This window comes from Arvicola amphibius, chromosome 9, assembly GCF_903992535.2.
Source record: "Arvicola amphibius chromosome 9, mArvAmp1.2, whole genome shotgun sequence".
NCBI classification, from domain to species: Eukaryota; Metazoa; Chordata; class Mammalia; order Rodentia; family Cricetidae; genus Arvicola; species Arvicola amphibius.
The window spans coordinates 119070382-120223814 of record NC_052055.2 but is presented as its reverse complement, the minus strand read 5'-3'; the positions used below and the strand labels follow the sequence as shown (position 1 = coordinate 120223814).

At 45.4% G+C, this 1153433-nt stretch overlaps 7 protein-coding genes and 1 non-coding gene across 12 annotated transcripts; 5 read left to right on the top strand and 3 right to left on the bottom strand.

Moving 5' to 3' along the window:
* Positions 1-19607: 19607 nt before the first annotated feature.
* Positions 19608-71615, bottom strand: Mdga1 (MAM domain containing glycosylphosphatidylinositol anchor 1). 2 transcript variants are annotated; one of them, XM_038343397.1, is made up of 17 exons: positions 71549-71615; positions 43578-43717; positions 38680-38854; positions 37403-37599; positions 36509-36641; positions 36053-36322; positions 33293-33622; positions 29744-30040; positions 29055-29339; positions 27503-27654; positions 26510-26687; positions 26241-26264; positions 25130-25282; positions 24658-24792; positions 20544-20674; positions 20282-20390; positions 19608-19699 (listed from the first exon to the last, which is right to left on the bottom strand). In XM_038343397.1, the coding sequence occupies exons 1-17, from the start codon at positions 71613-71615 to the stop codon at positions 19608-19610; spliced, it is 2868 nt and encodes a 955-aa protein (XP_038199325.1). The 2 variants fall into 2 exon arrangements, with proteins under 2 accessions (XP_038199325.1, XP_038199326.1); XM_038343398.1 differs by lacking the exon at positions 26241-26264.
* A 113955-nt stretch (positions 71616-185570) lies between these two features.
* Zfand3 (zinc finger AN1-type containing 3) lies at positions 185571-389393 on the top strand. 3 transcript variants are annotated; one of them, XM_038341746.2, is made up of 6 exons: positions 185573-185770; positions 243320-243360; positions 325286-325468; positions 343690-343755; positions 370542-370709; positions 387372-389393. In XM_038341746.2, exons 1-6 carry the CDS (start codon positions 185700-185702, stop codon positions 387524-387526), a joined length of 684 nt encoding a protein of 227 aa, XP_038197674.1. In that variant the 5' UTR covers positions 185573-185699; the 3' UTR covers positions 387527-389393. The 3 variants fall into 3 exon arrangements, with proteins under 3 accessions (XP_038197676.1, XP_038197674.1, XP_038197675.1); XM_038341748.2 differs by lacking the exon at positions 325286-325468 and having other exon boundaries at positions 185571-185770; XM_038341747.2 differs by lacking the exons at positions 185573-185770; positions 243320-243360 and adding an exon at positions 285681-285784.
* Positions 389394-391207: 1814 nt separating this feature from the next.
* On the bottom strand, positions 391208-741446 carry Btbd9 (BTB domain containing 9). 2 transcript variants are annotated; one of them, XM_038342714.1, is made up of 11 exons: positions 741298-741446; positions 705909-706120; positions 703967-704330; positions 701446-701710; positions 693280-693499; positions 689717-689836; positions 509172-509281; positions 483588-483777; positions 457989-458096; positions 404809-404887; positions 391208-395914 (listed from the first exon to the last, which is right to left on the bottom strand). In XM_038342714.1, the coding sequence occupies exons 2-11, from the start codon at positions 706091-706093 to the stop codon at positions 395717-395719; spliced, it is 1839 nt and encodes a 612-aa protein (XP_038198642.1). In that variant the 5' UTR covers positions 706094-706120; positions 741298-741446; the 3' UTR covers positions 391208-395716. The 2 variants fall into 2 exon arrangements, with proteins under 2 accessions (XP_038198642.1, XP_038198641.1); XM_038342713.1 differs by lacking the exon at positions 741298-741446 and adding an exon at positions 708684-708701.
* LOC119824085 lies at positions 497667-497774 on the top strand. Its single transcript, XR_005287024.1, has one exon. It is a non-coding gene; the product is annotated as a U6 spliceosomal RNA (small nuclear RNA).
* Positions 741447-762062: 20616 nt separating the features above from the next.
* Positions 762063-782873, bottom strand: Glo1 (glyoxalase I). Its single transcript, XM_038341937.1, has 6 exons — positions 782692-782873; positions 774551-774633; positions 769272-769412; positions 767425-767492; positions 766414-766503; positions 762063-763388 (listed from the first exon to the last, which is right to left on the bottom strand). Exons 1-6 carry the CDS (start codon positions 782773-782775, stop codon positions 763300-763302), a joined length of 555 nt encoding a protein of 184 aa, XP_038197865.1. The 5' UTR covers positions 782776-782873; the 3' UTR covers positions 762063-763299.
* An 11855-nt stretch (positions 782874-794728) lies between these two features.
* Dnah8 (dynein axonemal heavy chain 8) lies at positions 794729-1019772 on the top strand. Its single transcript, XM_038342351.1, has 94 exons — positions 794729-795044; positions 795275-795409; positions 799450-799534; positions 800761-800912; positions 804631-804820; positions 805773-805936; positions 808579-808755; positions 811901-812014; positions 812185-812292; positions 814749-814850; positions 818196-818342; positions 820468-820665; positions 823961-824037; positions 826400-826499; positions 827476-827595; positions 829007-829142; positions 832380-832567; positions 839238-839318; positions 839767-839883; positions 840767-840886; positions 843682-843817; positions 847029-847141; positions 847595-847701; positions 850902-850974; positions 852192-852387; positions 854083-854279; positions 855547-855673; positions 857320-857555; positions 859184-859288; positions 860479-860592; positions 861274-861336; positions 862318-862418; positions 864877-865014; positions 865665-865905; positions 868103-868302; positions 869672-869825; positions 871870-872033; positions 873366-873468; positions 874724-874828; positions 875555-875716; positions 877708-877932; positions 879841-880013; positions 881030-881208; positions 883025-883212; positions 884504-884590; positions 884682-884789; positions 885262-885396; positions 887583-887744; positions 889623-889869; positions 890014-890255; positions 890791-890931; positions 891439-891676; positions 894409-894551; positions 895000-895134; positions 895752-895874; positions 897622-897835; positions 899098-899207; positions 900614-900777; positions 901261-901453; positions 902584-902706; positions 905343-905473; positions 907965-908118; positions 910306-910470; positions 911978-912204; positions 913942-914060; positions 915291-915394; positions 916716-916892; positions 919828-919995; positions 921755-921970; positions 924485-924622; positions 925957-926084; positions 926988-927159; positions 928959-929114; positions 931601-931756; positions 935742-935924; positions 941043-941148; positions 943174-943426; positions 944046-944236; positions 947463-947584; positions 950371-950489; positions 951679-951881; positions 954470-954543; positions 956641-956793; positions 957486-957641; positions 968680-968796; positions 971502-971603; positions 979437-979597; positions 992331-992487; positions 995220-995372; positions 996454-996643; positions 1009085-1009206; positions 1012104-1012477; positions 1018067-1018203; positions 1018605-1019772. The coding sequence occupies exons 1-92, from the start codon at positions 795000-795002 to the stop codon at positions 1012389-1012391; spliced, it is 13782 nt and encodes a 4593-aa protein (XP_038198279.1). The 5' UTR covers positions 794729-794999; the 3' UTR covers positions 1012392-1012477; positions 1018067-1018203; positions 1018605-1019772.
* A 19399-nt stretch (positions 1019773-1039171) lies between these two features.
* Glp1r (glucagon like peptide 1 receptor) lies at positions 1039172-1074141 on the top strand. The gene is made up of 13 exons (XM_038343359.1): positions 1039172-1039249; positions 1046655-1046751; positions 1047953-1048060; positions 1055641-1055759; positions 1056095-1056201; positions 1061703-1061856; positions 1062655-1062814; positions 1067627-1067687; positions 1068195-1068264; positions 1068377-1068465; positions 1068811-1068949; positions 1070187-1070228; positions 1073974-1074141. The coding sequence occupies exons 1-13, from the start codon at positions 1039172-1039174 to the stop codon at positions 1074139-1074141; spliced, it is 1392 nt and encodes a 463-aa protein (XP_038199287.1).
* A 14102-nt stretch (positions 1074142-1088243) lies between these two features.
* On the top strand, positions 1088244-1141035 carry Umodl1 (uromodulin like 1). Its single transcript, XM_038343550.1, has 22 exons — positions 1088244-1088322; positions 1092002-1092244; positions 1100306-1100467; positions 1101657-1101775; positions 1104718-1104907; positions 1106108-1106224; positions 1112879-1113133; positions 1114803-1114915; positions 1116490-1116709; positions 1117219-1117356; positions 1118566-1119147; positions 1120357-1120614; positions 1121892-1122004; positions 1124539-1124752; positions 1126706-1126840; positions 1129638-1129957; positions 1131603-1131748; positions 1132181-1132417; positions 1132644-1132803; positions 1133647-1133725; positions 1139614-1139818; positions 1140751-1141035. Exons 1-21 carry the CDS (start codon positions 1088244-1088246, stop codon positions 1139793-1139795), a joined length of 4062 nt encoding a protein of 1353 aa, XP_038199478.1. The 3' UTR covers positions 1139796-1139818; positions 1140751-1141035.
* The last annotated feature ends 12398 nt before the right edge of the window (positions 1141036-1153433 follow it).

Here is a 1153433-nt window from a genome sequence, read left to right as displayed (position 1 = left end):
GGGGCCACTGTTCCTAGGCCTCCCTCCCAACTCTCCTCTTCCCCCTCCTCCTCTGTGTGTGTGTGTGTGTGTGTAGAGGGGTGAAGAAGATAAGAACCACCAGCTTCAATTAAAACCGAGTCGCTTGAACAATAATGGAAAAGTAATTGAGCTAAATTGAAATGTAATTGGAAAAAAAAAACACAGTCTTGGCTTACCATGGATTTGGAAATCAGGCTGGGGGCAGGGACCTCTCCACTCTAATGCCCTCAGCTCTCCTTATCGCTTCCCCCATCCCTTTGCTGGCACCATTGAGACTCCCAGCTGCCAGTCTCTCCAAGGCTCCCCCTCCACACCCGACCTTCCCCTCCCCACCTGGTACTCAACCAGGGCTTCTCAGTGAGGGCTCCCTATGCATACATGACTCTATCCATAGGCAGCTTTGGCTATTGTGACTGGGGGTGAAGATGCCAGGGTGCCATCAGACAGCGCATGTACCAAGGACAGTCCGGATAAGTCCTGCTGAGATTTAGATCCTGCTCTCCCTGATCTATTTACAGGCTCCAGTCCCTCTGTGTGCACCAAGAAGACATCAGCCCAAGACCACAACACAGAGAGAAGGGTATAGGGTTGCAAGGGCTGTGGGCGCTGCAGGGGATTGGCTCAGTTGGTAAATTACATAAGGACTTGAGTTCAAGCCCCAGAAGCCACATTAAAAAGCCAGGTATAGTGATGCTTGGTTGTAACCCCAGTGCTGGGGACATGGTGACAAGAGGATCCCTGGGTTCAAGTCCCAGGTTCCAGTAGAGAGATCCTGTCTTAAAACAGGAGGGGGAACCGAGAGAGAAAGAGAGAGCGAGAGAGAGAGAGAGAGAGAGAGAGAGAGAGAGAGAGAGAGAGAGAGAGAGAGAGCATTCAGCGGTTCAGAGTTATGTTCTGAGTGGCTGTCCTCCTTGCCAAGCAACCAAAGGCTTGCAGAGTTCAGTTGTGCCTCATCTCAGCTGGGCTGGGTGGTTGTTTACACTCCTCCCCTCCATCCCCCTTCCCCACCCCTGTAAGTACCCAGCTGCTCCTTACCACCTGGCAAGGGGCCTTGGAGCAGAACTAGCTCATATAGAAGCCCCAGGACAGAGCTCCGTTTATGCAGCTACAGGAGACGCCTTCATCCCTATTGGGTAGGCTCTTCAGGTGCTGCCCATTGGGAGAGATGCGCCCACATCCTCTAAATAACCCTCACCTGGGCTTTGCAAGGAAGCCCAGTCAATTCATTGGTTCTCCAGGGTGAATTCTGGTGGATTCATGCCTCAGTTTGTCACTGGGACCTTGGGAAAACGGGGTAGGCACAGCTTTACCTTTCTAGCAGAGGACCCAAGTTCAGTTCCCGGCACCTACACGGCGGCTAACAACAGCCTGTAATTCCTTCTCCAGGGGATCCAATGGCCTCTTCTGAATTCTGTACTGTACGTAAATTTAGTTTCTCTCTCTCTCTCTCTCTCTCTCTCTCTCTCTCTCTCTCTCTCTCTCTCTCTCTCTCTCTCACACACACACACACACACACAAAATTTAAAAACAAGGAGGGCTTTGGAAGAACTATACCTGAGATTGCCTGGCAGCCTCCACATATACAAGTCCACATGTGTACTTATTCGCTTACGCAAGTACACAACCACATAGAAGCATCAGTTCTTGTTCTCTATCCACATCCTATGCCCCCCAACAAGGTGCTCTCCCTCCCCCAGGCCTTTCCCCTCCCCCATGCTCTCTTCTCACTCCTATTGCCCTGCAAAGGCCAGCTGGAGAGAGGAGCTGGCAAGGCCACCTGGCAAGCTCTGTCCACCCATCATGGAGCCTGGTCCTCAGAGGGACCGCCTTGAAGCCAGAATGAGTGCATCCTAGCACATGGGTAGACTGGACATCCTTAGAGGTGGCCCATAAGTGTGGACAGACCTGGGAAGACACACAAGGGCTAAGGCCACCTTGCCTTCTCACCTCTGCTGTGGCCACCACACAATAGACCGAGGAAGGACGTTCATCTCCACGTCCTCAGACTTGCTGTCCACACTTGAACTTGACTCCTTTCCGCCATCCTATTTCCCCCATCTCTCCCTTCCTAACCCCTTCTCGGGCTCTAGAGTCTGACTCCAGCAAGGGGGTGGAGACTTGAGGGGGGAGGTGAGCGGGCGTGCCTGTTTGGGCACCCGATAAACTCTGAGAGTCAGCCGGCGTGAAATGAAGAAATATGGCTCTCGGTAAATATTTATTTTCTATCAGAAATTAGCAAACCAAATGTAATTAAAAACAACGGTGTAAGACTTCTCCACTCCCACCCCCCAACCCCGAGTCTGGTAAATGACATCTTGGAATACAAAGTCGTAAAGAGCGTTTCCTAATTAGCGGGCTCTCCTCTGCAGTGGGGGTGCCTCTCAGAGACACCCCCGAAACTACTGGTGCCCAGCGTGAACCCAGGTCCCCAAGGCAACCTCTGCAGGGCCCCAGTACAGAGCTGAAGGGTGTGAACCCTGAATGAGGACCCCCTAAAAGTGAAGGGAAGGATGAAATATCTGTCAGCGAATCTAATTGCAGAGGCACAATCCCACCCCCACCTTCTGCCTGGGGGTCCGCCAAGGGGGTCCCAGAGGTTGATGGTTGAAGTTACTGTAGAAGTAGAATCAAGTTCTCTAATTTTCTAGCCATGTGACACTGAATATATCCCTTTGATTCTCAGGGTCTTGGCTTCCTCCTTTGCATATTTGCCAAAAATATAGAAAGTTATACTATGTACCGATGACCCAGACAATATTGTTTTATGACAGTGTCTGGCACAGAGCAGGCATTCATCTTCAGAATTGTCTTCAAGGGATGGTACAGGGTCTAGGAAGATTGCTCCGTGGTTAAAATGATTGCTGAGCAAGCATGAGATCCTGAGTTTGAATCCCCAGAATCCATATAAAATTCCTGGTAGCCTTGGAGACAGGAGAGTCCCAGAGCAAGCTGGCTAGCAAGACTACCTATATCCATGAACTCTGGGTTTGATTAAGAAACCATATCTCAGTGAGTGAGCTACTGGGGAGGATTCTGCCATCAACTTTGGGTGTCCACCGACACCCACACCTGGAGGAGTTCTGGCCACTCTAACATAGCTGCACTCAGGCAAATCAAATGTCCCTCCATGTTCTGATTTGAACTTAATATGTCCTCCACAGGCTCCTGCTACGTCCTTTGCTGAGCACCCGTGGTGTGCCTACTTCTGTAATTCAAAGCCACTTTATTAAGGTAGTGAGCCCTGCTCTGCCCTAGCTGGGGCAGCAGAAAGCCTGACCCCTACTACTTTGCCCCAACTTTTAATCTGGGCTGTAGACATTAGTGTCCCCCCCTCTCCTGTTGACACTTCCTTTAAAAAACCCACAGTGTGTGTGTGTGTGTGTGTGTGTGTGTGTGGTTGGGGTGGTGCTGAAGAGATGGCTCAGCCATTACAAGCTCTTGGCTTCTCTTCTGGAGGACCTGAGTTCTGGTCCTTGCATCCACATTAGGCAGCGCACAACGGCCCCTAACTTCAGTTTCAGGGGATCCAGCGCCCTCTCCTGGCTTCTGCAGGTACTTTCACTCATGTACACCTTCCGGCTGGGTGCACATGAGTGCACAGAGGCCAAAATTAAAGGAATAAATATTTTAAAATCCAGTGTCCTCGGATCATCACTCACGCCAACCCTGCTTATGGTTTCCACGTCCACCTTTCTGGCCCACTTTCCCAACCCCCTCCCCCCTGTGGTCACTGGTCAGGATGCTGGGAAAGTCACCCTTCCCTTCCTATTTATTCTTGTAGTAACCAGCCCAACCTCCAGCCGCACTTTCTTCAGGGCAGCCAGAACCTACCATTTGCAGATGCTGCCTCCTCCAAGAAGCCCACTAGCTGTATTCATTGCTTTAACCAAAACCTCAAGAAGGAGCAACCTCAAGGACAGGCATGGGCTGGAGAGCTGGCTCCGTGGTTAAGAGCATTTGCTGTCCTGTTAGTGCAGGTGTGGATGAGATTTTTAAGTTTTTCCCTTTTTAAATTTTAGTTTATTATTTTTCTTTTTTCTTAGATTCTGTTTTATTTGGGGGTATGCAGGGGCAGAGAGTGGATGCAAAGGGATGGGGAAATAAATGGGATCAAGATACATGATGTAAAAGACATAGAATAAATAAATTAATTTAAAAAGAGCATTTGTTGTTCTTTCAAAGGACCCAAGTTCGATTCTCAGCACCCACATGGAGGCTCACCACTATTTTAGACTCTGGGCATACATGTGGTGCGCAGACATGCATGCAAAAAAAGCACTCATGCGCACAAAATAAAATAAACCTTAAAAAACGGACAGACTTGTTCTGGTCCAAGGTTGGAGAAGGAATATTCCATCAAGGCAGCGGTCAGCAAGCAGAGAGCAAGCATTTTTTCCTGGGAATCTCTAGCAGAGGCTTAGCTGTTTCTTCATGGAAAGGCTATGAGTGGAGAGGGAGAGAAGAGAGGTGGCTGCCCTGTGAGGAAGAGGGGCCTAGAGATCACACTAATTCAAAAGTTAGAGGAGCGGGTGTGTGTGTGTGTGTGTGTGTGTGTGTGTGTGTGTGTGTGGTGGCGCACGCCTTTAATCCCAGCACTCGGGAGGCAGAGGCAGGCAGATCTCTGTGAGTTTGAGGCCAGCTTGGTCTACAAGAGCTAGTTCCAGACAGGCTCCAAAGCAACAGAGAAACCCTGTTTCGAAAACCAAAAATAGAAAGTAAGAAAGAAAGAAGAAACAAGCCAGGGAAAGAGTGAGCACCTTCTGGCTTGAACAGAGCTCTCTGGGCTCCAGCCCCACCCTTGCTTTGGGCTTTGATTCCTAGAGATCTGAAGTCATTCCCTTTGCGTTACCTCGGTGGCTTTAGTCAGGTTTCGTTCATTTGCTTCCCATTGTTCCCTGGCCTGTAAAAACGAAGACGGTCCTGTAGCTCCCGTGCCACTACAGGGCCGGTACGTGAGCCGGGAACTAAGCTGAGACTAAAAACACACAGACAAACACAGAGTGAGACAGAGACGGAGACACAGACACCAGTCATCTTTGATACAAGAATGCCAAATGCCCCCCTTTACTGTGCTCAGGGGCAGCTTAATAGGGATCCTTCGCCACGCCCAGCTCTCGGGATCTTTCGGCTGTAGGTCTCATCAGCCTGCCATCAGGGTCTCCCTCTCAGAGCAGCTGCAAGCAGGGTCTCGTGCTCAGAGCAGCTGCGGGCGAGGTCTCGTGCTCAGGGCAGCTGAGGGCGAGGTCTCGTGCTCAGGGCAGCTGCGGGCGAGGTCTCGTGCTCAGGGCAGCTGCGGGCGAGGTCTCGTGCTCAGGGCAGCTGCGGGCAGGGTCTCGTGCTCAGAGCAGCTGCGGGCGAGGTCTCGTGCTCAGAGCAGCTGCGGGCCCGGTCTCGTGCTCAGAGCAGCTGCAGGCCCGGTCTCGTGCTCAGAGCAGCTGCAGGCAGGGTCTCGTCTCAGAGCAGCTGCAGGTAGGGTCTCGTGCTCAGAGCAGCTGCGGGCGAGGTCTCGTGCTCAAGGAAGCTGCGGGCAGGGTCTCGTGCTCAGAGCAGCTGCGGGCGAGGTCTCGTGCTCAGGGCAGCTGCGGGCAGGGTCTCGTGCTCAGGGCAGCTGCGGGCAGGGTCTCGTGCTCAGGGCAGCTGCGGGCGAGGTCTCGTGCTCAGGGCAGCTGCGGGCAGGGTCTCGTGCTCAGAGCAGCTGCGGGCCTGTCTCGTGCTCAGTTCACTCCAGTAGGCAAAGGGTCAAAGGAAGTCAAGGGGCCGGGATCTATAGCTCCCAAGCCAGCACCGAGCTTTAGAACAGGGTCATTGTCAACCTCCATCTGGTGATAGCAACCGGCTTAGATGGAAAGGGATAGGAAAGGAAAGGGGACTTCCTCCTAAGGGCTCATCCCATTTTCCTACGCCACAAAGAAGTCAATAGAAAGACATTTAGCCCCAAAGAAGGTAATTAGCAATGAAGTTTCCCCACAACAAGGAGCACACCAGGATGAAAGAAGCTGGAGTTAATGGAGAGAGATGGTCAGGGTAACCTCTGGAGAGCAGAGGTCTCAGGAGAACTAGGCCACAAGGCTCCTCTCCTACCATTGGCCCAAACCCAGTGGCTAGGAGACTCGCAGAGGTGTGAGGGGGCAGTCAGGGCCACCATTAGGCCTGCAGAGAGGAAAAAGGTTACTGGCTTCCCGTCCCACTGGCTAGCATATCAACACATTCTTCAGGCTGCTCAAGGGAAATTGCCTCTCTAATTGGCTCTTCTCTCAAACAAGCTGTAATGAGGCTAAACTTTACTCCCAAGGCGCCTAAACACCCACGGGCATTATGGGATGCCATCTGCAGTCCTTGCCACAGTCAGTGCTCTGGAGGTGGGGGTGGGAGGGGTGAGAACAGGGCTTACCCAGCATTGCACTGGGAAGCCCAAGAGAATGTCCTACATCTGAAATACACACAGGTTTCGTGCAGGAACCCCAGGCTGAGGGGGATACGGATTGTCCCCAGAGGTTCCCAGTCTGAGGATAACATACCTTGTTCTGGCAGGGCGGGGGAGGGATCCAGGGAGACAGGACTCATTCTGGAGAAGACATGGCCTATCCTCAGGGAACCCCAACTTGGGGAAGACACATCCTCAAATCTGGAGGAGATATGGCCTTAGGGAGCCCCAGGCTGAGAGGGTAACATACCAGGGGGACATGGCTAGTCCTCAGGGAGCTGCAGTATGAGGGAGACACAGTTTGATCTCAGCACACCCTGGCCAGTGGGAGGAAGATACACCTCTGCAATCTCCCATTCTGGAGTTGGAGCCTTCCCTCAGCTATAACGAGTCCTGAGGATTTTGAAGACGCAAACTACTCCCTGAATCACTAACCCGTCAGTTAGCAAGTGTCTTTCGATCCTTACTCTTCGTCCTGCTGTGTTTCCAAAATTGGATCGGAGATCGATCTTGAGGAAGAATTGTGGTCTCCACAGAGTGAGTCAGAAACCACAATCTGGGGTTCCTTAGAGTCTGCAGCACACGCAGGGGCAGAGCAGAGATCCTGACCATTCTCCCAGCGTCTAGACCCTTGACCCCAGTATCTTCAGGATGTAGGGAGTTGGAGGGCGTGTGGCTGGCACAGCTTGGAGGCCGCCTGGCACAGCAGCGAGCATGGCATACATCACTGGCTCCCAGGACAGACCCTTCCCAGCTCCAACCTATTTCCTTCTCCAGGAACAAGAGTCCAGGGCATGGTCAATGACCTCTGGGATCCATGCTGCCCCACACTCAAGACAGAGGGCCTGCTGCCCCTGGGACTTCATGAAGGCAGCTCTCCTTGGGACCCCTGCAGTCCATTTTCACCGAGGCCTACTGTCTCAGACCCCAGTAGGATCTCTGGCTGCTGCTCCTCTCTATCCTGGTGCTGCTGATGTGATGCCTGGTCCTGGGCCCCACAGAGCTCAGCCTGCTTTGTGCAATGCAACACTACTCTGGCTGCTCTGGCCCATACCATCCCTCTATCCCACCCCTGGGCCAAGTCAACTGAAGTCCTGTGTCCTGGTCTTATAGCTCCTGCCCTCCTGCCAGTGAGGGTGGGGCCCAATTCAGGAGATGAGCGAGGGAAGAAGGAGGAGGTCAATTGGATCTCACCTAGGCTTGGGTAGTGGGGATCTGCAGCAGGAGGTAGAGACAACAGGCTCAGCCATACCAATAAAAACAGAGATGCATGTTGGGGTTCTCCTTGACCTTTTATAGGTGTCTTGTTGTAGAATATTAGTTTAAGATGTTATTCTTTTGGCCCTTTAAGGGGCAAGCCATGCCCACTCCCGGCGACCCCTGACCTCTTGCCACCATCTTGAATCTCTCTCTTCCTGTCCTTTCTTGGCGTGTGCATGTGTGTCTCTCTCTCTGTCCCCCATCTCTCTCCTTTCTCCTCTCTCTCTCTCTCTCTCTCTCTCTCTCTCTCTCTCTCTCTCTCTCTCTCTCCTCTAAGTAATAAATGTCCACTTTTATGTCTGCCTACTGTGTCTATGTGTCTTTTACCCACTGCATGTCCACACCTGCCTGCTTGGGTGGCTCTCTTAAACCCACCACGAGCTGTCTTTCCCTGCTCACCACATGGTGGGATCAGCCATCGCTCGTGACCCACCTGGGGATCTTGGGCGACCTGCTCGGGACCCTCTGTAACCTTCTGGGTTCCTGCTGCTCTGTGAGCTCGCCGCCTGCTCACATGGCCCCAGGGATCTTGCAGGGACCCACAGTCGTCTCTGCCTTGGGACTGGCTGTTCACAGAGTCCACTGCCTGCCTACAGCTGCCACTTGGGACTTTATAGCATTTTTAAAAAAACAACATAAGATGTGTTACATTCATTTGTGCTGTGGAATATTTAATGATGCAAAGATGTGTTGCATTCTTTTATGTTGCACTTGTTTAACTCTATGCAACTGTGTTACTTTGCCTGATTGGCCTAATAAAAACCTTGAATGGCCAATAGCTAGGCAGGAGAGGAATAGGCAGGGCTCCCAGGCAGAAAGAATAAATAGGAGGAGAAATCTAGGCTTGAGAGAGAAGAGGGAGGAGCAAGGGAAGGAGAGGAGGAGTGGCCAACCACATAACCAACCATGGAGTAAGAAAGAGAAATGGGATAATTTAAGTTAGAAAAGTTGGCTAGAAACAAGGCAAGCTAAGGCTGGGCATCTATTAGTAAGAATAAGTCTCAGTGTATTTATTTGGGATCTGGGTGACAGGCCCCCCAAAGAGTTAAAAAAAAAACCACACAACAGCAACCACAACAAAACCTACAGTGTGTCTTCTCTTTCTCAGCATTCCATGGGAATGCCCCACTCTCTACTTTCATTGGTCATCTGAACAGGAAGAATCTTTATTCCTCGGTCTCAAACCTCCCCTATCTTTTCCTAATTCACAGGAGACTGGGCCTCGAGGGTCCAGCTCAGCCATCTTCACACCAGACAAGTCACTCCCTCGGGGTTCAGTCTTAGTCCTGGCCTCCTCTCTTCTGCCTTCCTCCAGGAAATCCAGATGCCCTCTCTGACCCCTTGTGGCAGAGGCCGTGGTGGCCGACAACACTCACTGTCTGTGCAGTCATTGAGCCTGCTGTGTATAGGGTGGGCAGGCCTTTCTTCCCCAGCTATGGTGGGAGTTTGACCGAATATAATAATGGCCGAGCTACATAATGATATGAGATTGATAAAAAAAATAAAAAATAAAAAAACCTCTTACCAGTCATAAGACAAAACAAATGTGTGTGGAAACCCGGAACATTCTGGAAATATCTCCACCCCCTCCTAAGACCTGCTGTTATGTGACTGTCCCTGGGGAGATGCGGACAGACGTCTGTTCACTCCAGTGAGGACACAGCCGACAGACCAAATAAACGGTCCCACCCGCATCTCATGCAGTGGACGCAGTTGACTGGATCATAGGTGGCTCAAAGGCAGACAAACCTCTGACACACTCACCCCAGCAGGTGACAACTCACAAGAGCTCCCTGTCCCGCTGAAGAGTCCTCCCTCCCCAGTGCTGCCCACTGTTTATGTGACGCAGATGGAGCCTCATGGGTAGTGTCACTTTTTTCTGAGTTCTTTCAGCTTTTTTTGTGAGTCTCATGAGTCCTCCCTCTTAACCTTTCAGTCGGGCAGCCCAGGACCTGCTGTCCCCACCTGCTCTTCCTCCCTGGACTGGACACAAGCTCCCAAAGAGCTCTCCATCCCTCCTCAGACTCCTCCCCACCCCCACCCTGCACATTCCATCAGCAAGCACTGTGATTTCCATTTCTCTCCTTCAGGGAGCCCTGGACATGGGCATCTATTACATTCACAACCTGTTTCCTTGGGCCTGAAGTCATCCAGGGATTGCTGGGCAGGTGGTGGGACGAGAAGCCTGACCCCGGATCCAAGCACGGCCCTACAGCCCGGCGACCTCTCTGCAAACCGCCCTGCTCGCTGAGTCCTGACTGTAGAGTGGACATAATTCAGCCTCCCAGGGAAAGCACAATGTTTCCAGGCTCCTAGTCCAGAGTAACAGCTGACTGATCCTTACCTCTTATTCCTGCCTTTTGGAGCTAAGGGCTTTGGCATCCTTCAGCCAAAAGAGAGAGAGCACAAGGAGGCTTCAATGAGGTGCACAGGGCACAGGAGCCCTGGCTGATCACATCATCTTCCTCCCCAGGCCCCAGACCTCAGTCTCCCTTCTGGGGCCTCGACTCTGGGTGAGGAGACCAGAGGCTGATGGGGAAACGGTAGGAGCTGCAACCCACACACCACACCTTCCCCGGACCTCTTCTCCTCTGATGGCAGCAACCACCAACCCAGGGCATTTAATTACTCACTTGCCTTAGAGCTAATTATAGTGGAAAGGTAGCTGCAGGCATCCATAGGTGGGCATGCGATATACTCACCTGCGTGCATGCATACATGCACACGCACATTTTTGCAGTCCCTCTGTGTCTCATACCCACATGCACGTCACTTTGGACATTGAACTACATGTTAGTATTTCTCCCTGGAACTTGGGGATTCTCTTTGAGGTTTCTCTTACTTGGTTCAAGGGGGCTTATGAGATGGCTCAGAGAGTAAAGGTGCTTGCCACCAAGCATGACATCCCAAGTTCAATCCCTGGGTCCTCCTACATGAGAGAAGGAGAGACTGTCACCCTAGAGGTGTCCTCTGATCTCCACACGAGTGTTGTGTCCATATGTATACATATAGACAATTCACTAGCTAATTAATTAAAAAAACCTGGCTCAATATCCCTACTTCCTGTCCCTGGCCAGCTCCTGCTATTCTTCCTGTCTCCCCTTTCACTTGTATGAGTGTTTTTCTTTGACTAAACCAGCAAGGAAAGACCTCAAGTTCAAAGCCCCTTCCCAAACTCTGAGATGTCTAAGCTATGGAACTCATAGGAAGAACAGAAGGTGGCCTTTACTTTTCATCTACAATCCTTGATGACTTCTGCCTTCTGTTCTCTCAAGAAAATACGGCTTTCTTCTTGGTTATTAAAAATCATACACATTTATGTAGAGATATTCAGATAGCGCAGAAGTGGGGTGGCTCAGAGTCTCTGAATTTTCACTATTTTAATCACCAATCTTCCCATCCCAGGGGAGAATCTTAGGGGACACACATGCACTTGCACATTCACACACACACACACACGCATGCATGCATGCACTCACACACACACGCACATGCACACATGCACGCACACCGCAACACTTCAGGTACATTTTTACAAACATGAGAGAGTAGCTGGGGAGATGGCTGAGTACTTGTTCTGCAGCCATGCAGACAAGGGTTTCTTCCCCAGCCTAGGGTGGTGGCATGAGTCTGTGACCCTCTCCCTGGGCAGGCAGAGCCGGAGGACTTCTCAGCTCTCTGGCCATCCAGCCTAGTTCCTGGGCAGGCTCCAAGCCAGCGAGAGACCCAATGGTCGGTGCGTGAGGAATGACACCCAAGGCTGTCCTCTGGCCTCACAGTACACCCACCCGTGTGTAAGCACACCCGTGTGCACCTGCACACACATGAACACATTTACACGCACGCACAAAGTAGCCAGTTGGCCATTCTCTCTCATTCATATATTGTGCACACTTGTGACCAGCCACAGGGAGTGCCCACTGCACAGTTGCTGTACCTCAGCCCGCCTCATTCATGTTCAACTCTAGTCTCCCCATGTCTCAGGTGAGAGTGAGTAGGTGGATGGCCGTGGGGGATGAGAGCGGATCTGAGAGTGGACCCTGCTCGGTGCAGCTTTGGCAAAGGGTGAGGCTCCCTGAGTGCAGAATCCATGCCCCTGAGCTCTGACCCGCAGGCTGCAGCGCACCTGTGAGGAATAGGAAGTCGTCCCGCCCCCACCCCCGTCTGAACAGCCAGAGTCCATGTGATGATTGACTCAGGGACTTGCATCTGAGGGAGCAGCCAAGTTGACCTCAGGGCAGGAAGCCACACTGGGTGCCGTCAGGCTGCATGCCCAGGAAAGATGGATCTAAGCTGGAGGCATGAGAAGCGGACTGGAGGGAGGCCTCTGCCTGGGTTTGGGGTGACTTCAAGGAGAAGTGTGTCGGCTTTTTCCTTGGATTTATTTTTACCCAGCCTCTTTCTAAAAAAGGTGTTAGCGGAGCTCTCAACAAAGGACATACGCAAAAAAGGTCAGGCGCTAGAAAAAAAGAAAAGCAGGAGCAGGGGACAGTTCCATCGGCAGAAGCTGGAGCCCAAGCCCCTGGGAAAGGACTCGGCTCCCCCACACACATCCCCCCTCCCTGCTCCCACGCCTGGGGAGGAGCTGGTTAGCAAGATATGACAATCCCCAGGAGGGAAGACGGCAGAGCATCAGGCGAGGAGGAACGCCATACCGAAAGCCAAACGTCTGGATATCTCTCCAGACACTTCCCCTCCGGATTATTACGAACGCTGGTGACCACCTCACCTTTCTGAATCTGGCAGGCCTTTAGTTCTGCAAAACAGAACTAAAACAGTTGAGTCGATCATGTGGCATGGTCCTCAGAGCTAGAACATTCTCTCCAGGAGGGACGGGGAGACCCACGAGGTTCAGAAGGAAAGGGAGAACGGAAACTTGGAAGATTCTCAGTGGCTCTCCCCAGCTTTAGGGAAACAGCACGACCTCAGGGGGAGACTCCCAGCGGCTGCAGAGGGGAGATTGTCTCGGACTGTGAAGCTGCCCGCACTCTGTGCCGAGAGTTCCCAGGTGGCAACTTTCTTGATTCATCACCGGCTTCGGGGTGAGCATTTTAGTGATGCAGCTGCTTTTGAGTCATGCCTGCTCCTCTGAGTAACCTCTCACCCACACTCCTCCTCCTGCAACAAACAAACAAACAAACAAACAGAAACCTCATTGCTTCACTATATTGCGTTTTATACAATTGTTTCTTTGGTCTGTCATGGGTTCCCTTTCTGAGGTGAATAGATGTGTGTGTGTGTCGCCCCTCCCCAGAAGTCTCTCACTCAACAGTTAGCATGAGCCAACAGGACTGTGTCTCAAGTGACCTCGCCTGCCTGGATCCTGGTATCAAGACCTGCTGGGACTTGGCCAAGGTCAACTGGAAGATGTTCACAGTGCACACACCACACAACAGAGACCCTGGAATGGATGGGCACTTTAGGAAGGGTGGACAAGAAAGGATTTATGAGACCCACCTGCCTCCTCCCTGCCTTTTTAAGAGGGTCTACCCAAAAGCTCTCTAAAAATGGTAGCCCCCATGTTAGCCATGTAGTATACCCATAATCCCTTTCTTCAGCCCAGTTGGTTAGATCAGAGGTGGCATATGATAGCTGGCAGCTAGTCAACAGGTTGCTCAACTGTGTGTGTGTGTATGTGTGTGTGTATGGCCGGACGTAAAACAGCAGTCAGCCAGCAGCCACTTCTCTTGAGAGGTTGAGTCACCGGGTACTGTTAGCTGCCACAGGAAGCTCGCTCGTGTGGGGGAAATGGAGCGGAGGTCCTGGTACCTGGTTGGCTCCAGTCTGAGGGAGCTGACATGAGTCAAGAGAGGAACTGTGTGGGTGGGCTATGCTCAGAGGGGGATGTGATGGAGGTACAGATGACGAACCACACAGGCCACATTAACTCTTGCAGTTGTAACAAGCAAGCGAACCCCTACCTCAGGAGCACCACGTTATATTCCATGATGAGCTGGTCAGAAATTCAGGCAGATGTGCCCCGAACCGCATCTGCTGGAGTGATGGTCTTGGGGTCTAAGATGGCTCACTCCCACATCACCTGGTGCTATGGCAGAAATGATTGGCAGGCCAGTCCCAGCTGGGATGGCTGGGGTGGGAGTGGGGGACTCCCTGCCTCCTGGTAGCCTCAGGAGAGTTGGGTACATGGTGGCCCCGGGACAGGCCATTCCAAGATGCCCAAGCTGAAGCGGCTTTGAAAGTCACATTCAGTTGTACAAAAGAATTGCTAAGACCATTGCAGACTGGAGGGGAAGGAAGTCAGACCCTGCCTTCACCGAAGTGTGAGGAGGGATTCCAGCCATCTTTACCTCACCACAGGAGCCAGAAGTTTCTATAGCTGATGGTCTCAGGTCTCAGTTCTACCTTGAGCCCAGAAGCCCCTACAGCACAGGACACCTTCTCTGTCACAACTCAACTTCTGTGGGCATTTCAGTGTCTGTCCCTCTTGATCTATATGTGTGCGTGCATGTGTGTGTGTGTGTGTGTGTGTGTGTGTGTGTCACCCTCAGGAGAGTTTGCATCTTCTAGCTCCTTGTGAGCCATAGACTACCAAGCTGTGAGTCTCCAGCCAGGTGTGTCCGCAAGAAGGCGTCTATGATGAGCACTGATAAAGCTCCAGAGAGGCTGAGAGTCCTTAGTTTTGCCTTGTGAGGCCTCAGTTTCCCCGTGTGAAACATGGGCCTAGTGACTCTACCACCTCAGCCAGTGCAAACAGGTAACAGGACAGAATCTTTCCGCTGCTTGCCTGGTCTCACTACAGCCCTTATCATGACTGGTACCCCTCCAGATGTGGACATCCACTCACAGCAGTATGGGTTTCGCTTGCCTGCCTGTCCTGTGACCTCAGCAAGCCTGCTTCTAATGAGGAGAACGGAGGAAGAAGCTGACGGGACTGACAGACCTCGCAGCTCTGCAGTCCTAGAACAACAGGAAAGGTTACTGTGGTGATCTGGGGCAAGTGCTCTACCTCAGAGCTATATTCCAGCATTAAAGTTATTTTTAATTACATGTATGTGTGCCTATGTGTGGGTATATGCACATGTGAGTGCAGGTGCCTGCAGAGTCCAGAAGAGGGCACCAGATCCTTTAGTGCTAGAGTTCCAGGTGGTTTATCAGCCACCCCAGGTTTGGGACCTGAACAACGTGAGGTCTTGCATCTGAACCTTCTCTCCACAATCCCCCAATACACACTATTTTTTTTAACATTTCATTTTAAGACAAGGTCTCACTAAACTGCTAAGGTTGGCCATGAGCTCATTCTGATGTAGCCCAGACTGACCTCAAGCTCAGCATCTACTGCTTCAGCTTCCCATGTTCTGGGATCGCAAACTGTTCCACACTTAACCAAATGCTTCTTTTAAAAAGGTATGTCTTCCCTGAAGCCCCAAACCCAAACTCTTTGACGGCCTCCAGCTTCCATGAAACACTTCCTGGTGATGGTCTGAGCTCCGTGTCTGTCTCCCACACTGGTTGGACACAGTGTTTGTCTCTGCAGCAAATGACCAGAATAAGGATTCGCTGTGGGCAAGCAGCACACGGGTGTCCTCTGGCTAAGGCACAGTGATAGGTGCCCCTGCCCACCCCATCCCCTTGCTCTCCCTCCTTGAAGCCCAACACACGCAGGCTGGCCCTGAGTTCTAGAACACTGTGATTTTATTGATTGAAACAATCGCAGCCGCGACTAGAGGTTACATTTTGGGGTTTGTGGAAGAGAGGAAGATGGGCGACAGGGAACAGAGGCTGAGTGGAGACAGAGAGCAAGGCAAAGGGGTGAGGCAGGGTCGTGAGACCAAAGACGACCCCATGGCATGTCACCCGTAAATGGGGGGGTCTCCTGTTGTGCTTTTACCTCAGTGGCAGGATGGGCGGGGCAGACGTGGACCTGGGACTCTGAGGAAGGGCTGACTTTCCTCGCATCTGTGAGGCCCCAGGGCTGGAACAGTCCTCTTTCCTGTCCCTTATGGGCTGGGGATTAGGGCTTGATGAGTAGGAAAGGGACGGTGGTGCTTGGGGATGTCCTCGGGCATTCCACCTCCTGCCCAACTGGGCTGATATGGGGGAGATGAGGTGTCTGGGTAGAGGGCAGGAAGCTGCTAGGAGGGGGGAGAGCATTTCTAAAAGGGCCCCTGGGCAATGAACGCAGGCCACACATGAAAGGGAGAGGGATGGGGGATGGGCAGGTGCCTTCTCTCTGAACCTCAGTTTTCTCACCTGTACAATGGGCACACCGGGTTAGATGCCTCTAAGATCCCTTCCAGTGCTAAAGGTCAAGAGATCTCCAGAAAAGAGTGGTCCTTCTGCCCATACACACACAGACACACACAGATACACACACACGTGCATGCATGCACATGTACACACACACACACACACACACACACGCACACACACACATACACAGCACTGACAGGACAGAATGCAGCCAAAATCTAAGCTCAGCCCGTAGGAACTCTCTAGTTCAGGTTCATGCATCACACTCCTAGGCCGTTCCCTGGAAACCCACCCTTCCTGCCCCATGGAGCTGTACAAGCAGAGGAAAACCCAAGGATACTGCACATCCTCCGCAGCCTTCCTGGTCCTGGGGAGGACGTCAGGAGGATGAGGACACTGGCATCTGCCAGCCTTGGCTGCCAGCCCAGCCTCCTGTGCTGACAGCAGCGGGCAGTGGGGAAACAGAGTCTCCTCTGTCTGGAGCCTGTGGGAGGAGCAGTGGCTGCAGCCAATGTTGACAGAGAATGACAGCTTCCATGTGGTACCCGTGCTTTCCACGGGCTGGGAGTGACTGTGGCCTGGGAGAAGAGGCCAGGACAGGACAGGGAGATGGTTTCTCGCTTCAAAAATCCGCACGACACCTGTCGCGTGTGTGACAGGCCCAGCAGCACTGAAGGCACCCAGAGAAGGGTCAGTTCCGCTCAGCCGCCTGTAGCTAGTCAGTCCGGTAAGAGTTTCCCAGGAGCAGAGGCCAGTGGCACAATGCCCCCTGGCTGTAGCACTAGGCTTCCAAGGCTTGCGCCATCCCTGCCCCTCTCTGTTCCAGCTTCTGCATCTGTGCCATGAAAGACCGGCTTGTCTGAGGCTCATCCTGGCTGTGCTAGCCTGAACAGGTACTTTCAGAGAAAAGGAGAAAGAGAGTGAACGAGAAAGGACCGAGGGGAGGAATGTGCCAGGAGGAGCAGGCTTGGTCTTCGGATGAATGGCGGCGCATCGCATCCCAGGGAGCTTGCCTGTGGTGTGGTCCCAGGGGCAGGGTGGTCAAGCTGAGACTCCCCATCGGTTGCTATTCAGTCCCTTATCCCTTTCTCCCTCAGACACTAACCTGCAGGGGCTGGGGTAAAAAGGGCCCCAAACCCCTGAGAAATGACTCTGGGATCCCCGTTTTAAGGCCACAACGTTCCTCAGTTCCCTCAACACAGAGGGAGAGGCTGCCACTGAAGAGATAAGCTAGATCCCATCAGCCTGGTCTCCCGGGACTGGGGTGGTCACAGATCACCTATCCCAACACTGACCCGTAAGGACATATAGGAAAGCGGATTCACAGCCACCACGTGCACAAAGCTTCTACCCTACAATTACACTTCAGCGCTCAGCCTTGTGTACACCTGAGGGCTTCCAGCAGACACACACACATCTGACACCACAAGCCCTGCAGGCCATGGCTCACACAGACATGCACACCCCAGCCTTACCCACTTGCACAAGAGGGTAGGTTTCTTAGCAGACAGGCTTTGTAATCTCAGGCCACACACCCTCAGACATGGCTGTTTTCACCATAGGGAGGATTCTGGAATATGGGGCCAACGCAAACTACGCATCTTTCCTGTGTCCGGCTCTGAGACATAGAGCAGTCAGGACAATGGGTGGATGTGGGGGAGCAGGCTTAGGGTGGGGTGGGAACCTCAAGGAGGAAGGAGTGGAGCTGCTTCTCCAGGATGCATTCCAATACCATCACATCCCACCCCCACCCCCAGGCTGAGGCCCAAGCATTTGCCCTTCCACCCGGTTTCCACCCTAGTCTCCCTTACACCAGCAAGAATGGAGGAGGGCCTCAGAGGGGGAGGGGCTCACAGTCTAGATAGGGGCAACAGACTCCGCACAGATGGGACAATTAGGGAGCAATACCAGGCAGATGCCATGGAAGCGTGTTCTGGAAACCAGAGCAACTCAGTTCAGACAGAGGCCTCGAAGGGGCCGGGAAGGCAGACTCAGGTACCAGAAGGTACAGCTGTAGCCTGGCCTGGCAACCCAGCAGCCATGAAGATGCTGATAAGGAGGACACAGGCCAGGTGGAGTTGGGGGCTGGACAGCAAGGGTCCCCATCCTCAGTGTGCGTCCTGGTGCCACCGTGCTGCTGGGAGGCAGGGGCGGGGGTTTCCAGCCTCTTCTCTGCAAATGTCCCCCCTATGTTGTGCCTCCAGCCAAGGGGCTAGCCTTCAATAGGGTCGTCTCTAAGTTCTTTGTCACCCACAGGAGATGGAGCAGGCAGACAGAGATTGCAAATAGGGCCGGCACCCACAAACACACCGCGTCATTAAGACAAAAAATGCACACTGTCAGTCACCCACAGAGACTGCGCTTGAACTCGGCCTCATATTCCTGTAACGCCTATCCAGACATGTGCACTGTGCTACACAGACACGGATGGGCACACACACTCTTACACACGCAGAGACATGCATACAGACACACTTGGACACAGACGCACAGACACGCCACATGCACGGGTACATAGACTCATTGCAGAAGGGGCTAGGTTTCCTCTCTCCCATAGAAACTGGGTAAGGGGTAAAGGGAACCAAAGAGGAAAGTTCTAGATCCTATCCCATCAATTTCAAGTTCCAAGGACAAAGTGCTCTTCCCAGCTCACAGGGAACAAGGAGACACAGCCGCCTCCATCCATCACCCCCTTGCTCCACAGCTGACTGGACAGTGCTCTGTCCTCTCCACGGCCCCCTCCTTCCAGACCCACCCCCCCCCCGGCAAACTACATACCTAAGAAACAGGGGCCCCACTCTGCTTATGAGTTCATTGTTCTCTGTGGGAACATGGAATCACAGAAGGGGACTCTTCCTCTCAAAGCCAAGCCCCACCTGGGAAACTGACATGGATGCTACTTTTCATATCACCAGCTTCTCCGGAAGTGCCAAGCTGGGACTGTCTGAACTGGGGAAGGATGGGGGAGCTGTCCTCACACTGCCCACCCCCTAAGTCCTGTGGTGGGGTCCCTTCCAAATGGGCACAGTGGGGAGGGGAATATGACATCGCAGGGACAGGCAAGGGGATCTGATTTGACCGGTGCCTCAACCATCCAGCCTGTCGCCACACTCTGGGGACAGTTGCCTGCAGCAGGTGCTCCTTCCTTTCTCAGCCTCTGAACGAGGGACAGAGAGCTCACAGAGTCCCACCTGGCCTGCCTGTGAGCCCTGTGACCTCCATCCAGACACACAAGCCTGATGGGTCTGCCCACACCTGGCTCCCTTTTGCCAAAGCCTCTGGGCTGGAGTTCGGCCTTGAATCGGGGGAGGGGGCAAGGTCAGGAACAGTGCAGTGCAGCCAGGATGAGGCCAGTGTCGCACCGAGGTCCTTGGAGGTGTCGGATGTCGTTCAGGTAAGTCCCTTGTCTCCATAGTAAAGAAGGTGCTGGCAGGTTGGCTAGAAACTTGTGCTTTAATATACGTGTGTGTGTGAGCGTGAGTGTGTGAGTGTGTGCGTGTGTTGAACAACCATCAGAGCCTGGCCCGGCCACTGTCCGTGTTCTCCGCTCATCCTTGCAGCCAATGAAGGCCCCCTCCCTGGCGGGCCGGCCCCGCCCCTGGGCACCCCGGCTGGCAGGAGTCAGTCTTTGGTACGATGTGGACACTTTGGTGTGCCGGGGCGGGGTGGGGTGGGGGCCAGACAGCTCTCATCATCTCTGCAATGCCAAGAGGAAGATAGCCAGGGGTCTCCAAAGCTGCAGACTGGACAGGCCGGGGGCTCCGTTGCCTGGCATCACCACCACTGTGACACAAGAGAGAGAAGAACCAGGCCAGAGCTCCGGTTAGTTCCAGCAGGGTCAGGGAGGGACAGAGGGCTATACCATGAGAGGCCTTGTGATTCTGCTTCATCCCTTCAGGGGGTGAAGGATGCCTGAAGGTAGAAGGAGCTCACACAGTTCCCATAGACACACTCATGGGGGTTAACTCAGCGTGCCGCTGTTCAGGCTCACTAAGACACAAAGCAAAGGACTTGACCTCAGTGGGTCTCAGTTTCTTAACCTACAAAATGGGTTTAATAGTATTTGATATCCCGGGGAGGTGCCAGGAGCATTAAGCGAAGGCTGCTATTGTAGCTTTCTGTCCTGCTCAGTCCATGGGAGCTATTGGTATTGGAGACACCTGGGCCGTGGGTACAGACTACAGACAAGTCAGCACGCTTAGAGGAGGCAGGGCCGGCAGCCCCTGTCAGTTCTCCATTTTCCTCACAGCCTGACTCAGTGTGGTGCCCAAGTGGGCACTCATGAACGTTCCTGTCATCCAGGCACCCTAAACCCCTCCCTAGCAGCCCCCACCCCCCATCTCCAACCCTCTTCAAGTCACATACCTTTATTGGGATCCATCTGCCTCCGGGGGCACTCTCCCTTCTTCAGTGTGACATCATCTATGGCAATATCCCCCAGGTAGCCCGAGCCTCGAACCCCCTCAAAAATAATCTGGGGTGGGGTCAGAGAGTGGGGGAAGGGTTGGGGAAGTTGGGCCTGGCAGCAGAGCCTCCCCACCCCTCCACCTCAGGCTACCTGAAAGTCCCCATCCCCTGCCTTAACCCCCCCAGGAACCTGCACGGGACCTTCGCCAAAGCGACTCACCTGGAAGGGCCCACTGGGATTGATGGGCACATGGGCCTGCTGCCACACGTTGCCCTTGTTGCCACTGAGGGACCAGGCATGTGTATCTAGAGCGCCTTTGTTCCTGGACCGCACCAGAAGGTTGAGGGAGCCTGTGGCAAGAGAAGAGAGAGCATGGTGAGGTTGGCAATGACATCCTGGCTTCCTTGTCTCCCCTGAGCCAGCCTCTCCCTCCGTCACCAATGCCCACAGCTCTACCCTGCTTAATGGAACCTGTTCCTGTGCCCAGACCAGCCTGCAGAGTTCCTTCCTTTTTTCCTTTCTCTTCCATGTAATCAATGAATCAGGCCTGGAGTGTGTATGTGTGTGCACATGCGTGCGTGCACATACACACACACACACAAACACCACACACACACACACGTGCATGCACACACTGCCATCCCCATCCAGGAGGGAAACCATCCCAGAACAGGCACACCCCTTACCTCATCCTAGACAAGATTCTCAGAGCACAAGTGCACACCTAGATGGGACATGGTTACTGGGGTGAAGAAAGGGACTTACTATTTTTAATTTATTGTATAATTTTAAAAATTATATATAGAGAGATTTATTGTGTATGTGTGTTTGTGGTGTGTGTGTGTGTGTGTGTGTGTGTGTGTGCAGGCCAGAGGTCAACATTGGGCATCTTCCTAGCATCTTTTTGTACACCGACCCTGGAGCTCACTGATTGACAGCTGGCTTGGTAGCAAGCCTCTGGGATTTGCCCGTCTTGCCCCCCACCTCCCCAGTCCCATCAGGTTACAGTTGTACACTGCCACTCAGCTTTCGTATGGGTGCCGTGCATTTGAACTCGGGTGCTCATGCTTGAGCAGTGAATACTTTACCCACTGAGCCATCTCCCCAGCTCCTTATTTGGATGTCTTACACACTGGGTAAATGTAGCCTTCTGAGCCATGTTCTCTCTAATACCGATGCTAGGACACAGCAAAAACACAAACACTGCAACATAGAATGAGTTTATCTACAGACATAAACCTGAGGACTGCATGGCTATGGTGAGATTCAGCGCTAGCCTGGGGTGCTGACCCATCTGTTGCAGCCTTGGGGATCTGCGATCCCAGGAGTGCTGGGGGCATTCGGACAGCAGTGGGTGGCAGTGTCCTGAAAGCCACACAGGCGCCATCAGTGTCCCCTGGACGTCTCTTTCAGCCCTTCTCGACCACTCCCATGGCACAAGAGACCTGGCTCTGCAGGAAAGGGAAATCTATCTTCAGAGGCACCTGGTGGCTGGCATTTCCATGGCGTTGCTCACAAAGCTGAACCATCTGTGATGCCACAGAGACAGACACCTCCCTCCCTACACTGCGGGGAGAGTCACCAAATGTTACCTGCCTTGGATGAAAGGAGTTGGCTGGGACCAAGGAGAGCTGACGAGACACAAAGTTTAGAGACAGCTGGTGCCCAAAGCTGCCAGGCACAGTGAGTGTGGGGGTGGGGTTGGGGGGCTCCATACCAAAGCTAGACCTGGGGGACATGCTAAAGGCTCGAGGCTGACAAGACCTCATCCCTTAGGCATGGGCCCCTAAGAGGGCGGCTGCTTGTACCAGCAGAACAGGAAATGGCTACCCTGGCTTCAGCAGGGCCCAGACCCAACGTTTTTCAGAGTCCTTACAAGCCATCAGCTGCAGAACAATTTTGAGTTTAGTTTGGGCTACATAAAACCCTGTCTCAAAAGCAATCTTTTCAAAAGATTGATTCATTTTTATTTTGTGTGTTGACCTGCATATATGCATGTGCACTGCTCATGCGTCTCCCAACAGAGTAAGAAGAGGGCTTCAGATGCCCCCAAACAGGAGTTACAGACCATTTTGAGTTATCATGTGGGTGTCAGGAATCGAATCCAGGGTGCTCTTCAAGAACAGCCACTATTTTTAACTGTGACATCATCTCTTCAGTGGAATCAGTGAGCTCCAGGCTCAGCGATAGACCCTTTCTCAAAAATTAAAGTTGTCTGGGTATGCTGGCACACGCCTTTAACCCCAGTAAACAGAAAGCAAAGAAAGGTAGATTGCTGTGAGTTTGAGGCCAGTCTGGTCTATACAGTGAGCTCAAGGCCAGCCAGGGCTACATAAAAAGACTCAACCTCAAAACAAAACAAAAAGCAAAATAAAGTGGAACTTGAGAGAGAAGCAATGCCCAAGGTCGAGCTCTGACTCCCACACAGGTGCACACACACAGACCCACACGTGCTTGCAAACAAACAGGCAAAACAAGAAGCAATTCGACGAACAGGAAGGGCAGCTGTGTTAGGCCGGGTAGCGAAGGATTGCCCCAGGAGACCCGAGTGAAGGAGGAAATAACGTTCCAGGCCAGGGATGGTTCTGAGCAAAGCCCTCAGAGGCAGGAATGTGCCTGGATGATTCAAGCAAGGGATGGGCGCCAGAGTTAGGCGGCAGCAAATAAGGCCAGAGGGGGGTTAGAGCTGTGCCCAGCGATGAGAGACCTAAGATGGTGACAGGAAGGGTCAGAGGGTCCTGGGCAGAGGAGAAACAAGATTTGGGTTGGAGTATCTCACAATTGGATAGTTCTGTCTGTGGACGGGATGCGTTCAACCTCTCAAATAGCTCACTCCTGACCCACAGGTCTAAGGATTAAAGTCACCCTTAACTGGTCTCAAAGCTGCCTGGTGTTTGCTCCACTCCTGGGATGCACAGAGCAAGGTCTGTGGTCACAGAGCCTGTCCTCTTAGGCTTCCGTCTGTCTAACCCGCCAGGCTTATACCCTCTGTGTCCCCCAGACACTTGGATGCTCAGGACCACTCCACACTGACAGTGACCCACCATCTGCATCTGCCTGGGACTGAGGTGACTCACCACTAAGACTAGGGACACCAGAATGGATTGACCGCTCTGAAGCTAAATGGAACCAAGGGCAAACAGCCAGGGTCAGCCATCTTCCTCACCCCAGGGGAACTTCTCACGGAGTCCAGACCCAGCCACAGTGCTGGTCTGAGGAGATGGGTAGGGACAGGGATCCACGAGTGCCGAATCCTCTATCTCAACTCGTCCTGGAGGGTCCATTCGGCACGACCCTCCTCCAGCAATGTGGAAACTTCTCCAGGGTGAACCTTAAAGCCACCCCTCTGCCGTGCAGCGGGGGAGGGGACATGCAAGGGACCGATAAGGAAGGAGTGCCAGGATGATGGATGGCCCAGCGGGAAGCCGTGAGTGTAAAAACAGAGTATAAAACTGCCTTCCTTAGTGGCGGCAGGACCAGGAAGAGCAGGAGGTACTTACTGCACCCTTACAACTGTCAGTCCCTATAAAATACATTAGCTTTTCCGTAGGTTAAAAAAAAATTAAGACAGGGTCTCACTATGTAGTCCTGGCTGGCTTGGCTTGGCTGGTTCTGTAGGCCAGGCTTCAAAACAACCCTTGCCTCTACCTCCCAGGTCTGGGATCAAGGCCACACCCAGCACAGTTGATTAAACAGTCTCCCAAGCCCAGCCTCCAGACAGACCCTGTTTGCCTCGTCATCTGCTATCCAGGTGCTGTCCTTCCACTACCACCGTGGTCACTAACTCCTATCAGATGCCATTAGCAGTCAGATTTGCCTGTTCCCCTAGGCTGAGGAGCAGAGACTTGTCCATCTCCTGCAACAGAGCGACGGATGCTGGTACCCAGCAGAAGCCATGGTAGCAGCAGCCGTGCTGGTAAGCTCAGGACTGAAAAGTGATGCTTCCCCCAGCCCTCTCTCCCCATCCTGTGGTCCTTACATCACACTTAGGAAGCAGCATTTCTCCTCAATGGCTCAGGAGGAAACACCTTTCCAATGTTGTGTTTTAAGATTTCGGGGAAATCAGACCCACGTCACAGAACAATGTGGTCTTGAGGAAACACTTAACCTCTCTGAATTATATGGATCCCAGTACCTGGCAGGCAGCCGATGCACAACCAAAACAGCTAAACTGTATTCTCCATCCTCAGCTCCACTTGTCCACAGTCCCCCACCCCGACTCCCAGGTTAGCTGACCTGAGAAGCTTAGGCCTCCTTGGGAAGTCCTGAGCCTTCTGTGGCTCCCTCATCTTCCCCAGACAGCTCACAGTCAATACCATGGTCTCCAACTCACCGATGTGTTTCCCGTACATGTGGTAGAAGAAAGAGACACAGTAGAACTTGGCGCTGGCGTTGTACAGGGGACTCACCAACCTTGCACGATCCCCCAGCTCCCGGGGTCTGGATGTCTCGATGAACATGTAATAGCCTGCAGTGGAAGTGTGGAGTGTATTAGCAACCTCTCCCCAGCCACCCCGCCTCTGTACAGCTGATTTCCTCCCTGCTTGGTCTTCAGAGCTACCGTAAGTTGCTGAAGTCCATCCCCACCGAGGCTCCTCACCCAACCTCGCAGGACTCTGCTCAGAGCTCAGCAGTGCCCAGCTCTGCGGGTAGTTTCTTCCTTTCTGACCCTCAATCAGGCCAGAGTTCTTCTCCCTCGGAGAATCCCCGAGGATTGTATGTGTCTCCTTCCACTCTTGGGGTCCATAGACCTAGACTCCCCCCAGAGACCATGCTCTATTCCATACAACAGACCATGTCCTCACCTTCAGGGGTGCCACTGATGTCAGTAGGGGGACCGGTATTGGGAGAGCGCTTGGGGTTCTGGGTAAGAGCATTCTGCCGCGTCCAGTCAAAGTTGTCTGTCAGGTCCTGAGTGTAACCGCAGATTTTCTCATCCTCAAAGTGGCAGGTGTTGTCTGCATGGAGGGCACAGGGGGTGGGACAAAGAGACTCAGCCTTAGCCCCTGTCTATCCTGCTCTCCCCCTTAAATCCCTAAGCCACCTTTAAATAATCTAAGCAATGAGTTCAGGGCTTCAGGGCCAGAGATATCAGGCAGTGGGGTACGGGACAAATTTATTCAGGAACAGGACTTCCTGCCACAGTCTTCTGGTTTAAGACTGCCTTCCAGAATAATGATTCTAGACACATACAATAAAATGCGCAGGGACTTCAAAGGAAATCAATTATATTGAAACACAGTTGTCAAAATATTCTTGTAATCCGCTATATAATAACAGGCCCTCTTTATTATATAATTAGATCACAAGATCTAGCTAGGTCTAATAACTACTGTGGTTCTGTAATACTAATGACTGAAAGTGACATTTACAGATGTCTGCAACAACTGTAAGGTGACGGGGAAACATTGGGTATCTGCGGATGATAAAGTAACAGGTACTGATTATTCTGCAGGGGTTTGTTGTCTACGCTCATCATTAAGGAGCCTGTTAAATTTCTGTCAGAAGCCGGGAAAATAAAGAAATAACGATGCTCCTCTACAGATTCATACAACCTGTGAGTTCTGCACAGAGGTCCCTCGCAGGAGCCCGGCATCACAGACTAGCCCCCTGCTCCCTGTCTTCCCCAAGTTGCTTTTTGTTTAGGGGGTTTTTATCGCAGGAACAGATGAAATTAGGACAGCCCGACTTTTCCATCACTTTGGCGGACAGTGCCCTTCACCAATGTGCAGTCTTTGAGCCCAGAGTAAACTCTGATTGAGAAGCATCTCCAACCCCATCCTCTGCTGTTGACTCTTCTCCATGGAAACACTGGAAGCAGTTATTTTTCTCTCTGAGTATCTTCTCCAGGTCCCCATATCCCAACAGGAGAGTCTCTATGTCCCTAACAGGGGGATTTAAAGACTGCGGTCTCACCTGATAAGTTGGGTGAGTTGATGGCTGAAAAAGCAAGCAAGGAAACCAAGTCAGAACTGAGGTGCATGGCTGTGCAAAGTGTGCCCAGGCTGGGAGTCAAGGGGAAGGGTCTTCAGAGCCAGGACCGGGGACCAGTAGGCCTGGTCTGCAATGACACGGTTAGCCTGCACAATGGGGTGACCCAAGTTCAAGGGCGACCTAGGAGGGGTATATTTAATGGGCCCACCCCTCCTGCTACCGCCAGAGCTGCAGCCACCACCATCACCTACGCTCTGTGTAGTGGATGATTCGGGAAGCCATGTCACCAGCCCCGAAGGTGGTATAGGGTGTGAGGCGGATCTCATAGCTGTGTGGCACACGAAGATCAGTCAGGATGTACTCCAGCAGCTGCCCCTTCTCCACACGCCGCACAGGGATGGCCTTGACCATGGCATTGTGCTGGTTCAACTGTGGATACAGGAGAGTTCCCAGATGCCCAGCAGGCCATAGTCTCCCCTGGAGGGACAACTACCCTGGAATGCTTCAGGAGAGCAGAAAGAGCAAAAGTCTGGGACATCAGCCCTTGGCTTCCCCATCTTCGAGATGGGGCAATTTGCTGTTCCAGGCTCCCTCCCAGGGCTGTCACCATGTTAACAAGGATATATAATGGTTACTACAGCAACAGGTAAGGGACAATTAGTATGTCCTGGGCACTATAAAGTGCTTAGGCATCATTATTCATCTAGTACTCAAAACAACAATCCTCTGAGATGAAATAGTCACACTACCCCCACTTCACAGATAAGCAAATGAAGGTCAAAAGAGCTGTAATCTTACTAAATTCTTTTCACGCTCTGCTCCTGTCCCCAGGCCCTGTCCCCAAGAGTATACAGTCTTCCCCTCCCACTACTGCCGCTTGGGCAGGGCAGGGCAGGACCACATAGACTGGACCAGGCAGGCATGAGAGCAGCCAGGCATAAGGGGAGCTGTCCCACAGAGCTGCTGCTCTCAGCCCTGGGTACCAGAGGAGATGCTCACTCTAGGAGCCATAGTGACCTGCACCCAGCCGTCTTGTGTGTGGCTCTCAGCTGTGCCCAGGGACAATACGGAGGACACAGTGTGCTCAGAGGCTCCCAGCTCTGGCTGCTACATCCAGACTCTTCCTCTGCTTCAGAGAAGTTGCCTAGACAGAAGGGCTGTGTCCAGGAACTCCTCCAGTCCCTATTTCCAGGACCCGCCACGATAACCGCACCCCACTGGCCATGCCTCATGCCCTGGCCCACCTGGCGGATGCTGAGTCTGTAGTTGAGCACGGGGTCCACAGCGTCTGGCTCCCTCTGCGTCCACTGTAGCACGTATGAGTAGTTCTTGGACAGCTTGTGGCTGCGGGTGGGGTTGGGGGTGTCGAAGTAAAACTCCGGGCTGTAGGCTTTGGCTGAGAGGGCAGGGAGGGGGCATGGGGCCGTGGAGGGTGGAGGTGGGAGAGACATGGAAAGAGGAGCCGTGGAAAGGGGGTGGTCAGAGGTGGGGGCGACAAAGAGAAAGGGGTGTCATGAGGAGAGTTGGCGTTGGGAGGAGAGGGGATGGGGGGGATGCAGGTGAGGCAGGAACGGAAGGGTGATTGTAAATTCCGAGAGGGGATGTCCGTGAGAATAGTGAGGAAGGGCCAAGGAAGAAACAGAAAGATTGGTAAAGACAAGGGTCAGGCATATGCGAGGGAAGAAAGAAGAAATGGTGGGTGGAGGTCAAAAGGTGGGGAGACAGGGAAAATGGGGGAACAGGGAAAGGGAAGGAGGTGGGAAATGTCACAGGGGCCTCTGGCTGGCAAAGTTGAGTGGGTGGGGAGGGGCCTGGGAGGCGGCCAGTGACCTGCATCTCCAGCCCTGCTATTGAGAGGATTAAGTGGTTCAAGAATTAAAGGGAGGGGCTATTGAGAAGTCTGGGGGTGCCAACCAATAGGGAAACAGGTCTCCCAGGCTCACTGCCACCAGATCTGGCAGGAAGGTGGCTCTCAAAATGGAGAGGAGAATGAGAGGCCACTGGCCACCCTGTCTATTACCCTAGGCTCTCTCAGCAATCCCCACCATGCTGTGCCCCAATCTGGCCCATCAGCAGCCCTGTGGACTCATGGGGGCGAGGCCTGATGCAAAGGAGAGGCCGAGGATGTCTGAGCACCCAACAGCCTGCACCTCTAGGGTGGCAACTGGGGGGAGGGAGGAGAAGGAGGGCTGGGGAGGATTGTGTTGGGCCAGCCAAGCCTCACCCCGACATTCCTCAGCTTTTTAGGGGCATCTTCTACCCTTCAAGATACAAGCGGGATACCCAATGGTTTCCCCCATCCGCAGCCTCTGAGGTCAAGCAAGGACCATGGGGCCAAGAACCATAGAGGAAGAGCTAGAGGCTGAGATGGGACCGGGCCCGAGTCTTGAGTGTGAGCGGGATCGGAGGGACAGAAGCACTGGGATGAATGAGGCTGAAGGGGTCTAAATCTATCGTGGTCGTTTGCAGAGACTGGTTTGAAAGGGACGCGGCTGTAGGAAGCCAAAGAAAGGGACCGAACCCTCACCAGCTGGGAACCTCCGGGAGAAAGCACAGGGATGGAGGGGCGTGGTTTTGAGGGGGCGGGCCTTCGAGAAGAGGTCAAGGATTGTATCTGGGCTCCGCGGGGCGGGGTCTACACCTGGTATGGGCAGGTCTCGAAAGATGAATGCCTAAGACCGCAGAAGCAGGACTGAAAGAGAAGCCCAGCTAGGAGTGTCAGGGCCACAGCGGGTGGAGCCTGGCTCCAGGTGGGCGTGGGCGGGAAGGCGGGGGTGGGGCCAACCGGACGCTCACCGGAGACCTGGAAGAGGCAGGTGGCTGAGCCCACGTCGTTGGAGACGCTGCACTCGTAGCTGCCGCTGCTGTCACGGGTCAGGGCGTCCAGGCGCAGCTCGGCGTGATCGGTGGTCTCGGTGGCGGCGGGGACAACAGGTGGAGGGTGCAGCAGCTGTCCTTTGAAGCGCCACACGGCCGAGGCGATGCGCTGGGGGCTGCCGCGCAGGAGCGTGCAGCGCAGGAGCACCGGCCGGCCCAGGGCCTGGCGCACGTCCTGGGAACTGGGCTCCACCTCTGGCGGGACTGGGAACCAGGGCTGCGGTCAGTAGGACCGTGGAGGAGCTGGCTTATTTGTCCCCCAATCCTGTGACCCTGGAGGATCCCAGGGCCGATACACACTCGCAACTCATTCATACAACAGCCAGGCTCAGACTGCCGGCGGTTCCCTCTAGCCATGCTTCCCCGACTAGGCCTCTGGTTGTGCTCAGTGGGTTCTCTCACCAACACGTAACAAAAGACCGCACAGCCACGAAGCTTAGAGCACTATCGCTAGACCTAGTTCAAATCCAAGGCTTGCTGTACAAACTGAGGCAAATTATTTAGCTTTTCTGTGCCTCGGTAGAGGAATCGTCAGAGTTTTCAGGTGAGCAAGCAGTAGGTGGAGGGTTGGGGGTGGCCTAGGCTGGGTGTCTGGGGAGGGGACTCACAGTGCACTGTCAGCTGCACCTGAGCCTCCCGGGATCGCACGTTGAAGCCATTGTAGCGAGCCGTCTGGCAGCGGTAGGTGCCGCTCATGTCACGGCTCACGCGCTCCAACCGCAGCTTCCCATCCGGAGTCTCTTCCAGGGCCAGCCCTGAGGGCAGCAGGGCGACCTCTTTGTCCACGCGAGACCACAGCACTGGCGGCCGGGGCTTGCCCCGCACTTCACACTGGAGCTCGGCAGGAGAGCCTTCTCGCACGGTCACCACCGAGCGGCCCTTGGGCACACTGATGGTGGGAGGCACTGGAGGAGGGTGAGAGGGGTGGACGTAGTTAAGGATCCCTGGTCCCTGATGTGGGGCTCTGCTTTTCCCCCCTTATCCAGCCCATGGGTCCCACAGTCCCTAAGAATGTGCAGTGGCTGGCCTTCCCCAATCCTCTCCACCTCAGGCATCTCCACCTCAGGCTCTCCCAGCTCAGAAAGAGCCCTGAAGTCAGCCTAACCAAGTCCACTTCCCTCACAGTCACACAGGGGTGTCCTGCTTTTTCTATTTCTTCTTGCAGAAGAGAAAGGATCTTCTGCAGTCCACCCAAGCTGGACTTGAACTGGTGATGTAGCTGAAGTTAGCTTTGAACTCACCCTCCTGCTTCATATTCTCAAGCACCTTTAACCTCCCCCTTCCCAGCATTACTTCTGGCCCTTCGGCATTTCTTAGAGGTTTATGTTTGTATGTATTTACGTGTATAAGCATGTGTATGCACACATGCATGCATTATGTAGGGAGGCCAGAAGAGGGCACTGGACCCCTGGGAACAAGAGTTACAGAGGGTTGTGAGCCACCCTCGATTTCCAAGGATTAGGATGCTGGGAGCCAAACTCTTGTCCTCTACAAGTGCCCTCAACTACTGAGCCATCCCTCCAGCTTTTCTTGCCTACTCTATTAGCACACCACCTTAACTGTATCCTCGACTTCCAACATCCTGTAGCCCTCCTCCCAAAGTAATAAGCACACTGGGTTTCAGAAGAGCGTGCAGGCTGGGGCCTTCTACATGACAAGCCAGTGGCACCGCAGCTGAGCCGCAGCCTAGCGTTGAAATCACTATTAGAGTTCTGTCATTCACAGTCAAACCCACTCCACCCCAACACACTGCCAAATGGAGGGTTCTGAGAAGACCTCCCTGGGTCTTAACCCACATCAAATGGTTTATCATTAAATGTCAAGTATTGAACATTAAATATAATTAACTATAAACCAATTATTCGTAAATGACTATACAAACCAGGCGAAGGGCCAGTTATCTGGTTTATAGAAGTTGTGCCTTGCCAACATTTGTACATCTATTGGCTTCCATTTCACAGCTTTCTCTTGGTATTTTGGAGCCAGTTCGTTCATTTCCCATCCCCTCTAGGTTTAAATTGTTCCCAGAGGTGTTGACAAGGCTTCTGTGCTCCAGGCATTGGACCTGTGAGCCCAAAGCAGAATCAGCCCTAGGCTGCTTCCCTAGGTCAGACACTTCCGAGCCCCCCCATAAAGAAATGCCCCTCCCCTGGGCCCTCAGGTTAAAACTCTGTACTCAGGCGACTCTGGCCTCCCATCACCCCCAGCCTCAGCTCCCATCTGTGCCCCAGTGTCACAGCTGTGTAACTAACTCACTTTATGAGGAATCTTCTCACCTACCCGAGACACACCTAGTCTTCTACACTGGGCAGCCCCATGGTTTTTTTTTGTTTTTTTTTTTTGTTTTTTTTTGTTTTTTTTTTTTTTTGCTGTACCCCTTCTGGGTGTATGTCCTCACCTAGCAGAGCCCACAGCACCTCCAAGAATCATGTGGAACACACCTCCTGCAGAAAGCCCACTCTGGCTTCCTAGGCAGCCTGGCCTTCCTTTGCTTGTGTCCCCTTTACAGACCCCTCCTTGGCCTCCTAAGCAAGAGTTCCAGCATTTTCCCTGTCCTCTCCCTTCTCCTAACGGCCCTAGCTCTCCTGCCCAGACAGCAAGTTCTGAAGAAGGGACTGGTGGGTTCTTAGTTTGCCACAGCATTGCACAAAGGACTCTGCATAATCAATCTGTGGTCTTTGTAGAGTTCCCATCTACTCTGAGGTCCTGCTCGGGCCCATCTCCTTCTAGAAGCCTATTCCGCGCTCTCCAGGCTCATTGGGTTTCCATGTGTACAGATGTCAGGGTGAGAGGGTCCACTGAGGTCACTGAGTCTAACTGCCCACCAAGAGAAATTGAGGCCAGAGCTTAAGTGTCAAAGGAAGAAATACTCATAAAGAATAGAATTGACAGTGTACTGGTTGGTCACGTGACTCACCAGCCACGATCAGCTGGCTTCTCAGTAGAAGGTCCTAGAGCCCTCTCCCAACAACCACCCTCTGGCCTCATGCCATCTTCCTGCAGTGCCAAGCACAGACTACAAAGGCTCCTGTCCAGGCTCCCCACCCCCCTCCAGCTCCACTCCTTGCTAAGTGTCTCAAACTCAAGTTTCTAAGGCTTGCTTCTTCCTCAGTAAAATGGGAAGATAAATTGCTACCCGTGACCAGCTGGCAAGATAACCCCATGGTAAAGGCACTAGCTGCCAAACCTGACCACCTGGGTTTGATACCCAACACCCACATGGTAGAAGGAGAGAACCCAGCTCTAGCAAGTTGTGCTCTGGCCTCCACACATGCCCCATGGTATGTATCTACATATGCATATCCACACAGAATAAAGGAGTAAAACAGTGGAGAAAACCCTGTCACTATAAAATAAGTCACAGAGGTGAATGAAGAAATCATATGCTCATAAGAATACACTCAATTTCCTATTATCAACTCATTGTATTATAATAATTATTATAAGAATAAAGACCTGACTCTTCACCATGGCCTGTCACAGGATGCATTCTGCCCCCTCAAAATCCATATGTGGTCATCCTAATGCTAGTGTACAAAAAAATGTGGCTATATTGTAGGCAGGCCTTTCAAGGCAGAAGCCAATGGGATCCCCCTTAATCCAGTCTAGGACACAGATATGAACAGGGAAAAGATGCCACCAGTCAGCCAGGGAGCCCAACTCTACTGGCATCTTGATCTCAGATCTCCAATCTCCATGGCTGAGAAGTCTTTAGGGTGGCCTCTCTGAGCTTGTACCATTCCACTCCTGGCCACTGTCCCTTTCCCACTCCCCAGAGGACCAGTACACTCTCCCTCCACCACAGTGATTCTGCATACGCTGATTCTGTGACCTCCCTGGCTCTCTTTTCCTTAGCACAATCTTGTTCCTCCCTCAGATCTTATTCAAATTACAGTTTGCAGTGATACATTTATTCATGAACTGTCTGAAATAGGTTCATCTTCCTACCAAGTTCAAGGAACACAGCATCTCCTCTTCCCGTCACTCTACCTCAATACCTGTCACGGGGCCTGGCTATTACAGAGCCCCAACATGTGTGTATGGCATGAACAAATGGTATCCTCCTGCTAGACACCCATTTGCAGATTGCTACATCCCTCCCACCCCCACACTACTTTGGGCCTCTAGGGCTTCCCCACGGTTCCCAATGCCCCCACCTGTCTCAGAGGAAATGTTGACCTCAATGCTGAGGTCAGGAACCGGTGATCCCGGGAAGGACGCCATGCACAAGTAAGTGCCGTAGTCACTAAAGTGCAGGTCAATGAGCTCCAGGCTGCTGGTGATGGCTGGCAACTCGGGGTCATTTCGGGTCACCAGCAGTCGCTTGGACATGCGTGCCGGCTTGCCATTTTTGAACCACTGGTAGGTGACCTTCTCCTGGGGCACCGCATCCACGTGGCACGACAGCTTCAGGTCCTGGCCGAGCTGAATGTTCTCGCTCTCTTTGATCACATCGGGGGTGATCTGGAATGTGGCATTCTTCAAGGCTGCAAAGGAGATGGGGAGAGAAGGACTGAGGCTGACCCAAGGACAGGTATCCACGTCCCGCCGCAGCTTCTCCTCTCAAGCCGGCTGCACGCTACCCCTGCACGTGCGCTCGAGCGCGCACCCCACCCCCAATCTGGAAATGGTTCCAATGGCTCAGAGGTGTTTTAATAGCTTTAAAAGAGCTCAGAACAGAAACGTGGGGTTGGTGCTGACTCCAGGCATTATTAATGAGCACACTCCATCAGTGAGTGGTGCCGGCCCAGGCATCACAGGATCAGCGCTTACAACCTGTCCCACTGTCTCAGGAGGGAACCGGGGCTCCGCCAGTCTAACTTGTGGCTCGTGCCTTCAAATCCTTGTCCACACACTGCTTTGTTTTCATTTGTGTTTTAAATCTTGTGTATACAAAGTACCGATATAGAGGAAACATGGTACTCGATAACTGCTCTATCTAGTGTGGATCCAAAGGAAATTGAAAAGCAATTAATTGCACCACCACCCCGTTTTGTATGGTCTGATTTTTTTTTTTACAACAGGGCTGTATGATTTTTTTATGATATAAAGCCAATATGATGCTCTTTCATGCAATTGCATGACATCACTTGGTTTAGAAAACTAACGTCTGGATGCTTTTTAGAATGTGGGTCTTGTTTGAAGTCAGTCAAAGCCCTTCCTAGGCAAGGCGCTAACTTGATAGAACCCTGGTTGGAGATCAGGACTGGGCTGGGTAACACAGGCTGCAGAGCCACCCTGAGAGGGGAGCACAACTGTGGATGTCCAGAAAGATCTCACTACCCCAGGTTTTCAAGGTCAAGTGGGGTCAGGTGGAGACAGCTCATCTTTGATGGGGAAGAGAAAGCTGTGGTCAGAGAGCTCCTATCTTGCTAATTTATTTCTCAATCCAAGTCAAATCGAAGAGAATTGGCTTCTTGCTGAGAGGAGACCCGGAAAGAGATGAACACAGAAGCCAGTCCTGAGGCTCGGTTATGTTTGTCGGCACCTGCACTTGGCTTTCAAGCCTAAAGGTCTCAGAATAAGCCTGGCCCTTATTTCCCCCACTTGTTTGTTGTTTTAAAAATTATTTTAAATGTGTTAGCGTTTGCCTACACATATATATGTGCACCAAGTGTGTGTACAGTGCCCACAGAGGCCAGTAAAGGGTCTTCTCCCTTGGAACTGGAATTGCAGGTGGGTGTAAGCCACAGTGTGTGTGCTTGGAACTGAATTCGGGTCCCCTGCAGGAGCAGCAAGTGCTCTCAACTGCTGAGCCATTGTTCCAGTCCATGTTTTTGATTTTTGACACTGGGTCTCGGGCAGCCCAGGCTAGCCTTGGTCTTCCCATGTAGCCTAGGATCACCCTGACTCCTGATCTTTCTGCTTCCACCTCTCAAGGGCTGGGACGACAACCACTGTGATCTGAAAGTTTGGGTCTTTAAAAAAAAATCACCTAACTGCATAAGTGAAAAAGAAAAGGAGGAGGAGGAGGGGGGAGGGGGAGGGAAGGGGGAGGGGGGATGTTGCCTGGCAGGTCTGCTTCGTGCTTCTCCCTGTAAGGAGTGGCTGCGGGCGTGCTTCTCCGGTTCTCCGTCTTCTCTTGTCTCTTTCTCTTTCTCTGGCTCTTCCTCTTCCTCCTGGCCTTCCTCCTCCTCCTCCTCCTCACTCCTCTCCTCAACAGACCTCCTCCCTCCTCCTCCTCCTCCTCCTCCTCCCCCCCTCCTCTTCCCTCTTCTTTTTTTTCTTTTCCTTTTTTCTTCTCTTCTTTCCTTTTCCTTTTCTTTTCTTTTTCCTTCTTCTTTCTTCTTCTTTCGCCTTCCCTTCTCCATCCCCTCCTCCTCATCCTCCTCCTCTCAGTCCTCCCTCCTCCTCCTGCCTCCTCCTCCTCCTCCCCCTCCTCCTTCTTTTCTTAGGAGAATATTTACACAAATACAGAACCGCTTTAGTCCCAGCACTTGGGAGGCAGAAGCAGATGGATCTCTGTGAGTTGGAGGAAAAGTCTATATAGTGAATCTCAGGCCAACCAGAGCTACATAGTGAGACAGTGTCTGAAAAAAAAAAATTAATGCATATATGCTCCATAGAGCTGTGTGTTATTGTCACTTAAATTTGGCCAATCCGCAGTTAAAAAGAAAGCCAGGAAATTTCTCTTGGAGCCTACAGTATCCACATTTAGTTTTTTGCAGCCACCATTTACCAGTTTAAAAGAAACGTCATCAGTTACCAGTCCTTGTAAATTACAAATTGCTGTTTTCTGCCCCTGGTGGTAGGCTGCTGAATTGCAAGGAAAGCAGCCTGCCCAGACCCTGCCACCCGGCCACACCCCATCCTCTGTGGCAAACAGAAGGCTCCCTCTCCCAGTTCACCTGCAGTCCCCGGAGGACAGAGACCCTGTCCACCGCACAACTTCCCACCACCCCCTCCAGGTCACGTACATCGCACCAGCAGGTTGACCGTCTTCTTGGCTGGGTTGCCTACATTGTTGGTGGCTGTGCAGTTGTAGTAGCCAGAGTCCCGGGCCTGCACTGAAGGGATGCTGAGGGTGCCACCCTGAGCCAGAGCACCCAGGGGCAGTGGGCCAGGTCCGTGGGACCAGTGCAGCTGGGGGAGGGGATCGCCGCCTGTCAGTAGACACTGCACTGTCACATTGTCCCCAGGGTTCACCACCAGAGTCTCGTTCACAGACAGCTTCAAGGCTGGCGGTGCTAAGGGGGACAAGGAGGTTGGGTCTCAGGAGACTTCCACAGCTAAATGAGAGGGAGATGAGGGGATAGAGAACCCTGGGGAATGGGGGTCAGGGACGCTCAACCCAGGAATGGATGTTGCAGAGGAAGTTCTGGGCATTGAGTGGGGAGTGGGTCAGGGTGGGTGTGAGAGGGGTGCGCCTGTACCTGTGGTGTTGGTGAGCTGGAAGGTGACGGCCTTGTCTGGGATGCCACACACATTACGCACGGACACCTGGCAGGTGTAGCTGGCGTAATCCTGGGGCCGCAGGTTCTTCAGCTTCAAGACCTTTGTCTCCCCCTGGATGGCAGTGGATGGCTGGGGTGAGGACCTGCTTGGGTATCTTGGGGTCCCCCACATTGATTCATCTACATCCACAACACAGCAGGCAATTCCTAGTCTAGCTCTCCTCTCCTCAAGCCCTAGCCATACCATCTTCCCTGGAAGCCTCCACAGCCCTGCCAGTGCTTCCGTGGTTTCTCTGGGGCAGAGGCAGTCTTGGGGCACACTGCCCAGGATTAGGCCTCAGTGTCCTCTTCTGGGAAGAGGGGGCACGAGAAGGGAACACTGTTGTGGTTTGAAACCCACACAACATGGGACTAGCCCTCAGGCCACACAAGGGGCTGGCAGTCCCTTCTCGAAGCCCTCCCTGGCAGAATGGCTTGGTCATTGTCTCCTGGAACTGCATGCAGGGAAGCATGGACTGAGAGAGGCCTTTCTACCCCAACACCATTTGCATGGCTCATGGGCCCCCATCTCAGCCACCGTAGCAGGCACAGATGGTTCACTTGTCCTTTAGATGGTTTTTCCTATCCAGCCATGCTCTGGAGAACATGTTGTTTTGGGGACTCCCTTGACTGGGGCTCAGTCTGACCTCTGACCTCTCTGCTCTCTGACTTTTCACCCCGGGCTGTGTGAACGCTAGTCCAGGTGCCTCCCACCAAGGCACTGAATTGTTGAGATCAGGTCAGTCTCCAGGAGTCTGGGCCACCAGGCTTCAGCCCCTTACAGGGTATCCTTGTGGGATGCAAGAGTGTGGGGTGCCAGATGCCCATCCTGACCTGGGTGTAGAGAGGCTCGTAGATGTCAACCCCATTGTCCTGGCTGTGGGACAGGGTGTCAGAGCCCCTCTTCCAGATAAAGCGGGCGGGTGGGTTGGAGCTGACAGTGCAGCGTAGGAACACCGTCTTCTCCTGGTAGAAGTTGCCTCTGACGTCGCTCACTGTCTGGTGCACCGTCAGCATGGGCTCATCCAAGTCTGCAAGGACACCGGTGCTACGTCAAGATGAGGAGACCCCAGAGCTGGGAGCTCAGGCTCCTTGAAGCCCTTGGGAAGAGCAGAGCCATTCTCAGAAGACACAGGAAGTTGATGCCTGCCTTCAGTTCTGCAAACTGGACCAATTTGTTAGAGGCAGGGGACTGGATCTAGTGGCTTCCAGCCACTCCCTAATGCTGTTCTTCCCCAGGGACCTGTACGGGACCTAGTACTGTACCTTTCATAGGACAGAACAGGCAGCCAGACTGGAAACAAGCTGAAAGCTAAATTCAATCCCTCATTGACTAATTTTGTAGTGTGACCTCCCTTAAGCTCCTTTTCTTTCTGGATCTCCGTGTTGTTTTGTTTTGTTTTTCCAAGACAGGGCTTCTCTGTGTAGCCCCGGCTGTCTTGAAACTCACTTTGTAGACCAGGCCGGCCTTGAACTCACAGAGATCCACCAGCCTCTGTCTCCCAAGTGCTGGGATTAAAGGTGTGCACCACCACACCCAGCCACCAGCAGTTTTAAAAAGATTCCCGAGGGTAGGAGAGCTGGCTCCGTGGGTAAAAGTACCTTCCACAGCCTGATGATGGAAGTTTGATCCCCAGGACAAACTCCTGCAAACTGTTCTGTGACCCCGCCCCCACAACACAGATTAGATATAACCTTAAACTTATAATCAGAGAGTCTAGTGCCAACAGCCAGGGTTGTGACCTGGGCGGGGGTGGGGGAGAGTCCTCGGTTGCACAGGGTAGTGGAGAGGGAAACGCCAGACCTGCCCCTGGGGAGAGTCCTCCAATCACACAGGAGGTTTGCTGGTCCCTCGCCTTCCCTTGTCCACGGAAGAGCTATGTATAACCCAGCATGCCCTGTCCACTTGAAAGGATTGCATCAAGTCCCCGGGAGGAGGGTGACATGGGAAGGAGATCAGCTGCCCATTCCCAAAGAGAGGACTCTTGCGTCCTCCACCCATGATGTCACCTCTCCATCCTACCCCTTCCCCACCCCTGAGGGTACAGGAGCTGTGTCCCCTGTAGGGGCACGGACTGTCAGGTCCAGGGTCTCATGGGGTCTTGACTCACACTGCACGTCCACGCGGATGGACTTGATGGCTGGCACGCCCACTCCGTTCTCCGCCTTGCAGTAGTAGCGGCCACCCTGTGTGCGGGCGATGCGCTCGATCCGCAGAGTCTCGTTGAACACCGACGTCTCCTGGAACTTGTCCGATGCGCTGCCAGCCGTCTTGGTCCACCGCACCTGGCCCGGTGGTCACCGCACTGAGGTTAGGGTAGCCGGCTAAGGGCCCTGCACAAGACTCCCCTGCCTGCTCCATGCTCTCCAGGGCGCAGGAGAGGAAGGATGCAGGCCCGACCCAAACAGGTGGCAGGAAGGCAAAGATGACCGACCCCCTCAGGACACCACAGGGAGAAGAGTCACAGGGCAGAGGTCAAAGTCAGAAGAAGGAGGAAGCTCTAAGTCGGGAGCCTGGCCAAGTTGCCTAGAGTTAACGGAGGATTGGTTGGGTAACTATATACTCAGCACTGGGAAGACTGTTAACCCACTCCTTAGCTTAGTGACCTCATAGGTTACTCAACCCTTGGTCTCCACTGGAAGTCAGTCTCCAAGAGTGGGCTTCACTCTCTTCTGTAGGCCCAGCCCACTGTTCTAGGGAGGGTCTGGTCTGCATGGCTGACAGACTTCAGCAAGAGAGAGACTAGGAAAGCGTGTGAAACTATTTCCACCATGGCCTTGATCTGTTGATCCTCTGCCAGCTCCTCTGCCCTAAGTAGCCCGATGGAGAGGAGCCTAGGAGGAGCCATGAGCTACCCTCTTCCCTCTGCGGAGAGTTCTCCAGCCTTAGTCATGCTCAGATGACTAACACCCATCTGCAGCCCTGTGAGAGACCCTGCGTCAGAATCAACCGCTGCTGGATTCCTGCCACTGGCGCTGGGAGCCAGGAAGCGTTCCAGGACCCAAGTCCCTGCATTTTGAAGTATTTGCCAGTCAACAATAACTAATATAGCATAATGCCTACTTTGCAAGTTATGAGGCTTAGGAAGTGAAGCACTTAGATGTGGTGCCGCGAACACATTAGTCACTCACCAATTTCTGTTAGTAGCAGTGCTCTTGGTTAATTGTTGATGCTCTACAGCTTTACCTTCATTTGTCTATGTGGATTTTAACTCAAAACTCGGATTTTGGCTTGGGTAGGATTTATTGTTTTGTTTTGTCTTGTTCATTTCTGTGTACAATGTTCACGCCTCCTTTGGGGGTCAGTAGAGAGTGTTGGGCCCACTAGAACTGGGATTATAAATGGTTCTTCTCGTTTTTTTTGGTCTTATTTCAGGTTGGGTCCAAATGCTATGTAACAGAAAGATAACTTTGAACGCCTGATTCCTCTGCCTCCATCTCCACAGTGGCTGGTGACTGTTATTACATCAGCGTAGCGCCATGTCTGTTAATGCAGTGCTGGGGTCAGGCCCAGGGCTTCACGTGTGCTAGGCACACTATTAATTGAGCTACATCCTCAAACCTCCCTTTCATAAGTTTTTTCCTTCATAATTTCTATTGCTTTTCCAGACTAGTGATTAACGTCCTCAGATCTAGCACCCAATTTACTAAAGTTCTCTTTAGGTATCTCTGAGGTATTAAGGCCATTTTTTTTAAAGACTACTTTATTTCTATGGTTTCCGTTTGCCTTTTTCCATCTCCAAGCACAGAGGAGTGTGGGAAACAGGGACGTGGGAACTAGTTTGAAGAAGTTTGTCACTGCAGGGGCATGCTTGGGAGACCTTTGAAACCCTGAGATACAAGTTCACTTTCTCAGGCATTTTGTTACGGCAGCGGGAAAACTGTAATATTCGCCCTGTGTATGTAAACACAGCTCCTCCTGAGGTGAGTGCAGCCCCAGGCTCCTCAGCTTCTGCTCACTCTGCCTGGGGGGTGGGGGTGGAATCCTCTCCATTCATTTGTTCTTAGTTGACTTAAGATTTTTTTTTTTTTTTTTTTTTTGGTTTTTCGAGACAGGGTTTCTCTGTGGCTTTGGAGCCTGTCCTGGAACTAGCTCTTGTAGACCAGGCTGGTCTCGAACTCACAGAGATCCGCCTGCCTCTGCCTCCCGAGTGCTGGGATTAAAGGCGTGCGCCACCACCGCCCGGCTTGACTTAAGATTTAAATCCCACTAATTTGGGAGGTCACACGCTGGGGCACATACAGTGTCTCCCACTAGCTCTATAGTCGATGACACTGATGAGCTCTAAAACTGTCCCCTCCCCCAGCAAATGTTCTTCAGTTGCTTCCTCTGGTTCTCCCATACTCTGGGGGACAGTGGATTTTCACTCTCTCCTTGTTCCCAGAGGAAACTTTGCCTCCTAGTAATTAGCCTTCGGATTCATTATTTCTTGGAAAGCAAGCCAAAAGCCCAAAGAACAGGAGTCTTTGTCAGCCATAACATCTCCTTAGACTTAAAGAACCCAGACTATTCCAGACCCACAGAGAAGAGCACCTGAGCATTGAAAAGGCAGAGCACCCAAAGTCTGTGCCCACCCTGAGAACCCCATCTGTCTGTCCGTACCTCCCCCACAGCCCCCTACCTAAACCAGGCACCCACCACCTGGAGAAAGCCTCTTTTTTATTTTTGAAGCAGGGTCTCAAGTAGAGCCCAGGATGACCTTGAACTCGATATATTCCTGACGATGACTGCAAACTCCAGATTTCCCAGACTCCATCTCCAGAGTTCTGGGATTAGACGTGTGCACCGCCACACCTTTTTCGATGGTGCTGGAGATGGAGCCGGAGCCCATGCTAGGCAAGCGTCCCTTCTGCTGAGCTACATCTCCAGGCCCCCATCTTTTGCAGCCTGCTAGCTCTCTAAATCGCTCCTTTTTCCTGCCCAACAACTTGTCCTCAAGTCAATGGTTGCTTTAGCAGCAACAAAAACTTGGGGTTTGCGGCTTTCCCTTCTGCATAGATTCCCTCTGGGTTGCAGACCCTAGCACGCTCATGCTCTTTCTTCTTTGAACTGATGAACTTTATGTCTACTCACGCCTCTGCCCTCACCTTGGTTGGCAAGGACCTTGAGGCTCCCTCCTTGCCCCCCTGATGAATAGGAGCCCTGGCCGCTGTTTGGAACAGATGCCCAGTGTCACTGTAAGGAAGCAAGCAGGAAAGGAGGCTTCTGGGGAGAGGACACCACAGTGGCAGAAGCAGAATAAATAGGGCACATCTGGAGAATGATTGGCAGCCCATATGGCTGGGATACAGGTGTGTAGGGGCAAGTGGAGTCAGGATACAAAAAGTCTCCAGTTGCACCCCAGGGGCTTGAGCAAAGATGGCCAACAGTGGGGAGCCACTGGTTGTTGCTAAGTTGGGGGAAAAGAGGTAATGGAGCAGATTTTGGGGTGTTCATTCCAATGGAATGAAGGTAGGGAACAAGCAAAGAGCCTGGAGGATCAATTTCAATCTACTATCGTGGTCCAGGGTCAGGACTGAAGAGCTAGAAGGTAGTAAAGAAGAGACCGTGTAAGACACAAAAAGCCAGAGCCAGTCAACCATTGGGGAAATAGTGCAAAGTCAAATAAGTGAGCTTGGCAGACAGGGCGAGCAATGAAGCCATTAATGAGAACAGGAAGACAGAAGGTGCTTGGCTGGCAGGCTCAGCTTATACCCAAAGGCTGGGCTCGACCCCCAGCATGGCACAAACTGGGTGTGGTTACTCACATCTCTAACGCCAGCACAACGTGAGTACAAGTGGGAAGGTCAGACGTTCAGTTATCCTTGTCATTGTGGCAAACTGGAGGCCTGTCTCAGTCACATGAGACCCTGTCACCCAGCTATGCCCACCAGTGGTCACATTTGGGACACAGGCACAGATGGTGAGTGTAGCCCGGCAGTTTTCTCACAGGCCTCACCAGCCACAGCCCCGCTGCAGTCACCACACGTGACACAAAGATCCCCAGAAATGCAGCTGCACGGTCGTCAATGCCAAACAAACCTTTGAGCAGGAGCGAGCTGCGACGGTGGCTTTAGAAGGAGGAAATCTTTAGGGGTTTCCTTGCACATCTGCTTATCTCCACGGCAGAGCTAGGAAAGCTGTCTCCGTTCCCCCAAATTATCAGGGAGAAAAAAAGGGGGGCAAGTCTGTATTCCAGCGTCCTTCGTAGAATCCAATTGCCACCTTTGTTGCTGCTATTCAAGTATTAAAGGTCACAGCAGCTCGCCAGGCAGCCAGTGCCTCCAGCCCTCCTCCCACCTGCCTCCTTCATCAGCCTTCCGCAATAGCCGGCTCCCACCTCCTGCCTGAACCCGAGCACTTGATCTATGGCAAAACGCACCTGGCATTTCCAGACACTTGTCTTACGTCCCCTTCTAATTGCTTTGTGTCTTTGAACCTCCAGAGCTTGCTCTGGCCTGCCAAAAGCCTGAAGTGTTGCCCGTATCATCCGTGCAGCTCCTAACCCAAAGAGGAGGGCAGTGTGCCAAGCCACAGAGGGTACGGCTTCTAGACTCAAATTCAGCTTCTGTTTTCAGGGCCGCTGTGGGACCTTGGGAGTTTGCCCAGCCTCCCAGGGCCTCACTTTCTCTTAGCTGTAAAATGGGGCCCTTGGAGGAGTCAGAGAGAGAGAAAAAAAAAAACACTGGGCAAGGGGCCTTCTCGGCATACGGTCTGCCCACCAGTATTTCTTGCGGGTGTGTGTAAGGATGTGTCTGCTCCACAGAGGGACGGAGTGGAACAGAGCAACTGGCTTCCATTTTTCCTCTCAGTTGTCAGTGTTTTCCGGTGACGGCACCCGCAGCGCCCAGCACTTCCCTGAAGAGTTAATCTGCAGGCTAGTCATCTGGCCCAGTCTTTCTAGCCTGTCATGTTGCTTACCCTGTGGAGTGTATGTAGTTTCTCACCTCTGGCTTCTTCTCCAACTCTGATCCCAGGCAACAGAGCGTGGGCAGGATAGGCACCTAGCAAGGCCGAGGCCCAGCTTACCTGGGGCCGAGGGTGCCCAGTGACCAGGCATTGCAGCACCAGGGTGTCGCTCTCCCGAATGGTGTAGACTCGCTCGCTGATGTTATCCTCCTTTACCACACAGGCCTGCCCTGCGTGCACGATCTGGGCTTGGGCAGGAGCTGTGGAGAGAGGACAGAGAAGGGGTAGGGGAGACTCACAGAGCTCAGGGCCTAGGGCTGCCTCTTTGTGTCTGGGGAAGAGTCCAGACTTCACCCCCAGTAGGCCAGGATCGATTCTGGGCCCAGGCCAGAATCAGGAGACCTTGGGATTTGGGAAAGAGGTGGCGGGCGCCATGTGTGCTTTTCAGTGAGGAAAAAGTGCAGTGGGGTGGGGATGGGCGGTGTTCTGCATACCAAGCATGGCAGAAATGAAGAAATTCTCAAGAGACCCGTGTCTCTCAATCCATCCTTTCAGACTATTGAAACAAAGGACCCTGAAGAATGGGAAATTCCCCAGGGATACTGTGGGAGAAGGAAAAGGACCAGCCAGAAGAGGAACTTGTGTCTGGCAAGAGATTTCACACAGTTGCAACAATGTATCAGATTACCTCATAGGAAGAGACCCAAGCCCAGAGGATGATGGGTCAATGGTGGGCCTGGACACATCTTCACAGGGACTGCTTAGATGAGCATGCCATTGACCTCATTCCAGGACTCCCAAAGATGGACTCTGGGGGTTCACTGGATCTCTGTCCCTCTTCCCAATGTGGCCATGTTGAGTAAGCTTTTTTCTGCATCCTACTATTAATTTGTCTCTTTTAATTGGCTTATCAAGGGCAGTGGCCAGACATGACTTGGGTTACAGGTTGTGACGCCCAAGTTCAATAACATGGCAGGCGGGGTAGCCAGTTGCTCTGTTAGCTTGGTTTCACTGTCTTGGTGGATCCCAGTCTTGGGTGCTCTTGGTGCTACACCCAGCTCCATAATACGACAGGTGTTCCCATCTCCCTTTACTACTGATGTTCGCATCACTCAGGTGACCCATGCAGGCACACACACACACACACACACACACACACACACACACACACACCACTCAGAGGGAGGGATGACCATGGTTGCTCAGGCTCTCGGGGGCTCCCCCTAGGCTGAAATGGGGATACAGCCAACTCCTAGAACTTACACAGAAGGGGCATGAGGATGAAAAATAGATTGCCAGGCGTTCCAAAGCAGTGTTCGCCATCAACACAGGTGGGACAAAGACTACCTAACCAGACCACTATCCCAAAAGGCAACAAGCCAGCAGCTCAAGAAACTGAAACAGGCCGGGCGGTGGTGGCGCACACCTTTAATCCCAGCACTCGGGAGGCAGAGGCAGGCGGATCTCTGAGTTCGAGGCCAGCCTGGTCTACAAGAGCTAGTTCCTGGACAGGCTCTAGAAACTACAGGGAAACCCTGTCTCGAAAAACCAAAAAAAAAAAAAAAAAAAAGAAAGAAACTGAAACAGGGTCTCACCAAGCCCAGGCTGGCTTCCAGCACCCTCTGTAGCAGGGATGAACTCCTAATCCTTCTGCCTCCACCTTCTAAGTGCTGGGATGACAGGCACATGCCACCAACCCCAGAATGGTTGAAAAAATGTGGTACAGCCACTCGGCCTGACATTGGCCCCGCCTAACAAAGCAAACTTCTCCACTGTCCAGGCAGCCATCCTGACTGCATGTCTGCCACAGAGGAACAAACCTGGGTTAAGCCATGAAAAGATAAGCTGTGTGTCTTTGCACAATTTGAGCCACCACTCTGAGCCTGTTTCCCCATCTGTAGGAGGAAAGTGGACTGATGATCTCTGAGGTCTTTTCAACTTGTTATTGATTTTTGTAATCAGCGCACAGTGTCTGTATAAAATGCACACCACACTCCAGGGTCTGGGATTGTCACTGTCACCATGCCATAAAAATGCACAAACGTCACCATACACAGAAGAGATAGGTATCTTTGGCCCAGGTCCCTGGGAAACCTCATCAAGCAACAAGCTACCAAGAGATGTCATGCATGTTGGTTGCTGATAAGACCAGAAGGCTGCATGGATGTCTGCAGGAAGCCCGGGGTGCCTCTTGACAAGGAAGACATCGGTTGAACAGGCTTCAATGGAAGATAAGCTATAATCTTGGACGCTGTGGCTTGCCCACAGCAAGGCAGTGTTGTAATGACAGAAGCTTTGGTGACAGATAAGGAATGATGGGAAAGAGCTACAAAGCCTCACACGCTCAGGGCACAGCAAGCCTGGATGGGGGCAGCAGGGGGGGGGGGGATGGCCAGCAGACACAGGCAGGGCCTGTAGCTTGCTCAGTGGAGGTGGCAGGGGGCAGCCATCACAGATGACATCATTAAGATTCCACACCTCTCTCTGCCAATACTAGCTATTAAGACAATCCTACTCTAACATGGTAGAGAACACTGGAAGAGATCTGAGTCATATCTATGACTCTAAACATGCATGTGCCCCATGGTACCATAGTTCCTCTCTTGGGGATAGATACAACAGAAATGAGCACTTATGACAATCACACAACAGGTCCAAGAATCCTCCAAGGGGTTAGAGAGATGGCTCAGTGGCCAAGAGCATGGACTACTCTTGCAGAGGACTTGAGTCCAGTTCCCAGCACCACATGCATATACCTGCCCCCGTACACACATATACATAATCACAAATAAACCTTTAAAAAAAAGAGAGAGAGAGAATCTTCTGAGTGGCTTTTCTTCTAATAACGAAAACTCCGAAGCAACCCATATGCCTGTCAGGAGTGGTGGAAGTGAGCCCAGTGTGCTGACATGTGCTCACATACAGCGATGGAGAAGCAGAGATGGGCAGAGATATGTGAGTTCAAGGCCATCCTGGCCTGCACAGCAAGTCCTATGCCTGCCAGGACTATACAAGGAGACTCTGACTCATGACAAAATGAAAAACAAAACCCAAACAGCAGGATGGCTCAGCTACGTGTTATAGGCTCGCTGGCCATGGAATGGATCTGCTGGTGGCTCTCCTGTCCCTACTTACCATCTCTCAGGAAGGGCGTATCGCTATGACAGCCGCTTCCATTACTGTGCCCAAATTCTCCATGGGCTCTAAGGATCCAACTCAAGTCGTTAGGCTTTCGTGGCACGTGCTCTAACCCACTGAGCCATCTCCCCAGCCCCCGCTGGTGTCTTTACACAGTGCGACATCAACCTAAGTGAAGGAAATGAAACATAGCCACACCAACGCTGCTGAACCTCCTAGGCACGATTTGACAGGACCTAGACATGCAAGTGTCTATAATGCATGATTTCATTTGTTCAAAATTCAGAACTGCAAAAGCCAAGCTTGTAGTGACAGAGGCTTGTCAGTGACTGCCTTGGGTAGACAGGGTATTAATAGCTGGGAAGGGACTGCCAGAATAATGCGAGATGTCCTTCTGCATATGTGCTGCTTTTATTGGCTGATGAATAAAGCTGTTTCGGCCAATGGCTTAGCAGAGTAAAGCTAGGCAGGAAATCTGAACAGAGATATATAGAGAGAGTAGGTGGAGCCAAGGAAATGCCATGTAGCCTGAAGGAGAAGGATGCCAGAAGCTTACTAGTGAACCACAAACCTCATGCTAAATTATAAAAATAATAGAAATGGGTTCATTTAAGATATAAGAGCTAGCTAGAAATACACCTAAGCTATTGGCCAAACAGTATTTTAATTAATATAGTTTCCGTGTGATTATTCGTGTCTGGGCTGCCAGGAAACAAAAGCACTCTCAGTTTACACCAGGATGTCCCAGGGAGGTGAGACAGAAGAACCTCCATTGGAGTGCCAGTTCAATGGTGGTGAGACCCATATGCCCAGGTATCTGTCTGCTTGGACGTTCACCCTGTCTGTTACAGTGTGTATACAATATACCCCTCTGGCAAAGGCTCATGTGTTGGAAGCTTGGTCCCCAGCAATGTTGAGGTGATTTGATCATGAGGGTGCTAACTTCATCCATCAAAGGCTTTTGATAAAGAGGGCTCAGGCTGTAGCTCAATTTTTAGGGTGCTTGCTTAGTGTGCATAGAACCCTGGATTTGATCCCAGTTGTTGCATAAAACCAGGCGTGAGGGTACACATCCGTAATCCCAGCATTCATGAAGCTGAAGCAGGAAGACAGCTTCAAGGTCATTCTTGACTACTTAGACTTCGAGGCTAGCCTGGGCTACGTGAGATCCTGTCTCAGAAGGGGCTGGGTAGGGCTGAGAACATACATCAGTCAGTAAAGTGCTTGCTTTGTGCGCATGAGGATTTGAGTTTAATCCAAAGAACTCATGCTTAAAAAGAAAGAAAGAAAGAAGAAAGGGAGGGAGGGAGGGAGGGAGGGAGAGAGGGAGGGAGGGAGGGAGGGAGGGAGGAAGGAAGGAAGGAAGGAAGGAAGAAAGAAAGAAAGAAAGAAAGAAAGAAAGAGTTGGACATGGTAGGTATGCATTTGTAATAACCATGAGCTAAATCAAACCTTTCTTCAACTCTTAGATTGAGTTTCTCAAGTATTTTGTCACAGTGACCAACACACTAAGCTATGTTTTAATTTAAGAAACAATAAAAAGAGAAACAAAACATCCATTTACCTGCTTCTGCTGGCCTTAATCATTGTCATTGTTCTAGAAAACCCAGAACCATCCCTTAATCCCCATATTGGAGATGGTAGTGTAGTCATCTCTTCTCTAAGGGAGAAGAGAGACTCCAGCAGATTGCCAGGCAATTGGGAGGGTCTCAGGGGTCACAGGGCTCCTGGGCAAGGTCGTACAGGCAGGAGCGTTGCTGGAGAGAGGACTCTTTGGCGGAGCTGGGGAGCTCCAGGGACACATGAGCCTTGGAGTCACCGAGTCTGCTGTAAGTGACCACCATAAATTCTGTTTTACTAGGCGCCTTATGTGGGTGAACAGATGTTCATGTACATCTCCCTAGGAAAAGCCACTTATTAAGAGTTTATTGAGGCTGGGAGGTGGTGTTGCATGCCTTTAATCCAGCACTTAGGAGACAGAGGCAAGAGGGGATCTCTGTGAGTTCAAGGCCAGCCTGGTCTACAGAGTGAGTTCCAGACAGCCAGGGCTACACAGAGAAACACATTGTCTTGAGAAACAAAAAAATAATAAAAAAGTGTTGATTTAGTTCCAGCCCTCCATTTTCCTCCTGGTATCACAAAGCTCGTGCCCCCGGCCTTGGCATGCCGATTTGCGCATCCTCCACAGGCCACAGTCTCGAGCTCTGCTCACTCAGTGTTTCTGTCTCTGGCTCTACTTCTCCTCAGCCCCCAGTTCTGCACATCCTGAGAAGCCTCGAGGAGTGAGGAGCAACATCTGCTTCAAAAAGCCACCGAGCCAGGACCTGTCATAATCCCATCTTCCATCTGGCCAACAATAAACACTCAGGGTCCGCGGTGCCCTGCTGGGTGCCAGAGAGCCCGTCACCAAAAGTAAATATGGCTCGCTGCCCTCAAAGAGCATGATCAAGCAGGGAAGCAAAGAGGACCAACGTGGCTTCGGGGATCGCAATGAGAGCTCCAAAGCAGGGGTAGGTGACAGAGAGCAGCAGGGACAGGCTGGAGAAAGGAGTCGACTTTTGAAGTCACCGTGTCTAGGACTGAATGTCTAGGTCTGTTACCCACCTGCTAGGGCATACTGCTCAAGTTTCTTAACCTTTCTGAGCCTTAGCTTCTTGTAAATGAGAACGGTGATGTCCCTCAGAGCCAGCAGGAGCAGTCAAAGCAATGCATGCAAAACCTGGCCCAAATCACACATGCTCTCATGATGAATGACAGCTCCCGGGACTGTAAAACAGAGGAGGGACAAGAGACTGCCTCCTGTGGTCCTCTTCCATCCCCAGATGGAAACACACAAAGCCGACATGAAACGGGAAGGGATGTCTCATAAACACGCCAGGAACTCATGCTGGGGTTCGTATGGACCGAGGACCTGGGGTGCTTTTCTGAGCACCCCCCTCTTACAGTACAGTGCCCCTCAAGCCGTGGGAGCCCAGGTCTTCTTTTTAAAATGCAGTGACTGGGGCTGGAGAGATGGCTCAGTGCTTAAGAGCATTGCCTTCTTTTCCAAAGGTCCTGAGTTCAATCCCTGGCAACCACATGATGGCTCACAACCATCTGTAATGAGGTCTGGTGCCCTCTTCTGGCCTGCAGGCATATACACAGACAGAATATTGTATGCATAATAAATAAATATTTAAAAAAATAAAATGCAGTGACTGTGAGCAATGCCTAAATAAGCCCACGGGAGCGTTTAAGGCATCTGGGGAGATGGCTCAGAGCGGAAGAGCACTTGGTGTGCAAACCCGAGGACCTGAGTTCAAATCCTCAGCACCCCCGTAAAAGCCTAGGGCCTGACCTCAGTGTTGAGGGGGCGGGGGAAAATGAGGATTGCTGGGGCTTGCTGGCTGCCAACCTAGCTCCAAGCTCAGAGAGTCTTTCTGAATGGATAAGGCAGAGAATAACACAACAGGATACCTCACTCCCCCTCCTCTGATTTCCACAGGTACACATAGATGCATGTGCAGATGTCACACACACACACACACGTATGTGCTTATACACACACATATAAATGGGAATGCACACACTAAATCAAAAAATTAAATGGTGTCTGACACGCAGCAAGCCACCTAGACCATCGGCCGGCACACTGAAGCTAACACAAACACAAGCTCTCGGGCACTGGCCTCTCTAGGAGGTGGTACACATTTGAATGAAGACCCTGCCGCCCCTGCCACACGTGCTGAGTAGTGGCATGTTCCTGGTGTGCCCTGTATATGTTCAATATTTAGCCTCCTTCTCAAAGAGGGAAACTGAGGCACAGAGAAGAAAGCACTTTGATTGGATCACTCACGGAGACCATAGCCGGGATTCGAACCCAGGCTTGCTACCTTGCAACTCCATTTACTCTCCTGTGGAATTCCCCACCATTTTGTTTCCCCAGGAGGCCACCAGCTGTGACTGAAAGTCTGCCTAGAGTCATAGAGGAACTTTTGTGAGCTGGGGATCTGGGTCACACCTTGGGTCTCCCCATACCCTCAACACCATAAGAAAGCCATTTATTCTGCAGTGTTCTACAGAGTGTGCCATCTCAGATGGTGACATATCATTTCAGATAGGATCTTATTTGTTGCCTTAATGAGTCTATCGTGGCTCAGCAAGGCTACCTAAGCCTCACAAACTGCTCTGGTCTGGAAGCCATTGCTGGGTGCCCAGCACAGTGCTAAGGACTGAGCTCAGGACTCCAGCTCTGGTCAGGTCACGTGGGCAGCATCCTTCACTGCCATCCCTCCCTTCCCGAGACCCCTCGTGCCCTCCCATCTCTGGGCACGAGCATGTTTATTGATCCTTTTATGCACGTAATGTAAACAGACACTTAATAACTTAGAGTGAAATTAACAGTACTGAGATAGTAACAAGCTTTTCTCCCTTAATTAGCTGCTCAGAGGATGGTGACCGATGGCTTAGGAGGAGGCTTCCTGGGGCAGGTGACAGCCAGCCCTCCCGAACCATCTTTACCAGGATTGACTCGCTGAGCCCCTCCTGTGGCCCATGGGTTATCAGACATGGGCATCCCAGAAAGTTGGGTCCTGTCCTCCTTGCTCTCTGAAATGAGACCGGTCTAGCTTCATATATCTGAGATCTCCACATGCTGCCATAACCCTGCCCTCTGTGCATTGTTAGCCAGGGGCAACCCAGACTTTCTGGGGACCTGCCTAGACTAGCGGTACCTCCAGTTTCACACTGGGGAAACCAGTTTGAAACAATCTCACTTCTCCCTGCCTATCTCCTCTCTCCTCACCCCAGTGCAAGCCATCTTCAGAGAAATTCTAGCAGACTTTTGGCCTGTTCACCCCTGGTCATCTCTCCCAGACCAGTCACCCCAAGGCCACGTTCATTGCTCTTCATCCTTCCTCTCTTTCTGTACTCCCAAGCCTTCCTAGGGCATAGACAATCACCTTTGAATTTTCCACTTATGTGTTGATTGGTTCTGTAACATTTCTCGAGCCTCCAAAATGAGTGATCTCTGCCCTCAGAGCCAGGATGCAGAGCCTCATAGACAGAGAGCTTCTTCTGTGAGGAGCCTCAGGGCTCCTCAGCTCTGACTATGGTAAAATTTGTTCTCCACCCCAAGGCCTTTTGTGCTGATCAAAACCAAACCCACAGGATGGAAGGAATAGCTCGGTCAGTGAAGCACTTGCCTTGCAAGCACAATGACCTGAGTTCCACCCCCGCCATCCCAGGAAAAAGCCAGAGCATGGTGGTGAGTGCTGAGAAGGGAGAGGCGGGCAGGTCCCTGGGGCTTGGCTTGCTGGCCATGCAGCCTAGCCAGCTCAGTGAGTCACTGCCCAGTGAGAGAACTCTGTCTCAGTCTATCGAGGTGGATGTCTCCTGAGGAACAACACCCAAAGTTGACCTCTGGCCTCCATACACATGCGTCTGCATATACATTATGCAGTCACATGCACGCACTAATAATAAAATAACAAATAATAAATGAATAGTAAATAATCAATGACCAATCCCACACCCAGCTAACCTCCCCCTTCCACGACAAGGATCCTTGGCCTCTAAGTGAAAGGCGCTGCCGCTGTGCCGAGCAAGGCACGGGTCCGTAGCTAAGGATGAGAAGGCTGCCGTCTCCCCACCACCACCAAGCCCTACTTCTCCATCAGCAGCTGCACAGCGTGTTGGCAGAGCTGGAAGCTTCTGGAAGAGGCTAGTCCTCTTATGAACCCCATCTTTCTGAAAGTGGTGGCCAGTGTGTCTGTGCCCCGGCCATCACCACATCTGTGCCTCATTGGGGGTGGGCCAGGCGAGGCTCACATTGCCAGTCAGCGGCCATCGAGGCTGCGTGTCTGTTCATGGGGCTCCGGGGAAGCCTCACTAGGCCACTGGGGAAGACCTCTAAATGAGAACCTGCAGGTTTCTCTAGGTGCGGGATGCCAGTCTGAATTTGAGGAGGACAAAGAATAGCGGTCACCAGCACAGGGCAGTCACTCAGGGAAGAGAAAGCAGGAAAGCCCCAACCCCAGGCAGGAGCCGAGTCCTGGGCTCTATAAAATGGGTCTGAGGGACAGAGACAGAACCCCACTGTCATGTGACCTTGGGAAAGTTAACCTCTGAGCCTCAGTTTCTTCATCTGCAGGATGGGAAAATCACTGCTCCCCATATACTCCACTGCTCAACTGCCTCTTGAGGATTGGGCATTGGGCACCAAGCACAGGGATTGGTGCCTGGTAGGCACTCAGTTCTGCTCCATTTCCGGTTGGCAATAGAGCCCAGGATTCTCTGGGAAACAGTCCCCAAGTTCTGCAACAGGAGTAAAAAAAGAAAAAAAAACTGAATGTGGAACACTTTAGCAGGATACAAAAACCAGAGCAGCAAAGGAGGCTGCGTCTGTCACCAATGAAAGAACTCCTGCTAGAGGGGAACTGAGGCTTTTGCCTATTGGCCTGGCTCAGGGATTTAGGACCATGTTCATTGGTTCACTAATTCAATAACCCAACTTGGGTCCTCATCGTCTAGACCCAACATGCTCCCCAATTCTCACGGTTCCCTCAGCCCTGGCCTCATTCAGTAGCCCAGAGTCTAATTATAATCCAGGCCCCCATCATTATACATATACAGATCTACCCTCGGGTGTCTCATGGGACAGGTTTCCTGTCCCAACTGTGACAATAACTGCTGTGTGACTTGAAGCAAATCTTATATACTCTCATTTGAAGCCTCAGCTTTTCTGACTATAAAATGGGCTGGCTATCAACAGTGAGTATTAAACATGTAAGGATGGGGTGTCCCAGACTCAGCATTGGACACCGGATAGACATTCTAGGACGGCCGGAGGGAGCAGAACAAACCAGACCCGCACTGCAGGCCTGGCTATTCCAGTGTGGCTCCTCACATCCCCCTGAATGCTGCTGTACCCATAAGCCTGGGACACAGGTCCTAGGAGTCAGGCCTTTCCTACTGTACCACATCCATTCCCATCCTAGAAGGTGGAGCTTGGGTCAGGCCCTGGCCAGGAACAGACAAAGCAGCACCGTGTTGAAGCCAGAGAGCCCTGAAGACTTTGACCCCAAAGCCCAGAATTATGAGGGGTTAATGGGGCTCCATCTGAGCTCACGGATCCAATACCCAACCCCAAAGCTCAGGGCTCCCATGGGCTTCTGTGGGTGTCTGAGATCCTGAGCCCTTGGACAGAAGGTGATGGTGACAGCTGGGTGGGAATACTTTCCATCGAATTTGCTGGGAGTGGACGCTGAGGGAAGGCTCCGCGTGAGCTCTTGGCTTGACTAAACCCCACAAAATAATATCAGGCTCACAGTGCTGCGCTAAGTGCAACATCTAACAAAGTGCGGTGTAAACTGCAAAGCCCGTGCAGATCTTCAGGTGCCGAGAGGTCCAGACACGGCCTCGGGGTGTGCTAAGTCAGAGATTAAAAAGCATGAGACGATACATCTACAGAACCAGGGCAGACAAACATACGAAAGTGATAAGAACGGCATAGCCAGGTCATGCACGACGAACCCATCCAACTGCCCCTGTGCCAGAAGCTAGAAGGTGATCTCACTTTGGGGAAGAGGCTTCTGAAGAACCTATTGCAAAGGGGAAAAGGACCTGCATGAGGGTATTCACCGTGGCGTTCGTTCTTCAAGAGAAAGGCAAATTGGCACCTGCCCCGGAGCTGGCTCCAGAGAAACGGTGACCCAAGCCCGGCCCATCAATGCAGAGGGTGCTACTGCCCATTAAAGTGGCAGGTCTGAGAGCTCTGTCAATAGGGAGAGACGTGTGTGGGAGATAAAGTCAGCAGAGAGCCTGGAAGGAAGGACTGTTTACCGCTATGTAAAAATGTATCGACAGGTATGGGCAGAGAGCTCGGATGAACGGTTAATGTTTGATGGGCACAGGGGCCGGCTGCTTCCTGTGAAGTTGTTTAAGTGGCTGATAATAACAATAACAACACTGAAAGCAAAATCAATCATGCAGCCTGGGAGCTGGCAGGGCCCCAACTCCTAGGATGGAAGAAAGAGAGGAGAAGAAGGGAGGATGCAGGTCTGGGGATGCTTTTCCCCTATCCCAGGTTGCTGTTAGTCCACAGTGGAACTCCCACTCTTGGGATGCTCTGAGCCAGCTGTAGGAAGGAACTATAGCCAGGCTTCCGGAGCCTCCCTGAGACTGTCTGCATGCGACATCACCGGTGTGTTCCTGCAGGCCAGGATGTCACCCTGGCCCCATGGGTGGGTTCACACCCAGGTTACAGTGACTCACACCACTGCAGCCCCTGGCCTCTGGAGTCAGCATCCCCACAAGTGGGACACAGTCTCCTGGTGATCACTGTCCATCAGGAAGCTGGGAGTCATCGGAGACCTCGCCTTCTCCCTCCCTCATCCCACACACAACCCGCCAGTGAGCCTCGCCAGCTGTCTCCCGGAGCTTGCCTCCTGTCTGCCACCCTGTACTCGGTCCCTATTACCAGTTCCTGCCTGCATGGTTAAAGCAGCCTCCTGACAGGTCTGCCCAGCCTCATCCCTCACCCCTTAGCCCCCTAGCCTGCACCACAGCAGCAGAAGCGATCTTTAACAACACCCTCTTTTCCTCTGCTCACCCCATTCCTGACTCACTCAAACCAGACCAATACTTTCAACAACCGGCTGGAGTAGTTGCTTTCTTCCCAGCTGTGACCAAACACCTGATGAGAAACGCTTTATTCTGGCTCACAGTCCATTTTGGTGGGGGTGTCATGGGAGTGGGAGCATGAGGCAGCTGGTCACGTGACGCCCACAGTCAGAGCAGAGAGAGGTACATGCTTTCTTCTTTTCATTCGTTCTGGGTTCCAGCCCCTGTTAGTCCTGCCTGTCTTCAGGCAGGCGCTTGGGTAAACCTTTCTGGAAAGATCTTCACTGACATACCCAAGAGGCATGTCTCCTAGGTGACACTGAAGATCAGCCTCCAGGCCTGCCCTGCCCTCTGCTCCCTCCACCTCACATTCTACAGCCCTCCTCCTGAGCCCAGCCATACCTTTTACCTCACAACTTCTGACAGACCACTGCTCTGCTGGGGTAGGCATCCCCAACGCTCCAGAGCTCTCTCTAGCACCTCCTTCCAAGATGCTTCCCTGGGCACCCCACTTACAGTCCTATCCCTGCTCCGACTTGGTAGGATTATTTTTTTTTATAAAGCTCACCAGGGGTTGGGGAGATGACTCAGAATCTGAGAGTGCTTGATGATCTTGCAGAGGACCCAAGTTCAATTCCCAGCACCCACATCAGGTGGCTCACAACTGCCTGGAACTCCAGCTCCAAGGCATCTGACACCCTCTCCTAGCTTCCACAGATACCTACCTACAACTCACACACACACACACACACACACACACACACACACACACACACTATTTTAAGAGAAATAAAGTTCACCCAAACCCAGCTGTTTTTTTGTTGTTCTGTCTCTGTATCCCTTCAAAGCAAACATTGCTGGGGAAGGAACAGACGTTGAATATCTAAAAATCTAAAAGGACACACCACCTTTTTTCAAGAGTCAGTTCAAAAAAACTCAAAGACTGGGAATGTAGTCTCTTTAGCATCCAGTGTATTTGTAAATCAGGAGATGCAATACCTGCTCTTTCTTTAAGCATGTTCTTATTAGTTGTTGTTGGGTTCTTTTTTCCTCCTTCCATTACTGAAAAGTTTCTCTTCCTTTTTTTGGCTGTAAATGGCACAAACCATGGGATCCGATTATAATGCTATGCTTTGAACAACCTATAAATGACTGGGTGGGCGAGGGGCGAAGGCTTTGCTCCTGAGAGCTGAGCGCTCCACGGGGGAAGGCTGTAGATATGACATGGGAGGAGCTAGCTTTCAGGAAAGGAAGGCAAAGTGTGGCATTTACGGTGACACAGAGGTGGCCCGTGGGTCTGGACAAGGTGGAAGAACGGGAATACCATGGGTTATGTTTGGACAGGAGGATTGCAGCCAGAAGAACCCTCCCACCTTTTTCCCTTCCGGGGCCACAGCCTCAACCTCATCCTCTCCCTCCTTAATATCGTGTCACCTGCACACCAAGCAAGCTATGCCACTCTTGGTGGCATCGTGTGTGACTGTGGCTGCTTTCTGTGCTCTGTCTCAACATCTGTTATTAAACCTTCCTGGACCAGGTACTGGGCCGAGGACAGCTTAGCAGCACGCATCGATCTCCTCATAGGTGGGGAAACTGAGGCACAGGGGAACTAAAATCCTACCCAAGTTTTCACATGGCTCAGGCAGGTCTGGAACTCAGGATCCATTCCAGAAGGTTCTGCAGCTTCCCTTCAGCCCACACTGTCCCCCACACTGCCCTCCCCCGCCCCCAGCCAGAGAGACATCCTCCACCCGCTGTGGTATATTTAGTTACATGATGCTGAATTTAGACCCTGGTGGTGTCACCTGAGCCTGACAAGTCATGTGCAACAGCTGACCTCAGAGCTGCGAGCCGCTGACGCCTCAGTGTGAAGCGCTTCTCCTGTCATGCCCTCCCCGCCTTCCCCGGGCTCTGAAGGAGGGAAGTAAGCAGCGAAGGAGGGAGGGGGCCTCCATGCCTGTGGGGCCACTTGGTCAACTCTTTCCAGATGCCTCCTCTCTGGTTGCCATGGTACCACTCCTCAGAGGCCTGGGTCTGATGGGGACCTGTGCGTGGAGATTCCCTGACTAGGCCACCAGCTCTGACCAGGCCCAAAGTTGGAACCTGAGTCAGGAAGTTAGGAGCAGAGGAACCCTATGGTGATGGGTCCTCTTGAGCCATGGCTGTCCCCAACCAGTTGGCCATGGAGCCTGAGAAGACAGTTCCCCTCCTCCCTGTCCTCTATTGTCTACTGCTGGGCCCAGCTGGGGGCACTGTGGTCTTGCACCAGCCCAGCCTCCTTCCTGGCAAGGGTGTCCTGAGTGAGCGCACGCCTGGCACAGGGCCCGGTGCCTGGGAATGAGACTCTGGCGGGTGGCTTTGTGTTTTGTGAAAACCAAACCAACAACCAAGCCCGGCAGCCAAGCAAAGCCTGCCGGGAAGGCTGGCAGGCCTCCCTCCCAGCTCCCGACAGAGCCCCCCAGGAACTACGGGTGGCACCAGCTGCCGCCCTGGCTGGCACAGGAGACCCAGTGGACAAGGCCTGGGTCCAGCTCTGGCCTCCCAGCCTGACCCTCTTCTCCCTGGAATAAATTGGAATAGAAATGAGAGGGAATCGCTCTCCTCTGTTTGAACAAATTGCTATGGATCCCTCCCTGTCTCAGGTCAGGGCTCGCGATGGGGGATATTTTCACTTGCCGACTGCTAATAGACTCAGGAGAAGCTGCCGGATCGATTGTGGCCGGGAAAATTAGCCATGAGCTCCGGGCCAGCCTTGGCCTGCCCCTGCCCCCCACTCCAGGCCTCTTGGTGGGGAGGAGAGGAGGCCTGCGCCCAGCAGGAACCAAAGCCAGGAATAGACAGATTGAACCCGGGATACTGGGGCTGAGTCTGGTGGCTGCCAGGAACCACAGTCTGCTGGAGGGCTCAGAATCCCTGCGGAGGTCCCCAGGGCACACCCCGGGGCACACATGCATTCATCTGTGTGCGCCACCAGTATGCGTGCTTGCACCTACTCATGCATGCCCACCAGATTTCCATGTGCCTGAGAGACAGATCAGAGGCGCCCGTGTAAGCAGCAAGGGCTGTCAGGGTCCACGGTGAGAAACATTTGCCAACCTCATGTTCGTCTCCAACAGAATAGGGAAGAGAGATGGCCAGCTCCTGTCCTGGCTCCCAGCGAACTCTCCACCTGCTCCCTCAGCTCCCCCAAAGTGAAAGGAAGGAAGTGAGCCACACCCACACGGGGGTGTTCCCATTAGGAGACCCAGGAACCAGAACCTCCTGGTCCCACCATGAGGCTAGCGCTAGGGACCACATAGTCTGTAGAAGCTAAGGGAAGGGAAGGTGGAGTTTGCTGTAGCCTCTGAATGTTCCAGGAGTGAGGTGGTTTGAAAAGTCACTCGCCTGCTGGCTATCCTGCCGTGTCAAGCATGCACACACATGCGCTCATACATGCACACACGCACTCTAACAAGCACGCGCGCACACACACACACACACACACACACACACACACACACACACACACACACACTTCAGGCCATCCATGTTAACCCAGGTCCCTCTGAGGACACAGAGAAAGGCCGCTGACTTACACTGGTCACCAGTTTCTGCTTCTGAGGGATAGAGTTAATAGCTCACCTCTCAGCCGTCAACCACTAACCTCTGTGCATTTGAGCCGGGTCTAGCCCTTTCTTTCACCCAGCAGGCGATCCCTAAATGCTAAATCCATCTATCTCAGGTCCCAGTTGTAAGCACCCCAAAAGGCCAGAGGTGTTCCTCTCTGGTCCCTGAAAAGCTTCTGTTGTTCAGGGCTGCAGGCAGCAACCTCAAGGGCACAGACAGAAAGAATTCCACACACCTCAAAACCCTGCCAGCAGGGCAAGTTGCTGGGCCCACCTACTTCAACCTTGACTTGGAATTCTTCAGAGCAAATATCCACTCATAGCCTTGCCCAAAGTACCCTGGAGAGCCCTCCTTCTCCTCACTACTCCCCTACCCTGTCTCCTTCAGGGACAAGCCCCGCCCCCACCTTCCAGAAGGATCCAGGGCAGTAGTCCTCTCACAGGAGAGGGCTAAGACCATCCGCAGATCAGGTATTCACATTACGATTCCTAACAGCAGCAAAGGCTCAGTTATGAAGTAGTAATGAAAAGAACTTTATGGCTGGGGTCACCACAACACGAGGAACTGTGTTAAAGGGTCGCAGCGTCAGGAAGGTTGAGGAGGTTGAGGCCTAGGGATTTGTGACTTTGTGAGTAGCTTGTTCTGGAGAGAGGCCTGAGCCTACGGCCCTGCAGCTCTGCAAATCAGGCTGGTTCCATCTACAAAGGAAGATGGGGTGGTACCTGCTGTCAGCCCCCTGTGTCCCTCTACCTTCTCAGTGGCCAGTGGCCATCCATCTAGCTCCTAGCTGCTAGCCCCTGCCGTCTTGTGGAGTCTGACACCACCCTGGCCACTACAGCCCATGTTCCTATGTGCCTGGTGGGCTCAGAGGGCAGAGTGAATAAGACCCACCATAGGGGAACAGCTTGGCCAATGAAAGCAGGAGTGGGTGTGTCCCCACCCCAGGAGCAGAGAGCCAGAGCTCTCCTGAAGGGCACAGAACTGGTTTAATCAGGTTCAAGGGGGAGGGAGTCCCTCATTTTCCTAGCTTACTTCTCTACTTCCCAACCCAGGCCACCTAAGACCACAGGTCCACGGGAGTTTTGATGATCTGATCTATGGTGTATGAGGAGGGGGTCCACTCCACCCCCTCCTCTGCCCCATGTCATGTCCGGGTTGTCGCCCTGCACCCCAAAGCACCATGACCTTAAACCAGAGTTCACACTCTGCCCAAAATCTCCCTCCCTTATCCTAAACAATGTCCCTGGATACTACCATACCTAAACCCACCTACCCATTAGTCCTGAGCCTCAGGGCCTGGGTTGTATTGCAGCCTCCAGGCCTCCCTTGCTAGAGGTGGCACTGTCCCCTGCTCTTGTGGGAAGTGTGACAAGACCAAAAGGGACTGAAAGCAAGCCCCCACACAAGGTCAGTGCCTCCCTGACACTTCATGAAGGGCCCTGGCATCCAACCCTCAAGCGTCTCCTCCTGTCTGGGGGACACTAAGGCTGTGGGAAATTTAGGACTGCGGCTCTAATGGGGTGGGGAGGGAAAGGAGCTTATCAATACCATAGTGACGTGCCTACGGTGACGTGGGACACTGAAAGAGATTTGACTTTGGAGTCCCTGTACATGTACGGCTTTTGACTTCAGCCCGGGCACATGACGGCTGTGTGGCCTTCACAAACCACTTGCCTTCCCTGGTCTCAAGTCTCTTCCTATGCGGAATCTCAGAGATCCCAATGGGCTGGGTCACATGAGACCAGAGTGGGGTGGCCGAGTCCTGCCCGCCACACTCTCTGGTGCTTCTGCAGCTGCCTTGTGGGGAACCAGGCCTCACTGGGGCAGGAAGCTAACCCGACCTTCCCTAAGGTCCCCTGTGTTTTAATGGAGCATTAAAACCAAACCCAAGGGACCAGGCCACTGGAATTCAGTTCCTTCCCATTCTGCCCTCCCGGGATTCCACTCAGAGACAGAAAAAGAAGCCTCCAGTGAAAGGAGAGAAGAGGCTCAGGGCCAAGGATTGATTCAAGTTCAGCATGGCAGACTCAACTCCAAGTCTCTCTGATGTCAGGCTATGCTCCAGTAAGTTGATATAAAGTCAGACAGTGAGAACTTCCCCAGATGAAGAGCCAAAAGAAAGACACAGCAGATTGTAGCAAGGCCTCCTGATCTCACAAGAGAGTGCGCTCCCCCAGGAAACCTGATCACCTCAGAAGAACTTCACATCCCATAGCCTTCAGGGTCTGAAAGCTAGGGGGCTGCTGCTCCCCAGACCACAGGCTGAAAGGAGACACCTGCTCTTGGAGATAGACTTCCTGGAGAGCCTCCAAGCCAGAGGAGAGGGCTGAGAGGGATCAGAGCCACAGGCAGGCAGGAGACCAGGCAAGACTCTCACAGGAATGTCTGGGTGACTCCAGGCAAGTCACATGCCCACTCTGGTCTCAGTCTTCTCCAAGGCCCCCACCCCACCTGAGCGAGGTTGGCAGAGGTGAAAGAGGGCCCAGTGTGGTGGCTCACAGCAGTCAGCCCTCCTCAGTCAGCAAGCAGCAGGTGGGGGAAAGACAATGGTTCCACGGGTGAGGTACTTGCTGCCCAGCTCCAGGGACTTGCCTCCTCTAGGCTCAAGTCTCCTCCTACACTGAATCTTGGAGATCCGCATCTGGGTCACAGGAGACCACAGGGGGACGGTTGAGTCCTGCCCTGCCATGCTCTGTTGGGACCCCTGCACTACTTGAAAAAGCCAGGCTTGGATGGGAAAGAGGGTTTACTGGTTAGGAGTACCGGCTGCCCTAGCAGAGGACCCAAGTTCAGTTCCCAACACCCACACCAGGCAACTCACAATCACCTGCAGCTCCAGCTCCGGGACATGTGATCCCCATTCCAGCTTCCAAAGGCACCTGTACTTGTGTGTATACACACACAGACACATAGTTAGAAAATTAAATCTTTTTAAAGAAAAAGATAAAGCCAGACATGGCCGTGGTCACAGTTATGGGGAGGCAGAGACGTGCAGGTCATCAGGACTTGCTGGCCAGTCAGTTTAGCCAGTCTCCAAGTGAGACCCTGTCTCAAAAGTTAAGGTGGAGGGCAGCTGAGGACACCTGAAATCAGTCTCTGATCTCCAATGCACATGAACCCCAAGATGGGACAGACAGCTGACTAAGAGGAGACTCACACCTAGCCTGTCACCTGTCCACCTCCAGTCCTGTTTTTTTGAATTTTAGGTTTTATTATGTGTGTGTGTGTGTACGGGTGTGTATGTGTGTCTATGTGTATGCACTTGTGTGTGTGTCTGTGTGTGTGTGCGCGTGCGTGTGTGTGCACGCACGTGTGTGCGCATGTGTGCGCGTGTGTGCACATGTGTGTGTGTGTGTGTGTGTGTGTGTGTGTGTACACTTATCCCAACGCAAGCTTGTGGAGGCCCAAGGGTAGCTTTCCAGAATCCATTCTCTCTGTTCTCTCATTCCATCACACGGGACCTGCAGATGGAACTCAAGTCTTCAGGCTTGGTGGCAAGTGCCTTTACCTGCTGAGCCATCTCGTTGCCCCCATGTGTGTCTGTCTGTGGAACTCCTGTACTTCTGTGGGCAAAAAGTGCCCCCCTCAGCTTCCCTTACAGTTAAAATGGCCAAGGAGCTCAAGCCTGCCCAATGTAAACAAAAGCCACCCAAGGGCTTCTGGGAATTCTTACAGGAAGGTGGTTGGGCCAAAATGTCAGATGTACTGATTTAACTGCTTGATGCAGCGTGGGCACGGGGAACTGTTGAAGTGTCCCGCGTTATCTTCTGTGCAGGCAAATCTGAGGACTATTGCTGAAGCGGGGCCCCAAGGTGAGAGGAGCCGGGAGGACCTCTGCACCTGAGGAGCCAGAGACGGAAGCCTCAGCGCATCACAGCCAGACCGGGTCCCTGGAGGACTGGAGGCTCCTCATGCTGCTTCAAGAATCAACTCAGCCAGGTGGTGGTGGCATATGCATTTAATCCCAGCAGAGGCAGAGGCAGAGGCAGGTGGATCTCTGTGAGTTCAATGCCAGCCTGGTCTACAAGAGCTATTTCCAGGACAGGCACCAAAGCTACAGAGAGGTTTCGAAAACACCAAAAACAAACAAACAAACAAACAAAAATCAACCCCCTGACCCTAAGAAAAACTAAGAAACAAACCAGCCAGGTAGCTCAATTACCCTTGGGGTAGTACAGGCAGACATGAAGCTTGGCACTGGGTGGCTTTGAGTTCAAATCCCGGATCTACCACCTACCTGCCAACTGTAGGACCTTGGTAAGCCACTCAGCCTGACCTTGGTTTGTCACTCAGCCTGACCCTCAGCCTTTGCCCTTGGAAAATGAGGGTTTGGGGGGGGGGAGATCCTTAGGGACATCCAGCACCCATCAACCTTTCAACCCTTGGCTGGTTTGGGATGAGGAGGCCCTGTGGTTAAAAGGAAGGATAAAGTGTGCTATCCCAATCCCCTGGCTGAGCCTTCTGTGAGAATCATGCCAGCAGAAAGGCTCCAGCTGGTGGCTTCAGGGATTATAAGTGACCTGCATTGAAGTCCCCAGGACCCAGCAGAGCTTGGCTGAAACTCAGCTTGGGCGGTGGCCTGGAAGCCTAGACAATGCCCTGGAGACATCCCAGGGAGAAGATGCAGTTCAGCCTTGCTTATTCTAACATGTCTACAACCGCTGTGTTGATCCAGCTAGCCTCTGAGTCAAAGCACCAATGTCGGGGCTTCCAGCCACAGCTTCCATCTGCGGGGCTCCTGCAGCGGAGGGTCCAGGCAGAGCGAGGTCTGCACTGTGGATAAGCTCCCGGATGGCTTTAATATGCCACCTCATGGCTTCCAAACCACCAGATAATCCTAGCATCTTGGCTGGCTCTGGGACTGGAAGGGAACCAAAGAGAGCTTGGGATAGCCTCTCCCAAGCTACAAGGTCACCCATTCCAAAGCCCCAACATCTACCAGAAATAGACAAGCGGGACTCAGGTTAGAGCCACAGCCACTTCAGGCCTCCGAGGTCTCGCAAATTTCTCAAATGTGCAGCCACTGCTTCAACACCGCCCCATGCAGCACACACTGACTTCCCTGTCTGATGCCCCCGCTCTGCTCCCACAAGTCCCTGTAGTTCACCTCAGAGCTGGCAAAATACTCACATCACCTTGAGGGTTTCCTGTGACCCCAGCCCCTTCCAGACAGGGAAACTGAGGCTCTCCTTAAAGAGAGTGTATTGCCCTTGCTAAGCCAAGAACAACCCATGTTCCTCCAGAGTCTCCGTCACTGTCATGAGGGCTCTGCTAGAAACACGGCTGAATCTGCATTTTCCCCAAGAGACTTTCTGGGAGAGCTGGGGAGCCCCCATCCCTCAGTGGACCCTGAAGCACCTCCTCTTCTCCCTTACACAGCACCTCCAGTCCTGCCCACAACTATGTCCCTGGCTTCCAGGTCCCCATCTCTTCTCAAGCCACCTCTGACATTCCCTCCCTAATGACATCTGCTTTGTCTCCCCTCTCTCCTCTCTCTAGATATGGGACCCTGGCCTCAGCCCAGTGCCCCCCACAGACACATACCTGAATAAAGTCAACCTTAAAACCACACTCAATGACTGGGCCGTGGTGGCACACGCCTTTAATCTCAGCACTCGGGAAGCAGAGGCAGGTGGATCTCCGTGAGTTCAAGGCCAGCCTGGTCTACAAGAGCTAGTTCCAGGACAGGCTCCAAAGCTACAGAAAAACCCTATCTCGAAAACCAAAACAAGACAAAACAAAAACCAACAACAACAAAAATGCAGCTCAGTTGGTAGAGTCCTTGTCTCGCTTGCATGAAGCCCTGAGTTCAGTCCCCAGCATAAATTCGGCATGGGATACAATTGTAACCCCAGTACTCCCAGTCCTGGGAAGGTAAAGGTAAGAAAAGCAAAAGTTCAAGGTCATTCTTGGCTACGTAGCCAGCCCGTCTCAAAATAAAACCTCCAGTCCTTAAGCTATTTGTCGAGGCCTTTGTTTGCCTGTCTGCCCTGACAGAAGACTGGCCCAGGACAGCGCCTTCCCAGGCTTCATTCTGGGGCAGGAGCAAGCAGCAGTTCAGAAGCCCAGGCCCTAACCCTCTCCACTCTCCTGCCCCAAATCTGTCTAATCAACAGCATTTTATTCTGCCTCTTCCCACTGTGAGCCCGTTCCCCAACTGCCAACTGCAGGCCATTGTCAGCTTTTGTCCCCAAGGGATCTCTTTCCCTGCCCTGCTCTGGATTTCAGGATAGAGTTCTGCAGTCTCTAAACTCCCCAGCTTTGCTTCCTTCAAGAGACTCCGTGAGAAAACTGCCCACTGTGCTCCTCATATGCTCAAAACCCGATCCCCCTTAGACTCAGAAGTCCTTACACAGCCCTCAATATGCCTGTCCTCACCCACGGTCAGACCTGGTCTGCACTGTCTCCATTTATTCTTTCCCCACAGTGGACTCATAACAAGCCAGGTCCATCCTTACGACAGGGCCATTGCACCACCTAGTCCCCTGCCTGGCTACTTCCTGTAGACATCCATGAGCTCTCTGCCTCGGGGGCACCTCCACAGGGAAGCCCCCAATCCCAACCACCATGCATGAACTGACCCACAGTCTCTCTACTCAGTCCCCTGGTCCACACAACCCTCCTGTCAGTGAGAGGCAGTCTCTTCATGCTCTCCTATCTGCAGCTGTCTCTCCCTCCACAGCCCTGTAAATCTTAGGAGAAACAAGAGCTGACCCCCCTCCCCAATCCTGCTCCACAGTCAGTTCCTCCCGCCCCTTCTCCCAGCAGCTGAGCCAGGCCAAGCCTCTGCACCCTGCAAGAGTTCCAGAAAGTCCCTCCACGCTGCCCCCTCAAAACCACTAAACACCACGGCGTCCCCAGCCCATCATTCCGACATGGCCTCCATCACAGGCTTTGCAATCCACATCTCTGGGCCCTATCCAGGGGCTGCAACTTCATCTCTCTCAACCTCTTGGCTTCCTCAAGGGTGAAATGGGCTGCGGAGTCTATCTCTCCAGGAGGCTTGCTGTAAGCTAGAGACAGCAATGCATATTCATGATCTCGGACACTATTATTATTCCTTGGCGTTTCCAGTCCTCACAGCCTTGACTTCCTTTCAACCAATGCCTGACCAACTGGGGTCTTCAGCTCTATGCCCTCTGCCAGGGACAGCCTCGCAGGCCTGGTTGTTGATGACCATGGCTCTTCCAATCTCTGTCCTCCCAAGCCCTAGGAGGTGACTTTTCCAGCCTCAAGTTGGCTTTGCCACGAGGGATTTATTGAATCTTTGTGGAACCATTTCCTCATTCCTCTGACTCACGTCAAGCAGCCCCATGATGCCCAGAACCAGATCTTCCCGAGGAAAGACTCGGTAGGCACCACAGAAAACCATCTCTCATTGTCCTTGTTCTCTACCCAGAAGACTGTGCTACTCACGCTGGGGTCCCCCTCCTCACCAACAATGCCACACTAAGAAGGTCACCTATGTCCTTGGAACCTCGGTTCAATGGCGAAGATAGGCACCCCATGGACTGCCTTCTCAGAATATCATTGGAAATAAAGGCACCGCCAGACCAAAGACTTGGCAGGGCACGGGGTACCCCCATGTTTGTGAGAGACTCTCAACTTCACCAAGGATGTTCCCTGAACAGGGGTCACCCTCCTATATACTAAAAGATGTAGAGAGAACCATACCCAGTGCATAGACACTGAATCTTACCTGCTTTTTAAAAAAATTTATTTTATGGTTTTTATGCACATTAATGCTTTGGCCATGGGTGCTGTGTCCCCTAGAACTGGAATTACAGACAGGTGTGAGCTGCCATATGGGTGGGAATTGAGTCTGGGTCCAATGAGCCATACCTCCAGCCCCTGAATCACACTTTCTCATACTTTCATGTATACTTTGGTTGTTTTGCATGCGTTATCTAGTCTTAGGAAAAAGGAAGAATCCATTGTAAAGAAAGAAATAAAGAGAGAGAAAGAGAGAGAGAGAGAGTCATTCCTCTGAGCTAAGTGTTGCTCTTGCCCGCCTCCTGCATCAGCTATTAAATGTCATGTGGGCCTTTAGTTTTGTGACAGGGGAAAAGACAATGCTGGCCAGGGACCGTACCTAGGTTTGCAAAGAGGCAATTGTGCAGAGGTGTCAGACTCCTCCCCACACACAGCTCCCTGGAGTCAGAGCCCCACAGGCTCCGCTGAGCCCCCTCAAAGTCTCAGCTGACCTAGAGAAGAATTGAGTTATCTTGGAAAGGCAGAAAGTGTGACTTTATCTATGGTGGGTGCCCTTGGATTCTGAGGCAGGTATGTGAGAGTTGGAGAGAGAGCCCCCTTCCTGCCACCTCAGGCTGGAGGGTCAGAACAAGTCTGAGGTAGGGCGAGGAGGCAAGCACTGGGAAGACACGATGTGGTGGCCAAGCCCGCCCCCTGCTGGCAATGTCTGGAAGAGCAGCAGCAGTTTAACACCGCAGGGCCCAAAGGGATTACATGCCCCACCTCTCCGACACACAGGCACCAAGGACCTACTCAGATTGGGGTGTCTGGGCAGGGAGAAGGTGAAGTGGAACCATTGCTAGACTGAGAAACTCTATTCCATCTCTAGTCTCCCAAACTTTCCTAGGTGGGGTTCCTTCTGGTCCAATCTTCCTGAACCCAGTCACAGGAAGAGGCGTCAAGGTTGCCGTGGGTAACAGGTTGAGAGGGAGGAATCCTCCATATCCTACCTGGGCCTTATACTACTCCCAGGTCCCTCCGTGCCTCCCGGGCAACCAGGAGAAGCCAGCCTTGCTTCCACGGCCTGATTTCCACTCCCACCCCGGTATTGATCTTCTACATCATTCACTGGCCGGGCCTTGGCGACTGTGATTAGCTCCCTCTCCCTCCCCACGGAGCTCCCCGCCCATCCCTCCATGTTCCAGCAAAGCAAAACTAATACGGGGCTCTAAATGAGGCTTTTCCACCCGGCCTCAGCAGCTCAGAGCCAGACCTGGCCAATTATATGTAGGCCCCTCAGACAATCCCAGCCTGCCCCTCAAGGATGCTTACAATCCCTTCCAATCTAGCTTCCGGACCCCAGAACTTCACCCATGTATAAGGCCCGAATGCCCAGCCTGCAGGCTAGAAAGGAACATCTGCCTAAAGCGGGACTCTGTGTGGAGCCCCCAGGCAGGCTTGGGGGGTTGTCAAAGGCAGCACAGTTAAAATAGCCTGGATTTGTAGACACAAGACAATCTTTCCCTCGGGCAATGTCTATAACCGAGAAGGAAAAAGGAAAAAGGAACGAAAGTAGGCGGGGACCTTCTTGGGGATTTAGGGGAACCTGAGCCTGCTGCTGAGTCTGGATGCTTCTTCGGGGAAAGACCCTACACAGACAGCCACTTTCAGTGCAGGGGTGTGGACCTCAGAGGGAAAAGTCCCAAGCACTCCCACCCACATCAACACTCAGAAGCCCCACCCTGGGAAACTCGCCTCCCGAAATCCCTTCCCCACACTCCTCCCCCCTCCGAGGAAAAGGGGAGCTGACTTGGTGATAATTCTGTGAGCGATGTTGCTCTTGTCAAATTATTCAACATCTGTCTTCATGTTCCCACAAAAATTAGCATAGGATAGTAGTTTCTGATGACACCTTTGGTGAAATATTTTGACTTCCCCCAGTACGTGGCAAACAACCTGTCTTAAGGAGAATGTCACTTCCCACTCCTGCATATTAAATAATCCAGGGGTTTGTTGTGTGTGTGTGTGTTTTGTTTTTTTTTTGTTGTTGTTGTTTAGTTTTGGTTTTTTGGTTTTTTTTGTAAGGAGCTGAATCCTCCTCACCGGCTCCTGCCTGGAAGTCTGACTGCTTTAAAACAGGGGACAAGAAGCCAGGACAGAAGATGGGAAGCCTTCATAGAGCACGCCACCCCTCCTTCACCTACCTACTGTCTTTGTCACAGAACTAGACCTCTGGGGCCAGCCTCACACACACACACACACACACACTGGCCTGGCAGAAAATAGATTACAGGATCTACTCTGTAAACAACAAACTGGGCTAGAGATTGAGAATCAGGGAAGGAGGAGGCCCTGCTCCAAATGGACCATCTGGTCCCACACACGGCCGCTGTAGCATCTGTGGCCCCAAAGAAGAGCAAAGCCACCTGGTCAGACTGAGAGGGCCTTCCCAGTCCTGCTGCTGATGGCAGGCTTTAGAGCTGGAGGGTGGACCCAGCAGGATGCAGGGCTTAGGGCTCTGATCAGCTCTCTCCTACTAGGATGAACTGACCCTCGCCCACCCCAAAGGCCGCCATCCTGTCCCTCCTTCTTCCCTTGCCTTCACCCTCCTTATGAGACTACCCCTCCATCAGTAGCCTGGGGCGGAATGACAGCAGCAGCTGAAGTCTATCCCCGCACATACTGACATACAGCCTCCCTCCTGGATGCTAGCGAAACCCAGCACTTCAGTCTCTTCTCTATAGGATTACAAGCCTAGGGCCCCATGGCTCTCTGAGCAGAAACCTTCAACTAAAGCCCTCTGTCTTGGTGAGTGACAAGCTCTGGGGACACCTGAGAATGTCATAAAGTATTTTCAACCTGCAGCTCTTCATCCACTCGACAAGCCTCGTCAGAGTTCCTACAGGACGTCAGGTAGCATGCTAGGGCTGGATGCTGCGGTGGATGGCCAGGGGGGACGTCTCTATCCCTGTATACCACCACACTCCCACTCATTTGCTTCATTTGTTTTGGGGTGCAGAGGAATGGGTGGGGCAGAACAAACCCTAGCTCTCCACCCTACTTCTCAGTCCAGTCCCAACCCTGTTGAGGTGTCACCTGTGCTTGTAACATCACAAGGGACAGTGTCCCTCAGCTCCTGTTTCCCTCACTTCCTATCCACCACCAAGAAGATTTTCCACACAGCAATCTCCCTGCAGCCCGGCCTTCCCTGGAGCCAGGCTCTCCAAGAGCAGGTGCAAAGAATGCCGGAGAAAAGCCAAGGACCCGGTGGACCCACCCTGCTTTTATTTGTAACAAGAGCAGCTGGAACCTGGGCATGTAAGAGCTGAAAGAAACTGAAGAAAGGAGAAGGGGACAGAGGAGGGGAGGCACAGAGGGTCTACAGAGACCGTGGCTCTTGTCCCCTAACCTCTGTCCTCATTGTCCGGGTTCCTGCGTGGTGCCAGAGGGGTTTCCTTACATGTACATTGGGCCGCCCCAGTGAGGGAAGACGGGAGAAACCCAAACCACACAGCCATGAGATGGGGTCATCAGACCAATCCAAGAGCTGGTGGTAGACAGAGATCTCAGGAGGGTGTATGAGCAAGTTGCAACAGCCTCTGTGGGGTACTCCCTTAAAGGTAGCCGTGGCTAAACAGCTGGTATCTTTGGTGATCCTGGAGAAAGAACTCTGAGGCCTCTGGTATCTTCCTGTCCTAGAGGGAGGACCTATTTCACACCCTCTGCCCTGTACATACAACCCAGCCTCGCAGCATCCCTCCTCCTGCCTACTTTGTCTGGCCTATGCCAGGGGCCAGACAGTAAGAGACACACAAACTAATTAAGAAAAGGAGTTTGGCTGGAAGCCTGGGCTGGCCTCACCAGGGAATTAAGCCCAAGCCAGCTAGCTTTCCAGATACCTACTTCCCAGGATGCTCCTTTCCCTTGCCAGGCACAGGCAGAGACACGGGACCTAAAGCTAATAGCTGGGGACATGGGCTCTGCCACCCAAACAGTACAAGTCCAACTCCTTCCACTCTCAGAGAGAATAAATAGATTCTCGACCCCAGAGAAAGAGGGAGAATACTGCCTACCATGGTCACACATCATTAAAAAGTAACTATAAAGCCCACCCTGCTGTCAGGAGAAGGCAAAGTCAGAACTATAGGCTCTGGGGACCAACTCTTTGTGCTGTGCACGTCGGCAGGACCACCCTGGGTAGTATTGAACCAAGGAGCCTTTGCTGAGAAAACCCCGCGGCATGAAGTGGAGAAAATGTGGCCAGAATACTCCTTGGCGCAACGGAGCGTGGCTTGGGGATGCGGGAGTGGAGATGCGTGGAGGGAGGCAGAGTTTAGACACGTAGCCGGATGGGTGCAAGCCCCGTGTTTGCGTTTCCTGAGGACGGTGGCTGAATGTGTCTGTGTGTGCAAGCCGGCATAAGGAAGCTGGGGCTGGGGTTCTGAGGTTGGGAACCAGGGACAGGAAGAGCTGACTCGGGAGAGATCTCTGAAAAGGGATGCCGTGAACCCTAGGCGCCAAGGTTAGGTGATGTCCATCATCGGCTCAGACCGATACCAAGCTAGAAGAGGCAGCCGAGCCGTGGCTACTGCCGAGAATGCGAGCCAGCGGCCCGGCCGCGGTGCTGGCGAGCATCTCGCCCGCCAGCCGCACACAACTCCGGATTGCTTGCTTCCATTCGGGAGGCTGAGCCAGGGGAGGAAAAAGATTCGGTGGAAATCGCTGCCCCAGTCCAGAGCTTGGGCTCTTCCCGGGTCTCCTGATCCCACTGGATTCTCCCAATACTTCCAGATCACTCCAACCCCTGGCAAGATTTCGGAAAGTCGAGACCTCACCCCGGCACCCCCAGTTTCATGCCATACCCTAGGACCCGCTCCTGGGCTCGGGAGCAGACTACTAGGTCTCCTGGCGCCCAGGCGAGGGCGGGGACGCGGTCATCCACTCCAGAGTGCAAGCCCAGGGCTCCACCAAGGCCCAGCAGCGCGCACTTTGAGCAAGATCTTGCAAAGTTTCCGCGCGGCTCCGCCAGGGTGGAGCTGGACGAGGGCTCTTACCGTAGACTCCTTGTCCCCGACAGTGGAAGGGGATCAGCGCCAGAAGTAGAAGGCAGGTCACCTCCATCTTCACGGCCAGTGCTTCATCCCCGCGAGGCGGCGCAGCCTGAGAGGCAGCGGGGGGCGCATCCGCCGGGGCACCGCGATGCCCTCTGCCTTCCCTCCTTTTCCCTGAGACGCGACAGAGAGCGAGACGACCGACAGCAGGAGTCCGAGCAGGAGGCTATTGGCTCTGTCTTTTTCCCACAGGGAGGCTGCCCGGGTGGGGTCGCTGGGGGCGCTGGCCCAGACCGTGGTGCCTCTGTGCACCAGGCGCAGCAGTCAGCTCCCTAGCCCAGAAAGCTCGGCCACCTAGTAGCCTTGAGTCCCCAGGACTGTCTGCCGAGGGTGCTGAGCGCAGGGGACCTCTCTGCTGCGGTGGCCGAGCTCCAATCCAACAGGCCACCGATGCCTGACAAACTTGTCGTTCCCCGCCCAGGGGACACCCCACCGTGGAGCCCGGCCGGGAGGTTAATCCGCTGGCTCCGGTTCTGCAGTGGGTGCGGAGGGCTTGGCAGCACGACCCAAGGGATCGGGGCTAGGCGCCCTTCTCGGAGGCGAGGTCTTCCCGGGTCCCGGTCCTGTCGAGCACGGGAGCAGCGAGGACTGAATTCGGCCGCCGAGCGAGCGCTCCCGGTCCCCGGGTCCACGAAGTTGGCGGAGCCGCTGCCGAGGAATCCGGGGGAGGCGATCGCGTCCCAGAGCCCCCGCGGGATTCCGGAGAATGATTCCAAAGCAAGAGGGACCGCAGCCAGCAGGGAAAGGAGGAAAGTTTGAGTCCTTTGAAAATAATTCGCGCTCTTGCGGAGGCCGGGGCAGCAGCTCGGGAGCCGCCAGCCGCCTCCTGTCTCCGCGGTCCGCTCCCGCCGTCTGGCCGCAGCCGTGGCGCTCCCGGGCTCCGCGATCTCGGGAGAGCGGGGCTGCGCCGCGCCCCAAGTTGGGTGTCCCCGCCCCCCTCCCGGAGGCCTGGGCCCGAGGGGGCCCCAGCGGGCGGGGCCGGGCCGGGCTCCCGGGCACGGCGGCCACTCGGGCTCCGGGGCCGCGGGAGCGCTCCGCTCGCTCGGCAACTTGGGCTTCGCTGTGCTGCTTTCTGGTCCCTCCGAGCTTTTCATTCCGCGCTTCCTCCACCTCCCCACCACCACCACCCCGCCTCCCTCTCTCCCTCCTCCCTTTCTCCCTCCTCCCATCTCCGCGATCGGTCTCTCGCTCTCCCACCCTTTGTCGCTCGCTCTCCTGTTTGATTCCCCTCCAGTTAAAAAAAGGAGCCAATTAAAGGCAGCCCAGCTCGCCTGGCCCAGCCTCTGTCCAATTTCCTTGCTTCCCCCAGGACCAATTAGAGAAAACAAAACAGGGCTGGGGGAAGCAGCCTCTCTCTCTCTCTCTCTCTCTCTCTCTCTCTCTCTCTCTCTCTCTCTCTCTCTCTCTCTCTCTCTCTCTCTCTCTCTCTCTCTCCTCTCCTCTCCTCTCCTCTCCTCCTCTCCTCTCCTCCCTTCCATCCCTCTCTCTCGCTATCTCCGCCTCCCCCACCACCAGCCCCCTGGCAGAAAAATGTCAGAAAGCAGCAATGGATCCATCTATCCCGAGGACAGTAGCGGGAACGTGGGTTCGGCGCGGGCTCCGCAGCCGCGCACTCGCACACGCTCTCCGCCCGCCCTTGCACAGCCCAAGCTGGCAAGCCTGGGCCGGGTGCAAACAAACGGTCGCTGCACGCTCGCGGGCCAGTCACTGGCGGCTGGTTGCGGGGACCCAAGCCTGCAGGGCACTGGACACTTAGGAATGTTTTGTACTTTGGAGAAGGCGAGACTGGAGCCTAGAATCAGAGAGAAAGGCCGAGATGTCTGCTTCTCCTAGACCAGTGCTGGCGCGAGAACCGGTTGCCTGCTGTCGCTCTGCAGGGATGTTGGCTCGGTTTGGGAATCCCGCCACCTCCACCACCACCCGCCCCTGGCAGAGCCCCGGCCCCTTTCCAAGCCTCCTCGGCCTCTCCCCGTGTCGGCGCCGAGCCACTGCAAGAGCCACTGAGGAGGAGGACGCGCTTGCTGCTCCTGTCCTAGCCCCGGCCCACAGGTTGCCAACAGGTTTGCCAGCAAGACCCCAATGCCGCTCCACGGGGACACCAAGTGTCCCCTTCAGCCTGCTTCTCTGGCACCCTGCCTTCCCGTGGGACCTCAGGCGTGACCCAGTGCCTCTGGGGTACACGCCCTTTCCGTAGCCACGCCGGGGCCTTAGTACAGCACTCGCGGTCTCCCCAACCCGGCCCTCCCCAAAGACGTAGTTCCTTCCAGAAGCCCTTGGGGAGGGGCGTGGGCTGGGGAGCGAGGCGCGCGACCTCTCGGGCGCCTCCAATCGCATCCCCCTACCCGGGTCCTGCTAATCTCACCTGCTCCACCTGTCGCCGTTATTTATCTCGGCGTGAGCGCGGGGATTGTCCTAGAGCGGCCCGTGGGAGCGCGGACAGCCGCCGCAGCTAATAAGCTCGGAGACTGGATCCTGTTCAGGATCTGCGATGGTGGATCCATGACTCCAGGCATCTGTCCAAACTCAAAGACCTGTTCACCCAAAGAGTTGATTCTCTTGCATGTAAATTCACGCATAAATTAAAAATATTAATAACAAACCCCTCCTTCTCCAAATCCATTTCCCACCGGGATCTTTCTCCTCTGGCCCCCCTGGGCAGACCTGACTTGCTAAGGACGCGTGAGGTGGTAGGTGGGGAGGGGCTCCATCAGCCTACCCTTTCTCAACTTCCTTTTGATTCATCCAGGTTATCAACCCTTGTTTCTGCCCTCCTCACTTCTTCCCTCCTTCTGCTGTGGGGGTTCAAGGCTCAGTTAAGGTTGTCCAAGTCCAACTCAGCAACTGGAGATTTGTTAACTGAATGAATGAATGATGCCCATCACAAGCCAGATCCCGCAGCCCAAGGCAGCCTTCAAAGCACCATCTCCCTCCTCATAGCTTCCCGTTAACCCAAAGGAAAAAATGCGTGATCTGCTCCATATATATCCAGTGTCTGCCCACCCACCTCTCCCACCCAGCCTGAAAGGGAAGTGGCACCAGCTGAGGGGGTGACGGTGAGTAGCTCACTTTACTGTGGTGTTACCATTATTGGAAAGCTTCCAGAATCCCCCAGGAAGCTACCAGGGAGTCATCCCGATGACTCAGGCTCTCCCTGGCTTTGCCTATTCTGGGAAGCTGTTGTCTTCTTTTCCAGTTAGACACCTCAACCCCAAACAGCATCAAATGGCTCCTCTTTGGCATAGCAGAGAGAGGACTGGGATATAGTCTGAACATACCCTGGCCTACAGAAGAAAGAGGCCTTGTGAGGAAGGAGGGCTGGTGAGGGGGGGGAGCAGAAGTCCAGAGCCTGGCAGGCTGGGATTGAACATTTGCTGTGCTAATCCACTTGTGAATACTCGCTGCGTGTAGTGTAAACACCTCGACAGCCTGTTCATATGTGCCTGTCAAGTCAATCGTTTCCTCCCCCAGTGTTCTAGGCCTGCTGCCTGGGACAGAGCCCCAGAACTGACAATGGCAGGCAACCTCAGAGACAGCAAAATGCCATCAGTCTTATGCTTCAGCCCTGATCTCTCTGGTCCTCAATTTCCCCCAGATGTCAGGTAGGTGGGATCCCTACCTAAGAGAGTGGTGGAGAGACTGGGTGCCCGCCGCAGAGCCAGAGGCTTTGCCGCAGGTACCGTCAGGCATGCATCACAGAGCTGCTGAATAGTCAGGTGCTCCTGACTTAAGAAACCAGGCTAAATGGCCTTGCTTTTTCCTCCAGAGCTACCGGTGCTGCAGGCATGCAAGCCCAGAGGTGAGTAGCCACACTGTCATAAGAATCATCTCACTCTCTACCCATACCAGAACGGCGCTCTGAACCCCACGTGGGGCTGCCGAGTATGGGGCATGATAGCTAGACCCCCAAACCACCCTGAGTGGAACCATGGAACCCTGGGATCAGACTGTGGAAGGCTACTTGGGACCCACCATCACTCCTCACTGAAGAAAGCCCTCCTTCCTTTGTCTCAGAGAAAGCACAGCACTTGGGCCCTAGCAAGTGCTCAGAACTAGCTAACAGCTGATTGAGTGCCCAAGATAGGCCAGGGAAGCAGGGTCCTGGTCAGGGCTCAGCCAGGGCAGCCAGCTGCAGGCTCTAATGACGTCACTGTTACTAGACAACTCTCCATCTCTCCCAGCCGCTTGCTCTCCTCCTGCGAGTCAGAGCCTGGAAGGGAAGAAAGGGAGCGTGGAGAGGGATCTGGCCTGGCCCCGATGGTGTCCTCGTTGCCTTGCGAGGCAGATTGCGTCTGAAAATCATACGGTGGCAGGTATTGATCGAATCGCAGAGCAGGCTGAGTTCTGGTCAAGGGAAGGAGGCTGGCTGGGAGGGGGTGATGAACGGTGAGAGTTATGACCCCGCTGAAAGACCAGTTTATTAATTCGAGCTCTAACAAATAGCCAATTAATGGTTCCAGCTGCTAATTAGTAAGCAGTTAACTTCTGTTATAAATTGTATAGCTCAAGACTAAGGATAATGCAGTCTTTCCATGATACTCTTGGCAAGGGGAGCCTCCCAAATTTTGTCGCCAAGGCTGTAGCCCCTGCCACTCCCTTTCTCCTCTACCCTCAGGCAGGCTTTGCTGAGAGGAGGCAGGCTTCATATGGGCACACCATCTTTGTGTGCACCATTCACTGGTCACCCTGGGCGTTGTGGACTCAATACAGAAACAGAATCCCTTCTGGGGCCAGTGAGAAGGTTTATCAGGTAAAGGTGCTTGTACCAAGCCTGAAGACCCAAGTGCCATCCCAAGGACTCAGATGGTGGAAGGAGAGATCTGACTCCCAAAAGCTGCCTTCGGCCCACAGGCATGTTGTGGCACATGCATGCATGCACGCATACACGCGTGCACACCCCCCCATAACCTCAGCACTCATGTAAAAGATTTATTATTGTTACTCTTATTTATTTATTTTGGGTTTTCAAGATAGGGTTTCTCTGCATAGCCCTGGCTGACCTGAAACTCGCTCTGTAGATCAGGTGGGCCTCAAACTCTCAGAGATCCTCCTGACTTTGCACTGTTGGGATTATAGGTGTGCGCCACCACCACCCTGCTTGTGATTTAAAAAAAAATAAAAAGATAAAACACCTTCTTTATGGAGGTGTGAAGAAACACACAATAAGCCAAGCACGTAAAGAAAATATCTAGTGTTTAGATACTAAGTGGAATTGTTAAAGCTAGGGAGAGGTTTAGGAAGTACGAGGGTTGTATGATACAAGAAAGAATCTAGACTCTGCCTAACCCTGGAGCCATGACACTAAAGAGTAGAGGGATTGAATCACGTGAACACCTGGTGCGTGAGGTAGCAAGGGCAAAGGGCCGGTGGTGGTGCGTTGCTATGGAAGCAACTGAGGAGCCAAGGCAGTGGGATTGCTGAGGTCAAAGAGGGTTGTAGCAGTTTGAAGGAGAATATCTTCTAGGGGATTATGTATTTGAATAATTGGCTCCCAGTTGGTGGCACTGTTTGGGAAGGTTCAGGAGGTGTGGCCTCGCTGGAGCGGGGGCGGTGTCAGTGGAGGTGGCCTTTGAATGACCACACCTGCTTCCTGCTGCCTTCCACCTACTCCTGGGGCCAACCACATGCTATCTGCTGCCTGATGCGATGTCTCTCTACCATGACAGAATCTTACCCCTCTGGAGTACAAGCCAGTAAGCAGTGCTCCTCCAGGGCCTCTGCTTCAGTTCCTGCCTCCAGGTTCCTGCCTTGAGTTCCTGCCCAGCTTCCTTCAATGACGACTAAGACATGGAAGTGGAAGATGAAATAAACCTTTCTTCCCCAAATTGTTTTTGGTCATGGTGTTTTATCTCGGCGCTAGAAACCCTAAGATTTGAACTTGCCAGTAACTCCCACATCAACCATACTATTTTATCCTCACCTTCTTCTTGGGAGGGAAGACAAGTGGTCCACCCATTTTACAGATATGAACAAGGAGGCCACAAGTTACCTCTGTGCCATGACTGCACCCTGCCTCACTGTGTGAGCTTCCTCTCTATGGGCTCCAGAATTTTCTATTCTATATCAACGTGACTGGGCCACCTTTTGAAATTCCTCAGAGCATCAGACTCTGAGGCCTGTGAGCTGTGACTGAGGCCTGGCTTCTAAAACACACCGTTTCCCATTGGAGAGTCACCTGGACTGTCCCAGCCTCCCTCTGCTCACACTCTTGTTGAAACAGGGGAGGTTTCGTTTAACCTCTTTTGAACCGATGGCTCAGCAGATCAGAAATAATTTTGCTTTAACACCAACTTTAAAAAATTGAAGGTGCTCTGAACAGTGGGATACCAGGCTCTGTGTCCCCACTGAATGGGTCAGGGAAGACGACAACAGGCAGAAGAAATGAGCAATTTAGTCAAGTTTCACACCTGTATCTTAGTAGACAGCCCATCGTTTAGAAGAAAACCAGCAAGTGGAGACCTGGGAGGCCCATCTGAGGGAACACAGCCTGTCCACAGGAAGCCTGGGTCTGAGGGAAGAGGCACAACCCTGGGCCCTGCCTCCTGCCTGAGAGGGTAGATGGGTTCCAATCCTGATGCAGAAATGGATACAAACACACATTTAAGGATGGACCCTAGCAGTAGAGAAAGGCTCTGGGCTGGTGACTCTGCTCTTTTTTTCTTTTTCTTTTTTTCTTTTCTTCTTTTTGGCTTTTTTGAGATAGGGTTTCTCTGTGTAACAGTCTTTGCTGTCCTCAAACTAGCTCTGTAGACCGGGCTGGCTAGGCTCAAACTCAGAGATCCGCCCACCTCTGCCTCCTGAGTGCTGGGATTAAAGGTGTGCGCCACCACCGCCCAGTTTACTCTGTGTTCTTAATGCAAAATTGCTTCTTGCCCTCTGCCTGGCCAGCTGCAGCTTACCAGTTTTAGCGCCCCGGGAAAGCAGCCTGTTGTGTTTTTCTCTCAATGCAAACGTCTCTCTAGACTCCTGGGAACTGGACCTGTTTGATGGTGAGTCTTTGACGCTGGCAGCTGGCAACACACACAGGGAAGAGAACCTGCTCTCTCCACAGTGCCAGGCTCCACTCAGGCAAGAAACCTCCAATAGCCTTCCCAGGGAAGCCATTTCAGCTTCTGGGACTGCCGGGTATCTGCAGATCAGCTCCTCCTGGAACCCCAGCTGCCACGCAGTCTCGGATGCCACCCATGTCCTAGGCCTTGAACAGGCATCAGTGTCTTGTGCTCTATATTTCCATGTGTCCTGCTCATGTGGAGGCCACTCACAGCACCCAGGGCGTGGTCAAACACACAGCAGTCACCTGTGTGCTCATGAGCCAAGCTGACCACACTGACCAGCAAAAACTGACTTTGGATGAGGCCTGACTCACCCAATCAATAGTTGGATGGGGCAAATGCAAATGCTCAGGTTCTCAGAAGAATCACATGCACCTTGGGAGAGTCGATTCTTGGAGAAAGGAAGCTGCCAGGTGAGGGCCAGGTGGCCACAGGAAGTAAGTCCCCCTACAAGCAGGTTGCAGACAATGTCCCCATGGCTTCCTGCTTCTGAGATGTGACTGGGCCAGAGGTCAGGCCAGGTACTCTTCCTATAAGAGTCTGCCGAGAGGGCCTGTCCTCCGGCGTCTGGGGCCCCAGTGGAAGTATCCTGTTCCGCTGAGCTGGCTTTTCTCGCGCTCCCAGCAGCCTCTGCCAGAAGCTGGATCAAATGTTCCCCAGCTTGAGGAGATGGCCTAGGAAGGGGACCAGCGAAGCTGAGGTCATAGCCTGGGGGCTCAAGGTCAGGCCCTGAGTGCTCCTTGCTTCTTTCTGTTCAACCTTCTACCCAATTGTTTTCTTTAATCACCCCCTCCACACACACACACACACACACACACACACACACACACACATGACTGCACCCTGGGTTTTCACTCACAGTGGGCCAGCAATCTGCTACTGAGCTACACCCAGGCCCTTTTTTCTTTATTTCAAGACAGGATCTTACAAAGTGGTCCAGGCTAGCCTTGAACTATCTCTGTAGGCCAGGCAGGCCATGACTCAAGTTTGTGATCTGAGTATGGGGTTAGAGGACATGAAAATTTGCCACAAATGTGGAGGGGCAGTTTGTATGCATGCACAGACATGTACACACACACACACACACACACACACACACACACACACACACAGTGATGGGGGAAGGCATGGCATTTCCTGCAGGGGGCGCCATTCACACAGATTCCACGGAACCAGAACTGTCTCTGGCCCACTAAGCACCAGAGTATGTGGCCACTCCCTCTGCTCCTATGTGACCCCAGGCTGGCATCTCCATACCCAGGTCTTCATTTCCCTTTCCTCTCTCCAACCTACATCAACCCTAGGGCCACGTGGGCCTGTGCCTCCCCCAAGCCCGACCCTGGCCACCTGGGCCTGTCCCCTGACTCCACAGGATGTACTCTGATTGCTCTGAGTATCCAGGGAGGGTTGGAAATGCCAGCATTCGCCACCACAGGCCGAGCAGTTCAGAAAGCCCAGAGTCCAGGGGATCCGCTGTCCCTTTGATTAACTAGTCTCATTGTTTGGCCCTTATGGGACCTCCAGAGACTACCAGCGGGGGCATGTAGCATCAGGATCCAGGCATGGGGGCAGGGATAGAAGAGACCAACCTCTCAATCCTTTGAAGATAATCCAGCCTGTTTATTACATGCCCATGCCCTTTTTATCTCCCTACTCCAGGGCCTTCTGGGGACGGGAGGCTGTGGTTTCAAATTTCACAGCCTAGATTAAAAACCGCTTACCTTCACAGACCCCCTTCCTCAACTATTTGGGAGATGAGGACACCGAGGAACAGAAAGGTGTAGTCACATCTCCAGTGCCACACAGATAGTTGTCACACAGCAAAGCTGGCATTCACACCAGAGACTATCGAATGCCTTTTTTTCCTTCACTTTTTAAAATGTTTATTTATTCTTTTATGTGCGTGTTTTGCCTGTGTGTATGTAAGCACGCTACATGCATACCTGGTGATGACGGAGCCAAAGAAGACATTTGATCCTCTGAAGCTGGGGTTACAGAATGTTGTGAGCCCCTGGGAACTGAACGGAGGGCTTCCTGAAGAGTAGCCAGGGCTCTCAACGGCCTGAGCCATCTCTCCAGCCTCAAATCTTTAAAAAGAAGAAAGGAGAGTGAGGAACTAGAGGTGGAGGAGGAGGAAAACGAGGAGGAGGAGGAAGAGGAGGAAAAGAAGGAGAAGCAGCAGCAGGAGCAGCTTTAAAGTCATATGGCAAATTGAATGCCAAAGCCCCGCCAATTGTTCTTCCGCCACCACCAAGGCTGGATGGCACCGTGACAGTTATTAAAGACACTTCTCTATGGCGCTCCTCAAAAATGCTGTGCGGTATAGATTCTGAAGTTGAGGCATGGAGGGTGTGAGGTCGCGTCTTCAGGATCACCATACTGTTTGTTGGCAGGGTTGGTATCTGTCACCTCTCCCATGCTCCACCTCTCTGCAAATTAAGATGTGAGTATGGACGGACGAGGGACTGTGTGTGTGGGTTTCTCATTTGTTTACTGCACAGAGCTCAGGGATCTGATGTCCTCTATAGATAGAATATAAATTATATAAATAATATTAATATGGCCTCAATTATGGGAAGAGCCAGGTATGGAATAAAGACGAGAAGGTTGGATAATACTGTTTTAATGACTATCGTGGGTGATAGAATTAGGGGTGATTTGCAACTCTGACTTCATATATTATGGTTTCTCCCCAATTTTCCACAAGCAGCCTGTGTTATTTTTACAATCAGAAATGAAGAATTTTTTTTTCCAAGTACATTAAAAGCAAAACAAAACATTCCATTCCTCTGCCCTCTCCTTAGCGGCCTCCATACCCCCCTCCTCTGCCCCCCACTTCCCACTTGGCCAGGGCAAGCCTTTCAACCCAGACCCTTCCGCCTAGAGGCCCCAAGGGCCTCCTGCACTGGAGTGGTCTTGAATTTACACTGCCACATCCTCCTGCAATAAATGTCATCCTGTTTTATTTTTCCAAGTCAAATAAATTCGGATCCCAAGTCTCCAATTGCCGCAATGCTGAGAAACCAGCCTTCGTTATGTTTGATTCTCCAGGGTCCAGGAAAAGAAACCTTGTATTGCCACGTCGCTGACTCTTGTCCCTGTGGCTGCTGAAGGTTGTGTCCGGCTGCACCGTCCTGGACACACCCTGAGAGGCGCCTGCCACTGAATCCTCAGGACCTCAAGTGGCCTGGACCTGCGGAGGGTCTGGCTACTTAGTTCCTGTGTCCATACAAGTCCCCATGAAGCACTGCGGACAAGCCAAGGTGAACCCCCACTTCTCAGATCAGTGTGCCCAACTGCCTCTCGGCTCACCCCAAGACCCTCGGCTGTCCCTCCCCTACCTGTGGGGCATTCTTCTGCTCAGAAAACAACATCTAAAGCTCTGGTTACCCAGCTGAGGCCGGAAAGCACAACACTCCAGCATAGGTCCTGGGAGAACAGCTCATCCCGGAAGGAGGCTTTACAGGCCCCGTGGGCTAGGCCAAACCAGCATAAGCCAAGCTTCCAGGATATAGATGCCCTAGCTCACGATAGTGATTAGTGGGAGGAATCAGAGAGACTGCACTGTACCCAAAGACCTGCTTCCTGTATGACTGGATCTGATCTCAAACTACACCATTCCCCATAGGTTTTATTTTATATATATATATATATTATATATATATATATATTATATATATAATATATATATATATGCTTGTGTGTATGTGTGTGTGTGTGTGTGTGTGTGTGTGTTAGGAACACATGCCACAACAGTGTACACACGGAGATCAGAGGACACCTTCAGGAGTCAATTCTCTCTTTCCACCAGGTCACGGGGATCAAACTCAGCTCATCAAGCTTAATGTCATGTTCCTTCACCCCACTGAGTTATCTCAACAGCTCAAGCCACACCATTTTCATCAGGAAGACATTCCTTAGGAACGGCTCCTAACCTTTGACTCGCTGAGCCTAGGGCCTACCCAGCTCCCTCGCCACTCAAGGGTGTCTCTGAGAATGTGTCCTGTAGTTCCCTGTTGATGTGAGCTCCAACCCCCCCACACACACAGACAGTGACAACTTCATTCTTTGTGCTCCCATCACCCCCCCCCCTTTTTAACTGTTTCATAGAGCCAACGGATACTGATTACGTTCAATTTTTCATCTGGGTCTGCTTCTAGAAAAATCTAGAAATTTCTATACACTATGAAGCCAAAATTAAAACAGAGTGAGGGGGGCTGGAGAGATGACTCAGTGGTTAAGAGCACTGGCTGCTCTTCCAGAGGTCCTGAGTTCAATTCCCAGCAACCACATGGTGGCTCACAGCCATCTGTAATGAGGAGATCTGGCTCCCTCCTCTGGCATGGAGGCAGAATGCTATATAATAATAATAATTAAAAAAAAAAAACAACCCAGAGTGAGGGCAGGACAGTGGGAATGGAGAACAACGTTGTGTTAGGCAAGGTCACCAGGGAGGGTGTCGGGGAGGAAGTGGCGTTCAGTCAAGGTAAAGCAAGGGTGTAGCAGGGATGAGATCTGGGGCAATTGCCAGTGCAAAGGTCCTGAGGTAGCGGCCTGGCTGCGAGCGATTCCCTCAGTCTGTGTGAGCTGCCGTGCTCCAACAGACGATCTGTGGGAACATTTAAATTCCCTTTCCCACTCTTCAGAGACCCCCCTCTGCCTCCTGGCACCACCCCCTCTCTGTTTGCCGCATCTCTGACGTGGAGCAGGGCTTGGTTTTTCCAATAACTCATTAATACAGCTTTTGTCACGACTGAGGAAACAAAAGGCCCAGTGAGAAACCTGCATTCAACATCACCCGGATCATTTATGAGAGAATGCTAAGTCGTGGCCAGAGCTGGGGAAGCTGGGGGTGGGGCTGGGGCTGACACCCCTTGCCAGCTGGGTCCTGATTTCTGAGGCCTCTGTCCCCTTTCACCATCCTTCCCAACCTGCAACAGCCTCTTGACTCAGCTCCCAGTCAGCCAGCTCTTCATTCATTCATTCATTCATTCATATATCTGACGACCATTTACTTGCTCATTTAAACAGATATTGACTGAAGGCCTACTATGCACCAGGTGCTAGCTGACCCCAGCTGTCACAGTCTATAGAGTTGCTGCCACAATTGTGTGGCAAACTAGCATATCCCACTCCCAAACTGGTGGGCTTCTTCACCCAGGGTACCAAGAGGACCCTTCCTCGAGAGAACCTGCTGTTAAACTCGCCACAACATTCCCACATTGGTCCCGGGGTGCTAGCCCCACCAGAGAAACCCAGTCTAGCTTGAGAGCACATTCACCATGTCTTTGACTCTCCCAGAGCCCCAAGAGACTTCTACCAGACACGTCCAACCTGTGGCCGTGAGATAGCTGTGCATGTGACCCAACGCAAAATCATAAATTCACTAAAGATGAGGTGCGTGCGTGCGTGTGTGCGTGCGTGTGTGTGTGTGTGTGTGTGTGTGTGTGTGTGTGTGTGTGTAAAGCTATTGAGTGGTTCTCAAGTATAAACTCTGGATGACTATATGATGACATCCTGTCAAATGGCATAATGATTGGTGCCCGGTGTGTGTGTCTGCAACCTAGAACACTGTGAATGGGAACTGATAGTCCCCTAGTCTCCCCGGTCTGTGTACTCTAACTCCTCCCCAGGCCGTGTGCAATTAGGCAGAATTGCACACATCAGGTGGCACGGGAGCACCAGATCTGTAGCTAGTGTGAGGGCCTTGTGACCCCCTCCACCCTCCCACACAAACACGTGTAAACAGTCAACAAGCCCGGCTGGGAGGATCTTCTGAAACAGGCACAACTGAACTCCCTGAGCTTAGCTCAGAGGACAGTCACACACAGCACACACAAATCACCCACCAGGGTCACAGTCACAGCTGCTATAGGAAAGCTGGCTTTTGGAGCAAGACATTGCTATGACAAGAGTGGGACCCCGGGGGTGGGGGTTGTTTATTGAGCCAGGGCCCATTGAGACACTCAATGGTTTTCCCCTTCCTCCCTCCTTCTTCCAGCACCCCCCCCCCATCACCTTTCCTTCTCAAAGAAAGTTCTGACCACAGGGGCAGGAAGGGGGGCTGTCACACACAGAAAGAGCAGCCAAGAGGCCACCATCCAGTGCTCTCAGTACCACCAGGGTGCACCTTGGTAAACAACTGCCCTTTCCACTGACCCATGGTTGCTCCGTGGGCGGCTGGCGGCACCAGACACGTGTGCGCATGCTTGGCTTACTCACAGTGCACGGACACCCAAACAAACCAAACGCTGCAAGCGCTCCAATTATCCCTGCTGCTCGGAAGAGGGTTCAGCAGAAAAGTCACCCGTTGGAGAGGCTTGCTGCTCAGAGAAGTCATCCTACCTACACCTCTCTGGGGTGTCCTCTTGAGTGTGGATCCAAGCTGGGGGGGGGGGGCTTCGAGTGTGCACACGTACACTTGCTCACACTACATCCTTGCACTCAGGCATGCCCGCATCCCCCTGCAGCACTCCTGAGCATGCTCCAGGATAAGCATGGAGGCGGTCACAGCCCATCAGCCTCGACAGTCCCCTCCTGGGTCTGAGGAGCCAGCCCACGCCTGCTCCTCTTCAGTCCAACCACACTGACCTTGCTCCACTCCTCTGCCAAGCCACAGAGCTGCCCACGAGTCCCAGACAGCTTTCCCACGCTCTTTTCCCAGTCTGTCACCAGCTACCTCCAGAGGTGGAAGTCACAGGATTGTGACAGAGCACTGTTTGTATACACACACACACACACACACTCCCTGCAGCCTTCAAAGCAGTCACACAACCTGTCATTTAATCACGGGAACCCTGCGAGCCTGAGATTCGGGTGGCCAGTCTAATGATGAGGGAACATATTCTGAGGTGACTTTCCGGGTTGGGGGGGGGAGCAGAACCCAAACTGAGGCGGTCTCTTTCAGCCACCCACTCCACAGGGATTTGACAAGGTTGTAAAGTTGGGTTACCCCCACCCCTGCCTCTCAGCCCTACCCCCATCACCTGCCCGTGTTGTCTCATTGTGTCTTCATTCTAGCGAGGAGCCGGGACCATGCTGGGGGACTGGCCATGTAACTCAGTTGGTAGGCACCTGCCTAGAGTTGGAAAGCTCTGGCTTCCATCCCCAGCACTGAGTAAATAGAGCATCAGAAGTTGAAGGTCACTCTTTGAGTCACTGTTTGAGTGGGAGGTCAGCCTGGGATGCAGGAGCCTCCGTCTGGAGAGAAACAAACAAACCGGAACCGTGTTTATCCTCACATCTCAGTCCTTTGTACGCAGTCTCCTTCCTGTGTCCAAGCTTCCTCCATCTTGGGTCAGGACCTTGGCCCTTCCGGAATGACCGAAGCAGAGGCTCATGGGTAGGAGGCAAGAAGAAGGTCAGTGTATCTTCTAAAGGTTCTCCAGGGATGAGCAGCGTCTATAGCCAAAATCTGGGCTCTAGAGAGGCCTAGAGGACACACTTTAGCTAAAGAAGGGTTTCCCTTGGCCTCTGTCTTTACTTCTTTCTTGTTCCCTGTGTGACCTACCCACCCTAACCTCTGGTCACCCTCCACACTCGGTTTGCTGCAGGCAACATGGTGTGGGACCCTGAGTAAGACTGCAGTGATCCTGTGACCACGTGACCCTGGCCGGCTCCCTGAGCCCTCTGCCCCAGTTTCCTGCACTGTGAAACAAGGCTAACAATAGTCAAATTAATAGCAAATTCTTTTAGCATGCTTGCTTTGTGGAGAGGCACGATTCTCAGCCCACTGTGTGTATTAATTCATTTAATCTTCCTGCATCCCTGGGAGGTCGCCCTTTCTGCTGCCTGCCTTCGTAATTGTCCGCCATCATTAGCTGTATCTTCGGCCCAGCTCCCCGGGGCGGCCACCTCGCCGCTTAGAACACGGCCTCATTCTTCCTCCCGTATCTCTCATATCTCAGCGTAGGCTCAGCAGTACCCCCATCTCCCAGGCAGGCTCGGGGGACCTCACCCTGAGTGCTTCCTCTCCTCTTAGTATGCACGATCCAGGCCTGCGGCTCTCTGCCTCCCTCTCTCCGCTCCTCTGTCCATTTCCTCTTCCCACCAGCGGGGCTTCATCCTGGCCCTGCTCGTTCTCACCTGGATTACATAAAGGGCTTCGCAACTGCTTCTTCCTCCCAGCCCACACACCCTGCCAAGCTGCAAGAGATTTCCGAATTGTAAATCCACTGAAAATCCCTTCATGGTTCTACAGCCTCCAGGATCAAGTTTGGCTTCTTAGGCTCAGCCCGCCAGAGCTCAGTGCTTGGTGATGGGAACAGGGAGGTCTGGGCTCTGCCTGTCTGCCCTCCCTTCCTTGCCCCCACACAGCCACAGGCCACCCCAGTCACATAACCTAGTGCCTCTGGTCCTTTGGGAACACACTTTCCACGGTCAGAAGTGCCCTGCCCTGCCTCAGGCCAACCAGTTCTGTGGGGCACAGGGGCATCTCCTCAGATGGTTAGGAGCAGGCTCACTGTAGGCAGAGGCCAGTTGTGTGTCTCCATCAAATTACATAACCTCTCCCAGCCTCAGTTTCCCTGTCTCCAACATGGGGTCAACGACAGCAATTACCACAAGAAGGACTTGTGAGAACCATAATATTGGGGGGTTGGGGTACACAGCATAATGTCTGTCTCAGTCCGTGTGATCATAGAATGTCAGGCAATGGTTTTCTCTTTTTAAATCTTTTGGCTTTTTTTTTTTTAAAGATTTGTCAATTTATTTTATTTTATGTGTATAAGTGTTTTGCCTACATGTATGTAAGTGCACCGTGTGCACACCTGGTACCTGTGGAAGCCAGAAGAGGGTGCTGAATCTCCTGGAACTGGAGTTACATATGGCTGGGAGCCACCATGTAGGTGCTGGGAACTGAACCCAGGTCCTCTATAAGAGCAACAAGTGCTCTTTTGTTGTTGTTGTTTTGTTTGTTTATTTTGTTTTTCGAGACAGGGTTTCTCTGTGACTTGGAGCCTGTCCTGGAGCTAGCTCTTGTAGACCAGGCTGGCCTCGAACTCACAGAGATCCACCTGCCTCTGCCTCCCGAGTGCTGGGATTAAAGGCATGCGCCACCACCGCCCGGCCCGCAACAAGTGCTCTTAACCTCTGAGCCATCTCTCCAGTCCCAGCGTTATTTATTTACTTTTAAATTTTCTTTTATCTATGGTATGCATGTATGTTTGTGTGCTTGCATAAGTGTGGGCACATGTATGTGCGCGTGTGTGTGTAGGCCCAGGGTTCATGGCAGCAATCATCTCTGGTCACACTGCCACTTGGTTCATGGAATCAGGTTCTCTCAATCAAGCCCAGAGGTAGCTCATACAGCTAACCTCCTTAGTCAGCGTGCGCTGGAGATCCTGTCTCCATCTTCTGAGGCAGGCATCCCAGGTAGGCCCACATGGCATTTACACAGGTTCTGCGGAGATCCTCATGCTTGTGAGGCAAATTTTGAACTGCTGAGCCATCTCTCCGGCCCCATCATTTGGTTTGGTTTTGTCTTGAAACAGTGTCTTGTGTAGGCCAAGTTGGTCTCAAATTCCCTACATAGCCAAGAAAGACTTGAACTCCTGATCCCCCTGCCTCCACTTCCCAAGCTCTGCGATGACAGGCATAGAGCACCATACCCAGCAGGGTGAGCTGTTATTATCTAATAATATGAATCTGTCTCGTACATCTTTGTCTCAATGTTGCCTATGAGCCAGCCAAGGGGCAAGTACTCGGTGTGCGTGGAACTGATTCAAACGAGATAACCTGGAGCCAGCTACATTTGATCAAACTCTCTAAACTGCAAACAGCTGAGATCACAGCCACTGTTTTCTGCAGAAGAGGAATTCACAGAGGAATGGGGAGACGGCTCAGTCAGAAAAGTGCTGGTCACACAAGCATGAGGACCTGGGTTTGAATCCCCAGCAACATGGGCCTGAAATCCCAGCTCTGTTGAGGCACAGACAGATGCCTGGAACTCACTGGTCAGCCAGTCCAGCCTGGTTCCAGTCCGGCACGGTCGTATCTGGTGGGGATGGTAGAAATCATAACATCAGCACAGCTGTGTGACAAAGATCCAGCAAAGCTGAGCCACGTGAGGGCCGCTGAGCCACCTTTGGTTTTCATCTCCACCTGTTGCATACTTGAGAGACTTTTAATATTTGTACAGTTTGGGAATATTGGATTGATGGAAAATTTCTTATGAATCATGTATGCCTTCTCCCCAGCACAGCCCTGAACAAACTATCTCCCATGCCTTGGGGAGATATTCTTATCTACATGAAGGTCTTCTTTATGCCTTGGAGGTTGTGACAGACACAAAGAAGCCAGTGGTCTCTTTTATGAGGCTATGAGACATTTTTGAAACATCTGTATTTATCCGGGAACAAGGTAACCAAAACAAAGTAAAAACTAAAAAGGTCAACAGGACCGGTGGGCTGGAGGAGCCGGCCACAGCTCAGATCCCAAGCCTCTTCCCACTGTACACCCAGACAGCTATGGGCATATACAGCAATGAGGTTAGACCAGCTGAAGTTACCCCGCCCTGCACAGAGACATAACGATGGGCAAAGCACGATGTAAAAAGATGATAAAAGTATTCTATAAAGGTATAAAGTATAAACATTGTATTATGACCGAGTTTGAATAATAACTGCAGCAGCTTGGGCCTGAGGATATTTCTTGGGCACTCTGAACATTAAGAGTTAATAACACCCTGCCTGGGAGAGCGAGTTCCAGAACAGTCAGGGCTACACAGAGAAACCCTGTCTCAAAAAAACAAGAACAACAGCAACAACAACAAAAACCCCACAGGTTCATGTGTTGAAGCCTTGTTTCTTGGCTTGTGGTACTGTTTTCGAAGGTGCTAGAAACTTTAGGAGGCAGGGTCTAAGCAGAGGGAGTAAGTCACTTGGAGGTGCTGTCTTTGGGGGCTCTATCTTGCCCAGGTTTTTTCCTGTGTTTGTCTCTCGGCTTCCTGCTTGCTGGGAGGTAAACTCCTTTCTTTACCCACACAGTCCTCTCTGTGGTGTTCAGCTTCATCATAGACCCAGAAACAACGGAACAAGCTGAGCGTGAACTGAAACCGTGAGCCAACATGGACCTTTCTTTGATACTTTTATCAGTAGGATGTCTTCCCTTGGAAGACAGGCCCAGGAACAAGGTCCATCCCCATCCTGAAAGAGGTGTATGACCAGGGACAGGGAACTCGGTGTCTAACCAGACAAATAAGACATATGGGCGTTCTCGATAAGGAAAAAGTGTTTTAAAGTCCTAGGCAGGCAGAGGGGCTGGAAAGATGACTCAGATGTTAAGATCCATAGCTGCTCTTGCAGAGGAGCTGGGTTCAGTTTCCAGGGCCCAAGTGGTGCCTCACAACTGTCCAGGGTACCTGATGCCCTCTTTTGGCCTCTGAGGGCACCAGGCACATACTTGGTACACAGACACACATGCAGACAGAACACACATATTCATTAAATAAAATTAAATATGTTTTTAGAAGTCCTAGGCAGAGGCCAGCCATGGTATCTCATACCTGTAACCTCAACATTTGAGAAACAGAGGAACCGTGGAGGCCAGAAGAAGGCATTGGTTTCCTTGGAACTGGAGTGAGCTGCCTTGTGGGTGCTGGGAACTGAACCCAGGTCCTGTAAGAGAGCAGCAAGCACTTCTAACCACTGAGCCACCTCTCCAGCCCCTGTAGTCCTTTCTTCAACTTGCCTGTCATGGCCATCACCACCACCTGCTCTACCTGACAATACAATTTCCCTTCTAGTGAAAATTTCCTCCTCCTTTCCCCCAAAGGGAACCAACCAAATCCCTGCAGGTCACTGGGCCAGGCTAACAAAGGAAGTTCATTCTCTCCTTAATCCACCATGATCCCGTCTCTATAATCTATGTAGTAGGTTCTAAATCTCATCCTCAAAATCAGCCCCTTATGAGTACAATGGGCAGTGCAGGCAGAGAGCAAAGGAAACTTCATCAAATAGATAAATACCTGTAAGAAAGCCAGGAGTGTGACACGGATGCCTACAAGAGCTCTTGTTTCTTCAGCAAGGTTGGTAACTGGCACTTGTTTGTCCTTTCGTCCCCTGCTCCATTTATCTTCATAAGTACCCCAGCTAGTCAGTTCTTCCTCTGGCAGGGTAATTTTAACCTTTAATCTGAAAAGGGCTGAGCATTTGCTGGCATTGCCTGTTGGGGGTTGCTAAAGTCTCCCACTAACCTCTGCCACGCTTGTTAGCACTTTTCTTGTGGCTGTGGCAAAACACTTCACCAAAGCAACTCAAGGAAGGAAAGGTTTGTTTTGGCTTACAGTTTGAGGGATACAGTCAATCGTGGCAGCAGAATTGTCGGGTGGCTGGCTTTGTTGCATCTGCTGCCAGGAAACAGGGATTCATGCTGGTGCCTAGCTGGGTTCCTCTTTTTCCCCTTTTTATTCAGCTCAGGACCCCAGCCCATGGGATGGCACCACTGACACTTGGCATGAGTCTTCCCAACTTAGTTTAGCCTCTCCGGAAACACCTTCACAGACATGGCCAAGGTGTGTCTCCTAGATGTCTCTAAAGCCAGTCAGTCTGACAATGAAGACGGACCATCGCAGGTCTAGACTGAAACTTGACCTCTGGGTTTTCCAATACAGTGACGCCAAGCTCATGGGTGCCCCAGAGGTCACGGAGATGAAGGCAAAAACAAGTCCTTGAGAAACCAGTGTCATTTTATGTGAGCCTATCAGTCCAGGTAGGAACAGGGGCACCATTGAGGTCAGGGGGTCCTTCTTCCTGAGTCCACCCTTTCCCAGTCCCGGACCACGGCCACCGTTCCTGTGGGGAGACGGGCATGCTAAATTCAGTCTCCCCAGAGGAAACCCACACCCTGCGGTCATGCTACAGGCCTGGTAGGACAAGTAGTGCCCTGAACATTTCCTGCCTGCCCCCATGGCTTTCCTAACAATCTCAATGCCACAGTGCAGCAAGATCTCCCTAGCATTTCTCAGGAAAACTATCTTTTCCCCAAATCTCAAATCCCCAAAGTTCTGAAAAATGGGGAGAGGTAGTGAAAGTTCTCCTTGAGGACTGGAGCCTCATAATCCACACAGGGATGTTTAAAACTCAGAAGAATTCCGTTCTTTTGAAAGTTGAAAACAGGAGTCAGAATCCTGGATGTGCGGAGTTGAAGATTAATGCAATATTTCCGGAATTAGGGGACAAGCGTCCATGGGGGGAAGAAGTGGCCACCTCATCCTCCTTACCGTGGTAAGGTGTTCCTCCTTACCACCCTTGTTATACCAGTGCATGATTGTGGCCCTGTCTACTGCCGATGGCGAGTCAATCTTCCAAATAAAATAAATATTAATAAGTTTATTTGCATAGCATACATTATGCAGATCCTATGGGCGATATTTCAAGAAATAAGTTTTAGAAGCAGAATAAGCCCCTAAATTGGCAATTTTTGTATGCATAGTACTGCTAACCTTACGGGGAGACCCAAATGTTACCATTCTTCAAATACCATCCTGTCACGGGCGCTGCCTTTTTCCAGTGATTGAATATTAACTATGAACGAAATGCAAAGAGAAAAAAAAGCTAAGGATGTTGTGGATTCTCGGCTGCAAACTCAAAAGCGGATTCAATATATGAATGAGCAGAAGCAGCATCGATTTTAGTGACAGAAATGAAAGCCCGGCTAGCAGACAAAGTGCTTCATTGTTTGTGAAGAGTCTTGGGTATCAGAATCCCCACACTGAAGATGCTCATAGACCCAGGCTTGGTCAGTACAGCAATGTCACTGCCAACCCCCCCCCCACCACACACACACACGACCCATCCTCCCACCCCCAAGCCACCACCAAAATCTTTGCTATGTTTGGAATATTTGTTTCAAAACAGAGATCATGACTTCCAGGCTAGCTAATGAGTGCTCTACGGGTTTTAAAGTTTTCATTTTACGATAAAAAATAATCATTAACTTGGCGTGATGGTGCATGCCTTGAATCTCAGCACTCAAGAGGCAGAGGCAGGCCATAGTATCTTTGTGAGTTCAAGACCAGCTTGGTCTACACAGAGTGTTTCAGGACAGCCAGAGCTACACAGAGAGGCATGTAGTTGTGGTATATATATTTCCTTATTTTGATGGTTTTGCTTGTCCAGCATCAACACCAGGTAGAGAACTATTTTGTATTTTATTAAAATATAATCTTGTGAAAATAGAGTGGCTCTTAGCAATAACAGTCCATGCATTTTATATTACGTCTTTTTTTAAAAAATGACCTCTGAGATTTTGAGCACGTCTTTGAAACCTGATGGACTGTTTATTATTTGCAGTCACACATCATTGTTTAAAAACAGTGTGATACTGGAAATTTCCAAGAATTCTCAGGATTTCTACTTTCCTGTTTCCCAAATCTCCCAGATTAGGCTCCGTCAGGAAGTTAGAAACACATCCCTGATTGGTTATGATGCCTGAGGTAGGGGCCTTGGGTTTCTCTAAGCACTGGGATGCTGGTTTAGGCTGAGCTGATTGCCCTAAATCAGTCCCAGGAAAGTTGCCTGAAGGTAACAGCCCAACACCCTGCAATACTGGCATCAACCTGGACCCTAAAGAACTTAGGAAGCTTGAAGCAGAGTTACAAGAGTCTGCCTCCCGCTCCCTCTTCCCTGGTCCCCAGGAGAAGAAAAGAATAGCATTTACCTGTCTCCTAATTTAGTCCTTTGCAAATGTCAACAGGGAAGGGAGGGGACTCTGCGCTTGTCTCAGATTCCCAGTGGAAACCCACGTTCCACATCGCTTCACCTTGTATGTCCTGTGGAGGAGGGTGAGCTGGATGCCACCTGGGATCTCTGCAAGTAGGTGTGGCTCCAGGGCAAACAACCCTGTCCCATTCACAGGCTCCTCCCTTTGGGCTTTCTGGACCCTCAGGAACTACAGAAAGGTATGGGAGGCCACATAATGAGGAAACCAGGGTGTCAGGACTGTCTGGTTCTTCGTCTTAGAGACACATGATGGTTGGTTCAGCTGTCTATTGCTGTAATACAGCGTACCCCAAACTTCCTGGTTTAAAACAAGAGTGTTTTATTTGATCGTAACCCTGCAGGCTTACAGCAAGGATGCGCTGACTCCTGGAGTGGGTGCAGTGTCTATAGCTGCTTCTTTCCCAGGTGATGTCTGTCCCAGGTAGGAGGACCATTGGGTTGCAACCAGCTGGAAAGGCTCAAGTCAGATATATGGATTCCTAGTTGTCACCTGGGGAATCTCAGGGCCTCTCTCTGTGCTCTGGGCTCTCCACAGGGGTAGTGGTGGGGCTGTTGCTGAAACCACAGTGAAAGTGGGAAGGAGGCCAGCACAGAACTGCTCAGACGTGGGTCAGCCTCACCAGAGCTCAGAGTGGAACTATTAGATAGGGGTAGGCCGGTAATGGGCCCTTAAGGACAAAAAAGAAGAGAAGGTAGGTGTGGTGACTCACTCCTGTAATGCCAACCCTTGGGAGGCTGAAAGAGAAAGGTCTCTGTGAATTTGAAGTTGTCGTGGGCTATACAGAGTGTTCCAAGTCAGCTGGGGCTGGAGTGGGACTGAGAAGAAAACAAAGAAAATGGAAGGAAAGAAGGAAGAGCCTTTGGTTTAGAGTATTCACCAAATGTGTTGTAAATTCTCTTGTCAAGGCTCATTCCAAAGGCAGATTCAGAAGGTCAGGAGTTCAAGGCCAGCCTTGGCCACTTGACAAACTGGAGGTGAACTTAAGCTACCTGAAACCCTGTCTTAATAACAACTAAAGACTCGTCAGTCAGCTCATAAGATTCCTTCAGATTTACCAATTAGCTCTAGCCAGTTGGTACCAGCCAGCCAGCAGCAGCTCACCAGGCTGCCAGGCCTTCCTACGACCCAGTCTGAGATAATAAGGCAGGACGTAAAAGCTAGCCCAGAGTCGCGTGGGATGGGAGCACCTAGAGCCACGACTGGGTGTACTCCGTTAGAAGCTGTCAATGTAGCAGATTTCCACACACAATAGAACTAGTGACAGGCCCTGTGACACACCAGACGCCTTTACCAGGCGTTGCGCAATATTACCCCTTGTCAGCCTGATGGGAGAACTTCATTTTAAAAATAATGACCCTGGGGTCAGGCAGGGTGACAGAGCACTTGTGAGCCAGGAGGGACGGGACACCTTACATATCAGATGGCACTAGGGAACTCGAGGAGAACAGGCACCAACAGTGTTTGTTGAATGAGCGCTTGTCAAGCCCAGGCCATGGGAGCGATGGCCGCATGCACGCACGCACGCACGCATGCACACACGCACGCATGCACCGCTCACGCACGTACGCGCAGCACAAGACAAGCGCAGGGATTAAGAACTGACTCACACCAACCGAGGATTAGCAATGATAAATGGAACACGACGTTGGTTGAACACTTGCTGTGTGCAAGAGACTGATAAGGATTTTGCACACATTATGCCATCTAATCCTTCCAACCCTATGTAAGACACCAACCCATAAGGCAGAGTTCTCAACCTTCCTAAGGCTGCAATCCTTTAATACGGTGCCTCACGCTATGGTGACCGCCAACCATAACATTGTTATGTTCATGGCTACTTCACAGCTGCGATTTTGCGATTGTTTCAAATCATAATGTAAACATCTGATGTGCAGGATATCTGATATCTGACCCCACCCCCAGATGGGTCGTGGCCCGCAGGTTGAGAACCACTGCTGTAGGGAAAAGGGCACAGAGAAGTTACCAGACTCTCAGGGTCACACAGAGTAGAGCCAAGATTTGAACTCCAAACTGCCTGATCTTAAAGTTCAGGATTTTTGGTCTGTTTGGTTTTTTGTTTGTTTTGTTTTGCTTTGTTTTTTTTTGGGGGGGGGTTGTTTATTTGCCTATTCTTTCTTTTTTGTGTATTTTTGAGACATCATCTCATGTAGTTCAGGCTGGTCTCAAACTGACTTTGAACTTCTGTTCCTCTTGCCTCCACCCCTCAAGTGCTGGAGTTACAGACATGCACCGTCTTGCTCAGGGTATGACATGCTAGGGATGGACTCAGGGCTTTGCGCATGCCAATCAAGGACTCTACCACCTGAAGCTCACTCCAGAGGCCCTGACTGACTGCCAAAGACCTGCAGGACAGAGTAGGTTAAGAATAATATTCAAAGATTTGTAATACAGTTGGGGTGGTGTGCTGTGGGAACCCCTTTAGCCACTCTTTTGTGCAGCAACAGTGGGGGTGTACACCTGTAATCCCAATATTGGGGAGTGAAGGCAAAGGGCATTCAGAGTTCAAGGGCAGCCTCAGATACACAGCTGAGTTTGAGACTAACCTGGGCTACATGAAACCCTGCCTTAAAACAAGAGAAAGGCCTGTAAGGGGGTCAGTTTCTGTCAGCACGTGATACCCAGAGAGCTGGTATTTGCTGGGAGAAGCCCAGTGAAATTCGGAGTGACAGATGAGTTCACAGCCACCCACCCAACACTGAAGCGAGGCCAACGCCCTAGTGTCCCCAGCCCTTGCCAGAGACCATGAAGTTTCTCCGACGCTTGTGAGTGACCTGCTAGTGTCCTGTTGGTCTGCAAACTGGAAGGGTCAGATGTGAAGAAGAGCCATCCCCTTCTTCCCTCTGTGTGCAGCCATGTACCTCTCTCACTGATTCCGGCCTCTTCTCTGCCATGTGTGGGCAGGCTGGGCATCGCCGGAACCAGGTGCCTGCTGCACCGAGAGGCAATTTATGAACTGTGGGTATTTTGTCTGTTTACTTGAAAGCACAAAAATTTGTCACTTGTGTGGGTAATTTGCTACTAATTACGAGCTTACAATCTGCAGATAGGAAAATCAGGGCCAACGTGCGCTTCTTGAGGAACAGGGAAATTACCCCAAGTACCGTGTAATTATACACTTAGCGGGCACCGCACTCCCAACCCTTACCCTTCCCACATGGGCTGACGGTGCAGGGTGAGTTTGCACACACGCCCATGGAGACTCCTTCCCCGGGAGGGGCGAGCTGGCCTGCTGTGAAGCCCCGGGAGGGAGCCACAGCAAAGCCTGGACACACCCTCCACATCCCTTCCAGACGGAGGTGCAGTAGGTCTTGGGCACCTCCCTCAGGTGACACAGACTTGAAAGACAAGGAGGAGGTGTAGTTAGTCTAGACCTCAAGAAGCCCTCAGTTTAACAGAGATGTGATTCAGGCCTATTGGGACCTCACTGTGATTGGGGGGGCAGACACCAGTGTTGCAAGTGCCCCTAATCAGATCATTCCACACTGTTGCGGACTCCCGGCGTTGTGGGCCTAATGTGCTGGAGTTGGGCGTGGGGGGCGGGGAGCTCACTGATGAAAAAGGTCCAGATTCAGTGAGGGCAGACACAGTTTCTGGCTACAGGAGACAGACCTGCCCATGGTGCCTTTTGGGTGGAGCGTCCCCACATACAGCACCCCTCTGTTGGACAGGGAGCTGGTGCCTGGGTCTCTGATTTTCTCTGGTTATCTTTCTCTCTGTGTAAACCGGACAACTTGACCATGCTAACTGAAGGCTGATGTGCTATACCCTCAAACCTGCAATGGAAGGTGTGTCCTTTCTATTTAGTAACTTTGACCGCTGTGATTAAATACTGGGCAAGAGGAAGCTGAAGGAAACAGGGTTTCTCTGGCTCAGGGTGAAGGGACATGGTGGCAGGGGAGGTGTGGCAGCAGTTGTGAGAGAGGTGTGCCCTCTCCGGGGCCAGTGGAACCTTCAGGAGGTGGGGCCTATTTGAAGGCCTCCAGATAGAACGCTCAGCAGTTAAGAGCACTGGTTACTCTTCCAGAAAATGCAGGTTCAGTTCCCAGCACCCACATGACAGCTCACAACTGCCTGTAACTCCAGTTCCAGGGGATCTGACACCCTTACACAGACATACATGCAGGCAAAACAGCAATGCCTATGAAATATAGAAGGCCTCCAGTTGCTGGGGATGCACTGTAGGAGGGGACAACAGAGCCCCATCCTCTCCTGGCCCTGTTTGTTTCCCGACTGCCATGCAGTGAGTGGCTTCTTCTGCCTCTGGCTGCAGCCCCAAAGCAATAGGGCCAGCTGCAAGCCCCAAAACTCAGTCCAAACACAGCTATTCTCCTAATTTTACGTTTAGAATTCTTTTAGATTTACTCATTTTATTATTGTATGTCTATGGTGTTTTGCCTGCATGAATGTATATGTACCACATGGATGCCTGACACCTGTAGAAGCCAGAAAAGGGCAGCAGATCTCCTGGAACTGAAGTTACAAAGCCTCCATGCGGATGCTGAGACTCAAACCTGGGTCCTCTGCAAGAGCAGCCAGTGCTCTTAACCACCGAGCCAACTCCCCAGATCGCTTTCTTATTTTTGATGCCGAGTCTTTTGCAAGAGCTGGAATTCAGTATGTAGCTCAGGGTGACCGCACTATTGTAGCAATCCTCCTGCCTCAGCTTCTCAAGAGCTGGGATTACAAGCCTGTACCATCATATCAGGTTTTTTTTTTCTTTCTTTTCTTAAAAAAAAATTTAAAATTTATAAGCCAGGAGACAGTGGTATACCCATTTAATCCCAGCACTGGGAGGCAGAGACAGGCAGATCTCTGAGTTTGAGGCCAGCCGGGTCTACAGAGTGAGTTCCAGGATAACACAGAGAAACCCTGTCTCAAAAGCAAAAACTAAAATTTAAAAGTTTTATGGATTTGTGTGTGTGTGTGTGTGTGTGTGTGTGCGTGCGCGCATGAATGATGTTGAGGGTGGGGCAAGTGAGTGCCAAAGCACATGTGTAGAAGCCAGAGGATGACTTTGTGGATTCGGTTCTCTTCCTTCTCCTTTATTTGGGTCCTAGGAAATTAGCTCAGGCCATTACATTTGCACAGCGAACACTTTTGCCGCTGAGCCTTCCTACTATCCCTCTTTGTTTATATTTGGTTTGCTATATCCTGTTTGAGACAAGATTTCACGTAGCCCAGGATGGCCCCGAGCTATGTCGTAGAGGATGACCCTGAAGCTCCAGGGGCACGTGCCACCCATGCAGTTTCTGCAGTGGGGGACATGGAAGCTGGGGCCGTATGCTCAGGCAGGCTCTCTACTAACCAAGCTGTCTCCAGGTCCCCGCTCTCCTCTTTCTACACTGATTTATCTCCAGTGTTTTGTTATGGTGACAGGGGTCTGTCTGACACACCCTGCAGAGATGCCAGGACCCTCTCCGCCCGCACTCCGAGTCTGTCCATCTGTCCCCCATGGCGGGGCAATGTGTTAGACGATTCTGGAAGCCCCTGTCCTCTCTTCCAGATCCCCTTTATTTGCGGTCCTAAATCATTCATGACTTGCAATAAAGGCCTCCTGGCCCCCTCCCAGCCCCCCCGCAGAAAATATTATTTAACAGAAAGGTGACAGTTATGTAATTTAGTCTCGGTCTCCATTATTGATGAATTTGACCATGAAATATTTAGGCGCCTCTGTGCTCTGCCGCTCAGGGTCTGGCAGGAACAATGTCACATTCCACTTCATCCCCATGGAGGAGGAAGGCTCTCCCTCTCCCTCCCCCTCTCATGCCTGCACCCCACCTCTCCTCACGGCCCTTCTACCCTCACATCGGCCTCTACTCAGCATTGGTGTCAAGGGTTCCCTTGGCACCAGCGACCAAATGGCCACAGTCCAAGAAGGAGCCTGTGAACCGAAGGCAGAGTGTGATGCCAACTAATGGATTCTCTCTCCACTCCACAACAGAGACAGGAGGAGAATGCCTTTGCATTTGAGAAAGCGGAGGCTCAGAGAGGTTGAGACAGCTTCTCGGGGTTACCCCGAGAAGTGGGCCTACACGGGATGGCACCTTCAGTTTTTAAACATCTTCTCTACTCTGTGTGACACGTTTTCAGTGACTCCTAGACCAGAGTTCCTTCCATCTTGGAACACAGTCCTGAGCTGGGAATTCTGGGAAAGGTGGAGAAAAGAGAGGACACGAGTCTGTCCTCAAAGGGTCCCCAGCCTGATCGGGGAGGGGGTGTCCTGGGCTGCTTTACTAGCAGGAAGAGGCATCCACTTCTGCTGGCCCCGTTGGCGGTTAAGCTACAGCGGGGAAATGATGACGGGGCATCGCGTCCCTGCCACGGGAAGGCTTTTGATCGTTTGACTTGGCACAACCCCCAGGCAGCCCTGTAACTTCTTGGGAGTGGGGAGTCCCCCCTGAAAAGTCGCCAGCAAGACCTTTTTCTTCCTGGCTCTGCAGGCCTACTGTCTGTCTGTCTGTCTCTGCCTGCCTGGCTGGGGGATGATTGATGAGCAACTCTGATGTGATGTTAAAATATGCATTAGGCTAATTGCATGCTAATTAGACAGACGAGGCCATTAGGGCTGCTTGGGGGCCCATCTGTGCTCTGGTGTGTCCCTGTGTGCTGACAGATCTGGGGTCTGCTGACACTGGAGACCCAGGCTGCCAGGGGGATGGCCAAGGTGACCTTTGAGGTAGCTACAGGGATGCCAGGCTGAGCAGGGCTGGTGAGTGGAATGTGGGTCATTTTAAAGCCAGGGACCACTTACTTTCTTGCCCTCTCTTCCCTCCATTTTTTTCAGGGCGAGAAGGATGCTGTCAGGGCCTCTCTACATAGCTTAGACTGGTCTTGAACTTACTACAGCTGGCTTCGAACTTGGGATCCTCCATGGGTTGGGACTGCAAGCCTGTGCTACCATGCCTCCTTGCAAGGAAGAGCTTTGGAACTGTACGTTAGAAAATGATGATAGCAAGATCCCTGTGGTTGGGGTGTAAGCAAGCAGGCAGATGAATTTCCTCAAAACACTTGGGGTGGAGGAGGAGTAGATTTGAGGTTCCAGTGATGAATAAGAAGCCCCTGGGTCCCTGTCACTTCATCCCCCCGGATGTCCCCTGCCAATCTGAGGCCAACCTGCCCCAGGCTCCCTATGGGGAGCAAGGAGGAGGCTGAGAGCTAATGCTGTGCCCGCACTTCACACCAAGAGTACGCCCTTCACACCCAGAGTACGCCCTGGGCGCCCAGAGCTCTGGGTGAGAGAGAAGACTCATGGAGACCGCCCGGCCCACTCTCCCCCCTCAGCACCATTCAGTCCCTGCAGGAGAGAGGTTTCTGTCAGGGCTGGGGACACACTCGTTCCATCGTCTAGTGCCTTGTGTGTAAATATTTCATATCCCCATTGAATATTTTGGGATGATTATGAATTCTTGATGCGGTAAGAACTTGGTATGTATAAGATGTGAGCAGCCGGCAGGAAGGAGGCACAGGGGAAGCAGATCCGGTCGCCATTCCACACGGGAGCCCCACGTACCTCGCTCTCCACACCACGTTCCTCCAGTGCAGCGGCCACACCCCATCCCCGAGAGGTACCATGCACACCCCCATCCGGTTACTCTCTTTATATAGTCAGCACTGTCACCTTCACCATCTAGCCCAGCCAGCCAGCAGGTGGCCATTCCTAGGGGAGGCCCATGGCCAGTATCTTATGTGCGGTCATAGGGCAGGGGTCATGACCATGCCTTCGCTACAGAAGAGAAAGGGGCAGCCACTATCCCAAGGCCACATGGAGCCAAAGTGACCCCTATGATGGAACAAGCTCTCTGTTCGCCTGTATATATCAGTTTGATTATTAAGTGCCTTGTCCACTAGGGGAAAGGAAAAAAACATGGGTGCAGAGGAATTAAGGTTGACCCCACGCTGAGAACCTGATGTCTGGAGCACGTGACTGTGTTCTGTTGACCTGGAAGTCTACCGGAAAGTTTTTAATCCTGCCTCCTCTTTCTGGAACATCCCTCGTTAGTCATATTACTGTGACCAAATACTGGGTAGAAGTGACCTAAAGGAGGCTTTCCTGTTGAGAGACTATAGTCACATACAATACACACACACACACACACACACACACACACACCCCAAATAAAAATAGGAGTATGGTTGGCAGGTGCCTATAGACCCTGAGTAGAAGGAATCTGGTCTCACCTTGTTTCTTTTCTTTTTAAAGTACTATTTTTATTTTTTATGGATGTGTGTGCACTTGCCTGTATACCTGTACCTGCTTCCCACAGAGCTCAGAAAAGGGCATTGTATCCCCAGAACTGGGGTTACAGACAGCTGTGAGCTGCCATGTGGCTGCTGAGAACTGAGCCAAGGTTCTCTGCAAGAGAAACGGTGCTCTTAGCTGCTGCGCCATCTCTCAGCCATTCCACCGTCCTGCCTACCCACGAGTTACCCTCGTGGCCTGTTTCAGCGGTTAGATTTTTTTTTCTTGAGGTGCTTTGTTTTGCTTTGCTTTTAAGCAGGATCTCATGCAGGTGGCCAGGCTGGCCTGAATTTGTGATGTGCTCAAGGATAACCTTGAACTTCTGCTCCCTTTTCCTCCAGCTCTGAGTGCTGACCTTGCAGGCCGGCACCACTGTGCCCAGTTAGACAATGCTGAAGACTGACCCCAGGGCTTTGGGTAAGCCAGGCAAGCACTCCACCAGCCAAGCAACACACCCCAGTCCCAGCATCCAGTTAGCGGTGCCCTGGAGGATGGCCAAGGTCAGAGGAAGATGTGAGGGGGCTTTTGGATCCTTTGCATGTGGGGACCAGACTCAAAGTGGGAGAAGGACCTGAGGTTATGCTTCTAGGTGACAGCAGGCCTGTCCCCAAAGCTCTGTGCTCTGAGCCTGGTCTCATTACCAGTTGTCTTTTTGATATCCAAGAGCACCCAGGGTGTCCCCCAATCATTCCCCTATTCAATGACAAGTTAGCACTTCTCAGAATGATATCCACATGGCCCCAATGATGCCCACACGGCCCTAAGCCAGGTAGAAAGGGTCTAGAAGATGAGACCTCTCCCCTGCCTAGTCTCTGCCCCATAACCAGGTCCTTCACACCTTCTCCAGGGCTGCTGTGATTTCAGTCCCATATCTGACCTGTGCCCTCTCTTCTCCCTAGAGATGACACCCCCCCCCCCCCCGCGCAAAGCTGTGTTTATCAGATGTGACAACTAGCTTTCTGCTGGCCTCAACTGTTGTGGTTGTCTTGGGGTATGGAATGGCTTCTTGCTTCTGTCTCTGTAGTTTAAGGGGACAAACCAGCAGTCTCTTCTTCCCACCAGCCTGAGATATCTCACCATTCTGTGTCTGACCAACTGTCTGCTTGTATTTCTTATACTTTGAGACATCTGGACTGGTGTCTACTTCCTTCTTGGATGCTCTCTGGCAGCTCAGTAGAGTCCCTGTGCCAGGAGAGGGAAAAGGGGCTTCTCCCCTCTGTATTTTCCATCTCTCTCTGGGCTCTCTTTCCACCACTGTTGCTTCAGCCACTCAGGGGGCTCAAGCCCCTTCCATGTACCCACCAGATTCCCAGTTCCCAAACCGTAAACAGAGATACATGCGCCGGGCACCACAGCCTTGTTAGGTAAGTTACATTCTCATAGAAACGCATCAACATCTCAGAAGCGCCAGGCGGGAGTCACGCTCATGGTAAACGTTATAATGTGCTGAATCCTTTTGATAATGTCTGTGAAGACACGTTTCTAAGATTTTAAAAGATCAGAAAAAGTTTGAGTCACAGGCATATGTGTGTGGGAGTTGTGTACTCAAGTGAGGGCAGACACCCGCAGAGTTCAGAAGAGGGACTGGATCCCTGGGAGCTAGAGTTGCAGGCACTTGTAACCACCCAACCACGGATGCTGCCACATGAACTTGGGTCCTGGACAAGAGCTACATACTCTTAAGAACTGAGCCATCTTGGGGGCTGGAGAGATGGCTCAGAGGTTAAGAGCACTGGTTGCTCTTCCAGAGGTTCTGGGTTCATTTCTCAGCACTCACATGGTGGCTCACAACTGTCTACAATGAGATATGGTGCCTTCTTCTAGTGTGCAGGCATACATGCAGGCAGAATACTGTATGCATAACACTGTGTACATGATAAATCTTAAAAAAGAAAGAAAGAAAGAAGAACCAAGTCATCTTAAAAATCTCCATGGAATAGAAAAGAAGGGTGAACATGGAGGGGCTGACCTAAGGCTAGGGCTTGAGAAACCATGACCCTCCTCCCTTATGTGCAATTTCACCTTCTATGGCATCCAAAGACACAAAGTGTGGGGCTGAAGAGGTGGCTCAGTGGTTAAGAGCCCTGACTGCTCTTGCAGAGGACTGAAGTTTGGATTACATCGCCTACAGAACTGCTTATAACTCCAGTTCTGGGGCTCTGACGCCCTCTTCTGGTGCCTGTGGATTCCTGCACATGCATGGCACATATAAACTCACATGGACACACACATACACATAAAGATTTTTAAAAAGATATTATTGAAAAATTCTAAAACCAATGTAATTTTAAGTATTTTTACTATAGTGTTATAATTCATGTTTTTAGTTATTATTAATCTCCTACCAGTCCCAATTTATGAATTATACTTTATCATAATTATGTATACAGAGGAAAAACACACAATGCATAGATTCTGGGCACTGTCTTCAGTTTCAGGCACCTGCAGAATGTCGCAGTAGCAGGCTGGCACAGTGGGTAAAGGTGTCTGCTACCAAACCTAATAACCCGGGTTTTGTGCATTGGACCCGTACGGTAGGGAGGGAGAACCAACTCCTGCACACTGTTCTTCGAGCACTTTATCTACCAAGGCAGCTATGTCCACACATTAAATAAATAAATGTCATTTTTAAAAAAAAATTAAATAAAACTGTATGTAGTCGTGCATACCCGCAATCCTTGCTCTTGGAAGGTAGATTTAGAAACATCAGGAGTTCAAGGTCACTCGTAGCTACATAGGGAATCTGAGGCCAGCCTGGGCTACATGAGATGCTGTTTCAAAACAATTTTTAAAAAGAAGAAAAAAATGAAAGAAATAGCCCTTACAAACCTCTGAGTCTAAAGGGAAGGGCGGATAGATGTATTAGCTACACATGGCTGAATAACAAACGACCCTATACTTGGATACTTAAAAACAACCTGCATTCCTCATGTTCGTTTCTGTCATCAGGGTTTCTAGTTCCTCTGTTCAGAGCCCCACACAGCCACTCAATCCTGTCAGAATCAGCTTTCTTGCTTAAAGACTTGCTTCCAGGCTATCTCAAAGAAGGTCTCAGCTCCTCTTTCAGAGTCTTTTCTCTGAGTATAAGTCAGGCCTTCCAAAGGGTAGATACATTTATTTATTGTTAAAATAGAGTCTCACTATGTAGCCCTGGCTATCCCAAAACTCACTATGTAGATCAGGCTGGCCTCGAACTCAGAGAGATCCACCCCCACCCCCACCCACCGCCACTACCTTCTGGGTGCTGGGATTAAAGGTGTGAGCCACCATACCCAGCTGTTATCTTTAGTTATGTGCATACACATGGGTATGTGCACATATACATGTGCACCTCCTGCGGGTGACTGAGGCGACCGGAAGAGGACATCTGCCGCAGCTGGAGTTGCAGGTGGTTCCAGGCATCAGAATGCAGGTGTTGAGAACGGAACTCGCGGCTTTTTTGAGAGCCACCTGAGCGGTCTTTTTTAATTAATTCAAAATTGGCTGGCCGTGAGCCTTCATTAGAGCCTTCATGTTTAACATAATCGATTGACAGGAGCAGGCCAAAGGTCTCACCGTTAATAAGGGGTTCTGTGTGGGTATGACCCACTGGGGGCTTATGCTTGAGAGCATCCACCACGGCGGAAATTGTGCAAGCACAGGAAGAATGGCGATTTCACAGGGCAGCGTCCAAGGTTCTGGCGGGAGGGCAAGACCCTAAGATGGCGTCAGGGACAGCCAAACAAAGAAGCAAAGTTTGGACCCAGATGGAGAGGCACAGAGGATCAGGGCCTTATGGGGATGCAGAGTGAGCCTGGGAGATGGAATGTCCAGTACCAAGTCCCTGGGGCTGGAGAAAGCTGAGTGACTCAGAGGAAGTTAAGGACGAGCTTGACTGGCACATAGGAAGTTGGGGAAGACTTGGAACCGAGAGAAGGAGGCACTTCCCTGCCCCAACTCCTGCTTTTTCACAGCCCCCGTGCTGCCATCTGTTTGTACCAGTTCATGTGAGCATTAATAAAACCCAGGTGAATGCAGGGGATGAACCGTAGTTACCTCTGCAGGACTGTCACTAGGAAAGGATACAGTGCTCTCATGCTCAGAGGAGTGGCTAAGCAGGACATTTATTAAAAATTCATTGAACTTAGACATGATTAGCGAAACGTAAGCTACGTAAGCAGCACCTCATGTACTGAAGCCTGGGGTTCAAGCCCCAGCCTGGCATAAGCTGAGATTGGTGGTGAAAATGTAATTCCTGCATGGAGAGATGAGGATAAGAAACCCAAGGTCACCCTCAGCTATAGAAGGAGCTTGAGGGCAAACAGGGCTACATGAGACCCTCATCTCTCTCCTCTCTCTCTCTCTCCCTTTCTTTGTCTCTCTGTCTCTCTCTCTCTAACACATGCAAAGATTTGTACGTAAGAGCTAGGTATAGCAAGAGTTGGGTATAGGGGCTCACAGATGGAATCCCAACACATGGGAGACTGAGGCAGGAGGATTACCACATGTTCAAGGCAAGACTGCCTAAACTACACAGTAAGTTCAAGGCCAGCTAAGATACCTTGCCTCAGAAAGATATGCGGCTGTGTGTGCTGGCACACATCTTTAAGCCTGGCACTGAGGAGGCAGAGGGAGGTGGATCTCTGTGAATTCCAGGCCAGTCTGGTCTACAGAGTGAGACCATGTCTCAAGAAAAAAAAAAGAAAGAAAGATATGCTATTAAACCAAACCAAGGAGTCAGACACACAGGGCGGCTTCTTATGTCATAGCAGCCAGGAGCTGCCAAGGGTGCAGAGCCCTGGAGTCCAGGGAGGAAGTACCTAGGTGGTCAAGGGCTGGGCCACTTCCATCAGCATCACATCTTCTGACCCACATGTGGTCAGCCACAAGGCAGCTCGGGGTTGTGACATGTGCCTCCCAGGGCCTTAGAGTCCAGGAGAGACCAACTAGCACCGGCTGTGGCTAATTAATACTGCCAGCAAGAACCAGGGAGGAACTGATTGATTCTGACTGAGGGCCTGAGAAGCCACTTGAAGGAAGAGATGTTTGAGTGGTCCACAGTCAGTCGGCATCAGACACTTCTAGACGCCCCCTACAAAACCCTCTCACCTTCTTGAATAATACTACAGGCAGGATTTCCAACCAGTTACACAGTTCAGAGCAGAGATTAAATGTCATATCCCTACCCTGCAGCTGGCCAGCAGCATGAAAGTGGGAATACACCCTGAAACTCCAGACAGATGTACATGCCCTGTTGTTCGCTTTAATACTTAGAGCACAGAGGTAGTGGCTGAACTCAAGCTAGCGTCCTGGGTTGTGAGCATTGGACAAATGAACAAATTGAAATGATCCTCAGGATTTTAAGTACGAGAGCTCCATCTGGACATCGACAGGGATAAGAAACGGGATGTACTTTAAGTTACCATGATGTGGAATCTCTATTATTGAAGCCCAACCTAACCACCCCCCCCCCCAATAAAACCAGGTAGGGGCAGGAGTGTGGCTCAGAAGTAAAGTACCCCCCCTCAAAAAAAAGATTGAAAAGGTAAAACATGGGTAGAGATGAGTGTGGCTGAGGACCCTGTTCCCGAGTGCCGAGTAGCAGGTCCTTGTTTGTACCCAACTGTCCCTCCCCAGAAATGATTCACCAGATGGCTCAGGAAGAGAGGAGTAGACAGGAGAGAGGAGGGAGCTGGCTGAAACCCATGATGGAGCGCTCCTGAGTTGTCGGGACTTCAGATCCCCATCAGGATTTCGAGGGTAGACAGGAGGGGAACCCAGCAAGAGGTAGAGATCCTGCAGGGAATGAGGGCTCAGCAGGGTTTTGGTGTGTTCAGGATGTAGGGGAGGTATCTATCAGGAGCTGGAAGTCCTCAGAAGTGCAGAGTGTGTGTGTGGGGGGGGCAGATGTGGTGGCTACATTTCTTGATTGAAGTTCTAAGATAATGGTGGTACCCAGTGAAGGTGTAGAGATCAAAGAAGGATAATTTAATCTGCAGAAGAAGACTGACAAATTGAAAAAGACAAATTGAATTGGAATTTCCCGCAAGGGAACCTTGAGAAAGGTGTCCGGGACCCACAGAGAACTGCAGCCCAGAGTCCTTGGGAGAAGAACAGATGGAGACAGCATTGGTTTGGAAGCTGATGGTAAAAAGCCTAGAGAGCGAGCCAGGCATGGTGATGCACGCCTGTGTTCCAGCGCTTGAGAAGCAGAGGCACGAGGATTGGGAGCTCAAGGCCAACCTCAGTTACACTGTGAGTTTGGCCTGGGCTACATGAGACTGTCTGAAAACAATAAACCAAGGGGGCGGGGATGTGGATGGGTGGTGGGATGAACAAGCAAACAAGAAGCCAAAAGAATGAAGGGGATCACGGGAGAAGTGAACGGTGGGTTCAGTCTCAGGGGTTCCAGGCGCTAAGAGAGAAGACAGAAGCAGCTGGTGGAGAAGATGGAAGAGGAGCCTTGAAGCCAGGAGACGAATCCAGCACCCCAGTCCAGAGCTTCAGGAAGGTAGGAGTTGATTGCCTACAGTGGGAGCAGGCCAGACCAGTGCCACACACCAAAAGTGACACCTACGCACGGTGGGAGTGGGGTGGTACCACCATCTACTCCCGGGAAACTGGCCAATGGGAGCAGCAGAACACAAAGAATTTGATTCTTTTAATATAAAGTCCATTTTTAAATTCTTTTGTGGTGTTTAAATGATTTTTTTAATGTCTCTAGTCACACAGTCTCAACTCTTTGACAGAGAAATCTTTCTAAATTAACTTCTCATTATTTCTCACCCTAACAAAGACTTCTCTATGACAGGTGTTCTTTGACAATGTGCGCACAGGACCGCTCATTTGCAAGTCAGGAGCGTGAGGCCGTGTGTGTGTGTGTGTGTGTGTGTGTGTGTGTGTGTGTGTGTGTGTGTGTTTTAGCGCACGGATGCCCACGTGTGAGCGTGCATCAGCATGTATGCACAGAGGGTCCAGGCCCTAGCAGGCCAGGTCAGGTCTCTTGATGTGTTCCAAAGTGCATCACTTCCTGACACGGTTTGTCTCGTTCTTTTTTTTTTTTTAAGATTTATTTATTATGTACACAACATTCTGCCTCCATGTATGCCTGCACGCCAGAGGAGGGCGCCAGATCTCAGTACAGATGGTTGTGAGCCACCATGTGGTTGCTGGGAATTGAACTCAGGACCTCTGGAAGAACAGCCGGTGCTCTTAACCTCTGAGCCATCCCTCCAGCCCATGTCTCGTTCTTGTTTAATTCCTCCCGTTCCCACCAGGTGGTGAGAACCTTGCAGCAAAGCCACCATCATTTTGTTTTGGTCTTTTTCCTCTCCTCTGGACTCACTCAGCAGCGCCCCCTGCAGCTCCGAACGGGCAGAAGCCCCAGCACTCCCTGTACAGGCAAGGTACTTGGTGATTTTAGATCTTCCCGACTTAAGGCAGTGAGAGAATAAGAACTCTTTCGGGGTCCCTTGTCACCTGCCTATGTTTTGTCCCAGTTCTTCAAATGGAATAGAACTGGAAACAGAGGTTGGTACTCCATGAACCAAACAGCAACCATGGAGCCACGGCTCAGCTCCAGGGACATAACCCCCCAACACGATCCCTTTAGGACCCACTTGCAGGCCCCCAGGTAATTCACATAAAAGGGAAAGACCGATGCCCAGGGGCCAGGGTTGTGTCCTGAGTGTAGCAGCCCTTGTCATCTTAAAAGCACTTTGACTACACACAAGAGACCCTCAAATATTCTGGTTTGTTGCTTTCCCTCAGAAGAAGGGTGAGGCAGGGCGTGTCCTCACGCCCACATCTGAGGTTCTAACTCTGTCTTCTTATACCTTGTGCTTGTACCTCCCTCCCGACTGTGATTCAGGGTTTGCTGCGTGTGGTCCGCGGTCTCGATACAGAGCGTGGAAGGTTAATTGAGGCGAGGCACATTCCATCTATGCAGCTATGGGGAAGTCATCCATGTTGGGGTGGGACTTCCTGATGCTGTAGCTGTTTGGGGGTCTCCTGTGAAGTCATTGTCTCATCATGGCGAACTACAGTGCAGTTGTCACTGTGGTCTGTTTGGCTTGGTCACCTCTATCTGTGGCAAGTAGACATTTGTTCCCACCTCCCTTGGAAAAGCTAATGCAACGGTCAGCAGCGGTGAATGTATGAGGCCCTGGGGTCAATCCAAATAAAACTACAAAACAATCACACGTGTGTAAGTCTTGCACCAGCAAGATCCTCACACACACCCCTCCTGCAGGACAGTGCCCCAAGAGGTCTTAGATCCACCCAGTCTCCACCTTCACTTTCTTCCTTGTAGCTCTCAAGAATGCATGCATGCAGGACATGTGCCTGTATTCTCCTGCAACAGCCCGAGTGCACAAAATGGCTCATTTGCAAGTTAGGAGTGAGGCCATGTGTGTGCACACACATACACACATGTGCACAGACATGTAAGTGCCGAGGGTCAGGCCCCACACTACTTATTGGTAAATCTGACTTGTTACAGTTGGTTCTTTAACCCGCCCAGCTCCAGCAGCTTGTGTGCCCCTATCGTCTGGGCAAAGCTTCCCTCACCCTCCCTCACCTTTCTTACCTCTGCGGTCTCCCGGCAGTGAGTTCTTTTCCAGCCCCTCCCAGGGGCAGATGGTCATCAGAACTTCAGTCCTTTGGGTGTTATCCCTGCAGTCTATTTCCCAGGGTCCCCCTGCTCTGCTGCAGGTCAGCCACACATAGAAGGGGCTGTCCCTCCAATCAGCTTTCCCGAGTCTCGGGGGACCAGCTCCCCATAAAGCCAGGCCTCTTTTACCTAACCTGCTGCCTGTCTGTGAGTAATAAACCTACTTGGTAGTGTGTGTGTGAGAGAGTGTACGTGTGCGTGCGTGTGTGTGTGTGTGTGTGTGTGTGTGTGTGTGCATGTGTGTGTGCGTGTTCTGACTTAGCTGACTGGAGCACAGCCCAGTGTACTATAATCCTCCCTCATTCCCCAACTCCGTTGGATGCTTGTCTCCTGGACCCCACAGATTTCAACACCCAACCAAGCTACTCTCTACTCTGAAAAAATAATGATGTGCATCTACCTCACACCTCCACAAAGGATCTCATTAAACTTCCCAGCCAGCCCGAGAGGCAGAGAATGATTGCCGCGCCTCGTTTTACAGGGAGAACACTGCCATATTAGGAACTGGTTTAAAGACTTGGACACCAGTGCTAACGAGAATAGAGGGCAGATCAGATGGAACCGGATTAGGAAGACATTGGGTGGCATGAAGAAAGTGGGCGCTGAGCTCATAGGCGCTCATTATCCCAGTGCTCTCTGCCCACGTGGGACGTTTTCCTTAATTAAAAGTAAAATAATGAGCCGGGCGGTGGTGGCGCACGCCTTTAATCACAGCACTCAGGAGGCAGAAGCAGGCGGATCTCTGTGAGTTCGAGGCCAGCTTGGTCTACAGGGTGAGTTTTCCAGGACGGAAGGCCTGTTACACAGAGAAACCCTGACTCGGAAAAGAAAAAAAAAACAAAACAAAAGTAAAATTACGAAAAATAAAGGGTCAGATGCTGGTCCAGCAGATGAGCTCACTCAGTGGATTAAATGAGATAACGTATATAAAGAAAGCCAGGGTTTCTATACTGGGGATGTATGTGTGTATGGCTTAGGGGTACAGTGCTTGCCTGGATGAGGCAAGGCTCCAGGTTTCACCCCCAGAACCACAAGAACATAAGTAAATAAGTTGAATGTGACTGGTTTGCTATTGACACTGTTATTATTAGTACTACACCAATGCAAAGCATGTCCCTCTATCCTGCATGTCCAAGGCCTCTGTCCAGATCTCTATGGGCCAGCTCCATCCCAGAGGCAGCTACAGCACCCCAACCTGTCTTCCCTCTCCAGGGGAGCCACACTAGCACACATATTCCCCTCCCTCCAGTGCTTACTTGGGATCAGCCAGACATAGAACTGTGCCAGTCACCCACTCCAGTTACCCCAGACACTGGGGTAGAGGCGCCCCTGCCAGCCCGGCCTGCCACTCCCAGCCGCCCACAGCAGAGGGCGGCCTCCCCGACTCTAATTTTAACCCTGAGGAAGGTGCCAATCGTTCATTTTTCAAAGCTGTTTCAAAGTGACTCTGATAAGCAAATTGCTGGCAGCCCTGGCGGGTGATTATTCCTGCATTAATCAGGGGGAAATTATGCCAGTTACTGATTAACTAATTACGGCAATCAGATCGGCTGGGAGAGCGGGGCAGAGGGAGCGGGCCAAGGTAAACAACCTGGGGAAGGTGAGGCAGGCTATCTGGCTGGAGACGGAGGGCAGGGACAAGGCCTCTTCTCGCCCAACCCCCACTTTCCTACTCCCCCACGGAGTCCCTGAGGCCACAGCTGGATGTCCCACCCACTGAAAGAAGCAGGGCCCAGGCAGGGTGACAGAGGGCTTGTGCTTTTCCAGCCCTTGCAGGGGCGAGGTGTATCTCCATATACCAGAGAATGTGGGTTCTGTGGGCTCTGGCCTTCAGGAGGCCCTGTCCGATGGAGAAGGAAAGGTGTGTGTGGGGGTCTCTACTCATCTACAGAGGAGGCTGCAGGCAGACTCGGGTTTAGCCGTTAAGACAGACTTGGAAAGAGGCAAATGAGTGACAAAGAGTGAGGAGAGGCAGCCAGAACTTCAGAGCACGGAATCCAGCAGTCCACCTGGCCATCTGAGACCGCTCCTCAGCTGCTCCCTTCCTCCCCACTTGAGAATGATCTCAGCAGTCTCCACCCTCACCATCCCAGTGTTAAGAGGCCTCGTGGGCATGGGCACTCCCCAACCCTCTGTGCTCACCTACTGACCTCCTGCCTCCCAGATGGCTCACCTGTGTGGTGGTGTACCTGTCCGGAATTGGAACCTGCTCAACAGCATTCCGACTACCCACCCAACCCATTCAGATGCCACAGAATGGGAGACTGGCAGGCACTGCAGAAGCCAGGGAGGGAGGGGGGAGGGGGGAGGGGGGAGGGGGAAGGGGGGACAAGATGGAGGGGGAGACAAGGTGAAGGGAGAGATGGCCACTTCTCTCCTAGTGGCCTAATTTGGGAAAGCTATAGGGGAGGGTTTGGTGTTCTCTGACCTATCAGAGACCTGTGGACACCCCCCACACACACAAACACACACTGTTGGGTTTACAGGGTTCCTATGCTCAGGCTTCAATCTCCCAACTCTCTTAATGTGGTGTCCCCTGATCTTTGGTGGTAGTGGTGGGGAATGTCCAACTCAGGGAATGGTCCCCTAGTAAAAGATCCATTTCCAGAGTTTTGCTATCAGCATCACCCAGTTCTTGCAGCCCGGGTAGCTTCAGTAGTAGGATGAATTCCACAAAATAGGCCTGCTGAGGGCCAAAGGAGTGTGCATTTAGACCAAATGGAACCTTTGGGGCTAGACAAGCTGTAAGCCTTGAAGGGAGAGTGGGAGGCTCTCCTTTGAATAACTTCACAGTTTGGAGAAAGCTCTCCCCTTCCTTCCTCCCTTCCTTCCTCCTCTTCTCCCCTTCTCCTTCCTCTTCCTCCTTCTCTTCTTCCTTCTCCTCCTTTCATTCTCTCCTTCCTCTCTTCCCCCTCTTCCCTCTCTCTCATCTCCCTCCCCCTCCTCTTTCAAATCTACCTCCTTTCTCTCCTTCTGCCTCCTCTTCTTCCCCCCTCCTCTTTCTTCTCCCCTTCTTCCCCTTCCCTCCTTTCCTTTTATCAAGATAAGCATTGTTTAAAATAATGTTTTGCCAGGCAGTGGTGGCACATGCCTTTAATCCCAGCACTCAGGAGGCAGAGGTGGGAGGATCTTTGTGAGTTCGAGGCCAGCCTGGTCTAAAAGAGCTGGTTCCAGGACAGGCTCCAAAGCTACAGAGAAACCCTGTCTTGAAAAACCACAATAATAACAACAACAACAACAACAACAATAATAATAATAATAATGTTTTCATTAATTCTCTGAGGACAGCACATTAAATATTTTGAGTGTATTCACCATACACACATACACCTACACATACACCCCCCCACACACACACACACAGAAAGAGAGAGAGTGAGATCTATGTCCTCTAGGAGAGGAGCCATTGGGAGGCACATCCTCTTTGAAGCAGATGGTGGCATCCCCAGAGACAGTCCTGCAGTGAAGGGGTTCCTAGTCATAGGATGTTGGGGAGGTCTAAAGAGCAAACCTTCAGCCAACTCCAGATCACCAAATCCTAATCAGCATGTGGCCTTGAATGGACACCCTTTTCCCTGGGCACTGACCCCAGCTATAAATGGGCCATAGGGTTTTGTCCTCTTGGTCTGCCCAAGATAGGCCTGCCTCACTCAGGGCTGGGTCTTCCACCCCCACCCACCACTCTGCTACCTTAATGGTCTGCAATCCTCTCTACCTCGAGGCCTGGGAGAGGACATGCTGCGGCCCCTGCCTCAACTTCCCTCAGGTTAGAGGCCACTGTCCCTGGTGGCAGGGAACAAGCCGGGTAGAAGGCAGGAAGGAAAGCAGAGATGTGTAGCGAGGAGCCTGGTAGCTGTCAGGGGACGATTTAGGGCGATTGCTTTCCTCGGGGCACACGGTTTCGCTGCAGCAAATATTTCCTCAACGTTGCTACAAGACGTGCATTTGGCAAAGCGCAGCAGGCCTGCAGGCCCTGCTCTCGCTGGTAAAGAGGCGGGCGGGCGCTCACAGCTGATGGCGGGAGTAAATCTGAGCTCACAATTAAAATCTCTTTAGAGATTGCGGCCAAGTGACTGATGGATAGGACCCCAGGCTCCATCCGTCCCCTCCACGCTCCAGCGCCAAGACAGATATCGACAGGACATCATAAATAGCCTTGCACAGGCTGGCAGGAGGTGCAGTTGAGGGATTCAAAGAATAGGCTGAATGGGTCTCTGTTCTGCAGGGCCCTGGGCGAGCAGGGGCTCCCTGCAAATCACCTCAGATGAGCGGAGAAGGTGTTTATCATTCTTCTATAAATGAGTGAAGTCTCCTGCACTTGAATTTTGAGACCTTTTGAAACTGCAGGGGTCACTCTCAGGAGGTCTGTCTGGAACGTTTCTTCCTTTCCCCAACACGCAATGGTATTGGTGACCACAGGCTACTTCCTTCTGGCTACTTTGGTGCATGCCGATCCACCAGCGCCCTCATTTCTCTTCATGAAGGCTCTCTGGCCATCCATGTGGCAAACCAGAGCTGTGGGGGAACCCCATCTCCTGAGCACTGTCACCAATGATGGGTGACAGTTGACAGGAACACGAAACACCCAGCTACCTCCCTGACCACTTAGAGCAACTCTGATGCATGCTCTGCAGTCTCCCCCAAACTCCCAGAGGGGATGAAACCTAGATGCTCACAGGAGGGACACGCTCTGCTAACTTTCTTCCTACCAGACCTTTTCTTCCACCTTCCGCCATGATGGTTAGCCCTGACCACTGAGGTTGACCTCAGAGACATGGAGGCAAATACCCCAGCACACCTCTGGGTATCTGTGAGGCCTCTGCCCTAACCAGTAGTTCAATCCATTGGCTGATATGAAGTTCAGTAGAGTGGGCCAGTGAGATGGCTCAGCAGGCAAGGGGTCTTGCTGCAAAGCCTGGCAACCTGAGTTTGATACTTGGGATCCACATGGCAGAAGGAGAGATCCAACTCCCACAAGATGCCCCGTAACCTCCACCATGCATCCCCTCAACACATACACAATCAATCAATCAATCAATTAATCAAAACATTTTTAAAAATTGAAAAGACTATTGGGAGGGGTGCAGGTGTGGAAGGTGGGGGGCTCGTGAGATTGAAGTGTCACTGAGGGTGTGCCTTTGAGGAGTACATCTTGGTTCTGGCCCTCACCTGTTTCTCCATCTGCTTCCTGGCCACCACGAAGTGAGGCACTCTGTTTCTTCGTGCCCTTCCACCATGACATTCTGCCTTAGCACGGGCCCAGGAATGTGGAGTCAGCCAACTGCAGAGGACACTTTGAGTGATGAATCTTATTTCCTTTGTGGTTTGTCCCAGGGGTCTTGTCAGGGCAGTGAGAAGGGAACAGGCACATGCTACCTTAGTTCCCCGGGACCCTCCTAAGTCCACCGCTTACACACATCTTGATGTCTTAGGGCTGATCTGCCTCTGGGGGCCTGTACCAAGAGACTGGTTCATCTTTGCTTCTCAGTCCAACTTGTCTCCCTCCCAGAAGCCTTCCCGCTCCCTCCCTGTGTGCTGTATGTAACACTGCATACATTAACATGGCATCTTGAGCATTTTCTGTCACATACTGGTGTCTAGGTTCCCCAGCTAGATAGGAGCATCTGGAGAGCACAAACATTGTTTTGAATTATCTCTGGGGTCCCCGAGGTCCTACACGGTGCCTGGCACACTATCACTATTTGCTGAATAATTAATGGAATAAGTGAAGCCAATGAATTAAATGTTCTTGTCGATTTACAAGAATGGAGATGAGGAATCTTTTCTTCCCAGAGAGAAAGAAAGACACAAGGAAAAAAACAATTTGACTTAGCTTCGTTTTGAGCAGGAATATAAAGCGTTTTATCGATCTGCCTTTTAAATTAAGAACAGGAAACAGTAAAGCCATTCAATAAATAAAACATAATAAAAACAGCTCAGTCCCAGAGTGTCGCTAATTAAGGGAGACAGAGAGAACAAAGGGGGAGAGAGGAGGAGAAATGGGACACAAGGCAGCAGAATGAAGGGCGACGAGACAGGGACAAAGACTCAGAGATGACTACATGAGGCCAGGGGCCGCTGGGACACGGCAAGAGGAGGTTACAGTGTGCTTTCCTGGCAGAGGCTGGGAAACGGGAAGGCAGTGCAGACAGGGGAATTCTCCGCCAGCATTGGTCACCTAGAGGAGATAACCTCTTCACACGCTGAAGGAGGGAGTGGGGAAGCTCTTGGAACCCACGGAGGGAAAATTCCTACAGCTGATCTGGACCCATGGGAGAAGAATCTCTGAGGTTAAAATGGCACGCCTTTAATCCCAGAGGAGGCAGAGGCAGGCGGATCTCTGTGAGTTCGAGACCAGCCTGGTCTACAAGAGCTAGTTCCAGGACAGGCTCCAAAGCCACAGAGAAACCCTGTCTCGAAAAACCAAAAAAAAAAAAAAAAAAAAAAGGGTGAGACTGGCAGGATGGGGATTTGGCTCAGTGGTTAAGAGCACTGACTGTTCTTGCAGAGGACCCAGGTTCTGTTCTCAGCACCCACATGGCTGCTCACGACCATCTATAACTCCAGTTCCAGGGGTTCTCGTGCCCTCTTCTGACCTTCGAGGGCATAAGGCACTTACATAGTGCTCATACATACATGGGAACCAAACACATACACACAAAAAATAAGATAAATCTTTTTTTTAAAGGAGAAAAGACAAGGAAAGCTGGAGGGATCAAGTGGGTCAGAGGTGGACCAGGCACCCGCATTAGCCATTCTAGTGACCATGAGGAGCATTTCCTACCTGTTAGCCACACTACAGAGGCTTCTTGTACTTGGGCATGTGGCAGGGTTGTGTCAACTCTACAGGGCAGGGGGGTATCAGTGAACAAGGCTCACTTATTAATTCCAATTCATTAATTAACCCAAGGTGTCAAGGAAGTTCCCAGTTCATCACAGCCATGGCAACTGATTCCAAGCCCCATGCCTCCTGCCTCCCTGTGGCCATTTTGGAAAAGCCACATGGGGCAAGGGGACATCAGTTCTGGAGAGCATCAGTCATGAGCTCTCCCCCTGCCTCCGTTCATCCTCGAATCTCCTGGGGCTCCTGGACGTGACTGTGAGGAGCTATCTTGTTTAGCTTCACTGAGGTGGGAAGATTTGCCCACTGTGGGTGCCAATCCCTGGGCTGGCATCCTGGACTCTATAGAAAGAAGAAAGCATTCCAAAGTGCAGAGAATAAGGGACAGTTGAATGTTTGGATGCCAAGGGACACCAGTAACACACCCCTTTCCCAAAGGCTCAGGGACCATCTCCCAGGAAAAGATGGGAAGGTTGTAAGAGCCAGAGGTCAGGGAGGACCACAGCGAAACATGACAGGACCCCGACATGCAAGAATTCACAGCACCTGGGGTCACCTGAACAAGAACTATACAAAACTGAGCCGGTCAGCGTTCTAGCGTGGAGTGGGGAGGGCTTTTCAAGCCCTCCTCCCTAAATGAGGAGCTGTGGGGAGTGGGGTTACAGGGGTGGGGGGGGGATTAGAGTCAGTTGTCTTTTTTCTTTCTTTTTTTTTTTGTTTTTTGTTTTTGTTTTTTTCAAGATAGGGTTTCTCTATGTTAACAGTCCTGGCTGTCCTGGAACTTGCTTTGTAGACCAGGCTGGCCTCACAGAGATCCACCTGCCTCTGCTCCCTCCCCCTCCCCCAAGTGCTGGGATTAAAGGTGTGCGCCACCGCTGCCTGGCATTAGAGTCAGTTTTCTTTTTTTTCTTTTTTTGGTTTTTCGAGACAGGGTTTCTCTGCAGCTTTTTTTAGAGCCTGTCCTGGAACTAGCTCTTGTAGACCAGGCTGGCCTCGAACTCACAGAGATCCGCCTGCCTCTGCCTCCCGAGTGCTGGGATTAAAGGCGTGCGCCACCACCGCCCGGCTAGAGTCAGTTTTCTTAAATGTTTGTGACTCTGGTAGGTTGACTATGCTCCTCCAGGAGATGGCCCCACAATCAGGAGTGTGTAAGCAGCACACATTGGAATTATTTTATTAATTATTGGTTATTCTAAAAAGGGGAGACAAAGTTTTAGAGAGGGAAAAGAGGTGTGTGTTGGGGGGGTGGATCCAGCAGGATGCAAGGGAAGGAGTAGGGGTGAATATGATCAAATACATTATATAAAATTTTCACCGGGCAGTGGTGGCACACACTTTCAATCCCAGCACTCCAGAGTCAGAGGCAGGTGGATCTCTGTGAGTTTGAGGCCAACCTGGTTTACAAGAGCTAGTTCCAAGACAGGCTCCAAAAGTACAGAGAAACCCTGTCTCAAAAACAAATTCTCAAATAATTATTAAAAATATTTTTAAATTTTTAATTATATGTATGTGTGTGTCTGTATATGGGAATGCCAGTTCCCTTAGAGACCAGAGGTGTTATGAACTGCCTGACGTGGGTGCTGAGAACTGAACTCAGGTCCTCTGAAAGAGCAACAAACACTCTGACCACTGAGCCATCTCTCCAGTCCCTACATCTACATCTATATCTACATCTACACATATATTATTTTTTAAAGGAGAAACTGAGTACACAAATTCATTGTTTCTTGCTTCCTAACTATGGACAAACGTCACCAGCGGCCTCAAGCTCCTGCTGTCTTGTCATCCTGGATATGAATTGTGTCCCTGGAAGCATGAGGCAAAACAAATCCTCCTTCCTTACGCTGCTTTAGTCGGGGTTTGTTATCAGAGTCACAGAAGAGGACTGGACCCAGTGCCAGGGGAATGGGAGTTTGAGGAGAATCCTGAAGACAGATAGGCGCCCACTGAAGCCGCTGAGAAGTCCTAAGATTTGTGGCTACTGAGGGAATGTGAACTGGGGACCTAGACAGAAGGGTGGGACCTCCTAAGGGTGGGGTGGGTCTGTCCTTCCATGTCAGCTTAACTAATGAACCTGGAGACTTGTACCTCCAAAGTCATCAAGACCCCAAAGTCTGAGGCTCCTGCCTCCACAGCTCCTCAAGTCCTGCTCTGGCTCCCAGGGTTCCCCTTCCCTCTCTTGCTCCATCTTAGATCCATCAGGATCTGTCTGGTCATGTGCCAAAGGGCTCAGACCTCAAGTAGAGGTCTTGGAAGAGAAGTCAAAGAGATCCCCTCCCCTATCTCTGGTGTCCTCCCCAGACTTCCTGTATTAGCAACCTAAAAACAATGCTTTTGAGACGGGGAGGGCCATAAATGAAGAAGTGGAGATGTTAGGAGGGTTTTGTGAACAAGCATCTTATACCCCAGCCCCAAACCTGCACCAGCCTAACACACAGAACCCCTCAGCACCCCCAGTGTTACACCCACCTTATGTCGCCTTGGTTCCATCACTCATTCCTTCCTTTTTTCTTTAAGAGATTGTGTGTGTGTGTGTGTCTGTGTCTGTGCGCACGTGTGTGTGTCTGTGTGTGTGCGAGCACGCGTGTGTGTGTCTATGTGATTACCACGTGCTTGCAGGTGCCCACAGATGCCAGAAGGCGGTGTCAGGTCTCCTATAATGGGATTACAGACAACTGTGGGTGCTGAGAACCAAACCCAGGTCCTCTCCAAGGGCAAGAAGTGCTTTTAACTGCTCAGCCATCTCTCCAGCCCCTCCACAGCTCATTCTTGGCTCAGGCCAGGCCAAGCTTCCAGATTCTCCTGGGACCTCAGCCAGTCCCCACCAGTGAATTTTAATTGCCTGAGAAAAGTAACACCAATATTTATACGGGAACAAACACGGATACCATAAATAAATACATTACTGACTCATTGAATTAATTAGTGTTTAATTACTCGAAATTACCATCAGTTACTACCAATTACCCGAACAACGAATGCATTCTTTCTCCCTTACAGATGGCAATTTCCAGGGCCAAGCCCAGAGACCTCAGCTGCAGGAAGCAACCTCAGGCTGCGTTCGTGCTTTCTTGATCCTCCCCCACTGCCCACCTAGGAACCGTCACACAGTGTGCCATACATACATTTATCATAATACACAAGGCTCTGGACTCGGCACCAAAGATTCATCTGTAGACTAAAGAGATAAAGTCCTGGTCCTTGTCGAACTCACACTACAGTAGAGGATGAGGGGGAAAAAAAGCTGGGTACTTTAAAAGATGGTTAAGTGGTAAGCAGAAAAATAGGCAGGAAAGGTGATGGCTGTGGAGGCTGGTTCAGGGGCAACAGGTGACAAGGGCATCCGCTCGTCCCTCACTCTCCACCTTGACCTGTGCTCTGGAGGGCTGCTTTGCAGCCGTAGTGTCCCCTGATCACCCTGACCTCTGGCTTCTGTGCGTTTGGTCCGAGGGTGGGGACCTCAAGATGAGCAGAGACAAGGAAGAGAGTATATGGGCTGGCTGCAACTGGTTCTCAACGTTTCCACTTAATGCTCTCCCCGTTTTATTTAATTTTTGAAGATTTATTTTTATGCATGTATATGCATGTATGTCTGTGTATGAGCATGTGCACATGACCGAAGTGCTTTCAGAGGCCAGAAGAAGGTGTTGGGTCCCCTAGAGCTGGGGTCACATGCATTTGTGAGCTGCCAAACATGGGTGCTGGGAACTGGACTCAGATCTACAAGAGTAGCAAGTGTTCTTAACTGCTGAGCCATCTCTCTAGCTCCAAGCCCTTCTTATTTTTGAGACAGGCTCTCGTCTAGCCAAGGCTGGTCTTGAACCAGCATCACGCAGTCTAGTCAAGTAACCCTCATCCCCCCCCCCCTCCTTTTTTTTTCCAACAGCTGCGTCTGCCTACCCAATCACAGCTCTCCTCATAAAGCTGCCATTAATAGCCTGGGAGTCCCAGCACCGTCCCCATGGTCTCCAGAGATTCTGACTGCTCAATCACTCTTGGAAAGATCTGAATTTGGGAGCGCCATCTATTGTCTCCTGGGTCCTGGCAAGGAAAGATGGCCTCTTTGGTAAAGTGACGTTTGAGCGGAGATATGAAGCAGGTGAGTGAACCGTGTGGACATCTGCAGGAAAGCATCAAGGGCAGAGGGAGCCAGAGACAAGACAGTGCCTACGTCCTTGCGAACCAGAGACTTGTGAGCTTGGGCAAAAGTGACAGAGAGGGCAAAACACATGGCTCAGTTCAGAGTGTGTGCCTTGCACCCACAAAACCCCGAGGTGCTCCCGAGCACCACCTCAAACAGCTGCGGTAGTACACATCCGTAGTCCCAGCAATCAAGAGCCAAAGGCGGGAGGACCTGAAGTTCATTGTCATCCTTGGCCACATAGAGATCAAGGCCAGCCTGATAGCCTTTTATTAAGTGACGACAAAGATTTATTTTATGGGTGGCTGCTTTTCTAGAGGACCCAGGTTTGATTCCCAGTACACACATAGTGGCTCAAAAGCAACTGTAACTCCAGCTCCAGGGGGTCTAATGCCCAGCACCACGTGTACACGGTGCACATGCATTCATGCAGACAAAACACTGATGTGTGTAAAATGACCTGATACATATCAAATGACACTGAGAGCCAAACCCCAGTTCTCTTAACCAACGAGCAATCTCGCCCAGGCCCCTCAGGGTCATCTTTCACCCCAGGGACCCACGGAGCTTGTTTTGGATTTAGTTTTAGTTTTTAATTTTTTTATAGTTTACATGTATGAGTGTTTGCCTGCATGTATGTCTGTGCACCATGTCTGGTGCTCTCAGAAGTCAGAAGACAGCACCAGGGTCCCTAGATCTGGAGTTACAGACAATTGCTGGCTTCCATGTGGGTGCTGGAAACTAAACCCTGGTCCTCTGCTAGTGCAAGTCTTCTGCTGAGCCACCTCTCCAGCCCCTGGTTTTGTTCGTTTGTTTTATTTTTGAGACAAGGTCTGGCCTCAAATTCCAGAGCCTCCTGTTTCCAGTTCCCACGTGCTGAGATAACAGGTGTGTGCCACCAGGACCAGCCTTTGCAGCAATTTCTGAGCACTGGTTGGGCATACTACAAGAAGGTAACAAAGGCTCCGTGGGAGTGAGCTGGAAGGAAAGAGGGGGTCAGTGAGGAATCAGCTGTAGACATGTAGGCAGAAGACGGTGGTGGCTGGGCCCAGGGTGGGTACTGTGGTTTGAATGTAAAATGTCCCCCAACAGGCTCATGGCTTTGAATACTTGATCTCCAAATGGTGCTTTGTGCGCCTTTAGGAGTTAGAACCTCGTGGAGGAAGTGTCACTGGGGAGGGGGTGGGCACTGAGGTTTCATTGGTCAGCTCCATTCCCTGTCTACTCAGTGCCTCCTCTACCTTGACTACCGATGTGCGGCTCATGCTCCTGCCTCTCTACATCCCACCAGGACGAGCCGTAGCCCCTGAAGCTCTGAACCAAACCAAACCCTCCCTCTTCTTGGTTTTTATTTTGTTTTGTTGTTTTTCGAGACAGGGCTTCTCTGTGTAGCGCTGGCTGTCCTGGAATTCACTCTGTAGATCTCGAACTGAGAGATCTTCCTTCCTCTGCCTCCCAAGTGCCGGAATTAAAGGCGTGCGCGGCAATGCCTGGCTTACACCCTCCCTCTTTTTGGTTGCAGCCGTGAAAGAAGAGACTGATACAGAGGCTGCTGTGCAAAGAGCGAGTGTGCAGACGGATTGGAGTGAAAGAAAGAAAGGAATTGTGGGAAAGGCCAGAGTTTTTCACCTGAGCAACTGCAAAGAGGTTTTTTTTTTTTTTTTTTTTTTTTTTGAGATGGGCAAGGTTTGGGGAGAAGCAGCTTCTCTGGAGAATTGAAGTTGAACTTGGTTTAGCAGAAGTACAGACTAGAATGGAGTCTCTGGTGTGGGGAAGCTAACCCTCCACCTGGACTCCAAATGCAGGCTAGGCCTCCATCTATGCTACAAAGGCAAGGAGCCAAGTCTCCTTAATTGGGTAAAGACACTAAATCTCCCTTCAGTCTCTTCCTTCCTGGCTCCCTGTTGAAAGTTCTCCGTTCTCGCTAACCAAGATCCTTTCCCCTTGAATGGCAGAGTGCCCGGGAATGGCTGCATCTGGGAGCTGGGAAGGAGCAGAAATAGTGAAGCCTGGAAGATTCCTGCCAGGGTACAGCAGCGAGGAGGGAGGCTGTTTTTATCTCTCCGAACCTTAGGAAGCCTGTGCCAAAAAATAAATGTGGATTGAGAGTAACCCCAATCTCACTTGGGTCAGAGCAATCAAAATGTAATTGGGTTTGTGAATAACTAATGTTTACACTGATGTTGTCCTAATAGGACGATGAGACCTGTAGATGTGACTGTCATCTCCACCCCATGAGAATCTTGGGTTTTCACAGAAACTGGGTCAGGCAGGGGGAGATAGAGAGAGAAGCTACTGTCCCAGCCTAGGGGGCCAGGATAGAAGGAAACAAGTTCTCTAGGCAGAGGCAAGGAGGCTAGAGAGTAACAGTATTGATGGTAACTATTCTATGTGAGGCTTATTAGGCCCCTACTGCATACACGGCATAATGCATTTCCCTCCTGGGGCCTCAGGAGGTGATCTGAACTATTCCTATTTTTACTGACGAAGCCACGAAGGCCCTGGGGAGATGTGAGAGGCTCTAGCCTTCTCATGTGGTACAGACAAGTCCAAGGGCAGGCCTGTCTAGAGCCAAGCTCTTCCCATGATGCCATCAGCCTCTAAGGAACCAGGGGAGTCACAGGAGCCTCCGAGAGGACGACACAAGTCCAGAGCAGAGGTGGACCAGTTGTGACAACTCTCATTCTCTTGTTTCTGTAAACTAAACGACAAGGGACAATCTGGGGGCTGGAGAGATGGCTCAGTGGTTAAGAGAACTGGTTGCTCTTGCAGAGGGTCAGGGTTCGAGTCCGAGCATACTCACAGAGGTTCATAATCATCCATAACTCCAGTTGAAGGATCTGACGCCCTCCTCTGACCTCCATGAGCGTCAGGCATGCACGTGGTACACAGACATATGTGCAAGCAAAATATGCATATACATAAAAATAATAACACATCTAATTCTTTTCAAAGATTCATGAGATATCTAAGGAAGGAGACCAAGTCTAAACATGTAATTCATTAGTGTTTCCTGTATGCCTTAGGCACCCAGGCTGACGATGTAATTTTATACAATATCTTTAGTGCACCTGTGTTTTGACTAGGACCTGTCACACGAGGTCAGGTGTAGAATTTTCCACTTAACACCATTATGTCATCATTCAGACTGTTTCGGAGGAATATTCGTTCAGCCTGACATCACCTTCCCAGGGGTGATACTGGCACACTTTGATGACTGGGAGTGGTACAGGGGGTAATGAAACGAGTGGCTGTTGGGATGCCGTCTATGGCCCTGTTTGTGCTAGGGTAGCTCAGCAAGGTGAGTGACACTGGTCACTGAGGAGTGGCAGTGCTGCTAGAGACCTCCAGAGAAGCTGAACCGGGGTCAGCACTGCTGCAGAGCCGTGAGCCACCCCCAGCAGACAAACCACTGGTGTGGGGAGGGCGGGGCTCAGGACTTCCGTGGAACCAGCTTTATTGCATTCCCTGTTCTGGACAGTGTAAGCGATGACCCTGCCTCTCCAGAGGGACAAATGTGATAAATAACCAGGGAGGACAAGCGGGAGGAGGCGGCCCAGACACCAGAAGTCATAAGTCTCTGTCCAGCTGTATGGCAGGCTCATTACAGAAAGCCCGAGGGCCATCCCAGGCTGTGGGCCCTGGGACTCGGGAGACCCTCTGGTGCGGGACTCCTGATGGCTCCGCAGCTTAGTACTCAGGGCTTAGCAGCCTCCTTCCTTTATGCCAGGCCATGTATCCCCACTCTGTCTGTCTCAGTATTTAAAGATCCACGCCTCTCTTGACTCTCTAACCCCTGAGAAATCTAGGATGACATCTGATAAGGGGTTTCCTGATGTTCTTAAAAATAAGCTGGACACAATGAACATCAATCAGATTAGCTATGCTAGATTGCAACCCATCCACGGAGCTCTGGGTACAAATTTGGCTCTGCTACATATATGGTCACATGGCCTTGGCAAGATGCACAACCCATTATCTTATCTTCAAAATGGAGCCAGCACTCCCATTGCCTCACAAGGCTGAAAATGTGAGATGAAATATGTATATGCGTACACACAAACCTCCTGGTAACATATCAGTTAACAGGTGCGTGTCTTCTGGGCGTCTAGCAGGGGTCTATTATACTTTTAATCGTCAACTTGAAATAGCTGGGAGTCACTGATAAGAGTCTCAATGAGGGATTATCTCCATGGGGGTGGGCTCTGGGCAGGTCAGTGGGAGACTGCCTTAATTGTTGCAGGAATAACCCAGCCCACTGTGGGCAACATCACTCCGTGAGCGGGAAGAAGGAGCCAAGCACAAGCGAGCAACAAGCGAGCACATCTGCACTTGCTGCTCTCCTCCCTTGACTGTGGTAGGACTATCTGTTTGACGCCCCTGCCTTGACTTCCCCACAATGGTGGGCTGTAATCTGGACATGGAAGCAGATATGAGTCCCTTCTCCCCATAAGTTTCCTTTCATCGGGTATTTTTGTTACAGCAACAGAAATGGAACTAGGATGGGGGTCTTTACGTAAAGAACTGTACTTAATCCTCACACCCTCCGTGTGTGATCAGGTACTATCCTGTCTCTCTACAGATAAGATACTATGCCCACTGGGACCCTAGGGAGTGGTACAAGTGGTCTTTGAATCCAGATGGTCTTACATCAGCTTTTTACCATGAGATTGCTTACTTGGTGTACATTAGGTGCTCAACAATGCATATTTCTCGATCCATTACCACATTAAGCTAGACTTGTGGGTTTTCTTCAAACTCGAGAAGGATCTGACATTTGCATGAATGTTAAATCCCATAACTTGCTTTCTTGTTTAACCTCAGATGAGATGGAGACTCATTATGTTTAAGGATATAGTTACATTTATTTACTTGTGTTTGAACATGCATGGATAGCCATGTGTCCATACCTTAGCAAGCACATAGAGTCGGCTCTCTTCTTCCACCATGTTGGTCCTGCTCTTCTGGCTTAGCAGCACGCAGCAAGCTGGTGAGCCATCTCACCAGCTTGGGTATTTGTCTCTGATCCCGAAAGAGACAAGGGATGCTTAGAAAGGCTTGTTGGCCCACAATGATATACCCAGAAGTGGGGAGGTCAGTGCTCACACTTATGGTTGCTCATCATCAAATTCAGAGTCCTCAACAACACTGGGATAGCCTTCCCTGCCCTCCCGCCTCACCCAGGCCTTAAGGCTGCCCTCAGTGTATCATTTCTGACCGTTCATTATTCCCATCACTTTTTAAGAAAAACACGGTGTCATGATAAGCCATAACAGCTGGTTCACGGGCTCCTTCGGTTTCAGCTTTCCACTAAGGGGAACTTACCCCCGTCCCTGCTGCCTCCTGGGACCTGATACACTCATTTGCACAAATAACTGGTGGAGGTTAAGCAACGTCTTGATGTACATAGGGAGCATAAAAAAAGAAACCACTACAAATCAACGAGAAAAGGGCAGATAAACGATTAGAGAAATGAACAAAGAGTTGGCACAGATAACTCCCCAAATTTGCCATCTGATTGGCTGTGAGCCCGTGAATGAGTGCTATGCTTTATCACCAGGGAGACACAGATGCTGGGAGAGCTCCCTCCAAATCCACAGAATCCCTCGGCTGCTGGTGAAGATGCTCATGGGACTACACAATGGTGCTATTTGTCAAAACGACAAATTACGCACATTGTGACCTAGAGACTGACTCCTAGGGACTGACTCTGCATGGGACGTCACGTGTATGTGTGTCACGTGATAAAAAAAATAGAAAGTCCCATCGGAGCAGCTCATAAATCATCGCCCTGATGGTTAAACGGTGCTGATCAGCAGCAACGGGATGGATAAATACATTATGCGACATTCATATTGTGGAGCCATATGAAGCCATGAGAATGGAAGTCTATAGTGGCTTCCAATACAGATAATGCTCAGATACAATGTGAACAAAAGAAGCTAAACACAAGGCTGTACATAATGTCGCATGCCTGTATTTCCAGCGCTTGGGAGATGGCAGCAGGAGGAACAGGAGTTCAAGGTCATCCTTGGCTACATAGTGAGTAGGAGGCCAGCCTGGACTAAAGGACACTCTGTCTCGAAAAAGAAAAAAAAAATCCTGTACCTAAGGCTTGGGAACATGGCCTAAGAATGGCTGGAGAGACTGTAGGCTCCAGAGGACCAGGGAGTTTGCTGTGAGGTTGTGTTTTCCAGTGACACCAGAAGCTACACCCATGACCATCCAAATGAGCTGAACAGGGATGACACCAATGGTCATGCCACAATGACCAGGGAAAGGCCCACGAGGTCTCAAATGAGCCACAGGCAGCTGAGGAAATCTGGGAATGGGAGAGGTGGTCTTCCCCAGGGAAGAGCACACCAATTCTATGTCAAATGTTCACCCTGAAAGATTACATACAAGTAGCATTACATAGATGAACAGGGTCTATTTAGGAATACACACACACACACACACACACACACACACATATATACTACATATACTACATGCATGCAATAACAATTAGTGAAATAAGAGGCCATGAATTTGAATGAGAAGAGGTAGGGGTATCTAGGAGGGCTTAGAGGGAGGATAGGGGAGAGAAATGTAATAATATAACCTCAAAAAAAAAAAGAACATAAGTCCCCAAAATAATAAAATTAAAGCAATCAATAAACCAAAAGCAGACACAAACAAATTTATATGTGTATGCATTTCAAATACATTTCACAAATGAGAGAAGGTCTTCCGTAAAGTTAGAAGCCCTAAGAAGGTTCTTCTTAGTGGGGTGACCTAAGTGAGGTCCTGTTTGGTTTCTTGCTCTGGGTGGTGAGATTATACGGCGTGCTATTCTGGCAAGTTGTCAAGCTGTATGCTCGTGACCTGAGAACTGCTGAACGTATGGTTCCATAAAATGGCTTTTTTTAAACAACTCTTTTTAAAAACAGGTTTAAAAAAAAGGTGGGGCATATTGATACATACCTTTAACAATAGCACTCAGCAGGCAGAGGCAGGTGGATCTCTATGAATTTGGGGCCAGCCTAATTTATATAGAAAGTTCCAAGCCAGCCAGGGCTATACAGAGAAACCCTGTCTCAAAAAAGAAAGGAAGAGAAGGATATAGAAATTATACATATAATTAATATATGCATATATGTATATATGGTATATATACAAATGGTATACACACATACATACACACACACATATATACATATATTTATTTATTTATTTATTTATTTGTTTGTTTGTTTATTTAGTGAGAGAGAGAGAGAACCATTGATTGCTGAAGAACAAAATTGCCCCCAGTGCCCCCTCTCCTTGACAAGGTGACCAGACTGTCAGAAGGCAACAGTGTCACTCGTGGTGTGTCAGGACCTGAGGATGGTGACAAGGCTTCTTACAATGTCCTTGAGAAGATATGGCCAACACGGTCGGGTGACCGTGTAATGAGGTGAATTGAGCCGCTGTCCCCAAAGGGTGCTGATTAAGGAAGCCGTGTCTATCCGCAGGGAAATGTCTAGAGAGCCCCAGGGCTCTGTCCTCAGCCTGGGCAAGGAAGGCTGTTATCAGGGACAGCAATGAAGATGTAACAGGCTTATCGAGCTCACTGGTGACACAGAGCCAGGAGGGAGAGGGAGGATGGGGCATGAAGAAGCAAGATCCAAAGTGATTTTGGCAGGATGGTCAAGAGCAGCAAGCGTAATGAGATGAAATTGAGTGGAGGATGTGGGGACGGCCTCGAGATTGAGGCTAAAAGAGCACTTTGTAGGAACAAGACCAGGTGGTGATGATGTGGGGAAGACGGCGTCTCCAAACCCTCCTGCCTTAGCGTGTGGCTCCCCCAGGCCCGCCTCAAGGCCTGGCTCCAGAATGCATTGCCAAATTAATCCTAGAATAAAGGACAGCAGCACCTGTGACACCTTAGCCTCAGGGTCGTCTGATGAAGTCCGTGAAGTCCGTGAACAGTTGTATCTCCAGCTCCAGTGGGGGACCAGCAGGCTGTCACTCAGTCCTGAGGCCATCTAAAAGGACATAAAAGGGGTTTGACTCTGTTGGTGGGGGGTTTCCATAGCATGCACAAGACCTTGGTTTAGATCCCAGCACTCTGTGGACTGGGAATGGGAGGTAGATGTATGAGAATCAGAAATTCGAGGTCATCCTCTGCTACATAGTGAGTTTGAGTCCAGCCTGGGCAAGATGAAACCCTATCCCAAAATAAATAAAGGGATGTGAACAAATTGTCAACAAGTCAGGTAAAAACAGGACACTTTGTTTTTACATTTTATTTATTGTTCTGTCTCTGCCTGTCTATCTGTCTGTCTGTCTCTCTTTCTGTGTGTGTGAGTGTGTGTGTGCTCTCTCCTTCCACCTTTGTATATGTTTTGTGGGCTCAAAGTCAGGCCACCAGGATTGCTCTGCAGGTGCCATCTCCCTGGCCCAGAGAACTTGTTTTAAGGAAGGCAATGGTTCTGTAACCAGCATAAGAGAAGGCTGAAGACAGGACCGAGACAGAGGTTGAGAACAGGCAGTGTCCCCAAGACCCTGCACGCTCCTTTGTCCTTTGTGTACTCAGAGGCAAACCCAATGGATTCACCGTGTATCCGATGTGACTTGTGTTTCAAAGCCACTCACTTGCGTAGTTCCTTTCTGAGAAACCTCAGAGGGCCTTTGACAAACAGCCTCACACACAGGGACCTTGTAAACAGCCTGCATGCACGCCTATTGTGACCATCACCCGTTCAGATGTCTCTGCCTTCCTTGCTGCCCCCTTCATCTCGCTTGCTCTCACCTGCAGTGGTCACGGGCATTGAGAAGATCCGGCTCAGGGAAAATCAGAGATCCATGTTGGCTGAGTCTAGTGGATGTGTCTATTTGATTCTCAGTCCCTTTCACATCAGTCTTCACCAGCTTTCCTAGGGTGAGAATGACATTCAAGAATACTCCTAGGTTACAGAGATGGCTTATCTGGTGAGGGCCCCTGAGGATGTGAATGGGGTCTAACTCCTACAGAGTGTCCTCTGGTCTCCAGGTGCACACTGTGGAACATGTGTGTCCTCTCACACAAAATAAATAAACAGAAGTATAATTTTAAAAAACTAATTAGGGACTAGAGATGTGGCTCAGTGGTTGAGAGCACTTGCTGCTCTTCCAGAGGACCTGGGATTGGTTCCTAGCACCCATGTCTAGAAGCTCACATCCCCTGTAACTGCTACACTAGAGTAGCTAATGCACTCCTCCAGACTCTAGGGGTGCCTGCATGTATGTACACACCCCACACATACACACATATACACATAATTAAAAGTAATGTAAATAATATTTTAGGCCAGGTGTGGTGGAGCACACCTTTGATTCCATCACTCAGAAGGCAGAGGTGGATCTCTGTAAGAATGGTTTACATAGCAAGTTCCAGGCCAGCCAGAGCTACACAGTGAGGCCCTGTGTCAAAAGGAAAAAAAAATCTTAAAAAATAATAAATGACCTTTTTAAATTAAGAAGGAATATTCTTATTTCCCCACAAGGCTGACTTCTTCCGAAACAGAACACAGAGGTACAGGGTGGAGACCTGGTTTCCGTATTAATGTGACCTGTGTGATCTGGGACTGGAGGTGGTGCAGTCAGTGGAAAAGAAATAATATCTCAAATACATGGAAGACAACACACACACACATACACCGCACACATATACACACACACCACAATATACACACACACCACAATATACACACACATTACACCACACACACAAATAAACACACACATATACATACACACACCACATGAACACACCCCACACACAAAACAAAAACCTAGCAAATTAGTACCAGACCAAGTTATTACTCATGTTCCCATGGTCCTGAAGCCTGAAACAGGCACCAAAGGGCAGCACATGGTCTCATGCAAGTATAGACATTCAGAGAGCTATATAAAAGGACCAGGTGCTCTTTACACCCCTCGGCATCTTCTGAGCACCCTTATTAGCTGATGTTCCTTTAAGCCTAGATGGGAAGAGTACCGACCCCATGCATGCTACCAGTCAGTCGCACTAGAGCCCAAGTCCATAAACACAAAGACCAGGACTTCTTTGTCCCCCTCACTCTGAGGAGTGCAGTGTCCTAGGGGAGCAGATAGCAGAACCACCAGGAAGGTTTGCTAAAACCTGTGACCACCCCTGTGTTGGGGATGGGATTCAAGATATGTGGGATGAGGCTGGCAATGGGCTATTTCCAGATGATGCTGTGATGATGGTTGCTGGTCCAGAGGTCTTGATGCTTGCAGACCCATTGACTAAAACTGATAGATGCCTTTCCAAGGCCCAGGTACCCATAGAGGTGCAGCCAGCCCTCGGCATCTGTGGGGTCTGCTGCTAAGGGCTCCCAGCTGCTCCTTTGCTGGAGTTTCACCTTCTGTTGATGGAAAGCACCTTGAGGTACACACACACACACACACACACACACACACACACACAGAGAGAGAGAGAGAGAGAGAGAGAGAGACTCAAATGCTCTCGCATGCAAGCTCATAGCCAATGTCCACAGACGAGGAGGCAGAAAGGACTGTCCTCCTAAAAAGGGCAAGACAATTTTGCACTTTGTGTGTGCTCCAGGCCCTGTGGATTTAGCCAAGACTAGTGCTTCACTGAGACCACATCCTTGCCCACTCCCCAGGAATTCAGTAGAAGGGTGAGTGTGTGTGTGTGTGTGTGTGTGTGTGTGCATGTGTGCTTGCACACCCATGCATGTGTATGCCCTGAGCCCTGTCTCAAGCTGTTTCCAGCAAGTCTAAGACACACAGCAGGTGGTGCACAGCATTTGTGCAATCAATGAACAAGAGAAACACACCGGGCTTAAGTGAGTAAGCCCCTCCTTTCTGTTCCCCCAGCCCCCTCTCAGGTCACAGACCAACGGCCATGTGGTCAAGGTTGGCAGGGCCTCTGTGACCTCAACATCCTTGGAGTCGCTGCCATCCCTGCCCGCTGTGCCGTGTTCAGGAGAAGCTGTTGCTGAATCGAGAGCCTCCCGGATGGATTGATTAATTAATTACCGCCAGCCTGACAGCTCCAGGCTGCTGGCAGGGCCCTCGGCGCCCCTCCCAGCTCCTCCCGGCTCCGCTTGGCAGGTGAGGTCTTCATTTCTTAGCACTTGGCAGAGCTGGGCCTGAGAAAGGTGGAGAATAACGGGGAGGGGGAGTCAGGGAAAGAGAGGACACAGGCAGAACAGAGGGCTCCTGCCCACGGCCTCCTCACCTCCTCACGGAGGATCCATTCCACCATCCTGCCTAAAAGACAGGCTGAGAGATATGCCTCTAGGGTCACAGGTTTGGAGGCGGGAAGGCTCCTTACATCCCAGCTGGCTTTCTGCCTGCCTTAGATGGGGCTCCTAGTGACTTCTCTTCTCATCTTTCCTCCCTATTGTAAGCCCTCCTCACTAACCCATGCATCCCAGCCTGAAACAAACCAGGAGGGGAAAGGTCCATGTGTCTGCTGTGGGAGGGGCTAGAAAGGAACAGGCTGCTTCACTGACCCTTCCCTGGGCTTCCCTCTGTTCACCCTTGCCTCCCCTGGCCTGGAAGAACGGCTAGCTGGCAGGTAGATAGCAGCGAAGGGTGTGTGTGTTTCTGTGATTAATCACCCCAGGCTCACCAAGAAAGAGGGGGCTCTTCTGAGAGAGGAAAGGGTCTCCAGGCCCCAAAGCCACTCTGTGTGGCCATATCCAAGCAGATTCCGTCCTCCACCCTCCTCTTTGCTGCCCTGCACCCCCACATCTCAACTGTGGTTACTAGGCTACCACTGATATTTGCACAGCAGCTTATGAGGCTCCACGTTCTTTGAGAGCCAGATGAAAAGTCGTTTCCCTGGGTCCCAGTTTCCTCACCTGGCTAGGGAAGGGGGCTGGGATATGGCTCAGCTGGTAGAGAGCTTGCCTAGTATGCAGAAAGTTCTTGGTGAGATCTCCCGCGCTATGTAACTCGGGAACGGCGACACCATGAGATCGCAAATGCCGCACTCCAGAGGTAGAAGCAGGCGGATTTGTTTGAGCTCGCCCTTAGCGGCATAGAAAGTTTGAGGCTAGCCTGAGCTACACGACACAGTGTCATCTCCAAAACAAACAATAACAAAAGTCCTCTTAAAGCCAGGAATGTAATCACAGCATTTAGGACCAGAGACAAAAGAAGCCAAAGGCTAAAGTCACCCTTGGCAACATAGCAAGTTCGAAGTCATCCTGGGCTACCGGAGACCTGTTTCTCATGTAGCCCAAGATACAGTGGTGGCCAGGATTCCTGATTTTGGAATTGCTCCTACAAGCTAAGGGTCCTAACCATTACCCCCTGAGCTCGAGTAGCCTGGGCTCCATGAGACCGTGTCTCTTGCATGTACAACATTGCCACGTGGCTGTTCCCTCTGGTTTAGACATGGACACTGTGATCTTGAATCAGAGCAAATGTGACCACTTGGCAGGAGAGCCTGACACCCTTCATGGAAGACTGTAGAGGCTCATGATGCTCCCCGCCCCCACTTCTCGCAAAGGCTAGACAGGAGATGGAAAGTTGACTAGGAGTTGGAACTCTGGGTTCTGCTGTTTTAAGACAGGCTCTCATGATGACCTTGAACTCTGGATCCTCCTACCTCCACCCTCTGAGTACTGGGATTATAGACCTGTACCCCGCGCCCCAGTTTATTGGGTCTAAGGGATGCTGTTTGCCAGGCAACATCCCCAGCTCAGCAGTGTAGCTGCTTCGGTAAGTACAATGGCCTGCTAAGGTGGGCTTGAATCCTCATGTGTCCGTCCCTGACTTCCTATTTGGAACGAATTCGTTCCTATTTGGAACATCTCCCTAGGAAAAGCCAGACAAAAGCATTTAGAACAGAGCCTCTGGGGACCAACGGGATGACTCATCAGGCAAAGTTACACGTTACCAAGGCCGATCACCAGACTGGATCTCCGGGTTACATGCGGTAGAAGGAGAGTACCAAGTCCCAAAAGTTGTGCTGGACCTCCGCATTCCCACAGTGGTGTGCACATAATTAACCAATTAATTAACTAAAGAAAAGAATTTAGAACAGGGCCTGGCACCTTGTTAAGTGTCCTAACAGTGCATGTGGCTGCTGTGGTGTGAACAGCCCATGTAGTATGTCCAAAAAGCCAAAAACACTGCAGAAAATCTCTCTAATAATACTCAGGGTTTGTAAAAAAAAAAAAAAAAATTGCACCCTGAATTAAAAAACATTCAAATTGCCCCCGGGAGGGGGTGCTTTTTAGAAAGAAGAACTCCAACATTATTCTCTACTCTCATTGCTTCCCTAACTGAAGTACTTAGCCCCCTGCCAGCTGCACGGCAGGTGCAGAATAAACACTTGCTGAAGAAATGAATGAGTGAGGGTGGCCACATCACAAGTGTGAAGACACAGGGAGACCCGACCCTGGCAACAGCTCCACTCCCTGCACTATGGACCCAGCTCCAGCGTTTCAGTTCCTAGCACCTGGTCCAAAACCCAGGCCCTGTAAGAGCTGCCATAGGTTTCTCGAGTATGAGTCCATGGTCCCTTCTCCTACACACACTAGTTCTGGGATTCCCCTAGCCTCCTCAGTAAAACACAAGTCTTTGGGACCCTCAAAAGTGACCCCAGGGATGCCAGGCTGTGGTGGCACACACCTTCAATCCTAGAACTTGGGAGGCAGACAGAGGCAGGGGGATCTCTGTGAGTTTGAGACCAGCCTGGTCTATAGAGCGAATTCCAGGACAGTGAGGTCCTACACAGAGAAACCCTGTCTCCAAAAACCAAGCGCCCCCTACAAAAGGGGGGACCCAGTAAAGCGAGGTCAGGATTTTCAAGTTCCTGAACCAGTTACAAAGAACTGTTTGGGAGCTAGGGAACACAGAGAGGAGAGAAATTGTGTGGGTGGTGGCAGAACTTCTTTGGTGGAATCTTCCTGCTTCCCTGTCTGTGTAGGGTCAGATAGCACAGCCCTTCCCTGCGGTGCCTGGTGGAAGGGTTGGGTCAGACAGTGGAGTACAGGCAGTGAGCCCCATTCAGCTCCCTCCCTTAGCCCTCCACCCCCTCACCTGTTTCTTCCTCTTCCGCCTCACCCCAACCCTGCTCTATAACCTCCTTCATGCAAACCCTGATTAATTTCCTCCCAGCCGCTAAGATGCACTTTAATCCTGGAGGGAGAGGGGGAGGGAGGCGGGGCTCAAGGCCAGTGGAAGCAGGAGCTGGGGGCTGTCACACCAGTGAGGGGCCCTCCTCACACAGAGCCTCCACACTCCGGCTGTTCCCACAAAGATTTAATTTGTGTCTTAATGGGCCTCAGCCTCCTGCATAAAAGCCCTAAAGTGCCTTTTTATTTTAAAAAAAAAAAAAAAAAAAAAGGAAAAGAAAGAAGAAAAAAACCAAAAAAAAAAAAAAAAAAACCAAGTTGCTGATTGTATCTGCTGCTTCCTAGGGGAAAACGGGCAGGGAAGAGGGGGTGAACAGAAGAGGTGGCTGATCTTAGGGCTCACCCTTTCTCAAGTACTAGTCCTCTTAGGTACGGAGGATATGGGGTACTCCTTACGGGTCTTGAGAATGGTGAGGCTTCAAAACAGAAACTGTTTCCTGGGAAGAGCTTTAGACGCCTCCATTTAACCCAACCCAAGCACTAGCCCAGCAGCCCAGCTCTCTGACTCCATCTGGGCTGAAGATCTGACTGGCTGATGTCCCGGGACCTTATGGGACAGAAGGGGAGGGAGGTGCCACAATTTGCCCAGTTTATAGTTTGTCCTCTCTGAGGAACGGTAGCCACTTCCACCGCCCTCTCCCTCCCACACATAACCATCAGTTTCAGCTCCCCTGGAAGCCCCCTTCACAGTTCTCTGCCAAAGAGCAATGAGCCAAGACCTCAGGTTCGTTGAGACACAGCATTGCAACCGATTTAGTTCTGGGTCTGCTTGGCTTTTATTTGTGATTGGTGAACCAAAGCAGCCTCCATGTTGCAGACTGGGTGAGCTCCCACGTGCGGAACCGGCACAGTGGGTTTCTAAGATGGGATCAAGGAATGACAGCACTAGGGGAAAAACACCAAGTGATTGACATCAAATAACTTCAAGTCGCTTTTTTTGTAAGGGCTAAAGCGGAGGGTCTTGGGGCTGAAGAGATGACTCAGCAGTTAAGAGTACACATTGTTCCTATATTGGAGTTCGATTCCCAGTACCCACACGGGTGGGTGGCTCACACCGTCTCTAACTCCAGCTCCAGGAGGATCCAACCGCACAGACCCACATGCGTACACATAAATCAAAACAATAAAATCACATAAAAAAGCAAGATGGCTCGGCAGGTAAGGGAGCTTGTCACTTGAGGATAGAACATGCTGTACTCAGAACCCACATGGTGGAATAAGAGAATCGGCTTCCACAAGTTATCCTCAGACCTCCAGATACAGGCTGTGACATACACACCCCTCCCATGAAATAAATAAAAGTAATTTTCAAAAAGCAGAGGGTCCTTCCTTATCTCACTGACTTAGGCAGACTAAGAACCTCCTGTTTTCAGGAGAAACTTACATTTTTTTTCCCTTTGGATCAGTCTGTCAAAGTTTCTGTTTGGTTTTGTGCATTGAGCATGAGTGACTCCATTTTGGTTTGGCGAAGTCCACTGGGGCCTGTTGTGGTGCTCAGTCTAGAACAAGAGTCTCCCCTCATCTGGTCTAATAGCCGTAGCCGCTTCTGTATCTTTTACTCCTTCCAGAATCTCTCTGGATGCCCCTGTCTCTTCCGGGCTGAAAAGCTGCTGCAGCTCTTGATGCTAGCGGCAGATGGGTCAGACTTCTGAGCTCAGAGCGAGGCGGCCAGGTCTCCCTGCTGGGGAGGACCAATCCCAACAACAGGAGCCCTAAAGTACTTGTCTTAGTTAGGGTTTCTATTGCTGTGAAGAAACACCATGACCACAGCAACTCTTGTAGAGGAAAAACGTTTCACTGGGGTGGCTTACATTTTCAGAGGTTTAGTCCAGTATCATCATGGTGGGACAGGGTGATATGCAGGCAGACATGGTGCTGGAGAAGCAGTTGAGTGTACTACATCTTTACTTGCAAGCAGCAGGAAGTGGTCTGTCTCACTGGGCATGGCTTGAGCATATATGAGAACTCATTGCCCACCTCCACAGTGACACGTTTCCTCTAACAAGACCACACCTACTCCAATGAGGCCACACCTCCTAATCGTGTTGCTCCTCTTGGAAGCCATTTTCTTCCAAACCACCACAGTACTATTGCTTGATATCAAGATCTAACCTTCCATGATTTTCCAAACCTGTGAGGCCAGGCTGGCAGGCCCACCCTTCAGGGAGGAACAAGCATACCTGAGCAGGGGAGTTTCATGTCAATCAAAATGATACAAACCACCTACTATATGGGACAGCCCTCCAAGGCAAACTGCCACCATTGTCAGGAGTTCAGCTGCTCCTGCCCGTCAAGGATGATCACAGCTGGGCTGGTTGATTGTTTGTTGACTGTTCTCTTGGGGTGGGGGAGGTCATGAAACCCTCACCTGAGTATGCAGCCCCCCAACCAGATGTTTGTAATTCTGCCCTGACTACATGTGATCTCAGGATCTCTGGGAAGGGATGCAGTATGTAGGTGGGAAAGGGTGAGGGAGGGGGCTCCCTGTAACACAGCCGGGGGAAGCTATCATCCCTGCTGGGTGCAGACCCTCCACTATGGCTGTTTGAAGGTCATCTAGGCCCCTTGCCATAACTCCTCACCCATTGCCCTGTAAGTAAGCCTAATAAGCTCATTGCTTCCCCTGGGTGAACTTTGGTGGAACCGCACCTCAGTTTGTCATGGAGACTTTAGGAGTTGTTTACATGCTCAAGGAAAGGATTTTTAGCTATACAGCCACAGATTAAGTGAGAATAGCCTAGTGCCCAGCTCTCCTTCCATGAGGCTTTTTCTTGTCTTACCATGCCAACCTCACTCTAGTGGGTATGGATGACTGTGCCTACTGGTCAGGGTGGGGGTGGGGGAGCATGAGCCCATCAGTTATAAAAACAAGAAATCAGAACAGGGAATAGAGAAGATGGCTCAGCATTAAGAGATCTTGCTGCTCTTGCAAAAATACAGGGTTCATTTCTCAGCACCACATGGTGGCTCACAACAGTCTGTAACTCCAGTTCCAGGTTACCCATGCCATCTTCTGGCCTCCACAGGCACTAGGCACAGGCACCATGGCGCACATACATGCAGGCAAACACTCATTCATATAAGGTAAATAAATCTTGCTGGCCTGGAACTTGCTCTGTAGACCAGGTTGTTCTCAAACTCAGAGATCTACTTCCCTCTGACTCCTGAGTGACGATGGGATTAAAGGTGTGCACCATCATTGCCGGGATAATAACTCCTAAAAGAATAAAAAAAGAAATTAGAATATCAACTAAGTTAAAAGAATTTTCTTTAATACTCTTTACCTGTGCTGTCCTAATTCTCCAAACTCTGAATATACTCTACTTCTCTTAAAGTATTTATTTGTATGTGTGCATAATTACATATGTATATTTATACGACATATTTATTTGTGTGTGTATACACTATTGCACGTGTATGCATTTATATGAAGTACTTGCATGTACACATGATTACATGAGTGTACATTTATATGGTGTGTGTGGAGGCACATAATTACATGTGTGCATATTTACATGACGGGGAGACCAGAGGTCAACCTCAGGTGTTGTTTCTTGGAACCATCACTGCAGATTTTGAGACAAGATCTCTCATTGGAACTGGGGGTTCATAGACAGGGTTAGGCTGGCTAGCAAGCAAGCCCAAAGAATCCTTTTGATTCCAACTGTCCCATCCCTGGTTCTGCAATTCTTTCTCTCCTTAAATAAATAAGTGTAATTTTAAAAATATGAAAGACTCTTTACTGGTAGCAGACAGTCCCTCACATCCCTCATACCCAGGCAGCCAACATTCTTCTCTACCCCAGCAAAAGGAGGTTTCCTCCCAGGAAAGACGGAGCCAGAGGGTCTCTGCCATCAGGAACAGCAGGCCATCTGGAGGAAGGGTGTTGAGTAAGTTTGCTAGCTAGTAGAGCATAGCATAGAGCGTAGCATATGTTGAGGGACTAAAACAATAATTAATAATAATGATGATGATGATGATGATGATGATGATGATGATGATAACAATAACAGCCTAATCCTTCTTTGTCCCTCCTGGTTTCTAGTGACTTTGGTGTCCCTTGGCTTGTGGCCGCATCCTTCTAGACTCTGGTTCTGTTTTCCTATGACCTCATCTTTTCTGTAAGCTACTTATAAGACACTTGTCACTGGATGTGACATCTGGGGAACCTAGGATGACCTCATCCAGTTATATCTGCAAAGATTCTCTTTCTGAATAGGCTCACACCAGAGCACTCATGGGCTCCAGGCATACACCATGGGCACGTTTGTTGGGGAAGCCACAGTTCAGTCCACTTTAGGCTCCGTACTGGGAAAGGAGATACTGTAGACATCTGTACCCAGAGCTGTGGGCTGCAGCTCTTTTCCCCTTCCCACCCCTCAGCATCCTGGAAGGTGGGTTTATACTCCCAGGTGGGAGACAGGAGACTCACTGTAGAGAGACCATCTGGCCTGGTGGAAGTCTCCATACACCGTCACTAGGCTTCTACCAAGGAAGCAGCTCCGTCCCACCTGACTGCCTTTCCACGTGACAGTGCCCTATGGAGCTGTCGGGTGTCTCCTGGCAAATAGGAACAGACAGCCAGGATCGTCACATGTGTGTAGGAAGTCTCCAGCCCAGTAGACAGAGACCACAGCAGCCTCACAGGAGAGGGGGTGGGGAGGAATGTGAGCAGACAGAAGCCTCCTCCAAGACTTTCCTCTTCCTAAGGAAGCAGAAAAAATAAACACAGAGTTTAAAAAGCAATGTAAAAGCGATTTCCACAACGGCTCGGCAAGCAGAGGCATGTTCAGACAAGCTCCGTGAGCTAAGCTTAGTGCCTGAGGCCCACAGGTAGGAGTGAGGCACCCCACAGGTTGTCCCCTGACTTTCACGTGTGTACTGTGGCATGTGTATGTGAGGCTCATGTGAATATGCACGCACAGACTAAATAAATAACAAACACATAGAAGCTGGAGAGATGGCTCAGCACTACAGAGCACTTCCTGCTCTGGCATAGGCTCTGGGTTCAGTTCCCAGCATCCACATGCAACAGAAACCTGTAACTCCAGTTCCAGGAAATCCCAAATGGGATTCTGGCCTCCACAGGCACCAGACACACACACACAAACACGGTACACATGCATACACACGAGCAGGCCCTCATCTACACACATAAGATGAAGTAAATATGTCCATTAAAAGTAGTTCCAGAGAGGGGGCTGGAGAGACGACTCAGCAGTTAAGAGCTCCTCTTTCAGACAGACGACCCGGGTTCAATTTCCAGTACCCACATGGCAGCTCACTATTGCCCGTAACTCCAGTTCCAGGGGATCTGATACCCTCACACAGATATACATGCAGGCAAATCATCAATGTACATAAAATTAAAATAAATTATATATTAAAAAGCTATTTCCAGAGAGATGCATGTGTGTCATGCTCATGAAATAAAGTTAACATAAGGAGCCAGGTTGGGTGTCACAGGCCTCTAAACCCAGTCCTTGGGGGGTAGTGGCAGGAGAATCCTCAGTGACAGGACAGCCTGGCATACAGAGAAAGACCCTATTTCAAAACACCAACAAACAAACAAAAACAAAATAAAAACTAACTATAGAGGCATTTAGTAAAACAGTGGGGTTTTTTGTTTTTTATTTTTTTAATATTTATTTATTTATTATGTATACAATATTCTGTCTGTGTGTATGCCTGCATGCCAGAAGAGGGCACCAGACCCCATTACAGATGGTTGTGAGCCACCATGTGGTTGCTGGGAATTGAACTCAGGACCTTTGGAAGAGCAGGCAGTGCTCTTAACCTCTGAGCTATCTCTCCAGCCCTTGTTTTTTGATTTTTCAAGACAGTGTTTCTCTGTAGCTTTGGAGCCTTTCCTGGAACTCACTCTGTAGATCAGAGTGTCCTGATATCACAGAGATCTGCCTGCCTCTGCCTCCCAAGCGCTAGGATTAAAGGCATGCGTCACCGCCTGGCTTAAATACATGAAGCCATAATAAACATTAAATATTGATTTAAAGCCATTAAAATTAGGCCGGTGAGATGACTCACCAGGCAAAGGCCTAGCCACCTGGCTTAACAGCCTGAAATCTATGCCCAGGCCTCACATGGTATGTTAGCTGGTTCACAAAGGTTGTCTTCTGACTCTCTCTCTCTCTTTCTCACTCACACACATGCACACACACATAAAGTAAATAAATGTAATTTTTAAAAACTCATAATTGATGAAAAGTGGAGGATGGGCTAATGAATGGGCATTCTATCTTCCACAGTATGAGATCGAGTCAAGACTTCAAAACTGTAAAATAGAAAAATGAGGGCTGGAGAGATGTCTCAGAGGTTAAGAGCACTGCCTGCTCTTCCAAAGGTCCTGAGTTCAATTCCCAGCAACCACATGGTGGCTCACAACCATCTGTAATGAGATCTGGCGCCCTCTTCTGGCACGCAGGCATACATGGAGGCAGAACACTGTATTGTATATGTAATAAATAAAATCTTAAAAAAGAAAAATGAGCAATATTTTTGGTGGTTGTTTTGAAATATCTAAAATAAATCCTCAAAAGAAAAATAGTTAAAAGTTAACAGTGATTGTAGTCGGGGGTGGGACTACAGGGCAGGAAAGGCTTGGCTGGAAATGGCTGGTTTACTGTGAGGTCTGTGATTTTTAACTTTTTAACTATGCGCATGAGCTCTTTTAATTCATTATGTTTAGAAGCATCAATTCATAACGTTTAGGTTTCCTTAGCATGCACGAAGCCCCGACTTCCATCTTCAGAGCTGCAGAGCCCATCACTGCCACATGCCCCTGTATTCTCAGCTTTGGGGAGGTAGAGCCAGGAGAATCAGAAGTTCAAGGTCATCCCCAGCCACAAAGCAAGTTCAAGGCTAGCCTGGGTTCCAGGAGACCTTGTCTCAATAATAATTATATCATGCTAATAGATTAAGCAAACAGAAATGTCACATTTCTATCCTTGGACGTTGGTTTCCAGCCCAAGCCCTGTGGTGTTTTTCTGGGTGAGGTCTTCTCAGCAGTTCTGCCCTGCTCCTCCACGGTTCTCCATCTCCCCTGAAGTCCAGGCTGAGTGGGCAGGAGAGCCAAGGTGGAGTCGCTGCCAGAAGCGTAGACTTTCCCATCTCTATTTATCTGGCCTCCGTATCTGCAGCTTCGGCACCCGCAGACTTAGCCATCTGCAAATACAAAATAATCGGGTTGAAAGCAAACAGACGCAGACCTTTCCTTCTCGTTAGTCCCTAAATGAAACAGTAAAACTGCTGTTTGCAGAGGATTAGCACATACAGGACGGTGCGCACAGGCTGTACGCAAACACTGGGTCACGGTAAGTAAGGGATGTGAGCATCCCAGGGTTTTGTGATCTGTATGGGGTCTCGGAACCAGTCCCTCATGGGCACAGAGAGAGAATGCGCGTTTGTCGTTGTTACGTTCTCGCTGCCGCGGTTACACATGATCGCTAGCTTAGCGCCTTGAAGCAGCACAAATATATTATTTTACAGTTCTGTAAGTCAGGATCTGACTGAGCTCAAACCAAGGTGCCAGCAGGACTTCAATGCTTTCTGCAGGCCCAGGGGAGTCTTTTCTGGCTTCTAGAAGCTGCTGGCATTCCTCAAGCAGCAGCCCGGTCACCATCTTAGCACTCCAAATGCATGCCATTGTTCTCAGACTGCTTTGCTATCCTTGGTCCTGGCTCTTCCAGCTCCCTCTTCTCCTTCAAGGACTTTAAAAAAAAAACAAAACACTTTTTAATTAAGTACATGTAAGCATCTATGTGTGTGGATGGGTGTGTAAAAGCACAGGGGCCAGAGGGTGACAGATCCCTTGGAACTGGTGTGGCAAAGCAGTTAGCTATGAGCCCCCTCATGTGGGAACCAAATCCAGGCCCTCTGCAAGATCCCTCTTAACCACTGAGCCATGTCTCCAGCCTCCCTTTCAGGCTTTGAGATGATGCTGGTCCCACTGAGATGCTGCAGGTTCCGTTCCCTGTCAAGACCAGCTGATGAACCTTTTATCCTGCCTTAAGCCCAGAGTCATTTAGAGTATTCACAGAAATGGGAATCCGGTTATAAACCTCTTAGGGAAGAGAGCTAGCTTCCCTCTGCCTACCACAATCATGGGTTTTGTTTAGCATTAAGTTTGCTCTGTGTGTGTGTGTGTGTGTGTGTGTGTGTGTATAGGTGCACAGGTGTGTAAAGGACACAGGTTAACCTCAGGTGTTCTTTCTCAGAAGCCCTGTCTTTTCAAACGGGTCAGATCCACAGAGTAGAAGTCCAGCCAGTGAGCCCGCCATCGGCCTCCGTGTCATTGAGGTGGCTTGCACAGGCCACCATACCCCAGATATTTACTATGGGTGCTGGAGATCAAATTTGGGTCCCCATGCTTATGTGACAAGAACGTCATCGACTGGGCCATCTCCTTAGCTCCTAATGTAGATTATTTTAGGTGTTATGTTTAAAAAACATTTGTCCTAATTACTGAGATCCCCACACACAAACACCCTGTATAAGAACTCTATTCCTGAGGTGAGCGTCTTAGTCAGGGTTCCTATTGCTGGGATGAAACACCGTGAGCAAAAGCAACTTGGGGAGGAAAGGGTTTATTTGCCTTACGTAACCCACGTCACAGTCCAGTGAAGGAAGCCCAGACAGGAACTCAAACTCTCAAACCAGGCAGGAACCTGGAGTCAGAGCTGATGCAGAGACTGTGAGGGGTGCTGCTTACTGGCTTGCTTCTCATGTCTTGCTCAGCCTGCTTTCCTTTTTTGTTTTGTTTTGTTTTGTTTTGAGACAAGGTTTCTCTGTAGCTTTGGAACCTGTCCTGGAACTAGCTCTTGTAGACCAGGCTGGCCTCGAACTCACAGACATCCGCCTGCCTCTGCCTCCCGAGTCCTGGGATTAAAGGCATGCGCCACCACCACCTGGCTCAGCTTGATTTCTTATAGAACCCAGGACTACCAGCCTAAGAATGGCACCAAATGCCATGGGCTGGGCCCTCCCCCATTAATCACTAATTAAGAAAATGCCCTCCAGGCCTGCCTATCTTATGAAGGTATTTTCTCAGATGAGATTTCCTACTCTTAGCTGACTGTAGCTTGTGTCAAGTTGACATAAAACTAGCCAGGACAGTAAGGAGCTCTAATGCAGGCCCTACCTGGATCTCCTCCTGGGCAGCTCTCAAGCCCAGTCCAATCAAATGACAGGAGTAGGAGTTGGGGGTTGGGGGTGGTCATTGGTACCCAGAATCCAGCTCAGTTCTGTAGGCCATTTCCCGGCCATACATTCTGCTCCAGTTTGGGAGGCGGGGGCTCATGCTATTGAGTCAATGATGGGAAGAAAAGTTATTCCTTCTGCTTCTCAGGCATCCAGAGAGGAGCCAGCCCCCCTCACAAACACCCGATCCTCCCCTGGTGGCTGCAGAGTTAGCAGCCTTACAGACTGATGGCTCATGAGGAAGGCTGGGGGTGGGGGAAGAAGGAGGGGAACTGAAAGGGGATCCTGGTACAGTTTGAAGGTCACAGGCAGCCAGCGGGTGTCAGAGCCTCCGCAGGGAGGAGGGAGAGACACTAGAAAGAGGCCCCAGGAGGCAGGGGTCTGATTCCAGCCACTCCGACAAAGTCACCAAGGAGACTGCTGGGAGAATGAGAAAGGAGGGTCTCTCACCCGGAGGCTGGGAAGGGGGGGGGGCTGACACACAGTTTAAGGTGGGGGCAGGGTACAGCCAGAGTTCTCAGCATGGAAGTTAGATGGAGCTAGGCAGGCTGAACAACCTATGCATCGCCACGAGCCTACCTGGCAATCCTCAGAGTCTGTGCACTGAGGATCTCCCCTTCATCTAACCATTCTCCTCCTCCCTCATTCACCTCCTTTTTCTCCTTCATTCACCTCAGCCCAGCTCCAGGAGGTAAGTGGGGATGTTCCCATTTTACAGCTGAGGGAACTGCATTCTGCGATTTGTGACTACCATGAGCATCAGACAGCCTCCAGGCTCCCCAGTTCCTCTCAGTTCCTCTTGGCGTCCCTCTCAGGAAGGGACAGGAGAAGGATGAAGACTTTGGAGTAAGCTCCCAGACCGCCACCCCTGCCCCGCCACCCCTGCCCGTCGACTACAAATGATACTGTGAGGACAGAGTGAGTGCCACCACCAGCTCCCCTCCAACAGTGAGCACTCCAGGATGCTGACTGGAGTCTAGGGGACCAGCCAGGATGAGCACTCCTCAGCACAGCTCGGGCTGCCAGCCCCCACCCCCACCCCGCCCCTTACCCACTTTGCCATGACTGAGATTCAGATCATGGTGTCCTTGATGTCACTGATCTCAGGTTCCTACCATCTCTCCCCCTTGGAAAAGGCTGGGGCAGTGGCCTCCTGACCACCCTACCTCTCTGGATATTCCCTCCTGCCTTGTCCCTTCTGAGGGACTGCTCCAGAGAGGATGGTCCCACGGCACAGGGGAACTGGTTTGAGATTGTTGAGGGAAGAATTTTAGTCCAGGTGGCTTCTGGGAACCCATTGTGCCCATACCAACTCCCTACCCCGCAACCTGCACTCTGCACTCTAAGGTTCCTTCCAACACTGCGGGGCACCAGGCAAGGACTCGGCAGATATTGACTGAATTTACTCCTCTGGCCCCTGCTGTGGCAGAGCACCAAGGAAAAAAATTCCACAGAAGTACCGGAAGTAGGCCCAGACATTTAGAAGGCTGCAACTTCTTGGGTCCTGTCTCCGCTGAAGACCTTGCCAACTGGTCAAAAAGACTTGATGAGAGGCAGGTGGGGGGGGGGGTTTGCAAGATGCTCCTGAGGAGGGGGTCCCCTTCTTCATGCCATCACAGACCAGCGTGATTGGCAGCTCAGGTTCTCTCCAAAATTTGAAATGGTGGAACATCTTCCTTTCTCCCCATGCTCCAAAGCTGGCTGGCCAGAGTCATAAAGGTCATGCAGACCAGGTCTCACTAACAGGTAAGGAGGGACCGGACTACCCCCAGATGCTCTGTGAGGGGTGAGAGGCTAGAGGAGGAGGACGGAGCTAAGGAGGAAGAAAAGACATTCACGTGATGATGAGAGAGGAGAGAGGATGAGAGGCGATCCAGCACCTGCAGAGCCAGCCAACAGCCTCAGGTGTGAGGGCCAGCCTAGCTACGCAGGGAGGGGCAGTTTGGGTGGTGAAGAGGGATTTCTGGGAGCCTCTAGCTGCCTGAGGAAAGGACAAGGATGGTACCCAGGAGGGCTGGTGACCTGAAAGGCCAGAGGTCCTAGTCCAGGCTCACCAAGGCCAGCCCTCGGTTCTTCCCTTGGGCCCAATCAGACACTTAGCACTCTGAGTTGCCAACTTATTACTCAGAGGGCCCTGGAGCTGTTGACCCACGACTAATCACTAATGGTTTGCATATTTGCATATCATTTGCATTCTCCTGAGGCTCTCTGCAATCACTCCCTAGAGGCCCCTCCCTTGTCTCTCAGGGCTCTATCCCTCTGCTCTGAATATCCTTCCTCTCCCTGCTCTGCAAACCCCTATCTCCCTGCCCCGAATTCTTACCCGGGAACAGGTAGGAAACATCATAGATGGGGTGTCTCTAAACCTCAGACCTCTCATCCTCTCTGACTTGAGGGCTCAGCGGGGCAGCTGTGGAAGCTGGGGCCACCTTGCAAGGAGGTGGCCTAGATCTGCCTGGCGATTAATCCTCCTGCTAATGGAGGCTTCTCCACCACCAGGGCTTTTTACTGAAACTCAGGGAAGCCCTTTAGGGCCATCAGCACTGTCTCTGAGGTCCTTAACAGATTCATTAGTGGTCTTCCACCTTGCAATTAGGGGCCTCTCCTCTAAATGGCAATGAAGGGGGAGAGGAGAGAGAGGAAGGTAAGGCCCGAGGCTCTGAACAGAATTGCAGCCTGCACCTGCCCACCCCATACCCTTGCTGAACCTCTTGAAGGGGAAGGAAACCATGGCCACCTGAGTGTGTATTTCAGCAGGAGAGATATAGGCAGTGGTGGCACACACCTTTAATCCCATGCTAGTTAGCCATAGAGGTCAGGCAGTGGTGGTGCACGCCTTTCATCCCAGCACTAGAGAGGGATATAAGACAGAAGGAGACAGGAGCTTAGAGTCTCGGTCTGCAGCCTGAGGTTTGGTGGAGAACATCGCAGTCTGCAGTCACCCTGAGGACAGGATCACCCCTTTGTCTGGGCCTTGGTAGAGCTAAGAACTTTCTAATGGCTTGGATGCTTTGCTTTTCTGATCTTCAGCTTGGACCCCAATATCTGTCTCTGGATTTTTATTAGTTGTGCTACACCCAGGCCCCAGCAAGGCAAACTCAGCTGCATCTAGACTCCGGGCCTCAGGTCTCCTCTCAGTGTTACCCCAGCAATGGGGAAGGCAGTCATTTCTCCAAGACATTTAGATGGCAGGCAGGCCACTGACCTGCCCTAAGGTCAAATGTGACAGCCCCTTGGGGGTTCCCCACCATGCAGGATGCTGGAGCCCTTCAGTGTCCTGAGCCAGACCCACTGACTTCAGGACTGGCTATGAAGCTCACCATTTCTGTTGCCTAGGCAAAGAAGGGTTGTTTTCTGGGGGCAGTCATGTGAGGAGGGGCTGGGGAGGGTGATGGATGGAGATAGCCGGCATAAAGACCATGCAGGAGGAAGATGGGGTTCAGAGGGAACTGCAGCTCTTTCTGATTCCACAAACTGAAGCTTAGACCGGGAGCCAGGTCCTCTGCAACCCACCAAAAGGCACGAAGATGTAAGAAACGTTTTTATTCTCAGGAGTGACCCATCAAAATGTATAAAAGGGGCTGAAGAGATGATGGCTCAGTGATTAAGAACAGCGGCTGCTCTTCCAGAAGTCTCAGGTTCGATTCCCAGCACCCACAGGGCAGATCACAACCACCTCTAACTTCAGTTCTAGAGGACCGGATGCCCTCTCCTGGCTTCTTCTGCAGTATACACACACAGTGCAGACATACACTTAGGAAAACACATAAAAATAAATAAAAAAAATTTTAAAACTGCATGAGCAGGCCAGATATGGCGGCACAGGCTGGTAATCCCTTCACTTCAGAGATATTCACATCAGGGTTCACAGTTCTAGGCCAGCCTGGGCTACAGAGCAAAACCCTATCTCAACAAATAGTATATAAATGAGTCTCTCTCTATCACTCTCTCTCTCTCTCTCTCTCTCTCTCTCTTTCTCTCTTTCTCTCTCTCTCTGTGTGTGTGTGTGTGTGTGTGCGCTATACGCACTTGAATGCACATGTACATACTACATGTGTGTTTCTGAGGTTTGCTACCCTCTGCTATTGCTCTCTGCCTTATTCCCTTGTGTCAGGGTATCTCACTGAAACCTAGAAATTGCTGTATTTTGCTGATATTGGCACCCACAGACCAGCAATCCTCCTGTCTCTGCCCCCATCCCTAGCACTGGGGCACTGGGGTTACATGGGTGACTCTACCTAGCCTTTTATTCGGCGCTGAGGACCTGAACACAGATGTTTGGGAATACACAGCAAGTGGGCTTACCCCTTAAATTGTCTCCCCAGCCCTGTGGCAAATCTCATAAATCATTCTGAGACTCATTTTCCTGTCTACAACATGGCTATCTGACTTGACCCTCTAAGAAACTTAAAAGGTGACAGAGAAATGGGCCTCAAAAAAGCAACTGTGGATGACAGCAGAAATTAGGGTAAAATTCTGCTACTGGAGTGACCTGTTGACCTAGGGCCCCAGTCTGTGTAAATTATATACAGTTATCTCTTTTCCTGGCTCCTTACTGGGAATGGCATTTATGAAGCGCCTACTGTTTGCCAGCCACCCCGTTAGATAGTCTTCATGTGTCAGCGCATTTACTCCTCATGGATTAGCAGACACGGTAGCCCATACCTAGTTCCCACTCTCCCACTTTGTGAATGATGAGATTGAGCTCAGAGAAGCTGAGTGCTTTGTCTAAGGTCACACTGCCCCGATGGACCGAGCACCAACAGATACAAGAATGTTCGTGAAGCTTTATTAATAGAAGCCAAACGTAGAAAAGAGCCCCGCAATTCACCACCGGGAGAGCCCTTTAATGAGCTTAGCGGAGAACTTCAGAACAAAGCAAAGGAGTGCCGGCTACAAACAACAGACATCACTGTGAACAAAGAAACGGGGCATTGTCTGCCGGTGCCTATGAAGTACCAGCAGTCGGGGTGGGGGGGGGTTCCCTCGCGGTAGCTGGGGTCTGGGGGAGCATGGACTGTCATTCTGATTTGAAGGAACTTCCGGAGGTCCTGGCGGTGTTTTCTACCTTTGCCTCAGTTTCCGTGGTCATACCAGTGTGTGCGCATGTGCAAAATATCATCCAACTGCACCCCTAACAGTTTCCTCTCTCAGAGGGCCGGTGAGATGGTTCATTGGGTAAAGGCGTTTGCCGCCAAAATAGATGGCTTGAGTCTGCTCCCTGGGACCCCGTAGTTGTCCTCTGACTTCTACACACACAAATAAATAAATAGATGGAAAAAATTAAGATAAAGCAACTAATTGTGATATATATCATCTTAAAGATGCAGAGTCGATGCCAGTAAGGTGGCTCAGCAGGTACCTGAGTTTGGTCATTGGAACCTGTATGCTGGAAGGAGAGAAAGTTGTTCCCTGGCTTTCATACATGCTGCTCCCACCACAAATAAATAAATGTGAAACCATTTTAAGATGCACAGCTAAGGTGGCACCCACCAAGTTAGCTGACTTTGTAACCTGGCAGGGTGTAGGGCTGGAGGTAGATAGATCTTATCTAGTTTCCCTGCTCTTATTTAGAAAGACAGGTCCCTGCGTCTGCACACCCTATGGCTAGATCAGCACCCTGTGTGCCCAGTACCTCTCTCTCCCCAAGTGAAGGTGCTGGTCAGGAGGGGAAGAGGACTTAGGAAGAGAAGAGCAGGTGGAGAGAGGAGCCAGCAGCGGGTAGGCAGGAGCTCATTCGCTCCAAACCTCCAGTGGTCCAGAATTGGATGGGCTACATTTAATGAGACCTTCCCAGGCCCGTGGGGAGGCAGCACCGGACTGACAGGCACCTGGGAGGCTGGGGGAGACAGAGTCATTGCTATGCATTTTGATGGATCATGAAGAGCCGCTGCCTTGAGAGCTCAATGAGATGCCAGTGCATGTCTCTGCTGGGGAGGACCCAGAGGCCGGCTCACCAGAGGATCTTCACCAGGATGCAAACTGCGGGCCTGGGCCTCTGGGCCCAACCACCCCATAGTTACCAGGTTTTGCCCAGCTCTCCCATGCCTGAAAACCAACCTGCGTCTCCCCCTTCGCCTCCCTGTTCCTCCCACTCTCCTTTCCATCCAACACCGGCTGAGTTTTCTTCTGTTTACATTTCTGAACCTCTCCATCCCTCCCTGCACTCTGCTTTTCTCTCTCCATTTCCCCTATTTCTCTCCATCGCCATTCTGCATCGCCTCTCCCGGAGCCTCCTCCCCGCCATTCCCCGGGCTAGCCCAATATAAATAATAGAAATTAATTTGTCAGCTGGCACCCGTGGCCCAGCCAGTGCGGCAGCGAGCGAAAGGAGGAAAGCTGGTTGAAATAATTATTCTTGACTAAAGAAATCATTCTTTCGGTTCCTGGAGGCTAATGGAGTGAGAGCGACCTTTGACAGGGCTGCACTGATGGTGGTGGCTTAGGGAGGACAAGTGGACACTTCCGGGAGAGCACAGAATACATCCCCTTCCATCTGCTGAAAGGGCAAATGGAGTGAGGAGAGCCAGCCTCTCTCTGCCAGACAGGTACTGTTTGAGACAGAATTCGTCATTAGGAGTGTGGCTCCTATCCTTAAATTGGAAGGAAGGGTTGCTGTCCCCAGCTCAAGAGGAGATGCCGGTAGAGACCAGATCACCACCCCTTGTCCCGAAAGGGGAAGGTAGCTCACTCTGACCTTGGCTCTGCAGTCTCCCAGGCATTGTGCTGGGCTCTGACTCAGGTGCATACATTTAATCCTGGAAATTGGCTAGGAATGAAGTCAGCCACCAATTCCCATGTGACTGAGTGTATCGTGTCAGCAACCTAAGGCTAAAGGGAGGATCACCAAAAACAGAGGCAACGATCTCAGCTCAGCTGTGGAGTGTCTGTCCCCGCAGGAAACCCAGGGTTCATTCTCGGGCTTAATGGAAGGAGAATAAATGAAGAGATGGGGACAGAGGTGAGGTGAGCATGATGTTGTGCCTGGGGCTGGATCCCACGCAGGTGTAAAGAGAAAAGAGAGGCGCTAGCCCCAGAGTCTGTGAGAGCTCTGGCTGTAAGAGCCATGGCAGAGGCTGGGAGAGCAGCGGGTGACCCGCAGTGAGTGGGAGAGGCATGGAACAGACACCTGGCCTTCTCTCCACCCGCTGTCACATCTGCCACAGGTAACCCAAACCATCAACAAGTGCACCCAAGGCTGTAGGGAGGACCAGGTGTCCTTTAGGGCTTCCAAACAAAGAGAAGGAGGTCAGAAGCGGACTGAAGAGGAGAATAATTAGCACCAAGAGCAACTCAGCTAAGGGGCTTTGCTGAAAGGTCAAGTGGGCCCAAGACTCTAAGGACTTTGGAGGAGAGAGGGAACCCCACTCTTGGAACTAAAGTCCGGTCCGATGGGAGAATTCTTTCTTGGGGGAGGTACCAAACCGGGGTCCTTGTACCTGGATGTCAGGAAAACTCCTGACCAGAACAGAGATAGGTGGCTGGATAACCACGTATTGGAGACCTGCTGGGTGTGGGAAGAGTGGCCAGCAAGACGGAGGAGGGAGAGCCAGAAGGTAGTCTGGTGGGTAGGAACGTCTGCTAAGAGGGACAGACTCAGGAAAGGCCAAGAGACAATGACTGGCAGGGGGCTGCTGTAGTGTGCCCAGGGTCTCCCAATGCCCAAATCTGCCCCTTTGTGTGCAGAGGAAACGGCTGTGATCAGCCTGGGAGCGGCAGGGTTGCTGAGGCAGCCAGCATTGAGCTTGGAGCTTGGCGGAAGGAGCACCCAGCTGGCCTCCCCGCTGCTCCTGAGGCCCCTCATCCCATCCATCTTCCTCGCCACGGCAGCCACCGGGATCTTTGCAAAACAGAAGCCCGATCCTGTCAGTCACGCTTGAGCTTCTCGGATGTTCCCCACTGTACAGATCACCGCCAAAGTCCTTCACGGTTGACAGGGCCAGCCCCATCGGCTCCCCACCAGGCCCCCACACTGAATTACCAAGTACCCGAAGGTCTGCTGCTGGCCTCTGAGGCAAGCTCGATCCTTCGCTCAAAAAATGCTCCCCTCCCAAGCTGGGTGCAGTGGTCCATGCCTGTAATCTCAGCATTCAGGATGTGGAAGTGGGAGGATCAGGAGTTCAAGCCCAGCCTCTGATAGTTATAATGAGTTTGAGGATAGCTGAGCTACAGGAGACCTTGTCTCTTGAAACTAAAAACAAAACAAAACCAAAAAAAAAACAATAATACACATAAAATAACTTTCTACAGCTTGGGTTCAGTGCTTAGGAGGACCCTGGTTCTTCTCATAGCATCCATTTAGAGTGGTTTACAAACTGTAACTCCAGCTCTAGGGGATCCCATGCCTTCTTCTGCCCCATGAGCACTGAATTCATGCGCACAAACACACACACTGTAAAACAAAATCATTATGTGACATTCTATTCTTTTAACTCTTTGAGGGGTCGGCCACCCACCTCCTAAATAAATCATACACACGGAAGTTTATTCTTAGTTATGAATGTCCGGCCTTAGCTTGGCTTGTTTCTTGCCAGCTTTTATGTTAACTCATCTACTTTTTTCTTCTGGGCTTCTATCTTTCTCTTTCTGCGTATGCCTGTCTTTCCTTCTTACTCTGTGACTGACTGAGTGGCTGACCCCTGTTGTTCTCCTCTCCTTGTTCTCTCTTCTCCCAGATTTCTCCCTCTACTTATCTTCTCTCCCTGCCAGCCCCGCCCATCCTTGCTCCTGCTTCGCTATTGGCCATTCATCTCTTTATTAGGACTATCAGGTGTTTTAGACAGGCACAGTAACACAGCTTCACAGGGTTAAACAAATGCAGCGTAAACAAAAGTCACCCAGCTGAAAATAATAGTCCCCAACACAAAATCTTTCCCAGAAAAACCATTTTTTAGATTCATTTTATTTTATTTTTGAGACAGAGTTTCACTGTGTAGCTCTGGCCGGCTTGGAATTCACTCTGTAGACCAGACTATCCCTTAGGAAAAGCCTGTGGCTCGGGAGATGCTTAGGACAATTGGGGAAACAGTGAGACCTTTGTGACATCCCAGGGAGTTTCTCATTATCCTTTTATTGAGATACAACATATATGTGTTAATGTGCATAAACATAAATGTACAGCCCAGCAAATTTTCACATATACATCACATAGCCACCATCAAGACCAAGACATAGTCACCTGGTGTGGTGGCGCACGCCTTTAATCCCAGCACTCAGGAGGCAGAGGCAGAGGGATCTGTGGGAGTTTGAGACCAAACTAGTTGATGAAATGAGTTCCAGACCTGCTAGGGCTACATAGTGAGACCCTGTCTCAAACAACAACAGAAAGATATAGAATATGTGCACCTCAAAACAGGCATGCCCTCTCTCAGATCAACACACACACACACACACACACACACACACACACACACTGCCAAAAGTAGCCATAGTTATAAAATCATTAGACAATTCTGTAGTCTGTCCTTGAAATTCATGTAAATGGAAACAAACAGGATATGAGTTCTGTTTTGCCTGATACCTTTGACTCAGAATTGTATCTGTGAGATAGATCCCCCTTGTGGTAGACCCTTAGAGCAATTCTTCTTTTTCATTACTGTGTAGAAGTTCACTGTAGAAATATAACTGTATATTAGGAGTTGAGGGTATAGTTTAATAGTAAATGACTTGCTTAGCATGTTTGATCTCTAGCCCCACCAAAAATAAAGAAAAGAAAAAGAAGGAAACAGAACCGAATATGTATGTCACAAGTTAATCACCCCTCTTCTTGTTGGACATTTGTATTACTTGAAGTTACTGGTATACTTTTTTTCAGTGCTGAGAATTGCCCTGAGAGCCTTGTGCACACTGCGCAAGCACCCTATCACTGAGCTACCACCTCAAATCGATCCTTCACGATTTTGGAGGTTAGGATCTCATTTAGCCCAGGCTATGTATCTATCCTCCAGCTCTCAAGAGGTGAGATTTCGGGCACACAGCACCTCACCCAGCGTTGACCGTTAATAGCAGAGCTGCAGGAACTCTCTATGTATCTGTCGGCTGAGGAGTCCATTAACATTATTTTCAGACACACACTTGACTTTTAAACGCAACAACAGACCACTTTCCACCTCTTCCTGCTGGACTACCCCATGCTGGGCTGAGATTACTCTATAGCACAGGCCTGGCTGTGGGAGGAGAGCAACCTCCGGTTTTGCCTGCCCTGCCCATCCGCCTGCCCCCACCCACCCGCAGGCAGATCTCCTAAGCCTCCAACCGCAGTCTTGGGTCTCCGTGCCACTGGAGCTGGAGAGGAAAATGCAAAAGAAGTTTTGAAAACTGCTTGACTGCTGGGAAGAGTTCGAGTTAATTGTTCAACCTAGCAGAATGGAAATCCTCAGGGAGAAGGGCCCCCGGGCATGCCTGTGGGGATTGTCTTAATCTCAGGAAAAGACGTGGAAAGACGCATCTGAATTGTGAGGGGGACCATTCCCTGGCAGGGGATCTTGGACAGTGTTGGGATTCAGCGCTAGCACGCATACATGCACTACTCTGCCAGCCGCAGACGCGGTGTGAGATGCACTCTGATTGGCTGCTTCAAGCTCCTGGTGCCTGGACTTGCCGCCATGATGGGTTGTAGCCAAGAAATGTGAGCTACGATAATGTCCTTCTCCCTCATGCTGCTTTTGCCAGGGTGTTTTGCTATTGTTGTTTTTGGTTTGTTTGTTTGTTTTAATCATAGGAACAGATTAAGACACAAAGAAACAAGGATTTTATATGTGAAGCCATCTAGCCTGCAGATGAAGATAACGGGGCTTGGGAAGGCTGGTGGATCCGAGTTCAAATCAAGCTTCCTCTACCTGCCAGTTCCATGGATTTCAACAGATCAAGGTCTCTGAGGCTTCACTTCCGAACCTGGAAAACCGGAAGCGTCAGGTTTACCTCCAGGCACTGTCAGAATTGCCTAACAGACATAAAACACGCTGCACAGCTCTCTAGTCCTTGTGTTGTTTTTTTTTTTCTTTGTTTTCTGCTCACGGTCATGAAGTTAGCCAGCAGAGACACTTCTGGAAGCAGTGTTTGAAAGGAAGGGCTCAGGAACACCTCCCAGTGCCAACTTAGATCTGCCACAAGGACTTTGTGTTTCTCTATACCCAGGCCTCAGCCCAGGACTTAACATACCGTTGACCAACAATAAATGTGTATTCAGTGAGAGACCACAAGAGGGAACAGACACACAGAGAGGTTCCCACCAAAATCTGTCTTCAGGAATCTTGTTTTAGGGGCAGGCAGGAAGACTCAGTGGGTAAAGGTGCTGTTGCCAAGCCTCGTGATGTGAGTTCAGTTCCCCGGCTCCACGTGATAGAAGGAGAGAACCAACTCCCACAAACTGTCCTCTGATCACCACTTGCTTTCCATGGTGTACACACACACACATGCACACGCACACACACGTGCACACGCGCACACACATGCACACACTCAGGCATACACACATACACATGCATGCATGCACACACACGCACACATGCACGTACACACATGCACACTCACACTTGCACACATGCACGCACATACACACACACACACACAAATGCAAAACAAACAAAAACCTCCAAACTTAGACCGACATCCAAGTACAATTCCCTGGGATGGAGAAGCTGTGCCGATAACACTCAAGTGAGCTACTGGCAAGTTCTTATGTGGGCCAGAAAGGGTGCTCTTTGCCCCATATGAGCACCTATGAGGGTCACAGAGAGGCTTCAGGGAGAGGGAGAAGGTGACTGTCTTGAGCACAACGTGGTCTTAGTGGCAGGTGCCTAAAGGAGATCTTGGGTGGAGATGAGGTAGCAGGATAGTGAGGACTGTCACTAGGATATACCAAATGTATGGATTAAGCTGGACAGGGCACCTGGGAGACACTTCAGGCCCTGCCACTACCCTCTGTTCCTGAGAATGCTCAAGTTTGTGGGAACTGTGTGGCAGCCAGGCTGGGAGGCAGTCTGGAGTTTCTGCCCACCTCCTGGAGACAGGGTTTCTTCTTCAGCTCTCCCCTGCTTGCATGGTGACTCATCAGCTGTGGTGTCCTCCATGGCAAAGGGTTCCAGAGAACAGGGTCGCCGGGGCACATCCATCTGTTCAAAGCCAGTGCTGGCTGCGAGGCTTCTGGATTGTTCCAATTGTGACCACAGGGGGGCGAGAGGGAGCCAGGCCCAGCGGCCGGGCCATCTGGAGGATCCTGAGCTGGGAAGAGCACTGGACTGAGAGTCTGCCGGGGTGAAGGGGTGCAGTGCTGATGCTTCCTGGGCTTCCCAGGAGCATTGTGCCTCCACTAAAGCCGAAATGGGGGTCGTGCCTAAAATCAGGACTAAAATCTCTCATTTAGAGATGTGTTTCCGTGCTCCTAAATCAGGGACGCTTTATTGCTTTGGTATTGATCTCTAGAAAGCCTTAGGTCAGCTTCTTGCCTCATGATTGGGCAGTCCAGGAACTGGACTGTAGCCCAGCTGGTTGAACGCTTGCCTAGCTTGTACAAAGCCCAGGGCTCCAGCCCAGGCACTGTCTAAGTGGGGTGAGGTTAGTGCATGCCACAAATGCTGGAATTCGGGTGTGCTGGGGTCTTTAATAAAATGCTCACATCCTGCAGGTCATACATGAGGTAGGGATGTCTTTTTATTTATTTGCTTATTCAGGCTTTGTTTTGTTTTGTTTGTTTAGATGATTCGTTGTAGCCCAGGCTGGCCTCCATTGGCTTTGTGGCTGGGGAATGCAAGTGCTTTCAACAGCACAGCCTTTGCTTGGGTTTGTCCTTCATGTGTGTCGTAGCCCAGTATCAGCATAGCTGTCATAGCCTGGTGAATCTTACATACATGCACACGTGTGAGGTCAGAGGTAGACACAGGGGCTTTCCACAGCCCCTGCTGCTTCACCCTTGTCAATAACCCGTCAATAATCTCCATCCCACCCCAAAATAGTATTCTTGCCATATGCAGATGATGCTAAGCCTCAGGGATGTTGACTGATGCACCCAAAGTCACACAGCTGTGATATGTGTGTGTTCCAGGGAACTCAGCCTGTCCATTAGCACCTGCCAGCCTGCTCCCCACACCCAGAAAGACCCCAGCTCTCACCTTCCCACCACAGACAGGTGCTGACAGCAGTGCCTTTGCCTCTGTTCCCACCTCTCCTTCTAACTGGGGAACCCCCGAGGGAGAGCAGACTCATACCCAATTGAAAAAGCTTAAGCCTTTGCTTGAAAGTGATTGAGGCTTAATTCTAGGAGCCCAGTTCAGCAATTTCCTAGAGTGTCTGCCAATCTCTCTGCCTAACCCAGCCAGGGCCACCTGCAGTGACACCTGAGGCCAGGGGTAAACTTGTTCCCAGGCTCCTCTCTTCCTTCCCTCTTGATCTCCACACCCTTACACCCATGCTCAGTCCGTTTCTGGATTTAGACTGTGGCGAGAAACCCCACCCAGTTCTAGAAGCTGCTGTGACAGTTTGGGATTTGATGGCCTCTCAAATCCTCCAGGGGACTCCATCCTGGTAGGGCCTGACTCAGATTGTGTTGAACTTGACCTCAGGACTTCCCTTATCTGCAGCTCCTAGAGTGTTCTGCCTTACCTGTTGCATCCTTGCCCTTGTGGGTTTTGGGCTGGCAGAAGGAAGTTCTGCTGATGCTTTGCAGGGATGGGCTCAAGTCTCACCCTCTGGTGCCTCCTTTGCTGCGTGACCTCAAGTGGCTTCCTGGGATGCTGTAAGGCAAAGGCTGCTTCTGTTGCCTATCTTCTTTTAATTTTATTTATTATAAATAAATAAATAAATGACTATGCAGCCCAAGCTGAGCTCCAACTTGTGGCAATCCTCCTGCCTCAGCATCCCAAGTGCTTGGATTGCAGGTATGTTTTGATTACTACAGCTCCTCTGTAACAACAGGACTTCTGATGTTCATCTTAGCACATGGCTACCTGGAATGTGTGTGTGTTGTTGTACATGTGTATACATGTTTGCCTGTGAGTAGGTTTCCAGTACATGTATGTCTGGAGGCCGGAGTTCAGAGATACTCCTGGTATCTCTCCCTATTGCCTCCACCTTGTTTGGGGGGAATGTTTTTTTTTGTATGTTTGTTTTGAGACAAGCTGTACTGGCTGTCCTGCAACTCACTCTGTAGACCAGGTTGGTCTCAAACTCACAGAGATCCGCCTTTCTCTGCCTCCCGAACACTGGCACTTAAGGTGTACGCTGTCACCTGGGCTCCAAATTAGTTTTAAGACATGGTGTTACGGCCTGTATTTTGTATGTTACACATACACACACACACACGACCAGGAGAGACACAGAGAGCTGTGCTCAGTAAATACAAGTAAAGCTCCCTGTTCCACTGCTCTTCTGTTCCTGGACCGTGTGCCCAGTCTGATTGCTGCCAGATGCCCTGAGGGCCAACTGGGTGGAGCAGCAGTGGGAAGGAGGTGTCACCAAAGCACAGACTTAGCAGACAGGAAGAGCCCAGTGAGGCTCAACGGTGCAGGGGACACCAGAGTTGAGTCTGGGAACTGCAGACAGAGCTAGCCCAAAGGAAAGGCATTCCAGAAGACCTTACATGCCTGTGGGGAAGGCTCTCAGGCACGGTCAAAAGTAAGAAACTTGTGTCTCTGTGTAGGTACGTGTATATGTATCTATCCGTGTGTGTCTTTGTATGTGTATGTGTGTCTATGTCTGTGTGTGTCTCTGTCTGTGTGTCCATGTTTGTGCATGTGTGTGTATATATGTATGTCTCTGTATGTGTGTGTACATGTTTTGTGTCTAATGTGTGTGTGTGTGTCTATGTCTGTGTATACATGTATGTCTCTATCTGTGTGTGTCTCTGTGTGTGTATGTCTATGTGCTATGTGTCTGTCTGTGTATGTGGGTATCTATGTATGTCTTTGTATGTATATGTGTTGTATGCTTATGTTTATGTGTGTGTCTATATCTCTGTGTGTATGTATATTAGAGTGAGCTATGTATCAGACCACACACATGTTGAACAGTGTGTGTGTGTGTGTGTGTGTGTGTGTGTGTGTGTGAGTACCATGCTCCCAAGCAACAGAAACTAACTCAAGAAAGAAAGAGGTGAAATTCATGTATTTATTCATTTGAAACAAGGTCGCATGATGTTGCTCTGGCTGGCCTGGAACTTGCTGTGTGGACCAGGCTTCACAGACTCGGAGCTCCCTGGCCTCTGCTCGCGAGCGCTGAGATTAAAGGAGCATGCCACCGCACCTGGCTGCTGTGACTTATTCATTCATCCATGCATTGTTTGCGGTTCTGGGGATAGCACCTGTGGTTGCAGATGCTGGGCAAGGTCTATAAGTCTGAGAGAGAACTTTAGGATACTTCAGACGGAGGAACATTCTGGATTGCGGTTTGTACAGCTGCCAACACAGCTGGGCCCCAAACGATAAGATCTTTGCCTCCAAAGAGTTCAGATTATAGATAGAACCAGCTTCTGGTTAAGTCTGACTAAACTCTTTGCAGTTTTGTGTTCCTCCTCTTCTTTCTCCTTCTCTTCTCCTCTCCTCTCCTCCCCTTCCCTTCCCATCTCTCTCCTAGTATCAAACTCCTAGGGAGAACCTTGATGGTTAGAGCTCGGAGCAGCTGCTGCTCCAATGTAATCCCCACTACGGTAAAACATAAATTGGGGCACAGGGAAGGTTTGATGGAAGATTACCCGCCTCTAGACGTGTGGGTGGTAAGAAGAGGGCTACTCAGCCACCAAGATGGACCAGTGTTCTGTTGGACTGATAGAGAGATGGGAAGACCCATGTGGTGGGTCTTTAGGACCCAGGGGCCGCTGCTGGCTGCTGTCCCAAGCTGTTTAAGTGCATTGTTTTATCTTCTTTTCCCAACATCCCATTCGCCTTGCAGAAGGGGATGCCTTCTGGCCCACGTGTTGTGCTTAGGGGACAGGATTTGAACTCAGTCCTCGGAACGTCAGACTGCACTCTGGTGGCCATGTTTCCCCTACTTCATCACCCACACATTTTGCGTGTTTGAGTCCTGGCCCCAACTCATATGCACTCATAACACACATACACGGTACAACAGATGTAGATTGTTCTCTAGTTGGCTTCCAGCCTGAGTGAAGTTGCAGAAAGTGCCTGACATGAAATGCCTGGTCAGCTGCTAGAGGGCCCACGTCATCCTCACATCAAAACCAGACATCCTAAGGCCAAGTCCTTCCAAGCCCCACCCTGCTTTATCTCCTCCGTCAAACCGTCTCCTGGGAAAGCACTTGAGACTTGTTCTCACCAGCGTGTGAACGACCCAGAAGAGCTTAAAATGCTACTCCCGCACTTACTCCTCCTCTTTCTCTAGCACCGCCCGTGGCTCCCCATTTATTTCAGAACAGAGCCCACACAACATCCTCGGATCTTAATCCAAGGCCCTCTATCACTGAGTTCAAACTTTCTCCAGCCTTATCTCTCGCTCCATATACCCCCAGGCCCATTAGTTACTTCTCAGAGCTGTTGCCCAGCTAGGTGAGGTAATAATGTAGGGCAGACAGAGTTTGGGGAGTGTTTGGGAATAAAACGTCTCCAGACACAGGGTGGTTCTGAGAAGTCTTAACAGAGGGTGCAGTTGGCAAAAAGACTCAGGCCCCAGAAAGAGGGGACGGAGGAAGCAAAGGAAGCTTGTCTTTCTTCCCACTGTGTCATGTACCCCACAAAGCTGGTGTGCCGCTTTCAACAGGAAATATCCTCCCCAGGCGCCAAGCATGATCACCCGGTCTCCAGCTGGGGGCGCTATTTTGAAGGCGGAGCCCAGGCTGGAGGAAGTAGGTCCCAAGGGGTGGGACTTGGAAGGTTACATCCTGCCCCAGCTCTTGCTGCCCTCTCTGTTTCCTTGTTTTCTGCCAAGCGAGCACTTGCTGCCATGGACTGAAACTCTCTGTCCAGCTTTTCCTGAGGTTGTGGACTGAAGTCTGTCTGAAACCATGAGCCGAGGGGAATCTTTGCTGCGGAAAGGAAGGTTATTTTAGTCGGGGAACTGCACCTGAGACCTAGAAATCATGGTGTTGGAGAGATGGCTCAGTCAGTTGAATCAGTGCTTGCAAGCGGGAGAATGTGCGTTCGGATGACTGCATTTACGTAAAAAGCTGGCTCCATAGCGCGGACCTGTAATTCCAGAGCTGGGGAAGGGAGACTGGAGTATTCCTGGGCTTGCTGGCCAGTCAGTCTTGCCAGATAAGTTCAGTGCAAACCCCTTTCTCAAAAAAATACATGCAACTGTACACACATGTGCACATAACACATAAACATGCACAAATTTATAGTGGTAATAATAGTTAATATTTATGTTCAATGCACTAAAACAGCCTGGCATGGCTTAGATACTTTCAGGTATTTGTGCTTAATCCTCATGATACCCCAGTCAAGGTGATCCCACTTTTGTCCTTATTTTATAGATAAGGAAACTGAGGCATGGAGAGAGGGCAAAACCTCAACCCCTGGGGCTCTTTTGGCACTCCCAAGTCTTGGTGAAAATCGCATTTTATTCTGATCCCCTCTCAACTTTTTCTGTTTTCCTGTCTCGGAATGCCTCTGGTTTTCTTGTTACTGTTTGCTTTTGTTTTTCTGTGTATGGGTGTTTTGCCTGTATGTATATCTATGCACCACTGTGTGTTGGATGGCATCAGAGACTAGAAGAAGGCATCTGTCGTGAGGCACCAAGTGGGTGCCGGGATTTAAACCCCGATCTTCTGGAAGAGCGACCAGGGCTCTTCTGAATCGTCTCTCCAGCTCTCTCAGTGAGCTTTTGTGTCTGTGTCTCTCATTCTGCCTCCTGTTTTCCCGCCTCTTTCTGTCTGCCTCATTTCCCCCATCTGTTTAGTGCGTACGTGCACATGCGTGCACACACGCACCCCTGTCCAATCATTTGTCATCCACCAGAGCTAAAGAAGGGACGCTGGCTCAGCAGCCAAGCTCAGTGCCATCCGTGTGGTGCTGCTGTTGGTGGGCAGAGCCTGGACCCCTGGGTCTGGAGAGTCAGGGCGAGAGGGCCTTGTTTCATCCTCTTTGTCCTGAATGACTTTTGAAATGAAAAAATGTAAACCTTAGCTCTACAGAAAGGTCTGGAAAGCCATCCTGGTCCCTTGCTCTCCTACTCTCATTCCCAGCCACTTCCTGGAGCTGCTAGAATGTGGGAGGGAAGCCCAGAGCCCAGGAAACATCTCTGTGAGCCAAGCCCAGCCCTAGCTGAGGACTGCAGCTGGAGAACAGGCAGTCATCTCCTGGGGCCTGCTGTGAATCTGACACAGAGGAGGGAATGAGTCCCTGGGGCATCCATCTATTCTCAGCAGGGTGACACACAGTGTGGGCTGGCTAAGTAGCCCCTCCACGGTCCTGGATGGGGCAGGCTACCCTGGGAAGTCATTGCCAGGTTAAGGGAAGAACAGTGTGAAAACCCTGGAAGCCCTCACCCATCTCTCCCTGCCAGCAACTGTGGGGTCTGCACAAGGATGCCCTAGTGTGGCCGAGTTAGCAGGGGTGGTGCGGGTGGGGAAGGGAGTCCAAAGCTTTAGCATCAGATCCATCAGACTGGATCCGCTAAAGCTAAAGAACCCAGCAGCCGGGTGTTCCATCCACAGCCTACAGGCCGGACACTGGCCATGGACATTCTCCAGGCTCTAGATGTCCATCAGAAATCCTGCCAGGAACAGACTTAGGCACGCACGCCCATCCCATTAGGAGGACTACAAGCATGGGAGTTGAGATGTCACTTTTTTATGTGATCTCGGATCCCCACCCCCACCGCCAGGATCCTGGGAGACTTCTGTGCTCGAGCTTTATCCTTTGATTATAAACATGCTCCTTGATTTCCTGTGTGATCTGGAATGTTCTGGCCAGGCCTTCTTCTGGACCACATGAAAGCTTGAAGAGATTTATAAATAGAGTTAAAATCACAGGATCATTTTCCCACAGTTTGTTCTGTAAGTGGAAGGGAAAGGTGGAAGGATACAGGGCAGGGTGCTGGGGCCTCAGCCCTCCCCTCTCTCATCAGGGCAGATTCCAGAAGTGGAGGCTGTTTCTATTGGACAATTGCCTCTGCTCTGGAATGTCTTGTTTTATGGAATCTCTCCCTGGACAAACATGTCTTCCTATCCTGAGACTCACAATCTAGTGAGGTCTTTACCTGAGACACCTCAGCAGTTAAGATACTGGCTGCTCTTCCAGAGGTCCTGAGTTCAGATCCCAGCATGGACATTGCCTGTAACTCCAGTGCAACACCAGGGGATCTGACGCCTTCTGGTCTCTGTGGGCACCCATACACATGGTACACACAGAGACACATAAACAAAGATTAGAAACTAAGGGAAAGCAATTTAAGGGAGGAAGGGTTTGGCTGTGGGCTTTAGAGGGTACAGTCCAACGTGGTGGGGAAGGCATGGCATGGGAACTTCCAGCAGTTGTGGCGGTGAGAGTCTCAGGATGCTTGTTCGCATCTCTGAAGACCAGAAAGTAAAGGAACTGAGGCTCAGAGTAATATGTGGTAACCATCCCAGACCTTACAACTAGGCCATGCCACCTAAAGGTTCTGTAGTCTCCTGCAAACATCACCTCCAAGTGTTCGAACCCATGGACCTGCATGTGTAGGTATGTGGGGGGGGGGAGTACTTTTTATACGATTTGGTTTCTTGGGGTAGTCCTTGAAACTGGGGTTGGTAAACTGAGGGGTGGGAGTGAGATAGAAGGGACAAGCTTGTTGGGTGGAAGAAGCTGAGGATCGTTGATGTTTAGCCTAGAACTTGATTGGTCATTTATCATTTAAGGTAGAGCAATGCCAGTAGATTTTAAGACATTTATAATGGACCAGACATGGTGGTATATGCCTGTAGTCCTAGCACTCAGGAGTGAATCTCTGTGAGTTTTAGGTGGTCCAGGGCTACATGATGAGACCTTGTCAAGACAAAAATCCAACCAACAAGAGAAAGCTCAGCACTGTTCTGAACTTTGGGTCTGGAGATGGAAAGATGTATATATTATAGGATTCTGTCTCTCCCATCCTCCCCCCTCAACAAGCTTGGTGCTCTCCTTCCTCAAGTGGTTCTTGTGGCTTCTGGTAGTGTCTGGAGACAATGACGTTGCTATAAGTGGGAGGTGGGGTAATGTACTAGCGTCTAGTGAACGGGGACCAGGGGCACTGCTAAGCCTTTGGCAATGCTTGGGACAGTCCTTCACAACACAGACTTATGTGGTCAGCAGTGTGGAGTTGAAGCCAGGGTGGTGGTGTCCATGGCAGAGGAGAGAAAGATAGGAGACAAGTGATCCACAGGTTGTGTCCTGGCGAGGAGCCACTGGGCACGGCTTCCTACAGACAGGCCTCTGTGGTGGGCGCTCTTGAGTTGGTAAGCCAAACGGAAAAAATAAACAGTATTCAGCCCTGTTACAGAGTGCTGAATACTCAAAAAGGAACAGTTGTCTTGGGGTGTCCATGGAGAGCAGTTAGGCCATCCATATAGGGTGAGTCTAAGATAGAGGGGGACTGGTAGTGATAGCACCTCCCACACCCCCAAAGTGATGCCCACCAGGCATGCCCAACCATTTGACATTGCTGTAGACATTGTCATCTCAAAGTAGACACTCAAGAACCACTCGTGCCTATAATCCTGGCACTCCGGAGGCAAAGGCAGGCGGATCTCTGTGAGTTCAAGGTCAGCCTGGTCTACGTAGGGAGTTCCAAAACAGTCATAGCGATGAAAAGAGAGAGAGAGAGAGACCTTTTCTCCAGAAAACAAAACAACCAAGAAATAGCAGCAACAACAAAAAACCCAAACAACCATACAAAAAGATTCCTGCAAAATCATGCAACTGAGTAACAAAATATTTAAAAGATATTTTAAAAAATCTGATAATGTTTTAAAATAAGTAAGATTCTGTATTGAAAGCTGGGCAATGGTAGCACACATATTTCATCTAAGCACTCAGAAGGCAGAGGAGGCAGGTAATTCCAGAATAGCCTGGTTTACCTAGCAAATTCCAGGACAGCCAGGGCTACACAGAGAAACCCTGTCTTGAGAAACTAAAATAATAATAATAATAGTAGTAGTAGTAATAATATTAATAATAATAAGGTGATGATTTTGTGTGTTGGTTCATATTCCTACGTATCTAGGGGCACATGTGGCTACAGACGGCATGTTGGACTTGGATTTGTCTGGTACGTGGCTGTCTGTCCCCCATAGCCTGCCCATGCTGGTAGGAGACAGAAGGTGGCCACGGGACAGGCCTTACTGCCGTCCTCAGGAGCAGCATTTTGATAGTCCCTTACCACCCCAACTAGAGACAAACAGCAGCAACATTAATTTAACTTTATTTACATCCCAGAGTCAATCAAGCTGTGATGGATGGTGGCAGCAGCCTGCTCCACTGGCCTCCCCAAGGCAGGAGGAGAGGAAGCCCAGTGGGCAGCCGATGCTAAGACAGAGCCCAGAGGGCCCAGCCGCAGTCACTCTGCTGCCCTCTTCTCCCTCCTTAAATAACCTTTCCCTGCTTCGCTTCTCCTCCCAGCCCCGGGAAGCCTGCACTCACCCAAAGCCATCTTCTAATTATGTCCGAATATAACATGTACTAACCGATGTGGCGGTCACGTGTTCTGAGGGCTTTGCTGAAGTCTGGGCATACAGGGATGAATAAGCCACCATTTGTGGGCCTTGGGAGTCAGCTCAGCTTCCAGTGTCTCCAGCTGAAGAAGATGAGGAAGACAATTCCATCCTAGGAGACAGAGACAGGATGGTCACCTGGGCTTGCTGGCCAGCCTAGCTAAATTCATGAGTTCCAGGTTCAGAGAGAGCCTGTCTCCAATGGAGACTGACTGAGGAATTGCTTCGTAAAAGAGAGGTGGAGGGCCGGGCGGTGGTGGCGCACGCCTTTAATCCCAGCACTCGGGAGGCAGAGGCAGGCGGGTCTCTGAGTTCGAGACCAGCCTGGTCTACAAGAGCTAGTTCCAGGACAGGCTCTAGAAACTACAGGGAAACCCTGTCTCGAAAAACCAAAAAAAAAAGAGGTGGAGGCAGTTATTGAGTCCGGATAAGGAGTTTCTCCTCTCAGGGTTCCTCAGTTTCTCAGTCCCTAAAGTGAAAGAAAAGCAGGATAAACAAATGTGCTTGTCCAGTCGTGGGAGAGGATTTGGTTAGGAAAGGAGGCTGGAGAGCCTGGCTTGTAAGAGGAGCCCTGAGCTGAGGGAATTGCCTGGCTTGGGGGCATTAATGATGGGAGAGTAGAGACACAGAAAGGGGGGTGAGGATAGAGCAGCTGCTGAACCAGCACTGGATGAACCCAGGCTGTGCCTGTTAACCTCAGCCCTGCAGTGCTAGGAATGCCGGGCTGGGGTGTCCCTCAGGCCTGCTACTTCCTGTCCTGTGAAAGACAGAATCTATGATTCTCTCCGGGGAGAGGGGCAGTGACAGAAGGACCCAGTGACACAGCAGATGGCCACTGTCATCCTAGGATAAGTATGCCTACCAGAGGGCTTCAGTCTCCTTCCTGCCTGGAGCTGGAGTTACTCTCCATGAACCCCAACTCTGCAGTGAAATCAACTGCGTGGCAAGTGTTAGTGGGTCTCTGAGGGCGTCAGGGAGGGGTGCGGTGTGTTGGGAGGGGTGCCAGGATGGGAAAAGGAGACATTGCCCAAATAACCAAATCAGGGGAGTGGACTTTCACATTTGGCCCCGGGCACAGTGGTTTGGAGGCTTGTTCCCATTGGTGCAGCACGCATCATTGCTCCCCCTCCCCCTTTTATTGGTGAGTAGTATTTCAGTGTACAGTCACACCACTCACTAGGAAATGCATAGGCCGTTCTCGCTTCGCGGCTGCTGCGGACATTTGCGTATACGTGTGTGGACCTTGTTCATCTCTCTGGTGTGACAGAGCCCCAGAGACGGCTGCGCCCCTTTTAAATCCCAACTAAGGTTCTGGGTGTTTCCAAAGACTTGTCTGTGCGTCTTTCTGGTTGTGTTCATTCTGGTGGTTGTGAGGTAATATCCCCTGTGGTTTGGCTCTGCATTTCCCTGATGACTCATGCGGTCAGCCTGCTCCTTTCACTTGTTCTCAGCTATTGTACGTCTTTGGGAAATGGCTGTTCAAATCCCTTGTCTTTTCTCAGTTGTTTCATTTGCCTTTTTGCTATTGAATTTCATCAGCTCTTTACATATTTTGGAAACCAGCTCTTTATCAGACACAGGATTTACAGACTCCTTCTTTCCTCGAGCTGTGCCTTGTCTTTCTTTGCCTTTGACCGATGGCATCTTTTGAAAGAAACATTTTAAGATTTTTAAATATTTAAATGCATGCCCACATTTATGCGGGGGCCTGCAGGGGCCAGAAGAAGGCAACAGATCTCCTGGAGCTAGAGTTACAGGTGCCTGTGAGGCATTCAACATGGGTTCTGGGAATAGAACCCAAGTCCTCTGGAAGAGCAGCAAGTGCTCTTAACCTCTGTGCTGTCTCTCCAGCCCCCATAACACACATTTTAATGGACTTTTTTCAAAGAAACCAATATAAATGGCTATTGTGTTTAGGGCACTGTTTTTTTTGGGGAGGGGTGCAGGGAGTTCATGTAACATGCAGGAAAATAAGGCTGTCTGCCGCACTGGTTCCCCAGGGCCCCACCATACGGGAAGCTGTCAGGGCATGGAACGGGACGTGGGAAACTAAATGGGTCCTTGGGCAAGGAAGCATGTCCATGGTTGGCCTCTGATTATATGACTGAAGAAGTTCTTCCGTTGTTCATTCATCAGCTCACAAATTTCTTTAAATAAAAATTTTAGTTGTGTGCATGGGCACAGGTGAACACACAGAGCCCATGTGGAGGTCAGACTTTGTGGGGTTTGGTTCTCTCCTCCTGCCATGTGGCTCCCCATTGCATTGCGGAGGTAACTAAGGTTTGGAGTTGTTAAAGAGCTTTCTCTGTATCCCTCAGCCAGCTGGGGATAGACCTAGGGAGTCAACCCAGGTCTGTTGGATTTCGAAAGGCATGACCTCCTAGTCAGTACACAGTGGCCACAGTCCTTTCTTTTCTTTACTTTGTCTGTCTTTTGACTGACTGACTGACTGACTGACTGATTGATTGATTGATTGATTGATTGATTTAGAGACAGGCTCTCCGTCTGCAGTCCTGGATGACTTACTCTTAGACCACACTTGCCTCAAACTCACAGAGATCCACTCACCTCTGAGTGCTGAGATTAAATGTGTTTACTACCGCACTAGGCCTATTTATTTATTTTTGAGACAGGTCTCCTGGAACCAGGGCTGGCCCTAAACTAGCTATGGATGACCTTGAATGTCTCATCTTCCTGTCTTCACCTCCCAGGTCTGGGTTACAGGTGTGTGGCACCGTAACTGGCTTATGCAGTGCTCGGCGCAGAACCCAGGACCCTAACCGTGCACACAAGTCCTTTGCCACAGTCTTTTTTTTTTTTTTTTTGGTTTTTCGAGACAGGGTTTCTCTGTAGCTTTGAAGCCTATCCTGGAACTAGCTCTTGTAGACCTGCCACAGTCTTTAGAATGACTCTTCTTGTAGCTCACCCAAAACACTCAGTTTGGATTCTGCTAACCTTCTGGCCTCCCCTGTTTCATAGTCCTGAATCCCTGAGGCTTCCCAGGAAGCCCCTAAATGCAGACTCTATAGTGCTTGTCTTTATTTCTCACAGTACCTGGTAAAAATTTTCTCTTCATTTCCAACTTTTGATTGAGGGCAATCATTCACCTAGAAAAATGCATAAATCACATATGCACATCTCAATGGATTCATGACAATTGAATAAATTCATGTAACCAACAGCCAGATCCATAAATAAAACGTTGCCAGTGACTAGACCCTACAAATGACCTTGGTGTTCCCTGCTAGCCCTTTCTTGGAAGCCACCCGTTTCTCCACCATCCCCCTCCAAGGAGTGAAGCTAGGGCCTTTTCTCCTACCAGGCCAGGCAGCATTCTACCACTGAGCTGCATTCCCAGCCCACCATTCTCCTAATTGTTTTGTTTGAGACAGAGTTTGTGTAGCCTATGCTGGCTTCAAACTTACTATATAGCTGAGGACGACCTTGCTCTCCTGATTCTCCAGCTTCCGTTTCCTGAGTTCTGAGTTTTCAGCCAGCTCATTCCCCTCCTTCTCAACACGGTAGATGAGTCCTGCACCCTTCTGGCCTTCCCATGCACAGAACGAGGCAGTAGCTACTTTGTTTGGGGCTGGCTTCTTTTGCTTGGTATTTGTTTACCGTGAATTATTCCTATTGTATATTGCATAGTTTGCTGTTTATTCTCATTCGATGAGATTTAGGAAGGAGATGGAAATGAAATATCATGCATTGTGAAATGAGAAAAACCATCTAGGATTCTGACTATGTTGCTTACAAATTGAATCTTTGGGCAGTTCATTCGGTTTCCAGGATTTTAGTAGCCTTATTTGCAGGGTGGAGAAGGTAAGATTTCTCTTGTAGACTGCATTTGTCAAAGTGAGTGACATCTGTCAATATAGCACTTGGAAGGAGAGGTGGGATTCAAGGTTCATCCTTGATCACATAAGCTAGTGTGAGGCCAACTTGGGTTAAGGGACCCTATCTCAAAACAAAACAAAACAAAACAAAAAAATTAGCATGCACAAAGCAACTACTGCCATTAGACAGTATGAAAAGACAGTAACATTATTATTTATTAATACACTATTTGCTGAGTGGCCTCTGAGAAGGAAATGGGATCACAGAGGTGTTGAACTCCTAGTGTTTATGTCCACACACCTTCAGGAACACACATAATCACACCTCATGCACAGAATCTCACCTCTGCAGGTTCCCACCCGTGTATGCAATCACACCTGTTTGTGCACACCCTCCCACACCTGCCTGCACAAAGATGCACTTCTCCCAGTGTGAGCAGCCAGCATGTGGAGTTTTCCCTTCTCTCAGCTCTTTCCAGGAGCACACACCAGATGGAATTGGGTCTGCTACATGACTGAGCAGCCCCCACATCAGAAAGTTATAATCAGTGAATCCATCATGTGGCCAGGCCCTGGCGAGGCCACTGCTGCCTGATGGTCCATGGAGGAACGCTGCCTCCTCCTCCAGGGCGGAGAACAGACTCAGGCAGGCAGTTGCCAGGCAGTGGAGCCAAGAGAGCAGATGGCAGCTGTGCAGCCTCCGCCTAGCAGGGTCTCCGGCTGGTGGGGATCCTTGAACAAAGCATGCTTCCTCCACAGGGCCATCGTGCCCTCCTCTGTCCTTTCAGTCTGCCTTAGAGTGACACAGACCTGGCCTCTGTGTAAGTTGAGGCAGGAGAAAATAGTCTCTCTGGGTTCCTTCAACTTTTGGAAATCTAATTCTGTCATCTCTACCGTAACCTTGACTCAGCTTCCTAGCTCCTATGCGTATTAGCAGGAAATGAATCACAGCCTTGGGAAGAAACCCCTGCTAATAACACACACACACACACACACACACACACACACAGTACCTGGCTTTTGTGTGTTCTAGTATCCTGTCTTGGCCCTTGATTCTTACAACTTTCTCAGAGTGTGTCTAGATACACACACATACACACACACACTGTTGCTGCAATGGAACCCCCTGGGAAAAGCCACTCAAGGCAAGATGGGTTTATTTTGACTTGCATTTCAAGGTACAGTCCAATGTGGTGGGAGCCAGAGTGGGGGCAGAGGCAACAGGAATGTGAAGCAGCCGTCGCTGGTCACATATCCCTGTCTGAAGAAAAGAAGGATGAATGCTGGTGGCCGGCCCTCTTCCTCCGTGGTCTGACAGTCCAGATGGACCCAGGAGAAGGTACTGTTCACAGTTGCGTCTTCCCACCTGAGTTAACTTAGCCACGATTGTTCTGCAGGTGTGCACAGAGGCCCAGCTCCCAAGCCAGGTGGAAGTGCCGTGATTTACGTCACCTGACTGTGTATTCGTTTGGTCACTGGCCCTGCTCTTCAGATAGGATGACTCTAAGGTCTGGCATTGTGTACCCACCACTGGACTGAGCCCTGGTCATGCCCAGTGACAGCTGGCTATCTGATGCCCTTCCCCCTACCACCTTGCTGTTCCTAGCCATGGTCTTTGCATCTCCTAAGCCTTGCCTTTGCGTCAACTTCCGGAGAACCTAAACTAAAACTCCAGCTCTGTGTTTAGCCCCATCCTAGACACTCGAGCTCTCTCTGCCATTTTCCTGACCCCCCTTGTTCTGTTTGGCCCACTCAGTGCATACTGCTGACCTAGTCTAGCGTCTGCTCAGCCATCTGTGATGCACTGGGCCCTGGAAATGATCTATGCCAGTTTGAGGAATGGACTTGATGGGAAACTTCAGGTCTCTAGGGATTCACCCAACTATAAGGTCATGGCTTTTGGCTGCTTTTGAAAACCTCTCGACAGGAAATCAGGAAGGCTGGGGCACAAGTCCTGGACAGCCTGCCTCAGGGAGCTTGGGCACCAGGCCTAAGGGACTGGCCTGACCTATGGATGACTTGGCCATTTGCCTCAGACTGCCTGACACGAGGCAGGGAAGGACAGCCTAAGGGGAAGAAGACATTCCTTTCTGCAGCCTGCCTCCCATCTCTTTCTCTCTCCAAAGTGTCCATGTCAGCCACTTTAAATTATCCAAGATTAACTCCCCCCCAACACGCAATCTAGACTCTTGAAAATCAAAATCAAAAGCCTAGGCTCAATTAAAAGACAGATGGCAAAGCCAGGCCCAGTGATAGGCCTCTAGAATCACAGCGACTCACAAGGCTGAGAGAGGAGGATCACAGTTTCACTCAGTGAGATTCCATTTTAAAAATAAAATAAAATACAGAAGTGACTGGGGTATAACTCATTGGTAGGGTACTTGCATAGAATATATGAAACTGTGGGTTTGACTCCCAGGGTAGAATGAAAATGGCCAGAGAGAAGAACGGCGGAGAAGTAACCTGCCATGTTTATGTATGGAAAAGGACTACCATTCTTCATATCAACAGTGAAAGTTTAGGCAAAAAAAATCCACCTCTGTAGAAAAGTGGACAAAGGACCTAATAGACAATTCTATACGAAATGAGATCAACAAAACAACAACAAAGTACACATACATAACCCCCCAAAAGCAAATAAAAATAGCCATTAAATGCCATCTTTAAAAAAAATTTAAATAATTTTTTATTTTGTTGTTTTTTGTTTTTCTTTTGTTTTAGAACTGGACATTTATTACTTAGAGGAGAAATAGCTATTAAATGCCATCTTTTAAAAAATTTTAAATAATTTTTTGTTTTGTTTTATTTTTTGTTTTTCTTTTTTTTAGAACTGGACATTTATTACTTAGAGGAGAGAAAGAGAGTAGGGAAAGAAGGAGGAGAGAGGGGGAGGGAGGGAGAGGGAGAGAAAGAGAGACAGACAGACAGACACGAGCACGCACGCCAAGAAGGGACAGGAAGAAAAAGCTATTTTTTGTTTTTCAAGACAAGGTTTCTCTATATAACCTGGCTGTCCTGGAACTGGCTCTGTAGACCAGGCTGGCCTCAAACTCACAGAGATCCACCTGCCTCTGCCTCCTGAGTGCTGGGATTAAAGGCCACCACCGCCCGGCTTTTTAAAATAATTTTTAATAGGCCTGAAAGACAGGGCCGAGAGTGGGTCTCCTGGAGCTAGGTCATCAGGTATGGTGGGCAGAGAGCAGGCGTTACGATAGGGTACAAGACTGGACCAAGACGGCGGCTGTGCGGGTGAGCAATGTGCATGCTGTACAGAGAGCAGACAGAACTTACGTGGGGAGTTTTATTAGGAGAAAGGGAATGGAAAAGGGGGAAGGGAGGGGAGACTGGCTCCTGGGGACAGGAGTCAGAAGAGAAAAGAGAGGCAGAGAGACAGAGACAGAGAGAGAGGGGAAGAGAGAAACCAGCAAAGGCCTGTCTGCCTCTTCAGAGGACCAGCTGGAAAGAGCTAAATACTATCTTTTATCATTAACGTTAGTAACGGTCAAGAGTGAGGATATCACAAAGTTACTGAGGGTGGGGAGGCCTACCCTCATACTCGCTGTTGGAGGGAGTGTAAATTGGCACACTTTCTGACGGATGTTTGGTCACGTGAAATGAGCGTGAAACAGTATTGCAACTATTTTCCTTCCTGGGAAAATATGTCCAAAATATGGGACATTCATTGGTGCATGTCTACAGTTTCCACTACTTGGGAGGTGGAGGCAGGAAATCAGTTGTGCCAAGAGTTTGATTCCAGCCTAAGAAAAATGATGAGAGACAGTATCTTCAAAAGAAGAAGGAGGAGGAGAGGGAGGGGGAGGGGAGGAGAGGGAAGAGGAGAGAAGAGGAAGAGGCAGCAGCCACTGCTAGGCGGTGGTGGCGTACACCTTTAATCCCAGCAAGCACTTGGGAGGCAGAAACAGGTGGATCTCTGTGAGTTTGAGGCCAGCCTCGTCTACAGAGTGAGTTCCAGAACAGCCAGAGCTGTTACATAGAGAAACACTGTCTTGAAAAAGAAAGAAGAAGAAAAAAAAGAAGAAGAAGCTGGGCTTATTGATATCTATAATCCCAACACTCATGAAGCTGAGGCAAAGGAATGTCAATTGGAGTGTTATAAACTAGTCTGGGCTACACATCCAAAAATACCAGCTCAGACTGGATTATAACAATGCCCTGTCTCAAAAGCTTGGGAGAAGAGCAGAGCTGGAGAGATGATGGCTCAGGGATTAGAAGCAAATACTGCTCTTTCAGAGGTACTTGGGTTCAGTTCCCAGCACCTACATCTGATAGCTCAAATCTACTTGTAAAGTAGGTCTAGGGGAGCTGATGATACCTTCTTCTGGACTCCAAAGGGGCTCTCTCTCACACATGGGCACGAACACACACACTCACATGTGCACACACACACACACTCAAACCCATGAAGAGAGAACCATAAGGATTTGGAGCCGCTGCCAGAGACAGGCATGCCAAAACTTTGCCAGTAAGCCACTGCTACACGGCAATATACAGATTAATGGAGATGTGTTAAAATAATATTTAAGAGTTAGCCAATAAGAAGCTAGAGCTAATGGGCCAAGCCGTAATTTAATTAATACAGTTTTTGTATGGTTATTCCGGGAATCTAGGCAGCCAGGAAATGAACAAGCAGACTCCCTACAACAAATTGGCACTCCAACGTGGTTGAGTATATCCACATTAAACCTGAGATAGCTTGAAAGGGAACTCTAGACACCAAAAAAAAAAAAAAAAAAAAAAAAACAAACAAAAAAAGAAAAAAACAAAGTTTAGCCGCATTTTTTTTCAGCTGGCAGCTTACTGCAGCTCCCTTAAGAGAGGCCTTCCTCATTCAACAGCAGCAAAATAAACCAAATAAAAAAGCACGCAGTTTCAAAACGGCAGCTTCCTGGTTCGCCAGCATGAATGGCTCTGGCTCTTTGGGGAGGTCCAGCTACAGAGCATTTAGATGGGGTTCGTGAGCAGAGTGCTACAACTTGCTTAATGACAACATAGTCTGGCTGGGTACCTAAAAATGGGACTGTGAGCATGGCTCTCAGAGACAACTAACAGTGCTGCTATGCTGGACCGGGCGGGGCAGGCAGGCAGGACCTTGTTTGTCCTAGCAAGGCTGCTGCTTAGTTTTTTAAAGAAATGCTTAGCATTTTAAGAAGCCATTCTGGTCAGAAAAGGATTACAGATATGCAATAAAGACAAATTCAGATGGGAAAGACCTCTAAACGAGTCTCAGTGTTGGATAAATGTACATAGGCGTGGGAGACAGAAGAAAAAGAGTATAGAGAGTTATAAAAATAAATGGGTTAAAAAACCAAAGTCTTTAAAGAGACTGAGCAGACAGTCATAGATTAAAAGGATAAAGATAATAAAATAAATATCAAAAAGTAATAAAATAAAAACAAATACGTCACATAACAATGGAATATATATAAAGTGTCAAGATTATGTATATTATTGTGTTTTCTTTGAAATTTTTGACTGTGAAGGAGTTAAGTATAGAGGGACATTTGTTGTATGGGCTGCTAAGCTAAACCAGAATATGTTTAGAAGGTATCATGATTTCCAAATTTGGGTCTAAGGATTTGTTGCTTTGGAAAAGAGGTTCTACTTTTGTTTCCACAGAAGATGAGAACCTGTGGAATCCTTCTAGACTAATGTGGTTTGATGGATCAAGATCCCCTGAAAGGTTGCTGTGAACACCCCCCAAAAATTATTTCACCCAACAAAAAGTAGAAAGCAGTTTGGAGAGAACTACACCCAAATTCCAAAATATTGTTTACAAATGTTTGTTTACATTTAAAGGGGGGATATGCTATAGAGATTTGCATTGGTATGGATCTTGGTTTATTGATACAAATTTTAGGTTAATTTTATTATATGTACATTTCTGTTCTTTTTTTTTTTAAATATTTATTTATTATGTATACAATACTCTGTCTGTGTGTATGCCTGCAGGCCAGAAGAGGGCACCAGACCCCATTACAGATGGTTGTGAGCCACCATGTGGTTGCTGGGAATTGAACTCAGGACCTTTGGAAGAGCAGGCAGTGCTCTTAACCTCTGAGCCATCTCTCCAGCACCTACATTTCTGTTCTTAAAGTGTTAGTGCAGCTCATTTAAAAATGTAATGTAGCCGGGCGGCGGTGGCGCACGCCTTTAATCCCAGCACTCGGGAGGCAGAGGCAGGCGGATCTCTGTGAGTTCGAGACCAGCCTGGTCTACAAGAGCTAGCTCCAGGACAGGCTCCAAAGCTACAGAGAAACCCTGTCTCGAAAAAAAAAAAAACCAAAAAAAAAAATAAAAAAAATAAATATGTAATGTATAATTAAGAAATATAGGTTAATAGAGAGTCATCTATAATAATCAAGCTTCTAGTCATGTTAGCTAGGTTTTCTAGATATAAAGATATATTTCAGTTAGGTATTCTTCAAATCTTTCAGAGACCTTCAGCATATGACATTTAAAATGTTTTAAGAGCTTAAGACTTATCATGACATTGAGACATATCTGCTCCTGACAGCATCAATTACTTCAAGAGGAAGACAGGCATCGAAGAGGCTCCTTATGGAGTTTGCTAGCCATTTGGGCAAGAAAACTGCTCCTGCCTAGACTGCTTGATGTTATGCTATATGAACTGGACATGCAGGACCTACAGAGAAATGACTGCTGAACTTGCCTAAAGGTGAGACAGTCCTTTGGAGTTCCTGCTTCATGAAAGAGTCTGCCAGACATTCTGCAGGATTCAGAAGAAAGTGACTGACAAACTGGCAATATAGGTGGAATTCTCTTTGAAATTTCCTGCTTCATGGAAAAGTCTTCAGGATACTATGGGCCTGTAGGCTGAAGATGGATGTCCCAACATTACAGAAGAACTTTGGGTGACTATCCAGGCAGCAATATGTCTCTGTCAATTCTAGAGTTTTGGAAGTTGCTTACAATGCATTTCCTGTTTACTCAGGTAATATTATATCCTTCTGGAGTCTTTGAGGGAGTTAAAGAATTGATAGTTATAGTTTTCCTTAGTTATGATAAAAGATAAAGTAGATATAAATATTATAACTGTAATTCTTGCTTGATACCTGTTTTGTTGTATGTAATTTTTCTTTGTTAAAGTTAAAACCTTTCTTATTTAAACAGAAAAGGAGAGGTGATGTGGAATTCCCCTCTGAATGCTGTGAATAACATTGGTTAATAAAGAAACTGCTTTGAGCCTATAATAGAACAGGGTAGAACAGTGGTAGGCAGGGAAAACTAAACTGAATACTAGAAGAAAGGAGGCAGAGTCAGGGAGAAGCCATGGAGCTGCCATCAGAGACAGACATGCCAAAATTGCCAGTAAGCCACTGCCACGTGGCGATATACAGAATAATGGAGATGGGTTAAATTAATATGTAAGAGTTAGCCAATAAGAAGCTAGAGCTAATGGGCCAAGCAGTGATTTAATTAATAGTTTCTGTGTGGTTATTTCAGGAGTCTGGGCAGCTGGGAAATGAACAAGCAGCCTCCCTACAACAAGGATTAAATCTCCATTTATAAATTACCCAGTTTGTGGTATTTTGTTCTAATATCCTAAATGTTCTGAAACAAAAAGGTAGACTAAAGAAAGCAGATCGCCCTCCCCAAGGTGGGCAGGCTTCCTCTAACCCATTGAAGGCCTGAAATGGAACAAAATATGAAATAAGATACAATTCTTCCCGTGACTGATGGTGTTTGAGTCCTGATATGTTTCTCTTGGTTGTCATCAGATCCAGATCACGACTTTTCACTACGACTCTGCTGGTTGTAGGCCTTTAGATGAGAGCTCTTGAGGCTCCTCAGTCTCCCTTCCCTGTCCCCTCTTCCCCCTCTCATCCTCTCTCCTACCCCAGTCATCCTATATCTCTGGAACACCAGCATGAATGCCTTTAGCCTTAAGACTGTACCGTAGGACTGGAGAGAGGGCCTGAGTTCAGTTCTTAGCAGTGACAATGGGCAGCTCACAACTACCTTTAACCCCAGCTCCAGGGGCCTCTGACACCCTCCTCTGGCCTGCCAAGGTCCTTGCAGTCATATGTACATACCCACACACACATTCACACACATACACATAATTAAAACCTATGCACAGAGATATGGAAGATGCCATGGCATCAGTCTGATGGCACGCTATGTCCTGTATGATCCTACCCTGCAGGCTATAACCCAGGCTGTTAGCACAGGGTGTCTCTTGCAGGTGGGGAGGATGGTGGTAGGGAGGATTTTCTTTCTACAAAGGCCAAGAAATTCTGAGAGAAACGATTATTGCTATTCTTGTAAAGAAATCAAAAAGTCAGTAAAATCAAATTTCACACCGAGACTGGGTGTGAGCAGCAGGGAGATCTGTGATGTCACCACCATAAGGAACACAGAATGTGAAATGGCAGTCCCTCCTGCTCTCCTCCCTTCTTTCCCCATCCAAGTTTTCATTTTAGTTCATGTATTTTTAGTTTCTGGAGAAGGGCTGGAGATGGCATGTATGGTTGCCCTTCTTTCCTTGGTGCTGCGAGTTTATCCATGCCAACTGGACCATAAGTGACTCAAAGAACCAACTGCCCAGATGAAAACTTTAAGGCTGGGAGGAAACTTACACAGGGTTTTGTTCAATGGAATAAAAAGAAACCCCCACCCAGGAAAGTCAGGCTCAAATGAGAGAGCAGAAACCCCCATCATCTCAGATGATGGGTCTGGAGGAAGTGCATCATGGCATCCTTGTGTGTTTCCCTGGTTGGCCTGAAGTTCTCTGTATAGATCAGGCTGGCCTCAAGAGCAGAGATCCGCTCACTTCTCCACATCCTATTGTTTTATAGAGGGGCCTCAGATCTTTTGCCCTCTGTCAGCTGTACCCTTGGGACCAGAGTCACATGGAGACTTGGGTAGTGTCTTTCCTGGACTTGTTGGGCTCTGCAGCCCCTGAACTAGAAGCCTAGGACATAAGGTTGCTGGGTCAGTAGGGAGATGACACATGTCCTCTTTCCCGGCAGGCCAAGGCCTTTGTCTTTTCTCTGATGGCCCAAACTGGCTTCTCAGTTCCCAAGAATATAGGGTATTCTGGGGTTCCCTGTTCCTGTGAGTTGGGGGTTACAGTGAAGAGGAACTGGGGGCACATCAGCCGCCAGGCAAGGAGTCTCTCTGTTAAGCTCCTGGAATCAGGGTGGATGCCAGGACTGATATTTGGGACTCTGGCAGCTAATATGGGGATTAGGATTAAGACCCAGGGTTTGGACACTGGGACTTATACCAGGTTAGAGTGAATTACAGCGGCTTTAAAGCCGGGTTAGAGTTGTGGGATTAAGGATTAGGCAGGGGCGGGGTGGGGGTGGGGTCATCTGCTTCCTCTCAGGTCCCTAAAGCCCCTTTGTGGTTACATTGCAGGCTTAAGTAAGGCCTCCGGACTCTCATGCAGCCCTGCCTTTGAGACCCACGAGACCTGCTCCCTCAAACCTCAGCTGCTGAGGCAATGTTATTCTTCCCTAGCTCCTCTTGAGCATGTTTGATGGCTCCTTTGGGCCAGTGGTGAAGGCGAAGTACTCCCAAGAGCCACATCCCAGTTCGTCCCGAATGCAATCCATACGAGAAAACAGCCAAGACAATCAGGATAGAAGCACTTCTGCCAATTACCTCACACCTTGGCCCCCTAATCTGATGATACTCTGAATGTTACATACGCCCTCTCTGAGCTTTCATCCAGTGAGGAGGAGGGGCTCTTACTGGGACCTGGACCCTGGCAACCGAGGGGGAAAGAGTTAAACTGGCTAAGAATGTCTTATTTCATCCAACTATAGTGCGGCCCCTCCCAAACCAGCACTTCCACCATCTTCTAGGGAGGGTAGGTTGTGACTGAGTCAGACCTTTATCGTAGAAGAATTCAGATGCCAATCTGTAGATGGGTCGTACTTCTTTTGTTGATGTATTTATTTTGCAGTACTAGGGACTGAGCCTGTATATGACACTGAGCACACACACCTCTAGACCCTCACTGGTATGTGCTAGGCAGGGGGTCCACCATTGGGCCATAGCCAGGCTCTTCAATGGTGGCTTCGAGGCATGTGCTGTAGTGTTGATATACAACCTCCCTGACCCCTTTTACTTTTTTTGTGGTAAGTTTTTATCTTTTTTTAAAAAAATATTTATTTATTTATTTATTTATTTATTTATTATGTATATAACATTCTGCAGGCCAGAAGAGGGCACCAGACCCCATTACAGATGGTTGTGAGCCACCATGTGGTTGCTGGGAATTGAACTCAGGACCTTTGGAAGAGCAGGCAATGCTCTTAACCTCTGAGCCATCTCTCCAGCCCCCCCCTTTTTTGTGAGGGGAAAGAAAAGATTAGCAGGGTGGTGGTGACACATGCCCTTATCCTCAACACTTAGGAGGTAGAGCCAGACAGATCTCTGAGTTCCAGGTCAGCCTAGTTGATCTACAGAGTGAGTTCCAGGACAGCAAGGACCACACAGAGAAACCCTGTCTCGAAAAAACAAACAAAACAAAATAATGAAGTTTTTAAAATTCTAAAGTGTGTGTATGAATAGGTGAGTGTGGGTTACAAGGAGGCCAGAGGGCATCAGACACCTGGACCCGGAGTCACAGGTAATGTGGGTGTGAGGAACTGTTCCTGGGTCCACTACAAGAGCAGTATGTATTTCGAACTGCGGAGCTGTCTCTTTAGCCCTTCTCGTTTTGTTTTTTTGTGAGACAGGTTCATAGAGTTGTCTAGACTGGCCTTGACTCACTCCTAGCTTAGGTTTCCTTTGAGCTTGAGATCTTCCTGTTCAGATTCCAGAGTAGCTGGAATTACAGGTGTGCAACATCAGGTCTTGTGGGGATCTCACACAGACGAACAGACTGCTGTGCCTTTAATTTTACTAACAATGACTCACTTCTAGAACTGAATTTGTGTGAGCATGGTTTTCATAGTCTGGTTTGTGGGAGTTCTCTTCCTTTTAACTCTGGGATTGAACTCAGGTGGTCAGGCTTGGCAGCAAGCGCCCTTACTCACTGAACCATGCAGAAGGCCCTCAACAAATATCGACTCAATATAAAACCAAATGTGCCTTTGACTTTAGGTAAGTCATGGTGGGCAAAACAAACAGGATGTTTGTAGCGAAGACTCATGAATACTTTCTCGTAAAAGGTGACAGGTTTCACCAGGGCAGCGAGTGTCGTACAAGATTCTGTAACACGGGAGTGTGTGCATGACGGTTTCTTTGGGGGATGGTGACTTAAATAAAGGCCCATGGTGGTTTAAATTGGAGCCAGTCTTGGGAAATTCTTGATCCCGCCCATTGCTTTTTATCCTTTTGAACCTGATGTTACAGTTTATTCCTTTTTCTGGTGTGTTCTGGACACCTTTTGTCAAGTAGACTATTGATCCTTTATCTTTTTGCAATAATTTTTTTTTTAATTTTAGAGAGGGTCTCACTATAAAGCCCTGGCTGGCTTGAGACTCTCTGTACAAACCAGACTGGCTTTAAACTAAGAAGAGTTTCTCCTGTATCTGCCTTTAGCGTACTGGGATTAAGGCATGTGCTGCCCCAAGCCTGGCTCAGCTGACCCTCTTGGGAACCACAGCCCCAAGGACGTGTCTCTAGCAGCCAAACTTGTGTCGCTATGACCTTGACTGCACCGTTATGTTGGCAGAAGGTGGCGTAGGACTAAGATCTGACGACCTGGTATTAACTAGACTGACCAATTTCATTCCCTCAGAAATTGGAATCTATCAATATTAAAGAGTGTTAGCTTGCTCTTGACATGACGGTCACTAAGCTTGGAGTATGTTCTCAGAGAGGCAGGTCAGCAGGGAATGAAGCAGCTTTGCAGGAAAAAAAAAGTGGAGATGAAAGAACATGTGACCAGAAAAAAGGATTTGAGGGGCTAGCCACTTGGCTTCCTGTCGATACTTAAGGTCCTTGTGTGAGATTGGCCTGTTGTTGTGAGCTTGCTATTAGTTTTAGATTTTGAGATAGTGTTTTGCTAATGTGGCCCTGAATTTTGATCCTCTTGTTTCAGCTTTCTGGGTGCTGGAATTACAGGTGTGTTTGCAAAGTCCAATTGCTTGGCAAAGTCTTTTTTTTTTTTTTTTTTTTTAATCTTTTGCTACATTTATTTTGTGTCCGTGTGCCATGGCTACCTTGTGGAAAGTAGAGAACAACACTCAGGAATTGGTTCTCTCCTTCCACCATGTAGATCTTGGCATCAAACTCAGGTCATCAGGTTTGTTGGCAAGCACCTTTATCAACTGAACCGTCTTGCCGGCCCACAATCTTGTTTCCTTTACCCTTGTATTCTGTGTTTTACACACACACACACACACACACACACACACACACACACACACAAAGTTAGGGAGATTGGTTTTGCACAAAGAAATGTATGTGATTTTTCTACTTGCAAAGACAAGGCTCTTGGCAAGAACTAAATATTTGCCAAATTAGTTTTTCTATTCAGCAAATATGGGTTAACTTTGCTCAAATCTTGGTCTTTTTAAAGACAATTTTTTTCCATTTTTTTTTAAGACAGTGTTTCTCTGTGTAGCCCTGAATTTCAACTCACAGAAATTCTCCTGCCTCTGCCTCCCGAATGGAATTAAAGCTGTTCGCAACCACGGTCCAGCTTGAAAACAGCTTTGTAAGAGGAGATAAGCAGAGAGAATTTCTCAGTTGTCCTATCATGTGCATGTGAGAAAGGACCCAGTACTCTTGCAGCAGAGTCAGAGGGCACTGAAGGGAAACACATCCCTGAAGCAGTAGGAATGCACTGGGCCAGAGGGAGGAAGGGCAGTTGAGGCAGAGGCGATAGGAGGGCCAGAGGAACAGAGACAAGAACAAGCAAGGTGCATTTAAGAAAAGGCAAGTGCTGACTTGTAGGGACTGTCTTAGTTAGGGTTCCTATTGCTGCGAAGAGGCACCTTGATGACCAGGGCAACTCTAAAAAGGAAAGCATAATGGGGTGGTTTATAGTTCAGAGTGTTAGTCCGCTAATCATCATGGTGGGACATGGTGGTATACAGGCAGACATGGTGCTGGAGAAGGAGCTGAGAATTCCAAATCTTTGATCTGCAGGCAACAGGAAGTGAACTGAGACACTGGGCAGTCTCTTGAGCATAGGAGACCTCAAAGCCTGCCCCCATGGTGACACATATCCTCCAACAAGGCCCCACCTCCCATTAGTGCCATTCCCTATGAGCTTATGGGGGAAAACTATATTCATACTACCACGGGGACAGGATGTAGAGAAGTAAATGGAACCTGAGAGGCAGATTAAAGGCAAGTGATCTAACTTCCTGTCTGCAGGGAGTCCGGACCTGCTTATAAATCATTCTAGTCTCCCCAGGGATTGGACATTCCGGGCATTTAGTACACACTTGTTGAACTAGTGGCAGGCAAACAAGGCAAGCAGTTTGTTAGATAACAAACAAGTACTTTATACATCCGACTTCTCTTTGGGTTTTCTCTTAGGCACAGAAAAGACAGCCATCAAGATGCCAGTAAAGAGAGATGTGTGCATGTGTGGGGGCAGTGACTATCACGTGTCACACTCAAAGGCTGTCTCCTGTTACGTGGTAATTACACGCCACTTTAAGTGAGAACTTAAGGGGCAGCATGGATCTGGTGAGCATGGGGAATGCTGCAGATGCTTATTTAGTTTTCCAGGCAGGATCTCTCTGTAGAGCCCCTGCTGTCCACAAATTCACGGAAATCTGCCAGTCTCTGCCTCTGGAGGGCTGGCACAAAGGGATGCGCTTCTGATAAGTCGTTATTGAAGGTGTGTGAAATTTCACAAGATCCGATTAAACACTGTGGCATCAGCTATTTATTTTTGTTGTCATTGCCTTCCCCACCAGTAGCATCATTTTCAATCACTGTCTTCACCGTCACCATTCCAAGGATTATAAACTCAGTGGGATTTCTGGTTTTTAGAAGTCTAAAAGCCAGAAGAATAGATGCCAGTGTTAACAAATCCAGAGAATGCACACGCTGATATAAAGGAAAAGTAATTTGATAATCAAGCTAAAATAATATTCTCTGGGGATGGATCCCCTTGGGATTGAGAGGGTACATGGTAGCCTTCCTGGAAGTTCTGGACTTTCAAGTTGGCTCCAAAACCCTTAGGGCCAGGTCTCTTCTCCAAGAGTTCTGGTGGAAATTTCCTTTATGTTCAGATTAGTGATGGGCAGTGGACTATTCCGGTTACCACTGACTGGAGAACAGACAGAATTCAGGATCGTGGATAAGGAATATTAAAGGATTCTTTCAATGGCTCAGGTTTCTTTGGCCACTTACTAATAGACAGCATGGATGTAAATGAAAAGGCCAAATCTCTTGCCTAAACCAACCATATCCACCGCAGGGAGAAAGAAAGTTTTCCAGATCAAGATACTGCGGCTCTGAGATGGAGGACACGAGCCGGGTGAAACCCTTGGCCACGTTCCCTCTGCCCCGACCTGCTATTGAGGAAGGTAGTATACATTTCCCAGAGATTTATTGATGCCAGAGGGGTTAGTGGACGTGAAAGAGTGGGTCGGGATGGGGGAAGTAGGAAGTCAGTGTCTCTGACGGCTGGCAGTTTGGGGAGAAACGCTCCACAGCGCCGTGCAGGAGCGCGAGCAGCGGCCTTGAAGACCCAGAGGGCCAGCAGTGGAAACCGGACACCCAGACAACTTCCGGGTTTGGAAACGCTCCACCTTCCTCTGGAGCCAGCGACGAGGTCTCCAGGCGCATGCGCCGTCGCTCGGGGACGGACCCAACTTACCCTAAACAACTAATCGGCTCCCGGGCCCGCTCGGGGCGTACCATTTGTTTTACTCGGGGGAGGCGAAGCTCCCCTTCCTCTGAGAGGAGAGAGTGAGCTCGCCCAAGGTTTTAAAAATTCTGGGAAGAGCAAGGTCCCGGAAGGCCCGAGAACTCGGCAGAGGACGCTCCGCCCAGCCCCGCGCCTCCAAGGCGCTGAACAAAGTGGCACGCCCCGATCCCAGCTGATCCGCCGGGCTCCAGCGGCGGCTCCCCCACTCGCCCCGCCCTCCCCGCCCCGGGCGAGACCATCGCGCCTCCTCGGGAGGGGTGTCCTCTAGGGGAGGGGGCGGAGCGGCCATTGTCCGGTCAGCACAGCCTAGGGGGGAGGGGAGGGAATTACGGAGCCAGCCGGGCCCGGAGCGTCACAGCCGGCCGCTGCGACTCCACAGCCGGCGGGGGCTCCGGGTTCTTCCCCAGCCGGTCCCGAGCTCGCCAGCTCGGCCGCACGGAACAGCGCTGTGGCTGGGGGGCGGCGGAGAGAGCGGCTGAGGACGCCGAGTCTCCCTCGCCCGCACGGCCCAGCTCCTCCTCCGCAGCTCCCCTCCCTCTCCTCGCCGCGTCCCCCCCTCTTCTCAGGCCGAGTGGTACCGCCCGCCTCCAGCTGACCGGCCTGGAATCCCGGCTCCGAGCCCCGGACTCGCGCCCGCCTGCGCGCCCGCTCCCTCCCCCTCCCCCCGGCCCGTGCCCCCCGCCGCTGCCGCCGCCGCCGCCGCCGCCGCTTCCTTCGAGCGGGGCCCAGGCCCAGCCGCCGCCACCGCCGTCGCCTCCGAGCTCCGCCGCCGCCGAGCACCATGGGAGACGCCGGGAGCGAGCGTAGCAAAGCGCCCAGCCTGCCGCCTCGCTGTCCCTGCGGCTTCTGGGGGTAAGTGTGGGGGCAGGGTCGCGGGCCTCGGGTGGGGGTGGGGGACCCGAGGGAGGCCGGAGCCCCGGGAAGCTGGGCCGTGGAAGCCGGGCCTCGGGGGAGCGGGCGGGGACCGCGGCCTCGGCTTGAGGAGGGCCGCGGGCAGGGGACGCTGAGGGTGGGCGGAGGAGGAGGAGGAGGAGGAGGCGGAGGCGGCGGCGGCCTGCCCGGGCCGCACTGTCCTCTGTGGGACTCGCTGGCCCGAGGCCGGCTTTGGGTGAGGGGCCACGGGCGAGGGGGAGGAATGAGGTGGCGGCGCTGGCACTTCACAGTGGGGCAGAGCTGCCCCCTTTCCCTTGGCTAGTCCGCCTCCCCCCATCTTGCTATGAGTTGGTGCCCAGCCATCAGGAGGGTATTTCCTCTTGACTTTTTCACCTCTCCTTCTTCCCTGCTGCTCCCCGGGAGATTTGCATCATCACTTCCTAAATTATATCTCAGTCCCCATTTGCTTTTAGGGAGCTGTTCACACGTCATACGTTTGTACAAACCCACAGTCCAGAATTCGGACTTGGAGAGTAAAGTTAATAGCATCATTGAGGGTCTTACTTTTATCTGAAACACGTATCAGGGAGTCTGTAAGAAATCTCCCTGTCCAAATAAAACAAAAAGTAACAACCAAAAAAACACCCAAACAAACAAACACCCTCCCTCCCAACCGAACCGAAAGCAGAAACTTCTCAACAAAACCTCAAGCCAGCTTGGCTTGTGGAATGTGAGAGCCGGTTTCCTCATTGGCTCTCAAATTCCTCTTTCCCTATTAAAAAAAAAAGTTTACAGCACAGAATGTACAATTAATTCCATACCGCATTAGGGTGGGTTGTGTGTGATGGGCGAGACAGAGACAGATAGCACCCCCTGGACCCCCAATTATAGTTGACGTTGTCCTTGGAACACTTTGGGTTGTATAGATTGTCACCTAACAGGTGCAGCCATCAAACCTCATGGCTAGTTCTGTGGAAGAGTAAGGGCAACTTCTGTGCCCTTAAGATTTTTTAAGATTGTATTGGGACATTTATGAATGGCAGTTTGTAGTGGAGACATCTTGGGGAATGGCTGTTCTGTAGGCTAGAAATGGTTAGTACAGAAATTAAAGATATGTATAAGAGAGCAGTATTTTAATGTAGATCTCCGTGGGAGTTTTCAAGTAAGTGAATCCTTTTCAAAAAGTTCTGAGTGGAAGGACATTAGTCAAGAATAAGTTGTAGCATTACCAAAGACTCTGAACATGTAAAAGTATTTTAGCTGTAGAGTCTTCATTTTAATTTGATTTAAAACATTTAAAAAAATTACCTTGAACTTTATAAAAAAAGTTGCAACAAAAAAAAACCCCCTCAACCAAAATGAACCAGATCCAAACACCCCCCCTCCCACTTCTCTATACAGTTAGAGTTGCAAGAATTATTGGGTTTTCTATGAAGTACGGAAGTGTTTGCATGGACAGTCCAGCTCTCATAGGAACCTTACAAGGGAGGGACCATGATCTGTTCCTGGATGGGGCAATCCATTCAGAGGGTGGATAGATTACTTGCCCCTTCCTGTAGGAGTGCAGGGTGTGGTGGGTGAGTGCTTGAGAGTGCTTAGTGCCATCACATTTATGACATCACTTTGGACAGATCTACTGGGTCGTAACTTACTGTGGGAAATATCACCTGGAGAGAGTAGCTCAGAGTGTCACAGAGGTCTGCTTCCTGCTTCTAACTTGTGTTTATGTTCTTGGGACTAATATCATGTGTGAAAGGAATCCTTACTTTCACCAAGGCTTAGAAACTGGAGAAGTGGAATAGCTGCTTGCCTTTAGCCAGCAGATTCTAAGTCAGGCTAAGACACTTTGGTAGCAGACAGCAGAGGTCTTGACCTGAAGCATCCAGGCTTCCTTTATTGATTCTTTCGGTCTAGCCCCTTTATGAACTTTGGTGTGCCTGACAGAAGTAGTGAGCACAGAGCTAGTCATTATCTGGTAACACATCTTGACACACCTTTTTTAAAGCTTTCCTAAGGCTGATTGTAGACACCTGTGCAGTTTGTATTTCATGCCAAAGAGTAGCAAAATTGTTGTCTTCATCATGTCATAGCTGATTTTGAATAGTTTTCATCATTGCATGGACCATAATTGAACTGTGTCCGTGGGGGAAACTTAGAATATATTCAACACTTTGGAGTGGTGGGTGAGAGTCTTGTCACATTCTCAGGGAGGTGAGGCAGAGAAGTAAGTTGGTAGAGTTACTGGATTGGTCAGGGTGCTGTGAAAGAGAGGGGCAGCCGCCCTGGTAAGGTGGAGGAGGATGAGGGCACCCTGGAGAAAGTGAGAGTGCAGCAGAGACTGTAAGAAGGGTAGAAGGGAGGAGGAGGAGGAGGAGGAGTGTTTGAGGCAGAAGTAAGGGAAGTGAGGGAGAGGCTGAGGAACTGAGTGGCCGGTGGGTAGATTGTGAAGAGGAGTCTGCTGGGGATGAGGCCCAGTGCTGGGAGAAGTGGTGCTAACAGCTCCGTGCACGGGCAGTGCTGAGGCCTTTGGACTTTATCCTGAGTGCAGTGAGGGAGTCTGAGCTCAGAGAACTTTGAGCTTGGACTGACATGATGACCTTTGATATGAAAGGTTATTGGTTGATCTTGAGAGTGGCTAGGTGTGTGGGTATGATTGTATGTTTGAATGAACGTGGTGTATGTATTTTTGGAATGTTGCCACATCTGGAGATATAGAACACCTGTCAGAAGTAGTAATCTGCTCTAGCCATAGCAGTGGCATGAGCATGTTCTGTGTGGGAAGAACACAGAAACGTGGATGGACTGAGAGTCATCAAGGAATCTTTGTCTTTCCTCTTGATGAAAACAAAAAAATATGTTCCTAAGAAATTTGTGCAGTGCAACACGCTGGAAACGCTGGTCTTTAACATCAGCTAGCCAGGGCCCACACCCAGGCATTTGCAGAGGAGCCTCTCTGCAGAATTATTCTGGCACCACGAGAGTAAAGGGAGTTCCTTTAGAATTGCTGCTCTCTCTAGTGACTCAGGCGTCAGTATCTGCTGCTGAGCATTGTTGACTCAGGACAGTAATCTCAAGGGCTTGGCAAATCAGAGAGCTTAGAGCTCTTTCTTGTGGGTACACAAGAGAAAGGAGAATGCCAGGAGGAGCATACAGTTCAGATGCCGTAGTGCTTAGAACAGGCAGTTTCCAGCTCTATGTCTGTTGGGTTATGTTGTGTCATTGGGATGGGTAGTTGGGGTAATATATAGGGACTGTCTCCTCACTGGGAAACTTGCTACCTTGGGAGATTGTTGAAGACTGCTCTGTTTATAGAGCTTGAAAGTTCTTTGTGTAGTAGGTACTGTGCCTTTTAGGGTTAAAACAGTTTGTTCCCTGTAACTTGGACTTAAAAGTTTTAGTGAAATATGAACATTGTCTTGGTTCATCATAGACATTTTGTTATCAGTTAATAAAGCACTTATTGTTAATTGCCCTTTTTGAAATAAAAGTATCAGTGCATTGTTTAATGTGAATACACTGTGTTCTTCCCTCTTTTTCTCCTCCCCCTTTCTCATCTTCCTCTCTTTCTCTTCCATTTCTTTTGAGATAGGGTTTTATTATGTAGCTCAGGCTAGCTTGGAACTCAGTGTATCTCAGGCTGCTCTAGACTTCACTCTCTAGGTGCTGTGATTACACGGTGCTTAGCTTGAAAGTAGTTTCATTTAGATACGAGTAGTATTTAATGCATTTAAAATTGCTCATATGCTTCAGATTTACTGAGGTACACTTTTTTTCATAAATATTTTAGAAAGTAGATGAGTGTGCTGGCCCATGCCTTTAATCCAGGGTTTGGGACTGTTAGGTTGGCATAATTGACAGGCAAGTCCCTTTACACACTACATCTTCTCATCAACCTAAGCTTCTTTATAACCTTCAGAATAATCAGTAGTTTACCTAGTTAGACCTCATATTCAAATCATTATTCCACAAATATGAGACTAAACTTTGATGGCCACTACCCTGCCGTGTTTTCACTGACTGCGTAATACTTCTTGGAGTTTCTGCAGTGTCATTGTGGCTATCTGACTGTGACAGTAGAGTGTCAGTATAAGTAACTGCAGTGTTCTATTAAGAATAAAATCGGGAGCAAATACTCTGATTGCTCACCCTAATTAGCCTACTGTCCCAGAATATATACAGTATATTCGTTTTCTATGTGTGTATGTTATACACACATACATATATATGTATGTATGTATATGTTGTATGTATGTGTGTGTGTTTTAAGAAGCTCTGGATGGCCTTTAACTCACTATGTAGACCAGGCTGACCTTGAATGCACAGAGATCCACCTGTCTCTGCCTCTTGAAGGAAGGCAGAAGGAAGCTCCTGAAGTGTATGGGTGTAAGCATATTTAGAAGGTAGTTTGACAGCATGTTAGATATTCATATGGTGACACCTTCATTTTTCTAGGTCTGTTGGAGTATCTCTTTTTATCCTTTCTCACTCAGGTAGTGTCTGTCTTGTGGTGAGTTGTGTTTCTTGGAGGCAGCATATAGATGATACATGCTTTAAAAAATATTGCTCATACTTGTGTGTGTGTGTGTGTGTTTTCCCTGCATGTATATCTGTGCCATATGCATTGCAATTTCCTTGGAGGGACTGGAACTACAGATGGTTATTAGCTGCCATGTGGGTGCTGGGGATCAAACCCAGGTCCTTTGGAAGAGCAGCCAGTGTTCTTAGCTATTGACCCATCACTCCTGGTTTCTACTTTTTGATATAATCTACTAGTCTATGTTTTTTGATTGGGAAATTGAGACCATTAGCAGTTCCCCCCTTTTAAATTTCTTTTTTTGACAGGGTTTTACTGTGTAAACCCTGTCTGGCCTGGAACCCACTATGTAGACCACTGGTTCTCAACCTGTGGATTGAGATCCTTTGGTGTCAAATGACTCTTTCATTGGGGTTGCCTGATACTATCAGAAAACACAGCTATTTATATTACTATTTATAACAGTAGCAAATCTATAGTTATGAAGTAGCAAAGAAAATAACGTTGTAATTGGAGGTCACCACAACATGTATATAGCATGAGTATATACATATATATATATATATATATATAGCAGAGTATATAGTATAGCAGAGTGTTGTTAGGCATCATTGCATTGACATTTTTTTTTTTCCTCTCCAGTCGTGTTTGGTTCTATCCTAGGTCTCTGGGCCATCCAGCCTCTGGATCCTTGCGCTCCAGGCAGTGTCAGGGTGGGCTCACTTTGATGGCATGGGCCTCAGGCTGGACCAGTCATTGGTTGGTCATTCAATCTCTGTACATCCCATAGGCAGGACAGACTGTAGATCAAAGGTTATGTGGCTGGGTTGGTGTCCCAATCCCTGCCCTGAAAATCTTGCCCGGTCACAGGAGATGGCCAGTTCAGGCCATATATTCACTATTGCTAGGAGTCTTAGCTGGGGCCATCTTTGCGATTCCTGAGGGCGATTCCCTTGCACCAGGTTTCTACCTCACCCCGAAATTCACCCCCTTTCCAGTCATCTCTTTGAGTACTCTCCCCGACCCCTCCACCTGATTCCTCATCCACCCCTAGTCCACCCACCAAGTCTCTTCTATTTCCCCTTCCCAGGGAGATCTGAGTGTCTCCCCTTGGGTCCTTGTACTTAGCTTCTCTGGGTCTTTGTTCATCTTTTTGAATTCCCTGGGGTTTCATTTAATTCTCTCTGACTAGATGCCATTGCAGTGAGATTAGTAGTTTTTGCAGGAGTTCTGTTGTCTTTTTTTTTTTTTTTTGTGTGTGTGTGTGTGTTTTATGTTCCTGTGTTGGGATTTACACATCTGGTGTTATTTCTTTACATGATTTATTATGTGAGCCACCATGTGGTTACTGGGAATTGAACTCAGGACCTTTGGAAGAGCAGGCAATGCTCTTAACCTCTGAGCCATCTCTCCAGCCCTTACATGATTTATTATTATTTAGCAGACTATTCTTTTATTTTAGAGTGTTGTTGCAGAATTTGGATGTGGTAGAGTTGAGTGTATAATTCAGAAAATGATTCATTAGTGTAGTAGCTGCAGGTGCCTGATAAAAATTTCAGAATTATTCCCTGACTACTTGATATTAACACTATGTAGATATCTACTGCCCAATTAATAACAGTACTCCATTTTACTTCAGTAACTGTTGGCGGATAGACAACCGTGGATAATTCCATGTGGAGCACACTTGGACTTTATTTAGTAAGATTAGGAATGGGAGGGAAATAGGGTGACTAATAATTAAATATTAGATTAACTTTGAACAGAAAAATAAATCAAGATGGGGGAATTAGGAAAGATGGGATACTGTTAGAGTCTACAGAATTTAGATTGTTTAGAGGTATGGGAGGTTATAAGTAAGACGTAAAACGAAGAGGGGTTAAGGATGAAAGGCAGAAGAAAAGATGCTAGGATCAGAGGGAGCAGGTGGGGTACGGCTGAGGAGAGCAGTGAGGAATACTCTGTGAATAAACTAGTGGGGAGACACAGGAGTCCAAAACCTGGGCAGTATAAAAACAAAAGCAGAGTAATCCTGAGACACATGTATGAGTAGAAATTATATGGTAGAAAATAAGAAATAAGAATAATGTCAGTGAATTGTTGGCTTCATTATACTGAGTTTTTAAAAAATACCTTGGTGCCTTCTGGCTTTAATAGGTTTCAGGGGTGAGTTGAGAGCTAGTGGTCTTCAGGCCTCATTGGTCTCAGGGTACTGGTGTGCAGGGTGGTATGGCCTTTCTGGTAGTTCCTTATGGCTTACTCTGCCTTGACTTCCTTTGGTCCTCCAGGTCTTGTGTATGTGAGAAGCTACACTTTCTTTGCTTCCTCTGTCCTCTGCATAGGTACATTTTAAAAGGAAGTAGATTGCTTTATTTCATTTTTGTGATTAGTTCTGTTGAAGTGTTTTGTTTTGAACTAGATGTGATGGGTTGTGGATATATTTAAGTGAAGTGAAATTAGGCCCATATTTAGATTGAAATAATCTCAAAGTAAATTCTGTTCTTTTATTTACTTATTTTTGAGACAGGTTCTTACTGTATAGCTCTATTTAGTCTCAAATTCAAAGTTCTACTTGCCTCTGCTTCTTTGAGTGCTGTATTTAAAGGTATGCACTACCATGTCCAGCCAAAAGTCTGTTTTTGAAGTGGTTACTAATAAAGAGATTGAAACCTAATTTATTTTTTCTTCTTATTTTTAGTAATCAAAGATACTGTTAGCTTAAATAGAAAATAGAATATATATGTATATTTTTGTGTATATTTACATTTATGTGTGTGTGTATTTTCCCTGCCCTGGTTAATTGTCTGTCAATTAACACAGTATCATCTCATTGTCTCCATCACTGTTGCTCTGTGTCTCATCTGCTGGTCGTCACTCTCAGACTCCTGCTTCATTAGTCTGAAAATCACAGTTAAATAATCCCAACTAGAACTTTCAAGTTCACACGGACCTAGTTAAATCACTGGGTAATCAGCATGTTTACGTCAGTGATTCCACTAATGATCCCTCGATCATAAGATCTCTTTAAACATTCCCCTAAACACAAGACAGCTTGTCTGCATTTTTACTGCAATGTTGTGGGGTCTGAGGCTGTGGCATGGTTTGAATGAAGTATTCGCTCTAAGTATACTTACCTACCTACCCCATTTACCTGGTTATATTTGGGACATTCAAAAAGTGTGACACTTGCTTCTTTGACATGAAGAAATATGAGGAGATAATTGAAAACAAAATAGAATAACCAGACCATGGTATTTATTTCTGTTGGTTTCAAGCAATGTCTGCTAAGAATTAGGTCTAGTTAACGCAGGTATTTGTCTTTTTTTTTTTTTTTAAATACTGTTCTTTCATCTAGTATCCTCTTTTCCTCATTCATCCTTGGAATACTGCCCTCAAGAAAAAGAGAATAATTCAGTATTTAAGTTAAAATGACAGGTTTTTTTTTTTTTTTTTTTTTTTTGAGAAAGTGTTTCTTGGTATATAGTCTTTCCTAACCTGGAACTTGTTCTGTAGACCAGGTAGGCCTTGAACTCATATATGCCTGCCTCTGCTTCCTGAGTACTGGAATTAAAGGTGTGTACTACCATTGACAACATGTTTTAAAGAAAGATTTTATTTATTTGATTTTTTTTCTATGTAACAGCTCTGAATTTTTACTTTTATTAGATACTTATTTTGTTTAGGGGTGTTTTGCTTGCATGTTTTTAAGTGTATCAGACGGTGTTGGATCCCCTGGAATGGATGATTGTGAGCCATGGGAGCCAAACTTGGATTCTTTGGAAGAGAAATGTGCCATTAACTGCTAAGCCCTTTATTTCAAACTGTATCTATGTATACATATCTGTATGTGGTATGTGCTTGTGAGGGCATGTGCCTGTGGATAGAGACTAGAAAGTTGGGATTCTCTGCAGCTAGGTTTACAGGTCTTTGTGAACTACTAGATAAAGGTGCTGACAACCAGACTTGGGGCTTCTGGGATAACAGTACTATCTCTTAAGCACTAAACCATTTCTTCAGCTCCAGATTATTATTATTATTATTTTTTTAAATTTAGCACAACTTCTCCATTGGTTTCCTGGATATTTCATATAATGCACCTTAATTCCACTCACTTCCCAGGCCCCCCCCCCCACATCCTCCCCTCCCTTCTGCAGTGTGCCCCTTAAAACAACACAGCCAAAACAAGAACAAAAGAAACAAAAAACCTTTTTGTTTTCCATATGAACTCCAGCAAGACCTAGATGGGGTAGATGCTAGGGTGTGCCAACCCAAGACCCAGCTATTCACCTGGGGGTAGCTGAGTTGGTCAGTCAGAGCCACTGGGGCCTATGCCCATGCCATCGGGCTTGGTTCTCCCTTGCCTGTGGTGAGCAGCCCCAAGTTTTAACTAAGAATTTCTTCATAATCCCTAACAGTGTCAAAGTTAACATTAACTTCAGCTAATTAGCCTTTTCCTAACTAGAAAGATATAAAAGGACTAAAAATATTTCAAAATGATTTTTGAAATGAATACTTTTTAAGTCCTTAGATTAAAAAAGCAATGGACTGTATATACAATAATTTTCTTGGCATATTAAGAGGGTGATGATTATATATTATGTTATATGTAAATTAATATGTATACTATATGTTATATATTATAGTACGTATAATATATAATATATATTATAGTCTTGATTGGCCTGGAACTCACTATGTAAAAGAGATAGGTCTCAGATTTAGAGATATCCTCCTGTCTCTGCCTCTGAACGTTGGGATGAAAAGTCATGTGCCACCATGCCTGGTCAGAAGGGTGGTTTTTTTTTTTTTTTTTAAACTAAGATTTGTTTAAACTAAGCCATAAAGTAATGTAATATTTTGAAATCTTTCAATGACAGATCAAGATTGAAATTTTGTTTTACCTGGGCCAGTAGTGGGGCCGTTGTGGCTTAAGCTGGAAGCCAAACCTAATAAAACTCTTCCCACACTCCTGTTCTCCTTTCTGTCCAGTAGTGGTACCTCATACTGTAACAGGCAAGGCTATCATGTTATGGAACTCAGTTTGTAGCCCAGGTTGTCCTTGGACTTGAGATAGTCTTCTTGCCTCTGTTTCTCTACACTTTAAGGTGTGAGTCAATACCCACCATGCTTCTCTTGTGAAGAAAGGTTAAAATTGAACCTTAGCAAAGCTACGTGTAGGAAGTGACCTAATGTTAGAATTTTGATTAGATACTTAAAAGAAAATCCGGGTCTGGCTTATTGAATGATGAAGCAGGTTCTGTCACTGTGCTTTGTAAGAGGCCTTCACCTTAACTGTATGCATGACACTGGTGTCACTTCTTCTAGGGTCTTGTGGGACAGCAAGCCTGCTCCACAGTGGGACTCTGTAAGGCAAAACAATATTGCTGAATGATATTTAGACACAAAGAATTTCATATATATGTTACATGCAAAAGGGAGGTTAAAGAACTTTAAAGTTTTTTAATGGCCTATATTTTAAAGTACACTGTACAACTATGGCAAAAAAAAAAAACAGCTACAAGAAACAGTGTAAATTAAGGTAAAACTTAAAGATTTAGTTCTTTAGTCTTAGTAGCCAGCTATATTTTCATCACTCAGCTGCTCTTCTGAGGAGCACAAATATTTTTTGTTTGTTTAAACTTGGGGTATAGAGAATTCACTGGACAGGTTTGTGTAAATTTCGAGGTAATTACAAGCGTAAGGTCACAAAGGTGGTCAGGGAAAGACTGGATGGGGGGCATGTGGAAGCGTTTGGAAGAGGCAGAGGATGGGGGACATGTGGAAGGAAATAGTATGGTAGTGATTAGAAGTGAGGCTACTTTGTGGCCATGTGTTGTAGTCAGGTGTGTAATAGCTACAGAAACAAATGTGAACAGGTTGTATTTGTGATTAAAGAAATAGCTTATGGTTGGGTGGTGGTGGTGCACTCTTTAATCCCAGCACTCAAGAGGCAAGACAGGTGGATCTCTGAGTTCAAGGCCAATCTGGCCTACAGATAATTCCAGGACAGGCTCCAAAGCTACAGAGAAACCCTGTCTCAAAAAACCAAAAAGGAAAAAAAAAAAAAAAAAAGGAAAAAAGAAAAAGAAATAACTTGCGGGATCTGACTCTGTTGCGTGCTTCTGGGACTTCTTGCTGGGTCTTGTCCATCCACCCTTAGCAGCAGAGGAGAGGTGTCTAGTCTCACTGCAACTTGATGTGCCATGGCTGATTGATGCCCATGGAAGGCCTGCTCTTCTCTGAAGAGAAAGAGGAGTGGATAGGGGGGTGGTGGTCAGGAAGAGGGACTGGGAGGAGAAGAGGGAGGGGAAACTGCAGTTCGGATGTAAAAACAAACAAGTAAGAAAAAGAAACAGCCTATCTTTTCTTGAATCACAGAGTGTGAAGCTGAGGTGCAGATTCCATGATGAAGTTTTAGTGGAAATAGTAGCCTTCTTCAGTGGAATTGGTGTTTGATCTGTTAGAAATCTGGGCTTTTCTTTTTCCTTCTGCTGAGCTGTGAGGCGCCTTTCCAGCTCCTGATCTGGCACTTGGAGCTGTGTCTGAAGCAGCTGAAGAACCTCAGCCAACTTCTTTTTTGTTTTTTTCTGCCCAACTGATTTCTTCCTTGAGGCAGAATTTTTTTCTCCCTTCTTTTCTCCTCCTCCCCCAATCCTGGTGAAGAATTAAATATAATCTTGCCTACCTTTTGCTGTTTTTGGAAAAACTTGTTTTAGACATATTTTTATTTTAAAAGATTTCACAGTGAATACATGTGGAGGAGGATACATTAAATCTTAAGGACCTTTCTTACCTAAGAGGCCAATGAAGGGCTCTTCTAGCAAACCCCAGTTCTGACAGTATTTTCCTAGAAATGAAGGGTGTGTTGAAACTTTGGGAATCCGCTAGGCTCTGTGGTTACTTGAGGGTTTCTGATCCAAAGCTGACTTTACCACTTGGCCAATTACTCTTTGCAAAAGAGTATCTGAAGGTTGTTTTGAGGTTTAGTGAGCTCTAATGTCCATGGATTCCTTACCACACTGCTTGGCTGTGGCAATTACATTTACTGAGGGCTGACTTTGTAACCGTGAGTGAATGCGTGAGTATTGGGGATAGATTAATAGATGCAGAACTGTCTTGATATCTTTGGATAATTGTATTGATAGTGGTTTTCAGAACACTTAAGATGATGATGTTGCTGACCAGTATTGGCCCTTTTGGCTGTTGTCTGGAGCTGATCTTACTTAGCTGCCTTGTGTTAAGTACTGCTTTTGTGTTTCGAAGTTGGCTAGGCATCAGAGCATTGTGCCAAAAGTTGTGGAGGTCATGGTATGCGTTGTGAGAATGCTGACAAGATAGTCGGAGGGCAGCCCGGAGGGCTCTTAGGGAAGGAGGTGTCCTTGAACTAGATATGAGCAGGAGTTAGCTGGTGAAGAGTGTAAGATACGTTCTCTGGGCAGGGGAATAACATTGCCAGCCCAAATGATTTTTCAGCTGCAGAGTGTGGCAGGATGAAGCCGGGGAGAAGAGGACGGATGAGAACTTGAATGTGCTTGGGAAGCAGTTGGGAAACACTTAACGATTTTAAGTGTGGATGACAGATGATATTTATGTTTCTGATAGCAGTGTGTAGGTTGAATTGGAAGGTGTAAGAATGAAAGCGGAGTCCTGGAAGGGCATTTTCCAGCATGTGGTATCAGGTGTGGTATAAAATGATTGAAGAACACGGTTAAATATTTTTATGTTTTTTTTTTCTTGTACAGTTGAAATTGCTCACGGGGCCATGAAAGAATGGCCTTTGTTGACCCTTTGGAAGTTTAATGTGTTTCCTGTTTTGTTCTAGTTTCCTGCTTATTAAAGGACAAATTTTGTCATACTCTTTACATTTCTAACAGCACTGAGCAGTTTATACCTAAGCAGTAAACAGTGAATGAATTACGAATTGGTTACCTCCCCCACTTGTCTTTTCCGTTGAGACTGTGTAAAGTTTCAGGCTGTTGTTTTACATTTTAATTGAAATGACCTCTCTGTCCTCTTCAGGCCTTCTGGGGGTGGTGTGGGGGTGGGGTGGGGAACAGAGAGAGATTGTGAAGTGCTTGCTCTATGCTTCAGTGTTCTTAGGTGCCATGGTCATCTACTCTTATTTCTCAGTTGAATGGGTAACATTAAAGTCGTGTTTCATCTGCTGAGTAGCCACAGGGGTTAGGGAGAATTTTACTTTGAAAGCCAGAATAAGATCTTCATGCAAGCCCTAAGGTGTGAGGTGATCTTTCTGGGAATATGAGATCTACAAGATAACTTAACTTCATGCCTGCTCAATTCAGTGCTAGTGTTAGAAACCTTGGTTTGTAAGTGTGTGTAGTGTATCCCTAGAAGGGTGCCCTGAGCCACTGCACCAGTAATGTCTGTCTTCCCAGTTACTTTGTGAACTTGACTATGGATGAAGAAAAAAGATTTGTGGGGCAATTTGGCAGTAGTTTTAATTTACACAGTTATTCTTATGAGTCAGTATTAACCTCACATTTATGCCATCAACCTTTCTTAAATGGTCTTAGTTCCTTTAAATAACGTGCTTCCATAATTTTTCCTCATTTGTCTAATGATTGGTTTTGAGAAATTACTCATACTATTATAGAAACAATTATACATTACACTTACTTAGAACTTTTACCATTTTTAAATATTTTGTTGTCTGTCTTTCATCTTCCTCAGTGTGTTCAGGTTGGTCAGTTACCTGAATTGTGTAGATGGAGAACTGACTGGCTTGGTGTGTGCCAGCTGCTTAGGAGGGTGGGACAGAAGAGCTTGAGCTTGGCAGGAAGAATGTAATTTTTATGTTTTTCCTTTAATGTTTTTTTTTTTTTTTTTTTTTTTTTTTCCGAGACGGTTTCCCTGTAGTTTCTAGAGCCTGTCCTGGATCTAGCTCTTGTAGACCAGGCTGGCCTCGAACTCAGAGATCCGCCTGCCTCTGCCTCCCGAGTGCTGGGATTAAAGGCGTGCGCCACCACCGCCCGGCTAATTTTTTTATTCTTTGATAATTTTATATATTTTGGTCACTCTCCCAACATAGCTTTGTGCCCTCTTTTTTTTTTTTAAACCATCAAGTTTAATTAGTGCTGCCTATGTAACTAACTCTTGGATGTGTGGCGACCTACATGGTCAGCCTACCAAGAGCCAACTCTCTTCTCTTGGCAGCTGTCAGTTACCTAAAGTTCCTTAGGTAGATAATTTTGGGACCACTTGTACCCTCCATGCTGGTATTTTGTCTGGCTTGAGTTTGTACAGGTCTGTGCATGCTGTCACAACCAGTCCTTTGAGATCATGTCATGACCTTTGTTGGAGAGAATCTTTCCATTTCTGCCTCTTTTGCATCTGAACCATGACATTTATATGTAAGGCCATGGTGAGCACTGCAGCACAGCAAATTCATCAGGAAGTTCAGATTAGTGTGACATCATCATGAAAATAGTTGGTATCTGGATTACTTAAAAGAAGCTACAGGAAGGATGTAGGAGTTTCTCAAGTGGTCACATACCTGATGACCTCCTTACCACTTGCCGTCACGTATTGCACTGACTGTTATGCGTGGTGTGTTTTTCTTGTATGATAATATCCTTTTAAAAATATTTTTTCTCTTTTGAAATTAAAATTACATCATTTCTTTCAACCTTTTCCTTGCTATTTCTAAAATTCATGACCTTTTTTTCTTTAGTTGTTTTGTGTGTGTGTGTGTGTGTGTGTGTGTGTGTGTGTATGTATCTATATTTAACTAGCACACACACACTCCTAATAAATACAACCTACTCAGTCTATGTTACTTGTATGTATATAATTTCAGGGCTGATTACTCATTCTCATTTTTTTCATGATATATTAGCCAAGATTTAATTTGCAGCTTTTTTTGTTTTGTTTTGTTTTTTGAGACATGGTTACTCTGTGTGGCTGTCCTGAGACTCTTTTCTGTAGACCAGTCTGGCCTTGAACTCAGAGATCTGCTGCCTCTACTGGGATTAAAAGTGTGTACCACCACCGCCTGCTAATTTGCAGCATTTTTATGTATATTATCCATAAGCACTGGTATGCTTGTGAAAAGCTCCTTTAGATATACATGCATATTAATATACTGTTATTTTGAAAGTTAAAATTTAGCTTGCAAAGTTATTTGTTAACATGCTAATGAGATCAGTTAAAAGCAGAATAGTAGATAATTAACATGGGAGGTGAAATGATTTGATTGTTGCCTCATTTATCCATCATATGATCCATAACTAGTACTTAAATGCATAGGACTGAGGTCATTTTGTTCCTTAGAAAATGATTTCTCAGACATGTTAGCAGGCTTTCTCAGGGCCATATCTGTCAGGTGAATTTAGAATGAAAAGAATTAACAAAAGAGTATCTTTACCTGTTGACAAAAGGGAATGTTTTCCATGAAACTTTTACAAAACTCAAATCCCAGTGACTATAAAGTTTTAAAATGTGCTCACGACCATTCATTTACTTACTGCTGATGGCTTCCCAGAGGCCTGAACTATTTACAGAAAATCTTTACTGGTGCCTTCTTTTTCTGTGTAACCTCAGATGAGAATGGTTAGGTGAGGAGACAGCTGTTAGGTTGCTGCAGCAGTCTTTGTATTTAAGAGAATGAGCATCAGAACTGGTTTGAGAATTTGATTCTTTCCTTGCTTGTCATTTGGCTTTGACAACTGCAGCTCACATTGGACATACAGGCTTTTTCCTTGCATGGTGAGCTTGACTAGCCCATTGTATTTGGCATTTTGAAAGCACTTTTTCTAATGGCTTGTGTTAGGATTTGCTTTTGAGAAGCTACTAATTGGCACTTCCAACATGGACAGATTGAGGCCAAGGAAAGCCTGTGGGTGCTTGTCAGGTAGTGGTGAAGTTAAAAACCACCTGCTGTCAACATCAGGGAATTTTATTATCATTTTCATTTTTGAATAAATGAAGAGTCATTATTCCTGGAGCTCAGACTGAATGGAGAAACTGGTTATTCTCTTTACGTGAAGTATTCTCTTTGTCTCTGAAGACTCATGAATCACTCTTTGCTAGTTCTTTGTGTTTTTAGCTAGGAAATTCAGAATTAGAACTGCTTAAGTTGTCATAACTTAGCCTAGCCACAGAACTGGAGAGGGAGCTGGCCTTTTTAAAAGATATGTTAAAGAGTGAGGTTGTGAGGCTTTCTAAAAACTGGTAGTTTATGTATTAGACTCTGAAGACCACTGAAGACCATTATAGACAGATGAGGGGAACACTCAGGAGATCTGTCAGTTTCTCTAAACTACTATTTGTATAGAATTTTTATAACTTTGATCTGTTTTTCACAAGGTTCAGCAACATGTTTTTCTGTAGAAAAGGAATTTAAACAAAAATCAGCCCTGCTGTGTGGTGGTGGTGGTGCACTCCTTTAATCCCAACATTTGGGAGACAGAGGCAGAGGCAGGTGGATATCTGGATCTCTGAGTTCGAGGCCAGCCTGGTCTACAGATCTAGTTCCAGGACAGCCAGGGCTACACAGAGAAACTCTGTCTGGAAAAGCAAACAAACTGTGACGGAAGTCTTGAAGCTTGTTACTTGAAGCTTGTATTTTTTGAGTTACTAGAACTTTCTTCGAGGGCTGGGTGGTGATGGCATATGCCTTTAAACCCAGCAAACAGAACTGCTAGCACAGAGAACCAGAGAAATCCTATCTTGAAAAACCAAGAATCAAAAAAAAAAAAAAAAAATTAAACTGCCTTTGAGATTGAACGAAATCAGCTTGGGTTCCACATCCCTATTGTTTAGCAGCAGGAGCAGTCTTTGGTCTGGAAGGTGGAGTGAAGATAGAGCATGCTAGATTCTAGGTATTCTAAGAATATGGGGCGATACGATGCTGGTTCAAGAGTAGGATCCATCATGCGCCTTTCAAATATGCTTCATACTGTGGAGCTTTGAGTCTGCTAGGTAGGTCCAAATTCAGGAAGGCTCTGAGGATCATAGCAGTAGGTAAGTATTTATCCCTGATTGATTTCCAGGCTTCAGAGTGCATTGTTGGGACAGATTGCTGGTTGCAGTCCAAGAAAGGACCAGATGTTTTCTAATACTCTCCCTTGAGGGCATATGTTCTCTGGGAACTGTACTTTGAGAAACCTGGGCCATAGTCAGTCTGAGGGATTTTTTTTCCTCATTGGTTCATCTCTTATGCTTGTCTGTTTTCTAATATAGTTTTGCCATAAGGGATGCCATATCTATCTCTGATTTGATCTGAAAGTTTTTTTTTCAGTGGAGTTACTCTAGAAAGGGCATTAAAGTATGTACTGGTTATAAAACCAGGCCTAGTAAGTAGAACCTGTAAAACTCTGCTTAGTTTTGGTTGTAGACACCTCTCTGTGTAGCCTTGGCTATCTTGGAACAGCCTCTGTAGATCAGGCTGGCCTTGAACTCACAGAGATCCATCTACCTCTGCCTCTCAGGAGCAGGGATAAATGGTGAGTGCCACCACCCCGGCTCCCAAACTGCTTTTATTGTTGGATATAGTCTGTATAAGTTGGTCTAGTGCTATTTTTCCCTATTTCATTGAGGATGGAAATTAATAGAAACTTCATGATTTGCTTAAGTAAAGTTGACTTTACTAATCATTTGAGGCTAAGCCTTTAAACACACTCCCTTCTTCCTTCCCTCTTTCCCCTCTCCCTCTCTCCCTCTCTCCTCCTCTTTATCTCTAAATCTAGCTTATCCTTACTCCCCATACATACGTTTCTCACACTGTTCTCCAGTCTTGGTTGCATGTATTCATCTAGAAGTCAAGTGACAGGCCCTCCATTTCCCACCCATCACTCATAAACTCCGTCTGTCTCCATCTCCTTGCTCTTCTAGCTCAGGGAGCCTCTGCTTCCTGTTTGTCCCTTGTTTCTTATTGAAGCTGCTTGCTGTGTACAGGTCTTTACTGTTTTATTCATTGTGCTTCTTAGAAAATAGATCAGCGTTCTTACTCTAAGTTAAAATTCACAATCCTCTTCCTTTAAATTACCCTGTTTAGCTTTACCACCTATTCCCACATGCCCCATGCTTGAGCTCTGCAAAACTATTGTTCTTTATTAGAAATATTGAGTAAATTTCATAATGGCTCTGAGTCTTAATATAGAGGTTAAGTTACCTTGATACTCACATTCAGGAGGGCAGTACGTTGTGTAAAGTTTCTGTCCAGGAGAGTTAAGATAGGTTAAAAAAATACATGATATTTATTTAAGGAGCATATTTTTGATTAACTTTTTAAAAGCACTCAGGCACACAGGGATTTAACTAGCATGTATTAAGTTCTGCTTGGACTCCTTCAGTAGCTCTGTTTTGCTAAGTGGTTCTTCATGGGGGTGTAGAGGATGATGAATTTATCTTCTAGAAGGCATGTGACAGTGTGTAGCAAGGCAGTTGATTGTCATGCTTACTGGACAAGTTAGCCTAAACATGATGTTTACAGCACACCAGTCCGTGCAGGTCAGAGGACAACTTGGGAGTGTTGGCTCTCCCATGGATTCCTAGGATTGGGCTCGGTGACAAGTGCTTTTTACCCGCTGAGCCATCTCAACTCTCTTAGGATTTTTAAAATAGTGTTTTTTTGTAGTGCTTTGAAGACCATGTATGGATTTTTTGAGATGAGGTATTAATGCTTAATCAGCAAATTAAAAATTCATTTAAAGTTATGTGTGTTCGAGTGTGTATGTGAGGATGCCCCTGGAGGCCAGAGGAGTCAGTTCTCCTTGGAGCTGGAGTTATAGACATTGTGAAGCAATTGAAATGGGTGCTGGAGCCCAGCTCAGGACCTCTGCAACAGTGGTGTGCACTCCTAATCTGCATGAGCAGTGCTACTAACTGCTGAGCCATCGCTCCAGCTCCCTACTAGCTTTTCTGTAATCACTTTTTTTTTGTATTTACTAGTGTGTCTGTTTTCTATTACTGACAAAAATGCTTGAGGCTGAGTTCTTTTTAAAACAAAAAGGCTTTATTTTAGTTCAGTGTTTGGTGGTATAGGATAATAATGGCTACTGGCATGGGTTTGATATTGGCAAGGACCTCTTGTTAGATGTCATTATGTTGGGAGCATGTGTAAGAGGTAGAGATGATAATATGGAGAGATGTGGTGTGTTTATCTTCTGAGTTCTCTATTCTCTAAACACACATGTATTCAATCATAGCAGTTATACACTAATGACCTTATCTAAACCTTACTGCCGTATACAGACCTAGACTATAAACACAGGTTCCACCATTGTAACCCCTCACAATAGTGATTGAACTCTAGCATGGGTTTACGAGAGGACATGCCATACTCTGAGGCTGTAGTAACTGCATGTTTTTCTTTGGAGTGGAAAAACAAGATATAATGAATTTGTTACTAGGGCCAGTATTGGACTTGTTATGCTGTTATTCATGGGCATTTGTTTTTTTTTAAAAAACCTCTGTGGAAATATATGAATTAATTTTTTTATATATGAATTAATTCTGACTTCCTAGAGACCTGTAGGCAGGTGAGGACTAAGCAGACAGTGACTGTGGGAATAATGTGGCTGCCTGTGCCTGAGTCGGTTTGGAGATCTGTCTGCCTCTGTCTCTCAAGTGCTGTGATTAAAGGCATGCGCTGCCACTGCCTGGCTAAGCACATTTTTTTTTTTTAAAAAAACATTGTCAGTTGAATTTTGATTAATATTGATTTATTTTTTTCTCCTCAGGAGGGCATGCACCCACATTTCTTTCTATCTATCTATCTATCTATCTATCTATCTATCTATCTATCTATCTATCATCATCATCATCTATCTATCTCATCTCTATTTGGTTTTTCAAGGCAGGGTTTCTCTGTAGCTTTGGAGCCTGTCCTGGAACTATCTCTTGTAGACCAGGCTGGCCTCGAACTCACAGAGATCTGCTTGCTTCTGCCTCCCGAGTGCTGGGATTAAAGGTGTGCACCACCACCGCCTGGCATGTGTTTATATTTTATTTGAATATATCCACATTTCAAAGGACTCGAGGTCGTAGTTTTATGGAGTGTCTGTACTGAGTAGAAAGAATGCTTGTATAATGACATAATTAAGGAGACCTGTGATCCACTGTTTTTCAGGACCAGTATTTATAAGTTTAGATTTTTTTTCCACCTAACTTTTCAGAAATTTGTTAGCCATAAGTATCTTGGGACTGTAGTGTAAATGAACTTGCTCTCCCCCTGCTGGCTGACTCTGTAGAAAATATGTGTGAGAAAAAAGCAGAGTTCCAGTTCAGTCTTGAGAATATTTGTCAAGCTTCACATTCTCAGTTGGGTAGAATCATAGGAGATGGGTTTTTGTATAAGGGGTGATTGATTGTATTCTGTTTTTCTATTTGGGCTTGTTTGCAGGTCTGGAGGACGTCCATTGACTTTTTTTAAAAATTAAACTAGATTTTAGTTGCAGTGTACATCAGAAGCTTTTCTTTACTCGAGCCATCTGGGCCAACTTTTCTGTCTACCTTTTTTTTTTTCCTTTCAAGAGAACAGCTTGTTATTTCTCTGCCTTTTTAAAAATCATTCATTCACGTGGTGTTAATTACAGAATGCAGTTTAGTTTCTGTACAGTGTTGGAAACTATAGGGTGAATGTGGAAAAGAAGTGATACTCCATGAACACGGATTCCCTTTTCTTGGGAGCCATTGAAATGTTGGGATTCAGACTGTCAGAGGTAGTAAGCTGAGTTTCAAGAGGAAGTTCAGGCATTCCCAGCTGAAGGGAATGTGATGTAGGCAGTTTTCTTAGAGCTGGGAAAAGCGCTGTTGGAGGAGCTTTATGTCTTGATGTTAATCATCACATCACCCCCGGCATGTGACTCTATCCCACAGATAAAGAAGGAAGACCTGTGACTTTAAAGCCTTGGTTAGCATTTATTTACAGAGACATCTTCAGATGTCATTCTGCACATGTCTGGTTACAGGTGATGTAAGTCTGTACCTTTTTGGCTGTACAGACTGTTGGATAGGCTACTGGCACATAAATGTTAGATGTGTGGATTTCATACTCAGCGTATATTTAGAAATACAACTTTGTGAACATTAGGTGTGGTAAATGGGCTGTTATTTTAACATTTTGATGTTTTCAGACCTTGTTAAAATATTACTTAATGTAGAGATGGGAAATAGAAATATGTTGTATGTGTTCTGTTTCTCTGTGTCCCTGACTGGTAGGAATGGAATCTTTAGAGTTGTGTGTACACACAAGGTGTGCACAGTAGGGATGGAATTTGTACCTGTTAGGCAGGTACTGAGCTATACCTGTAATCCCTGGAGTTCTTTTTGGAAAATGCACTTAAGGAGAGAATGACACAGGAACACTCTATGAGGCTGGAGAGATGGCTCTGTGATGAAGAGTATTTCTGCTCTTACAGAAGATCTGAATTCAGTTCGCAATACCCACATCAGGTGGCTCATAGCTATTTGTAACTCCAACTCCAGGGCATCCCAAGCCGTCTTTTGGCCTCTTGGTACCCACATGCATGTGGCATCACAGACATGCACATACATGCATAAAAACATACATAAATAAATAATGAATTTTGTGGAATTTAAGTTTTATTCTTGGTTTAACTTATGCTGCTTTTTTTTTTTTAGAATTTTAATAACTTGCTTTGGTATTATTTTGGTGTCATTGTTGGAAAGTTTGAGCTTTTACTGTTTTTTCGCATTCTTTTTTTTTTTTTTTTTTGAAACAGAGTATTTCCTGTGTAACAGCCCTAGCTGTCTACTCGCTTTGTAGACCAGGCTGGTCTTGAACTCACAGAGATGTGCCTGCCTCTGCCTGCAGATTGCTGGGATTAAAGGTGTGCGTCACTGCGACTGGCTTGTTTTTTTTCTCATTGTACCTTAACCAAAAATGATTCACTAAATATATTTTTAAATAGGCAAGGAGTCATGACTTTCTTTATGACAACTGCCTAACTGGGGCTCAGCATTGGTTCTGAGGGAAGCAACAGCTTGGGACAAGTGGTGTTTGGACAGTTTGCCAAATCCTCCTGTCACATCATGTTTGTCTAAAGTGTATGGGTGGATTGGCTTGATAACATGCAGGAAGTTCCACCAGGGAGAGGACCATTTGGCTTTGTTTTGTACTATATTTTCTGTGTTTGAAACATAATAGGCATGCAAAAAAGTATTTGTGGAATGGATGGGATCTAATGAGTGCTTTAATTTGCCAGCATAAACATTCCTAAAACAATAAACTTTGAAATATACATTCTGCTATTTCACCTTTCTTTCCAGTGGGCAATTGTAAACCAGCTCATTAGATGTGAGCATTTTAATCTTTTCACAAAACTACTCACTAAATTGATAATGGCATATTTATTTTTTTGAAAAAGTTAGGCAGGAACGGCACATGAGGTTTTCTCAGTAAAGGGCCCTGTGTTACTCTGAAATAGTTGGACTTGTGCTAAGGATCTGGGATACTTAGGAAGATGTTGTCTCCACTGGTGGGGAAGCAGCACTTATCCACATTGTTTTAAGTTTTGTTCTAGACAAATGATGATTCAGAGTCAGATGTGCAGTTTAGGAAGGCTAGGCAGAGATGGTTGACTTATAGGTACAGGTATTAGTTTAAGAAGAAAAAGCCTTCCTGCCTTTCCTGTTGCTGTTCTATTAACAGGTTTGAAGGGTGTGCATTCCCCTTTATGGGTTTGAAATGATGCCTGTTATGCAATTGGGAAACAAATCCAACCTCACTGAAAACTCACTTTCTCTGGTGTAGTACCGATGGAAAAAATTTTAAGGAAATACTCATATTTTCATGCATGAAAAATTCATATGAATCAGAGACTTCTAAGCCTCTGTGTTACCCTGGAGGAACTGTGGTCCTAACCTCCAGCTGACCGCTAGCTGCTTAGTTAAGGCCCCGATTGATGGTGTGTTAGACAACATTGGGTATGGCCTGGAGCTATCTGTGTTTGCCCAGTGTCTGATCAGAGAAAGGAAGGCTGGTAAACTACTGAGGAGGTGTCTAGTATCTGGGCCATGGCTATTTTGAAGAGAGGGAATTTGGGTCCTTTATGTGTGCTTAAAATTGTTATTTTGTATTTGATCAACTAATGAAAACTAATGATTGCTTGAGTGTCTTACTAGGCATGTACTGCAGTCACCTAAACCAGAAACCTTGCTGAGAAACCCTAGGAGTTTTGACACCAGGGCTAAATCCCACTTTTTGATAAGGCTGCCAAATTCACTTTGGGGCTGGGACTTGAATCTGAAGGTGAGGCTGCTTGCTATCTTGGAAAAGTACTAGTAGATGAAAGCCCAGGCTTTATTTCTAGCTTCCTTAATTGGCACCATGGCTTCACATATGACCCAGTGTAGAAGGAGCTGCGGGGCTGTGTCCCGCCACCTGGCTAGCTTTACACCTGAAATAATTACACGGAAACTGTATTCATTTAAACACTGCCTGGCCCATTAGTTTCAGCCTCTTATTGGCTAATTCTCACATCTTGCTTTAACCCATATTTAGTAATCTATGTAGCACCACGAGGTGGTCCCTTACCAGGAGAGATCTTAACCTACGTCCGACTCAGAGAGGAGAAGCATGGCAACTGCCTATGGTGACTGCCTGAAGTGTTTGCCTGACTCTGCTTTCTTTCTCCCACAATTCTGTTCTGTCTACTCCGCCTACCTATGTTCTGACCTATCAGGCCAAGCAGTTTTCTTTATTAATTAACCAATGAAACAACAGATACACAGATGACACTCCTCCATCAACCCAGAGTTGCTGTTGGGGGAGGCCGCTAGTTTGTTTCTGGCTGCTCATCCCCAAAATAATCACACAGAAATCATGTTATTTGCAATATTGTTTGGCCAATAGCTTAAGCATGTTCCTAGTTTGCTCTTATATCCTAAACTAACCCGTTTCCATTAATCTGTGCATCACCATGAAAGTTTCAGGCAGCTCCAGCAGTGGCTTCTGTCCTCACTGGCAGCTACAGGACTTCTCTTAACTCCACCCTCTTTCTCCCAGCATTCAGTTTAGTTTTCCCTGACTAGTTCTACTCTGTTCTGTCACAGGCCAGTGCAGATTCTTTATTCATTAACCATAAAAGCAACACATATACAGAAGGACTTCCTACATCAAGTTGCTATTGTGTTTGTTGGGCTAACAATTCCATTTCTCCCTTCTTGCCCCTGCTCCCAGGAGAACTAGTGAAGGATAAATAAGCACATGTGCTTAGTGAACCTTTGTATTGATTTTAGTCCTTTTTGGGTTATTAATGTTAGTTGTAGACTTTTTCTTATATCTTTATTAGTTTGATGGTATTTCTTTCCCTCAATTCTTAATTTCTTCAACTTTCCCCCACAAATTTGTATTGACTTTTGTCAGATTTTTTAAAATATTAAATGATTATACTGTTTTTCTATAAAAGTGATGAAAAAAATCCAGCCTATGACTTTTAAGAGCAATAGGTGAATAGGAAAATATAAAGAAATGATAACTGTTATAATTGAATTCCAAGATACAATGAGAATTTTAGAGACAGGAGGTATGAAACCAAGCTGACAGGATTAGGAAGACTTTCAGGCACAGTTGGTTGAGTTGGAGCTTTGTGGGTGTTCTGAAGGAAGGTGTAGCATATCTTGGATAGAGGGTCATTGGAACTTGCTTATCTGAAACAGTAAGACCTGTTCACGGTTTAGCATATAGTGTCTTAGGCTGCAGTTGAGTATACTGACCTAAAAATGTCATCTGGTTCAAGGCCATTCATGTTGTTACTGGCTTTTCTGTGTTGTTTGTAGATCTGCTTTTATCAGCTAGTTAAAATCTCCAACTGTGGAGGTTTGCCTTTCTATAACAGAAGTCCTAGATTTTTTTTTTCATTTTGAATTCTTAATTTAAGGCCTCATCATTTATTTTTCTCATATGGTTAGGAATCAGTTCTTTCACCATTAAAAATATTTATTTCTCTTCAGCAATACTATATGTGATGATTTGAGTAAGAATGGACCCTATAGACTCATATTTGACTGCTTGGTCACCAAGGAACAGACCTATTTCAAAGGATTATGAGGATTAGGTGGTGTGGCCGTGTTGGAGGAAGTACGTCACTAAGTGATGGGCTTCGAGGTTTCAAAAGCTTACACCATGTGAGGGTTTCTGTCTACCTATGGATCAGGATGTGGCTCTCAGCTGCTGCTCCAGGGCCCTCCTGCTTGCTGCCATGCTCCCTGCCATGATGATAATGGACTAACCCTCTACATCTGTAAGTGAGCCCCCAATTAAATGCTTTCTTTTATAAGAGTTTCTTCAGTCATGGTGTTTCTTCACAGCAATAGAACAGTGACTAAAATATTATAAATCTTAAGTTTGCTCCTCTGAAATATCAGCCTCTTAGGTTTATTTCCACATTGGCATAGCTACAATTTTCAGTCTTTATGAGTCTTTGAACTTAAACTATATAATCTTTGCTTTTAAAAAATGGAGATTTTATTGGAATGTTTAATCTATTAACATTGTAATTATTGGTGTGGCTAAACTTGGATTTACCCTTTGTTATGGTGGTTCAGGATTTGAAACCAAGATTTTTCTTTTACACATGTATTCTATCAGATTATATGCCATAGTCATGGTTTCCTCCCTTAAAGACAGCGTTTCACTGTGTAGTCCTGGTTGGCTTGGAATTTACAGCTTGCCTCTGCCTCCTGATTGCTGGGATTAGCAGGATGGCCAGCCATAGACTGTTCTTAGTAATTGTTTTACATATTCCTGCCATTTTGTTTTCACATTTTCCTGATGCTTTTTGGTTAATAGAAGACTTACAGAATATTATTTTAGATTATTGTTACTTTTGCTCTACCTTCTATTTTGTTTGAGTAGCTTTCTGGAGATGCAATTTTGTATACATACAATTCACTTTTTTTAAGTGCAGCATAGTACTTTTGATATAGTCACACCCTACATAACTACAAGAATGAATTGCCTTTGGGACAGTGATCCACTAAGATTCCATCACTTAGAGGTGGTACCATCTTAGTTTGTGTAAGTGAATTCATTATTTGCCTTATTTTGATGACAGAAGCAGTGTAAGGGAGACTTACTTTGGTCTCTGGTTTTAGAGGATTTCAGTCCATCATGGCTGGGAAGTCATGGTGTAGCAGATCCCTGTTTATGGTGGTGGCAGGAGCTTGTGGTGTGACTTTCTCACATGTCAGCAGGTGTGTAGCAAAGAGTGAGAATTTGGAAGCAAAACTGGGCTATTATAATTTTAAAGGCTTACCCTCAGCCTCTCCTCCATTAAGGCCCCATAGCTCCCTGATGGGGATCAGTTGTTGAAACACAGGTGACTTTTGTGATGTGTATATATGTGTGTGTGAGTGTAGGTAGAGTGACATTTCAGATTCAAGCCTAAAGAGTAAGTATGCTTTATGATGTTCACATAGTGATGAAATTGCCCAGTGATGCTTTATCAGGCTGTATCATATCCTTATGTGGCACAGGACTGTGTTCAGAGTTGTACAACCCTCACTGTAGTCCTTTTTTGGTGCAGTGCTGGAGATTGATCTGAGTGCTTCACACATGTAAAACATGCATTCTACTTCTGAGCTGTTCTTTAAGCCCCTGACACTTTTGCTTTAATCCTGGCTACTTGTAGTTTGATTTTGTTAACTTTGTATGCAGATTTTGTACTCTTTTCTTTGTGACTCTTTGCCTATCTTCCTGATATTCCCCCCTACCCCCTTTACTTCCATCTGATGACTTCACTTTGAATTTTGCCTTTGATAATTCTTGTCAGTGGGATTCGTTCCTATTCAGATGGCTTAATTGAGCCTGCCATCAAACTGTGAGCTGGGGGAATGGCTCAGTTGATAAAGTACTTGCTATACTGGCTTGAGGATCTGCACAGATGCATATATGTCTTCCCTCTGTCCCTCCCTCCCTCCCTCCGTCCCTCCCTCCCTCCCTCCCTCCTTGTTTATCCTTTATTTTCCTGGTGAGTTCCTCCTCTGTAGTTTCCACTTGATTTTGGTTACTGACCAGTGCCTTGAGGTAGTTACTTTTTATATTCTGTCCATATATATATATATATATATATATATATATATATATATATATATATATATAATCTGTGGGGCAGTTGATCCAAAGGAGCTTATTAAGTTTAGCTTCTAGTAGTTTAGGATTTAGTTCTAGAAGTGGGAATTACTTTTGTTAGCCTTTTAATTGAAATATGTTATGTCATGGATGTTCTGGCACATATAACACTTTATCATAACTCAGTTGTCTGGTAGTCTGACTAAGCTGACATGATGTAGGGACAGAGAGTATTATTAGTCCTCAGAAGCCATTTGATATCCCTTGGTAGCCACTGTTCTCATGTGTCTCCTGAGTAGCCATTATCCTACCTTCTAGTGCCATAGATGAAGTGTATTTGCCGTTGAACATTATATAAATCATATGCTTTACATTTTGTCTGGTTTCTATCTTGGTAGTTATTCTAAACTGTATGTGTGAATAATTTATCCTTACTGTTGGGAAGTTTTCATTGCCTGAGTTCACCCTTCTGCTGTTGAATGCTTTTGGGTTATTCCCGTGTTGGAGCTGATTAAACATGCACCCACACACCCTACACCCACCACCCACATATACACATACGTACATACGAACACATACACACCTTATACCTACCACACACACATACATACATGCATACACATACATACCACGTATAACACTTATACACCTTTCTATGGTCCTCCACATTCAAGTGTGCACACACATCCTTTATACACTACATACAGCACACATATGCATGCACACACCACACATGTACACACATACCCTACACCTCCCCACAAGAGTGCACATACACCTACACACATACACACACTACACACACACACCGAGTTTAACATTCTTTTATGTCATTTTTGACACTTTCATACAGTTGACCAAATGATGGCACTAATTATTTTGAGGCAGGATTTCTTTGTATAACAGCCCTGGCTGTCCTGGAACTTACTTTGTAGACCAGGGTGACCTCGCATTCAGAGATCGCCTGCTTCTGCCTTTCCAGTGCTGGGTTTAAAGGGGTGTGCCACCATGCCTGGCTATCTTTTTTCTTTTTCTTTTTCTTTTTCTTTTTTTTTTCTTTCTTTTTTTTTTTTAAGACAGGGTTTCTCTGTATCTTTGCAGCCTGTCCTAGAAGTAGCACTTGTAGACCAGGCTGGCCTCACTCACAGAGATCCGCCTGCCTCTTCCTCCTGGGTGCTGGGATTAAAGGCATGCGCTACCGCCGCCTGGCTAGCTCAAAGAATTTTTAGCTTCAGTAAATTGAAACTGGAGTTAATGCAAATACAGTTTATCATTCTTTCCATATATTAGCCTCTAGTGTTTGGTCAGTAAATTGTATTTTGATGATAGAAGGCAAACAACCTTAATTTATACATAATCATTTGCTTGTCCTCTTGCTAGAGCTTACTGAATTTAAGTGGACTTGTTAATGATTGTAACTTTAGGTCTATCATTGACAGCTGTGCAAGGCATTTTATAACCTTTCACATGTACACAAGTTCTGCTAACATAGTGTTTTTGTTCTCTCACCATTCAGGGTAAGTTAGTTGCCTGCTACCCTGAAGGTTGTTTGTTGTTGCAAAGTGTTTGTCTTGTTTTTGGGTGGAATTGTATAGTTTCTGTTTCTTGTGGCTTAACGAGGGGTTTGCACTTTAGCATCTCACCTAGTGTACACACAGGTGTTTTGAAAATAGATTTGTTATGTTGCTTTGGACCTAGTTATCAGAATAAAGGGAGGATGCCGAAGAGCATCTGAAAGATGGAAAAGAAAATGTTATAGTTCATGCTGAACACTTGGTCTCAAACAGGTAGCTGTATTTTGGGAGGTTCTAGAAACAAATCCTAATGTTAATGTTTGTATATTTATGCAAGTACTCTATATTACAAGGAAAACTGGAGAATTCTGTATACATGTACAACAATACATAAATATACACACATAAACACATTTTAAAGATGGTTTTATTGTTTATCCTGACAATAAACAGGTAATGCCACTTTGTTTTTTTTTGGATCGTTGTTTCATGGGGGAAAATTCTTAAGTACTGTGTATATTTGTATGTGTCCATGCATGTATTGGCCATTGAATCTAGATCACCTTGCATGTTGGGCAAGTGCTCTACCCCTTAGCCATAGCCCTAGCTTTAGTGTGGTATTTTTAACAAATGTTTTGTAGCAGTATGTAAAAGGAGCTTCAATTTACCACAGAAATGGATTCTTCCCTTTGTTGCTTGCATCTGGGAAAGCAAAGAGTGGGGAACAGCATTAAGTATTAGACTGGTTGAATTTTGTCCACTTTCTGAAATCGGTTAGTGCTGGAGAGACTCCAGAGTTACAAGGAGAGGAGGACATGGAGTTTGCTTTCTGTGTTGTCCAGTCTCTTTGTTCCCGATGTGTTTTTTTTTTTTTTTTGTTTTGTTTTGTTTTGTTTTGTTTTGTTTTGTTTTTTCGAGACAGGGTTTCTCTGCAGCTTTTTTAGAGCCTGGCCTGGAACTAGCTCTTGTAGACCAGGCTGGCCTCGAACTCACAGAGATCCGCCTGCCTCTGCCTCCCGAGTGCTGGGATTAAAGGCGTGCGCCACCACTGCCCGGCTCCGATGTGGTTTTTAAGTAGCGGAGGGAAGTATCTCTTCCTGTCCGGGCTTAGCTCACTATGCATCTTTTCCACCTGTGAGTTTGTTCTAAAGACAGAGTACGATCGGGTTGATTTTACATGTCTACCTGTGCCCTTGCTGGTCATAACTGGACTTGGAACCTTGTAGGGAAGCATGCTATGCCCAGCTCATGTATAATTGACATTCAGCCTGAGTAAAGTGACCTGTGTGGCTCTTATTTTAATGTTCTTTCTGTGTATACACTAGAGAAATAAATGTGAGAACACAGGCGGCAGGGGCAGGGGATGACAATGACACTTCAAACTATCTTGGTGTGTGGCAGGACACTTGACAGTTCATCTCTGCTTGGGCAAAAACAGTCTTCAGCTTTACCACTTAAGTTTTGTTTCAAATGCAGAAAGCTTTTGAAGAAAGCAAATAGGAGATTGATCTTAGTGGAAAAAATGGAATGAAAACTTGATAGCAGCATAACTTGCACTGTTGGTAATCATTGTGGGTAATTAGTTTTTGTGGCTGTGAAATATATTCTTTTCTGTATGTAACAAATAGATTTATGTTCCAGAGTCATACCAAGTGTCTTAATTGTTCCATCAAAGGCATAGATGTGCCTAAAACTTTGGTTTTGCTTACCATTAGTAAATATTTTAGAAGAATATTCAATAATTGGGATGAGTGAGCATTTTTTTCGGTATGAATTATTTTATACCGGTTTAATAGTTTATTACCGGTGAAAGATCTTGCTGTTACAGAACTTCAGGACATGTGTTTGAGTATGAAATACCAAACAATATTTAGAAACAGATGTGTATGGCATTTAATTCTTTTGAACAGAGTATTCTGTTGCTGTCAGGATGGTGTAGAGATTTGCTGTGGGTTTTTTGAGGGAGCTAGCTATGCATGGAGGCAGGCTGTTAGGTGACCACCTCTCTGTATTCTAGGATTAAAAACCAAGTCTTTCTGATGTTTTCTGTACTTAGTTTTACAGAGTTTATAAGCTTTTAGAGGTTGTGAGTTATGGGTTATTTTTGTTCAGATGATTGGTCAATAAAACATTTACTAAGTTTAAATGCTTTCTTTTCTCCACTCTTAAGTTTTCAAGGACAGTAAATGGAAAAAAAATTAAAACATAGCAACAAACCTCTGTAGCTGTCTGGGTTACTTGAGCTTCCTATTTTCAGAACTACATCACCACTGCAGTAGACCTTCCAGGGGCCAGTGGAATGAGCCCAGGCTATCCTCTGCTTCTCCATCCTATTGTATCAGAAGGATGCTGCTGCAATTGTTTTTGATCTTAAAATGACTTTGTTCTGGGGACTGGAGAGATGGCTCAGTGGTTAAGAGGTCCTGAGTTCAAATCCCAGCAACCACATGGTATCTCACAACCATCTGTAATGAGATCTGGTGCCCACTTCTGGCCTGCAGGCATACATTCAGACAGAACACTGTATGTATACATAATAAATAAATAAATCTTAAAAAAAGGACTGTTCTGGAACTCAAAAAGAAGAATGTCCTAATCTTAGACAACAGAGCCACTTTCTAGGAAGTTCAGGGAGAATTTTGATGTGCTCCAGAGTGGACCACGTAGAGCCTGTTGAATGAAACCTGAAAACTGAGTGGAACAACTGCTCTGAATTTAAACTTTTAAAAGAAGCTAGTCTGTGTTAAAACTTGAGGAAAACATTGCTGGAAATAATTTATTCTGTATATTTAATTTTTCATGCAGCTTATACTTAGCAGTAGAAGATGTTTTTTAAAGCTGTCTGGACCATAAATGATTGTTTAATCATATGTACTTTGATAAATTCATTATTATGTTTCTGACTGTTGTGTGTTAGTGCTTCATGAAAGATAGTTTTCAAGGGAAGGAAGGCTGAGATCGTGTGGCTTTTAAATTAAAGAGCTATGTGAATACCTGGCCTGAGTGCCAGTCATTGCTAATGCTGGGAGAACTAGATGTGAGTTCCTCTCTGTTTCTGCTTAGGCCAGCAAGAGTCAGGATTGCTGTTGGAGAGAGGCTGTTAGCTGTGGGCAAAGCTGAATCATGAATCCTTTCTAGGTTCTCTCTTCTCTAATTAGAAAATAAAGTAGCTGGGTTCCTGGGGCTTTATACAGTTTTGAGATCTCCTTGACCAGAAGGAACCAACTGTCTTGGCTTTTAAATAAAACAGTAGAACACTAGAAACATTTTTTTCCAGCCTTTAGGGCTTTTATAGATATTTTTTGTTCCTGGATTCCTGGGAGATTGAGGGCCAGGACTAGACAGCTCAACTTCTGGTTTGGGATATACATAAGAGGAAAAACAGTGAGTAACTAGTCAATTCTTTAGGCATTTATTAGAAATTTTGTTTATATTTGTTCAGTATGGCACTCTTTGAATGTGGGGTGTGTGTGTGTGTGTGTGTGTGTGTGAGAGAGAGAGAGAGAGAGAGAGAGAGAGAGAGAGAGAGAGGGAGACAGAGACATTCCCATTCCTGCTTAGGACATTCCAGTGACTGCTTTGTGTTTCACTAGCACCATCCAGCATAGAGTTAAAGTATTTTACAGTTCTGATTAATCAGTACTATGAATTACAAATAGCCTAGTTCAAAGGACATCTGGAGGGTAAGTGCATTCTAGTGTAATTTTTCCAGTGGTATAATTTGTCACTTGAAGACAATTAATATTTAATTCCCATGTTCTTCCTAATTTCTTCTATATAGAAAAATACCAAGATTATCAATGAGTTTAGTTTGCAGATAGTTTTAAATGACTAATGTGTTAAAAATATATCCCATATCTAAATGATCTGTTTCATTATCTTTCCTATCACCCACCTACTTGATGTGCTGGAGGCTTGTCAGGCCTGTCAGCCTCCTTCAGGATAATTTTCAAAGTACTTAGTTATCCTTTGTGGAGAGGGCATCAAAAGAGCCTTTAAACAGAAAGATGTTTTACAACCCTATATAGATGTAGTTTTTAAATAGAGGTCAATTTGGAACTTGACCACATTTAAATGGGGATTTTTACAAATGATCAAAAATGAATTATTTCTTCATTGAGAGTGAGGATTGTTTCATTGAGAAGTGGGAACTTTTGCATGTCCTTTGAGAGATTGCTAGGTTGTGGTTCCATTTGGTTTTTTGGTTCTCAGCCAAGTTGCATGTGACAATTTCTTAGTGGCACCATAATATTAAGTGGGAGGATAAGGTTACCAAAAAACAAGTCATTTTGTGGACATTCCATAGGCCCTGAGCATGTTCCTGAGCAATATGAATAGAGAACAAATGACTGAATGCTGCCTCAAGCTCATGTTTCATATTTATCATGTTTGCTTGCTCAAGCTCGTTGCAGAGAGGAGTTTTCAAATCCACATTGGAATTTTGGGGAAGGAGTTTAGACTTTTATTTCCCCTGCTTTCTTCAGGTTCTTTTTGAGATAGGTTTGAGATAGGACAGAAGTCTTAACGAGAGTCTTGTGATAGTCACTCACATGGTTATTTTTCAGACCTCTGAAAACATTACCATTAATGCCTAGAGTGTTTCGGGGGATTTGGGTCTATATCTAGTGATTGCACATTTCTTTGTAGTTTATGTCTTTGGGTAGGACAAAATAGTATGAGTTCCAGGGACAAACTGGGTCAAAAGGTGGGTGGTTACCAGAATACTTAAGGTCTCTACTGATGAAGGGCCAGGTGCATGTAGGGGCTGTGCAGCCCAGACACTTGTTTGAACTTGCTTTCCTCATATTTCAAGTGAAACCCTCACTGTCCTAGAAGGTTGTTGTGAGGAGGAGGGGCTTGGCATTTGGTCTGTAGTCCGTTTCCTCCTTTGTTAATTCCTTCTTTTGGCTTAGAAAGACAGACCTGAAGATAGTATTGGACTCCAGTCTTTGAGTAATGGTCTCTATTCCTAGAATTACTTTTTTGAGATTATTTCTTTAAAACAGTATTTTAGTTCTGCACACAGTTTGTTGGAAAAGGGAGAAAAAAGTATAATTCTGAGCACAGCAGCTAAACAAATGTTTTAAAAGAATATGCTGATAGTTCAGTCTTGAGTATTACATCCAAAGTGAGAGACGAGCAAACAAATACTACATTTAAATTGATGAGTAATATTATTTTAGGTCTCGCTTAAGTGCCCCTTAGCTCCATTTCCCTGTCTGTAAATGTAAAAGTTAGACTTGGTTTTGGTGTGAGTGGTTGAATCCTGAAGGAGTATTAGTTGTTTGGGGAAGACTAGTGATTTCCATAGTGAGATGGTGGAGTCTACATGGATAAATCCTTAGCACCAATGGGAGGTGAACACAGGAAGATTCTTGAGGCATGCTGGACAGCCAGTCTAGCTCAGTCAGTGAGCTCCAAGTTCAATACGAGACTCTTTCTAAAAAAAAAAAAAAAAAAAAAAAAAAAAAAAAAATGAATCTCTGTCTATATGTGTCTGTAGATACAGATATAAAATATGGTAGACAGCAATTGAGGAAGACTCTCAGTGTTGACCTCCACCCTCTGCATGCACATATACTTGCACACATGCATATTTACATATACAATATATACAATAAATATGTACTTAAAAATTGTATTCCCTGGTGTGGTAAGAATCTTGTAAAGACCAATGTTAATACAAATATAAAGTTAGATTTCATTTAGATTGGGCAGCTTTATTTGACATAAATATATGCATTTTAGCTGTTCAGAAAAATAACAGCTTTTTGTTTTTGGGATAAAACCTCACTCTAGCTCAGGCTGTCCCTAAATCTTGACCGTCATCTTGAGTCACCCTTTCCCAAGTGGTGGGATTACAGATGTGAGCCTCCATACTCGACTCTGTTTTATTGTGTAGTAACAGGCTTAACCAGTCAGAATAATTTAGTCTCTGAAGATGCTTGTTGAACACCAACTATATTTTTGGAATAAATTAATTTAGCTGGGATTATAGAAGGGATATGGATTTTTTAAAATCTATTTTACAAATTCATATATAGGTCTTTGGAAAGTAGTGGCTTGGCCAGTACACTTACAGAGTTGTGCTGTCTCAGGTACAGCTGCACTTTTCATTGTGCTGATGTTCATGATTTGTGTGTGCACCCGTACTTCTGTGAAGGAAAGTTAGCACTGGCAACTTTCTCTAATGCTCACCACTTTATTAGAATTTATTTATCATATGTGCATGGGTATTTTGCCTGTATGCCTATGCGCTGAGGGTGTTGGGTTCCTTGGGATTGCTACAGACCGTTGTACCATGTGGGTACTTGAAATCGAATCTGAGTCCTCTGGAAGTACTCCTGATTTTGCAAAACAAGGTTTCTCTGTTGCTTTAGAGCCTGTCCTGGAACTTGCTCTGTAGACTAGACTGACCAGGTTGGCTTGGAACTCACAGAGATCCATTTATCTCTGCCTCCCAAGTGCTGAGATTAAAGGAGTGCAAGGCGTGCACCACCACTGCCCAGCCTCTGGAAGTACTCTTAGTTAACAGCTTGCTCTCTCTCTCCCTCTCTCCCTCTCTCCCTCTCTCCCTCTCTCCCTCTCTCCCTCTCCCTCTCCCTCTCCCTCTCTCTCCTTTCCTCCCCCATCCCCCCAATCTACAGGGTCTTTTTGGTTTGGGGAATTGAGACTATTAACAGCCCTCTCTCTCCCCTTCACCCCCTCCCTCTCTCTCCCTCTTTATGCCCCTCTCCCCCAATATACAGGGTCTTACTATGTAATCCTGTCTGACCTGGAATTCACTTTGTAGACCAGACTGGCCTGGAACTCACCCTTATATTTTGAGAAGTGGTGTTTAACTAAACTTGGAACCTTGTTGTTTTGACTAGACTGTGTTACTGAGTTGTAGATATAGCTCCCACCCCCAGCAGATAAGTGCCACCATGCACACTCAGCTTTCTATGTGGGTGCTGGGGATCCAGACTCAGGTCCTCATGTTTGCAGAATGAGTACTCACTGAGCCATTTTCCAGTTTATGTTGTTATGTTTGTTTCTATTTTAAAAAGACATTCTTAAGCTCTTTCTTTTTCTGAGTTACTAAGTAGAAGAGTTACAAAGCAGAGCGTAAATTAGCTTTTTCTTGTGTTTTATGTTTTGAGAAGCAAACAGCTATACATTTTTATATGTGCATTTCAGCTTTTCTGTTATAAAGTATGAATAAAGTTTTAGATATTATAATTAGAAAAAAAAATAGATGGATGAAAAATAGTTTCATTATGCATTGTTTAAATTTTCTTAAAACCAGATTTATTTGTTTGCATGTGGTATAGCTGAGTCTCTGATAATGTAATAGATGAGCTGAACTGAGCTGTGAAATGGTCTAATGAAGTCAACTGTTACAGAATTGTAGTTGCATAATTATGGCATTATCTGTAGGAATGCATTATGGTTCACCCATTTATGGCTTACTCTTTTAGGGCGTACTATTTCTGTGCTATTTGGATTGCATGTATATGGGACTATTTGTTAGACTCTTTCTTTTGTCACAGACTCTTCTTCCTTGGAAATTTGTAATTTGACAGGATATCACAATGCTATTCCTCAGATTGTTAGTTTTTACTTTTTGTTTAAATTAATCTTTTTTTTTGAGACAGGGTTTCTCTAATATGTTATCATAGGCCTATAACAAGTGAAGAGATGCACTGGACAATCAGAGCTACCCATAGAACATTGCGATATAGAATCACAAGGAATTTTACCAGTCGTTTAAAGAAGGATTAATATTCTTTAAATACACAGAGAGCTTGAGTAAGAGAAAGTTAAGGGAGAGGGGGAGAGGGGAGAGTGCAGGAGAAGGGAAAGAAGGGAGGAGGGAGGGGCAGGGAGGAGAGAGCATGAATTGCCAGACAGTGCTGTCAAACCATTGTCTCTTAGGGATATAGATTCAGAAATCCTCAACAAAATGCTGGGAAGTCAAATAATAAATAGTCATGTGTCATGATCATATGGAATTATTTCAGGAGTATAAGGTTGGTTTAACCTTATACTAAGTAAACTACTACAGTACATCTTGTTGACAGACTGAAAAAAATCATATGATAATCTTAAAAGATGACAAAATTTAATAAAGTTCGGTGTGATTTCTGGAATAAAAATCCTCCACAAACTACCAATGAAAGGTGTCTAGGTGTAGCTTTGTATTGTGCTATTTTTAGTGACTGCTTTAATCTTTCTAATCTTCGATATTTTGTCTTCGGATGATTCTGTGCAACTCTGTATGGCCCCAGGAGGTCCTGCCCCTCATTTCTTCAGTTTTGTGCATTTCATTGTTTTTGCCTCTGTATGTAACAAAGCCAATATGAGATCGTTACTAGTTTCCCTCAAAAGGGTGAGGGCTAGTTGTCTTTTTTTTTTTTTTTTAACCCCTCCGGGCTGACTCCTTTGTGTAGGTCTATATTTCCCTTTGATATAATCTTACTGTTTGGATATTTTGAGAATGGTTTAAATTTCTGTTGTGCAGCTCTGCTGGTAAGGAATTCCTTTAGCTTTCATATGTCCTGAAAAGCTGGTCCCCCTTTTGAGTATATTTTTGCTGAGTGTAGAATTCTAGGTTAACAACTTTTTATTCAGTGAGCTGAAAGTGCTGTTCCTAGTGGAAAATCTACTGCCATTTCCATCTTTTCACTGTTTAATGTGGTTTTGTTTAATTTTTTTTGTGTTTATAACCAAGTTTAAGCAGTGCTATTATGTGGTATGCCTTAGTGTCTTAAATCTGTGTGTGTGTGTGTGTGTGTTTGTGTGCACGCGCATGTGTGTGTGCACACTCACGTGCTTGGATTCATTGAGATTTTCAGGCGAGTAGGCCTGTGGTTTTCGTCAAAGTTCTAACATTTCTGCTATGTTCAAATATTTTTTCTTCCTCCTACTCCAGTTACACATAAGGTATTTGAAGTTTTCTCTTTTATGCCTTGTACTTTGCCTCTATATTACCCTGCTTCATAAGTTTTACTGTGACTATACTAATTTACTATAGGGCAAGTGTTGTAATATCTTTTAAGACAGAACACTGGTTTTAATGCCTTTGGTTCCAGATACCATCATCTTTGTCTGCTTATATGAGTTTGTAGTAATCGTGGGTTTGAATTGGTTTGATGGTCCAACTTCTTTGTATTATGTTAGTATATGTACTCACTCTAAAAGAAACTATTTTGGTGGTGTAACTATAGTTTACAGAGAGTTTTGTTATCTGATAGAGTTAGCCTGCCAATTTAAGGATTATCCTGGCTATATTTGGCCATTGACATTTGCATAGGATTCTAGAAATAGTTTTATCAGTTTTCTAAGAAAAACCTGTTAAGCTTTTGAGTGGATAGCACCCATTTTATGTTTAGCAGAACTTTTTTCTTTCATCATAGTTTTGATCATATTTCACTACATACATTTAAGTTTTTTTTTTGGATTTTATCAATTATGGTGTGTAGAATAGAGAGCTTGCTGATATTTCTAGGTATTTGTTTTTATGGGGTATTGTATAAATGAGATCCATGTTTAAGTATTTTAAGTTTTATTAAAACTTTAGAGCTATTTATGTTCACAACAAAATTGAGCAGAGCCACACACACCTGCTGGCCTCACTTTCCACCTCCCTACTGTCTAAATTTTATCTAGCTTTTTTTTAAATCCTAGAAGTATACATTTTAAACTTTTACATTTTAAACAATTATATTTGTTGGCATAGTACTGACAGAATCTTCTTTTGTAAGTTTATGTATGATTTCTGATGTATACTATGTTAAATATACAATTTCATGAGTTTTTTAAAAATGCACATTTCTATTTTGTATCTGTGTCAATATAGTAATTTAATTATCAAATCCATGTAAAAGGTATTTCTGTCACTCATGTAGTCTTCTTGCTTTTATATACTCAAAATCTTGTCCATAAATAACTTTGACTCCATGTATTCAGGCTTACATATTGTAAACATATACCTGGCATTATCCCTGTTTCTGTTTCGTTCAGCTTTATTCAGTAGGGTTTGTCTTTATTGTTACTTGTACTAGTTATTGCGTATTGTGACTACAGAGCAGCACACATGTTCTATTGTGGCTGTGCATTGATTTTTCAGCTTTTGTTAGGGATAATGCTGCAGTGGATGTTGCTCTGTATGCCTTTTGGTAGAAAGGTATGTGTGTGTGTGTGTGTGTGTGTTCATTTATTTTGTGAATGAGTTGGTGAGCTATAAACTATGTATGCTTAGCTTCTTCCCAATGACTACATCACTTCACTGTACTAGAATCATTATATGAGAGGCTGGTACACACCTTTGCTAACATCTGTTTTGGTGGAGGTGTATACCAGTGTGATATTTTGGTATTTGCTTTACATTTTTAGTACTAGGGATTGAACCAGGGCTTATTCATTTGAAATGATTGTTAATGTACATTTTCTAATGTCTAAATGATGCAGAGCTGGTTTTCGTGTGTCTTCTTTTTTTTTTTTTTTTTTTTTTTTTGGTTTTTCGAGACAGGGTTTCTCTGCAGCTTTAGAGCCTGTCCTGGAACTAGCTCTTGTAGACCAGGCTGGTCTCGAACTCACAGAGATCCGCCTGCCTCTGCCTCCCGAGTGCTGGGATTAAAGGTGTGCGCCACCACCGCCCGGCTTCATGTGTCTTTTTGACTATATACATGTCCACAATTGTGAAGAACCTGGTCAAGGGTGTTGCCTATTTTAAAGTGAGATTATAGTCTTCTTACAGTTTTATAGGAATTTAAGAATATATTTCACACACATCATAATTTGTATTGCAGCCTTTTCCTTAATTTGGTTTATTCTCTGATATTAGCAAAATGTAATTTACTAGTGTTTTATGTGGTTAGTGTTAACTTTTGCTGTTTTCTCAAAATTAAAAATGCATATTTTTTGCTCTTTTTGCTTTATTTCCATTGGGTTTGCTGCACATATTTATAGTTGATATTGAATAGTGATCAAAGCTCACTTTTTTATGTGTGTCAAATTGACTCAGTGTTTGGTAACGTATCATACTATAACTGAATAATTGCAAAATTAAGTGATCTGTGCTTTGATATATACTATACATACTCTTAAACATCTTGTGATACATTTTATAGATTATTCCATGCTAGTTTATATGTAATTTTATAAATTTTATAATTTTATAAAATTTTGTAAATAGAATTAGATAGCTGCAATGTATATTTTGTGGTTTCAACAAATTTGTCTTCTCATTGATATTCATGTTGTTGCCTGTCTTGTTTTATGGCTACTTATCTTTATTACTGATTTTTGAGATGAGTCTGATGCAGCCCAGGCTGGTCATAAACTCAGTATATAGCCAAGCATGACCTCGAATTTTTGACTGGGATTACATTTGTATGCCACCATGCCTGGTTCTATTCAGATCTCGGGATCAGAACCCTATTGTTGCATGCTAGAGAGGCACACTACCAGTGGCTGCAGACTTCCCACTTAGCAGTTCACTAGTTAGTTATTTAACATTGAAACAGAAAGGCCTAGCGTACACCATTGTACATATATGTGAGAATTTCTTCTTAAAGAGACCTATTTTTGATATTTAGCTTGCACTGGTCTTAGATTTGTATAGCTCCTCTGTCTACTTCCCTGAGTGTAGGGATTACAGTGTGTACCACACCTGGCTGTCATAGTTACTTTTAATTTTTTGATTTATGTGGTTTATTTGTACCGTGATCTGGAAAACTACCTTTTTAATTTTGTTCTTGATATAGTAAATTGCTGTTTATAAGTTACTGTCTTGGGTAGACTTGGAGAAGAAATCTTCAAGAAAGCCTCAGGGTAATATAATTTTACAGTGATATTTCCTTTTATGTTGAAATTAAATGTAAAATTTATAATTTCATATAATGGGTAATATTGAGTGGTCACAGTTGTAGTTGCTCTTAAATTTATTTATCTCTGTAGGTAGAGTGTTATGTTTCTGTAGTCTAACCTATTTATGGAAAAGTACCAGTGTTCTGTCGAACAGGTAGCTTGCATACAGCCTCACTAGCGCTTGTAATAACAAGACTGTCGGCCTCTCTGGCCAGTGTTTGTCAAGGGAGCCTTCTGTTCAGGGCAGTGCTCCATGTACTCCACAAACGTTTTTGTTAAAGCTTTTATTTTTTAGTTTCAAGTGGTGGTGTAGTAGGAATAAAATATTGTCTAATCATAAATACTACATATAAAGCTGCACAGTTGTGGTGCATGCCTTTAATCCCAGGATTTGGTGGCAGAGACAGGTGGTTCTCTTGTGAGTTCAAGGCCAGCCTGGTCTGCAGAATGAGTTCTGGGACAGCCAGGGCTACACAGAGAAACACTGTCTCAAAAGACAGACAAAACAAAACAAAGTTACAAATAAATATCGGCAAGCTAATTGGTGATTAGGGATGAAGAAGACAAATTAGGAAGTGTTACGAGTTTTAGAATCTCTAAGTTCTACTTTAAAACAGAGTATGTCCCCGAAGGAGCTACTAGGAATGGTTGCTTCTGTAGGGAGAGTCTGAGTGTCTCCAGCCAGGTGTTGGGATGTGCTGTGGTCAAAGTTATGATTTATAGCCTTTTTTTTTTTCTTTTGGTTTTTCGAGACAGGGTTTCTCTGTGGTTTTGGAGCCTGTCCTGGAACTAGCTCTTGTAGACCAGGCTGGTCTCGAACTCACAGAGATCCGCCTGCCTCTGCCTCCCGAGTGCTGGGATTAAAGGCGTGCGCCACCACCACCCGGCGATTTATAGCCTTTTATACACAGATTGTTTTTAAACATGTTTTATTGCAGAATATGCTGCTGTTGTCTTTCTGGAGGTGAAGTTGGGAATGGAGGCATCATGTCTTTTTCAGTTATTTATTATCTGTCTTTCATTGTGGCCAGAGCCTTTTTACTTCAAAGCAGATTTTAAATGGTTTCCTAATATTAACGTATTGGAAAAGGACTTCCTGAGAACGTAAAGATTTGGTTGGCAAATGACTGAGACATGACAGGGCATTACAAAACTTTTTCTGTTACTTTAATCATTAATGAGGCTGTTTGTCTTTTGAACATAGAAGTGAAACAATCAATAACTAGCTTTCTCTATGTTCATCCAAGCCTTTTAGAGAAACTCAGCCTTTTGAATGAGAGTAGTGAAGTTGCTTGGAGTAGTTTAGTGCATCTGCACAGCAGTTCACCCTTACTTGAGGTTTCTGTCATAAGCCAGAAGGATTCACAGGTCTTGCTTGGCTTAGTACTGGTGGGATTTGCTGACTCGGGACTCTGATAGAATTTATTCTTTATCTGTACCTCTTATTCCGTAAATTAAACCCATTGACTACAAGTGCTTATAGCTGCTGAGGACCTTTCTTGATTATTATTTTAGTTTGTTCCCTTACTTTATCTGCTTTAAAAATATACTTATTTTCTTTCATGTGTACGGGTACTTGGCCTCCATATATGTTTGTGTGACAGGTGTGTGTCTGGTGCCCACAGTGAGTGTTGGATACCCTGGGGCTGAAGTTATTGATGATTGTGAGCCACCATGTGAGTACTAGAAATTGAACCTGGATCCTCTGGAAGAGCAGCCAGTGCTCTTAACTGCTGAGCCGTCTCTCCAGCTCCAGTGCATTTGCTTTTCACTTTTCATTTGTAAGTTTGTAGGGTTGTTCATGCTCATCACAGGTAAAGGTGGGGTTAATTTGGGATTTAATTATAAAGTATTTATTTGAAGAAAGATTGTTTAAGCAACATACAAAGGAGTATAGGCATTTTTCCATCCTCCATTCATCCATTGAACACAGGACCTGTGCATGTTAGGCAAGCCATCCACCACTGAGCTCCAATCCAGTTCTGTCCAGTGACTCCAATGACTATATTGTTAGCTCTTTCTGGTGCCTTTATGCCCTTCTTCACAGTATTACATAATCAGGAATGGGTCTCATTAGGTTTGTATAGACATTGTTTTGAATTGTTAATTTACTTTTGTTACTTTGAAAATAATTTGACATGTTAGAATAATTTCAGCTAGTGACAAGTTGGGAAATTGGCAAAGCATAGCGGGCTGTATTTGTGTCATTAAGGATAAATCTTTATTGGGTGCCACAATTTTTTATTTTTTATTTTTTAAATTTGGGCAGTGTTTTGCTTTTTAAGACACTATAGCTCAGGCTGTTCTGGATCTCACTCTGTAGCCCAGATTGGCCTTCAGCCTCCTCCCCAGAGCTGGAATTATAAGTGTGAGCCACCATGCCCAGAAAAAGTGCTTTTAAAAGGCTGCTTTGCTCAGCAGTCCTAAATTTGGAGGATCCTTGTATATGAGAATGTTAAAGCTTAGAAAAGTTTCCTGTTAGGTGCTGAGGAACAAACCTGGAGCCTTGAGCTTACTAGACAAGCCAAAAGACCGGACACATCTCCAGCCCTTGGAAAAGGGCTTAGCTTACAAGTCATGTATGCATATGGGTAGAGTAATAGCAGTAATAGTAATAGCTATGTAACCAAAAAATGTTGTAATTTGAAATATGTATTTTTGTTTTCTTGTTATTTGTTCAGTAACCAGAAGCTAAAGTACTAGAATAATTGATATTTTATTCTTTGTTTGATAATAAGATAGTTTGGCAAGCTTTCAGGTTAGCAGGAATGTTTTGAAAGAATAAAATCAGTAATTTATCATACAAATGCACCAAAACTAAATATTGCCAGTTTTTCTCTAGACTTTATCCAATTCAGGTGGTGATCATCTGGTTTCCAAATACTCTAGTTCTTTTCAGAGCTTTCCCTCTTGTTCTACTACTCTTTCTTGCTCCCTCAATGTTACCAGAACCTTTAATGACTTTAGCTAGTAGCTGAATATGGAGTTGAGCAGGTGTTGTACACCTTAGGCCAAGTGTAGTATGGTTATGGTCTTGAGTGGAAAGGATAAAGGAAGCTTTGTACCTGAGAAGTAAGTCCTCTTTTGATTTGTTTTTTTTAAAACCTTGTCAGAATGTCACAACATGAATAAATTCATCATAACTAGACAGGATGGATAAAAACCTTTTAAAATTTGCAATTTATCAGAAATAGACTTACTTTAAAAGTTACTTTTTATACATGAATTGGGATCTATGCTCTGTACCTTGTATGTTGTTACAAGTTGCCATTATGAAACAATAGCCCCTTTGTGTGGTGTGGGGTTTATTTTGTAGATATTCCTATAGGGCTCTATGAGGAAATTCTAAAATAAAGAACCAGATTAACTTAAAAAAATAAAAGGCAAAAACAACCTACTTGGCCTGCTTGGAAGGGAGTAAACAGCTACAGGCTACAGTTTCTGCTTCTCTGGAATGCCAAATTTTAGCTCAGAGCAAATTCTTCAGCAGAGCAATAAACCTTTGAAAATTGCTTTATAATGGAAATGCTGACAGACCATTAACTATAGTGGTGCAAATGCACCACTCTGCCATGCACAAGGCTGTCTCAAGTTGCTAAATACAGCATAGTGTGTTGGGCAGTGTACATTCTGTGGAAGCCTCTATGGGTCTATATAGTTTGTCATGTTATGCCACCTAATTATTAATGGGGACACTCAAACCAGGCCACCTTTGACATGCAGGAGGAGTATCAGTTTAGAAGGAAAGAGAGTAGTTTAGGCTCTGCTGATGCTGAGAGCTCATTTTATATTTGCCACATTGGAAGAGGCCCAGGGTAAATTTAACATGATGCATTTAATCACCATTCCAATTACAATGCCACTGAAGCAGATCAATGTTTTCTTACTACCAATTCATTGGAACTTCTAGGTCATAAAGTATCATTATTAGGCATATTGGAAAGTCTCAGCCCAGTGGAAATGGGGATTCTGGGATTTTCCAATTGCTTTGAAATAATAATAGAGGCTGCCTGGATGTACATTTTCTCCACATGAAATGAAAACTAGAATTTTAAGGGATTGATATGACAAAGTGAGAATCCTATAATGCCGCAGGGAAGGGTGAAGCAGAATCTTCATATCTAAAAATAAAATAAAGGCTGTGATGACAAGAGATGGCTGCTTCCATAGTAGCCCACTTAGTGACTGGTGTCCTGGATAACGAGCCTTGTGAGATGTGTCTCATTCTCACTGTGTTCACAGAGCCAAGCACATAGTTCAGTCTTAAACTTATCGAGTTTACTTGGACTTGTTTATTGGGAAGTTATTTCATTCTGGTTGGTCAAGCTCCATCCTACATGTTTTGTAGAGTTCTTCATATGCGTGTTTGTATTTTTTACACACAGGCAGCTGGTTTTGATTCATAGAAGATTGCTCAAATGCAGAGTAGATGATAAATTGAGGTGGAGTATCATGAGTTAATGCAAGTACTCAAGCATATTTTGGTTTCAGTTGTGCTCTGAAAGGTAGAACATATGACATCATAGCTAAATCAGGGGAATGCTAATAAGTTCTTTTATTTTTATTCAATACTAGTCATAGTTCTCATATGTGTCTTGTGGAGTGTCTTAGTTTGGGTTTCTATTGTTGTTAAGAGACACCATGACCCTGTGGCAACTCTTATGAAGGAAAAACATTTCATTGGGGTAGCTTACAGTTCAGAGGTTTAGTCCATTATCATCTGGTGTGATATGGTGGCATGCAGGCAGACATGGTGCTGGAGAAAGCAGTTGAGTGTACTACATCTTTGTTTGCAAGCAACTGGAAGCGGTCTTTCTCACAGGGTGTGGCTAGAGCATACATGAGAACTCAAAGCCTACCTCTTCAGCGACACACTTTCCCCAACAGGACCACGCCTACTCTGACAAGGCCACACCTCCTGATAGTGCTGCTTCCTTTGGGGCCATGTTCTTTCAAACCACATGGGGCCCCATAGCTAATTAAAACAAACAGCTCCTTTCTTTGGGTGCTTCTATACAGCTAAATCTTCTCCTTCCACTTTTGATTGACTTTGAAATAGTGGTGCCAGTTATCTTGGATTTGGTTTTTTGGAATGGTATTGAGAGCAATAAATAAATAGTGTTCTTGTGGAAGGAAGTCATGCTGTATGTCATTTCTGGATTGTATATGCAACTGAAAAACCATCACCAGAACAGGCTGGGGAGGATAGCATTGTCTTCCTCTCACGTAGCTTGTTCATAGAGTTTTATTGCTGGAAAGGTATTAACAGAAGCTGTTTAATTTATTCTCTTTTTTTTATGTTTGAGTTAATCTTGAAAAATATTAGGGTTTGGTTCTCCAGTTGTACCTCTAATTAGTTCATTTGTTTCTCTGGGATTTTTTTCTTATTCACACAAAAATGAGCTTCTGTAGATTTTCCATACCTTACAGGTTTCTGAGGATTAACCAAAGCTCACAGAGTACTTTTCCTTGTAGCAAAATAGCAAGTCCTCAAGAAGTGTTAAGTGGTGTGGCATACCCACAGTATGATCTGTGACATAAAAAAAACCAAAGACTGGCTACTGAAATGGCTCAGTAGATAAAGGTGCTTGCTGCCAATTCTGGCAACCTGAGTTTGATCCCCAGAACACATTTGGTAGAAGAAGAGAACTGGCTGCTTAAGGTTGTCTTCTGACCTCACATTTCCACATACATACCACAGCACATGCACTCCTCCAAAACTGTGTAAGTGTAAATGATTTTTTAAAAAGATAAAGGCAGTAGAAAAAATAATTAGGTTTAAATTGAATGAAAATAGCTAATTCTACACTTTATCTTTTATAAAGTGCTTCCCCAGTTTAGTGGCTACTACCCCTCTTTGATCCTCCCTTTTTCCCCCTGGGACCACTAGTCTGCCTTCTACCTATATGGATTTGTTGTATTAAATCAGTCATAAGAGGTGAGTTTTACTGTTTGTTTGCATTGTTGGCATCAGCCTCCCACCCCAAGACTGTTATGTAAGACCAAGTGCTCTGTTACCAAACTGTTAACCAGCCCATTGTTTTTACTTTGTTTAATGTTTTTTTAAAGTTTCTTATGTTGTAGTATGTTTCATTCCTCTGTTACTTCATTTTTATGTGTGTCTTAAATAATACTCATATAGCTAAAGAGTTTATTTTCTGAGCGTTTTGCCTGCATGTATGTCTGTACCACATGGGTACCTGGTTCTCACAGAAATGGGTTTCAGGTCCCCTGGAACTGAAGTGATAGTGGATTGTTAGCTGCCATATATGTGCTGGGAATTGAACCTGGGTGCTCTGGAAGAGAAGCCAAAGCTCTTGACTTGAGTCATCTCTCCAGGACTTGTATGGATATTGATCTATTTATTTTTCAGTTGGATATTTGGATTCTTTTGCCGTCCCTGTCAGTAGTACTGCCACTCAATGCACACACCAGCATAAATGTGAACACGTGTTGCCAGTTCCTTTGATAAGACACTTGGGAATAGAATTGCTGAGCTTTCTGGTGACCCCACTTTGAACTCTCAAGGATCCACTTTTCCCACAGTGGCTGCATTTGATTCTACTGACAGTGTTCAGGGCTTTCTTTGTCTTCACACCCTGGCTACCACTTATTTTCTGTTTGTGTCAGCTTTTACTTTTTTTTATGGGTGTGAAGTTTGTTTCATTGTTGCTTGGATTTGTGTTTTGCTTATAGCTTGCTAATGACATCTGATATTTTTTATGTGCTTTTTGCCTTTTGTCTATGTGCATGTTTTCTTCAGAGAAATGTTTGTCAGAGTTCTTCAACCAGTAATTAATTGGGTTATTTATTTACCTTTTTGTTTATATTTTGTTAATGAAAATTAAGTGTTCTTTGAAGGTCTATTTTGGATTACAAAATAGATTTTGAAATGCAAGAGTAAGGGATTTATGCTTTTCAAGTGAAATTATATTGAAACTTTTATCTATTTTTGCAGACATGTAGCTCACATTAGTTCTGTATGTGAGCCCCTCTGACTTGTCTTTTCAGCCAGTTCCAGCAGATAACTGAATGCACTCGGTTTCCAAACCATGTCCTCTTTCTTCAGACCACAGATTTGTTCAAATTTCAGTTATTAACAGCTTTATTGAATGTAATATACATACCATAAAGGAAACTTGTTGTCACTGTATAGTTGAATGGGTTTTACTAATTTATCAAGTTCCATTCCATGACTTCAATAAAATTTCAGGACATTTCTGTTACTCTGGAAAAATTCCTTCAGGCCTGTTGACTAATAATTCTGTGGAGTCTCTCTGTGTGATGCGCACACACCCCATGGTCTCCTACTTGATTTGTCCTGTTGATTTGCCTTGAAGGAATGTTTTACATAGAGTTGTGACACAACAGTCTTTTGAGACTGGGTGCTTGAGCAGAATGTTTTGCGGTTCATCCATGTCACGTTGGATACCCCAGAGTGCTGCTTATTGACAAGTAGTGCTTCATTCTCTGGGTCATGTGGCATACTATGTGTCCACTTACCAGTGGATGGACAGGCTGATGTATAGTGTGCATTTATGGACTTCTTATTTTTTTGAATGTACAGTCTTTAACAACACTGAGAGATTGGGATAAGTCTGTATAAGGAAGTTTGTGGACTTCTTATTTTGATGACCCACTGATTAACATTTACCACCCACACTTGTCTTTTAAAGTAAATTTACCTCTATAGATCTCTGTATACATTCTTCCCCCACTGGTGTGACTGCCCTAAACACCAGGACACATAACCACAATATCGTTTGTCCCACTTAGGAAATGAGCAGTTAATGTTTACTATGATGTTAGTTGTTTGATACTCTGTATTGAAATTTGCTCAGTTTTCCCTCAAGAAATCCTATGAGTCTCTTTTTCACTTTTCACCAATTTAAGGTCTCAAACTGGCTCATGGGTTCACACTGGTTATTGCTTCTCTTAGTTTCTTTCATTGTAGCATAGCTCCCTGACTTTCTTATCTGAGGTTTGGAAGAAAACCAACCAGTTATCTTTCTTTCTTATCTTGCTTTCTCTAGATCTCTTCATATTTTTTATTTGCAAGATACTTAGTATTAAGGTGAAGTTACATAGTACTTAAAACTATGTTTATGCAATATTTAAATTAAAGTATTTAAAGCCATGCTTATTGCTGCTTTATTCACTGTAGTAAAGAAAAGGAGTCAACCTGCATGCCCATCAATGGATGAATGGATAGCAAAAGTTGGGGTGTGTATGTTTGTATGCTTGTGTGTGCATTTAATAAAATACTATTCAGCTTTTTTTTTAAAGATTTTTATTTATTATGTATACAGGGTTTTTCCTGCATGTATCTTAATACTATTCAGCTTTAAGGAAAAATGCAGTCACAAAATTTGCATGAAAATGGATGGATGTAGAACATATAATATTAAGCAAGGTCACACAATCTCGGAGAAAAAGAACTGCATGTTTTCCCTAGGTACATATATACCTAGCCAGTATATATTTAAACAAATGTACATGTGGGAACAGTGCAACACGTTGAAAAGAGAACAAGAAATATCCCCTAAATACTAGGGGATGAGGAAGGACTGAATGCAGGTAATGGGCATGAGTCATGAAAGAGGACATAGTATTCTTTTTCTAATTTTAACTGTCATGAATTTTTTTTTGTTCTTGGTTGTCGATAAATGCTTAAACACTTAATAATAAAAGTGTAAATCCCAGTGAGAAGCTCCACAGCTTCAGAATGCCTATTCTAACTATATTAAAGTTCATTGAGATGTGTAGACTTTGGGTCTGTTTAATTTTGGTGTGTGTTTTTCAAGTTTTTAATAATAAAGTTGATTTTAAAATTTTTAGTGGTTGAGTAAAAAAATGAAAGCATAGCATAAAAATAGCTTATTTTTTAAAAAAGGAATTTAGTGCCTATTTTAATTTAAAAACATTTGTGGTTTTATTGGTGGAGAATATGATGTCAGGTCATATCCTTATTTGTCTACAGTGTTTGAGTGAATAAGGTGTTCAGTGCTGCATTCTAAAGGTGTAAATTTTGGTTTGTTCTTGTTTGGTAAGTAATGCATAGGATGAAACTTCCTGACCATATGGTATCTGATTTCAGTAATGTTTTATCAAATTGTTTTGAGTATCCATTGCTTAAAATAATTATACAGTAGGGCTATGTAGAATACTTTAAAAGAGCTTCCCAGACTAGTGAGGTAGCGCATCTGGTAAAGGCATTTTCTGACAGGCACGACACCCGAGCTTGGTGGCCAGAACCACTTAGTGAGAGAACCGACTGCTGAAGTTGTCCTCTGTCCTCTGTAGGCTCACACACACTAAATAAGTAAGTGCAGTTTCAAGATAGTTCCCTAAACTGTATAGTTGAAAAGATATTGTGTTCTCTTCCTTAAATTTCTTGGTAATTATACCCTATGAATGCAATTGTACATGAGGCTGCTTTGAAACTTAGGGCCAAAGCTATGCAAAGTTAGGGACATTTTGGGAAATAAACTCCTGGATTTTTTTATAGAGCAGTTCAGAAAAGGGTCTAGGCAGAAAGTACAGAAATACACAGATATTTGGGACAGAAAACCAGTCGACAGAGGCTGTGTTTCTGAGAAAGATGGCTTGGGTAAGGAATGTGGTTAGTGGCCAGGGACTCTAGCTAGCATTTTGGGAAAGGAAACATTTCTTTCTAGATTATCTAATTTTTGAAAATGTTGGGAATAAATTAGAGAAGGAATTTTCTGAATCAAGAAAAGCCTCTTCAGGTCATAAAGAAAAAGGGAGTAGGAGAAATGGAAGATGTCTAGACAAGCCCTTCCCACACCTTCCCTGGACTGCAAAGGTTGCCTTTAGAGAACAAGTGCAGCAGGGCTAAGTATGGAAGCAGAATGCTAACCACAGCCCACATCTCCTGGACTCTCACAGAGAGCTCCTCGACACACCAGTTTGTCAGTCACACTTAGGAGTCCAGAGAGGAATTCCTGTGGTAGCCATGCTTGAGTGTGGAGAGTATGTTTTTTAGGAGTTGCTTTTGATTTTTACATGTTATCTCCTAAATAATAGACCAGTTAATTAACCTCACAGACCAGATTGGTTTCCCATTTTTGGTTTGTATTTTTTTTTTAAAGCTCTGATATAGTTGCCTGTTTTCTCTGCATCTCTGAAACGGCACACTATAGTGCTGATTGATTATGGATAGACTCTTGGAAGGTTATATCTAAGTCTGTGAAGTGAGAATGTGTTATGTCAATAATGTCTAATTAATATGGAGATATTTACTTTGCCCTTGTTTGTGGCGGATTAGCTTTCCTCGGCATGGGAAAGGCATGATAGAAGTCTTTCATTCAAATTCAGGGTTGAGACTGATAGGTAATTGAAAAAAATGTGTTATAACATGGAATCCTAAATATAAATGGGCTGCCTTAGCATTAATGTGAATGCATTTGATGTTTGTGTTTTTCACGGAAGCCTCGACTTTTCCTCGACACACCTGTCATCTTATTTGAGAGCCACACACTTACTTTTACACAGGACATGTACATACTTTGTCCCCTAACTGTGTAGTTAGTACAGTAGGCGCACACTTGCTGGAGTCAGGCTTTATCTGCTGAAGCCTTAACTGTCTTCACCTTTTACTTGCAAGAAACCTCCACAAATGACTCAACCTTGAGTGCCTTACCCACCCCATGAGGATTGTAATAACAAGTGGAAGCTTTAGACATATACTATCTTACAATGGCTAACTAATTTAATCATGCTGTTGAGAGGCACAGTTGCTTATGTATTAACTATACCCCATTTGGCCCCTATAATGGCAGGAGACTAAAGTTAATTTTTGAAGCAGTCTGAAGATACTCTTAACTGATTTTTAAAATAAAATTTTAGATTATTAGAAATGGTTAAATTTGACAAAATTTTGACTTGATGTTCGGATAATACATTGTGTTACCTCACATGTGCCATTGTTTTCTACAGTTGACTCTTACTACATCCTACTGTGTCCAGGGTTACTTCTCCCGTTGTCGTCCTTTTTCTTTCCAACAGTAGTCATCTAGGAGGGTAAGGAAGTAGATTTGTATTAGCTTGGTGCTTACTATTTTTCCCCATATACTTGTTGGCCATTTATTTATTTATTTATGTATTTATTTCGTTTATTTTTAAGGCAGGGTCTTACTGTGTAGACCTGGCTGGCCTCTAACTCACAGAGATCCTCCAGCACCTGCTATCCAACTGCTGGAAATAGAGGCGTATGCCTCACTGCCATCTTACTTAGTCCTTTCTCCAGTTTTCTATCAGGTTTCTTTTGCTGTTCATGCTCTTCAAATGTTTTGAATATTAGCTTCATAATAGGTGGGTGGTTTGAAAATGATTCTACCTATTTCACTGGTAATTTTTCTTACTCTTGACTGCTTTGCTGTGCATAATCTTTATAAAACTGTAGTGGTTTATTCCTTAGTTGTCTGGCTGTGTTCAATTTGAATTAGTTTTTTAAATGAACAGGATTGACTTCACTTTAGAACTAATCCCCCTTATTAACAAGTTTGTCATATCTTTTGAATATTCCTTTAAAAAGAAAACTTTATAGACATCAACTGAATTACTGAGTGATGTCCAACAGTTTTCAGCAGGGCAGTCAGTAGTTGAAAGTCTCTCTGTCATCTCCAGCTAGGATGTCATCTGTTTGAACTCACTTTTTCTTGTTTGCCTGGAATGAGCTGGACTGATAATTTAGTAGGAGCTGTTTGCTGCTTCCTGTTTGCCATAGTAATTTGGACCGTGCTGGTTTAGGTGGCAGGCAGATGGTACTAATCTTTAATCATTTGATCTCATGTCTAAGGCAACTGAAATTATTTTTAGAGTGAACCTGTTTGTTCATTACACCATCTCTCCGTTCTTCTGTTCTCTTTCTCTCATCCTCTCATTCACCTACCGGATGTTAAAGGAGGTTGAATGAAGATCTGTGATTATTTGGAGATTAGTGTTTGTTCTGTAAGGAGGAAATCTCACTAGTCCTGTTGGTTCTTGCCAGCACTGCTGAGGCCGAGGCAGGAGGAGTGCCACAAATTTGAAGTCAGCTTGGACTACAGAGTGAGATTTTTGTCTCAAGAAACCAAAACCAAATTAAACCAGACCAAACAAAAACAAAACCAGAAATAAGTTCTTGTAGAATCAGAATATTTCTTGTTTTAGACTCACGTCTAGCCTAGAAAAGTTACTTCCAGAATATTGGAAGAGCTTGTATGGTTTTTCTTTTGTTTGTTTTGTTTTGTTTTTGTTTTTTGTTTTGTTTTTTCAAGACAGAGTTTCTTTGTGTAGCTATGACTGCCCCAGAAATCACTCTGTAGACCAGTCTCCCTTAAACTCACAGAGGTCCACCTACCTCTGCCTTCGGAGTTCCAAGATTAAAGATGTGCACTATCAGAGCCCAGCGAGATTGGCATGTTTTATTCTTAGGTTTGTTCTTTACTGATGAGTGTGAGGAAGAACAGGTTCTGAGGAAAATGCATAGGGCGACTTGATTATTTATTATTATATTTATATTGACAGTTTTGGGGAGGGCTTGGCAATGACATGTATGTGCATTTTGGGTATAGAGAGTAGTACTCTTCATAAAACAGATTAGAGAGTTCTAGTATTCAGACTAATTAGAAAATATTATTTTAATCTCCTGCAATGAATTCTTGTTTTTTTTTTTTTTTTTTTTTTTAAATTTGTAGGGGTGGAGAGATGGCTCTATGGTTAGGAATGTTTGCTGCTCTTCCAGAGACCGGAGTTTGGTTCCCAGCACTTCCATCAGACTGTCTCCAAGGGCATCTACACACATATAACAGATACAGACACACACACACACACAAAATAAATCTTTAAAAAAATTGTTAGCATTTCAATCCTGATATTAATACCACAGTTTACAGGAGTGTGTAATCACTGCAGCCAAAGCAAAAGGAAGAAGACAAAGCTACAAGAGACAGAAGATGTGAAGTGTGGCATCAGATTGAGACTTTACTGCATTAGTAGACAGCTGCAGAGTTGCATACTGCTGTGACAGTCCTTAACAGGGAAGGTTTTTGTCAGCTGCAGCAGCTGCTCTGTGTGTGGGACAACTTTGCTGCCAGCTCTCCACACTCTCTCCTGAAGCACCAGAGCCCTTCCCTGTCATTTCACCAGTCTGTTGGTGCTCTGCCCATCACAGGAACTACGACTTTCACCAGAACCACCCCTCCCCCAGTTCACAATTTGGTTGTGTTGCCCACTATTATTCCTAAAATCTTACTTCTACTGGTACCATGACTGTACCAACATTTCCTGCTTCATATAGACATTTTCTCCTGTTCCTCCGTGTTCTATCCTTCACCTTGGTATTCATGTCCTGGTCTCCACAGTGGCCCGTCTACCACTTCAACCAACAGCACAGCTGCAGGTGTCACCTCCATTCTTGCCCTAACTGTTCTGTCTCACTGCTTCTGCTGTAACCTCCACATCATCACAGTTTCCACCGCGGTCCAGCTTACTTCCTCAGCCACTGAAGTTTCTTTTATAACTCAAAAAGTTGCCAGGTAACCTCTGAGCCATCTCTCCAGCCCCTAGACTTATTTATTTTTATGTGTATGAGTGTTTTGCCTGCATGTATGTTTGTTCCTCGTATATGTTTTGGTACCTGTGGTCAGAAGATGCTATTGGATATCCTGGACTTGGGTCCTAGGAACGAATTCAGGTCCTCTCGGAGAGCAACAGTCCCCTCCATCCCCTCCACCTTATGTTTTGAGATAGGGTCTCTTACTGAACTTAGAGCTCATTAATTACGCTAGAGTCCCTGGAGGTTCCCCTTGCCCTTCCAACCTCAGTGCTGGAGTTACAGATGTGTTACTACCGCCTCTGTTTTTCTGTGGATGCGATGGGTTGAACTCAGGCCCTCATGCTTCGACAGTGTAAGCACTTTCCCTGTTGAAAAAGCTCTCTTAAAACTCTCACCTGGGAGATGACTCAGTGCTAGCCATGCAAGCTTGTAGACTGGAGTTTAGATCCCCAGAAACCATGTAAAATCTGGGCAGCTTGCCTGAAATCCTTCCTAGCTCTCAGGAGGCAGAGGCAAGGAAATCTTTGGGGCAAGACTAGCTAGACTAACTGAATCAGCAAGCACCAGGCTCAGTGATAGATCCTGCTACCTATGTAAAATACAGGGAGAGAGTGGTTGAGGAAGGTACACACCCATGTATGTGCACCCACATGCACATGTAAATACACAGATGCATGTGTGTGCACCCCCTTTCCCACGTATATAATATGAACATCAAAAAAGCCCTATTCTCTAATTTCAAAATTCAGATGACCAATAGTCCAACTCCTTTACCTGCTTGGCTTTCTCTGAATCATGGCAGCACGTCTCCCACTTTGGTATTGGTGGAGATGATGGCTGGAGCTGGTCTGGAGATTGGGAGAACCAGAGAGCAGTTTTACCTCCATTTTGAGATTTTTTTCTTTGTTGAAAAATTGATGTCCCCAAAATTAATATCTTCAAATATTGATGTCATAGTAATACAGTTAAAGTTGTCCTTTATACAAAATTGGGGAGGAGGAAAACACATCATTAAACAAGACAATTTCTTTATAAAGCAAAATTTCAAAATAAAAATACTCAGTATTGGTGAGAATTATTTGAAAGAAGTGTGTAAAATTTATCCAGAAAGCAGCTTCACAGCATGTATGAAATTCACACTTTATCATCTAGTAAACTTTCAGAAATGATTTCAAAGAAAAATTATTCAGACACAGGTTCATTACCAGAGATTAAAAATGTTCACGGTGGCAATATTTATAATAGAAAAATAGCTGGGAAAAAGGTAACGCATATAATAATAAGAGTTCAGCTAAGTATTGTGTGACTATGCAGTGGATTAATAGTGTCTACAACATTGTCCAGCCTAAAACCGCATTATAGAGCAGCAAAAGAAATGGGCCAGAAATAGTAAGTATACATGTAAAATGAAAACATGAATTTTCATGGATTTTTCTATGTAATATTTGTTATATTTGAAAGTGTGTGGTTTGAGCATACTACACACTACTTACTGTTAAATGCAATAAATTCTGAGTTATACATGTCTACCCATAAAAATCCAAACAAGCATGTCATATACTAGTAGGATGACATATGAGGTAGAATTATAACCTGTCTTTAGTTTTTGCTTACATGTTTTCCCCCTCCCCAATTTTGTATAAAAAACTATGTATGTATATGTACAACCAGTGAAGAACATTAAATATAATTTTATCAAAGCAGTAACAGTGTTAACCTGACTTTAAACCCCTATCTTGTTTCAAAGAAACCTTTTATAGTGTCTTTTTCCCAGTTGACTCCTGAGTAAGGGTGGCATTGTCCCTAGAGCTCCAGATGTGTGGGAACCTGACAGCCACAGGAATTTTAGATAATGGTCACCACACACTACAAAATACATTAAAAATTCTACTTAGGTTTTTCATGGTTCAGGCATCTGGAAAGGATTCATCTCTTAATATTACTTACATGTTTTGGTTGCCTGTTAAATACCAAATGAGAGCCAACAAGATGGCTTAGCTGGTAATGGTTCTTGCTGCCAATCTTGACTACCCAAGTTTAATGACTGGAAATTCACTTGGTGGAGAGAGAGAGAGAGAGGGAGAGGGAAAGGGGGAGGGGGGAGAGAGAGAGGCATATCCGACTTTTGGGGTGGGTGGGAAATCACTGTAGAGAGGCAGGATATAGTGGAGAGTAATTTACAGTGGCAAGTGTCAGTGGTGCCGAGCGTTGGTGGGACAGGTTTGTAACAAGTACAGTTGCAAGTGGAGCTGTGGGCCTTGCTGAGTGTTATCCAAAAAACAGCAGAAAAGGAGAGTATAAACTTCACATGAGATTGTGATTTGAGCAGTTGGGAAGAAGTGTTGCTGTTTATAGAGGTGGGTAAGTGTGGTCAGCAGACTCTTGGGTAGTGAGAGCTCTGATTTGGCACTTTGAATAAACAATCTGAAAAGAGATCAGGAAGACTGAAAAAAAAAATGCATTTTTGTCTCCTCTTCCCTGAATATTTTTCTTACTTGTTGGTAAGGCTGGTATTGGTGTGCATCCTTCAGCTTTCGTGACGAACAGACATCCTTGTTTTTCATGGTAAAAAGAGCAGATGTTGGAGTTAAATGAGAATCATGTATTTACTGTCCTGTAATCTTTGGCATAGATAGTAAATACTTTCTGTGGGAAGCTCCCCTCAACCCTCCCTCACTTTAAAATTGTGGTTGTTGATCTTATGAGACAAGGTCTTGCTATGTAGCCCAGGCTGCCCTTGACTTCACTGTGTGGCTCCTTCTGGCATCAACTTCCTTTCCCCATTTGGTGGGATGATTGGTATGTACCAGATCTGAGGCTTAAGTTGTAAAATTTAGTAAAAAGGACAGAAGAAAATTGGCTTATTCTATTTTTCAGGGCAACTCTGGCTAAAGGCTTAGTGTTGGGAGGAAAGTTGCTTAGGAATGAAGCTGCAAATAGGCCAGCTTGCCCAATGTAGAGTATTCTTGGAGGTCTTTGGAAGTTCTAAGTTCTAAGAATGAGTTTGCTTCGAGCGGGATGGCTCAGGTACGCCTCAGTGGCACCTGGCATGTAATTGATTATTTAGTCCCTGGCTGGCTGTGTGCTGCCAGGTGCTGTGTTGTTAAAGGCGGACGACACGATGGTCTCAGAGAGGTCAGAGGTCAGCATCTGCAGTCTCTAAATGTGAATCTCGGGAAAGTTGCTGGCTGGTCAAATGGGGATGAGAGGGTATGCTGTGATTGTTAAGATCCCCTCAGTTTAAGACTTATCTTGGAAGAGACGGGGACATTTTCTTAATATTCATTACTTGTAGCCAGTTGTGGCATTGTTTTCTGGTTATATAGACATGAATGTGAAATTTTTTTAAAAAAAGTGAAGCAAAGCAATATGGTAATGCCCATCTTAGGGAGTCTGGGGTGATTAATAAGATAATGTATGTTAAATGCCCATCCAAGTTAGTATTCAGTGAATTATAGCTATTATTAACAGATGAAAAGAAACAAGGAAATGATTTGATTGAGAACAGCTAAAGGAAAAAATTTAAACAACAAGGTCATAGTATGACCAGGATCTGAATGAGAAGATTGAAAAGGGGATAAAAGTTGTGATGGGAAACCAGACGCCTGTGATTATGGAGCAAAGCTTAGAACTCCTCTATAGGCATGTCTGCTCTTCACAGAGGGGACTGCGGTGAGCTCTGGGAGATGAACTGACTCCAGGGCTACTACAGTACTCCGAAAGGTATGGCTGCCCCAGCTGTGAATTACAGCAAATAAAATAAAGCATCGGTACATGCAAAGGTAAAAATAAAAACCCATGCATTTTACTTTGGTTTTGTTTGCTTTTGTTTTGTTGGGGATGGGATAGATAGCTGGCCAGACTTGTATTAATTAGCTTATTAGAGCAGTTGTCTGGCCAGTAAATTCTTTGCCTGCATTTAATTTTTTGTTTTGATTAGAGTGATATGGAATTTTTAGCTCTTCTTTCTTTCTTTTCTTTCTTTCTTTCTTTTTTTTTTTTGCCCCAGGTCCAGCAAGACTATGAATCTCTGTTCCAAATGCTTTGCTGGTAAGTGCAGAAAAGGGTTTGGGTGTTTTTTGTTTTTTTGTGTTTTGTTTTTTCCCCCAACAATTTATTTTTTCCTTTTTGGTTATTTTAAGATTATCTAAATTATATGGCCTTCCTATGGATTTTGCATGGGGCTTTGTTTTCTTTATGTGTGAAAGCAGATTCTCTTCACTGGGCACTTCAGATATTGGTTAAGATTGCTGAACTGGCCTCTCTGAGTGCAGTAGAATTTCATGCCATGTGTACTTGCATCAAATGCAGTTTGCTTAGTTTGTTGGGGTACAGAGGAATTTAAAAAATGTGTCTGCTTTAGTAGGGTCCTGTATATTAATCTCTGATCTTGACTTAAATGATTAATAGTAAATGTTGCTTTACCAATGAGAATACCACAAGAAGAATATTTTCATGTTGGAGTCAGGAAGCGAGTCATGCTGAGTTAGCCCCTTCTAATCAGATTCCTCCTTGAAATCATCTTGGGTAAGTTACTTCATCTTTTTGGACTTTAGATCCATCATTTGTAAAACACAGGATTGGGATTTGCCAAGGGCTTTACCATCCTCACATACGGATTGCGTTCTTGAACTGTAACTCCTTCCTGAACTTAAAATCCCCAATTTAGTTTCTCAAAGAGAAGTTTATAGCCAGTCATCTTCTATAATTCAGTTTACTCTTTACTGATGAGATGCGTTTAGTTTCTTTTTAATTTTTCAAAGGCAAGCAAAGCTTGGGTACTGCATAGGGTGTTATGGACAGATTTTAGTGATAACTCCGTAGGAGCAGACAACAGGATATAGCATAAACTGAACTCAAGTACACAGGACATAGTGGTTGCAGGGACCTTTCAAGGGAAAGTTTAAGAACTGGGCACAGGTGACAAAGCAGAGGTGCTGTAGAGACGGAAGAAATGGACTGGTAATGAGCAAAGTACTCTGAGAGATAGATTTGGTAGTTAAATTTTAAAAACATGGCTTTCAAGTTCTTGAGAAAGACATTCCCAAGTTGTAGAGGAGATACACATACGTCTCAGATGACATAGAACAATTTATAATTCTAAGTCCTTTTTAGTTAATGCTCTGAGAGTGTTTAGGACATGCTTGTGAGTGTTGATTAGAACAGTGCATATTTTGGTAGTTATTAGGTGTGAAGAGGCAGACTTGATGGTGGGTGGTTGTGCATGGTTGTAATTCTAAGGATGCAAGCTTTTTAATTAGAAGGCTGTTAATGTTTATCTCTTTTTATATTGGGGTGTGTCTGTTACAGTATAGTTACATAGGCAGAGGGAAAGCCCAATCAAGAAGGGGGCTCAGAAGAATCCAATCAAAGTGATTTTTTGTTATTGTTGTTTTCATCTTGGATTCATTATGCTATCTGAGCAAAGAAACAGTCATTCTGCAAGCTTCATTAAACCTTGACATTTGTGCCTAAACTAAAGGATAGGTGGGAATTTTGGCCCATTGTAGGAGTAGGGAAACTACCAATTTGCATCTGTTCAGAGTTAGCAGTTTGTCAAATACTTTAGGTTTTTAAAAGAAAAGCTTAGTTGGTAAACTTGAGCTTCATTCAATTTTAATCACATTATGCCAGGTTCTGTGGAGGGCTGTATTCTGTTGATAGCTATAATTACAGATATAAAGAAATATTTCTTCAATGATGAGAACTTTAGTAGGACAGATGAACATAGGTACAGTTTGCAGTAGATTGTAGCTCTATCCACAGGGTGATCTCCATTGGAGTTTGTAGAGATCTTCCCTTGGGAAGGCCAGATACCTTTGAATAAGGTAGTTCACACCAGATACTTAGGAAGAACTCTCTCATGTCCCTGGATGAATATAATGTTTAAAAAAAAATCATCAACTGGGTGGTGGTGGTGCACGCCATTAATCCCAGCACTCGGGAGGCAGAGGTAGATGGATCTCTGTGAGTTCAAGGCCAGCCTGGTCTATGTAGTGATTGCCAGGACAGGCCCTGAAGCTACAGAAAAACCCTGTCTTGAAGAACCAAAACCAGTCAAACAAAATCATCAACAGAGTCAGTTTGTGGCCCTCATGTTTCTTTAGATTTGTTAAAAGTTTTACTTTCTTTGGTTATAGTTACTTGTTGCTGCTGTTCTGTGTCCATCCTTTTTATACAGGTTTTAAAAAGCATTTTGGGAGAGGGCTGTGGTGCAGTTCAGTTGATAGAGCTTGTTTAGTTTGCATGAAGCCCTGGGCTCAATCCTTAATAAACCAGGTAAACTGGACATGGTGCTACATGCTAGCACTGAGGTATGTATGGAGGCAGGAGATTCAGAAGTTTGAAGTCATTCTTTTTTTTAAATTAATTTATTATGTATACAATATTCTGTCTGTATGTCTGCAGGCCAGAAGAGGGCACTAGACCTCATTACAGATGGTTGTGAGCCACCATGTGGTTGCTGGGAATTGAACTTAGGACCTTTGGAAGAGCAGGCAATGCTCTTAACCACTGAGCCATCTCTCCAGCCCTTGAAGTCATTCTTGACTGCCTGCTGAGTTTGAGTCCATTAAACTATGCTTTCAAGAAAAATAATGCTTTCACATTTGTCAATTCTTCCCTCTTCTGTTACTTGCTTCTGCCTGCCCACACAGCATTTGAATTCTTTAAGAAGAAAAAAAACACCATTGAACTTTTAAAAATGCATTTGTGTATTGTTTGGTTATGAAGATCGAAAAGCATAGGGAATATATTATTGACATGAGATGCATACAAGACAGCATGAAGATTACTTTGGCTACAGCTATTTTAATTTTAAATGCTCATTAAAAGCCAGGTGTAGTGGTGAATGCCTATCATCCCAGCATTCAGAAGGCAAAGACATACGGGTATCAATGAGTTAGCCTGTCTGATCCATGTAGCAAGTTTGAGGATAGTCAGAACTACATAGAGAAATCTCTCTCAAAACAAAACAAAGCAGAACAAGCAAAATGGTGAGCAATACATTTAAAAGATAGAAATCACTTAAAGAATAGCTCATAAGTACTGGTAACCTAGTTTAAAAGATACCAGAGCATTTCATTTTAAAGTGTTTTTTTTTTTTTTTAAATATAAGCAAGCATATGGGGCTGGAGCAGTTGCTCAGTAGTTGAGTTCTGCCTGCTCTAGGAGAGTACATGCATTTGATTCCCAGCATATACCTGGTGGCTCAGAACGGTCTAATTCTAGTTCCAGGGATTTGATGTCTTCTTCTGGCCTCTAAGGGCACTATGTATGTATGTGATGCACAGACATACACACATAAAATAATAGGCCAAGAGAAGAATACTCTGAAAAATCATAGTAGGCAGTTTCTTTTAAGCAGAATGTCTAACTGTTACTAGGTTTCTTATTGATATAACAGAATAGCTGACAGAGACAACTTAAAGAAGGGGTTTATTTTGTTTTTAGTTATGAGTATGTATTTTTGGTCACAGTGTGAGAGCGAAAGCCTGTGACAGGGCATGGTGTGGCAGCTGTGTCACTGTGGCAATAAGAGTATGAAGCTGTTTGCTTCTGTCTTCAGGTCCACCCCTAGGAACCCTCTTCCTCCATTGAGACCAGTGGTTCTCAACCTTCCTAACTCTGAGACCCTTTAATACAGCCATAAAATGATTTTTGTTATAACTTCATGATTGTAATTTTGCCACTGTTGTGAATCATAATGTAAATATCTGTTTTCCAGTGGTCTTAGGTCACCCCTGTGAAAGGGTCGTTCCGTTAAAAAGGCTGAACTGCTGATCTAGACCCAGCATCTTAAAGGTTCCACAATGTCTCAAAACAAAGCTATCAGTGAAAGACCAAGTGTTCAGACACATGTGTCTGTAAGGGAAGTTATAACAGATAACTAATAATGATAATTTAGACCTATTTCCTATTTAAGAATAAGACATATGCTCTTTCTTGTTTTACCTAAAACTGAGTAAGGGAGAGATGATTATTTGCAGTGAAAGCAGTTTTTTAATCTTTATGGAATACTTCTACTAAAAATAAGTATTAATGAATTACTGATTGTTAGCTGACCAATTTAAAATTCAGTTTTACCCCCCAGATAAGGTTTCTCTGTATATTCTTGACTATCCTAGAACTTGCTCTGTAGACCAGGGTAACCTCTAACTCACAGAGATTCACCTTTAAATTTTAAAGTGATAATGAGATTTCACTCTTAAAAATTAGTCTCATCCATTTCCTTTTCTCTGTGTGTGCTAGTAATATGTGTAGAAGTCTATGGTCAGTTTCGGGTGTTGTTCCTAGGAGCCATCTAGCTTGGTTTTTTGACAGAGGGACTCTTACTGGGACCTGGAACTTGCCAATTCAGGGATCCTCCTGTCTCTGTCTCCACAATGCTAGGAGTACAAGTTTGTGCCCCTGTGCCTGGCTTTTTATTTTTATTATTTATTTATGTTTATTTTTTAAGTACACATGACTGCTCAGGGTCTCATGCTTATATGGCATGGGCTTTCCTGAGATGTTTTTCTTGTGGTTCTGGGCTTAGACCAGGACCTCACACCTGGTAGACAGCAGCCTTTCCATGGCCGGATGCTGCACAGAGCTTATTCTGTTTGAGCTATTGCTGTTGCCTTTTATAATCTGTGTCGTTTTAACTGTTTTAATTACTGTTCCAGTGTTTTCATAATAATTGGCCCTCATTTGCTTTAAACAGTGTTTCTTAGTCCTGGAGACTAAAGCCTAACTCAAGGTTTCAGCAGGGTGGTTCTTTATAGAACTGCAGAAGCAGATCATCTTGTGTTTTGCCTGTGGTCTGATGTTCCTTGACTTTTAGTCATTCTATTGTGGACTTTCTGTCCGCTGTGAGTCTGTTTTCTGTCTCCTAAGGACAAGTGACTTTGGAGTTAGAGCTGTTCCTTATTTGGGATTATTTTTATTGAGGAATCTTTAACTAAATACATCTACAAAGACCCCCTCTTTTTTTAAAAACAAAACAAAACATGGGTTCCTATTCACAAGTTGTAGATAGATATATTTTGGAGATGGCGGTGGGAGCATTGTATCACTTAGTCCACTTTAAGAATATGTAACTACTTTTTAAAACAAATAGGTATGTAGGGGGGCTTGTGCTCCAATTTACATTTCTTTATCAAAGAAATTCAGAGACCTCTCAGATATGAGAACTACTTGATTTGGAGATGGTTAGCCTCTTATGTAATAGGCATGAAGAGCAGCCTGACATATCTGCTATGTCTCTGTACTGTGTGTACTTGGGGTTCCTCTTATCTGATGGGAAGTAATTGGTGATAGGCTCAAAGTGGTATTGAGTACCATGGGATTTTTATTTCTTTGTGTACTTCTGTAGCTTTGATGCCACATAATATTGGTACTCAAAGCATTTCTTGATCTAGTTAACTTTGTGGAGTTTTGGATACTTTTCCTGGTTATAACCCTTTTGAAATTAATCTTTTAGCTGAAGAAGGGATATCAAGTTAAAAAAAAAGACATTATCTTTAAGTTACTAAAGTATAACTAAAATTTGATTTTTACTACTCTAAAATTTTATATCGCAAGTCCACAGTGTTTGTTGACTCCTGGAATCTAAAGTAGATCTGTCTGTTAACAGTCTGAACTCATATCAAAAGGTAGGCTTCAACTTTTTTTGGGTTACTCTTAAACTGACTATTAGATACAAGAAAGAAAAAGACCCTTAAGACTTTGGGTTTGATAGAAATAGAGGACTTCTGTGTAAAGAAAATTAAAAACAGTACATGATCAACCATTGTAAGAAGGAGGGTGCATGGATATGAACAAGAATAACTATTTGTGACAAAAAGATTAAGAAAGAGTATGGGCATTTACAGTTCTGCTTTCAGGAGGGTTTAAAGTCTGAAGTAATTGTCCTGGTGACTGAGATTGCTGCAGCTCTTTTGTCTTATGTAGCCCAGTGTTACTTGTTTCATAGCTCCATTTTACAGAACAGGAAACTGCAGCTCATGCCTCCAAGATTAAATAGATTTTAGAGTGGAGACCGGAGGTTGGTTTTCTAGGTATTTGAACTCCAGTCCTCATCTCCATAGTATACAGTGACCAGGCGTGCTGGTGATAGATTAGCTGGAATTGTCAACGCTCTGATGACGTGGATTCTAGAGAACGGAATAACAGGTTAGAGCCATGTCGGTCCATTAGCATGTCGTTCCTGCTTTTCCCTGCTCCTTCCTGTGGGTTCAGTTATAATTTGTCTCTACATCTCCAGGGAAAATCAGAGAAGCGTGCTGGAAGCTTCACAGATTAGTTAATTTGGGAAAGGTGTTGGGGGGCGGGAAGGAGAGAGATGTGGGAATGTTTTTGTCTTAAAGCATTTTCTGTTTCTGTGGTGAGATTCCATTTCTTAACATCTTTCTTGTGCCTTTTTGTGTAACTTTTAGCTCGTTAACTTTCCTCTCTGTACTGCATAGCAAAGCTTTATTCCTGATTTAGTCTCCCGTGTTTAGCGTCTCAAAAGATTTTTAAAAAGTGTTTGAAAATGTGATTTAATTGTGGGCTTGTTGGTGCGTTGTCGTTGGGAAGGCAAAGATGAGTTTCATGTTTAGACAGTGTGACAGTAGGTCTTGATGTTAAACTGCCTCGTTGGTATTCCTGTTCTCATACACATGTGCATAATAGTGTTAAAGAAATTGGTTTCCTCATATCCATATTTAGCAGCTTGGTTAAGTTATGGAAAGCCGTTCTCTGGCTGTGTATATGCTCATTTGGAAACCTTGTGTGGTTTATAAGGACACTAGTGATTTGTTCCCAGCCTCCCCGTGGAGTTTGTTCCAAATTACAGTCTAATTCCACCACTCTGTCCCATACTCCTGAGCTGTTAATTTGTACATTTCGATGCAGTTTGTTTCATCTTGTGCTTTTGTAATCCAAACTGAATGTAACGAGCTGTGTGCTTTAGAGACCTGGCTTTGCCTTGCCAATTAGAACAAAGTGGTTACTGAGAAAGAATATATTTTAAATAAAACATGGTGCCCCTGAGTGGGACTGACACTCATTTGGGAATTAAGATACTACTTTAGCTCTGACTCACAAATATCTGTTGGAAAGATCAGTACTTTGGGGGAAAAGAGTCTAAGAACTTAACTCCATTGAGTGATTTTGTAACTTTCCTCATGTGACTTTGTCAATTTAAAGCTTTGCCATTACAAATCTGCCCTTTCCTCTTTGTGATCATTTGAGAGATGGTAGCAAAACTCTCTAAATTCCTAAGCATTCAACCAATGAATCCTGTAGTTTTTGAGTTTTGCTTGCTACTGTTTAGAAGGGTAGGGGCATATGAAACTAGTAACTATTTAGATAATAGTGTATCTCCAGAGATAGATGAAATTATGATGATTAAAGTCCTAGAATTTGTGGGATACTATTTTATCTTTAGCTGATAGTAGCAAATATTATGTGTCAATGACTTAATACTGGAATTTTAGTTTCATATTTTATCAAGTATTTAAAAGCCCTGATGTTTTTGGATAGACCATCATAGCCTAATAATTTACCAATTCACCCTCAAGAAAGACCGTATTTTGGTATTGTATTTGCATGTATTCTAAAATCAGAATTATTTTTAGCTGATATATCAAATAAACTCAAGAAATTAGCACTCCCCAGTTAAATAGTAATGTTGTGTATGTTTCTCTATTTTGTACAAATTATCAGTTGTTTTGAAATAATAATGTCGAGAGAAAAATTAGATGAATAAAGAATTTATAATGGGTTTATTCAACATTTTGGTGTTTGTTAGCCCAGGTAGGGAGAGACTAAGAAGAATACATCTCTGGAGCAGTTCACTTAAAAAGTACATAGGACTTTGTTAAGGTTTCTAGAAAAAATGAGTAGCTAGTTAATTGGACTTAAACTAGACATCATATTTCTAGCTGTGTCCTATGAAAGTCTTGCAGGTTCTACTGATTTTTTAAAAACTATTTTTATTTATCTACTTTATATGAGTGTTTTGTTTGCATGTACATTTACACATCAGAAGAGGGCATCTGCTTTTATAGGACTACACTTACAGATGGTTGTGAGCCATCATATGGGTCCTGGGAATTGAACTCAGGACCTCTGGAAGATAGTTCTCTTGACCCTTGAGCCATCCCGTTAGCCCCATCTACTAATATTTTAAAAAATGATGGTAACAGAATATTAAGTGCCCCATACTTCATTTCTGAATGTTAACACCAGCTATTGATAATTACCCCACTAGTTTTCTGAGTGAATGAACAGTAAGGCTTAAGTCTGTTCTGTCTTAGTAAATAGCTGAGCAATAGGCTAATACAATGTTAAACTGACCAGTGCAGATGATTTTGTTTGAAAGTATTTGACATCTGTAGAAGTTGCTGATTTTGCCAGCTTTATGTAAAGTGACAGTGGTGTGCCTTTGATTCATGGCATATTTGTTTTCATGAGTCGTCACCAGCAATTAATAGGACACTGGTCCCAAGGTATCCAGGCTTGTTGCTCCTGTCTGCTCAGCCTGTCCACTAAGTACTCATCTTGAGTGCCTAGCACTGTTTCTGTTTTTAGGACGTCTAGATTTGTAAACCCATTGATCTTAGATTTAAATGGTGGTTACATACACTCCGATAGAAAGGAGTTTTAGGTATAAAATACCAGTGCTCTTCTTAGTCATTTTCTGAGTGAAAGGTTGGAAGAGAGCTTGGGTGACACTGGAAGCAGACATTTTGTCGCCTTTGTTGTTGTCTGTTAGGTCCAGCTTTTAAAAACATGGATTCAGCATGTTTCTTTTTTCCTCATGTGAATATATTAATTACATATTATGTTAGTAATTTCTTATTTTAATTTTTTTCAATACATAATTTTAAAGGAAGAATAATATAAGGATGCTACATTATTTATCCATTATTTGGAATGTCTTAGAAAATTCAGTGATATAAAGAAAGCTAATATTTCCAAATATTAGAGCATATCAAGAGCACTATTTGTGACATCGTTGTAGTATATCTAAGAATTATTTTAAAAGTGAGTTGGTTGGTTTTCTTGCTTGTAGGAATTATTTTTAAGATAGAGTTGGTCTTACTCCCTTTTTTAATGTTAGTAAATCTTAAGATAATACTAGATATCTTTAGATTCTATCAGGTTAGAAATGTCTATGGGTGAGAAAAAAAATCTACAAGGTTCCCTTGCTTCTGCTTCAAGAGTGCTGGAGTTGTTTTTTCAGGTGAGTTGTTCACATTTTAAGTTGGATTTTATCGCATACATTAATTAAAAGATGATTTGAATGTCCAATATTACCAGTGCCTTTAAGAATTCCTTCTCAGATATAACAAAGTTTTATTAAAGACGTGTATTTTAACTTAAGATCAAGTGTTCCATTCCTTGAGGTACATGTTCTTTTAAAATGTCCTTTCCTACTTGTTTTTGTGTGTTGATGGTTATGGCTAGGGGAACTCATGGCAAGGGGAGCATAAAAAGTTTGTTTATTCATTTTTTTCAAGTCAGCTCACTTCATTCCTCAGCTCTTTCTACCTTATAACATTATCAAGAAGTTTGTCTTTATGCTGCTTGAACACCATAGAAGGCTTCAAAGTGTCCTGCCACCTATAAGAGTTTTCAAGATAAATTACTATCTTGACATTAGACGTTTAGACACGTGACCGCTATGCCCCAATACAAATGACTAAAAATATGTTTTGTACTTTGAATGTTATTTTTTCCTTGATTTAAAAATCTTTAAAATTTATTATCCACAAGTGAAGTGTTACACAATTACTGAATAAACCATCTTAGTAGAAAAGAATTAAAAACGCTTCCATAAGTAAATAACACTTAGAACAGAAATTATCTTTTAATGTTTCTCCCTGGTTAATCTGTATCCTTGGTCCTTCCCAGGGGCAGTGTGAGGAGTGGATTGGGGGGAAGAGGAAGGGAGGGAGTGGGAACTGGGATTGGCATGTGAAATGAAAAAAGGTAGTTTGTTTTCATTTTTTAAAAAAATGACAGGCATAAAATATCTGTGTAAATGATGGCTGACTGAGCATTTTATGTGATTAAATAAAGAAAGCCGTAGTGAGTGAAGTCTTGATGAGTACACGTGTATTTTTGACATAGGTCCAGCCATACCAAGACCCCACAGTCTCAGACCCATGAGAAAATTGAACCCTGTCTCTCCCTTCCACCATGAGATTTGGAGGGATTGCAAAAAGCCTCCCTGTGGCATCCAAGTGTGAACTCTGGCAGTGCAGACAATGTCCGTCATAGGTTTCTCCCCTGGTATTTATGATGTGAAGACTGCTTCCCAGCAGAGACTGCTTCCACCTAGATTAGCATGAGTGCAGTAACCCTGCCTCTTGCTCCACTGTATATAATAAACACACTGAGCTTCCAGGGTGCTATGGATTCTTCTCCAGAAAGCCCAGCCCATACCATCTCAGTTTTTCTGAGTATCTGTCATGTCTTCAACTTCTCACTGCCCCAGTCTCTGGAGCCGTGAAAGGATGTGACAGTGTAGTGGCCTCTTGTCACATGGTGACCATTATATATTTTGCTCACTGTGAATCCAATGAAATTACTTTAATGAAATATATTATTAAAGTATTATTAAAACTATATTAGCCGGGCAGTGGTGGCCCACACATTTACTCTCAACACTCAGAAGTCAGAAACAGGCAGATCTCTGTGAGTTTGTGGCCTGCTTAGTTTACAAAGTGAGTTCCAGGGTAGCCAGAGCATGCATTCATGCGTGCACACGCGCACGCACACACTTGCACACTACTTGTAGTTTTTAGTTTTTAAAAAAATCAAAATAAGGCTGGGTGTGGTGGTGCAGTAATCCAGCACTTGGGAGACAGGCAGAGGCCGGGAGATTTGAGTTCAGGATCAGTCTGGGTTAGTAAGACTCTGTGCTGGTTAGTTTTATGTCAGTTGACACAAGCTAGAGTCATTTTGGAAGAGGCCCTCACCAGATTGGCCTGTGAACTTGATCTTTAGGTTAGTATCTAGAACCTTGCATATGTTAAGTCTGTGCAGTACCAGTGAGCTATATACCTCTAGTCCCCACATATCTTTTCTGTTACCTACTTGAAATGCATTGTTTGTATTTTTATATTTAACATATACTTCACTTGCAGCAGCAACCTGCATGCCAGACTTTGAATGATAACAGGGAAAATTAGTGTGACCTCTGGGTGCTAATGGGATAACTAATGGGAAGAAAAATTAAACTAGAATAAAGGCAGTAGAGACTAATATAAATCCCCATACACTTAAAAAAAAGGTAAACAAAATTGACAGACCTTTAACTGGACCATCAGAGAGACAAAGGAGGCTCATCATAAAAGCAGAGATGGAAGGGAAGCATTTTAACTCACACCAGAGAATACAGTTGATCATGGGAACTCTTACAAATAGTTGTACTTCAGCACCTTGGAAGCCTGGAAGAGAAGAGAGGGTTCTTAGACAAATAACCTATCAACACTGTATCAAGAAGGCAAAAAACTTCAACACACCAGTAATGAATAGCAAGACTTAGTAATAAACATCATCCTACCAAAAAATAAAACAACAACAACAAAAAACCCCAGGGTCAGGTAATTTGCTGTTGATTCTATGAAACTAAAAAAAAAAACTAAACCAATTCTCAACTTAACCAAAAAACTAAACCCAGTGCTGGTTCCAATACAAGCTCTGGTACCAGCATAATGCTTGATATTAAACCAGAAAAGAACACAACACAATGAAACTACAGACTCACATCCTTGGTGAACATGTATGCAAAATACTAGTAAACTGACTTTGACAGTGCATCCATCTAAAGCATGTGCTTCATAACCAAAAGGGTCTTACCTCAATTATGTAGGGGTGGTGTAGCATAATAGGTCATTGTTATGATTTTCATCAGTACATTTTCATATCACTACAACAAAGGACAAAAACTACCCAGACACCAAAATGGACAGAAAAGACAGTTGTGACATCTAGCAGCCCTTTGTGATAAAAATCCTTAGTGAATTAGATATAGAGGTGCTGCTCCCCCCCCCCCCCGCCCCATACACACAACAGAGCAGAGTCACAGCCAGGACTGTGCTGCATGCAAGAAAGTAGAAACACTTCCTCTGAGATCTAGAACAAGATCAAGATATGTCCGCTTGTATCACACCTACCTGACAAAGCCTTGTAAGTCATAGAACACTTGGACAGAGGAAGGAATTAAATGATATTTAAATAGTAATGGAAGAAACAAGATTATTCCTGTTTGTTGATAGCATAATTTTATATATAGAGAAAACCAAGGACTTTGCCAGAATCTTGTTAGTATTTACATGAGTTCTATAACGTTTCAGTGAAAAAAATTCTCATTGATTAGTGTCTTTAAAATATATTAATAATGAACATGTTAAAGAAAGAAATGGAAAAGCAGTCTCAGTTACAGTAACTATAAAGTAAAACAAACAGGAATAAATTGTTTTAAATTGGTTTTTTACAATATTTTTTTATAATGGGTTTTGACCATATGTACCTCCTCTCGGACTCCTCCCAGATCCACCTGACATTGTGTTCTCTCTCTATTTTTCTCCATTGTCACATCAAGTCTAGACCTCTGTACATCTATCATAGCTGTGTGGTCTTCACTCAGTGCTGGGCGACTTCCCAGTGACAACATGTTTTTTGGAGGAATGAATTTCGACACAGGGTTTCTCTGTGTAACCTTGGCTATCCTGGAACTCATCCTGTGGACTAGGCGGTTCTCAACCTCACAGAGATCACCTTGGGCTTGCGCTGCCACTGCCTGCTGACAACACTCTTAAACTGACTTGCCCTCTCACAGAAGGTATCAGAATCGCCTTTGGCTCCCTGGCTACCTCCCTAGTCTATGCTGAAAGTTTTCTGGCTTTACTCACTGAGTTGTCTCCTCAGCCTCTTAATTTTTTTTTAAATTTGATATCAACACTGTTTTGTTGTTTGGTGTTATATATTTTTCTATGCCTATAAAGCTCCCAAAATTTTATAGTGGGATGTAATAAAATTATTTGGAAACAATTTATTTTCTGGTCTTGATTTTAAGATTTTTTTAGGCAGTTCTTTAAGCCATTCTCATTTTAGAGCCAGTTAATCAATTCTAAGGTTTCAACTCTGTGTTGTGGGAACCAGCAGCACTTTTCTGTGAGCACTTCACATTCTTTCAAAGCATTTCTAAGTTTAAGGCTCTTTCCTAACACATGTCCTGTCAGTACTCAGCAAAATAGCAAAAATGATCCCATGCTGGTTTCATGTATTCTCTTGTCTTTAGGGCTCTGTTCTTCAAACTCAAGCTGCTTCCATCTCTGTGGGGCTTTGCCCTTTAAACTATGAGTTTGCTGTTTTTTTTTTTTTCCCTCTCTACAATTCATCTTCCTTACTAGTTTCCTGCAGCTGTGGGCACCATTCCCCTTTGTGTCTGAAAATAGCTTTGTGGAGTTTGCAGAGGTTGCTCAGTGTAAAGTTGGGGAGTGCACGTGTCTAATGCTAATGCTGAGGATGGGCAGCTCCTAGGGGCGTACTGGTAAGATATATCTGCCTAGCTAAATCACTGAGTTCTGGTTAAGGTACACTGTCTCAAAAAGTAAGGAAATAATAAAGATACTTTGAGACCTCATGGACACCTTACCCCCAAAATTTCATATATTTTGACAGGTTTGTTGTTTACACTGGGAAGATAAATCAGTTCCTCTGAATATATTAGCTAGAGGTGGAGGCCTTCTAGGTCAGCCTTAAATAAACTAATTAGTTCTGAGAAATAGAAAAATCTGAAGTGAAATGAAGATCATTTTCATTTTAGGGTTTTTATCCTGTCTTAGAAATTTACACTGAGCCTTATGTTAGTGATTTGTGTGCGCCATTTGTTTCCATGGAACCAGGAAGAAACACATAAATAACATACTATAACATAGCATGACATGTAATGTTTGGTGTTTTAAGGTGCTGCACTACAATGCATAGTGTTGGATCATGAGAAGGGCTTGCTGACTATATCAGTGGACATTTATTTTGGTTAAAAGTGCCAAAATAGTAATTCTGTTGTGATCCAGCAGCTGTTTGAAGCCATTGAGGATCTTAAGTGGTGAGCTGAGTAAGGCCATTGTTTTGATATACTGCAAGATGATAGTGTAGCAGTTCTGAGCCTTTCATGGCTCTTTCATTTGTCTCTGAGCAAGTTATCAGTTAGATTTACATAATATAGACAGTATAAAATTCTAAATCACGGTGAAATGGAGGGGGAACAAGGGTGATCTAAATTACCCTGGGATAAGATTCTTTGGGTTTTTGTTAGAATTCATATGTGGAGAGGAAAAAAAAGTAAATGTGACTAAGGCTTTTTAGCTGCTGAACAGAAAAAGAAGATAGGTAGTCTGTGATGGGAAGCAGGGTTTGGAGTTGAAGGGGATGTTCATGAATTTGATTGAGGACTGACTATGTTAAAAGGTCTAAAATCAGTTTCAAAACATTGTCACATTAAACAACTGAGATCCTTGCACATTGCTAGCATTCATTAAATCTTTGATCAATTAGACCAGAGAATTGAAGCTTGTGCACATGGTACCTAAGGACATGTTGAAACATGGTGCTGGAGGGCTGGATTGGTTATGAGCATTAGCAGCTCTTTTGGAGGACCAGATTTCCACTTCCAGCTTAAAACCATCTGTAACTCAAGTCCTATGAGATCTGTCACACTTTTCTGGCCTCCATAGGCACCGGGTTTGCATGTGATAGACAGAAATACATGCAGACAAAATACCCATATAATTAAGTAAATAAAAAGCAAGCACATTGCTGGCCCAGAGCTTTCAGTTTAGTCCCTGCTGGGGTGGAGCCACAGTCATTTGCTTCTCTGACAAGTTCCCAGGTGATGGCAGTAGTCTGGGAACCACACTTTAATGACCGTTGATTTAAGATGGAAATATGGAAAGTATAAAGGGGTGTTCAGATTTTTTAGAGAGGAGAAGAAGAAAAAGATATGGATGAAGTCACAGAAGTTAGTGACCATTATTTGGTAGTTAACAGTAATAGACTTGAAGGAGAATTGTTTCATTATTTTAGTCTTGGAAGATTATTATATCAAATGAAATAGATTAGAATGAGTAATAATTGTCAGATTTAATAAACAATATTTTCATTGTAAACTTTGAAAGGGTAATGGTAAATTCTGGGGTGGGTCACTAATTTTTCTGAAAATCTGATAAAAGCCTAAGTTGTCTAAGAAAAATGCACATGTGCTTATAGTTTCATATTTATTCTTGAGGTGTTTCATACATTTCATAGAGACATTTGCATTCTGGCCATGAGCTCTTTTGGGTAGTTTTTTTTTTTTTTGTTTTGTTTTTTTTTATTTTAGAGACAGGGTTTTTCTGTAGTTTTTGGTACCTGTTCTGGAACTAGCCTCGAACTCAGAGATCCGCTTGCCTCTGCCTCCTGAGTGTTGGGATTATAGGCATGTGCGACCACCACCTGGCTAGGGTAGTTTTATTAGGAGTAACAGGTATGAAAAGAATAGAGAAGAAAAATGTCAGGGAGATGAATAGATACTCCCTGAAGGTAGTAAATAATGATAGAAGCAGAATGATGACGGAGCCCTTTGTCTCAGAGGTCCTCACACTCAGCCTGGGGTGGTCTGCATATTTCTCTGGCTTTGGTTTTTGTTTTCAAAAACTCAAGTTTTCATCTTCCAGATCCAGAATTAAATTGAGACTAAACTGAGGCAAGTTCAACCTCCTATTTGAACTTGAGTGATTTTCTTCTTGAAAATCATACACTCAAGCTTTAAACTCAAGAATGAATTTCAAAAGAAAATAAACCTCAAGTTTGTTGAAGTTAATTTTCTGAAATATCTGCTGTGGTTATTGCCTTTCATTAAGTGCTGTGGGGAGAGGTAATCTGTAGTCCTTACCCAGGAAACCTTGATGACTGGGATGGGAGAGTTGGGGAGATGTGTCTTGTCTCCCAAAATTGCTCAGGTCCACTCAGCTGTGTTTCTGAGGTCACAGCCAGCTTAGTGACTCAGGCATGCACAACTGCTCTGCACCTGTGCAATTTAGCAAAATCATTTATTGTATTTTGGGAACCTCAAAACACCAAAGTGTCATCAGATGACAAAAGTTGAATGTATCTGTTGAAACATATATCCACACACACCTGCTCTTGTGGCACAAGGTTTCGGAGAGTATGCCCAGTGATGTTTCTCTAAGTTTGGCAGCTTCATTCCTTTGTACAGTGGCTTACTTTCCACTCTCTGTGAACTATATTCCGCGATGTGCAGGCTCTGCTCATCTACATCCCAGAACCTCATTATCTACAGCTTCTTCCTGTGCACTCCCTTCCTTTATTTAGATTATAGAAAAGCCTCAGATACTTGTTGATTCACTCTGGTCATAGAAACTTAATTTTTTTTTGCTGATAATCATTTTCCCTAAGAGCTTTGCCCCAGCCTAATCTTAAGACTGAAGGACTTGATGGCTTCTTACTGTTTAGGTTTCTCTGCAGCCTTTCCATCCAGCAGTTCTAAAAGCTCTTGGGATGATTGATAGTGTTCTCTGCCTGGGAAGTCAACCTTGCTTCCAACATTTTTCTGTTTGAGTTTTTAATTTTTGTCTTTTTGAATGTAAAATTGAGTAACTTTGTCCTCTTGATCTTGGTGTCAGATCTGTGAGATTTCACTTTTGGATATACTTTTTGTGCCATATGCAACAAGATAGTTCAATAATGCAGGGCACAAAAGGTAGCTGTGAACTGGGCTTTCTGTGCTAGACTTCCCAAGAGCTCAGTATTGAGATCTGTTATATTCCTAATCCTGCTTTTCTGGAAGAATTGTCAAATATTTTTAGTTTGGGGCTGGTGTATAATATATTAAAATCCTTCCCATCTCTTGTCTTTTCTGTTGCAATTCTCTCTTCTTTCTAGTCTAGCCCCCCTGTGCAAACTCCCTGAGTCCAAACCATCTACCACCATCTTCTCAGACATCAGGAGACATAGTAAAATAGAACTCTGGACTTTGCTCTCTTGCTCTGACCCATGGTTATTGTGGGCAAGACCCATCCAGACTCAGAGTTGGATGACCCATTCTAATTTGCTAGGAGGATACCTGGCTCATAAGGTACCTTTTCCTTAGCCTTTGTGGCACTTGGTGAGAACTGTTTTTCGTCCACCAGTAAAGAGGCAGAGGGGAATTAAACTGGAGCTAGGTAGGTTAGACTGTTGGGTCAGTGTAGGTAGAAGCAGGAAGACTATGGCAGAGAGCAGGAGGCTGTTCTAGTTGTCTCCCTGCGAGACCTTTTCGTTCTGACACAGGGTTTTGCTCCATAACCCAGTTTGGCCTCAAAAGTTAACAGTTCTTCCGTTTCAGCCTCCTGTGTGCTAGGATTATAGGTACATACATAAATATGTTTAATTTGTACTATAGATTGACTCCTGTCATGCCTGGCGACATCATGACTTCTTTCTCTCATTATTTCTAAGTTAACACATCTCTTCCTACTGGATTTATTTGTGAATATCATAAGGCTTAGTGTTAGTCTTGTTTTTATTTTATTTTATTTTATTTTTATTTTTTTTGGTTTTTCGAGACAGGGTTTCTCTGTGGCTTTGGAGCCTGTCCTGGAACTAGCTCTTGTAGACCAGGCTGGTCTCGAACTTACAGAGATCCGCCTGCCTCTGCCTCCCGAGTGCTGGGATTAAAGGCGTGCGCCACCGCCGCCCGGCTAGTCTTGTTTTTATTTTAAAAATTATTTTAGAGCCAGGCGGTGGTGGCGCACACCTTTAATCCGAGCACTCGGGAGGCAGAGGCAGGCGGATCTCTGAGTTCAAGGCCAGTCTGGTCTACAAGAGCTAGTTCCAGGACAGGCTCTAGAAGCTACAGGGAAACCCTGTCTCGAAAAAACAAAACAAAACAAAACAAAACAAAACAAAAAAAAACCCAAAAATTATTTTGTGTGTATGAGTGTTTTCTTTACATGTATGTTGGTTTACCACATCCATTCCTGGTACCTGTGGAGTTCAGAAGTGGGTGTCAGATCCCTTGGAAAAATGATTGAAGATGGTTGTGAGCCACCATATGGCTTTTGGGAACTGAATCTCCTAAACTGCTGAGGCATTGCTCTAGCCCCTGCTATTCCCCTCCCCCACCCGTCTGGTCATTCAGGCCCTCTAGCACATGGTAATGAAGAAATTGATCAACTATTGATAGGAAATGTGCTGGGGACCTCAGAATTGCATAAAAAGCATCATGTCAATAGCGAAGGTTTGAAAAAAGATTTTTTTCCATCAACAGGCATGCTTGTTAAAGTAAAATCCAAAATCTTTGCTTCGTGTCAGAAGGGCCACCTGATATGGGACAGAAGGAACTACTGTATTGCCACTTATCTGATATAGTCCTTTGATTTTATTTTGACTCTTTAAAGCTTCTTTTAAGGTATAAATAGTGTCTCAGAATTAATATGTGTATTTTCAACTTTTTGTCATATAGAGTACTATTTAATTCTAGAAAAAGGCTTCATCTAGCTTTATGTACATGGTTTCAGGTTTGAGTCTGTCAGGTAACTAGGAAGTAAGATTTTGTACTCTGGATATACATAGGAAATATTGATCCTCAAATCCTTTGAGATCTGCCACATATGACATTTAAAATGGTTTAGTTTTCTACAGTGAACCAAGACCATGCCTGTCAGCAACCTTTGAAGTCCCCTAAAGATAGTGTCACACAACGATCCCACTAGGACTGTGATAATGCCAACTGAAAAACACTAAACGATCGGTTTCGGACTACAAACTGTTCAGGACAGTTTTGAGGCGTCTAGCTGAGATGATCAAGCCTCACAGACTACTCTTCCTCGGACTCAAGACAAACTCTGCACTTGCCCATTAATCAGAGAGACTGGACAACAAATGATACAGCTACCTCTCCCAGGACTTGACAGTTTTTTTTTTTTTTTTTTTGTTGTTGTTGTTGATTCCCTAAAGATGCCATTGTTCCCAAACATCAGGAAGTAAATTTGAGAGCACAATGCCCACATTCCCAAGAGATGGGGTATGTGGCTTTTGATCTTTCATTGGGTTATGGATATTGTTGTTATTGGTAATGGTCAAGAAAAAAGCTGAAGAAAGGAGTTTAGATTCAGGGTTTTTGTTTTGAAAAGAAAAAAAGGATTAGATATGATAGTATATAAAGGTAGATTATTGAGTCTACTTTGAAAAGAAAAGGGAGGATATAAAAAATAGGATAAAATGGTAGATTATTGAAACTTATTTTAAACCAAAAAGCAACTACAAGTTTTAAATATTTTACAGAGATAAGGATTTTTGTAAATTGATACAAATTTAAGATTATTTTTCTTGGAACATACTGTACATACATTTCTAATCATGTTTAAATTATGTACCTATATAGCTCATTTAACAATGTAATGCAACTTTCTGGTTCTTGAAAGTTACCATTAAGAAGTAATTAGGATATACAGAAATGCAAGTTAGTTGTCATTATAATCAAACTTGTAGTCATATTAGGTATGTTTTCAAGGTCAAACAGACATATTTTAGATATGCAGGTTGTCTTCTAACACTTCAGAGATCAGTAGGATATGGCATTCAAGATGTTTAATAACATACAATTTTTTTTTAAATGACAGTGAGACATGTCTGCTCCTGGCAGCACCAATTTACCTCAATCAAGATAATGGGCATCAAATTCCATATGGACTTTACTTTCTTTGTGGCAAAAGTAAGCCTTGGGCAAGAATGTGCCCTTGCCTTGACTGCTGATTGTATGCTGTCCAAATTAGACAAGTAGGACATGAAAGTGACTATTGAACTTTGCCAGTACAAGATAGAACTGCCCTTCAGAGTATTCTTCTTCAAAGTATGTCAGATATGCTTCAGCCTATGGTAGGCTGAAGATGGAAGCCCCAACATTGTAGAGGAACTTTGGGTGACTGTACAGGTAGCCATAAACTTGCAGGGTCCAATGTATAATGAAAATGATAACTCTTCATTAAAACTTTGTTTCATATTTTAAGAAAGTCATAACAGAGCATGACAGGGAACTTAGACCCTTCTGAGCTGTACCTGGCCAGGTCACTGTCTGTGTGGCAGACCTGCTGCTGGCTCCACCTCATCCTCCTTTCTCTGTGCATGGCCTGGGAACTGTCTTCAAGGAAGTGAGCAAAGAGAGTTGGAGAGCTATATCTCACCTTTTAGTGTTTATTTTGTTTTCTTTTTGACAGATGTCCAAAATCCTCGACAAAATTGTTTCCTCTTGCCTCATGTATCTTGTCTGAATTATTTGGTTTTCTCAGGCAGGAGGCTAAATCCCGTTTGTGTTAGTGCATCTTGCACAGAGGCAGAAATTTGTAGTGTGCCTTTGTTTAAGGACCCTAGTAGATGCTTTTTCCTATTTGGTCTATTGGCTTGGTACCTTGTTTAGATCTCTTTGAAGTAGAATCTCTCACATCATTTGCTGTTTTCCAATTTTAATTTCTGTACTAAGGGCCTTCAAGTGGAAGCTGGTTCCTTGGGAACCATCAGCTCATTTTCTGAATTGTACCTCTTGATTTCTAGAAAGCGTTGCTTTCTGCTTGAAATCACTTGGCCTCTATCCTCCTCCATCCGGCATTGAAGTACAAGTTGCAGGCAGTTGAGGATAGTAATTTTTCTACCTCCTGCAAAACACATCCCCTTGCAGTGCAGTTTGATTGGCCTTTGTGCAGTAAAGTATTAGCAGCGTTTCAGATATGCCCTGCTCTATTAGCAAGAATATACAGTGATACAAAAATGAATTTGTCAAGTTTTATGGTGCCATGATCTATTGTACAATATTAATTCTGCTGCAGTATTAAGTCATTTTTCATTTTCCTTCAAATTAATGTTGACGTTCTATTACTGGTTTTGCTCTTGTCCCCAGATTAAAACATAAAAGAAAAAAATTCCCTGCTGCAATATTAAAATTAATTGTAAGGTAAGCAGTACCATGCGTGGTGAAGTAGAATCTTCCTGGAAAATGAAATAGAAATTACTCCTGTACTTTCTGTGTGGTCTCTCTCACACACATACACAAACACACATGATTGCATGTTTGTGTATGCACAATTGGTACACACTTTTAAGGGAACCAGGAGAGCATAGCAAAGGACAGGAGTTAAATTTAAAGTTCACAATTTCTTGTTTTTTGTTTGTTTGTTTGTTTTTCAAGACTGGGTTTTTCTCTGTGGCTTTGGTGCCTGCCCTGGAACATGCTCTGTAGACCAGGCTGACATGAAACTCACAGAGATCCGCTTTCCTCTGCCAACGGAGTGCTGGGATTAAAGGCGTGCGCCACCACGGTCTGGCTAAAGTCACAATTTCTTAAATGACAGTCAATTCAATGGCCTAGGGAGGAACCAAACCTAAGCCAGTACTTGAGCCTAGGGGATGTTAGAAGTGCTAGTAGGTGATAGGTTTATGGGGAGAAAAATTTGTATTGAGGATCTTCTATTTTGTTCATAGATGTACTTGTATTCCAAGAAATTTGGGATACTTAAATTTTTTTTTAACAAATACTGTTTGTTATAAAAATTGTTACATAGTTAGAAATTTGGGATAAGAAGAGAATTTTACCATGAGTTCAGAATGATGTCTTTCTGTGAATGGTGTCTCTTGTGGGTGGGTAGAGCATGCAATATGAGATATAAATTTAGAGTTTAATATGGGTTGGATCAGTGTTCTGCCACTAGCTTTACCTCTGGCCACTGAATATTGTAGTTTCGTTTTGTTACTGTTTTTACCCTTCTGGGATTCCATAGCAGTCCATTTGTTTCTTTTCTGTGGTCCTTTCAGTTCAGTGCATTCTCAGAAATACTGTTACATTAGGAGGAATCATACAATTTTTAAGATGTTTAAATACTTGAAGAATTACAATTTGCTTTAAAATATTTCAGCAAACTGAAAGATTATTGTGTTTCAGTTTTTGTAAAATAAGCATTTATGTGATAAATGAATATATATATATATATATATATATATATATATGCTTTTGGTATGATGTTGGGTGGTGGTATTTAGGTAAATAACTGTATCTTTAAAGTTTTTCTTTGTAAAAGACTGAGTGATAAAAAAAATTTATCCAGCCAGGCAGTGGTGGTGCATGACATTAATCCCAGCACTTGGGAGGCAGAGGCAGAGGCAGGAGGATCTTTGATTTCGAGGCCAACTTGGTCTACAAAGTGACTTCCAGGACAGCCAGGACTGTTATACAGAGAAACCTTTTCTTTGAGGTGGAGGGGGTGGGAGCAGAAACCTAACCATTTGTACACAGTGCTGTAAGTGACATAAAGATCACAGCAGCCCTCGAGAGAGCAAAACTTGGGGCTGGAGAAGGAAAATAGAAGTAGAATCGTCTGGTGGATTCACCATCTGAGTACAGTGTAGTTTCTTGTTTTTATTTTATTTTAATTAATTTAATTTTTTGCTTTTTCAAGACCAGGATTCTCTGTGGCTTTGGCACCTGTCCTGGAACTAGCTCTTGTAGACCAGGCTGGCCTCGAATTCACAGAGATCCGCCTGCCTCTGCCTCCCAAGTGCTGGGATTAAAGGTGTGCGCCACCACCGCCTGGCCCTATTTTCTTGTTTCTAATGAATTATTTTTGTGGGTAATATGCATGTAAGAGTAATGAACAGTGAAAACTTTTAGGGATTTTCCATAGAGTGTAAATGTAGCAAGCTTTTATAGCACATAAATATTGGTACACTAGCATCATAGAAAGATGGAAGAATACTTACTGCTTTTTGTAGTTCTTCTGGAATCCAGTTGATCTCTTCCCACACTGAGAAGTGCTGTATGGTGAAGTTGTAAATGTCAGACTGAGTGAACAAACCATGTTTAGTTTTAGAGGCTTTCTGTTTGCATCCGTCTTGGTTGTCTCATAATTAAACACCATCTTTTTCTCTTGATTTTTCTTCTGTTTGCAATCAATGGCAGGTAATGGGAAATTCTGTATTCTTAGTGCTATTCCTTGGATGCAGAGGCAATGTCAGCAGGCAGCTTTGACCCCTGGAAAAGTGATAGAAACGCTGATGGTGTTGTAGTGAACACTGCAGGGCGAGGTCTGTTTATCACGGTCGGACACAGCAGTTTGTCACGTCCTTCCTACTGTCACTGTCGTCTTTTAAACAGCAGAGTCGGTAGAATTGACAATGATAAGATGACTGCCAGAACAACAAAATGCTGTAAAGATACAGGAAAATCAAAACCGCTGAACGTCTATAGTGCTGTTGTTGTATAAGGTGAACCCATTGTACTAATATGACAATTATAAGATGTCTAAGTGTTCCTTTTGCTGTGAAGGGACACCATGACCAAGGAAACTCTTATAAAAGAAATTATTTAATTGGGGCTGACTTAACAGTTTCAGAGGTTTAGTCCATTATGATCATGGTGGGGAGCGTGGCAGCAGGCAGACATGGTGCTAAGAGTTCTCCATCAGATTTTCAGGCAGCAGGAAGAGAGAGCAGCGCTGGGTCTGGTATGAGCTTCTGAAACCCCAAAGACCACTCCTAGAGACACATTTCCTCCAACAAGGCCACACCTCCTAACTCTTTCAAATAGTTCTATTCCTTGGTGATCGAGCATTCAAATCTATGAGCCTATGGAAGGCATTCTCATTCAGACCTCCACACAAGGTGTAACACACAATACATCATAAAATGACTCTTAACAGAAAACAAAGATATTTTTTAACAGTTGCTCAGAACTGCTGCCAGAGAAACTCAAAACTGAAGCTGGGTCTAAGGATCTGAGGGTACCAGTTTGTAGGACTGTCTCAGGAGTGTGTTCCAGGGGCATAAGTGTGGACTAAGTTAAGGTAGATTCAAGTGATTGCAATTTTAGCTTCTACACGAGGTGGTATAGGAGAGCAAACTAGGATCTGAAGACTCCTTGCTCCTGTGGTTCTTGGGTTTGAGGATTGGCTGTAGCTGTTGTACTTTTTGGCAGCCTTTTCAGTTTGTGTGATTTCCCAATTTGAATAAAACATTGCTGCCCCTCATGTGGCTTCAGTAGCTTTTTCAGAAAGATTCTCCTAGTATCTGGAGTCCTCATAACCCACCTCAGAGACTGACACGGCGGAATGACTGATGATGGGGCTTGGTTTTAGACAGTTTTCATGTTCACCTTTCTGAGATTGCACTGAAAAATGCAGCTGTGGCAGGTCTGGGGACAAACCAGCCAAGTCCCAGGATCCCACATGTTTCTAGACAGATACAGCTTTACGTTCTCTAGAGGAACAGTTCCCCTTCGGTCTGGAGTCATGTTGGACATCTAGAGACTAGCAAAGAGTAAGTAGCCCACTGATTGCAACAACTCATTTTAAAGAAATCACTTTTAAGCTGTTTCTGATGAATCAGCTTCAAGAGCTATTTGAAAAAGTTTTGTTTTTCTTTTCAGTTTTTTATGTTTATTTACTTTATGTGTATGCATGTTTGTCTCTATATGTAGCACGTGCATGTCTAGGGCCCTTGGCAGTCAGATCCTCTGGAACTGAAGTTTGAGATGGTTTGAGCCACCAGGTGGGGGCTGTGAATCAAACATGGTGAGAGTAGCCTGTGCTCTTAACCACGACCTCTAGTCCCCAAAAAAGCTTTTTGAAAAACAAGTTTTAAATGCTTCTGTAAAGAAAATAGGCATACATACAAAACTAAGTGGGTGAGGGATAAGGAAATAGGTAGAAATATGTTAATAGATCAGTCTTGGACTGGAATAAAAGTAAATTAGAAATTCTTTAACTCAAAATTAAATCTTGTAGTTGATGTTGTAAGTTCACAAGTATAACAGACCAGGAAAGCCTGAACAGCCCTGGGGGAAAGGGAGAATCGATAGAGAAACTTAAGACTTAGTTAAAGTTCTTGTCATACAAGTCTTCCACTTGTTTGGTCAGAGTTACTCCGAGATATTTTATGCTATTTGTGGCTATTGTGAAGGGTGTTGATTCTCTGATTTCTTCCCCAGCCCTTTTATCATCTGTGTACAGGAGGGCTACTGATTTTTTTTTTTTTTACGTAATCTTGTATCCTGCTACATTGCTGAAAGTGTTTATGAGTTGTAGGAGTTCCTTGCTAGAATTTTTGGGATCACGTATGTAAACTATCATATCATCAGCAGACAGTGAGATTTTGACTTCTTTTCCAATTTGTATCCCCTTGATCTCCCTTTGGTGTCTTACTGCTTTTGGTAGGACCTCAAGAAGTATATTGAATAGATATGGAGAGAATGGACAACCTTGTCTTGTTCCTGAATTCAGTGGAATCATTGGGAGTTTCTTTCCATTTAGTTTGAGAGACAGGGTCTCTTATAGCTCCGTTTGGCCTTGGATTGGCTGTGTAGCTGACTGCGGCCTTTTGGTCCTCCTTCTTCCAGTACTTGTGTGCTAGGATGGCAGACTTGTACTACCACAGTTTCTTTGGGAGGTACTGGGGGTTAAATACAGGGTGCTATGTTATGTATACCAACTGAGCTATATCTCAGCCCCATCATTTTGTTAGGAAATTTAACAAAGAATCCTCTTGTATTTTCTTCCGATAATGATGAGAATGTAAGTATATTCTTATGTAACAGCCAGACTGTAAAACTAAAAAATAATAATCACACCAGTGAAATTGTCCCTTTGAAATGGAGGCTGCAGATTGCCTATAGAAATAAATCAAATACATATAATCTTTAATTTATAATTTGTAGTAAACCAAATGCCTTTTCGTCCTGCACCAGGGAATCTAAATCTTCCTCCCTGTTTGAGCAGTGCCATACCATTGCAGAACTTTTGAGAGCACTTCTTAGCAGTGTTGGTTTGGTGAAATGAGAGGAACTAGAGTCAGATAAGCTTGTCTGGATAGTTCACATTTGGACTCTTACTGGAAACTGGCAAAGAGATGTAGTCACCCTTGCCCCTGATTATTTATTGCACTGTTGAGCATGCCTTTGAAATTTGTAACTTAATACAGTTTTAGCAATTTAAATTGATGAAGAAAATTCAAGCTTCTCAGGCCACGCCAGAATTGTTCTCATTATTTGAGTACTATTAGACTTATAGAGCATATTTTGAAAACCACTGGTTGGTAAAAGTTATTGGAGTCATAAAAATACACTATTAATTTTTTGTCACATTTTAAGTGTCATGTTAGGTGAATGTATATATTTTGTCCAAATGTAGAAAACTCTAAGAATCAAGAGTTCTCATGGGTAACATTATTTTTGCCTTCACACAGCTGCATCATTACCTCATTGGATTGTATGATTAATGCTTTTTCCTCATAACTGTAAAAACACATAGGATTTTTTTCTGTATCACTGAATATGAACTTTAATCCTGCTTTCCCAGTAAGTTGTTTAAACGTGTGCTCAGCCTGCATCTCCAGCTTGACCTTTTGCTTTCTGTTCCTGCCAAACTTTGGCCTTCCTATGGCATCTTGCTGCATCTGTTGCAAACTCTCCCACTCCCACCCCTTCTAGAAATGTCACTGCTCTGAACATGCTTATTTTGTCTCTTCATTTCTGACATTCTGTATTTTTTCTCCTGTTCTATTCAAGCTGTTCAGTTTTTCTGAATGTAGTTTCTGCCCATAGTCCTTTTTTTTTTGGCAAATTATACGATTTTACTTTCTAAATGCTTGTCTTAGTTCCTTGTCTACTTTGAAGCCAGGCTTCATTAAGAGGCAAACAAATATTTAATATTAAATATTGATTTTTTTCATAGTTCTGCCAGCTTCTCTTGCTCATTTAGGAATTGGCCTCCACTTAGATTGTTAGCCTCTCTTTCTCTCTGTTCTCCCCACATTTAATGTCTACTCTTTGTCAGGGACTCTTTGGTCCTTCATATGGAGCATAAACAACTGTGTGTTTGTGCACGCTTGTCTATATGTTTTTATAAATTGTGTTTTTTGCACCACCTGCATGCCTGAAGAGTATGCCTGAAGAGTATGTCTGATGCCCTGGAACTAAAGCTACAGATGATGTGGTGCTGGGAATTAAATCCTGGTTTTCTGTTTCTTAACCACCAATCCTTCTCTCCAGTTTATTTGCATGTTTTTAAGATTTCTAGTTTTCATTCATTAGATAGGTACCTAGTCGAACATGTAAAAGATTATCAGAAAATGAAACTGGCAAGGTCTGTGGTTTCAAGGATTCTATATTCTTGTGGGAGAGCAGATAAACAGGTAAATAAATACATGATACATAAATCTGTAGTACCTCTAATGGAGAGCTATGGGGAATAACAACTCATAGTTAAGTCATGAGAGAAATGCTGCCAGGGGAGGGGTGTGTGAATGTACATTTTTTCTATTTCCTATGAGGAGGACACCAAGTGTCCACTAACAGAAATGCTGTTGTGTGTGGCTTGGACAAGAACTGGATTCTTCACAGTGTAGAAGGCTAAGCCATCCACCATCAAGGTGGTGGCCAGTTTGGTTCTTGGTTTTCAGATATCATTCTTCTCTGTCTTCCTCAGATATCTTTTTGTAAGGAGACAAATCTCTGGTTGAAGATGCCATCCTCAAGATCTAATTACTCTTCAAAGATCCTACTCCCAATATAATCACACTGGATTGGGGCTGTATTTATAAGATCTTGGGGAGACAGCAGCATTTATTCCGTGGCAGTAAATGAAGACCAGACCATGTGGTCACCCGTGAAAAGAATGTCAGGTGAAAGTGATAGCACCTGAGCCTGGAGAGTGTCCCATAACGTTTTCTAGACCAACAGTGAATGTGATCATATTTAATTTTACAAGTGTCATTTGAACTGGTTTATGGCAGCAGGATATAGAGATAACATTTAGGAATGATTGCAGTAATTCTGTGTCATACTGTTGTGGACCAAGGCCGTTGGACTTACTAGGATTGTCTTTTTACTGTGAAGGTAGATCCAGCATGTTGATGAGATGTTAAAAGGTGCCAGGATGACTCTTACGGTGTTTGGCTTTCAGAGAAGAAGTTATGAAGAGTTGGAGTTGCTATATATTGAATTTAAGATACTATTAGATTTGGGTAGATAAGCTAAAAGGTTTTTTTTTTTTTTTGGTTTTTCGAGACAGGGTTTCTCTGCAGCTTTTAGAGCCTGTCCTGGAACTAGCTCTTGTAGAGCAGGCTGGTCTCAAACTCACAGAGATCCGCTTGCCTCTGCCTCCCGAGTGCTGGGATTAAAGGCGTGCGCCACCACCGCCCGGCTAAGCTAAAAGTTTTTGATGATGCTTTCTTGGAGTTACTTTTTGATTACACAGAAATATTATAAAAATGCTTGCTGTGCTTTAGACAGGGGCCATTTCTGATGCTTTCATTTTTTTAAAAAAATTTATTTAATTTTATTTTATGTGCATTGGTGTTTTGTCTGTGTGAGGATGTTAGATTCTCTGGAATTGGAGTTACAGTTGGGGGCTGCCATGTGGGTGCTGGGAACTGAACCCAGGTCCTCTGGAAGAGCAACCAATGCTCTTCACGGCTGAGCCATCTCTCCAGTCCCTTCTTTTTCTTTTCTTTTCTCTCACTCCCTCCTTTCAACTTGTTAATTTTTTACTGACAATATTACACTATGTTTGATAACTCCTGTAAATTTATGAGCAATTTGATTAATAGTTTAAAGACGTTTTTCTTCCTGACTGGGTTTCTTTGAATTGATGCTTTTCTTCTCTTAAGGTTTAGGAGCTGTGTTGGTTTTTTAGTCTAGACTTCAGTATTCACTCATCCTTGAAGAGCTGTCTTTTGGATTTTTAGTTCTAGACAGCCTTCGCTATGCTTATAAAAGTAGAATTTTATATCTTTGCTGCCCACCACACACCAGCACTTAAATTCTCATCTTTTGCTATTGATGAGTTGTTTGGCATTTGGAATAGTAGGATCAGTACGGGAATGAGGAGAGGAGAGTGCGGTTGACTACTCTCCCTACTTTGCAGCTTAATTCCTGTGTGATCTTTGGGGTCACACTAATTTTGGAAGTTAATTTTTAGATAGTCAGGAATTTCTTTTTCATCTAGAACATAATCACCCATTATTGGTGTAACTACCATTGAAATAGGGTGATCATGTCCTAGAGTCAGAAAAAGATTTTAATTTCTTGACTATGTATTTTTACTTACTGGGATTGTGTGTTGTGGTTCAGTGAACAAGTTCATGGTGTGTGTTGGTATGGTTCATTTGTTTTTTCTGTCAGAACAAAGTTTCATGGTGTTTATAATGTTGTGATACCAAAGGAGTTTAGTTGGCAATGTTGTGATCCCAAGGTGGAAGTTATTGGGGCAGCTGGGGTAAGGGTTGAGGGGGTAGAGTCAGGGGAGTCCTGCTTTGTCTTTGGAGATCTGTTCCCATGGTTGAGCAAGGAACTTAGTTTAATTTTTCCTTTAGTACCTTCTACTAAACCATGTTAGATAGACCACCTTGTGTTTGTGTGTGAGTGGAAATATTTATGAGCTGGCAGAAGCAGTTAAGTATCCACTTCTGTGATGGAGAGAGGCTGCTTATTACAAACTCAGACATTACTTTTACCCCAGAAATTGCCTGTCACTAACCCTGCAGCAGAGTGACTAATTATGACTTGGAGTGTTAGCATTCTTCACTGTTCTGACACTGTGTGCTTGGCAGGGTATAGGGTGTACGTTTTTTTTTTTTTTAAACTTTTTCAGGGTGTCTATATTTATCAAATACAATGTAGATGCCTTTATAATAGTAAATATGTGATTTGTAACTCTCACTTTACAATTTTTATCAATAAAGCACAGCTGCTTGGTTACAAATCAGAATAGATGAAGCAGTTTGTTGTACCAGGTGACTCCCTAGAGTAGTTTCAACAGTGAAGATTTTCCAGGACTCTACATCACCAGATTTTTGCCGATACTGTTCTATGGCTAGTAAACATTCATCTTTAGTGACCATGTGTCAGTCAGGGTTCACAAATTTCTGATGGTCAGTAGATGTTCTTATCTCAACAAAGAAGGGGTGATCCTACTGCTTGTGATTTAGGGTACAATCTCCAGCTGATCCCTGACTCTGATTGCCCTTGTCCGTGGATGAATGGTTGTTGCTTGGACCAGTGAATCTGTGGAGAGCCAGTGGGGAGCTACAGGAGGGAGATATTACCTTGATAGAGATGCTTAAAGAATTCAGTTGATAAATATTCGTTGATTGTATGGTATGTCCTAGGAAACACAAGGAAGAATAAAGTGGGGCCTCTTGAATAAAATTTAATTACAAAAACTTATAATGAATAAAACATGAAATAAAATGAGAGTAAAATGGGCAGCAAAGGTATTTGAATCGTCAAAAAGTTAGAATAAGTATCATATTATAAAATTATCCTAAATATAAAATTTTTTTTAAAGAATTTATATGATAGCCTGGTGGAGGTGGCGCATACCTTTAATCTCAGCACTCAGGAGGCAGAAGCAGGAGGATCTCTGTGAGTTCAAGGCCAGCCTGGTCTATGAGTGAGTTCCAGGACTGGCTCCAGAGCTACTGGGAAACCCTGTCCAGAAAAACACAAACAAACAAACAAACAAACAAATAGCAGAAGCTATTTGTACTCCTTTACCTCCTGAGGACAGTGCTATAAAAGGTGAATTTCTTTGAGAATAGATTTTCAAAGGTTGTGGCTTTGTCAATATCAGACAGCTTTAAGACATACTCACTGCTTTAAGACATGCTGACTTAATAGTATTTTTTTTAAACACTGTCACCTGGTGAACACATGTAGTGTTGATTGTGTTATGTATGTGCTTAGGTATCTATAGAGATTATTGAATCTCTCAGTTACAGAGCCTGGATTCAGCTAGGCAGTAGGATCCTTTTTCTCTGTTTTTTTACTGGATCCACAACCCCTAATGCCACCATGCTGTGTTCTGCACTTTTTACTTTTTAAGTTGTGGTTTGTCAGACTAAATGTTCTTATCCCCACCCCAGTGCACACATGTGCACACACACATCCAAGCCATCTGTCTCTCTCTGTCTCTCTGTCTCTATCTGTCTCTGTCTCTCTCTCTGATAAGTTTAAAGGAGAAAATTGATTTCATTATATTCTGTTTTTATGTATACAAGTTCTTCCAGTATATAAATGTGGTTGTGAACGTATGGTCTCTGGTCAGATATTTGGCATGTTTCATATTTTGTTTTTAAATTGTTATTTCAACTATATTACAATTTACTAATGCTATTGACCTCATTTAGCTACACTTGCTCATCTGTTCCCTACGCTGGGGTTGTTTTCAAATTTTTATCATTATACATAATGTCAAATGAGCATTTTCTGAATTTATTTGTTTGGAGAAAGGGTTTTATGTGGGACTGGCTCACCCAGTACCCAGCACTCTTATACTCCTTTACCTCCTGAGGACAGTGCTCCAAGCCTGAGGTCCCATATTCAGCTGTTGAGTTACTTTTGTAGGGCTAATTCCTGGAAGTATTCACATTTATTCTAGAACTTAAATGTGAGTTTGTGCCCAAACTCTGTTTAATTTATTATGGGAATTTGTTATCTTTATTATATAATGTAGATAAGAAGAAAATGGGCAGAAAGAAGTGTATCATGTAGTCCTTTTGCATATAAATAATAGCAAAGAGCTGAAGTAGTCATAGTTTTTCTTGTTTGCAAAGAGAAAAGGAAGAACGGCAGAGATAATAGGCAGCTGTTAAATAGAAGCACTTTAGTATTCAGTCATATTCTTTGGCCAACTAAGGTTTAATGTTTTTAGGGCAGTGGCTGATATAGGAGTCCATTCCTCATAGGGAAAATCAAGGTGGAAGAAAGAATGCATTGTCCTGATAGTGCCTACAGTCTCTTGTGGGAATAATGAAAGTGGGCTTATCATTCCTACAGCCAGAAAGCTGGGCATTTAGATGCATAGTAGGGGGAGAAGACAAAAGTCTCAAATGAAAACACACATGCAGCTGTTCTCCCCCCTCCCCAACCACAAGACCTCTTCTGTTTGAGGTTCAGATAACAGGTGCAGAGAGAGGTGGCTGCTGGCAGAGCGTGAGCATCTGCAACACACAGCTCTCTGTTGGTGTGGGAGATACATTTGAATAAGGGAGAAGTCTGGAATGGTCTCTGTAGTCAGGCACTGGAAAGGAGGCATCGATAAAACTGTATTTGTCATGGTTTAATATGGATGTAGATGGGTTGTTTATAGTATGAATATGTACTCAGGTGTTGGAAAGAGATAGCCTCAGCATCACACACTGAACCATGAGTAAAGTCAAAAGTTACTCCTTCTCTACCTCCTCCCTTCTTCCTTCTTCCTCCCTTCTTAGGACCACTACTATTGCTGCTTCTTTCTTTTCTTTTCCTTCTTTTCTCCCCTCCCCCCAATACACTTTATGATCCAAACTGGACTAATAAGTACACTGGAATGGTAAGGTTTTAGAAATGGGGTGGGAGGTGGCTTTGCATGAATGTAAGTTTTACGTGTGAGGGAAATTAAGAAGATTTAAATTTCCTGGTTGGGCAGTGGTGTCACATGCCTTTAACCCTAGCACTTGGGAGGCAGAGGCAAGTGGATAGTTCGAGTCCAGCCTGGACTATAAGTGCTAGTTCCAGGATAGGCTCCAAAGCTACAGAGAAACCCTGTCTCGAAAAACCAGAAAAAAAAAAAAGTAATAGTATTTAAATTCCCTTGCATAAAACTTTTCCAAGGTGGGGAAATGTATGGAATATTGAGACTTGACAAGTGAACTGCCTTTGATAAGAAAGCAGAAGTAGCATTTGTCACAGACCAGCATATACAGACATTTTCTTGTTAATGGAAAATGGCTAAAGTAATTAATGATGTCCCAGCAGTAGATCATAGTGACACCTAGGTCTTACGTCCTAATAACATTCGCCAGTCATGGAACCACATGCAGGATTCAGGCAAAATACACAAAAATGAGATAGAAGTGTATTACATTGCCAGCAATAAGGGAATGCTTTTTACAGATCTCTACAGAGCTAGGACTATTGAATGATTTGCATGAATATTTGTATGAATATTTGCATGTATTGACCCAAGTATTAACTGTCTCAGCAACAAAACTAACAATAATTGTTGTTCAAAGTGTACAGCACACTCAAAAGTCTACAGGTAAGTGTAATCGTTAATTAAAAGAAAGAAACATTGCTTAAATAATTTATTCAGCTAATCCACCCTTTAGTAGAATGTCTCTGCTCTTGGTTGTGGCCTGTGTATAGTGATTCCCTTCCAAAGAGGGCACATTGGTATGGAAAGGGATGGGGAAGTCAATTTAAAATAGAGAATCCTCCTGTCTTAGTCAGTGTTCTGTTGCTGTGAAGAGACACCATGATCATGGCGACTCTTAAAGAAATCATTTAGTTGGGACTTGCTTACAGTTTCAGAGGTTTTATGTCCATTATTATCATGGCAAGGAATATGGCAGCATGCAGGCAGACATGGTGCTAGAGAAGCTGAGAGTTCCACCTCCATATCGAAGGGTGGTGGGAAGAGAGAAAGACTTTGGGCCTGGAATGGGGTTTTTGAAACTTAAAGGTCACTCCCAGTGGCATACTTCTTCTAACAAGGCCACACCTCCTAATCTTTTCAGATAGTGCCACTCCCTAGTGATCAAGTAGTTAGATGCCTGAGTCTTGTGGGGGGGGGGAGGGCTGTTTGTGGAGACTCATCCTGGTGTCATGGGCAGATGTCTGGGCTGGGGATCATGAGAGATAGGTCATCTGTGCATTATCATTCTCAGCTCCTGTTGCCTCTACTCTAGGCTTCTGGAGACATGGTCTGCATGGCCGTTGACAGAGCAGCCAACTCCATCTGAACTTCCTTGATCTTCATATAATTTAATTAGGATTTGCTTATAGTTTCAGAGATGTAGTTCATTACCATTATCGTGGGGAGCATAGAGAAATAGCTGAGAGTTCTACATCCAGATCTGTAGGTAGCAGGAAAAGCATTTCTGGGCTTGTCTTGGGCTTTTGAATCCTCAAAGTCCAAGGCCAGTGACGTACTTATTCCAACAAGGCCACACCTACTAATCCTTCTCAAGCAGTACCACTCTTTGATGAAAAATATGAACCCCTGGGGCCCAGTTAATTAATTAATTAGGTTTTTCAAGGCAGGGTTTCTCTGTAGCTTTGGAGCCTGTCCTGGAACTAGCTCCTTGTAGCCCAGGCTGGCCTTGGAACTCACAAAGATCCCTGCCTCTGCCTCCTGAGTGCTGGGATTAAAGGTGTGCACTACCACTGCCCAGCTACAACTAGGTTTTAAAGTAAAGTTTATTTCTTAAAAATTTCTGGGGTCTGGAGAGATAGGTCAGCAGTTGAGAGTACTGCTTGTTCTTTGAGAGGACCCGGGTTCAATTCTCAGTACTCATGTGGCAGCTCACAACTATCTGTAACTTCAGGATCCAACACCATCACACAGACATACATGCAGGCAAAACACCAGTGCATATAAAATAAAAACATATTATTTAAAAATTTCTTTTAAAGAGTGTCACACTGCTCTAATTGTTTGTTTATCTTCAGGTAGAAGTTTAAAAGATTTTTTAATAAAAGCAATTTAATATATTGTGCTTTGAACGAAATGGCTCCCATATGCTTGCTCATAGCTGAAATATTTGAATGCTTGGTTTGCAGTTGATAGAACTATGTGGGAACAATTAGTAGGTGTGGTGTTGTTGAAGGAGGTGTGTTGGTAAAGGTTGACTGTGAGGTTTCTCATTTTGAAATTACAAATGATTTCCTCTACCCTTCACATATGTTTATAAAGGAGTGGAAAGTACATAGGTGCTATCTGTGGGCCTTGTGCTTACCTTCTACTTAAGATGCCTTTCTTTTTATGTATCAGTAGAAAACATAAGCATAAGTAAATGAAAACATAAGCATCAAATCTATCTCGCACTGAACAAGACTTCAGAGTTTGCTCTGAGTCCACTTGAAAGTAACTTGGAGCATGCAGACACTTGAGAAACACAGAACTGCTTTTTGCCCTGTAGACCTTTGCAAAGAGATCTAAAAATGTCTCAAGGGCCCGCAAAGCCTTGGAATGGAAACTGTCTGACTTCATTTTTATTCATTTTGAAATAAATTGCACTGTCTTTGCCTCAAAGGATACTACCAACTTCCAAGTTACGATATATTCATAATCTTGTGTGAGAACCTGAAATGAATGCAAATCCATCTTAGAGAGTTTGTTTTCAGATCACATGCTTTCCATCTTTATGTCCCTATATGTCTATTTAGTTTGTGTTTTAAGTATCTTGTAGAAAAGAGCATTGTAAAGTATATTAGAATTTTATCTTTTAGAAACCTAATGGTCAATGGTTCAGACCTTTGGACTTCAGTGAATACCTTTTATTCTGTAAAATGACAGGGTTATTACTAGTCCCTTTTCAACTATTAATTCATTCTATGGGCATATGTACATTCCCTAAATTTACATAATGCTTATAGCTTAGCAAGAGGTCTGTTTTACTGGAAACTAGAAATATGCACGTTTCTGTGTGCTCCATGAATGCAGCAAGCTCCTAAAGGTCAGTTAATGAAAGTAAGTCAGTTTCTTTGTCCATAGGACTAAAATCTAACAGCATACAAAAAGAGTTTTGTGTCATGTCTTTTCTGTTAGGCTAAATATTGATGAACAAGTGAGTGTAGAGTTTAGTGACCACATGCTGCCTTCCTGTTTGCCTTCCCAGTGGTAATTGCTTTAGCTTTCTCTTTATTTGAGATGTAGAAAACTCACAAACTCACTGAAAGTTTTAGGGTTCAAGTTGAGCTTTGAATTGTTTAGGTTTAGTTGTGTTAGAAGTCTAACTCTATTAGACTCTCTTATTTCTCTTTGTATTTGAAATTATTGACATAATAAAGTAAAAAGTATTTCAGAGATGAAACTTGCTTATACATACAAATGGAACTAGATATGTTTGACTGGCTGGAGTATAATACACTTGAAAGTGAGAGTATCTGACCGAATGCATCACAGGTATGCATAGTACAGGTGATACACAGTGATCATCCAGTGACAGACAGCTCTATTCCCACTTTAGTGGGAAAGCTTGCAGTCCCTGATCACCAGACACAGGGTATTTGATCTAGCATGCTCTTTACCAGATAGGTATGTGGTTTGAGTAGTGAAAGTAGTATCAGCTGCAAACATTTTAGACGGAAGCCTCAGAAGTTCTGTACAATTTAATAAAAGCTTGAATCTAGAATACTCAGAAATTTGGTTTTCTCTTAAGAAAATATAGTGCTATGTAATTATATGCATAAAGTAGGCATAGTTCAACAATAAATACTTGTCTTGCTCTGTGAAAACATGGTAGGTGTCAAAATTACACCTGTAGAAGTGTATGGCTGTAACATGAAGGGCCGGCTTCTTGGGGTTCCTATCCTGCCCAGTTCCCCACAGCCGACAAGCCCCAAAGAAAACTACACAGAGGTCTCTATAAGTTATAAGCTGATTGGCCCATTAGCTCAGGCTTCTTTTTAGCTCTTATGACTTATATTAACCCATTATTCTGATCTATTTTAGCCACATGGCTCAGTACCTTTTCTAGCGGGGCATGTCACATCTTGCTTCTTCCAAGTCTGGACAAGATTGGGAGGAATCAGCTTACTCCTTCCCAGAATTCTCCTGTTCTCATTGCATCACCTCTACTTCCTGTCTGGTTTTCCCGCCTATACTTCCTGCCTGGCCAATCAGCGTTTATTTAAAACATGACTGACAGATTACAGACAATTCTCCCGCACCATATGGCTTTGTTTTAAATCATAGTATTAAGCTATAATCACAGCAGAGCATATATTCTTTTGAAATACAAGTGGAATTAATGATCACAAAGTGAATCTTTATCTTTCAAAAACAGAATCTTAGCACCCTTCTTTTCATGCTGTTTTCTCTGTCTCCAAGGGCTCCCATTAAACACTGTTTGTTACTAGAGGCTCTTAATAACCTGGGGTCATCTGTAGCCTGAGTCAGAATATTACTGTTTTTCTCTTGGACTCTACTATTGTTAAGTGGAAGCATCCTATTTTTATTAATTCTTTTATAGTTCATATCAGATTGGAAAATGGCCACGGTTATCATCCAACTTTCTGGATGTAAGTCCTCCTTCCCCACCTCTGTCTCCCAGTTGGTGCGTTTATACCTGACTTCCAGCTTTGTAGGTTTTGTAGAAGTCTGTTAGTGGAGTTTGGGGGTCTTGTGTTTTGTACATGTATTAATAGGAATGTTGAGTTTAGAGGGGGAGAAGAGGCCACTGCAAGGCTTCAAGTGAGTATCCTACTTCTTGTGTATATTCAGCTTTAAGTATCACAGTTGATTTCAGAAATCCTTAGTGTTTTGAATCGATTTCTTATAAGATGGGGTCTCTTTATGGTGGTTGTGTTCTAAGACACATTCACTATATGCTGCTTATATATACCTATGATCAACTTAGTATATTAGGTACAGCAAGAGATTAGCATTAGTAAAACAATAATTGCAGCAGTACTCTGAGGGCACTCTTACATTATTAGCTTCTATATATGTATACCAAACCCAACAATCTGTCTGATATCTAGGTTGTCCACAAAATGTATTAACAGTTAAGTGATGCCTGGATCCATTCCTCAGTATACATTGGATACTCCCATGGGTATCTAGATTTGATGGTGTTTGAGTTTCCTATTTAAAATGGCATGGTATTTGCTCACAGTTTGTATACTTGTATGCATTTTAAATCATCTGTTGATTACTTATGAAGCTTAATACCTTTGAATGTTATGTAAGTAGTTACTGTATTATATTGTTAAGGAGTAGTAACAAAAAATTGTATAGACTTAGTTACAGATACTACATTTTAAAATAAGATTGTGGGGTGTGCGCACATCATAAGCAGGTGTTGTATCTCCTAGAGTTAGCTCTATAGGTAGTTTTGAAGCACTCCATGTGGGTGATGGAATGAAAGGTTCTCTGGAAGAACAGTTTGTACTTTTAACTACTGAACCAAGTTTCCAGCCCCAGACACTACAGTATAGTGTAATGTTTTACTCTTTACTCTTTGAGCTCCCAGATAAATCACACACGGAGGCTTATTCTTATTTATGAATGCCTGGCCTTGGCTTGTTTCTTGCCAGCTTTTCTTAACTTAAATTACCCCGTCTGTCTTTGGCCTTGGGGCTTTTTACTTTTTATCTTCCTCTGTTTCTGTATACCTTTTCTTTCATTCAGTACAATGTAAGCTATGTGGGTTGCTGGCTGGGTGACTGGCCCCTTGATGGAGGACTCTCATTGGTTAATAAATTGCCTTGGCTTTTTGGTAGGGCAGGATTTAGATAGGTGGAGTAAACAGAACAGAATGCTGGGAAGGAGGGAAGTTAGTCAATCACCATGCCTCTCCTCTCTGAGACAGATGCCATCGAGCCATCTGCCAGGTCATACATGCTGAATCTTTCCTGGTAAGCCACCACTTCATGGTGCTACACAGATTATTAAATATGGATTAAGCAAGATGTGAGAATTAGCTAATAAGAGGCTAGAGCTAATGGGCCAGGCAGTGTTTAATGGAATACAATTTGTGTGTTGTTATTTCGGGGCATAAGCTAGCCAGGTGGCCGGGAGCCGGGCGGAATGAAAAGCAAGTCGCAGCTCCCTCTACAGCCCCTGATGTCCTCCTCCATCTCTCTCATCCCCAAATCCTTTATCACCCAGATTTTCCCTCATATTTATCCTCTCTGCCTGTCAGGCTCACCTATTCTTTCTCCTGCTTTGCTATCGGCTGTTCAGCTCTTTATTAGACCATCAGGTGTTTTAGACAGACATGGTAATGCAACTTCACAGAGTTAAAAAATTACAACATATAAAAGTAACACACCTTAAAATAATATTCCCCAACACTACAGCTTTAAAAATATTTGTATCCTTTGGGTGAATGTCTGAATGTATTGGCATGGAGGAAGGAAAGCAAGCTCTATACTTCATGATAGTATGATGGTGTGTGACAGAGTTTAAAACTCAGGAACTGTTTGTTTTTTTAATTTTCCTCTTAATAGTTTTGTGCTGTAATTGAATATGGGTAACTGAAATCCTAACAGATAAAACTGAGGACAAAGGGACCAGCTGTACATACTGGGAGGAGTCTGGTTTCTAACACACGGCTTACAGCATGTTACCTGCCTTGGAGATGAGCAGTGTTTCTCCTTTGTGGAGTTTTTGCTTCCCACCTACTTTCTGTTGTGTATCTGTTGGAGCCGTGTAAGTTACAGCAGTGACTTGATGATGCTCCCATAACCCCATTGTGAAGGCAGCAGCTTGGTCTTTTGGTCAGAGTTGGGACGCAGAAGTGGGACAGCATAACAAGTGTTCATACAAATTAAACTGAAGAGTACTGTAGTAACTACAGTTGTTTTCATGTGCACTTCTCACCCTATACTCCAAAAAATGCAAATAAAGTATAAGTTAATAACTGCCAAATTTAAAAGTTTAGCCTAAAACATTGTTGCAGAATGGAAAGGATATGAGAAATGAATTCACAGGTAGTTCACAACCTCTTGTGTTTAATCATTTAAAGATAAAACATTTGCTTTTTCCTAACCTGCTGAATAACAGATCATGGCTTTTTAAAGAGATTGACATTTCTTTTGAGGATCTTCTCTGAGAAGTTACCCAGGTCTTACTTAAAACCTTAATAGACAGCTTCCAGCGTGATACTCAGCCTCTGAAAGCTCGATTGCTTGGAATCCTTTATATGAGGAAGATCAACAATAGAGTATGCTGAGCAGATTGGCTCAGAATTTCTTTAGTGCCATTCCAAAGCCCAGGAGCCCCAATTGGGATGGTTTTATTTTGAGCTGTATTGTGAATGTATAGTATATATCTACTCTCACTATGTAGACCCATCTAAACATGTTTTGAAAGGTGGAACTTCAGTCTCAAAGATTGACTCTACTAGCTTTCTTTATTAAAAGATGTAAGACATTGACAGATGGTTTCTAGGGATAATTCTTTGCAATCAAATCTTAATTTCTTTATAGTGGCAGCATATAAAAATGACTGTAGGCATTCATTATTGCATTGCCAATAATAACTAATAGTTGCTTGCCAGAAATACACTGTAATAGCACCTGACTTTCCCAGAGCAGATCATGGCATATTAGGAGGAATGACTCTCAAGCCATTAAGCCATAAGAATCCATCGTCCTCTTTGTCAAATCTTAGCTAAGTCATTTGTGTCTTTGAGACGTAACCTATTTCTGTAATGATATGTCTGAACCATAGGATTCTCATGTGAAATAAAATATAAGTTGTGGGGCATGAAAGATGACTCAGTGGTTAAGAGCGCTGGCTGCTCTTCCAGAGGTCCTGCGGTCAATTCTCACCAACCACTTGGTGGTTCACAACTATCTGTAATGAGACCTGGTCCCCTCTTCTGGCCTGCAGGCATATATGCAGACAGAACAGTATATATAATAAATTTTTTTTAAAAAATTGCATATTAAAACTGAAAATACATAAGAATTTCTTAACCATAAGACTACTATAAATTACTTTTATGATTGGGGAAGGGGGAAAACTCCAGTGGAGACAGTTTCTACACTTGAGATTTAGAATTAATGAAGCTGGGCAGTGTTAGAAAACCAGACAGTTGCATCTTCAGTACTGCAGCCTATGAATCTTGAGTTCTGCTTGTACCATATTGTACCATATAACCTGTAGTGGTTCTCATTTGACCTTATCACTCAAAATTACCCATGTGCTTTTTGCCTTCCTTCTCTTAAAACTTCTCTTAAAAAAGGATTGGGAGCTGGGTGTGGAGCCACATAGCTCCAGTCTCAGCACTCAGAGCAGTTCCAGGACAGCCAAGGCTTTATAGAGAAGCCCTGTCTCAAGAAACAAACAGACAAACAAACAAGGAAGGGAAGAGAAGGAAAATAAAGTATTAAAACTAGTCTTGCACATTTACAAAATATATGTTTTGGATAAAAAGCATGTAAAACCATATGTATTGTAGTACATTCTAGAGTTTATTTCCTTGTTTATTTAAGGTCTCACTATGTAGCCTTGCTGACCTAGACCTCACAGAGATTCACCTGCCTCTGCTTCCTGAGTGCTGGATTATAGACGTGCGCCTGCATATCTGGCACACTGTATATTTTAACAGGTTAAATATAAGTTCTGTTAAATCTACTCTACTGTGGCACTTCTCTGGGGCTAAGTATTTCTTATGGCTGTGCACTGGAGTTGTATATTGAATCCATTAAGAACTTTTTTTTAAAGCTTGATTATAAATAAATCACTTTTGTGTGCATTTCAGCATATACGGTAAAATTTTTTACTATAAAAAGCAAGAAAATGTTGACAGAAGCTGTCTTTCTCAAAACATCATTGAAATGTGTGGGTCTTTGTCATTTGCCAGAAGATGCATGGCATTCTGTACATACAGCACAGCATAAGAATCTGTATACAGTAAATCAAATAATCACTTTTTAAAAAATTCCTTTAAAGTTATTATAGTTACTACATTCTTCATAGGTAATAAACTGTGACTTGCCAAAAGATGAGTTTTATTATAGTTAGGATTTTTTAAAAAATTTGATTAGCTTTCAAGAACATTAAAAAGTAGGACTCATATAGCTCTTAAGCACATATCAGGAAGAATAGATTATTTGAATATTGTTATAATCTGTTAAACTGAATGTACAGTTTAAAGGGTATGTGCACATGTATAGATATTAGGCAGTTTTATTAAGCCTATAATTTTTGTTCTTAGAAGGCCTTCAGAAATGCTATTATGAAATCAGAGGTTGCTGAGTCAGAGAAGTCTCCTCAGAATGTGCTGCATGAGCTCAGTGAAGGCAGCCCAGCAGCTGGAGCAGCTGCCCCGCATGGTGTATCCCGAGATGGATAGTGAGGATTCATAGTGATCATCCTTTCACTTTGATGTCCTGAAGGGAGAGCTTTATCATGGGTCGTCATGCCCCAGAGAAAGATGACCATCTTCTGTGTGCACACAGCCCATACACAGCAAACACAAGCTCCAGTAAGACATGAGTTTAGTGGACTTGAGATAGTGTTTAATAGCAGAGGATGTGAGTTAAGCTGACCAGCTGTTGTGTCTGTTTTTCTGTTGCAGTAGAATGTGGGCCGGTGAGAAGTTTCACACCAGTTTTATTTTACACTAAATAATTTTCATTTACATAAAAATACACACACACACACACTCTTAAAACTTGTGAAATTTGCCTGATTAAAAAGCTGTCCTTTCTGAATAAATATAAAATTGACTTTCTTTTAGAGCTCTGCTGTTCTCAGTGCTTTCGTCCTTATTCAGGGTCATTAATGCACCCAGGTAAAGCAGTTTCTCAGTGTTGTGATGTGAATCATGTGGGCTGCTAAACTCTTACATGTTTCTCCACAGCACACAGAACTGCAAGACAAAAAACGGCTGAGGTTGTGACTGATGGTTTGTGCTCTGAAGGGTTGCTCAGAGAGGAGGGAGGAAGAAACTGGATTCCATGACATCCAAGGTTAGAGTGAAAGACCTTAATGGGTTATAGCCTGTGTTTCTCTTTGTTTTGTACCTTGGAGCCAGTTCTCAGTAAATTAAGCCACACCTGGGGATTAGGAGGATTTCAAAGGCCAGTGTGGTCTTCATCAATTATGTAGACTTTCCTACTAGTCCTAGTAAGTATACATTTCTCAGAGAAGGCAGATGTGTGAAATAATTTCAGTTTGGGGCATCCCAGCCTTTGTATAGCATTAAGTAGTTAAAAAAAAAAAAAAAACTTTAAGAGAGGTGGTAGAGAGGCCAGCGAACACTTTTTGACTTTGAGTTTGTTTAGTTGGACATTCAAAAGGAAACTCTCCAGTATAGACTTACAGTATATAACAAACATAGCATGTGTAAAAATGTAGACTGCACTCACTATGAAAAGATGATAGTGTCCTTATTCTTCCTTTTAACTTTACTTAGTTACATAAGTTATCTAGTCTTTGGCTCAGGATTTAGAAATCGACAATGAAATGATCATAATTAAAGTCAGCAATAATGTTCTAGTGTAAAATAAAAAATTTTGAAGTGTCAGCCTTGTTAGCTTTAAGTTAATTCTGGCTAATGGTAAGATTATTGATAAAATTAATACTAGTCTCAACAGCTAGAGGGAAAGGTAGAAAACTTGGAACAAATGACCAAGAAAACAATTTCTGCCATTTCAGCAGAGACATTTTTTTCAAAGAGATGGGTGGTGTCCATCCATTGACTTGTTAAAAGTGTCGTTCTCTTGATGCTGTAAAATGGATAGCTTGAATTCTGGAATAGTATCTAGGACCTTGCTACTGAATGTTCTGTGCAGGTGGTATCTGCAGAAGAATCAAGTGGTATGTTGGAAACAGAGAGTCTTAAGTGCTACCCCTGACTGGCTAAATCGAAGTTTGCTTTCCTGCCACACTCAGGTAATTCCTGTGTCTTTCAGGTTTGATATAGAGGGTTAGGAACCTTTTGGAAAGAGGGACTTCAATTATATGCAATTAGAAAGTGTTCCTAAACTAGAGTTATTGGAGGAAGCAGAGTATCTAAAATGGCAATTAAGACCAACCTAAAGATGCAGTATGAGAGAGACCTTGAGACCTACATTATTGAGAATGTCATCAATGTGCTGTTACTTTACCAGTTAGACAAACTGGTAAATCTATACGGCTTAGAAAAAGTGTATTTTTTTGTACTAAGTTTTATATTTAAGAAAACCCAGGTAAATTTTTACACACAGGAACATTTCTTAAAAGCAGGAAAGCCATCTCATCTTTTGTTAAAATTGTTGTTAGTTTGCCAGAGAGAATATTGAGCAGATCTGCACTCCACTGTTCCTCAGTTTTTGGAAACTTAAATAAGCATTTGAGGGGCGGGCAAAGTCTTGGGCTTCCTGTGGACTTCAAAAGTACTTAGACTCTGTGCTCAAGTGGATGGCACAGATTTGGAGTTGTTAGGTATATGTATTACATGATTTGTAAAAACCTTGATGGAATTTCTACTGATAGGAATTTAAATATATAATTATTGTATCCAGGGTTCAGAGGTTTTAGTCTTTTGATAATTAATTAAGAAGCCTGGTGATACTTGCCTACAGGCATAGTGTTCACAGACCCAAAGTTCACAGACTTTGACTTCTACAGGAGAATTGGTTTCCTTGGACACTTGTGCTGTCATCAGTAGCAAGGGTCTGTCTGAGCTGCTTCTGTGGAGGTCCTGAGGGAAGAAATCTTCGTTGGATTCCTTCTTGTGACTTTAGAATTTTGAGCCCTGTAAATTTTAATTCTAATGAATAGCTAGTTAAAATTTAAAGAAACAAAATTCTAATCTCTTTCACTTTGAGTGTGTAGTCTCTGTTGCCAGGCACCGTTGTACAAAAGGGGAGAAAAAAATGCCAAGTTTAGGTGACATTTTAACAAGGGGATAAATGCTTTCGGCCTCATTTCCCACTGACATCTGATTTCTTTTTCCTCTCTCAGCAGCAAGTAACGTCCAAACGCTGCTGGATGTTGAGTTATAAAAGAACCACTATTTACCTCCCACCCTCCAACCACAGTGTAAATATCTGAAAATACTTATAACAGGAGATACAAAATGATCTTCTAAATTTCTCTCATGCATCTGTTAGACTGTAAGAGCTTGCCAAAAATGCATTTCTGAACTCTTGCCGGATCCTGCCATAGCCCGGCACGTGTTACCATCATTCAGATTTAGTTTTGGAAATAAATGTGGTTAGTTTCCTTTGTGTGGGCTTTCCTAGAGAATCCCAGGGCCAGATTAGGTCTCCTGCAGTCAGTGTTTGGTGCTAGGACTTTTTTGCTTGGGTCTGGATATTATCATGATAGTGTTCCCTTCCCTGAAACGTGAAGTTTATGCCTTACTTCTTGGTGTTCCTGGTGAAATAAGACAATTGTAAGGGGCAGTGATGGGGAGTGAGAATTTCAATTTTCGTTTCTGACAGATGACGAGGATAAGGATGAGTCTACCCTTGAATGTCAACATGTCTCGTGCTGGACTTATCTGGGACTCTGCTTGTACTACATGACAGCATTCCAGATTCAGGGTGTGCTTCCAGCTGTTGTCTGCAGCCCCTTGGTGTTTTATACCTGTGTTGGTCTGCACTGTACTTATGAGATTTTAAAAAGTCCTACCTTCTCTCTGTTAGGCTGTTAATTTATCTAAACACTGTATTCAGAATGTAGAAGATAAATATGACCCGAGTGCCTAACTGCTAGGTCACATTAAGATAGAAGTTCCACATTATGGCCTCTGGCCTTCAGTAGACAGATTTGGGCAGGACTTACTTCCTTTGGACATGTCAGATAATTCCTAAGTCTGAAAAGCAGTTGGTTTGTTTTAGAAATTGCATGACTGGGGGAAAAATCTGCATATTGGTTTTATTGGAGTTAAGCATAAAAGTAAATTTCCCTCGTGGTGCATGTGAAGCCCTCGGAATGCTCTCTGCTGCGGTGCACTAGCATCCCTCCAGCTGTTATTCTCACTTAGGGAGAAAATTAGCCTCTTAGATGGTGGGCTGAGTTCCCCAAGCTCAGCCCCTAGCCAGTCCGGGTGGCGTAGAAAGTGGAAGACAGTGTGCCTACAATTTCTCTGTTTTAGAAATTGGTCATTTTCCCTTACAAATTCTTAGGTGTGTTTTATGTGTTGGGGGAGTGGTTGTTTGTTCCCACTGGCAGATGTTGGGATTCAATAAACCCCCACAGCTTTGAGGATGTATGTATTCTCCTTTAACAGATTTTTGTGTTATGAGGCGACAATAGACTGAAGCATAACTTCATGACTTAAACGGCAATGACCATGAACTCTACAGCATGGACGGGCTCACTGTGAGCCTTGTCAGTTTGGTTGCTCACCTTCCTGGACATAGGGGGAGCTGGGAGGACCTTGGACTTAACATAGTGAAGGGAACCCTGATGGCTCTTTGTCTTGGAGAGGGGTGGAGAGGGGGTATGGGTGGAAGGGAGGGGAGGGAAGGGGGAGGAAGAGGGAAGGAGATGGAAATCTTTAATAAAAAAAAAATGAGGAAAAAAAAAAAACCTTGAAGTTCCCACCCGCATGCTTTACATATCGAACAGTTTCTGTCCAGAACCTAGAATTGGACCTAGACCTTACTGCTGTCCTCAGATAAACTGCAGTCTAACAACAGAGTTCCCTTTGCTCCTGGATTGGGAGTTACCAGTGTGTTGGGTATGACTAAAGTAAGATTTGTCTGTTTTATACTTCTTTAGATTCATAAATAAATTTATAGATTTAAAAAGATAAATTACCCATGTGCATTGTGTGTATATATTATATGTAAGAATCACATGGCTTTGAACTTGACTCTGTGTCTTTAAAACGTAATTGCACATTGGAATTCTAAGACAAGTCATCTATGGAAGTCTGTAAAGTCAGCGTTAGGTCAGAAACCTGTTCTGATTTTTATTTTTTACCTGATAACCTTGGACATGCCAATTCTGTGCACTAATATTTTTCACCTATTAAAAAAAGGAAAGTGGCCAACATGGTTGTCTGAGGTATCTTAATATTGTGTGGAATGTCATGTTGAATGGTGGTTTCATAGATCAGGAAGATTTTTGACTAATACTTCAGTAGATGATTGAAGAAGTAACACTGAAGAAAATCAGTCAGTGGGCCGGGCGGTGGTGGCGCATGCCTTTAATTCCACACTCGGGAGACAGAGGCAGGCGGATCTCTGTGAGTTCGAGGCCAGCCTGGTCTACAAGAGCTAGTTCCAGGACAGGCTCCAAAGCTACAGAGAAACCTGTCTTGAAAAACCGGAAAAAAAAGAAAGAAAAGAAAATCAGGTGGATAAGGAAAACCAACAATAATGTTAATAATAGTTTCTGTTAAGGAAATTAGATATTTGTGACCACCAGCCCCAGGATTCTTTTACAAAAGAACTTTGTAAAACAAAAGATGTTTTACAAAGAACTTTGTTGAGAGATAATTCACATTCCCTAAAATTAATTCACTTAGTGTTTTTGGTGATTCCTGTCACCCCCACCATCACCATCTCAGCTTAGAACATTTACACTTTCCACCTTGGGTACCCAGAGAGTATGTACACTGTATTGTGTGAATCAGTCAGTGTGTACCCCTGCCACATTCTTATTCAGTAACTTAGGACCCTTTAAAGATAATTAATGACTGAAAGGAATGACTGTAATGGCGGAAATATGAGTGTCATGTGAAGAGGGTAGAGAAATGGAACTTTGGTGTTTCCCATGCTGTGCTGCTGAGTAACTAGGGCAGAGCCTGGGGAGGAGGGTGACTGGAGTCCCGATTTGTGATCAGGACTCAGTGTTGGGGGCACTTGAGCTTGTTTCTGAGGTTTGATTGATAGGCCATGAGGGCACGGGGTGTGGAAAGCAGCAGTGACTGGGTGCTTGTCCCGGGCGAACAGGAAATCGGCTCCCTCCCCCTCCCGAAACCTTTAAAAGTGCTTTGCATGTGTTTATCTTCTCCTTTGTGAACAAGCAGACATTCATCATGGGTTTTCTGAAATAGCAGAAAGTACTTTTAATTGCTAAGTCATCTCTAGCCCCCTTAATTTATATTTGTAAGGCGTTTGTTTTATTAACAGATGTGGATTTGTACTTAGGACATTTTTGTTAAGCTACTAATAGGAGGCAGTGGTATAGTGAAGCGTAGTGGCGCATGCCTTCAGTCTTAGCACCTTGGAGATTCAGACAGGTGGATCTCTGTGAATTTATGGTCAGCCTGGTCTACATAGTGAGAGACACTGTCTTTTTTAAAAAAAAAAAAAAAAAAAAAAAAACCAAGAAAAAAAATGGAAAACACAGAAAATTTCTATAAGAAATTTTTTGCTTTTCTCTTAATATTTTTAAAAATTTTTATAACATTTCTCTTTTCATTGTCAGTAACATAATCACTTTTTTTTTTTTTTTTTTTTTTTTTTTTTTTTTTTTTAGTTTTTCGAGACAGGGTTTCCCTGTAGTTTCTAGAGCCTGTCCTGGAACTAGCTCTTGTAGACCAGGCTGGCCTCGAACTCAGAGATCCGCCTGCCTCTGCCTCCCGAGTGCTGGGATTAAAGGCGTGTGCCACCACTGCCCGGCTCATAATCACTTTTATATTGATAGTTTTACTTATGTTCAGAAATCTGTTATTAAAATGTGAGATACTGTAAATAATTGTTTGGGATTCTGTGGAATGACCTTAAAGCCACTCTTTTCAGAAGTAAATTTTGACCTGTATTTCTCAGTTAAAAAATATACATAGTTACAGAGAAACAAAAAATGCATACTTATATTTCATAAGTCATTTTTATTTTTGGTGAACATATAATGTGAAATTTTAAATGTGGAAGAGACGATAAAGTTTCACATTTTATAGTTAGGGTGTGTACAGCACTTTGGGGCACACGCTTTCAGCATTCAGGAAAAAGATAATTAGTTCTTACCGTGTCTTTGGGCAGAGGAGGAGCTGGAGAGTGGAGCTGGTGCAGTGCAGCTTCCGTATCCCATTGGAGAAACCTCATCTTCTTTTCAAGACTTTGGATGGAGAAATTTGGTAAAATATTGGAGCAGCCAAATTTGATATACGAATACACTTTATTGCCTCAAAGGAATCTCTTATTTCATTTTAATAGTGATTTTTGTCTTTATGTAATGAGGTGTAGGGTACAAAAGTCCTAACTTGAATGTCAATTAAGGATCCTGAGGCAAAGTAAGGAGGGTGATGGGTGCAAGAGATTTGGCCACCCTTTAGTGGCCACTGTGGCTGTATTCTACTCCACCTGTTACTTGGGCGGGATATAAATTTCCATTTTTAGAGAATCCAAACCCTAGAGTGTTAAGTATAGAGGAATAACACTAGCAAGAGCCATTAGAATGTCAGCCTCAGTTATCTCTGTAGTATGATTATGGATGTTTCTTTCATTTCTACTTTCACATATTTTTAAATTTTATTCAGTTAAACTTTGGTGTTTTTTTTTGAGACAAAGAAATAAAAAGTATGATTGAGACAAGCAAGCTGCATAGAGTGCTCGCTCGCCAATGTGTGTGGGGCATGGTTAAACACATTAGACAATCTAAGAGTACATGGAGAGTCTGTGTTTGATGCTTCATTCACCGTCAGTGGTGTTTTTCAGGGAGGAGCATTTACTCTCTAGCACTTCTGCTAAAGATATTTTCCACATATTGAGTCTCTATCTCAGTCTTGCTGACTGAAGTCCATCTCCTTTAATGAATATCTCAAATGTCACCTTTCTCCAGTAAGCCTTCACTCCAGTAAGCCTTCAGCATAAATGTAGCCTGCATTCCTATTTCAAACATTTAAAATACAGTACTTAATGCTTTTTGCAGTGGTGTTGCCTTCTTCTTGCCTTTGTTGTTTGTTTTTTTACCCAGGTGCTTCAGAATAGAAATTACCAGAATCATTTGCTTTAAACCATGTCAGGGGTTCTGCCTGCTCCAGGTGGTGTTTCTTGTTTATCTTGTGGAGTATAGGGATATTGGTATTTCTTTGTTTCCTCGATTTTCATACATATATAGTTTTTCTCCATAGAATACCTTGGATTTTTTTTAAATTACATTGTTTAGTTGGAAAATACTACAGATTATTTAACCTCTTCCTTTTTATCAATACAATGACTAGACTAAGACTGAAGATATGAACTTAACTTTATTTGATGTTTATAGGAGGGTGGAAAAATTCCATATTAATCCATTTAGTATTATACTTGTACCCTTGATCCTTAGTTAACTGTACTTTGTAGTTTCCTTTGTAAAAGATATGATTATTAATTATGATGAATGCCCAATCTCATTATCAACTGGGGAAATGCAAATTAAAACAAAACTTAGATAATTTCACACTATTATATTGAGAAGTTAAAATGTCTGGCATTACCAGCTATTTGTGAGAACTGAGTGGGCTCTGCTGCTGGTGGGGGTGGGAATTAATGAGCTGTTCCATGAGCAGTGTGACAGTGTTTGGTAAAGGGAGCATTCATTTGGCTTGGCTTAGTGTTTCTAAGTGCATATCTCAGAAATGCTTATATACACAAGGCCAGTATAAGAATATTCATAGTAGTAGCATTTGTATTAATGGAAAAGTTTGAAACAAACTGTCTAGCAGCAGGTGAATTTATTATTTGTAGACTGAATACCATGTAGCTTGCCCACATGTACTGTATCTTAGAAAGGTGACTGAAAGTTTCTAAATGACGCATATGTACTGCACCATAGTTTAGAAACATGCAAGATCATGCTTTGTGACTGCCTGTCTGTGGATTCTTGCTATTAGAAATAGGTTTGGCCAGACTTTGGAATGCAGGTCCTGACATAGATTTTCAGGATAGCGTTCTCTCTGGGAAGGAGATGGGAATAGGACTGAAGGATGTATACAGTCTTCAATTGACCTATCATCTGTCCTTCCCTTTTGAGACACGAAAATAGAGTGAGGTACTGAGACTGAACAAAGCTGGATGGGAGGTGCAGATGTCATGCTGTTTCCTGTAATTGAGTAACTGTGGCTCTTTATGTTGTAAGGGGCCAAAGATTCAGGCGTCAGTAGTATATAGAATGGTAACTGTGAAGCCGAAGGCAGTGATTCAAAACTTAAGTTTTAGATTCAAATCCTAGGCGTGCACAATACACCTACTGACTTTGAGCCATGTTGGTCTCACCCTTGAAATAGTAATTGTACTAACCTAGGATGTGTCAGGAGATTTGAAAATGGAGAGAGGTATGTTAAAAGTGGTGAGCACTCAAGTGTGCTAGAGTTTTACTCAGGCTATAGTTGATGGCCTTAAGTGATTTTAATTTTTAGGTGCTAATTGCTGTGCTAATGAAGGGGGGGGGTGGTGGTGTGTTCACACAGATACACACACACACACACACACACACACACACACACACACACCATGTTTTCATGATTACATAAGTAAATATTTTTAAAATACAGAACCCATTCCCACTCAGAGAACATATTTGTGTTCTCTATTCAGGTTTACCTCTGATTCAATTAGAATTAAAATCTTACAAGATAACATTAAAGTTAACTTAGTTACTGTGCTTTTCTAAACTCTGCCCCCACCCCCTCAAAGAAACACTGCTTTAAAAATAAATCAGTTACAATCTTCATCAACTATTTTTAGGGGGCTGGTCTGGTACACAGGCTAATTTATGTCACACTGACACAAACATCAATTGAAGAAATGTTCGCAGATTAGCAGGAGGGTAAGCCTGTGGTACATGTTTCTTGTTTGATGACTGATATGGGAGGCCCCGTTGTGTATGAGCAGTGCTGCTGCTGAGCTAGTGCTTCTGGGTTCTGTAAGAAAGCAGACTGAGCCAACCATGGCAGCAGTCAGTGACCAGTGTTTCTCCACGGCCTCTGCATCAGATTCTGCCTCCAGGTTCCTGCCTTGTATTCCTGTCCTTTCTTCCCTGGTAATGAACTCCAAGTCATAAGCTGAAACAAACCCTTTCTTCAAGTTGATTTTGGTCAGTGTTTTATTATAGCAATAGAAACCCTAAGTGAGGCAGCCAGTGAAGATAATGAATTAAGAAATAAAACTGGGATAGGTACAAGAAATGAAATGGTGTTTCATGGATGGAGAAAACATGATGATTTTCAGTACAGGATCACAGTGTCTTCTGAAATTTTGTTTGCATGAGGTTCAGGCAGGAGTGAGGCAGGTAGGGTGTTACCGCTGCTGCTTTTTCCTTGTCTTGTACCTCTCCTAACATGACATTGCTTGCCTTCTGACGAGATCCAGCCAGTTTGGCTGGATGTGAGTGCACTCCATCTGGTTTCATTTTTTAAAAGAAAGATTTCTATGTATGCATCTGTGTGTGTCTGTACCATGTGAGTTCAGGGTCACAGAGGCCATCAGATGGCGTCAGATCCACTGGAACTGAAGTTGCAGCAGGAGGTTGATTGTAAGCCTCCTGATGTGGCTACTGGGAACTGAACTCAGGTCTAGAAGAGCAGTACTCTGAACTGTTGAGCCATCACTTCTAGCCCTTGACATTTCATTTTAAAAGTTCTCCCCAGAGATGGAATTGTAGGAATTTAAAACTATGGTGTTTGACAGCCAAGGGTGGTGAAGATTCTGAGCCCCGCTGGGTGGTAGGAGTGCAGCAGTGTCTTCATCCTTCCTTCCTCTGGACTGATCCAAACCCCTGTCCCTAAGGAGACTCACAACTTGAGGCTGACATCTTGGGGGGCGGGGTGAGTGGTAGGTGTGTGTAGGGCTATTTTTCATATACAGTAGGAGGAACCAGATCAAGCAGGTCTTCACATGGGTGTTTGGCATTCAGTTAGAAACACTGCCTTTCCGTTCCACAATGATTTCAACTGATATTTGAAGCTAGTTATTAGTGTGTCCAGTGAGCCATGAGTTCTGAACTAGCTCAGTGTTTTTAAAATGAAGTCGGAAAGCTTGATTTCCTTAGTTTCACTAAACCACTGCTCACATATTTAATGGCACTTTTGTGGAGACTGTCTTTTCGTTTTGTGAGTATTAAGCTATAAACTGTTCTGAAAATACAGCTTTAGAATTTCTGTATTTGATATTTGAAAGATTGGCTGAAAGAGATACCTGATGTTTGTGTCCTTCCAGAGAGAGATATCCCTTCTAATTTAAACAAATAAAAGTTATTTTCTAGATGTACAGTTCTTCCTCCCCCACCCCAGGGTTTAAAACCTTTATGTTCTACTTTTCAGACAGAGATCTGGGCCTCTTTGATTCATATGTATAATACACACACACACACACACACACACACATATAATATACACACACATATGTATAATACACAAACACACACATATATATAATATACACACATATGTATAATACACACACATATATGTGTTATATAAACTACTTTTTCAAATGGAAAATGATTTCCATATCAACTCTTCGGATCTTTAGTTTTGAATTTTGTTCTCTCCTTCCAACTACTTAATTCTCTTTTCCCCTTACAGTGTATTTTTCTGGGAAACAGTGTGTGGATTTTCACCTGTGCAGACATCAGGAACTTCACTGTTAAACTGCCCAAGAAGCCACTCACTAAGCATGAGTCTTAGCAGGTTAAATGTGGTTTCAAAATGACGTAGGTCAGATAATGTCATCTTTCTCTCTCTGTCTCTCTTTCTCTGCCTCCCTGCTTCCCTCCCTCCCTTCTATCTCTTGGTTTTCATATTTCTGTGTTTTTCTGTACCTTGTGCAGGGAAATACAAAGACCTCAAACCTGTTTTTAATTGTGGAGTGGCCCACGTGGCACAGACTTTAGATAAAGACAGAGAAATAGTCAGGCTTTGCTAGTCAACTGTACATGCAGTGGAAATGTGAATGCATATAGGCTTCTTATTTCCTAATTGTAAGATGAGGATAATTAATTGTACCTACCTTCAGGGCTATGGAAATCGCAAGATAATATATATGTTGACTGTATTTTTAGAATCAGAGTGTAATTTGTGATCCAGTACCTATCAGTTCTCTTTCCTTCCTGTAACCGCAACAGAAATTGGAAAAACAATTTAGACAGTAGAATAAGTTGATGATGAAAGCGTGTTCCAAATGATCTCATACAGTTCAGTGCTTACACGGCGCTGTGACACTAACACAGAAATCTCAGTGTCATCGATGGTGTTGTTCACAGTTGAGTCGTAGACGTTTTCCAGAGCGAAGAACTCTGTTACTAAGGTAAGAGAACCAGTCAGTGGCATGTGGAACAAATGGTGGATGGGGTTCTTTTTCAAAGGAAACTTAGCAGGCGCCTCTTCTCACATTGCCCCTTTGCCCATTACAGCCGCATATCGTGCAGATTGCTGCAGGTCTTCTTGCCAAATGAGTTTTGTATCTCTAAGTTAATTTTCTGCCAGAATCACTTGAGGCTGATGACTGGTGTTTGTGTAGCCATTAAGCACACTGCCAGGATGTGTCCACTTCTTTCCACCTCTCCCATTAAACAGCTGTCACAGATCTGCAGACCTGCCCCCTTGCTCTGCAATAATTATAGCGAGCCATGGGGTACGATGTAGGATGACCTGTGAAGGAGCTGGTCAAGTTGTCGTAGATGGCACAGAAGGGAAATGTAAATCCTGTCATCAGATGGGTCAGATTTATTAGAGTTTTTACCTGTATAACTAGAAAAGATGGGGAAGGAATTGAATTGTTTAAATTCTGGGTTTTGGTTAACCTTTCCACAACTTCCGACCAGTGATATTCAGCAGTTCTGAGCAGCACATATTGGAGGAGTCTTCGGTTAGAAGCTCTCATTAAAGTTGTGTGTAGCACCCTGCTGAGCTTTACAATTGGTTTTGAAATGAAAATCTGTTAGATTAGAGCAAATATTATCCTAGCTGTGGTGATAAGTAGTGTGGAGAAGATTAATGGTTTGTCTGTGAAAGCCAGTGAGCATTAAGTCTGCTGCTTCAGTGCCCTGTTTGAAAAGGTTGAGGTGAGAGAGGTATCAGAGAAGGGGGAATGATAGTGATTCCACAGAGCCTGTCCCTTGATAAACCCAAGGCAGCTTTAAATTTCAATTATACCCTCAAGGGTAAGGTAGACCCTGGCAGGAAACCGCCTCCTTAAATGACATTGAAGAATCTGACTTATGCTTTCCTGTCTGTAGTGTACTTTTTCCCTTTTCTGTTCCTCAGGTAGGTTGTGGTTCTATGATGTGACTTTAGGAGCAGACATCTGGGGATGCATGGGTGAAACATGACCAGCTTCACTTCCTCACCCATTGCACATACTACATTGAAGGTCAGGTTGAATGGTGATGGGGATGCCATCGTCACCTAGATTTCACTCTGAAGAGCTGCCAAGGGCAGTTCTTGCTTTTTTTCATTCAGTTACAAGAGCTCTGTTTTTGAGCCCATCTGTTGGAGCGGGAGAGTATCATCCACACTGTTGAGTGCAGTGGTGCCCTGGAAGAGATGAGCATTAACTGCGCCATCAGCACTTCAGTATGAGTCTGTATAGCATAATGGACTGAGGACGGTTTCCCCACCTTTCTAGTCTTGGAATTTGGAAGTCAAGTTATCCTTATCAAGACTAAGATTACACCAGGCAGTGGTGGCGCACATCTTTAATCCCAGCACTCAGGAGTCAGAGGCACAGATAGATGTCTGAGTTTGAGACCAACCTGGTCTACAGAGTTCCAGGACAGCTGGAGATACACAACCAACCAACCAACCAACCAAGTAATAAATAGACAAAAATTGCTTTTTTTGTTACATTTTTAAAAAGTGTGACATCCTGTAAACTCTTGTTCAAAGGACTATCTGTATCAGCAACACCCTTTCCCCCAAGATCTTTTTTTTTTGTTTGTTTGTTTTTTGTTTTTTTCCGAAACAGGGTTTCTCTGTAGCTTTGGAACCTGTCCAGAACTAGCTCTTGTAGACTAGGCTGGCCTCGAACTTACAAAGATCCACCTGCCCCTGCCTCCCGAGTGCTGGAATTAAAGGTGTGCACCACCACCGCCTGGCTTCCCCCAAGATCTTGTTAGAAGTACATTCTCAGACCCTGCCACTGACCTACCAAATAAATCATAAGGAGAGCAGGCATTTTAACAAAATCTTGGAATTTTCACACATCAGAGTTTGAGAAGCCCTATAATGAACGACACCTGCTTTTCTGAGCTCAGCTTCTGCTATACTTTTCCTTTTGTCCAAAGCAAGCAAGAAGACGGTAAAGAAAACGGAAGGAAAGACCTCCTGATTGTGAGTTTAGTGTCAGTGCTGTGCCATGCTGCTCCTTCCTGGAGATGCTGTTTATAAAGGTGGTTACTTCTGCCCAAGCCCCCAGCACACACTAGCCAGCTCTTTACTTTGCAGGAGTTTTTGGACAACAGCTACCATTTATTGAGTGCTTTATTGTGTTCCAGGCACACTAAATTTAAAAAGGAATTCACCTCATCCTTTTATTGTTGTTGTCTGTTTATTCATGTATTCTTGTGTGGGGGGTGTGGGTGTGTGGGTGGGTGTTTAAGTTAGGGAACAACCTCAGCTGTCAACTTGAAGAATGCAACCCACCTTCTTTTGGTCTCAAGCTTGTTAATTAGGGTAGAGTGGCAAACCCCAAGGGTCCTCCTCTCTTTGTGTCTCCAGTACTAGCCTTAAAACTATGGAGATCACAAACATTACCATATGTAGCATTGTTTATGTGGGTTTTTGGGGATTGAACTCAGGTTTTTATGTTTGCTGGGTAAGCACTTTACCAACTAAGCTGTTTCCTCAGCCTGCCGCTCTTTATAAATGAGGAAGTAGGCCCAGAGGACTTAAAGGGACTTTGTTAGTTCACAGAGCTCCTACATCTTCATGGAATTCAGATTTGGCTTGAGTTTAAAAACTGATTAGTGTATATTTTCTTCCCCTTAGCCAGTTAGTCAGATTACTTCCTAAGAGCAGACAAAAAGAAAATACTTTTCACTAGTTTGTAATACTTGACTTTTGGATGAATGTTACTTTGGCCTTTTTTGTCACAGCACAGTTTGACAGTATGAAGTAGAGACTGAGTTTACAGGAGATGAGAGTTCTGGTAGCTGTACCCGTCTGCTCTCGTCTGCTGTTGCCCTTATGTTTCCTATGATACTGTAGAGAGCAAATACGTGTCACTCTCCATAGTGTATAATTTGTGGGATGTGTTAGCCATATACATACACTTATATTTGTCTGTAAGGCTACAGGGCTTTACAGATGAGCCAGTCAGAGGTTGCATGGGCATGTGTATGTGGCGGGGTATTCTTTTTGTTATTTTTTGTTCAGAAAACTTAATGGGTAAGGGACGGGTGTATGTGTGTGAGGTGTATTTTTAGTTAGACTTTTTTTTCATTGGCCATGGTCGATCTGATGATGCATCATTGCTGACGGCCATAAGACATTTACTAGCAACATAGACGTTTAGTAGCTTAAAATGTTCTAAAAACAGAGGTACGTGAGCGACACTTTTTTAAAGAAAAGATTATTTATTTACTATTTATACAATATTCTGCCTGCAAGCAAGAAGAGAGGACCAGATCTCATTACAGATGGTTGTGAGCCACCATGTGGTTGCTGGGAATTAAACTCAAGACCTTTGGAAGATCAGGTAGTGCTCTTAATCTCTGAGTCATGTCTCCAGCCCCAAGTGATACATGTTAGTTAGCTCTTTTTACCCATATCATAGTACAAATTTCAAAACATTTTGTATGTGATAAAATATATAATTTTCTCAATTTAAAATATTTAGAAAGAAAATTTGAAAGTTTTAGAGTTTAGAATGTATGCCCTGTAACTCAACTTTTTGGCATAGGAAACAATTCTTTTTGGCAAGAGGAAAAATACCTAAATGTAAGATCAGTTTCATACATCTGTAAGAAAAATGTCAGTACTTGATCAAGACAAAGGTATCTTTACAATTTTAAGTAAGTGGTAGCTATGTTTGGCATTCACTACTCTGTGTTTGGTCTCCAATATGTGCTATTGCTGTGCAAACTAGTCCATTATTAGGGAAGAAGAAAAGCTTTTTTTTTTTTTAAAGGTTTTCATGATTGAAGACATCACTGCATTTAATATGTCTTTTTTTCAAAAAAGACATTTCTTTGCTCAGCCTGGCAGTTGTGCTAACAGGTATGTGCACCCAATAGAATTGAACAGTAGGTAGGTAATTAGTTGTGTGTGTTTTTTGACGGTGCTACTCATAATAGCTAAGATGGCATAAGCCCATCTAACCATCAGTGGATGAGCGTTTAAACCAGAGTAATAACAATAGATAAAATAATAATACGTGGGAATAAAAAGTGAAAGAATATTGAAACACTGAATGGAAGAAGGAATACATAAAAGATCATAGATTGTATGATTTCACTTACATAACCTTTCTAAACAACTCTATACAAGTAAACTAAGGTGGTGTTTTCTTAGAGCTAGTCGTAGGAGTTGCCATTCGAAGGAAGGAAGGGACAAGGAACTTATGGAGGGTGTGCAGGGGCAGGTACTATGTGTGGAGGTTGGAGGTTAACTTTGAGGAGTTGGTTCTTGCCATCTACTTTGTTTTGAGAGAAGCACATCTCTCTCAGATGAGCTTAGAATGATTTTAACATCTGACTAAATGTCTGTCCTGTATGTTACCTCTTGTAGCATTTTGATAAAATAATGGTATTTCTCTTTGTGTGTGGGTGTGGGTGGGTGTAGGTGTAGAAGTAGTATAATACTAGGTATTTGCAGAGCAAATTTAGCTTTAATTCCTGTCTGGACACTGTAGACAAAGTTCTGGGTTCAAGTGTTTGAATTGGTTAGTGTTCACTAAGTAGCGAGTTTGTTTGTTTGTTTATTGTGGAAATAGGAAATTCCTGTTTTTCATATTTTCCCTGTTCAGGGTAAGAGTTCTTCAAGACTGCAGGGCTCCAAGGACAAGAGCCTCGTCATGCATAATGGACACTTGACTCAAGCAGAAGGCTGTTCTGTGTAGATGCATGCTATGTCCTTGTTCCAGTTCCTTAGGATTAGCAATAGTTAAGCCATGCAGAACATGAGGATTGCCTTCCATGTCATTTTTCCTCCTGCTTTTGAAGGTGCTTCTTCTGATTCTGAATCTAGCAGTATTTGGAATGCTTCATAGTTGACAGTTGTCTTCCCACATTTCTTGCTCAGCAACCTGTGTAGGAAGGACTTACAGAATTCTTAAGGTTCCTGTTAAAAGAACCAAAGCTGAATAGCAGAAAGCTAACCTTTTTTTGTGTGTGTGTGTGAATATATTTTACTCAACAGCTTTCTCTTAAATGGTACCTCTTTTTAAATGGAACATTCTAAATTTAGAATATATTGTTTAGCTGCATTTTTGAAATTTAATCTGTCAATATTAATGATAGTTCTAAAAATACAAAGCTGGGTGTGTGGAACTTTCTAGCTTTCAAGAACTTTGAGAGAGCATCAAGGAATTTTGAAGCAAGCACAATTTTGAAAAATTTCATGGCCAACTGCTTTGGTAGATACAAAATACTAATATTTGTACAAATTAAACAGAAAAGGGGAGGTGATGTGGGATTCCCCTCTGTATGCTGTAAATATCATTGGTTAATAAAGGAACTGCTTTGGGCCTATAGCAGACCTATAGGGTACAGATCTAGGTGGGGGAAAACTAAACTGAATGCTGCAAGAAAGGAGGCAGAGTCAGGGAGAAGCCATGTAGCCCCATTGGACACAGATGGCAGAACTTTACCCTGTAAGCTACTGCCATGTCACAATACACAGATTAATAGAAATGGCTTAAATTAAGATGTAAGAGTTAGCCAGTAAGAAGCTAGAGTTAGTGAGCTATGCAGTGATTTAAATAATACAGTTTCTGTGTGATTATTTTGGGGCAAAATGGCTGGGAACGACCTAGAGGCCTTCTTAATACACAAAAAGGCTGTTGCTCCCAGCAAATGCTTTGAAACCCATTTGCATGTCTTAGGAGGGGCAGGGCATGACAGTGAGCTCAATACTGACTCAGCAAAAGTTCTTAGGAAGCCCCTAGGCAGTTTTGACTGATCACAGCTGACCCCTCTTGCTGTGGAGTCTTCTTGCATTCCTTTCCTGTGTTGTTCATGCATGCCTTATGCGGGACTGGACAACATGGCTTCTCTAATAAGGCTACACTTAAATATGGCCAGGCCAGCTCTCAGGACACTGTGTTAGGTCTCCAAGTGCTACTGGATTGCTTAGAATTTGTCTTCAGTTCCTTACAGCCAGGAAGCTTGTTAGTCCGCTCCTTGCCAAAATACCGAAAAGACCATCAATCTCAGGAAGGCTCTACCGTTCCGTCTCTATGTTTTGTAGTTTATGTACATACTCTGCATACAAACCTTTTACAAGACAGTGGCATTTGTGAATTGGAAAACATAACTGGTAAGTTTGGAATTCCTGGTTACTGGAAATTTCCACTGCTGCAATGTAATAAGTCAATCAGAAGGAATTGTTAAATCCAGGTTTAAAGAACAGAGCAAAGTAACTCCTGGGTGACCCTCAGGAGGGCAGGAGAGAAATCATGTAGCAAATATGGCTGCTAGGTCTTAAGTAGTTTATGTGCGTGCTCTTAAGCAGCCCCCAAGGAGGGGCAGACTTTTGGCTGGCTTTCTTAGGGGGTTTGAAGAGGTCAGCTTCAGGGGAGGGGCCACTCCTTGGCGTACCAAGGGTAGGGTTTGGAATGAGGGGAGTGAGACCTGAGCATGGAATGGGGCCCCAAACTAGAGATCCCAAACACCCCAACCTCTTTGGGTATGTATGGATGGCAGTAAGGTGTCCACCTAAACAGTAACTTCATAAATTTTGAACAGGGTTTGTAGGCACCAAATGTCTGTATGGAAAACATATTAAGAGAGTTTTAGCAAATAATTACATGAAATTTTCTGTATCATATTATATTTTACACCTGTTTATTTTCTAGTCAAGATGTCGTTGTTCTTATTTTTCCTCACAGCTCCTCATGGTTCTAGGCACCATCTCATGGTAACTAAAGGCCGTTTTACTCAAGGTTCTTCTTTGATGAATAATGTACTCACTGAACTGACCCTCACTTTGTAGAGAGGCAACAAAATAAGTTAAGATGCTTGTGAGGGAATTCCAAGTTGCAGTTTCTTACCTCTGCTTGAAGTGTGCAGTTGGATCTTGTTCTGCCTTATATGTGGTAGATTTCAGTTTCTTTCCTTCCTCTCTGAATAAAGTATAGAATAGAATCAAGCCTTTTTTTTTTCTGCTGGGAAGAAATTACTTTAATGACTATAATGTGGTTTTAGTGGGTTTTAGTTTGTCTTTTCTGGGTTAGGGAGTCAGTATGACCCGTAGCCCCCTTTATATTGGGTCCATAGCCATATTCCAGTTGGGCCTGAATTTCTTCCCTAAAGAAAAATTAGAGCTAGTAGAAAACACATTAAAATATAATCAAGTCTATTACCCTACTACCATCATCTTCCTCTCGTTTTGTTTTTGAGTTTGGGTCAGTATTTCATACAGCCAACAAAGGCTTTGAACTTTTTTTTCTGCCCATGTCCTATGTGCTGGGATCACAGAGCTGTGCAGCCATACCTTGTAGTGCTGTGGTAGATCATCTTTCAACAGTATACTTTTTTTTTTTAAATAGAGAACCTTTTACTTAACTTTTGACAGTTTCAAACATGAACAATGCTTTTCTTAAAAATAGTTTTTTGAACTGTCTTCATCTAAAGTATATTCACAAGCCACTGTAAGTTGAGGCCACCTTCCTGACTGTTGATCTCACGTGCCCAGATGACAGTCATTTCACAAGGGGATTTTTATAAATTTTCAGCTGTTTGATCTCAGAAAAAAAATTCTGATTTTACTTTTACCTTTACGTTATTATCGGTTCTTAAGTAACGTGAATAGTGGACATTAGATATTTTCCTTATGTTGTCTTTCTTCACTCATGAAATACTCATTTGGCTCTTCAGTACCAGGAAAAGGCACAGCATTCTGGTTATGCTTGACTTATCTCAGAGTGAGTAAAAGCATATATCTAGAATATGTGAAGAATTTCTGTATATTAGTTTAAATGTTGATGCATCCTTCTGCTTAAAAAATAACCTTGTGGGAGCTGGTGAGATGGCTCCGCAGTTGAGTACTGCCTGCTCTTCTGTAGGTCCTGAGATCAATTTCCAGCAACCACATGGTGGCTCACAACGATCTGTAAAGAGATCTGGTGGCTCGTCTGGCCTGCAGGTGTACATGCAGACAGAGCACTCATACATTAAAAAAATTAATAAAATCTCAAAGAAAAGTAGAAATCTTTGTTTTTTGAGACAGGGTTTCTCTGTAGCTTTGGAGCCTGTCCTGGAACTAGCTCTTGTAGACCAGGCTGGCCTTGAATTTACAGTTATCTCCCAAGTGCTGGTTAAAGGCATGTGCTACCACCTGGCTGAAAAGTAGAAATCTTTATAAGAAAAAACCTGCATGAACAATGAAAGATGTGAGCACCTAACAAAAGAAGAGCTAATCAGTTAAGAATGTGCAAAATAATTGATAGTCATCAGAGAGAAGGGAAGAAGTGAAGAGCTGGTGAGGGTGTACTGTAACAACAATCCCTAAGCACTCTGAACACAAGAGGGCATCCTACTTCCCATGTAGCTGTGTGAGGGTCAGCCAGTTGTCAGCTTGACTGAATTTGGGATTGCCATGAAAACACTGGCAGGTGTGTCTTTGAGGGTTTCCCCAGACCATTTAACTGAGGAAGAGCCACTCTGCATGGACTTCAGGCCCTAGGCTGTATTAAAAGGAGAAAAGAGTTGAACCAGAGTGCTTCCTCTCCTTCCTGAGTGCAGATGCCATGTGATCAGCAGCCTTATGCTCCTCTGTGGCTTGGCTACCTTGATGAACTGGGTCCTTGGTTTTTAAAGCTTAGATATCCTTGCTCCTTAGGGTGCCTCTTGCCAGGCAGGCGTTAGGCACAGCACTGAAGAAGGTAAATAATAATGATGATGATAATGCTGCCATCAGAGCAAATACAAACAACAATATTTACTTTACATTGCTTCATATTTGGGAGTCTTTTATTTCTGTGTATGTTTGAGTTCTATCTGTCATCAAATTACCTACAGCATTTTGTGTGTTGTTGCCTTCTGATAGAACTCAAATGTTCCAGATTATGCTGCAGTATATTTTGTTAGTAGAGGTGTAAGCATGAGTTGTTTGAGTGTAAGAATAACCCAGATGGAGAGACTCTAATTGACTCACTTAATAGAGTTTTGCCAAATTGCTTTCCTGAAGGCTGTCCAGTATCTTACAATGGGATTGTCACCCTTTTGTAGCCATTTGGTTAGGAAAGCATATTTGTAGTTACCTCTTCATGGATCCAGAGGAGCATCAAGAAAATCCTTGTGAAGCCAGCAGATGGTACAAATAAGATGTTTGTGAAAACAACTTGAAAACTAAGGGTTAATCATCAAAGTCCAAAAAACTAAAACTTTTTAAAAATTGTGGTTTAAAAACTATTGTGAAATAAAATCAGTAGAAAAAAATGTTTTAAAGGACTTGTTATAAAAGGCTGACAGTTGATCTTCTTCTCAAGTGGGAACTTTAGTTATGTGAGTAATAATGAGCTTCTAAAGAGTGGTTTTCAAAATGTAGTGCCTCCACCAGGTGCTTAAATGTGATCTAGCCATTTTTTGTCTTTAAAAAGATTTGCTTGTTCTATGTGTCTCTGTGTGTTTGTGTGTGCATGCACACCCATATATGTGTGTGTCTGTGTGTCTGTGTGCATGATGAAGGCATTATAGGTGTTGGATTCTGTGGGGCTGGAGTTATAGATGGTTGTCAGTCTACTGGTGTGGGTGCTGGAAACCAAAGCACTGAGCCATCCTTCCAACCTCAAAAAGAAAAGAAAAATTAAATTTAGAGACGTTGTCTTACTGTGTAGCTCTTGCTGTCCTGGATTTTGTTATGTAGACCAGGCTGACTTCAAACTCACAGAAATCCTCTTGTCTCTGCCTCTTATAGTGCTAAGATTAAGTGTGTGCCACCACTCCTGTGATCTAGACATTTTTAAAGGAGGAATGGAAATAAACAAGAATCATAGCTTATTCATCAAGTAGTACTTACTTTACATTTATGACAATAAAGACAAGTGTTTTTAACCATTTTAAATTAAACAAATTATAATAATGACAGCGTTTTAAATTATGTTATACGAATTTGAAGATCAAACTACAAGGAACGAGAAAGTTAACAAGGCACATTACAATTCTGAATTTTATGTTGTCTTTATGCATTTTGTATGTAGGCTTAGGTATCATTTCAGTAGCCCTGACCCACCTCTCCCTAGACAGAATTTCTTACTGGTCTGGACCTCTCAGGTTGACTAGGCTGGGTGGCCGGCATTGAGCCTTAGGGGTTTGTCTGTCCCCTGGTGCTGGGATTACGGGGGTGTGTCACAATGACTTGCTTTTATTGTTGTAGTTCTAGGGATTGAATTCAGGTCCTCATGGTTGTGAGGCAATCTCCAGAGCCCAAGAATGCTTAACGGAAATTAAGTACAGTAGTAGAACTTCGTACCTGTTACATTCTTTAAACCTAATCTGTGCCCTGAACCCAACACCGAGGCTTTATGAGCCTTTCTCCTCCAGTATTGTGGAGTGTTTTCTCACACTGAGGAATTTAATTCTCCTTGAACCTTACAACAGCTTTAAAGAAGTGTCTTCCTCGTAACACATCTCAACCCATGTTTGCTTTGTGGGGTATTGTTCTTTTGAGCAGCTAGTAATGGTTATTTTGTGCTGTTAATACTTGCCATGTAAGTATTGCTCTCTCTGTTAGTACCAAGTACACCTCTTTTTTCATCTTAAATCAATGAGGGTGTGTTTTCAGAATCTTGAATTAAAAGAAGAGGGTAAGTGATAGTGGGGGGCATGGTCAAAGGAATACCCCCAGGCAAATCATTGGGAAAACTTTCAGTGTATGTATATTTTGAGGTTAAAGGAACAACATGTGGAGATGGAAGAGGAGCTCGTTGGCTGATTTGGCCCTAGTCCACTCATTTAAATCTTTCTAACAGATGTTGGAAATCAAGATTAGTAGCAGATACTAGAATTGGTCTATGCTCGTGGGGTTCTTTTTAGAGCTCATGGAATAGAAGAAAGGGTTGTAAGAGGAGTGGGGGACCGATGACACTATCCTAAGAGTGGACCATAGGCATTTGGACTTTATGTACATAAAGAATGTAAGACCAGCTGGGTGGTGGTGGTGCATGTCTTTAATCCCAGCACAGAGGCAGAAGCAGGCGGATCTCTGAGTTTGAGACCAAGCTGATCTACAAGAGCTAGTTCCAGGACAGTCCCCAAGGCTACATAGAACCCTATCTTGAACCCCCCATGAACAAACAAACAAACAAAAAAACAATGTAAGACCAGTAAGGAATGAATCACTAGGGATCCTGGGATAGAAAAGTGGGAACAGTTGGGTATAAGGAAAGGAAAGAACTCTTGTCCGTGGAAGGAACTAGAGCAGAGAGTTTGAAAGATTTCTGAGGAGTCAGGTTATTGTCTCAGGAATTGTTAGCTGAAGTGGAATCAGGATAAATGTCATTAGAAATGAGATGAACGCTTGATGACTACTGTTTCACGGAGGTCATCTGCGGGACAAAGATGAGGAGAGTCGCTCCCACTGATTGATTCTGGGATGATTGAAAGGCAGATTAGACCTTAAATAAAACTTACGTGGTTCTAGGATTAGGTTGAACAAAAGAGGGTATTTTTAAGGATACAGTTGATTATCTTAGAGATTTTTAAATGCTCACTGTGGTTTTTAAGAGAACACCAAACAATTGGAGCTGCAGATATACAAGCACAAAGAAAGCAGCACAGGGAACCCTCACATGCATGACACACACAGGGCACTGTCCTTGCTGTGCACCGTGTCCTTCCTTTAATCTTGGTACAGCCAGAGAAATGGTGACTCCTCACAGATTGTATAAATCTCACAAACAAATGGACCATTAGAGTCTCAAAGGAGAACATGCTGGAACAATTTTGAATTCTGTATGATACCTTTTACTGGTTTCTAATGTAATTTTCTATCCCCTACAGGAATTATAACCATTGCCAGCTTTAAAAAGCATCATTTACCCCTCTCCTTTAAAAAGGGCACAGTGTGGGAAATTGTGAGAATTTCTTGTCTCAGACATTCATTCTCACAGTTTATTACTTTTTAAAATTGGTTTTGTTTTTCAGTGATTTGAATCTTAGACTGAGAACAAATGTGTATTCTAAGAGGCTGTTTCAAACACGGGAATTTGAATTTTTTTCATTTCCAAAGATCACATTTTGCTTAGATATAATCCAATATATTCATGGATTATACAGGCTAGAACCAGATCCATGCATCATTTTAAGTTTGATAAAAGGTATTACATTATTTGTAGCATTTTTTATTACATTTTTACTCAGATTAAAATTCTCTCATAATTATACATATTTAATGGTTGCTTTACATTTGAACAATGTTATGAAATAGAATAGAATGAAGATTCAGTTTTTATTTGTTTCATGTTGACATTTCTTGGTTTTTGGACACTGATGCATGGGGTTATGCACAGAGAGCAAGGTTCCTTTTCTTTACTGAACTATGAGTTACAGTGGCGCAGCAGGCCAGTGAGCGCTACAGATCTGTTGGACTGGGGGACATCTTCAAGCGTGACATCTTCAACCTCATTGTTTTGTTTACAGTCTCACTTTCAAACAGATAATCACAGCCTAGGCTTTTTTTTAAACCTCTTTTTAGCAAAGATTCCTTCTGCTGCTCTAATTCTGCTTATTCAGACCTGGTTTCTAAGCAACCAAGATGATACATGGCTGGGAATGTATATCTAGTAGTCTAGCAATTGTGTAGCTTAGCTTTGAAACCTATAAAATCCACTGTCTTTGCAAAAGGTGTTGCCCACATTCTTGGTTATCAATATCTAAGTTTTGAGGAATCATTTTAAGTTTACATTGCTTATTAGTGTGTAGGAATTTCTTGTTAACATAATTCTCTTTTTGTAAAGTATACAGATTTTCTTTCTAACAGTGTAAATGGTTTGGTAAAACAAGTTGGTAATAAGTATACATAAGATGCCGCTTCTACTACCACAGACCCATGCTAAATTTTGAAATGCTGGTGTGTAGTTCTTCTGCCTAGTGAAAACAATCATTTACTGAAAATTACTAAAGAAAACAAAGTCTTTGGCAATTGTTCTAAGGACAGGCAGCAAATGAAGAAATTTTCAGTCAAGAAAGCTATTAAATCTTTATGAGCACAGCAAAAGCCTAGGTATCTGAACTGTAGCCTCCTCTCACCAGCTTCAGGCTTTGGAAGGTCTGTGCAGGTGAATGCATAGCTACACTGGACTTTTTCTTTCCTGACTAACTCTGAGTCTAGGAATACCACTGGACACGCATGAAGCATCTCTTTTATGTTTTTAGCTCCACACTATCTATGCCCTATTCTGGACTGGTGTAGACTCCTGCTAAGAGGAATGGGACCGTGTCCCACAACAAACAGACTGAAAGTATGTAAGCACCTGATTGCCAAGGAAGAAGCAGACAACAGAAATGGTCTTGAGATAGTGCATATGTGCCACACTTAGAACAAGTGTCAGTTATAATTGTTTCAAAATGATATAATTATAAATAAGTTTTAAAGGTTTGATTAGTGATTTATGAAATACAGAACATCAATAACAAGATTATTAAAATGAGCCAAATAGAAATTGAGACTCCAGAAACTAAGTTACTATGAAAACTTTAAAATCCAAAATTTATAAACTGTCTCATAAGGTGTCCAAGAACTGTAAAATCAGAATTGATCTTCTTTATAATGAATTATAATTTTATCTCTCTTGGACAGACATACTCCATTTTTTTCATTTAGCTGTATGTATTGTATGTCAGACTAAGTCTTTTCAGAGCTTTTAAAAGTACAATATTCTTAAGTAAGGAGAAGACTCCATATTCTGAGTGTACAATGTCCTGCTCATTTCTTTTCTTTGTGTTCAGTTTTCAGTGAACAAAAAAAACATAAGTAGCCCGGGACCAATTATACCCTAAATGTTTGTCAAGTTTAATGTGTAATAAAACACAACATAAAATATCAGGGACCAAGAGGGAAGTATTTTTGGTGTTGTCTGAATAACCAAGCCTTGGTAGAGTGCTCATGTTATGACTTTCCAGTATCAGACACAGCTAGTAATGTGGAATCTGTCAGTTTTGGGAGTTATGCTTGCACCCCTCTGGATGTCATCTAAATGATATTAAAAAAATAAAAAACAAATTGCAGCTTGTGTCATTCTGAGCAGGGTGAGTATAGTTGTTGTACTCCAGCCTGTTGAAGAGGATGAGCATACCCACAATGCTAGAGGAAACTATGAACATACCTTAAAAGCCACTGATACTCTGCCCTACTGTAGTGCACAGATTGCACCAAGCATATTTATCCTAAAAACAGCAAACAGGTCCTGCTTCTCTGAGCTGATTCAGTATTCATTTGTCCTCAGGAATTTAGAGTAATTTAGTGAAATATACAGTTATAAAATTATATTTTTGTTTTAAGAATATTGTGATGTGCTTGTTTAACAAGCATCCTAACCACCACCCATACGGTTTCAAAGGTAGATACTTGGGTAAGTTCTTGAGATTTTTTTTAAAAAGCTTATGTGTATACGTTATTTGTCTACATTTTGTCTGTATACCATGAGTATGCCGGAAGAGGTTATCTGATCATTTTTGAGACTGGAATTACAGTTGTAAGTTGCCATGTAGGTTCTGGTAATCAAATCTAGGTTCTCTGAAACAGAAGCCAGTACTCTTAACTGATGAGCCATCTGTCGAGGCCCCTTGAATAACTTTTGATACATATTTTTCTATGGTCTAGGTTGACAGTGAAGTTGGATGGTACTGATTGAAACAATATAGTAGGCAGGTAAAAGATATATCACTTTTGTGTTGGTAAAGGAAACATCCATATCCGGACCATTGTGGCACTTTGATTACAATGGACCCAGATAGGATTCCCACAAGAGGCTTAAGCTTCTGCTGACACTTCTCCTTGAACTCTTTTAAGAATCACATCCTTTAAGAATCACTTTTCCTTAGGGGTGCATGTGCAGCTTGTTCTTCTAGTCGTTCTGGTGATTAACCCTATGCCTGGCAAATGGATTAGGTGTGGGAGCATGTTGGTGGTTTTACTCCTTTTACCCTTTACTTTTTCTTTTGGCGGGGGCAGTGCTGCCACCCAGCTTCCACATAAATCACATGGAAGCTTACTGTTACTTATAAATGCCCAGCCTTAGCTCGTCTTGTTTCTAGACAGCTTGTCTTAGCTTACATTATCCCATCTACCTTTTAACTTTGGGCTTCTGTCTTTCTGTATTTCTGTATACCTTTCTTTACGTCGTTCTCCATGGCTTGCTGTGTAACTGGCTCTTGGTGTTCTCCTCTTTTGTTTCTCTTGCTCCTTCATCTCTCTTCCTAGATTTCTCCTGTTTATTCTCTCTGCCTGCCAGCCCCACCTGTCTTTTCTCCTGCCTTGCTATTGGCTGTTTAGCTCTGTATTAAATTAGATCATCAGGTGTTTTAGACAGGCAGAGAGTCATGGCTTCACAGAGTTAAACAAATGCCATGTAAAAGAATGCAACACATCTTTGCATCATTAATACAAATGTTCTTGAGCATAAACAAACATAAAACATCTTGAAATAATATTCTGCAACAGTAGCATGTGTCTTTAATCCCAGCACTCAAGGGCCAGCCTGAGTCTATATAGAGTTTCAGGCCAGTCAGCATGAGATAGTTAAGACCCTATCTTAAACAACAACCAAATCATGTGTGTTTAAATAACTGCCTAATAGCCTGTCACTCAGTTCTTTAATGTTTATTGCAACCATTGGGCGAATCAGAGATAGGGTGCATATATCTTTAATCCTTCCATACAGGGAGTGTGTTTTCCCTGTATTAGCTATGAGGGAATGTGTGGGAGGGCAAGAGATGGTGCAAGTGCGTGATAACAGAAAGGGTACCAAGGCCCAAAGTCAACATAGGGGAGCAGTGTTGTTGCTGGAGCAGCTCAGTAGCAGTTAAAAACCAGTGACAGTGGATTTTAAAGGGGTCAGTCAGTGCACCCAGTTGTTTTGCTGTTTTGCATGTCATCCTGCCCTTGTCTCCCATTGCCATTGTGAAGATGTATAAGGGTCCTCAGAGGAGCACTCTTTTGGAGCGAGTTTGTCTCTCTCTACCCTGTTGATGGCACATTTTACTGTTTCCTGTTGGTAAAGGCTGAGGTGGTAACAGTGCTGCCGTTTGATTGTAATCAAAGTGGAGAAACAGGGCAACTTAAAATGAATCTTTTCAACTGAAGCTTAAGCAAATACACCATTTTAATTGGGACTGGAGAGAATGTACAGAAATTGTAAAGCTGGAATATTTTCAAATGGCTGAGGTAAACCTAGTCTCCTAGGGTAGGTGGTCTTCTGAAACAGACTCCAAAGATACTCATCTGAGAGAGGCCAATTGAAAGACATTTCCCTATCTGATGTTTTAATTGAATCTTTTCTGGCACAATTTACAGGATGCAGAACTGTCGGCAGTTTCTCTGTGATAGCAGTAGAGATCTTCATAGCTGTTTACCTCTGCCAGATAGCATTAGTCATCGATAGCTTAGGTCTAGAATGACGCAGGTCTTGAAAGCAAGGCAGACCACAGATGGCTGCATGTCCACCACTTGTGCTTTCTTGGCGGGGGGCGGGGCGGTGTCACACATTGAAGCTGTCAGGTCACATCCTGTGTAGACTTGGTTGGTTTGAAGATCAGGCCAATTGAGATCTAGCTAGGTTTGCTTTGAAAGTGCAAGTAAAGCCACAGAGGAAAGCAAAGTGACAGGTTTGGGTTAGGTTGGAAATAAGGTGTCTGGTTTCTCAACTTGAGATCAGTAGGCTCGATGGATAGGTCTTTAATTTTCACAAAGAGTTTGCCAATTGTATATTTCTCTCTGTTTCTTTGTATATTGTTAAACTATAAAATTTAAGGAGAATATGAGATCTGCCTTTATACGTATACTATTTCTTTGACATTCACCTTTTTTTGAAAGGACAGAAGAGATTATGTGGAAAGAATGACAAAAACGTTTTGTCTGATATTGGTTCCTAGCAAGTTAAAGGCTGAAATGTCTATAACTAGTTTCAAGATGTATGCAGACCATGCTGACTTAAATAGCCTCTTCACTCTTTACATTTATTTTATTTATTTATTCTTTTGTTTTTTGAGACAGACTTCTCTGCCTAACTGCCATGGGTGTTCTGGAACTTGCTTTACAGACCAGGCTGGCCTCAAACTTACAGATATCACCTCACTCTGCCTCCTGAGTGCTGGGATTAAAGGTGTGTGCCACCTTGTATGGCTTCATACATATTTTTATTCTTTCTTTGTCAAACATTTTTTTAAGTTTTCTTAATGATTTGTTTAGAAGGTGCAGGACGAGTGTGATAAATTCATAGAATGAAATTCTTAGAAGTTTAAATTGAGTATATTAAATACATAAATTTTACTACAGATGTGTGTAAAACCCAGCACTGAAGAAAGCTAGTTTTAATTAGCAGCATGCAGTAGAACACCATTTCTGTACAATGTCTGCATTACAATAGGGGTAAGATAATGCAGCTGTAAGTACATGTCAAAGCCATGGCAAGGCTGTCCCAGGGCAGACAGCCCCAGCTCTCTGCAGTGCACATATGGCAGCGATCAGGCTTAGTTCTGGGTTATGAACAAATGATGTTTGTCATATTCTCTGTTTTGTTTTTAAATAGTAATGAAGACCATGCATATGTAAAAACAAGAATAACAACAGTAAAAACTCCTCAGTCATGTAACTTTAATGTTCCCCTGCTCCATTCTGTAACCCCGACATTATCAGTCTAATCTGGTGAATTTCAGCTGAGACTTTTGAGAAAAAATGGAGACAGAAATTCTAGTAAAAAGCCAAAAAGTCTTATTTTTATGCAGACTTAGTATATTAAAGATAGTACTTTGTAAGGCTGCAGTTTCTACTCTTGCCAATTTCTGTACATTCACATTTGCCACTTCTATAGAACATTATGTTTGCTATAACTACAGAGAATGGTGAATGGCCATTTCTGGTAGACTTATCTGAAAGCACATGTAAGCATTTTTTTTTATCATTTTTAATTTTGGAAAAAATTATTTAAGATTAGTTTGTAATTTTAACGAAGGGTGTGGCAGCTTCAGAACACTTCACCATGCAAACCTGAAGTCACATCACGTCAAACAATTCCCTATGCTGTTTTCTTAGAATCCTGACAGGTATCATTCCTACTTTCTGAGCTTCTCTACTCTAGTACCACATGTAAGCAGAATCATTCACTATTTGTCGTGTGTGTGTGTGTGTGTGTGTGTGTGTGTGTGTCTGAGAGAGAGAGACGGGGGGGGGAGAGAATGGCTTATAACACTTAACATGTCCTTAAAGTTCAGTCATATTATAGCGTACATCAGAATCTCTTTCTTTTTTGGGTTGTTTAACATCCCATTGTATATAACAATTTTTATTTTCTCTATCAATGAATGTTCAGGTTGCTTCCATACAACTAGAAACAACTCACCCACCAAGGTGACTCCTATATATCCTCTCTATGGGTTCAGCAATTGTCTGTTTTACTGTTTCATTGTTCTTCGTGTATACTTACAAACACATACGCATACACACAAACATCTTTTCCTGATTCGTTTAAACATAAGCCGAAGACATCTTATTTTATCTCTAACTTTTTTCTAATGTGTTTTCTAAAGACTAAGGAGTTCATGGTATAGGAATCGAAACCACAAATTGAATATTGGTAAATTCTACTATCAAACCCATAGCTTATAAGCTTTACCACTTGTCTGAATGCTATCTTTTCTGTGTCTGTCCATGCTGAATGCAAAATCTCAATTCATTGACTGTATTCAGTTGTCATGTTTCTTTAAACCTCTTTTAGTGTGGAGTGTTACCTCAGCCTATTTTTATTGTTCTTAACTTTCATAGTAAGGAGTATAGATGCAGACTTAGTATATCAAAGATATGTACTTCCTTGATGATTGTTAGGATTATGCTAGCCTGCCTTGTCGCCTTGGTACTCTTGCCCCTTTAAGAGACAAACTCCACTCACTCCCAATCTCCCCCCTTCGAACTGATCTCAAACTTTCTCTCTTCCTCTTTCCTGTCCATTCTTCTTCAGAAGAAGCCTTCTCACTTTCCCCTTCCCTCCCCTTCTCTCTCTTCCCCCCATAACTCCCTTACCCTTCTACCTTTTTAGTACTCATAAGACAAACTCTATACACAAGCTCTCTTGGCATGATATGTATCTGTCTCCCATCTGCTGCAGTCTCCCACCCACAGTGGAACCTGCCAGGGTTACTCCCGCCATAAATCATAACAGTGATATTCTCCTAAGTTCGTGTTTCATCCCACTTCTCCCCTTTGATTCAAGGAATCTGTTTTGGGGGAAGTATCAGTGAAGTGTTCAAGGCAGCATGTCAGCAGGCATCCACATATGCCTGCATTGTTGGAGATAATTTGAGCCCACATAAACACCTTTCTTATTAGTGAAGTTTTATTCACTAATGTTAGCACCACTCATGTTTTTTATTAGCCATATAGTTTCTTCTTTTTGTTAGTGTGTTTTCCTTTGCAAGGAAGAACTTTTTCTTTGGCCTATATAAACCCGTGGGCGTCTATTTTATTTGATTATAATCAATTACAGTTGTTATATGAAGCTAAAATTGTTTCATTTTTAGCCACTGGGAATCCCTTTAAGCTTATCCCTTCAAGTACTTAATAAAACTTCAAAACAAAATTTAAACTTTCATACCTTTCTGTTCTATTTTCTTAATTTTTTTTTAGATTTTAAAACATTTTATGTGTATGAATGTTTTGCCTTAATGCATATATGTGCATCACATGCTTGCCTGTTGTCTGCAGAGGCCAGAGGCGAGTGCTGGATCCCTGGACCTAGCTTCATGGGTGGTTGTGAAACCACCATGCGAGCTTGGGTCCTCGGCAAGAGCAATGACTACTCTTAGCCAGCAATACATCTCTCCACTCTCCTCTGTTCTTTTTGTTTAAAAGGTGGATCTGCCCTCCATATTGTTTTTAGATTAAAAATAAACCCCAAATGAAAACTAAGACACTATTGTAGATGATTCCACAAGTTACTTGTTTCAGAATCTGCTGTACATATTTTTTGAAGTCATTTGGTTTGTCAGACAACTAGTCAGAAAAACTTGTCATATGTAGTTTGGGCAGCTTAACAAAAACTAGTACAGTAAAATTCCATTTCAAAGTCTTTAATTGGCCCCTGTCATTACAGTTGTACCAGATTTACTCCTCTTCTTGTGTTTATGTGGTGCAGGAAAGGGGTTACAGGGCTGGCCGCACACCCTAGCCAAGGGTCCTGATGTATATTATCATCAGCTCTGCTGGTTAAACCAACCTGGTATACTGTACAAGTGATACACTCCTCTTTGTGATGACTGCTTCATGGATATGATTGATTACATTAAAAACTGTTCCTGCAGTTTTAAATTGATTGAGATCAGGACTGATCAGCAGTCTCTGTTAGCTTTGTGGGGTGACATATCTTCCGTCTGAAGTAAGTGGCATTGGTCCTTTGTGTGTCTCACAAAAAGACATGACCGCTTGAGTGCCCTAGCTGGCACTTCACTGCTGACTCTTTGATGACACGGTGAGGACTTGGCGGAAGAAAATGTGATTTTCCTTCTCATTTTCTTTTTTAGTTTTCAAGAGGGAAGATGGATAGAATTTATCAAATTGATAAATTTAAACTAGAGAGGAAATTAAAACTGCTACATCCTGCCGGGCAGTGGTGGCGCACGCCTTTAATCCCAGCACTCGGGAGGCAGAGGCAGGCGGATCTCTGTGAGTTCGAGACCAGCCTGGTCTACAAGAGCTAGCCCCAGGACAGGTTCTAAAGCTGCAGAGAAACCCTGTCTCGAAAAACAAAACAAAACAAAACAAAAAAATAACTGCTGCATCCTCTTCTTGCCATGCTTACCCTTTCCGTTGATTGCAATGTGGTTTTATTCACAAAACTAAGTGAACCGGTATCCACTTTGGGGCTGGTTGTGTTTGGGAAGTTCCCCTCCCCCCTTGATTTATTATGTAAGCAGTGTTCTGTCTCCACACATGCCTGGACACCAGAGGAGGGCATTGGATCTCATTACAGATGGTTGTGAGCCACCATGTGGTTGCTGGGAATTGAACCCAGGACCTCTGGAAGAGCAGTCAATGCTCCCTCTGGAAGAGCAGTCAATGCTCTTAACCTCTGAACCATCTCTCCAGCTCCAGGGAGGTTTTTTTGTTTTGTTTTGTTTTGTGCTTCAAGGCTGTCCCCGTGCTGTTGGTTCATCAGTAGACTTCATTTAAATACCGTTGCAGGTATTAATATGGGCCGTTTTAGATGCTTTTCTTTGTGACATCACCCACATTAAAAGAAAGTGAGATTTTGATGTTTTTATTTGATTATCTTGATCTGTTTCTAAAACAAATACTTAAGTAAACAATTTTAAACATTTAACTTATGTATGTGATTTGTAAGTGTATGAGTGAGAATAATGGCTTTTTTTGAAATGGAGGTATGTGCAGAAAGGGAAAATTCAGATGTAGCACAAGGTAAAGAAAAGATTCTGACACAGAAATGCATACCATAGTTTAATCATCAGGGTTACTGCAAACTGACATCTGCGCTTTCCAGGGTTCAAAGCAAAACCAAACAGTTTAATGATGTGACCATTGTATAAACTCTAAAGTAGGTAGATTACTAGTGAACATAGTTTGTAGGAACAGCAAACAAATGGTGTGTTTCACATGGCTATTTATTCCATCCCTTGTTAGAACCAGGGGCCTTGCATGTGAAAGCTAAGGACTCATAGTAAGGGCTGAAATGCACCTTACTTTTTCCTGGGACAGAATTACTGTTAAGCACTGTATGTCTGATACAAGATTTAAGCTTTTGGGCTGCATTGAGTTGGAGCTAAACATCCTGAGGGTTCAGCCTGCACAGAACAGAGTCACACTATTGACACTAAATGGAGTTCACCTGTGTTGCACACCACCATTATTTTAAAGATAATTTCAGGTGGATAGCGTCTACCTTTTCTTTCCTATCCAGAGTGCATTATCCACACTTGACGATAAAAAAGTATAGTCCCAAATATATTTGTTTAACCAGAAATTTCACTTCTTTTAACTGAAATTTAGATAAATCAGATTGGATAATGTGACTAGATATAAAGGACTTAATATCTAAAGATATCTAACAGAATAAAAACATCTAATAGTCTGTAGGTGGAGTTTCTTGTTGGGACCACTGGCTCCCAAATATCCACTCAGAGTCTTAATTAATGTTAATTATAAATGCTTGATTGATAGCTCAGGCTTATTACTAACTAGCTCTTGCAACATAAATTAACCCATTTTTATTAATCTACATTGTGCCACATGTCATTACCTCTCTTCATCTTGAACCTCCTGTTTCCTTCTGTGTCTGACTTTCAACCCCTCTGACTTTGTTCTTTTTCTTCCCATTGTGCTTAGTCTGATTTTCCCACCTTACCTTATTCTGTCCAGGTATTGGCTAGCCAGCTTCTTTATTAAACCAATCACATTAGCATATATTCACATAGTTTAAAGGGATATTCTCCACTTCCCCTTTTTTGTCTAATTAAAAAGGAAGGTATTAACTTTATTGTAGTAAAATTATATACAATAAAAACAGTTATTAAGATTTATAGTTACATATTCATTCCATTTTATTTGACAAACGTAGAGAAAATATTATTTATCTTATTTTTGTAAGTTTAAATTTTTGTGTGTTGTGTTTTTTTGAGACAGGGTTTCTTTGTAGCTTTGGAACCTGTTCTGGTACTCGCTCTGTATACCAGGCTGGCTTTAAACTCACAGAGGCTGATCTCTGCCTTCCGAGTGCTGGGACTAAAGGTGTATGCCACCACCACCTGACCTAAAATTTATCTGTTTATGTATTTTTGTAGGTATGAGTGCTTTGTCTGCATATATGCCTACATTCCAGAAAAAGACATCAGATTTTTTTTTATAGATGACTGTGAGGCACTCTGTGCTTCCTGGGAATTTAAACTCAGAACCTCTGGAAAAGTAGTCAGTGCTCCTCACCACTGAGCCATCTCCCCAGCCTGAGTTTATAGTTTTATACCTAATTTACCTTTTTTTTCACAACTAAGGGAAACTTTAAGTCTGATTATTTAGTCTTTAACTTAATCAAAGACCCCAGAAGGTTGAAATGTTATCTAACAACAGGGACATCTGGCTGCCTGGATAGTCAGCCCAGAGTTCTTCTGTATTGTTGGGGGTATCCATCTTTGTCCTATAGACCTAACATATCTGATGGACAAATGTCCTACCTTGTCTGGGCAATGTTTAGCAGTTTCTTTCGTTTGCATCTTGCTGGTTCAATTTGGGCAGTACACTATCAGCAATTGAACCAAGGGCACTTTCTCTCTCCAGATGGCTAGCTTTGCCTTAAAGTAAACTCCACACCAAATTTCCTTAGTGCTTTTCACTGAGAATTCTGGGAATCAGGCTCTGATCACCAGACTTTACTGACAACACTACCTACTGAGCCTTCTCACCCTCCCCAGAACTGTTCTCTTGAGGGGGCATTTCCCTTTTTAGCCATGTTTAGATTTGATTGTAGAGGCAACTGAGGTCGGAGGGCATTCAAGGGTTTAGGTACAAAGCTGACATAGAAATTTGGACTTTATTGGGAGTTTTATTATTTTTTTCTCACGATCATTCTTATTGCATTGTGGAGAATGGGTTACAGTGACCCAAAGATTTTGAACTGGTGGAATCTGGCAGGTGAGACATTAGGCTGGAGTGGTGGTAGAGAGGTGTGCGTGGTCAAGAGTTTCAACGGCTGTGGATGATGATGCCTGGTGGGACTGGAGATGGAGAGTCAAGGAAGGGAGTGTTCCCCAGGTGTCTGTATTCAGCCTCGAGGTGAATGCTGTTGCTAGTGCTGTGAGACAGTAGGAAGAGCAGTAAACAGAGAAAGTACACAGATAGAACCTGCTGCATCCTATGTTACTTTTTCTGGAAACCTGACTGGGACAGTGAAGGAATGAAGAAATGACAGTTTAAGAAACAACAGACATGTATACAGGAAGCTGGGGTTGAATGGACTATGCTTCCTCAGAGGGCACCTACTACATCTTCTGCATACTCAGAACCCAGTGTTTTCTTAAGTACAGCGTGACAAGGAAGGGTTAGTTGGTCTGGGTAGGAGATCTCTATAGGGAGGCAGTCTCAAGTTGCATTTACCTGGGAGGAAGAAAGAAGCCGCAGTTGCTAGTTCTCACATATAAGTCAGTCTTTTTGGACCAGAGGAAAGCTTTGCTCTCACCTCTGAGCCTGATCAGGGGAAGGCTTTGCCATTTCTATGGGTTTGAGGCAATGGGCTTTTTGACATGGCCATGCCCCTGTCAACAATACATATTCACACAGTGCTTCATCTGGTCCTCACAAAGACCACAGGAGTCATTTATCACTATCAGTCGTCTGTCAGTTGGTCTCTCCCTCTCCCTCCCTTCCCCCCCCCCCCCCCCCCCGTGTGTGTGTGTGTGTGTGTCTGTCTGTCTGTGTTTCTGTCTGTCTGTGTTTCTGTCTTTGTCTGTCTCTCTGTTTTCCCCTTCTTTCTCTCTGTGCGTGGGTTTGGATGTGTAGGATGTGTTTAACTTGTCTAGAAGCTCGCAAAAAGCAAAACAGCTTCTTTTAGTCTATTGTGAGATCCACAGTCTCTGTGAGAACCAGAGAAACTAATCAGCATGAGAAGGTAAGAATCTGGTCCGCAATTTCCCACTTCATCATTAACAAAGCCAGAAGAGATGATTCATGAAAGAAATTTAAATGAGCCCAGTCTCAGTGAGATCTGTTTTCTCTTGAAACTATATAGTTTAAAGGTGACTGACTACATTGCAAGGTTTTGTAACTAAGCTCATTCATGCTTAACTCTTGGTTAAACTAGTTTTTGCTTAGGCCATTAACCCAGGGTAACATCTAACTCCTAGAATTTTATTAAGATTTTAATCGGAAGACTAAAAGTCTAATTTATGAATTGACTGACTCATAAGGTTTTATAGCTTTTTAAAGTAGACACCCAAGTTGGTAGAGAGTGAGGGCTCTAGTCTCTGATAGATACTGAGAAGGCAGGAGGAAGCTTAGAACTCAGCTCTATTTTTTTTTTTTTTTTTTTTTTCGAGACAGGGTTTCTCTGTGGCTTTGGAGCCTGTCCTGGAACTAGCTCATGTAGACCAGGCTGGTCTCGAACTCACAGAGATCCGCCTGCCTCTGCCTCCCGAGTGCTGGGATTAAAGGCGTGCGCCACCACCACCCTGCCTAGAACTCAGCTCTATTAAAGGAAGTTTTTGTGTAGGTCTTGCATGAACCAAACTTTGGAGATACAGGAAATGAATTTTTATTTGTAAGTGGGTTGAGACAAAACTCTTGACAACATTTTACCTTTAACTGCCTGCTTGAAATATGAAGTACTTTATGGTATGAAATAGCCAAACAAAACCTTGCAGTGGGAATAGGAAGTTGGAATCTGCGCTGAAAGACGATTAGGCTTTTGAGACTGGAAAGGAAATGTGGGGATGTGTAGAATCCCTCCTATAAGCTCTACGTGTCTGGTTCCTTTAGTTACAGTACTGCTGTAGAGGGCAAGCCCAGACAGGAATCAGTAACTCTTAGCCCAAAGCCCAGCTCCAGCCCTCACTGTAGCTGCCCATCCCTACCATGTCTCACTATCAGTAGAATGAATGCAGAACTCCTGGCAGGAGCCACACTTTGCTTGGTGTCCCTCATAGATCTCCACCTGCCATGATGTATAAACCCAGTTTTAGTGTCTTCAGAGATGATATAGAAGCTTTGGTACAGCAAGTCAGATCACCCCACTGAGTAAATGGAATGATGCAGTGATCGACTCTGATGATGATCGAAATAGAAACTCATGGTCTCTGAACATTCAAGTGTAAAAATGCTAGCCCACTAGGAACTGAGAGCACTTACAAAGGTTCACAGTAGTAAATGGTAGGTATTTTAAATGTGACCCAATAGTGGCATTTTGGTTTAGATTTATTTATGGTGTATGTAAGTTATACTTACATGGTTATAAACACAGAAGAAGCAATATCATAGCTATTTTATTTAAGGTCAGTTTAGTTGAACATCTAATAAAATGCCACCTTTTTAAAGAATTATGTAAAGAAGATCATTTTTTAAAAAATTTTATTGAAGGTTTAAAATGGGGCAGGAGGCATTGTTTTGCTGAGACTTCTGCCATTGTACATCTTTGTGCAAGGGTTTGTTCAGGTTCTCTCCTCGTCCTCCCATCAATGCTTGTACATAACTTGCACATGCACAAATTTAGCCTTTTATTTTGCACTTTGGATTGTCTCAAGTGATTTCTCAGCAGAGAATTTCCATCTTGCTGGTCAATGACAAAAAGTACTGTGATTTTTACTCATGGGTGTGGTTGACTGTGCCATGAGAATCTGCTGTTGTATGTCAAATCTTTAAAAATAATTTTCCTTTCTTCCCATCTGGTCTCCTCTCAGGTACTCTCCATGTTTAGAGAGTGAGAATGGCTGGATATGAGCAGCATTGATAAAGTGGTTTAACTGGTAGATTTAGACTTTTGAGTGTTCCATTAACAGTACCAGTAAATCATGGAAGTTATCCTGATTATTTTCTCATATACTGTAGTGGATTTGTTTTGGAGTTTTCTATCTTGCCCATTTATTTCAGAATTTTAGAACAAGTGAACCAAACTTTTAGTCCCTGATCAGAACAAGCAGCTGTTTGTGGACCTTTCATTCTTTCTGCTTTTAAATAAGAGCTCTAGAAAGCAGTCTCTTGGCCTCATTTGACTTTTTCCTTCACTTCTTACCTCACTCTGCCCCTTCTGAGTGAACTTATGGGCTTTTTGAATCCCCTTGCTCCAGCCCTACTTTCTCCTGGTGTTAGAAATTAGGTACTGGCTGAAAAGAAAGAGCCAGGTGATGCTTTGAGGCAGGCATGGTGCCAACAGGAAGAATGACCTTAACTCATGGGACAGGTTCTTATGCTTCAGTTAGTTTGTATCTGTTTTGGGGAATTGAGGAATGCACTAGAGTCTGTCTTTTGGGGCCTTATAACATTCCTAGTTGTGTGGTACACAGTCATAGGAAAGACACAGGAATCTTTGATATAGGAATACTAATGAAATGACATAAAAATCTTTTTATACTTTATACTGCAAATATAAAGGGCAATGTTTTATTTCATGTAGCACATTTTTGATAAATACTATAAAATAATATTGATAAATCATTTTGAAAATATCAAAACATTGAATAAGAAAGTGGCTAAGAGACATACTACATGAGAGAAACAGTGCTGGAAATGGGTGGGAAATAACCTGGAGGGCTCTTCCTGATCTGGGCTGGTGCTTCTCATCTACACTGTGTGCCATGAGGAGCCATGAGCTGTGCCCTCAGCTCGAATTGCTCTCCTCTTCACTTGCTCTTAACTACTTACAAACTAAGTAGTGTTATTGAGTGTTAATGTGAATGAGTTATGCAGAAATACTCAATTGTGTCATAAATGCCAGCAGTTATGCTAAGAATAGGTTAAGATGTAGTGGGTCTGATAAGGCTAAAGAACTTGGTGGCTGTGGCTTCTCTTCTTCCAAGGTAAGACCGTGTGGAATTCTAAAGATATTTCTTCCAGTTGATAAATGTAGCCTGTGCTTCATACAAGAGCTATATTTTTTATAAATGAAATAAGAGAATATTGTTACAATTGCATTTGTATACCCCTTATCAGCTTAAGAAATCAAAGAAATCACTAGCTAGATAACCATCCTTGTTGTGTCTTTAAGGCTGTTGTAACTAAGTGGAGCCCGTTTCCTCCATCTGTGTTTTTTTTTTTTTTTTTTTTTTTTTGCTGTTATGTTCATTTCTTTTATATTTACTCCCATTATTGAGATACACATACTCACCAATTCATGCCATTTTAAATGTTTTCTGTTACTTTCTGTGCTGCCTGCCATTTTCCTTCTGACCTGTGAGTGTTCATCACTTTTATTCTTTTTCCTCTGTTCTACTGATAACTCTTGAAATGCTAACATGCATCTTTTGATTTTCGGAGTTCAGTATTGAAATCAGTGCCTACAGTCATCTGAACAACAAAGGGCTCTAATTTATAAATTTAAAGTTTAAGTCATTCTCTAGAAATCATGCGTGTGGTTACATTTTTGGTTATTTTTTTTAATTGATGATTTACTTCCATGCTTTTAATTACCCACATTAGCCTTTGTTGCTGTTGCACGTAACTTTGATGCTAACGTAATGTTTTTAGTGACTGCTCTGGCTGTAAGCTCTTCAATTAAACCAGCTTTCTTACCTCCTTTTCTTTTTAGATTTTCAAAAGAAACAACCAGACGATGATTCTGCCCCAAGTACAAGTAACAGCCAATCAGATTTGTTTTCTGAAGAGACCACCAGTGACAACAGCAATACCTCTATAGCCACACCAACTCTTAGCCCCAGCCAGCAGTCGCTTCCGACAGAACTGAATGTAACTTCACCGAGTAAAGAGGAATGTAAGTCCCTAGCCATAAGAGTCATAGACTAGCCCAGGAATTTACATGAGTCCTTAACCTCAGGTGCTGCGTATTTAGTGCTCAGCTAGTTATAATGCTAGAACTATTTCTTTGGGGGCACAGCAGTAACTCATAATATTTGTTCAAATTTAGAAAGATAACACAACAGCAGTTTTTGCCTCTCATGCTTTGTGTTAAGGTTATAGTTTAGTTTTCAAATGTAATGAATGTTTAGAAATGTGGTAGTTCAGGCTATCCATTCTACCAATTTGTGGAAGGTTAGCACAAGCCACGCAGATTAACTTGGCCCCAGTGGCAGCATAGCCATTTAACATCAAAATGTCTACAGGTTGCAGGACTAGACCGCAGGCTTCCCCGTGACCCTTGGTAACAACATGGGTCATGGACGTCAGCGTAGACCCCGGTTTCAGTTGGACCAGGGATCCAGACATGGCCCTAGGTAGCAGCTAAGGCCCAGAAATTACCCTGGACCTGGGTGGCAAGCTGACTGCCTACATCAACCAACCTATTGGTCACCGCCTTCACTTATCTTTTTCTTAGCTCAACACATGAAATGTACTGCCTGCTTCTCGCCTCCATTTCTTGTGGTGCCAGGTGGGCCCGTGGATACCTTCAGCCGGCCCAGACATAAGGACCCAGGCTGGCTCTTGTGGTCTTTCACCCACCTGAGTTGCATGGTACCAGGTGGTGGTGTGCATGCGTTTAGCCAGCCCGAACTGTGAGGACCTCCACAGGTTTTTTTTTTTTTAAGGAGATAAAATATGATTTGAAATGTTTTCTTTTCTGTTTCTCTCTGCTCATTTCACTGTAATGATTACGCATACTGGTTACATACAGCATGGTATCTCAGCACCTGCCCATAGTATTGCTGAATGCATACAGGAATGTTTGGCACAGCCATCATTTCAGATACTGGTTTGTGCTGAGCATGTACAGAATTCTCTCTGCTCAGTCTTCTTGAAATAAATATTTATTGTCAACCATCACTATCCAGTTGTGACATAGTATATTAGAAGGCATCTCTACGATGCAGCTATCCTCCGTACCCACCAACCATACTTGTCTACCCCTATGTTCTGCATCTGATAAGCACTGTTCCTTACTTATCAGCCCATTTTTTTCTTTTTAAATTAGATAGTATCCACATTCATTTAAGTGGGAAGGAGTGGTGCTTGTATGTGTTTTCACTTAATATTCTGCATGTGACAGGACTTCCTTCGTGTTTTCAATGGGTAAGCATTTTCCATTATGTGTATGTACCACATTAGTCATTCATTTGTGTAGGGATGGACACCCAAGTTGATTACTTCTTGGCTTTTGTTAATAGTGCTGCAGGAACCGTGAAGGTGCAGGTTACTCTTAAGCAGAGTGAGTTTTTTTTTGAATGTATACCATGATGGTGTTGTCAATATCCATAGTGGGCAGTAATTCACATTTTATCAGCAGAGTGTGAAAGTTCCTCCTTCTCGAATACTCATCAATATTCACTCTTCTTCTTGTCTGTTTGGTAACAGTGCTTTAATCAGAAGGGCAGTGGTGTTTTATTGTGGTTTAGTTGGCATTTTTCTGCTGTTTGGTAGTTCTCATTTTTTTCCACAATTGTTGATTTCCCATTTTCTTTTGAGAAGTTTTGTTTTGCTTGTTTGGGGTTGAGTTCCTTATCTTCTGGGTTTTAACTAAAGGATACTTTGCAAACATTTCCTTCCACTAGTAGGTTATCTCTGAATTGTGCCTATTGCTCCCTTTGCAGTTAAAAGCTTTTTGGTTTGACATCTTCCTGTTGGTTACTTCATGATTTCCCAGCCTTGTGTCTTAGCTGTTACTTTCTCATGTTTCTCTATGTAAAAACTTACCTGTGCTAAGTAGGAAGTTCAGCCCTATTGTACTGAGTGTCAGCTTCCCAAGCAACATCTATTGATACTCCTTTCTCCACTAGTGTAGTGGGAAGTTTCTGCTCCACACACTATTAATATGTAATATGTAATATGTAATAATATTAATATGTAATATTAATTACAGCTGCTCAGGCAATAGCTCAGGCTTTTTACTAGCTAGCTCTTACACTTTAAATTAACCCATATTTCTTACCTACCCTATTGCTCATGGCTTGTTACCTCATTTTCTACACATTCTGTGTCCTGTTTCCTCTTTGTCTGCTGGCATCTCCTCTGACTCTGTCCTCTTTCTTCTCATTGTCCTTAATTTTGCTGTCCCGCCTATACTTTGCCAGTTCGAGTGACAAGTCTTTACAGTATACAAAAGGATTATTCCACAGCACACTAGGTATTTATTATTTCTGCCTTATTGCAAGTTATCTGGCTGTAGGTGGCATCTCTGAGTTCTTTATTCTGTCCTGTTGGTCTGTGCCTGTATCATGCTATGCTGGAAGTGGTTTTTGGAATGTGCGATGCCTCTGTGTGTTCTTTTTGCTTACAGTTGCTTTGACTTTTGTGAATACTTTGTGAATTATATAAGAATTTTCTGGTTTTATTTTCTATTTCAATGAAGAAAATAGATGCTGTTAGTATTTTGGTAGAGATTGTGTGGACTCTGCATATTGCTTTGGCTAGTGTGGCCATTTGAACGTTTTGCTTCTAGCACATGTATATGGGCTATCTTTCTTTGCGAGGAGGTGCCTTTTCTTTCTCTTCGTTTTCTTTGTGTGCTTGAGTTTCTCTCATTGGTGTTTTATATTTTTCATGGGAGAGATCATGCACATACATGCTTAAGTTTATTTCTAGATTTTATATTGTTTTGTAGGTTTTGTGAATGGGTTGCTTTCTTTCCCAGCAAATTTCTTACTGATAGGGAAACACTACTTTTCTTTTTTAAAACTGAACTTGTACCTTGAACATGTATTGAATTTATCAGTTCTAATTGTTTTGGGTGAAATTTTGAGGACTTTCTACCTATGAGGTCATGTCATTTATAGACGGTTACTTTTACTTCCTCCTTTCTGGTTTGGATGGTCTGTCTTTTTCTTGTGTAATTGTTGTGGCTAGGGCTTACAGTTCCATAGAGAGATGGTAACAGAGAGCCTCCCATCTGTCTTCAGATCCTGGGGAAGTGGATTTGACGTTTCCCCATTGGTTATGTTGTTTGATGTGTGTTTGGCACACATGACCTTAATTGTGTTGTGATGTAATCTTTCTATATGCCTAATTAATCAGAGCTTTTATTACAGAAATTGTTGATTTTGTTGTTTTCAGAGTCTCTTTCTCTAACCCAGCAGGCCTGAAGGCACTTCTCCCTCAGTGAACCACCGTGCCTCATTAGGTTGTTGAATTTTATTAACTGTCTTTTCCTTGTCTACTTTCCATCTTTGTGCTGGTGTGATGCACACACTCATTGACTTGTACATCTTGAACCATCTGTACCTAGGGGCTGGGTCTTGGTCATGGTTTATAACAATTCTGATGTGCTGTGGGTTGGGGTTCCTAGTACTCTGACGGTTTGTGGGTTGTGTTTATTGGAAATAGTAGTCAGTAACTGTATTTTGTATGTGTGTTCTTGTCTGGTTTTGGTGTTGAGGTAATGTGATCTCATATAAGAGTTTGAGAGAATTCCTTCCCCTTTTAGGTTTGTGGAGTGAGTTAAAAATGTTTGACATTATGTTCTTTAGAAGTTTGGTAAAACTTAGCTAGTGATGCTGTCTAGTTCTTTTTTGTTACCAAGTTTTGCTGGCTCAGTGTTGGTTAATTTAAATTTTCTATTTCCCATGATTTAATCTAGAATTTTATCCATTTTATTTTTTCCAGATTGAGCGAGTAGTTATTGGTAATAGTCCCTAGTAATCCTTTGTATCTCTAGGTCATCATTTGTGGTAAAATCTCCTTTTATTGTCTCTGATTTTATTTGACTCTAATTTTCCCCTTATTTTTAATATTGTTGATTTTACTTTTTTACTCCCCTCCCCCATCTTAATTTTGTTTGTTTCTGCTTTGGTTCCTTCTCTCCTTAATAATTTTCTGATTGGTTTGTTGATTTTCTAGCTCCTAAAGTTATCTTGTAAGGTTTTTTTTGTGTTTGTTTGAATCATGTTTTCTACGGTTTGAGTTTTGGTTTTTGCTTTGTTTTGCTTTGCTGTGTAACAGGGTCTCCTTGTGTTGCTGTGCTGCCTAATCTTGTATCAGCTTGACACAAGCTAGAGTCATCTGAAAGGAGGGAACTTCAATTGCGATAATGCTTCTATGAGTTCCAGCTGTAAGGCCTTTTCGTAATTAGTGATTGATGTGGGTGATTCCAGTCCTTTGTGGGTAGGACCATCCCTTGACAGGTGGTTCTGGGTTCAATAAGAAAGCCGTCAGGAGCAAACCAGTACTCCTTTATGGCCATAGTTGCATCAGCCCTTGTTTCCAAGTTGCTGCCCTGCTTGAGTTCCTGTTCTGACTTCTACAATAATGAACTACAATGTAGAAGTCTTAGCTAAATAAACCTCTTGCTCCTCAGCTTGTTTAGGTCATGGCATTTTGTTAGCAGTAGTAACCATAAGTAAGACATGTTGCCCAGGCTGGTCTCAACGCCTTGAGTTTTCCTTTAATATATGCCATTAATTCCCAAAATGATGGTATAAGAACGTTATTGAGTTGTGCCTAAATTGTTTTGGTTGAGCAGGATGCACTTTGCTTCCCTGGAAACTGGTTTCTGGTGATGCCTTAGCTAGTCAGAGATTTACAAATGATGTTTGCTGTTTTCAGGTCTCACCTGTGAGCTTGGACTTGTCTCATACTTTGAAATCTTCCTGCCTCTACCTCCTGAGTGTGAGAACTGTAGAGGTCAATCATCATCTGTAGGTTGTAATGCCTGTTACTTTATAGCCTGTCGTTGATTCTTGCGACGCCTGATCTGCTCTCTGCACAGTGGATGTCACTGCCACCAAGTAGATAAGCTTTTATTTGATTTTCCAATTAAATTTCTAGTAAACTCTAAAGGGAGCCAGTTTGCCTATTTTCAGTGTGGCTTCTGTAGGAGGCCAGATATTGGACAGAACAGGCTAACAGCTTTCAGCAAAGTGTTTGGGAAATATTACCTATTAAAAATATTTTATGACTTCCTGCTGGGTTGGTTTTAAGTGAAATATGGAGGAACGATTTATTTACAGTTCTCTCTCTGTGTGCCTTTCTTTTCCCTTTTCTCTAATGAAGCTCGAAGCATCAAGTCGTTTATCAGAGGTAATTATACAACAGATGGGGCTTTTCTGATATATAATAGTCTCAAAGTGGAAGATTCTCTCCTGCAATAAAGAATGCCCAAACTTTAAATGTCTCTTGATTTTAATTTAAAGGGTCTTTTCTGTAGTATTATTTATTAATCCTAGGCTGGTTCTACAAAGCATGCTGCTTTCATTAGGGCCTTGTTCTGAGAAGACTGATACTTTGCAGCACAGTTTGGGAATGTCCATTATGTGCTTTATTGAATCAAATAGCTATCATTGAGGATTTATTGTGGATGATCTTTAAATTGAAGCTTCTCAGGATGCAAGACTTGAGTGTTTGCTTATACAGACTATTTCTGCTCTACCATGTTCAAGTACTTACAGTGTCATTTAACCTTTAACTTGTCAAAATACGAGCCCAATTAAAGCAAACTTATCATTTCCAAGTTCCTCACCTGCTGCTCTTTCTCAGCTTCAATTGCTACCTTCAAGTAGTCGCATGAAGTATGACAGCATTTTCAAATTCTGGCTTAAAAGAAATGACTAATTTGCCTGTCCATGATCTTTGCTGATTTAGCTCCCTCCACCTTGCTCATGTGCTCATATATTGTGGATAATAAGTCTTTGTTAAATATAAAAATGGAAAGTTTAGAAATGAACACTTCTCAAATTGTATATTTTGTGTTGACCCACATTCTCCTTTGCCTACTTGACCATGCTGTATGTACTGCTGCCTGCAGACACCATAGTCCCAGTCATCGGGTTGGCTGCTGTGGTTTTCAGTGCTTATGCCAGAGTAGCCCTCAGTGAATTTAGTAATAGCCTCATAACCCCAGTACCAGTTATATAGACAATTCCTTTTTAACCCTAAGTTTTCTTTTTTTTAATTGTTCTTATTGAGCTATATATTTTTTCTCTGCTCCCCTCCCTCCTCCCTTTCTGCCCTCCCTTGTCTTTTTCTATTTCCCATGTAGATTAGATCCATTTATTCTTAGGGTCCTCTTTGTTGTCTAGGTTCTCTGTGATTGTGGATTGTAGGCTGGTTTTTCTTTGCTTTATGTCTAAAAGCCACTTATGTGTGAGTACATATGATATTTATCTTTCTAAGTCCGGGTTACCTCATTCAATATGATGATTTCTAGATCCATCCATTTGTCTGCAAATTTCAAGATAGCATTATTTTTTCTACTGTGTAGTACTCCATTGTGTAAATGTACCATGCTTTCCTTATCCATTCTTCAGTTGAGGGCATTTAGGTTGTTCCCAGGTTCTGGCTTTAACAAATAATGGTCCTATGAACATTGTTGAGCATATGTCTTTGTGGTACTATTGAACATCCTTTGGGTATATACCCAAAGGTGGTATTGCTGGGTAGGTTGTTTCCTCATTTTCTGAGAAATCGTCATACTGATTTCAAGATAGGTTTTCTATGTAGTTTTGGAGCCTGTCCTGGAACTAGCTCTTGTAGACCAGACTGGCCTTGAACTTACAGAGATCCTCCTGCCTTTGTCTCCTGAGTGCTGGAATTAAAAGCGGGTGCCACCACCACCTGGCCTAATTTTGTTAATTTGGGTAGTCTCTCTCTGCCTTTTGGTTAGTTTGGATAAAGGTTTGTCTATTTTGTTGATTTTTCTCAAAGAACCAACTCTTGGTCTCATTGATTCTTCGTATTATTTTCTTTGTTTCCATTTTGTTGATTTCAGCTCTCAATTTATTTCCTGCCTTCTAGTCCTCCTGGGTGAGTTTACATCTTTTTGTTCTAGAGTTTTCAGGTGTTCTGTAAACTCAATAGTGTGGGATTTTCCCTGCTTGTTTATATAGGTATTTAGTGCTATGAACTTTACTTTTAACACTGCTTTCATTGTGTACCATAAATTTGGATATGCTGTGTGGTCATTTTCGTTGAATTTTAGGAAGTCTTTAATTTCTTCCTTGATACATTGGTGATGCAGGTGAGCATTGTTTAATTTCCATGACCTGTCCAGTGGTGAGAGTGGAGTGTTGAAGTCTCCCGCTCTTCGTGTGTGGGCTGTAATGTGTGATTTAAGTTTTAGTAATGTTTCTTTCACATATGAGGGTGCCCTTGTATTTGGGGCATAGATGTTCAGTAGTGAGACTTCCTCTTAATTGATTTTCCCTGTGACTAATGTGACCCATTCCAAGTATGCTCTCTTGGGCCCAGCTCAAAATCATTTCGTTTACTCTTGACTGTTTCCATTAAGGAACCCCTGGACTACTTATCTGTGACACTTGCGGGCAAATTGTCTTTATTGTTACCTTTTAGACTTGAATATATCTCTGTGTACAGTTCAGATCTCAGGTTCCAAACAAGGAGAGCCTCTGTTTTTTACTGTGCTCCTCGTACATGTCCGTGCAGTGCTCAGTTGATTCTTACTTTAAATATATAGAGGAGTTTCATTGTTAATTTTAGTATTTTTTTAGAATTGATTTATATGGCTGGATGAATATGGTGGTGGTACACTTTAATCTAGCCCTTGGGAGGTAGAAGTAGGTGGAGGTGAGCTCCAGGATAGCCAGGGCTACACAGGGAAACACTGTCTCAAGACAAAAAAAAAAAAAAAAAAAAAAAAAAAAAAAAAAAAAAAAGGAAAAACTACTTTGTTTTGATTCATTAAGAGGTCTCATTGCTTGAATTTAAAGTAGCTACTGTTTATTATTAATATATTCAATGTTTAATGGTAGAATTCAGTAATCTCAAGACATAAAACTTTGAAGTTTGTGTGTCTCACTGTGACAGTTCATCTCAGAGTAATTGTGTCTGTGCCTGTCTCACCATGTGTGGATAGCATCTGCCTCTTGTCAGGGTACTTTCTGTTCATCTTCTGAATTTCCTCCTTTAGATTCCTCTTTGCAAGAGAGAAGACTAGCAAACTTTTAATACTTACTATTTAGAGTCTCTAAGGCTTGAAACCTAAAAGGTTTGTTTCTGAAGTCTTCCCCGATGGCTGTAAGGCTGTCTAGTTACTGCCGATCAGATGCAGTTTTGAATTTTCTTGCCACTGATTAGGGCTTTGCAAATACAAAAGCTCAGAAGATTCTCTTAATAGATGAAATTCTCTGCCCTTGTCTAAAGGTAAAGGCCACAGTGAACAAGTACGTCATGCCACACCAGTTTAGCCTTTGCTGCTGTTTTGTTTTGTGTAGGTACAAGAAATGCATGACGTTGATGACTTAAAACTAAATCCAAGCTTTACTTATGGCAAAACATTTGCCTGAAAAGTCATGAGATGCCTCTACTTGGATATGCTGAAGTAATTATTTTAACTTTGTAGAAATGCATTGTATGTTTATGCAGTTCTTTGAAAACTCAGGGCTGCCAGCACAAAAAACAAACATGTGACTTGATATTTCATACTCATTTCTTCCATTGCTTTATAAGCCATTTCATGTTCCAATCCTTCACTAGGATTTTCAGTAAGGATTTTTAAAATTTCAAAATACCAGTAGAACCTTTGACTACATAATTCAAATTGTGACATTCCTAGTAACTTCTGGCAGTGCAGACTGTGTGTATTCAGTGTCGTTCTTAACAATTTGGCTTCCTAGTGCAGTGTGCTTTGGAGGGACTACTTCATGGCGTAGCACCTGTGTCTGGATAGATATCTTGTTTCATTCTTCCTGATGCTTCTGATGAAGAATGCACACAAATTACATCCTTTTCTGAGGTGGGCACAGAAGCTTTTTGCCATTACCAGTGTAGACAAGATTCTTGAGGATTGTCTTACTACCTTCATTTTTATTTTATTTATTTTTATGTTATGTGGTTGACTGAATGTGTGCATATGTACCATCTGCATGAAGGGTCCATGAAGGTTGGAAGAAGGCATCAGATCTTGCTAGTACTGGAGTTAGCAGACAGTTGTTATTAGCCACCATGTGAGTGTTGGGAACCAAACCCAGGACCTCTGCAAGAGCAACAAGTACTATTAACCTCTGAGCAATTTTGTTTATCTTGTTAGATTTTTGTTTTTTAAAGAAAAAAGAAAAAATCTCTCAATATCAAGTGTCTGTATCAGTGTTATGAAAATCATGCTTGAGCCAGTGGTAGAAATGCAAATTTTCATTTCTCAGTTAGGCCTTAGGTAAGCCTCAGTAGTCAGAATCAAGGCCTAAATTAGATGATGACAATCCCTGATTTAATAACCATATTAGATGTGCTTTGTCTTGAGCAACAAAAGCAGTGTCTAAAATTAGAAATGACTTTTTAAAAAAACTTTTCCTAAAGGGACTCTGATTTTGATCCCCAAAATTTTTAGATAGTAAAAAAAAATAAATCTCTTATTTACACTGCAAGCATGGATTAATCTCTGCCAACAGTAACATCAGAGAGGGTTAGCTTGAGAGGAGTGTGGGAGAATTGGAAAAAAATCTATCAACCTTAAGGGTTCACTGTTGTGTACTGTGTCAGAAGTTCTAAACCGAGGTCCTTCAGGATCTCTGAAGCCATTCTCACTCCTTACCAGCATGAGAGTGTGTTCTTGCAGCAGATGTGCTGTAGGTACAGGGGCAAAACTCCAATGCCGCCTTTTAAGCTTGGGACTCTTTAAGTTTTTAAAATAGTTGTGTTTCATAAAAGAATCTTTGTGTATTCAAGTATAACTTTTTGTTAATTTAAATGAAATATTAATGTTTTGTGTTTTTAAATTTTATATAGGTATCAATCAATATGGTATATGTAAACCAAAGTTCTTTGTGATCCTCAATAATTTTAAATATAAAAAGATTACTTGAGGACTGAAAGTTCAGGAGGTGCCTTGTTAGATTAACATGTAAATGTGGTAAAAATCAACTGTTTTAGTCAGCATGACAGTTCTTCCACATATTCTGTGGTTTTTGGCTTGGATTGTTTTCATCTGGTGTAGAACTGTTTCTGGACACTTGGTGTTCTCGATGGCTTGGACCACTTCTGCCGGAGAGGCTCTTGGCCTCAGTGTTGTTGCAGGTCCTTCCGCAGCCCCTTTAGTGCCCATGGAAGCATCCCTGAGTCTTGGCGGTGGGAAGCACTCCTAACTTAGCTTTGCTATTGGCGCTGCTTCCTGGGAAGGTGTTGTGGGAAGATTTTATTTCTAGTGAACATAGTGGTGACTGCACACAGATCTCACAGTGTTTGCAGAGACGCCCAAGACTATAGTTATGAGGAAGGTGGGATGCGATAGTCATCAGTAACATACCAATAGCAAGGCCTGGCCCACTTTGAAAATCTTCTTATACTATTCATATCTAAATTAGGGATTTATGAGTGGTCATACAGCAAGTTAGGATTAGGATTTCTGACAGATCAGCACTTAAGTTCTGTAACATTTCTTATGAATGGTTCATTTTAGAAGTTTGATTTGGAGATATGTGAGGGCCATCGTCTGTGCTGGTTTTCTGTAAACTTAGAATCACATCCATTATATCTGTATGTGTACTTGCTTTTAATCAGTAGACCTTTTCAGACCCAGTTATGTAGATAGATTAGGCATTAGGCATGTCCGTTCTGGTTATACTAACTCATGAATTGCAGGTGGAAGGTGATTGTGGAAAGGGGGTGGGGGTCTTTTCTGAAAAGGTAACTGGTTCTTCTACAGCCTAGTCTGTCCCCGGTTGTTATTACTCTCTGTCCTTTGCCATTTTAAAATCACATCCATGTTAAAGGCATTCACAGAGGGACTATTTTATTACTCAAGAAGTAGGTTGGGTATTTTTCTATGTTTTTATTTTTAACATGACCACACCAAGATAAAAGTTTGTTTCCATTGCTCAGAAGCCCTACTTCTTTGAAAAGCTTCACCAGCAAGCAATTTCCAAATCTCCAGAGAGAAGACAGAATTATTACTGTTGGATCTGTCTGAGGTCACCTTTAGGATGGTGAGCCTGAAAAAGTGAGCTGCTACAAAGTAAACAGTGTGTGGATTATGATGGAGTGAAATTGGCCAGCTGGTTAGAAATGGATGATACATTTCTAATAAGTCCACAGTGCCTTTCATTGGGAATTAATTAGATGCTGTTATGTAAATGTCATGTTAATTAAGCAAGAAAATTGAAGCGTTGTAAATCTGCTCGAGGAGTGGCTATTTTTGTGTATTAATGTTTTGCAGTTTCCTTGGAAGGCTAATAGTAGAATATTTGACCATGGAGTTTCTGGCACTTCTAGCTGACTGACTCCTTGACAGTCTGTTTTTTAATGATGCTTTAGCACGTGGTTTAACTACAGGCCATGAAGGTTTGTGGGAGCAGAACAAAATATAATCAGTCATGGCAGGTGTTTTAACAAAACCTTTTAGAGTAGATTGTTCTCCACTTGAAGATAAAGGAGAAATAGTATTTTCTATATTTGTTTTGCTTTGGGTTTTGAATTCTGGAGAGCATGTTGGTCCAAGTGTAGCTGTCCTCCATGCCAGTGCGTTTTCCTCAGGTCACAGTAGCCTGGTCACCTGTGGAATTAATTGACTGCACTGTGAGGTCTCTTGGGCATGGCTTTTTGATATATGTTCAACAGCTATAGGAGACTGAAAAAAATTAAGAATTCTGTTTCTTCACTGTGAAATGAAATGTGAATGTTGACAGTTAACGGCATAACTTTATATAGTCCTGATTGTCTATAGATTACAGCAGAGGTTCTCAACCTGTGGGTCACGACCCCTTTTCACAGCAGTCAGAAAAACCATTGGAAAACACAGATGTTTATGTTATTCACAACAGTGGAAAATCACAAGTTAGGAAGTAGCAAGAAAAATAATTTTAGGGTTTGGGGGTCCCCACAGCACGAGGAATTAACATTACAGGGTCACAGAGTCAGGAAGACTGAGAGTCACGGGGCTGCAGTGAAGTGAGTGTGCAGATTTGCTGCAGCTTCTCTCTCACAGAGCCGAGATGGCAGTTTCTCCAGAAAAATCCACAAATTCTGTTGGGTTTGCTATAAAAAAGTTTTGTTTTTTTTGTTTTTTGTTTTTGTTTTTGGTTGGGAGTGCAGCTGAGGAATAGCACTTCATAGTGTTCTTGACATTTCACATGTGGCCAGCATTACATACGACACCTTTAATACCATCACAGACACAAACCCTAGAAGAAAAGAATATGTAGACTTCCCGGTTACAAACTACACACTCCTCCAAGCATTATTCACTTGTAAATTACAAAGTAAGTTGAGAAAGGAGTCCTGAATAGAACGTCAAATACAATGTGATAGTCTGTTATTACACCCCTCTAGATAATGCAGGATCTTGGAAAAATTAGGTGTTCACTTAAACAAAGGAAGTAAAAAAGCACACATGACGATTGGCTGAAAGGCAAGTCAGGTTGCTTTTGTGAGACAGGTTCTTGCTATGTGTAGCCAGCCTAGGATGATCTCCAATTTGAGATACTCCTTTCCCAGCTTCCCAAGTGCTCAGACTGTGGGCATGTGCTGCTATTTAAGCTCAGGAATCATTTGCTTCCCTGAGAGCCTGTCTTAGGGTTTCTATTGCTGACATGAGACACCATGACCAAAAGCAAGTTGGGGAGGAAAGGGTTTATGTGGCGTACACTTTCACTTATTAGCTCATCACTGAAGGAAGCCAGAACAGGAACTCAAGCAGGGCAGGAACCTGGAGGCAGGAGCTGATGCAGAAACCATGGAGGGGCACTGCTTACTGGCTTGTTTGCCCTGGCTTGCTCAGCCTGCTTTCTTAGAGCACCCAAGATCGCCAGCTCAGGGATGGCCCCACCCACCATGGGCAGGGCCCTCAATCACTAATTAAGAAAATGCCTTACACCTGCATCTTAAGGAGACATTTTTCTCAATTGAAGCTCCTTTCAGGTAACCAATTTTTTTGTTTCAAGTTGGTGTAAAACCAGCCTGCACAGAGCCAAACATAGCAAACAAGAAATTTTGTGATTTTTTTTTAAACATAGAAACAGTCAAAAGTTGTCTTTCTGAAGTTGCCATAATACAGGTTGCAGATGTGACACACAGTTGATGGCAGTGATGCCAGCTTGTCCATGGTGATCACTCGGTGAGCTCCTGGTTTTCCAGAGAGCAGCATGCTGAGTTTCTGAGAACAGTGGTGCTCTGTGCCTGGCACTAAACTTCCTGCTATAGTTGTCAAAGGATCCTCTGAGCTGCTCAGCTGGCCACACTGGTCTCCACTAGAATCTGGGCTCCCTGTCTTGAAATTGTTAGCACTAAATATCAGTGCCTTTTTGGCGTCACCAATTGTCTTGTGCCTCTTTGGTATACAAGATCATGACTTACATTTTCTCTGCTTAGGAATGTATTTAGTTTCTGTTTCCTGTCCTCACCCATGTAACCCAGTCACGCTTTGGCTTCTTCACCTCACTCTGTTAACTAACTAGTCTGTCTTGCTTCTTATTTAAAGTAAAGATGGCCAAGAAGGGAGCAGAGCTCCCAGTGTGCTGTAGGTACATGTTCAGAGCTATAGGTACATGGGGTGGCTCCCTCAGACACGAGATAGTCCTGAAAGGAATGCTGGTCCTGTTTTTGGTGAGGTGGACAACTTCATTTTGTCCATTGCCAGTAGTTCAGTTCTTAGTACTATTCGTGTACTGGAACCATAGGGGACACATTTTCTAGAATATTATTTTGAGATTTGTTTATGCTGTGGGACGTTTGTTTTAATGATGCCAAGATGTGTTGCATTCTTTTTTGTTGCATTTGTTTAACTTTGTGAAACTGCTACTTTGCCTGTCTAAAACACCTGATTGATCTAATAAAGAGCCAAAGGACCAATAGCGAGGCAGAAGAAAAGATAGGCTGGACTGGTGGACAGAGAGAAAAAATAGGAGAAATCTGGGAAGAGGAGGAGGAAGGAGCAAGAGGAAAGGAGGACGTAAGGGGCCAGCCACACAGCGGACCACGGAGTAAGAGGGAAAGTAAGATATATAGATGTAAGAAAGGGCAAAAGATAGATGGGATAATTTAAGATAAGACAAGCTGGCAAAACCAAAACAAGCTAAGGCCAGGCATTCATAAGTAAAAATAAGCTTCCGTGTGTTTTTATTTGGTAGCCAGGTGGCGGGCCCCCAAAGAGTAAAGAATAAAAAACAAACAGCAACAGACAAATGCCATATTTTTCTTGTTGTTGACAGAAACCCTTCCCATAATTGCCTACATTTGTTTTAACTGTTGATTTATAATTAATTTTTAAGAGTAGATAGTCTCCTCTCTAGTGACTAGCCCTTTTTATTTTTTCCTTCAAGAGTCTGTGATTTGGATAATACACTATTAATATAAGATGCATGTATGGTACTCACTGGCTTTTGATCTGTGTTTTAAAGTGTTTCATAGGTTACTGTCTGCCAGACCAAACTTAATTCCAAGTTCTCCATTTATAATATTGCCCAATTATCAAAGCTGGGATACATTATCATTGCCAGTTACTGTTGCTGTCAGTTTTTCTTGGCTCAGCTGTGGTTCTGTTTGTATGTCAGTGTAATGGAGTGAACACATTGAATTAAGGCTGCTAGCTTAACAAGCCTCTGGAGAACACTTGTATGGTGATGCATGCTGAGTTGTGCTTTGTAGCTAGAAAATTATTTGCATTTTTTTGCCAAAGCCCACAGAAATTTATTGACGAGTAATTTTTTTTTTTTTAAAGATAAACTCTTAACCTTCAGGCAAGGTAAAATTTCCTTGATTCATTAATTACCTGGACATTTTCAGGAATGGAGTGTAAATTTATGAATTCCAAATATTTATTTGCTTTGATTCCATGCTTTCTCCCTTCTCATACTTTTTATGGATGGGTTGTTAATGTCTTTTAAGAAACCTTTTTGGTATACACTCTTACTGACTGTTCTCCACAGCTCACTGTGTTTTCAGAACCCTTGATTCTGGCCAGATACTGAACTAGGAATTAAAGAAAATCCATCATATATTGTAACTTACTGAACTGCTAATATTTATGGTGTGTCCAGTTTGCTTAGAAAAACGTGTAAGTCTTCTGCTTACCTTGGCGTGATCAATCAAGAGTTTATATTGAATTCTCAGGAGCCCTATTTTAAAAAATAATTTTATGTGTATGAGTGTTTTGCCTGTATGTGTATAACTATAAGCACTACGTAAGTGCCTAGTGACTGCAAAGGCCAGAATTTGACTGACTGTCAGTCAATCCTGGGTCTTATGAAAGAGCAGTAAATGCTGTCAACCAGAGTCACCTCGCCAGTCCCAGTGTCTCAGAAGATGTTCTAATATTTTTGTCCAATGGTCATATAATTCATTCTAGCACAGCCTGAACATCTGTTTTAACGTATGTTTCTAATACTAAGATTAAAGACCGCATCAAAAACAACTTGAGGAGGAATGGGTCATCTTATAGCTTAAGGCCCTTATCATACAGGTATGTTAGGATTGGAACTCAAGGCAGGTACTGATGCTGAGGCCATGAAGGAGTACTGCTTACTGGATCGCTCATGGATTAGTCAACTTGCTTCCTTACACCTTGTAGGACCAGCTGGCTAGTGGTAGTACCACCCACAATATGGGCTTGAACCCTTCCACATCAATCAACCATCAGTCACAGGCTTGCCCACTGGCCGTTAGGTTGAAAACATTTTACTCAATTGAGGTTTCTTCTTCCTAAATGATTCTAGGTTGTGTAAAATTGACATAAAAATAGCTAAAATGCCGCCCCTAATTTAAACACCTAATCGGACACTTGGGAGACGAGACACAAGAGAAAATTTCATACTTGATCTCATGTCCTGTGTACAGTTAGCTCAGGTTATGTGTACAAAGTCTAGGTGAAGTATAATGGAATATGATTTTCTGTCTTGGGAACTTATATTCTCAAGATAACTTTATGTTGAAATATTCCAGAATACAGTAAAAACATCCAATCCAAAACAGTTCTGATCTTAGTTTGTATAAAGTATTCTCAACCTGTGTTCCATTCTTTGCTGTCCCTTTATAGTATACCTCCATTAAAGTGTTATAAAGCCATTTACTTCCCTATTTAATCCACCAGCATTATTAACTGCCCAGTGCCCACACAGTCTTTACCCAACAGAGGAGAGTGACAGATGACAAGAATTTTGATGAAAGAGAAGGTGCTGAGACACAATAGAAAGCATCACAGTTTATTGAAGCCTTCTTACTGAGATGGTCCATGAACCCTTAGGCTATTGTCAGCTTTACTGTTGCTTTTTATTGTGAAAGAAATGGAAGTGGCAAGTGTCATCTTCAAGAAAAGCCTATTGTGTTCCAGAATAGGAATGTTGTTGTTAAGAACAACAGCAAAATACATGGAATCAGGAGCCACAGTATTTTGGGGAGTTTGGAAAAGTTTGGAGAATTTGGAACTGTCTGGCTTCTGTATGGCTTGGCTCACTGCCTCTGCCCTTTGCTTATTTTCAAGTCTCAGTTGCTCTTCTAAGTGTCTCAGATTTTAGTATATATAAGCTTTCCCTGGAGAAAGGTAGCCTCTGTTTGGAATAAATGCTCAGTTGGGATACCCTGCCCTCTGTGAGATCTTTTGAATTTTTCTAATTTCTCTTGCCCCGTTTTTATTCTTGCATTTTCCAGGTGTTGTTGGCTAGTGATGAATGTTCTTCCTCTTGATTGCATGTGACATTCATTATGTGTTTAATGCTTTGGCACTTGATTCTTCTCCATCCAGCTATTTATTGCAGCTGTGTATCGTTCTTCTGTACAATAGTAAGATTGCAGACTCTGTGGGAATAACCTGTGTGGTGTACCATGGGTATTTGTCAAACGCTTTTGGAAGTTAGCAGCACACTTCTTGGTTCTTTTTTCGTTAAACATGTTCCTTCTATGACTTATATAAGGGTTGTTGCCATTATGGCCTTGGACTAGGAAAGCATGGGTTAATGGTGGGCTTCTTAGGTTGGATCTCCAAGTCCCTTTCCCCATGACTTGCGTTATTTCCAGCTACAGGTCTCAGGGCTCTTTCATCTTTTTTTTTTTTCCAGTGAGTAATGTCAGTGATATAAAGTCTTGTCATAGATTATATAAAACTGTGCCAACTGATTTCCTTTGCGGAAACAGTCACCTAAAGAACGTTTTTAGAATAATATAACTTTCGCCCGTGCGTTCTGCTCTTTTGTGGTCACTAATACTGCTTTCTCGGGGCAAGTTGAGAGTTATTGGCATCCATATTGTACAGCAGCTTTCTGTTTTCAAAGGTGAGACATAGTCATTGATAAGGGGAGTCAGTATCAACTTCATATTATTATTTGATCATCCTTATCCTGCAGAATGGAAATGCTGCTTTTCAAGCTGCCTTCTACTAACTAAACTCTTCACACTCTATGTATCAGATCTCTGAACCCACCATGATCCCATGGAGACACACTCATCCGTGCCACTTAGTAAAAACTGAATATCCTTTCTTGATCAGCAGTATTTTCTCTGTATACTGAAACATCCTTATTTCTTCTGATAAGCCCTTTGTTATTCCTTCTTTTAAGAAGGAATGCCCTTCTTTAGGCCGGTTTTACAGTAAATTCAAAGTACAATGACCACTGAGATTATAAAAGGATACATATGCCTACCTGGTTGCTTTGTGGAAGAACTCATTTCTCCAAAATTTGGGTAATTTCTTCTTTCCTGGATCTGAATTCTAATTAAATTTTCATTATTTAACTTCTGAACATTATGTGAGACTTAAGAATGTTTTATGAAGTCAGGCGGTGATGGCACACGCCTTTAATCCCAGCACTCAGGAGGCAGAGGCAGGCGGATCTCTGTGAGTTCGAGCAGCCTGGTCTACAAGAGCTAGTTCCAGCACAGGCTCCAAAGCTACAGAGAAACCTTGTCTTGAAACCACCCTCCCCAAAGAGTGTTTTATGAAAAGTGTATCACAATGTAGAAAGACTGGGACTCTGTGGACTCCATGGACTCCATTGCTAAGCTAAAATACAAGCTCTTTCCTTTCAAGAAATCTGTGCACGGTTATCACTTTGCTGCCACTCCTAGCGTATCTGCAGGTTGATACGCTTCTCTTTCTTATTTGTGGTGGCAGCTATGGGCTTGTGGAAAATACCTGACTGATGTGCCTTTTGTTTGTTTGTGTTTTGTTTCTAGGTGGGCCATGCACAGACACAGCTCATGTCTCATTAATCACACCAACCAAAAGATCCTGTGGTGCAGGTATGTACACCAACCTTACCTGAATTCTTCCCAGAAATTAGCCTCTGATTCTAACTTGGTATGCATACTCCAGGGGAGTTTTTAATTTTTTTTATCAATGGAAAATGATATATTTTGTACTTGGGATTGTATAAAGTTTGAGTAGAAGTGAGAATGATGTTCATTGGAGTCATATTGGCTGAATAGTGCTGGCAGCTAGTTTCAAATAAGTAGGCATCAAAATTTACCAATTTGCTAATATTACAAAGTTGATAAGACAAAAAACAGGTATGAAATACAGAGTATTGTCCATTTGTCTATGACCTGAATCTTCTAATGTTTAAGTAATGATGAAAGCATAAAGAAGCATTTATAGAGCAGTAAGTACCAGCTTGTTTGTTGCCGTGTGTTAGTAATTTGTGGAAATTTCTTGTTGATGTTAAAGCTGTGGGGCTCTACTGAAACCAATCTTCGTGAATGGATGGTGCCCCAAACATTTTTGCGTCTGTGACGTTTTTATTAAATATGAAGTCATGAATCTTGTAGCCCTTTAAAGGGTTGTTCAAATGTCCACTGTTCCCTTAGCCTATAGCTTAATTTATTTTAAACGGTGTGCCTTTCTAGTACTGCTAATTGCTGTTTAAGGTATTTCAAGGTTTGTATTCATATTATATTGTTTTCTAAAGGTCACAGTCGAGATGATCTTCATAACTCAATTCAGTCTTTTTAAACTCTCAAACAGAAAAATAAAAACTGTTTCACATGCAGCTTTTAAGCTTTCGCTCCTGTAAATATGGACGGTTGCTGTGGATGTTTATGCAGACCGTCTTTGTGCAGACTCAGAGTAACATCCAGTGCTGAACTCTTAGAGAATTTGATTTTACTTTTTCTTTGAAATGGCCAGCTTTGAGATAGGTGTACGTGACAGTCCTGGCCTGCTGTCATTACTGTGTGCACAGTGGGCTAGCTCTATGAGATAGAGTGCATTTCTCTGCATGATTGAGGTACAGACCAGTGGCCCTAAAGTTAGGTCGATTGTCCTCATTGGCCAGTGGGAGGTTGGAGACCACTTCTGCAAGATGGTTCTCAAACCTTTTTCACAGATGAAAATGATGGTGGGTACTCAGGACACTGTGGATTTCCTGAGAAAGACTGCTAAAGAGCAGTGTGGACAGGACCTGAATTCCGTCCTGCAGATGCTAAAACCTTTTGTATTACATTGCATCATCATATTACTATGTACCACATTTTTATTATATGCTCCACCCACCCCAAGCTTAAATAGAAAAAGTATGTCATTGATTTAAGTGTGAAGAAACCAAACACATATTTGGTTACAGTGTTTAGTAATGTAGTTTTAAAATGCAGTTTCTAAAACCAAATTAGGTTTTAAATCTTTTTTCCTCCCCCTCAAGACAGATTTTCTGTGTATACCTGGCCATCCTGGAACTTGATCTATAGATCAGGCTGGTCTTGAATTCAGAGAACCACCTGCCTCTGCCTCTTAAGTAGTGGGACTGAAGATGTGCGCCACTACCGCCTGGCTTTTTTAGCCATTTATATAGTGTGGTTTTTGTTTTGTTTTCTTTCTTTTAAAAGTAAGTTAACATTTCAAATTGTTTATCTATAAAGTGGGATAAGACTATCTCACAGGTTCAGTGTAAGAAGAACATTATACATAGATCATATAGTAGATGTTGAATAGCTCATCATTTTATTTTTTAATAACTACAGTAATTTTTAATGTTTTCAAAATACCTGATAGAAATAAATTGGGGAAAGAAAGATTTATATTGGCTCCTAGTTTCAGAAAGATTTCAATCCATTATAGCAAGGAAGCCATGATGTTTGAGATAGAGTCTATTCACATAGTGCATGCCATGCGTGAGGCTGAGACTGGCTGGAACCAGATGTGGACAGGGCCTTCAGAGGCCTTCTACTTGTAGCTGGTTTCCTTATCCCATGTTCTAAAAACATTGCTACAACTTTCAGATAGTAAAAGCATTGGAAACTGTTGAAAGCATGAGCCTATGGGGACATTTCAGAGTGCAACCTTAGCATTTTGTTTCGAGTCTCTAAAGACAAATAACCAACCTATAATTTAAAATGTATTTAGACCAGCTTCAAAAATCCCCATCCTCTTAGCAGTCTCAATACAATTCAGAACTCCAAAGTTTCATCTGAGATGGAAAGCAAACTTGTAACTCTAGGCACCTATAAAATACATGTTTTCCACTTCATTGTCTATGTGAGCAGACCACATATTCTTTCTAAAGGGAGATAGGTGGATATAGCAAGTAAAGGGTGGGTTGGTCCAAAGCAAGGCCAAAAACCAGCTGAGAAAAAAACAAACCTGCAAGCTCTATGTCTGCCGTTCAGAGTTATGGTGGCATCTTCTGAACTCCAGTAGACTTGGGCTACTTTGCTATTTGCAATCCTTTGTAGCCTCTTTCTTAAACAAGCTCCTCTCAGCGATTCTAGCTTTGCTTAATGACATCTCATACTCCTGGCTTCTCCAACACCCCAGCATCTCTGCTTTACTTGAAGCCTTACCTCTGTATCTTCACACAACCCACTCAGGAGTTCCTGCTGTACTTTGAGGTCAGTGGTGGTGGTGGTGGTGGTGGTAGGGGACGAGGAGGTGGTGGTGGGGGAAGAAGAGGAGGTGGAGGAGGAGGTGGTAGTGCTGGTTGTAGTGGTAGTAGTGGTTTTTCTTTAAACCTTGGGCAAGCTCACAGAACTCTCTAACTCTTGAATTCTGTGTGCCTATAAAAGCACAAAACCAAAAATGAACAAACAAAAACAGCAACAAAAATCACCAGGTTCTCCCTCTTACCACAACTGGTAGTCACTGTGCCTGGGTGGCTGAACCCTACATGGCCCTTTTCCAGAGGTGCCTGGAGGTTCAGTCTCAGACACTGAGATTTTAATGGAAGTCTCTAAGGAGTTTGAAGTTTATCATTTGTAGGGTTTCTCTGTGTAGCCCTGGCTATCTGGAACTTGCTTTGTAGACCATGCTGGCCTCGAACTTACAGAGATCCACCTGCCTCTGGTTTCCGAGTGTTGGGATTAAAGGCATGTGCCACCACCACCCCTCTTTTGAGTTTTTTACAGTGGAAACTCGGATGGGTTGAGCCTTGCTCTCAAGAGACCTCCTCTGTTATCCCATTGAAGATTGTGAGGTTCCCCCGCTTCCCCTCCTTACTTTGTCTTTCCCTCCCTCCTTCCTCCCTTCCTTCCTCCTTCCTCTCTTTGTTTTTCTGAGATAGGATTTGTCTGTATAGTCTTGGCTGACTTGGAACTGTGTAGACCAGGCTGGCCTTGAACTCCAAGACCCATCTGCCTCTGCCTCCTAGTGTTGGGATCAAAGGTCTGAGCCACCACCAGCTGGCTGATGGTGTTAATATCAGCCACAGTTTAGTTTGTCCCCAGTTCTAAACATTGTTGTGCTCTTTTTTTACCTTGTTTAATTAAGTTAGTGGTTTCTGAAGAAGGGGACAGGTATAGAGTGTGAATAAGGACACAGTTGAAGTTTGTGAATCAGGACATGGGTGTGTAGACTGTGAACCAGGTTGCATGTAATATAGTTCATGAAACAGGAGGAACACTAGTAAAAGACTATCTTAGCCATTTAAAATTCCTGTTTTGTAAACCCCCCACACGTACATACATATAGCTTTTAAGTCAGGTATGTCTGAACACTTTAGATAAGAATATGCAATGAAAAAAGTTTTTTTGTTTATTTTTTATTTACTGATTATTTTTTGAGGTCTAAAGGTAAGCTTTAGACCTATTGTCGTTTGGCTTAGTAAAGACATGAGTGGTTAAGCAGGGTGTCTCAGTTTGTATAAGGGGGAAGTGGAGCGGTGAGACCAGCCTCTGGGGACAGGAGCAGGAGAAGAGAAGAGAGAGGCAGAGAGAGGGAGAAGGGGGAGAGACAGGCAGTGAAGCAGAGGTAGAGAAAGGAACAGACAGAGAGAGAGAGAGATGATAGGAGGCGGGCAGGGCTCTTTTAAAAGGGAACATAGTGAATGCGCTCTTAGTGGCTACAACTGAGGACATAGCCTGTCGGAATCCCAAAGGCAGGCCAGTACAGATGTCTGAATACTAACACCATCCCCTACAATTGAAGTTAGAGAGGATGGTGAGCCACTATGTGAGTGCTGGGAACGAAACCTAGGTCCTCTGCAAGAGCAGCAAGAGCTCTTAACTGCTGAGCCACCTCCCCAGCCTCCCACACAGAATTTTTAATAACCAAATTCACTATAACCTTTGTTTAAAGGTAAAATAAGCAGCATCGTGATAATTTTGGTATTTAATCAGAAAAAATAAGTGAAAAGTTGTGTTGGTATCCCTATTCTACACCCCTCTTCACTCTTTGTTGAACACTGAAGGGTTTGTCCGCAAAGGGCTGAAAAGTGCTCTGTGTGTGCTGGATTGCCTTGGCTAGAGAACATCATGCCTACAGATGACTGCAGAGCCCATATTACTTCAGAGATCTCAGAGTGTTTTACACATACTACTTTATTAATTCTCAGAACCTTCCTGCCAAGATTAAATATGCTGTAAAGGAGAGTCTGCTTCCTTGGCAACCAGTCACTAGAAGAGGTCCTTTTGTTCTTCATCCTCTCTAATCCTTACATGATGCCAAAATCATGAGCATGGTGATTGGAGCTGTGGTTAGCATCCTTACACAGAATTATTTCTATGTAGAGATTCATGAGTTCTTATTTTTGTGGTTAAGGTGCTTTGTGGGAAAAGTGGGAAGTTTGGCTTTTCCTTTCCTTTTTCTTTCCCTCCCTCCCTCCCTCCCTCCTTCCCTCCTTCCCTCCCCTCCTCCCCTCCCTCCCTCCCCTCCCTCTCTCTCAGTTTTTGAGACAGGGTTTCTTTGTAGCTTTGGAGCCTGTCCTGGAACTCTTTCTGTAGACCAGGCTGGCCTCCAACTCATAGAGATCCACTTGTCTCTGCCTCTCCAGTGCTGGGATTAAAGGCATGCACCACCACTGCCCAGCTAGGCTTTCTTGTTTAAAGATTTATTTGCAGTTATAGCAAAAGAAAAGTTCTTATTTCTGGGGTATGACATTCATGAACCTCAAAGTTGAAATTGAAGAGGACAATGTCTTGGCTTTTTATCACTGTGATAAAGTCCATGACCTAAAGTAACTTAGGGAGAAAAGAGGATTTATTTCTCTTACAACTTTCTGGGCACACTCTGCCACTGAAGAGTCAGGGCAGGAATGCAGCTGAGGAAGTGGAGGAGTAAGTAGTGCTCTTCACTGGTTTGTTCCCTTGGGTCACTCAGCCTGCTTTCTTATTCATCTAGGACCACCTGCCTAAAGGCAGTGTCTCCTCTGGTGAACTGGACCTGCCTATGTCAATCATTAGTCAAGAAAATGCCCTACAGACAATATGAATGGGAGCATTTTCTCAATTGAAGTTCTTCCCAGATAACTCTTAACTTGAGTCAAGTTTAAAAGCAAACAAACAAACAAACAAAAAAAACCAAAATAGTAAAAAATTTAGACTGGGCCGAGAGGTAGGGATCCACGCCCAGTTTTAGGTTGCCTTGGAGACAGTCTATTATCAGCAGGATCTTTAGGGCTCCATTCTTCAGTGCCCTGTCATGGGTAAACATTGTGGCATGTGGGGAAAGGGAAAGCCCTCTCTAGCTGCCTGCTTTTAAGGCTTTTTTTCCTTCTATTTTATAGTCCCCTTTTCTCTGAAGTTAAGATGAGAAAATAGTTCTTAGCCAGCAGATGTTCTCCATTGTATCCATACTTCCTTTTATTCTCTTCCACCTTGTATGTTAGACAGGTAATATTTGCTGTTACACTTGAAAAATGATTTTAAAATGTTGTGAGTTGAAATGTAGTTAAAATTAGTAGAGTAGCCAGTAAAATCACTATTTGTGGGGCCCAAGATGAGAACAGGAGGAATTAGAGACTGTCTCTTTAAACACCAGAACACGTTTCTCCGAAAGCACCATCTTTGCACCTGTAAGCACAGAAGTGTATCCCTGCCTGCTCCGTTTTCTCCTCTTCTTTACCTACACTTGTTTATCTTGTTAGGTCACCTATTTTCCATTCAGTTCAGTTAAAAATAAAAAAGACAGGAACTAGAAGAGCCTTGTATTGTTTATTGTTTCTTTTTCCTCCCTAACCCTTTTCTCCCTTTTCTTGGGTAGCCTGCTTGTGATACTATTGTGTGTTCTTACAGAGATAGAAGACGCCTCTTCTACCTGGGAGTTGAGAGAAGATTGGTGTGCTAAATACACTTAATGTCAGTGCTCAGAAGCAGTTAGAGGGGATGTTTCATTGCTCTGCGTTACCAAGAGATTCTGTAAAATCTCTAAACTGATCCAGAGGCGAAAGGGTGATGGTATTACATCAGGTGACCTCCCATCTTGGCAGTGCCTGTGTTTGTGTAGTTGAGCTCCACATAGAGTCAGTATTCCTGAAAACACTGTAGCTGGTGCATTGAGCCCTGAAGAACGAAGTCAGTGGTCCAAGCTCCAGTGGTCAGTGCTAGTCACCATGGGTGTCTCTGCTAAACAGTGACGTCCTGTCCTGTCCTCTCCTCTCCTCTCCAGGTGTGAGCTCAGCTGTAACTCTTTCTTACTTGATGGTCCTCCAGATAGAGCTCACCCTCGGGTTTGCAGTCTCAGCATTTGAGACAGAAAATTAGAAATTTGACCTACTTATGTAATGCACAAGTTCCTGCCAGTAGAATATTAGGGAAGATAGAAACCTTTCTTTTTTATTTGCATTTAATATAACGATTGAAGAAAGATCAAAACAGTAAATCTGCCATGGCAAGGAAAAAAGGTTTAAAAATTTTTACTTTATGCATTCATCATCTTAGTCTTCAGGGAGTTCATTTGATCCTTGGAGTTGGGGAGGGCAAATGAATATAAAATATTTGACAAAGTTGCAAATTTTCTTTTAATTGAAAAGGTACCACCTTTCCATGTTCTGCCTAATTAAGTAAGTATTTCCCACTGAAGTCTGTGGTGGTATGTCATAGTGGCTCACTCCTGCCAGAATGTGTGTTTTGACAGTTGAGGAGATGAAACGAAATGGTCCATGCTTTATTTTGTATTGGTTGATACTGGTTTGTTTTTCTATTAGTCAGTGTGCCTCAGTTTGCATTAGAGAATGAAGTGGGGGATTAAGGCACTAGATATGTGGATGACTTGATGCTGGTCATATTAGTTTAAAAAGCCACATCAATTCCAGAAAAAGCCAGTTCTCTGTTTTTAACTGTTTCCCTAAATGGGAATGACATCTTCTTGCCACCAGTTGCATATGTCTGTATTATAGCTTAGCTTGTGATGTGGATTGTTGCTGTTTTAAAATGGCATAGGGGATGGTGTGGATAAGGGGGAAATACTTGGCCCTTGAATTTGAACTTTTACTCTCTGTGTGCTTTGAGCATATTCAGTTTGCTTAGGTTCATGCACATACACACTTAGAGCATTTTAAAAAACCTTTCTGGCCATTTGTTTTATCATAACTTTCACTCTTCCCAAGGAGAAAGAGGCCTGCATACCCAACCATTAGCTGCTCTGTTGCTCCACAGGACAAGCCTACACCGTTTCTGAAGGATATACAGGCATTTACTGCTTGCTCCTCTTTTGGTGCTTTTGTGTTTCTTTAGGTGGTAGCTGGATCTAGGCAGTCCTGTTCAGGTGGTGCTGCTTAGATATATGGGCTTGATAGAAGGCACTGGGACAGGAATGTGGCCTTGTGGTCTCAGCAGGCTTACCAGAATGAATACCATGGAACAGCCACAAAGCTGAGGTAGGAATCTTTGGAGCCTGGCACTGATATTGCCCATTAAGGAGATTTTTTTTTTCCTGTGCTACTTGGTTCCTGGCTATACTAATAGAACAGCACACCAAGCAAGGCTGTAAATAAAAGTTATTACCTAATAGGTGGGTGCCGAAGTGGAACGGACGGAGCTGAGGCATGGAGGCCTTATTACTGCTCATCAGCAATTATAAACAGGATAAAGTGTGTGGGACTTGCGCTGATGCAGCGGCAGCTAATAGAGGCTGGGATGACACTGGGCCATGAGAGGATGATGTATGCTGATGGGCTTTTACTGCCTCATCTTGCTGCTTGCTTTCAAGACAAGTTGTGTTATCTGTTTTCCTGCTTGCTCATCTATCTCAAGGGAGACAGTCCCATTGCCTCACCTGCCAGTGGGTGGGCTGGCTCATAGTCCTCTGCCTACATCTGCTTCTAATGTATCACCTTCATAAGATAAACACTTTTGGAAACACCTCATCATCGTAGCCAACTAACGCCATGATCTTCCTGGCTGCTTGCTGTGGTGGTTGTAGAGCACATCTTCAGAAGGGGGTGTTTCTATGGAGTACAGGATCAGGTCGGGCTCATCACTGTATTAAACAACCATGCTAAAGAAGTGATGTTGCTTGCCCCTGGGAATTCAACCACAAAAAGGCAGGTTTAATTTAGAAACAAATATAATTAAATCCAGCTTTAGAGAGTAGCAGGAAAATAATTTAGGTTTATTTTAAAAAGTAAAGATCGAAGCCAGAGCGATGGCTTGTTTGACTGCTTTTGTATAGGACCCGAGTTTGGTTCTCAGCACCCATGTTGGGTGACTCAGTCACCTTTAACTCCTATTCCAAGGTATCAGATGTCCTCTTCTGACTTCCTCACGTTACTGTACACATGTGGCATACAGGCATATACTCAGGTCTTACATGTGTGCACACAAACACACATGAAATAAGATGATTTTAAGAGAGGACTGATTATGCCAACCACAGGCGTGAGCATATCATGAGGTGACTCCTTCATGGGGATTCTGAGAATTCAAAACCCTAGAGTCATGGGCATGATAAAGGGACACTGGATGTGGAGTCAAAGACTAGCAGAAAGATTGTGGTTTGTGTGAACAGAAAACTTGAGGTCCAGCAGCACTTGTGAGTGCCATGTAAACAGCTTGTGCTTAAGAAATTGAGATGATGCCGTGGTACTCAGCTCTGAGCACCCCCAACCACAGCAGTCAGACCCAGGCGACAGAAGCTGGCACAGAGCACAGAGGGTTTTGTGAAAGGGTGTTCCAGTTTGATCCCAGAGTGCATGGTTGTGATTCTCTGACTGTTTCCTGCCAGACCTCAAGTTCTCTATACCAGAAATACATTTCTTTTTCTGTAGGTCTGGTATCATAGTACCTGTTCATTTGAAACAGCATGCTTTACCTAATAGCTCATTGGTTGTTACCTTCTATCAGTTCCTCAGAAGCTATGCCAGATTTCTCTTAAATCTGTTCAAATCTTTGGTCTGAAATCCTCCTTCTGGAGCACCCCATGTTTTAATTGCTGCCCAGATGTGTGGTCTTTAAGTCTGGCATGTTGTCCTAGAGCTGCTCTCCTTACTCTTGCCCTCTTTTATCCCCTTCTGTGCCCAAGTATAGCACTGAGGTTGGGTAGCAGAGGAGACTAGGAAGTTTCCCCTTTGTTGCAGCTGCTCCAGAGAGTTTGCCTAAAATCCATGACAGCAGCTTCCTCATTCCCTGGCATTTCATGTTGTTACCGATAAGTCAGATGGCACTGGTTAACTTTTACAAGTGATGTATCTGGAAAATTTTCACCTTTATAATTAAACTTAGAATCACGTTTTTAGTCTTTGGTGTCATAGAATTTATAATGAAATGTCTAGTGGCTATCCTTTGTTTTATTCAAGGTGTTGAGCGCTTGCTGGGCACCTTACGTATGAAGTCCAGTGTCACCCCTCTATTCTAGGAGTCTTTGGTAGTCCCCAACGTGGTACTCATAATTTAGGTGTTGGGATGGCTGGTTATCAGACCTCTCTCTGTTCTCGCTGTTGGCGTCCTCTTTCACTGGCTGGGTAATTCTGTTATCTCTCAGCCCTTCCTGGGATTTTATCCCTGTCTTCACCGTTCTCTGAGGCTTCTTTATGGTGCCCCGTTCTTATTCATGATAGAAATGATCGCATGGTCCCTTCCACTCTTAGCAATTGCTCCTTTGCTGACCTGTCTTGAGGACATTTTTCTCTTTACCTTGTTCTACATTCTCTGGTTCTCATTTGCCGAGCTAAGCATGGCTCTCTGGTGGCATCTAAAAAAGATCCTTAAGGTAGTGCAGAGGGTGGGTTTCTTCTACTATGTCTCCTGAACGGAGCTCTTAGTAGAGGCTTTCAATGGGCTGCAACTGAGCAGGTGTGCTGACAAGCAGACCTAGTTGTAAGCAAGTTGAGAACTGTTGTCAGGTGTTCACATTAAGGAAGAGGATGTGAGTCAGAGAGTGTGCACACATTGTGTCTGTTCAGCTTGTTCAGTTTCTTTAGAGAAGGCCTAGCCAGGCAGCTGGCAGAATGGCCAGCACAGAGCTTACAGACTCACACAGCACTTCTGCAGATAAACTTTGAGTGGTTCCCTGGCCTTCTGCCCTAGTTCTCACCCCACTCGTTCCTAATTTTTCTGAGTCCAGCTTTGAGTCTCGCCTCCTCCCCACCCCCCTGCCCGTCACAGTGGCTTGTAGCTGCTGAGGTCAGCTATAATCTTCTCCATAACCCACGGAGAATTTTTTTTTTTTGCTGAGGCTGAAAAAAATGGTTCAGTGGTTAGCGCCATTGCTGCTGTTCTAGGGGCTGTCAGGTAGCCTACACCTGCCCATATCTCCCTTTCTGGTCCCTGTGGGTACCTGTAAATAGCAGGTATACACACACAAATCTCACAAAAACAACAACAAAAACCTTGCCTGTTGACTATGTTAAAAAAACATTCAATTATTTTATTGAAATAGGGTCATTCTTTTTTTTTAAGGCCTTTTCAGGTTCCATTTGAGAAAGAACCAGAAAATACTGCCCCATGTTGTTACCCTGCCCCATCAAGTACTCACCACTGAGCTATAGCCTCAACTCCCTTTTGACTTTTTAAGACAGGTCTTGTTTATTCTGTTCTGCTTTTGCTTTTTTAGTCCTTGTTTTAAAAGTTAATTTCACTGTACATATTAATGAAAAACAATCCTTTTAGAGTTTTCACAAGCTTGCCTTACTTAAAAATATGCCTCAGTTTTCAAGTTCACTGTTTTACTATATGATCGTGTATTTCTCTTTTATTGTGGGGTTCATCACAATTTAGTACCCATCAAAACTTACTTATTTTTGTGTGGCTAAAATCATGGTTTAAAAGAAGATTGTTGCATCTAAGCCTACACCATGAGTAAACACTTTAGCCAATAAACAATAAATTTGGTTGTTTATGATTAAAAATCAGAAGGTTTAACCTTGGATACATTTTTGTCATGGGGGACCTCATATAGTGACTAGTTCCCTGAACAGCCAAGCAGCTCTGTGGACTCTGATAACCAGCCTCCCACTGTGTATGTATAATTATTGTTGGTATGTGCACATACTCTGCTGTAAGAGCTTATTTGCCCTTATGCTCCCTGCCGTTCTGAATTCTGTTTCATTACCACTTCCCACCCACAGAGTTTCGGAAAGCCATTCCCAAATAGGAGAGCCACTTCTTGGAGTTTTAGATAAACCATACCTCTGTTAGCTCTACAGATGAAGGAATTAGTTACCTGTTATGCACTCCCACATTCATCTGCCCTTTCAGAACTTATTAAAAATTCATACATGTGTAAGCTAGAAGTAGGGCATCAGCTCAGTGTGTCCATTTCCTTTTACTCCAGTGAGGACAGATGGCTTTCACCTTGAATGTAGCACATGCTCACTTGATAGAAAATGTACAGACAGTTGCTGATTCTTTTTTCTAGAAAAAGTTGAACTCTTCTCCAAAGATAATGTTATTACATCATAGTTTGAATTAAATGTCTAAATCTACAGGACGGCTTTTTAAAAGATAGAGGGTTGGGGAGAGATTTGTGTAGGAGTAGCTGAATGGGAGGAGGTGCTCACCATAGCATTTGTTTCTGGCCTGGTACAAAGTGGTAGTTCCTGTAACTGAGAAGATTCAGCTCCACATTTCCCCATGACAACTGTTGATACATGCATTTGTAGAAGAGTAAAATCACATTTTAATGTTTTAGCTAGCCATCCTCATTTCTAAAATAGTGGTTGTAGTAATTGACATAATTAAAAATGAGTCCTTATTGGGTTAGAGGGCTACAGCCTAGGAATGATCTGTCAAAGTCTGTGACATGTGATAAAGAATACTTAGAGGTGAGAGTGGACTTCACAAACCTGGAAAGGTATGAGTTCCCACCTCCTTGTTGATTACCAGCTCCAACTGACTGTCAGGAAGTTTCCCATCCATAAGTGGGATCAGTGTTTCTGGGAAGAAGTACAGAAGATTCCCTTACAGGTAGGTCATCTGCAAGCTTGGCTACTCTGGTGCAATTATGTGTGAGGTTTTCTTTTTGAACATCATTTCAGACTTAACAGAAAATTTAGGAGATTTATAAAATTCTCAAGTACCTCCTGTACCTGTTGTGCCAGAATCCAAGGACCCCCTAAAGAAGACCACTACGGAACCACACTTCCAAATGTAAAAGCAAGGTTTCATTTATTATGGGCTAGCACGGGTCCTATGCCTCACAATGTGACCCAGCAGATGGAGAAGGACCCCATCTATTTTTGTAAGGGGTTTATAAAAACAAACCCACAAAGCAGTCACAAGGTTACATTCTCAAAATATATCCTATATCACTATTGGCTAAAGGTGAGGTAAAGCTCAGCTGTTAGTTACTGATAGATTATTAGTATCTAAGGGAGATAGCAACAGAGCCCACCTCCCCGTTACATCCTCCAGATATCTGCTGACTCTGTGTTAATCTCAGGGGCTGCTTGAAATATGCCTAGCTGATATCACCCAGCTGATAGGGGAAGTTGGGTCAGGGAATGGGCTGCAGTCAGTAACTTTATGTAACTTAGGTTTCTCCATTAGCTAATACTGCCCCTAAAGAGGGGTCCTATGGCCTTCATCTTATCCTGGGGGCTGGGAGTGGCCTTCAGCTCTTCTGCAGCCTTCAGCTTATCCTGGGGACTGGGGTGTAGTTTAAGGTCCCAAAAGGGCCCAGCACAGAAATGGAATCTTTTTTAACCTTTCAATTCAGGGTTAACATTTTGTTGTTGTTGGAGACAAGGTTTCTTTGTAGCTTTGGAGCCTGTCCTGGAACTAGCTCTTGTAGACCAGGTTGCCCTCGAACTCACAGAGATCCTCTTCCCTCTGCCTCCCAAGTGCTAGGATTAAAGGTGTGTGTCACCACTGCCAGGCAGGGTTTTAACCACACAGACTGCCACTGCGTGTTTGTCTCTGCACATGCATCTACATCTTCTATAGAGTGAATTGCAGACTCAATATTTTCTCATATAAAATCTCTAATGTGTAATTTCTTAAAACCAAGAATTAGTCTTATATGATCATGGTATACTTTTCAGAACTTAAAATTTAAGTTTAATGTAGTACATAGCATTTTTAGTACAGTTGTTCGAAGTGTGGATAGCTTGATAAATCTTTGATTAAAGAGTTGAACAGAATCAGTTGACTCGAGGTTAAAATGTTCATTACTTTGTCCACTCATTTTTCAAATATGTATTACAGACAGTTTTATAGCATAAATATTAAAAACCTAGAGACAGATACTGGGGTTCAACCTGAAGATCAGAAAAGCAAAGCAGCCAGCCACTGGTTTTTACCTTTACCTCAGAATGAAATGGTGATCCTGTCTCCAGGAATCTCAGAATGAGACTGAGCCTGAGAGCCGTCTCCTCCCATCTTATATTCCTCTCCAGTGCTGGGATTAAAGGCGTGCACCTCTACCACCCAACTTCTATGGCTGACTAGTGTGGATGCTGAGATTAAAGGTGTGTGCCACCATGTCTGGCCTGTATGACTGATCAGTGGAACTGTTTTGCTCTCTGATCTTCAGGCAAGCTTTATTTATTAAAATGCATATGAAATACCACTACACAGTTTTCATAATAATTTTATTAGTTCTTTGCTTCTAATTTTCTAGCAGCTCATTTTATGGATGGGTTATTTTTCTTTCCTTAACAAACTTATTTTTTTATTTTGTTTTGTTTTGTTTTTGAGACTGGGTTTCATTGTGTAGCCCTGGCAGTCCTAGAGCTTACTCTGTAGACCAGGCTGGCCTCTGCCTCCCGTGTGCTAGGATTAAAGTCTTATGTCACTACTGTCTGGCCATTTTTGGTTTTCATTTTTTAGAGTGGCTTTCTCCAGCTCTCCTAAACACTTGGTGCCCTTAGTAGAGCCCATCATTGATACAACCCCAAGTATGGAATGGCTGTTTCTCTTGCTCTGATTGAGAAAAGGTTACAGTGTTCTTTCTGGGCACAGGGGGAAAATGTGAAGTTAGGTCCAGTGTAACCTCATTTGAGAAGTTGTTAAAATGTGGCACCTAGATTATTACTTATAGGCTTTAGTATTTTCCCTGACACTAGTGAGTAGAAGACCAAATTTTGGGTAGAAGAAGCTAAGTGATAGGTTAGAATAGGAACTAAATTAAACTCAATGCTAAATTGGAAACAAAAATAGTTTTAAAAAAATGAGCTGTTTAATTTTAGCATCCACTCAGTCATGCATTCAGGCTGATTTTCTTTAAACAGCAAAATAAAAATGTTCAAATATTCTCCCTTTCATTAAACCTGTAGCGTACATCCCCTAGATGCTAGTGTTTTTTTTTTTTTTTTTTTTTTTTTTTTTTTTTTTTTTTTTTTTTTTTTTTTTTGTGACAAGATTGCCATCATGAGGAACTTACCTTTACAGAAGTCAACTCCTTGCTTTCATTATTGCTGTGTTGAGCACCAGGGGTAGCCAGCAGTGTAGTTGATACTGTACCTTCCCTGGAAGCTTGCTGTAAGTCAAATAGGTAAAACAATTGAAGATTTAAAAAGGCCACCAAAGAAGGATGTGTCTGTGACTTTAAAAAAATAACTTATGAGACTTGAGTAGTGTCTTATTTATCTTTATCCATTTCCCGATCCCACTTCTACAGTCAGCGTTTCTATATAAAAGATGGGTTGTCAGTCTTCTTGACAAACAAACAAGCAAACAAACAAACAAAAAAGAAAAACACCAGCTTAGGCTCACACATGGGCAAGTCATTGATGCTTTGGAGACCAAGATACTGGAGTTTAATCTTTTGAAGACGTGATTCTGTCCATACTCTCTAGTCCTCTTCAGATATTTGGCAGCAATAGGAGGATGTTACTATAGTTATCAGAGTTACCCAGTATCTCAAAACAGTTAGAAAACTTGAGGCCCTTCTCTGGAAACCTCTAGACTTAATGAGATTGAAACATAGAAGATTTACTCCACATTTTTAGGAAGCTTAACCCTTAAACTTGTGTTTTGAGAAACTAAATGCAAAATGTTATCCACCCTACTTAATTACATGAAAATAAGTGTGGCTGTATCCATTTCTTGTATACATGAAGATATAAAGCTTTCTGTTTTGGTAGTGCTGAAGAAGACAGCAGAGCAGAGATTCCAGGCTATGCTTCTCAGGAATCTAGGTCTGGATTTTCATCCTCCTCACTGATTTGTAGTCAAGGAATAGTTAGAAGGCATGTGGCTGACAAGTAGTGATTTATTTTCCTCTTGGTGTTTCCTTCCTTTCTTCTCTTCCCTTTTGCCCTCCACTTCCTGAATGCTGGGATTCTAAACTTGGGCTGCCATGCACAACTCTCTTGAGTTTATCCTTTATTTTTTAAGAAAAAATTATTTTATGTTTATCGATGTTTTGGCTGCATGTTGGTCTGTGTACCTGGTGCCCAAGGAGACGGGAAAATGTTGGATCCCCAGGTACTGTAGTTACAGTTTATAAGGCACTGTTAGGTACTGGGAATGGTTTTCTGGAAAAGCAGCCAGTGCTCATGTCTCCATCCCTGCCCCGACTTGCCTCCCCCCGCCTTTTGTCCTTCTCTTCTCTTCTCTTCCCTTCCTTCCCTTTCTCCTGTCTTCCTCCCTTCCAACACAGGGTGTCATGTAACACAGGTTTGTTTCAGACTTACTGTATAGCTGAGACTGACCTTGAACTTTTAAGCCTACAACCTCTACCTCCTAAATGTTAAGATTACAAATATGATTACCTTGCTTTGTTTATACAGTGCTGGAGATCAAGCCAAGACATTTGTGTGTGCTAGGCAAACATTCTACTGAATTATGTCCCCAGCCCCTTGAGCTTCTCCGTTTTTTTTTCTCTTCTCTCTTTTGTCTCCTAAGTACTAGTGTTTCCTTATTCTGTGGTTTGCTCTACTGTGCTGATAGTTGTTAAAAATCAGTGCTTTATAATATTGAGCTCTAAGATAGCCAGGGTCATAAAAAGAAATATATTATATATTGAGGGCTATTTAGCAGTCTGAACAATAAGTGGGGGGAATCTAGCCACGTGGTGGTGGTGCACGCCTTTAACCCCAGCACTTGGGAGGCAGAGACAGGTGGATCTCTGAGTTTAAGGCCAGCCTGGTCTACAGAGTGAGTTCTAGGACAGGCTCCAAAGCTGCAGAAACCCTGTCTCAGACGTGTGTGTGTGTGTATGTGTGTGTGTGTGTGTGTGTGTGTGTGTTCTATGGGGACATAGTTCAGTCAGAATGATCTTGCCAATGAAAATACCAAAATCAGGAATTGGTGTTATGCTGAGTACTGGCCCCAGAAGAGGACTCCTGTTTTTATTGCTGGTCTCACAGACTCTTCTGACTAACCACTCTTGGGATTTAGCGCTTGGACATGCCCAGTAAATAGTAAATAGAAGTGGCACTTAACAGACCAGGATAGTGACATAACAGGTTTCCAGAAGTTTATGGATTTTTGGGCTACTGGCCTTTGTGTGTGTGTGTTTGTAAAGCCATATGGCATATAAGCTGGAAGAGCTGTCAGGGAGTTGAAGACTTTCAAGTTTTCCTTGTGGGATGCCGTGAAAAGCTGAGGTGACTTGGTTTGCCTTTCCTACTTGTTAAAATAAAATTTCAGATGAAGTTTCCTAACTTGGTTCTGAGCCGTTTGTATCATTCTACAAGTAATCAGTAAAAACTGATTGTGGATTTTTTTCCCACAGTAACATGACAGTGATGGAAATCCAACATCAAGCCCAAGAGGTGACAGATAGTGACATAAACATGTCAGGGGGGGAGGGAGGGAGGGAGAAGAAAGATGATTTTATATGTTACATTATTGTGATTTCTGAAATCTAGAGAGTTATTAGCATGTATCAGAAGAACAGAGTCAGCCATCATATAAATCATATTCTAAGAGCAGTGGGCAGAGTTGCTTGACAGACAACCATCCCAGAGAAATTGATGATGGTCGTGGTCAGGTTTCTGAAACAATGAAAGGCGCTTGTCTTCATTTCCACTCTTGGGCCAGAGTTTGTTCCCTCCCTTGTTGTAGGGACCAGTGGGCTTTTGTATGTGCAGAGTAGGAGAAACATCCTTGCGGTGTTGCTTTATGGAAGAGCAGAAGTAGAGTCTTCACGGGTAACAGCCATTGTGCAGGATACTTAGGGGATAGGCTTCCTCAGCTCAGAATCCAGCTCTACAGAGAGCTCCAGCAGAAAACTGGGAGAAGCAGGAACTAATAATGCCTACCTGATAGCCTTGCTGAAAGTAAGTGAGTTAACGTGTGCAATGTTCAGAACATTTGTGTCCGTAGTATGTATTCTATGTTGGTTGCTATTATTGCAGAAGCTTAACAAACGGATTCTCTTCAGTCATATATCTGCCTACTTTGATGAATGGTTTTAAAAATTATTTTGGATAAGCCGTGTGTGGTGGCACATACCTTCGATTCCAGTACGAAAGAGGCAGAAATGGTTGACTCTTTGTGAGTTCATAGCAAGTTTCAGGCCAGTCAGTGCTATGTAATATGATCAAACCAAACAAAAAATATTACATTTGACAGACGGTTACATGTCGTATGATTTGATTCATATGTCCATGCGTGCATGTCTGGAGCATTCTTGAAGTAACCTAAGTATAGAAATGGAGTAATAAAATAAGACAGCACACCCGGGGTTTGGAATGGAAGTAGGCATGGTTCTAAAACAGCAATCTAAGCCTGTGGATACCAGCCTGGGATACCAGTCCTTGAAACAACACAGAGATACTTTGTAGGAAAAACAACAAGCAGCTTGAAGGATACCTGTGATTGCTGTGTCTGAAAATACCCATCTACATCAGTTGCCTGGCTGGAGAAAGTGGGTGAAGAAAGAGTACATGACATTTTACTATGTTTTATAACTGTGTAAAAAGGTCTAAGATTATTGATAGAGAAAAATTGGTGATGAAAGCTTGTGTGGACAGATTAATATGTTAAACATCACAGAAGGAAAACTGCGCTGATCACGGACACTGAACGAGATGCTTTGAACTCCCAGGGTGGAATGGGAGTGGGATTAAATTAGGTGGCACCAATCAAAGGGAAAAAGATACCGAACACCTTTATTTTCCATTTCAAACATACAACCAAGCAGAACCCCTCAGACATGCTGTGCAAGTGCCTTTCTTCACTCTTGGCGAGATGGTCCACTTAGATCTTAGGATAAAGAGAAGCTAGATGAGTTGTAGAGCTCGCTATGGACGTAGTAGATGTGGCCAGGATGACACATGGAAACCAAAGCCTTTCTGATCATATTGACGGTTTAGCTCAGGAGCTGCCCTTTTCTGATCTTTCCTTTCTCCCTTTAATCAACTCCCCCTCTCTAAGTGTAGCATCTACTTTTGGGATAACCCCTTTCTAGGTGACGGGCCGGGGGGAGGGGAGGGGAGAGAGGAGAGAGATTGAAACTGATTGATTGAGTAGGCACTTGTTGATGATTGTCATAGCCTGCACAGAGTGGTTGTTAATCTAGAGGCCTGATCAGTTACACAACTCAAATAAACTGGGAGTATTACTAAATGAAATTGTGATTATCGAGAATGAATTTTGTTATGCTTTTCACTTATGTTTTTAAGTTAAGCATTTTCTTAGTTTTTTAAAAATAGCATGTTTTAATGGCCATTAGAAAGAGGATCACAGGGTAGCTTCCACAGGCCAGGTAACAGGCGGTACTTAGAATGATTGGCCTGGTTCTGGGTGAGCATTAATCCCAGGGAATACGACCATGAAGGAGATGGTGAGTAAGTAGTTCTAGTAGTTAGGCCACCTTACAGATGCTGTCAAACATCCATCCTCGCCAAGGCGTAGGTGACCTTACCCATGTTCAGTGTGTGCCACACATTTCCAACTCCAGAGGACCTGGGCGGGTCACAGGGTGCCCCCCTTTGGGTGCTCTATGTGGGCTTGTTGGGTTCCTGCTGAGTTTCTTTTAGTTTTCATTTTGAATATGAATTAATGAAGTGTTCAATTAAAAATCTTCCTTAAAAATTAAATGATTGTTTCCTATATAGGTTCATAAACAGTGAATTGAGGTGTGGCACATTCCTCAGGAAAACTAGCAAAGATTTAAAAAGTCTGTTTTCTGCTACTGTAAATAATGTCTTTTAATCAAGAGAAGTTTTTACACTATAAAAACGATAGAGTGCTTTCTAGTAGGCTCAAGGACCCTGGGTTCAGTGGTATTATTAATAATAAAGCGTTTGTTAGGAGCACCTTCCGCATTGCTGCCGTGTGGACATTTAGATGAAAGCATTTACCCCCGGAAGATTTCTGTTGTGGCTTAGTCTTTGAGCATCCTGAGTGGAGACCCTCGAAGCTTGGTTCATTTTCTGGAGTATGATGATGCTACCCCACCTAATTTCCCCATGTTCTGTAATCCGCAAGGAGAAGAATCTGGACATAGAAATCCAGATTCTAGGGTGTGCAAGAGGGTGAGCCCACCCGTATACCTAAGATCATAGACGATAGAGACAATAAGTAAGGAGTAAGATTGGAAGTAAGGAGTGAGATTGGAAGGTGGGTAGGTTGCATGACTAAGAATTGTGCTGCCTAGCAGTTTGTGAACGGTTGACTGTTAAGTGGTTATCATCTAGGACTGACATCTAGTTGTATTTAAGCTCAATTCATCTCCTGAAGAAATGAAAGCATTCTTTACAAGATTTTAGTCATCAGCCCTACAGTCTTCATTCTCTGAGCAATGTTTTGTTGTTGTTGATTTTAACTTGTTACTCTGAAATTCTACGGTCATTAGAAATATAATGAAGGGAATATCCCATTTGAACCAAGTGCAGAAATGGTTTTTTAAATGGGTAATGAGGGAATTCAGTCTTGAAGTTTTTGTGGTCCACAGAGTAAAATGCCAGGAGAAGGTGAATCCAATCCCTCCACATGCTCCAAAGGCAAAGCATAGGGAGAAACCTGTAAAACAATCCTTTTCCAAGTCTCTTTTATCAGTGTTTCTGGGAGGGTGGTGGTTTTCGTGGACAGAGGTTGTAGCAGCTTAAGCACCTTTAAATGGTGGAAGGAAAGACAGCAGTGATGTGTGAGGGTTCATTAATTATTGCTGTTACTGATGTTTGCACAGGCTGTTGGGATCATAAATGTCAGTCTGTCAAGAGACTGTGATAGCTGCTAAAAAAATATTGAGTACCTCAAAAGCTGCCACAGAGCCTGAGAGTAAATGGGCTCCTCTCTTTCTTAGCCATGTGCAAGGTGTAGGCGGAGAGATTCGGGGCTTTCTTTGTCTCTGGCTCTGGGGTTCTGTGTTGCAGACTGACTGGAGCAGAGGGTGAGAGTCTGCCTGAGATGTCAGCAGGCCACAGCTACTTTTAGCAGCCTGGGGTGGGCGTGAGCTGGCAGCTGCATAGCACCAGGAGAGTAAGAGAGCTAGGATGCAGTTTTGACAGGCCTGACACAATTCATTTGGAAATTTTCAGGAGAGAACATGAGTAATAAAGACAAGAACAGTGACAGGAAGGAACAAACGTGGATCTCTGTCAGAGACAAAACAGTTTGAGAAGCAGCAACCCTGTTTGTTGCCGTCAGGCTTCTGTTGTAAATGTATTCCTGAGTTGAAAGACTCGGTGCTAGTTACTGTCTGCACTTGGCTAGCGAAGTCCAATTAGGGGGATTTCTTTCTGTAGACATTTGTTTTTAAAACACGGTACTTGTTTCCTCTGTCACACATTGAGTAGTGGCTGCCTTCAGACCAAAAAATTGGATGGAGGTAAAACAGGTGAAATTTTCTTAGAAACTCTCACGTGGTGTCTTTGTTAAATGCTGACGGAGAATGGGGTCTACAAGAGCAGCGGACTTGGCGTGGGCTACAGCAGCCTGTGTGAATATACCCAGCCTAGAGTAGTTCTCAAGAGGAAGCACTCTGGGGAGAAAATCTGCTTTGTTGGCTCTTTATGAAGGACCTTAATTAGAAGTCACTCCTAACTCCTGGGGTGGGACCACGTCTAGCTTGCCACTGCAGCTCCTCCTGCTGCTAATGAGCATGCTCCTTTCTAGGACGAGTTTCCTCTGACAGTTAAAGCTGAGTGTGAGAGTTATTTCTGTTCGCCTTGCTCTCCACATTTAACCCTTACTGCCCAAGTTCAGCATATGCAAATAGATGAATTAGATGGTTTCTGCCATTGTTCCTAAAACTGAAAATGTTTCACGTTAGAGGGACTGAAGTTAGAAGCAAATTAATCAAAGTTGATTCCAGGTAAACAGTAGATGGCTCCTTTAGTGTTAGCTCATGTTTGGGTCTTCTCTGGTCGTATTTTCCTAGCTGACTTAAAATTTATAATTGAATAGTTGAATTACTTAGTTCATTATTATGTAATTAGAATCTCCACACTAGACATCTGTTTCTCTTACTTAGGCAACTTACCCCAGGCACAGTGTTTCATTAAATAATTAGCAGAGGAGATACAAAATTCTTCCATGGGCATGATGCTGAGCCTATAGACTCCTGTTTATTTCATTAGCTTCTAATTAAAACACCAATTTGACCTGTCTGAAAATGTCAGAGAATGACTTGATTCACCAAGAAGCGGCAATAAAACTCAACCACTTGGATGGCAGCGTATAGCATGCAGTTTGGGGACCTTCATTCCACTCCTCCTCACATTAGGTAACATTAGGGGACACTATGGGTTTTTTCCTTTTAATATAGACCATCAGTGAGGGCAGAGAAAGCCAGTGTATCCCAGAGCTTCAACTCCATGGATCCCTTAGTATCCGGGAAGAGTGTTGTGATTCTAAGGATACAGTCTGCTGGGCACGGCAGTTCATCTAAGTGTAGAGCAGTGGTTCTCAGCCTGTGGCTCTCGACCCCTTTGGGATTGAACAACCCTTTCATGGGAGTTGCATATCAGATATTCTGAATATCAGATATTTACATCACAATTCATAATGGTCACAAGATTACAGTTGGGAAGTAGCAATGAAATAATTTTATGGTTGGCGGTCAGCACAACATAAGGAGCTGTACAGATATATGAAAAGGTCACAGCCTTAGGAAGATTAAGACCAACTGGTGTAGAGCCACGTAAGATTGCTGTTCACAGCACAACTGATTACACACAGATATATTTGGTTGTAGGCTGATAGAGTTGCTGGGACCCTAAGAGGAACAAGTAATTCCTTAGGATGGCTGGTGCATTGTAGCCAGAAACTGTTGGCCACATCAGAGGCTTGCCTTAGACCTGCTATCCCAAGAATACTTACTTTATATTGCCTACTAGAACATAGAACTTCTCAGTGTTTACAGTAGTCAGAGTGACCGTGTAGATTTGTTCCCTAGAGTTACTGTTGACACTCTTGGGCATATAGGCTGATAGCCTGGACTGTCTTAACTTTGAGGGACCCCATCAGAAGCAGGTGCTCAGTGAAGACACCAGGCAGTAAGACTGTGCCGATAAGAAATTTGATTTCCCAGGAACAGTGACATGCAAAGCAAATGCTTTTCCTCATGCCTTCTCCCTGATGCCGTCATATGCCTCAGGTCTTTGTTCTTGCTCTATTGACACCTGAAATTAGTTTCCCCTAGAAATGGAAGTGTGTGTGCTCCTTAGAAGATGGCTTACTTAGCCATTGTGGCCAGACTCCTCAAATGAGCTTTGGATTCCAGCTCTGTGCTTTTTCCAGCATGTGTTCCTGTCAGATATGAGTAAAAGAGGCCCATTATCAGCACCATGCATACCTTCTGTGTTTAACTTGCTCATTCATTCATTCATGCAGGGTATCACTTTGTGGCTCAGCTTTATTTACTTACTAGTTTATTTGTTATTTATCAGCACGGTCTCACTATGTAGTCCTTCTGGCCTGGAAGTTGCTGGGTTGACTTGAATGTCCAGAGATCTGTCTGCCTTTACTTCCTGAGTGCTGATACTATACTCAACTTTAACAATGCTGTTTTTTTTTCATTGATTTTAAAAGTTTTTAAGCTGTAGTGAAGGTTCGTAGGTACAGAGAGCTTACAGCTCTCTTATGAGAGCTGGAGTTTAGTTCCCACACCAGCTTGGGTTACAGCTACCTGTACCTCTAGTTCCAAAGAATCTGAAACCCTCTTTGGACCTCAGAGAATTCCACATATGTGGTGTGGGCAACACACACTCTACCCTCCTCTTCCTCAATCCCCCAAATTATTTTAAAATATAGACATTTTCAACTTACTTCCATTTTGTATGGACCACACCTATCATCCCAAGTTAAGAAATGTTTTTTTTTTTTTTTTAAATACTTCAAAGAGGACCAGCAGTACAGGGTTTGCGCCAGGTATATAGAGTTGTTATCACAAACAGTGCTGTTTTTGTGGAAAAGGACCCCAGGAGAGCAGTGTGGCTCATGCAGGGGTGAATGCTTTTTGGCTGGCTGCTTTGTAACGATTTACATTTAGATTGTTGCTTTTTGCTCTTGTGGTGGCAGAAGGAGGGGGCCTTGCCTGTGTGGTGGCCTTAGGAACCACACTAACTGGGTCTGGACAGCTGCTTTCAGCACATCTAGGAAATAGACTGAACTTGCTTCCATTGTTTACTTGGTTTGTGGTGGGGGGAGATGTCATACAGGACTGAAGAATTGAATGAGATGAGCAATGGCACTTGTACTTGTGAAGACTGGTGCAGTGCATCTTACTCTGCTGTACTGGGCGGGGGCTGGCGCTGTGGGCACACTGTCCTCCTATTGCTGTTGGAACCCTAAAGCTCAGCCTACATTCCACACAGAGTGGGCTGGGGAAAGGCACAGAGATAGCCTGTGCCTTTATATCTCCATGCTACAGCCCCTCACATAGAAAACAGGTACTGCCTGGAGAGGATTTACTCCTCCAACCAGCGCCTGGTATAGCAATGGGAGGCATATCAATCAGTAAGCAGGTGAACATGCCTCCCCCAAGAAGAGCGAAGGGATGTTTGATTTTATTGCCTAAGGTAGGGCAACTGGAACAGCTCACATCCTGACACACAGGAAGGGTCCAGGGGAAGATGGTCCCCCACAGGGCACACACCCCAGTGACCTCCTTCCCCAGCCAGGCCCTGTTTTCCACAGTTGTACCACTTCCCACCCAGTCTCTTTAGAGTTTGAAAACTAGTGGAGCTGTCAGCAGATTGTCTCAGAGCTGCCTCACAGACACATCCTTACTAATCCCTGATTATCTGGTCAGATTAACAAAACTAACTCTCCCAGGAGAAATGTGAGGCAGGAAAAGAGAGGACCAGGATAGTGTGGGTGGGGAACAGGGTGACCCACACGTGATGATCCAGGAACAAGACTAAATTGACATGTCCCTGTGGAGCAGAGACTTAAAGGGGTCTGTGTAGCCCTGGATGAGCAGTGCTGTGCAGGGGTAACGGAAAGGAACTAAGAGACAGCCTGGAGGTGCATGTAGGTGGAACTGAGGGAGAAAGCAGGACATGGTGGGAGAGAGGTTGGGAGGATAGAGTGGCAGTACCTTTTGAGGTTCTTTTTTTTTTTTTTGGTTTTTCGAGACAGGGTTTCTCTGCAGCTTTAGAGCCTGTCCTAGAACTAGCTCTTGTAGACCAGGCTGGTCTCGAACTCACAGAGATCCGCCTGCCTCTGCCTCTCGAGAGCTGGGATTAAAGGCGTGCGCCACCACCGCCCGGCTCCTTTTGAGGTTCTTGATAAGCACTTAAACCTCTTCCTGGAGGGCTGGTAGTGGTTTAAAGCAAGGAGGTGATCAGCAAGATGGTCCAGGGCTTCCTGATGATCTAGGCTGGGTGGGTGACTGGTTTTGACCACAGCAAATAAATCTGGTAGGTGAGATTTGGTGACAGCACAAAACTACCCTGGAGCTGTGGCCAGAGAGCTGCCTTCCCAGGAAGCAGTGGTGGCCATTGTGGGTATAGGAGCCCCATGTGTGAGCAAGATGGCCAGCGTCCCTTTCCTGGTTGTACTGCTTACACTGGAACAAGTATGTTCCTCAGAGTGACTTCTGACCAGCCAGCCTGGGCCGAGGACAGGAGTTATTTAATCCTGGCTACACTTTAGTTATTTTCTGAGGGTTACATAAGGATAAAATTGTTGTTCATCATACCTTCCTAGAGATGTCATTGGTCTATGGTGCCAAATTCTTCCTCTATAGCCCCTCCTTCACCCAGTGCAGGCAGAGACATTGCTCATGAACAAGCAGAACTCCTGTCTGTCAAGTACAGCTTATATCAATACCAGAACCTGGCATGTGTTCATGTTTCTGAAGAACTAGTTTTCAGTTTCCATAAGTGATCATGTGCGAGTGTAGAATCACACTGAAGCACAGCAAGTATAATCTGGTGTTTCTGGGTTTTTTTGTTTGTTTTTGAAGAATTATAGTCTTGGGACTGGAGAGATGACTCAGTGGTTAAGTGTTGAACACTGCTCTTGCTGCACACCTGCATTCAGTTCCCAGCACCTACATCAGTTGTTCCCAGCCACCTGTAACTCCATCTCTGGGGACTCTTGACACTGTTCTGACCTTCATGAGCACCTGTACTCTTGTGTATCCCATCCCCGTAATTAAAAATGAAATCTTTGTTGTTGTTATTTTGAGACTAGGTTTCTATATGTGTCCTTGGTTGTCTTGTAACTTGCTTTATAGACTAGACTGGCCTTGAACTCAGAGATCCACCTGCTATGGCCTCCTAAGTGCTGGGATTAAAAGTGTATGCTATCCCTCCCTGTCCCTCACTCCCCGCCCCCAGCTTAAAATAAAGTCTTAAAGAAAAAAAGTTACAGTCTTGGGCAAGGATGTAAATTCATAAGTGCTTGTCTGACACACACAGAGACTTCGATTTCTCTCCCAGCTTTATAAACTTTGTCTTTGGACCAAGAGGCTCAAAGGTCATCTCCTAATACAGAGGTTCTCAATCTGTGGGTCATAACGTCTGACTCCTTTGACCTCCACCCACAGCGGTCACATATCAGATATCCTGCATATTGGACATTTGCATTATGATTCATAACATCAGAAATACAGTTATGAAGTAGCACTGAGATAATTTTGATGGTTGAGGGTCACGACAACATTGCAGCATTAGGAAGGTTGAGAACCACTGCTCTAATACATAGCAAATTTGTGGCCAGCTTGGGCTGGAGACCCTGACTCCAGAACAGAAATGAAATGCCTGCATGAGGATGAGTTAAATACCCAGGAATAGGTAAATAGCCAGTGCAGGTGAGCACTGGGGTTCTGTGCAATAGGGGTGTTGTAAAGTGGGGTCCCATCTCTATCTGGAATGCTCTCCTTGTGAAAACATCTAGTTCCAGAAATCCAACATAGAGTTGCTTTCTGTTGAACTTGTGCCACCCTGAACTCAGGCTGGCTTGTCCGGAGGTACGTGCTTGTCCCGGTGCTCACTCACACTGGTGGAGTTCCTGGTCAGGAGCAGGACCATGGCACCACTCTGGACTGTCTTGTCTGCCCCGACAGGCACTAATCCCCATTCCCACATGTGTTGTTTTGTTAGATTCACAGTCTGACAACGAGGCTTCACCTGTGAAACGGCCAAGACTACTAGAGAGCACTGAGCGGCCTGAGGAGAGCGGCCGGTCGAAGCAGAAGAGTCGGCGTAGGTGCTTCCAGTGTCAGACCAAGCTGGAGCTGGTGCAGCAGGAACTGGGATCCTGTCGCTGTGGTGAGCACCCTTCCCTAAGGCACCTTCCTGATCCCATGCTGTCTCAGACATGGCTGCTGCTTCCACTTCTCCCTGGTCAACACTCTACATCCTTTCCATTGATAACTTTAGAAATTAACCAGACTCTTAAGTCTGTGCTGTGTCCCTTGAAACCGAGAGACTGAACTCATCTTAGATGAGCCTTTATTAGCAGATACTTTCTCCCCACACCCCTTTTCAGTTATGGTCTGATGAGAAGTCCTTCTTCTGGAACCCTCATTGATCCGCTGAGTTAACACCTTGACTTGATTTTCCAGTGCAGCTACTTTTCAAGGCTCTGCACATGGATGTAATTTTTCAACTGTATGGCTTGTACACTGGAACAAAGTATAGGCAACATTCCACTTTTCTTTTTGACCAATATATCATGCCACAAAGGTAAAATTGTAGCTGTGTTATTTTAGGAACACTTACAGTTTTTATGCCCCTATTTTTATTTCCTAACTTTGAAACATGAAAAGAACTTTTGAAATTTGAGAAGAACTGGTCTGTGGAACAGAAGTGTCATCTGGCAGGCTCTGAGCCTGACTTTAGCCTTTGAGAACTCTCCATCTCCTTTTCCAGGAAGTGGGCTTTCCCTTCTCCTTCACTTTTTGGACATCCTGTATTTTGTAGGACCATGTGTAGTTGTAAAGTTGATCTTTTGGGAGCATTGTCTGTCCTCTGTGCTGTGGGGAAGTGGGGAAGCAGGGTATGGACTGATTTCTTGTGAGCCTTAGGTTGGAACAGCTATTACTTTTGGTGTGAACCCATCTGTGTTTGGCTCTCTCTCTCTCTCTCTCTCTCTCTCTCTCTCTCTCTCTCTCTCTCTCTCTCTCTCTCTCTCTCTCGTCGCTCGCATGTATGTATGTTCATTTCTGCTGTAGGGTGTGCATGGAAAAGTATAAAGAGAAGAGTTATGGTTGCTGGGAGCAGACACTGTCCACTGAAGCCATGGTGTGCTCCAATGAGGCAGGGCTGGCTTCTGTGGCGAGCTAAGGAACTCTTGGGGTCTGGTAGCTTCAGTTTATAATGAAAGATCTATATGATCCCTTGAGGTTGCAGATTCTTATTTCTTTGTTGAGGTGAGCTGTGGTGGTTTTCAGCGATTCACTCAAGAGCTGTGTTGAGAAGCGTCCCTGGCCATTTTTTTCTATTTCCTTTATTATATAGCTGGTTGCTTCTAGTTAGAATGGTAGAAATATCCCTGTTTCCTCCTCAGAAGTGACTGGGTCCTTGGTGGAATGCAGGACTTGCTGAGACAGATAAAGCAGTTGGTTCGCCAGTGCTTGCTAATGCTTCTGCCCCTCCTCAGGCAAGCAAGGGAGAGTTCTCAAAGTAGTTTGGAAGCTGGAAACTCCAGGGCTCTGCATTTGCCCTGCAGTTTTGATGCAAACCGCTTTTTTTCTCCAAAGATCTTAGCATCTAGCTGAAAAAAAGTAAAAGAAATAGTTATTAGATGGCCTTGTGCCTTTTCCTGTGGCCAGTACCATGAGAGTGTCTCAGTTAAGCCACAAGCTCTTCGCCTCCTGCCCAGAAGACCAGGTCTCTTAAGTAGGGTTCACCATAGATCCTCATTCTTTCTCAGTTACCTAACAGCTTATAGTCCCTTGTCCAGTTCCAAGATGAAAGGCCCTTCAGAGAAAGGCCTTCCTAGAGCGCTGGAGTTCACTCTGGTTCACTGAGAGCTTTTACCAGGAGCCCAGAAAAAAGAAATGACTGAGTCACCTGCCACTGTTTAAAAGATAAGGACAGCAGGGGAACAGCTCTTGGACTCGCTTTGACATACTGCTTTATGTACCTCCCTCCTGCCTGCCTGCTTATTCCTCATGGAAAAGGTGGGTTGTGTGTTGATTTCCTTAAGATACATGGCGTGTTGGTAGGACGCTAAGCATCCTGGAAGGTGTTAGAGGGTATTTACTACTGAATGTGAAGACTCAGAGTAGTTGAACTCAAAACAGAACACTTCTCCACTGCAGAAAAATGATCCTCTGTGTATGTTTGCAGTTTTCTGTCCCATCCCCCTTCCATTCGGTACAGGTTATTAACTGCTGACAAGAAATTCACATCTCATAAATAATGCTTAAGAGCTATTGCTATAGAAATTGAATGTGTTATGAATTGTGATGGGCCTTTTTGTAGCATGCGATGCCTAGAGCAAGAAGAACAGAGGATGTCATTTTCATTAATTTCTAATGAGGTGCCAATTAAAGGCAGAGAAGACGCTCCAAAGGGAAGAGTGGCCAAGCTCCCCGAATCCTCCGCCCCGGGGCTGTCATCCAAGCACTGCTAGCAAAGCCTTCTCTAAAAATTCCATTAAATTACAGTCTCATGGAGAGTGCACATAGACACGTTCAGCTTCCCTTTGATCTTCAAAAGAGCAATTTGTAAGGCGAGTTCTGAGCCTTCTCACATAGGACAGCTGTAGGTGATAGGAATTGTTAATTGCCAGGACGTTCTCTGCCTTTTCAATAAGGGGTGAATCTGCCTCACTGTGACTAGATAACCTTTAAGTCAACACCACCAAAAGAACGCTCTTTTCCTGTGAAAGCTGCCTGCCTGCCAATTAGAAAAGGCTTGCGGTGTGGGTGGGACGGGCCTGCATCCTAGAGCATCTTCCACAGCCTAACTTCTCAGGACAGAAGACAGTCACAAAGAATAGGTTTGCCTGTTGCGTTTCTACTTGACAGGGCAACAAAACTGATCATTCCTGTTGGAGGAGTCTAAGTCTGGCCATTGTCACTGAGTGTGGGCCATGCACAGCACCTGAATGCTGTGTGCTGTCGCCCCTCAGCATGGCTTTGTGATCCTGTGCATTGCTTCTCAAGACCACAGAATTACCTGTCAAATAAGAACTGTGTATGGTTTTGCATATTTTAGTATGTAGTGACTCAATCAACTCCACACGGCAGTGCTGCTTTTATGACCTCATGCTAATCTCACTTTCCTGATGGATTTCAAAGTAAGTTTTCTGTTTACCTCAGAAAACACATGATGGCTCTGGCTGGTCTTCTACAGCCTGTTGTCTCCACCTGCCTCTGAGGTCCTTGCCTCTGTCCTCGCTGTCAGACCAAAGGAACAGGTGTGTGTTGAGATGATGATACAAAGCATTTTACTTAGTTTTGTGAGGAGTAAGAGACACATAGGCTAAGCTCATAGACTAGAGCCCCGTGTGGCACTGTGAGAACTAGCGGGGCGACGTGTTGGGACATACTTGCTGGCCCACGCCCAGAGGTTCTGGTTGAGTGAAATAAGCCCCATGTGACTGTTGATACCACACTGAACACCCTCAGTCTGAGAAGCTTTTCAAAAAAAAGATTCTCTGGACCATCCAAACAAATTAGCAGTGCTTCCCAGCTCTTGTTTTCAACTCTATTTGAAAATATATTTTTCCCTCGAACCATCTGAGCTAGTTGTGACCATCATGGCCTTCCCTTCTCTAAATTGTTTGCTGGCACAAACAGACAGACACACTCTTGTGCAGAGTCAGTCACAGCAGCGCACGCCTACTTCAGGGAATGCACACCACTGCCCATGTTCCACTTGTGTCTGTTGTTCTAGTGATGTTCTTTTTCCAAAACTGCTTTCTCCGTCAGTGAGGATCTGGTCCATGATGAGATGGTAGGTTTAGTATCTTTAGCCTGTTTTAATGTAGAATATTCTTACAAACTTTCTGTTTTATAATATCACCTTTTATTTTTTCATTATACACTTTTTACTGATATTTATTGAGCTCTACATTTTTCTCTGCTCCCCTTCCTGCCTCTCCCCTCTGCCTTCAATCCTCTCCCAAGGTCTCCATGCTCCCAATTTACTCAGGAGATCTTGTCTTTTTCTACTTTCTCCTTCCCATGTAGATTAGATCTGTGTGAAGTCTCTCTTAGTGTCCGCATTGTTGTCTAAGTTCTCTGGGGTTGTGGTTTGTAGGCTGGCTTTCTTTGCTTTATATTTAAAAACCACCTATGAGTGAGTACATGTGATAATTGTCTTTCTGTGTCTGGGTTACCTCACTCAAAATAATGTTTTCTAGCTCCATCCGTTTTCCTGCAAAATTCAAGATGTCGTTATTTTTTTTCTGCTGTGTAGTACTCCATTGTGTAAATGTACCACATTTTTCTTATCCATTCTTCGGTTGAGGAGCATTTAGGTTGTTTCCAGGTTCTAGCTATGACAAACAAAGCTGCTACGAATATATTAAGCACATGTCCTTGTGGCACGAAGGAGCATCTCTTGGATATAAACCCAAAAATGGTATTACTTCGTGAGAAAGGTTGTTTCCTAATTTTCTGAGAAATCGCCACACTGACATCCAAAGGGGGTTGTACCAGCTTGCATTCCCACTAGCAATGCAGAAGTGTTACCTTTTCCCCACAACCTCTCCAGCATAAGTTGTCATCAGTGTTTTTGATCTTGGCCATTCTTACAGATGGTGTAAGATGGAATCTCAGAGTTGTTTTGATTTGCATTTCTCTGATGACTAAGGATGTTGAACATTTCCTTAAGTGTCTTTCAGTCATTTTCGATTCCTCTGTTGAGAGTTCTCTGTTTAGATCTGTACTCCATTTTTTTTATTGGATTATGTGATCTTTTGGTGTCCAATTTCTTGAGTTCTTTGTATATTTTGGAGATAAGACTTCTGTCTGAGGTAGGGTTAGTGAAGATCTTTTCCCAGTCAGTAGGTAGCTTTTTTGTCTTAATGACAGTGTCCTTTGCTTTACAGAAGCTTTTCAGTTTTAGGCGGTCCCATTTATTAATTGTTTCTCTCAGTGTCTGTGCTGTTGGGGTTATATTTAGGAAGCGGTTCCCTGTGCCAATGCGTTCAAGTGTACTTTGCACTTTCTCTTCTATAAGGTTCAGTGTGGCTGGCTTTATGTTGAGGTCTTTGATCCATTTGGACTTGAGTTTTGTGCATGGTGATAGATATGGGTCTTTTTTTCATTCTTCTACATGTTGATATCCAGTTATGCTAGCACCACTTGCTAAATATGCTTTATTTTTTCCACTTGATATTTTTTGCTTCTTTATCAAAGATTGGGTGTTCGAAGATGTGTAGATTGATATCCGGGTCTTCTATTTGGTTCCATTGGTCCTCCAGGCTATAGTTTTGTAGTAGAGTTTGAAGTCAGGGATTATGATGCTTCCAGGAGTTCTTTTATAGTACAGGATTGTTTTGGCTATCCTGGGGTTTTTGCTTTTCCATATGAAGTTGAGTTCCGTACTTTTGAGGTCTTTGAAGAATTTTGTTTGGCATTGCATTGAATCTGTCAATATCACCCTTTAAAATATGACCCTCTGTTGTCCACACACATTTTCATGGGTTTTAAAATTAGAACATCCCTTGTTTAGGGCCTGTTTCTTAATGATTTTAGTTGCTTTTTGTCGTCTGTTACAGTACTGCTCTGTGGTGATGTTTTGCTCAGTTTCCCCCTGGGACGCTCGGTGTCCATGAGCTCTCAGTACTGACGTTATTTGATTCACATGCACACCCCAGCCAAGCTCTCCCACCTTCCTTAGTGTACCTGATAAGAACGTGTGGGAAATACTTTGACAATCTGTTAATGCCCTGACCAACAAAATGTCCTTGGAGGCTAGGCACGCCTTTAATCCCTGCACCCTGGAGACAGAGGCAGGCAGATCTTTATGAGTTTGATGTTAATCTGGTCTATTTAGAAAGTTCCAGGCCAGCTAAAGGTACATAGGGAGACCCTGTCTCAAAAATAACAAATAAAAGATGTCCTTGAGGTTTGGTGCATAGTTGTGAATCTTGCCTGAATCGGCCGGTGTAGTTCACAATGATTTGATTCCACAGTTGCCATTTGATACCAATGTTCTCTAAGTGGGGCCTCTTTCCTTCCCATTTGTTTACCTGTGGCTTTGGTGGATGCCTCCCTCCACCCCACTAGATTACAAGTCAATACAATGTTTTCATTACTCACTGTGTTCCAGGTTTGAAGTTTGAAGTTCCTTCAACCAGGCTCCTAGCTACAGTGAGGTGGTGAGGGAGGAGAAGGTTCAGGTCCTCACTCTTTGGCATAGCAAGATGTGTCTAAATCATGAGATTACTTCTTCCTGTCTAGAGCCAGCTACTTATCCAAGAATCCATAAAATGGTTTTGTATGCAGTGATTTTCTAGGCCTGATAAGAAGGCATGCACACATGTTTTTATTTTTAAAAAAGCACCACCAGACAGCCCATCACCAGAGTTGTTACCAAGCTCCAAGACACATTTAGAGCATATGGGCAGGGCTTCATCCCACCTGGAAGACTCTAGACAGGTGTCTACAGGTAAGGCTTTAAGGAAGAGTGTGGCTTAGATGTAGGGCATCAGTGGTTATAGAGATGGCACCTGCAGCTGGATGGAACTGGTGTCAGGTGTTGAGAGGCTACTGGAAAGAAAAAGGTTTCAGTTCTGGGTTGAGTTTGGATGTTGGCTCAGATGAGCATCATCAGTGGGTTTGGATATAGTTCATGTGTTCTAACTTTGTCTTTAACTCAAGCACACAGGCTAGTAGAGATCATCTACCCTAGCCAGAACTAATCTGGCTGGTGAGATAAGGAGACCCATCCTGCAGGAGTCTGGTAATGAAGGCTCAAGTTACTCCCATATGCCCAAGGCTGGGATGTGTGATACCCATGATTAAGAGGAAGATGTGTCTTGTCCATACTCCCAAAAGGACAAAAATCCCTCTGGTGGAAATTACCATACACGAGAGAAGCAAAAGGTGTTAGGAGCCATGTGGCAGGTTGAGAGATACCTGAGTCCTCGTCATTGGTACAGTGTGATGTGCTTCTCTGTACTGTGCCCTGCCAAGTTACAAATCTATCCAGGAAGAGATTTACAAGTTAAGGACCCAGATTTATGTTAATGTTCTTGCTCCAATTAAATCGCTCTTCCCTGGAGCTGAACTGTTATACCAGGATTAATTTTCTGTTGAATCTGTGAGTAACTGACCAAAATACTAGGGAGAGGGAGACGTGAACATCTGTCGGGGCCTCCAATGAGGTTTTGCTGTCCATACAGCTTACTTGTGATCCCCATGAGCTCCTCACGGCATCTTTATCTGTCCATGTGACTCTGAGGAGAAGCTCGGAGTAATCCCAGCAGTAGAAAATGAACCTGCTAGTGCACAAACACACGTGTCCACATCAGTCAGTAATGGTACCTGCCGCACCTTGGTTATCCGTGAAACTGGAAGTACTTGTGCTGGGCTTCTCTGGCTGTCCTCTAACATTGAATGTCCATTTATGGTAGAAGTAATCCCTTTGTTTTTAATAAGTCATCTGTTAAAGTTATTTATGTGCCTGTCTTCATTGAGTTCCAGAAGAACAGAATGAGAGTCTGTGCCTCTGGTGCTGTTACTCTTTGGGGAGGTGTGCAGCACACAGGGTAGACATGGATCACTTCAATTACTTCAGGTGGAAGCATCACCAAGGTATCATAAAGTAACAGGGAGCTGGGTATTGGTGGCGCACGCCTTTTATCCCAGCACTCGGGAAGCAGAAGCAGGCGGATCTCTGTGAGTTCGAGGCCAGCCTGGTCTACAGAGCTAGTTCCAGGACAGACTCCAAAACTTCAGAGACAGCCTGTCTCAAACAAACAAAAAAGTAGTAGTAACAATGATGAGGGCGGGAGTCACACTGGACATTTGGGAGGAGGTACCCTGAACCAAGAATATAGCATGTGCCAGTATGGGTTCTCATTGTGGGACTGGAGCCCAATGCAGGAGAGTGGGATGGCAGTGCCCACCTAGGGGCTTACCAGCCTTGGCCAGTTCATTATTCCTAGCATTGAAGTTTTAAGCACAAGAGTGACATGACCTGACTTACATTGTAATATCTTGGGGCGAGAAGTAGAAATGATGGTGTGTATGGCTCTCAAGAATACGTAAGGGCTGGTGGCCATGCTGACATGGCCTCTAGGAAGGGTAACAGAAAGTGAGATGTCTTCTTGTTAAACTTTATTTTATTCAGTATTCTGTTATTATATTCAAAGAGGAATTAACAAATATGAAACAAGTACATCTCAGGCTAGTTACCCTAAACATTTACCCATATGACCCAAAGTCTTTCTAAATGCTCTAAGGGGGGGGGGGGCTCTAGCAAGCCGTGATGGAGCCGTTGGTGTGTCTGCATCTAGCCCATTGTTGCTGTGCTTGTTCTGCCATGGAAGCTTTGCATGCGATGGAAAGAGGGGCAACTCATTAGGATAGTAAGGTCTGTGAGAAGAAGGGAAGAAGAGGGGCCTGGGATCTGACATGACCAGTGGCAGAGTGGGTATTTGCCATTTATGAAGTAAGGAATGTCAATCAGTGGAGGCTTGATGAATAAGGTTCTGTCCTGAGCACTGCACAGGGAGTTTCCTGGTGGCCAGTCCACCTGGGAGTGTCTGTGGAGACCACAGTTTCATATAGGAGCTCTTCTAGGAAGTGACTCAGTGTCCGGTACCAATGAACGCTCCTGTTCTGTATGGGATTTTATACAGGGGCCCTTGCTCTGTGGGCTCTTAAGAGAAGGCAGGGAGGTCCGAAGGATGACATCACAAAGCATGGGCAAGCACAGATGCTAGGAGCTGGGCTGGTGGTGGCTGCTGAGAGGAGAGAGTGAGGACTTCAAACTCCCAGTCAACTTCTCAAACTCATTGTTGGCCTGTTCTTGTCCCTTATGTTGAAACGACACATTATCTTTGTGACCTCTGACTTTGACAGAAACAAGCACTATCTTAGGCTCCAGAGGCACATGGGGACTTACAGAATTGTGGTCCTTGGTTTTACGAAGTCAGCCAAATAGACATTAAAATGAAAAGGTTTGCACAGGTATCTTTAAAGTTACAGTTGTAACAAATAATTGAAATCATCCAAGATACCATGAGAATATAGGGGTTTTTCATAAGGAAGAGACCTTGAAGCTGAGGCTCACACGAACACAAGCCCATGTGGGAGGTACTTGTGTCCAGGATGGTGTGTGTGAGAGAGGTGCCATGGGGGACTGCCCTGGAGGAAGGCGATGCAGTCAGTAGGAAAACAGGGTTCACTCAATGAGTTTGGTGGTCACAGGCAGAAAGCACCTACCTTGTGCTGCTGTGAGAAGGCTTTGACCCGGAAGACAGTGCATGGTGGCGGATCATGGGAACTGCCTCCCAGTGGGGTAGCTGTGGGAGAGAGTACACACTCAGTATTGGGAAGAGGATCCACTAGACTTACAGATTGAATGTGCAAAGTCGGGAAGATGCCAGTCTCAAGCAGACAACAGAGCAGAGGCATGGCACTGCAGACAGAACGTTTAGAACTGTCAGCATGTGCAGAGCTTAAACCCTGGAGAGAGGGTTTCATGAAGGCCCAGCCCTGAGCAGTTCTCAGCTCTAAAGAGCAAGGTGCTGTCCAAAAACGGAGGAATCATGGGAACAGGTGTCCTGAGCTGTAGAGTGGTCAGTGTTGATGCTGGCCAGTTGGTGTCCTTGCTGTGAAAGTCTGGACAGTGGGTGGTCTGCTCACAGCTATTGTGTCTGATTTCACATTTGAACTCATGTCTTGTTCCCTCCAGGGGAAGTGTGTTAACATAAACTAAATAAACCAGGACCAGGAAGCCAGTTTCTCTTCCCAAATGCCAATCTTCAAGAGTAAACAGCAAATGTGAGACTACTGATTCTGAAAATAGGATTTTGTGAATACAGAAACGTGTACTTGTACACATCTCATGGTGACCTTTTTGAGTTACTAGAAGAAAAAAGCATGCAGTGGCTGGGGAAATGGCGTAGCAGTTGGTCTGGTCATCTTCCGTCACTCATGAGGGTCCTGCAGCAAGCCAGGACCAGCCGTGTCCATGCTGTGAGTTCAGGGAGACCCCACCTCGATGAGTAAGGTTTCCAGAATGTGATTGAAGGAGGTTTGTGAAGCAAGTCTTGAGCATGAGCACGTGCACACCCTGTAGAGATTTCACCTTAAAAATTTCACATAAAATTGCCTGACGCTGGTGCAGCTTGTGTGCAACTGTGGCAGTGACCACCACAGCCATTGCTTTCTCTCCTGCACCCTTTACCACTCCAGCCTAGTATCTCAGATGCGAAGTTCCCTTCGTGACCAAACCTGGAACCACTGTGCCTTTGCCTGCCAGACTCTCACTCTATGAGAGCCGCTCTTCCTTGTCCTTAGAAGATCTCAGGGTTCCTGGTAGTCTTCATTATATTTAAATGAGGCTTCTCTGCAGTTTGCATTTCCTCAACTGGAATCTTTACTGGACTGGCACTTAGCATGCATCAGTAGTCCTTGGAAATAGGTTTGTGGTTGGGGAGGAGGCGAGTACCTTAGTCTCCACTGAGAAGTAAGGTAAGGTGGGCAGAACCTGAGCCCAGCCTCCGCTGTGAGGACGGAGTGAGAAGCCACTGTGAGAGTCCCGGAGTCTCAGCCTCACTCCAGTCGGAGCTGCAGCTGGAGCCCGAGTCTGGGACTCAGTGTCCGTAACACACTCTCAAGGGTCATCCTGACAGAACCCAGGATCCCGTGTACGGAACTTGTCATGGTATCAGATGGGGGACGTAGCAGAGAGCTGGAGATACTTGCTCTAGAGAGGAGGGTGTGGCCTTTCAGCCTGATGCCCTCTGACTTCATTGCCGTACGGACATGAGTTATAGAATGAGCTTATTCTTGCTTGCAAAGATGCTTCCGAGGTGTCTGATCAGGGCTCAGTTCCTGGGGGCAGGAGCCTGGCAGGAGCTTCTGAGCGTCTCTGAGCCAGGATGGCTTCTCTTTAGTCTGGGCTGGATGGGTCACACTTCCCCTCACCTACACTGCAACTGTGGACCAGTCTTGTGGAAACTGTGCTGTTATCTTATAGAAGACAAGGAGGTTCAGAAAGAGACCACCATGCATATCAGGACCCACTGAAAGCAGGTGTGCCACCCGAAAGCAGGCATCTTGCTGACCCACATTGCTCTACTGCAGCCCACGGAGAGGAGAGACAGACACGTGGGAGAGCTCCCAAGGGCGTAGAGGCGGTAGTCACTTCTTGTGGTGGAAACTTTTGTGATCCATTTCCTGTCAATAAAGTTCAGCTTTACATGGCTGAGCCCAGTTGCCCCTCCTTTTTCGTGCAGCATCCTTTATGGATGCTACTCTATCCCCTCCCTCATGGTGGCAGGTGGGAGGTCAGAGAACAGAGGTCAGATATAATGAGGGTCCGTCGTGGGTAACGGGGGACACTAAGACAGGGTGAGAGCATCGGGGAGGTTTTCTTGACTGGAGTTGTGGAGAAGCAGTAAGTGAAAGGCCTGTAGCAGGGTGGTCTGTGACAGTCCACCTTTACTGCTAGCTCTCAAGCTTGAGATGAATGTGCCAGGCGCCTCCTTCCCAACAGTGTACAAATGAGCTCTGAGTTCAGGCTCCTGTCTCCTCTGCCTCGAATTGCATTTTGTTGGCCTATGTAGCATTTGTACGTTTCAGGCGTTTGATTCGGGGGAAAGCACATTCTGCTTTGGAACCTCTGCCTTCCCAGTGCTGGGATTAAAGGTGCGCCACCACCGCCCAGCCCTCTTACACCTTCTTTGTGCTGGAATTACAGACATGTGCCACCGTGTTTGGTTTTATGCTGTGATGAGGGACTACATCCCCAGCACTGTTAATTTAAAATGATACTTTAGATGTTATATTTGATGTCCACTGTGCTGGGATTTGAAGCTGGCTCCATGGAGCTTTGAGGGATCTTGTATAGGTTCTGCTTGCTGTGCACTTGTAAGGCTGACTTGAGTCAGAACTGGACAGCATGGCCTTTGGTAAGCATGGCCTCCGTGGGCAGCTTGCACACTGCTGCCTCACTGCACACCAACAGAGCCTTTTGCGTGCCCCTCTTCAGGCTTGTCAGTGTTTCTATGGTCCACTTGAGCCTTTAACAATTTGAAATTCAGATGAGTAGGGCGATGTAAAAGTGAGGTAGAAACACTGAGCAGTTGAGGCTTGTCCTGTCCCAGTATTAAATAGCACATGGGGGCTTCCAAGTGGGGGACCTGCTGGAAAGCAAATGCCTGGTTAATTAAAACCTGAGCGTTCAGAGCTGCCTGGTTTTGCCACCTTGAAATGGTGTGCTTGCTCTGAGATGAAGCCAGTAAGTAGTGAAGGGGAGAATGGGGGGAGCTCGGAGGAATGGGATGCTTGGGATACAGGAAGGGTGGATATGGGAGCAGGGAAGCATATATCTTAATTTAGGGAGCCATCTGAGGGTTGTCAAGAGACTTGACCCTAGAGGGGTTCCCAGGTTTCCAGGGAGACGCCCCCAGGTAGTTCCTTGGGCAGCTGAGGAGAGGGAGCCTGAAAAGGCCAGTTCCTATAGCCATACTGATGAATTTCTTGCAAATCACCATAGAACCTCCACCTGGCGATAGATGAAGAAAATGACTCAGGTGTGGGTTAAATACAAAATCCAAGAAGAAAGCAGCATTAACCCTTGCTCAGATCCTAGGGTGAGAGAGAGATGCTGATTGGGCTCCCAGCTCTGCCCTGCCCCCTTTGTAGTAGTTATCCCTGTAGTTAGTGGCAAGGAACATTAAGAGGAGGGAACTGTGATGTGGCTGCCGTGTTTTGCCCCAGGCCACCTCTGCACTAGGTAGGGTGGTACTCACAGGTATCAGTCTTTGCTCAGGGGTGAAGCAGAGAATACTGCTCTGCTGTTTTGGAAACTCTTCAAACAAAGCGCTGGTTGCCATGGCCTCTCTGCCTACTGTGGCATCTGTGCATGCTCCCAGTGTCCAGGCCCAGAACAGTTACCCCTGTGACATTAGCTATGGCTGTGAGTGCTGAAGGCTTTGGGTGAGAGTAGAACTTGGCTTCCTAACAGATGGCATTTTACACATCAGCCACAGGATGTCGTTTTCACACATGTAGCACATGGTTGGATGGAGCCATGTGTTCTGTGTCTAATCCAGATGTGCTGAACCTGGGCTCCAGGTTTCCCTTTCTACTTAAATTGTGTCTTTTACTTGCATGTGTGTGCCCACCACATGCATCTCTGGTGCTCGTGGAGCTGAGAGGAGGGCGTCTCCTGGAACTGGGCTGTCACGGTTGGTGCCAGGTTTTCTTTAGGAAAAGTGGTCTGTGTTTTCAACCACTCCGCCATCACTCCAGCCCCGTCTCTGCCCACTCCATGTTCAGGGCGAGTGAGCTGATAGCCCCGCTGTCTACTCTCTGAAAACTCTTGTGTAGACAGAAGTTTCTGCAGCAGGTCCTGAGCCTCTGGTCCTTCCCCGTCTCTCATGCTACCCCACAGTTGCAGCCTTGGGCAGACCCTAGCATGATATGGCCACTGAGTTGAAGAGGTCTCAGACTGAGAGTGGGACTGCCCAGCCCCTCTGGAGACCTTCCAGCCCACATCCTAGGTTGTGGGGACTGGTACGTCTGTGGTTGAGCCTCCCAGAGTGGCCTTTCAGAAACAGGGACAGTGGCTGGTCCACATAGAGAGGATGCGGTCCAGAGGAGGAAGGCAGGCACGGCCCTGGAAACAAAGTGCTCAGAATCCAGCTGCCTCTTCACTTCCCTTCTTAATGAAGGGTCTGTTCCAAAAAAGAGACATTCACACACAGTCCTGAGCACCTTGAGCACCTTGTGCAGATCTGTTGAAAATTGCTCAGACACCTTGGAGGAGCGCCAGCTTCAAGCTGTTATCCAAGAAACTCAACTTCCCTGGCTCTGTAGCACAGGACAGATACCATGCTGCCTGTTGGGGTTGTATAGGTTGTCACACCTGGGTGTTCTGTTTTGGGGGTGAGCATCAATTATTGGCAGCCACTTACACCATAGTGAGGGAAAGTCAGTACACTGAAACTGCTTCCAGAACTGTGTGCTCCTGAGCAAGGCGGGAGAGGGGTGGCACTTTGTGTAAGGAGAGTGGAGCTCCGTGTATGCAGGAGTGAGTCTCATTGGAGCCGGGAGGAAAAGAACTGTTGCTCTGCAAGTCACAGAGATGGCATCACAGCTGTTTGCCACCTTTAACCTTTTCAAGAAAGAACCCAAAACTGTTTGTCCTCCCTCTGTTTCTGAGACTCCTAGAATTTGTGGCCCTCTTACCCCACCCTCTGGTTTCTAACAAATGACTTAGAGAAGTGCTGAGTTTGCAGGCAGAGTTTGCGACCCCTGTAGCGCTTTCTGGAAAGGTCTGTGTTCCCAAGAAGGGAAGGTGGAGATTTATTAATTCAGCTGCTTGGCCTGTGCTCGACTGCAGTTTTCTTGTAATAAACTTTCCGTTTTCCTTTGTTTTAAAAAATGGAATTCCAGATGGCTCAGCGGTTAAGAGCACTGACTGCTCTTCCAGAGGAACTGGGTTCAATTCCCAGCATCCACATGGTAGCTAACAACGGTCTTTAACTCCAAGATCTCACACCCTCACACATACATGCAGACAAAACACCAATGGAAAAAAAAAACTCTAAAAACAATGGAATTCCACCTACCAGTCAGTGCTTACCCATGGCGCAGGATGTATTCAGTGCCGGCCTGGGGCCTGGGGCCTCGGGCCTCCTCAGCACCAGGGACAAGTTCCAACCCGTAACTTCCACCGGTGAGTAATCATGACAGGACTTGAGTATAATCTATACATCTGATAACCTGGGTGTGGTCATGGAGAAGTGGCCAAGTGTCTCCTCCGGTCCGTCCCCATGTTGCCGGCACTCCGGAAGTGCAGCTGCTGCTCAGTAAGTTTCCTGCTTGCAGAGCTCAAAGCCAGGCCTCTGGCTGCATCCAACAGGTATGCAGGGCGTGGAATGGAGACTCTCAACTCTAAGCACCCTAGTGGACAGGGGTTGCCAGTGTGTCTCCATTGTCAGAGGAGTGCAGGACAGGCCTAAAGGACACCGAGGGCCACACTGCAGCTCTCCCCTCTGGATCTGCTTTGACCAAGGGGTCTGAGCTAGGCCGGAAGCTCCCGCTGCCCCCATCTCTGCTGCTTTGCCACAGCTCCACCAGCTCAGGAGAGAGCGAGCCCCCTCCGTCCTGAAGGGAGGGGCATCAGGTAGCCCTTGCCCTTGTGCTGCATGCACAGAACTATGCCAGGGCTTAGAGACAGAGACACTTGTTGGTTGCCCCCGCCTGGCAGCAGCTTCCCCTCACAGGTGGGGGCTTTGCTCCTGAAAGATGATTTAGCATGTTAGATGAAGAATGTGTACCCAGGACATGGGCACTGCTATGGGATCCTTCAGGAGACAGACAGCTGGTATCCAATATCTGGGAGTAATGAACTTATCAGTAACTCTGACACACAAGCTCATTAATCTTAACTTTGCTTTTCGACCAAGTGGGAGATCGGCTTCTCAGGAGACAGAGATTGCATCTCTGTTCTTTTCCTTAAACCCAGTCCCCATTTAGAGCCAAACACATTGCTCTGCTCTCCCTGGGAAGCAGTTAATAACGTGTTTCTCCAACAGTGGATAGCCCAGGCTGTGCCCTCTGCCCACCAGCTGGATGCATGTGCCCTTGTACCCAGTGTAAGGAAGTAGCTGCTAAGCAGGGTGACTGGCATTTGTGTCTTTTAAGACCCGGCCTCCCCTTCCACACACATCTCCCTCCAAGATTGTGTGAAGTTAATGGTTAAATTTAGGGTCAGTGAATCTTGAGTTAATCCTCCACCTTCAGGGCCTTGTCTCCAGAGGCCCCTGTGAGCTGCTCCAGACACAGGGAGAACAGGTTAGGACATGTTTGTGTCCATCAGGGCCTGCCATCATTGCTGAGGCACACAGGCCTGGAGGCATGGCTACACAGGATGGTGTGGGGAGGACAGGGGAGGGACCAGTTGGCTCTGCAGTGGTCCTCTGCACGAGTCTCCTCCTGACTCTGGAGAGGGCTGCACACACCACAGCGCAATAGAGCTTCACTGGGGAGCTGGAGGGAACAGTTACCTGCAGACACTGAGAGCTGATGTCTCGACCCTGAAGGCGACCTCCTCATTCTTTGAAGAGCACCCTGTCCACCTGCACTTCTCCCTGCTCTGCAGGCCTCTTTGGCCTCGGACTTGCTCTTCTCGTATGCCAATCTGTGTTTCCCCTGGACCTATACCTCAGAGGGCCGCCCATATTGGAGTCCTTAGGCCCCTCCTCTCTGCCTTCTCAGGGTGTTAGAGCACAGGATCCTTACAGATGATATCACAGCACTCCGGCAGTGGATCCTCCTGTGTGTTACCTTTTCCAGGGCTGGAAGACATTTTCAGTTAGGAGCCCCATTCACTTGTGGGTGTGACTCCAGCACAGCCCGGCAAGTCTGTCCTGTGGTGGCTACCACAGCTTGCAGGGGCTTCTGAGCTGGGCTAGCTATAAGCTGCTCTCCTGACCTCGACACCCCAGCTGGCCTGAGAACCAGAATGTTTTCCAATAACTCTTGTCCTGCGCTGTGGTCCACCTGGGGACAGAAGGGGACAGGGTCCTGGCTGCTGCTGGGAGTTCATGCTTGTATGTTTTCCCTCTTCATCTGCTTCATTGGGACAAGACCAAAACCTTCACATTTCCCAGGGGAGGCTGCAGATCTTTGGGGTGGGAAGTGCTGGGCCTATGCTAGAGGTTGGGTGCTCAGCAGCATGACGCCTTGCACTGATCCCACATCCCCTACCATGCACCCACTTCTTGCAGATGACAGCGAGGCCCCAAATGATCTGTCTCCTCTGCTTCCTTGCCTTCAGGTTACGTGTTCTGTATGTTACACCGCCTCCCTGAGCAGCATGACTGTACGTTCGACCATATGGGCCGCGGCCGCGAGGAAGCCATCATGAAAATGGTGAAACTGGACCGGAAAGTGGGGCGCTCCTGCCAGCGCATCGGGGAGGGGTGCTCCTGAAGGCCACGCAAGGCCACTACACGACGCTGTTCTTAGTTCACTAATGTTAGCCTTATTTAGGACAAAGTCAGCCAGACACCTTGTACTGGGCACGCGTCAGACTACAGCCGGCCGTTTCCTTTCTTTAGCCAGCCATCCTGGTACTGTAGTTTAGGGGTTGATGGTGGATGAAATTGATTTCTGGCTGGTTACTAAGGTGCCTGCTAGCCATTGTATAAAATTAAAACATGAAGAATATTTTTTTTGAGCATGGCTAGTGGATTTAAAACAACACATACCTGTCACTGCTGGAGTCAAACTTACAAAAGCCTTAAGCGGATGGAGTGTGTCCAGACTGGACTGAGTCACGAGAGGAGGCGCAGGCCTGACAGTCACACGGCGGCTTTGACAGGAACTCTTCGTGTCCGGCCTTTCACCTCTTCACTTTTGCTTGGTCCCAGCAGGACCTGATGGCCACGCGGTGCCTTGGCCACGGGAGGCTGCTGAGACTGGCCACGTGGCTGGGCTAGGCAGTGGCCTCGCTCTCCCTCAGTGCTGGAAGTGGGGGGTGGGGATAGATTTTTATGGAGGAAGCTTTTCACCTGATGTTGTGGGGGAAACTTGTCCCACAAGAAGGAGGACAACTTCACTTTGAAAATTAGCTCCACTCAAGATTAGTCCACGCATGATCCCCAGCTTTTTTGCACAGGATCCGTGGATATGACCCACTGGCTCTGGCTGCAGCTTGCCAAGAGCAAGAGTGTTGCTCGTGGCAGCCCTGTGGCTGAGGCCTATACCTACAAGCAGATTTCTGTATTTGGAGTTTTTAAAAAAGATGTTTCATAGCCTCAAGAATCTGGGAAAGTTTCTGTCCTTCCTGGCAGGAGTCTCCACTTGTTTCAGTGCAGCCATAGTCTGAGGACTAACAGGCCACCCACCTCAGGGTAGGTTCAGGAAGGTGGAAGACAGTGGGCTGCACAGGACTGTGGTGTGGCTCTCTCTAGAATGTTTGGTGGTGGCTAAGGTGGGAGGCAGCTCTCAGACTGGGCCTGAATGGGGTAGGTACGTGGGGCTGGATAGAAACCATTAGCAGTCATATGGGCAGGGCTGGGTAGATGCTGGGATTCCCTTGAAAGCCTGGATCAGGTCTAAGTGCCACACACGCGCCATCTGTCCCAGCCTGGTGGCTTGGCATGGGGCTGTCCATGCCTGACTGCTGATGGATGGTTTAGCCCAGCGACTTTCTTTGTGTAGTTGAGCAAGGTCTGCTCTCCATATGAATGGTGGATCTACAAATACAGTGTCTTGATCCAAAATTCCAAATAGGAAATCATGTTCTTCACACCCTACATCCACTCTGCACCCCGCCAGATGGGACCCACTGCAGAATCTCCAGCCTTAATTCTTGCTTCAGGACCCAGACCAGCGCCTCACTCTAGGGCAGCCCAGGGCATAGGGGCCAGGTCTGCCCAGCGTTTACCACTGTTGTTAAGCCACAGCCCTCTGGCCACATGGCCATCCATCCTCAGCGAGGCACCACTTGCCCTTCTTACTTAGTCCCTTGTGTCCCAGTAGCATTGGGAGGGGAGTGCTGGGGACCGTGCACCCAGGGATCGCAGCCAGGTTCAAGCCTGCTGGGAGAGCTGGGGAGGGAGGAAGGGCTTGTTCCCTGCAGTATCTGTTCTGTGAAGTTTGTTAAATGTAAGGGAAGCTGAAATTCTTGTATCTTTAAAGAGGAAATCTTATTTAACCCGTTGTGTCCTAGATTGACTTACACACATAGCCTAGAGCTCAGTTTTAGTTTAACATTGTGAAAAATATTAAAAGAATCTTGTAACTTTATTCTTTTTTTTCTCCTGCTGAAAAAAAATTAAACCAATCATATGGACATTTGGATTGTCTATTTCGGTGGTTCTCCTAGGGCCCCCCGATGGCCAGGACATGAACGAGCTGTGCAGTGCTCGTGCTGGTGGGGATTTGCCCAGTGAGTGTCCAGTGAGCGGCTGCTTCCCTAGTGTCTGTGAGGCCTGGAGGCTCCAGTGCAGGCACTGCAGGGGGTGGTGTCTCTAGAACCATCCTGGGAACCTCAGGAATGGGTGGGTTGGGTGCCTGGGTCCTGGGAACTTGGGTTTAGGACTGGTGAGGGCAGCTGTGCACTCCTTTGGGGCAACTGGAAGGATGAGCAGGTGGCTCTGGCGTGTAAGGTACATAAATTTTTTGAAAGTTTATGTCACACAGAATAATGGCACCTACCCACCACCCCACAGTTGCCAGAGTGTGACAGAAAATCCTCAGGAAGTTAGAGCACTTGGTGTAGGGCAGGGAACCAGCTAGCAGACAGAAAGCTTGTCTGTGGCTGGAATACAGTCAAGCCAGGACAGGCTTTGATGGCCACAGGAAGAGAAGAACTAGGAAAGCTATGAGAACTCCCACAGGAGAGTTCTGTCTATATCCCAGTGATGGATCGCAGTAACCAACTGAGGGCACCATTTCAAACCCTGCATGCACCGCTCCCATAGCAAGTGATGCTTAAGGTGCTGGACAGTGTCCTGGCTTCAAATGTGGTGGTGCAGGGCTCAGCCCATTTGTGTGTCCCCAGCCTGGTCTGCCTGAGGTGGGCTCTCCTCAGCTCTGGTGAAGTAATCAGTGGGGACATGGGACACCAACTCACCTGCAGTTTGCCTCTGATGAGCTGTAATGGTGATGTCAACCTTTCAGAAACAAAATGGATGCCTTCCCTGGCTGCAGCTGTACCTTATACTCCTACAGAGAAACAAAACAACTGGGCCCAAGCGGAAACTTGACAAATCACGGTGGTAATCATTTTCTGCAAACTGGAACTCTCCATCGTTATTGTATGGAGGCTGGCAGCAACCTCATCTGGCCAGAAGTAGCCTGAGGAAATAAGACCTGAACCACGTTCCTGTGGTTTTCCTGCTGCTGGTGCCCCTCAAGGTTGGCTCTGTCTAGGGGCTCCTGGTCTGTTCTCCCTCCAAGCTGATGCAGGGTAAACCCCACGAACTCACAGCGTGACCCATGGGCAATCTGGTACAGACTGCCCCTGGCTCCCACTTTAGGGACCAGCCAGGCAGGGCCTCCCCCATACCTCTAGACCTTACTCAGCTCTGCTCAGCTGTCACTTGGGGAGTCTGCCTGGGCCTGGGTGTACCTACCGAGGAAAGCCAACAGGAACTGAGTAGTACAGGGTCCTTAGGGACGCACCGAGTGGGACACACCTGACTCCCACTGAAGTCTTCTGTTGACCGTGTTCATCCTTAGTTGAGCAAGGTTCTGGATGTCCCTTGGTGCTGGAGAAGAGAGCCCATGAGTGGTGACAGGCATGGAGAGCTGAGGCAGGAGACGTTAGTCACCAGCTCCTAGCTGTCACAAAGATGCAGCTGGAAGCTAAAGCCACTCAAGGGGACAAGGAAGTGAGCTTGTGTTCAAGGTGACAAGTAAAATGGCATCAGCTAGGCCACAGGGTGACTAGAGAAGGTGCCACAGAGCTGGCAGGGCTACCCCATCCTAAAGGAGGTGGTGCCGGGGTGGGCTGACCTCACGGCTCAGGAAATAGTTCAGAGCAGCCAGTAGAGGAGGGCTGCGGCAGGGTGATGGGGAGCCAAGAGGGCCCTGTGGCAGAGACAGGGCTGGGGTCCTGGAGAGACCTGGAGGGGCCAGACATGGAGAAAGTAAGGCACGAACTCAGGCATAGAAGTAGTGCTTTATTTCTGCGGTGAGCCCACAGTGGCATTGCACACACAGTGAACTGAGGGTCGCAACACAGATTGCCAAGTGAGGATGCCACACTACCTCAGGGTCACAATCCAAACACTGCCATGGGAACTTCCTCAGAGAACCATGCCCAGGACTAGCATGATCCCTTGTCTAACCTTCAAGAGACCCTGGCTCAGGAATGGTAGCCATGGAGGGGAGGTGGTTCCTCTTCTCTGCTTCTCTGGAAAATCCAGTCCACACAAATTTGGTCTAAGTGGTTTATGGGCACTGCCCATTGCCACCTATGGGGTGCTGTCACCCACCCTCACTCCAAAGGCAAAACCCAAGCCAGTCACTTTGCTTTTCCAGGCACTGGGGACAGCTATGGAGGTATAAAGTGGCCTTGGGGACACCAGTCCCAGGCCAGTCTAACAAGATGCTTCCTAGCTCTCAGGCCAAGTTTGGAAGGCTATCCTGAGACCCAGAGCCTGAAGCAGCCACCGGGGGCTGTGGGACTCTACATCTCCAGCCCAGCTTTGACCATACCTTCTCTCTGGCTGTAACCCCTGGGAGTCATGGCTAGTACCCCACTTTCACGCGTATACACTGTGCTGGTCTCCTCAATAGGCTGGGAACCCTCTAAAGTAGTAAGCACCCACTGTCACTGGGAAGACTGAGGCTGGAGACAGCTGCAGGGACAGGTGTGTGGCTCCGAGCCACCACGCTACCTCAGCTAACTGCTCAGGGCTATAAATATTCCAGCTGCAAATGAAAGGTACTGAGGGGACATTAATCACAAGTTACAGGGGGTGATTGCGACCTTGGTTGGGGGTAGGAACTATCTGTCCAGAAGCCCCACTCAGTTTGACCTCTAGCGGCAGAGGTTGGAAAGCAGGGGTGGGGTGGGGACAGAAGAGGAACACACAGTGCCCTGCCTGCCCACTGCTGGACTGGAAGCTTATTCTGGAACAAGCATTATTCCTGTACATCTTTCAAAGTGAAGGACAAGGAAAGGACAGGGAGGAGCAGACGGTGGGGTGGGGAGGGGGTTCTTCCTTACCCTAGGGAAGTGAAGTGCAGCTCACACAAGCTCATGGCCTCTCCCCAGTGCCAGGGATGCCCAAGCCCCATCCAGAGGAGCGATGGATGCATTCCAGCAGCCCATGGCCAGTCCAGCCACTCCCCTTCCTCCTGGCGACTCCAGAAACCTGAACACTGGGTGTTCCATTTGGTAGCACAGGGCACTGTAGTGCCTAGGGCCGCTAATAAGCGCTCCCCTCCTGCCGGAGCCGTTGTCAGGGTAAACACTCAGAATCAATGATTATGTTGCAAAATAACCAGAGCATGGCCAGTGCCCGCAGTGCCAGGTCACCTCAGCACTATATTACGAGGCTCCATTTACCACGCAGGGGGCAAGGTGACAGAGTAACACAGCAGAGCAAAGCTTAACAAGGAACATCCCAGAAGGAGGCAGTTCTCCCCTGGCACCTTTGTTTTTCCATCCAGAGGGACATCTGTAGTCCTACGCAGGGCTGAGCCGCTTCAGTGCCAAGCAGCCTCAACACACCAAGCCCCACTTTGGCCGTAGATTTCACCCTCTTTCTGTGGCCCTGCAGAGGCCATGGTTACAATTCTGTTATTCTAAGTTAGAACTGGAGATTGGCTGGGTTAGCTGTGCACTCTGGTCTGACAATTGTGGAGATGGCTTAACTACTGAGCAATTTCTTAGACAATTCAAAACTCATGAGGAAGGGAAGGAATCAGCCCAACAGACACATCCCTTTCTCACTGAAAAGAATTTTTCTAGTCTTCTAGGAACAGAACACTTGTAATGTCTTTGTCCAGAATCGACACTTCATTTAATAAAAGTGGAAAGTGACAGTGGAAAGAGCCCACATCTGTAACAGGCAGAACAGGAAAAGTGCCGGGGACTTAGGAGATGCTCAGTCCCGGTGTGAGGCCGCCTCTGTGGCTGCCCGAAGCTGCTGTACAGAGCCCCTGTGGATGACCCTGAACTCTTCTTCCCAAAGCCCCAATGCGGACATCTGCCATCCTAAAGAACATGATCTAAAGGAGTGCAAGAGGCTCTGCAGAGCCCAGGTGACCTAGAAGCAGGTGCCCCTTCACAGCGGGCAGTGCCAGGGGCCATCATGCAGCAGCCACTCTCTCTAAGCTGTGCTCTTGTTCACACACTGTTGACCTTAGGGGGAGGGCGAGGCTGAGGGAGCAATGGCTCACACTGCCTCTGTCCCCTATCCTGACTGTGGCTCCTTGGCACCCAACGGATCCTCAGGGTCAGAGTCCACCAGTACAGTGCCAGGTGCTGGTGCACGGGATCCTCTGAGTCCCAGCCGGCCTGCCTGTTGTTCCCACTCCAGTCTCATTTCCAGTCTGCTGGCCCCAGGGGAGACTCCTGCAGGGGACAAGCCAGGCTCAGGCTCTTTCCTCTGGAAATGTGGACCTACCTTAGACATGGCTGTGGCCTAGAGACACATCAGCATGCCAAGCAGCCAAGGGTGAGCTCCCGAGTCTGGTGGGAGGTAAGCCAGCCATGGTCCTCCTGCACCCTAAGCAGGCATCTATCTAAGAAAGGCTTCCCAAGGGCAGCCACGGCATTCACTCAGATGACTGAGGGCTTGCTACGGTTCTCAGCACTCCCCACTGGCATCTGCGACTTTGATGTCCCATCTCCCCTCATGCTTATTTGATGGAGGGGACCATGGCAGTGCCGACACAGAAGGGAACCAGAGTCTATAGTCTTACAACCTGAATACACAATAGTATCCTAAGGAGAAAGGAAGTCAAAGGTATGGGTCTGTGATGGTGGGGAATGGGCTGCCAAGAGCACAGTGTGCCCAGTGCTTAGCATGATAGGTGTGTGTGCTGACATCTCGGGTGGACAGCGTGACTTCTTGTCAACTCAATCCCACTGCCCCAGGGAGGCCACTGGGCTCCAGGCCTGCAACTGCATCTTGCATGTGCTACCTAATAACTCAGGGTGCTGAAGCAGGAGGATTGCCCTGAGTGTGGCCAGCCTAGGCTACAAAGAGAAGAACTACTTTAAGCAAATAACTGAACAAGAACAAGACAGATAAGCCTTCATGCATTATCCTCCAAAGGTAGAAATTCCACCCTCCACAGGACGGGGTACCTTGTGCACTGGCAGGGGGTGCTGCTTGTAGAGATGCTGAGTGGACAGACAGCAGCACCCCATAAACAATGGCTGCACCCTATCCACACATGGGAGCCTCCTCCCTGAGGCAGCCACACCACACAGCAGTGAAGCCAGAGGTTCGGACTGTGGACTAGTCTCCCTCAGGACCAGATCTGCACCCTAGGCCTGAACGCACAGAAAGATGACCCCTCCTGCAGCCTGAGGCCTCATGCTGCCACCTCTTCAGTATGGACAACCCATTCCAATTAAGTCAAACTCAGAGAAAGCTGGCTCGCCCATCCTTTCGCTTCTAGAGCAGGACCCGACCTTGAAGCTCCACCCTTCTCTGAACATGCTCACAGGAAGTGCTAAAGAGACCTCACGGGGCCTCAGGTTGCAACAGAGAGGTGCAGAGGCAGGATCTATGCATGGGCATGACAGTGGGAGCTGGGTGGGGCTGCAGCAGGTAAAGATGGAGGCCCTAAGAACCTGCTCTTCACCATCCCAGGCCTGTGCTCCTGACACCCCATCTGTTGGCTGAACAAGCGCAGCCAAGCCACGAGGCCCGCAGAGTCAGCCTAGGACTGGGCAGCGTCTGTCTTCAGGCTTCTGGGTGGTCCTCCAGCGGCTGGCACGGCCACTGCTTCCAGGCTGCCTCCCAGGCTGGCAGGTGCATCCATGTCAGGAATGACAGGTTAATAAAGTGACAGTTTGATCAATTATGAACTCCAGTGTCCAAAGATTGGTTTGCACATTGTGTGTCTGGTTGAACTTCGAGGATTTTCCTGGTCAGGCTAAGTGCCACGATGAGCCACATCTGGGGTCATTTAGGAGGGGCAGCTTCTGCTCTGCCTGCCTGCAGGCACTGGGGACTGAGGAAGACCCTTGCAGCTGCAGAGGGCTAGAGCAGTTCCACAAGGCTGCAGCAGCCATGATGCAGCAGCTGAGGACAAACGACATGGCTGTAAACCGCCAAGTAGCAATGCAGAGGCAGTGGGGACACTTGGGCCTGGGCCCTTTTCTGGTTGTCAAGGCCTAGGGTTCCTTCTCGTACTGAGCTGGGCTTGTCTCTGGATTCCTTCTGCACTGGTACCTTGGTAACATTAGAGGTAGGAACTGACGGTGAACTTGGAGAATCAAGACCCACTTCCTCCCCCTGGAGACTGCCTCAAGAGTGGGGAGAACATGGATGCCCTTCTGTCCCCTGGGGGAAAAGCCTGGTTGGGGTGGCTTTTGCAGCCAGGTCTGCTCCTCCCAGAGATGGGGGAGGGTGGTGCACACAGGGCCCGCCTGGGAGGGCACACTCCTGCCCCACCCAAGTCACACCGCGTCCTCTGCCTTCTTTATTGGTGCTGTTGATTGGGTGAGCGCGAGTTGGGGCCCGGACTCGGGGGCAGTGAGCTGGCGCTGGGTGCGCGCAGTGCATGAGGGTCGAGCTGCTGACTGGGGTTGTTGGGGTCCCCTGTCCCCAGTTCCTCACTGCTCTCTTCTTTCTGGTTGCTCTGCTGCTCCGGACACTCAAAGTGGACACAGTGGAACACCTGGTGAAAACAGAAAAGACCAGTGAGATGTGGCTCCGTCTGAGCCTGGAGGTCTGAGCCACGATGATGCCACACCCTGGCGTGCTGGGTCTCCCAGTGCCCACCTCACTCCGTGCCTGTCCTGGAATCAACAAGAAGGTTTTAGATGCATGTGGTTGATCGTGATAGATGCAGAAAGATGGACGGTTCTCAAGTTACCAAACCCCAGCATGGAGGCCTCGGCAGGGCCCAGGCGGGAACATTTGGCATTGGTTGGGCCTCTTCCTCTCTTTTGGATCATCCTTTTGTAAAAAATACTTTAAAGGGAGAAGGGGAAGGAAGGAATGAGGGAGGGACAGAGGAAAGGAGGAAGGGAAAGAGGGAGAGGAAGAGAGAGGGGGATCTCAATGAATTCTTTTAAAATATAACTAGAATTTTTCCAGAGTTATGAAAATGTGTTCAAGTTTCCTGGCTAAACCTTTCCATAGTTGCATTCAGGTTCGGGCTGCGTCGTTCATTAGTCAGCTAAATTCTCTGCTCAGCTCCCTTCAGGAAGCTGAGGTAGGAGGATCTCAGGCTAGGCAGGCTGTCTTTGCTCCCTCTTAGCAGAGTGAGAACACCAAGCCCTAACCTAATTGACACGGTTCCTCCTCCTCCTTTCTTGCTCTGCCACCTTCCTCCTCTCAGGACGTCCTGGGCTCTGCAGGCCTGTGCTGCTCAGCCCTTCTGCCCCGATGAGAGCAACTGGATCAATAAAAACCTAAGCTGAGAAAGAAAGTTGCAAGAACCAGGGGCGGCTCTGCCTGTGCTAGAGAAAGCCTGCGGCTGTGCACACCAGGCCTGGCTCCCCACCTCACTGCCCCTTCTGGTGGTCTCACTTCACCCTGCTACATCTATCTGACTCGCATGCCACTGTGTCCAACTGCGCCATCAGGGTCACATGCAAACAATGCTTCCCGGCATCCCAGTGCTGTCTTCCTGGGGTCTACTCATCCACAAGGGCCATACCCAGCTATCTCCCAGGCCCACACAAGTCACACGAGTCTACTTGAGTTAAAGACCCAGGCTGGGGAGCTCTTAAAGACCCAGGCTGAACCTTCCTGCATGAGTCCTGGTGACCCTGGGAGTTGCAAGGTCACATAATGACCAGACAAAGAACCAGGGCTTCTGAGAGCCACTGCGGTCTGTGACCCGACTCCCAGCTGACCCCTGCAAACCCTGAGCCCTACAGGCTTCCTTGGTCAGGGTGGCATACAGGATGCCATTCATTTACTAAGTCACAGCCTCCAGACAGAAACATAGATGCTAGGGGGTGGGGCATGAACTGAAAGGAAGAAAGAAAAGGAGCCCGGAACAGTGGCAACAACGGGTAACACTGACAGGGAACAGCAATGGCCCTGCAGTGACCCTCGGACTCTCGAATCTGGGGCGGGCTTGAGTGCGCTCCAGACGGCTCTCCCTGACCCTCCGCACGATCCCCACAGATGCTCATGAGTCCTCTTTGTTCTTTCAATGCACAGCAACTCCCGAGCCCAGCTGTGACCTAAGGGGCAGCGTGCCGTGTCCTCACCATGGAGAGGGGCAAGGGGAAACTGCTAGCATACTGGGGTACCTACCACACACAGGGTCCTGACACGAGGCAGTGTCAGGAGCACACGATGCCTAGAGTGGACCTTAGGGAGCACTCCAGAGAAGTGTTCCCTGTAATACAGAGAAGGCTGCATATACCAGGCCCCAAAGACCTAGGAGGCGGACAGGATGAGAGTGGCCTGCGAGGCAGAGGGGACACTGGACACATGCAAGTCCAGGTCTGGCTCTAGAACCTCACTCTGGCAGTTGCCTTCCACCTGCTTTTGTCACCTCCCTGTCAACTGTGCCTGGCTCAGTTCCCAGCCCAGGCCAGACATAAGCATCCAGTTCCCACACTACCCAAGATGCCTCCAGACACCATGTGGATGCCATGCACCTGTACTTCTCCAGCATCACCATACACAGGGCAGGGCAGGGCACTTTCTCCAGGACCCCAAACACCTTCCAGTTTGTACACTTCTCAAATGGAAGTGAAACCCCATCCACTTCAGGGCAGCCATGCAGCCATGCTGGTCCTGAGGCTGCCTACAGTCTCACAGAGACCTAAGGGAAGGTGGCTTTTCTGGATTAATGGCTTGAGCAAGTGGGACTCTCACGGAGGGCCCAACTCACCATGTTCCTGCACCCAACCCCCTCCTCCCCTCTGCCTACCACGCACTTATAGGCCTCGCATGAGATGAAATGACCAAGCTCTGGCTTTCTCTTTGCTTAGGAGCTGGTGTGATTCAATTTCCTTCCTCTGAGCCTTCCCCAGACTGCAGCACCCCTTGGAAAGGAGGTGACCAGAAGTGAATGAGGCATACCGGGCAGAGCCGCACTTCTGATTTATGCAAAGCCATTACCATGGTCTCCACATCATTTTCCCTTCAACTTTTCGGCAATCGTGTATCCCATTAGCCTGTTTGATTGCTGCTGTTCGTGAAGGGGCACCTTCGCTGAACCGTCTTCAGCAGCCCGGGATCTCTCCCCCGAGAGGAGCGGCCAATTTGCAATGTAGTCATGTGTATGAATCAGGCCCAGCCTTCCTCACACCCAGGTGGCCTTCCTTGTGGCTGCTGTTATTATCACGTTGCCAGGCCTCTGTGGGGGCTATAATCCCGGATGTGTCTGAAATGATCTGGCATGTTCCTTTCTGTGAACCTGTGCAGCAGGTGTGTACCATCCTGACCTCCTTCAGAGCACCATGGGCAGACTTTTTCAAGATTTGCACAGGAGGGGAAGGGAGGAATAAATACTGATCAGTGACTCTACCTGGCTTCTGCAACTTCTGGGTAATTTGCACAGACCACTCTCTGGCCAACCAGAAGAAACAGGACATCTGACCCACCCTCCTGACTTGTATTTCCAAGGTGATGGTCTATATAAAGTAGATAGCCAGCTTCCTCTCACTGGCTGCCCGTAAGTAAGATGGAGGCCTGTCCCCCTTCACCATGCCAGGTGTTAGCCAGCCCAGCTATGGCAGTCAGTGAGCCCAGATGTTAGCCAGCCCAGCTATGGCAGTCAGTGAGCTTTCTGGTGCTCACCTCAGAGCTTACCGGAACAATCCAGATCCAGACCACAAACAGCTTGTTTGTTTGTTCCTTTTAAACAGAAGATCAAGGTTCTGGCCGACACCTATAATCCTGGAACTTAGGGATCTGAAGCACGGGGATTGTGAGCTAGAAGCTAGCTTGCTATGTTGTAAAAATCTGTCTCAAAAAACCAAACTGACCAACCAAACAACAGTCCAAATCAGGACAGGAAGGACAGGCACTGCTTCCCACACAGCACGCTGCCACAGTTGCGTCCCCCGAAGCTGTGGGACACCCAAGGAACACGCGCTGTCCTAGTCTCAGTCCTATTGCCGTGGAGCCACCAGGACCAAGACGACTCTTGGAAAGGAAACCATTTAACTGAGGTTGGCTCACTGCGTAGAGGTGTAGATCATTGTCATCATGGTGGGGAGCACCACGGTGGGGAGCACAGCAGCAGACCTGCCACTTGCTAGGGGCAGGGGTTGATCCACAGGCAGAAAGCAGGTGGCTCTCTGTGTCCCTGGGGACACATTTCCTAGAACAAGGCCACCCCTCCTAATATTTTAAACTTTCAAACACTTCCTGGTGACAACGTGTTCAAATATCTGAGCCTATGGGGGACATTCTTATTCAAGCCACCACAATGCTCTTTCAATAAGGGACCACTTGATATGGAGACATCTGGGAAAGGAGGGTTGAGATAGGGTTTCACGAAGCCCAGGATGGTCTCAAATTCATTATGCAGCTGAGGTTGGCCTTGAACTCTTGATCTGTCTGCCTCTACTGGGATTAAAGGTGTGCACCTCAGTATTATAAAGCATAAGTACTAAGTACTATTTTCGTGAGTATTTACCCCTCGATAGGGATAGGATTCTGATGCCAATGCTTACATATGGCACCGTTTTAACTTTTACCGTATAACTTCCTCACATAGCTACAGACAGCTACAACTCTACTGTTTGGAAAGATCTAGAAAGAGAGCCTTTCCCTAGTAGCCCTGGACTTTCCCACTTCTGTTTTTCTTTGTTCCTCGCCGTGTGTGCCTCTCTGGGTTAACCGTTGGTGCTAATTTGACTGGATGTAGAATCCGTCACTCAGGAGACTGGCAAGGCACATACAACCTCGGTGCGCCTGTCAGGGTACTGCCAGACAGGACCGACTGGAGCAATGGCACACCCTGATTGTGAGCAGTACCGCCCGGCCACCATGCATGAGTGCACGTGGCCAAGTGACCCCAGCTGAATTCTCTTCCTTCTGGGAGTGGTTTTTCTTAGACATCTGGTCAGAGGACACACAAAGTCTGACCAATGTAATTGGTAAGAAAATCTCTTTTTATTAGTGTGGTAGAGGTCTTTTCAAGTTATTTTAAAGACAAAACTACAGCTACAAAACGGAAGTGGAAAGCACCCTTGTTCCAGGTCTCGGGGATGCCTGAGCTCCCAGTCTGGGTAGATCTGCTGAACCAGGGATCCTAACGAGAGGAGTCAGAGAGTGGTGGGAGGTGAAGGTGGCAGTGTGGCCTGTCTTCCCGTGTTCAGCCCCGTCTTCCTGCCACATGTCAGCTGCTCTCACAGTGCACTCCAGACCCCTACGCTAGAGGGTAGGCCTCCAGGACAAGGGGGCAAGGTTCCATGTCTTGTCAATAGTGACTGCGGGCGGGCTCCCTTTGACTCCTGCCCAGCACGCCGGCCCATGCAGCCTGAGGAAGGACTGGTATATGTGCCATCCACACGCTCTACTCTCAAGAGCTATGGTGCACTGGGCACTGGGTCAAACCCTCCTGCTGGAACTGTCCACCGAACCTGTCCAGGGACCCAGGCCACTGCTGTCCCTACACACTGTCTCTCTAGCTCAGCACCTTATCCTGGTCCAAAGTACCTTCCTTGTCCATGGTGCCACATGAAACCTCTGTGTGCCAGGGTCAGCTCCTGCTATGTGCATCTTTCTCTGGCCACTGAGACACAACACCCCCGGGGTGGGGGCAGGCTCTCCCCAGGAGCAGAAGGACCTACAAGCTGGGGCTGTCTCATGTAGGGTAGGACTCTCCTCTCTATCTGCTCTCATCTGTCTCCACCTGTGGCCTGCTGCATGTCTGCCGCTGCTCTGGGAATTCTTAGCAGGAGGCTGCTTGAGGTGCCTTCTGCACCTAGAAGATGTCTCTGGGGAGAACATGGCAGAAGAGTCCTTCAGGGGTCATGGCACACCCAGGGAGGTCTGGAAAATAATTACCCAGGCCAGCAAGGAACATTTATTTAGTTTCCCCAGTCTGTTTCTCTGGCTTTATTTTCCCACTAAAGCCACATGTTGCTATGGGAACGAGGTGGCACTAGGATCCCAGAGTCACTCAGTGGCCTGATGGAGCCTGTGGGTGAAGCCAACCTCAGCATGGAAGGCAGCTCAAGCAGCCACGTGCAGACCCTGCCCTGCTGCTGCTGGCCTGTGGGGCCCTCTGCAGCAAGCTCACAGCTGGTTTCAGTTCCTGACACACGGCAGAGGTGTGGACCCATCTGCAAGCCCCTCTTCCACATGCTCCATGGCCGCTGTTTTATACAGAGAGTGGACCCTACCCTTCTACCAGCCCTGCACACCCCCCATCGGGGCCATCTCAGCTGCCCCTCTACTCTGTCCACCATTTCAACATGACCAGAGATACAAATGTCACCGGAGGCACAGGCTCTTCAAAGGGGACACTGCCAGGTAGAGAGGCTGCAGTCTCCGTGCTCTACCTCAGTTTCTCTCTAGAACCAGCAGATCTGGTGCTCAAGGCAAGCCCATCGAAGTGTATGCACTGTCCTAAGCTATGGGCCAGCGTGGAGTAGAGCCCGCTCTGGCACCTCAGCATTGGTTACCATTTCCTGGGAGACACAGCAGTCGAGAGCCAGTCTGACCAGATGCCTTCCACATACATTTTTATACATATAAACAGTTGGGTGAGAATTACACGCAGCAAGCCACAGCCTGACTCAAGCCTTCTTAGCCCAGGAACTTTGTTCCCCTGGCCTTTGTCCTCAGGAGTTCTATCACTTGTGGGTCTCTCGTGGTGTGAGCGTATGTACGGGTCCTACTCCCTGGGCCTCAGTCGCCTTCAGAGCACCAGGATGCACACCCAGCATGGATGGGATGTGCTGTGTTGTCTGCCAAATCTTCTGTGGGCAGTAAGCACTGGGTCCACCGGGGAGGAAGAGCACTTCCCGGTGCCAGGGGGAAGGCTGGGGGAAATCAGAAGAGCTCAAACAGGCTACCAAGAGCTGACCTCCATGTACTGGGAGACTGCCATTGCTGGGAGCCACCTACATCTGAGGGAAGAGGGGCGTCACCACAGCAGACACATGCTGAGCCTCTGGACACAGGAGGGCCTGGCCAGATACAGAACCCCAATCTGCCTGTGCCTGGAAGCCTCTTCCAGCCCTGCTGGTATCCAGCCCTGCTATCCTAAGCCAGCTGGATGTCCCAGGTCAAGGCAGAACCCACCACAGAGCTGTAAAGCTGTCGACTCAAGGGCTCCAGGCTTCAGAGACCTTGCAGGGGCTCTAAACAAGCAGCTTCTCCAGCCACATGCACACCAATAGGACACCTAGTTCCTGTGAGGCAGCACTCATATCCCTTTTCCAGAGGATATACAAAACCCAGCGGGGACAGCAAGGAACGTTCTCCCGGGGAGTCTGCCACATCCTCCACGCCCAGGGAGATGCACCTGCTTGCTACTTCAGTGCCCTCGAGAATGACAGCTTATGGATTCTATCTGAAGCCCTGTTCATCATGCATTTTATGATTTACGATGTATTCCAATTGACAACACTATGTTGAGGCTTTATTTTCCCAATCAATAACTGACTCTGGAAGGCAGCTAGGGAAGTTACTCACCAGCCAAATGAGGCAGGTGACCATGCCAGGCTGCCCTCTAGCTAGGCCCACTGACACTCTGTGCAGGCCCCACTGGATGCGTGCAGAGACCCGTAGGAAACCCCCTCAGGAGAGACCCTGCACCCTGTTGCACTGCGGCGGGGGGTGGAGCTTCAGAAAGAGTTACGCTGAAATCCAGTGTCCAAGCTTTTCCCCTTGCTTTGGTCAGAGTGCTGGTGGTGCCGGGTGTGGCCTCCCTCCTGACTTGAGAAGCCTTTGGTGGAACACAGCATTCTGGAGTTCAAGCTAGGCATTTAAGCAGAAGACTAGACTTCCGTGGGAGGGGGGTAGGAGCTTACTGTATTAGAAAGACTTTGAATAGAAAATATTTTAGTTTTGTTATTTGTATAGATAAAGCTACGTTGTTTTTTTAAATTCAGGGGTATTATACATGTAAAGTGCAAGTGGTAAAAATATCAGAACTCAGATCTGCATAGATGGATCAGTGGTTAAAGGCACATCCCGCTCTTCCCAGCACCCACATCAGGCAGCTCACAACTGCTTAACTCCAGTTATCAGAAGCTGAAGGTACCCACATGCACACTTATACATGTAATTTAATATATGATAAATTTCAAAAAGAACAAATGGAACTTAACTTTAAGACTATTCATTTGAAAACAAAACATTAAATGCAAATTCAAATTTGTTTTTGATATAACACAAAAAGAAAAGACAAGTGGCCTTATGACCTGATAGCTACTTATTCCGGTTGTAAGGATAGTCCTGCTATTACAACCCTGGCTTACCTGGTGTCACTGTCCCCAGCCTAGCCTTGTGCTCAGAGCTGTCCTCCGGCCCTGATCCTGAGTGCCAGGGTTTTGGGAGTTGGCCACCATACCCGCTTATGACTCAAAGCTTAGACAGCCACAAAAATATCAACTGATTACTATTCTGAAATTATCAAGGTAGTTTTGAAGAAGTAGGAGATGTTTGGGGCTTTATTTAGAAGCTGTTCTCTGTATTTACTTATACTAAATAAGTAAAAGGGCACATGGATCTAAATTGCAACACTATTTCCACTTTTGAAGCTGTTCTTGGAAGACTAGACATACCTGGATAGTTTCTAGCCGGCACACTGGGCCAGCTCTACGGTGTGTAGGTCAGGTACAAAGTGACAATGTGGAGCCTGTGTTTAAGCAGCAGAGGAACATGCGCTCCCCAGCATGTCTCTCCTTCATGAAGCACGCCCTTCAGTTTGCTATCTAACGTGTTTCTCCGTCACATGTAGGGACGCCCTGTGGCTAGTGCAGCCCTTGCATTCTCCAGGACCTTATCCCAGAACCTGCACTAAGACTCACAAGTCACCTTGAGAAGAAAGGGGCAGGAAGCCAGCATGTAAGACCCACAGGTGTGGGCTCTAATGCCAACAGCAAGAACACAGCACTTCCAGAAGGAGCCTAGAGCACAGTATACACCTCAAGCACAGAGGAGCCACAACTGCTCTGGGGGCACCCGTGAACCAGTGCGGGAAGAGAGAATGAGCATGAGCCATGACTGCCCTCTACTCTCCGGCTTCCTGTGCTCCTCTTCCATCCCTGTTACACTGTCAGAGGTACATACTAACATGGAGTGGTGACCAGCAAGACAGTGACTGCACATGACCAACAGCACAGACACCTAGATGCTGCGCAGGGCACTGCCATCTGAGGAGAGAAGGGCGCCTCATTTATAAGCGTCTCATAGGCTGTTTCTGCCCAGCCTGGTGGAAGAATCCAAGCAGCACCTGCTGACTTTCTCTTGCCAGCGAGCAGAGCCCTGACGATGGCATCCCCCCAGATAAGGGGGGGACTTCCTTTACACTGAGCTGCGGTAAAGGTGGCCATTACCAGGCCAGGCAGACAGCTCCACTTAGCCAGGGTGTAGCGGTTACAGATGCCACTGCCCTTCTCAGGAGAGCGCCCTTACCTCATTTGCTGTGTTGTGTGTTCCAACAATTCGGATGAAGGAGGCAGGCTGTCTTTCAAAAGTGACTGATTGCCAGGACCTGCAGGAAACACAACCATTTTCCTGGTTAGCTGCCACAGTTGGCCCGGCTGACAGCTGGGTGATGGGTCTACAGGGAGACAGGGGTGGGGATAGGGCGGGTCTCCCCCATGATGTCATGGAAGGAGGCAGAAAAGGCACCACACTGTCGCATTTGGGAGCCTGCCATGTCACCAGAGCAGGCACTACTGTGTGTACCTGTGACTCGGGTTCTTAGAAAGCCCCCAAGAAACAAAGCAAGACCGCTGATCACGCTGGCCAGGTGACAGGAGTATGGCCGTCTAGAAACATCACCAAGGGTGGTGGAAGTTTTTAGACCAGGGTCCTTATCTACAGTATGGGCCCGACAGGCCTCGTCACTGGGCTGCTGGCAGAATCAGCAGGTAGTTCAGCACATGCGTGGAACCTGAGTTGGGGTGGGGGCTATCCTGGAAGCTGCCAAGAGAATTCGCAAACAGGGTAGGGGGTGGCTGGGTGGAAGAGGTGAGGCTGGGAGGAACAGGTAGGGGTCTGGCTGGGTGGAAGAGGTGAGGCTGGGAGGAACAGGTAGGGGTGTGGCTGGATGGAAGAGGTGAGGCAGGTTCTATTCTTGGGTTGGAGCTGCAGAAGTCACTTCAATGCCAGAGCTGATCCTGGGCAGGAAGTGCCCTAAAAGTCTCAACCTTTTCTGCTTCCAAATATGGCCCTACGGGACTTCCTTTCAGGGATGGTCCATCTATGAGTGACCCCCAAATCCATCTCAATATTTTAGTTTATTTTCTCTTCCCCTCCCTCCCACCCTCCTTTTCTTCCCTCCCATGTATGCATGGTGTGCACACATCCTCGAGTGCACAGGGGAGGCCAGGGGTCAGTTCCGGGATCTTCCTCCACGGCTCTCCACCTTACTGTCAGTGACAAGCTCTCTCACTGAACCTAGTGCTTGCCTTTTTCAGCTAGACCAGCTGGCTAGCAAGCTCCCTGCATCCCTGCAGCAGCACTGGGGCTGTTGGCATGCACTGCTAACCCTGCCCTGAGAGTGGGTGCTAGGATCCAAACCCAGCTCAAGCTTGCACAGCAAGCACGGCTCCCGCTGAGCCACTGTGCAGCAGAAACCATGCCATTTTTTTTAAAAAAATGTGTAGCCCAGGCTGGCCTCGAACTCGTGATCATCCTGCCTCTCCCTCCTTCAGCAAACCCTAGTGGCGTGCGCCACCACAACTGGCAACTGTGCCATTTAAAAGACAAGTCCTCCTCCTCTGCCTGGGCTGGGCTAGCTCACCTAGAAGCCATGCGTGCAGGAGGAGCCTTGCTCCTGGCCTAGCCTTCCTCAGCTCATGAGCGTGCACTATACACTCCAGGCCCCTCTTCTCTCAGCCGTGAGAGCAGCTCACAGTTGCTGCCGCTCCTCCTCCCGCACTGTAGAAACGCCAGCTGCTGTGAAGCTCTTTCCTGTAATTGTCTAATTACCCAGTAATGCTAGCAAAGGAAATATATGTATCTGCAGTTTGTTTTTCCCATTTGGTTTCAGGTGTTCCATCTTCCTTCTCACTATGCACCTCCCACTGAGGCTGATTCACTGCTGCCTGGACACCAGTCCTCTTAAGGTCATTAAAAAGTCATTACCACCCTGTGCACAAAGGCTCGCCTCTGGAAGCAGGTTGCTGAAAACAGAGTAAGAAAAATCACTCTCTCTGTAAAAACACTATTACTCATGCAAACAGACAACTCTCCTGCCCATCCCCCATGCATGCCTCTCTACCCTGCTTTCCTGTGGGGGACTCCTGCTTTCCTAGACCCTCAGCTCTTGGGGTACCTGCCAGACAGTCTGTGGGCAGGGGAGGTCTGCAAGGCTGTGGGGGTTCCACAAGCTGGTGGGAGAAGCAGGGCTGTGCGAGGCATCGGAACCCCACCTTCATCCCTCAAGTTTAGGGCACAGGCTCCAGCTGCTCAGGAATGGGAACACACAAGAGCCTGTAATCATCACTGGGTTTTAGACACAGGACAGAGTGGAAGGGAGGGAGGCAGATCCAGAGACTCTGGGTTTAAGGTGAGCCCTCTCAGGCCTCACAGAGCACAGGGCTCCAAGCTTGTGGGCAGGCCAGCATCAGGCCCGAGCTTGACGCCTCTGCCACAGTTCCTAAGCCTGGCACACAGGTCTTGTTCCTTGCAGGTTCCTGTGGCCTCTTCTCTTCCACTTAGACTTCTGCCTGGCCTGGGGCTTGGGGCAGGGCAGCAGCTGAGCAGGCGGGAGCCTGAGTTTGTGGAGTAATAAGATCAGAAGGTCTCAATTTAATACCAATCCTCCATTACATTGCATTAGCATCTAATCACATTAGAGTCCATTTGCACTAGCACAGCCTGAGAGTTGAATATACGATCTCATTTCCAGCAGAACTAGATACCAATCCAGAGTAAAGTGACGGAAGCTGCTGGGCTCAGGGATGAGCACCCTCCTCTCTCCACTTTCTGGAGTTGCTCCCTAGAATTTGTCGACTTCCAATGATAGCCCGTGAGGAAAGGGGGGATTCAGAATGCCATCTGCATCGTCTGTAACAACGGCTGTGTGACCTCAGAGGACAGTGCTCAGAATAAACTGTCACAGAGCCAAGAAACCAGCACCATGATGCCATATCAACCAAGGCTGTGGCCATTCTTGTGAGCTTTAGAGATGGCTGCCTAATGGCCGCCCTGCCAAGCACTGCCTCTTCCTGAGCACTCAACAGGGCATTGGGTCTGTCACTGGCTCCCCACCGAGGGCAAGGAGTCATGTGTTCATGTCTCCCTAGAACAGTACCGCAGCATAGGCTTGGATGAGGGATTGGAACCTGAGCAACAGGCCGGAACAGATGTGATCTTCCTTTTGGGATTTGCCACACATCACAACCACCTACACCTGCAGCTCCTACCCATGCTCCCCCTCCACAGAGACACATCACACTTTTCCCAGCTACTGTGGAGTCTTCTCTTGAGAACACGGTCTGAATGAGGTCTCAGTGATGTCCCCTGGGGCACGCATGAATTCCTGTGTTCAGGGAAGGTATGGGATGACACCATGATGCTGCCCCAGGTTCTCTATGGGGGCAGTGAGCTTGTTGCTCAGCCTGCAGCTCACGAAGGGGAAACAACTCCTACAAGCTGTCTTCGACCTCTACATGCACACGGAATAGACTGGTTTGAGCAACTCACTGTGTGTGGCTGCTAGTGTGCGTACACACCCATTGAAACCAGCATCTACCTAGCCTGCTGTGAGGAGCTGCAGAGGCCAGTAGGCAGGAAGACTCTGAGAGCACTCCATCCTGTCATCAGAGGCTGCTGGTGACACCAGGCTCAGTCCTAGTTTCCTGAGGTTCGGGCAGGATAGACTCAATTTGGACCCTGGAGCTATGGCACCTGGGGTTTTATTTTATTTTATTTTATTTTTCGAGACAGGGTTTTTCTGTAGCTTTGGAGCCTGGAACTAGTTCCTGTAGACCAGGCTGGTCTCGAACTCATGGAGATTCACCTGCCCCTGCCTCCTGAGTGCTGGGATTAAAGGTGTGCACCACCACACCCAGCCTCAGTTTGAACTTCTAATAGTGTCGAGCCCTTAAGGTAAGTGGCTCAGCCTGTCTGGGCCCTCGGTCTTCTCATCTACAGAATGAATAACAACAGCTGTCTCCAACATGTCTGTGGGGACTTGGGCACAGCCTAAGTAGAAACACCCAGGACAGTGTTAGCTTTTACCAAGTGCTAAAAGCAGGATGAACATGGACAAGACAGACTGCTCCCCTGTGCCTCGTCAAGGTAGACAGACTGCTACCCTGAGCCATCACGTCAGGCACCAGGGTAGCCAAGGCTACTCCTATCAGCGCCCCCTCCTTTGAGGCAGACAAGCAGCCAGACTTCAGAGGAACTACCTGTATTTATGATGCATTCGTGAGCCTGCACCTGCTGGGTGTCCAGAGATCCATGCACAGACAGTGCAGCCCTTATGGCATTTAAAATCTCACTGGGGAGATTAACCGTCCTTCCCCACACTAATTAGAGAAGAAGACAAACAGCACAGGGTCCCAATGCACAAACCGGTGTTCTGAAAGTCCCCTCATAACTTGTGTGACACTTGCGAGTAATTTTTCAATGAAAGAGAGCTATAAATTTTGATGAGGTTCCAAAGCTCGCCCACAAAACTCAAAATGAGGCTAAAATATTACATATATGAAGCTTTAGGAAGGGGAAATGATGCTGCTGCCACAGTGGCAGTTAAACAAGCCAGAAAAACACGGGATTTAAACAGACTTTCTAAAACCCCTGCTGAAGAGTGGACATATCAGGTCAGGGCTCTGCGCTGGAGCACAGTGAGTGCCCATTGATACAGAGAAACATGTGGTCACCGGCACTCTGCCTCATCTGGCTCCTGACTTAAGTCACGGAGACAGGCAGGGCTGAGAACCCAGCATAGAGCTGAGGAAGGTGGGGCAGGACAGTATAAGGAAACTGTAACAGATAGACCCTGGTTGGCTGCCGAAGCAGGACCACAATTAGCTTGTCTTTTTCCACCCAAGGGCACAATAGAATCTTTCAAGTATCTCTGTGGTTGGAGAACCAGCTACATCCTTGCTCTTACTCCTGGGCCCACAAGCTACCAGACTTTACTTAGGAGTGTATTACTATACTACCCCAGGGCTAGAGATAACAGTGGTCTGAGCCATGGGGCATGTACATGCACATGTGTGCACACATGCACAGTAAACCACAGGGTGGCTCTAGGAAAGTGACTTTCCCCTGAAGTCTCAGCTACTATGAGAAAGGAGACTGTGTGCATGCAACAGGAGATCCAGGAGTGTGGCAGGAGATCACAGGGCAGAGCTGGCAGCTAGGGCTAGCACGCCTTCTTTGTTTATGTGTATGCAGAGCTAGGGCTGGACCTGTGGCCATCAGCCAACGGCTCCCCCACTAAGCTGTGCCCCAGCTCTAGTGGTGCTTTCTTCTCCACCTCCTATAAAGAAGGTGTTCTGTATCTCCCTCCAACGCCAGCACTATCAGGAGCCAGGTCTAAGGCCAGGAGGTGCCCTAAAAAGCCAGGTCAAGGTAGGCAGCATATATTTTGTGTCAGCACACACAGGACTGAGACAGGGTGGAGAGACACAGATCCAGATAGAGACAGATTACAGTGCCTGGGGGAACTGGCAGAACAGTACTGCTACAGGACACCATGTGACAGGAAATAATCCATCCCTACAACCAGAACAACAGTGCTACAGGACACCATGTGACAGGAAACAATACATCCCAAACAACCAGGGACCCACAGGCCAACTGTCCTTGCTTTATTATAATGGCATCTCTCTATCATTAGCCTTGCGGAATTGGCCATCAGGCAGAAGCTGCCAAGACTCTTTCAAAGACCCCCTTGAAGCACAGGAAGATGTAAACCCTACTCGGTTTAAAACCTCGGTCCACTCTTCAAATACCCCAACTTATATTCATGTAACTCAATGGAATTCTCCCTCTAATAAAGTTGGCCATGTACAGAGCTGCCCAAATTCCAAGCAGTGCGTCTCTCTTGAGAGCGCACATTCACCCTGGGACTCTGAACTTTTATATGTAGTATACCTTCCTCTCAGCTTCTTGTCTGTCTCTGAATTCTTCCATGTAGTTGACTAAAGGACTGAGACCTCCTCAGCCCTCACCACTGGCAAGAAAGCCACACATGGAGTAGGGTGAAAAGGGCCAAGGAGAAACACTCCGATCCTGGCTTGACCCCAGGACCAGGGCTTTAAATTGCACCAATCTGAGCTTGCCCCAGAGTCAGGCTGCAGAACCCTACCAATTCCTGAGCACAGACTCCCACCAATCCCTGATGTCTCTAAGCTTGAAGTTCCACTAATTCCTGAGCACGAAATCCCACTAATCCCTGAGTTGCCCTGAGTCGGACCACAAAAATCCATCAATCCCAAACCACCCTGGAAAACTCACCCCTCCCCAAGAAACTCTATACAAGCCCTGTACCCTGTTCGGTTTGCTGCTGTTTCTCACCCTAGGTTCTCCCTTCCCAGTAAATCTCTCTGTGAGCTCTGTTGTGCGCTGTGACACTTTCGCTGGAGTGGAGCCCGGCTGTGGCGACTCCTGCTGGAGCAGGGCTGCACTGCCTTCGCTGGGGAAACTTTCCCCTAGTGGAGCAGAGATGTTACACTTCAGAGGACCTAAGCAGAGCTGTAAGGCTTCTCGGGATCCTAGCCAAGCAGGGCTGTACCATCTTTGCTGGGAAACCCTCTGCCATGGGAGTGGAGTTGTTACACGCACTGGGGAAACCTTTCTCTGGAGCAGAGCTGTAAGCTGCTGAGCTTACAGCAACTCTGTGCTGTCCTTGGCTCATGACTGCCAAGATCCCTTTCCATCTGAGCTCTGATGCTTACAGGTGACCCATGAAAATGTGCATGTTTCTTAAATATTTTAAAATATTCTAGAAATACACGTGCTAAATTCGAGCCAGCGAATGTCTCAGGAGAGGGCAAAGAAGGGGACTGCTGACAGGAACAGAGGCAATGCCAATGTTAACTGCAGTATTTCATGTCTATGGTTTAAACTAAACAGTGCTTGTGTGTGTGAGAAATACTGACACGGGTCACTGGGGGCAGTGAGAGCGGAAGCCCATGCTACTTCACTTTTTACTCTGTGCATCTTAAACAGCTTTCGAAATAGAAAAAGGGATCAAAACAGCATCTGTGTTTATGCAAGAAAGAACTTGCTGGGAGGTAGAATTAACTCAGTTGCAAATATAACACTCTCAGGATGTGTGGGACTCTACCAAGAGGTACAGTTTAGGCGCTGCTGCTCCTGGACAAGACACTGAGGTGATTTCTACCCTGGCTGTCCCTTGTGCATCCTATGCCAAGGGCGCCTGGTCTAACCAGAGTCAAAGGTAGTGATTCCTACAGCAGACCCATGGGACCCAGTGGACACAGAAGTGTTTGCTATGGTCAGATGGGCAGTGAAACACAGCACAGAGAACCAATGGTTTAATCTCTACTGCCTTCACTAAAAGGCTAGTAAAAAACTGGTGAAGTATGTCCTCTCTCTCTCTCTCTCTCACACACACACACACACACACACACACACACACACACACACACACACACAACTGCATTTATAACGGAGAAGGTCGTGCCCAGGTCAAAGAGTATCGCAATGAGACACCACCAGGAGGCAGAGATGTGCTATCCTGACTGGGTGGCAGTGATGCAGTAGCGCCTGCCTGATAATGGTGTCCACAAACCCACTGCAGACAGAAAACTTCCGCTTTCTCAGTGCAAGATGTTCGAAGGTGAACAAACCATCAAGCATCAGCAAAGGATAGACTCTGGCACTGAATATAGAGGCTGAAAGCAAACAGAAAAGAAAAAGACTCAAAGGCTGTAGACACAATTTAATATGGAGAACAAAACTGGGGGGGGGTGTTATCCTCAAAAAGAGAAAATTAAAAAAGCATTACTCCTCTGAAATAATAAAATGATATCAAGAGTGAGCCTTTTAAAAACAAAACAAAAAAATCACTTCTATAAATTAAAACCAGCAGCTGAAATAAACAAAGAGGTCCAGGATGGCAGAGGCAGAGAGGAGGGCCACTGTCCAGTCAGCCGCTCATGTGAGGAAGAACACACCATACCAGCTAGGAAAGCACCAAGATACGTAGGGTCATTCCTAGGCACAAAGGCCAGAGATTTCCAGGTTGCCGAGTCCCCCACAGCACATAAGTGAGGAGCACCCATACCAAAGCAGAACCTTCAGGGGTGGCGAAAGCAGCTCAGACTTACAGGGTCAGAGGATGGAGGAGCGCTTCCTCCCCATGCTGACTGAAAGTTTGACTTCCCAGCCAGACTGCCAGGCAAGTGTGAGAAAGAACAAAACTATTTGCATGTATGTGTACATCTTAAACAATGTACCCCAAGGCATTCATAAGAAGCTACTAGAAAAAGGTACTCAAAGAACTCAACTCCAACAGTGCAAAAGTCACGGGATCCAGAATACAGAGCATAAAACAGGGCAGAGGAATGGGGAGGTGGGTGATGGGCAGGAAGTTCCCACAAGTGCTGTGCAGCATGGCTACCCTGGGAAGGTTCCCCAGAGACCTCTTAAGAAGAGCAATCAGTGTTGTTCACACCAAAGGTAGGTGGATGAACCAGGGGAAAGCGCCTTGAAGATAAGTGGGAAAAAGGGACACAGGAAAGTAAGGTAACTTCTACCCTCCAGGACGAGGACAGGGGAAAAGGTGACCACGGGGCTGCAATGCTTGGTTCAGAGCAGTTGCAGGCCCCTTAGCACCAATCTGACTTCAGAGACAATGAAGTTGAGGTCTCACAAAGCAGGGGTGGCGGGAGGAAGGGCGACAGAGGGAACTGGACCTTCCAAAGCACAAAGACAGTAGATCATTTTGACAATGAATAAATAGGAGATTAATAGCTTTATAAAAAATTCCTTTTCTATGTATGAGATTTCTGCCTATGTGTATGTCTGTGTACCACATGTGTACCTGGTATCTGCAGTGCAAAAAGGGCATCAGATCTGCAGGTACAGATGGTTCTGAGTCACCAGGTGGATGGTGGAAACAGAATCTGGGTCCTCTGCACTAGTGACCAGTGCTCTTGAGAACCATGCTCCCATCGGTATGGACAGTTTAGAAAGGCAAAAGACTGGACAGAATGATGGAGGACTCCCATTGGCTAATAAAGAAACTGCCTGGCCCATTTGATTGGCCAGCCCTTAGGTGGGTGGAGTAGACAAAACAGGAAGAAGGAAGTGAGGTAGATGGCTCAGTCAGATGCTACGCCTCTCCTAAGTTAGACAGACTGCCATGCCTCTCCGGGGAGAGAGAGAGAGATGCGATGAAGCCAGCCACCAGGTCAGATGTGCTGAATCTTTCCCGGTAAGACACCATTCGTGGTGTTACATACATTATTAGATATGGGTTAGTCAAGATGTGAGTAAGAGGCTGGAAATAATAGGCCAGGCAGTATTTAAAAGAATACAATTTGTGTATTGTTATTTCGGGTGAAAAGCTAACCATGCGGGAGCCAGGCAGGATGAAAAGCAGGCCCATAGCTCCACACTACAACAAAAGACCAGAGGACGCACATCTTCACCTGATGGTCACAGACCCGTTGACACGGCACAAAGCAGGGTCACTCTGGAAGAAGCAGAAGGGTGACCTGACATAGGCCCAGCTAGCTGACGTTACTGGGCCCTCAAACTCTGACAGCAGTGCTCCCTCAGGACGGATGCAAACAACCTGGCTACGGAGATGACAGCCCATGCCTGCTCCCCACAACGACGAGGCAGCTGGAAGCGGGACACAGGGAGAGGGGGATACACTGATTTCTAAGTCTCTGGAAGAAAATGAGTGGGAGGAAGACATTTAGGCTTTCATTTGGAAGCCATTTTAAAATGCATTTTCTTTAAATACATCACCTTTTCAAAACAGTACAGGTCTTCTAAAATGGGAAAAGGGAAGCAGTTGCCTTTGCGGAGAACCTGGGGTCAGAAGGGGTAAACAAGGGACTGCTGCTTCTGCTTGCTAAGTCCTGGGGTTGTAATGGAATGAGAGAATTGTGGACAGGTATCAATTTGACTGAAAAACTTAAAAACAAAACAAAAACAAGCAGAACCAAGAGAGGAAGCTCAGGCAGTGGTGACGAGGACCAGGAAGGGCTGGCACAAACCGTCATTTACAGTCTTGCAGAGCAGGGCTAGAAGACCAGCGTGAACCTTTGAAAGAGATTCTTGAAAAGGGAGGAAATAATACAGGCTGTCCCCCTGTCAAGTGAGCTTCCGGCAGTGACAGCAGTGCCCTCTCCAGTTCGATGGCACGGAGGTGTGACATGGGGACTCAGGGAGATGTCTGCGACAGCTCTGTAGGACTGTGCCTCATGCGATGGCCCGCAAGCTGCCATCCAGCCAGCTACACAAGTGGCTCTCTCTTCCTGTCTGGCTGTGTGATGTAGCAAGGACCACACTCCTCTCTCTCATCGTATCTAGAGATGATCTATGGACCAGCAATGTGAAGAGAGAGCCCTTCCACACTGGGTGAGGCAGGAATCGGCCGGCTCCAACAGCCTTAACTGCTCTGCCTGCCTCTGCCTACTGGCTCTCCAGAGGCGATGTTGGAGAGTATGTCTTCCTCACAGACACCAAGCCCACAGCTCTCATTCCACAAAGCTCCAAGGCCTGGATGTCTAACACCACCTAACATCTCATGAACAAGTGCTTCTGTCTGGACACTTAACTAGATGCAACAGCTATCTCAGCTGCCCAGACTTCCTGGGCTCCCTGGCCGCCTCCATCCTCCTCGTCTGTCTCTTCAACGGCTGTTTGTTAAGAGTCTTGTGCCTGCCAGGCTGATTCTACTAGAGACTCTGCCCCAGGAGCCCCGACACCAGGACCTAAGCTGCCTGTTGGAGAAGGCACATACATCTGTTCTGCTCATTTTCTGGGTATTTGAGTTAACATCCATTTATAAATCCATTTTATTTCCACTAAAATACAGTTTTTGGTTTTTCTTGAAAATCAGAAGATCCAGCAGCAGGGCAGCCGCGAATGGGACATGGACCTGAGCCCTGGCTTCTGGAGCCTCCACCTTGGAGCCTGGCTGCTTTACTCTCTTAGTCCCAGTTTAAGGAGGTAGCCAGGCACTCACCCCAGTCGGTTCAAATGTAAGCATCTGACATCTAGCACCATGAGGTACCATATCTCAGCGTACTTTCATCTGTGTCTGTGGGTGTATCCACGTGTATGCACGCATAGGCACATGAGTTGTGTGTGTACATGCTCTGCCCATCCACCCTGCTTTTGATTTTTCCTAGGCCTCAAGACACATGCAGTATCTAGACCTGCTCAGAGTCCCAGCAGGTGTGTGTTTGGTGGTGGTGGTTGGGGTGTGTGTGTGTCCTTTTCACTCTCTTAGGAACTTCACTGTATGGACTAGGTGTAGGGCTCCAGGAGGGACCCTTGCCCAGGAAGAGGTGGCATCTTTGGAGCTGGCCATGGTCCTCTCTCATGAAGTCCCTTTCAGGGATTCCTAGACTTGGGTAGGTGATGATGCTTTCTGCCTGGCAGCTGCACACGCATTTGCAACCCACATATCAGCTGGCCTTGGGGTTTAGCTTCTCTGCTCAGATCATAATTTTCCCTTTTAGAGGAGTTTCCTCTCAAAGAGAAGGTCAGGACCCTCCTGCCAGCTCATCGTACGAGCCCGCGCTAGAAGCTTCTAACGCCTGTGGCAGTTACAGAAAGGGAGTGTCCAGGGACGCTCATGGAGTGTTTGAATGAGCACGGGGGTGTCTGCTTTCATAGTCGACATCTCACTCAACTGCCCACCCCCAGCTCCCCGCTCCCACTCTACCATAGAGCACTCCTTGATTCCCCTAAGGGGATGTGGTAATTGATGATTAGCATTCCAAAGCTTGGCTTACATCCTGCTAGCCCGTCATATTTAATTACATTTTAACTATATTCGTCTTCGATAATAGCACGAACATAATTTAGATAATTATCTCACTCTCTTATTCTCTGACTCTGTCTGTCTCACTTAGAACTCTCTGCTACAAAAATCACTTTCTCAGCTCAAACACATAAACAGACTCGGGGGCTGAGTGCCTCCCTCTTTCCTGCAGCCACAGCTGTGCGCGTGTGCAATGAGCTGGAGGATCATGCGGGAGGAAAGCACAGTGCCATTCTGTCTGCACATTCATGTCTGTGCAAAACTGGCAGTGGGAGTGTGGCCGTGTGTGTGTGTGTGTGTGTGTGTGTGTGTGTGCGCGTGCGTGCACACGCCTGGGCAGAAGCTTTTATGTGACACAAACACAGAGGAGGGCTCGTCAATCAAATTAGTGCCTGCAGAGCGCCTTTCTTAGAGGGGTTAGTGGCGTCCTCACGATGACGTTCTGTTGACACACAGGATCCTCTGTGTCTGGAGACACTTGTGCGGAGAGCTTCTCCGTTGGGTAAGCAGCAGGGACCAGGGGTTCTACCATGCACTGTGTGTCTTGAACACATAGCCCACTGCACTGAGAGGTCCCAGAGCCTCCAGAATGTCACAGCCACCTGAGCTTCTACCTGAAGGCTGGCCGCCCTTCTCCCACACGGACCCAGGAGCCGAGGAGGTCTTCTCAGGACAACATTCCTCAGCATTTCTAGTAAACTCCATTATAGCTGAGCTCTCTCAGACTTTACATTGTAAAGTTCAGACATCTAAAATGATTCTGAGCGAATAAGGAAAAGGAGCTCAGAAACTACTACCATAGTGGTGTGTGTGTGTCTGTGTGTGTGTGTGTGTGTGTGTGTGTGTGCGCGCGCGCGCGCGCGCGCGTGTATGTCGGGCAGTTAGTTATACTTGCCTTACTAATATGAGAGCCTGAGCCTTGATTCCTAGAACCCACATAAAACACTAGCTGTGGTGTTTGTACTAGTAATCCCAGCACCAGCGTGGCAGTGCCAGGCAAGGAAAGCCCTGGAGCTCACTGGCCAGCTACTCTAGTCTACTTGGCAGAATTCCAGGCCAGTGAAAGACTGTCTTGAACTAAAGATAGACGGCTTTAGGACCAACACCTCAGGTGACTGACGTCCACATGCACGCACACACGTGTGCTTCTCACACATACACACCCATACAAGGAACCGCTCCCATCTAAACGGTCTTTTCAGCGCGTGGGAATTAGGCAAGGTCTGAAACAGACCTCAAGAAACAATTTACGAGTAACAGTGATGGCGGGAGAGTCATCACCCCACATCCTCTGGGCTTGTCCATGTCTTTGGAGCTCTACAAGACTCCAGCAAATGTGGATTTTGCATTTAAAAAATTCTCTTTGGCTGGGTGGTGGTAGCGCATGCCTTTAATCCCAGCACTTGGGAGGCAGAGGCAAGTGGAGCTCTGAGTTTGAGGCCAGCCTGATCTATACAGCTAGTTCTAGGACAGTCAGGACTACACAAAGAAACCCTGACTTGAAAAACAAAAAACAAAGCAAAATTCTCGATGGCTAGCCGGACGGTGGTGGCGCACACCTTTAATCCCAGCACTCGGGAGGCAGAGGCAGGCGGATCTCTGTGAGTTTGAGACCAGCCTGGTCTACAAGAGCTAGCTCCAGGACAGGCTCCAAAGCTACAGAGAAACCCTGTCTCGAAAAAACAAAACAAAACAAAATTCTCGATGGCTGATGTTGGCTGATGTTGAGGGATTATCTATTTGCTAGCGTTCAGCCATCTTCTATGTGCGCAGAGGCTAAAACTCCTTTTTCCTTTCATGAATATGGCCACCAAATAGATCTGGTACTGTGGGGACATTTATGAAGAGTTGGAACGGGAGTGTGTGCTGTGCCATTAAAAACTAAGGGGACATTTGGGAGCTTCAAACCCTACTTGTTCCTGGAAATAAATCTTCAGAGTGAGCTCCAGGAATCAGCAGTGTCTGAGCTGACGTCATGCCACCAACAATGTTTGCTGTGCGCTGTGTAATCAACCCAGGGAGGCTCTTGTGCATGTAGGCAAGTGCTCTCCCACCAGGGCCAAGCAAGCCTTGGTTTACTGGCATAGTGTGTTGCTATCTACCCTGGGGCCTGGGCTCAGGTCTACAGTGTTCCTGCTTGGGGTGACAGGGGTGTACCACCAGGTCTGACTGTTCTCCCATGACTGCTCACTTGATGGGCCTAAAAGTGACTGATGGGCAGCAGGGAAACCAGTGTTGTGTGGTAGGAGCTACCCCTGCTCTGGAAAACTTAGAGACACTCAAGGTAGCAACTAGGAGAGGCCATTGAGTTGGTTTTGGTATGGCCCTCCAAGCAAAGAAAAATCCAGAAATAACCTTCACACCAAGGGCTCCCCTATGACACAGGCTCTAGGTGTGGCTCCCCTTCCTTAGCCATGCTAGCTAGGTAAGATGATCAGGACCTGGCAGGATGTTTGCCCACTCAAAGGGCCCTAGTGGGGCTATGCTTTCTTTCCTATGTGCAAAGTCCATACTGAGAACACATATACTTCTATGAGTCAGGTCTACATTGGCCAGCATCAGTGGTTGAGGGAGGCAGGGCCTTTGTTTCATGCCATTTATTAGTGATTGTGCTAGGTTCGTCCCCTCTGCTTGGCTTAGGAGGATGCAGGTCTTGCTGAAATATGCCTGAAATCTAGTAGCAGTCAGCGTCTCAGTCTCCACTGAAATGAGAGAGACAAATTCAGTCTGTTGTTGCCCAGTGAGTTCGCTGTCCCTGATGTCCATCCAAGGTCCTGACTACGTAATGACAGCCTCCTTTCTGCCCTAACTTTTAAGAGCTCCTGTCTCTGCAGAGTGCCCTATCCCCTCCTCCCTGCCTTTCCCCTCTTCTCCCCGTTCCTTCTTGGCTCCTGCACTACCCCTGGGTTTCCGGGAGCACACCCTCCCAGATTTACGCTGGTGATGTGAGAACCTGGGCAGAAGCCAGTTTTTAAATGTTCCAAATGTGACTATTGCATTTCCCCGTGTTTTAAATACCAACGGGACTGAAAGTGCACGGGGGACCAATGCCCCAAGTTTTCAGTTCTAAAATACAGGGCTGCTTTTATAGGAACGCACACCCCAGAGCCCATGCCAAACAGAACCTGAGCTCAGGAGCCCCCCACAGCACACCCCACTAAGGAAGTAAGAGGCCTTCGGAAAGGACTGGCAGGCCTTTTCACAATCAAACCTGATCAATTTTATAACTAAAAATCACACAAAGGCCCGGTGGGTATTCCGGATTTGACAGCACACTAGCGTTCAGTACCTAAGGGAGAGATCGTCAGTAAGCCTTAAAAATAGACCCTGGCTACTGAGGGCCTAGGCATTTTCCGCTGAAGCGGTAAGAAATTGGGGGCACAAAGGAGGAAAAAAAGGAAGGAAGGAAAGAAGGAAGGAAGGACAGGAGGGAGGGAGGGAGGGAGGGAGGGGGGAGGGAAGAAGGAAGGAAGGAAGGAAGGAAGGAAGGAAGGAAGGAAGGAAGGAAGGAAGGAAGCAAAGAATCCCTAGAGTTCAAGGGATGGTCCTTTGTGAAGAAGAAACTATCCCTCTTAGGATGCAGCTCCTAGGATCAGCCCAGGGCCAGTGATGCAGGAGACACACAGGGCACCACTGCTGTAAGAAGGTGGCAAGTCTTCCAGGCAGGTCCTGTGAAGCCCCCCCCAGAACTGTTTAAGTGCTGGGTCAGCACCGGTAAGGCAGGGCAGTGAATGTGAACACTGAACCAACTAGGGGAGGCAGTCCGGGCCTAACCCTAAGAGAGACCTCCTCCCTTCTTTGCTTCTTACCATGTTTGGAGTGGGAGGCAGGCCAAGCTTACACTAACAAGTTCTCTATCGCTAAGGTCTGCCCCAGTCTCAACTAAGCTACAGCCCCATCTCAATTTCTCCTTCCTTTCAAACACTTTATTGAAGACAAGTGAAAACCACGTGCCTACCCCCGAACTTGGTTTCTGGGTCTCCCGTTTGCTGGCCAGACTGTTCTTGGTCCCGTGGAAAGACTGTCCCTCGAGAGTTTGCCAGCACCTGGCTCACAGCTAATCTTCTCCTCCCAGGCTCCTGCTGGCACAGGACTAGCCACAGGCAAGAACTGGCTTCCTGGAAACTGTGCCTGCCTGCTGTTCTCGGTGCCAGCTTGCAGAAGAGCCAGGGCATCCTGCACAACACATCTAGACACTGAGGGCAGGTGACAACGCAACACGCTGATAAAGAGTCAAGTTAATGATTTAAATACCTTGTGACACAAAAGCACATCCAAGATGGGGGGTAGGTACTCCGAGAGTTCTCATACTGACTGGACGTACAGGTTAGAGGGCCACCAGCTCCCCTCTACCTCAGGAACGCTGAATGGGATGCCTTGTTCTTTCTAAGAAATCCATCCCTTGGGCTGGCAACCTCCGAGACTATCTTCCTTTTTTTTTTTTTTTTTTTTTTTTTTTTGCAGACTGAGGCTTCATGCGTGTGTACATGCGTGCCCGTGTTTGTGTGTATGCCATGATATGATGCAATGTATTTCTCAGCACCTGCTTTGAATTTGTTGATGCTCTCAAGGCTAAGACATCAAAAAATGAGCTCTTTACTACTTCATGGTAAACAAATGGCCACAAGAGCCACAGAAATATGGTTTCCTTTCTGAATTTGCTTCAGTGTACCCTGTTCTGCACTGTGCCAGTCTCCTGCCCTGAGGGTGTGCAAAGTTGAAGGCAGATGCCAAAAAGTCAGGTTGCATTCAACAAGGTTCAAAGTTAGCCTTGGCACATGGAAATCTCCTACAATAAAATACCGCAAGGCTGTGGCTGGAGCTAAATCAGCTTATTTTCCAGTATTATTTCTTGGAGAGGAGGGTTGCTGGGTGAGGAGGGTGAGAAGACTGACCACTAACTCTCTCTGATTCTATTGTCAGGCTCTAAAGTCAGTTAGATCAGGTATTAATCTCAGAAAGCCGGCAGTGAACACGGGCAATAAATTTGTCAACAGTTTATGAATAAGCGCTCGGTCATGAGGGCTTACTGTCTGGCAATTCACCTTTTCCGTGATATTTTCTACCACTTGTATTTGGGAGCAGCTTAGAAAGAATATTATTTGTGTTTCTCGAGATGAGAACATAAACTTTCGGAGTGGTGGAGACATACAGGCAGGCTGCATGTCTGCTCTGGACTTGCTAGGCAAACAGTTTGCCGATGCTCGAGTGAACAGCACGGGGGACAGCAATCACTCTCGCAGGGCTAGTGGAGCGAGCATCTCACAAGCTGCTAATGAAGGCCCTGTTAGTGCCGGATGACGTCGAACGTGCCCATTGGCTTTCTGTCAAAGATCATCAAATAGAGCTGTTGGTAATCACAGCTGGCAAGTTGTTTAGTCAATATTTTTGAAAAGTTCAACCAAGTGTGAGAAAGCACAAAGTAGGCTTTCCTAAAGCCACCAGATGAGTTTGTTAGTCCTCCCTCTGTGATGGCTGGGCACCATCAGGATCAGTGGGGTCGTGCTAGGCAGTCCTGCAGGCCTGTGGTGCAGGATATACAGACTGGTGTGTTTCAGCTCCGCTTACCCCAGGTCAGCAGCTGTCTAGATGTGGGATTCTATACCAAGGAGGCTTTATAACATCACTATAAAACATTAAAAAAACAGGGGGAAGGCCCCCAAACACAAATTCCTGATGCTAATAATTCTATCATAAGAATGGAACAAATACACAGGTCCCCTGGGAAAGTTCCCTGCATGCTTGCAGCAGGCTGATGCTCCAAACACCTGAGCGCTAGCATTTCCCTTTGGCACAGTGCTCAGCACCTAGGAAGGCTTCACTGGGGCAGTCAAAGTCCTACCATTTCCTGAGATGCTCCACTGTTGCAGTGAACTGTGTGGAAGCCACCACTTCATAAGGAATGCCTACACCAGTAACCACCTTCCACAGAGACCCCTTGGTGCTGCTGTAGCCTGGGACTCCCACTGCTCTGGGATGTACCATTTGTACATCAATGTCATGTATGTTCTGATGTGGCCTCGGGGCTCAAGCTTAAGGGGTTCAATGTGGAGGGTGTGCTGGTCATGGATGGATGGATGGATGGCCCCACCCTCAGACACCGGTGTATAGTGCAGGCTGGTGATGTGGGAGTCCCCTCTGTGTGTTGCTTTTCTTGGTTAATGAATAAAGAAACTGCCTTGGCCTGTTAATAGGGCAGAACTTAGGAAGGTGGGGAAGATAGAACTGAATACTGGGAGAAGGAAAGAGTTGGAGAGACGCCATGGATCCATTGAAGACAGAAGCTGGGAATTTTACCTGGTAAGCCACTGCCATGTGGCGATATATAGATTAATAGAAATGGGTTAAATTAATATAAGAGTTAGCAAAAAAGAAGCTAGAGCTAATGGGCCAAGCAGTGTTTTAATTAATATAGTTTCTGAGTGGTTATTTCGGGTGTAAGCTAGCCGGGCAGTCAGGACGAACAAGCAGCCTGGCTCTCCTTGCAACAGGCTGGGATCACTTTGTTCTTTAAGCTCTCTCCTATCTAGCTGTAGTTTGGTTCCTGCTGCCCAATCCCCACTGTTCTCACATGTAAAGTAAAAAAGTTGGCTTTGTAGTAGGGAGAACAGTGGTCACCAGGGGCTGGAGAAGGGGCAATGGCGGCACATTTCCAGCTTGCTCCTAGCTGGGGATAATGGCCTAGAGGGCGTACTTTGAGAAGCTTCTGCATAGGGACTCGAAGGCTTAGGAAGGCCACTTTGGTGCAGAGGCTGGGTGGCTGCAGAGGCAGAACTCCTGGTTGAGAGCAGAGTCAGCCTACCCAGGGGGACTGGGAGGGCAAGCGGTAGTGGAAAAAGGAGGGCAATCAGATTTAGAGTCTTCCTGGGTTTTGGCCCAAGATCCGCCCCCTCAACAGCTGCACAGGCTGAGTCATGTGTATTATTGTTATGCTGGCCTTCCCTGTCAGCACCCTGTCCCTTTAAGAGATAAGCTCCACCCACTCTCTCTCCCCCACCCCCACACCAAGGGCAAGCCCTGCCCACCCATTCTTCTGAAGAGGCAGCTCTGTCTCCCTCCCCTCCTCTTCTCTCTTCCTCTCTCCTTCCCCCCAATCTGTCTGTCTCTGTATCTCTCCCTTTCTCTCCCCCCTACCCTTCCAAACTCTCCCAATATCCCCTTCCTAAATAAAACTCCATACTCCCCAAACTCTCTGCATGGCATATTCTGCCTCCCGCACGGTCCGTCCCCCCCACCAGCAGTGGGATCTGCCTTAAACTTTCAGTGTGATCCCTAGAGTCCCGCAGGGAGTCACGCGTGACAGGCGGTGAGGTGCTGCTGGCTATTTGCCGCCACCCACTTGTGTCCAGCAGCTGCCAGCCCCAGCTCACCCAGCTCTAACACGTCAATCCTGCCCTAGGCTCTCCTGCCCTCGGGGCTCTTTTCTAGTCACTAGAGAGCCTGGGCCTTGGTCATGCCTGGGTGGTTGGCTGCTGGGGTCTGGAGATCTGGCTCTCACTGGTTCTTGGCATAACCTCTCCAGGGCTGCAGTAATCACTCTGTACTCACAACTGAGTCCACCCCTAGGTCAGCAAACTATGTTTAAAGTTCTGAAGGACACAGAGGTCTGTACCACAACCATTTCATTTCTTACACAATCCTTTAAGAACAGAAAAGTCATCCTAGCTCAGGGACTATGCAAAGGAGGCAGCGGGGACTCTGGCCCTGGCTACACCCAACTCTGAACCCCACTGTGGTGGTTTGAAAGAAAATGGCCCCCAAAGGGAGTGGCACTACTAGGAGGTGTGGTCTTGCTGGAAGACCGTGTGTCACTGTGGGGTGGCTTTGAGGTCTTTTTCTCAAGCTGCACTCAGTGTGACAGTCAGTCGACTTCCTGTTGCCTTCAAGATACACACACTCAGCCCCAGCACATCAGCCTGCACACCGCCATGCTCATACCACGATGATAAAGGACTGAGCCTCTGAAACTGTACGTGAGCCACCCCAATTAAAAATGTTTTATTTTCTGAGTTGCCATGGTCACTGTGTCTCCTCACAGCAATAAAACCTGAACTAAGACACACAGCAAAGGTGACTTTTCCAGCCTCTCCTGGGCTGTAGCTGGGTGTCTTCTGTTGGTATGTGGGTTTGAGACAGAGTCTTGCTGTGTAGAATACAAGCTGGTCTGAGATTCATGGTGCACCTGTCTCAGGTGATAGAGTGCTGGGATTACAGGATTGTGCCACGTAGTCTGTTCCTGAATTTTCATTTCAAGCTCATAGTTCCTATGACCAATAGCCAGAATTTTCCCTGAGTGACAGTCTCTGGGCTGTGCTATTCTAGAACAGCCCCCTGACCCTAGCAGGCCTCCCTATCCAGGACAACTTATTTTGCTTTTGCCCTCTGTGATACTGAAACTAGACTGTCTCAGCAAAGAAACCCAACCATTATGTCCCAATTCTCCTGGTGTGGAGTTGACTACGGAGGACCTTTAGCTTAAGAGTGTGTGGCAGGGGCAGACTCTGGTAAAACCTACATACACTATAGGGCAGTTTCGGAAACATGGTGCTGGTTGTCCTGATATCTGAAATCACAATTGAATAGTAAACTGTGTTTCTTAGCACAGGAACTCAGTGACCACTTCTAGTGGTAAATGGGGTTTTATCTGGTGTGGGAAAGCCATCCACCCATAGAGCAGGACCTTAGCTGGACTGTCTGCTCCTGCCCTGTGCTGACATCAGTCCTCCACTGAGCAGCCCTCTGCACAGCATCTAAGACGACACCAAGAACACTGGGACTGCCTCAGAGGCAGGAGGAGGAGAGAGCATTTCATCATTGCTTTGGCTCTTACTTTTCTTATTCATTCTTCTACCAAATTAGCCACCAAGTCCCCATGTGAACTGTCATTCTTCTGATCTCTGACTGTCATCCTGGCCCCTCATCTGCCACCTTACTGCACAACACAGCGGTACCCTCTGGAATTCATTAGGAGTAAATAAAGGCAGATAGGGTAAAAGAGTTTTGTTTTTGCAGTGAGGTCAGCATTCACACAAAGGATAAAATCAGCTTGGTTTCGTCACTAAAACCACTAGTGAACATTTATTTTACTTTTCTTCACCTTAGTGACCCAAGATTTCACACACTCTGAGATTGGTGGGGCTCCCCACCATCTCCTGCCCTTCTGCTCTGAGATTATCTCCAGGGGCCAACAACTAGACCTCTTCAGCTAATGTGTTTTTAATATGACATATCACGATGGTTTCCATGTTGCTTAATATGTTAATATGGTGTATCAGATGCATGAGTTGAAAGGGCTGTGTGCCCAAAAGAGTCAAGTCACCATGCTGTGAGCTTGTTAACTGTCAGGGTAATACCAGCGGAGCACATGCCCCAGCTCAAGTGCTCTACAATTTGGGGTGTGGCTCTGCAGTTGAGATGGAGAACAGGAATGCTGGCATGAGGCGGGTAGCTGTTCTGAAGGGTCAGTGTGCTTGCTGCTCAGGGCCTACCCCACCCTCCCTCCCACCGTAGCTCCCGGAGTCTGATCTTTGCAGCTCCATTGCAAGCAGGATGGAAAACTCTTGTACTGGAATTTACTGCTGGCTTTGTCTGACACACTGCTGCTGAGGATGGGTGTCACCCTCTCACGTTTTCAGTGGGGTCTGATGCTATCCTTTCTATACAGTTAACAATGTACATTGTTCTGGCCAAACAAGTGATCTTTCCTCAACCCTTATAAAGTTTTAGTGAATGATTCATTTCAGAAATGAGACTTGATAATGCAAATTTATCACGAGGTGTCTGCTTTTAAAATGTGATTTAATGATGCTCACACTTATTCGCTGACATCTTTATAAAACTGTTAGTGTGGAAATATATTTGTCTTTTGAAAGTAATTCTTCCTTTTACTAGTGTAGTGCAAAACAAGAGCCATACATTAAAAATGCATCAGAGAGACACAGCGGTCTAATCACGCTGAGTCTCTCACCCAAGCTTGCCTGTACCACTGGGCGTGGCACCATCTCTTCTTTGCACTGTCCCCACCCGTGCATCCGGTTGTGTCAGAACTGCTGTGGTCTGGAGGGTAGAAGGTACTCTCAAGGTCATCCAGAGGCACAGCTGCAGTAAATAAACAAGCTACTGATTATGATTTACTTCTGCTTTTCTTCCTCCCTTAACCTGGTTTATGAGCAGACCTTGTTGATTTAGTCTTTCAGCCAATTAGAAGAGAAGGTTTGATTGACAGCAAATGAATAAATAGCACTTTAGTGTTGGAGACAGAGTCACCCTCCCCATTAATCAGGCCTTCTGCCGGCACTTAGGTAACATGGTATTTATCACGCCTCTCTCTTACAGTCCCTTGGGATGTCATTTCATGGCCTACCAGTAAAAACTTCACATTTACAGCAACTGCCCCTCTATTACTGTCGATAATATCTAATTGATATGTCAACCCTCCAAGGAACGCAGTAAATTGGAACACTGACTCCCAAAAGAAAATAAACTAGCAAACAGGTAAATCAGCACCTGTCTTCCTGTGATTACTCAGTCACTTCCGTCCAAAAGCCTCCCCACAGGAAGCCGTCACTACCATCTTTCCCCCTGCCCCAAATCACAGTAAGCCCTGAGCAGAGCTGGGGAACAGACATTGTATCTGAATCATTTTGCCAGAATAAGCCTGGCCAGATTGTAGGTGCCACAGGCATTATGTGGGTACGGTTGGAAGAGAATAAGAATTTCTGAAGCCAGGCATTTTGGCAGAGCTATGGCCTCATTCGCCTTCCAAACATCCCTACAGAGAGGAGAGGACAGAAGAAAAGAAGTCGGGGAAGGAAGAGCTGGCTTGAGCACCTACCAGGAGGCAGATACACCTGACACCGAAGTGCACGGTTTGCCTTGGACAATAAAATGCTCTTCAAGCTTCAGAGGCACGCGGAGGAAGCCTTAGCACAGACTAGCTCAGCCCTGATAACTTGCTCATTTATTTACTAGACAGACAAGGGGGTGGATGACATGGTGCTGTGGCACACAGACAGGAAGGTTCCAGCTGTCTCTCAGAAATGGAAACTTACTCAGGTCAGATGCAAAGGTCACCAGACAGACATGGACAATGGGCATAGATGGCTGAGCTCACTACACATGGTGGGCGTGGCCACAGAGGTCTCTCTGGCAGCAGACTCCAGCCCCACTCTTGCTACTGTTTAAACTTATTCTTCACTTGGAAAAAGGTCAACTTGGGCAAGTCTGCAGAAATGACCTAGTCCTGACTTAAGATCTGCAGGTGATTCCCAAAACAAGCACTGAGCATCACCCTTCAAGTCAGTCCCACTAGAGCACCGATGGCCTCACTTTAAACACCAGGCAGGCCGAGATCAGAGTACATGTCTGGAATCCCAGCATTCGGAAGGAACACTGAGGAACATGAGTCTGAGGCCAAGCAGGTATGCAGATGTTGTCCCATCTCAAACAAGCAAACCCAAGCCCTCGACAAACGCTGGAAAATTCGGTACAGGTCAGGTCTGCCCTCCCTACTCCACAAATGCCCACTGGTTCCAACACATCTGCCAGATGTTTTCTGGGACTCCCTTTGCCCTTCCCCCCCCCCCCCCCCCCCGCCGCTCTTTAACTAGAAGCTTGGTCACATTCAACCCAACAACGTCCCCAAGGCTTACCCTGCACTAATCTGCCTTTAGAAACACTGGCCAGGTTTATGCTTTGCACAGCACTGAAGTAACTGGAGCTTCGTTATAGGCACAAGGTCTGGTTCTGCTACTGTGAGCCTGAAGTCTCACGACCTATGCAAGCTCCTTCTCTGTGCTATCATTACTTCTTTGTTATCTGCTTGCTCAGCGGCATGAGCACCGTGCTACTCTCAGCTGGGACACATGCACACTTCTGGATGAGGCCATCTCATTGTGAAGAGAGAGTAGGACCCCCTCCCCCGAATCCCACACCACTGCCTACTGGAAGAAGATCCATCCTTGGGGCAAAACCAACATTGAATGAAGGTGCAATGCCTCACACAAAGGGTTGCTAGAGATCACCAGCTACACATGTGTAATCAGGAGCAATGGAGATGCTCCGCCTACTGCCAAGTCAGAGTCAGGATAAGGAAATGCAGAATTTGAAAGGCAAAGTGTAGAGGGAAAAATCTTAAGGCCAAGAACATCAAGAGACAGGCTAGGTCTAGAGCACCCAAGAGCAGCATACAGATGTTTCAGGCAGACCCATTGCTCCCACTTTGAATTTTCCTGCTTATGCATTTAATCACTTTTCCAAGCATTACTCACCACAAAGCTGCAGCTTACATTAAGCTCGGTTCCGTGTAAGCGGTGCCTACACTTTTTACAGGGCTTGGTCCTCAGAACACAACTGCAATTTCTAGAACACAATTGCAGTTCGACCATCTAATTAGTCAAATCTACAAATAAGATAAAGGCAAAAAAAAAAAAAAAAAGGAGCATCAAGGAACCACTTTCCAGCAGCATTTCTGCTGACTATGGTAGAGGATGTCTTAACGGGCTCTCTCGTGAGACAGGAACATGCCTCACCACAGCCAGAACACCGTTGTCTTTATGCCGGCATTCTGAAGGGCAGAGGTACTCAGTCATGTCACATGCCCATCTCTTAGTATCTGGGTCCCAAGGCCACCTGTCCCTTCTTCCATGACACCGTGAGTAAGTGGAGACAGTAGATATCAGCAGGTGGTGTCATCTCCTGCCTGATGGTGTGTCCTAGAGATTCTGAGGTTCCCTCGAGCCACGCTAGCAGCAGGAAGAGGCAGACTGATGAGGCGACAGTGAGAAAGCCAGCCACACAGAACCTAAAGGTAAAGACTCGAGTGCCTGGGAAAATCCATGGGCACAGGACATGCTCTGGTCTTGGGTTTACTGATGTCCTCTGCAGAGGCCATTCATTTATTAACGAAGATGATTTCATATCTACCAGACGTTAGTATAGAGATGTTGAGAAGGCAAATATGAACAAGACAAGGCCTCCACTTTCATGGAAGAGAAATGTATTAGTTTTAAAAAGATATAAAATTACCAATACTGAGAGCTGCAGGGAAGGCGAAGAGCACAACACTCAGGGTATCAGACCAACTCTGGGTTGGTAGAGTTGCTCGCAGAACAGCAGGGGCTGCCTTTGAGACTCTGCACCAAACCGGGCCTTAGGAGCTCCAAGACCTAAAGACGGATCAGACGGAGCCACATTGATCATGCCACTCAAAGTTCGACTGACACGTCTGCCACTTGGATGGACTCTGAGGGTTTCTGCGCCTAAGGCCCCTCCATGTGTTCTGGTCCTCAGCTCTGGCTGCACCACGAGTCTCTCAAAGACAAAACAAAACAAAACCTGACTGACTTTGTCTTTTCTGAGTTTCCGCCTCAACCACAACCTCCTTCAGGTTACCAGGAATAGGTTGTCACTGGTTTAAAAGAAGGGCCAGAAGTGTGGACAAAGGATGGTAACCCGGGTATAACAGCTAATTATGGCACCATTTTTGAGATGGGGCAAGGGAGCGAGCATCTGATAAACCTTCCCATTCGCCGATGGAAGAGTGTGTGCAGCAGCTCTGCAGGAGTGGTCAGCAGACAAGTCATGAGGGCAGCAGAGGACCCTGACAGCTGTGCTGTGGGGAACAGGTAAAGACCAAGGAGTACGCTGGCCAGCTCCACTCACCCGGAGTGCAGCAGAGAAAGGTCAAGAATCAGCATCATGTCAAGACCTGGACTTTGGACAAACAAGTATTAGGATGATATGTAGACTGTAATATGCCAGAGTCAGCCACAGACAGGACAAAACCATGGCAATATGGACGAACCGATGGGACCTGATGAGAGCAGAAGAGGCCAGGCACAGGAAGACCAATGCTGCGTGATGTCACTTCTGTGTGTGACCAAAAGCAGAGAGGACGAGAGAGGTGACCACTCTAGGGAAACCACAGAGAGACAGGCCAGTAGAGGGTCACACTTGAGGGGGGACTATGTTTTGGTGTTCTAGGATGCTATAGGGTGACTGTGGTTAATACTATTGTTTTGATCATTTCAAAATAACTAGGACAGAGATTTTTTCATGCTCTCAACATGAAATGATAAATGCATGAGGTATAAGCATGCTAAATACCCAAATTTGATCACTATATACCATACGTATGTAGAAATACCACACACACTGTACCAAATTATTACATACTTGTTGAAAACAACTCACTCTCTGCTTCCTGGCCACCAGCAGGTGAGCAGCTTGGCTCTACTACATGCTCTCTGCCATGGTGTTCTTTCTTATTTATCTTGGGCCACAAAGCAATGGGCCTTGCTAACCACAAACTGAAACCTCTCAAACTGTGAGCCAAAATGAGCCTCTCCCTTTAAAACAGAAAAATTCCCTTCAAAACTAAGTCTTCCTAACCAAGAACATTTAAACCTTGTACTGCTTGCTCAGCTAGAGGGCTTGCACGTGTGCATACAAGCAAACGTACACACACATGCTTGGCATGGCACGGCACAGCTAGAGGGCTTGCACATGTGCACACAAGCACGCGTACACACATGCTCGGCATGGCACGGGACAACACAACATCCTCCCCCTTGGCACAAGAGGCTTCTAAAGACACTTGGGGTACCATGGGGATCCAATTAATCACAGTTCTTCACAAACATTAAAACACGAGTTAGACATGAAACACACTGCTGTGGCCCATCAAAGGCGAGCCTGCAGCTGGCAGAGCAGCTCCAACTAAAACAAAGACCCAAAGACAGCAGGCTGCTTTGGAAGCGATCGACTTACTAACCACGGTTTGACCCAGAATTTTACAGCTCAGACAGAGGTTGGGGCAAGGTGAGGGTTACCACTTAACACGAGTGCCCCAGAGTGGCTCTCATCCAGCCTGCACCTAGGTCTCCCTAGTGCAAAGCCTCTTCACAGGGAAAGTGTGGGCCTTACTACAAGGAGATGCAGAGCATCATTTCGAGAGGCAGAGAAATTTCAAGTTTACTGAGAATTCTGGGATTTGGATTTCTCTCCAAATGAGCCCACTCTGGGGCTCTGCACTTTGAAGCCCTAGCAGCAGTCATTAGTGCTGCCGCTTGGTGTTGTTTAGGGACACACATTTGCTGATCAGGTGACTCCCAAATGACATTCTTGCTCTGCAGCATCTTGGCTTCAAATTCCTCAGGTTCCTTCTTAAAGGAGTTTGAAGGCCTTAAACAAGGAGCCTTTTAAAACCAGCTGGAGCTGCGGAGCTACAGAGCAGTCTGAATGTCACCATCGGGCAAACGGTTCAGCTCCAGCCCTTGTTCCCTCTGCCCCGATGTGGGAAGGAAGGAAAGTGATCCGACAGCTGGGCTGGCCCAGTGGCAGGCTGAATTACCACACTGAGGAAGAGCTTCGAGAGTAGCTCAGAAAGGCCATGCCCATGCCTGCTGAAGGTCGCAGCTCCAGGCCTAGGAACAAATAAAGGATCGTTTTCTTCATGCCAGCAGCTTCTATTGCTGATGCGGAATTTGTGAAGGTGAATGGGGAGGGCGGTGCATATACGTAGTCTTTCTGCTCTGAGGGCTGCGGCACCTCGTGCTCTGATCAGCACAGGCAGGAGAACAGTGGGCTTGCTCGCAGTGGGCACTTGCAGAATCCAGTGTGTGTGTGGGGGGGCTCTGCTCTGAAAGCAGCTTTCTGTTTCAGGGCAGAGCCTAAAGGAAATTTCACCGTCTTTGGTTTTGCTGTAAGCCTAAAACTGTTCTAAAACCAGTCTCCGAAGAAAGCATTAACATGTTAGGTTTTGTTAAAAAGAAAGGAACTCTCACTCTGCGGTCCAGACTGGCTTAGACTCACTAAGACGAAGCTGAGGCTGACTTGGAAGTTGAGATCTTCTTGCCTCTGCCTTCTGATAGTGGGACTAAAGGGGGAGGATGTTGTGTTGTCCCGTGCCATGTGTTCAGCTCATTTTGTCTGACACAGAAAGAAACAACCAGCAAAGAGAAGAGGGCCACTCCCTAAGTGTGCTGAGATGTGACTAGCCAATATTGGTGCTGACCTCTGGGATTATTACACAGAATTAGGAGCTCAGCCCAACATGGTAGTTTTATACACATTTAAAGCTAGTGGCGCCGGGCGGTGGTGGTGCACGCCTTTAATCCCAGCACTCGGGAGGCAGAGGCAGGCCTCTGTGAGTTCGAGACCAGCCTGGTCTAAAAAAAAAAAAAAAAAAAAAAAAAACAAAAAAAAACAAAAAGCTAGTGGCCATGACCCTGCAACACTTTGGGGAATTTACCTGGATCTTATTTAATTCCTGAACTCTTCTCATCTGGCTGCCTTCCAGAGTAGACACATGCGCCCAGGAGTGTCCTAACTCATACAAAGGCTCAACAGGAAAGCGGTCTGGGTGCCTGGGCCACGCTACTCAGGGTTTGTGGTGGCCGACAGCAACTACTCATTCACACTGATTTTGCAGCTGGCTAAAAACTATAGATCTTCTCCTGTAAACCCCTCTCCAGCTTGACTGCCCCATCCTGTACTTAGAGAATTGATTTTCTGAACCTAAATGGAAGGCATCACATTTATCCCCATTAAGTCCCATCCTGTTGTTTTGGGCCCACTTCAGGGTTTGCAGAGATCAGTCTGAACATCATATCTGTCATCTACCACATTATCCATCCCTCCGGCTGCCTCCTCCTCTGCCTTATGCAGAAACCTGAGAGGCATGCTTTCTGAGCGTGGATAACAACACAATGTTCAGGACCAGGGACAGGGCTAGAAGCTATGCAGGACCTTTTCATTTTTGCTGGACCCCAGCCGGGACTGTGGACCCCAACCTGCCTGCACTGTGCACTTCACCAGCAAACACTCGCCACCATCTCCACCGTCACCACCTTTGTCCAAAGCCCCATCACCTGTCACCAAGCTGTCACAGCTTCCCTCATGGGCTCTCACTTCTATACCTGCCCCATCCAATCATTCTCTACATGGCATCCACAACAAACAGTAAAAACAAGAAATAGGATGAGTGTGCATCTCAGCAGAACGCATGAGCTAAGATGCACCAGGGGCCTGGATCCTGTCCCTAGCACTGATAACAAGAAAGCAGAAATAAGCCGGGCAGTGGTGGCGCACACCTTTAATCCTGGTACCCAGGAGGCAGAGGCAGGCAGATCTCTGTGAGTTGGAGGCCAGCCTGGTCTACAAGAGCTAGTTCCAGTACAGGCTCCAAAACTACAGCGAAACCCTGTCTCGAAAAACAAACAAACAAACAAACAAAAAAACAACACAAAAAACCTGGGTATTGCAACACATGCCTGTAATTCCAGCACTTGGCACTTGGGAAGCTGAGGAAGAGCCTTGAGATGAGACCAGCCTGGCTACAAAGGAAGGCCATGTTTCAAAACAAAACAAAACAGCACTTCCTTGCATAACTCTCCACCCCTAATTTCTCCATTGCTCTTAGAATAAAACTCAGTCTACACCAAGACCTAAAAGCGGCTTTGGATCCGACTGCTCCTGCTTTCTCGCTCGCCTATCACCCGTAGCTTCCTTGTTGAGCCTCAACTGCATCCATACTGTCCTGACATAATCATTCCTCCTACAGGACTTTAACCCACTAAGTTCCTTCCTGAGCCCTGCAAGGCTGGTGTCTGTCATTAACTGTCTTTGACACAAGCTAGAGTCACCAGGAGGAGGGAGCCTCAACTGAGAAAATGCTTCTAGAAGATCAGGCTTTAGGCAAGACTGCAGGGCATTTTCTTAATTAGTGAATGATGGGGGAGGGTCCAGCCCACTCTGGGTGGGGCTGTCCCTGGGCTGGTGGTTCTGGGTTCTTTAAAAAGCAGGCAGAGCAAGCCGTGTATGGTGAGCCAGTAAGCAGCACCCTCCATGGCCTCTGCATCAGCTCCTGCCTCCAGGAGCTCCTGTCCTGACTTTCTTTGAAGATGAGTCGTTATATGGAAATATGAGCAAAATAACCCTTTCTTCCTCAAGTTGCTCCTGAAAATGGTATTACATCACAGCAGTAGTAACCCTAAAACAGTGTCTCAGAGGGACCTATCCCTGTCTGGTCTCTATCTGCTGCTTTACTTGTGTCATGGAATTCAGCAACAGCCATAACTTTGTTAAGTATCCAGCATTTCTGCCATTAGGATGTGAACTAGGAAGATGACAACAGGGTCTGTCCTGTTGGTGCCGACACTTAGCGACGCTCAGTGATCGTCTGGAGGATGGATGCATGGGGTGAGATTTAGAGAAACAGGAAAACTCAAATCTATCTGCTATGACTTCAGTGGCATTCAGAAAAATGGCTCTGGGCTCCAACTATTACACCATTATTATTATCCACTTTTTATCAATATTTTATGATGCCATCAAGGGATCAAATTGAATTACCTGCACTTAGGTCAGACAATAATTGGTATTAAAGCTGCATTATGTGGGCTAACACAGACATGCTTTTTCTAACCACACTTCGAGAGACCTCTACTTTGCTGGTGCAGCTTTGTGGTTGAAGAACTGAACTGTTTTCATATCAAAAGAACCATTTAAGAGAGCTACAATTCAGGTAGGCCAAGTTCATGCAAATGCCTCAACTCCTGCATTCATATACATTTATGCCCAATGTAGCATCAAGGGTGGCTCGCTCTGATTTTAAAACCTGAGTTTATTGACTTACAATACCATTACAATGTCTGCCCAAGATTCTCTTTACAGTAGGTGCTCACACCACTAACCTAATGGCCAACACATAAAGTGGGGTGGAAAAGGGGACTGGAAAGGCCACGAGGAGCCGGGCAGTGCAGTGCCAAGTGTCCCAGGGAGCTGCCGTGGCCTAGCCCCACGACAGGAGGGCACAGAGGCATATAGGCTTTGCCTTCATCTCACCCAAAAGCAGCACAGTGAGAGCTCTGGATTTAAGTATGGGGTGAAATGTGCTGAAGAAGGAGCCTTGTCTACTCACACCAGTGGAGGGAAATCATGGGAACTAAGGGGAGGGAGAGCAGGCAGGCAGGCAGGGTGTTTCCTACCCCAGGTCTCTGCTTTAATCCAGCACACTCAGCAAAATGAAGACATGCGGCCTTTCCATGCAGAGTTGTCCTGATCCCTGGCACAGGCTGTCTCTGAAGGGTAGTGTTAGCCCTGGAGCATGCTCCATTCCAAGTCAGAGCTTCATTTGTAACTCACACAAAATGAAACCCACTCTTGGAAAATGTACTTTTTTTTCTTTTTAGCTTAGTTGTTACTATCCCCACAATCACTTCCAGAAACTTAACCTTCACACTGTGGCAGCAAACACTGTACCACAAGTGGTCAGCCACAGGCGCTCCTCCCCAAGCCCACCCTGGGAATCCGCTCTCCTCTCTTCCACCAGCAGGGTCATCTGAACGCTCCACGTTCAGGGATCACAGAGTCAGTCCGTGGTCTTTCCTAACAGTGGGTTTTATCACAGGCAAAACACTTTCAAGGTCATCCATGTTGATGTGTACATGCGTACCTTATTCCATTTAATTGCCACACAGTATGTGATAGGCATACCATGTTTTGTTTACCCTTCTCATCCAGGGACACCTGAAGGGTTACCACTCTGGGGCCATCATGACTAACACTGTGAGCAGGCACAGAAAGGCTGGCCTGCTTTCTTTTCTGCGTCTTCCGCATGGGGGTTGGGGGAGGCAGGTGACCCTCCGACCCTCAGACCCTTTCTTTCCTGAATAGCTGTATTTTTAAAAATTTAAAAATCATCTAGCTAGTCATTCACAATGTCACATATAATGTGCTTTGCGCATATTCCCTGCCATTATCGTCTCTCATCACCCCACTCTGAGTCCCTTCTTACCAACAAGACTCCCTCTGAGTTTCCTTTTTTTCCCCTTTCAGGTCAAATGAATTCAATTAAAGTTAGCTGCGCGAGGAGGCAGCTGCTGTCCCCATGAGCAGAGCTAACTTACCAGTAGCTACACCACTGCAGACCATGACTGTAGCAACCACTACTTACTTGTCTGACCCCTCCCCATCCACAGAGTGCTGATGGACCCAGTCTTAGGCTGGTCTTATGCAGGGAAGCCACTGCCGCTGCGGGCTCCTGGGTGCAATAGCCATGCCATGTCCAGAGACAGTGTTTCGCAGGCCTCCTTCTCCCTCTCAGCTCCACTTTCCAGCATCTGAGAGTCGAGTTTAGCGAATTCTCAGCCTGAGCCTGGACACAGCACAAGCATGAATGCGGTGGCTGACTTCTCACTTTTAGCAGGAGCTCAAAGGCTTGCTTAAGGCAGGCCCTTTTCTAATCAATGAAAACGGTCAGACACACACATATGGCTTTAGCTAGACCTAGTCAGAGATGCTCTGGAGCCAGCAGCAGTGGCTCTAACCAGAGGTGAACTGTCTCGTGGACCCAGGCTGGGACCCAGGCTCCACCAAAAGAGCCCACTGGAGTTCCCACCATGTGCCTCAGGAAGCTTGTGAGACCCCCAAACAGAAAACAGAAAAACGTGCACAAGAATCGTAACGCTGCATGAAGCTCTTCCCTGGAGGTTCCAGGCTATACCTCTTTTAACAAGACCTTTTGAAACAAGTCTCCAGAGAATATGGGTTAATAGCACGTGAAGAGGCCAGGCCACCTCTTGAAGTCCAGGCTGGCTGGCCCTCTCCAGCAAGCCTTCCCTGAGAAGCTTCATTGCTCGCCAGCCTGGGAAGTTCCATTGCCTCCTGGAAGCTGCCCAAGCAGGGGGCTGGCCTACTGAGTTTGTAATCCGAGTTTCAGGTAGGGCAACCAGTGTCCTTGGTGACAGAGCTCTTCTATCCAGAACTGAAGGACGACTCCGATTCCCGCTCTTCAAAACAGTGAGTGAGAATTTAGTTTGGGTTAGAGCAAATCTCTTTTTTTACTTGTCCACAGCAATAGCCTTTATCTACTTTAGTACTATTGTGACAGGATCTGTGTTGTAATTCCATAAAAAAGACAAAATAATATCCAAAGTTTAACCACTCACTCATTCATTCCTCGGCTTATTTGTTCATTTATTTTCATGACATTTTATTTCAGCTACTACACTCCATCCTGGGGGTAAAGGGAGCACTATGCTTCTCGGCTGAACAGACAGTCCCTGACTTGAAGAGAGTCCAGAAACTTTAAAATCTATCAGGGAGATTCTTCACAACACGGACATAATTTCTGACCCACGCAGTGGGGGATGGGAAAGCGGACCTCACGCCTGCTGTGCTCCACACAGGGCTCAAGGAAGGTGGGGCCTGTGGCCTGTGGCAGCCAGCACCGCTCACCTCGCCGGGGCCTTCCTTCATCTGCGTCCTTTTGGCAGGTGGAGTTTAACACGAAGCACAAGCTGCTACCCATGACAGAGGAACATAATCTAAGGGTTGGTGACCTTTGTATGCATTTAAACAACCCACCCTCCCTCCCGTCCAGAGCAGTCACCCAGCTCTTCTGGAGAAGGATTGGCTGCCACATTTGCATGCATAATGTGCCCAGAAGCCTTCTTTATAATGTTTACTTCTCTGTTTCTTCCAAATGAAATCACTGAAGGGCAAATTTGATTTTCAAATCAGTTTTAAAACATCTGCCTTCTAAAAAAGCAAGAGGAGAGATAAGGCTTTGAGATTACAGGCTGGGGCTAATTATTTTAACTGATACCACTGTGTCCTGACTAAAAATATACATGCTAGGACGTTTTTCAATGCACACCCAACACCTACTGCGTGTTAATATTTCATTAGGAGACAGCCCCAAGTCAGGAGGCTGCACTTGCGATCTCGGAAGGCCAAGGTGACCTTCTTGACCTCCCTACACAAGCTCTTCTGACCTTGTGCTTTGGCCCTGGTACCTGCTGTTCTAGTTGACTCTCAATTTCAGTCATTGCCAGGAGGCAAGGTTTAATATAGTTTGGTTTGTCCTTTTGTTTTGGGGTTGCAGTTTTACTATGGAGGTGGAGCTGTCAGGATCCTGTTGCTGCCTGGGCTCAGGTATACACATGGGGATAATGAGAGAAAGGAGTGCGTTCTCCCTCACACAGACAAACATGTGGAGCATGTATGTCTGTGGTATCTGTGCATCTGTGCAGCCATAGTATTATTATATCAGGGCTTTGGAGCCATGCACGCACACGTCAAAAGAAACCTCAGAGGTAAATCCATTCTACCTCCTTCTTTATGTGACTGTTACACACTTTTACTGTGGGTAAACAATAAAATACACTCTTTCATAAAGACAGCCCCCAGAACTTGGCATCAAGCCGTATTTTAGCAATAGCCTTTTACAGATGTGCAGACAGGAGCAGGGGTAGTAGATGCTGCCTGGAGACATGGCCAGTCCATGGCAGAGTACTGCTGCTCTCCTGCTTGGTCTGTGGCTGCTGCATCTTCCGCCTCTCCTTCATGTGGCAAGACAGCAGAAACTATTCCACATGCAGAGTCACCAGCAGAAAGGCCATGTCAGAAGTTCGCATTCTGAGCACAAGTTTGACACAAATGTGCACACGCATGTGCTGTGCTTTCCCAAGTGGCCTGTACAGCCCCTGGGCAGATGCTAAGCCCTTTAAGGTATCCTGCATACAGAAGAAGTACAGTAAACTCCGCAGCCACATGGGGCTTGCACAGCTCTGCTCCTGAGGGAAGCCTGGTCTTTATTACTGTCAAAAGCCGGCTGCAAACCTCAGCTCCCTTCCACAGGCTCTTTAATTTGGTGGTCAGGATTTGTCTGACACAGCTGACCTCATAGTAGGTACTCTGTAAAGTGGATCGGGTGGACAGTTACAGGTCTCCATCAGCGGTGTCTGCTGGTAGGCACCAAATTTGCCTGTGGGCAAAAACGGTATCCTAAAAAACAGTCAGTAGCCTGGGGGCCGGAGGCAGAGTGCAGCTGAAAGCAAGTGCAGGCTACTGTAACTGTGGCTCTGCTCTTCCAGATGACTGCAAAGAATCAGCTGAGGTCAGAGATGGAGACCACATGGCTCTCAGCACACTGCTGAGTAACTGCTGAGAGCACCACGTTTTAAGGGTTAACACAGAAGGCCAGTGACAGAAATGAGGCTGACATGCTCATGTCTACAGCAAATAGTCCTGGACCTCAGATAACCACACATATGGAAACCATCACAGGAGAAATCAGGCAAAGAAACAGTCACACAGATACCCAGAGCCAGTGCTCACTGCTTTATTCAAGGCTTTCATAAGTGAGCATCTGTCTGACCTGCACATCAGCCCTTCTAGTGCTGTGGATCTCCAGATGTCTGGAGGCCTGTGTATACTTTCCAGATGCACAGAGACAGCGGCACAGCAAAACCACTGACGCCAAAACACAGGTGTCCACAGACATCTGAGGTGTGGGCACACAGGGGCTGGCAGGGGCACAAAGAACAGGCTATCATTTGGGTAATACTGCTGCATGTGACAAGACATCAGCTAGGAACCTGAGTCTCATGCAAGGGGCAGTGACATCAGGCAATCCACCTTCCCCTAGCTGCTGGGGTGGGGTGCACTCCTCAGTTCCTTCGGCTCTCTCTAGAATTACAAGTGTCCCAGGGTATCCCCTTACTTTTCCTCTGCAGTGCTATTAACAAACCACATGACTTAGCTGTTTCCAAAGAATGCTGACATAGTTCCTAACAACTTGAAAAACCACTCCTAAGCCTGAAACCCAGTCCCTTGCTCGAACTGGCTCCATTTTCTAAGCACAGTATATGGGACTCTCCATGGCGATCTTGAGGCGAGGCATGCCAAGAAAGCTGACTGCAGGCACGAGAACCCAAGTTTAGATCTCAGCACACACATAACAATCCAGGCACACCCCAAACATCTGTCACTCCAGTTCCAAGGGATCTGATGCCATCTTCTAAGCCTCCAAATATGTACAGGCATGCATATTTGCATACACATGTGAGCAGAATCACCCAGTCACACACATACACAAAACAAATAAAAATATTAAAAAAAAAACTGGGATTGGAGAGATGGCTCAGCAATTGCGAGCACTGGCTGCTCTTCTAGAGAATGCATGTTCAATTCCTAGCAGCCACACCGCACCTCCCACTGTAACTCCAGTGTCAGGGCATCTGATGCCCTCTTCTGGCCTCCATGGAACAGGACTCAAATGGTACACAGATATACATGCAGGTAAAATACCCATACATATAAAGTAAAAAAAAAGAAAGAAAGAATTTTTAAGAAAAGAACTGGAGCCGGGCATGGTGGTACACACCTTTAATCCTAGCACTCAGGAGGCAGAGGCAGGTGGATCTATTTGAGTTAGAGGCCAGCCTGGTCTACAATGTGTATTTCAGAATAGCCAGGGCTACATAGTGATTCTCTGCCTCAAAAAACCAAACCAAACAAAAACAAAAAAGCACACACACACACACACACACAACTACAAATCTCAAATGTTATTCAAATCATCTATAGAAACCCACAAGACAACAGGCTGGGCTAGAAATCAAAATTCAGCAAGCAAGTGAAAATGTTGCTACCGATAACACCAGGACTCCTGGGACTTGGGTAGCAGATGAGCTGTTCTATGGACATCTGATTAAAACTGTGCTCCACCTGGGTCAGAGCATCTGCGGCACGGGGCGGATTCACTCTTACATGCAGAGGGGGATTGCAATCGAAGACATGGCTAGAGGAAGCAAGCAGCAGCCCCTAAAGTCCCTAGTTACGAGATGGTATGTCCACATTTGGATCTAGGAAACAAAGGGCTTCTGAGATGGATGGCCAGGTGGATGACAAGCATGTCCCTCAAGTCCTGCAAATGCTGGGTGCAATTAAGGGTGCATGGGGCACCTGTCCTATCTCACTGCTTAGCAGCTGAACCCTGCAGAGGCATAATCTGCTTTACTATTTTTAGTTTTTTGTAAATCTACTCATTTTTCCTGTGATTTGGATACTTTTTTCTTTTTAATGGGTTATTTTTTATTTTTAACTAATTATTATTTTTAGTTAGCATGCAAAATAAAGGAGTTTCATTACACTTTTTATTCATATGTATTGCTGTACTTTGCTTATATTCACCCTCTGCTAACTTTCCTTTTCCCTCCTCCCCCAATAATGCTAGTCGTCGTCTTCTTCCTCTCAGACTCTCTCTTCTGCTTCCATGTTATCCAGCTCTCTATGTATACTTACGCTAGATTCCATGTATGACAGGAAACACGAAATCTGTCTTCTCTCCTCATACTTTCTCCTGGCCACACCCTCATGTTGCCACCCTCCTCCTCTGCCTTGTAATTCCACTGGACGCTAGCAGCAATCACTTTGACTCCAGTCTACTCTAGTGGGGGCAGTAGATGGGACTCTGCTGTGATGATGTCTGGAAGTGTAGTGGCCCCCATGGGCTCACATATTTGAACACTTGGTCTCCAGTTGGCAGAGCTGTTTGGGGAGGTTATGGAACCGTTAGGAGGTGCAGCCTTGCTGGAGAAAGCACATCACTGGGAAGGCATTTTCAGGGTCTATAGCTTCATTCTACTCTTGGGTCTCTTAGTTTCCTGTATCCAGGTGAAAGGTTGTTAGCTAGCTTCTGTCCCTGCTGCCGTGCCATGTGTCCTGGCTATGAAGGATTCTATCCCTCTGGGGCCAGAAACCAGAAACCCTTTCTCCAGGCTGTTTATGTATGTTACCCCAGCAAAAGTAGCCAACACATCAGGCAGTGGTCTGTCTTCTCTTTTCTTCATAGCTCCCCCATCAGAGAGGGTATTAACTTGTTCTCCTAATGAACAAATATGACCATCTGTACCAGAAAGGCAAGATGGCACAAAGTCGCCTTTTAAATTAGCCATCAGCTTACACCTTCTGAATCTTATTGCAGCTGTTCTCTGGTTTTAGCAAGTCACAAAGGAAGTGCCAGCATGGAGGTCTGCAGGAAGGTTCTGTCAGACAGCGGTGCCAGGGAGCACAGAACACCAGGGCTCCTATCACAGGGCCCCACAAGGCCTCTGACATCACAAAACCACTACCTGCTGGTCCTGTTCAGGTAGAACCATCAAGGGACCTACAGAAGGAAATGCAGAGCTAAATAATGTAGCTCTACCCCAGAAAGGGAAGAAGCAGGCAGCATGGTGAGAGCAAGCTTAAATTTCTAAAGAAAGATGTGTGGTCTTCTGGTCCTGAGGTCATTAAGGGAGTTGACACAGAGGTGAGAAAGGTTACAGTGTAAAGTTTTTGTCTATTTTTTTAAATGTATTTTCTGGTGACTAAGAAGATTAAAAATCAGTGCAAGCACCCCATGCAGTCTGGAAAACACGTAACTTGGGTGAGAAAAGTGCACAGCATGAAGAGACTCTTCCTCTCTCAGGAAAGGCGCTGAGTCACTAGGACATACTCTCTTTATACTTCTCTTATAGGAAACTTAGAACAATAACTTGAGGCTTGGCAGTTTTATTATCCAAGCTATTGAGCCAGCTTCAAGATACACTAATCCCTTGAGAAAAATCCAGGAGATAGTGGAAGCCAGCTCAAGGATGCACAGCGTTGTTTAATTACATACGGCCGTCTTAGAACCGTTTTATTTGCCTTTGACAGTAACCATTGCACACTCTGGACAAACTTGGAATGCTAACTTGTCAATCTCTTTGTGAGGAAAATATGCCTTGAAACTATATCATGTTGGTGTGAAGGGAAAACACCTGCATTTTGGCTGTAAGTAAAGCCAAGCAGAATGCCCTGTTTTTAAGCAAAGTGGACAATGACATCTTAGGAGGTACAGGGTCACAGTTTATATAGAGTCCAAGAGCTCCTTTCAAATGGACTGTCGTACCTATCACAGAGAGGGCAGCCGGGATGGTGGACAGAGAGCCTCCCCACGGCTGAGCAACAGCTTCAGTGCAGAACAAGAAAGCCAATGGCAGAGTGCAAGCTGCAGGAGCCACAGTGATCTGTATTTATCCGTCCAGGCCAGTTCCACCCTCCTGTACAGCACAATTCCTGGTTAAGCATGTGCTCTACCCCTCAAGACGTAACTGGACATGTGGCCTACCTCAGGGTGTCCGATTTCACAAATCCTCCAATTGTACCTGGATCACAGCATCTAACTCTGGCAGGGTCCTGAGCCCAGGAGTGTGCTTACACAGTGAGCCCACAGGGTAGTTGCCAGCTCAGCCTGGCCTAAAGAATGGATCAAAATACGTCTGCCAAGTTAGTGAGTCTGTGTCAGATTTTTGAGCTAACCCAGGCCCCATGCCTCACGGACTGGCGTTCTGAGCCGGGAAGGATTCTGCGTCAGCTGAATTATACTGTCAGTTAGGAAGTGGCGCCAGGAGGAAGATGCAGTTCTCTTCCCAGATGTGAAAGAGGGCTGTCCTCTAGTCCTCATCTCCTCAGACATTTATAGTTAATTAATATTAATGCTGGAGTATCAGACCACTGTGACATGAAGTTATAAATCTGAAATCAGACTACGAGTCCACAAATGCCTCTGTAATTGTGGCTGCTTTTCCTCACCCAAGAGCCTGACTACTGCTTGACGTCATGGGGGTCTCTGGTATTGCAGTGGGCTCCCAGTTAGCTGGATCTTGTGCAAAAACAACGTGTTGAGAAGATTAAGAAATGTGAGACAGTGAAGAAGGCATCCAGGTCCTTTCTTCCCACACTGTCAGGGCACCCTAGGAGAGAGACTACACAGTCGGAAGACTAGCAGCTCCCAGGGAAACACAACCAGCTACTCTAGTCTGGCAGAGCCACGCAGCGCTGCTCCAGGGCTGCATTAGGCCTGTGCTGAAGCAGAGATTCACCCTGAGGCTCTGAGCGCCAGAGATGGCAGGCAACACCTATTAAGGTGGCCTCTGTAGCAAGGGAAACACGGGCTCTCTGGGACAATTTTAACGTATGATGCTGTCCAGAGGGAGAAGGAAAAACAAGATGGCCATTCAGCAGGTCCAGATTGTCAAGCCATGTCACTAAGGCACAAACATTCTTTTATTCTGCTTATGATTGTGACATGGGCTCTGTGTTGTTGTATAAATTTGGGTAAAAGAGAGGAAAACAATGTCTGGGAAGAGAAACTCCCCCTCCCTTATCCCACAGCAGCTGGCAAATGTCTGCAATTCCAGATGATCACCACCCCGAAACTACACTCTAAACTTTGTAAGAAATGTTTATTACTGATACTCAGCACATAATTTACAACACTGTGCTGGAATTCACTTACACTCCATTTCAAGGGATCATGAAAAGAAAATGTCAACTGTGGGGGAAATATGCTTTATGGGTCTTGGCTTAAAACAAAAGGAAAAACACACATGCAAGTCCCACGTGGTGGAAGGAAATAGTTTAATAAATGGCCTAATGAACAGTGTAATGATTTTTTAAAAATAGGTAACAGGAAGAAAAAGTAAGAAAAATAGAGGCTAATATGCTGTAAAAGCTGGATAATGAACCCCTGGGTGATCCGGATTTGAAAATGGTGTAGGAGCTGTACTTTAAAAATGCAATTTTAAAAAATGAATTATGATACAGCCATTAGGCTGTACAAATTAACATTCTGTGGAAAAGTAATAGTGATTATAGATAAGAAATCATATAAAAATATAGGTGGATTTCTCTGTAGTCTGTGGCCTTTGTTGCAACTCTGGAAGTCAGTCATTTCTGAGTAATATCTCCATATGTTTTAAAATCTGAGTTGACAGGACCTTTGGTTGTGAAATCACTGGTTCTCCCAGCTGCAATGTGGACCAGGGCAGGGGTTAGGCAACAAGTGTATATTTCCAGAGAACGCCCCTGGCTCAGGCTACGCTGACTGTGTCTGTATCCTCACAGAGAACGCCCCTGGCTCAGGCTACGCTGACTGTGTCTGTATCCTCACAGAGAACGCCCCTGGCTCAGGCTATGCTCTGAATGTCTAGATCCTCGCAGCAGTACTTTATCTGTTTAAAAAGCCATGGTGTTATCTGGGCACTTGCGAGACAGAGGCAGGTAGATCTCTTGAGTTTGTGGCCAGCCTGGTCTACAGAGTGAGTTCTAGGACAGCCAGGGCTACAAAGAGAAACCCTGTCTCAAACAACAAAACACCAAAACTCAAAACTCACCCCAAACAAACAAACAACCATGGTGTTACAAATTTCTAAGGACAAGGACTCGGATCCAGGACACATGGGTCCTGACCTGTACCCTGCCATTAGGCATGAAGTTGGGAAAGCACTGAGTTCTCCACCTCATCTTCCCATTTGCACGGGGGAGGCCTGGACTAAGACATCAAAGGCTCTCGAACAGTTTCCAATGCTCGCATGCTGGGTCACTTCTGTTGTTGTTGTACAGAGAAAAGGGTGACATGAGTGTGACCTTTAAAATGTCTCCTGCTCTCTTCAGGATTTTTCCTGGTTTTGCACCATGTGCCTCCTATGCAAATTATTCAGCAAACATGAGACTAAATGAAAGGTGGTTTGGCTGTGCATGTGATTATAAAGCAATGGAGGCTTCTGTGGAACAAGCCGGCCTGTACTTCAGGGCGACAATGACAGTTCAGTGAAAAATGGCCAGGACTTTACAGCATCATTTCCTCCCAATCTTTCTCCCTCCCTTCCTCCCTTCCGGAATACAGACCTAAGAATATATAAGATTATTATCAAATGATATGAAAAGTACCCAGGGATCAGGTCAGGAAGAACTGGGTGAGTCTTGGGAGGCACTGGGGAGCAGAGACTGGAAGGAGTTGGAGGAGATAAAGATGGCTGAGCTAAAGCAGACTACAAGGCAAGGAGGAACCTAGCTGGGAGGAGGGCAGGGCAGCAGCGAGGGGTAGGAAGCGGGTGGGATCTGAGCAATATGGAAATGACACGTGAGGTATAACCATACGTTTCAGTAGTCAACAGAACATTTGAAAAACAGACAAGAGATGGTCATGAGGTGCCTGTCACTGGTACTTTAATAAAATGCTGACTGGCCATTAGCCAGGCAGGAAGTATAGGTGGGGCGACCAGGCAGGAAGTAGAGGCAGGACAACGAGAACGGAGAATTCTGGGAAGAGGAAAGACTCAGTCTGCGGTCATCACCCAGACGTAGAGGATGCAAATGAGAATGCCTCGCTGATTAAAGGTACCAAGCCACATGGCTGACAAAGACAAGAATTATGGGTTATTGTAAGATGTAAAAGGTAGTTAATAAGAAGCTTAGCTAACAGGCCAACCAGCTTATAATTAATGTGGACCTCTGTGTGTTTATTTGAGACTGAACGACTGTGGGACCAGGCAGGACAGAAACCTCTGTCAACAAGGAAAAAAAGGATACACTAGGTACATTCTGTGACTATCTCCAGCAGACAGCTGAAGCTGCTCCACAGGGGACCAAGAAATTAAGAGCAGTAATGACTCAGAACCAGGGTTACAGACCCTGGAACAGCAAGAAACAAACAGGACAGAGGGACTCTACACCAGGGCCTATTAAAGACACCCTGGGAAAGAGGCATGGAGGTCTGCAGGGCAGAAGCCATGGGAGAGAAACACTGGAGGAAAGGGTGTTATAGGAATAAACAAAAGGCCAACTGTGGAGAGCAAGCGAAGGAAAAGACACCAGGTAAACAGTACCCAAGACAAAGGGAGCTACAAGGCAGGGCAAGAAGACAGTGGGAGCAGTGTGAGGTTGAGGGGCCAATGGAAATGATGGGAGAGAGAGGTGACACCAAGAGACTAAGACAGTTAAGGAAGAGCCATTGTCAGACACAAGAGTTGACTCTGTACACACTGGACTCCTGAAGTCACCTCGCCACCCTCTTCTTCTTAAACCTAGAAAGAAAACATTAGTCCCTTTACACTCTAGGACAGGCCTGAACCAGTTTTAATCAAAATGTAAACACCAAGAAAACTTCAGTGGGACTTAGAGACTGGGTCATGACTTCCAGGGTATCATCGGGAAACTGAGGCAAGTCACTCTAAAAGGTGTGCTCTCCCTTCCTGTGCCTTTGCTGAGGGCAATGCATGGGTCTCTCCTTCCATGTTTCAGAGACCATGGCTAGAATGTACATTTGTAACAAGCATTACTGTGCTCAGCTTGCTCCAGGGTTGCGAGGCAGGCCCTATACTGAGCAGTGTCTATAGAAGGCCGAGGTGACGGAGCATACCAAGCCAGTGCTATGGTCTGATGCTCTGTTGCCACCAAAGGCCAGGACCCCAGAGCCAGGTCCACTCTGATAGTCAGATTCTCCTTGCAAGAAGAGGCAGACATACCTTGTGAGTGGTTTTGAGTCCCTCTATAGAGTTCAAGGTCAGTTTTCTCAAAAAACATTTTTTAACCTATTACTTTGAAAATTCAGAGAAACCACTGGAACCTATTAACTTGATGAAGTTGGGCTTTTAAATCCAATCCATTTCTGAAGTGAAAGGGGCACAGCTGGCACACATTCTAAAAGCACTTGGCCTTCCATAAAGAACGTTCCTTTCCCAACAGTAGCTAAAGAAAGAAGTAATGGACTCCCAGCCTGTAACCAACCTCTAGTGACACACTGTTACTGGGGATTCAAGTCATAAACTGAGGGACAATGAACAGATGTGGGGAGCAGAGAATACTGAACCTCTGGCAGCAACAAAATAAAATCTGGGGAATGGGCTGTCACCAAATCAAAGACAGCAGATGGACAAGGGAAGAGAAGTTGGGAAGATATACCCAAATCTACAAAAACGACCCATCAAGGCCACTCTTACCCTCTTGCACAAGCTCAGTGTGTGTCAGCTTCTGAACTGGGACGCACAGACTTTCTGATGAACCCGAGTGACAGCTAAAGGGTGTCCAGAGAGGACTGCAGCTAGTGCGAGCACCCTGGAGACAGTGACAGTGCTTACACACTAGTGCGAGCACCCTGGAGACAGTGAAGGTGCTTACACACATAGGCACTCTGTGAGTGAGGTCATGGCTAGACTCAAAAGGGTAAAAGAGCCAGGAGAGAATCCAGACCTCTGCTCTCTGGAGCTTGTCTAGTGGAGAACAGCAGCAAATGAATGCTATGAGACCGCTCCTCTCAGTTGTCTGATGGTGGGGAGCCAGATTTTTCTTGAAACGGAGAGTCTTGGCTATGTAACGGCAATGAACTAGTCAGAAGGCAGCAGTGTGGGCTCCATGGGCTCCAACAACAAGTACAAGGGGTCTGAGCTAGGACTGAGCACATTGTGTGACAGGAACTGAAGGGAAGCTAGAGATGGGGGCTGAGGGAATGGGAAGTGAGGTGGGAGGCTGGAGGGGCAGGGGAGAGCCAACAGAGGAATCCCAGCTGTGGGGGAACTGTGCTTCTGGTTCAGAGAACAAAGGCTCCTAAGCAGGGAGTCGATATGGTCCTCATAGTGCAGAAGAAAAGTGAGAGGCCCGTTAGTCAACTGGAGAAATGATGGCAGCTGGACTAGTGTGACCTCTATTCATTTTTGTCATTTGAAATATAGTATTTATTTGAAAGCTATCCCAAAAAAGTCTGTCTGATCATGCGTACTTTAAGTGTGCTCACACAACTCAGGAAGAAAGTGTCATTAAGGTATGGCTCATTTTCTTTTTAACTAAGACACATGAGAAAAGGTCTTATCCTCACAGAACAATGGAGCTCTGTGGCTAAGCAAGGAAGACAAGAATGAGAGCGTGAAGATTCTCAGCTGCTCCCCAAGACCACTTCCTTCAGCTGTCAAGGGTTCTGAGTAGGGAGGGTTCTAATCCTCAACCCACAGATGCTCCGAAGTTAGTGCTCAGGCGACTCCCAGACGCAGCCCACAGCTGGTTCCCATATATCTTCCACCGTATGGATAAAGTTTTACACAGAAACTTTATGTAAAAAGTCCTCTTTAAAAGCACAGGTATAGCCAACTAATTGCCTGTTGATGTTGCATCTCCTTGAGGCCTTTCTTTGCTCAGAAGAGCCTTTGAGTCTGATGTGGCACACTGGCCCCTCCACAGACAAGCTCTGAAACTCAGGGGTCTGCCCCGTTAAGACTAGATCTGTGTGTTCTATCTGAATTCTGCTGGAGACGGGGAGGGAGGGGAGGGGTTGGGGTGGTATATTCCTCTTACAAGGATGTGTTTCTTTATTGTTGAAAATTTTAAAGTCTTGACAAAAATTAACAACAGAGTTTGCCCTTTAAAAAATAAAGGAAAGAACATGACTGGCTTTTTCATTACTGTCAAAGTGTGAAAAAAAACCAGAATTAAGTATGAAGAGAGAAAAATAAACTCTTCATCCAGCTGTTTCCAAGTGACAATTACACAAGCAGTACCCATTAATTGGCTCACGAGTAGAGAAGGAAGGAGTAAACATGCTCACTAGTGCGAACCTGCAGGGACGAGAGGAGGGAGGAACCTGGATTTGCAGCAGGGTCTCAGGCACAGTCCTTCCCTGAAAACTGAGCCTGCCACTGACTGGGACTCTCCCCAGCAGCAGCAACAGTGACGATAGTACACTCATCAAATCCCACTTGCTGCAGCTAACAACATGGCTCAGTGGTAGACAGCATGTTTTGCTCTTGTGGAGAACCTGAGTTCGAATCCTAGCACCCACATAGCAGCTCACAACCTCCAGTAGCTCTAGTTCCAAGGATGTGAGCACGTACGTGGTGTACATGCAGGCAAGACATTCAAACAAATAATATCAAAGAAAAAAAGACTTGCCTTTTGGCATGTTTGTGACAATGAGCATGGCTAGTCATGACTTCCTATAACTCACTCAAGGCTTTTGTTCTGTTGAGTTCTGGCTAGGACATAAAATAGATGGGGAAATTGCTTTCTTAGCTTTGTCACCACCAATGGGAAGGAGATACGGAGAAAAGCCCAGGCAAAGCCAGTCACTAGGTCTAAACGAGCTGTTTTTCCTCCTCACCACACTCTCAATGAGGCTCTGTACCTGAAACTCTCCATCCTAAAATGTCCTCTTGCCCTCAGCCAGGGAAGCACTTGCTCTTTGTCAGATTCCCAGTGAGTAAACAGCAGTTAGAGAAATAGCCCAGGACAGACAGACATATGCTTCCTGGGGTCTGAGTGCCTGACATGCAGCTAGGGTACAGAGCTCCTCAGATGGGGATGTCACTGTGTGGCGAGCAGGAGCTCCTGGGGAAGTCATGGAGACTTCACAGCAGAGCGCTCGCTGTAGGAAGTGAAGCCTCAAGCAAGCCTCAGCTGGGAGGCTGGCGGGCCTCCAGGAGGGCTGGGAGGAGGGTGCTGCTTGGGCCCTTGGTGTCAAGTACTCATGGAGCTCCACACACTTGCTGCCTTGACTTCGTGCTGACAGGAAACAAACAGGTGGCTTTGCCGGCCCAGGCTATGCAAATACAGGCAAGGGCACACAGCTACGGAGTATTATGTCTGCAGCGAGGAAAAAGCTTCCTTAAATGGAGCTTTTTCTAAAAATATTTTTCCATGAAATATGTGAAAATTGGCTAGGTAACAAGGAGGGTACAAGGAAGGGACTCAGATCTCCCTGGGAAGGGGAAATAGAAGAGACTTGGTGGGTGGAGTAGGGGTGGATGAGGAATCAGGTGGTGGGGGTCGGGGAGAGTACTCAAAGAGATGACTGGAAATGGGGCAAATTTCGGGGTGAGGTAGTGCAAGGGAAACTCTCAGGAATCTGCAAGGATGACCCCAGCTAAGACTCCAAGCAATAGTGGATATATAGCCTGGACAGGCTGTCTCCTGTGGCTGTGCATGTGATCCTGGCAAGTTCCACTGCAGGTGGGGGAAACAGAATGTGCCATGCAAAGAGAGCTTGGAGAGTATGGAGTTTTATTTTGGAAGAGGGTATTGGGAGGGTAGTGGGGAGGAAGGGAGAGATACAGGCAGAGAGACATAGAGAGAGGAGAAAGCTGTCTCTTCAGAACAGCAGAGAGAGAGAAAAGAGGGGGCCTAGATAGGAGCTTGCCTCAAGAGAGATTGGGAGTGGGTGGAGCTTATCTCTTAAAGGGACAGGGTACTGTCTGGATTCATCTTGCCAGGTGACAGGGAAGGCCAGCATAATCCTAACAATGACCAGAGGAGACTTCCAGGGGAGGGCCTGGGACACCAACCCAGCCACATAACCTTTGACCTATACTCTATCTTGCCTATGGGATGGCGCAGAGATTTTGGGGGTGGCCAACCATGGGAGTTGGCCATGGTCCAGCCTGAGACCCATGACATAAAGAGAAGCCCTGACACTGTCTGGAGCACTAGGACCCAGAGGCTGGATAGCCTAGAGACCTAGGATAGAACCAAACAGGACCGGGTGGGGGGGGGGGTCAACATAACAATGCTACACTCATAGATTGATGCCTACCCCACTGTAATCAGAGAGGCTTCATATCCAGTGACTGATAGAAACAGATACAGACCCTCAGCCAATCATTAGACCGAGCTTGGGGAATCCTGCTGAAGAGAGGGAGGAAGGACTGTAGAAGCCTGACAGGTCAAGAACATCACAAGAAAACCCACAAAACCAACCAACCTGGGCTCATTGCAGCTCACAGAGACTGAACTCACAGCCAGGGAGCCTGCATGGGACCAACCTAGGTCCTCTACATATATCTGGCCCACTTGAGGGACTCCTAACAGTGGGAGCAGGGGCTGTTACTAATTCTTTGGCTGGCTTTTGGGAACCTACTCTTCATACTGGGCTGTCTTGTCCAGCCTTAATACAAGGGGAGGTACTTAGTCCTACCACAACCTGATATGCCGGATTTTGTTGACATCCAAGGGAGGCCTGCCCTTTTCTGAATAGGAAGGGAGGAGGATTGGATTGGGGGTGGGGGTGGGGGTGGGGGTGGGAAGAGAGGAGGGACAAGTTAGGCAGAGAAGAACACAGAAAGCAATTCAAGACACTGGACTACCTACCAATGGCTGACCCAAAGGGAGTCAGGCAGGGTCACTTGGGGGACTTAAGATATAAGATGGCACATACTACATACATTTTTGCTCTTCTCTATTTCTGAAAGCCTCTAATATGGCTTGAAACTACAAAGAGAAACCAGGCATGATGACTCACATCTGCATACTAGCTAGCACTCAAGAGGCAGGAGTTTTATCACAAATGTGAGGGCAGCCTTGTCTACATAGTTGAGTCCCAATGCAGCCAGGGCTGCTGCCTAGTGAGAGCCCACATTAAACAAACAGGGGCAGTGAGACGTCTTGGCAGGTACAGGCATCTACTGGCAAGCCTGAGGACCTACATGGTGGGTTCCCCTCATGGACTCCTTTCTGTAAGTTGCCCTCTGACCTTCACATGCATGCATAACCCCCAAATAATTGTAATTAAAAGTAAAAAAACAAAAGAACAAGCAAAAGCAGCAACCAAGGGAATCCATTAACAGAGGTGATGCAACCCGGAAGAGGAGATGCTGCCAAATGGAAGACTGCAGGGAATTTTCACAGAATGGCGGTGACGTACTCTTCTGCCATGCACTGTGAACCAGACAGACTTCTGAAAGAAAGCCACCTGTGCAGGATGGACACCAGTTTAGCCAAAGCACTGTGAGTCGTCAGCACAAGGATGAAGAGACACTCCTAAAAGCCTCTACTGGGGAAGATAAGATCTGACAAGAAACAAGGTTTGGGCCAGCAGCAGATCCTGCTTCAGCAGCATTGGAAGCTAAGTGGCAGGAAGTCCAAGGTTCTGAAAGGCTGAATGTTTCTTTGTAAGATTTATTTATTTACTATGTATACAGTGTTCTGTCTAGGCACCAGAAGAGGGCACCAGATCTTGGTACAGATGGCTGTGAGCCACCATGTAACTGCTGAGAATTGAACTCAGGACCTCTGGAAGAACAGACAGAGCTCTTAGCTCTGCAAACCCTGAAAAGCAGAAGTTTATAACAGGAAGGAAACTTCTGGAGGAATCCAATCCCATGTCAAACTGTGATGCAGACATGTAAAAATTCTTATTATCTGAATTTGGTATACCTTTTCTAAAAAAAAAAGTTAATCTACAAGGTTTACTTTATACAATGTCTATCAAAGATCTTTGCAGCATCCAGTCATGACAAGCTCAATAGAGGTCTGAGTCTCAATAGTTTACCCTGATGCAATATCTGGTTCCATAAAGACCACAAACTGAGACTACCCAGGCACCACCAAGGAACAGACCTAATTTCTTAATTTCATCATAGGAAATTCCTAATGTTCCAACCTCATAGATAGGATCACCTGCCAGCACACACCCTGCTAATGTAACTTTTCTGGTTTTTGCCTTTAAATAATACCCTCTAGAAGGGCAGAGTACCCCCTCTTGCCGCTGTTGTGCTAGTTGCTTTGACGAGGTCCCTGCCAGCTTGTATTGTACACACAATAAACCTTGCTTTTGCATTTCAGTGAGTTGGTCTCCCTTGTGGTCTTTTGGGGTCCTCATGGACTGGGCATAACAATCTTAATTAATTGTTCAGACTCAAAAGACCAAACAAGTATACTAGGCTCCAGGTTGACCTATGAGAGAAAATGGAAAAGCAACCAACCACTAGGACAGCACTGGGTGTTTCTTCCTTGTAGCAGACCACACAACTGTGTGTCCTGCACGTGATCCATAGCGAGTGTTACTCACTAACAGGCAGGTGGAGACCCTGAGTGGTAAACCTCACACTCCAAATACAAAGCAACTTCCCTGGCCACAGACATGAGCTATGTCCCAGAATAACAGGGCATGTCCAGCTACAAAGTCATTGCTCCTAGGAGTCCCAGCTGGAGCTTCTAACTGCATACCTAGAGCCTCCTAGGCCAGAGGCTATTTATGGGCCAGGGATAATTTTTTCTTTTTTCTTTTTTTGGTTTTTCGAGACAGGGTTTCTCTGCAGCTTTTTTAGAGCCTGTCCTGGAACTAGCTCTTGTAGACCAGGCTGGCCTCGAACTCAACAGAGATCCGCCTGCCTCTGCCTCCCGAGTGCTGGGATTAAAGGCGTGCGCCACCACCGCCCCGCTTTCAGGGATAATTTTTTATCATAAGCAATGCCGCTTAACAGCATAGCTAATATTCCACTTCTGTGAGGTTTTGGGGACAATGGATCAAGAAAGGGAGGGAACTGGGTCCAAGGTCAATATCTGACTCACAGAGAAAGGATTTTGTTAACCCATCATCATGCTCTACAAAAAAAGAAAAAGAAAAGAAAGGAAGGAAGGAAGGATGGAAGGAAGGAGTGGAAGAAAAAGAAGGAAGAAAGGGAGGGAAGGAAAAAAGGGAGGAAAGAAGAAAAAAAGAACAAATGGAAGGAAGAAAATAAAGAAGAGAAGCCAACCTAGTTGGGAAAGATAAGAAATCTTAAGTCATAGCTCTGAGTAGGTTAGGAAGCATTTGCCCAGAATTAGCCAATGAGTGAACAGCAAGCTTCAGAAGCTTTGGTAAAAGCAAAACTATCCGATTAGGAACCCTGGGCAACAAAAAGCTGATTAACAGGCGACTCCTTAGCACTGGAACATTCTGAGCACTCCCAGAAAGCCCCACCCATCTGTTTGGAACCCGGCACACAGCTCTTCTCAGGAGGCCATGAGCTGAGAGGTGCAATGCAGGGTTTCCCACATTGAGCAGGGACTAGATACTGTGTGGACAATGTTTCTACAACCAGAACATCACAATGACTTCTCAGGGGTTTCCTTTTCAGGGTTTGTGGCCACATAGAAAGTTTATCTCCAAGTTATAGCAAAAATAAGCATCACAAACCTTTAGAATATTAATGCGGTCAAACAGCTGATAGGAAAAAAAAGAAAAGACAGACAAAAATGAGGAGTAGGAAAGTCAGAGTAAAACACAGGGCATCCATTTATCCAGTAACATAGTGGGAAGTCAAGAGGTTCTGTCCTTAAAGGATGGACCAGAAAGTAGACGTCAGGTATATTGTTTATTTTTAAAAAGCTACATTAAAGTAGAACTAAAAAGCAAACATAACCCAGATGTGAGTAGGAAGTTAATAAAGCTGGCAAATGAATAAGGAATAAGATGCTGCTGACAGTATGGAAGTTGGCAGGAAACAAAAACAAAAACCCTACTGCAAGTCAAAGGTGCTACCTCTGAGGAGTGGGCAGGAAGATGCAAAAGTCACATTTTGCTCTTCGCTTACGTCTCCCTGTTGTTTCATGTCCTACGTGCTGCTTGCATTTCTTAGAAAAGATTAGGGTTCAACAATCTAGAGGAGAGCGGAGGAAGAGAACCACAATCCGAATGTAAGGTCCGAGGGCTAACAGTTAGAACATGAGAAGAACAAGAGGTACATACAAGTTTTTCAAAACTAACAATACCAAAGCATGATTATTTACCACAGGAAGGATCCTTCATCTTGAAAGCAAGGAAGAGCAGGGCCAAGCATATAAGGGCTAAGGTCTCTGTGTACCTGACCATCCTACACATGCTACCTCTCAGTAAGAACAAGCTACAGCTCTAGAAGCTAAAAGAACCTTCTCTTGACATCTGCTCTGAAGCACATAAGAGAACTGTTTGCACATTTTCTTAAGGACTACATTAAAGGTAGGGGTGAGACTACATCTACAAACATAAAATCATAACCACTGGTTTCACTGATTCTAATGGAGTCCACAGAATCTTGCCTTCCTTTCCCTTCTCTTTTGTTCTGATGAATCATCCACAGCTTATTAATATGTAAAATGCTACTGGAAAACCTGAGTGCTACCATCGAAGTGGAAATCTTGTCAATTATTTAAATTCATCAATTAATGGCAACAAACCAGTAAGATGTTGATGGCCATGCAAAGGCATTGAGAAAATCTGTACACAGAGGTGTTTCTCTGTCACAAAACCCCAGTGAGCTCAATACAAACCATGAGGACAGGCATCTGTGTAGAATTGACTGTGCTCTTGTTGAAGGCTTATGGAGCTCCCTGGATGGAGGTTTACAAAGAGAAGTACAAATGACAGAGGGGACTGTCAATAATGCCAAAGATGGGGAGCTGTGCTCAACAGCTGGCTCTGGAGAGAGGATGCAGCAGGCAGCTCATGGGGTCTAGAGGCATGCCATTGTTTGTAAAGGGTTCCAGCAGCTTGGGACCAAGATACCGCCACCGCCCCCCCCCCCGCCTCCCCCACCTTTTCATGCTTCTCCTCCCAGGGTGGTTTAGTGTTCTTCAGTAATACCTGGGTACTGTAAGTGGGGCAAAGTGGCAAAGAGTCTTGGATTAAAATTTGACCTCTGCTCCTTGGGAAAGATGCTTCTTCTCTCCAAACAATTCTTTTATAAAAATGAGGACACTATCCCACTAAGCACCCTGTATTCAGACAATGAGATACAATATATGAAAGTACTGGAATACTAGTTAGCAAATAATAGTTTATTTTCCTGCATCGTGGCCAAGGTGCTCACAAGATTCATGCTCCCTAAGAAGTGGTGGTCCAGGCACACTAGAGCAGAAAGGCTGTTTTTGTCCCCAGTGGTATGTAAATAGCAGGAATGCACATTGTGAAAGCCAGGGCTTCTTAGAACCAGCTATAACTTCTCCTTCTGCTTCCATGAGCTGTATCTGCTACATGCAGAAGACCCTGGTGAGCCTCCAAACAATGACAAACCCACAAGCAGAGGCCATGTAACAAGCAAGAACACTCAAGTAAACTGTTAATCACACTGTTCCATGAAGCTGGTTAAACACTGAATCATATTTGTTATAGGCATGAGTGTGAACTTCACCATAAAACACTCTGTGTGGTAGCTATTCTAATAGTAGTATTGATGGTGTGAACACTGAATCTAACATACTGTCATTAACGGCATTAAGAAATCATGGACCAGGGGCATAGCGCAGTAAGAGCAACTACCTAGCAGAATTCTGGCAAGCAAACCAACCAATCAACCAAAGAGACAGACATTAGAAAAGAAATTATAGCCAAATAAGTGCACAAAAAGACACTCAGCAGCATCAGCCACGAGAACTGCAAACCAAAGCCTCAAGGGGCCTGCTTCACTGCCCTGGGATTGACTGTGGCTCACAGATGACAAGGCTAGCAAGAATGAGAAACTGGTCCCTCCCTCACATGCTGCTGAAGGCCATGCAAAATGGCTCAGCAGTTCTTCAAAAAGTTAAATCCAGTTACTCTAACAGTAGAGGTGCTGACGGTGAACAGAGTCAAACACTGCCATCAAGTCCTACTCATGCTAAAGAGAAAAGAACAATTCAAAAATCTGTCAGGATGAACAACTAAAGAAAATAAAGTCACACACTAGAATATTATTCACCCAGACAAAAGAAAATCTTCATTTCTGATACAGTTCATCTCCAGGATGAACAGAACACGCCAAGGAGAAGAAACTGAGGATAAAAGGTCATACAGCACATGATTCCACTTACAGAGGCCTCCCATATTTTGCAAATCCAGAGACAGAAAGCAATTACTAGATGCTGGGGCAGTTGGGGGGATAATAAAACTGCTGCAGAACATCAGCTAGCCTTGCTTAGTTTAGGTACTGGATGAGACCAGCACAAGGTAAGGAGTAAGAGTCCACAGTAACCAGTGAAGCCAAATTCTATTAGGAATTAAATTCTATTAGGAAGTAAAAAAAAAACCCTAAGAGGGTAGTGTGGAGCTTGGAGGTCGGAGGGAGGACCGCACAGGAAACTCTTACTTTCCCTGTTTGGACATGTCAGCCATTTCCAAGTTCAGTTCACAAGTAAAGCTTATTTGGGCATGGCAAGTAAATCTCATATAAATCCTTAACAGTCAAAACGGAAACAAAGGATCACGGGACTGCACTTCTCCTCCCTGGTGGCCGCACCACTCCTCTCAGAAGCCTCTGAGCTCCGGAGGGAGCCCCATGATTGAGAGGATGCTACTTACTTGCAGGACACTTTTGTTCTGTCAGCCACCATGGTCCACTGCTGCTGATTGGTGGAAACCTCAACGTAGTAACTGTAGCTTCGATCATCACAATCCCAGAGTAATAACCTGAACAAAGAAAAAGATATTACATTGTGTTTGCATCCTAACTGTCATGGGGCCTTGTGTCATCCCTCCCTGTCCACTGTGCCCCATCCTGCATCCAGGCTGAAGACAGAAGTGAATCTCAGTGAAAACATGAAGAGACAGGCTGGGGTCATGGCAGCGAGGTTCAGACTGGCCTAGGAGGAAGAACATCCCCGTCATCCTTTCAGGCTCTCCAGCTTTCATCTGCAGCATCAGAGCTAGCTGAGGATAACATCCCAGAACCACTGCTCAGGGAACGAATGCTTTCCTGCGGTGCTAACAAGCACTCACTTTTACCACGTTTCCGTGTGACCCTGGTACAATTTCCTGATGTGGGAATACAGCTACCCCTTATCATCTATAAGAAACTAGTCCTAGCACCCCCCCAAAGTCTGTGGCTACTCAAGTCCTTCAGTAACATGACATCTTACACATATATTTTATATAAACAAAATCTATGCAGTCATCCATTATCACATACCCCTGACATAGGTGAACACAAATTCATAAATGTAGATAGACATACACAAGTATAAAGATGAGTTTGTATGTGGGCAACCTCCACAGACAAGGTCTTGTGGTGTAGGCTAGGCCAATGAGCCCACAATCCCCCTGCTTAGGGCTGTTAACAGCCCACCTGGCCTTCTACATAATTCACATCATCCTCAAGTTACTTATAATACCCAATACAAAGCAAATGAAATGTAAATAGCTTTCTTTTGTATTTTTTAAAGGAACTGACAAGAAAAAAAATCTGTGCTCTTTTATGCAAACAAAAAAATTTTAGCCGGGCGGTGGCGCACGCCTTTAATCCCAGCACTCGGGAGGCAGAGGCAGGCGGATCTCTGTGAGTTCAAGACCAGCCTGGTCTACAAAAGCTAGTTCCAGGACAGGCTCCAAAGCTACAGAGAAACCCTGTCTCGAAAAACAAAAAAAAAAAAAAAATTTAATCAATGTTCTATGAGGATCCCAAGCGTGAGAGAGCCAAATACACCAGAAAACATACTCAGTATCTGGGAACTTACTATCTCGGTTCTGCTCTGAGCCCTCTTTCTGCTCAGGTGAGAACTTCAATGGACTAGGAGTCCACTTTCATCAACTTCAGTCAGAATGCACTTACCTAGGTTTCAGAATAACTGTTACTTCTAAGGAAGGTACTGATTGAGAAATGGGATGAGGACACCTTCTAGAAGGCCAGAGATGTGCTAGTTTGCTCCCAGTGGCAGCTACATGGCTGCAGGAGCATGTAAATATTCATCAGGCTATGCACGAAAGATGTGTGAACCACACATTTCACATGTGCGGTTCTTCAATTAAAAATAGAATCCGAGTCTTTCAATATGGGATCTGTATTTGGCTTCTGATTTCTACTATCTCAGCCATTTTTGTCTAAACAAAGTAGATGCACGATCACACTGTTTAACAGGAAGTTGGATGCATGTGCTTCCAGTCAGCTACAACAGTGAGTGCCCTGAAGGCAGTACCCATGTCTAAATAGTTTCTCGATACCCAGAGCTTGGAACAGCATGTCACTTGGAGCCAGTGCTCAGCGAATGTCAGCTGGGCAAACACAGCAGTAACAATGATAATCACGAAGAGCCAACATTTCTTTAATGCTTATGTGGATCAGACCCATGTCAAGCGCTCTGCACAGTCTGGTCTATTATCTCTACCTGAATATCTATCCTCTTACCAAGCATGATTGCACTCCTCACATTATATGGATGGTAGAAGTGAGCCTTGCGGCTGTAAGTGCCTTCTCTAAGCTCATTGTCAGCATGTGCGTGATGCAGGATTCCAACCTGGCATCCTGATCAAAACCCAGGTCTGTAATCCCCAGCAAGTACTGCTGTTATTCCCACTTTATGCATCTGGATCATTTTCTACTCTAACCTATCATTCCATAACTGCCATTCCTAGTGTCTTCTCTAATCCTGTGATTACAGCCAGTGAAAACCCTTGCACGAAGTTCTATCTCATGTATAAGCTTACTGTAGAGAATTACTGCCCCTGTGATTGTCTCTGGATATTAGACCGAGGGCTAGGCAACTGTTCTATCACTAAGCTATGGTCACAGCCCTCTTACTCTGCCTTTTGAGGCAGGGTCTAAGTTGCCAAGGCTGACCTTGAACTATCACGCAGTAGTCCTAGGCTACTGCCTTTCAGGCCTTGAGCCCCTGGGATGGCAGGCCTGTGTCCAAGGCCCAGCTCCTTTCCCTTCAGTTCTTTGTTTTGGACACAGCTCTGCTTGCTATAAAATAACAGCCATTCACTATTACAGATGAGGGAGCCTCAAGTTAACTGTTCTCTTCACCTCACAGTTTGCAACAGGCTTCTCTCAAGACAACCCTCACTAGAATGCTTGGGGTGTTTTGTTTTTGTTTCTGGAGATAGGGTTTCTCTGTGTTGCCCTGGCTGTCCTGGAACTCAGATATCTGCCCCCTGAGTACTGGGAGTAAAGGCCTGTGCCACCACGCCTGGCTCTCTCACTACGATTTGGAACTATAAATGGAGAAGCAGAGGGTTCCAACTACCTATCGTTCCAGGTAACTATGAGTCAGTGCTGATAGAGTACCCCAATAAACACACTCGGTCCCTGTGAGACAGAATCTAACCAGATCCCAAAATGGTCCATGGAAAGAGACTGCCTTGAAGACACAAGACATGGAGACAACACTGAGAGGTGACCAATATGAGTGTGGTGGATGTCCTCAGAGACCCCTAGAGTGATGTCGGCACTACCTGTAAACTGACGGTGGCACATGCCTTTGATCCCAGCACTCGGGAGGCAGAGACAGGTGGATCTCTGTGAGTTCAAGACCAGGCTGGTCTACGGGATCAAGTTCCGGGACAGCCAGAGCTACACAGAGAAGCCCTGGGGGAGTAAGGGAGAACCTGTAAGGTCTTGTCTTACATCATCTGTATCACAGGTACTGACATCACAGCATTTCAGTCTACAGATGTCCCACAAGTTAATCAGTCTCTCAGTAAACAAAATTTAAGTAGTTAATAATATTTCACTGTTAGGAAAACTCTTTAATAAACATTCTTAGCTAAATCCACTACTTCCCTTGTAAGTTTGTAAAATCACTCTCATTCTGAGCCTGTGGTATGTATCATAGAACAGCTATACACCTCTCTTCTCCCTCACCTCCAACAGAAATTTGTTAACAGGCTGTGCTGCCAGCAGACTCTAGCCAGCGCCCAGTTCTGAGCGTCTCACTGACAATCATACTTAGAAACACTGCTGCTGTTACATAGCAAACGCGTTTCATTATTCTGCAGAGATTTTTTAAACTTATCATTGAACTTGAACATTTTGTGTATTTTCTATATTTATCCTATTGTTAATGACTTACAAAATGTCCTCCAGAGCTAAAGGATATTAATTCACTGCCTATCATAGTTGGCATGCTAAAGGTATTAATTTTTATTAGCCTAGTCCATCGATCTTTACCTCAATAATTTCTCCTAGCCTAAATTTTTTTCTTTCCTGAATAGCAGCCAAGAGTACATACTGGTTGAGACATCTCCCTTCTATTCGTCTATTAAGAGCCCCTGGGGAATGCAGGGTCACGGTGACTCTTGAGTGGGAAGGGACACTGACGGATGGCAGATTATCAAGTATAGAGCTCTGTCCTCTGCATGTGCAGTTTCAGAGGGATTCACATTCATGTACCAGGGTGCCTATTTGCTTGGAACTTAGGCTTCATCAGGAATAAAATCCTTTTGTTGATTCAACTGAAAAAGCAAGTACAGTTTAAAACCCTGAAAGAAAAGCTGGTTCAATCTCCTTCCTGTCTACGGGTTCTTGTTAGGCACAGTATAAAGCCCCACCACCTTCCCCTCACTCGCTCCTTTGTCTGCCTGCAAAGTCTGTTCTTAGGGATTTGCACTGACAGCATAGAGACATTTCTGGCTTGTAATCTGGCTGGGAATGTTTGCAGAGTGTGATCACCCAGCAGAGACAGTCCTCATGACCTTAAAGGAGATGAGCTCCTTAAACATACCCCTCCCTCCTCCACCCCATTATCAGAAGCCATTTTCAAAAAGGCTGACTTTATCCCACTGGAGAATCACCAGTGCAGATCAGGCCTGCGAATGGCTGCCACAGAGCTCAGCATCTAATGAGCACCGTGTGAAATGTCTGGTGGCATCACATGTTGTCTCCTGCATCTCCCGCTGTCCTTACAGTGGGGGCGCCCTAAAAGCAGGGAAGTGCTGGTTTTAAAAAAAATGATTAGCAGATGTGATTCTGCTTACATCTTCCATAAATGGCTGGTTGCATACCATTGATTACCTGGGGCTCAGTTTACAGCAACTAATTGCTCTCCGTGCTGGTGTTTTGATATAAAATTCGATAGTGAATATGATTTCAAAACTCTTGTCTTTGTGGCCAGAGTAAGAAGTGACTGGAGGCAAACCCAGTGGACTGAGTTTTCCCTTCTTAAAATAATTGCTCCCTCATCAGTCTGTGAAGAAAGTTTCCAAATTGTAGCATTCTAATTGGAAAGCCTGCATTATGCATGCGATGACAAACTATGTTGTGCTGAATGGCATTTTTTTCATCCCTTTCTTAAGGGATTAATTCCATGCCAGACTGTGAACAATGGCTGAAGCCTAACAAAAGAGATCAACAGTTTCTCCCCTGAATTGGTGCCTTTAGACCAGGAGCAAGGGCCTGTTTGCTTGTACCTAATTTCCTACCGTTTGTGGAAGCCTTGCTAGAAGACATGGGGATCTAACACACTGCTGCTGTTGCTAAGTTTCCTCATTTGGGGAAAACAACCAACCAAAGCAAGATCAACTACCCGGCTATTAGCAATGTAATAAAGAATTCATTTATAAATTTTCTGTCAAAGACATTTATAACCTCAAAAAAGTATATATAATATTCTTAAAGAACCCTTAGGTTCTTTAGAAATAGTTGTCTTTCATTTAACAATTCAAAAATTATCTACCAAGCACTAAGCACTGTTAGGTAAATCTTCCTGTTACCCCTTGTGAACTTCAATATCCGCCTCTGATGGCTTCCCAGGCTCTTGTGATCTAACAGTTTATAATCCCTGCATATGCAATGGAGAGTTTGCTATGACTGCACACTGCATGGCATCCTCTCTGACAACTGCTTGGAGTAGCCCCATTGCAAAGTAGGTGTGGGAGTTCTTGGGCTCAGTTTGTCCTGCAGACCTGGCTGCATCCTAGGAAACAGACCCATGCTGCGCTAATCACATTTCATTTCTCAAAACCGGAGGATGCAGTGAGCGTCTAGCTAATTGGCCCTGCTCACTTAAATGAGATAATGAGGAGGCAGATATTCCAGGGTGGTCTTCTTTCATCACAGGTACCAGGAAGGATACAGTCATGGGTATCAGAAGCAGAGCCAGGACACAGTGAAACCGAGTGGGGCTACTCCTGACCAATTCCTATGTCTGGTTTCAGTACCATGACATGCCACCATGAAGCCACCTTCATGGCTTAGGTTATCTTTACTTGGCTTTGTCACTGGCAACCAAAGGGGCCTGAGCTGGGTTCCCAGCAGAGCACACTGGGAGCAAAGGCATGTGACAATGAGTGATGGAAGGAAACTTGTAACTCCTTGAAGAATCCAGTTATCGTGGCTCTACTGTGAACATGGCTGCAATGGGAAGCACACAGACGCAATGTGAGGGTACCTTTCTATCCCTGTGGTTGGCAAGGGGCAGACAGTCAACAACAGCTGCCAGAGGAGCTAACAGGCTGCAGAGAATCAACTCTACTAGAGAGAAACAGGGCTTTTCTCCTGTTGTTGGCTGCCACAGCACTGGGTGGTGTACTTCTCAGGTGGGGGCTAGGCCCAGCAGAGCAGAGGTGCTGGAGGACTCTAAGTCCAAAATGAGTCTCAGCAGGGGCTAGAGCCAGGTTACAATGTTCTGAAGAGCCTAAAGAGACCGAATGGCTGCCCTGAGGATCTCAGACATGAGAACAGTGAAGGAGGCCACGGCTACAGAGGCCATGCCTACAAGTGGGCTCCAGCCTTCAGAGCATCAGGAGGAGAGAACTGCAGCTTCTTACCAGAAGGAATGCATTCTTGGCAAGTCTGTTAGCAGAACACATCAGAGCCTCCGTCTACTGTGGGATACTGCTTAATCTCTCACAGCTAGGATGCTCTGTGCCAGCTTTCTGTCACGGGGACAAAAGTACTTGAGATATTACCCTTTAAAAAGGGTAAGGTGTACTTTGGCACACAGGCTTTGTTGTTTTCTTTTCAGAGAGGTTCTCACCTGGAACTGTGTAGATCGGCTGGCCTCTGACTCACAGAGATCTGCCTGCTTCTTTGTCCCAAGTATTAGGACTAAAGGTGTGGCCCACCACACCTATAGCAGTTTGTGATGTGCCCAGCTGTCAGCTTATTACTTCTGGGTCCATGGTGAGATAGTGAGCAGTGAGGGAAGTGCTTATAGCCAGATGGCCAACGGGGGCGCTGGGGATGGCCAGGGCTCCAGCATTCCCTCTACAGATGTTCAGCGGATGACCTGCACACCCACCTTCACTAGAAGGTTCCTCCATGTCTGGAAAGCACCATGGGCTGGACACCAAGCCACTCCTATCCAGACTGCAGCAGACAGGGAAGTTAGAAACAATGGTCCTGCTCAGGGCTAGGTCTCACTCAGGCTCGTGATGGTCTGCTTCTGTACTGATGTTTAGGCTTTGATGTCTCAAGATGAAATAAAGGGAGGTGGCAAAATAAGACACTTGGGCAGCTGTGGATGCCATCTCATTAAGACAATGGCAATAAAAGTGGAGCTGCATGCATCTCTAGTTCCGACTTACACCTGGCACACTATAATCCAGGGACTGTAAGGAAAGCAAGCCTCTGGGGTGCGACTAGGAACAACTGGACAAGGAGAAGCTTCCCCAACTCTGAGACAAGACAGAATGAGTCACCTTTAGAAGCTACTGGGACCTGGTTCTTTTCCTTAGGGACAGTGGACTTTAAACTCAAGTCTGGCCGATAACATAGGAACTGACTGCACAGTACCAGGGGCTCTACTGTAATCGATGCAGAGTGTGGAATGAGGAGGGACTGGGCACTGTATCAGCTCACATTTACACAGACCACACCCACTGTCTGTGCACAAATCATCACACTTAGAGAAAATAACAATTTATAATCTGTGCACTTTTAATTTCTCAATGAAAAGCTCTTTGTCTAAGTCAGTGTTAATTTTTTGGCATGTGCTAAATACTGCCCCAGATACCTTCAGATTATTCAGTCGCTTGGTAAACCTTTATTTTTTATTTAACAAGAAAGTTCTGGCCCAGTCTTATGATCTGAATTTCATAATACATAGTCTTTCATTTTATGCTTTCCATGTGAATATGGGAAAACTATGTCTAGGCCACCGGTCTCAGAAGAAAAGTTCTTTCTTGTATTTTGAAGGTGACTCTTTTGTAATATAGCCCCTTCCCGAGGCAAGAAGGTGGTGTCAAATGGTCATTGGTTGGCCTTGTGCTATCTGACAAGCTGAAGCTTCATGTTGCTGCAAACCTTTGGGGCACGGACTTGTTAAGCAGGTAGGTAGCTTTTGTAGATCTTTCCTGGTGTTTAAATTAGTCATTCTCAGGTCCCTCTCTGCTGTAAGGCCATCTGCCCTGATTGCAGCAGCTTCCTCATCGTGGTGCAGACATGCAATCGGTGAGATGGGCTCTCAGTGGGCACAGAAAAGGATCAGCTGGAGGCTGAGCACAGGGAGCAGCTTCCTAGACATTCTGCCAGCTCACTTACAGCTTCGTTGGTTGGGAAGAGTATTAGGTGCCACTGTGACTTTAAAAGACCAGAGTCAGTATGTCTAAGTGCTAAAGGCAATATGCATTTGTGTGATCTTTCCTGGCTCCCTCCCCCAAATTCTATGAAATTATAGGGAAGGTAAGACAGACAGACCTGACAAAGAGCTTGGAACTTACTTTATAAGCTAAGTGTTAGGGACCTGACTTCTCCAATCTTTAATACATATGCCTCTGTAGGGTAAAATAGTCCCACAATGGGCCTCCATCCAACAGGCAGGGGCGGAACAGACTCAACTAGCTCCCCATTTCCTTTATAATACCACCCAAAGAATGCTCCCAAGGGGGGGCCACCTGCCCCTGGCACACCACCTGCTCAACTGTCTGTCGTACACTGTAGGGGATGCACAGAGCAGGACTACAGAGGATGTGGGCTCATAAGACCTCACTGCTTTTCCTCCTCCCCCTCTCATCTTCCCTTTTTCTTGGCAAAGTTGAGGACTGAACCCAGGGCCTCACGCATGCTAGGCAAGTGCTTTACCAACTGAGCTGCAGCCCCAGCCCACTCATTGCTATTTCATCTCTTACTTTATTCGTCTGCTCCTCCTCCGACTACATGCTAATGTGTGCTCACATGCATGCAACCTACACACAGAACCAAGAAACAGTCAAAAAGAAATTTAATAAGCTCCACAGCTCCTTTCTAGTCCCTTGGGTCAAGTGTTCACAGAATTTGTGTCTGGGGGAGAACTCAAAATTTAGCTCTAGGCAGATCTTTGTCTTCTTTCAACCAGGTGAGAGAGAAAAAGAATGGAAGGGCAAAACAAGGTAGGAAGACTTGACTCAATATTACAGGCAAGAGAACATTCCAGCAGAGATGAAGTATAAGGCAAAGCCTTCCTATTCAATCATGTCCTTTCTGTATGTTTGCTCTTAGCAATCGCCTTTTCTTCTCTATCTCAACACAGTCAGTAACGTTATCCCCATCTCTTCCTCTTTCTTACCAGCCTGACCTCTACCCCAGCTGACACAATCTACAAAGTCCTGGGCACTTGCTGAGTGACTTTAAAGCAGTCCAGGCCTGGATAGCTCTCACTACCACCTGTGCTGGCTGTGCCTTCCTGGCCCCACCTCCTGTAGCCAATACCAATTCTCCTATGTTCTATATAATCAAAGTCTGGCTAGCTGCCTGGCTGTCATATCTACTTGTCTTAAAACTTCCTCCCCACATATCCATTTTCTGAACTTCTTTTGTGAAGTCCACATGAAAGCTACCCTCTGAAACACAAGACCAAAGCAGCAAGTCGCAAGCGCTACACAATGGTAGTTTATTCTGTGGCAAGGCCGAGGCGTGATAAATCATAACTCTCCATGTGGTACATGACTTACCGTTAAAATAAAGACATTAATGAGAACAATAATAGCAACATCTTCTCCACAGTACACAAAGGTGAAGATGAGAACTAACTGTAAGTTCTTATAAACAAAAGATAATTAATCAATTTAATATGTTGCTGTAAGATTAATCTTTTGAAGAATGGCAAGAAGCCAGAAAATAAGCAACATTTTATGTGATTCCTTTTTTGTAATGGCTAGAGGAAAAATGGCTAATTAAGCTTTTCAATCGTGTTCCTTTGATCACCGGCCACTCAGTACAGGTTTCTTGATCCAGACTTTCAAAGCTGGGATCACAAGTTTTAATTCAAACATTTTCAGATGAGCATGCACAACTTTAACTTTCCTAACTGCTCAACAGTCATGATTAAACCAAACCGGTGTGGGTTACAGGACCAGAGGCTAAGTAAACGGTTGCTTTTTCCCTCTAGAATCGCTTACACTGCTCTGCCAAGAGCTGGAGCCCAGGCAAAGGCTGGCAGGGAAGGGGGCTGGCCCTCCTCTCTACTGCAGAAGATGAGGAAGGCTGCCTCCAGCTCCTGCCCCCTCACTCCTCCCACATTTACTTGGAGGAGGAATCCTAAGACAAGAGGAAAACATTTCCTCTTTGGAATGTATTCTGTCTGAGCTGTCTTTTTAGAAATAACCCTTCCAGGTGTCGGCATGAATATTCACCAGCGTGTGCTGGGCATAGGGGCCAGTCTCCATGCCGTGTACACTAATCCTTCAAAATGTATTCCAGGCAAGCCACCAGGGTAAACTCCCATATAAAAAGCAGGGTTTCCGTGATGGATATTGGAAGGCTGAAAAAAGGAAATCACAGTGAAGGAGGCAGATGAATAAATCGCTCTGGAGGCTCTGTAGCAAAAAGACTACCCCTCCCCCCCTCCCCACCACACTGACTGCCACTGCAGAGGCGTCACTAGAATCCTGCCCTCTGGGAATTAAATGTTGTCTCTTTCATTCAGCTGTCTCACCCTTCCTTATCAAGAAGAACAAACATTTATCTCCCCTCTGCCCCACCAGCCTCTTGCTACAGCCCTTTAACTTTCCTATTTGGGCTAACAGGACCCACAGGGACATACTGAGAGCACACCCCTGCTATCAGGTACAGGCACTGCTCTCTGCACTTGAAGAAAGGACTTGGTGCCTAAGAAAGGTCTGGGTCCAGAGTGAAACCTCACCTTTTTCTGGGATCCTCCTTCTCTGGTGCAGAGCCCCCAAGAACCAATATGAAATTTATGGGGGTCAGAATAGGCTCTGGCTAAAGTACCCTGAGTGAGTCACACACAAGACTACTCCAAAGATCTATGCTGGGGACATCCGGAGTCAACTTCCAAAGGGCTAGTGGGGACATTCAAGAGATGAGAGCTGCAACCCAAGGGAAGAAGCAGTAGTCATCTCCTTAGCCCAGGTGGACCACAAAGGGCTCCACAACACTGCTTGATGTGATGGCATGTGTATGACCCTACCAGACGGAAGAGCCCCAACTCTATCTCTCTCCTTCTCTACAACCACAGCCTCATTTAACCTGCTAAGAGGATGGGGAGTGTGAGGAGGGAGAAAGGGGTAGATGGATTTTGATTTAGAATGATTTGTGATAGTATTTTTTAAATCCTTTTTTTTCCCTTTCCATACAAAACAATAGACGAAAGCCAGGTGTGATGTCATACGCCTTTGATCTCAGAACTTGGGAGGCAGAGGCAAAAAGATTCCTGAGTTCAAGGCCAGCTTGGTCTATAGAGTGAGCTCCACAATAGCCAGGGCTGTGCAGAGAAATCCTGTCTCGAAAAAAATCAATCAAACAAACAAAACCAATAGATACATCCTTTGGCATTATTCTAAAATATCCACAAGATAATTAGTTGGGGACAAAAAAGGAAACCAATATTTTAAAGAGTATTCCTGAGTGGCTGAGGAGATGACTCTATGGTTAAGAAGGTTAAGAGCACTGGCTGCTCTTCCAGAGGACCTGGGTTCAATTCCCAGCACCCACATGGCAGCTCACAACTGTCTATAACTCCAATTCCAGTAATCTAATACCCTCACAGAGAGAGATACATGTAGGCAAACCACCAATGCACATAAAATAAAAGTAAATTATTGCCAGGTGGTGGTGGTGCACGCCTTTAATCCCAGCACTCGGGAGGCAGAGGCAGGCGGATCTCTAAGTTCGAGGCCAGCCTTGTCTACAAGAGCTAGTTCTTGTAGGCTCTAGACAGGCTCTAGAAACTACAGGGCAACCCTGTCTCGAAAAACAAAAACAAACAAAAAAGGCAAATTATTAAAAAACAAAACAAAAGCAAGTATTCTTGAGACGTGGAACCTCTTTTACAAACATTGTACAACATCGAAGATCTTCACTGTCTAAAAGAGAACACAGCAGAGTTTGGGGCGAGGGTGGATCTGCCTAGCATGCACAAAGGGCTGCTGGTCTGCCTAGCATGCACAAAGTCCTGGGCTCCACCTCATGCACCAGAAGGGAAAAAGTACAAAAGATTGGAGCTACAGCTTCAGATTTTCCCTGACTCTTTTTCTCTAGCAGTCCAAAGGCTACAAGACACAGTAAGAGAACCCACTGGGTCGCGGCATGTGTTTTGTTCCCAAAGCAGATGCTCATTTTAATACTGCTTTTAATAGTAGGTTACAAGTATTCTTATTTTCTTTCACTTTTGGAGAGGTAGAAGGCATATGAATGCCTTGACTCATTGCTTTTCCTGTGTAGGCCAGAGAAGCCAATGAAGAAGTGTCTGGTTAAATTATACAAGGGTCATCTACACTTGTCTTGTAAAGAGAGTTTCCTGGCCCCTAAGAGGGGGAAGCATGACATATGTACTGCTTGTCTCTTTACAGGAAACCTGGCCAAGCCCAAGAACTAGAGCCAGTCTCATTGAATTGTACAGAGCTGAAGAATAAAGGCATGGTTTAAAATAAGGTTGAGCTTAACCTAAAAATGTCTAAAATATCTTTCACTGAATGTTTCGAAATACATTTTTTAATGTGGCAAATTCCACATGGAGTTAAGATTCTGCTGTGGTCACAATCCCACCTGGTTACTGTGACAACTGCACTGACAAATCTTGGCTTCCTTTCATATCAAATTTCTAGTATTTTTTCCCAACAGCTATAGAGTTAGAAAGACAGGGAGGAAGGGAGAGAAGGAGGAAAGGAAAGAGGAAGGGAGAGAAGAGAGGAAAGGAGGAAGGGAAAAAGAAAGGGAGAGAGAAGAAGGGAAGAAGAGGGGGGGAGAGAGGAGGAAAAGAAGGAGGGAGGTGTTTAATTAAAATAACCCTCACTCCCTGAACTGATTGTAAATACCCAAGATGAACATTCTTAGGTCAAAGACACACAAAGGCCGGCCACCACTCTCCAAATCCCAGTAAGATGGAGGAGGCAGACCAGATGAGCATGTTGCAGAGGAACTTCAAGTCCATAAATAATATGCTGGAAAAGTTACATAGTCATCGACAGGGCAATGGATGTGACAGCAGCTCAAGAAGAAGTGAGCACAAAGCCCAACCCTACTAGCTAAGCAGAGAGGGTACAGCCTTTGACGGCCAGGGAAGAGTGGATTTGTATAGATCTTTCCCTTGCAATCTCTCTAGTGCTGCCTCCCAGGGTTATAAAATGCAATTTGCAAGATAGCTGGCCAGAGGAACTCAGGTCCAAAGATCAACAAGACTACACAGTACTTGGTACTTTAGCTGAAGTCCTCAATCTGGCAACTGTAATGAAGCCAGGCTTGAACATGTTCTTCCTGAATAGACCCAACTCCTTCCACCAGTTCTCTGCCCGCTGCTGAGTTTACCACCAACAGCTAAATGTCAGTCACCATAGTAACCTAACCACGACAAAGCTGCTTTCCGATCTTTCTAGGAAGGTTATTACCAGTAAGGTAATGTTCACCTGGTTACCACTAATTATCCATAGATAATGCCTTACCTATTTCTTAACAAGTTTATAATGAATTTTGCAATAAACAGTGTTTTATTGCATTTGTCTTTTTTTAAAATCTCACAGAAAGGTCAGTATCAGAAAGATAAGTGACAAGGGTCTGTAGTAGATTTCAGTGGACATTCAAATGGTATATGAGAAGAGACTTGGGAGCAAGATCTACCATCCTAGTCTCCAATAACCCTGTCCCAGGGCGTGGAGGTGTGGAAAAGAAATGCCCCCATAGGCTCAAGTACTTAAACACTTGGGTCCCTAGTTGGCAGTGCAGTTTGGTGAGGTGCAGAAGGTGCTGCCTTGCTAGAGGGAGCATGTCACTGGGGGCGGGCTCTGAGAGCATACAGCCTTGGTAAATTTACAGTTCGCTCTCTGCTTCATACTTGGTGTGTCGCTCAGCTTCCTGTTTCGGCTACCATGCCTGCCTTCTGCCACGCCTCTCGGACATGACTGACACAACCCCCTGGAACTATAAACCCAATGAGGTCTTCTAAGTCACCTTGGTCATGGTGTTCTTTCACTGGTACAGAAAAGTAAATAATGCAAAGGCCTCGAGCTAAGTAAATGCCAAGGAAAATTCCGTAAAATTGAGAAGCAAAGAAATACTGTTTACTAATAGAATGCTCAGCTCAAAACCCTCAAGCAAAAGGCAAAGAGCACAGCGTGGTCTCTGTTCCTGGGATGAGGCTACTGTGATCCTTCTTTAGCCCTCAAATTGATTACTAATTCTCATCACTACCATTTAAGGAAGTAACAATCCAATACACAATCCTGTTTTAGAGAAACAGGGATTATGAGAGAACATTGCCTATAGCCTAGCTGCCCATGAGTCAATTCTTTTTTTTATTTTTTTATTTTATTTTTTTATTTTCTTGAGACAGGGTTTCTCTGTAGCTTTGGAGTCTGTCCTGTGACTAGCTCTTGTAGACCAGGCTGGCCTCGAAATCAGAGATATCTGCATGAGTCAATTCTTAACCAGCTGCCCTTAAAAGTACTTTGTTACTTGCTGGGAGGTGATGGTGCACGCCTTTAATCCCAGCGCGTGGGAAGCAGAAATAGGTGGATCTCCATGAGTTCAAGGCCATCCTGGTCTATAGACAAGGAAAGGTACCAAAGTTACACAGAGAAACCCTGTCTCGAAAAACAAGCAAAACAAAACAAAACAAAAATACGCTGTTACCTCCAAAGTGAGAACAGTCACCCAGTGTGAGGACAGAGAAGAAAGAAGAGGCAGGACAAGGAGGAGTGAGAGGGAAGCAGAATATCTGTAAGCAGATACCCTGGCTCAACAGTCACAGAAGCGGCTCTACTTAGCTGCAGCCACGCTGAGTCCCACACACTTGGAAAGGAAACAAGGGGACCTAAGCACCGCGTACTGAGGACTGAATATGGGTATGGGATTGGCGGGAAGGAAGGGCAGGAGGACACTGGAGGGTGTCTGAATGGTGCAGTTCTGGATGGCCGTCATGCGGTACAGCTTATTTCCAAACCCCTAAAGCCAGAACCACCACTACACTCTGAGACAATGCACAACATCTCGTGCCCCAAGAAGTCAGAGAAACAGTCTAGAGGTAGTGTGGCAGTCAGCATCTACACCTTCATAGAAAGTAAAGTCTCTTATTTACTATTTCATTCCAGGGTAAGTGGATACGACTTATTTTTGAGGCAAGTTGTTGCTATATAGCCTGACTAGCCCAGAATTCACTATGTAGCTCAGGCTTCAATCTTATAGCAATCGTCCTGCCTCTGCTTCCTTAGCGCAATCCTGTAATGCGGGATAATGTGTGTGCTATATGCCTCCGTGGATGTGTTTAACTCCAAATTTAAACACTGAAAATGTTATTTCTTTACCACTTTTTTCTGTGTGGTTTTGGGTTTGAACCTAGAGCCTGGTGCATGATGGACAAGCACTCTACCTCTGAGCCACCTCCCCAGCCCCTATTTTCCTTTAATTGGAAGTCAGCTAGGATCTTGCCTGCCTCCAAAATTTTATTATGTGCATGATTTATCACTATGCTGGCAAAACACAGGGACCAGTTACAGAAAACCTGATTAAATATTTGTAACAGAAACATAGTTTTTCTTAAGAAGTAAATTTCATGAATAAGAAATCAAACACACATAATCAGCAAAGCCTCTCATTCTGGATCAGAACTGTATAGTAAGCAGACAGCTTTTTAAATTTACACAGTATTTTTTGAAGCTGAGACTAATATAAAGCACGATTATTATAGTATTGTTTTAGACACATCCAGAAGCTGTGGCCTCAAAGGACAGCTTTTAAAAATAAATGTAGTTGGGCATGGTGTCCTCTGCCTATAATCACAGCACGCTGGAGGCAGAAGCAAGAAGATGGAGAGTTTGAGGTCAGCCTAGGTTACACCGTGAGAAGCACATAAATAAAATGAAGACAAATGAAGGCTGGGAGTGTAGCTCAGTGGCAGAGTGCTTGCTTAGCACAGTCAAAGTTCTGTTCTAACCCTCAGCACCTAAAGAAGAGACCCTCACTGTTTCCTCTACTTTAAATGGGTGAACTACATCTCAATGAAGCTGTCTTTAAAAGTAAGAAAGCAACAGCACACGGAATATGGGAATTTGTAAAAATCCCAAAGCATGATGAACGCGGCACAAGGCAGACTGCAGCAGCGCTGTGGCTGGGAGCCCACTCCGTCACTGCGGATTCAATCTCTTAGCCAGCATTGCTAGGGTTAACCTGATGACCTCGTGCAGGGATACAAGGGCTCTGAGTGAGGCTAAGGCTCTTCCTTATGAGAAGGGGCAGGCTGACCTTCTCTCTTTGCCCTTTTCCTTATTCCTATCTAAACACAGACTGATAATGAAAGCTCAAACAGTTATCTTATTTCTTTGGAGAAAAAATACAAGTAGAAAAGGAAAAAAATGTATAGATCATTGAGTTGTAGGACCTTACCCTTAGAGTAAAAAAAAAAAAAAATGCCAATAGAATAAAAACAAAATAAAAATAAATTGAAAAAGAATTTAGATCTTTGTTACCTGCCACCAAACAAAACTCAAATAGGAGCTACTCTGGAGCAAATGAGTAGTAGCAATTAATATAAGTGTTAAGTCTCAGTTGCAACAGTTAACTGAGTTTCAGTAACTTACAGCCATAGGGAACAAAAGTAGGCTGACTGGAAGGCAAGGTGCCATCTCTTATCTCTTTCTTTTTAGAGCCATGTGAGGCCATGCAACAAATAGGAGTCTTCAGAGCAAGTCTCAGCACCAGCTGTTGTCCTGCTTATGCTGAGGAGAACAAGGAGCCCAAGCAGCACAGCGTGCACCCAGAACTCCTAGGGGGAGAAGAGGGAAAATGACTCAGCAGTTAAGAGCTCTGGTTGTTCTTCCAGAGGACCTGGGTTCAATTCCCAGCACCCACATGGTGGCTCACAGCAGCTATAACAAGTTCCAGGGGCCTCAACACCCTCTTCTGGGCTCTGCGGGCACCAGGCACACACATGGTACACAGATATTTGCACATGAGCGAAACATCCACACCCATTAAATCTAAATAAAAAGAACTAGTGGCAGCAAGCAAGAGAAGCATCAGCCAGTCCTCAACAGTAAACTGAGGAAAGTGAAGCCATCCTGAGTGGTGCTGGGTTACAGGAAAAGAATCATAACAAGACGATGTCATCATGGAGGGATGAGGTTTCAGAGGGAAGTAAGATAATCTTTCCCATTACGACTCAAGGGCAGCAAAGAAAGAAGACCCTGGGAGCAGTAAGAGCATAGTGTGCATTTATCTAGTAACTGATCCCTCTTATATTGAATCTGATACATCACTGAAAGAGGCAGTACAGCAGAAAAAAAAAGACAGGAGAGAAGCCCATAAGTCCTGGCGGGCAGACCAAGAGAGTCCGGGGAGTACTAGGTAGCCCTCCTAGCCATTGCTGCTGCTGCAGCTCACCAGAAGAATGTGGAGTACAGGCAGACAAAGGGGCCAGGCAAGAGGAGCAGGCGCAGGGCTCTCTTGGTCTCAATGGCAAATTTCTTACCTATTTCTGAGACCGCTTCTGGCAAGCGCCTCTGTGACTATGCTTTTACAAACAAAACAGCAAGGGAGGAGGGCTTGTGAGCGCACGCCATGACACTGACATCTTCTAGGAGCTGGTGCAGCATGAAAGATGAAAAGTTGAGCTCCCGGAAGGGAGAAGCTTTTTAGTTAAAGGTGCCTGGGAAATGTAAAGATTCCACAGACAAACTTCTTGGAATTACTGTCAGGATTGAGCTTAAGTAGTTAATAGCCCTTCATGACTTTCAGAACAGCTTTATTCACTTCATACTCAAAAGATACAGGGAAGCAATCTGGTCTACTAAAACTGTAGGATTTCCATCATTTCTCAAAGTTCTTCCATCAGCAGCCACGTTTCTATGGCTCTGAGCAGCCATGGCCGTCAGTCAGAGCAGGACTCCCAGAGCCCAGAGCCAATGCACTGTACTCAGTCTTCTAAGGCAAATGAATGACTGCGAACTGGGTGCTTTCAAGGAATTTAGCCAACAATCTAGATAATTAACAAAGCATGTGTTTATGTCTTCCTGATGGGCTAGTTTTCGACAACTAAGAGACTTTTCACATTATCTAGCTGCATATGTGACAACTAGCTGTCATGTTCCCCAGAGAACCAAGAGATGTAAGCACCTGACAAGGGAGGTAAATCAATCCCCCCACCCCCACTCTCTTGCACGGACACACACTTTTGGGGCTTTTTAAATTTTCTTGCATCCCCAAAGAGCATGTGACTCCATCGCCTTCTTGTATTTTCCACATGTAACTAAGCTGCCACAGTAATTCATTCTCGTCTTGAAATTCCCTACCATGGAAAATGGCTAGGGTCTATTTACTGTGCCCCCACACTGTCTGCTGCCAGGCTCCAGGATTCCTGGCCTTTGTATGTTCACACAGTTCAGACTCCAGCGTCTGCTGGGAACCACAGACACAGTTCTTCACTCCGTGATTCTTCTGGAAGCCAAGGTGCTAAGGTCTGTGGGTGAGGAGACGTCAGCATGATGCAGATGGGCTCAGGGAGAAACAGTACTCAGTAAATAAATCACAGACCAGCAAGACAAGGAAGAATCCTCAGTTCAGGGCCATGACAGACGGTGCTCAGCATGACTGATATGAAGCAAATTTGGTAAAATATCTTTCCAATTTCAACTAGAATTATAGGCAATCTTAATCCAAAGCAGAGGAGTCATATATTTAGATGCTTGCTGTATTCTTTAGACTATAAAAAGAAATTTCTAGCTCTCTAGGTTGCAAAGGCTGTCTTAATGTAAATAGATGTGCTGCTGCCCCAGAGGCACTCAGACAGGATGAAATGGAAGCAGAGCGGGTTGAGGCAGAAGGCGTCCTTCCCAGTGCTGATGCTGGTGCCTGCCTCCTGAGCCCCTTCTCTGTCATCTGCCGGTCCAGATCTTTAGCAGTTTGCTCACATACGCTTAGATCAGCCACACTGAGCAAATATGATGTCCAATTTAGCTGACAGATAGAACTCCTTTTGGCTGCACACTCAGCGCTGTCAGTGCAGCCGATGAGTGTTTACCATGTACCACCGCACACAGTACCAGACTAGGCGCTGGGAATTTGACACGGAAACCGAGTCCATCACAATATTAAAAAAACCACTATCTTCCATTTGAGACTTTCTATGATCCTCCAGGAAATGATGGGTTCACACATAGAGACAATACTTGAATAATTATAAACTATTATTTGAAGCACGAACTTTAAATTCCTCTCTTCACCCTTACTGAGTAAACCTTAATTTAGGGCTATTAAGTAGGAAACAAATGGAATGGCCTCCAATTCTTCTTTTTTCTCTCTGTTCCTGTCCCTCAGGACAGAAGGGGATGAGTAATATTCTGGCAAGCTGGTAAGCAGCAGAAAGAAGGAAAAATAGCAGTCAAAGGGGGCCCTTGGCACTCACAACCTGAAGAGGTAACTACTGTTGGATGAACTATTCAATAATAAATTGGCAGGTGAACCTTGTGTGGACCTAACTGTTCATAGAAACAGGCCCACAGCCACACGTGTGAGCCCTTGCTTTGTACATTTCCTATTTTACCTATGTGTAATAACTCTAGGACATACACTGATTTGCGCTTCAGTCATTCTGCGCCAGATTATCTTAAATAGGAGGCAGACCTGTGGGTGTTTCTTTTCGCTATTGAAAAATAAAAAGAGCCTCATCACCTCAGACTAAAGAGATTATGAACACCCATAAAGAATATTCTTTAACCTAGAGGGGTTCCCAGGTTTCCAGGGAGATGCCCCCAGTTAGTTCCTTGGGCAGCTGAGGAGAGGGAGCCTGAAAAGGCCAGTTCCTATAGCCATACTGATTAATTTCTTGCATATCACCATAGAACCTCCACCTGACGATAGATGAAGAAAATGACAGAGCCCCACATTGGAACACCGGACTGAGCTCCCAAGGTCCTGATGAGGAGCAGAAGGAGAGAGAACATGAGAAAGAAAGTCAGGACCGTGAGGGAACCTCCAGCTGGCGACAGATGGGGAAGGTGACTGAGCCCCACATTGGAGCACTGGACTGAGCTCCCAAGGTCCTGATGAGGAGCAGAAGGAGCGAGAACATGAGGGAGAAAGTCAGGAACGAGAGGGGTGCGTTCACTCATGGAGACGGTGGGACAGAACTAATGGGAGATCACCAACTCCAGTTGGAATGGGACTGATGGATCATGCGACCAAACCCGTCTCTCTGAATGTGGCCAACAGCGGGGGCTGACTGAGAAGCAAAGGACAATGGCTCTGGGCTCTGATTCTTCTGCATGGACGGGCTCTGTGGGAGCCTTCTCAGCTTGGTCGATCACCTTCCTGGACCAGGGGGGAGTTGGGAAGACCCTGGTCTTAGCATAGAATGGGGAACCCTGATGGCTCCTTGGCCTTGAGAGGGAGGGAGGGGAGGTATGGGTGGAGGGGAGGGGAGGGAAGGGGGAGAAGGAGGGGAGGGAAGGGGGAGAAGGAGGGGAGGGAAGGGGGAGGAGGAGGGGAGGGAGGGGGGAGGAGGAGGGAAGTAGATGGAAATTTTTAAATATAAAAAAAAAATAAACCATGAAAAAAAATAAAAAAAAAGAATATTCTTTAACCCATTCAATAATCTTGCTGCGTGTATGTCCATATGTGTATTCCCATTCAGTAACCTTGATGCGTGTGTGCACATGCGTGTATTCCGACTGAGGACGCAAACAGTTCTTGTGTCATTAACTCCTCAATTTGTGTTGATTTAGCTCCATCTATTGACACTGGACCTCCTTAGGCAGCCTATTTACTTACAATTAGGTTTGTTATTTAAAGCATTATGGATATTTTACTTACACTATTCTTTGTACCAATTACAAAACCGTTCTTTGCAAGCTAATGTAAAAATTGTTCCTGTAATTGATTATCTTCCAGTTAGGGTTTAGGTAAGCTCTGTCATCTATCAGCTGGGGAGGGCTGGCAGGTATTCGGTGAGCTCATTGCATAACACGCTTGTTTCCCCTCCCAGACTTAAGGACACTGAATAGGGTACCTCTATCAGCAAGAAGAAAGATGGTCAGCCTGCATTATGGTGATGGGGATTATCAACTAAGATCTAACAGATCTGGTTAGTTATTAGGACTCTAGCCCAGTATTTTTATGTGGTCAAGCCTCTGAAGATTTCCTGTTATTTAAATCTTAAATGCTTTTCAAATGCCAAGGAAATGATATAATTACTACTCAATTACCCACTTTTAAGCCACATTCCTGGAAATTTCTTTCTCCCTAAAAGTGAGTACAGTCTGCTGTGCCTGTCAACCTAGCAACAAGGACCAGTTGCTTTGTTTCTGGTTCCACTGCCTTGGAGGCATGTCCTACCCAAGGCAAATGCTGGAAGCTGCCTCTTCCAGAAGCTGGAGCAGGGAGGCAGGGCAAAAATGCACCTCCAGGGTGTGTGGTCGGGGCTCCCATCCCTTGTTCTCCTCCCACCATGGCATTCATAAAGCCTGTGATGGGAGTGCCATGGGGAGGAAGCAGTTCTGGGAGTTGGTGCTAAGTATGCAGACAGTAACAAACCCCTTTTGGCTGTCACTCCCCCAAATCCCTTAGGCCTTGCCTCTTATTTTCCCTCTCTCCTCTGGCCCTTGGCACTTGTCTCTGGTATTTACCCTGGCTCTTCAGGGGTGCTTGATCACACGTCCCTCAGACCACCCAGTCTGAAGTTGAACTGTCTCCCCCTTCTGTTTCCTCCTTTCTCCCCTCCTCCTGATGTCCTCAGCTCTTCCAAGAGTTTAGCACACTATAAGCATACTTGTTTCTTTTCTGTAACTCTGCTCTGAGTATCAGCTCCAAAAGCATGTGAGTGCTGAGCTTGCTTACTCAATGCTGGATCCTAAGTGTCTCCCACAGTATCTGATACACAGTAAAAAAGCCAAGTGTCTGTTAAAAAAAAGCCATGTGTCCAGCCACCCTCCCCAGGACACCTCAGGGGACACACCAGCAGGGACTGGGCTCTGCTGACCATGGAGCCCAGGCACTCTCCCTGCCAGGAAAGTTAGCTCTGCTTGCCTGCACAGCCACTTGGCAAGCTCTCAGGAAAGAATGAAGGATCTCAACCATAGCACACCATGTACCATATGAAGAATAATGAACATCAACCACTGAGACCTTTGCCCGAAAAGCCACCAACTATAAAGAAATCTGTATTTTCAAAGCTTATGTCACAGAGGGAGGTGAGTTTCCAGGTTCCCAGTTCTGCAACCACTGTGCCAGGGAGAATGAAGCTCAGCTCTGTAACATTGCCCTTCGGTCTTCGGTGTGGATTCCAAGCCGCTGGGTGGTCACAGATACAGTGACAAGGAGAGCGAGTTAGTCATCGTGAGCAGGAGAAGCGGAGGGTCACACGCTGCTGACTAATCGGTGCACTGCTGGTCAATCGCCATCCCCACAAGAAGGTGCCACTGACCTAGCTTCACATCAATAAATGTCTATCTGGGCACATCAGCTGCTGTAGCTGCCGCCTGCCAAGACACCCAGTGCTGTCCACGGGCACTGGTGGCCAGGAAACCTCCCTCCTTTCCTCTTAATAATGTCACAAAAGAGGCAAATGCCGTTTCTGACAACATAATGTTAGCTTCACCAAGACGTGTCTCTTTGAATGCCTGGCTAGTTACACAGTGCTGCAGCTGAATGCATTTCCTTACTGAAGAGACAATAGTGGGCTTCAGGAAATTAGAGGCGCCACACTGGGATGAGATATACAATTCTGCCTCAGGTTGTGTGCCTGCTCATCGTCTCTCCTCTGAGTCAGGAAAAAAATTGTTTGGAGGAACCATTTTCATTTCACACTTAGATCAAGCCAGGTGGGCCCATTCTATCTGCCTGGAGCCCAGTAACACACTTCCCTCAAGACAGAGTCAGAATTCAAGTCTTTGGTAGAGCTAGAGGTCAAGGTGGCTGTGCCCCAGGACAAGCCCTTGTTTGTTTGAGTTATCACCCTGGCAACCATCTCAGGCTCTCTGCTAGATCTAAAATTGTAAATATCCTCTTAAAGCTGCTATAATTTTCAGTCTGTCCACAAGACTACCGCAGGGGCACAGCCAACCTGGCGTGAGAAGCCAGTTCTGAGCTACCTCAGGCCTCAGGAAGCAGGCAAGGCTGGGAGGAGTCGACACCAGTGCCGACGCTTGAGTAAGATGTACTGTATGGCTTCGGTCACGTTAATACAAACCTGGACATACCTGGGTAGAGGAAATCTTAATGGGGAAAATGCTTCCAAAGGACTGGCCTGTGGGCATACCTTTAGGATGTTTTCTTAATTACTGATTGATGCGGGAGGGCCCAGAGAGGCAGTAGCACCCTTGGCAGGCGATCCTGAGTTCTGTAAGAAAGCAGGCTGAGCAAGCCAGGAGGAGAAAGCTAGTGAACTGCAATCCTCTATGGCCTCTTTTCCAGTTCTGCCTCCAGGCTCCTGCCCTGACTTCTTGCCCAGACTTTTCTCAGTGTTAGGGTGTGGCCCATGAGTTGTAAGCTGAAATAAACCTTTACCCCACGAGGTGCCTTCAGTCATGGCATCTTATCACAGCAACAGAACCCTAACTAAGACAGAGGATGTCTCAGTAAGCTCGGAGGATGATGGGAGGATGGCCAGTATTCCCACATGGATTCAGGAATACCAAAGTATTCCAGAGTAAGAGGGAGTACGAGGTAAGCAATGAGATCAATAGGATCCAAGACTCAAAAGCATGGCGTTAAGGAGCACAGGACCTGTGGACTGACCGACACAGCGAATTGAGTGGTCTCAAGACACAAGAGACCAGGTAATGCTGGACAGTGGTGGTGCACATCTTTAATCTCAACACTTGGGAGGTAGAGGCAGGTGAATGTGAGTTCGAGGCCAGCCTGGTCTACAGAGTGAGTTCCAGGACAGCCAGGGCTACACAGAGAAACCTTGTCTTGAAAAATCAAGAGGGGTGGGGCAGGCACAGGCTGTAACAATCACTAACACCGTTTCCCTCTGCACTGTGCTGGGGAAGAGAGGGTCTAATGGCAGATCACAGAGAGAAGCGACCCCACAGAGGTTTCACTCTGACACAGCTGCAAGAGTGGGGAAGTGAGAACTCTAGGAGCTGTTTAGGAGGCAGCACAGAACCTCAGGACTGACTTCTGGGCAGCAAGGGGGAGATAAAAAAGGGGAACAAATTTAGGAGGGCCTTGTGGTTTGGGCCAAAGATGTGGACCAAACCAATGGAGAATACTGAGACTGAGGTATTGGTGGCTGGGACAGGACGGGGAAGGACAACAGAATTCCATTTAGCTGGTTTGCTTTGAGACACACAGAGACAGACACAGATGGTGTGCTGGGGGAAGAGCACCCAGGACCAGGTAAGTGAATGGGATTGAGAAGCCATTAAAGAGGACTGGACAGAGGTACGAAGTTGCCCGTTTGCTTCAATCTTCACTGGTAGGAAGACTGGTCCTCAAATTAGAAATGGCAGAACAAACATAATAAAGAGAAAATTGAAGTCCCAAATCGGTGAAGTGAAAGAGAGTGTCTAGTCAATTTAAATGATTTCAAGTCTTCTGGCTCAGATGAGTTACACCCCAAGCCTGCTGCAAGAAATTGCAGATGTAATCTCAGAGACACGACTGGTAATCGTCAAGAAATTGTAGGGAGACAGTGCCAGAAGACCAATGAAAAACAACTGTTAGCACATTTGTAAAGAGGGACAGACTGCAAAGGAAATACAGACAGTTTACATCGCCAATGACCAAAGGCCTAGGAACGCATATTAGGCAGATGGTGGGAACACGGTAGTGAATACACACAGCTCAGAAAACAGTATGTCCCACATGCTTAGCTCCACACTTCATCTCCTGTGATGCTTGGCCTATGCTGTAGCTCTGATGAAATGGGGCTAACTGAAATGAAGAAATCGGACAGTCTCAATTCAAGACATTCAGCACTGATTTCTCAGCCCGTGTGGGAAGCACAAAGCAGCCTGAGCTAAGGTGCCATCCTGAGCATAGACAGGCTATGTCTGCTACACTGCTTCCCTCTGCTAGCTCTTTCTTCCTACAGACTGTCTGAGAAGAGGGAGGAGTAAGCCAAGTGTAGAAAAGCACCATGTTTGGGACAGTTACAACCTGCCAACAACTCCATGCTCAGCAGACTGAGGTAGACAGACATTTATTTTTTTCCTATATGAGGCCTTCAAAGGCCTCCTTAGAACCAAGGGAGGAGAGGACAGGAGGAGAAGGGATGCTAGGGGAAGGGAGGGCAGAGGATGGGAGCAGAAAAGATGGGAGAAGATGGGAAGGGAGAAGATGGGCACAGAGGGGAAAGAGACAATGAAAAGAAATAGTACCTACCACTAAGAACTAACTTTTTTGGGGGGAGGGTACTAGTCTTATACTTAAAAACTAATAAAATCCTTTAAGTCAAGCAAAGTTAAAGTTCCCTTCTTAAAACAAAACGGATCAAGAAGAAACTCGAACACAAAGCCACTAAAAAGAATGCCTAGAACAAGGCTTCTTATTTGGGTCTCTGATTCATATACAAAGGTGTTTACCAAAGCTGGAAAAAGCTTTTAACCTACAACACCCCTCAACATGACCCTGTAAGCCTTGAACCCACACATGAGGCTGCAGGAGTAAGACCCTTCGGAGAGAGGCTTCTCATCCAGTCCTCTCTCCCTGCTGACTTCAGGTCTAAATTCAGGGTACCTTACTCAACAATCCAAACAGACAGCTGTATCTCCCTTCCCTGCCTCCAGTCTTTATAATAAACAGTAGAATCTCTTCTCTGAAGCTATTGGTGATTATGTGTATCTACACTCTTTGAACTAACAAATGCAAAGAAATCTTACCGTATTGACCCAATCATGTATGGCTGTGCCAGCTGAACCACAATTGCACCACTTCCCAGCTGATGACACGTGTAGCCAGAATCCCAGTCATAATTCTTAGTGTCCCCGTTGAGCAAGGCATTTCGGCTCCGACTGACTCCTTCAATCACACTGGCACAATCAGCAATCGTTGCAACATTCTCCATGGGAACTGTGAATCCAAAGCACAAGATCTGGCATCAGGATAAGAGAAGCCAACTATATCCCTCTAGCATGCTCAGAACAAAACTAATTAATTAGCATCTCAAATCAATAATAAAAGGGAAACTAGAATATCTCAATTATCTTCAGATATGAGTTTCTATGTCAAATAACTAAACAAGCAAAAACCGAACTTCAGGTTGGAATATCTAAACCATATGTAGCAATTAATTCTTAAGTATTGCATTATAAAGAGCATATTGATAACAGAATGAGAAAATACATTGTAAGTATAACTCAATGAAAAACTTTTCATCAGTTTAAATGAATTTTTGTTTGTTTTTCGAGACAGGATTTCTCCTGTAACAGTCCTAGTTGTCCTGGAACTAGCTGGCCTCGAATTTACAGAGATCCACCTACCTCTGCCTCGTGAGTGCTGGGATTAAAGGTGTGGGTCACCACCGCCCAGCCCAGATGGATTTTTTAAGTTGTTTCTGGGAGTTAAATCCAGGTCCTTGCACATTCTAAGCAGGTATTCTATCACTGAGCTGTGCCCTGGCCAGTATCTGGTCTAATGAGCTACCGCTGCATATATATTGAGTGAAAGACTTAGACATCAAGCAATTCAAAATCTGCAGAGCAGGAAAGGGACCTCAGACATGGTATCAGTCCCTTTTCAGAACACACAGTTAGTTTTACACGAGCCACTTCACTGTGTTTGCTGATCAGTGCATGGCCACACAGGGGCTTGCTTTTGCTCAGGAGCTGCAGGAACTTGAACAAACAGCTGTGTTTTGATTCTGAGTCTCTCTTTACACTTCAAGACCATATAAAAGTCAAGGGATCCCACAAAACTATAGTTGTTCAGTATGTCAGAGGCTCTAGAAATACTAAGACACCGATGATAAAAGCCAAGGGCATGGAAATCCCTTATGTTATGCAATCAAAATTTACAATCTTCTTTAAGGGTTTAAGTCATTTAACCCAAATCTACTGTTATCCACTCATAAAAGATAGACAGAAATAGCACCACCATATAACCTCATGCCATCTTACAACTGAGTCTACTTTCAAATGAGACAAGCTTGTATGGATGTCTTTGCCAACTAACTGCTCTGCTCTCCACAGATAAGGAAGAACACCCACAGACAAGGAACATGGGGAGGGGTAGGAGGTAGGGAAATGGGTTTCTGGTGATGAATCCCTTATTCCATAGCAAGAGTAAAAACACTGGTGCAATTCCCCATGAGGACAGTCTCCTGGCAGAAAGAGCTCCAAAAAAAGCTCTCTATGACTCTTAAAACAAGAGACTGCTACCCTAGGGGATAAGCCCTGCTGCATCTATCTCCTGTGACTTGGAAGGCAGGATTTAAGGAAGCAGATGATGAAGAAGAACACTGGAAGCAGGACTCAGGATAATGGGAAGTACCTTCGCAGGAACAAACAGCCCTGGCCCTCAGAAACATGGGGCAGCACAAACTGTCATCCATCCAAATTCTGCAGCAGAGATGTGATGTGGGATTCCCTTCTGTATGCTGTGAATATGTTTTATTGCCATTGGGTAATAAAGAACTGCTTTCAGCCAATGGAGTAAAGCCAGGCAGAAAACCCGAACAGAGATGTAGAGAGTGAGTAGGTGGAATCAAAGAGACACCATGTAGCTGCCTAAGGAGAAAGACACCTACTGGTAGGCCACAGCCTAATGGTCATATATAGATTAATAGAAATGGGTTAATTTAAGATGTAAGAGTTAGTCAGGGGGCTGGAGAGATGGCTCAGAGATTAAAGAACATTGGCTGTTCTTCTGGAGGTCTTGAGTTCAATTCCCAGCAACCATATGGTAGCTCACAACCATCCATAAATGAGACCTGGTACCTACCCTCTTCTGGCCTGCAGGCATAGATGCAGACAGAATACTGAATATATAATAAATAAATAAATCTTTAGAAAACAAGAGTTAGCCAGGAATATGTCTAAGTCACTGGCCAAGCAGTGGTATAATTAACATAGTTTCTGTGTGATTATTTCGGGTCTGGGCAACCAGGAAATGAAAGAATAGCCTCTGTCTACAAATGGTGCCCAGAACACCTTACCTGTAAACCACGAGCCTCATGGTAAAATATAAAATAATAGGAATAAGTTAATTTAAGATTAAGAGTTAGTTAATAAGAAGCCTGAGCTAACAGGTCAAGCAGTGTTCTAATTAATATGGTTTCTTTGTTATTAGTCGTGTCTAGGTGGCCAGGAACCAAACAAGCAGTCTCTACCTACAGAGATGGCTCTGCTGATTATACCTCTCAGAGGTCCTAGTACAACTGCAGCTCTTAAAATGTTTTTCCTAAAGGGGCATATCCCTTTATTCACATTTAATTGGCCAGTACAAGTCACATGACCTCACTTAACATGGGGGTTAAAGGAGGGCAGAAAGCCACCTTGTTCTGTGTGCAACCCAAAGATACTACATAATGTAATCAGGGACATTTCGATTGTTAACATTTTTCTTTCCTTGCCATTACAAAGAAGTGTCTTCTAAGTTTCTGGGTAAGAGTTTCTTTTTAAAAGAAATATGTAAATATATGTACATACACATGTACAGCAGCCATTTATGGAAACAGAATTACACTCATGGGTATGGGGAATACGGTGCTCTTCAGCTTCCATAGATCTTACCAAATTAGTCACCAAATTACTTGTAAAGTTTACACTCTCCACCCAGTGCTCCATCTCCTCAACCACCCTAGGAGCCAACCAATCAGCAGGGCCTGACTGCTGCATCAGGATGGGCTTGTCTCACCTTTATCAAAGGAGCTTTATCTTCCTCTTTCCCTATAGCCTCACCCTCGATCTTCCTTCTGTGAATTGCCCATTTTTATATTTCTTCTCCTTTTCCCATTACACATTTCTTTTTGTTTTTATCTGTTCCTACACACATCTGCCCATTTTAGTTTGGTTTTCATACAACCAACACTTAAAATTCTGTTCTCTGTTTCCAGCTTCCCTGAGCTCTTCTCTCCATTATTTCTCCCCGTTTGTTCTAATTGGGTTATCAAAGGATGGATTCAAAAGTTTGGTAATATTCTATTTCCTGGTGAGTATATTCATCCTTTCACCCTCCAAACCTGTCATGTAGAGGGCTCATGTGATATTCTACACAGCAATATTTGAATTTTTCACACATTTTTAAACATTTATAAAAATAAGGAAGATGGTAGAGTCTCTGCTCTCCCACCACTCAACCAATGATTATTTCAAATGCTGACGTGCTTGGGAGTTGTCTTTGCAAACTCCAGCGTGCAACAATTACCATCTACTCTGTGTGCTGTTGCCTCAACATTATGCCCGTGGATGATGTGACTTGATCAGTCATGGGCTGTCACAGGCTCCAGCTAACTGGGCCTTGTGTTTCCTGGGAAGTCAGGCCAGGATAGACATTGACAGTTAGGCCTTACAGAAGAAGCCAAGCACAGAACACATGCTCACATGTCAAGGTACACACACAGACCCACTACACCAGTGTCATCTAATCATGCCCACATTTCTTTCTAAGAGAGACGTTGTTGGAATTCTACTAGCTACTTGGTAGCCAGCTCCATCTGTAGAGCACAAGGTTAAAATTGCCATCTCTCTTCATTTTCAGGCCTATTTTTTGGTCTGATCAATGCAAAGAGAAAATGACACCAGGAAGTAGAATGGGGAGGACAGGATGTGGGTTTAGCAGCCATGGGTGATAGCCTCCTATAAACCATTACGGTATGATAATCATTTCAGCTCTGTCCCAGTCCTTAACATCCAAGTCCGCGAGTTTCCTAAGGGTAGGACTGTTCTTTCTTTTCCAGCCCTGTATGCAGCTCTGGTACTTTCCATTGTTAACAAAGTTCCTCATCCAAAGCCATAAAAATCTGAGGTTATAGAGGAAAATGGACAAACACCGCTTTCTTGGTAGAAATTTCCTTAGAAAAGTAAGTCGTGATCAATCTCTGGGTCCTGACCTAGACAGAGAAGGCCAGCGACCTTGGCAGGAGTGCTGCTGTGGAAGCATATGACCCTTCTGTCCTCGTAATTTCTTTCCTCAAAATCCGACCTGTCAACAGAAAGTCCGGCCACCCATGGCACAGAAAAATATTTTGGACAAGAAACCATCTGGGAGCGCAAAAAGGAAGGAGGGATATAGACTACAGTTTGGCTTTAAAAGACATAAAAGATGTTTTATCTGTTTTGTTTTGTTTTTTGATTTTTCAAGACAGGATTTCTCTGTTTGACAGCCCTGGCAGACCTGGAACTTGCTTTGTAGCCCAGGCTGGCCTTGAAATCACAGACATCTGCCTCCGCCTCCCAAGTGTTGGGATTAAAGGCCTGTGCCACCACAGCCCAGTTATAAAACATCTTTTATCTGTTTTTTTTTTTTCAGGCAATTATTTTTCTTGTTATAAAATATTTCATACAATATATTTGGATTATATTCTTTCTCCTCTTCCAAGTTAATCATATTATAGGAGCTGTTAGTTCCAAATGTCACTATTAACTATACCAACTAGATGCTATTTCCTCCATTTCAGCAGAAAATACTTGGATTACTAATTCTTGTCCTAGAAATGCAAGCCTCAGCTTGCCTACCTGGCTGCCCTAACACATAGGAGTCGAAATGCATTCTGTGGTCTTTGTGTTGGGAAGACTGAGAGAGCGCCCCTACCTGGCTGCAACACATGGACAGTGCGCAGCTGCTCTCCCTAGAGGAATGGGCCACTTCCCGTTTAGAACATTCATTACTATCTTTCATATGAGCCTGATAAATTTATTAAAAACACCATCTGGATGGGACTCAGCCTTGTGTTATATTTCCAGTCCCCTAGTCTCTTGCCTGGTCCCACTGGAACCTCTGCCCCAATTTGTGTCACTTTGTTTACAAACCCGTGCTGCCAGAACCTAGAATCTTTGTCTGTCTCTTCTTGGGTTTCCGCTGCCATCCTCAGCTCCATTGCTATTACAACAGCCTGTGATGGGGGCAGAAGACAGGGGAACTGCTTGGGCAGAAATTACTTTTACCCTGCATGCACACAGCAATTCTGCTCAGACAAATTTAATTTGCTGCTTCTGAATGCAAAAGCTGCATGCTAACAAAGCACGTACATTGTGCAAGTGTGTCAAGAACAAAGTGCCTGGGATGGGGGAGCAGTGTATGGAGAACAGAGTGCCTGGGCCTGGGGAGTGGCAGGAAAAGCCATCTGAAAACATTTCATCGTTCCCTACTTACATCTTACGTAGTGCCGGGGTGACCAACAGCCTGCCAGTAAATTTAATTCAGGAGTGATAAATTGTTTAAAAGGCAGTGTTAGCATGACTTGAGGGATACCTGTACCAGCTATTTAAAGAAAAGAATGACAATCTGTTATTTGACTGTCTCCAGAGATCATCTCCAGACAGGGGAGAAAAACTTTTTTTTAACAACAACAACAAAAGTTTTTAAAAATGTTATATATGTGTGTGTGTGTGTGTGTGTGTGTGTGTGTGTGTACTTTGTCTGCATATACATCTGGACACCAGAGAAGGCCATTAGATCCCATTATAGACAGTTGTGAGCCTCCATGTGAGTGCTGAGAATTGAATTAAGGGTCTCTTGAAGAGTGGCAATGCCTTTAGCGGATGAGACGTCTCTCCAGCCCTGAGAAAAGCCTTCTTGAAGCAGTCCCCCGCCTCCATGAAACAACACTTGAGTCTTACGTAACTTATTTTCAGACCCTATCCGCTGTCTTCCTGGCTGCTGGATATAAAACTGCTTTCTAACAGCACCCCCTCCGACCCCACTCACTCTCCAGTAAGTGCTTAACAGACTCACAATATATTTTTCTTGGAAGATTTTCTGAGTGCCAAGATTTAGACACAAAGTATTTCCTAGTTAAAAAGATAAGGAAGCCTATATTTAGCTTAAGGACCTACCTATACATCTCCCCAGTCTCACAGCTGTTTGATTTAATAACCCCAGGGCCCATCTCCAGGCCTGTACATAACTTGCTGCTGATTAGACAAGCTTCTAAGCCAACTGGAACCCAACCTTCTGCTGCATTCTTCTAAAGGAAGATGTATCCACAGCTGTTTTGTCGGAACAGCTGTAAACGCACAATAGCTCATTAGAGAACAAGGCCATCTTTCCTGAAAACTATCAAAACACTGCACAAATGTATTTCTCAAAGCAGGCACTGAGCTACACTGATTCCTAGTTTTATCTATTGGAAGAGAAATCGCTCTCAACCATGTGTTACACCACATCTGAGGAAAACGTCATTGATTGCAAGAGGCATGTGATCATTTGCCAGTTTGTCCCAGGTTCCTCCGGGAGAAGAACCTTCCCAAGCCCCAATCCCCACAACTCAGAAACATCCAGGTAGTACCACTGACTTCCCAGTCTCTGCAGAGAACCATGGGGAGAAGGGAGACCACAGAGTCCTGCCTGGCCTACCCAGCCCTCTGCTGTGCTTTCTTCTTGATTTCCTCTTGTAGGTGTCAATCCACACATCCTCATCACTCCTGTGCCAGTTCCCATCTTCAGTGCCACACACCCCACACTGCTTTACATCACATCTGTCCACACCACACACCACACACTGCTTTACATCACATCTGTCCACACCACACACCACACACTGTTTTACATCACCACATCTGTCCACACCACACACCCACACTGTTTTACATCACCACATCTGTCCACACCCCACACTGTTTTACATCACATCTGTCCACGCCACACACCCCACACTGCTTTACATCACCACATCTGTCCACACCACACACCCCATACTGCTTTACATCACATCTGTCCACTCCACACACCCCACACTGCTTTACATCACCACATCTGTCCACTCCATACATCCCACACTGCTTTACATCACATCTGTCCACTCCACACACCCCACACTGCTTTACATCACCACATCTGTCCACTCCACACACCCCACACTGCTTTACATCACCACATCTGTCCACACTCCACACTCCACACTGCTTTACATCACCACATCTGTCCACTCCACACACCCCACACGGTGCTTTCACACTCAAGCTGGCTCCATCTTGGCCAGCAACAAGAGAGCAATAGCTTCCAACCTTCAAATGTGCTCAGCCCCATCCCTCAAACCTGCCAACTCAATGAAGTTCTAGCTCTGAACACTACAGAGCCCATGGGTCGCTTTCCGAAAGATGAGAACGCAGAGAAGAACATTCTTGGGGCTGAAAAGGGATGGACTAAAGACAGTGGACCTTAAATACACAAGAGAATTCACTCTTCTCACGACGGGGTCTTTGAAGGCAAACACACTGCTACCTAGCCACACTGTTGACTCTCTTCTGTGGTTTAGCAATCTGGAGTTTGAATGCTGGAGGTTTTAGCTGATAAATTTTTCAAAACCCTTCAAGAATCAAGCATGAGCTGTTTAGCAGCAGTGACCACTCCAGTGTGTCAATGAGGGAGTCACTCTGCAGGTAAGCCTTGACACCTTGGACAAAGGCATTTCCTGCTTTAAGAAGGGACAGCCAGGTATCCAGCCCTGTGTCTTAACTCAGGCAATGTCTAACTGCAATGACATAATCCGCCGGAGGAAGAAACTCTGCACTGAGAAGCTAGCTATTCATGCTGCTCACCTGGAAACCACCCAGCACACAGTAGCCACTCAAACTGCTTTTTCAAGTTCTGAAAGCCTTAAAGGAACTGAGAAGCTGCACAGGAAAAGCATCTTGCTAAGTTGTACTGTAAGATTTTTATAGGGATTATGTTTCCTTATGTCTTCAAGGATGTTGAAACTAATGAATGTCCTTGTTCCACAGTACTGTATACACCAATGAATGTCCCTTGTCCCATGGGACTGTATAAAAGCACTTGTCAGATCAACAATTTTGTGACCTGAGAGCAGAGATGTCCTTTCAGGGATGGGGAGTAGCTTTTCACCCCGTCTAGAGAATAAAAATGTGCATAGAGCTGTGAGAAGGCCCACAAATGTGGGACTCTAATCCTCTTGGCAGGAAGCTATCATTATTGTTAACTAACCCTTTAATAAACTGGTAGCTTTTCTTGTTTGAGTTGGAGGCTGCATCCGGTTCTAAACTCAACAAGCTTAAGCCAGACTGGTTCTAAGATCACAAATAGCACTTGAGTCTTAAACCTTGAATGTTTCTTTATACAGCATCAATAACTCTAAATTTTAAGTTTTCACTAAGGTGGTAGCAATGGTGAAGCTTTCAAATATCACGTATTTTCAAATATCACACATTTCAAATCACAGTTTCAAATATCACAGAGAAGTCCCTACCGGACCTGTGCAAGATGCTGCTCAAACTCCACACCAGCTTCCGGCCACAGCCCCTTGAAGTCTAGAAAGAAGGTTGACAGGAACAGTGGGCGCTCACAGGCCGTGGGCGCTCACAGGCCGTGGGCGCTCACAGGCCGTGGGCGCTCACAGGCCGTGGGTGCTCACAGGCCATGCGTGGGTTGACTAGCAGAGAGGAATCACAGTAGAGCACAACTGGCCTGAGGAGCAAACAGGATAACAGTGGAAGAACTTCTGACCCCAAGGCTCAAAACAGGGCTCTTTCACCAAGCCCAGGGGACAGCCAAGGGAACAGCTTCTCTCCCAAGCCTCTTAGTTTTCAGCCCAGGCACCAGCAGGGCCACAGCAATCTGAGGTGATGATACATGCCCTGTGCAGGGAGCTCACAGGGACCCTGTGGAATGTGGCCACCCAACTTCAAGACGAGCTAGAGCCTGGAGTGTACTGGGACAGCTGCACTCACACTGCAGAAGTGTTACAGTCACCAGAAGATGCCATCAGGAAACCAGAGTTTCTGGGGGCCAAGGTTAATCCACACGGAGGAAATAAAATGATGCTATGGCTCTTTGTAGATTTATAGAGTATGATTTTTAAAAAAGACTTGTCAAAAACCAAAAGTTTACTGTTCTAATTAATAGGCACAGCATTTTAAAAGAATATTCTAAATACTTTCATATCCGTTAGGAAGTTCGTGTTTCTGCATTCTAGCCCTCTTGGCCTCATGTCTCCATTCTTTAGGCCTGAGGCAGAGATGCCCCCACTCCCAATCTTCTGCTCTAGAGTCACTACATAGGGCAAAGGCTGGACAGCAAGGACTCCAGACTAACCCTGACAGTGAGACCAGTTTTCTGAGCAATCTTAAGGAAGTCATTTAACCATTTCTGATTCAGTTTTCTACTGTGTGATAAAGAGAGCTACCCATCTTTCCCCAAACTCCTGTGACATGTGTCAGTTTTACACAGCATTCTGAGTTTCAGACGCATAAGCCTTTGATGTGGTCCTTCTCCAGCCACCAAGAGCCAGGTCTCCCCCATGGAATGGTGAGTGGGCCTGGCATTTCAGGTCTGAGTGTCAGACAAGGAGATTTGTGTGCTCATGAGCCAGCTCGTGATTGTACAAGGAAGGGGGTAAAGGATGGAAGAGCCAATAACAATTCTACTGACCTGCAAAAAACTATTAGCACCTGCTAGTGTAATATGCAGCTGGCAGTTTCAGAATAACCGAGAAAGCAGTTCCTTCTGGTCGATACTTGCTGGGGACAGCAATTTCTGACCTACTGAATCAGATCAAGATCATCTGAGTCATTAGAGCAAGGAAGCTTCTTTGTGCTAGCAGTCCAGGGCCAAGCAGGCTCCTTCGTTAAACAAAAGCTCCTGCCCACAGCTGCGTTCCAGGCCAGTTCTGCTTTAAGGTTCCAAGGGCTATCACAATGCAAGGAAGAAATCAAAACTCATTAAAAAAAATCACAGCTGTAAGTGGACTTATAATTTATCAGCACAACCAGCAGTGAGATATGCCAGGTGGTTGTCTCACTCTCCTAAGAGAAGACAGAGGGAGAAGAGCGGAGCAGAAAAGGAGAAGAGAGAAAGGAAAGGTCCCCTGCAGTATTTAGATGGTCTTCAAATGTTCATCATTTCCTTGGGGTGTGCTCGTTGCCAAGCTGACAGATGTTGCAGGAAACCTGTACTGTTCTGAAGAAAGGCTAACCTTTCAAAAGTGGAAGGAGGCGGGAGGAGGCCCACTGCTCAGCCAAGAGATGACATTAAACTGGACAGTAAAGCACCCGTGGCGTGCTGGATCTGAAAGGTGGGGTTATCACACCACCACACAGGACGGGCCTGGGAGACAGCTCATCTTACTATGGCTTTCCTTGCTCAGAGTGCGAACTGATTTTTAAACTAAATATTAGAATGATTAAGGCACTCCAAAGGTTGCTCATTACGGTTTCAAACCAACAATGGGGAGTTGTGGAGTCTCCATGTAACTTCCTCCCAAGCACTTATCTGCTCACTTGCCCAGTCATTCTTCCTGTTGCATTTATATGTACATATGTACACCTCTCTCTCTCTCTCTCTCTCTCTCTCTCTCTCTCTCTCTCTCTCTCTCTCTCTCACACACACACACACACACACACACACACATACACACACACACAAGCATGTTTTTCAGAATAGATTTTACAACTGGGTGCAAACTTGCATGGCTCTTTGGCAGGCTAGATCCTTGACACTTCACAAAGAAAGCTACCCAAAAGAGGGCTGAGAAGGTCGAATACTAACTTATGATATAAACTGGGCTTTGCAAAGCCTACTCATTCCAACAAAGCAGCAAGCAAGCACGTGATGGCTCTGCTGAATCTCCTCATGTGTGCCCAGTGTCCCTGTGGTAGACCTGGCTGACCACGGGGCTTCCGTCCTCGTTCTGTAGAGGATGAACCACTTCTTTTTCTCTAAGCTATACTCCTTGCATTCCCAGCTATAACTCTCCGGCTCAAAGTCCCCATGTTCTTCATCATCGACGGGAACATTCATCATTTTTCCTGTGCCCTAGTTTCACCCAACGTTTTGTCAGCTTTGTTGAGGGGTGGCTCACCCAATGTCTTCTTGTGGAAGGCAGGCATATTAACTAATCTATCCATTTAGAGATTAACAGTAATAGGACACAAGGAAAATTATACCTCCAGCCTGAAAAACCTGCAATTGGGAAACCATTTTAGAGAAGAACACCTCCATTTATATCAATTATCTTGTTTATCAAAGACAATGAACTGCTGGCTGGTGGCAAAGAGGTTCAGGATGTGCAGCTAGGACTAATCGGGCCTCACAAACCTGGAGGCTGATAGCCATTTGCCACTTCACTCGGGGAGGTGATGCTCATAGTGTCTGTTGTGTAACTTCCCTCACATTAACTCTGAAATGTCAAAAGCAGGCAGTTAATTGTTTATTATACAAAATGTCACATATGTAAAACACTCGGATATAAAATTATTATAACTGATCTTCCACAGAAATTCTGCCTTTCTGCTTTACAGCTTGTTTGTCAGTCTGGAGCTCAGTTTAATTGCCATTACGTAGGCTGTGTGTGCCAGGCAGTTACTGTCTGAAGAATAATATTCTCTGCATTTGCTATGTCTTCAGCCAGTTGAAAAATAAAAATAACATGATATGAAAATTACTATTATGGTTTAAAGTAATATGCCCTCAGAAGAATGGGGGGATGTCAGAATAGCAATGTCATGAATCCCTATTGTGTTCTAGCTTAGACTGAGACCAAAGACTAATTATGCAATGCTAATGGGAGTGGCTTTAATTGACTGACTGGGTATATATGGCCCAGCTTTCTCAGCTGTTCTGGGCGGACACTAATGTTGAACTAAGTGATGAAGTCACCTACCTTCAGGAGTTAAGTCTCAGCATCTGGCAAATGTTCAGAGCCCAAACCCAGTTCCTGGGCTGCCCATTATTCCAATCTTGCCAAACTTCCCCTCTGGCAATCTTGTTATTTTTAAACTCCAATGACTCAGTTTCCCTCCAGAGCCATAAAAATCAGAAATCCAGGGATAGGGAAGAATCCAGAAAGGATGTGGGAGGAGTCGAGCCTAGATGCATGTTTCTGTGGAAGACTGGCCAGGGAACTGGGGGTTCCTCACTGCCCTATTAGACACAATGTACCTATCCAAACTTTGGTGGCTAAGATGACTGAATAACAACAGAAACCAACTTGCCGTGCAGCTGTCAGCAGCACACACAGAAGGAACACACTATTCCACTGCTCTGTGCCCATAGTGGCTTAGCTCCCACCAGGATCATTGTGGTCTCAGGCACATGTTAATCCCCACCCAGTCAAGTACTGGTAGAAAACCCGCAGGAAGGCAGCTCAGCAAATCAAGTTCATAGCTAAAATGCTGAGGACCACCTAGGTTAAGAATTAGAAAATGTGCATTTTATTGTCCAGACAAAGCAAAGGAACCGATGCAAGGCTTTTTTGTTTGTTTTTTGAGACAGGTTTCTCTATGTTGCACTGGAACTCACTATGTAGACCAGGCTGGCCTTGAACTCAGAGATCTGCCTGCCTCTGCCTCCACCGCTTGGTACTGTGTGCCACCACCGCTTGGCAATTCAAGGCATTTTAATATAGTTTTGCTTTCCAATCAGCCTAGAGGTGGTTAGGAATAAGTCCATTTTACTTAAACAAACAGGTATAAAAATTCTAAAATAAATATTAGCTAGCTGGCCTAATAGTTATTTTGAAAACTGATCATGTTTAGGCAAAACGTGTCTGAGAAACATTAAGATTCATTAGGATGTCACTCCTTTCACAGGTAAAAGGTGAGAAAGTCTGAGTTTTGTATGATTTTGAATAAAGGAGTGAGTGGTCCATGCAGATTACCTTGGCTGGAGACAGGAGCACAGTGAAAATATCATAGAGGGGACCTGAGGCCACTGCTGAAAAAGGCAGTGGCTGGCACTAGGGTAGGGGCGGCAGCAGTAAGGAGAAACTGACTATAAATAAGAGTGTCAGCTTCAAGAGAAACAATGTCACACTCCTATATGGCTGGCACAGTCACAAAGCCACACACTTGATGTGCTGGTGGTGGGGTGTACACTGGCATCGGCAGGCAGCAAGGTCATCAGGAAGCATGGGGCAAGGTAAGACTGTGACTGCTTTCTCAATGAGGCCCTCCCTCTTGTACAGGGTCCTGCGGGGGGAGGCTGGGGCCAACCAGGGGCCCACTCCAGGGAGGTGAGTGCATCAAAGAGGAGAAGACAACAACAATGACCTGCAGGACTCTCAGGAGGGTGACAAGGGGTCAGCTGTCTCGCACTCAGGGGGACACAGAAATTCACTAACAAGATCATACTCATGAGACTACGGAGACACAGTGAGGTACAGACCTTAACATATGGGATGAGAGAAGCGAGAAACAGATGACTCATTGCACAAAACAGCTCTTAAGATCAAAACACACACCCACAACTGTTAGCCTTATTCGTGTGAAAAAAAAAAAAAAGTGCACACGTTAAGGAATAAACACACTAGAGCTGTTATCCAGAGAAGGGGCCAGGAGTAGGAGGGCTCAAAGGAGAACTGTGGGAGAGAGGGCCTCGCACAGATCAGGAACACAGGCTACAGTCTGAGGTCTGCAATACACAACTCTGAACTTTGGATTCTTGCTTAGGAACCAAGCAAGCCTCCCCACAGCCACAGGAGCAGTTTCCCTTCTGCTCTAGGTCAGAAGGCGTAGGGAGAGGACCGTTTTATGAGACAACTTTACTGATGCAGCCAGTTCTCATTAGTCAGATTCACTAAACCCAGGACATCCTGTCTTGCTTATTATAGAAAAATTCAAAAGCAGAGTGGCAAATGGGATTTGGTTGAGCTGGTCCTCAGAATCTGTCCATCCATCCTTCTTTCCCCCTGGCATTCTGTCTAGAATCCAGGCCCCCCTGGAGCAGTTCATACCCCACCACGTCTGTTCTATTGAAAACAATATCAAGAAATACATAGTTACAAATGAAAAAAGTAGTCTGAGAGGAACATTCCAGTCTCTGAACATCAAAGAAACCTACTCAGTACAATGCTTATTCCAGCAGTACATGTGCTAAAATTGGAAAGATACACACACTAATTAGCATGGCTGCCGTACAAGGATGACAGGAAAATTCATAAAGCATTCCATATATTTTCTATACAAGTTACATTTGTTCTTAACTTTTTACTAATTACTATATGTAAATAAAAGATTATTTTAAAAAAAGAAGAGAAAGGAAACCCAAAGAAACTTAATACAGACTAGGAGAAAAAGAGGTAAAGAAGACTTGTTCTGGAGAAGGAACAATAGACAGAAAATTCCAGTTAATGAGGGACTGCCTGAGTGAAGGGACAAGGCGCAATGGGCTGCGGGTAAGAAGGGAGCATAAAGAAGAATGGAAAGGTTGAAGACCTCACGGTCTCTGGATGAGAAGTCCTGCCAGGCCTGAGCATAGAAAGCCAAGCAAGGACCTGTACCACATGGGGCAAATATGCTGGCACCAAACAGTGAGGACCTGGGTGAGGACTCTAAACTTCACCCCATGGGCAATGGAAAGCCCTATTTTGAGTCAAGGTGCCTTCTGATAGGCTAACTCTGAGATGGACCACCAAACGGGTGACACTGTGGAGGACGGGGGAGCTAGCATCTTGCCTTTTGGTGGCAGCAGCAGTGACAAGAGGGCAGACTTCTCATTTTGAATACAGTATCAATATGGAAGCTGCTGCTATAGTACATACCATCTCTGATCGTGTATGTTTTATCATTTCCCAGCGGACTGAGCGGTCACTAGAGGCACCTCCTCTTTAGTGGAACAGGCATCTACTGAACATTAATCCACCACAGTAAACTGGGGAACATGAAGATGGACCCAGGGAGGTTGATTCAAGTCAGAATGAAGGAGGTGGGGTTGTAAGCTTTTCTAACTACCCCTTGTCACAAAAACCTATCACGACAGGCAAGCAACAGCCGTCCTGTCAGGACTGTGGTGAGGGGACAGGCATTTGGCCTCTCTGCACTGTGGGACCCACTGCAAGGATAGCATTTCTGAATGAAATCTCAATCAATTCCTATTTGTTATTTTACAGATTTCATTTCTGGAAGATGCCAACGCGAACATTCTAACACCTCCTGCATTTTTACAACTCACTCGAGTCCCTCACTTCCACACTCTGCTTTATTACCATTTTAGTTGATTTCATCACAGCTTCATGGAAAACAACTTCGCTGACGACCATTTCCTGTCATTATGGGGGCAGAATTGCAGTCACGGCCCGCTTGAGCACTAGGTAGTTTTTATGATAATTTTATACAGGTAATGTTGTGATTTTTAAGTACGTTCTCTCTTGTAGCACTGTACTGATTCCTATCCTTAGAAAGACAAGTATCTAATGCAGCTATAAAAGAAGCATACCCATCTTCACAATATTAATGAGCCAATAAATTCAAAGAGATTGCTGTGTCCTGCCTGGCTCACCTAACAGGCTCCCATTTCCATACCACTGCTCCGATTCTACAAGAACCAGTGACCACCCTCACCCTGTGGCACACGATTATGAGGCAGTAAGGGTTCGGTTATGTGGAGACCCTTCCCAAAACACTTACTGCAGCAAGCTATCGCTTCCAGCCTCTAAATCCTAAATTGTCCGGTGACCCACAAAAATACAGCCTGCCTCACATTAGTAAGCGTGTGATGCCATGGTTTCCGATGGCTCCAGAAATCTTTTCTCCCCAATCCTCCCTCCCATTTACAGCATGTTCCCTGACATATAGACAGCACCGGCATACACTGAATAGCACAGACTGAACATGCACAGTCCACTGGGCTCTGAAACATGCAGCAGCCTGGGAGATCAGCACAAACAAGCTGGGAAGCTCTGTGCTGGCCCCAGATGCTGTCACTCCTCATCAGCCTCACACTGTCTAGACTCGTCCACACTCAAACAGCAGCTGCCGTGATGGGTCCATTCTGTAGGATCATAAGATGAGCCACCATACTGCAGGCCAGCATTTTCCCTCACCCATGAAGAGGACGGTTCTCAACTGAATGGACCATATAGTTAGAGTTCTAAGGAACAGCCCTGTCTGCCACTCGGTCATGTCTCTCCTTTAAAGAGGATAACATGGAAATAGTTTCACATGGGGCTGGGAGATGATTCAGTTGGTAAGTGCTGGAGATACAAACCTGAGGAGCTCAGCACAATCTCCAGCACCCATGAAAAATCTAGCTGTGGTAGCCTGCTGCAGGTAGAAAGAGGTAGATCCCTGGAGTTTACCAGGGAGCCAAGCAGGCTCAAGGTTCAGTGAGAGGTCCTGTCCCCAAAATAAGGCAAGCAATCACAAATATCCACACTGACATATGACATCCACATGTGTACCCATACGCAGCTGCACAGCATTACCCACAATACAAAGCCATGTACAAACACACACATGAAGGAATGTTAATCTCTGCCCTCCCCATTTATATAAACAGGTTTCACATGTTCATAGAAAACATGTAAATCAAGAAAAACACACTTCATGTGCCCAGCATCTAGGAACTGTATCTATGTCTTCAAGCTCCTTAGTTGGTCTTCCCTATTACTACCATAGCTTGAACTCACGCTCCAAACTTCATCTGCCCCAAAACCATATGCCGAGGCTCTCAAATAGGTCCTTTAAAGATGGAACTAAGATAAAATGATGAACCTAATCACACATGGCCAATGTCCTTGTGAGAAAGGAAGAGATACCATAGAAGTGACCAGACAGATGAAAAGCCGAGAAAAGACACAGGGAAAAATGGTCACCTTCATGCTCAAGAAGACAATTGTAGTTTGCTGACACTACAGTCTGAACTTCTGATCTCCGGAACTGTGAGAACTGTTGGGTCCTGTTAGCCACCCTCTTGCTCCATATTATTTCTATGGCTGTCTTAACAAATGTATAGGTGCACATGTTAAGACGTACATTTTAATTTTATAATATAAGCATCACTCTTGCTATAAAGGGGGTACCTTCTTCTACTTCATATTATATTGTGGATATTTTCCTGCACTATAAATGACTTTACAGAAATTCTGACATGTGAGTGTGACATAACTCATTCCATTATGTCTTTACTATGATTCAATGCGTAGCCCTTCCCTTTACCAGGTTACCGTAAATAATTTGCACTCAACATTTCTACAGAGGAAATGTTTCTTTGGGATAAGGTACTAAAAGTAGATATAGGAAAGGTCATGGTTTTACTGGTTAATTTTATGTCAACTTCACACAAGCTACAATCACTTGGGAAGAGGGACTCTCAATTGAGACAATGCCTCCATCAGATTGGTCTGTGGGGCCAGAGGCCTTTAATCCCACCACTCAGAAATCAGAAGTGGGTGGATCTCTCTGAGATCAAGGTCTATAGCCTAGTCTACAAAGTGAGTTCTAGGACAGACAGGGCTGTTACACAGAGTAACTCTGCCTCAAACAAACAAACAAACAAAAGGACAAAAAAAGGAGGAAGGAGGAGAGATGAGGGAGGAGGAGGAAGGAGGAGGACGATGAAGAGAAGGATGAAGAAGATGGAAATGAAGAAGACGAATACAAAGAAGATGAAGACAGAGACGAAGACAACGAAGACAAGAATGAAGACGAGGACGAAGAGGAGATGACAAGGACGACAAAGAGGAGGAGGAGGAGAAGGGGGAAGAGGAAGAAGAGGAAGTGGAAGAGGAATAAGGAGAAGGAGAAGGAGAAGAAGAAGAAGAAGAAGAAGAAGAAGAAGAAGAAGAAGAAGAAGAAGAAAGCAGACAAGAGATCAATTCAGCAGGCAGCACCCTCCATACCCTCCCATGGCTTCAGCTTCTGCCCCGTTTGAGTTCCCGATCTTACTTCCTTCAATGATGGCCTGGGATAAGGAACTTCAAGCCAAAATAAACCCATTCCTCCTAAAATTTTGTTTTTAAGCAATGGTGATTGATTACAGTTGAAACCCTAACTAGGCAGAACTTGGTACCAGGTTCACAGGGTATTGCTGTAATGGACTTGACAATGGTGTTGGGAGGATGGTGGAGCTGTAGAACTTTAGGCTGGAAGAGTCGCTGGGTGCTCAGAGCTTCCGAGCTGCTGTGGGAACCTAAAAGATAATGCTAAGAGCAGTGCAGATGATGGAGGACCTGGCTGGTGCAGGTTCAGAGGGAAGCCTGAAGACCTGAACAGGGCTGTCTGGTACTCTGAATTAAGAGTTCATAGTTCTAGACAGGCGATAGTGGTACCAGCCTTTAATCCCAGCATTTGGGAGGCAGAAGCAGGTGGATCTCTGTGAACTGAAGGCCAGTCTGATTTACAGAGTGAGTTCCAAGATAGCCAGGGCTACACAGAGAAAAGGAAAAGGAGGGAGGGAGGGAGGGAGGGAGGGAACAAAAAGAAAGAAAGAAAAAGAGTATTTGCTGTACTTGTAGAGTACAAGTCTGGTTTATAGTATCCACATCTGGCAGGTTTAGTATATAGCACCCACATCTGGCAACTTGCAACTTCAGTTTCAAGGGATCTGATGCCCTCTTCTGAACCCACATTAACACAAAAATTTATACATAATGATTAAAAATTAAAATCTTTAAGGGGGCAAGAAGCAAAAAAAGATACTCAGTTCTAGTGATAAATAGAATGAATCAAAGTTAAAACAGAAATATTTTATTTTACTGAATGCACTCCTATATTGCTTGTACTTTTTAAGCTGTAAATTAACAATTTATAATTATATGAATGTAAGTGGCAGCAAGTAGTGTCATGGTTTATAAATACAATATGAAATAACTAAATTAAATCAGTTATTATTTCCTTTATTTCAAATATTTAACTTTTGTAATGAACAAGTTTAAAATTTCCTCTTTGCAATTTGAAGTTTATAATAACAATATTGAGCTCTTCTTCATACATTTTTGGCACAATCCCTATCAGATGTATTACTTATAAAGCCTTTCTTCCCATCTGAAGATCATCTATATGTACTGCTGTTTCCTTTGACAGGTAGAAGACTTTTTGGTTCCATCTGCTTCTTTCAACCCTTTTTGCTTTTCTTGTACTCACTTTAGGAGCTAAGGAAAAAATGACAACAAAACCATTGTCCAAACAATGTGTGGTTTCTCCTCCTGTGCTCTGTGACTTCCAGATGTTTTCTCTAGAGGTTTTATAGGCTGGTTTTAGGCTTAAGTCCTTAATTCAGTTGGAGTTGAGTTTTGTGTGTAGATGTGATAAGGTTCACTTTCATTCTTATGCAGTTTTCCCAGCCCTGTTTGCTGAAGGGGCTCTTCTTTTCACATTCCATATCCTTGACATGGTGGTCAATAAACCAAAACTCACTTCAAATGTAGAAGGACAAGGGCATCCAAAGAGAGCAAATGACCATGGTGTTGTTTATCACACTTCCTTATGAATGTTACCCCTCTTCATCACCCATACACCCATGTTAAAAATAACGGCACAGAAATAAAAGGAAAAAGAACAATCTGGTACCTCCATAAGTCCTCTCTGATCCTGAAACCAAAGGTAGACAGTACAAGAGCGCTCCTTTCCCTATTGCATACACTTGGCACAGAGGTCAAGTGTCTGTACACATGTGGGTTCCTCTCCAGGCTCTTCATTCTCTCTTAGTGAGTATGTTCCTCTTCCTCTCTCCCCATCTTGCCCATGACTGCTTTTCCTTCCTACAAGTCTACTCCTGCATCAACAGCAAGCGTCCTTTAGTATGCAGCACTAACTCTAGACACAATGGGACAGTCCTCATTCATTCATTTTCTTTTCTTACTTCAGTGTCTGACCTAACAACCTTTTAATTTCACATAAGACCTTTGGAATGTGTGAGGTTTCAGCCTCCCCAAAGCTCCGAAACCCACCAGAGAGCATCTACAATCCACGAGAGTCTATCCTACTTCGCTGCAGCACACCTATATCGTGTCCTCACCAGTGCATCTGCAAATGCTCTGGTTTATGACACATAACCACTTCCACACAGACACATGTTACCAGCAGCTCTGCCTGACAAGTAAGTCACACGCCGAGCACTGCCGACTCTCCTGAGCTTCTGACTTCCCTTCTACTCTATAAGGTCTGGCCTGGTCCATGTCCTGCACCCAGGGCTCTTTTAACTTCATGCCTTCAGCACAGGCTGGGGCTCCTGTTCAGTTCACTGTTCCTGTTCCACCTGCTTCCTGTACTGTTGTCTGCCCAGTTTACGTCATTCTCCTCTATTAGCATACATGATCCTCCCAGGCAGAAACTACACCTGTGTCTCCTTTCCCAAGAGTCTAAAATAATGCTTGGCAGACTCTTAATAATGCTAGAATCAAAGAGATACTAAGAAATGCTGAGCCATATCGGCAGCTCCCAAGGACCAATCAAAGATGCAATTGTTTGAAGATCAATGATAACTGATTATTAAAAGTTAAATGGCTAGAAAGATGGCTCAGTAGCTAAAGTACTTGTAGTGCTGTCATGAGAACCTGATATTAGATCCTCAGCGCCCACGTAAAAAGCTGGCCATGACAGGGCACACCTGTAACCCACATGTGGCTGCAGAGACAAGCGATCCTCAGCACTTGCTGGGCAGCCAATCAAGCCAATCAATGAGCTGCAGCTTCAGCGAAAGACCTACCTCAAAAACTAAGGTGGAGAGCCACAAAGGAAGACATGCAGCAATTGGCTTCTAACCTATATACCACAGCACATACACATGTACAAATGTATGCACATACCACAACAGAAATGTTACCAACATGCAAACATGTGTAACACTTCCCTTAGAAACCCCAAAAATCTACTATTTGTTTGTCTGTTTTTTCCCCCTGAGACAGGGTTTCTCTGTAGCTTTAGAGTCTATCCTGGAACTCTGTAGACCAGGCTGGCCTCACACTTACAGGGATCTGCCTGTCTCTTCCTCCTGATTGCTGGGATTAAAGGTGTGAGCCACCACTGTCCAGCTACAAATCTATTTCTTTGGTCACACTTGGAGGATACTAGAGAGCTACTTCTTCAATTTGAAAACTGGTACAGAAAGGAAAACAATGTACCATTCACCCTACTTTCCCTGGGAAAGTTACATCTCAGGGTTATCAAACCAAGCTTTAGAGAAATGTTTTCTTTCTAGCTATTAAAAAAGACAGACTTGGGATAGCATTCTGTATTCCCAAATCACGAAGCAGCAGATTTGAGATATATTCATCAATAGATGAAAATACCCAAAGGGAAGACAATCTGAATGTCTACGTGTTTCCTGATGCTGTAGCACACACAACATTAACTATGGAGCAGTTACCTAAAAACAATAGTAAAATCTGACTTAGATTCTAACTTCTATGCCACAAGGAATGCAATGGGTGAGCATGCCTTGGGGCTCAGTGACCAAAATTTAGGCCATCAGTGACACTGTAGACAAAAATCTGTTTTCTTCAACTAATAAACTCTCATCAGAGAAGGAGTGAGTGAGTCTTGGAGAGTGCAGATAAGGAGCCTAATCAAATTACTAGGGAGGGGTGCTGGGAATGGAAGCCAAGGCTTTCTTTAATCATGGAGCCCTGTTTCCTTCCCTTTAAATTCTGATTTGAATAACTTACAAAATACAAATTTTTTCACTGCAGACTTTGAAACTATTAGGAGACATTTCAATACTGGCTGACCATTTAATATCTTAAGAAATTACTATTCAAATTTGAGGAATTATAATGACATTATAATACTAAATACAAATTTACTTTTAGAAATATATAATGAAATATTTACAGATGAAATGATAAGATACTTATGATTGACTTCAAAATAATCTAGTGATGAAGCTGGAGAGATGGCTCAGTGTTTAAGAGGACCAGATGCTCTTCCAGAGGACGCAGCACCCCACTGTGGTGTCTGACCTCCTCTACTCGACTCTCTGGGCACCAGGTACACATGTGCGCATAGACATACATACAGACAAGATATACACACATAGAGTAATAGCAGTCTGGTGGGGAGGAAGTTATAGGCAGACAAAACCAGTGTTGTTTTCAAAGACAGCTGGTAGGGACTGTGAGTGAGTGAGTGACGTAGGAGTCCCCTCTGTATGCTGTGAACATGTTTTACTACTATCAGTTAATAAAGAAGCTGCTTTGGCCTATAGCAGAGCAGAATATAGCAAGGAGGGAAATCCAAGCAAGTGATAGAGGAGGAAAGAAGGTGGAGTCAGGGAGATGTCATGTAGCTGCTGAAGGAGAAAGAACCTTACCGGAAAGCCACAGCCTCATGGCAATACACAGATGAATAGAAATGGGTTAATTTAAGATATAAGAGCTAGTTAGGGATATACCTGAGCCACTGGCCAGTGTTATAATTAATATAGTTTTTTTGTGATTATTCAGGTCTGTGCGGCCAGGAACAAAAGAAGAGATCTCTGTTTACAAGATACTAGTATGATACTCAATCTTTCAATGGCTATGAATAATCAGACCCCAGCAAACATACACAAAGATCACAAAGTAGAGTGCTGAGCAAACACCACATTTGGGAGGTCAGGAACATGTAAAACAGGAGTTGCTCCTGTGCCTCACTGGTGCCATGCTAGAGCCTCTTGCAACTCTTCCTAACACAGAGGAGACAGTCACCACAGGCCCGCTCTGCCAGGAGAGGATGCATTCGGGGAACATCACAAGCAGCCATCAATCAAGTGTGATAGGGCTATGGTGACAGCAGCAGCGAGTGGTGGTAGGACCAGCTAGGGCCCATTCCCAGGGACAGGGAAGCTGGCCAAGTTGCAGGCTTTCCTGCTAAGCTGTGCAAGCGAAGCTGCACGGTGAGGGAAAGGTGCAGGCTGTGGTGCCACACACTTAGTCCCAGCATGTGAGAAACACACAGTGGATTATGAGTTTGAGGGTTGACAAAACCAAACTAAACCAAACAAAATCGAAAACAACCTCCCCAAACACACACACACATACACACACAAACACACACACACGAAAGAAACCCTTGGTGGGATGCAGAGTTGACATCATTACCTCTGCTGTGTCACTTCCTGGTACCATTACATGTTTTAACACTAAAATCTGATTATAAAAACCACAAATGACTTAAAGTCATTGTTAAGGTCTATAGAAGAATAATTAGAAGACCCTGAGTTGTTGAAGGAAGACTGAGAACTGAGAAAGAATCTGTGAATCTAGACAGGGGGCCTTGACACTCCATTAGATACGCACAGTATTTCTGCTGTCTTCCTCTTTCTCTCCAGTCATGACAATATCGAGCTTAGTGAGTGTCTCTCAAGGAGGTTTCATCTAAAAAGATCCCTCGGTACATCTATCTGCCTGTGCCCCCTGCAGTGTCCACTCCTTTCTTGGGAGATTCCAGCAGGATCACTAGCTAAGGGCTATGTGCTGTTAAAATGCATCTGACATAATCAACATGCACATCTGTCCAGTACTACTTTAAACACCTCTGTAAGCTAAGCAAAGACTCAGGGTAATGACAGCCCCATGTTCCTCCCCACCAACACCACCTCCCTTCTGCCTAGTCTGGGCAGCTCTAAACTGTAGAGATGGCCCCCAGGAGGTCCAGAGTGCATCCCATGGCAGGTCATCCGCTGGTGAGTTCACATGTAGAGCTGTCTCCTGGCACTGCTGCTGCTCCTGCAGGGCTGAGGGATGATGGCAGGTGTGGCACTAGTGCTCTTCACAGTCACACTGTATGCCTCATCGGAAGGGGCTTCAAGAAGTGTCCTATCAGACATCAAAACAACTTCCTGCGTTTGCAGTCCTCTCCCATCATCTGACAAGCCTGAGACTATTACAGCATTGGACAGCTCTGACTGCATTAACTTCAACTAAACACGCAACAAAGTTATGTCTTACCATAACAGATACCAAGTTTTGTACAGGCCTCTCTCCCAGATGGGCCTGTTTCTTAGGTAATTACAGTATCAACAATTTTGTTCTTCCTCCAGTATGAAGGGGACCAATTTATTTTTTAAAGATTTATTTATTTATTATGTATACAACATTCTGCCTCGATGTATGCCCGCACGCCAGAGGAGGGCGCCAGATCTCAGTACAGATGGTTGTGAGCCACCATGTGGTTGCTGGGAATTGAACTCAGGACCTCCGGAAGAGCAGCCAGTGCTCTTAACCTCTGAGCCATCTCTCCAGCCCGAAGGGGACCAATTTAAATGGATACAACATGGATAAGAATGCAGACCTTGGGGCTGAAATGATGTCACACAGGTTGTGAATCTGTCTCCTCAGATCTTCCTCAACAAGGCCTCTCCTGACTGCACACAATGAGGCCTGAAGTCTTAGGGGGACCTAGGAAGCCTGTACCCACAAATCTACATACCCAACAGAATTAGAAGACAATGCCACCACTGAGTGCTTCAAATTTGTTAATTTTCAAATTATTTGAAACTCACAAAAACAGCACTACTAATTTTTTTAAATTACATTAACAGTAAAGTGAAAAATAATTATTTTGGTTGAGCTCTAAAAATCCTCTTCTCAATGGAGAATTTCCAGTCTTGATATTTCTGCACATTGCGAGGGCAACAGCAGACACGGAATTTCAGGCTCCAACCATGCAAACATCACTGCCCATGTCTGAGTCTGTAATCCCCTTTGTTAGTCACTGCCATGCTGAAGACTTGCGTTAATGTGGATCTGTGTCCCAACACAGACAAGAGAACAGAATTCTCTTCTAAAGGCACAGAACTCTATTTTAGGTAAGGCTAGACAAAAGCATACTCTGCCCCCAACATGCTGTGAGTTATTTCTCAAAGAAAGCTACAGCAAAAGCACAAATTCAAGGATCTCATGAGCCTATGTATGCAGGAGGTGAGGAACTACCCAAGGGCACGGAGTAAGTTGTCTGGAAAGAACACATCACTCTTGACATCACCAAGGCCAAGAGCAGGGATGGATGGTACACAATGGGCTAAACAATGACTACAAAGCCTGCCCCCACCCCCAAACTAACCCAGAATTTAAAATCTCCTTGGGAAAAAGTAGCCAGGCAGCTCTCACCCAGTGACTTGACTTCCTCAGCCACAGTTCAGCAGTGCAGTCTTACTCAAATATAGACTGCAACTTTCTCGAGGGTAATTTGGCTAAGAAGAGCAAATCTGGAATTGACATGTCTAGGAAAACATTCCCCCAGCTACACATACCATTCATATCAAATCAAAGCCAACACGCCTTCATAGCCCTGGAAACTATGACCATCAGATCAATACTAGACATTCTCCCCAGCCTCAACTATATTAAATATAGAAAAGCTTTCTGAGTGAAAGCCTTTGCCTGGCTATCAAGAGCATTTTCTACTCTGCAAATCTGGACAACTCCCTAAATGCTTCCAATCCTAGCTGTGGTGTAATACTCATATTTGTTTCTCCTTTACTGGGTTTATTATTTTCAATTCTTCTACAAATAAAGCCTCTGTCATTCAGCCATATGACATTTCAAAACCAACTCAAGTCCTTAATCAGATCTGAATAAGAGGAATTATTAGACTAAGAAAATTCTGAAGGCAAAGAATCTAAGCATATATGCAAAAATATCATGCAACACTTACCTATTAGGCCCTTTTCCAGAGTGAAGGTTTTGTTTGTAAACATACATTCAAAAGCCACGATGTGGAAAATCTTGTTCACTGTGTTGTGAGTCCCAACTATTCGGATATACCTGAGGGTGAAAAGAAAGCACGCGTGTTAGAATGAGCTCTGCCACACCCAAGCCAGGGAAGGCAGGTAAGGCACACCGCACTACAACAAGTAGAGGGAACCTTGAGAGTTCTTAAGTCAGCCTCCTTGGCTGGCTCATGGCCGTGCCGTTTCACAGGGGATTAAGCAAACCTTGGCGCTGACTTACCTAGAAATCACACCAGGTAAGTACTATTTAGTTCAACCCTTGTATGTCACAGAGCAAATATAAATCCACAAGACATCTACTCTGGAGAATAACAACTGGCTTCTACCTTGACTCATGACTAGGAGTCTCTCTGGGTATAAGTGCAAAATTATAGGCAAAATCAAATGTTTTCAGCTCCAAGAGCATCCATCCATTACAGACAGATGTATGAAATCAATACTGCTTCCCTGTTCAGAAGGAAACATGCACATAACCTACTGAAAACCACTACGGAAGGAAGTCTTCTCTTTAAGTGCTGCTCCCAAAGTCCCTCTAGGAAGTCAATCCTATATACTTATGCCAGCCCCCCACCTGACTGCTGGGGAGCCTTCTCTGTAGAGAGGACCCAGCCCGCTATGCAGCTGCCCTCTGGGCCCCACGGCTCTGCCATCTGCACATGGTGTGGAGTTTCACTGGGCAGGTCTGGAGTGTTTTGGCCTGTTCACCCTATCCATTTCTCCAGAGGCTTCATCACTGACAAACAAGCACTAAACCTTGGAGCCACTTGCCCCCTTAGCTCTAAAAGGATGGCAGTTCACAGGTTAACGAGTACACAGTCTTCTGGGTGTCACACATACCATAGGGAATGTACTCCATGATATTGCACTAGAATTCAAAGGAAGAACCATGAAAAATAACTAGATTAACTAAGAATTCTTGTTCTTCCAAATTATGAACTATGTACTGAGAGAACAGATTTCAGTTAGGAAATGACAGGCTGGGCAAGGCTTTAGGAATACCCTCCCTCTGCACACAGAACAACCTTCCATTTAGATGATATAATTTTACTTCTATGTTAATCGCTGTCCACTAATTCCGTAATTTCCTAATGTTTCTCATCACTCTGAATTAACTGCTTAATGTAAAAGACTATTTGAAGCATTCACATTAAGGAGACTGTATTTAGGGGTTTTGCATTATGGGCTATCTTCCTCCGTTTCTTCCCGCCTGAGCCTCATGGCATTCCCTGTGCACCTTATTGAGCCATCTGCTCCTTGACACAAGCCGATCACTCATCTTCATAACCCATATTAATGGGATCTCCTGGACTAGCTATTCAGAATGCCTGGACTTAGTTCAGGGAACGTCATCCTTCCCTTGCTGAGACCTGGCTCCTAACAGAACACTGCAGGCACAAGGAAGGTTTCTCTGACTTCCTCAGCCTCAATGCAGACAAAGAAGGCTTTCTTTTGTTTTTGGTGGAGAGTTCATTTAAATTAGATTCTTAATGGTCTGAGCAGTAGTACAGATTGTGTTGTCTTTTACTGTAGACAGCTAAAGTCTCCCTGGGTGCTTTCTGGAAGGGAAGGGGTGTACTAAATCTGGCACCTTGGCCCGAATCTAATTTTGGCCATTTCCTGTAACCACAGGAACTCAACTAGCACTGCACTTTCAACCGCACATGGCCAAGGCAGCCTGAGTGCTGCTGTCTGAAACCTCAGAGCAGGCAGTGTGATGCAATCTGATCAGATCCTATTCTCAAGGTTAAGTTACCCAAGAAGAACGAGCTCTCCCACTGTGCATGGTACAAGAGCCAGGAGATGACTAACAGCGCCTTTCCCCTTGGCAGTGCCTAAAGCACATGCTGATCGGCCTCCCTTCCCTTTTTAAACATGGAATCAAGCTTTCAAGTTCAGATAATTGTCATTTTGCAATTTTAGCCTGATGTAAATGGCAGGAACAGACAGAACAATGCAACCTTGCCTTCCCTTGCCACACGGTTATAAGCAACTGGAGACAAACAGCTGTAGTGGAATACATTTTACAACCTTAATGACAGTGTTTGTGACAATAAAGAAAATGCTAGATAAGAGAAGAACACTGAGAAATGTCTCCAGGTCAAACCCTCACATAAATGAAGACAGTGTTATCTCCACCCATAATCCCGAGGTCAAATGAGCCATTCATCACCGTACATCACACTTCTTGTTGGCTACACAGCATGCCCATAACAAGCCCTGTCACCCTGGCTCACATGCTTTCTAAGCCTGCACAATTACAGCATAACTTATAGCAATGGCTTGAAGTCCTTACCCAAACCCACACTTCAAGAAATGGAATGTGGTATTTAAACATAAAGCAAAGAAAACCAGCCCACAAATCACAATCCCAGAGAGCCTAGACAACAATGAGGACCCTAAGACAGACTTACATAGATCTAATCTACATGGAAAGTAGAAAAAGACACAATCTCCTGAGTAAATTGGGAGCATGGGGACCTTAAGAGATGGTTGAAGGGGAGGGGATAGGTAGGGAGAGGAGCAGAGAAAAATGTAGAGCTCAAAAAAATTTAAAAAAGAAAAAAGAAAGAAATGGAACACCAAGAGAAAGAAGCCAGAAGGAGCCAGGCCCCTCCTTCCTGCACTGAAGACAGCAACTAGAATCAACACGGGTGTCAGTAAAGGGCCAGGCTTCCAGTGACTGCTGACAGCCTGGGGAGGCCTGTCTTACCTGGAGACCCTCTTACACAAGAACTGAAGAGGCTCACAAGCACCTACCCTGATCACAGCCACGGTTCCTCACTAGAGCTCAGAATGCAGACCCCACGGTGGAGGAGAAGTTCTAAGTGAAAACCCAGGAAAAGGGGTAGGGATGGAGTTAATTCTTTTGTTTGTTTTATTTTTTAACTTTTTTTGAAAAACCAAGCAAAGTGATCCTAACATTTGAGCAAGAGAAGTAGACAACGTTCTTCTGCCACAAGATAGCAAACAAAGCTTGAGACTTTTCTCTTCGCCTTCAGTACCGTCTCTGCGGCGCATGGTCACCCATGTCACCTGGTAACAAGAGCAGGAGCAGCGATGGCAGCGTCAGCGAGCAATGAAGAGCTGTGCTAGCAGCCGGAGCACTACACTTTGTTCTCTCAGGTCCTCAACACAGCAGCTCAGTATGAAGATAATTAAAATTTAAACGGTGCCACACAAGGCAGATAGGCAGCAGATTGGTGGGTTCTGGGGAAGATGAATGCCGTCCACACGAGTCCCAGGGAACAAGTCTATTTCCGACACTCTCCTGCCTTCCTTGTGCTCACTGTCTTCAAGCGGCTGACAGAGCCCGGACCTTGAACACAGTTCAGAACAAGATGTTTCAATAACGAAGTTCTTCAGTGCTAAGAGAGTTTAGGTGAAAGGGATTCTGTCTTCTTTAATAAGCTAAAATGTTCAGGACAGCCTACTAAAACAGGAAGGCACTGCAGACTTTTACAACAATGTGGGCTTCAAAGCAGCGCAGTTCACCATGTAGTTAGATGAGTCAAGTGAGAGAAAAATGTTTAAAAATTTTTGAACCTTGGTTTCCTCCTCTATTAAGAAAGGTCAGCAACACACCCAAGTCATAGGTATTCAAAGCCAAATCCCAGGATACCGCCCTATGAGTTGGTCGGATAGACCACAGAGGATATCAGAGCAAAGTGGGTTATTACCATTGCTCTTGACTGCCCACCAGAACTAGTCAGTAAAACCCTATTGCTGAAGATACCACATATTCTGGATATAAAAGACAGAGAAACAAACTTAGAATTGAGCTGGCAGCTCTCTCTCTAGTAGCCAGCATTCAATGTGCTGGACGTGGTATGCAGGCCATGGGGGAAGAGAATCCTTCAGCAATCACATCCAGCTGCAGATCCTTCATGCTATAATAGTGAACTGCCTGGCAAGACATGCCTACTGGTACAATGGTGTCATCAATGTGCTGGGCTAACCAGCTGCCTCCTGATCAGATCCAGTGGAAGGAGTATATGCCTAGCACTGTAAAACTGCTCCAAAGCCGGGGCCAAGGAGCTTGGTCACAGGATCCAGGGAGAATCCACTACTTATGCTTTGCCAAATGGACATGCAGTTGAACTGCCTTCCAAATGCTCATACTAATATACCCAAGCAGCACTCAGCCTTGACCAGAGAAGCCTGTTTTGGCAATGGGTGATGGTCAAAGTGATAAAAATACATGGCTGCTAAGTGGTTGGTTCCAAATGGGGCATCTATGTCATGCCTCCTCGTGCTAGGGAACATGATGGAAGAAGATGGCAAGCGGATGCGGAAACCACAGGGTAGGAAGGAGTGCAGTGGGGTACATGGCTGCTGCAAACATGAAGACCCAGAAGCTATGACTGCCTGTATTAACCTCCCCGCCCCCAAAATGAAGGAAATGAGGGAAGGACAGAGAATAGGAGGGGGATTGGGTGGAGAAATCAGTGGAGGTTGAAGAGGATAAAAGTGGAAGGGGTGTGAATCTTAGTACATTGTATACACAGTATGATCCTGTTGATTTTAAAAAATAATTAACAACAAAAATCACCCACAAAAAGTCAACAATAGAAACGCTACAGAGTATTTAAGTAAGTTCAATATTTTAAAGCTACCAAAGGCAGAGCGTGGCAGAGCAGGATATCCTTAGAGTAGACTGATGGGGACATCATTTTGTGGTTTGGACTTTGGACGCTGGGCCACCTAGGAGAGTATTCCTGAACCCAGATGGTGGAGTGGAACAGGCCACAGGGCAGATGTGACATCATCGCATAGAGCAGTAATGGGCTGAAGGAAGCAGGTTCTGGTAAGAATGAACATTTCCTGACTCTACAGTATTCCTACTTTGGTCACCCAGGCTAAAAAGAAAACCTTTTCTCGGCCTGTCTCAATGCTCGTGGAAGCGATGCCCCCACATGAACTTAAAGCTTAAAGCCTCCACCCTCCTTCTGAAGCTTCCCTCTTCAGCAGACAAGGAGAAAGAAACCCAGGGTGTGGTAAATTGTTCAGTCCAACCGAAGGGCTCATATTTTTGTGCACACCTTGGAAGTTAAGAGTTTTAATTCACTGAGGAACATGACATCTCCATAAAGAAGGCTAATATTTTGCTTTGGTGATTTCATGGCAATATTTGCCTGATGTGGAAAAGTAAAAAGTCTCATCCTTCATCTGTCCATCATTTCTGTCAGAATGCTTCCAGAGCTGATGTCTCACAGCTAACACTGTGACAATCACTGTGTAATCAGTGGACAGTGCATGTCCACCTTGACCCCCTGGTCTCTAGTCCTGGTACACTCCAAGCTGACTTTGTGATTAGAGCTAACCCTTAACCTTTGCCTCAGTTACTAATGTTCTGCACTGGGCATGGTCTGTTATCAGGTAAGATTTAATTTGTTAAGAATATTTAAGGAAGATCTCAAGGGATCAAATTAATCTAAAATGCAATAGAATTTTGATCTTTAGGAAACAAAGTTTATTTTCAAATTAGACTTCGTGTTATTGGCATAAACAGACACTACTGAAAGCCAGAGTTGGGGTTAAAGTGGTGGACACGTTTACGGAGGGATCCTTAATAGCTTCTGTTTTCTTCCGAGAACTCTGAGGAGAAATCCTGTTCTTTGCTGCGGCTGGGGACAGTCCCCTACAAGAACAAGCTATACCTCTCACTAGAGACCTGGGGTGAGCTGGGATGTAGTCATTTCAAGGTTTCCTTTGGCCTTTCTTTTCATTCCTGCTCCCGAGAAGATACAGGTATGATCCTTCAAGTCCCAGAGCAGCTAAATTCTGGAGCTCACCTACGGTTTCTTCCTCCAATTCCGGGTATAACATTAGTGCTTTGAACAACAGACCACGAGCTAGAGGGGGAGTGACTTTGCGTCTTGTTGCTAAGGCAGCTAGTGGAAAACAGTTTGCTGCCAGAATGACAAAAAGCTTCTAGAAAAAGCATGTTGCAACAGGAAAGATTTGTAACAGTTAGAAAGCCTTCCCTCTGGCTGGTCTGTGGCGCTATAGATTCTCCTCTGCCAAAGCTGAAGAAGCCCCTGCAGCACTGCACACTTGGAGAGGGAGAAATGGAAAGGTTAAACACTTTGCACAGTGAGCCTAAGCACAGGCTACCAACTCAGAGAGCAACCAGGCCCCTTGCTATCTGGCCCTGGGCCCTGTGGAGGGAGCACTCATGCACCCGCTTCTAAGACACTCAACCTGAAGAGCAAATAAAAGAAGAAGCCATCTTGTTTCCCTGAAAAAAACTAATGCAACACAGAAGCCAATACAAGGAGGGACGTTGGTGGGTAAAATAACCCAACGTTCCCCAAACAGAAAGCTACCAACACAGATATAAGCATCTGCTGTTTTTCATAAAAAACACAAGTAAATTTTGAACAACAAGTTTCTCTGTCCCTCAAATATTCAGAGCCTAAAATTGCCTTTGCTATTTGCTCCTCTTTAGTTTTAAGAATAATATTATCTGTGCACATAGTTGAAAGTCAAATCGCCTGTAAGGCTTGCTATGACAAACTTTCCATGCTCCATCTCTTCCCCTCCCCAGAGGAACCACTGTTATCTCCTTTAATTCATTATTTTAGGATTTATTTTGCATCTATAATCAACATGCTTCTGATGCTTTTTCTTGATCTTCTGGTTTAGGCATTATTGACCACGCTACTGCAGAAGACAGGAGTCAGCTTTCTCTCTCCAAATGGACCATTCCCAACCCCCAGTGAAGACTGTAACTCTGAGCTAGATCAATACTTACTGTTTACTTTATGCTATGTAAATGTTATTCACACCTAATTCCTACACAGGGTTTTCCCAGTTAGAAATGGCATTAGGTTGTTTTTGTTTCTGTTTTTGTTTGAGCCAGAGTCTCACTCTGTAGCTCCAGCTGGCCTCAAACCTGAGCTTACCAAGTGCTAGCGTTACAGGCATACGTCACCATGAGATCATGGCTCAAGAGATTTTTGGTTTGCTTAATTTTAGGAATACCACACTAAACCCTTCCTTCCAATAATTCTCCTCAGCTGACATGCTGCTCTCAAAATATTCTGACACATCAAAGGGACTCGTAACTTCTTTCTTTTCAAGCCATCCTCCTAGCTTCCTGAGCAGCTTCAGTCAAGCACAGACCCTCCTTCCCTAAACCCTCATATCCACTCCACACTGCTTTTGATTCTCTCCTCCTTTCTTCAATTTTGTTCTGTGACTTTGGTAGCGTACATTTACTTAAAGTTTCCTGAGAAATGGTTCCTAGATGATGAAGTTACAGACTTTGAGCAAACTTTTAGTACATCTTCCTGTTCAACTGGCATTTTATCTGGGTGTGGAACTTTAAACTATCAATTGTTTTCCTTGAGAGCATTGAGTAGAATATTCTGGTCAGTCAACTGGTTTTGCTACTAAACAGTCATTGTACCACCAGACCTGAATTCTCTCTTTCTTCTTTAAAACCACAGCCTGCTCTAGAAGCATGAAGGTCATCTATAGATGGGCATTATAAGGAATTATATGAAGATACGTCTTGGGGCGGGGTTTGCAATCTAGGACCCACATATTTCAGTCTGGGTAAAATTTCTTGAATTGTTAGTGCTAACTTCTTCCCTGGGCTTTCTCTCAATAACACCTGAGGTTTCAGTCGTCAGCACCTCTGAACCTTGACCTCTATGTTTGTGCCTTCTCTTCAGCTGTCTTCTCATCATTTTGATTTTCTTTCTGGAAGAGCTCAACTTTGCTGTGTAGGCTGCTTACTGACTTTCCATGTCTGCTTTAATATATTAAGTATCTGACACTACACTTCATATTCTCTAACGGGTCCTTCTCATGACATCCTATTCTTGGTATAAAATTGTAGTGTGGACTTTAATCTCTCTCTAAGGACCGCACTGCATTGTGAAGTTTTAATTTCCCTATATACATTTTCCCTATCTGCTTTAAGCATTGTATTTACCAGTTTTCTCATGTCTGGTTTTCAACCAGGTTGGGAAAGGGGGAATTAGGCACACAATAGGAACCCTGAAGACAATTGGGAGAGCTTTAGCTTCACCTTAGGATTCCCTAAAGAGGTCAACTGGCAGAGAGAGCCCACTTCCTTTAGCTTGTCCCTCTTGGGCTGGCCATATTAGCTACAGAGACATTGCTAACTCCCTTGTAGAAGGAAGATATGGGCCTGGCTGCTAGTGGCCTAGAAGCAAGTGATAAAACAAGACCAGAACTCTGTGTGTGTGTGAGTGTGTGTGTGTGTGTGTGTGTGTGTGCACATGCACACGCACTGGGTACCCCATTTGGTTTAGCACCCCTTATTTTCCCCCTCTTGGAGAGAACCAGTCAAGTTCTCTGAAGTGGGCTAGAATTCAAGCTCCTTTCACAAAGCCACAGTTGATCAACCCTCCTCCTGTCAGTCATCTCCTGCCTGGTTTACTAATTGTCACCATGCAGGAGCCTGGTGCCCTTCTCTGAGGACTCAATACTTCTGGACTCTATTTTCTTGAGCCTCTTAAGTCACTTGCTCCTCGGCTTCATGCTTCATTTTCCTTAGAATTAAGGTTTACTCCTCAACACAGTCCCTTTCCTCTTCTTTTGCTGGGACTTTTATTCAGAAGGGTGTGAGATTGATGTGTGCTCCCTTTGTTACCATCACCTGAAACCGTCATTACTCTTCATAAGGGTGATGTGGGATTCCCCTCTGTATGCTGTGATTACCATTAATGAATAAAGGAAACTGGCTTGGCCTGATAGGGTAGAACAGAGATAGGTGGGGAAAACTAAACTGAATGCTGGGAGAAAGAAGGGCAGAGTCAGAGAGAAGTCATGTAGCCCCTCTGGAAACAGATGCCGGATCTTTACCTGGTAAGCCACAGCCTCATCGTGATATGCAGATTAATGGAGATGGGTTAATTTAAGATATGAGTTAGCCAAAAATATGCTTAAGCTATTGGCCAAACAGTATTGCAAATCATATGGTTTCTGTGTGATTATTTCAGGGCTGAGCAGCTGGGAAACAGACAAGCAGCCTCCTCCAACATAAGGAAATGTCCATCTCTTCGGGTATTCTGGTAAAGACCAGGGTCCAAGCAAGTACTTCTGATGGCCTTATTGAGTCTAAGACCTCTAGCCTTCATGCTGTAGTGGCCACTCAAAAACTGGGAGGACCGTAATAACCGTTTCCCCCATTTCCCATCCCCACTTCAGTCACAGGTCTGTAATTCTATTCCTGTCTCGAATTAGCAACGTTACCCTGCAGGTGTTTCCCCAGCCCCTCTTAGCCCATTCCTTTTCCCAGGTCCTCAAATGCTTGTCTCAGCCAACTCAGCTATTTCATCTTCTAGGCTGCTATTTTCACTAATTAAATGTCCAAACAAGGATATGTCCAGACATTCCTATAAATTATCACCATTCTGCACCGAGATTCAAATGACTGACTAGTTTTATTAGCTTCAGTCTCTTTCTCTCCAGTAGAAAAGGGGATGTGTTAATTCCCACTGCACAAAGATAAAGTAATTCAGCTCATCATGACATTGAAACAGCTGCACAGCCCACCCTGGCTGCTCTGTCTTATCTTGGTAACTTGGAAAACACCATCTCCTCCCATTCCCACTTTCTAGTACAATCACTAGCTCCACATGTAGATGGGCTGATTTCAGCCCTCTGGAGCGGAGACTTGTCTGCTGTTCTTCCTGCATATCCAGCATATACCCTTCCTTTGCTGCTGCTTCAGAGAACAGCTGCTGCAGGGGACCCAACAGGTTCAGCTGTGGGTCCTCTGGATGCTCCCAAATACCCCACACATCAGCTAGCTGCATCTAACGCAGAACCATGGGAAGTTAAGTGCCAAAGTTGGAGGAAGAGCACAGTGAGCGCCCTCCTTAATCCTGTAGCTAATACAGCAGCAGGAGGGGGCAAAAGGCTGGGGTAGGCAAACAAAGCCATACACACCTATCAGAGTGCTAAGGGCTCTAAGTGGGACATAGAAGAGCCAAATGGGTAGAGGGGTTTTCAGCAGGGACCATTTGCTTTTTCTGTTTGTCCCAGGAAGCCCTTAGCTTGGCTGACTGTCTCCCTGGGCCAGTGAATGAGTTAGACAGGAGTAAGGCAAAAGAAAATATTTCAACTCTTGTCACTTTGTTCAGCTCAGTAGCGTCCAGTTAAACATAATGGTCACCCATCCTTGTCTGTCCAGGACAGGTCTGGTTTTAACACATCAAGTCTCACATCTCAGGGAGCCAAGTTCACCCAAGCCACCAGCAGTCATTTCCACTCCAGGAGCCACTGAAGCTGAGCTGCATTTACATTCCACACAGCATCTTCATCTTTCAGGCCCTTTCCTGCCACACTGCTGGTTCTCAGCCTGCACCACACACAGTCTAACACACCAGGGCCATAAAAGGCCAGTTTGAGCCTGACTTGGAACAGAACTGATATTATGTCATCTGAGCTCACACAGTTTCTTTTCTGGAGTCCTTGTCAGAAGTACAAGGTGGCTCTCTGCCAGGCAGTGGTGGTATAAGTCTTTAATCCCAGTACTCAGGAGGCAGAGGCAGGTGGATCTCTGTGAGTTTGAGACCAGTATGATCTACAGAACGAGTTCCAGGACAGGCTCCAAAGCTATACAGAGAAACCCTGTCTCAAACAAACAAACAAAAAGGTGCAAGGCATCAGTCTACAAAGCTGAATCAAATGGACTATGACAGAGACAGAAAACGCAGCTTGTCTTGGTGCCCAGGGAAACAGCGCCTCCCTCAATAATTTCAATGCTAAGTCTCAGAAGAAAGAAGCCAGTGGAAACTCAATTACCCAGGGCTGAGTGAGTCTGTGCAGATCACTCTGGCTTGCTGTGCTCTCCCTGCTCGGCCAGCATCAGGCCACGTCACTGCTTTTTCTGTCAGGACAGAGGAAGGAAGTCCACTTCTTCCTTTTAAGGCAGGTTCCTCAGGAAGGATGCTCAAGCTGTGGACTCACAAGGCTACTCTGTAGGAAGAGGTAACGAGCATGGAGGCTGAGGTCCAATCTGTTTCTGTTCATCACTGGCCTCTTCGATTTCTCAAAGTGAATACACAGCTGAAGCTGTATTTGCACTGAAGACTAGGAAAATACAAGTGTCAGAAAAGAAAAGTAAGGGCAAAACTACACAAGATCCCATCTTTTAAAGAGTTATTAGGACAGTCACCAGAGGCAATGGTAACACTAGCAATTGTAAAACATCAATTTCATAAAGACACTTGGGTGAGCAACTCAGATTTGACTTATTCATTTGCCTTCTGGAAGCCTGTTTCCTCATGTGCAGAGGGGAAAGTAATGATATCTAATTTAAGGGAATTTACAGGAAGCAGACACACAGGAAATGTTCGGTAGAAAAGGTGAAGTGAGCATACTCACACAGTTTACTCAGCATTTCTACTGGGCAACTACTACATGCTGAGCTCTTCAGCTATCAGAGAAGGAAATGAATGTGCACTAGTCAATTTCTAAAGGGTGCACTGTTTTAATACAAACAGAAACCAATACCAATTAATAATTATCCTATAAACTCTACACTACCAGCATGGTGGCACATGGCAATGACACCTCACTCAGACAGGGACAACTAAGAAATGCTTCCTAGAAGTGGTTGCTGAGGACCAAGGGATGAGAATAAAGAGGCTAAAGGAAGTGGGAAAGAAAAATCAAGGGAGGAGAAAGACCAGACAGAGCAACAGAGCTGAGACTGGACTGAACAGGAACAGCCATGGTGGACACAGAGTCTGGCTGTAAGGGCGGAGTGGAAGAAAGGCTACAGACTAGAGGGAGATGCCGAAGAGCAGAAGCTTTAGTTACCAGCAGGCAGAAGTGACCCGAGTAACTTTAAATGCTGCAGGGGTTAAGAGTGGGAGCAGAGAGGTGAAGAGAGCTGCTTCCCACTCGTGTAACAGAGAAATGACTTCTGACTTAACTGTGCCCATCTTAGCTTAGTGAAGGTCTTCTTAAGTACCCCATGAACCTACCTAGGTACAAATGGTGTAGAGAAGTGGTTCTTAAATCAGATCCTGAATCAGACTTATTTGGGGAACTTTGGAAATACATACATGCTATTCTTATAGTGTGTTAAGTGAAATGAAGCAGTGTGATTACTGTGTGTCTCAGCTTGGAAACCTTTAGGCTAAATCAGAGGTTCTCAACCTGTGGGTTTCAACGAGTTGTCTAAGGCCATTGGGAAATACAATATTTAAATTACGATTCATAACAGCATCAAAATTACAGCTATGAAGCAGCAATGAAGATAATTTTATGGTTGGGGTCCACCGCAACATGAGGAACTGTATTAAGGGATCTCAGCCTACACCACAACAAACACAACACAGCCATACAAAAAAATGCACACTATAAAAGGAAAGACTCATCAATTTGGGGTCGGTGCTCCTTTGGATTACTGGGCTACTGAACCACCTTCTCAGTGTGTCTCTGTTTAGTTTTTTAGCACTAGCTAACCATTTCTCCCTTATGCCCAGGGTTTGAAATCATGGTCATTCCTCAAAGGACTTTAGGTGTCTGTGCCTCATACATGGGGCTTCAGGCCTGGGATGCCTTTCCCTCTTACTCGCTGAATGAACTGTAACTTTCCCTATAAAATCGAGCACCTGTTTTATATATCACGTCCATGGCCACTCATTCCAAGGAGGATTTGTGTCTCCCTCCCCGTGTAGAGTGCCTGCCCCTCAGTGTCCACTGCTACTGTAGAGTGCCTGCCCCTCAGTGTCCACTGCTACTGTAGAGTGCCTGCCCCTCCGTGTTCACTGCTACTGTAGGTGCCTTGCACCCCAAAGGGTTAAATGTTCGTTTTTATTGAAAACTCAGGTTTTTTTGAAAGCTCAGCCCATGTGCTATTCAGGTTCCCTTTCAAATCACCCAGTGTAGTGCGCTGAGCTTTGAAAATATTTGCAAACTGACGAAATAGCTGTGGAGAAACAAAAGGTAATTATTGTAACAGCTACACACAGGAATTTAGCAATGTTTAAAGACTGTTAAAACTCACCAAAAAATATTTATGTGAATTATTTCTTAATATAGATTATGCCTAAGGAACTAAGGACAAAAATTATCCAATTGGTAAAAAATCTGAAACTTGCTGTTTAAGGTTTGACTCAAATCACTCTCAATTAGGTAGTGCTTTCTTTGCCAAAAAATCCCTTTGTGGACTGGGTGTGGCAATGAACGCTTTTAATCTCGGGTAAAGCAAGTGAATCTCTATGAGTTCAGAGCCAGCCTGGTCTACCTAGAGAGAGTTCCAGGCCAGTCAGGGCTACATAGTGACATCTTTCTCAAAACAACAACAAAAGGCAAATCCTTTTTGTAAGGCATCCATGTGCTAGTGGATAATATCATGAACTAAAGGTGCAGGAGCAAAGCTGAAGAATCTGATGATATAGCAGAAGAAAGAAAAACCACTAGTGAGGGTTCTAAGTGACAACCGTCAGCAGCTTGGAGATTACTTAAAATACAATACAATCAAATAGCCACGGAATGATGACAGGGCTCCTCAAATAATATCACTGAAGAGAAAAGTCCCTTTCTCAAAGGATATTATTGAAATCTGGCTTTCATGATACTCTTAGAAACAGGGTGTCCCAGAGATGACAGATTTCAATGACAAAAAGAGAAAATGAAGGGGTTTCTTGTTGAACTTTATGTGCTAGAGTTCGGGCCCAGGGCTTTACACATCCTAGGCACGTACTTCACCACTGGCTTACACACTCAGATTTTGGAGGAGAAAGGCGTTTAAATCCCCACTGTCTTGACTATTAGGACAAGAAGGCAAACATCGTCTAGTTCCATAGAGCCCATCAATAAACACTTTTAAAAAGGCACAGTCATTTTGGGGGCTGGGAAGATGACTTTATAGGTAAAGTGTTTGCTTTGCCAGCATGAGGATGTAGGTTTACATCCCTAGAACGCATATAAAAGCCAGACATGTTATCACACACCTATAAAGCCAGCACAGGGTGCTGGGGTAGGTAAATTGCTCGGATCTTACTGGCTAGCCAGTTTAGCAGAGGTTGCAAGCTCAAGTTTGAGTGAGATACAATGAAAACCGGGGGAAGAGGGGACACGACACAATAAAAGAAGGTATCCAGAGTCAAAGTTTGGCTCTAAAGAAACAAGCATACCCACACCCACATTTGTACAAGTGTGACTTTGAGTACACGTGCACACGTACGCACATACATACCCCAACCAAAAAAGTTATTCTAACTCAAAAAACCCTGTGTTTTATATCTATGATATATCCTCAAAATATATGTGTGTATACATACATATATTTGTGTGTGTTTGCACACATATATATGATTATTAGAATATTCTGAGAAATAAAATAACTTATGGAAACAGACAGGTACAAAGAAAAGAATATAAAATGGCTTGAGAGGTATATTACTAGGAATAATGGGAAGAAATTAAGAAAGTGGTGAAATTAGGTTACATATCAGACACTCTCAGCATGACTTTTACTGTGGTGTGAAAGCATCTTCTGGAATAATAATGCTAAATTTAAATGCCTTCTTAATAAAATGTTCAGGTTGCTATAGCCTATTAGGCAGCAATTAAAGTCTCCTGCGCTCTGCCACCCCTTCCTGGGTGGGCCACAGTGCGGCTGTCGCAGGAAATGAAGCCCAGGACTTCTGAGCACTAAGTGGTTGCATGGGCCAGGTAGAAGATGGACGGCCCATCACTCAAGTCATTTAAAATTGGACACAACATTAGGGAAAAGGCAATGGACCCGAGTGGGATGAACTACAGAAACTAATGTAGCATTAAAAAAAAATCACATTCACTGGCACCAAGGGACATTTGGAGGACAATGTATTTAAATTTGGGGCTCGTTTTGAAGGAATTGAGTGTCAACTGTCCTTGATCGTGGGGCTGACTCTGCACACAGACATTCCCTCCTGAAATGTAGAGAGAAGCACGAAGCTGACAGGGGCTGCTTAAGTGATCAGCTCACAAAGGATTTCCTTTGCTTCCTTTGGCCCAGTGATGATGATGTCATCATGCATCTGTGGGCTGTCATTTTATATGAACATAAAAACAGAAAATACATTAAAGTGATATGTAATTTTCCATGCAAGTGCTTTCAGACTAATAAGACTTATGGTTTATGATTAAGTAGAAATTGGTTATTTGCTTTAAATATTTATGATAAAAGTACTTAGAATTAACACTTAAGCAATTCAACCCACAAGATTAAAAAAAAATAAAATAAAAGCCACACTCCCTAGCTGACCTTGGCACCTGTTTCCTAGGAGGCAATAAATCTCACCCCAAGTAACAGTGAATGGCTTTTGTCAGGTCTGCTGTCAAACTTAGGTATTCCTGGGAAAATATTTTTTAATATTTTTAATTGAAAATCTTTTTTTCTTATGATATATTGATTATGGTTTCCCCACTACTAAGGCCTGCCAGTTGGTCACCATATCCCCTTCCATGGGGATCCACTCACTTCCTGTCTCTCCTTAGAAAGCAAACAGGGATCAAAGAATAATCATAAAATTCGTAAGATAAAACAAACCAGAATATGACAAAAGAACCAAGCAAGAAAAAGAGCCAAAGAAAAGGCAGAAGAAACACACACAGATACAGAGAGACAAACACACTTGCACACACAGGATTTACATAAAGACACAAAACTGAGAAGCCAATATATGTAAGCAGAGGACCTGGAAGGTTTTTTTTTTTTTTTAAAAAAAAAAAAAAAAAAAAAAAAGATCTGACATTATGAGACAAAGAACCTCCATAGATACTGTTGAGTTCATTTTGTGTTGATCATCTACTGCTTGGCATGGGGCCCACCCTTAATAATAGTTTGTTACCCCAGTGAGACCCCCTTAGAGAAAACGATCAACCATCTGGGTTAGGAATGGAGACCCGTGCCTACGTATCCTTTCAGTTCTAAGACTCCAATGTGGTGCAGACCTGTACAAGCCCTATGCATGCTGCTAGGCTCTGTGAGTCCATATGTGCACCAGCCTTGCTGTGCCTAGAAGGCCCTGGTTCCTGGTGTCCTCCATCCTCTCTGGCTCTTACACTCATCCTGCCTCTTCTTCTGCAGTTCCCTGAGTCCTGAGGGGAGGGATTTGATGGCCATATCCATATTAGGGTTTAGTGTTCCAAGGTCTCTCACTGTCTGAGTATTGTCTGTCTGTGGGTCTCTATTTGTTCTCATCTGCTGCAGGAGGAGGCTTCTCTGGTGATGGCTGAACAAAGTACAGATCTATGAGTATAGGAGAATATAATAGAAAATCGCTTTATCGCTATATTCTTCTGGCAGAACAATATTATTTGGTTTGACCCTTGGCACTTGGTCCTGAGGTTCTTGGCCACCTAAACAGTGTTGGGTATGGGTTTCATCTCATGGAGTGGGCCTTAAACCAGATATTGGTTGGTTACTCCCACAAACTTTGTGCTACTATTGTACTAGTGTATCCTATAGGAAGTCACCATTGTATATCAAAGGGTTTGTGGCTGGGTTTACCTTTCTCCTTTGGTAGTGGATCCAATAGAGGGCTAATATCCAAAATATATAAAGAACTCGAGAATTCTCAAAAGAGGAAACTCAAATGGCCAAGAAGCACTTAAATGTTCAACACCCTGAGTCATTAGGGACTGCAAATCAAAACTACTTTTAGATTTCATCTTACATTAGTCAGAATGGCTAAAATCAATAACACAAATGACAGCTCACATTGGCAAGAATGTGGAGTAAGGGGAACACTCATTCATTGTTGGTGGGTGTACAAATTTGTATAGTCACTATGGAAATCAGTGTGGTAGTTTCTCATAAAGATGAGAACTGACCTATCTCAAGAAACAGTTTTACCATTCTTGGGCATATACACCCTACTACAAAGACACTTGCTCAACCATTGTCATTGCTACTCTATTTACAGTCTATTTATAGTCAGAAGTTGAAAATAAACTTGATGTCCATCCATAGATGAATGGATAAAGAAAACATGGTACATTTACACAACGTATAACTCAGCTATTAGAGAATGCATTCATGAAATTTTCAGGTAAATGGATGGAACTAGATAAAAATCCACTCACTTCCTGTCTCTCCTTAGAAAGCAAACAGGGATCAAAGAATAATCATAAAATTCAGTAAGATAAAACAAAACAAACCAGAATATCCTGAATGATGTAACTAAAACCGAGAAAGAAAATATGGCATGTATTCACTTATATGTGGATGTTAAGTCACTGATAAGCAAGCTACAATCTACATAACCAGAAGTTAGGTAGAGAGTAAAGGACTTGGGTGGGGCAGAGCTCCCTAGGAAAAGAAATAGTTATGAATGAACGGGGTTAGAAGACAACTGGAATGGGAGGATCAAAGGGAGAGAGGGAAGGTAGAGGGGGTTAAGGGATGGAATACAGGGAGTGACAGCTAAAATTAAGGGACATCTGAGGGGCCATCTGGAAACCTAACACAGTAGACACTTCCATATATATATATATATATATATATATATATACATACATATATAAAGGCAATCTAAATGAAACTGTCAAAAAAAATGGGAGGAGACAGAACTCCAACGGGATATCTCACATCACCAAATAGAGCTTCCAGTAGTGGCAACAGGTTACATTTAATTGAGCTCTTGACCAAAGAGGTCCCATGGGAACCCCCAAATAATTCAGGCTATTGCTAAGGCTACTATTGAAGAAGTTGAACTGGTGCTACCTAGAGCCTTCATTCCTATGAAGGTTACTACCTAGGGGGTCATGGTACAGGAAATACTTTCCTTGGCCCTATTACTTTTTAGCTTGCCCAATAGGATAACATAAAAATATTGACTGATGTGGGAGTCCCCTCTGTGTGCTGTGATTACCATTAATGAATAAAGAAACTGCTTTGGGCCTATAGCAAGGCAGAACTTAGGCAGGCAGGAAAAGCTAGGCTGTATGCTGGGAGGAAGAAGGGCGGAGTCAGAGAGAAGCCATGGGGATGATGGAGATAGACGCTGGGAACTCTACCTGGTAAGCCATAGCCACACAGCGATATACAGATTTTAACAGAAATGGGTTAAATTAATATAAGAGTTAGCCAATAAGAAGCTAGAGCTACTGGGCCATGCAGTGATTTAATTTATACAGTTTCTGTGTGATTATTTCCGGGCTAAGCGGCTGGGAACCAACAAGCAGCTCTCATCTCCCACTACAATTGACATATCATGGGCCAAAGAAAATAGATTGATGAATATATAAATATCCTGTTAAAATCTTTGCTGCCAAGTACTGGTTTATATAAATGAATCACGGTCTGGAACACAAGAATGTTAGGACAGAAGCAATTTCAAAGCCCAATGGGGAGACAATAACCCAGTGACCAAGGTATATCCAGGACTTGGCTACACTGTAACAAGTTCAACACCAAAGCTAATTTTGAATGGTTCATAACAACTTGATAATCACAGTAGTTTTAAAAGTTTATTGATTATTAATCTATACCAGCACTATATTAACCTCATTAAACCCTCCCAACTCCTAAGCAGTTACCATCACTGTCTCTGCTTTACAGATAGCAAAACTGGGCATAACCACAGAGTCTTACTTTTCTAAGCTCACAAGCTTGGGAATAGAAAGCTATGTCATGTGTTTGGCCCAATAGATAGGTCACTTCTCATAACAGTGTAACAGATTTGCTTCAAAAACAGGACAGCAAGAGATAGCGAGTTCCAGACTATTTCCTCTTGAAGCAGGGTTTCACTATAGTGGAAAGTAGTCTTGGAAGCCATGAGCTTAAGTAATTTCCTGACTTAGCCTACAGAAGAGCTGCAACTACAAAGCACAGGCCCCATGTCTGCTCTTTTTAAACTTAAACTTGAACCTGACTATACATTGCTGACCACAAGCCTTGTGATTAATATGTAGCTATGAGAAATGAAGTGAAAATCTGTACAGCTACGCCATCCATATCCACCAGTAGACGCCACTGCTGCATGGTCCACTATCAAAATCTTAAGATAATTTCTTTATTAAAAAAAACAAACAGAGGGTTCTAGGTATACTTCAGAAGCATACCACTTATCTAACAGGCACAAAGTTATGGACTGTTGCTCTTTTTATTTTATTGTTTTATGTGTATGAGTGTTTTGCCTACATGTATGTCTATGCACCATATGTATGCAGTGCTCATAGAGAACAGAAGAGGGTGTTGAATCGCTTGGGACTGATAGTGAATCACCACATGGGTACTGGGAATAAAAACCAGGTCGTCTGAAAGAGCAGGTAGAGCTCCTAACTGCTGAGCCATCTCTAGCCCAAGTCTTGGGTTTAATTCCCATCATCTCAATCAACCAATCACATGGAAGGAAAAACTGCACAAATTAGATATGGTTGGTCTTCAGAAACAAGGGTCAGGAAAAAAAAAACAGCAGAAACCAGAGCCATGTTACCAAGGCACTTTTCACTCACCAGGAAGAGCACACACAGCCCACACACTCACCTCTGCTTCTGTGTAAATTACTGGGCTCCCTAGAGCTTTGGGGGTGAGAAAATATCTGCTTCATTTTTCACAATTAAAATGAAAGTGTGACCTGCTTCCTATAAAGATAGCTTTTATTTATCAAAATGTAATGAATTTATAGTTAATTATTTTTTAACCTACTGAATTTGACTTTCACCTGTAGAGAGAAGGTCACAGTTTGCAAAACAATCACTTTCTTCCTTGCTTCCATCTTGGTCCGGTATCTCCTTACAATAACACACAGGCATTCGTTGTAGCTGCCATCTTTCAATGGAGGCCTATTTCTGTGTGCGGATGAACTCTGACCACTATCTAAATCAAAAGGATCACTGTACTTCCCAGCATTGGCTATGCAAGTTTGCCAACACCAAAGGCAGGGTTGAAAAACAAAACTGCTGTCAAACACATCATACAAAGCACACATATGAACTTTTCATTTTATTACAGGACTGGGCCAAAAAGCTCATGAACAACAAATAGTCATGGTCCACCATGAACAGGAGAAAACTGCTGGTTTATGAGGGAAGGCCTAAAGGCATGCTTCCAGTTGAACATTTTGGGACTTCCTACACAATGCAATGCTCCTAAGGTAAGCACGCAACTGTGACTGAACCCATGAAGAAAAGTGGAAAAGAGCAGTGGGTGTAATGGTGATCTGCCTTATGGGCCCTCTTACGAGACTGAAAAGGGCCGTTCACGAGTAGAGAACGAGCTTTCCTTCAAATGATACATATGTGCTGTTTCCTCTAGCAATTCTGCATTTTTGCTACAGCAATTTTGCTGCCCTTGGTCTTTAGTAGTTAAGGCAAGCATACGAAGCAAGCTCTTAGAGTCTTGACTATGGCAGCCTGATAATAGCCCCATTTAACAAGGTAACAAGGCTTCAAGATGAATATAGGTTCAAAGGGCCAACTAGTTTTCCTTAGAAGTGCACAAAGCAGACCCTTCCATGCTGTGAAAAGCCTCACCCACATGTTAAAAATATGAATACTTCAGAACAGGAGTTAATGCAGATAAATGGCTTCTGATTTAATGAGGCACAGTGGCCAGAAACCTGCTGATCTTGCTTCCCTCCAAAATTTGCTGCTCTCAGCTCTGGCCCCAAGGATGGCCAATAACTTACATTACAATAAAATAATGCAAAGATTAGTAAAATTTGGTTAATTTGTCCATCATTTCTTTTAAGTGACTCATGAGAGTTAAGATTAGGAATACACATAGCAAGCCACATGCTGAAGCGGTGCCCTCCTTGGGTCTTCCTGAGGAACCTAGCTCGTCATGGCCTCTGCAGCAGGGGCTACCTCTGCATGGCAGCTCTCTACTACAGTGTGAACAGAGGCTCCTGAAGGACAGGACCGGATCCTCTGTGAATGGTATACAGCTGTTCTATGTTGAGACCTGGTGTCCTACGCACAGGGCTCAGTAAACACTAGATGTAGAAGATCTTAGAAGATGAGGGAGAAGTAGCCCAGAGGAGTACGTGGAGACCTCAAGCTCCCCAGTCTGTTGTTTCTTCAGACTGAAAGGCCAGGCTCTGGGCTTCAGGTCACCTGCAGTGACAGAATGCTGAATCCTGGGAGATGTGGTCCCTAGCTACTCCCTTCTCTGTTTCAAGGCTTTCCTGTAGCAGATGCCTTCTTCTTCAGAGACTGAAACGGTTCTAGATTCTGCTAGTTCTCTGGTTCCCCAGTTCCTAGGCAACAAGGCACTGTGGTATCAGGGTACTTATCCACAAACAATGTGCAGCCCTGATTTATACTGAATTTTCTAAACAAAGACAAGTTGAGGATGCTCAGATTGACATCCACAATCAACTTTCAACAGATCTACATGGTCTCCCTTCAGCTCTCCTGGGCCCTTACTCAGTAGCAAGCAGACACGGCCACAGGTCAAGCTGCTCCATGTGAAAGCCTTTAATGTTCTGACCACAGATACGGATCACATGGCCTTCTTATTCTATATCCAGAGTACCAGCAGCAGTACGTGACTTCATGATTACGTGTATCTTAGAGACAGTATGCTTAACACAGGATGTAGGTCACTAGCATAGCTCTGCGAGCTCAGACCTGGAATTGAATCCTCAGCCTCCAAAACACAACAAAGCTCTTAATCTGACTTTGCTCAGCTGACAAGGCCCAGCTTGAAGTTTTCATGTGACTGAAGCATCATGTGTCTGCATAGGTGCTATGTATCTCACATGAATGATAACAAAAACGGATGTGACATTCCTGCCTGTATCCATGCACTTGGGAAGTTCAGGCAGAAGGGTTGTGATTTTGAGGTCAGCTTGGGGTATATACCATGTTTTAGAGCAGCCTGGGTGATATAGCGACATTCTCCCCTCAAAACTAAGATTTTTCTCTCCCCATCTCCCCTTGCCCCCGAGCCATTTTAGGGTTGTCAAGAGACTTGACTCTAGAGGGGTTCTCAGGTATCCAGGGAGATGCCCCCAGCTACTTCCTTGGGCAGCTGAGGAGAGGGAGCCGGAAAAGGCCAGTTCCTATAGCCATACTGATGAATATCTTGCATATTACCATAGAACCTTCATCTGGCGATGGATGGAGATAGAGACAGAGCCCCACAGTGGAGCACCAGACTGAGTTCCCAAGGTCCAAATGAGGAGCAGAAGGAGGCAGAACATAAGTAACGAAGTCAGGACCACGAGGGGTGCACTCACCCACCGAGATGGTGGGGCTGATCTAATTGGAGCTCACCAAGGCCAGCTGGACTGGGACTGAAAAAGCACCGGATAAAACCGGACTCCCTGAACATGGCGGACAATGAGGGCTGCTCAGAAGCCAAGGACAATGGCACTGGATTTTGATCCTACTACACATACTGGCTTTGGGGGTGGGGGGGGGGGACTAGCCTGTTTGGATGCTCACCTTCCTAGACCTGGAGGGAGGGGGGAGGAAATTGGACTTCCCACAGGGCAGGGAACCCTTACTGCTCTTCGGGCATGAGAGGGAGGGGGAGGGGAGGGGAAAGGGGGAGGTAAATGGGAGGCGGGGAGGAGGCGGAAAAAAAATAAAAGAGTATAATTTTTTTAAAAAAACAAGAAAAATAAAATATTACTTGAGTAAACTTGAGGAAAAAAAAGTAAGATTTTTGTGCCCTGCTTTCCCTTTACCTCTTTGGTGTAAACTATCTCCCCCTTAGAAAATGCACTCTAGGCAACAGATTTCTTTATACTCCGACATGGACTCCATGAGAAGTCACACTCTTGTGCCAATCTTTTCAGGAAAACCCATACATACACAGTTTTAGACACAGAGTCTTCAACGATCCTATTGAGCCTTCTCTCCAGTTAGAGGCAAGCACGTCCTGTTCTGAAACCTGCAGGGCTGACTCTGTCCATTCTCACCCCACTGGGGCTTTTACCTTCCTGAGTGAGAACTCCTAACACAAGCACAAATATCCATTCCTGGGGCAGACGCTCAGGCTACATGAGTGATATGTGACACTCGCCTCAGCTCAGCCGTCTGCTTCTGGACTCTTCTTCCTCTACTGCTCTGGCTTCTAACTTAGCCCACACCATTGCTGTCTCCCCAGCATGCCGAGCAGAGGTTGAGACTGAATCCATATCGCAGTCCTGACAATAACAGCTCTTAGGTTTGTCCCCCCACCTTCCATAGCATTTTTCTCTTATTTCAGAACCTAACGTCCCCACAACTAAGATACTCGAGTGGTTCATCTACTCTACTCATGCCCTTTCCAAATTACCCTTCACACTTCGGTGAATATAAAGTCTGTCAGTTTCTCCTTAAAGCAGTTCAGTGACTGATTCCCTGGGAAAAACACAAAGCCAACAATATAAAACGATCTTGCAGACACAGACCTAGAATCCAAGCCTGCCCTTGAGTCTCATTTCTGGCTGCCATGGCTCCTATTGGAAGATTTCCTCACATCAGACTGCAGTTCCCTCAGCACAGTGACGGCTCAAGTTCCTGAACCATCTTCAGCACCTCCTTTCTTCTTCTGTACTCTATAAAGCAACTGACTTAAAATGACTGCAACCCACACAGAAGGAAATATGCAGGAGAGAAGGAAGGAGCAAGAAATACCCTGGGCAAAACTGGAGCTCCTCTCTAGTGCCCTCTTGGTGCTGGCTGCCCTGCTTCTTGACCGCAGCACTCTGGGCACTTGATCATGTGGGGTCAGTGTTCGAGGAATCAAGGTTTTGGTGATTCTTTAAGAAGGAGTGTAACTGAAATGAGGAAAGCTGCCACAAATGATCACTAGGAAAGAGAAAGCCAGTCTGTAGGTGAAAGCTGGGCTGAGAAAAGGAGAGAACGTTCAGTCCCGACAGAACAACAAAAATCACAACAGCCCAGGACCACAGTCCAGCCCTAGCTTGGTCTCTAATGAGGCTTGAGCCCACTTCCTTTCTTGGCTCCATCAGCCACCCCTGTTCCTTGATTATAAAATCGACTTTGCTTTAGTCTGGGCAACTTTCAGCTCCTGGCAATATAAAAGACTTGAGTGTGTCTGTCATGGTAAAGTGACACCCAGCATGGAATCCAGATCACCCTCTTTTATTTCATGACCACTACCACTCACTCGACCTGCCTCCTTGAATAGAATATATTACTTTCTATGTAAATGGAGGGCAATCATATTAAAAGTCATAAATGTACCTCATTTAAATAAACTACCCAGGCTCTAATGCTCCAAAAATCATAAAACAGAATTGAAAACAAATGAATCTTTGCTTTGGGCTTTAAGGCTTATGAATTAAATCAACTATTAATCAGACTTGGAAAAACACTGGCTCTTTTCCCATGGTCGCTACTATAGAGTTATTTTAAAGGATCAATAGAGCTCACTAACCTACATGACTTTCTGGTATTTCTACCCTCTGGTTTACCTTAGAACTTATTGCTAATTACTGTAGGTCTAAGAGAATCTCCACAGAAGTGACAAAACACATAAATTATTCACAGGGCTATTCATCTGCAATGGACATCCCATCACATTCAACCTTGTAAGTGTCACAGGACCAGTTATTTTTACATCAGATTGTATTTTATAGGAAATAATAAAGACGCTACAGCACCACAATAAATCCCCACTAGCAGCAGATCTGCATTTCATTGCAACAAACGTCTCTACTCTATTAAGCAAGCCCTGAAATTTGCCCTTAACATGCTGTGGAGTCAAGGGTTTCCCTGGTGCTATTTCAGACTTGCAGGTGCTTGAGGCTGAGGGTCAATGGGGAACACTAAGGATACTTCTTTTCAGTTTCTGCATGGGAAACAGGACTCTCAGATCTGAAAGGCCTTGCTCTCACCCAGAAGGACCTTGCTCTTGGCATTTATTTTCCTCATCTAAAACATTTTCTCTTCTCGACTGTGATCCATTTTATCTCTGCAACAGAACTGTTTATCATCCAAGACTTATCACATTGCTCTTGCTGACTGTGTGGTCAGCAAAAACAATATGATGAGCCTGGGCTGTGAGGACTTGGCAGCCCCACGGCTCTAATGGATCCCAGCAGTATTGGTTTACTGAAAGAGGATCTGGACAGCCCAGGACCATATACCATTCTGTATATTGTGCACAGAAGATTCCCTCCATTTTGTAGAGTTTAGCTCTGACTCCATCCTAAAAGACAGAAATTCCAGTTCTGAAAGAGCCCAACAATGAAGCAGTGACAGATAAAGCCAGCCTAGTGCAGTGGGCACAAAGAACACATAGAATTTTAGGTGATCCCCAGCTGAGGGGACTCCTGGAGACCATGGCCCTCCTTCCCAGGCTCTCACCCAGCGCAAGATGGACAGGTCTGTTGTCCCCAGGACAGGATTGTCAATGAGGCAATAGTCATATGCATGAACCCGGGGCGAATGAGACGGATGACTTCTCAAGGTCACAGCCTTAGTTACGATTCATTAATGTAGGACAGACTGCGGATCTGAGCGGCATGTTTTCCTGAAGCAATAGACTCTACTGTCCACCTTCTGTAAATAATAAATCTCACAGCTTCCTAGTCTGTCTGTAATCTGCACATCAGCACACTGAAAACAGTGTAAACAAGGTTAGCTGAAAAAATAAGTCACACACCAGAGTGGGTCCAGTCAGCATGCCACGGCTGTTCAAGGCATCAGAACTGCTCGTACCAGTGTCTAACCGGGATAATGAACATCTGAAGAGCCTTACACTTTTACTGCCTCAGTGTCTACTTCTAATGCTCATAAAATGAATGGGAGATTTCTACAAGTTTTTGACAGTATAAATAAGATCAAAAGGCATTATTTTATCCATACACTAATAGCACTTTTTAAAAAAAATCACAATACTCAACGTAAAATAAGAAGTTTCGACGAGATGCTCCCCATCTTGCAAATCCCACTGGAACTGCAGTGTACACAATCTCTAGCTCCCGGATTATCGGTCACACGTGTCGTCAATGAGACAACCATCTCTAGAGCCTTGAGTGACACAATTTTTAGCTATACCGTCAGCTTTCTCATAACCCCAAATCTAAAGTAATTAAGATTTAAATACCACCAAAATTCCTGGGAGACTCTATCTTTATAAAAACTGCCAGCTTATCCTCTTCCCATGCAGAGTCACACTCGTTATTAAAAGACACTGAGCCTAATCACTGCCTGATGAGGAACACTAATTTGTCTCTTCCTGGGGCTGTTTCTACAGCTGTTGAGTTGGGGTTTTGCTGGCTTGGTGTGGACTAGCATAACCCATTTTCTACAAGTCAAATATACTGCTAGAACAGCTAGAGAAAAATAAAACAACCCCCCTGCCACATACACACACTTTAAGTATGAAAGTATAAAACCCCATCCCATTCATATTTTTAAGAACAACATATTGTATGTGTGTTTAGTTTTCCTTTTTGAAAGAGAATACGTTCTTGATTTCTTCAACACTGACACCAGAGATTATACATTTGATGTTAAAAGGTCCTTGAAGAGCTACTGAGACTTCTTGGTTCTTCCCTTAGTGTCTCAACCTGAACCACAAAAGCCAGTTTCTGGTCTTCCTCCGAAGAACCTTCCCAAACCTGACATGGTTGTATCAGACTCTATTACTGATATATTCAAAGCTCTCCTATCCAGTCATAAGACTCTTATACTTGCCATTAAACGAATGTAGCAAAGGCTGCCAGAGTCTGTGAAAATGCTACACCAGGCTTGGGGATTTAGCATGCACAAAGCCCTGGGTTTGCTCCATTCCCTTGGGCTTCTCTGCAGAGCTTGTATGCATTCCTTTCTCTATGAAGGAAAGGGAGACTTAGTTAGCTCTTAGGACTGCTGCCTATTTATGTGCTGAGTAGCACCAGACACAGTGAGCAGCACTTGAGGAGGACAGTGTTCCTCACTGTAGGAGGCTACATACCCTCAGGAGACCAGAAAGTAAAATGCAGTGTTTTGTTCTTTCCACTGATCCCCTGGACACCCCAAAAGGGATAAGGATTCAGACAAACTCCTTACTAAAGTGATTAGGAAATAGATTATACCTTAAAAAACTACTAACACTACCCTGGCAGTCTTTGGCTTTGGGGACATACTATTTTGAATACTGACTTATTTCTCTGAATTGGCCCATAATAAAATTTTAAGCTCACCGAATACAGAATTGTCACCCCTGTATTTTTCACATTACTTAAACACACACACACACACACACACACACGCTGTATTGTGTCAGTTTCCTTTATAATGAAACCATAAAAGATATGCTTCAGCGAGCATTCTTGCTCTTCTTAATGGCAGACTTCAAGTATAAACTTGATACTAGGTTAAAATTCAGGGTTGCAGCTAATTTCATTAGATAGTAAAGATGAAAAAGATGTTGCAAAGATATCAAGGTAAGTAACATTTAACACTGCTTCCATGCCAGGCATCTATCTGAAAAAAAAAAAAAAAGCTTGTTATTTTTTGTTTTGTTTTCCCTCTTCATACATTGCTTTTATCTGGTAAGCATAAGCTTTCATGCAATGTTTACTTAAGTAATGTATATAATTTTAAAAACTGTGAAGGGTAAATTGCAAAGGTCAAGGGCAACACACCCTCATCAGGTGTCCTTTCCCGTATGTCATCCGCTTCCCAAAGGAAACTTGTACCCACTCACATGCTCCTCCCACCCTACCCCCGGTGCTGCTGCAATTTTTCTTTTTAGACGTTTTTACAAATTCTTTTTGAGGATTTCATATAAAGGATTTTGATCCTATTCACCCCCATTCCCGATCCACACGTGCTCTTCCTACCCCAATCTACCCCTGACTTTGTGTCTTTTCTTAAAAAAATAAGCCTATTAAACATCAAAATCCAAACTGCATAAAGGTAAAAGACGACAGTACAGGAAAGTCACATTCTGTAACTTCAAAGCCAGATTTATTAATACTCAGAAACTTCTGGATAATCATGCCATTTAAAATCAAATAGCATTTTAACTTAAGATATCCTAAGAAGAGAACTATGTTTATCTCCCTGAAATGTCTCATTTTGGCATAATCAACAGAATGAAAAACCTAATTAATGAAAATGTTTTCGATTTAAAACAAATTATTTGAAAAAGAAAATTCTGCAGGTATTTAGAAAGACACCTTCCTCCCCCACCATGCACACACACAATAGAGCCCTGAGAGAGAGAAGAACCCTGCATAGAGAGCAGCATGAAATCAATACCTTTTATGAGGCCCTGAAAGCACTGATGGACCTAGGGATACACCTACTGTGTCTTAGAAAAGTGTCACTAGCCCTCTACTCTGTCTGTAGCGACAAGGAAAAGGACTCAGAGTTGGCAGCGACATTTTAGTGATCTTTGGAACACAATGTCCAAAACCACGAGGCAGTTTCTCTCTCCTTGCCTTTCGATAGCCATCACTCTAGAGAACAAGGGGTAAGGAGCCAAGACTGTCTTTCTCACACTCTTGATTTTACAGCAAGAGTTCAGATTCAACCACTCAATACTCCTCCCATCTATAGAATGCTGAGTCTTTTGACAAACCCAGCATTGAAGAAGCAAGCTATGCCAGGGTACATTGATGCCAGGAAAGTTGATGGGAAATACTGCAAATTGGTCTGCAGGGGCTCTTTCCTATGTAAAGCATGGCTGCCAATGCCATAATGAAACATAAATTTGGTCAAAATCATGTTCAGCAAAAACTGAAATAGCTCATTAAACAACTAAATTGTGTATTCTGCTTTTTATTAGCAGGATATTTATTTCCGGGACAGTCTCAAGAAGTACAACATAGAGCTAACGACCTTACAACATCCATGTGTGCCCTCAGGGTGCTTATGATCTTCCAGGCAGGCTCAAGTGGAAATCAACATTAGTACTACAGGGACTTCAGGGATGGGAGGTCAACAGCTGGACAGCCGGCTGGCTGCCGCTGAGAAAAGATCGTCTGGATTGCTATCCCTCACTGCTAACCACAGCAGGAGAGGTTACCAGATATTTGAACTCTGGTGCCAATATCAGACCTGTATGTGCTCAGAGGAACTTAACTATGTGAATTATTGAATACACTTCGTCAAGGAAGACAAGGTCTGTGGGAAAGGGCAAGCTGGAAAACAAACCCACCATGGTAGGCTAGTAAGGGGAAGACAAACAGGGTAGATTCCACAGCTCCAAGTCTCAAATGGACACAGTTTATTACGGAACTGATTTGCTGAATCTTTCCCAAAGCAATCAACCTTTAGCCAACACAAGCAAGAAATAAAACAAGGCAGGTAGGGTAACTGTGACTGGAAAAGCAACCCTATCTGCAGCCCTGGGTATCTCATTCTACACACCAAGAGAGCAAAGAGAACCCTCCAAATTATCTACTGCTGTTTAATGAGCATTGGAATCCATTGAAGAAAACTGTCTTATGTGGGCCATCCCCATTCCCAACACAGACATTATACCAGGTGATTATGGTTTAAGATTAAAGATTGCAAAAAGGAAACCATATACCATTTGGCTAAGGAAGACTAAACCACAAAAGTACTTTGTACATGTAATATTTAAGGGTATTCCAAGGATGGAGAAATAGGTTTTAGGAGGTATTTGTTTTAAAATATTTATTACTTCACTGGAAAACAGGGAATTAAAGAAAGAAATGAAGGGAAGAAAACATAACTTAAATGCCAGAATGTTCCCACAATCTGAGTAACAAAAATACTGTATCTAGAGGTTCACAAATAAAAAAACATCACATATTATGAAGGCATGTGTGTGTGTGTGTATAAACAAAATGAAAGCTACACCAAAATTATTCAAAACCCAGAAGTAGGCTGTGTTAACTCTATGATAAAAGGGAAATCATTACACAATCATTAGCCACTGAAAAACATCCTAACACTCAGCAATGCACATCAAATTTTATTGCAATTGTGTATAAAGAAAATTGAAGACAAGCTGATGTATTCTGGCATCATCCATTTTGCCTAGTCCATGCACTGAGGACTCGATGGCTCTGGTGCTTATTATCCTATATTTGTCCTTCTTGGAGTGGTTATAATCATAAAAGCTACCTAGTACCTTGAATGGACTGAATAATTACAGTGACAGCCATCTAAATATACTGCACACCATCGTCTCCTTTACGTGCATTACGTTACCCAGTGACATACACACATCTCCTTCCTACCGGATGCTGACTGCTCTCAGGCAGAGCTGAGTTCCTAGAGTAAAACTTTGCTTATCACAACCAGTTTCTCAAGGCGATGGAGTCTCCATCAAGCTAGCTTCCCTAAACCCACCTATCCTGCTCAAAAAATACAAATGTTCTGGTTGAACTTGTTGCCAGTCAATTTTGACATGTGGCCACATGAAAGGTAAAGCCAGTGCATAACACTGACTTGCTGCTCTGGGAAAGCGACACATCAGCAGCAACTGTACAAGGCTACTGAGGAGCATTTTCTCAGAAGAAACCACACTGGGGCTAGAACCAGTGTTCCCATCAAAAATGACAATGACTTTGGGAAGAAGGGATAGATGGTATTCAGCATGGAACCTTTTAAATCAAGACTTTTTCTAACAGTATCCACATCACACCTCAATTGTCCACATCATACATTTAATCACAAGTTTCCCTGATCAGCAAAGTTGAAATGGATAAATTTCTAGGAAATATCACTACCAAAACTGATTTACCAAGAAAGAGATACAATTCAATAAGAAATCAGAATAATACTATAAACATTAAATACATTTTTAAAGAACCTTATTATATGTGTATGTTGTGCCCAAGTCTACGTGTACTACATGTATGCAGATGCCTGAAGAGGCCAGCAGAGTTGTCAGGGCCCCCAGAACTGGATACAGATGGCTGTGAGGTGTCATATGAGTGCTAGGAGCTGGAACCTGGGTCATGAGCCATCTCTCCATCCCCTAGACATTAACTGTTTAATTAATAGCTGATAATATTCTGACAGATATCAGAAAATGTTATAGGCATAGTATACCAAATACTCAAACAACAGGTAATTTCAACATTATATAAAGGGAAAACACATTCTATAAAACTGTTACAACCTGAAAATCAGATGTACACAAAAATTCTAGCTGAACTCACTTGTGAACACAACTACAAAGTTAGAAAGTTTCACAAAATAAATTCAATAATGTACAAATAATTAATTGTGGTCAAATTAGGTTAATCCCTCAAATGCCAGGTATCACCTACATTAATATAATCTAATACATGAACTTTGGGTGGGGTGACCACACACATGAGATTATTTTCAATATTCTAGAAAAGGAATGTGATTAAATTCTCCTACTTTTCAAAAATTAAGAAACACTTATCAAAAACACTTATCAAACTGGGAACTTATGGTGATTTCTTTAATCTGCAGAGTGGCATTTATCAAAACCTTACAGCAGCCGGGTGGTGGTGGCGCACGCCTTTAATCCCAGCACTCGGGAGGCAGAGGCAGGCGGATCTCTGTGAGTTCGAGACCAGCCTGGTCTACAAGAGCTAGTTCCAGGACAGGCTCCAAAGCCACAGAGAAACCCTGTCTCGAAAAACCAAAAAAAAAAAAAAAAAAAAAACCTTATAGCAAATGCTCTTCGGTAGTAAAATGAAAGAAGCACTCACTTAAAAGCTTAAAGAAGTCAACAGAAAGACAACTACATAGCCCCATCTGTTTAATGGCCTTAGTACACAGTCTGAAACAGCAGGGCAGAATCCACTGATCTCAAAGACACCACATGTTAATGACAAAATATAATTCTTACTCAGGAATAGGCTTAACAAAATATGACAAAGAAAAGATCTACAGTAAAGAAGGTCAAATAAATGGGAAGGCGCAGAATGTTAATGGGTAAGATACAGTGTAGTAAAGATGACCGCCACCCTTTCTCCCTACCCACAAAACCGACGTAAGCCATTTAAACTGAATGGCCAAAGATATCCACTTGTTACGTCCCATGGGTCCACTGAGTGCTCCCGTCGTCCTTAAACCCTAACCCCAAAGCGACAGCATCAGAAGCTGGGGCACTGAAAGGCGACTAGGTCATTAAGAAGGTGCTCTCGGGGGCTGGAGAGATGGCTCAGTGGTTAAGAGCATTGCCTCCCCTTGCCTCCTCTTCCAAAGGTCCTGAGTTCAATTCCCAGCAACCACATGGTGGCTCACAACCATCTGTAATGAGGTCTGGTGCCCTCTTCTGGCCTGCAGGCATCTACATAGACAGAATATTGTATACATAATAAATAAATATTTAAAAAAAAAAAAAAAAAAAAAAGAAGGTGCTCTCGGGAGTGGGCTTAGCACCTTTCAGAAACTCCAGTAAGGAATCCCACAGTTCCACCAAACACATCCTGAGAAGAACCAGACAGCAGACCCCCATGTGCCAAATTTGCCGACGCCTGCATCTCGGGTATCTCAGCTCTAACCCACTCTTGCTTGTAAACCCGTTTACAACAACACTGTGTTCACACAACCTGAACAGATTAACATGCTCATTATTTTAACTACATACAGGCAAGATATGTCCTCTTTATAGGGAACACTGGAAGAAAAATATAAAGGGATATTCTTAAAAGAGCTGTTTTTAATTTTTTAATTAGCAAATGGTTCAATGAGCAAAAATGCTTCCTTTTAAGCCTGACAACCTGAGTTTGAACCCTGAGACCCACATGGTGGAAGGAGAGAGCCAACTTCCGCAAGCTGTTCTTTGGTCTCTAGGACATGCACAGCCATACAAACATGTACACATAAAATATACAAATGCAAAAAAATTATATTGTCATGCTATGGTTTAAATGTGTTCATTCCAAAATTCAGAGCTTACAGCCAAATAGCCAATGGCTGGGCCTTTAAGAAGTGATCAGGTTGCAGGACAGTAGTGGCCCACACCTTTAATCCCAGCACTTGGGAGGCAGAGGCAGGCAGATTTCTGAGTTGGAGGCCAGCCTGATCTACATAGTGAGTTCCAGGACAGCAAAAGCTACACAGAAAAAGCCTGTCTTGAAAAACAAACAAAAAATACCAAAAAACAAAACAAAACAAAAACCACAAATTGATCAGGTAAGAAGACTTCCTCCCACTTTATATGGAATTGAGGCCCTGATAAAACAGGCTTTATTAAGTTTTCAAGATGGCTTTACCTTGAGCCTTCCACCCTGTGAGAACACAGTATCCCACCTCTCTAGTGTGGACAGCAACACGGTGCTGTCCTGGACGGAAGATCACTCTCACTAGATGGCCAAATATGTTAGCACTTTGATCTTAGACACCCCCTCCAGCTTCTAATACTGAGAGAAATAAATTCCTATTATTTACAAATTCTTACGTCTGTGGTTTCCTGATATAACAGCAAAAAAAAAGAATGAAAATCTTACAAGTCTATCAAATGTTTAACAAAAGAAAAAAAAAAGAGGGAAAAGAGATGCACTCACGTATGCACGCATGTATGCGCGCGCGCGCGCACACACACACACACACACACACACACACACACACATTCAATGATAGAGACTGAAGCTGAGAAGATCCAAAGGCACAGAACCTGGTGTCTTACTGCAGGCCTGGGCTCAAAGCTGAGAAGAGAACTGAGGGGCAGGAATGTTGGACGAATTCAGTCCTAGGATGAATGAGTAGCTGTACTTACACAGAGCCTCTGTACTGGCCTATCAGCCTGCAGACTTGGATACTCCGATTCCATGGTGGCATCTTGTTGCTGTTCCTCCAGAGAGGTGGGGAGTGCACAGAAATGCCGTACCCTTCCTTCCTGCAGCGAGCAGGCAGTACAGGGAACCTTAACCTTCCTTTAGCAATGGCAGTGCGTGAGGCATGGTGCTTCTGACTCAGTCATAAGATAAGTGTGCAATTAGAGCATATTCTGTCCTTAAATCTCACCTTAAAAGTTTCCCGTATTCTTTTAAGCTTGCAATTGATTCTTTCTATAAAATGCCTGTGATACTGTGAATCAGACTATATAAAAAGAAAACACACTGCATTATATAAAGTTTTACTGTGTCTCTGCTCTAACTTCAAATGTGCTTGATTCTGTAGCTCTAATTTGTGTATCTTTATACTCACTGAGTAGTTTTCACCTTATGAAGAATTCAATAAAATGGCATTAAAAGAGACAAAGATCGCTGTCAGATATAAATCCCTTTTTATCTTTCCTCTGAGCCCAAGCCTCTACAAATGGTTCTTTTTTAATATGCAAGATATACCCTGCCAACCAAAGCCTGCTTGGCTCATACAGAAGCTAGATGAGTTAGCATTTAAAACTAGAACAATTCACCTCTGTAGACACATAGTAGAGGGTCTTCATAAACAGTCACAAATTGAGGAGAAAAATCAGTATTCAGATTATAGAAGACCAGAAAATAGTCTGATTAGATTAATATATGGTAACTCTGGAATGACCTAAAATTTAGCATGACAATACCTGAATGAGGTGGTCAGAATAAAAGGGCTTTGAGGCTACAGGGGAAATTGTCTCATTTTGCATGGATATACTGAGAAAAATACCCTGCTCCACATCAGGGCTAAACATGCAAGATTCTTAAACATCAATATAAACAGCAAAACAAACTTTTCTTTTTGAGAAAGGCCTAACTATATAGACCAGATTAACCTTGAATCCACCTGCCTTGGGCTCCCAAGTGCTGGGATTACAGGTTTGTGCCATCAGGCCCTACTGCAAACACATATTCAGTGTCACTATAGAAATAAAATCAAGTTTGTCTTTGATCTCCACTATCTGCAATTTGGCTTTAGCTTCAATCTTCGGATGGGTGCTGAAGGCTTAAAGTCTACTTCAGGGCCAACTTCAGGATCCTGGACACACGATCAGCAGTGACACGGCCGCAAAGGCTTTGCCATTTTCACAATAAAAACCACAGTCCACGCAACAGTACACACACTTGTATTTAGTGTTTATATTTGATTATTCAAGCAGAGGTGAGCAACCCAGGTGGAACTAGGTATGATAATTTCATATACTTTTTAAAACTAGACTTGACAATACATTCTAATCTTTATGGTATTATTTTGTAAACTATTATTCATACCTGTAAACAGAAAGCATAGTATTTATTTTTAATTATTTTACTTCATTTATCCTACAAACTATAATATCCCACTCTACTTGAAGAATACTGATTTCATGAGGATAAATTAAGATAGAATATCAAATGGGCACTTCAAAATTATATAAATTAGAGGTCGGAACACATATCTTGGAAAAGAAAAATAAATGAAAACTAAGATAGAAACAAAAACCCTCAAAGTGATGTTTAACAACATCCCTAACAAACTACCTCCCATTTAACACAGGAAACATTCGAACAGTGCTATGCTCCTCCTCAGGTATCGGTTGCAGGCGCAAAGCTATGTCAAGTGTGCAGTATGCTGCTCTAGAGCAGTGGTCCTTAGCCTTCCTAACGGAGACCCTCTAATACACCTCATATGTGGTAACCCCACATACAATTATTATGTTGCTACTTTCTAACTGTAATTCTGCTGTTATGAATCATAAAGTAAATATTTGTGTTTTCTGATGGTCTTAGACCACCCAGGTGAAAGGATTTCTTTTTTTGTTTTTTTGTTTTTGTTTTTTTCTTTCAGTTTATTTTATTTTTTTATTAAAAATTTCTGCCTCCTCCCCGCCTCTCATTTACCCCCCTCCCCCCTCCACTCCCCCTCCCTCTCCTATCCAGAGAGCAGTAAGGGTTCCCTGCCCTGTGGGAAGTCCAAGTTCCTCCCCACTCCATCCAGGTCCAGGAAGGTGAGCATCCAAACAGGCCAGGCACCCCCAAAGCCAGTATGCGTAGTAGGATCCAAATCCAGTGTCATTGTCCTTGGCTTCTCAGCAGCCCTCATTGTCCGCCATGTTCGGGGAGTCCGGTTTTATCCCATGCTTTTTCAGTCCCAGTCCAGCTAGGCTTAGTAAGCTCTGAATTGATCAGCCCCACCATCTCAGTGGATGGGGGGACCCCTTGCAGTCCTGACTTCCTTGCTCATGTTTTCCCTCCTTCTGCTCCTCATTTGGACCTTGGGAGCTCAGTGCGGTGCACCAATATGTGGCTCTGTCTCTATCTCCAGGATTTCTTGACCCCCAAATGAGTCATAACCCACAGGTTGAAAACCACCGCTCTAAAGGATGAGGGCAACTGATGACACATTAGAAAGTTACATCTTAAAATTCTGAGTGATGTAATAAAATTATAACAACACAACTTTACAAACATCTTCTGAGGTACCTGTATCCCCAAATGTCTGTCCTGTGTAGGTGGCTATTTTTGATCTCAGCTCCCACACAGTCAGTATATGCTCAGCAAGCTGCCCATACCCGTGTGTTCCACATGAGTTCACTCTGAGAATGAAAATGGAAGAAAACAGCTGCATCTATTCTGAAACTGGATACCTTTCTTTTTAAAAACAATCATGCTAACCATAAAGGATGACAACTATGTACATGAAGACACTTGTATTTGATTAAGTACTAAAAGCTATCTACAGGTGATGGGCAGGATATAGGAGAATGTGTACGGGTTCCATGCAGACACCATTATGCCATTAGACATTAGAATATGAAATTGGTGTGTGGGTTTAGGTATACATGGAGATTCTGGAACCAACCCCTCAGAGATATCAAGAAAAGTGTGTGTTAGGTAGCTGGGGTGATCTTCTGTGGTATAAAGCGGGAGTCCTACAGATGCAATGAGCAGGAAAATTATTCCTGGACATTCACCTTCCTTGCAACTTTAAATAACCATATGTTGTTTCTTTTTCAACTACGAACATGTTTCTTTAATGAGAATATTTAACATTTATTTATAATAGGGAAAACTGTATTAAATCTAGGACTAAGACAAAAGGCTATGACAGACTCATGTATCTAATACTCATCCTTCAGCAGCTGGAATCTGGCCAGTACGACAGAGGTTACGAGTAATAGACACAAGATGAAGAAAGAAACCTTCTAAAACCGTATCATTCATTTTGTTCCATCTGCACTCAAAAGAGAAATCCGCCAACAGCTAAACCATTCTCCCAATTCTTGAGAACAGGATTTGCCCAGATGCCAAACACATGCACACAGAATCAGAACCGAAAACAGCAAATTCACAGTGTGTCAGGATTTGTGGGGAAAGAGGCCTGGAAACCAAGACAGGAAAATAATGGCCGGTTTCATTAGCATTCTGTGGTCTCAACCTGCGGAGCAGTGCTCATCTGAAATGCATGCGCTCACCTCTCACTGACAGGACCGCCACTTCCACCTTCTCACTTCCCTTCTAATCACAGTGCACGGGGCTGTCGTCTACAGCGAAATGCAATCTCCAAGTGAAAAATAAAGAATGATGGAAAAAGTATTTTCCTCACTCAAGTGAGATCTGGTTTTGTGATGCTGTTGCTCAAGAGACATCTGTTAGCATATCTGGATTCAAATGTTCAGATGTACGCTTTGTGCCAAGAGAATACTTCAGTAAAACTGTCTGTGACAGAAAGTCGGCTTTGGTGAACTTGCTCTCAAGTGCCTGGTTAACAGGTTGCAGCTGCAGCCTGACCTTGAAGGTGGTGGCAGGGCCTCTCTCCTTTTTGACTTCTGTCATGGTGGTGGTGGTGGTGGTGACTCTCCAACACTAGAGGCTCTTCTGCTTTGTTTTTGAAAAAAAATATGAAAAGGAAGATGGAGCAATTTGAGAGAAGCCTACTTAAGACTTGCATTACGATTTTCGTTTTATGCTTCACGCCTCACCCTGGATCCTGTGCTATTTGTGTATGTTCAGCACACGGGTAATAGCTTTTCCTATCTCTCCCTGAACTGCCAGAGTTCATACTGACTGAATGGAAACATCAAATGAAATTTAGTGTGTTTATACATTCAACACAGTCCCTTTCAAAGTGTTCTGGAAGGAGCATGTCCATCAGTCCTTCTGTTCTGAGGCTGGGACTATATAAAAGCGCCCAGTCTCCATCTACACTTTTACTCTAAATGACTTCCTAATAAACACCAACAGCCTAAAGCCACATGTCATTTAACTTCAAGTTAAAACTTCATGACTTCTGAAATATTAAAATCTCATCATAAAAGCTACATTTCTAAAAGGGTTAAAATTATGTCTCGTAATGTATTATCTTTTCTCAAGAAAGAAATCTGAGTTGTATTAAACACGGGCCTCACACTAGCAAACAAGCTCTTCAAACCCAGGGGAAAGGTCAGCGGAATAAAGATACTTTCCTTCTAGGGCTATGCAAGGTGCCAAACTCTCCTCTTGATCTTTAAGCTGTCTTTCACTAGCAGGACATCTCTGAAAATTTATAGTATAGAAATTAATTAATAGAAGTGGGATTTAATAAAGAACCTTTTAAACTTATTTTCATTACATTTTAAAGACATATATTATCTCTACAGCCAAATTTCTTTCTACTTATCCTTACTGAGAAAGTTTCATTTCCTTTAACTCAATACATAAAATCTGCACCTTTGTCTCCTGGAGAAATATGCTCAGGATGTGGGTCTGTTTCATGGCTTTATATGGCATAATAAATTGTTAATGACACATTGCTACCCCAAAAAGCAGGCAAATGCAATACCATATTCTTCGTGCATATCAAACAGAGCCAGAAACGTCAGAATACTCCCTTTCCTCTACAACATCAGTATCGCACCAAGAAAACTGAATATCTGCACTACACAGACAGTGGCTTGTATGTCACGGGCATGCTCTACGTGACACGAATGCCTTATGAAAATGTGCTGTAATTATGCAGTACCTTTTACAAGAGCTAATCACTCAGATGCACAAATGGCAAGCTTGTTACCATCAGTTGACATGATAAAGATGTGACACAGGATTATGAAGATTCACACGAAAAAGAAACTCCCTTAAAAAAATGGATCCTGTGATTTGGCTTATAAAGGCTTTAAAATCTTGGGGACACTGTGAATATTAAACTATACCATGATGGCACATTTTGCAGGTTATATTTCTGCTCTGGATTCTGGAGACTCAAGCATCATGTTGGTGATTTATGATTTATATTGTCAGTCAAAGCTCTTAATAAAAATATAGCTTTCTGTCATGCAGCTGGGAATAGGATTTTTTTCCCTTCCTCTGGAGAGTGCTGCATACATACTGAATAGATTCTAGTAGTAATTATGAAATATGAGGTTAGAGGGCCATCAGTGATTGTCATCATATGCCACTCAAACTTCTCTGTGAAGGTACAGTGGAGTAATTGGAAACAGCCTTCCGCTAGTGCCATCACCTAAGCAGCATGGCTGAGCTATAGGCTCACAGAGACTTTTCTTCTTGAGATGCAGACAGCGCCACAACAAACCTAGCTTTCCCATGCAAGCTTCACTCACATGCAGGAACTGACTTCCAAAGTGAACCGCCTTTATCCCAGGGGGCTCATGCAGCTCACCACTTGAAGAACACAGGGTTCGCAGTATATTCACGGGCACACAAACCTTACTGCACTTCTAACATTTTCATCACCTCAAAAAGTAACTGTACCTCTAAATAACCAACTTCCCAATCTACCAGTGCTCATCAGCCCCTAATCTACTTTCCCTTCCAGGGACTGTACAGAATTACCTATTTTGCATAGTTTCTTGGGGATAGACAAATACCATATGATCATTTGTGCTTGGTTTCTTTCACTTTAAACAATGGTTTCAACGCATGTTGAAGCAGCATTCGCAATTCATTCCCTTTAATGACTAAACAATATTTCATTGTCTGGATAGACTTTATTGTATTTACCCACTCATTATTTCTCATAGGCACAAGACGTGGAACTTCTGGGTCAAAAGGTAAAATGTTTTTAAATTTTTGAGGAGTAGTTATATGGTTTCCAAAACCACTATAACCTTCTTTCATTCATACCAGTTTATGAAGGTTTCAATTTCTTAGTATCCTCACCAAAACTTAACACTTTTTAAAAATGGGAACATGCAGTACTTTAAAAATAGCACATATGTACAGAGAAATATATTAATGAAGCACATCGGAAAGCATTATTAAAAAGCAAAAATTAAAATATCTCAAAACAAAACAATAACAAACAAACAAACAAAATAATCCAACCTGGGACTGGAGAGATGGCTCAGCAGTTAAGAGCACTAACTGCTCTCTTACCTAAGACTCAAGTTTGATTCCCAGCACCCACAAAGCAGCTAACAATATCTATAACTCCAGCTCCAGAAAACCCAATACTCTTCTCACCTTTGCAGGATGTATGCACAAACACATACACAAATAAACTTAAAATTAAGTTTGCTCCTTGATTTTTAAAATAGAGCCACTAGAAAATCTTGAATTCCATGAGACTTGTCAGATAGTTTTCCTATAGAAAGGGAAACAATGGTATAAAATGTAACTCTCCACACATTAGCCAAAGTAAGGAAAAATGAAAGACCAAGCTGGACAGACTTTTTAAATTAACCTTTGAGAATTCCAACCAAGAGTACTATGCATTGGGTCATAGCCACCCCTTGCCCCCTCCATGCTGGAAGCTTCACAGGTTTGATCGTGCATGGCAAACCACACCTGCTGAGCGAGTACATGAGCACAACATCCCTAGCATGTCCAGAATGTACTATTCTGGAACAGTCCTCCCAATACTCAGGCTCTTCTTCAATACTCCCTGAGCCCTGGTAGAAAGGGGTATGTTGTGGATGTTCCAGGGCTCGGGGATGTGTTGTTGATGTCCCATTTGGGGAAGGACACACCATAGTCACTTATTCTCTTCATTGTAGTTTCTGTAGTAACCTCTGTCCAATGCAAAAAAAAAGTTTTCCTGATGAGGGGTGCTAGCTGCAGTCATCCATGGGTGTGAGGATAGGTATTCAGAATGTAGTTGGAATCAGTATGAATTCAAAATAGTGGTCCCCTGGGGTCTATGTCCTCTCTGGCTATAAGTTCTTAGGCAAGATGATAGTACCAGTCATGAGGTTCTTCCTACTGAACAAGCCTTAAAGTCAATGAGACAGCTGTTGGTAACACCCAAGACATTTGCAGCACCACTATACCACTACTGGGCATATCTTGCTAGGCTGGATGCCATCACAGTTTGCAGGACCCACAGCTAGGTGGGACAACCAATAACTTGGCACGCCTGGCGATCTACACAACCCTTCTAACATTATGAAATGTATTCACCGTGGAGGAGGTTTCCAGTTTTGGTGTGGGAAGTCCTTCTGTATATATGTTGCTTTTATTGGTTAATGAATAACTGCTTTGAGCCTATAGCATGGCAGAACAAAGCTAGGCAGAGAAAACTAAACTGAATGCTGGGAGAAAGAAGGCAGAGTCGAGAAAGAAGCTATGTAGCTGTGCCAGAGACGGACGCCAGACAGAACCTTGCCGGTAAGTCACAGCCATGTGGTGATATAGATTAATAGAAATGGGTTAAATTAAGATGTAAGAGCTAGCCAATGAGAAGCTAGAGCTAATAGGCCAAGCAGTGATTTAATTAATACAGTTTCTATGTGGTTATTTTGGGGCTGAGCAGCCAGGAACAAACAAGCGGCCTCCTACAACACAGCTTCATTTCTCCAAGTGTCTTCAGCAACAGGGTCTTAGCCTCAAGTTCTAGCAGGAAACAAGAGCAATGTTAACACCTTGTGTTGTTTTGTAGGTCTCTTACCCATCCTAGTCAGCATGTAGTAGCTATCTCATGTAGTTTTCATTTCCTCTTCTCTGGTGAAGCTGATTATCATTTCATGTACCAAGTTGCTAAGTTCACTAGTACAAATCATCTGTGAAGAAAGCCTCAGGGAGTATCTGAAGAACCCTCCACAGTTCCTAGTAAAGATACTTAAGTCTTCATGAAGACGAAAAAAGCAACATAAAGCAGATTTTTATGAGTGACATAATCAAGAAATAGCGTAGGAAACTGATGTAGGGATGAACAAAACTCAAGCAGAAATAAATGTCTAGGCATGATTTTCCAATCCAACGATATCCATCAATTCTAAGTCACAAATACAACATCATGCAAACTACTGTCACTGCTTAAATGAACTCACGGCTCTGCTCGCATTATGAGGAGAGCAGTGGTAATTCCTATGTCACATCCATGGCAAGCCATCAGCAGTCCACGAAAGGTAACTTTATGACAAAGTCTGTAGGAGGCACCCTACATGGAACAAGCCATTGGGCATAGGGGCCAGTACTTGTGTCCCTGAAAACAAAGCATAAATAACTGTACAAACTTAAATATTGCAAAATAGAAGTCATTTAAAGAATTGTCACCCACTTGCCATGATTATAGCTATTCCACATATTGGTAATGGAACAGCAGTATATCAAAATCTTTACATAGCAAAGTCCTTCTGAAAATGACAAGGTCTATGAAATCCAAGAGTCTGCTTTAAGTGTGTCTTATACTCAAGAAAGGCCTCTTTCATTTACTTTATTGTCTCTGCCTTATATGCTTGCTCCTATTTCTTCCCTAACCTGAAAAAAACTAATTCTTAAAATCTTCTTGATTTTTGAAGACCCAACCTCTAGTCACTGGATGTGCCCAAAAATTAATGGTTTATTTACTCAAATGTCAATGCCTATCTCAGTGGAAGGCACCATTGAGGAGGTGGAGGTAGGGGGCTTGAGATTAGGGGAAGAATGTGTACAAAGCTGATTAGGTCCTAGATTCGGTTCTCTATCAAGACTTTAGTAAAGAATAATTAGCAACTTCTGGATCCCAGCACCTGCTGATGGGCTGACCCAAGGCTATGCTACTATGCTGTGCTAAATCAGAGCTGCTTCAGACAACTCATCACATACAATCACTACCTATCACTGTGTGCACAGAATCAGAGAAAAGGCCTCGTGGATAAGTCACAGCCTTAAACAGGGGAGAGGGCAATAATAAAAGTATGTTTCTTGAATCAAGTCATAAGGCAGAGCTTCCTATCTCCACAAGTCTAAGAACAAATCTCCTGATTATTTTACCAAGAAGGAAAACGCTTTAATAATTAGTTCTTTTTTAACTAATCCTTTTTTATACCTGTAAAACCAAGAAAGGTTGTTTCTGAATAAAAAGTCCCTTGTTTCTCTCCCCCACCCCACCCCACAGCCTTTCTCTCACTAATCCTTACCCTGCTGAATTTAATTGCCTTGGCAACACCAAAACAATGTCTGATCCTAATAGGTCAGCATTGATCGCTCTAAACCAATTGGTTCCTTCATTAGCAAGAAAATGAAGTAAAGAGAAAAGGCAGGTGGCTCCCACACAGGCAGCTGGGCTCCTGCTCCCCTCACAGGGCCTCTCATTAAACAGGAGTCGATCGATTGGCAACTCGCTCAAAATCCACAAAAACTATTCATCACTTTTGACACAAGCCTGTTTAACAGGCCGCTCAACTCAAGAGCTGGATACCCCAGATGGTCTATTTGTGGGGTGTATCACATTCTTCCCAGACAGAAATGAGGACATATCATCTATACCACCACTTCCTGGTAGGGCTTCAAGGAAAGCCCAACAGGACAAATTCTAAAAGAAGCCCTGAGATCAAAAGCTTCCTAGAATCAAGCTATTTGCCCCAGCATCTGGATCCTGGCAAAGCAAAAGCATGGGTAAGGTGAGGAACTAGCCTTGGTGATGCCAGCCTGAGGAAGCAAGCAGCCATCTAAAAATCAGTGCCTCACTCAGTCATCATCAGAGAAGCTGCTTCTTGCAGTCGACGGGGATGACAGAAACCTGGATCACTGGACAGTGCACAGAAAATGAGAGAGACTTCGAAGCACTCAGTCATAAATGGGATGTCTTCATCAAATCGTCCTCCCTTGAGGCGTAGGGATCTGTACAGAAGAGCTGTCCATGATGGATGACTCCAAGCAGTGTCTTCTAGATACAACAGGACTGGTGTGAGTATGGACTCCAGAGGCCGTGGCAGCAGGGACAGGCCCTGCACAGGGTCGAGCCAGATGGGGTCCCAGCAATGAGAGGAGAAAGTGGATGTGGGCTCCCACCCCAACCAAGAAGCTATCTGCAACTGGTATCTGCTGGCAAAGGAAAATTAAGCTTTCTCCAATGGAGTCTCACTAGATCTATTAACCATATGTGAGGGCAGGCCTAATGCCGAGGAGTAGTTGGCTAACATAAAACCATCTCGGTAGTATTTTTGTAGACTTTTTGGTTCCTATTGCATTGGTTTTGTTTGTTTGTTTGGCTTATTAGTCTTTTGCTTGTATATTTTGGTTTCTGCTTTTGAGCTCTTGTGGGGTTTAGTGTTTGTTTTTGTTTTGTTTTCTAAAGAGAGAGAAAAAGACAACATAAAATTGGGTGGGTAGAGGTGGAGAAGATCTGAGGACTTGGGGGAGGGGAAACATGATCAAAATATATTGTATAATCCTCTTTTCATTAAAGAATTAAAGAATGGGGCTGGAGAGATGGCTCAGTGGTTAAGAGCATTGCCTGCTCTTCCAAAGGTCCTGAGTTCAATTCCCAGCAACCACATGGTGGCTCACAACCATCTGTAATGAGGTCTGGTGTCTTCTTCTGGCCTGCAGGCATACACGCAGACAGTTATATGCATAATAAATAAATAAATAAATATTAAAAAAATTAAAAAATGTATCTGCATCAAAGAAAAGGAGAGGGGTTAGGGCAGATAAGTCATGAGGACTAGAATAACCCTACACCCCAGAACAGCACTGAACAGAGCCCAGTGCTTTAGCTGACTGGAGAGCAAAGCACAGAAGCACAGCTAATGAGTTTATTCTAGAGAACAACTGGGTAGACAGGCCATACATTTCTGCATGAGGTGAGACCACCATAGGCACAGCAAATTCCCATTGGAGACCAGCTAAAGAGCTAGGCAAGATGGTACTAGTCAGTCCCGACCGAACATCCGTAAACACCACAGACCATGCCAGGCACTCACCTGGAACAGCTTACTAATACTGCCTGAAGCTATCTCATACAGGACCAATTTTATCTTCATTCTATATACTAAACATTAAAGTTCATATATAAAGAGTAACGCGTCCAACACATCACAATGCAAGTCTGTCAGTCATTCATCTAGCCGCCAAACCTACCCTTTGCTCATTTTTCCTATAAACCACCACCATGAAGACATGCCTGTTAAATGTGAAGGCAGTTGTTTCACCCCAAGCCCGTGCCCTTTTAATGAAACCCTAGAAGTGAAGCTGAAAACAAAAACAGATATAGAATCAACTCACAGAGAATAAACATAAAAATTTAAGGCAATAATCCCTAAAGGATATATTGGGAGGAATATGTAACAATAATTAAGGGCCACTGTTTCGTGCCAGAGGTTTCCTAGCAACTGCTTCGGAAATCTGCACAACTGGAGTAAAGAGGCTCTAACACTGCTGCCAGGCCTCCTTTCCACCAGCACCTTCACTTGCCTCTAAAGCAAACTGGTCATAAATTAGTCATGCCACAATAGGAAGTCAGCTTTTGCCTAAATTTTAAATCCAGAAATAGACAAATTACTCAATATCAGCAATTCCATGTTTTAATAAAAACAAACATTTTTAAAAGTTTATTTTCTTCTTGTGTGACCTGAAACTCGCCATGCTCAGTACAAAGCACTCAAATATATGGTAAATGTATTCATCAGTCACTCGTAAAATACCATCCGCATTCAAGGTACTTGTTAAGCCTAAACGAACACCAAAATAATAATATAACACAACTAAAATCTTACCACAAAGTTTACTCAGAGAAAATTTAAACAATATTGGACAACAAATTTTGACATAATTTTTACCATTAAATATAAATTTAAATAACACTAAATTCAAAATATTGATTTCTCAAAATCTTTATAGCATTAAAAAATACAGGAAAGAAAAGGGGTCCTTTTCAGAAGCCTAAGACATGCAGGGAACTAGGTAATACTCTGGGGATCCAGAATGAAAACTGTTTACAAGTAGAAAAGACATGACAGCCAGCCAGTTGTTCACCCATGACCCACCTATTCATCCATCCCTCCTTTCATCTTTCCAACAATTATTTATTGAGACCCTGTGATGTGTTCCCAAGTGTTATACTGGGCAATGAATCAGAAAGGTGGTCCCTGCCCTCATGAACTTGGAGTGCGATAGAAAAGCAACAGGCAACTTTCATAAAATGTAGTAAGTGGTCTAAGGGATGGTGTTGATGGGAGAGAGACCATGCTGCTAAGAGGGTTCTTGTATCAGGAGATACCTACATCCAATCTCAATGGTAAATACAAAGGAAACAAGAAGAGAAACAAAACGAAAAGTTGTCCACAGGAACATCAAAGGACAAGAGCTTACAGAAATTACACAGGTGTGCCATATACTGGTTGGCAGCCTCCAATGTGGCCCCAGTGCCTGTCTTCCATTACTCATGAAGTGCCAGCAGTCATCAAGAAAGAGAGGCTGGCTGGAACTGCCCGACTCAGAGGTTGTGAGGTGGTCACAAGGCAGGAGATGCTGCACACATTTCCATTATCCAGGCCTCCTCCTTCCCAGCTGGAACCCATCAAAGAAACTATTCACACTCCATGCTTCTTGGGCTTTACATTGTGAAGCAGCAAGTCAGATGTAGTAGACCCTAGTCATTAGTACCTACTCTAAGGAAGGAATGTAGACAATTCAAATTGAGATGGGAGGTAAATATAAGATTCACACCAAGTTCTGAAGACTTCATATTTAAAACATTAGTCAAAAACATTTCATATAGATTACATGTTGCATGAGGACACTTGAATACTGGTTTTAAATGAAAAATTTAGCTAAATTTTCATGTTTTTCTTTTGATGTCTTTTAATACAATTATTAGAAAACTGAAAATTACATACATTTCTATCAGACAATGCATTTTAGAAGATCTATAATGAGGAAGTATTTAACTCTAGAGGAAAGGTCAATGAGAGGCTGTGACAGAAACCAGTTTTGGGACAAAGAGCAACCAGAAAGGAATGACCAGCTGGGAAAGAGGGAGGAATTAAAAGTGACACCCAATGATGCCCATTCTCTCGAAGGTGCAACCTCTGTAATGAGAACCTTGCAAGAGGAATATGTGTCACTCTGCTGTAAGTTAGTCACTTCTTCAATGTTCTGTGGCTGCAGGAACACAGCAGAGACCAGGGTAGGACATGAGCATCTGCTATTAACCAATCCCACAGACCTGCAAAATTGCATGGGGAAGAATATACAAAGGAAGGACAAGCAGAGCATACAAATCCATAAGGGACATGGTTTTAAAGTGGGATGAACACTAGACAGAAAATAAAGCAGGACCACAAAGCACTGGGTGGGTGGCATGGGAAAGGTAGGTGGCTATTTAACTCAGATGGGAACAAGAAAATACGCTGGGCAAAGAGAGAAAGATAAATTCTGTACCACAGACATCAAATGCCAAGTGCTGAGCTGTGAGCAGCCGACAAGCTCACAGAAGGGGAAGGAGACCAACACTGTTGGAATAGATAAAAGGAGCGTGGTCCACGTATCTTAAACTACAGCTCTCAGACTATGAGGAGCCAGGGAGATTACAGGTAAAGAAGTGACAGGATATCACAGGTCTTTACAACTTTCTTCACAGCATGTGATCCATCTTAAGCCCAAAGTATACCCACCCACTTGGAGCTGGCAAGCACTGGGTTCCAGATAACACAACTCAAAACGGATGGATTCATTCATTCCTCCAGCCCTTAAAGCCAAAGTGGTCTATGGATGAAGGGCTGGTAAGAGCACACGAAGCTACACTAGCGGCAGCTTCTTCACCCCAACCACTCTCAGATCTTGTCATGAACATGAAGCCAATCCAGGAATAAACAATTCCCTCACTTTGCATATCACACACTGAGGCAAAACACAGATGAGAAGAAAGCAAACACCCTTTTTGCGGCTTCCACTTGACCACACAGATTACAAAGAGACAGAACAAGCCACAGCCTGATTATTGAGCAACGGCCTCCAGGCCTTCCCACATTCTCCATCCACTTGCGCTTCAGCTCTCAGTGGCTCTACTGCCCACTTACCACCCCTCTTTTGGGCATACAGGGCTGGAACATAAAATCTCAAACCATCAAATAAAATAACAAAGAAAAAGCTAATGATGAAATGGAGTTCAATATACTTGGCTTACTTCAACCTTATAAAGCTAAAGACAACTGTCTTAAAATTTATTCTCATGTCTATTTTTTTTTTTAAAAAAAAAAAAAAAGGTTTTATTTTGGGCTGGAAGGACTTAACCTGCAGGATGGCATACTCCCTGCTCACTGGCTCAGGTTCTGCCACTGTGCTGCTCTTATTCTCGCATGGTCTTCTAAGATAACACGCATTCTCCAGTATTAGGATGGAGACATGCTTGCTAGTCTAGGAAAAGGTTTGCTTTTAAATGAGGGAGCAGTAATGGATTTCGATCCTGATACACACTCACCATCCACTCTAGTTGGGTTAGACTGTCTATGGCAGAGACTCTAAATTGCCGATCCTGACCAAACAGTTGGCCTGGAATAAAAGGCACATTTCCTAAACTCGCTAGCAGTTAGCCTTTTGACTACTACCTGGCTGGTTTACTATTTCCCCTTTACTTGTTATTCGTCCTTTGCCATCTATGCTGTCAGTTATTCTCACAGTGGTAAGGATTTAATTGAGGGCCTTGTCAATAATCTGCCAACGAGCTACATGCCCAAGACTACCCTGGCTCTATCTGCAATGGTTCTCTCTGCTAGCTACGCCCTCAGCCCAGATCCTTTTTTTTTTTTTTAAAAAAAAAAAAAAGTAACATTTTTATTGTATTTATTGAGCTATATATTTTTCTTCACTTCCCTCCCTTCCTCTCCTGCCCTCCCCTATGGTCCCCATACTCCCAATTTACTCAAGAGAGCTTGTCTTTCTCTACTTCCCATGTATATTAGATCCATGTATATCTCAGAGTTCTTTTTGTTGTCTAGGTTTTCTGAGATTGTGAATTATAGGCTGTTTGTTTGGGTTTTGGCTTTATGTCTAAAAGCCACTCATCAGTGAGTATGTATGATATTTGTCTTTTTGGTTCTGGGTTACCTCACTCAATATTATGTTTTCTATCCATTTGCCTGCAAATCTCAAGATGTCATTTATTTTTTTCTGCTGTGTAGTACTCCATTGTGTAAATGGATCACATTCTCCTTATCTAGTCTTTCAGTCGAGGGGCATTTAGGATGTTTATAGATTCTGGCTATGACAAACAATGCTGCTATTAACATAGTTGAGCACATGTTCTTGTGGTACGATTGAGCATTCTTTGAGTATATTCCCAAAAGTGGTATTGCTAGGTCTTGAGGTAGGCTGTTTCCTAATTTTCTGAGAAATCACCACACTGATTTCCAAAGCGGCTAGTCTGCACTCCCACCAGCAGTGCAGGAGCTTTCCCTTTATCTGCTCTCAGCACTTACTCCTTTTCCTTCCCTTTATCAACAAGCTTCCTAAACCCAATACTCACACAGCTTACTACTACCTTGTTGTAGGGCAGCTTCTCAGGATGTCCTTTCTCCTTCACTCCATTGAACCTGATCTAAAAATAACTAATATGCCCATGAAAGCCTCCTGGCCCCTTCTCAATCTTTATTCAACTTGGTGGCCTGAGAGGCATCTAGCTTCACTGACCACCATTTCTCCTCAAAAGCAACCCTTCCCTCTGTCATGTCTTTGTCTTTCTGAGGTACTGGAGACCCAACAAACGGCTTTATATATGTTAGATAGGGGTTCCGTCATTTAGCTATGGTCAGCCTCTCTAGGTTCTCTCTAGTGTCTGGCTGCACACCTCAGGTCTTTCATAACCTGCTCTTCCTTTATTTTCCCAGGAGCTACTCTCTAGGACACCATCCCACTCCATTCTTGTCTGAGCATAGTTCAGCTCCAATATAAACAGAAAGGATTTGTGATTGCTCATGCTACTCTAATTACAACCATCTTAAAATTTACTCTTCAAGACACGTTCTCTGTGCCAGGGTTAGGCTAGCATCTCATGCACATTGTTTCTTTAAGCTTCCTCTAATCCCATGAGGCAGAGATCAATTTGTTGGCATAGAATGCCCCTACCCACAGGGCACTGGATCACCAGACATCAGCGGTCACAGCTCCTATCACTGCACCTCCTGTCCCTTTCCAAATCAGCCCGTTCCACTCTTTTCTCAGTGTCTCCTCAGCTCCCTCCTTCCACGATGTAGATGTCAACTGGTATTTATGTACCTTGGCCTTTCTTCATCTCTCCTGCAGTGGACATCCTTAGAGATAGGGATCATGTCCATTTTGGTGACCATTACATGTCAGAAAGAAAATGTTTACTGCATATAGAAATCAAGTAATTTGTAAAGAAACAGAAGGGAAGTTGTCTTTCTACTATAGTATTGTAATCCAGCAGGACCAACATCTCTCTGCTATTGTCCAAGAACCCCCATCCTCTCCCATCTCATACGTTCCGGCCCTCACCACCATCATTTAGCAGGGTTGCAGCTGGAAACCCCAAGCACCTTTTATTTATTTTTCATTCCCTGTTAAAAAAAAATCTCACTTCTTTGGGTTTGTTTTTTGTGAAACAGCATCTCATGTAACCCAGGTTGTCTTCAAAGTCCTTATATAGTCATGGATGACTTTGAATGGCTCATCTTTCTGCTTCCATCTCGCAAGGACTGGGATCACAGCACGGACCACCATGCCCAGTCTACAGTTGGTATCTAGTCTATGCCCATGAAGCCATGACCCACGTCACCATCTCCACTGCTCCTCAATACCCTCCTGCCTACTGAAAGAACCTCCTCCCTCATGACTCTACAATGTGTTATGTGTGCTAAGACTTCTCCTCTACAGAATTCAAATTTCTAAGAGGAGAGTCATCATCGTACAGACACAAAGGGATCAACCCTAATATGATAGAAGAGCTAGAGCCAGGCAGTAGAGGCGCAGGCCTTTAATCCGAGCACTCAGGAGACAGAGGCAGAGGGATCTTTGTGAGGTCAAGGCCAGTCCAGTCTAGAGAACGAGTTACAGGATAACTCCATAGGATTTAGCCAGAGCTAAACTGAGAAACCCTGTCTCGAAAAAGTTAGAAACTCATCTATTACCTGGGATCCAGGTGAGAGTTACTAAAAATTATTCCCCAAAGGCAGCATCCTCAAGTAATTAAGAACATAGGTTTTTTTTATTTTTTTAAGATTTATTTATTTATTATGTATACAACTTTCTGCCTTGATGTATGCCCACATGCCAGAGGAGGGCGCCAGATCTCAGTACAGATGGTTGTAAGCCACCATGTGGTTGCTGGGAATTGAACTCAGGACCTCCGGAAGAGCAGCCAGTGCTCTTAACCTCTAAGCCATCTCTCTAGCCCCAAACATAGGTTTTAGGAGTGTGTCAGTACAGGGGTAACTAGGATGGAATCAAAGAAATACTCTAGACAAACACAGAGAGAAAACTCTTTTACAAAAGAAATTCCAACTGTCAATGTGTGAACAGTGTGAACAAATCCACAGGAAGGGCTGGAATCTGCTACTTCCAGGGCACGGAGTGTGAGGCATGAGCACAGAGCGGGCAGGCCATGAAGTCTCAGCTGTAGCTCCAGCACTGTCCCAGCGCTCCATGATAATCCGGCATAGAAGCAGCTCAGTGGAGGACACACAGTGATACAAGTTAGCTTTCTATAAGCCCTTGAAGAGAATCCCAAGATCAGCTTTGTCAATTGGTTCTGATACATTTAAAACTATAATGAGAATCTCCGTTGTTGCTGTTAGTGGTGTGTGTGTGTGTGTGTGTGTGTGTGTGTTTTGTCATGGTTGTGTTGTTTTGAGCCAGGGTCTCATGTAAATCAGTCTGGTCTTAAACAGCTATTTAATCAAGGATGACCCTGAACTTCTAATCTCCACTTCTCTACTTTGAGGGCTAGGATTAAGACAATGTTCTTTTTAGTGGTTAATATACCCAATAAACAAAAAGGTTGAATTTCTATGAACAAGAAGCATGTGACGAATAAATTAAGGAAGCCAATTCCGCCACAACAGAATACAAGAGTGGTTGTCTGAGGGTGCAGTTTAGCAATGAATATTTAGGAGTAAATTCCACAAAAATCTAAGACATGGAAAGCTATAGGTATTGGGACAACTGACTATGGTCATGCAAAAGAATGGATGAATTCTGACTCCTATGTAAAAATTAACTCCAAATGGAGGTGAGATTAGCTATAATATCTAAAAGCTATAAACGCTCACAAGAAAACCGAGGTGGTTATCTTTACGACCCTGGGTTAGGCAAGAGTTCCTTAGGTATGGAAAGAGGGCGAAGTAGGCTTCATCGAAATGAGAAACTTTTGTGCTTCAGTGGATATTACCATGAAAGTAAGTCCAGGCATACAGCTTGGCAGTAAAGCAGGCACTTTGCACACACCTCCCACTCCCCAGGAACAATGCAATGTGTTGCAAGCCTAAAAGAGACACTCCACACAATGGGAGAAAAAAACTTTCTAAACTACAGCTACGATAAGGATCTAAAACCCATCATATATAAAGAACTTTAAAACCCAATGACTAAAACGACATTAAAACAAAAACAAACAAACAAAAACAGCATTAACAAATTCTGGGCAAATAAAACAATCTAAAAATGGACAAAGGAACTGAGAAAGACATTCTCCCAGAGAGGACACACAATTCCCAAGCAGCATGAAGAGTCTCTCCATGGCGTTATTCTTCAGGAGCCAATCAAAACCATGCTGAGGTGCCCATGAGGATAATGACAATCAGTAACAGTATGTGACAGTGGGGGATCAAGTCAGAACCACCACAGGGCTGCTGGGACGCCCCTATGGAAAATACTCTGGAAGTTCCTGAGAAAGCTCAACAATGAGCTGCCACAGCTACAGGCACATCAGGAGCCGAGGAAGACCTGTCCACATCTACAGCGACGCTGACCACGGGTGTTCCCAGCAGCTGCATAAAGCATCTACCTGCACAGATCCCTCTCTGTGCAGCTGCTCTGAACTCATTCTGTGGAACACTATCAGCCATGAGCAAGAATGAAGTGCTGACACCTGCTCCAACACAAAGAACCTTTGGAACATCAGAAAGTGAACTATGAGAAACAGATGTTATGCTGTGCAATGAGTCTCTCTCTTCATCTGGAGAAACGGTGACGACGTCATCGGTTCACAGCACTAGCCATCCCCTCCTCACTCACTCAGCTCTGTGCCTAAGACCTTAGAACAACAGTGTAATAAGGTGTGTAAGCTCAGCAGGTAAAGGAACAGGATGGACAGATGTGAACTTATCCAGCACCATACCATCCAAAAGAAGAATGCTTTCATTACCAACAGCACAACCAGGACAATAAAGGCAGCCTGCATAGGCTGAAAGCTTCCGTCCAGAGCAAGGGGGGAAAAATAGCTCAAGCACTAAATACACAACCCTCAGTCTGTCTGGCATACATCAGATCTCATTCGGCCAAAAACAAATTCAAAATAAATATCAGGATTCTAGAGAAAAGGAAACTCAAACAAGCAAAACCATTTCTAGTTGTTAATGAAGACGAGAAAATAAACAGATGTGTTTTGTTCTGGGCTTGTTATTATCAAGTTGGCTAAGGCTGGCAAAGCAGGAGATAAAAAAAAGAATCTCGGGCTGTAGGGGAAATGACAGTGTTCAGTTCACACCTCTATTTCAATGACATTCAGAAATTACTCCAGAGATAGAGGTCTGGCCTTTTTTGGTATTTGTCAATTAATACTGAAAGAATGAGGTAGGAAACAGGAAACATGGTTGTCATTGCTCAGTCCCCTACTGCTTCTAGTCCAGACATACAAAGAGATCGTTGGCTGCCCACACCTTCTAGCAAACTGAAGGAGTCAAGTTACAACCTAAGTGTTTCCAAAAACTATAGAAATTGCCTTCTGCTCCTCACTCAGAGGACTTGGGCAGTTCTAGGACATCCTGTGGGCCCTGGCTTTGCCCAGAGTGCTCCATCCAAAGCGTGCTAAGGAAAGGCCTCTGGCACCTTCCCAGCTGACGGGGTAGGACTGGGGCTACACGCGCATCACTCACTCTGAACATTTAAAGAAAACAGAAGCTCTGGAACTGCAGATAATTTGGAAATTGGCACAAAACTTTAAAAAAATAAATCCAATTGGACAATTATTGGAAGGTTCCTGCCAACTTTTGGTTTCTTGCCACAGAGAGTAATGATTCCTGCCAGTCATTTGGAAAAAGAATAGCATCTAGAAAATCCAAATTGCAATGACCTAAAAATGGTAACCCTGCATCAGCACAGAAGAACTTGGAGGGATCTGGAGGTCTGGAAATCAGATTCAAGTTCAGAAACTTAATCTCTACTTCCACGATGGAGTTCCAGGCTGGGAACACCTCAGTGGTAGAGTGCTTGTCTAGTGTGTGTGAGATTCAAGTTCATCTCCCAGCACAGTAACAAGTAAACATGTGTATAAATAAAGCAATGTGGAATGCCTTGTAAAGATGCATTAACCATCATATTGGCTCAGCAGTACAAACCAGCTAGAGAGACCATGTCCTCCCATGGCAACTGCAAAGACCTGTGCAAAGTTACCTGTGTCCACGTTCATTCTATAATGGTGAAAAGTCACACACATTTATAAATAAACCCAAGTCAATGCAGTCAGGAAGTAGCCAAAGCCCACAAGTCACTAAAGAGCTAAACAAATTGGGGATAGTGGCACAAACCTCTAATCCAAAAAATTCTGGAATCAGAGGCCAGGAGAGAAAATTATAATTCAGCACCTAGAACAGTTCTCAATTCCCATGAGCTGGACTTAACAAATCACATGCATTTTGAGGGAATAAGCTTTACGAAGATGGGGTGGGAGCGAGCCTGGTTCAGAATCAACAGAAGCTGGCAGGCTGCCACTGTTACATGATCTTAAGAAGCATGTGCTAGAAGATACCCCCAAGTGGGCCTCCAAACCCAAACCTGAGCACAGCAAGCAGGTTCCTAGGCACTTGTGAAGGGCAGGGGCGATGAGGGGGAAACCCCTACGGCTCTGTAGGAGGCACACCTAGCACCTGCTCTGAAGGGCCAGCCTACATGCTCTAGCATTCACAGCAACTGTGAGGTAGGAGCAGCAGCCAAGTTTTAAGTGCTACTAGGAGTTAGTTAAAACCAAACCCAAACAACCTCCAAATTCTACTGTCAAGTTGAGAAAGCAAGTCTTACACCACACTGCACACATGGCCATCCTCTCCTGTTTCCTGTCAAAACCGACACTCAGAGTTCTTCATTCAATGAACTGTGTTTCCACCACAGTAGGGAACTGCATTCCCAACGGCAAAGTTCGGGGATAGTAAAAGGACTGAAAAAGCCACTTTGGTACCCCAACACAGAGGTTAGGAGACTGAGGGGCAGCTCAAGGATGAGCACAAGAAGAGCAGGCGTCAATGTGCATCACAACATCTGGAGCCAGTGTTTGCCCCAATGCAGTTTATCGTCTTGCTCAGTGACCCATCCCCACAGAAGCCACACCATTAATAAAAGAGCTAGGTCTAGAATGGAAGCTTTCATAGAGAGCACATTCCTATTCTGACCACTTGTGTTAATGAACACATAATTGAGAGGCATAGACAGGAAGAAACAAGAGGAAACTAAATAAAGGTCCATGTTGGGGCTGAGGAGCAGCCTCCATGGGTGAGAAACACTTGCTGGCCAAGCATGATGAGGAGGAGGAAGATGGAGGCAGCAGATCTCGGGAGTTTCCTGCCAGTCAGCCTAGCCGAAAATGACAAGTTTCCAGTTCACTGGGAGATCCTGTCTCAAGACAGAAAGACAGAGCGTGATGGGGGAGACACCTCATGTCCACCTCTGACACCCATGTATGTGAACAGGTGCACACACCCACATACTTGTGTGTACACATCCCACACACACTTTCAGTATATGCACCGCAGGGCCACGGGTGAAGCTCAGTGACAGAGTCCACACTTACACTGGCAATGCTCGAGCCTTGTGTTCAAGAAATCAGCCATCCAAAAGGAGTGCTGCAGCTGAGCATTTCCCAAATGGATTTTAATTTTATTTCCCTTAAATATGGAAAACTTTCTGATAATCATACTTTTAACTGTTAGAACTTTTATTTTCCTTTTGAATCAACTTACAACACATCTGCTGATCACACAATAAAGAGAAAATGCCAGGATTAAACAATGAGTCGTTCTGGGTAAACTCCAACATTTGTTCCCAGTCCAATTCAAATACATCTTTCAGAAGGACTACATTGGAGGATTAGAAGAGGATCCTCTGTTGCGTATTTATTCTGAATTCTGGCTTCACCAAAATTCTGTATGTAAGGATTATCAGGTATGTTCCCTGTTTCTGACGAATGTGCACAATGTACACAAGCCTGGGGCAGGGCAACTAGCAGACCAGCCAGCTCCTCCTAGGTGCAATGGGCAGCGGCCCCTAGCAGAGTCTGGCTGGGATTTAAAAGAATTCTGATCATGTGCTGAAGTTATTTTCCCAGCATGCTAGACTTGCTTCAGTTAGAACCAAGGGGGAAAAACAAAAGAAGGTGGTAAGTTGGGTAGGTAAAGGTTAAATGCAAAGAAACATGCAGGACAAATCAGTTAAGGGACTGTTTTCAACAAAAAGCCAAAGTGTTTCATTTTCACAATGCTTTCCTATGCTGGAGTCCACAAAGAAAATCAATGGGAAATCCTGAAAGAACTATGCAAATAATTATAAACCTAGACTCAGAAGACTAGCAAAATCTATGATGCTTGCCCACCTATCCTGATTAAGAATTTCTGTATTCAGAGGCCCAAATCAGATGCATGATCAAAGGAAAGCTGTTCTCTGCTTGTTCTCTGGAGATATCGGATTGTTTCTCCCTCCCAGGAAAGGGAAAAAAAAGCCGCTAGCATATAACCTGAAAGCAAGGCTTTTTATTTATTTACAATTCAAGGGCACAGTGCAGGGCCCCACACTGACTGAAGGAAGTGGGGTGGCCCCCGCCCCACAAGACACTAACAGCCAGCTTCTCTCACTGTTGCTTGGGAATCTCCTCTACTAAGGCAGTCTGTGCTACAGCATGCTGAGCTGAAAGATGTAGTCCACGTGCTATTGCAATGGCTTATATTTTCTTTTTAAAAAATGTTTTTTACATTCTGTTATTTCCTTTACCTGCTTACTCTAATACCCAAGCTTTAAGGTGGTGAAAACTGAAGAATCCAAAGCACTGCAGCGTAGACAGGAAGTGGACACACGAGAATTTGTTTTCCTCTCACCTATAGTATTTCCAACCCTACGCTTGACACCTGCACAAGAGATATGGTTTTGAGGGCCATTATGCTTGCATATTGACCTAATAAATCCTAGGGAATCCAAAACACAAGTTATAAATATTCCAGAGAAAACAGTTGCTATGTGGAATAGACAGAGAGAAAAAGATGTTTACTAAGAATAGACAATAAATTTTATTATTCCCTAAGTCTTGCAGTCAAACAAGCTTTTAAAAACTAAAGCTAAAGGTGACATTTCCAATGTCTTCTCCTAGTCTACTCTCAGTACACACAGCCGCTACACAAGTGTTAAGTGGGAAGTTCTATGAAGCTACCTTGCTGCAGGTCCTACTGCAAATGCTAGTGCTATGGAGAAAAAGAAAACTAAGCAACCATTCAATGGTGACATCCCTGTCTGAGTTAAAGTACTCCTTAACATAATCCTTCATCTGCAACACCATAGCATCATTCCCAAGACAGTCTATAAGACTTTCATAAATGTGAACTAGCTCTGATATGGAAAATAATACATATGACAGGGAAAAGAGTAGTAGACAGACCTGTTTTTAAAATTCTTATTTCTAATGTATAAGGTATTTCAAAAATATAGACAAAAACATACTCATACACTCATTTTTACATTTCTAGTTGAGAATCTAGTTTACAGGCTTCCCCAGAACAGTGGTTCTCTACCTACAGTGTGTGACCCCTTTGGAGGTTGCATATCAGATGTCCTGCATATCAGATTACGCTTATATCATATTATATTATGATTCATAATTGTAGCAAAATTACAGTTATGAAGTAGCAACAAGATAATTTTGTGTTGGGGAGTCAGCACAACATGACTCTGTATTAAAGAGTCAGAGCATTAGGGAGGGTGAGAAGCACAGGTCTAGAACATATAGCCTTCTAGGCAGTTGCATATTTGTGTGATTTCCTGGAGAAAAAACTAAAAGCCAGATTTAAAACTAAAAGCCAGATCTAACTAACTCAAACCAACTCATCTCACCATCCCCCGCAGCAATCTGCTCCCGCAATCATGTTTTAGAACTAAGCTATTATACTTTCTGGGCTATCGCAAGCACATCAGTATATTAGTTACTCTAAGAAACTAATGACTTAAAAATTTATCTTGACTATGCAATATAGTTGATATAAATCTAGACATTTTTATAACCTGAAACAAAAAAATGCAGAGAAAAATTTCAAACACTGAATATGTTCCTTTATGAAACAGCAATTATGGCATATAACATTCTTTAAACAAACAATTCTAAAATATTATTGGTAAAAATAAGAAAATGTTGCCTGGCCACATGTCTCCGAGGAATGAGATGCCTTTGGTGAGGTTTTCTGGGAGAATGCTACCTTTACACACTATAGTAACATGCCAGCTCACTACTGCCTATCTCACTAATGAAAGTGGTTCTAGAGTCTATCTCTAGCCCAACCTTGTACTCACGAGCTCCAGCCTCACATTTTGATGCTGGCTAAGAAGTTCTACTAAGTCAGTGCAACTTCTAATACTGCAACTCTTTAATACAGTTCCCCATGCTTTGGTGACCTCAACCATAAAATTATTTTCGTTAATACTTCCTAACCATAATTTTGCTACTTATTATGAGTCATAAATATCTGTTTCCCCATGGTCTTAGGAGACCCTGTGAAAGGGTCCTTCAACCCCCAAAGAGTCATGACCCACAGGTTGAGAACTGCTGTTCTTCTTGGATTCTCTACCCTGCTCAGTCAACTGAAGCTGGCCCAAACTGAGAGGACACATGCCTAAGACATGGAAGAAAAGTAGATTTGAACAAACAAAAGGACTTGAGTTCTTACAAAGCGAAAGGATGTGACTAGTCCCTCATTCTCAAAGGAAAGCTCAATAAAAAGAAAAACGCCACATTCCTCGGCACTAAGAATCAGACAAGCTGATAAGGCTAATTCCAAACAAGCAACAACAGTCAAGAATATGGAGTAAGGAAAGCAAACATGAAAATATATTGTGAAGCTATAAATAAAACAGCCTAGCATCAGCATATTAATAGACAGCTGCTGGGCCCTGGAGAACACAAGCACAGAAACAAACTGCATATGAAAAGGGATGCGCATTGTCTGCCAGACATCTCAGATCAAGAAGGGACCTTAGTAAGTGCTGTTTGGGTAACCAGGCAACCACAGAACAGATCTGCCCTTCAAATTACATGAGGGTAAATTCTAAATGAATTACAGATTCCAGCCTAAGAATTTTTAAAATTAATATATAGAGTAAATTCTTCTATTCTAGAAGAACAGTATTCTAAAATTGGCTCAAAATCCTGAAGCAAAGAACCAAACAAAACAACAAATCTAGTCAGTTTAACAAGTCAAAAAACAAAGCTGGATACGGTGGTAAAGGCCTTTAAATACAAACCCAGTAAGTCTAGGCTGCTGGATCTCTGTGAGGTAGAGGCTAGCCTGACCTATACAGTGAATACCAGGTCATTCTGGCTACCCAATCTGATCTGTCTAAATAAAAGAAAATCCTATATAGTGCAACAAAAATTCCCAAACTAAATAAGGAAAGGTACAAATGACAAACAGGAAAAATCTCTAAGTTCTTTGGTTCCCCCCCCCCCCATTTTCATTTTGTCTTAGTTGAGGTAGAATCTTGTTATATAGCCTTGAATTCAATATGTAGATCAGGCTGGCCCTGAACTCACAATCCTTCTACCTAAGTGCTGGGATCCAGACATGCACTACCATGCCAGGCTTAGCTCAGGCTTTGCTCAGCCTTAGCTGCATGCTGCTCCTTTGATTTACTAAGAAAGAGCTTTTCGGCAGTAGTTGGGGCTGACTGTGAATGCTGAGTGGGTGCTCGACCACTGAGCTACATCTCCAACCGCATCATCATTTTTAACAAACATGGAAGTTAGCATTTCTGGTCTAGAAAGAGTTCCTGAATATAAAGGAGTAAAGCCTGTACAGAAGCTAGAGAATAAATAGGGGAGAGGACTGGGGAGCAACTCCATGGCAAATGATTTGCCTTGCAAGCATGAGCACTTGGGTTCCATCTGCAGAACCTACATTTAGAAAAGCCAGATATGGTAGGTGTGTACTTGTAAGCCTCATTCTGGGGAGATGAGGATTGACCCCTGGAGCTGCTGGCCTACAAGCTCCTGGCCAGCAGGAAGCTCATCTTTTAAAACAGTAAAAGGTGGGTAACACCTGAGTTGCATACCCGAGGCTGTCTGCTGGTGTCCACATGCATCTGCATATGTGCATAGAGACACACACACACTTTCACCACAGAGAAAGGAACGCTTGAGCATCCCATAAAGAAGTATGTGCAGCCTTGCTCCTGACGACAGAAAAGGGCTCTCCCTGCACTGTTTCTCAAACCTGAAAAGCGTATTTTGTTGACAGGCTGTGGGAACAGTCCCCTCATACCTTGCAGGAGTAAAATTCAGGTCTGAAGGAGGAGCTTCATCAGCTAGCCACCATTTAGGTTACACTCAATCTTTCAGTTTCCCTTTGGAAAACTGCCTTCTAGCTTCAGGTGCGCAGGGCAAACCCGACAGGATACTTCCACACAGTCTATAAGGTGGTATGCACTGTTATGTGTGTGCAATCCTGCCAACAACACCTAACTACGCCTTAGGAAATCCTACCAATGGCATATTATGATTCAAGTTGTTTCTTTGCTCTCTCTTGTTCCTGGCATGCACTGCAGGCCTCTGCCTCCCCTCCCCACCCCACCCCTCTCTTGTCCTCCATTTATTCCCTCACCTTCCTTTCCTGTCCCAGCCACACAGCTTAGAGTGTAAGACAAAGAGTTCGCATGGGTAGCATGGGTGAGAAGGACACATGGCACAAGTGCTCATGGGAGCTGATGGAAGGTCATGGCGACGCCATGATGGCAAAGCTTCCCATTTTTCAAGAGCTCCTGTTGACTGAGATACTTTTAAAGGAAATCTCCCAGTTTTTAAGAGCTATCATCCAATTCAGATTTCTTATACTGTGTAGGCCAAACAAAAAGCCACTGTTCAGAACTCTACATTGTGAAGCTTGTTTGAAGGCTCTTTCCAGGGCACTCACTTCTTTAATGGGTAAATCATGTGGGCTACTGTCTTGAGACCAACTTCCAAAATCCAGAGATGAAAAGAAGGTAACTTTCTGAATTTGTGTTGTGACTGAAAATCTGATGTTTTAGTTTTATATGTCATTTTTGAATGTAAGCATTCTCAGACTACATTCTCTTTTTTCTTCTGTTACCAAATCAATCTTACTCTATACTTTTATCCCACTGCTCTTAAATACTTTAAATTTATTTTTAAGTTGCAAACAGAGTAATGGGTTTTATCATGGCATTTTCAAACATATGCATTGGTACACATCATTTTAGTTAACTACCTTTGCCACTGCCCTCTGGCTGGTCCCTTCTATTCTCCCACTCACCCTCTGCCTATCCACCACATGCCACTTTTAGGAGCGTAAACAAAGTTGGACCAGAAACATTCTTTTGATGCTGGATTCTTTAAGCCTTTCTGTTTCACTGACCTCACAGCTAACCTTCGGCAATGTTCCCATCTGTGAAACAGAAAGCATAGAGTACAGGCTTGCTGCAACTCAGTGCAGACTGAGTGATCTGCAATGTGTACAGCATTTACCAGGAAACTCGTCCACTGCTCCTGCTGCTATTGTGCTATGGGAGCGATTAGCATCTGCACTCTTCAAGGCACCTACAAAGTTTCATGAAATTTGGATGTTCTGTTGATTACTGCTCTGTAGGTATGGGCTGTCTATCACTGAGAAAGATAATTGACAAAATTCACTGTGTGCAAGAACACAGCCATTGCTGCTCAGTGCCTTGTGCTTGTCAAGGTGCTTATTTAACATGGACTGTTTGATGGCAAGCTGTAATACCCTCCCCTGCTGTCTAGAACAGGAAGACATCCATAATTACTGGGGTCACCAAGCAGCTATTCTATAGTTTTTACAGCTCTCTTCTTTGTTCAATGCATCTCAAAAATAATAGCTAAAACAGACTACCAATAAATTTTACTAATTCTCTGAATAATGGAGGATGCAAGTCATAGGGCCCTGCTGATATGAATCCCTCATCTTTCACTAAGCATTTGTTATTTAAGAGAAAGGAAGGAAGGAAGGGAGGGAGGGAGGGAGGGAGGGAGGGAGGGAGGGAGGGAAAGGAAAGGAAAGGAAAGGAAAGGAAAGGAAAGGAAAGGAAAGGAAAGGAAAGGAAAGGAAAGGAAAATCCTATGCACGCCCTCCCTCTGGTCATTGCCCCATCTCTTTTCTTCCCTTCACCTCAATCCACACTTCTTCCATTCTTCCCAAGTACTCTGCAGCTGCCATTGGTCCACCCCCACCCCCTGGATCTGCTCCACACTGCTCAGGCCTGCTGACAGCTGTGACTTATGCCATTCTTTTGGAAGGACATTTTCTTTCTTCTTCCTGTCCCTTCCTCAGAATCTTGTGGGACGTGTGTGTGTGTGTGTGTGTGTGTGTGTGTGTGTGTGTGTGTGTGAGTGTGTGTATGTATATACATATATACACATATAACACACACACAGCTCTCTTCCTCTAGCCTATCACTCAAACTCAGGTATTACTGAGGAGTAGCACCTAGTCTTCTGTCTGTACTCCCCAGACTTGGCTGGGCACCGTGCTTGCACCTATCTGACTGAAATGTTCCTTGCTGTTTGTGTTCATCCACATCCTCTGCCTAGAATGTAATCCCAAAGGGTCAAGCTTTGTCTTCTTCACCTCTGGGCTCCAGCACATGAACACTGACAAACAGTTGGTATTGGCTGAGTAAATAAGAATATGAAGATGGTGTTTTGTTGACTTTTCATTTAACTGATTTGTACTACATGAAGCAGCATTTGTTTTGAGTAATTGATCATCCCAGCTTGCCTGCCCCTAAGGTAAAGGTTAAAACAAAATAGTCAGGGAGCTGGGGAGCTGGCTCAGTTGGCAAAATACTTGTCTCACAAGCACAAGAGACTAAGTTCAATCCCTAGAGTCCAGGGAACACACAAGGCATGGTGATGTATGCTAACAAAGTTGACAAGAACAGGACCCCTGGAGCTCACCTGTCAGTCAATCTAGGTGACTTGTGAGCCCCAGGCCCATGACACCCTAGGTTGTTCTCTGGTCTCGACACACGTGTGCACAAACACACACACACACACACACACACACACACACAGAGAGAGAGGAGAGAGAGAGAGAGAGAGAGAGAGAGAGAGAGAGCGCACCAGAGACTACGAACACAAACCTTTAAGTCATCCATTACCAGCTTTCACCATGAAAAAGGCAAGCAGCTGAGCACTGCACCGGGAACTCTTGCCTCCTATAATTGAAGAATGTTTTTTTCTATTATCATTTATGTCTTTGCTTATGGCCCATAAAGAGTCAGATTTAACTGCATTGGAAATTTAAGGGGAAAATATAAAGGATCTTGATGAAACAAAAGTGTTGGTATGAGATGAGCCTTCCAAGGGAAATAAATTACATAAAATCACTCTTTCTGACTCTAAGTACAGGGAGAAATATGTGGAGGGTGCACAACTACCATGTAAATGTGTTGAGGCCCAGAGGAAGAAATGGGCCTAATTGTATATGAGGCTATCCATTTACAAGTCAGACAGTCTGGAATCGTCTACTCGAATGTATTCTGGTCCATTTCTCCCCTCTTCTACCTCTTTCACCTGGCTCTCCCACTCCAAGCTAGAAAAGGAGTATTGTGAGGCAGGGAATATGTACATGAATGAGTGAGAAAGCAGGTGAGATTCCTGCCCGCTACAGAGGGAATCTTAGGAAGATCTCCAATGGGGAAATATTCCTAGGTCCCTCAAAGAATTCCCACCTCTCAGCAGTTCCTAACCTTTTCATTACTGCTCCCTAAGGAGTTGGTTTTGTTTGATTCAGAGTCTTCCTATGTTTCCCAGGCTGTTTGAATATGCAGCCCTCTTTCCGCTACACCTGAGTGCTAGGATTATATCAGCCACTACAACCTGACTAAAGAGGCTTTTCAAGATATTTTTTCTATACATCACTTTATGCCCTTCTGTACGTTAACATTAAAACCACCAAGTTCTAGGCTGGGACTGGGGAGAATAGCTTGATGAGAGAGTGTGACTCTCTCTTAGCATGGAAAAGGCCCTAGAGTTTACCCCAGTACTGAAGAGGGGGGCAAGTAAGTTCTTTCCAACCTTCCCCGACGTCACCTTGGATGAGGATGCATGCTCCAGAAGATGTGAGTGCAATAAACACTATTAAGCCAGGATGGCTACAGATCACCAGACCTATTCTCAGGAAATATCTGTGTATGTGTTTGTCTTTACTTAGGCGTATTGGCAACTGGCTCCTTCTCATGGTGTCTAAGCAGCTCCTTAGCTGTAGACTTCATCTCTTTACTGTGGTCTACTAAGGACATGACCACCTTAGATTCAGTGTCACAGGGTCCCATATCCTCTGCTTGCCCTCTTATCATCCTGGTGGATCAGAGCCATCCTGATTTGGTTGGACTGTACACAGATCTAAATTCTGCCTGTGTTTTCTGATCTTACAAAGGGCTGTACTAGGTGGGCAAGGACATGTTATCTGTTTGCTCATTATCATTTTAAGGAGCTGGTTACAGAAAATAGTTTTCTTAGCCATTCCTACTACACAAAATAACCACTGTCCGAGATTTTAAGCTCTGATTAATCTCCATTCGATTAATAAATGCATAAACACAATGTGATAATAAAATGGAACACTAGCTATAAAAGGAATGAAATAGTATACATGTTATAACATGGATGGAACATGGAAACATAAAGGGAAGGCAGAGCTCTAGAGTCTCAGTGTGGCTGGTCTTCCAAAGGCTATTTGGAAAGCTTAAACCCAACAGTGGTGATATTAAGAGAAGGAGAGGCCTTTAGGAGGTAGGACTTAAGTCTTCTTGTCAGTTCTACCTTTGCAAGAAACTAAGGCAATTCTTGTGAGATTCTGAATTAAGTTTCAGGACAGAGTTGTTATAAAAAGAACAAGCCTAGCCACCCTGCCTTACCGTGACCTCTCCTTCTCTAATGCATTCCTTCCAGGATGTCACCTTAGCCAGAAGGACATCGACCAGAACCATGCCATGGCGTTTGGACTTTCAGCCTTCAAAACTGTAATCCAACTAAAACTTAATAATAAAGTATGAAGCTTCAAGGGATTTCTTTTCAGTAACAAAAAATAAACTAGTGTAAAGCCAACACACAAGAATAAAGTAAGTACATGCTTAATCATGGATTTTATCCCTAGGGGGTGTGTGTGTGTGTGTGTGTGTGTGTGTGTGTGTGTGTGTGTGTATTGGGTATGCACACACACACAATAACTCAAGCAAAAGGTCAAATACTAAAATCCACTGTACTGTACAGTTTTAATAGGTGAATTATAGGATATGTGAATAATATCGCAAAGAAGCTGTCACAAAAATCTTAGAAATGTTTACACATCTCATTGATGAGATCTTGTCTCTTTGACCCCCTAGAGACAAATTCATTGTGACTAGAAGAATCTGAGGGCTGGGATGTGGCTCAATAGCACGGCACCTGCATGCTCAAAGTCCTGGCCCCACACCGTCACTTGACACATAATCAGAGCATGACCTAAGTCCAGACGGAAGATAAAAATACTAATTTTGAAAGACTTAAAAACAGTGGCTTAAACTATTAAGAAATAATATTTTAACATTGTCCGTGGTGCTCAGTGCAATCTTCTTTCCAACAAACTAAATGCCAAACAAAAAGGGAATATAAATTAATTACACTAGACCTGAAATTTACAGCAGATTCATCCTAAGCTACTCAGACATCTATCTAAATTCTGGAAAACCATCAACAATGTCTCATTTCTCTGAAAAAAATTCTTTTTAAGCTTTTAATTTTTCTTTAGGTAGAAGACTTTAATTTCTAGAACTAAGAAAGCAAAATTTCCACTAAAAAGACACAGTTCTGTGCTGTGACTATGGCAACCACCATCCAGAACTCACACCGCTCTATGGGTATGTTGTAATGCTTTCTAAGCAGCAACGCACACAAAAACCAACAGAAATTAAGTAGATGAATCATGTGTAGGGCAAGGACAGTGTCAGTCACAGGTTGTGAACTCATTAGCAGACATGGTGTGCATGTGAAACAGTCACCACAGACTCCTAAACCTGAACACCCTCCAGAGGGTGGAGCTGCCTGTGGAAGCTGTAGAACCACACAGGAAGAAGTGGGTCACTGGGTGACTTGGAGTTCTATGGTCCTATCCAACTTCTGGCCCACTTTCTGCTTCCTGGTTATAAATTCACATGAGCTAGCTCCTGCTCCTGCTGTCAGACTTTCCCCACCACACTCAACTGTAGTCCCTACAAGAGTGAGCTTCTTCTCATAGGGCACCAGAGAATGAGCAGGGACTGAAGTTGTCCTCTGCCATGATCCTCTGTGAACTCTTCTCACTTCCCATTTCATTAGAAAGAGGGACTACAATGTAGCTATTAAAATTCGCACATTGGGGCTGAAGAGATGGCTCGGAGGTCAAGAGCATTAACTGCTCTTCTGGAGGACCCTGGCTCTGGTTCAATTCCCAATACTGACACGGCAGCTCACAACTGTCTGCAACTCCAGTTCCAGGGATCTGAGGCCCTCTTCCGGCTTCATTGGCACCAGGCATGCACACGGTGTACACACATATATGCAAAACACGTAGCTTTTTGGGGGGATGGAGGGGGTTTCAAGACAGGTTTTCTCTGTAGGTTATGTAGCCTGTCCTGGAACTTGCTTTGTAGACCAGGCTGGTCTGTAACTCACAGAGACCCGCCTGCCTCTGCCTCCCGAGTTCTGGGATTAAAGATGTGCACCACCACCACCAGGCTAACATGTACAGCTTTAAGAGGTAAGATTGGTTTTATTTGTTTACTTCTGAATATGTGCTCTTACCATGCTGGGGAAGGGACTCCGGACCTTGCACATGCTAGGCACAAACTATCACTGAGCTACACTCCAAGTTGAGTTGTTTGGTTTTAAATTTTACTCTTATTCAAAAAATTGTTATTCTTCTTCATGGATATGTTGCTGATTTTCAAACTGGACTGCAGTCCTCCTTTGGAGAGCACTTCCATGGCTGCTCACCTTTCAGGACAGCTCCACACTAGGATTAGCAGCCACGAGCATACTGGGTATCTACCATGTTTGCTTAAAACCAATAGATATATGGAAGATGATCCGGGTATACTCTGTGATGACATCAAACAGTAAGGCATTAGCTAGAGGGTGGAAATTCAAACCAAAGTTAAACTGTCAATGGGGTAAGTAATTAAGCTCATTAATGACAAAGACAGGGTCCATCAACAATGTGAGAGAAATAAGGGAAGGCGCCCACAAAAATAAAATACCAAAAGCTTAGCCAAAAATATGAGTGTCTGCTGCTGCTGAAAATAATGATCTGCCAGGCTCCGTTTACACTACGGATCAGTATTAATGAGCTCAGGATGCAGCACGGGGGATTCAGAATGACTAATTAAGAAATAGTTCTTGTGGTATATAAATACAATATAGTGTTATTTAGCCCCCAAAAGAAATGGAATGCTTCCATCTGCAGCAGTGCAGTTGGGACTGGAAGACACCGAGAGAACTCAGGCATAGACACAAATATCACATAGTCTCACTTCTTTGTAGAGACCAATGTCGACCTCAAAGAAACAGAGACTAGAATATTGCCTGCCCGAGCATTGCAAGGGTATGAGGAAGCAGAGTATATATAAAAATGACTGGTGAGAGTAGGAAGGGTAGGTGGCTTGGAGAAACATTTCTCATGTCTGACGGCACAATAAGGTAGCTTTAGGCACAGCATATACCCAGAGGAGATTTTGAATATTCTCACACAAAGACATAATGTGTAGCTGAGGCCAAAGACGCACTTGTCTAATCACTGAATACTTATACACTATGTTGAAATGTCACCACACCATACATGTATTGCTACTATGTGTAAACCACAAATTTTAAACATCATAAAGAATAACTCCTCCAAGAGTTAAAAAAATAAGACTAAGGAATCAAACGGTTTAAAATCCATAGTGAGTAGTTTTCTAAAGCAGAGGATCCCATGGGGGTGGCTGCCACTTGAGGGGCACCATGCAATCTGCAGTAGCACTTCGGTCTTCCAGTCAATTTGTTTGCTTCATTTCTCTTTCCCGGCACAGCAACAGCACCATATTCATTACTCCACCTCCCTTTTCACTGGGACAGAAGCAGCACACACAACAGTAAAGTAACGAGCAAACTGCTATGAAATGAATGCTGACCAATAGACAATAAACTGAGTTTTCCTATCTTATTCTCTTCCTTAAGTGCCTTGGCTATTTTTGATCCTGTGTGATTTTTTATAAATTTTAGAATTCATCTATAAGATTCCATTAAAAAATTAATCAAAACAAAATAGTTGCATTATATTGGTTTAGAAAAAGGTCATTTCTATAAGGGGCACTGCATATTTCTTTCAAAAAAGGCACGTTTGCCTGAAAAGAATAAGAATTATTGTTCCTAGCAAAATAAATGGTGGAATATCTAGCCAAGGACCATGGACCTAATGTTCTAAGACCTAGACCTTCTGTGAAAAGCTAAACTCCCTCAAGATGATCAGAGAGCACCTCAGTTAGAAACCTTTCTCAGACACCATGACATGGCCACCCAGATAGTGTACATAGGGGTTTTCACTGAGTCCTTCATTATTTTATAGTCACATGAGAGCCAATGAGATCATGGTAAATAAAAATGCTGGTTTGGAAATGGGACTCGAAATAGTTAATAAAACGTGAAACGTACTAGGTCAAAGGATAAAAAAGTTATTAAGATTCTGTTAAATAATACAATAAAGAATGGTAACAAAGACAAAATGGGTTAAAAGACTCATTGTAATCTTAAAATTTTAATTCAAGTTCATTGGTCTTAGATGAATAAATTATTATACTTTTATTAAATAGTGTATGACAAGGTAGGTCCATGCAAAGCACAGCTCTTTTACTTACTGGCTATACACGTTTGGACAGCCATTTGACATCTCAGGAACTTTATTTCCTTATCTGAAAAGTGGAAATAATATTGGCTATTTCTCTGGTTTTGTGTGTGTGTGTGTGTACAAACATACATACATATAAGTATATAATTATATATGTAGGGTATGTATTATATATGTGTGTGCATGACTTTTTTTATTTTGTTTTAGGACATGCATGAGTCCCTATGTTGCTCAGTATGGCTTTAAATTACTAATCTCAAGTGATCCTCCAGCTTCAATGTCCACAGTAGCTAGGACTACAGGTGTATATACCACCATTTCCGGATCTACTGTCATTTATTTATTTATTTATTGTATTCCTGACATTTGAGCCCCAAGTCTCTCTTCTGTTAGGCAAATCTTGCACCCACTGATCTATACATACCCAGACCCTAACTACACTTTACATCAACTCACAGAGATCGTAAACATTCAAGGCATCGACTAGGGCCTGAGAAGCACTAATTAGGGAGAGGGTTACTCTCGTAATTTCATACTCACTTAATCTACTGCAGCTTATGACTAACTTTCAGTGAGCTAGATGTCCAAGTCATCTGCATCTTAAAGCTTTTCTACCCAAACTGTAGAATGGAAATCTTTATTTCCCTTAAAGGAATTTCAAGCCTCAGCAAGCAGATGCTATATATAATCCAGTCAAAATTCATCCCACAGGATCATACTGTCCATTCAGTTATTAAGAAACTCTGCGACACTGAAAGAGTGTGACACTGTCAACAACTGGCTTGATGACAGCGCTCCAGGCCACTGTGAACTCCGAGTCCACTAAGGACCACAACTATTGGGTGGCTCGCCCATCCTACTGGGCTTGAATATGAATGTTACAGAAGCTTCCAAAAGTCAAGTCTCTTCTCAAAACAGGAAACTTTGTATTCTGTTTCAAATATTCAGGAGACTTTACTAGAAGACAGCACTATATGACAGAGAAAGAAATGACCTTCCAGTCACAGCATGCATTCCTCTTCTTTCTATAATTTAAAGCACCGAGAGCTGGGGACGCAGCTGAGGGGAGGAGTGTGTTGGAAAAAAATCAAGGCCCTGGCTCAGTCCCGAGAACTGCACAAAACTAAAATCCGACTAGGATGACATTAAGCAGCATATGTAACATCTACAGCTTTTAGTACTCAACACTTTAGGAATTCTTCCAGCTTTGAGATTCTATATGCAAGGTACACCTAAAGATAGGGTAAAAGAGGGAATTCCAGTTCACGCTTGCTATTACATATTATTTTATGTTAAATCACTCCAAAATTTAAATTTATCAACGACAAACTTATGAACTTACGAAAAGAGAATCATAATGGACCTCCAGAAGGCAGGGGCTGCCATCAAGAGTTGCTTCAAATCTATGGCAGGATTGAGGTTGAGGAAATAATAAAGATGTTTGATGAGCTGTCTGGATTAGGAGTCCACCCAGCCTATAAAGCCAAAGAAATCCTTGCGTGAAGCTCTAGCTCCCAGCTGCAATCTGTTCTCTATACATTAGCTAACAAGATCTCTCCAGCCTGCCCCAGCCATGATGCTCACAGGGTTTTCTGTGGACAAAGCACTAAGAAGCCCTGTGCCTGGACGCCTACCAGACAATGCTGCTCAGGGTTAGCTGCTGATTTGAGAAGCTTACACACACATATATAACTCTTGGTGGCAAGCAGGCCTACCACAAACCAGACTCTGAGGTAGACTGGAGGCACTGGGTAAAATCATTTCAAATGATTCCAGTGTGCAGCTAAAGTGGAGAAAAGTCCACACCCAGGAGGTGAAACAGCCACGAACTCATTAACTAGCCAAGCACAGAAAAGCCACCTCTCCAACAAGCAAAGGGATCCCAACAGATTCAAATGCTGGAGTTTCCATTTCCTAGCCTGAGTGTCAAAGGATTTGTGTGTTTGCTAGTATAGTGGAAAGATTAAATTATAATGGTCTCACGAAAACCTGTTAACAGTCATGATAACTGCAGGTAATGGAGAACTAACAAAAAGGAGAGAAAACCCACAAAGACCTGTCCTCACCTCATAAAGGAAACACAAATTGCAACCTCTCAGGTCAGCCACTCTCTAGCTGACTAATTACAGTGCAACACAAGAAGGTGAGATAGGGCATGTGTGCTGCCTTAATAGATGAGTCTTCCTTGACGATAGGATGAAGCTGGTCGTGAAGCTTAACCTTCATAGTCTGTTGCTCTTGAACATGTAAGGTTTGAGGAAACTTTTTTCTGGACACCATGGAAGCATTAATGCCCAGTATTTGCATAGATAAAGGTACTTTTATGTATTTGTATAGAGGCTCTTGTCAAGGACACATCAGTTTACCTTTTGCCAAAACAAGGGGTCGGTCTGTCCACTTCTCACTCTCACCTCTCAGCAGCACTGGATGCAGTCATGCCCGTCTTTGGATGTGCCCTAGCCATTGCTTCCTCAATGCCACCTGCTTCTGTTTTCCTCTCTCTTAGGTGGAGGATCTTATTCCTGAGCCTTCAACTCCCTGCTTTCTCCACAGGCAAACTTACACAGCACTATGCTTTTAAATGCCTATCTCCATGCCAGTAACTATCAAGGTTCATCTCTAGCCTGACTTCCCTGTAAAGCTCCAGACTCACATGCTCTGCACCATGTGACCTTTCACTGGGCTATCTAGCAACTACAACTCTAAGACAACAACAACGTCAGCAGCTCTAGCTAACCTTTCCTGAGAAACTACAGGCGGCTAATCAAGTTTTAAGAGCTTCAGGAGTGTTAATTCATTCACTTTTCACATCAGTCACAAAGCTTATATACAATTACCATCCCCATTTTGTAGATGAGGTCATTGAAAACATCTGTGTAACAGTCTACAGGCAATAAATAACAGAACCATAAAATTCAAAACTAATCCTGACCCCCCCCCTTTAAAAAAACCATTTTTGGTGGACTGAGAACAGGGCCTGAGCACAGAGGCAGGCCCTCTACCACTGAGCAGCATCTCCGACCTTGACACAGTCTTGATGCCCAACCTTCAGATCTATCCCTCCCCGCCTCTGTCCTCTCCCCTTCTTTCCATCACTAGATTCCAAGTATATCTGGTGTCTGCCTGTAGCTCTTTACTTCTACTAGACCCAAGTCCCCAAGTCCCAGGCTCTCCCTTCTCATTAAGAACCGACAGAAGAATGACGAAACTCCTGGTGGTCCCTCTTTGTTTCTATCATCCACTCTTTCTCCCTTCCCCTCCGCTCCGCTCCGCTCCATCTCTGTGTTATGAGGTGACACACACGTGTTTAATGTCCTCACAATCTTCTCTCCCTCCCCTCTGTCTCCATGTTATGAGGTGACACACACGTGTTTAATGTCCTCACAATCTTCAGTGGTTTCTAGTCACCTGATTTACAGAACACTGAAATCCCCAATGTAGTTTATGGAGTCTACTGACCTGTTCTCTCCATCAAGTCCTTCAAAACATCCTCATCCTCACCCTGGCACATATTCTCAGGTCCCTGAATGCACCTGGCAAAGCTTGGTAGAGTGTATCCGCTGCCTAAGATGCTTGCCTGAGATTACTACTTCCTTGATTCCTTCCTGACATCTATCAGCTCAAATTACCTTCTCTAACTCCATACAAAATGCTTCATCTGACTACCATGCTGTATTTCCTTCTAGCACTCAGAATAACTGCTTACTGCACTTCCTTCCTCTACCATACGATATATTCCATGACAAGAAGGACTGGCTGGGGCAGTGAGTGCTGCTGTCCCAAAATTTTGGAAAGAGGAATTCAAATTCCCAATTCTCTTACACATTCTCCTAGTATTAAAGTTGTGGCTATTCAGAAAACATGTGATTACACATAGCATTCTGTCTCAGGTGTTTCATGTGGACAGAAAGTTCAGTTAACTCTTCTGGATCTATTCACTCTAGCTAGAAACTTTTAGAGAATCACAATATGCTTTTGCTTGTCCTATAGCTGAACTGTGCTTAAAAACACAGTTAATGTCAGCTTGGCTTGTTTTGTCACAGCCAAAGGGCTGTTCCTCTGGCTCACTGTCAGCCTGGAGCAACAGTTCAGATTCAGACACCTGATGTTCTCTGAGATGTGTTCAAGGCACGAGACACTCAGAATTATCATTTAGCCTCAAAGAAAGCAGGATTAAACTTTCACCAAGCATACCCTAAAAACAAGCTTTAGAGAAAAACCCACAAGGCTCTGCCTTTCTAACCCAACACTGAGACTAAAAGAACCCCAGTCTACCCACAGATCTGTGGGACTCTCCAGTTTTAACACTGTGATTGTCAAGCTGACAATCTGGAACTTGGACATTAAAGTCACCAATATCTTAAGTGTCCTGACATTAAAAATCATACACAATCTTTGCCCAGATGTGCTAAGCAGATTAACAGGAAGGACTATTTTATTGGATATAAAAATGAGGCTAAGAGCTTCCTGTCCACAGGTAACAGAGCAGGATGGAGAAGCAGCAAAAAGGTAGTTTAGTCTCCTCTCAAAAATCCCAATCTCCATCTACTGCCCCTCAGCTACGCTATTCTCTATACCCGAGACCAGCTCCAGAATGTGGAAGAGAACTAATTGAGCACTAGCACCATCTCAGATCCTACCACAGTGCCGGCTAACCAACGTCTTCTACCTCCAGTGCAGGCTAACGCCAAAAGCCTCCTTAAGCTGAGAAGCAGAATCTCAAACCCAGTAGCCCCTGGGCTGGCTTTTGTCGTTACTCAAAACACAGAGTGCATTTCTCTAGGGATCTGTAAACAGGAAGTGCTGTAAATGGCCAGTCATAAGAATGTGTAGAGCACCTCAGCTCTTCCCAACTGTGGTTTCAAATGAAGTACAAATGAAGAATCAAACATCACAGCAACAAAAACAGATGAGCTGATAACAATATATATATGAAACATCTAATTAATACAAATTACAGTGAGCCCAAGGCTTAAAGAGGCCTACTGGGCTCGGGATTCTGCTCCCCAGCTTATGGAGGCATACACACACAGAGCCGACTGTGCCTGTATGTATGTGTTAAGATGGAAAAGTCAAGGAGATCCAAAGACAGGAAGAACCAGGACACTAATGACAAAGCTCCCCTGGAAATGTCTCACAACTGCGGTAGTCATGTTGGGGACAGGCATTCTACACATTATTGTGCTCCTGTCTTCTACAGCTCTGAGCTGTGTCAACTGTGGGATTTGTCATCTTACAGCATTTTGAGAAAGAAAAAGAAGTTACAGGAAGATGCAAACAGTTTATCTGGATCCGTGTTCTTTCCGCATGATTCTTCATTTGTACTTCTGCTCACTGAAGTGTGAATACGGTACTTGTTGCTGTCTGCATCCACTGCTTATCATTTTGGGACAGACACCCGAGGAGGACTGTGAACTGCAATGCCCTTTCCCTGTGCTAGTTCAGGCTCCTCTGATCGCATATCCAAGACAGATCTTACATGTCAGGGCCTGTGTACATTCTAGGCTTCTACTCAGTACAGAGCCCACACCAAGACAGTCTCACTAATAACAATTAAGAGAGAGAAATAGCACCGAGGTCTTCATGATTAACTCAGAATACAACTTTTAAGAAGGGGACAGTATTTAAATAGGGTTTCTATCAGATAGTTTAGAGAATGCCACGGTTAAGCTTCTTCTCCGGGTGGGACGTGGGAAAAGGAAAGGAGGAACAAAAAAGGTAAAAGACACACTTCTGCGGAAGTGGGACCAGTCAGACCCAGCTCCGACTGTCCCGCAGCTGGACAAAGCTGGGGTGGGCCTTCTCATTTTAAAAGGCCCACCTGGCTCCAATGCTCAGTGTCTTCTGGGGACAGAAAAAAAAGGACATTCCCCCACCCCCCACCAGGACTGACAGCACTGAATCTGAAGTTTGGATTCCACTGCAAAGAATGTTCTTCCTTTCGTTTTTTATATGTGGTAATACAGCACATATAAAAGCCAGATCATACACTTTGGGGCTTCTATGTGAGCTGGAGCCGCAGACAAGTAGCTGAAGTGGAAACAGTGAGGTGTGGTGACAAGACTACAGGCGTCAGAGAGGGGCAATCCTTCCAATCAGAGTAAAGGAACGCGAATACAGAGCAGAAGAAAAGCACCATCAAAAACGCACTCTGCCAGCAAGATGTGCTCTCAAACACGACCGTGTCTACGGAACCTTAACTAGATCAAGACAGTTTCCTGTGACAGTTACAGAGGCAGAGTGACCTTTCTTTGGATCACGTAGGGACATTTACTGAGCACCAACTACAAACTTATTAGTTCTAGATGCTGGGGAGCTTCATTCTCATGGGTAAAGAGGAAAAACAGAGCAAGGGAAGATAAATTAGTCAAACATATCTGACTAACATGTCACTGGGTGAAAACTGGAGCGACTCAATCTTACAGGGAAAACAACGACAGAGAAGTGAAGACTGGAAGCCTCAACAGACCAAGTTCAGAGGCCTAAGAATATGCCCTGTGTGTTCAAGGCCATTCAAGAGGTGCTGGAGTAAAGAAAACAATACAAACAGAACTTAGAAATTAAGTCCAGGAGGAGGAGGCACCAGTGGGGCTGGAGAGGGGGGTGGCTGTCGAATACTTAAAGGAGCATACCTTCATTTGCATAGGACAGGCGTTCACTGCACAAGATGCTAGGCATGGTGACAAGGTCCAACATTTGTAAAGAATCAGTTTTGTTGCTGGGTTGAAAAGACTCCAGGAGACAAGGACAGAAGCTTATTTTGGATCATCAGGCGGCAGTGATAGTCCAGGTTCAAACAGGAGATAAAAGAAGGATTCATAGGGGTGGGGCCATTGAAAGAATGAGCAAGATTCTGTTCTGGGAATATTCTGGAGGCAGAACTAGCAAGATCTGATAGACTGAATGAGAAGAGTCAAAAGGATGGCTTGCCTGGAAGAATGGAGTTGCTCAATTATTAGAGAAGAGGGGCACTTGCTCGCATGCCTGTCAGACATTAAAGACTCAAGCCGCCTTCATTTCACCTTGAAATTCAAGAAAGTGGTGTAGGATAGACACACAGAGTGAAGAGTCTTCAGCACAGACATGGTTTCAAGCCCTAGAGTCTAGACCAAATGGAGGCAAGAGGCCTTGAATGGATATGAACATTTCTAGTTTAGAAGTAGAGAAGATGAGAAACTGGAAGCCCCAAGCAGCTGCAGCTGTCTGGAATGCAAGGCAAGGCTGGGAGAGTGACGTGCTGAGGTGACAGACGACAATCATGTGTTTCAAGAAGCAGGGGTCAAATGAGCAAAAGCTGACGACAGCTGTATCAGACAGGCAGTCAGCACAGACCACTGGACCCTCACCCTAGCAAAAGCTGGTCACCTCAACAAGGGTAGCGTGAGGGTAAAAGCAAAGACCTGCTGGAACAGGTTTAAGAAAGATTATTTCTGGGAAATGTCAAGCATTCCCAAATAACTTTCCACATTCTTCCATGAAGTCACTTTCAAAATATAACAACACAGGCACAATGAGCACTAATACAAGCTCAGTGAGGATTGTACCTGCTGTATTACTTTTAGGTATGCCAAATTATGGCTTAACAAAAATATTTTAATGTGTTGACTGTCTATTTTATTAAGATCTTCTATCTAACATACACTAAAATTTTATGCACATTGTATTCAACTGATAAAGAAGAGATGATGAGCTATAATGGGTCTGGCACTGGTCAAGGGCCAGGAGGTCTGGGCACTCTAATTTAGTGTTGACCAAATTTAGAATATTCTTGTTGCATTTCTAAATTAACAAAATAATTCATACTTCTATAATCCATTTTACCATGTGCATCCCAGAAACATGCAATGGAATAGTGAGGGTGCTAACTACCTACCTATGAAGAATAAAGACAGCCCTGACCTGAAGAGTAAATACTGCTCTTTTTCTTAACTCAAGAGGTAACCTGAGGTAAAAGAGACACTTCCTGATAAGCACAGGACTTCTCCATGCCCTAGGCCCAGGTTAAATGTGTTATGGGGTGCCCCAGCCAGGACACAGCATATCCCAGAAGGATAGGTATAGAGGTGGGGTTCCAAGTCTCATAGTGGTAGCAGCTCCTTCTGACAGAACTGTTTATCTTCTCTGTTTATCTGACAATTTGCCTACGACTGGGATGGGAGAGCAGTTGCAGGAGGTTTCTAGCCATTCCTATGTCATATATGTTAGATGATACAATACAAAGTTACAAAGCGTGGTGGTGCACGCCTTTAATCCCAGCACTCGGGAGGCAGAGGCAGGCGGTTCTCAGTGAGTTCGAGACCAGCCTGGTGTACAAGAGCTAGTTCCAGGACAGGCTCCAAAGACTACAGCGAAACTCCGACTGGGGGAGGGGGAGTTACAAAGAGGAAAGCCTATTACCAAACCCTGAGAAGTGGAGAAGTAACTGTAGCTAACAGTTACTGAGCTTTCACTATGTACTATGTATTATTCTAAGTGCTTTCCCAAATCACCTATAAGAAAGATGTGACTAACAACAGTTTTACAAATAGCACAAACAAAAGTCACAGTCACACAGTTCCATATACTTAAGCATTGGGCTGGGGAGGTGGGGGACCACACACATGTAGGAGTGCACTCTTACAAACATGAAGTCTTCCTTCTCTGAAATTCCTTAGAGGACAGAAGTTCCTGTTTTAGGAAACCAGAGAAATGCCGCTGGAGAAAAGCTCCACAGTATGAGGACGCACAGAAACACACGAAACAACATTGCAGCATCGTGATGATGCTGAGGATCTGGCTTTCAGGAGCCTCAACCACGCTGGCAGCGGGACATGAACAACACATCAGAGCTCAGACTATCAGAGGCTCCACATATATTTACATTTCAAGTAAAAACAAAGTATTCATGCTCCAGGGAGGCAGAACATAACAAAAAAATCTAATATGATGCCATCAAAAGCTGTACCCTAACTGCTCCACTCAGTAACAGATGCTCTGTCCTATGAAGACACAGTTAGAGGAAGCTATATGCCATTGTCTACTTGTGATGTGGAATACAATAAAATCAAAGCTTCATTTCTAAGAACTATAAGGACAGAATCATTTTGACTTGTTTGTCAAGCAAACATTTACTTAGTAAATGGATTGTGGTAGTTTGACCTTGTGACATAAAAGGCCACAGAAACAGCTTCCCATACCTGATACTAAACGTAAGCCAAGAAGGAAAGATTCAGACTGTTGCTTGGGACATCAACAGGGACTGTACCCCTGACATTACAAACAAATGTCCTCTATGAACAGAAAATATGTAACACATTTTAGATTAGTTTGTTTGATCCTGCCTCTGGGAGAGGGACAGGAATGCATTTCTCCTGGCTCAACACCCTGCATCTTAATCCTGAGAGATGTGTCACCACCTTACCTGCTCACTTTCATTTCTGTCAAGTGCGTGCAAGCTCATTTTAATACACACACGTCATCATCACACACTCCCCATAAATCCTGGCACTTCCACAATTGCTTCCCACTTTAGAGGGCACTCAGTGCACTTATCTTCCCTCCAGAGCACTCCACAATCGCTCTCCACAAGGGAAAGGGGAACAGAAAATCTCTTCCTTCTGCCCCAACACAGACATCCAAGTCCTAGAGCCATCTTCATCTTTTAAAAAAGACCATTCATAACTATAGCTATTATTTTCACTCACTGATATCTAGAGTCAGGTCTCCTGCCCACCTAAGGCATAAAAGAAGCTGACTTGACTGCTCACACAGTGAAATAGCTTTGTGCAAAGTGACCAGAATGGCCTGAGTCATGTTGGGCTATAGTATTTCATTGCTAGAGTGGGAGCCCCTAGAACTTTCTGCTCAATTTCTGTGATCATGGAAGCACATATTAAAATATAAGTCTCTGGCATCCAGGAGCCCCAAACAACAGTGAGTAAAGCCCCTGACAATCTTACTGAATTTGTCATGGGAAAAGCATCTCAGTAAAATCCTTGGGTTGTGAGTACAGTGCAACCCATCTACTCTACTGATGCTCTAACGCCCTACCTCCATCCTATTACCTTCTTACAAGGAGCACAAGAAACAAAACCCTGGTGGGATTTATGTACTAACTGCTGACAACCATCAAATTTGACCAGCACCAGGTTGCAGAGTCTAACAAGAGACCAGGAAAGATCAAAGTGTATCAGGAAAGATATCAACCAACCAGCAGGTGTAAACTTAATGTAAATGTGTAGAATGAGAATGGAAATGTCCATCAGCCTTGTTCTAAGCCATTCTTCCTAGTATTACAGTTTCATTATTTTGACATGTTACATATTCAGAGAATACTAGAGAGTCTGTCTGGTTATGGCAAAAATCTTAAAATAGGAACTTAAGATTATTTCTTTTTTAATATTTATTTATTATGTATACAATATTCTGTCTGTGTGTGTCTGCAGACTAGAAGAGGGCAGCAGACCTCATTACAGATGCTTATGAGCCACCATGTGGTTGCCGGAAATTGAACTCCTGACCTTTGAAAGAGCAGGCAATGCTCTTAACCACTGAGCCATCTCTCCAGCCCAAAACTATCTATTTCATCATACTGTTTTTGATCATGCACAGAAAAAAATGTCCAAATTAGTCTACATTTAAAATGCATTACCAAGCACACCATGAACTAAATGCATGGACACTGCATTAGAGGGTGTTGATGTCACTATATAATCTGGCGAGATGAGTGGGAGAACAAAAATCTCATACTTAGTCTCTTGGTTAATATAAATTACTAGAAACCTAAATACAGAGCACTGTGCCAAGCAATGGCAAGAGGTGAGTATGAACACTGTGTAAATAAACACTGCAGAAGTTTATTTACATTAAAAGTTTGCAATTTCTTCTGTCCCCTGAGACAGAAACCTTGCTGGTCCTTCTAAATAAAGTTTGCACTAAACCTGTGATAACTAGTACTACAAGCTAGAGACATTTGGGAGAAAGAAACTTCAGTTGAGACAATGCCCCCACCAGATTAGCCTGTGGGTGCTATGGAAACTCCTTCAGCCAATGGTCTTTAAGATACTGGCCCAATTTGGGTGTGGTCTCACGTACTACAAATGCAGATGAAGAGCACGCACGGGTCTCTCAGCTGCTGCGTTTGTTTCCAGTCCCCAGTGCACACAGAGGGCACACAGTGGATCACTACTATTTCTGTGAGTTTATCCTTTAATAAATAAACCTTTGTTAAACTCCATTCTGGGCTATTTTGAAACTCTTTTGTACATCAACAAATGACATGCCAAACACAGGGGCAACTGCATTCACACAAAAACAGTTTTAGAGAGCTTGGGAAGGAATTCTAGCCATAAAAGAACAGAGTTAAGGACAGCTTCTTGGTAGCAGTATTTTCTTGGGTGGCCTCTGCTAGAGGCAAGCAGAGGGACAATTCCTTTAAAAGAAGGCTTCCTGACTCAATTAGCAGCAAAAACTGCGGTTCCTTTATGCTAGTCCTATTATGGAGCACTTAAATGGGTCTGTGAGCAGCATGTTACAAATTGCTTAATAGCAACATAGACCCACTGTGCCCCTGGAGCTGAGGCAGTGAGCATGGCAAGCAGAGGTGGTGAACATGCCTCCATCATGTTGGACAGGGTGGAGCCAACAGGTAGGGCCCTGAAGTTGATACTAGCCGTGCCCACTTAGCATTTAAAAAGAAAAAAACTCCGCTTGTCAGGAAAGAATTAGATACACAATAAAGACAGATTTAGAAAAAAAAAAAGACCTATAAACAAGACACAGTGTATTTGAAAAAATGTACATAGGCACGGGGGAGAGAGGAAAAAGTCTAGACAGAAAAAAAAATAGTTTTAGAGACAGTAGAAGTAATATAAAAGAGTACAGAAAGTCATAGATTAAAGGAATAAAGACAAAGTAATAGAAAAAAGCCACATAAAGATGGAAAATACACAGAGTTTGTATTATGTATATTATTGTGTTTTCTTTGAATTTCTTGACTACATAGAGATATTTGATTTTGGGGGCTGTTAAGCTAAACCAACATATATATTTTAAAGGTATCTTGACTTCAAAATTCAAGTTTAAGGATATGTTTCTTTGGAAAAGAGGTTATACTTTTGTTTCCACAGAAGATGAAAACCTGTGGATTCCTTCCAGGCTAATGTGGTTTGATGAAACAAGAACCCCCCCCCCGGCCCCAAAAGCTCTCCATGAACCCTAAAAATACTTTGCCCAACAAATAGCAGGAAGCAGTTTGAAGAAAACAACACCCAAATTCCCAAAATGATTGTTTACAATTTTTTTTCATTTAAAGGAGGATAAGATATAGAAATGAATATTTTGCATTGGTATAGATCTTGTTCTATTGATATAAATTTAACGTTGATTTTTTTAAACTGTATATATGTATTACTGCTCTTAAGGTACTGTGTTTGTGCAGTTCATTTAAAAATATATGTATAATTTTAAAATTACAGATTAATAAACAGTCATAATAGTCATAATAGTCAAACTTATAATCAGGTTTTCTTAATATACAAAGATATATTTCAGTTAGATAATCTTCAATATTTCAAAGATCTATGGAATATGGCATTTAAATATTTTAAGAACTTAGACTTTTCTTGACAGCGTGACATGTCTGCTTCTTGCAGAACCAATTACTTCAGAGAGGTTGATGAGCATTGAAGAAACTTGTTCTGGAATTTGCCTTCATAGTGACAAGGCTAGCCATTTGGGCAAGAAACTGCTCTTTCCTGGACTGCTTGATGGTATGTTCTATGAACTGGACATGCAGGACCCATAAAAAGTGACTGTTGAACTTTCCAAAAGACAGGATGGTCCTTCAGGGTACCTGCTTCACAGAAAAAACTACCAGTCATTCTGCAGGGCATAGAAGAAGTGACTGACAAATTGCCAGTATAAGCAAAACAGTCTTTCAAATTTCCTGCTTCATAGAAAAGTCTGCTGAATACTATGGGCCTATAGGCTGAAGATGGATACCCCAACATTACAAAAGAATTTTGGGTGGCTGTCCAGGCAGTGAGATGTCTCTGTCAATTCTAGAACTTGGGAAGTTGCTTACAATGCACTTCCTGTTTACTTAGGTAATATTATATCCTTCTGAGATCTTTGATAGAGTTCAAGACAGTTATAGTTTTCCTTAGATGTGATAAAAGATAAATTAGATATGAAACTTTAGATTCACAAAGATATGATAGATGATAAAGTATTATCCTTAATTGGCCAAATATAAATGGACTAAATATTATAACTGTAATTCTTGCTTAATACTTGTTTTGTTATACATAATTTTACTATGCTAAAGTTAAACCTTCCTTGTTATTTAGACAGAAAAAGGGAGATTATTTGGGATATCCTTCTGTATATGTATTGCTTTTATTGGTTGATGAATAAAGCTGGGCCAATAGTTTAGCAGAGTAAAGCCAGGTGAGAAATCAGAAGAGAAAGTGAGAGAGCAAGGAGAGCAAGCGAGAGAGAGCAAGAGGGCGAGAGGGTGAGAGAGCGAGAGAGCGAGAGAGGGTGGAGTCAGGGATATGCCATGTAGCTGCCAAAGGAGAAGGATCTTGAACCCTTACTAATTAAGTCACAGCCTTGTGCCAAATCACAGATTAATAGAAATGAGTTAATTTAAGATGTAAGAGCTAGCTAGAAATATGCCTGAGACATCGGCCAAACAGTGTTGTAATTAATATAGTTTTTGTGTGATTATTTGGGTCTGGACAGCTGGGAAATGACCAACCAGTCTCTGTTTACAGATGGGCAAGTCTGTAGTGCATTTTCTTGATTGATGACTGATGTAGATGGGCCCAGCTGTTCACATGTATGTAATCCTTGGAGCTATGAGAAAGAAAACTGAGTAGGCCATTAGGAGCAAGACAGTACAGCAGCAGTCCTTCATGGCCTCTGCATCAGTTCCTGTCTTCAGGTTCCAAGTGAATTCCCTGGATGATGGACTGCAAGCGGTAAGCTAAAATAAACCCTTTCTTCCCCACGTTGTTTTTGCCTATGGTGTTTTATCACAGCAATGGAAATCCCAACTAGAACAGATTCAAAGGTAGGACAACAAAGCAAAACAGAAAGCACAATACCTGGGTAGGGGGCTCTGGTCTGAATAGTTGTTCAGCTGAAGAATCAGACAACAGAGGACTAGCTGAAGACAGGACTCGCTCTATGTGATCCATCACAGAGGTGGACTCAGAAATGCAGTTCTATCGCACGTACCTGTGCTGTGCAGCAAAGGCAGCCCTAATTAAACAGCTGTCTTCAAAGGATTTGCTTAGTGTCTGTCTACCAGAGGCCAGACCACTAGATGGGCTCCATAGTCCTCCAACAGTCTTGTTTACCAGTGGCATCTGCCATGTGCTGGGTGCCAGCTCCACATCAGGTATCACACACCTTTACATTTATGATTGATTTCCGTTAGCCCTGCCAAGAGCTGTGCTATGGGGAAGCGGGTCTAGCACTGGCTCCATCTTTCAAGTGAAAGAACCAAGGCATAAATAAGGATCTCACCAAGGAGAAGACAGCCAAACTCAGGCCCGCCAGGCACCAGGGCTCCTCCTCACCCCACACTGTGACTATGCAGGGACATCAATTGCTCCAGCATCTAATGCAAAGTCCTGAAGTCAAACCCATGTATAAATCTAGACAAATTAAGCCAGGGCGGGCAAAATTCCTGTACACCTTGCTAATTCAAAAGCTAAATGACCCTTAAAAACTCTTTGGTTTAAAAAAATCAATAGCAATAATTCCTCCCTGTGTTGTTCATCGTTTTCTTTGGTATTGATGGGAACTTTGACTCAATAAAGGATGCCATTACTTGAATTTTTGCCATCAGTAACTTGCTAAAGTTTTCTTCTCTAAGAAAATAAAAATGTATCAAGTTCTTTTAAAAAGTACCCGCATTAAAACAAAATATTATGGAGATCAAGAGATTCTAACTTCTTGGTCAAATTCTATGGACCTCTGCAAAATGTACCTATTAGAAACACAGACTTTGTGTTAGGTCCCACAGTAATTACAAACAAGCTGTCAAGCTGGGGGTCAGAAAGACAAGCAGAGGTTCAATCAGTGGGCACTGAGCAAGAGGCAGGAGCCGGAGCAAAGAGCCTTATAGTTAGTAACACTCAGAAATCACAGTAGAGCTCATAAAACCTCACTCTTCTAGAAGCAAAACACCAGTAGAAGAAAAAAGAGCTCTAGCTCAACACGTTGACAAAGGGCAACAACGTGGAAAGCCAGGGACATTACAACGCAGACTGTGTCCAACCATGGTGAACTCTGACACAAAAGAATTAATTATGATTTCATAGCAAAATCATTATAGAGCTGATTCACTCAGGAAAAGGCAGAAAACAAAAATCACCCCGAATTTTTCCCTGCCTTCTTACCAAGAATGCTGTGTATCAGTTTATAATGCTGGGAACACAGCTCATCTTGACACAGTTGATACTTAGGCTTTTTGGAGGCAAAGTCAAAGAAGTTGGTGGGAGGCAAGATCTGAATTAAAACTTTAGCAACAGGGTAAAGGAAGCCTGTGGACAGATGCAGATGCATCAACACTGGTCCTGGTTCAATAACTTGCAAACAGGCTTAGAGAGTTACATTTCCTTAGTTCTCCACAAGGCAATCTGGAATTAAAATGCAGCTGATCCAGCTGCAGCTCTAGTTAACTTAAGCCCAGGCTGTTCACCTTGCTAATAGCAATCAGCTGTGTCAAGAGCTACACAGAAGGAAGAAAGGAAATGGACATGGTGTCTCAGCTCCAACACTCTCTAGACTGTAGTCTGAGTGTGACGAAGCACAATTAACACTTCTAACCTGACACACGTGAAATCTTTAACAGAATACAGGAAGAAATGGAAAGAGAAAAAGGGGAAAGGAGAGAATAAGTCACCAAGGGAAGATGAGGTGGGAGAGGACTACTTATTACAAAAGTCCATTCCATCCCCATCAGTGATTGACGATTCTCAGGCACACAAAGCAGCCCTTGTTCCTTCTCCTTGTGCTGACACATACTCTCTTAGTAAAGGGCATTCTAATCAACTCTCTGTCCCCAAGTTTCCATTACAGCATCTAAGAGGACCAGATGAGGAAATGATTGCTAGAATCTCAAGCCCATCTGGTACTATCCACTCACACTCAGACACCATGCAGTCATAGTGTTGAGTTCTGAGTGCTACAGCTTTCAAAGGTCACAGAAAAGCTGGGTTTATTCAGAGGCATGAGTTCTAAGATAGGGAGGAACTCAAAGCCAAAACAAGAGAAGGCCCAGACACATTCAGCTTAGAGAAGAGAAGCCTTCTCATACCTCAAAGAGTGTTCACATGGGAAAGACCTAATTGTGTGCTGGATCCTCTAGGGAGGAAAAAGAAAATCAATGGGCAAAAAAACAAAAAGACAGATTTCAGCTCAATAAAAGACTTCCCAACCAACAGGTCCGTAACAAAGAATAGGCTATCCCAGAAAGCAATGCCAATTTCTGCAAGTGGTACACAGCCACACAGCAGAGGTGCTCTAGAAGGAATCTAACAACTGATTGACTGTTTGGGATGAGGTCAAGGTACAAACTGAATTAGAACCACCAGGGCATCTGTTAAACATCTATGGTCAGACAGGGATGCTGGTGTATTCCAGCACTCAGAAGGCAAAAACAGATAACTCTGAGTTCTAGGATAGCCAAGGCTACACAAAATCAAACGAACACACACACACACACACACACACACACACACACACAAATATTTAACAGAGCTTTGTAAATTAACCAAGGGGGAAACAACCCTTACCAAGCTTTCCTGGTAGTTCTCACACGCTCATGACTCAGAACTAGACTAGACTGCGTGGCCTGTGGAGCTCCTTCCTCTCTAGCCTCAAGTCAGAAGACCCCTAGCTTGCCCTGGAAGCCCCCATATAACTACCTTCCCATCTGATGTGTCTGTCCTCCAGACTCACTGGAGAAGACAAGTTCCTGCTCCTACATCTTTAACCACAGTTTCCTCTCTGTGTGGCACGAGTCGCCAAGCCCTCCTGACCCCTACTTGACCATTCCTCTTCCATTCCCCCCCGCAGTAACTGCTTTGCATGAAACTGTAATCTGACCGTCAGCACAGTGCTTCTAATACTCAAACCCATGGTCTTTGAGTGTTAGACCTGAAGAAGTTTCAATTTATGTTCCTTTAAATACTGTGTAGTCTCCTGGGAAAGGCCTTGCTGCTTTAAACTGTAAACATGGTCAGAAAGATCTACACTCTTCCCTTTCAGAAGCACTCACAGCTCTGGAAAGGCTCCTGCCCAGGCTTTCAAGTGGAGGCAGCGCCGTGCCAACCTCTCCTGCCTCTCTCCACAGCACTTCTAAGAGTGGTCATTAACCAGGCCGTCCAACCTATGGACTTTACATGCTGCCACTTGATTATGGCTTTATTTTCCCTATAGTTAAATGGACCCTGAAGCTCAAAAAGGTCAGGTAACTCATTTCCTAAAGTCAGAACACCACAAAATGATTCATGTGAAGAAACAACCCATTTTATCTGGTTCTAATGCTAACATCACTGGACCACGGTGCCTCTGAACAGCACGCCACTGAACCACGATGTCTCTGAACAGCACTAGCAGCTCCAAACTATCAAGCTGAGAAGTTTGCCAACGCCATGGATTTAGCATCACAAATCTACTGGTAGTGTTCTGGATAAACTGGAAGGGAATTAATTTGAGGTTGGGAAAGCAATTAAAGATGTAATAATATAGGCACAAGGCCATAATGGTCTGCACCGGATGCTGGCAATGGGAGTAGAAAAGAAAAAGAGAACAGAAATCATAAAAGATGAACTGAAATAACCTGGCAATGGCTGGAGCCTTTGAAGGAAGGATAAAGGAATCAAAGCTGATTTAAACTGCATGTCTGCCTGACCACAAGGCAAAAAGGGTGCCAGGAGCTGAAACAGAGAAGACAAAGTTTATGCGGAAGAAATGATGTATTTGTCACAATTGCCGGAATGAAACAACAGTGTGGCCCAGATAAGGAAAGGGGACCACTTCAAAATTCGCCTGTTTTCAAATCAAGAGTAAAACCATGCCTGTGTTACTCTTGTAGGTGACGACAATACCGATGAGAAGGATGTTGGGTCACTCAAGGAAACATCCTGGTATCTCTCACTTACAACCTCTTTCTCTCCCCAACTTGCAAAAAATGCCGTGCTTGCAAATTTCAGCCCCATTCAACGCGAAGGGGACGGTTAATAGGTCTCATCTGTTTAGCTGGAAAGCATGTAGCAGGTCCTTCATGAGAAGACCACAGACAATTGTCTGAGTGAAAATTTATGCAAAGTAACAGATCAGTAATAGTTTTACACCAGTGGGGCTTCATGTCTCATCATTTTATACAGACTACTAATAGAGTTTAGTATTAGAATTTGAAAAGGAACAAAAAATGGAAAGCTCTCCCTGTAGAATGGATGGTACTCTTTCAGCTATTCTGGGTTTCATTACAGATTTCCACTCCAAGGCATTATTCTTTGTTTTATTTTCAAAATGTGGCTCATACTTTTAAAATGGCTTTCTGGGAACTCCACATTTGCATGAATTCCAAGGAAGCGTGTCCTCTATCTGCTGCCATCGTTCTGTTAAACAGCTGGTTACATATTTTATAGGGTTAGAATATGATTAATAGTGGACCCCTCTAAAGATTCCTTAAAACTACAAAATCAATAAGGCTTGACAAAGTAAACACAAAGGAAGATTTTAAATGTCTGGTCTCACAGTTTTTAAATAGCACGTTCTAAAAATGGCTCTGACGTGGACAAGGAAACCGCTCACGGCAGCTCAGGTTGTGGACTAAGAACCTTAGGTGAAGATGGTTCCCTACTTGGCTCCTCCCCATTCTTTTCAACAGCCAATGAATGTCCTCCTGAATTTTACCTCAGTTACAGGGAAAACAGGACAAGGAATTTAATGACTCAATGTCATTGACTGCTACGCAAACCAATAAGGCTGCTTTTTAGTAAACACACACTCAGAACACAGCTAAGTTTCAAGTGGTATGGGAATGTTGAGGACACATTCGACACTCAACCTGGCATCCTGAATGCTCCCAGGGCAGCACCCTGCATACCACCAGGTCATGCCTCAGTACGGCCAGCAGTGGCTCCTTTTTGAATGAGTAACAGAAATGTGTTGGGTGTTTTTGAACAGCACTTGAAAGGTGCTGCCAACAGTAACTCCGATGTACTGCAAATGAAAGGGGCTTGCTTGCTCTGGCATGCCAACAATGGTAAATACCATACCTCAACAGTTATTTTATATGTCTCTCTTTCCTCCACCTGGCCTATGCAGTCTACCAGCACATAAACAGTACCCTTTTCCTAACTATGTCTAATGAATCTTGGTGCCTGATGCCCAACAAGTCTTGTGGGTTCACACAAGCATGACACACATGGTATAGTAGTGCCTGGACACCCCAAGGGACTGTAATGGAAGAAATGAAGCTTCAGACACCAGGTTCCCAGTTCCCACGATAGGCAGGGAAAATCTCAATGAAGCTTTAGCCACCAGGTTCCCAGTTCCCATGATATATGCAGGGAGAATCTCAAGCACAAGGAGCCCTTCACAGCTCTTGATTAAAGATCTGTTACAACTTCAAAGAAGCCACTGTCACCTTAGAACCACCCAGAGGATTCCCACTCCTACTAATTCTCATTTCCTGTCTTTAAAATGAGTTCTCTATTTTATGAGCTTTCACAAGATAAAAGGGTCAGAGACTGAGCTAAAATGAGAGGTGATATCTTTGGATTCATATCCAAGTACGAGTAACCCAGTGGTGTCCCTGAGAATGCTAGACATCCAACAGTCCCCTCCAATGCTACTCTGAATTCCTTCTGGAACTACTAGAAGACTTAGAAATAGCCTAATCACAAGCCCAAGATAATCTACTCAGGTTACCAGAGTCTTTTCTCCAACTACTGAGCTTTACTGAAAGGAAAATAAAATGTAACCAAGCAATGTCTGGAAGTAATCGTTTCCTATCCCTATTGCAGACAATTTCCCAAACATGTTTGAGTTTCACATGAACTATCACTTAGAGGTCACAACAGGTCACTGTGATTACTGGAAACTGGAAACTTAACCATTTACATACATAATGGCAAACAGAAAAATACACTGATTCCCTATCTTCTTCATTAACAAATGAGAATACACAAAAAGGGCAATTTTAAATAAGTATCTTTACAAGCTTAGTATTTTAGTAAATAGTATTAGCTTTTCTATTAAAGGTATTATTTTAAAAGGCCGAGTAGAGTCATTATGCTTAAAAGTCTGCTCGCCATTTACAGCCAAGACGTTATCTAACACTGCGTATGCAGGTGCTCCCCCCAACAATCCCACAGCTGACCTGCACTTGGTGCAGCCATGTTACTGGTTCTGCAATAGGTTTCAAGGGAACAACCATGTCATTTTTATGCTAAAGACTTTAAAAACGAGTTCCTAACTCCGCTTTCTCCACGTTCTGCATACACAGCTGGCTGTAAGCTAATAGAGAACTCCATCAGCTTAGGTCCTTAGAGACCGTTGAGTACATGACCTATTTTAGATATTTAACATCAGATAAACTTTTATTATACTTGTATTTATTACGTTGCTGTTATGAAACACAGCTAATCCTAGCCCTCTAAATAGACCTTTGTTATCTAAAATCGTATCCACAGAATGAGTAACCTCAAGAAGATGCACTCAAAGACTGTTTGTCCCCAATAGCCCATCTCCCATTTCACAAAGCATGTCTAGTTTATAAAGGGTAACTATTTGCAGAGACTAATTTCTTCTATGGTAGAGGTCAACATATAGTCACCGGTACACGACTGACTGAATACATGAGTGTCAGTTCCTGCGACCACGGAGAGGAAGTCCCTGGGAGAGTTTCCAGCACTGCGGCTGGCAGCACTGCACAGGGCCATTGCATCATGCCATTTGCTTCATCCTTTTCATCTTAAGATGCACCTAAACAGCCTAACAAACAGGGAATCAATGTGAACACCTTTTCATGGAGTCAGTATGTCCATCTGTACATTAACATGGAAGTTAACAGACCAGTGCACTACAACACAAACCCCTATGAATCACATCTCAATCCTCTGCAGTAAGAACACAAGTAATTGCGTTTCCCTCCTGAGTTTCTACATGCATTTAAGTCTTGCGGGGTCCTTCCTGTTCAGCATCACAGCAGCCACCAAACAGCAGGATCCAAGAGAGGCTTAAACCGGTGTGCCTCTCTGTCACTGCTGCTCAGGGAACTGACAGCACACTGCTATTTGTTTTTGGTTGGTAACACTGGTCTGAACATCATTATGCATGCTGTGGTTGTGTATTTATTTCCCCTTTCCAGGAGGAAAGGAAACCGAATTTACAGTGTAATATAAGAACAATAGGACACTCAAACAAACAGCGAGTGAACGTATAATACCTAAAAGGAAATGTTCCTCATATACCATGCTGACATTTGGCCAACCTGCAGAATTTGTTAATCATTTCAGTTCAATTTTTTGAAAATCTGGCTGACTTAGTAATTGATGAAGTCTTTAATGTTTGTCACTTAATTGTGAGGTAATTAAATATTTTTGCTTCCAGATATCATCTTCCTTGTGCTGACTAGGACCTTCAGTCTCATGTTCCATGCCCTCTACAGTGAGGGGAATAACAGGGAAAGTTGAACTAGCACAGGCCTCTACAGCTTCAGGGTGAAAGCCTCAAACCCTAAAACAAAAACAACAACAAAAAAAAAAAAAAAAGAAAAAAGAAAAAAACTCCTCTAGGTTGATTAAACCTGAGCACATAATTCCATTCTCTTAAGGAACGTCAAGTCCTCAGGGGAGTCAATAACTTTGTTGGCTTTTCCTGACACAAACTACAGATGTTCAGAAATGATGAGCCATCACTAACTCCAGATAATGATCTATCTACCCTAATAGAGAACTCCATCAGCCTAGGTCCCCTAACACGTCCTTGGTCACCTTTGTGACACTCCCTGACCATCCTCTCACTCCCCACTTTTGTTTCTAATCTATAGTGCTGCTTTCTTGACATTTCCCAGTCTCTGAACTCTCCGACAGAAGACCCACCAAGCATGTACACTGTAGCTGTTGGCATGCGTCTACCACGCATTTTCCCTACCGTCAAATCCTACAGGTTGACTGTCACCTGAGACGTTTCAGGCATGAAAGGTTCTTAGATTCTTGAGTATCTGCACAGAATACACTGGTTAACATTCATAATTTTAAAAATACAAAACATACGCTTCTCAGATGTTCTGTTGATGTTGAAAATGTTCTGGATTCAGGTGTGGATTTCCAAGCGAGAGGTGTTCCGCCTGACACTTGACTTGCACCATGGTCTGTTTCTCATTCATCTGTGAGAGGCATCTGCCATTTCCAGTTGGGATACTGACACTGGGGCTGCTGTGAATATGCAAGCAGATCTCTATAATGACACGTGCTCGCTTTCCTGGATAAAACCTGAGGAGGACTGCAGCTGAGTCTTTAAGGATATGCATGCCCGTTCTTAAGGATACTGCCAACTCTTCTTCAGTGTGGGAGGCACTTACACCTCTCACCAGCACAGCACTGAGAGTCAGGGGCCTTCATGTGCTTGACATCACTAAGGATGGTCTTTCTCATCTGAATGAGCACAACAGATTTGTGTTTCCCTAGCGACTAATGACATTGAACATCTTCCATACCTTTGAAGTAAGGTTTCTGTTCCAAGCTTTTCCTGACAGAGATTCTTTACTGAACTCTTCATGCTTTCTAAATATGAGGTTGTAAATCATACACATGACTTGTAAATATCTTCTCAGCCTGTGACTTGCCTTTAAAGTCTTTAAGACTATTTCTATAGGAGCTAAAAGTTTTATGTTTGATGAAGTCCAATTTATCAATTTTTCTGTTATATGAGCTATGCCTTGAGTGTTCTTCTATCTATAAACTTGGCCCAAGCCACAAGCCTTTCTCTTAGATTATATTCTTTCTCACAGAAGTTTTATAATTTTAGAGTCTATATTTAGAGAGAAATGGTCATTTTGAGATAATTTTTGTCTGTGGAAAAAAATCTTGGATTTAGCGAAGAATCTGCCCTTATTCTACTGAAATGCCTCTAGCCTCTGTGGAAGCAGCAGCCTATGTGATATGGTCTGTCCTGTTAGCTGGTATATTAGCACTATATTGGCTTTGTGAAGTTGCCCTATAATAAATCAGTCAGGCAACGTTAAGGTACAAATTTTGTTCTTTTTTCAAAGTTGCTTTAACTAGATTTGTGTTTACATGTTTTAAAACCAGCTTGTCTGCCAGGTGGTGGTGGCACACACCTTTAATTCCAGCACTTGGGAGGCAAAGAAAGGCAGATCCCTGTGAGTTCAAGGCCAGCAAAACTACAGAGAAATCTGTCTTCAAAAAAACCAAACCAAATCAAAACAATTTGTCATTTTCTTCAAAATATCTTTGGGTATTTTACTTAGAAACCTGTTGAATATACAGCAAATGTACAGGGAGCTCACATTCTAATCCCTGAATCTTATGACCCATCAACACAGTACACATCTCTCGATTTCTGGATGGTTTTTGCTTGTTTTGTAATTTTCAGTTTCTTACACATCTTTTGTCACTTTTTATTTGCTCAGAATCTTATCTTTGACTTGTATGATGCTTAAATGGTATTTTTAAAAGTTCAATTACTGATATACATCCTGCAGTCTTGTCAAATTTGTTTGCTAGTTTGAGTAACTGTTTTGCAGATTTCATTGGCTGTTCCACACACGACTGTCTTGGTTCTTTTCACTGCAGTGACGAAACACCATGACTAGAAGCAACCTAAAGAATGAGCGTCTGTCATGGCTGGAGCACAGCAGCACACACATCAAACCACAAAAAGAGGCACAGAAAGAACTAGAATCTGCCTGTGGTTTTGAAAATTAAAAGGACAACCCAAGTGACATACTTCCTTCTAGCTAGACCACACCTTCTACACCTACTCAAACAATCCCACCAACTGGGACTCAAGTATTCAAACATCTGTGCCTGTGAGGGACAGTCTCATATAAACCAACATAAAGGTAACGTATAGAAGAAGGAAGAGTTTTTGTCTACCATTCCAATGTGGGTGTTCTATTATTATTATTATTATTATTATTATTATTATTATTATTATTATTATTATCTTTCTTGCTCTAGCTAGAATTGCTACTATAATGCTATATGGAGACCACAAGAATGTCAATTCTGATTTACTTCTGATATACAGAGGAAGGTGTTCAATCTTTCATATTGAATATTGTTTGCCTTAGGGTTTTGTTGTTGTTGTTGTTGTTTTAATGTCCCTTTATCACTTGAAGAAGTTTGTGGGGACTTTTTGTTTTTGTTTTTTTTTTTTCTAGTTCTTGTTAACTGGTATTGCTTACTGGAATGGGTGCTTAGATTTTATAAAATTTTGAATGTGAAATAACCATTGCACTGTAGATGGCAAAATTCATTTAACTTTGATAAATTCTTCTTATGATTTATCAGATTTAACTTGCTAACATTTTGTTAATTTTTTGTACCACGAAGGATACTAATTTGTCATTTTCTTTTTACATAGTAGCTTTTTCTGTCTTTGGTACTGGGATAAGACTGGCTTTAGAAATTTGCTGCAGATCTGTTTGCTCAGAGTGCCCTTTCTCTGGATGTTACTGCGGTCCTAGCCTCCCTCTGTCCTTCTGCACTTGGAGTTTTGTAAACTAGTAAGCCATTAGCTGGGCATAGCCATGTGCGCCTTTAATCCCACATCTGGGAAGCAGAGGCAGCCTCCCAGTTGACGGCCAGCTTAGTCTACACACAGCAAGTTCCAGGATAGTAGAGAGATCTTGTCTCCCCTCCTCCCAAGTAAGCCATTAATAGAGTATGTTCCCACGACATTTGTCTATTTTTCTGTAAATGTTTTGTGCCTATAGCAGATTGTTCTGAAGTTTTCGTTCAAGACTGCAAGTAAACAATACAAACATTTTCTAACCATCCCTTAAGGAAAAGAAACGGAGAACTCAGCTTTAGAGAGATGGATATAAAGAAGTGTACATATATTGAAAGAAGAATAAAGAACATTAAGCCGGGCGGTGGTGGCGCACGCCTTTAATCCCAGCACTCGGGAGGCAGAGGCAGGCGGATCTCTGTGAGTTCGAGACTAGCCTGGTCTACAAGAGCTAGTTCCAGGACAGGCTCCAAAGCCACAGAGAAACCCTGTCTCGAAAAACCAAAAAAAAAAAAAAAAAAAAAAAAAAAAAAAAGAACATTAAAAGCAACCTTACGCTGGCCAATAAGAATAGGTGACTTGGATATAATTCATTTCAATTTTATTGAAAGACAAAAAGAATTTGTGATCCTTGAGAATACAATAAGAAGGTGAAACCAAAGAAAAACATATAGTTATCCTCCTGGATATTGGAAGCAGACAAGTTTGCCGTGCAAAAATTGGGAACTTGGGGGTAGGGTGGGGTGGGGGCAAGGGGAGATCGGGAGAGCAAAGCGTGAAGGGGAGGATAGGGAGAGCTTGGGGGAATGGGATGCTTGGGATATAGGAAGGGTGGATATGGGAGCAGGGAAGCATATATCCTAATTAAGGGAGCCATTTTAGGATTATTAAGAGACTTGACTCTAGAGGGGTTCCCAGGTATCCAGTGAGACGCCCCCAGCTAGTTCCGTGGGCAGCTGAGGAGAAGGAGTCGGAAAAGGCCAGATCCTATAGCCATACTGATGATTATCTTGCATATCATCATAGAATCTTCATCTGCCGATGGATGGAGCTAGAGACAGAGCCCCACATTGGAGCACCGGACTGAGTTCCCAAGGTCCTGACGAGGAGCAGAAGGAGGGAGAACATGAGAAAGAAAGTCGAAGTTCCTCCCCCCTCGATCCAGGTCCAGGAAGGTGAGCATCCAAACAGGCTAGGACCCCCAAAGCCAGTATGTGTAGTAGGGTCCAAATCCAGTGTCATTGTCCTTGGCTTCTCAGCAGCCCTCATTGTCTGCCATGTTCAGGGAGACCGGTTTTATCTCATGCTTTTTCAGTCCCAGTCCAGCTGGGCTTGGTAAGCTCCGAATGGATCAGCCCCACCATCTCAGTGGGTGGGAGCACTCCTCGCAGTTCAGACTTCCTTGCTCATGTTTTCCTTCCTTCTGCTCCTCATTTGGACCTTGGGCACTCAGTTCGGTGCACCAATGTGTGGCTCTGTCTTTATCTCCATCCATCGCCTGATGAAGGTTCCCTCACGGTCCTGATTTGCCACTCAATTTAAGGCCTGGCATAGCCCTCATACCCAGAATACATTGCTAGTAAATTAAAAACATCAAAATTCAAGAGTAATGTCAAGCATAGAAATACATCCAAAACACCTCTCTGAAAACACTAAACTGCAGCACGACAGAACATGCTAACTGCTGCTTCAACCAAATGCCAGTGACAGCTTTTCCCAGCCCTGGTATCAAACCAAAAACCTGCAATCACGGAATAGAAGTCACTGGGAGAGTTTCCAGCAAGAAGGGGGGTGGGCAGAAGGTCTTGACTTTGATTATGAAGAGAACAATAGTAGCTATAGGAAAGAATCTTATTCCTTTAGCTTTGGTTTCTTGAAATTGTCAGACCTTTCTTTTCCTTGGGTTTCCCACTCACATCCTGGGAATAGAATACCAAACACTTCCATATGAACAAACATAAAAGTATTTGTTTCTGAACATATAGGGGTCAGCAACTCTGCAAATACATCTCATTAATAAATTCAGTAAAAGTCACAGAAACAACCTTTACCCACATTAGGCCACAATACTAATTTAGATATTAATGAGAAATACTATGAACAGTTTAACTCAACCCACAGAGTGCAATAAAAAAACTTCTTTGCAATTTCCATCAGCACTCACAGCACCATCTCGTGTCGACTCTTCTGCACACGAGACCACTCGGTCACCTCCACAACAACAAAGTAACCCAAACATCTTGCTGGCATTTCGGTACAAAAATTCTATCAGTTTATCAAAAAGAAAGAAAGAGTTTTCTCATCCTGACTTTTACTCTGGCTCCTCCAGAGTCTTCCTCAATTACACGTGGCCACCTTTAGTTTGTCCTCCTTCACTCCCCTTCCAGCTCTCACGACTGACTGCCCAGTCTCGAATCTTTTCCAGGACATCTTTCGGATTCAATCCGTCCTTTACATTTTCCAAGTTCAGGTGCTCAGCTTCTCTCAGGCTTTTTTATTTTGCAACTTTACATGGCATTTACTAAACTAACTTAAAACATACCATAGTCTGCTACCCACAATTCAAAGATTCTCTACCCTTCACTCCAAGTTCCAGACCACCTTTGTGAAGCACAGTTTATCTTGGTCACTCCTAGTGTTCAAGCTGCAGTGACTCTACTCCCCTACTTGCAGGGCACATTCAAAGCTAAAGACCCTAACGCTACTGGACACCAACCTGACTTCCTGCTATCCACAGCCAGAACTTTCATTAGAGTCAGAAACACCTGTTTCCACCCCTTTTGCTATCTTTTGCCAAAGACATGCTTATTTGTCTCTTCTGCCTAAATGTACGCAGAACATCTTCCAAGGCCAAGTGTAAAGACATTTTGGAAACCCCCTCTTACCATCATTGCAAAATGAGCTTCCTGCCTCTAGAATTCTGGACGATCCAGTACTTTTGGGCCCTCAAAAACACAGATTTTTCTTGGATGATTTTGCATCTCTTAGTATTAGAAGCCACCTCAAGACAAGAATCATGTCCCTACTCTCCTGTGTGACTCAGTTTCTTAGGCAAGTGCTTTAATGTCCCATTCAAAAGAGATGAGAGTCCATGTTCTACACTGTGATACTGAAGGCTCAGACATAGGACATTTAGCAAATGACATAATCACAACCACCCTCTACTCACAAAACTTTAAGAGTATTTACAAGTAAAGATACAGTTTCTACTCCTCAGAGGGCCTCTGGCGCGCTCTCTCGCTCTCTCTCTCTCTCTCTCTCTCTCTCTCTCTCTCTGAGCAAAGCTTCCTTCAGTGTTCCAGTCAAAACGTGCACCCTTTTCTGACCATGTATAGGCAATCCCAAGAGGATGGCTTTGGGGCTCATGCACAGAGAGAAACAAGGGTAGGGGCCATTCAGAAACGCATGACTAGCCAGAAATCAGATCTGAGGCAAAAGCAGCAGATGGTCCACCATTTGCCAGTAACTCTCAAAAGTGTTTCACATCTCCAGAGGATCTCTGGCAACTGCTTATTCATGCATCCTGAAAAGTGTACACAACGGAGATCAGGGTAGTTAAGGAATCCACTTAGAAAATACATCCTATGGCTTGTGGCCTCACAAGTCTCATCATCTTTTGAGAGACTTTACTAGACTATAGTTAACAGGCAATATGATCATTTGATAGGAACCATTTTACTGTGGACAGCACAAATGTTCAATCTTCACTTCTACATACACACCTCTATCCTACAGCCCATCTGATGGTCTACATTATCAGTTCCCACAGTCGGCCCCATTCACTACAGTCTATTCTTTCCACCTTGATACTTGGAAGCTATACAAAACTCTAATATTTCACACAATACTGTGTGCATAAAAAATTAATAATTACCTCAAAAGTTTACTAATAGCTGATACTATGCTGTAGCCCAAACTGTTTTTCCCAATACTACAAATGTCCAAAGAGAAAGAAAACAGAAAGAAAAGAGAGGGAAACCTATTTAGTGAACAGTAAATTTCAATCCTTATTAAAGACATAAATACATTTTGTTGCTAGTAATCTTTAGGGTATCTGCAAGCAGTAAGCTTTAGAGTTATTAAACGGGCTTTGTTCTCTTTTCTGTAAGAACCAAGAAAAATAACCAGAGGAGAAGAGGAAATAAAGTAGATAGCCCAGGCATGAAATGCAGTTCCATTTTCAAACCCGTCATGGCTCAGCACGGTGGTATAACACCAGAGCAGGCTTAATGGACAGCAACCCTGAGCCAGGCCAGAAGGAACCCTGAGAAAATGAAGGGCTGGGCTGAAGATGGGGATGAGTGATAGTTTTGGGAGCTGCAACACTGCTGTGTCTATGGGTGTCAAGTGTGCAGCACGGTCTGCAGGTTTGGGTGTGAACACAGGAAAGACACCACTTGGACAACTTATTGTTCAGATTCCATTTCTCTGTCTCAGTCAATGCTGGTCAGCTTCTGGAAAACTGTCCTTTTACTGTGAACACGGCAGATGTACCTAAATGAAGCTATCACCAAGAGACCAGAGGGCAGAGTGTGGGGAGGGCACTGCGAGCAGGACAAGCTGTGCATTCCTGTAACCGCAGAGCACTGGGAGCCCTCCTGCCTCCATCCAACAAGCCAAGCAAGATGCCGTGGGTTACCAAGTGGAGAGTGACGCTGTGGAGCCCTGACCTCTCCGTCAGCTAATTACTCACTGCTTCCTCTTCAGCATGCTCTGAGTGAAGTGGGCAATCAGAAAGTGCAGTTCTCCAAAACGCATTCCTACACTAACATTCTTTGGTAGCTTTTCTTGTTCTTATTTGTTTTTGGTCTTCACAGATGGTTCTTCTAACACTGGAGAACCATGTAAACATAGCACGACATGAATATACCTACCAACACTTCATTCACTATTCTAGAAGTAAAACTGATGTGGGATTACCCTCAGTATGCTGTGAATATGTTTTATTACCATTGGTTAATAAAGAAGCTACTTTGGCAGAGCAGAATAGAGCTAAGTGAGAAAACTAAACAATGCAGGGAGAAAGAAGGCAGAATCAGGTAGACGCCATGTAGCTGCCAAAGGAAAAAATGCCTGGAACCTTTCCGGTAAGCCACGCCTCATAGCAATATGCAGATTCATAGGAATGGGTTAAATTAAGATGTAAGAACTATCTAGTAATACACTTGAGCGATTGGCCAAACGGTGTTGTAATCAGTATAGTTTCTTTGTAATTATTCAGGTCTGGACAGCTGGGAAACAAAGGCACAGTCTCTACTTACAAAATGGCGCCAACATGGGGCAACTACATCCACATAAAACCTGAGAGAGCCTTGGAAGGAAATCTAGACACAAAAGAACAGAGTTAAGCACAGCTTTTTGTTAGCAACATTTTCTTGGGTGGGCTCTGTTCGCTAGAGGCAAGCAGAGGCGTGGTTCCTTTAAGAGAAGGCTTCCTCACTGGGCATTAGCAGCAAAAACTGTGGGCATTAGCAGCAAAAACTGTGTGGTTCCTTTCAGAGCTGGCTTCCTGGTTCCTGCTGGCAGCATGAATAGCTCTAGTTCTTTAAGGAGGGCCTGTTACAGAGCAGCTAAATTGGATTTGTGAGTAGAGTGCTACAAGCTGCTTTATGGCTACATAGACCCTCTACATCCCTGGAGCTGAGGCAGTGAGCATGGCTCACAGAGGTGATAAACATACCTCCCTTCATGTTGGATGGGGTGGAGCCAACAGGCAAAGCCACAGCATTAATTTTTGCCAGGCCTGCAAATTTTTTTTTTTTTTTTAAAAAAAAGCACTCCTGGTCAGAAAATTACTACAGACTTGTCAAGAAAAGTCCAAGTTCTTAAAAATTTTAAATACCATATTTTGTAGGTCTTTGAAGTGTTGACAATTTTCTACTTAACTGAATATATCTCTACATCTAGAAAACCTAACTAACGTAATTAAAAGTTTGATTATTATAGATAACTATTAATCTGTATTTCTTAACTATACAGTTTTAGATGAGCTACAAAAACATAATACCATAAACAAGAGTAGAAATACATATACACAATGTAACAAAATTTACCTTAAATTTGTATCAATAGGCCAAGATCCAATGCAAAGTATTCATCTCTATACCATTTCCCCCTATTTATTTTTTTAGAAATTGACTGTGATTATTAATTATCTATAACCAACCCTTTTAAACGAAAATAAACATTTGCTTTGGAAGCAACAATCTACTTCAAGAGGATGATGGGCATCAAAGAGGCTTCTTATTGGGTTTGCTGGCCATTTGGGCAAGAAACTACTCTTGCCTGGACTCCTTGATGGTATGCTGTATAAACTGGACACACAGGACCCACAGAAAAGTGACAAACCTTCCAAAAGATGGAAGGGTCCTTAGGGGTCCTGCTTCACAGAAGAAACTACCAGACATTTTGCAGGACTGCTAATACAGGCAAACCGATCTTTCAAATTTCCTGCTTCATGAAAAGGTCTGCTGGATACTATGGGCCTGTAGGCTGAAGATAGATGTCCCAACATTACAGAAGAACTTTGGGTGACTGTGCAGGCAGTGAGATATCACTGTCAATTCTAAAGTTTTGGAAGTTGTTTATAATGAAATTTCTGTTTATTTAAGTAATATTATATCCATCTGGGGTCTTTGAAGAGTTGAAGACAGTTATAGTCTTCCTTAGTTATGATAGAGGATAAATTATATATAAAACTTTAGACTCACAAAGATAGGATAAATGGACTAAATATTGCAACTATAATCCTTGCTTGATAATTGTTTTTAAATATTTATTTACTTATTATGTACACAATATTCTGTCTGCACATATGCCTGCAGGCCAGAAGAAGGCACCAGACCTCATTACAGATGGTTGGGAGCCACCATGTGGTTGCCGGGAATTGAACTCAAGATCTTTGGAAGAGCAGGCAATGCTCTTAACCACTGAGCCATCTCTCCAGCCCTTGATAATTGTTTTGCATATGCAATTTTACTGTGTTAAAGTTAAAACCTTCCTTTTATTTAGACAGAAAAGGGGAGATGATGTGGAATTCCCCTCTGTATACTGTGAATATGTTTCATTACCACTGATTAATAAGGAAGCTACTTTGGTCTACAGCAGGGTAGAATAGAGCTAGGCAAGAAAACTAAGCTGAATGCAAGGAGAAAGAAGGCAGAGTCACACAGACTCCATGTAGCCACCAAAGGAGAAAAACGCCTTTCTGGTAAGCCACAACCTATGGCAATATACAGATTAATAGAAATGGGTTAAATTAAGATGTAAGAGCTAGCTAAGAATACGCCTGTGTCATTGGCCAAACAGTGTTGTAATTAATATAGTTTTTGTGTGATTATTTGGGTCTGGGTGGCCAGGAAACGAACGAGCAGTCTCCATTTACATAAAACTGATAGTCTTAATTTTCTGTAAACAATAGTTGACTTTTTAATCAGACAATGTCTAACTCACTGTGGACATTCCTCCTACTTCACTCTTCCTGGTGCTGGGATTACGCAATGCTATCACCATACCCAGCTGCTCAGTGACTTAAACAAGCTGTAAGATCTACAAACAGGGTCGCACATCTCAATACACCATTGTAAGAGATAAAAGCCCAGCTTGTGCAGCTTAACCAGCCACTTTAATCTGTTTCTGATGTACAATCATCTTTTCAACTGATCAACATGTAGCCAGCGGTGTATCTGTCCTAGAGATAAGGTCTGCAGAGTTTGCTACACTGAGAACATTAGGCCAGCGGGAGGCAAGAACAGCCTGCCCTGTGCAAACAAGGAGTGGCTGGAGCAGTCTACACCTTCCCTGGATTCTAGTGAGAGACAATGGAAACCAGACCTGAGCACAGGCAACCAGTGCAGTGAATTCAAACCTGCAAGCCAATCAACACAGGCCAAAGAAGCTCACCAGCACCAAACCTCCCATCCTCTAAATCTCCCCAGCAATGGATACCAGAGGACAAAATCAAAATGCCATGCCTTGAAATTATGTTTCTTCATTACCAAAAAGAAGATCCAACCTTTTTAATATCTGGCCTATTTAAATAAATAGTTTTTGAAGTAGTAGTTATTAAAGCAATAATGATACTTCTTTTGAGCTGAATATATCTGCAGTTTCAAACCTCTACAAAGCAGTTAGAAGTCAGGAAAGTGCGGCAAGCAGCAGTGTCTCCCTGAACATCCTGTAAGACTCCACTTCGTCTTGGTGGAAAATATATTCTATGTAGATTTTCTGCAAAGTGCCCTGAAAATTCCATAAATCCCATCCTGCAGGGATTTTATTTCTCTACAGCCTTAACACCATACTTGTGTTTCTTACCCTCCTAAATATATGCTGCAATACCAACATTTCCATAGACAAAGTACTGCTCACCAATAAAACACAATGCTGTTTACATACAGTGCAAATATATAACATATTTTTAGCATAGGTTATGAGAAATATTTTTAGATGGATGGAGCCTGCAGTGATATTAGCAACAAACTTCTCCTGTAAATTAGTGGCCTAAATAGAAATTTATGTACCATAAACCAGCATGAAACAATAAGTTAGAAATGTCTAAATAACACTTTGCAGAGTGTTAAGCAGCAAATTTAACTGTGCTGGGCTGGTTGGTTACTGGAAATGCAATGTGGATGCTGTCAAAGACACACAAGCGGCACGAGGTAAGCCTGTGGCCTACAGACTGGACCTTACTAATGTATCAAAGGTCGCCTATGCGAGGAAACACGATAAAGATCAGTCCACAGATAAGGGCGTCTCACTACTGCTGACATGAGGCCAAGAGCCGCCACGGGAGATGAGGCTTTCCCTCGACTGTTTAAGCCATTTTTCTAAGCTCTGCTGGACTGCAGTCTGAGCAGCTGGATCTGTACAATCCTGGTTTTCTCAGATCATCGCCCAGCGCAGGCATAATTGAGCTTGCACATCTCACATTTCAAAGCAAAGAAGATTATTTCTATTATTTCTTGGGGAAAACCAGCTTCCAATTCATTTATTTCTCCAAGTTTGTAAAGTAGACTTCAAGACCTGAACAGCAACCTAACTTAGTAACCTCGATGCTAGGATGGCCCAAGCCCAGTGTGTGACAACGTGGGGAGTGAGGACTGCTGGAGGGCTGAGGAAGGAAGAGCCCATCTGTCTTTCTCCTGAAGATATTGTAAGACACCAGAACTTCAAAATGAAGATGTCAGAATGGCATGTCTTCCAGCAAAGAGAAAATGATGGCTCTATCTTTTCTATTTATTTGAAATTCAGAAGGATAAATGCAACATTCCTTTTCAATGGATTCTTAGGACCTTAAAATTTAAAAATTCTCAGACTCATTAATAATGTCCCCAAATAAGACAAACAATATAGCTTTATTTTATTAAGACAAGAATGGTACTGCATTCTGGATTGTCCCGCCAGTGGTTCATTCAACCTTTCCAACCTTAGATGTCACATGTCCTGAGACTGCATTCATCATGGCGCTCCTTACACAGCTCACCTTCTGCTGATTCTGTCAACAACGTCTTTACCCACGACCCACTGTCATCTCTCATCTCTCTTCTCCTGAAATGAGCAAAATGGAAACTCACACAAAGGCTGGGCTCGGGTCTGCCCTGCTCACTTTTCATGACTCCTGCAACAGCTCTGACCTTATCGTCACAGGAATCCTCGCAGCTGAGCTCAGGAAAATACAAAGATATGAAAAACCGTGGTAGGTGAAGCAATGGTTACTAAAGCAATAATGGTGCCTCTTCTGAGATGAAAATATTTAGTTTCTGTCCTCGACAAAGCAGTGAGAAAGTGGGGAGCATGCTTTCTTCTAACGAAGGAAGTACAGTGAGACTTCATGAAGACAGCAGGAGCTGGTGGTCAGGAAGGCTTCTTTCAGGCATGGAAGCTGAGCCGAGGTTGAAAGCACGAGTATGAAGTTGCAGGAGAGATGGTAACAAATAAGAAAACCAAGGATAAAAAAGGGCTCTGCACAGTTCAGGACATACAAACAAGGTACCAGGGTGAAAGGTAATGGTCCTACTCAGGGCTAGGGTTCTATCTCAGATTCAGAATTCAGGGAAACTCAGAGTTAAGACACATAATTGGATTTATATCATGTAATGAATAATCATAGGCAGAAAATGGAGTAAAGAACCTGGGTGTGGTGACACACCCCTGTAATATCAGTAGCTGGAAGATGAGGAGGAGTGAAGCCAGGAGGGAGACAGGGAGACTGTCTCTATCAATCCACCAATCTGTCCATCACTCAGGCCAGCAAAATGGCTCAGCAGGTAACAAAAAAAAGCACACCTACCACCAATCCTATAAAACCTGAGTTCAATCTCTGAAGCCACAGGGTAGACAGAACTGACTCCCACAAGTTATGCTCTGATCTCCACGTTTAATGTGGGTTGTACACAAACACAAACACACACACACACACACACAATGTATAAACAAGTCAAGGATAGCAAGAGGAAAATAGAGAACTATAAAATGATTTCTGAAGTTGCTGTCATAGTTCTAGAATGGCCTGGAAGTGACGTAAGGAACAGAAGACATCTTCATTGCCAGGTGCCATGTCCATGAAAGAATAAATACCACCATCCAGTCAATAGTTCTTTCTTCATGATACTCCCCCATCCACCCCAGAAAAAAGGCACAGTCCAGTCTAATCATTAAGAACAATGACACTGATCTTCTAGAGTCAAGTTCTTAGCCAGAATTATAACAAAAGAAAACTATATGATATCTAATGCTTACTACTTAAAAGTTCATATTCTTGAGCTGCTCCTTTAAGTGAAAATGGAAGTATTTAAAGGCTATATGAAAATGGAAGCATAATTTTTAAGCAAAAATATAAAGCTTGTAAGAATATTCATCACAACAGTCTTTACAAAAGCAAAACAAGCTATACATGCTTCAATATAGAAGTCCAATTAGAACTACGCTCTATATAATGAAATACAATACAGATCACATAATGCTTTCAGGAAATACTTAGTAATATGGGAGAAAATGTGTGTGTGTGTGTGTGTGTGTGTGTGTAATATGTATAATATGTACGGTATATATAATACAATTTGAAGTTCAATTTTAAAATAATATAGACAAACACATACATGACCAAAGAAAAACAGAAATTATCAGATTAATGATCTACAACCATGAGGTTAGGGGTAATTTTACTTTTTCAATATTTTTCTATTTTCTAAATTTCTATATTAATACTTTTTTAAAATTACCTTTATTTTTGTTTATGTGTATGAGTCCTTTTTCCTACACATATGTCTGTGTGCCACATGCTTCCAGTGCCCATAAAGGCCATAAAGGATGTTAGATCCTCTAGAAGCAGAGTTACAGATGGTTGTATGCTACCATGTAGGTGCTAGAAATCAAACCTGTGTCCTCTAGAACAGTCAGTGCTCTTAACTGTTGAGCCATCTCTCTAGCCCCCATTATTAATGCTTATTACACTTAAAAACAAACACAAACAAAACAAAATCTTCAGCTTTCCTCCATGACTCACCCATCTTTTGTGCAGAGCCTTGGCTGTGTCCCACAGACCTGCTCTGGTTGTGTCCAGCCCACCCACAGCGCTTCCAGCAGCTCTCCCCTGCTTCAGCAGTTCCCAGAGAGAGCATCCTCTCCCCTACTCACCCAGCTTCTGTCAAAACCATTATTTGTTCCATTTGGTTCATTTTTCCTGCACCACACAACTATATGCAGCATCTCCTCTGTGGCCTCTACTATTTGCTGATGGATCAGAATGAGTAAGCCATTCCAATACAGAGCCCACTGTGCAGTCCCCAGAACAGCTCTAATGGATTTCCCTGTACTGAGGCTGCTGGGTGGCCAAAAGCTGCCATTACACCCTATTTCATGTCATGGACCGTCATGGCAGAGAAGAGGCCTGAACACCTCTCTGCGGGTCCTTGACAGAGCTTGACTCTACAGTCTTCTTTCCCAGCTGGTCCTACAGAGCTGACTTTGAGAGACCTCTCCCCAACTCTTTAGAGAATGGGAGCTAACAAGTCATTTGGAAAGGTCCGTTTGACTTCCTGAATGTCCATTTGGCAGATTAGAGGAAATTTATTTGGGGTTTCCACTGTGTTTTTAATTCTGAATGATCTAACTGTTGAATATCAAAGTCAGAAGCCCTGGTGGACAGAATGGCAGTACCAGTGTTTAAGTTCAACCATTAGGCACTTTCAAACTGTTCTTAAGCCAGCGCAGCACCACGGCAGAATAATCTCATTCAAGTCCCTCTGAGGGATATAAAATTAAAAGCATAATTCAGGGCGCTTGGGAGGCCACCTCCTCCCTCCCAGCACCTCTGGAAGAATGGAGGCAGACCTGAGTGAGGCCAGGGTATGTGACACGTGCCCACAGACTGGGGGAGGGAATGCTTTTACCAACTCCAGAAAGACATAGTAAAGTCACTGACAAACAATTACTCTGATAAAGCACTGGCATCCTATGAGGGCAGACTGTGACTGAGCTGACAGCTTTGCTTAGAAACACCGGTTCTAAAAAAGCAACAATTAGTGGTTCATTTGAATTCTGCTCTGCTTCGGTACCGTCCAAATCCCTGTAGTTCCTGTCACACCACAGTCTTTTACCACATAAACTTCAGTCTTATCAAGACAAGAAGGGCAAGGAAATCTTTCAAATGAAAATAATACAAATAACAGAGGATCTATTTTACTGTTGTGAACTCTGGCAATTTCCTCTTTGCATTAAAAAGATAATAAGTGTCAAAGCAGTTATTATAACACATGACAGCTTTGGAATAGAGACAACAGAGCCAGCTCACACACTCACTATGGACACATGGGAAAAGAGCAAACAGTTTTTCTAACAGATTTCTCTGCCTCAATGCCAATATGGCAAATAATCACATGAAAATGTTATTATTCTACCAAATGTTCCCATGGAGCTTCTAAACAGACAGCTTTGTTCTCTGACGGACATGTGCACAGGAACAAGAACAGCAAGGACCCTAGAAAGGGCCCTTGTGGTGATGCCCAAGCTTAGGTGGGGCTGACACCTGAGATGGATGGGGTCTTCAAGATAATTAACAAGAGCTTGGGACTAAAGCTGTGGACAACAGATGTCTTTCCTGAAATGAAAGAGCTTCTGAAATGCCATGAATCCCACTGAGACAGAGGCTAGGGGATGGGAGAAGGATACCATAATCTCCGTTTGCTTCCTCTACTCAGTCAAAACAGAGAACAGACAAAGGTGGACAGGGAACCAGAAGTAGCACTGAGTACAGGGGCCTGAACTAGACAGAATACAGGCTTTCCCCCATGTATGTAAATTAGGCATAATAAAGAAATAAGGGAGTAGAAAGCTGGCTGTCATAACTGGAATACTAGCATCCATGAGGCAGGGCTGGAGGAGTCCCACAAATTCTAGTTCAGACTGATACATAGCAAGCTCCAGACCAGCCACAAAGCTATGGCTCCTTAGAGCGTACTTAAAAATAAAATTAAATTCAGTTAAATTTAAAAATTTAAAATTAAAACCCAATATATTACACAAAATTAAATGTAACAACATATGAAACCAACAATGAAAGCTACCTGAATTTGGGAATTACTCACTGCTGGAAATGTCCACGTAACACATTTAGATCATACATCAAACAACAGAACATGAGCTTCCATATTTAGACGAAACAGCAGAGGAAGGAGTTCAGCTGACAAAGTGCCTGTATAGCATGCATGAAGCCTTGGATTTCACTCCCAGTGTCATGTAGGAACTGTGGTGACACATACCTGAAATCCTACGTGGAGGTGGGAAGACCAGGAACTCAGAAGTTGAGTCACCTCTGGTACACAATAAATTCAAGGCCTGGCTGGGCTACATGAAGCTCCCGTGTGTGTGTGTGTGTGTGTGTGTGTGTGTGTGTGTGTGTGTGTGTGTGTGTGGTGGGAGGGTATCAGATGCCTGGAGTGGTTACTAACGTTTACTAGCACCTACTTTGTGCTGAATGTCATTTCTAAGTACCAGCACACCTGCTCATTTTATAAGAGCAAATTCTGTCTGTGAGATGCTTGCAGTCAGATGCTCGGAGGTAACAATGTGCTTTACTTAATATCGACAAAAGCTTGTTTAGCAAACACAACTATCTTTATCTGCAATGCTCTAAAGCCTGTGCTTTACATTTATGCCCACGCTCTTTAGATAAGACCTAGTGAGTGCTGCCAGCGCTCTACGTCTGCTGATCTCACTTCCTGTCACCCTGATGTTATCATGACTGAATGTTATGGAGAATGAGGAGAAATCAATGCTGATTACAGTGGAGAGAGTGGGGGAGACAGCCATCCTAACTGGGACTGTCTTCCTCGGCAAGGTCTCCTTGGTCAGGCAGCTCTACAACTGCTGACCAGACTCAAACTGAGCAACAAGACAGGAATGTCAAGTGAAAGCAACAGCTAGGGGCTCCTGGGTGAAGCAGCTTAGGTTGGTGGAAAGCAATTCTGAATCAAGACTATAGGGCAACGAAAACTTCCTCTGTGTTGGCTTATTTTCCATGCAGATGAGGTCTTACCCAGTTTGGCCTTGAGCTGTTCCAACCTCAGTCTTCCTAGTAGCTGTTCCTACAGGTGGATATCACTGCACCCAACCAAGCCTATGTTTTGAAATCTAGTCCCATCACTGTTTTTTATTTATTTATTTATTTATTTATTTATTTATTTATTTATTTATTTAGAACATCCAACCTCTCTGGTCTCTAGCTTCTTCATCTGTACAAAGGAGAAGCCCCTTGTAAAGGGAAACTGTCTAAGAGGAAGTTAACAGACGATCGGCTGGGCTACTCCTACTATGGAAGCCACTTACTCTAGGGAAGGGCTGAAAAGTTTTCCTACCTATACTTGCTTGAACAAGTATAGGGGTTGCAAAGAGGTTATATATTTTGAACAGTGTTCTCATGAGTTTTGACACCTTTAAAATACTTTGGTTTTAGCTGGGCAGTGGTGGTGCACACCTTTAATCCCAGCACTTGGGAGGCAGAGACAGGCCAACCTCCATGAGTTTGAGGCCAGCCTGGGCTACAGAGCGAGTTCCAGGACAGGCTCCAAAGCTACAGAGAAACCCTATCTCAAAAACAAAAACAAAAACTTTGGTTTTACTATTATTGACTTGGATGCCATGTTACTGTTGTCACAGTTTGGATGTGACATGCCTGTCACAGTATCCTGGGTTTGAACACTTGGTCCTCAGCTAGCCATGTGCTCTCTACAAGTTATGGACCTTTGAGAGATGGAGCTTAGTTGAAGGAGGTGGGGACAGGTCTTGAGGTATAGAGCCTCGGTTGCTCTGCTTTCTGGTTCCCGGAGGTGCAAGCAGGCAACTGCTGCACGCTCCACTGCCATGGAGCCATCTATGATGCCTTTTTCTCACCATGATGACCGGATCTTCTCCAACACCCAACCTAAACAAACCTCTTTAAGTTGCCCTGAGTGAGCATCTGATCATAATCACAAGAAAAGAAACCTGAAAATTGGTACTGTAGAACGACAACATCATTTCCATAAACCTGACTATATGGTTCTTGGGCCTTTCAGATTGGTTTGTGGAAGAAATGTAGAGTCTGGAACCACAGGCTAGAGAAACCATAGAATGTTGTCAACAACGCTAACAGGCCACTCTGGCTAGAGTACGGAAGTTCAGAGTACTGTTAGAAAGGAAGATAGTGAAGGGCAGCTCGTGAGGTGCTGGAGCAGAATGAAGGCTCTATCAGGAACCTGGCTAGAAGCCATGCCATTCTGGCCAAGACTGGCTGCATTCTACCTGTGTCCAGGGATAGGGAAGGCAGGATGCAGATGTGAAGGACTACCTTGCTTTGGGGAGGAGACCCAAGACTGAGGCATGGTTACTGCTCACTGCTCTTAGTTTACAGCATGGGCAAGTGGGAAAGAGAAGAAGAACGTGTAGGTTGGCGAGTGTGACTCTGTGGGAAAGAGAAGAATGTGCAGGTGGGCGAGTGTGAGTTTGCGGAAAGGGCACATGAGGAAAAAGCAAAGGTAATTGTTAAGGAGATCAGTGCCATAAAGAGAAATCTAAAGCTTTCAACAGGAACAATAAGAAATAAACCTTGCAGGCAACAACCCATCCGGAGATGCTCCAGTGTTTAGCAGAACAAAATTATCTTGCACTTTCAGAGCCTTTGGGATACCCCAAGGGCTGCTATAAATGTGGCCAAGCTGTATCTTGGTAGCAAAACTTGGTGTTATCCACATGGAACTGATTTTTCAGGCCTGCAAAATCAAGGGCTTCAGGGTCATGGACATTTACAGTGAGTTTCAAACAGACACTGAAGTCAGGCAATAGATAGCAGGGTTGGACTGTCTTCATGGGGCTACTGAGTGAGCTATGCAGAGCTATGAGGGTGGAACCTAAGTGTGCTCAAGATGCTCAGGATATTGGAGATGCCAGAAATACAGGACATTCACTAAGAAAATATAAAAACATCAAATGAAGCCCATGAGAGAAGCCACAAGTGAAGCTTGAAGCAGACCTGGAAGAGTAGCCTCAAGCCTTTTAGAGCCCAGATAATGTAATCCAAGCCTCAGATGTCAGACATGAACCTGCAGGGTTTCATGTTGGCCCTGCTGGGCTCAAGTCTTGGTTTCTCCCCCACCTTGGAGTAGGAATGATTCGCCTGTTCCATTTTATGTTGGGAGAATGTAATTTACTTTCTATTTTATAGATTGTGCTCAGTTAACAGAATGCCTTAAGTTTTAGAAGAAATATTGAACTTTAGACTTTGGAACAGGGTTGGAAATGTAAGACAGGGGAGGGGAACTTTTGAAATTGGAATGATTACATTTTATATTATGAGATGGCGATGTGACTAGAGTTAATGCACAAAAGATTATGATTTATAGTATAATATTTCTCTACAGACTCCTGTGTTCTCTTGGTCTCTTGGTTGGAACTTTTAGAAGGTGGTAGTTGGAAGAAACGGAGTGCTGAAGAATAGGTCTTGAGGTTTATAGGCTAATCCCACTTCCTCCCTATCTCTGTGTTCGAATCCACCCAGAGCTGAGCATACAGATTTCATGTTCCTGTTGCCACAGCTGAGAGACATTCCCATTGCCATGCTTTTCCTTGCCATGGCCAGTACCTTCAAATCATGAGCCAAAGCTGTGTTTGGTCACAAAAGGGAGAAAAGTAATACGAGTTTCCCACCTCCGTCCTCTGACACACTCATCATTGGCACAAGCTTACCATCTCCGTCACCTGACACTTCCAAGCACCTGTATGTGCTTCTGAGCTGGAAACAGACTCTTAGTATGATTAACCATTTCCATCCTGCCTCCCCATTTTGAGAATTCATTCTTCTCCAACTTCTCTGTTCATTTGAGGGCTACCATGGCGATGTCCTCTTAAGCTATCCTGAGAAGGCTACCCTGGGAGGGAGCAAGGTAGGCTGTTAGCTTCTGGGTGGACCCTGGGCTATTTCACTTTCTTTTAAACTTTGGCACAAATTTATTTCATCAACTACAGGAAAAGCCTGAGAAGTCTGTTGTCCTTGAATAGGGGACTGCAAAAACAATCACTAGACTGAAAATGAAGGAAGACTTCGGAAATTATTAGAAAGGCTGCTACTACATAAGTACCAAGTTGCCTCAGTATGCCTGTCAGTCACAATGCTATTGTGCTGTTCTTATAACAAAACAGAGTCACAGCCCCAGGAGGAGCATATCTTGCTGTGTCTGCTTTGATCTATCTGAACATCCCACTCTGTCTGCAGCACCACTGGTGAATCTGCAATCATCTCAGCTGCAGATGAAGACAAAACAAGAGTCTCAAAAGCTTCCAAACTTTTCTGAAAGCCACTCTGCCATCAAATGGGAGCTATACAAACATGACCCAAACCATAAGACTGGAGGTTTCTCTGGGCTTTATCTGGCTGGGAGATAGTTCCCGGGCATACAATAAATGGTGAATGGAAGCTGATAGGGTCCTATGCACAACACAGCAATGACAAGATCTTTGACACATGACCCTCCAGTTCCAACGGCTTTCTACTCATAGTTCCAAGACCTTGGCTAGCAGAGCCCTTCCTATGAAGTCTATCTGATAATCCATACAGGATCAAGGGGGAATTACAAAATATGCTGTCTTAATTTGGGGGAAAACATCAGTCTGTTAGATAACCAGCAGGAGGTAGTGGTTTTCTTTTTTCCTTTCTGCTATCTGAAGAGAAATTCAGTGTTTTCCAACATTTGAAAGGCCCAGGTCCATGTTAACTCTCTTTCTAGTGTACATCTGCACGACAGAGCCGTGAAGCCACACTGATAGATGTAGCCACTACTGTCCAATTGTACCCCAGAACAAGCATTTCTATTTCAGAAGCCAAGCCTCAGTTAAGGGGCATGAAAACCTTTAAATAAATGTTCTCCTTTAGAGACTGCAAAGAGAAAAAGGAGAGAAAAGGTGATGGTACGCTTACCTGGAGACCCCATTTGGAGCTGAGAAGATGTCCTTATTTTAGGAAACAGATAAGGGCTGTTGGGGGCAGCTGCTTTGCCCCTCACCAGCTGTTGGCTCTGGACAAGCCTGCTGACATTCCATCTCCTATCCATAAATTTCCCTTCATAGGGTACTTGTGCAGGGAGGGAAGGTGGGCATCCAATGCTCTCTGTCACTTCTTAGCAAGCAGGGGTTTACCTCTGTCATTCCTGCAATTTCGTGTAAAACCCTCAAACATTCCCACAACACTCAGCTTAGGAGCTTTCTCAAAAGTCTGGGAGAAGCTGGCAAAGTCCTGCTGAAGGCCAGGGGTAGCACTTAGAGGGAGAGCATTGGCCTAGCACGCACAGGGTAAGTGGGGCACTGGCAACTTCCATGCTCTAGCCACTCCAGTCTTCCACTGAAACAGTGCATTAGCAGAACCATCAAACTCTTTCCAAAAGATTAGTATACAACTGAGGCCCTGAGACCCTCTCTGTACAAAATAAGACAGGACAGAGCAAGTCATTAACCCCATCAGACCCTCATCCTAAGAAGTGAGGATCTGAATAGTTTGATGCCTGTCCGGCTACAGTTTTAGAACCAATGCCCAGCCAAGGCCCGCCTTTCCTGAATAGGTCATTATATTGACAGGCCCCACTAGCTGGGCTTGGCAGTACAGGGAGAGGCGTGAATGTGTGTTCTGTGCTAACAACTGGATCTCAACAATGAATCTTCTTCTAAACATAGAACACTATATTTAGACATAGATCCTTCCATCTGTAGCAGCTTCTCACAGGTAAACCTGAGACAGAGCAACAGGCCCTGAACATCCCAAGGAGAGAAAGACAGAAAGATCTACCTCTAACTTGAAGGTGCCACTATGACGTGAAGGGGAGGCAGGGAGAAGGAGAGGGGCACACAAACAGGAAGACTCAAGTGCACCCAGACAGACACTTTCCCAAGGCATACAAGAACCCAGCGCTCTTCCGGAGACAATCATAGCATCATGTAATTCAAATTAATTCCTTTCTGAATGAAAGTTGTGGAAGAGACAGGACTTGGCAAATGGCACAGTACAATGAGTGAGGAAATACATTCCCAAAGGACACCTGGCGAGATGTTAGGTTGTCAGCTTAATATAAAATACAATGAGGCCACATGTCATAAAGTGTTTTGAAAAGTAAAAACCCAGGGGAATGAAGGCAGCACTGTAATGAGTATGGAGAAAATGAACTCTGGAGTGGGCGCTCTGCTCCCCACCTCCTTTAGCTGATAATCCACAGACCTCTGAGAGGAGATACGTGATGAAGAGGCCATGACTGCTTCCACTGCCGATGGGGGCGGAGGCACCGTCTGCTGGCCCTGGTAGCCAAGAGAGGCAGTGTAGTTTAGAGACAGCCACACACACAGGCATTAAAGGCAAGAAGGTGACCCCTGGGAGAAAAGGCCCCCATACCAACAGTGATAACCTGAGGCCATGCAGGAAGGGCTATAAGGGCAGAAAAGCTGCTTTACCCCTCTCATGGCACTTAATGCAGGCTGGATACAGCTACAGTACGTCACACAAATCTGGAGCAGTCACAGAACATTAATTTCAGAGCATGGTTGGGACTACGCTTCTTTGCCAGGGCGGCCTGCAGCTCAGGAGTCATATTTCATTTAAGACGTGCTGTGTTATAGTGAAGAGGAAAGCACGCCTCTTTTGTTGTGGTTTTCCCCAGTCTGAGCAGACAGTATTTGAGAAAGCACTGCACATGCTCAGCTGGAACCTTCGGTAAAGCTGCTCTCATTTACGCTCGGACACCAGCTACTTAGGTCATCTTTCACTGATGTCTACCTTGAGTGAACTCTACAGCCCCTGCTACTCTCAGGTTCCCAAAAGCAGAGGTCTCCTTTTCCAGACACACTCAGCCTACTTGCTCCTGAAAACTGGATGAGCTCCCATGGTAACAGCATGCCAATCGCTGATGCCACCTCTTCCCACGTGGTCACAACACAATCCAGCTTTTACCTTTGACTGCTCAACTCTGTAGATCAGTGACAATTTATTCAGCTTAAGAGAATGTATATTAATTTTTCTAAGTAACGTAAATACTTGAATATATTCATGCTTTCAACTCACTTCCTCTTGTAGTGCATGCTTGTGGCGCTGTGACACAGGCCTTTGTACCGATGTGGCTCTCACTACTGCAACTCTGCTCTTGCCAGCACTGAGCTGCATCTGCGATACAAAGATAACTACTGCTCTAGCTGAAGAGAGACCAGTGTAGTGGGAAAGACAGACATGTAAACAGACCAGTATCTGAGACACAGGACCCTGGACGAGAAAACAAACTACGGTGTACAAATAACTTAGGAAGGCGGGGAAAAAAAGGGCTACGATCATCACATGCCACAAAACCCAAGAGCACAAGGCCCATGTGCCTGGATGTGATGCTTTCATTTCTGCTTCAATCTCCCTATGCACATGGCTAGAACACACTTTGGCCTTGCCTCCTGTATGAGGTCTGTAACATCCTGACTATCAAAAGCTGATCCTCCTGAGCTCAGGATCCACTCCCTTGCATTATCAAATCTTCTTCCCTGAGGCAATACTGCAACCTGCACATGAAACCACCTGGGCATCCCTCCTTGGCCAGGAAGTGACTTCTGCCTCATGGTCACTCCTCTGCTTCCCTTTCCAATGACACTCCTGTCTCCTTGCATTACTGCTTCCTGTCTCCTCAGACTCTATTTTCCCCTCCCCAAAACACCTTAAAATAGCTTTGAACAAGGAAGCCAATAAGCCCTATATTGCCAGCCACATCCTCATCTGTGCTCCCTGACATCCACAGCCTATTGTCTTCCCTCTGCTCCATGGAAAGACTTTTCCTCACTGGTCCCTAGAAATGCTATCCTTTCTTCCTGCCTGCTGGTGGCTCCCACCCAGGCTCTGCTCGCTTTTCCTCCATGGCTGACTTTTCTCTAGGCCACTCTCACACCAGATCAATACTGGTTGAGCCTAAGTGCCTCAGTCTGTACCTAGCGATGACTTGTCACCTCTTTAGAAGGAACTGTGTATCACCAGGGCCTGGAAAACCCTGGCTCCTGTCTGTCTACCACATTCTTTTCTAGGAAGACATTTCTCCAGTCTCTACAGCCTGCCCAACAAGTTTCCCACAGAGACTTCTTCCAAAGCTGTGCACAGCCCAACCTTCCTCTGCTGTTCAGATGACTGCAGTGCTCTCTATTAGCTTACCACTCAGCCAACAGCACAATCACAACTCACATCTTGGCTCAACTGACTTCCCACCTGCCCTGCTAACTCAGCCACCTGCTGACTTGTGAGCCCAACCCAGTTTCTTTTAAATATTCCACATAACACATTTAGTTCTCACCTCTCATTTATCTCACTCTCTCATTAAAATACAAGCTGTAAAGGGCGGGGGCCTGGTCTCATTCTGTTTGTCTGGCTTCAGGCAGTACATTGTGGGTGTTCTGTAGACACTCAGTGGAAGACTGGGATTATGATGGAGTACTACTGTTCATCTCTTTGTTTACTGTACAGGGCCACACAGAAGATAAAGGGAGAACTCAAAATAAACACTGCACGGGGTGGTGGGGTGGATCCATCTTGGGTTACCAGAACTAGGGATGCTGAGAGACAGTGATTCATTTTTGGGTTCAGAACATCATTTCCTAGCTGATTGTGTCTAGAAGGGATCAAATCAAAGAAATGGGCTGCAGGTTCAGCACAACACTGTTCAATCTAGAGCTGACAGCATGTGGGCTAAATAGGCAAACACTTTCTGAGACCAACTAGTGTTTGTGATGGTGACTATTTCCTGAGGAAGAATACAGGATCTATGTTAAAGAACACTAAAAACCCTGTAAGCAGTGAGGGCCTCCTGGGCCAAGCATCATCTCTTGTAATACCTTCAGCAAATGCACAAGACAGAGTTTCTGTCCTCACTGCGGGGACGAAGATGCTGAGGTTCCACACAGCTAACACATCGAAGGCCACACCACATATAAGTGACCAAGTTAGGACTGAGGTCAGTCTAAGAGCCTATGCTCTACTGCTCTGTGTCTTGCTGGAAGAGCCAGTGGAGAAGCCGAGCCCTCACCCACACCTAAGCTAGCAAGTGTGACTACGCACCAACTTCAAACAGTCTAGTTAAGGCACGCCCGCCTTTGAGCTTGGGGCTCTGAAGGCATCTGAGGGATGAAGCAACATGCCCGACATATCCATACATCAGTTTACATCTGTTCTGCTCAGGACCTCTTCATGATCTGAAGACTATCATGGGCATGTGCAGAAACAGCAAGCCTCCCCAGGTCTGATACAACATGCTTGTCCTCCAAGGTTCGGAACAAAGGTCAGTGAGCAGTGACCTGCTTCAAGACAAGAGCAGACTCTACAGGTGTAATCAGGCTGTGTAAAGAACAGAAAGACAGGATCCCAAGTCTGCATACACTTAAACCAAGTCTACTGTGCTGCGCTGTGTGGAAATTCTCTGCACACAGAAGGCCACTGGACAGACAAACTGAAGGCCACCAGACAGACAGACAGAGGATCACTGGACAGACAGCTGCCAGACAGACAAAGGACTGCTAGACAGCCTTTAAAAGGTCAGACAAACCTGTGAGGCTGCAAAGAATGTGTGATTAGGGAGGAGTCGGCACCTCCCATAGAAAAGATTTCAGTCCATTTTTTGTTAACATTTTATATTTCACAAGTAGCATGCACTCATTATAGAAATTTCAGAAAATGTAAAATATTTAAAGAATAACACAGTTTCTGCACTTAATGATAAAATACTTTAACAATTGTTATTTCCTTACAGTTTTTAAAGAAATGTGTCACTTTAAAAACTAGAATATTGCATATTTTAGTACATTTTCACCTAACATGTCAGCATTTTTATGTCGCATAAATTTCCCAGTATGTTTAGTAATATACCACTCTATAATATATTTGTTTTGCAATTTTTATAACTAAGTAATCCTTTAAGGACCAGCATATAGAAAGACAGTTTTGCCTTGCCCTGGCAAACAATACTGTATTATTCAAAATATTTTTCTATTTGATGAACACAAACTAAGTTTCTCTTTGCTTCACAATGAGCTTGATTCTTTCTTTCCACAGCCATTTGCAATCTCTCCATTTCTGCAGGGCCGCTGCATCTACAAGGCCCCTGAATAACAAAGCCGAAGACGCATCAGCCCCTTACATAAATTTGTATAGTATTTGCATATATCTGGTGGCACATCTCTCTACTTAACTTGTAACACCCTGAGCAATACAAACGTGTGAATAGCTGTACTGTTTAGGGAATAATGAAAAGAAAAAAAATGTATGTTCAATCCACATTCAGATTTTTTGGTATGAGTTACTGGATGAATATAGTGTATGCTTCACAAGGTTTCCTGCTCTCGCTCTGCCTTACTCCTTTAAGACGGGGTAATCCCACCAGATCTGGGCTGGGCAGCCAGCAAGCCCAGCAATCCAGCTTTTATGTAGGCCCTCGCCCTTGCGGAGCAGGCACTCATCACTGAGCCACCTCTGTGCTCGTCCATATGCACACGCTTATTTCCTGTGGTCATTTTACACCATGGCTGAAGAGCTTCACTGCACCTCACAGACTTCTTTGTGAATAGTCTGGCTCCAGTGTCACAAGTCCTAGTCCCACATATTCTGACATGTCTACTTCTTCCTCTTTATTATAAAAGCCACATAGCAAAGATTTCCATTGTTTTCTAAGGCAAATATATTTCCCCACTTAGCCATAAGTCTTTTTTATTTGTTGCTTTTAACTTTAGAAATGTAACATTTCAATGGGGTCAAATCTTCTGAAATCCCTTTGTCCTCTGTAACTCAACGCGAATCAGCAACAGTCAGCAATGATCTACTGACCAGTCAGACCAGCCCATGCAGATCCTGGAGTCTGCCAAGCTTCCCCTTGTTCGTGACCATTTGGAAACGAAGTAGAATGGAAATGCTGTTGCACAGACAAAGACAGGGACCTCCATGCTTGCTCACTGCACATTGTTAGGCCCTTGGTAACATACAGCTTGCCAACCAAATGAAAGGTGTGGCCACTGCAGTCTCAGAGACATGCGCATTCTAAAGCTCATTTCTATCTGACATGTGAAAGGAGACTTGGGGCTGGGCATTCAGGCCAGTCAGTCTACAATCCAAGTGACCTGTCATCAAAGAGTGAAGGAGGTGAGAGAAGAATGTCTAACAGGAGAGACTGACTCTTGTCCTTCTGAAAAGCAGGTTACAGAATTCATTCTAAGATGATGTGGCAGTCTGGGGCAGTAGTTCCCAACCTGTGGATCGTGACCCCTCTGTGATCCAAGACCCTTTTACAGGGGTTGCCTAAGACTATCAGAAAACAGGAATATTTACATTACAATTCCTAACAGTAGCAAAATTATAGTTAGGAAGTAGCAACAAAAATAATTTTCTTGTTGGGGGTCAGCACAGCATGATGTTGAGGGCTGCAGTATTAGGATGAGGGATCAGAGAACACTGGCAAAAGTTCAACACTAGTGAGGACAACTTTCTAGGCAATCACTCTGAGTCACATGGGAAACTACCGGTGCTAGCTATGGATACAACAACAAAAAGCTCTACAGTGAACCAACAATGGGGGGCTGTGCAAGCTGTACTGAAAAATGGCTGTTTGGGGCACATGTAATTAGTCTGAGACACCACCGGAGGAGGCAAAAGACAATGAACTCCATCACGGGGAAGACAGGCTCTCAGGAACAGGAGAGGGTTCCAGCAGAGACGGGAGAAGACCTCTATCTGCAGGAAGGTCCGACAAACACAGCGGGGTGGCATATTTGGAGAGTGAAGTGCTGGCTGACAGCACTGCGCAGCAGCTGTGCCAACACTTGCCTAAGCCTGGCTGCACAGGACTGAGACACTGCATTAACAGCCAAAGCCCTGACCTTGTCATTGCTAACTACCATGGGCCTGTGTGCACGTATTTAACAAGGAATCATTTCCCTTACATGATATGAATAACACCTATTCACATCTTCATTTCTTTGCTACATTAGTACTTACCTATCTTCCCTAACTTAACACTGATCAAAATATAAATGTCTTTAGGAAATGTACTGACTTAATTTATGGTTTAATCTTACAGCCGTATATCTCTTAAGGAGATCAGCTTGTCTCTTCTAACATACCAAGAAACATTAACAACAAAAAAAAACCTCGTTCTCAAGTGAGAATAAACCATAAAGTACAGAGAACGAAAGAAGACGAAAGAAGACAACCAAGTCCACATCATCTCAACCCTTCACCTGGACTGCGCAAATCATTCCTTTTTCATCTTCAGGATCTCTCATCCATCTGGTCTCCTCCCCTAGTTCCTTTTTCAATCCTGTTTACTGTATTTCAAAGAAAGAAAGAGAGGGGGGAGAAGGAGAGAGGGAGAGAAGAGGAGAGGAGAGAAAAAAAGAGGAGAGGGGAGGGAAGGGGAGCGGAGGAGAGGGGAGGAGAGGGGAGGGGAGGGGAGAGAAGAGGAGAGGAGAGGAGAGGAGAGGAGAGGAGAGGAGAGGAGAGCCACTTTCCCCTTCCAAAATACACAGACAGTAAAAATTGCACCAAAATTTTATTCATCCGCCTCAAAATTCTAAATAAAGTAAGATTCCCTCACTGTTTGTGTTGTAGATAACATGAAAAATAACAAGAACGCCTGCACACAGAGCGGTCTGAGGCAACGGGAAGACTCCTGCTTGCCCTGCTTCAGTCTCCACTCAGGACTCAGGGCTGCATCAGCAGGGCACGCTGAGTGTTTAAAGAAGCAAGATGGTGGAAGAGGGACCTGCAGAAGCAGAACACCGAAGCTCAGCCCTCCATTTTCTGCGGAATAAAAGACACTAAGATAGTACGTGCAAGGATCAAATGCAAAGAAGGGCTCTAGGCAAAAGAGGTAAACAAAATAACAATTTTAAAACTGCATCACTCTCTTACTCATGAATTTAGCATTCCCTTCTCAAAAGTGCTCTGCAGCTGTAGTCAAGAACCAGCACACTGTCTTCCAATTATCAGTTTCACCTGACAACTTTATTCTGTGGCGTTTGAGAGCGCTCGAGAGCAAGAGTGTGCTTGTGTGTACACACACACACACACACACACACACAAAATACTAAAAATCTGGTAAGAAAATTACAGTGTGTCACAATGAATTCATTTAAAAACTCGCTAACCCTCAGTGTGCTCAGTGACTGCATTTCGCTCACAAAATCCCCTTCAAACTTTCCACGTAGGATTTTATTCACAACATACTACCATGCATATAAAAATGTTACTATGAGAAAAAAAATCTATGACCGAGAGTTGCGGAATTCTGTTTATAGGGTTTTTAAAAACCTAAACAATGTTAATCCAGAATCTGATCTAAAACTAATGAGATATTTCTGTATTTTAACATTCTGTATTCAAAAATTCTTCAAATCTTGAACAATTTTACAGCATTTAGATTAGTAAGACAGCTTGTTGTGACTTAACATTTTGAATAAAGGATATTTCTCAACACTTAACAGTGGGTAAAAGTCTTTCTCAAGCACCTGGAGGAGCTGTGTTTAACGAGAAAGAATTACTTATGCCAACAAACACGAGGCTGGGATGGGCAGGTCTGATGAATCACATCATAGCAGTGCAAGCCAGATGCCAGGAACCTGGTACCTGGATCTGACTGAGACTCATCGGATTCCCAAGAGCAAACACGGCTTGAAAAACAGCGGTGCTTTCATTCTTGCTCATTATTGGGAGTCAATGACGGCAGTGGCTGGGCTGACAGGAGCTTCTACCTTTGCCTGTTGAAAATGAGTTCTTACCCCGCAGGTGCCAGGATTCGGGTTGTCAGCACGTAAAGCTACTCCTTCCCTTCTTTTAAAATGCTGATAGTAACCTCATTTAGGAAGAGCAGTGCTATGAGTTCCTTCACTGCAAGAACCAGTTGTAGCAGAAAGCACCTCCCGCTAACCTAGTGTAGCAGTTGTCAGACTGAAAGCAAATTAAAACCAAGAAGTTGGGGGTGGGGGCTAAGCGGACAGCCTGACTTGTGCCAGCCTGGGCCACAGGGAAGCCTCTCTGCAGCCTGATCATGCAACAAAACAGGGAGACTGGTTTAGTGTTTTCAGCTATAATCAGTCACATTAATTAATGCTAAAAAACAATGTTAACAGTATATTATTTTCATCTAGTTAAATAAAGGATTATACACATTTGCGTAAATTACACAGCATTAAACATTTAAATAACTTGAAATGAAGCCATTACTGTCATTCAAACAAGTTTCCACAGCTAAAGGCTGAATGTTAAGTGTGAACTGATTTGGTATTATAAGAATATAAATCCTTTATCTTTTCAGTGAGATTTGATGACTTCTCTTGAAAAAGGTGATTTGCAGTCACATAGCACCCTCCAGTGGCCATGTGTTCAAAACGCAAGTTTTCAAAGGTCATTTTTCACTTTTTTTCCTATTGAACAATGACAATGACATTAACTCCTTTTTTTAAACACAACTGTTTATCTCATCACATATCATCAGTGCCATATTATCTTCCCACTGTTATTGTTTCCTCACCAAATTCAAACTTTTTAATTCAAATTTGATTTGTTCCTTCTGAGACAAACTCTGGAGGCAGGGGTGCAGGGACTGAGTGCAGGCAACCTCACATGAATTCAAGGCTTCATGAAGAATGAGTGGTTTCCCTACAATCCCAGGATAGTGGCTGGATGGCCTTCACTAGATGGGTTATAACTAATTCCTAAATGCTCAAACTTAAATTCAAAAGCAAGATTATAAGAACCATGGAATTCTAATACACTGGTTATACAACACGATGAGCATTATAAAAGCAAGTTAAAATTATAAAGTGTCTTTTACTCCTTTCCTATATGTGAACAGTTTTCAAGATCCAAACAGTTTTCCTGAGATGGCAGGAAGCAGCTCCCGTAGCCCAGTCTATAATGCTTCTATTCTTGAGAAACAAACATTGGTCTCTCACATTCAAAGGATCATAGTTCCATTCAGAACAACTGAAATGAGTGAGTCCATTATAATAGTCCTGATTTTCTACTCAATGAAAATGTAAGGCATGAAACCACTGCCTCATATCATAAATCAAGTAGTTACTGAGTAGAAGGAGGCATTTAATTTTCAAAAGAATAATGAAAATTATCTAACGATTTTTCCTCTTTGCTTATCCAAAGACTAGAAACATTTGAACATGTTAAAACTAGAAATGGTCATCCCTTCCATTGGACCAATGATGCAACTCTCTAGTGAGGAACAATGGCGTGGGTCTGGACTCAGATCTCTCCATGCTAGCATGGTTTATTTATCTATGCAGAACTAACAATGGCTCCCATCTCATGGCAATACTGTAAGGATTCAATGTCACAATACAAGCGCTACATCTGGCGCTGCTGCCTCAAACACACAAAGAACATCTTCAGATACCAGCTCTCTCCCCCTGCCCCCTTATCAGTGAGCAATACAAAAGGCGTATTCTCACTGCAAGGGGCACTTGAGCTGGAGTTGGCAGACATGAAAGCACACGAGGGAATCAATGGACACACTTAGAACTGTTTTCTGTAATAGCCCAATCCTTTACTACCACATTCGAAGACCCAGAAACGTGCACTGTGCACCGTCTTACTACTTCACACCATAAGCAGAAGGCCTGCGAGGATGGGAGCCAGCTGAGTTGACTTACTCTTGTCTGAGGAAGACTGGAGGGCAGGGCCTTGCTGGCTGACCTTGCAGGTAGATCTGGGATGTTGAGGACACTGAGGGGGTGGAACAATAACTCAGCCCCAAGGGATGGTGGCAAACAGCAGAATGTGTTCAATTACTCTATCTGCTTCTTCACATTTACGGGTTTAAAGCACAATGATAGAAAGATGGCAGAGGAGTCCAAATCTTTAGAGTGGGGAAGATGGGCACAGCATAGTCCGCGAGGACATTTTCTGAATTACACTCCAGTATATACAGGACACTGGACAGCAGTCTCTCCACCCTGCGTGACAATGGAGACAAAGGCATTGAGCAACACAATGTGAAAGTGACCTATGCTCTGCTGTCACTAGCCAAGAACAGGAAATATGCTTGTGGCAAGCATGCAACTTCACCTTGATCTCATGTGACCACAAGACTAAAGATATCCTTCCAAGACTGTTATTGCTTTGACTCTTTCTTCTACAATCCTAACTTTTAAACTGTTATCTTAAAGTAAGATATCTTAAGTAAATGTGATGTAAAATTTCCAAGTTTATCAAAAGGATCTGAAATTTTAAAATGTTGAAACATACTTTTATAAAGATGCAAGTCAGCTTGAGGGAAACGAGAGGGTACCAAGTGAAGGGGTTCATGGGATAACTTAAAATTTGGTCTTTAGGCTAATGGTCATGTCAATTAAAATGCAAATGGATAAGGCTTCCAACTTCTGCCTCTTGCCAAATTCCCTGATGACTCAGTGACAACAGTCATTATGTATCTCCTTACTGAGCCAGGATCCTAAACAATGTCCTAAATGCTCAAGACTTGAGGGACTACAACCCAAAGCAGGTGGGACTCTCTAGATGGCATACTGACAGAAAGACAGATGTATCTGTTATATCTCCAAAGACCCATTCTGAGGACGGGCTGCTTTCGAACAGATAGCCAATGTTATCAGTATGCCCCTCGCCCCCCACTGTCAACAACGGAAATGCTTTATCAAAAAGGCAAAAGCCAAAAAAAACAGAAACAGAACCATCTAGCAAGAAATGACAGATGGGTCTAGACACATAAGGTAAAGGACAGAGTCGGTTCTGGCGACTCTCTGAATATTCATAGAATCTATAAAAGTCCAATTCTTTCAGAATGCAGTCTGTTAGGAATGAATATGCAACTATACCAAATAAAAACACTGTATTTCTCCAAATGTACACAGGGAGGGAGTTTACCCACCTCCAAGTGCTGTCACACACCGCTGCTGAATAAAGGATTATCTGAAATTCATGCTGATTTGTGATTTATATTCTCTAAAGCAGGTCAAAGAACATTTTCCCCTCTCTTCCTAACTGTATACTCTCTTGAAACATTTCACTCATCACAGATGATACACACTCTGAACATTTCTAATTCAGTTTATTTAATTATGTGTACTTTGTGGGGAGGGGTATACATGAGTGCAGTTACTCATGGAGGTCAGAAGTTCCTGGCAATTGTAAGCCATCTATAACCATCCATCTCTGATGCTAAGAACTGATACTGAGGGTCTCAGGAAGAGCAGCAGATGCCCTTAACCAGCCATCTCTCCAGTCTTTCGGTAGATGTTTCTTAGGTATTTGGTGTTGGAACTAGTTAGCTCCTTCCTCAAAATGATCAGGCATCCTAGATCCTATCTATACAGGGGACACTGTAGCAGCAGTATGGGAGAGAGGCTTTACTTCAAATTTACAGTTCAGTATATGGGAGAAGAAAATAAGGAAAGGAATGGAAGTGAAAGATTAGAAAAGAAGAGGGTAGTAAAATGAGAAGAAAACTGCAAAGAATGAGTACTCGGTGGAAAAGACCAACTACGACCAACACGGATGGCCTATCCTTCCCACTGTATCAAAGCCACCAATCGTCAGGAGTCCAGATACTTCAACTACTAAGTAACAGCTGCGTCCAGTTCTTCTCTCCAGTTCCAGGCAACACTGAAGAATTATTTCAAGTCCTAATTAAGCAAGTTTGGCTAGAATCAAACTGCATGTAAGCAGCAGAGGAGGCAACAGGTAACTCTGCAGAAAAGGCGGGTGAAAGCATGCATGAGTCATGTCAGGACAGATGGGCTTAAGGCTAAGGTGCCCTCAGCACCTCTCCTGGAATCTCGCTGGCTCAACAGGAACACTAGCACATCATTTTGCCACTAACAACCAACTCTAGCAAGATCAACATTAAAGTAACTGTCAACAAATGACCAGAGCCAGAAATGTGGTCATTGATAACAGTGCCTGACTACATGGGTCTGGCTGCTGCAGCACCTGCCTGTGGTACCCATAGCCAGACCCAGCCAGCTTGATCTTCCCACAATAAGTCTTATCCAGGACTCGCACAAGGTTTTCAAGGACAAGCCACAACGTCAGAACTAGTCTGTCATCCATACTCCATATTCATAGGCAGAGAAACACTATAAATACTTCCAAACAGCAGATTGTACCAAGGAACTATATGGAACATAAATAAATTGCTTCATTATTTAGAGGCAAAGATACTTCTCAATGTTGTATGGTTCTCTCTTTATCTGTTCTGTAGTACTAATCAACAACAAAAATACACAGCAAGAAGCTACCCAGAAAGGACTGGGAAGACATTGCATTTAAAATGCATATCCCAAAAAGTACCTTACTCAACAGTAACAGAGAGCAGGTAACTGAGAGAAGTGGCACATGGACACCTGATGCGAGCTACTGTCCCTGCACTCATCTCAATTTTAAAACCAATTCTTTTAAAACCAGCAAGTGCACAGCACTCCTCATAAGCTTCACTTTGCACCATAAGTATCCATGTGTCACTCTGACCTCTATTATTGATACTGGGCCAGTTCTAGGTTCCATGTTGATTTTCTCACAAACTAACACCCAGAACAAATGGGGCGCATGAGCATAGGTTCCGCTAAAATCCTGTGTGCTGAAGTCCGCACATGCTTTTAACCACACAATCACACAGCGCTTTTTAAAAACACACACGATAACAAATGACACAGTGTACTGGGGTGTGAACAGCATCAGCAAATGCAGGCGGTATTTCTTTTATGATTGGCCTTTTCCTGGCCTATCTTCTGTCAGCATTCTTATTTTCTCTTTAATTTTACTAAGCAAACATTATTTAACAACAGACAAAAGATCAGAGAAAAAACTATTAACAAATGAACTACTTTTGCCTCGTGCTCTTCAGCACAGTGCGCCAAGCACCACACATTCGCCAGCACAGTTTCACAGCCTCAGAAGCGTGGGGCCCAGGGACCGCCTGCTCTGCATACAGCACACAAATCACTTTGACTGTGATCATATGCATTTATCTTTATTTTTAAAATCTCCTCATTGTTGCCAATGGCACTTGAGCATTATTACTAATCCAGCTATTCCTAATAATAGTGTTTAAGTAACTTGTCATCTTGGGAACCTTACAGACAATAGCTAATTAATTGTCAAGCATTTAATGTAACAGAATTCTAATCTCCAACCTCTGAAGCAGAGTATTTATTTGTTATTATGGCAAAACTTTTGTTTGAATTGCTTATTTATGCAATATATCTTCTCTATCACCTCAATTCTAATTTTTATATCTGCTTTGTAAGTAAAATAAACCATCACATGCACAAAGACACAGACAGTGCCCTTCACACACAGTAATGGATCTCTCGTGACTCCTCTTATTCACACAATAGATTCTGTATTACTATGCAGGAAAAACAAAACAAAACCCATAGATTATTTTCCTTGTTTGCAAGATATGCTCACAGGGTTTGGACAAGAACAATAACTGGAAAGTGCAGCATGCTATGTCTTAGTGTGCGAGGAAACACGATATTCTGTTGACATCTTGTTCCTGCTTTCAAACAACCAGGTAGGATCCAAATCAAGTGTCAGAGCAACCACAGAAGTTTCCTGTCAAATGCAGCCACACTACTCAGAACCCTCATCTCTATCTGCCAGGCATCTTAGCTGAACACTGTGCTGAGGATTTTTAACTTGCAATAATCATTTGAAATCAATGTTTAAAAGATATAAACAAGACCACTTTCGTATGCGAATCTCCTCACACAGAGAACATACATCTTTCCCATATGACAAATGCAAACGTCTGACTCCACCAGTAAAGAGAAAGGTGTCAAAGCCAGCCAGATAGAATCCCTTCCTCCTGCTCTTAATGAGGTCTCCAGAGCCAAAGGCAACCCAGTAACAAATGGTACTTTCCACATATTGGGGTGGGGGAGGGGGATAGCTTGTCATCTGAAATTAATTGAACTTAGCCATGCCAAGAAAACACTGGTAATAAACTCTCCCCACCTAAATTAAGGGTTTTATACCATGAAAAAAATTTATGGCAGTAATTTCATCTGGGTTTTTCAAGAAGTGCTTGCTGATTTTCTTGTACTCAGTAGAAAAATCCCAAAGGAGCCATGGAGCCTGCAATAAGGCAGACTTCTAAAGAGATACCATTTAATTTCTCACTCCTCCTCCTGCACCATCCCCACATTTCCACTTTTCTCTAGCTCAGTATTAACTCCCTCAACACAACCCTCCTCCCTGAACTCTCGATCTCCTAAGCTGGCAAGATGCTGGATCGGCAAGCGCTGCCCTCCAACACCTGAGGACTAGCGCTGCCCAAGAGCTTTGAAGCACTGGGAGCTCATGCATCCATTCATGGGTTTTCTTTGCTTGGTTTTAGTTTCTTAATAGCAATAGAACACCTTGATAGAAAGCAGCAAAAGTTGTAATCTCGAAATAAATCCACCACTCAGCACCTTTAATGATGACATCAAGAACTGATGAACAACTTCAATTTCCAATCCGTGGGTCCTTTAAGTGACACTCCCCCACAAAAAAAACCAACAACCAGGCACTGTGATTCTTAAGGGGTCTGCAAGTCCCCACAGGCCCCAAGCCTTCCTGCAGACTAAATGCATCCTCACAGAATAGGCAGAGCATTCTTTGTTAATGTCCACAGGGGCTGCTATGATTAATAAAACAAATATATTAAAAACCAGAACTAATGCACAGTGGCTTTTTTGGCATTTTCTCGATAAATGAATGCTATACGTAAAAGAGCTAGTTCACCTTACTGAAGTATTTTTGGGTGTCAAAATGAGTCTTCCTGTTGAGAAAGCAAATGAAATATGCTAGTATTTCAATGTTTTACAGGGGCACAGACAGGCATTTGATACTGGCCTATCACAAGGTCAAAATATTTGTATTGGCTTCGATGCATCTATTCTTTTTTTTTTAGATTTATTTATTTATTTTATGTATACGAGTGCCCTATCTATATGTACATGCCTTTATGCTAGAAGAGGGTATCAGATCCCACTATAGATGGTTGTGAGCCACCATGTCGTTGCTTGGAATTAAACTCAGGATCTCTGGAAGAGCAACCAATGTTCTTTCTTTTTCTTTTTCTTTTCTTTTTTTAATTAAAAATTTCCATCTCCTTCCCTCCTCCTCCCCCTTCCCTCCCCTCCCCTCCCCTCCACCCATATCCCCACTCCCTCCCTCTCCAGGCCAAAGAGCCATCAGGGTTCCCTACTCTATGTTAAGTCCAAAGTCCTCCCAACTCCCCCCAGGTCCAGGAAGGTGAGTGACCAAACTGACAAGGCTCACACAGAGCCCGTCCTTGTCGGAGAGTCCAAGCCCATCGCCATTGACCTTGGCTTCTCAGTCAGCCTCCACCGATGCATTTATTCTTGCTTTAATGGCAAACCCTACCAGTTTACAGTCCCATCCACCTCTTGATACAAAGAGAGCAAAGGTTTTTCACAGTGGGATCTGGGAACTCCTAGCGGGTCCCAGAGAACACATAAAGAGGTCCATAGGGTCAAGAGCTCTTGCCTGTAAGAAATTATTATGATTAAGCTTTCCATGAGCTGTATGACCTACGGCAGGCTAGATGAGGAACATGTATGAGAATCCAGACACCTCCTAATTGCTGGCCAGCTGGGAGACTTACAAGACCACTTTCCTAACAAAATTTATTTTATTTTAGAAAACAACTACTTTTCATTAAATGTTATTTGTAACAGCATTTAATGGGCTCATGATTGGATTTGAAGATGACAGACATATTCCACATATGTTCTTTGGTGTGCTAAGTGGTTCTTAAGGGTGTAAAGGAGCAGAGACTTAAGGAGTCCTGTGAGAGACTGCTACCACAATAGACTGCCGTCTCTGAGAACTACGGTAAGCCTCTGATGTGTACATCAAGCTGGATGTCCAGATGGCGAGGATGCTCAAGAGGGGATTCAAGCCCGGGACTGGGTAACTGGACCTACTGCTCCCCGCGCTTTCCTTCTAAAACAGGCTTCTGTAATTTGTCTTAGAGGGACATAAAAGCATGCCTCCTCCTAGGGCCATGGCTCCTGACATGGACTATGAGTAACAATGCACCTTCCTTTTACTATCCACAAAACAGTATGAGCACACTAATGAGCAAATTAACATTTTTCCACAGTTGTATGATCTTTGTGTCAGTACACTATTTCCAACCATTTGGAAGCAGGGGAAGTTTTAATTTAACTGTTTGTTAGTGCTCCTTTAAAGAAAACCATTTCCCTTCATGTCTAGCCTTCTGCAATTTTCAAGCTGCCCAGTATCATTTACACAGACGGGAAAAGAGGGCAGGGGAAGAGGGCTTGGAGGAAAATGGCTGCTTGCCGCATTTCTAAAGCATGCCCTTAGGGCTGGGTGGCTAGGTGAGTCTTGGCAAACAAACAACTGCTGAAGAAACCCCCAAAGCAAATAAACTGACACCCACTGTGTTGAGATGAAGCGGCTTCATCTTCTGCAGGTCATGGCAGAGAAATAGGATGGCTTAATGAGCACACTGGAGCTGCAGATGCTGGAAGACTGTTTGGAATACACGGCATCAGACCACCAGAACTATTAGAAAAATTAAATGAGCATAGTTGTAATGTGATTCAATTCAGTGAGCATTAACTGAGTGCCTGTAGGTTCCAGCCATTAGTCTAGGCGATCCTAAAGAGGGGCTAACTGCTACAAAGCTCATGCCGGCTGGGAGCTCACTCTCAGAGAAATCAGGTACACCCCTGCAGCTCGATGTAAAGTGGTGCTCAGGGTGGAAACCGAGGGAACAGTACTTGGGTCTAGAGGGACTAGGAAAGCAGATCATACATGAAGAAGAGTAGCACAACCTGTGAAACACACTTCATTCAACTCTCACCACCTGCCGGTGGCCTAAGTGACACACGGAATCTTCCATTCTCCATGGCTGCGACTTCTGACTTCATTTCCTGTCTTATCTCTTACCCAGTTCCCTGGAGTCTAAGCAGAGGTTACTACCTCCTGCAAAGAACAAAAGGAGTCAGCGCTGCTGGCCCTTGCTACCACCCATCCCACTGGCCTGTTTGTTGTCCTCCCTCTAGAAGGACAAAGCTGGTCAACCTCTTCACAAAGGTCCTCAACACACCCACCTACTTTCCCTTCCCAGGCATCTTTGCTCTCATTTCCCCAGCTTCTCCCTGCCTCTTGATTTCTCATTCCCAGTATTTAAACATGCTTCCCCAGCAGCCCCCAAGAGATGGTAATGTATTCTTTCAGTGCCCCATAAACCATGGTGCTAGAAGTTGGAGGAAGATTACCTTTGTCCTCATTGCTACTCTCAAAACCACTTTCTTCTCCTTGTGCCCGGCACCCTGCCTGCCCTTCCAAAGGTCAAGCCCCCCTGCCAGGGCAGTGCTATCCCCACACCCTACTGGCTGCTGCTGATCTGGCTCTTCCACACTCGTGCTCTACCCTCGCGTCAATCACACTGTGCCGTGTGCTCATACTATCTTACCCTCACTCAAGTCCTTGACACCTTCACTTCCAGAACCTTTTTCTCTATTATACTTTAATGACCTAAATCCATGGACAATTTCCTTGATTTGATCTAGAGAAATCACAGACCTGCTAATATCCTAAATTCAAATATCCCCATGTCCCAAACCTCTTTCCCATTCATTTGCATTTATGTCCCTCTGTGGAACTTCCTCCCCTAAGTGAGCCCTCCTGACCCTACCCCACTGACACTCTCAGCCTCTTTCTGGTCTCACTTCCCTCGTCTGATGGATGTCCACGTCTCATAATTCCCTGGTTGAGCATCCTCACTTCCCTGTCTCCCCTGACATACATACCTCCTCCATTATGCCTGTCTGGCAAACTGCTGCCCTAGATGAACTCAAGTGTTTGAGATCAACCCGGAATGTCTCTGAGAGTGCGTGCGTGCGCACACACAAACACAACCAGAGGAAAAAAAAAACAAATAATTAGACTTCACTGCCAAGTCAACACTGCCCAGGAATCCCATTATATTCTCTGCACTACTTCTGGAGAACTGCTGTCTACTCTGAGTACTACAACTCTGATGCTTCCTTGTCTGCTTTCCTGTCCTAAACCCACCCCTTCTGGTTCCTTCTCACCTTCTATCCTTGGGAACTAACTTGAAGACTGCACATACGAGGCGCATGCTCCTTTTAAACTAATGGGTTCATATCTTATATACTGAGGATATGGGATGTTTTCATGTTGCCACTAACAACACTAAAATATTGTGGGCACCTAGAAATCCTCCTGTCTTTTCTCTACTAAAGCGCAGTCTCTCGGTAAGCACTCTGAACCACAATCACTAATTCATGCTGGTGGTACTGCTTCGTAGGCCCAGATGAGATGAGAATGCGCACTGAAGCATTATTCTTAGTAACAAAGTAGAGTACACATAGCTGCTCATCAAGAGCGAAAGGCTGTGGATGAAGAGACATCTGAGCAGTTAAGAGCACCGGCTGCTCTAGCAGTGGGCTTGGCTTCAATTCTCAGCACCCACGTGGGCAACCATTTGTACTGCAGTTCCAGGAGAATCTGGTGCCCTATTATGGACTCCATGGTGGTGCTTGCCTTTAGTCCCAGCACTTGAGGCAGAGGTGGAAGCAGAGACAGATGATCTAAGTGATAGCCTCAGTGAGTAAAAAATAAATCATTAGTTTAAAAGAACAGGGAGACAATAGCCTTTCACTGTTGATGAGTATCTATCTGCATGCACTTCACATTGCTACTAAAAATAATGCCATAATCCCAGACACACATATGATGCACACACATACATGCAAGCCAAGACTCATACACATAAAAGTCAATGTCCTTTTTTAAAAAAAGTTAAAGCCTGAGTGAATTATGTCAGAGTTACCCTGCAAACTGCCACACAGCCCTTAGAGGGCCGACCAACCCCTCACCAGTAGGACTCATGCACAGTCCCACTGCCCCACCATCTTTCAGTCTCTGCCCCAGCCATGACATTGAATGTGGGTTGTACTGGTAACCACTAATCCAGGCTAGCAAATCTACACACTTTTCTGGCCTCATCAAAACCACTCAACAGAGTTGTTTGCTGCCTGTGTTTCTTGTAAACTGTCTTCCAGCTTCCAGGACCACCACCTTTCTGCTGCATTCCCTCCAACTCCACTAGCTGTTTCTCAGTTTCTGAAAGCTATGTCTCCTCTGTATGACCTTGAGCTGAGGACTTTCCTCAAACCCAAATCCTCCACCCCCTTTCTCAGGTGGCCTTATCCATTTTCAGAGTTTTAAGTACCTTAATATGACAAAAGCTTCCAAATTCATACTTGAGCTTGGGGCGGTAGACATATGAACATACTTCTTGAACCTCTATCTATCTAAAATTGGGGGGGGGGACCTCCATGCAACTGAACTTTACATTAAATAAGAAATCTCCCTTTATTTTCAAAGAGCTTCATATCAAACCCAGGACCTTGTGCATTCTAGACACGTGTCCTACTCCTGAGCAACAGCCACGCTTGTATCAAACAAGCCATCTGGACTCTGAATGTCTCCCCAGCCCCATTCAGCACTGGAAATGTGGGGATCTCTCAGGAAATGGTATCACTGTATATTCAGACACCCAAGTGTTTCCCCCTCCCTGGTCCTAGGGCCCTCCTTCAGACATCAGACAAACCATGTCCATTCTGTACAGCATATTTCACTACTCACCCTCCTGTCCCTACTGCCACTAGCCTACTCCAAGCAACCAGTGTCTTGACCTGTTTCTGGTTTTGCCCTACTTCAACTTATCACCTTTTCCCACAAAACATGATGAATTTAAACAACCCAGTAGATTGGAATATTTTCCACCTGTGGGCAAAAGGAAGTATTGGCAGGAGTACAATTTCTAACAAGTAACCGTTTTCCTTTCAATGCCATTCAGTCTTTGGCTACAGCTAAACTATGCCCTCTTTGCGTCAGCAGTAAGGGCGCTATTAAAAAATGGTAGGTGTAAAAGATTCAGCACAAATCATCTGGAACCCTTCATGCTCTACCTTCACCATCTTATAACCACTGGCTGGAAAGGCATGATACACAGGGAAATGCCAGTCACCTGAAATAAGGCAGTGCTGTGGGCTAAAGTGGTTCCAGACCTTTCAGAGGGAAAAATAATTCTTTAGCACTAAGTTTTCATAAAATATAATACAATGACATAGAATTAAAACTTAAAAGAAAAAGCTTGTTAAATGTGAATTTGGGGGAGAGGCGCTGCACAAACAGTGAGGAACATCTTTATACTTCCCTTGTTGCCAGGAATGCACCAACTTCAGTACATATTTGTTGAACATCTGGTAACTGATGAATAAATATGGTTATTAAAGCAGTTGCATTTTCTTACTCTGATCAAAGAGCCAATGACCCTGAGCTTCATGTTTCCTCACAAAACATGAGTCACACGCATAACCCACCTTATGACATGCCAGCTGGTATGCCATGTATTAGGAGAGCTGTAGGAGCTAGATTTCTGCATTTCAGAGATTGTGTGAATCCTGCTGGTCTTATTGCCTCACAGGCCCGGCACCACCAAATCAGCATGGACAGTCACAGTCCATTGTGTTTCCTCCAACATACCTCATTCTTTCATGACATCATCCTTCAGTGTTACTCCCCTGCACACCACTTACCCCACATGCCTGGGCTCCAATGCTGCTGCTATCCCTTTAGCCATCACACATGGCTCCAGCTGGAAAACTCCTACGTGTCCCTCAAGACCTTAGATAAACACTAACTTCTTTACAAAACATTTTCTCAATTCCCCCAAACCAATTAATCACTCCCTCCTCTCTGTCAGGCTCCCACAGTATTTTATAAATATCTAGAGTGTTGCTTGAATCTTCTTTCAATTATTATGATTAACTGCATATTCATTAGTAACAATTCAAAGCAAAAGAGGAAATCAGAGATTTGGGGCTTTATTCTCAGAAATCAGAGTACCACATGAAAGATGACAGAAAAAGATCTAACTGGGCAGAGGGCAGGAAAGGCATTTCAAACATAAGGTGACATTCTGAGAAGGGCTACTTCAGATGTGCAGAAGTGGGGTGGGGAAAGAAAAAATTGGGGGCCCTCATCAAAGTCCAGAGTAGGGACTCTGAGCTTGGTCAGAAGGGCACTCGAGAAACCCAGAGGTTTGCACTGCCTCCTGCTCACTTACAGAGCAGAGTGAATGTGTGTACATCCAACACCACACGGTGTCACTGTCAAAATGACCCACGGAGGACTCATTCTTCCAGGGAGCTGTGAACTCAGTCACTGTATCTTCTCAGTGCCAAGACATTAGTGGCACTTTGTTTACTGACACGAACTGAGTTCCTTCTGTAACATACTGGAATAGCTCCACCGCCTCCATAAGACAAGACCGCTGCTGTGGAGCAAGTCCCTCTGTGTGACCCGTTCCCACACAGAGTTCAGTCACAGGAAACCGCTACAGGCAATCTTCAATAGTTTAGTAAGGTTCCAAAAGTGTTTTCATGCTTAAGAATTAAATTTTTAACTCTGAAAGGGAAGTTCTTTTTTAATGAATTCAAATTACTATAAACCATTCTTTATGTTAGTATCTTCAATCCCCCATTAAGTGATAGAATTTTGTGGCAAGTCCCAAGCATTTCCATGTTGCCTAATGCTGAAGTTTAACAGGATATACTGAACGTCAAACTAAAATTTTACAGTCTAAAATTTCAAAAAATATAAAATATATGTAACAAAACCACGTCAAAATCAGTTCAACAAGTGAAATGGTTCTTACTGGGGTTGAACCATACTTTCTTTAAGTAAAATGTGCAAAAGGCAAGATACTTTGGAGCACTCAGTCCTAAATAGGATGTCTTCATCAAGGCCCCACCATCACCACTCAGGGCTAAAAGATCAATGCAGATGAGGAGGCAGAAAGATCTAAGACCCAGACATGATGGACAACCCCAGGGAACAGTGCCCTTCAGATACAGCAGGGCTGGTGCTCATTAGAACTGACAGAGACTGTGGCAGCAGGCACAGGACCTGCACAGTGCAAGCCAGATGGGATCCCAGTGCTGAGAGGAGGAAGTAGACAAGGGCTCCCACCCTAACCAACAAGGTATCTGCAACTGACACCCACTGAGCTTTCTCCAATGGCGTCTCACTGGGTGTGTCAACCACACTTAGGGACAGGCAACATGCCCAGGAATAGCTGGCCAAAACAAAAATCTCAATGGCATTTTTATAGACTTTTGTCTCCTATTGCTTTGTTTAGGGTTTTTTGTTTGTTTGGGGGGGTTTTGTTTGTTTTTTGGCTTACTGATTTTTCACTTGTATAATTTGGTTTCTGTCTGTGTGGGGGAGATTTTTATGTTTTTGCTTTTTAAAGAGAAAAAACTGCATAGTGTTGGTGAGAGGGAGTATCTGGGAAGAACTAGGGAAGGGGAAAGCATGGTAAGAAAACATTGTGTGAAAAAATTCACAATTAAAAATTAATTCCTTAAAAACTTTAACCCAGTGCTTGACCATAAGAACCCAAGGAACCCTTAGACTGACTTGGCTTTATTACTTTATTAGTAAGTCATTTAACAAAAGCACATCTTGGGTAAAACTCACCATGATGCTTTCAATAACCCTAATGCAAAAAGTGGACAACTTCCCTGAGCTGACGTTAAGATCATACTAGGGGTGTTGCTCATCAGAGTAAATGTGAGGAATGGTTGCCCTCGGGGAGAGGGCAAGATGAGCATCAGTACACACCATCACTCACTGACATCCTCACTGCTTACCGTTGGCTGTGAAGTGGCAGCTCTTTGGTGGGGACGGCTGTCTGCATCTCCAGCACTTTGCTCATGCTTATGGTTATTTCTATTTTGTAGCCCAGGTTCCAAATGCAACAGGTGAGTCTTGACTATAGAAACGCATTGCTAGCTGTCTTCTAAAGGACAACCTCATTTAGTGGAAGGAAATGCTAGCAGGGAGCAAACGTACATAGAGATGGGCACACGCTCCAGTTCTCAGACTGAAAAGAGACGATGAGAAACAGAGAAGGAAAGGCTGAGCAGCTGCCACCAATAGCAGACACTCTCACTGCTCAGCCCGTGAAGTCACAGTGCAGCAAGAATGCTGATTAAAACAGTTGGTGTGGAGAGTCAGACCCAGAGAGCTGAGAGCTAAGGAAGCCAGGAGTCCAACCAATTCACCTCCCGCCATAGAAGCCGTGCTATAGGCCAATGGGGCGTGAGCAAAGTGCTCTGCAAACTGCCATGTTCTACAGATACACACGGGCTACAGGCATTCCTAAAATACTTCTATTCTTCTCTTAGCTGTGTTTATAAAACGGACCGATTCCACTGCATTCTTTCATTTCCAATAAACAGAATCGCAAATTTGTTATTTTTTTTACTTTTTATTTCCTCAAGAATCTTCAAGCGGAATATGTTGCCCAAATTAAATATCTTGTAGACACAGCACATGAATGGAATATGTAACTTAGAGGAGAATGAAGCATGAACAAAGCCCATACCCTTTCATGTCTTACAAATGTCTGTAGAATGTCACTCAAGCCCATTAAAATGCTTGCATGGCCTGGGAGGCCCTCTCTCTCCATAGAAGCAAGCACTCATTAAAGGTTAGAGCAGGAGCAGGAAAGGGAATGGCTGGCCTTTCCTGACAAAGGAGGAGGGCCTGGTGCTGTGCTTTTAGTGTGCTGAACTTAAAAAGGGCTTTGAAAGGGTCACAGGGAGGGCCTGCAGAGAAGTCCTACCGGCTGACTTCACCACCCACCTTAAAAGGGTTACTTCATCCAGCTGAAAGCAGAAGTGACCACTACAGCTGATAGGGCCCCCTAATAAAAAAGAACTTCTATAGTGACCTCAGGGTGCCCTTCAACAATGCATCCCTCCCAAACTGACTAGCACTATGGGAAACGTAGCCAAGAAGAACACCTTTACACATTACCATTTATTTTAACTTTTCTTATAATTTTAGTAGGCCTACATACGTGGATGTAATTTAATTTCAAAGTATTTGGGAAATACATTTAGTACGGTTGCACCAGAAAAAAGGATAGAAAGGGTAATTTCCCGTTTTACAGATGCTTCCAGAACGGTCTGAAGGTGGATTAATCTACAGTTACTCAGCTGCAGAATATCACTCCTATTCCTCAGCCTTTGTATATGAACTATTATGTCCATTAGATCTGTGGCAAGTCCTCCCACCTACGCTTAGGAGCTGACTTGATGAGAGTGTGTTCTTACTCAAGGCTTTCCTTTCTAGGGGATCACAGTCAGGCTTCTCTCTGACACAACAGTGACACACGGAACCTGCAGTGTGGGAAGTAAACAAATTAAAGGGCACCACAGTGGGGTGGACTAGACTACAAAGTTCAAGATATGTGGACACTAGCATTGACAATTTTCTTTCTCAAAGACTACAAACCACAGAGAACCAGTCATGGTAAAGACAATGGCAATGCTATGGAACAGAATAATTGTTTAACTATGTAAAAGTGTGTTGTATTTGTCTGTGCTGCACTTGTTCAACTATGTAAAGGTGTGTAGCATTTGTTTAACTATGTAAAGGTGTGTTGTATTTTTTGTGCTGCATTTGTTTAACTATGTAAAGGTGTGTTGCATTTGTTTGTGCTGTATTTAACTATGTAAAAGTGTGTTGCATTTGTTTGTGCTGCATTTATTTAACTATGTGAATATGTGTTGTATTTGTTTTACCTTGCCTTCCTAAGGCACCTGATTCATTTAATAAAAAGCTGACAGCCAATAACTAAGCAATAGAGGGATAGGCAGGGCTGACAGAGAGAATAAGTAGGAGGAATCTAGGCTTGATAGAAAATGAGGGAGGAAAGAGAGGGAGATGCCTGGAGCCAGATAGGCACAGAGGAAGCAGGAGAGCAGGACATACAGAATGAAAGGAAGGTAAAAAGCCCTGAGCAAGTGCAAATGAAGAGAGCCAGATTAATGTAAGCTATAAACGCGCGTGAGACAAGCCTAAACTGAGGCCGAGCATTCATAACTAGTAAGAAGTCTCCGTGTCATGATTTGGGAGCTGGTGGTCCAAAAGCCTGCTACATGGTAGTGTGACTGTCTTCCTACTAAGCACAGAACTGTACGCCATTAAAAACTTCCTTCAATACCCCTCTCTCCACTTGTCTTCACAATGAAAAGACAAGCATGGGGAGAGAGTACTGCATCAGCAGAGATGGAGACATCACACCTCTCCTTCCCAGTTTAATAGGACAAGCAGTGGAGGCTTGAGGCACATGCACTAGACACTGAGTCCCCTATCTCCTCCAGGCTTCAGATATATGAAAAGCACACAATAAATCAGAAAGTACTTCTTCATGTACCAGAAATTAAAAATGGAAGCAGAGGGTGGATCAGTGTGCAGTGTCTCACAATACATTTTCAAAGATAATTAGTAATGTTCTCTTTCCCCAAAGAAGTGAGGGTTAAATATAGTCGCTCTGTACAGAGTCGGATGGTCTTCAGGATGTGTAAATTATACATTACAGTTACATAACAGGCTACAGCACAGTCATCAACAAAAGAAAATTTGGCACAATTTGTGAATTTTTATGATTCTAGCTCATAAGAAAGCTTTAGAAAGAAGGGAGAGGGGCAGAAGCCTTACCCTGAATCAGCCACTCAAGTAACCTTAAAGTGCCTAAGGTAAGTGAAAGGGGAAGGGCTCTAGACAGACTAGAATCTGGAATCCAGAGCAGGGGGCCGTTGTTTCCATGTGTTACCGTTACTTCAGTAAAATAAGCAACATTCAGCCATCCCACAAAATTAAAAAAAAAAAAAAGAGAGGGATTAGACAAACCAGACCAACAGACTTAAGGTGACCCTGTCTCTAGATTAAATAGTCACCAAAGTCATGTGAAGGAACACAGGCCCTTTCAGAATATGTAAAAAATCTGAGTAGCTCAAACCAAGACCTAGAAAAGAACTCCCACACTTCCTAAGCAGCTCCAAGAACCATCTAGCCCCACACCAATGGCATCCAGAATAAGCAATTCAGAGCCAGTCAAAAGCATTCAGCTGGCAACATGCTGGAACTGTCCAAATCTCTGCCTCGGCTCCTATTTTGACACAGAGCTGGAGGAGTCTCGTCAGGCCTGCTAGACACAGCCAGTGACCACTCATCTCCGGCAAGAACATCCTTTAATCTCCCCCACAAAACAGCCGCCATTACTCTCTAGCATCTATTAGGCAGTCACAGTGATCCAATGAACAACATTCATGGGAAAAACAAAGGTATTTAAGTGAGGAAAATAGATGTCATACATGAAGCATCAGAGAATGCCAGATGCATTCTCTCCTTCACTCCATCCGATTATGCTCTCCTGCCATCGATTCAGCAATTTTTTTTCACTGACACTGAATAAAAAGCAAAAACTGCTCTCTTTGAAACGAAGTTGGCCCTGTAAGAACTTTCAGAATTCAAAGCCAATACTCAAGGGACTTCCAAGTGTCTAGCATGCCAAAGAGTCCATCAATCCTGAGAAACCTGGAGAGAACAGACAACCTGAGAGTGCCCAGAGCCACTCTACTCCACCTCAGTCGTATTTCACAATGACTTCAAGGAGTCGGTTTTGACCCAGATCCACAAGCAGTATGATCTGTGTGAGCTCTGGAATGCTGCCAATCCTGCTACAGGAGATTCCCAGACCAGACCGCAGCAAACCTGCACAGCAGGTGGGGTGAAGCCATCCCGCCCCACAGACCTGTGGACAACAAAGCAGGAGATAGCCTGCTCTGTGAAACTAGTATTTCCTTGTTATTAAATACCAAAGTAATTTGAAAACACCAAAACCAAAATCCTCTCAAGAATATACCCGCCCCCTTTTCCTGACCTTCTTGTTTCCTTCCTTGCTTCTCTTGTCTTAGTTGTCAAGCTATTTTGGATTTGGATGACTTACCAAAGCAAAGAGCATAGGATCTAGCAACTTGAGTAGCCTAAAGGAGAGAGTTTAAAGGCTCAGGTTAAAAGCACAAAGGGAGTTTGCTCCCTGCAATCTCCATCTACTAGGAACAGGAGGGAGGAGTAGTCAGGTCAGTAAACTCCTCATCTTCTCTTTCCCAAAGACAACTCTATTAACTTCCCCACCCCCAATACTTCCCAAGGACACCAGCGGGCAAGGTCAAAAGCTATGCCTGCTGAATGACATGTTACATCTCCTCAGAGCTGAGTACGAAGCCCACACTAGCTCAGTAATACACTCATGTCTTCACACCCTTCCTGGCTTCACTTCCTTTTGTCCCTACTCTTACAAACTTGGACCTGAACTTCTCAAAGAAAGCATCAACATTTTAATCTTAGCCTCAGGCTGCTTTCCAGAGCATCCAGAATTAGAGCCTTGGTTTGGAGGAATTCATCCCAGATGAAATTAGCAAGAAATCATTAAAATGTACACTTCCAAATTCTAAGAGTCAAAATAATAAATCCTCAGAAAAAGTAAGAAGACTGACTACCAGAAAACCTAAAAAGACCAGGACTGACACATCAAACGTCACCAAATGAGAAGGCATTCCAGAAGCTATGAGAATTGCACACAAGGTCTAAGACGAGGTCCCACCACAACTTCAGAGAACAGAGCAGGTCTTTTCGTTAATAATGCTGAGCTGGGGCTGAAGCCCACAGGTAGAATGTCTGCTTAGCATGCATGTGGCCCTAGGTTTGATCTCAAATACCCCAAACACATAAACAAACAAATAAAATTCAAGAAATGGCATCTGTTGCCTGTAGAGTTTTCATTCTTACTTCCTAACAAATCTTGATAGTACTAATATCCTCACCATAGGGGTGGGGGCTACATCCCCTGGCCAGGTGAAAATCCTGAGCACCCGTCACTACATTCTTCACTGAGGACTAGCTATAGGGTTGATAAATTCAACTAGTTCTCGCAGATCTATAGCAGTCTTCAAAGGGCTTCTGGGAAAGGCTCCTTAGCACTTCAGAAAAATAAAAGGAAAGATCCTCTCGTGACTCCTGGGCCCATGTATCAGTTACCGTGTGATCCGCAGAAAAATCCAGTTCAAGGCAAACCTCAGATCCTAACTATGACAGAATCTAAGCATGGAAAAATCCTGCATCCTTTACAACATCATTAAGCCACCAAATTAACCAGTCAGGAAGCAGGCCAATATCTGGGTTTCTACCTAAGTGTGTACTTCCTTATTATTTTTAGTCTTTGAGTCACAGCCTTCTCTTACTTGCAGCTAACAGCATCTTCAATAACTACATAAAGCACCTAACTGGATAAGGAACATCTGAATAATCATGTATCATTATGCAAGGAGTAAGATGAGACCTGAAAATAACTGGCCTTTATCCATAGGAACTTACGTTCTAGTTTTTAAGACTTATAAGACAGGGAAAAATGACACCTCAATTGCAAAGAAGGGTAACACAATCAGTGTGGGGCAACATTGGAGCAGCACCTCAAAGGAGATGGAAACTGATATGCATGCTTTTTGAAGAGCGCCAGATTCAGTTAGTGTAATTCAACTGAAAAAGAAGCTCTTTAGGAAGGCAATACAGCTCTGCTGTCCATCACAGCACCATCACCATATAAAAAGGCGGTTCCCATTACTCTTCATGGATCCCATTCTAAAGGTAAACTAGATAAAGTAATTCCCTCAAAAAAATTAATGTAAAATCATAAAAAGTGAATCTCCCAAATTTAGTTATTCAGTATGAGAATTCATCAAAAATAAGTGTATACACACACACACACACACACACACACACATCCTGTCATTTCACTAACTACATAAACTACGACCTGCTTTTTCACCTAACTGAGCTCAAGGTTCATAACTATTGCTTAGACCCAGGGTGCCGGCTAGTATACAGCCCAAGGTAATAATAAAAAGTGTAGACAAAGAAAGATGGCCACTATAGCACTGCTTGATAAACCAACATGCAGAAATGGCCTGATTCTTAAATAAAAAAAAACAGTGAAAATGTTGCAGTGTGACTGACTTGCAGCAGCAAATACTCTAGGTAGAATGTTAAATAACAACCACCCAATCCCCACAGATATATATATGTGTGTATATGTGTATATATGTATATAGACATATACACATATATATAATATTAATTGTTGACCTAATTTTTAAAAAAAACAATTACACAAAAGGCTGGGGATATGGCTCAGTTAGAAGGTTGCTTGTCTACCACGCTGAGTCACGAATTCATGCTGGTCAAAGTCCAGCACCATATAAAATCAGGTATGGTGGAAATGCCTACAACTTCAGCACAAGGGCAGTGGAGGCAGGGGAGGGTGTTCAGACTCCAGGCAACCCTGAGGTGCACTAGCCTGACGACAAACTGCAGTGAACATGACACCCTGTCTCCAAGAAAAAATTATATGGAAACACACAAAATCTTCGGCCTTGGTTATCTATTAGTTTAAGACAATTTGTTTGTTTCATTTCTGTTGTGGTTTTATTGCTGTTGTTATTGTTTGAGACAAGGTCTCTCTATGTATCCCTGACTGGCCTGGCATTCACAAAGATCCACCCACTTCTGCTTTAAAAGTACTGGAATTAAAGGTAAGCACCACCACACCTAGTTTATAATTTTGTTCAGATTTACACTAAATTGTCTCCAATAAACACAAATAACTTTTAGAAAAAAATAAAATGGATATGTACTGCTATTAAAGGATTAAAAGCATATATTAGTGCTGATGTGTTGCTTTGTGCATGTTAAGGCCTTTGGCTCAAAAAAATAGCTTTTTTGCTGATCTCCCACCCTATATGATCAAAATGCGTATACATGCCTTGACTCTTCCATTAATTTCCAAAAAAAGCAGAAGCTCAGAAGGTCATGCCCTGTAACAATAAAGAGCTGCTTAGCCCTTTAATAAACATATAAATAAGGCAAATTGGTTCATCTTTTGTTTTGATGACTTCATTTACAATATGTAGAAATAATATCTACCAAGTCTGAAAGACAAATGGCGTACATCCGCAAATTAGCACAGCGCTTCCTACACAGCGCTGCCTTTAACAGCCGCCTGACCACTGCCACATTAAGATGTTATGCCTGTCTTGCCCCTCCTGTCACACCTTCAGATACTGTTCTCAAACACTGGCCAGGTGAGAGCTCCCTCTGACTGCTCAACAAGGCTCCTCCTCCTCTGAAGCAGAGCCTGAGGCTCCAAAGACCCTTCCACCCGTTCCAGCCAGTTCTTTCCGCTTTCCTCACTGAAACCCTCACATTCTTTCTCCTCCTCCTCTCCCTCCATCCTCTCCCTTCCTAAATGTGTGTCTACTTGCTTTTCTAAATCTTAATTTGGATCTAAACAGTCATCTTGGATACTGCTCCACTCACACACCCCTAGACAAGTCCACTCATGTCCACTCTCCAGACCACAGACCCACAAGGGCCTCCCTATTTTATGAAATCTTGCCTACCAAGGTTACTGTCATTTTCTACACTAGATCCAATCACAGTTTCAGGCCTTACTAAGTGGGTTCTTCTCTCTAGTAAGGCATTTCAAAATTCATGATGAGGAAGGGACTCCCTCAGCTCAAAAAATGGTTCATTTATCACAGCTTCCTTTCTCCTCCCTTCCTGTCTGTCTGTCTGACTCTGACGCAGACTGGAAGTGTCAAAGGAAAGTCAGTCAGCTAGATGCTATCTGGACAGTCTAGACGGATCAAACCCTCAGAAGTGAGCCAACACTTCAGTGATTCTCGTTTAATACTGACATATGCACTAAAAAGGTTTAGTAATTTACAGTCATATTTTGTCACACACTGATGTCATCAGACAATATACCCTTAATAGTTAAACCACATTAATACAAAACAAAATCAGAATCAGAAAGTACTTCCCTAATTACTGTAATTCCCAATCACTTATTTTTCATGTAAGAAATAACTTTCAAAGAAATCGGAATAGTTACAGATTTGTGATTGTTGCATTCTCTCTGTGTGGAGAACCATATGGAAATGGAGGAGTCTGTGCTCCTAAAAAAAGAGTCATGTGACCCAGAGAAACAACGCTCCTGACAGTGCAAATGAGCCCTATGAAGAGCCTCCCTGTGCTACCCCTCACTTAACTCAGGAACCCTCTTAGCCTCCACAAATGGCCGAAAGACCCTCTGAGGAAAGCATCACTGGGAATTCCAAGGCCACCTTGCAGTCCTTGGGTCATAAAGGACAGCATGCTCCAGCAGCCTCAGACTGGCAAGAAAGAACAGCCTAATCTGAACAGCCCCTGCATCTTCTGGGATAATTTCTTAGGCCATGGACAGATTCACACAGATTGAGATGAAATCTAGAAGTGTACATCAGAAGTTACAATACTGAAGCAACTATTCGACAGGAAAAAAAAAATCGTCTAGTGTGAACCTATTCATGCACACTTGATTTTCTAGGAAGTCATTAGCTTCCTACAATAAAAGTAATGGTTGAACTCAAAGTATTAAACCCAAGAGACAAAACTGCAAATTACTTTAGGGAAATTAAGTGGTTTCTGAGGAACATGTACATCGTCAACATTAATAATAAAAGGCAAGTGGGAGTGAGAGAAATGATAAAAATTATTCATTTTAACTCTAAATGATCTTAACTCTAAATCCAAGTATAATCTAGGAATGACAGGTATTAGCTGCATAACGTCCTTGTAACGTTCCTTATTATATCTACTGGAGAGACCACAAATTCTTAGCTAGAGCAGTTTTTAATCTAAATTTACTAAGTCAACAGCCCTTTGTTTACTATTTTTAATTACTTGTTCTACATTTAACTGCCAACCACTAGTCAACATTTATTCATGCAACCATCATCCGACTTATTATATACACAGAGCCCTCCAACCACACAAACTCACAACAGTAATAACCAGATGGGGAGGCCTGAACATAAGGAACCTAAATCTCTGTGGTTTGAATTTTCCAGAGCAGTTTGTATTCAAAACCAGATGACCACAATTCTGTTAAAGAATTAAACTGCCGTGGGCAATCACACACGACTAAAAACAACTCACGGATCTTCTAGTTGGGCTTGTAAATGTTTTGTTTTTTAAGATATTCATGGGAATTGCTCAGAAAAACAGGAAATATGATGTGCACTTCTGGGATCAAGTAAATAGTGGAATCAGTTCATGTTGGGTCTTAATACCAACCACAGACAAACGGGACACTGACCTACGCTCTGTGACATTTGACAGTAAGTGTTGAAAATGAGGTAGAAAACCAATCCATGTTAGGCTCTCTGAAAATCAGACTCAGATCACTGAAGAGAAAGTACATTCTCTCAGTGTTCACAAGCTCAGGGAAGTCCACATTTCTAGAAACCCCTAAGAGGCTGGAGAACCAGACTTCTCCTAAGATGTAGAACAGTGAAGCTGACATGATTGGAGCTTTCTAGTTAAGCTAAGGGTGTTCAGCCAGGCATGGTGTGCGTGCCTGCAATTTCAATCCCTAGCAGGCTGAAGCAGGAAGGCTGCAGCAAGTCTGAGGCCAGAGAGGGCTAACATAGTAAGTCCTTGTCTCAGAAAAGCAAAGAACAAAAAGTGAAGGTTTTCCATTAGTACCAACAATAAAGAGGACACACGAGTTCAGAACATTTGCATACATATTCCAACCTGTAAAATGAAATGAAATAGGGATCCACATGTGCTGAGAAGCACAGATAACAAAAAGGAAGCTATAGTAAAGCAAGACTGTTCTTGTGCCAATGTGTCAAGCAACCTTCTGGCCAAGTCTCATCTTTTGATTTTTTTTTTCAGTCTCCAATACACTGCTGATGTTTTCGTTGGGTTAGGTGGTAATACCCATGTTAGAGGCTCAATAAGTTACTATAAAATATCCCACAGAAGGGTCCACTTTATGGATTACACTAGTAATCCATGAGCTGAACTCTTTATAAATAGGTTTGTGTTACAATAAACTTTATTGTGTTACAACAGAGTCACTGATGTACAGTGTGCTGTGCACTCACAAATCCCAAACCTATAAAGCATTTACTTTTTCTTTAAGACTTACAAAGACATGTCCATCTTAAGAAGACACCTCTGGGCACTCATGGTATGAAAGCACATACAAAACCCAAGCAAGGAGGAAAGTCTGGCTCTGTTCAGATTTTCTTTTATTCTTTTTAAAGCACTAAACAAAAGCAGTATGCCTTACGCCTGAAGGTCAACCCAAAGGCTAACTTTATAAAGACTTAGAAAATGAAAAGTTCATCTCAAGAAAACACTGCTATCTATGGACACCAAAGACTTAAGCCAACCAGCAGGAGAGCACCGGCAGTGCCTCCCTGGATACAAGTGTTAAAGATACCTAAAGGCTTAAGTATAAATCAAAGAAGAAAGTCGCTACTCTGAATTTAACTCAAAAGCAGAGCAGAGCTATGATGTCTCCTGTAGAGCTCTGTGCTGCCAGCCACTAACACTGCATCACCTTCCTGTGGACTACACTGAGCAAGGCCTTCTCTTTCACATACATTCACAGCTAGAGCAGAGGGACAGCAAGTCAAGAAACATAAAAGCAAGCACAATGTCAGACATAGTGGAATGTAAATAGAAATTAATGACAATGTGTCTGGGATTATTAAATCAAAAATTAAGATAGTTAAATGCATATTATTAAAATTGTTCTAATTTTATGTCTAAGTCCTTCATGCTCCAAGAAAAAGCATGAAAACTTTTGACAATGAGTATGAAAACAGAGTAGATAAATATATACTACTACGGAAAACAGACCATAAGCTTTTTCATTTAGTTTGGTCCTACAATTATATCACCTATTTTTATGCAACAAGTAGCAAGTATATGTAAATATTTGAATGAATGAGGGAAAAAATAAAAATAAGAACAGGAAGTAGAAAGAATTCCAACAGGAGGGAATTTTGAAACTGGAACATGGACACAGAAGTCAACAATAACATTTTCATCCTGGGACTGACCACACCTCAAAATATCCATTAGGTGCTAGTCAAAGCCCTGTGCAGGTGTTTATAAAACCAGTTGCTTCCTCTGATTGTGAGTAGAAACCCTGGTTTCTAGAATTCTCATGCTTACTAAAAATAAGATAAATATTTATCTTCTCATGTAAGAAACTGTATCAACTTAACTAAATGTGTAAGCGTAGGTTTATATAAAAGGGTAGAAGAGAAAAGAGGCAGGATGATCATCTAGAGTTAAGGCATGGCACTAAGCCTGGACACATGCCTTCTCTCTCAATAGTGGATCTTATCTAAGTCACAGTTCAACCATGGCTAAACACAGACAAAAATTATGGGCTAATCTAAACTGTAAGAACTAGTTACTAATAAGCCTGAACTAATAGGCCAAAAATTTAATAATTAATATAAGCCTCTGTGTGTTTCTTTGGGACTGAACATCTGTGGGACCAGACGAGACAGAACTTCTGTCTATAAATGGCACCCAATGTTTGGCAACTGCATCCATATAAAACCTGAGAGAGCTTGGGAAAGGATTCTAGACACAAAAGAACATGGTCAAGCACAGGTTCTTGGTAGCAGCATTTTCTAGAGTGGGCTGTTTGCTTCTGACTTCAGTGTTAGCGGCAAAAACCTCACAGCTCTTTTAAGAGGCTCTGTCACCAATCACTTAAATGGTGTTTATGAGAAAATGGTGGTATGCTTCTTGGTGGTAGCATGAACCTAGAAACTTCATTGGGTTGTGGCAATAAATGTGGCTCCCACCCGTATTCTCCACCATGAAGCTAGACTCAGGAAGCTAAGAAATGGGGCAGAACCATCCTCCAAAGCCACAGCTTTAATGCTAGCCATGACATTTAGCAAATTCAAGACTCATGTGCTCAGAAAAAGATAGAGATATATAGTAAAGACAGATCCAGAAGGGGGGACCTCTAAACAGTTTACAGTGTGTTAAAAAATATATGTAGGCTTGGGAGAGAAAAGAAAAAGGATAGAGAAAGTCCTTTTAAAAAGAAATAAAGTAGGCCGGGCAGTGGTGGCGCACGCCTTTAATCCCAGCACTCGGGAGGCAGAGGCAGGCGGATCTCTGTGAGTTCGAGACCAGCCTGGTCTACAAGAGCTAGTTCCAGGACAGGCTCCAAAGCCACAGAGAAACCCTGTCTCGAAAAACCAAAAAAAAAAAAAAAAAAAAAAAGAAAGAAAGTAGCTCGGTGTGGTGGGACATGCCTTTAATCCCAGCACTTGGGAGCCAAAGGCAGGCAGATCTCTGTGTTTGAGGCCAGACTAGTCTACAGAGATCCAGGACAGTCAAAAATACAGAGAGAAACCTTGCCTCAAAAAACCAAAAGTTAAAAATAAAAATAAAAAGAGTAAAATTAAAAAAAATGTAAAGATGGAACATATACAGAGAGTCTGGATACTGTATGTTATTGTGTTGTCTTTGAATTGTTTGACTGCTGAGGAAGAAGCAACAGCACTAAAAGACATTTGGTTATAAATTCTTCTGGATTAATCTAACCTATATATTTTGAAAATGTTTTGACTTCAAAATTCAAAATTTAAGTCAAAAGATATGTTACTTTGAAGAAGAGGTTTTGCTTCTGTTTCCACAGGAAATGAGAGGCTATAGATTAACTCTTGATTAAGAAAAATAAAGTTTGAACAAGGAAGACCCCTGAAAAATTTCCAATGGGAGCAGATAGCCCAGATGATCCAACATGTCAGAGCACCTCTGTGGCCGTTTCCTCTGAGTTCTGCATCTAGAACACCTTCAAGGCTGCTGGCTGAGATGATCAAGCCTCACAGAATATTCCAGTCAGGACTTGACCACAATTCTAAATTTTCTTTGGATCCCCATAAAATTACCAATGCCCCCAATCATCCTAGAAAACTATGCTCACATTCCCCCAGAATGGATTATGGATATTTGTCTTTGTTTAGCATATTGGTTACAAGTTGTTATGGATACTGGTCAGGAAAAAAGTTAAAGGAAGTTAGATTCGGGGTTTCTGTTTTGAAAAGAAGAAAAGGGGGGAATGCTGTGGTATAATGCTCTTGTACACTGTAAAGATTTGTCACTCATATTGGTTTAATAAAACACTGATTGGCCAGTAGCCAGGCAGAAAATACAGGAGGGGCAACCAGATTAAGAGAATTCGGGGAAGAGGAAAGGCAGAATCAGTCACCAGCTACATGCAGAAGAAGCAAGATGAGAATGCCTTACTAAGAAAAGGTACCAAGCCATGTGGCTAAACATAGACAAGAATTATGGGTTAAGTGGTAAGAACTAGTTACTAATAAGCCTGAATTAATAGGCCAAACAGTTTATAAATAAGTCTCTGTGTGCTTCTTTGGGACTGAATGGCTGTGGGACCAGGCAGGACAGAAACCTCTGTCTACAATTATATACCACTGATCCCCAATTTATATCTCAACCAAATCCTTGCTAGTGTCATAGTCTCTCTGAACGTCCCCATGTGCATGCACAAGCATCTTAAACTTGCTCAGCTCCAACACTACATGTGTGGTCTTCACATGTGCACAGTATCTCTTCCCTCTAAACTGCTGCATCTCTGCATTACTAGATTTCTGCCAGGAAACCAGTACCAAGGGAAGGCATGCATATTCCTCCCACCCTGTGTCTGACATTTCTTCTGTCATCATGCTCCTGTTACCTTTCCTGAAGTGTATCTGAATCCCGTCGGCTTTTCTACTGCCGTCCTCCTCACCCAGAAACTGTACAGCAGTATCCTTGGTAAGACCTGACCATATACCATCGGAGCTGCCCTGCTTAGTCCGCAGCATTTTATAATGCTGCCTCAACTGGTTGCTTATACTTCAACAAAACACTGGATTCCTGACTTCTCTTGGAAAATTAACAGCTGGCAGTATGGCCATGAAATTCCATTTGGCCTATCTGGATGAGTTCAGGAGGGCTTCTTTATGTGGGCTCTGTTCTTTGTCTTGTTTGCCATTGTTCTACTTTTCCCTCAACATTTAGCAAGTCAGCATTTATCAACACAGTCCAAACTATTTCATTTAAAAAGTCTGATCCACAATTTTATGCTAGCCAGCCACTGAAAGGACATGTGTTTCAGAGGCCCCTTATGTACAAGTTCCTAGGTAAAATTTTTTTGGGGGGTGGGTTTGAGACAGGGTTTCTCTGTAGCTCTGTAGACCACACTGGCCTCAAACTCACAGAGATCCTCCTGCCTCTGCACCCCAAGTGCTGGGATTAAAGGTGTGCACCACCACCGCTGGGCCCTATGTAAAATCTTAATAAGATTATAACATGTACCTGGTTAAACCCAATAATGACTAATGACTTCAAAGTCTAAACTCTTTTTAAAGTGTGTGTGCACGTGACTGAGTGAGTGAGAGCGAGAGCCTGTGTGTATACACATGGAGGGGCATTCAATCCCTCAGAGCCAAGGTTCTGGACACGTATGGAACACTAGGCTTGGTGTGTGGTGGAGAGATCCACACTGCAGCCTTCATGATTTCACAGCAAGCAGTCGCAGCTGCTGAGCCATCCTTCCAGGCCCTAGAAATCTAAATTCTTATCCACGGCATCAAAGAAAGGCCCTGCCCCTTTCTAACTGGCTGTGCTCCATCTAGACTGGCCTTCTTTCCCAAGCTTGTTAAGGGCCTTTCAGGCTGTGATGGTCAGTGATATCAAACACTAGAGTCAGGAGGACAGGTCTCTGGGGAAGCCTAGAGGTCATTATCTTGAGTATGTTAAGTGATGTGGGAGACTCTCATCTTAACTTGGGGGTCAGACCGTGCTCTGTGCTGGGGAGCCTGAACTGCACAAGTGGAGAAAGCGGGCCGAGTGCTAGCATGCACGTGTCCATCATTCTGTTCTACCAACTTGAGACTGTAACGTGCCCAGATGCTTCATGCTCCTGCATCCTTAAACTCCCCGCCATAATAAACTGCACTTAAACAGTTGAAAGAAGTTCTTTCCCTTAGACTGTGTGTCAGGTTATTCTATCTCAAGAACAGGAAAAGAAACTAAGGCAAGCTCCAAATGGCTGGCTCCTCTCTGTCATCCAGCTGTCAGCTGAAATGGTAACTTCTTTAGAGGACTTCCCTAACTACACAGTCTAGAACAGTCTAAAGCAGTCCTCGCCTGACTCAGCCTGCCTTCATTCCCCGTCACTCTGTCTTATTTTCTCCTTCCTTAGTCACCACTATTCCTCAACTTCCCTCTCCTGCTCACCTGCTCTATAGTTTGCCCCTCCAGAGAGTCAACTCCATGACAGCAGGGACCATTTAGCTGCTTATTTGCTAGTGATTAAGTGCTCGATGGTAAATGGTAAAAGTGCATCAAATAAGCAATGTGCCACCTTAACACCTCTTACACTGGGCTCCTGCGACAGGCTCAGTCAACCCTGAACACTAACTCCAGTTCATTTAGTTCTCGCAATCTTGAGGCTAGCCAGGATTTTTGCAGATTGAGATACAAAATGACAGAATTTATTATTCATTCATCAACTACAATATTGACTTTGGTCAAGGTGCTAGGTTCAAATACCCCCCCAAAATTCTCTCTTGAAACAGTTCCTAACCTAATAAAACAGGACAAATAATAAATGTAGAAGTTATATTATAGATTAGCTGAAGAAAACGTACTGAGTGTTTCTGTGAGCTGTGTTCACTACAGTTATCAACAAGGTGGCCACCGAGAAAAACAAAACAGTGCCTAACAGCAGATGTGCAGGGCTTTGAGAGAGCAGCTGATCTAGCGCAGGACAGCAGGAGCCAGTGGGGTTCAGGAGGGGTGAAGAGGGGAGAGAGTTGTAGGAGATGGAGCCTGAGAGGCAAGGGGGTCAGATTATGCAGGGCCTCAGAGTAAAGAAAGCTGGCTTCTATTTTGAATTAGATAGAGTGTGATGGTTTTAAGCAGCTGGCAACTGGTGTTTAAAAGAAACACTTTTTGGCTTAGATGGTGGTGGTTCTGGTTACATAACCTTTGAAAATACTTAAAGCCACTGAATTGCAGAGCAAAAATGATTAAACAGGATGATATATATATATATATATATATATATATATACACCCATATATATATATATGTTAACAACAACATAACAATCAAACGACAATTTTAAAAATCCCACAACAGATCTCAGAAATCAAGGAAACCAAAGGAGTACAAGAAAAGAAGCAGGAAGACAGGTATGAGACCTGCAATAATCTGAGAGAGGGTGGCCTGGATCAGAGAAGTGGCAGTGGGTATGGGGAAGGCGTTCCAACATGTCGAAGGTAGGGCCAACAAGATTTGTCATTAGCTGTGGTACATGAGGAAGAAAGGAAAGTAAGATGACATGAACACTGGCTTTGATGCTCCTAATACAGATGCCGCTATCTCCCACTAGTCCTCCTCCTTCCTGCCAAAATACTGACAGGGACTATAAAGGGAGATTTATTTTGTCCACAAGACAAACCAACATACCACAGATAGGAGGATGAAAAGAGAAACAGTTGGCTCCTGAAAGCACTGCTCAGTTCCGTAATGCCAACCTGAGAGCAACAAGCAACCCAAATGTTTTACCCCGACGTTCCTGTGATTTGTACTGAAACTCATTCCTAATCACATACAAGGAGATTGTTTCAGTCAGCCATTCCAAGTGTATAATTCAGTGACATTAGCTAACTCATCACTACCACTATCCATCTCGAAAACTTCTGTGGTATCCCCAACAGAACATCTGTACCTATAAACAACAAATACCAATGGTCCACCTCCTCCCATCGCTTCCAAACCACTACTGTACTTTTAACCTCGAGAAATTTGTCTAGATGAAGCACGTAATGCAACTGTAGGACAGTTGTCTTTTCACATGACTTATCCACTCAGTATGTTTTCACAGTTCATTCACACAGCATGTACCTAAATTTCATTTCTTTCTAAAGTGCTATAATACCCCACTGTTTATAGAGCCCAAGTTCTCTCTCACACACACCTGCTGATGGACATCACCCTTTGGCTCTGTGATCACTGACATGCATGCATCTGTCTGAGTCTCTGCTTTCAGCTCCTTGGATACACCAGGAAGTGGAATTGCTAGATCATATGGAATTTCATGAACACCTTGAACTGCACAACTTCTCCAGCAGCAACTGTCACCATGCTGTGCTCCTGCTAGCAATGCACAAAGGTTCTAGCCTGTCTACACCCTACCAACACTTCTTTTCTGGTTTCTGGGTTTTGTTTTGTTTTGTTTTCCTTGCTTTGGTCACAGTCATCCTAATGGCTGTCAAGTGGTTTCTCACTGTGGTTTTTAGTTGCACTTCTCTAATGCCAAATGATGTTGGTCATCTGTCAGGAATTTATTAGCTCTTTTTGGAGAGATTCTATTGAAAAGTTTTGTGTATTATCTTTGAAGAATGTCACCTAGTAAACAGATGCCCTGTTCTCAGAAATAAAATCCAAACTCCAAACATGGTTACCCTCAGATCTGCCCTCAGTTCACTACCTCACCCTGATTTCGGAGCCCCTCCCCTCTGGCTTGAACCACACACACACTGCACACTTCTCTGCTTCTCTCAGTCCTGGGAACCCACCAAGTCCTTTCTCTTCTTGAGGCCTCCACATAAGTCTCTCCTTCGGTGCCTCTTTTCTCCTCTCCTTTAATCCTATTATCTTCCTAAGTCTCAGGGTAAGCAATATAATATTTTTTGGAAAAGATTTTCCAGGATCTTGTAGCAAGTCCCCAACTTCTCTTATAGAGCACTAGGGTCATCTCTGTGACTGTTTATGATCAGATCTGTCTCCAATACAATGAAAACTCCTTAAAGGAAACTGGCTATGCTGTCATATTGGCTAGAATGTTTCAGGCTTTCAAGAAATCTATGTTAAATGAATATATGGATCAAGGGCCCAACACACACCTTTATGAAAAAGCTGCTAAATTCTAAAGGTTATTTTCTTTGACATTCTGTTTTAAAATTTCTAACCACAAAGTAATATTTTAAAATTTGCAGTATAAATTATATAAAATGCTAAGAGATTTTAATCTCACAAGTGTTTATTTCTGTGTATGTCTGTGTACAACATATTGATGTGGGAAGTCCTTCTGTATATGTGTTGCTTTTATTGGCTAATGAATGAAGCCAATGGCTTAGCTGAGTAAAGTCAAGCAAGAGATATACAGAGAAAGTAGGCGGAGTTAGGAAGATACCATATAGCTGCCAAAGGAGAAGGACATGTCAGAAACTTACCACTAGGCCACAGCCTCATGGTGATACACAGATTAATAGAAATGAGTTAAGATGTAAGAGTTAGCTAGAAATATGCCTAAGTTATTGGCCACTCAGTGTTGTAATTACTAGAGTTTCTGTGTGACTATTGGGGTCTGGGTGGCCGGGAAACATGCAGTCTCACACCACATGTGTGCCTGGTGACCAAGGCAGCCAGAAGAGACAGTGGATTACTGGAGCTAGAGTTACAGATGTCTAGGAGCCACTGTGGGGGTTTGAAAGAAAATGGCCTCCAAAGAGAGTGGCACTTTTAGGAGGTGTGGCCTTATTGGAGGAAGTTTGTCACTGCAAGGGAGGGCTTTGAGGTCTTTCTCTCAAGCTTCACTCCATATGGTATCCACTTCTTGTTGCCTCTAAGTCAACATGTAGGCCTCTCACACATCTGCCTGCAGGCCACCATACTCCCCACCACAATAATAACAGACTGAACCTCTGAAACTATAAGCCACCCCAATTACATGTTGTTAAAGTTACTGATGTCATGGTGTCTCTCCACAGCAATAAAAACCCAAGACAGCCACCATGTGAGTGCTGAGAACCAAACTTGGGTCCTGAGCAAGAGCAGATCACGCTGTTAGCCACTGAACCATCTCTCCAGCCTAGACTCTTATTTTTGATATTCATTTAGTTATCCCTGATTCAAAAATATTTCTCTGCAGCAAATCTATACGTATACTATTCTCTAGAAACACATCAAAAACATTTGTTTCATTTTCAGTAAAGAGTGATAGAATTATTGCAATTTCACTCACAAAATAGTACAGATTTTCCAGGCCGAAACGACTCATCTCCCTCTCGTTTACACACTTATCTGTGAAGGCAGCGTGAGTGTGCCACAGGGGTCATCTCTCCTCCAAGCCCATTATGTATGCTTTGCAATTTACAGGAAATTGAAATGACCAGTAATCATTTCTTCTTATTCTCTTGTCAGACCAGAGTCCTTTTTCTTTCTTTTCTTAAGAGCTTTCTTCTTTTAAAATGGAAATGTGCCTACAAAGTTCAAATTTTTTAAATAGTGCATTTCTAGGTGTCACCTTACAAAAAAGGATAGAGCAATTTCACAGCAGAATCTCCCTTTTGCCCAATTCAGGCATTTTTCTCTCCCTAGAGATATGTAAATAAGTAAAGAAATGAGGTCCATACACAGAAGGAAAACTCAGCATCAAGACATTTACCTGAAAACCATGCTATCATTCACTGTTAAGGGTCTCTGTCAACATGTTTAGGCCAAGAGCACAATCTGCCTTGAAATTGCTGTAACTTGATAGAAGAGATAAAAGTTTGACTCAGGATTCCTTTAAAGAGAACAGGGCAAAAGATGAACAATAAATCCCTAAGGAAGTGCATACAGCCAGGCAGATATTATAGAAATGGATGAGGAAAATCAATAACCTCAGAAAGAACAACAGAACCTGTAAATCCTAAGAATTAAAATCCTCAAGTGGGTTGTCACTGAATTGGAATTTCCCCCCAAAATCTTAGTCTTCTGATTTAAAAAGTAAAGTCTATCTTCTTAACTGGAATTCATTATATGTTTAAAAAGTAAGCTACAATGTGACTCTGTTTAATGCCTGGTTCCATAAACATGCCTGGCACTACAGAGACAGCCATAAAACATGTCTGGGCATTCCAATGAGCTATCAAAGCTGGTGAGAGAAAGCAGGTGCTAGGAGAGCTGTCACAATCCCCAGATGCCAACCTCTAATGTCTTTACAAGTCTGAGTAGCTCTCAGGTGAGATGGATAATGGAAGTGAAGCAGCCAGCGATGGGCTGGCTGGCACAAAGGCACTCTTGACGAGTCTTAACTGCCTGGTCCACATGACACTCCAAGCTTCAGGAAAGGTCACATCTACACAGTGACATCCTAGAGCCTCTGAGGGGAGGGGTGCCATCAGCTCCTACTTGAAAAATCAGCAAACATTAGTAAGAGTTCAGTGGGCCCTGGCTGCCGAGAGCAGAGGAGAGCAGCAACTGAAACAGCTTTCTATAGAAGGCAACCTCTGTGGAAATCACCATGTTCCTGCAGAGCTAAGTTGTGGAAGTGTGTGTGTGTGCCCTCTCCCAGCCCATTCCAACCGGGGCTCCAGGAAGAATGACTACAGGCTGTACTGAGTACCCTCCACTCACCCAATCCTACAAAAACTGGGACTATTTCCTTCCTGCCCCTCTGCATCATTCCCTAGTGGCTTCTGTATCCCTCCAAGAGCACACCTGACATGTCCTGTCATGGCCAGGCACTGTCCCCTCACCCTGGAACACTGTCACACCAGCTTATTTACTAATCTCTTCAGGTCTTTACTCAGGCATGTCCTGCAAACTCCACTCCCATAATGTCCTACTCCCTCTGTTCTAGTGTCCTTGTTTATTCTTTTACTGTCTGTCTCTCCCCATTAAATGTAATTTTTATGAAGATAGGCATTTTATGCTATCTATTCTTGGCTTGAGCCTCTGTACCCATGAAACTCAGGCTGTCCAGACAGAGCAGTCGAAGAATCTTCACAGGAAAGGCAATGCTCAGCCATCAGGAAGGTCAAGTTCACTCTGAGCAAAGAGTGTTTAAAGACACAGAATAATGAACTCACACAGTGTGGTCTTGGACTCTCTAAACAGGCTGGTCTGATGGAGCTTGAGGCTTCAGCAGACAGTGAGCCCAGCAAAGCAGCAGGGGTCTGACACTGACGAGCAATCCTACTGAGCTGGGATTGTTCTAATTCTCGCTCAAAGAAGTCACCATTGTCTCCCCCATTCCAAAGGTGTAACAGCTGAGGGTAGAACAGTGGCTTAGAAGGTACTGTACCCCTAGTCACTAGACTATTTTTATATTTGTTATGCTATGAATCTGGATTTCATGGTATAGATAAGGAAGGGCCACTCACAAGTTTTCCTGTGGGAGATAATGAGTTTTCATTTAAGACACACTGTGAGACTAGAGAAGGACAGCCACCAGTAAGGTCCAAACTGGACATAGAAAGCAAGAAGACAGAGGAAGAAGTGAGGAGAGGTTTGGGGGAAGGAAAAACCAGAAAATCGAAATTAGGGTTTTTTTTTAACGTGGTGTGTTGCCTTTTAGCATCCTCCATGTATTTACATAGAAATGACTTAAAATATTAAAGGCTGAATTGAAATCAAAGTTAACATTATACTGTGAACTGGGTCAGTCTACAAACAATACAAAGTAGAGATCTACTAAGATGGAAACAGAGCATTTGGCTTATGACGAAGAAACAAGGGCCTCTGCCTTTCCTTATACACAGTTCATTTCATAATTCTCTCATCTTCAGGCAAACCACATGGAAGCCTGAAGCAGTGAACAGCAAACTTGAGCTCGGGTGCAAAGAGAAAGAGCAAAACGTAATGGGATGAATGGTGGGATGGCATGAACTGTTCTGGTTGAACCCACTACAGAGTTTTACAGACACTTTCAAGAACTTCAGGAGGAGGGTGAACTGGAAGAACTACCCCATGGAATCAGGAAGCCAAGTGGAAGGAGAACAAGCTGGGGGAGGGGCGTGTCAAAACAAGGGGATGCAAGAGTTCTACTGCCGCGCGATTACTGTTAACAGCCATTGGTCTGACTTACTGGTGAATAAAGCAGTAAGAGTATCTGTTGTTAATGTATTAGGAAAACCCACCAAATACTAAAAATGAGGCAAATAAAGGAGCAAAAAAACAAAAAAACAAAAAAAAAAAAAAACAAAACTCAGCAGGCTCACACCATAGTAGTAGAAACTGACAGCAAATGCTTGCCCTAGATCTGAAGGAGACAGCATGGTTACTGGAACAGACACAACTTTGGCAAGTTCTCCTTTACTCCTAGCATCTTTAGGTCTAATATTTGAGTAACAAAACTAAAAATCTAGCAGATCTTACATAATTGTCCCCAGTGTCCGCTGAGGATTGAAACATATAGCCTCTATAAAAGGCGAAGGCTGGAATTTCAGACCCTTTCAAAGATTCCAGATAATGAAGGATACGTAGTCTGCTATAAAAGCTATCAGAAAGAATCAGAAAGGCTGGCAGGACTTCACATTAGTAATCTAGCTAACCAATAATTTGAAAACACCTACGAATAGAGACTAAACTCTTGGGAAGAGGTTCGAGGCATAGCAGGGTTCTGTAGATTTTACATTGGGCTCAGAGAAGTCGGTCAGCAAGATGGGGTTGCTGGTTCAGTGCAGTCTTCAGCTACACCTTCTCCAACCCAACTCGCATACCCAAAGAATAGTTTCTGGTAACAAAGGGTTACTGACTTTAATACAGGCTACTTGTCTTAAAATGCGTAGTAACAAAGAATGTGACAGACTCTGAAAGAATTTACTCACAGACTTAGGGTAAACAAAGTATTAAAATCCTTGTATGGAAAAAATCCTCCACATATCAGAAATTATCTCCTTTAGGATTCAGCTGAGCAGGAATGAAGGACCACAAACACCATCAAGCAGCAGGTTAGCCCACTAGGAAATAATTATAAAGGAAAAATAATTGCACAATGCTTAATGTATAGAGAACTGAAAGAGCTATAATTAGGAAAGTTTAAAGGCACAACAAAAGAAACAACAATCTGTTTAGTTGAGTCACAAAGCTCGGGCACATTTCATCCTGATAAATCTACGACACATACGTAACTGTTTCATATGTCACAGAAGATTTTTAGTCCCATAAGCAAAACTGTCTTCTAAAGTTGTTTGTGTTCTTTATTATACTGAAATCTTTTGAGGTCTGGGCATGAAAATGTCAATGGACTCCAAATTCCTTATGGGTTATATCCCTAGCCCATAGAAGGCAAACATTAGAGAATAAGGTCCTAACAGATGCATTTGGATGGACAGATGGATGTATGGGCGGGCGGACGAGCGGGCGGGCGGACAGATAAACAGACAGACGGATGGACAGACGGACAGACGGAAAGAGGGAGGGAGGCAGGGACGAAGGATTGAATACTGTCAACATGTAGCTTACAAAAGTCCTCTTGATCTAGGGCAAATTCTGAACAGCAACATGGAGATTTTAAAAAATATATATTTGTGTGAGCTTAGAACTAGAGATAACAGGCCTGCTCTGCCTTAAAGAGAGAATCTAGTCACTACAGGGACAAATGCTGGAGGGGCTGGGAACCAGTGAGACCAGCAATGAGAGACAAAAGTGTGCACGAGGAAAGAAGACAGCAGTGTAGTGAAGTAGAGAGGCGCAATGCCTCTGCCGCTCCCCTGCACACCTCATCCTCCCTCTCCTCCTTGGCCTCATAGTACCTTTTAATCTTCATCTCTTTTCACCTTCATTGAGAATAAGGTCAAAGCTCTCCAAAAAATGCTCTCAAAACTCTCTTTTTCATAGCATTAGCTAAATGTAATTACAGCCTGAGAGCATAGTTCTGCAGCTTTACAATCTAACATAAAACAATGTAACATAAAAGTTACAGATAACTTCAACATTTTCTAAAATTTTACTGGATATGTGACATACCTGTGTTTCAAGAGGGTCTCGCTTTATTATATACATTTTTAAGTTTTTAAATAATCAGATCTAAAAACCTTTAAGATAACTAAACAGAAGTTAAAAGGGGGAAGTATAGTAAATAGAGCAATGTATTGATCTCTTTTCTTGTAAAAAAAAAAAAAGAAAGGAAAAACAAAAGATGATCTATTTTGATGAAAATACATTCTTAACCATACAAACTATATAGTATTGAATTTTTTTCTGTTTCTGAACAAGTGAGTTTCGGAGTAAAATCCTTGGAGCAATAGAAATTAAAACCCATGGTGGCACACGTCTTTAATTCCAGAACTCAAAAGATGCAGAGGTAGGCGGATCTCTGAGTTTGAGGCCAGCATGTGCTACAGAAAAAGTTCCAGGACTACACAGAGAAACCCCGTCTCAAAAAAAAAAAAAAAAAAAAAAATCAAAAAACCAAAACAACAACAAAACCTGTGGTTAGCTTGCTAGACAAGCTGTGTGACTTGCCATAAAATGGAGTCTCAGTCACACATCATACATACTTCCCACTGAAAAGCAAGCACATAGCTATGAAGAGTGCAGTTATGTGCCCATTACACAGGTGCTGAAGACAGCTCCAGGGATCCTGCTATTGTCTTGTTCTCAGCTCAAGGAAATTATCCAAACCACCCAATGACTAATAATTCAACCTTTCTCAGGGTGATGAACTTTTCCAATAAAAGAAAAATTAATGGACATGCCAACATCTTTAAATTGTGCACTTAACTAACATGTTGCCACTTAAATTGCACAGATAAATATTCTAGCCTAAGTTCAAGGGAGGCATGAATGTAAATGGGCACCATAATGAATGAGTGCTATTTAGAGAATGGCTTTAAGGTATATACTTACTTTTCACATCTTTAAAAAAATCTGATTTTATTAGAACACAACTTGCATATTGGTGGAAGCTACCAAATAATCAACTGTGCATTATAGCTTCAATCAATATATATTCTTTTATACATATTTCAAAACTCCCAAAATAATAAATTCTCTGACAACACCATAACCTTAGGGTATTTCCCCAGATTCTAAGTCCTGGAAAAAATTCCAAAAAGAAATGTCAGCCCCAGGCTTCCACAGCCTTGACTGAACTGAAAATAGCAAGCAGCCAGGTGCATTAGACTTCACTCTCAACATACAGGCTGAATCTACCAATGCACCAGTGACCAAATGAAGGCTGGGAAAGCTGTAGACACATTTTCCTTTTCAAATGGATTAGGAAGCTCCAATATATTCATCTTGAAGTCTGAGTAAAATCACATCTCTGGATGAAAAAACAAAGGCTTCAGAAACAATACTGCTGTATTTCCACCCCTTAACTGGAGTCTGTATTAACGCAATGCCTTTTCATTTAACAAGTGACCGCAAGTTCTTTCTCCCAGATAAAAGCATAATCTACAAGTTAGGCATTCTTCTGGAAGAGACTATGACTGATCACAGTCAGTTTCTTACAAGACAATTTTACTCAGGACAAGTCAATCCTACTTCTAAAACTGGCTACACCTATGTTTGTGACTGATGTTCATCACCAACAAACATGGACAAAAAAGACATATAATCTCAGAAGACAGGCATGCAGCCATCAGAAACAGTTCCTATTATCCTAGAATAGTTATCCAATATATAACACTAAAAGTGAGCTCTCTTAAAATCAGGATCAAATCTTATTTATGAGTGTGGAAAAGGACTTTGAGATTCAAATATATTTTATCTTCTATTTAGGAAGAAACAGGTAATGAATGCATCTGTGTATTGACCAGCATGGCAGCAGGAGGGGCTGATCCATGCCCTGAGTACAGTCTTACACCATTTCCCTGACTGTCCCAGCACAACTACAGTGAAGAATAGTCTTTCAAAATGACTGGATATCATCAATATTCTCTACGTTTTTATTCATCTGACCCCTCTTGAAACATCTACATACCATTATTTTGGTAGCCTTTTCTCTTTCCCAGCTTCTCGTTGTCAGAGTTTGCTTCATTAACAGCTCTGCATGTGAGTCTGGCAGTCCTGTAGCTTCAATCTTCTTAACTTCATAGTCTTTATTTCCTTACCTTTATAAAAACCTGTACTTAATCGTGTAACTGAGTTATGATTTTACTACTTCCCAAGCACCAGTGAAGCACTGTGCCTGACGGGACACACAGGAGATTCCACCTCAGGGAAAAGGTTTGAGTAAGAGTCAATTCTACATATGGACAGTTCATTCGTGAACATTTTTACACTACGATGACTGCGCATTCTGTGAAACCTGAGACTGTGCAGGGAGATAATGCACTGACTGCACAGAAGTGCTCCTGTTTTCTTGAACCAGAGCTGTTTCTGAAGCTAGCAGCACACCCTAGCATGCTACCTTTTCATTCTGTCTCCACAGCCTGCCACCACAGTACTAACAGACCGAGGAAACAATACCTGTCAGAATCTTGCTCTCTAATAGCAGAAATGATTTTCATGGGCACCACACTAACTACAGCAGCAAGATTTAAATCCCAACTTACTAATTTAAGCATCTAAATGTGTATCTGGCAACTGCCTGAATGCAGACCTACTGATGACATAATATGCTTTTTAAAAATTAAATAGTAGATAGATACTACTGTTCAGTTATAAAGTGGGCAGGATGGTTGGAGGGAGGGAGGAATTTGATCACCCTGCAGTAAGAGTTAGTACTTCACAACCTTGAAGTCCAGAATAAAACTGAATTATCACTGAAGACATACACATGGAGATAATGCCATGATAAAGACAGAAAGGACAGTGCTTTGCATTTTAAAACAAACAAAAAGACCAGTTTTAGAACACCAAGCATGATGGTACAGACAATACTGAGGAATGAGGGGCACGAGGACAGCCTGGGTTATAAAATGAGATCCTGTCTCAGAAACAGAAAAATTAAAAAAAAAACAAAAACACAACCCTCCAAAAATCAAGACAAAAGTCAGACTCCTTCAGACCCAGATTCTGCAGGAAAGGTGTACTTAAAAGTGAATGACAGTAATAAACTACAGTCTAAGGTCTGGTCCAAGGGTGTCTATGTGTGGCTATGTATTCTTCTCTAAGGTGACAACATAAACTAGGAAGGGCAATGTAAGTCTAATAATGTGTGGAAGTCCATGACAATGTTGCCAATAATCTCTCAACTGACCAAGCATCTGAGAACATGCAAACCTACCATCCTTAATGGGATGAGGATCGTGGCGCAGTAAGATCTTGGTAATATTCTCAGCTTCGGTTAGACCTGCTTTTCTCAGTTTCCTTTCTTTGTAGGTGCTGAGTATATGCACAGGCTTCCCTATGTTTCTACTTCAAGTCCCAGGATCTCTGTTTCCAAGAGCTACACACAAACCAGAAAACAAGCCGCAAAGCCTGGCTGTGGACAGACTGTTACCGTCCCCGTGGTAACTCCAGGTTCACTCTCCAAGCCTTTGCAGATGCTCTCCACTCTGTAGCCTTGACAGCCACCTACCCTATGTGCTGGGCCGGCCAGTCAGCACCACACACTTGCTTCTGGGCTCTACCTGAGGAAACAAGTGCTGCAAGGCCATGCTTACCAGCCCCAGACGGACACAACAGTTCCCAGGAACCCTCGGCCCACAGCCACTTGTTCCTAACTTTCCCTACTGGGTCGAGCCTCCACCTTCTGGCACTCTCGGGTGATGGCTGTCCCGAGTCGGGAGGAAACCAGACACTGGCTCTCTGGCCTATACCATCAGGAACTGTATTTACCCTCTTCTCTGTGCCCACAAAATGGAAGCATACCTTATTCCACTGGCTATCTTTCTCCCTACTTCAACCTCAGCTTTCCCTCGCCCCGTGACCATCAACACCATGTGCACACATGTCCAGTTCCAAGCTGTGTTCTTGTATTCACCTTCATGGTACAGTTTCTCAAAAAGTTATTCATTTTTCTTTTTCTATCACCTCACCTCTCAACACTTAAAAATTTAACTCCCTTTCAAATTAAAAACAACGAGGGCTGAAGATGCAACTCAGTGACAGAGAGCTTGACAAGCATGCGCAAGACCCCAGCTTCAGTTTTTAGGAAAGCATGGCTGGTGGTTGGAATAGGATTTGAAGACTTGGTCATTAGAGTATGGTGCTACTTGATGGGGGATTAGGAGATATGGCCTTGGCCCTTGTTGGAGAAAGTGTGTGTGTCATTGGTGGGAAACCTTGAGATTTCAAATGTTCAAGTTAGCCCCAGTCTCTCCTCTCTTCCAGCTGCCTGTGGATCCAGATGTAGAACTCTCAACTCCTTCTCAAATACCATGTCTGCTACATGCTCCTATGCTTCCCACCATGATGATGATGGAGCACATCTCTGACACTATGAGCTTCCTCTGTAAGAGTTGAATGGTCATGGTGTCTCTTCACAGCAATTGCACCTGCTTTGCTTTTATATACTGAGCTCCTTATCTCATTCTTATTTTTAATTCTTTCCAGAATTGTATTGGATTTTGGAACTAAAATCTCTTTTCTCCTGCACTCTGCTACATTGTTTCTTGTGGTTCTGTGGTTTCCAATATCCAAGAGCATCTCTTTTGTTTCTATTTCCAGGCACCAACCAGTCCTCAGCTCTAAGTTATGTATTTAACATTGCTCCTTAGAAGACTCACAACAGCAGTACCTGTCTCCAGTCCGCTCATCTCTAATGCCACTGCCACCATCTTTAAACAATCTCCACGCCTCTCTTAGCTACCAAAAGCACCTTTTACCTGCACTGCCAATCTCCACACCCACCTCAATCCTTTCCCCACAGAGGTGACAATATCTTATAAAGTCATATAAACCCCTTATTTAGCACCTTCACCCATGCTTGCACTTTCAATAGACAGCTTCAGTTTGTGAGCTCCAGGCCCTGACAACCTGATGTTATGTACCTCTGCCTTCTATTACCTGCACTATCTCACGCGATCTCATTGTCTTAAAAGAGGCCAAGCCCTTTATCCACAAGGCTCTTCCATCTGTGTCTGCTTAGATGCATTCCTCTTTTGTCTTGGCCTAACTCCTGATGCCACTTAAGTCCCCACTAAAACATCTCTTCTTGAAAAGACCTCCCTGGCCTCCCAGTTTAAAGAGTATTCCCGCTAATACCTTAAGGCCCACCTGTACACTCTCCCTCTCTCCAAGGATCACACTTTACAAAGATCCCTTCTCCTGGAATAGCTCTGCCGACTAACTCTCCTACTAAGATGTAAACTCCACAAGGGCCAGGGCTGTGTATCTAATGCTCCCTGAGGCTCTAACAATTTCCCCAGGACCTGTCACATATCAGAAACCCTGTAATTCTTTCTTAGATGAATGAGGCAAGTGTACTTTGACTTTATTTGGGGAATCCAAACATTTTCTGAAGAAAGTAGTGTTATTTATTGGCTAAGCAAATGGAAATAGAGTTGAGATGACTGTTTCAGAAAGAGGAAACAAACCACATATTTGATACTAGTTAAAGAGATTTTAATTCCAAAATCCAATACAATTCTGGAAAGAATTAAAAATAAGAATGAGATAAGGAGCTCAGTATATAAAAGCAAAGCAGGTGCAATTGTAGAGAATACCAGCCTTTCCCCTAAATACTAATTCTGTAACTAGCTCAACTGGGCTCTCTCAGCACTGAAACAATTCTAGAGCCAAGGTTCTAAACCTGGAGGCTTTCTTTGATTCAACTTACTTCATCTCTGTAACCGGTCTTCACCTGACACTATTTTTACTTTGAAATAGCTTTCATAGTTCCTCTTTCTCGCCATGTTAAACAAAGACACTAACTCAACACCGATCTGTATGACCTCCCTCTAAGTGAGTTTCTTGGCCTTGGCACTGATGGTCTTGGGGCTGCTGTAGAGCTGAGGAATGCACTACAGGCTGCCGTTCAATCCTGCTTTTAATTACCACAATCCAGCAATGCCTTCCCCTCCAGAAGGATCCCCAGACACTGCCAAATGCACACTGAGAGGCGAACATGCCTGAGCTGAGAACTGCTTGCTGTCCTAGAAAGAGTCCTCGTCAAAACAAACCTTAAAATCATTTTCCCAAAACTCAACCCATCCTTCCAGGCCAACTCAGATTTCATTTCTATGAAACGTGTGCTCATGCCGTATTATTCAGCTTTCCCCTGCTCCGTGATGATGTGCTCATGCTGTATTAATTAGTCAGCTTTTTCACTATAATAAGATACTTGAAAAAGCTGACATAAAGCAGCAAAGTGCTGTGGGATAATTCTCTTGTACACTGTAAAGATTTGTCACTTAAATTAGTTTTAAAAAGCACTAATTGGTCAGTAGCCAAGCAAGAAGTAAAGGTGGGGCGATCAGACTAAGAGAATTCTGGGAAGAGAAGGGGCAGAGAGTCAGTAACCAGCCAGATGCAGAGGACACAAGATAATACCAAGCTACATGGCTAAACATAGATAATTTAAGTGGTAAGAGCTAGTTACTAATAAGCTTGAGCTAAAAGGCCGAACATTTTTATAATTAATATAAGTCTCTGTGTGTTTCTTTGGGACTGAATGGCTGCGGGACCAGGCAAAACAGAAACTTCCATCTACAGCGAAGTTTTCTTTGACTTATGGTTTCAGTCATTTCAGTCCATGACTGACTACATCTACTGTTTCTGGGCCTATGGTGTGGGTAGGAGGGCAGTAAGACCTAGCAGAACTGCTATGAACAAACTGGTAGAAGCAGGCAAAGGCTACTCTACTGCATGGTGGCATAAGGCATAAAGAGAAATGAACTACCACAAATGAGACAGACCTTTCCAGGGCTCAGCGCACATACCTACTTCCTCCAACTGGCCCAATTTCTTCCATTTCTAGTACTTCCCAATAAACCAACCCATCACACATTACAAAAGTTCTTATAATTACCTTCCAGGAGCCCCAACTCTCAACATTGCGCCACTGGGGTCAAAATCTTCAAAACAATGGGTCCTCACATCCTAATCATAACACCAATCAGCAAACAGATTTATGGTGGCTTAATTTTATAAATAACCTGTACAATAAACAAATGGGCAAAAGGACTTTACTCTGTAGCCAGACTCATCTGGAAATGACTCTGCAGCCCAGGATCCATCCTCCAGCTTCAGCTTTCTGAGGTCTGGGGCTACAGGTGCTAGCCACCATGTCCAACAGGAGACCATGACATCATTTTAATAAAATTAAAAAAAGCAATACCTCCTGTTGAAAAGCATATGGAAAAAGAGATGGTACTATATACACTGCTAGGAAGACACTAAAGCACAATGCTTGTGGGTGGGACTTTAATATGAGTATAACCCACCCTTTGACGTGGCTTCCTTAGAAATAATCAGATAATTCAGAAGGTGTACTGACCTGTCACTGTAAACCCTAGAAACGTCTTAAAGATCCTTAACAGATAAACTGTGAGCAGTAATACAGTTAATATATTCTGCTACTGTTAAAAGAGATAAATCATATTTTTATGTAGTAACAGAAGGACAGTCACAATGACAACAAGATAGTGGCAAGATTTCAAATAGTATATACTAGCTAAATGCCATTTTTCTTTTTAAAAGTATTTTCAAAGTTATCTTACAAACTAGCAGGTTTCATTATGCCATTTTCTTCATACACTCACTGTTACACGTGGCATTATACCTTGTTATTATTCCTCTCCCCTTCTCTCTCTGCTCCACTCTGTCCCATTTGTTCCCCTCTTGCTGGCTCCATTTCTTAGCTGTTGTATCATAATGTAACAGTAAGCATGGATGTGCAAGTATCTCTGTGCCATGTTGATTTGGAGTCTTTTGGGTGCCTATTCATGAGTATTTTAGCTGAAGTATAGGATAGTTCAGTTTTCTACAGGACCTCTACACTGATGGCCATGTGTACACTCCCATCAGCAGTATATAAGGGTTTCTCTTGCCTCTGTCCTCATTTACTGTCTTGATGAAGCAATTCTGCCTGAGATGAGATAGAATCACAAAGCAGTTTAATTTGCATTTCCCTGATGGTTGAGGATGTTTGAACAGTTTTCTGAAGATTCTTTGACCACTAAATACAACTTTTTATAAATAACTCATTTATGTATGACTATACTTAGAAAACAAAAAGCCGGGTGGTGGTGGTGCATGCCTTTAATCCCAGCACTTGGGAGGCAGAGGCAAACAGATCTTGGTGAGTTCAAAGCTAGTCTGGTCTACAGAGCAAGTTTCAGGGCACTTAGGGCTGTTACATAGAAAAACCTTGTCTGGAAAAACCAAGGGGAAAAAAAAAAAGACAATACACACTATACATTCTAATGAATATGAATATATATTCTAAGAACATGAATATTAAAAGATAAGTAAAATTTCTAGTCATATTTCAAATTTATTAGAGAAACTAGAAACTTTTTTGTTCTTTTTGAAACAGTTTCTCTGTATAGCTCTGGCTGCCCCAGAACTTACTCTGTAGACCATGCTGAGCTCAAACTCAGAGAGCTGCTGGCTCTGCCTCGCCAGTGCTGGGATTGCAGGCATGTGCCACTGCCCAGCAACAACTCTTCCTTTAAAATCCTGTGGAACTGTCAGGTTTATGAACCATTCCTCACGTTTTAATTTCTTTAAAGTAGACTTATACACCACCTTTATTGCAACCAAATATCATGAGTTGAAATATTGCTCTTTCCTGAGAGAAATCAACAATAAAAGGGAGCTTACAAAAAAATTTTTTCGTCTGACAGTTTATGGTGGGATACATCCATGAACCACACTGAAAATCTATCCCTTGCAATCAAAGAAAACAGTGTTTACACAAAGAACATGCCCCAAAGTTCTCCAATAAAGAAAAGTGTTTAATCAAAATATTTGTTGACAGCTGGTTAGTGCTGATCTAAAGTAGAAAAGAGAATCAGTGTTATTACAATCCTTTGTTTTAGGTATAAGAGCTGAATATGCAAATTAGCCCCAAATGGAGCCTCATTATCTGTTTTACACTTCAAGTGTGATTTTAAGCACTGTAGGTATACACACACAGAGACACACAGAGAATGCACATTTATCCCAACAAACCGTGCACATCATCTGTTCAGAACCGGGAGCTACACACATGCTTCTCCAACATTAACTGCAAGGCAGATGGTAGGCACTGATCAACAGACACAAAACAAACCCCAAGTCCTACTCTCTCAAACAGTCCCTCTCACTTCTTTCCTTTAGAAAACTATCAAGTAGCTTTTCCTTACTATTGATTTGCAACTCCATGGTTACAATAGGCAAAGCCAAGGAGGATTTCAAAGAAGGAAAGTGTTTCTTGGCACAGATTTGCTTTCATAGTATTAGGCAGGAGATCACACTAACTTTGAAATGCACGGCATACTGTATTGTTTATCAGCATCTAATGTGTAAATGAGCTCTTTCTATAACTGGAGGTTTGGTTTTCAAAATACATAATTACTGATCATTTTAGTCTGCATCACATTTCTTTTGCAGGGTGAAATGAACTAAAACAGCTGTTATGTCCTAATAGCTTTATAATGTGCAAAGAATTTCTATGACTATCTAAAATTAAACCTATAGCTTCCCATCAGGCAAACCATATTCAATGTACATATGACCCACATTATTTGGAAGAACAATTATTAACTTATGAAATTATAATTTGAAGCATAATGAAGGAAAGCTGCTAAGGAAAATCCCACTGCTCATGAATGAGGTCAGACACCAAGTCCATTGCTCAGCTCTCCACCATCCGCTGCAGCACTTGGACTGAAAGAGTCTGCATGTTCCTGCTGCTACTGTTCCTTGCAGGGATCGAGCCCTCTATTCTCATACTGGGAGATGAATTTCTAGAAGGTGAACCAAGCCTGGAACTCTGCCCAGAATTTCTGGCAGCCAACAAGCATTCTGGTTTTCCTGCTGGTCCCCTGAGCTAACCTTATATCCACAGCGAGCACCCTGATTCAAGGGGCTTGTGCCATTTATAATCATCACCAAGAAAGCACTGATCATTTTATTAGCTATGGAACTTGTATGCACAGTTCTCTTGAAGCGTATTTCTGTGAGATGGAATATTAAAAATCCTGTTTCCTAGTATAGCTTTCTAACAATGAAGAGGGGGACAGCAATGCTTAGAGTGCTTTCCAGAAAAATCTATTATTATTCAGCCAGTTGCATTTAAGGATGTTAAGAGGGTTAAGGAGAATCAAATATTTGAGGAGTACTACCTAAAAAAAAAAATGTAAAGCAAGGCCCAGGAACCACAAAATAATTAGAGGAGTGCACAGGGTATACTATGTAATGGATGGGTATACTAGGCCACTCAAGTTATAAATATGAAAGGTCAGAGCAATCACTACTAGGCAGTGTGGGTGACATCTGAATGTGCACAGGCCTAGCTCTCCACTGAGAGAATTACCAACATTCCCTCCGGATTACCATACCCAAAGCAAGCAGGACAGGAGGTGACTGTCGTGCACAGGACAGCTGCATCTAGAGTTTACATCCTCGTTGTCCCTCCAAGTTCCTGGCCTTCCCAAGCTTACATCAGCAGGGCTATCACCATCAACACTACTTTCTTATCCACACAGATGCTTGACTGACAGGCTTGGAAACTCCTCCCTAAGAGCTCCATCCCTGGTCTGTCCCCATGTTAGAGGCCCCTGGCTAACCATTCAGGAGCCCAGTGCTCTAGGCAGCTTGCCTTCACCGTCCTCTGCCTTCTACCCAACAAAACACTGTCCTATGCCTAATATTTCACTATCTTCATGCTGGTTCTTGATTTCCTGAGTGTCATTACTAAGTTCTAGGAGAGCAGTTTCCAAAAGAAGTCTCATGTGTGAACATTCATGTTCACATTCCCACAGAGCATAGTGACATGATGATGAATAGCAATTTTTTTTCTCTTAAAAAATGTGTACACACAATCAGGTCGAATCTTGGCTCCAAAAAAAGACTTTCTTCAGTTCTCATAAATTTTTACTATTCTCTGAAAATTAACCCAGTTGAAAAGTTCTTCATAGTGAAAACTTTAGTTATACGGTAAGAAGAATTTAACTTTAAATAAAACCAAGTAAATTCTGGAAATCTATAGAGGTATCCAAGGTAACACAAATGTGCCATTCACACATAGGCCGTATGGGTGGGCGCTAGGGAGGAAACAGAGAAGTGAAGTAGGAGACGCTGGAGAACTGAGCACAATAGAGAGCCTGCCTTTTGTGTCCAGTACCCAGAACATCCTCCCCACTTCACTTCCCTCACAGGAGCCTTGGTCATTTAAGACTCAGTTCAAATCCTCCCCATAGGAGGATCATCTATCACTATGGTCTTGTACCTTTCATATTTTACTTTATCAATTTTTAATTTTTTAGATTTATTAATTTATTGGGGCCCTAAATGCATGTCATGGTACATCTGTAGAGTTGGAGAAGCACTTGCAGTTGGTTCTCTCCCTTCTACCATGTGCGACATGGGGCTTAAACTCAGTTCATCAGGCTTGGCAGCAAGCACCTTCATCTACTGAGACATCTCTTCAGTAATCCTAGAAGGCAGCATCCCCTCTCCCAACAAAGTTTGTCCTCAGGGTTAGGGACATCTATTAGAGGTTAATACAAGTATTATAGGGTTGGCAGTTAGGGCAGAAATTAGGTAGTTTTGGGGATCTCTTTTGAAAACAATAAAGGAAATTGGATGGGATAACAGGTAGATTAGTGTGAGTTTACTCACACAAATAATAATAGTAATAGAGTGAATACTTGTGAGTTATTATTTATAGACAATTTACATTGGTATAGACTTCTTGTATATTAATACAAATTTAAATTATATTTGTTATATTGAATATGCTCCTATTTCTGTTTACAATACTTGTACACCTATGTAAAGTTATTGTCATATGGTATGTATGCATGTTTCTACTTCTGCTTAAGATATTTTGTATATTGATGCAATTTTAGGATATATTTATCATATTGCACTATACATTTCTACCTCTAATCAAGATACTTATACACTGTTTACATTTTGAGGTCACTGTCTTCATTTGCTGCACAGGTGTTTAAAGAATATTTAATATTCTAATATGAAGCCTAAGTCTTTAAGCTATATCAGCATTAAGAATTATAGGTCAATAGTCATCCATATTTGTCATACTTATAGTTAGACTAATCAGTTTCTTTAAATACATAGAGATTGTATTCCACATAGATAGGTAATCTTAAGCCACTTCAAAAGAACTATAAAATATGACATTCAAATAACTTAGGGATCTGTGGACGTGAGACACGACTGCTCCTGGCAGCACTGATCTATTTCTGAGAGAATGTTGGGCACCAAAGACACTCCACTTGGAGCCTGGCAAAACTGGCCTTTGGGCAAAAAACTTCCCATGCCTTGACCACTGACAAAACGCATGGTATCCAAACTGAATGAGCAGAATACAACAAAACAAAACAAAAAAAAACTGCCAAACCTTGCAAAGACAGGATAATACAGTTTCAAAATTTTCCTGCCTCTGAAAATGGTCTGTCAGTTACTCTAGGCCTTAGCCAAAGCTGGTTGCTTCAACCTTGAAAATGGAACTTTGAGTGATTGTCCAGGTAGTAGGTTGTCATTTTTTGCATATTTGGAAGTTGCTTGATTGTACACTTCCTGTTTACTCAAGTAATATTATTTTCCTTCTCAGGTCTTTAATGGGGTTAAAGATGAGATACCTGTAGTTACCTTCCTCTCATGACTTAGCCAAGCCATTTCTAACATCAGACTTAAACTCCTTAGGATAAGATAACTATTAAAACACTCAGCATATATTTCTTGCTTGATATTGTTTATGCTGGTTATAATTCTAATTTTTTAAGCGTGAAATTTGTTCTTATTGTATATAGTTTTGTATTGCAAAACTCTTATTTAGACAAAAGGGGGAGATACTGTAGGAACTCCTTCAGCCAATGGCTTTTGAGATGCTGTCCCACTTTGGGTGTGGCCTTGGGTACTATGTAAGCAGAGGTAGGGGTGTGGTCAAGCCCCTTGGCTGCTAGATTCGGTTCTGTTCTCTGCTACCTTTGAGTCTACCTCTAAATAAAGAACCCTTTATCATACTCCATTCTGAGCTAGTATGGGACTATTTTATCATAACCGACAACAAATTTTTAGTAAATTGTTATTTCCATTACATCATGAGTCTCTTTAAACAACTGCATCTTGCTGACGTAGATGCCTCCCACAAATGGTGTCAAGTGAATGTCTGAATAGATAAATCCTTTAGCAACAAAGAAAATACACATTTTGGGGGGGGGGGTAAATTATAAAAAAAAGATGTCTGAGGACTGATCAGGCAGCACCAATCTGTTTGGACCTAACTGCTTGGGAAGCAAATGCTAACAACAAAATATAGCTCTTGCCCTTGCAAAATGAAAATCAGCAACTGGTATTTGTGGTAATAACAGGTTATTAGTGCCATTAGCATCCTCTTCATGCAATGATCTTGTTAACGCTCTCTAAAATTACAAAACAAAATGCTAAGGAAAAGGACAACCCCGATCTATTTTCTCATGTTCCAACCCTCCGCTATACACAAAAGGAGCTCAAGTGCTATCCTTTAAAACAACAACATAAAACAAAAGGCCTGGATTCAGCTGAATAACACACATAAACAGCCATTTCTCAAAGGTCTTAATGAAAATAAAGCACAGTGTTTGGGTTTTGTTGTTATTTGGTTTTGCTGTGGGCTTTTTCCCCCGAATAAGAGGAGGACTCTAGGTGAAAACAAATAATTTCTCAACTTAAAAAAAAAGGCAACTCAATATATGAAGAGATCTTGTGAAAAGAGATTTCACAATGTTTGTTGCTTCTAAATACAACCGAAGCAAACAAACCAGGAAATAAGAACACCAGTGGGTTTCACTCTACAATAGCAAAGCCTGAAAAGATCTTAGGAGGAACCAAGGGGCAGAAAGATTTAAAGCTCTATTGACAAACTGACAAAGCTCGCTGAAAACAAGGTTTGCCAAATGCTCTTAGGAGCATGTTTAAGAAGAAAACTTCTTCAATTGCTCATCATCATTACCAAGTGTGAGTTTGTCCACTCAAGTTTGTGACCAGCTGGAGCAGAACAGCCTTTGGTGACAGTGAGCCTCCTGCAGTATTCCTGGAAATGGCTCTCCCCACAAGGGAAGAAAGAGATGTCACTCAGTGGGAGAATGCTTCCTAAAAGGGCAGCAAAGGTTCTGGTTCCTGGGTCCTGCAACTCTAGAGCAGGACTGTTCCTTTTGTTTTGCTAGGTTTGATCTGGCTCAGTGTTTATTCTGGAGGTTGAACCCAAGGGCTGATGCGCGGTAAGGTGCTCCCTCCCACCTTGCTGCATATGCAGTGAGGGCTGCTTCTGCAACAACATCACACACGCACACACACACCCACCCCACCACCACCCAGTAAATGGCAGTGTTTGACACAGAATCAGATCCTTTGGTTAAAAGCTCAGATTTCCAACACTCAAGTTCTTCATCTGTACAGCAATGGAGTTGGTTCTCCTCCCAAGAGGCTGCTGTAAGAATCACAGGGGAATAAAATGTGACTGGGTCCACAAGTGCTCAATAAACATCAGGCTGCTCCCTTTCCAGCCTCCCAGCCCTCTAATCCTCTCCCTGTATCCTCATTCCTCCTGTTTTTCTGACTCCTCATATATATGTTCAGTCAATCTGTTACTCTTTTATTTATTTCAGAGTTCCAGAAGAAGGCCTGAAATCTTTATTTGTCAGAAGCTGGAACAACTGTGCTGTGGAAGTCCACAAGCCCCTCCGGTGTGCAAATGACGACTCCTGAGTTTGCTGGCACATAGTGGACATCCACGGACTCTGAGCATAATTAGTGCGTCTATCAGTAGGCGACTCAAACAGTACAAATGTTTCACATGTTATTTCACAAATCACAGACTTCAGAATAATTTATATTTAAATATGGTTTTATTTAAAAAATCATTTCAAATTCTCTTCTGCTCTAAGTAAAATTGTTATAATTTAGTGACACCATGTGGCTACGTTTTGCTTTGCATTCTTAGAAAAAAACTCTCCTCTCTCTGCAGGTTGTTCTGTGCTAGTTCAAGTACGATATCAAAGTTATATGTAGAGGAACAATTCAAACTCAGTGTTTGCTGAAACAGCTACTTCTTTAAAATGGAACCCTTCCCACTTCTTTTCCATCATAAATAGAGCATTTCTCAAATGGTTGAGCTTTCTGATCCCAGGAGGAGAGTAAAGGCTCAGCATAACTGACTAGGAATCTAAAGCCTCCAGGTGAACTTCTCAATTATGCCACTGTTTGCTTTTAAAAGCAAATAAATGTTATCTCTGCTCAGTTAGGGGGCTGGGGGAGGGGAATAACAAAGACATGTGCGTCCACACACTGTCAGCATGGCAAGAGAGAATGCCTCCAAAAATAGAAATGCTTCTTTTCTCATTTGTTCTCTCCCCACTAGATCTACAGCCTTGTGTAGGTACTATAATCTAATGAGAACGAGTGGGGGAAATGCTGTAGCTAATGACAGCGGGGATGAGGGTGAACTGAAATGTATGGTAGCAATAAAAGAGATTCAAGTGTCTCATGCCAACAAACGGTACGTTTTAGTACACATCTAATGAGGCTTCCTACAGAAGACCAACTACACGAACAACATTTGCCAAAGTCGCCAAAGAAAGCCTCCATGGCCAAAGCAAAGCCCAGATAATGTCATTTCCTATAGCTGGGCTTACAACACTACCCTGGCAACCTTACTTAAAAATGCATCCCTGCTCCCATTGATCCTTGTTATCATAGTGCCATCTTGACAACATGTAGTTATAAATTTGTGCATATGCCTCCCCCAGCTGACAAATGCGGAACTCCTGACATCCATTAGAGCTACAATCTCAGGATTAAGTACAAAATATAGCACAAAGTAGGTGCTCATTTGCTGACTGAATAAGTGGTGGCTGAACACATGAAGAGAATTTTTCCTGAGCTGGTGAGGCACAGCTAAATTCCTGTTCTGCATGGAAACAGAGCCCCTCTAGTGCGATGTTTATCATCACTGAAGGCCTCTAATGGAACCCCTGAGACTAGAAAGACAGACTGGCAGATGTTCTGTGACACCCTTTCCTTTGTCTGTGACATACTTGGCACACTGTAATTTCTCACTCTAAGAAAAGAGGAAGGAAAACCACAGTAATTCAAACAGTCAACAGGAATCAAAGGCAATCACTGTAAAAGAGTCAAGTATATGCTACAATTCAGCACATGAGAAACAAGGACAGTCTCATCAGGGTGGTAAGCAATCATTGTTAAGTGAACAATCCTAAGTTAACTCCCCAACCTAAACCATCCCCTCCTCTGTCTGCCTGAATGGAATATCTGACTATAAGGAATTTTTTAAAATATTAGCAAAATATGTAGCATTCTTTAGCATTGGACTGAGGAACACCTTTCTGAATAATATATAAAACTAGAAATAATTTCAAAACACTGATTTAAGTATCTCTTTTAAAAAACGTAAAAATCTCTTTGACAAAAGAGCATCAATTTAACACTAAAACCTAGTATCAAGTCACATAGCACACAAAAGAAAACCACACATCACACACACAGACGTACACACACACATGCATGCACGTCTACATCAATGCAAAGGTCTTACAAGTGACACAGTATGGTTTGCTCTAAATGTGAAGACTGCACATAAACTGCAAATCACTTTTCCTCCTCTCCACCTAAGGGTTAAAGGTGGGGCAGACAGCATCAGTCTAATCTTTGGGTCACATAGAACAAGCCTCACTTCGCACACAAACAGGGGTCCAGTATGAGTCAATCATTTCCCTCCATTCATCATCATGGTTGAAATGATCACTGTGGTCTGAAGCCTGGCACTGTTTTACTGCAGCAGACACAGTCTACTGCTGTGAAGGATGAGCGCTGCCTCAATCACACTGCACAGGTATTGCAAAGGCAGACTTAATGACTATATCTATACACAAACGTACACACACACAAGTATACATATATATATATATATATATGAATCAAAATATACAAAACTGCTATAAACATTCAAAAATGGGCAAATTATTAGTTATTGATATACCTGTTTGCAGCAGGCCTTGGACTGTCATGTGTGACCTGACAGTACAGGAAGTACCCAGAAGACTTGGCTACTAAGAAAAGGCACAGTGGTCTTAATAAAAGCCACCATGCCAAGGACAGGACCTTCTCTGATGATCAAACAGTTCAGATTCTCAAGTGGACAAAAATAAAACCCTGCTATGTATGAGTGTCTACTTTCAACCGGACCTCACGCTCTGCGCTTGTCAACTATCAAAGCGAAGGCCAGAAAGAGTGCTGTTCCCGTTCTTGATGTGTGTGGGTGCCAGGCCGAGGAAGGCACAGATTTACCAAAAAAACGAATGTGTGAGGTAAAGCTAGAATTGGGGTGAGCCCCATCTTCACCACAGCTCGGTTCCAGGCCACAATGCTTGTTCCCTCTGACCTGGTCTCAGAAAGAGGTGCAGGTAATTTCCCTCTCCTCGGTTTATAAAGTATCACCACTGTCACTGGAACAGATCAAAGCTGCCATCCATACAAAGCATTCAAAACCTTCGATTTGAACCTCCAATTTCAGTTTCCTAAAGAAAACAAGCTCTGAAAACACAGAGCTATGTGCCACCTCGGGGAGTCTGCCAGCACTCCACCGCCCTAATGAATACACCACTAAGATGAAATAAGGAGCAGGCACAGCAATGCTGAGTCACTCGTCGTTACAGTCGGCACCCGACATCATGACACCACACTATGCACAGAGAAACTGCTGCATACAATGCCAAGTCTAAGGTCTGCTCAAAAGTACGATGACTTGCAATCCAAACTCCGTGCCTCTAAGAGCTTGCAAGTTCACTCTTGGAGACAAAAGTAAAACAAACACAAAAGATACTAAAGAACAAAGGTGATATACAAATACACAAATTAGCTAACAATAAAAACTAAATCCTTACATAGTAAGGAAGTAGTCCTTTGCAGAGTAAAGTTCCTGCAAGCAATTCGTTTAGAGCATTGTTTAAGCAGTCAATAAGCGATCATGAAGGAAAACCAATGCATCCTTGGATGTTAGTAAACCCTAATTCTTAGATTCATTTTAAAATACTGTTAGAATAAAAACCTAATCCAAGAAACAGAATTTATGAAGAAATGTAATAGATGTGTTAAAATGGTTATTTCTTACTAATATGGGCCCTGAGATTCCTCCCTTTTCTTGCTATCACTGTCTCTAACAGCACCTTTGCTCAGATTTGTAGTTTGGCACTGATGAACTGTGGTGGTATAAATGGGAATGGCCACATAGGTACATATATTCAAACGTTTGGTCCTCAGCTGATAGAACTGTTTGGGAAAAAATTGGTGTGGCCTTGTTGGAGGAAGCTTTTAACTGGGGCTGGGCTTTGGGCTTTCAAAAGCCCATGCCATCCATGCAGGAGGTGCAGGGGTGAGTATGGGTAGGTGAGGGGGTTCGGGGGTGGATGCGTGCTCTGGGAAAAGGTGAAAACCCACAGTTACTGCTCTGGAACCTACCTGCCTGACTACCTGCTGCAAGCTCTCACCACAACGGCCATGGACTCACCCTCTGAAACTGTAAGCCTCAATAAACTCTTCCGTAAATTGATTTGCGCATGTACTTTTCCATAGCAACCGAATGTAATTATTATGACATGTACTAAAACAAAAGCTGGCAGCATAAATAAAACAAAAAATGACCCTGGCAAAGTCAAGTTCATAAAGGAGGGAAAGAAAGAACGGAGGAGGACGTTCTAGACGCTAGAGAGCCTGACTGAAGGCAGCTGGAGCACGACTGTCCAGCCAGAAGCAGGGTAACTTGTCCTCCAAGCCATGCTCACACTGTTTCAGATCACATAGCAGTGCACTCTCCTCCCGCTCACGCCAGCTTAGGCTGACACACTGTTGATTTTTTTAGCCTGCTTCAACTATTACAACCTGAGTTACTGCAGACTGGATCTCCTCCTCTTTCTCCTCTACCTCCTCCTCCTCAGGGGTCCCTCTCTCCAAATATCTGGTGGCAGCTCTGTGATATGAAATCTTAACTCAATTTCTGGTCCCTCTTATTTTAATCCATCCCAAACTCCTCTAAGTAAAAGAAATATTTTAGTCCCTCTTTGGGGAAATGAAATGGATTTTCTTCATTTATACACAAGAGGATCCCTGGGTAACAATACTGCATCCAGTAATACCAATAAAAATGTACTAGCAGTGGAAAAGTTCCATGTGCTGAGTTAACCATGAGTTCACAGAGGTGACTCCTGGTCAGGAGACTAAGCCAGGGACATTCTCACCTGCTTCATGTCAGTCACGACTACAAGTCATGAGAGCGGATGGCATCTGACGTGGGGAGGCAGGTGAGGTGATGGTGAGAGGCCAGCTCCACATTGTCCCTGTTTTTTCCAGCCATTTCTCTTCCCTACTCTTCTCCCACACCTATATGAGCCGACTGTTTTCTGCCTTTAACCTCTTGCCTTAAAGATTATCATCGGAGGGCACTGTCCAGTGGGAAGAAGAACAAATCTACGTAATTTTCAGGGAACTTCAACCACTTTTACCAACTCCCAATTTCACTAACTTACATGTTTTGCAGAAGTACAGAAAGTTCAGATAATGGTTTTTATCTGAAGAAGAATGTGAACTATTAGACAGTAACCTTTCAGCACTCTCTACAACAATCCTACCTGGGGGCTGGGGTAGAATTGGCTGGTACTGAGAAAAAACGATGTGAGCATGAAGCCTACCAGCTAAGCCGGCCTTGCACCTTTGACCAACCACACTTAAAACACCTGCTCTAGCCGGGCAGTGATGGCGCACGCCTTTAATCCCAGCACTTGGGGGGCAGTCGCAAGCGATCTCCGTGAATTCAAGGCAAAGCTACACAGAGAAACCCTGTCTCAAAAACAGACAACAACAACAACAAAAAACCCCAACACCTGCTCTGGCACACCCCACCCGCCATCCTGATGCAGACAAAGGCATCCAAGACTCTCCTCCTGGCTCTGGGCACCATCAGGGAGCCTTGAGAAAGATCTTCCCTAGATGTTAAGAAAACACCACTGTCTAAGCACAACTGCCTTCTCTGTGTAGACAACAGTGAGTGCAAAGAGCAACTCTGTCTCCACACTTGCACAGAAAAACACAGCACAAACATGCTGGACAGCTCCCCAGTGCAGCCACACACTAAGGTCCATAAACTTGCCTACAGGGTTTTGTTTTTCTGTTTTTGTTTTCTTTTGGTTTTGGTTTTTTTAGAGCAATCTCCTTCTCAAACTCCAAATGTCCTTAAATAAAGATGGAAATCATTATTAACAATGAGTACTTACCTGCAGACGCGAGCTGGGAAATACAACTTCTGCCAAGACCGACACAGGTAATGTGAGTGATCTATGACTCTGATCCAGTCAAGTTCATCCATGGACACTTCAATAAAGTAGGAATAAGACCTAGGAAGTAAAAGGAAAGAACAGGGCACAGTGACAACAGAAAACCAAAGTAAGATATTAAAATATAGAATGAACTAATTCTATCTGTTTCAAAATGACATTTATCAAATTCAGGTAGCAATGAAAGCTGTATAAAGCACTCTCCTTAGCATTTACTCAATGTATTGACATTTCCTCTCAGTTTGTCTTTCTGCCTTAATCAAATGATGAACTACTTAAGAACAAAATGAAACAGACGACTGTTTTTCTTCACACTGCCCAGATGCCTTGGTCATGCCCTATTAGCAGATTAATAAAGCCAAGAGGGAGGAAAGGAGAGACAGAAAACAGGAGCAGAACTGGGGAGGTTAGACAGAGAAGGGACAATGAACAGAAGCAGGCAAGTGCCCTTTCCTCCTTCCACGGCCCCTGGTCTAGGTGTTCTGCCCTCCCTTCTTGGCAGGGAAAGTTAAGTGGGAGGGTGGAATAGTTCTCCACAGAAGCCAGCTCATCTCCAGCCACCTCTCAGTTTCCTACCATACCACACTTAAAAACAGCCTGCTGGAAAATAAACAACATGGGGGGAAAGATAATGCTTGTTTCTTTTGGATGCAACTTAAAACTTGCCAGCTAATAACCTGGCTGTAATGAAAACAGCCCATCATCCTCCCCTAGGCAGCTGCCCAGGACCATTACATGCTGGTCCCATACTGAAAACATCTGCACTTCCTTGTCATGAGCCAAATTTAAATTTGAGGTGCAGTTATTACTTGTACTGTAATATCAACAGGAACAATCTCGGAAGATTTAGGTGAGCATAAATGTCAGCCTGCAACCCACAGCTGTGGCCAGAAAAGGTCAGCTTATTTTGTGTCATCCCCTCACTTTCTGCTGTCCCCTCAACTCCCATTCGTTTTATCGCTCAGCCTCAAACTGGCTATAACCTTTTATTGAACCTCTCTGGGTTATCAGTAATGTGGGATATAATTTTACAACACATCAGAATCTTTTTGGCTTAAGATTTTGAATTTCTCACCTTTACTTCAAATGTTAACAATGCTGTGAGGAAAGAGCAGGTAAAGCTAAGTCCTCTGTGAATGGAATACAGATACTAAAACAAAGTGGCCGATAAATATTTAACATCATGGGAACAATGAGCAGGGCTTTCAGGTTCACTAGCCTTTTCCTTTATTATTTTTATATCAATTTCATTATTAATTAGATGAATGAAATACGTAAAGCCTTTAGAAAGCCTACCATATACAAGTAATGGAAGTGCAATATAAATATTATTACACTGTTATTATTAACCAGGGATTCTTGGAAATGCGAAACATGAATTAACTCTAACCACTTCGTCAGTCATGCACCAAATGTCCACCAAGATACGTGTGAGGAAATGCACTCTTCTTTTTAAAGGATTTTACAGCACACATTACATGTGGTTGTGAGTCACCCAGTGTGAGTGCTGGAATCAAACTCTCGCCCTCTCCACAAGAGCAGTACATGGATCTGAACTACTGAGCCATCTCCCAGTCCCATGAAGTATATTCTTAATAAAAACAAAAGAGAGTTATCACCTAGGGATCTCAAAAACAACAACACTACACATATAAATGCTGACTGACTCACCTTAAAAATTGAGTCCCTCAAATGGTCAAAAATTCAATGTGCTACCAGGACATACTCTCTTCCTTCCATGTGAGCCCAGTCACTACTCCCACTGAACCGACAGGCCCAGACCCAAAAGGCACAGCAGGTTGGGTAGGCCTTGGGCTAAAAGTACTACTAGAGACCACGTAGTTCTGCTCATCACCACCCTGGTGTTTCTGACACCAAGGATGCACAGGCACAAGCAGACCAGAGTACGACAGAGGTGATGGAAGGAAAGCACTCTTGGAGCTGCTAAGAAACTGGGCACACGCAGTGGCCTGAAGATCACTCCACTTCTTTCTCAATTTGACTCCATTCCAAGGATGCTTAGCTATGCACTAAAAGACAATTTCTTCAGTCATTTAATGATATGTATATTAAAGGTTTCATAATATCCAATATTAAGGAATCAAATAAGTAATGTTTACTTATATGGAAGGATGCCAGATAACATTCCGAAACTAATAGAATGTTTTAAATGTAGTAACTGAAACACACTTGGCTTTAATTTCATGTTTCAGTTACTACATTTCAAAGGTGCAGTGGGGCACACACATCTATAATACAAGAATTTGGGAAACTGTGGTTAAAAAAAAAATCCAAGTTTGAGATCAGGCTAGGCAAATTATTAAGACTCTGCCTCTTAAGGAAGAAAAAAAGTAGAGGTAAGTTTTCCATATAGCTAGTCTATATTTTGTGAAGCTATGTGAAGACTCTGTAATGTACATATATGTTTCTGATACAGACAGGGAGAAAACAAACACAGTTAGATACATACAAATTTTAGTAACGGGTAGTGGTGAGATTACCAGCAATTTTTATTTTCTTCTTTGTGCTTTTCTGTATATCCCAAAATAAACACTTATTCGGTGCTTGTATATAAGAACAAAAGGGAGCTGGAGAGATGGCTCAGTGGTTAAGAGCACTGCCTGCTCTTCAGAGGACCCAGGTTTGATTCCCAGCATACACATGGTAACTCAACAGTATGAAACTCCAGCCCCAGGGTATCCATCACTTTATTATGGCCTCTGGGAGGCCAGATACTCATAATGCACATACATACATGCAAGCAAAACACTCATAATACACAAAACACCAAAACCTTTAAATTTTAAAAATGACATTTTAAAGAAATCTAACTTTTAATTCTTCCTCTACAACTAAACAAGAGAAATAGCAGAATGATCACAAATAGGTCATTTAAACCTATAAAACCAAAGCGGATGCTCACTGAGTATCTAACAGTCTTTCCCAGTTCCTCTGGTCCACTTCCCTGCTAGAGAACTGTGCTGGATAGTTTTATGTCAACTTGACACAAGCTAAAGTTAACTGAAAAGAGGGAACCTCAATTGAGAAAATGCCTCCGTAACATGCAGATGTATGGCATATTCTTAATTAATAATTGATGGGGGAGAGCCCAGCCCATGGTGAGGGGTGTGTGCCATCCCTGGACTGGTGGTCCTTGGTTCCATAAGAAAGCAAGCTGAGCCAGCCATAAGGAGCAAGCCAGGAAGCAGCCCTTCCATGGCCTCTGCATCAGCTCCTGCCTTCAGTTCCTGCCCTGACCGCCTTTGTAACCTGTGATGTGGAAGTGCGGGCCAAATCAACCCTCTCCTCCCCAGTTGCTTTGGCTGTGGTGTTTCATCCCAGCAACAGTGACCTTAAGACAGAGACTCTGTCTTTCTCAATAACTGCCCCCTTTGCCAGTAAGTAAAGAAGTGGTAGGGGAGAGGAACCAAAGCAGATGACCAAAAAGTTAGGTCCTCTTCAGCAAATGCAACATCAGTGTCTCAGGGACAGGAAGGCCTCACCGGCTGTCACGGTCCCACAGGAGGAGGCGTATGTGGTTGATAATGGATGGCTGGCCGAGCTTGATCTCAATGCCAGAGCGGCAGTCATCATCGATGGGATGCCTGGAAAATCCATGATCCAAGTCGTAATTTTGAGTGTCACCATCCAACAAGGCTGACTTCAGCTCTCCTTTCACAACCTGGGCTCCATACTTCATAGTTGCGATGTTTTCTTCTGGTACTAAAGTTAGAAAGAGAGCGAGTGGAGTGGTGACTTTCATTACTCTGTACTAGTGAAGGGAAAAGTGAACTTCTAAGCATTCTAGTTAACTCCAATATCTGCATTTCATTTTAAGTTGCATAGGCAACTCTATGGAAATGAAGAATATATGTCCACCAAAATTAAAATAGCTCAGCATTCAAACTGAATGTCACTACCACATCTATAGTGAGCCAGATACTAGACATTAAGAGAAATACTAGAATCACAAGTGGCAGGACAAGCAATCCTCTCTGTTCATCCCGTTAACAGCTTTAATCTAATGTCTGCTGATCAGAAACAGCACATCAGATGATCCGCACCCGCCATCCGGACCCAGGACAGGTGTCCAGCCAACAGGCCAAACGAGAGAAAGAGAAACTGCAGTGCTGCTCACTGGGAGTCACACACAGACAAGATGCAGCAGTTTTCCATGCTGAGAAAGGAAGAGCCTACCTTAAAAGAAAATAAACATCACTTGATTTTTGTTGTTGTTGCTGTTTTAATTTATTTAATTTTCTTTTATGTGCATTGGTGTGAGGGTGTTAGATACCCTGGAACAGGAGTTACAGACAGCTGTGAGCTTCCAGGTAAGTGCTGGGAATTAAACCCGGGTCCTCTGGAAGAGCAGCCAATGCTCTTAACCACTGAGCCATCTCTCTAGCCCTGTTTTTTTTAATTGAAAATTCAGAAGCCTGTAATCAGAATCAGTATTGTAGTTATCTTAAGCTCCCTCCTTTCTCCCATGAGAGATTAGTGTCTAGGACTTTAAAGTCATTTATACATATCATGCTTCACAGGTAAGGACGGTGTCTCCAGGGACTGACACCTAAACTGGCACTCTCCATAGAAAGACACAAGGCTGCACAGACATGCTCAGAGACTGAGTCATAATTTAAATCAAGGCTGTACCCTGAACTGGATATGTCACCTGGGAGAAATTGCTCTTTCTAGATGTCAGTTTCTTAAGAGGACAATGCTTGTCCCCTACATGTCCCCTGTAAAGACTGAGCAGGTGTTTGTAAAGCATACAGTGTGCTCTTTTAGAAACAGTCATCACTATATTGCATGTATGTAAGAGAACTATGCAGGTTTCCCAGCAAGCACATACAGCTTGGCCGTATGGTATGCAGGGAAAAGGGAGACTCATCATCAGGTGCACAAAGAAAAGGCAGGAGGAAGAATTCAGCACTGCAGCTATGGTAGGAATTGGTTTGTGGAAGTTTACAAATAAAGACAGGAAACAGTGGCTCCAGAAGAGAACGACAAATGCAGCTAAAAGCAACTGAAGCAACTCAGGAAACAAAGCAAGTCAGAGCAATGCTGAAGTGGCACCAACTTACAACCTCCCACGGCCGACTCTGATCACTCCCATACTCCTCCCAGACACTGCTGCATGCACTTACAAATATTAGCTCTTTGATTTAGTCCTCATATTGCTCTCAGAGCACAGTACGGCACTGCAGCCAGCATAGATGACTCGTGGAAGCAAGAAAAGCTCAATGGACCTGTTGTTCAGCAGAGCTGGTGTCAGACCCAGGCATCCAGGGGGGGTCCCACTGCTAGTTTAAGGCTCTGAGCCTCCTTCATAGGCAAATTCTGATGGGACTGTTAAGACAGCACAAGTTAAGACTGAGACATAGAGGGACTTGTGTCAAGCCTCCAAGCTTAGAAACTGAAGCCACCTTAAGAGACTTCCTTCAGTACTAAAATCTATCACACTCTGGATAAATACAGCAGGTCCAAGAGTTTCTAATGATTACAGCTGAAATCTAAAATAGAAATGAAAGTTTATCGCAAGTCAAAGTCTTCTTTTGAAGTCTATTTCAGGAGTACTTGAGCATTTTCTAGCCGTTCTCAACACGCTCATTCCCAGAGAGCATCTTTCGCTTCGACTAAAGATCATTTACACAAGTGGAAATCCCCTTGTGACAAGTAGGAGTACACTGCTAGATAAAAATACAGCTCCAATTTAATCTTTTTCTTCAAAATCTACAGTTAAATGATGAATTTAAAAGGAAAAGTCATCCTGGAAAATTTTATACTACAAAAGTATTCAAAGCATGAGTATTCTTAGTACCTGTATCTCTCTATCCATGAACAAAAAAAACTTTCAGAAAATAGAAGGCAGTAGCAGGAAATGAGCAAGGTCATAAATAGCAATGAAAATGTTCTTTACATTTATGATTTATATTTTATAGCCATTAAGAAAAAATGAGCTTTAAAGTCCTATAGCTAGGTAAAAACAAACCAATTATTAGAAAGGGGGAAAAGGGGATAGTTGGGTTATTTCAAGCTCCCTCCTCTCCCCAACTGAGATTAGTGTCTAGGACTATGAAGTCATCTACAGATCAAATTTCACAGGTAAGGAAGGGTCACCAGGTTCTGATACCTAAAAGCCAATACTCCAAAGATAGACAAGAGGCTGCATGAACATGCTCAGAGATTGAGTCATAATTTAAAGCAAACTACACGGTGAGAAAAGCTAAGGTGCTGGGCTAACAACCCTGTGTTCTTCTCTTATGTTTATAATCATCACTAGGGACATAGCACTTGAGACAGGCACTTATACCAATGAATTATTTGGATACAAAATAGCTCTCTGCCCACTAGAATCTCTTTACCCACTTTTGTCACCTAAGTCATCTCCTCCACTTCCTGAAATGTAAGGGGCCTGCCTCCCTCCCTCCATACTTCCTAACAACTGTGTCATTACAAACAACTTTCCCAAGGCTCCTGTCTCGCTTTAACTTTCCCCATTAACCTACTATTTCCAGGCCTGGTCTCCACACTTCTCAATTCTGACACTCAAACACACAAAGTGGAAACAAAAAAGAAACCAACTACAAGAAATTACAGAAGAGCATCTACTTCCTATTGTTTGATCCCAGATTAGGCAATTAATTTACCTGGCAACTTTAGGCAAGTTACCAAGCAATAACATGCAGCTAACTGGGACTACCGTCCAAATTATTTAAAGAAACGGGTTTCAAAGCTGCCTCTGCTGTGCGAATCACAGTACTGGACTCGGCCCCAGATGTTCAGCAGCATCTGGCAGAACAAGAGATCTGCACTGACACTGAACACCTCCACAGATGAATGCACCCCACAGATGACACAGCAGTGAAAGAGCCAAGAGTTGAAAGTTCATGTTATAACTGTCTTTATGTGATGGGGGAGAAAGACTTAAATTCTAGTTTAGAAACAATTAAAGGACTCATTCAGTCTTATGTATTTAAAAAACTTGATTCAGACACTGTGACAGGTGCTAGAAGACCACAGGCCAAAAAAGACACAACTATTATCATTAAAGAACTCAATCTAGAGTCCCTGTCCCTGTGCTGAGGACAACCATCCAGACCGGGGCGGGGCGGAACGTCCTGGAAAGGAGCACAGGGCCCCTTCAACTCCTGCTGCAGGGGCTTCTTTGTTCCACATGACCCTGCCTCCCTCAAGCCTGCCCTATTGTCTGCGAGGTCCTTGGCCCAGGAACAGTTCCTGCTCCTGCACTGAGGCTACTCACCCAGAGGGGTGAGTGTACACCCGCCAGGCCAGAGGGGAGTGTAGGGGAGTGTAGGGCACCTCCAGTTCCTGCTGCAGGGGCTTCTTTGTTCCACACGACCCACCCCTCCCCCCAAGTTTGCCCTTTTGTCTGCAGGGTTCCTTGGACCTCCAGGAGTTCCTGTCCCTATGCTGAGGACAACCATCCAGACCAGTGAGTGGGTGAGAAGCCAATGATAATGACACCGGATTTTGATTCTACTGCATGTACTGGCTTTTGGGGAGCCTAGTCTGTTTGGATGTACACCTTACTAGACCTGGATGGAGGGGGAGGCCTTGGACTTCCCACAGGGCAGGTCACCCTGACTTCTCTTAGGGCTGGAGAGCAAGGGGGGAGGGGTCTGGGGGAGGGGAGGGAAATGGGAGGATGTGGAAATTTTTAATAAATTAAAAAAAGAACTCAATCTAATAAGTGTGTCTAGACAAATAAAAACAACAATTATATCACAGTTGCAAAGATCCATAGACAAGTAACTCACACATGTGTGCACACACACCCCAACAATGTACCTCAGCAATCTTAGAAACATATTGACTTTTACTCAATAAAGAAATCCTGAGGCTAGAATCTGTGACACAGCTCTATGCTATAAGCATGCAGAAATAAGAAGTTACTGTCCTCTTTCCCATAGTCTAAAAAACATGAGATAAACAAAGCAAAGTATAACTCAGCCTCATTAGAAAAAGCACTGACTTTCAAAACAGCATCAACAGAATTAAGATAAAACTAAATGTTAAGAGAATGGAAAGGAAGCTGTTCAAATATCCTAAGAGTTCATTAAAAAGGTCATTTCCTTTCTCTAGCTGCATAGATGAACGCTTATTATATATGCATAAAACTATGTAAACTACCTTCTAAAGAGACCAGCCCTCATCACTGAGTAAAAACATCTTCTGGATCACCCCCTTTAAAATGGGGTGGCGTGTGCAATTTAGTAAAGTATCTAAGTAGGCATTGAGGAGAGACTCTTCTAGAAACCCAGGTCTATGAACTTGTAAGAGCAGCACCAGGGCCAAGAGAGGCCCTCTGCATTCCTGATTAGCCTCTAAACATAAACACATGCCAGGGAAGAACATCAACATTCACACAATCCCCCAGCAGCTCCAAAACCAGCAGAGCTAGCTTCTCCACCACCAGCAGAGCTAGCTTCCAAACCATCAGCCTAAGAATGGTTCTGAGCTGTTCGGCCTCGTTTCCCAATGGAAAAAAAAAAATGTGTTAAAATAATTATCTGAATGTTTGGATTATTAGAAAATAATCTCCTTACAAATCTGCTAGGAATGTATTGTGTTTCCACAGTGTTTTTATTATTGGTTTTACTATCTAAATACTATAAAAGTCAGAAAATATCCTGCTATTTAACCATTACTCAATGATTTTATGATTGCCAAACACTTTTATAATCTATTCTTTGAGCTCTACCTGAATGTTTCCAAAATGAAAAATTTGCCCTGATGAGCAATAGTCACAGAAAATTCCAGAACTGAGTGCCTTAGCTATTCCCTCCCCCAAGGAATCTCCCAGAGAACTAGAATCCAGTGCTTACACATGGGCTGACCAAGAAACCAGTAACTGTATGAAGTGCCAAATATATATACCTAACACCTACGTTCATGATCCAACCAATCTTCACCAAACCCAGTTCTAGGGCATATCAGCCAATCATAGGAAAGAAGGAGAGGCACTTATATAAGAAGATACAAAATGAGGGTCTGGGAAGTGTAAAATTCAACACTGTTAAGTCACCTTTCACCCTCTTACACAGGTAAGGCTGACCTTCAACTGCCCCTCTAACTGCTTCCTAGACCTCTGCAGTTTGTTCTCAACAGCTACACCATTCTGTTTCTCTACTGCCTTTTACCTCAAACCACAAACCCAATCACTAACACACTGTGTGTGTTATCCCTTCAAACATAATGCCTAGTTCCCTTTAGACTATTCATGAACTCACACGATTTACATCCAGAGTCCTCTCCTGCCATTCGCCTTGACTATCTGGCATGGTGAGACAGCATAACTGCCTCTCCACACAGCAGCTCTCCCCTCTGATCGGCATCTGTGCACTTCCTCTATCTCTGCTGCCCCCTGCATTCCTAATTCCTTCTCCACCTGAAGCCTCCAGCCTACAGGTCTCCAAGTCTTGGAGCTTGATTCTTTTACTCCTTATTCTTACCCGATTTCAACTCTTTTGGTCACTAGCTTTGACTGCTCCCCGAATACCACAGCATGCTTTGATCCAGCAAGCATTCACTTGTTATACACTGGTCAGTGTGTTAAATGGTCAGGATAAAAGATCAATAAATAAGACCCACAAAAAACATTGTCTTTAAAACTCAAAGTAAAGAAAACTCTTTACAAGAACGTGGTGAATGTAACAATTCACACAATGACATAGAGATGAGGAAAAAAGAAACCACATGCCGTATTTACACAAATTATTCCAATTAATCCTCCTAACAATACTGAGATAGAAAACTAAAACTCAATTTATTGCCAGATCATACAGCTAATGACTAATTCAGGATTTAAAATCAAATTTGTCTGGCTGAGGGACTCAGGAGACACCTCAGTCTACAGAGTGCTTACCAAACCAGCAGGGAGAACTTAAATCATTTTCCAGAGCTGCCATAAAAAGCTGAGTCTAACAGCACACAACTGTAAACCCCAGAACAGACCGGTGATCCCGGGGATCGGCTGCCCAGCCAGTTAGCCTACTCAGTGGGCCCTGGGCCCCAGGCAAAGAGCAGGTTTCAGAATCAAGCTAGATGACTACCACAAGGTAATGCCTGAGGCTCACCTCCAGCCTCCACATTCTGTGCACATACATGCATGTATGTGCACCCACAAAATATGTGAGGCTAAAGAACTACTGTTCTTTTCAGGGTTGAAAAGAAATCTAGATCTGACAACTCGGGAAGGAAATGGGGGCTAAGGACTTCTATTTAGGGCCCACCAGCATTTCAAGAATGTCTCAAACCAATCAAGAAAGGTATCTTTCCAGGAAATGGCCAGTCTCACCAGAAATGGCAAATATCCAGAAGCCCTCAAGCTGAATAACCAAAGCCATGCTCAGCATCTCCCAGCAGAAGCACTGCCTGCCTGAGGACATGAAATGCCCTGAGCTTTAGCAGGCACAGTTTACTGTCCTAAGACAATGAGGCCTCAGGACTGCTGGTTCCTTAGATTTAGAAAACCACAGTGAAATCTTCCCATTGCCAAGCTCTAATTTCCTGAAACCCTGTCTATATTCCTGTTCCTTTCCACTTCTTTGCCATCACACGCTGTGTCCGTCGAGCAGATCCAGTTTAAACTCTTCCAAACCATCCAGGAAAACCCCACTGCAGTGTGCAGGCCACTCTCAAGTAAGCTTCTCATTGTAAAGGAGATTTGAGCCAGCTTTCAAAGATCTCCAGGATCTGTTTGAATTGGCACGCAGTCATTAGCTCACACGGCAGCAGCACACCCTCTTGTTCTATCAAGCGCTTTCGCCCTGGCCTCTCAGATACACAACTCTATTAATCTCACCCATCTTCCAAACTGGCACTCAGTCATTGACAATGCCACTCCAACCAAGGAGTTTCCTGCCTTCCCCTCAACCATTCTATGCCACCTTTTCCTGAAGTTACACCATGTTACCTACTTCAACACTGTTGTTTTTAGTTGGTCACAGGCCTTCTCTCTTCCACAATGAAAGTGAAAGGGTCAAAGGCAGAGGCTGCTCTTTGTACTTCTGCTTCATAGCTTAATAGTTTAATAGGATAGTTTAATAGCACAGCCTACAGAGGCTAGTGACATCAAGTTCTCAGCATATCATCCTTCTGTGTGACTATGGGCAAGGCACCCAACTCTCTGTGTCTCATTTTCTTCACTTGTGAAACAACCAATTAGAAATAGGCGGTGTGTCTCCTCCATGGCCGTGAGAATGGAGTGGACAGACGCAGAGCCTGGCCCTGACACACAGAGAGCATTTGGTAATCCTTAACTGCTATTATTTCATTTGCAAATCAGAATACTGTTACTATCAGCAGCCACTGTCACCACTACTTAGAATCTCCACAGGTGGCACCTGAAGAATTAGGCACTCATCTTACCTGCAGGAAGGAGGGAGGAGGAAGTCTTAATTTGACAAGCAACTTTTCAGGAAAGTGTCTACTGACAACTGAGGAGCAGATGGAAAATGTGTCCAGGAATGACGACAAACAGCTGTGCTAGCTCATCCTCTTAGGAAGAACGACAACAAGAGACACCCACAGGAAACAGAGCTAGGTCCTCCTGGCCTCGGCATATGCTATGCATAGCTGCACCAGGGCTCTCTAGCTGGAGTTCTACAGTTAGGAGCAGGTGAGAAGGAGAAACAGATACTTACTGAGCATGCCTCTGTAGTTGAGGTCCATATCCCGGCTCTCTGAACGCACTTTAATGGCATCTAGAATAGCGTCTGGAGACAACAACCCTGAAGGTCTCACGACATTCAGAAGCTCAGTGAGGCTCATCAGAGGTAAACGCACAGCCTGCATGATTTCAGCATGGTTCTCCTTTGCATTGTGCTTACACCAGTTTAGCAAGGCTAAGAAAATATCTTTCTCAGGAGCAGCAAACGAATCTCTTAAAACAATGTTCAGAAGTGCCGTCTGCAAAGGATAAACAGGGAGCATAGAAGTCAGCATGGAGCGCAGTTAGCAGAACTTGGCCAGACAATGGGTAGCAGTCCTTTCCTTGTGTTTTGCCCTTCCTATCTGTCCCCTTCTCCCCTCTGGCTATGTGAACAAGCAGCAGTAATACTTCGGGTATAGCAGCTCATGCTTGTAATACCAGCATTTGAAAGGCTGTGGGTCTAAGGTCAGCCTGGGCTACATGGTGGTTCAAGGACAACATGGGTTACTTTAAAAAAAAAAAAAAAAAAAAAAAAAAAGAGTAGCACCTTTCCTAATTCAGGCTTTTTGTACCACAATATAAAGCAATTAGTCTTTCCCCACACATCTATACCCATCTTTTGTTGTTTTAAAGGAATTTACTCAATTTTTAATGTTATAATACAGAGTAAATAAATTTTTCATACACTATGTTGCTCATATTTGTAACAGTCCTCTGCTCTATGCCCCATTCCACTGCCCATCTTGCTGGTACCCTGTCCGCCCCCCACAGCCCTGCTTCTGCTTCCATGTCATATGTATTCCATTACCCCACACATACACACTCCTTCTCTCCTACATTCTGTCTTAAGATCTTCTTCCCTTTTCATAGTCCTCTTTCTAGTTTCACGGCCTACACCTACTGTGTTGGCTGCCTTGTGTGAAGTTGACACAAGCCAGAGTCATCTGGGAAGAGGGACTCCCAATAGAGAAAATGCTCCCCCATAAAACTGGCCTGTGGACAAGTCTGTGGGGCATTTTCTTGATTAATAATTCATGAGGAAGAACACAGCATACTGAAAACAGTGCCACTCCCTATACAGATGGTTTCTGGGTTGTACAAGACAGCAGGCTGAGCAAGCCTTGGGGAGCAAGCCAGTAGGCAGCATTCCTCCAGGGCCTCTGCTTCAGTTCCTTCTCCAGGTCCCTGCCCTGACTTCCCACAGTGATGGAGTGTGACCTGAGAGTTGAAGCTGAAATACACCCTTTCCTCCCCAAGTTGCTTTTGGTCGTGGTGTTTTATTAAAGCAATAGAAACCAAACTTAGAAGCCCAGTCCCTAACATGTGCACATTTATACATATATGCATACAATGTAGAGGCCATTATGAGAGAAACAGGTAAATCTGTCTTTCTGAGTCTGGCTTCTTTCAACTAATGTAATGGTCTTCAGGTCTCCCATTCTGCTGCAACTGTCATTATTTCACTCTCCTTTTCAGCTGGACAAAGTCCCACTGTGTTTCTGTGCCACAACACTTATCTGGCTGTTGATGGACCTCTAGACTGGCTCCATATTGTAGCTACTGCAAACAGTGCCGTAATAAACCTGTATGTGCAAGCAGCTCTAATATGCTGACTTCAAGTCCTTTGGGTTTATATGCAGGAGTGGTATAGTTTGTAGCCATCCTCTTATAAAAAAGCAAGGACAAAGATGGCAAACTGAATGTGTGTGCACGTGCATGCATGTGTGTATTCTTTGAGAAGGTGTACATTTGTAAGTCAGTAAGATAAGCCTAGAGTTAAAAATTCAAAATCTTCTGTTTTACAGTACTGCTACACTACCATGGTTTTGGTCCTTGGCTCTCTGGACTGAACTCCATAAACTGACTGATGCACCCATGAAAATTCCTTGCTTACAGAAGTTAAATGGGATAATTTAAAAAAAAATCAGAGTTCATTCAAATCAAGATGCACAGTTCTTTAAACACACACAGACAAATACTGAGAGGGACAGAGAGCCACGGCTGCAGGCTCGATGGCAGATTTAAGTGACAGTTTTAGAGTGGTGAGCTGTAAGCCAGGAAGAGGAGGAGCCCCAGCGTGACCTGAAACACCCACTGGCACGTCAGAGCTCTTTTATCAATTTTCCCTCTGGGCCACTGACTATATCCCAGCCCCAAAGACTCTTTCCTTTTGTCAGAAGAGAATTCCTAGTTATATTCTATATCAGAGAAATACACAACCAAAAAACGATGTGCAATACAAAACAAAAAAGAATGTTACGTCATATTAAAACCAAGACCAGTCTCTTCTGCACATAAAACTTACCAGAGAAACCTTGGAAAGGGAAAGCAAAATGGAAGCAATAGCCTTTAAGAACTAGAGTCCCAGAAGCCAGGAGCAAGTGTTAGACCAGATTACTTCTTTGAGACCAAGGACCTTTATCTTTGATTCTAAGACCACTGTGGTGTGGTCACTGTGTAAGTACAAATAAAAAAAAGACACACTGAGAAATCAAAGGCAGACCAGAACACACCTTGGAAAGGGAGAGGAAGCCTTCACTGGCAAGCACCTCCTGAGCATTTCTGTCCATGAACATGCAGCACATACAAGTTAACTTGGGCAGTGAGTAGAGACTGGCAACATCAAAAGTCATACAGACGTTCTGGATGTTAAGGATGGTGCAGAGATACTCAGAGGTAGAATCCTCTAGCTCTGGAAATCCATATTTATGAGCCAGGCTCAAAAAATCCAGCAGCACCTCCTCCTTCTCATCTGTCAGTGTCGCCCGCCCAGTGTAGATGTATTTGAGCAACATTGTGAATGCTTCTGCAGTGGTGTCCAGGAGAGGGATTTCGGCTTCAGGCTGAGACTCTCGCATCCCACCATACAGTAATGCTCTGCACACCAGAGAAGAACAGTTGGAAAACCTCAAATACCATTTGTTACAAAATACATGTAATTATGGTTATCAATACTATACACGTATAATAAATTTGCTTAATGATATAAAGATTCAGGTGGAGAATGCAAGTGATTGTAAATAGTTTCTTTTAAAGAATTTTAAAACCATTTTGAATTAATATCATAAACAACTGAGCTAAATGATGTACCCTGAGAATGCAAAATTATATGGAAAGTTGGAAGTCATCATTTAAGAGGAACAATTACTCAATATAAAGATGTTAAAGTTTAGAGAGTAAAACTCTACAAGAAAATGATGAGATAAACACTAATGGGAGCCTCTGACTGCTGCACAGCGAGAAAACAGGTTCTGTCCTGCAGTGTTTTAAGGGGCTATGTAAATGGGCCCCTTCTTTTTGCAAAATAATTTAGTAATACAGCTATTCAAATCTGCAATGTACATACACTAAGACTCAGCAACTGTTCTTTTAAGACCCAACTAGAGAAAAATATAATTCATATAACGATATATAGGAATGAATACTTAAACACTGGAAAAAAATCAAAGTGTCAAGATGAACATGGCTGAAACACTGTGGCACACACACTTTCTATGCCACCACTAGGAAGATCAACAGAGATCAGTATGTGCTATCTAGGAGACGTCTACCTTGGTTCTTTCCCAGTAATGAGAGAAGGGGGTTCAAAGCTTACTGTGAAAAGTTCCCTCTTGTATAGCTAGTGTGCCCTTGCCAGGAACAGATGAGATCTGGTGACAAGACTTAGTCAGGGCTCCCCTCACTGCTGCCAGTTAGTTTTGCTATGCACAAGAATAATGTTATCAATGAGAATCTGAGAGTTTTGGTGGTGCATGGTTTAAGCCCAAGTGAGTGACAAATACTACAAAGGTTCAATATCCAGAAGCACAATGTCAATGTGTAAGGGGAATGTATTCCATTAGCTCAATACCATCTTCAACTTTCTGAAAATGTTTGGATTTCTTTTTTTTAAAATTATACTCATCATATGATATTCACATACAGGTGGGTTTTTTTGTTTTTTTTTTGGGGGGGGGGGTTTTTTGTTTAATTGCTTTTTAAGGAGAGTAAAATATACAGTACTCAGAAATAGAAGTTCCGTTATTAAGAAATGGTCTTTAAAAAGTACATTCAGACCTTCAAAAAGAGTTAACTGGTACTGTCTGGCCCACTTAGCCTTCTAACCCCTTACTTCTAAGCTGGCTCCTAAAGAAAAGGTAATTCTCAGAGAGTAACAAATCCACAAAGATAAAGTTCTTTCAGACATTATACTAAAGGATTTACATAAGTTACATATTTTTATTTTCTTCTTTGTTTTCAAGATAGGGTTTCTCTGTGTAACCCCAGCTGACCTGGAACTCACTCTGTCTACCAGGCTGGCCTTGACTCAAGAAATCCGCCTGCCTCTGCCTCCCTGAGTACTGAGATTAAAGGTGTGTGCAACCACTACCTGGTTCGTATTTTTCATAGAAAACACTAGTGTTTCCCATGGATGACTTAAATCTAAAAAAAGAAAAAAAAAGAAAAACCACTTACCGAAAATATTGGCACCTAGCTGCTAAAATTACCCTGTGGGCAGGAAACCGCTTCTTTTCCACAACAAATGTGACATCACCATATTCTTCACCAATCAACAGGGCACCAATGTGCTCAGACAGAATGTGCACATGGTCGATTTCCCCCACTGCAGTAAAGGGGCGAAGAGGGTGGCTGTTACTCATCGTGTGGAACAGATGATAGTCACTGACCTGTCACACAGAGGAGGAGCATGGGTTAGTGAGGAAAGGGTGCAGACACAGAAAACCGCACTCCATCAGCCAGCCAAACTTTACCCCAGAGTTCATCAGCAATTTTTTTTAAAAAATCTTCAACTGTGTAATCTAGGCTGGCTTAAAAGTCACTATAGTTCAGGCTATCCCAGAACTCACCCTCCTCCCACCTCAGTCCAAAGTGTCAAAGGTTTCCATTTTATTTTATGTCATTATTATTATTTTGTTTGTTTTTGTTGTTTGAGACAGGGTTTCTCTGTGTAGCCCTGGCTGTCCTGAAACTCACTCTGTAGACCAGGCTGACTTCAAGCTCACAGAGGGGATGCCTGTCTCTGCCTCCTGAGTACTAGTATTAAAGATATCCACCACCACCACCCAAATGGTTTTCTTTTAATTAATCTGCTTATTCTAAGAAGCAATTCAACCTTTTTTAACTAACTCCACAACCTTCACTGCCACCTCACACTAGGAAAGCAGAAATGCCTGGATATTCACATACTAGTAGTGCTTGGAGCCATCCCAATCTAGACACACTGGCTCTGTGCCAAACAGCACCTCATGGAAAGGAGAGCCAACCAGCAGAGAGGGCCTACAATGATCACAGGCTGATTTTGCAAGGCTGGATACATCTACACCCAGGAAAGGCTTTCAAGTACAGATTTAGGAATACATTACAGACTAAATTTAATATCATTTCATGTAAGTGATTTTGGTCTGAAACCACCTTAAATAATTTATAGAAAACAATCTTCTGTGGTCACAAAGTGAGTTACTTTATTAATAAAAATTTACAGAAACATCACAGCGCTCTTCCAAAATGAGAATCTATCTGGCATAGTCTCTAAACTGCTACTTCTCAGCCTGGTGAAGTGCCGTGAACTAATACCACCATACTCAAGAGGCCGAGGCAAGATTATGGGTTCAAGGCCAGCATGAGCTACATAGTAAGACTTCTATTTCATACTTGTGACTCTAATGATCAGGTTGGTGGCAAATACCAGAATATCCCTATATTTATAGGCAGCACTTCCTTGCCTTTATGTGCAGTCTGTCTATAAAAATAAATGAAAATCAAGGGGCTGAAGTCTGAGTAACATACTCAAAGGGAAGTTAAGACTTAGGAAGCTAGAACTGCTCTTAAGTCTTTATTTGTAAGCATGCCTTTTTCAGACGTAAGAACTCTGCAGGTACTTGAGGCTCTTCACTAGCATTCAGAGCCCAGGTAGAAGAGGTGCCTGGTGCCTCAAAAGTAGTCTCTACACTGCACAGAGACCAGGGAAACTGAGCCAATAACAGTCTTCACTGAACCCTCACCGTCTTCGGCAGTCTGTATTAACCAGCATTAAAGGCTGAAGGGCTCTCATCTCCAAACTTCCACCCCAGATCTGTTACTAGCAAGGTGTATGAAGTCCGTTTCCTGTGTCTGCAGGGAAACCTTCATGAACAAAGCCCTTTAGCTGCTTGTGATCACATGACCAGCCCAAAGAGAGGCTACCAACAGCAAGAGCTGTGATGAAAGAACAGAATGGATGACTAGAGCATCCTCCCTGTTGCCAAAGGGTGGTGCTTTGAATAGCCCCCCCCCCCCCCCCCCCCCCCGTTAAGTAAGTACTCTTGAATAGCTAGTCCCCAGTCGGTACGGTTTGGGAAGGATTAGGCGTGTCACTGTTGGAGGAGGCATGTTACTGGGGGAAGGCTCTCAAGTTTCAAAAGACTGTTCCATTCCCAATGTGCCTGTGCCTACTTACAATCTGCGACGTGGGCTCTCCGCTGTTCCTTCACCATGCCTTTGCTCCACCATCACCCTAACCCTCTGAACCACAGTCCAATCACATGCTTTCTTTATAAATTCCCTTGCTCAAGGTGTTTCATCACAGCAATGAAAAAGTAACTTGTACACAAAACAAACCCCCCTTCCTCAATTGCAGCTTCCACTTCAAAGAGTCAAAACTTAGCCATCTTCAGTCATTTGTATGAGAAAAAAACAAATTCAGTTTAATAGGACCAACTTGGAAGCATTAGCAACAACAGGAAATGTGTGCTGTGACACTTAACATAGAAGTTGGCCACTTTCTATAAAGGTTCCATAGTAGTTACTTCAGGCTTTGTGCACTACACAACATTGTCATACATACTCAAGTCTGCCTTAAGAACTAAAAAGAAGCCCTAGGCAAGAAGTAAATGAATGACCATGGCTGCGGTCTAAATAAAGCTATTGAAAAAAAGAATGGTACGGTGTCTGGGGAAGGAACTCATTACAAGCATGAAGGCCTGGGTTCAATCCCCAAAATCCACATTAAAAAGTGTTGTCCTCTTTTGTAATGGTTGCTGCCTTTTAAGCTAGGCTGTACTAGTCAGCAACTGCAACTCCCGTTGTAGGCAGAAAGAGCAGCAGCCTGAGGAAATTCTGTTCCCTCAGGCACTGACTCTTTCAAAGAAACTAAGAGAATTTACCTTAATTTCTGTCCTGCTAAAGAACTCAAGATTCAAAGGCTGAGGTAGAATCTTGCTTCCCAGAGAGGCTGAACAGCAAGCAGCTCACCTGGCTCATCTCCCAAGAAGTCCTCCTCGTGCCTTTTCTCGCCCCTCCTTATAAACCCTTCTCCACCTGGCTGATGCAACCTCCGGACCGCAGGTGAATTTTATGTAATCAAACACATCTTTGCATCATTAAACAAACGTTCTGGAGTATAAACAAAAGTAACACACCTTAAAATAATATTCTACAACACATGGGGGCTGGAGAAATGGCTCAGAGGTTAAGAGCACTGACTGCTCTTCCAGAGGACCTAGGCTCAATTCCCAGCAACCATATGGCAGCTCACAATTGTCTGTAATTCCAGTTCCAGGGGTTCTGATACCTTCACACAGACACACATGCAGACAAAACACGAATGTACATGAAATAAATCATTTTTTAAAAAAAGCAGGACATGATGAACAGAGATTGTAATCCCAGCACTGGAAAGCGGAAGGCTCTCTGGCCATCCAGTTAGCCTACTCAGTGAGCTGCAGGTCTCTGAGAGCCGTGCTAAAAGAAAGGAAGGGGGAGGGAAGAAAAGAAAGAAGGTAGATAGCGCTTGAGAATTAAGACCCAAAATTATCCACTGATCTCTACAGACATAATACACACACACAGACACACAAAGAGATACACACATACAGACACACACAGAGATCCTCTCCCTCTCCCTGCACCGTACTCTCTCTCATATTTAAAAAGAAAATGGATTTGGTCAAAGGTCACAGTTTGCCATGTGCTTGACTAACATGATCAAGAGCTCCAGATGAAGGATCAAGCAGGGTTTGAGATTTGTTTTCTTTCCTGGTAGTTTATCCCGCTGATATGCAAAGACCATGGTTGCTTCCTATGTTGGCCAAACTCTGAAAGCTACTAGATTCTGACTTCAAACTCTATCCCTCGCAACAGGACTGCTCCATCACTCTGCCACTCAAGATCAGACATTTGCACTGAGAGGAGGCACTGCACGCGGCTCATGAATATCCTCCGGTGTAACATCTCTGAGCATTTATCTAAGTCATGGCCAGGACTCAACCCACTGCTAATGACTCTGGCTGAACAATGACTGGTTTTCAGTTAACTAGCTCAGTGGGATATTTACAATTCATCAACTGACAAATCATGAGCACTAATTCTGAATATGTAAATATCTTCCTTAATGGGTTCACCAGATCTTCACTTCTCAATACATATCATTTCACTTTGCTAAATTTACATTTTAATTATGTTTTTCCAAGTGGAAATACAAAGTGAATAGTGCTGGATACAGAAAACAGCCACTTAGTGTGGAATAAACACAATTTTTATTGGCGTATAGAAATAATTTTAATTAGACCAATGATTCTCAACAAGCTTGCCATACACTGGAACCACACAGGAAGCTCAGAAAAATGGAAATAAGATGATTGAGTCCCACCCTTCAGAGAGTCGTATTTAATTAGTCTGGAAAGGAACACAGACACGGGAGTCACCATACTAAAGTGATTCAAATGAGCAGCGTGGGGAACCACCAGTTTAGACTGCTGTGGGTTTGTGATTTAAATGTGGTTTGTCCTTTGATCACAGAGTCACAGAATCAACAGATGATGGAATAAGGAGGCAGCAAGGAACCTTTAAGAGGTCAGCCAGCCATTCGGAAGGTCTTAAGGTCACTGAAGACAAAGGGATTAAGGCAGTTCTCAAGGGACCCTTTGACAGTTTTCTCAAGAGTTGCAGTCATAGCAAGCTTGGGTCCACTAAGCTCTCTGGTACTGTTTCAAGACATCTTTTTTCCTCCCACGTGTTCCCATCATTGTAACACCAGCTCGCTAACATGTGTTCCCATCATTGTAACACCAGCTTGCTAACATGTGTTCTCATCACTGTAACATGAGCTCCTGGGCCAATGGCAGGACTATGCCCTTGAACTTCCAAAATTATAAGTTAAATAAATCTCTTTTCTTTATAAAGCTAGCCTACTTCACATATCTCATATAGTTATACAAAGCAAATACAGTTTATATTCCCTAGGTACACAAGTTCAAAAGCAAAATATGTCCAAAAGAAAACAGGTTCTGTCTTAGGTTAAAATTGCTGTGAAAAACACCATGACCAAAGGTAACTTAAGGAGAAATGGGTTTACTTCACCTTACGGTGTACAGTGCATCAAGAAGGGAAGTCAGGGCAGGAACTCCAGGCAAAAACCTGAGCAGGTACTGAAGTGGAGACCACGGAGAAACACTGCTTACTAGCTTCTTCTCCCCAAGACTTGCTCAACCCACCTATTTACTCCACTCAGGACCACCTGCCTAGGACCACCCTCAATGGGCTGGGCCCTCCCACATCAATGAAGAAATGCCCTAAAGACTTCCCTACAGGCCAATCTGATGGAGGCATTTTCTCAATTGAGGGTCCTCTTTCCAGATTTCAGCTTGTGTCAAGCTCGGGGGGCGGGGGAGAACTAACCAGGACAAATTCTACTTTGATATTATTGCAAAGAGACAATTAACCAGACTGTATATGTATATACACAGAAAAATATTTTTATCAATAAGCTAGCTTATCTACAAACTGATAGTTTATGTGTATTTCACATGCATTTTTTTAAGTCACCAATTTTCACTTAATGGATAATAAAACTGGAGGGAAAGGACTCAAGTGCGTGGGACTGAGCACTGACACGACAAGCTTCTACTTGCCGCGGTATGCTGCATCAGCCACGCATGTCACATCACATCCAGAACTTGATAATATGAGATAATTTCCACACTCATATGGGGGTGTATAGTAGATGATAATTTTCTCAAGTTACATCTTATAACTCTGCCACTCTGCCTTTTAATGCTTATTTTGCCCTGCCATATAAAATCAAGACACTTCAGTCATAAAACAAGGAGAGACCATGTAAGGTGACAAGACAGAAAGGGAACCATTGGGAACAGACAAGTACAATGCAGGGGACAGGAGACAGTCTTCATGATCAACGAGAGCCAAGTATAAAACTGCCATAAGGACATAAGGAAGCCTCTTTTTTATTTTTTTAAAGATTTATTTATTTAGTATCTACCCAGTATCTACCTGCATGTACACCTGCAGGCCATAAGAGGGCACTATACCTCATTATGGATAGTTATGAGCTACCGTGTGGTTGCTGGGAATTGAACTCATGACCTCTAGACGAGAAACCAGTGCTCTTACCCTCTGAGCCATCTCTCCAGCCCCCATAAGGAAGCCTCTTATGGTGTATGCAAATTGAGAAAAAATCGAAACAAATTTAAGAAGATAGAAGTTTTAAAAAGTCTGTACAAATACACATCATTATTGAGCAAACAGTCCCAAAGACAGCTGGCTTAAACTCCTTTCCTTTCCCTAACACAAACATCTGCCCTTTGACAATCCATTTCTCCTCCCCTTAAATCTGGAGTTGGAGTCACTTTAACCAACAAAATCTGAGGTTCCAGGCCTAAGCCTTAGGGAATCTGACAGCATCTACTTTCGTGCCTTTGGGAAACCCTGGGCTGCTCAGGCCATATGGACAGGACAGATGAAAGTAAGAGGCCCTGAGATTATTCACAAATGAGTAATGAACCCATGGGAAATGAAAACCAACATATATTTCCAATCAAGTCCTTCCAACCTGCTCAGTCATCAGCTGGGCTGACTGCGTAAGGATGCTCCAACTCGAGCAGGTGCCACGTGATCTAAACACAAGCTAGGCCCTGACTAAATTCATTCAACAGAATTATATTCAATATAAAATGGCTATCTATATAAGCCATTAACTTTAGGGAACTTTGTTACATAGTATTACATGAGAATTAGTGATTCTAATGGACACTAAGTCAAATGGCAGGATACAAAAATCAACATACAAAAATCAATAGGTTTTCTATATGCTAATAATAAAACTGTCAAGAAAAACTCAGAAAAGAAAATCTCATTCATGGTCATCTTGGCTTCCGTGACAGTGAGAGGACCCTGTCAAAGCAGCAAGCTATGGAATTGCAAGGGAACAAACCTCTATGGCATGCCGGTGAAAGAATGTCTACATTAGATTATCTGATGGGAGAAGGCCCATTCTAAATATAGGTGGTAACATTCTATGAAGTCCCAAATGAATAAAAAGGAAACAGAAAGCTGAGCAGCAGCATTCAAGATATGTATAATGTGGTGATTTGAAAGAAAATGGTCCCCAAAGGGGGTGGGTGGCATTATTAGATGTGGCTTTGTTGGAGTGGGCGTGGCCTTGTTGAAGGAAGTTATGTCACTGTGGAGATGAGCTTTGAGGTCTCATATATGCTCAAGCCACACCCAGTGTCTCAGACCACTTTCTGTTGCCTGAAAGATGTAGAACACTTGGCTACTTCTCCAGCACCATGACTGCCTGCACACCACCATGCTCCCTGTCGTGATGACAACGCACTGATCCTCTGAAACTGTAAACTGCCACCTAAATTAAATGTTTTCCTTCATAATAGTTGCTGTGGTCACGGTGTCTCTTCACAGCAATAGAAACTGTAACTAAGATACACAGCGAAGAAAATAATCCCAGCAAGTAACAGAGAGGATCACATGTAGTTTCTGCAAAGCAAAGAAAATAATCAGCGATCTAAAGACACAGCCACAGAGTGGTGGGAAAGTTTCCTAGTATACAGTCAACAGAGGATAGATCTAGAAACTACTGAGGACTCCCAAACATAGCTACAAAAATCCACAAATCAGCCAATTAGAAGCCAAACTAATGAACTAAACAGACATCTCTCTCAAGAAATACAAATAGCCAATACATACTTGGAAGTGTTCAGTACCTCAGCCATCAGGGAGATACAAATCAAACCTATATTGACCAGCAGAAAAAGCTAATATTAAGAAACCAACAGGGACTGAAGAGAGTGCTCAGTGGTTAAGAGCCTGTACTGCTCTTGCAGAGGACCAGAGCCTAAGCTGGGCGGCTCACAACTAAACATGACCCTAGCGTTAGAAGATCCAATGCCCTCTCCTGGCCTCCAGACACCTAACTGCACTCATATGTACATATCTTCACACAGACACATTCACAAAGTCCTAAGTTAAACAAATCTTCTTTAAAAATTCTACTATGCAAGAACTATATCAGGAATCCCTACAACCAGACCTGGGCTCAATGATTCACTACAAGGTCTCTCATGGCTTAGTCCAGTTAATATTCACTGTCATGGTCTGTTGCTGTAAAAGTACACAAAGGAAATTATGCAGGAGCTGGAGAGATGGCTTGTCGATTAAAAACACTTGCTCTTCCAGAGGCCCCAGGTAACACCACATGGCCACTCACAACTACCTGTAATTACAGTTCCAAGAGATCTGATGCCCTCTTCTGGCCTCCACGAGGTATTAGGTAGGTACATGGTATACATATATACATGCCAGTAAAACATTCATGTCCATAAAATAAATATGTTTTAAAAGAAAGAAAATTATCAGAGAGAATGGATCCATGAGGGAAAGCCTACAGAAAAGCAGGCACAAGCTTCCTGGGATGCTCTCCGAATGGAGTCATATAGCACACGATGACCATCCCCAGCAATGGGCTGGGACAACACAAACAGAAAGTTCTCGACCAGGGAAGTTAGAAACTTCCTGCTTAGAAAGTTCCTGGAGTAAGGGGACCACTCTCCATTGCTTGTGGGAGTGAAATTTTCTCAGAAAATTGGGAATCAATCTACCTCAAGACCCAGCAATACCACTCTTAGGCATATACCCAAAGGAGGCACATTCACACCACAAGGACATTTGCTTAACTATGTTCATAGCAGCATTATTCAGAATAGCCAGAAATTTTCAAACAACCTACATGCCCCTCCACAAAAGAATGAACAAAGAAAATGGGGTCCAATTACACAATGGAGTACTGCTGGTGATAAAAAAAAAAAAAAAAATACAATGACATCCGGAAATTTGTAGGCAAATGGACGGAACTAGAAAAAAATCCTGAGTGAAGTAATGGAGAAAGACAAACATGGAATGTATTCACTATAAGTGGATATTAGATGTAAAGCAAAAGATAACTAACCTATATTCCATGACCCCAGAGAATAATGAGCCTATAGTCCATGACCCTAGAGAAGCTATGTAACACAGAGAACCCTAAGAGAGACATACATGGATCCCCCTGGGAAAAAGAAATAAACAAAATCTCCTGAGAAAATTGGGAGGGGGGAGAAGAGAGGACAGAAGGGGAGGGGGAGAGAAGAAGGAAAGTGGGTAGGAGAACATGAGGGAATGGGATGGCCAAGATGGGGGAAGGACAGAGAGGGAGAACAAGGAAAAACATACCTTGATTGAGGGAGTCATTTTGGGGCTAGCAAGAAATCTAGCACTAGGAAAATTCCCAGGAATCCACAAGGATGACCCCAGCTAAGACCCTAAACAATAGTGGAGAGGATGCCTGAACTGGCCTTGCCCTGTAATCAGATTGATGACTATACTTTTCTGATGTGGGATTCCCCTCTGTATGCTATGAATGTTTTATTACCATTGGTTTATTTTTTTTTTCTTTTTCTTTAATTATACTCCATTCTGAACCACTGGTTATTAAAGAAGCTGTTTTGGCCAATGGCTTAGTAAAGTCAGGCGGAAAATCTGAACAGAGATATAGAGAGAAAGTAGACAGAGTCAGAGAGACACCATGTACCTCTAGAAGGAGTCAGAAGCTGGACCCTTACCAGTAAGCCGCAACCTCATGCCAATACATAGATTAATAGAAATGGGTTAATTTAAGACGTAAGAGTTAGTTACCAAGAAGCCTGAACTATTTGCCAAACAGTGTTGTAATTAGTACCGTCTCTGTGTGATCATTTGGGTTGGGCAGCCAGGAAATGAACGAGCAGCCTCCGTTTACACTTTTCACCACAGAAACTTCATCCAGCAACTGATGGAAGCAGATGCAGAGATCCACAGCTGGCACTGGGCCGAGCTCCCAGAGTCCAGTTGAAGAGAGGGAGGAGCGACGTAATATGAGCAAAGGGATCAAGAGCATGATGGGATACCACCAGAAACAGCTGACCTGAGCTAGTGGGAGCTAACTGACTCCAGACTGACAGTGGGTTAACCTGCATGGGCCAAACTAGGCCCCCTGAATGTGAGAAACAGTTGTGTGGCTGGGGCAAGCTACAGGGCCACTGGCAGTAGGGAATTTATCCCTAGTGTTTGAATTGGTGTTTTGGAGCCCATTCTCTTTGGAGGGATACCTTGCTCAACCTAGGTATAGGGCGGAGAGCCTTGGTCCTGACTCAAATTGATGTACCAGACTTTGTTGACTCCCCATTAGAAGCCTTACCCTCTCTAAGGAGTGAATGGGGGGGGGGGGGAGGTTGAAGGTGGAAAGTGGGGGGAGTAGGAGGAGGGATGGGAGAGGGAACTGGGATTGGTATATAAAATGAGAAAAGATTGTTTTTAAAAAAAAAGAAAGAAAAAGAAACTCAATGACCAGAGTGCTTAGTGGGCGCTTCCCACATGGGTAGTCCCTGCCTGAAATGCATGTAAATTCCTGAGTTTCAAAAGAGAGCAGCTGGGCTGGAGAGATGGCTCAGAGGTTAAGAGCATTGCCTGCTCTTCCAAAGGTCCTGAGTTCAATTCCCAGCAACCACATGGTGGCTCAAAACCATCTGTAATGGGTCTGGTGCCCTCTTCTGGCCTGCAGGCACACACACAGATTATTGTATATATAATAAATAAATAAATATATATATTTTTTTTTTAAAAAAAAAAAAAGAGAGCAGCCAACACAGCTGTTCGGTTTACCCATAGTCGACAACAATCTAAATTGTCAGGTGCTATGGAAGCACCAACCTGGCAAGCAGATTCCTATAAAGACAGCAGTTCAGGCCTGCTCTGTTCATTCTTCTCTGCAGAGTGTTAGAGATAACAAGAGGACTTAATACCAGCAAAAGCACCAAAAATAAAGTTACCTACTATCTGATAACCAATTTAATTACTTAATCTTAGAATTAGAGAAAGGGATACCAAAAGTAATAACCACCAACTCTATCTGAATGTATCCCCAACCTCTATACTCCCAGTGTCCCAGAGCCAAACAACATTATGGACAACGTCAAGATTCAGATCATTCTGAAGACATTCATTCTACTCTCATGCATGAGAGAAAAGTAGGGTTTTGCCAGTTGTGGCACACACCGTAGGATTATGTTGGAGGATCACAAGAAAACGTCCTTTTCTAGCCTGACTGTGGTGGTGCACACCTTTAGTCCTAGCACTCGGGAGACAGAGGCAGGTGGATCTCTGTAAGTTTGAGGCCAGCCTGGTCTACAAGAGGACAGGCTTCAAAGCTACAGAGAAACCCTATCTCGAAAACCAAAAAAGTAAAAGGAAAAGAAAAAGTCCTTTTCTAACTTTATCATATGAAATCAACATAACCTTGACATGGAGACATTACCATATCTATAAACTCAAAAAAGATTAATATTAAAAAATCCTCACAAAGATATTGGAAATAATGAAGTAGAAGAATTCATAACAAAATTAATTAATTACAACATAGAAAATATCCACATAATAAATGCTAAAGTAAGTCTTACAACATTCACTGCAGGCTTTTTAAAAATTCTACCTTTATTTATATGTTGGGGCTTGTATACTTGAGTACAGGTGCCCTCAAAAGAGCACGGATCGCCAAGAGCTGGACTTACAGAGAATCGTGAGCTGCCTGATGTGGGTGCTGGGAAGTGAACGCAGGTCCTCTGCAAGAGCAGTAAACAGTGTCTGAGCCCTCTCTGTAGCCCATAATTACAAACTTGATAATAAAAGTGGTAACTGGTTACAAATAAAAGGATTGTCAGTGATCACACATATCCACACCCTAACAGGTATAAACATCTGGTTAATAAGACACAAGAAATACTCAAGTTCAGGAACAAGTCGATAATGTCTACTCTCATCACTATTAACATTTGGTAGGACCAAAACTGTGCAACTGAGAAAAACAAATAGAAATGGGTTAGGAACAGAAGCAAAATAATTATCACTTGCAGATGACTGCCCACATGAACACACACTTCAAATTTAGAAAAAGAAAAAAAATTAAGTGTGTAGATTTTATATTTATCATGAGGTTCTCTTTGTGATTGAACCCAGAGTCTCACACAAACTAGGCAAGTTAAAAAGAAGTTCACTTTACACACACACACACACACACACACACACACACACACACACACACATATTCATTCTGAGGAATTATAATCAAACAGTAGCACCTCAAATATTAATAAAAATGTTATTTATTAATATTATAAATGATTAAAACAAAGAAGTTAAGCACTAATAACAATGAAAATGTTTGGTTTTAGTTGACTAAACTTGGTCTCATGATCAGGCAAGCACTCTACCACTGAACTACACTCCAGTTCTAAAATACACACCACCGGATGCAAGCGCATGCTATAAAACAGTACCACAGCCAGGCGGCGGTGTCCGCCTTTAATCCCAGCACTCGAGAGGCAGAGACAGATAGAGCTCTGAGTTTGAGGCCAACCTGGTTTACAGAGTGAGTTTCAGGACATTCAGAGCTGCACAGAGAAACCCTGTCTCAAAATTACAAAACAAAACAAAAAAAACAGTACTGCCAGAAAGTTTGTTTTATTAAGTAAGTAAAACATAAACACTGAAAAAAGGCATTATCAAATTACTAAGCACAAGGGCTATCACTACAAATAAAAACCAAACCCTGAGTGGTGGCATACTCCCTTAACCCAGCACTTGGACGGTGTAGGCAGGAAAGTCAGGAATTCAAGGTCATCCTCAGCTAGAAAGAGAGTTTGAGGTCAGTCCACATAAAAACTAGGTAACAATGGCACAAGAGTAGGGTGGCCTTGGGGACTGTCTCCATCTGGTACATCCCAGCTTGAGATCTTCCCTTCCAGTCTGAGGACAGACTTCCTCCTTAGATGTCTGTGATCTGACTGACTCCTTCCTAATTACAGTCTTGATTCCCACAAGATGAGGTGGGCTTAATTTATTCCTCTCACTTTCTCCTCAAGGTGGTGGAAAGGCAGGGCAACAAGGGCTTAGTTTAAGAGAGGACAAAAAAAATGTCCCAACCAGGGATGTATCTTCCATGGTACCTTATTCAAATATTAACTGAGAGGTACTGGACCCTTGTGTGAATTTTACATTAGTAGGGATAGTAAATGGATACTATTGTTCTTAGTTGACTTTCATTACTTCAAAAGCATCAATTATCAAAATAAGGCTAGTCCGCAGTGCTAAAATACTGATGGGTACTGCCTGTTTGCTATGCAGGAAGAATCCCACATGCAGCTTTTTCTCACCAAAACAATAAACAATGTTCATCAGTGAAATGAGAGTACCATATGCAGCTCATAACCGTGTCCTGTTATAAATGCCTCTTAAAGACGGAAGAAATGAAGTTGGCTTGAACATCCATTTCCTTACCTAAAGCCACACTTCCAAGCAGTGGTTGACAAGCCTTAACTTAAGGGCTATTCTCGTTTCTATAATTAAGTCTATCCTTCAGTATTTCGTGAAAAAATAACCAAAGTGGATCCACAAAGTGGAGCTGCCAGTGAGTCCTTGAGCCCTGTGCATCTCCCCTGGGAGCCCTCTCCACCCTGCACATTTCCTGACTGAAAGGCCTTTACGGGGAAAAAGACCTTCTGCTCTTTAATTGCAAAATATAAATGATCTTTCTCAGGGGAAAGAGATGGCATTTACAAGCATATGGTTTAGCAATTTCTTTCTGTTCTTGGTACCCATGTGGTATGTAATTTGAAGAAGGATTCCTTAAACTTTAAATTAATAGTGCTCAGGGAGTCAACTATGCCCTGTCTGCATCTTAAACACTCTCACAGAGGACCCCAGTCTACCTTCTCACCAGAAGAGCACGTGACTTCTTCTGATGTATTCACCACTTGTCATTAAGTCTGAAGACCACTCTAGGGGTGTGACCTTCATTCTGAAATCCTGAAAGCCTCGTTCTACAACGGGTACTGAAGAGCAACAAAAGGAAACATGGGGCTCACGAGGCAAGATCCCTGACGTCTTCTATTAGGGAAAGACTGAATTCACGTCCGTGCTACCTTTAAAGTCGTGGCATTCTACAATTTTATTTTTGTAAATAAATATCCATAGACATAAGTCATCTTTAACAAGCTGCAAATTAACAAAAATCTTTGACTAGATTATTTTATTGAGCATGTGTATAACTCCATTTACTACTCATCACATTGATCCACTTCTTTGTCAAGAAATAAACTAGTTTCTGAATCTGTAGATCATCAACGGAAGATTGCCTAAGCTCTCTTTATAAAAAAAAGTCCAGTACTGGATGACAGAAACATACTCTATTCAGATTAAAAAAAAAAAGCCATTTCAACCAGGTGTGGTTAACACACACCTTTAATTCCAGCAGAGGCAGGAAGATCGAGCCAGCCTGGTCTACAGAGTGAGTTCCAGGAAAGCCAAAGCTACACACTGAAACTCTATCTGGAAACCCCCACAATGCCATTTTCATGTCATCTTTAAGTGGGTAAAACCTATCTTTGACTTACAAATATAGGGGAAAGAACTCATATTTGAATTGCAATGTAAAATATAGACTAGAATACTATTAACACAAGTATGCTGTAGGATTATATAGGGTACACACACACACACACACATATAGTTTATAGTATATATAGTAGGGTTAACTAAACAACCCATAGCAAACTTAAATAATAAGCTCAACAGTACATTATAATAAAAATTAGAATAGAAAGTTCAACTCAGCATACACTGATGAGCATGGCCTTCCACATCTGTGAAGAACTCTATTTATAGGCATTCAGATGCAAAACAGGAGCGGGGCAACGGTATTAAACATTATGTAGTTGCCGGACTCAGAGAGCTAACTAGACTCCTTTACACACTGCAGTAATATACCATTGTAGGCTTAAGAATGCCACATTTCCAGTCTCCCAATGCCTCATTTGATTGGTTACTAGTAAGCTGCCCAAGGATATATGTGTGTGTGTGTGTGTGTAAAATATATGTGTGTGTGTATATATATATATATATATATATATATATATATAAAATGAAGGACTACAACAATGCCCATTAGTTGCCAATATTTTTTGTCAGGGTCTATGGGAGGCCTTTTGAAAAACATCTTTTGAAAAATGTTCTTTTAAACTAGAAAATGCTGCAGGCTCACTCTGGCAATGATAACTAATTCTGTGGTAGCTGAGCAAGGCTGCTGCTTTATTATCCCAGCACAGATAGCTAAGACTCTCAGGCAAAAAAAAAAAAAAAAAAAAAAAAAAAAAAAAAAAAAAAAAACTAACTCATAATTTGCATTATCATTTTTATTTCTATTCAGTTAAGCCTTCTGCAGTTTGTGGGTCCAACCTCTAGTTAAAAACAACCCAAATGCTGCACAGCACACACCACAGCATTCAAGAAGGGCATTCTTAGAGTGAGTGCCAAATGACCACACGAGCTGCATTCCACTGTTTGAAGTGTTCTCACAATTTACACGCTTGCTCTTTCTTTCTTCCTACCTAACACCTTCGGCTGCTTTAGAAGAGGGGTAGGAATTAAATGCACCAGACTGTCCTACCCTAAGTTCCAGCCCTCAATCACCTCCTGAGGCTCCTGGGTTGTGATTGCTCCTCCTATGACTTCTAATGGGGCAATTCCCCACAGACGAGTGACTTTTATGAGAAGTCACACATCCCAATTGCAAGAAGCAACTATCATTTATGTCTCAGAATTTATATAATTAACTTTTTCTGAACTTTTGGCCTTATTGGTCCCAAGTCCATTGAACACTATGAACTGAATGCTACGAGCAGAAAAACATATGCATCTAATGCCAAAAAAAAACCAACAACAACAACAAAATAGTCATGAATGACTATTCATGGTCTATTCATGGTCAGAGTTTAGTACTTGTAATAATATTTTAAAACACAGAACAAGTCATTTCTATTTAATTTCTTCAGTGGCAACTTATGGGGCTATAATATTCTTGGAGAGATGTGAATTATATGGTTTTCCTAATTAATAAAGGTTATTGCAGCACGAACTCCCATTAAAGCAGTAGAATCATCAACTGCAGCAAAATAATTTCTTCGCAGCAAAGCTGCTGTGAACACGGGCATTATTATCTGTGTAAAGGAAATTGGCTTTTCATTTGCAAAATATTATAAAAATGTTCTACTTTGCATAGTTTTGACTGTAGTTTGCTATCCCCCAATATCAGGACTATTTTCTGTAAAATTATAAAATAAAAAGAAATTAACTGAGAAATTAAGTCAAATCTAAAATCCTGATTTGTAAGTTCATTTATGCTATTCTATAACAGAAATGTTTATAATTTACACTAACCTGTTTGTTCTTCTTTCCCCCATATGATCTTGCTTTGTAAGCCCTGTCTGTAATGCCAATTTAGCACCCTCCACTGTGATGAAGACAATCCATAATATAGTCTTAAAGATGCTACTGAAAACCACAGATAATGGTGAGTCGGGTAAGGGGCCATGGAACTCACCACAAACTCTTCCCAAATGCACATTTCCCGAAGATGTGCACCTCAGCATATGAGAACAGACAGGCCTAACTCAAGCAACAACTTTCATTCTAGAAACAGAAAAATCTTAGGTTTAAAAAAAGTTTAAGTTCAAAACTTTCTAGAGCCCGTCGTCGGGAAAATGGATTTTTTTTTTTCTATAAAACTGTCACCCTTTCAAGATTCAAACTTGGCCTTACCCCAAATAGCCACAAGCCCTCATGAATAAACGTGTATAATTTGCCTTTTAATCCTCTTCTGTGCACATGCAACTTTCACTTACACTGGGAGAATTTAAAAAAAAAAAAAAGATGAGAATAATGTATTTTTTTCTTGCTGTTTTAGAACAATAACAAATAAGTAAAGGATCTTTTGTATTCTGTGCACTAATGCCCCCAGGACACTACTGAATAATTGATAGGTTTATGATTAGACTGCTATTTTCTGTTGTGAACAGCATTCATAAACCAAACTTAATTCACATCTAATCTTGTATTCTTTCTCTTTTGTCAGGGTCAAAATCCCTATCAAGGCTGATCTGCTTCTTAGAATTTTGCCAGTTGGTTCTTTTCCTAATGTCATAATCTTCACATGTGACCAACTCAGCAACAGAAGCAACTTAGAAAGTCACTAACACAAAATTTTTATTGCGTTTATTTTGTGTGAGGAGAGGTGGGTTTGCACACCTGCCAAGGCATACGTGCAAAGCTGGAGGACAACTTGCTAGAGTTGGTTTTCTCCTTCAACCATGTGGGTTCAGTGAGTCCATGCTCACTCAACCATCTCCATGGCCCCAACACAAACTCTCCTGGTCCATCAAAGGAGGACACCAATAGGACCATGCCTTTATAGGATAAATCTACAACTCAGGCACCAGAGAATTATATTGTCACAGAAGAGAAACGATTAACACAGTGTAGGCAGGATATATTTGAAGGTCATTTCTAAGGGAGGGGAAAAGGCAATAAATTTTTAAGTTGTATTAAGTTGGTCTTCGTTCCATTGTACTGTCATTGTGCATTTGAAAAACCTAAAACCATCAATGCAGCAGCAGAAATGCTCTGACAGACAGACGCTGCCAACAGACAAATGTCGGCTTCCTGTTCAGGGCTTATAAATGAAGACGCTTACATGTTTCTTGACAGACAATGGGATGAGTTGCTGCTGAAGAAATTAAGAGCCACACAATATCCTCTGATGTACCCACGAATAAGCCTAAAGTAATCCATACAGCTGTGATCGAGCTAGGGTTTAAATAATGGAAGGGGTGACTTTTATGGCTAATAAGTAAAAGATGTTTTATAGAAAAAGGATGGCAAGGTCAAGGGGCTGGTGTCATGAAGGGAAACCCTGTGACTAAGAGGACGTTTGAGTGACAACAGAAGAGAACCAGAGACAAACACAGTGGTGGACCGTCCTATACAAAACGTGTCTGGGGGCAGGAGAGACAGCTCAGTGGTTGAGAGAGCACACTGCTCTTTCAGAAGAGCCAACCTTGGTTCTCAGCACCAACACCACTTCTAACTCTGGCTCCTGGGGAGTCTGTCGTCTCTGGCCTCAGCAGGTACCTGTACGCACTTGTCCTCTCCTCTCCTCCTCCCTCTTGCTCTCCAGACTTTCAAGCCTCCAAGTGTCTACCTTGAGAAGAGGCCAGGGTATACCAGGCTACATTTTGTGGTCCAAGTTCTGAAACTGCAATTAAACCATTACAAAGTACAGTGCTTGAAGTACAAACTGCTTCTTGGAGCTAAGCTCTGAACACTATCAGAAGTTTCTATACAAATTTTTATGACCCAACAACTGTGTTTCTAGGACTTTTTAAAGCTATCGATTAGTTCTAAGTTTAAGAAGTTAGGGAGAGGGGCTGGAGAAATGGCTCAGAGGTTAAGAGCATTGCCTGCTCTTCCAAAGGTCCTGAGTTCAATTCCCAGCAACCACATGGTGGCTCACAACCATCTGTAATGGGGTCTGGTGCCCTCTTCTGGCCTGCAGGCATATACACAGACAGAATATTATATACATAATAAATAAATAAATATTTAAAAAAAAAAGTTAGGGAGAGGGCTGGAGAGATGGCTCAGAGGTTAAGAGCACTGGCTGCTCTTCCAGAGGTCCTGAGTTCAATTCCCAGCAACCACATGGTGGCTCGCAACCATCTGTACTGAGATCCGGCGCCCTCCTCTGGTGTGTGAGCATACATCGAGGCAGAATGTTGTATACATAAAAAATAAATAAATCTTTTAAAAAAAAGAAGCTAGGGAGAAACTAAGTAAGAGCAAAGTGAAATAAGATGCATTTATTAATTAGAATGTAATAACTAGCCGACATGGTGGCACACCTTAATTTCAGTGCTCCAGAGGCAGAGGCAGGAGAATCTCCAAGTTCAAAGCCAGCCTGGTCTACATAGTGAGTTCCAGGATAGCACCAGAGCTACATAATGAGACTTAGTTGCAAAAATAAATACATACATACATACAAAAGAATATTGTTTCCTTGTTTTGGTCTTGCTTTTTGCAGTGTTCTCTACTGGAGCACTTGCCCAAGCTCTGCACAATCTGACCTAGCCAAAGGAAGTAACATGAGAAGGCTTCAGGACAATAGAACCCATTTATGTAAGCATGTGCATTTAGTTGAATCTATTTTACATACATGTATGTGCACATATATATTCATATAAAGATATATATATATATATATACACATTTTACTGAATTAGTTCAACCCATATTTTGATACCTGGTATGTATACTTAAATATAGACTTAGCTACTTAAGTAAACAGAGATATTAAAAAGGACCTGAAAAACAAACACATAACACACTGTTAATAGCAGGACCTCAGAGAAAGGGTAAAGTGAGCAACTAGGAAACTTTGTTTAAACCCAATATATTTCTGAAGTGCCTCTTTTTGAAATAATAGACTGGACTTTTATATAAATAAAGTTCAATTTTTTTTCAAAATGGCAACTACAGTGACAAGTTTATCAAAAGGATTTGGTTTTTTTTTTTATTTTTTTGTTTCAAAAGAAATATAGGGGACCAGCAAGATGGCTCAGAAGATAAAACACTTGTCTCCAAGCCTAAAAACCAAGTAAGGATCCTGGGACCTACATGGTAGAGAATCAACCTTTATGAGCTCTCCTCTGACCTCCACATGTACAGTGGTGCATGCACACACACACACACACACACACACACACACACACACACACGTGTGTATATACACACGCACACAGTATAAATATCAACAACAGACACAACTTGTACATGAAGAGAAGAATCCAGTGAGAGATGAAGGAACCCTGATACAGTATTGTCTTAAGACACACTTTTAAGAATTAGCTAAATGGGCTGGAGAGATGGCTCAGCGGTTAAGAGCATTGCCTGCTCTTCCAAAGGTCCTGAGTTCAATTCCCAGCAACCACATGGTGGCCTCACAACCATCTGTAATAGGGTCTGGTGCCCTCTTCTGGCCTTCAGGCATACACGCAGAAAGAATATTGTATACATAATAAATAAATAAATGTTTTTAAAAAAAGAATTAGCTAAATGTATCCAAATTGCTACCCTTGAAAGGCAAGAACCACCTGCTTCTTGCAAATACAATGAAGTGTACAAATGTAAATCAGTCACACAAGATGGAGCCTGTCAACATTCCACCCTAGAGAAAGGCAGCCTCAGAAGGCCCACCCTTTTCCAAGACTTTATAGGTGGGCAGGTTGCTGGGTGGGGAAGGATTCACAAGGCTCTACCCTTCTCCATGCAGATCTATAGGCAGCTAACAGTTCATTTAATGGTAGGGCCCCTGGTAAGTTACCTACACTCCTATAAGCAGCCCTAATTAAACTCATTGGTTTGCAAAACAAACAAAGGAAGGAAGTAGACGGGAGTAAGTTGGGAAGACAAAGGCGATCACAGGGAGTAGGACTGGCACTACAGAGAGTAAGTGGGGGTGGTGGGCATGTTCAAAATACATCTATGCATCTATGCCACAATGTATGCCTTATGTATATGTAACTAAAACATACATATAAATAATTTAAATATCTTAGCTATTTAAACTAAATGCTTTAAGCAGTTTTCCATGGGGCTGGAGAGAGGGCTCCAAAGTTAAGAGCACTTACTGCTCTTACAGAGGCCTTTGGTTCCCAACACCACATCATACAGCTCACAACCACACATAATTCTAGCTCCAGGCAATCCTGAGCATCTTCTGACCCTTGCACACCCACCGTATACACACACAAAGGCACACACACATGAAATAAGTATGTTTTACAGTGAAAGTGAAGAAGGTTTCCTTTTCCCTAATCTGTCAGCCTTGCTCCTGGTGGCTACTCTAAAACAGACCGTACAGTCCCACGCTTTCTTTTCATACAAAAGTACTTTACTGTGCAGCGCTTCCCAGGCACTCTCTAGGGCGGACGCTCTCAGGCTACAGATACTTGCGGCAGACCGTGAGCAGCCTTTAACCACATGTACCCGAGTCGGCCTAGCCTTACAATCTCTGCCCAGTGCCGCACCACTTTCCCATCCACAAAAATCCAAAACTCCTGCTCTTATCTTTCACAGGACAGAAGCCAGTGGCTCTCTTCATAACGTATGCCATTTAGTTTGGGGTAAGCCTATGTGGTTATTTATAGTGGGTTAAGGCCTCTGGGAAGAAACTGCATAAGAATGAAGGAAACCGTTCATACAGCTCAGTTCTAGGAACAACTGCTCTCAACAAGCATTCAATAACCTGATGATTGGTCACTACACTGTGAGCTAAGCCCAGGGGATGCTAAAAGAGGAGGTGACAGTGACCCCTAAATACCAAGAGTTCATATCTCTTCATCATGTAGGTTTCCTAGAGCTCATAAGGCCGAAGATAACTAATCATTCTTCCCCAAGGAACTCCATCCACTCTGAACAAAAGATGACATTTCAAGTATAAGATACTCACAGCTCTTAGAGTTGGGAAGTCTTTCCCATAGAAACTGCTGGAGTGGTGGGTGGCCCACAAATGCCTATCTATTCCTAAGGCGTCTATGGGACACAGTCATGTGGAAACAAAGCATGCCGAGCAATACTTACTTTGGAAGAAAAAAAGCACCTTAGCAGCTTCAAGGTGATACAAGCGCAAACTTCTCCACTGGCCCCATCTCCACCCCAATCGCAGTCAGGAAACGGGAGCTGGAGTTGGGGGGGGGGGGGTCCCCTCAGGAGTTTTACGCTGCCTTTTCTCTATCAATACCTAATCTTCTGGCTTTTCCATAGGCTTCCCTGACTTTGGATGACTAAAGAGTAATATCTGACTCCTGTCCCCAGAGCTGCAACGATCATAGTCCTCATAGTCCCCGCAGCTACTGAGCACATGAAATGTGGCTAGTCCAACGTAAAACACTGGCTAAATGACGTATGTGTGTGTGTGTGTGTGTGTGTGTGTGTATGTGTGTATGTATATGTATATGTATGTATATATATATGTATATGTATATAGCCAAGACTTGGCAAAGCATTTTTATTCAGAAGATGTTAAAACACCATTTTAGATTGAAGACGCGAGTTTCATTAGGCTTCCTCAATTCATCTCACCGGGTCCACAGCACGTTCTCCTTGGCATGGCTCCTGGGGCATTCTGAAGTAGACACAGGGTTTGCACTTACAGCTCACACATCTCTGGAGGCAGCAGAGCTTTAGAACAAGGCATCAGACAGCATCAAAAGTCACACTGCCTGGGTTCAAGTCATGGCAGCACCATTTACTACGATGTAGTCTTGGACATATTGCTTAACCTCCTCCTAAACCTCCCTTTTAGAATATTCTTTATAAAAACACCTGTGTCTGTGTATGGGGTGGGGCGCACATGCCACGCACACACAGTGGTAGTGAACAACAACTCTGTGGAGTCGGGTCTCTCCTTCCACCTTTCCTTGGGCTCCAGGGACTGAATAAAGACTGCCAAACCTGGGTGACAAGCACTCCACCTGCTGAGCCACCTCACTGGCCTAAACCTCCCTCCTATTCTCTACACAGTGTAGCTAACAGAAAAACACAACCTTCGCAGCACACAAGCCTCACACACTACTGTGATGACCACCACCACAGTAGTGCATGATGAAGAAAAGGACAAAGGTAGGTGCAAAGATGGACAGCAGACACCAACACTGGTAACACGGGGTTGATGAAGCACCCTAGAGAACACACTTTCACACACACACACACACACACACACACACTGAAACCTGAGTGTTTCCAGGGCATTTTCTTTGTACATAACTCAAAAAATATAAGCAACCCGAGGCAGAGGGACCAACTGCTGTCCCACAGTAGTGTAATAAACGGGCCTTAGCCTGGACTCTGGACAACTAGAGCCTACAGTAACCTCACTTACAAATAAAAGGGCTTCAAGTTTTCTGAAATCCATTCCACCTGTGAATGCTCTCAGCTCCTCCCAAGCAAGATGCAATGCAATGACTGACTATTGTGCCCCCACAAGAGAATATCCACTGCAGCACTGATTTTGATGGCCCATTCCAGCCTTCGCACATGTCCATGCCAACAATGGGAGCCAGGACATGCAGCACTTCTGGGTTTTCTACGATGCCATCCACTGTCTCCTCTTACCATTTCAGGTCTCTAGCAGCCATAGATGTGTTTGAATCATCTTCAAAAGCCTGCTATTTGTTAACTGTTTATTTTTTTAATTTATAATTATTTAATGGAGAAATCACATACACAGTACAGCATGCAAGTGGGGGACAGGGGACAACTTTCAGGAGGAGGTGACCAAACCCTATCAGGTTCAATGGCAAGTGCTTTACGCTCCAAGTGATTCTGCCAGCTCAATTTCATTTTTTTTTTATATCACGTGGGGAAGCGTATCTTTGAAGATTCATATTAGCATTATATTTTATTATATTCTTTTTACAAAATGGACTTAAAGAGGCTGGAAAACTTCACAACTTCCATTTTTTAATATCCTCCTCAATTATTAAGGAAGTACTCGTAGGACACATGACATTATTCCTTGAAATTAATTTTCACAATTACATAGACCTTTATAGCTGCTAATTCATTTCCCAGCTCCAACTCTTCAGATGGAGCGAGGAGTCACCATCATCTAGTAGCTCATTACACGTACTATAAAATAGTTCACCCCAGCTGTGACGCTGACCAGAGTAAATATGTTTTGTTGCCATAATCGAGATTTATAATAACATAATAATGTGACTTTAAAGGTCACATGCCAAAGTGCTTCCTAAATTAATAAAAATACTAGGCATTTAACCTACAGCACACTAATATCACACAGTCCGGCAGGTGGCTCCCTGCCCATGGGCCCATGCCCAGTAACAACTGATGGAAGGCCTGTCATCAAATCTATTTACTTGATTTATTTTACTCTAGCCTTCTAAAGCCGCATACATAATGAGAACTCACTTTGTGATGGGAAAATCAATTATTACATCTGTACAACCTGACAATGTTACTATTAAGCTACTAATTCACTGAGAAGGGAAAAATTCCCTTATTAGTCTTTATTTGTGCCCAAATAAGAAAAATACTTACTAATACCTGGGAAATAGACATGAGAAGAATAATCATAACCAGGGTGCTAGGAAGATGGCTCAGTGGGAAAGTGTTGGATCCCCTTAATATACCCACATAGAAGCAGGCTTAGCAGTGTACACCTATAACCTCAGCACCAGGGTGTGGGGTAGTGGGACAGGCAGGTCCCTGGGGCTCATTAGCCAGCTGATCTAGTATAAACAATGAGACACTGCCTAAAACAGTGGGTCCCAACCTGTGAGTCACGACCCCTTTGGGTCCCATATTACATATTTATATTAAAAGGGATAATAGTAGCAAAATTACAGTTATGAAGTAGCAATGAGATAATTTTGTGGTTAGGGTCATCACAGCATGAGGAACCGTATTAAAGGGCTGCAGCATTAGGAAGGTTGATAATCACTGGTCTAAAAGAAAAAGGCAAAAAGCAATAGACTAAGATATATGAAATCAACCTCTGGCCTCTACACAGATATACACAGACAGATGTAACTACACACTTGTGTATATACATGCATACTCCACATACACACAGTTTTTTTTTAACAGCTTAAAAAAATAGAGTGATTTGTCAAAGTCCACAGCTGCTCTGTGGCTGACTCTGGAATATGCGAAGGAAAGTAAGTTCTAGAATTGCATTCTCTCGCCTGTCTGAATTTTTCTGCAGCACTGACTCTAGAGCAGGCCTTTTTTGTTTGGTTGGTTGGTTTAGTTTTTCACAACGGTTTCTCTGTGTAGCCCTGGCTGTCCTGGAACTTGCTCTACAGACCAGGCTGGCCTCAAACTCACAGAGATCTCTGCCTGCCTTTGCCTCCCAAGTGCTGAGATTAAAGGTGGTCCCACCTTTAATGCTCTATTCTCCTGGACCTGTGAGCTCCCCTCTTGGCATCTTGTCTCTTCCATCACTACTTCCTCTGTGAGAGTTTTGTTCTGCAGAGCGGCCTAGCCTCCAGCTTCCACTCTGTAGCTTCTAAATCTCTCTCTAGTCCAGCTCTCTCTACCTCTCTTCTGAACCCCAGATCCCTCTGTACAGATTCGTATGCCTGCAGTATGATGCCAACATATGTCCCTCCAGGCACCTCAAACCTACTACTCAACACTGAACTAATCTCTTAATAATGGACATTTGCCTCCAGTGGCCTTCATCGTAACACACAGTACAACCACAAAATAAACCCTCCTACAATACAGACCTTAAGGAACCCTTGACAACAACCCCTGGCCCCACAATACCTAATTAGTCCTGACTTAATTGTCTAAGTATGTGTGTCCTCATCACTCCTATGCCACTGTGGTGGAGAATCACCATTCTAACCACATTAGACTGAGAAGTGCTTCTAGCCTTAGTGAGCTAAGTCTGGATATGTCTGTGAAGGAGTTGCCAGAGAGGCTGAACTGAAGACAGAAGACTCACCCTGAATATGGTTCAGTACCATCCATGGCCTAGGGTCTGAGAATGAGTTAAAAATGAGAAAAGGAGAAAGTCACGTTAACTCTGGGATTCTGCTCCCTGACCTACCTAGACATGAATGCAAGCCTCCCTTTCCACCACCACACCTTCCAACCATGACAGACGACTCTCTCAAACTGTAAGCCAAACTAAATACTTCTTCCCTTAAATAGCCTCTTGTCCCGCGTTAGTCACAGCAACAACAAAAGTGACGGACATCTACTTTATAACGTAGTCAGGTTTCAGACATCTCTCATCAAGACTGCTTCAACAGCTTCCCAACTATCCTTCGGCATCCTATTTTAGTCTCAAGCTCATTTCTACTCTGCAGAATAATCAACACGAAATCAAGATTAACTGTCATTCCTCTGTTTGACGCTTCTGTAACAGTTCTCCAGATAAAGAGGCCTGGAGTCAAACAGGCCTCTGCACTTCCACACCTACCCTGAGATTATCCCACGGGTAACAATGTCTAAAGCAACCTACTTGTGGCCAGCACAAACCAGTAAGTACTTAACACCTAACAACTGACGCTGACTTGTTATCAGACTACCACACAAGGTCATGGCTGATAAACAGGGCATATGTTGCCCCCACTTACCCCTTGTTGCTAAAAGACCTTCCCAGAGGGAGAAAAACAATATCCACTCTCCTCCCAAGGTTCCAAGACAAACCACAGGATCCCACCAAAGCACACTCGGAGAAGCTGTGAGTGTATTAGGTTCCTTACAGTGGTGCAGGTGCAGGTGCAGGTGCAGGTGCAGGTGCAGGTGGTTTGAATGAGAATGCTCCACTCCCCAGGTTCACATATTTGAAGGCCTGGTCCAGAGCTGGTGAAAGTATTTGGAAGGATTGGAGTTGTAGCCTTGTTGGAGGAGGTATGCCACTAGGAGTGGGGCTTTGAGGTTTCCTGAATGTGGTCACTCCCTCACCCCCTCGCTCCCTCCTCTCTTGCTTGTGGATCAGATTTAAGGTTTCTCAGCTCAGTCTCCCCACCATGACTCACCCTCTGAAGCTATAAACCTAATAAACTCTTTCTTGTATAAGTTCCATGGTCATGAAGTCTTAGCACAGCAATAGAAAACTCAAGACACCCAGCAAGGAAAAGGGTTACCCCACAGCAACAGAGATGGAGGCCCTGTAGGAAGAAGGCCACTTGTTTGTTCCTGGCTACCCAGACCCGAAATAACCACACAGAAACTGTATTAATTAAATCACTGCTTAGCCTATTATCTCTAGCTTCTTATTGGCTAACTCTTATATATTAATTTAACCCATTTCTATTAATCTGTGTATCACCACGTGACAAGCTCCCTCCAACAAGGCCACACCATCTAATCATTCCCAAACAGTTTCACCAACTAAGGACCAAACATCTAAATATATGTGGCCATTATCATTCCTACCACCATTTAAAAAAAAAATAAGTTCTAAATTTACTTCAAAAGCTATTGATTAGCTTGAAAAATTATTGTTCTTTCTCTAAAACATGTTGTACCTGGAAATAAAGAAAACCAAATGCTTATATAAAACCTATCATTCAAAAAATAGCACTTGTTCATAGAGTAATCAGCATTGCTGCCTGTCAGGCACCTGTCCTCTCTAACCATATATAGTTTATCAAATTAACTTCAATCATTTAAGCATTTACTAAGATTATGACCTGCTCTAGCAATTTTTACACACTCTGCAGAATGTGTGTCTGTGTGTGTGTCCATCAGGACATTCACATGCTAGGACCTCATGCTGAAACCAGAAGTGATGTAGCATGTCCTTCTGTGTAAGTGTTGCTTTTATTGGATAATGAATAAAGCTGTTTCAGCCAATGGCTTAGCAGAGTAGAACCAGGTAGGAAATCTGAACAGAGATATAGAGAGAAAGTAGATGGAGTCAAAGAAACACCATGTAGCTATCAAAGGAGAAAGACACTTCTGGAACCTTTCCAGTAGGTCACAGCCTCGTGGCAATACACAAATTAATAGAAATGGGTTAATTTAAGATATAAGAGCTAGGTAGGAATACACCTAAGTCATTGATCAAGCAGTGTTGTAATTGATACAGTTTCTGGGTGATAATTCAGGTCTGGGTTCTGGGAAATGAACAAGCAGCCTCCGCCTACACAGGAGTTGACACTAACTCGAAAAAGCACTGTTATTAAGAGTCTGAATCTAGGGCTGAAACTCAGTGCCATCTCTCACTGGTTACAAACTACAGACAGATTGTTCCCCATTCTGGAACTCACACGGCTCGTTAGTACAATGGGGATAGTTGTCAGGTTTTCAAGATCATTACTAGAATTAAAGAATACATGGACAGGGTCTCACCTCACATTATTACTGCCACTTGACCCATGGCCCCTAGCTGTTAATGACTCTTGTAATAGTCAGCTTTCTATCACTGTAACAAATGCCTGACAAATTGAAAGGAGAAAAGATGCATTTGTGCTGGCAGAGGTTTCATTTAACCAAGTGGCTGGTCCACTGCCTTCCTGACCCGTGCTGAAGCAGTGCATCATGGCAGAAAGCACATGGTGTACTCACCTCACAGTGGCTAGGAAGCAAAGCGACAAACATGATTGGGATGGAGCCCCAACTACCTTCTATAATGGCATGGCTCAATAATCTAAATCCCAAAGTTCTGCTACTTTCCAACAATGCCATTGGCATTAACATAACTCTGGGAAACATTTGAGATCCAAACCGTAACCAGGCACTCTCCCTACGTGCATGCTGCGTCTTGCATTTGGAACAGCCTCCAGAGGTCCATGCATTAAGGCTCGGCACCTAGTCTGTGATTAACAGAGGACAGGAGTCTACCTTCGGGAGGTAAAGCCTAGTGGGAGCTTTCATGACATTGGGACCATACCCTCAAAAGTGACTGTGGAACCTTGGATTCTCTAGCTATGCTGTGCTTCCCCAACACAAATACACATCGCAGGCCTAAAAGTAATGAATGGCCGATCGTGGACATAAAACTCCTAAACTATAAGCCAAAATAACCCTTTTTCTTATGAAGTTGGCTTATGTCAAGTTTTACCACAGTAAAAGAAAACTGGCTAGCACACTGAGTATACCTTCCAAATCATGAACTGCAAGGACACACACCGCTGGAATCATTTTATATCTCATATTGAGATGCAAAAAGCAGCCCAGGAGGGCTAATATGACCAGATTTATGGCTTGTTTTTTTGTTTTACTTTTGGTAAGGTCTCACATATCCCAAGCTTGTTTTCACTAAGTAGCTGAAGATGGCCGTGAACTTCTGAGCTTCCAGCCTCTACCTCCCAAGTGCTGGGAGTACAAACATGGGCAGTTGTGTGCCACCATGACCAGTTTATTCAGTATTAGAGATCAAACTCAGGTTTTCATGCGTGGTAGGCATGGTTAGATCTTAAATGACCTCCAAAGGCCTCCATCAAGAAAGCTACATCCTCAGTTCCAGACTTGTTATAATTCTGAAAGATTACAATGGCTTATGAATTGAAATCAAAACAGAACACTTACCTACTCAACAAGCACAAGTCCCTAGCCTGCAATCAATATTTATAAAGCTTAACATATTCCTTGTAGCAGTCTATTTTCTTTCTCTAATTGCACTCTCTCTTCCACCAAATTACAAATTGGATTGCAAAGAAAAAAAGCTAAACACATCTGTACTCTTCATGGCTCCTCGCATACAAAAAGCTGATAAATTTAACTTCAAGTTCTCAATACACTGTTCTTGTAAGAATAACCTGAACGTTTGAAAAATCAGGCATCCTCCCCATGCCCGACAACATACACATGCATACATTCACTGCCTACTGACAATCTGCTCATGTGCCCAGAACAATGATCATCTTCCTGCCTATCGCTGCACACAAAATCTGGAGAGTCAGCAACTACTTAATATCTTGACAGAAAAAACAAGTAAGAGAACAAACAACTCCTTTTCCACTTCCTATTAGAAAAAAGAGAAATAATACTAACATCTGTGCTATGCTAGAAGTCCTACGGTACATGTGACACGGAGGACCTAAGGTACATCCACAAACAGCCCCGAGACTCAGAGTCCTCTACATCCTGGTTTCCATGGTTAAACTTCCTGTTTCTTTCCTTAGCTTTGCACAGTTTATCCAACTTTTTGTAAACTCTCTAGAAACCAAGAGTATATTATTGCTTCCCTAACAGTGAGAACGCACACAGGAATCCTGGCACACATCACTCACAGTGACTTTGGGTCCTAGGTTGTTTTCTGTTGCTGTGGTAACACACTGACTAAAACCAACTTGGGGAGGAAAGGGTTTATTTCCTTTTACAGTCCATCAATGGGGGAAGCTGGGGGAGGAGCTCCGGCAGAAATTTGAAGGCAGGAAGTGAAGCAGAGATCTCGAAAGAACACTGCTTCCTGGCTTCCTCCATAGCTTCTGCAACTTCCTTATCCCACCCAGGACCATTTGTCCAGGGGTGGCAACACAACAGTGGGCTGGGTCCTCCACATCAATTATCGATCAAGAATAGGCCCCACAGACATGCCTACAGATCAATCTGAAGGAGGCAATTCCTCAATTACTTCCCAACTGACTCTCATTTGTGTCAAGTCCACAAAACCCAGCTGATTTTACAACCTGAACTGTCATTCTTCTACAGTAAGAAAAGGGGTGAGGAGAAAGAAGCTAACACAAAGCCAGATGCACAAGCTACACGTGGGCTTGTTAAACCTTTTCTGTCGTTATCTTCTGGTGAGATTAGAACAGTAGCCTCGGGGCTGGAGAGATGGCTCAGTGGTTAAGAGCATTGCCTGCTCTTCCAAAGGTTCTGAGTTCAATTCCCAGCAACCACATGGGGGCTCACAACCATCTGTAATGAGGTCTGGTGCCCTCTTCTGTCCTGCAGACATACACACAGACAGAATATTGTATACATAATAAGTAAATAAATATTTAAAAAAAAAAAAAAAGAACAGTAGCCTCATTTACAGTAATGAATGCACGAGAGCAATCAGTGCGAAGGACATACAATCACCCGCAGGGTCAGCATTTGAAAGGGTTCGTTCAGACACTGGCACACAGCAGGCATTTGGTAGCTTCTGGAGACGACAACTACAGCGAGCTCTACGGAACTACTCAAGTGAAGGACCTACAGTCTGGAAACGATTACATCCTCCTTTTTCTGCTCTGAACTTCTACCTGGTTCTCCAAAAAGCTCAACATCTTCTTTATGGCCATGCTCATTCCTCTTCTAGTCACAGGGGTCTATGACAGTTGTTTACAAGTTTGACCCGAACACAACATCACCAGGGCACTTGGTTCAAGACCAGTCTAGACTTGCTCCTTCTGAAACAGAGAACGCACCTGGATTTCTGGTTTTACCAAGGCCTCCATGTACTTCTGATGCAGGCTCAAGTTTGGGAACTGCCATGGTTTTGAGGTTCTCCAGAACTAACACATTGGAAACATAATCCTCAGAGCAATTGTGTAAAGAGACAGGGCATTTGTGAGGTAATAAGACACGAAGGCCTCTGCTGTCACTCCAGGACTGAGGTTCCTATAGAAGGAGAAAAGGACAGACAGACACCATCCCTCACCACAGAATCTACCTTGGACATCTCAACTTCTAGAACTCTGAGGAAACAAATTTCTGTTGTTTATAAACTCTTTAGTTTTCAGTGTTTCCTCACAGAAACACAACACAGATTGAGAGCTGGTCTGGCCAAGAAATGACCTGAGTTTAAATGTCGACTCACCTGTTAGTTTCCCAAGTTTCATTTTCTGTCCTAATTACCATTCTGTTTTTGTTTTTGTTTATTTTTAGTAGTTGGACCGACTACTTCTACATCTATTACTATATATATATATTGCAAGGCATGCGTTGACACCAAGAACAGACTGCATTATTCAGTCTTCACAATAATTCCTTAATTCCAACAATGATGATAAAAGACATTAATTTGTGCAAGGTCCCTTAGCCAATAAATAGTACAATATGGAGCTGGCCTACCTCCAAAGTTCCCAAAGTTAGTGACTATCCTATATGATCCTTAGGAAGCTGCTACTCCTGTGGTCTCGGCTGTCATTTGTGCACTCCACTGCTTCTGGTCCTCTCCAGCTCTGAACCACCTACCTAGTGGATCTGTCTACTGAAACTCCCCATAAGCGCCTTTAAATTAACAGAGCAGCATTGTCTCTCCACACTTAAACCATCCCTCCTTTATTTTCTAATTTAACTGCATCATAATCACCCACCTGGTCACAGTAAGCATGTCATCTTGAACTTTTCTCCCTCCCCTTATATGTGTTCTTAAATTTTTAGACTTTTAACCACTGAAATGCTTCTGAACTCTAAACCATGCCACTTTCCTATCCTGAGATAACCAGCACATGCCTGCCTCTCCATACTAACGCGACCTATGTGGGACTGTCAATTACTTCCTGACAATGTGTTTGATCTACTTTCCTTGGTTTTCCATTGCCAATTAAATAAGCGGTGGGTCTAGACTTCTTAGAATAGAGGGGACCAGGAGGAGTGGCACACCGCTTTAATCAAGAGGCACAGGCAGGTGGATCTCTGTGAGTTTAAGGCCAGCCTTGTCTACATAATGAGTTCTTAGACAACCAGGGCTATCGCTATCGCTCGCATGCTCTCTCTCTCCTCTCTCTCTCTCTCCTCTCTCTCTCTCTCTCTCTCTCTCTCTCTCTCTCTCTCTCTCTTAGAATGAAAGATCCCTTCATAATTTGTCTCTAATGTATCTATTCTGTCTCTACTGCCACATATTAAGCTGGTAAGGACATTTCCAAAAGGACCATCCAATTTTAACCTTCAACAACATTTCTTAGACTGTCTACCTAGAAAGTTCCCTTCCTCCTCACACACAGCAAAAACCTATTTAACCCTTGGGCCTAACGTCTATCCTCATCTCTCCTCATCTTTCAACATCAATGTTTTCTCAAATATGGTTAATTCCTCTGGCACTTTATTAATTCTCAAAGTGATTAACTTATCACAACATATAACAGTCTATTGTCTCTGATGAACACTTGTATGCCAAATGTATTACAGCATCTCATTCATCCATGTCCTCTCAGCACCTGACAGAAGAGCTAGTTATAGCTGGCACCTCATAAATATTTGCTGAGTCGTTGAATAATGCAGTGTTTGCCGAGTAACGCTACACATCACACTTAGCCTCTCAACCTCAGGCTTACAGAGCATTCTAAGAATTATCTTTTCGTGGAGAGGGAGGACAAAGTGAGAGAGAACCTCACGGAGCCCTGGCTGGCTTCAAAACCACTTCTGCAAGGATGCTGTTGAATCCCTGAGCCTCCTGCCTTTGCTTTCCAAGTGCTGAGATTACAAGTATGTGTCACTACAGACAGTTCAAGAACTTTCTAACAACAAAAACTTTTATTACAGATAATCTAATACTCTCCCTCAATGTGTAAGTACTGTCAGATCTTTTCGTCAACGGTTCTCGGTCTCTCTCTTCAGACAGCCTCCCTTTCTAGCTAACATTATTTATAATTTTGTCACAGTATCAGCAGTTACTGCTCAGCAGGGCACTGAGAGAGATCATCTCAATGGAAACTGTGTCACTAAGTACGGTCAGATGACGACTTTGGTTACATCATTTCTGAAAAGGTCCAGAACAGCAGCCTAAAGCCATTAGGTAGATTTTGGGGGTTGAGCCATGCAGTACGGACAACCTAGGACAAATGCACAGGACTTAAGTATTTATTCCAATTACTAAATGAAATTGAAGGACATAGCAATCTGATCCTGGCTCAACTAGATATTCCTTAAGTAAGAATAACATTTATTTTTAGGCATGGCACGGTGGCACATATCTGTCTGTATTCCCGGTAACCCAGAAGCAGAGTCAGGAGGATCATACTAAGTACTAAGTCTGAGGCCTTTAATCCCAGCACTCGGGAGGCAGAGGCAGGAGGATCTCTGTGAGTTCGAGGCCAGCCTGGTCTACAAGAGCTAGTGCCAGGACAGGCTCTCAAAGCTACAGCGAGAAACCCTGTCTCGAAAAACCAAAAAAAAAAAAAAGATTTTTTTTTTAAAAGAATAACACTTGAAACTTACTGCTGCCTTAGACTTTATTCTGATTAATACCAACTCATCCCCCACGCGAACAGACTCTGCTCTAGTTTGATTTTCTGTTGCTATGATAAAACATTAATCAAACCCAACTTGGGGGAGGGTTTATTTTTACAGGTTAATTGCCCATCATCAAGAAAAGCCAAGGCTGGAACCCGAAGGCAAGAGCTAGATGCTGCTTACTGGCTTGCCTTCCCTCCAACCCAGTACCACCTGCCAAGGGGTGACTCTGCAGGGGGTTGGGGAGGCACTCCTACATCAACTATCACTTCAGAAATGCCCCCACAGAAGGTACACAGGCCAATCTGAAGGAAGCAATTCCTCAATAGAGGTTCCCTCTTCCCAGGGATTCTAATTTGTGCCAAGCTGACAAAAACTAGCCACAGGCTCCACCCTATTAATAGACGTCTATAACACCTTTCCTCCCTGCTAATTTTCTCCACTGTTTCAGTGGAAAACTTTCTCTGCTCCAGTCAAGCAGGACTCCTCAAAACATCTCTCCACCACCCAACAAACAAATTCACACTGAAGTTTCACAACAGGATTTCTTAATCCTTTCCTAATTCCAACTTTACACTTCTTCCAAAGGCCAATCCTAATTTTTGCCTGCCAGAGTTCCCTAGCTGACCTCCTCTTGCCCAAATTTCTCCTATTCTGATCAAGTACTGATAAACCATTTATGCACAGTCTGATGCTCTAGCTATTTTGTGTCTACACTGTAGCATGCCGTTTTCTAGGAGACACAGGCAGAAATAGAAAACGGATGACACTAGTCCTAAAAGTTCGTAAAAGAGCAGTGGATCGTGGGTATTCGCCTTTACAGAGCAAGCTTCACCACTCCAAGACGTGAGAACTTCAGATGCCATACGTTACAGTGCCTTGTTTAAAAAAACTGAACCTCTGGACTGTCGAGCTGGGTGGAAACTGAAGCTATGGCACTCGACTTTTATGCATAAATCATGATTAAATATCAGTGCTCCCTATCTTGTCACTGGTTCTAAGCATCACCTTTATCAGGTAACAGGGAAAAACAATTTCTTCGGTTTGTTCTCCATTACTCCTCCTTCCCCAAGGATGGTTGGGACAACCACCACACATCCAACCCACTGTAGTCCAGAGCTCTACGACAGAACCAACGGACGGCTAGCTGCATCTTTTCCTCCAGCTCCACCATCCCAGCCCACACATGGAATGCGATCTATATTTTCATGCGATAAATAACAGCCTGCAATGCACCTAGGGAAAACAAACACAAAAGGCAGGGCTGCCCTACCCTCGAGGCCCTTGAAATGGCCCAAAGCACAGCACAGTTCTCGGAAAAAAATAAGCAGTTTTGAGTCTATCAGGAAGTAACAATACTTGATGGGTATGGTCCTCTGGCTTCAAAATGTGTACCAACACCGGATAAAAATGTCAAAGAAGCACGTGGGCATACACGTGAGGCCGGAAGGTGCAGGCAACAGGTTGGCCGCCCAGCATCTACACTGACAGGTCGCCTTCCCCAGGTCGTGGGTGTGCCCGAATCTCGCGTAGGCAGAGGCTCATAACTCTCTCCGTAACTACACGCTCCTATTCCGAGACCCACCAGGCTAGAACACACGAAGCCCTTCGCGGCTAACCCAAAACTTTGGGAACCCCCCCAACCCCGTGGGTCCCCGTTTCCGCGTATGTCAGACTCGCACAGTCGCATCTCTTGTTATGGAGCGGAGGCTGCTGAGGAACGCGGGCTTCTCCCGCTTCGAATTCCTCAGTGGAAGGGAAACTGTCAGCGTCATCCCGGGATCCAATCCCTTGTCCCTCCGCACCCATCTCCAGCGCGCCCCCAGAGCGCCAGGCCCGGGAACTGACCCTCATCAGCCCCCGTCCCCGCCCCCGGAACCAGCGGCCGAGGGGCGTGGAGCGGCGCGCGCGGGTACGGCGGGGGGCGCGCGTCTCCGCGCCCCGGGCCCGCGCAGCAGGTGCGGCCAGCAGGCCCCACTTCCCTCGAGCGGTCCCGGCGACTCACCCCGACGATGTTCCTCAGCGACCTAGCCGCCGCCACACACGTCTCCTCCGCCTGCAGCGACCGTGCCCCGTGGCCACCACCCCCTCGGCCGCCGCGGTCGCCGCCTTCCCCGCCGCCGCCGTCGCGGCGCGCGCCCGCCTTCACGCACACCGCCGTGGCCGCGCACGCGCCTTGCGCGCTGGCGTCACTTAGCAACGGATCAACCGTGGGCCGGTAGGACCCAGGATTTCGGGGCCCCAGGTCGCCTCAGGCGGGGTCTTGCGGCGCGTCTCCGCCCGTCGGAGCCACTGTCCCTCCTAAACTGAGCCCTTAGGGTGTGGCTCCCCTGCCAGCACCTGGCTCAGGGTAAGTCACGTCATCTTACGTCACTGAGTAGCGTCATCGGTCACGTCACTGCGTACGGGGACGAGCCGGACCGCCTGTAAGAGCCAGACCTTAACCTTCTTCAGTTAGTTGCCAACCAAAGGGACGGTCTGCCGGGTGCGAGAAAGTTCTACAAGGAGAAAAAAATGAGCCAAGTGAGTCTTTAACAGCATTAAGGTGCAATGAAGGCCAGGCCTGAAATCCCGTGACTCAGTTTCCTCGTTCTGTAAGTGTGAAAAATGCCACCTAACCTGCCTGCACTGGAAAGGTGTGAATTTAAGACGAAATAATGCGTGCGATGCTGCAGGAGAACCGATCTTATTCGAACTTTTAATTTCAAGACTCTGGTGGAAGCCCGTTCATAACTGCTCCCCATCCCACCTCCCTGGACTACCAGATGTGTAGAACCTATTAGACTTCATCTTTCGCATAAGAAGAGACAGTAGAGCGAGGACAGCAGAAACTGCGGACTTCGAAGTCACAGACTAGAGAGTCATCTCCCTTGAAAGTTAGGTTCTTATCTGGGTACGAGGATTTGAAGATGGAAGATAATTCCAAGCAGAGACGTCTTAAATAGGAAGTGGAAATGAACAGAAACAGCTTGGGCTGGACCAGGGATTCACATTTAGAGGCCATTGTAGCATCCTAGAGAAGTGATCAGAACCGCCAACGCACTGGGAGTGGGACTGTAAACATGGAGGCCAGCGCCAGGCGGGTGCTGAGATAGATGGGCGGAACATTTAGCAAGATGGAAAGAAAGATGCCTTTGTGTCTGCAGGTGTGTGAATTAGTGAATGGTAATGAGGTTCCTGACCTATGACTGTGCTAGACAGACGAGTTGGAATGTGAATGAATACGCTGGTTGGGGAAACACACTCCTCTCAAATCTCATGTGGAATGATATCCTTTAATTGAATACTACTAGCACTTGCTACACATGTCCCTAATTGACTTTTCCTTGGAGAATTGACTTCTCGATTGGTAAATTTAAAAGAACAAAACTGTACATGGGGAGTCTTTAAGAAACTGTTAGGTTGTGGTGGATTGAAGGTGCCTAATGCAAGTAGGGTTTGCATTAGGAAACTGCCCACAGGTGATACCCAATTCCAGCTTTGTTAATTGTGTTTTAGAGTAACGTTCCCCACACCGGCACACACACCCATCTTCATAATCTACCGTGACAGAAGGGAGTTTGCAGATTTGGTCAGTTAAGGACATGAGATGCTCCAGATCGCCCCACTGGGCTGGGGACAAGAACATCAGAGTGGGGAAGGGGCATATGAGAGAAGCAGAGGTCACAGAGATTTGAAGATAGCACCCAGTTAGCCTTGAAAATGGATCAAAAGAGGGCAGGAAGCTAGTGGATCACAATAGCCGTAAGAAACTAGCACCGTCAACAATAAAGATGACAGGTTCCTGGTGCATTCTCCTTTCTCTAGGGAAAAAAATCACAGTCTATCAGGTTGCTTCACAGACTCAGCACTGTGACTATGGACCCCCCACATTTAGAGGAAAATGTCCAAGCCAAATTGCACAGGTCTGTGACAGCTGAGAGAAGTCGAGGTTTGGAGGAGGTTAATCCCTACGCATGGATGAGATCAATCAAGGCAAAAGTACAACGTCAACGTTTCTGTTAGACTGAGTTGCTTATAGCAGCATCCTTAAAAACCTACTAAGGCCATTTCATCAAACATTCAGAGTTATTGTAGGCTGCGCTACTTCTACTGAGACAGCTATAGCTATCAGTTACAAAAGCTATTCAGTTTGGAGGAGAGGTAAACACGTGAGTTAGCTAGTTGCCATAATGGGTGTTTGTTTGTTTGTGGTTTTTTGTTAAAGTGTGCGCATACTATAGCAGACTAGAGAAAGCTGAAACAGTTAATAGACCAAGGTTTAGACCATGACAGGCAGTCCCTTTCTAGGAAGCCTTCTATCAGAGTCCTAAATGGATTAAATGCTCTTTCTCCATACTGCTAATATAATACCCCCCACTGTAGCATTTACTGTAACAGTGATGCTCCCTACATGCCAGGCATTCCGTTCCTGCACCTCTGCTCCAGTTTCAGTGTTATAGGCAGCACTAGCTCATTCAAGTCTTGTCGGAGGCTGATGAGGTAAGCAATATTATTAATCTTTCTGTAAGATCAGAAAGCTACATCACAGAAAGTTTAATTACTCAAGCTCACAAAAATAATAAGTGATAGAGCCAGGATTCCCAATGCTAGAACCCGTGTGTAACCATTCCTACCACATACTCCCTGTTGACACAGAGGAGTGCTAGAAAACAGGGCTTACACAGCTCAGCAGTCTGTGTGTGATTCCTCTCTGTCTCTGCCATGAACACCACCAGAGACTCTTCTGCCCAAGTTGGAAGTCACAAATCCTTGGGCCACTCTGGAAAACTGATGTGTCTCTCTTTATCGGTGATGCCAATTATATAACTGAATTGTGTAACCATGTTTCCCAGTTCCTACCCCTGCCCCGAAACCCTGAGTAAATTTGCTCACTCAGCGTTTGTGACTGAGTGGATTGGCGTGCATCTCTCTTTCCACTGGTGTGGTGGTTTTTCATCGCCACCTTAACAAAATATCTGAGATAACCATGCGTGTTGCCGCTCATAATTGTAGAGGCTTCAGTCTGGTATACACTGGCTCCATTGCCTTTAGGCCTGTGGAGTGACAGAGTGTATGTGGGTGCACAACCACTCACCTCATGGCCAGGAAGCAAAAAGAAAACAAAAAGGCCAGGATCCCACAATCCCTTTCAAGGGTACATTTTTTTTTTTTTATTGATTTGAGGACTGACACTAGGCCTTATAGCTTAAAGGCATCACCACCTCCTAATGATGCTCCCCTGGGTAACTTTGATACATGAGCTTCAGAGACTATTCTAGATCCAAAGTATAGAAGTTAGTTTGAAGCTTTTCTGCATATAAAATTGGGAAAACTACCTAAATTTTTCTTATTCTCTAAATTACTGACTGCATTGATTTTATAATTTATAAAAAAAAAAAACCCTCATTTAAAAAAATAAGAATCTTTTGGGGCCAGCCAAATGGATCAATAGATAAAGAAAAGCATTGCTGTGCAGGACCTGGGTTCAAGGCCAGGGACCCCCATGGTAGAGAAGTGACTTCTGCATGTCGTCCTATGACTTCTACATGGATGTAGCACAAATGCGCATGTCGTTCTACATGGATAGCACAGATGCTCATACATACACATAAAGAATAAAGTGTTTTCAAAGTTGCCCTCTGACCTCCACACATGAGCTCTGGCATGCATGTGGCCGCCACACATACATACATACACATACACACATATATACAATATTTTAAGTGTTTGTAACTTTAATTTCTCACATTTAGATTGTGAGTAAGAACTAATTTCAAGTTTCATGACTTTGAAAGTCCAGATTGAAAGATTCACTGTCTAGACCAGAAAGTATTTCAAGTAGCATAGAATAGACAAGTTGTGGCCTTTCTTTCTTGTTTGTGTGTGTGTGTGTGTGTGAGAGAGAGAGAGAGAGAGAGAGAGAGAGAGAGAGAGAGAGAGAGAGAGTAATCTAGATAGGGGACTGGAGAGATGGCTCAGAGGTTAAAAGTACAGGCTGTTCTTCCAGAGGTCCTGAGTTCAATTCCCAGCAACCACATGGTGGCTCACAACTATCTGTAAGGTAGGCATACATGCAAACAGAACACTGTATACATAATACATAAATCAAAAAAAGAAAACATGAATAAATAAACTCCAGATAACATGTGGATTCTTTGAACACATATTCTCATTTCCTTAGAAACAAGAAAGTCTGTTTTCCTATATGTTGCTGATATTAATGGAGTTTCATAGATGTAGTTGTCCTTGCCACTCCTCATTTGTCAGTGAGAATGAAGTTCCCAAACAATATGGCCTAAATTTAATTTGCCTAAATCCAGTAACTACTACCAGGTTAGTCTCTTTTGTTTAGTTTTGCTGTGAGACAGGACCTCGCCACATAGCCCTGACTGTCCTTGAACTGTCAGAGGTCCACCTGCCTTCTGGGTGCTGGGATTAAAGGAATGTACTCCCATGCCATACCTATAAGGTTCATTTATTTTCTTCTTTTTTGATATTTTTTATTTATTTCGAGGCGGGGTTTCTCTGCATAACAGTCCTGACTCTCCTGGAACTCACTTTATATACCAAGCTGGCCTCAAACTCACAGATCTGCCTGTCTCTGCTTCCCAAGTGCAAGGATTAAGGCATGTACCACCACCACCCAGCAAAGGTTCATTTCTTTACCAAGGGGTATGTTTTACATGTTATCCTTCCAAGTATATTTACTAACCAGTCACTTTGCTGATAGCCATACATCTCCTAAGATTTCATTCAGATTCTCCCTTAGTCAGGAGTGAGCAGTGAGCCTGGAGAGATGGCTCAGTGGCTAAGAGTATGTCCAACATTTGCAGAGGATCTGAGAGCACTCATATAGAGCAGCTCACTGCCTGTAACACCTGTTCCAGGGATCCAGCGCCCTCTTCTGGACACCAAACTTCTGTCCTCACGTGTGCACATACTCTCACAAAGATACACCTTGTATATACTAATGCTAATAGAGTAATACATATACCAATACTTCAATGAAAAAATTTAATCCAAATCTTCCATTGTTCTCCAACACTGCATTTCAGTACTTAAATGGCTCAAGCAGATGGGTATTGTTCTGACTTTGCCATGTGAGATAATAAAAGCATCCAGATTGTCAGACTTGAAATCTATTAATCTCTAAATATTGGCAACTAATATGAACTTTAAATAAAGAGAAAGTGACTTGTGAGTTTATAGACCTTCTGCTCTCCTGGATAAACTTGAACACTTTCCCCCTTATTTTTGGACATCTGGTTTTATGAAAATTCCTAGATTGCCTGTGCCCCCCAGCTACCACCATAGAGACGGGAATGGTCACAAAAAAGCTGTCAACCCCCTCCCCATCTGCTGATGCTATTACTGAATTCTGAACAGTGTGTATCTGTCGTTAGCCAAGCACACAATGCTAGCTGGTCTCACAGAAAACATGCTTGTCCATATTGTCCTGAGCTCAAACTCACAAAACTTCCAGCCCCCTGCCACGAGTGTGGTACCAACTTGTTGAATATGGCTCCTCCCCAGAAGCCCCCCAGGACCTATGAATGTCTGTCCTGTAAGACTTACTGTGTACTTGATGGCTTTGCATTCCCTGCAAGAAATCTCCCACAGGACATTTTCTTTCAAAGCCTTATGAAGTAATTTACCTTGAGTGACTGGCATCATTTTTTGTGGATGAGGAAACTGTGTGGCTCCATGAGTCCTCTTTTCGTCTTGGCTCCCTGAAGCTCTGAGTCAAATTTGTGGCTCTGGGCTAGGAATGCAGCTTAGATTTGCTTTAATGCGTGCAAGGCCCTGGGTTCAATCCCCAGCACCACGAAAAAAGATAAGGAAATGTGATGACTAAGATTGAGTGTCCAGGTATGAAGTCATGGCCTGCATGTCTGCATTCTGCTTTGTTCTGGGTTTGCTCGCTCAGAATCTTGTATAAATGTTTGCAGCCTCTGTGTAACTGCAACCGTCCTCAGTTGTTTGGGGAAATGAATGACACATATTCTTACCATAGCTGTCTAATGCATAAAGTATAGCCTTCTGCCCTCACTTCGGGCTAGGACGACTGTGTCTGATGAGTTCTCCTTGGTTTAGTAAGAGCAGGAGCCATGAGTTATCTTCAGAGAAGTTTCAACAGTATTGCAATTCTGCAGGATGACATTCCTTCCACTTTTCCTTCGGAAGGAGATGGATAAATGAAATCAGTGAACAAGCCCCAAGTTCTCCAGTGCTCTCAGTTTTTCTCATCTCTCTCAATGCTGTCTTCCAGGGGGCTTGAATTTCAAAGAGTAAATACATACTATAGTCTTTGCTTATACCTCCGTTGTACCTCAGTTTAATAATCTGAGTATGTTCTATAATACATATGTTTCTGCATGTATATTTTAACAGAAAGCACATGAAAGATCAAAAAAGACTCATTGTTGTCTTAATAGGTCTGTGGTATTTATATAAGTGGTGGTAGAGAGGGACTGCGTGTGATGGCGAGTCCCACTCGTGAGATACTGCTACCTCATTGTTGACTATTTTAACCACGGGATTATCATTAGCACAGGAGACTAAAGCAGCATGTAAGTGCAAGACAAATCTTATAGCATACCACAATTCTTATACTTGGATTTTGGCATGTCTCCATTTCTTGATATACCAAGAACCTTTTAAAATTGCCCAGGCTTTCTTTTTGCCCTTTTTCATATGCAGGCTACTGTGAGCTAGAAGGGATGTAGAGATGAAGGTGGGGTTTCAGGTTTCAGGGAGCTCAGTGCAGCAGCCTCCACTTTTAACACTCATCTCTCAGTCTCCAGTTCCATTTTGAGAACTCAGTAGCTGCTGTGATGGACAGTTCACGCATGGATTGTTTGGGTTATTGCAGAAAGTTCTGTTGGAATCATAGGAGAATCGAGCAGATAAGGTGGCGTAATGTAAGAACAGCTTGGATGTGTGGATACCCATCACCCTCTTTGGAGAGTTCTGAGGAAGTCTCCTTGTTGTTTGACAGATGCCCACGGGAGCTCTGGTACAGAACACACATGTGCCACCCTCAGGACAATCAATGTAGGCCAAAGGAGAAGATACTTTAGATTCTCAGTTCTGTCCTAGTTTCATCCAGTAAAAGTAAATACCTGCTGGGAAAAAAAAAAAAAAACCACAAGTTTCCAAAACCTTTGGCAGAGAAAAGCACTAAGGCAGATGTTCCAAAAGAGGAAAATGGGGCAAAAGAACAAAGTCTGCTCTGCATAAAACAGAAAAATACAGATTGTCAAAAAAATATGGAAAAACATTTCACTTGTCCCCAGGCATATTGGGTCAAAGAGACTGTGAACTTCTACAGTGTCCTTGGAAAGGAATCTGTCAATATGGACGCCAATTGAAACATACCTGCTTGTAGATCTTCCAGGGAGCCCATTCTCTCTGAAAACTGCACCCCATACACACCACTGAGGATATTTAGTATAATACTAGCTGCATTTTAAGTTTTTGTTTTATTTTGTATTTTGAGACAGGGTTTCTCTGTGTAGCTCTGGCTGTCCTGGAACTCACTCTGTAGACCAGATTAGCCTTGAACTCGCAGAGATCTGCCTGCCTCTGTCTCTTGAGTGCTGGGATTAAAGCATGCACTACTACCACCTGGCAACTAGTTGCATTTTTAAAAAAATAATAAAGTGGAAGCATCTAGAGTGTTCTTCAGTAGGGAAGTAAGCTGGGTGAGTTATGGAATACATTATGGATTATTTTTCAGTTGATAAAAAAAACATGTACATTAACTGAATTGTAAAGGAGTAGCTTGCACACTAAGAAAGGAGGGGAAAGGTGATGTCCCTCGGTCCCCAGAGCAGCTGGGCACACAGGCATGTTCACCATGCTTGACTCACTGCTCTGCTGCAGGGCACTGGTTTCAGTGTGTGTCGGGTTCAGCCCAACTGGTTCCTACCTTCCTGAAAAGGGGGGTGTGGACTGAGGAAAAAAATAGACATGGTCCAAAAGATAGAGTTGGGAGGCTTCCAGTGACTACTGTAACAAAAGCCCCAAGTTCATTACTCACATCCTTATATAGCCCAATCAAAACAGGAGGGCACAAGACTCCCGTGATACAAAGAACAAGCAAGTGTAATTACCTCCTTACGTCTCAAAACACCTGGTAACCGTGCCCTAAGTCAAACATCCTGCGGTCTGGCTTTTAAGGAGCAAAGGATCCAATAGCCACACCTTTGGTCAAGCATCCTGTTGTTTGTCCTTGAAGAGCAAAAATAGGTTTGAACTCTCTGACCTTTGGTCAAGATGGAACTGATCCAAAACTGTTGGACCCTCACAGTGTGTGATGCAGGAGCAGCAGCACAGAGCAGTTCTTCGTAAATGCATGTTGCAATGAAATCACCCTCTGAAGCCTAGGGAAGAAAGCCTGCTCAGCTAGGTGAGGGTCAAAAGTCTCTTTCAATCAACTGCCATGGTTTAAATCTAAACTGCCCGCAAAAAGCCACACATTGAAGGTTTGATCCCTGGTGCAGTAGTATAAAGAGGGAAGCTGTGGAAGGGGAGTGAATGGTAAGACCTCTCTGACCTAATAGATGGGTCTACTTACAGCCTAATAGCTTACTGGGTTTGGAGAATAGATTTTATTATAAAAATAAGGTCTGTCTTTGCTTCTCAGCTACCACAAAGCAAGAAGCTCTCCTCACCACAGGCCCAGAGCAACCAGGCCAAGTGACCACATACTGAAACCTCTGAAACCATCTCTGGGGACGGAGGGTTTGGCCCAGCAGTTAGAACACTTGCTGCTTTTGCAGAGAACCAGAGTTGGGCTTCCAGCACCCACATTGGGCAGCTCACAATCTCTGTAACTGTAGCTCCAGGAGATCCAGCACCCTCTCCTGGCCTCCACAGGCACCCACAGACATGCACATACACATATACATAGAATCCATCTTTCTTCATTAATTATCTCTCCTTGGTATTGTATTTTTTTTTAGTGACAGAAAGTTGAGCAATAACTACACCATTGTGGGTTTTTGTTTGTGTTTTCTAATAACCTTCCTAGAATATGAGTCTGTTTAAAGAGTGCAGCTTAGTGGATTTTAGCGTGTCCACAAAGCTACGCAAACGTCTATTCCAACTTCAAACCTTCTCCGTGCAACAAAAGAGCTCCCAAGCCCTTTGTCAGTCACTCCTTATTCCCCACCCTTTATCCCAGCCCGGGGCGACAAGTCATCTGCTTCCTGTCCCTACAGATTTGCCAGCTCCAGACATTTCCCGGGAACAGAATCATCCAGTCTGTGGGCCTTTGTGGCTGGCTTCTTTCATACCGTGTACCGTTTTCTCTGTGGGTTATGATATGCCAGCATCAGAAAGGAGCTGCTTTAGGGTAGAGATAAAAAGAAAACAGTCAGTCAGAGTGTGACAGACCAAGGACATAAAAAGAAGAATGCCCTGCTCAGGAGACAGAAAAGAGGCGTGAGCCCAGAAGGGCACATAAATGGCAACAGTGAGAGGCGTTTCTCCACGTGGGAAATAAGCGTATCAGTCTTGTTCCCAAAGTCTAGGAAGACTGGCGCAGGGAGGCCAAAGAGCACTGTGCATTAATTATACTTCTGTGTTTGCTCTGCCTGTGTTACAACCTTAATCTTTTTTATCTCCTCAAATGATTTTATCAAAGAGATTATAGGTAAGGCCATGGAAGTGGAGACGTCACCAGAGACAGGCAAGACTGTGCAAAAAGGGCAGTCCTGAGGACGGAGTGTTGAGGGAATGTTTTCTATTCCAGGCACAGGTACAAAAGAATTCACGTTCACTCCCCCTCCCACCTCTGCCCTGAACCTAGCAGTAACCCTGAGGAAGAACCGCTGCAGACCTGCCGTTAGCAATGGAGTCAAGAGCTTCTGTCTGGAATCAGCTCCTTTTTAATCTCATCTGTATTAGAAGAGAAACTAGAGAGGGAACAGGCTGCAAAGTCAGAACTGGCAAGCATGGGCTCATTCATGGAAGCAGAAGGAGCACGTCAAGGGAGGCCATGTGCCAGGGGGCACGTGCAACATTCAGAGGGCAACTTTGAGCATTGTGTACTCCAGGATGGCTGGCCTACTGGCTTCTGGGCCATTCCCCTGTCTCCACCTCCCATTTTGCCACGGGAATGTTGAGATTACAGATGCATGCCACCACATCCAGCTTTTTTTCCCCCAATTTTTTGTTTGTTTGTTTGTGTTTTTTGTTTTTGGTTTTGAGACAGGGTTTCTCTATCGCTTTGGAGCCTGTCCTGGAACTAGCTCTTGTAGACCAGGGTAGCCTCAAACTCACTGAGATCTCCCTGCCCCTGCCTCCCAAGTGCTGGGATTAAAGGTGTGGGCCACCGCCACCCAGATTCCCCCGTTGTTTTTTTTTTTTTTTAATGTGGGTTCCTGCTTGCATGACTAGTGCTTTTAGCCTCTTAGCTGTCTCCACAGTCCCTAAAACCCCGATCTTTTGTTGAGCAGAGTGTGTTCTCCAGTGACCACCTTCTCCGTGGTAAGGACTTGTCGTCATGACTGGTCCAGGGGGACTGCTTTGCTCTAACCTGAGGGCTCCTCTTGTCGCTCAGCCCCATCTAAGATGGTTTCCCTTGGGGGAGGAGCATCGTTTTTAACTAAAGTCTAACAGAACAGTAAGGCACACAGATACAACTTGTTAGGCTTTCACAGTGTACCCTGGTAAAAGGGAAACAAAACAAAACATTAGAACATTGTGTGCACTCCCAAGTCCTTGGGCTTCCAGTTAACTGTCATTCCCTCCTCCCTGGAGATTGTTGTTTCCCCTGACTTGTAATATTGGTTCTTCTGAGAAATGAACGTGCCCGCGGGGATAGCTTCTGTATTAGCAGAAAACCCATCAGATGAAGAACCGAAAGTCGGAAGTACTGTGACATAACTAAGTTGCTTAATTCAATAGGAAGAAAGGTCCCACTGTAATAGATGATTAGCAAAGTCATAGGGGCAGTTAACGAACAGTCATGGAGAGAGCTTTGAGAACATGGGCTATAAAGGGGAAGCCAGTGGGCAGCTAGCCAATGTCTGTCTCACTCTATATTCTCAAAAGAAATCAAAGATGAACCACTCATCCAAAATTTAAAAATGCTTGCCCAAGCTGGGCGGTGATGGTGCACGACTGGTCTACAAAGTGAGTTCCAGGGCAGCTAGGGCTGTTACCCAGAGAAACCCTGTCTGGAAAAAAAACAAAAAAAATTTACCCAATTTCTACACATAACTTGTTTTCAGAATCAGAATCCACTGAGTGGTTGCCAGGAAGACTGACCCTGCCACATCACAGCAAGTGAATCTGTCATGGTCTCCCCCAGTTCCCAAGAAGGGTAGTGCTCACTTACCAGGGTACCATGCGGCACTCTCTGTTTCCCACCTGCAGTTTGGGTTTGCTTCCTGACACAGCTCTGTGTGCTGCTTACCCACAGAGTCACGGAGAACATTGATAACTCGTGGTACCATCATCAAAGTGTGGTCCATGACTGACTAGCCTCATCAGCATCACCTGGGAACTGGACAGAGCTGGTCATTGTAAGGCTGTGAGGTAGCTCAGTGGTCAAGGTGCCTGCTGGACAAGCAGGAGAATCTACCTCGGGATCCCCAACCCATGTGATAAAGCTTGGCGTAGCGTCCAGTGTCATCTATAACCCGAATACTGAGCATAGCCGGAGACAAGTGAATCCCAGGGGCTCAGCGTCCAGCAGTCTGGCCTAAATGGTGAAATCCAGGTTCAGTGGTAGTCTGTGTGTTTTAAAATCTAAGGTGTAGCAATGGAAGATACCTTGATGTCAACTCCTGGCCTCCACACAATTCTATCTGTCCCTCTCTTCCTCTCTCTCTCACACACAGCAAACAAATGTTCACTGTCGAGCCATCTGCAGATCCAGTCCACCAGTGGGGCCCGGACGCCTGTGTTTAGACAAAGCCCAGGTGATTCTGATGATATGTCCAGTTTTAAGATCCACACGTCCATCAGATGCTAGAAACTGTCCCTGACAGATCCATAGAGGGTGGTTAGTACTGATTTTAAACCTAGTTTGCTCCTGTTGATGCTGTGCTCGCTGCTATTCTGCTTTGTCCATTCTGTCTCCACAGACCATAATTTCTCTTAACACAGCAACTACCTTGCATCCTCAGCCTTGTTCTAGGACATTTGATATGATGTTGTGCTCCCAATCAGGCTATGCACACTCCATTACCTGACATGATGCTGAAATCATTAACTCCCTTCCCTGCCTGTCTTGGTAGCTCATGGCCCACCTCCATCCAAGCAGCCACACCACAGACCCCTGTGGTGCCGGGAGGGGAGTCAGGCAGGACAGCCCTGACGATCAGTGAGTTCCTATGCAGTGACCATATCTTCCTGTAACTGAGAAAAGGGAGAAATCACGGTCCTGAGATGTAGGTTGTCTGGGGATCTGAAAGGGCCGCAAAGCTGTTGTTGACTTCTGGGCATCAGCAGTATGCTCCGGGGGATTGGCGATGAGAGCTGTGCCTATAAAATGATGGCTTTAAAATACAGAGTAAACACTAGCAAATAGAACGCTGCTCCCGAATCAGCTGAGAGGGGACGGAGTGGCTGAGAATGTGCTGCCTTCTTTCCTGAGTGGTTTTTTTGTCTACCTATTTCAACTTTCAAAAAGTATACTAAGGAAAATTTGAAGGTCATGTAATTGAATTTGATCATTTAGAATATGACTTTTTAGCTATGCAAGCGTTTCAAACAACTTAAATGTATTTTCTAATCTTTAATATGTTGTCATCCTGAATAGAAATTTGAGCCAAGCATTGTGGTCCATGGCTTTAATCCCAGCACTTAGGAGACAGAGGCAAGAGGATCTCTGTGAATTTGAGACCAGCCTGGTCTACAGAATGAGTTCCAGGAGAGTCAGGGCTACAAGAGAAACCCTGTCTAGAAAAAGAAGAAGAGGAGGAGGAGGAGGAGGAGGAGGGGGGGGAGGAAGGAGGGGGAGGGAGGAGGGAGGAGGGGGGGGGAGGGGGGGGAGGAGGGAGGAGGAGGGGGGAAGAGGAGGAGGGAGGCGGAGGAAGGAGGAGGAGGAAGGAGGAGGAGTAGGAGGAAGGAGGAGGAGGAGGAAGGAGGAGGAGGAGGAAGGAGGAGGAGGAGGAGGAAGGAGGAGGAGGAAGAAGGAGGAAGAGGAGGAGGAGAAGGAGGAGGAGGAGGAGGAAGAAGCTTGAGAATCAGACAAAAAGGTTTTTTTGTTGTTGTTATTTTGGGTTTGTTTGTTGTTTGTTTGTTTGTAGACAGGTTCTCACAATGTAGCTCTGGCTGTCCTGGACCTCAAGTTCTCAGAGATCCATTTCTCCCATCTCCCAGGTGCTGGGATTAAAGGCATGCAACACTACACTTGGATTAGACAAGCATTTTTAAAATACCTCATTTTCCAAAAGGGTAAAAAAAGTAAATGTTAACAAACTAAGAAATGGTTCTCATTATTTGAAAAGTAATACTTGCCAGGCTGGAGAGAACACTCAGCAGTTGAGAGCACTGGCTGCTCTTCCTGAGGACCAGGGTTCAGTTCCCAGCACCCACATGGCGGCTGTCTGTAACTTCCGTTCCCTGGGATCAGACATTCTCACACAGACATACAAGCAGACAAAACACGAATGCATGTAAACTAAAAGTAAATTTTAAAAACAGTAGAACCATAGTTTCTCCCTTCAAATAGTTTGGAAAATTTACGAAAACACCAGCCAGTGATGATCATAATTTGGTATCTCCCTATGACTTTCTATGGTTGTTTTTTTTTTTTTTTCTTACTAACATCAAGCGCAAGGTATACATAGCTTTCATTCTGCCTCTTGGCATCTTTCCACTGTTCTTTTTAAGGTCTAAAATAATATTTGAATGCTTAAATGACATTGGAAAAGACAACATTCTATCATTGTGGGTTTATAAAATTAACTATTTCTTTACTCAGGAGCTCTCCTACTTTTTTTTGCTACTGTAAAAAGTAATAAAAGCAACAAGTTGCATTTAGTTTAGAAATTAAAATCCCTGGTTATTTTCTAGGATACAGAATACCACAGCATTAATCAAATAAAAGGAGCTGACCATTTTAAAGCCTTTAAAGTCCTGAAGCCTATTGTAAATCTAATGTGCATTTTTTTAAAAGTATTTATTTTAAAATTGTGTTTTGTGGGGCTGGAGAGATGGCTCAGTGGTTAAGAGCATTGACTGCTCTTTGAGAGGACCCGGGTTCAATTCCCAGCACCTACATGGCAGCTCACAACTCTCTTTAACTCCAGTTCCAGGAGACCCAACACCTTCACACAGACATACATGCAAGCAAAACACCAACACACATAAAATAAAAATATTGCAGAGGCCAGAAAAGGGTGCCAGATCCCCTGGAGCTAGATTTAAAGGTGGATGTGAGTCATGGGTGCCAGAAACTGAACTCGGGTCCTCTGCAAGAGCAGTCACTGTTCTTAGCCTCGTCTCCAGCCCTAATGTGTAGTTTGATGACATCTATGTCATACCTATTTAATTACAGTTCTAAAAACTCTGGATATTAGCATTTAAAAATACTCTATAATATGCCAACATCATATTTTACTAACATGCTAACATTAAATTTATGCATTTGCAGTACAGCTTCTCTTAACTAGTGATTAGATTGAGCCGAGGCATCATTTCCTCTATCAAAGAGTGCTGTCTGGTTAAGTTCAGTTAACTGTCACTAGTTGGCCATGTTCTGGGTCATCCATTGTTATTACTTTCTTGATGTCACTGTGTCTTTGTGCCCGGTGCTAACATGTTCCATTAGTTTGCCCCGTAATTGTTAGTTATGCAATTTAACAAAACACTATGTAAAACACTGTTCAGAAAAAGCCCCCAAAGGCAAACAGCTCAGATAAGTAGCTGCTGATCCGAGGAGGAAAATACCCTCGGTCCATAAGCAGGAAAGCATCAAAGTGTAGACTGTACTCATTCCTTTGTAAATGCTGCCAGGTCACACTCCACCTTGAAGAAGCTAGAATCAGAAATCTTGAGGCCAGTGGTTCCAGCAGGGCAGTACTGACCTCTAGGGGTTATTCTGGAAACGTATGGGGGCCATTTTAGGTTGGTTTTCCTAGTGGTACTTAGTGGATGAGTGAAGCAAGATTAATAAATAAATAAAACTGAGTCAGAAATTGGGGTTCAACCTGAAGATCTGAAAAGCAAAACAGCCAGTCACTGGCTCTTACCTCGACTTCAGTCCGAAAATGGTGATCCTGCCTCCAAGAATCTCAGAATGAGACTGTGCCTGAGAGCTGTTTCTTCCCGTGTTATCATCCTTTCTAGGGCTGGGATTAAAAGCATGCACCACCACCATTAAAAACATGCACTGCCCATTTTCTATGGCAACTAGTGTGGCTACTGGGATTAAAGGTGTGTGTTACCATAACCTGGTCTGTAAGGCTGAGCAGTGGGACTCTTTTACTCTCAGATCTTCAGGCAGTCTTTATTTATGAAAATACAATCGAAATGCCACTACAGATGAGGTGCAGGGACAGTCAACACCCCAATATGATCTGCACAATATTTAAACCAGGAGCATTCATATAGGCAAAAACCTATTCTGTTTTGTTGTTTTTTCCCCTCTCAAAGAAGTGAAGCATAGCCGGGCGGTGGTGGCGCACGCCTTTAATCCCAGCACTCGGGAGGCAGAGGCAGGCGGATCTCTGTGAGTTCGAGGCCAGCCTGGTCTACAAGAGCTAGTTCCAGGCCAGGCTCTAAAAAAGTTGCAGAGAAACCCTGTCTCGAAAAAAACAAAAAAAAAAGAAGTGAAGCATAATTTCCTGGTTTGGGGCTTCACATAGTTGACTTTCTTCTGTAGAGTACAGAGGTGGGCAGAGGAAAAGTCTCAGTTGGAGAAACTTGACATACATGACCTCAGCAGGCCAGAAGGTTAAGTTAGTGATGCTCGCTGAATGCAGGTGCCCTCAATATGAGAGGGTATTTTACCTGTGGTCTTCCACTTAAAGATATACAGCCCCACTTTCATCATTGTCATCACACAAAATCAGAAACTCCAACTGTGAAATAGTCTGTAAAATAACTAATACTCCATAAAATTGTTGGTCATGCGGAAGATAAGGAGATGAGAGTTTGGCCTTGGGAAACGCTTCGGTCCTATCCTGACAAGTGAGGAAACAAGGTTACTTTCTTCCACTAGATGTTGATCGACACCCAGCACTCAACCTGGCGTTAGGCATCTTTGACCCGAAGAGGAAGATGTTAAGTGACAGAAAGAAAGCTGCAGACATTGGGAGTTCTTGCTATACAAAGCCCCTATCAACCCTTTCTCGTCCCTCCACAGATGTGTGACTACTTGGGCCTTTCGTGTTACTAACAGTGTCATCAGACTACAACCCTCTCTAAAGTCATGTTGTCAACAGTAATTTCTATGTACTATTCTATGAACAACTCGGGGGCCCTTCCAAATTCCTATGTCTAAGCCTACTCCCCTGAAGAAGGATGCTAAAAGAAATCTCACACTAGCTCAGCATTGAGTATAATAAAGGGTTATTTATTTAGGGGTAGACTCACAGATCACAATCCTCTGCATGAATGGAGAACAGGAACTAAATCACACCACCAGAAGAGAGGCCAGATGCACACTGTACATCAGCATATTTAGTATAAGAGACCACACCCAAGTGGGCAGGTAACTTTAAGGCTACTGGCTGTAGGGATTCCTACAGCACCTCCCCCTTTTGTTTAAATAAGGGAGTTCTAAGCCTAATACAAAATTATATACAATAGGAACAAATACAGGTATAAAAATTAGAATTAAACCAGCATAAACAATATCAAGCAAGAAACATGTGATAAATGCTTCAATAATTATCCTATCCTAAGGGGTGTAAGTCTTGTATTATAAATAACTTGGCCAAGTCATGGGAGGAAAGTAACTAAAACTATCTGGTCTTCAACCCCATCGAAGACCTGATAAAGGAAATAATATTACTTGAGTAAGCAGGAAGAGCAATCAAGCAACTTCCAAAATGTGCAACAAATGACAGAGACAACTGGCTACCTGGGCAATCACCCAAAGTCTCATTTGCAATGTTGGAGCAACCAACTTTAGCTAAGGCCTAGAGTAACTGACAGACCATTTTCAGAGGCAGGAAATTTTTCAGAACTGTCTTACTCTGTCTTGGCAAGAATTGACAGTCTTTTTCCTTGTAACCTGCCTGTCCTATCCGGACATGGTGGATGTTGTCAATGGTCAATGCATGGGCAGTTCCTTGCCCAAAGGCCAGTTTTGCCAAGAAAAAAACAAGCTCCAAGTGGAGTGTCTTCAGTGCTCAACATTCTCTCAGGAATTGATCAGTGCTGCCAGGAGCAATTGTGTCCCACTTAAACAGAACCCTAAGTTATTTAAATGCCATATTCTACAGCTCTTTGAAGTGGTTGAACATTATCTATCTGATGTGGGATTTCCCTCTGTATGCTGTGACTACCACTGATAAATAAAGAAGCTGCTTTTGGGCCTATAGCAGAGCTATAGGGGAACAGAGCTAGGTGGGGAAAACTAAACTGAATGCTGGGAGAAAGGAGGTGGAGTCAGAGAAAAGCCATGTAGCCCTGCCAGAGCCAGTCAGAATTTAGCCGGTAAGCCACAGCCACGTGGTGATACACAGATTAAATGGGTTAAATAAATATGTAAGAGTTAGCCAATAAGAAGCCAGGCCAGAGCTAATGAGCCAAGCAGTGATTTAAATAGTATGGTTTCTGTGTGATTAATTCGGTTCTGGGTAAAGGGAACCAACAAGTGGCCCTCCTACAAGTTAGCACACCAACATGGTGGACTAAATCCATGTAAAACCTGAGAAAGCTTAAAAAGGAATCCTAGACACAAAAGAACAGAGTTAAGCATGGTTTGGTAGTGGCATATCCTTGGTTGGGCTCTGTTTGCTAGAAGCAAGCAGAGGCATGGCTCCTTTAAGAGAGGTTTGCCTTCCTGGAGAGATATTCTATCTGCTAACTTTTTAACAAATTTTAATTTGTCAAATTCAACAGTATGAATTCTTTCAGATAATTTCTCAGTACCCTTTGACATAGATTCAATTTTGTCTGTCAAATTAATGTTACCCTTTTCAATAGTATTAATTTTTTCAGGTAACTTGATTTTCAATAGCATCAATCCTGTCAGCTAGATGTTGTTAGTCTGTAAAGACTGTATCATTTCTAAAAGTGCGTCATTCTTTGCTCTGTTATCAAACCATTTTCTTAAGAATATAATATGAAGAAAAAAACTGAGTCCCAATATCCAATAAATGGATGTATCACAATAACCATATAAACCTTGCAGAATACAATCCATAGTATTAGCAAAAAAAAGTTACTAAAATTCTCTATGGTAATATTGTCTGCTATTATATAACTTTCAAGTTTATTGAATTTTTAATTAATAAAATATTTATCTGGTATGGGGTCTGGCAAATTGTTTTAGGTGTAATAATATTTATTGTCCAGGTGTTACGGTTGCAGAATCTCCACTACTGGCAGTTACAACTGGTGGCAATAAGAAAGGTCCTGAGCCGCTTTTTTTTTTTAACCTTGGTACTGGTTAAATATTGAGAAATATGCTTTGCTTTACAAATTCAAAGCAATTAAGTCAATTCTGTACACAGAACAAGAATCCCAGAACTCACGGGCAGGGAGCACAAACCGAAGCTGCACAAGTCACCATGTGGCAGGAATGTGGCAATGGGGTAAGGGGAATTATGTGCAGGCTTAGGAAATTTCCAAGTCGCTGCATGCAGTTAGCGCCACTGTGGTGGGGGTTTTACAAAATCTGCTTAGTAGGTAAAGGCAAGTAGGCAGGGGTGGGAAACTTTCTGGGCTGTGGACTGGTTAGGCCTTTAAGCTGGTCCACCCTGTAGGTGTGGAATTCGGATCCACATGGGCCGCCAGATGAAGAAGGATGCTAAAAAGAAATCCCACACTAGCTCAGAATTGAGAATAATAGTTATTTATTTAGGGGTAGACTCACAGATCACAATTCTCTGCACAAACAGGGAACAGGAAACGAATCACGCTGCCGTAAGGGAGGACAGACATGCACTTTACGTCAGCATATATAGTACAAGAGGCCATGCCCAAGTGGGTGGGTAACTTATAGGCTACTGGCTGTAGGAATTTCTACAGCACTCCCCAAAATAACATTTGGAAATGTCTTAGAGTTTCTATTGTTGTGAAGAGACACTAGGACCATGGCAACTCTCATAAAGGCAAACATTTACTTGGAGATAGCTTAGTTTCAGAAGTTTAGTCCATTATATTCAAGGCGAGACATGATGGCATGCAGGCAGACATGGTGCTAGAGGTCAGGGTTCTGTATCTTGATCTGCAGGCAGCAGGAAGTGAACTGTGATACTGGGCATAGCTTGAACATACAAAACCTCAAAGCCTATCTCCATAGCAACACACTTCCTCCAACAAGGCCACACCTTCTAGTATTGCCACTTTCTACGGCCAAGCATTTAAACACACAAGTCTATGGGGCCAACCTATTCAAACCACCACAGATGAGTTCTTCGCATGGTAATTAAGTTATGGTGGAGCCCTCCAGAATGGGCTGAGTATCTGGAAAAGACAGACGTGAGCTAATTTCTTCCATGTCTACAAGCCAGGAAGAGAACCCTTGCCAGACACTGGCTGCATCTGCTGCTCCCTTCTTCTTGGATGGTTCAGCCTCCTGAAGCATAAAAAATGTTTACGCTACTTAGTCTATGTTTTTTTGTTATAGCAGCATATTATGACCTACAATTATACAGTTTAGTCAAAATGCTGCATTGGGAAGCCACAAGTGAGTCTTTAACCACTGGCTCTTTATTTAAGCCACTTGCAGTAAGAGTCCCAGCATGCATGCAGGTCTGCGGAAGACCAGCACTCTCCATGACTGTGCTACAATATTGCTGTCTCAGCGTGGAACAGCAGCAGCTTCCTGAGCTGCAGTCCGTTCTCGCCATCACCACTTCCCAGGCAAACATGTCTGAAAGTGCATCGTTTGAATTCCTGCCAAGGCCTGGCCACATACATTTTTTTCAGTGCATTAGTAATGAACTTAAGAAATAACGGTTATCTTTTGGAAAGACTCACTTAGCAAGTACAGAAGTCTTTTTCTCCCTGGAAATAAGGTTGAAATTGTTAGATGAATTCGGTAGGTTTCCCATTTGGTGATCTTAGTACTAATCATTCGAAACTGATCCTCCTAACTGCCTGTGACCAACCTTTTGATATCTGGGGTCTTTCTCTTGGACTTAAAATTCCCTAAAATCATATATATATATATATATATATATATATATATATATATATATATATATATATATGAGAGAGAGAAAGAGAGGTTTCTTTGTGTAGCCCTGGCTGTCCTAGAACTTGCTTTGTAGACTAGGCTAACCTTGAACTCACAGATTTGTCTGCCTCTGCCACTTGAATGCTTGGATTAAAGGTGTAAGCAACCACTGTTGTTTCTGTATTTTTCTTTCCTACATGTCATTAGCCATAGAAACTGTCTGGTTTACAGTCTGCCCAGAATCATGTGTACCCTTGGCTCAGCATGCAGACTCAGCATGCATTTACCTAACTTTCAGTCTGCACAGAACCATGCATACCCTTGGCTCAGCATGCAGACTCAGCATGCATTTACCTGACTTTCAGTCTGCACAGAACCATGCATACCCTTGGCTCAGCATGCAGGTTCACTGTGCATTTACAAGACCTCCTCTTCAAGGCCTTTTATAAGAAAGAACTTGTCACACAGAATTTTACATATTAAACAGCGTTTTATTTCTGTCTGTGATTTGTTTAAACTGCTCACATTAATCCATTCCATCCCCAAAAGAAACAAAGCGCTTCTAGCAGTGTAACACTTGACATCACCCGTCCAGACATCTGCCACTACACCGCAGAAAACTTCAATGCAGTTTGACCTCAAATTGGGTTTTATCCTGCAGGCCATAAGTTTTCAAAACTGCCTCTTAGAAATCCCTCGTCAGTCAGTCAGCAGGGTAGACCATTGAGCGAACTCGTGATATCTGAGCTATCACTGGAAATAATTTATCCTAAGTGAATTTATGAAGACCCTGGGTGGGGAAGACTCATGTGAGCCTAACTTACAAAGAATGTCACCTAGATCAGCCTTGTGCTAAGATTTCTATGCTTCTTCCACTGTAGTCAAGATTGAGAGCAAAGGCACAAAGCCAAGCTCACCGCAAGTTTCCCAGCAGAAGACTAGCGCAGGAGCTACAGCGAGGCGTAATCCAGGCACCAAAATGATGACCCAATCAGGTTAGCGCGTATGCTCTGCTCTCTCACACGGTAACTGCAGTCTGCACTCACATGAAGCATGCTGCTGCCTAGCCACTGTCTAAGTACCCAGTAAAATAATCCCTTCCTTCTCCACATTCCTACAAAAGTAAAGTTAGTCCTTGAACCTCAAAAGTAATATATATATATTTTAGTATTTCTGCCAGTGTCCTTGTCAGCACGATTCAGAACTGCTCTCGAGTGCCTTCTCGTTTGTAAAGTAAGCACTATGCTGTTTGAAGCACACACGAAGCTTCATTTCTGTTCAGTACTCTTTACTTTCCATTATGAAGAGTCATTTCTGAAGAATTGAAACCCCAGAAGGTAACAGCCCCCCAACAGAAAAAGAAACATTTAAAACAAAATTTTAAATGATAGATCAAAACCAGACTTGAGTAGTATTGAAGAGACAGGCGGGAGCAGACGTGGTCTCCGGAGGAAATCGTTCTAATTATTATCTAAAAAGTAAAGTCACATAACTTTGTCAAAGTCATAAGATAAACTGGTACTTGAAAATTAGGTTGACTAAATAGAGGAGGGGAGATTTAAAAAGAAAAAGCCCACTGAAATAGGATAATGAGAGGGATTTCAGAGCGGCAGGAGCTGCGGCACAGATCCATCAGTTCTAGATGCTTCTGGGGCCTCAGCATCTTCTCTTACGCTGCTTCTTGTCCCCACCGTCTCCAACAGAGAACTAAACAATCTCTGCTATTTTGTTAGGATTCAGAATTTCAATCCAGTAGCCGTCAGGATCTTGAATGAATGCCAGACCTTTCATTTTACCTGTATAATGAAAACTTCTCATTACTAGAAAGGAACATTAAAAATCAAACACATTTTCATTACAATTTTAATCTGCATTTGAATGAGACACACTGTTGATAGCTTTCATTCTAGAAAGCTTGTGTTGTAATGGTACCACGGTTATCCTAATGCTAGAATGACCTTCCAGAAGGAGCTGAAAACAGTCCTGCTAAGTATCAGGTCCTTGCCTCACCTTGAGGCTACCATACCACCAATCACAGAAATTATTTAAGAAGGAAAAGAAGATAGAGGTATGCTCAAGGGAACAGATAATGTGGCCTCTTCACACAACCAAGACACCAGAGGCTTGGGTCGCGTAAACCCTATTAAACAATACACTAGGCAACCCAAGCCCTGTCAATCACACTGTGACTCCCGGGGTTTGTAACCAGATGGAGCTGTTTACTCAGATGTATAAATGTGGCCTGAGAAATTAATTTATGTGGGAACTAAGATGCTGAACTCATCTGACTCTCGCGTCTGCCTCCTGACCCCAAGGTCACGGAATACAAATCAGGGTGAAGGAGAAAGGGTAAAACACAGCTAAGCAATCTCCAGGGCTGTGGCTGAGGAGGAATGGGTGAGGATGCAGGTGACCATTCCCTGATCCATACAGAAAGTAGTTTGGAGTCAGAACACAAGTTCTGAATTTATGGCTGTGGGAGAATAAACAGGGTGTTTGCTTCTGCCTCCCCAAGGCAAGCAACACCCACCCTGGCACTTGGGAGGGGCTCAGCTGCTGATTGCCAGATGTCCTCAAGAGTGAAGGGGAACACAGTTTGTCTAACGAGGACGCTAAGACTGAACCAGCTGGCCTTCCTTATGTCCCCACACATCCAGGGCCAAGCACGACAACCTCAGGTGTGTCTCCTACTAACACTGCTTTGCCCTGAGTGGGGAAGCCTCTAAGCACAAGAGCTGTCATTTTCAGTACCCAGGAAACTCAGCCCAGGACTCATCAGCCTGTCTTCCTGAGATCACTAGATCTCTAGGGACAATTCTCTTCTGCCAGTCATGTGGCCTGGTGGATTACAACAGCTTACAGTTGTTGGGAAAAACAGCTCAGAAGCCAAACTAACATAATCTAGGAACATAATTATATGGCTTATAGATTCGAATTCAACATGAACTATTAGAACAATGAGTGGACAAAGGGTTATTAAGGCGTGTGAGAGCACTATCAAGTATTGCCAATGTGAACTACGACTAAGAAAATGTTAGGGAGCTAAGAAATGAGGCCAGAAACAAAGCCTCCAGCAGAGAGCGGGACTGACAGGAAATGGCTAAAGCATTTGCTGTACAATCATGAGGCCTGAAGTCTGGATTCCCAGAACCCCCCTGAGAAGGCAGCAGGTGGGCAAGCCTGGTGGCTACCTGTAACCCCAGTGTGAGGGCTGGAGCTGGGCTCTCCAGGAAACTCACCCTGCCTTATTAAATAAAGTGGAGAGTATTCAAGGAAGATGCTCACTGTCAACTGAGGCCTACACACAGGCACACACTCCACATACAGACACATACAAAGGGAAAAAAGATGGAAAAATAAGAATAGACACATGTGAGGGAAAAGTAGGTGGTAAACCAGAAAGCTCTCAGAAATAAATAAAATAAAATAAAATAAAATTATAAAATAATAAAGAGGAGATAGTGACAGCATTCTCAAGGACACTGTATGCACAATGACAGTACAGGAGTGTTTTCAGGGGTGAAGGAAAACGAGCCGAGGATTCCCACCAGAACTCACCCATATGTACCTGGTTCCCATGCATGTGTCTCAGAGGCCTAGCCTCACAAAACCTCAGAACATAGTCCTGCTAAGACAGGGAAATCCGAAAGATGCTTCAAGAGAGAAATAGAGGGAAGATGTTCCGAACACTGTACTACGTTATTTTTGAAAAAAATGTGAAGGCCAAAAGAAAAGGAAGGAAGGAAGGAAGGAAGGAAGGAAGGAAGGAAGGAAGGAAGGAAGGAAGGAAGGAAGGAAGGAAGGAAGGAAGGAAGGAAGGAAGGAAGGGAAAAAAAGAAAAATCACTAACCCAGTCTAGGTGACAGCAGCTGATTTGAGTAGAGGGAAAGAAAGGCCATTCACTTACTGAGGGAATCCCATAGTACATGTTTTCCTTCAAACAATTTTACTAAACTGTCTTGTTTATTTTTCTCTGGGTTTTTGTTATGTGTTTGGTTGGTTGGTTTTGGGCTTTTTTTTTTTTCTTTCTTTTTTTTTTGGTTTGTTTGGATGGTTGGTTTTTGGTGCTGGGCAGAACCTATGACCCAGTGCATGCTAGGGTGAGGGCTCTACCAATGAACTACTGACTGCTTAAGCTCGTGAAATGTCTCAAACTGTGGTGACACACTATAATGTCAGTAACTAGGAGGATGAAAAAAGAGAATCCTAAGTTCCTGGGCAGCCTGGCTACACGGCAAGAACCTATTTTCAAAGTTAAAAAGAAATTTTAAAAAATTAAGAAGGTAAGAATAGATCTAAGAATAATAATAATGTTACACATAAATCCAACAGAATTCAGTTATATGCTATTTCAAGACATATACCCAAAGCATAGTATATACAATTGTATAAAAGAATGAAAAATATCAGTTATTCACTAAAGTAAACTGACAAAGTTATACTGACAACAAAATAAACTTCAGAGAATTTATTTAGGAGCAACTACCTACACCCTAAAATCCTGAAAGCTGGAAGCCAATGAGAGAAAATAGCAGGGCTAGGGAAGGGAAGGCAAGGTCCCATGGCTCTCCAGGTCCTGTGTCCTGGTGAAGCCACCAGTTCTTTCTGGTCTCTTAAGAGAGCCAGGTATTCTCTTCGCACTCCTTTGCTCCTAGGACTACTGAAAAGAGCTTCCTGTTACTTGCATCCAATCAGCATGGCTCCAAGAGCCCTCAGACATATTAACCAATCACAGTTGTGGTGCAGAGCAGACCAATTACAGTGCACTTAGTGAGGGGCAGGCTGGCCAATCACAGCTATGGTGAGGGTGGGTTGACTCACCATCATCAGGTTTCTTCACAAACTTGACCCCAAGTTCTTCAAACCTTTTACAGGCACTGTAGACATCAGGAACAGCAATCCCAATGTGACCTTTGGTGATACCATTCCCCCAAAAACAAAGCACAGAAGAAATGATTGTAAGAGTGCACCCACGTGCTGCAAATGGTTTCCAAAACTTACTCCAAAACACAAGGCCTTTGGAAACAGAGCTAAATAGGTTCAAAATCTATATACTAGAGGGCCAGTAGCTGTCTGACTGGCTAGTTATAGTCAAATAGTTGTTGTGAATTGTTATTTGAAATAAACCAATACTGACTAATGCATACTTCAATCTGTTTGGATAATCTATACCCGAAAGGTTATCATTTACTCCTGTTTAATAGATTAACTGTAGACATTCACTACATTTCCCAACTCAAGCTTCAATTCTGCCATCATGACAAGACACATATTTTTAGATTTATTTTATTGTATATGCACTACGTGTGCTCCGGATACCCACAGAGGTCAGAAGAGGGCATCAGATCCCCTGGAACTGGAATTATAGATGGTTGTAAACCACAACGTAGGAGCTGGGAATCAAGGCCAGGTCCTCTACAAGAACAGCAAGTGTTCTTAACACTGAACCAGCTCTTCAGCCCTTGACAAGACACTGCTAGAAAATGGGATTATTATTAACCATGTTCATCATTGTTTTTAATTGAACACTCTCCTAGAAGGAGAGGGAGGGCAGCTTAGAACGCTCGCCTGGCGTGTGTAAGGCTGTGGACTCTATTCCTAGCCCTACAATAAAGCTTACTGGAAACATAATACTGTGACAATGTTTGGACCAATACTGAAATTAGATAGCTGCTGAATAAGATCTGCAGCAAATAAAAATAATCATATCCCTAATAAATTAATTATATTTGAAAATTAGGTCATTTGTGTCTTAAGTTTACTGTAGCATAAATATGTATACCTCATAAAATCATGAAAACCCAGAGACACCATACAATGGAGCAAACATACCAAATCCCCGAGGGTCTGAGTTGCCGTTGTGGTAACTCTGGGTCTCATCGTCTTCGGTGCCCCAGTTGCTGCAGAGGAAAGGACTGTGTTAGCAGGCTGTAAGTGTCAACCTGAGGGACTTAGCACCAACCTGAAGACACACCTCAGGGTGTATCCTCGAGTAAATTTCCAAAAAAAAAAAAAAAAGACCCACAGCCAACAGGGCTAACACCTTCCAGCTGTCCTGCATCTGTTGCTGTTGCTGTTACTCTCAGCTGATAACAGACTGACTCCAGCTTGTTGGCCTTCCAGGGATCTCCAAGGCCTTCCATGCCAGTGTAGGACTGCTGAGGCATCCAGCTTTGTGGATGGAGCAGCTACAGGGTTCTCTGCTTCTCTAGTGTTCAGAGAGCCATTGTTGGGACTACCCAACCCCTACCATGTAAACCAATTTAATAAATTTCCTTTTATATCTACATTCTATTGGTTCTGTTCTTCTAGAGGAGGCTTGCATAAGATAGTAACTTGCAGTTCTGACCTTAGAATAGCCTATGAAAAGGGATCTCTCCGAAGGCTTACTCTGTATGCATGCTACTTTACTGCAAATACTGATTTTTTTCACCTGCAGGAAGGACAAGCTGGCAAAGAAGATTCTAAGCAGGTTTAGAAGATGGTCGAACCAGGCACCCAGATAAGAGCAAGAATAAAAGCTGCAGCAACTATCATTTTCTGCACTAAGTTCCAGATGTGTCATCAAGCATCAAACAGCTCCATGGACCAGATTTGAGCATTTCCATTCTGGAGATGAGACAGTTGGCCACTTAAGGAAGTTAAGTGTTTCTGAATCAAAGGATACATACTAACACAGAAAGAAATGGGGAGTCCTTTAATTCTGTACTTTTAAATGGTGAGGTTATAAAAGCACTTAAAATTTGAATGTTGGGGCTGGGCAATGGTGGCACCTGCTTTTAATTTCAGCACTCGAGAGGAAGAGGCAGGCAGAGCTCTGTGAGTTTGTGGCCAGTCTGGTCTACAGAGCAAGTTTCAGGACAGCCTCCAAAGCTACACAGAGAACCCCGCCTCAAAAAAAAACAAAAGAAAAAAAACAAAACAAACAAACAAAAAATTATTACAAAATGATATGCTGGTTATTTAAAAGGACTATATTCTATAACATTTCTGGATCAAAAACAGCACAATAAAAGGACAAAAATATGACTATCAGAAGATTTTAGGAGAATCTGTAAGTTATAAAATTAATAATCTATAGTTTGGCAAATATCTTGCCAATTCAGGGTCTTATAGTCTCTAAAAGAAAAATGTTCTCTCTGTCCTAAAGAAACCATAAGAATAACACGAAGACCCAAATATTTAAAAATAGCCGGGCGGTGGTGGCTCACGCCTTTAATCCCAGCACTCGGGAGGCAGAGGCAGGCGGATCTCTGTGAGTTCAAGACCAGCCTGGTCTACAAGAGCTAGCTCCAGGACAGGCTCTAAAGCTGCAGAGAAACACTGTCTCAAAAAAAAAAAAAAAAAAAAAATATATATATATATATATATATATTTAAAAATAATAAAAATATTAAATTGATTTAGGGGGCTGGAGACATGGCTCAGTGGCCGGAAGCACTGGCTGCTCTTCCAGAGGACCGGGGTTCAATTCCCAGAACCCACACGGCAGCTCATAACTTACTGTAACTTTCTGGGGATCCAACACTTTAACAGACATACGTGCAAGCAAAACATGAAGGCACATGAAATTTACATATGTATAACTTGACTTAGACTGGAAACCACGCAAAAAGAGATTCTTTAAAAATACCTTACGAAAAATTAGGATCTATAAAGAGACAAAGACTTATACGCACTGTGTCAACTCAAGCGTGGCTTTTCTGGAAAACGTCCAAGCTGTTCTCTCACTTTTGTCTTTAGGGATGTCATTCTTATCCTCGTAAGCCAAGAAATAAAGGGAAAATTTCATCGAAGGAAAATCAAGCTTTTGGAGTAGCCTGAAATTAAAAGCCATAGTCATTTATAATAGCGAAGGCTGGTAGTAAACTTAACATAATATTTAAGTTCTACCAGGAATAAGGGCCATATGCAATGTAGTTACTTTGGTGAGAAAACCGTGGGCAAAAATTAGTGGGAAAAAAGATCTCATTTATAGCTCCATCTATAAAGTGCTTGCCGTGTAAATATACGTATGTATAAGTGGGTCCCCAGAACCCACGTAAAAAGCCAGGAGTGATGATGTGCGCTGGCAATAGTCACATCGGGAAGGCAGAGACAGGCACACCCCAGGGGCCTGCTGATCAGCAAGTTTAGCAGGTGCCAAAGTGGTCGGTTCCTCAGAAACAGCACCCAAAGTTGACCTCTGGCCTTTATACATGGTATGTCCCCTCTAGTGCACATGTAAATACACACACACACAAAATAAAATGAAGTTCTGAGAGCCAAGGAAGCATTGCATCAAAGTGTCAAGTGGGTGAAGTCTTGAGGGAATGTGTATTGTTGACACAAGCAAGGCCATGTCAAGGACCAATGCTCAGAGTGGGAAGAGGCTCCCCAACACACCCCTAGGCTCAGACACACGGAAAAGCCTTCCTCTAGGCCAAGTGATGACAATGCTCACAGTGTATGCAAAAGTTAGCAGCTACAGCTTGCTCCTGCAGGATGCCTGAGACTGCTGCCTCCAGACACCTCCTACCGAGACCAGCCCACCCTTGCACTGCCGTAATAAACACACAGGTAGCTGGGACCACGCAGAGGGCTCAGATAGACCACCTGACCCCAGCTTTTCCGTGCCCACGTAGCAGTTTCTTTAGTGTCTGTCCCCTCCTCACCCCTTTGCCACCCCTAGTCCAGGTTCCTGTACCGAGCTGTGAGGGGCGAGGTTCTGTAATTCATCTATTCTTTCTCTTTGTTTTATTGTTTTGTGAGACACACCCAAATGTTGCGGGAGCTCCTTCTGCTCCTTTAGCCAATAGCCGCTGAGATACCAGCCCATTGGGGCGTGGTCTCTCTTTTTAAAAATGTGGCCACTTTTCTCCGCTCTTTTTCTGGCTTTTGGCTCCGCTTCTGACGACTAGGCTCCCTTTCTGATTGCGCAGAGGGCTGTTGTCTGGGACGGTGATCTGTAAGTTTTTTTCCCTTTAAATAAATAACCATTTTATTAATCATAATTTTAAACTGGTGTGGGATTGTTTGTGATTTACACCATCATCTGGCGCCCAACGTTTGGTTTTAGGACCCCTCCTTTCCCCGCTCGGCTGCCTGCCGGTTATTCTGAAAATTTTACCATCATTTGCTTTCATGGGACCCCCTAAAAAGAACGTCGCCCCCATGTCAGCTAAAAACAATCTTAGAGGACGACGCCCCCTCTCCCAACAGAGTTTGCCCTCTGGTTTAGGGACATCATTTAGTAGTTGATATAGGATTGAGGGGATGGGGGAGGTATTATATGGACTCAGGGGTGTTTATAAAAAAAAAGGGGGGGGGAATTACCTGGTTTGATGGGATGATTGGTATTTGTGAATTATTGTTATTAAAAAATTACATTGGTGTTGATTCTTGTATATTGAACATTGTATGTGAGTATGCTTCTACCTCTATTATATGAGAGTATGCTTCTAACTCTGTTTAAAACAATTGTCATATTGAGATATTTATCATATTACAATGTACATTTCTACCTCTGATATTATTTGTATAATGACATTGTTTACGTTTGGGGATATTGTCCTCATTTATTGCACAGTTGTTTATTGTCTTAGTCTTTAAGTTAGATAGGTATTAAAAATTATATAGATCAGTAGTCATCTATGTTTGTCATTTATAATTAGACTAATCAGGTTCGTTAGATAGAGATTATACTCAAAATAGATAATCTTCAACCTCTTCAAAGAGCTGTAAAAAATGGCCTTTAATTTAACTCAGAGTTCCATGGTAGACAAATAATTTGGTAGTGAGACACAATTGCTCCTGGCAACACCAATCTATTCCCGAGAAAATGTTGAACACCAAAGACACTCCACGTGGAGCCTTTCTTCTTGGCAGAACTGGCCTTTGGGCAAAGAAATGCCCATACCTCAACCACTGACAGATACAAAACATCCATAAATGGATAAAATAGGACTGTCATATCCTGCCAAGACAGGGTAAGATAGTTCTAAAAAGTTTCTTGCCTTTAAAAATGGTATGTCAGTTACGTTAGGCCTTAGCCAAAGTTGGTTGCTTCAACGCTACAAACGTGACTTTGGGTGATTGTCCAGGTAGCTAGTTGTCTCTGTGATTTGTTACATGTTTTAGAAGTTGTTTAAATGCACTTCCTAATTACTCAGGTAACTTTATTTTCCTTCTCAGATCTTCAATGGGGTTAAAGACTATATAAATGTAGTTACTTTCCTCTCATGACTTGGCCAAGTTATTTATTATACAAGACTTAAGCTAGTTAAAATAGGATATCTATGCTTATTGTATATAATTTCATAGTAGGTTTAAAACTCTCTTACTTAAAAGGGGGAGGTGTTGCGGGAGCTCCTTCTGCTCCTTTAGCCAATAGCCGCTGAGATACCAGCCCATTGGGGCGTGGTCTCTCTTTTTAAAAATGCGGCCACTTCCCTCCACTCTCTCTCTGGCTTCCGGCTCCGCTTCTGACGACTAGGCTCCCTTCCTGATTGCGCAGAGGGCTGTTGTCTGGGACGGTGATCTGTAAGTTTTTTCCCCTTTAAATAAATAACCATTCTATTAATCATAATTCCAAACTGGTGTGGGATTGTTTGTGATTTACACCATCACCCAAACGCACTAGAAAGTGCCAATTCACCCATCCCCTGCTTCAGCCTCCCAAGTGCTCCACTTGCAAGGATGACTCAGCAAATTATCTCTCAATTATTCAAATTTAGTGAAATTCAGCTAGCATCACAGTGCTTATCTATAAGCAGGGAAAGATGTTTTTGGTTTGGGTTTCAGTGAACAACACCTTTTCCTGCCATTCTTTCGGTTAAAGACATCTACTGCTCTTCAAAAAGCACCCGGGAAGGAAATGGAGGCCAGGTGGCAGGAGAGAAGGGCAGATTGATATCACAGACAAGCGGATGTGTACAATAGGAGGGCCAAAGTCTCAAATACTGCAGAAAGGTGAGACAGGATTAAGACTGAGAAAAGGTCACATGACGTGGGAAGGCTCTGTGGGAGCGGCTTCAACATGGCCAGGCAGTTGAGGCAGGGCTGGGAGGAAGGAGGGAGTCAAGCAAGAGAGCAGGCAGCAGAACCTCGTAGACCGGCTGCAGAGAGAGTGACCATGGACAAACGAGGGTGCAGAGGGCAAGAAAGTCTCCTCCAAAGACTTCGGAAGTTTGTTTGTAGGTGGAAGGGAGAAAGTGGGTGGGGCAAGGAGAGACTTGATGCAAAGGGTGAAGGAGCCCTGAGGCTCTAAAAAGTGACAGTTTATCAGTAGGTTTAAAAGAACGTTAGATCGCAGGCAAGCAGAGCAATACACATAATACAGAGGGTTAATTATGCTCAAAGATGATTCTGTTCATAATCAAGGGCAAGTACTTGAAGCCTAGCAAAATGTCTGTGTGTGTGCACAAACGCGTGTGCACAGACATGGACATATATACGGAGCGTACTGCGCATGTAGAGGTAAGAGGTTGACACAGGGTATCCTCAACTGCTCTCCACTGTCTTTCAGTCACCCTCAACCCCAGAGACTGTGTCAGTAAGTGACCCCTTCTGGCCTGCAATTGCTAAAGTGGCTAAGATGGCAGGAGATCCACCTGCCTCTGCCTCTGCCAAGTACAAGGACGGCCTTAGAATCTTTGTGGCTCCAGCAAGAGGCCTGCAGGTGCAACGGGACTGCAGGTGCAACGGGCCTGGAGGTGCACATCACCACACCCAACACTTTTATATGGGTTCTGGGAGACTAAAATCTCCATGTGGTCATGGCAAGCACTTTATCAACTGAGCCATCCCCCTGCACCCAAAGCAAAGTTTCCAGAGTTCTGCTTTAATCTTTTATCTACTTATCCCTGTTATCACTATACCTGGACCACTGGATGTAGGCTCTACCTGGGAACTATTTAAAACCAAAGGTCAACCTGCTTATGGTTTCAGCTCTGCCAACTGTGGGGTCACAAAGCAGAAACTTCCTTTCTTCACGTGTAGGAGGAGGACACATGCTGCCTGCAAGGCCTGCTGAGAAGGCACAAGGGAGTAACAGGGTTGGTGCCTGGCCAATGGTAGGTGTCCAGGCATTCGTTTTCTCTCTGCCCTTTAAATACACTGTACACACGAGAAAGCCACTTTTATGGGAAAGAATCACAAGAATTTAAGAGCAGTTTGGGGGGAAGGACCCAGAGAAGGAAGCCATTCCTCTTCGTTTTGTATTTTTCAGAACTGGCCACATTTTCTAACCATACATTATTCAGATGTATTACTTGGGCAGGTCTCTTAAAACCTGTGGAAGTAAATGAAAAGCAGTAAATTAAAGATTTCACTTAATTATGTGTGCCATCAAAAACCTCAAGGCATTTGAGGAAACGAACCAAGAAAAGTCAAATGATCAGTTATACCCCAATAAAGCCAATAGAAAAGAATACAGCACACCAAAATGTTGAAAGAGTTGCAAACCCGTGGCTACTACCCACCCTTTTAGCAAGAGAAAATGCAGCCTCTAAAACCGGAACCAGGGGCCGGCTATAAATAAAGCCATTCTTTTTCTTGATAATGCATCCTGCGATTCATGTTTCAGAAGCAAACAGAGCTAGAAGCAGTCCAAGCATGTCAAGGGTCTGAACACAAGAATGACCTAGCTGGCCAGCTCTCGGGCAGAAGGGAGTCTGCAGAAAATGAAAGCACATGGGCCTCCTGTTGCCCTTGTGCCTTGACCAGTCCTGATACAAATGGAACCTAACCAAAGTGCTGTCTAGTCGGGCCTCCTTGTAGGCTTCTCAACCAAAGACTTTCTGTTACGAAAAAAGAAAAGAAAAGAAATAATAATATTTCTGAGAGGAAGGAAGCACGTGCCATGGCATTGCTATGGAGGACAGGGGAACTTCAGGGGGAGGCAGTTCTCTGCTTCTACTCCTGAGCCATCTTCTCTAACGCTGAGGTTTTCAACACTAAGGCACCAAGAAATACTTACGTCAGTCCAAGAATCCTAGTGTAGAAATCCAGGGACTTCTTAGGATCCTTAATTCTTAGCATGGTTTGCTGCATTAGGAAGTCCTAAGGGGAGACAACGGTGTAGGTTCAGTCTCTAACTTTCCACACTGCGGTGTTCACTGTGCTCTCAACCAGCCCAGCATTGTAAAGCAAACAGAAAACGAGAAAGGCAGCCCCATCCTCAGCCTCAACAGTAGCTCCCTCGAACAGTTCCCACGCCCACCGCTCCACTACGCCCGCCCACTGCTCAGCTCTCTGCCAAGTGCAGTTGAGTTGCAGGCTTCTGGGTGGGGCAGCTGCGAGCCAGCGACTTACCATTCCAGGAATGCCCTTCAACAGTGATTTGGAAAACCTGGCTTTCTGAGTCACTGGGGATTGGTGGTTGTCTTGGTTTCATTTTGGGTTCCAGTGGCATTATCTCATATAGCCCACCGTGGCCTCAAACTTGCTGTGTCACCAACTGGCCCCTGCTTGACCCTCTGGCCTTCACAGGCAAGTCCTGAGGTTATGGGCAAGAGCCACCAGCACCCCGCTTTGGCGAGACAATTAGGAAATTAAATGACTGACCGCCACATCACCCCCGCACCTCCCCACCCCAGCAAGGTGGCAGAAAACAATTTTTTTTTGCTGGCACTTCCCCACTCCATGAGGCTTCCGGTGAATCTACCTTCCAAATAGACTACTAATGAGTGCATCCTTTCTCTACCTTGATTTTGTGCAACCAAAACTAATTTTATTTGGCATAACAAAGAATCCAACCTCTATAATACCCCCCCCACACACACACACACACAAGGTCTCATGCAGCTCTGACTAGCCTGGAACTCTCTAAGCAAATCGGAGATAGCCTTAAACTCACAGAGATCAGCCTGACTTCTCCAAAGTGCAGGAATTAAAGGTATGGGCTACTATACAATACCTGGCTCTGTATCTCTCTCTGTATCTCTATCTCTCTCTGTATCTCTCTCTGTCTGTCTCTGTCTCTGTCTCTCTCTCTCTGTCTCTCTCTCTCTCTCTCTCTCTCTCTCTCTCTCTTTCTCTCTCTCTCTCTCCCTCCCTCCCTCCCTCTCTCCCAGTCAGGGTTTCTTTGGCTGTCCTGGAACTTGTAGCCTCAAACTCAGAGATCCACCTGCCCCTTCCTCCAGAATGCTGGGATTAAAAGCCTGCTCCACCATTTGCCCATCTTTTTTGGTCTGTTTTGGTTTGTTTGTTTTTTTTTTTTCTCCCAGAGCTGAGGACTGAACCCAAGGCCTTAAGCACTCTACCACAGAGCTAAATCTTGAGCATATTAATCAAAGTGGGAATCCCCACCATAAATATAGGTGGGACTATTCCATGGGACTAGGTCCTGGACTGCACAAAAAAGAAAGCTAGCTAAGCACAAACAGTCCCCATTCTCTGATTCTTGGCTGTGGCTATAATGTGACCAGCCACTTCAAGCTCCTTCCACCACGACCTCTCCACCATAATGGCGTATAACTTGAACTGCAAATCAAACTAAGTTCTTTTCCCCAAGTAGCTTTATCACAATGAGAAAAGTAGTCCCTTCGTCCACTGTGAAGATTTGTCGCTGAGACTGGTTTAATAAAGAAGCTGACTGGTCAACAGATGAAAAGGATGAGATTAGGCAGGAGAGCCAGACTAGGAGAATGCTGGAAAGAAGGGTGGAGTCTGAAGTAGCCAACCAGACACAGAGGGAGCAGGAGATGGATGTGCCATGTTGATAAAGGTACCACCACATGGCAGTGTGTAAATAACAAATATGGGTTAACTGAAAATGTAAGAGTGAGTTAGTAATGAGCCTGAGCTATTGGCCGAGCATTTATAATTTATATTAAGCCTCTGAGTGCCTATCTGAGAGCAGCTGCAGGACAGGAAAACTCACTCCACCCACAAGTAATGCCCCGGCTAAACAGCCTCTTCCCCCAAACTTACCACATATAAAACGCAAATACACTATTCATTGTCTATCATGAAGAAGTAAGAGCACTTAAATTCATTGTTCATCCTAAAATAGGGCCACGTAAGATACCAAGATGGACAATCCCTGTGGGACCCAGGCCCTTAAGGGAAATGGAAACGGAATGTTCTCCACTTTCTCAGAAGTATGCTAACCCCTCGGAACAGAACAGCTTGCCCACAGCCTCCTGCTAACAGCCCAGGGCTCCCCCCTCCCCACCAATAAAACTTTGCTTACTGCAGTCCCTTTTGCCTATGAGAATTCCTTTGTCCTTAACACTCTCCTGTCCAATTAAAAGCACCCTGTAAAACCGCAAACTCATTTTTGGCGGTGCTGCATTCCTTTCTCCTGGGGACAGCCAGGCAGTTCATACCCTGAACTGAGCATCAGTGTGGCTCTCGCGGTCTGCTCCTCTCACTGTGCCACACGAACCCAAGGAAAAGGCTCGAGATTCCATTTTTCTGGACCTACGCAGCCTTTTCAAATCCAGAGCCGCCCTCCCCTTTGTCAATCAGGTAAGAGAGCAATGAATGGCTTACCGACCAGACACTGACCACCTAGCTCTATCCTCTGAATACGGCCATAAAGACACTACAAAGTCACTCTGACTACAGCGAAATGAGAAGAAAGAAAAAAAAAACAATTTCAGACCTTTTTACAAAGCAGCAAGAACACTTTCGTGCCAGATGCTGGTCTAAGCAGAGACTAAAACAAGATGCTCAAACTATAGCAGGCATCTCCCTCTCCCAACAAATGTGCCTGCTGCTTCCCTATCAATTACTGGGCTTGCGTGTGGGGAGGCCAAGTCCACTGAGATGCTGATGGTGCTCTTTCAGGCCACACAGCGGTAATCTCAAAGGCTGTCCTTGGCAGGCCTCATCAGCGAAAGCCAACCTCCCACACTAGGCTGGTGATTCGCCACTACAGCCCCTGGGAGGAGGGAAGGCTGGCAGCTCCCGTCAGCTCTGAACAGGGTCCAGGTTATTTCATCAAGCATTAACTTAGGTTCTACCATAAGGGACTCTGAGAATGGAATCAACTAACCAGATGGCCTTAAAATAGAGACTGGGGTTGGAGAGACAGCTCAGCAGTTAAGGGCATGGAACTGCTCTTGCAGAGGATCTGGTTTCAGTTCCCAGCACCCCACACTGGGGTGCTCACAACTCCAGCTCCAAGGAATCCAACACCCTTTCTGGCCTCCACAGGCACTTACACTTACAATGTGCACACCCACACACAGACATGCTGACACATACTTAAAATAATATCTTGGGAAAAAAAATGGGGGGGGGGGGCGGGTAAACCAGCCTCAGTTGCGTAGGTGGTTCATGCAATGACACCTTAAAAGCACCAGAAGACAGAAGAGTTGGCACATGGCGGATATGGTGAGAAGGGGTGCGACTGCAGGGATGTGAGAACGAGTAAACTGTAGGGGCTGCCTGAGAGCCTGACCATCACCCCTATTTAGGCCACTGGCAACCGGTAAGAAAACAGGGGTGTCGGTCCAACCTCTGAGAGGAAATGAGATGAGACAACAGCCAGAGCAGGAAGCAGATGCCTCTCTGGAGCCTCCAGTAAGGATGGAAGCTCCGCCCATACCCTGAGTTTAAGCCAGTGGGAAGCTCGTCAGACCTCTCTCTATACAGCTGTGAGGTCATACACTGCTTGTGTATATGTAGCCTGTCCTTGTGCAATGTATGTCCATGCCTGTGGGGGCCAGAGGACAACTCCAGATGCTGCTAGAAACTGTCCACCTGGGGCTCCCAGAGCAGGCTTGGCTGGCTGGTCAGAGAGCTCCAGGGATCCACCTACCTCTGCCTCCTCACTGCTGGGCTTACAATGCACAGCACAGGCCTGGCCTTTTTGTTTGTGTTTTTTTTTTTTTTTTTTTTTTTTCCCCAAGGGTCCTGGGAATTGAACTCAGGTCTCCCAAGCTGCACCCAACATTATTGCTCTTCTTTTCAGTATCACAAGGCATTCCTTTTCTCATGCACAGGGAGGGAAAACACACATATATGAGAGGAATTGTCTGTTTATTTATTTACTCTAAGCTGGCAATAACATGGCTCTACAATTGTGGCACTGAGAGTCGTTACTTTCCTCAAACCTCTGCTTCCACACCTCTGGGATGAAGATAATCAGTTTATGGCTGAACTGCAGTATAAATTCAGTAATGTATTAAAGTACGTAGCACAGGACTGGAGAGATGGCTCAGTGGTAAAGAGCACTGGCTGCTCTTTCTGAGGACCTGGGTTCAATTCCCAGCAACCTCAAGGCAGCTCACAACTGTCTGTAACTCCAGTTCCAGGGGTTCTGACACCTCACACAGACATACATGCAGGCAAAACACCCAGAAATGTACTTAACAGAATGCTGTGCCCAGAGCAAAGCACTTTGTCTTTCGGCAACTGCTACAAACAAAGCCAGGGGTTCCATTACACTACTGGTTTTGGTTACCAAATCTTCATTCCCCAGACCAACCCTCTAACCTCAACTCTGGACTCCCACCCCTGGCCGCCTCACCACATCCGCTTGTGCCAGAGAATCAAAAGCACCGCAGCTCAAACAGAGGAGAGAGAGAGAATGCCCCAGCCACTCCTCGTTAGGCCGAGAGAGACACGCGGGAAGTCTTCCCTGGTTCTTTCTTCATAGTCTCCTCAATTCAATGCTATCAACCTGAAGTGAACTGAACAGGTTAAGAGCCAAGCCAAGCCTGCTTAACCCTCCCGGGAACCCTCCTTCTAGCCTGCCTAATAACTACTGCCTAGCTTAAGCCCTCCCCGGTTCCAACCCGACTGCTCTCTGCTTCTTGCAGGTTTTTACTCAAGAGCAATTTGGAGTGATAGTTCCACAATCAAAATCCTGGGTTTAAGAAAAGAAATATCAATCGTGGATTTGTTGTGGCTTCCTGACGCCTTGGGGCTAAACATCCACAAGGTCTGACATTTGTTTGCTGTTCAGCAACAGCTTCGTCACTGCCCCTTACAGTGCTGGGTCCAATCATTCTCTATGCCAAATGCTTATCGCTGGAGAAAGAGGCATGTCCTCCCAACAAATATATACTGACTTCCATTACAAACATGCATAATATACTAGTATAACTCTGGCCTCAGGATGTATCTCAGTGTCAGGGCACATATGTGCTTAGCAAGTCCAAAGTTCTGGGTTACACATAAACACATACTCCAAACTCACCAGGGAGGATGAGAAAAACAAACAAGAGTTTTCAAATTTTGAGTACTCCAATGACTGTTTTGTGTTCCCACCCCTCCATTCTCTACCTACATTATATAATATATATAAAATAATAATAATGTGCCTACTATATATAATGTAGGCTTTACACACACACACACACACACACACACACACACACACACACTCATAACCTAACCTTCTTAGACATGACATTCAGGCTTCTCTCTTCATGACTTGTCTCCAATAGACCAGGCTAGTCTTCTCTACCAAGGCTTCATGTGACTCCCGCACCCTTCTGCCACCCTACTGATATTATATTTTGCTAAGATGTCTCCTTCCCTTCTCCTGGAATCTCCCGTGTGACTCCCTGGATATGAGAACCCCATTCACACAATTGTGGTTCTACCACCACCTTCTGTTTAATGCATTCCTTGACTCTCACAGCTGGATACTACCCTGAGCTCAGAGATCTGCCTGCCTTTGCCTCCTGAGCACTGGCATTAGAGGTGTGCGCCACCATGGCTAGCTCTCCGAGTCATCTTTATGTTCCTTTTGACGGGCCCCAGGAACCCAGCCAAGATGGGAGTAATCAAGGATGTGAGGATTCCATTGCAGGGCTCCAGATCCCACACACCCCACTGCTTCAACCTTTGAAAACTATGACAGTTCATCTCCCGTGACAACATGAAACTGGACTTAGAATCGCCTAAAGCTTGACACCCTGAATATGGGTGGCACCGTCTCACAGACTAGGCTTTCAAGCTGAATAAAAGGTAGGAAGCCAGCCAGCTACACGCACAGAATCATCTCACTCAACGTCCCAACTGCAAACAATGTCATGAGCTCTACCTCACACTTCCGCTGACACAAGCTAGTGCCTCCCTTGCCCCATGTCTTCCCATTGTCACAGAATGCACCCTTGAACTGTGAACAGAAGTCAGTCTCTCCTTGCTCTTTAGAGGTGTTTGGTCACAGCAGTGACAAATACACATGGGATGCTTTGGAATGCCAAGAGCCCATTCATCCAAAATCTGAAGAGTTGGTGTGTGTTTGGCGAAGGACGAAGTTCTCACTTATGCCGGTGTTGCCGCCCACCCAAAAGCATCTATTGTGTTCCTTGCAGTTAGTATACAATCCAGCTAAATCTCCTTCATTGAAGGCTTTCCCCCTCCCCTCCACAAGTTCTACAGTTACAGTCTGGATTATCTCAGAAGCAGAGAGGAGGGGGTAGAGGCTGAGAACGTGGACTCCTCCCTAGGCAAGTCACTCAGTACCTGTGTCTAAATCTACTTATTTGTACAACGGAGACAATTCTCCCTTCCTCAGAGAGTTGTTATGAATGAGCTTAAACACATTGGTTCAGGGCCTAGAACACTCAACACACACCGGGTACAGGGCAACATCAGTTTGGGGCCTAGCACACTCAACACACACCGGGTCCAGGGCAACATCAGTTCGGGGCCTAGCACACTCAACACACACCAGGTACAGGGCAACATCAGTTAGGGGCCTAGCACACTAAGCACACACCAGATACAGAGCAACATCAGATCAGGGCCTAACACACACACACCAGGTACTGGGCAACTCATTTTACATCTCCACATACTTAGTTGTATTTTGGCCCATGACTAAAAATGCCTAATCTCAAAAGATAATTTCAAATCAAGAGACATTTGGAGAATGTGGAATGTAAATCAAGGTACAAAAAGTACATTTTGGGCTGGAGAGATGGCTCAGCGGTTAAGAGCACTGGCTGCTCTTCCAGAGGTCCTGAGTTCAATTCCCAGCAAATCACATGGTGGCTCATAACTGTCTATGGGATCCAAAGCCCTCTTCTGAGGCGCAGATGTACAAGCAAACAAGACATAGATAAAATACATTTTAAAAAAAAGTTAGAAAAAAATTAAATGCAAACTAAGGTACGTGTAAGTGGAAGGTGTGGAAAGGTGTGTGGTGTGTATTCTTTCTTTCTTTCCTGCCTTAATTTTCTGGTGACTAAGATCTTTCCTCAGTACACACCTTGTTCTAGTCAAAGGCTTTGGCAATTACAGTACGACTCACTCTCGCTGCCCTTAAGGCAAAGAACAAGCAGGGACCAAAGTCCTTCGCCTTCTAGCTGCCCTCCTAGAGGTCTGCGTAAAGCTCGTGTTCAGTCATTGGGGGATTTACAAATGATACACCTAAATGAGTATATGCAAAGGTGTTTACTGACACAGACGACTACACAGGACTAAATTCCTCCGTCAGCCACAATGCAGAGACAGTGAGGTACTTTTGGAGGTGGCTGCTTGGACCTCCCAGACCAGGGTACCACACCTGAATGAGTTTTAGCCGACTGTAAGTACAGTCATGCTACGTGAAAGCTTTCTCATGCCACAGATTATGCCCCTACTAGGTTGTAACTGCAAAATAAAAGGGCCAGAAGGTGGCCTGAGAGTCCCTTCAGACCGAAGTCCTGTAGTTTCTCCACCAGACTCACAGGGACAGAAGTGTGGTCTTGTGCAACAGCAAATGCGGTTAAATCAATTTGGAGGAGTGAAAGCCGGACTCACGGCGACTACAGAGAGTGAGTGCGGCTGGGAGGGACCAGTTATAGACAGGGCCCTTAACTATGGGAGTCCAGAAACTGTCCCTCCAAAGGACCATGGCGTCCGACCAAGGGACAACTACACACACAGATATGGAATCTGACCCAGATTTGGCCTGGCTTCAAGACACCGTGCAAAAATAAACAAATTAAAGCACATGGGATCAGATGTTTTGAAATAACTTTCTGAAGAAGGGGATACCTCTGCCCCCTCCCCCCCCCCCCGCACTGTCTACTCCAACAGCCTCTCCCTTCCTAGCTCACTCCACTGCGCTTTAAGCCGGAGGACCGTAGCTGCCGCCGATAGCGTTAGGATTCGGCCCAGAGTCCCAGGTCTGCTCCGGCAGCCAAAGGAGGAGGCCCTGTCGCCCACCTTGGTGCTGGGGTCCGGGTCGGAGCAGCAGCCGAGGGCGGCCTCATCCGTGAGGCCGCTGGACGCAGGCTGTGGCTCTACCATGGTCGCCCTGGAGGATCACCCACGAGCTCTGCCAACAAACCAGCGGACCACACGCTTCGCAAAGACCGAAGGCCGCCTTTGCAAAAGACTGAGTGACCGGCCAAGGAGCGGGCGGCCGCGGCTCTCAGCCAATCGTGGTGCACACGGTTGTTGGCTTTCTGCTGATTGGATCCCAGTGACCCAAGTTTAGTGTGGCGAAACTACAATTCCCAGGATGCCATTGCGGGCCATGGCGGCAACTCTTTAAAAACATCTTGTGACACTCCATCCGCGCCTTGGGTGTTACTCAGTGACCTGATTTTGTTTGTATTTAATTGCAAAAATTGAATAACCACCCATCCCTCAGGGTGACAACGTCGTATAAAATTGCAGCCTGGTGGAAGTTATTGCTTTTAGAATAATGAGAGTTTGAACTGGGTGTTAGTCTTTTTTTTTTTTTTAATTGTGCAAGAGTCTGAAGTTTATTCTCTCAGTTGGATCAGCCAGGATAACTGAAAACAATTCCATTTATTTATTTATTATTTTTAAAAGAGCAATGTTGTGGGAGCTCCTTCCGCTCCTTCAGCCAATAGCTGCTGAGATACCACAACAGAGCAACTACGTTTAAGCATTGCTTTCACTATTGACCCCAGGAGTTTGGGTTAGTAACTGATCTTCACAGAGCCTCCTTATAAAATTTGGAATTTAGCCTGGCAGTGGTGGTGCACGCTTTTAATCTCAGCACTAGGGAGGCAGAGGCAGGCAGATCTCTGAGTTCGAGGCCAGCCCGGGTATACAAGAGCTAGTTCCAGGACAGGCTCCAAAGCTTCAGAGAAACCCTGTCTCAAAAAACAACAACAACAAAAAGAATTTGGAATTTGTTGAGAATTGAATGAGATGTAATTCATGGTTTGACTATGCAGTACAGACAAAGCACCTAAATTTGGATGGGATTTTAACGACTCACTTCTACACACAGGGTAAGGGTATATACAGAAGGAATGGGATGCACCGGGCGGTGGTGGCGCATGCCTTTAATCCCAGCACTCAGGAGGCAGAGGCAGGCGGATCTCTGAGTTCGAAGCCAGCCTGGTCTACAAGAGCTAGTTCCAGGACAGGCTCTAGAAACTACAGGGAAACCCTGTCTCGAAAAACCAAAAAAAAGAAAAAAAAACAGAAGGAATGGGATGTCACATCTCAAATTATCTTTTAAACTGTGTGATTGGGTGATTGGTCAGGTGTGCTGATTCACATAAGCAATCCCAATAGAGGTAGGAGGATCAGGAGTTCAAAGCCAGTGTGGACTGCAGAGTGAGTTCAAGTTCAAGGTCAACCTGGGCTTCACAGAGACAAAAAAAAAAAAATCTTTAAAAGGGGGGTGCTGGAGAGATGGCTCAGAGGTTACGAGCATTGCCTGCTCTTCCAAAGGTCCTGAGTTCAATTCCCAGCAACCACATGGTGGCTCACAACCATCTGTAATGAGGTCTGGTGCCCTCTTCTGGCCTGCAGGCATACACACAGACAGAATATTGTATACATAATAAATAAATAAATAAATATTTTTTTTAAAAAGGCAACTTTAATTCTTGGGGAGTCTTGTCTTAGCTCCCCCACCCCCGCAACCCCTCCCTTGCTACCACATGAACAATACTATGGAGAGAAATGTGACAGGAACTGATATCTCTAATGTTACAAAATGTAAAGAAAGAAACAGTATAGAAAAGGACGAAGACAACCTGATATTGGGCGAAGAAGGTATGGGCCATACACACCTAAGGCCAGCATAGGTCCTGTATGCAGAATGTCAAAATTCTTACAAACCAGTGAGAAAATACAAAACAATAAAAAGCAGCCGGAGAGAAGAAATAGGGTGAAAATCACCTCTGGCCCTTTCCATGCCCTCAGGCTAACTTTTTAAAAGTTAAAAGGCCGCCAGCGTTGTCCGACTGTGGAAGGTGTAACACTGGAATTAACAGGCATTGGCTGGTAGAAACATAAATTGTTAGAAACATGTGGGGAGACTATTGGTCAGCATTTAGTGAAGCTGAAGGTAGCACAACCCCAGGATGCACTATTAAATATCGATCCTAGACAAAGATTATTATACTTATACTCCATGTGACAAGTAGAAGAAACATGGTTGGAATGAGGGAAAATGGCAAGAGTTACTTGTTCAACAACAGGAAACTAGATAGGTTATCATTTTAATAGACTGGAATATGATATATAAGTGAAACAAAATCAGCCAGAAAGACATATTCCAAAGTGGATAAACCTCACAAATGAAATAAATGAGCCGAGGCAGCCTCAGTTGGCCTGAGGACCTGAGTTTGGATCCCCAAATCTATGTAAAAAGCTGGGTTCTGTGACACGTGCACATCATCTCAGAGAGACAGGCAGATTCCTGCGCTTGTTGGCTGGTCAGCCTGGGCAAATCTATGAGTTTCAAGTTTAGTGAGATACACCTTCTCCAAAAAACATAAAAGGTGGAGAGGACCGAGGACAGACACCGGACATCCATTGCTGCCTTTTCCATCTGCAGGCAAATGTGCTGACACCCGCACTAACAAACATATGAAACACACAAACATACCACACACATATGAAACACCACATACATACACACGCACACAAGAAGTAATATTAGTGTGTTATGGTTGTTTTACTCTTTTGGCTCTTTCTTCTTTGCACTTTGGGGGACCTGCCACCCAGCTCCCAAATAAATCACACAGAGGTTTATTATTACTTATAAATGCCCAGCCTTAGGTTGGCTTATCTCTAGCTAGCTTTCTTTAACTTAAAATTATCCCATCTACCTTTTGCCTCTGGGCTTTTACCTTTCTCTATTTCTTTCCTTCTTATTTCGTGTCTGTGTGTGAGACCCTTCTTTTCTTGCTCCTCCATCTGTCTTCTCAGATTTCTCCTCCTTTTTATTCTCTCTGCCTCTGTGACTATGATAGTCCCACATATCCTTTCTCCTGCCTAGCTACTGACCATTCAGCTTTTTATTAGACCTATCGGGTGTTTTAAACAGGCAAAGTAAGACAGCTTCACAGAGTTAACAAAAGTAACAGAAAAGGATGCAAGACATTTTTGCATCACTAAAACTAATGTTCCACTGCATAAACAAATATAACATACCTTAAAATAATATTCTACAACATTAGTATAATTGATAGAAAAACACATAATACAATATAATTTTTAAAAGATTTAAAATATGCAAAACAAGACAGTATATTATTTATAGCCAAACACAATCTAGTTATGGATTCTGGAAGCTCCTGGAAATAAGCAGGTTCAAATTCAAGGACAGGATCTTGAAGAGTGGTGGTGCACACCTTTAGTCCCAGCACTCGGGAGGCAGAAGCAGGCAGATTTCTGTGAGTTTGAGGGCAGCCTGGTCTACAAAGAGAGTTAAGGTGTTATACCCATGTCCGTTGTGCACCATGAGGAAGGGAAGAGACAACACTATGGGTTCAAAGTCTTTATTAAATCACCACATCAGCAGGGTTACCGATCAATCAGGGCTGCACGACAAGGGCTCAGGAGCCTTGCTTTTCCTGGCAGCCCAGAGCAGGGGCAGAAGCAGGGGTTTATAAGCGGAAAACCATAAACACACCTGTGTCAGGTTACAGTTACATTTTCCCCCCATCAGGATCCAGGGAACAGAAGCTTTCCTTAAGTGTTCCCTCATTGTCAGCCAGCATGGAATGGAAGCCTTTCAACCAACCAATCAGATTCATTTGTTCTTTCTGTTGTTAGAAACAGCCATAACATTCTAGAGAACTAAGGGGCAGTAACAGATCATTTCTGTTGTTGAAGGAGGAGGTTGATCAGCCATTGGAAGGTTCCCAGTTCCCCTAAGGCTTGGGAACCTGAACTTTTGCTTTGCCTTACTGTTAATATGGAGTCTGAAGTTAAAATGGCAGCACTTAGGACAAGGTGCTTTTGCCTCCTCCCTTTGCTCTAAGTGGAGGACGAGAAAGACAAGAGTAGGAGATCTCCAGGGAATTTAAGAGTCGACTGTGCTTCAATTTAAGGTACGCATTAGGCAGATGAATAGTTATTGTATTATTCATTATTTCTCTATATAGGTTAATGTATGACACCTTTAAAAAACTAAAAATGTAAGTACTACATGTACAAGCAGAGGACATATAGGGATTATAGGGGAGGAGCAATTTAGAGATGGTCCCTATTTAAGAAACTATGAATTCCATTAACTTCCAAAGAGCTCACCACTCCCCCTAGTTTTTGAGATAAAGTGTCATGTATACCAGAGTGGTCTGGAGCTTGTATAGCTGAGGAAAACCTTGGACACCTGATTCCCCAGCTCTTTAGTAAACCAGTCAGAAGATGCCCTGGCAGAGACAAATCTTCACAGTGTACAAAACGATTATCCCACAACACTTAACCAAGTCTGTTAAGACTCTATTGCCAAATAACATCACATTCTTCAGGGGAAACAATTCAACCCACTCTCAGAGACGTGTATCTGTTACTTTTATATTTTTTCTGAGAAAGGGTTTTTCTGTGTAGCCCTGGCTGTCCTGGAACTCACTCTCTAAACCAGGCTGGCCTCAAACTCACAGAGATCCACCTGACTCTGCCTCCTGAGTGCTGAGATCAAAGGTGTGTGCCACCATCACCTGGTGAAAATAAATCCTTAAAAAATAATTACATATATAAACCAAAATGTTTGGTTACTTAAATTATTATCGCACAGTAAGATCATGTTGTTATGTTAGGACAATGACAGCATAGCATGTAGTGGGAGGCTGCTTATTGGTTCCCAGCCACCTGGCTAGCTTATACCTGAAATGACCACACAGAGACTGTATTAATTAAATAACTGCTTGGCCCATTAGCGCTAGCTTCTTATTGGCTAATCTCTTACATATTAATTTAACCCATCTCCATTAATTTGTGCATCACCACAAGGTCATAGCCTACCAGCAAAGTTTTAGCGCGTCTGTCTCTGGTGGTGGCTCCATGGCTTCTCTCTGACTCCGCCCGTCTTTCTCCCAGCATTCAGCCTAGTTTTCCCCACCTAGTTCTGTTCTTCCCTGCCATAGGCTCAAAGCAATTCTTTATTTATTAACCAATAAAAGCAACACATAGACAGAAGGACCTCCCATACCAATAACAGATACTGATAACCTGTGTAGTTTTGATGCATTTTACCCTGTGACATCTAAGCATTTTGAGTAATTTGTTTGGACTTTTTATTTTTGTCAGCAGCATAATATTTTGCCTACTTGGTGAAGCTTGAAGCCAAACTCATCATGAAGTTCTAGAGTTTTGGAACTCAAATCAAGTTAGACCGTTTTGGTTTTCAAATGAGCACACACAAGAGTAGCATGATTTCACAGTTGGGGTTTGTCATCTAGTTAACTGTAGCTAAGCAGAATGATTCCAGTCCTGAATTTAGGGTCTTCTGGATACCAGTTCAGTACTTTTGTTTGCTATATTAGTATATGCTACTAAATGGCTGCTGAAAATGGCAAATGTTGGTTAGGTCATTTCCATGTACTACTGGGCTACATGTTTTCTGTATACACCCCCTTGTATGTTCTAAAACATTGAATTCTAAGGTCTGGGGCATTCAATGACTTATACATATACATGTGTCATAATGGAGGAAGTTTGAGGAAGTTGGTCACATCATGTATTTAGTTGGGAAACAGAGAGAGGGGGGAGAGAGGGAGAGCAGTGAATGCTGATACTCAACTCACTTGTCACTTGTGACATACTATCACATGCTACATGGTGTTTACTCTCTTACGCCTCAGGAGAGTCCTGTTTACCCACAGTTTTCCTGTGTCTTGGGCATCCCAGGAGTGCTCTCATTGGCAGTCTTCCAGGAACCTAGTTTCCTGCCAAACCTAATGAAGCTATTGTTTGAATCCTGGGCCTACAAACATAATATAGCAACATGTATCTTCCAAATAAAAGCTCTGTCTCTGTTTAGCAGTATTTCTCTTTTAAGGTTTATTTTTATTAATTGTATGTTTGCATCTGTCTCTATGTAGGAATGAGCAGGTGCCTCTGGAGGCCAGAGAGGGCTTTGGATCCTCCAGAGCTGGAGTTACATAGAAACACTAATCTGAGGATGGGATCTGACCTCCACCCTCTGCACTCTGGAGGCCAGAGAGGGTTTTGGATCCTCCAGAGCTGGAGTTAGTTACATAGAAACACTAATCTGAGGATGGGATCTGACCTCCACCCTTTGCACTCTGGAGGCCAGAGAGGGCTTTGGATCCTCCAGAGCTGGAGTTAGTTACATAGAAACACTAATCTGAGGACGGGATCTGACCTCCACCCTCTGCACTCTGGAGGCCAGAGAGGGCTTTGGATCCTCCAGAGCTGGAGTTACATAAAAACACTAATCTGAGGATGGGATCTGACCTCCACCCTCTGCACTCTGGAGGCCAGAGAGGGCTTTGGATCCTCCAGAGCTGGAGTTCCATAGAAACACTAATCTGAGGACGGGATCTGACCTCCACCCTCTGCATTCTCACTCCTAACAGCTGAGCCACCAATCCAGCCACTACTATTATTTCTTCACAACGTATTTTCCAAAGGAATTACTACTAGTTAGTGTATATGAATATATTTAAAACTCTGTAGTAATTTTATTTTGTAATTTGCTTCATAACTAGGTCAGAATATAAAGACATGTTTATGACATGGAAAGATGGCAAGGAGCCAGACCTCACTCAGAAGCTTAATCCATGCCAAAAGAGGATAAGGAAACTCCACCAGGAGAGAGGTGCTTCTGACTCCGAATCCAGTAAATGACAGAATGGGCACATGGGCTCACCAGCATCTCTGCTACCAATGGTCTCAGTGGACACTATGGACCAGGAGCAGGTGGCAGTCATGGGCAGTTTAGGAATCTAGATGACCTGCTCAGCATCTTGTATAAAGAGCAGTAAATGAGTTGGTCTTTGTCTCCTGGGAAGTGAGCATGGCTTTCATCATGCAGTGCTTGCTGGGACCTTAGTTGTGTTGCTGAGGTAGCTAAGGGAGCAGCTCAGGCTCCCAAAGTCAGGTCTTGTAGTTGGACATACTCTGTGTCCCTCGGAAAGACAGCCTCGCCCTAAGCCTCATTCTTCTATCTTGCTGCCTGGCAGCTCTTCCCGCCCATGCTCTCTGGCTTATTTAAATTGATGTTATCTATTACAACAGTTCTCTTGGCTCTTGTTATCTCAGAGGAAAGAATTCAGTCAAGAGAGAGCGCAGAAGCAGTTTATTTAGCAAAGCAAAGCAAGCGCCACAAAGAGATAGAAACGGAGTGTCCCAAAGGGCGATGGCTGCACAGTGATCCTCTGTTGTGGACTTGAAGAATATTTTTATATAAATACTTATGAGATGGATGGCGATGGCATAGTCACAGATAAGGTGACTTTCTCCTTTATAAATCCTAGCGGACTGGGTCTCTCCTTTAAGATGATTCTTCCCAGGATGCTTTAGAAAAGTTCTAAAAAAATTGCCCCTACAAAGGGGAAGGGGCCAGAAAAAGTAACCTAACCCAAAAAAAAAAAAAAAAAAAAAAGCAATCTAAGGCAGGAAGGGTTTATTTTGGCTTGCAATCCCAGGGGTCACATCAGTCATGTGATTACAGAAGAAGCTTGAGCCATCTGGTCATGTTGTGTCAGAAGGTGGGAAGTGGACACGCATGCTGATGATCAGCTCAGGTCTCGTGTTCCTCGGTCCAGGACCTGAGTCCACGGAATGGTGTCGCCTATGTGTAGCAGTGAGCAGTGAGTCTCCTGCTTCAGTTAACCTAATTACCTAGACAGTGCCTCACAGACTTGGCCAGAGGCTTGTTCACTAAGTGATTGTAAATCCCATCAAGTTGACTCCATTTTGAGGTAAGCCTCCGTATTCAAGTGTTTGCTCTAGACTCACATTTCTGCCGAGAACAGCCCGACTCAGTGACCCTCAGCCAGAAATGTACAGTCATAAGCACCGGCTTGGTTATAAAAAGGATATGAGGCCGGGCGGTGGTGGCGCACGCCTTTAATCCCAGCACTCGGGAGGCAGAGGCAGGCGGATCTCTGTGAGTTCGAGGCCAGCCTGGTCTACAAGAGCTAGTTCCAGGACAGGCTCTAAAAAAGCTGCAGAGAAACCCTGTCTCGAAAAACCAAAAAAAAAAAAAAAAAAAAAAAAAAAAAAAAAAAAAAAAAAAAAAAAGGATATGACAAACTGGGAGGAAGTGTGTCATTGTGGAAGTGGGCTTTGAGGTCTCATATATGCTCAAGATACTGCCCTGTGTGTGTCTCCGGCTTCTGTAACTTGCTTATGAAGACACCCAAAGATTCTTTTGGGTTGCCTTGACCACTTAGTTTGGCAGAACAGACCAGCATTTTGCTTGCTTGCTTGTGTGGATATTGAAGGTCCTCTTGAGGTTTTTGTCTTTAAAAGCCCTTTCCCATAGCCAGATGCGGTGGAGTGGGGGAGTTGGAGGGGGGTGAGGAGGAAGAAACAAACAAACAAAAATCTTCCTTGTACCCTTCCTACACAACACACCTGAGATTCGGCTTTAAGGACGTTGTCCTGCTAGCAACAAACAATAAAATCTTAATTCAAATTGGATTAAGTCTGTGGTCTTTATCCCAGGGGTCTCAAACTCCACCCCTCCATCACATCCATTTTCTTCAGTCTTCCCAGCCTATCGCCAGTCAGTCACAGAGCAAACTAATCCGGCGAAGTAATTCAGTTCTTCAAATGTAACAGTAAGCAATTTCAGGAAATATAAAATTCTTCGAAAACATTGCTAGCAATTTACGTAGTCATAGTCCAACACTGCTCCCCTCAAAGATTTCCTTAGAACGCGCTCAAGTTACGGGCACATGGTCACCGTGTTTTATAAAGGGTCAGGGTCCCCAACCTCTCAGTTACCATCTCCAGGTTCATACCCCTCTGTGCTCAGAGCCCCCTAAGCGTGGAGTCACTTCTCGGACTGCATGGGTGAGTTATGTGATGGACAAGCCCTTGCCTGGCAGCACCCTACAGCGAGGCACCCCGCGGGGAGCCGCATCTTACATGAGCCAGCGCGAGGGGCCTTCTTCTAACCTCCCTTGTACTCTCAACGGCTGAGCCTGGGTGGCAGCGGAGTCTGAGCGCTGCTCTACTAGAGCTGCCGCGTTGGGGACCCGCTTTGCCGGTCTAAGGTTCCAGACTGCCACCCACCAGTTTGCAGCAAGGCGAGTGAGTGGTAGAGCAAAGCTTGGAGTGGCGGTGTGGCGGCTACCACCTGGGAGGTGTGGGAACTCCATTCCCAGTGGAGTCGCTGTTACCTGTCAATCCGTCCTCGATGGGCATCTGACTCCACATCCTGGCCTGTTCCTTTTTTTAAAATTACAGTTAGGGGTTAGGAGTGAAGCACCTGGCAGTAAGTGGTTGCGGGAAGATGAAGGAAAGAACAAGGAGGGACGGGGAAGGAGAAAGAAGAGAAGCAAGGAGGGAGGAAGAAAAGATGGAAGGAAGGAAGGCAGAGGGGGAGGGACAGAAGGAGGAAGGGACTCAGAGAACAAAAAACAGAGGCTGGCGAGATGCCTCAGTAGCTAAGAGTACTTGCTGCTTTTGCTGAGGACTTGAGTTCTGTTCCCAGCACCGACGTCAGGAGCCTATAACTCCAGCTCTGGTGCTAGGAGCATGGAGATGGTTCAGCACCCTCTTCCCGCATCCTCAGGCATATGCACACATGTGCACCTGTTTCGGGCACACACACACACAGCCATCTCCCCTTCCGGGCTTGTTTTCTTTTTTTTTTTTTTTTTTGGTTTTTCGAGACAGGGTTTCTCTGTAGCTTTTTAAAAGCCTGTCCTGGAACTAGCTCTTGTAGACCAGGCTGGCCTCGAACTCACAGAGATCCGCCTGCCTCTGCCTCCCGAGTGCTGGGATTAAAGGCGTGCGCCACCACCGCCCGGCTCCGGGCTTGTTTTCTATTCCTGAACTTAATCACTGTTCTCCCGCAGTCCTAACTTTTCATCACAGAATTCACGAAGGCTGCTGAGCTAACTGTGGCTTTTCTGGCTTCCCTGCATGTGTCCCCCGCGGAATTCACCTTCTGTATAAAACACAGTTATCTCCAGTCCTGCAGATCCACGCACATCTCATCTTCATTGGAAAACATTTTTACCCGGAACTTGCTCTGCTTGACAGCCTCTCTCAGTCTTTTGTCCTTCCTTTCTTCTTTCTTTCCTTCCTTCCCTCCCTCCCTCCCTCCTTCCCTCTTCCCTCCTTCCCTTTCTTCTTCCTTCCTTCCTTCCCTTCTCTGCTCTTTCTTTTAGTGAATTTATTTGATGAGTGTTGGTGTTTTGTCTATATGTGTATCTGTGCACTATATGCATGCCGGGTACCCACAGAGGCCGGAGGAGGGCTTCAGATCCTCTGAAACTGGTGCTGAGGAGGTTAAAAGTCTCTCAGATCCCCTGAGACTCGAACTGCAGACAGTGTGTGTCGCCATATGGGTGCTAGGCATTGAACCCTTATCCTCTGGGAGAGCAGCCAGTGCTTTTAAATGCCGAGTCATCTCTCCAGCCCCTGGTTATTTTATTTTAAATTATTTTGTCTTTAATTATGTGTCTGTGTGTATGAGCTTGTGAGTGCAGGTGCTGAAGGAGGCCGGGAGAGAGCACTGAATTTCCTGAATGGCAGGCGGTTGTAAACCACTTGGTGTGAATGGTGGGAGCTGAATTTAGGTCCTGGGCAGGAGCTGTATGCACAGACAACCACTGAGCCAGAGATTCCTTCCCCTGACAGTAACGTTCTGGGGACCCAAACTCCAGCTCTTTTGTTATTCACAGAAAGCTCTGTAACCACTGAGCCACACCCCCAGTCCCTACTGATATATTTATATTTGTGATGGGGTCTCATAGAGTTCAGGCTGGTCTCATACTCACTATGAAGCTAAGGGTAACCCTGAACTCTTAACCCACCTGCCTCTACCTCCCAGGTGGTGGGATTACAGTCTTGTGCCACCATCCCTGGCTTATAATTTATTTATTTTACTTGGTTATTTTAAAAAATCATTATACAAAGCAACAGAATTCATAACAGCATTTTTAAAATACTATCCCAAAGATGTCAGTTTCTTAACACCGTAGCAAATTCAAGTGAGCACTTAACCTTGAAAAAACAGTGAAGTTACCCGTTGCTAAAAAACAATCCTCTCCCTAGGCCTGCAATCTTAGCTCAGCTCGTTCAGATAACGTGGTAAAGAAGTGGGTGATTTTGTTGTTGTTGTTATCTGTCAAGCTTTAAGGGAGGTGTCTAAGTTTACTCTCTGATAAGCACCATGATCAAAAGGAACTTGGAGAAGAAAGGGTTTATTTTATGTTTTCAGGTCACAGTTCACCACTGAGGGAAGTCAGGGTAGGAATTTAAGCAAAAGCATGGTGAGGACCGTGAGCCAAAGCTGCTTACATACTTGCTCTCTTGCTTGCTCCCAACTTTCTGGTGAACTATCCGGACCCAGGCTCACAGCCCAGGCCCACCAGCTTAGGGATGGTAGCACCTTGGGTGGGCAGGGGCCCTCCACTATCAATTAACAACTAGGAAAATGTTCTACAGACCGATCTGATGTAGGCAATTCCTCATTTGAGGTTCCATCTTCCCACGCAAAGGGTATCAAATTGACAACCAAGATTAGCCATCACTGGAAGAAATCAAAACACCTAATGGTCAAGTTATCTGCACAAATCTCAGTGAAAATACTTTGTAATTCTAGGTTTTAACGTTGAAGATCTCCACGTTGAAAGATGGAGTCTGAAGAAGGTGACGAAGAACTACCTCCTCAGAGCGAAGAGGCTCCTCCTCCGATGGAAGAGGAAGCTCCGCCCCCTCCCTCTCCGGGCGACACTGCCCAGCCTCCTCCCGAGGAGGAGGCCCCGCCCTCAGAGGGCGTGGTCCCACCTCCTACTGAGGAGGAGGCCCCGCCTCCTACCGAGGAGGGCGTGGCCCCGCCCCCTCCAGAAGGGGACTCCCAGCCAGCTCCTGAAGGAGAGGCCTCCCCGGACACAGACACCACGCCGCTCTCTGCTCAGGGCCCTGGTCCTTCAGTGACTGACTACCGGAGTCTGATTCCTTCAGACGAGGAGCTAACGCTGACCGACGATGCAGGGTCCAGTCAGACCAGGGTCCGACCGAGGCTTGCCCCGAGGCCTGTGCAGTCAGTGCTGTCGGATGGGCTTTCTCAGTCTTCCCGGCGGTCCTCCAAGTACCGCCGAAGTATGAGTGGCATTCCAAACCTCCAGGAGACCCTCAAAGAGAGACAGGTTTGCTGCTGATAGGGCTTGTGGTGTGAAAGCTCAGAGATTTTCCATGGTTTGAAATACATTTTTCTTTCTTTCTTTGGTGTTTCAAGACAGGGTTTCTCTGTGTAACAGCCCTGGCCGTTTGTAGAACAGGCTAGCTTCGAACTCATAGACATCCACCTGCCTTTGCCTACTGAGAGCTACATTTTCTTCATACTTAACATTTTTATACATGTTTTCACTTCTTTTAGGCAAGATTCAGAGAAGCAAGGGAAAGCCGGAAAATGAGAATTGATCCCTCATACAAATACATATTTGAAATTCTATCAGAGAGGCTTGGGCTGGACATGGTAACCGTGGAAGAACTAATTTTGGATTGCCCATCGGTAAGCTGAAGTCTTGCCATCATTTGTTTTTGTTTTTCCTTTTATTTGGGGCTGTGTACTTGTGTGCAGGAGCTTGGGTGTGTTCCTCCATCACTCTCCGTGCAGGAGATGTGTGCATTAAACAAGAGGCGCCATCATGAACAACTGGATGGAAATAGGGTGTGGTTTTCAGAAACAAGATTGCTCTGTTGGTCTCATGTCCCAGCCACTATTCCTGAACTTGTTTACGGAGGAAACCAGATGGGCGAGCCACCTTGTTTTCCTGCCTGAAAATTGCTAGGCCATTTTGGCTCCCTCTGTACTGGAATCCTCGCGCCTCTGCAGGAGGTGCAGCCACAACCCTTGGGGCCTGCGCATGGCATTCAGGGTCAGATAGGTGATGTGAGTGAGCGGGACCGGACTGCAGGGTCGGAGAGCCTGCCTTAATGGTCGCCGGCTGGATTTTTGGGCTTGCGGGCCCTGTTGCGGGAAGACTTTCTCTTTGGCATCATGCTAGCACGGGAGTGGAAGAGGAAGCTTGTGCGTGCAAACCCTCTGTGTTATTACTTTTCTGTCGCCGTCTTAAAAACGCCAAGACCAAAAGCAACTTAGAGAAGAAAAGATTTACTTTGGCTTTGCCACTCCAGAGGGATAGAGTCCATAATGGTGGCAAGCGGGGAGGTGACAGGAACAGGAAGCTGGCTGGTCACGTTTTTTCTCCACATACTGGAAGCAAACAGAACAGGAAGTAGGGTCAGGCTATGAAGCCCCAGACCTGCTCCCCACTGCCGTACTTCCTTCAGCAAGGCTGCACCTTCGAAAGGTTCCATAACCTCCCCAGACAGCACCATCGCCTGGGGACCAAATGTTCAAAGTCTTCAGGCTGTGGCCAGGTCTCATTCAAGGCGCCTCACCTTCTATTTGGCTTTCCCGGGGTATATCTCACCATGTGGGGTTGTATGGGTAGGTACTACCTTCAAGGCCTCCGCGGACGAAGTCAGACTTTGCTTAGGACCCAGGAAATAGGAAACATGGATGTTGAAGGAAGCATCAAGCCAGAGCAGGTACTTCCTGCTTTCTCTCTGCTATCACGCTAGCGTGATATGAACACGTAAGAGGACCTCAGGTTGATCCCCAGAGCCCATGTTAAAAAAATAAAACAAGACCACCACCACCACCACCACCACCACCACCACCACCACCACCACCACCACCACCACCACCACCAATCTACCAAGCAGCCTGGCTCAAGGGCACGTCCTGTAATCTCGCTAGGGAAGCAGAGACAAGTGAGTCCCTGGGTCTCATTGGCCAACTGGCCCAGCCCACCTGGTGACTTTCAGAACTGCAGGAGACCCCTTCTTAAACAAAATAGGTAGACAGCACCTGAGGAACCTCCGAGCTTCCCCTCTGGCCTCCATAAACACCCCACACATGTGTGCATTGACGTCTACGCACACAGGTGCACATACGTACTTCATGTGACTGCCCCATCCACACAGTTTGAAATCCACGGCCCTGAGGAGTCTGGCTTTGTGGTACCCCATCCTCCAAGCTGTAAGCGAAGAGAAAAACTCTCCTCCAAGAAAGACTTCCATATGGAAGCATAGGAAGGGAGAGGCAAGCGTGCTAACTTGTTATTTCACTTAGGATGTCGATGCACGTCTGCCTGTGTGGCCTCTTTCACCTTCTGCTTTCTTTTTTTTTTTTTTTTTTTTTTTTTTGGTTTTTCGAGACAGGGTTTCTCTGCGGCTTTGGAGCCTGTCCTGGATCTAGCTCTTGTAGACCAGGCTGGTCTCGAACTCACAGAGATCCGCCTGCCTCTGCCTCCTGAGTGCTGGGATTAAAGGCGTGCGCCACCACCGCCCGGCTCACCTTCTGCTTTCTAAGAGATCACACTGACCCTTCAGAAGTTGAATACAGCCGGGCGGTGGTGGCGCACGCCTTTAATCCCAGCACTCGGGAGGCAGAGGCAGGCGGATCTCTGTGAGTTCGAGACCAGCCTGGTCTACAAGAGCTAGTTCCAGGACAGGCTCTAAAGCTGCAGAGAAACCCTGTCTCAAAAAAAAAAAAAAAAACAGAAGTTGAATACGAGCTTCATGCTCATAAGTGTGGAAGAGTCCCATGACGATACTTGTTTTTTAAAAATTAGTTTGGTTACAATATGGGTCGAGTTATAATTGCTGAAAGGACGGTTGCTTACTTAAATAATTTGTCAAGCAAAGCCATTAGTAGAGGGTTTTCTGTTCTCCCACTCAACTTTTTAAAAAAGATTTATTTATTTATTTATTTATTTATTTATTTATTTATTATGTATGCAGTGTTCTGCCTGCATGTATGCCTGCAGTCCAGAAGAGGGCACCAGATCTCAGTATAGATGGTTGTGAGCCACTATGTAGGTGCTGGGAATTGAACTCAGAACCTCTGGAAGATCAGCCAGTGCTCTTAACTTCTGAGCCATCTCTCCAGCTCCCAGCCCCAACTTGGCTTTCTTAATAGTTCCTTGTGTTTACCTCCACTTGGGCTTAACCTCTCTTATGACATCCTTTAAGGCTGGGTCAAGTAAGTGCCTAGGAAAAGCTATATGTGTAGATCATTAATGTAGTATCAACCCATCTCAGTGGGATCATTTAAACTCTGGAGTTAGGGGCCAGCCTGGGCAGTATGGAAAGACTGTCCATCCCTGCCTTCCTCCTTCCTTTCCTTTCTCTCTTCCTTTCTCATGTCTCTCACTTTCTCAAGTCTTAGGCTTTCCTACATATTCCAGCCTGGCTAAGAACTACATACATAGCCTGCCTGGCTTCAAACTCTTGCTCTCTATCCTCAGCCTCCTGAGAATGATTATAGGTGATTATAGGTGTGTGCCACCATGCCCAACAGTGAGCTATTACCTCTTTAGAAAGCAGGCTGGTGGGGAGATGGTTCAGTTGGTACAGTAAAACACTGGCTCTGCTAGTAAAAATGCCTGTGTTTACTCTTCAGAACCCGTGTAAAATGCCAGGCATAGTGGAATGGAAACAGGCAGATCTCTGTAGCTGACTGGGCAGCCAGGGGAGCCTTATGTAGCGAGATCCAGGTCAGCCTCTCTCAAGCAAAAACAAAAACAAAAATGAGGTGGATCCAGAGGAATGATACTCTAGGTTTACCTTTGGTCTACACACACACACACACACACACACACACACACACACACACGTGCACATGCACCTTCCCGTGTCAGCCTTCCAGCCAACCAATCAACCAACAGACCAAGTATGCTGTTTGGTTTTTGCCAACTTGACATACCTGGGAAGAGAAATCTCCGTTGAAGAATAGCCTCAATCCGATTGGCCTGCGAGCACATCTGGGGATGGAACTTTTCTTGATGGCTTGCTAGTGTCAGAGGGCCCAGTGCACTGTGGGTAGTGCCATCCCTGGGTAGGTGGGCCCGGACTGAACAAGGAAGGTAGCTGAACAAACCAGGGGAAGCAAGCCACAAAGTAGTCTCTTCTTCAGGTCCTTCCTCCATGTTCCTGCCGCAAGGAAGCAATTCCTTCAATGATGGGCTGTAACCTGTAAGGTGAAATGATTTATTTTAATCTCCCCAAATGGCTTTTGGTCATGGTATTTCTCAACAGCAACGGAAAGCCAACCAGGACACCAAGCAATGAAATTTACCTGTCCTCCCTGCCGTCTCTAGTGGAGTTAAGTTAGTGGAGTGTCTGCCTTTTTTCACATGTTGCTGCTTTCTGATCTATCTATTCCCACCCTGCCCCCACCAGCTTTCTTTTCTACTTTTTAATTTTAATAGAGGATCTCTCTAAGTTACCTGGGCTGGCCATGAACTCACTCAGTATCCCAGACAGACCTGGAACCTGTGATCCTTCTGCCTCAGCTTCCCGAGTCACTGGGATCACAAACCTATGCCACCAGGCCTTTCAGGAAGGTCTTTATTATTTTCTCGATCTGAGAAGGGGCAGGGGGATTAACTAAGGTACTCGAAGCAGCACTACATGAGTTATTTCCCCGGAAAGCTGGTATCATTTTATTGATCCTCATTTTTTTTTTCTTTCATTTAACAGCTGGAGCCATTCAGCCGTTTTTTTGAGAAAGGCGGATGTAAGACACTGAAATTTTTATATCAGGAAGGAGAGGCTCCAGGTCTTGGTAAGGATGTTTTCTGAGGGCCCTGGGCTCCAAGTGAGCTGTCTAATGTTAAAGTATGGCCTAATTTTTCCTCTTAAGCTTAGAAGATTTCCACTTTTACAGCAAAAACTTGACCAGAAGCCCATGTTTTAAAAAAAAGTGTTTGAGGGGTTGGAGATGTGTCTCAGCTATTAAAAGCACTTGCAGCTCTTTCAAGGGGACCTAGGTTCATTTCCCGGCACCTACATGGTGGCTCCCAACCATCTGTAATTCCAGTTCCAGGGGATTTGATTCCCTCTTGTGACTTCCAGTGGCATTGCATGCATGTGGTACACAGGCATACGTGTTGGCAAAAAAAAAAAAAAAAAAAAAAAAAAAAAAAAAAAAAAAAAAAAAAAAAAACCACAGTGAAGTAAAAGAAATCTTTAAAAGCATTATCTTAAGAATACTCCAGGGTCATCAAGATGGCTCATCAGGTAAAGGCATCAGCCACTAAGCCTGGTAACTGGACTACAATCTAGGACCCCCGTGGTTGAAGGGAGAACCAGCTCCTACAGATTGTCTTCTGACCTCCATGTGTGCATGCTCCAACACGTATGTGTGCCAACACAAAATAAACGTAATTTAAAAATTCCATTTTCAGAAGCAATCATTTGAGACCTTGCTGTCATGATTTGGGAAGAGATATCAGAGACATTCCAACCTCTACTGGGAAATACACTTTTCCATTAGAATTTAATTGCAGTTTCCTGGAACAGGTGGACCATTTTGTCCATATGTTTTCAGATGACTTGAAGTAGTCACGATGCCTCTTTAGAGCCCAGCAGCTGCCCCTTGTGGCTCTGGCTCAATGTCTTACGGCTGTTGCAGCTATTAAATGCACATCTGGCTTTTCTATATTACTCCTAAGGTAATTAGCATGCAACCAGGTTGCGGTCCTTTTGTTTCAATAACTAGGTACTTGGGTTGTCCTTTCCCTCTCAGACTGCTTTTAAAAAATAGTGTGTGTGTCCACGTGTGTTGGTATGTATTCAGGTGCTCCTGCATGCGGGTGTGTGGGGGGGTACTGGGGCCAGAGGACAACTTCTGGTGGCATCCTCGGGAATACTGTCTGCCTGCTTTGAGACAGGTCCTTGCATCGGCCTACAACTTACCAATTAGGACAGACTGCCTGCTCGTTACGCAGTCACTTACCCAGCCGGCTCAGTTCTGGGGCTGTATGTTCAGTTCTCGGCGTTTGTTTTCAGAATGTGGCCGAACAATCACTGGCGTACCCAAAGGGGCAAAGATGATGAGGATATACGTGGACAACGCAGCTCCAGAGAAGCTGAAAGGACTGTGCGTGTTTTTTGTTCGCTGTCGTAATGACGTTGCCGTCAACTCTAAGACCATTTATGAGGTACGCTTTAAAACACCGGCAAGTTGTCCATGTTTCCCCAGTCCCTTTATCTCCGTTTCTATGTGGAAGACTGGATTGGGTTCCAAGAAAATGGCGTATTTGTGTACTCAAAGAAACTAAGGTACTGGCTTTACTAGAGCTGAGTTGTTGTCGTCCTATAGATACTGCCTTTAAAAGTTTGTTTTGAAAAGATTTGAAAGTTTATGTTTTTAAGACAGGGTTTCGTACAGCCCAGGCTGGCCTTGAACTCAAGCTGTAAGTATGTGTGCATATGGATATATATATATATATATTTTTTTTTTCAACGTCCTTGAACCCCTAGCCCCTCCCCTCCCACCTCTACTCTCTTCTCAAGGGCTGGGTTTGCAGGCATGCATTACTGTACTAACTTGTTTCCTGTTGGAGCAAATAAAATACTGGCCCAAAGCAGTCTGGGGAAGAAAGGGTTTATTTCCCTTCCTCTTCCAAATCCCAGCACAGCAACTGAGGAGAGTTGGGGCAGGACCTGAAGCAGAGACCACGGAGGAGCGCTGCCTATTGACTTGCTCCCCCACAGCTGGCTCAGCCTGCTTTCATACAGTGGGACCATCTGCCTAGGGGTGGCCCAGTGGATTGGGCCCTCCCACATCGATTAACCAGGAAAACGACTCTCATGCCCACAGCCCAGTCAGCCTGAGATAGTGGCTCAGTTGAGCTCCCCTCTTCCCAAGCGACTCTGGCTTATGTCGACTTGATGAAAATGAACCAGCACAGCCCTGAAGTCTATGAAAACTCGCTTCTTCTGTATGGTGTGCACAGAATTACCATGTGGCCACTTCAGGGACACATTCGCGTCTGTCCATACAGTCTTAAGTACTAGTTACTACACCTACTCTTTGCTCAGCCTTTTAAATTATCAGTCATTTTAGGAGAAGAGGGAACTGACTTCCGGTCTAGCCATTGCTAGCCTAGTCAGGGGCTGGACTGCAGGATGGAAACAGCAAGTAGAGTTATGGAGATGAGAATTTGCCTCCACGTTGTTTCCTTTGGCAAGTGGCTCATCCTTTCGGAGAAACGGGTGTGTCTGAACCTGGAACAGCGTCACCCTCTCTGCTGGCTCGTCGTGAGACCGCTGAAGGATAAACTGTACCTGTGTCGCCTGATTGGCTGTAGAGTCTCAAAAGGAGTCCATCCTGATTGGCTGTAGAGCCTCAAAAGGAGTCCATCCTGATTGGCTGTAGATCCTCAAAAGGCTCCCATCCTGATTGGCTGTAGATCCTCAAAAGGCTCCCATCCTGATTGGCTGTAGAGCCTCAAAAGGCTCCCATCCTGATTGGCTGTAGAGCCTCAAAAGGCTCCCATCCTGATTGGCTGTAGATCCTCAAAAGGGTCCCATCCTGATTGACTGTAGATCCTCAAAAGGAGTCCATCCTGATTGACTGTAGATCCTCAAAAGGCGTCCATCCTGATTGACCGTAGATCCTCAAAAGGCTCCCATCCTCTCTCTCATGTTCTTAGGGAGACTCGCTGCCTTGTGGAGTGGGCCGTGTAGCAAACCCACTGTAAATCACAACAGGCTTCTCTCCTATTTGGGATCAAAGACAGCCTGACGAGAGGTGGTTGAGGAGGGCACTTGTCCTCCCTGGACCCTTGTAGGTACTCCCCTGTGTCTCCCGTGGGTGAGATGTCCTCTGTCAGTTAGCGCCCTTCGTGAGGAATCTGCCTTTTCCCGCGGCTTGCTTTTCCCTTTCTAAACTCTTGTCTTACCAGGCCATCTCTGTGTCATCAATTTCAGTAATGCCCTGCTCTCCTCAATTTATCTATGACTCCGTGTGTTCTTCCCTTTCCTCTTCCTTTCCCCTTCCTCTCCCCGTTGCCTTCCACCTTCTCCCCTCTCCTCCCCTTCCTTGCCTTTCCTCCTCCCACCTTCTCTCTTCCCCCTGCCCTCTCCTCCTGACCCTCCTCTTCCCTCCCCTCTCTTCCTTTTCTTTTGTTCTGAGGATCTGCTAGCCAAGGGTTCTCCTACTCAGTTACACCTCCAGCCTTCTTTGATTTTGAAGGAAGGGTCTCACTATGTTACCCAGACTGACCTTGCTCCTAGGCTCCAGCGAACCTGCCCCAGTCTCCTGCGTACTACTGGGACTACTATTGTCTGTGGCCATTGCCTACTTATACTTTAGGTTTTTTAGGGAGGTGCAGTTGTGTGTGCACATAGATTAAAGAGGTATAGGTTCTTTGAGCCTTGTGATGCAGGGCTGACCTGTACCCCACTCCCCAGAAGGAGCCCTTGAGTCTGTTAGATGAGGCTGGAGAGTTGGCTCAGAAGATACTGCTCTTAGAGAGGACCCGAGTTCAATTCTCAGCACCCATATTGGGTGGCTCATAATCACCTTTAACTCCAGATGCAGGGGATCTGATACTTTCTCCTCTGGCCTTTGCAGTTGCTGCATTCATGGGCACAAACCTATGTATTTATGCACATTCTTAAAACAGTATAAACATGTTTAAAATCTCTTTTAGAATATTCTTTCATTTACCTCTGCATTGCTAAATTTAGGTAGCTCTACAGGTCTCCTTTTAACCATTTTAGGCATGATTGTAGGCTTTCCTCTATAGATGAGAATTTTGTTGTTGTTGTTTTTTTAAAGACAAAAACCAGGGTCTCACTGTGTAACGCTGGAACTCACTATGTAGATCAAGCTGCCACAGCCATCCACCTGCCTCTGCCTCCTGAATGCTGGGATTAAAAGTGTGCGCCACTATGCCTGGCAAATTTAAATCTAAATTTAAATCTGGCCCTCCCCCCCCCCCCCTTCCAGCTCTCCCTTCCTCTGACATGATTACATTCCTACTGCTTGGGTGAGTATTGGTTCATAATGATGTAAATGTAATCACAGCAGAGGCGTTATAGTGTACCAGCCATTTTCACAGTCACAACATCCAGGAAGAGAGAATGGGCATATAGTAAGGGGCCAGGCAGGACAGGATGCAGCCCAGAGACGTCCTCAATGACCCATTTCCCCCTATTTTGTACCACTTCTCCATATAACCGTCTTATTACAAAGGAATTTATCTGTGGATTGGTTCAGAGTCTTCCTGAGGTAGCCCTCTATGGAAACACATCACATACATACCCAGAGGCATGCTTCCCTCATCCCCTGGGCATCTCTCAAGTTGATGACAAAGATTCACGAGACTGTTTTCATGAACAGGGCACCTTATACTTGAGGATGTTCTTATGTGACAGGCTTGGTTGTCTTTCCCATGCCTCGGCTAGGTTCCAGGGCACAGTCCCTCCTCTTGGTAAAGTACAGAGGAAGGATTGGAGAGGTGGCTCAGCAGTTAGTAGCACTGGCTGCTCTTCCAGAGGACCTGGGGTTCAATTCCCAGCACCCACATGGGGCAGCTCACAACTGTGTGTAACCCCAGTTCCAGAAGACCCGACACCTTCACACATATATCCATGCATGCAAAACACCAATGCACATGAAATAAAATAAATTATTTTAAAAAATACAGTACAGAGGAAAACATGTCCAGGGAGACCTGGCAGGAATGGGCAGAATAGGGTCAGATGAAAGAGTGTTGGTTTTTGTGATCTAACGTCCGTAAGCGCTTAGCCCTCTCCCCTGTAGTTTACCAAATGTATCAACTGTTCACGGTGGCGAAAAGTGGCTTATGAGTTTTTTCTCAGTTCCTTAATGGATTAAACATGTAACCATTGAATACCACCTTTCAGGATGTGCTATTTACCGTCTTGGATGCATCAAAAGGGCTCTTGAAAGGGATCAAGAATATGCTTCAACACATATTTCTACCGGCTATTCTTGCAACCAACAACTGGGGCGCTTTAAACCAGTCCAAGCAGGGCGAATCTGAGAAGCATATTTTCACAGAAACCATCAATAGATACCTTTCATTTTTAGATGGTAAGTGTAAGAATTAATGTTTGGTAAACACTCAACATGAGACCGTTAGCTGCAAAGTACATTACTGGAAACAGGGATTAGAGAAGGAGTCTCCAAAGGGAGGTGGTAATAGAAGTCCCCAGGAGACCTAGAGATAAGAGGGGAAACATGAGAAACCCTCATTACTAGGGAGCTCTGCAGGTAAAAGAGTAAGGGGAATCTCTTCTTGTTCTTGGTCAAAAGTTTGCCACTAAAATATATGTACTTATGCTGGAGAGATGGCTCAGCAGTTAAGAGCATTTGCTGCTTTTGTAAAAGACCCAGGCTTGGTTTCCAGTACCCACATGGGACCTCACCACCTCCTGTAACTCCAGTTCCAGAGGATCCAATGCCCCCTTCTGGCCTTCATGGGTATTGCATACATGTGGTGCATGTGCATATACTCATGTACACACATACATATACATTGAAAATAAATACTTTTAAACTGTGCTTTATGGTGATTTCTCTAAAATGTGCTTTTATCACTTATTGCAAAAATATGCAACTTTATTCATAAGTCAACTCACAACTTTTTTTTTCTTTTCTTTTTGAGACAGGGTCTCATGTAGCCTTGTTTTGAAGTCCCTTTGTAGCCCAGGATGGCCTTAAACTCCTGATCCCTGATCCACTTTCACAAATATGGGGTGAAACCCAGTATGCCTGTTTTATGTGGTGCTGGGGATCAAACTCAGGGTTTTATGCATGCTAGGAGAGCACTCTACCAATTAAGCTACATCCCTGCCTGTAGAATTGTATCTTTTTAAAGCACTCTATCCTGTAAGTTTCTCTAAATATTGCAGCTGTTGATATTTAATGTTGCTATTTAATGTATGGGCACTTCTTTATACTGTATCATTTCCTTCTTTATACTGTATCATTTTCTTCTTTATACTTGTATCATTTCCTTCTTTATACTGTATCATTTTTTTAGGTGCTAGAATAAGCATCGAGGGCACAGTGATGTTAAAGAAGGTAGACAATATCGACTTCTCCAAACTGCATACCTTTGAAGAAGTCACAGCTGCGGCGAGCAACTCCGAGATGGTGCATCAGCTGGAGGAGGTGCTGATGATGTGGTACAAGCAGATCGAGCAGGTGAGGCCACTCCGTTTCCCCTCCAGTCTCAGGTTTATGGGTCCTAAACAGGACATTGTATCCCTGGTTGCTTGTGTTTTGCTAACACTCCCCATGAAAGACAGGGAGGGAGAAAATGACAGTGACCAGCTACAGAGATCAACACTGCGTAAGAACATCCTGGGTGACAAATGGGAGTCTGTTGCTGCTGTGATTTCTCTAATCATAGCAACGTTTCAATACCAAGTCCACAGCAGCAAAAACAAACAAGAACATAGCATATGTCAAAATTGCTGGGGCCGTGGAGGGAGCTTAGTGGTTGAAGTGCTTGTCCTGCGAATGTGAGTGCTCGGGTGCAGCCCTGCTGCCTAGATAAAAGGCTGGTGAGTCAGGGCGAGGTGGCGAGTGCCTTTAATCCCCCTGCACTTGGGAGGCAGACACAGGTGGATCTCTTGTGAGTTCAAGGTCAGCCTGGTGTGCAAAGAGATTTTCAGGAGAAACCCTGTCTCCAAAAACAGCCACCAACAACAGAAAAGACAGGTGTATTGGCTTACACTCATAATCCCAGGACTGGGAGAACGGAGATGGGTAGATCCCTGACACTGGCCAGATGGTCTAGCCTAATTGGTGATCCCCGGGACCCAGTGAGAGACCCAGTCTCAAAACCAAGCATATGGTGCCACGGGAATGACAACGGGGTTGTCTTCTGGCTTCCATTCAGCCTGCGTCCGTAAGGGCACGCACACTCACAGACTAATAGAGATGCAGATCTTGAGAAGGGCAGACCCCTTCCGAAGTCCTTGCCTCCAAATACCATCACACTGGATCAGGCCTCAGCGTATGAGTTTGGCGGGGGAGCATCAGCATCCAGCCCGTTGCCATGCCAAGGGTATCATCACCTTTCAAACCCCACACCATCATGTCACAATCCCTTCCATCCATTTCCCGTTGGCTCAAGTGCATTTTGTCCATCCTCTAACTGATGTCTGGTAGTCCTCTACAAAGACGGGAGAGATGGCTCAACACTCGGGGACACCTGTTGCTCTTGCAGAGGACATGAGTTTAGTTCTCAGCACCCACAGAGCCCCTCACAGCCACCTGTAACTCCAGGGGATCCGATGCCCTTCTCTGACTTCCATGGGTACTACAATGTATATGGTTCACCGTCATACATGTAAGCAAACACGCATATTCATAAAATAAGTCTTAAAAAGGAAGTGACCTTAGATGGCAGAAAGACCTACTTAAAAAAAGAAATTGTATTTTGTTTGATAGACTTTTCAATATTTGAATTATATCTGTTATCCATTATTTAAGGAAGTAGAGAGGTTTAATCTTCCATTCCCTCAGTAAGTCACTTCTACTTTTGCTGTTACAAAGGACAGTAATGCATATGCAATAGTGGTCTTTGCCTAGACTTCCTTTACGTGCGCTCAGGAGTCTCTCGGTGGAATCCCTCTGAGCATTTGAGTAGAGGGCTCTTACTGAATAGTATTGTGCCCTCCAAATAATGATTATTGTAGTTTTGCTTCCAGTACTGTGGTAAAACACCCTGACAAAAAAAGCAGGGCTGGGAATGCATCTTATGGTAGAGTGATTGTCTCACACATATAAAACCCTAAGTTTAATTCCCAGCCACACACACACATACACACACCACACACACACATGCACACACACACACGCACACACACGTGCACACACGCACGCACGCACACACTCACCCAAGTAAATCAAGGAGGAAAGGGCTCACAATTCCAAGTACCTACACACCACTGTAGGAAAGTCAAGGCACCAAGAATCTGAAACAGCTAGTCATGAAACATCCATCGTTAAGAGCAGAATGAAATAAATGCATGCTTACTCATGCTCAGGTTCCTCCCTACCCATATATATAGAGGATATATACACATATATATATATGTGTATATGTATATATACATACATACACACATACACACACACACACACACACACACACACACACACACACACACATATATATATATAAAATCTCCTTACATTGTCCAGGATCCCTTGCCTAGGGAATGGTGCCACCACGGTGGACCGGGTGGGTCTTCCCACACATTAGTTAAGGCCAGCCTGCTCAAGGCTATTCCTCACTGAGTCTTATGTGACAATCAAAGATAACTGGCACGGTGGTGGTTGAGTTGATTTATGTGCTTTACAGAAGCATATGGCTGCTCTCATTTCTTCAAGCCGTTGGTTATAGCTGGGATCGTCAGATTGCCCTTGTATCAGGTGTGCACTGCCGTTTTGATTGACTTTGCACTATCCTGAATATGACTGAAGTTGAGCATATTAAATAGCTGCTTAGGCGTCTTCTCTGTTGACTTGCCTGTCCAAATCCTTTGCTTAGTTTTCATTTGAATTGCCTGGTGCTATCTCATTGAACTGCTGGACTTTGTTTACATAATCTTTCCCAATCTTAATTCTTTGTTGTTCCCCACTATGTCATGTCTTTTCATTTGGCGGAGTGTCTTTAGAGATACTAAAGTTTGAAATTTTAACAATGTTTATTTTGTTTTATTATGTGTATAAGTGTTTGTTTTGCCTGTGTGTATGTATGTGTGACATGCCAGCAGTACCCATGGCAGCCAGAAGAGGGGGCTACAGATAGTTGCGTGATTACTCAATTGCAGGTCCTTATTGAGAGTGAGCAGATGAGAAAAGAAGCCGATGATTCGGGTCCACTCACTGAACTGGAGCACTGGAAGCGTATGTCAGCCAAGTTCAACTACATCATCGAGCAGATTAAAGGGTCCAGCTGCAAGGCCGTCATAAATGTGCTAAACGTTGCACACTCCAAGCTGTTAAAGGTAAAAGGTCTTCCGTTGTAAACCTGGGTGTACTTTAGAACACCTTACCAGAAAATTACCCTTATCAAACGGTTTCTTAAGGTCTCGGGGCATATTGTGTGTGTATACCACGTAGATATGCCCCACGGAGGCCACAATGTTGGGTCCCCTGTAGCTGTCGATACAGGCAGTTGTGAGCCACATGGCATGGGAGCTGGGGACCAGATTCAGAGCAGCAAGCACAATGAGCTGCTGAGCCATCTCTCTGCCTTCCACCTCACTCACTAAATAGGTGAGGCTGGCTGGCCAGTGAGCCCCAGATATTCGCCTGGCTCTGGCTCCCCAGCTCTGGGATGACATGTGTTCCACTGCACCCCGCTTTTTTGACATGGGTTCTGGGGGGTCAAATGCAGGTCTTACTTTTATAGACACTTTAATGTCGAAACTCTTGCCCCCATGCCACAAGGATCCATCGTTCTTGCATGTTCATACTTTCGTAAACATCTTGACGTAACACTGCAGATAGTTTAAGTCAGCAGTTATTCCTACTGTGCTATAGAAAAGCCAGAATGAGTTCCTGCTGCCGAGTTGTACTTTTGGGGTCCTCTCCAGTCTTTTGTGGCCACCATTCCGTTGTGTTCTGTGGCATTAGATGGTTTCTCTTTACACAGCAGGCACGTATTTAGAAGTGTGAAGCTTTTGAATCAGGCTTTCTTGTATACCATCGTAGTTTCCAGTTGATAAAACCAAGATTTATTTCTCAGTTTTGACAGTTCATCTATGGAGTGCCATCCAGAGAAGTGATCATTTTTGTTTTGAAAGTGTTTGGGGAATTGTAAATCAGTGTAGACTTGCTGTGGTATAGAGCAGCTCTGGGGAGATGGCTCAGCTGTTAAGAGCACTTGGTGGCTCTTACAGAGGATCTGGTTGTACATGGTTTCAAACAATCATCCCTAACCCCAGCTCCAGGGTGTCTGATATTCTCGTCTAGCCTCCTTGGGAGCTGCACACATGTGGTTTCACAGACATACATGCAGACAAACACTCCACACATAAAATAAGAATGAACCTTACAATAATAATAATACCAATAATAATAATGATGATGATGATAACTACATGGAAAGACAAAAGCAAACGTTCTGCACAGCATACATTTCCCCACACCTCCTTTCCACTGCTTTTCCTTGGGATCATTTTATTATTTTTTTAAGATTTATTTCTAATTTATGCATACACATGTTTCACCTGCCTGCATGTGTGTGCACTACATGAGTGTCTGATGTCTGCAGAAGTCAGAGGAAGGCATTAGGTTCCTTAGAGTTATAATTAGAAGCAGTTGTGAGCTGTCATGTGGGTGCTGGGAATCGAACCCTGGTCTACTACAGCACGCAGTGCTCTAACCACTGAGCCATTTCTCCAGCCTCCCTAACAGATCATTATAATTTAGTTGAGCTTAATGCTTTCCATATTCTTATTCTCTGTCTCCTTAAAATTTGTATTTCTCTGTATGAAAATGCAATAATGCTTTTTTCTCTTTTGTAAAATGTTTAGACAGTAGGTATAAAACAAATGTCTTTCCATTGTATCACATCCCCCCCCCCCACTTCTCATTCTTGATTCTGAAAGATAACACAATGCTCTCGTCTTCCAAATTCCCACCACGATGACCCGCTGAGCTCTGCCTTACAGTATTAGAAGGCTTCTCTAGCCCACAGCTCCGAGCTCTCCCAGACTCCACAGGCCAGTTTGTAAGGCCTCAGCACCACATGGTCAGGTTCACTGCAGCCGTGACCTCCTGTCTCTGACACTAGCTTTCTGAGTCTCTCAGCACTAAGATAATGGAAGGAGGGAGGCTTCATCTTGGCTCATGGTTTCAGAAGTATCAGCCCATCCTTGCAGCGCAGGCCTGGTGGAGCTCACAGTAGCAGGAGCGGGTGGCAGAGGTTTTAACATGCTCTGGACCAGGACACAGAGAACATAAGCTGGCATATGTGGAGGCCTTCCTGTCTCTATCAGTCAGGCCCCAGCTCCCAAAGCAGTGGTTCTCATCCTCTAGGGTGTGACCCCTGGGGTCAAATGACCCTTTCACAGGGGTTACCTAAGACCATCAGAACACACAGATATCTACACATGATTTGCAACAGTAGCAACATTACAATTATGAAGTAACAATGAAAATAATTTGATAGTTGGGGGTTACCAGGGCATGAAGAATTGTATTAAAGGGTCACAGCATTAGGAAGGCCGAGAACCACTGTCCTGAAGCCTCTCTGTAGCATTCAGAATAATCCAATAAGTTGAGAACCAAGCATTGAAAACACGAGCCTTTGAGCCACATTTCTGATTCAGAGTTCAACAAGTTGGAAGAAAATGTTGATTTCCAACCGAGTCCCATTTTGCTAATAAGTATATTTTCTTTGAGCCATGTTCTAATAGTGTGGCTGACTGTGGAAGATTCAGAACTTAATGTCGTAAGTACCCATTATGGGAAAATCACTCTAGGTAGAAGCAGGTCCAGTCCAAGCCTATAGACAGGTTGTTAATTACAAAGGATTAACTTTATTTTCAGCCAGTCATTTAACATGCTTGTAATGTCGTCTTAAGTTCTATGAGAAAAGAATATACCAGGGGCTGGAGAAATTGCTCAGTGCAATTAACTACTCTTCCGAAAGACCCTAGTGTGGTTCCTACCATCCATATCAGGTGGCTCACAAGCACCTGTAATTCCAGCTCCAGTGAACCCTCTTCTGGCCTCCTAAGGTAACCTAAAATTGTGCACCCAACCCCCCATATACACATACTTTAAAAATAAAAGTAAATCATTTTCTTAAAAAAAGATTTATTTATGTTTATTGGTGTGTGGGCAGGTATGTTTGCACATCAAAAGAGTTAAGATCTTATGGGACAGTTATAAACAGTTGTCAGCTACCATGTGGGTGCCAGGAATTGAACTCAGGACCTCTGGAAGTATAGCCAGTGTTCTTAATCACTGAGTCATCTCTCCAGCCCAAGTAAATCTTTTTCAAAATAAAAAAAAGTACCAGTCACACTTTAATATTTTTTCAGTGTATGTTTGCTCAGGGGAAACAGTTTGAATTTTAGGACTAAGTTGAAGCCCACCAAGATGTGTGGGTTGAATTCTTACGCAATTTTGATTCCGTAGAACTGGCGTGATTTGGATGCCAGAATCACCGACACAGCAAATGAATCCAAAGATAACGTCCGGTATTTGTACACCCTGGAGAAAGTCTGCCAGCCCCTCTATAACTACGACCTGGTGAGTATGCTCCTGAAGGGGGTGTGGCTTGGAATCTAAAACGTTGAAGAAGTGTGGTTTCTAAAATTAACTTGTGTAACTGAAGCATTTGGCCATGGTGTTTTATCTCAGCAAGGGGAAGCAAACCAGAATGGCATGTATGATAGAGTTCATTCCGGTGTCTCCATTAGGTTTCCATGGCACATGGAATACAGAACTTGATTAATGCCATCAGGATGATTCACAGCGTGTCGAGGTACTATAACACATCAGAAAGGATGACCTCTTTATTCATCAAGGTGAGATTCCTTCTTCTTTTCTTCTTCTTCTTCTTCTTCTTCTTCTTCTTCTTCTTCTTCTTCTTCTTCTTCTTCTTCTTCTTCTTCTTCTTCTTCTTCTTTTCCTCCTCCTTCTCCTCCTCCTCCTCTTCCTCCTTCTTCCTTATTATTATTATTGAGTGTATGTATGTAAGGTGTGTGTGTAGCAGGGCGCAGTTGTGCTACAGAAACTTGTGGAGGTCAGAGGACATCATTGCTGGGTCTGGTTCTCTCTCTACCTTTACACTGTCCCTTGGATTGAACTCAGGCCGCTTGGCTTGAGGCGCAAGGACCTTGACTTGCTGAGTTATCCCGCCAGCCCATCATGGTGAGTTTCTAATGGAAGCCACATAGAGGGTCCTGTGAAACAGTTCATAGTTCTTTTCATTTGAGCCACAGGAGGGAGCTGGGAAGTTTGGGGACCCTCAGAGATCTGGATTTTCAAACTTCCATGTAGGGGTAGGATGGGGTGGAAGTGGGAGTAAATTTTGGGGTGGAGTGTGGTGGGGTGGGGGGTCTCAATTGGAGTCAGTTGTAGTAGGAGTAATAACGAGTGTCCTTCTCCTGCCGGAGCTCAGCTCCAGGCTTTTTGCTTAAAGGTCGCTGCTCTCTTCAGTTCAGTCATTCCAAGTACTTTCTTTCACGCCTACCCAGTAGATAAGCTTCAGTTTGTTTTAAATGCTCATGTCATATCACGTGGTTAATTATTTTAGAGACTTTAAAAAATTATCCAAGAAGCATTTACATAGAATCGAATTAGATGTGTAAAAGCACACGTCAGTTCTATAAAAGGAAATAGGGATCTAGCTACACGCTGCACCCCAGATGACCAGGGGAATGAATCCTCTTGGCCCTTTGGCTTCCTTCTTGTTACCAGTGCTCCCAGTTGAGATCTTTCTTGGTTCCAGATTATTAACATTTTTTCAACATTGTGAACCAGAACATGATGGTTGGTTGTAATGTCAACTTGACATAAGTTAGGATTCTCTGGATTCTTTTTTTCTTTTTCCTTTTGGTTTTTCGAGACATGGTTTCTCAGTGTAGCTTTGGCTGTCCTGGAAACTCTCTCTGTAGACTAGGCTGTCCTTGAACTCATAGAGATCCTCTAGCCTCTGTCTTCCGCTACCACCCCTAGTACCACCCCTGTTTGTTTGTTTGTCTGGATTCTTAACGGGGGAATTTTCTCTATAGCACTGACCTGGAGGCAAAACTTTGGAGCATTTTCTTGATTGTTGGTTGCTGCGGGCGGGTTCAGCCCATTGTGGATAGCTCTATCCCTGGGCTTGTGGTCCTGGGTTCTATAAGAAAGCAGGCTGAGCAAGCCATGAGGAGCAAGCTAGTAAACAGCACCACTCCGTGGCTTCTGCATCAGCTCCTCCTTCCATCCCTGACGTCCCTCACTGGAGGACAGCGTGTGGAAACGGAGCTGTAATAAAACCCCTTCCTCCTCAGGCTGCTTTGGGCCAGTGTTTCCTCACGGCAGCAGAAACACTAACTGAGGCAACTAATCAGACTAATGATTAAATATTGCAAGTTTCTTTGATCACTGATGGTTTTTGTAACTTGTACATAGCTTCACTTTGGGATTTACTTTTTCTTTTGCTGCAAAAAAAAAAAAAAAAAAAAAAAACCAACCCTGGGGCCAGAGAGATGGTTCAGCAGGCATTTGCTCCAGAGCCTACTGTTGAAGTTGCTCTCTGTCTGCCTTGCAGGGCCGTGACTAAGGCTGAACTCACATTATTACCAAACTTTAGCATTCCTAGAGTGATCATCCCTCTCCAATCATGCCCTACATGTCTGTGGATGTGATCTTGCATGCATTATGCATTTAAAAACTCCCCCAGGTTCTCTGTATGTACTGAACACCATTTTCTTCTCCTCTCCCTCTCTCCCCCCTCTTTCTCTGTCTCCGCCTTTCTCATTCTATCTCTCAGCCTCTCTGCTAAGGTCCTAGAATTCTCAAAGTGGCCTCAAATTCTCTTATGTACTAGAAGACATGAATTACCTTTAACCTCTGACCCCCTGCCTTTGCTCCTGAGTGCTGATTACAGTCTGCACCTGTTCTGAGTGATGCTCAGGGAGGAAGGAGCCCAGGGCCTTGAGCTTGTTAGGCAAGCAGTCTCCCATTGGTCTATAATCCTTCTCCTAACCATCTTGTGAAGGCTAGCCATCATTACTTTGGACTAGGTCAGGGTCTAAATAGACGTGTGCGGGACAGATGGAAAATGTGCTTGACTTTGGGACTCATGGCCCCAATGACCTAATTGCAGTAGGCAAATGTGACTTTGGGGTTTCTTTATTTTGATTGAATTTGTGTTTTTTTTTTTTAATTGTGATTTATTTACTCTATAAGCTTATTTATCATCACATTGATCATATATATTATGTTTCCCAAAGTCGTTTACCTACGGCTACTTTGTACCCTACCCTTACTTTAGGTCACAAACCAGATGGTGACAGCGTGCAAAGCGTATATCACTGATGGAGGAACAAACCATGTGTGGGACCAGGAAACCCCGGCCGTCCTCAAAAAGATCCAGGTTTGTAAAAGTCCTTTATTCCCATCAGGTTCTCACCTGCCAGTTCAGTGTTGTTTACTCTGCTCATTCATAAAACATGGCTCACTGGGAAGCTGTCGTGAGTGGCGTAGTGTGAGAACATGAACAAGGATTGTCACTGATACACCACTCCGGTGGGGCTAGACGGCTCGGCAGTACAGAGTGCTGTAACTCATCTCAGGGGGCCCAAAGCCTTTGCTCCTGTGGGCACCTGCACATGAGTGCAACCCCTCCCCTGTAATTAAAAATAAGCCTTTGATGTGTCGCCGTGGCAACGAGAGGAGCAGGTCAAAGTGGTGGAGGACTGGGGAGACTTGACAGGCTCCAGCAGGTTTGTCATTCTGGACTCTAACACTCACCTCTCCTATGGAGCAGGGATGGCTGCTCCACCCCAGGCCCCTCTCCCATGCTAAGTATCTGTGATCAAACTACAATAGAGAAACAGGAAGCTGAGCCTTGAATCCTAGAACCGGACAAATTGAGCTAAGGGTGTAGTTAGCGAAGCCTGCCTGAGTCTCTGTGTCTCATCTCAGACACCACAGAAAAGGGGGCTTGGAGGCACACACTTGTGTCCCCAGCACGGCTGGTAGAGATGGAAGGATAGGGAATTCTAGGTCAGCCTTGGCTACACAGTGAGTTTGAGACCAGCCTGGGCTACATGAGATCCTGTCTCACACAACAGCAACAAAAGGTAGAGAAATCAGTGGCCAATGCGGAAACTGTTCAGAGGACTCTCCTGCAGTTACCTGGAGAGGTTGTAAGCATCTCCACTCCCCACATAGAGTCCAGGCAGAGTTATCACCCATCATACAGACACAGATTGTTTTTCTGGTGTCAAGAGCACTAATCGACAAAGAAAAGAATCGTCAAACGCCGAGCCCTCATAAGAGAGCTGAGAAGCAGAACAGCTCGCAGTAACTTACAAAAGGACAGGGCCTAAGGTGCCTACAGCGACAGGAAGATGCCTTCAGGGTGACTTGAAAGTCCACACACAGCTTTCACCGTTTGACAGCAGAACACGAGTTTTGGAAGAAGCTTTGAAATGTGTCCAGAGAATACCTTTAAAACGCGGTGAAGAATAAAGTAAAAAAATAAATAAAAGAAGTCACCCCTGCGAGGGTAAGATCATTTATCAGAAGGGATGAGCTGAGCCAGTTAAAATGGAGTGTCAGCCTAAGCAAGAAAAAAATTCTCAGAAAAATGGGAATGTTCCGGAGCCAGTGCTGAGGGCAAGGACAGCCAAGAAATAGCTGAACGACTGTCTTAGTCAGAGTCCTACTGCTGTGAAGAGACACCATGACCGTGGTTACTCTGGTAAAGGAGAACATTTAACTGGGGCTGGCTTACAGGTTCAGTGGTCTAGTCCATTATCCTCATGTCGGGAAGCATGGTGGCTTGCAGGCAGACATGGTGCTGGAGGAGGAGCTAGGAATTCTACAAGCGAATCAGCAGGCAGCAGGAAGAGAACTAGCGCTTCTGAGACCTAAAAGCTACTTGATGCACCTACTCCAACAAAGCCACGCCCACTCCAACAAGGCCACACCTCCTAATGCGGCTCCCTATGCATTCAGATGTCTCTGGCGGCCATTCTTAGTCAAAGCACCACACTGAGAAGCTTTGCTGTGTGTGTATTTAAAAAATAAAACTAGCTGAGAAACTGGGTGTACAGCTTTAATCCCAGCATTCAGGAGTCAGAGGCAAGTGGATTTCTGTGAATTCAAGGCCGACCCCGTCTACATAGATCAACCAGGGCTATGTAGTAGGACCCCCGCCTTAACAAAAGAAGTTATCAATGCAAATTCTTCATGTTGTGTATTCACGGATGTAACAAATGCAGGTGCCGACCACATGGGGATGCATGCCTGGAATACCCAGGAGGCCGAGTCAGGCTAACCACAAATTTGAAGCCAGACTGGGCTATGTAGTGAGAGACTGTCATAAACAACAACAAAAACCAGCATGCTGGTACAAATATGGATGCCAGCTGAATACCGATATCGTCATGGAAAATTTCCAAGCCTCTGGGAGATTTTTATGATTTTTTTCTTTTTCTTATGTTTCCTGAGAATTTTATACGTGCTTACAATGAAATATGATAGAATCTGCTCACCCCCCATTTCCCCTCCAACCTCCTCTCTATTCCCTCCAGCAGGTCTTCTCCCAACTTCCTGTGTTTTGTTTTTGTTTGTGACTCACTGAGTTTAGTCAGTGCTGCCCATGTGTGTGGTGGTGTGGTATGGGTCTCCTAGTAGCAGGAGAACCCGACCTATGGCCACACCCTTCTCGAACAATGAATCCCCGGCCCCCTACAGCTATAAACTGTCAGTTGCTCTTCTAAGGGGTGGGGCCTGGAGCTTCCCCACCGTTGGATGCCTGAATTTTAACTGGCTTGATCTATTTCTTTTTCTTTTGGATTTTCAAGACAGGGTTTCTCTGTGTAACAATCCCAGCTGTCCTGGAATTCGCTTTGTAGACCAGGGTGGCCTCGAACTCACAGAGCTATGGGTGTCCCCTGTAGAGCTGAGCACCCAGACTCTTCCCTCAGCATTCTGGTCCTGCTGCAGCTCCCCACTGCTGCCTGCCCAGTGCACAGACAAGCTCCTGTGGCCCGCGTCGAGAGAGGCACGTGACTATGAGTATCAACACGAAGAATCAGGAGGCTGTTCACCCGCACGACCATTTATTTCACTTAATTAGCCGTGAAAGTATAAAACCAAAAGCTAATGTCATGCTTTGGTGAGGGGTGAGTTAAAAAGGAAATAGTGGAAGAGGAGCGATGAGGGCAGAATGTGTCTCCAAAAAGCTGTATCTGCCGGGCGGTGGTGGCGCACGCCACCACCCAGCACTCGGGAGGCAGAGGCAGGAGGATCTCTGAGTTCAAGGCCAGCCTGGTCTACAAGAGCTAGCTCCAGGACAGGCTCTAGAAACTACAGGGAAACCCTGTCTCAAAAAACAAAAAAAAAAAAAAAAAAAAAAAGCTGTATCTTCTTTGAACGGCTCCTCTAATTGTTTAGAAGTTTGTTGCGTTGTATAGTCTTTGAGTCTGGATAATTTTGGTGTGTGATTTTTCTTTTGTTTTTTCAGTTTTCAACCGTTTTTTTTTTTTTTTTAATAACGAAGTTTAAAATAAAAGCAAAACATTTAAAATGCGATGTGGTTGCCCATAGGCTTTACTCTCCAGGCGGAGAATGAGAACGTCTGCTGTCTTCTCTTACAGTGCCAGCCTTTGTCTGCGGGGCTGATGGAGCCAGTGTGGCCAGGCTCTCACCAACCTGCCACCCACCACCTCATGCTTTTCCTCCTTCTCGCTTTCCAATTCTCTTGTAGGACTGCATTTTTCTCTTCAAGGAGTATCAGACATCCTTTCACAAGACAAGGAAGCAGATTTTAGAGTCCTCAGGGGAGAAGTCTTTCGAGGTCTCAGAGATGTATATATTTGGGAAATTTGAAGCCTTCTGTAAGAGGCTGGAGAAGGTAAGCATTCTGCAGTCACAGGACCCCACTCCCACCCTCACGGGGCTGGTGTTTTGGGGTTTCAGGCAGTATGGCTGAGGATCATTGTTTCAGGTCTCTTCCTGGCGTTGATCCAACTTGTCCAATTAGGTTGCCCATCTATCACTGCGTTTGTTTGAACTGATCTTTTTCCCCCCTATCCCGGGCTAGTAGTGCCGTGTGCCAGCCAAAGGCTATTGTGAACTTTCACCTCTCCCAAGACCTCAATTCTTCTTACACAGATAGATCCTGAACTTGAAGGCTTGTGCCTTTGACCACAATATTAAGCTGAGAAAATGTGTGCAGTTGGCAAGCCCCGTAACCGTGCAGGATCTGAATGTATATCTGAACTGTGGTGTGTATGGGAGCGGTGTGTATGGGAGCGGTGTGTATGGGGAGCCTTTGCTGGGCAGACAGCTGCCTGAAACCCCTCACCTCTGACTTTAGTTATTTAGGCCTGAGAAGGAATGGTGTTCCTTAGAAGGCTATCGGGAACCCACACTAAAGGTTCCCGGGTGTCAGTCATTCTGGGGATCTATAAAGGGACTGGAGAGATGGTTCTGGTGATGCGCTTTCAGAGCCCTGTAAGGGCCTGGGTGAGGATACCCAGCATCCCTGTAAGTGGTTATGCATGGTGGTGCTCGCCTCTAACTCCAGTGCTGGTGGGGCAGAGAGAGGTGAATTCCTGGAGCTCAGTGGCCAGCCAGCCAACCAGTGGAACTCCAGGTTCAATGAGAGACCCTGTTTCAGAAAAGAAGTCAGAGGGCCTGGAGGGATAACTCAGGTTAAGGGCATACACTGTTCTTGCTGAGGACTTGAGTTTGGTTTCCAGCCCTCATACCTTCTTGTAGCTCCAGCTCTATGGGGTCTCATGCCCTCTTATGGCCTCTGGGGGAAATTGCACTCACACGCACACACACACACACACACACACACACACACACACATACATACACATATATATAAATAAATTAAATCTTATTATTATACAGAGAAACAGATGTAACCGAAGATAAAATGAATTAAGCTAACCACATGAAGACACATACTGTATGTTTTTTCTCATCATGCCCTACTTTCTGGCTATCGTAGCTGGGTGGTAGGGGAGAGTCAGTGTCTTAGAGGTCAGAATAACATCAGGTTAGTCATGTTGACTTCCTATCTTGGCTTTTGCTTCACACAGTAGGCATGTAGAATTTCGATATTAGGAGCCAGTCCAGTCATTTCTCGTGTTTATACAACTCCTGTAACATACTGTAAATGTCAGGTGGTTGCATTTCTGAGACAATGGTTTATGGAAAAAGTACGGTGAGACTAGTTGTCACCCTGACAAGGCCGCGTCTGGGTGAAGTGCACAAGGACTGTCTGTGTGGTGTAGTGAGACTCCACGAGAATATGCTGTGTCAAAGAACCAGTAGTATTGTCTTCATGGGACGCGGTCCTTCAAGGAGGACGTGCTGAGGAGAGGCACATTTCCTTTCCTGCCATTGGACAAAATAATCTCTCCACGGAGAGTTCTGAGCTATATTATTGAAAGCAGGGATTCAGAGCAGGAGTCACTCAAGGCGAAGAACTTATAATTTGTAGATATGAGGGTTTGTTGTTTTAGGTTGCTTTCGCTGTATGAGTGTTTTGCCAGCTTATATGCATGTGTACCACGTGTGTACCATGTGCATGCCTGGTGCCCTCAGAGGTCAGAGGAGCCTGCCAGATTCCCCAAGAACTGGAATCTTAAATGATTGTGAACCACCGTGTGGACTCTACAAACTGCACTCAGGTCTTGTGGATTCCCAGCCCTCCCAGCTTGTCGCACACAGAGAGATTTGCTCAGATTTGCTCAGATTCACTATCCGCTGAGGATGCAATCAAATTCCTCATCCTCCCTCCATTTCCTTTCAAGTGTTGGGATACAGGTACAGGATAGCAGCATTTTTTGTTTGTTTTTAAGTCGATGATTCATTAAAAAGCCTGTGCCAGAGAAAGGGGCCCAGAAACCCATTTCTAACCATCGAGCATTTCCATTTGAAGATTACAGAAATGATAACCATTGTGCAAACGCACTCAGCCCAGAAGCCCATTTCTAACCATCGAGCATTTCCATTTGAAGATTACAGAAATGATAACCATTGTGCAAACGTACACGGCCCTGAGCAACTCTACAATAGAAGGAATAGATATCATGGCGATAAAATTCAAAAACATCTATCAAGGGATTAAGAAAAACCAGTATGACATCCTGGATCCACGAAGAACAGAATTTGACACAGATTTCTCGGATTTTATGGCAAAAATCAATAGTTTAGAGGTAAGTAGTTACACGAGCTTGCACTGAGAAAAACGGAAGCATAGCTGACGGTGCCTCTTGGTACTGTTACTGCAAATACCCATATGGAGAGCAATGCTCATGTGTTTACTCTTTTCAAAAATTTTATTTCCTTTCATTTGTATGGTTGTTTTGTTGGCATGCATGTCTGTATATCACGTGTGTGCCCGGTGCCCTCAGAAGAGGGTATCAGATTCCCTGGAACTGGAGTTAGATTAGACTGAGCCACTATGTGTGGGTGTCTCCTTTTCCTCTGGGTTGTTGGCCGCTGGCCCGTGAGGGTGAAGGGAGTAGAAGCGGTGAGCAGGGCCCGATGGCTGTGAGTATGACAGAAAGAATTCAGAGACACAGCTCATTGCTCCAGGGGGAAAGTATATAAGGGTTCCAAGGGTCACTGGCCAGAAGAGCTGATTGGTCATTCCACAGCACCTAATTATCATATGGGCGGGAGGAAAGAGCAGCGTTTGTAGGGAGCTCTGTGCAGGGTCAGTCTCCAAATAAGGTCAGGCATCTGTGTTTGGAGATACTCATCATTTAAGGTTTAGGCAAAGAAGAGGAAGCCCCACTGAGAAAGGGGGTCCTCCATTTTTTGCTGAGCTCAGAGAACTGTCCATACGTGGTGGACTGTGAACTTAATGGCAGGGATCCCCAACACGTGTGGGTGCTGGGACTAGAACCCAGGTGCTCTGGAGTAGCAGCCAGTGCTCTTAACTGCTGAGCTGTCTCTCTACCCACATATATTCACTATTTATTATATTCCCATTCCAAGTTACTTTAAAAATGTACTTTTTAAAGTAACCTACAGAACATTTTCCACTTTTATGTGTATGTGAGCACACACGCACATGGGTTTGTGGGGTCATGTGTATGTATGTATTTAATGTGCAAGGTGTGGACTCCAGGGGACAACCTCAGGTGTCTTTTACCTTTGATTTGAGGTAGGACCTGCCATTACCCTGGAACTTTACCATGTAGACCAGGCTAGCTGGCCCACTTGTTTCTGTGATCTTGGGTTATTCCTGAGATTGCAGGCATACAGTATCATTCCTTGTTTTTTATGTAGGCTCTGGGGATCTGTCTCTCTTAGGGTTCTATTGCTGTGAAGAGACACCATGACCACAGCTACTCTTTTTTTTTTCCTTTGGTTTTTCAAGACAGGGTTTCTCTGTGTAGCTTCAGATCTTGTCCTGGAACTAGCTCTATAGTCCAGGCTGGCCTCAAACTCACAGAGATCCACCTGCCTCTGCCTCCTGAGTGCTGGGATTAAAGGCATATGCTACCACTGCCCAGCTGGCCATGGTTACTCTAATAAAGGAAAATATTTAACCAGGGCTTATAGGTTCAAAGGCTTTAGTTCATTATTGCTACGGTGGGAAGCATGACAGTGGACAGGCAGACATGGTGCTAGAGAAGAAGCCTAGAGTTCTACGTCTGCATTCACAGGCAGCAGGAAGAGAGTGTGACAGTGGGCCTGGCTTGAGCTTCTAAAACTTTAGTGCCCACCCCCAATGACACACCTCCGACAATGCCACTCCCAGTGAGTCTATAGGGAGCATTTTTGTGCAGACCGCCGCGGGATCTGAACGTGTGTCTTCATGTTTGCAACACATGTGTTTCACCTGTCATATTTTTCCAGCCTTTCAGCTTTTTTTTTGCCTTAGGAAAAATGAGTATACCCAATGAGAGACGTACACGATAACCAAACATCCAAAGGATATGTTAAACATTGGTATAAATTCCTTTACCTGGTGAGTTTTCTCACTGGCCTCCTTTTCCAATTTGTGAAACTCAGTGTTTTTGATGTGAAAGTGAAGGAAAAAATAAGATTTTTGTCTCATTAAAAAAAAATCTTTTAGATTTTATTACATGTAATTTTCTGCATTAATAAGACAATTCCTAAAATGTTACCACTCCTACTATCTCTCTGGTAATCAAGATAGGCCTTGAACTTGTGATCTTTCTCCGTTAACCTGCAGAGTAGCTAAGATTATAGCCCCACATCATCAGGCCTGAAAAGTTAGCTTAGTTTTCGCTTCCCTTTCGTTTTTTTTTTTTTTAAATTAGATTCTGATATCAAGACGTATTCCCATTATTACTTTTCATTTTGGCTAGTTGAGTTGGATGGAGTTTACTTCCAAAATACCCTGGGAGTTAAATATTCATGGCAGCAGGAATTAAAATTTTTGTTCTCTGAGAGCTTTATGGTTTATTAATGAAGCTTATATATTATAAAAGATGTAAATTCTAGCTTTCAATAAAGTTAGTGTCCATATGATTTCCTTTTTTGAGGACTGGTGATTGGCTCCAGCCAGGCAGGCACTGTACCACTGAGCTACATCCCAGCCCTTCAGTTCTTTTGAGACGGGATCTCTGTACATAGTACAGGCTGACCTCAGCTTTTGCAGGCTTTCTGCTTCTGTCTCCTGCGTGCTAGGATTACAGGTGTTTGCCATCAAACCCAGCTCATATAAGCCCTTTGGTAGTTATTAATAGATAACTTGATTGTAGTGTCAGTGTTTGAACTTCTCTTGCCAGTGTCTGACTGACTTGTGGGTGTGACCCATTTGACCACCGATACCAATACCTTCCATATGGAAAGCGCATCTGCAAGGAGCTGTTTTAGTTCCATCTCTCAGGGCCAAGAGAAGCCCATTGCTGGGGATGGTGGGAGTCTTGGAGGATCATTTTTCTGCCTCCTGTTCCCACCGGGCCACAGCAGCCAGGTTTCCTAGGGCGGTGGTGTGGCAGCTCACATCTTCTGACCCAGGCTTGGAAATGACAAACTTCCCAAGGAAAAGCATTTAGCTGGGGGCCCTCACACCTTTATACATCGCCTTGATCAGAATATCCAGCCACAGGCTGCAAATGCAAACCACACAAGGTCCTTTCATTTTCCCAGCAGCCACAGGAATAGACTAAACAGAAGGTGAGTTTAGCCTTAATAATATTCCGTGACTACTCCAAGCTATTCAGAGTGTCATAATTTTTACATGCCGTTAATTCTAACTCACGAAGGAAGTATTTTATAGAATCTGTGTGTGGGGGAGGGGTACTGAGTCTTTGCCATGCACTGTGCATTCTATATTTACCTACGTCTCACTTGTAAGCGGTGACTGACATTCAGTAGCCATGTGGCATGTGGCTATCACAGGGACCTCGTACATCACTAGGAATTTAGGAGGTGATTGTGTCTGAGTCTTTAGGAACGTTGTTAATTATCGAACAAAACTAACCTCCTTTGTGTAGACATAACTTGAACGTCGCCCTTTTATTTTAGATACAGATACAGGCGTTTATGAACAGTACCTTCGGAAAGATCTTGTCTTCCCAGCAGGCGCTGCAGCTGCTTCAGAGGTATTTATTACAGAGGCGGAAGGAGGGTGGGTCCTCGGAAGGCACAGTTTCTGACAGCTCAGGTGGTTAAGTGCTTGCTTTGTGATGGGGAGGACCTGAGTTCAATTCCCAGAACCCATGTAAAAAGAGGAGAAAGAAAGAAGGAAGCCAGGTGTGGTAGGGCATGTTTGTAGCCCACCATTCCTGAGGAGGCAAAGGGAAGAGGATCCCTGGGGCTCAGTGGCCATGCAGTTTAGCTGAATCAGTAAGTTCAAGGCCAGTAAGAGGCCCTGTCTCAAAGAAGAGATAAGAGCGGATGGCACCTGAGGAATGACCCTTAGGGTTGTACCCTGGGCTCTACACATGCATACACATGTGCATGTATACCTGCGTACACACACACACACACACACACACACACACATCTGTACACGTGCACCAGCACTCACATATGAACTCACACATATGTGTACCTGCACACACATAACTGCGCACATGCACCTGCACTCATATATGCACTCGCACATACATGTACCTTCACAATACACATCTGTACACATGCACCTGCACTCACACATACATGTACCTGCACAAATACATGTACCTGCACACATATAATTGCACACACACACATCTGCACACACATAAATGCACACACACACACACCAAAAAAAATGTCCACAATTTCAAATTCGATGTTCTAGTAACCTCTCCTTTGTAAACCTTAAAAGCTATAAACATTAACTTTTCATTTACCACTAATTAGATTTTTGGAATACAGAGCATTATTTTTCATACCATTTTAGATTTTTTTTTCGGAGACAAGCTCTACTATAGTCCAGGCCGGCCTCAGGTTTGCTCTATGGCCAAGGAAGACCTTTAAATCCTGCTCCTCCTGCCCCCCTCTCCCAGGTGCTGGAGGGACAGGTGTATACTGGATGCTCCTCTGATTTCAGAAATAATAACAAAGTCTTTCATAAGAAAGTCTCACATGGCTTCCTAGCCCCAGCCATGTAATATCCTTCATTTTAATTTCATAGTTATTATTGGAGAGGGAATAACTAATGTTTAATTTTACTTGGGGAAAGAATTTCTAAAGAACGCGATTGCATATTGTCACAGTTAACTTTAGCTGTCAACTTGAAACAAAGTCACCTGGGAAGAGGGAGCCTCAGCTGAGGAATGGCCTCTGCCAGACTGACCCGTGGCCATGTGTGTGGGGACATTTTTCTTAATTGCAAATTGATGTGGGCAGGCTTAGTCCCTTGTGGGTGGCACCATTCCTAGGTGGGTGAGTCTGGGCTGTGCAGGAAAGGCAGCTGCTGGGAGTCTGGGAGAAGCCAGCTCCCGCTTCAGTTCCTGCCTCCACGTTCCTTCCTTGAGTTCCTACCCCCTCTTCCCTCCATGAGGGATCGGGACCTGGGAGCTGCAAGCTGACACAAACCCTTTCCTCCCCAAGTTTCTTGTGGTGTTTACCTCAGCAAGAGAAGCAAATAGAACAGATATGTTTGATTGGTTGATATACATAGGAAACATGGTCAACACAGTCGCGAAAGTAATGTCCTTCATCTCAGATAGTTATCCCCCATCCCCAGGCTGTTTACCGCAAGAACTCTTGAAATATGCTCCCAGTCTTGTTTTTCTTCCGTTCCCATTGGCAGTGCTTCCCATGGATGGCGGAAGTAAAGACTAGAGAGAGAAGTTGGACGAGAGGTTGTGTGTGTGTGTGTGTGTGTGTGTGTGTTTGCATACGTGTATGAGACAGAAACAGACAGAAAGAGACATACATACATGTAGACACACACACACACACACACACACACACAGAGAGAGATAAGAGACAAGACCCATGTCTGAGGCCCCTTTATAAATTCTTCCCTGTGAGTCAGGGCATCTGATTTTCTGGTGGCTTTGCCAAAGTTCCACATCTCTGTGATAGCAATGATCTCCCAGGAGACTACCACGGGATTCAAAGCAGGCATGAAATGATTTTGACAAGTGACAGCGCGGGAAGCATTTTGATGGTGACCTCCCTGCCCCTGTTTGTCTCCCATTGCCCTCTCTACCTATAATAGGCTATTGGTCAGTTCATTCTCTTATCAGAACAGAGTGGTCCTGGTTCCTCCCAGGCGTCATTTAGTCTCTGAGTAGATGTGTGATATTGACTGACAGCCCATTATTGCAGTATCTGCCTTTCTAAGTGGTAGCTGCAGGGTCCAGGAAAGCTGAGTGCGCCTGCCTTGTTGGCCATTACATATCCAGGGAAATACATGGGGCCTGGAATAAACATTTATCAAATGATTGAGCAGATATTTAGTACCCCAGCCATTCTGTAACACGTTTCTCATTTCCCTTCTAATTACCCAGTTTCAATTACTTTTAGGTTTCAGAAGCTGAACATTCCCTGCCTCCAACTGGAAATCAATCACACAATTGAGCGGATTCTTCAGTGTTACGTGGCTGAACTTGAAGCTACCAAGAAGGTAAGTATCCTGCGTATACACAGAAGAATGGGTTAGTATGGGGAGGGAGGCTCTGAAAGCCTTCACCGTTGCCAGGGTGTTCAGACATTCCTCCCAGAAGCTCCCCTCTGTGTGAGGGTCTCCATGGTAAGTCCTGGGACTGCCAGATCCACCCCTGTTGGCTTTTGTTCCAGTCTTCCCGAGATTATATAGTAGAGTCCAGTTAGGTCAGTTTTTTGTTGTTGTTGTTGTTTGTTTTACCAGAAACAATGTAGCTACCAGCATTGTCTTTGGAAACCCGCCTTGAAACATCAGATAAGGCTAGAAAAGAATACATGCTTGTTAACTATATCGGCACCCCGTCACCTAGATTCTGTGCAAAGTATTTACAGAGGGGAAGATTCATGCTGGACTGTGTTTCAGCTTGCGGTAGTGGAGTGGCTCTGTGTGGCTATTCACGTGGGGTGTAGACCTGAGGCTATTCACATAGGGTGTAGACCTGAGGCTATTCACATGGCTGCCAGCCAAACCGGATCAATGGATATAATTTCCAGGGTTCCACTCCTAAAGATTCCACAACTTTTCCAAACAGCACAACCATTGGGGTGGTAGGCATACATTCCAAATGAGGTAAGGGGCTGGGGTGACAGCCCCATAAGTAAAGAGCTTGCCATACAAGCCTGAGGACCTGAGTTCGGATCCCCGGCACCCAGATACTAAAAGCGAGGGCATGCACCTGTCACTCCCATGCTGCATTGGTGAGGGCAGGTGGCTCCTGGGGCTTGCTGGCAGCCAGCCTAGGCCACTCAGTGAGACGTGATTGTTTCTGAGCCTCAGATCATTGGTTCTGAAGCTCATTTGCATATTTATTGACTAACTCTTGGGCACCCAACCTGTGAATCATGGTGAAACCACCTATTCAAATGTAGCTGTAAATTTCGTTGCCTTCTTCACTGTGTTGAATTCAAACATTAACATTATATTTTTTTAATTACAGCTCTATCATTCTCAGAAAGATGACCCCCCTCTTGCTCGCAACATGCCCCCCATAGCAGGAAAAATTCTCTGGGTGAGGCAGCTCTACCGCCGGATAAATGAGCCCATCAACTATTTCTTTGTAAGCCAATCATACAGTTTCTATGTGAATCATGGTGGTGTAGAAACAAAATTACATTACAAATTCATCCTGCCCTCAAATATTGATGCCAACCAAGTAGTCAGGACCAATGCTTTTACCGAGAAAAAAAAAATTAGCTTATAAACATGCCAGAGAGGGACGAAGTCAATCTTGTCATGTTCAGCGGACCAACCAGTTCAATTATAGTTGGCAAATCTTATGTCTTTTAATAACTGAAGACACTTTATAAAGGCTCTTAAAAATAATTGTTCTTAAAAACGCAGAGTGTAAGCTGTGTCCTGACTCTTATTTGCATGTGCGGACGGATGGGTGTTGATGTATATTTAATGAAAGCTGAGATGGGCTGCCGAGTGCATTCCTCTTTGAAGAACGGAGCCGCAGGCAGGACACAGCAGTATATGCAGAATGAGATTATCTGATTTCTGAAGAGCAGGGTCCTTGTAGATCCTGCCAGCATTCTGGGAACGCCATTTTGTTTTTTCTCTGTCGTTTTGTTTTTATTTGTTTAAGAGAGTACCAGAATAGAGTCTGGTTTGTTTGATATTATATTTTATGTCCGAACAGAGAACAAAATAACCACAGGACCACATCCTTCAAGTGATTTTGTTTCTGGGCATTACTAAATGTGGAGTTCCTGCTGTTGTCTTGCTTCATTAGTCTGCGTATTTGCAAATATTTAAACTGGGAGTGGAGAGACACTAATCTTGCAAAAGACCCAAGTTTATTTTCCAACCCCCGTGCTGGGTGGCTCATAATCGCCTGTAATTCCAGCTTTAAGGACTCTGATGCCCTCTTCTGGTCTCTGTATGCACCTACACGCATGTGCATGTGTCCTCACACAGACGCCTAAGAAACAGTAAAAAAAAAAAAAAAAAAAAAAAAATCTTAAAAGACATTTAAACCCTAACCAGAGGGCTGGAGAGATGGCTCAGCCGTTAAAGGCTAGGCTCACAACCAAAAATATAAACCCTAACCAGAGTCTGAATTGCTATGGTAGGAGGGTACAGTATGACACATGTGACTTCTTTCAAGGGTAACCAAAGGGACACTTCTTGAGTCACCCCCCCCATGTATAATTAAGGAATTTGCCCTGATAACATTTCAAGTAAAATCAGCCAGTTGTACCTTGTCCAGGAAAATGGGGAGGGAGGAGACACTGGAGATGGAGAGCCCTGCTGCCTCTGGCTGGTTGTGGGCTGGCAGGATTCTTCTTCAGTCCTTTCTTTCCAGGGTAACGCCCCTCTCCGGCTTCCACAGCCTTCCTCATCGCCTTTTTCTCTACGGCGTCTAAAAGGCTGCCGTGACTATTGGATGTCAGGATAAGCAGATTTTTTTTTTGGAATAAAGTCTACAATTTTTTCAAAAACATAATTTTCTCCCCCCCCTCCAGAAAAACTCAGAAATCTTGTCAAGTGCAGAAGGTAAAGCCGTCATCCGCCAGTATAACAAGATCTCGTACGTGCTGGTGGAATTCGAGGTGGTCTACCACACAGCCTGGGTCAAAGAGATTTCACAGCTGCAGTACGGTGCGTCTAAGGCTCACAAGCGGGGCTTGATTTCAGACAAATTCACGCTTCTGTGGATGGTTGGCATTCCCTTTACAGACAGTTAGGCTCTTCAAAGTTTAGGTTTAGGGCTGGGAAGATGTCTCAGTTGGTAAATGCCTGAGTTTAGTCTTTAGAACTCATGTGAAAAAGCCAGGGGTCATGGTGGGGTGTTGGGTGGGGGTAGGATCAGGCAGACCCCTAGGGCTCCCTGCAGGGACTATAATCTAATTGGTGTGCTCTCTACTAGTGAAAGTCCCTGGCTCAATAGGTAGAGATCAAGTTTTCTGGAATGTTCATTGCTCTCAAGGACATCATTTGACCCTAGAAGGTACCACAGACTCATTGCAATGGGTTAATGACCAGAAGTGCTCCCAAGCAAAGCCAACAGTTTAAAGTCAAAGTTTTCCATCCTAGCCCAGGCTATGGGAAATGAATGGCTCTGGATGGTTTCCCCTTGTATGGCTTGGCCGTACTTACCTGTACTCAGGGTGGTGCCTGGGCCTCCTTCTAATGGATGCTGCCCAGAGCTTCTCAGATAGAGAGCCACCAGTTCTCATATGGTCACCCTGGCCTGGAGCGGCCCCTCCTGACTGTCCTTATGGATCTGTCTTACTGGTGCTGTTGATCCTTTTGTTCTGTTGTGTGAATTCAGTACAGCCTTAACGTAGACAGATTTAATTAAATGAGTATTGTTCTGGGATTTATCTGAGTGGACATGTGATTTCTAAACCAATTCCGAGAGGATCCCAAATATGTTGGATACAATTCTTAGCTGAAGGCCTCAGGATAACCGACTCCATTGAGAACCTTGCTAAGGGCTGGCAAGATGGCTCAGCTAGTGTTAATAAGATGCACAAGCCTGGAGACCTTAGTTCAATCCCTGGCACTCACTTAAACATAGAAGGAGAGGGATGGAGAGATGGCTCAGAGGTTAAGAGAACTGACTGCTGTTCCAGAGGTCCTGAGTTCAATTCCCAGCAACCATATGATGGCTCACACCCATCTATCTGGTGCCCAGAATACTATATACATAATAAATAAATTTGAAAGAAAAAAGAAAAAAAACACAGAAGGAGAAAACTGACTCCACAAATTGTCCTCTGGGTCTCCTCCTTCCAATAACAGATTTAAAAATAAATTAAAATCATCTTTTAAAGGGAACCTCGCTAAGACTAATTTTATCTAATGAGTAAAAGCCAACACCAGCCAACTTCAGAGGGTTTTAGGGAATGCTTTATATTCCTAGAAATTTGATGGTGTGGCATCCTATCAGGTCACATGAGACTTGGTGGAGTCTGTGATTATAATGAAATTCTGTGTTAATAAAGTTTGTTGAAATAAGACGTAATTTGAGTGAATACATATAAGCCTGTAGAAGTAATTATTTTTCATTATTATGCCTCTAGAAGTAATCCGTGTTACATTAACGAATAATCTCAGGGGCTGGAGAGATGGCACAGTGGTTAAGAGCGCTGGCTGCTCTTACGGAGGACCCAAGCTAGGTCCCAGCATGCACACGGCAGCCATCGGTAACTCTAGTTCCAGGTGCCCTCCTCTGGCCTCCCTGGGCACTTCTTCCAGGCCTCGTAACAGCACACATGCATGCAAAATACCCACACACATAAAATAAAAATAAATAAGTAATCTAAGGCCCCAACAAGAATCTTTAGAGGTTGTGTATTTCAGTTCATAATAAAATCATCTAGTTACATTTTTTCTGCATTTTAAAACTTGTTTGTGTGCATGTGTGTGTGTGTTTCTGCATTCACACATGACACAGCCTGCATGTGGAAGTGGGGACAACTTTGGATAACTTTACTTCTCCCATGTAGGTCTCAGGAATCAAACTCAGGTGTCCAGGCTTGCATTGGCCTAAAAGGCCTATCTTAAAGTGCTTAATTTATATGAATGATATTCGTGTGATATGTAATGTGGAAAAACCCCCAAACATCTCTGTAGTCTAAGAGGTCAGGACTCAGTGTTATTTACTAAGTATTGCTAGCTGGAGGTGGCGGTGCACACCCATGATCTCAGCATTCGGGAGGTGGAGGCAGGAGGTCAGATGCTCGGAGGCCAGTTTGGGCTACATGAAATTAGGTATCTGAAGCAAAACAAACAAAAACTTCTTGGTGATATTCAGCTAAGTGATACGATATCTGGATGAGGTTTTTAATTCAGGTAAAACCTCCCTAAAGAAGTCAGATTGGGATCAGGGAGAAGAGTTTGAAATCTCGACACCAGTGTGCCGTTTGTTGTTCTGATCCCTTTTCAGGGGCCGTCTGGTTAGCTTTAATGGTCAGCTTGACACAGCTGTATCTAAGTGGACAGCCTCAGAGGCCTTGACTAAATCAGAATGGCCACAGGTCTGGGGGAGGGGTTGTCTAGGTTGTAATTGGTTTAAGAGGGCTTAGCCCACCGTGGGTGGCACCATCCCTAGTCAGGCAGTCTTGAACTGCGGAACAATCCTAGCTAACTATAAGCAGGCCTGAGTGTCATCTAGCAAGCGGCATCGTTCCTTGTTCCTTCTGTACTTTTTTTTGGCTGTGAAGTGAGTTCCTGGGTGTGAGCCAATGCTGTGTGGGATAGCAAGCAGGCTTCCTGTTTGGTTTGATGGATTGGGAGCTGGAATGGAAAGGCAAGTCAGTCCTTTCTTCCTCAATGTTAGTTTGGTCAGTGCATTTTTCCCCCACTCGTTTTTTTTTTAATATTTATTTATTTATTATGTATATAATATTGTCTCTGTGTGTATGCCTGCAGGCCAGAAGAGGGCACCATTCCTCATTTCAGATGGTTGTGAGCCACCATGTGGTTGCTGGGAATTGAACTCAGAACCTTTGGAAGAGCAGGCAATACTCTTAACCTCTGAGCCATCTCTCCAGCCCCTGGTCAGTGCATTTTATCACAGCAACAGGAAGGGAGAACAAGGGTTAAGTTACAATCCATAAAAATAAGCCACAGCTACACCCTATAACCCACTCGAGGAAGTATAGTGGTTCATGCCATACAGCCTGTCACTCACCCATCCGGCTTTCTCTCTCTGGATCTGAGCTGATGGCTTTGTAGGTACCGGGTCTTCATTTCTCCGAGTCTTAATAGCTGACTCTGCGTGGGAGACTCTGCCTTAGTGCTGTAGGACCCAGGACTATCGCTCTGCCTTTCTGTGGTGAAGCAGAAGGGGATGAAGGGAAATCAATGCCAGTATCGGTTCACTTGCAGCTTTGCAAGCCACGCTGTTTGTACGCCATCCGGAAACGGGGAAGTTGCTGGTTAATTTTGACCCTAAAATTTTGGAAGTTGTGCGGGAAACAAAGTGCATGATAAAGATGAAGCTGGATGTTCCAGAACAAGCGAAGAGGCTGCTGAAACTGGAAAGCAAGCTGAAGGCAGACAAACTGTACCTTCAGGTAAGACAAACAGCGTCTTCTGATGATTTCTTTTTGCTAGACTGGTTGGCCAGTGAGCTCTGGGGATTCACCTGTCTCTGCTCCTCAGCACTGGGTTACAGATGAACATGACCACACCAGCATTTTTTCTTTTAAATGTGCCTGCTGGGATCCAAACTTGGGTCCTCATACTGATGTGGCTCGCACTTTTTGTCCAGCCCATTCTGGTTACTTTTGAAGGAGTTTTTTGGTGTAAGAAAAATGTATCCCAGCAGGATATTATTTTCATTTCCGAAAGATTTACAGACCCAGGAGGTGGCGGCGCACGCCTTTAATCCCAGCACTTGGGAGGCAGAGGCAGGAGGATCTCTGTTGAATTTGAGGCCAGCCTGGTCTACAAATTGAGTTCCAGAACAGCCAGAGATACGTAGTCTGAGACCCTGTCTCAAAAAAGCTAAAACTAACCAGCCAAACAAAACATTTGTTTGCATATTTATTTGTTGGGTTGTTTGTTGTGCATGTGTACACGCACACACATGAGCACACGTGTGTGCTCACAGGTACCCACAGAGGCCACAAGGAGATGTCTGATCCCTTGGAGCTGGGGTTACATTTGTGAGTCACTTATGAGGGGTACTGGATCAGAATCTGGATCCTCTGCAAGAGCAGTGAGTGCCCTAACCACTGAACCATCTCTGCAGCCCCATCTCCATAGGAGTAAAATACCAGCTTTCAAACAACATAAAGATGGGAGTCTGAAAAGAAAAAGAGAATTCCAGAGCTCACTTGAACTTCCAGGCCCTAAGTGATGAAGCATCAGGTTTAACAACGCTTTAATTATAATTTTATGGAGCAAGAATATTAAATTTAATATATTTAATACTGGGTACTAATAAATATAAATTATGAGACAGGAGTGGCTATAAAATAACACAAATGGAAAGGATTCTTCAACATTTTAGGATAAAATGAAGCATTCTAATTTAAGTTCACTTATGAGTAATGTAAAATTTAAAAATATGAGCCAGGTGTGGTGGCGCATGTCTTAGTCCCAGCATTTGGGAGGCAGAGGCAGGAGAATCTCTGTGAGTTTGAGGCCAGCTTAGTCTACATGAGTTTCAGGACAGCCAGAGCAAATAGTAAGACATCATCTCAAACAAACAAACGAAGCAAAACAAAAACAAAAACAAAGTCACAGTCAAAAGTATCATGAGAGTTAAGTATATTCAAGAGGCTGACAGTGGTTCTCAACCTGTGGATTATGATCCCTTTGGGGGTCACGTATCAGATATATACATTAAGATTCATAACAGTAGCAAAATTGCAGTTATGAAGTAGCAACAAAAATAATTTCATGGTTGGGGGGGTCACCACAGCATGAGGAGCTGTATTAAAGGGTTGCAGCATTAGGAGGTTTGAGAACCACTAGGCAGGGGAAGCTGCCCAGGTGTTCAGTGCATCCTGTCCTTGTAGAGGACCACATTGGGTGGCTCAAAACTGCCTGCACCTCCAGCTCCAGGTCATCAGACACCCTCTGCTGGTGTCCACAGGCACCTGCACTTGTGTGCACATGCATGTACACAGATACATCTGTACACATAACTAATAATAAGTAAATAAAACATCTATTGAAATTTAGTGCATGGCTTCAGAGGCATGTGAAACAGAGCAGGTAACGTTAGATTTCTTTGAAAATCAAGTGAAAATGGCAAGCTAGGAAATCTGTGGGCATATATTTTGGGGGAGGCAGGAAGATATATAAATGTAAAGATAATATTTTTCATCAGCATTAGTCATAGCAAAAGACCAAATACAAATCCAAGAATAAAGAACTGAATAAATATGGATTATAAGATGAATACATAGAAATTAATGGAACCACTGATGATTAAATGAGAAAAAGGATTCTATTTGCTTGGGTACAGAGAGGATTAACTTCCTTTCATCAGTAACATAATAAGTCAATATAGGACTCTTCCTGGATCTCGCAGGGAAGATGACAGAGAATCTGTTCTTTTCAATGTGTCTATATGTTCAAATCTTTTGGTTTAATTAAAGTTCATGTTTGGGCATAAGGACAAGTTGACTCTTTTGGAAGGAAATAAAAAGAGTATCAGAGACTGTTTCAAACTTTTATGGTGCTACAAATTATAGCAAATTAAAAGTTGTTTAAGATGTAGCTTTAAGAGGAACAGCAAATAGGGGCAAGTGCTGGGAATGAACACAATCAAAATGGACATTGTATCCATCTACGAAATTCTCAGAGAGTTAGTAAAAGCGTTGTGTTTTAAAAGAGAGCAGAGGGGCTGGAGAGATGGCTCAGAGGTTAAGAGCACTGGCTGCTCTTCCGGAGGTCCTGAGTTCAATTCCCAGCAACCACATGGTGGCTCGCAACCATCTGTACTGAGATCTGGCGCCCTCCTCTGGTGTGCGAGCATACATCGAGGCAGAATGTTGTATACATAATAAATACATAAAAATCTTTAAAAAAAATAAAAATAAAAGAGAGCAGAGAGATGGCGCAGAGGCTAAGAGCAGTGGCGGTTCTTGCAGAGGACTGGTTCAGTTCCCAGCACCCACGTGGTGGATCCCTGTCACCCATAACTTCAGTTCTTGGGGACCCAACACCCTCTTCTGGACTCCCTAGGTACCTACATGCATGTGGTATGCATGCATGTGGTATGTATGAAGATAGGAAGGCACATATAAAATCATAAGAGAAACAGCAAAGGTAAAAGTTTCCCTACACGGCTCTTTTGTTACCATTAGTTTTCGTTGTTGTGTTGTTTTGAGACAGTCTCAAAGCTCAGCTGACCTCAGACTTGCTATATAGTTGAGAATGACCATGACCTCCCTGTCCCACCATCCGTGGTCTAAACAGTTTTGTTTTCAAGCAACAACATGATTGAAGTATGATTCCTATACCATATAGTTAATTCATTTAAGATAAATGATCAAATGGTTTTAGTGTCTCCATAGAGCTACATACTATTATCCACAATCAGTTCTGGAATATTTTTGTTATCCTTCATTTCCCACTTCCCCTCCAGTCTCCCTCCTACCCTGCAGCTAGACACTACCACAAGTGTTGTCTCTGTGGACCTGCCCGCACTGGGCTTTTCCTACCAACAGAATCATAGGACATGTGGCCTTGTGTATGTAGTTCCCTTCACTAAACTGAGTTAATTCACATGGTTTCACATTCATTCCATTACACGATTCTACCACTCTCTGGTTATCTGCTTGTCACTTGGTGTTGTGTGACACGCTTCCTGGGCAGCTGTGAAAAAGGCTTGCTCCCCAACCAACTACAGACTAAAATAAGAATATCACCAAACTCTGACTTGGTGAACCAATGAGTTTTACTGTGGCTACTTACGGGAATATGGGTGAGGGGTCACGAAAAAGAATGGCTCAATTACAGCTGCATTACCAAAGCCCACCCCAGCATGGGTGACAGATCGTGACAGCTGGAAACCTGGGGTACATTGCACACCCTGCAGGCAGATCAACAGGTTGGAGAGTGTCTTTTCTGAGTAGCTCTGTTGGTCTCTGTCCCCTCCAGGCAGCTTGTCTGGTGTAGTGATTTTTGTTGGTGCGCTAACAAATAAAGCTTTCCTGAAGACCAGAGTGCAGAGCTAAAGCCACTAGTCAGCCACAGAGGCCAGGAAGTGGCGGCAGAGGACTCTGTGAATTCAAGGCCAACCTGGGCTCCACTAGATTGATCCAGTCTCAAAGAGAGACAGCTCAGATCTTTGATCCCAGCACTTGGGATCGCACGCCTTTAACCCCAGTTCTAGGGAGGTGGAGACAGGAGTGATATGGCTGGGTGGAGAGAGGAATATAAGGCGGGAGGAGACAGGAGCTTAGTTGTAGTCTGAGGATGCAGTCTAAGGATTCATTCTGAGGTGCAGTCTAAGGATTCATTCTGAGGTGCAGTCTGAGGTTTCATAGAGAGAGGATCGCCCTTTGGTCTGAGCATTGGTAGAGGTAAGAACTCTCTAGTGGCCTTTGTGCTTCTCTGATCTTCAGCATTAACCCCTCTATCTGAATCTGAGTTTTTATTATTAATACCAGCTAGAATTCATGCTACAGTCTGGTCTGTATTTTTCAGGCAGTTCAATTAGTCTCTGGTTCTTCCAGATGGTTGGGCAGGTCTGAGAGGCTTCTGGGCAGTTTGATGAGTCTCTGACTCTTTCAGGTGACCTGTCTTGTCTGAGCCTATCCACCGTCCTTGTAGTTTATGTGTGCTTGGAGAGGAAAGCACCTAGTAAATCTGGCCAGTTTCAGGGAGTTCCTGAAGCCTTTGAGTTGTTTACTTCCTGTGCTGAACAAGCTTCCCTGCAGGGTGGAATATTTCACCTCTTTCTAAACATCTGTTCTTAACATACTTCCCTCCAACCATGAAAGGATTTAATTTTGGGAAAGATTGCTACTCAACGGATGAGCATTGGGTCTGTTTCTGTTTTGTGACTCTTATGAATGAACGTAGCTGTGAGTGTTTGCATACAAGTGTTTGATGGAAGAACGTCTTTACTCTCTCGGACTTCTGTCTACATGAGTGACGTCACTAGGCTTCATTAATTTGTTAAGCCCACATGAAACCTTTGGAAGAGGTAGGCTCTTCTCAGAAGAGACATAGTGACACCATCACTTTATCTCCTTTCCAGTGAGTGAGGGAGAGTCTGGGTTTGCTCCATCCTTGCCATTACGTGTTACTGCCTGTCCTTTGCATCTGTGGCATTCTGGCTCAGTATTCCCGTGTGGTTTGGATTCAGGTTTCCCTGGTGACTAGTGATGCTCTGCATCTTTTCATGAGCTTATTAACTGTCTGTAGGTTTTGGAGGTATAGAGTTCTGTCATAAAGTTTTGTTGCCTGTTCAGACTTTTGGCTCATTTTAAAATTGGGTTGTTTGTCTTTTTAATATTTGAGTGATAATGGGTCTTTGTAGATACTAGCATGTTATCAGATACTAGATTTGTTTTTTTTTCCCCTCCAATTTTGTGGGTTGTTTCCAAATGATTTTTTTTTTCTTTTTAGACGAGGTCTCAATATATAGCTCTGGTTTATCTAAAAGTCCCTATGTAGAGCAGGCTGGTCTTGAATTCATAGAGCTCTGCCTGCCTCTGACTCTCAAGTGCTGGGATTAAGGGTGTGCGCCACCATGACTGACCAGCGATGCATTTTGAAATAAAAGCATTTTACATTTTGATGACGTTCAGTACATGTGCTTTTAAAGTTTGTTTCTCATATTTTCATTGTCCTGTTTGAGAAATCTGTGTCTTAATCCAGTGCCATGGAGATTTATATCTCTTCTTCATAGTGTTTCGGATCTTAGCAAACCAGGATCTAATTGTTAAAGAAACCCCCACCCCAGAGGGATGTTGGCATCACCCTGACAGTGCACTTGGCATCAAGTGCTTTGGGCAACAGGAGGCTGCCACCGTTTTTTAGCTCATGGGATCTCGTTAGCATTGGGTGACATCATAAAAGCCAAAGTTGCTTGCTGAGTGTCCCGGCTTAAGGGAATCGAGAACTCTGAAACCATTCATTAAAACTGAAGTTGCTAAAAAACCAGTTAAGCAGCTTCCTTCCTCATCGCCCACCATACCCTGCAGTAAGTTACAAACCTGCCCAAACTGGTCACTGTGGGTCTCTAGAACTGTTACAGCTTGGCTATTCTGGTTGTGTGTGTGGAGCTGTTGGATTTATTTAGGTTTAAGCAGCAGGGGCTGGAGCGATGATTCTGCAGTTAAGAGCACTTGCTGCTCTTCCAGCAGCAGCAACCATCTGTATCCAGTCCTGGGACCCAGCACCCTCTTCTGTCCTCTCTGGGCACTGCATGCACATGGCTTACAGTTGTAATGCAAGCAAAAAAATGCCTATACACATAAAGTCAAAATTAAATCTTTAAAAAGGGAAAATATTAAGAATCAATTATGACTTTAGTAGTGAGAGTTTTTAAAAGGTGTGCGTGTGTGTGTGTGTTTGCTTGTGTCTCTCTGTGTGTGTGTCTGTGTCTGTGTGTTGTGTGTGCAACTTGTGAACATGGGTGTCCATAGAAGCCAGGAGAGGGCGTTGGAACCCTTGGACCTAGTGTTACAGGTATTTGTGAGCCAACCAACTTGGGCACTAGAATGCAAACTCTGGTCCTTAGCTTGAGTAGCAAGCTTGTTTAAATACAAGCCATGTCTCCTGCCCCAGTAGTGTGAATATGTTTTAATGGGTCAAAAGATTAGGAGCCATGGCTGGGAGCATGCCTGTAATCCAGCACCTGGGAGGTGGAAACAGGAGGATCAGGAGTTCAAGGCCAGCCTAGGCTACTTGAGACCCTGTCTTAAACAAACAAACAATAATAAAAAGGACAAAAAGATTAAAATGTGTAATAAAAGACACCATGCAACAATGACTATCCAGTTTCTCAAAATGAAGAGAGAGAAGCAGCGGATGTGAAAAAAAGGAGAGTCTAAGGAGTGACCTGAGCACATCTGAGTTGAGATGGAATGGACTTGTAATTGACAGCTCGTGAGAGAGTGTAGTCAGCTGGTGCAAGTTCAAACGAGCAGTTCTCATAGATGGCAGGCCCATGGGGAAAACTCAGGTGCAAAGAGGCCTTTCTGGTATGAGCCAACATGTGGTCATTGCCTCACTATGAATTAAAGTAAGCTCTGCCGCTTTGCCTTTGTACAGGGCCTCCTGCAATATTACGACGATTTATGCCAGGAAGTGCCTTCTGTGTTTGTCAATCTCATGACCCCGAAAATGAAAAAGGTTGGTGATGCTGGCAGCTCATATTGATTTCTCTGATTTAAAATTAGATTCCTGGTCTATAGATTATGGATCTCAGAGCACATCTTGCCTAGACCATCCGTCTTCCTCATTTCAACTTTACAGCGCTCTCTCTCTCTCTCTCTCTCTCTGTCGTCTCTTTCCTTCCCTCCCTCCCTCGGTCCGTCTCTACCCATGGGATGATTTCTCGTCTAGGTTTTGTTACCTTTGGAAAACGAGTAAATGTGAGTTGTGAGTGCTTTGTGGGGATTTATGGCAGCTTCCCGGACCTCCGAAGATGATTGATGGCAAAAGGCATCTCTATTAGGTGTAATGGTGGGGGAATTTAATTAAGGAAATACATCACCCAGTATTTCCAAGTAGCAAAAGAGGCTCCCCTGGAGGAGACGCCCCTGAGCGATGGGAGACGGAACTTTTTTCCTCTCCCTAGGTGGAATCTGTGCTGAGGCAAGGGCTCACCATCCTCACGTGGTCCTCGTTGATGCTGGAGAGCTTCTTCCAGGAAGTGGAGTCCGTCCTGGACATGTTCAACCAGCTTCTAAAGAAGGTAAAAGCAGTCGTCTTCCAGAGACACACTCGAGATATAAGCAGCGGTTTAATCACTCCTGGGGGCCACTTTTTTTTAATCAAACCTGGAGGTATGGTTTGGGCTGGAGAGGTGGCTCAATGGTTAAGAATGAGTCCCACTCTGCAGCGGACCTGCGTGAGGTTTGATCTCCAGGACTTGTGCCTGGCTGCTCACAACCGCCTGAAACTTCATCTTCACAGAGACCTGCCACCTCTGACCTCTGTGGCCTCCCGCATTTGCATGCAGATTCCCATGCAGAAACATACATGTAACTAAAAATGCAGTACATCCTAGAAAAGGGTATGAGTTTTTTTTTTTTAAGCCACAAGAACATCCATTAGATAAAAGAGTTATGTTTTCTGCTTTACTATTTGAGTCATTTTCCTCCTGGTTATCTTGTGTTTATCCCTGAGTTTCCCTTGCCCCCAAAAGGCCGAAGTGAAGCTTCACCTGCACACTGTAGTTTAAGCTAGGATGCTAAGAAGCCGGAGTGACAGCTCAGGGAGGTATGAAATGCTTGTGCAAACATGAGAACCTTGAGTTCAAATCCCCAGCTCCCACATAAGAAGGCGAGCAAGTGTGGTGGCCCACCTCCAAATTGTGCAAGATGGGGAACAATGGGGGCCAGGCCTACTAGCGGTACTCTGGCCCACGCCACTGTAGACCCAGGTCATGGTTTCTTTGCACACATTTTCCTGAACGTGTTGCTCACCAAATTATGCTTGACCCAGGTTACAAATGTCTAGATTGAGTTCTGTAAATGGATTTATACCTGCAGTGCATTTTGGGTAACAGGGTTTATACTAGAGGGAAAGAGAGCTGTTTCTTGTTTTTTATTTTTTGCATGTCTTCTTGCGGGCAGGTCAATGACCTGTGTGAAATGCATATTGACACAGTTCTGAAGGAGATAGCCAAGACGTTGCTGATCTCCTTGTCGGACAGCGGGGCCACCAGAGTAGAAGATATGCTGACCCTCAACGAGGTACGCATTCATTACAGCAAAGTGTTGAGCCACTGGCCTGACATATAAATTCTGTAATTAAAATTTTTCTGTGTATAGGGGTTTTGCTTACATGCATGTCTATGTACCGCATGCATTCCTGGTGCCTGAGGAAGCCAGAAGAGGGTGTTAGATCACCTGGGACTGGACTTATAGATGGTTATGAGTTGCCATGTAGGTGCTGGGAATCGAACCTGGGTCCTCTACAAGAGCAGTCAGGTCTCTTGATCATGGAGCCATCTCTCTATCCCTCTAGTACACAGATCTTAAGTCTCGTATTCAGTGAAAGTCTACACATGCTACACCATATAACTATACAGTGTAGACCTTCCTTTATTCCAAATGGTTCCCCTGTGCTCCATCACAGACAGTCCCCTTTCTCTCCCCAGGTAATCACCATTTGATTTCTACCACTGCATTCACTTCCTTGTTTTCTGATCCCCTCCTTCTTCATATAACTGGTAGAGTGCAGTGCTTGGTCTTTATATATTTTATATAAAAATATAATATATATATTACATAGATGTGACTCACCTTATTCTTTCCATCTCTTGACAGTATATTATTTTATTGCATAAGTTTATTGCAATTTACCTAGGCTGTTGAGGACATTTGGATAGCTCGTAACATTTGGTTATACCCTGAACGTATAATGTGTGTTTTTGTGGATGTCAGAACTGATCTGGGTGGGTATATATCTGAAAGTGAAATTGTTGGGTCATCTATTATGAATATAATTGGCTGTGGTAGTGTTACTGGAAAATTTGGTGTGTCCCTCCTTGGTTACCAGATGATACTGGGGAGGCTGGGATTCTTAGTCATGTGAATAAAAAATAAAATTGAGGATGGACTCAAACAGAAGCTCACGGGCAATCTTATTAGAGTTTAAAAGGAAAAAGCCTAGAGCAGGTACACTGTAAACTTCTGCTGCTTATGGGGCTGGAGAGCTGGCTCAATGGTTATGAGCCCTAGCTGGATCCAGAGGATCCAGGTTCAATTCCAAGTACCCACATGGCAGCTCACAACTGTTTGTAACTCCAGTTCCAGGGGATCCAACATCCTCAGACATACATGCAGACAAATCACCAATGCACATGGAATAAAAATAAAGTAAAAAACTAAAAAACAAACAAACAAACAAAAAACAAACCTTCAGCTGGGCGGCGGTGGCGCATGCCTTTAATCCAAGCACTCAGGAGGCAGAGGCAGGCGGTTCTCTGTGAGTTCGAGGCCAGCCTGGTCTACAAGAGCTAGTTCCAGGACAAGCTCCAAAAGCCACAGAGAGACCCTGTCTCGAAAAGCCAAAAAACAAAACAAAACAAAACAAAACAACAACAAAAACCTTCAACTGTTTCCCAGGGGAAGAGAGAAGAAGAGCCAGAGCCCTGGTATTTAAATCAGGGTGGAGCTCAGCCAGCCACAGAGCAGACAAGAAGCCTTGGGGTGGGGGATGGGGTGGTGGAGGTGGGGAGGCTCTATAGAGAGAGTAAGGAGGCTCTGAGTACCAGAGAAGATGCTCAGAACAGGGACCGTCTCCCTGGCCCTAGCTGCTCCTTTTGGTTTCATATCCAAAACCCGACTTAATTCAAGATGATGAGAACTTGTGTCTTTCATTAGTGTCAGAACGTGGGCCTGATCCCACAGAATTTCATGAATGGGCCCCAGATATTAGACCCTGAGCTATTTACACTGTTGGGTTTTGCTATGATCCAGCTACTACTGTTTCCTGGTTCTAACATGTCAGTATAAGAAATTATGTAAGTTGATTTTGATTTTACAGGAGCCCATAGTTAAGAGACTTTGGATTGTTTGTTTGTTTGTTTTGTTTTGTTTTGTTTTGTTTTCGACACAGGGTTTCTCTGTAGCTTTGGAGCCTGTCCTGGAACTTGCTCTGTAGACCTGGCTGGTCTTGAACTCACAGAGATCCGCCTGCCTCTGCCTCCCGAGTGCTGGGTGGGATTAAAGGCATGTGCCACTGTCTCCTGATTGAGACTTTGAGTTTTTAAAGTGAGCATGGAATTTTAAGTTGTTGGAATTTTAAAAAAGAGTGTGGGACTTTTAAAAGCTGAACTGTTTTATATTGTGACGATATGACACCTTGGGAACAAACAAGGAAGGAAAGGTTATGGTTTACTAATGATGTGGTTGTGTGTCAAAGCTGGCAAGGGGTAAATTGTGCTGGTTAGTTTTTGTCAACTTGTCACAAGGTTAGCTATATTTGGAAAGAGGGAATCTTAACTGAGTAATTGCCTCCATCAGATTAGCCTATGTGTATGCCTATAGGGGCACTTTCTTGATTCATGATTGATGTGGAAGGACACAGCACACTGTGGGTAAAGCCACACCTGAGCTAGTGGCCCTGGGTTCTATAAGAAAGCAAGCTGAACAAGCCATGGGAAACAAGCCAACAAGCAGCCTCTCCTCCATGATCTTAGCTTCAATTCCTGCCTCCAGTTCCTGCCTCCAGTTCCTGCCCTGACTCCCTCAGTGATGGATCATGGTGGGAAATGTAAGCCAATACATGCCCCCAGGTTGGTTTAGGTCAGTGTTTTTATCGCAGCAATAAGACCATATCTATCTCATAAGACCATATCTGTCTATCTCTTCTTGCAGTTCTGGGGATAGACCCCAGGACCATGCTAGGCAAGTGTGCTACCACTGAGCCCCTCTAGTGACTTTCAGGTGGAATTAATCATAGCTGTAGAGATTGAAGTCATAATAACTCCGTGGTGTCTTTAAGGTGTCTGAACATTAATGGTTATTTATCTATTTAATAGACGTACACAAAAGAGTGGGCTGATATTCTAAACCACAAGAGCAGGCACGTGGAGGAAGCTGTGAAAGAGCTTATATCAATATTTGAGCAAATCTACGAAGTTAAATACACCGGGAAACAAGCTAAGCATGTGCCAGGTAACTCCACTAGGAAATGTTTGAGACCCAAGAGCTGTGGATAGATCCCCCCATGGGTACCTCCTGCTAGGGAAATAGCAAGGCTTCAGCTTCCCTCAGGGAGACCAGATGTCCAGGATAATCCACACTGTTGGCACAAACAGCTTAGACCCCAGGAGCTCCTGGTAGCACTTAGGGAATAGTGGGGTACTTGAGATCCTAGTTTTAGGATGCCAGCCATTAGCCAGCTCTACAAGTCAGCCTTCCTATAGAGAGATCGCTCAGTCCTGCTATGTAGTGTTCTCTCTCTCTCTCTCTCTCTCTCTCTCTCTCTCTCTCTCTCTCTCTCTCTCTCTCTGTGTGTGTGTATATTCTAATGTCACTTTGACCATTTGACTCGTTTTACTTTTTTAAAAACACCTAAGAGCAAAATCTCTAGTTTTCTTGACTCTGAAAATTCTAATTTGACAAGACTGTGTTTTAAGATACCCCCACCTAAGCCGGGCGGTGGTGGCGCACGCCTTTAATCCCAGCACTCGGGAGGCAGAGGCAGGCGGATCTCTGAGTTCGAGGCCAGCCTGGTCTACAAGAGCTAGTTCCAGGACAGGCTCTAGAAGCTACAGGGAAACCCTGTCTCGAAAAACAAAAACAAAAACAAAAAAAAAAAAAAGATACCCCTACCTACCCCAGCCCTTTCTGCAGAATGAGCTGTGTGTTCCCATTTAGGAATGCCTCGGGGGGTACAGGGTAGAACTAAAATCTCTCCTCCTAGGTCAGAGCAGTGGCAGCACACAGTGTGTATCCCTCTCAGCCTTGATTAAGGGATGGCCGGAGGAGCTTCACGTCCTTTTGTTTTTAAAGATTTCTTTGTGTTTTTATTTACATACATGTGTCTTGGTGTGTGTCTGTCATGTATGTGATGGCATCGGATCCCCTGGAGGCTGAGTTATAGGTGATGGTGAGCCGCCTGTCATGGGAACTGAACTCAGGTCCTCTGGAAGAGCAGCGGATTCTCCTGAGGGCCAAGCCCTCTCTCAGCCCTGAGCTATCTGTCTGAAACTTCCAACTCTGTCTTAGGGTGCTGAGGTTGTCTGACTGGGAATGAGAGATTTCCTCATCTTACCAAATAATTTTGTGTGTGTGTTTCCTATTCTACAAATGTCTTAGAATTTCTAATTTTGCTGAAAGAACCCAGGGCCCCAATGATTCCTGTAATTCCCTGTTCTTAAGCCTAAGTTACAAGCTGCCGAATCTGAACCTCTTTTATGAGGGCTGTGTGATTTTAACTTCCCTACGGGGATTCTACATGTTCTGCTTCTGGATTGCGGTTTAAGAACATGGTTTTAGGTTTGCTGAGATTGCCCTGTCATTGGATAAATTTGCGATGGAAGATTGGTTTAGTTAAAACAATTTTTTTTGAGCTCTATGTAAGAACTGACTGGGCAGAAGTTTGTAGTTGGTGGTTTGGCTCTTTAGTTTCAGAAGGTTTTGTCCTGTCAGTCAGATGCCCTGGTGGCCCAAGCTCCTGCTCTTCCCAGCATCCTCTGCTCAGAGTTACAGTTCAAGGCTGGTTTTTATGAGTCAGGCCTCTGCCTAGACTCGAGGTTTGCTGCCAATGCAGTGCTGAAGGGCTCTGCCTAGCAGAGGTCAGAGGTCAGCTATGTTAGCTAAGTGCCAAGGCCCCTGAAGGGGAGCAGGCGTTTTTTCATGAGATGGAAACATTCCAGTCAGAGATCCCATTGAAGTGGTATTATGAGAAAGGAGGGAAGGACCTCCAGACAGAGACTGATTGGATGCACCAGGCCCATGAGTTTGTCTTTGTAATGAGTTCCCTGGTGTTCTCTATAAGGGGTGAGGCCACTAGAGAGCAATGCCTGGAGACATCTTTTGATTGATACACAGTGCCGGTGGATGCTACTGGTTTCTAGGCCGGGATGCTGGAAACATCTTCCAGAATGGCCCTAGTAGCAAAGGATTGTGGGCCAAGAGTGTCCATATGCTAGCCCAAAAGCCCTGATCTACGGAGCGGAGCGCTTACAAAGCATGGCTGGTTTCCCCGTAGTTTCCCACTTAGCTAGTTCATGTCGGAAGTGTCCAAAGCACCAAAACGTGAGCTCATTCCGTTAGAATACTCAGGTGTCAATGAGTGACTTAGGTAGATGGGATGTGCAGCTGTCTTACATTCTTCCTTACTCGTTGTGTGTGTGTGTGTGTGTGTGTGTGTATGTGTGTGTATGTGTGTGTGTCTGCTGGTGCCCATATGGAGGTCAACGGTCAATCTCTGATGACTTTCTAAAATTACATATATTACATATATATTATATATTATATATTACATATATTACATATATTTTGTGTGGGGGACAGAAGGTAACGTGTGACAGTCTGTTTTCTGTTCCTGCTGGGTGGACTCCAGGAATAGAACTCAGGTCATCAGGCTGCCAACAAGCACCAGTGCCCATTGAGCCGCCTCACCAGCCCACACCTGGAATTTAAATTTTTTTTAAATTTTTTTAATTTTAATTTTTATTTTTGGTAACATCTCTTAGTGGCCCAGAATTCATCAATATGGTCAGGTCAGCTGGCCAGTAAGCCCCAGGTTTCCCCCTTTCTGTGTCTCTTCAGTGCTGGGCTTGCAAGCATATCACCATTCTCAGCTTTTTATGTGGATGTATAAACCAGATTCAGGTCCTCCCCACCGTTTTGTTTTGTTTTGTTGTTTTTTTTTCCCCTCTGAATTCTAAATACAAAGATGGAGTATATCGATGGAATATATTTTTAGTTGAATAATACGTCTTTTGAGATGGCTATTTCAAATTGAATTCCTAGTAGAAGGAATATAAAGGAAACCTTAAATAACATTTTTTTCTGAGAACTGGTTTTTTTTAATGAAATTTATTTTAAAAAGGAGCTTCTTGGGCAGTTAAGAGCACTGGCTGCTCTTACAGAGGACCCAGGTCCTGTTCCCAGGACCCACACTGCAGCTCACAATGGTCTGTTAATCCAGTTCCAGGGTTTCAGCACCCCCTTCTGGCATCCGCAGGTACGGCGCACATATGATGCATGTACAATCAATCCCACAGGCAAACCACCTATACACATAAAATAAAAATGAAGAAAAAAGCCAAAGAAAAGAGCTTCCGGATAAAGAGTAAGGCTTGATCACACAGGATAAGTGCAACCCTAGACATTCAAGTCTTACTTTTTTTTTTTTTTTGTCTTCTATGTCCAGAGCAAAAGAAGCATGTTGTTTTTGGAAGTGAGACAGAAGAGGGTGACAGCCTTGATTATGATACTGAGGCAAAGGAAGTTGACACCAATGACAAAGAAGATGAATTTAAAAAGGTATTTATTGTGGGGTTTGTGTGTCAGTGATTCAGTGAGATTGTAGATCGAGAGGAGAGAGGCTTGTGTATCTCCTCTGCCCATCCCCCACACCAGGCCTCGAGAAACCTCACACTCAAGTTTCTGTGTGCATTATCGAATATTGAGCAAGCCTGGATTTTTCAAACACACTGTTTCTCTTTCTTTCTTTGAAATTCTGCTTTTGGGTCTGCCCTCAGGTGGCTTGCTAGGCTGTTTCTGCAAGCACTCTTTCTTCATGCATTAACAAATACGTGTTACGCATTTGTCTGAAGAAACCCAGGCAAGCAATGTAGGGTTGAATTTATTCCTCCGGTGCTACTGAAATTGCATGGCTTATTCTTTCTCACGTGTCACTTTCAATATTGAGCCGTTGCTTTGGGGACATTAGGAGTTCATTTCTGGGATTAAATGTAACATGATTTCTTATTACAGGAATGTAAGGAGGTCTATGCGTTCTTCTCTCATCAATTACTGGACAGTCTACAAAAAGCGACGCGCTTATCTTTGGACACAATGAAACGGAGAATATTTGTTGGAAGGCAAGTTGAAAATGTGCTAAAAATGTCTGATAAGCTGCCTGTAACAATGTAATTCAGTAGTATCTCTTATTATTTATCTGTTGGTTTATTTTTGAGAAAGGGTCTTTAGTATCCAAACTATGTAGCTTTTTCTAAATGAACAAAACTGATAGTATATATACATATATTATTATTAACATACATACATACATATATTACATACATAACATACATATATTATTTTTAATGCCATGGGCAGACAGACAGCTGTGTGGAGGATGAGCTGAGCAGTTCAGGCTCCAGCACCAAAGACAGCATGTTAGGGTCTTGGAGGAGAAATCAAGGCCCATATGGCAGAAGGGTGGAGGGATGGGGGAATGGAGGAGGGTGGCTGGGTGTGGGGTGGGTGGGTGTGGGGTAGATGGCGGTGGGCAGGTGTTTCTTCGGAGAGGTCTCTGAGGATGGGGACCATTTCCCAGCCTGAGTCTGCAGCCTGCAGGAGGCAGGGAAGCCAGTGGGGAGCAGGCTGTGTTGCTCCCCTCTTGAGGCTTTGGTTTCTGGAACAGGTTGGAGATGGTGATATGCTTCTCTGATGCCTTTTGGCTGAGCAGCTCTCTTGTATGTGGGGAGGAGCTTTTCCTGGCTCTCAGGTTGCGCCCTTTGTATCCTGGCCCCTCCTGTTTTCCTGGGTCTCACAGGGAGACTGAGTTAGTTCCCTTTGTGTGCTTGTTTACTCCTCATTGAAGTAATGGTCACTGAGTGGTTATAAGGAGCTCTCTGTGTGCTTTGGGGCTTTCTCTTTGTGTCTTTATCTTCCTTTTGGTCCCCACTCCCCTCTGGTGCCCCCTACACAGATGGGTGTTTTGTCCCAGTGACAGCATTTCTTGCATTCAGAAGGAGAGAATGGGAAGTCTGCATTTTTCAAATAATCTTGTCTAGAAGAGCAATGGGTGTCGAGGCCGAGGCCACTTGTGAGACTAATTCTAACTCTGTCTGTGGGCCCATGTGTCTGTCTATCCACGAGTGACATTGTTTAAAAAGCAGTTTCTGGAAGGCTTTGACTGGGAACACGGTAATAACAAATTCAAGAGACAAGTGGAGACAAAACAGTTGTTGCTAAAAAATGGTCTGGCGTGCTGATTTGGCCCAAGATGATGATGGTTTTTACAGCCCTCCGATTGTAAAGTTTCCTGTCCTTTCTCCCTACAGGCCAGGACTTGTCCCTGTTCCAAATTCACCATCCTTTTGTTCAGGACATCGAACCTTAGCCTATGAACAGCTTTTGGCTTGGGATGCCCCTTTTCTGAGTGTGGGCTCTGTTACAGAATACCCGCAATTGTCCAGCTCTCCAGCTGCCAGCTGGAGGAGGGGCCTAGAGCCTCCAACTTCCCTGCAGCTGGGAAGAACTTCAGCAAACCTCATACTGAAAATGGACCATCACAATCTATTTCCCCCATGTCTAATCATGTAGGAGTATCTATTAAAAAGTGCATGAGCCTGGGTCTGGTGGCACAAGCTCATAATCCCAGGTACTTAGGAAGTTAAGGCATGAGAATCACAGGTTCAAGGGCAGCCGTGGGCAACTTAGTGAAACCCTGCCTCAAAGTAAAAAGATTATGAAGTTCCGTAATAGAGTATTTTCCTAGCACACACAAAGGCCTCATTTTAACCCCAGTAATACAAAAAGAAATCATAAATAAATAAATACCATAACATAAAGTATGGCTTTTGTTGGTGTTAGCCTCCATTATTACAAGCAGCAGCAGACAGATTCAACAATTGAAGCGAGGGTTATTGAGGGTGAAGAGACAGACACACACAGACACAGAGAAAATGACTTCCGTAAAGCAGAGGGGACTCAGGAAGTGACAGAACCAGTCTTCTCCAGTGGGCTAGGGGTTTTAAAACCTTTGAAGGCTTTTTCCTCCCCTACTTGAGGTCCAGTCAGTTTGAAGACTGATAGGCCCAGAACTGTAATGTGATATGTCTCAATCCAGCCTGGGCCTTGTTGGGCCAGTCCGTCAGCAACTGGCCCTGCTGGTGGGAGACAAAAGCCTACAAGGCCCTTGTTCCAAGCTGCCAGGCTTTTGTCTCAAGTCAGGAGGTGAGGAAGACTCCGGCCATCTTGGAAATTCTCCTCGTTTATTGTCTAGCCATGGCCCCTCCCCCTACCTGGGAGTCAGCCTGTCCTAGTCTCTCAGAAGAATGCCATTTAGTGACATTGTGTGTCTAGTCATTACTGAGAGGAAGCAACACTCAAACCCTAAGAGATGTAAGCCGGGCGGTGGTGGCGCACGCCTTTAATCCCAGCACTCGGGAGGCAGAGGCAGGCGGATCTCTGAGTTCGAGGCCAGCCTGGTCTACAAGAGCTAGTTCCAGGACAGGCTCTAGAAACTACAGGGAAACCCTGTCTCGAAAAACCAAAAAAAGAAAAAAGAAAAAAAAAAAACCCTAAGAGATGTATGTGTGTGTAATATTCTACTTCCGAGAATATCAAATTGATGTTTTTTTTTTAAATTCTGTGCAGTTTGTGGCTCTATGATAAATAGCATTCTTTTGGTATAATTTGGTATTTTAAAAGTACAGTACCCTTTTATTGATTTCATCACAATTTCATACATGTAAACAATGTACATTGACCATATCTACCGCCCAACCCTCCCCAGGAACTTCCAACACTCCCCTTTCCTGCCTTCATATTCTCTTTCCGTTTGTTGGTTACCCTGTGAGTCTTTTTGTTTTGTTTTTCAAGACAGAGTTTCTTTGTGTAGCTCTGACTGTCCTGGAACTCACTCTGTAGATATCAGGCTGGCCTTGAACTCATAGACAGCTGCCTGCCCCTGCCTCCCGAGTGCTGGGGTTAAACGCGTGCGCCACCACTGCCCAGCATATCCCGTGAGTCTTGTCAGTGGTAACTGTGGGATGCTGACTGCTGAGACTGGCTTGATCTTGTGCAGGTCTGGCGCAGGCAGCCACAGGTGTGGAGAGTTAATGTGTCCTAGTCATCTCACAGCCAGGACAAAGCACCTTCCGGCATTCCCCACCCCCAGCCCTTACATTCTTTCTGCCCCCTCTTCTTGATGTTCCCTGAACTTAGGTCTGGGAGTGGGTAGTGGCTTTTGCTTTTCCAGGATTAAAGATGGTTTTTATTTTTAGGACGGAAACATACAGCAGTGTTAGAAACAGAAATCCAGGCTAACATTCACTGTCTGTTATTTTAGCCAAGGGCGGAAACGGTCAGAGGATATCATATCCTTTATAAAAACTGAAGTGCACCTTGCAATTCCTAATGTGGTAAGTCTTATTTTTGGTGATATTTTGGTAATGTATTTTAGAAACACAGTAGTAGGTGAGTGTTTAGAGTGTGAGGCTTTGGGTCCCTAGCATTGCAAAAGTAAGTAAATAAATAAAATTAAAAAATAATTCTGTATGAGAACTGGACACTTAGAATAATACCTTAGTTCTGTGTGTTTTTGTTTTAATCTACTTTAAAATTTATTTTTAACTTTTATTTTATTTGTGTGTGTATGTGTGTATGTGTATACATGGGTGCAGCCCATGGGGGCCAGAAAAGGGTTCACATCCTCTGAAGCTGGACCTGAAGGTGGTTATGAGCCACCCAGCATGGGTTCTGGGAACTGAGCTTGGGACCTATGAAAGAGGTACACTTTCTTAATCCCTGAGCCTGTAACTAGTCTTGAATAAAAATTAAAAATAGAAAAATGTCACCACTTCTATCTATTAATAAAACCTTTGAGCCAAGGGGTAGCTCAGGGATAGAACATTTGCATAGTGTATAGAGGGACACTGGGTTTGATCCCTAGCAACCCACACATGCACACATACACCCTACTTCTAAATGCTCATGGTGTGTTCCAAGCTGGTGTAGGTGTGAAGGTCTAGTCTGCCATCGATTAGCAAACAGGAATCATCCTACTGTTTTCTTTAGACATTAAAATAAACTCCATAGCTGCCACAATCCCTTTCCCAAACCCAGCATCACGAGGCACCTCATTGAGTATGGTAGGGCGGAGTGAGAGGAACCTGCATACGGAGTATCATGCAGCTCCTGCGGTTCCCATTGGCAGCTCAGCTGCTGCTTGCTGCCTGGGACTCGAAGCCACACAGGGTAGTCTGGGTGCCATCAGGAACAGCCTGTGATCCTCCCGATACCACACCCCGCAATCTGGCCTCCTAGAGGAGAGCTTTGTAGTTGACACATTTCAAAGACTCGAAAGGATTCCCAGTGCTCCAGCTCGTTCTGTGATTGTAATCCACTGGTGTGGATTCCTTGACCTTGTGGCCAGCGGTGGTGGGTAAAACTGGGAACTCTCCAGGGTGCCGGCTGTCGGCAGCACCTCCTGGCACAACCCTTAGCGAAAAGCAGCCGGCCGTAGGCTCTGACTGCACATGGGAGTTGGATGGCTAGACTCTGGTGGGTTGGGGAGGCTGCCCGTGCTGGGAGGATTGCACATGGGCTGCTACTCCTCTCCCCACCCCCCCACCCCCAGGTGATGGTTCCTAGCCTGGATGACATTCAGCAAGCCATCAACCGCATGATCCAGTTTACCCTGGAGGTCAGCCGAGGAGTGGCACACTGGGGCCAGCAGCAGGTCAGACGAATGAAGTCCATTCCCAACAGCGCCTCTCGCACCACCACCGACCAAAACCACCCAAGCACAGGGAAAATGCTGAAGAAGGAAGAGAGTAAGGAAACCGAAACACCCCGGTAATCCAACATGTGTGTGCCTGTGAGTGCAGATGCTCACAGAGGCCACAAGAGGGCACCGATGCCCTGGAGCTGGAACTACAGGTGGTCACCGCCTGATGTGCATGCTGAGAACTGAAACTTGGGACCTCTGCAAGAGCAGCAATTGCTCTTAATCACTGAGCTATCTCCAGTCCCCATATATATGTGTGTGTATATATATAAATTATGATTGTAAAATGTGTATGATTGATAACACACACACACACACACACAATCATTTCTTTCTAGCTTTGGCTCCAGGTGAACAAAGGTTTGTAGTTTCATCCCTGTTCTGTAGTAATTGTGGAAAGGAACCTCAGCACTGACTCCCCTTTCAGCAGCCTGGGTGCTCTCATAACATTCTGGGCCTTTCACAGCTGCACGATGGGTAATGGCCCCAAACTGCTAACAAATGTCTTGAAACATGAAGGAATAAGCATATGTGGTCTTAATGTTTTTATATCTGTGCACCCTACGTGTGCCTGGTAACCACTGAGATCAGAAAAGGGCAGCGTTCCCTGGGACTGGAGTTATAAACAGTCGCAAGCCACCACTTGGATGCTAGGAATGGAACCCAGCTTGCTCTAAACTGCTACGCCGTCTCTCGAGCTTCAGCTGTTGTCTTCTATGCAGCTAAGTTCTCAGTCATACGATAGGCTGAGCTACCAAGGCATGCCACAGCACCAGCCAGCTAGCCGATCAAGTTAGCCCAGCACCTTGTGTTTTATTTTGCATAAATCTAATTCAGTAACAGAGCAAATGGGGTCACAGGCAACTCGGTAAACACCATACATAGTTCTAGTCAACGGAGCAGTTGTGCAGGAACACGGGCCCCTAATCCCAAGGTATGCCGTTGCAAAGGAGAAACTGGGATCCTGTAATTTCACAGGAAGGCTAATGCTTTTTACTTGTCGAAGACTGCTTTTCTGCTGCATGGGCCAATCAAACGCCAACAGCCAATCCTGGTGGCACACACCCATCATCCCAGCACTCAAGAGGGAGGTAGCTATAAGAGGGTCAGAAGTCAAGGACATCATGAGCTACGCAGCAAGTTCAAGACCAGCCTGGGCTAGTATGAAATCCTGTCTCAGAAAGAAAGCTAGGGTAGGGTAGGAGCAGTGAGATGGCTCAGCAAGTAGAGGTGCTTGCTGCCCAGTCTGACAGTCCACGTTCAAGAGTCCACATGGTGGAAAGAGAGAATTGACTCCCCCAAGTCGACCGCTGACCTCCATGGTATGGCGTACCTGAGAAGACACACACACACACACACACACACACACACACACACACACACACACACACACACCAGGGGTTGGTGAGATGGCTCAGTGGGTAAAAGTGCTTGCTACCATGCTTGACAGCCTGATCTCTATTCTTGGGAACTACTTAGTGGAAAGAGAGAACTGACCTTTGATGTTGTCATCTTGACTTCCAAGTAAATAAATTATATATGTAACCAAACCACACACACACACACCACACACTCACACACACACATTCACACACACACACACTCACACACACACACTCACACACACACACACACTCACACACACACACACATTGTTTTTAGACGACCCTGTCCATATTACAGTTGATAGTATCTTCGAGCTAAACATAGATACTATCTTCATTGAAACATCTGCTTTCAGGGTCGTTCGAAGAAACCATCCCTGCTAGGAAACTGAAGAACTTTTATCCTGGGGTGGCGGAGCACAAAGACATCTCCAAGCTGGTCCTCCTCCTGTCTTCCTCCGTGAATTCTCTCCGGAAGGCAGCCAATGAGGCCCTGCAGGACTTTCAGAAGTACAAGACTCTGTGGACCGAGGACCGTGATGTGAAAGTCAAGGTGTGTTTCTACTGGTTGTGGGTGTTTGTGTTTGCTTATCTTTGACCCTTGAGGGGTGTGTTTGTATGTGTGTGTATATGTATATGTGTGTGTATGTGTGTATATATATATGTGTGTGTATGTGTGTATGTGTGTATATATATATGTGTGTGTGTATGTGTATGTGTGTGTATGTGTGTATATATATGTGTGTGTGTATGTGTGTGTGTAGATGGAGTAGGGGTGGAATGAAGCTATTGGGGATAATGAGAGGACTCTGAATGCAGGGCAAGAACCCAGGAACGCCAGAAATCTAGCTCTTGTCTCAGTGATGCCCTGAGGCAGTAGACAGCAGCGAGGCTCTGGCAGGACTAGGCAGCATATACCTACTCCCTCACAAAGTCCCAATGACAAAGTGCATTTCCTCCAGAGTTCCCCTTGGGGAACAAATGAGTTTATGTCCTGATGGAGCACGAGCGACCCTACAATAGCTGCACTGTGAGAGGCCGTACCAGCACGGGTGATCCCCTCCTCATGGGCTGTGCACATGAAGCCCCCTTCCTTTAGGCCTTTCCACCACGTTCTCTGTGTCCCAAGAGACCCTCAGCGTCATGGGCAGTTCGGGCAGACTTGCATCCGGTTGGGTGGGAAGAGTAGCTGGATACTTGGTGAGGGTCCTGTGACCTTTTCTGCCCTCTCCTTCTGTGAGGAAAGGCCAGCAGTCCACGAGCTGTGAGGATGTGTCACAGACTAGCCCATGTTGCACACAGAGGATAGCCATGCGCGGTAGAGACACAGCGAGGCTAGTGAACCCAGACTCGCCAGTCCCAGTGTCCTGTGTCACTCCTTCAGGCAGACTTGTATCCTAGGGCCTACCAGGATAGCCAGTGGCTCACAGCATAGGCAAGTGAACAAGTGTGCCAGCCACTGTCAGGACCCTCCCAGGACAAGGGGAAGGCAGTATGGCGTAGGCAGTATCCATGCGCACATGCATGACTGGATTGCCCTGTGACTTGGACCACCCAGTCAGGAGCTGAACTATAAAGGAACTAAGGAAGGGTATATAATGCTACCTGCTGTGCTCAGGTGTGCCTTTGGGTGTGAATCCATTGAACCAGTTCCGTTGGCTCATATGAACACTGCTTCCTTGCAGCGAGCCTTAGGGTTCCATCTCCCTGTAGGGAATCCCGTTATAGAGAAAGTGCAGTTCTCTATCTTAACCTTTAAAGGTGCGTGTGTTGGACTCCCGAGGACCAAAGGGAGTTGTAACTGTTGCCTTACCCAACAGGAGTTTTTAGCCAACAACCCGTCCCTGACTGAAATCAGATCGGAAATTCTCCACTACGCCACGTTTGAACAGGAGATTGACGAGCTGAAGCCCATTATTGTTGTGGGAGCCCTTGAACTGCACACGGGTAATGTCAATAGTGTTAACTGGCAGGTCACGCACAGGTGCGGGTTCAAGGGGACACTGAGACGCATTGTTGGGAGTAAGGAGTTATTAACGCCACGGACAGACAGACAACAGCATGGTGGGGCCTTGGAGGTGGGAGTCAGGACACATGGTCCTCTATCTTTAGCTCCCTGAGGATGGGGGAGGGTTCATAGCACAGGCCCCAGCCAGGCTCTCTGATTCCAAGGCGGGAGGTAGGGAAAGGGTGGGGAACAGGACGCATGGCCGTCAATGGATGCTTTGACACAAACTCACCTCTGTAGGTGAGAAACCTGGGCACCTGGAAATCTGGTAGCTAGGGACTCACAAATGATGTCTTGGTGGCATCTCTAAGGGGGAAGGGCTGCTACAGGGGGTGTGGCCAGACTGAAGTCTAAGAGTTATACAAAGTAGTATCTTATTTTTACAAGGCAAAGATATTTTGCTTTGGATGGAAGGGACATCAGTCTATGACCCATGAAATGGTGTTTGACTCAGCAAGCAGCTTTGGTATAGTATTGTAAATGCCAAGTAGTTCTAGGCCATTCATATTCTTTTACCCCGCCTTTTTCTTTTGTTTTGTGTTTTTCTAAGACAGTCTTATTTAGTTCAGGTTAGCCCCAAACTGAATATATAGCTGAAGATGATCCTGAACTCCTGATCTTCCTGCCTCTTTCTCCTGAGTGTTGGGATGACAGACATAAGCAACCACACCCAATTTATGTTAATATATAAAGCTGTGGGGTTGGAGAGATGGCTCACTGGTTAAGAGGATATATTAGTCTTGCTGGGGACCCAAGTTTGGTTCCCAAGGACCCATGTCAGGTGGCTCACCACTGTCTGTAACTCCAAATCCATAGGATCCAATGCTCTCTTCTGGCCTTTGTGGGAACGACTCTCATGTGCACACGCCCCCCCCCCCCCCCCCCAGACACATAGGCATAATTTTAAAATAAGAAATCTTTGAAAAACTAAAACAAAAATGTAAACCACAAAATCCATGATTCGCTGGACCTTCAGGATGGACTAGGGCCAGAGGACAGTGAAGGAGGCTGAGGATACACTTTCTCTCTGCTCCTCCTGTCTTCTTCCAGACGACTCTCAACTCCCCTCCACCCCTATCCCAACAAAAGGACTCTTCAGATCGGTTCCTATAGGTTCTTATAGGTCTGCATTAGCTGGGGGGTCAGTCAGGGCAGAGTCATGCAGTCTAAATATTCTAGCTACGTGGGTGAGACAGGAGTAGAAGAGAAGGCGAGCTAGGGCCACGGTTTGCTGGGAGAAACAGCAGATTTCACTCAGCTGAAAGGGGCTTCCCTAGAGGGAACCAGAGGGAATAAGCGGGGCCTGATGGTAGGTGTCCAGAGCAGCGCATGGCTTACCCAGCAGCACTATCGTTTAGAGACTCCTGCACAGTCACGTCCTTTGCCCACAGCCAGATTCGTAGGAGTGCTTTTTGAAATCTAGTAACTTCCCAACATGCTAGCAGGCTAGGCACACTTCAAGTGACCAGTAGCCACCCGTGGTCAGTGAATACTGAATGGGGCAGGACGGCTGAGGTGCGGAAATCCACAGCACACACAGCAAACCGTTTCAGAGTTCTGTTTTCATCTTTCCTGTCCTCACCAGAGCCAATGAAGTTAGCCTTGTCAATTGAGGCCAAGGCCTGGAAGATGCTGCTCTGTCGCTATCTGAATGAAGAATATAAAAAGAAAATGTCGGACATGATAACATTTATCAACGAGTACTTGAAAAAGTTGTCCAGGCCCATCCGCGACTTGGATGATGTCAGATTTGCCATGGAAGCCCTGTCTTGCATTCGGGACAATGAAATCCAAATGGACATGACTTTGGGACCCATTGAAGTAAGAAATGGTTGCAGCTTGCTTTCTTGAAGTGCCTTTTAAAAATAGAAGCAAGCTTTAAAAGAATGATTCTGTAATACATTTCTTCATCTAGTAGATGGAATAGTCTTTTCTGGTCTTGATATCTTTGGGGGAATTCTAGCGACTTTAACACCAACCACTTACAGAGGAATATTAGCATGCTTTATTGGGTTAGACAATGTTCAATGTTTGATAGAGACACCAACATGTTATGGGAAGGTATTGACCGCACCCTCTCGTATTAATTCTGCTTTGCTAGGTAAGTTATCCAAATAGCTTTAGCTTCATAGATGTTGGTCTTGCTTACACGCACACACATGCCATAGGTGGGAGAACCATAAGAGCCCGTGTAGACTCAGTACTCACTTGCCGGAGCTTAGTTGAACAAAAAAGAATGTCAGGAAAAGCATTATATTCTTTTCCAATTACAGCAGTGGTGAATTACCAGACTGTAAATTCTCCATGGCATCAGACAAGCTTAATGGCTTCCAGGCGTACCCATTTATTACCTTGTTCCTAGAGCTTGTTGGGGATGTCACGGTTTCAGCTGTCACGCATATTTTATAGCTAACGGTGTTTAGAACACATAGTCTCCTTGGCTTTTAGGGATGAAGGGAACCACTCTAGTTTCCTATTCAGAAGGCATGCTCCCATGTAGCTTACAGTGTGGGGAGAGTTGGTCCTCGCACTGCCTCCCTGTGGTGAGAATCCATCATGGCGGGGAAGCACGGCAGCGAGCAGCAGGCATGGTGGCAGGAGCCGCCAGCAGAGAGTTACCATCTTCAAACACAAGCACAAAGCAGGGAGAACAAACTGGAAGGAGGGGGAAAGCTTTACGCTCTCAGATCCCTCCCCAGGGGACATGCTTCCTCCAGCAAGACTCTGTGTTCTAAACTTCCCTAAAGAGTGACACCAGCTGGGGACCAGGTATTTTAATACCTGAGCTCAGGGCGGCCATTTCTCACTTACACCACCCAAGTACCCAATGCTGGCTGCTACTGTATGCTTTCTGAGCTCTCTTTGGTAACTAATGGTTCACGGTTTTGCTACCTTAAAGATCTTAGTATTTGGGAATTTGGGATGCTGATGGCCACCTGTCCCTCACTATTTAATAAACTGCCATACACTTAGCTACTTCAGACAAAGTTCTTTGGTAAATCCAACTGCTAACCCATCCCGTGACCCATTCTAGTCTCCACTCTCCTGAGTCGTCACCCAGGCCACTGAGCTCCACTCCTTATAGAGTTAACTCTTCCCCTCTATATGTCTGGGACGCTGTCCTGCAGGCATTGCCCCAAGACCAAAGAGGAGAACGGCAGGAAACAGCTCTGAGGATATTGTCTAAGATCCAAGTTCTCATTGTTCTGCTTCCATCTCCACCGGAATGGCCTAAGCAACAGTGAAGTGTTTCCGAGCCTGCGATTCTGAGTCAGTCAGCACTGTGGGTGCTGGTGAGACCCGAAAGCCATCTCCACGGCGTTGATTTTGGAAACCATGCTAGTGGAAGCCCCTATCCTCCATGAAGATGCAGCGTTTTTAGAATGTAGCTAAAGCTTCTGGCACGTTCTTCCTCTGAGATGTTTCTGAACTCTGCCTCTGCCTTGCAGGAAGCCTATGGCATCTTAAACAGATTTGAAGTTGAAGTCACCAAAGAAGAGTCTGAGGGCGTTGATACCTTGAGATACTCATTCAATAAACTGCAAAGCAAAGCTGTAAGCGCACCCTTAATTCTGTCTCTCTATTAAGTCGTGGCTTCCAGGAAAATACATTTTGAACTTTTAAAAACTATCACTTATAATAATTTTATTGATATATAACTTCTTGCCAGAAGACTGGCCATTTTGAAATAGGCAATTCAGCAGGTTTTTTTTTTTTAAATTTTAGTATAGACACAAAATTGTATAAAAAACTTCACGACCTCTTTATAAAACATATTCATTATCCCCCAAAGAAACCCTGTGCCTGTTAGCAGGCGTTCTTGTTCTCGGCCTCACCCCGGCCCTGGAGCGCTTTCCACGCCTGTGGATTTATCTTGTCTGAATATTTAATGCAGATGGAATCCAGGGCTCTGTGGGCCTCTGTGAGGAGTCTTTAACTGAGCTTCATTTTCAGGGTTCATCCAGAGCACCCCAGGCCTTCATTTTTTTCAGTTGCTAATGATATTAAGCATCCATTCCCGTGACCGTTTTATTGGCCATTTGTATATCACCAGAGATACGTACATAGAAAGCTGCTGCTTGCTCTTTTTATTTTTAAATTGAATTTTCTTATTGCTAGGTTTTATGAGTTTTTAATTTATTCTTGGTTCCTTATCTCATATATGACTTGTAACTGTTTTCCCCCTGCTTTTGTGGATAGTCTTTTTATTTTATTGATTGGTTGATTGATTGGTGATGCCGGGAACAGTCACACTCAGGCCTTCACCTGCGCTCAGTGGAGTCCTATCGCTGAGCTGTATCCCCAGCTCCACTCACTTCGCCTTCTTGGTGGCATCTTTTGAAGTGTTGTTTTCTTTTTAATTTTAATTAAATCCTAATCAATTCTGTTTTTCTCTTGTTGTTCGTGCTTTCATATCATACACAGAAAATCATTGGACAACCCAGTTACATAGAATCACATCTATGTTTTCTTAGTTTTATAATTTTAGTCTTTACAATTAGGTTGTGGATGTATTTTGGGTTAATTTTTATCTGTGATGTAGCAGTCCTCTTAAGTCACAAAGCAGAGAGAGCTGGGTGTCCTGCAAGTGAGCCTAGGGTATTTGTGGAATTTGTAACAAGGGAGTAGAAACGTCTTTATCCCCACTGTCTATGGCACATGGACTTGCTAGAGAGGAATTACAGTTTTTATTTTTAATACATCACTCAGACCCTCGTGCCGAGTATTTGTTTTTTGATTATAGGTTTCTGTGCAAGATGAACTTGTTCAAGTGCAACCCAAGTTTAAAAGCAACCTGCTTGAGTCAGTGGAAGTTTTTCGTGAGGACGTTAACAACTTCACAGAAGCCTATGAGACGGTAAATTAAATGTGGGACACTGCGCGTTACAGTGTCTGCGGTGTGGGCTTCTGTGGAATTAAAAGGAACGCATCTCAGAAGCAGGCAGACTGCATGTTAATGGCCCAATGTTTACCACTACCTCTAAGGGGAATGGCTACTCCTCTGAGCAAGTGTTATAGAGAAAGAAAGCAGAGGCAACTGTTGAAATAAGCAGCGATCTAGAAGGGTGTGGAAGGAGAGGAGGGCCAGGTTGTCTGCTCCTAGGAAAAGAGTTCTCACAGAATTTCTGATAGAGGGCTGGGGAGATGGCTCAGCAGCTATGCTTGCTGCTCTTGCAGAGGCTGGAGTTAGATCTCAGCACCCACGCTGTTAAGAGTGCTTGCTGCTCAGACATGAGGAGTGGAGTCTGGATACAAGCACCCATGCTGGGCAGCTCACAATGCCCATACTCCAGCTACAAGGGATCTGATGCCCCCTTCTGGTCTCTGTGGGAACCTGCACTCATGTGTGCATATTCCCCCTCCACACATAGATACACACACACACACACACACACACACACAGACAGACACACACACACACACATGCTTAAAAACAATTTAAATCTTTCTAAAGAATAAAGTGCCTTCTAGGTACAACCAGTAAGCTGACACATATATTGACCAGAAATAAGAATAGAGATGATATTATTTCTTCCAGGAAGGACCCATGGTGCCAAATATTCCACCCCAAGAAGCTAGTAACAGGCTGCAGATATTCCAGGTAAAAACAGTTTCTTCTGTCACATTGACAGGGCACTATTTTTATATGTGATTCTGAAGAAATTTTATGTTTTATTCTATAATAGAAAAATTGATGTTAAAAAATACACGCAAATTTTATTTGCAGTCTAATTGTGTGTGTGTGTGTGTGTGTGTGTGCATGCTCACACACACACGAACCTGTATGTGTATGCATATACATGTATGCACTCGTGTGTGGGCACATGTGCATGCATATTTGGAAGCCCCAGGACAATCTTGGTGTCATTCCCTGCATCATTGACCTTTTTCTTTTCTTTTCTTCTTTTCTTTTCTTTTCCTTTCCTTTTCCTTTTCTTTTCCTTCCCTTTTCTTTCCCTTTTAAGACAGTGGCCTGGAATTCACCAAATAGACTAGGCTGTCCACCAAGCCCAGGCCTCTGTCTCCCCAGTGCTGGGATTACTGGTTTTGGTGACTGTCCCCAGCTTTGCACTCTATTCTGCTACGCAGCGTCATCTAGCCCTTCTTTCCGTCCCTCCCGCCAGGCTGTGCACAGCATCTCAGTGTGGTTGGAGATGGATGCCATATTGCACATAGAGAAAGCAGGCTGGCTCTGTGGTGCTCTGCAATGCTTCCCTCATTTTAATCCAGTGGGGGAGAGAGGGTGCTAGTCTAAAGTAGTGAAAAAGCCCGAATTACAGATTTTTTTTTTAAAAATACCATTTTATTACTTTCAAATGAGCAGACAGGGATTTGAAATATAGCATTTCTGGAGACTACTTAGTTCATTAAAGACTGAATTTAATATAAAATGGATGTGTGTAGAGAGCTTGGAAGCAGCTTTCCCAAGTGCTCTGCCTTTCCTCTGGTGACTTGGGTCAGAATAAATTTGCCCCACAAAACCTTTCACGTGTATCACCCTTTCTCTCAATTATAATAAATGATACTTTAATGGGATTTCAATTAATTCTGTGCCAGTAAAACTTTAAAATCTTTGTTATAGGCCAATTTTGATGATCTATGGAGGAAATTTGTTACATACTCATCTGGGGAACAACTTTTTGGATTACCAGTGACTGACTATGAGGTTTTACATAAAATCAGGTGAGTTCTGCCGATGTGCGAGTATGTGTAAATCACTAGATACATATGCAGAAAACATGGCTCAGGATGCACCTTCAATATTCCCTTGATGCCTGACACATCTGACTTGCTAGATGCCTGCAGAGCCTCTCTGATGGCTCGTGTCAGCTGTCAGCTTGATGATCTAGAACCACAAGGGAGATGGACCCCACCAGGCCATGCCCACGGCGGACTGTCTGGCTAACTGAAGTGAGAAGATCCTCCCACTCGGGGTGGCGTCATTCCCTAGGCTGGGATCCTACACTGTATATAAGAGGAAAGGCAGAATTCGTCACATTGTTCTTGACTGTGGATCCCCTGTGACCAGCTTCCTCAACTTACTCTCTCTGAAGGACCGGAACCTCAATCCCCTTCCTTCCTGGATGTTCTTTTCCCAGAGTATGTCATCAACAGAAAAGTCAAAGCCATATGCAAAAGAACATTTCTTGAGAAGGTGGAGAGTCCATTTCAGTAATTCTGATCTCACATAAACTTAGCTTAAGACTTACTTTCTCTTTTTATTAATTCTGTACAGTATTAGTGAGTCAGAAGTACTATGATTTTGACCCCAGTGCTTTTGATTTCCCTTCTGACCACATTTATGTCAAGGGTACTCTGCCTCATGGGGTAGATGTAGATGGTATTGAAATTAGTGGTTAAAGCAATGTATCTAGGATTTAAACAAGATATAATTAACAGAATCTTTTCTTAGAAGCAGCGTTAAGACTGGGGCATGGCTCAGGGTAGAGCGCTGGCCTAGCATGTGTGAGGCCCTGGGTTTGATCCCCAGCACTGGAAGGGTGTGGAGTATTACAACCATGTTTTTAGAAGAGAGATGAGTGACTCAGCCATTTAGGGTAGATGGTTTTACTTTTAAAACACCAATCCCTGAGAGTAACCCATTCACCAGTTATGTTAGAATTTCAGCTGTCTGGCTCTCATCTACGGCTCATTGAATTAGGCTATCTACGGTAGGGTTCTAGAAAAATCTTCACTTCTACACGATCATTGAGTAATTCTTACTTACACTCTTGGTGTGAGATCCTTTATGACAACCTCCAGTATAGCAGGGCATGTAGCCATCTGACTCATGGTCCATTTTTTTTTCTGAGACAGGGTTTCTTTGTGTAACAGCCCTGGCTACCCTAGAACTCATTCTGTAGACCAGGCTGGCCTCAAACTCAGAGATCTGTGCCTGCCTCTGCCTCTCCAGAGCTGGGTTAAAGGCGGGCTCCACTTGGTCTAGCACATGGATCATTTTTATAATGAAATTTTATTTTATTTAAAACTTAAATCACATTTGTTTATTTTTAAGTGTGTGTGTGTGTGTGTACGTGTGCCACAGCCTGTGTGTCCGGATCAGAGGACAACTTATGTGTGTTGATTATCTCTTTCCACCATGTGGGACCCATGAACCCAGGGTTCAAATTCAGGCTTGGCTAGAGATAGGTACCTGTCTGGCTAACTGAAGTGAGAAGATCCTCCCACTCGGGGTGGCGTCACTCCCTAGGCTGGGATCCTACACTGTATATAAGGGGAAAGGCAGAATTCGTCACTTTGTTCTTGACTGTGGATCCCCTGTGACCAGCTTCCTCAACTTACTCTCTCTGAAGGACCGGAACCTCAATCCCCTTCCTTCCTGGAGGTTCTTTTCCCAGAGTATGACATCAACATATCTGCTGAGCCACATTGCTGGCCCCTGAAATCAGTCATTCCCCACAAATTATCGAGTTTAATGAACTCATGTACATTGTCAGTCTGTTTCTATGTTGTCTTAGGAAGGCACTGAGTAATTCTGAATTCTCGGCTACAGTAAGTACAAGCTACACAAGTAGAAGACACAGAAATAGTGTCTTCGGAGCTCTCTTCTTATGTTTTGCTGAAACACAGCCTGCCACCTAAGGGTGACAGAGCAGTGATAGAAAACACAGAAGTCCTTCTCTCCCCCTCCTGTTTTGCACATGTCACTGGGAATAACCTCCGAGGGAAAGTGGAGTCTTTCTGGGGGTCATGGAAAAGGACAGTGATTTAAAAATTTGAAAAATAGGCTAACTAAAGTGTGAGGATGCACACTTTTAATCCCATCACTCAGGAGGCAGAGGCAGAGGGATCTCTGTGAGTTCAAGGCCAGCGTGATCTACAGAGCAAGTTCTAGGCCAGCCAGAGCTACACAGTGAGACCCTATCTCCAAACAAACAAACAAACAAACAAATGACAGCAACAAACAAGGGAACTAACATTGCAGCACGTGTTTCATAGTTAGAAAACAGTCCAGATTCGTCCTTTGCAAAATACTCAAAGCATCTGTTCATGCTGAGTGATTCTACGGCTTAGGATTTTATGGGCTTTGACCTTAGCAAAGGCTTTGTATTGGAAGGCTCTGCTGCTGTGCGCATCTTGTGTTGAGAGACATCACCCATGTGATTATTTTATTCCCCAGGAAAGAACTTAACTTGCTTCAGAAGCTGTATGGCCTGTATGACACTGTCATGGGCAGCATCAGTGGTTATTATGAGATACTCTGGGGAGATGTAGATATTGAAAAGATCAATGCGGAGCTGCTGGAATTCCAGAACAGGTGAGCCTCGGTTCCATTAGCCTGCTTTCTTACAGTGCTTATCTTACAAGGCCCCTGCTAGGCAGTTTACAAGCTGAGGCTAAAGAAACGGCTCAGGGTTTTAAGAGTGCTTTTTGCTCTTTCAGAGGACCCAAGTTCAGTTCCTGGTAGCCACCCATTGGTTCAGAGCCATTTGTGACTTTAGCTCTAGGGCACCCTCTTCTGATCTCCCTGGGTACTGCATGCATATGGTGCACATGCCCACATAAAGACACCCCCACCAACTGAAAATAAGTCTTAAAAAGAGGTATCTCAGGGGCTGGAGAGATAACTCGGCAATCAAAAGTTGTAGATGTTCTTCCAAAGGACCTAGGTTCTCTTCTGAGCACCCACATGGTAGCTCACAGCCATCTTCCAGTTCCAGGAGATCCAGTGTCCTCTTCTGGCCTCCCTGGATGCCAAGTTCATAAATAGTACACAGACATACATACAGGCAAAAAGCTCATATGCATAAAATAAAAATTAAAAGGTGCCTCACAAGCTATATTATTGTTGTCTGTTCATAACACTTTCTTCAAAGGGGGAAACATTAACTTTCTTCAAAACCCAAACTGACAAAACAAGAATTGCACAGTGAGAGTCCTTTTTCCCTTTCTTTTTCTTCCTGAAAGATGTCGGAAACTTCCCAAAGGGCTGAAAGATTGGCAGGCTTTCCTGGACCTCAAGAAAAGAATCGACGACTTCAGTGAGTCGTGCCCTCTGCTGGAAATGATGACCAACAAAGCCATGAAGCAGAGGCACTGGGACCGCATCTCGGAGCTCACCGGCACCCCGTTCGACGTGGAATCGGACTCGTTTTGTCTGAGGAATATCATGGAAGCGCCACTCCTTAAAAACAAGGACGATATCGAGGTGTGTAAGAGAACAGGGTCTCAGCGGGCCGTTAAGGAAGGTCGCCTTTTTCTTTTCTGTGACTTCTCAAGGAAACATTTGATTTTACATCACGTGTTTACGTGTGATGGGCTATGTGTAGGCATGTGCGTTGGAGTTATAAACAGTTGTGAGCTGCCATGTGGGTGCTGGGACTTGAACCCAGGTCCTCTGGAAGAGCAGCCATTGCTCTCAACCACTGAGCCATATCTCCAGCCCCCACATTATTTTATTTTTACTGTTTACTCTTACACATAATTGCTCATATTTGTGGAGCCGATAATGAGGATTCAGTAGAAGAACAAAATGTATCACGGCCGGGCAGGGCACTTCACAGTTCTCTCAATCTCTTTATCATTTCCTCTGTTTGCGGTTTTCGAGTCCCCCTTTGCTGGTTCTTCATTAAATACACGGTGCCATTGTGAAGAATGTTCCCTTGCTCAGCTGTGTGACACTAGGGCTCCTTTCTCCAGTCCCTCTGCATCCTGATGTCTGCCCCTCCCCTTCCTGACTTCCATGACTGCTCTTTTATCTTTTACTTTGTCAATTCTTCACTGTAGGAGAGGGCCTGTATCTGCTTCTCTCTTTCCATGGCATCCACAGATTTTTGAATTGTTTTAAGATTTATTTTCTTTTTAAACATGTGCACATATGTTTGTGTGGGGGGATGTGCACACGGTTGCCGGTGATCACATAGGAGAGGACTTCAGATTCCCTGGAGCTGGAGGCACAAGCAGTTGTGACCCATACAAAACTCAGGTCCTATGCAAGAGCAGCACGTGCCTGGCCATCTCTCTAGCCCGTGATGTTTTTTATTCCTGTGTATTTGTGTGTGTGTGTGTGTGTGTGTATTAATGTGTGTGTATTTGTATGTGTGTATTTGTATGTGTATTTGTGTGTGTATTAGTGTGTGTGTATTTGTGTGTGTGTATTTGTATGTGTGTGTATTTGTGTGTGTGTGTATTTGTGTGTGTGTGTGTGTTCTGAGATTAGGGTCACACTATGTAACTGAACTCACCGTATAGACCAGGTTGGCCTCGAACCCACAGAGATCCGCCAGCTTCTTCCTCCCAAGTGTGCCACGATGCTCAGTCTTGACATCTTAAGTGTTGTTTTGCCCTCTGTATTTCTTGAATAAGGAATGTTTGAACTTCTATTTACTCTTTCAATATAGCTTGTATAAGTAGTGTGTTTGTTGTGTTTGTTGAGGTGTAGTTGAAGGTAAAATAGGAAAATGTGCCACGCCCAAAAGGCTTGCGCAGGGGACAGACAACATGTTAGAGACATGGAGCTAGTCAGATGGGAATTGTGGGTATGTGCTTGGGCCAATAGAATAAGGCAGCTGTGAAGGATTCAGATCATAACATTAATCATGTAGACTTACGGTGTACGGGGTTTCTGAAGTACACCAGGGAAAAGGAGGGTGGGTGGGGTTTATCGGGTATATACTGATGATCACGTGAAGATAAAAGGATCCTTTGAAAGGCAGTCGTTTTAGAGCCTGTCAGTCTACCCTCCTGTCTTTAGCTGCACTTACATTAAAAAAATAAACCAAGTTCGGGGTATTTTAGTATTAATGTTCTTGGTGAATTCCTCAGGATGTTTTGTCCAAACTTTTCCAGGCAATGTTTTTTACTAAGTCTATTTTGAGTTGACAATTTAAAACAGCATTGCAGTTTTCCTTTCCCATACTTTAAATCATTTCTTATTATGTGTGTGTCCATGCGCATGCCATGTGTGTCCCTGTGCATGCCGTGTATGTGTGTGTCCATGTGCATGCTGTGTATGTGTGTGTTCATGAGCATGCCGTGTATGTGTGTGTCCCTGTGCATGCCGTGTATGTGTGTGTCCCTGCGCATGCCGTGTATGTGTTTGTCCATGTGCATGCCATGTGAGCATGTAGGAGGTACCGAACAACTTCCGGGAGTCGTCTTTCCTTCTGCCAGGTGGGCTCCAGGAGCTTGGGCTGACGTCATCTGGCTGGGCCCTCTCACCTGTCTGCCTTCTCTGGCTTTCTTGGGAACCCGCGGCCTGGGAACCTTGGCTTTCTCAGCTGCGAGTTAACTCACTGAGCAAAGGCGGCCTCTGGTCCCTTCTGTGCTACACGCGCCGTGGTTTGTATGATGCACATAACTTGCCATTGAGAATGCCCTGACTCTCCTCCCCTCTTCCTCTGAAGGATATCTGCATCTCTGCCATTAAGGAGAAGGATATCGAAGCCAAGCTGACACAGGTGATTGAGAACTGGACCAACCAAAACCTGAGTTTTGCTGCATTTAAGGGGAAGGGCGAGCTCCTGCTCAAAGGGACCGAGTCTGGGGAAATCATCACTTTGATGGAGGACAGCTTGATGGTCTTGGGATCCTTGCTGAGCAACAGGTAATTTTATAATTCACGGGTAAGAATTATATTTGGGCTTTAGCACCATAAACTGCTAGGTAAAAACCTAATTTTGTAGCTGGGGCATTAAGTCAGATTGTGCCCTAACCTTCCAAGCTTTTGTCTGTGCCTGCCTGTACCCAGTGTCTGCTTTCCTTCAGAACGGTGGTCACTCCGTCTGTCTTCAGAGGCACCCAGCCCCAACGCTGGCAGCTCAACAAGTAGTATGCCCCTCCTCCGACTTGTCATTGCTTGTTCTAGCTGTCACCCAGTGAGAGCCTTTGCAACCTCCACCCTCGTAGCTGACCACAAGATATTTTGTTCTTTTTTTTTTTAATTATGTGTACGTGTTTATCAGTCTGTGTGTATGCTGCGTGTGTACGGGAGTCCATGGAGCCCGGAGGAGGGTATTGAATCCTCTGGAACTGGAGTTACAGATGGTTGGGAACCATCCAATGCGGGTGTTGGTCGCTGCACTCGGGGCTTCTAGAAGAGCAGCCAGTGCTCTTAACGCCTGAGCCGTCTCTCCAGTTCCAGGCATTCTTGGCTGTTCTCTCCCTTTACCTCTGTACGTCACAGCTCCATCATCAGCAGAGGTCAATGGCCAGGGGACATGGCCATTCTCACTCTCTAAGATGGGATCCCTGGCTAATGACTGTTAGCCCTCGTGACCTCTGACCCCAGCCTGTGTTTGAATATGTGTAGTCTGTACAGATCCTGGGTCATGGAATTGTGGCTTGGATGTGTCAAGGTAAAGGACCTGCTGTTTGAATCTCAGTACTCAGCTGAGGAGCAAACTGATTCAAACTGAGTAGCAAAGATGGTTGTAGCATAATCATTGGCTCTCAGATTTCAAGGCTGGCAATTCCCATGGGTCACTGCAGATTGGCCATCCTGACTTTCATGGCCGACAGCCTCTTGCAAACAGGTTGTAGGGTGACCTGAAGAATGACAGCAGCCAAGGGCTTTGGGTCTTTGGTTTGAACATTTGTAGCCTCCGGGATCCTAGCTAATTGCAGTAGGTTTTTGTTTCTTTAATATATGTGTGCCTGTGTGTATTTGTGTGTATGTCGCATGGATGCAGGTGCCCAGGGAAGCTAGAGGAGAGCACTGAATCTTATACTTACTTGCACATAGCCTGGTAAGATAACCTCAATGTTTTCACAGTTCTCTGGGAGGAGAGTTCAACTGGGAATCAGTTTCCAGCAGTGCCCAGGGTCCTGCAAGGGAGTACATGGTTATTTGAGAAATTCTTTATTCCGGGAGACCCTCCTCCAGATACCTGTGAAGCCCCAAATAGGTCTGCAAATCCTAGCGACAGACCATCCTCACAGCAATCTGAAACATGTTTCATATTCTCCCTTTGTAGATATAATGCTCCATTCAAAAAGAATATCCAGAATTGGGTGTTTAAATTGTCCACTTCCTCGGATATCATTGAAGAGTGGCTGGTGGTCCAGAACCTGTGGGTCTATCTGGAAGCCGTCTTTGTAGGTGGGGACATTGCCAAACAGCTGCCTCAGGTAAATACAGCTTTCGTAGTTATTTATAGGATTTTTTTGGTGAGCTGGGCCTGGTGGTGCAGGCCTGTGAACGCAACTGCTCAGGAGTGTGAGGCAGGGGAATTATAAGTTGAAGGCCTGCCTGAGCTACTGTGTAAGACCCTTCCCAGAACGAAAATGGAAAAGAGGGCTGGGGCTACAGCTCAGTGGAGTGGTGCTTGCCTAGCGCTCATGGAGACCTATGTTCAATCCCTATTGCTATTCAAAAAATATTTGGTGTCATCTATGAAAATCTTCCCAAAGATATATGGTTAAGTCTTAATTTTTTTTTTTTACATTTTATTTACTTTGTGTGTACATACAAATGCGTGTATGTGTATACATGACGACATGCGACACATATGGAGATGAGCCGTGTGAGTCGATTCTCTACTTCTACCATGCAGGTCCTGGAGACTGAGCCCACATCATCCCGCTTGGCATCGGGCATCTTTACACACTGACCACCACTCTGGCTCGTGTGGTCAGGGGTTGGCAAACTATGGCCCAGACTGTTGTCTAAAAATAAAGTTTTAGGTCTGAGAGCCGGCTCCGCTGTGAAGAGAACTCAATGCTCTCGCAAAAGACCTGAATTCTATTCTTAGCACCCCCATTAGGTGGCTGACAACTGCCTGTTACTCCAGCTCCAGGGGACTCCATGTCCTCTTCTAGCTTCCGTAGGCGCTCATGGGCAGCACTCCCCTTTGTACGCATAATTAAAATAAAAAATAATTTAAATTTTTACCGGAACACAGACAACACAGGGCACCGATTTCTAATTCACACCAGTAGAAAGAAGAAAATCCGTAGTTTCCAATGGTGGAGTCTTGAGATTGAGTAGGTTAACATGCATTCAAATAGACTACCAACAAGCTATTGTTTCATCTCTGAGAATAGTAGTATTAAAATTAATCTATGTTTAGTTAAGTACAGATTAACTGTTAGTAAACCCATGACTAGCAGGCCAGGAGTAAACAGTGTGAAGGAAGACCCAGTTTAGAAATGCGTGGTGAGACGCCTCCGTGTGGAGCCTGGAGACTGGGAAGGTGGTTCTGCTGGCAGTGTTTGCCAAGCACTTGAGAAGCTCTGGGTGCAATTCCCCAGTAGCACATAAACCATGCATGCTGGTGCATAGCTGCAATCCCAGCATGGAGGAGCTGAAGGCAGGAGGATGAGAAATCCAGGTCATCCTTGGATATATGGTGAGTTCAAAGCCAGCTGTAGGCTTCCTGAGACAAAAAAAAAAGTCAGTAACAAATAGTTTACTCTGAAGGTAACTCTCCCTCTTTTACAATTCAGCCTCCTCATCCTAAATAGACAGGATCTATGCAGATTATAAATCAAGGATAAAAAGCATGGAAACAGCTCATTTCTCTTTGCAACACATTTTGTTGTAGAACCTAATACTAAAGCCTGTTTTTTTAATTAGGAAATAGCATTTTAAAAAGAGATGAAATTATGCCAGTTTCCAGAGGCATTTTTGCAATTGGACGAAAAATGTAATATCATCCACAAGACCAAGGAAATATTTATTTGCAAATATGCAAATGAAGCTTTGTTTTGTGAATCCCGTGGTCCCTCCTCCCCCTCCCCTTTTCCCTGAGGTACTGTGGGGCTGTGATTTCCAAGGACTCTGAGATCAAATTATCTCCGTTGCCTCTTCAGTTTGCTCATCAAACCAAAACACCTGGGGTGCCGAAAGACTAGATTTGAACTTTAAGTTGATAGCTCTGCGAATTAATCATGTGGCACTTCAAAACTATATTAAATGCAAGGAAACAAATAAGTGATAAACCCCGTTGCGATCAAGCGGCATTTTAATAAGTGGCTTTGCAGGTTTGGGGGTCTCGTTCTTCAGAATGAATTCAGACGAAGAAAAGAAAAAAAAATTTTTTTTATCTAAATGATGTAGCCCGAGATGAACACAGGCTGGGTTTGAAGGACTGGAAGGAATTAGGAAGTGAAGCACTTGCTCTTTTCAATTATCTAGATGCTAATCTTTACCCAACTGCGGATTTGCTTTTAGGAAGCCAAACGTTTCCAGAATATTGACAAGTCATGGGTCAAAATAATGCAGCGAGCTCACGAGAACCCCAACGTGATCAGCTGCTGCGTTGGGGATGAGACCATGGGGCAGCTTTTGCCCCACTTGCACGAGCAGCTGGAGGTCTGTCAGAAGTCGCTCACGGGGTGAGACATCGCGCTTCCTCCCAAGCCACTTTCCTAGTCCTGTCTGCATTGCATGTGTTCCTAGGGATGCTTCAACTGGAAACAGGAACCTACCTAAATTCCCTTACCTTCGATTTTTCAGTAAGAACAACGTGGAATGGGTAGGCGAAAGCATCACGTTAGCTTCCCAGGACTGTTGTGCCAGTCACCACAAACTGATGGCTTGAAGCACCAGACGTTAGTTCAGTCCCAGGTCTGTCAGCCAGAGGTGTGGCATCAAGGTGTCAGCCTCCCCTGGAGCTAGTGATGGAGCTGTAGTAGCCCTGGGGCTTCTCAGGCTGGTGTCACAACCCTGATGCCTGTGTCTTCACGTGGCCTTCATTTCTTCTGTTTCTCTTCTGAGGGCACTTGCTATTGTGTGTACTGTACATAGGACGTTGTTTCCTCGGGATCAGGGGACATACACTAAAACACAATTCTCTTTTAAGAAAAGATGTTTAAATTCAATATACCCTCAGAGACCCTCTTTCAAATAAAGTCCCGTTTACAGATTGCAGGGTATGTAGACTTCTCTTTTAGGGGATTAGATTGAACCCACTTTGAGCTTGGAGTAGAGGTGAGCAGTAAGAGAAAAGATGGCCCAACAAATGTATGGGTGCTTTTTCCCCCAAAGACACTTCTGGAAGCTTTTCAACATTAAAGCAGAGTTCATTCTCGGTTTCTGTTCAGAGTATGGTGGTGACACATTCTGGTCTGGCCAGGTCTGTGCCTCTGCTCTAGCCTCACGGATAGGTGGCCTCCGTTTCATCCTCAGAATGTCCTGGGTTGGAGACAGTATCATCCCAAATTTAAGCTATGAATGCCCCCAGTACTCTAACAAAGGTTCATGGGAGGGCTCCTGACTAGAGGAAAGATTGTGACAGATGATAGAGGTGGCCTTGCTTCTTCCCTCCATCGTTTTGAAACCTTCTTCTTCCCCCAAGTGCCTTCCCTGCTAGACTCTGGTTCTCACCAAGTATCCCAGAGGCCTATGGGAAATGTCTGTTGGTGTTTGCTTTTCTCTGATTGGCCACAACAAACAAACAAAGGGGAGCTGTAGAGATGGCTCAGCCGTTAAACCAGCCGTTAAACGCGTTGGCTGCTCTTCCAGAGGACCCAGGTTCAATTTCCAGCATTCACTTTTCAGGTCACAACTGTCTATAACTTCAGTTCCAGGGGATCTGACACCCTCACATACATACATACATACATACATACACACACACACAGGCAAAACACCAATGCACATGAAATAAAAGTAAATAAATTCAAACCAAAGGAATCATTCAGTAAGATGCTCTTGACTGTTTGAAGGTATTTGGAGAAGAAGCGATTGCTGTTTCCGAGATTCTTCTTTGTCTCTGACCCGGTTCTGCTGGAAATCCTCGGACAGGCCAGTGACTCCCACACCATACAGGTATGACCCGAACATCCTGTAATCAAGAACAGAGATAGAGTTCTTGTCTTAACAGTGCAAGGCAAGAAGGATGAGAACCAAAAATCCTGATGGTACAGCTGGGAGGATGGTTCAGTTGGTAAAGTGGCTTGCCATAAAGACATGAGGACCCAAGTTCAATTCCCAGAACCTATGTTAAAAGAAAGTCCTGGGAACAATGGTGCATTCTTCTAATACCAGCACCGTGGAGGCAGAAATGGGCAGACCCCTAGGGCTCGCTGGCTAGCTAGCCTAGCTGACTCGGTGAATTCCAGGCTCTGTTTCACCATACAAGGAAGATTAGTCCTTGAGGATGGCGTGTAATGTTCTGAGCACCCGCTCCAGCACACATGCATACACATGAATACACATCTGCACACATGCACAAAGTATGATGATAAAATGCCCTGTTTTGCATGATCTTAGAGCCAATTGGCCTCACACACGCCCCGTTCACTAACCACCAAGGCCTGGGTTTCCTTAGCTGTAAGATCTGTGAAAGGAGAAGACAGTCGAGAGAGAAAGTAAGAGGGACCTGTGCCTGGCCGGGAAGCAGGCTGGGGTGGTATGGTTCAGTCTCCATCTGGAGAGCACAAAGGGATGGTCACTGAGACAATCTGGAGTATAAGAAGTGACATTTGCTGGACTCGGGGACAATGTCATAGGATTTTAAAAAGTGGGCCACCGTTGGTTGTCGTGGCATACACCTTTAATCCCAGAACTCGGGAGGCTGAGGCAAGAGGAGCAGATCCAGTCTGGACTACATAGTGAGTTCTAAGCTAACCTAACTGTTTTCAGCAAACCGTGCGCCTTTAAATTAATCAAGGGTTGTGGTGGTCTCTATTGCTGTTTTTTTTTTTTATTACCATTTTATTTTCATTTTTGAGCTAAGAAAATAGATTCTCTTGTGTTTCATGAAGACAAAAAATACCAAGGTTTTGTGCTTTAAAAATGATCTTGTTTGTAATTTTGTGTATGTGCATGTACATATGGGTGCAGTAGCTACGGAGGCCAGAAGAGGGCATCAGAGCCCCTGGAGCTGGAGCTACAGGCGGTTGAGAGCTGCCCAGTATAGATGCTGGGAACTGACTGATCTTGAGTCTTGTGGAATGACAGGAAATGCTCTTAGCTGTTGAGCTGTCTCTCCAGCCTCTGCTAAGGCTTTAAAAGGCATCTCAGTAGCTTCTGTGTTTGGCCCCATGTGTGATGTTTTGGCTCTGCCTCGTGTCTCTTTCAGCCGCATCTCCCTGCAGTGTCTGACAACATAAACGAGGTGACATTTCATGCCAAAGACTACGATCGAATGATGGCTGTTATATCAAGAGAAGGAGAAAAAATTGTGGTAATTTATTTCTTTTGAAAAAAAGTTGTTGCTAGGATTTCCTTGACCATTTAGGTTGAGGAGAATACAATTCACTTATGAAGAAGAACAGATATGGGGACTAGGGCGAGCAACCTTGGGGTCTAATTCTATAGCTCTAGTTTTATTATAAATTAATGTAGGTGAGTCACTTAACTTCTCTGAGACTCATTTTATCAGCAATAAAAGCGTTTAGACTACATGATCTCCATGGTCTCTTCTAGTTATATTTTTAATTTCTTCCACCCATGCTTTCAATATTTTGCCCAGAGAGCTGGAGAGATAGCTCAGTAGTTAAGAGTGGCTGCCCTTCAGAGGATCTGAGTTGGGTACCCAGCACCCATATCAGTGGATTATAACCACCTATAACTCCAGTTCCAGAAGACCCAACACCCTCTTCTGGCCTCCTTGGGCACCCACATGCATGTATTGCGTGCTTGCGTACACACACCTGCACACGGGGTTGGGAGAGAAGTAAAAATAAAATACAAAAATCTAAAGCTGGGGCCACTATACATGCATGGGTGCATTTGTTTAAATATACATATGCACCCACATGCACGCAGTGCTTACACAAAATTAACCAATAAATATTTGATGTGAACTACAGGAGAGTTTATTCTGTGTCGCAGTACTAGGATTTACAAGTGTGACAGTTTATAAAAATACCATATGAATATTTGTTACATATTTATTATTTCTTTTTAGTTGGATACTCCAGTTATGGCCAAAGGTCCCGTAGAGATTTGGCTTCTGGACTTGTTAAAAGTCCAGATGTCGTCATTGCATAATATAATCCGGTCTGCCTTCTATCAAATCAGCGATTCGGGGTTTCTCCTGCTACCTTTCCTCCACAACTTCCCAGCACAGGTGAGGGCCACACTGTTCACTAATGATGGGAGGATGTGGAAATAGAGGGGGGCTGTGCTGAGCCTGATGGGTGGGGGCTGCTGTGGTTCTACCTCGTTTACCCCGTTCTGTACCATGCTGGCCCCTGTCCCCCCTACAGGGTTTCTCTGTGTAGCTTTGACTGCCCTGGAACTCACTCTGTAGACCAGGCTGGCCTGGAACTCAGAGAGATCCGCCTGCCTCTGCCTCCCGAGTGCTGGGATTAAAGGCGTGCGTCATCTCACCCGGCCTCTCGTTCTTAAGGATATATGCCAAGACTCAAACAGCAAATGGAAAATTTCATCTTACAGATCAGTGGTTCTCAAACTGTGGGTCGCAACCCCTTTGGGGGAGTTGCATATCAGACATGTACATTGAGATTCATAACAGTAGCAAAATTACAATTGTGAATTAACAAGAAAAAAATAATTGTATGATTGGGGATCAGCACAACGTGCAGAACTGAATTAAAGTGTCACACGTAATTGGACTTTTTCATCAGGACCATTGGCTCCCACTAATGACACAGAGACTTCTTATTAATTATGAGAGCTTGGCTGATAGCTTGGGCTTGTTTCTAACTAGCTCTTATAACTTAAATTAGCCCATATCTTTTAGTCTACATTCTTTACGTGGCTCGATTACCTTCTCTTTGTAAAGCCCATGCTGCTTGCTCTGCATTCCTGTGTCTCCTCACGACTCCTCCATTCTTCCCAGCCTCCTCTCTGCCCCTCAGATCCTGCCTAGCTATTGGCCATTCAGCCTTTTATTAAACCAACCAGTGTGACCTGCTTTCACAGCGCACAAAAAGATCATCCCACAATGGTCGCAGCATTAAGGACTGTTGAGGATATGGACACGCATAGGGGAACTAACCATACATTTTCCTGGCATGCATCCCCTCTTGTCAGGGAGGCAATGGGTGCTCTTGGCGACAGTTCTGGCCCATGTCTCTTATGAGCTCCCTGTGATGTGTTAAGTACTGTTAAACCCCAGTGTAGGGAATGAAGAACTGTCCCTCCCATTAGGATTTCACCCAGGACAAATGAGAAGTGGTTTTCAGTCTCTTCTTAAGTAGCAAGAGCTAGAAGAGATTCCCAAAGGGAAAAATAAACAACAGAGTTTTGTCCTAACTCTGTTTCCTGCCCCAGGTGAACTCCAATTAGTTCCTGAATTAATGAGCACACTTTGGAGACAGCTAAAAATGATTGGACATTAATTATTCAACCTGTATAAGCACAGACAAGGATTAACCTCCACCACAGAGGTGATTTTAGTGAGGCAGCTTTAATGTTTTTTAGTTGCCTTGGTGATATTTGATGCTCTTGATAAAGATTAAAAGCAAGTTTTCCTTGGTAAGCTGGAAAAAAATGGGCTTCTTAGGGCTAAGGTGACATTTTCTCTCCTTGGGAAGCACGGCCGGCTGCTATGTATTCCCGAGGCTCTCTCAGGCTGGGGAATTAGCATTCGGAGGAGCATGAGCAGCAGTTCAGAGCAGTGGAGGAACTGCACAGGACTTAATGGAAATGCTGCGTGCCTTCCCGGGTTTCTTCCAGTGTTATTCCTTTAAAGCAGTTTTTTTTCAAATAGGTGAAATCTGCCTGCTATCAAGTTAATTTAAAAAAATTACCAAATACCCCATCTCTGCTTTCTCTTAGAACCTATTTTTAAAGATTGTGAATGCAGTCGAGGATTGCTATGAAAATCTGGGAAAATTTGAAAACTACAAAATAGGGATAAAAATTACTTATATTTATGCCACTTGGAAATGATGGCTATATTTTATACTATTTCCTCCTAGAATGTTTTATGTATGTGCGCGCGCGCACACACACACACACACACACACACACACACACACACACACACAAATAGAATTTTTACTTAATGCTTAAAAAAAACAGCCCCGTTTGCTGCGTGAATAAGCGGCAACCGGAACGAGCTGCACACGTGCTGTCCCTGTGCGTCTGCAGGTTGGGCTTCTGGGCATCCAGATGCTGTGGACGCATGACTCAGAGGAGGCTCTAAACAACGCGAAGGATGACAGGAAAATCATGCAAATTACCAACCAGAAATTTCTGGATATTCTGAATACTCTCATCAGTCAGACAACGCACGACCTTAGCAAGTTTGACAGAGTGAAGTTTGAGACTTTGATCACCATCCACGTACACCAGAGAGATATTTTTGATGACTTGGTAAAGTATCCTCCTCTGCCCCGCCCCCCGCCCCTGCCTTGTCAAAGTGATTTAGTCTAGAAGCTAGTAGTGAGCGCTCGGATGTTATCCAGAATAATGAACTGGCATGCGCTCTAGTTCCTCGTGGGTCTCTTTCATAAATGTCTACGCCTGAGTAGGTACCTTGGCGGCTTCAAACAACATGTGTGTGTTTTCATGTATTGTTCTTCGGAAAAACTTGGTTTCTGATTTTTTTTTTTGTTTTATTCCTTTTTCTGTTGTTTGCTTTTAAAACGCTTTGTTGGAATGAACGCACATGTATTTTTGAGATAGGGTCTCGCTGTGTTTCCTTAGATGTCCTGGGACTCGCTCTGTAGGCCAGGCTGGCTGCAAACTCACACATCCCTCTGCCTCAGCCTCCTTAGTGCTGGAATGAAAGGCGTGCACCGCCATGCAGAACTAAAGTCACAAACAAAAACATCACACAGCTCGGTTAAGGAAACCACTCAAAGAAACATTGCCCAGTGCCAAACGCAGTGCCTTTTCCTGCGCTTCTTTCTGTAGAGGTAGAAAGACCATTTCCAAGCCATGGAGCTTCACTTAGGGTTTAAATTTTGACTGTCAATTATGGTTTTTTTTAAAAAAGATTTATTTATTTATTATGTATGTATCCAATGTTCTGCCTGCATGTATGCCTGCGCACCAGAAGAGGGCGCCAGATCTCAGTACAGATGGTTGTGAGCCCCCGGTGTGGTTTCTGGGAATTGAACTCAGGACCTCTGGAAGAGCAGCCAGTGCTTTTAACCTCTGAGTCATCTCTCCAGCGCCCCAATTATGTTTTTTTATGGATTCATCTAACACACACACACACACACACACACACACACACACACATAAAAACAAAGCAAGACACTGTCATAATTGAAACCAGAACAACAGTTATCTTTTAGTACAGGATAACACTGAGAAAAGAGTCCGAGGAAAAGTTTGATTAGCTGAGGAAAGACAGGATACAGGCAAAAGGGCGCATGAGTGGTAATGGAGGATATAAAGTTGCTTTTCCCAGGTACTAGTTTCAAAAGTCTGGAACCAATTAGTTTGTTAAGAATTAATTGCTCTCCTAAACAAATGCCCAAGTGCATGACACAGCTTAGTCAGGACAGGTGGTGAGCTGTGGGGGACCAGCTGAGAAAGGAGAACTTCAAGTTGGGTGGGAGCAAGCCTTGGTGAATGTGGATGGCCATTGTCCAGTCCTTAGCATCCAGTGGAACTTGACAGGAAAGCATCTCTAGGGAGGGAGCAGCTCGAGGTAGCTGGTCACGTGGGTCCACAACCAGGGGAAAGACAGGACCACGTGCTGTGCTTCTGCTTAGCTCCTGTGTTGCCTGCTGCTCTGTGGCTGTGATAAAATGCCATGGTTTGGCTTAAGGATGGCAGGGTTGATTTCGGCTCATGGTTAGAGTCCGTGAAGGCAGGGATGGCCCAGCGTGGTGGCAGGAGCCGGAAGCTAGTCCATCACATCACGTGCAGGCGAGCATCATGTGCATGCAGTGCCCATGGAGGCCAGAAGAGGGAGTCAGAGCCCCGGAACTGGAGCCACTGTGCTGGTGCTGGGAACTGAATCTGGGCAGTTAGGAGCAAGTGCTCTTAATTGCCGAGCCATCTCCCTTGACTTTTTGTAGCAGTGTGGTTTGTAGTTCATTGAAATTTCTTAACTTTGCCCCACTCTTCTGTTTTTGGTAAGCTCCGGAAGGCAGACCCCATGTCTCCCTGTGCTCACCCAGTGTGGTGTCAGTACAAGAAGGCTGGCAATACATCCTGTTAAATGGAGACTAGCCAGCTTACTTGTGAGTGGTCGCAACCACCCACCTGCTGAGGTTCCAGGCTGTTGCTGTCAGTCTGTCACTTTTCGTGCTTTGGGTTTTCAAGGTGAAAATGCACATCAAGTCAGTTACTGACTTTGAGTGGCTGAAGCAGAGCAGATTTTATTTCAAGGAAGATTTGGATCAGACTGTGGTGTCCATCACAGATGTTGATTTCATTTACCAAAACGAATTTCTCGGCTGCACAGATCGCCTTGTGATCACCCCGTTAACCGACAGGTAGGAAACCCGGCGCTCGTGGTTATACTTGGTAATTAAATGACATGCTTAGACTACATTAAAAAAAAAACACACTGAAATATTCATAAACTCATGTTGCTGCCATCTTGGGTCTGTGCTGGGCTATCAAATGCAGCCTAACATTGAAATAACCCTCACTGTTGCTTGCACGGACACATGCATTAATGTTTTATGAAGTAGAAACAGACGAAAGAATAAAATCAAGATTGAATGTTTGCTTTGAGTAATTTAATAATGATTTTGAGAGGTTGCGAGAGGGAAAAATGCCCTGAAACCATAAAGGAAGTTAATAACATTGCAAAAAGGAAAGCACCTTTGATAGCGTTCAATGTAGTCTGCTGGGTTTGCAGTTTTTGTTCTTTCATTTATTTTATTTATTTATTTTTGAGACAGGGCTTCACTGTTTACCCCTGGCTGACCTGACACTTATGTAGACTAGACTGACCTGGAACTCACAGCAATTCCCCTGCCTCTGCTTCCAGGGTGCTGAGATTAAAGGAAGGAAATTATCACACTCTGCTTGTTTTGTTTTTGTTGAGATAAAGTCTCACAATGTAACCCTGGCTGGCACGGGAGATTCGCTGTGTGTCCTGGACTGGTCTTAAACTGGCAGCGATGCCCCTGCCTCTGCCTCCTGAGGGCAGTGCCATAGTCTGCCAGTCTCTCAGTTTCTCAGATGTGGAAACTGAATTTAAAGTTTCTTGGCCGAGTCTGTCTCAGTCAATGCTGGGTGCTGTCGCCCGGCAGGGTGCGAATCTTTTCCACCTTCACATCCCCCGCCACCCTCAGTTCAGTCTGCCACACGCAGAAAGCACTCAGTACGTGTCTGCGGATTTACTGCCATGTCGATGGAGTCCGCTTTCAGGTAAAGTCACAGCGGGATCATTTTGTGTGTTCAGCTTCCTCTTGCCTTCTCCCATCCCGCTCGATGTGGATGCCAGCTTCGCGTGGGCCGTCCAAGCTCTGTGCCGGACAGGTTCTTCCCTGGCTTTCAGGTGCTACATCACGCTGGCTCAGGCTTTGGGAATGAACATGGGCGGGGCTCCAGCAGGACCCGCCGGGACGGGCAAAACGGAAACCACCAAAGACATGGGCAGGTGTCTGGGGAAGTACGTGGTTGTGTTCAACTGCTCGGATCAGATGGACTTCCGGGGCCTGGGAAGGATTTTCAAAGGCAAGTATCTCAGTTTTGGTGAGTCTATGTTTTCATTGCCCTTTGGTGTTTTTGATATAAATGTTAAATGACACTATCATCATTAGGCTCAGTTGCTTTATAGCGTACAACAATCTGGTTAAAAAGTGACCGGTTAGCATAAATTCAGCGTGGCTCAGTGCTGCTGATCATGTTATGTTGCGTACATTGAATGTGTATTGGAATCTGAAGACAGAATCAATTTGTAACAGTCACACAGTAGTGGAGGAGAGCTAGTCTTCAGAGCAGATTGGTACATGCAACTTGCCTTTGCTGGGCTAAAGCCCACTGAAATGGAAGGGTTTATTTTAAAAGCACAATTACAAAGAGGTGATTTCGGCTAACACTGAGGAAGAAAACACCTCCAAGGGCACATTGGTGTCAGAGCTCAGTCTGACTTGGTGTAACTCAGCTCTCTGAAATAGGAGTCCTGCCAGAGGACATTCTGGATGGGGCCCCTGCAAGGGTCAGGGGAGCTGTCCTGCCTCTCCCATCCCTTCCTCCAAGGCACCAGAGGCAGGCATCTCAAACAGGAGTTTGCCTCTGTGTTAAAACAATAGTGTAGTCAAAACCATTGGTTCAACATGACCAGAAGAGCCTAGGGTGGTGTCCAGGATGATATGGAGTCTCCAGGCTTGAGATGATAGAGGCTTGCCTAGCATGCGTAGAGCCCTGAGCTCCATCCTCAGGACCAGATAAACAGCATGTGGTTGTGCTTGTGGAATCCCAGCACTCCACGGGTAGAGGCAGGAGGGTCAGGAGTTCAAGGCCAGTCTTGGCCACAGAGTGGGTTCAAGACAGATCTGGGCTACATGAGACCTTGTCTCAAAGAAGAACACACACACACACACACACACACACACACACACACACGAACAGAGAGGAGAGAGTGCATAAAGACCGCTAAGCTGAATTAAAGAGGAAACAGAAGAAAACTCAATAAACTCAGTGAAATTAATAGCTTCAGAGACAATTGAGATCTTTATACTCTTTAGCCGACTGAAGAAACCAGGCTGTTAGGGAAAAAAAAATAACAATTGAGACACAAGGAGAACGAAGCCACAATTTACAGGGGGAAAAAATCCGCTCTGTCTTGAGTTAAGAAAAGATGAGGAGATGGGAGGTTTGACAGAAAAACGTTAGGGTCTAAACATCCCAGCATCCTTAGAATGGGCGTCCCCAAGGGCGAGAGCAGAAGACTGGGAAAATAATGGCGGAAGAAATAAAGCATTTCGAACAGCTGCGGGTGATAAAGGCACCCGTCCTTAGAGAGTCGGGAAGGAACCGTGCTCACAATCTCCAGGCCTGCCTCTGTGCTTGGCTTTGTAAGAAATACATAAAAACCCCTCTGGCCATCTCATCCAGCAACCTGACATTCCTATCGCTCTGTAATAAAAGAACACGGAGAGATCAGACCTGCTGAGAGGCATCCCATATCCTGCTGTTTCCCCCAGAGCCTGGAGAACCGTTCCTCCCCATCCTAATGGAAGGCGGTGGTCCTCACAGGCAGAGTCTGATTTACCACCTCTCAGGACCCCTGCCTACAACGTCGCTGTCATACTTTCCCTTGGGCTCGGTACTGAGTTCCCTGTGTTTGGTGACGGTATGCAAGTAATTAAACATCTCCTGTCGCAAGGATGAAAGGCGCTTTCCTAAACAGCCCGATGCGAAGCGGCACATACGTTGTGTTTAGGCATAATTTTTTTTTTTGGGGGGGGGGGCCTTCGGAGACCCGATGGCTCTCAAGACGGTGCCTTGCACAGCGGAAACTTTGCAAATTAACCATCTCTCCTGCCAGGTCTCGCGCAGTCGGGTTCCTGGGGCTGTTTTGATGAGTTTAACAGAATTGAATTGCCTGTCTTATCTGTGGCGGCCCAACAAATTTACATAGTTTTGACGGCAAGGAAAGAGAGGAAAAAGCAGTTCATTTTCTCAGATGGCGATTGTGTGGATTTGAATCCAGAATTTGGAATCTTCCTGACAATGGTGAGAACACGAGAAAATTGTTAATTGTTGCAGATATAAATAGATGAGTCTGTGTACTGCTGGATAAATTAGCCAAAAGTCATGGACTCACTCTTGTTTTTTTTTTTTTTAAAAGGCTTATTTTAAATTACTTATGTGTGCCGATGTGTGGGTGTGTGCATGTGAGTGTAGTGCCTACAGAGGCCAGAAGAGGGCATCAGATACTCTGGAGCTGAAGTCTGAAGGTAGTCATGAGATGTCTAATGTGGGTGCTGGGACCTGAACCCCAGTGCTCTACAAGAGCAGCTCTTACAGATGTTTCTTAAAACCACGAAGATAACTTTCCTCCTCAGTGCCTCCTGTCCATATGGATTGACTGGGGTGGGCTCAGCTTTGCGCATCTTTACTTTGGTATTAGGTCGATCAGGTGGTCACTGTCTGCATCATTGTGGGATGGCATAGCAAAGAGAAAATGAAAACCATGCTTTGGCTTAGAGTTTCCACCCAGGAGGGACACACACAGGTCTCATGGGGCCAACTGCATCCACTTTCAAGAGGGCCTAGGGTGGGCGTGGTTATATAGGCAGGAGAAGGAAGTGAGGCTGACTACCCACACATGCCCCTCGTCTCACCCTAGAGCTGCAAGAGCCTCTGGGTAAAGGTCTTCTGGTTGAGGTATTTCAGGCTCACATCACACAGCTGGTAAGAGAAGTTAGCTGTGTGTGTGCTATGTATGCAGGTACATGCTGTGTATGCTTGCACATGCTCCCATGAATGGACCTGTGGAGTCTTTCCGTGTTAAATCACCTTTTGAAACAGCACCTCTCACTGGAACTGGTACCATTATAGATGGTTGTGAGCTACCGCTACCGTGTGGGTGATGGGAGCTGAACCTGGGTTTCCAAGAGCAACCAGTGCCCTTAACTGCTCAGTCACCCCCCACCCCCCAGCTCCTCTCTTCTAATAACATACTTTAGATTATAATTGCTCAGCTCTATTTTTTTCAGCTCTGTTTTTCCTTTTTCTATATTTTAAACCAGCAGACACACAGATGCTTGATTTTTTTTTTTTGGCCAAACTGTGTATAGCTTTAATAACAAATTGAAAAATGGATATATTAAAAAAGGTATGGTATGAAATCTTATTAAATATGGATGTTCCAGTCCACATTTTTGAGAAAGTGAGAATATTCCATATATTTAACATTCCTGTACACTTCCTTACAATCTAAATTAGGGGCCTGAAATGTATTTATATCCAGGAAATAAAAATTGAACCAATAATTGAAAGTTAGATATATTTTAACTCTTAGAACCCTGGATATGCTGGGCGCCAGGAGCTGCCGGAAAACTTAAAAATCCAGTTCAGAACAGTTGCAATGATGGTTCCCGACAGGCAGGTACGTGTCAGGGCTTAAGCGGATAGTCTACGTGGTTTGCTCTTTCTCCCAGTAAAGTTGCTTTAAAACGCCTCACTGTGTCGATCCGCAGATCATTATGCGAGTGAAACTTGCGAGCTGTGGTTTCCTTGAAAACGTCATCTTGGCGCAGAAGTTTTACGTCCTATATAAACTCTGTGAAGAGCAACTTACTAAACAGGTAACAGCAGCACATTTATTGCTTTCGTCAGTAAGGCATTTTTTGTTTGAACTTATGCGTCTGTGTGTGTGTGGGTATGTGCATGTAAAGGCTGGTACCCACAGAGGCCAGAAGAGGGCAGCAGAGCCTTCTGAGCTAGAGCTGCAAGCGGTTGGAAGCTGCCAGCTGTGGGTCCCAGGAACTGAACTTGGGTCCTCATCAAGAGGCTAGGCATTTGAATCTGTTGTTTGTCTCTCAGACTGCATCTGGCTGTCTTATTCTGAAAAGAGACGTAGGTTGGAATCCTGCCCTGTTACCTTGCTTTCTCTGATGGAACGATTCCTTTTTTACTCTAAGGAGAGGGAGAAGAATTGCGTTCCCAACACTTTGCAGCATAGCCACTCTGCAATGCCTGCAGAATATCTGTACAGGGTGAGCCTGCACTTGGAAGTTTCCAGTGAAGTTTCTTTGTTCTCCCTTTCCCCATCCCTAGGTCCACTATGACTTTGGACTGAGAAATATCCTGTCTGTGCTGAGGACCCTTGGGTCTCAGAAAAGAGCCCGGCCAGAGGACAGTGAATTAAGTACGGTCATGCGAGGACTAAGAGACATGAACCTTTCCAAATTGGTAAATATCCCTGATCTCTCTCTCTCTCTCTCTCTCTCTCTCTCTCTCTCTCTCTCTCTCTCTCTTGACCCTGACCTAGTTTCTTTCTGCTCACCTGGCAAGGGAGCTTTACATGTTGTGCTCTGAATGCAATAGTCACGAAGATAGTTGGTGTGTCTAACCAGCACCCAATGAAAGTTCCTCCCCTTGCCGGTTGTGTGTAGTAAATCAGGCCATCAGAGAGGGCTTCTGTTCCAGGTTTCAATCCAGTTTCCTTTAAAAATTCTTTTTGAATTTTAATTTTATGTTTATATATATATACATATATATATATGATTTTTTTGCCTGAATATATGTTTGTATATGTACCATGCATGCACATGTGTCCTTGGAGGAACTGGAGTTCTAGGTAATTGTGACCTACCGTGTGGCCCTCTGCAAGAGCAATGAGTGCTCTTAATCAATGAGCCACCTCTCCTGCCACCTGCCACCTATTGTTTGTGTGTGCACACATGCATGTATGCGAGTGCATGTCTGTTGTTTGTGTGTGTGCACACATGCATGTATGTGGGTGCATGTGTGCAAATGCTTGTATGGATCAACAGACACATCATGAGATGTCAGATGACAACTTTTGGGAGTTGGTTTTCTTCTACCGTGTGGGTCCCAACGACTGAGCTGAGGTTGTCAAGCTTGGCAGCAAGTGCCTTTGCCCACTGTGTATCTCCTTAGCCCCCCTCTCTCTCTCCCTCTCCCTCCCTCCCTCTGTGTGTGTGTGTGTGCATGTGTTTCTCTGTATCTGTGTAAGTGCGTGTATGTGTGTCTCTGTGGATGTCTGCCTTTGGGTCCAGAAGAGGGTGTCAGATGCCCTGGAGTTGGAGTTATGGACAGTTGTGAGCTGGGTGATGAGGGTGCTGGGAACCACTCAGGTTCTCTGGAAGAGCAGCGAGCTCTCTTAACTGCTGAGCTGTCTCTCCAGTCCTAAACATCAATTTCTTAATTTCCAAATAAACAACATCAGGTGTGCATGTGGAAATTAGAGTCGTGACCTCATTTTTTTCATGTTTGCTATGGTGATGGCCAGAGTCGAGCTTATGTGCCGTGTGCCGTGCCGCAGGTGAAGCCTCGTGTATGGGCGTGAAGCCCCGTGTATGGGCGGCATGCAGGAAGTTTGCATTCTAGGGTCTGAGCTAAACAAGAGCCTCTGGAGAGGTCATGGCGTTTGCACGTCTTCTTCAGATGGGCTTTTTTGTTAGGTCCTCTCAGCGTCCCTGTGACAGGTTGACCTACTGTCTCTTATTCGAGAGGGGCACCTCGGAGAGGCGAGAGGACTCATCTCGTCCATGATCATAGTCAGCCACCTTTCCCGTGCCAGGCCCTCTGTTCCTTATGCTTGGAACTTTGACAATTGAGAAATCATCAGTGTGTGTGTGTGTGTGTGTGTTTGTGTGTGTAGTGCTCAGTGATTAAGCACACTTGCTGCTCTTCCAGAGGATCTGAGTTCAGTTTCTAGCACCCATGTTGGGTGGCTCAAAACTGCCAGTAACTCTTGCTCCAGGGTGTCCTCCACCCTCTCCTGCCCTCTGTGGGTCTCTGCACGCAGGTGCACATGCCTACATATGGATACAGATACATAAATAAAAACAAATCTTAAAACAACACAAAAATCATCAGGGGAGCTTCAGAGGATAGAAGAACGTGAGAAGGGGCTGGAAGTTGGGAATTGGGTGATCTGTGTCTTAAAGACACAGCAAACCAAGAGTGGGAGTCGGCTTGCTCAAACCCAGTCCTTAAAAACAAAGGCAGGACACTGTTCTGATGGTGTGTCCGGCCGCTGTTGGATGAAGTCATTGAGGATAAGGGCTGTTTCCTACTGTAAGTGAGCTATCAATACCCTGTTTCCATGGTGGTGGGACTATAAATAGCCTACTTTAAGATTAGCGTGAATATGAACCTGTGAGGGGCAGATAAAGCAACTAGATAAAACACGGATCAAGGCTGGATTGTGGAATGCCTAGGTATTTTGAGCACCATAGGTGTTGGTTCAGCATTGGCGCTGAGAGTGCCAGGGGGTGCAAGCCTGCCTCGGAGTTAAGAAATGATCCTCTGGGAACAAAGTGGTGAGGACCACGCACTTAGCTGAGGACCTACTCAGCTAAGGAATGATTGTTGACTGGCTGTGTTTGTGTCGATGCATGTCATCTTAGGTTGATGAAGACGAGCCCCTGTTCCTCAGCTTGATCAACGACCTGTTTCCGGGGTTACAGCTGGACAGCAGCACGTACGTGGAACTGCAGGCTGCCGTGAGCAACCAGGTCCACCTAGAAGGTCTGATTAACCACCCGCCCTGGAACCTCAAGTTAGTGCAGGTAAGGGCCTTTGGAGTTCACGGGCGAGTGCACAACAGGGGTCACGATGACAGATCTTACCCCCTGGTACTTACTCCATGTAAGGGTCTATACTGAACCAATGCCGGATAGCCATCATCGCAAGAAGAATGCTCAGGGGGCTGTGTTTGTTTTTAGAAGGAATGCATTTGTCCTGTCTTGATGAAACCCAGCACTCATGTAGTCTAGCTGGTACTTAACCCTCACGAGAAGATCGATGGAAACCAGAATCTGAGAAGGGTTGGGAAGGGAGGCCACAGCCCAGCTAGCTGGCTTCTTGCATTCACTCTGGTGGTATTACTGGGAGCTCATGTGTGTGTGTGTGTGTGTGTGTGTGTGTGTGTGTGTGTGTGAGTGTGAGCACATGTTATGGTTCACCTATATTAGATGTCTAGCCCAGGCTGGCTTAGAACTTCCCATGTGGTTGAGGATGGCCCTGCCTCTGTCTCTGGAGTGCTGGGATCACGGATGTGCACCGATAATCCTACCGTATACTGAGTACCAAAAGCCAAGGGCTTCGTGTACATAGGCAAGGATGAAGCGTGAATCTGATTAGTCTTATTAAATAAAAACAGTCAGATATCGAGGGGGGGTGAAAGCTGAAAGATCAAAGAAGCAGAGAAGCCAGTCACTAGAGTTTTTACCTCTACGACATCTCAGACCGAATGGGGGTGTTCCTGACTCTATGAACCCTCAGACTAAATGGAGGTGGTCCTGTCTCCACCTGCCTTATATTCCTGTCTCCTCCTTCTCCTGATTGTGCTGGGACTAAAGGCCTGAGCCTCCCAAGTGCTGGGATCAAAGGTGTGAGCCACCACTGCCTGGCCTCTCTGGTTAACTAGTGGCTAGGTCCACCCTCTGATCTCCAGGCAAGCTTTCTTTGTCAGAACACAACCAAAATCTCAGACCACACAAGCCCCCTAGGACTGAGCTATGTACACTTCGAATGTCTTGGTGGATCCCCTCTCCCATTCCTGTGTACCCAGTGTCTGTATGCTTTCACTTCTAGTAGCAAATGGAAGGCTGAAGCCACTTTGTATGTGTGCACAGGGCAGGCATTGCCTGAGCACTTACTGCTCCAGCTCCCAAGTGCCATCTCCTTAAGGAAGGATGGGTGGGGGAGGGGAAAGGAAGGCCAAGTTCCTCTGATTCTAGGTGGAGAGCCCCTGGTGGGATCAAGCCTGTCTGCAGGCTGCTGGTGTCCTCCACTGCACCTTACTCGGCTGTCCCGTCCCCGGACTGTCTTCTCCACACCCTTCTCCTCATCTCATCTCCCAAAGGTGCATTGGAAAAAATTCAAGCTGTGTGGCTGGAGACCCAGAAGGCTTTGTGATGCTGCTTTCCGCCACTGGGGGGCGACATCACCCCACTTGCGGGCACACTCAGAGCCCAAGGGGGGATAGTAAGAGTCAGTCCTGCATTAATTATTTGCACGGGTGATGGATTTGCGGACAACTCATATCTTGGAGAGCTTGGACGCAGCGCCACCTGTCACCTTGGCGACGCGAAGCTGGGACAGCTCCACCTTCAAGTTGTCCAGTTGTTTTAGCAGCTCCTCCTCCTTCTTGCCGCGCAGGTCCCGAGCCTTATTCTTGGCCATGGCTGCGTTGCTCACCGCTGAGGCCGCCTGGTCCGAGAGAAAGAGCCATTAATTATTTCCAAAATGTAATTCAGGTCCCACATTGTCATTACTTTACCACGTATGTCGTTTCTTAACGCGATGCCAGTTTGCTTCCCGCAGCCAGTAAGATGAAGGGCACTTGAATGTTATTTAGAGCCTTTGAAATTTCAGCGAACGCGTACGAATGCCAGCCAGAGGGTAATAACCTACATTTTCCAATGTGTCATTTGATCGCGTAGTTGTATGAGACCTCGCTGGTGCGGCATGGCCTGATGACTCTTGGGCCCAGTGGTTCTGGGAAGACAGCGGTCATAACTATTCTGATGAAGGCTTTAACAGAGTGCGGGAGGCCCCACAGAGAGATGCGGATGAACCCCAAGGCGATTACTGCACCCCAGATGTTTGGCCGACTAGATACAGCCACAAACGACTGGACAGACGGAATCTTCTCCACTCTGTGGAGGAAGACGTTAAAAGCTAAAAAGGGTATGCACGGGCCTCCCTCCGAGTTTGCTTTTTTTTTTTCTAGGCAAGCTTATTAACAATGACATGGTGTTTGCTTAGTTTTTTGTTTCTAGTTTCCACTGGAAAATCGATTGATCTTCCCCTACCCCCTGTCCTTGTTTGCAGGTGAAAACATCTTTCTCATCCTCGATGGCCCCGTGGATGCCATTTGGATTGAGAATTTAAACTCGGTGTTGGATGATAACAAGACCCTCACCCTGGCTAACGGGGACCGCATTCCCATGGCCCCCAACTGTAAGCTGCTGTTTGAGGTGCACAATATTGAGAACGCCTCTCCGGCGACGGTGTCGAGGATGGGCATGGTGTACATCAGCAGTTCGGCTCTCAGCTGGAGGCCAATACTGCAGGTGGGGACCGGAAGCAGGGGGGGCGGGGTGGGGTGGGGGTCCTGGAAACAGGCGGTGGTGGGGCAGGGTGGGGGGCCTGGAAACAGGCAGGGATGGGGTGGGGGCCTGGAAACAGGCGGGAGTCTGTGTGTCTCCACCATTCTACTTTTGCTCATGTGTATCAGTGTGTGTTCAGATGTTCATGTGTGAGTACACGTGGAGGCCAGAAGGTGGCCTCCTTGGGTGTTTTCGCTCAAGACATCCTGCCACCTACACTTCTTTTATATTTGCGACAGTGTCTCTCAGTGGCCTGGAATTTGTCAAGTAGGCTAGGCTGGTTGGACAGAGTGAGTCTCAAGGATTTGCCTGTCCCTGCCTCCCCAGTGCTGGGATCATGAGCACGTGCCATTGTGCCATCATGCCTAAATTTTTAACATGAGTTCCAGGATTTGAACTCTTGTCCTGGTGCTCACAAGGCAAGCCCTGCCTGCCAGTTGAGCTGCCTTCCCAGCTCTGCACTTCCTCAGTAAGCACAGATATCGTTCTCTGACTCCAGGCGTGGTTGAAGAAGCGCACCCCGCAGGAAGCCTCTGTGTTCTTGGGCCTGTATGATAAGGCGTTTGAAGATACGTACACGTTCATGAAGCTGAGCCTGACCCCCAAAATGCAGCTTCTGGAGTGTAATTACATCGTGCAAGTAAGACTTGCCTTGCTTTAGCCTCTTAACCCAGCTCTTAACCCAGCCGCCACCTACAGGCATCTAGAATGGGAAGTTCCTAGGGGCTAGGAAATCTATCCTCCGGTGTGGGTGCGAGGGTCTGAGAAGCTGAATTCCCAGAGGAGAAGGGATGAATTTGGAATGCGGTGCTCTAACTCTGGGGCCAGAAGCACCCTTAGGGCCTGCGTAGAGGAGGCCCTTTGCCTTTTCAGAGTGATAAAGCCAGACCCAGCGGCAAGAGTGGGCTCAAGCCCATGCGTGCAGGTTCCCAGCTCACTTCCTTTCTCCTGGTCACACAGCCTGCTGAAGCCTTATCTGTCCTCTAACACTGGGGGCTGTCAGGAAGGCATCAGGCAGTCTCTCGGGATAGTTCTGTTTTCGTTTCCCTTCCCCTCCTGCTTTTGATTTTCTTCTTTCAAATATTTTAACCCAAACATTTTAAAATTGAAAAAAGGGGGCGGGGATCTTATTTGAAATCTTTTGCAGTCTCTCACTCTCCTGGAAGGTTTAATCCCCTCTAAAGAAGAAGGAGGCTTCTCTTCTGTGGAGCAGCTCCATAAGCTGTTTGTGTTTGGCCTCATGTGGAGTTTGGGAGCCCTTTTAGAACTGGAGAGCCGAGAAAAACTCGAGCTCTTTCTACGAGGTCACGGAAGCAAGTTAGACCTGCCAGAAATCCCCAAGGGCACCAACCAGACCATGTACGAGTTCTTCGTTAGTGATAATGGTAAGTGCACTGAATCGTGGTTCAAACAAAGGGACTTTAACGTATACATTTTTCAGAGTTGAGAACGAAGCCAATGAGGAATATAACGATGAATACCGTTGTGAAAATATGTCAGAGATAGGATTTCTTATATTATCTGTGCTGGAAGCTGGCACCTTCCTGACTTCTTCACCTGGAATGGTCTCAGTAAAACCTACTATGAGAAGCATCTCCTGGCTCAGCGCCTGCCTCCTGATGCTTTAGGGAGCAACATGGAAGCACACACAACTGAGGAGCCCCGTAGTCTGTCTGTGCCAGTGTCAGAATGAGGAGAGAGATCCGGCGGGCAGGGCCATGCCTTTGTGTCCTGCATTCCTCCGGGCCTCACCTTCCCTTCAAACAAATACCCCTTAACTTGATGCCTTTGTCCAGAGCCAGGCTCCCATTCTTCTAAGCCCCGAGAGAACAAAATGATAAACCCTTCCCCTTGCTTCCCATATTTACCTCTGCATCCTCCCCAAACCTCCAGAGTAGCAAAGGTACTTTTGCGTTGAATGCATAAACTCAAAAGGATAAACAGAACAGCAGGGAAGCCAGCAATAAAAAGAATCCAGACGGCAGGAAAGCAGCCGGCACGAGGCTTTTGATTTAACATGCAGGATGCTGCTAACTACTAGTTGAGAAGTAATTTGTCGTACATCTCCCGGAACCTCCAGAGGACTCAGGAAGTGGAAACAGCAGGGAGGTGGAACCAGCAATCAGAGGGCTGGTTCTCAGTCTCTTTAAGAAAAAAGATTTCCTAGTCCTCTTTCCAAAGCTGCTGCCAGGCAGCCGCACCCACCTGACCCTGCCAAGGGCTGAAGGGAGAGCTTCTGAGTTCCCCAGGCACTGTGGAGGGTGAGAGAACCCAGCCAGTGAGAAGAGGTGCACGTCCGTGTTTCGAAAGGATTGGAACAGATGCATTGTACCATGGTATGAGTGTAGAGGTCAGAAGACAGCTTGTGAGAGTTGGTTCTTTTCCTCCCACTCTGTGGTTCTGGGGACTGAAGTCAAATTGTCAGGCTTGGTGGCAAGCTCCTTTAGCGGCTGAGCCATCTCCTGAGCCTTCTCTAGGCTTCCAACTCTAAATGATTAGTGCTGATTAAATTTGTATGCCCAAACATCTGTGCCCATGAAGTAAACCAAAGTTTTCCATACTTTGTGCTCGTAAAGGGCTCTCAGTTCGTTATTAGCTCACCCTTCAGTTTGTGTGTGTGTGTATGTTTGAATGTATGTGTGTGTCTGTCTCTGTATATGTGTGCATACGTGCTTTTATGTGTGCATACGTGTTTTTATGTGCCTCTGTGTGGATGTATATGGGTGTGTATGTGTATCGCGTGTGTATGCATGTTATATATGTGTGCATGGGTGTGTATGTGTGTATTCTTGTCATCACTGGACACGAGCACTTTTGGAGAGACTCTTTTCTTAGATTTAGAAGTCCCTGCTTCCAGACCAGCTGGAGTTCCAGTCTGGGTGTAGCCTCTGACATCAGCAAGTGGGGCTCAGTGTATGGAACAGTCCTTTTAGACACTGGGCAAAGGCGGAAAGAGAACCAAGTCATGAGAGAAGGCGGCTTCTAGCAGGTGCTTAGGGAACCCAACCAGAACGGCCAGTCTCATCAGGGCAGGAAGGGGTGGACATGGAGGAGGCGGCTGGGTTAGGGTTTGGGGAGGAATGCCACTGCAGAGGGACTTGCATGGAGAGGAAGAGCCAGAAAAGAGTGGACACAGAATGGCAAATCACACACAGTGAAACTGCACTGACTGACGCATTGAGCCCATGCTAGGAGGTAGACAGGCAGCTCGAGGGGCGGGCTCCTTGCTTCTGTACCTTCCTGACAGTTACCGAGCAGCTCACTCTCAAACAGAGTTCATCTTTTCAAGAGCAAAGAAACATTTACAGCAATGCTGTAGACTGTAAAACATTCAGAACAGGGAGACTTTGTATCTCTCTGTTTGTATCTCAAAAGAATAAAGGTTTCAATTAACCCCAGCAGAAGAGCGAGCAGAAATCGATGAAATAAAAACTGGAATAGAAAAAATGATGGAACCAAAAGATGTTTTTTTGTAAAGATCAATAAAAGTGATAAAGCTGTTATTAGAGGTATCAGAGGTTAAGAACATAGGAAGATATGAATTACCACTGGTGGGCTGGGACTTAACCTCAGTCAGTGGAGTGCTTTGCCGTGTTAGTGGGAGGACCCAAGTTTCATCCCCAGAACAGATGTAGAAAAGCTGACATTGTGTGTATGCGTGTAACCCCAATCCTGGGGAAGAGGAGACAAGAGGGTGCTCTGTGTTCACTGGGCGGCCAGCGTGATTGGTGAGCCCCAGACCAGCGAGATAGCCTGTCTAAAAAACAAAATAAACAGACAACAAAAAAATCCATGGTGGATGAAATCTGAGGGAAAGCCACACCAGAGGTTATCCAGAGGTTATTTCTCTGAACTCCATACGCATAGACGCACATGGACAAGCATACACATGCACACACATATGCAAACACACGAAAGGAATAAATGAGTAAGCAAATAGCCATTGGCAAGAATGAAAGGGGGAGCATTAGATAAGTAGGTGTATCGATGTTTCAGGAAAGCATTTCAGTGTTTTGTAGGATCTAAGCGATTGTTTCTAGCGCTTGGCATTTGTATAGCTTTACATAAGCATCCAAGGGCACGTGCTGATGAAGATGAAATTCTGCCTGCCGTGCAGGTGATTGGGAACACTGGAACAAGAGACTGCAGCCTTACTTCTATCCCACGGACAGCATTCCAGAGTACTCATCCATCTTGGTTCCCAACGTTGACAACATCAGGACCAATTTTTTGATAGACACGATTGCAAAACAGCATAAAGTAAGTGTCGTGAGCTCTTAGGTGGCCCCAGACCACGTTACCTCTCATATACAACAGGAAGAACACCCAAATCCCAACACAAGGGCCCGGACAGGGTGTCGCCGGAGAGGGAACCCCTTCTAGCAGTGGTTCCAGGTTCCAGAATGGTCTTCCTCTCTGTCTCCACTGATGAGGAATGTGGATGTCGCCTTCCAGACACACTTCTGTGCCCTAATGGGGGGGTGCAAATAGGCAGCCATATTCTCTTCCAGCACCCCAATATTGCTGTGTGCACTCTTCAACCTTTAGGCTCACTGGGATTGATCTGAATGTGGGTGTGACCAGAAAAGCAATTGAAAAGCAGCATGGGGTCGACTCGTGGGATGGCGAGTCATAGCAGGGAGAGCCACAGGGTGTTTGGCGCTAACACAGTGCGGCACCGTTGAGCCCTGTTCTTCCGCTCTTGCAGGCTGTTTTGCTCACGGGAGAGCAGGGGACCGCAAAAACTGTGATGGTGAAGGCCTATCTGAAGAAATACGACCCCGAAGTACAGCTCTCCAAGAGCCTAAACTTTTCCTCTGCCACAGAGCCCATGATGTTTCAGGTAGAAGCCGCCGTTAGCTGTGGTGATACTAAGCATGCTAAAGATTTTCAGGCGGTGGTTCTGGTAAAACGAGTGGGCTCTCTGTGTGTTTGCCTGGACATGCGGTTTAGTGGTTGGCATCAGCTAAGTCTGCTTTCCTTTTTAAAGATCACATTGATTTTTATTTGCGTGTGTGTGTGTGTGTGTGTGTGTGTGTGTGCATACCATATGCATGCGGGTGCCTGAAGAGGCCTGCAGGGGGTGCTGGCATTTGAGTTGCCGTGTGGGTGCTGTGAACCAAAGCTGGCCCTCTGCCAGAGCAACGAGCACTCTTGAGTTACTCTTTAAAGGAATCCATTTCTCCATAGCTAAGTTTGCTGTCTCATGACTTAATTAGAAGCCAAATTCAAGTAGTGTATTTTGGCTTAATGTTGAACCTGAGGCTGGGCTCGGGAGCATATCAGTTTTAGTATATTGATGGTTAACATTCCCATCTCTTGATGCTATTTAAGTGCTTATTTAATAATTATGCTCGAACTTACCTGGCTCTGATAGTAAGTTATATTCTGTTTTGAAAACATGGTGAGTCTTAAGGGTGGAAATCCAGTGGCCATGACACACCACTTTCTTTTCTCTAGAGAACAATCGAAAGCTACGTGGATAAGAGGATGGGAAGCACCTACGGGCCCCCAGGAGGGAGGAAGATGACTGTGTTTATTGATGACATCAATATGCCGGTGATCAATGAATGGGGAGATCAGGTATGCCTTAGGAGCTTGATGCAGCGGATGTGTAACTCCCCTGGAGCTGGGGTTGCAGGAGATGGTGTGTCATCTGAGGTGGGCACAGGGACGTGAAATGGGGTCCTCTGAAAGAGGCACCCCCAGCTGCTGAGCCTCCTTCCAGCCCAGTGTTTTCCCTTAATCAACCTCCTACACATTGAGTCTAATCATAGTTCTCAGCCCTCTGTCTTCTCCCTTCTGAACCCATCTGTGGTTTGGTAGGATTCTTCATGTCTACTTGGCATCTCGACTACATGCCCTTTCTGGCTTCCCTGCTCCAGCCTTGCCCCAGGTTTCATGCTTGCTCTCCTTCTGTAATGACCACCTACTAGCTAACTAATCCCAAACAGAGCAGCCAAGCACTGCTTCTCACCCACCCACCCACTCACCCAACGGCAGACCACGATCCCCGTTGCTGTCATCTGTCAACCCAAGCCCGTCCCCATTAGAGGACCTGACCAGCATCCAGTGTATCCTGATTGGCTCCCAGTGACATAGCCAGCCTTGAGCTCCTTCTAGCTTGAGTCCACCAGGCCTGGCCCTTTGACCCTGTTCCTGCTCTTTATGACCCTTGCTCTGGGACCCACTAGCAGCTCAGTGCCCACCCTGAGAGCAATCCTTGTGTGGTTCTTCGTGCTTCTGCTCTACCTCAGGGCCAGAGGACACTGGCAGTTCTCAGAGGTGGAGGCACGCTTAGCTCTGGCCTGCCTTCATGGTCCTGGGCTCTAAACTCATTTGTTCCTCAAGGGGTGTCTAGTCAGACTTGAAATAGCCCAAACTTGTTTGGCGATGAATCGTCTGTAATTCAGGAATCAGCTGCCCCATATTCAACCTGTCAGGACTCCCGCTGCTCTCCATAGTGAGGCACCCCTCCTGGGAGCCCTGTATGCCACCTCCCTGCTTTATGTCCTCCGAAGCATTTATGGTACAGTGTTTTATTTGCCCATAAGCATATGCCTGTACGTTTTGTCTCCCGCAAGAATGCATGCTTCATGAAAATGGATTTTTGTGTGTGTCTGAAGAGAGCCTGCCACACAGTGGTTGAATACTGGTTGGATGAAAGACTGTTCTATTGGGGGTGCTTGTGTGTGGTCCCCTTGGAGATACCCAAACAGAATACATTTGAATACACAGAGTTGGAGCGTGGAAGGGAAGCTAAAGCCGGAGCAACCGCTTTGAGATTCTCGGGGATGTGGAGTTCCGGTGGTGTGGCTGGAATCATGAGAAGTGGGGGGGGGGGCTGGAAAACAGTTAAATGTGAGCGTGTGGGGGTGAAGCATGGCCAGGGAGTGATCCAGAGTCATCAGAGGATTCCGGAAAGACTACTGCCTCAGGAACCAAGGCAAGAGGCTTTTTCTCTAAGAAGGAGGACACGTCAGCAGAGTAGGAGCTACAGAGAAGAGTCTGTAGCCTCCAAAGCGAAATGTTGAGTAGTTCCTAGTGTCGAAGACTCGGGGCCGAGGCCACTCCATGTTCTGATAGGAAGTGAGAGTTGGAGGGGTCTGGAATCAAACTCGTAGCTCTAAGCGTGGTTTCACAGCCGTCCCCTAGCTAAACTGACTTGGAAATTTGTTTTAGCAGTATAATGAGGGGCACCCTGGCCTCACACCAGATGCCGGTATCATTTCATTCAAGTTGCCTTGCAGGTGGTGATGGTCAGAATGACAAGCACACTTCCATGGAAGGAGCGGGGCGTTCTCTGATAATCTCATGCGTGGCATTGCAGATAACGAACGAGATCGTGCGGCAGATGATGGAAATGGAGGGCATGTACAGCTTGGACAAGCCCGGAGATTTCACCACCATCGTCGACGTGCAGCTCATCGCGGCCATGATCCATCCCGGGGGCGGGCGGAACGACATCCCACAGCGCTTGAAAAGACAGTTCACCGTGTTTAATTGCACGCTGCCTTCAAATACTTCTATAGACAAGATTTTTGGTACGAGTACTCTAGATGCTTAATTTCCTATTGCATCATATAATGGATACAAACCACAGAAAAATTGACTTAAGAGCTAATCTTGAGAGTCCGTCTGGAATGGGGATGAGGTATCTGAAATGGACAGCTAAACTCCAGCATTAAGATGACTGGTGTTGGTAGCTTGTTCTAGGACTCAAGATACTTAGGAAAAAAATTGTAGATGGTGGCGTAGGGAGGGAGGGGTGAGGAGGTGGCTTAGTTGGTAATGTCGGCCATGTAAGTCAGAGAGCCTGAGTTCAATCCCACAGTAGTCCCTGTGTGGGGTATAGAGGCAGTAGTATCCTGGGGTTTGCTGGACAGCCAGCATGGTCATTTTGGCACGCTTCAGACCAATGAGAGAGTCTGTCTTAGAAAAGGTGTGTGGCACCTAAGGAGCAACAGCTGAGGTTGTCCTCTGGCCTGAGGACACACACACACACACACACACACACACACACACACACGGGAATGCCTGTATACATGTGCACACACATACCCAAGCATGCACACACACATACACACATGCATATACACAGACAAACACATGCACAAATACTTACCCACATATAAGTATACCTGTACATACACACATACGCACACATACGGGTATACCTGTGTGCATGTGCACACACACAGGCAAGCATACACACACATGCATACACACACTACACACACACACGCATGATAGAGGAAGCTCTGTGTTTTGTCCTCACATGGATGGTCAGGGCAATCTGGCTGATGAGTGACAGCCCTTCCACACACGCCGTGGGTTAACAGTAATAACTAGTGCTTTGAAGTGTTAATGAAATTCAGATTATTGGTACCAAATTTGGCATCTATAACATGTACTATGAAAAACCATGAAATATAGGACAGACTGATATGATTGCTTGACGAGGCAGGCACTGGAAATCGGAACAGAAGGGGGGAGAGTTTCAGTAGAGACAGGAACAGTCTGTAATGTGTATGGGAAAACTGTTAAAATTGGACCCCTGCCTCATGCCAAAGCACAAAATCAAATACATGTAGACTAAGGACCCAGCTATGGATGGCTGTTGGGAGGATTAAGCATGAGTCCGTACGTAACCCACTGCCGCTAAGGATGGCTGGGCCCCTCTGACTTACAGTGCTCATCCCTGCTAGGTAGTCAATCTTGTAATGATTTTTTTCACGAGACTAAACATGTGCCCATGACCTTTAAAGGAAAAACTGTGTGCCTTCCGTCTTATTTTTCTCCCCAGGAGTCATTGGCTGTGGATACTTTGATCCGTGTAGAAAGTTCAAGCCTGAAATATGCGAGATGATTGGGAACCTCGTCTCAGTGGGCCGAGTGCTGTGGCAGTGGACCAAGGTAACTGCAGCTCATTAGGAGTGACACACTCAGGGTGGAGAGAGGGCTCAGCAGCCAAGAGAGAATCCAGGCTCTGTTTCCAGCATCCTCATGGTGCCCACAACTGTCTGATGATCGGATGCCTGCTTCTGGCCTCTGCGGGCACGGTACACACACGGTACACAGATATACATGGAGACAAAAACGCTTGTACACGTAAAATAAAAATAAACAAGTCTTTAAAAAACTGGACGAACTCCGTAGGGTACATTTTCAACACAGAAAAACCTTCCTCTGTGAACAGGTACCGCAGAGAGCATTTCCTGAGTTAGTGGTGTGGGTGAGTTTCGGACCGTCTGACTTCCATCAGAGCAATCTGCAGAAGATACTGGGGGTGCGGAGACAGTTTAGTCAGTAAACTGTATGCTGTGCAAGCATCCTGAGCATCCATGTCAAAAGACAAGCTTGGCAACACATGCCTATAATCCTCGCTCCGGGAGGCAGAGACAGTAGGGCCTTGTGGGGTTGCTGGCCATCTAGTTTTGCCAAATCTTTGATCTCCAAGCACACTGTGTCAAAATATAAGGTGGAAAAATGATAGAGGAAAGATGCCTGATGTCAACCTCTGGCTTCTACACACGTGTACACACATGTGTTCACGCACCTGCATACACAGCAACAACTGCACGTGCATAAACCACACACAAGAAACTAGCTTATTTGAATCTGGATGTGAATAGTCATTATTCTTGCTGCATGATCACCAGCTGATGTTTAGTTTTTGTTATGATGGATTTTCTTAGCCACATAGCCGTGTATTTATAGAAAACCCATATAGTACGTGTGGTTTTGTCCATTCACCTGTCCATATGTACTAGTGAGGTCGGCTGTCATTGGGCATGGTTTCCCCAAGTTCATGTGTTTTTTAGGAATTCATGGCAAAGGGACTTGTTTAAGGCTGACCGGTGGTAGCGCGCCAGGAGTTGGAAGTTGTCTCTTTCTTTACATTTTTCTCGAATCCACCCTGTTTAAGGATTCATGGCATTAACATTTTTTATGTTACCTATTTATGAATTTTTTTCTGACATTGATGCTGTGACGAAAGCATGAACTTGGTTTTGATTTCTTTACCCTCCAGGTCCTGTCTCAAATAGGAAACATGATGGGGCTGGAGAGATGGCTGTGCGCACTGACTGCTCTTGCGGCCTCCACTGATGGCTCACAACCACCTGTAACTCCAGTCTTAGGGTCTGATGCCCTCTTCTGGTGTCTCTGGGCAGTGCACCCCTGTGGTGCACAGACATACACACAAGCAAACAAAACACATAAAAGTGAAGGGTGTATAAGATAGAATAGTCAAAAAGACATTTCTATGCTTAATTTTTATCTGAGAATTAAACTGAATTAACCTTGTTTCTCTCCTCCAGGTGAAGATGCTGCCAACGCCCTCGAAATTTCATTACATCTTCAACCTTCGCGATCTTTCCAGAATTTGGCAAGGGATGCTAACCATAAAAGCCGAGGAGTGTAACTCAATCCCCATCCTCATGTCCCTCTTCAAGCATGAGTGTAACAGAGTGATCGCAGACAGGTGTGCACTTCAGCCCTGAGGTTTACACACGTGGCCTGAGAAGCTAAATGCCTAGATTAACACTTGTATTACCTTCTCAGATCCGTGAAGTAAGGATTATTGTCTCAGATTGTGTGTGTGCACACACATGCATGTGTGCATGTGCCTGGTATCTTTTCCAATATTTTTTTTTTTTTTTGCGTCGAGGTCTCTCACTGAATCCAGAGCTCACTAATTCAGCTAGACTTATGGGCCAGAGAGCGCCAAGGCTCCTTCCGCCTCTGCCTTCCTACAGCTAGGGTGACAAGGGGCATGCTGTTGCTCCTGGCCTGCTCCTCACTGCCCTGCATGTCACAAGGACCCGTGGACTTCACCTAAGCCACAGGGCTGTGTCCTTCTCCAAATGGAGGGCGTAGTGTTTCCTGTCGTGAGGCGAGGAGGGGGCAGCGTTGGGTAGAGAGGTCGCCTCTCTCTTCTGTCTTCTTTTCAGTGCTGTCCTTTCAGGTTTATAACCCCCGAAGACGAACAGTGGTTCAATTTGCAGCTCATTCGGGCGGTGGAAGAGAACATCAGCCCTGAGGTCGCATCAAATATTCTCCCCGAACCGTACTTTGTGGATTTCCTCCGGGACATGCCTGAACCCACGGGGGACGAACCTGAAGACACCATGTTTGAAGTGCCCAAAATCTACGAACTGGTACTTATTTTTATCTCTCTGAGGTTTTCAGGAAACATTTTATTTCTCAGCATGGATGAAGGAAGATGTCTTGTTTTGTGTCAGCTAAGGAGCCATTGACAGTTGATGGCTACTGGAAGAGGGGGAGTCACTTTCCTTCAAGGCCCTGAGAGTCTACCTGTGTTTTAGGAGATGGTCCAACACCCATGCAGACACAGGCAGCGCTAAATATCCTCAAAATGGGTATCATATTGAGAGATATGTAGATACAGATGGATGGATGGATAGATAGGTAAGGATAAACATTGTAAACTCTACGGAATTCAAATTTCAAAGTTCTTAGATAAAGTTTTATTGAGACATAGTCATGTACACTTGTTTATATTTTGTCTGTGGTTGCCTTGCAAGAGCAGAGTGGAGTAATTGCCATAGAAATGTTAAGGATCACCAAGCTGAAATATCTACTAGTTTAGCCGTTATGGAAGTTTGGCCAGCCTTTGCCAACAGTCCCAAGTTAGAAAATGTCACTTTGAAAGTGTGTTGTTCAACAGCCTCGGTCCCTCGATAAAGTATTGAGGAATTGGTGTGATACAACTTCAGTGAATTAAATAGAGCTTACATGCCATCATCATATAGTAATAGATTGGGGACTGGAGAAATGGCTCAGCAGTTGAAAGCACTGAGTGCTCTTGCAGAGGACTCTGTTTCAGTTCCCAGCACCCACATGGCAGCTCACAACCCTCTGTTGTTCCAGGAACGAGGTGTCTGACACCTCTGGCTCCAAGGGCATCTGCATGCATAAGTTTACAAAAACTCACTCGGGAACACACATACACATAAATATAAAATAAGCAAAAAGAGGTAGATTTAATGAAATAAAACCAAGATTTCAAATACATTTGGGGGAGGGGAGAAGACTGTATGTCAACGTAATTATAAAGAGCAGGCTGAGCAAAAGAATAATGTAAAATACAGTAGGCAAGGCTTTGCTTCAGGGCGACAAAGTTGTGGATTTGGTCACATAAACAACATAAAATGTCTGTGTATTTTCAAAAAGCTAAACTACGAAAACACAGACTAAAAACAGAAAAAAAATACTTGCTACATCAAAAAAAATTTGGATCTTACAAATTATTTTTTCTCTCTTATAGGTGCCAACCTTCGAATTTCTGTGTGAAAAACTCCAGTTTTACCAGAGGCAGTTCAACGAGTACATCAGAGGCACATCTCTTGACCTGGTGTTTTTTAAAGATGCAATGACTCACCTAATTAAGGTTCTGTTGATTATTTCCTGGGACAGGTGGATGTTGTTAACTTAGTTTCTTAGGCGAATGTGCTGTGAGAGCAGCCATTCTACCAGGCAGCCCCGAGAAGAGCAGCCATGCTTGAATCAGCTCCCTGTTTCTGAAAACAGTGAATTATTAAGAGCCCACTTACATGTGTTTTCCAAGGGCAGATGGATTTCGTGCCCAGAACTCCTGGCATTCTGGTTCTGAGTGCTCTCCATTCTCAGAGGAAGCCCCAACAGCCTGTGAGGAAATTCTCTTTATTGGAGTTATGCTTAATTATTGTGTGTGCAAGCCTGTGTGCCCATGCTCACAAGAGGCCAGGGAGATGTCTGTCATTCTCCATGTTATTTCCTTGACACAGGAGCTCTCATTGAAGCTGGATCTCTGGCAACCAACCATCTCTGGTGACCATCCTGTCTCTGCCCCTTATAATGCCAGGAGTGTATGATCATTCCTGGCTTTTACATGGGTGCTGGGATTTGAACTCAGGTCCCCATGATTGCACAGCAAGGGCTCTCTCTCTCTCTCTCTCTCTCTCTCTCTCTCTCTCTCTCTCTCTCTCTCTCTCTCTCTCTCTCTCTCTCTCCTCTCTTTCCAGGGTTTCTCTTTGCAGCCCTGGCTGTCTGGGAACTCACTCTGTAGATCAGGCTAGCCTTGAACTCATATGCTGTCTCTGCCTCCTAAGTGTTGGGATTAAAGGCAAGCACCACCACTTCCAGGCACATAGCAAAGACTCTTATCTGCTGAGCAATCTCCACAGCCCTGTTGCGGGAATCTTGTTTGCCCAGGGTTGAAAAGACAGTTTCTCAAAGTGTCAGCAGTCTGGATGGAGAGCAGATTGGGGACAAACTGATGGGGAGGGGAAAGAGAGCTATTTGTTAAGTTTTTCTGGCCTGACAAACCTCTCCACCAATGCAATAATCCAAATCAAACCAAGTTAGAAAAAGGCCCAGATTTAATGGATGCCAGAGCTCCAGGTTGGCCCTTCAGTGCCCTGGGGAGGAAGACTGGTAACCACAGAGAGGGAAAAGGAGAGTCAGAAAAACCACGTGTTTGTTCTCTGGGGGGGGGGGGGGCAGTTTAAATAGCCTGTGGGCGTGGTCTTCACCCTCCCTGGGGAGGGGCCACCGTTTGATGGGCTTTCTTGGAGGTGGGGTTTGAACTGAAGCAACCCCCAGGGGAAGGGGCTTGAAATGGAACTTTCCACCCAACATTCCAAAATGGATGCCAGGAACAGGAGTGAAGCCACCAACCAAACATTCCAGACTTTTGAATAAGGATGTTAGGGACGGAGGTGACGCTTTCAACCAAACGCTATTTAGAGGTAGCGTGGTGTGTTCCATTGATGAAAAGCTGCCAGACAGGCTGTTCCTTTATGTGATTGCATGATGGAAGAGGACTTCTTCCTAGCAGCGATGACGTCATGCATGGATACAGTCTCAAAGTTAGTGCAGACATAAAACAAGATAAATAAAATCTTTCAAAATAGATACGTTTATGGGTAATAATGGATTCAGTGAGCCACCTCTCTCCTTCCTAGTTGGTGGCGTTAGAATAAAAGACTAAAAGACAGCCTTTTTTTGCGGTGTCTTCACATGGCCAGCATAAGCTCTGAACCCCCATTTGCCCATTATCTGGACTGCAGGAATCTGTCACAGAGAAGCCACACCAGGTGGGAGGATAGCTCCCACAGGCTTTCTGTAAGTGTCCCCTTTACTCTTGCTAATCAAAGAACTTTGGTACTTTGCGAAGAGAGATGGCAGTATTCCTTGTCCATCAATGCCTGTATGATTCCTTGTAACAGACGGCAGACAATACACAATCAACTTTAACCCTTTCTTATACTTTGTGTATCCTTAGCATCCACGAAGTCTTAAATTAAAAGAGGGCAGGAGAGACGGCTCAGAGGTTAAAGCTCTTGCTGCTCTTCCAGAGGACTGACGTTTGGTTTCTATGACCCACATTGGTTAGCTCTCAACTGCCTGCAGCTCTGCTCCAGCAGATCTGATATCCTCTTCTGGCCTCCTTGGGTACCCGTACAACACATACCCCTGCCCCATGCATACTCCCAAGTAAACATAAAATAAATTTAAAAAATAAAAGTAATGGCACATGCATGTAAGCACACAGAACAGTTATGAAACAGGAGAGAGTAAAACCTACTTGGTTTTTTTTTTTTTTTTTATGGTGCAGCTACAGGTGGGCAAAGGAAACTGAACGGGCTGGAGAGCCAGCTAAGCAGCCAAGAATACTTGCTGCCTTTGCACAGGACCTGAGTTTAGCTCCCAGCACCCATGTTGGTGGCTCGTTGTCATCTGTAACTCCAGTTCCAGAGGATCCAGCACCCTCCTCTGACCTCTGGAGGCACCCCCATGGCACACACATGTGATACACTACACAGATGTGACATACACATGACATGAACACATAAAAAAGAAAGAAATTGAGTTAAATAAAACAATGTGGCATGTTAAAACAATAACAAATGGCAAGACATAGCATTATTAAGAAAGAGTCTAAAGTAGTCTGGAAACACGTGGTCAGACTTTGACCCTGTTAGTGCAAGAAAATGTAGATATTTGCACCCATTTTTCTGATAAACTCTTATTTTAAAAAAATAGATCTCTCGAATAATCCGAACTTCCTGTGGGAACGCCTTGCTGGTGGGTGTCGGTGGCTCAGGAAAGCAGAGCCTTTCAAGATTGGCGTCTTTTATTGCTGGATATCAAATATTTCAGATAACATTAACCAGGTGAGAGGGAATAAAACTTAATGTTGTGTTATCCCGTAGTTAAATGTTTGATAAGAAACCGAGAGCTTTGGTGTATTGCTTTACCTCATTTCTTTTTTGAATACTTGTTACTTATTTTGTGTGTGTGTGTGTGTGTGTGTGTGTGTGTATACATGTGAGCATGCCAAAGCATTCAGGTGCCTGATTTCTTCTCCCACCATGTGGGTCCTGAGGGATTGGATTCAGGTCATCAGGTTCGATAGCAGGTACTCTTACCCATTGAGCCATCTTTCTGGCCCTCTATTTCTAAGTAAAATCTCGTATATAAGAAGATTTACACAGATTATGGGTAAGTAGTACACCCACAGGCAAAGACCTCCATGATGACAGCACTAGTCGACATGCCAATGTGGGTGGGAGATATTCGTCAGACCCTACCCAGAGATGAAGAGCTCAAGACAATCAATGGCCACAGAGAGAGGGAGAATCAGTTCTCACCAGGGATGGACCTCCTGATAGGTTATCGTGGTTAGCCTGAAACACACCTTATAAGAATAACACTAAATGGTAGGTCGTGTGTGTGTGTGTGTGTGTGTGTGTGTGTGTGTGTGTGTGTGTGTGTGTGTGTTTGTGTAGGAGGGGGTAGAAGGGACGAGAGAGAATAATGATTATAGCAGAAGAGATAAAAATTGAGAGAGTGAACTGGACAGTGGTGGTGCACACCTTTTATCCCAGCACTCGAGAGGCAGAGGCAGGCGGATCTTTGTGAGTTCGAGGCCAGCCTGCTCTACAAGAGCTAGTTCCAGGACAGGCTTCAAAGCTACAGAAAAAGGCTGTCTTGAAAAATAAAAAAAAATGTAAACAAAGACTACCCATTTGTTTTCCAGACCTGAATGATCTCACAGAAACTATATTAGTTACAACACTGTTTGGCCAATAGCTTAGGTGTATTCCTAGCGAGCTCTTACATCTTAAATTAACCCATTTCTGTTGATCTATATGTCACCACGAGGCTGTGGCTTACCAGTAATGTTCTGGCATCTCTCTCCTTTGGCAACCACATGGAGTCTCTCTGACTCCACCTTCTTTCTTCATGCAGTCAGTTTAGTTTTTCTGTTTTGCTCTATTCTGCCCTGCCATAGACCAAAGCAGCTTCTTTATTAACCAATGGTAATAAAACATTTCCACAGCATACAGAGGGGAATCCCAAACAGTGTTGTAATTAATATAGTTTCTGTATGATCATTTGGACCTGGGCAGCCAGGAAACAAAGGTACAGTCTCCGCTTACAAAAAAAATTGAGAGAGCATGAGGGAAGATATGGGAGGAGAGGGAGAGAGAGAGAGAGAGAGAGAGAGAGAGAGAGAGAGAGGGGAGTATGAAATGATGTGAATACAATACTCATGTATGAAATTCTCAATATGCAATTACATAGCACAAACTATGTTAAATAGAAATTAGCTAAAATGTGTTAATAGAAATTAGTTAAAAATTGGGAGGTTTGATATCTTAAAAGATAGACTGATGACTTCTCTTGAGATAATTGGAAAAGCTGCCATCAGAGACTGCCTTCAGGTGGCTGGCTAAGCCATGGTTCTGTTCTTGAGTGGGCTGTGCACTTGAGACTCCAGCCTCCAGTACTTCTTCCCTTGTTGGTATTGAGCCAGATTCCTGCCCCTGAATCTGTGATCCCAGTGACACTTAGATCCGCCAGGAAACAGGTGGACAGAAGAAGCCCCCTCTTCACAACTAGTAGCCCGCTCACCACAGTATTTCAGTTACTTAGGCCAAATCGCATAATGTATCTGTAGGCTCTCCCTGCATCTAGCCACTTAGTGAGCTGTGCACATGACTGCGATATATAATTTGTCACTAATTTTATTCATAATTTGTTGTGACTTCCCTACCCCCAAAACCAAAGTCGTCCAGATTTCAGATTAGTTTTAGGTGTTAGGTGTATATTCCCTTGGACAGTATCTGCTGACTCGGATGGCTGGATAGTGTTCATGCTCATTTTCCTGTCCCATTATTATTTCTGGGTCACCTCTGTTAAACGCTCCACTTCTCTGTTCTTGAGATGTATATAGCATACTTATTTAGAATGGTAACATGTAGTTCTTTATCTCTACTCCCCGTTTTTTTTTTCCCCAGCAGACACCATTACTCAGTATGTGTTGGGGACAGTGCAGATTTTTGCTCTAATTATTGTGGTTTATTACTGTGCCTTGCAATAAACTATGATTATATATGTTAATGGGTTACTTTTTAAGTTTATGTGTATGTGTGTGCCTACTTGTCTGTATACTCAAGATGTGTGTGCAGTGTCTGCAGAGACCAGAAGAGGACCCCAGGTCCCCTGGGACAGGAGCTACAGGCACTTTTGACTTACCTAGTGTGGGAGCTGGGAACCAAATTCGGGTCCTCTGCTAGAGCAGCGAGCACGCCTAACTGCTGAGCCGTCTCCCCAGCTTCGTTCACATCTCTGAAAAGTCACTTGCTGCCTCTCTTGTAGGTCTTACAATGTGAGCAATCTGATAGAAGACTTAAAGAACTTGTACAAAGTTGCCGGAGCCGAAGGCAAAGGCATCACCTTCATCTTCACGGACAATGAGATAAAAGATGAGGCTTTCCTGGAATACCTTAATAACCTGCTGTCCTCGGGGGAGGTGGGTCTCAGAGAGGGGCAGCTCACAGTGAGAAAGTGTGGATGTGCGTGTGCTCGTGCGCCCACATCTAGGTGTATGTGTGTATGTAGATACATGTGCATATGTGTGAACTTGCATGTGGAACATTGTGCTCAGTCACCACCCACCTCTCTTGGCTTTGTTTGTTTTGGGCAAGAGATTTGCTGGTGCATGGGACTCTGGCTGGCCAGTGAGCCCCAGGTATCTGCTGGACTTCATCTCCCCAGTGCTGGAATTGCAGACATTGTGCCACTGTGTATGACTTTTGTTTTGTTTTTTGTTTGTTTTTCTGTGCATGGCTTTTTCTGTAGGAGCTGGGGCTTAAACTCAGGGCCCCAGTACTTGGATTATGTCACACCTGGATTTTGTTAGTTTTTAAAATGTGGATTCTGGAGACCGAATTTAAGTCTTCATGCTGGCAAGGCAAGCGCTTTATCAGCTGAACCATCTCCCCAGCCCCTAAATCCAAATCTCATTTGTGTAGGAAGAACAGGAACTTTACAAAAGCGGGATTGTTTTGCATACATTCTTGACTTGGGAAATGAGATTTAGGCACACACGATGTAGTAGGTTATTTCATTTTGTTTTTGTATTTGTGTGAAGTGAATGCTGCCTACCTCCATATATATATTTTATATGTTTTATTTATTCCATCTTAAACACAGTTCTGGCCTAACTTTTACCTTCACCCTGGTCCTATGCCTTATTTTACTGCTCCACCTATTTGCCAGTTGGGAGTGTAGGATGGTTGAATGAATTTTGTTTGCTGGAAGCGGGTGGGGTGGGTCCTTGCTTTCCTGTTTCCCGTGCCCACCTACCTTTAGTACTTCGTCAGAAGGTCACCAGCACACAGCACATAGTTGTACTAATGGCTGAGATTTATAGTAAGGGTGCCCAACTGGGTCATAAGCAGGAGACATTCTGGACTGTGGAGACAGTTTGGTCAGTAAAATGCTTGATTGAGGTTGATCCCTAGAACCCATATTTAATAATAATAATAATAATAATAATAATAATAATAATAATAATAGCCATGTGTAGTGGTAAGTTCTTGGAATCCCACTGCTGGAGAGGTAAAGCTCTGTGGATTCCTGTGGATTCCAGCATAGCCTACTTTGTGAGTTCTAAGTCAGAGAGAGATCATGTCTCAAGAATCAAGCTGGATGGTGTCTGAAGAAAGACACCGAGACTATCCTCTGTCCTCCACATGTGTGTTCATACACACCAGCATACATAATGTACACCCCCCATGGCAATACACACACACACACACACACACACACACACACACACACACACACACACCCCACATGTAGCCTTGGGGAACCAATGTCCAGGTGTCCTGTGCTTTCCCTGAGGGTCCATATAAAACATGCCTCCCTTCAGGAAAAGATGCTGACATGTGTACTCCATGCTATTTACATCACATTTCCACTCAGGGAAGCCTGTGTGGGAATCCAAGTCGAAGATCTTGTTAGAGCCGTCCACAGCTGCCAAAGTTCTAGACTCCTAGGAGAAACACAGGCCGTGACCATATATTGGCAGTGCTTGCATGATTAGTTTAAGCTCAGGGGAAACACCTTGTCAATTAGTAAGGGAAGAGTTAGCCCTAAAGCTATGTTCCCAGATACCAGCCAATGGGAAGCCCCCAAAGCACTCCCTTGGTAAGGGCAGGTCTGCGGCTATTGACTCTGGCTAGCACACGGGTGATTGCTGGCTCTTGATGGGACCGGGGCTAAGTAACGTGTCTTGGGAGTAGAGTTGAAAAGACCGGTCAGTCCCTTGAGAGCATTGATTGGAGGAGTGAAGTGGGGACCGCTCTTAGCGTGATATCTTCTGAACAGGGAGGAGGTGCACTGTGAATTGCTGTTGATTACTGTGCTCAATAAAAGAGTTGTGCTCTTGATAATGTCTGGCAAACTTGGCATGTGGCTGAGGAGCAGCAGGAAAGGGAGTCTTGGTGGTGGTGGTGGGGATGGTGATGTGGTGTGTGTGTGTGTGTGTGTGTGTGTGTGTGTGTGCATGCGCACGACAGAGCATAAGAGAGGGAGAGGGAGAGAGAAGGAGGGAGAACAAAGGGAGGGTGGCTAACCAGACTCACAGCAGTGGGAAATTATTAATTATTTAATTTTCACATCACTTCCTTACTTTCTTGCCTGTCCTTCAAAGATCTCCAATTTGTTTGCCCGAGACGAGATGGATGAAATCACCCAAGGCCTGGTATCGGTGATGAAGAGGGAGCTGCCTCGCCACCCTCCCACCTTTGACAACCTGTATGAATACTTCATCACCAGGTCCAGGAGGAATTTGCATGTTGTTCTCTGCTTTTCCCCGGTGAGTCCTCGTTCTTTATGTGGGCAGAACCATGCATCTAACAGGAGACCTTCTCAAACAAACTTTTCGTTCATGAAACTAAAATGAATTCTTCCCTAATACCATTCTCCCTGGACTCAAATCTCATCACCAGTGTAAGCCACTTAAGAATAGATGAATGATTTGAGGCTACTGTATACAGTTCACAAATTGACAAGAGACATGTATTATTTGAATCATGGAGAATTTAATGATACAATCTCACCCATCTACAGTATGGACACAACATCTAGACTATTCTTGATGGATTTTCCAACTTTGAGTATGTCTAGCTCACCGTGCTTACCAGTCTGGCAGTCATTTGTCCCATGTGGCTCCTTAAATTTTAATTAGCTGAAATTATGTAAAATAAAAATCTGGTTCCTGGGTCCTGGTAGCCCCATTTCCAGTGTTTTCTGGCCATGTGTAGTCAGTGGCTACCATGCTGGGCAACACTGCTAGAAAGCACACGTGTAGGACGTTTATGTCCTCATGGGATGTCTTACTGCTTAGCTCTGCCCTGCCCCAGAGGGTCTCATGGCTCTCGGGGGTGGAGACAGCCCTGCTCGTCAGAACTCTTCCTTGTACCCGGTTGAGTTTCCCTCTCTCCTCCTGCCTTGTAAAATGTACCCAGCTCATCTCCCACATCCAGCGCTTCCCAGGCACTTGGAGGAAGTCTCTTTAGCTCCCTAACTGCTTCCCTAGAGGGACCAGCTGTTCCTTAAGCTGCCTGTTACGGGCAGAGACTAAGGTCTGGGCAGCTCACAGAGGCCAGCCTTGGCCACCAGTGCTCAACGAGCCAATGAAAGAGACAAACTAAATCTATTCAGTGTGGTCACATTGGGAGGAAGGACAAATAGGCCCAGTGACATGCCCCTTCACTGCCCCAAGTCCAGCTTCCGGGTCCTGTCCTGAGGTTTGAGTTTAGACAGAAGGCAGGATCTGGGTGGCCCTGTCAAGGTGTGGTCCTGCCCACTGTCATTGTCTGGGCTCCAGTCTCTCTTCCAGGGTGGTCCGACAAAGTGTCGGGATCGTGTGAGGTCTCTTCCTGCGGACAAGTTCCTCCTTTAACTGGCTCCAAGCTTTAGCCTTTTCCTTCACGTAGCAAGAATGAGAGTCCAGGGGTATTCTCATTTCTTGGGGTCCATCATTTCAGTAGATAGCCAAAGGGAGGGTTTAGAAAATCTTCTTTCCACCCGAGACACTTGTGTCCAGGCGTTCCCCCGTCCCTGAGCTTGTGCCAAGAGCTCAGTTTGTCACTTTTCTCTTAGGTGGTAGCTCCTGGACTTGAACCCCATACAGTAGCCACTTTCCCAGGACACCGCACCTTCCTCCAGCTAAACACCGACTTGGTATTCTGCTGTAGCCTGAGAAGGTGTTATTTAACCTTCTGCATCACGCTGCTGGCCCAGGGTATGACTATATCCCTCCCTCCAGCTGGCTTTCCTGGCTCTGTGTTTCTCACGTCTTCTGACCTTGCTCTCCACAGGTTGGCGAGAAGTTCCGGGCCCGGTCCCTCAAGTTCCCCGGCTTGATCTCTGGCTGCACCATGGACTGGTTCAGCCGCTGGCCCAAGGAGGCTCTGATTGCCGTAGCCTCCTACTTCCTTGCTGATTATAACATTGTCTGCTCCAGTGAGACCAAGAGGCAGGTTGTTGAAACCATGGGACTCTTTCACGACATGGTTTCCGAGAGCTGTGAGAATTACTTCCAAAGGTGCGTGAGCTCACAGAAGCTGGGCAGCTGTGAGTGCTATTTCCAAAGGGAAGCGAGGTTCCATAAGATCTGTAGCTGCTGTAACTGGAGCTGCAATGTCCTCTCCAAAGAGGCATTAAATGTGACGACCCTTTGCGTAGCCTGGTTGTGCAGGCCCAGCCACACCACATCTTTCTTGCATTGATTTCCTAGTAATTAAATAATGAAAAGATGCCAGATAAGCAAGATTTAAAAATTAACTAGGGGCCATACTTTTAAATACCTCTGTACCCTCCAGGACTCCAAGTAGCAGATGCTTAATGAATCACAGTTTCATTTGCTTAATTTTGTTTTGAAAATGACCTAAATAATTCCTTATAAACGGTTTCAAATGAGCTTCTCATCCCAATGCATTATTTATTCTGATTAAAGAAGGACACTGTTTTTAAGTTTCTTTATTACCTTATGTTGAGGGAACATTCTAGGCTTGGCATTTGCATAGCCGAGTCTTATCAAAGCTATTCTGGTGATTAATTATGAAACAGGACTTTAATTGGGTGCAGGAAGACCTCTTGGGAAGAACAGTCATGGTGTGCTCATTCCGAGCAAGCCGGCCACGGCGCTTAGAGATACTGTAAGGTTTCCTTGCTCCACAATGCACGGGAGCCGAGATGGGTGCTGACGCCTGCTCGGACTAAAGTAGGCTCTGCAGGGGCCGCCGGAATATCGAGCTCCCTGCTTCTACGCAGAGTCTGGGTAACACTGGGGCTTCTGAAGGATGCGCTTGCCTTGAAGTGTTGGCTAATGCCAACCCCTTCTGTTTGCTAGGACGATGCCCAGACCGTCCCGCTTAACCGATTCTAGGTGTTTCACAGACTCTCTGGCGCTAGCGGGCACGAATCCTCGCAGTTAGGCCCCCGTTATTTCTTCTGCGTCTGCCATCCGGCAGCACCGATTTCCTTTTATTTTTTCACACGGCCACAAAATGCCTTTCTTGAGTTCTGAAAATTTAGCTACGTCCTTCAAACTTTTCCTCTTCTCTTAAGTGGAAGAATGGTTTCTACAAAATGATTTTACAGAGTGAACACTTTTACAAAATGGTCTAGTGGTAGTTACATACCTGTCTGTCCCTTCCAAACAAACAAACAAAAGACAAAAACAAGAAAGGATCTGAAAATGTGAAAACCCCCAGAACTCCAAAGGCGAGGCTGTAAGTCAGAAATGTAAGATTTTAGAGTCTAGACTCAGACCTCAGTTTCTGATGTAAAATCACCTCTTTTGTTTATTTCTGGGGTGATCATGATGACTGAAGCATAGGGCCCACAGTGAGTTGGACCCTGAGTCCAGTGTGGCTGTTTGGTCTTCAAGGCCAACCCAGGTAGACAGGGGAGAGGCCGGTCTATAAGGAGCAGCAAACGGCAGCTAGGTGAAAGTGAGTGGCAGAGCCCATTGGCGTCAGCCCCGCTGCCATCCGCCCCCCCCCCCACCCCGCCCGTCTGTCCAGAAACTTCCTGTTGACAGAGCATGCTAATTTCTTTAATCTTCACAAACCCTGGTGGGGTTATGCAGCATCCTTTCCCTAGCTTCCCATATGCTGAAACACCAGGCCATAGTAGGGCAAGAGTCAGGTCAAGGACCCCATGACCCTCTGGAATGCCAGGTACTGCCCATAGCTTTCACGGTGGGTGCAGCGATGGGGTTCTTCACAGGAAGACAGTAGCATGTCTGAGAGGGGCTATTTTTATATTCCATTTTCAGATACCGCCGAAGAGCCCATGTGACTCCCAAATCATACCTCTCATTTATAAATGGTTATAAAAACATCTATACTGAAAAGGTGAAGTACATCAATGAACAAGCAGAGCGGATGAATATCGGTAAGAGGAATGACCAGATTTGTCTCTTTTAGGGTTTGTTTGATGGCGATCCCAACATGTTATTGGATGGATATCATTGCGTTTGAAAATCAAACATTCTTTGTTTTTTTAGGTTTTAAAAATTATGTATATGTGTATATGGCTGTGTGTTGTGTGACTGTGTGTGTATGTAGCTGTGTGTGTATGTGGCTGTGTGTGTGCATGTGTCTGTGTGCATGTGGCTGTGTGTCTGCATGTGACTGTGTGTACATGTAACTGTGTGTGTGTACTTGGCTGTGTGTGTGTGTGCATGTGGCTGTGTGTGTATGTGGCTTTATTGTGCATTTGGCTTTGTGTGTGGTTGTGTGTGTGTATGTGACTGTGTGTGTGTATATGGCCTTGTGTGTATGTGTGCATGTAGCTGTGTGTGTATGTGGCTGTGTGTGTCGCTGTGTGCGTGGTTGTGTGTGCATGTGAGTGCAGGTGCATATGGGAATTGAGTCCCTTGGAAGTGGGTACAGGAATTTGTGAGCTGCCTTACATGGGTACTGGGAATGAACTTAGGTTCTTTGCAAGAATAGTGCTGACTCTTAACCTATGAGTCATCATTCCGGTCCCTAAATACTAATTTTTTTTTTTAGTAGTTGTTTTGGTATTTTGAGATAGTGTCTCCTATATTTTACACTGGCCTCCGACTCAATATATAGTCCAGGACGACCTTGAACTTCTGAGTGTTTGTTCAATACAAATACTAATTTGATTATTAGAAGTAGGTCATGTTAGCAAATGCCCTTTGGCCTGGTGAAACACCAGGTCTGTTTGTGAACAGAGGCCCTTTCTTTGTCTAGCACCATGGCTGATGGCTCTTTTAGCCCTGGGCTCACTGTGCCAGGTGTGAGTCACAGTCCCTGAGTGCTGCTTGCTGGCCAGGAAAAGCCATCTTGTGGGAAAAAGCAAAACTGGAACAAGACAAAACTGGGGGCCGGGGAGATGGCTCTGTGGGTAAAGTGTCTGCTGCACAAGAGAAAGGACCAGAGTTCGGATCCCCAGAACCCGCGAGAAAAGCTGGGCATGTAAGAAAAGTGGTCGGTCTCGTTCTAAAGACAGGTGTATCTCTGTCCGTAATGAGCCATGCTGTGTTTGGGCTGTATGTCACACACTGTGCCTGCCCCATGTGTACTCAGTAGTGAATACGTACCTGGTGCGAGGCTGTGCCATAACCGGCAAGGGCCTGCCCGTGTGTTTGTAAAGGTCTCGACAAGCTGATGGAGGCGAGCGAATCTGTTGCCAAACTCTCGCAGGATCTCGCCGTGAAGGAGAAGGAACTGGCCGTGGCGTCCGTGAAAGCAGATGAAGTGAGTTTGCCCGTACCCAGTCCCCACCAACAAGAAACGTCTCCCCATGTTTAAAAAGCATTTTTACGTTGTATGTAATTCTCAAAAAATTGATTAAAATGACTTATAAAAATCTTTATTTCAAAACTGTATTAAAACAAACAGGACCTAAGCCAACAAAGTAGGTGTGGTCAGACATCTTCTGCCTGGTCTAGAATAGTCTTCTCTTTCTCCCCACGTAAGCTCTTGCTCTCGCTCGTCTCTCTGTGCATGTTCTCCTGAACTGTGAGCTATATTAAGTCTTATCCCTACTCTGATTTCTTACAAGAGCCAAGGCTCATCAGTTTTTTTTTTCTGAGTAAGGAAAAGGCTGAGAGAGGGAGTTGGTGGAGTAAAGAAAGAACAACAACCCCAAGTCCCCATCCTGAGGGGATGGGACACCTGTGTGGCTCATTTGTGTCCAACCAGACTGCTTTCAAAGTCTGCTGAGTTGGTTAGAAAGTGGCACCCTGAGCTTGGCCCCGCAGCCAGTTGCTGAATTGAATGGCACTTTAGGCAAGCATTGTCCCAGCTTGTGCCAGGCCCTCAACAAATATTAGCTATTTTTTTCTTTCTTTCTTTTTTTTTTTTTTCGAGACAGGGTTTCCCTGTAGTTTCTAGAGCCTGTCCTGGAACTAGCTCTTGTAGACCAGGCTGGCCTCAAACTCAGAGATCCGCCTGCCTCTGCCTCCTGAGTGCTGGGATTAAAGGCATGCGCCACCACCGCCCGGCTATTTTTTTTATTACTATAGGAGACTCAATATGGCTTCCTTATTTTGCCCCATTGTACTTGAACTATTTTAACTATCCCAAAGGTCTTAGACCGGAAATACCATTTTTATGAAACCTTGCAACATTTGTTTATATATAATTTTAAGTTCAAGGATAGCTCAGAAAATGGTGTATCATAGGATACCACTTAGAGGAACTATTTTTTAAAGAATTAATTTTTAATCGTGTGTATATACATGCCTGTGTGTGTTCACATGCATGCAGTACCTATGGAGGCCAGAAGAGGGCATCTGGTCTCCTGGAACTGGAGTTAACAGATGATTGCGAGCCACCTGATGTGGTGTGTGTCAGAGCTGAATTTAGGTCCTTTGAAATAGTAAGTCAGTGCTCCTAATGGCTGAGCCATCCCTCCAGCTCCCTTGAAGTACCTTGGAATGCACGTTGAAATACAGGTGACTTAGATGGAGAGCTTTGTTCTTGTATCCTTGTCTTACACTCTACTACCTAAGTATCTCCTGGACACACATCTACACATTTGGTTTTAAAGGGCTTGGTGTCCTCTCTTTACCAGGTGCTGGCGGAAGTCACGGTGAGTGCCCAGGCTTCAGCCAAAGTGAAAAATGAAGTCCAGGAGGTAAAAGACAAAGCCCAGAAGATCGTGGATGAGATCGACAGTGAGAAGGTGAAAGCGGAGAGCAAACTGGAGGCGGCCAAACCTGCCCTGGAAGAAGCGGAGGCTGCCCTGAATGTGAGCACCGCCCCCTTCTCCCAGCTGCGGCAAATCCTACCGGTGCTGGTTTCTTTCTGTGGAATGGACCCTGGAACTTTGTAATAAGGAAGCAGAGTGGCATCCTTCGCTCTGTCCATAACCTCATCTGGAGACTTGTGTCTCCCTTGGCATATGTCCTCGGCAGCAGGGTTTGCTGTGTGCTGGTTTCTTGTCGCTTGTTGCTTGCTTTCCTGAACCAGCCTTCCCTGGGAACTGGGAAACAGCCAGTGAGCTGGGGCCTAGCCTGGGGTTGTACAATCCTGGGACATTGAGACATGACATTGTCATCTACAGATATGTTGGGCTGCACTCAAAGCTGTCCCGGGACACATGTGGCTGGGGACCCTCAGGTTGGAGGTGTCTCCTAAGAGCATGATAGATTCAGATTACATAGGCAACCTTATCCTAGACACCCCCTCTTTAAGGTCCTCTTGTGGCTCTCACTTCTCTAAGGAGACAGTTCCTAGCTGGGCGTCTGCAGCTGTCAGGAAAGAAGGGCACCTTCCTTCCTTCCTTCCTTCCTTCCTTCCTTCCTTCCTTCCTTCCTTCCTTCCTTCCTTCTTCCTTCCTCCCTTCCTCCCTCCCTTCCTCCCTTCCTTCCTTCTTTCCATCTTCCCTCCCTCTCTTCCTCCTTCCCCCTCTCTCCTTCCCTTTTCCCCTCTTTTCCTCCCTTTCTTCCTTTCTTTCCCCACTCCACTTTTCCTTTTTCTTCTTTCAAAAGAAGGAGGGAGTGGTCCTGCTATGCTGCCCAGGCTGGCCTCCAGCCATCCTCCTGCCTCAGCCTACCAAGCAGCTTCAACTGTATGTATATACCACAGTGCATACAACAGGGGTATGGCTCTGGAGGCAGGAGGTTGGCCTTTCCGTCTCATGACCACGAATTGTATTCACATTATCTGGAGTCAATGTACTTACTTTATAGGTCTCCATAGATGTTATAATCCCTCATGGATTCTTGAAGTTTCATGTAGGCATTAGAAATAATCAAAATTTGTTGGGCACATTGATAGTGTTCTGTCTATTATTTATCTAGTTATCTGTTTATTATTTATACCTATTTATTCATCATATCACCTATCAATCATCTATCTCACCTATCAATCATCTATCACCTATTTTTCCTATAATCTATCTATCTATCTATCTATCTACCTATCTATCTATCATCTATCTATCTATCTATCTATCTATCTATCTATCTATCTATCTATCATCTATCTGTGTACCTGCTTCTGCTGCTGCTAACAACCTGACTCCTAAGTTTTGAACTTTGCCCTAGTTATTCTGTCTCTACACACAGTAGGCCCACAGCAGCACCTGTAGAGTTCTAGAATAATCATGACCTGTTACCTTTAGATGGACCTAGATGTCTTAGACCCCTCTGCCTGCCAGGACTGCCTTCCCTAGCCTTTGTGCCCAATCACAGCCATTCTTCTTAGCTGGGCCCAACCCTTACTCCTCCAGGTTTCCGGTTCTTCTGAGCTCTTCTTTGTTTTACCATCACCCTATCCTTCCTGACAGAGATCCTGCTTTGAAGCTGTTGTCTTTTCTCTGCCTTCTTTGGGAGATTGTGGAGGCTGCTTTTGTTTGCTCCCATTGCTTTGTATAGAAGAGTGCCTGTAGCTGTCACATGGATGAATAAATACATAGTAATCACTTAGTTCTGTGTCCAGGTCATGCCTGCACTCCCTTTGCGGGTCATGTAATGACATATGAAAGAGAAACCGCTGAGCTGGATGAATCTTAAGATGCCGATGGATCTAGCTCTCTTGGTCTACCTGATCTTGGACGTCAGGTGTCTGAGTTCATTTTCTGTTGCTCTGAGGAGACACCATGACCAAGGCAACTTATCAAAGAAAGAGTTTAATTGGGTTTGCAGTCCCAGAGGGCTAATGTTCATGATAGTCTCGTGGTAGGCAGCTGTGGCAGCAGCTGAGATCTCACACAGCCTCCCACAAACAGGAGGCAGAGAGCACACTGGGGATGCCCTGAGTCTTTGAGGTTTTTGAAACCTCAAAGCACCCCTCCCCACACCTTCAATGAGACTACACCTCTGAATCCTTCCCAAACAGTTCAAACCAACTGGGGACCCTGTATTTATGCATATGAGCCTATGGGGCCATTTTCATTCAAACCATCACACCAGGCAATGACTTCATCTAAATCCAGCTCACAGTCCTAAGCATATTTTCATAAGCCATATGCTGTAATAGTTTTTCTGGTTTCCATGGAGTTTCTCCCCCTTCCAGAGACAGGGCAGCCTTAAAAATGAAAACTAAAAGTAAGATTTCTGATATTCAGGAAGTTGTCTCCTTTCTCTTTAAAAACATTTTTCTCCATTTTTGTATGTGTTGTATGCATATGTACATGTTTGTGTGTGCTTACACATGTGCACAGGTATATGCGTATCTGCATGCAAGTATGAATGGAGAGCAGAATTTGACATCAGATGTCTAACTTTGCCACTCCCCACCTTATTTTTTGAGGCAGGGTCTCTCACTGAACCTGGGGCTGATTCAGTTAGATTAGCTGGCCAGCAAGCCCCTGAGAGCCTCCTGTCTTTGCGTCCCGGGGGCTAGGATGCAAGCTGTCTAACTGTTACATACCAGTTATGTTAGCAGAGGTCTGGGCAGGGAGCTATGAGTGATAGTGACCCCTTAAGTCAGTCAACTGAAGTGGCAACAGAGCAGGATTAAAGGCTAACAGAAATCGGAGCTCAACCATGAAGGAGCCATTATGCAGAAACCTTAGAGTTTGATCCCTTGAGGAGATCATGTTAGGAATCGGAAGATAAAGAAATGTGTTTTTGATTGTTTTCTGCTTTAACCACTTAGAAGTATTAGGTTTCCATATATAAGCTTGTTAGTACCACTCAGGAAAAAGAGATGATATTGATTCCTAATCCCAACCACAGACCATCAAACCAAATGACATTGCCACGGTCAGGAAGCTCGCCAAACCGCCTCATCTGATTATGAGGATCATGGACTGTGTGCTGTTGCTATTCCAGAAGAAGATTGACCCTGTTAGTATGGACCCGGAGAAGCCTTGCTGCAAGCCCTCGTGGGGCGAGTCATTAAAGGTAAGGAGAACCTTGGTAAGTCTCGTGAGGTACATCAGATGTCCCAGGACGTGGAGAATCAGCCCGACAAGCTGGCAGGTTGCAGCCAACTGCCACCTATTCAAGAGTTTAGCTTCAACTTCACCTCGTTAAGTATTTTTTCCATCACCATCATTTAGTACCCATGAGAATAAATTTATAAAATGGAAAGGTTTATTTTGGCTCACTGTTTTGTTTTCAGGCCATGACTGAATGGCACTTTAAGCCTGTGGTAAGGAAGGAGCCACTTGGTGTTTGAAGCACACGGCAGAGGAAGCTACTTAGCTGGAGCAGGAAGTAAAGGGAGGAAGAGGAAGGGCGGGGTTCTAGTGTCCCTGTTTAGTGTTTGACTGGGAAGGGCTGTAATTATAATATCCTGTTTCTGTTTCTTGGATGTGGAATGTGCTCCACAGACTGATACATTCAGATGCTTCGTGCCAAATGGGTAGCTCTGTCTTGAAAATTGTCATGTGGGCTTCAGGAAGTGGAGCCTTGCGAGAGGAGGTGGGTCACTGGAGATGGACCTTCAGTCTGGCCCCACTTCCTGAGTGCTGTGTGCTTTCTGTTCTACCAAGAGGGATATGCAAGATCCAAATTATAACACTGTATCACTCAAAATGTACATAGATTTAGAAGCTTAAATGTAGTAAGGAAGGCTGCTTTTCATTTCTCGGACACCCAGACTCCCAAAATAATCACATAGAAAGTATATTAATTAAATCACAGCTTGGCCTATTAGCTCTAGCTTCTTATTGGCTAGATCTTACATCTTAATTTAACCCATCTCCATTAATCTGTGCATCACCACAAAGTTGTGGCCTACCAGCAAAGATTCAGCACGTCTGTCTCCAGCAGCGGCTCCTTGGCTTCTCCTTGACTCCGCCCTTCTTTTCCCCAGCATTCAGTTTAGTTTTCCCTGCCTAGCTAAGTTCTGCCCTGCTATAGGTCTAAAGCAGTTTCTTTATTCATTAATGGTAATCACAGCATGCAGAGGGGGGATCCCACCTCACTCAAAACCATTTAAAAAAATGAGATATGCCCAGAACCAGTGGCACATTAACCAGCTTTGATGTCGGTCCAGCCCCATATCCAGAAGGTGGTCTTTACAGTTGGCGGTATTTAGATACTGCCCAGGAATGTGGATTTTCCTCTCTCTCTCTCTCTCTCTCTCTCTCTCTCTCTCTCTCTCTCTCTTTCTCCCATAAAGTTAGAAAAAATTGTCAGTCTATAGGTTTAAGCTGGCAGTTACCAGTGGGTTTGGTGTGTTTAGAGGCAGTTGATGCCTACCTCTTTGAAAAAGGAATCAGTTGATGTCCTAGTTACTTTCCTATTGCTGTGATAGGATACCATGATCATGGCAGCTTACAGAAGAAAGGGTTTATTTGAAGCTTACGGTTTCAGATCATCATGGTGGGAGCATGGCGACAGGCAGGCTTGGCACTGGAGCAGTAGTTGAGAGCTCACATCTTGAAATACAACCACAAGGCAGAGACTGATTGAGAATGATGTGGGCGGGCTTTTAAATCTTCAAAGCCTGCCCCCAGTGGCACACCTCTTCTGACAAGGCCACACCTCCTAATCCTTTTCAAACAGTTCCACCGACCAGGGACGGAGTACTCAAATATGTGAGCCTGTAGGGACCATTTTCATTCAGACAACCATATCTGACTGTTCCATACCAATGCAGGAAGGCAGGATTTCTTTTCTCCCAGACCTGAGAGATTGCCATACTGTCTTCCAGCTGATGAGCGCTACGGGATTCCTGTGGAGCCTGCAGCAGTTCCCCAAGGACACCATCAACGAAGAGACAGTAGAGCTGCTGCAGCCCTATTTTAATATGGAGGATTACACTTTTGAAAGCGCCAAAAAAGTCTGTGGGAATGTGGCTGGCTTGCTGTCCTGGACGCTTGCTATGGCAATATTTTATGGCATCAATAGGGAGGTGTTGCCTCTGAAGGTAAATTTCCCTCTTCCCTGTAAATCAGTTCCTGGTAAAATCAATCATAAGAATTCCTGTGAGCACACAGGCTGTAACTTAGACCAATATGGGCAAATGTTTCTGTGGCCATGTTTTAATTTTATTATTTAATTTTAAATTTTGTAATCTTTTGTTCCCTGGCTGGCCCAGCAGACCACGCTGGCCTGATGCTCATAGAGATCTGCCTGCCTGTGCCTTCCTCTTGGATTAATTCTACTGGGACTAAAGTCGTGGACCAGGATGTCTATTTTTTTTTAAATTTTATGCCCTTTAAAGTTTCTCCTCTCTTTTCTTTCTTTTTTCTTTTCTTTTCTTTTTTTTTATATCTAGTGAATGCTTCTTGGCAATGCAGACAACAGAAACTAATTTGTTCACGTCAACAAGAAATTAATTTGTCAGGATAATAATCAAGTTGCCACAAAGGCAAGCTTGGCATGCCTCTCAAAGTTGAGAGACTGGGGACTGAGTTTGCTCATGGCATTCCACACTAAGCTTGCAGAGGTGCGGATCAGCGCCTATAAATGTCCCCGGTCGCAAACACTGAATGAAGACTTGTTCAATTTAAGATGAATGACCTGAGTTCCCTGTAAAAGGAGAGAAAGCCAGGGGTTGGGCGGTGGCTCAACCAGTGAGGCTTGCTTTGCAAGAGTAAAGACCAAAGTTTGATCCCCAGAAGGCAGGTGGCGTGGCTGTAATCCCTGGGGTTCTATGACCAGTCAGCAGAGCCCAGCGGGTGAGCTCTGAGTAAGGGGTGAGAAACCCTGTTTCAAAAAACAAGATGGACGGCTCTCAAGGGATGATACCTGAGGTGATCTCTGTCCTCACCCACACGTATTCACACACACACACACACACACACACACACACACACACACACACACACACACATCGTCCTACACCCAGTGAGGGTGTCTTCTGTGTTTAAGGAGACAAAAGTCACCTTTAGGGATTCAACTATGCACAACATATCCCAACATACCCCAGGGCCTTAAACTCAACCCCCACACCCCTACTAACCTGAAAACGTTGTAGTTGATTGTTCTGCGGCTAGAAAATGGTTGGGCAAGCTGAGCGTCGCCATTCTTCTGGAGAAGCCTTTTAATATGTGACTGCCCCTTTAAGCTCAAAATTTTGAATGAAATAGAAAATAAAGTTTTAACAGAGGGAAACGATGGGAAAACAGAAAACACACCCCAAACGAAGATACCAAATGAAATCTTAGTAGAAATTCAGAATTCAGAGTAAAGGCTCATAAAAGCAAAGTTTTTTTAATTAATAAAAAATATGATGCAAAGATCCAATTATAATAATGTGTCACCAAAGAAATAAGAGAGTATTGAATTAAATAAAACATAAAAAGGCATAAAAATCCATTTGTATCTTGAGTGGGAACCAACAAAAATGCTCTGGTGGGAAACTGTGGCATCTGCTCTTGGTCCTTGACAGATCAAGGGGGTCAGAGGCAGCTTTACCTGGGCCGGGCACGGTGGCTCATGCCTTTAAGCCCAGATCTTGGGAGGCAGGGGCAGGTGGGTCTCTGGGAGTTTGAGACCAGCCTGGTCTACATAATGAAAACCTGCCTAGATAAATAAGCAAGCAAACAAGTAAACAGGAAAGAAAATGAGACGTTAATCAGAATCTACCCCAGAGAGCTCTGGCTATGTATTAGTGATTAATTATTTTAAAGTTGTAAGGAACAGATAATTACCATTTTGTAGGATTTAGAAAAAGAAAAAAGCTATCTACTGTTACAGCAACTTTGTTTCCAAAGAATCTTTACAAAAGCCGCAAACCAAACTGCTGGCTTATCCAGTGGTAATTATCCTTGTGTCATTTTTAAGAATTAAAAACCAGAGAGAAGAATAATGTGCATAAATGTAGGGAAATATTAGTAAACTAAGGTGCATTCAAATGGGTGAACATCACGAAGTCTTATCACCAGCTGAAAAGCATTTAAGGGGAGATGCCTCAGCTGTTAAGAGCACTGACTGCTATTTCAGAGGGCCTGGGTTCAATTCCCAGCATCTACGTGGTGGTTCACAACCCCAGTTCCAGGGGATCCAGTGCCCTCTTCTAGGCCATACGTGTAGGCAAAACACCCAAACACATAAAATGATTTTTTTATTTAAAAATATTTTAGGGATGTGGGGCAATAATTAGAGTCTATTAAGTGAAAAGAATAAAAATGGCATCTAGTGCCTCCTTAACACAGTGCTTATATCTAAGGAAAAAAAAATCAAGGTTTTTAATTCTTTCTTTGCGTTGTTGCATTTTCTGTGTTTTTCATAGTGAACATTAATAATTAAAAGGGGAAAATTAATAAAATGCCCCCAAGACATCCTGCCTCCCCAGTTGTTGCCCTGAAACAGATGACCTCAGAAGTAGCATCCACTGCAAAAAATTCTGTGATTTATGCGATAATTTACGAACTAAAATCATGAATGTTTCATAGAGCTCGTGTGACTCTGGTGAACCTCTGCCCCTTCTTCCCAGGCAAACCTGGCCAAGCAGGAAGGCCGCCTGGCCGTGGCCAATGCAGAGTTGGGGAAGGCCCAGGCGCTGCTGGATGAGAAGCAGGCTGAGCTGGATAAAGTGCAGGCCAAGTTCGATGCAGCCATGAATGAGAAAATGGTGAGCTGGGGGAAGTGCTGTCCTGACGCTCCACTGGAAGTCGCTCTGGATTGAAATTAGTGTAGATTTTAAGCTTACACACAAAACATGGACATCCTTGATGAGTACCATGTGATGCTTCAGTGCGTGTGTGCATGGGATAACGTTTAAATCAGGGCGCACGCTTATCTTCAGTAATTTTGTTTCTCAAATAGTGTGTTTCTTTCATATGTGGAATCTAGTCTTGCCACCCAATCTTACATCCATCTATCTCTGTTTATCTGTCTACTCATATCTGTCTTATCCATCCATTCATCTATCTGTCTATCATCTGTGTATCTTATGTATCTATGTATCTATCTTCTGTCTATCTATCTATCTATCTATCTATCTATCTATCTATCTATCTATCTATCTATCTATCTACCAGCTATCATCTCCTGCCTGTATCTATCCAGCCACATAAATATGCATCTATGTCTACCTGGATATTTCTTTATCCATCCATCCATCCGTCCGTCCGTCCCTCCATCCATTTATTCCCATCTAGCAGTATCTGTCTGTCTGTCTGTCTGTCTGTCTGTCTGTCTGTCTGTCTATCTATCTATCATCTATTTGTAAATTACATGAAAACAGAAGGGAAACTTGGGGCTCAGGGAGGAACAGAACCATCAAAAGGGGAGGGGCAGCAACAGGGAAATGAATATGAGCGAAGTATAATTATATGATGTATGGAAATGCCATAACGAAACCCGTTATTTTGCATACTGACTGAAAGACTAATTAAAAGAATAGCATCATTTTTACCTTTATTGTTTTCTGGAAAATATTGAATAGAAATACTACTTTATACAATTTTAGAGTCTTTCTTATAAAATATCCTTGAATTTTAGCCTCATTTATTTTTTTATGTAACTAATTGTTCACTTGAGAGACAGAGTTTCATGCTGCTCAGCCAAAGATGGTCTTAAACCTCTGATCCTTCTGAAGCCCCACCCGTGGGGTGCTGGGATTACAGGCATGCACTATCATGCCTAGCTTCATGTGATGCCGGGAATCAAACCTAAGGCTTCATGCATGCTAGGCAAGCATCCTACCAACTGAGCTACATCCCCTGTCCTTTTTACATATATCCTTGAAATCTTACAAGGTTAAAAAACAATAACCAAACTGCTGTCTTATGAATGAAGGATCAAATTGTAATTAATATGGTAATTTGTCGCTCCATTACTTTCTAACTGCATTTATTTTGCAAACTGAGAAATTCCTCCGTGTGGTTTTATGTGTGAACACAACACACCCCTGCTCAAATGCTCTGAAATGTTGTCTGAGCTGTTTCTCATTTCCAAGTGCAGGATCTGCTCAACGATGCAGACATGTGTAGGAAGAAGATGCAGGCGGCCTCCACGCTCATCGATGGGCTGAGTGGAGAAAAAGTCCGGTGGACCCAGCAAAGCAAAGAGTTCAGAGCGCAGATCAATAGGTAGGAGTCTTAGTCTTGTGGGTTCCCTTCTAAGTCATCCCTCCCATCCCACCTCTCTGTCACACTGAGACATGAAGCCTACACCATCCACACTTGTCTGCATCCCCCCGTGGCTGCAAACACACCTCTGAAGGAGAAAGCAAAGGGCCCCCCATGTAGCTCTGCAGCGTGAGTTTCTAGCTGGAGGCACAGCTAGCAATGTTTGGGTTTGCCAGGACCACTTGACACTTGTGTGGTCCCCTGGGCTTACCCTCAGTGATTTTGAACATGTGCATTGAGCAGGAGAGAAAACTCAGTCAGTGAAGGGCTTGCCATGCAAAGATGTCGAAAGCCAGTGTGGTGTGGTGCACCTCTGGAATCCCAGAAGTAGGAGGGTGAAGAGACAAGTGGATCCCTGAGACTTGTGGGTCACCCAGTGAACTCCAAGCCAAAGAGAAAAGAAACCCTGTCTCAAAAAACAGCGTGCGTGTGTGTGTGTGTGTGTGAATGGCACCTATGGATTGAAATCTGACAATGACCTCTAGAGTATGTATACAAGCATGTAAGCTTGCCCACGTGCTTGTGTTCATGTGTGCGTGTGCATAGCTTCCTGCACACACAAATGTGCACACATATGCACAAAGACACACTAAGTGTTTGCTAAGACAGGCAGTGAATAGGCTGTGCAATAAGAAGAGAGCACGATCCTCACTCAGGAAGAGTCTGTTTACATCCCCCGAGCCACCCAGATGTGACCCCTCCTACCCCTTTGTGTTTAGGGCTGTTTTTTTGCACAGTCTTTCCCCGTCAGGGGCAAGGAAAGTCTGTGCCGCACACCCTATGGCAAAGCAAGTCTGCCCCGTAGCTCCCCCAGGGACTCGCCCTGAGGACTGGGCCTCAGCGGCTGCATTGCTCTCCCCACAGACTCGTAGGTGACGTTCTGCTGTGCACAGGCTTTCTCTCCTACCTCGGCCCTTTCAACCAGATATTCAGGAACTATTTGCTTAAAGACCAGTGGGAGTTAGAGCTGAAAGCGCGGAAGATCCCTTTCACGGAAAACCTGAATCTCATCGCCATGCTGGTGGACCCTCCGACTGTAAGTGTGACCTCCCCCACCACACTGGAATTCCTGCCCTGTTTCACTTCCCACCGTCAGCAAAAAGTCAAAGGTCTGCCTTAGTTTCCTGCAATTGGAAGCTGCTTCCGTTAACTAAGATGGCATAAATGGCTTTCCATTACTTGAACTGTTAATTTTTTTTATGTTCTCTTTCAAAGATTTGAGGCAAAGGCAGTTGCTGCCTACATACTATAGTATATTATGTATCTAAATATGATATACATTAGGCATTATATATATATATATATATTGGTATCCTAGTATATTATATATGTAAGTGTGATACACATATCATACTTAGGGATACATACATAACATACTTAGGGATTATTATATATATACATATATATATATGTATATATACACACCTAAGATATTATAGTACATTAGTGCATTATTGCTGTTACAGAATAAACAGAGAAAAACCAAACAAGGAAGGGAGGCTTCACTTCGACTTAGAGTTTGAGGGCACAGTCCATCATGAGCGGGCAAGCCATGGAGGTGGGGTTGTGAGGTACCTGGTCTCTTTGCATCCACAGTCAGGAAGCAGGGGAGGGATGCTAGTGCAAAGCTCACTTTCTCCTTTTCATTCAGTGGGGGACCTCAGCCATTAGATGGATGGTTCCACTCGAATTCCACGTGGGTCTTCCCTCCCCAGAGGAACCTCTCCCAGGCCTTCCCAGGCGGCCCAGAAGTGTCTACCAACCCACTCACGCTGACACTCAAGACTAGCCGTCACGAGTGGCTAACTTCCCAGCGAGCTCTGGTGCTGATGACGAATGGCAGGCCTGACTTGCTGGGATTTTGGTGCCAATGTCAGTTTTCAGCACAACTTGCCAGGCTCCTGTGTTCAGATCGACTTGTGTTTCAGCTTTGCCAACAGGCACCAGTTGCTGCTTCCTTGGGGAGACAGCGCTTTGAATCCCCCGTGCTCTGTAGTTAAAGGCTGAAAAGCAGCCTTTAGCTCAAACAATGTTAGACTTATCCTTACAGGGAGTAGATTGTGTACAGGAGACACCGGGTCCTGGAAGGCAAGGTGGATCCAGGTAGTCCTCATGAATCTGGGTCTTTGGAGGGCCTGGGGTAATTTAGCAAAGGTAGACACTGCTTGGCTCACTGGATCTCCAGAGATTTCATTGACTGTGATGCTATCCCACTTAAATTTGGGGAAGGACACAGTCATACTTACCACTGCTGAACTCCTGCCAGCTTATCTCAGCCAACGTCTCTCCAGCTGCGTAGTTACCTTCCGTAAGCCTTGTAGGCAGAACCGAAGGCCAGGTTCTCAGACAGAAGACATTCTGGGAGCTGGGGGCTATCTTATTCTCTGGTATTGGCCTCCTTCACAATCTCTGTAAGCATAAAACATATATACAGCCTAAGAGGAAAAACAGATCAAGAGTGGGGACCCAAGTTTGGTTCTCAGAAGCCATGTCGGGTGGCTCACAGCCTTTGTAACTCCAGATATCCAGGGGAAATAAGCTCCCTCTTCCGGCCTCTGCAAGCAGCACACTCGTGTGTACAAAACTACTCCCTACACATACACATATACAAAATAAAAATATGAAAGATAAATATTTAAATTTGCTTTCTAAACTTGACATCACTCAGCTCACATTTGCAGGTTGGTTTGCTCCCCCACCCTCACCCCAGACACCAGCTGCAGAGTCCCAAAGAGAAAACGTGTTTAAATTATTTCCATTTTCCATTATAAGCGCTCAACTAGTGATGAACACATTCCCGGTCTTTGAACGGGTACTTGCCCATTTCCCCTTCAGATTGGCGAGTGGGGCCTGCAGGGATTACCCGGCGATGACTTGTCTATTCAGAATGGCATCATCGTGACAAAGGCCACCAGATACCCTCTCCTCATCGATCCCCAGACTCAGGGGAAGACGTGGATTAAATCAAAGGAAAAAGAAAACGACTTGCAGGTGCGTCTCATTCAGCGTGTGTATAAATGATAGTTTTCTCGGAGTCTCAGCAGACACTCATGATGTTTTCACCTGTGCTAGTCGCCTTGCAGTTATGACTGTCGCGAATGCTTGAGATTAACCAGTTTATAAAGAGAGTTTGTTGGGAGAGTTTAGTCCATTATCAGTTGGTTCAATGGTTTTAGGGTGAGGCAGCTGTCATGGCGGCAGTATGTGGCAATACAGCTCACTGTGGCCAGAATGCAGAAGAGAAGAGAGAGAAAGGGGCTGTGGTGCTTGGTTGCTTTAAAGGCATGGCCTGGAGGTGTAAACTCATTCCTATCCATGCTGCATCTCCCAGTGGCTCCAGGCTGAAAACCAAGTCTTTAACCCATGGCCCTTTGAGAACATTCCAGATGTAAACTGTAATGTCATGTTTCTGGCCAGTGTTTGCTCATTTGTACTCGTGTGTAGCAGCATTCGGGGCAACAGCTCTGATGACGTCGTTTCTTTCACATTCTTTTTGTTTATTTGTTCATTATTTTTAGGATTCTTGGATCCCACGATGGCCTAGATCTTACTGTGTGAACAAGGATGACTTGGAACTTTTGATCCTCCTACCTCCACCTCCCTAGTCTCTTTCCATTCTTGATCCCACTCTCCTGATTCCTCTTCACTTCCCTGGCACGGTTACTTTGGCCAGTGGAGAATGTGGCTTTTGTTTTGGACTTTGAGTTTGAACTAATAGGAAAGCAGCAGAAGTAGTGCCCCCTCAGCTGCCAGCCTCACCCAGGTACTTGGCACCATATAGTGCACCCAGGTCCAGCATTGCCTGTAGAGCCTATTCTGGTGTTAATTTTAAAACTGGGTTAGATAAGGCCAGGATTATGACAATTTTGACCTCTTTGGGGATAATGTTGCCACTGGTCAGCTAGCAATATGGGCTATTCAGTGTTTCCTAGATCCTGTTCCCTGAATTCCTCATGCCCCATGAATTTTTAAAACTTATTCTCTCTCTCTCTCTCTCTCTCTCTCTCTCTCTCTCTCTCTCTCTCTCTCTCTCTCTCTCTCTCTCTCTCTCTCTCTCTCTTTGTGTGTGTGTGTGTGTGTGCCCACATGCTCGTGTGCCGCAGTGTACATAGGGGGGCCAGAAGACAACATGCAAGAGTCAGTTCTTTCCTCCACCATGTGGGTGCCAGGGATAGAACTCGGGTCATCAGGCTTGGCAAGTAGCCTGAGCCATCTCCCTGGTCTCTCCATTTTTTTTTGAGATGGGGTCCTGACTTGTTATAATTTTGCTTATATTTCTTTTGCTAATCAGAATATCTTTTCACAGTGATGACCTTAGACCAAAGTCTTTATCAGTATTCCTTCAAAGCCTCTCTCTAATGCTTGCTCCGTCAGGACTTCTCTGCATCCCCGGCTTTATATCGCCCACCCCAAGACCTGTCTGTGTTTATCTGTAGTTCTGTTCTGGACTCCGAGTATGACTACTTGAATTATTGCTTTTTGCACATTTCTCTCTGCTGAACCATAAACTTCCTGCTAGTCATGTTTATGGTTTTCTCCATGTTTATATTTTTGGCACGGCGCTTACATAGTGTAGCAATTCCAGTATTTATTGAATCTAAATGACTTCATCAGAGTGGGCCATCACTACTGGGGATATCATGTGACCATCCTGATAAATGTGGGGAGAGTACTCATTAACATCCAGCACCCATTCATGATCAAGCTGCCAGTAAACTAAGAAGAGGGGGGGAATCCCCTCCAACCCTATAAAGAGTTTTTATGAGAAGCCTACAACAAAGGCGACAGTTAATGCTGAAGTGTAGACAGATTTTCTTCTGAGTTCTGGGGTAGATCCTTGCTTCTCAGTGTATCACTTCTGACATCATCCTTGAAGACTTATTTTAGCTTTGTGATGTGTGCGCCTGCGTTTCTACACATGGATCTACGCGCGTGAGTGAAGTACTGGTAAGGGCCGGAAAGGGCCTCAGATCCCTGGAGGTGGAGCTGAAGTGGCTGTAAGCTGTCCAGTGTGTATGCTGGGCCCTGCACTCGGGTCCTCTTGAAGAGCAGCAAGCTCCCCTAACCCCCACAACCTCTCTCCAGCCGCCTGACATTCTTATATTTATTTCCTTGTCACCCATGCATCTCAGAGAGTCCAGAGAAGATAAATACATATCAAAAATACTCATGGCACCTTGCCGTGTGTGAGTGATTCTCTAGTTGCTTAAGTTTTAATAAGATGAGTCCGTGGCATTTAATAAGATAAGCTCTGGCATTCCATCTGTGCGTGTCCCTTCTCTTCTGGACCAGAGACACTGTTTCAATGGTCAGCACTCTCCAGGTTCTGGGAATGAACTCTTGCTTGATACTTTTATTTAATTCTTTGACATTGCCCTTTCAATTCCCAGCCAGCCATCCAACAGATGGCTTGCTTTCCACTTAGCACCCGGAATGCTGTCAGGGATGTTTTAGACTAAGGGGCTCTTTATCTTCAGGTGACGTCTCTGAACCATAAATATTTCCGCACACACTTGGAGGACAGCCTCTCCTTGGGTCGCCCCCTTCTCATTGAGGACATTCGAGAGGAGTTGGACCCTGCTCTGGATAATGTACTCGAAAAGAACTTCATTAAATCGGGCACCGCTTTCAAGGTGAGTGTTTCCTAAAGGATAAAGAACACTGGTGGCCTCCACTTGGCCTCAGGCTCAGTGGTCTAGCTGTCTTTTTGGGGTGGTGATGTTTTGTACACTGGAAACCAGTGTGTTCAGATGGGCTGTTTCCTCTAGATGATTGCTTCTAGACACCAACAGCTTATTTTTTGCCTTTTCCCTTCCAAAGTGGTAGCTATTGCTTTTCTCTTTAAAACATAATTTATTTTAATTATGTGTCCGTTTGTGTGTGGGGTGTGTGCATGTGAGTGCAGGTGCCCTCAGAGGCCAGAAGAGGGCACCAGATCCCTTGGAATAGGCAGCAAAGGTGACGATGAGCGGCTAGTGTGTGGATGCTGGGAACTGAACTTGGGTTTTCTGTAAGAGCAATATTGTTCTTAACCATTGAGCCATCTCCTCCAGCTCCAACTTTACTCTGCTTTGAGTTGATTTAATTCTTAATTTAAAAATAATCACACATATTTATAGGGTGCAATGTAGTGTACCTGACAAAATTACTGAAAGAGTTCTTGAAATTTTACCCTTAATGGATACATACAATTGAAATGTGCTTATTGGTGGGCGCCATGCAATTCTGATTGTGTTCATTGTTTTTATAATATATAAAACAAAGCCCCAGAAGAGCAGTATCCTTGCAAGAGTATTCAGTTGGTAGAAATGAAGTAACACATTAAGGAAACAGGTTTCTTATCTTAATAACAGTATAATAGCGTTACACGGAAATGACATATATATTATATTAGCTGTATATTAGAAAAGTGGTTTTGCAAGCTAAATACATATACAAATCCAAGAAAACCTGGATCTCCTCACTGAAGAAAATAACATTTTAATAAAACCTGTAGACATTGATTTGTTCGTTTCTGTCTTTACTAACTTTCAGTCTAAACTCATTGACTTTGCTAGAAGCCACGGAATTCTTCCCAACTGCTGATGCCAACACAAATTGTTTTCAATATAAGTGTCTCTTTTTTTAATTGGTCTCATTCTCTACTTTGAAGGTTCATTGGTTTTATTTCTTGATAAATGACAGCATTTAGATTCAATTATTTCACTTCCAGTTTGTTAAATTCCCTGACTACTAGGGAAGATGTGAGGAACGTGGGTTTTCTTCTTAAACATAGATTTACCTGGTTCTCTTTACAGCGTGAATTCCCCCCCCCCATTTACATGTGTGTGTGCGTGTATGCATATGTGTATGCGTGTAGAATGAGTCATTCTCCAGCAGCCTTCCTCCTTAGTCACCGAGGCTGGTCTCAGAGTTCACCGACGTGACTAGCCTCCCTAGCTAGCTTGCTCTGGGGTTTCCAGTCTTTGCTTTCAGAGACTGGAATTACAATTACAGGTGGGTTGCCAGGTTCACCCAGCAACTTTCATGTGATCTGGGAATCCAGACTTCAGTCACTATGCTTTCGTGACAAGCAATTAACTCCTGAACCTTCTCCCAGCCCTACACCTTCAACAAATGCATATGGAGCATTGATAATCCACTGAAGCCTGGAAGAGTGAATTTAATTTAATGAATAAAACTGAGTCAATCCACAAGAATTCCTTTTGTTTTCCCGTGAGGTTACAAAGTGCAAATTTTCTTTCCAAGAAAATGGAGCCAAGAATAAAATCTTGGTGATTGCTTTGGCTGTTGTGGGCTCATCCACAGTTTGGAATCATTCTTAGAAGTGTTCGGTTGATGGGAGCTGGAAGGAGGCTCAGCTCTTCAGAGCCCGTGCTGCACTTCCAGGATGGGTTCAGTTCCCAGCATCCACAGGGCAGCTCACAGCTGCCTGTAATTCCAGTTCCAGGCGATCTAAAGCCCTCTTCTGACCTCTGTGGCAACCAGGCACGCATGTGGTACAGATATATACATGCAGGCAAAACACTCATACACACACACACACAAAATTTAAAAAACCCATTTAGTTGACAAATAGAGATTATATATATATATATTCAAAGGGTACCATGCGGTGTCTTGTTGTTCATGTATATTGTGTAATATACAGTCGAATGAATGACTAGCCCCTTTGGTGCCCATCTGTGCAATAGATGTCTGGAATATGTCAGACTAGGAATGGAATTTTGTGCTCTTTGACCAGCCCTCCCCCAACACCCAGGCCACCCCTTACCCTCACCTTCCCTGCACCAAATATCCTGTGTTGGATTCTCAGCTTCTAGGAGCTCCACCCTTTTAGATTCCATGTGTAAGGGTAAAGTCGTGTATAGTGCTTGTCCTTCTGGGCCTGGCTTGTTTTGTAAGAGAGGTTACAGAGCCGCCATTACTGAGGTTGCTTACAGGACCTTGGATTCTCATCCTCAGTTTGAGGATGTGTCAGAGGTTGTAGCAAGGTTCCCATCCCATGTCCAATCAGGACTCATTAGAAATTTAAGTCATTTAAAAATGTTATGGTTTCTACCTGGTTTTTAAAAAGTAAAAATGTCACATGCGCGCGCGCACACCCACCCACACACACAAGTTGGGCAGTAGTGGCACAGAGGTAAGTGAATCTCTGTGAGTTCAAGGCCAGCCTGGTCTACAGAGCTAGTTCTAGGACAACTAGGGCTGTTACACAGAGCAACCCTGTTCCCAAAACCACAAAAAGTAAAAATTCTGTTTTTCAATATACTACAAATAGTAGAGTTTAAGGTTGATATTATGTTTCTAATATTTATTTTGAAAATCATATCGACTCTGTTGTCAAATATGTTAGAGATGCGGCTCTGAAATGCAGTAAAGAAGTGATGGTTTCTAAAACCAGCTCTGCATCAGATATAATCTCGCTGTCTAGGGGAAAATAATAAAATTGTGGGAGTTGATAAATGTTGGAATTTAAAGTCAGGTCTTGGACGTGTCCAGGTTTTCCTTTATTCCTTGTTGGTTTTAGATCAGCTTTTCATTCCATTTGCTTTGGATGGCAGCTAAGAACATCTCCAGGCAGAAGGACAAATATGAATCACTCTAAGTTGGACAGGCTTTGTTATTTAAGATCTGTGATTAAAATTTCCCAACTCTCCTTCCCAATTGATTCACACGTCAACAGCCTTGACCCCATGGGGAACCCATTCCTATCTCAAACTCTCAATGCCCCAGCCCCTGCTTCTTTCAAACTGTTTTCTTTCTTTCGGGTTATACAAGATTTGTATCCTTTTAAAAATTTAGATTAAAATTTTGTTTTAGAATTTCGTACTTATTTACATCATTTTCCACCCTCCCTCTCTTTGTTCCAGCACCTTCTGTATCCTCCTACATACTCCCAAATCCATGACCTCTTTTACAGTTATTCTTGTCACACACCCCCTCCCCACACCCACACACCCACACCCCCCCCCCACACCCACATACACACACACCCACACACACACACACACACCCACACACCCCCACACACCACACCCACACACCCACACGACACACCCACACACCCCCCCCACACACACCCCACACACCACACCACACACACCCCACCCACCCCCCCACACCCACATACCCACCCACCCCCCCACACCCACACCCCCCCCACACACACACACACACAACCCCCACACACACACACCCCACACCCACAACCCCACCACCCACCCCCCCCACCCACCCACCACCCACCCCCCCACACACACACCCCAACCCCCCCCACACACCCACACACCCACACACACCCACACACACACCCACACACACACCTACCCCCCCACACACACCCACACACACACACCCCCACACACACACCCTACTGAGACCATTTAGTGTTGCTCATTTGAATATCTTCTTAGGGCTGACCACTTGGGATTGCATGACCTGTCAGGATCTTCCTCTCCCTCTCTCAGAAGCCATTGATTGCATGTAACCTTTCTTCTAGAGGCTGGGCTGTATGGGGCTTCTCCTATCCACATTGGTCCATCCACTGGTGGTATCGCGCAGGTCTTGTTTAGGCAACTTGAAGCTGTTTTTAATTTCACGTTTAAATTTGTGTAGGTGAAGGTCGGTGACAAGGAATGTGACATCATGGACACGTTTAAACTTTATATCACCACAAAGTTGCCAAATCCTGCTTTTACTCCCGAGATCAATGCCAAGACGTCGGTCATTGACTTCACTGTCACCATGAAGGGACTCGAGAACCAGTTACTCAGGAGGGTCATTCTAACAGAGAAACAGGTAAGTACTCTCAACATAAAAGCTCTAACTCACAATAAGTGTTTAAAATTGATTAGGAGGGTCCGTGAGATGGCTCAGGAAATAAAGGTATAAGCAGAGACCGTTGGTTCATTTTGTGGTTACCCAGACCCAAATAATAACACAGAAACTATATTAGTTACAACACTATTTGGCCAATAGCTTAGGCATATTTTTAGCTAACTCTTACATCTTAAATTAACCCATAGTTCTTGTCTGTGTTAGCCATGTGACTTGGTATCTTTCAGCAGTGAGGTATTCCCATCTTGCTTCCTCTGCATCTGGGTGATGACTGCAGACTGAGCCTTTCCTCTTCCCAGAATTTTCCTATTCTTGTTGCCCCACCTATACTTCCTGCCTGGCTACTGGCCACCAGCTCTCAAAGTCATGGCTTTAATCCTAGCCACATTACTTCCTTAGCAAATTAAAGACTCTCGTGGTCAGAAAAAGAGAGAGATACAGTAAAGATAGATTCAGATAAAAAAAAAAAAACTTCTAAATGGTTTACAATGTATTTAAAAATATATGTAGGCTTGAGAGAGAAAAGAAAAAGGATAAAGTTCTTAAAAAAAGAAAGAAAGAAAAAGAGTAGTTGGGTGTGGTGGCACACACCTTTAATCCCAGCAGTTGGGAGGCAGAGGTTGGAGGATCTCTGTGTGTTCAAGGACAGCCTGGTCTACAGAGTGAGTTCCAGGAGAGCCAAAGATAAACAGAGAAACCCTGTCTCAAAAAAACCCAAAAATTAAAAATAAAAATTAAATATATTTTAAAATAAAGCCACATAAAGATGGAAAATACATAGAGAATCTAGATACTATATGTTATTCTCTTGTCTTTGAATGGTTTGATGGCTGATACTCTTTGTTTAGAATATTAGTTACAAGTTGTTATGGATAATGGTCAGGATAAAAGCTAAACAAAGAACATTATATTCAGAGTTCTTGTTTTGAAAAGAAAAATTATATGACTCAGTTATCCTCAATCCCCAGACAATAAACACACACACACACACACACACACACACACACACACACACTTCCTGCTCCTGTTCTTATTTCTTTGGGTGTATTGATTCTGCACATTTCAATCCATAGTGCTGTGTATTGTCTTGAGACACCTGAAAAAATTTAATAAAAACAATGATCCCAGAGAAAAGAAAATTCCCCTGGATGGCCAATATATGTACCCTATAAAGATTTGTCACTTGTATTGGTTTAATAAAACACTTATTGGCCAGTAGCCAGGCAGGAAGAATAGACGAGGTGACCAGAATGGGAGAATTCTGGGAAGAGGAAAGGCTCAGTCTGCAGTCATCACCCAGAGGCAGAAGAAGCAAGACGAGAATGCCTCACTGATAAAAGATACCAAGTCACATGGCTAACACAGACAAGAATTATGGGTTAATTTAAGATGTAAGAGTTAGCTAAAATATGCCTAGTCTATTGGCCAAACAGTGTTGTAACTGAGAGAGTTTCCGTGTTATTATTCGGGTCTGTGTGGCTGGGAAATGAACAAGCAGTCTCCGCTTACTTAAAGGTACTTGCTACCAAGCCTGAAGACCTGAGTTCGATCCCTGGTACCCACATGGTGGAAGGAGGGAATCAATTCTTAGGTTGTTGCATGCCCCCCATAAACAAACAAAAACCAAACAAGTGTAAATAATAAAATAGATTAGGATGTTGTTATAGCAAATATATGGAAGTTATAAGCCAATCGTATTTCCTCTTGTTAGCATAAGAAAATATTTCTTTCTCAGTGGTAATTTCCGTTAGAAAATTATATGACTCAGTTATCCTCCATCCCCAGACAACACACACACACACACACACACACACACACACACTTCCTGCTTCTGTTCTTATATCTTTGGGTGTATTGATTCTGCACATTTCAATCCGTAGAGCTGTGTATTGTCTTGAGACACCTGAAAAATTTAATAAAAACAATGATCCCAGAGAAAAGAAAATTCCCCTGGATGGCCATTACCCACTTCTGGGATTTCTGATATTGCAGTGCAGTAATGTAATGATATAAGGAACAATATTTCAAATGAAATTTGCATTGGAGGGGGGAATCAATTAGGTATAACTAAGGGTATTGGTGGAGCAAGGAGCACCTTAGGCCTGTAATATTTTAAGAGCTAGATATCTTTTAAGATGTTCAGAAAACTCAATTTTATGCATAAAATATTTGCATATATTAACTATATTTGCATAAAGCACAAGATAGTTTACACTTACTTTGATATAATTCATCTTCGTATTCAAGGAAAAGGCAAGGTGAGCAATAATAAGAGCAAAGAGGCATAAGGGGGGAGAGGAAGAGGGTGATGGGTAAAGAGAAGGAAGGGAAGGTGTATGGGTGGACGGCCGTGGGATGAGGAGAGATGCTGCAGAAGGTAAAAAGATGTGACACCATCTCTCCTTCAGGAGCAAAATAGCAACGGCATCCTACTTGCTTACCAGAAGTGGTTCCCCACATGGGGCAAACCATCATAACCCTAGCCTTCCAGCTGGCTCCCTCCACCACCTCTAGGGTCGACAGGTGCTGCTGGTCTATTCTGAATGGATTCTCATTGGTGTAGCTCCCCCACGAGGTTGTATTACTTAAAGGTCTCTCCAGTGCCCACATCCCTCTTCTTAACGTTGATGCCTCTTTAAAACGCCCACTGGCATGCTTGGGCCAGCCTTGCTGGAGAGCACTGAAGACAAGCTTTGTAAGCAGAGTGTCTCCTCCTGACAGCCATGGGGCCACAGAGGATGAGGGTCTGTCCCCCTCTGTGACAACATTTCCCAAGGCCTCCTGGAAGCCCCTTAGGTCCCCAGGATACCTGCCTTTTCCTATTGTATTAAAAAGGAATTAAGTGTGATTTCATTGTTTGGGTTTTCCTACGCATGCGTGTGTATTCATATATGTGCACACACACGTGTATGTGAAGGTGTGTGTGTTTTGTGTTCGTATACGTGCACACGAATGTGCATGTGAAGGTGCGTGCTCATATATATGCACACATGTGCCTGTGAAGGTGCATGCTCATATATATGTACACATATGTGCATGTGAAAATGTGTGTGTTCATATATGCGCATGTGGCGATGTGTGTGTTCATATATGTGCACATATATGTACATGTGAATGCGTGTATATTTGTATATATGAACACATTTGTGCAAATGAAGGTCAGAGGCCAATGTCAGGTGTCTTTCTTGATTATTCTCCACCTTATTTTTGAGACATATTCTGTGACTGAATCTGGAACTCGCCAGTTAGGCCAGATGACTGGCCAGCAAACCCTTGGGATCGCCCTGTCTCCAATTCTCCGGCACCGCAGTTCCAGGCTTGCTCCACCAGGTCCAGCTTTTTACCCCGGTGCTGGTAGTCAGGACCTCCTCCTAAGTCTGCATGCCTGCATAGTAAGCGCTTCACCTCTCAGCCGCCTCTCCATCCCCAGGGATGGTTATTCCAGTGGAAGCAGTTCCTTAGCTAGTTTCCTGCAAGCGTGGCCACACTCGTCACCATCCTAGCGCACCCCACAGCCTGCCAGTGGGATGGCAGGGACACTAGTCAGGGTTCGAGGACAGCGGTTAGTTCCATCTCTGCAGCGACTACTGTGGGTGGCACTGGGATGCTCTGCAGGGGTTCCACCTTCCCCAGGTAGACAATAAGCGATGGGAGCGAAAGTCAGCACGTTGTTGGGTGAGGCCTCCACTCTGCCAAGCCTCAAAGTGGGTGCTCTCAAGAATTTGCAGCTCCTGCCTGTTAGATGCTAAATTCTGGATGAAAATAACCTATAGGCAGACTGATTGAAGTCATGAAAGGCGTTTGACTCAGTGCCGGGCTGTAGCTTTTGATCATGTATTTGCTTTCAGAAGACTTCTGAAGTTAGTGGGGTTTCTGAAGCAGCTTTGCAAGGAATGTTCTCAAGTTAGCGCTTTGATTTACCTTGAAATATAATCCTAAATGCAAAATGTGATTCTGCATATAGATGAAGAAACGCTGCTGCCTGAGTGTCACAGAGGGCTAGGATGTGGCTTAGTCTGCAGAGGACTTGCTCGGCATGCACACAACCCTCAGTTCCAATGCACAAACAGTGCGGGTGCAAGCACAAACCTGGAATCCAGCACTAGGGAAGTGGGAACAGGAGGGTAAAAAATTCAAGGTCATCCTCAGCTCCTTGGTGAGTTTAAGGCCATCCCAGGCTACATGAAACCCTGTCTCAAGAACAAAAGAACAACAACAACAGCAACAACACACACACACACACACACACACACAAATATTGTTAAAATTAAAATTATTTTCATTTAGACTATATCAATGTCAGATTTCTGGGCTATGGAGCCAGGGAGGTGGCTCTAAGGTTAAAATACCTGAAGAGTTGAGATCCCCAGAAATGCAGGATGGGTAAGGCTGCCCGCCTGCTGGGCAGCAGAACTAGCCATATCTGTGCTCTCTAGTAGCAGAACTAGCATCTCTGTGCTCTCTGGGTTTAATAAGAAACTTTGCTTCCATGTTTAGGGTAGAAGAACAATTCAGGGTGATTCTGAACATCACCCTTACGTGCATACCCACACACATGTAGGAGCCCCAACATGTGTAAAAACATACATATGCACACATGCATGCCCCTTCACATCTGTGAAAAAATAAGTAAAAAGATGACTGTTATTAAGGGCACTTTGATTTAGATCTACAAGAATGCCTGTCACCGTTAAACATCCTAGGTTTGAAGGGTGGTCTTGGACTCTGCAGGAGGACAATGCCCTGGCTCTCAGGAGACTCAGCCGAGTGTTTAGGAGTAAAAAGTCTTTGGGGAGCTGAACTCAGGTTTCCATAGTTGTACATTAGGTGTGTTACTGACTGGGCCATCCCTCAGCCCCAGAACTATGAAATGTTAGCGCCAGTGAGTGTCGTTTTCTCAATTATCCAGAGAAACAAAAATATAAATTGGTCTGACTAATGAGAATCCTTTCTTCCGCCGTTGGAGACGCAATTTTGCTGAACCCTTTGGTGTTGCTGGTAAAACGCCAGCGAGCCTGGTTTTCTGTTAGCACCGGTGACGAGGATGCCCAGGTTCCATTGTCTGTGTCTTGACCACAGGAGCTGGAGTCGGAGAGGGTGAAGCTTCTCGAGGACGTGACTTTCAACAAGCGGAAGATGAAGGAGCTCGAGGACAACCTGCTGTACAAGCTGAGCGCCACGAAAGGTACCGCGTCCTTAAGAGGCCGCCAAGCCCTGGCTCCCAGAAAGGAGCTCATTTACTTGCGGGCCCCTTGAGTGACACGGTGACCACAGATGGGAGGAAATAGCCCACTTCCCAACGCACAAGCAGGCGGGCTGGCTTCCGTGTAGGCGTTAAAGAAACACCACGGGGAATCTGATGTCTGAATTAGCAACTGGAGTCAGCGGCTGAGACTAGTACCATCTTGTTGATATAATCACCCTCTCCTGAGCCAAACAAGGGCTCCTAAGCAGAACCTAGGCGTTCATGATGGCCTCATTTGCTTGCCCAGGGGACGCGCGTGTGTTCCGTCTTTTTTATTTTTATTTTATTTTTATCAATCAATCAGTTCTTTCATTTAGCATCAAAATGAAGCTACTATGATGGGTCACGTACAGCACATGCCATTTGTAATCAGAAAAACGTGTCTAACCGAGGGCCTGGCTCATCTCAGATGACTCCCACTTAGAAGTCAAGGGTACTGTCTCCTCTGGGTAGCCAGAATCATTATACCACATCCCAGTTTGCGGCGGTGCCCTCTCTGTCATACACTGAAGAAAAAAGGTTTTCTGTGCAGACCTGTAACCCCAGCCCTTGGGAGGAGTACCTGAGGCAGGAGGATTGCCGTGGGCTGCCAGGGCTACATAGAAGGCACCAGGCCAGTCAGAGCTACACAGCAGGACATTGGCTCCCAACAAGGAAACAAACCCAAAATTTTGTGCAAAGAAAAGAGAATCAACAAGCCCAGCAGTATTCTTTAGGCAAACCCAGCAGCCCCATTAAATTCCACCATGTGTTAGTAGTTGACTTAGAAGTCCATTCCGTTGTCACTTTAATCCCTGGGTCAGAAGAAAACTAAACCACCTCAGTATCCCAGAATGATGATGCCCTTAGGATGCCCTCAAGGCCAGGTGTGGTGGCACACACCTGTAACCCCAGCTTCTTGGGAGGCTGGGGCACAGGGATTGGGCTATATTAACGAGAGCTGGTCTCAGAATAAAATCTTCAAAAAGGAGCTATGATTCTGGCTGTGGGATAGCGTGGCCCAAACATGCGTTATACATACACACCTCCATACATGTGTGCATACAGTGAGCTCAGTGAAAAGCAGGTACACTTCCACTGTAGCCCAGTTAATCCTTGTTAGAGGCATAGAGTGGCCTAGGTTGTCCCTGTCAAGTGCCCTTTCACTCAAGAAGTGGGGAGAGAACGTCCCACTCATCCTCCAGCTCCTCAGCCTGGGTACAGTGCTTGCATCAGCTCGTACCCCGAGATGAAGAACTTATGGCCTGGAGTCACCTTGGCGAGAATTGCCAAGGCGATAATGGGGTGAATACCCCTGGAGACAGGGTCATTGTCTTCAAACATTTGAACCTGTTGGGCAGGAGAGATGGCTCAGCCAAAAATGTGCTTGCCTGGCCAAGCAAGAGGATGGGCCCGAGTTAGGTTCACTAGAAACCATTTAAAAATCTAGATGTGGTGGTGCAGGCCTGTAACCTCGGTATGGGGAGGTCAAGTGAAGCAGATTTCTGAGTATTGCTGACCAGCCAGCCTAGCCTACTTGGTAAGTCTCAGGCCAATTAGAGACCCTGTCTCAAAATACAAGGGGAGAGAGTGTCAGACCTTGAGGGACTATACCTGAGGTTGCCATGTGCCTGCAAGCAAATAAACAAGAGCACACACATACACACGCACGCACGCACGCACGCACTCATGCATGCACACATGCATGCACATGCACAAACACACATAAAATCAAAACAGATATTGTCGTATTGTCTTTTGCTTTTCAGGTGGAGTGGAGGATGAAGAGCCCTCAGTAGGAATGTTTAGAAAGATCCAGGCTCTGGGTGGTGGTTGGACCAGGGACACTTTGGTGTTGAGTTCTCCTTCTTGTGGTCTCTGGGTTAGAAACCCAGTATCTGAAAAAAAAAAAAAAAAAAAAAAAAAAAAAAAAAACCCTCCTGTTCGTCTGTAATTCCTTTCTGCACCTGCTGCTTTGATTCTCAGGTTCCCTGGTGGATGATGAGTCTCTCATTGGTGTCCTGCGCATCACCAAGCAGACGGCAGCAGAAGTTAGCGAAAAACTCCATGTGGCCGCCGAAACGGAGATCAAGATCAACACAGCTCAGGAGGAGTTCCGGCCTGCGGCCACGCGTGGCAGCATCCTTTATTTCCTCATCACAGAGATGAGCATGGTCAACATCATGTACCAGACGTCACTGGCTCAGTTCCTCAAGTTGTTCGACCAGTCCATGGCCAGGCAAGTCCTCCCAGCCTTCCCCTAGGCCATTTTCAAAATGGCAAGTTAAAGTCTTGTGTTGGTAGCTTGGGGGGATGGCTCCGTCTATCAAGTCTCTGCCATGGAAACGTGCAGACTTGACTCAGGTTCTCAGCACCCACATAAATGGCCTGGGCCATGGCTGCAGACATCTGCAAATCCATGCTTGGAAGCAGAAACGGATGGGCCAGCCAGTGTAGCCAGTCAGTGAGCTCCAAGTCCAGGGAGAGACTCTGTCTCCAAAAATAAGGTGGGTATTTTTGACGGCTCAGTAGTAAAGAGCACACACGGCTCTCACAAAGGACTGGAGTTTGGTTCCCAGCACCCACAACTAACTCCTATAATTCTGGCTCTAGGTGATATGACGCCCTCTTCTGGCCTCCATGGACAACTGCATGCACACGTGTGTGTGCGTGTGTGTGCACGCGCGCGCGCACGCACACAAATAAAAAATAGTTCTTAAAAAAATAAAGTGGTAATAGATTGAGAAACACACACACGCACCCCACACACAAACACACACCCACGTTTTGTTATTTCCAGTCTTAAAGAAATTGGGTTTTTTTTGTTATCTCCTTGATTTTAAAAAAATGGACTGCAGATCTGAAAAGTCTCCACTGCCTCAGAAAAGAATCACAAATATCATCGAGTACCTGACATATGAGGTTTTTACATACTCTGTGAGAGGCCTGTACGAGAACCACAAATTCCTCTTTGTGCTGCTCATGACCTTAAAGATTGATCTCCAGAGAGGGACGGTCAAGCACAAGGAGTTCCAGGCTCTGATTAAAGGTGAGATGCGGGGAGCATGGCTGGGCTGGCTGGGAGTGAGAGCAGGAGCAGCACGGGTGGATGCTGGCTCCAGTGGGCTCTTTGATATACTTGGATGCCGTTCCAGGGATGCAGGAGGAAACAGTGTGGTACCCTAATGAAAGCAGCATTATTCTCTTAATCTCCCTCCTGCCCTCCTCTGGTCTCTTTCAATTTCTACTACTATAGTTCTGTTTGCCAAAAATTTGGGCTTGTCCTGACTCTGTGTTTTTAGTTTAATTACTGTGTTTGGTTTCTTCATCGTTACCCATGCTTAGGGAGCCTATTGTCAAAGCGCGGAAAAGCTGGTGATGAACTTTACTCCTGCTGCCTCTCTGCTCCTCTTCCTCCTTCCCTCCCTTCCCTTTTCCTTTCTCTTTTCTATACAGGACCTCACTGCATAGCTGAGGCTGGCTTGGGATTTGACACACACCACCAAATAATTTTAACAACATCAAACCACCAAAGTTCAGATAGGAGCTGCGGCCACACCCACCGCAGAGGCAGCATGGCTCCTTGGTAGAGCAGGGTAGCTTCATGAACGGTCCCAAGGTTGGGTAAGGAGTTTGGTAGTATGGAAACAAGAGCAGGCTGGCACACAGCACAGACAAGATGCCTCAGAGCAAGGGAGCGTTGTGCTGGGGGGTCAGGATGTGGGCCACAGCCTAGCATCCTACTAGTCATATAGGGCTTGTCAAAACTAAGAGGGTCCAGGGATACAGCCTGTGCCTGAGACACGTGCGGATTTGGGATACCCTCCCATCCAGGCAAAGCCTCATTAATGATAGCAGCCAGACCAGAGATATGTGCCAAAAGAAACAGACCTCTTTGAAAGAGGGTTTGTGAGTGAGAGGACACAGGGGAAGGGTCTTTGCAGCAGGATAAAGATGGGCGCTCACCTGGGCTGTGGTGGGAGCATATGTGTGAGCCCTTTTCATCAAACTGGAGAGCGAGATTGCACAGGGCCGGCACGGCCAGCCTGGGGACTTTGGGTTCAATTCAGCCGGCAGGAGGGAGCCTTTGAGTGTTTTATGGGCAGGGACGAGGCAGGAACAAAGCAGTGCTTTAGGAAGATTAATTTGGAATTGCACGATCGGTTGATTGACAGCACTACAATCAGCTCAGCAGAAAAGGAGGGTATTTCCTGGACAAAGCTGGTTTATTGTATAGTCTGCTTTAGTTTCTAACTGGCTTACATTTTGATGGAATTATTTTTTAAAGGATAGTATGGCTTATTTCTTTTTAATACTTTTTCATAGACTTAACAAATAAACTCATATCATGGACTTTTTTTTTTTATCATGTGAGCTCAGTACTCAAGGGAGAACTTCTGATATTTATGGCCACAGCAATGTTTGATTTCCCAGGAGTGACAGTTCTTAGGTATCAATTATTTCTTGTTTTCTGCAATATTTGTAAGGTGCCTTTGACTTTCTTCTCCAGCTCAGGATGTCAGGGCACTTTGGAAAATGAAATGGAGACCAGAGGCAAACCTGCCCTATAGATCAACGGATAGCCCTGTTCCTTGCCGGTTTATTCTAGAAAAATATTATCTTTGTTTTGCTGTATGGGGGTTTTCATAAGCTGTTCATAAGACCCGAGTCTTAAAAAATATGAGGAGAATACAAATTAAATGTCAAAATAATCACTAATGATGGCGTAGCTTTTCCTAACCTCACAGCAACCACGTGGTAGAGTCTGCTATTCCATCATTCTGTTACTCTCATCTGGCAGATGAGAGAAGGGGGAGGAGAGAGAGAGAGAGAGAGAGAGAGAGAGAGAGAGAGAGAGAGAGAGAGAGAGAGAGAGAGAGAGAGAGGAGAGAGAGACCGAGTCCATTGTCCAAGGGAATGCAGGTGTAGGGTAAACAGCCAGGGTGTTTTTGGGAGGAATCTCCCTGTAATTTCTCCCCTTTGGTTCAGGAATACATGGCTTGAAAGCACTGAGGTAGTCTAGTTGTCTTCTTCTGACCTCTCAAGAAACGCATCCTTGGAGAAGATCAAGAAGAAATGGTGCAGGGGCAGGCTCTGCCCCTGTGGTAGAGCAGCATCAGTTGACGAAGGTGGCTGTTTCTCCCAGTATTACTCTTCCATTGGCAGTAATGATGGAAGAGGAAAGCTTCTGTTTACACTCAGTTTTAGGGGGCATTTGTGAAAGGGAAGCATTTGGTCAGAGTTGTGAGGTTAGAGATGGCTCAGCAGTTAAAAGCACTTTCTGCTTTTTTAAAAAAATAATTTATTATTTTAAAAAACTATCTTTTCTCATTTTGCATCCCAGTTCTCACTCCCTCCCCTCTTCCCATTCTCTCTACCTTCCTCCCACCCCCCATCCATTTCTCAGAGAGGGTAAGGCTTCCCATGGGGATTCAACAAAGTCTAGCATATTGCTTTGGGGCAAGACCAAGGCCCTCCCCACTATATCTAGGCTGAGCAAGGTATCCCCCCAAAGAGAATGGGTTCCAAAAAGCTAGTACAAGCAGTAGGGATAAATCCTGGTTCCACTGTCAGTGGCCCCACAGTCTGCCCCAGCCATACAACTGTCTCCCACATTCAGAGGGTCTAGGTTGGTCCTTTGCTGGTTTCTTCCCTGTAAGGGTAGAGTTGGTAGGATCCCATTAGCTCAGGTGAGCTGTTTCAGTAGGTGTCCCCATCATGGTCTTGATTCTCCTCCCACTCTTTGACTGGACTTCGGGAGCTCATCCCAGTGCTCTGCTATGGATCTCTGCATCAGCTTCCATCAGTTGCTGGATGTAGGTTCTATGGTGACATTTAAGACAGTCATCAATCTGACTACAGGGCAAGGCCAGTTCAGGCACCCTCTTCATAACTGCTTAGGGTCTTAGCTGGGTCATCCTTGTGGATTCCTGGGAATTTCTCTAGTGCCAGGTTTCTTACTATCCCCATAATGGCTTCCTCTCCCTTTAGTTTCCTCCCTCTGTTTATCTAACCATCTAGTTAACGTGGTGGGAAATATTACAGAGTATAGAACTTGTGGAGGAGCGGTGGTGACTGACAGGCAACTATAAAAGTCACACAAAGACAGATCATTCTATCCATTGATAAAAATTTTACAAATCCCTGATTGGTAAGGAAAAATAAAAGCCACCACAACAATTCAAGAGTCCATTGGTATCTTGTTATTGGGAAAATATATTCCTAAGAGTGAATAGCAAGCTGGTGTTACTGATGTGTCTTGCATGTCTCCCCAGGTGGAGCAGCTCTGGACCTGAAGGCGTGTCCCCCCAAACCCTTTCGCTGGATCCTGGACATGACGTGGCTGAACCTCGTGGAGCTCAGCAAGCTCCCCCAGTTTGCAGAAATTATGAACCAGGTAAAGGAAGAGGGGCTACATAAAACGCAGATGAAAACACAGTAGGTTGTTTAACCAGGGTCTCCCGGTGACAGTTTCTACCCCCAGGGGAAGAGCAAGTGAACACATGGATTTAGATGGGTGTGATGGCCCACGCCTGCAATCCCAGTCCTCAGGCCACTGAGGCAGGGGGATCAGGTGGTCAGGCCATCCTGACCGACAGAGTGAGACCCTGGCGTGAAAGCAAAACAAAGATTAAATTAGTGGTTCTCAACCTTCCTAATGCCGCAACACTTTAATACAGATCTTGATGTTGTGGTGACCCCAGCCATAAAATTCTTTTTGTTGCTGCTTCATAGCTGTAATTTTGCTACTGTTGTGAATCACAATGTAAATATCTGTGTTTTCCAGTGGTCTTAGGTGATCCTATGAAAGGGATTGATCCCCAAAGGATCACTCCTCACAGGTTGAGAACCACTGGATTAAAGCCAGTGTGGCCTTCTGGGCGGGGGAGGTGGGGTGTGCATGGATGGACTTCAAAGGGAGCTTTTCACAGGCTTTGTGTATGTGCACGACTATGGATGCACGTGTGGGCACATGCATGCAGGAGCCAGAGGTTAACCTTGGGTGTCGTTCTTTTGGCTCCATCCATCCTACCAAGTAGTGCAGGTTGTCTGGGATAGAGTCCCAGGGCTCTGCTATCTCTACTTCCCTGGCATTGGGATTCCAAACACATGCCACCGCAGTCAGTTTTTCACATGGGTCCTCATGGATAGCATGGCAGGTGCTCTCCCAGCTCAACCACCCCCAGCCCACCTCCTCCAGCCTATTCCCTTACCCCAGCCCCCAAGGGAAGAGCAATTGAGCCACTGCAATCTCCAGGGGGCAGTTTAGATGCACTTCAGAACCCCTCCGCTGTCTCATACTGCCCCGGGGACAAGGCTGAAGCAATTGAACTGCAGAGTTAATTGGTTAACAACCCTCTCTGTCGGTGTCCTCTACTGTGAACTGCTGATAGGATACCCAGCTCTGAATGGGTTCCCACCTCTCTGTGTCCCAAATAAGAAGGAGCTGGACAGGTGGTGCAAACCGTGCAAGCATGAGGAGCTGCCACCAGACCCTTGAGACCTATATTTTAAAAACAAAACCCCCAAAACAAACAAACAAAAAACCCTGGGAGAGTTGACGCATGTCTACGATCCCAGTGCTTGGGAAACAGAGACAACAGGCTCTCTGGGGCTTGCAGGCCAGCCAGTCCAGCTGTAGTGGAGAGTTCTGGGCTCGGGTGAGGGTCCCTGCCTCCAAAACTAAGATGGCGCATGATGGGGGAAGCCACCTGACAAGGGCTCGTGGCTGCTGAGTGGCTCAGATCCACAAGCACAAATATGTATATAACACGAGGTGGGTGGGGTGGAGGGAGGGAGGGAGAGAGAGGAAAAAGTTCAGTCTGTAGGTCTGGCACATAGGATCTGAGAGGACAGCAGAAGCTGTCTGCTTTTAATGTTCACTATAGGTTTCTCAAAAATGCTGACAAACCACCTTGAGGACCCCAGCCTGGCGGCTACTGAGGGTTATGAGACAGGCTCAGCAGCACAGGTTTTATAATTGGACTCAATGGCACTTGGGCAGCAGGGGCACCTTTTAATGCTCCTGCACCCCCCAGATCCCCTGCATGCGTTCCAATGAGCAGCTACTTGAGACCCACTTGGAAAGACTTCTGCTCTCAGCTTTAATGTCTCGCTAGGAAAATGAGAGTTTGGATTTTGGGCTTCTCTTGCTATTTTTAAATAGAGATCAGTGTTCAGGGGAATTGGTCCACATCCGTGGTTTTCAGTGGAGGGTAATTTTTTGCCACCCCCAGCAGGGTATGTGGCAGTGTCTGGAGACATTTCCGATCATTCCAACCCGAAGGCAGGGATGCTACTGGCATCTAGTGGGTAGAGAACGGAGATGCTGCTAAGCATGCTTACTGTTACCAAAGAGATTAGGGTTAGATCCTATCCTCACAGGCTCAACTGCCTGTCCCAATAAACCAATTAAAGAGACCAATAAATAGTGAAAAGCAGAAAAATGAGATTCAATGCAGCCGCACTGGAAAGAGGGACAAAGAGATCTCACAGAGATCTGGTGACTTCCTGCTCTCAATCTGACTTTGCAGGTGTGACCCGGGGTTCAGGTTTAAACTATGGGAGTCAAGAGGCATGCCCAAATAAGCAGGCAGGCTCACGGTGACATTCTGCTGTCAATGAATCCTCCTTTGTGCCAGCTCCAGTCTCTGATGCAAGGTGGCCTAAGACAAGTCACAAACCATTCATCATGAGGCACAGTCCTCTGACTGCTCCCAGGGTCTCGGCCCTTTCTTCTAGCATGAGATTACTGGGTGGAATTCCAACTTCTAGGGACCTGTGGTTTGAACATGATAACCAGGGAGGGACACAGTCTCTATCTGCCAGTATGGTTACACTACCGTGCCCAGGACAGCCCTGCACTTCATAAAAATGTCCATTCCCAAGTGTCAATAAGTGTCACGACTGAGAAGCCTTGATCTATTGCCATCCTTGCAAATTGTTTGTGTCATTGATACATTATTCTAACTGTAGTGAACAATACAGAAAGGCGACTAACAAAACTGAAAGCAATAGTAACACTGTTTCTATGTTATTCAGGTCATTGTAAACAATAGTGGGGTTGTTTTGCTTTGTAAGCTAAGAGCCAGCAAGAGTGGCTCTCTGGGGGTCCTTTGGAAGGTCTGGTTCATCTCGATCTCATGCAGTCTTGCGACTTAGTTATTGGCTTGTTACTCTTAGATATCTCGGAATGAGAAGGGGTGGAAAAGCTGGTTCGATAAAGATGCCCCGGAGGAGGAGATCATCCCTGATGGATATAATGATTCCCTGGATACCTGCCGCAAGCTTCTGCTCATCAGGTGAGCACAGGGCCATCGAGATCTGGAAGCATCACTCACTGGACCTCATCACAAGTCTGACCCCGGCAGTCAACATCATCGCGTTCCCCGCTGTTCTGTGCATTGTGTGGGGAAGCAGCCCTGCAGTTCCTTGACAGTAAATGAAAGCCAGAGAGAGGTCTATTTCAACAATGTATTAACAGTAGGGCTTTTAGAGAAAGCGGGAAAGATAATGTTTTTATGTCTCTTTTATCCATTTGATCGTGGGTGAATTATTCATTATTGAATTTACTTCTGCAAAAAAAAAAAAAAAAGAAAGAAAAGAAATGGAACTTGGGCTGGCGGGATGGTTCAGTGGGTCAAAGTGCTTGCTGCTGGAGGTTTGAGTCCCGGGACTCACACTGTGGAAGGAGAACCAGCTCCAGCAAGTTATCCTCGAATCTCCACTCTCTTGCTTTGGCTTGTGCACAAGCACACACACACACACACACACAGACACACACACAGACACACCACAGAATATGAATAGCAAAAAGAGATGGATTATTTAGGGCAGTTTTGTTTCCTACTGTAGCATACCTGAGCCTGCCATTGGAATTGCTGTTTGCTGACTGTTGTTACCCATGAGAGTGACCAGCGTGGCCGCAGTGGTGACCCCCTGCTCAACAGAGTATGAAAGGGTTACTTGTTTTCACCAAAATAAGCACATTTGTCTTATACCAACCATTTTAACATTGGACCCATGTCACATGAGCAGTGTTATTAGTGAGAATCTGCTTGAGAGACAACGCATCTCAAATCTAAATGACAACTGTCTGGCATTTATTTATTTGATGTGTCTTGCGTGTGTTGAACTTGTTAGGGTTTGTGATGCACAGACGGTTCAGACCAGTTGCTTGCTGATAGCGTACTTCTGGCCCCTTTGGCATGCCCATCACGGACTGGGGCTGGCAGAGGACACTCTGTTGTTACTGACTCCACCTAGCTCCCTGCCAGTACCGGACACCAACCCCTCACACGATTAAATCTGTGCTCATCCAGGGATAGCAAAGCTTGCCACCCCTCTCACACAGCCCCGCGGAAGGAAGGGAGGATGCACCTGCTGTCCCTTTGTTAATTGAACGCGTGGCCTTTTCACCCTCAGAATTGGATAGGGACAGAGGGGGAGCACTGCTGAATTTACTGCCTCTAATGTTTCGTTCATTTCTAGATCTTGGTGCCCAGACCGTACTGTTTTTCAAGCACGAAAATACATCGCGGACTCTCTGGAGGAGAAGTACACGGAGCCAGTTATCCTAAATCTGGAGAAGACGTGGGAAGAAAGCGATACACATACGCCTCTGATCTGTTTCCTGTCCATGGGCTCTGACCCCACCATCCAGATTGATGCCCTGGCCAAAAAACTGAAGCTGGGTATGACTGACCCTTTGTTTATGAAGCTTAACCGCACACCCATGCCTGCTCTGAATGTCACCTTTTAGGGGGGGCGATTCTTGGAGAAGAATCTGTGGCCAGGCTCAGTGGCGCACACCTTTAATCCAGCATTTGGGAGGTAGAGGCAGGCAGATCTCTGTGAGTTCGAGGCTACCCTGGTTCTACACAGTGAGTCTCAGGCCTGCCAGGATTACATAGTGAGACCCTGTCTAAAAAAGAAAGAAAGAGAAGAGGAAAATTGCCTATGAAACAAAGCTATATTTAAAAATTAAGCTCCCCCCCCCCCGATTTTTGTCCGTTTGTACCCGAGACACAGGTGTCTTTGAGCAGACCGTGAGAGCTGTATCTTTCTCAGACTGTTTTATCAGCAGATGGCTGTGCTGGTGGACAGCAGGAGGCAAGAGAGATAAGGAGCCATCATGCCCTGCTGCCACGTCACCGAAGCGTATTTTGTTACAGTCTGAAAAACTAGAACCATTGTTGAAATGTCTGATGGCCAGGGATTCATTTGTTCACGCTTTCATTGAGTAACAAGTTAGTAATGAGTCATCCAGAGGTTTGGGGCTAAGCAGAGCACAGCTGGAGAAGACAGATATGAATGTAACCCGACAGGATGTGCGACAGCTGTAACCACATTCTGTAGGAACAAACGGCGATCATAGGCTCATAGCTGCACAGATTCTGGAGAAAGCACTGCATTCTTTAAGATGGTATCTTATTTTTAATTGTGTGTTTGTGTGTGTCTGTTGTCGGTATGTGTGGTGGATGTGGGTACCAGAAGAGACTTAGAGGCCATTTGTGAACAGCCTAATGTAGGTTCTGGGGAATGAACTTGGCTCCTCTATAAAAGTAGCAAGTTAGCTACTGAGCCTCTTAGCCATTGAGCCTTCTCTCCAGCCCTGACCCCCTATAAAGAAGCACCACGTTCTTGATATTAGATTATTTCTTCATTACCAATAGGAGACAGAAGGAATATTATCCCAGGGCAAGAACTTATAGCACCTAAGCAAGGCAGCAGTGATGGAGTCAGTGGGGCTCAAGGATGGGAACACTGTCCTGTGAATGGAACCGTTGATTCTCTCCACATACTCAGGGAGCCTGGGCGTCATTGGCATTGCTGCATAAAGTCGCTAGGGCCATACTTGCAGAGTTGATTCATTTACTTTGTAAAGATTAGGAAAGCACTTTATGGTCAGCAAGAGGGCTCAGCTGGTAAAGGTGTCTGCTGCCAAGCCTGAGTTCAATCCCTGGAACTCACATAAAGGTGGAAGGTGATGACCAACTCCAACAAGTTGTCCTCTGACTGCCACACTTGGGCCATGGCATGCATATGCATAGACACACACACACACACAGACTCAGACAGACAGATGGGGACACACACACACAAACAAAGACACACACACAGAGTCAGTCAGACAGATGGGGATATACACACGCACAAACACCAAAGACAGTAAAAGCATTTTTTAAAAAAAGTTCAGCATCCATATTTGACTTTGCAAAGCTAGTAGCAGAAGACCCTGTGAAGTGATTGGTGTGCCGGAGGCGTTGGCAGCAGCCTCGCTGGTGAACAACTGAGACATACCCATTAAAGTCAGACTCAAGACGAAGATGTCTGCCCACTGCCACGGTGATTAAACATCCTGGTGGAAGATACAGCTAACGTATTGTGAGAATCGTAAATAAAAGATGTAACTACCAGAAAGGAGGGACCAAAAATGCCACCATTACTCTCAGACAATGTAATCGCCTAGCTCATACCAGAAATGAATCAACTGAAAATTATCCTACTTAATAGAACAGTTCAGCAAGGTGACTACTCACAACATAAATATTTTTTTAAAAAAATCAATTGTGCGTTCTTGTAAAAATAAAATGTAAAAATTCCATTAACTTAGCAATAAAGATGAAATGGGTCATTTTAAAAATACCCATTTAAAGAAAAATATAAAGCTTTCTCAGTGACATGAAAAGTTAATTCAAATAGATAGGATTAAAACTGATTCCCAGCATTAGAATTCAATATTGTAAAGGTGTCAATATTTTATAGATTAGTCTATAAATTGAATGTAAGTCTAATTGAAATTCAAACATCATTTTCCCCTAATTGGATCCCAGGAAGATATTAGATCATCAGCATAGACGGACAAGAATAGCCATAGAAGCTTGAAAAGAAAAAACAGTAATTGGAAATGAACGCTCTTAAATTTTTAAAGCTTTATCAAATGGCAATAATTTAATCAGTGTGCAACTGGCTAAAGACAAGTAAACAAATCAATAAGGCAAAATGAAATACCCCCAAATTAGACACACACACGCATGCGCTCACATATGCACACACAAACACATGCATACATGCATGTATGAACATGTGCACACACATGCATGGATATACAAACACATGCATACATGCATGCACATACACATGCATATGCATATACACTCTTTTGAAGTCCAACCTGTCTTGTCACCATGTAAAGCCAGATCCTTCTTATACGGAAGGAAGGAAGGAGACAGTGGTGGTAAAACTGGCATCTTGTTATTGTGAGCTTCTTGTGTTACAGAATGTAGAACTATCTCAATGGGACAAGGACAAGAAGTGCATGCTCGAAAACTGATTCAGATGTCCATGCAACAGGTATGCAACCAGGGACCACCATTGTTTTGACTTAAGCACTACCATTCCTCCATCCATCTGGTCTACCTTGGAAGCAATAGTAATTGGAAGCATCCTTCCTCTGATGTTCATTTTCCATTCGTGTTGCATGGTCAAACCTTTGGTCATCTGTGAACCTTACATCTCAAGGCAGTTTTCCTCCTTGTAGTTCTATAGAAAGGACTGTTTTCTATGTCCTTTACAAGCTTCTTGTTTTCTATGGTCCACATTCTCCTCCTTTTTTTGTGTGTGTCTTTCCATCCATCTATCTGTTTACAGTCTAGGTACAACATCTGGTTCCTAAGGTTACAGCACCAGCCTTCTTGGAATTTCATGGTCAGTATTAATATAAGGAACAAATCAGGGCCGTTAAATTTCAATTTTCAGTTAAAGGCGGGCTTTCATTTTTTTGATAATGGATCATTTCAAGCAAATAAGAAACAGTTGAGAACTTTTTGTTTAAGTATTGATGATGATCTTTATTGAAGTGGAATGTTGAGAGGAAGTTGATGTTGTGCCTAATAAGTACACAGATCGTTAACTTTCTAGAAATGCTTTTGCGGATAGCCATCTCAGCTGTAATAAGAAAGGGCATAATTTATAAACGTAAGATAGAAATCTTGGTTTGTTTTTAAGTGTTTGATCCCGCCATGTCTGCGGCGACTTTGTCACGGCTCTTCCCTGGGAATTAATGACCAGTGAGGGGTAATGGTCCAAAGCTCTACTTAGGTCATCAAAATTTCAAGCTGGTCATTAATTTTCAAGTGCCCTAAGCCTTAATCTTTATCACCTAATTAAATTCAATAATAAATTATATTTAATTTATATATCAAGGCAATGATGTGCAATTATTTCTACTTGAGTCAGATCTTCCACCCTTTTGGGTGATTTGTCTGTTCTACTTTGGGAAAAAATTGATCCTTTTTTTTAAAGTTTCAGTGAGCAGGAAAACTTTTAAATATTACATTGACTTTAATCTTCTTTGGGATGATAGTTTTTGTAACTTCCACATCTGTTTCTCACAATGTACTGATAAGGGCATTATCTGAGAGAAAAAAAATATATACAAGTGTGGCCATAATGTGACCTTGGGAACCTCAGATTTCAAACACATCTGAAGTCACTGAGCGCTGAGTAAAGGGCCAGAAAGCACTGTGTCCATGATGTTGAATTTCATCTTCTATAACTCAGGATAAGCCCAGTGTGTCCTCCGTGCTATTCAAGCCAGCCTGACTCAGATTTTTTTTTCCTTCCAAATGAAGGCACAGTTTAAATACCTTAGCATGCATTTACTGCATTTAACAGTTTGTAGATGTAGTTACCTAGTCTACAGTAGTTACATCTAGATATTAAGATGTTGACTTAGTGGGCACAGTGACGCGTACCTGTAATTTCAGTACTTGGAGGTTAGAAGAAAGAGACTTGAAAGTTCAAGAGTAGCCTAGCCTACACAGTGAGTTCAAGGCCAGCCTGAAGTATAGAGCCTGGCACTGACTCAGCAAACGAGTGGATAGTCTTGTTTTCATAGGGGAGTGATGGCCTCTGACTTACTGTTTAAAGGTGCTATACTTAACCCTTTAGGCAGAGCTTAATAATTCATATTTTCAGCAGTCCCCGGGAATAGGGATGACAAACAGTATGATTTAGAGCTTGGCTAGCAAACGCCACCACATACATCACCTCTGCCTTTCAGAAGGTGACAAGCACTTTTATGGATGACTGTGAAGCTGTCCTCTTGGTGTGCTGTTGAGTGGGTTCTTACACACCTCAGGCAAGCCTGTGCAAGGTACCAACCTCACCATTAGATGGCGCACACACTCAGGTTTTCATTTCTAGTCTCTGAGGAGCTAGGGGTGCCCGAATGCAACTTCGTTCATCACAGTAGTTAGTCACAAGTCTCCAGATTGGGCCAGGAGCAAATGACAGTGTTGACATACAGTTTTTATTTAATTATTAAACATAGACTCAAAACAATCATGCCATAAGCAAACTTATTTTTGAAATGGTGCATTTTGTTTTGGTAAAATAATCACAAGATATGAGAAATAAATATGGGCTCTTTTTTTTTTTTGGATACAGGGTGGCTGGGTGTTACTGCAAAACTGTCACCTTGGTCTAGAATTCATGGACGAATTACTAGAGACGATGTTGACCACAGAGACCATGGAGGACTCTTTCCGAGTGTGGATAACCACGGAGCCCCACGACCGATTCCCAATTACGTTACTCCAGGTTTGTTACCAAGAGTTAACCAGGTTCAAAACGTAGTTCATGATTGACAGTACTGAAGAGTGAATGGGAAGGGCAAGATGGTTCCCTGGATCAAAGGGCTTGCTGCCAAGCCCAGCAACCTGAGTTTGACCTTCAGAACGTGTGTGGTAGAAGGAAAGAACAAGGTGTCCTCTGACCTCCACGTGTGTACTGTGGCATATGCTGGGCCACCCAAAGAATAAATAAATGTCACACAGTTTGTAAATGAAGGAACACAGCAGAGTGTATAAATCTTGCCTATAGTAATCAGGCTGATATAGTATTTTCACAATAGAGTTCTAAGGTCATATTAATTTATTGGGTTTGTCCTCTAATCAATGTAATTGCTTTTACTCTTCTGAATTCCAGACCACATATTCTATGCTATAAGCATGTTGTTACCGAACATACTGTGAGTTCTCCTTTATTAATTGACTTATTTTATATGTATGGTTGTTTAAACTATATGCATCACATGCATGCAGTGCTCTTGGAGACCAGAAGAGGGCACTAGATCCTTGAGATTGGAGTCATAGCCAGTTGTAAGCTGCCACATGGGCGCTGGAAACCAAACCCAGGTTCTCTGCAAGAGCAACCAGTGTTTTAGCCACTGAGCCCTCTCCCAGCTCCCCTGTAGTACTTTGTAACAATAACACAACTGCTTCTTATGACAGACTTCTCTCAAGTTCACAAACGAGCCACCCCAAGGTGTGCGGGCAGGCCTGAAAAGGACGTTCGCCGGAATCAACCAAGACCTCCTGGACATCAGCAACTTACCCATGTGGAAGCCCATGCTCTACACAGTGGCCTTTCTGCACTCCACTGTGCAGGTAACCAGGAAAGCAGTGTTCACTGCTAGGGGGCGCTGATGAGTTGGTGTTGCAACCATGGGAGAGAGCCCCAGGGAGGATGGCATCAGCTTCCATGCCCCCACTTCCTTCCTGGCATTTCACCCCACCTGTGATTCCGCCTGTACCCCTACTGCGCAACTGTGAGCTTCTTGGCTACAGAGGCTTTGCCTTTGATCCTGCCGACTCACTCTCCTGTGGTCATGGCATTGTGAGGCATAGTTGGGGAGCTTTAGTCATTTTTCCTTGCTATGAGAAATCCTTGAGAGAAACAGTTTAAGGAGGAGGCCTTTCCTTTGGTTGCAGATGGTTAAGTCAGAGGGCTCTGTCACTTGGCATTAAGACAAGGAAAACACATTAATGTCAGGAACACGTGGCAGAGGCTGATCATCCCATAGCGGCCAGGAACCAGAAATCAAGACTGAATACTGCTGCAGATCAGATACCCCTCAAATTCTGTATCCTCAAGGGACCTACTTCCTGCAACCCAGTCCTGAAGTTTCCACTACCTCCAAAAATGGCACTGCCAACTGGACACTCGACCTTCAACACATGAGCCTGTGGGGGGTGTTTCCTACTCAGACCACAACACTGAGCACAGCAAATATTTGTACAATGAACGAACAGATTATTAAGAACAAAACTTGGACTTGGAAGTGCCGGGGTTGGCCAAGAATTTTATCCACACCCTCTCAGAGAGTAACAACCACTGATTTTCAAGATAGGGTTGAAAATGAGGCAGCTGCCCTAGGGAGATGACTCAGTCAGCCCATTGCTTGCCTTGTAAGCCTAAGGACCCAAGTTCAACTCCCAGAACCTACATATAAAGAGCTGGGCATGGTGGTGCACACTTGTAATCTCAGTACTGAGAAGGCAGAGGCAAGCAAGTCCTTGGCATTCACCAGCCAACCACCTAGACGACTCAGTGAGTTCCAGGCCAGTTAGAGACACTGTTGTTAAAAAAAAAAGTAGACAGTGTCTAAGTATCGATTTTCAAGGGTTGTCTTCTGGCTTACATGTACACGCACACTCACGTGTGTGCGCACGCTCACACACACACACACAAACATGTACATGTATACACATGTTGGAGGGGAGAGCTTGTTGCTTCCCAGCCGCCTGGCTAGCTTAGACCCGAAATAATCACACAGAAACTATATTAATTAAATCACTGTTTGGCCCATTAGCTCTAGCTTCTTATTGGCTAACTCTTACATCTTAATTTAACCCATTTCTATTAATCTGTGTATCGCCACATGGCTGTGGCTTATGGGCTAAAGTTCCCAGCATCCATAACTTCTCCCTTTGACTCCACCTTCCTCCTCCCATTCTATATAGGCCAAGCCGGTTCTTTATTCATTAACCAACAAAAGCAACACATAGACAGAAGGACCTCCCACACCATACACACATATACATGTACACACATACACATACACACACACACACATACGAAAACTAAGGCAACTGAGTCTTAGAGAGCCTGTGTCGTCCATGATAGATCTGGGGTGTCCTGGCTATGATGGACAGTTCAGTCCCTAGTTCTTAGCAGCTGATGTGAGGGAGGGGTAACCACCCTGCCAGGCTGGTGCCGACATCTATCACATACTAGTTAATTTCCGTTGATTATTACTAATTGCTTATGTTGTGATTTAATTATTTTATAATTATTAAGAAACTTAATTGTACGATTTTTTAAAAAAAAACTTTGTTTTGTGTGTGGCTGGGTTCAGTGTTGGAAAATGTCATGCCTTTAATTTGCATAGGGTATTCCTTGGTTTCACAGGGGCATGAGGGGACTTCTTCCCCGTGTCTCTCCTTCCCAGAGGCTTGGGACAAAATGAGCCTTTGGCCATGTCCTGGCAGGTGTAATCTCAGCTGTGCCCACATGGAGTACACAAGTCCCTTCATGCCCCCCCAAGGAAGTAGGGAAATCTAGTTTCCCTCAGGAATTGCTACTGTCCCCCGGCTCATTGTCCCCAGCACTGCGCTGGGTCCTGTGCAGCCTCCAAAGAGGGCAGGGGGTGTTTCTCCATCCCCCGAGTCTGGGAGAATGCACGTAGGCTTGCATGCTTCGACTAAGTTCCTCCATGGCTTTTGGATTGTAAATTACAGCTTTCCAGAGACCGATTTCACGCGGTCCTATCTGAGGATTGTTCCCCTTCTCATGCTGCAGTGCAAATACCGCTGTGACCCTGTTGTTTGATCCCCATTCACAAATAACAACATTTTCTGACTATTCCCAGTGTCACAGTGACTCAACTTTTCCGCTGAGCTTGCCCTGGAGAGTGGTTGTGGGGAGGGATTTTTCCATATAGTCAGTGTGCCAACTCCTGCTTGTAGTGGGCTTTGAGTGTTAAACAGAAGAGCCCCAAGCCTCTGATCCATCAGGGGCCAAACTGTGCTTGCAGCGAACAAGATGCATGTTTCGGTTAAAACAGAGAAAAAGCAATATTTCTTCTTTCAGAACTGGGAAGCGAATAGTGGACTGTCAGTATTAAAAAGATTGGGGTCTGGCAAGATGGCTTACGTGGGTAAAGACACTTGCTGCTTTCCACAGCTACCAGAATTCCATCCTTGGAGCGCACAGTGAAAGGAGAGAACCGGCTCCTGAGAGTTGTCCTTTGACCTCTACCCTCAGAAGTTATGTTATCTATGGTGTACACACACATACACATGCATGCATGCAAGCACACACATGCATGCACACACACGCACACACACACATACACACAGCACATGCACACACACATGCGTGCACACACACACATGAGAGAGAACACAAAACAAAATATAATTTTTTTTTTTAAATTGAGCGCTCAGTCTGTAAAGTGTATGCCACCCGGGCTGAAGACCATCGTTTGATCCTGGGGAACTCCTGTGAAAACTTGGGGAAAGGCCACCTGTGTCTGCAGCCTCAGCTCAGCGAGGTGGGAGGGGTGAGAGTGGAGGGGAGGAGGTCCAGGTAGGTGGATCTCTGAGCTCCCTGGCCAGCCAATCTAGTCAGATTGGTAGGTTCAAGGTTTAATGAGAGGCCCTGTCTTTAAAAAAAAAAATCCTGTGTTCTTTTTTTAGGTTTTGTGTGTGTGTGTGTGTGTGTGTGTGTGTGTGTGTGTGTGTGCACGTGAGCGCACACTTGCTTGCTTGTATGTACATTTACATGCATGGAGGTGTACAGGTGCCTGAGGAGGTCAGAAGAAGGCATCAGATGTCTTCTTGGAGCTGGAGTTACTCATGGCTGTGAGCCAACTAATGTGGGTGCTGGGAACTGAACTCTGGTTCCCTGGAAGAGCAGTATGAGCTCTAAACTACTGAGACATCTCTCCATACATAAATATACATATATGTATACCTATATGCATATATATGTGTGTGTATACACATACATACATATACTCATAGACACATCCATCCATACATACATAATACATATCCAGGAATCTAATGTGTAAAAAACACCTGAGTTCTGATGCACACAGGAAAGCTTGAGATGTGACTTCTCAAAGGGGCTGTGGCTAATATGGGGATGATGATGATGATAAAACCAAGTGTGGAGGATGGGAAGACTCCACTTTTATTTAATAATTTCCCATATGATTCTGATACACAACAAAAATCGAGAATGATGCTGGCCAAACAGCCACCGCATTTAAGGGAGGCGTCCGCTGCCACTTTTACAACTTTCTCATGTTTGGGAATTCCTCTGCTCATCCTTGTGGTTTGCCCACAGAGCTTCTAACGCCTGAGACCTTTCTAGTGGATTATTGACGGAGTTTTTACTGTTTTTGTGTGATGGTCATTCTGCTCCTGGTCCAGGATAACAAGCCCCTGAGGGGTTCTGGGATCTCCAGAGTCCTGCAGTGGTACTTGTAAATGTGGACTTTCTTTCCTTTCTTTCTTTTTTTTTTAATCTCAGTCCTTAAAGTAATTTAAACATTAAATAAATAAGCACAGCCATACTGCCAGGGCCCAGGAAATGCCAGCGTCAATACGTGTTCATTCAGGAAAGTGTTCCCCTCCTCCGTGCTTTGTCCTGTCTGGCTGAAGTCTTGACAAAACACCCCTTTTCAAACTCAGTAGTGCATGTAAAAGTTCCTGCCTTGACAAGCATGCTTAGAAGATCCTGGTTTAAATCTCTCCGAATAGTCACAGTGGCACGATGCGGGTCTCTCTCACACGTTCCCGTCCTGTGTCTCCAACTGCTTCTCACCATTTTTGCCCATGATTTTTATTCTCTTCACATTACACTCATGTTGTTTGGTACAGAGTGTATCTTTCATTTCAGTGTGGACCTCATCTCCCGCTTTTACTAGGCTTGGTAGTTAACTACAGCCAGCGGAGGGCATTGGGCCGCCCATAAAGTCAGGGCGAGCTTCTGCACCACACAAATGACTGCCGAGCATGCTCTCTTCAGCGATCTCAGGACAGTTCCATATTTCATGGCGAGTTCAGCTTTCTGTGTTCCTCAGTGGAGAAAAGGAACTCTGCAAAGCGCTTGCCAGGCAAACATGAGAACCTGGGCTTAGATTCTCAGAACTTCTGTCCAGTGCTGGCTGTGGCCGTCCATGTCTGCCATCCCGGAGCTGGGGAAGTGAGACAGGCTGACCCCTGGGGTGTGTCCCTTAGCCTATCTACCCATCTAATCAGGTGTAGTGAGAGACCCTGTCTCAAAAAATAATATAGAGAGTGATACAGGAAGACATCCAGTTCTGACTTCTAAACACACACACATACACCTCTCTCCACCCCCACCCACCCACACTCACGCACACAAACACACACAGACACACACTCACATACGCCCACACACATGCGTGTGTAGGAGGGGGGACTAGATTGTTTAAACCATACATGGAACACTCTGGCCCTTAAAATCATCCCCTTCCTGCTTGCCATTCTCTGAGTGGGGGGAGCTTTGTGTTCAAATCTGTCCATAGAGCACCCCAAAGAACGTGAGCCTGGGGACTCTGCTGCTCTCAAAGCTTGCCCTGGACCGCAGTAGGACCTTCTGCCTGCCGTCCTCCCCACAGACTTGGTGCCTCTGTGTTTTCTCCATCCGCCACCAAACCTGCAGGCCTCCTTTCTGCTTTCACAGAACAGCCTCATTTTCTCTGTGAACCAGAGCCTTGGGTCAGCTGTCTGGTTTGTTTCTTTTTTTTCCAGGCTTATCGTCCTGGTAGACTTCAGCAGCTAATTGCCTTTGCTGTCACATTGTCCTTTTCTGGTTTCTGTGTCTTATTTTCTCGACTGGATGAAAACTTCTCGAGAACACATGTATTCTAATGTTTTTCTATTGTGCTAATAAGACCTTGACCCAGGGCTTCGAAGATGCTAATTGGACTGAAGAGATTCAACATTCTAATTAAGCCTCAGAATCTCTTGTATCCAAGATTCCAAGTGAGCACCCAGGTCCCAATGCTCTGATAAGTTGAGTCTTTTTTTTTCTCTTCTCTTTTCTTCTTTTTTGATGATTTTTAATTAGATTTTTGTTTATTTATGGGGAGGGGCATGTGACATAGCTCACATGTGGTCAGAGAACAGATTCAGGGAGCCATCTCTGTCCCCCCCCCACACCGTGTGATTCTCAGGGAGCAGCTTATGTCATGGAGGCCTTTGAGAGCATGCTTACCTGCTGGGTCATTTCTCTGGGTGCCATTCTTTCCTTCCATTATTGTCATTTCGAGAGGTTGGTGGGTGGACGGATACACGTACAGACAGACATAAGAACTTAAAATTATTTTTGTAAAGGAAAAAAAGCATCCATCAAGATTTTGTCTTCTTTTAAAAAAATTATTTTCAACAAGATGAACTCAACTGCCTTTGCCTTCAGTGAGGCAACTTAGAAAGAGAATTCTTTAGATGAAAACTGATAGGAAGTGACATGATCTGAGGCAAGTTCCAGCACTGGGGCAGTTTTTGAAAACTGCGTTTTAAGGAACAGCTGAGTTACCCTCGCTCCGTGCATATAAATGGACGTGTTTCCATGGAGCCAGTTCGAGTACCCCCAGTAATTGCAAAGAAAGAATTACATCTCATTCCGCCCTCTGCCTAATTGAACCTTAAATTTAAAAATTAAGTCAAATGCTTAGGTAAAACTCACTGTAGATTTTTATTTTTTTCATTTTTTTTTCCAAAAATGGGTATTTTCTCTAAGTGGCTTATGCTCCACTGTGTGAAGCTTACACAGCGGAAGAAACCACAGCAATGGTTTTCATGTGGATATCTGAAAGGCTGCATTCCACCCTGGCTCCCAGAAGACTCTAGAAGAGTCTCACCTCAGTGTTTCTGATATCTACTCAAGAACTACAAAACTTTGAGTCATCCTTGGAATTGACCTCACTGAGGTGGGAGGGTTCCTTCATTAGGAGAGTAATTGACCAACATGGCTTAGACAACCATGAGTCTTTTCACCAAGGGAAGACAAAGATGGAATCCCTGTCCTTCATTGCCAAGCTCTCAGATCTGGTTGAGGGACCAAATATTTCAGCATGAGCCAACAAGATAAACAAACCAACTATCTCTGTTAGTATTGCTGCCAACTTGACACACTTGAGAGGAGATAAACCTCAACTGAAGAATTGTCTCTATCCTGTTGGCCTGTGGGTATGTCCAGGGGGCAGTCTTGGATTGCTGGTTGATGTAGTCTCCACTATGGGCAGTATCATCCCTAGGCAGGTGGGTCTGAGTTGTCTCACGGAGTTAGCAAGCCAGTGAGATGTGTTCCTCCGCGGTCTCTGGTACAGCGCCTGCCTCCAGGCTCCTGCTGTGGCTCTCCTTGATGGTGGACTGTAACCGGTAAGCCAGATAAACCCTGTCTGCCCTCCAGTTGCTTACTGTCATGGTGTTTATCACAGCAACAGAAATCCAACGAGGACACGAAGAGAACATACATGCCGAGTCTGGAAGCCATCCAAAGAAGCACACGGTCTTCAGACCACAGTCCTCTGTCAACACCATGCCCTCCCGTCCCTATCACATTCTCTGGAAACAAGATGGGACATAGTGCGGATAACCATTGTTAGTTAACACCCACAGGTGAAAATTCTACTAATAAAATTCACCTACACTTAAACTGTTAATCCGACACAGGCGTGCCACAAGGAAAGATTAAAAGAACTAAAAGGAACTTGGCAAACAAGAATCCGCCCGTTTCAACGGCTTTGAAGTTCTCAAGGGTGCATGTCTTCCTAGTATTAATTACAGAAAGAAGTCTTTAACTCAGTACAAATTCCTGGGGTTGTCTGGTCAACTTAAAGCAACTATCTAATTAGCATACAAAGTACTGGGCTTCTTGGTGGCATTTTTCAAACAAATTTGGTTTTTAGTGATTTCTCCCCACTTCCTCCTCATCTCCCTGTCCCCCCTTGTATCCTTCTATCCTCAGTGGCCCCATTGCCTTCCTGTTCTTCCCCATCCCCTTCTTCAGTACCTCTTTATCCTCTCTTGTGTCTCTCCTTTTGAGTTTCATAGCCTGTATGCACACTCACACCCTCATATATATATAAACATATATATGTTTATATGTGTGCATGTAAACAAAAGCTAGGATCTGTACATATACATGAGAGAATATGTAATATTTGCCTTTCTGAGTCTAAGGTACATAACTTAACAGTCAACTTTCCAGGTTCACTTGTTTTCTTGAATACTTTATGTTCCTTTTCTCTTGAAGGCTGAATAAACCCCGGTCATGTATAGGCCACATTTTCCCATGTCCATCATCTGCTGATGGGCATCTGTGCTACCTCCACTTATTCTGGCTGTTGCCAGGAGAGCAGCAGTGAACGCCGAGGTACAGGTCTCTACGGTAGGATGCAGGGTCCTTGAGGTGATGCCCAGGAGTGGTATGACTGGGTCAGAGGGTAGTTCTAGCTTTAACTTGTCAAGGGCCCTCCATGCTGGTTTCCACAATGGCTTCGCTAGTCTGCACTCCTACTAGCGGCAAGAACGAGTTCCTCTTCCCCTACATCCTCACCAGCGTTTGCTGTCTGTATCCTGGCTGATCACCACTCTAACTGGGGGAGATGGAATCTCCAAAGAGTTTTAATTTGTATTGTTCTGATGGCTAGTGATGTTGAACCCTTTCTAAAATACTCATTAGCCATTTGTGTTTCTTCTTTTGAGATCTGTCTGTTTATTTTAATGGTCCATTAACTGGCAGGATTTTTTTGGTGTTTAATTTTTGTAGTTCTTTATTTATCCTATATACTAGCCTGTCTGAAGTATAGCTAGTAAAAGCTTTCCCCCATTCTGTAGTCTGTCTGTTTGCTCTAATGATTTTTTTTTCCTGTGTAAAAACTCTTTTTCTTAAGCTGGATGTCCTCCTTTAATCAGTTAGTTAAGTGATGGGGACAAGAGTCACATTAACGTGACAACCTAAGCCAAGAAGTCAGGTCAAGAAATAATGGGCGCACCTTCCTATTTTTGCGAGGGCTCTGAATTTCTTTGTTTGTTTTCTGCCTTTAGTCTTTTCTCCTGGGTCAGAACGACTAGGTCTAAATTAATACTAATGACTTCATTAATATTTTAAAAGCATACCTTGAAAGTCAGTGACTAAAACCATCTGGCTTGCAGAATTTCTTCTGTAACTTGTCCATGGTTTTCTCCTTGCTAACAGATTTCTTTAAAAGGTGGGATTTTGCAGTAAGGGGCTTGGATGAGCAAGAGGAAGAAGAAGTGGCTTATGAAGACTTCAGTGTGTGTGTGTGTGTGTGTGTGTGTGTGTGCACGCGCGCATGTGTGTGTGCGCATGTAAGCTTGTGTACCCTTGCAAATGTTGAAGAAGGCAGTGCATATTCGGAGAAGCAGAATTGCTATCCATGTAGATTCTTAATCTAGACACGGGTACTGGGACTCCAGATGATGTACGGGAGGGGACTCTCCTTAGAGACCACATGTGCCGGGCAGGGGCAGCTGATATAGAAACTGGACTCAGCTGTACGACTTTCTGGGTTTACCGGATGTGGAGTCATTAGGAATACCATCTATATGCCTTCAAAACGGCCTCCCGGGTTCTGGGGGGTGGAGATGGCTCAGTCAGTAAAGTACTTACTTTGTAAGTTTGAAGATCTGGGTTTGATCCCTAGGACTCATGATAAAGTTGTAGGTATGGGGGCATGTGCTTGCAATCTCCACTCTGGGGAGGTGGAGACAGGAACATCCCTAGGGCTTGCCAGTCAGCCAGTCTAGCCGAATTGGTGATCTCTGGGTCAAGGAAAGGCCTCTTTCTAAGGAGGTAGACAGCCTTCCTGAGGTTATCTTTGGCCTCCAGACATGCACCCTTGTCCACATGAACATAGACAGACACAGTAGAATATCAGAGCAGCTCCATCCTTTGAGCTGGGGCCAGTCTGATTCTTTACGGGCAATTTGGCCTCTTTGAACAGCCATGGCTTCATAGGCGTCTTCCAGGTCTCTCTCAGTCAGTCAGCGACGGTGGTGTGAAGGCGGAGTGAGAGCTTTAAGACAGCTGTGTCATGTGTACAATAGAAATTCTTAGTTTTCAAAACCCAAGATGGAAAAATTACAGAGTGAAGCTAGCAGGGGGTCATGTTCATAAATGCTCTATTTCTTTAACCTGAAAGATCTCAGCCCTTACATTTGACTTTCCAGACTCTCGACAGGCTGACTTAGAATAGCGACAGATCCAACAGACATTCATTAAGAATCTCCTGCAGTTCCTGGAGGAGTTATTAGTGGAGACCTAGACACGTTTTTCTTTGTTTGATACAGGTCTCGTGTAGCTCAGGCTGCCCTTGAACTCATTATATAGCTGAGGATGACCTTGAACTTCTGATTCTTACTGTTTCCAACTAGAATATAGACTGTGCCACCATGACAACCTGCTAGACTTAAGAAAAACAAAACAAAACAACAAAAATCCCAAACGCCAGTCGTGTAGGAGGTCCTTCTGTCTATTTGTTGCTTTCATTGGTTGAATAAAGAAACTGCCTTGGCCTTTTGATAGGGCAGAAATTAGGTGGGTGGAGTAGACAGAACTGAATGCTGGAAAGAAGGACTGACAGGCAGACACCATGAATCTCCTGCCTGAGATGGACATAGGTTAGAATCTTGCCCATAAGCTACAGTCAAATGGTGATACACAGATTTAATAGAAATGGGTTAATCAAGATGTGAGAGTTAGCCGATAAGAGACCAGAGCTAATGGGCCAGGCAGTGATTTAATTAATACAATTTCTGTGTGATTATTTTGGGGGTTAAGCTAGCTGGGCAGACAGGACGAAAAGCAGGCCCTCTCTCCTTCAACACCCCAATAACTACAACTTGACAAATATTTGGAAATTTGTAAATCGTTAGTTACAGTCCTTAAATAGTACTTAATGGTTATTATATCTCAGATGATACATATTGCTTATTTTTATTTTTGTTTTGAGACAGGGTCTTGCTATGTAGCCCAGGCTGACCTTGAAGTTACAACTCTCCTGTTTTTAACCTCCCAAGTTCTGGGACCACTTTACCCAACTATACACTATCCGTTAATTTTTTTATTTGTATTTTTATTATTCGTGTGTGTATGTGTGTCTATATTCACAAGGTCAGGTGAGTGTAGTTGCTGCAGTGGGACAGAACTCAGGTCAGCCTTATCGACAAGCATCTTTCCCCACTGAGCCATCTCTCCCACCCCATACTGTTCTTTTCACACAAGGTCAACTTACCTTAATATTGAAACTTTTGTTTTTATTAGACTTTATTACACTAGCAGTAATGAGGGAATTGGCAGGGGCTGTAGTTCAGTGGTACAATGCTTGCTTCTCATGCTCAAAGGCCTCAAGTTTGATTCCCCAGTTCCGCAAACAGGATCCACCTACATACAGTGTTTGGCTCAGTGGTTGGAAGCACGTTCAGCAGCTCAGGGCTGTCTGTAGCTCTGATACCAGGGGAACCGACACCCTCACACAGACATACATGCAGGCAAAACACCAATGCAAATAAAATAAAAATAAATAAATCATTAAGAAAAAAATTCCAGTTGACACTAACTTACTTTGCTCTTTTTAAGGAGCGACGAAAATTTGGTCCCTTGGGATGGAATATTCCCTATGAATTCAATTCTGCCGACTTCTCGGCCAGTGTTCAGTTCATTCAAAACCACCTCGATGAGTGTGATATTAAAAAGGTGAGTGGAATTGTTGGTCTTTTTGTCTGTTTGTTTTCTAGGTTTTCATGACAGCCCATGACAATGGGGTGAACTAGCTGAGGTCTCCCTGAGACCCTCTTTCAGAGGGACAGGTACTCTAATCAGCTAGCCCACTCAACTCCCCTCTCCTAACCCACACACTCACATTTTGTTCCCCTCCCCTGAAGGTGCCTGCCAGTATAATGATGAAGCTATGTGCTTCAAAATGCAATCGTGTCCCTAATGCCACTCCTGAGCCCCAGAGGGCCCCACGAGAAGTGGGGTGACATCAGTTGGGCCTGCCTTCTTTGACCTTCTTCCTGCTATCCAGTAAGGCAGTTCTTTTTTGTCTCAAGTCCCCCTTCACCATTAAAAAAGATTTATTTATGTATTTACTTATGTGCGTGTGTGTATTCAAGTGTATATGTAGTGTACCATGTGCGTGCAGTGTCCTTAGAAGCATGAAGAGGACACTGGATCCCCTGGACCTGGAGTTAGAGATGGTTGAGCCACCATGTGGGTGCTGGGAATCAAATCTGCATCCTCTGCGAGAGCATCAAGTGCTTGCAACAGCAGAGCCAGCTCTCCAGCCTCCCACCCCTCCCCGTGTTTTATGGTACTGGAGATTGAGCCCAGGGCTTCACATACACTCAACAAATGCCATGTCGCTGAATAGGGTTCCCAACCATGAAGTCTTTTCTTAGTTTATTTGCTTATTTGTTGGTGTAGTGTGTGTGTGTGTGTGTGTGTGTGTGTTATGTACATGCATGAGTGCAGGCATCCATGTACCACGGCACATATATGTAGGCCAGAGGACAATTTTCAGGAGCTGGTTCCCTCTTTTTAGCTTGTGGGTCCTGGGGTTGGAACTTGGGTCTTCATGTTGGGTCCCAAGTGCTTTTACATGCTGAGCTTCAAGAACCTAGCTCACTTCTTAATTTTCAAGTTCAAGTATGTAAACAGCAACTAAAAAACCTTTTTGGAAGTCTTGGGGATTTAACTTATAGCCTTGCACATGCCAGACAGTTTCTCTACCACTGAGCCATACATCATCCCTAGTAGTTACTTCTAGTAATGGTTACTAATCATCAAGGTGTAAACTTCCCATTCTCCATGGTGCTTTTGTAAACATTTTTGCCTATATCATCGTGACGTTGACAAAGGTGTCACCATTATTCCCCTTTAACGGATGGGTGACTTCCTCGAGGTCACAAAGCTGGGAGAGCAAGCCTGGTTGCCTCTCTGCTCACAGTCTGTGAATGGTTGGGAATCCTCTTTTTCAGGATCGTAGGTAAGTCAGTGAGACTTTCAGCCTGTTTCCTCCTCCATGAAATCTTGGTCTCTGAGGAACAGAATTAGCGTTTTTATGAAAACACAGTGCACAGTGTATAGCAGAGGTTCCACAGAGACCACTTTGACTCTGTCCCCCTCTTCCTGCCCACAGTAGGACTGCCAGGTTACTATAGACACTGAGGTGACGTCAGGATTCCAGGGAGCCGTGATGAATGCTCACCTGGGGTGGACAGAAGTTGGAACCAAACTGTGATTTTCTCCTGAACTGACAAAAGGGCAGTAAATTAAGACTGTGGCAGTATGATGAAAAATGATATTGTATGGGTTCATATTCTGCAGTTATTTATCATGTCAGCATATACAAATTATAGCTGCCTTGAAATGGTTGCTTTGAAAGGCAACCAAGCTGAAAAATAGAGGTTTAACCAATAAGTAAATAAAAATAAGAATCCAAAATCCGTAAGCATCCACACTTTTCCTTTACTCTAGTACATTGAGTTTTTTTTTTTTTAAAAAAAACAATGAATAGCAGAATTATATTGCTAGTATAAGATTGCTAAGAAATTAACGACTGCATCAATGTGGCTTTAGCTTATGGAACGAGACAGCACAGGATTGCATTGTAGAAAGTCTGGGGAATAAATACTTTCCTGTTTGTTCCCTTACGGATTCTGGAAAAATCTATTGCTAAGAAAGAACATTAAAGCGCTCTTTCCTTGATCTAGTTTCTTTCCTCATTAGGCGTCCCTCCCCGCCCCTCGGTAACAGCGTGGCATTTCCTGTAATGCGTGTTGCAGGTGATTACAATCACAGCGAATACTGCCTTATTTTTCCACTTGATATAATCCGCAGTCACCTTCTCTTCCAGTACTCAATACTGTAGATTTTCCTTTGGTGAACAAGCCGGAGTGGTTCCAGCCACATGGTAGTGAGTTATTCCTAAAGAGAAAGCATAATGTCCAATGCAGCAATTTGAGCTTCATTCAGCTGCTGGGATAAAACGCTCTTCCTGGAAGCCACCCAGGGAGGCTGGCTTGGTTTACGCTTGCAGGTCACTGTTCGTCACTGAGGGATGTCAGGGCAGGAACATGGAGGCTGGAACCATGGTGTAACACTGCTTGCTAGCTCACTCACTCGGCTCATGTGTAGCTGGCTTCCTCACATAGCCTAGGGATCCCTGTGTAGGGAATAGCACCACCCACAGTGGCCCCTCTTCGAAATGCCCACAGACCAACTCCATAAAGACAACTGAGGCTTTTTTCCCCCTCAGTGCTTCTAGCCTGGGTCAAGTTGACAGAATGTTAATTGGGACAACAGCCTAGCTGGCATTTCCCTTTTCCAGAACTTTCCTACAGTGCTAGGCCCTGAGTGTTCTCACTACAGTGGATAATCCTCCCTTCTTTCCACCACAGGGGGTCTCGTGGAGTACAGTCCGGTACATGATTGGAGAAGTGCAGTATGGGGGCAGAGTGACAGACGACTTTGACAAACGGCTACTTAACTGCTTTGCCAGAGTAAGTCAAACTTGGGAGGAAAATGTGTGGAGATAAAGTTCACAGTGTTTTCCTTTGAAAAAGATGTGTTTCGGTTTTAACTATGTACATGTGCACGTGGCTGTGTGTGGCTATGTGCATGTGAGCACGGGTACCTGTGAGACATCAGATATCCTGGAGCTGGAGTTACAGGTGTGTGTGTGTGTGTGTGTGTGTGTGTGTGTGTATGTGCGCGCGCACGCGCGTGCTGGAACCACACTCCAGTGCTCTTTACCCCTGAACCATCTCTCCATCTGAGGAACACCTTTTGTTTACCATTGGAATGATGAATCTGGGGTGGGTTATAAAGGGGGGATTCTTGTGAATAGTATTAGCCAAGAACCCCTTCTTTCTACCATACTGCCCTCATGTACAATGTTAACTAACTACCAGTCATCCCACAGGGTTCCCCAGGCTTCCCATGCCCATCTTCCCACTGCCCTTGCTTCATGGTCTCAGTTCTCCAGAACCTGCTGAGAAAGCTCTGGCCATCCCTCTGTGCCTCTTCCTCTTGAGTGCAAGACACAACTTGACTTCAAGGCTAAAAGTAAGACCTTGAGGAATGCATTATAATTTCAGTGTTCTCTGTTAGAATAAAGTACTGAGAATGGAAGGAAGGGGTGTTGGGGTTCCTGTCTTTCCCCAGTAAACTCTACATAGATCCCAGGAGTAAGTATTTTCTAGAGGATATTATTCATATCCTCTATATGATAGAAATATGATATATGAAATAATGACTTTACCATGAAGGATAAATAACATAAATCAACAACGACTGGACACAAACTCTTCTTAAATCTTTTTATGTATTAAAGAAACAATATGTATTTGCCTATGGGGAAAATCAGATATGTGAATATTTACAGTTATTAAAGTCTTTATATTAGGAACTCTTTTAGTAATTCTGCTTCAGCAAAGTTTCTCCCTTTACTCTTTCCCCTTCTTCCCACTCATTTCCCTTTCTTTTCCTCCTTTTCCTGCTTCCCCCTCCTCATCTTCCTCTGTTTCTTGTTAGCATAGCACAATTAAAATCACAACAAATCTCTTAGGAGCCTGTTCTTTTCTAATGAGAGACAGAGTGGGTCTGGAGTGTAGGGTAGGTGTGGAGAAACTAGGGGAAACTATAATCAGGATATAATGTATGAGAAAAGACTCTATATTCAACAAAAGGAAAAAAGAAAAAGAAAAAAAGATAGAAAAAGTCACAACAAACTGCTGGGATAGTTTGGTAAACTGGAGGTAGACCAGATAGCCCTTTTTTTTTTTTTTTTGGTTTTTAATTCTTTAAGTTGCACATGGAAAATACCAAGTATTGACAAGGATGTATAAAGGTAGGAACACCAGTACTCAGCAGTTAAATAGGGACAGACCTTCCAGAGTGCAGCCTGGTCATACTGGCTGAAAACAAGTACCCAAGCGAAATAGATGTCAGAACATTTCAAGGAAAGGCCCACAGATGTGTAAGTGCCAAAATGTTCATGGTGACATTGTGTGTGGGAGGTGAAGGCAATTACCACAGGCAGTTTTTTTTTCTGGAAAGAAACTAACATGGACCTCTCTGCTCAGGTTTCCCATTCCTTCCATGTTCTCCCATGTGTGACCTGAGCTGAGACAGCACCCATCTGCCAGGGCAGTTCTGGGAAGGGTCTGTACTGTACCACACAGTAGCCAGTGCTCTAGCAAGCTGGAGAAGTAAGTGCCTGGGTCCTGATGGAGGACGAGATGGTGCCTCACAGCATCCTAAGGCACAGTGGCTCCCGTGGCTCAGCCTCTTGAGGCACAAGCCAGCAGCTCTTATCTTTTCTCAGCTCCAAGATGTGACTGCTGTCCAGACTGGAATTCTGCTCCTGAGTACAGGGTCCAGATATGTTCTCAGAACAGGTACTACCCATAACATAGTTTTAGGTGTTGGGAGGCAGCTTCTGCATCCACAGGGTGAAGAGGAGGAAGACGAGTTACTGATGGTGGTGTAAAACACAGAACAAATGGTCTATGTGACAGCCCGCAGAGATGGTAAAACATTTGTTCAGTGAAGCTGAAAAAAATAGAAAATGGGATCTATAAAGTAAAATATGTGTATTTCACAGGGAGAAATACATATCAGGACATGCATTAAATACATTAAATATTAACCGAAAGAAGACTAGGCGTATATCAGAGCTGAATGGAGAAATACCAAAGTCAAAAGGGGACTAATGTGTGAAAATAGTAAATATGGTATAAGAAAAACTTAACTCTGTGATTGAAATTCAAAGGAAAAATATGTCTTAGTCAATTAACTGTTGGGACCAATTGAGTCCTGGCTTTCAGCTGCTCTTCCCTGTCTAGAGCCTTCTAATTGAAGTTACTAAAAGCTGTGCTTTGCCTAGAGGGTCGGAGGATGGGATTTTCACCTGTTGGCCATTGACTGCAGGGTCTTTAAGCCTCCATGGTGCTATTAAAGAAGGGCTTTTGTACCAGTGTTGGAAGGTCTGTGTGTCGGCCTGTCTCTGCGTGTGTTTCCTCAACCTCCAGCCCCTTGCCCGAAGCTCGCGAACTGGGTTCTAGCGCATAGAGCGCAGACGGGGTGCGCGGTGCGCGGCAATTAACTATTTTTGAATAATTGTAAGAGTAACTAAAGTTGGAGGGTTTTAATACTTACTTTTTATTTTTTTAAATTATGTATATATAAAGAGAGACAGCTCAGTGGTCACGAGCATGTGTTGCTCTTGCAGAAGCCCCAAGTTCATTTTCCAGTACCCACATGGTGGCTCACAACTGTCCCTAACTCCAGTTCCAAGGGTCACGGTGCCCTCTTCTCACCTCCATGGGCACACATGTGGGGCAGGAGCCCTGGAGGTGAGAAAAGAGAGCTGGGGAGTTGGATCCCCAGGAACTGGCATTAAAGGCAGTTGTGAGCCATGCTGTGGGGGCTGGGAACAAAATCAGGGTACTCTGCAGGAGTATCAAGTGCTTTGCCGCTGACCCATCTCTCCAGCCCCTTGGTTTTCCTTTTAATTATGTGGTGGTGGTGTGTGTGTGGGGTGGGTGTGGGTGTGGGTGTGTGTATGTGTGTGTGTGTGTGTGTGTGTGTGTGAGTTTGTACATGTGAGTGCAGTGACCAAGGAGGCTGGAAGAGGGCATGAGATCTCCTGGAACTGGGGTTAGGGACAGTTGTACACTAGAGTTACAAGCAGTTGTGACCCTCATAATATAGGCGTTAGTAAGTGATTTGGGGTCCTCTGAAAGAGAGGCAAGTGCTCCTAACCACCGAGCCCCATCTCCAGTTCCTCTATACAATATTTTTTAAGTGTATAAAACATGAATCTATCAAGTGATATATTCTCATGGGTTCCTACCCCATGCTGGGAATTGAACCCTGGGCTATGCTCCCAGCCCCTCCTTATAGGAATTCACTCTAGGCCTTCTGACATAAATTATCCGTATTTGTGTGAGGTATTTGGGCTCCCTGTGTTTATCCCATACCTGTATTGCTTGCTTTAATGGATTTTGCAAACAATACCTATATTGATCCACACATACATGTGCCTGTCGGTTTGTTTGCTGTCCTCACGTCCCCCCCACCCCCTCCTGGTAGAAGGAAGGCATTCCTTGGGGCAGGTGTGAGTACAGATGTAAGGGACAGCTAGGTATAACGGGGGATATGAGGGTATTTTCCTCTCAGAGTGAGTAAGAAGTGAGGGTCTCAGCTATAGGGTTACAGCAAGAAATTTTCGGATGCTTAAAGAGGGACGATAAGCTGTTTGTAGCTGTCTAGGAGAGCAAGGGAAGACAAATGAGACCCTAAAAGATATCCTCCACCATCCACTCTGGATCACTAGCCCCTTGGAAAGAGCCACACATTCCTGCTCTCCAGCTGTCCCCTGCAGCACTCTGAATACACTAGCATGTGGTAGTTGATGGTGAGTGACGTGCCATCTCGGGACAGAGGGATCTAGCATCTAAGATGGAATCCAGTGGGACTGAGTGTTTATTGACGTCAGAACACACCCTGAAAATCAGGCCTATTAAAAAATTTCAACACATAAGAGCTTTTATAAAAAGCCTGCACTGACTATCTTAAACTTCAAGATCAAGAAAAGTCCCTTTGTAGCCACCTCCCTTCCTTATTTTGTCTATGAAATGTGGGACCTGTCTTACCCACAGGTGGCTGGGACATTTGGTTGGTGGCAAGAGGGTGTTGTGGGGCCCTCTCTGCTCTTTGCGGAGCCTGACTTCACACATAGCTGAGAGCCACCATGATACATGACTAGGTGGATGACTGATCTAGGAGCTCAAGAAGGGGACAGTTGCTGCTAACCCAGCCCACTTCTCCTCCAGCCCCCTGTCCATACCCTGACGGAGGACACCCAGGGCCATAGAGGACTAAGTTAGACCCCAGCCCTCTCCCCTCCCAAGATTCTGCCTCCCCAAGTGTGGGCTGACCTGCGAAACACACTGGAGCTGTGCCTCAGCCATGTAAGACTTGGTGATCTGCACACAAAGTTCCCTTTCCCCAATGCAGTGGTTACTCCCCAGTGACCATGGCTTCTGCCTGACCCTGTTCCTAGCTCCTCTGTGCTTCCTCCTCTGTGTGTATTGTCCAGCTGTCCCACACTCGGACCCCTGATTGACAGCCCTCTGCACTTGAGGCCTCAGAGTCTGTAGTTCTCTGACCTCTGACCTCTGCCAACCTCTCTCCTTAGTCTCTCAAGACTGCTCTCTGCCTTCCCCATTATGGTTTCCACCCTCCGTTAGTCTCTCACTGTCTCGTGTTCCTCCCTTCCATCTTTTTCTAATTCCTTTCTTTTATTCCTCTGTTAGGCTCAAACTTGTCCCGGAAGTCCTTCAGTAGCACAGGCCACATAGCTCTCCTAGGAAGCCACATTTTTTTTTTTTTCTCGAGACAGGGTTTCTCTGTAGCTTTGGAGCCTGTCCTGGAACTAGCTCTTGTAGACCATATCTTTTAAAGGCCCCTCCACTTCCCAGTGGTTTCATGGACTGTGGTCAGTCTAGACCCAGATTATAGCAGCTGTTTTCCTTTGTACCTGCCCAAATCTCTGTGATGGTTTGCATGAGAAATGTCCCTTGTCCCCAGGAAATGATGCTACTTGGTTTTGAGACCTTTAGAAGACACAACTTTGCTAGCAGAAGTTCATCACTGGGGTGGGCTGGGAGGGTTTGTTACCTGAACATACTTCTTGTTCTCTGCCTCCGTGTCCCTCTCTTCCTGCTTCCTGTGTATGGATGAAGTGTGATTTCTGTTTCCTGACAACCATACCAGCCTCATGCCCTTCTACCTTCTCCACCGCCATGGACTCTATCCCTCTTTGGAGCCAGAAGCCAAAACAAACCCTTTCTTCCCTAAGTGGCTTTTGGTCAGGGTATTTCATCATGACAGCAACAACAAAAGAGAGACTACAGTAGAATAATTCCATGTAGATCTCATAGTTCATACTACATGTATTAGTAACCTCGGCATAGTCTCCGTGCCTGGTGAACCTCGGCGATCTGGGCGTGTCAGATACAATCTGAGTGTGTCAAATCTGCTATGGGTGTGTTAGATATGATCTGGGCATGCCAGATAAGATCTGAGTGTGTCAAATCTGATATGGGTGTGTCAGATACAATCTGGGTGTGTCAAATCCTATATGGGTGTGTCGGATACAATTTGGGTGTGTCAATTCTGCATACTTGGGTGTACATAAAGAAAGCAACGGGAAAGCACAGGGCTAAGATTCCCTTTGCCTCTTGGGCCCCTCGGTGCAGTCCTTTGTTTGATAACCAATGTGCCGTGGACCCACAGCCTTCATCCCGGGATGCGTTCCTTCCTGTGACTTAAGCCACCCACATCACTAAAGAGCTCGTTTGTCTTCATGATGACCATATGTACAGCGCCACCTTCTTTAGTAACTTGAAATAGCTCCCCAACTCTTAGATTAAACTCTGCTCGCTGCCCCACATCCGGTCGTCCATCAGAGAACTCTCTTCTCTTCCCCTCTCTTCTCCCTCCCCACAGCATTTTCTCTACTCTAGCCTTCATGGCTTCTGTCAATCCATCTCACACTTCAGCATCTGGTACTCACTGGTGTGCCCCCAGCCACCTGCCCAAGTCCTAAGTGCTCTGGACAAAAAGAAAAAGAAGAAGCTTCTTCTTGGAGACTTGTCTTCAAAACTCATCCCTGCTAAGCCCTTGTCCGTATCCACCTGGCCATCCTCCCTCCTGCCTTCAGCCCTCTGTGCCCTTTGCTTATTTTCATGCCCTTCCGGCTCTTGCCTCAGCGTGCCTCGTGTTAGGAAGGTTGTTTCATAACTGGCTTGTCCCTCTACCAGGTCACAAGATCCTTGAGTGAAAGGACTGTGTGTCTCTCTCCTTTGCGTTCTGTTCTGGTTCCGAGCTCTGTACCATGCAGGCAGGGATTGAATAGAGTGGAGCTGAAGCAAATAGAGCCACAGAGAAAACCGGGACACAGTATTTCAGAATAATCACCGGATCTAAAAAGAGCCGCAAACAGCGATGGAGGGGCACTGCCAGAAACAGTGGGCTTGAATGGGCAGGCACAGCCCGGTCTCCTCCACCCTCACCTTGCTTCCATTCTTGTCCTGTTACGTCCCTCCCTACTAGGAAAATCACCCTCTTAGGTACCAAAGTTGTCGCCTCGAACCAGCTCAGGCATTCAGCCTCTCTTTTTTTCCCACCTTCCTCAAAAGAAGTCTGTTCACACTAAGTGTATATTTGTTCTCTCCCCGTTTTGTTGCAGATAATCAATCAGTTCATATGGAATGAGAAAAGGGTGCCTTCAGGCTAGCAACAATGGAGGCTGGGCAGGGTGCATTTGCTTCTGGTGCCCAGGGACAGAACTTAATTGACAAAGGAAGCTCTGGGTGGGAGGGCAGATGTGGAGAAGATTTTTGTGGCTGCATGGTTGGTGCTTAGCATCTGTGAGTGAAACTGTGTAGACGTAGCACCAAAGAAGAGCCTTGCCAAGGGAGATGTGAGGACAAGGAGATACTCAGGGGCCCTCATGGCTGCAGGTGAACCAGAGGTAACCAAAATACTCTTGTGAAATACAATGTGAACTCACCACATAGTTCAACATGGCCTTGAACTTCCGACCCTCCTGACCCTACCTCCCAAGTACTGGCATTACAGAAGTACAATGCCACGCCGGGTGTAAGCCGTGCTGGAGAAGGAACCCAGGGCTGTGTGCATGCTATACGAGGACTCAGCCAACTGAGTTGCAATCCTTCTCACCCCATCTCACTCCCTCCACCGTGTTTTTTTTTTTTTTTTTTTTTTCAGTACTGAGGAGCGAACTCAGGGCTTCCTTCAAGCTAAGCAAGTGCTGGGCCACTGAGCCCACTTCCGGCCATGCCCACCCTCAATGCCCTGGCTGAATCTCCTCTTGGGTGCCAACCAGAGTCTTGCCTAATTGTTCCTGTGCAATAGAAAAGCACAGGGCTAAGATTCACTCTGCTTCTGTGGCTGCATGTCATCCGGCCCCTTGGTGCAGTCCTTGGTTGGATAACAAATCTGTCGTAGACCCAAAGCCTTCATCCCGGGATACGTTCTTGCAACTAACTTAGGGCCTCTCATTTGTAGATGATCTCTTTCCTTCCTATATGTGATAATTATTCCACTGATAGTTTTGTTAAGATGCTTCCAAAACTAATAGTAAACACACACACACACACACACACACACACACACACAGAGAGAGAGAGAGAGAGAGAGAGAGAGAGAGAGAGAGAGAGAGAGAGAGAGCCTATTAAAATGGAAATAAGCCTCCTCTTCTAATCTTCATCAATTTTCTTTTATTTTCCTCTCCCATGCAGGTCTGGTTCAGTGAGAAGATGTTTGAGCCCTCATTCTGTTTTTACACCGGATATAAAATCCCTGTGTGCAAAACCTTGGACCAGTATTTTGAGTACATCCAGTCTCTGCCATCTCTAGATAACCCAGAAGTCTTTGGGCTCCACCCTAATGCTGACATCACGTGAGTTCTGGGCACTTTTTGTCTCTCTCTCTCTCTCTCTCTCTCTCTTTTTTAATTTGAAGGTGTCATTTGTAACTCAGCCTGGCAAAGACTATGCATTTCATTTTCTCTGTTAATCTCTCTCCTTTCCCTTCTTTTTATTTTCCTGTGAAAAATAGTGTCACTGCCTGTCTTCCAATTACAACTCTGTCACAACTCAGCCTGCCCTCCCCACTTCCCTCCCTCACTAAATCCCGATGGCCTGGTGTTTATGGCAACTCGAAAGCGAATTTATGCGCTGATTACTTCTCTGTCCTGTCATGAAGCCAGTTATAGTTTTATTTTAATCGATGCTCTCCATTGATAGTCGTCTCCCCGCTCCTTATCTCTTTCTTTAAATATCCATTCAAACATACCACTTGGGACTAGAGAGATGACTCAGTGGTTAAAAGCGCTTGCCTGTCTTGTAGAGGACCCAAGTTTGGTTCCCAGCCCCCGTGTCCAGTGGCTCACAACCCCCTGTAACTCCAGGGTGTCTGACTCCCCCTTCTGGCCTTCTTGGGCAGCTGCACTCATGTGCACATACCCACACAAAGACACATATGGGAGGCAAGGCACATGCAGTTAGAGTCCTGTCTGACCCTCTCTATGATGGACCATCTCTTCTCATGCATGCTCACCTGCAACCTTCTGGTCATGAGCTTCTCATGGGCACATACCCCAGAGCCCAGTGTGATATCCCTGACCCCACAAAGCTGTAGCAATGCCTACCAATCCTAAGCACCTTCTTTGGCCCACCCTCCAGATGAAGTTTCTCTTTGGAGAGCCCTCTATCAAAAAGGATCTCCCTGCCCCACCTGCTGACTCAGCTTCAGCTGAGTTATTCCCTTGGAAGGTGTGGCCTCTGTGGCCCACTGGAGGAAGATTCCTCACTAGAAAGAGGGGCCTGTTTGCCCTTCTCCCAGTCCCTGAGCCATGGCTGTAATTTTAATAACTCCTTCATCACACACGGGCACTTCCCACCTCCAGTACCCTTACAGCAAGTGCATTCTCCTCCCACCCAGACACGGCCCATGTCCCACACTGGGCTCCCCTCCTCTGTACTCTCTAATCTGGCTTGTGATGCTTTGCCCCTCCAGAGACGCTGTCACCACCCATGAATAATGGTAAATCTCAGACGGGGGTACCTCTGCAGCGTTGCCTCTGAACTGCTGCCCTGAGAGGCTCTGTTCAGCCAGCTGAAATGCAAGCCTAGTGAAGCAATCAAAAGGGCTTCTGTGGGGATCAGTGTGAGCGTGAACAGTGAGGGAGGGAGGCCCAAGGAAGTGGTGTTGCTTGAGCCGAGGCTTTGACATGTGAGGTAGATGACCCAGCTCCTCTGCTCTACAGTCCTGCCTCATCGTGGGTCAAGGTCAAAGGTGCCCGCATGCACACAACCCAGACCTCTGTTTTCTCTCTCCGTACATCCCTCTTTCCAGCTCAGCTCTAACTCTCCACCACTTCCTGTTACTTAGACCATAAGCCTCACTTGTACTTCCTGGAACATACCCTGCCACACTCACGCCCAGAAATACCGCTGTGACTCACCCTTTACCTCTTCCGTCCCTTGCTTGAGTGTCGTGTTTTCAATGCGCCTCCTGGTAGTCACCTTAAGTACAAATGGTGACCTGTTTTCAATGCCCCTCCCCCGACCCTATCCCCCCACCCCCACCCCGACCAACTTTTTCTTGTATCAGCTGCAGGCATACTCTTTTTCATTATTTATTTATCGGCCACCAGTTAAAGCATAAATTGGACGCAATTCCATTGCATCCCAAACCTGTGTCCATTTTCACCCCTTTCTGGCTATCATTGTGCCTGGCGCTCAGGAAAACCCTGCTGGGTTGAATCAGTAATGCTAAGCCCTTCCAGACTCTAAGGAGTCTGATCAGTGAGGCTAATCCATAGGATGTGATCTTTCCCATGGGTGGGAAGAAAAGTAGTGGACAAAACTCCATATGATTGTAATTATGTCAGAAAAGACACTGCTGTGTGGGCCGGAGATGTGGTTCCAATAAATACCTTCCTAGCGTACACCAAGTTCTGGGTTCAATCCCCAGTGTTGGGGAAAAACAAATTGTTAGGCAGGCTCTCATGCATCTCAGGCTGACCTTGAACTTGCTCTGTTGCTGAGGGCAGCCTTAAATATCTGGCTCTTCTACCTCCATCTCCTGTGCTTTGGGATTGCATCCAGGTACCACCATGTACCAGCCAGTGAAGGACTGCGCTCTGGACTTGCGAGCCCTTCCCTCCCCTAAGTGGCTTTGGGTCAGAGTGTTTTGTCATAGCAAGAGAAATGAAACGAGAACAGATGCTCTTATTTCGAGTGAACGTTTCTGTTCCTGATGGAGGAGGGTCATCTGTCTATGTGTTACTTTCATTGGTTAATAAAGAAACTGCCTTGTCCCTTTAATAGGACAGAAAATTAGGTAGGCGGAGTAGACAGAACAGAATTGTTGGAGAGAGAAAGCAGAGTCAGGCAGATGTCTCAGTCAGTTGCCATGCTTCTCCTACCCAAGACAGACGGTGGATAGAATCTTCCCGGTAAGCCACTGCCTCGTGGTGCTACACAGATTATTAGAAATGGGTTAATCAAGCTGTGAGAATTAGCCAATAAGAGGCTGGAACTAATAGGCCAGGCAGTGTTTAAATGAATACAGTTTCCATGTAATTACTTTGGGTAAAGCTAGCTGGGTGGTGGGAAGTGGCCCTCCGCCACTCCCTTCAACAAATAATGTTGTTCCTGAGCTTTGTGTGTGTGTCTGTGTGCGTGCCCATGTGCTTGTGCATGTGCATGTGTGTGTGTGCATGTGTGTGTGCTTGCATGTGTGTGTGTGTGTGTGTGTGTGATATCTTAACCCAGTTTCATTGCTAACTGATGGTTATGTTTACTTTATAAAATATTGGGTATTCCTTAATCCCTCTAACAAATTAAGTGCTCACAAATTGAGTCGAGTTCTCCTGTGAAACCGTCAGTGCCCAGTGTTGCTCCTCCTTTGGCAGGTTAAATTCCTTCTATTTCCATTTGCAGTTGAGTCTTATAAATTGTATTCTCAAAGAAAACTGTATGTTGAATCTGTGTCTTCATGTTTGCTTACCTGGAGTTTTTCAGGACAGACTTTGTTTGAATGTGTGCATACAGAGTTGAGTATATACAGGTAATTTATGGAAGTGTATGCATATCTCTAGCTCTGCAGGCCCTTGGTCCGAAATTCAATAGCTTTCAGCCACTCCAGTCTCTCTCCAAAAGGAATGTTCTAGCTCCCTTAAAATAATTTGTCAGATAGCTCTGGCCAGCTACTTTATTGCAGTCAGTCAGTGTATCCCCAGAGAAACCATGGGGTCCAACTTGGCATTAACACTGGTGTACACCACACCACAAACCAGAGGTCCTCTTTCCCAGGGCTCAGCTCCAGGGGTCCTCAGTTACTGATGGGAAAAGCACACTGTGGCAAAGAACCAGACTCACATGCACGAGTGTTGTGGTCGTTCTTTAATTGAGCGGTCTGGTGATAGGGTGACCTCAGGTGGCCTATTTATTTATTCTTTCAGAATTTCATTCATGCACACATTGGAGTTTGATCCTATCAACCATCTGTTCTGTCCAGTTCCTCCCCTACCATGCCCCCCTACCATGCCCCCTTCCCATGTCCCCCTGCCATGTCCCTTCTTTGATATAACCCACTATGTCTAGACAGAGCTTCAGTATGTGCATGAATGTGAAGCCATCCACTGGAGCAGGGACAGCTTGCCACAGCCCCGGAAAAAAGATGTCCCCCCCATCAGCTGTGCGTTATCTCTTTGGCTGTGGGCCTCATGATCTCCGCCCGTGCTGCAGTGCTGGCTGGCTTGATCTCTGGCAGATCTGGTGCAAGGATCCACAGCTGCCAAGAGTTCTTGCTGCAGTGTCCCCATAGTGTCCAGAAAACACTGTGCTTACAGCAGTCACCCCTGGCTGCTGGCTCTTTCAGCCTGCCTGCCCCTTCTTCCTGGATGTGTCCTGGGTCTTAGGGAGATAGTGTGATTAGATGTGTATTTTAAGGCTGGTTCTGCATTTTGGCCAGCCATTGAGTGTCTGGATTAACTGCCACCCACTGCGCAAAGGCTTCTCTTGGGAGGACTGAGAGCTTCACCAACTGTCTGAGATGGGAGTTGGAATAGGGACAGGGGAGGTTCAAAAGTGTTAACCGGGGACCCCCCCCCACCTGTCTGCACTGGGAGCTGAAGAGGGGTAACGAAGTCTCACCACAGTCTTGTATGATTTCTTTCAGGTAATTCAAGCCCCAAACTGAACCAAGGACCCCACTCCCCCCATACCCCTCCCCTGCCTCCAGCTCTTCTCTCTCTCAGTAGTGTCCAAGGCACATAGAACACAATGCATCTCTCTGCCCCCTCCCCAACCTTATCCAGAGCCCCCTTGAAGCCTCATACAACATCCTGGAGACCCAGAGCTGGTGGGGGGACATCCGGTGATGTGTGGATGGATGCAAGCCTAGATCAGGAATGGTGACAGGACGGGGCAGAGTGACAGGGCAAGTTACAAAGCGGACCTGACAGGACTTCTTGAGTGCAGAGCCAAGGCCTAGGGCTTTCCTTGAGTGCAGAGCCAAGGCCTAGGGCTTTCCTCTAGAGCTTCTGCTCACACACTGATGCTCATGGGTGGTAGAGGGGGTGTGGGAAGCCTTCTGGCGGGCTCACTTCAGGAAGCCTACGCTAGCATCTCCCAAATCGTGCCAAGATCTTTAAGCTTTTCGCGCACTCTTAGGGAACTGGTAGAAAGCCCTGGCGTCCCCTGCTGACGGGCAGCTCTTTCTACAGGAGTTGCCTCTTGGCCTGTGAGACTCGTATACTTAGCTCCTCTGGTCTGGCTCAATTCCCACCTTCCCATTTGGTCTCTCCTTGGGGTTCTTCCATTCCCTGTTGCCTCTAGTCCATGCTTCATGCTGTTTCCAGTTACTGCTGTGGCCAGGCTGTCAGCGGCATCCCGCAGCTCTGTGTTTGGAAAGTTTCCTGGTCACTGTTTTGGGCCTAACTCTTCCTTCCTCTAGGCCCTGAATATGTGCAGACTAGAATCCTGCCCCCTGAATTATCTTGCTTTTAAAAAATTACAATGTTTTATTTTATCAGATGCACCTGCCTCCTGCTCCCTTGCTGTTCCCCAGCGACCACCAGGAGGCAGTAGGCAATAAGGGACATAGTTTCCCAGCTACAACCTACCCTTCCCCATCCCCCGGGAGTCTCAGTTCAGGGTCTGTGTCAAATGGTGCCATCCAAGGTGCTTCTGCAGTATGTGCCTGGGAGGGTGGGGATAACGCAGCATCTGGGAATGAGACGGCGTGCAAGGGGGAAGTTAGAGTCCCATGTGGGCTGTGTTGAGGGAATGGTTGAAGCCAACGAAACAAGGACTCTACAGAACGGTAGCTTAGCCTGTATGGATGTTCCCAGTCAGAGGGATCACCGCTTTATCTGACGGGCCATGCCGTTCAACAGTAATCTTGCTTCCATGTAGTCCCATGGGTGTCATGGACCGTGGTGACGAATCGCCCCTGTTTATGAGGATCTGCCTCCTGAAGTTCACGTCCATAAATCTCTAAGGAGAGAAATTTGTAGAAGGGAATCACAAGTCTTCCTCCGTGGTCTTTGTTTCTCCAGAGGTGGTGGTGGAGGGGGAAATCACACTGAATTAAATGCTTTCAAATAAGTGAAATCTCTCCCAAGAGGTTAGCTATCTTGGTGACAGAAGCCATAAAAATGCACAGAGTATTCACATTTTATTATCTAGATTTATAAGGTACCAAAGACTCGGCAAATTCCTCTATCTCGATGTCAAAAGCAGTTATTTATTTTGGCTCTTTTTCTCATTAGCGGGTTATGCATATTTTTCTACCTTTCGAAATCTATCAAGGGCCTCATTACAACTTCCCCATTCATTTCTCTGCAGGGCAAACGTAAACACGCTCCTTTAGGAATTAACTGGCAATCTTTAAGTTTTAGATATTTTTAAAAGTCATGCTCATTGGTATTTCCCATGCCGATCTGAGAATCACTGTGCGCTGATCCCTCATTAGGACGGTTTGCTTGCTTATTTTATAGGCAGTGCTGTCTTTGAATTGTTTTGCATTTTTCTTATTTGTGACTTGCGACTCCCGGAACCCCTAAGCTACAGTGGCCAAATGGCTTCTTTCCTTACCTTTGCTCCGAAGAGAAGACTCCAGGAAGTAACTCAGGACTAAAGTTCCCGGATTATGACAGTCGGCATGCTTCACCTGGGAGCGTCTGTGGAGACTGTTTTCCCTAAAGCCCTCGGGCTCTGGCAGCACGGAGAGATATTTGCAGTTCTCCCTCAGAGCCAGCTGACTAGACGCTTTGCCTTCTGTATCTTTGCAAACATAAAATCACATTGTGGAAAAGGAAATGTAACTCGCGCAAGCCCGGAGTGCTAGGGAACGGCATTCCCATTCCGTGTCTCATCGAATGGGCGATGAAGCAACCCGGGAGCTCGCCTTGCTGTCATTCAAAGTGGGTCAACTCTTGAGGGTTCCTTAGTAATACCTGTGTTCTGAGGACTCATAAAGAATAAAACTACCTGCCGTGAAAGTGATTTTGTAGGGGGAACGCAACAGAGGCAGCTGCAGCATCTCCATCAGGATCTTTGCCTCGGGCCTCCTGTGAGCTTGACCGTAGCCCTCGGAGAACAAGATGGCCCTGCCCGTGGAGCTGTACACAGCTTCCACTGCCCCCAGTCAGGGGTGCGCAGGCCAGGCTGCAGGCAGCTAGAGAGCTCCTATCTGCCCTCAGCCGTGGAGCAGTCTGTATTTTGTTGATAGACCAGGCAGGGCAGAATGACCTTCTTAGCAAGAATGGAAATTTACTGTGGATTTCTTTCTTTAGCGTTAGAAGGTCTGTGTTGATGGTATAATTACAAAATAGCTTCCTTCGTTTTGAAATTCGACTCTCCGATTCCCCTGTGGTTTGGAGGAATAGTATGTAAAGACCTTTGCCGTCCATTCCTTGAATTTTAAAGTGTAGCATAAGCCGCGTAAAATATGAGGAAAGTACAAATAGCACAGAGGGAGGAGAAAAATCCTATGAAACTAGGCCATGAAAACACAAGTTTAAATTACTAACAGTTAAGGAACCAATGATATCTCTCTCTCTCTCTCTCTCTCTCTCTCTCTCTGTGTGTGTGTGTGTGTGTGTGTGTGTGGTGTGTGTGTGTGTGTGCATACATGGTTTTCATCTCTCACTTTAGGTGGAGAAACGTCAGGAAGTGGAAAAACTTGTAATAATAGTGCTGTAACTGTTTACCATAAGAAGGGGCAGATAATTAAATTTTCATGCCTTTAAATATTGGAGAATTGCTCTCCTTTGTGTTTGAAGTTTAATAAGATTCCAACCAACTGGCTTTAGTTCAACAAACAAATATTTATTGAGAACTCACTGTCTGGGCAGCTCAGGAACATGAAGAGGAGGAAGATGCAATTCTCATCCTCCGAGTTCATTGTCTATTAGGGAAACGGATGAATGGTAAATACGTAAGACAATCTGATAAACTCTAAAATCAGGTTACATATACATTGCCATGGTGTATAGGCCCCATACAGACAAAAAAAAAAACCAACAACAACCCAAAACCCTAATAAATCCTAATTTAGGAATCAAAGGTAGCCGATGATAGAGGCTATATTCCAGTCATGCGTTAGTGGATGTACCATTGTCAGTTTGGGGGTGGGGCATGAGTGAGTGAGGAGATAGCTTCGTCATGGGGAGAGGAGGGAATGCCAGGAAGAATTCAGTGGGCAGTAAGGACCAAGACACAGTGGATGGAGCAATCAAGGAGGGGTGTGAAGAAATAAAAATGCAGGGTGTCCAAAATGCACAACTCATCCAGAGCATGGGGAGCAGTGCCAACAGAAAGGAAATGTGACCAAGGCGGGGTGCAGTTTCTGAAGATTTGGGGTATTAGGGGAAGAATTTGGGCTAGTTTTGTAGGGGGTGGGGAAGTTGGAGGGATGTATCAACAGTTAAGAGGACTTGCTGCTCTTTGTAGAGGACCTGAGTTTGGTTTCTAGCACCCACATTGGGCAGTTTCCAAATCACCTGTGATGCCAGCTCCAAGGGATCTGATGCCTTCCACAGGCACACGCAGGCACGTGTGCATACACATACAAACACTCATAAAAAAAAAAAAAACTAAATAATCTCTTTGGAAACAGTAGGGAAGTGGATGGGAGTAGATGCTGGAAATGTCAGGAAGCAGAGCTTGGAAGCCAAGAGCTCCAGGGAGTGCCGTCAGAGGAAGCTATGTCTGAGGACTCTGGGCTGGCAGCACTGAAGACATGAGGACAATTCAGTGAGGGGCAGAGGAGAAGGAAGATAGTGGATCTGGTTGGAACGTGTTTTGTGTAAGACACAGAGAGCTCTAGGAGTGTAGGAAGTGTATGTGGGGGGGGGTTGTTCAGGAGAAAGTTGGGGATTTTTTTTTTTTTTTGAGACAGGGTTTCTCTGCAGCTTTTTTAGAGCCTGGCCTGGAACTAGCTCTTGTAGACCAGGCTGGCCTCGAACTCACAGAGATCCGCCTGCCTCTGCCTCCCGAGTGCTGGGATTAAAGGCGTGCGCCACCACCGCCCGGCGAAAGTTGGGGATTTTAACACTACCCAGTGTGGCTTGCTATCTAGCAGTGCTCTGTCATATGTCGCCATGGTGGCCTCTCCGTTTCTCTAAGAGTGATTCATCCGTGCCTTTTGTTTTTATTGCATCTAATCCCGGAGGGAGGTAATGGGCTCATGTGAATCACACACAGATCTAAGTTTCTGAAACCAGGTATAATAACTTGTAGATATTAGACTATGACTCATTTCCTTCTGTTATCTCATTAGCTCCTTGCATAGACTTTGCCCGAGTTACTTCTATCTTTGTTAGACTTTATATGACTTTTAAACTTGAACTGTGACCTGTACTGTTGTTATATGTGGGGAGCAGCAGCACACACACACACTCGCACACACACATGCATGCACACTCTCACACACACATGCACTTGTACACATGCACTTGTGCACGCACTTGTACACACATTGCATTCACGCACACACCTACACATGCACCACACACACACACTTGCACACACGCATGCGCGGATTGCACTCAAAACTGAGGAACTGATTGCAGATGTTTTCTCTGCCGCCTTATTGTGCTCAGCTTTATCTGTGTTCCCTAGATTCTTCTTTCCACTGTTAAATGGATTTTGATGCATTCTAAAACCTCCAGTATCTAAGCAGGGGTTACTCACACCAAAAAAGGAAATTTTATACAATAATTTTTCATTTATTAAAAATCAACTTTGTGGACTCGAGAGATGGCTAAGTGGTTAGACATTCTTCCTGCTCTTCCAGAAGACTGGAGTTTGCCTCCTAGCACCCGAGTCAGGCAGGTCACAACCGCCCATTACTCCAGCTCTGAGGAACCTGATGCCCTCTTCTGGCCTCCATTGGCATTTTGCACACATACACGCGCGCGCGCGCGCGCGCGCGCACACACACACACACACACACATACAAAAAATGCAAATAAAAATATTTATTTATTTATTTTACTTTTGTGAACTTATTTTGAAGCTCACACACCTAGAGAGTAAGATGGAGTCAGTCTCCAAACTTTGGGTGGAGTGGCAAACATTCAGTCTAATGTGAGAGCTCTGACAGTGACCACACGCACAGAAAGCCCAGTGATAAGATGTGATGCCATGTGCCTTCACTGTGGCTACAGCCTCCTGGAAGGTTGCACACATGTCTAGGTTCACATGTGGAATTGCACCTGCTCATCAGGTCAGATGGGAATGCTGGAGACAGGGGCATGTCCTTCTCTTCCGCTCTATTCACAAATGAGATCAAACACCGGTTCCACAGGGTCCTCCAGTTCCCACAGAACACAGTTCCTGCACGTGAGGAAGGCGTGAGGACACTATCAGCCGCTCCTTGGGTGTCTGACAGTTACTGTGCCAAGTTCCACAGAAGGATGTTTAATTCACACCTAGGAATGCTGAGAGAAAGTGGTGTCATTCTCTCCCTTATACCGAAGAAAAACATCCGCTGTCAGCTGAGGGCCTTTCTGGCCAGTGTGGTTTGTGAGGTGCGTTTTAATGTCCCCAAAACGCTTGCCACTGACTCATCTCTGACAAGCTCTTTGCACTTGAGATCGGCTTTGCCCATGGGGGTAGGAGGCCATCTCTTTCTAAAAAGGAAAATGGCTTTGCAATTTTGTTTTAAAATTAAATTTTCTAATACACTACCTTAGAAGCCATTCATTCTTAGACTAAACAACACAGAAGAATATGAAAGAAAAAGTTATGATTAGAGAAAAATCTTATCATGCAGAAACACCACCGTCAAAATACCCTTCTAGACTTTTTAGTACCTGGATACAAACTACCAATAAGTGAATAAATAAATAAATCAGGGAGCATAGTTATTTGTTTTGTTTGCTTTCTTGTTTGTTTGGTCTTGTGGGGTTTGCCATTGCCTGAGACGGGGTCTCTGTAGCTTGGAGTATGCTGGAACCCACTGTGTACACCAGGTTGGACTTAAGCTCATGGCTGGCTTCCTGCCTCAGCTTCCCAAGTGCTGAGATTACAGGCATGAACCAGTCCGGGTTCATAACTGGCTTTTGTAAACCCTATTTTATTCTGAATTCTAGATGAGATCTCCCTTTATCAATGAAGATAGAACTACTACCTCATTTTTATTAACTATATAGCTTTTTATAGGCCTTTAGTTGGATTTATTATTTGGAATTGTTGTATGACTATTTATTTAAAAACTTCTTTGTTGCATTTGGAGTATATATGGAGTAACTGTAAAAGAACATTTAAACTGTTTAAAATATAAAGAATCAACATAAGATGTTGCCATTCTTTTCCTTTTAAAAACATTTTGTGAGTGTGTGTCCGTGGTATGTGCATATGTGCACAAGTGTGTATGGTATATTCATGTGCACACAAGTGTTGTGGGTTCACTTGCGTGGAGGTCAGGGGTCAACATCAGAATGTCTTCCTCAATCACCTTCCACCTTATTTTTGAGTTTACCATTTTGGCTAGACTGGCTAGGCAACGAGTCCCTGAGATCTGCCTATCTCTACCCCCACCCCCAACACCAGGGCTACAGACACACGGAACTGCACCAGGCTTCTAGTTTGAGTGCTGAGGATCAAACTCAGGGCCTCATGCTTGCCCAGAGGACACTGTGCCCACTGAGCCGTCTTCCTAGTGCAAGCCCAGATGCTGCCATTTTTATACCTTTATTTCTTCCTGTTTCTATTCTTCCTCCTTTATGGCCCTTTGCCGGGTCTCTTCCTTCTCTCTTCAAATTTGGGAGTCTTTCATTTATTTTACATACTCAGAACTGCTTGTAAGTCCAGCTCCAGGGGCTCCAACTCTCCCTGGCCTCTGTGAACACCACACTCACACATGTGTATATACACATACACAGACACACACACACACACACACACACACACACACACAGATATAGATAAGTAAGTAGACAAAGGCTTAAGGACCACTAGCCCAAACCACTCTTCCCCTGACATTCCAGGATTTTAGTTGTATCTTGCCTTTTTTTTTAAAATTTAGACTTACAGCTACGGTTTTACCCCACAATGCTTGTCTATGTTTACCCAGGCATTGGCCCGTTCATTTCTACATTTCAGAACTTGCATGGGAATCACCTTCCTCCTCTCTGAAGTGTGTTCTTTAGAATCTGCTCAAGTGGCAGCCTGCTGATGGTTCACTCCTCTGTGCTTCTCTGGAGATAGGTTACTGTTGTCCTTCTTGGTTTGGGGGTGTGGGAGAGGGATCCTTTTAACAAAGTATAATCTGCCCTCCTTAAGTTCCCTAAATTTAAATGGAGAAGAAAAGCAGAGTAATTACAGAATTGTGTAACCATCTCTGAAGTCAAATTCTAGAGCATCTCCATCCTTTAGAAAGAGACCATGCACCTATTTGTAGTAAATCTCCACTCCTACCTCCGGTTCCCACACACCCTATAATCTGGTTCCTTGTCCTCTTGCCTTGACATTTCCTATGCACTGTACTCAGCGTTTTATGTGGGTGCTGGGGATCTGAACTCCAGTCCTCACGCTTGCACCGTAAATGCTTTACCAACTGAGTCATCCCTTTGGGCCCGACTGAGTGAACCTTCAAGATGGGCAGCTGCATTTGAGTAGGAGGGACAGATGGACAGCAGTAGATCACCATGGCAACCAGAAAACACAAACCAAACAGAAACAGACCAGAGAGATTTGAGTAGCACATAGTCCAATGGGGGAAAAAGGTAGTTCTATTTGATGTAATGTGTTGTTGTAGTCTGGTTGACGCTGTGCCCAGTTCTTGAGCTGGGGAGGATAAAGCATGCTTGTGTCTAGCCCAAGCTGCTGGTGTAAGCAAGTGACAGTCAAGGCACTTGGGGTCACCAATGACACTTAAGGAATCTCATTATCTGGAGATGAAGCACTATTCACATTAGAAACGAAACACATCTCAGTGTCCTGTTCCTCTAGGTTGATGGTGAAGTTTCTTGTCTTTCCTTCTTTCTCCTTTCTTTTCTTTTTCTTACAACTGGCTTTGTCCTGAAAGATCCCATCTGCAGTGTTAGGCTGGGTGATCACCTCCGAGGCTGCGCTTGCCTTTCTTATTCTGAGCAACCACTCTTTCATCAGGTATCAGAGTAACACAGCTTCTGGCGTCCTGGAAACCATCACCAACATTCAACCCAAGGAGAGCGGTGGCGGCGTAGGCGAGACACGTGAGGCCATTGTGTACAGGCTGTCAGAGGACATGCTGAGCAAGCTGCCACCTGACTATGTGCCTCACGAGGTAAGGCATGCCCTTCCTGCGGGGCAAGATCTGGAAGGTGGGGGAGGGCGTCCCCCACACCCACACCCGTACATTGCATACCATTCATGTGGAGGTCAGAGGACACCTCACAGGAGTTGTCTCTCCCCTCCCATCATGGAGTCCTAGGGATCAAACTCGGGTTGTTAGCTTTGGCTGCAAGCATCTTTAAACCCTTCTTTTATGTTATAGGAGCATGTTATTGGAAATATAGCAGTCAAGCTAAATTGGTAAATAGAGACCTAATTATGCCATTAGCTTCCACAGTACAAATGGAGTCCCATTACTGAAGACAGCAGCTCCCAGAAAGCACTGGGAGAATCAATCAAGAGCCCACACCAAGTCTTTGATTTTATTAATAAACAGTTTGTGCTGGAATCATAATCATGCAGGAAATACAGTCAGTGTTAAGATTATACTCTTTTCTAGGGTGCTCCCCTTCTGTTACAATTATTATTTTTTTAATTATGAAGAGATTGCTCGTGCTATGTTGCCTGGGCCAGCCTAGAATTCTTGGACTCAAGTGGTCCTCCTGCCTTTGCCTCCCGAGTAGCTGGGATGACAGGTGCAGTTATGCTCAACAAAGTTCTCTACTAAAGCCTGTGTTGGGGGCTGGAGAGGTGGCTCAGCAGTTAGCAGGACTTGCTGTCCTCTCAGAGGACCTGGGTTCAGTTCTCAGCACCCATGTCAGGTAGCTCACAGCGTGCCATAACTCCAGCTTCAGTGGATCTGGTTCCCTCTTCTGGCCTCTACAGGCATTGCATGTACATGGGACACATACATACATGTAGGTAACAGCATGCTTGTCATGTCCCTCTTGTGGTCTTTTTGTGATTTCTTGTTCCCTAAGGAGTGAATTGCTGCAAGGATAAACAAAGGATGCTGTGTGTGCGTCCAGTACCCTAGGCCAAGGAGTTCAGGACAGAGACAGAGCAGACCCTGTAGACTGGCTCAGCTGGTAGAGGGCTCGCCTAGCTGGGCAAGAACCAGGTGTGGTGGGGGCACACCTGTAATCCTAGCACTCTGGAGGTAAAGGCGGGGGCATCAGAAGTTCCACACCATCCTTAGCTCTATGGCAACTTTGATGCCAGCCCAAGATCCAATTTCTGAATAAATAAATTGAATTGAATCGAAGATTTTTTTTTAGATATTAAAATTTAGAGGTGGGAGAGACGGCTCATCAGTTATGAACACTCGCAACTCTTACAGAGGGCCTGGGTTCCCCTCCCTGGACCCATGAAGGGCAACTCAAAACCGCTTGTAACTTTAGTCCCAGCTTATCTTCTGACTGCGAAGGCACCCACCCACATAACACACACGCACACACACACATGTGCACACACATATCCACACACATGCATGCACTCACGCACACAACACACACATGTGCATGCACACACACGCACATGCACACATACATGCACACACATGCATACCCACGCACCCACACACCCACGCACACAAATACACACATGTGCACACACATATACGCACCCACCCACCCACCCACATGCACACCCACCCACCCATACACATGCACACGTACATGCAGCCACCCACCCACCCACATGCACACAAACACACACACACACACAACACACCTTCTAAAAAATTTAAATGATGGCATTAGAGACACCTGATGTTATTGTGTGGGGCAGGGCCGTGGTCCTCCGCTGGCCAGCTGGACTGTGATATGGGTGTGCTTTGCTCTGCCCTGCTGTTTTATGCCTTCATCCTTAACGCACTGGGAATGACACAGCTGCTGTGCAGCGGAGCTGCTGGCTGCTGGAACAACCTGCCTAACATCCCACGGTTCAGGAAGGGCTGTGGGCATCTCAGCTGCCAGCCTCTGGGGGTTCTTTGGACTTATCCTTCAGTCAAATCTTCTCCTTTCTGCCTCCATCACCCTTCCATTCCCAGAACCTCTTGGACTGTGGCCATCAGAAGGTTCAAGTCCCCTCACGAGTTCCTGCTGGTATCCGTAGTCAATCTCTTCTTGACATGTGTGGCGGAACCGAAATGTGACTGTATATTGGCTTATTAATTAGTTAATTAATCATTATATTTTATTGTCCCCACAATGAGAGGCTTTGAGGTATTGATCTCTTTGACGTGGTCACTAAATGATATGCCAACAGGAACAAGTGACAGGTCGCTCAGTGGCTCTCCCACAAAGTCAAATATTTTCACTGATTAGATTAGGGGAAGCCATTTTTAGCCTCCACAGCCGAGGCAGCCTCGATCTGCAGTTAATTGTATTCAGTGACTGTTCTGTAAAGATTTGGGCTGTATTAACTTTTTGTGACATTTCTAATAACAACTCTGTAAGGGTAATGGAAACAAAAAGTCCGGCTGTACTCTTATGAAGGTTAGATTGCCAGAGAATATTTAGCTGATACTTAATACTTAATCATTTGGAAGAGGAAATAGGCACAGTTTTATTTTAGCTTTTTAAAGAACAGTTCCAATTATCAACTAAGTACAATCAGTAGGATATAAAAATCATTTAAGTTGAACAGAAGTTTTTGAAGCTCAGAAAATGGGGAATTTAACAGCCTGCCTGGTTCTGCAAGAGGTGGTTTCTAGTTCATTGGGTCTAGTGGAGAAACATCCAGAGACAGAGAGAGAATGGGGAACGGGACAGGTCATTTGGAAGGGAAATGATGAATGGTTCTTCTCAAAAAAAATTTACTGTCTCTCCTACTCTGTTTTAGGTGAAAGCTCGTTTGATAAAGATGGGACACCTTAATTCAATGAACATATTTCTTAGACAAGAGATTGACAGAATGCAGAAAGTCATCTCGATCCTCCGGAGTAGCCTGAGCGACCTGAAGTTGGCAATTGAAGGGACGATCATCATGAGTGAGGTGGGCATCTCCCTCTTGCGGCTACTTGGTTTTTAAATTTTTTTTTTGCGTCTGTGTATCTATGTATGCACATGTTCATTTGTGTGTGGTTATACTTTGTGTGTGTGCATGTGTATGCAGGCATGTGTGTGCATATACATGTGTGAGATCCTGCATGTTAAGGGCAGAGGACAACCTTAAATGTTCCTCAGTCTTCATTCATTCATTCATTCATTCATTTGTTTATTTATCGAGACAGGATTTCTCTGTGTAGCCCTGGCTGTCCTAGAACTAGCCCTGTAGACCGGGTTGGCCCCGAACTCACAGAGACAGACACCTTTATTTGTGAGGCAGAGTCTCTCATGGGACCTGTGTCTCACCCAGTAGGTTAGGGTAGCTGGGCAGCGACCCCTAGCGTCCCTCTTGTCTCTGCCTCCCCAATACTGGGATTGTAATGTGCACGCCACACCCAGATATCTTTATGTGGCTTCTGAGAATCTCAGGACTTCATGCTCACCATGTAATCAGTGTACCAACTGAGCTATCTTCCCAGCTCCCCAGAAGTGTTTCCCATTTGTATATTTCTAGAACCATTATTTTTAAATATTTATTCATTTTTATATGTATGAGTGTGTCTCCTGAGTGTATGTATATGCACTATCTATACACAGTACCCACTGAGACTAGAAGAGAGCACCAGATCTTTTGGAACTGGAGTTACAGACAGTTGTGAGCCACCATGTGGGTGCTGGGAACCGAACCCAGGTCCTCCACAACAGCAGTGAGTGCTTTCAGCTGCTGAGCCATCTCTCCAGCCCACAAAACCCCTATTTTTTTTTTAAAAAAGATCTTATTGTCCATTTTAATCATGTATATATCTGTGTGTTTGTGTGTAGTATGTACTCACGAGTGCAGGTACCTGTGGAGGCCAGAAGGGGTCATATGACCCCCTGAATCTGGAATTACAGGTAGTCAGTCATGAGCCACTTGATATGGATGTTGGGAACCAAACTTAGGTTCTCTGCAAGAGCAATATGTGATCTTAGTTGCTGAGCCACCCTCCAGCTCCCTCGGTCACACGTCTTACCCTCGTCTTGTTCAGAACTTGAGAGATGCCCTGGACAACATGTATGATGCTCGCATTCCTCAGCTCTGGAAGAGAGTGTCCTGGGATTCCTCCACCCTAGGCTTCTGGTTTACTGAGCTTCTGGAGAGGAACGCTCAGTTTTCAACGTGGATATTTGAAGGCAGGCCTAACGTGTTCTGGATGACTGGTTTCTTTAACCCCCAAGGTAGGTGCTCCCAGGGGAGTGGGCTGACTTGGAAGTCATGTGCAGCTGGTTGGTGACATTGCTTGCTGAACATATGCTCCATAAAGCCGTGTGGTCCTGCCGCTGGCGGGTGCTGGGGACAGCCTTTTGGGGGTCTGAAGACACTCAGAATTCCTTGACATCCTTCATGCCACGTTGATCCCACCGTGCAGTGGCCAAGCCCTCCCTGCTCTACTGTTTACCCACGTGAGTAAGCCGTGGCCTGTGGTGAAAGGGGAGAAACACTTCTCGCAAACATCCGTGTTTAACTGTTGCTGGGAAGGTCACGACAAGGCTAAGGAGATGGGCCCTCTGGGGATGTGCATCGAATTAGGCATGAAGACCCGAGTTTGAGTCTCAGCCCTTACATCAGCAAATCCAGGCCCGCTGGTGTTGGGAGACTTCAGGCTGGAGGATACCGGGGGCCTGCTGGCCAGCCCAGCTAGTCGAATTGATAAGCTCTGGTTCAGCGAGAGACTTCATCTGAGAAAATAAGGTGGAGCCATGACCCCACTGTGATGAGCACAGGCTGCTCTTGCAAAGGACTAAGGTTTGGCTCTCAGTACCCACACGGTGGTTCCCCATCACCTGTAACTCCAGGTCCAGGGGATCCACCCACCCTCTCCAGATCTCTGTATTCCACAGACACACATGTGTACATATCCTCAGCAAAACACGCACCTACATAACACATAAACAAGGGCATCCTTAAAAAAATTAATAAGGTGGAGATAGAGGAAGATAGTGACCTTGACCTCTGACCTCCATTCATCCATGCACACACTGTAATGTGTGCCCATATACACAAGTAATAAGTAAAAAATAAAATAAAGCCAAAGTATGAAGATACCAGAGATGTGCCAAAAATTGCTGATTTGGGTTAGAAAACGAGACTTGAAATATTGAGTGAGCACTGGGTGGCAGCAGGGGTATCTTCCTCCTCTCTCCCTGAAGGCGCTCTGCTGTTCCGCGTCATCCCTCCTTCCATCTTAGAAACGTTCTCCAGGAAAGTTGCTGGCTTGATGCCAGGGAGCTTTTAACATCTCGAGAGCTTGGCAGTCCAGTAGTTTCATGTGTCAGTGAGTTAAGAAGCATTTATTCTTACAGATTTGGGAGGAGTCACTGCTACTCACAGCAATATGGGTAAATCTCATCAAAGATAATGTTGAGTGAAGGCAGCCCGATGAAAATTGTGGCACCCTATAGGGACCCATCTGCATGAAGGCCAAGGATGGGCAGAGTGGATGCAGGTTTGAACTCGGGTCATGGGGCTTGCTTAGCAAGTGCTTTACCCACTGAGCAATCTTGCCAGCTCTGTCTTAACATTTTCTGAATTTATAGCCGAACCATAGCAATTTCTACCTTCACAACGGTCTTTACACATAGTGATAGATCCAACTGATGCCCTCTTCTGTCCTCCATAGGTACTGCACTCATGTGCACAGACAAACACACAACTGAAACTTAAAAAAAATATTTAAAGATTTATCTTATTTTACATGTGTATGTGTGGGTGGGCCCAAGTGCATGTATATGCACCATCTGTGTGCAGATGCCCACAGAGGGCGGAAGAGAGCCTTGGATCACCAAAGCTGCAGTTGCGGGCAGTTGGCAGCCACTCAGTGTAGGTGCTGGGCATCAAACCTGGATCTTCTACAAGAGCAGCCAGCCAGTGCTTTTAACCACTGAGAAATCTCAGTAGTCCCTAAATTCTTTTTTGAAAAATTTGAATGTAGGTGGGCATTTCAGTGCTACCCACCAATATGACATTCTCTACTTCTGCATCCATGGGAGACTTTTGATGTTTTCTCTCATGGCTGCCTCTTGGAGAGTCCACACTGAATTCAAGCTGGCACCCTACCCTTTACAGACACTCACAGGCTCACACACCCTCACCCTTATCTATGATTGCTTTCTGCTTGTTGCTTAGAAGCCTGGGGTCACCTCTTCCTGCATGGAAATCACATCCTTGTTTCCCTTTCCTCCTCTTGACACAAGGGACAAATTACTTTCCCGTTCCACATCAGTTGGCCACATCGAAAAACAGAGAGCTTGGTGGCCCCTCCCCTCCTGATGTGTGTCTACAGGCAGTGTCTGAACAGATAAGGATTCTCTGACATTAACAACAGATCCTCCAGCACGAACCCATCTCCCGAGTCTTGTGTCTTCTTCCCAGGTCACTGCGATAAAAATCATCTTATTCTTTCAGTTCAAAACATTTAAATAAATGGCTTTAAAAATAACACCCCGCACATTTAGGTAAAGCATAATGCTGTCTACAAAGAGGCTAAAGTTTCATCACAAACCCAGGGAGTCGGGGGGTGGGGCATGGCGAGAGAGCTCAGAAGGTAAAAAAAGGCACTTGCTGCCAAGTCTGGCAACCTGAATTAAAACCCAGGACCCACACACTGTGGACAGAGAAGGAAATGCATGCAGTAAGTTGTCCTTGGACCTCCACGTGTGTGCTGTGTTGTGCACTCCCACAATAAATACATGTAATGAATTAAAATGAAATTTCTTCACATGTGAACATTTTTATCACCTTATTATGCCCCTGGCATCGTAGACTGTGTGTGGCATACTTCCCATCGGGCCGCTTCTCCTCAGACTTAGGTGACTTTGAAGTCCTTGCTACCGTAAGGACGGGCGACATCTTTCATTTGCCACCCCAGCCCTGTGCCCCCACCCCCATTAACATCCCAGCCAGCGCTGTTTGCAGCAATACTCACTTGTCTTGTGACTGGCTCCATGTTTGTTTCGCTTTGTTTTGTCTGTGGTCTGGCCTGTTTGAAGCGGCTGAGTCATTCACCACGCGGCCTCACCTGGTATTCTCAGGCCGGCTCGCTCCGCTGTGACCTCTGTGGTAGTTGATGAGCTCAGCCATGTGGACAGTTAGACCGGATGATTAAGATGGTCAAGCTCGCTGCATCGGTGACCCTGTGGCTGTGTTTCCATGGCAGGGCTTCTTAGGTGGGTGGGTGTGCTCTCCGCCAGACTCGGCAGACCCAGAGAGCCTTTCTCCTTCACTAGTTTTCCCTGGTGGGTTTGAGCATGTGGAGTTCTCAAACTCTTTAAGGCTGTGATCCTCAGAGCCCTCAAAGGAATTCTTTTTTGGCCTTTTCCCGCCGCTCCCCCCCACCCCACCCCTTCCCTCCATACCACTCTCAGGGCATTATGTACCCATGATTTAAAGTCTGAGTCTGGTGTGTGTGTGTGTGTGTGTCCGTGTCCTCTATATATGGGGATGTGTCTAAACCAGTGGGGATAAATTATAAAGAGGCGGACTTCAAGCTAAGATATTGATTTCTTTGTGATACCTTCAAATTAATAACTACATTTTGTCATTTGATGCTTGGAATGACTCCTAGGTGTGCCAATGACAGGATGGTGGGGGCTGGCCATGCTCCCTGGGCCTCGCACCTCTGTATTAGATTGAACCCTGCAACAACAATCATTTTCTGAATGCTTAATTCTTTCAGGAGCTTGGTGCCATTTAGTTGCGTTTTTTTTTTTTCTTGTGTCTCCTTAAGCCATACTGTTATGGCAGATATCAATACCAGCTTATTCATTGGCATGAATTAAGATTTTTCACTTAGAGGGGCTGTTGCTGAAGCAAAGAAATGGATCATTTTTGTCCTGTTAGTTCCTCTCTCTCTCTCTCTCTCTCTCTCTCTCTCTCTCTCTCTCTCTCCCTCTCTCTCTCTCTCTCTCCCCTCTCCCCCCGTGTGGGGGTGGGGGATAGGGGACGTGTGCGCGCGCCTGTGCACATGTTTTTCAGGACAATGCAATTCCTGGAACCTCTTTTAGACCTTGGGCTCCATCCATGCACTTCTTTGGTTCTCTTCCTGCCCCTCAGCCCTCTTTATGACTCTGCCTTGGGGCTCGGTCTCCTCACAGGTGTGGCCGTTCATCTCTCCTTGTTAGTGACTCAGTGCCTACAGCCAGTGTTGGAAGTTCTGTCCTCCAGTGACCTCTCCCATGAAAGTCTGGTCACCTTTCCCCTAAGCCATCCTCATGAGGATTCTGCTGTCTCCATCTGCATCATTCTCCAGAACACACAAATTTGGACCCTACACCAAATAGCTTGAAAACGGGGGAGCAGGAACACATGGGTCCCAGATGAGAGAGAGAGAAGGGAAGCTCATGAATAAGAACAGAGATCACCAGCGGTCACATTGGATGGGCCCCAAATGGCTGGATGGATTTCTCAGCCAGATCACAGTTGAAATAGAAGTCCCAGGGGTGTAGGTGGGAGCTTGAGGAGACAGATTCTAAGATGAGTGAGTGAACTGGGGAAGTGGAGGAGGGAGGGAGGGAGAGGGAGAGAGAGAGAAAAAGAGAATTTATATTGATGTAGTGGGCACACAGAAGACTTTGAAGAAGAGACACATCAGAGGATATTTGCAAGAAGGAAAGCTTTTCTTTCTCTTTTAATGACAAGAGAAGCCCATCCAAATGCTGGTAGAGGAGAGGAGGAGAGGATGCAAGCAGGCGGGGGGGGGGGGAATCTAAGGATACCAGACAAGGGTTAGAAAAGGCGGGAGGGATGTGTGTGTCAGTAGAGAGACTGTGGGGGAAGGTGAGTGGGCGCCTGGACACCTCTCCCATTGTAACAAGAGCAGCAGGGAAGGGAAGGACTGGCCATAGATGCTGTGCTGGATGGCTGTGTGTCGGCTTGATACAAGCTAGAGTCACCTGAGAGGAGGGAGCCTCAACTGAGAAAATGCCTCTATAAGACCAGGCCTGGTGGAAGAGGGCCTAGCCCATTGTCGGTGGCGCCATCCCTTGGCTGGTGGTCCCGGGTTCTATAAGAAAGCAGGCTGAGCAAGGCATGAGGAGCAAGATAGTAAGCAGTGCCCCTCCATGGCCTCTGCATCAGCTCCTGCCTCCAGGTCCCTGCTCTGACTGAGCTCCCGGCCTGACTTCCTTTGATGGTGAACAGCGATATGGAAGTGTGAGCCACATAAACCCTTCCCTCCACCAAGTTATTTTTTGGTCACGGTGGTTTCATCACAGTAGTAGAAACCCCGTCGGAGACAGATGCTCACGGTGGGTAGCAGTGCAGGTTGCTGCTAAGAGGCAAAGCGAGTTGTCTGTTCTCCCTTAAAGGCAGGGGCAAGATTAGAGAAAACATGGGGGGCAAGAATTTCAGGAAAGTGACAGAAGCTGGGAGAAGAGGGCTGGTGGGGACAGGGAAGGACATCAGGGGGCTTTGGAACCCACTGCGGTTCCACACAGCGGCTTCGTGGCATTGCTGGTATCCTCCAGCAGTGGGCGCTGCTGTAAGAAGAGGCTTCTTGTCTGGGTTTATCTGTGTTTGGGGCTCTGTCTGGCATGCAGTGAAAAAGAAGGATCTAATGAGGCAGAGAAGAAAGGAGGTGGAGTTGATTCCTTAGCAAGATAGCTCAGTGGCACCAAGAAGGCACTTGCCACACCACACCTGCTGACCTGAGTTTGTTCCCTGAACCCTTTGCGGTGGAAGGAGAGAACTGGTTTCTATGTTGTGTCCTCGGACCTTCACACAAGTTATGCCCCCCTGCCCCGCGCACCTGCAAAATAAAATAGAGAAATGATGAGATCAAGAGAGGCCAGTCTGCTGGAAGGACACTGAAGAGGGACACTGGAGAGGAGCACAGAAGGGCTGAGGAGGTCACTCAGTAAAGTGCCCGAGATGCAAGCATGAGGACCTGAGTTCAGATCCCCAGCACCCCACCCCCCACAAAGAAAGCAGAGTACCTTGGCACAGACCTGTAATCCCATCACTCAAGATGCAGAGACAAGGAAGATCCATGGAACTTGCTGGCCAGCTAGTCCAGCTAAATCAGTGTACTTCCGGCTCAAGGGAGAGATCCTGTCTCAAAACATAAGACAGAGAGGAATGAGGGAGACACATGACATTGGCTTCTGGCATTTGCATTCACACACACACAGAAGCATGCCCACGCACACACACACACACACACACACATGCACGCACGCACGCACGCACGCACAGACACGAAGCAGATGTAGGTGGGGTACTGAGATAATTGGGGACAGGTGGCAGGCATGATGAAGGGAGGAAGGGCTGGTCACCAGAGCCTGTGGTTGTCAGGGCAGCAAAGGCACTCAGGATGGGTGGAGGAATGGTGGAAGTGCTTATGTGTCCAGGGTTGATTCCAGTCTACTTTGTGCAGGAATGGAACCATGCCAGAGGGCATAATGGGAAGGTGTGGAAGGAGAGAAGAATTGAGACTAGAGGGGTCAAAGGAAAAACCAGTCACTCAAGGAGAATGCCGGCTTGTCAGGAGTTAAACTTCCCGACACAGCCATTTGGGGTGGAGGGTCCCAGCCTTGCTGTGTCCGTGGGTTCTGATAGAGCCTGTCACTGAGAGGAGTGACAGAGTACCTGTGCTCTCTAGCGTACCTGCGAAGAGCCAGCTCGTCCACTGACAGCCTTCCAGAGATTTCGCTTGTACTCAGAAGCGTTGCCCTTCCCCTTTGTCAATCTGGTCCTTAAAACAAATGAGGGTCACTGACTGGTAAGTGGCCTGTCTGGCGAGAGCGTTTGACAGAGTTTCTGTTCTCAGGCCTGCCTTCCACGGCAGAATCACCGGGGACATTTTCAATACATACTAATGGCTGGGGCCCAAAACCAATCGTGTCTCAATCTCAGAGGTTAAGACCGCTAGACTCTAGAGTGGAGAGCCTCTATGATCAGTTTTCTTAAGAGCTCCCTAAGTCATTCTAAGGTGACAAGAACCTTGGCCTTAGACCCCTCCCACAGCAGCTGCATTCCTGAGACCCAGAACCCTGGGTCCCACTCTTGACCCACCTGCCAGATCAGAACCTAGGTGTTAACTGGAGTCCCCTCCTCTGATGATTCCTAGATCAGTAAAATTGAGAGAAAGGGCTAGGGAGACAGGCCGGTCAGTAAAGTGCTTGTCATGCAAACAGGAGGCCCCGAGTTCAGATCCTCAGGACCCATGTAGAAAACTAGGTGTGGCTGCATGCACCTGTAATCCCAGCACTGGGGTGGCAGAGAGGATGGGACCCTGAAACTCGATGGCCAGAAGTCTAACCAAACCGGTGAGCTCCAGGTTCAGGGAATCCTGTCTTGAAAAATAAGGTAAGAAGGTGATTGAAAAAGATACATGACTTCAATACCTAGTTTCCATATATGCACATTCACATGTGAGCACACGTGTGTGCACACACACACACACAAACACAAACACACACACTTGTGTGAAAAGAAACTCTACTGTAGAACTGTGGATGCCTCCTCCAGCAGTTCTGGCTTTACAGCTCTTGGAGCAAGCTGCCCTAGCGTTTTGCATTCTCAGCCATTATCAATACCTGCCCTACAGTGGCCAGCCAGTGATTCTGAAAGGTGCCCAGTGTGCGTTCATTCAGCTCGGCTGACCAACCTCATGGCTGCCTAATGATTTCTGTCCTTTTATTTAACTTACCAATGAACCGCATTTGCTTCTCATTTGGGGGAAAAACTGCCTGTCATAAACTCTTGGCAGGGATATCATTTCTCTTAATCTTTGAAGATGCTGCTGGGAGGTGTGGCAGCTGTTTAGACAGGAAATAACTGTGCAAACCAAGCCCATTACAGAAGGACCGGTTCATTTGCTGAAGAAAAAAAAAAAAAAAAACGCCACCTGGGAGCCTGGAGAGACGGTTTAGTGGGGCAGAGGACTGAACTCAGATCCCAGCACCTATAGAAAAGCCAGGAATGGTGCAAACATTTGTAGCCCGGGCACTCACTGACCAGCTCTTCTGAGTCGGTCAGCTCTGTGTTCAGTGAGAGACCCTGCCTCAAAAACAAACAGGCAAGCAAATGAGGTGGAGAGCAATTGAGGAAGAGACAGCTGATGTTGAACTCTGGCCTCCAGACACATGGACATATGGTCACACACACCTGCCACCTGCCATCATTACAGAATACCAACCAACTCTTATAAAGCCGAGGAGCACGGCTTTCCTGATGAACCGTTTCTTCCATCTTTTCTAAGAGCTTGTAGAGAAGACCACCAAACACACCGTGGCTCTCTTCAAGCCAGCGGATAGCACAACTTGGGTATTCACTGACTCCCACTACAGGAATTAACACATAAAAAAGTGCTGCTTCAGGCCCGCCTTTCCACAGTGGGATCCTAGATTAATACTGAGTTATTTTTTTTTTTAAAAAAAATGAACTTGACGAGTGTTTTAAGAGTTCATTATGCTTTATGAACTCGAAGGGGAGATTTGTTTCAGCACCTCCTCTAGACCACATGGAATGCCAGTGTTTAGTCAAAGTCACCGTTTTTTTTCGTGTGGGCGGTTAAATCTCATGAAGAATAGGTGGTTATTGCTGTCGAGGTCTCACTCCGACTGATTTTTTCTTTCTTCTTTGAAAAATGGGAACATTTGAGTCACTTTCCGGGTGATTATAACGAAATTCATGCCAAAACAAAAGTGTCTGATTTCCAAGCTTTTGTGAAGAAAAACTCTACCAATTGTCCTTTAAAAACTTTGGCAAGCCGCAGAAGGAGCAGATTGTAGTTCCATTAGCTTTGACATCAGTCTCTAAGAGAGACAGCCATTCATTTCTTAAAACCCAACAATTAATGTTTCAGAGGGTTCAATACGTTTGAATGTGACAAGATCGTGTCCTTCGTAGGAAGTTAGTGGGGAATGATGAGGCCTGGACGCGCAGCTGGGCCTGTAGCTCAGAGGCTGGAGCGCTTGCTTGACACACACAGAGTCCTGGGTTGGATTCCCAATGCTACAGAAAAGGAATGGTTGGTTTTTGAGGAGGAGGCAGAAGGATGAGGAGCCCAAGGAAGGTCACTCTTGGCTACAGATGGTATTTGAAGGTAGCTAGATAACGGGACTCCATCTCAGATAAAGGGGTGGCTAGATGCAGCATAGATAGGTTTGGACATGCATGTTTCCTTACTCTTCCGTGTTCTCTGAGTGGGAATGGCTCACAAACCATTCCCTGCCCTTGAGATAGGTTTCAAATGCCTTTGCTCAGCACTGCCTTTCTTGGGGAACTGACGAGCATACTCGATCCCACCTGCTGGCATGCTAAGATTACCTCTTAAGCATCAGGATGCTTACTGTTGGAGTCTGGACAATGTAATACATGCTCCCCAGTAGGACCAGACAGGAAATAGTGTCTCCTTAACTGCACTCGAGTTCTGCAGAACTCTCTGATAATGACGAAGATCTTAGAAGCAGAAAAAAGATATTAAAGGATAAAAAAAAATCCAGCCAGCTTCCCTTCTCTTAGACACTCAGACATGGTCCTGAGAGCCATATGGGATGAGGTCAATTTACAGTTTAGTCGTGACTTAAGATGTTAAAGAAAAAAAATATCAATTACTCCACTGGTGCAGAGAAAGGTTAAGACTAGGATTAGTGACTTGGACATTATGACCTTGTAGCTTCATAATACCAGGGGTGAACTTTAAAATATCATAAGCTAAGGTCAATTTACTTCTAGACACTCGAGTTGGACATGCAGTGTCTAATAGACACATGGGTGAACACTGGGTGTTGAATTATGAAAATGACATTTTCGGCGGGAGAGATGGCTCAGCAGTTAAAAGCACTGGCTGCTCTTGCAGAGGACTTGAGTTCAGTCTCCACCAAGTACATGGCAGCTCACAACCATCTGTAACTACAGTTCCAGGGAACCTAATGCAGTAGTCTGGCCTCTATGGGTCCCAGGGCATACAAATGGTCCACATTTGTATGTAGGTGCATGTAGGCAAAGCACTCATACAAATAAATTAACCCAAAAATGACATTTTAGTGGACTCAGTAAAAGGGTGATTGACAGATGGTGACTGGAGTTATATACCACTGACCGACAAACACATAAAATGTGTTCCTGATGTGTGGGATTTCCCCAGAGTTCAAAATGAAAATGAGGAGCTGGGGAGGTGGATGGCTCACTGGCTGCACTTCCAGAGGACTTGGGTTCGATTCCCAGCACCCAGGTGGTGGCTCACAACTATCTACAACACTAGTTCCAAGGGATTTGATGTCCTCTTCTGGCCTCCATGGGCACTGCATGCACACACGGCGCACAGACTTAGGTGCAGACACGAACACCCATACACACAAAATAAAAATAAATAAATCTCGGAAAAAAAATCACGAAAGTGCATGTGATGGCTTGGTGATCCGATCCGACTCCAGGAAGCCGCCAGCCGCCCCGCCGTTGCCAGTGAAGTTCCCTTGTATTTGCTGATGACTGAGCTCATTCTGTAAGGTCTGTCTTTTCTGTTCTGGTTGATGAAGGGGCTTGCCTCTCAGAAATACACAGAAGGTTCCCTTTAGATCCCCAGATCCTGTCCTAATAGTGCTTTGAATGAGCTTTCTTAGATAGATGCAAGGGCAGAGAAGTCATTGGCGTCCTCTAAATGTCTAGTGGCTTTCCACCTCCCAAGATGCACCGGGAGGCCAGTGAAATGGCTTGTGGGTAAAGTCTTTTGCCACCAAGCTTGACAGCCTGCATTAGATTCTGGGCCCTGCATGGTGGAGAGAGAGAGAACCTGCTTCCTGCGAGTTGCTCTCTGACTTCCATACGGATGCTACGGCATGCATATGCAATGCACACATGCACATAAATAAATATAATAAAGATGCATTTTAGAAGAAGCGGTAAGAACTCCGACCTGAGAAACAGAGCTGCTAGCTTTGTTTGTACTGTCTTTATCTGGAACCGTCGACTCCTCTGTAGCCTGGGCTCTACCTCTGAGTCTTCACAAGTGCGGCTGCTCGAGCTGGTCTCATCTTGTCTTGCCAGTTCTCATGCATCTTCACAGGCTTGCAGCCCAGGGCTGGAGAAATGATGGTCGGCCTTGAGAGTGTGTATTGGTCTTGCAGAAGAGCCGAGTTTGGTTTCCAGCACCCAAGCTGGGCGGCTCACACCCGTCTGTAGTCCTGCTCCAGTGTAATCTCTTGCCTTACCTTCCCACCCCACCCCCATAATGTGCGTGCCCATAATTCAAAACAGCAAAAACAAATACTGGGAGGAGAGTTGCAGTGAACTTCGGCTTTGCAGCCAGGACTGCTCAACCTTTCCCACGCCGCGGCCTGTGTCATGCTAATGTTCTACCTCCCTCTAGAGCAGTGGTTCTCAACCCATAGGTTGCGACCCCTTTGGGGTCAAAGGGCACTTTCACAGGGGTCATCTAAGACCATCAGAAAACACAGATATTCACATAGCTGTAGTTTGCTACAGTTATGAAGTAGCAATGAAAATAATTTTATGGTTGGGGGTCACCACAGCGTGAGGAGCTGTACGAAAGGGCTGCAGCATTAGTAATGTTGGGATCCACTGCTCTAGGGACAGGCTCCCTTAGACTTGAATGCAGGTCCATGGGCAGTCTCTTCCACTTTGAGCCACCGCGAACTGTGCCTGGCACACTGTGGCTGCTCTTAGGACTGACAAATAAAAGAATGGTTTCCTCTCCATGAACTGCAGTCCCTCAGTACAGTCGGACTGGGTGCCAGTCTTTCCTTCCATTCCCAGGGAGCTTAACCCCTTGCAACTTCCCCTCCGCAGTTCTCAGGGACCACTCAAGAGTGCCAGGAATGGGAGATGGGGATGGAAAGGACCTAAATACGATGCATTCATGCATAAAATTACCAAAAAATAAGCAATTTAAAAAAGAGCACTGGGGGTGTACACGTCCCGTATTTTAACTGTCTTATGCTTTGTCTACCATTTGCACGAGGACCAAGAGATGAGCGGTGTATCACAGGCAGCTGGTTTTCTGGCCAGCTTTAAAATTTGGGATCTATTTTTTTTCTAACATCAAATGCCACTCTCCAGAAAAAGACTTCTCTTATTGAATTGATTGGGATGATTTCAAAATACTAAGTTTAGAGAAAGGCCACAAGATACGGAGCCACGCATTATCTTAAAATAACTGTATTATGCACATTAAAAGATGTAGCTTTCCCTTTCCGGTGTGATTGCTCTGTTTGATCAAATTGAAAGTCGGGTTCCTATTATGGTGTTTATGCCTTATTTCCTTAGACTAAATGAAATTGTCCCATTATGGCAAATAGAAGCTTCATAATGGTTTGATTCGGGTTTAATTGGAAGGCTGTTTCTCAGAATACTTTACCATTCCGGTCACACATTGAATATTGTGTTTTCCAGTAGGGACCATGAGCTGGGACTGAGTTGGAACCCTTTTTAAGACTTGCAGTCCTAGAAGGCTTCCAAACCAAGGTCCCTCTCTCTTCGCTGTCTCCCTGGAAACAAACCCCTAGAAGAAATGGCCCTGGCTCTGCGGTCCTGCTCTCAGCTCCTCCCAGGATGGACGGGCAGTGTAGAGACTGTCAAGCCACCCTCCGTGTTGCTTCCTCTTTGTTTCTGAAGTGAACTTCACCAAGAGTCTTCTCTCTGTGTCTGGCTTTCTCAAGGCTTCCTCACTGCAATGAGGCAAGAAGTGACCCGAGCTCACAAAGGCTGGGCGCTGGATACCGTGACCATCCACAACGAAGTCCTGCGGCAGACCAAAGAGGAGATCACCTCACCCCCTGCGGTAGGTGCTGTGGGGAGCTCAGGGTAGAAATCCAAGTTCAGGGCGAAATGGCCATTGCAGGCTGGGGATGCAGTGCAGCAGACGGTCAAACAACTGCCTAGCACGCAAGGCCCTGGGTTCAGGCCTCAGGACCACAAAAACAAACAAAACATTGAAAACTGACCTTGGCTTCTCCAGTGAAGCCCGTCTGCTTTCCATGGAGGTTTTTCTCTGTTGTAACCAGACAATCTCAAGGCCAGTGCCTCCCCCGTCTGCTGAGTGGGAGGTTAATGACAAGGGCTAGTGAGCCCAGCAACTCCCCCGGGGTGACCTTTCTTTATAAATGCAAGTTATGTACATGTTTGCTTAGACAGATTTCCACGTGTCTTCCGCTCCTGTGCTGGGCTCACAGGGCCCCCTGTAGCAGCCGAGGGTCAAGGAAGTCCGCTGGACTAACTTTGGGAGCTCAGTTCCTACCCTGTCTTTTCCCTTAGCATGCTTGGGGACTCTGGGTGCAGAGCATTTGCCCTGCTGTGGAGAGAGTCGGCCCTCTGCGCTTCTGCTTTGACACACATGCTGGGCCAACTTCTTTAATGATTTTGCTCTTATGTCTGAAAAATAAGTGCCGGTTCAACCTTTCTGCAGGAAGTCACGAGGCTGTAAATGCCATCATGTAAGCTTGGTGGCAGATCATCTGACACGGCAACTCAATAAATCTTAGTCCTTCTTTTCCTCTGATTCTCTCAATACCAAGGGAACTAGAACAGATGGATTTCCTAACTCTGGGCTAAATTCCCTGCCTCTTTGTAGCAGGAGATCTTCTTTCCAGTCTTTGGAAGGTTCCTTATGCCTCCCTGAGTCCTCATCCCACACACCCTACGCTGTATATTTCTATCAGCTGCTCTGTGAGGTAATTTAGGGCCTCTCTACGGCATCCTCAGAGGTTCTTGCATCTTCTGCCTACGATTGCCCCGCCCCATGTCACCTCCCTGAGTGTAAGTGTTTGAGGCACTGCCTGCTTCCTGGTACCCCAATCCGTATTTGTTGCCTAAAATACCGTGGTCTGGCTTACTAACATCTTAGAATGTTTTCCCCTCACAGTTAAGGAGTTAGGAAGTACAAACCCACTGTAGCTCGTTTGGGAAAGTGCTGGCTTAGCAAGCTTGGAGCCCTGGCTGGATTCCCAGCCCCACACGAGCTGGATGTTACGGATGTTAATCCCAGCACTCAGGAGACAGAAGCAGGGGGATCAGGAGTTTAAGGCCAGCCTGGGCTACATGAGACCCTGTCTCAAAACAAAACAAACTAAACCAGTGATTGGCAGTGCTGGTTTCCTCCGGAAGGAAGCCATGAGAGACGGTCTTACTTCATGACTCTCTCCTGGTGGCTGATGCCTACTGGAAGTCCTTGGCAGACTGGCTGTTCTTTTGGCTTTCTCATTCCAGTGTCTACCACCACTGTCAAAAGCCTGATTCTCTGGGTACCTCTCTGTGTGACCAATGCCTACACACACACACACACACACACACACACACATTCACACATGTGCCCGCCCGCCATATTGGATCTAGGGCCATCCTAGACCCAGTGTGTTCATATCTGAACACTTTATATCTACAAAACCAAACAATATGTCTGAGGTACTGGGTTGACATAAATTTGGGGTGACACTGCTCTACCTGTCACATCTTCTTACTGTGACTCTTAAGGTCCCTAGATTGCAAGGGCCATAGAAAGGGACACAGTTGGCTGTAGGGTAGTTCCTAGTGGTCATCTTGTTTGTGTAATTAATTGTCAACCACGAAGTTAATGATGGGAACTCCTGTCTCCTCATTCTCTGGCTCTGCCCAGGGTCTCACTGTCCACTCATGTGCTTCAGTTTGTGATTCAGAATATACGGTCCTCATGCAATTAGCCCACATGAGAGAGCCCCAGGAACCCTTTGCTACTAATCTCTCCGTCCTTTACCGTGATCTACGTTAACTTCCCCAGGCCCCATCTTCATTAGAAATAGAAAAACGGTCACCATCCTCTACATAAATATACTTTATGAGCTTGCATGATTCTCTCCGGCCCTTTCTTGTTCTAATGAATACATGTTCTGTGGCTCCCCCGTGCCTGCAGATAGAGTTCAGACACTTCAGCTCGGCAGATTCGTCTTCCGTGGTCAAGTGATAACCCATTTTAGTACCTTTGAACCCTTGCCCAAGAAGTAAAGTGTCTTCTCTGCCCATCCTGCCTGTCTTTGTGGAGTTGCTTCGGCCTCCTCCTCCCCATGCCCATATGCTGCCCCAGCCCTTCAGGGATCCCTTCAAGACCGTCCGTCCCCTCTGCAGTCTGCTCTGGTGGCAAAAGCCCACACGACCTTCAATCTGAAGTTACTGCTCCTATCCCATCCCCAGGCACTTCCATTATCAAATTACAAACTGTCACCTGTGCTCAGGGATCTTGGCTTCCCTGATTTAAAAGTGAGGCCCAGGAAGGCAAGTCCATTTGTAGGCAAGTACGTGGGGAGGAGAGCTGGTTATACTCTGGTTCTACTCCCTTCTCCAATCTCATGTCCACTTTGCTGTACCACTCTAAGCCTCTGGGGCATTTATCATCTCATTTCATCTTGCAGAGGAGATGGGGTACAGTCCAGGATTGGCTCCATCGCTTCAGCCTTAAGTCCCATTGGCAGCAGTTCTAAGTCACAGTATATGCTCCCAGCTCGCACCAACTCACCACACAGCTAGACTCACTGTGTACCCCAGGGGAAAGCGTGACCTAGTTTCAATAATACTATTTCCCCAGGGGTGTTCTCTTGTCTGCTAGTGCTTTAAGACTGGCGTGTGTTTTCTTTCTGAACTGACAGCCCTGATCACATTATGGACGTCCACCTTTCAGCACGTCCCCTTCTCCGCCCCTTGCTCTTTCAGGAAGGTGTGTATATTTATGGGCTGTATATGGACGGAGCATCCTGGGACAGGCGGAACGGGAAGCTCACAGAATCCACCCCGAAGGTTCTCTTCATGCAACTTCCTGTCCTGCACATCTTTGCCATTAACTCCACGGCCCCCAAGGACCCAAAGCTGTACGTGTGTCCGATCTACAAGAAACCGAGGCGCACTGATCTCACCTTCATCACCGTGGTGTACCTGCGCACAGTGCTGTCCCCGGATCACTGGATCCTGAGGGGGGTGGCCCTCCTGTGTGACATCAAGTAAGTTCATTTCTTCCTGCCGTGGGCAGCAGAAGAACCGCATAGAAGCCCAGCCGTTGAGAGACTCAGACAGTGTGTCTTTCCTTCCTGGTAAGGCCCTTCATTACTCTCCCTCAATTAAACAGTTGACACCTCTCCCGTTGCATGTCCGTTTCTTCCCCTCAAGGGTACCACTATTCCAAGAACCGATCCGAATTCACGCTCCTGATTCTAAGAACTCACATTATGCTATAATTACTTTTGAAAGATAAACTCCTGTCTTCGCGTTAGAATACTTTTTAGAAGGCTTGCATTTGAAAAGTCGAAAATGGGGTGTTGATAGGATCCATCCTAACAGGACCCCAGCAGAAAGAACTTTTTCCTCCAATGAAAAACACTTCTGGGCTGGCAAGATGGCTCAGTGGGGAAAGGCACTTGTCACCAGGCTTAATGACATGAGTTGGACACAAAGGAAGGAAAAGACCAAGTCCTACGAGTTGTACTCTGATCTACACAGATGCACTGTGAGACATGCATATGCTCTCGGGCATGCGTGCTTATGCACTCACAAATAAATGTAATCAAAATATACAATTAAATATATCAAAATGTCACATAAATAAAATTTAAAAAGAAAATTCCTCCTAATAAATAATCTTCCCCTGTCTAGGTTTGGTCAAATATTACCCTTTTAAGTGTGTGTGTGTGTGTGTGTGTGTGTGTGTGTGTGTGTGTGTATGTGTGCATGTGCTACATGAGCACGCACATATGTTCTCTGCTGTTGGAGGATGTCAGAAAACTCATTGGGACAGTTGATCTTGTAATTTATTTTAATTTTATTTAATATTATTTCCTCTTCTTTGGGTAATACTTTTGAGGCTCAGGGAACTCTGGCTCCCTGGCTCTCCCTCCCCAGCCCGATTCTGTGGGAAATAATGAAACACATGTCTAGGTAGCAAATGGAGAAAGCAAAACAAACTCCATCAAATGAAATTAGGTTACATGCTGAACATCTTAAAAAGCAGTCTTTAGAAAGTGAAGCTATTTCTTACTCAGTAGTTAGTCTGAGACTCGGTATGAGCCTTGATTTCCTGCTGAAGGAAATTGTCAATTTAACAAAACAGATGGGGTCCTCGACTGAGACGCTCATGTAGCTCCAGGATAGTGAAGAAGCGTCTCTCTGCTGTCTTCTCATCTGGAATCTTCTTGCCTGCCCCCAGCTCCTTGCGCTAACTTCATTCTCTCTGTTCTGGAAGGAGTCATTCCAGATTGCCCCATGCTTCTGTCATCCCCTCATCCTGAACGGAGGCAGTCACGGCAAGCCGAGTGAGATGGCCCAGTGATACCATGGGTAAAGTAGACAGGGATGACCTCAGAGGAAACTCTGCTGTACCCCCGTCCCGGTGTAGCTCCTGGAAGAAGGGTATAGTGCTGACCTCTGATATGTCCCTGGGGCCTAGTCAACGTCACAGTCATAGAACTGGAATAATAATTACGTGCCTCTCCCAGTTTCCTTCCTGTGTGATACAACCACCCTGATTAAAAGCAGTGCCATGGTAGGAAGTTTTCACTTGGATTACACCTCCAGCTCACAGTCCATCATTGAGGGAAGTCGTGGCAGGAGCTTGAAGTGCAACCCGCCCAAGACCCTTCCTCACTGGCCTCACTCTTTGGCTTCTTCGAAGGTTCATGCTTGCTTAGCCAGTTTTCTCATACAGCTCAGGACCACCTGTCTAGGAATGGCACCGCCCACAGTGGGCTGGGCCCACCTGCCTCCTTCAAGACAGACCTCATGGAAATGTCCATGTCCACAGACCCACCAATAAAGACAGTTTATTCAATGACTTTTTTTTTAAAAATTATTTCAGGTGACTCTGTGTTGTGTCAAATTGATTGTTAATGCTAACTAGAACAGGACCCCTGTTCCTGGTCTAAGTGTTTCTGTACTTCCCGTGACTAGAACACACACTAACGCAAAGGGGGCATCCCCTGGGTGAAGGATCCTCCTGAAATGGAACTGGAATTTGGAAGCACCTGCCGGCCAGTCTGGGCGGGCCCAGGAAAGCAATACCATCTCACTAGAGCAAGCCGGTCAACAGGTTCTGACACAACACTCACGTCGGGTGATCAAACAAAGGCAAAGGCATAATCTAAACCCCGGCCATCCAAGAGGATGCTTAGAGAATAATAATTCGGCTCGAAGTTGTCTAATGACTTGAAGGGCTTGGAGAAAACAGGGGGAAGATGTAGAAGGCTGTAACTTTAGCAAAGGTCACCGAGAAGACTGGTTAATGGCACACGAGGACCGTTTTCTGGGAACTCAGCTGCAGCTGATTATTTCGCTCTCAGTCAACAGAGAGGAGAAAGAGAGATGGGCAACGAGGTCCAGCCAATATGGGCACCTGGCCCCTGGACAGTGCCTCCAAATGGTTTTGTTGACGGCTGGCACTTCTGCACTGCCTGGGTTCTGCTGAGAGCTGGCTCAGGACCCAGTCCCCTGTCTTTCTCGAGCTTAGCAAATGGCTTTCCTTAGACATTTTGCACCATTGAACTTCCATAAACACATAACCATTTTCTCAGCAAAATTGTTGCTCTGTCACTAATTACCTAATTTGCCACACTTGAGTGAGGGAGACCTGGTGAGCATAAAAGAGCAACGGAGAGAGTACGGGATGGTGAAGCCAGCAGAAGCTGGGGCAGAGGCAGTGCCTTTTTTTTTTTTTTTTTTTTTTTGTTTTTGTTGTTTTCCCTCCTTGGACTCAGTCCACGGTTTCGCATTTTGGTCTCAGCAAAATGAGCCATGAGATTTATATCTTCTTTGATTGAAAATGTTATTTTACTTTGGACTTTACATAAAAATAAGGGCAAAGAAAAGCACCCAGAGATAGAGCCCCAAAAAGAGATCCGGTCTCGTGGGTGGTAATGTGTGAATAAGCCACAGGCCGCTGTCACACACACCACTGTCAGAGATGAATAGGGACCTCGACTCAGCAGGGGACACAGTGTGACTCAGGGCCATGGCTGAAGGTCATAGATGTGGTTGAGGATAGCCAAGGTTGAGGGATGGAGGGGAAAACAAGGTAACAGTGGGGCTGGGTCCTGAACTTTTCATGGATACCATCAAGGCTACAGATGGTTGGCTTCTAATAAAGGGCCCAGTGTAAGGGAGATACATTGTCTCATCCTTGTGACCCAATGCCCGACAAGAAGTTCTTACCAGAGAAAGGATTTGTTTAGCTCACAGTTGGGGGTGGGTATGGTTCATCATGGTGGTAGGAGTGGCTCCTGACTGGAATATGAAACAGCTGGTTCACATATGGGTAGATAAGGAAGCAGAGACCAGACAGGAAGCAGGGCCAGGCTATAGACCACAAGGACTGCCTCCAGGTACCCACTTCCTCCAGTGAGGCACCGTGTCCTGAAGGATCCCCAGCCTGCCAAAGCAGCAGCACCAGCTGAGGACCCAGTGTCTAAACACGAGAATCTGTGGATCATAGAACAGGAGAAAAGGGAAGAGAGTGATGAAATATCCAGAGACAGAGGCCAGATAACCTTCAAGAAACTTCCATCACTAGAACTACACTCCAAATACCAAAGGCCTCAGGAGCTAGCCAGAACTTCAGCTTTGTGGTCCAACCTATCCCTGGAGCAGCTCTCCACTCAACAGCAAGTTTCTGCAAAGTCCAACCTATTAACCATCCCAGCATCCACAGAATGGAAGAACCAGTGAACAGCAGCTCTGTGGATTAGCACCTTGGTTACAGGCAATGGCGAGGAAGGAGGGGCTGGACCGTCTGTGACGGACATGTCTGAGGGGCTAGAACTGCGAAGAGGGAGAGTTTAGAACCTCAGAAACTGAGTTGAGAAGGATCAAGAGAAAGAGTCTGAAGAGGACTGGAGGTATTCCTCAGTGGTAGAGTTCAAAGTACCATGCAACAAGCACACACACAAACATGGCAGATGTATACACCCCTCAAAGCAACCACATAAATGCAACGTGCATATCACACACATCTCTCTCCTCCCTTTCTCTCTCCCTCTCTCCCTCCCTCTTTTTCTCTCTCCCTCCTTCCCTTCCTCCTTCCTTCCCTCCCTCCATATAAGCCTTGAAGATACAGTTGTTTATAGACTGGAGAGTCTAGCTGAATGTTTCTTTCTTTTGTTCTTAAAATTTGGGAAGGAGAGGGCTGGGGAAATGGCTCAGTCCATAAAGCACTTGCCTCATAAGCCCATGCCTATCTTAGTTCAGGCTCTCTAGAACCCAGCTGGGTGATTCGAGGATTAGGGGCTGGGAGGGTTCCTAGAAAAAGCTTTGGGGCACAGCTCCTGTGGTGTGGTTAGAGGAGACAGACAGGGACCAAGTTGGGCCATCAGGCACAAGATGGCCTTTCAGGCTGTCCCACATGTGGGCAGGGAGCAGGCAGAGGAAGCTGGTAGCAGCAATAAGCCCTGTAGTCAAGAAGGCAGTTTGAGTAGGATTAGCCAGCTCAGGGTGGCTATCCTCTCTCTGTGTCTCTGTCTCTGTCTCTCTCTGTCTCTCTCTCTCTGTCTGAGTCTCTCCATGTCCATGTCTCTCTCTCTGTCTCTCTGTGTGTATCTGTCTCTCTTCTCTTTCCTCTCTCTCCTCTCTCTCTCTCTCTCTCTCTCTCTCTCTCTCTCTCTCTGTGTGTGTGTGTGTCTTTGTCTCTCTCTCTGTGTGTGTGTCTGTCTGTCTGTCTCTGTGTGTGTCTGTTTCTCTCTCATCTCTGTGTCTGTGTCTCTCTGTTTCTCTGTGTGTGTCTCTCTGTCTCTGTCTCTGTGTCTCTCTCTCCTCGTCTCTCCCCACCTGTTTTGATTTTAAATCTGGTCATGAGGCTGTTTTGCACCACTGCTCCCTTTTACCTCCCTCAGACACCTGAACAACTTACTAAAAACAACCTGGGTGGCACTGCCGCTTGCACGGACTCTGTAACCTGTGAGCCCCCGGCTGAAGAGATGTCCCTTCCTGAGGGAGGACCCCGTCTGAGCAATGAGTGGACAGGTTTTGAAAAGATGCCCCCTCAACAGAAAAAAAACAACTAAAATTTGAAAGCCTCTGTTCTTTAATTGCTGTTGTTTTTTGTTCCTTCAGGGCCGTAAATTCCCTAAGAATTTTTGAAGGATCGAGCTATAGTTTTGCCTTTGAAAGACCACTTTTGTACCCTGAGCGCAGGGGGAAAAGTTAGTCGTCTCCATTGCATATGGCATTGACTGCAAAAAGGAACCGTAGTCTTTGAACACTCAAGTCTCGATTTACATACAAGCCTCTGAGATGAATATAAATACTTTGGGGGTGATGCCCAAGACATGAAAATCATCTTTGTCTATCCCAAATCAATACGAATGCCTTTTAGGAGCTGTTGGTACAAAGATCACCTTAACCCCTTCTATTTGCCCCAGGCTGAGCTGGAGATTGAGGCCCTCACAGGTGTTGCTGTTCCCCCCCCACACACACACCCCGCCCAAAGCTTATAAAATCATCTCTCTTGGGATTATGGGGTGCGGGTTTGAGAGAGTGACAGTGTTACAGGTGTTTCATTATAAACAGTTTTAATTGAACAGGTGTCCTTGGTGCACGTACCTGCCTCTAAGCTGCACGCCAGTGTGGTGCCGGCAGCTCCCACCTGCCATCCCCACTCAGGTTGGGACTGACTAATTAAATCACCTCCTCTCTGTTTCCAGACAGAAATCTTCATTGACCCAGTCCAGACACTTCACGCTTGCGGCTCCAAGTCCCTGACACCTTCACGGCTTCTTCAAGATGGTGTTTATGAGCGCGTTGGGGGCTCTTCTCTCCATTCCCCATGATCAATACATGGGTAATTCTGTCACCAGGAAGCAACCCCAGCTTCCTCAGAAATTTGACTAGGGATTTCGCTGTGCATCTGGGGGATAAGGACACTAAGCTGTCGTTTCTGGCTTCTAGCATGCCTTCCTGATTATGCAAACCGCCTCTTCTCTATTGTCCCTCTGCCTTTGTGAGCCCTAAAGGACATCCGTGTCCTGTCATGATAACACCCAAAGAGAGGTTGCCAGAAAAATAGAAGATAGTCTTGCCACCACCCCCTCCCCTTATCTCTCCTCTCTCTTTCTCTCCAGAGTTGGGCTGGCTGTTTGGCATTTAGCTAGACTCTATCAAAGCTTCGTCTTCAATGTGTCATCCCCTCTCCTGGGAAAAGCAGTCACTTTTTTTTCCACATTTATGGAATTTTTTTTCTAGAGAACTATCTTGCTCTTTCTGCCTCGTCTGCTTTCACCGAAAGCTGGTCCCGACTGCCGACAGGAGCTGTGACATCCCCTGGTGGCTCTCACATTCCTTGGGTCCCTGCTGTGTTCTGGGAATCCTTGGCAGTGGAGCAGCTGACCCAGGAACAACCACGCAGGTATGTTTTCTCTGTGACCCTGACTCTTGCTCATGCCCACCTCCCTGCTCTTCCCTGAAGCTATAGGAGGTAAGGACTGAGCCCACAGATCATGGTCCTGTTTGCGTCTGTTAGCTCACATTTCTCAGTCCTGGAGCCCTGCCAGCAGTGCCCCACAGGCCACCGGTCTCAGCGTCAGTCTGTCACCGTGATCCTTCTCTCTGCTCCATTCATCCTGGAGAAGAAGGGAGAGACGCAAGCCAGGGACAAACGGGATGCTGCCAAACCTTCCATGGGTCACGCTTGAACCACACCTTCAGTGCCAGTGTCCCACGTGAAGCCTGTGTGAGCTTTCCCCTCTCTATTAGCACGTGATTCAAGCTGTCTTCCCGCCAGTCTTCTTTGGAAACATCTGATTGGCAGGTAACATGCAAGCATCCATACTGCCCGGATCTGAGTTGCAGAAGCCATTCTCTCCGTTCTGATCATCCATCCAGTATGTAGATGTCTCCGGGTCAATTTATGTATTAATTTGTCACTTGCTGCATAATATTTAGTACTGAGATAAAAAACAAATAAGCCAATCCTACGAGGAATTGATTTTCCCTTCCACATCTGTTCACAAAGACATAAATCTAAAGTTTTGCTACTTTAAAAGCCTCCAATGCAAATATAATCTAAAATTGCTAGGCTTTGAAGTTAGCCTATTCTGTCAAAAGATGTTTATGGACCCTATCTCTGGAGCCTGGCCACTCATCTTCTGCCTGCAGGCTCCAAAGACATTGATCACCTCTCGAGGTCGGCTCCAATTCTCTGTGACCAAGCCCGAGGGTGTTGTGTGCCTTTTGCACACTCTAAACTCTGTGACAACCCATAGGAGAAATGCAGAGGTGACCAAGTCACGGAGCAGATCTCAGACACTTACCAGAACATAGAAAGAATATCTGCCTACAAGACAGCATGCAAGCTGGGAAGTGGTGATTGATCCAGAGGTGAGGGGCTATAGTAACGAGGAAGGGAGGGAAGCCTGACTTGTCTTTGGGAAGACAGGTGGACAGCTTTATAGCAAGGAGAATTTAGGTTAAGCCGTACTGGATGTGGGGACTCGACCAAAAGAAATGCGATCAGAGCACTCTTGGGGTGGGGGTAGGGGTTAAAAGAAGCAATGTTTAAACCGCGACGGGGTGGTGATGTACCTCAGTGGGAGAGGGCTTGCTTCTAGGTCCAATCCCCAGCACTGCAAGAAATAAATGAACAAGTTAAAAAAGTGTAATAAACACACTGTGACAGAGCTAATTTGGCTGCAGCCCAGGACTTTTGAGAGGCACAACTGGAAAGAGAGGCTTTGAATGTGTGACCGTGGAGACTCGAGGACACTGTAGATGTGACCATGACGGTTTCTGTCGCATTGGGCAGTCTCCCAGACTCTCTCGTGTGCATTATCTGCAACCCTGCAAGCAGGGGGCAGCTATGAGAAAGGTGAGGCCAGAAGGGACATGTGTGGGATGGGGAAATGGTTTAGTGAGCAGAAGTGTTCTTCATACAAGTGCAAGGACCGGTGTTTGGTCTCCAGCATCTACAGTAAAAGAAAGCCAAGTGTGGTGGTGGCACACACTTGTGATCCCAGCACTGGGGCGGCAGGCACAGGAGAACCCCTGGGGCTTGCCACCCAGCCAGCCACCATAAATCATTGAGTTCCAGGACAGTGAGAGACCCTGTTTCAAAAAGTAAGACGGATGGTTTCTGAGGTCAAGACATCCAAGGTTGGTGAAGCACGATTAATAAAAACTCAGAGAGAGAAATTAGGGTTCAACCTGACAATCCAAAAAGCAAAGCAGCCAGCCACTGACCTCGACTTCAGTCTGAAATGGTAATCCTGCCTCTAGGAATCTCAGAATGAGACTATGCCTGAGAGCTGTCTCCTCCTGTTTTATAATCCTCTCTAGTTCCACTGGGATTAAAGGCGTGCACCACTCAGTTTCTATGGCAAACTAGTGTGGCTACTGGGATTAAAGGTGCATGTTATTGCAGCCTGGTCTGTAAGGCTGGCCAGTATGGCTGTTTTACTCTCTGAACTTCAGACAAGCCTTATTTATTAAAATACAAATGAAATATCACTACAGGTTGGGGCTGCAGAGGTGGCTCAGTGATTAAGAGTGTTCCTACAGAGGGCCTGAGCTTGCTTCCCAGTACCCACATCTAGCAATTCACAGCTGCCTGTAACTCCAGATCCAATGGCTCTGACCTAGCTTTGATCTCTGACCTCCTCTGGCACTCCCACCTAGACGCACATAAACAATTTTTAAAGTGTTTGAAAAAGACATCCAAGGTTGACCTCTGACTTACACACATGCTTTGCATACAAACGCCTGTGCGCACACAGGGTGGAGGGTGTGTATGATCTGCTTCTAGGACAAAAATATAGCAGAAGTGTGGATATGAAGAATCATACAAAAAAGTTAATGATTTGAAATTTTCATACAATGTATTTTGAATGTATTTGCTGCCCTCAACTCCTCCCCTTTCCACCCTCTCCTCCCCCTTCCCGCACATCTTTGAAAGTTTTTTTTTTTAAATCATAGTGTGTTTGTTTATTACACTTTTTTAACTTGTTCATTTATTTCTTGCAGTGCTGGGGATTGGACCTAGAAGCAAGCCCTCTCCCACTGAGCTACATCACCACCCCGTCGCGGTTTAAACATTGCTTCTTTTAACCCCTACACCCCACCCCAAGAGTGCTCTGATCGCATTTCTTTTGGTCGAGTCCCCACATCCAGTACAGCTTAACCTAAATTCTCCTTGCTATAAAGCTGTCCACCTGTCTTCCCAACAACTGGAAAGAGAGGCTCTGAATGTGTGACCAATTTCCAAAGCTCTACAAATGACAGAAACATCTCACTGCCTGGACAGTCACTCAAAGTTCTTCTGTAACGTTGGGACATCCATCTTCAGCCCACAGGCCCATAGGATCCAACAGACTTTTTCCATGAAGCAGGAAATGTGAAGATCTGTTCTGTCTTGTAATGGCAAAGTCCATCAGTTGTTTTCTTCTGTGTCCTGCAGAATGTCTGGCAGACTCTTCATAAAGCAGGAACCCTGAAGGACTGTCTCTCCTTATTTGGGCAAGTTCAGTAGTCGTTTATCTGTGGGTCCTGCATGTCCAGTTTATACAGCCTACCAGTAAAAAGTCCAGGCAAGAGCGGTTTCTTGGACTAGCAAACTCCATAAGGAGCCCCTTCGATGCCCATCATCCTCTTGAAGTAGACTGGTGCTGCCAAAAGCAGACGTGTCTCATTGTCGAGAAAAACCTAAGTTCTTAAAACATTTTAAGTGCCATATTCTATAGGTCTTTGAAGGATTTGAAGAATACCTATCCACCTAAAATATATCTCTGTAAATCTAGAAAACCTAACTAGCATGACTACAGTTTGACTATTATAGGTGACTGACTATTAATCTGTACTTCTTAATTATACATTACATTTTAAATGAGCTGTACAAACACAATACCTTAAACAAAAGCAGAAATACATATACAACATTATAACAAAAACCAACTTTAAATATGTCTCAATAAACCAAGATCCATACCAATGCAAAGTATTTATTTTTATATCATATCCCCCTTTAAATGAAAACAAACAATTATAACAATCATTTTGGAAATTTGGGCATAGTTTCTTCAAACTGCTTCCTGCTGTTTATTGAGCAAAGTATTTTTAGGGTTCATGGAGACCTTTTGGGAGGGTCTTGTTCCATCAAACCACATTAGCCTAGAAGTAATCCACAAGTTCTTATCTTCTGTGGAAACAAAAGCAGAACATGTTCTCCAAAGTAACAAATCCTTAGACCCAAAGTTTGAAGTCAGGATACAGTTATGCCAGTTTAACTTAGCATCCCCCAGAATCAAATGTCTCTCTGCAGTCAAAAAATTCAAAGAAAACACAATAATATACAAAATCCAGATTCTCTATGTATATTCCATCTTTATATGGCTCATTTTTCTTTACTCCTTTAATCTAAGACTATCCTCTTTTATATTACTTTTATTGTCTCTTTAAAGGCATTGTTTTATTTTTTAAAAACTATTTACTTCTTTTTATAACTGTCTATATTCTTTTTCTTCTCTTTTCCAAACCTATGTACACCTTTTAAATACACTGTGACCCATTCAGAGGTTTATTTTTGTCTGAATCTGTCTTTATTGTGTATCTGTAATTATTTCTGACCAGGAACGCTTTTTAAAAAAAATCTTAAGTGGGCATAGCTAGGATCAACTCTGTGGCCCTGTCTGTTCCACCCAGTCCCACATGGTGGAGGCTTGTTCACTGCCTCTGTGAACCATGCACACCATACCACCACAGCTCCAGGAATGCAGTGGGTCTATGTCACCATTAAGCAATTTGTAACACACTGCTCACAGACTCCTTTTAAGTGCAGAACCTCCAAATAGAGCCAGAGTTCATTCTGCCAGCATGAACCAGGAAGACTTCTCTTAAAGAAGCTGTACCTCTGCTTGTCGCCAGCAAATAGAGTCTATCTGAAAAAAAAAAAAAAAAAAAAAAAAAAAAAAAAACAAAAAAACGCAGTTAACGCTCTGTTTAGCTCTGTTCTTCTGTGTCTAGAATTTCTTCCCAAGCTCTCTCAGTTTTTGTGTGGCTGCTGTTGGCCCTCGTTAGGCACCATTTGTATCTGGAGACTGCTCTTTTGTTTTCTGGCCACTCAGTCCCAGATAATCACACAGAAATTATTTTAATTACAACACTGTTTGGTCAATGGCTCAAACATATTTCTAGCTAGCTCTTATATCTTGAATTAACCCATTTCTATTAATCTGGGTATCACCACAAGGCTGTGGCCTACCAATAAGGTAAGGTTCCAGTGGTTATTTTTCTCCTTCGGCAGCTACATGGCATCTCTTTGACTTTGCCTACTCTCTCTATATATCTCTGTTCAGATTTCCCACCTGGCTTTGCTCTGCTGAGTCATTGGCTGAAACAGTTTTATTCATCAACAAATAAAAGCAACACATATACAGAAGGACATCCCACATCACCAATGGATACTCAGGTATGAATCAGAGTTTTCCTGAGAGGGAGAAACAGAGAATGGTCTTTTCCTAGAGGTCAGAGCTATGGGTCATGGGTGTGTTATCAGATGAGGTCATGGCTAAAGGGGTAGATGTGTAGCTATTATTAAGATCGCCAGTTGTTGGGCTAATAAACCAGGTATAATGGTGCACACCAATAATATACCAGCCATTGGGACACACAGGAAAGAGAGAGTCAGCAAGTAAAGACCTCTACCACCAAGTTTCCTGACCTGAGTTCAATCCTCAGGACCCACATGGCTTGTTCCACAAGATCTGGGGTCTGGGATTGACCCCAGCCAAAATTGAGCCACAGCAGTCTGGAGGTCTCCCCTCCAGCACCTCTCCCTCATTCCTGACACTGTCAGCTTTGGTCTTTTTTCCGCATTAGGAAACAGTCCTGTTTGGAATTAATTCTGTGAGTCAACCCTCTGAGGAGTCACCCAGCATCTTCCCCAGGAGCAGCAGGATGGGGAAGGGTGGGCACCTGAGCCATTAGGTGCTGCAGAAGCTCATCAGCTTTGTTTGCCATCTCTTTAGGCAAATGAGCCAGAAACCAAGGCATTGAGTGCAAGGGGTAGGGGTGGGGGTGGGGCGGATACCTTTAAAACAGAAGAAAATGACTCTGAGGCTGGCCTTGTGGAGGGAAGGGATGAGGTAGATGGCCCGGTCCCCTTGGGCTAGGACTAGTGGTCAGACCTGAGTAACAGCAGGAGACCAAGAGCTTTGACGGTCACAGGCCAACATGGGCTTCTGACCCATGGCCACAGCACAAGCCAGTGTGGCCCAGGAGACGACACCAGGGGGAAGAATGGGAACTTCTTTCTAGGTTGTGCTCCTGCAGAGAGCATGGGAGACAAATGTGGGGTCAGTCTTGGGTAGCGGTGGGACTTCACTTCCCACTGGACTCTGGGCTGACAAGACTGAATCTACACTAAAAACCAAGGCCAAGGTCCTGGGGGTTCCAGCTGCTGAGAGGAGCTGGCGCAAACACCCCAGGGAGTCACTGTCTATGTTTGTTTTTCTTTTATCAAGGGGGAAAGAGAGGCTCATCAAATGTCCTTCATGCCTAAGTCAGGGAGGCAATTTAATCAGCCTGTGTTGGTTAGGAAAAGCAAAGAGACCAGGGCTGGAGGGATGGCTCAGTCTGTGAGGTGCTTGCTACCAAAGCAGAAAGACAAGAGTATAATTCCCTGGGGCGAGGGGACTAAGCATGGCCGTATCTGATCGCAATTCCAGTGCTGGGGAGGTAGAGGCAGAAGGATATCTGGGACTTATTGTCCAGCTAACCTCAGGCCACTCAGAGACCCTTTTCCAACAAACAAGGTGGACTGGAGAGATGGCTCAGTGGTCAAGAGCTTGCTGTGCTTACAGAGGATCCAAGTTCAGTTCCCAGCACCTACATCTAGTGGCTCCCAACAGCCTGTAGCACCAGCTCCAGGGTATCCAATGCTCTCTTCTCAAATCCACAGGTGTACACACACACACACACAAGCACGCACACAAGCACGCACACATGCATGTGTGCACACACACGTACACATGCATGCATGCATGAACATGTATGCACATAAAAATAAAAGTATTTTATTTTAAAAAATAGATCCACACATGGTAGCGCATGCCTTTAATCCCAGCACTCAGGAGGCAGAGCCAGGTGGATCTCTGTGTTCAAGATCAGCTTGAGGTACATAAGCAACTTCCAGGCCCACCAGGGTTACACAGAGAGACCCTGTCTCCAAAATCAAAACAACGACCAAACAAAAGGTGGGTGGCCCCAGAAGAATGATCCCACTCAGGGCTGTCTCCTGACTTCCACACATATGCCCACACTTGTGTATGTGTGCCCACACTCCCACAGATGCAGAGGTGACTCAGAGGCTCCAGGATGAGTATCTGAAGGGAGTCTGGCCAGCTTGAGTGTGGCAAGCATAGCTCTGGCAGGCCTTGCTCTTCTCCCCCATACCCTCCACTTTGGTAAAAACCATTAGATTACTTTCCTAAAGCTAGCCCCCAAGGTCTATTCCCTTATTTGACCATTTCCTCCTCTTGAGGCTGACTATCAAGGTCCAGCTATCAAAGTATTAAGTCCAGCATCAAAGGCCCCTAATTTAATTTGGTTCCCCTAATTAGCATGCCCAGTTAAAATGGAGCACCTCAGCCTAACATGGGGTTTTGCCTTGGACCTTCATAAATTGCTATTTTCCCATGTGTCACATCTTGTCTCCTCACCATCCAGAAATGGTCCTTTGACTTCTGGGACAAATACCCCTGCCCCCTTTCCCTTGTTCCCATCCCCTTTTCTCTCTTTCTCTATCCCCTGTCTTTGTCTCTTATTCCCTGCCCTTTGTCCCTCTGGGGCAAATAAATCCCCTTTGTGTTGAGAACTTGGTCTTGGGGATCGTGAGCCGATATTTTCCCTTTTAGTGTCTCCTGGTGCTGGGATCCTGCCTGCCCAAGAGTTCCTCCTTCCTGAACCTGGGCGACACAGGTAAATCTATATGTTGACCTTTCTCAACCTTCTAGTAGCTTTGTGAAGCTCAGTCCTCGTTCCCCTTGCCAAGGCCAGAGCTGTTCTACGCCCTGAAGACGAAACACTTCAAGGGCTCTGCAATGGCGTCTCAGTGGACCAGAGCTGTGGGCTGAGGAAACCCCTTTAGTTCTCACTCAGATTGACACTGGCTTCTTTTCTCACCTGGTCACAGCGGCTTTCTCAGCCTAGAGGAGGCTGACAGGCTCCGAGGAGAAGGCTCCTTGCAACACAACTTTTCCCTCTGGCTTCTGGATGTGTGAAGTGTGGTGTGTTCTCTTTTTCCCATAAGAGCTTTATTTCAGGGAAGAGAAAGCGATGGGCTCTATCGCACCTGCCTGGATCCTCTCCTTCCGCAGAAAAGGGCAGACACGTGAAGAACCCGGGAGACGAGCGACAGAGGAAGGCCAGGTGGGTGAGGACAACCCAGCCTGCTTGTAGGCCTGGGGGCTGAGTGACACAGAGCCACAGTGCCTCTCTGATCATGTGAACCTGGGACAGAAGTGAGGAGCAGACAAGCCTGGGGTGAGAACCCTCTCCATCTAATGGCGGCTGCTCTGAGGGGATCTTCAGAAGGGCCCCCTGCCCACACTAACTGTGGCCCTGTATGTAAGGTCACATTCCCAGCTCTCTAGCCTCCAAATCCCAGTGGATTGCTGTGGTCCCATCCAGTGGGAGTCTGGTAGGAGGCTCTGCTCCAAGAAGGCTTTGAGAAACCCATGAGACCTAGAGTAGACCCTTCCTTCGCAGGTCTCAGGAGCCACACAGGAAAGACCTGACTCTCAGACTCCCAGCCAGGTGAAATGTCTCTTGTTAGGCCATACACTGTGGGCTGCCTTGTTATGGTTGTCCCCCGAAGCTAAAGTCCACCGTGCCGTGTCCAGAACTGGGGAGCATCCAGCCAGTTCTGCTGGACTTTCTTCTTGTCCAAAGGAAGATACAAGTCCTACTTAGGGCACTTGACCATCTCCTCAGGGGATGCTTTCTGGCTCATCAACCAGGTCCCATTTGTCCCCTGGGTTTTCTGTCACCTTCTCTGCACTCTGGGAGCAGATGACGGCCTGAGGCGTTTCTGGCTAGGGCATCCGTCTGGAAAAGGGACAGGAGCTATTCCGCTCTTGCTTTCCAATTCCTCCCTTAGTCCAGAGTTACAAGAACTCGGCCTTTACTTTCCTAAGTGACTGCAGGCAGATCCCCGTGCTTCTGGAGCTCGAGCCCCCGCAACCCCAAAGGGGTTGCGATCTCGCTGACTTCTCTCAACAGAGGAGTCCCCTTTGCAAACGGTGCTCTGACACTTTGAAAATACAGCCTGCCGCAGCCCCTCAAGAGAGCAATAATCACTGTAGCTCAAGAGGTGGTAAATCTTCCCTGCTGTCTGCCAGGAGCTGGACAGGGCCCAGTACCTGGTAAGCTTGGCTGACTCAGGCAGTGGGGAGCAATGAGGATGTCAGCGCACTGGGATAGCAGGGGAAAGGGCCCTTAAGTAAGGCAAGTCTCCTTGTCTGCTAGAACCGGGGGTCCTGGCAGACAGAGCTATGGGCTAAGGCCCTCGGGGCTCAGCAGCCACACCCGCTGCCTTGCTTCGCCCAGGCACAGCTTGGGGCACTGGTGGCAGAGGAGATGGAGGGTGCAGGTATAACTGCAGGGTTAGGCAGCTGTTGGCTAAGGACTTCATTGGTGCATTGGGCAGGGGCTGCTTGTGACTGTGAAACCTTTCTGCAGTGGGATCAGTGTGGCTTGTGGGGGCCCGTGGGGGTGCAGGCTAGGTGGGTTTTCATCCAATTGCTCAAGCCATGTTACGTTTCTTCCTTAGCCGTTCAGCGCCCTCATTTGTAAAAACTGTGTGGCTCTGAGCAGGGGACAGTGGTGGTGCCGGCCGGAGGGAGGGGTTTTTCTTGAAGGAGGTGGAAGAGTGAAGCCTTTGCCTGCAGGGCCATCTTTTGTCACCAGACCCTATGCTCAGGAGCTGCAGCAAGCAGAAGGTGGATTTTGGACTCTGCAATGTTGTGTCCCCTAGGGGGCAGATCTTCAGGTTCCTGGTGACAAGCTGGGTGGTAAGCCTGAGGCCAGAAAGCGCTCAGTGAGTGTATTCTTTATCAAACCCACACTTCACAGACAATGGGCCAGAATCAGAAGTTGCGGAGGCACAGGAAATGGCTGGTCTAGATTTGAACCTATGACTGTCAGCCTCTAGGCTCTGTACATATGTTGACGAGTCTAGATTTGAACCGCTGACATCAGCCTCTAGGATCCGTAGGCACTGTAAGTATGTTTGCGCATGTGCTGATAGCAGGCTGGACGACGGCAGCTCCATCCGCACCTTGTCGCTTAGGAGGCAAATGTGGTCTTGAACTTAGGGGAAAGTGAGTGAGTTTCTTGGGATGTAACTTGGGACGAACGACACCCTTAGCTTCTCTCTCCTCTTCTTTTCTTTCTAGCCCCCTCCTCAGTAGAAAGCTCTGCTTCAACTCCTGCCAGGCTCCTCCTGCAGAAGGTGGGGCTTTCCTGGGTAGGGACAGGGAGGATGGGTGGTCTGCTCTTAGCCTGAAGGGCTTGCCAGCATCTCAGCTGCAGGGACACTGGCTGGTCACTCTCATTCACATTTCTGAGGGCAATCTGAGGGCTATCTTCATGGAAGGTGAGCCGCCTTCCAAGGCCTCTGGAGAAGCCTGGGGCCTGAGGGTGAGGAGCAGGTGTTGCCACTTTGGGCTGTGGAAGGAGGAGCTCGCCGTGGGGAGGTGATCACCAGTCCAGCTGGCGGGGTGGGGGCTGCTAGGTGCAAGCTGCCAGACAGAGCAGCTTTGGGGGTTGTGGGTTGCCATTCTGCTCTCATGAAGCTTTTGGTACCTGAACCATGGGTGTCTCATCACTAAAGGGGGCATGGCAATACAAGTTCATGGTGCTGTGTGAGACCAGAGCCCTCAAGAGCGCCCAATAGGCAGTAGCTGCTTTCGTTTATGGTTATTGTCTGCCTGCCTCTCTCTCTCTCTCTCTCTCTCTCTCTCTCTCTCTCTCTCTCTCTCTGTATCTGTTTCTGTCTCTCTGCCCCTCTCTCTATGTGCGTGTGTGAGTATGTGTGTATATAGGCCAGAGGACTTGCAGTCCTGTTCCTCAGGAGCCATTTATATTTTTATGATATATTTTCAGTTGTGTATGTGTTTATGTATGTGTGTGTGTGTGTGTGTGTGTGTGTGTGTGCATGCTCATGTGAGTGCAGTTGTCCATGGGGGCCAGAAGAGGGCATCATATGCCCTGGAGCTGCAGTTATAGGCTGTTGTACACTATCTGATATGGGTGCTGGGACAAAAACTCAGGTCTTCTGCAAAAGCATCAAGTGTTCTTGGCTATAGAGCCATCTCTGTGATCTTCAAAAAGAAAAAAGAAAGAGAGAAAGAAGGAAAGGAAGGAAGGAAGGAAGGAAGGAAGGGGGAGAGAGAGAAAGAGAGAGAGAGAGAGAGAGAGAGAGAGAGAGAGAGAGAGAGAGAGAGAGAGAGAGAGAGAAAGAAAGAAAATAAGGAAAAAGGAAAAAAGTCTCTTACTGTCCTGGAATTCACCAAGGAGGCTAGACTGACTAGCCAGTGAGCCCAGAAATCCTCTGCCTCCGCAGCCCTCCACCACCACCCCTGCCTCTTTCCATGGGTCCTAGGGATTGAACTCAGATCCTCATTCTTGCAAGGTAAGTACGTTGCCCATTGATCCATAGCCCCATCCCCTCATAATTCTCACTAATTAGCAGACAGTGTTTCATCCATTCAGATCTCCATCCTGAGAGAGTCATCCTTTCTCCCGCTCTAGGACGGAGTGCTGGCATTGTGGGGAAAGGATGGTGTGTTCTCGGGGCTACTCTGCCCTCTCTCCCAGCCCATCCATCTCTAGTAAGGGTTTCGGAACTTTCTAACCTGCTGCATACCAGGCAGCTCCAGAATGCTTGGATCCCCACGTGCGATTTGCAACAAGCTCCTGCCATGGGCGAAGCCTGTGCTGATATTAGAGATTTGCAAGTGAGTGAGGTCTGTGTTCACTTGAAGGGCTTGCAGTTTTACCAGAAAACCATACAGATAGGGACAGCACTCCCAGGCCAGTTGCTGTGGATACTGACCAGTTCTCAACAAGTGGATCACAACTCCTTTGGGGTCGATTGACGGTTTCACAGGTGCCACCTAGGACCATCAGAAAACACAGATATTGCCGGGCAGTGGTGGCACATCCCTTTAACACTAGCATTTGGGGGGGGGGGGCGGAGGCAGGCAGATCACTGTGAGTTCAAGGCCAGCCTGGTTTACAAGAGCTAGTTCCAGGTCAGCCAGAGCTGTCACACAAAGAAACCCTGTCTCGAAAAACCAAACCAAACCAACCAAACAAACAAAACCCAGAAAATACAAATATTTACATTACAGTTCATGAAAGTAGCAGAATCACAGTTATGAAGTAGCAATGAAAATAATTTTATGGTTGGGGGTCACCACAAAATGAGGAACTGTATTAAAGGGTCACAGCATTAGGAAGGTTGAGAACTGAGATGCACAGTGTCCATAGGGGAACAAACTAAGGAGCACAGGGAGCATGGCAGGACACTTCCGTCACTGTAATGATTCCGCATGCCCTGATGGTGGTAGTGACAGAAAGGACCAAGAGCCCTGGGAAATGAGACGTGATGGAGCCCGAACATGGTGACTTCTGCACGGAGGCTCTGGGTCTGGGCGGGAGTTGGGGATCCTAGGAGAGATGTGTGTAGGGCAGCCTTCCTGAGCTACAGCTGCCGTTAGGAGCAAGCATCTGTGTTGACGGAAAGAACACAGAGGGACGGGGTGAAGAATGGGCTTCTGGGGAGGGGGCTACCTGAGCTAGGGTCTGAGGCATGACCAGGAGCCTTGGTGGGAGATAGGTAAGAATAAGGGGACCTCAGAGGCGGGTGTGTGTGCAGGAGAGCGGCCTGAGCAGGATTGAGAGGATAGGGAGAGAAGGAGGCAGGGACAGGCTCCAGCCGCCTCCTTGGAGCTAATGAGTCTGGAGGACTTGCTCCCAACCATTGTGGAAACCAAGAATGGTTTTATGAACAAATGAGATAAGGACTTGAGAGGGTTAATCCTCCAGGACCCTGGCACAGGAGGGAAAGCCAACACAGGCTTGGTGCTTTTCTCACGGATGTGACAAAAATCACTAACAAAAAGCAACTTAAGGATGGAAGGGCTGATTTTGGCTCCCAGCGTGGGGCTACCTCGGTTATGTGGAAAGAGCATTCTTTTGTGATGGCAGCGGCAGGGACGTAAATGCCCTCGGCTGGGAGGCCAAGAGAGATAAATGCTGGTGCACAGCTCACTTTGCCCTCTCCGTGTAACTCGTGTAACTCGGGGCCTTTGTTCATGGACCGGAGCCACTCCTTCACAGTGACTCTCCTCACTCAGTTGAGATCCTCCTGGAGGGGCCTGAGAGATGGCTCAGTGGTTAAGAGCACTTGCTACTGACTCTTCCAGAGGATAGGAGGTGCTCCATTCCCAGCATCCATGACAGTCAACTCACACCTACCTGTAACTCCTGCTCCAGCATGTGCTCGAATACACACACGCACACACACACACACACATAAAAATCCTTAAAGCACAGATTCTCTGGAGACATCCTCACAGACATGCGCAATTATTTCTAGGTGATTCTAAGACTAGTCACACGAACAAGATTGACCACGGCAAGCAGATTGCTATGAGCAAGGGATTTGACCTCTGACCTATTCAGAAGTACCTTAGGAGCTAGGGAGATGAGTCCTCCTAAATGTCCTGTGTACTGTTAAGGGAACAACCATGGCTGCAGAAGGGCAGGGGACCCCGTCTCACCGTATCATCCTGAGACAGAAAGTGGAGGGAGCCTGGTTACAGATTGGAAGTATGATGTGCTAAAATCCTGCATCTGGACCCCAGCTTCCCTTGGTCCATGGAGAAGGTGACACCCCTAAGTCCCAGGATGGTGCGTGCTGAGACGAGAAACAAACACAGCAAACACAGAAACCGCTGGATCATCCGATCTTAAAGGGGGAACCAGGGACCCTGCCTCTCCATGTGCAGGCAGACTGCCACCCCAGGTGCAGAGGCTGGTGTGAGGGTACAACCACAAATGCCTTATTCTCATCTGGAAAGTGAGCTCCAAGAAGCTCTTGCCCCTCACCCACACCATTAGAAAATGAACCAAGAGAGGAAATAAAGCCAACATTGGGCACTTGATTGACAGGCATCTACCGTGGGAATCTGGGGACTCCTGAGGGAGGGCAGCACCCCTCCAAATTTGTTCCACTCTAAGGGCAGCAAACCATGGCAACTCTTATAAAAGCAAGCATTTAATTGGGGCTTACAGTTTCGCAGGTTTAGTCCATTAAGATCTGGTGCTGGAGAAGCAGCTGAAAGTCCTACATCCTCAGAAGTATGGCAAAGAGTGCCAGTGGGTCTGGCTGGGGCTTTTGAAACCTCAAAGCCCACCCCAGTGACACATGTCATCTAGTGAGGCCACGCCTCCTGATCCTTCTCAAGCAGCGCTGACTAAACATTCAAATATATGAGCCCATGGGGGGCATTTTTATTTAAACCTTCACAATCATTTTCTGCTGACAGGGATACAATGTGACCAACCGCCTGCTGCCCCTGTCATCATGCCTACCCCAAAATGCCCCTCCCTGGAGATGGTTTGCCTCCCCTCAGTCTAGGATCTAAGTAAACCTTTTCTTCCTTTGCTTCTTGTCAGGAACTTGGTCACAACAACAAGGAAATAGCTAACACAGTTAGGGATGATGAATTAGTGGGTTGTTTCAGAAGTGGGTTTGCTCTCTGAGTTCTCTAGAAGAATGGAACTTGTAAAATGAATATATATATATATATATGGTGGCATGGAGACTGCAGAGGTGGCTCAGTGGCTAAGAGCATTGGCTGCTCTTGCAGAGGACCTGGTTTCAATTCCCAGCAACCACATGGTGGCTCACAACCATCTGTAATGAGATCTGGTGCCCTCTTGAGGCAGACACCTGGTCAGTCATCCTCAACAACTTAGACCTTGAAACCCAATGTTGACAAGTTCAACAGAACCACCAAGCATGCTCCAGCATTGCCAGGACATAAATTTCATTCATTTTTTCCCACTTCAATTATTCTGATCAAGAAAGTTCCTCATGGGAGCATTGCTTCTATTCAGGTTGACAACCAAGATTAAGCCCCCACACTCTCAAAGCCAGCGTGGTAAGGTATAGTGAGAACTCCCTATCTGTCATTGTGGGATACCTTTTGCCACTCGGGCTACTGTGATGAAGGATGCCTGTAGTAAGGAGGTCGCTTGTTGGTTCCCGGATGCTTAGCCCTGAAATAATCACACAGAAACTGTATTATTTAAATCACTGCTTGGCCCATTAGCTCTAGCTTCTTTTTGACTAACTCTTACATCTTAATTTAACCTATCTCCATTAATGTATGCATCACCATGAGGTCATGGCCTACCAGCAAAGTTTCAGTACATCTGTCTCTGCTGGCAGCTCCATGGCTTCTCCCTGACTCCATTCTTCTTTTTCCCAGCATTCAGCTTACTTTTCCCTGCCTAGCTCTGTTCCCCTATAGCTCTGCTATAGGCCCAAAGCAGTTCCCTTATTCATTAATGGTAATCATAGCATACAGAGGGAAATCTCATATCACCTTCCCTTTTCTGTTTAAATAAAAAGGAAGGTTTTAACTTCAACATAGCAAAATTACAGATAACAAAACAAGTATCAAGCAAAAATTATAGTTACAATATTTACATCTACTTTATCTTTTATTATAACTAAGGAAAGCTATTCCTATCAATTCTTCAACTCCATCAAAGACTCCAGAAGGATATAATATTACCAAAGTAAACAGGAAGTACATTGTAAACAACTTCCAAAACTCTAGGAATGACAGAGACATCTCACTGCCTGGACAGTCACCCAAGTTTCTTCTGTACTGTTGGGGCATCTATCTTCAGCCTACAGGCCCTTAGTATCTGGCAGACTTTCCCATTAAGCAGTAAATTTCAAAGACAGGTCCACCTATATTGGCAGTTTGTCAGTCACTTTCTTCTGTGTCCTGCAGAATGTCTGGCAGTCTCTTTTATGAAGCAGGAACCCCAAAAGACCATCTCACCTTTAGGCAAGTTCAGCAGTCATTTCTCTGCAGGTCCTGCATGTCCAATCCATCAAGCAGTCCAGGCAAAAGCAGTTTCTTGCCCAAATGGCTAACCAACTCCATAAGGAGCCTCTTTAGTGCCCATCTTCCTCTTGAAGTAGACTGGTGCTGCCAGGAGCAGATGTGTCTCATTGTCATGAAAAGTTCTAAGTTCTTAAAACATTTTAAATGCCCTATTCTGTAGTCTTTGAAAGGCTTGAAGATTACCTATCTAATTGAAATATATCTCTATATATCTAGAAAACCTAACACGACTACAAGCTTGACTATTATAGATGATTATCTATTAACCTATATTTCTTAATTATACATTACATTTTTAAATGAGCTGCACAAACATAATACCTTAATCAAGATCAGAAATACATACACACAGTATAACAAAATTGACCTTAAATTTGTATCAGTAAAGCAAGATCCATACCAATGCAAAGTATCCATCTCTATAGAATATCCCCATTTAAATGTAAAAGAACATTTACAAGCAATATTTGGGAATATGGGCATAGTTCTGTCCAAACTGCTTCCTCCTGTTTACTGGGTGTAGTAAGTTTTTGAGGAGTGGTCAAGGCAACCTTTCAGGGGTTCTTGGCCCATCAAACCATATTAGTCTGAAAGCAATTCACAGGTTCTCATCCTTTGTGGAAATAAAAGAAGAACCTCTTTTCCAAAGCAACATATTCTTAGACTCAATTTTAAATTCAAGATACCTTTGAAATATATATTTTGGCTTAGTTTAGCAGTCCCCAGAATCAAATGTCTCTTTGCAGTCAAGAAATTCAAAGATAACACAATAATATACATAATCCAGACTCCCTGTGAATTTTCCATCTTTATGTGGCTTATTTTTACTCTATTACTTTTCTTACAAGTTTAATATTTATTTTATTATCTTTACTCCTTTAATCTATGGCTGTCTGTATTCTGTCTCTTTAAAGACTTTGTTTTATTTTTTATTTATTTATGTATTTATTTATGTATTTATGTATGTGTGTATGTATGTATTTATTTATGTATTTATTTAGTTTTTTGTTTTTCGAGACAGGGTTTCCCTGTAGTTTCTAGAGCCTGTCCTGGAACTAGCTCTTGTAGACCATGTTGGCCTCGAACTCAGAGATCCGCCTGCCTCTGCCTCCCGAGTGCTGGGATTAAAGGCGTGCGCCACCACTGCCTGGCTTTGTTTTATTTTTTAAAAAGCCATTTACTGCTTTTTATAATTCTCTGTACTCTTTTTCCTCTCTCTCCCAAGCCTACATACATTTATCAAACACTTTGCCGCTAGCAAACCATGCTTAATTCTGTTCTTTTGTGTCTAGAATCAATTTTTAAGCTTTCTCGGGTTTTTATGTGGATGTAGTGCCCTACATCAGGCGCCAATTTGTAGTAAGGAAGCTGTTTGTTGGTCCTGGCCACTTAGCCCTGAAAAAATCACACAGAAACTGTATTATTTAAATTACTGCTTGGCCCATTAGCTCTAGCTTCTTTTTGGTTAACTCTTACATCTTAATTTAACCCATCTCCATTAATCTGTGTCATGGCCTCCCAGCAAAGTTTCAGCACATCTGTCTCCATGGTTTCTCTCTGACTCCACCCTTCTTTTCCCCAGTATTCAGTTTCGTTTTCCCTGCCTAGCTCTGTTCCCCTATAGCTCTGCTATAGGGCCAAAGCAGTTCCTTTATTCATTAATGTTAATCACGTCATATACAGGGAAATTCCACATCAAATGCCATCAACTTTAATTCTTTTCTTTATCCTTACACTAGAATCAGGGTCCAAAATAATATTTTCTTCAAAGTGTACTCAGCCTTGCTGGGCAGTGGTGACACATGCCTTTAATCCCAGCACTTTGGAGGCAGAAGCAGGCAGATCTCTCTGAGTTTGAAGCCAGCCTGATCTTCATAGAGAGGTCCAGGAAAGCCAGGGCATAGAGACCTTGTCTCAAAAAAGAAAGTATTTAATCTGTGGTTATGATGTTATTAGCAATGGAAAGAAGACAGTAATAAAAGATACACTATTGTTGGGTGGTTGCACACTTTTAATCCCAGCACCCAACACTTGGGAGGCAAAGGTGAGTAGATCTCTGTGAGTTCAAGGTCAACCTGGTCTACAAAGTGGGTTCCAGGCTATTACACAGAGAAACCCTGCCTTCAAAAACAAAAACAAAACAACAACAAAAAATACACTAACTTGTTGTGGGATATTTGTACACTATGTGAAGATGTATTTTCTATGTGTGGTAGTTTGAACAGTTCAAATGTAATTGGTCCACATAATTCCATAATCTCATAAGGAGTGCCACTGTTAGGAGGTGTGACTTTGTTGGAGTGGGTATGGCCTTGCCGGAGGAAGGGTGTCTCTGTGGGGTAGGCTTTGAGGTTTCATAGACTCAGCATACTGCCCAGTGTGTCGGTCAACTTCCTATTGCCTCTGATTCAAGATGTAAGAACTCTCAGCTCTAGCACCACATCTGTCTGCGTGCCACCATGCTCCTTGCCCCGATGGACTAAATCTCTGAATTGTAAGTGAGCCACCACAATGAAATATTTTCTATTTAAGAGTTGCCATTGTCTTGGTGTCTTTTCATAGCAATAGTAAACCCTAACTAAGACACTGACCGGGGTAATAGAAAGCTGACTGGCCAATGGCTAGATAGGAGGTATAGGCGGGACTTCCGGGCAGAGAGAGAGGGGAAGTAGGAGATGAATCTAGGCTCCTGAGAGACACCAGGAGACATAGAAGCAGCAGGATAGGTAATATGTGACAGAACATAGATGAATAGAAATGGTCTAATTTGAGTTATAAGAGGTAGTTAGGAACAAGCCCCAGTTAAAGCCAAGCTTTCATAATTAATAATGAGTCTCTATGTTATTAATTGGAGGCTAACTGATGGTACAGAAATAGACTCATTACAAACTGTGCCCACAGCCAGGTAGTGGCACACGTCTTTAATCCCAGCACTTGGGATTAAAGCAGAAGCAGGTGGATCTCTGTGAGTTTGAGGCCATCTTGGTCAAGAGGTATGTTTTCCAGCCTCTCTTGGAACTAGTGGTGACTATGGGAATAAATTCTGACCAATAGGTGCAGAACTGATGGTTGGTATGTTAGGATGTGGCCCTGTGGGTAATCAGCTGATTCTTTCTTGCGGAGTAGACTTTGGATGTCATGATTGGGTCTAGAGCAAGCCACTTTGTGTCATTTAGATAGATGCCTGGAACCAGGGAACCCAAAATATCTGGAGACCCTGATGGTCAGAGAATGGCTACTCACTCCAAGCTAGCTGAACCTCCAGCCTTGCTTTCCATAAAGTTCCAGTTACATAATTTTTGGGGGTGGTATTTTATTTATTATGACACCTCAACAGCCTAAGCCTGTGTGGCACACAGAGGGAACCTGTTTGATCTCTGGGTGGAGTGAGAACAAGGGACTCAGGAGTCAGAGGCAGCCAGAAGGGCGCCATCTCCCCCCATCCCCAATGGAGCCTGCAGGCTCCTCCTCCTGGCTGTCTCCCTCCGAGGATGGAGTCTGGATGTGTAGTTCCTTGTCCCTCAGGCTGTTGGGAAGTTCTGTGTTCTCCAAGAGGTACCACTATGCTCAGTATCTCCCTTTCTTCTAGAGTGGTTCAGATTAGCCCCAGGCAGGTCCAGGACAGGAGTGGGGGGAGGGTAGAGCCATACTCAACTTTCCTTCTTGGGAAGAGGTGTCCTCTTGTCCTTATCTCTCTTGCCTGTTCATGAGTTGAATTCCCCCCACCTGTTCTGTAGGCAGGGGCAAAGGTGGGGAAAAGACGGACACGAGTCTGCACAAAGAGGAAGACAGTGACATGCACACGGAATACCAGTCAGGACGCTCACGATCCCACCTGTGCAGTGGGTATAGAAAGTAGTGAGCCCAGAGGCTGCAAAGGCCAGATAGGGAACGTTCGGAAAGTTCTAGAAAGACAGGCCTCCAGCCTCAACCCTCTCACCTTGCAATTTCTAAAGTTTCCAGATAGAAGGGCACCTGAGGACCCTGCTTGCATCTTCTCCCAATCCCCACAGCCTTGACTCCCAGGCCTGCCCCTAAGGCTGGGCTTGGGATGAGGAGGGGACTGGGTTAGTAGGTGGCCCCACTCGTTGGATCTGTCTTCCCCAGTCACTAGCAGCCAGTGGGATACACTTTCCAGGAGAAATCTGGTACACATGGTGACCTTGTACCAATCCCACACTTTCCCCAGCCTCAGTTTCCTTTCCGAAACACTGACTTGGTGGGGGCGTGGCTTTCCTTAGTTGAGGGGGAGCCTGCAGGAGATGGGGTGCGGGGGTGGGAGGCGGGCCCCACTGGTCGCAGCGAGCTACCCAGGCGCAAGCACCGCGGGCGCTCAGAGCTGGTGGCTCTGCTCCTGCGGTTCCTAAACCTGAGTGGTGCCGGCAGGGAGCGCAGCGTCAGGCACCTCCTGGCCCGGGACATAGGTGGCCCATCCGGCCCCCTGGCCTCCAGAGACCCGGGCGGAAGACGTCTGGGACCCCGCCCGGTCCCTCCCGCGGGCAGGCGGGGCGGCCCCACATCGGACTCCTCCCCCGCAGCCCGGCAGGGATCAGTCGCGGCGCGCGGTTCCGCAGGTGGCAGCTATGGTCCAGTCCTGAGCGCCCCGCCATGGCCGGCGCCCCCAGCCTGCTGCGCCTGGCGCTCCTGCTGCTCGGGGCGGTGGGCAGAGCCGGTCCCCGCCCCCAGGTGAGCCCCCGGGACCCCGGCGACAAACGGGAGGGGGATGCTGCGGTGTTCTGCGGGCGCTGGGGCTAGCGGAGGGGCCCTTGGACTTGAGCGAAACTCCAGGACCCCAGACAGGGGAAGTGCAAGGTTGAAGGGAGAAAGGGACTGAGGAGTTGGGAGGCCCAGGTGGGGAATGGAGACCAGGTGACTACGCTCGTCCTGACAAGACGCCCCACTTCTCGGCCACAGCTCCTCTTCCAGGGCACCAGCTGCCCCGCGGTTGCCTTGCTCTGACTTCTGCGACGCATCTTTGTCCTTCTTAACCACTTTTCCAACTCCTTTTTCCAAAACCCACCGGCCCTCTGCCTTCCTTCTGTACCCAGGACCCCTGTGGTGCCTCTCCCTACACTCGGGTTCTCTGTTCTCTTGTGTGTGGAGGGGGTTGCCCAGGAATCTCTGGAGGGCTGAAAAGGCCTGGTTGTGGAAACCTAGCTCCTTCCCCCCATTCTTGGCCCCTTGTTACAGTCTTTGACTCATAGCCCCAGGGACCCTGCCAGTGGCAGCTTGTTGTCCTTCCTGATGACCTCCCAGGTGGCACTGGATTGCCACCCCCACCCCAGCCTCTGCAGCAAGCATGCAGCAGGTTCCCTGCTCCTTCTGAATCAACCAGGCTCCACTAACACCCATTCCAGGCCCCCTTTGATTAATAACCCACCAGAAAACATACTGGGACACATAGGAACATCCTACCTCCTTAGAGTCCCCAAAGAATAGGTTGCAGTTGAACTCTTGAGGACTCTCCTCGGGCTCTTTCTCTGTCCTGCCTGTGTGTCCTGCCCCAGGCCCTTGCCCTGCCCTGGGCATGATGGTCAGCTGCTTGAGGGGAGGGTGGTTGTTCGGAAGTGCCAGGATACCCCAGAGCAGAAGAGGCTCAGGCCTGTGCAGTGTCCTGTATAATGAATACTCTGCCCATCATCTGTGTCCACAGCCAGACCTAAAGGACTGAAACCTTTGGGGAGTGGGCCTGCATAGGCTTGAACTTGGTCTGAAATGGGAGAGGGGCAAACTTTACCCTGGCTGAGAATCTAGTTGTGAGCAGATGTGCCTTCCCAGGAAGATGCCAGCCTTGTTTCAGCCCTCAAGTCCCTTTCCCGCTGAATCCTCTCCCTTCTTCCCCGTTCTCCAGGGCCAGCTGATCCCAAGAGACACCTTCCTCAGGCCCTGGCCCCGTCCTCATGGTTCCCCCACAGGCCATGGCTTTCCTGGTGACATTGGGATCTTTCCAGTGCCACAGCTGCAGATCCACTGCTGAGTTCCCTCTTGGGAGCCTGGAAAGTGGGGGAGCAGGGAGCTTCCTGCTCCAAGGCTGCTGCAGGCCAAGTTTGAAGATCAGGTTGGGGATAAGGGAGCAGAGAGGGCCAAACTTGGGGCCTGCCCATCTTCTCCCCTAAACCCCCTTGCCCAGAAGTGTTAGGCTCCCTGAACCTCCTTACATCGTTTTACTTTGCAGCCCTGGTTCATAGCAGCACCTGGGTGGCAGAAAAATCAGGCAGCCAGCGAAGAGGCATGCTAGTGCTTTGGATGGGGCGCCCTTGCTGGGGGCACTGACATCTCCCACTGCAGCAGAGGTCCGGGTGGCAGGCAGCTTTGAGGTTAGATTGCAATCATTCCGATACGACCTCATGAACACACGGGAGACTTGAAAGGAAACCTTGTGGTTTACACTTTGTCGGTGAGGTCAGCAAGATTAGAATGTCTCCCTTCATGTCACTCATGGCGAGGTGAGTGCTTAGAAACAGGGTTCCCTAGGCGATGTGGTCCAGCAGCTTAGGAACTGGGAAACAAAGCTTGCAGGCCTCAGCTCTCTGCTCACACCTTCCTCCTGGGGGGCAGGAAGGATGAGGGAGCAGGTCTGGTGAGGCCAGAAGTTACACTTCCTTGCAAGATGAGGGATGGCTGACCTGCCTTCTGAAAAATGTGACCTGGGCTACTTGAGCATGGTTTCTGGGAAGGACCACTCCTCTTCCCTGTTCCTTTCTACCCAGGGACACTCCACAGGGGAGCTGGGCTATCGAAAAGATGGGCAGAACTTTGACACTTGAAGTTCCAACCAGATGGAACTGGGTTCTGGTGTCAGCCCTAATCTTAGCTCTTCAGCAGGACCCTTGATGATCCAAACCCCAGTTTTCTCATCAGTAAACAGGGACCGCAGGATCTGTTATTGGGGGGATGGAGGGACACGAGGGGAGTAAAGCATTTATTGAAATGGCAGCCTCTGGGAGAGCTGTCCTTTGGAACCCGGCCTGTTCCCAGGCTGCATAATAGAGCCTGGAGCAGGAATGTTGGAAGCCCCTGGCCTCTGCACTCCAGCAAAGGGCAGTGGAGGCTGAGGCTATGGCTTGGCCTGGGTGAACTTTGTCCCTGGTTGGGCTTCCTTCCAGACAGGGACCCGGCATAGGGCCGGCCAGGAGCAGCCAAGAAACCACAACACATCCTGTCCTCCAGTGCCTGGTGCTGAGGAAAAGCAGGTCCTTCATTTAGTGCACCTGTCCTTTGGTGAATTTCTGTGTGTGTGTGTGTGTGTGTGTGAGAGAGAGAGAGAGAGAGAGAGAGAGAGAGAGAGAGAGAAAGAGAGAGAGAGAGATATGCATATGAGATAGAGATAGATTGGGAGATAGGTATGCAAGGTGTACAAGCCCGTTTCTCAGTATGTTTGTTCAGGACAGCCTGGATGAGAGTCACCATATATACAGTAACACATCAGCAAGTAATCACGTGTCTGCGAGAGAGGAGGGGGGAGGGTATCCTGCCTGTTATACTGTGCTTTGGGGAGGGTATGGGATTGCTAAGCCAGCCTGATGAGTGAGTGGAATATTCTGATGTGTGTCTATGTAGGAGAGAGGTACTGTGTTTGTGCCAGTGTTTATGTGTGTGGTTGCGTGGGTCAGGTGTGTGTGTGTGTTGGTCAGTGTTTCAGCATGTGCCTGTGTGCCTGATGTCTGTGTGTGATGTTGTGGGGATAGAAGACTCTGTGTCAGGGTCTCAGTGCTGGGAACATCCCTGAGGGTTTGCGGGGTATTGGCAAGGTACCTGAGTCTGAGAGACGATGCCTGCAACTTGCCTTGCCCTGCCACTCTTCTCAGCTGCCTTAAGGAAATAAAACACGGACACAAAAATACAGGGCTCAGCAAATGGAAGCGTGATCCGGGCTAAGAAAAGTGTGTCGTCCCAGGAGAAAATGGCAGAGAATCTTCAGGGCTAAACCTTGGGGGGCTCTAGCCCTCTTTGCTCCTTCTGAGGGCCCCCACTTCTCTCCTTCCTCCCTCTTCAGGTGAGACTGAGCCCTCTTTTCTCCTACACCTCAACCCAAATGGTTCCCAGCAAAGGAGAAGCCCTGGTGCACATGCTCATGCCGAGCCTGCGGCGGGTGCCCTGTGCCAGGATGCAGGCTGTGGATGGAGCAGATGGTGAGCAGTGTCTGCAGGCTCCGAGCTCCTTGGTGTTCCATCCTGCATCTCTTCCTACTTCTAGGGACGTCACCTCCTGACTGTCCCTTCCACCTGGGCAGCAGACCACCTTTTTTTCAAGTACTCCAGAAGCGCTGGTCCTTGGAAATATTAGCCTGTCCTGGCCCCCGAGGCGCCCGACCTGTCGTCCTAACCAGCGTCCCTGCTCTGGGACAGCTATGTTAGTTTCTCCCTTCTGGAGAATTTATTGAATTTGGAAGGAAGACCCCCAGATTCAGGAAGCCAGGTTTGGGGTTCCAGCCTGTCTTCATCACACTGACATTCTCAGGATCAGCCTCTTCCATGTGCCAGGGGCCATTGTCAACAGAAGCTTAGCTGTCACGGTCCTTCACGCACGGACTCTTGTTGCTCCTTTTCACACAAGCTGAGGCTAGAAGCTTCAATATGTGCAGGGTCACAGACCTGAATAATGGGAGAGCTGGAGGACCAAGTACAGATCTGACCCTCATCTAGGGCTACTCACTGTCCACTGTCCTCTTTGTCCCCTGGGCTCCAGGGCCTGTTGCACCCAGTAGCTCCAGACTCAGCCAGGCTTATCCCAGACCCTATCTCGACTACCATTCTCTTTGCCCTGACTTCTCTGTGGGTGTGCATGTGTAGATGTATGTGTGTTCATGAGGTACATTAGCTGCGGCCATGCATGCCTTCATGCATGTGTGCATGTGTATAGAGGGCAGAGGTCACACCTGACCTCTGGAGCCATATACCTTTTTGCTTATTTTGTTTTGCTTCTGGGGTGGTGGGTTCTGTCTCTGAGACCTGTTCATCTCTCTCTGAGCTTGATTATTATGCTAAGCAGTGGCCCTCAGGGATCCTCCAGTCCCCACCTTGCAAGCACTAGGAATGTATGTGCCACTGCACCTAGATTTCCACCTGGGTTCTCTGTGTGGAGTTTAAACTTTCATGGGTTTCATGGGTTTGCAGGACGTACTCTATAGATTCCCCAACCTGCTCACCTCTACACCTTTGTTCCCACCACGCCTTCCTGTTGAAATGCCCATCATCTTCCTTGCTAGGCCAGCCTCCATTTTTCTTTCCTATACCTCTTAGCCCCTAGATGACCTCTCAGGCGAGCACTGAGACCTGGCCTGACCACTCCCTGAGGTCATACACCCACAGCCTTACCTCATTTGTCCTGCAAAGCATTCAGCCCCAGCCTCAGACAGCCTGAGAACTCTCAGGACAGGGTCTGTCCACCGTCTCCTCTACACACCACTGTCTACGATGGACACTCTGTGACTTTGGGGGATGTTGCATAGTAACAAAAGTTCACATATAGATGTTGACGTTCAACCTGAAGACCAGAAAGGCAAAGCACCCAGCCATAGGCTCTTACCTCGACTTCAGTCCAAAAATGGCGATCCTGCCTCCAGGAATCTCAGAATGAGACTGAGACTGAGAGCTGTCTCCTCCTGTTTTATAATCCTCTCTAGTTTTGGGATTAAGGGCGTGCATCACTACTGCCTGGTTTCTATGGCAAACTAGTGTGGCTACTGGGATTAAAAGTGTGTTTTATCACTACCTTGTCTGTAAGTCTGGCCAGCATAGTATGGCTGTTTTACTTTTCTGATCTTCAGGCAAGCTTTATTTATTAAAATACAAATGAAATGCCACTATGGGGGCAGGGGGAGATGAATCAAAGTCCTGTCCTAACAGAGCCCCAGTCTAAAGTTAAGGTTTTTTTTTTTTTTTTTTTTTTTTTTTTTTTTTTTTTTTTTTTTTTTTTTTGGTTTTTCGAGACAGGGTTTCCCTGTAGTTTCTAGAGCCTGTCCTGGAACTAGCTCTTGTAGACCAGGCTGGCCTCGAACTCAGAGATCTGCCTGCCTCTGCCTCCCGAGTGCGGGGATTAAAGGCGTGCGCCACCGCCGCCCGGCCTAAAGTTAAGTTTTATGTCTTCGCTCTGCTCCTAGTCATTGTCTAAGTCAAAGCCTCTTTGCAGCTCTCGTGGCTGGTGGCCATCAAGGTCCTGTTTCCAGCCGCCAGCCCTTCCTCTCCTTGGGAGATGCCGGTTTCTTGGGTCTCCTCTCACTCCCTGGTTAGACACACCTGCTGCCCCAGTTCCCAGCAATGACCCTGCTTTCTGCCACTTCTACTAAGAGCAGACATTGTGGGATTCCTCCCCTTGTTGCCTGCCCTCACCTGTGCCACCGCCTTCAGGCCAATGAGAACAGAGGAGGAGGGAAATAGGAAAAGCCATGGGGGAGGTGGCCCCAGTCCACCATGATTTAGTCCGATGACTCTGCCACCCCTCAGCAGTGGCTTCAGTCACAAACCACCTTTGCTGTTGGCACATTCGATTTCCTTTTTTCATTTCTTTTTATTCTCCAAACAAATGCTTCTGACCTTTGCTCCTAGAAGAACGTGTCCTTCAGGGCAGGATCACCGGCACACTTCCTCCAGAGATGCTGGTGGCATTCAGAGCAAGCTTGACCCCCTCCTGTTTCTGGAACTTTCTGTGTCACTAGGAACAAGCACATGTCACTGTGTGTTGTTTTGTGGTGATGTCATAGGAACTAGGACTCTGCTCAAACCAGGGCAAGCTCACCCAGGCATCAGATCTGTTGTGTGTGTGTCGGGGGCAGGGGGGTGGGGGCGGGTGGAGGTGGAGGTGCACTGGAGTTTTGGGGGTCAGGCACCTGAAAATCAGCCATTTCATGTCAGTACCTGTGCGCATCTTGTGGTTTCAAAAAGTGAACTTCTGGGCTGGAGAGATGGCTTGTTGGGTGTTTCCTGGCAAGTCTGACAATGACTTCGGTCCTCAGAACCCCACGTGGTTGGAAGGAGAGAACCAACTCCCACTAGCTGCCCTCTGACCCCCACATTCATGATGCACATGTGTGCTCTTTGTGTGCACCCATACACACTCATGCACTCATATGCAAATTGGATTGTGTATAAATCCTAGCTTTAATGCAAGGGGCTTTTTGTTCACCTTGACATCTATCACTTCTAAATGGGTAATATTTATAATCTGTAAGGCTGTTTGTGAAAAAAAATTAAAAGGCACTTCAGCTCAAGGCTGGCTAAAGGGGGCACTCAGAAATATGGGGGGGGCGTGCTCAGCGGAGAGGGTCTATTGGAGCTCAAAAACCAGTGCTTTTGAACTTATTCAGGCTCCTTCCCCTCTGTCGCAGGCAGGAGGACATGTCCTGCTGCAGGCACAACTTCAGGATTCTAGACCTTTCTGTCTCCACCCTTCCCTTAGCACCCCTTATCCTCCTGAGGCTTAGAAGCCAGGCTGCACATCAGATCTGCATTGTGTTAGACACTGGGGCATGGGAGGGTCTGTGGCCCTCCTACAGCCGGCCGTGGTTGAGTCTGGCAGGGGGAGTGGGTGATAATTCTGCCTCTTTATAAGCCCTCAGAGTGACTACATCCTGCATCCTCGGGTGTCCTGCATCCCTGGGTGTTGCAGGTTAGCCACTGTGCTAGGTGGCTCTGTGTACTAGCATTAGCTCTGCTTCTCGAGACGCTGTGTGCCTTTGATGGAGTCTTCTCTTGACTCTCCTAGAAGCAAGACAGCTCCTGCGTGGCCAAACACCAGGAGAGGAGGAGCCCTGGGCTGTGATGCAGCCCCATCCCTCAGGAAGTCTCTCCTTGCTGAGGGTAGATGAAGGGCAGATGGGACCATGAATGAGTCACGGTCTCCCTCTGCCCTCTCCTTCACCCCAATTCCATAAGCATCAATCCTTAAGCTGGGGACTTCTACGCGTCAGCCTTGCACGGTCCCCTGGGTGGGATAGCCACACCAAAAGGTCCTGCCTGGATCCTCAAAGTGGCAGTCACTGGTGGGCTTCAGTTCCCTGGAGATTAAGAAACCAAGAGACTGGGAGGAGGTAACTAGGACTGGAAGGGGTTGCTGGAGCCACGGGGGCCTCCATTTCTGCTTCCCCTCTTAGGGCGCCACTGTGTCCCTCTCGGAGACAGTGCAGAAATGGCGGGAGTACCGACGCCAGTGCCAGCGATTCCTCATTGAAGCACCGCCTCTGGCCACAGGTGAGTCCGGGTGAGCCCTCACACCTGTACCCTGCACTCCACACCGCTCCAGGCAGGCTTTGATGATCAAGTCCATAGCTGGCTCCTTGTCTCTCTCTAATGCTGTCTGCCTGGGCCTCTCTCCTGGTGACCACACTGTGTCTTCAATGAAGTGCCTTCCTGCCCCCTTCCCACCAGTTTTCCTGCAGGCAGCTTTGCGGGTACTATTTTCTTGCTGTCTTTTACCTCTCGAGCGGGGACCCCACTTTCCATTCTGTGTTCTCCTCCGCCCCTCCTTAATTGTGTATATAGATTGAAAGCCCATCAGACAAATTTATTCAAGCCTGTCTTTGTTTTTTTGAGACAAGATCTCATGTAGCCCACGCTAGCTTCCAACTTACTGTGTAGCCCTGAATGCCTTTTAACTTCTTAGCTCCTACCTCTACCTCCCAAGCATCAGCATTCCCTGCCTGTGGACCACTACATCTGGCTTATGCCATGTTGAAGACTGAACCCAGGGCCTTATGTATGTTAGACACACATTTTGCCAACTGAGCCAGTGGGAGTAAATCTTTTGGCGTGTTTCTAGGGTGGTTTAAAGATAATTGGAGCCAGCTGGACTTGGGTTCAAATCCTGATCATCACAGCAACCTGGGGAAGGTTTCCCTCCCATCTGTGAAGAACAGCTCACGAATGGCTGATAGGAGATGTCTGCTGAGCATAGTCCTTCTTCTACATAGCACATTGTAACAAAGCTCTGTGGACCAGGGGATGCCTGCATTCCACCAAGGACATAGAGTTGTTAAGGAACTTGCTTAAGGTCTTGCCCCTGATGAGTAACAGGGTCCTTCCTTGGTCTCTGCCCTGTGAGAGAATGTTCAGCATCCAATGAGCCCTGTGGGAAGAGTGGTTCTCATCTAGTGAGCCCTGTGGGGAGAGTGCTCCTCATCCAGTGAGCCCTGTGGGGAGAGCGCTCCTGGTTCAGTGAGCCCTGTGGGGAGAGCGCTCCTGGTCCAGTGAGCCCTGTGGGGAGAGTGCTCCTGGTCTAGTGCTCCCTGAGGGGAGAGTGCTCCTCATCTAGTGAGCCCTGTGGGGAGAGCGCTCAGTGCCCAGTGATCGCTTAGCACAAGTTGGGGGAGCAGCTTCCCATGGTTGGGGAGAAGATAGGAAGGAAGAATAGGTAACAGCCTGGGACTCAAGGACTGCTCTGCCGCCTCTACAGGCCTCTTCTGCAACCGAACCTTTGATGACTATGCCTGCTGGCCAGACGGGCCCCCAGGGTCCTTTGTGAATGTCAGCTGCCCCTGGTACCTGCCCTGGGCCAGCAGTGGTGAGTGTCCCCTTTCCTGTCCCCAGGGCTCTGGGGCAGGATGGGACATGGTCTCCCTTCTTCTGGGACCCAGTTCCTGCAGTCCAGAATGTCCTCAGGCCCCATGGAGGGTGGAGCACCCTTTGGCGGTGTTTGGATAGCCAACAGCAGCAGGTGTCGGAACTGCCTGGTGTCCTACGTCTGATGCCTGTGCAGGCAAGGGTGGGTACAGCTTAAGACAGAAATGAGAGCCTTCTGACCTAGTGGTCAGCAAAGGGGCCAGGAGGAAGGAGCGGATTATGGGGGATAGGAAGAAGGAAGAAGATACCCAAGGAGTGTCATTGCCTGGTGTGCGTGTGTGCGTGCGTGCGTGTGTGTGTGTGTGTGTGTGTGTCCTAGAGTTGACACCTCAGCTGTTCCTGACTCTTTTAAAGGTTCATGGGCAGCAGTGCTCAGGGCATGGTGGGCTGGCCCCTCAGACCTTGTCCAGCCCACTGCTGCCTCCAGGGGAGACTACACTGGGAAAAGTATGACCTGGTGGGATTCTCTTCCCATAGAGCCATGCAGAGGGTCAGGGTGCCCTTGACTGCAGTGCTAATGTACATGCCTATTGCTCCATCCCAATTCCCATGCTAAGGGTCTTGGGACATAATGGGGACAAGTGTTATTGCTGCAAGAAGTCCCAGACACGTGTGTGTGTGTGTGTGTGTGTGTGTTCATTTGTGTGGAGGTGCATGTTTATGCACAGGCGTGGAGTCCACGAGTACGGTCCTCCATGTAGAGACTGGAGGTCAACTTCGGGTTGCCCTTGCAGACTGTCCTTGTTAACGCATCCTGGGGAATCTGCCAGTGGCACGTGCTAGCACGCCCTACTTTCTCCATGGATGCTGTGGGACTCAGCTGAGGTCCTCACATCACCTGGCAAACACTTTACAGACTGAACCATTTGCCCAGCCCAGCAAAGAGAGATCTTATAAGTTAACGATGGCCGGTCCTTAGCGAATATCTAACCCTTCAGTCCTGGACTAACTGCTGCCTGGGGGATGTGCTTGCCTAGATGGGGAGACTGGGGTCCCGAGAGGTTTAAGTCTCTTGTCCCAAATGAGGTGGTGACTGCTGGAATCCCGAGAACCTAGCCCTTTTCTCGGCCGTTGTCCTCAGCAGAAACCAGCCTGAGACCAAGCATAGGACCGAGGTCAGGCTTATGAAAAGGGTCTTCTTGGAGGTGGTGGCCTGGTGGGACAGACATGAACTTCTGCTTAGCATGAAGTACAGTCTGATGGGGCTCAGGCTGGTCTTCTAGAGAGGCTCCAACCATCTCTCCTGGGGCTACTCTAGACAAACCAAGACCTGCAAAAGGCAAGCTCCAAGTGGATCAGCCACCCTTCACTCAGAATTCCTCCACACATTGCCTGTTGACAGGCAAGACACTCATTCATTCCTGCCCATAACTCTCGGAGGCAATGAACCCCATTTTCCCTCCCATTGACGAGGAAGCTGAAGCCTAGAGATACGGCATGGCTTTTCCAAGACTCACAGCTAGCTTGGCTTAGCAGACCCGGGCATCGGTCCAGGAGGTTGGGTTTTGTCTCTGCATTTCATTGTTTAATTGTTCAGCCAGGCTTCCTGGGGAGCTGGGCAGTGGCTGCACGTGCATGCGACCCTGGGTCTGGAGGCAGGTGAGTGGCCTGAAAGACCTCCGTCCGCTGGATACACATTAGTAAGGGCAAAGCCATCCTGCCCTTTCCTTCTGAAAGACAGGCAAGCCCCATGGCTCTGCTTGTTGGCCACCCCAGGGGCTGTGTGGTCAGGAGCAATCCCTAGACCTCTCTGTGCTCCTGGTCACAGTGATGTGGATGGCAGAGGACTGGAGATCCTTCGGGGGAAAAACAAGTCCATTCATTTTTCCCACCCGCCCTCGGTCCCTCGGCAACTTCCTGCATGGCACACACGTTCGCTGCCTCGAAGATTTGGGACCTCTGCTTGGGCATCCTGGCTGAGCCCCTAGACCCCGGGGAGCCAGGCGTGGGACAGAGCCTATCACTCAGCACTAAGCGCCCCCAGCTCTGCCTGCGCTTGCGGCTCCATCCATCACCTTTAATTTTATTTGAGCAGGAAATAGGTCCTGGTGGTGCCCGTTTATGAGCGAACACGGTTTTATTGCTTTCTCCATGAAGATAACGGCCTCCGCACAGGCCCCCTGCCAGCCACCTTCCCTCCCTTCTCGCCAGGCTAATTTACTCCCCCCCCTTTTTTTGGACACCCAGATCATCAGCTCTGCCTCCCCTCTCCTGAGCTGGGGACCCACAGAGATACCCACTGGACTCACACGGTGCAACCACCGTGCTGGAGGGGCTCCCTAACCCCACCCAGGGCTGTGGGGAATGAGGAAGAGGGCACCTCTGGAGCCTTCTTAGCCCATCTCGGGGAGTAGCTGGTGGCGATGCCTCACAGCTGAGCTGGGGACAGGGAGATGACAGGCAGGCGTTGTCTCTAGCGGGCACTCTAGAAAACATGCCCAGTGGGGAAAGATAAAAGCACTGGAATAGGCAGAGCTGAGCACCCCCAAAGGCCCGATGAGAAAGGAATAGGCTTGGGGCCAGAGGTCCCCGTGATGACTGGAGTTAGGGTAGAGACCACCAGCAGGGTGCCCACAGAGGGGTGAAGCTATGGCCGGAGTCCCAGATGCCATCAGGACAGGTGACATTGGGACCAGGCTGGGAGAACAGGCATAGGCAGAAGGAGGAGGGCTGATGCTCAGGGGGCACCTGGGACACTGGTCAAGATCCCAGGCCTCAGAGGTGCACAGGGTCCCTTCAAAGCCGTGCAGTCTGACCCTTGTCATTGTGGTCCCTGGGCTCCAGAGGGTGTAGAAAGGACAGGTAGAGGGTGGGAGGAAGAGTCCAGTCCACACAGGATGGGAAGGGTGAGTCCTGGAAGGTCAGTGAGGCCTTCTAGCCTCTTGGCTGTGTCAGAGCCTTTGGGCAGCCCCATTCACTCCTGCAGGGACCCATGCCTTCCACATCATCCCAACCTCATTAGGCACCCCTCTCCAGGTTCCTACCTGTTTGTTAGTTTAGTTCTAATTATATGAGGGCCATAAAATGCTTTTAAAATAGGCTATCACTCACAATTCTTAGAAACTCTTGACAGGTCGCCTCCCCTGAGTAATGCTGAGCCTGGGAGCTTTGAGAGCAAGCCAGGGTTACCAAGGGGAGACTGAGGCCCAAGTTGGGTCTCACAGGAGCTCTGGCCTTGCAACGCTGGGGGAGGGAGCAAGGCCTCCACTGTGACTGTGTCAAAGGGCTACTGTGCACCAGGCAGTTCCTGCATATTCTCCTAGGAATGGTTCCCATTTTACAGATGAGGAAACGGAGAGCCGGGGAAGTGATGTAATTCTCCCAAAGTGCCTTAGCTGATTAAGAGTGGAACCAGGTTTTGCAATTGGGTCTGGACTTCTGAACCTGGCCTCTTGTTAAACCCCGATGCTCCAAGTTTCTCTCTACCCCCACCCAGAGCTGGCCCCTGCTTTTCACGCTGCCCTATCCTGTCACATTTGGGAGGGATGCAAGCCTCACTGACCCTCAGCATCTCCATCTGCAAAATGGGGGCCCCCCAGCCCTTGCCAGCCACCTCTGTTGCCAGGGTGCAGGAGCTAATAGATTCATGAGCGGCTCTCCACCACTTTGAGTGCCTGCCGTCCACATGGAAGGGTGGCTGTTAGCTTGATTACGGACGCCGTGGCAGCTTCCGGGAGGCGAAGTGTTTAATTGGGGGTTTTATTTCCAGCACCAGGGGCTGACTTAATGAAATATGCCTGGGCCTCCTGGCATGTGGCCGCCTGGTTGTCTCCTTGTATTGACTAGACCAAGCCAAGCCCATGGCTGTGATTGGCCAGCTCCTCACAGGCCAGATAAAGCTGGACTGATAAGCAGGGCTTTGCCCAGACCACCCACCTCCAGCCAAGAAGGGCATTTGGGGAGCATGGGCTCAGCCAGTATCCAGCCGCAGCTTTTAATATTTGATGTTAATGAGGGCTAACTGACAGATGAGTTTGTAGATTGCGCTTCTCTGGGACACTGTGATCTCTTGACGCTAAGCCAAGAAGGCACACATTGGTGCACACACTACCTTCCTGCCCCCAAGCTGGTCCTGAGCAGAGAGCCCAGAGCTATGCAGTCTGTCTGGGGGCCACAGTGGCATGTGTGAAAATTCAAACCAGGGGAAAATGGCACCTGGCCATGGTTGATTCTTGGCACAACTCTGGATGCTAAGTTTTGGCTCCCAGAGGCGGAGAGCTGGGAGTTATAACCCTACCTGTGTATCTTCCTATCTGCCTGGGCTTGAAGAGATCTCTTGGCTACTCAGAGGCTTGGTGCTTTCATCTGCGAAATGGTTAACCTGGTGAGGTGCCTATGATGTTCTAAGGTGCAGGCATACAGTAGGTATTCAAAAACTTGATTATGTGAGTAAATACAGCCTTTGGAGACAACGTACGCAGTGCATATAGGGAGGAAGTCTACAATTGTATGGTGCCTACTATGTGCACAGTATATGTAGGGCTCTGTGCCTACTATGTGCACAGTGCCTATAGGATACAGTACCTACTGTGTGCACAGTGCATAAAGGGTGCAGTTCCTACTGTGTGCACGGTGCATGTAGGGTACAGTGCCTCCTGTGTACACAGTGCATACAGGGTACAGTACCTGCGGTGTGCACAGTGCATGTTGGGTACAGTTCCTACTGTATGCACAGTGCTTACAGGGTACAGTTCCTACTGTGTGCACAGTGCATGTAGGGTACAGTACCTACTGTGTGCACAGTGCATGTAAGGTACAGTGTCTACTGTATGTTGGGGTTTGTGCCTGCTGTAGGAAGAATTTAGTGCTGTGTTTTCTCCCTTTTTCTAGTTCCCAAGGTTCCTTCTCCCCATTCTACTCCCCACTTCCTCCCATTCAGACTGCAGAGTAGGCTCTGATACCAATGTCATTCCCACAAGTTAGGCCCAGGTCCCCATCACCCTTCTTGGGGTCTATCTACAGCCTAAGACGGGCTTTGTTATCTACCAGAAGTTTGGACTTCCATTAAGGAATTTTAAGCATCCATGCAACAGATAAGAAAACCATTTGGGAACCTGAAGGTGGCCCTTCAAGATGCCAAATGAGACCATGTACCTGCCCTCCCCTGCCTTTATATGTTCCCAACCATTTGTTAAGTCCCTAGAAATGCTTCTGAGGCTCAATGCACTACTAGCCACTAGCCGAGCCACCGTCAGTGGTCGAGCCGCCATCAGTGGACGAGCCACCATCAGATTCTCGGGGTTCTGTTGAGGTCACTGAAAATGCAAGTTTCCGACTGAGGAGATGATTTAGCTGGTCAAGTGCTTGTGTGCAAGCAAGAGGCCCTGAATTTAGATCCCCAGCACCATGTAAAAAGCTGCACAGAGTAGGGGCTGGCTGGCCAGCTAGTCTGCTCCAGGTTCAATGAAAAACCCCATCCAAAAAGACAGGTGGTTGTGGGGGAGACACCTGGCCTCCACCATCAACTTCTGGCCTCCATGCATGCATGTGCACGCACGCACACACACACACACACACACACGTCCCTGCACATGCATGCATCTGTGCAGGCTCCTCTCACAGCACCACACTCCAAAGCTGATTTGCTCCATCTCTCCTGGAGAGGGACCCACCTCAGGCTATTCATGAAGGGAAGAGAGAAGAGGGAGAAGGGTGTGAGAACCTTCCCACACTGGGTGCTGAGTGGCAGAGCTGGTGTTTCTTAACACCATTTTCTTAAGGCCTGATTGGCAGGTGCATGACTGCACTGCAAGAGACTGTCACAGGACCAACAGAAGGCTCCCTGCACATAACAATGGCCCGGGAGATTGGTTTCTGTGCCAAGGCTACGGGAGGGGGGGTGTCCCATGGGGATGCATCCCACAGGGTGCAGCTGCCACTCCACTATTTACATATATTAATCAGCCTCTTCCTAGTGACAATCTCTCCACCTCAACCCTGACCAGCTATGGCCATTGAGAGCTCTTGGTGACTTTTGTATCCACCCTACCCCACCCCCACTCCCAGCTCCTTTTCACACTGCCTGCCCATAGCCCATAGCCGGTCCTTCAAATCTTTTGGTCTTTAAACTATTTTATTACATTTATTTACTCATTTAGGGGAGGCACATGCTGCGACATTCATGTAGAGGTCAGAGGACAGCTTGTGGGAGCTGGTTCTTTCCTCTTAGCATGTGAGACCTGGGAACTGAACTCAAGAGAGCAGTCTTGATAGCAGGCATCTCCAGCAGCTGATCCACCTGGCTAATTCAAGTTAATCTTACAGAATCTAAATCATCTGCAGTCAGTCCCCAACTTCTGCTGCCCTCCTCACTCTCCTGCGCTAACCCCACCTCTTGCAACCTCTTCGTCCCCATCCCTATCCCCACCCTGTTCCTTGGCCCTGGTGAAAGATTTAGGTTCTCCTGCAGGAAGGCAATGAGTGAGGCATTTCCTAGATAAATAGAGCTCTCTGCTGCTCTTACATGGAGTCTTGGGCCAAAATCCACTCCTCTCCCTCATCTCCCTAGACAGGCCCACCGGTCCATAGTAGGGGTATGGTGGGGACTGCCCCAGCACCCCGATAGTCAAGTGGCTGTGAAGACCACTCCCAGCTCTGTGGAGCCTGTGTTGCTTCCCTCTTGATTTCCCTTTTTACTGTTCTTCTCTGGGAACTGTATGAGGGCAGGGCCTGGGTTGTTGGTTGCCTTCTCTCACAGGAGCAGGGACTCAAAGAGCAGTTTCCTTCTTCGACACAGGACTAGGGGGTTACTTGAAGGAGCAAGCCTTGTCTCTCAGTCTGAAGGGAAATTTTCCAAGAGCAACGGTTATGATGGCACCACGAGACTTTATGCTCCTTTTAGAGGCCTTTGAGAGGAAGTCTGAATCTCCTCAGATGGACTCCCTGATGGCAGGCCACATCTCCCCAGACTGGGGCTCCCTGATGGCAGGTCATGTCTCCTCAGACTGGAGCTCCCTGATGGCAGGCCATGTCTCCTCAGACTGGGGCTCCCTAAGGTAGAGGTTGCTTTAATTCTGTTCTTAGAAGTTCAGTGCCATCTTTGCTCTTAGAACTGTCTGTTCCCCAAAAAGAATGCAGGAGGGTGAAAGACTGAGTCCGAAATATCAGAAATCGTAGGGGGTGATTTGTGATTGGCAGAGTCCCTTCTGCTCAGTATCAGGCCTTGTCAATACTGTGATTTGAGGCTGGGGGATAAGACATAGGTCCAAACTAGATTTATCTTGTCTAAAAGCTATAGATTCACTCAATTGTGTCCCTGGGGGGGCTAAGAGGCACAGCTGAGGGTGACTGGGTGATCCTTGCTGTGCGATCTCTTATCATGGTGCATATGTGCGCGCATGCCTGCGTGCATATGCTTTTGTGTGTGTGTGTGTGTGTGTGTGTGAACACAGAGGTGTGCCTGTTACTAAGGGTCAACTCTAATGGAGCAGGGCCCCCCCCCAAGAGGAAAGAATAACGGCAACAGTGGGTGAACTGCTCATTTCTAGGCTGAGCCTCAGCTGCTGTGTCTCCCTCCTCTAGTGCTTCAGGGTCATGTGTACCGGTTCTGCACCGCTGAGGGTCTCTGGCTACACAAGGACAACTCCAGTCTGCCCTGGAGGGACCTGTCGGAGTGTGAAGAGACCAAGCGAGGGGAGAGAGTGAGCTGATGGGTTCTGAGCCTGGGAAGGGGCAGCTGGGTGTCTGCTCCATGGGAGCAGAGACTCTAGGCTTTGGGCGGGGCTGGCTGTTGTCACATCTGTCCCCCTGCTTCGGGTGACTCTGCACATCTGCTGTCTGGCCAAAGGTGATGTGTGCTCACCTTGGAGCCAGGTTGTAAACACTCTGGACCACTTCCTCAGGTCATTCTCTTTCTTGATTGTGGAATCTCAAGTCGGGCCCCAGGTCACCTCAGTCCCTGGACCCGGAATGAAGGTTATGGGAGAAGGAGGCTCACAGGGCATGCACACATCCTTGTGTTCTTCTGTGTATGCAGAACTCCCCCGAGGAGCAGCTACTGTCGCTGTACATAATCTACACTGTGGGATACGCACTTTCCTTCTCCGCCTTGGTCATTGCCTCAGCCATCCTTGTTGGCTTCAGGTAAGGAGTGCTCAAGCCTGGGGGGAGGGGGGAAGGGACTGCCCTGTGCTCAGATCCCTAGGAGAGGAATTCCAAGCCAAAGCAACAGAAGCAATGGGTGGGGAGTGGGGGGGTTTCTGCTTTCTAGGACTTCCTGGAAAACATGAGGTTGAAAAGATAGGTTGGAACACTGTGTGTTCAGTCTAGTCTCCACTGTGTAACTGTGCATGTGCACGCCAAAAAATACATACATGCACACACACACACACACACACACACACACACACACCACATGCACACTCACACAAGTTGTAACGGTGGGTGATAAGATGATGGAGAATCACAAGAAGTCACATCCATCAAGCAGATAATAATCCATAATTCAGCATGATTTTGGCAAAGTCTCAGTGGTTAGAGGTTCTACTGTCTTGGAGCTTATTAATGCCACTGCAAAGTTCTTTTTTGGGCCTTGCCCCCCTGAGGAGGGGCTGGGAAGCAGCTTCCTTAATCTCTCTTGGATAACTGAGGGGAACTGAGTTTAGGGTCAGAAAAATTATGAGGACAGAATCCTCAGGATATTGATCATCAAGAATAAGAGTTGTTGGACTAAAGAGACTGCTCTGCAGTTAAGAGCATATGCACAAACCGCTCATACAGAGGACCCTGGTTCAGTTCCCAATACCCATGCTGGGCAGCTTACAACCACCTGTAGCTCCAGCTCTAGGGGATCTGATGCCCTCTTCTGGACTCTGTGGGACCTGCACGCATGTGCTCACACCCTCCCAACATACACATATTTAAAACAATAAACATAAATATTTAATAGAAACAGAGCCTACATAATGAGTTCCAGGCTAGCCTGAGCTATAAAACAAAGCCCATCCATCAGGTCCCTGTGTCTACCCCTGAAGAACTAATCCTTGCCCTTGATTCCCACTCTCTGTACCTATTAAATATTTGCTTGTCTCTAAAGCAGCTGGTACAATAGTAGACATACCATTAGTGTTCTGGAGACACAGTCGTTGGATGAGTATTGCGTGAGCTACTTTTATGTGCCCAAGAGACACGCATGAGGACAGTTTCAGAATGAAAAGATTTGTTCTGGCTGATTGTTGTTGTTGTTTTTTGACTCCTATGGGACTGGGTAGAAAATCATGGCCGTGAGACTATGTGCCAAAGGGAGCTGTTCATATCGTGATGGACAGGAGGCAGAGAGGAGAAGGTACCCCACCACCCAGTGACTTACTTCCTCTAGTTAGGCTCCACCCCCTACAGTGTTCAGCACTCCTGAAATAGCCCACCACTCAAAGTCAGCATATCCCAGTCATATTTCATAGTCAAATCATGTCAAATATTCCTTTATTGTGAACCATTTCAGAATCAAAAGTATAGTGAAAATACATATAGGAATCAATGCTTAGAGCTAAGGCATGGTGAGCTGGGGAGGTCACTCCACAGTTAAAATGCTTGCCATATAAATGTGAGGACCAGAGTTCAGATCCCGAGACAGCCACATAAATGCCAGGTGGGCATGGTGGCTCACCTGTAGTTCCAGCCTTGGAAGGCAAGGAGAGAATCACCAGAGGAGGCTTGTTAGCCAGGCTAGCCACATTGGTGAGCTCTGGGTTTGATTGAGAGCCCTTGTCTAGATGAAAAAGTTGAATGAGCAATGGTGTAAGAGTCCCAGCGTCATTTTCAGGCCTCCCTCTGTGTACACATGTGCACACAGAATCATGGGAAAACATGTACACACCTACACACACACAAAAAAAATGGGAAAATATAGAAGCAAAGTGTTACAAGTTGGGTGTGGTGGTAAACACCTGTAATCCCAGCACTTAGATCAGGGCAGGAGGATTGTCATAAGCTCAGGGCCAGTCTGGGTTACATAACGAGTTCCAGGCTAGCCTAAGCTATAAAACAAAGCCCATCCATCAGGTCCCTGTGTCCACCCCTGAAGAACTACTCCTTGCCGGTAAGGGCTTGATTCTTACTTTCTCATTACCCTTGCACTCCCTTGCTAAGGGTCTGTAACAACACACAGCGTGGCTCGCTATTATTTTAAACAGCATGTGACCATATCCTGCTGCAGTTCCAAGGGATGGGAATCTAACATTGTGTTTTCGTGAGATTCCTTCTGATACAGATAGTCCTAGTTCCTTCCTTTGAGCTGTCCTTGTTTTCCGTTGTCATCACACGGTCTGTGGCTATTTGAAGTGTTTGTTGATTTTTCTTTTTGAATTACAAGCCTTACAGCAATGGGTTTCGTCTGGGGGTCCTGCCTGTGTGTTTCCTTACGGCATATCCCCAGAGGTGAAATTGTCACCATTAACCAACTGCCTGGTTTTTAGCATTTTGTTAGCTAGTGTTAGTTGGCCTGCCAGGTGGCTACTGCCAGTCTGTGCTCTGGCCACTGGAAGGGAAGTTTCCTTTGGCTCTGTACCCAACCCACATTTAGTGTTTTTAGAATTAAGTGAAGTTAATCTATAAAGCATGCAGAAGAATGTGTTATGGTTTTAATTTGCTTTTCTTTGACCCCTAGAGAGGTTGTTTCTTTCATACTTTAGTCTATGAATTGCTTGTTCATTGCCTTTTATTGTTATTATTATTAGTTTATTTGGCTTGTTTTAGGCATTTATTATGTGTATATTAACCGGAGACATCTTAACCTATGCCAATGTTTCTCATTCTCTGGTGCCTTTTATACATAGGAGCTCGGCACTTAGATGAAATGAAATTGGCCAACTATCAATTTTTATTGCTAAGTAAAATGTATCAATAGGAACTATTGATTAATGAAAGTTAATCAGCCGATAGGCATTTATTAATTTTTTCCTGAAGACTAGATTTTGTTTTGCTCTCCCTCCAACGATCTTTTCTTATCTGATGGTTGCAAAACCTCTCAGCTCCATTCCCTTCAAGAAGCTGCCGCGTTTTCTGCCCTTGTGGCTCTGCGTTACCCGGAATTCAGTTTGTGTCTGGTGGAAATCAGGGATTTTCCCCGTCCCTCCATATATAGGTGACCACTGCTGTGTGCCTTTGTTGATAGTCTTGGTTTGCCACAAGGGTCCCTGGAGTTATAAGTTGATTTCTGTTGTTTACATCCTTTTCTCTGAGTCTGTTTATCTACCCTGCTCCCAATCCACAGCACCTTGTCTCCTAAGGATTTATTGGAAATGTAAGGTCTCAGGCCAGTAAATAAAGGCCAAGCCTGCTGGCCTGAGTTGGATCCCTGGAATCCACAGCACAAGGAAAGAACTGATTCCTCCAAATTCATTCCCAGACCTGTAGCCGCCACACAAGTGTTCTTGTGTATATGTGGCCCAAACACATACATATACATATATACCATACATATACACGTACGTATATACCATATATACATAAAGTAAAGGAGGAATGAAAAGAAATCCTGTCTCTCAGCTGCGCAGATGGCTCAGGGAGTTAAACATTTGATGCCCAGGTGTGGGAAGCTGAGTTTGCATCCCCAGAACCCACTGGTGGCGCATGTTTGTGGCCTGGTGCTCCTGCAGTGGCACAGAAGGCAGAGACGGGAGTATCCTAGGAAGTTCCTGGGCTGGCCAGCCTGGTGCAAGGAACAGTGAAGGGGAGACCCAGCCTCAAACAAGGTAGAAAGTGAGGGTGAGCAGCGGAGGATGTCCACCAACCCCTACCTGTATACTCACACTCATACACATGTTCATGCATACATATGTGCAGGCACAGTACAGGCACCCAGAGAACTCCTAGCTCTCTTACAGCAAAGACTCCAATGTTCTGATGCCTTTTGTGTGTTGATCGTTTCAAGACAGGGTCTCATGTAATCCAGGCTGGCTTTGAACTCCGAATTCCCTTGCCTCCACCATCCAAGTGCTGGAACTATAGGCATGCAAATCATGCCCAGCTGGGGGCTGTTTTGTTGAAAACTGGTCTTGCTAGACTTGCCTCAAACTCCTGGTCCCCCTGTTTCAGCCTACCCTGTGCTGGGATTACAGGAAAGGGCCACTTGATGGTTCGGTGTGACTATCTACACTTCTCTTGACTTTTGGCCATTCTTTGTAAATTTTTTTTTTTTTGTTTTTTGTTTTTCGAGACAGGGTTTCCCTGTAGTTTCTAGTCTTTGTAAATTTTTTTAAGTACCATGAAAAAAAGTTGGCATTTTATTACAACTGCTCTGAATTCATTATTTAACATGGGGCCGCGACAGTGGCATTTCTGTCCCTAAGTATGGTGTGACTATGTATTTCCCACTAATTTAAGACTTCTCTAATAATTTTAAGCCAATTTTATTAAGTCACCCATAATGATCTCACCCATCCTCTTGTTAGAGATATTTTCACGAAACCAAATAGAATCTTCTGAATGGATCTTCAATTTCTTTTATTGCATATTGCTAGAATGTATCGGGGAAGCCGTCAGCAATCTTGCCGGACTCTTTAGTTGCTATGGTTCATCCGTACATTGTTGTGGGGTTCCTCCGAAAATGCTCGTCTATAAGCCATAACCAGTTCTGGTTCACCTCTTCCGTGGCCCTGTTGTAGCTGTGAGATCTCTGGGCAGTCACTAGAGGCGACAGTAGCGCACATCCTCGCGGGACTACTGGTTGTAGAGGAAATGGTTGTCAAGATCCTCTGCTAAGAATGATATTAATTTTTGCTTGGGAGATAGCCTTTTAGCAGATGAAGTGCCCTCAGTTTGTCACACGGTGTGTGTGTGTGTGTGTGTGTGTGTGTGTGTGTGTGTGTGTGTGTGTATGTGTGCATGATTACATGCTCACATGTTCACATGTACATGTTCTCCACATGGCTTACATACCAAGCATGTGGAAGCCAGGGAAAACCATTGGCCATCCCTCTCTGTCTCTCTGTCACTGTCACCTTCTCTTCTTAAGAACAGAGTCTCTCACTGAACCTGGAGCTAGGCTGGCACGGAAGCCAGCAATCCCCAGCCATCTTCTGGTCTCTATGCCCCACCCCCACCCAGCACTGAGGTTACAGGGCCGCACACTTGATTTTCCACATGAGCGCTGGGGTCTGAACTGAGGTCCTCATGCTCGCACGGAGCGAACACCCTGACCCACTGAGTCACCTCTGCAGCCTAGCTACGCGTTTTCACCTGGGAGTGTACCGAGATGGTACCCAGTTCCTTTTGAGTTTCTACCATGTGCCCAGACACACTCTGCCCCAGAGAACAGTCTAGAAGTGTCGTGTCCTGAACTGATCTGACACATACATTGTTTTGGTTACAATGTACGTAGTGTTTTGGTTACATGTAACTGTCTGAGAGAAGGTACCGCAGCAAGGACAGAGTACGGGTAAGAAACAGGTAGTGACTGCTGGTTGAGGGCCTCTTAGGCAGCTCTTCAGGGATTTTCAAGGCTGTGAGGAAAAAAGGCATTCCCAGAGGGAAGAAGCCGTCAACATAGCCCCAGAGAGGCACTCATGCGCCTGGTGCGTGAGTGGGCTGGCCCGGGAGCCAGTGTTGTCCATCTTGCCAGGGAGGGGCCCTGCTTTCTCCCGCAGACACTTGCACTGCACCCGGAACTACATCCACCTGAACCTGTTTGCGTCCTTCATCCTCCGCGCGCTGTCTGTCTTCATCAAGGATGCCGCCCTCAAGTGGATGTACAGCACGGCTGCCCAGCAGCACCAATGGGATGGGCTCCTCTCTTACCAGGTGTGTGGTGAGGCTTGGGGAGCCTGGGGGGGGGGACGTCGGTGAGGGGGTCCACCGCGGAAGCCTGGGATGGGTGAGGACAGAAGTAGCCCAGATTTGCCCTCAGGGAGTCCCTGTGTGATGGGGGAGGCAGTCCATAATGAGGAGCCCCTGGTGCTGTGGAGAGGCAATCTACCTTGGGAAGCTCCTAGTCTGATGGGAGAGGCAATACACCACAGGGAGCCCCTAGTCTGATGGAAGAAGGCAGTCTACCCCGAGATGCCTAGTTTGATGAGAAAGACAGTCCAACACACAGAGCCCCTAGTCTGATGGAAGAGAGAGTCCACCATGGGGAGCCTCTAGTCTGATGGAGGAGGCAGCACACCTTGGAGAAACCTAGTCTGATAGAGGAGGCAGTCTAACTTGGTGAGCCCCTAGTCTGATGGAGGAGGCAGTCCACCTGGGGCAAGTGAATCCAAGGTAAGAGATTCTGCCCTAGGGAATTCATTTGGACACAGGTTTCTCTGGATGCAGGCCCGAATTTGCATTCCAACCCTACCATGTACTAGTTGTATATACATCCAGACCCACAGCTTCCCCAGGGCTCAGTTCTCCCAGCATGGGGACAGTAACAGGTGCTTTCTTCTTCGGATGGGGCGGAGGACTGATGAACTAAAGCAGAGAGTGTCCCCAGTAGCGGCCCTGGCCATATGAAAACTCTTCTAGCCCATGTTAACCATGCTAGAACAGGACCGTGAGGAGCGGCGGGTGGGGCGGGAAGCAGGGCTGCTGTCCCCATGGGACCTTCTCTGTCCCTAGGACTCTCTAAGCTGCCGGCTGGTGTTCCTCCTCATGCAGTACTGCGTGGCGGCCAATTACTACTGGCTGCTGGTGGAGGGTGTGTACCTCTACACCCTGCTGGCCTTCTCCGTGTTCTCGGAGCAGTGCGTCTTCAAGCTGTACCTGAGCATAGGCTGGGGTAAGGCCTACTGTCGTTCACCTCACCACCTCTATGGGTACCCGCAGCAAGGGGTGGAACCCTCCCTTAAAAAAAATCTCCTTTCTTAGTAGATGCTTCCACTCTCATATAGCCAAATATTCCCCTACCTGACCCTTAGTCCTGCCACCACACCATCAGAAGTCAGGACATTGTTCCCAGAGCATTTCACACCCAGTGCAGGGCAGCATGAGGCCCTGTGGGAGATGCCGCATCCTGGGCCTCGTGGTGGGCCCGGGGTGAGCAGGGTATGGGCTGACATCGGATGCCATTGCCACGAGGAAAGGAAGTCGGGAGGGGTGAGCAGCTGAGAAGAGCGGTAGACTATAGATGTGCCTGGAGCCCGGCTGGAAATGTTCTAGCCAAAAAAAAGTCTACTGAGAACCTTTGTGCCCTTTTTTTTTTTGCTGGAACATTTCTGGTTGTGTTTCTACCTCTCGCCATGTGGGAGCCACATGGAGCGTAGGAAGGACTGCAGTTGGGGTGAGGTGGGGTGGGGTGGGTGGATTGGAGACCTGCAGTGTCAGGGAGACAGGTGGGGACACCTCCCACAGAGGGACCAGCAAGAGGGACCCTAAGTGGGGCATAACAGAGGACAGGCCTGTGGTCAGCCCTCCTTGATTGCCTCCTGAAGTTCCAGAGCTTTCTTCTGCATGCCATACCTGTAGTCCCTAGAGCTATTCTGACCTTTCCCAGCCTTGCCTTCCAGACACTTCTCAGCTCAGTCAAGGCACACTGTTCTCTCCCACCCTGGTCCTGCTTCCGCCCCTTCCAAAATGCTGCTGGGTGCTGAATCTTCATGTCAAGGTTGCCAGCTCACCTACCAGGAAGCTAGCTGCCTCAGGTTTCCAGCCCCTTAGGGCCCTGCTCTCTGGTCCTCTCAGCCCCTCTGCACTCTCCTTGCATCCTGATTATTTCTTCGGATGCTCCTCAGCCACTTCAGGGATAAGGAGCTCTAATGGGGGTTTAGTAGAACCAAAGTATTAAGGTCCCTAAGACGCAGAGAGCAACAGGCCCTTAGAAACAGAGCAGACACTGGCTCACAAGAGGCAACTGGCTCCTGACTCTAGGGCTTGTTGTCTACTTGCCAAACACAGGTCTTGGCCTCCGCTTTTCTCCTCAGGCCCCTGTTGGTTCTGCTGAGCAGGCTTAAGTAAAAGTGGCCCTGGCTTCGGCATACAGAGGTCCCCGCCAGTCCCTTTTCCTCCTCCTCTGATACCCAGTCCATCCTACTTGATCCTTCCTTCCTTCCTTCCTAGACCTCTTTATCCTGCCAGGCAAACCAATCAGGTGGGGCATCTGGAGTGTCCTGATGCTCCCTAGGGGTGGGTGCAGGGACAGGCCATTGAGGAGAACTCAGGGAAGGGCTTCCTCTGTGTGGGGGACGATTGCGTCTGTCCATTCTGGGAAATAACATCAGCGCTGTTTGTATCTGTCACCATAGCAACCTAAGGGCAGGACCAATCAAAGGGATGTGTTCAGAAAAGCAGGGAGTTGGTAGGGGTCAGTGGAGACATATGGTACTCTGGAGGTCTCTAAGTAGGGGATGGGGAAGGGTGCTAGGTCTTTCTTGTCTACCCCAGCTCAGGGCTCAGGACCTTCAGGGACATCATCCCCAACCAGAAGATCTTTTATTGAAGAACTGAGGTGGGAAGAAACAGGATCAGAGAGAAAAGAAGAGTCACAGAGACCTGCGTGCTCTATGACTATGTCAGGAAGCCTAGCCCAAGTCGGGATAGACAGAAAGCTTCTTGCCTCCCGCTCAGCTGAACTAAAAGTTAAGACTGATGGAGTTGTGGGAAGCCCTTAAAAGGTGCATCAACTTGTGCTGCCTTCCATGTGCAGCTGGGCATCCTCAGAAGGGCGAGAAGTGATGGTGGGAAGACATGGTATCCCAGGACCTGTTCTGTGCATCTGGTTGACCTTTCCCCCCTGGCTCGTCTTAGAGCACTGAAGCCTGGAAGGAGTATGTCACCTTGGCAGGTGGCAGAGCCATGTCCCTGATTCTTCACAAGGTCCTTCACCAGATGTTCACCAGATGTTAGTGAATGGATGATACTCATTAGGGCTGGCTGGTGGCATGAGCTAGCTCATTCTGGAGTGAGGTCTCAGAGAAAAAGACCAGTAACTGATGGAGGACTTAGAGTCTGAAGTTTCTGTACATGTATGACCTAAAACATTGCATGTTCTTGTCTAGAGAGCTTCCCTTCTCTCATTGATATAGTTATTCCATTCCTCCTGGGCATATTCTATGGGGTAGGGTTTATCCTATGCCCCAGGCCTCCTAGGGTATCCCCTTATTTGTTCAGTCCATTGAACGCCTGTTTATAAAGTATCGTGGATGTTGGAATGGCTAGTCTGTGTAAAAATGAATAGGGTGGGGATAGCTCACTTGATCAAAGTGCTCACTGGATAATCATGAGGCAGGAGTTTGATTCCCCAGAACCCACATAAAAAAGTTGTGGCATACACTTGTAGCTCCAGCACTGCAGAGACAGAAACAGATGCATGCCCAGAACTTAATAGCCAACCAATTTAACCTAATTGGTAAACCCCAGGTTCCAGCAAGAGACCCTGACTCAAAAATCAAAGTAGACAGATCCTTAGGAATGACGTTTGAGGTTGTCCTTTGGCTCTCACATGCATGGGTATGTACACTTTTACACACACGCCCTTGGGCATAGACAGAGATGGACACCACACACACACACACACACACACACACACAAAGGATGTAATTAAACTTTTAAACAATAGTAATAGTAAAATTAGTAAATGGACCAATAGGGAGATCTGATGATTGCTGGCCAACTGGTCCATTGTTAGGTCCTCTCCCCTTACCTTGTCCTCTCCCCTCCCCTCCTCTCCCCTCTCTGAATCATGGGCCAGTACAGTGATCCAGACACACGAGTAGCTGTGACTTTGTGGACACCAATGAGTTAAGGACGCTGATGACAGCGTTTGGGAAGGCCATGAAGTGCTTCTGCCCTGGGAGAGATGCCCTAAAACCACACATGTGCGTGCATAGACCACACATGTGTGTGCCAGCACATACACAAACCCGCGTCCACACATTTCAATGTGCACATTGTGACCGACCTCAGACGTCCCTGTGACAAGCTTGAGAAAGGCATAGGTGGAGGCAGGTGAAGAGATATTGGTGCAGGAAGCCTGAGGGTGGCTGGAGTGGCGTGGGCTTGCAGCCCCAGAATCTGCACCTACCTGTGTCCTTTCCTCCTGTCCAGCTCCTCATCTGCCCTGAGAAGGTGGACAACCCACCTGCCAGTTAGCAAGCACAGACTGAACTCCGAGGAGTTCATTGTGTGACCTTAGAAACCAGCCGGATTGCTTTTCCACTGCTATCTAACAGTGATCTCTGAACTTTGCTGCTTAGAGCCACAAACTACTCTCTCACAGTTTCTGGACTCAAAAGTCTCGAGTTCAACATGACTGTGCATCCCAGACTCAGAATGTCTAGTTGGATCTGTCTGTCAATCAGAGTTGCTGTCATCCAGGGCTTGACTGGGGAATCCGTCTCCAAGCTCACTCATGGAGCCGTGGGCAGGAGCCTTCCACTCCTTGGTATAGGGAACTCTATGTAGGGTGTCAGAAAACACTTTTGGCATGATAACTACCCTTTTTTCTCCTCCCCTAACTAAATGGAGGCAGGGATAGTGAAAAGGAGAGAGAGAGAGAGAGAGAGAGAGAGAGAGAGAGAGAGAGAGAGAGAGAGAGAGAGAGAGAGAGAGAGCACAACACAAACCACAAGTCTTTAATCCTAGTACTTAGGAAGTGGATGGAGGAAGATCAGAAGTTCAAGGTCATCTCTGACTTTATAATAACAAGTTTGAGGCCAGTTTGGACTACTTGAAACCCTGTCTCAACAACAACAACAAGATGAATACCAAGAGGTAGTAATCACTGGGAACCATCTAAGTGGCTATCTATAAGCTGTATTAGTTAACTTTGCATTACTAAAATATAATACCTGTGATAGTTGTTATCATAAAGAGAACGGGGTTATTTATAAGATCACCATTCTATAGATTCAAGTCAAAGATTAGTCAGACCCGTTTCTTTGGGCCTCTTGTGGGGGTGCCACATTGCAGTGCTGGGGTACATATGGATAAGTAAGTAGTCCCCTTCATGCCAGGAAGAAAAAAAAATCTCCTCTTGGAAGGACTGCCCACAGGCCCTCTATTCTGAAGACTCTGCCACCTACTAGTGTTATATTGATGCTTGTCTAAACCCTAGCACTCACTGGGAAGTCTTATGGCTGTAATTGTTGATTGTGTAGGCCTCTGTGTAAATGGGACAGGCCTTGTTTCTCTTCTAGGCCTCAAACAGGTGCATGGGGAAGGGAACAAACACCTGAAGGGACTTCCGGGACCTGAAGGAGTGAACTGAGATGGGCATGTGGGCAGATAAAAAGGAGGACGGAGCACCAGAGAGTTTCTGGTCCCCTCCTCATCCCGCATGTCCTCCCCACCCCATTGTATTGATCTGGTGCTACTCGAGTGTTTGTCCTGGGGTCTCACAGCCAAGATTCTGGAGACAAAGGCACTTGGCACACAGGAGGGGCTGCTGGCCCATGAGGAACTCTGTCAGGAAGAATGTGGAGCATGAGTGTGAAACCCTTCACCTCCATTCTCACAAGGGTGGCTGTAGGGCAGGGAGGGTAGAGGTACTGGAGGTGTGGGGATCTGGGGTATGGAGAGGACCTGGGCACTGTTGCAGCAGCTCTGTCCTGCCAGCTCCTCTCTCCCCTTTGTCTTTTCTTCCCTCCTCCTCTAGGTGTTCCTCTGCTGTTTGTCATCCCCTGGGGTGTTGTCAAATACCTCTATGAGGATGAGGGGTGAGTGTCCTGCTGTGGGGCAGTGGTGTGCTGGGGTCTCGTCCTTATAATCTATGGGATTCCTGAACCCCGGAGCACAAGTTTACTACTTGTTTGGGAAGATCCGTGGGATCAGTGGGAGTTTAGCCTATGAATTCAGTCTCTGATCTCTACTCCCTGAACCTACCCTGGGATGGTATGATGATCAATATTGCTGGCTTTTGCAGTGTGTGGTACCTTCCTGATGGCTTTTATGAACATCAGAGTGAATAGCTGTTGTTTTGTGTATGATGCTGGGTGTGCATGTGACTGCTTGCAGAGGTCCATGAAGATGGGGGAGAGGCATGGGTCTCTCTGTGTGTGACTCTGTGGTGGGGTATGTGATGCCCTTGCAGGACTCTGCATGCATCTGTGGCTGGGTGGAGTACTTCCCTTGGCCTCGTGCATTTGTACCTTTGTCCTGCACTAGCCACTGGGGCCTCTGAGTGCCCAGCTGGATACCTTGTGTGCCTTTCTCTCCCTCCCTAGCTGCTGGACCAGAAACTCCAACATGAACTACTGGCTCATCATCCGACTGCCCATTCTCTTTGCTATTGGGGTGAGTGACAGAGTTGGGCACTGGAATGGAAGCTGGTGGACCTGGCCTGGGGCTAGACTAATGACTGGGGGGAAGGTGAACAGTCCTAGCCTTCTGGCGATGTGCTCTACAGGTCAACTTTCTCATCTTCATCCGGGTCATCTGCATTGTGGTATCCAAACTGAAGGCTAATCTCATGTGCAAGACTGACATCAAATGCAGGTACCTTAATCAAGTTGGCTGCAGGGGTGTCCTAGGCCTTCTCTTCCACCAGAGAGAGACTCTGGGGCACTCTGTTTGGAGCCCTGTGTATCCCTCTTTTCCTACCCAAGCCTGGTGTGCAACCCCTAAACTTTTCTCTCTATTCTTAGCAGCCTCCAAGCTTCTGGAATCTTGACCTCTGTACCATGCCCCCCCACCACCACACACACCAAGGCACCCTGTCCAGGGAGGGCATTTTCAGTGAAGAGTATTCATGACTCAGATAGAGAGGGGGCAGTCACAGAGAGAAAGAACAGTCTGTGGACACGTGCCTGAATGACACAAGCGGTCTCACCCTATCTCCAGACTTGCCAAGTCCACTCTGACGCTCATCCCCCTCCTGGGGACCCATGAAGTCATCTTTGCCTTTGTGATGGATGAACATGCCCGAGGAACCCTACGCTTCATCAAACTGTTCACAGAGCTCTCCTTCACTTCCTTCCAGGTGACTCATCTGGGGAAACTTGCCTGGGATGTCCCAAAGTGAGGGAGGGGCAGGCACCAACCTACATCATATAGGTGGGGAAGGTGAACATGGGATGAGATCTGGGAGAACAACACGGGCCCCAAGTCACATGGTGGGAGCAGAGCCAGAGCGAGTGTCCCCAGGTATTCAGACATAGAAGTCAGTCTTCTCTGTAAGCCGTAGGACAAGAAGCCTTTCAAGATATGAACCTGGGCATCTAGGCATCTAGAGAGAGGCCCTGCCATCCACCAGCATCCTGCCAGGCAATTTATACACACAAAGCATTCAATCCTCCCAGGACCTACAGTTGTGAGATTGTCCCTACTTGACATAACTGGAAACTGAGGCCTGGAGATGTTAAAACAAGATTTACAAGTTTCTTTACAAGTGGCTCAGCAGTTAAGAGCACTTGCTGCTCTTGCAGAAGACTTGGTTTGGTTCCTAGCATCCATGTGTTATACAATTGCCTGTTACTCCAGTTCCAAGGGATTAGACATCCTCTTCTGGCGTCCAAGGACTTCTGCACACACATGATACCTCTCTCTCCTCTCTCTCTCTCTCTCTCTCTCTCTCTCTCTCTCTCTCTCTCTCTCTCTCTCTCTCTCTCTCTCTCTCTCACACACACACACACACACACACAGAGTCCAGCTGCCTAGCAGTGGGCCATTGGGACCTAAGTTCAGCAGTTGGCTGGGGTGGGCGAGTTCTTCATGCTTTACCTGGTCTAGCCTCCTCAAGAAGTGGTGGAACTTTCTTAGCACCTAAGAAAGGAGCCTCCTGTTTCCTGAAAGGAAATAAAAAAATAAAGCAAAACAAAAGAAACAAACAAACAAAAACAAAAAAAAGCCTTGTCTGAGACTGGAGAGATGGCTCAGTGGTTAAGAGCTATGTTGGCAAAGGATCTGAGTTTGACTCCCTGCACCCACATGGTAGCTCACAACTACCTGTAACTCCAGTCTTAGAGTATCTGACACCCCCTTCTGGCCTCTGGGGGCACGAGGCATGTTGTATATAGACATACATGCAGACAAAGCTCTCTCACACGTGTGCACACACACACACACACACATTTAAATTTATTTTGGAAATTTAAGAAAAAAAATTTGCCTATCCCAAGCCATCCTGGGCTGCCTGATTTGAGGAGAAGAATCCCAGAACTAATTGCCCGGGTGCCTCCTCTTGGCTCCCTCCCTGCTAACACACCTCTTGTTTGCAGGGCCTGATGGTGGCCATCTTGTACTGCTTTGTCAACAATGAGGTAAGGTCTGCAGAGGGATGGTAGGGACTCTGCTGGGGCTGCTGCCATTGGCTGGTGTGGGGCTATGCAGTGTGGGTTCGCTTTAGTCTTTCTAGTTGAAACTTCCAGTGCCCTGACTGTGGTTAAAAACTGAGGTGCTATCTTGCCTTTAAATTCTACTCTGTGCCCCCAACACACACACACACACACACGCACACACACACACGCACACACACACACATGTACGCACACACATGCACACACGCACACACACACACACCCCTAATGAAATAAGAGCTAAAGGAAGACCCAGCCTTGTGTTAAAGGGTTAATTGACTATTTCAAGCAGGGGCATCTGACCTTTTGACCTTGCCTTATGCCACTGCCATCCACAAATGATTTGGGCCACATTTGCCGCTGTCCTGATATGCATGCAGCCCTTAGGCTACAGGTTGGGCATGCCTGATTTATTGCAAAGTGATCTCACGCACATGTACCCCAGCCACTCTTGTGGCCTCTGCCCACAAGAGCTGTTCTTCAGATCCAGGAGTTGCCATGGCAATGCCAGGTACTTGTGACCTGAGAAGATGGCTTGAACATTGGTCTCGTGTGGCTGTCAAGGCCTGCACCAGCTGCTGGTCGGTGGGGAGTGGGTCTAGGGAGGACTGGCGGTGGGTTTACTGCGGCTGGTGTGTGAGGGCCACAGTGAAGTCGCTCAGGAGCCATGAGTGCTCAGCCTGTTCTGCACAGCTAAGCTGTGTGACCTCAGGCTAGCCACCTTGTCAACTTCGCCTCTTCTACACAGGGATCAGTGGAGATAAGAAAGATCTACTAAACCCTGAGCTTGATTTGGTATTTAGTCGAGGAAGGATCTTGGGCATCAGTGGTCAGAGGGCAGGGAAGGGTTAACAGTGGGTGGTGCAGATGCCACACCCGATCATTTATTCATTTACTTCATTTTAACCATACATTCATTGGGGTGCAGGCTCTGTGTGCCGCCGAGCTCAGGTGAAAGTCAGAGAACACTTTGGGGAGTCGATTCTCTCCCTCTTCCATGTGGGTTCTGGGGATCCGCTTCAGGTCATCAGGCTTGGTGGCAAATGCCTTTGCCCACTGAGCCATCTCACCAGCCCCAGGGTATTGGTTTTTTTTTTTTTTTTCATTTCTCTAACTGATCAGTGAGAGGACCTCACATCAGAGGCCCCTTCATTGTTTGAGAGGTCGTTCATTTGACTCACAGAAGCAGCCTGCAGTGAGTGCCTGCTGTGGGCTGAGCACTGAGCTGGGAGTGTGGGTTCTCAGAGCAGGAAGCCGCAGCCCTGCCTATCAGGTACTCTCTGCTAAGTGGGAGGAGACGCAGCCGGAGACTCTGGCAGACAGGAAGCCAGAGGTTAGATGAGGGCGCTGGAGTCAGACTAGACCTGGGTTCTAATCCTGACTGAGCCCTGGGGAAATATTTATAATTCCTGGGGGGGGGGGGACGTTCTTCTCCTCTGCTGCCTCAGCTTTACTTGAGGAGTGATGGCTGCTTCCCAGGGTTAATGAGGAAAGGAACCAAAATGGTGTTTTGTTTTGGGTGTGTGGATGTGTGTGTGTGTGCACAAGCGTGTGAAAGCCAACATCTGTGCCAAGTGTCTTCCTCGGACACCCACCACCTTGGTTTTGAGACAAAGTCTTTTGCTGATCTAGAGTTCATAAACCAGTTAAAGCCCCAGGGATCCACCTAGCCCGCCCACCACCCCCACCCAGTGCTGGGTTTATAAATCTGAGCCAACATGCTCAACTTGTTTTTAAGATTTAGTTTTGTTTTATGGGTATATGACTGTTTCACCCGCGTGTATGTCTGTGTGCCCAGGGAGGCCAGAAGAAGGCACTGGATCCCCTGGAAATGGAGTGACAGATGGTGGTGAGCCACATATGGTTGCTGGGAATTGAACTCGGGTCCTCTGGAAGAGCAGTCAGTGCTTTTAACTGCTGGAACATCTCTCCAACTCCCCCTGCCCAGCTTTATGTGTGGGTTCTGGAGATCCGAACTCAGGACCTCGGGTTTCTGAAGCAGGTGATTTACTGACCGGCCTATCATCTGCAGCCCCTGGAGGGTGGTTCTTGAGTTCAAGCGATGGCTGGGGCCACCATGGAGGCTCAGAAAAAGTGCCAAGGGAGACAGAATCGAGCTGTCGTGTGCTTTAAGTCTTACTGGTTTAGCTGTGCCTCCGTTTACTAATTTCCCCCCTCTATTCCAAGTGGGAGACTGTAGGGGATTTGCTTTCCTGCAGCTGGGCAGAAGGGCACCTCTTGGGCTCAATGTCTCCACCCCAGCTATCAGCACTGCACAAACCCAGGCAGGCAAGGCAGCCGCAGGTAGTGTCTGCTATGCCTCCTTCCCTCACCCTCTAAGCCTCGGCTCCACGACACTGTCTGGGACACCAAGGCGCCCTGGTAGGCGGGATCTGGGTGATCTTAGCCCTACCCAGTACAGAAGTTCTTTTAAGGGATGGCATGTGACCACACGGGGTATCTGGCTGGGCTTAGAGAGACGGATGACATGGAAAGAGTGGAGGAGGGGCGTTTGCTCAGGGGCAGGTGGGGGCATTGGCAGCGAGCCTCTTGTACACAGCCGCCAGCCGCTGGCCCTCCTGATGGCTTGGGTCTGAAAGGAACACAATCCCTGGACAGTCTTGAGATGGAAGGGCTGGTGGCAAGGATGGAAAGGCAGACAATGAGAAAAACTCCCTGAAGAGTGATCCAGCCCTCAGGACACTCTGTGCATCTTGTAAGAGCTCTCTCTGGAATCCCAGTCCCAGAACTGCCATGGAGCCAGCATTACCACCAGCCCTGGAGGGACTCGGATCCCCTCAGTGTTCTGTGTGCCGTTCTGCCCCAGCGATCTGATCTTCCAGCATCTGACCTTCTAAGGGGCCTCTTCCCCTTGGGAAGGCCTGAGCTCAGCACAGTGGGGGATCTGGTTGGTTGAGCTCACCTGGGCAGATTGCCCAGCCAAGCTCCCTTCAATTTCCCTGGATGGGATAAGTTCAAATCCGGGCACAGAAGTCCTGGGTCTTGTCTAGTCCTCGCTTCCTTCACCCCTTCCCTACCCTGGGAGGTTCAGGAACTGAGTGAAAACCTTAAGGGGAATCTGGACTTGCTAGTTCACACTTGTAATTCTCAGCATTTAAGGGGCTGAGATAGGAAGGTGAAGAGTTCAGAACCAGCCTGGGCTATGTAGTGAGATGTACGCTGTCAGAAAACAAACAACAATGACCGCAGACCCAGGCAAAACAAAGCAAAAGCTCCCAAGGCAGCTTAGAGGGTTGCAGGGCGTCACCGGGGTTAGGGTTGGGCATGCGTTCCCTTTCCACTTGTCTAAGCCTCACGGTGAGAGCACTTCATAAAGAGAGACCCATCTTCTCCCGGTTCTACCCCCATCCCTGCATCTCTACCTCGCACGCGTTCTCTTCTGCTAAACAATACTGTGATGGATTGTAGAAGGTACTTAGCTGAATCACCGACTTTAGAGAGGGAAAGGGCCAATTAGGTCATCAAGCCCATCTCTCTCCTGAGGAGAGGCAGAAAATAGGAGACAACAATAAACAATTTTATTGGGATATTAATTTAGGCGCCTGAAGACCTTGACTTGTGTCTCTTAATATAATCCAGCGGATTTTTTTCCCTTTCCTGCTAATGTAATAACAGGGCCATTTTGTGGGCAGTTGGTTTGCCTGATGGTTTTCGCTTCCCTCTCTCTTTTTTTTTTCTCCCACGGAAGGTCCAGATGGAGTTTCGGAAGAGCTGGGAGCGCTGGAGGCTGGAGCACTTGAACATCCAGAGGGACAGTAGCATGAAACCCCTCAAGTGTCCCACCAGCAGCGTCAGCAGTGGGGCCACCGTGGGCAGCAGCGTGTATGCGGCCACCTGCCAGACTTCCTGCAGCTGAGCCCCAGAGCTGCGCCTTCCTGTGGTCCTTGCTGCTCGCTAGGTGTCCATTCCAGGTGGGAGAGACCCTCCCAGGGACAGGGACTGGGAGGGACACAGGCGCGCGCGCACGTGCGCGCGCGCACACACACACACACACACACACACACCCTTTGCTTTCCCTTCTCCAAACCTCTCAGACAGGCAAGTGGACAGTGCCTCCCGGGACTGTAGACACATGTTCTCCAAGGAGAACAGCCTGCTAATTTAATCACCCTGGCAGGAAGAGAGGAAGAAACGATTGTGGCTAAAACGAGGAGGACTCCTTCCTGTTAAAGCCACAAGGCCCTTGGGGTTCCCTCGGACAGAACAGCAAATCAGCCCTGGACTCCTATTCAAGGGCACTTGCTGGTTAGTGGGATTGGGGCTTGCGAGACGAGCGGTCCCACGAGAGACATACCATTCTAACCTCGGCCAGCATGGAGCTTGGCAAGGTGAGCCGCTGCTGGGCTTTGGGTCTGCCTGGGGTTGCCACCTGTGTCGGCCTCCTCGTGAAAGAAGAGAGGCTTGCTCCATGCGCCTGGGTTGCTGGCATTCCCTCGTCTGCCCATTCATCTCACCATCATCCGTCTTTCCTTGGGACCGGGGGCTTTCTTGGAGCTACAACTTGCAGCTCTCTCTGGAAGTGGCTGTAAGTGATGTTTAGGATAAATACCAAGGAGATGCTCAGAGGTTGCCATTGCTGGTGCCCGCTTCTCACCCAACCCTTTAAGTCACTTTGCTCTCAGCTAGAGTACTAGGGCAAGTCGTACGGTGAGGAGCCCAGACCTGGGATGTGAGGTTAAGACGCTCAAATGCCCTCCTCTCAGGTTCATGTGGAGTCACTTAAGGAATGTCCCCCTAGGGGCATTGATGACATGAATCTAGATGAGCAAGAGATCCATTGCCTCCATCCCTCCACCATATCTGTGACCAGATTCCATGTCTTGGATGGGAGTTGGGGTACACCCTCTGAAGCCAATAGCTCCTGACATTGCTAAGATGGCAGGCTCCTCTGACTTTGAAATCCTCCCACTTTAAACTATATATATATATATATATATACTTATATATGTATGCGTGTATATACATATATATGTATATATGCACTTTATCCCTTCCCCTTTATTGCAGTGGCTGTTGTGGCTATACCAAGATACAATTCTGATTTCTCCCACCCGATGGAAGAACTAAATCATAGCTGTGGTTATGCTTGATGGGTGTGGGGGAAGTGATGGATTTTATCCTCCCCAGACTCCTCCCACATACAATGAGCAGCAGATAAGGCAGGATGGAGGAAAGTCTGTCACTCCTACCCCCAGCCACCATGATAAAGTTGTCAGGGGACAGCAGTGCAGAGACTCAGATCCAAGGACGGCCTCCCTGGGGAAGGCAATGAGTTCACAGAGGCCATGGAAGCTTCCAGAGCTGGAAAGAAGCCTAGTAGTCCAGACCTCCTTTGAGGTTGGGGTAAGGGTGGCTTCAGACGGAGTCTCATGTGAGGCTTATCTCGCCCTCATCCTGTGGAAAGTGGGGGACCCCCCCCCCCCAATGCTTTCACTAGACACATTCTCCTGTGCCCCTTGGAGGGGCATGGGGCATGTATGGGAGATAATAATGGGCCATAAAATATACCAAGCAGAAAATTTCTTCTCCTTCAGCTTTGACCGAGTGTTGTGTCTATGTTAATAGGGAAGTGGAGCCTCAGGCTAGAGAAAGGCCATGCTGCCTTGCTACCTCCTTAACCAAGATACAGGATTCAGTGGGGGAAGTGGGCCCAGGATCGTCCACTCCCTAAGAACCAGGGAAGGCTTCCCATTGGGCACCTCTTTCTTGCTTTCCCTCTGGGAACAGTGGAAAGATAAGCATGGGATAAACTGGGGACTTTGGAGAATCATTAATTACACATGAGTGAAAGGAAAAGACAGATTTAATCTGCCTGAAATAAATTTTCCAGGGGAGAGATGCTGGAAGAGCATAGGCAACTCAGTAGAAGCCATTTATGTGGAGTCCTTTCCCCCTCTGGACTCTGGATTCCCGGCTTCTCCACACTCCACAGTCCAAGATTTTCAGTGCAGGTTTCCCTTGCCAGATTTGTGATACTGAAGAAATGTTTGCCTTTCCCCAAATCCCCATTCTATTTATGTTTGTTTGAATGGCACCACACTTCCCCTGAGCTCTTTCCAAACTCGCCCAAGCTAAATATAGCTCCCCTAGGTCTGGGAATTATCCAATGCTATGTACTCTGAAATTCCACTAGCTGTTTACATGCCTCATGCCATAAGTCTAAGCCTGGCATTGCTGAGAACTCTCTGGCTGTGCCTGACCCTGTCCTGGGGCTACTATTGCTGGCCTATAGGGTGTGTAAGTGGTGGCTTTGTTGGAGATATACAGCCAGTGGGCACATATGGTAGTTGTCAATGACAGCTGGCTTCAGCACTCTGGCCAGCTCCCGGGACTGTGGTAGGGGCCGAAGTCTCAAAGACTCTCACAGGCCACTTCAGCCTTTGAACAGCTAAATCATTGAGCTTCACAAATCACTTACACTGCCTTTCAAACGACTTTCTGGAAGGCAGGCATGATTATAATTGCCCCAGCACTTGAGACGACATTAGTGGGGTTCTGGGATGTTCGTGGGCAGGAAAGATGCTGACAGTTCCTTCTGACTTTGATCTACAGAAGTGAGGAGAGAGGCTTGCAAAAAGGTTTGCTGGGGGCCACAGCACTAGCCTGCCAATGTGGATGGGCCTCTGGGCAGGCCAGGTGAAAGCATGAATGGTCATTCAAGATGTGCCAAGTACTAGTCCTCACGTGACCTGGAATTTATATTGAGGAAATGGAGCAGCAAAGGTGAACCCACCACATGGCAAAGGTGTTGCCCCTGGCAAGAGGAATCAGGGTGTGTTTTACAGCATGATCTAGTATCTCCCTCATTCTTGTCTTAAAATTAAGAGATGAGGGGGTGGAGAGATGGACCAGTGGTTAAGAATGTGAGCTGCTTCTGGAGAGGACCCAAGTTCCCAGCACCCACTCACATCAGTAGGCTCATGATCTCTTGTAACTTCAGCTCCAGGGTATCTGACACCCTCTTTTGACCTCCACTGGAACCTGCACACATGTGGACATGTGGCATACACACAACTCACGCAAGCACACTCATACACATACACACAAGTGATAAAAAAAATAAAATCTTCAAAAACAAAGAGAAGAAATGCATCTCAGCATACTGGACTGACAGTATTTGAGAGAGCAGTCATGGCATTCTTAATGACTGTCTTAAAGTTTTTCAGATTTATCTTTTTGTTTAAAATGTGTTAGGAGGCGCACGAAGTGACCGAATGAAACAAAATGATGACCCAGAACTTCAGCTTTCCCCCTCTAGTGCTCCCTGAGTTTTGGAGCGCTCTCACAAATTGGACCACTAGATGGTACAGTGCCCTGAAGGACAAATAGAGTAAGTTTTCATTCGTGCCTGAGCTGGCGGTGTCTCAGCAATCCTAGGGAAAGAACACCGTGTGTACCTGTGTCCTGTGCATTCCAGTCCAAGGTGAGGAGATGCGGGAGCCAGGTTCAGTCCTCCTCCACCATGAAGGTCACAGGCCTGCACAACCGGGGTGGGGTGGGTGTGCTGGTTAGAAATCTGGCAGATGCAGCCCCTCCATGCACAGGCAGGGTTTCCATTATCACTAATGCCTGCGACGTGCTCGAGGAAGGCAGACTGTGTTTCAAAGCTTTATTTTCCATCTGCTGAATTGATTCTAATCTACAGAGCTGACTCTACTGTTGGCTCCTAGGAGGCAAACTTTTTTTTTCAGTCCTCAAATAATAAAACACGAGGATTGATTTTGCTAAGACTGCTATGCAAATGGCATGTTAAATATTCAACAGAAAGCAAATTAGCATCAACTCTTGTCACGGTGGCGTGGGTCCCCTCCTCAACCTTTTTTTTTTTTTTTTTTATAGCTCAATTGAGTTTCCTTGTTGAGAAAAGGGGTCCAGTTTGAGAATCTTCTATCCACATTGCCATGCTCCCTTGCTGCTGTCTGGCCCTGGGGACAGCACATCAAGAAGAATTATTCAGGATCAGCGAGATGGCTCAGCTGGTAAAAGCACTTGCCTATAAGCCAGATGACTCGAGTTTGATCCTGGGTCCCACATGTTAGAGAGAACTGACTCCCAAAGTTGTCATCTGACCTCTACATGCATGAGATGGCATGTATACCCCCAACACATACCCACATAATAAATACATAATTGTAATTTTTAAAAAATTAAAAACAATAACAGTCACATTGCTTTGGAAAATATTTTCTTAAAGAAGTGTGAGTAAGCAGTGTGCTTTTGAGAGTTTTCCTTGGTTCCATGGTGTGTCTCGAGTATAGTTATTTCTGCTCTGCTGATGGGATGATTGGCAGGATGTTGTGGAACAATGCTCTTGTACACTGTAAAGATTTGTCATTCGCATTGGTTTAATAAAACACTGATTGGCCAGTAGCCAGGCAGAAAGTATAGGTGAGGTGACCAGACTAGGAGAATTCTGGGAAGATGAAAAGCAGAGACAAAGTCACCAGCCAGATGCAGAGGAAGCAAGATGAGAATGCCTTACTGAGAAAAGGAACCAAGCCATGTGGCTAAACATAGATAAGAATTATGTGTTAATTTAAGTTGTAAAACCTAGTTAATAATAAGCCTGTGCAATAGGCCAAACAATTTATAATTAATATAAGTCTCTCTGTGTTTATTTGGGGCTAAGTGGGTGTGGTACCAGGCAGAGAAACTTCTGTCTATAGCAGGAAACAGATAAGGTTAATTGTAAATTTGAACAGTAAATAAGATGCCTTGTTAGAAACAACAAAAATGCATCAACTTTGGTTTTGTTGTTAAGGACCTCACTATGTATCGCAGACCAGCCTAGAGTTTTCCAGTCTGAAGGAAAAACAAAAATAGAACAATATTTTAAAAATAAAATTGAGAGGACTTGAAAGATCTATTAGATGTTGTGGTGGTTTGAATAAAAATGGTCCCCGTGGGGGGCTGGAGAGATGGCTCAGTGGTTAAGAGCATTGCCTGCTCTTCCAAGGTTCTGAGTTCAATTCCCAGAAACCACATGGTGGCTCACAACCATCTGTAATGGGGTCTGGTGCCCTCTTCTGGCCTGCAGACATATACATAATAAACAAACAAACAAACAAACAAATAAATATTTTTAAAAAAATGGTCCCCGTAAGTCCATAGGAAGTGGTACTATTAGAAGGTGTGGCATTTTATGGATTTGGTGTGGCTCACAGGTAACCCACAGCCACCACATTCTCCTAAGATCCAGAGAGGGCAACATACCCCAATGAATGGAACACCCACTTGACAAAGATAAGACCAGATATCAGCCCTAGAATTGCAAACATCCCAAACTCAGATGCCTAGATGCCAGTGTAAAGACAGAACCAATAATAGCCAGGATAAATATGTCTCCACTAAAGCCCAGAAACCCTACTACAGTGGGCCCTGAGAAATGCATCATAGCTGAGGCAGAAGGCAAGGAGTGAAAAATGAGCAGGAGCCTCAGAGGCAGTAGTCTCAGCAACATAATTCAGGAGATGGAATAGAAAGAAGCTCAGGCATTGCTGACACAGTAGAGGAAAGAGATACCTATGTCAAAGAAAGTGCTAGATCTAAAAAAGGGGGCACAAAACATCCAGGAAATCTGGGACACTATGGAAAGACCAAATCTATGAATAATCAGAGGAGAAGAAGGAGAAGAAACCCAGGTCAAAGGCACAGAAAATATTTTCAACAAAATTGTAGAAGAAAATGTCCCTAATCTAAAGAAGGAGGTACCTATCAAGGTACAAGTAGCATACAGAACACCAAACAGACTGGTCTACAAAGGGAAAATTTCCGCAGCACATAATGATCAAAACACTAAACATACAGAACAAAGAGCAGATATTAAATGGGAAAAAGACCAAATAGCATCTAAAGGCTACCTTTTAGAATAGCAGCTGACTTTTCAATGGAGACTCTAAAAGCCAGAAGGGCTGGACAGATGTTCCATAAACTCTAAAGAGAACTCAGATGCCAGCCCATATTACTATACTCAGCCAAACTTACAGTCATGATAGACGGATGAAGAGAGGCATTACATAATAAAACTAAATTCTGGCAGTATTTTTCTACAAATCCAGCCCATGAAAGGTGCTAGAAGGAAAACTTCAATCTCAAGCTTTCAACTACACTGAAGAAAACACAAAGAATAAATATCAGACCATTAAATCAAAAAGGGCAGAAGCTCATACAACAACAAAAAAACAGAAATCAACAAACACTGCTCACTGGTAGTTATCAATATCAATGGTCTCCATTCCCCAATGGAAAGACAGACTAGCAGGACGGACGGGAGAACAGAATGCATCCAGGAAACGCGCATCCAGGAAACACGGTCACATCAAGGGTAGACATCACCTCAGGGTAAAAGGATGGAAAAAGATATTCCAAGCAAATGGACCTAAGAAACAAGCTGGCAATGCCGTTTTCATATCTGACATAAAGACTTCAAACCTAATTAAAACAGATAGAGAAGGGCACTACATACTCATCAAAGGAAAAATCCATCAAGAGGATATTGCAATCTTAACACACACCCGACATGAGGGCACCCAGGTTCATAAAAAGCAACATTACTGCAGCTTAGTCACATACTAATCCTCATACAGTGATAGTGGGCGGCTTCAGTACTTCACTCTCCCCAGTAGATGGGTCATCCAGACAAAAGCTAGACAGAGAAATACTGGAGTTAACTGATGTCCTAAAACAGATATTTACAGAACATTTCATTAAAGCACAAAACAATATACCTTCTCTGCACCTCATGGAACTTTCTCCAAAATTTACGTCTACATACTTGGCCATAAAGCAAGTCTCAACAGTTACAAGAAAACTGAAATAACACCCTGCGTTGAAGAATATTACTTTAACTATGAAAAGTTGTGTTTGTTTATGCTGTATTTGTTTAATGATATAAAGATGTGTTGGTTTCTTTGCCTGTCTAAGGCACCTGATTGGTCTAATAAAAAGCTGAACAGCCAATAGCTAGGCAGTACAAAGATAGGCGGATCTGGTGGGGAGAGAGAATAAGTAGGAGGGGGAAATCTAGGCTCTAGAAAAAAGAGAGAACGAGGAAGGAAAAGAGGAGAGGGAGATGCCCAGGGCCAGCCAAAAAGGAAACTACCAGCCAGACAGCCACAGAGTAGAACATACAGAATGAAAGGTAATAAGCCTTGAGATGAAATGTAGATGATGAGAAACAGGTTAAATTAAGTTATAAGAGCTAGTGGTACAAACGTAAGATAAGGCTGAGCATTCGTAACTAATAATAAGTCTCTGTGTCATGATTTGGGGGCTGGCAGTCCAAGAAAGCCTGCTACAACCCTGCATCCTACCTGACCACCGTGGGTTAAAGGTGGCTATCAATAACGGAAACAACAGAGAGCTTACAAATTCATTGAAACTGAACACTAGCTTTGGAATGAGAAATGGATCAAGACAAGAATTAAGAAAGAAATTAAAAACTTTCTAAACTGAATGAAAATGAAAACCCAGCATCCCCGAACTTATGGGATGGACCCAAAGAAGGCAGTTCTAAGAGGCACGGTCATCACACTAACTGCATTCAGAAATGTTCCCTGTTTCCACATTTATATGACTCATATGGGATTACGACCCACAGTTACAAAGCTGGGAGCAACGGAGCCATAGCCAAGCTCAGTCATGGGCAGTCCGGAAAGATGGCGTGAGGTCTGTTGTTCAAGTCACTACATCTTGGCAACACAGTAATCAAGACAGTGCCCTGCTTCCCTGGCTCCTCGTTGATCTTCTGGCTCTGTCATCCTTCAGCTTGCTCTACGGAAGATAAGAATATATAATCCCAGCTACTCTGGAGGCCAAGGCATGTGGGCCACAGTTCAAGACCTGCTTGGGCTAGAGAGTGAGAGTCAAGGCCAGCCTAGACAACATGGGAAAACAGGGCTGGTGGCGTGCTATAGCTGTGAGCGCTTGACATGCTTGCTAGCATGCAGGAGGCTCTAGGTTCAACCCCTGCTATCAGGACAGAAAAACAAGTAAAAAGCTTAGCCTTCACCTCTACCCCATGCACTGTCCTCCCACCCTACCGCTCTTCTGAGGAAGTCCTCTCATAATTGTGTCTACCCCGCGATGCCAGGAGCATGGTTTGCATCTGTCCGATTATTATCCCTTCTCCTTTCTTTCCTAGTCATCCTTTCATGTCGGTTCTTTTTTGATGATTTCTGCTAAAGCTTCTGAATTTCCGGTCAAAACTTCGTTGCTGTTGTTTAAAGATTTACTTTATTCTTTGACTACGTAGGTAGCTGAGTGTCGGTAGGTGGGTGTGTGCACGTGAGTGCCCATGACCGGGGCCGGAAACACACACTGGAGCTGGAGTTATTTATAGACACGTGTAAGCCATCTGATGCAGCTGCTGGGACCTGATCCCAGGTCCCCTGGAAGAGCATCATGTGCTCTCGATTGCTGAGCCGTATCTCCAGCCCTCCAGTACTCACTTTGAAGGTCATGTGACTTTCTCCAACAGCATTACGTGGAAGCAGAACAATGGCTTCATGTACTTATGAGCTTTGCTCAGTTGTCCCCAGTAAGAGAGGGAATGGAAAGAAAAGGTCATTGCCCAGGGTGGTAGTAAAGTAGTGGCCACACAGCCAAAGATGGCTAGATAGAGGGGAAAGAGAAGGGCAAGGCTGATTGATTCGAGGCAAACAGAAGGGGTGAGGGACTGAGGTGTTGGAAACTGGCCAAGAGGCAGGAGGATGAGGCCAGAAAGGAAACACTTGAACTGCAGGGTGCAGGACATCTCCAGAGGATCTCTGGCTTAGACAACTGAGGTGAAATGAGAGTCTCACACAGGGATTAATAACTATGTGAGTCAGTGGTTTTTTTTTTAAAGAATACTACCCAGACACATATATATATTTAAGTGTGTGCACGTGTATATTTATGTGTGCACATGTATGTTTGTGTGTATGTACATGTATATATTTATGTGCGTGCATGTGTATATTGTAGGAAGCATGGAGATGAGCTAAGGGAACCTAGAATGTTAAACACACAGGGTTGTTCATTTGAAGGAAGGGCTGCATAACCTGTTATCCATCCAGGCTGGGAACGGATGGGATTAATAGTCTGGTGACCTTTGCACTATCTGTGTGTGGGAGAACACACTGGATGGAACCTCCCCAAACTCTGGTAAGCTTTTCTTAGTCAGCATATAGAACCCATCTTTATGGAACATGTCACGTGTACTTTACAAAGATTTTGATGCAGTCACATCCAGTCTTTATTTGGCTCTCTTTGTACCTCAAGGAGATTTGTGCGTGCTTTATTGTGCACATGGGACTGAGTTAATTATCGCCAGGGAAGTTTTCACCAAATTTCAAATTCACCATCATCCTCTCCACTTCAAATTTTCCAAACAATATTCCTTCGATTACCCACAAAAATTCTGGGGCTGTGTCACTTGGGGGTGTCCTTACCCACCTACCACTATTAAAGACTTGGCTCTGCCCCCCTTTTATTGTTTTTATTTATATGTTTTTCTCTGCTCTTGGCTCCACCCTTTAAGTTGTTTGCTGGAGACTCTTGGTGAAACTCTATAAGAATCACAACACCTGCCGCCACTAAAGCGGTAACTCATTGAATTAATCCCTTACCCCTCATCAATAATTTATTCTTCCTTCCTCCTCATCACCAGCTGAAACTGCATCCCAACAAGGTAATGGTGTTATAGAAATTAATTTATGTCATATTCTCTGCAATGATCTGCAATTCCTATATACAAGAAATTATAGAGTTGATAATGATGGGAAGGGCACTTCTTAAGCAACTGACTGGTAAAGAGTCTAAGGAAATCAGTGTGCCATTCAGTCAAATGCAGGTTGGCTATTTGTTCCACCCGGATAATACCTGGCAGGAAGCAGTAGCATGTTACTCTGGGTGTAAAGATAATAATTACCCTATGGATGTAAAGATAATTATTACCCTATAGATGTAAAGATAATTATTGCCCTATAGATGTAAAGATAATCATTACCCTATAGATGTAAAGATAATTATTACCCTGTAGATGTAAAGATAATCATTACCCTAAAGATCTCCTTTTAAGATTTTCTTAAAAGATACCCCACGGGTATTACAAAAATTATATCTAAAAATTCTACATAGAGATTGATTTTGATGCTTTTACAGGGGGCTCTTCAAAAGGACAAGGTGCTTACATCTTATATACAAATTCCACACCCTCCACAGAAAGATCATTCCCGTCCTTGGTTGAGCTCAACAGTCTGAACTTGCTGTAATCAATTAGCCGTTATTGGATGTTTCTCAGCCATTGACTATTTTAACTGACTCTGCATACTGTGGACAAACTGTTTCTCTTTCAGAAACTGCAAGACTTAAACCTAAGCCCCACCTACTGTTATTTCACAATCCTGTCTCTCCCTTCAGACATCTGGACGACCAGGACAACCTCTCTTCATATCTCCTTTTCCTGCTGATTCTAATTTGCCAGGTCCCTTAACATCTGCCAATGCTCAAGTTGATGAGCTCGGCTGGCCTCCTCCTTGCCCCTGATACTTCCTTTTCAGGCTGCTCCAATAAAAGTCCTAAGACGGGCTTCAACTTCGGTTCTTCTTTTACACCACTGCCCTCTACTGGCAGAATTAATCCTTGCAGGTTAAAAATCCAACCATTTTGACTTTAGGTTTTAACTCATACCTCAGAACCAGGACGTTTAAAAATATGTTCACGAATTGGTTGATACTTTTTCTAATATGATTGTTGCTTCTGCTCACAAGGGTGAAACAACCTAAAATTCGATTCATCATTTATTATACACCTTCTCCTTCCCAGGGCACCCACTACAACTAAAAGCTCATGATGGTCCTGCTTATGGTAGCAAATGCTTTAAGGAATTTTGCAATTTATGAACTATCAGTCATATTACTGTGATCCCATACAATGCAGAGGATCAAACTATTGTGGAATGGCACAATAAAATTCTTAAATGTCAACTTTAAAAAATATTTATATACAGTATTTAATAATTATATATACAGTATTTGTCATTATATATACTGTATATGCAACACATATGCACTATTTATTATTAATATATACAGGAAAGTATGTTACAGTATACAATATAATATTAGGAGTATATAAATTTAGCCACGCCAACCTTACGTTTTTTTTTCCACTGTAAAGGATAATGCTTCTTCTGCTTCCCCCAAACATTTTACCCTTAAGTAGACACAGCGTAAAATACACATTAAATGGAAAGATTTAGCATCTAGAAGATGAGACGGGCCAGATGTTCTAACACTGGCATGAAGATATGCGTGTGTCTTTCCAGACAATGAATTAAGAAGTCCAAGGTGGTTCCTGATCTAATGACTCCAACCAGGAAAGCATCCCAGAGACCACTGGGCAAAGGAAGAGCCTGGGGAGAGGCAGTAAACCCATCAAAAGGTGGCATCCCAAGAGAAAGAATGAGCTGGTGGCTTGGCAGGACAACAAGGACACAATACTACTGATCCGCAAATGATGCTGTTGTGTTTACTGGCTATGTTACATGTTAATTTTTAGTTCCCTAATGCAGCATACAGATCCTTTGTTCTGAGGGGATAAAAGGCCTTTAGTAGGATACGGTATGGGGTTGTTTGGCATACGTAAGATTGTTTTTATGCTTTTTTTTTAAAGATTGCCCATCCCGGGAATGATTACTGAACTACGAAGAGAGGTCTCAAAGATGTCCTGCGTGGTTAGCAAAGCTACTAATATTACAGCAACAATATTAAATATTAGCAGAGATCAACCAAGAGATGGCTAACGCGAGAACCACAGTTTTACAACATGGAGCTACTACAGATTATTTGTTGGTCAAGCATCATCTTGGTTGTCAGCGATTTCCTGGCATGGGTTGCTTTAATGTGTCAGATTTTTCTCCCATGATCAATAGTCAAGCTAATGATTTGCATAAAGAGATAAACACAATCTCTCAAGTGACCTATGAATGTCCATCACGATTAACATGGCTTTCCCCTTTCCTCGGTCTGTTGTTTGCTACTCTCTTGCCTGCCTATATTCACTAGACTAGCCATGCAGGCAATGTATTCAACATCGGCCTCTATTACAGCCACAGTAATAAAATAAAATAAAAATAAAAACGGGGTGATTTGGGAGGCATGGAGGTGCTTGTGCTTACAGATAAGCCCTAAGGGAACCTGGAACATTAAACACACAAGGTTGTTCCTTCAAAGAAAGGCAGGCATAACCTGCTACCCACCCAGAAGTCTAGGAACTCTCTGTGTGGGTAAGACCACACCGGATCCCCCAGACCCTTATTGTAACCTTATTGTAACCCAGCCTTGTGGAATGCATCTCATGTATTGTACAAAGAGTTTCAGTACAGTCACGTCTGATCTTTATTTAGCTCGCTTTGTTCTTTAAGGAGATTTATGTAAACTTTATTGTGGACACAGGATTGAGTTATCACCGGGAAGGTTTTCACCAAATTGTGCTGTGCCTAAATATGCCTAAAATAAACCACTCAGGGTCAGACTCCTGACGTTTGAACTCACATCAGCTACTTAGTCATGTTGAACCGAACTACCTTCTTGTCCCCTGTGGATCGTCACTCCGCTGACCACGGTGGTCACAGAGACCCCAAATACATGTATGTATGTGTATATTTATGTGAGCATACAAGTGTGAACACGTACATTTATGTATGTATTTCGTGCACATTGATTTATATGTACATTTGTATGTTTACATATGTGTACATTTGTGTGTTTAGGTGTATACATGTGTATATGAGTGTGTGCATGTGTATATTTGTGTGTGTGCATGTGTATAATTATGCGTGTATATTTGTGTGTGTCCCTCTGATAGGTTTTCATGTTGCCCGGGTTGGCCTCACACTCCCTATGCAGCACAGAATACTAGACCCTCTTGACCCTCTCTCCCTGACCTAAATCCTGGGGTAACACACATGCACTGCAACCTGGCTTGTTACAGTAATGGGAATTGAACCCCGGTGCCTGTGCATCCTAGGCAAGTGCTCTACCAACTGAGCCACATCCCCAGCCCAGACAGGAGCTTAAAAGTCCAGTTCCTGCACAACATGATAACCAATGGATACAAACAACATCCCCAGCATGTCTATCAATCCTCAGGACAGTTCTCTCTGCTTCCAGTCCTGGATGTGCATGTGTCCAATCCTGCGTGTGTTGGATATCCTCACAGTGGCATCTTTGTGCAAGGGAATCATGGGAGGCCTTGTTCTGGCCTCTCACCGCCCAGTTCTGCGAACTGGTGCTAAGATGTCTTTGGGTGGACATTTCACCCCGTGTGACAGGGCACATGGATCTCCCCAGTCACTGACTCGGCCCCTCACTTCCCACCATTCTTTTCACGACTTCCCATTTTGAAATCCTGCTGGGCGCAGAATGTCTCTTTGAGCACAGCATCTTCAGTCCCTGGTTAGGGAGGGACTGCGTGGAGCTGACGAACGTGGCTCTGGCCTCTGAGCTCTATTGTTGGGTGGTATGAAGGCCCTTCTCTGGAGCTGATGTGATACTTTGATGTGGGCCTGTCTTCTCCTGCCAGCTGGGAGCAGCAGGGTAACGGAATACTTGGTGTCCGATGTGGGGAGTGAGATTTGGGTCTGAAATGCATTTTCAACGCACAAACAAGATGAGACCCAGTGATGTGGCCCAGGCTGTTAGCCGCTCACCTTTCCGAAAAGATGCCATCTGCTCGGAACAAGAATAGGCTCTGACATGCAGGTGCCCCCAGGGAAGCAGCCATGGCAGCGGCTGGTGTTAATGAGCAGGCATGAGGGACTGCTCCCGGCGAGCGCTCCTCTGAAGTCACTGCCACTAGCGGCAGAGCAGGGGACACAAGGGCTCTTTCTCTGGGCTGGGGCAGCCTGGCTTAGGACTCAGGTCACTGCAGTAGAGGTCTCAGTCCTGCCTGAACCACCAGTGTCACCGCAGGATGATGTCCAGGACCCTGAGGCTGGCCCTGCTGGCTTTGGCCTGCACTGTGGACCTGAGCTGGGCCACTGGCTTCACAGGTGAGGGATCTAGGGGTAAGTTTGGAGAAGGGGCTTCCTAGGAGTGGGTCTCAAGAGGACAGTGCCTGCTGGGACCCTGGAAGGCCACAAGCATCTTCTCTGAGAGAGGCATCCTGTCCTGACTTGCCATGTTGTCTGTACCAATGGCAACAGGCTACCGGGGAGCCTGGGTCTGCATACTGGGTATGCGCTCAGAAAGAGGGCCTCCCCAGTGGGAGGATGCCTCCGATGCCCAGGGTCCATGGGGTTGAAACACGGATTTTGAGCTGGGTCTGTGCCTGAAGCACTGCATTTCTGGAAGAATTGATGTGGACAATGGGCTCTTAAGCGCCCAGCGAAAGGTCTTGCGTATCAGTCAGGGAAGTCAGGGTGGTTCGTGTTCTCAGGTACAGAATTAGAGTGAGCCATGTAGCGAGGGTGCTGGTCAAAGAGTTAGGAAGTACATGGCTTACAAAGTTGTTTTAAAAAAACACGTTGTGGGGTTGAGATGCAGCTCAGCGTAGCCAGCATGTGTGAGCCCCGGCTCCTATCCCCAGCACCCCCCAAACCAAACCAACGTAGCCAAACCTGTATCCCTGAAACCGCAGACCTCAAGGAATTGATTGTGAACCTTGGGAGTGGTTTTTGTTTTGTTTTGTTTTGTTTTGTTTTTCTCTTAAAATCTACCTGACTTGGTTCGGAATTCAGAGACGCCGTCTGTTTCTAAAGTCACCTCCATTTCTGTGCCAGGTCCACGTTGTTCTCTATCTAGGGAGGGATTTTGTTTGGTGCTGTGTGTATGAGCCACAAAGTTTAGTCACAGGAAGAGTGGAGCATTGGGAAGTTCATAGAGATCTTATACAGGAGGCGTGATCCTCTCAGTGTTCATGTAAGGCCACGGGACAGAGCACAGCCTTCCTTGGGGTTACCTGCTTGCTCATTCTTCACCAGGAGAGGCATGGAGTCCGTACTGACTCACCACTGTGTGGAAGGTATTAACTTACTGCTTTACCCTGAAACTACAGGATATGGTGATTATTTTATGAATGACAGGGTTAGGACTCTGAGAAGTATTAACATATTCTTGGGGGCTGCTCCATCCCTGGCATGCCTGTGGGGTCAGCAGGCCTCTGAGGAAAGGAATTAAGTATCACTTGCCTTCACCAAGGGGATGGCCAAGGTATACGCTGGGGAGTAGCAGGGGCCCTGGTGACATAAGTGGGCATTTGTGGAATAAGGTGACGGTTGAGGGGGCTGAGCAGGGAACCTCATTCACTCTGGAGCAGTGGTTCTCAAACTGTGGGTCGCTACCCTTTCGATGCAAATGACCTTCAAACAGCGTTCTGTTGAAAACACATTACCATTTATAACAGTATCAAAATTACAGGATGAAGTCGCAATGAAAATAACTTTATGGCTGGGGGTGAGCACGTCATGAGGAACAGTGTTAAAGGGTCACAGAGTTGGGAAGGTTGAGAACCACTGCTTAGAGCAATGAGGTTTTCCACCTCCAGCTGTGATGGCTCTCGAAAGGGATTTTTGCACAGCAGATTCTAGAAGGGGGTTTCCACCATGGCTCTACCTGTCCCAAGGGTTAGAGATAGCACAGTGCTCTCAGGAAATGATAAAAAGCAGAAAAAAAAACCCCACCATTTCCCAGACTTCCCCGAAGACAGAGTCAGGTGTGAAGGAGGACCCGTTGGCCCCATTAGGATCAGGTGGAGGAAGGTGGTTCTATAGAGACTGAATTTATCTTGATGCTTCCTGGGCCCTTCATCAACATGGCTGACGGCTGACATCTCAGCCGAGGTTAGTTGAAAAATGCCTAACTCCAGCAGATTCTTGGAGGATGCCCCAGGCTCTGCCTTGCTCTGCATAGCCATTTGGCTACTTTTGGCCACACCTAACCTGTGCCACTCTGAGATCTTGGTCTCTGGCCTAAGAGACCTAAGATTCAAGTCCTAAGAGCCTCTGTCTCTCTCCAGAACATTCTGCAACCACTTTTGGTGAAGAGGAGAAATGGGTTTTCCAAGGGCCCAGCTGACCTCATGGGGGTGACTGGGCTATAGCAGCCTCCATCCTTAGAGCTGGCTGCAGGGTACGGGAAGGGACAAAGATGCTGTGCCTGCTTGGGAGGAGGGTGCTGCCCTTCCCCCTCCCTCCACAGTGGCAGCAGGGCTGCGTGGTGCCATTCACACCTTTGGCCTCTGTTGGGTACAGAGAGGGGATCTGCAGAAGTGCCTTCATGGTCTGCTACCTTCTGCCTCCAGGCCTCCCCAGACACTAGTCCTCACAAAAGGGAAGGCATCGTGACATTGAGTTCTGTCTGCAGGCCGTGCAGTCTAGGAAAGTTTGGGGAACTCTGAAGTTGAAGTGGTCTAGCGGCTGACAGGGGCTGAGAGGGGACATCTGTGAGTCATGCATAAGAGTTCCAGGACTCTGAGGCTGAGATGCTTAAGTAGCAGGTGGCTTCTCCCACAGTTCTGAGGATCGGGATCTACTGCCAAGCATGTGCCTCATTCTCTCTGGGATCATGGGGGCTGAGTCCATCCAAGTCTGTGGTTTTGGTGTGTTTAAAAATCTTTGACACTGCTTAGCTTAGATTAGAAGAATCACCCTTAGCTTTTCCTTCTCCCTCACAGGGAGTCTCTCTCTCTCTCTCTCTCTCTCTCTCTCTCTCTCTCTCTCTCTCTCTCTCTCTCTCCTTTTTCTCCTCCTCCTTTCCCTCTGTGTGTGTGCACGCATGCATGAATGTCTGCCCCACTTTCCCTTTTTCCAAAAGTAGCAATCTTATCATGGCCCACCCAACAAGGCCACTCTCTGAGTTCCTGGGCTCTGGGATTCTAGTGTATTTTGGAAGGACACACCTTGACCCCCTAGTGTTTCTGTGACATAAAGTGACAGAGGTTTCGTGGGATGCAACCCATCATGAAGAGGTGAGGAGCTGGAAAATTTCAGGGGTATGAAATTCTGAGAAGCCATGCTGTTAATGCTGAAAGAGGGTGGTATCTCATCCTCTCATCCCCAGCACCAGGCTCAGAGAGGGAGGCCCAGGCCAGGCCTGAGGAGATGAGTGGAACTGGGCTGGACCATTAGCAAGGGCAGTGGTGTCCTCCTACAGCGACGATGATGGTGACAGAAAGGCTGAAATGCCTACCACACACACACACACACACACACACACACACACACACACACGCTTCCAGAACATTCCGAGAACGCTGTTCCTGCCATCCGCTGGCCCACAGCACACATTTGTTGGGTAACTCTAGCCTGTCTGTGGGCCATGTGGCCACACTCAGATTTACAGAGGCGGATATGTAGGAAAGTCTGTAGCAAATGGAACCAAAAACAGAGTGACAATGGGAAACAGGGTCTCCAGATCTGACTCCAACTCTACGTTCTTGATCGGACTGTCCCTTGAATCTAATATTACACTCAAATCCAGACAGGGTGACTCCTGACTTTAAACAGGAGGGTTTTTAGCACACAGGTTGACGCCAATGGCTTTGTGTTTATGCAAACAGAGGGATGCTTTTGGTATTTGGAATGGCAAGGCCTTGACTAGGACTGGGGCTGGGTCTAAGTCCCGTCCAACAGTTGAGACCTCTGTCCACTTGCCTCCCATATACTTCACAGTGACCCAGGGCTCCCCCCGCCCTGTGTCTTGCTAACGCATCCTTGACGGTCTCCTCTGTAGAAAACGGCCTCTCCCTGCTGAGCTACCAGCTGTGCAGCTACCCAGTGACCCGAAATGTGCAGAGGCTGCAGGAGGTGCAGACCTCACACACAGCCTATGTGCACTGTGGAGCATGGATCCCGTGGAAAAAGTGTCCCAAGACCGTGTACCGGACCCAGTACCTGGCGGTGGAGGTCCCTGAGTCCAGGAATGTGACTGACTGCTGTGAGGGCTTTGAGCAGCTTGGCTTCTACTGCGTTCTGCGTGAGTCCGAGGCAATGGGGCAGGGTGGGGCGTGGAGCTGGAGGGAAGAGTTGCTGGGATTGTGTGTGCAGGCCTGCGAGGTCTCCCTGAACTACTAGAACATTGCTGTTCAGTCTTGGTTGTACCTCAGGAGCTTCTAGGATACTCTTCACAGCTCCCCCACCCCCAGTTTCTGATTCCATAGCTCAAGTAAAGTACAGGGGTCATCAGTCTTTTAACACGTGCCGGAGAGACACCGGGCTAGAGGGCCTCAGTGGTCCTCAGACCTCACTGGACAGCGAGGACTTCTGTGCACTGTGCAGCCACCTCAGAGCTGGGGATGGAACTGATCTGAGCCCAGCATGAGCTTCTGTGGCTTTTATAATGTTGAAAGGTTCTAGCACAGTGGCATTTGAGACCCAGTGTCCCAGCCTCTCCAGCAGTGGAGGCCACCCGCCCCCTCTTTCCAAGGCTGCTGTGAAACTCTTGTCTCAGCTGGAATCCTAATCTAGACTCCACTAGAAAGAGATGGAGGGGCTGGGCCTCCTGCCTCTCTGCCTAGAGGACCCCATATCCTCTACCTCCCTGGTGCAGGCTCGTAGGTGGTGCAGGCTGGTTACCCAGGTGATCCATATGGCTGCCCATGTCACAGCTACAGCTGGGCGCGGCTGGGGATTCAAGGCCCAGCTCCTAACTTGGGAGGGGGTACATTGAATACCTCTTCTAACAAGGAATGTGTGCACGGAGGTGGTGCCTGCTGTTCTGAGTCAATATCAGATAGGAATGGGGCTTTTGTGTAGTCAGAAGATCCTGTCTCTGGCTCAGAATAGACAGGGGTTGAAGGAGCGTCCAGTGTCATGGCGTGTCAACTGAGGCCACACTGAGATGTGAAAGCTGCTGCCCCAGAGTGCCAGAAGCACTAGTTTGGATAAGCCAACGAGAATGTCACATGACCCATCCCAGGGAGTTTCAATTCCCCCATGGATCGGGGTTTGCATGCAGGCTGCAGAGTGCAAGCTTGTGGAAGGCCATCTTGGCTCAATTTGCTGAGCCCTTCATACTGAGTGAGCCGTTCCGTGTGCCACTGTCTCCCTGCAGGGACACTAAGAGACCATCCTGCTAGGTGCTGTCTAAGTCTTCCTGTCCTGACACCTGCTCCCTTCCCACATTTCCTGTTCCCACTTCAAGGCTCACGGGCACCAACTACACAGTTCTCGATGCTACTCCAGCCCTTGGGTTGAGCAGTGGCTTCTATGAGGTGTCATCATGGACCTGAGAAAGCCTCAGATCTATACACAGTGGTTCAGAGAGCAGAGGCTCTGGCGGAGTTTGACAGCGGATGGCCGGCTGTGATCTGATCCACACTCATTTACCAGTGCCAGCCACACTTCTCCTGGTTGTTGGCTAGTCTCGGGGTTATGAAGGGTCACACAGCTAAAGGTCAGGGAGGAGGCAGTCAGGGGAGGCTGAACCTCAGTTTCTCCACCCACCTCACCTGCTGTGCCAGACACAGCAGCCCCCACCCACCTCATCGGCTGCACTGAAGCGTAATTGACTCTGGGGTTCCTCCTCACCACCTCATCACTCATCCTACCCCCTCACCAAACTGTTCCTGTTGTGGAACTTGAACCCCACTTTTAAATTGTTACTACCTTTAATTGGGGAGATCATGGGCAGGTTGACTCCCAGTTAGAGCCTTAGTTACGGCTCCCAGGGTAGGGAGAGAGGTCCACTCTGTGAAGCCATCTGTGAAGGCAGGGGATGGTGTGGCAGGGGCAGGGCAGGTGGGATGGTGGTTATGGGATGGCTGGGGGTGAGGGAGAGTGGTTCTGTAGGCTCGAACGGTGTGTGGTCCCTTTGATCTTAGAAGGCCCAGTCAAACAGAGAGCGGCCCAAAGGCAGGGGAAGAGGGGAGGACGTCAGGGTTGGCTATGGTCTCCTAACAGAGGCCTTCCTGGATCACTGTGGACAGGAGCCCCCCAAGTCTGCTGGGAAGGGGCATGGTGTGGGAGACTGGAGTCAGACTGGGGCTCGGCCCTGGCCTGTGTGACCCCAGTCACATTGTAACTGGGACAGTTGTGTCCATCACCACAAAGGTGGGAAGATGGGGATAGAAGTTTTACATTGTGTTGTATTCGGAGAGCCTGCGGTCTGGGGAGGAGGGTGGTTACAGCCCTAAGAGCTACCTGCTTCTCACCCCTAGCCAGCAAGCTTTATAGCGATGGGTGAAAGGTGAGCCAATCGTCCTGAGTGGTCTTGCCCTCTGGCCAGGTGGTCAGCCTTGTCGTAGGTGTCCCTGCCTCCCTCCTTATGAGTCCTGGCATTCCTCCTTCATTCTGTGGACGTTTGGGCTCAGATGCTGTTTTCATTTTTAAGTGGCTTCAGAGGTTGGGTATAGCTCAGTGGTAGAATGTGTGTCTAAAAAATGCAAGGCTTAGGATTCAGTCCTCAGCTCCAGGGGGAGAAAACACATAATTATTTATATATGTGTGTGTGTGTGTGTGTGTGTGTGTGTGTTCAGAGGACAACTTCTGGAAGCCACTTCTCTCCTTTCACCATGTGGGTCCTAGGACTCAAGCTCAGGCTGATGCTCTGTATCAAGTCCCTTAATCCACCTCGCCAGCTCACAAGGTCCTGCTTTGTAACACACTGAGTCAAGAGAATGTCTGCCAGTATCAACCTCGCATGTATCCAAGGACAGGGATGGGGTAGGGGTTCACTCAGAACAAATGAGCCATTAAGAGCGTGTTGTGATAGGTTATTAATACCATGCAAAATCATAATACAATATGCAATTTTTAAAAAAAAGAGTGCCCGGTCTTCCCTTCTGCCCCCCATGAAGGACATTTTCCCATTCACCCAGTACAGCCTGCTATAGGGGAGCCTGAAACCTGAGGCTAGTAGTCCCAGAGAGGGTAGCAGGGGAGGCATCTCAGGACATGGAGGACATCGCTGATCACGGACACAGAGGTTTCTTTGTCACCCGCAGTAACTTGATGGGTCCTCTCCCCTTCTAGAGACCTCCATTCAGGAGAAACCAGGATTGGTGGCTCCATTGCAGGAAAGGATTCCAGGATGGGGCAGTATCAGAGAGTCAGCAACAGGTCATCTTGTCCCTAAGTTAGCAAGCTTTATTGATCATCTTTGAGACATCTCTAGGAAAAGACATGTTATCCAGGCTGGGAGGTTTGTGCTTCCTCAGTGGGGCTTGAGGTCTCTTGTCTATCAGCAGAAAAGATGAAATCGGCCCCTTCCCTTCCTTCCCCCTTCCAGGGCACATTCCAGGAGGTCGAGCTGCGTGCAGCAGCCCCAGTTCTGCATGGCCCCTCTCCACCTGCCAACAATTTGGCAAATTCTCACTCCTTGTATAAATCCAGGACCTGCTGGGTCAGGGCACCTCCAACCTCCCATCTCCATGCAGCTGCCCAGGGGCCCCTTGTGCTGACCAGTCTGAGGAGCAGAGGAAGGAGAGCCAAGAAAGACTGTGCTCACTAACCGGGATTTCTTAGCCCTGGGAAGCCTTGGAGGCTGTGGTCCAAATAGGACTCTCTGGGCCGCCTGGCTAAACTGGACCGAACTCACTGAGTTGCCAGGCGCTGAGCAGGGCTGCTTCAGTGTTTGCCTTGAGTTGAGAAAGGAGAGATTTTTAACTTTCTACCAAGTTGACTGGTTATTACTTTAGGACACAAGGTTAGTCACTAGCCCCAAGTGGGAAGGCGAATTCCCAGCGGCAGTCAGCTTGAGATGAAGAACTTCTGTTCCAGAGCATTGCTCTTGTTGGGCAATCATTATTAGAGCCTGTTTTATTCTCTTTCCTTCTTTCCTTCTTTCTTCCTTCCTTCTTTCTTCCTTCCTTCTTTCTTCCTTCCTTCTTTCTTCCTTCCTTCCTTCCTTCCTTCCTTCCTTCCTTCCTTCCTTCCTTCCTTCCTTCCTTCGTGTGTGTGTGTGTGTATGTGTGTGTGTGTGTGTATGTGTGTGTGTGTGTATGTGTGTGTGTGTGTATGTGTGTGTGTGTGTGTGTGTGTGTGTGTGTGTGTGTGTGTGTGTGTGTATAGCCAAAGAATAACCTCAGTTGTCACCCTTGGATACCACCCATCTTTTGTTGAGCAGGGTCTCTCACTGCCTGGAGGGCTGTCCAATCCAGCCATGCCGACAAGTCAGTGAGCCCTAGGGATCCAGCTGTCTGTGACTCCCAAGTGTTGGGCTGACAAGTGTGTCCCACTACACAAGGCTGTTTTTACCTTTTCACCTGGATCCTGGGACTTGAACTCAGGTCCTGGTGCTTGTGTAGCAAACATGTTGCCCATCTCTCCAGCCTGGAGCCAGTTTCTATGGGGTCAGCTATATTTTCTTCTTTATTTCAATAAAATAAAGAATGGAGTTTCGAATTGTCTTAGATCTACAGAAAATGTGCCTAGAGCCTGCAGCTCAGTTCCCTCCACTGTCAGCATCTGTCTTCCCTAGGACCTGCTTAACAGCCCACGAGTGTGACTGATCAGTCAAACTCAGGCTGAATTCGGACTTTGCCCACCCTCTATTGCCTTTCTGTTGTCTCGGGACACCTTATCCCCAAATCCTCCTGCCTGCTTGGCCCGAGGCCCTTGGTGATCACAATGTCAGATGGGCAATGTCCAGCTCTTCACGTGCAGACAGCACAGAGATCCCTCAGTCCTTCCTTGACCTCCAGCTCCTCAGAACTTGACCCAGTTCAATCCTCTCTTTGGGACATGGAAACCTTGTATAGTCAGTTACCCAGATGTCAAGGAAATGAAGGACAAACCCACAGCTTGGAAATGACAGAGTTACTAATCGTGGCCTTCAGCCGTATGTGTCCAACAGCAAGATGGGATTCTTGAGCAGGGCTCGTACCACCTTGTGTGTTGTTTGCTTTGGCTGAGCATCTGTCTCTGGGACTTGTTTCCAACAGAAGTAAGGCCACGGCTCTCTTCATTAGCTACAGAAAGTTCCATAGACCCTGGGAGACCCAAGAGGATTATCTCTGAGACTGCAGCATCTCCAGGCTGCCTTTCTATCTCCCCCAGGGCCCTGCTAACCTTCCTCCACCCTTAGTTACTCTATTACTAGGTTCAGAAACCATGACCAAGGAAACTTATAAAAGAAAGCATCTATTTTGGGCTTACTGTTTCAAATGGTCAGCATCCATGACCATTATGATGGGGAACATGGCAGTAGGCAGGCAGACATAGCCCTGGAGCGGTAGCTGAGAGCTCACATCTTGATCCACAACCACATGGCAGAGAAAGTCTAATTGGGAATGGGGAGGGCTTTTGAAATCACAAATGTGATACATCCAGTGGCATGCCTTCTTCAACAAGGCCACACCCCCTAATCCTTCCCAAACAGCTTCACCAACTGGGACCCAAGTATTCAAATATATGAACCTATGGGGATCATTCTCACTCAAACCACCACAGGTATCTTCAGATTGGTTAGCACCATCTGGGATTCCTGACACTTGGAATGATACCCCTGGACACTGGAGTGTTGTTAGAACACGAACCTTTAAACGTAGGAACAAAATAGGTTTGAATGAAACCCATGGTGGCATGTGCCTATCACCAGATGCCGGGCACATATGCTGCCAAGTCCCCACCTTCCTTGGCACTGGCATTTTCCTCCTGCCGCTCTCCCCACTGACCTTTGCCCTCTTGCTCACATCTCAGCCCCCTTTCTCCTGGGGAGTGAGACTTTTGCTCATCCAAGCCAGCTGCCCCTTCTTGGCTGCCATTGGCAGTCTGCTCTGCTGTGCGTGAGTGTCTCCAGGTTCTGCCTCTGGCCAGAATGTTCCACTGTCCCCCGGCAGAGTGTGTTCCCCCAGAACATGTCCCCTGGGTTCCAGTTTTGCCTCTGGTGCTTTCTATGCTTGGAGGAGTGCACACTCCCTGGAATCCTGTTCCCCTCTGGGTCCTATGGACTCTCAAGTAGTGTCAGCCTTTCTAAGAGAACTAAAAGCAATTTTCCCTGAAACCTCATCATGGCTTTCCACTGGTTCTGAGCACTAGGACTTGGTGCCCCGCATGTAGTTCTGGTTGATCTCACTCCCACCTGAAGCTGCATTAATGCTTCATTCACAGAGAATGCATGTGGATGTCCCTTCAGCAGTAGCTACAGCCTGGCCAGCTGCTTCAGTCGACCACTTGTGCCAATGCAACGGAGTGTCACAACCTCTCCACACTGGTGTCTGGTAGGAGGTCAGATGGCATGCAAGGCTGGACTGGACCTTTCCAAGGCTGCTGTCCCCACAGTGTCCCGTCCCTTCCTGCACCATGTCACCACCAAGAGTATGGAGCCAGGATGGTACCCAGAGCAGCTCTCCAGCCCTCCTGAGGCTGCTCCCACTCCCACTACCCCATCCCTCTATCAGCACGTCTTAGGCAACTATGACCTCATTTGACCCTTTAGCCAGCTGGTTCCACATCCCATGGATTGCCACAGCAGGACTCAATGGGACTCCATTCCCTCCCAGGCTACTCCCTAGCTGTCAGAAACCACTACAAGGAGAGTCACTCTGCCGCTTGTCCCCAGGAATCAAGACAACAAAGGGAAAGGAGCAGATACTGAGGTCATGATATTGTCTTTAGCTGGGAAGTTCATTGTTGAGACTCCAGCAGCTCCAGTGCTCAGAGAAGCCCAAGGAGCACAAGAGAGGAGAACGGAGCTGGTCAAAGTGTCTGAAGGCCTGGAGGCACCAAAAGTGTCTCTGTCACCCAAAACCCAAGCCCCCAGGCCTCACAGGAAGTACTCCATGGCACCCCTTCTGTCTCCATTCCATCAATGGTGGTGTGTCAGCTTCCTGTGGTCCTTGGCCAGCTGTCATCTCAGAGCTGAGAATTTCAGGGCTGTTCAGAACTTCTCTTGACCCAGGTGCTATCCTTTCCAAAGGGCAACTTCCTCTGAGTTCACCTGGCCCCACTAAACACTTGAGGCTCTGACCCTGCTTGCTTTCTAAGGGTTTGCTAAAGTGTTTCCTTTGGAATTCATTTCCTAGAGGTGAGGTGTAGCCATGGCTGGGTCCAGGCACAGAACAGCTTGTCTGGCTTCTAGCAAGTGCTCAGTAAATGTGTGTGTGGGGGGGGGGGAGAGGGAGAGAAAGAGAGAGAGGGAGAGAGAGAGAGTGAGTGTGAGAGAGTGTGTGCGTATGTGTGTGTAAGAGAGAATGTGTGTGTGTGAGAGAAAATGTGTGTATGAGAGAGAGTGTGTGTGAGTGTGTGTGTGAGTGTGTGTGTGAGTGTGTGTGTGAGTGTGTGGTGTGTGCATGCGTACACATGCCTGCTCTGTGTGCACATGCATGAGTAAGCTATTAGGAAGAGAAGTAGCACTGGTCCTAGAAGAGGGTGGAGGTTCCCTGCAAATGACTTCTTAGGCTTGAAAGGCCAGGAAGCACTTGGGATCTCCCCTGAACCCACCTTGATAGGAAAGAAGTGCAGTGGTGTCAGAGCCAGTGTAAGCAAGCCTCCCACAAGGCCAGCCAGGAGGCCTCTGCCCTGCTGGAGAAACTGACCAGGACAGAGTGGAACCTGATAGGCAACACACAATCAACTATGGATGTGTGCGGCTCTCTCAGTTCATCCACGCTGCACTCTTCATGGGTTTCTGTTGTTGCTTTAAAAAAAAAGATTTATTTATTTATTTTACTTTAGTGTATGTGTGTCTGTATGAGTATGCCATAGGTGTGGAATGCCTGCGGAAATCAGAAGAGAGTGTCAGATTCCCTGGAGCTGGAGTCACAGGTGACTGAGAGCCACCATGAGGGTGCTAGGAACTGACCGTTGGTCCTCTGAAAAAACAGCAAGGACTCTGAACCCCTGAACCACTTCTCCAGCCCATTTGTTGCATTTGAGACAGGGTCTGTGTATTCCAGCATGGCTTCCAATTTGCTACATAGCTGAGGGTAACCTTGAACTTCTGATTCCCCCCATCACTGGATTTCTGGGCATGCGGCACCACACCCTGTTGTAACAGGTGCTGGGGAACTGAGCCCGGGTCTTCCTGTTAGCAAAGTTCTCTGCCAGCTGAGCCTGCTTTCAATGCTAATATAGTTCATCTGTATCATTCTGCCAGCCCTGAACCGGTCTGGAGAGTTTGCATCAAGACCTGGGGCCTGCCCAACGGCAGAACCAGAGTCATCCAACCCACTGTGCAGCTTGGACACTGACTGCTCTGGACTTCAGAAGTGCTGCTCCTGGTCAGGGGCCCGCCGCTGTGTGGCCCCTGCGCCCACAGGTAGGGCTGCATCGAGGAGGGTCTCAGGAAGACAGTGACCCAGGGAAAAGTGCAGGAGGCTTAGCCGTCACAGTTCCCTGGAGTAGGGCAGGGGGTCTGCTGTCCCCATGGCTGGTCCCTAGATCCTCCAGGGAGTTAAATGAGTGGGAAAGCAGCCGTGAGGGGCAGAGACATGGTCCTTTGTCAGGTTGGGCAAGTTTTGGGAACTGCAAGTGGACTTGTTGGAACTGTGTCCCCTGAAGAAACGCAGGCCTGGTTGTTCTGCACACATTTCACTGCTCTGAGCAGCGGCTGGTGATCTGGCACATGTGCCCATGCTTCAGGAATGTTCTCTCTGCCCAGGGGCTGTACTATGGACAAAGTTGGATCAATGTTCATCACTTAAGAAATACAATTTAGGAGATTGGATTTAGAGTTCTTGTTTTGAAAAGAAAAAATGGGGAAATGCTGTGGTATAATGCTCTTGTATACTGTAAAGATATATCACTCATATTGGTTTAATAAAATGCTGATTGGCCAGTAGCCAGGTAGGAAGTATAGGCAGAAATGCACATATACCACATATACTATATTGTCCTATTAGCATATACTTATAAAATTAGCATACATAATATCAAGGATTAATATATTATAATTCTTCTATATGTCAGTTATACTCCTGGACTGCAGCTGGCTCTCCATATCCAAGGGTTCTGTATCCAAATTATTTAAAACATTTGAAAACTGTTTTGTTGCTAAAGTGTTCTATACAGGTAGACAGCAGCCATCTAGTATGCAGTCAGTCATATATGTCTCTCTAATGTCCGGTGCTTACACTATTCACCTAGACAACAAGGAATATCTAATATAAACAATGTTACATAGAATATTACATACCATACTACTGGCTATTAGCATAAGGAAACAATGGGAGAATGGACTGATTGTATATTACATTATACCAAAGGCTGTAGGCTGAACTATGTTCCAAGGGTCTCTCTTTGAGGAGGGCCTTTGACTCTTCAAAGGTGGGAGTCAGTGGTCTCTGTGGCAACAGGAAAGACAGGACGGAGAGCAAGCAATGGGAAGCCTCTGCAGGCTTTTTATGCAGAACAGCAGTCTCTTGTCTTCCAGACCTGCTGACCATCTGTGGCCTCTCATGGCCCTGCCCTGTCCCCAGGACTGTAACTCACTGGCATCTGCCCTCCAGGTGCAGAGAGGATCCCAATGAGCTGGTACAATGTGACTGTGTTGGTGAAGATGGGCTTTGAGGACCTGCAACGAGAAGACCCTGGCTTCCGGAACCACACACGCCTGCTCTACTCTTTGGTGAGTGTGACAGTCACGAAAGTCATGTTTCTCCCTGGGCAGATAGGATGGGGTGACATCCCACAAGTGTTCTGAATGACTGACTCTGAGCCAAACTTGAACTCTTAACTATGGTAAATCAGCCTCACAGGTAATCCTGACCCATTGGGCACAGGAAGATCAGGAGTTCAAGGCCATCCACAACCCTGTAGCAAGTTCAAGGTCAGCCTAGGCTGTGTGAGTCTCTGTCTCAGAAAAACAACAACCACAACAAACCAGACAGACACACAGGGGAGTGGTTGTGATCAGGGTGTGATTCGTGTGAGTCCTGGCATGTGTATCTGAAGTCACATTTGGTATGTGGGATGGGGAAATCCTTCTTCTTGAGAGGGTCAGCTGAGAAGATGAAAAGGGTGTCCTTGTCAGTGTGGCCTTGGCCGTTCAGTCCCCAAACCCTGAAGTCCTCACTCCCACTTTGTAAAATCCTGACCTGTCCTGTTTGGGCCAGAAGCATCCCCAGTGTGACTACCAAACATATCTCCAGGCAGGGTCTACTGTCCCCTGGGGTCAAAGCCACATGCTTTCAGACTCCCCTGCATGGTGGCCACACCTACAGACATGCCACAGCTATTTCCAGTCATGTTATCTCTCTATGCCAGCATCGTCCCAGACTTGGGAATGCTGGGATAGTAGGTCCTTCTGCCCTCCTGCTGTGCCCTTAAACAGCAGCCTACTCTGATAGCCAGCTGTGGATAGGAGTGGCCCAGTAGGACTTGCCACCCTGCTGCTGGCTCAGCACAGTGTAATGAGCCCAGCAAAGGCAGACAATTTCCATTCTGTACCTTTAGGGCCCACAGATAATGCCCCAAGGGTGTAAAAATGAGAATGGCATCTGCCCTCACTTACTACCCCTGCCAGCCAGGTAGCCTGGACCAGACGGGGCATGCTTACCTTGCCCTGGTCACTGGGAAGTGATGCTGCCCTAGGGGGTCTTCTGCAACCTCACCTCTGCTCTGGAGTTTCCTGATGCTCATTGCTGGAGAGACCCCTGTTTGTTCTTGGTTTGTTAAGGAGTTGCCCAACTGGCCACTAGGAACACAGCTCTGCAGATAGGCCACTAGGGTACAAACCCCAATCTGGCACCTGCTGTGTGACCTTGGATAAATTATTTCCCCTCTCTGTGCCACAGAGAATCATCCATTCCATGTGAATTATCATAGTTCTGTGTGAGATGGCGGCTGGGATTTAAACAATATCCGTGACCGAATGCCTGCCTGAGCGACTCAAGGCTCACAGTTTGAAGGTGCAGTCCCTGGGATGGCGCCATGCACATTCAGAGTGGGTCTTCCCTGCTCAGTTAGCCTCACTAGGAAGCTCGCTCATAGACACACTCCACCACTTGACTCTCGGGTGACCAGGTCCTAACAGGTTGACAGAACTAACCATCACAGCCTGTAAGGCGCTTGTTTGCAGCAGTCCCTGACACGCTGGGTCCTGGCACGGTGTCACTTGCATTCATTATTTCTCTAGCCCTGCGGTTGCCTCCCTCCTGGGGGAGCCAACTTGCCCAGGCAGGCTCCTGGGTTCCCGACTGAAGGGTTCCAGTGGGGGTGGGCGGGCCTTCGCTTGCCTCCTGAGTTAGTTGCGCTCAGTCTCCTGGGAAGGGCTCAGGCTTTCTGCTCCCACAGAGGCAGGTCTGTTTACAAACCTGCTTTGGAGACAGCGGCCAGAGTGTGCAGTGCCAACTTGCCTGGTTTCCATAGGGTTGAGATGCTGAGATGTAGGCTAAATAGTAAGAATGCTACGAGATACGCCAAAGAACGGTCAATCTAAAATAAATAAATAAATAAGGATCAGACAGGACAGCAGAAGACCTCCCTCTTAGTGGCTGCTCCTTGGCTCTAGATTCCCCTGCCCTTGTCATTAGGTGTAGGAGGCCAGAGTCCTATAGGTGAGGGGACTCAGGTCATGAGGCCACAACTTTGTAGGCAACCTGGGGCTGCCCCAGCACAGAGTCACTGCCAATAGATGGCTTACCAGAAAGGTTCTCTGTGGCCCCGTGGGCCGGAAAGTCTGTATCAGGATATCAGCAGTGTTTCTCTTCTGAGGTAAAGAACCCCCAAAGACCCAAAGTCCTTCCTCTTGGCTTGTGTGGCCATCTGTCCCCAGTCTCTTCACGTTGTCCTTTCTCTGAATGTGTTCAGCTGTGTGTCCACGTTTCTACTTCTGGGTGGTCAAGATGGGGGTCTCACTATGTTACTGCAGCTGCACTCGGACTCCAGGGCCCTAGCGACCTTGCTTCCTTGGCCTCTCAGGGGGTTCATATACAGGTATGTGCCACTGCACCCCTCTCAGATTTCCCCATTTGGATAAGGACAGCATCAAGGTCCACCCTCAGTTTAGCCAGTCATACCTATATCCAACCGAGACCACATCTGGGGCTGGAGGCCAGGGCTTCACATCTGAGTTTGGGTGGAGCTGGATCTACCAGCAGCAGGGGCAGAGGGAGGCTCCAGAAGCTAAGGACAATCTGGTTTTCTCCGAAGGCCACAGTTATGAGAGATTGCAGCAGCTGTCCTCCCCCTCCTGCTCTTCTTCATCATCTCCTTTTAACAATCTCACGTAGCCCAGGCTAGCTTTGAACTCACTAGGTAGCCAAGGATGACCTTGAACTTTCTTCTCCTGGCTCCACCTTCCGAGTGCTAGGATTCCGGGTGTGTGTGCCACTATGCCTAGTGTCTGTGGTGCTGGGGATCAAACCTGGACTTCCTGCATGCTAGGCAAACACTCTCCCAACTGATCAGAACCCCAGCTCCATACCGGTTCTTTACTGTTCGGTAGACAGGTGCGTGTGCATGAGCGTGTATGCCTGTGGACAATTTGTTTCAGCTTCTCGTGCTTCTGGCTCCTTCCCCCTATAGAGGGTGCCCCTCTACCATTGACCCTCTGGTTCTGTTTCCCAGGTCACCAGTGCCTTGCGGCCTCTGAACACGTCTGTACACTACCTGAACTCCGCTGGTGGCAGGGACACCTTCACCACGGTGTCATGGTTGCTGCTGGGCCTTCCACGGCGCTTGACGGTGGCCAATGTCTCTGCCGCATTGGATGATGTAGTGAATCGAGTCTATGAAGTGGTCAGCATCCAGGTGCAAGGTGGGCCTGCCCCGTGGGGACACTGCCAAGCTGACTGGTCCTAGACATAGTGTTCAAGCAGGCTGAGTTCAGGTGTGGGAGACCCCTGGTTCAGAAGTATTGCTCTGTAGAACATGGGTGTGGTTCGGCTCATTTTCTGCTCCTTCTAGACCAAATCAAGTTTAAACTCAAGTTTCCATGTGCAGATTTGGGGAAATTATCCTGCTCCATAAATGCCTGTGTCCCCCCCCCCACACACACACACAAACACATACGATGTCTCTTCTACTCCCTTCCCTCCTCCCTAGCAGCCCATCACCTGCCCATGGTCCACTACACTGCAAGCTACAGATAACACATGAAAAACTCAAAATCTAGATATGGCCTTGCTTCAGAAATAAAAATTATAACATCTATGGCTAATAAAAAAATCAAACAACTATGTCAGGGATCGGTAAAGGTTTTTGAAAACATTTTATGGTCTGTCTCAGTTCCTGAGGCCTGTTGCTGGCATGTAGCAGTCACTAGTATATAAGCAAAGGGCTGGGGACTGGGGACAGAAGCAGCTAAGCTCCTGGCCAGCCTTGCCTCTGGTGTCAGTCATGTTGGGGGTGGAGCCCATGACCGAAGCACTCACCTTGTCCTTCTGAAAGTGTCTCTCAGTCACTGGTCACAGGCTCATTCCCGGAGGCCAGTGAGCATCCTTAGCTAGAACCTGTTACAGATATGGGCTTTCACTATATGGTTTGGGTTCTAGATTGGAGGCTGTTGCTACCTGTGGTCATGGTGCAACTGGTTTATCTCCATAAATCACGTGCATAGAAAATGCATGGAGATGAATAACTAGCAACCACACATGTGTCTTCCTCCTAGAGAAGAGGTTGGCGCTTTGTGAGTGACCGTGAGCTTTCCTGCTTACGCTTAAACATACTTAGCTATGACGTGACCTCGCTTTGCTCTCCTATCATGGGAGAATGGCTTTACGAGAGGCAGATATTCTGGGACCTTGGAGGGGAGAATGACAGACCCAGAGTGAGTGCCTGGCCACCTGGAAATGTTGGGGGATGTTTCAGATCCTTTTTAACTTAGGAAGCTTCTGGTCCTCTTGGTTTATTCTTGGGCCATGATGCTATGACCCCTGAGAGACGGGCCAACCCCAGAGCATCGTGGGGAATGAGGAAGTAGCTGTGATGTTATCTCACCTGTCCCCCTTTTCCACAGATGTGAACGAGTGCTTGCACAGGGAGCTCCATGTCTGTTCCAGAGGAGAGCAGTGTCTGAACATTGAGGGCTCCTACCAGTGTCTTCCTACCCAACCGCCAAACCACACAGATGAAGGTAACACCGGAGTCCTCAGACGGCATGAGAGTGGCAAAGGCCATGTCTAGGGTAGATGAGCTACAGACCTCAGCTGCTGATGTTAACCTCCTATGAGGGTGTGAGGTCTAGGCTCCAAAGCCTGAGGCAGAGGAAGGTCACAGGAGGCTGAGAGATTGAAGAGGATTTGAAGAGTTGTGGGCAGATAAGACATACTTGATTCATTGGCGCTCAGGCCACTGGGCAGGAAGACAGAAACAGGCCAGCTCACATAATCCACATATAGGTGGGTGCAGGCACAAACGCAGGCCAGTGCACAGGCCTCAGGCCTACAGGAAGACACACACAGGCAGGCTGGCGAAGGCACAAAGGTCTGACCCCAAAGCCATATTTATGTAGAATCATGCAAAGGTGGCATTCTTCCGGAAATAGTTAGATTCCATCACTGCTTACTTTCCATACATCTGCGTCACTCATTCCGTGATAACTCATGCTCCCTGCCCCAGATGACCAACATTAGGCATCTGGGCCTGGAAATCCATTGGTACCATGTTGTCTAAACAAACTGGCGTGTACAGCCTTCTCATCCCTTTGCTCCCTGGTGTAGGGTGGCTACTGGGTCCCTGCAGCCGTGTCTGCTCTCCTAGCGGGTGGTCACCTTTGCATTCATCCTTTGATATGGCAGCTGTCTGGCTAATGCATGGCCTGCATCGGAAATGCCATGACCAGATCAGAACCCTGGTCTCAGATGCTCCCTGGAGAGCAGTGGCTTGTGAATAGGACAGTTCCTGAGTTTCTGAAGAGAGAGAGGGACTGAAGGAATATTTATACCAAACCCGAAGGGATGAGCTGGGTTAATCTCTGGCTTTGTATGGGCGACAAAAAGGTAAAGCCAGGAGGCTATAGGGGGCTTTGAACACACACGAACATGCACACAGACACACATGCACACACATGCACGTGTGCACACACACACAGATCCACAGCAGCACACGTGTGCGCGCGCGCGCACACACACACACACACACACACACACACACAGATCCACAGCAGCTCTCCCACTCCCACCCCGGCTTGGCAGCCTACCTCTCCTCCCACCTCCCATAAGCATTGAACCTTCATCATAGTCATACTAGAATGTATCTCTAAGAGATAAGAGATGCTAATATCCAAAATAACATACCCTGTGATTGCCCCTTTGTAGCCAAGGTAACTTCTCCTTAATATCCGGCATCCAGTCTCTGAAATGTGATGTTCTCTTCATTGTCATCTTAAAGTCTGAACTTATATTTCAGCTGTGTTCACCGCTCATCTCTGACAGCAATGGAGTTGTTTAATGTACATCGTTTTCCCTCTGCCTCTGCTTCCAGCTCTTTGTCATCGCAGCTTTTCGGGCCTCTTAGCCCAGAAGTTGCAACTTGGTGCAGTGTAGGGACAGACTAAAGACCTAGACAGAGATCCCCATGTCATCCTATGGGCTGGACTAAATGACTATCTCTCTGGAATGTCCCATCCATGGGATCCTGTGATGGGCACTCAGCTTTGGAGTAGGGACTCCCCTCTCATTGGTTCCAGACCCCGTTAGTGCCTGGAGAAGCTAAAGACACTTCAGAGAAAGGTCCCAGCATATATACACATAGTCAATGGAGCAGACCTCACAGCCAGAGTGGAGGCGGCTCTGTTCCTGCCCCTTACACAGGGTCCCCTGCTGTCTCCTGCTGCCCCTGCACAATGGAGCCTCTGTGCCGCTTTCTAAAGCTATTCAGGCTGGATTCTGGGTACACCCAGCCCCTAAGCTTGTCATATTATCTCCTAAGATGTGTCATGTTATCTCCTGGCCTCCTTTGGCTCCTGGTGGTCACCCTCTCTCCTGGTGTTTTCTTCCCATATCTCTCAAATTCAGGCATGAAATCTTATCTCAGGTGCATCCTGGTGTTGGGTGGGGAAAGATTACAGATCAGATCGAGACCCCATACCACCACCTCCCTGCTCCGTGGAGGAAACCATGGAACTTCGCATGCACATGCTCTGTTAAAACAGCCTTGTGTCCCTTCTTCCCCGGAAGGTGACAGGTCATGTCACTTAGCCCTAGTAACAGACAGGCAGTAGAGCACGCCTCAGGGCTCACAGGTTAAGGGTCTCTTGAGAAAATGCCAGACATAGCAAGGCCACACTCTACCTCTCTGCAATATTAGAACCTTGGGGGCTCTGTTCCCAGGATCTCCTGGTATTGAAAATGAAGGCAGACAACTCTTTCTGCCTACACACATTCTGCCTACAAACTCCCGTCTCCCTGAGGAGCATGTGACCTTGAGGGTCTGAGGAATAGTATGACTATTTCATACACCATCATCCCAGGAAACTTGGTGTGTGTCCCCCATGTGCCAGAGATTTCCTGATCGGTGGACTCCAGGCTGAGAATCCCATTCCTGCAGTGGAAAGGCAGGCTATGGTACAGACACATGACTTTGGTCTAATGGTCTAATGCTAGGCTCTCTCTGCAGCTAATTATGCTACCAGCTAAATTGGTCTATGCTCTTTGACACAATAAAGTTCTAGTAGCCTCTCAGATCAAGAGCTGAGAATGGATGGGGGACATGACCAGGGAAGACTACCTATCCGTAGTTACATTTCTCTGAGGGTGGAACAGATGTGTGTGTGTGTGTGTGTGTGTGTGTGTGTGTGTGTGTGTGTGTGCGCGCGCTTCCAGACTGGAGTCAGAGACAATTTGGCTGCAAGTTGCTACGAGGATCACTTGTATTTTAAATTTAGAAGCTAACACAAATGAGCAATCTGTTGGACCAGCTCAACCACACAACTTGCTGGAAAATACAGCACAAATTTCAGATGCGTTTCTTGTGAAATTAGTCACCCAGCTGATGGGGCAGATGGATTCTCACACAAGATAACAGCCAAAAGAAATCTTGCATGGTTTGCTCGCCCTTGCTGTTCCAGGAATGTGTCCTGCTTTGAGGAAGGCCTGAGTCCTTCCCATACTATCTTCATGCTCAGCTGGCATCTGCCAGTTTTTCAGCTGGCACCTAGACTTGTGATCTTGGGGAACAGGGGTGCCAGCTGCAGAGATGAGCATAGCTGGCAGGGAATAAAAAGTCATGTTCCCTGAGGCAATGCTTGTGGTTTCCATTCGAGCTTGATTTCAACACTCAGAGTCTTTGATTGAATTTGTCAACAATTCTTCCCACTCCACAAGGCTTGGGGCTCAAGTTGCTGGATTCAAGAGAAAAGGGAACGAGTTTGACAGAGAGATCTCAGGAAGACCGGACTGGAGGAGGATGTGGCTGGTCTCTCAGTGTCTAATGACTTTCCTGTCCCTTCCTTCCATGAAGGCCGGTCATCAGATCAGATCATGGGAGTCTCTTTCAGGTGGTCACAGGTGCTCTCATGATGGTGGTGTTGTCTCCTAAGTCAGAGGACAGAGGTCCCCACACCATCAGATCATGGGAAACATCAATCCATTGCTGTTGTTTCCTAGTCTCAGAGTGACCATAGGAGGGCATCCTGGTGGGTGGAGGATGAAACCAAGTCTCTTGGGAAGAAAGGGTGAGGAGAAAACAATAGTTTCATTTGAAAACACCTCAAGGAAGTCCTACAGAGGAAGGTTGGCCTTGATTTTGATTTTAATACTCAGAGTCTTTGATTGGATCAATCAAATTGATTCAATTGGAATTAAATAGTAGACTTGATCATTTGCTGCGCTCAAAGGCCTCTCTCACAAGTTTCTAACCCTAACCCTAACCCCATGGCTTAAATCCTGGAAATGTGTCCTTTCATAGTCCAGGAGGCCACAAACTCCAAACAGGCATCACTGGGCCAAAGGAAGGGTTGACTGGGCCGAAGACCCTGTGGAGCTCTGGTGGACAAGTTGCTCCTTGCCTGTTCTGATGGCTGCCAGCACTCCCTGGCTTATGGCTACTTCTCTAGCCTCTGAAGTCAGTGCCTTTGGTTCTTTCTCCATTCTGTCCTCATGTGACCCCCTTGTCTTGGTGTGTTAACTCACCTGTCCCTCTGATCCTCTCTTATGAAGACACCTGTGGTTGTGTTTAGGGCCACCCTGGCCTTAGCCACACCTGCAAGCAAAAACACCTTTTCTACGGGGCTTTGGACCTGGCATCTCTCAGGGTCATCACTCATTCTCCTCCTGTAGATGGATAGTTTAGGAACAGAGCAATCAAACCCTGTCACTGGCATTAGGCAGTTTTGTTTTGCTTTGACCTTTCTAGGCTCTGGTTTTATCTTCCGTAAAGTGGGGCCGTAGAAGGGCGTCTTATCTGAGGGGGAGGACTCACTGGACCGGCACACATAGAAATCAGGGGGAGACCTCATAACAGTCATGAGCAGCTTGGACAGGAGGTGGCATGCATGTCATGGAGGCCCCTTATGAGCTTATAGCATGGAGTGTCAACACAGCCCTCTTTCCATGATTGCCACAATGCAGGCGGTGTTGATCTGGACACTTCCCTGTGCCTGTTGGGCACAGAGGCAGACATGAATTTGTGTCCTGCCTGCCAATGGCAACGCTGGGTTATCAACCTCAAGCTTTGGGAAATTGCCACCGCTGTGGGTCAAGGGTAGTTGAATGGGGACAAATGGGAATCCCTCCAGGTTACATATCAGAGATGGAGCCACACAAGCCTCTCCAGGCAGCGCTGCCCTCAGTGGGTGCGCTTCTGAATTGGAAAGGATTTTCTTTCAACCAATGTTGTTAGAGCAACTTCCGCAGACACCTGGAGGGTCTCATGGCAAAGTGCAGAGTTTGCAGCCCTTATCCCTGCAATCAAAGAACTGCCGGACCTCAGAGAGTGAGATGACTGTGTGCACGGCCACCCCTTGGCTGCTTCTTAACCTGTTCTTCGGCTTCCTTTTAAGGGATCTTATTTTATTTAAATCCCACCCAATCCGAGGCATTTTTAACTGAACAGCCCTTTAAACAGTGGGGCAGACAGGCAAGCTGTCTTCTGGAGTTCTAGCAGGGACGCTGGATAGGTGAGGCTGGGTGCTGCTCCCTGGCTTCTGGGTAAGCTCCCAGCACCCTGCTTTCCTGTTGACTATTGTATTACCATATTGCTGTCTGCCATGGATGTGAACTCAGCAATGCTTGGCCTTGACAGTTTTGGCTATCGAAACAGCACAGCCAAGGCTTTCGGTGTTTCAGTTTCTGAGAGGTCAGTGTAGCCTGCCCTCCCTCTCTCCCTCCTGCCTGCTGCCCTCTCTCTTTCCTCCCTTCCTCCTTCTCTCCTTTCATGAGCATCTGCTGGGGAGCTCAGGCCACTGAGCTGCGCAGTGACTGGAAGTCTGAAGTGGGCCTTTCTGCTTCAGGATACAGTGACTAGGGCTGAGAGCCATAGTTCGGCCTGGGCTGCAGCTCCCTCTTGGCTGGCGCATGCTCTGCATTCCCGCCCTTGAGGAAAACGTTATTGTCTTAGGTTTCTATTCCTGTGATAAACGCCATGACCAAACACAACTTGGGGAGGAAAGGGTTTATTTCAGCTTACAGTTCATAGTCCATAGTGAAGGAAAGTTGGGACAGGAATTGAGGCAGAGGCCATGGAAGAGTGCTGCTTACTGACTTGCTCCCCATGGCTCGCTCAGCTTGCTTTCTTATACCACCCAGGACTACTCTGCCCAGGGGTGGCATAGTCCACAGTGAGCTGGACCCTCCCACATCAATCACTAATCAAGAGAATACCCACAGAGTTGACCACAGGACAATCTGATGGAGATATTTTCCCAGCTCAGGTCCCTCTTCCCAGATGACTCCAGCTTGTGACAAGCTGACAAAAGCCAACTCAAACAATCACCAAGTGAGCAACTGGGCATCCATCTCTTCTTATAGTTGAGACTTCCAAACACACTCACTTCTGTATCCTGGGAGTGTCATAGTCCCCAAAACTGTTCTAACTCCTGTGTGTGCGTGCATGTGGAAGCCAGGTATTGACATCACCTGACTTCCTCAATCTCCCCCACCCCTTGTTACTCATTTTAGTGCCTATATGCACGTGTATTGTATGTACATATGTGCTTGCGTTTATATGTGTGTGCATGTGCACATACACATGTGTGCATTCACACACGGAGGTCCAGGTTTAACATTAGGAATCTTTCTCAATTGCTCTCTACTTTATCCTTTGAGGCGAGAGTCTCTCACTTGGGTCAGAGCTTGTCAATATGATTAGTCTAGACTCACTAGCCAGCTCGCTCCAGGTGAGAGGCGGTGATCTTCTAACCCCATTAATGTAAGTACAAGAATTACAGGCAGTTACCATGGCTACCAGGTATTTACATGAGTTCTGGGGATCTGGTCCTCACTCACACTTTTGAAGCAATCACTTTATCTACTGAGCCATCTTCCTAGCCCTCCACTTTAGTTTTTTAACTAAGTAAGTTAATTATTGTTAACTTACTAAGTCAATAAGTTATTTAGCTAATAATTTATTATATTTATAATATCTATAATTTATAGTATTATAAAGTATTATTATAACATAGTATTTATGATAATAATTCATAATATTAATAAGTTAATAACTTACTAATCTAATAAGTTAATTATTGATGAGCAAGTGTTGTTCTGCACATTGGCCTCCTTGATGGGTAAGCAGGGGGCGTTGAAGCTGGGCTGCTTCCTATCTAAGGCCCAAATGTGTTTCTCCCTAGATTGCCCTCCAATCCGAGACTTCATGGCACTTGACGTCACCAGCAGCAGTTTTCACTTGTCCTGGAGTTTGAATTCCACTCAGAACCACACTTTCCATGTCCAAGTGTTCAAAGGCAGAGAAATACTCAGAAGCATCTGGACGAGGAGCCAGACTCTGACCGTGCCTGGGTTGGAGGCTGGAGTGCTGTACGGAGTGAGGACCAGCTACCAGGGGTGCGGGGCCAATGTCTCTGCCACACTGGCTGTCAAAACAGGTAAGGCACTAGTCTGAAAGTCATGCTTCCTTGACTGAGCCTTTCTGTCCCAGTGTTCTGGGGACCCAGAATGTCACATGAGCCTTCCTGCATGCAGAGGGTAGGGTGTGACTGCCCCTGCTTAGTGTGTCCTCTGACTCTCTGAATGGCCCGCACTGGACCAACAGGTACATGTTGCTTACATGGGTTCCTTGCTTGTTGACTGACAGGCTCTGTGGAGACCTGCCTGTTAGTAATCTGATGTAGGCGGATGTTGTCGTATAGAGGATGCGCCCACAGACGGTGCAACACAGGCATCCAGTCACACAGACTCCTACTAGACGGTCTAACTAGCCTCCTGTCATCAGGGCTGGGCAGCTCAGTGGTGTCTAGACGAAACAGGAACACATCCTATTTCCTGTAGCTCAGAGCATCCCCCTGACCTGTGTCAGTAGGGACAGAGGACACGTGCATATGCTTAGACCTCCGGCACTGGATGAAACCGATGGGGCCATCCAGTCCTCCCAGGTGGTCCACCTGGCTCTCCCTGGTCATGGAAACACAGACCTCACTGGACTAGGCAAGGCAGTGAAATGGTTCCATTAGTTCTGAGGCTGTGGTGTGAAGCGGGGAGTCTCTGAAACTTTGAGGTCCTAGATTCTCAGGTCTGTTGCTCCCCTACACAGATGGTAGCTGTAGGCTGGGGTCAGGCTCACTGTCATTGCAGAATCTGCCCCTCTTCCTACAGTGACTTAGGTTGATCCCAGAGTGCATGCGGAGCAAACAGCATGTGTTGAGGTCCCAGGTGTCCCACGGGAAACATGCCTCCCCTGGGATAGGAGCCTCCCTACAGCCTTGACTATGTTTTAGTGGCCTCAGTGTGACATGCACATGGGATCTGTTGGGTTGACCCTGGCCTGTGGGTCTAGGCTCTCTGTCCCTAGTAGAACCAGGTTGTCAACAGTCTGCTGCCAACAGTCAGGAATCATGCTGGGCTGCAGTAGAGCCCACCCCGATGTCTGTGCACACTGAGTTTACTCTTGTAAAAGGTCCCCAGCCTCCATGCTGAGGCTTTTACCCAGTGTCTAACGGAGAGACCACCTCATGGCCGTGGACCAAACCTATCAGTCTGCCAGATACAAAGAGGCAGGACTTTCAGTGTTGAAACCTAGAAGATTCCAGCAAACTGGGACCAGTATCACTCTAATGTGGGGGACCTGGGGAGTGATGGAACTCGAGGACTTGGCCAGGCCTGCTACTCAGCACATTTCCCCTCCCCAGGGAAGGATAGCTAGGAGGGCCTTGGGACCCTCTATGAAACCCAGCTTCTACATACAGATCCTATGTGGGCACTCAGTGTCCCTGTCCCAGCTCAGAGAGAGCATCTGAAACTGACCAAGCCTTCACTCCAGGGTAGGCATCAGCGTTACTGTTTCCTGTACCAGTTTCTCTTGTTTGACCATCTCGGTCTAAACTTGATGTCTAAATTTATTTTGTGTAGCAGTCGAATAAGAGGCTTTAAGGGAAACATGGACAGAAACGCACGTGACTGTTTTTGTGCGCATGGTGCTGGCGACGGAACTGGGCAGTGTGTATGCTAGGCAAGCATTCTACCACCTAGGTATACCTTCTCCCCAGCATGTGACTTCCCCGTCAGGGTTTTGGCTGATTTGTGTCACTTTTGTCTCAGATGCCCAGGTTTTCCAAATCACAATACGGATCGTGAACCGTAACCTGACAGAGCAGATTCTCAACTGCAGCAGTGAGGAATTTTGGAACTTTTCTCGGCAGCTGTTTCATGAGGTAGCAGGAGAGCAAGCAAGCTATGGGCCTGCCCTCAAGTCCTTGGAACAAGGTTGCACAAATACCCACATGCATGCACGCACACACACACACATGTGCATGCACACACACATGTTCACATACATATAGGCATGTGTGATATACATGTGCTACGTGTGCACACGTGTACACATACATGCATGCCCATTATATGCATTTACACATGTGCACATACACATCAACAACTTGGTTTCTTCCTGTGGTTGAGCAAAGTCCTATGTCATAACAGCCTGAGGGAGGGTCACACCCGCCAACCACAACCCCTCATAGGATAGCAATCCTCTGTCAAATAAGTACCTTGATCGTATGGCTGAACTTGCTGTGTAAGACTCTGCTTTGGGGTGCAGACTTATCCTGTGTGGCTTCATAGTAGCTTCCTGAGAACAGACTCTGCCACTAATCTTAGCCTCTGTTGCCCCCTGTGGCTGGCAGGAGACACTGAAGCCAAGTCTGGGAGCAGAGCCAGTGTTTGCTGTCTGATAAATCTGGGCTAGAGAGAGAGCCGACTTCTCCACCTGTCCAGGGTCCAGGATTTTACCCCTTTGGAAAATCATAGGCTAGTTTGATCAAGTGTTGCAGATGCTGGCAGAAGACATGAGGTTCCTGGGTCAGTAGTGATAGAGTGCCTGTCACAGTCCAGCAGGTGACCCGAGAATCATATAAGACTGGCTCCCCATCTTGCCCCTTCCCCCAAGTGACCAGCATGATGCCTACCTGTGTGTCCACGAAGTGGGGAAGGGAGATATGACTCAGCAGAGCAAGCCCTATCTTAAGGAGCCCAGATCTCTTAGACCCTAAGTTGTGTTCCAGAAGGGGAGGTTATGTTCATTGGCTCTGTCGGATGGTAGAAGGGGCTAGCTTTTGTCCCAAAGAAAACCGCTGCCCTGAAGGCCCAGGTGGGTCTGCACACCAGGCTCCCTGGAAAGAGTCTAGAACAAAAGGGCCTGGGGTCTTCTATTTGCTGGGGAAGGGGGAAGATTGATATCTGCCTCTAGGGATGCCAGCTCTTTTATTTTTTGAAAGACAGGGTCTCATTCTGTATCTCAAGCTGGCTGAGAAATCACTATCTATCTCAGGCTGACCTTGAATTAGAAGCGATCCTCCTGCCTAGTCCCCAGGAGCAGCTCTTGAGGGTTCTTAGAAAGCTAATTTGTTAGTTTGTTCTTGGTTCCCCCCCCCCCAACACTAATCCCAGTGCTCATGGAATGATTATCAGCAAGAGGGGGAGAGACTGATGTCTCCCCAGTAAGGAGGGCACAGCCCCAAGTACTGGGTACTGTTTGTTGGTAGCCCCTCCTTGTCAGTCAGTCCATCCATCAAGCTGACAGTCTCTGCATTTCTCCCACATGCACACATTCCCTTCACACTTGCGCTTGCTTCCAGGGCAGCTGGGTGGACTGTCCACATGTACATGGGGCCTGGGTTGTAGTGGGTGCGGCAGTTGTCCTTAGCTGTTCCAGGGAGAGCCGGGCGGGCCCCATGGCTGGGAAGGCATGTTTGCTAACTATTAGGCTGCTTGTGTGTCTCCTGGTTAGGTGGAAAACTCCTTCCCCCAGGTCATTTTTGACCTGTACAGACGAGGGAAGCTGCAGCTCCAGATCGTGTCCCTGCGGGCAGGCAGCCTGGTAGTAACACTTAGACTCAGCCTGCAAGATCCCGAGTTTCCAGTGGGCGTCTTCACGCTGATGCCCATGCTCCCGCGGCTATCTGTAAGCACCGTGTTCCAAGTTGACCAGCAGGGGACGCTAGTGCAAGGTAGGACATACCTCCAGCTCCCAAGTAGCCCTGGCAACAGCAGTTTGAGCCCATCTTCCCTTCACCTGAAAGGCGAATAAGAAAGTGTAAACCATAACCCAGAATCCTCTACGAGAACCGAGGGCCAGGGTCAGAGGCTCTTTCTGAAGTGGGCTCATTCCTTCTGAATGATGCCTTCTGCTATCACGGGTCCGGCACACAGAGCAAAAGGGGGCTAGGGGTCCATGGGGGAGGGGCAGGGGGTGAATGAGGATCCCTGTCCCTGGTGGTCAGGACATAGCACTATAAAATCTGTCAGTCATCTGCTCACCTTGTGGACCTGCTTCATCAGGCCTGGCGTTAATTCGTTTTGCCTGGTTGCGGGGCAAGCCAAAGCGAGCAATCGTTGACCCTGAGTGTCTAACAGACTCGGGCCCGTCAGTGCCCAGCAGTTCTCTGGCCTCTGCCGCCCTTCTGTTTCCTGACCAGTCTGGCCCCTTTCTCACTGACTCTGCCTCCTCTCCCCACAGACTGGGACGAGTGCGCACACAGCTCCGAGCATGACTGCCACCCAGACGCTCGCTGTGTCAACCTGGAAGGCTCCTACACGTGCCAGTGCCTCACAGCCAGGGATGCCAACCCCTCCCGGGCTGGCCGGGTCTGTGAGGGTGTGTATCTTGGCGGTGCTGTAAGACCGGGGGTGGGAGGGCCAGCATGGACAGGTGTAGTGCTAAGGGCCACAGTTACACTTCTGTTTTGTTTGTTGGTTGGTTTTTTTTTTTTTATTCAGAAGAAATTAATGTGATGGTAAAGGTACCTAAGAGCAGACGCAGTGTGGGTTCTGTGGCTCTTTATCCCATGGCAGCTGTAAAATCTAATTGGTGTAGATTATTTTATAAACGAGTAAAAGAGCCCACGTAAACAGAGGACCGTAGTTCCAAGGAAGTCATGAAATGTCCTCGGGAGAGTGGAGTCCTCTCTTAATGACTTCAAGATGGAGAGACTGTAGAAACCAGGTGTTCTAGAAAATGGCCCTCCGGGGGGTGGGGGCTCCTCAGTCCTAGTCCTGCCACATCTCTACCTCCCAAGCCCTTCAGCAGGGGTGGGGGCTGAGCTAAGAAGCAGGAGACAGCTACTTGCAGATCTCTGATGCTGTCCCCGATTAGTCATGTCTGCTCTTACAGATATCAGATACGCTGTCTGATTAGTCATGTCTGCATTGGGAGCCAGCTGGGGAGGAGGAGAAGTTCTCCTTTTCTTCCTCCTCTATCTCTGTCTGTCTCTTTGTTTCTCTCTCTCATGTGTATACACGTGGGGTGGGGGGACATTCTTACAAGTAAGTGCATGTGCTCACGGAGGCCAAATGTCAACCTTGATTGTCATTCCTATGGAGCCAGACAGCTTGTGCTAGGATTAGAGGTGTGTGCACCACGACAAGGTCTCACCAGGATCTGAAACTCCCAGATAAGGTTAGACTGGCTGGTTACTAAGCCCAGGTATCCTCCTGCCTCTGTTTCCCCAGAGCTGGGATTTCAAGTGCATATTACTATGACCCCCCCCCCCTTTTTCAGGTTTACTTTTAATTATGCATCTGCATGCTTGTGTATGTAGGTGGGTGTGTACTAGTGCAGTTGCCTGCAGAGGCCAAAAGAGGGCATCAGATTCCCTAGAGCTGGAGTGGTAGAGGGCATTGTGAGACACCTATTGAATCTGGGAACTGAACTTGTGTTGCCTGGGAGAGGAGGAAGTGTTCTTCACTGCTGAGTCCTGTTTCCAGGCTCACAGGGGCAGGGGATCATCTTTTGCCAGGCAATGCCCTTCTCTAGGGAAAGCTCTTGCTGCTGTTTCTAGAATCTGACCATGGATGTATTCTGCAGGTGACACGGTGACCCCCACAGGAGGTGGACAGTCTGTAACAACAAAAGTCTCAGCCCCAGCTGTCAGCGTGGGAATAACAAGCCTTGGCCCAGAGGCCCTCACCTTTTCACCCAGTCCCAGGCACCCGAGGAGCACCCCAACAAGAAGTCAAGCCTGGACCCCAGGGCCTCCATCTAAGAGAGGCAGTAGCAGCACAGCCAGGCAGGAGATGAATAGCACAGGGCAAGATGCAGAGCTGCCCAGCACGGCCCTGAGCCTGGGAACGAGCCCCAGAACGAGCCCCAGAAGTTCCAGCAGCATGACCAGCTCCTTTCCCAGGACTGCAGAGCCAACCCCTGGCTCCCCTCTGAAGACCACAGTTGTCCCACTCCATGTCACCGGAGGGCCACAGGAAAACCTCACCGTAGACCCTCCCCCGGTGACTGATTCACCCACGGGCTATGTTGCATGGCACCCCAGTCCCACTTGGGAAACACCCCCTCCGAAATCCACAAGACTGCAGAATGAAGACCCTCGCCCTTCCTTCTTCCCAGAACTGCCATCGGCTTCAACCCCTGTGGCTCCAGAGTCCCCTGCCTGTGGTAAGTCATGGGGGAAGGGACCCTAGTGGAAACCTCAGCCTGTGTAAGCCCTGGTGTCAGGCTTGGCAGCAATGCAGAGTGTCGTTTCTCATCTTGAACATAGGTGGACCAAGGCATAGAGCAGTGTGGCCCTCTGCGGCAGGTGTTTGGTCTTGTTAGAGAGAGAAAAGTTCCCTTTCTGTCCCTTGCCTTCTCCCCCTTACTTCCTAAGAACCCCTGGCTTTTCACAGCTGTGGCAGAAGATGGCCTGGAAGGGGGATATTCTAGGGAATATGTAGCCCATCTAGCACTGGGGCAATCCCCTGCAGTTTGGATACCCCAACAGTCTCATAATCCCCAGCAGCACAGCACCCTCAGCCCTTGCTAATGGACCTCAGCTTCCCAAACCCCAACTTTCTATGCTGACCCTGTTGAACCTCAGTTCTTCCCCACCCCAGTCACACTGGGTCTCTAGCGGTCAAACGCCCTGGAAGTCTGTCCTTCCAGCCTTCTATACCCACACTCCAGCTGTCTATACCTCATGGCTCTACTGCAACCCTCAGCTGATCCATGCCGTACGCAAAGGGTCTAGCTTGTCACCAAGTCTTGGGGACACCCAGGAATGAGTGACCCTTCCAACCAGCAAATGGGCTGGGGCTTATAGAGACCTAGCGGGGACAGCTCTGTTTTGTCAGCTTGCAGAGCTGGTGCCACTGTGGAATTTGCCCAGGCTGAGCCAGTGTCAGGGGTGAACTCCTCCATTGTTTCCTCTGTGCCCACCCACATGTGTGTCCGGATTGTCTCACAGGAGTCACGGACTGCCATGTCAGAGGGACTCGTGAGCCAGCAGTGCCAGTGATTGCCCCTGAGACATCAGCATAGAGTTAGGGTGGACCACCTTGTGGAGGAAGCACCCAAAACCAGCAGAAAGGAGTGGTTTGAGGCAGCCTAGGCCCCCATGGCTGAGTCTGAACCATCCTCTGGGACAAAATATCCCAGGAACCACCTTCTGTTGTCTAAGACACGTGGCTTCTGCTAAAAAGCCAAACTAAGAGCCCTGTAATGTCCTGCATACAAGGGTCACGGTCTGTGGGTGGTCATGACAATCCGCATCATTGGTAGGTGTCACCTCCTTTCCATTGATAAGTATTAGACTCTAGGAAGCTCTTTTTCTGTCCCTCAATGTATTCGGATCAGTTTTCACGTCAGCATGTATGTCCCACTTCCCAGTTCCTGGACCCATTGGAAAGGTCACCGTCTCCAACATGACCAGTACCGGCTTCTCCCTGGAGTGGTCAGCAGACATCAGCTTCTCCCCTACCTTCTATCTCACTTTGGTCTCTCCTCGGGGACCTGCCATGACTATGGAGACCCAGGACAATAACGTGACCTTGTCAGGGCTGGAGCCTGGAGCTTTGCACCTGATAGAGATTGTGGCTAAGGTGTGTGGGAAAGAAGGTGCCAGAAGACAGCTGAGAGTGCGGACAGGTAAGGATCTCTGGGAACATGGGTCACCAATTACCCAGAAGGGGCCAAACAGACAAGCATGAAAGACAGAACAGAGGAAGGCCTGTCTGGGGGCTGCTGGGTGTCCATCCCTTTCTCAGCACCTGGCTCACCTTGTGAGCGATGGTGGCAGAATCCAATACAGGGACCCCATTACATGGGAGACAGTCCTCCCCACCCTTACACAGTCAGATAAAATCCCCCACTTCTCCTCATTACTTCTGACATGTTTTCCCAGCACATGGCTTTCTACGTGTGTGATTCTGTAAGGAGACTTCACATCTCAGGGAGCTTCCCACATACTGGGGGCTGTGTCTCTCAGGTTGGGGGTACATTCCTTGGTGATGCCTAAGATGTCCTATTGGGGCGCAGTAAGAACAGCTCATGTTTGGATGGCCCAGCAGGGAAACCCCTGAGTCTGAGCCAAGCCAGGAGACCCCCAAAGGTCTCCCTCACCCTGGAAGGGAGGGGCTGTACATGGTGCCCTGCACCTTCAGACAAGTCCCGTGTCTGCATGTTCTGTCATGCCTCCATGCCTCTTACATCAGGTTGCATGCAACACTGGGCATGGTTCTGGCCTTTGGGTTCAATGACAGCAATTGTCCTCCAGGGATACAAGGCGTGAGGCTCATCAGCAATGCATAGTGGGCTGGCTTTACGGTTTGTCTTAGGACTGAGTGAGATTCTCTTGGGAGGTGGCCTTGAAGTCATCAGGGGAAGAATGCCATTGTTTTCATCTGATGCCCCAGGCCCCTTACATGAAGCAGTCAGGCCACAGACATTCAGTAAGGGGCTGTGTCAGAAGCCAGGACTTGACTGGGGAACATTCCAGACTATGCTCATGCTCCATTTGCTCCTAGACACTCCAGAGAGTAGAGACTCACAGAGAACAGGCTGGGCCAAAGTTAGACCAGAGAGACACGAGTATGGGGTGGGAAAGGCGCTGCCTAAACAAAGCCCCCATGAGGCATGGGCTCCGGGCGGAGGCTGTGATGTCCAGGTTTACACTGTGAGTCCGATTGCCTCATGGTGCCTGCTCCCTCTCAACTGTCCTGGTTTGCTAGCCACTGCATGACTCGCAGTGAAGCCTCGAGGGAGGCCCGCTGCTCACTCTCTCACATCCTTTGGAGCCTGGTGGGCCGTGTCTGTGGCCAGCAGTCGCTATCCCTTCTTTGGGGCCAGGTCAGCCTTGCTACTCATGCAATCAACAGGGACACTAAAATGACACTCTGTGACCTAATGCATGCTACATCCTGCAGTGGCCCGGAAACTTGCCGGGGAAGTCCGGATAGCAAACATCCGGTATTCAGAATCCTTCCGAAATGCCAGCAGCAGGGAACATCGAGACTTGGTACAGCTATTCTTCAGGACGGTGAGTTGGGGCAGTCAGTCCTGCTTCCCCCGGGGGCAAAAGGAAGGAGTCAGGGTGGGAGCGAGATGCTAGATGTTTCCAACTAGAAATAAGACACATGGGTCTTGTCGACTCCCTGCTTCTGGAGGAAGCTGAGCCAGACTCCAGCAGGTTTGAGCATCCTGAACCGTACGACGACCGAGGCCTGGAGGCAGAAGCCATACCTTTCCTCAGGCACCCTGCAGAGCAGAAATCTCTGTTTTTATCAGAGTGTTTAAACATGGCTTAGGTGGTGCAGGCCTATAATCCTGGCAACTCAGGAAGCTGAGGCAGGGTGGGCTGCAAGTTCAAAGCCTGTGTGGGCTACAGAGGGAGCTCAAGGCCAGCCTGGATGACTTAGTGAGACCCAGCTTCAAAATTTAAAAAGCAGAAAGCTAAAGTGTATTGCAATGTTTACCTAGAATGCTCCAGGCCATAGGTTTAGTTCCCTGTAATATGTGTGCACTGAACACATGCACAAACACACACACACACACACACACACACAAATGACTATTTAAAAATTTAGCTCCTTTTAAAATACCATGAAAAATTTAAGTGTAAAACTCAGTGATTTATACTGTTTGCAAAAAAAATCTGTAGCTGCCACCACCATCTAATTCCAGAACGTTTCATTACCCTTAGTGTGGAGACCCTGAACTCATTCCAACTTATTCTCCCTCTGCCCATCCCCCAGCCCCTGGGCTGCTACTTTGCTTCTTTGGACCTGCCAATTGGATGCTCATGTATGTGGGCAAGATTAGGTGACATGTTGTTTCTGTCACTTAGTTAATGTGTTCCAGGTTCATCCACATTGACCTGTGCATTTGCACCCTATTTCTTTGATGGCTGTGCACCCCAGACCTGGTTTATACGGTATTGGGGATGGAGCCCAAGGCTTCACATATGCCAGGCAACACTCCACCCACTGCACTACAGCCCCAGCGCTAGATTGCATCATGTTCTAAAGGAGAGAGAATGCACTTACCATAATCTAGTGATCTCATTTACCTAGAGGAATTTCAACCTTCTTTTAGCTTTTCCATAGTCAGGGAGTTTACGGTTTAAGGGTGGGTTGGACAGTGCCACCTAGTGGTGGTTGTGACAACAGGCTGGTATATCCAGAAGCCAATGGGTGCTACTCTCTGGTAGCATTGACCATTTAACCTCAGGAGCTGTTCCAATCTAGCTCCACAGGATCTGAAGCCCTGCCTTCCATATTCTGGAATTTCCAACTCTCCCAGTGCCTGGACCCAAGAGTCTGTGGTAGGGTGGCTTAGGAGGCACAACACCCCTCTTTAGCAAATCATGGCTTTATGTAACATCAAGCAACAGATGCTGAGCCCCTTCCCCACTCTGGCGGCCAACTACGGCAGTTCCACTACAAGTTTCTAGATCGGTCTTTCCTTTTTAAAACTGTTTCCTCCTTGGCCCATTTTTGGGCGTAAGTTGGTTTATTTGTCTCGTGTCTCCAGACAGAAAATAATTGTGCAGCCATATACATGGGTGGGATACCAAGACCAGCTTTGGAGGTGGAGGGCTAATGGCTCATTGCTTCCTAACAACCTAACAGGGGCTGGAGCTTCACCACTTTGAAGTGGTGGCATTAACCCATTGCTGCCGCGGCTCTGCATATCTGGGTGGGTGGGGTGAGGAGCAGGAAACTGTAAGAGAAGCACAGCTGCTGACTGAGCCCTCCCCCCTCCCCCCGCTAAAAGCAGCTGGGCTGGGGTTGGCAGCTTATAATGTGGGATTATGGAACTCTCTGCCTTGGTTGGCCTTGAGGAGGGAAAGTGAGGCCAGGAGCTGATGCCTTGGGGTACCGCCCGCCCCAAATGGGTTTCTCTGACAGTCCCTGGCTATGTCCTTTCCAGGGATAATTTGAAACACGTGAATCGTTGAGGCTCATGATAAGGGCACATGTCTTTGACTATGTTGGGCTGGATTAGAATCACGTGGTCTGTGACATGTGACCCTGCTCTAAAGGACAGAGGACAAGAGCAAGCCCTTCGGAGGCAGGAACTGGGTGTCCTGTTAGGGCTGCTGGAGAAACTCATTCAGAAGTGGCCTGTAGCAAGTGGAGAGGAAGAAGAGAGGGGGAATGTTCTGAAGCATTCGAGGCAAAGGAACATAGAAAAACAAACGGAGTAGGTGGTCTTCCTCAGGACTACTCACCCAGCCCCCACTGCTCCTACCCCTGAGCTAAGAGCAGCCAACTGTTAACTGCTACTGGGAACTTTTGTGTTGCAGGCTCATGAGGGTGGGGTCCTGCTAGTATTGCCCCCTATTCCACACAAAGACACCTCTCTGCAGCTGTCTGCTCCATGTAGGGAGAGAGAGATCCTCAGGGCATCATCAATACCTGCAGGCATTTGTCCTGGGCTTAAAGAGACCAAGAACTGATCTGGGGCCTGGACCTCCTTGCCACAAGCCTCTCCTACAGCCAGACAGAGCACCAGTGCAAACGGCCTGGGACCTCAGTAGGCAGCTCTTCTCACATAGCCTGTTTCTCTCAGGTGCGGGACTCCTTACCAGCCCCTCTGTGTCAGCACATGGATGCAGGTAGGATCCAGGTGGACATCGTCAACATCACGAACGGCAGCGTCGTGCTGGAGTTTAATTTGCTAATAATGGCAGACCTGGATGTCAGGGAGGTGTCCGCCGCCTTCCTCGCGGCGCTGCAGAACACATCGGTGCTGGAGGTGGACAAAGGCAGAACCTTCATACAAGGTACGCAGGGGCTGAGCTCGACCCTGCTCTGCCCCAGTTCTGGAGGCAGAGGCAGCGTGAAGTCAGCATGAAGGCTCTGGGTTTGGAAAATGTGCTCTGGGCCTCCTCGTGGAGCTTTCTAAGAGCTGGCTGATGTAAATGGGGACTTTTCTGTCTTATTGCTACGGAGATTATTGTTAAAAATCAAAGGGTTGAACCTTCAAGTCTCAGAGGCATCCCTCACCTGTCACCTGTGCTTTGGTGGGCTGGGAACAAGAGGGTCCTTCTGAGCAACCGGATTGTCCAGGAAGTTACTATGGAGATCTTAGCAAAATTACCAGTGAAGAAAGCGAGGGGAGGAAGGCCATTTGGACTCTTCCCTCCTCGGGGGTGAAGATAGATGCTACATGGCCCATAAACAGATCCTTTATTTCATTTAGTCAGAGTCTCACTGAGTAGTCCTGGCTGTCCTGGAACTCACTGTGTAGACCAGGCTGGCCTCACATTCACAGAGATCCACCTGCCTCTGCCTCCGAAGTGCTAGGATTAAAAGTGTGTGCCACACGCCTGGCCCTAGATGATTTTATGCTTTGATTTTAGTAAAGACTTTAAAATTGAATGTCTCTTTTCATTTGGAGAGTGAGAATTCTGTAAGCCAAGCCAGGTTTTCAGGGGGAAAAGACTGCTAGGTGTGAGTGACCTAAAAAGACCAACCTTCCTGTCAAGCAGAACAAAGCTGCTCTTGTAGAAGCGATGAGAAAAAACTTCTCATCAACTAGTGAAGAATTAACAGCCTTAGTACAGAGTGAGTTCACACAGAACTGATGAAGACCGAGCCTGAGAGGTCAGTGCGCAAAGATGATAGCAGACAAAACCGCAAAGGAGTATATAGGTCATTGACACATGATCACCACGAAATGGATAAAAAGAAAAAAAATACTATACATAAAACTAAGTTACAAAACAAGCCAGCTCCCAGATTCCCTCTGATATGAGCATGGGCCCTGACAAAGCATGGTGGGAGGGCAGGGGCTGTGGAATCTGCGGAGCAGGCTGGTGGGGTAGAATTTTCTCACCCTTTTGGAAACCAAGGCAGTGATGGGTATCAACAGTTCACAGTATCTCTTGCTCATTGACTTCGCAGTTGATTCTGAGACTTTGTCCTGGGAGAAGGGACCTCAGTTCAGACCATAGATAGCTGTCATCAGAGTACCTTCAAAAGCAAAGTAATTGGAAATAACCAATAGTCTGGGGTAAGAAGTACGCTGAGTTCTGTCCACACCATGGGCCATTGTTGCCCATGAATGGGGTTTGCTGAGGAGGAAGTTGCTGGAAAATCACATGCTGAGTTACAACAGGGTGTCGTGTGTGAGTATGCACACATGCTTGTGCCTGTGCTGAGTAGGCACATGTGTGTATGTACATGTGTATGAGTATATATGTGGACATATGTATGCATGGTAAATGTGCTGCCACTGAGCCAAGCCTTGGCCCTGGAGTCTGCTTGATAAAGACCGGAAGGAAACCCATAACCCTGAAGCCCCATGGTCTGTGGTCCTTGTTCTGCGTTTTGGTTCCTATCACCCTTTTGCAGGACAGACTGACCAAATGGGCAGAAAGATGGAAAGTGCAGGAGGAGGGGTGTAGCAGGCCGCTGGGCTCAGTGCTTTGCTGCTCAGGTCTCCTGGGCTGGAGGGGGTGCAGCTCTGCAGAAACCCCTTTCCTGTCTCAGGGCTGGATTCTTCCAGGTTAGCCCTGGCTCTCCACTTCCATGGCAGTTCCCACCCACACTGAGTCTCCTGGACTGTCCTGAGCTGGCCACATTCATGAGGCCTGCTCTCTGGATATCCACTCTGCCTCCTGATATGCACCGTCCCAGTTGCCTGTAGCTGATATATGCTGCTGATGACACGGCCCACCCCAGAGCCACTTACAGCCTGCCATGGCTCCTGCTCTCCTCTCAATGCTTTTCAGACTTCGATGAGTGTGAGATGAGGGAGGATGACTGTGAGCCTGGGATGTGCAGAAACACCTTCGGATCTTTCACGTGTAGCTGTGATGGAGGAGGACCTGACTCACATGTGGAATATTCTGGAAGCTCCTGCGATGGTAAGTTTTATAGCCTTTTCTGGAGTGCTATCCCATCATCTTCTCTCTTAAGAACTCTCATTTCTAAGAGAAGGGGTCCTTTGTGCAAATGAAGTCAGCTCAATGTTTATGACCTGGACAAGTTTTCTATATGTGTGCGTATATGTGTGTGTGCATGCGTGCGTGCATGTGTGTGTGCATGCGTGCATGCATATGTGTGTATGTGTGTGTGAATGTGTGCGTGTATGTGTGTGCATGCTTGTGTGCATATGTGTATGTGAATGCGTGTGTGCATGTGTGTGTGCGTGTATATGTGTTTGTATGTGTGTGTTCATGCATGTGCGTATGTGTGCGTGCATGCATGTGCGTATGTGTGTGTGTGCATGTGAGTGTGTGTGTGTGTGTGTGTGTGTGTATGCCTGGCTCTCCCTCTTCTTTCATATATGTCCATGGAGGGAGACAGCCACCTGTGTGAGTGACAGTCTCTGTGCAGGGGACCTACTGGGCCTGGGGAAAACAGTACAGAAAAGGTCAAGTCGTGTTGGAGCTGTCATCAGGGCCAACTAAGTCAGCACCTGCTAGTGGGGTCCAATCATGCGATAGAGACTGGCTGAAACTTGGGAGTCTACAGAAGTGGGTGGCACAGAAAAGCATGCTGCCCAGGAATGTGGGTGACATTTCCATGGGAGATCTTTCCAGAGATCCCTGGACATTGCAAAACTGTGAGCTTTGGGACAGGAAGGAGGCCAAGGCTGGAGCAAGGGGCACAGACTCCTGAGAGGACAACTTAGGACTCTGTTTGGAGATAAACCTCAGGACCTTGGGGACGGGTTATTTGCTCATTTGTGGTGAGCCCACAGGTATTATGCAGTACATGTACAGCCGACAGATCTATTGGACTCTCCACGGGCAGTGTGTATGTACACTCCACTTGGAGGAACCTGTTTTTGCAGAGCTACAAGGACATCTGCCCTTAGAAGTCACTGTCAATTCTGTAGAAATCTTGTGAAATCACAGCATTTCTCCCTTCTACAGTATCCCAGCAGCCTATGAACCTGATTTTTCCTGTAGGGCAACTGGATACCTCACCCCACACCATGAAGCCATGGTGTAAAAGAATTCAGTCAAGTCCTTGTTCTCCCAGCCAAAATCTACATAGAAATAGTCCCCCACAAACTTCCTTTATTGACAGTAGTCACTGATAAGAAAGGAGCCTGATACAGGAGGTTATAATATGTCTGCCCTAACAGCAGCCTCAGGAAGGTGTGATCTATTGGTCTCCTGCTCTGACTTAATAGGCTACTAATATTCTGTATTTACCCTTCACCTTGGTTTCAACTAACATAGGATCATAGCTCAGGAAATTAACTGTTTATACAGGAAAAAGGCCTGAGTTGCCAAAACTAGCTTCAGAGAAAAAAATTCTTACCTGGGCATCCTGCTGGAGTAAAAAGCAGCATCTCCAGAAGAGACCATTTTAACTCAACCTGCCAGATGCTAATGCAAATCAAACTCACAGGTTAGTATAGCTACCATGGCTGTGCTCCCAAACGCAGGGGAACTTCACAGTCACGCCCCCTCTGAGATATAAAGTGCCTACTTGCCGGATCCACCAGTTTATTGAAACTCTGTGAAAATGCATGTTTGATACTATTGTTACCGCCTATGGAATTGCTAACTTGTCTGTACGCCTACACAAACTGAAACCTTTGTGGAGACCGGGGAGAAGCAGGCTGTCTCAGCCTCATGAGGCACTTACTTAAGCAGTTTGTTATCTGGAGAGGGCAATAGGATCTCCTGGGGTGAGAGCTGCTGTGGCCGGAGGAAGAGCAATCTGTAACACTTTAAATGATTATAAATGTGGTGGAAAAGATATACGTTACTGGAAGAACATGAAGCGAAGGGATCTTCGAAGGCTTCTTAGGTGCACACTCTCTCTCTCCCTGACCTAAAATGCCTTTCTTTCCTCTGCCAAACCTGTGCACTTAAAATTCCAAGTGCGACTCCAGCAGGCTGCCCAGGTGAGGATTTTTTCTCTTTGAAGCTACTTTTAGCGACTCAGGCCTTTTTCCTGTATAAACAGTTAATTTCCTGAGCTATGATCCTATGTTAGTTGAAACCAAGGTGAAGGGTAAATACAGAATATTAGTAGCCTGTTAAGTCACAGCAGGAAACCAGTAGATCACACCTTCCTGAGGCTGCTGTTAGGGCAGACATATTATAACCTCCTGTATCAGGCTCCTTTCTTATCAGTGACTACTGTCAATAAAGGAAGTTTGTTGGGGACTATTTCTATGTAGATTTTGGCTGTGAGAGCAAGGATTTGACTGAATTCTTTCACACTATGGCTTCATGGTGGGGGTGAGGTATCCAGTTGCCCTACAGGAAAAATCAGGTTTATAGGCTGCTGGGATATTATAGAAGGGAGAAATGCCATGATTTCACAAGATTTCTACAGAATTGACCGTGACTTCTCCAAAGGACAGATGTCCTCGTAGCTCTGCAGAAATGGGTTAGTCCAGGTGGAGTGTATGTATGTTTACCGTTCCCGTGGATAGTCCGATAGATCTGTCAGCTGTTCATTTACTGGATACTTGTGGGATCACCACACTCATTCACGCTTAGCACATCCATGGTTCTTGAGGACCAATGGAAGCCCAGTAGCCTGATCTGTGCAAAGTGTGGGGACACTATGACTGGAACAGGCACCTCCTGGGTATGGCTGCTTTAGAGTACAGTATAGGGCCTCAGAGGCCTGCCCTGTCCCCTCAGCCCCAAACAGACTCACCCTGAGCCTTTGTCTCCTTGGAACCTTCAGGTGGCTCTTCTAGCAACACAATCCAGACCCCAGGCCCAGAGCGGCCCCCTACCCCAGCAGGAACCAGAGGTGACCCTGTGCCAGATGCCAGCTCCGTGCCCCAGGACCCGCCCCTGCGGCTGAACCTGACCGACGCGGTTGGAGTGTCCTGCGAGATCGAGATGGTAGTCATTACCATCCAGAAACGCTTCCTGCAGCAGGAGGCCATACCCGAGGCCTCCCTGTACCTGGGGGAGCCCTCCTGCAACGTCAGCAATAGCAACAGCACACATGTGTTCCTGGTGGCTGGCTGGGGCCAGTGCGGGACCCTCGTGCAGAGTGTGAGTGCATATGGTTTCAAGCCACCTGGAGAAACGTCAGGGTGGGGAGGGTTTGCACCTGGTAGGGCAGCCAGCCAGGGTCTTCGCTCCTGGACCTCTGACTTCTAAGTGAGAGAACCCAGGAGAGGAAGTCAGACAGGCCCATGCCGTCACAGTCGGTACACTGGAATCCTGAAGAGATGCATGCCTCACATTGCAGAATTCTTCTGGTGCACAGGGCCCCGGGGTTGGCTGGAGTCAGGGTTTAAAGTACCCTCTGCACAAGCAGGATGGGAAGGGAAGGTAGGAAAGGAGAGAAAGTCAAGGAATCATGTGGGAACATGTGCGTGCATGAATGTGCGTGTTTATGTGTGTGTTGAATACATCTGTGTGCACATGTATGTATATGTATGCATGTGTGTTAGACATATTTCTGACACTGTGACAACGTGTCTGAGATAAGTCAACTTCAGGGAGGGAAAGGCGGACTTGGCTCACACTCAGAGGTTTCAGCCCATGGTTGGTTGGCTCCGTTGCTCTGGGTAGGAGAGCATGATGCTGCAAAGCTGCACACGTCATGGTGTCCGTAAATGGAATGGGGGGCAGAAAATGGGGGAGAGAGGGAGAGAAGAGAGAAAGATAGGGGAGGGAAAGGGGGAAGAAAGAGATGGGGGAGGAAGGAAGAAAGAGGGGAGGAAGAGGGGGTGGGAGATTGAAGAAGAGAATGAAGGAAAGAGGGAGGGGGAGAGGAGAGAGCGCGAGCGAGCACATTTGCTAAGATCCAAGTGCTCCTTCAAGGCCCCCCCCCATGCCCTAACTTACTCCATCTAGGCTCCGCTTTCTTTTGTTATTGTTGTTGTTGTTTGTTTGCCTTTTGGTTAATATTTTTGTTAGTTTGTTTGTTTTTTGAGACAGAGTTTTTCTGTGTAACAGTCCTAGCTGTCCTAAAACTAACTCTTGTAGACCAGGCTGGCCTCAAACTCACAGAATCCCCCTGCCTTTGCCTTCCAAGAGCTGGGATTAAAGGCATAGGCATGCACCACCACTGCCCAGCTAGGCTCCCCCTTTCTAAAGCCTCCTAGGTGCTTACAGATGAGCAGCCACCACAGGGGCCCTACACACCCCCAGCAGCCCCTTGTGAGCTGCTGTGTCTGAAGAGCATCCGTTAGGACACCAGCAGTAAGATCAGTATCTGTACCACATGCTCAAGTGTTCCCTGTGTGCCAGGCCCCAGTGTGTCAGTGCCTCTCGGAGGGACAGGATGCAGGAGCCAGCAGATAGAGGCTTAGGGTCACCTCTGTTTTCTAAGCCAAATGTCTCATTGACAGTTCAGTCCAGCTGGGTTTGGGGAATGCTGGGAGAAAAGGGAACCTGATTAGATATGGTGTGACATGGTAAGACACGGGTTGACTCAAAGACACAGCTGCACATATATGACGGCATAAACATAATTGATAGATTGGCCTCCTTTGGGTGAGTAGGATGGGGGCTATAGGTAGGAACCAATGCCCGACATGAAAATCTCTAGCAGGTGACATCAGGGGACACTTGTCAGGGCCATCACACTTCTAGGGATAACCCTCCAGTACCTGGAATATAGCTGCAGTTGGAACTGGGGCACACGGAGACCCAGGGAATCACTAACATCCCCTCTGTTTATGCTCAGAACATGACCAGCACAGTGGTGACGACCACACTGAAGAACGACCTGTCCCCAGAGGGCGTCATCCACCACCTGCAGATCCTCAGTCCCATCCACTGTGCCTTCCGCAATGACCTTCTGACCTCCTCAGGCTACACCCCGCAGTGGGGGTGAGTAGGAGGCTTCCTGGCCTAGATATAACCTGGGCTCCCTCTGGTACCTTTGCTTGAAGGCTCTCCAGGGTGTCTCTCCTCCGAGGGCTTTCTTGAGTCTGCCTACACAACTGCCATCTTGCCCCCATCTCTGCCCAAGTCCTTTGTAGGATTAACTAGAGATGCTTTCCCATCCGCTAGGCAGAACAACTTCTAAGGAGTAGCCTCCAGCTCCTCAGACTACAGCCCCTGCCATGGTAGCCCTCTCTCGAGGGCAACCGCCCACACAGAGAGGCATCTGGCTTCTTACTTGTAGTCAGCTGTGCATGCATCACCTCCCCTCACCGGGCTTCTTCCTTGGCTTCCGTGCCTCCCCAGAATCACCTTTAGTGGGGAGGAACGAGAAGAAAGGACTTCAGAAAGCAAGCCTCAGCTCACCTCTCCCCACAGGGTCTACACCATCATCAAAGACCTCCACGGCACTGGGAACTTCGTCACTGAGATGCAGCTGTTCATGGGAGATTCTCCCATACCTCAGAATTACAGTGTGTCTGCCAGTGATGAGATCAAGATTGAAGTGGGGCTCCACAGACAGAAGAGCAGCCTTAAGGTGGTGTTGACCGAGTGCTGGGCCACCCCCTCCAGCAACGCCAGGGACCCTGTCACCTTTGGCTTCATCAATAACAGGTAGAGCCACATCACCTTGCCCAGCCCCGTTGCCTACTTTGAACCCCTTGGAATTTCCAGGCAAATGCTGATGTGGCCTGGGTTTGGGGCCAGATGGAGCAGCAGCACCTGAGACTTTCAGGAGGTTGTAGGGTACCTGTGAGGGGCAGAGGTTCACAAGAGCCATGCCTGAGCAGCAGCCAGGGGAGCAGCTGACTTAAGGAGCCATGTTCCCTCCCTCCCTCAGCTGCCCAGTCCCCAACACCTACACCAGTGTGATCCAGAATGGCAACTCCAGCAAGGCCCAGTTCAAGCTGAGAATCTTCTCTTTCGTCAATAATTCCATCGTCTACCTGCACTGCAAGCTGCGAGTGTGTATGGAGAACCCCAGGAACTCATGCAGGATAGTAAGTGCTGGCTCCTTCCTCCTTGGGGGGAAACCCATGACCTAGAGCAACTTGGGGAGGAAAAGGTTTATTTTAGCTTATAAATTATAGCCTATCATCAAGAGAAGCCAACTCAGGAGTTTGAAACAATAATGATGGCACATGCTCCTTACTAGCTTCTTCCCCCTGGCTTGCTCCGACCTAGGAGTGGCACCGCCCACGGTGGGCCGGGTCTTCCTACATCAAATAGCAATGAAGGAATTGTCCCCACACACATCCCCACAGGCCAGTCCAATCAAGGCAAGTCTTTTGTAGGATTCTCTCTTCCCAGGTGTGTCAAGCTGACAACAAAACTAACCAGTCATGTCACCCAGCTCTACCCCAATCAGCTGTGGCAGGCTTCCCCTCCAGGGACATTGAAGCTAGGTGTAAAACATTATCTTAATATCGTATGAGCAATATGACTAGAACATCGCCAGCTATCAGCAACTCTAGTAGATTTTTCTTTCCTTGTGTGCAGCTTTTACATGGAGCTTAGGAATACTTTGCATTCTCGTTTACCCAGATTATATGCGTTCTTCCTTTGGGAGACATGCTTGCTACTGTACCCATCTCTGAGGGTGGCAGAGACTCTGGAATTTTTCCAAGTGACAAGCCTTTGGCCGTTAGCAGGCTGTGGATAAGAGACACGGGGCCAGATAATTCAGTCATTCCCCTTTCTCACATAGTAGGTCTTCCTGCCAACACAGTTGACTCCCCCTGACACTCACTGAGGAGCATGCCCCAGTATAGACCTGGATCCGTACAGTCCTCAGAAATAGGGCTACCATGGGTCGACTGTGAACTTTCTCTTGTCAAAAACAGAGCTGCAACGACTTCCGGCTGCTGAGAAGCAGTGAAGCTGAGCACCAGATGTCCTGGGGGCCTCTCCATTGCTCTGAAGGTGAGTCCTCCGGCTCTGGGTTTCAAAGGCGAAGAAATGATCCCAGCTGCCTAGTGTGCAGAGGGCCTGTTAGAAATAGGGGACTTTAAAGATTTTTTTTACAGGACTCACAACAGCGGCTAAAATACTCCTCAGGACCCTTGCAAGACTGTGTGGGGTTAAGATTGTCACATATTGAACAGGATTTGTTCCTCTTGGCCACCTGAGAGATGGGATCTACTTCTGTGGCCATGTTGTGGGGAAGAGTCCCAGATTTCAGAGGCTCAGAGCACTGAGTTTGTCGGGTGCTGTGACCTGAGTCCCAGGAAGCTGAGGACAGGAGGTCTTTGACCCTGAGTAAATATGTTCAGGGGATACAAATAGGGAGGGCCCAAGCTGCAAATAGACAGCTGCAAGTGTGTGTGCGCGTTCGCGTGCATGCATATACTCATGTGTGCACACACGTGTAATTGTAAAACCACATGAAAAAGCTGTTTAATTTAGAAGATAAACCAAAAGGACACTTCAGTACCCTCTACCAGATGATTATATCCATGTATTTTCAGGATCAAATTTTCCAAACACGTTTCTCCCCTCATACGATCTAATTATTTGGAAAAACTATGGAATTTACATGATGTGGGTACTAAGACAGAAGTTTCTAGATGCCTCCAATCCTGCCTCTTTTCTATAGTAAGAGAATTTTCAGACTTTGGCTGGCACGTGGTTGCCTGGAGTAAAAACCACAGCCTCCACCCTCCTTGGCAACTGAGTGCAGCTGGGGAGGTCAGCTCTGGCCAGTGAGGGGGAAAGAAAGCACTGACAACTCCAGGGGACACTCCTCAAGGGACATCCAGTGCTACCCCTGGCTACTTCCTTCTTCCTTGTCCCTTGGGCAGCCCATCTTCATGCCAGAAAGATATTTAAGCTTTTCTCGTTGCTCAGCCTAATCCTGATTGGTTTTCTTTTTGTTAATTTTCCCTCCTAGTCTTGTGCCTTTCTGTATTTTCCTGCATAACAGCTCTTGGGATCCAGGCTGAGGGTGGGAGCTGGGTTTCAGGTAAGAGAGCAAGGAATTCAGCAGGCAGGTCCTGGCTAGTGTGTCTCAACTGATGTTTTTCATTTAAGCATTGGGGAACTAAAACCTTGGGCACAGTTGCCAGGGAACACCCCTAGCCCACTAACTCAAATTGTTTTAGACCCAGGTGGTGTTCACAAATGGTTGCTGACCTAGGTTCTGAGACCCAGGTGAGTCTCCACAAATGATTGATGGCCTGTGTCCTGGGACCTAGGTGGGGGGTCCTCAAGCAACTGCTGGCTGAGGTTCTAGAACCAAATGCCTTTTCTCCACTCATTATCCTCTTTAATTGCTGTAGAGAACTGGTCAACCTGGGGCCTCAAGATGAAAGAGCATATTTAAATCACATGCTCTCATCAATAGAATGTAGCCTCTCCATTCATTCATAGATGTCAGGAGAAATGTCAATAGGATGTGAGAGACACTGGACTTGGGGTTAGTAGACTTGAGTTTGATCATAGGCTGATGCGTGAGCTGTGCGGTCTTCACAATACTATTGACTCTATCATGTCTATCCATCCACGCATCCTCTGTTCATCATCTTTCTTCCATCGATCCATCCAGCTACCATCCATTTATCATTCACCAATGTATCCATCTAGATGCCATTCATGCATGCATTTAACTTTCACTAATCCATCCATCCACACATCCATCTATCCATCTACCCATTATCGATTCATCAGTCTATCTACCATCTGGTCACCATACATGTATACAGACAGACAGACAGACAGACATTCCTCTCTTTCTTCCTCCATCCATTATGTGTCAGGGACCCTGGTTTTCTTTTGTAAGATTGTAGTTATAGCAGATTGCTCTGCCTACCTCCTGGAGTTGTATCTAACATGAAATACAAGTCCTTTGAAAGTCCCTAATGTGTGAGGCTCCTTAAATTTAAAATCTGGCTGATGATAATACTCTTGGGATGCTGGGCACAACACCTCTCATTCCTCATTTTCCCACTGGGAAATTAAGATATTTCCTACTTCAGGCAGACCATGGCCGACAGGCACTTCTGGGTAAGACTTGGTTGTTGCCTTTTGTAACAAGCAGAGATCTACACTGGACCTGTGCAGAGAGCATTGCCACAAGGGTGTGACTGATATGTCTTCAAAGCTCAACCGTCCTCCTGCTCACCATGCTTTCTTGTTGTTCTGTAGCTTTTATTTCCATAACATTCTCAGACGAATGGGTGTGAAAGCCACGCTCCACACATGGCACTTGCGATTGGTAAGGGCTGCTCTGCTGCAGGAGTGGAGGAGCTGCAGGGACAAGGAGCGGCAGGCTGATGTGTTCCCACAGGCTCTGGTCTCTATCCCCACTGCCACCATCACTTCCCCTTCACGGAAGCCTGAAACTCACCTTGAGATCAGGGAGGATGTATGTGTTCACATGGCTGGATCTGATCTGTTCACATGCCTGGACCTGGGCCTTGGAGGCAGAGCCGGGCTGCTCAGCATCCTCCTGCTTATCTTTGTCAAAGGGTCGGGACCAACTCTGCAGAAAGGGCTCCACCACCACCATCACCACTCTGGCCTATGTGTGCACAAGTAGCCTGAGCCATGGTGACAAAACACCTTGGAATGGGTGACGTATGACCACAGAGTTGTATCCTCTCACAGTCTGAGAGTCAGAAACAGCCTGAGACAGGGGTGTGGTCAGGCCCTGCTCCTCTGAGACCTGCAGCCAAGCATCCCTCCAGCCTCATCCAGGTCCCATGTGCTGTGGCCCATTTTGGGGTTCCCCAGCTATACTGCAGTTCTAGATACTGGTTCTACTGTGTGAGGGCCCAGATCCTCCAGTGTGGCCTCATCACTAGTCCCCCTACAATGGCCCTGTTTCCAGAGGAGTCCTGAAGTTCTTGGATTTGGGCTTGAATGTATCTTTTTATACTAGATCACATGACATAGAGGACAAACTTCCACGCATATCACGTGTTGACAGTCATAGGGGAAACACAGCCGTCTTTATCCTGAATATGTGCTGTCTGCTCTTAATCCCGTTTGGGACTCTCCTGTGGCCACGGCTTCTCTAGTTAACTATTCAACCTGCTTAGTTTGCATTGCTGAGCCATGGGTAGTGTGGGATGACTGGGGAATGTGCAAATGTCCAGGGCCATTACCCAGGCTGCTGGGCACTTCTGCAGTGTCTGAGCGGGATTCCAAGTACCAAGATGGCTTGCTTCCGCTCAGTGTGGGTCATATGTGCACTGGGAGGGCTTGCTTCCGCTCTGTGTGGGTCATATGTGCACTGGGAGGGCTTGCTTCCGCTCTGTGTGGGTCATATGTGCACTGGGAGGACTTGCTTCCGCTGTGTGTGGAGCCACGTGCGAGGTGGGAGGGATTTATTCCTATTGTTTGAGAACTAACTACACATTTGCCGGGTGGGAGGCCGGTATGGGTTGGTCATGCGTGTGCTGGGGGCTTTGCTGTTGGTCTCCATTTCCGCTCTTCTGTTAAGTCTTTTATCTGCTCAGTGTTCTCTGCTCTTAGAACATTTCTCCCTGCTCCATGGACAGACAGGGTCTGACTGCAAGACCCGCACAGGTCATACTGTGATGTTTGGGGCCTCACATGCCAGGGGACATTGTGTGTCCAGTTGTACAAGCATTTCTGAGAGTTTGCTCTCCATTGCAGACTTGGCCTACTGTGGCCCCAGTCATGGAACAGCCTGGCCTGCAGGTCCCACTCTGAGCCATGCTGACTTAGTGGCATGGCTACTAGTGATAAGGACCAGACTGGCCAGGCAGCACCAGGACAAGGACTCCTTGCTCTCAAGGGCTGACACTCTGGTCTGTCACAGTCTGTCCCACAGTGCCAATGGGGCCAGTCTCCTGTCTCTTCAGCATCCTCAATGCAGATTCCCCAGATGTGCTGAGAAGAGCCCCTTCTTGACCCTTGGAGGCTGGATTCTGGTGCCAGCTCCCCTGTATCCCCGGGAAGATGCCTGACCAGGCATGGGGACCCACATTTCTGGGGACATTTCCCAGTTATAGTTAGAGAATGGTACTTTACCCCAGCATGCCCAAACAAGGTTGTCTGGTTGAAGCTTTTTGTCTAGGTAGCTAAGCTGGAAACCCAGGACCACTGTAGGGCAACTGTGCTGACAGCAGCATCCCTTAGGCTACATCCTAGAAGACAACACGGTGTTCACTGTGGGACATGGAAGTCACGTGGGGAAGGGGAATGGGATCTGAGTCATACAGACAACCCAGGTTCTTTCCTAACCAGACCTTTCAGGAATGCTGGAGGTGGAGGGGATGGGGGTGACTGGGGCACATTCATGATCTCTGCTTGGATGTCCTTGACAGTGTGTCACACTCATCCACAAAGCACTTATGGGCCAGGGGCTGGTTGGTGACTTGAATCCTTTCCCTACAATGTGAGGTGTGTGTGTGTGTGTGTGTGTGTGTGTGTGTGTGTGTATGTGTGTGTGACTCCAGAGGAGGGCATTGGTGTCCTGGTCCTTCACTTTCTACCTTAGTCTCTTGAGGCAAGGTGGCTTACTTATCCTAGAGCTATGAGGGCAGCCAACCCCAGCCATCCTCCTGCCTCCATGCCCACAAGACTAGGATTTCAGGTCTGTAGCCTTTGTGTGGCTTCTGGGAATTTGGTTAGGTCTTCACGCCTACACAGCAAGGATGCTTACCTTCTGAGCCATCTCTCCCAAACCTGACAGTATTGACAGTATGGATATTTAAAGGCCTGGATGGCGTTCACCCAGCATTAGGTGGCCCCAATGAAAGAGAATGGAGTGGTACGTGGCACAGCAGTTGGAGAGAATGGCCTCTTCATCTCTGTGCTGTGCACCCCAAACAATTCTGGACCCTTTAGCAGCCTACTCCTTGCCCCTCTCCAGCCTCTTCCCTAGGCCCCAGAACCCTCAGTCTTCTCTCTGTCTCTGGTTTGTCTGTTCTAGAGAGTTCTGATGAATGGGTCTCATTAACCATGGTCCTCTGCTACCCCTTACATACCATCTCTTAGGTGGCATGTGACAACAGAGCTCTATTCCTTTCTGTGGCTTGATAATATTCCATTGTATAAGCTGGACATAGTGGGGCTCATACCCATAGTCCTATCTCATGGAAGGCTAAGGCAGGAGGATTGCTGAGACTGAGGTGACATAGTGAATTCCAGCCCGGCACACGCTACAGTGTGAGACTGTACCTCAAAAACCAAATAAACAGGCAAAAACCCAAAATCAAACAAACAGAAAGAAACTCCATTGTGTGTTTTGGTTACAGTCAGCCCATTCATTCACAAGGTGGTAGACACTGGGGCTGTGCCCCCACTTCACCTATTATAAGCAATGCTGCTGTGGACACAGTACACAAGCACTCATTAGAGATTTTTTTTCTCCATTCTTTGGGGTCTACGCTCTCCTGGACTTTTGGCTGCTACTCTGGCCTTGGATGGGTGCTGCTCTCTGATGTAGGTGGTATACCGGCTCAGCTGTGTCTCCGCATGAGGAGATAGCTGGCTCTCCAGCTGTGAGGGGCCCAAAGGCTCTGCACAGTCCTACCTGTGGACAGACGCTTCTCCTTGCATACTTGTGGGCTGAGCTGCTCTCTTGGGATGAGGGCCCCTCCCTCCCTCACTGACCCACAGGTACACACAGGGCGTTGCCTCGAGGGGCCTCAGACCAAATTCAGAGCGCGCTGTCCAGAAGTAGTGATTGAACACCTCAAATCCAGCGGCCGCCTGCGATCTAAGCACATCTTTTACCTCCTACCAGCTTCACAGTTGCTGGGCCAGGTGCCAGCCACAGGCACATGCTTCCCCTGACACGGCCCCTCCCTCTCTTACCCTGCGCCTGTCTTCACCCACAGGTGAACCTGCATATACAAAGCCAGGCCTGGGGACCCGTTACATCGTTATCATTGTGGTGGCTGCATTTACTGTGGTGGCAGGGGCTACGACCCTTCTGATCTTGCATTACCAGAGAATGAGGGGCAAATACAGTCTCAGAATCCAGACCGATGACTTCAGCTACCAGGTGTTCGCTCAGTAGGAGACCCAGCTGTCAGGAGATGGGTAAGCGTGAGCACGTCTAACGCTTCACCCTGCATCCATCACCTGTGGAGATGGTAGAGTGGGCTGGGCTAGGGGTAGATGCTGTGTGATCCCTAACTGACACTTCTCACTCCCCAAAGCAGCTGAGAGCAATGAGAGAGGGAGCAGGGACCATTTGCGGTCAGCAAAGAGCTCTGCCATTTACAGCATAGTCTCAGGATGCCAGAGGCAGTACAGCAATCCTGGTACCCACCCTGAATCTTGGCTAGGATGGTCCCCAGCCTCATCCATGAAGGTCTTGTGTTCTCTGGGACAGTCCTGCACGTCCCGGGAGTGCAGCTGGATCCACTGACACTACAATGCTCTGGCTAGCATTCAACTCAAAGGCCTTCCACTGTGAGGCTGTCCAACCTGTCAGTCGGCCGTTTTTTTTGTGTGTGTGTTTTGTTTTGTTTTGTTTTTTTCCCTGGGGCGGGGAGAATAGTGTGCTCCCACAGAGAGCAGTATCTGCACATAGTCCACACACAGCTTCCTATAGCTTCAAACCGCCTCTAGATCAACTAAGATAGCTCACACACTGCAGATGTGACAGGTCGCCACACTGTGCTCTTTAGTGATGCCCAGAAAAATCTGTCCATATCTGGAACAGACAAGTTAATTTTTTTAATTAATTTATCTGAGTGTAAGATCGGGGATCAGATGACAACTTACAGGAATTGGTTTTCTTTTTCCACCCAGTGGGCCCCAGGATTGAATTCCCATCTTCTGGCGCTTGGTGCCAAGTTCCTTTCCTCATTGAACCATCCCACTAGACCCAGAGACTTTTTTTTTTTTAAAGAATGCTTTGATCTATGGTTGGTGGATCTATGGCTGTGGAGCCCGGGGATGGACCCCTCTTTGAACTTCTCCTCTCTCTCCTATAGACTGATCCTGTGACCTCCTTCCTCACACAGGGCACACTGTAAATAAGGTCCAGTGATTAATTCATCAAGCATTGGCAGGACTCCACTATGGGCAGTGCTGTGTCAGCCCTTGGGGATGAGCCCCCATGATGACAACGACCTCTGTCTTCCGCCAAGAGGCTGAAGATGCAGAGCCGCACCCACCAGGCCAGTGACAGGTCTGCTGAATATGTGAACAGAGCGCTGGAGTGGCCTTCACCCTCAAGCCTAGCACAAACCCGGCCCCTCCATTACCCAAGCGACTGGCACAGCCTTCCCAGCTTTGACTTTCAAGCTGTCCACGGGGCCCTTGCTCACCAACAATTGCCTGACACGTCACATCTTCACAGACATTTGACAGTGCCTTTGATGCTCCTTCATGAATAAACCCATCTGGTAGATTCTCCACTGTCATTGTCCGTATGCAGACGCTCTATGCTCTCCTCAGCACACGCCTTTCACTTCTGCAGTGACCCAAGACGTCCTAGACGAATATGGGAAGCTTTCTGAGTGATAATCATGTGATATGTATGCACCACTCTTCCATGTGTCCAAGTACACCCATAGCCATTTATCATGGAATGCCATGGCGGGGAAGGGGTGATTTACCCAGCACACCACAGGAAAACAGGGAAGGGATGGGGAGGTATGTACCAGGTGAACAGGCTCTCTGCTTTGTTGATTTAAAAGACCAGAATTGGTTAGTTAACACCTAGGGCAATAGTGAGGTTAGCATTACAATGGGGTCTTAGCCTTTAATTGATATGCTTAATTCTGTCAAGTGTGGTTGTCACACAGAGTATTTAGGGGAATGGATATTTTGATTTATTGCATATTCTGGGATTAAGAATGATGATCAGGAATCTGTGTGGCTAGCTGATTTGGAGCAATAAATTTCTCCTGCACTGAAGTGTGACTGGCTGTGTTGCTTCCCATGTGGCGTAATTGCTGTGATAAGTCTCCCTCAGTACCCCCAAGGGCCAGATGGTTCTGTACCAGACACTCCAGGGAGTTGTTGGGGCTCCCCAAAGTCTCAGCCATTGGTTTGGATTTCATCTCATCACCTTCCACTGGCTGTTCTTGAGAAAACGTTAGGATCTGAGAAAACCCAGTTACCGAGCCCAGGACCCGGCTGCTCTTTGGAGTTTAAATTTTTCTTTCATGTTTCACCTTCGGTTTTCCTGCGGTCTCCGTCAACAGGCCATGTCCTGTTGTCTGTGCTTCCCATAAAGAGGGAAACTCGGCCTCCTCCTCCTCACTCACTCCTGGTGTATTCTGTATTCTTTGGTGAATGCTGCCTGAGCAGTCACAGTCCACCAGACCCTGAGCTCAGTTCTTCAGACAAGAGGGTAAGAAGGGCAGAAGTACCCAACCTTCGCAGAGTACACAGTTGTGTTGGGGGGGGGGATACTTAGTAGATCAGTAGAAAATGGGGCCAATAGCAAGTGATCAGAGAGACGTGATATATTGAAAGTTGTCCAATATCGTCTACCCACCCACCCAGCTACCAATCACTTTTTCACATATCCACCCATATCCTCAGCCATTCATCCTATCCCACCCACCCACCCACCCACCCACCCGTCCGTCCGTCCGTCCGTCCGTCCGTCCGTCCGTCCATCCACCCACCATTCATCCCTATAACCTAGGAGTTTTTGTTGTGTCTGTGTTCTTGTGTGGATGTATGGGACAGAATCCTTGCTGTACCTATTCACAGCCTAGCTGAAGAAACTCCCCATGAATGCACCGTGCATTCAATCAAGTCAAGGAACTCTCAGGAGGAGGGAGGCTCGTGTGCTCACATTCCTTATAAACACGTCCTTCAAACACATTGTTTTGGGGTGGTTCAGTTAAAGGGATTCAAGCCAAATAGTGCTGAAGTAGAAGGAATGTCCCTGATACAGATGTCACTCCCGACTGACTTCAGGCTTCAGAGCTCTTGGAGACATTAGTCCACACACAAGCAGTCAGGTCTCCTGTTGGTGGCAGAGACTGCGGGGGTTTTCTCACTCAGCACTCACCAGGGCATCCAGGCGGTGAGGCTCTCCCATTACAGCTGAGGACACGGACATCAGTTAAACGAGGCACACGGAATTGGAAACAAACTCACCTGCTGTCAAATCCATTGGCCTCCCCCCTGCCTCCTGGGGGAGAGGGAAGTGTAGTTGGAAGCTGCTTGTTTGCTTCCCAGCTGCCCAGAGCCGAAATAACCACACAGAAACTATATTAATTGCTAAATGGTTTGGCCAATAGCTCAAGCATATTTCTAGCTAGCTCTTACATCTTAAGCCATTTCCATTATTCTGTGTATCTCCATGTGACTGTGGCTTACTGGGCAAAGTTCCAGTGTTTGTCTCCTCCCGTGACTACAAGGCGTTTCTCTGACTCCGTCTACTCTCTCTATATATCTTTTCCAACCTGGCTATATTCTGTTAAGCCATTGGCCAAAAGCAACTTCTTTATTTACCAATGGCAATAAAACATATTAACAGCATACAGAAGGGAATCCCACATCAGGGGAGGAAGGCCGTGTGGGTTTCTGAATGTACCTGAGATGCCCAGATGGTGGTGGAGCTTCCCAAAGTGGTCATCCTTTACCTTCTGTGGTTCTGTCCAAGTTCCTGGGCATACTCACTGTGGCCCTGCCTGACACGGGGTCTCAGGGTGTGAATGGAACACAGTAGAGATCTGATGGAGGTCAGGGTCTGATGGAAGGTCTGTTTGTGGTAGAGGGTATGGTGGAACGAGGTCTGTTGGAAATGGAAATATCTAATGGAGGTGAGGGACTCATGGAGGAGGGCGTTATAGAGGTAAAGATCTGATGAAAGTGGGGGTCTGGCACGGCTGATTCTGATGGAGGTGATAGGTCTGATGGAGGAGGGTCTGATGGAGGTGATGGGCTAATGGAAAACCTCTGAGCGTTGCCTTGGTGCCTGGCCCAAGCTGCAGCTCTCTATCACGACCACTAGATGGAGCCTTGAGCCAAGTCTGCACCCAGGACTGTGCAAACCCTTGCGTTTCTGTTGCAAACGCAGCTCTGGCTTCTCTTGTTTGTTTGCTGGATTTAAGCCTCCTGCCCTTAAGTGAAGATGTATCTGAAGTTTTTCTGCAGGTCTGTGTCTTTTGGCATGGGGCCTTCAAGGTGACGCTTGTCTTTGAGAGAAGGACCCCGCAGTTCTCTTCGGCAGGCTGAGTTAGAGGAAGGGAAGAAGGGAATGGGACCTGTGTGGAGGGAGTGCTGACATCCACTTTACTCAGTAGACATCCTAAGTAAACAGCCCCCTTCTTTCCTCCATTTCCATTTCTAGGAGGAAAAGATGGTTGGGCAAGATTATTAGGATTTCTCATTCTTTGTGTCAGGGGTATTGCAGGGCCTCCATTCCAGCCCTGGCCACAATGGCTCTTGGTCTGCAATGTGACGTCATGGATGCTCAGTGCAGTGGCTGGCCTTGTAAGACCCCCCCGCCCCCAGAGCAGACCTACCCTGGTACCGCCCTTTCTCCCCGGACCCCCTCCCTTCCAGGAGCCTAGAGTGAAACAAGGGGCGGGTACCACCAGTCATGAATCAGGCTGGGGAGATAAGTGGACTCTGTCCCGCCAGCACCCCCTGAGGTGTCCCTGGGCAAACTGTTAGAGCCTACCCCTGCTGGGGCTTCCATCCTCAGGACTTCCAGCTACTGCCCCGGGAACCTTGGATAGGCACATGGGCAGCCAGGCTGGAACCAGGACTGGAGCCCTGTCTGGGGATGCCACCACAGCAGCCGGAGTAACCTCTGGCTCAGAATGTCCCCATGCTGAGTTCTGGAGCTGCTTCTGGGGAGGAAGTGGCCACTTGACCTTTCTCGGGGTGCCCATAAACAAGTTAACCCTCCAGGGCCTGGCTGGCTTCTCCCTGGGGAGGCCTCTTTTCTGCACCCTTTCCTTCCTGCCTGCTGAGCCACCATTTAACCACTTGCCATTGGGTCCCCATCCTAGCAGCACATGGCATTTCTTGGCACTGAATCCAATTTCTAATGGCATCCAGCTTCCCTGAGGAGCTGGGCTGCTGATGTATAAGTCAGATCCAGGGAATGGCTCCTGCTTCTCTTCCTCCAGAGTGGGTACCTTTACTAACTCAATTCACGAGAACAGCCATGCGTTGCCCTCTGTGCAGGTACATTGGACCTGCCCCACACCTTCTCACTGCCGTAGATGTTCACTAACCAGAATGGAAAGTGACCCAAACTACAAGGGTCCTCCTTAGAGCAAACACCAGGATACTTTGGGCTGTCACGGGGACCTCAGTTCCTCTCTGGAAGGTCCCCAGGCAGGTGTGGGCCTGGAACAAAGGTGAACATTGCCCTCCAAGCCTACAGGTCCTCTCTGCCAGGTGCCGCCTCACCTCACACCTGTAGCTAAATCAACTCTTGCTGGTGCAGAGTATAGGAGATGGAGCCTGGAAAGGAGGGCATTAAAGGATCAAAGTTGCCATCCCAGCTCCACTTGGCCTTTGGTCCCCTGGTTTCCTGGCTCTGACCACCTGCCTCGAGTTGACTGTTACCCCATCAAGCTTGTTTTTTTCTCCCAGGAAGCTGCTAAGCACACACACACACACACACACACACACACACACACATGCACCACACACACAGAATAATCAACTTCCTCTGACAAGAATATATAATATAGACCCCATCAAGATTAATCTTCAAAGGTAATTCCTTAAGTAAATTCAACTTGGGAATCTTATTTATTTATTTAGCATACATCTGGGGCTTTTCAAATCGTGTTTGAAGGGGCCCTTGATTCATGTTTGACCAACTTCAGCCATGAAACCAACCTCACCATCAATCCTGGTAATTAAATTTCCCTCCGACATTTTAAACTGAGTTTACAAATTCAATTTATTCCATTTGTTTTGTGAAGCACCTCAGCTGCCCCCATGTAGGGCCAAAAGGGCTGCAGAAAGCTAATGAGTCTGTTGGTTTTACTGGTGTGTAAGTGGGGTCCAGGGATGGAACTCAAGGGCCCTCCAGATGCTGGGCAAGCACCCTAGCCCGTGATTTCTCTGTATGCAGGTGGCTCCCAGGCCCTAGTAAACATCCCAGTTCTGTTTGTGACATTACTTTGTTCTTCCTGGTACCTTTTGACTCAGCCCTGCTAAACCACAAGGAGGAGCTCAAAATAAAGCTAGAATCATCCATGTGTGGCAGGCAGGAGCCAGAGGCGCTGTGAGGAGAGCCCTGCTATACCTGGCTCTTACAGGTGTCACAAACACTTTACACACAGAATCCACTGTGCAATCCATGTCCCTGGGCCCCATGGCAGATGTTTCTCAAGATCAGAGAACATACTCTGAGCCAGGGCTGCTTTCCCGTCCAAAGTATCCGTGGTTTCTCAGGGCACTCCACTGTACTAAGAAGCCTGCCGTGAGCTGCAGGTCCGGGGCCTGCATGTCCTGCGGAGGAGCCAGACTCCCAGGCCCTGTCCAGGCCCCTGCACATCAGTCTACCCTTCCTTCACATTAGCCTGGCATCTGCTAGGTACAGGCCATTTCTCTTCTGAATTCTCCCCAAGCTCCTCCCATTAGAGGGCCACGACTCCTACAGGACACATTTCCATTTGCTTTGCCAGCTTAGCAGCTCCTGCAGCTCCTGGTACCAGGGGGCTGCAGTCACTCCCCTCCCCTCTGGGCCCTGCTTTTCACCTAGGTACTGGAGATCGGACTCAGGTCCTCAAGTCTGTGTGTGTGTGGCAAGCTCTTCACTGATGGGGCTATCTCTCAGCCCTACGGGCAGGACTTTCCACGCTGACATCTATTGATCTGTTACCATGTGCCTGGTCGTGCCACATTACACATGACATATATTTAAGCTGCCCTTCACTCTGAAGGAACCCTGACTGTCTGTGACACTGGGCAGAGAGGAAGACACTGACTTGGTTATCCATGAGTCGCTGTGGTCCTGGCCTCTGTATGCGATAATGTTGGGGAGGGGGATGGATCCCCCCCGTAAAGCCCACTCCATCCTTGGCATCCAGGGTTATTACTGGGGGTCAGTCATGCGGGCACTGGGTACCTGAATGTCCATCCTTGGCTTCTCAGACTCCAGGCTCCAAAAGGTCAAAAAATATACAGCCTGACTCAGAGCCTCAGACATGTAGAACCAGGTGATCCCATGGTCCCTCTGCCAGCGGTATCTCCCAGGCCCAGGTGGACAAAGTAATGCTCATCACATGGTGATGTGGCCAGAGAGATTGGAGTCAAAGCCTGAGCCCTGGCAGCCGCAACAAATTAGGTCTGGCCATTTGTCCTCAATATGCCAATTAAAGACAGATAATAATGAAAAGCAGAAAACCGAGGGTTATTCATTGTGGCCACACTGGGAAGAACAAATAAAAGGATCCAGTGATCCCTCAAGTCTGTCTTTGGGTTGCTCACATGAGGTTCAGGTTTAAGAAAAGGGCAGGCAATGTGCTTAGCTAAGCAGTCTTGTTCAAGGCGTGGTCCCACCCACCATGGACTGATCATCGTCTGGACTCCAGTCTCTCCTGAAAGTTGGAGGAATTGTGTGAAATCTCTTCCTCGGAGACAAGGCTCTTGGGGAAATTTTAGTTCTTCGAGAGTCAGTGTCTCAAACAGTTTGACAGTCTGTGTGTTGCTCCCTGACGGAGCTCCCTGACGAAGCTCTCTCTTTTGCCAGGATGGCTACAAAGGACTTAAGCCTCATATCCCAGCACCCCTGAGGACCAGTCCCGTGACATGTGTAGGGTCTGAAGGGCACCCACCCTCTGTCACCTTTGCTACATTGAGAACATGTGGTCGGCAAGTGCAGGGAGCAAAGGCTTTCCCTCCCAGTGCTCAGGGATGTGTCTGCGCATGCCAACTTCCCAGATAGACGGGGGGCAGCCTCTCCAGGTCTAGGTTCCCCTTTCTGGGTGAAAGCATCATCCCAACCCAGACTAGGCAGAGCTGAACAAAGGGACAGGAGATCTTAGCTCGGGGACTTTCAGTGGCGCAGAGACTGTAAGAGGCTGTGAAGGGGAGCAGAGTTGTGTAGCAGACAGAACATAGTCTACATTGTACTTCTCGGGGCGCGGTTCTGAATATTCTTTTTAGAATAGCAGAAATTGCCATCAGACCAGCTAAAGCAAGCATGTTGGTAACCATGGTAACTCAACACTGGGCTGAGGCCTCAGGTGGCCAGGAGGAAGGTCCATGGGACCTGGGAGAGGGAGCTGTGGTGAATGGGTCAGACTGAAAACCTTTCCAGTCTTTGGGGCTAGAATCCCTGGTCCTCATGGAGTGGCATCTGTCCCCATTACACAAGATCTGAAGCCCTAGCAGTGACAGCAAATGGTAGCCATGGGTGCCCTCGCTGGACTCCAGGTGGGCAGGAGTCCTGAGAGTGGGGCAGTGCAGGCTTCCTTCTCCAAGGCTGCCCAAGCCCTGCTTGGGTATCTGTGTTTTCAGGTTGGTGTCAAGGTGTGAGCTGAATGATTGCGGAGCCCAGGGAATCAAGGTCTTCTCTCTGGATCTGGCAACATGGAAAGCAGAAACAGCCATAAAAGCCAATACAGTCGAAGGCTGGAGAGATGGCTCAGAGGTTAAGAGCACTGCCTGCTCTTCCAAAGGTCCTGAGTTCAATTCCCAGCAACCACCTGGTGGCTCACAACCATCTGTAATGGGGTCTGGTGCCCTCTTCTGGCCTGCAGGCATACACACAGACAGAATATTGTATACATAATAAATAAATAAAAATAATTTTTTTTTTTTTTAAAAAAAAGCCAATGCAGTCGAGAGGGAGAAAGATCAATTCCTATCTAGAGCATTCAGTGGGAAGCCAGTTTAACACACACGCTGACAAATTCACCAGCGTCTATAGCTATCTGTACAGTCACTAACTGGCCGTGCCCGGAATCCTTGTCCACACTGGCTTCAGCAGAACTGGTATGAGGGGATGTTCAGAAAAGCAGGCTGGGTTGGCAGGCCATGTCCTTATCCAGGCGGGAGGCTGGATCTGAGCCTTCTCAGCCCTGTGAAGGGAGATTGCAGCAAGAGTCTTCAGCGGGGCAGAGAAGCTGTGGTGCTCAGATATTCCCAGGGGGCATGGCGGCGAGCGACCCCGAGCCTTCACATCATCTCTGTGGTCCTGCGAACTGGTGTTGATACAGCCCAAGCATCTCTAACCCAAATGCCTGAAATCCATGATGTTTCCCCATCACTGTGTGTGTGTGTGCGTGTGTGTGTGTGTGTGTGTGTGTGTTCATAGGTGGGATAGGGATAGGGAGGAGTTTCTAGTTTGATAAACCAGTTATCCTGAATGTGGAACCATGCCTTAAACTACTGCGGGAAGCAGTAAAGCAGTTTCTTCTCTGCCATGGTGCTCTGAGCAAGACCTGCATCCTCTTTGCAGATTTCAAACCCCAAAGTGGGTCCTTCCTGTGGTGGGGATGGACAGTAAAGGCTGCAAAGGATGAGAGCTGGGTGCTGCTATCTGGCTTCTTAGGCCTCATCTCAAGAGGGCACTGGGGGCAGAAGCTCTGAAAGGGAGGTTATGCCAGGAAGGTCAAAGTGTGAAAAACAAGATGGAGTCTGGTGTCAACCCCAACAAAGAGTCCACAAGGGCTTCTCTGTGGGATCACCTGACAGTAATTCGTACAGAAAAGGATCAGGACCCCGAGCCCTGCAAAGGCCACCACAGCCTCACACAAGGACATTTGCCAGCAAAGGCCGTCTGAAGTTTGACCACACCCACAGTTCTCTGTGGAACTTGGATTCCTGTGGAAAGGCATTGTTCTCCCAAATCGCTGTCTGTGTGCTTCCTACAAGCTCTCTGGTAGTTTTTTCCAGAGTGTAGAGGCAGCCATCCTGGGGAAATAAGGAACAAAACACACATTCCTATCCCCACGGAATTTGGTACAGAATAGGAAATACTAGGCACATGAAGGCAGCCCATGGACCCAGAGCTAACTGCCAGAGATCATCAGAAATGGGCTGTGAGAGGTGGGGAGGGGGAGAGTATTTCTGGGGGCAACTAGGGAGGCCTGCATTCTGGTCTCAGAGCTTTCCATGGTGGGCTCTCGGGGATGGACTTCTCTGGGAGTCTGGCTATGTCTGCTAGGTCAGACCTTCTTTTGCCCACACTGACCGAGACACTGAATCTCTGAGCCTATACACCTGTAATATCCAACAGGCACCCCTTGAATTTTGGGTAATAATGTCTTAAGGTTTCTCTCACAGAGCATTATGACTACAGAACACAAAAGGGACCCTCCTCTTTTCAGCCAACCGCTATGGCCTTGGCAAGGCTGCAGGGGCACGGAGGGCGGGTCTTACTGGAACTCTGGGTGACAGCAAAATGCCTGAGGCCCACGAGCGCACAAAAATCCTCTCCTGAAACTTTGGATGACCCCCAAATACAATGCAAGTGTCCACTGTCCAAACTGTAACTCCAGGCAAACCTTCCCTCTTTCCCAGGGCCTCAGCTTCCTGCTGAGAAAGCTGCCTGGCCCAGTTCCACTCAGAGGCAGCCCCCAGCCTCTGGCTCTGACCCTGTACTCATTGCCCCTGCCCACCAGATCTGCCTTGAGGCAGGATGAAGGGGAAACCTGAGACTGCCTATGGCAGCTTCTCTCCACAACCAACTTTTCCCCAAGTCTATCCTGCCAGCCTCAGGCTTAGTCTATGGATTTTTCTGGACACTGAGATTCATACCCTTGACCCAGAGAGCACTATGGGTCACTGCCCTGGCAGGAACTAGAAGGGGAAGGAGGAAGTCTGTGCAGACGGATGTGTGGGTGTGTGGGTATGTGGGTGATATGTACCGGCCCTGGTTTTTATTCTCTTGCTCTCACAGCTGGTGTCCCCACCTGAGGCCAGCCTCTGGGGCCTGGCAGCAGCTGTGGCTTCCATGCCACCCTTACCCATTCTCTGGTGCAGATCCTGGCGAGGCTGCAGGCCAACACGGAATACGACAAGCATGGTGCTTATGTGCACCCCCAGTGAGTTCCAAGTACCCAGAGTTCCATCACAGCCAAGGACACAGGTCCATGTGACCACACTGTGAAATGGCCACACCCGAAGATGGCTTTCAGCTCATTGCTAGAGGACAAAGATGAGGACAGAAACAACAGCCCGACTGGCCCAGGGCCATGAGCTAGAGAAGGCAGCCGGCCCACTGCTGCCTCTGCAAACAATGCACAGGGGCAGGTTCTGGGGACACTCATGTGCTGAGGCTACACTAGGAAGAGGCCCTTGGTCTCCCTGACACCAGCATTGAGGACTCAGCTCCGTGTGCCCCATGGCTCACCATGATAGCCCTTCCCCTTACACTCCCATTTAATCCCACAACCATCAAATGAAGTCCCTCTGCTGCCCCTGTTCCCAAGGCTCTGATAGGTCAAAGTAGGAGGGCTGGCCCAGACCCTCAATTTGTCCCAGAGCCCTGCCATGTCACAGGTGGGAGTCTAGAATCACATGGAAGAGAGAGAGAGAGAGAGCCAGGATGCTACAGCCAAAGACTACAGGTTCAGGGGAGGGGTTTGAAGAAACACACAACTGTCTTCAACTTCCCAAGATGAGCAGTCTTTGGGGCTTGCTGGCCCATGGTCAAGAGGATAAAGTGCTACACTCCCTGGAGGGATGCTGGGATCCAAATTATGGTCCTCTAGAAAAGCAGCAAGTGCTCTTGACCTCTGAGCCATCTCTCCAACCCCCACTCTACTTATTAAACAGTGTGTGTAATTTATAAATTATAAATAGTCACTTCAATCATAAATTTGTCCTGCCAATTAAACTACACAGAATTATTGCAAGGATTTGTGTGTGTGTGTGTGTGAGCCAAACTCTTGCATTATCAATTCAACTATGATTTGACAATTGTTCACAATACTGTAGAAGCCCAAAGCTGAAATGGCATAGTGGGGAGGAGTGTTTGTAACTAGAGCAGGCTGGTTGGTCCACATTAGCTAATACTTTGCTGTTGTATTCCCAGACTCCCGAAATAACGACACAGAAACTGTATTACTGCTTGGCCCATTAGCTCTAGTTTATTGGCTAGCTTTTACATCTTAATTTAACCCATTTCCATTATTTTATATTTTACCACAAGGGTTGTGGCCTACTGGCAAGGTTCTGGCAGCTCCATGGCTTCTCCCTGACTCCACCTCCTTTCTCCCAGCATTCAGTTTAGTTTTCTCCACCTAGCTCTACCCTGCCCTATCAACAGGCCAAAGCAGTTTCTTTATTCACCAATGTATTCACAGCATACAGAGGGGAATCCCACATCACTTTGCTCTTGATTATGAAGAAAAGTCTTGGTAATTTCTCTGCTAGTTTATTAATCGCTGAGGCAGGAATACTTAAATCTCCAACTCTGATTGCTTTTAAACTTTGTACTGAATATGAAATATCCCTCCCAGTCTTAGGTGGTGAATGTTTTGTCCTCCAGATGGTGGCACTATTTTAGGACAGTCTGTTGACTCTAGGAGGTAGGACCTACATGGGGGAAATGAGCCGCTGGTCCTCAGTCCTTTCTTCACCTTTTCTGTTCCCTACACAACATGAGCTGAGAAACCTTCTTCTCCATGCTCTGTGACATGTGACATTGTGACATCCTGCCTCAGTATTTGCTAAGAACAACCAAAGACTATGGGTTGAAGCCTCTGAAATCGTGGGCCCAAATTAATCTTTCCTCTATTAAGTTGCTTCTATCAGATATTTTATCATAACTGTGATAAAACTAGCACATAAAATTGGTAGCAGGAGTAGGGTCTGGCTAGCTGTCGAGCATCTTTCTTGTTGTCCAGACACAAAGTATCTGAATTCTTTTTGGTAGACCTAGTACCCTCACAGCCCATCTTCTTCATTAATTTTTTCTCTTCCTCCCATGGGGGCAGGAAAACTGATGAAAATAAGAAAGGAAGAATTGATTTGGGGCTCTGAGTTTGAAGGCATCATGCTGGGAGAAGTTATAATGGCAGAGGCTTGAGACCGCTGGTCATGTTGTACCCACAGTCAGAAATCAGAGAGCAATAAATGCTTATAACCAGTGGACTTTCCTCTCTTTAAATTCAATCCTGGGACACACACGCTGCCGCCCATGGAGTGGTACTGCACACATCCAGGGTAGAATTGGATTTTCCCATCTTGGTTAACTCATCTAGGTAATACTTCACAGACCTGATGAGAGGTTTGTTTCCATGGTGATTCTTAATCTCATTAAGTTGATATTTGGGATTAACCACCAGCCCTTCTTTGTGTGTACTTTGGACATGCACCCTTCTGACCAAACTGTTTTCAAATCCTTCTGTCCCTGTAAATTCTCTCTATAAACCTGACTAAGAGCAGCCACTGAAGCCCATGACACAGCCCAAAGGCTCCACTGCCTCGAGATTTCTGACGCCACTCATTAGTCCGTCTGATGTGGGAGAGTCTTCTGTTTGAGTTGATTTCATTGGCTAATAAAGAAACTGCCTGGCCCATTTGATTGGCCAGCCCTTAGGTGGGTGGAGTAGACAGAACAGGAAGAAGGAAGTGAGGTAGATGGCTCAGTCAGATGCTACGCCTCTCCTAAGTTAGACAGACTGCCATGCCTCTGCTCAGAAGAGAGACGCGATGAAGCTCCAGCCCAAGATGGACGTACGCTAGAATCTACCTGGTAAGGCACCACTTTGTGGTGCTACACAGTTTATTAGATATGGGTTAGACAAGATGT

Coding starts and splice junctions, on each gene's coding strand:
- Mdga1 (XM_038343397.1), bottom strand. CDS start 71,615: ATGGAGGTGACCTGCCTTCTACTTCTGGCGCTGATCCCCTTCCACTGT. Junction 27,655..29,054: donor CTGCCTCTTCCAGGTCTCCG/GTGAGCGTCCGG, acceptor CTGCCCTCTCAG/CCAAAGCCTACAGCCCGGAG. Junction 26,688..27,502: donor ACAGACTCAGCATCCGCCAG/GTGGGCCAGGGC, acceptor CTGTATCCACAG/TTGAACCAGCACAATGCCAT.
- Zfand3 (XM_038341746.2), top strand. CDS start 185,700: ATGGGAGACGCCGGGAGCGAGCGTAGCAAAGCGCCCAGCCTGCCGCCT. Junction 325,469..343,689: donor TTCACCGAGTAAAGAGGAAT/GTAAGTCCCTAG, acceptor TTTTGTTTCTAG/GTGGGCCATGCACAGACACA. Junction 343,756..370,541: donor CAAAAGATCCTGTGGTGCAG/GTATGTACACCA, acceptor TTGTTTTGTTAG/ATTCACAGTCTGACAACGAG.
- Btbd9 (XM_038342713.1), bottom strand. Junction 693,500..701,445: donor CAACTACAGAGGCATGCTCA/GTAAGTATCTGT, acceptor TTCTAACTTTAG/TACCAGAAGAAAACATCGCA. Junction 458,097..483,587: donor TACATGATTGGGTCAATACG/GTAAGATTTCTT, acceptor TTCTTTGTTCAG/GTTATTACTCTGGGATTGTG.
- Glo1 (XM_038341937.1), bottom strand. CDS start 782,775: ATGGTAGAGCCACAGCCTGCGTCCAGCGGCCTCACGGATGAGGCCGCC. Junction 774,634..782,691: donor ACCCGGACCCCAGCACCAAG/GTGGGCGACAGG, acceptor GTCTCCCCTTAG/GACTTCCTAATGCAGCAAAC. Junction 769,413..774,550: donor ACTAGGATTCTTGGACTGAC/GTAAGTATTTCT, acceptor TTTTAATTTCAG/GCTACTCCAAAAGCTTGATT.
- Dnah8 (XM_038342351.1), top strand. CDS start 795,000: ATGAGTGGCATTCCAAACCTCCAGGAGACCCTCAAAGAGAGACAG. Junction 887,745..889,622: donor GGAACCTCAAGTTAGTGCAG/GTAAGGGCCTTT, acceptor TTGATCGCGTAG/TTGTATGAGACCTCGCTGGT. Junction 915,395..916,715: donor CGTCCGTGAAAGCAGATGAA/GTGAGTTTGCCC, acceptor TCTCTTTACCAG/GTGCTGGCGGAAGTCACGGT.
- Glp1r (XM_038343359.1), top strand. CDS start 1,039,172: ATGGCCGGCGCCCCCAGCCTGCTGCGCCTGGCGCTCCTGCTGCTCGGG. Junction 1,055,760..1,056,094: donor AGACCAAGCGAGGGGAGAGA/GTGAGCTGATGG, acceptor CTGTGTATGCAG/AACTCCCCCGAGGAGCAGCT. Junction 1,068,265..1,068,376: donor CCATTCTCTTTGCTATTGGG/GTGAGTGACAGA, acceptor TGTGCTCTACAG/GTCAACTTTCTCATCTTCAT.
- Umodl1 (XM_038343550.1), top strand. CDS start 1,088,244: ATGATGTCCAGGACCCTGAGGCTGGCCCTGCTGGCTTTGGCCTGCACT. Junction 1,101,776..1,104,717: donor CACGCCTGCTCTACTCTTTG/GTGAGTGTGACA, acceptor TCTGTTTCCCAG/GTCACCAGTGCCTTGCGGCC. Junction 1,132,804..1,133,646: donor CCAGGAACTCATGCAGGATA/GTAAGTGCTGGC, acceptor TGTCAAAAACAG/AGCTGCAACGACTTCCGGCT.